Raw genomic sequence first — 1,115,063 nt, forward strand, 5'->3', positions numbered from 1 at the left:
TAACTTGAGACTTGCTACATTCCTCCTGTTCTTGGGCTTCTGCACTTGAAGTGAACCTTTGCCATCTGGGTGTTCTCACATCTCTGCACCGATGAGCTATCAGTGACACATCCTGCCCAGCAGCCCTTGGTGTGGCTCCACTGCTAAGACACTGTTAGGGCGAGGCAGGTCTCTGGGACAGTGCTGAAGGCTCTGTATCAGGAGTTAAGTTCATGTCACAGGTCTAATGTACTTTAGGAAATCTAGCCTCGAAACATCCCTAAAAGCATGGCTTGAGCCCATAGCCTTAAGACGTTTTTCTCAGCTCCCTGTCCTCATCTTTCCTCTCCCTCCCTCTCCCTCTCCCTCTCTCCCTCCCTCTCCCTCTCCCTCTCTCACACACACAGCAACACCCTGAGGAAGACCTGATTTGAGGGCTGGAGTATAGACATTTGAAGCCATTTCCTGCATTCTTTGTGTAGCACAAATTCCCTGTCAGGACAATTGGTGGCAGACCTGCAACTCAGCACTCATTCTCAGGCTCACCCCAGGATTTTTATTTATTTATTTATTTATTTATTTATTTATTTATTTTATCTTATTATTATTATTATTTTTTTTTTTTTTTTGCTTTTTAGGTCTGCATCTGCAGCATGTGGATGTTGCCGGGCTAGGGGTCAAATTGGAGCTGGAGTTGGAGCTGCTGGCCACAGCTACAGCCACAGCAACACAGGATCTGAGCCGTATCTGCAACCTACACCACAGCTCATGGCAACACCGGATCCTTAACCCACTGAGCAAGGTCAGGGATAGAACCTGTGTCCTCATGGATGCTAATCAGATTCGTTAACTGCTGAGCCAGAATGGGAACTCCCCAGGATTTCTTCATACAAAGGAGCAGTAAGCTGTACTATTCCTTAAAGGATAGTGATAGTCTAACATCTAACATCATGGGCCAAAGAACCAAAAACAGGGTCAGCCTGACCACAGTTACCTCCTCATGACTTACCCAGTGAGGTCAGGTTGGGGTGGTGGTTGCTGGCACTTGGTTGTCACCCACACCAAGCGCTCACAGTGCTGCCCAGCCTCCCCAGTCTTCTTGAAATCCTCTCTCCTGAATGCACAGACAATAAGCTGTGCTAAGAGGGCATCCGACCTCTGCAGACGGCAGGCACTAGTGCACTAAGTTTCTAGGAGGTTCCTACTGGTGCTCCAGAGTTCCCTGTGGATGAGAATAACTCCAACCCCTTGTAAAATGTTTACTCCCAAAGAATCCAAAAACCTGCTTACTCCAGGCTAGTCACCAGGCTAGGAAGTTTAAAGGTACAGAGATGAAGAAAGTATGAACCTGATCCTCTAGTTGTCACAGTAAGCAGCTTAACTAAGGAGTTGTCAGTGTCCATTGATGAATTTCAGGGGGCTTCACAACTTCTTGAAGTTCTATGAAAAACTTGCTGGGCATTGGTAGATATTATCAGATGATCAAGGTTAGGGATCTGTGGCCCCCAAAATTTTAAGAACAATTCATTTTATCAACTGTAATTTGTATATATTTTCATGTTAAGAAGAGTAGCCCTGTAAGCCTGGGTAAAAATGAAAGAAAAGACCTCCTGGGTAGCAGAAGCTGGCTTCTATCTGATTTACGGCCCCAACATCCGTTTAGAAAGAGGTCAGTTAACAGATTCTAGCAGTCAGGATGTTACCACCTCAGTGGGAATATGTACCCTGTGGAAGATCAATTAGAACTGCTTTGGCCAAATCTAAGGGCTGACCTTCAGTTCCTTAAAATGCAGCGTCACATGTCATGAATCCCTTTACCATTTGTGTAAGCATTCATTTCTATCCTATTGTAGCTGCCTGCTCGAAAACAGGTGTGTTGAAGATAGCTGATTTGTCGTGCAGTGCAGCCAGTCCCACTGTTTCTGTCATCAGGGTGAAGAGTGTAGACTGCCCCGTGGAGGTTTCTGTCCCTCCCGCTGCCACTGTTGAATATGTGGAGAGAAAAGCCTACATTGACTTCACCCTGTCCAGCAAGGCCGTGACATTTCTTACTGAGCTGGCTTCCTGCAATGCAGAGTCCCATGGCAGGTACAGCTCAGGGGTAGAGCACTTGACCGCAGAGTCCCAGGTGGCTAACTGTTCTTTGATCACCTTGTGTATTTGCAGTCTGATTCTTTAAAATGTGAATCTAAGCAAAACTAAAATGTATTCTTTGAAATTGGGATGTTCTTCTCCTTTGTTGTGAGAGAGGCAGTCTTTGTTGCTGAGAACCTGAGGAAAAAGAATTGCCTGATGTCCTCTAAATTACTAAATAACTTTTACACAATTGTGTAATCTAAATCAAGGTGTTTTTATCAGAAGATTAACTGTGGCCTTATTTCACAGCCTGTAGCTTTCCTGAGTTCAACGAAGGTTAATGCCGTATCAAATTAGGATTGCTTCTTTCTCTTTGTATGAAAATACCTAATTATTTAAGTATTATGTTCCTTACAGATAATTAATACCAGAAAAACTAATTTATTCACTTTTAAAAGCAGTGGTCTGACAACAAGCGAAAGATTTGGGCTATAGAAAATATAAGCTGTCCTCTATTCATCCTTTCCAGTATTCTAAATCAATAAATGTCTCTACTGAGTCATTACTGATTGAAACAATGGAAAATAGGAAAAGTTAACAGTTAACTATACCATGTGACTTTAGTTACATAATGTTGATTCTGGGGCGCTATATAAAAGTTATATAAAATAAGCTCTGGTTGGCTGCCAAAATAATAGAAAATAGTATCAGGCAGCTTTATGACCAGTGAAAATCTAAGATGACAATTTAAAAATATCCATTTCGTTTATGATGCTGCATTTCAAATATACATTTAGATGGTAATGGAAACAGTGATTAAAGTTGGCCCAGTGACATTTCTCATAGAGCTGAGAAAATGAGAAATATATTCTTTCCTTCTTAGCTTTATGTTTCATTGGTATGAATTGCTCGGTTCTTTTGCTGAAGAAGTGAGCTGGTGGTCCATGTACCAGAGCATTTATATTTCCAATTCTAAACTACTTCATTTTCCTAAACCCAAAGAATGTTACTGGTGTGAAAATTATACCTCATTACTGAATCATAAAGAAAGGAATTAAAAAGTAGGCTCTGTTCTTTTGCTCAGAGGAGAACAATGTTTTATAAAGTGTAGAGCTAGAAGGAATTTCACATGACACAAAGGAAGAACATTTTCTAAGTCTGACCAGACAGTTAAAAAAAAAAAAAAAAAGCTAAAACCATCTATCCATCTATTGCACTAAGACAATGTGAATTTTTTTCTTTCTTTATTCACTAAATGTTTTGAGGTTTGTGAGTGCAGTGTGTGTGTGTGTACACAAACAGAACTTTTGCAAATGATTCTGTAATAGAAGTTATCTTTGTTAATCTTTTAAAATGCATGCCAGGTAAAAAGAAAACTACACTCTTGAAATGCCAGTGTCCTGTTCAAATCCAACTGTGCACCAGGAAGCATTGCTATTAAGACTATCGTCTAATACAAATGATGATCTTTCCAAGGAACAACAGAAACTTCACTGGAGGTAAAATAGTCTATTTGTCACATCTTATAGGAAACTGAAGCTTGGGAAGGGAATAAGTTGTAAATGATAGATGAGAACTAATAGGTTATGAGCCTCCATCAATCAAGACATACGATTCAGTATTTGCCACCAAAGGTGATGAAGATGCCCACACTTATGATACAGAAGACGAAAAAGATATGTTCAACAGATTCACTCATTCAACAAACGTGTCATGTCATGTCACTTGAGACATCCAAATGGAGATGTTTTGGTGTGCCTGACACTGGGATGACAAAAATGAAAAGGCAGGATCTTTGCCCTTAAATATCAGAGTAATGAAGAGATGGGTGGCCAAATGGACAATTACAATACAACCAGATATTACTATAATGAGAATACAGGGAGCATTAAAAGTGGCAACTAAATTTGTTGGGGACATCAGGGAAGGCTACAGAGAGGATTTGAAGTTTGTCAAACTGCTGTGAGGAGAGTGTTCCAGGCAGAGAGAAGGGCACCTTCAAGGATTCAGAGAGATGAAAGACCTTTAAATATTCAGGGAACTACACAATGAATGTTGTGGCTGTAGCTAGGGTGCGGGGAGGCTATTGCAATGAACAGGAGAAATGTGTCCAGATCAGTAGCAGTGGAGACGGGAAGGAGAAACAAATAAAGGAGATATTAAGAAAGTATATCTGGAGTTCCCATCATGGCACAGCGGAAACAAATACGACTAGGAACCATGAGGTTGTGGGTTTGAGCCCTGGCTTTGGCCTTGCTCAGCAGGTCAAGAATCTGGCGTTGCTGTGAGCTGTGGTATAGGTCACAGATGTGGCTCGGATCTGGTGTTGCTGTGGCATAGGCCGGTGGCTACAGCTAGGATGAGACCCCTAGCCTGAGAGCCTCCAAATGCTGTGGGTGCTGCCCTGAAAAGAGAAAAAGACGAAAGAAAAAAGAACAAAAGAAAGTATACTTGACTAGGGTTTGTGATCAACAGGAGGTAGGAGTAAAAGTAGAAGGCTCTGATGACTCCCGGGATTCTGACTTGGGCACACCGAGGACGCTGTTTACTAAAATAGGGGATGTTCATGGCAAAGATATTTAGATTCAAGAATGGGTGAGATGCTGTATTCAGTTTTGAATATGTTGTGTTTGAGATGCCTGCAGGCCATCCAGTTGGATGGCAATTATATGCATCGGTAAGGATCTCAAATAAGAAAACTAGGCTGAAAATAGAAATGAGGAGCCATCAGCATCCTGAAGCCACAGGACAAATGAGATAGACAGTAGCAAGAGCAGAGCCCAGGAGAAGACTGACATTTAAAGAACAGATAAAGCAGTAATTGTAAAGTAGATTGCAAAGATGCTGTATACAGGATAGGCGGAGAACTCGCAGAATGTAATGACATGAAATACATGGGGAGAGTGGGATTTCAAGAACAAGATAGCACATAATGTGTCAAAAGTTGAAGTTAAGTCAAGCAGAATATAGACTGAGGTGTTGACCCTGGGTTGTTAAATAAGCTTTATCATCCTTAATAAAGCAGTTTTCATGGGCTTTAGTGGTAGAGAGGGCCTACCCCAGGTTGCACTGATCTGAGACGTGAATGAAAGTGAGAAAAGAGAGGGGATATCTATGTGAACTGCATTTTGCAAGAGCTGTGGGAAGATCAAGAAGGAACGGAGGGTGGTAGTTAGCGATTCAGTATCAAAAACATTGTTTAAGATAGCAGGGGTTTGACAAGTTTTATGTATGCAAACAATATAGTTTTCATCACTTTAGATGTGCATTCTTGGTTGACGAATGCTGAAATGGTGATAATATTAACATTTATTGAATGCTTCCTCTGTTCCAGTGGGCACTTTACATATTTTACCTCATTTAATTCTCACAACAACTCTTATGAGGTAGCTGGTATTAGCACCCCTATTTTGCAGAGGAGAAAATTGAGGGACAGAGAAGTAAAGTATATCTCGAGGCATACGGTTGTAAAACAACAAAGTCAAAATTGAACCAGAAGTCTCATCTCAAAGTCTGTCAAGTAATAAAATCATTCTTATCACCCTTTTAGAGATGAGAAAACTAAGTCTGAGAGGTTAAACAGCTTACCTACTACACGAGGCCAATCAATGAATTTCAGGGCAGGGTGCACACAGCATGCCTGATTCCAAAGCTTGGAACAGTCATGTGCTGATGGAGCAGAGCGTGGAGGTAAGAGAGGACACAACATGTGGGAGGAGAACCTCCAAAAGCAGAAGAGGATGACAACACGAGTGAAGCAATTAGTCTGTTATCTGAAACATGTGAACGAATCCAGGAATGTACACGTCACAGGGTTGGAAAGAAACTCTTCCAGGCCAACCCTGCTGCTTTCTTAACGCACCACAAGCAAAGCCAGACAGGTAAATGTATTTCCTGTCCAGGGGAGGAGGTCAGAGTCCAGGGGGAGGTGAGAAGAGGAATGGAAGTAAACTATCATTCACAGCTTTTTTTGCTATTGCTCAGCACTTGTGACCACCAAGAATGTTCAATCCAAACAGAATGGCCTCCCATCTCCACCTGCAAACACCTCTCTGCAGGCTCTCAGAGCACCAAGATAATATTCACCCCAGCATCCTTGCCACAGAAAGGATGGGTCTGATGCAAGTCTTGATGTCTCCAGTGGAATTGTCATTGGCAGACAGCATCTTATCTTGACTTTCCTTCGGGGGAAGCTGATGTTGTCATTCCCCTCCCAGATTGTCAAATACAACTGTTGGGCTATTTACCCAAATACTGAGAAAAGAATAAGCCCTTTAAGCCTGAAGAAGAAGCAAAGAAGAAGAAGCAAAAGCCCATCATTTTCTTCTACTTACTATTCTGTTTTCTGATTTCTTTTTTTTTTTTTTTTTTTAGGAGGGCGAGGATAGTGGCATCTGTATCTTTCCCATGTGGCTAGCTAGCACAGTGGCGAGTCCTAAGAAGCACCCAGGAAAGAACTACTGACAGGATGAATAACAGAAAGAGCATAAAGTTCATAAATGCAAGATGATCTTGCCTTTTGCAGCTGGTCTTTCAAAGAAGCTTCACCTCCAAACCAGAAACTGAGCCTAGAAAAACAGGCACCGGGGTCCAGAGAGATGAGCAAACAGGAACGTCAGTCCTCTCCTCCCAAACTCCTCACTGCCTGCCAGAGTTTATCACTCCCTAACCCTTAGGAAGTTTATCATGTGACAACTACAAGAGTTATTTGGGTGAATTAAATTCTCACCCAAAGTTTAAAGGATGTAAATCTAATTTTTTTTTTCAGGAAGGTGGGGGCAGACAAGAGTGAGATAGCAAAAAATAGCAAACTGTTTCATTTAGCTAAGTTTGTCTCTAGTTTCTTCAAGACACACCATTACTGGAGTTCCTGCCGTGGCACAGTAGGTTGGGGATCTGGTGTTGTCTCTGTGATAACAGAGGTTTGAGCCTCGGCCCAACGCAATGGATTAAAGATCTGGTGCTGCCACAGCTGTGGTGTAGGTCGCAACTACAGCTCAGATTCAATTCCTAGACAGGGAACTTTCATGTTTTGCAGGTGAGGCCAAAAAAAAAAAAAAAAAAAAAAAAAAAAAGGAAAGAAAAAGACACCATTAATGACAGCTGAAGTAAATAAACATGCAACTGTGCATTGACTATTAACTGATGTGTTTACATCAGAGAAAAATAATTTTGCTTCTTGAATCTGATTGGCCAACATAGGCAATACTTGAATTGTCAGCTTCCTATGGCTGTATTTATTTGTCTTGGATATTTCTGGAATCATGACTTGGGTTTTTCCATGGTGTACTCCCTAGCTTGCCACTTGGCCACTGTGGAAAAGAGCGTGGCAATGCACTCTTGGGCATTTATCTCAGAGCGATAAAAACTTATGTTCCCACAAAAACCTTTATACAATGTTCATGCTAGCTTTTTCTTAATAACGAAACATTTGGAAACAACCCACATGTCCTTCAAAGGGTGAAGTGTTAAACATACTAGTGATTTATCCACACCATGGAATACTACTCAGCAATTAAAAGGAACAGTTATTGATACACACCATACTTTTTATGAGTCTTAAGGTAATTATGAATGGAGAAAGTAAGCTCAAAAGTTTATGTGCTTTTATATAACATTCTTTAAATGACAAAATTATAGAATTGGAGAACAGATGAGTGGTTGCCAAGGGTTAAGGAGAGGGATTGAGAGACAAGTAGTTGCAGGGTTCAGAGGAGTTTTATTATGGAACAGATTTTGACTGTGAGGCATTCACACAAATCTACATTGCATAGAACTATATGCACACACACCACACACCAGTGGATGTAAAACTGGTATTTACAGATGTCATCCACTCGTGTGTAAAGTCCATGGAATGTTTCCGTTTTCCTGCTTGTGAGACTGCGCTATAGTTTTACAGATTGTTCCCATTGGGGAAATCCAGGTGAAGGGTATGCAACCCCTCTCTGTATCATTTCTTACAACTGCATGTGAATACGCACCTATCTCAAAAAGCATTCAAAAGAGATTGCCATGTAGGCTGTCCCTTTTCATACTTGGATCACTCCAGAATAGATTCTGGGGAAGAACTGTTGAGTACACTAAAATAGGAATATAAAGTTATTTGGACTTTCTTAAAACTAAAGACAAATGTATGCTGAACAATGTTTGTTGAATAAATGTAGGATGACTGAATAAACACATGGAAAGATCTTTTTTTCATTTTCTGCCAACTTTTTAATAATGTCAATTTCTAAATCAGTGACTCACCCCATACTCTAGACTCGAAGCTCTGTAATCACCTCACCTTCACCTGTATTCTAGTATCCCACATTCTAAATGTCTCTCCATCCAAAACACCACCATTCTTCTTTTTTTGTTTTTGTTTTTGCTTTTTAGGGCTGCACCTGCAACATATGGAAGTTTCCAGGCTAGGGGTCCAATCAGAGCTACACCTGCCGGTCACAGCCACAACAACGCAGGATCTGAGCGACGTCTGTGACCTATACCACAGTGTATGGTGACTCTAGATCCTTAACCCACTGAGCGAAGCCAGGGATCAAACCCGCATCCTCATGGATCCTAGTTGGGTTCATTAACCACTGAGCCATTAAAGGAACTCCAAGAACCCCACAATTATTCTACTTCAGAAACCTTCAACTCAGAAAACCAACACCTGACCCTCACTTCCGCTAAGCTCTCTTTTCAGCCTCATCAAGATCTTCGATCCCCGAACCCTCTCCTAATCTGTTCTTGTCTTACTGCCTTTAGTCCCTCTCATCTCTAGCTTCCAGCTCATAGTGCATCCCTCCAAAGACCACTACCCTTGGTACCTGACCATTTTGTTCTTCTTCACATTCCTCCATCTCTCCCAAATCCCGGTTTACTCTGGCCATCCAGTAGCTGTGTTTCAAGGCTGTATGTCTCTGCAGGAGAAAATGCCCATGGAATTCTCAGGGTCATTTCAAACACGTTACCTCCAACTTCAGTTAGACACTCAACTCTCCTTGACCATGGTTTCTCTGTCCTAGTCTTAGTTTCTTTCCCCCATTGAAGTATCTATTTCCAACCTTTACCACATTTCCCAATGCCTCATTTCCCAACTCCTTTGAGAAAAAAAAGCAAAAAAAAAAAAAAAAACTCCTTCAATTATTCTCCTTTCTACCATCAACTTTCTCCTTCTCCATAGCCTCAAAATATATCCGTGTTTCCATCTTGCCAGAATAAATTCTTCTCTAGGATCATCTCTTCAGACTACTCCAAAATTTTCAGAGTCTCCTCTTTTTTTATCTCCCATTTACTTCCCAACTTGCTGTGATCTGGCTTTAGGCCTCAAACCTTTTCCAAAAACAAGATTTCAGATACTTTCATGATTTCAAAAGCCAACAGACATTTTCCATCCCTTGATCCCACTGAACCTCTCTGAAGCATTGGACCCTTCTGCTTAAAATCCTTACCTGGGCATCTTTAAGGCCACTTGTCATAACATGCAAGATAAGGGGCTTTGGGGGACCTCGGCCCCATGTTAATGGATGGGGTGAAGAGCCAAGAGAAGGCCCTGCCAGGATATAGGGAGCTCACAGGGATATGCAACCAGTCTCCAAAAAGGGATGTCAGGATTACAATTCACAATGCCAAGTGACAGTTGTCTTACAAATAGATTTTATGCCGAGAACATGACTTATTTTAGGTTGAACCATACGAAGTTTTCAAAATTCAGTTATTTGTGACCTACAAAAATGCCAATGTCATATATGGTTTAAAGTAATAGTTAGACGCTAGTGTTCTGCTAGGTGCTGTTGTTGTAACCAAGAGAAATTCCATCCTGGTTGAAGCACAGGGCAACAGAATAGGGACTGGCAAGGGCTAGGCATTGCATCATCTGTGCAGTTTCCAGTAAGTGGAGCTCAAGTGCACACCGTGGTTTCAGCACACATGATAATTATAATGATATATAAAGCTAATATTTGTATCATCACTGCCTACTTTCATCAGATACACTGTTGACCTATGTTAATTCACGTAATCCTTATAACAACAGCAACCTTACAAGGAAGGAATATGATTATTGCCATTTTCATAGTGTGGAAACCAAGGCCTAAGAAAGTCAAATGACTTGTTTAAGGTTGTGCAACTAATAAAGTGCTAGAGTAGGATTAAAACCTGGGCAAGCTAGCCCTGAATATCACTTTTTAAAATTTTTTTTATTTTATTGAAGCTTAGTTGATTTACCGTGCTGTGTTCATTTCTGCTATATAGCAAAGTGATTTAGTGTGTGTACATATATGTACATATTCTTTTTTTCATATTATTTTCTGTTATGGTTTATAATAGGATATTGCATATAGTTCCCTGTGCTATACAGGAGAATCTTGTTTATTCATTCTATATATAATAGTTTGAATCTGCTAATCCTAAGCTCCCAATCCATCCCTCCCCCACTCTCCCCTTGGCAACCACAAGTCCATTCTCTGTGTGTGTGAGACTGTTTCTACTTCACTTAGTATGATAATCTCTAGGTCCATTCATGTTGCCGCAAATGGCATGGTTTCATTCTTTTCATAGCTTAGTAATATTCTGTTTTATGTATGTACCATGTCTTTATCCATTCATCTTTTGATGGAAATGTAGGTTGCTTCCATTTCTTGGCTCTTGTGAACAATGCTGCAGAGAAACATTGGGGTTCATGTATCTTTTCGAGTTAGATTTTCTCTGGTTATATGTCCAGGAGCAGGATTACACGATTATATGTTAAATGCCACTTCCTTAACCACTATGCAACACTGCTGCTGACACAGGTGTAGCTTAGGACATGCATGGGATTCAGGGGCTCCCCTGGGCACAGTGGGACCAGGATAGCAAGACCCGCTTCTTACTTGATGGGCTAGTGAGAAGGCAGTGCCTCTCGGGCAGGTCACATGAGCTTTGGGCCCAAGTGGAGCAAGCCTGAACATGAGCGTCCAGCACCCAACTTTACCTGGTTGGGGTGAGAACAGGCAGGGGTGGGTTCCACTGTCCTCTTCTATGTCTTTTCTTACTCCTCTGAGCTCTTTCTTCTCGGTTTCTTTTTCCCTATTCACTCTTTAAATGTTCTTGTTTTTTTGGGGAATTCATAGCTATATGTGAAGTCCCTCACCAAATCTTCTCTATTTGATAGGGAGTCCAGAACCCTTAGCCTATTATTTTATAACAGCCTTGGCAGTCAACATGTAGGCTGAAATGAGTCCCTGTAATGAACATCTTAAAAACGATGTATTAGTGTGGCTTTGAAAAGACAGTGACTTTCAAAAAGTAACTAATGTAAAATTCCAGAGGGTGAGAGGAAAGAGAATAAAGAGCCATAGAATCAGAATATTTAGTTAAACTCCTATCATTTGGGGATGAAGTAAGAAGATCCAAGGACTTGCACAAGGTCCGAATGTCCTTTTTTCTTTTTTTGTTTTTATGGCTGTGTCTGGGAGAGTCATAGCCTTAGGAAGCTTTGAAACAACTGATTAGGTTAGTGAAGAGTTAGATGCATTTTTGTCCTCCACTATTAATCTTTCACAAAACTAAAATTTTGGAAAATATTTATCTACATGACAAATCACAAAATTATGAATCCCAATTCAGAATTCTTCAACAGAAGAACATTCCTTATCAGACTTCATTGTGGAGTTCACTTTCCACCCCTGCCTGGAGACCAGAGACTAGGCAGCCATCCACTCCCATACAGTTCAAAAGGTTCTAAGGCAACTAGACTCAGCCCAACAATGGGTATTTTAATTGACTTGCAAACTTTACAGTGATACTTATGAGGACACTGTTACAAATTGCATGGGAAAAGAATTATTTGTTGTCCATAAATGTTAAAGCTAGATGAAGGAACAGCCTACCTGGAAAATAATTTGAAGAGTTTCAAGATTTCTGAGAATCTCCATTGAACATAAAAGTACCCAACAACAAGCTGAAACTCATTGTATACGATGAGAAGTTAGCGTTTCTATCTCAACTGAAAAGATAAATCCCACCTAGTAAAGAAAATACCGTGGCCATCATTAGTAAAACATTAATATCACAAAAGGTTAATTGGCCATTTGGCTGGCGTCCAAAGGAACTTATTGCAAAATCTCTCAAAATTTGGATGTCTGTGTGGGAAGTCCCTGACCATAATGAAATCAAATTACTGTTGGGTTCAGTCAAACTACTCAACTAAATAATGTCATTTTTGCCTTATTTTTGTCGTTTGAACCAAATATGCTATTTCTGTGCCTTTCCTCATAGGCCGGTATGATGTTAATGGTATCACTTTTAAAATCTCATAAATAAATAGAAATAGAAATCTTTCTCTCAGCATTTAGTTGAGGAGCCTGGTATTTCATGCAAATGAGCCTTTTCTAATTTGCAGATATTTGCACCTATTCTTTTCTTGCAAGAGACACTTTTATTTCTGTGTTCTCCACTCAAAGCCTTCAGAGTTTCAGTGCATTAATCTGTCCTTCCTGATCAGGCCAGGGTCCGTGGCTGCAGGATCTCCTGAGCTAAGAGGATTGCTGGCTCACAGGTACTAGAGAGTCCATAGTTCTCTGGGACTCTGCCTTTAATTCCCTAGAGAAATCCCTATTCTGCCAGGAGGAAAATAACTCCTAAAAGAGCAAAAGTCAACCAGCTTTATCATTCTTCTTCCGGGTTATTTTGCTGTTGCTGATATGCACTCTTAAGGTCCCAGGCTAGTTGTTTTCTAGATTTGTCCTACCCTTGGAATTACCACAGGATTTCACGACTGCCCAAAGGCCCTGGAGGCATTCTCCGACAATATCCTTCCACGGCAGCAGTCACAGGGCCAAAACCCATCTCAGCATGCTGAGGAAGCCGTTAACTCGGTGGAGCGGTTCCAAGACCACCTGGACCACAGTCTCCACAGTCTCCGGTCAGCTACTCAGCTAACAACAGGGTCTCCGTGAACCTTTCAAAGCCCTTCTCAGGAAACATGGAAACTGGGGTCTGGGGTCTGTATCACTGCCAGTTATAAGGAGATCATGTACTTTTTTTTTATATAATTTTTTTTATTTTCCCACTGTACAGCAAGGGGGTCAGGTTATCCTTACATGTATACATTACAATTACATTTTTCCCCCACCCTTTCTTCTGTTGCAACATGAGTATCTAGACAAAGTTCTCAATGCTACTCAGCAGGATCTCCTTGTAAATCTATTCTAAGTTGTGTCTGATAAGCCCAAGCTCCGGATCCCTCCCACTCCCTCCCCCTCCCATCAGGCAGCCACAAGTCTCTTCTCCAAGTCCATGATTTTCTTTTCTGAGGAGATGTTCATTTGTGCTGGATATTAGATTCCAGTTATAAGTGAAATCAAGATTATGTACTTTTGTTCTGAGAACTCATTTGGACTATTATGGACCTGAGGATCCCCCCAAATTTGTATGTCACTAAGAACATAATTGTGTTCCCCCCAAATTCATATGTTGAAGCCCTGATCCCAAAATGTGATCGCATTTGGAGACAGGGCTTTTGGAAGTAATTAGATTTTGACAAGGTCACAAGGGTAGGGCCTTCACGATGGAATTAGTTCCCTTATAAGAAGAGACACCAGAGAGCTCCCGTGTCCCTTCGTTCTCCCTCTCCCCCTCCCTGTCCTACCCCCTCCTCCCATCCCCCGCCATGTGAGGACACAGGGGATGGGTAACCCTCTGCAGCACAGGAAGAGAGCTCTCACCAGAACCTGACAATGCAGCACTCTGAGCTCGGGCTTGCAACTTCCAGACTGAAAAAATGCGTTTCTGTTGTTTAAGCCCCCAGTCTATGGTATTTTGCTGCAGCGGTCTGAGCAAGACTAAAGTGTACTTTGAAGTTCTAACCTCTAATATCTCAGAACATGACTGCGTTTGGAGACAGGGCTTTTAAAGACGTAATGAGGTAAAATGACACCATGAAGGTGAGCCCTAACCCACTAGGACCGGTGCCCTTATAAAGAGGAAATTAGGACTCAGGCAGACACAGATGGGGAAACCGTGTGAAGACACAGGAGAGAGACACAGGTGGCCTTCTACAAGCCGAGGAGAAACCAATCTTGGCAACACTGTGATCTTGGACTTCATGAGAGTTGTGAGAAAAGAAGTTAGTTCTATAGTTCAAGTCCCCCAGTCTGTGGTACTTTGTTACGGTAGCCCGAGCAAACTAACGCCCAGGCTATGTTGGGAGTCATTACAGCATATTCACTTATATGTGAGCATCTCAGTCCTTAAAATAACTCAGAATATAAGTTAAGTCAGAGATAACGAGGTGTTAAAATGGCAGAGATGATAAAGCAAACGTGAAGGAGAAGAATAGGACAGACAACCTTAAGAGAGACAAGGGAGATGCGGGCTGAGGTTTGGTGACCAGGGCAAGAGGGTGAGTTCACCGAGGGAGTGAGAATAATAAGAGCAAGGAGGAGAGAAGTGAGATGAGAGAGTGGAAGGAGGAGGTGGCACGGGGAGCACATCCTGTCCCTCCAAGGAAGGATCTTAGGGTGGGGAGCAATAGGGGACTGGGAGCAGGGAGGTGGTGGCTCTGCCCTAAAGGCAGCGGTGTGCTCGTCCCGTGGGGTGGCCTTGGAAGCTGCGTGAGTTTATCTGACTCCTCCACCCCTCTACCTCCTTCCTTTGAGGAAGGTTCTAGCTTCTCTGAGCAGTAAGTGTGCAAGTAGCTCCTCTACCTTCTAACAAGGATACAAAGCTCTGTTATTAATGAAGTGAGAATGAAGTAATTATCTGGGTAATTCAGACATCCATCACCACTTTCAACTAAGAAGTCCAGGTAAAAAAAAGGTGTAAGAGTCTAGAAGAATAGACTGATTTGAATTAATTGCCTCGATTTACCATTTTATATTGGACTTGTCCAAATTAATTTACAATAGATGGCCTTTGGCTTTGCCTGTGGGTCAGTCAGTGAGAGAGGATGCTGTCAGCCAGTGCTCTGCCAGGACACTGCAGTCCCGAGACCTGCCTGGTCTGGAATAAAAGGACAGACACATCATTTCATAGTGACTCATTCTCAGAGATATTTTCTGGGTGTGACACAGTGTCTTACATTCCAGAGTTTTAATCCATGGGAAAAAGCACACAAGATCATTATGTGCAGAATGGATATGGAAAAAGAACTGAGGTGTCTGAGCAAGCTTCTTGTTTACCGACTTAGAGGAAATGCATGAAGGCACTTAAAAGGGGAAAACTGCAATAAATAGCCTTTACATTAAGAACACATCCAAGGAGCAATGACCACAGGTGTTTGGCACGGCTTTGCTTCCCGTCTAAGTATATTTCATCAGAAATCACGATGTTATCAAAGGCATAACCTTGACCCATCTCTCTTTCTGGCAGTGTATTGCTTCGGTATTTTCACATTGCCTCTCTGAGTGTCCCTTCTGGGAGCCAGCTGAGCTCAGAACCCACATGGCTTATTTCTCTAACAAATTCCACAGAGTTCTAGATTCCCTAATTCTCTCAGTAAGATTTAGGATGATGGAGTCTGAAATACTTGGGACATAAGTCAGAACACCTGAATTTTTTTCTGTAATGGCTATGCCCACGAAGTTCCTGGGCCAGGGACTGAATCCAGGTCACAGCTGCAACCTATGCCACAGCTGCAGCAGTACCAGACCCTTTAACCCACTGCACTGGGCCAGGGATCGAACCAGCACCTCAGCAGCATCAGCGCCCCTGCAGTTGGACTCAACCCAGGGCGCCATAGCAGGAACTCCCAGAACACCTTATTTTTGAGTTCTAGCTCAGCTAGTTATATGCCAGGTGATCCCAGAAAGTCATTTAACTCTAGGGAGCTTCAAGTGCCTCACTTGTGGGGTATCCAATATAAAACTCACAGGGTTATTAGATCAAAAGAAATAATAGACACCAAAGCCCTTAACAAACCTTAAAGCACCATTCAACTGCAGCACTTGTTAATAAGACACTAGCTTATTTCCCCAGATAAAGGATGACTTGGGCGTATGTGCCCATGTCACTGAGATGAACCTTATGTTGTTCATTTGATCCTCTTACATATTCATAGTTACCTCTTCTAGGGATAAGGAGGACAGTAGCATTTGGTGAGTTATGTAGCATTTTGCCCTTCCTTATTTGTATGAACCAGGGTTAAAATATCTATTTTGCAAAGTTTTTTGACTATTAAATAAGTGATGAATGTTAATTATCACAGTGATTGGTACATTTCGAATGCTTGATAAATACGTGTTTTTTTAACATTTAGAATGATATGGCTAATCTGTTGTATGTTGTTCAGGAGGAGAGATGACCCCTGCTCCTCCTCAGCATCGGGCACACTGTTACTGGTCTGCAGAGGCCCCTGCCTCATTTTGTTGGTTTATTTGTTTATTTCCCATCCTAACTCCCCATCCCCACCCCCCAACTCCTGATCTCTTCACCCTCCCTCAAAGCAACCATTCTAACATACCTGAGGTTACTTCATTTTATTTATTTGTTTGCTTACAGTTTTATATGTTTTCTTGTAAAACACATTGAGCTGTTTGGGGTGCAGAAAAGACCCATTTCTCTAACCACTTTCTGAAGGAAAAAGGAAGTGTGATTATTAGAGCCTCATGGACTTGGAAAGGAGCTTGGGATTTCAGCTTCAGAGACCCCAACATCTTTATTCCTTCTGAAAAGACAAGGGCTCAGGGACCATGCCTGCAGTGACTCTGGCTCTCAGTTGTCACTGCCTGGAAGGCACCAGGGAGGAGCAGCACCTGAGAACGGACTGAGACTCTACTCATTGAGCAACAGGATGAGGTCATCCTTATCAGGAACGGGTCACGTCCTATTAGCAGGGAGGCAGGAGAGGTTACTCAGAGTAGTGTACAGGCTCAGATGACCAAGAAATTTCCAAAAACAAGGCTTAAAGGAAACTTCTGTATATAAATTTTAACTCTAAATTGTTCGCAGGCATAAATATAACATCCAAAACTATGTACAACCACTATGGAATATGGTATGGAGTTACCTCATAAAACTAAATATAGAACTAACTGCCTTATGACCCAGAAATCCCACTCCTAGGCTTGTATCCAGACAAAACTTTCCTTGAAAAATATATATGCACCCCTGTGTTCACTGCAGCACTATTCACAATAGCCAAGACATGGAAACAACCTAAATGTCTATTGACAGATGAATGGATGAAGAAGATGTAGTGTATATACACAATGGAATACTACTCAGCCATAAAAAAGAACAAAATAATGCTATTTGCAGCAACATGGATGGAACTAGAAACTCCCACACTAAGTGAAGTAAGTCAAAAAGAGAAAGACAAAGACCATATGATATCACTTATATCTGGAATCTAATAAATGGCAAAAAAAAATGAAACTTTCTACAGAAAAGAAACAAACTAATGGACTTGGAGAACAGACTTGTGTTTGCCAAGAGGTGGGGGGAGAGGGATGGACTGAGAGTTTGGGGTTAATAGATGCAAACTATTGCCTTTGGATTGGATAAGCAATGAGATCCTTCTGAAAAGCACAGGGAACTATATCTAGTCACTTGTGATGGAGCACGATGGAGGATAATGTGAGAAAAAGAATGTATATATATGTGTGTGTGTGTGGCTGAGTCACTTTGCTGTATGGCAGAAATTGACAGATCACTGTATTTTTTTATTATTATTATTTTATTTTGGGGAGGCTGCACCTGTGGCATATGGAGGTTCCAGGCTAGAGGTCAAATTGGAGCCACGGCCACAGCAATGCAGGATCCAAGCCACATCTGTGACCTACACCACAGCTCACCACAGCAACGCCGGATCCTTAATCCATTGAGGGAGGCCAAGGATTGAACCTTCAACCTCATGGTTCCTAACCAGATTCATTTCCACTGTGCCATAATGGGAACTCCGACAGAACACTGTAACTCAACTATAATGGAAAAAACAAAAATCTTACAAAAGATAAAACTGTAAAACTCCTTTTTTATATAAGAAAATATATAAGGAAATTTATACAAGAAAACATAGCAAAAAGAAATTAAAAAAAAAAAAGAAAACATAGGGGTAAATGTTCTTGACCTTGTTTTAGGCAGTGTTTCTTGGATATGACACCAAAAGAACAAGTAACAAAATAAAAAATGGACTTCATCAAAATTAAAAAATGTACTTCAGGAGTTCCCATTGTGGCTCAGCGGGTTGAGGACCCAACATTGCCTCTGGGAGGATGCGGGTTCAGTCCCTAGGATGCAGGTTTAGTCCCTGGCCTTGTTCAGTGGGTTAAGGATCTAGCATTGCCACAAGCTGAGGCATAGGTCACCGACGCAGCTTGGATCCAGTGTTGCTATGGCTGTGGCACAGGCTGTAGCTGCACCTCTAATTCAACCCCTAGCCTGCGAACTTCCATATGCCACAGGTATGGCCCTAAAAAGAAAAGTACTTCAAAGGACACCATCAAAAAAGTGAAAAGGCAGCCCACAGAATGAGAGAAAATATTTGCAAATCCTATATCTAATGAAAGTCTTGTATCTAGAATATATAAAGAACTCTAAAAACTTAGTAATTGAAAGTTAAAACAACTCAATTAAAAAGTTCAAAACCAAAAGGATTTAAATAAGATACTTTCCAAAGGAGATACACAATTTCCAATAAAAACACAAAAAGAGGCTCGATATCACACTACCAGAGCAATGCCAATCAAAACCACAATAAGATAGGGCTTCCCACTATGGCACGGTAGATTAAGTATCCGGGGTTATCTCTGTACCAGCCCAGGTTGATCCCCAGCCTAGGAATTTCCATATGCCTCGGGTGAAGCCAAAAAAGAAAAAATGAGAATACAATTCACAAGGAGATACCACTTCACACCTACTAGGTAGGCTGTGATCAAAAGATAGAAAAAACAAGTGTTGGCAATGATGCAGAAGGAATGGAACCTTCATACACTGCTGATGGAAATGGAAAATGGTGCAAGCATTTTAGGAAAGTCTGGCTGTTCCTCCAACGGATAAACGTAGACTTATCACATCAAAGACCGAGCAGCTTCACTCTTCGCATATACTCAAGAGAAGTGAAAACATATGTCCACACAGAAATTTGTACACAAGTGTTCACAGCAGCATTATTCATAATGGCCACTAAGTGGAAGCAACACAAGTGTCCATCAATTGATGAACAGATAAACCATGGTAAATCCTAACAATGAAATATTCTTAGCAATAAAAAAGAATGAAATGCTACAACATGGATGACCCTTGAAAATGTTATGCTAAGTTAAAAAAAAAAAACTGTCACAAAAGACCACACATTGCATGATCCCATTTATATGAAATATTTAGAATAGTCAGACTTATAGAGACAGAAAGTAGATTTGTGAGGGCTGAGAGAATGGGGAATTTAGGAGGTGCTGGCTAGTTGGCACAGGATTTCTTTTTGAGGTGTTAAAATTTTTCTAAAGATCAATTGTGGTAATGGTTGTACAGTTCTCTGAATACACTAAAAAGACATTGAATTATACACTTGAAATGGGTGTATATTATGGTATGAATCTTATCTCAAATAGAGCTGCTAAAAAAAAGAAGTCCTTTTCCAAGGTGGATCTCAAAACAGCTGAAGGTGGCTGTAATTTTTCAAAATAACTTTATTAAAAGCTAAGTGCCATCATTAAAAAGAAGAAAGACAAAGAACCCCAGGTACCCAGTAGCAAATTTATACCACTTTCTACTCTAAATACCAAGACACCAAAGCAGACTGGGTTCGGGGGATGCCCTGACACCGCCCTGCCCTCCCTGCCCCATGCCAGTAGAGAAGAAAGGAGGGACAGATGAGAATAACAGCAGCCAATCTGGTCATTATTTGCCCTTGACTTCAAAATAGAGGTAAAGACAATATCAGAGAAACTTCCATCCCCAAACTGGCCCTTTTCTCAGCTTTCCCTATAATGGATGGTCTGACCTGGACAGAGGAAAGAAATAGGACATAGGACCATAAGGCATTGCTGTCCATACACGGGATCCATCTCCTCTGCAGATAAACAGGCTAGAGATGGTTCCTTCTTAGAGACTTGACTTGCTGTGCTGAATACAGCATTATGTTATTTCACAAAATTTCACCAGGTAGGCAGCCTGCTAACGGGTACCCAGGTATTCTCAGTGTGAATGGGAAATCCATACTGGGAGATAAGTTAGAGGCCGTGAAACACTGAATCTCTGTGATTCTATTAAATTTGTTATAAAACAACATGTATTCTGAATACAAACCCCCAAAAATATCAATTAAATTTTTCGCTTTTAATGAGCAAGCGTTTACCAGGAAATACACTGTTATCAAAGGTTCATTTTCATAAAGCATTCTCTAAGCAACTTTATGTAGTCGACACAGATTTAGTGCAATTAGACTAAAATGAATATTCCAGATTATAAACTAGGAGGCCCAAGTTCCTGCCCTACCTCTACCCTTGTTTGGGAAAAAACAAGAACAGGCTGTCTAGGCCTGTTTCTCTATCTCTAAAGTGAGAATAATGTCTCAAGCTGGCCTCTGAGATCTTCTGTATGTCTTACACTCTAGGAATCCCTGTTCGTCCATTTCCCTTCCCAGCTCTGGACAAGGAGAACCCAGCTCAATAATCACAGCCTTCCATTCTACCTAGAGTTTTAATGCCAGAGGTACCATATTTAATGCCAAATGCACCATGCGCAATTTATACAGTAACTCACACTTAAAGACTGAATTGGCCAGCAAGCTCTGTCTCTGTCCCGGCACAGCAAGCTGCGCTCCCTCCCAAGAGCAGCCCCTTTCCCCAGCCTTCTCCATGGACTCAGCAGGCTGGCTGGTTACAGACTGTCAGGCACGACAGACATAGTCTCAGCTTCGTGCCACTGGTCTCCCAGTGGTGCCACCCGGTGCCCAAATCCTGCCCATCATCCAAGATCCACTCAAGTCCCACCTCCTCCAGGACCTCTGAGACCCACGTTGGAGCATCACAGTCTGACTGTGTAGATCCCACTCTGGACATTTTATCTTTTTATATTGTTATTAGCTGTGCTGTGTATTCAGGCCCTGCTCCTCATCTGTAAGCTCTCAAAAGACAAAGTGCTAAGAGGTTCCCTAAATACTGGAAGAGAATCAACAGCCATTTGGGGAGAGCGAGGCTTGTTTGGCCAGCCAGTCATCTGTTTGTTATCAGCGCTGGTCAGCCCTCTGAGGGCTGAGCCTAGTCCTGTGAGAACATAAAGAAAACTTAAAAAAAAAAAAAAAAGTAAAGAACAGCTGACCAAAACCAGCAAAAATCTTTTAAAGGGGAGTTCCTGTTGTGACTCAGTGGTTTGACGAACCGACTAGTGTCCATGAGGATGTGGGTTCGATCCCCGGCCTCACTCAGTAGGTTAAGGATCCAGCGTTGCAATGAGCTGTGGTGTAGGTCGCAGACATGACTCAGATCCTGCGTTGCTATGACTGTGGTGTAGTCTGGCAGCTGGAGCTCCAATTCAACCCCTAGCCAGGGAACTTCCTTATGCCATGGGTACAACCCTAAAAAACAAAGAAACAAAAAAATTCTTTCAAAGGAAAGGTTAAGGTGTATCTAAGGAAGGCAGGGCACGGAGGAAGCCTAAAGCTAGACATGAGGAGGAACTTCCTGAGAGTCCCCAGTATCCCCAGGAGGGCATGACCTCTCCTTATTTGGAAATCTGTTTTAACTGGCCAAAGGGTTAGAGCTCTTGTGCAGAGCACATAGGTCTTTGTAGAGATAGGTGGTCTCCCAGAAACCCACCTGCTCAGTGATTCCAAATCCCCAGCCACAGCTTCTCACTACAGTGAGCTCCGAGCCCAGGGTATGTTGATGTGTTGTTTTCTTTCAGTTCCAAAGTCTTCATAGAATTAAAATTGTCAGAGCTGCAACAGGTTTAAAATGTCTCCTTGTTCTGTCCACTCATGGCACAGATGAGGGGCTGACACTTAGCCTTACAGATTGCCCTGTGAGGCTGTCGCAGTCACCAAGCATTCAAATTAAGATATAAACACATGCAGTGGCACCCAAGAGTAGAACTGAGTTGCAAGTATGAAAAAAAAAAAAAAAGCCTGTCTGACAAGGACCATCTCACACTGTAATCACAGTGTCTACTCCTTAGTGCCAATCTGCCTTGCCCAGTGTGAGATGCTGGTGAGGGGGAGGGAAGAGGAAGGCACGGGTGAAAACTACTCAGTTCTCAATCCTCCAGGCTTATCACGCTGGTGGGCAAGGTGGCATGTAAACACATGAAAAATGAATCTTACCAGAGACAAATGTAAGTTCAGGGCAACCATAGATCTGGATCAGAACTTCAGGATCAGCTGCCCTATCAAGAAAGTGATAAGAGATGAGGGTCAGAAGCCATGAGGTCTAACTGGACTGGAGCCAGACGAGGGCTCTTTGAGGTGGGTGGGGCTGAAGTGGCCTGGGAGGGTGGCTGGATGAGATCTGCTTAGTCAAGGAGGTGATAACTGTACACACCCAGACGTGACTGCACGATGAATAGGGCTGATGGCTGACTTCTCTCTCAGTAAGAACTGCTGCTCAACAGTTTGACCTTATCTCTTGGATAGCAGACTAACAGAGTGGGGAAGTTTCATTTTGCTTCCTCTCTGGAGGTTGATCATCCATCAGTAATGTCTTCATCTGGTTTACACTGGCCCACCCTACCATCATCCACGTGTTCATGATGCGCAGTTTTTGTCTCGACATTGATCATTTGTGTATGTGTTTGTGTACATGCACTTTGACACTGGCATGCACCGACCACACTGGGCATGGCTCCATCCACAGTTCTCAACATTTACTTTCCAGCTTCTGGGTATCATTTGCAGTTATAATGCTGTCATAGGCAGAAAGGAGATAGCCTAATTAATCATAGTCAGTACTGGTCCCTATTTGCCAGATGAGTTTTTTGAACAGTATATCTGGGAATAATTCGTATCAGATTCTATTTCCTTGTTTCATGTCACTGAAAAGATTTTTTTGCATCATGGTCACTGTATATAAATATCCTGGAAGCAGTGGAGTGTAACCAAATGGCATAGATTCATTCATTTGTATTCAGCAAATCTATACTGAACACATTTCATTATATGAACAACACTAAATTCAGGATTTTGGGCTACAGAGATTACCTTTAATAGTTGCCATAGTTCCCTGAACTTAACCAGGACTCGCTGGTCACCTGCAGATAAACAATGCATGGTTTCATTTCTAAACACTGGGATAGTCTGCATTATCTAATACCTTGAAATTCCACTAATCAGGTGGTGTTTTAATGGGTCCCAGAGCTCCGTGATTACTCAGACTGATGGTTCACCAGATGGGACTTTGCATTCACAAACTGATAAGTCATAGCCACTAGCCAAGATTAATCTTTGTGACATCAGAGTATGTCTCTGCTAGAGTCACTGGTCTGCTTGCTGTAGGAAGGCCTCCATTCACTCAGAAAGGACAGTGATTTCAAATCCCCAGAAAAGTTAGGAATCATCAGAGAAAACTGGAAGCCCTCTCTCTGCTGTGCATGGCCCTCGAGAGTGTCCTTGTATATTTCTGTTCTCTTTCCTTAACCTGCTGTCCTGCTTTTCTTCTATTAGTCTCTGTCTCTATACCTGCTGTGGTTAGCTAGCTCAATAGGTACCCTCCAAAATATAGTTCCGCTCCAACACACACAGAGTGAGTGAGAGCACACCGTTGATTGAGTGTCTTAGCTGCTGGGCATCATGCTATCAGTGCAATTATATACATAATTTTTTCTCTTAATTCTCACAACAATGCCTATGTGGAAAGTTAATATTTTAAATCCTGTTTTAGGGATGGCTAAACAGAGCTTAGGAAAGTGAAGTCACTTACCCAAGGTCACCATCCCCACAGAAAACCCAGCCAGGACTCAATCCCAGGTTTTCTTGAGTCTTCTGCTCACACTGCTTTCCTTTCCATCAGCTGACCTCTCTGACCTGGGTTTTTCTCCGTTCAATGAATAGCTTCTCCTAGAAGATTTCCTGACTCCTGTCACCATTTGATGTCTATGAAAACAGGTCACTGGTCTTTGAAACTTTGAACGTGTTTAGGAGAGGGAAATGAAGAATGCCCTACTTAAAGGGAAAGAGATGAAGGGAGATATCTGTGGTTGCAAGTAATACTATATTTTAAAATAGCTTTTGACAAAAGATCCAGGTGGATTTAGTAATTTAAGAAAAGTTGGACTTCCCGTTGTGGTGCAGCAGAAACGAATCTGACTAGGAACCATGAGGTTGCAGGTTTGATCCCTGGCCTCACTCCGTGGGTTAAGGATTTGGTGTTGCCGTGAGCTGTGGTGTAGGTCACAGATGCTGCTCAGAGAATCCCACGTTGCTGTGGCTGTGGTGCAGGCCGGCAGCTGTAAATTCCAATTCAACCCCTAGCCTGAGAAACTCCATATGCCACAAGTGGGGCCCTGAAAAACAAAGCCAAAAAAAGAAAAAGAAAAAGAAAAGTCTACTCATTAATCCTTATAGGATTTCTGTGAATATACCCAAGTCAACTCAGCAAGCCAACACTGGCTCTGTGGTCCTTCTGTCCTTGACCTTGTCAGAGAATGAGTACTGCTGGCTAAAGCCCAGCACTGGGGTGACCTTCCAAAGGAAATCAGAGAAAGAAAGAGAAGCTGACACCAATGCTGCAAGTCTTAGGCTTTCTCCTTTAGAGATGGTGACAGTCAGTTCAGGGCATCTAAACATCCCACAAGTTTCCCCTGTGTCCCAATTAGCAGATTCTGTGGGTTTTTTTGTTTTGTTTTGTTTTGTTTTTTTCTTTTTAGGGCCGTACCTGTGGCATAAGGAAGTTCCCAGGCCATGGGTCGAATCAGAGCTATAGTTGCTAGCCTACAACCCAAGATCTGAGCCACGTCTGCACCTTACACCACAGCTCACAGCAACACTGATCTCTTAAGCCACTGAGCGAGTCCAGGGATCCAGCATGCATCCTTATGGATCCTAGTCGGGTTCATTACCACTGAGCCATGATGGGAACTCCAGCAGATTCATTTTTGATTCCCAAGGTGTAAAAAATGATGTTCTCTATATTTTTAAAAACACTGATTCAATATTTGCATATTTTCAATATTTTGTAATATTCATATATATTGCAAAATGATCACAATAAGTTAACATTGGACACCATACATAATTACCCAAAAAAAGTTTTTTTTCTTGTGATAAAGACTTTTAAGATCCATTCTCTTAGCAACTGGTGCATACGTCAAACAGCACTATTAGCGATATTCATCATGTTCTACATTATATCCCCAAGACTTATTTAATGTTCTCTACTGACATTGACTATAGTGGCTTCATTTGTCATCCAACAGAGAAATCCTGGACTTGGGCTTATGAATTGAAGTCAACCATCTCCTTTTGGTTTCTTTATACCTGAGTATTTTTACCCATTCTCCTTAAAGTGAATATATATGGGAGCAGAATTATTTCCTGCAATACTAACAGCAGTTCCTCCTGTGGAAAGACAGTCCACATAAAAGCGTTTAAATAAAATGTTCAGAGAAATGGGATTGGGGGGCAGTTACTTTTTCTAGACTTTTTGTAATTCGGTGGTGTAACTACAACCAGTCTTGGGTCTTGTAATATCCACTTTTTTTATAATATCCACAATATTTATTAATATCCACAATATTATTAACCATGGATGCAAAGCAACTAAGCACCAAAGGGATGACGGGAGTGTAACTGCCCCACAGGGCGCTCCTGGCTAACACACATGTACGGGGAGAAGTGTAGAAGCCAAAGTGCCAGAAAAAGGCAGACATCCTCCTGCATGTCTCTGCCGAGGGAAAGGGGGTCTTCATACACCATTACCATTTCAGAACATGATGCTTCTGGAACCCTGCGTAAGTCTTGGCACTAGAAATTTTTGTTTGTTTGTTTTATCTTTTTTAGGGCCGCACCCGTGGCATGTGGAGGTTCCCAAGCTATCGGTCGAATCGGAGCTGTAGCTGCCAGCCTACGCCACAACCACAGCAATTCGGGATCCAAGCCATGTCTACAACCTATGCCGCAGCTCACAGCAACGCCAGATCTTTAACCCATTGAGCAAGGCCAGGGATCCAACCTGTGTTCTCATGGATACTAGTCGGGTTTGTTACCCACGGAGCCACAAGAGAACTCCAGCACTAGAAGTGTTAAATGGCTTCGCAAGTTGTTTGTTACATCTTGATACATCTCATAAATCACAAATTGTAACCACAAAGGCTGACTTCGCCCTCAGGAGCTCAGATCCCCCTCAGTCCTTAGTCCCTCCTTGTGGCTCTGCTGCCCTGCTTCCTGTGCGCTCCTCTGGCAGTTACACCCACAGAGTAGCATGGCTTGCAGGCTGCCTTCATTGCTCACCAGCAGTTTCCCGTCTATGCATCTTGTCTCCCCAGCCAGACTGGAGCTGCCCTGCGTTCACGGCCAGTCTCAGCATCCGCCCATCCCATCTCAGCACCATCCCATCAATCACCCTGTATGATGGCTTCTGGGTCAATGAGACCCTGTTGCTGAAATGTTGGTACTGTGCCCGACTTCCTGCAGCAGGGCAGGGGAAGTGCCTTGGCAAGTTTCCTGTGGGCAAGGGACGGTACCTAGAAAAGAAGGGAGGATTCATGGAGAAGGTTCTGCATCCGCCCACTACTCTGCTTTTTCTCACGGGCCTCCTCCATCCCTGAAGAAACCCAGAGGCACTTCATGTAGGGAAAAGCCTTGTCTCCTCAATTTCCCAAGAAGAAATTGGGCCCCAGGATGGGGAAGCAGCTCTTCTCCAGAGGCCCCTCCTTACCCAGGCTGCTGAAAGATTCAGGTTCCTGGATTTTTGCTTTGAGAGTGGGCCCTCGGGTGGAGTGGGGACCAGTCCCTCACCAGCCTTCCCTCCCTCCCCTGTCTCTCTGCTCCCTCTGGATGGGCTGAATCCAGGACAGGTGACCCAGAGCCCCAGGTACTGCTCAAGGTCAGGGCCCCCATGCAAATTCAAGGTCCACCAAAATGACCAAAATGGAAGAGAAAAGGTAGATGCTGTTAAGGGCTGGCTCTCCAGTGGCTTCAAAGTCGGTTCAAGGAGCAGGGATCCGTTTGGTCCCTGTGCTTGGTCACCTCCTGGAGGCACCCCTGGGTGAGGACGGGCTTCTGGGGCGCTGAGCCGCCTGGCCCCTGGCTCCACCCACTGAGACCCCAGGAACAGGCCAGAGGCAAGGCCCCGCCGGCCCTGGCTGAGTCCGAGCTGAGCCCCCTCGCCAGCCCCTCCTCGAGACTCGAGACTCGGAGCTCGCCGGGCCTGGTGCGGAAAAGCAAACAGGCCCGGGACGCTGGCCTTTGGACCTTTTGCAATTCTCTGGGCGCTCTTTCGGCCCAGGTGCTGAGGCCTGGGCGGGCGGCCTCATATAAATAGAACACGGGTGCCGGCAGCACAGTTCCACCTCGGGTGAGGGTGCGGTGCGGGTGCTGCGCGGGGTGCTGCCTGTGGGTTCCTGTCCCTGCGGAGCCAGCAGCCAGCGAGCAGGAGGCCAGGCCCAGCCAGCCAGGCGGGAGGGAGCCGGAAGCCGCTGCGCAGGTCGGCCATGGGCCCTCCAAGGCCCGCGTCGCTGCTGCTGCTGCTGCTGCTGCTGGCCACCACCTGCGCCGGGGCCAGTGAGTGAGGCCACCGGGCCCCTGGGCGTGGGGCGGGGTGGGGGTGGGGGGCACGAATCAAAGCTGAGGGATGGGAGCCAGGGCAGGAGCAGTGGCTGGAGCAGCTCAGGCCTGGGTCAGAGGGAGGACAGCCACAGATCTGAGGACAGGGGCCCGGGACCAGCTGTGTGGCTCCTCCAGACTCAGAATGGGGGGATGGGGGGCCGGTGATAGGAAGGGCTGGGGATTAGGGTCTTCAAAACCTGCTTCCCTCCTAGAAGATAAAGGCCTCTGCAGTGGTCCTTCCTGTCAGAACCTAGGACCCCTCGGGAAGAAGGGGAAAACCCACAGCTGTCTTTCTCCTTTTGTTACAGGAGAAGAAGTGCCGGGAACTGTTGGCCAGAGCTGTCCAAGTAAGGCCCTTCTCCTCTGGGCAAGGAAGGGTGACCCCACCCCATCCCTCTGCACCTTAGGTCACTGAAATGCTGTGATGCTCTGATTGCGGAAAACTGCTCTGAGCCCCAAATGCTGGGGGTCTCAAATCTTTTTTATCCGCCTTTCTTACCTGTCCCAAAAGTTCAGCCTGGGGATAGGGTGGGGGAGGGACTATCATTCTGTTTGGTCCAGGGACACTTTAAAGAGACATCACTATCCTGTTTGTCAGGGGCTAATCATTAATCTGCAGCACAGGAGGATGAGGAAATGCTGACTTTAACCTTTGTGCAGAAATCCAGACCCCCACCCTTCTGTATTTACCTGACCCCTGGAGGTCAAAGGAGCTGGCCTTGCTTTGGTACCCTGTGTTCTGAGAGAGGGAGGCTGGCCTCTGATGGGGCAGCACTGCCATCTTGTGGTCATCTAGCATCGCTGCATCTGGGCTCTTTGTCTAGATGTTTTTCTCAAATTGTTCAGAAAATTACTCTCAAGCACAGTGGAAACCTCCAGAAATTCCTTCCCCACATCTTTGGTGGTTTCTTAGGCCAGCCTGATACCCCTAATGCTAAATGAAGTCTGCCTCAAGTATTTGATAGAATAAAAAAAGAACCAAAGAATCATGGTATTTTCAAGCTGAAAAGGCAATGAGAGATATTTGCTTTATGCCATCAATGCTTAATTTTCCAGGGCATCTTTCCTATAGATTTTCTGAACCTCATTCCTTGACCTCCCTTCCTTATACTTCCGATGATATATTCAAGAAATGCCAGCCAATTTAAACACCAGCCTCGGCCAAACCATAACGCAGAGGTTAAATCTATAAAGGAACATTAAGTATAAGGCAAAGTCAGCTAAAAATAATTTGAGTTTAATTACCATTTTTGATTATCGATGCCACTACCCCTCTCTACCCAGGACTGACTATCCTTGGGCAAGTTATTTCTGCCAGCTAGCTGACTTATATCTCCTCCCTGTAGGGGATGCAACGCGATTCAAGCACCTCCGGAAATATGTATACAGCTATGAGGCTGAGAGCTCCAGTGGGGTCCCTGGGACCGCGGATTCAAGAAGCTCCACCAAGATCAACTGCAAGGTATGAGGGGAGATGGAGGGTCACTGCAGGACCCTGGAGCCCGGCACTGAGCAAACCCCATGCCAGTGCTTCGTGTAATCTCAAAGCCCTGGGGCTGGTCCTCAGTTTGCTGGTCAGCCGCTGTGCTGTGAAGGTGTCTGGCATAGAAATTTTTACCCACCAGATTTATTTTCTGTTAGTTTCCAAGAAGTAATCAGGGTATACAGTCTAGAATATCAGGATCTCAAGCCACCAGATTTAACATATTGAGAACTGTTGAGTAGAGGAGCCAGGGGAGGTAAGCATCTCAGGACAGCATTCTGGAGTGTGGTGTTTATAACCTAAGTCGCATCGTGTCTGCTACTAAAAAACAAATGGAAAAAAAAAAAGAAAACTATAAACATGCAGTTTGTTCTCAAATAAAACTTCCCTTATTGTTCCATGTTCCTGTGGAACCGATCTCAGGGCCACTGTTGGGGTTTGTGTGGGAAAGAGAAGTCAGGATGGGTCACCCTCTTCTTTCTAGGGCCCCAGCATCTGTGCTGTCAAATAAGGTAGGCACTGGCCACATGTGACTGTTTAAATTGAATAAAAGTGGAAGTTCAGTTTCTTATCACCCTAGCCATGTATCAAGTGCCCCACAGCCGCCCATACCTAGTGGCTCCATATTGGATGGAGCAGATAAGGAAAATTTCCATCACTGCAGAAAGTTCTTTGAACAGTATTAGATAACAACAAAGCATCTGTTTAAACTCCAGCCAAATGGGAAGCTCTGAATAGGCCCTAATAGATGCAAAAGGTTTTGGATGTTTTATTTGTCTGTTCACATTAAGGAAACATTTGTTGTTGAAACCAGTGATAGCCCTCCCTCCTTCTTCCTGGTTTCCTTTCTCACCCTCATTCCTAGGCTGCATTTCTTCTAAGCAGTTGTACCTTAAAGTGAGTACATTTAGGAGTTCTTATTGGGGTTAAGAGAGTTAAGAACCCGACTGGTATCCATGAGGACGTGGGCTCGATCCCTGGCCTCACTCAGTCGGTTAAGGATCTGGTGTTGCCACGAGCTGTGGTGTAGGTTGAAATGCAGTTTGGATCCCATGTTGCTGTGGCTGTGGTGTAGGCCAGCAGCTGCAGCTCCATTTTGACCCCTAGCCTGGAAATTTCCATATGCTGCAGGTGCAGCCCTGAAAAGAAAAATAAATAAATAAATAAATAAATAAATAAAGTGAGTACATTTAGAACCAGTAGAACGATATCCTGCTTTACATGCGTCAGGGAAAACTTCAGAAACTTGGCACCCTAGAACATGGAAAAGGCCAGAAAGCCCAGGCTGTGGGGGATCTTGTGTTTCGATGGAGACTCTTACTGTGCTGTTACCCTCGCTTCTCAGGTCGAGCTGGAAGTCCCCCAACTCTGCAGCTTCATCCTGAAGACCAGCCACTGCTCCCTGAAAGAAGTGTATGGCTTCAACCCTGAGGGGAAGGCCTTGCTGAAGAAGGCCAAGAACTCTGAGGAGTTTGCTGCCGCTATGTCCAAGTAAGATGTGGGCCTGTGCATTTCAATTTCTGAGCTAAGGGCATCACCGAACATGTTGTGCATGAGTGAGTGTGTGTGTGAGAGAGAGTGTGTGTCCATGTACATGTGTGTTTATGCTAGGCGTGCATGTATTTGTATTCTCTGTTCACCATAAACCAAGAGAACAGCTCAGTTTTCACAATGAAAAAGAGGACGGCAGTATTTACCCTCCCCAGTGAAGTTCCTCTAATTATCATTTAAATGTGGTTCTCCAAGATCTCAGGCTTTAAAACTCCTTGAGCTAATAAAGCTGAGATAGTTTGTTTAAACAAGTGAATTCATATTCAAAGAGTGAAATGGAGACAGTGCTTTGTGATCTTCAGACAGAGTCTGCAGGACTTGTTTCTGAAGCCAAACAGGGCAGTGCAGGGTCTTCTCAGCAGAGGGCGCCAGTTTCCAGGAGTCCAGGGAGAGCCAAGGCCTGAGCCCCTCTCCCTTCAGGGCTGGCCTTCTGCCAGTGTGCACTGACCAGACCATTGCTGTTGCTGACAGCTGGCATCTCCGCTGACCATCAGTGTTCATGCTATACTGGTGGTTAGATGTTTTTAAATGTCACCCTTGCCTCATCTCCACATCCCAGTCTGCAGTGTCCTAAGTGTGTACAAATACTGGCAGTCATTGATTTGTTCATTTGGTAACATCAGAAACTCCCTCCCTGCATCTTCCAATTTGTTAAACATTAGATTCGGAAGCCAGAATTGGCCTTGATGCTTCTGTCTCTAGCAAATACATCTTATTTTATGCAAGACTTAGATGTATCTAAGGAAGTGGGGTGCAGGGGCTGAAGGGGTAATCAATCCTTTCCCGCCTCCAAACAAAAGGGACTCCTGCTTTTGACCACTTCAGGGCTTTCGTGTGAGCCTGCATCACAGCGTCTGGAATTTTCTGAGAGGATGGTGGACTGTGGGAGACACGTCTAGTCCCCTTTTCTTTCTTCTGACTTATCTAGAGCAGTTGCTGCCAAGCCCTGTGAAGCCCCCTAAGGAAAGTCCCCAAAGGAAGGTCCCTAAGATCAAAGTTGACCCAGGCTTGAGACATAGTCTGAGATCATATTTAAAAAGTGAATGAATGTCCAACAAACGTATGGAAAGAAAGCTCAGGCTCGTTAGTGGTCAGAAAATGCAATTAATGTAATAAGATATTTATCACCTTATACCCATGAGACTACAGAAACTCAAAACAGCTGGACCACTTATTTCTGGCAAACCTGTGAGGAGAAGTGTCCACTCATGCATTGCTGGTGAAAATGAGCGCCCTTAGTCAATATCGACTATAATTAAAACTACTTGGAGCCTTTGACCCTACAATTTCAAACTCTGGGACTCTAGCCTATGAAAAGAAAAGTAGTAATGTGTGAAGATCCATGCATAAGAATGTTTAGTTTTGTTTGTGTGGCCAAAAAAAAGAAAATTAAAAATCCAGGAAGAGAGACAGTGAATGTCCTCTATTGGTGAAAATCTGAATAAAGAATGTATAACCACAGAATGGCATGTTATATAGCTTTTTTTTTTTTAAGAATCTGTTAGAGCTCTAGAAGGATTTTCACAGAGTGTAATTAAATGAGAAAAGCAAGATGAAGAAAAGTGTGCATCATACAATGCCATTTGGATAAAACAGGCAATGACCAAACCTTTTTATGTAGATGCTTTCACTCCCACACTTGTGTACAGGATTGCCTGAGTGCGGAGAGGCAAATGGGATGCCCAGTGGGTTATTCCGTGGGGAGTGTGGCTGCAGAGACTGATGTGGGTAGGAGACAAGGGGTGGGTGAGCCAAGCAAAAAAGGAAAAGAAATGAAAGAAAACCAAAAGCATACACACGTATGCTTTTTTGAAAATATATGTGTATGTGCAGTTATTTATGAAGAAAAGATGTTGAAAGAAAAACAATTGTTAAAAGGAGGCTGCAAAGCCACCCAGCTTATATCCAGCAGGCTCACGGTGAAGAAAGAACACTCGGTAACCAAACTCTGTCCGGGACAGGTACGAGCTCAGGCTGGCTGTTCCAGAAGGGAAGCAAGTCTTACTTTATCCAGAGAAAGAGGAGCCTAAACACATCCTGAACATCAAGAGGGGCATCATTTCTGCCCTCCTGCTTCCCCCGGAGACAGAAGAGACTAAGCAAGTGTTGTACCTGGTGAGAATTTAGAAGCTGATAATCGGGGCCCTTTGAACTCATTTTCACACGGCGGAGCCAGGCCCCACTTATACGTAAAGTGGATCACTGACCTCACTGCATGGCTGGTGACCTGGGAGGCCCTATGCTGGTGTGAAGCCCCGGCACCCAAGGCTCCTTGTCCTCTGCTCACTGAGGGTCATCCCGCACAGCCTGAGCAGGCCAGGCCTAATTTTAAAGCAATTTTCTGGGAGTCCTGACCACCCTACCCCTTTGTTTGATTTTGTTCTGTGTCCACAAGGTGTAGCACAGTAAAGCCTGTGTGTGTTTTAAACACAGGAAATAATTGAATGTATTTGCCAGCCTCTCTTAAGAATTTCAGGTTTTGATCTGAGAGAGAATTCAGTTGGCTTCAGTCCCAGGAACACACTTGAGCCCCTACTATGCCCCGAGCTCAGTCCTGCACTACACTCACAAACACACTGCTGCCTCCTGCAGAGGCCTCTCCTCAGGCAGTTCTCACGACCTGGGGCAAGAACCAAGGCCCATAGAGAGGGTGGGTTGGAATAAGAGCCATGAATGAGTGAGAGCGAAAGTGCTCTGAGAGGACAGAATATAAAACCATCGTTGCCTGGGTCTTAGGAGGGCAGGCAGGGCGCCTCAGAACCAGAGCCACCCTGACATGGTTTTCTTACTCCAGCTCCAGCTGCCCAGGAACCAGCAATGCCCACACTCTGTCCAAGAGGATGAAACCTTGTCCCAAATCCACGTGGGCCCTGCCTTTCCTCCCAGGCTCCTTTCCAGCCCCAGCCCCTAAAGACGCTTCCTCATGCTGAATACACCTGTTGGATCTCTTGCTCTCCTAGGACACCGTGTATGGAAACTGCTCCAGTGACCTCACCATTAAAAAAGGGAGAGAACATGTGGCAACAGAAATATCCATTGAAAGAAACCTGGAGAAGTGTGATCGCTTCCAGCCCATCAGCACGGGTGTTAGCCCGCTTGCTTTGATCAGAGGCATGGTAAGGTTCACATCAGCGTTGCTATTCACCCTGGCAGCGTCTTCTTTAGTATTAAAATTTCAGAATGTTGGCACTAAGGGATCTCAGAGAAAAACCTCTAGGTAAAGAAAACCTAAAGAGCAGTAGCTGGTGTGAAATGTTCCTGTGAGGTGGGATGGATGGGTGTGTGTAGGATACCAGGTTCTATATACTTTGTGCAAGATTAGAGGCCTACTGGGTGGAATAAGCAGAGGCCACAGCTTGATTCAGCTTTGGGTCTGCCAAGCTGTTGCATCCCCTTGTCTAAATGTCAAGTACCAGGAGTTCTCGTTGTAGCTCAGCGGGTTAAGAACCTAACTAGTATCCATGAGTATTGCTCAGTGGATTAAGGATTGATCCAGTGTTGCAGCAAGCAGCAGCAAAGCTCACAAATGCATCCTGGATCCCAAGTTGCTGTGGCTATGGCATAGGTATTGCAGCCATGGATCTGATTCGACCCCTAGCCTGGGAAATTCTATATGCTGCATCGTATTCCAACCCACCTTCTTACCTGAAGACAAATACCTATGACAGAAGACTCCAGTTCCAGCCCCAGGGACTCACCAAAATGCTTTCCCCTGATGTCACTTGCAGACCCGCCCCTTGTCCACACTGATTGGCAGCAGCCAGTCCTGCCAGTACACCCTGGACCCTAAGAGGAAGCATGTGTCAGAAGCCATCTGCAAGGAGCAGCACCTCTTCCTGCCTTTCTCCTACAAGTAGGTCACCTGCTGCTCCTCCAACTCATTATCGATGGAGTTGCTATGAGCTGACTGCTTCTTAGGTGCCCTGTCCCAGGCTAGGCTGAGCCCAGGAGGGGAATGGGGAGAGGTATGAAGCAGACCCCATCCCTGTCCCCCTTCCCAAGCTAACAGGCAATTGGTAGGAAAGTCTTAGGTATGCAAAACAATTTGAAACCACCAAAACATATGAGATCCAGACTTTAAGGGCTATAGATCAGGAAAAACCAGGGATCATTACAGGTTGCCCTGGTTAGAAAGGCTTTACAGAAAATTTAGGATTGTACTAGAGACTTGTGTATCATTTTGAACACTTATCAGTCAACAAATGTTTATTGAGTAACTACTGTATTGTTGGCACTGTGCTGTGGGAGACGCAAAGGAATTTTGAAGCACAGCATTGGTCCATTCCCTCTAGGCATTCTAGAATCACGGGGCAGGGGGTGAAAGGTGCCTAGGACCTTCTGATGGAAGAACATATTGCATGAACAGAAGGAGGCCGTGCTGTTCACTAGAGGGGTCAAGGGTATTTAACTATGGTTGGATGGTGAGCAGGATTTGGGTAGAAGTGGAGATCAAGGGAACATTCAACATGGAAAGAACAGAATGTTCTGGGGAGCTGGCCATCCTTGACATTGGGCCTCTTTTGTTACCAGGAATAAGTATGGGATGATGGCACAGGTTACACAGACTTTGAAACTTGAAGAAACACCTAAGATTAACAGTCGCTTCTTTAATGAAGGTAAGACTTCACATGCACATGGTTCTCAGAGCTGGGTATTCTGCCCTTAGTGTACCAACCGTGGCTTAGCTCCTTGCTGGGCCCTATGAAATGTCTGCTGACTAATGAGGTTGTGGTTTTCTGGCTTTGGGCCAATCTACAGAGAAAGTGTTTGGATTTCAGAAAGTCAAGTGGCCATGGGATAAAGGAAAGGGAGGCATTTCCTAAGGCTACTTGAGTTTTTGTAAGTAGGAAACTGGCCTCCTAGGTCTGCCTTTCTTTGATACACAACCAGGGCTGGATAAGGTGGGGCAAGTGGGAGAGGGTCTGAGAGGAACTACGGAAAGTGGCTGGTCCGACCCTAACCCTGCATTTGTCCTGTATTTGAATGTTGTGTGCCTTACCTCCTTGCTCTTAGCACCCCGGGATGTCAGCTTTAGCAACATGAGCTTTTGTACCCATTCTACGGAGGGGAAAGGACACACAGAGCCTTGACAATGTGTCAAAGTCACAGACTATTAGAGGTGGTACAGAATGGACCTCCAGGTCTAATCTAAGCTGGGACTCCTTCCAATGCAGCCTGTTTTCATGCTGCCTCACCCCCTCCCTGGTGGAGGTGAGAGCGAGGTGAAGAAAAGGACACAAAAGGGCCTTCCACTCCCCCACAAACTGCCCTCAGCCCCACTGGAAGAAAGGATGGGTGAGCACTGCAGAGTCTAGCCGCAGCTATTGCTAGATCAGCAGCACCTCCTCACCAGTTCTTTTAGGCAAAAAGGTATTTTGATACCACATTCAAACAAGCCTGGATTCAGTTCCAGCTCTGCCTCTTCTGCCCACAAAGGTCTTGGGCCAGGTTAGTGGCTCACCTCTGGGTCTTAGTTACTTTGTCTTCACCTTGAGGAACAGTACTACCCGCGGGGAGAGTGTGGTGAGTCAGTGAAAACACTGGTCAGACCCCAACACAGAGCCCAACATAGAAGGACTGTCATTTTCCCCTTTGCTGGTCCGCCCCGCCCTCCAGTTTCCAGTAGCCACGATGAGGCTGAGATACAGAGGTAAGCCAGAGTCTCTCTGACGCACCCCTGCTTCCAGGTGCTGAGGCCGTGGGTCTTGCCTTTGAAAGCACCAAGTCCACGTCACCTCCAAAGCAGGCCGAGGCCATCGTGAAGACCCTCCAGGAGCTGCAGAAGCTGCATGTCTCCGAGCAGAATGCCCAGAGAGCCAACCTCTTCCACAGACTGGTGACTGAGCTGAGAGGCCTCAGCAGTGAGGCAGTCGCAACCCTCCTGCCAAAGCTGATGGAGGTGTCCAGGTATTTCTTTAAGGGTCACAGCTCCATCTTTCAGGAGTGATAAACATGTGGTCGCTGGCTGAGACCTTGGCCAAACATAATCACATGGATGATTGATTTCAACGCAGTTAATCAATTAGTCAGTTCATGTTTGCTGAATAGAGAACTATCAGCTAAGGTGTCTAGAGTTCCATGGGCAACACACATATACAGATGTTGCCTCCAAGGCAATGTATATTTGTGCGTTAAAATGGGAGGAAATATTTTCACCTTTTGATGAGTGTCTTCTCACTCCTAGAATGGGTACCCTGAGACATTTGAGAGAAAAAGAAGCCTGTGCCTTCTGGAAGTCTATAGGCTAGAGGAGAGAGAACTCAGACAAACAAACTAATGCTGTGATTTCTCTTTACTTCAGTGCACTGGCTCTTAGTGCTGTGAAGGTCAGGGAAGGGACCGGGGACCGAATGAGAGTTTGCCTGGCACGTTCTGTGTTCAGACCAAAGGAGAACAGTCCTCTTTGGTGTTGAGTCCAGGGGGTCTTTCTTCAGCCTTTGCTCCACGGTGCTTCTCATGCAGGTCGTGCTTGCAGGGAAGGCACGGTTCCATGGATCTGAGTTAGATTTTGGAAGATGGTTGGATTTGGATAGTGAATACAGGGAATAAGGGTGCTCCTGACAGAGGGCACACTCTCGCCAAGGACATTTTAGCTGCCTGGGAGGTTATCCTTATAGCTTTCTCTGCCCTTTTCTTCTCAGCCCCATCACCTTGCAAGCCTTGGTTCAGTGCGGACAGCCCCAGTGTTACACTCACATCCTCCGGTGGCTGAAAAACGAGAAGGCCAACCCCCTTCTGATAGATGTTGTGACCTACCTGGTGGCCCTGATCCCGGAGCCCTCGGCCGAGAGGCTGCGGGAAGTCTTCAACACAGCGAAGGAGCAGCAGAGCCGGGCCACGTTTTATGCTCTGAGTCACGTGATCAACAAGTGAGTTTTACAGGCGGGTTCTCCGCGTGGAGGCTAAGGAAGACCCCCCCCCCCCATCTCTGTTATTGTTTGTCCCCTCCCTCCACTTTCAAATTCTGGTGCTTACTCTCTTGTTTTTCTCCTGGTCATTTTGAGAGTAATGACTTGACATTAGAAATCAGCAAACTGAAGTGTATATTTGAAGATGAACTTGGCCACGCTTGCTGAGTCCTAACTCTTGTTCTGTAGCTATCACAGGACAAACCCTACAGGGACACAGGACCTGCTGGAAATTGCTGATTACCTGTTGGAACAGATTCGTGATAACTGTACTGGGAACGAAGATCACACCTACTTGAGTCTGAGGGTATTTTCAGATTTTTTGTGTAACGTGCATCATTGCAAAAGCACTTTTCCTGTATACCCCTCACATCTCCTCCTGCACCCTGATTCCCTCTTGTTTCTTTTCAATGCAGGTCATTGGAAATATTGGTAGAACCATGGAGCAGCTAACCCCAAAGCTCACATCTTCAGTCCTGAAGTGTATCAAAAGTACACAGCCGTCGCTGCTGATTCAGAAGGCTGCCATCCAGGCCCTGCGGAAAGTGGAACTTGGGGACCAGGTAAAGTCCGCAGAGGAGGGCTGGAAGTGAAGAGTTTCCTCAGATTGACAAGGAATTGGAATGAGAATCTAACTCTCATCATTCTACTGACTTTACTCTACTTCTTTTTTATATATTTATTTTTTATTTAGAGTTGATTTGCAGTGTTGTGCCAATTTCTGCTGTACAGCAGGGTGACCCAGGCATACATATATATATTTACATTCTTTTTCTTGTATTATCTTCCATCATGGTCTATCCCAAGAGACTGAATATAGTTCCCTCTGCCGTACAGTAGGATCTCATTGCTTATCCATTCAGTTCTACTGCTTTTTAATTGCAAATTTCAACACACCTATTGGCTTGACTGCCTAGCTGTATGTAAACATGAAAGAAATACCTGACCTTGATGCTACTCCAGCAGGCAAAATGTGAGATTGTCACTACATGCTGTCCTCCCCCGAGACTGACCGTCCCTCCCATCCTGGAAAAGCATGTCTCCTTTTCCCCAGTTGTGCCAAACTAGAATAGTCAGACTGGCCCCACCTTAAGTGGCAATAACTCCAGAGCTTTGGAGACTACTTGTATTAGCCCCAAATTCTTACTTTCTCACCCTACCTTTACCCTCACATTGAAATAATTTATGTTAAAACAACTCTATTTTCAGTTAGTGGCAGACCTGCAACAAGTCATAACTTGGCCATAATTTATATATTTTAATGCAGTTGATGTCAACATGTATTTGACAGGTGTCTTCTGAGAAAACTTCCTTGAGCTGGTTGCTCTGGGGGAACACTGGCAAGGAAGTTCAGTACCAGCATTTGAAGAATCCTTAGAAATTCAGCTTGCACATAATAAGACCAGGCATGTCTTCCAGCATGTTTATGTTCTGACCAAAGAACAGTGCTAGCCATCTCCTCTTTTGGATACAGGTCCGGGAAGTCCTTCTTCAGACTTTCCTGGATAACGTCTCTCCAGGGGAAAAGCGCCTGGCTGCCTATCTCATGCTGATGAGGGCCCCTTCCCAGTCGGATATTAACAAAGTCACTCAGCTTCTCCCAGGGGAGAAAAACGAGCAAGTGAAGAACTTTGTGGCTTCCCACCTCGCCAACATCTTACACTCAGAGGAGTCATATATCCAGGAGTAAGTAAGAGTCATTTTCCCCCATCTGCTCTGAAGGGCTGAAATTCCAAACCTGGATTCTGATTCAGCCACTGCCTGCTCTTCATAGACTATTCTTTCTTCCAGAACAAACATGTGTGTGAAAGTGTGGCTAACCTGAGCCAAGTTCTTGGGGTGAATGAAACCCAAATAGTTTGGTAGCGATTGGAAATCCCTATTTACTTGGGGTGAAAGAGTAGCATGATGTCTGTCAGCTCAAAATGCCCTCCTCCTTTCGGTCTAGGTTGAAAAAGTTAGTGGAAGAAGCTCTGAAAAACTCTCAGCTTCCAACTATCATGGACTTCAAAAAATTTTCCCGGAACTATCACTTTTCCAAGTCCATTTCTCTTCCATCACTTGACCCAGTCTCAACCACAATTGAAGGGAATCTTATATTTGATCCAAATAATTACCTTCCTAAAGAAAGCATGCTGAAAACAACCCTCAGAGTCTTTGGGTTTGCTCCAGCTGATCTCTTCGAGGTATGTATGAGACTGAAGCAGTCTTATATTTTCTAGCCCATTCTTTTTTATGCCATAAATAGAAAGTCAAGGGGGCTGTGAGCCAGCTATGGAGGGGATCAAGAATCATCACGCAGTAGTACCATCACTTCTTTCCCCCTCCTCAACTTCCTGCCTCCCCAATAGGGGTCATCTGAAGCACAAGTCCTTAATATGAACAGAAATGCAGAAGCCCTTAGACCCAAAATCCAAGGAGGTGCATGGACTGAGCATTCAGACAGATCTGGTTCAAACCCTAAATCCACTCCATCTTTGAATCTTTGGTTTAGCTATTTATTTTCTCTGAATCTCATCTGCCTCTTCTAGAAAAAAAAGGCACACAGTAAGTTCTGCCTTTCAAGATTCTGGTGAGATTGCTCCTGTGGAGCGCCAAGCTTTGCTCCTGCCCTAGAGTATTCACTGACTACTTGTTTAATGAAATGGATATGACCAGGGGACTGGAAGGCTGACAGACAACAGAGAGACTTGATGGCATTTTCTTGCCTGGTTTTCTTTCTCAGATTGGTTTGGAAGGAAAAGGCTTTGAGCCAACCTTGGAAGCTCTTTTTGGAAAACAAGGATTTTTCCCAGACAGCGTCAACAAAGCCCTGTACTGGGTAGATGGTCAAGTTCCTGATCGTGTCTCCAAGGTCTTGGTGGACCACTTTGGCTACACCAAAGATGAGAGACGTGAGCAGGTATGTTCTTGTTGCATATGCTCTCAAGGAAAGCTCTGTATCTAAATGCAAAAGCATTCTTATCTAAGCCAAGAAGTCATCAAGGAACTACCTAACTGAAGTGATAGCTATGGCTGTGGTTAACCAGTCCAGTGGGAGTAAGAGCCAGGATCTTCTTAAGTAATAGACCTCCCAGAGATCCGGTTCTGCCCAGGATCCAGACTTAATTAGAGGTGCTCTAGCATAAGGATTAAAAGTGTGAACTCTGGGGCATGGGTTTGAAATCTAATCTCTCTCTCTTCAAGCTGTGCATACTTGGGCAAGTGGCTTGATGTTATGTCTCTTTCCACAGCCCCAGAGTGCTCATAATAATCCATACCCTTCACAAGGATATTTAAAGATTAAGCGAAAGAAAGTATGCAAAATGCTAACTAAGCAGAGTGCCTGATTCTGGGATTGATCATTCAATAAATGGATACTATTCTACTTTTTAAATTCATGTTTTCATCATTATTAACTACTTTGGTTCTTTCCCCCATCAGTGCACTAGCTAACGAGGGGAAAGTCCTCTTCAAGGCCAGCATAAGCCTCCACTTAAGGAGTAGAAAATAGATTGTATGATCTGGAGCTTTTTCTTTAATTTCTTGCTATCCCAAATGCGGTCCAGTCATTGCATCACATCAGTACTCGTGAGAAACGCAGGTTCTCAGGCTCTCCAGAACCTAAACCTGCATTTTAACAAGATCTCCAGGTGACTGATATGCACATTTCAATTTGAGAAGCAAGGCAGTAATTTACTCCAAGATGCTCACAAATAGTCCCACCTCCATCTTCTACTTACTTACTTCCACTCTAGGCTGAGAATCTTTGATCTGTTTGGGGTCTGTCAGTTACTATTTTCTTTCTCAATGCCTGAGCATCAGTCTGTAGAACTCTGCTTACCTCTAAGAAGAACTTATCTAAATATAAACTTATCTAGATCAGGTGTTTTTCACGCTCTTGGCCAATGTGTACAGCAGCTATGCTTTCCCAGAAAACCCGTGGTGTTCTTCCCTAGTCAAAGGAGAGAGGGAGTAAGCAGGGGAGGGGATGAGAGGCAGAGGATCTTCTGATCTTGGAGAGCCACAGGGATGCTGGCATCCTGGAGAGCAGAAATCACCCTCCTTACTATGCCTTTGTCATTCAAGTTAAGAACAGTGTGGAAGCACCACTGTCCCTGACAGGACCTCAGTTGATTTCAGCTGTTTGGAATAGCTAGCTAGCTCTCTTTTGAGAAAAGGTGGGAGCCTGAATTCAGTGTCTGCCCAGTGTCCCCCACCTTCAATGTCTGTGTTTAGGTCCATCGAGGCTGCATCAGAGAGGTACCACATCAGGAAACTAAAGGTGTTTGACAGTGCTGACACCTCACTAAACACTTTGTCATTAACATCCCAGGACATGGTCAACGGAATTATGTTCAGTCTTGAGAATCTGATTAAAGATTTGAAATCCAAAGAATTCCCCGAAGCCAGAGCCTACCTCCACATCTTGGGCGAGGAACTTGGCTTTGTCAAGCTCCATGACCTCCAGCTCCTGGGGAGACTGCTGCTGAATGGTGTTCGTACTCTGCAGGGGATCCCCCAGATGGTAAGTGGGCCAGACCCCATTGCAGGGTCTGAGATTAGCCTGTGGTCCTCTTGCATCTCCCAGACTCCCTTAAGAGCCCAGCCATGCAAACCAGAACACTTCCTTTAAAGAGGTGGGTTTGCCTTAAATTTCAGTGAAGAAGATTCTTGGCTTGCAAGGAATCGATAACATGTAGAAATTAAGCTACTCATCATTATGTTCGATGTATTTTTTAAAAAACATTCATTTGTTCATCCAGAAAACAATGATAGGGGGTATAGCTCAGTGGTAGAGCATTTGACTGCAGAAAACAATGGTAAGTATCTCTCCCTCTACCTATGCTACAAGTTCCTTTTAATACTGAAATGATGCAGTGATTATGAAATGATGCATGTGGCATATGAACTCTAGTTTTTCATTAATTCATTAAGAAAGAAGAAAATATCTGAACATACTCCCTAGGATTTTGAATAATAATGTGGCTTTAGGAAAAGAGATCCCAAGTTATTTTCCAGATGTGTTATAAAAAAACAAAATCCAATTCATACTGATAGGCACCTCATCTAAATTATTTTAAACAAAAAATTAGTTTTACCATAATATATTGTTCTGCAAGTAAACCCTTGACTCCAAAAAAGCCAAAATTAAGCCATGCCATGCAATGATACTTCAAGTTCACAAGTCTCAAAGGCCCATAAACATCCTGAAATGCCTCTGAATCACCAGTTGAAAAGAACATGGTATCTACCCAGGGCAATTTTTTTTTTTGTATCCCAGTTTGTGGAAATCAGTAGTCATTCATCTTTACTTACTACACTATTCAGCTAGGTAAAATATGCTGGTCCCTTCCTTTCTGGACAAAGAAGAATAATTATTGTCTGTTGTGGGGGAGGCTGCATTTCACAAAGTCTTACTTTTATTCTCCCCTTTTGGATCTACAGATTACGGAGATCATAAGGAAAGGTTCCAAGAATGACTTGTTTCTTCACTACATCTTCATGGACAATGCCTTTGAACTCCCCACTGGCCTTGGGTTGCAACTGCAGGTGTCCTCCTCCGGCGTCCTCACTCCTGGAGTCAAAGCTGGAGTGAAACTGGAAGTGGCCCAAGTAAGTCCCTGTTCACCTTGTCCTTCCCTAGGTGGTTCTTTTCCTCCAGGATCGGGTTCTCGTGCTATTTAAAAGTGTGTTTCCAGTTCAAGTCAAAGTGCACCATCGTGGGAATCACCTCACTAACTTGTATGAAAAGTTACAAGTTCCACTAGGATGAACCACCTGGCCAGCTCCCCTTGGGCAGGGAAGTAACATGAGGACCCTGCTATTTCTGTCCCTTTTTATCTTGTCATGTTTCAAGTTAACTCAGGCACTGCCTAGTCCTGGGTGCTTTTCCTCCTGCAAACAAATCGTAGTCATGTTCCCTTTGGTGTGAGCAACCAAGGGATATTTGCTCAGGCCGGGGAAGGGTGACTGATCCGACTGCAGGGGACCAAGGTTATTTCACAAAGATGAATAGGTCGTGTTCTGACTTACAGATGCAGGCAGAACTGGTGACAAAGCCCTCTGTGTCTGTGGAGTTTGTGACAAACATGGCCATCATCATTCCGGACTTTGCAAGGAGCGGGGTCCAAATGAACACCAACTTCTTCCACGAGACGGGTCTGGAGGCGCGAGTGGCCCTGAGAGCCGGGCAGCTGAGGCTCATCATCCCCTCTCCCAAGAGGCCAGTCAGGCTCTTCAGCGCCAGGTAACTCCTGCAGTTAGATCTGATGAGCCCGTTTGAAACAGAGGATTGGGACTGGACCCGCAGGACTTGGCCAGGCCAGACAGCTGGCGGAGAAATTCAGGCCTCGGTGGACTGGTCCGGGGGTGGGAGGATGGGGAGAGAGAAGGTGCTGGGTCACCTGTTTTTAACCTACTCTAGACTTGCTACGTAATTACACTTTCCTTGACGCTTCACATTTCACTAAGTTAAGACTTAAGACCTACTGATTAATTAGTTGCTATTAGGTGGTGTTTTCTTGTCATTTGTTTGGCTGTGCATTTCGAGAATGAAGAAACACTAGCAATAGAGAAATTATCCTTGGGAGATGAACATTTTTCCCAAGAAAAATACCGGAAGACATATTGGTTTGTGGTGGCTCGTTCAATGGATAGAGCATGCAAATTCTACTCTCCTGCCTCCTTTTGAGAGCTCCATTTTCAATGATATCCTCCAGCACCCGTTTACCTTAGTTCCCATATGTTGGACACATTAATTTGTTGATTCAAGTATAGTAAAAATAGTTGCCTGATATATTTGAAGCATGTTGAATGAGATGTACAAGGTCCCTAACCTTCTAGAGCTTGCAGGGTACAGGAAGGACATACAATGAGGCAACAAAGTGAGGGATGAGTTAGAGGAAGCTTTAGAGGACCGTGAAAGTCTGTATCTTGGAGCCTGTGTCAGTTCAGGAAAGCCTCTGAAGAAAGACGCATTTAACCTGGTCCCTGAAAGTTGTGTCAGAGCTATCCATGCCAAAGAGAAAGGAATGAGTGTTCCCAGGCAAGGAGCAAAACGCATGCAGTGACCTGAAGGAAAAATAACATGGTTTAGGAATGACGAGACATTCTGTGTGGTCCAGTCCTCGGGAAGCACAGTGAGAGAGGATGTGAGAGGTTGGCAAGGGTCAGCCGTGGGAGCCATCGCAAGGAGTTTGGACTCTTCTGAAGCCAAAGGGGTGTGAAGTGGGGGCATAAATAAAACAAGGTTGGCATTTTAGAAAATTCTGACTCCCGAGTGGAAATGCGTGGAAAGGAGGCATGACTGGCGACAGGGAGACCAGTTAGGAACCTGTTACAGTCACGCCTGGGAGAGACGAGGGCCAGGTGGAGAGAAGAGTGAGCAACCCCAGAAATCCTTAGGAGGTGGAAACACATGTGCCTGGTGATTGACTAGAACTGGAGGGTGAGGATAAATGAAAAGGGGAGTTGGGGTACCCCCTCCACTGAATGAGGGTCTGCAGAGGGAGAGCAGCTGCCATGGGGGATGCTGACAAATTCACTTTCAGCATGCTGCGTGGAAGTCCTGTGAGAGAGACGATGAGAACGTCCAGCGGTGGTCAGACCAGTGGGACTGAGCTCAGGAAAAAGGTTTAAGCTCTAAATACAGATCTGGGAACCATAGGCATGGAGAGGTCGTGGAAGTGACTGGTTTTTGAGGAAGACAGAAACTTGTAGAATATATGCATGCGAGGGAGAGGAGGAAGCAACAAAAGTGAGAAGGGGTGACCAAAGAGGCAGGAGAACCAGGGCCATGAAGGGCCACAGAAGCCCAGGTATAGCCACAGGGGGGAATCACCCCATAGGCAGACCAGAGCTGGCACTTAGGGCTCCAGCCCACCAGCAAAGCTTGGTCTTAGGACACCCCTAAAATGAGGAAGCAACACTGAGAAAAGAACATGATGTATCAAAGAAAGCATCTTTGGACGAAATCAGGACATTGTTGAACTTTCCTGAACTTGCTAATTTTTTAAGCGCGTGCTTGGGAGGAGGATACCATAATCTTTGCAGAGGTTTCAGATCCTAACATCTTAATCTGGCCATAAGTGAGCAACTCTACGGGATGCTTCCAAGAGATCAAAGAAATCAAAGCCTGAAAATGTCCATTGGAGGTGATTGGAGATGCTGATGAAAGCAGTTCCAGAAGCACCATAGGGGTGGTAGTCACATCCTTGTTTATTGAGAAGGATGTTGAAAGAAAGTGGAGACTGAAAAGACAAAGTTCTTGATTATGAGGGGGAAAGGAGGTGGTTAGAAAGGAAGGAAAGTGAGTGTGTGTGTGTGTGTGTGTGTGTGTGTGTGTGTGTGTACACAGTGGGAGAAGAGACTTGGGTGTATTTAATGCTGGTGGAAAGAAGCCAGTAGGGAGAGATTTCAGATGACAGAGAAGCAGGGCACCTCTTATCCACACCTTAGGAAGGGAGAGGCACCTCTGAGGTCAAGTCCACTGATGGTTACTTACCTCTCTGAGCCTGTGTCTTCTGTAAAAGACTTTTAATGCCTACTGTTGAAGAAATGACATATAATAAGTGTAATGAACTTGATGCAGTATCTTTGTGCAAGTTGTTTTGGGAAACATAAGAGTCACTGTGATTGTCAGCCTTGTTGATGTTCTTCTCACTATTCTTCGTTTCTGAGTAAATCAAAGAATTTGAGGTGGGTATGAACAGAGGGGAGATAGAGGGCAGGATAAGGAGGCAGTATTTGTGCCAATGATGGTCCTTTGGATTCATGACTTGACAACAACTCAGGGTTTTTTTTCTTTCTTCACTAGTAACACATTGCATTTGGTCTCTACCACCAAAACGGAAGCGATTCCACCTCTGATTGAGAACAGGCAGTCCTGGTCAACTTGCAAGCCTTTCTTTATTGGCCTGAACTACTGCACCACAGTTGCTTACTCGAACGCCAGCTCCACAGACTCTTCCTCCTACTACCCGCTGACCGGGGACACCAGGTCAGAGATGCTCAGTTTCCTCACCCAGCATCTACTCACTTCCTACATCATGGCCACCTCACAAGGCCAAGGAAAAATGCTGTGTGTTGGGGGAGCCATGTCACCAGCCTCAGGAATTTTCACTATCCTTTGATTATTTAGAACAGTGGTCCTCTGCCCACCACACCCAAAGGGTCCCCACATCCCTACCTAAACTTTGAGTCTGGGACTGGGTGTCTCCATGGGGGTGGTGGGGAGCACTGAAAAGTGAGGCATCATGACTGCTAAGGTCTTAGCTCAAAGAAAACAACGAGGTGACTCTGTCAAGCTCCCTCAAGGGAACTGTACCCATTGCCATGGGGAACCACTCCTTTAAAAACTTCTCTTTATCGATGGTCCCCCCCCCCCCGACTTTCTCCCTCATGCATCAAAGCAGGAAATCACAGCACAGGTTCTGATGTGCTCCCAATTCAGTTTCCATGTTTCTGAGCCTCCAGACAAATTGGCATGATCTTCCTTGGAGCCCACTCCCTCTCCCTCAGCTCCACTCACACAACCAGCCAGCCCCTGCTCTGCAGATCCCCAAACCTCAGGAAACTTGGGGTCTGCCCTTGCCTTGGGCTTTTGGAGGCACCTAAAGGGATTATGGAGATCCTTATTAGTTAAGGATGAGAGACAATGTTAAACAAGGACCACATTTTTGTTGCAATTGGGGCTGAGGGGTTTGGGGGATGTTGTCATAATTGACAGTGCTGACATTACCTACCATATGCACTGTAACATCTTTAGATTTGAACTGGACCTGAAGCCCACAGGAGAAGTAGAGCAGTATTCAGCCAGCACTTCCTATGAACTCCAGAGAGATGGTGACGCCTTGGTGGACATGCTGAAGTTTGTAACTCAGGCAGAAGGCAAGTATCCAGAAAAGGGTTCCCCCCTCTCTGCCCTCAGTCTCAGGTCCAGGACTCACAAGGAGAACATATTCATTTCAATGTATTTAACAACTATTTACTGAATGCCGTATAAGTATCAGGCCTGTTCTAAGAGCCAAAGCTAGAACAGTCAACAGTAGAGATAAGTTGCTGTCATTGTGGAGTTTACCGTAAGCCAGACAAGTCAATGTTCAGAGTGTCAGATCAGTGCTGGGGAGAATAGAGCACAGATGGGTCTGGGGCACGTCGGGAGTGGCCACAAGGAGGAAGGATGGGGGAAGCCAATGGCATTTGGAATGATAAGGGGAACTCTCAATGGTAAAGGGAGCATAAAAGAGCTGAAGGAAGTAAGGTGATAAGCTTTATGGAAAGAGTGTTGCAGGCTGAGGGGCAGCTGGTGCAAAAGCCCTGAGGCAGGTGCCTGACCTGCTATGTTTGAGGAATAAGAAGGAAGCTAGTATGTCTAAAACAGAGAGATCGAGGAGGAAAATGTTGGAAGATGACATCAGAGAGATGGGGCGGTGGGGAAAGGATGGTCTTGTAGGTTGTGGTAAGGATGTTGGCTTTTACAATGAGTGAAATAAGAAGCTACTTTTTTATTGAAGTATAGTTGGTTTGCAATGTTGTGTTAGTTTCAGTCGTATAGCAAAGTGATTCAGTTATACATATATATTCTTTTCCATTATAGGTATTACAAGATATTGAATTGAGTATAGTTCTCTGTCTATACGGCAGGTCCTAGTTTATTTTTTATTTCATAGTGTGTATCTGTTAATTCCAAACTCCTAATTTATCCTTCCCCTCCCTCCGCTTTGGTAACCGTTAAGTTTGTTTTCTATGTCTGGGAGTCTGTTTCTGTTTTGTAAATAAGTTCATTTGTATCATATTTTTATCTTTTTTATTTTTTGGTTTTTAGGGCCTCATCCATGGCATATGGAAGTTCCCAGGGTAGGGGTCAAATCAGCGATAGCTGCTGGCCGACGCCACAGCCACAGCTACAGCAAAGTGGGATCCGAGCCTCATCTGCAATCTACACCACAGCTCACAGTAATGCTGGATCCCTGACCCACTGATCGAGGCCAGGGATCAAACCTGAATCCTCATGGATACTAGTCAGATTCATTTCCACCACACCACAACAGAAACTCCCAAGTATCATTTTTTTTAGATTCCACATGTAAGTGACATCATATGATATGTCTTTCTCTGTCTGACTTACTTCACTTAGTATGATAATCTCTAGTTCCATCCATGTTGCTGAAAATGGCAATATTTTATTCTTTTATGACTGAGTACTATTCCATTGTATACATATGTACATATACCACCTCTTCTGTATCCATTCACCTGTCAATGAGTATTTAGGTTGCTTCAGTAGTGGCTCTTGAAGTAGTGCTGCTATGAACATTGGGGTGCATATAGCTCTTCAAATTAGAGTTTTCTCCAGATATATATCCAGGATTGGGATTTCTGGGTCATATGGTAACTCTAGTTTTAGTTTTTTAAGGAATCTCCATACTGTTTGCCATAGTGGCTGCAACAATTTACATTCCCCCCAACAGTGTAGGAGGGTTCCTTTTTCTCCACACCCTGTCCAACATTTATTGTTTATAGACTGTTTGAAGATGGCCATTCTGACCAGTGTGAGCTGTTACCTCACTGTAGTTTTGATTTGCATTTCTCTAACAGTTAGCGCTGTTGAGCATCTTTTCATATGCCTGTTGACCATCTGTATGTCTTCTTTAGAGAAATGTCTGTTTAGGTCTTCTGACCATTTTTGATTTTCTTTTTTTTTTTTTTTTGATACTGAGTTGTATAAGCTATTTGTTCATTTTAGAAGTTAACAAATTTCCATTTGTCAGTTGCATCTATTTGCAAATATTTTCTCCACTTCCATACGTTGTCTTTTCATTTTATTTAAGGTTTTCTTTGCTGTGCAAGAGCTGTAAGTTTGATGAGGTCCCATTTCTTTACTTTTGAAGAAGCTACTATTTGATTAATGTCTGTGTAGACTTCAGGGAGGATAAGGGTAGAGAAACTAGGATGCAGGCCGTTAGCAGTGATCCCTGCCAGAGACGGTGGCGCTTTGGATGAGAGTGGTGGCGAAGGAGATCTGAGAAGTGATTGGATTCTGGCCTGTTTTGAAGATTCGGCAGACTGACTTCACTGATACAGTGGATGTTCAGTATAAGAATAAAGGCAATCAGGATGACTCGAACGTTTTTGGTCTGAGCAAAAAGAATGGGGTTGCCATTTACTGAGATGGGAAAGGCAGCTACTGAGGCAGCGGGTTTCAGGGGATGGGGAAGCTTAGACATCTGGTTTGGAAATTGTTTTCTGTAGGAATGATATGTCGCAAAATTAAACTAATAATATGTCACATAATTAAACTAAGAAGACAAAACCCACAGGAAAAGGGGTGCATGCATGGGGTGCATAATGAAAAAATGTCATGTAACAATTTTGCAAAAGATATAAAATGGACACCCTGTGAGTTGAAGGAAACATGGGAATCTTGTGACAAAAAGAGGAGGAGTTGGGGAGAGAAGTCAGGGCAGGGGTGGCAAGAGCCCAGGAAGGGGGTTGTAGACAGAGAATCATACAGAGATGCCATGTCAGCTTGACACAGAGGGACACTGAGCCCTTACAGTTCCCTGAATATGCTCCCTTTTTCCCACATCAGGACTTTTGCATTTCTGACTCCCTGTGCCTGGAAGGCTCTGCCCGCAGGATGCAGCCTGGCTCGGCCTCTCTCTTCATTCAAGTCTCTACCCACATACCCCACCCCTCAGCCCCGTGTCAGAACTTCTCTGACCACCACACGTGAAGTCACACATTTTCTATCCCTTCCTGTCCCTTATCATCTTATCCAGTTTTACTTTTCTTCCTAACATTTATTTCCACCTGACATAAATAATGTACTTGCTTACTGTCTGTACATCTCCCACTAGAATGTCAGCTCCATGAGGGCAGGGACTCCCAGCACCAAGAGCAGTGCCTGGCCTGTGATAAGCAAGCAATCAATGTTTACAGATTGAACCAATGTACAGGTATCACACCATTTAAAACTTAAGGTAAAATCTTGAGCTGTGTTCTCATTTAAGTACTTGCAGTTCCTATGCCCTTTTTCCTCTTTCCTTTTCTCTTTTTTTTCTATTTGTTTGTTTATTTATCTTTTGGCCATCCTGCAGCACATGGATTTCCCATGGCAACAATAGATCAGAGCTGCAGTTTTGATCTATGCCACAACTGTGGCAATACCAGATCCCTTAACCCACTGTGCAGGGTCAGGGATCAAACCTATGTCCTGGAACTTCAGAGATGCTGCCTATCTCATTGCACCTCAGCATTGCACCTCCTTCTCTTTCCTTTCTAAACATAGCTTCTGAACAAACATCTTTTTTTTTCTTTCTTTTTTGAGGGCTGCACCTGTGGCCTATGGAAGTTCCAAGGCTAGGGGTCAAATCAGAGCTGAAGCTGCAGGCCTACACTGCAGCTACAGCAACATGGGATCTGAGCCGCATCTGCAACCTACACTGCATCTCATGGCAAAGCCTGATCCTTAACCCACTAAACAAGGCCAAGGATTGAACCCTCATCCTCATGGATACTAGTCGGGTTCAGTACTGCTGAGCCATGATGGGAACTTCTGAATAAACATCTCGATTCTCTTCAATCCTCTTCCAGGTGTGAAGCAGACCAAGGCTACTATGATGTTCAGATATAACCGGCAGAGTAAGACTTTGTCCAGTGAAATCCAAATTCCAGATTTTGACATTGAGCTTGGGACAATCCTCAGAGTTAGTGAAAAATCTACCATGGAAAAAAAGGCTTACAAGCTCACCCTGGACCTACAGAACAAGAAGATCACTGAGGTCACACTCACCGGCCATGTGAGGTAAGGAAGCTTCAAGGGGCTCTGAGTCTAGCTACGGGCCTTCCTGGCTTTCTCTGTTCTTCCTTTTCAGCTTTGTAGCTGACCAGACCAAGGGTATCTGTGCTCTGCAGTGTAAGGGGCAAATAGAACCCTCAACATTCTGACCCTCTGCACATGCCCAGTTGGATCTGCCTGTCACTCACTGGAAACTTACTATTCATCAGACACTGTACTGAGTGCATTAAAGAAATTATCTCAGTCCTCATAATAAACTGCAAGATAAGTGTGAGTTTACCTGTTTTATAGATAAGGAAATGGTAGCTCAGAGGGGCTAAATAAATTCTTCTAAGGCAATAGAGCTAATAAATGGAAGAGCAGGATTCAAATAGTTTTTGAAAACCTTTCTCCCATACCTCCCTGGAAAGTCCTGAATTTATGCTGAGTTAGCTATACAAGTTAAGAAGTTTAGTCTCTGGTCATGTCTTTATGGATCTCATTTTCATCGCCACAAACGGAACTTGTGTTTAATCCTGCCTGTCTCCTTAGAAGGAATAGTCGTTGATGTCAACTGACTCTCCCCCTCCCCCCGCCCCACCCCGATAGTTATGAAAGGAAGGAAGAAGGCAGAATCAAAGGTGTTATTTCCATACCACGCTTGCAAGCAGAAGCCAGAAGTGATATCCTCACCCACTGGTCTCCCTCCAAACTACTCCTCCAGATGGACTCATCTGCTACAGCGTATGGCTCAACAATTTCCAAGAGGGTAGTGTGGCGTTACGGTATGTTCCTCTTCCCCATGTGAGCATCGTGTACATAAGTACAATGCCAACAGCCTCAGGTAGGGGCTGACCAGGTATTACTGACAACTATTTCATGTGTGTGTTTTCAGATGAAGAAAAGATTGAATTTGAATGGAACGCAGGCACCAACATGGATACTAAAAAAGCAGCTTCCAATTTCCCTGTGGATCTCTCTGATTACCCTAAAAGCTTGCACACGTATGCCAAGAGTCTCCTGGATCACAGAGTTCCTCAAACAGACATGACTTTCCGGCACATGGGTTCCAAATTAATAGGTGTAAGTACTCATCATAAGAGCTGATTACTTAGCTCTTATGCTAACTCAACCCTGAGTTAGGTGAAGGAGACTATGCAAAGATGGATAAGACAACACTTCCTACCCCCAGGGAATTCCTGGAGAGAAAAGGAAACATTCATAGGTGCATGGTTACCCAGTTACACAGGCTCTATGTGATCCATACCAAATGAATACTCCTAAGCAGAAGAGTTTCCTGTGCTTTAAGATATCACAGGGAGCTTCAGGACACTGACCATGGATTTGACTATGATATATATTGCTTTTATAAAATATAGGAATAGATTCATGACTGGATAAATGAAATTCATATTTTTATGATTTATTTCTTTAGTTGTCATTACACCATCCTGCTTAGTGGTCAGTCTGTCAAATATGGATTATCACCTACTAGTAATTGTGATTTGATGCCCTCCATGCCCGCTGCTCTTCAAACTTCTATTATTTTGTAGGCAACAAATACATGGCTTCAGGAAGCATCTAGGAATCTTCCTTATGCCCAGAATTTACAAGATCATCTCAGTGGCCTCCAAGAGTTGTACCTCCAGAAAATGCAACTGCCACACATCCACATTCCAGAAAAGCTCTTCTTGAAAAGGTAAAAAAAAGAACTAGAAAAATTACTTGAACCATGAAAAGTAAATGGAGGATTTGGCTGAGCATGATTTAGACTTTTTTAAAATTTACATTTTTAAGGGAAATAATTTAATCATTTTAAGGTTAGTAACTGCAGTACAAACACTGTGGCATTTTTGCAGAATTAAATATGAGGTCAGAATGTGAACACCAACCCAGTCAAAACAAACAAACAAAACCTAAGAAAGTAATTGATGGATTCTAATACATTCATCCTAAGATGTCCTATTCTCTACAACCTGAATTTGAAAGCCTTTCAGTATTCCTCCGTTGTAAGTGAACTCCCCTTATGTTCAGGATCAGGATATGCTCATAACTGTGAAGAATTCAAGAGTGGTTGGCAGAATTAACTATAAGATTGCTGTTGGGCTCAGAGAGTCAGAACAGCCACTGGGCATGGAATGAAGGCAGATTCTTAGAGAATATGTCATTTTAACAATATAGTATCATCTTCATGGGGAAGTCAGACTTTAAAATGCTCGAGCCCCTTCTGAATTCACAGAAATATGTGTGATGCTTTGATATCTGTCATGAAAATTTAAAAATCAGAGCATGAGCTGAAAAGAATACTGTCTGTTGTAGATCGACTGTTCTCGTGTTATCTTTAGGGTGAAGAAAACAAGGGGCCTGTGTCACAGGGGCTTTTCCATAGTCTATGACTGAACAGTAAAGTTTAATCCACTACATGAGTGTGCGAAAGGGCTAAAACTCACCAAAGCACTCATATGGACAAAGAGACAAAGATGAAGAGAGAAAAGTGGCAGCTTCAGAGGACCCAGGAACCTCTTCCTTCACTGCTAGTGTTTCTGAACATCGGTCTTTTCTGTGCTGTGCTGAAAAGGCAGCACCAGGGGACCTTAGAATTGGACAGGGCCTTATTAAGTATCTCCCTTCTGAATGTCAGGATCCTGGATAGGCAGCCTCCTGCCCTTGATGGAGTCACGTGAAGAACAGTTGATTTGTTTACAACACTTGAACTCCTCTGTCCATTTCTTCTTATGCGTTGTCATAATCATCCTTTGTATGTGCACAGTATTGAAAAGACTGCAGAGTGCTTTTAGGTATTTTTTTTCTCATTTCATATCCTAGGCCAGCTCTGTGAAATCAGCAGAAGGCATACTATTATCCTCGCTACACAGATTAATGTCACTGAAACTGAGAAAGCAAACTCACTGATGTAATGTCAGCAATGAGTGGCAGCTAGCGCTAGAACCCAGGGCAACTGACTCCCACACAGGTGCCCTTTCCACATATCAAGTAGCCTCAATGCAGTTTAGCAATTATGTGTCCAATGTGCAATGCTACAACTAGGTACAATGAGAAGATAAAAGCTGGATAAGACATAATCCTTCTCCCCAGGAAAACGCTGCATAGACACTCAAAACTGAGCACATAGGAGTTCCCATCATGGCGCAGTGGTTAACGAATCCGACTAGGAACCATGAGGTTGCGGGTTCGGTCCCTGCCCTTGCTCAGTGGGTTAACGATCCGGCGTTGCTGTGAGCTGTGGTGTAGGTTGCAGACGCGGCTCGGATCCCGTGTTGCTGTGGCTCTGGCGTAGGCCGGCGGCTACAGCTCCGATTAGACCCCTAGCCTGGGAACCTCCACATGCCACAGAAGTGGCTCAAAGAAATAGCAAAAAGACAAACAAACAAACAAACAAACAAACAAAAAACTGAGCACATAAGTGCTAATTATAGCCACAGGATTTTGACATGCTCTTTGAGTTAGGTGTAAGGGACTGTGTCATTATAAGATGAGAATTAACTATGACTTAGACAGGATGGTGGTAATAAGGACAGAGCCCTTGGATGGGTTTTGAATAGGTTTGAGGATTTGGTAGGCAGAGGCTAAATCCAAGGGACTCCAGGCATGGGGAGCAGCATGAGGAGCAGTGCAGTGAAGAGCAGGGACTTGGGAATGGGGCATGTGCACTCTTGCTTGGAAGGCCAGGTGGCAGAGAGCTTTGAGTTCTTGCTGTCTGACTGTGGGCGTGCTGTCTCTGCTCTTCATTTCAGTGATGGTCGGATCAAATACACGTTGAACCAGAACAGTGTGAATATTGAGATCCCTCTGCCTTTTGGTGGCAAATCCTCCAAAGATCTAAAGATGTTAGAGACAATTTGGACACCAGCCCTCAGCTTCCAGCCTGTGGGATTCTATTTGCCATCTCGAGAAGTCCGCATCCCCACTTTCACCATCCCCAAGTTGTATCAATTGCAGGTGCCTCTCATGGGTGTGCTAGACCTCTCCACAAATATCTACAGCAACTTGTACAACTGGTCTGCCTCCTATACCGGCGGCAACACCAGCACAGACCAGCACTGGAGCCTTCAGGCTCAGTACCACGTGAAGGCTGACTCTGTGGTTGACCTGCTGTCCTACAGTGTGCAAGGTGAGCTGTGCTCAAGGAGTGGGTGCACAGAGCTAATTCACTGCACGTACCAGTGGGATAGCCTCCTCTAGGAAGGGAAATACTTGGGCTTTCTTACAGATATTTTTCTTGCTTCTTGGAAGCCTATATTTTTCCCCTCCTCCCTTCCTCCTTTTCTTCCTCCCTTCCTTCTTTTAGAAATATTTGTTAAACACAAAATATCTATCAAGTATTCTACTACCAAATAAGAGAGAAAACAGACAGATAAACTGGTAACTCGAATTCATTGTGAGAGATGCTGTGACAGGGTATAGTGTATAAGGTACAGTGGAGGAATTTAGCAGGGGAACCCAACAAAGTCTGTGGTGGTTAGGGAAGGCTTCCTAGAGGAATGCCTTCAGCTATCAGGTTTTATGCTCATGCTGCAGATGGGGGAGACTGTGGTACAACTGGCCCAGACTGATGGGACTTTATTATTGAAGGACTTTCAACATATAAGTTTTTTTGGAAATGTATTACCTCACTTAACCAATGTGTTTTGATGTTTATGCCAGGATCTGGAAAAACCACGTGTGACCGCAGGAATGCATTTACGTTATCAGGTGATGGGTCTTTCCACCACAAATTTCTGGATTCAAATGTCCGATTCAGTTACACAGAAAACACCGGAAATAATCCAGCCTCAAAAGGTTTGCTTACCTTCGACACATCTAGTGCCTGGGGACCACAGATATCTGCTTCAGTCCATTTGGACTCAAAAAAGAAACAGCATGTGTATGTCAAAGAAGTCAAGATTGATGGCCAGTTTAGAGCCTCTTCATTCTACACTAAGGGCACATACGACCTGTCTTACCAGAAGGATCCTACCACTGGCCGACTAAGTGGAGAATCCAACCTGAGATTTAACTCGTCCTATCTCCAGGGCACCAACCAGATAACAGGAAGATATGAGGATGGAACCGTCTCCCTCACCTCCACCTCTGACCTGCAAGGGGGCCTTATGAAAAACACTGCTTCCCTGAAATATGAGAACTATGAGCTGAGTCTGAAATCTGACACCAATGGGAAGTATGAGGACTTCGCCACTTCCAACAAGGTGGACCTGACCTTCTCTAAACAAAGTGCACTGCTGCGTTCTGAGTATCAGGCTAACTACAAGGCACTGAGGTTCTTCACCCTTCTTTCTGGATCACTGAACTCCCATGGTCTTGAATTAAATGCTGACATCTTGGGCACTGACAAAATTAATAGTGGGGCTCACAAGGCAACACTAAGAATTACCCAAGATGGACTATCTACCAGTGCAACGACCAACCTGAAGTATAGTCCCCTGGTGCTGGAGAATGAACTCAACACCGCGCTCGGCCTCTCTGGGGCATCTCTGAAATTAACAACAAATGGCCGCTTCAGGGAACACAATGCAAAATTCAGTCTAGATGGAAAAGCTGCCCTCGCAGAGGTATCACTGGGAAGTGCTTACCAGGCCATGATTCTGGGTGTCGACAGCAAAAACATTTTCAACTTCAGAATCAACCAGGAGGGACTTAAGCTTTCAAATGACATGATGGGCTCCTATGCTGAAATGAAACTTGACTACTCAAATAGTCTGAATATTGCAGGGTTATCACTGGACTTCTCTTCCAAACTTGACAACATTTATAGCTCTGACAAGTTTTATAAGCAAAATTTTAATCTACAGCTACAGCCCTATTCTCTGGTAACTACCTTAAACAATGACTTGAAATTCAACACTCTGGATATGACCAACAAAGGAAATTTACGACTAGAACCTCTAAAGCTGAATGTGGGTGGGACCATAAAAGGAGCCTATGAAAATAATGAAATAAAGCACATCTACACTCTTTCTTATGCTGACTTATCAGCAAGTTATAAAGCAGACACCATAGCTAAGGTTCAGGGCACAGAGTTTAGCCATCGGCTCAACACAAACATCGCTGGGCTAGCTTCAACGGTTGATATCAGTACAAACTACAATTCCGACTCACTGCATTTCAGCAATGTTTTCCACTCTGCAATGGCCCCATTCACAATAACCGTCGACACACATACAAGTGGCAATGGGAAACTGATTCTCTGGGGACAGCACACTGGGCAGCTGTATAGCAAATTCCTGATGAAAGCTGAACCTCTGGCATTTACTTTCTCTCATGATTACAAAGGATCCACAAGTCACCATCTCCTGTCCAGGAGGAGCATGAATACTGCTCTGGATCACAAAGTCAGTGCCCTGCTCACTCTGGCCGAGCAGACAGGCACCTGGAAACTCAAGACCCAGTTGAACCAAAATGAATACAGCCAGAACTTTGATGCCTACAACACTAAAGACAAAGTTGGTGTTGAGCTCAATGGACGAGGCCTAGCTGACCTCACTGTGCTGGACTCCACAATTACAGTGCCGCTCTTACTCAGTGAGCCCATCAATGTAATTGATGCTTTAGAAATGAGGGATACTGTGGACCAGCCCCAAGAATTCACTGTTGTTGCTTCTGTAAAATATGATAAGAATCAAAATCATCATACCATCAACCTGCCATTCTTTAACATCTTGCCAGAATACTTTGAGAAGACTCGCCTAGTTGGTATAGTTGCACTGGAAGCTATACAGAGAGAATTGAAACACATCAACATTAATCAACCCATGAGGAAATATGGAGCAGCCTTGGACAAATTCCCACAGCAAGTTAATGATTATCTGAGTACATTCAGTTGGGAAAGACAAGTTTTGAGTGCCAAAAAGAAACTAAGTGATTTCATGGAAGATTATAGAATTACAGAAAATGATGTACGAATTGCATTAGACAATGCCAAAATCAACCTTAATGAAAAACTAACTCAGCTACAAACATATGTGATACAATTTGATCAGTATATTAAAGATAATTATGATTTACATGATTTTAAGACAGCTATTGCTAGGATTATTGATGAAATCATTGCAACATTGAAAATTCTTGATGAACGTTATCATATCCATGTAAATTTAGTAAAAAAAATCCACGATCTGCATTTGTTTATTGAAAAGATTGGCTTTAACAAAACTAGAAGCAGTACTGCATCTTGGTTTCAAAATGTGAATATTAATTATCAAATCAGACTCTGGATACAAGAAAAACTGCAACAACTCAAGGCCCAGATTCAGAACATAGACATTCAGCACCTTGCTGAGAAGTTAAAACAACAGGTTGAAGATATTGATGCCAGAGTGCTTTTAGATCAGTTGAGAACTACAATACCATTCCAAGAAATAAAGGAAGTTATTGAGCATGTCAAATACTGTGTTAAAAGTCTTTTTGAAGATTTTGAAGTAACTAAGGAAATCAATGCATTCAGAGCCATGGTCCATGAGTTAATTAAGATGTACAAAATAGATGAACACATTCAGGTTTTAATGGACAATTCAGTGCACTTGGCCCACCAATATAAGCTGCAGGAGACTGTTCAGAAACTAAGCAGTATCCTACAACAAGTCAAGATACAAGATCTTCTTGAGACACTGACCTGGTTTATTGATGACACTCTCAAGCAGCTTGAAGCATTGTCTTTCCAACAATTAATTGAAGAAGTAAACAAATTCCTTGACATGTTGGTAAAGAGATTAAGGTCATTTGATTACCACCATTTTTTAGATGAAACCAATAAGAACCTTCATGAGGTGACTCAAAGAATCAACGGCAAAATTCAGGCTCTAGAACTTCCACAGAAATTTACAGCACTCAAACTGTTGTCAGAAGACATCAAGGCCTTGATCTCAGTCCATCTGGAAAACCTAAAGGCCACCAAAATAACCTTATTCTTTGATTGGTTACAGGGAACTCTAAGTTCAACACCCATAGTTCACATGAAAGCCAAATTCCACGAGACCCTAGAAGATGTACGAGACCGAATGTATCAAATGGACGTGCAGCAGGAAATCCAGCGATACCTGTTCCTGGTTGGCCAGGTTTACAGCACGCTTGTCACTTACATCTCTGACTGGTGGGATCTCGCTGCTAAGAACCTTACTGACTTTGCAGAGCAGTATTCTATCCAAGACTGGGCCAAAAACCTGAAAGCACTGGTAGAACAAGGGTTCACTGTTCCTGAAATCCAGACCACCTTTGGGACCCTACCTGCCTTTGAAGTCAGTCTCCGTGCTCTTCAGGAGGCCACATATCAGACCCCTGACTTCATCGTCCCTCTGACAGATCTGAAGATTCCATCGGTACAGATAAACTTCAAAAAGTTGAAAGACATCGAAATCCCATCCAGGTTTTCCACGCCAGAATTTACTGTCCTCAATACCTTCCACGTCCCCTCCTTTACAATTGACTTGGTGGAAATAAAAGCAAAGATCATCAGAACCATTGATCAAATGCTTAACAGTGAGCTGCAGTGGCCAGTCCCGGAAGTATACCTGAGGGATCTGAATGGGGTAGAAACCATGCTTGCTAGAATCACTCTACCAGACTTGTATTTACCAGAAATCAGAATTCCAGAATTTGTAATCCCCAACCTCAACCTTACAGATTTCCAAGTTTCTGACCTTCACATACCAGAATTCCAGCTTCCCCACATCCCACACACAGTTGAAGTACCTGCTTTTGGCAAGCTGCACGGCATTTTGAAAATCCAGTCTCCCCTTCTCATATTAGAGGCAAATGCTAACATTCAGAACATAACTACTTCAGAGAACACGGCAGAGATGGAGGCTTCCTTCACTGCCAAAGGAGAATCTAAATTTGAAGTTCTTAATTTTGATTTTCAAGCAAATGCACAACTTTCAGACCCTGAGATCAATCCGCTAGTTCTGAAGGAATCTGTGAGGTTCTCCAGCAAGTACCTGAAAACAGAGCACGGCAGTGAAGTGCTATTTGTTGGAAATTCTATTGAGGGAAAATCAAACACTGTGGCAGGTTTATACACAGGAAAAAATACACTGAAACTTAGTAATGATGTGCTCCTCAAGGTAAATAATCAGCTTACCCTGAACAGCAACACAAAGTACTTCCACGAATTGAACATCCCCAAACTGGACTTCTCAAGTCAGGCCGACCTGCGCAGTGAAATCAAAACCCTGCTGGAAGCTAGCCACATAGCATGGCGTTCTTCTGGGAAAGGGTCCTGGAAATTGGCATGCCACAGATTCTCGGACGAGGGAACGCATGAGTCACAAATCAGCTTTACTGTGGAAGGACCCATTACTTCCTTTGGATTGTCTAACGAGATCAGAAGCAAACACCTAAGAGTAAACCAAAGTATGGTGTATGAATCTGCCTTCCTCAAATTTTCCAAATTTGAAATCCACTCACAAGCTGAGTGTCAGTACGTGGGCCGCAGTGTCCTAACTGCTAAAGGCATGGTCCTACCTAGAGAAAGGAAAGCAGAGATAACTGGCAACCATGATGCTCATTTAAATGGAAAAGTTATTGGAACTTTGAAAAATTCTCTTTTCTTTTCAGCACAGCCACTTGAGATTACTGCATCCACAATCAATGAGGGGAATTTGAGAGTTAGTTTTCCATTAAAATTGACAGGGAAGATAGACTTCCTGAATAACTATGCACTGCTTCTGAGTCCTAGTGCTCAGCAAGCAAGTTGGCAAGCGAGTGCCAGGTTCAATCAGTATAAGTACAATCAAAATTTCTCTGCTGTAAACAATGAGAGAAGCACCGAGGCCCACATAGGAATAAATGGAGAAGCCAACCTGGATTTCCTAAACATTCCTTTAACAATCCCTGAAATGACTCTACCTTACACAAGGCTCACAGTTCCCCAGGTGAAAGATATCTCCTTATGGGAAAAGACAGGCTTGAAGGAATTCTTGAAAACAACAAAGCAATCATTTGATTTAAGTGTTAAGGCTCAGTATAAGAAAAACAAAGACAAGCATTCCATCCCAAATCCTCTGGACGTATTTTATGCATTTATCAATCGAAACATCAATTCCTTCAACAGGCATTTTGAGACAGTCAGGGACAAGGCATTAGATTTTTTTACTGAATCCTATAATGAAATAAAAATTACATTTGATAAGTACAAGGTTGAAAAACCCCTCGACCAGCAACCCAGGACCTTTCAAATTCCTGGCTACACTATTCCAGTTATCAACATTGAAGTGTCTCCATTCACAGTGAAGATGTTGACATTTGGCTATGTGATCCCCAAAGAGATTAGCACCCCAAACATCATCATTCTGGGTTCTGGCATCTCCGTGCCCTCATACACCTTAGGCCTGCAGTTCCTAGAGCTGCCAGCCCTTGATGTGCCTAGGAATATTCTTCAGATTTCTCTTCCAGAGTTGGCGGTATCAGGTACCTCAAACAAAATTTTGATTCCAGCCATGGGCAATATTACCTATGATTTTTCCTTTAAATCAAGTGTCATCACACTGAATACCAATGTCGGACTTTATAACCAGTCAAATATTGTTGCTCATTTTCTTACTTTCTCTTCTTCTGTTATTGACGCCCTGCAATACAAATTAGAGGGCACCTCAAGTTTGATGAGAAAGAGAGGGTTAAAGTTAGCCACAGCTTTGTCTCTGAGTAATAAGTTCATGGAAGGTAATCATGACAGTACCATTAGCTTCACCAAGAAAAATGTGGATGCATCGTTGACAACAACTGCAAGAGTCCAACTTCCAATTCTGAGAATGAATTTCAAGCAAGAACTTAAAGGAAACACCAAATCAAAACCTACCATCTCTTCATCCATTGAATTAAAGTATGATTTCAATTCCCCCAAGCTGCACTCTACTGCCGCAGGGGCAGTTGATCACAAGCTCAGCTTAGAAAGCCTTACCTCTTACTTTTCTATTGAGATGTCTACCAAAGGAGACGTCAAGGGTTCCATCCTTTCACGGGTATATTCAGGGTCTCTTGCCAGTGAGGCCAGCACTTATGTGAATTCCAAGGGTACTCGATCTTCTGTGAAGCTTCAAGGGGCTTCCAAAGTTGATGATATCTGGAACCTTGAAGTAAAAGAAAATTTTGCTGGAGAAGCCACTCTTCTACGCATATACACCATCTGGGAACACCATACAAAAAACCACTTACAGCTGGAGGGCCTCATTTTAACATCTGGAGAGCATACAAGCAAAGCCACCCTGGAACTCTCCCCGTGGAATATAGCAGCCCTCGTTCAGGTCCATACACGTCAGCCCAGTTCCCTCCTTAATATCCATTATCTTAGTCAGGAGGTATCCCTGAATGCTAACACTGAGAACCAGAAAATCAGCTGGAAAAGTCAGGTTCAGGTTCATTCTGGGTCTCTCCAGAACAATCTACAGCTTTCCAATGACAAAGAAGAAGCACGCTTTGACATCTCAGGCTCTGTAGAAGGTTACCTGTCGTTCCTCAAATATACTGTCCTACCAGTTTATGACATGAGCTTGTGGGACCTCCTAAAGTTGGATGTCACCACCAGCATTAATAGGAAACAGTATCTCCGTGCTTCAACTGCCCTTGTATACACCAAAAACCCCAATGCTTATCCTGTTTCTATACCCGTGCAAGAACTGACTGATAAATTCATTATTCCTGGACTAAAACTAAATAATCTAAAATCCGCCCATGTCACACCTGCTTTCCAAGTCCCATTTACAGATCTTCGGTTTCCATCCTACACGCTTGACTTTAGTGAAATAAAAATCTACAAGAAGCTAAGTACTTCGTCATTTTCGCTCAACATACCAACACTACCCAAAGTGAAATTCCCCAAAGTTGATGTGTTAACGCAATATTCTAATCCAGAAACCTCTTCGGTTCCCTTTTTTGAGGTAACTGTGCCTGCATATCAGTTAACTGTGTCCCCCTTCACCCTTCCAAAAAGTATTTCAGTTGGGAGTGCTGTCTTGGACCTAGATGTGGTGGCCAGCTACATTGCAGACTTTGAGGTACCGACTGTCACCATGCCTGAACAGACTATTGAGATTCCTTCCATTAAGTTTTCTGTGCCTGCTGGAATTTCCCTGCCTTCCTTTGGAACACTGACTGCACGTTTTGGAGTGGCCTCTCCCTTGTATAATGCCACTTGGAGTGCTGGTTTGAAAAACAAAGAAGATCGTGTTGAAACATTCCTGGATTCCACATGCAGCTCCACCATTCAGTTCCTGGAATATGACCTAAACGGTAAGGAAATTTCCTGACCCCTCTCCTACATGCTGAATTTCTTCAGCAAGAGTTGTGAATAAATAACTTAGGTATTCAGATATGACTAGAGGCAAAATTGCTCCCTATAGCAAAATTTAAGAGAAGAGGAAAGGAGCTACATACATAACCCACATGCAAAAACTGTCCTGATGAAAACCTACTGATAATCTAGAGGAATACATTCAGAGAAAATAGATTTTTCTGTAATCATTTTAGGACTAATAATGTCTCCTTAACTATTTTTTTAATGAGGACTTCATGTTTCAAACATATAATACACTTAATTAAGATAGAATTCTGTTTTCACAAGGAAAATGTTTACGTCCTACAGTTATTAATCTAATGAAATATAAAATCTCTCCCATACAGTTGTGGGGACACACAAAATTGAAGATGGCATGTTAGTCTGTTCGACTAAAGGATCATTTGCACATCGTGACCTTAGTGCAGAATATGAAGAAAATGGCAAATATCATGGACTTGAGTATGGAACTTTTCTTTCTTTCTTTTCTTTTTTGGTCTTTTTAGGGCCACACCTGCAGCATATGGAGGTTCCCAGGTTAAGAGTCGAATTGGAGCTGCAGCTGCTGGCCTACACCACAGCCACAGCAACGCCAGATCCAAGGTGTCTGTGACCTGCACCACAGCTCATGGCAACGTCAGATCCTTAATCCACCGAGCAATGCCAGGAATCACACCTGTGACTTCATGGATGCTAGTCAGATTCATTTCCTCTGAGCCACGATGGGAACTCTGAAACTTTTATCTGCATGTCTTTTTCAATTGTTGTGATATTTGTCCTTTCCATGCCACTTTCATGATGGTCCATCTGCTTTTCTGCTTTCAGATACTGGGATGGAAAGATTATCCTTAACATCACAAGCCCAACATTAACTGATGTTTATCTGCGCTACCAACAAAGCAAGAACCATCTCTTCTCCTCACTAGCCTCCCCAGCCATAGGCACTGTGGCCTTAGAACAGGAAAACATTAATACCTCATTGAAATCAAACCTCTACTACCGCCCTCAGGTGAGTCCCATCTAGTGGGTTACACACCCAAAGAGCGAAGAGAAAAGACAGGCAGATAAATTTGAGTCCATACAGAGTCTTACCTCAGGACTGTCCCTAACTAAAACACAAGCAATGAGCAGGTTGAAGTTCTCTTCTGGGAAACTATTTTCCAGAAAGCACTAGGAGTCTTTTATTGATTTTATTGGATGCACACATGACCTCATACTACCACTACTATTTTATTACATTTGGGCAACTCTAGAAAGATAATGTATATATGTATGACTGGATCACTTTGCTGTACAGCAGAAATTGGCACAACATTGTAAATCAACTAAAAATAAAAATATTAATTGGTTAAACAACTAAAAAAAAAAAAAGAAAGGTAAGGGTCATACCTCATCACCTAGATCTGAACAAACTCTGCCACATCCTGAGTACAGTTTGATGACAGTTTCTAGAGTATGTGAGGCTTCAAAATTCTTCCGCACAATAGAAATATTAGATGAGATATGCCAAATTTCTTTCACATACTTTACATGCTCTGCCAGGATTAAATCAAAGATGCCATTGGTTGAGGAGAAGAAAAATCACATTCTGTTACTAAAGTTTGTCACAGCCCTGAAGGATAAATGGCTTTTGATATTGGTCTTCTAGATCTCTGCTGATGGGCTCTGGACTTTTTTCTATCTTGTTACTTCTCCTTTCTCTTAATTAGTCCTTTCCGGTCTCTTTCTCTTCCACCTTCTCCTCCTTCTCCTTCTCTTCTGATCTTCAGCCCCAGAAAGGCTTTAATGTTAAATGTCACTGTGTAAATGCCTTACATGATTTTATCCTTTCTGGGGCATGTATTAAAGAAGAACAAACAAGAGTGGATTTGTTTAACCGTAAGACAAACACATGAACTGACACATGAAAGATAAACCGCCATCCAGAATATGAAAGATCTTCTGATCTTTACTTTTAACTGCTAATGAAGTTTTAGTATAGTATATTATGTAGTCAAGATAACTGAAAACATGTTCTTTTCATCCTTTTCCTGCTGGTTTTAGTCCTCTCCAGATAAAAAACTCAACATATTCAAAATTGAAAAAAGAGACTTGGAATCAGATGAGGACGTGCAGATCAAAGCTAACTGGGAAGAAGAAGCAGTGTCCGAACTGCTCCGCTCTCTCAAAGACAATGTGCCCAAGGCCACGGGGGCATTTTATGACTATGTCAACAAGTACCATCAGGAGTACACTGGACTCGACCTGAGAGATGCTTCTTTAAAATTGAGGAAAGGCTTGCAGAACAGTGCGGATCAGGCGTATCAAGGGGCCGTGAGGCAGATTGATGAGGTGGACAGGGGACTCCGAAAAATAGCCAGAGGTACCACTAAAACCTACCAGCAGTGGAAGGACAGAGCCCAGAGTCTATACCAGAAACTATTGGCTCAGGAGGATCAAGGTGATTTCCAAGGACTCCGGAATAAGGTGTTTGACAGCGTAATAGGAGTCACTCAGGAATACAATGTGACAGTCAAGCGTGCAGTTGACTCATTGATCAAGTCCCTTAAGTTCACCAGATTCCAGCTGCCAGGAAGAGCCAGGAACTACACTGGAGATGAGCTCTGCAACATGGTCATGACAGAGGTAGGGGAGGTACTGTCTCAGATATATTCAAAGATCCATAGTGGGTTAGAAATACTGCTTTCCTATTTCCAAGACCTGATGGAGAAATCTAAACTAAACAAGGCCCGAAAGATTAAATTTACTTTTGATTCGGTGAAGTATCAACTAACAGATGTAGTCTCAGAGTATGGGGAGCAGTTGAAATCTTTATCACAAGATGTCCAAAAGGCACTTAGTGACCTCCACTCTATCAATATTACAGAGATTCTAAGTGAACTTCAGATATTTCTAGAAGGCATTTTCCAAGAGATAGAAGAAGAACTTACACGCTTAAAGGAGAAGAAATTGGCTGATTTCATTAATGATATCCAGCAGAACATCAACACAACTTTCAACATTTATGCCCCATTGGGTTTTAGACTCCTGAAAGAAAACCTAGACTCTCCATTTGGTATGCTTAATGAATTTATTCAAAACACACTTTGGGAAGCTTCTCAAGAGTTACAGCAGCTCCATCAGTACATAAAGGCTCTTCGCAAAGAGTATTTTGATCCAAGTATGGTTGGCTGGACAGTGAAATATTATGAACTTGAAGAAAAGGTCATCAACCTGATCAAGAACCTAGTAGATGTCCTTAAAGATTTCCATTCCAAATACACTGTCAGTGCTACTGACTTCGCTTCCCAACTCTCAAGTCAAGTTGAACAATTTGTGCAGGAGGATATCCAGGAATATCTTAGCATCCTTGCTGATGCAGATGGAAAAGGGAAAGAGAAGATTGCACAGCTTTCTTCCAGGGCTCAGGAAATAATTAAAAGCTGGGCTGTCACAATGAAGGAAATCATTTCTGATTACCACCAGCAGTTCATATATAAACTACAGGATTTTTCAGACCAACTCTCTGATTACTATGAAAAATTCATTGCTGAGACTGAAAGATTGATTGACCTGTCCATTCAAAAATACCACATGTTTCTGAGATATATTATGAAGTTATTGAAAGAACTACAGTCAGACACAGTCAATGACATGAGACCCTACATAAAGGTTGCTCCGGGAGAATTTACTATCACCTTCTAATTTTTTTACAGCTATTCTCATTTATTCTTCTGCTCCAATTAAACTTTCACTTAGTAGAAAAAAATTCAGACTGTATGTATTAATATAACCATCTGCCAAATGAGCCCTGGAGCAGGCGGATGACTACAAGCAGAAGGACATATGAACTGGATCTGCACCAATCTCTGAAGGTCTCTGAACTCTGGGAAATGACTCTTTTTTTCAAGTTAAAGAACACAGGGAGCTGAGGTTTTTTTGCTAAACTTTTGGAGAGTAAAAATAAATAAATTCTTTATTGTGTATCATACTACTCAGTGTGACTTCTTCACATTGAAAGATAGTGAAATGAGGGTATTTATTCAAATATCTGACATTTCAAAACCTCTAGAAGAACACACACTGCATTGAGTGAAAGGATGAAAGAGGAAAAATAGAATTTGAAGAGGGAAATATTTTGCCACCTTAGAAAAAGTAACTGATCTCAGGGATTGTATTTGCCAAGTGAAGGTGAAAAACTATTTGCAAAGGCTTTCATGTAATTTGATCCACAGAAGCATCTCATTATGTGCCTGCTGATCCTCCTCACCCACCAGTCTGCCTTTGCCAGGCAAGGCTCTCTGGTAGGCTCTCAGATAAAGCGGAAGGCCCTTTATTTCACTGTCAGTTCAGGAGTGGAGAAGTCCTAGCTCTGAGGGCTTCATGGCAGTAGGGATTCCAGGAGGCTCCCTGCAGCTGGGCCAGGATCCATTCAAGGCAAAGGAGAGGAGGCATAAGATGTGGATTCCTCACATTTCTGGGATCAAGCATACATTTATGCTATTTTTTTTTTTTGTCTTTTTGCCTTTTCTAGGGCCACTCCTGTGGCATATGGAGATTCCCAGGCTAGGAGTCCAATGGGAGCTGTAGCTGCTGGCCTACGCCACAGCCACGCCAGATCCGAGCCATGTCTGTGACCTATACCACAGCTCACGGCAACGCCAGATCCTTAACCCACTGAGCAAGGCCACGGATCGAACCCACAACCTCATGGTTCCTAGTCAGATTCGTTAACCACTGTGCCATGACGGGAACTCCCATTTATGTTCTTGAATGTCTTTATTTCTCCGAACTTAATATCCAATAATCCTAGGTATAATCAAAACTCAAGGGAGGGTTTCCCCTGCCACATTCACTCACCCCAAACTCTGATTTTAAACACTGGCAACATGCAGTCAGAGCTTCAAGATGAGCTGTGGTGACGGAAGGCTGCAGAGAAGTTGTGCTGCCCAGCTGTCACTAATATCACTGGGAAGGTGAGCTGTAACTTTCATTTCAGTGGCACTGGAAGACAGAGAAAGCAGTGTGACCCTTGAGGAATAGCAAAGTCCTACATGAGGCCTCTTTGGAAAAGACCTACATGAGGCCTCTTTGGAAAAGACCTTTTATCCAAAAATACCTTCATTCTCCATTCTTCTCTCACAAAGCCTTCACATTCCCTTGGCCACTCTTAAAAGCATTACCCAGAAAAGAAGACACATTAGCAGTAGTCATCTGTCCGGAACTGAGCAATCGGAAAGAGTCATAGGAAGGTATAATAGGTGTTAATATACGGATCTAGTATTCAAGGAAAGTTTCTGGCTAATGAATTGAATGGATGGATGGATGGATGGATGGATGGATGGATGGATGGATGGATGAATGGATAGATGGCTGGTTGGCTGGCTGAGTAGATAGGTGGATGGATTGACAAATAGGTGAGTGAATGAACGAGTGAGTAAATGAGGGGTCAGTTCTGAGAGTGAGAGAAGGGCAAAATTAGGCCCAGGTCCTGGACCATCACATGAGTGGTTCTAGGCAGAGCTCTATGAGACTTTCCTTGATGAACAGCAAGAATCTACTGAGTTTTTAAACTGAAAGGAGGACTGGGATTATGGCTTAATTTAGAGGGGAAGGAAGAGTCTAAAGTTCCTAGTGCTCATGTGATGATATCTGTGTCTGGAGCATGAGAGGAGGAAAAACACAGACACAAATTCAAAATGATCATATAATTACTCAGTGCCCCCTGTCCAGTTCCCTGAATGGTATCCCTTATATGAGCTATATCCCTGGCTGGCTTAGGCTATCTCTATCATGCTCAATAAAGCTGAAAGAGGAGTTCCCGTCATGGCACAGTGGAAACAAATCCAACTAGGAGCCATGAGGTTTCGGGTTCAAACCCTGGCCTCACTTAGTGGGTTAAGGATCCAGTGTTGCCATGATCTGTGGTATAGGTCACAGATGAAGCTCGAATCTGGCATTGCTGTGGCTCTGGCATAGGTGGGCAGCAACAACTCTGATTAGACCCCTAGCCTGGGAACCTCCATATACTGCTGGTGCAGCCCTAAGAGGACAAAAGACAAAAATAAATAAATAAAGTTGAAAGAAGGGATCTTTGGGAAGCTTGCATTTTGCTTGCCCTCTTCCTTGGTCTTCCACTGCATATCAGAATACTCCTCTGGGTTCAGTTAATGGCTACATTCCTTACTTGCTTGTACCTTTAGGCAACTTATTTACCCTCTATGAACTTCAGTTTGCTTATTTACAGAATGAGGATAATATCTATCTTGCCTACCTTAAAAGGCATTCATAAAAATCAGTTGACATAATCAATGTTATTGAATGTTGTATAGGAACAAAGAGCCATTATTAGATGATTATTTATGGAAAGGAGAGAGAATGGAAACAAGGAGAACTGGCCAGTTTAGTGAACATTCATTAAATGCTTCAATGTGCTAAGCACAAAGGCTCTACATGGGAGACAGAGATCAGTAAGATGCAATTCCTTGATGACCGCCTGACCATCTGTTTATAAAGGGTGGAATGTTGGTCTCATGATGCATATAAACGAAGTACCATGAGGATTTATAAGGAAAGGATGAGAATCAAGAAGACTTCATGGAGAACATTGAAATGGATCTTGAAGGTACACAGACTTTGACAAAGAGAAGAACATGAGCGGAGAAAAACAGGTTGGGTAGCCGAACACAGGAAGAGTCAAGGGGAGACAGAATTGGAAAGTCAGTAGAGGCCTTGAAAACTGGAGTGAAAGGCAGTACTTCCTCAGCCGGAGAGCTTATCCAATGAAAGTTTGTGAACAGGAGGGTGATATGAGTTGTGATTTAAGAAAACTGATATGGCAGCTTCCACAAGATAAGTTGTAGTGGGATGAACCTGGATATGAAACTGGTCCAAGTAAAAGATGCTGAGTGCCTCAGCCAAATCACAGGTGCTTTGGATGGTGAGGATGGGTTGGAAATAAGTATCAAGAAGGCATAATGGACAAAGCTGGGGGCTGATTGTTTAGGACACAAGGTATGAGTACCAAAGCTATTAGAACTGAAGCTGCCTTGGTGATTCACTGGAGTCAAAAATTGGAGAGGTTGCTGGAGGGACCTAAAGAACAAGGAAGAATGACGAAAGCAGACTTCAGAGTTAGGAATTTTTCAACCTGTATAACTTGAAGAGCTGAGGGGAGTTCCCTGGTGGCCTAGAGGTTAAGGATTCAGTGTTGTCACTGCTGTGGCTCAGGTTCAATTCCTGGCCCCGGAAACTTCTGTATGCTATGAGTGAGGCCAAAAAAAAGAAAAAGACCTATGGAACATCAATAGAAACAGGAGGGATGTGTTGGGGGGTGAGATTATTAACGTGAGACGTGGACTCATAGATGGTCATGGCTGGAAAGGGGCTGAGGGAGCAAATGGTGAGTTTCAAGTTGCAGTGGTTTGTCTAAGCAGAAACATCTAGCAGGCAATTAACTGGAGAGGTGGGCTAGAGAAACAACATCCGAAGGAAGAGAAACAAAGGAGAATTTTAACCAATTGTATTGATTTTATGTCCTCACATGCACCTTTAGAAACAACAAGAAAACAAAGTTTTTCCTCTTGTACAATTAATTGGCCTATTGACCTGAGAGTGAGCCAATATGTACATGTCCTGAGAACATACTGTGAGATGACGTGGAACGTTCTACTATAAACATAACTATGCCTCCTGTAAAACAAATATCTGAAGTTTAAAACCCAAGGAGAAATGAAGTTTTAAACCCAAGTTTAAAACCCTAACCCTAACCCTAAACCCTAACCCTAACCCTAACCCTAACCCTAACCCTAACCCTAACCCTAACCCTAACCCTAATGGCACCCCGCCCGGTTCTCTGGAACTCTGGAAGCCTGATCGAGCTCTGTGCTTTGGTTTGACTCCCAGGTCCTGCCTTAGACTTAGTGGCACTGTCCCCAGAATAAGCCTTGTAATAATTGAGTCCACTGGGAGTGGGCCCCGCCAGGTGCATTTGGAGCTCCCTCCATTCTCTTTGCTTTTCACATGAAGGCTGGTCTTTTGAGGAACCCAACTGCCCTTTATTGGTGAGATGAGCAAAGCTTCACCCAGCTTCTTATTCTAGGTCCCTCTTGTGGCTCTAATTTATGACCTAGTCCCCATTCAGTCAGAGAAGGGGCCAAGCTGGCCCTCAAACAGGGCCTGTAACATGGGAGCCAGAGTGGACAAACAGATGTTCCCTTTAAAAGTGTCTCATAACCAGAGATAAATGTGAAGAAACAGGCCCTGCCTCTTAGCTCATCTCGTCTTGCTGTTTCACATTAAGAGGTCAGTTGCAACTCCCTTCAAGCACACTCCTGCTGTGGGTGGGATGGCTGGGTGGTCACCAACAAATAACATTCCAGGGCCTCATAAAAGTTGGTGGGGTAGGTACACATTTCCAGGAGGAAAGGGCCCTGCCCTTCTCCGGTACGAAATGGCTCGTGCCTCCTCTGAGTCTGAGCAGTGCTTCAGGTCAGTGATACTCAGGACTCTCGGCACTAAGATATGACCCTGGTGTCAACTTCACCCTCCACTGGCACCACTAAGGCCAAGGACAACTCAGGCCTTGGAGGTGGCCTGGCCCGAGCTGTAGACCTATGTCCCCACCCTTGTTTCTAAGCTCTGGCTGGGCAGTAGCTGTGCAGTGTGAGCATCCAGCCACATGGAGCAGCAGCATCCACAGTTTAGACTCTAAGCTGGAGAGCAGCCTGAGGAAGGGGCAGCTCAGTCAACAGCCCAGCTCCCCAGGTCTTCCTGGCTCCTCAAGTGGACTCTCCACTCCTTCTGTTCCCTTCCATGAAGCAGGTCCAGCTCAGACTGGCTCATGGGTCCCTAGAGAGCAGAGAGGCCCAGGACAGGTCCGGAAGTCCCTTACTGGGGCTGAGCTAGGTGGGTCAGAGCTGGGGTCGTTAGAACACTCCTGGGATGACATGATGCATTGGAAGTTCATGGAAAGAACAGTAGACAGAGGACAGAGGACTGCCTGTATTCCTGCTGAGCAGAGCAAGGGGAGCCGGGGGCAGCCACCACTTCCCCCCCTCAAAAGAAGGCCTAGGCTTGGGCCAAAGTTTAGCTTCAGCATTCACAAGTTATGTAACAAGGAAAGTTACTGGATTTTTCTATTTCTCATCTTTAAAATGGGGATCACAGGAGTTCCCATCGTGGTGCAGCAGAAACGAATCCGACTAGGTACCATGAGGTTGTGGGATTGATCCCTGGCTTCGCTCAGTGGGTTAAGGATCCGGCATTGCCACGAGCTGTGGTGCAGGTGGCAGATGCAGCTCAGATCTGGCATTGCTGCAGCTGTGGTGTAGGCTGGCAGCTATACCTCTGATTAGATCCCTAGCCTGGGAACAAACCTCCACATGCCACAGGTATGGCCCTAAAAAGACAAAAGACAAAAAATAAATAAATAAAACAAAATAAATAAATAAAATAAAATGGGAATCACAAAAGAATAAGTTGAAGCACTCTGGGCAGGAATAGAGAATGGTTCCCACTTACATCAGAGGGTTGTAATGAAGGTGAAATAAAAGAATGTAAATGAAGCACCTGGCCTCCAGACAGTGGAGCAACCGATTGTACTATATTGACAGAAGTTAAAATGAAGTGAAATGACAATTACACACAACCATAAAGGGGAATTGTACCAATAAATGGAGAGAGTATGTAAGTCCTAGAAGATTAAACGCAGCATGATACCCCTTTAATAAGGTTGAAATCAACTGAAACCAGTTTATTTGCTGGAATTATACTTTTAAAGAAAAGATTCAAAATAGTTTACATCTGGTGGGGAAGGGCGGGAGAAAGGATGTATGTATTAGACTTCACCAGAGAAACAGAACCAAGATGATTAGATATGTATGTTCATAAATACATATATGAATTTATATATATTTACATGTTCATAGAGAGATATAACGGGAGATTTATTATAGGAATTGTTTAGAAAAGGGAGGCCAAAAAGTCCCACAATCTACCATCTGCCATCTGGAGAACCAGTAAAGCTAGCGGTACCTAGCTTTGCAGGACTGAGAATCTGGGGGCCAGTGGCGTAAGCCCTGGTTAGAGTCTGAAGCTCCAGGAACCAGCACCAATGTCCAAGGGCAGGAGAAGAGCGATGTCCCAGCTCAGAAAAGAACACATTCACCCTTCCTCCACTTTTTGTTCTGTCCAGGCCTCAACAGGCAGGATGGTGCCCACTTGCACGGAGGAGGGCCGCCAGTTTCACTCAGTCCACCAATTCAAATTCTGATCTCTTCTGGAAATGCCCTCCGAGACACACCCAGAAATAATGTTTACCAGCTGCCGGGGAACCCTTAGCTCAGTCAGGCTGACATGTAAAATCAACCATCACAATGGGCGAGGGCATACAGGTAGAGGTGAGTTAGGCCAAGCTTTCACTCTTCATGCTGGGTGGTGAGTTTAAGGGCATTTTTTGTTATTAATCTAAATATATTATTTTACACTATATCACAAACTTAAAGAGAAAAGAAAGGAGTTCCCGTCATGGCTCAGTGGTTAGCGAACCCGACTAGCAGCCATGAGGACGCAGGTTCAATCCCTGGCCTTGCTCAGTGGGTTAAGGATCCGGTGCTGCCATGAGCTGTGGTGTAGGTTGCAGACACAGCTTGGATTCAACATTGCTGTGGCTCTGGTGTAGGCCAGCAGCTACAGTTCCAATTCAACCCCTAGCCTGGAAACCTCCACATGCCACAAGTGCGGCCCTAAAAAGACCAAAAAAAAGACCAATAAATAAATAAATAAGTAAAAATAAAGAGAAAAGAAAAATCTCCAAGTGCCTGGCATATATTAAATACTTAATTTGTGGCTCCCCTTCTTATGGCATCATCCTGGGATTTTATGGAGGATAAACTCCTCCCTTTCAAGAGAAATTTATATCTTCAGTAGCTATTCATTAAAACCCTTCTCTAGGCCAGGCACTCTCCTAAGCATTCAGGGCACAGAAATGAACAAGGCTCTGAAGTGGGAGGCCGGGGAAGACCCAGATACGAAGGACTCACAGGAACCCTGGGGTCCCAGGGGCCGGTGGGGGCATGGAGAGAGGAAGGGAAACTAGCTGTGGGGGTCCAGAGAGAGTCACTTTGCCTTTTCATCCTCAGTTTCTTTATCTGCAAAATGGGACTATAATAGTCATGCACTCCAGATGAACTAAATTAGTCTGGGTTCCCCTGTGCTGTCTAAACTTTCTTATTTCTTATCTCTATGTTTGGCTCTTTTTAATTCTCTCTAGGAAAATCTTTCAAGGTCCAGAAAAAAACTGGCTTTTACATATACATGGCCAATAAGCACATGAAAAGATGCTCAACATCACTAATTATTAGAGAAATGCAAATCGAACTTTCCGGGTGACCTACTGCATAACAACGGGGTACTGTCACTGCTACAGCTCTGGTTCAATCCTTAGCCCTGGAACTTCTGCATGATGTGGTCACAGCCAACCAATTGTAGAAAAAAACAAAAACACTGCAATAACGTATCACCTGACACTTGTCCGAGAGGTCATCAATAAAAGTCTACAAATTATAAATGCTTGAGAGGGTGTGGAGAAAGGGGAACCCTCCTACACTGTTGGTAGGAATATAAATTGGTATGACCACCTTGCAGAACAGTATGGAGGTTCCTTAAAAACCTAAAAATAGAGTTGCCATGTGATCCAGCAATCCCACTCTTGGGCATATACCAGGACAAAACTGTGATTTAAAAAGATACATGCACCCCTATGTTCATTGCAGCGCTATTCACAATAGCCAAGACGTGGAAACAACCTAAATGCCCATCAACAAATGAATGGATTAAGAAGATATGATATCTCACATCCTCTTCATATATATGTATACATAATATAGATGTAGATATACATAGATACATGTACATCTTCACATATCTCTTTCTCACACACACACACGCTCATGCACATGCCATGGAATATTACTTTAAAAAAGAATGAAATAATACTATTTGCAGCTATATGGACCTAGAGATTATCATACAAAGCAAAGTAAGTCAGAGAAAGACAAATACCATATGATATCACTTATATTTGGAATCTAAAATATGACACAAATGAACTTATGTATGAAACAGAAACATACTCACAGACATAGAGAACAGACTTGGGGTTTCCAAGGTGGGGCAGGGGCCAGGAAGGGACTGGGAGTTTGGGATTAGCAGGTGCAAATGATTGTATGTAGAATGGATAAACAACAAGGCCCTATTGCATAGCACAGGGAACGATATTTAATAGCCTGTAATAAACCATAATGGAAATGAATAGGAATAAAGAACAAAACGGCACGTGGTCCTTGAAACGCCCTCTGATCACCTCTGATGCACACCCAGGCTGCATGCTTGCATTGACCTCCTTTCCCTCACTGACCCATGTCACTGCTCCAAACCAAACTCTGAAATCAGCTAGGCCTGTGCAGTGGGCTTCCACTAAGACCTTGTCAGTTCATGTCTATGCATCTGGGTAGTTAAAAGTCCCAGCCCCTTTTGAAGTTCCTCTGAGTTTGCTGAAAGGATTCCCTCCTATGAACTCCTCTAAAACAACCCACCCACAGTGCTGTGGGCTGTTTGTTGACTGCCTGACTGACCATTGCACTGAAGTGGTACTTGCAGGCTTCCTGTCATGAAAAAGTTTGGATGGAGGGAGGAGGCAGTTGAAAACCACAAGCCTGACATTGTCCCTTTGGAAAGAGACTATCCATGTCCTCCAAGGAAGCTGAGCTGCCAGGGGCTGCTCAGTGTGGTGGGGAGGTGAAGCATCTCTTCTTCATTCCACACCTGCTTCCGGCCTTGGAACTGACCATGCCCATCCTCCAAGAACAGGCCTCCGCCCCCTACCCCTCAACCGCCTTCCAGCCTGCCTGCTGCCTTCCCAGCCTCCACCCAGCCCCCTCTACTTCCTCTGCCCCAGGCTGACTCGGTGTGTTTTCTTTAATCAGGCCAGTCCACGTGGTCCATTTTTAGTGGCTTTTCCCACTGTACCTCCTTTCTCTGATGTCTTGGATCACTTCCTCTGCCTGCTTTATCACCCTGACCTCAGGTCAGGGGTCTTAACACCACGAGCAATGGATAATGGAAGGCCGCCTTCACCGGCTGGGGCTTGGTACTTTGGACTACTTCCTTCCTTTCTCTCTGGGTCCTTGAGCCCATGACAGATTCTAAGGTTTTACCCTGTCACCTTTTCCTCCCCAGCCCTGGTACTCTGCCTCCCCATCCACAGCTCCCCTAGGCATGCAGGACTGACTCTTGTTCTACGACAGGTACAGATGCAAACTGGGAGTGCAGCTCTCCATAGGCGGCAAACCATGGAGCCAGGATGGAAGGCACATAAACCCCAACCCCCCAATAATGCCAGAGGCAGAGAAAAAATCCAAACATGGCTGCACCAACCCCAACTCCTCTCTCCTTTCCAAGGGCCACTCAGCTTCTCCAGGCTCCCCATGGGGCCGCCACGTCCTGGGAAACTCCAGAGGAAATCTGGCCTCCCAGGAGTTCTCCATGCAGCCTCTGGGGCAGTCTTGGTCTCCGAGGAGGGCCTCTTCCTGGAAGAGTTCCTCCACAGCAGTCAGGAGGCCTGGATCTGACTCCATCGCTGCTGCTGACCTGACTGCCTCTATGAACCTGAACGGGTTACCAGCCCTCTCTCCTGATGGTCCTCCCAGACTGACAGCCTGTAGGGTGAAGGGGACTCCAGTGTGCCCCACTTGAAGCACATCCAGTGTACACAGAATACAAGCCTAAAACGCACTATGCAACCCAGTGTTGCCTGCCTGGATGTGCCCGCATCACCCAGCATCCAAGGCCTTCCTCCTCTTTAACGTCTCCAGCAACCCACCGTACTCCCGTCCACGTGTCCCCAAGGTCGCCGACACATGGCTGGCCTATGGGCTATGTGCTGCCCTCTCGCTAGGGCTCTCTCCCCCTCCCCTTCGGTATTCCTAGCCCCTCAAACCCTTCTAACCCGCCCAACAGAGGAAGGCAGAAGAACTTGACTCTGCTGCGGTTATGTCTGGAGAGGCAGTGGGGCCTCCCTTTTATGACCCAAAGGCCCACGGGTCTATTTTCCTTTAAGGAAAACAAGCAGTCTTCTTATACCAGGAAACATTTTGCCTTCCTTTTAGACCAACACGCTCCAACCGCAGCCAGCTTTGAAGCTTTTTTTTTTTTTCTTTCATCTTTCACAAATAAAATGGGGCAATGATTTCTCCTACCATGCTTTTAAAAGAATGTGTCCATCAAAGTGTCTTCACACGGTTTTCCCAGGACCCGGTGGATGGTAAAGAGAAGCCCCGAGCACTTCCCTTCTCCCAAGAGGGCGGGGTGAGAATCCTGCACAGGGGACATGTAGCCGAGCCTTGGGTTTTGTTGTGAGGGATGGGTCCTGTAGAGGTGGGTTCCTGAAGGAACATTCTGTGCACAGGGCCACGCTTCCCCAGAGCACGGAACCCTCCGCTGCCGGGTTCTGACCCAGGAACCGGCCTGGCTCCCCCGACCCCCAGCCCAGCATAGGCGGGCTCTCGGCACCGTCTTGACTCCTGCAGAAACTCTCTCTTGTTGGTCAGAACACACGCTTCCCGTCAGCTTTTATTTCTGTGAGGGCTTGCTTACGAGCAGGGCATTCTGTTCTTGGAATTTCTTGTTAAAATATTTCATTTAATTAAGTTTTTACAACCAGCTCTGCTTTGTGTCTGTCAGAAGGTAGGGGCCAGGGCCGCCCTCTCCTCAGCTCTCTGGGAGGCCGGGTCACAGAGACTCTGGGGGCCTGGGGGCCACCTCTCTAGCTCTCCAGACGTGCTGCCACCAAAGCTGGGATTTTGTCAACAGGTGGACACCCACAACAGGCCCCACGGAGATCTTGGTGCCACCAGCAGGGTTGCCTGAGCACTCCCGGTAGAAATCTCTCTTGGCCCAGGAACCGCCCGGTCTGAGCTGCAAACAGTGCAGAGCAAGCACCATAGATGCTCGTCACTGCGTCTTAGCAGCCCCCAAACTCTAAACAAGACCTGCACCTGTGCCCTTCCTTCTCAAGACCCCCCTGTGCCCACTCCTCTGGCCTGTTCCAGCCTTGCTCAACTCCTCCCCTGGGGCCTGCCCCAAGTCCCTTGGTCAGAAGTGCCTCTCTCCTCCACCCCACTGCTGCAAGGGCCCCAGCTCAGGGCCCTGCTGGAGCCTCGGCGCATGCTGGACTCAACATGCCTTTCCTCTTCCCACTGGGCAGGATCTGTGGGCAGGAAGGCGGCAGAAGGTTTCAAAAGGTTATAGACCAAGGACAGCTAACAGGCTGAACACCAAGTCACTTAGGTCAAGAGGGAGGGGATGGGCCCAGGTGAGCAGGTGGGTTTGTGCAGGGATGTGGCTGCACCAAGCCGCCCCCCCCCCCCCCCCCCGCCCGCCCAGGACGCTTGGTTAACTCTCTTCACATAACAAACAAAACGGCACTTCTCCGTTCGTCTCCATTGTTCCCTGGCCAAGCTTCCCTGGTGTTTCTGGAAGCAGGACCCAGGCTGAGGGGGCAGAGCACATGGGCCAACCTGGGCCCTTCCCAGCTAAGGCCCGTCTCGGCCGAGGTTCTGCTCGCAAGGGCTCCTTCCCTTCTCCTGACCCAGCCTGTACCTGCCCTAAGGGAACCACCGTGGCCCCTGGATAATTCCAGGCTCCTGGCGGCGTTGCTAAGAGCCCGGCTGCCACCTGTCAGGAATCTGCAGTCCGGGATGTGGCAGAATGCGCTGTTTTCCCACACTCGTATTTTAAAAGGTTACAGACCATGTGTGCGTAACAGGCAGAACATTAGGTCACTTGTCTCACTTAGAACAATAATCCGTTTTGCTAGGGGTCAGGTTGACACAAAGAATCTGTCCAGACCAGGTCTCTGGATGGGACTTAGCCCTCCCCTCAAACTAATGAAATTTTCAACTTGTGGGTACTTGAGTTAATAAAGTGTGCCACACATCTGCTCGGGCCGCTGGCAGAAGAAAGCCCTGGGGTTCAATTTTGAGATCACTGACATAATGTTTGAGTGGCCTCCCGCTGGCGCCCGGCAGGACACCAAATTAAGGAAAGCCGCACAATGAACGTGTGAGAAAAAACATTAGTGTATAAACACAGAGGCCAAGGCTCCCGAGGGGAGGGTGAGCGAGGGGAGGCCACGGAATTACAGAGAGAGGGTCGCTGGGGGCTACCGCTGGGATTTCATGCCCCTGGCCTACAGGTAATGAATGATTTTAAAGGAAATTGGCACCAACATGATCTTAGGTCAAAAAGATGAAAAGAGGAGAGGGCGTGTTTTCTCTGGCTGTTGAATTAGTGCACAGGTATGATGTGAGCGGTTCTGAACAAAACAGAAAGCTGGAGGTGAGACTACAGAGCAGCCCCAAGGCCCGCCACCCCTGAGAGTCCAGCCACCCCGCGCCCAGGTCAACTCCTGGCTGGGGCGGGGGCAGTGGGTTTGCCTGAGGCCCGCTTGCTCGGGGGCAGGAGGAAGGGCTGCCGCCCACTGGGACAGGGCCTCTCCACTGGCTTTCCCAGCTGCCCACAGAGAGAAAGTCAAACAAAAAATTCTTCAGGAGATGTAAATCCCAGGCATCCCCTTCCAGATTCACAGTCCCTGGGGAGGACAGGGAGGCGGGGGGCCTGGGTTTCTGTCACCTTCCCTTAGGGATGAAGGAGAGGCCTTCCTACTTCCAGGCCCTAGGAAATGCCGCTGTGTTAGCTCTGAGGTCCAAGGCTGGGCCAAGGGGGTCCCCGGCCCAGAAACCCGTGAGGAGGTCCCCGGTCAGGGCTGAGGCCCCTGGTCAGGGCTGAGGCCTCCGGCCGACAGGGCCCTGCACCTCCCCCAGTCCTGCTGCTGACATGGCGCGAGAGGGAAGGGTGCAGAGGGCTCCGGGGGCCCCCGGCCAGGGACCTTGGAGGAGAATGCAGCACCACCAGATCCAGCTGCCTCCAGACTCGAATCCAGAGCTCCTGCGGGTCCAGCCTTCTGCTCTGCTGGAGCACCAAGGCCAGCTGCGGAACCACCTGGGTACTTGTCCTTAGTTCCTTTGTTCCTGCAAGTGCTGACCATGTGTTTTGGGCCTGGCCCACAGGGCACAGAGGGCTGGGGTGAGGCCAGCACACAAGGATGCGTAAAGGACCCTCATGGGGGGCTCTGTGGCCCCACACCACGAGGCAGGGCTCAGCCCTCTGGACCCAGGAGGAAAAGGCCTCAGCAAATGTGGCCCCAGGGCTTCCCCAGCAGCCCCTGCCCTCCCACGCCTTTTCCAGTGACATGTAACATGTGTCTGCTCACCCCATTGCCACAAAGCTCCCAGACTCCTTCTCTTCTGGAGAGCCTTCTCTGACCCGGTGCTGCAACCCTCAGGGCCCCGACTCTGCTGTGAGCCTTCCGGCCCCTCTCCTCCTGGTCCTGTGGCCTGTGCGGGCCCTGGGTGAGTTTCACGCATCTCATCCCGCCCTATCTGGGCCTCGTGCGCCCAGGCTCCTGGCAGGGACACAGCGAAACCTTTAAGATCAACCCTGGGGCCAAGCTACACAGCCTCAGGTGTTCTGGGAGCCGACCCTTCAAGGCAAGGCCCACTCCCTTCCTCAGAGGGAACCCAGCAAGTGAGGGAAGAGAGGCAGGGCAAGGTGGGGCTGTCCCCACAAGGGGCCACGCCGTGGTTCCCAATGCTCCCCGAAGGCTCTCCAGGCAACCACGTGTGGCTGCAGCCCAAGCCACCCAGCCCCGCGCCACGCTCCAGGGCTTCCTGCGCAGAAAAAATGCCCCTGCTTCCAGCTTCCCGACATCCAGCCCAGGCCTCCCTCAGGGGAAAGACGGGGCTTTGTCCTCCGCTCCCATCCTCCAAGAGAGGACATAGAACGGACTCCAGGGCCTGGCCACCTGGATCCAATTCCAGTTCCCTCGTGTGCCAGGGCTGTGGCCTTTTGAGATCCCTGGGCTGCTCTGTATTTGCATTTCCTCAAATGTAAAATGGTAATAATAATTGTTCCTACCTCCAAGGGTTCTTCTGAAAATTACAGGCATTAATGCGTGTCAATCTCTTGGAGCGGTAACTGACTCGATACGAATGCTACAGAAGTACTTGCTGCTTTTGTCATCTGGTGACTTCAGAAACCCACCATTCCCTATGAACCAAATGAACCCCTCCAGAGCCATCAGCCTCTACCTCCTTTGCCAGCCCCAAAGGAGCAGTACATTTCTGTAACACTGGCATCTAGGAGGCCCCGTCATGACTGAGTTCCTGCCTCAGCCTCTACCTTAAAGGCAGCATCCATGCAGACCTTACAACACAAGAGGATATTTCTCAGGTGGTGGGGCCAGGGCCGCCAAGCCAGTTTAGCCAGGCCGCTGCTGCATCCAGCAGAGAAGGGGCTCCGTGATACACTCTCCCCCTCACCCCCAAGTGACCAGGGGACCAGGTTCCAGGCAGCTGCTGCCACAACAGATGTTCAAAGGACAAGAGTAAGCTATCAAAAGCAGCAACTGACAAGCTGGTTGGTGGTAATGAAAGACGTATGTGGCACCGATGCCTCACAAAGGTCAGCTGTGGTCACAAAGTTCACAGGTCACCAAACCCAGGACTCAGCAAAATGAAGAAGCTATCCCAGCTGAAGGATGCTGGCCTTCTCCCGCCTCGGTGGGGCCCTCAGAAGGGCAGTCCATTGCTACGTTTCTCCAGCCCCCAGGCCCTATCTGTGCAGTGGAAGGGTTGAACTCGGTAATTTCTAAAGGCCTTTGGGTAGATAGACTGGGGAGGGGTCCCGTTACCATTGTCCTCATCAGGAATAATAATAACGGAGTCGTCTATCAATTCCTTCCTAAAGGGGAGACAGCACTCGCGGTATTAGAACAAACACATAGCAGCCCACGGTGGGCTTTATTTCACAGGTAGGGAAAGTGAGGCTCTGAGGTTGAGTAGCTATAATTTTACAACTGGGAGTTCCCGTCGTGGCGCAGTGGTTAACGAATCCGACTAGGAACCATGAGGTTGCGGGTTCGGTCCCTGCCCTTGCTCAGTGGGTTAACGATCTGGCGTTGCCGTGAGCTGTGGTGTAGGTTGCAGACGCGGCTCAGATCCTGCATTGCTGTGGCTCTGGCGTAGGCCAGTGGCTACAGCTCCGATTCAACCCCTTGCCTGGGAACCTCCATATGCCGCGGGAGCGGCCCAAAGAAATAGCAAAAAGACAAAAAAAAAAAAAAAAAAAAAATTTACAACTGATACAGAGAAAACCAGCCTTAAACTCCAGATCTGTGTAATGCACAAAACCATACCTGGAAGCATGTACTGTGCCACTTTTAAATGATGACACTGGTAATTTTAACAACCTCCCCATCATGCCAGGCCCACTGTATGGGTTCACCTCATTTCATCTTCACACCAACCTCACAGAAAGGTGGGTGTGATCATCCCAGCGTTACAGGTGGATGAAGTTACTTCCCCGGAGTCAAGACAGTACCCTTTCTAACATGTAAACCCAACTCGGTCACCCTGCTGAAAATCTAACTCACCTTAGCCAGAATCTATTTTCATTATTACTCCCCCATTTATTTTTGATGACAGAACTATGTTCTTCCCATGAGCACGAGGAAGGCCATAGCCGCTCTTAAAACACTGAAATATATCAAATCAGTTGGCACCTCTTCAAGCACCTCCCGCCCCTCCCCACATCAGGCTAGTCCCTTCTAGGGGACCCACTGGGCCTCCCTGTGACTCCTAGCCACTGCCCTGCTACTGACAGGGTCCATTCTGATTGGCCAGTGCCTGTGCTAGGCTAAGTGTCACCCTCTTGGTGACAGTAACCAAGTATATACACAAGCATGTAGGCACACCTGTGACACTGACCAGGCCTTCTGCATTTGTGCACACAGGACACAGGAATGCAGAAGTGCCTATGTTAAAAATTAAACATACTGAGGGGGTTCTCACGCCTTATTAGCCCCAAATCGAAACCTAAGAACAACCAATCCCAATCAGCCAACTAGGCTCTCCAAATAAGGCCACCACTTCAGCTGTAGCCATTCAAATCATTTCCTCGCTTTAATTCTGCCCCTTCTCTTACCCTCCACCCCCGTTCTCTCAGAAGAGCACTCCTGACCACTTCCGGTTTGGTACTGACCGATTCAAATCCATTTTGCTCCCACAAACTCTTAAAGTCTAAGACGCCTCCACTTATCTTTTAACACCTCTGTGCAGACACCAGGCTCACACACAGAGACACACACATCCTCATGAACATCTGCCTGCACACATGCACACACAAACAAACACATACCCCAGGTCCATCCTCCCTCTTGGTGCCTGAGATGCCCTATCCCACACTCGCTGCCCCCCTCTGCTTCTGAAACTCTCTCTGTCCTGTTCCATGGTGTGTTCAGCTGCTTCCTTAAAGCCTAGGGCTGCGCCATCTCACACAGAAGCAGAGAGGGGCTCCATGGCCATAGTCAAATGGCTGGTCCTCGAGAAGGGCAGTGGGGCGACAGCAAGGTTTTCGCCAACCTGGCCTGGAGTCCCCAGCAGACACCAGCGTCCTGCTTGTTAGATGCCAGCTGTACTAGAAGAGAAACCGCCCAATCACAGGCAGGCAGGTGTGACTGCCCGCAGCTTCCAGGCGCCTGGTGCATCCCCACGTTCAGCCTCTTATCAGAGAGTAGACGAAAGGTTTCGGCTCTGCCAGCGCCAGGTGAGCCCCAGCTCAGCACCAGCCAGGGGGCTGGGTGAGGGCATTGCTTGCTCAGCCCACTACTCCCCATGAGGTGCAGTGCCTGGAGCACCTGGAGAACCCCAACACGAGTGTGTCCCAGCACTTTGCTCACACGTGAGCTCTTGTGCAGGTCAGCCCACACCCCCTGGGCTGAGCACAAGTCCAGGACCCCTCACCTCCCAGCCAGTGTCACCGGGTCCTGAGACAGGTCCAGAAGTAGAGATGGGCTCGACCCTTCATTCAGCATGACTGGGCACCTGCCGTGTCCCGGATGCTCTTCTAGGAGGAGCAAAACAACCACAATCTCCCCACCCTGCTGAGTGGCTCTGCCCGCAGAGTTGTCCCCCTTCCTGCAAGAACTTGTCACCTGCTGTCCTCTGGCTCCTTCTTTTGAGGCCACAAACCCCACTTCTGGTTCACGAGGGGTTTGGGTCTCAGAACCTCTTACATCTCTACCAGCTTGGACTTTCACCGGGGTAACTCCCAGAGATGTCTATTGTCTCACGGCCAGGAGAGCAGCTGAGCCTCCGAGGAAAGGCCTGGAATACTGTATCATCTCTGCTGGAGAAAGCACTCCCTCCCAGCACCGCCCCAAGCTTGCCCTTCTCCAGGGAGTGTCTCTCACTTGAGTACGATGTCCCGGAAACAGACCCCCTCCCACCCAAGGAACCCTATCACCGCTGGGGAAATGCACTTCCAGCCACACACGTGCTGTCTCTGTTTCACTCCACGGAAAGGGGCCCCTGGGAATTTCAGAGGTGACACTGATGCATGTGATGAACGCACACGGCCTCACTGCCAAGACCAACAGGACTGTCGAGAGGGCCTTCCAGCTGAGTTTTTGGGCTCCAAGTGTTGTTCACCAGAGCTGTGGCCACTGGACGAAGCCCCTCTCCATTGGGACCTCCTGCCAGCCTGGAGGAGCCCTGCACCCCTCCCTGCATTCCAAGAACACGTCTCTAACGTCTTCACCCCCAGCAAAGGATCCAGCAGAGTCCTGACCCCCCAAACACACTGCTTGGGTCAGCCTCCAGCAGAATCAGCTCAACAAAGGCAAGGTCTCTGTTTCGAACCCTTTCCTGGACCCCCGTGTTCCTCCCCCACCCCACCAGCCATCACCTCTTTACTGTGCCACCTTGCCCCAGATCAACATCAGCAGAAGGGGACAGGACGGGGAGCCAGTCCCCTGCACTGCTGCTGCCTCCACCGAGTTGACTTGACTCATCCCTACTGCTCACCTCATCCTCCCTGAGCACCTGCACTGCTCTGGGCTGTGCCTCACCCAGGGACACTGATATTTTATCCACAACCCAGAGATTCAGGGTAAGGCCACCTGTTGGCTCCAAACCCACTTTCAAAATTGAGTTCAAGTTCAAAATGAGCCTAAAATGCTCAGGCCAAGATGAGAATTTCCAGAGCAGGGCCCGGGCCATGGGTGTTAGGCTGACTGTGTACATTCCTCACTGGGTGGAGGGCTAGTGTGGACCAGACCTGGAGCTACTCCTAGAACCACAAGTCCTTCCCAGAGTGGGGGTCTTCGCCCCCAACCTCCTCACCCAACCTTGCAATTCAGGGGGCTCTCTGAGACCTGGACGGCAGTCCCTGGACACAAGAGCACTCAGGCGTGGCCAGCGAGAGGAAGCCTCACTGTACAGCCTGCTGAGGAGGACAAGGATGGGAAAGGCAAGAACAAAATAGTGCTTTGCATCTCCCTGGTAATAGACACCATTCCCTTGGTTACCTCCCAACCCCAGAAAACATACTTATTAAAATCCAGCCCACTCAATAACATCCAGTGTCTGCAAAACATAAAGTGTGCCCATTGACATGACAGCTAGGTCAGGCCTGAACTTTCTACTCTCTGATCCCGAAGCCCAGAACGAACTGGTCTCTTGGCTCCTGTTCTCTAATGAGTAACAAGAGTCACGTTGTTTTGGTTGGGTTGGGTTGGGGGTTTTGTCTGTCTCTTAAGCCTCTCACTGTGTTGTATTTGTACCACATGAAGGAAGCCCTAGCCAAGAAGACAAATATCGCTGCGCCTGTGAGAACGCGGGTCTGTAGGAAATCTGCAGGTCTGAATGTGCCCCACCATTTCCTACGAGCAGCTGGCATGGCTTCCTTTCTCTTCCCAGGCTGATGGCTCTGGCTCTTTCTGTGGCTCTCTACACATCAGGATCTGCCTGCTTCCACCTTTTCATTCGATGATGTCTTCCAGTGTCCGGACAATACCTTTGGGGAGGATGAAAAAGTCATAGCACCACCAAACATATCAGATGTCTGGGGAATTTGAGAAAATGCCCACCTGGCAAATAGAAGGGTATCAGCAAGTAATGGAACCAGGAACTGGGCAGGAGTTCTCCTTCCAGTCCTACTTCTGCCCCCAACTTCCCATGAAACCTTAGGAAACTCCTTTCAGCCTTCTGTTCCCTTAGTTTCTCCAGAGGGAGGCTGAAAGGCAGGGGATCTCTGTGGGGCCTGGAGAGCTTTCCCCTGCAGGAAGATGCTGGGGCAGCGGGAGCCCAATTAGCTGAGGAGGCTGTTGTGCTGGCTGACAGGTGAGGCCAGAGCCCTTCTCCTGGGCCCTAGGAACCATGCAAGCAAGCAGTCAGGTTCCCAGACTCACACGAAGAGGAGGGAGATTTGAGGTTGGAGGGCCCGGTCAGGGGGCCTCTCTCAGCTGCGGGGTACACAGCAGGCTTCTGAGACACTACATGTGGCTGAGTCCCCAGGACAGCAACTCAAGCCACATGTGGGTGTTTGTGCTTCTCACTGAGGGGAGCTGGTTGACATGGTCCAGCTCCCTGAGGGCTGGCTTCTACCAGGCTGGGGTCCAGCCAACCAGCCCTGAGGCAGCTTATTCTAATGACTTTGAGTGAGTCTTATGGGCTTTTGGCTCAAGAAGACCTTCCATCACCATGACCTCTCTGAGAGTGAAAATGGATGGCAATCCCTGTGTTCCAGAATCCCCACGGTCTGTCTGTGAGATGCCAACACTGTGACAACCACACGCTCCTCCTGGCCTTCTCTCTGCCCTGGAAAACAAGGCTGGTGGTGTGTTTGAGAACCCAGCCATGGGACTTCGGGCTCCAGAAAGCTGGCAGAAGGGCCAGCAGGGCAGCAGGGGCGTGCTCACCTACCCTGATTAGGATACAAACTAAACCTTCCTAACCCTCCCTTTGGTCCCTTTGCCCCAAGTGAAATCTGGGCCATGAGGATTCAAAATGTGCTTCACAGGATCCCAGAGCCCAGCTCCTTCTTAAACATTTCCATACTTATTTGGGCACAATCAGAATTTTTTAATCATCTTCCTGCACATCAATGTATGGGGACAGATCATTTCCAGATGTGATTCAACACACAGGGGGAAAAAAAGCACACTCATTGATGAACAAATGATTTCTGGATGGAGAATACATGTGACTAGCAATCCCCAGCTGCAACTTGCATCAGAAGCCAGACAGGTCCTGGTCTAGTCTACCTCTTTTCAGCGGCTCAAGATGCAACTGTTCTGACCAAACAGGAGCTGGACAAAGAGCTTTTACCAGATTCTCTCTCCCATTTTTGTTGATTTCTCACAGCTCCCAAGCTCTGAGCCATGGGCAAGAGCAAATGACCAAGAAGGAAGAATTCAGAGCTGCCCATCAAGACAGCTTTCTAGTCCATCCTCTATAACAAACTGCCTCTGAGCCTCGGGAAGACACTGTCCTTGTCTGTTTTCATTTCTCATTTCAATCTCATTCCTAAATCACTGGTCTCTGATTAGCCTACACTCTATGTGCCCCTTGTCCACAGCAGACATTGCTAATCGATGATCGTGCACTTTCCCGAAGACCCTTCCCTTGGGGCACTAGGCACCCACTAAAAACCCGCTCCTGCTTCAGAGTCTGGGCATGACTTGCCTTCCTGGGCCTGAGCTGGCAAGTCAGCAGAAGAGGCAAATCCAGGCACACTTGCCACAGAAGGCAGCAGGAAAGCAACGCCTCCAGGGGGAACGCCAGATTCCAGAGAGGACAGAATTTGGGCTTGATGTTTGGGCTCTGATGTAGAAACTCACCGGTTTAAAGAGGGATGTGCCTGTCCTAGAAAGAAAACAAGGATCCTGAGAATTGGAGAGACTGCCCCACTGCCAGTCAAAACCACTAGAATAGCTTCAGTTCTGACCAGACTTAGCACCAGCAGCTGATGCCTGTGCCCTGGTGACCTATTCTGCTGCTTTTCTTGGCCTTTCAGAGCCCCTGCAGTTCCCCTAGATGTCCCACATTCCATCAGTTAATTGGTTTGTTCCTAAATTCTGTGCATACCAGATATCACGTGACACTCGCATTGTTCCCAACCCACTTTCAAAGAGTATCGATTCCTTCAATGACCGCAAGTGATTCTCAGTTCCTGCGTGTTTCCCGGGGCCACTGGAAGGGCAGATGCGCCTATCAAAAAGGAAACTGTCGGCATCTTGGGCTGCAACCAAGCCACAACTTAATTTCCTCTTCTGGCTGCACTTCTTGAGAAGGAAATACGAAAAATGGGGCTGGAGTGACTTTGTCTGAGATAAACAGGCCACACTCTGTAGCTGGACAAACAAGGTGCTTGGCTGGAAATTAGATGTTCTTTGGCTGGCATCCCCAAAACGTGACAGATTCTTCCCAGATGATATTTAAGGCATGCAGTGAGCTTTCCCTGCTTCAATGCACCACCTACACCAGACTTTAAAAACCAGGCAGAGTGCAAATGTAGCACCAGCAATGCTGACACTAATAAAGCTGATGCTTTTCAAATACATCTTAGGTAGTAGTTAGTAAGAGAAGCGTTTTGCCTGCTTTTTCTCATTTAATCCTCACTGCAACCCTCTGAAGTTTGATATTATTATTATTTCCTATTTAACAAATGAGGAAACTGAGGCTCAGTGGCGTTAAGACACAGCTAAGAAGTGATGCAGCAGGGATGTGAACCAAAGCCTAATTCTAGCTTAATTGCTTTAAGTGGTATCTTAAAGGCTGGAGGCACTGCCTATGGACTCTGACTGCTTCATGCCCAGAGGGTCCCAGAAGCTTGTCACCATGACAACGTGCACTTATTTGGGCCACAGAGATCCTAAGATCCTCAGCAAATCAGAACTCCTTTTTGCCCTCCTTCTAGGAAGTTTGGGAGCCTTGCTCTGCAAGTGGAGCCTCTTGCTGGCCAGGAGAGCTGAGTGGTTTGGTTACCAGAGCCCGCCCTCAACAGAACTGTCACAGCTCTGGTGCAGGGACAGGAGTGTTTCTGAGGAGCCCGGAGCAGGCTGAGAGGAGGTATGTGCCTGGTTACTGCCTCGCAGTGGAGAAGGAAATGCAGTGTGAAGGCCAAAATACAGACAGTTGACAATATGCCACTTTGACAGCCAAAAGCTGGTTTTCTAGGCAACGCAGAAATTCTATATGGAACACAGCCCTCTGTCACAGTCCAGGATGATAACTTTCAAATACAAATATAATAATAACATGCGGAAATTCGTCACGGATCTCAGTCAATGACTCACTCTCACCCTCCAGGTATATCCATTACCCCCAGCAGACATCACCAGCCATGGTTCCTTACAGCTTCCCTCATGTCTGCAGGGCCCTACTGAACGGCTGGTCGGAGCCAGGAGATGGGCTGGTGTGGGTGCAGGCGCTGGCTGCTCAGGAACCTCCAGACCAAGGGAGAGGCCACCACCTCTTCTGCCCTCCTCGTTCTTCTTCTTTTTTTTTTTTTTTTTTTTTAGCCCCATACCTGCACCATATGGTAAATCCCAGGCTAGGGATTGAATCAGAGCTATAGCTGCTGGCCTACACCACAGTCACGGCAACACGGGATCCAAGCCACATCTGTGACCTACACCACAGCTCATGGCAATGCCAGATCCTTAACCCTCTGAGCAAGGCCCGGGATCGAGCCCACCTCCTCAAGGACACAGTGTCAGGTTCTTAACCCACTAAGCCACCAAGGGAACGCGGGCCCTCCTCGTTGTTATCACCTGAATCGCATGGCTTTTGGGGGTAAGTCAAGCAGCTTCTTAATTTGTGATTGTGGAGTCTCTGAGGCAGAAAGATGGTCTTTTCCAAGGATTCAGCTCAGTCCTGAACATGTTTTTGAGTTAAACTGGATCCATTTGGTACACGACAAAACTCCTCCTGGACCATCTCTGGAAGGTCATAGGTTGTCTTGCTCTTGGAGACCACCTGGGCCTGCAAGCACACTCCTGGTGACCTCTAACCCTGTGTTTTCATCCTGGCAAGTCACAGGGATTTTAAGCCCCTAGGACTCTGCCCCTCCTCTCCGGGGGTACAGGAGCTAACACACCCTTTTTATGGCTGTGGTACTGGCCTTGCTCTTTTCTCCAATATGCTTCTTGGACTTTGTCCTCGTGGTCACTCTCTCGTCTCTGAATTGGCCTTGAAACTAGCTAGGGCTTTCCCAAATATTCACGCAGCTTCTGGCCAAAGTGCAGGTGATTTCAATGAGTGGAGCTCTTTTGAGGGGTTCCCAAAGCAAAATGACTCTTTCTGTTTCCAAAGTATCTTCTCTTAAAGAACTTGGGGCAAGTGTCCTGAGGCAAGATTGGAAGAAACCATGGGACCCGAATCTCTCCATCCCCACAGTGAGTAACCCTTTTCTCTAAAGGGTCTTAATTTCTGAAGCCCAGGAGACCAAGCCAGGTGTTGGTCCTGGAGAAGTTGCCCTCATGTGTCAGCACAGCGCCCCCCACAGGGGAGCACACCAGCTTCCGCTCCCCCTGACCTGCCTGATTGACCTGCCTGACAAGAGTGTCAGGCTTGGTGAATCTAAACCCCCGCTTCTCATCATTCCCCAACACTAAGCACCAAACCTACCTAAAGCCTCACTCTTTTCATACTCCCCATTTCACGAGCTTGTCACCTCAGAGGCCTCCTCCCATGCCACCAGTCAGTCACAGCTCCAGAGAATTCCTCACTCATTCAACACAGTTTTGCAACGTCTCTTGCATCTCTTCACTGAACTATCCTCTGCCACCCATGCCCCTTTTCTGTGAGTTTTGACCCAGCCCCACCTGTGAGCCTGGGTGACGAGCATCCCAGCTGAACCAATCTGGTTTCTCTCTTTTTTCTTTCTCTTGAGAATTTGAACCAAGAGATACAGAAACTATACTAAAAACACTTGAGGCTCTAAAGCTTACGTAGAGTTTGGTCCAGAGTAGGTGTCAGAGCAACCCGAAGCCGCGGGCAAGCTGAGATGCTGAAGGAACGGAGGTGAAAGGCCCCACAGAGGAGGCGCAGGGAAGGGGCCTGGAGCTGAGAGGAGCGACCAAGTCATCTCAGCGAGCGAGACACACAGAGTCTAACAAGCATCCCCTGGGAGCTCTCCAGACTCCGTGAAGCCTGGCAGCACGTTCAGCCCCTCTCTGCTTACCGTTTATCCTCCCATTTGGCTTATGTTCATTTGGGTAGTTTTGGTTTCTTATAATCAAATAATCCTCAACTGAGCCAAAAGCTTAGTATGGGTGTTTACCTTTTACGTGTTCATGATCAGTCTCCTCCGCCAAAACAGACAACTCCCGAAGGCAGGTCCCATGCCCTGCTCACCAGTATTCCTTGCAAAAGGGGCAGAGCTGGACAGCCATGGAGGCATCTGTCAGCAGCATCATAATTCTCCAAGCGGACTTTCATTTCTTCAAATCCAGTCACGGCCCAGGCAGTCCCGGAATACTGACCATGGCACCACCTGGCCCTATGGCTGCCTCCTAAGTTCTTCTTTTGTTCTCATTTCAACCTTTCCTATCCCCAGAAACATCCCTGAGGTGGGAGACAGCAGGGAGAGGAGCCAAACATCATCTACCTTGCAGACAACTGACAAATGCCCTGAAAAATTGTCAAACATTCATCTTTCATGACACATCCATCCATCCATCCATCCACGTAGTCTATACACAGCATCACTTTTGGACTCACTGGGGTTGGGGATACTGAGATAAATAGCATTGAGTCTCTGCCCTGTTCAAGGAGCACATACTCTGAGCTCACATACCATCAGGAGCCAATGTGCTCACTCTCACCCAAAAAAGCATAGACGGAAATAAATGGAGGAGAAGTTACTGGAATATTGCCCAGAATCTTGCTGCTAACATTTTCTCTCCTTGGGATAGGAGAGTTGTCAAGCAGCAGGGAAGAGGGCACGTGTCGGGGTAGGACCCTCTGCATCTGCGGACACTATACGAGAGGTTGACTGCCATCCCGGCCCAGGTACGAAGCCAGGCCTTGGAGCAATCCCTTGCCCTTTGTAACACAAGCCTGTGGTCCCTCCCTGGGTCCTTTTGTCTAGGAAGGAGGAGAGAGGCTGCACTGTCCTGGCCAAGTTGGAACTATCCGCATGAAGAAAATGCTCAGCCAGGCTCTGGGATCTGAGGCCACAGGCTACGAAACCAGTATCTCACTCAAGCCTGCAGACCAGACTTAATCCCCAAATCTCAGCCCTCCCAGCCCCTACAGCAGATGTCCAGCTTCTTGCAGGCAGTGCCAGAGGCCATCTCTGCCAGCTTCTCCCAGAAAGCTAACTCCTCCAGGAGTGGTCAGAGCCCAGTGCCTCATCTGATGAAGACTGCAGTGGAAGCTGATTTTATTCATGCCCCCTAAATACCCCAGGGCATCCAGGACCAGGTGCCTTCCAGCTGTCCTTCCTTGAGGCTGTAGATGTAGAAAGAGGCCCTTATAAAAGCAAAACAGGGTTCTGACTGTAACTTCTTTGTTTATCTGGCTTATTTCTGTTCAAGTCCCATCCAATTTTCCCAGTTAAGTATCTGATTAAGTTTTCCCAGGCTCCTCACTGGTGGGGCATCCACCCTGCCCCTGTCTCTCTCCCCTGGTCTGACTTCTCATCAAAACCAGCCTGTTACTTCAGTTTTCCTGGACCTTCTCCTTAAGCAGAATTTCTCCACCTTGGTACTGTGGGCCCCTGGGGCTGGATAATTCTTTGTTACCCTGTGTATTCTAGGATGTTCCACAGCATCCCAACCTCTCTCAGCTTGATGCCAGTAGCAGCTCCCTCCTACTAATGACAACCAAAAATATCTCCAGACGCTGCCAAATGTCCCCAGGGAGCAAAATCCCCCCAGCCGAGAACCACTGCTTCAAAGGGACACAGACTCATCATCTACCTGGGCAAGGCTCAGACTCCAGAAGATGAACAGTTCTGTTTCCAACAGGACATAGGGAGTCGTCCCAGAGGCCTCCTCTGAATAGTCTCTGGAGCACCTGCTCTGAGAACAGCTCCAAAGGCTGAGAGGTCACCCCCTAAGCCTTGGGCCACCAGGGCCTTCTGTTCTGGGGAACAAAACTCACACTTTTTGGCCTTCTCCTCAATACCCTAGCATCCTAGATTTTCCTTAAAGACTAAAATTCAAAACCGCAATCCCACTGGCCCTATCAGTGAACAAGTATCATTACACTTCTGATTCAGGAAATGGTTTCTGGACCCACAACTCTCCCAACCAACCAACCAAGGGCTGCTGCTTTCAGAAGTGTATAGGGCTGACCAATCTCTCTTATTTCCTCTCCCATGGAAAGCAGTTCTAGAAGCTCATTCTATCTAATTCTATAGGCCAACCTGCTGCTTCTATTTTTGCAGGAGGACAAGGGGAAAGGAGAAATGGCAGCCCTCCCACGACAGGACAGGTCCCAGGGTGAGGGCTCATGGCCCGCATGGTGGGGACCGTGATGGAGGTGGCGGTGGTGGCAGGGACAGCCGGGACATGGTGCTGGTGGAAAGTAAGTGTTCAGTAGCCGCCTGGGTGCAGACCTCCTGACCGAAAGGGACAAGTGCAGAGGCAGCTTGTCGGTTGCTGGTTGTGACTGCCACCGCCGGATTCCCAGGTACTTCCTGGATTAAATCAGGCCTGAAATGAGGAGTCCTCGTCCAAAGCAGCCCCTTGGAAAAAACATGAACGTGCAATGCATTTTTGAAGGAAATGTTAAAGCTTCTTTTGTATCCCAGTTGAAAAAGAAAACCAGAGTTCTGGGCTGCTCCATATTTTACACTACACTTGAGGCCTGCGTGAACTCGGCTAGCAGAGGCGACATTGGAAGTGGGACTCTGTGAGGAGGGCTGGGCAGGATTCACTTTGCCAAGTTCCCTGTGGGCATCTTCAGAACTGAGTGGGCTTCTGGAGTGGAAGATACATTTTCAGACCCAGCACACATCCCTGCTGCTGCCCGAAACATTTGACAGAAAGCCAGAAAAGTCACACCATCAGATGACAACAATGTCCTGGCATAAGAACATTCTGACCACTTCCCATTCTTGTTTCCAAACATTCATCTCTGCTTATAAGCAAAGGCTCAATGTCAGTGGTGGGAGAGAGGAGGTGGGGTTGGAAACCACTTCTTAAGCCAACCTATGTCCGTCTAGCCTTAATTCTGAAATCTCTTGAGTTCAATGTCAAGAACATTTAGTGGGAAATATTTTTTAAATTCTGTTTTATAGTGGGTGATGATCTTTTGTCAAGTCAGAAGGTATTCAAGGTATACCTTTGCCGGAAAGAGGGAAAAAATGATTTTGTACCTGTGCAGATCTCTGCAATTTAAGATCCAAGAGCAATGGACAAGCTTGGAAAGATTCCCTGAGCATGCCTACACTGTATGCATGGTACAGCTCTGGGTCCCGGCCTCGTCTCCCTGGGTCTTTCACTTGCCCTCACTCCACACAAAGATGATGCCAAACTCTGCTACCTAGAAGCCCTGCAAACATCCTGTTCAACAGCTCCCCATCTCTGGTCTTGCCTCTCCTGTTGAACTGCTAGGAATCCTCCAACCCAGCTTGGATGGCACCACATTTTCTGCCCTCTTTTCCCCCTTCTCTTCATTAATCTGTGACTCCCATACACACAGTTGTGCACTGCATTGTCCACACTTCACTGTCATCATCTGTTTAGGCACTGCTCTCCTGTACCAGACTGTATGTTGGGAAAACAGAGGCCGTGACTTAAACATTGAAGCTGTCAGAGCCTGGCACAATGTCAAAGGACTCTCTCTTCATGTGTGAAATTCATGTCTTAATGAATTTTTTTAAGATTGCTGATTAAAAAAAAAAAAGCCACTCAAATTGGCAACAGACAAAACGGAGCATATTGAAAGGTAACAAAGGACCTCATGGCATCAATGGGCAGAGCCTTCACAACTGCCAAGGGAGTGAGTCTGAGTTCTCAAAACGAGGTTATGAGAGGTCGCTGTATTGAATATGTGACACCTTCTACTGTCTAACAGAATCAGACCTGCCTCAGGCTAGCCAGACTGGAGATTCTGCTTCAGGAAAGTCAGCATCCATCTCCCGCCCTCCAGTTCCACAGATCTTCCCCTGGCTTTCCTGAGAATATGAGTCTTCTTTATTCCTTCTTCCCTCTTCCTGGGATCTCTATTTTGACCCATTTTGCTTAACGTTGAGATGATACCCAAGCAGCCTCAGGAAAAAACCTCAGCTCTCCTTTCCACAGTAGTTAAAATCCCTAATGCGATTATGAGCCAAGTGCCAGGGATCACCTGATCACATTAGGGGTCTAGAGTTCCTGAAGAGCCAGGGTCAATATAATACACTTAACTCCTCTAATTAAATCAGGTCATAATTAGTAAGAAATGCATGCATTAGCAAGGTCTGCGTTCCCATACTGCTCATGGAGCTAGATTATCTCTGCAGTCAAGTGTGGAACACACCTTCCTGGGGAAACGTCCATCCCCAGACGGCGAGGCTCTGTCACTGGCCCAGGCTTAATCTAGGGCCTTCTCTTCTGGCTGTTCCAAATGCTCCTTTCCCTCCTTTGAGGTCACTGTCCATCCAGTAAATCCTTGAGTCAAAGAACTACAACATCTAGAAACAGGCTGTTGAGAGAGAAAATCAGAATTTAGATAAAATTTGCTTGAGTCCAGGAACCAAATTGCTCTGGGTGGGCCAGCCTCCCTCCACAGACCCCTGCTCACAACTTCCCACCCAGTCCACCTCCAGCAGGGTCTGGCTTCTTCCTAATACAGGAAATAGAGGTTTTCTTAAGAATGTTTGATATCCCCCCCAAAGCAAACCTGGTATTCTGGATCTAACCACAGGATACGGAGGCTGATAGTAGGAAGTGACCCATTTTGTCCAGTCCAAAAACTGCCCAGATCAACAACTGTCAAATATTTGGATTGAAAGATATTGAGTATTCTCACAAAAACATGGGCAGTCTACTCCCAAGAAGGAAAAAGAACTCATTGCCAAAGAGTCCTTGGCATTGTCGGTAATTGTTACCATGTGGGTCAGTTCAGCAGGCCCCTCACTCAGCCCCACTAGATTCTGCTCACTGAAGCATTAACATAAATTCTTCCTCTGCCATTACTTCCTAGGAGTGACTCATGACTGTCCACAGGAAGGAGCAGCTCAGAGACCACTACCACCTCCCACAGATACCTCAGGGTGGGCTGTGGGTCCAGGCTGTGACAAGCAATAGATATTTGGAGACCAAACAACTCTAGGCTAGGCCTGGGTGCTTCAGAGCACAATAGAAAAGAAACATCATCAGCATCATTACCACCACAACCTCTTCCATCATCACCACCACCATCATCATCACCATCACCACAACCTCCATCCCCATTGTCATCATCACCATCATCACCATGATCCTCATTCTCATCCTCATCATCACCACAACCCCCCTCATCACCATCATCACCACCACCATCACATCCTCCATCCCCACCATCATCACCACCATGATCAACATCACCATCATCACGATTATCCTCATTCTCATCATCACCACAACCTCATCCATCACCATCATCACCACCCCCATCATCATCACCATCATCACCACCATCACCACATCCTCCATCCCCACCATCATCACCACCACGATCAACATCACCATCATCACCATGACCCTCATTCTCATCATCACCACAACCTCCTCCATCACCACCATCACCACCCCCATCACCATCATCACCATCACCACCATCACCACATCCTCCATCCCCACCATCATCATCACCATGACCAACATCACCATCATCACCATGACCCTCAACCTCAACCTCATCATCACCACAACCTCTTCATCACCATCGTCATCACCATCACCACAACCTCCACCCTTGCCATCATTATCACTACCACCATCAGCATAACCATGATCGTCATCACCAGCCTCACCCCCACAAAACTTACAGCATAATCACTTCAGGCCAGGCAGAGTTAAACATTAAGTCATTTAAGCTCATGCCAACTCTACACGGTAGATATTATCAATATCCCCATTCCACAGATGAGGATGTTGAGACATGAAAAGATTAAGTACCTATCTCAGGGTCACCAGTGAAGCTAAAATTCAGCTGGAAGCACCTGGAATTTGGGTCTATACTCTTCATCCCTCTCTGAAACTGCTTCTCATGAAAAGAGATGGACCTCCTATCCTTGGGATGAATGGATGGTTGAGCTCAACACACAAGGAACAAGGTGAGAACAAGGCAGCAGGGACCTGAAGGATTAAGAGAACATGCGTGTTTCCACTGGGTCAGATCCTGTGTGGGTACTGAGGACATTATAATTTCTCTTTAAAATTTGGCCACACCTGGGTTATGCCTTGTGGAATTATGGAGAAATAAATCACCCTCCCAGAGCCACTGAGCAAGACTGGACCTTATTAGAGTTCAGTACTAGGTAGGAGTGAGGAGGGTGGGCAGAGGGGAAGGGGTGTATGTTGGCATTCTTGGAACCCCCAGCTATACACCAGCCCTATGCCTGGAACCCAAGTGACCCATCCACTTCTCATTACAACTGTCATTCCCTTGCTTACACAAAACTATTTCCATATGATCTAAGCTCAGTCATTTCTAAGAAGGGAATTAGGTATCCTTCAAGCTGAGCCCCATTTCTCTGGATCTTAAAGTGACCTTGAGAAGTTAGTCTTAGATGCATAAGCAGCTCTGAGCCAACAGAACCTGGGGTAGGCGTTGCCAAGGGAAAATCCATACCAGGTAAAACAGTGGCAAATGGTCTTAAATGCCACATAAAAGAGATTGTGAATTCTTGAGAGTCAAGTTAGTAGTCTTTGAGAGAGAAGACTGTGATTAATATGCTAATCGTAGCTATATTTTATTAGTGCTTAATATTTACCAGACTCTGTGTTGAAGATTTACACATAAAAGTCACATTTAATCCTCATAAGAACAGGGCAAATTGGTTCTAACTTGAATAAAGTCTGGTTTTCTGGTCCTACTTTTGAAAGGATTATCTCAGCATGATGTCACATTCAAAGGAACCTCTGTGGAGCCCTGGAACTAATAGAAGAGACCCAATCAACGATGTAGACCCTCAAGGAAATACCAAAGTGACATCACCATTCTAACACACAGAGAACCTTCTTAAAGTTGTCTTTCCCAGTTACCTCTCTTACCACTGTGTTTCACATGCTTTACAGAAGTCCCCAAATCCTCTGCCTTCCCTCATCCCCAGCAGACAAGAAAATGATGGCTTCTGACTGAACCTATGCTCCCCTCCCCCCTTTTGGCTCTGCCCCTGCTCTTCAGTAGCGCCCTGACATTTGCAATGCACATCCTATAAGCCTCCAGGGTTTTCCCTCACCCACACCCCCCAATCTGGGTAATAAAGGCCCCATAACTTTCAGGCAAGGATAGCAGATGTGTGTGTTAGCCAGCAAGAGGAGGGCAGGAGGGAGACGGAGCTTTTGGTATTTTTTTGGGTCATCACAACTGAATTATCAGCCACAATTTACAGATCAAAAAACTGAGGATCCAAAGAATTAAGTCCCTTTTCTGAAACAAACTACTGAATGGATTGGATGCCAAGTAATTTGTAAATAAACGATAAAAACTATAAATACCTGCCACCATACCAAAAGCTACTAGTTCCTGTGGCTGATACTAAATCCATGACAGGAATGTGCTCTTCCCACTACGCTTTCCTGGGTTGAGACATGACATATCCTTTCCCATTTTTGATTTTGTGATCTCTGGGGTGGCACAGGCACAGATACACACCTGATGCATGCATACAGATCCATGCACATGTTACACACTCATGCACAAAAAGCACACTCCCACAACCTCAGCTACTGTGTCCAGAGTCTTGACTGCTTCCACACTGGCAGATGCAAGCCTAGTATTGGACGTGGCTTCTGTATTTAGCCTCCTCTGCTACTGCTCAAGGGAACATATTCTTTTCACCACTGTGGAAATAGCCCTAGGTGATGCTGCAGAAAGCTTTAGGTAAAGCCTTAGGTTTGTGCCATAGGGAAGGGAGCAGCTGAAAAACATCCAGTTACCAGGACCAGTGCAAACAGGCAACTAGCTGGGGCCTGTCCTACTACCCACTGGAAGGAAAGAGAAGAGGATGTGGTTTGCCTCCAAGAAAAAGTGGGCTTTTTTTTTTTTTTTTTTTTTTTTACATAATAAGTTGAACACTTTGTTTATATTTATAATGATAATTTTTAAAATAATGAGTCATTTTTTTTTCTCTTTTGCATTCCCTTGAGCATGACCTATTCCTTAACCGGCTAAGGTATATATTAGTTGGATGGAAAGCTGTCAGGTGGCTAGTGATGTTCTATCAGGAATGCATGGAGAGAGATGTAGTATTCAGCTCATAAAATTGAAATATGATTTCACAGTAAGAAAATAAGCCTGGACTGGGAGTCTGGTGTTAACAGATGCAAAGTGTTGCATTTGGAGTGGATAAGAAATGATATCCTGCTGTATAGCACAGGGAACTATGTCTGGTCACTTGTGATAGAACGTGAAGGAGAATAATGTGAAAAAAAGAATATATATATAAACACACACACACACACATATACATGTATGAAGGGTCACTTAGCTGTACAGTAGAAACTGATAGAACACTGTAAATCAACTCTAATAGAAAAAATAAAAATCATTAAAAAAAAAGAAAAGAAAAGAAAATAGGCCTGAAAGCTAGGCACTGCCCAGAGGGAAAAGATGGTCTAAATTTCTTTAGGTTCTGTTGACTGTATTGACTTTAGGTTCTGTTGACTGTATTGACAATCAATCAGTCAGGCATGCAGTCAGCAATCTCTACTGAGCCCCGCTCTGCCTGTTCCAGAAGAATAGTCTCATCCTCAAGAAACTTAGGGGAAAGAGACCACACTAAACAAAAGTGAGATAATATGAGGAATGAAAAGCGCTGAGAAGAAGATATGATTGGGTAGTACGGTGTGTGTCTGTTTTGCAGGGGTTGGCAGAGGGCCTGTAGTCCTTAGGGAGGTCAGGAAAGACTGAATGAAGAGGTGACATGTAACCCAAGACTTGAGTGATGACACAGCAACCAAACAAAATCTAGAGAACACAGAAGCAACGGAAAGTGCAAAGGCCCTGAGACAGGAATATGTTCTGGCAACTAGAGAGAAAGACAAGGATTACTGCTGGAGAATTCTAAAAGAGCAGAATGGAGAAATAGAAAATATGAGAAGTTTACAGAGGGTAGTTTCCATGTGTCCTTGAAAACTGGAGTAAATAGTTTAAATTTTATGGAGCTCCCATTGTGGCTCAGTGGTTAACAAATCCGACCAGGAACCATGAGGTTGCGGGCTCGATCCCTGGCCTTGCTCAGTGGGTTAAGGATCTGGCGTTGCCTTGAGCTGTGGTGTAGGTTGCAGACACCGCTCGGCTCCCACGTCGCTATGGCTGTGGCATAGGCCAGCGGCTATAGCTCTGATTCGAACCCGAGCCTGGGAACCTCCATATGCCGAGGGAGTGGCCCTAGAAATGGCAAAAAGACCAAAAAAAAAAAAAAAAAAGTTTAAATTTTATTCTTATTGCACTAGCAAGACATATTGTTTTAAACATGAAAGTGACGCAATTTGATTTATACTTTAGAAAGACCACCCTGGCTATTATGGTGGGAGATGGGCAGGGTGTTTCAACCTTGCCACTATTGGAATTTTTGGGCCAGGTAATTAATTCTTTGTTGTGGGGGTTGCCCTGTGTCTTGGAGAATTGTTAGCAGCATCCTGGCTTCTATCCACTAGATGCCAGTAGCACCCCTCCTTCCGGCAGTGACAACCAAAAGTGTTTTAAACATCATCAAATTCCCCCAGGGGACAGAATCACCCCCAGATGAGAACCTCTGCTCTATGGGAACACAAGTAGAATAGGAATGGCCATTAGGAACCTGTAGCTGTGGTCCAAGAGGGAGAAATGGTAGCTTAGATGCTGATGGTAACCATGGAGATAGTGAGACATGTTTTGGGTCCAAGATCTATTTTGAAATTAGAGTCAGTGGGATATTCTGATGGATTGGATGTAGGATGTAAGAGAAAGAAAAGTTAAAGATGACTTAAAATGTTTTGGTCTGGGCAACTGAATAGATGGCAGTTCTAGTCACCAAAATTGACAATGCTTGGAATGAGGCACAGATATGGGGACGGGGCAGCTAAACCGTTCTGGTATTGATCATGCTAAGGTTCTTTTTAGACATCTAAGTGCAAAGATTGAGAAGGCAATTCAGGCAGATAGAGAGATAGGGAGATTCAGGCAGAAGATAAGTATAAAGCTGAAGTATAAAATTGAAAAACAATTATGGAATTTTCTTCTGTAGTGTGTACAGGCCAGGAGACTTGCTGTCCAATTCAGGAGGAGGGAAATACAGAGGAAGGAAAAGCTAGAGGTCACCCCTCCCAGTCCTGAGGGATTAGTAGGAGAGGAGGGAATATGCAGAAGAGGCAGGGGTGAAATAAGAGGCTCCAATGCGTTGAACAGTTGGAGGGGAAAACCAGAAGGAGGAATCTTTCGTCCTCCTGTTTCCCAGCTGGAACTCTAGGTTAATATCACTACAAAGCCTATTCTTGTACCAACATGGCAGCCATCACACCAAAGTAAATTTAACTATGAAGTATATCAGAGCTAAGGAAAGACCAAGCTCGAATTACCCTTTCTGAGCCATTTTCAGGTTCTTCATGGCGTGTCTGAGACACAGACATCCCCACAGGCCCTCCAGGGGGGATCTGTATGGTCACCAAGTTGGGAGCCAAAGGGTCTGCATGAGGCAGCAAGGCAGGTGGAATAATGATCCCACTGCAGAGTCCTCTTAGACCAGAGTTAGATGTAGGATGCAGCAGACACAGAGTCAGCCAAGGAGGGCAACTAAGAATAGAGAGGTAAAATCACAAGTCTTACCAGCTGCTGAGCTCAGGCACCAGTGGCACTGACCAGCCCATGAGACAGTGCCTCAGAAATGGGAGGACCATCAATGCCTGAGGAACATAGCCAGTGCTGCTCCCACACCCAGTGCCATGGTGGAAGAGATGGGAAGAGATGAAAGCTGGAATCAGATGAAATTATTCACTTGAACCAAAATGTGGTTTTATTTCTTCTTTCACCACCCCGTGTGTGGGAAGCTCATGTGGAATATCTGATCAGTTTTAAGAAAATAAAGAAAGAACCATTTCTTTCATCAGTGCGGTTAACAAGGATAAACCTTTATTACTCCAGGACACATTGGTCAAATAGCCAATCCAGCGGTGTTTAGCAAACCATTTTTGAATGCCAGGCTGTGTGCCAACTCTCATGCTAGGTGCTGAGTACTTGTAGGCTCCCGTTCATTGTGCAAGAGCCACAGATACCAACTTTGTTCAGAAGCACACAACAGTCCTTGCTAGGGTCATTCAGGACAATCCCAAGAGGAGTGCCAGGCTGGGAGCATGGCTTTGGCTGAAGGTCTCCCTTCCAGGCTCTGTGGGAGGGTAACACACATGATAAACCTCACACCTCCAAGACTATGAGGTCTAAGAGGGAAAAACTGTCCACCATTAACCTATATCCCTATTGAAATAATAAAAACGAACAAAATGATAAGAGTCACAGATTCAAAGAGTGGTGGAGCCAGAAGAAACTTCAGCACTTAGTGGTCTGATCCCTCATTTAACTGAGAGGGCACTGAGGCATGGCCACGAGACAAACCCCTTTGTGATCACATAGCAGATTCGAGGAGGAGCAAGAAGTTGTCATATCCTACAACTCCTCAGAGACAAGAGTCACGTAGTGATTTTAAGAAGTTACTGAAAAACTAACAAGCATATAGCAATCAAGAAGATGATCTTTGAAGGGAACCATCTACTTTTTGGGCTGAGGCAAGTTTGGATACAGATGGTATCCTAGCTTAGGCTGCTATAACAAAACACCATAAACCAGGTGGCTTAAACAACAGAAATTTATTTCCCACAGTTCCAGAGACAGGAAGTCTGAGATCACGGTGCCAGCCTGGTCAGGTTCTGGTAAAAGTCCCGCTTTGCAAGCAGCTGCCGTCTCACTATATCCTCACATAGTGGGGAGAAGGGGGTGGGGATGGGGAGGAGAAAGACAGGCATCTGGTCACTTCATCTTCTTATGAGGGCACCAATTCTACCATGGGGGCCCCTCCCTCATGACCTCATTTGAACCTAATTACCTCCCAGAGGCCCCAGTTCCAAATGCCACTACATGGGGCATTCAGTGTATGAATTTGGAGGGGAAAAACACTTGATCCATAGCAGATGGTCTAGGAAGACATGGCTAGAAAGGCTGGGCACCCCACCACCATCATGGGTCTTGGTGCCATCCCTATAGGCATGATGCTCCGTCTTATAAAAATCACCTTCAGTGTCTATGGCAGTTGAGCTGTCATGAAGCCAACAGGCAGAACAGGGCCACAAGGGATTACCCTCCATGGCTCTTTCCCCAGCAGAACTGACCAGCTAGGGTACTTGGATGGGATTTTACAGCGGGAGTGGCATATAAACAGAGCTAATACTTTGAATATTAGATCTCTGAAGCTGTACCCTACAAAACAAAGGCTGTTTAATTTTTTTTGATTTACGATTATTTTATTTTCACTAAGATACATTCTCTGGACATAAAACGGAACCAACCTGCAATTCCATAGTTACATCTCAATCTTGAAAATGAATCAGAAACCCAAGGTTCTTCCCTTGGCTCTGACATTTGCTCTAGCACCTAGGTGGTTTTCTTTCCCTTTCTGGATCTTCCTTCCTGGGCAATGAAGGGATTAAACCTCCCATCTGTCTGCTAGCTCTACCAGTCAGGGCTTTGAGGAATGAACACGGTGCATGAGCAAACTTCCCACCTGCCCTCCTAACCATAGACAGTGGAGGTGACCACACAACCAACCACCCACTCCTGGTACTTAACTCTCTGACCTTCAGAAAACCTTGGGTCTCCTCCCCTGGATGTCATTCTTAGCCCTGCAGAGTTGGCCTCTGGGGCTGGAAGTGGTAAGACTGGAGAGCATTCCCCTGGCCAGCCAGGAGAGCCCATCAGAAAGAATAGACGCTGTTCTCCTTCTTCGATTCCCTCAGCACTTCCTTGAAGCCGAAAGGAATGACATCACGACAAAACAAAGTTGCCAAGACATACTCTAGAAAAATGTCCTCACATGGTTACATTTTCTGCAAATTACAGCGTTTGGAGTATAAATCAGAGTAATTGTTTAAATCAGAGTGACTGTTGAAACAGATTTCCAGTGATCAAATCAAAAACGCAATCATTCTTGCGGTTCCTCCGGTGCTTGGAGCCCCACATACTTCTGAAACTGTCGGTTGTCAGTTACACGGAGTGTTTACATTAACATGCTGCCCTAACAGAGAAAATATATATTTTAAGAAGAAAATGTGAATCCAGGGTTACAAGAATGTTTCTGAAACAGCTAAGTCATCTTGTTTCAAGTAAAACCAGATGTTTGCATCAAGAGAAAGCCAATCATTTCTTTTAATTATGCTCAATGGTCAGGCCACCAAGAATACCCACATGTGTACACATGAGCCGGTGGAAATCAAAGGCTTTGTGACAGAGAAAGCAATCAGCAACTCCCAGCCCACCAAATGGCATGCCCGGCACCAGCTCCGGGCACTTTTTGAGCTCCTGCTCCAGGAAAGCCAGCATCCCAAGCAAGGCCAAGCTCAGGAGCAGATGCGCTCGTCAAGACTGAGGTTCCACAGAAAAGGCACCTCGACACTTAAGCTGTCCTCTTAAGCACCCTCCCTGGATGCCTCCCCATCACCAGAGACTCAGGGAAGTGAGTAAAGACAGAGCCTGCTCCCTGAGTTTTATCCTGAACGTGACGCACTCACACGCCAGCCTGCACCCCAAAGTGGTAGAGGAGCCTGGGTGAGTAGAAGGCACACCTGTTTGTTTGGCCTCCGCTCTGATGCACGGTGAGGTGTGACAGCCCTGGTGGAAGGTTCTCCGAGGACCAGGTAATGACACCCCTGCCAGGTGGGCAGAAGGGAAGGCTGCAGAGCTGTTGGCTTTCCTCTGAGTTCTAGGCTTAGTCCGAGAGGAAGTCCACTCTCCTGAGCAGACACTGCTGCCGACTGGGGATCTGCATTGGTGGACTCACAAAGATTCTTTCTAGAAAGATCCCTGAGTCAAAATTTTCCCCACAGCCAAAAAGAGTGGCCATGCCCCAAAGGCTTCCTCCAAACATACCCACAGAGCCTAAGACTTCTCCCAAGTAGATGGTAGGTCCTGAATATTTGTTCCAAACAATACTCCAGAATCTGAGTTTTGCTTCTAACCGTATTGCAAAAAAATAATGCTTACTTTGAATCTGTTCACCAAACTTCATTGTGTAGGTACCAGACTCACAATGTCCGCTAACATACATTTTCTTTAAATTGACATGCTTTCCTTTCTCTTCTTTGTTTGTTTTTACTTAAATAGCTTCTTTAGTCTTTGCCTAAAATGTTCAAGAAGTCACAGATGTGTTAGTTACATATCTTTTAAATATGTGTTAAAATAAATATATACCATGTAAATGAAAATTTTCATCCATATCTGGGCTAAAATCTTCTCATGTGCTACCATCAGCACTTGCCCGTAGCTTTGAACAATTACTCTATGGCATTCTAGTGTTTCTTTAATCCGATTCCTTTAAATGACATGGCAATAAATGAACACAAGGCTATATCGCTCCCCCCACCCCTGGTTCCATGATCTCTGGAACCAACTTTCAGCCTATTTTTTTTGAAGAATGCCTGGTTCATCCCATCAAGAAATAAGCACCATTTCCCATCAGGAGAATAAGGGAGGGACGCTGTCTCCATGATTCATCTTGAGAGGATGGGAACAAGAACACAAACAGGCACTAAATATTTTCCCAGTCTTCACTGTGCCCTCAAAGTTCCATGGACATTTCGGTGTTTTTTTCAAAATGGTTCCAGCATGGGAAGTTGTAAAAGCTAATCCTATATTATTACTAAACTAAGAACTCTGCTTTGAACTCAGCCCAGAAGTCAGGCCCTGTCTATGGAGCAGGCCCGAGCTAATCACTTCTTGGCTGCGGTTGACTGGTAATGTCCTCAACACCAAGCCATCCTGGGGATTCCTGAGGTCAGAAGGGAAGTGAATTGTTTAAAAATAAAACACTCCTGCTTCAGGCCCTTCGGACCCCCCATAAGACAGTGGGCTCATAATCTAAATGATTGTTTTGCTTTAACTCCATTTTGTCAAATGTCTGCTCGGGTCTTTCAAATTCACGGATAGAGTGGTTGGACTTGGCTCCAGGCTGCCCTGTCCTGTTGTGTAACAGTGATTTTGCACGGGGACTTCAGAGCCCAGAAGCGTCATCTGAAGAGTCATTGCTGCCAGTCCACCCATTCATCCCTCCAGACTTTTAACAAACAATTATCAAGAACCTGTTGAATGCCATGATCCAAGGTATTTGCTTTGGGGGATTTGAAGATGCCTTACTCATGCCCACAACTGACCTTTTTCAATCCAGAGACAATGCCAGGAACATTTTGTCCTTTCGGTTTACTACAAATAAATCTCAGAACAATGCAGCATGCTTTTTAAGTAAGATTTTTTTTTTTTGGAAAATCACTTTTCTTGCAAGTCAAAGACTACAGGGAATTTAATTAGAGCCTTAACTGGAAATGTAAATAGGCACTGATACGATCAAAAATGGAAGAGGTTGAGGAAAGAGGCAAAACTAATAAACTCCATGCTCTAAACATCGGCTCCTACTCTCAGCAGCTTCAAAAATACTGTTCAGACCCAGCAGATGCACCCAGATGCCTGGCATACAACTAAGTACCCAGAGCAGGTGGACCTCATCACACCTTTGGCTGCAAGGTAGTTCCTCTGAGGGAAGCCTCTGCCCTTGGCCCTGGCAGCTGATGTTTGGTAAAGATGCCTACAGGGGAAGAAGCCAGCTGTGGGCAAAGGTCGAGAAGACCTCTGGCCTGAGGGGCCTCAGGTCTGCCACCCCAAAAACGCTGACCTTCAACCTGGCTGTGCTAGGCAACGCCCCCTACTGTAGAGAGCCGGCAGCTGACCAGGCTGGCGAAGGCTGCTATCTTGACCCCAGGGCCTTAAGTCTCCCATAGCTGAACTTCACACACCTTGAAAGGTCACTCAATACTCACGGACAAATGGATCTTTGGGTGAAAGATCTATACTGTCCACTACCTCGTGGGAGTATTTCAACATTCAGGACATTTGGGCAGCTGGGCCCTTTGTGGAGATCTCACAACACATGCGTAGGGTGCTATACACCCCACCTGGGAGTGAGGCTCACCTAAGAATATGGGCAGCTGGGTGCCAAAGGGCAATCCCAAACTGGAAGTCAGGACTGAAGCTAGTTACAGAGTTCACCGCCAGAGGGCAGCAGTGCATGCAGACACAAGGGACCCTCCCCATTTGAGAGAGGAGAAAACTGAGGCGGGAAGAGGCGTTAGCAATGCACCCACAGCTCACAGGGTGGACTCAGATCCAGACTCAGAACCTCAGTCTCCCAATTCCCAGCCAGTGCTCCTCCACTGGCCCCCATGGTCTCCAGAAAGCAACATTTTGGAGGGTTTATGTATCTTTTATTTGCAGTTGGTGAAGTTGCCCGATCAGACCTGCAGCTTCTCCCGCCTTCAGGGATCACTGGATCCCTCAGCAATTCCTGGGATGCGCTGTCCATTCTTACTTTGACTCACATGAAGAAACACATTGCACACCGTGAACTACATTTAGTGTATCATCGACCACACATTTTCACAAATATCCTTATTCCTGAGATACTCAGATATTTTCAATTGTGCTTGATGCTATGCGGTTTTTTTGTTTTTTTTTTTTTTTTAATATTAGGAAGATCTCTATGCAGTACATTGATTTCACAACCCACTAAACTGGTCGCCAGGTCTGGTTTGAAGAGTGATCTGGAGAATGGCACTGCAATGAAAGGAGGATAAAGTCTAATGCCTTGCTATCCCCTATATGTTCTGGGTCCCGTAAGAGCCCAGGAGGGGCTAAGGATGCTTAGCTCCTCCAGTCTAGGAGGGAAGTGACAGCCCAGGGGAAGAACCAAGGCAGCCCTGATCGGCCCTTCAGCCTCCCCTTGGGCCATTCCTGCACCCCCTTTTGTGTCATTCCTTCACCGTTTCTGTCAGCAAACACTGAGTCCCCAGAGAGGTCAGCCGTGTCCTTAGCCTGTCCTGCCAGGATTTCTGGCTTCACACATTCCTGTCATCAACCTTCCCCTGCAGCCTGTGGGCCCTAGAACTGTGTGGGATGCCCATTCTGAAGCCCTGAGTGAAGAAGATAAGAGTGAAGGAGAACAATCTAGAGGGCAGCCAAGGGGGACACTGCCAGGGGGATTGTTTGACTAGAGACCAGAATCTCCCAGGCACCCCCAGACTCAGACAGCAGCCCCTCCCCCTGGGGCACAGCTAATAGATCTGCCCAGAAAATCCTTTCCGACACTCTGCCAAGTATTTCACTTGCTCAATTTTAGCCCCTTGCTCCTAGCATGTTATTTTAGGAAGAAATTCAAAGGGGAGCCATTCCTCACTGATCAGCCCCTCAGTGAACCTACAGTCCTGCTAGAAACCAAGGGCAGGGTTTCAAATCTGGTTCCTGACATCTGAGGACATTACTGGTGAGGCCCCAAACTGGACATGGAGTTTCTGGCTACATTCCTGGTATTCTCCTCTGATGAGGGGGAAATGCATCACAATGAAGAAAATCCTCCAAATCCTGGGGCCGGGGCTCTGCCCCAGGATGTGGGCTCAGTCCCCGATTTCCCATCACATCACAGTTCCCAAACTGTGGCCCCAAAGGGAAAAATCACTCTGAAAGTGCTGAACCAGTTCACTGCAAGTGGTATTTGCTGGGTGTCTACCAGGCACAAAGCAGTGAACTTGGCTTCAAAGGAAGGAAGAGATGAACTAGGTCCAGTCCTGCCTTCGAGTTTTTCCACTGTTTGGCAGAGGATTGAAGCCAAGCGTGGGCTCCCCGGGGCCTCCCTGCCTTGGCCACATCCACTCTGCTCCCCTGGGACTCCACACTTCTTCACTTACCACACAGAGGTGCATTTGGTGGCTCATCTGTCTGCTCCTCACATAGAATGTTTCCTTGTGAGCGCGTCAGAGGGAGTCTATGCTGGGGCCATAAGACAAGGAAGGCAGACGGCCTCTAGCAGGTGGAAAACAGAGAAATTCACTTCCCAAGCCTCCAGAAGGGAACACAGCCCAGCCAACACCTTAGTTCTGGCCCAGTGTCAACTTCTACAGAACGGTAAGACAATAAATGTGTGTTGTTTTAAGGTACCACTTGGTGGTGACTTGTTACAGCAGCAAAAGGAAGCTAATACTGATTTTGGTCTTTTCCTTTAGAGTCAACACTCTGTGGGCATCTCTCTGTATTTTCATCTTCAGAGCCAGAGGAGACACTGTCATGTGATACAAGGTGACACGTGGCAAGCCACACCCTCAAGGGGAATTACATAGTTTTGTCTTAGTGGGAAAGTGATTGGAAGCTGGTTCTTGGGGGTGGGAGGGAAGAGCGAAGTGCTGCCTCTTGGGAGTTAAATTCTGGGGCTGGGGGCTAGAAGGGACCCTAACAAACCCACATGGAGCCCAGACGTTAGTTTCTTTCCTCTGTGTTCCCTTAACCTATTATTTAAAGAAAAAAAACCCATAAATCCTACTTGCTTAAAGAGTCTTCTTCAGAACTCTCATCCACTGTTGAAAAAAAGGACAAGGAAAACATATTTTAAATCATCAAAAAATTATGGAATATTCAAAATCCAAAACTGATGCTTTGTTAAAAAGTGTTCCTTTGGGAGCATATCTAGAGACCACACTGGAGTGAGTATATATATATACACACATATATATATATGGAGAGGGAACGAGAAGAGATATTTTGGAGGGAACATGAAAAGGAAGGGGATAGAAAATGCGGGAAATACAGGAGGGATAAAAACATAAATTAGTATGTTAAGAAGTTACCCTGACACATTCAAAATAGCAGCCATCAGTTTTGCATCCATGTATTTAATAACTCATAATCGAGCACCCACCCTATGCCAGAGACTTGGGGTGCTAGAGCCCCACTCTCACAGGCTTTTAGGAGGAGCCAGGCAGCAAACTCATCAACAAAGAGACAAGAACACATCTGGGCTTTGCAGAGAACAGGGCACTCGGCGGACTGGAGCTGGGCGACTATATCATACTGGGGGACGGGGTGTCAGAGATGGCCCCTCTGACCTTTAACCTGAGACCTGAATGACAAGAAGGACACAGGTGGATCAGGGTTCAACTTTTATGTGCCAAGCACTTTCCATGTGCTATTTTATTTAATTCTCCCAGCTGACCTACGGAATCTACATTATTAACTTCTCTGTTTTATAGATGAGGAAACCGAGGTTCGCAGATATGAAGTTCCTTATCTACGGTAACGTAGCCAACTGCAAAAGAACGAAGACCAAACAGACATCTGGTCTGTCTGGCTCTAAAGCCACAGTCTTTTCTATTCTGCTCATAGGGGCTCCAGTTGCAGCCTTCTTGGAATTGTCCCAAATGTTCCAGACAGAGATTTCTTTCCCACTAAGTGCTGACATTTCAATATTTCCTCCTTGGTCCCCTGTCATGGACAATGCACAAAGAGCTTTCCATCCTCAGAGCTGGCCCTCACGGGCAAGGAGAAAACTGTCCAGCCGCCACCCAGCCCGGCCCAGCCTGGCTCTGATGCTGTCTGGCCCGTCTCTCGGACGGTGGTGGCCTCTTTGCTGCCTGAGGTCCCCATGGCTCTGGCTCAGAGCCCCAACACCCTGCGCAGCCCTGCCCTGTGGGCCGCTGCCTGGGAGAGAGCAAGGCCAGATGGGCCCTGTGGAGCCCCAAGTGACTGGCTGGTGGTATTCAAGCCTATTTTTATTCACAAAAATCTGTTCTGTATTTTATTCCGCTTTGGGGCAAGGAGAGGTCAACTCTCTTCACCTCTGCTGTAAGATGAGAATGGTGCAGGAAATGAAATGACAGGGACGCCAGCCCAGGGAGAGGGAGAAGGGCAAATTATAGGGAAATTAAAAACCTGTGTTCAGATCAGAGTGGAGGGTGTCAAAGCGCCCCAAGGCCGTGGGGCGCGGAGACGTGAGCCCTGCTGCCACGCTTTGCCATCCCCACCTGAGGCCTGCTGACTTTGCACACGTGTTGCCTGGCCCAGGGCTCCTGAGGAAGGTCCTGACTTCAGCTGGCGGCTCCAGAGGGTTCACTGGAAGGGAACTCCCCAGGGAGCAGAGCCCGCGAGCCCGGCGTGCTGGCACGTGGCCCGTCTTCATCCTCATCATGGTTACAAGCCACAGGGCGCCTGCGCATCTGAGCCAAACATGCGTGAAATTATCTGGAAGCTCAGATAAAGGAGTCTCTGCTCCCTCGCTCCACAGAGGCACGACTTCAGCGCTTACTGTCCTTCAAGACCTACCTCCCACACAGCTGCCCCCAGAGCCGGGACAGAGACTGTGGTTTTGGTCCCAGCATCCAAGGGCTGGAAGATGCTGGGCAGACCACAGGTGCTCACTGTCCCCTTCATGCAGGTGGACACAGACACAATTCATCCACAAAGTGACTATGGGGCACTGTTGAGTGCTGAGCACTGTGCTGGGCACGGGGACAGGTTTCTGCCCCCAGGGATCCAACAACATGGAAAGAGGAAGAAACGTGCTTGACGCGCTTCAGCCAAAGGGAGAATGAGAGGAAGGCTGCGTGGATGTTTCCGCCAGCTGTGGGAGCAGAGACGTGAGAGGGACTCAGTGTGGCCCAGCAGACTGGGGCGAGCTTATTGGGTGGGAGACATTTGAGAGAAGCCTTTAAAGACAATCGGAATTTCATTTTATTTTGCTTTTGCTGCTAAAAGTAAGTCAGTGGGGAGAGCCCTGATGGAGATAGGAGAGTGGCATCCCAGAGGAAGAGGGGAGAGGCCAAATCTTGGAAGGGAAGCGGATATCCCAGGGTATGTTTAGGGAGCAGAGGGGAGCACCATGAATTAGTCCTGGGTGGCCATCAAACCCTACCCAGGACTCAGGGCTCCTAAGACAGAAATTTCTCTCTCGAAGCTCTGGACGCTGGAAGGTGTCAGCAGGGTTGGTCTCCTCTGAGGCCTCTCTCCTTGGCTGGTGGACAGCCGCCTTCTTGCTGTGTCCCACCCCTACCCACCCCATGATTCATCTCCCTGGGTCTGCTGTCACTCGGTGTGTCCCCATATCTTCTTACAAGGACACTAATCAGGTTGGATTTAGGGCCCACCCAAAAGGTCTCATTTTAACATAATTACCTCTTTAAAGGTAATTTAAATACTCCAAATGCAGTCGCATTCTTAGGTACTGGGGGTTTTGACTTCCATAGATGCATTTCGGCGGCATAATTCAGCCTGCAACAGACAGCAGCCCAAGGAAAGGATGCTTGGGGTGAGGGAGGGGGAACAAAGTCGGGGTGAGGCAGGGAGAAATTTAGGTTGAGGCCAGATTTCATAATCTCTTGAGTGTAAGACTAATTCAGTTGGCTTTTATACTACAGGTTAATGGTATCAAAATATGCCCCATGCTCGGCTGTGTGCTAATAGGTGTTAAGCAAACAAAAGACAGATCCGAGTGTTCTGTGGTCAAGCTTAGGGAACCAGTTTCTTCCCCATGGGTCTTCTCAGGGCCCTTAAGTCGCGTAATATGAACTGTGAATTCTCCAGAGGGAAGCATGATCACTGGAACCAATTTTTAATAACTAGAAAACACTGCTAAAGATACGGGGGAGCCAGCAAAGATTTTTGAACAGAAAAGCAATATGACCAAATATTGTTTTAAGACTATTGCACTGCAGCTGAAAGATCTTGAGGTTAATAGACCATCAGAGATGGTGAAACCCCAGCCTCTGGGGAAGTGTATGTCCTGGTAGGCTTGGCTTCCATAGGTAGGGTGGCTTGTTATGGGACAGAGCTCTCGGGAATCCAAGGGAGCCCCTCTGCTGCCGCACAAATGCTTCTTCCATTCAACAAGTAGGAATTAGGCCCCTACTGTGTACAGGCACTCTGGCCTGCCAGCCCACTTGTCCCCCCACCTGGAAAGCCCCGACAGCACACGCCTTCCCCCTCATCAGCTGTGTCTCTGGGTAGGTTTTCTGTTCCAAGTGGATAAAGGAGCTCTGAGGACTTCGATATCACCAGCCACCTGGGGCCTGACCATGGTCCCTCTCTCCCTCTCCTCAGATATACGCCATGCCTGATGCAAGGACCTAGGACACATACTGGGGAAACTAAGACACTCCCAGTGCCCCAAGGCTGAGCGGAGGCCCTGCTGCTCTATCTAACAAAGCAATTATAGGAACTCAAATACAATCCTTCTAGAACAAAGGCCTCGATTTTCCAGCCCCCAGGAGTCCCAGAAAGTGTAGACACATCCCTGGAAGCAGCTGTTCTCAAGAATTAACGAAGTTCAGTGTCCGCTGAAGCTCAGGACAGAGCACACGTGCTGAACAGGGGGAAATGGGACCCAAGCCTTAGGCCTGGGCAGAGGAGCCACGGCCCGACAGTGGCAGAGATGGGGCTGCCCACACCCAGTGGCCTAGGGTCCAAGTGGGCCTGCCTGTTCAAGGGCTTCCTCCTCACTGCCTGGTCTAAGTCAGGGCTTTGCTTGCATCCCCACTAAGAAGCCAGCGAGAGGACCTAATGGGGGCTGGGGGAGCAGAGCCCAGAGGGCTGTGGGGAGGGACCGTGCGGGGACAGGGAGTTGAGAGCTCTGGGCCTTGAGCACCTGACTGGCTGGTGATAAAAGGCCAGGTCAGCCTGTTGGGCTGCAGCCTCTCTGCCAGACCCCTCTGAGGCTGCTGGGAATTTAGTCGCAGCAATTTGTGACTGGGGACTTTTGTATGCAGCCCCCTCTGCAGAGAAAAAGTCTGATTCTTTTTCTTTCTGTTGTGTTTTTGCCAGTAATACACATGGCTCATACCCCTGTCTATTCCCCAGCCCCAAGTCCCACTACCCCTGAGCCTGGGCACAGAGGACACTTTTACGCATATTACTTAGTAATTAAAATCACAAAGAAAATGAAAAGAGAGCACTCCACAGGCTACTTGTTCTGCCACTGGGACAAGTCCCTGTATCAAACAACACTTTCAAAATGCCAGGTGCGTGCAGGGCCCAGGCCAGTCCTCTTGCCTGCACCACTCCCCCACCTGCTGTGACGCTCTGGGGTGAGTGTGGCCTTGAGGCAGAAGACAGCCACTGCTCACTCCCCTCACTGAGGCTTCCCGGGCCATTCCCAAGGTCACAGATCCAAGGAACAGCCTGCAGGCACCCAGGATGTTTTCCCTGCCTGGCCAGCAAGTCATGGGCGTTTGCCGGGGCTCATCTCCAAAGGCAGAAATTTATGGAGGTTTTCTTTCGCATTTTCTCTCTGGTCCTTTGGAGGAAAAAAAATCACATACTCTGTTTACTAGCATGAGCTGTCCCCTGCCAAGATGGGGCCAACGACTCTGGGTGCCCCAAGTGGCACGGAAATCTAAAGATGGCATTCCCTCAGGCTCCCATCAGCCCCCTCAGTCTGCGACCAGACACCTGTAGCATTTGAACAGAAGTCAGGACGACAGGTCCCGAGCCCAGCTGTAGCCCCAGATAATTTCATATGTCACTGAAAGATGTCACTACCCTCCTGCGATGTGCCAAGAGCCTTGGGGGCTCCTGGTCCTGACCTGTCATCTTGGCTCCAGGCAAGGAGTCTCCCTCCCTGGGTGGCACCTTCTTCTTGTGTAAAATAAATTCTAAGATTCCTCCAGCTCCCTGAGTCTATAATCCCGTACTCCTATGTTTGAGTATATGGAATATTTACTTTGGGGAAAAGGGGATTTTTTTTTTTTTTAAGGACTTGAAAGTTTTAACTTCAGACTAATAGTCATTTTGGATCATGTCACACTAATTCAAGGCTAAATGAATAGCTAGACTCTTACTATAGCATGTTTTTTAATGGGGGAAGGGGGATGATTAGGGAAATTTCTTGTCCCCCAAAATGTGTGTTTTGAGCCTTTCTTTTTTCACTTTGCATCTTCAGTGGGATTGTGCCCGTTCCTTGCCCACTAGGGGACAGGTCAGAGGCCCTCTCCTGGCTCCCTTCAGAATGCAGATGTCCTCCGTTCTCAGCCTCAGGGTCAGGGAGCAAGCAGGTGGTGCAATAGGAAGTGAGTGAGCCTGCTGAGAGACAGCCCCAACTTCAGCGCCAGGTGCTTGCCTGACACTGTGCTTCTGTCTAAGGCCACCAGGTCCTGGGCCTCCAGGGGAATTTCAGGCCCTGAGGACTCCTGACTTGCAAGCTTCACTTAGTTGTTTGGGGCCAAATTATAACAGCTGGTCGAGTAGCCCTTTGGGCATCATGACACTCCCATGCAGCTTTAAGACCAGACAGATGCCAGGGGAGGCCTGAGCCAGGGATGCCAGAAACTTCTAGCGGTGCCATCAAATGAGAGGTAACCTTCGGCCCTTTTCTGGGGAGATAATTGGTATGAAATAGTCTTGGATTAACGTGGTTTATAAACATAAAAATCTGCTACTGGAGTTCTCGCTGTGGCGCAACGGGACCAGTGGTCGTGGAAGCACTGGGATGCAAGTTCGATCCCCAGCCCAGCACATTGGGTTAAGGATCTGGCACTGCCGCAGCTGCCCAAGGCCTTCAGAGTTTCGCACTGAACCCTAATTACAGGCTGTGCAGCCAGGCTGGCTGGGACCCGACGGGACAGAAGGCACTAGGTGTTTGCGAACCTCCAAGTAGCGCAACGTTGGCTGCTGTATGGAGACCTGTGATTCCTGGAGGCCAAGGAGCTACTTACAGGGCTTTTCTGATGTGAGGCCAGGAAATCGTGTAGGGTCCTCTTTGTTTCTCTCTGCAACTGGCCAACACATGAAATCCCAGGAACAAATTTAAACTCAAATTGTGAATTTCTAGGTCACAAGAGGACATGGATTAATCAGACTATTTACCAAATGCTGTCAACACAAGCCAGAGGGAGCAGGCCGGTCGATGCCAGTGACATTTTGCGGATTTCGTGTAGCATGTTTTGTCCATCCCTTCCTTATTAAACATTCAAATCCTCTTCATGTTCTCTAAAACAGGATCCTGTCGTCTGCTCACCCGCTGAGCATCAGTAATCCAACACACATGCCTGGAGCCACACTGGGCTGCAGATCCCCAGGGCCCGGTTTCACCACATCATACACAACACACACAGACACACACACCAGGCATGTATCACGCAGATGTTACCAAGCATGCGAGGCCAGGGGCTTCCCATGAGACTCGGTCCCTCAGCCGAAGCCACAGAAGTCTTCCGCTGTCACTGCAGAGCTGACCCACCATGGCCTTGAGCACAAGACACCTGGTTCTCACAAGAGCCTCCCGACATTCGTGTGGCCAGTGACACCCTATTTTTTGTATGGAAACCCTGAGGCCCTGCTGACCCAAGTGCAGAATTCTGTTTGGTAGTCAGTCAAGGTTTCGGGTAAGAGCAAAGATAGTTTTCCTCTCCTATCCATAGAGAAAAGGGGCTCTCCCTGGCCTGAGGGGCTGCCAGCAGCTCAGGCCTTGTCTCTGCTCTTGGCCCCAGCTTGGGGACTGACCACTGCTCCCTACCATTCTTCTTACACCCCACCTAGTCAGCAAAGCCTTGGCTATAAAGGCCACGTTCTGATGGCAGTTCTACCCTGAAGCTGGCCCATCCTAGATCCCGACAGCCTATTGTTAACTATTAAGGAATCTTGCTAGTCAGGTGTTTAAAGGTTGACGTTTTGAAAGTGACTGTGGTGGGAGTACTTATACCATGGAAATCAGCAAACGCAAGATGCCACACATCAGGAACTTTTTTCCTAGAGAGATGGTTTATCAGCACATCGCTGCTCGCCATCAAGAATTACCCTGACTTCAATAAGACCTCAGGACTTTGGGAGCAGAGGGGATTTCTCTTAGGATTCATGTTACATACAACGGAAGCTGACTCTGGTGAGCAGAGTGGGATGTGGGGACAGAGATCAGAGATCTTCCAGAATCCACAGGAAATCTGGAGAATCAGAAGCAGGAAGCAGGCTGGAACTGAGTTTGGTCAGGCAGGGTGTGCCAGACCAGGCCACAGAGGGCTCACCACCACAAGGCTGGCTGACCGTCTCAGTCCCGCTGCCACGGGGCACTGAACCTCAAGTCCTAGTGCTTCCCCCCTGCCAGAGAGGATTCTCAATGTGCCTGCTCCTCGGCACCCCTTGCTCCAGCTCTGAATGGGTGCAATTGATTGGCTGGCTTTAAGTCAGGTCTGTAATCCCGGGCAGACAGGATCATGGAGAACAATTCTCAGGGCTTTTCTGCTGCTGGAGCAGGAAGCGGGAAACTGACACCTTAGTGGGTTTCCCAAAGAGTTGAAATACTGACAATATCCTCCCTCTGCAAAAAGGCTCTGAGTAGACTGGGCCTAGGGCGGCAGCGGAGAGTAAGGGCTTTTAAGAGCTTTCCCCTCAAATCTCCTCCCACCCTGACATAAGTTCTTCCCTTGTCTGTAACCTAGATCTGATTTTCAGAGTCTCCCTTTTGGTGAATAAAATCCCTCTCAGAAATGAAATCGCCATCCCCGATTCCTTCAAGGCTAGGGTGGCACAGTCACTCTCACCTTAGTGTGGATCAGTTTAGTCTGAGATTTTCCACTTATCCTCTGCATTTAGCTCAACTAAAAGTGTGGGAGTAATTCTTAATCACATGCATTAGCCGAATACTTAAGCATGGATAATCCAGAACAGAGGTAACCCAAGAAATACTTCCATGTGTCTCTGACCCTATGAGTCCTTAACGACACAAAGGCATTAGAACTGCCTGTGTGAATTGTAACTGCACGGTGGATGGAGAAAGAGCTGCCATAGTCCATAGGTCCAGGGGTGATTTTCACCTTACAGACTGTAAAATGGGTGGCACCCCTTGGAGTTGTACAGTGCACAACCTATATGACCGTATATGGTAGCCCTAGTGGAGGCCGTTCAGGGCTTTCTGAGCAGGGAGGGAAGAAAGCTAGGAGGAAACAACACCAAAGTTCACATAGAATTGATCCTATCACTGGAAGAAGAGATATTACAAGCTGTAACACATAAAACATAAACATACAGCACCTGCGCACTTATAATAAGGCATCTTCATATTCATCCAGACCCACCCTAATTCATAGAAAAAGAATCAGAGAAGGACTAAAGGACTTCTCGTGTTTAATTATGCTTGTGAAAAACAAAATGTTAGACACCTTTTCGTCATTCAGGGCTGCTGGTAGACAGGTGGGACAAGGCTGAGCTGCTCAGCGACTGGTCCTCAGGTTGTTGAGTCATGAGGGCTGCGAGGAGAGAGGCGCGCAGCTCCTCCTGCTCCCCCGGAGGCATGTTCCTTTATAACATGTGAAAGGAACTCACAGAGTAACAAGTACCCGATGCAGGAAGACTTTGGTCTCTAAGTGATCCCACGTTTGCAACCTGTTGTTGATTTTACTCAGAAGAAAGGAAGCAAATCACCGCTTTGCTCTCAGAGGCCAAGCTACAGCTGCAGCCCTGCCCTGGTTTTCTAGCCATCCCTGCAGACCCGGCTTCTGAGCAGGAATCTGAGCTCAGAATCCAGGCCAGGCCAGGTCAGACCTAAAGGGGAGCAGATGTGTGGGCCCATGAGCCTCGGAGTGGGACGCGCTATGCCCTGAGTTCTCTAGTTCGGCTGGAACCAAGCTAGGCTTGGGTCACTGAGTCCAAAAATAAGCCCTTGGCTTGTGGTTAGGACGCCTGGGCTCCAATCCCACTGCCACCCCACTCACAGGGTCAGCTGAGAAAGCCCCTTCTGTTCCTGGGCCCCGAGGGAGGCTGCTCGGGCTCCTCTTCCTCCCACTCTGGCTACTGAGCACTCAGGCCACTCCAGAGACCTACGTCTGGCCCATGACTGCACGCACAACACAACACGGATGCCAAGCACAGACACGGGGCCCCAAGTTCCCTCGGAACTCCTCCTTTTGCCACCTCCCAAAGTCCCAGTCCCTCAGAGTCAGTCCACGCTCCCGGCAGCCTGCCATCCCAGGAAGGAACACACAAGGATTAAACATGAAAAATAAAAGCAGATGTTTACCTGAAGAAAATGCAGGAAAATGTATTCTATAATCCAGCAAGGGGAAAGGCCTTTTTAAGCAGAACACAAAATCTATACATCCATAAAATAGGAGACCAATAATTTTGACGAGATTTCCACATCAAGAAGAAAAACACCCAATGGCAAAAGGTAAGATTAATCAAACCTAGGGGAAAAAAATTGGAATCTGCATCACAGAAAAAAAGATAAATTTCCTTAGAACTTATATAGCTCCTTTGGAATTTGAGCGATCTAATAAACAGTATTCCCTTTCCTACCAAAATTCCAAACCAACCTGTAGTAGCCACAGGAACAGGTAAATGAGGACCCTAACCAGCTTCGTCACTGACGAAGCCTTTGGAGAACACAGTTTAGATGTGCAGACAACGGGGCTCCTGATGCCAGACCACGGCCCGAAGCCGATTTGCCCCCAAATCACAGGCAGCTCTGGAAACTTGCAGGCCTCACCTGGCAGGGCAGGGCCTCGGTCACTAAGCCGACTGCAGAAAGGGCCACCAGGAGCACCTGTTCTGCAGACAGGCAGATCCCAAAGGCAAGGAGAGGAAAGCGAGGCATGTCCCTCCCTCTTCCCAAACTTACCCATCAGATAATTCACATCTCTTCTCCACAGTTGGACTGAGTGAGGGAGAGGGGGTCAGAGAGAAGACAAGACTTCCCTTCTCTGAGGTCCTTTCACTCCAAAATATAAAGCATGGAGAAGGGAAATCCTCCCCTCGTTCCAAGGAGTTCCAATAAATCGGTAGAAAAAGAGCAATAATGCAGCAGAAAAATGAGAGAAGATAAGAACAGACAGTGCATGGAAAAGGAAATTCCGATGCATGTACAAACATACAAGAAAGATGCAAAACCTTACTCATGATATAAGAATCCAAATCAAAACTACCTTGAAATATTATCCTGTGCTTCTCAAATTGGCAGAAGTCGACAAATTTTTTTCACCACATTATTCTGGTGCAAATGTGGACAATCGGCCCTCTTCGACATGGCTAATGGGGAGAGGGCACAACTTTTATGGAGCACTGTTAGGCAATGGGAACCAAAATTCCAAAGGCAATTACCTTTGACCCAGCAAATCCACTTCTAGGTATTTATCCCTACAGATTTGAGATCTGTGATATTCATGGCAGTATTGCTTTTGTAAAATGCTAAAGGTGGAAACCAACCCAAGTGTACACTGGTAAGAGGACTAATAAATCAAAGCACATCAATGCAGTGTAATAATACAGTGCTGTAAACATATTTAGGTAGTTCTGTATATCCTTAGGAAATGATTTCCAAGATACAGAAATTTTTGTACAAAATGCTACCATTTCCTTAAAAAAAAAAGAGCAAAAAGAATGTATGTGCTTAGACAGGCATAGTCTCCTTCTAGAAATCCACATAAGAACCCAGTTCCTTTGGAGAAAGTAACTAGGAGACTGGGGAATAGGCTGAGAAGGAGAGCAGTTTTTGCTGCATCCTTGCACAATGCTAAGACCCTGTGGGATGGGTAAGGTGGAGGCTGTATCTATCCTTTCCTACTTCATAGGAATTTTCTTAATGGATGCCTTTCACTAGTGGAGATTTGTTATGATTTGGTAGATTTGGGAAGAGGCTACTTTTGGAGGTGAGGCACTTCTGGGGAGGTGACATGCCTTATGAGCCATCAAGGTACGGGTTTTGTGTAACCAGAAGCCAAAACAGACTCACAGGAGAAATAAACGCAAAAGACGGATCAGAGCTGAGGACAATCCTCACCAACTAAAAGGCTGGCTCAGGCAGCTCCCCTGCTCTGGCACATAGGTTAAGAATCCAATGGCAGTGGCTCAAGTTGCTGCGGAGGCACAGGTTTGATCCCTGGCCTGGTGCAGTGGGCTAAGCATCTGGTGTCGCCACAGCTGCAGCACAGGTCGCAGCAGCAGCTTGGATTAGATCCCTAAATTCTTACAGTAGAGGAAGACTTGTCTGAGAACCAGAAGCCACATGCCTGCTGTTCAGAGCCCATGTTTCAGAGCCGGGAAGGAAGACAAAGAAGCTGTAAGCCCCAGCCCCTGACTGTCCACTTCCCATCTACTGTGGCAGGTGCTGAAATAGCCCGTCCACCCCACTAGAATCTGGAGAAAATCATCCTGTGAGGAAACCACAACAAAGAGAAATGGTTCGCCATGGGCCATTTATGAGTGGGAAGCCTCAGCCGCAGGGCTCCACTCCTGGAGCTGCCAGCTGCCCCCAAACAGCAAGCATCACAGTGCACGGCCCCCATCAGGAGCAAGAATATCTGGTACTGCACTATGGTGCACTCCAAAAATGCTTCCACTGACTTCAGACATCATCTCCCGTTTCAGAGATCCTTACACCCCTGAACGCCAGGGCCTTATCTCTCCGATTAACCTTCCTAATAGACCATAAGTTACAAACGCACCGGCCTCCAAGAATGTCTGAAATGTAAGTGCTGGAGACTGTGGCAAGATGTAGAGCGGGTACCCCATGAAGCACCTGCAAATTCAACTTTTTATTAAGCAACACGCTGTGAAAATAAAACACGCTGTTGCATAACCTTCGTAGGTTATAAGCTGCCCATGGCTAGTAACGAGGAAAACTAAAGTTTCAGATGAAAATAATGACCAACCATAGCACTGCAATTAATAATCAAGAATTTCTCGGGAGTTCCCGTCTTGGTGCAGTGGAAACAAATCAGACTAGGAACCATGAGGTTTCAGTCGGATCCCTGGCCTCGATCAGCGGGTTGAGGATCCGGTGTTGCTGTGAGCTGTGGGGTAGGTCACAGATGTGGCTCAGATCTGGCGTTGCTACAGATGTAGCGTAGGCTGGCAGCAACAGCTCTGATTTGACCCCTAGCCTGGGAACCTCCATATGCTACGGGTGCGGCCCTTAAAAAAAAAAGACAAAAGACAAAAAAAAAAAAAAAAGAAAAGAAAATTTCTCTAAGATGGAAAGATGGAGTGAGAGAGAGTGCACTAAAAATCCTTTTGACAATCCCATGGGGGAGGTGTTACTATTATTCATTTTACAGGTGAGAAAACTGAGGCATAGCTAGTCGTATTAGAATCAGAACTTGAACTTAAGTATCTGTCTGCAGAGCCACTGAAATTGGGCTTCTTCCGAATGCTAAAGCTTCAGGAGAACTGGGCTCTGTTATGTGGGGGCTGATTATTTATGTCTCTGGCTGAATGCCTACAAAGTGCTCCAGAATCCCGAGCATACATCCAGGGATTGCCAATCCTTATACAGAACCAACCCCTGCCAAGGAATTCCCTCTTTTATCATTGGGGTTTACTAGATGGATTACCTGGATAATTGACTCTGTTCTCTACTTTCTTCACCACAGACAGACACAGTGACCAGTAAAAGCCAAAGCCCTTATGATTTGAAAGCCAAGGCTTTGCCATGGCAGGACACGCACGCTGTGGAGGGTATTCCCCACATCGCATTTGTGACCTCGAGTAAGTCCTCAGGCCACGAAAGTCTTCACCTGTAGGCACATCAGGCTGGAAGACATGATCTCTTAGGTTCATCTGGGCCCATGAGACACAATTACAAATAGGGTTATAGCACTTGTTTAGTTAGCTCAGGCTTCTAGAACAAAATATTATAAATTGGGAGGCTTAAACAACAAATATTTCTCATAGTTCTGGAGGCTGGGAAGTTCAAAATCAAGGTGCCAGCAAATCCAGTGTCCGGGAAGGGCCCTCCTGATTTGCAGAGGCTACCTTCTTGCTGTGTCCTCACGTGGCAGAGAGGGTTCTGGTCTCTTCTTGAAAGGGCACGAGTCCATCATGGAGGCTCCATCCACATGACCCCATCCAAACCTAATTATCCCCCATCTACAAATATCACATTTGAGATCAGAGCTTCAACTTGCGAATTTTTTGGGGGAGGGTGGGGGGACACATATTCAGTCTAAGGCAGTGCTGATAGCTGAGTAGCGCTGCTGAAAACCCATCGTGGAAGAGCGGACTGTGCTTATCACACACCCTCGCTGCAGCCCTCCCTGGCCTCCCTGTCTGACCACCTGCTTGCTAGCTAAGCGCATGTATTGTAATCTGGGGAAACGCAGTCCTCGTTTCCAAGTCTCCATTCCCAGACTTTACGTAACCTGAGCCTTCACACCCACTCTTCAGGGAGAGTAGGGACTTTGAGCCCAAGCCAGAGAGAAACTAGAAACCCCTTTACTCTTGTGATTCCCAGATTCACCCCCTGAGGACCTGCATATTCAAGTTTTGTTATTGTACTCATTTGCTAAAAGCCAATGAAGAACTTGCACCTGACAAACTCTGAACCTTGTATGGTACTCGGAGTTCCAGAGTGTAAAACTGGAGGTTAATCGTCTACTCCTGCACAGGGGAGAGAGCCGAGGAACCAGAGAAGGAGCTTTCCAAAGCGCACAGCTGGGCCTGGATATCTTCCCAGCTCTGCCGGAGAAGGAAGGGTGGGTCACTCCCCAAGGGCCAGGCAGCCAATGCCTCCCCAGGCAAGGTGTCCAGCCAGAGGAATCCCATTGCCCAAGGTCTCTGGTGGCATGCAGGTCAGGAAGGATGCTGCTGCTACGGCTTAGAGCCACTGCTCACCGCCAGCTGGTGGTGGTATTTTAGGCCTCTCCAAGGGGCATGGCTTATGGTTCTCATGACCATACATACAGCCAAAGGAGCTATTTAGGTGATCAGTGATCTACGTATCTATTATTGCTCAACAAGCCACCCCAAATTGAAGACAGTAAACAATGATCACTTACTATATTATTATTTCTCTTGGGTTTAGGGTTGGATGGACTCAGCCAGGTGGTTCTCATCCAGGTCCCCATGCCACTGTGGGCAGGCAATGGCTGGGGCAGGAGAAGCCCTTGAGGCACCCCCTTCAAGGAAGGACACTGAGACCTCAACTGATCACCCCCAGCACGGCCTCTCCATGCATGGGCTCCCTTACTTTAGTCTTTATTAAGGTTCTGCTCCGTGATGGGAGATGTGGGGAACAAGGAGGTTTAGACCACTGACTCCACAAATCCAGTCTCATCTGACAGATGGTACCAAAGAACAGACAAAATCAAGGAAACCTTCAGGAGGTAGCACGAAGCAGGCAGTGTGGGCAAAGAGGGTGAGATGAGTCGATTTCAGCCTAGAGGAGGGGTGACCCGCCAAGGGAATATTCTGGGGTACAGATCATCAACTTATACCCCCAGCACGCTCTTCAGTGCTGCTGCCATTCATCCCATGGTGGTTAGCAAGTCTGTTTATTTTGCCTGTGCTTCTTTTGCTCTGTGTTGCTGTCGGACTGGAATGAGTAGAGTAGGTGAAGGAAGTTAACCACCCCCCAAAATAGGAAAGGAGAAGAAATGTCTAGAAGGCACTACTTCCCACCCACCTTTAATCATTTATTCTTTTCATGGGCGGTTGAGGTTACCCACATGAAGGAGGAGGAGGGAATTCCTGTCGTGGCTCAGCAGTTAAAGAATCCGACTAGGAACCATGAGGTTGCGGGTTTGATCCCTGGCCTTGCTCAGTGGGTTAAGGATCTGGCGTTGCCGTGAGCTGTGGTGTAGGTCTCAGACGCGGCTCGGATCCCGGGTTACTGTGGCTCTGGCGTAGGCTGGCAGCTACAGCTCCGATTAGACCCCTAGCCTGGGAACCTCCGTACGCTGCAGGAGCGGCCCTAGAAAAGGCCAAAAGACAAAAAAAAAAAAAAAAAGGAGGCGGAGTAGCGCAGAGCTGGGATATGGGATGCAAGGATTAGAGCCAACACGGGAAGCCTTGGCTAAGGCCTCTGGGGGCTAAAACAGCCCAAGGGGTGCCCAAGCCAAATCACCAGACAGAATAGAGGGCCACCCAGTTTGGCAAACAAAGCTCACTGAGGAGCCCAAAGTGCAGGGGCTGAGAGGGAGAGGCAGCCAAAGGACAGAGAAGGGTCTAAACTGTAAGCAAACAAAGGCTCCATCATGAGCAAGGGGAACAGGGTATGGAGTGTCTGGTTTTGCCTTTATTGGACTTGAATCATGTGGGGTTTGGGTGAGTCAGACTCTGTGCCAAAAAGCCTAATCTCTACTTAAATTATAGCAATGGTGGTAAAGACTGAGGGCCCCCACATGGCAGGCTCTCTACTAAGCACTTTCTGTGCATATTTCCTTGAATTCTCTGAACAACTCCATGAGAGGTTATTGTCCCCATTTTACAGATAAGACAATGGAGGATCACAAAGGGGAAAGTATTTGTTCATGATCAACAGTTAACCCTGACCCCTGGCAGGCAGACTCTGCCCACATGGGAGCTCTCACTGGGGCCACCACGTAATACCCACAATGCACCTGCGATGGTGGTGGTGTTTCCTTTTTGTTCTCAGTGAGAACATGGAAAGTGACCTGCCTGAGGTCCAACAAAAGGGGTAAGTGGCAGACCAGGGATCTGAACACATCCTCATTTCCCAATCTAAGCTCTTTCCACAGCTCCAAAGGCTCTTATTTGTGGGGTGTCCTCCCCTGCAGATTTGAATGGTCTGGTACAAAGCTAAGGAGGAAAAGAATGCAAAACAGAGCTCCTCGTAGCCCCAGCCAGGGGAAGAAAGCAGACCACTCACGGAGGTGAAGGGCAGGGCAGGGAGCCCGGCTAACCATATGCCATCTCCCATTTTTCACTTAAAGAAAATCACCTTGTCATTTTTTAAAATTACCTGTCCTAAAGGGGGAGAGGAGCAGGTACTCCAAAGGCCTGGACACCTGCTTTCCTCACCGTCTGCTTCCAATCTGTTATCTGGCCTGGCACATGTCTCCTCTTCCCGGGATGTTTTAAGGGGCCTTCCTAGCTGGGTCCAAAGAAAACATTCATTTTGATTACAGAAAAGAAGCACATCTGCTAGCCTGGATTTGTGGGAGAGCTCATAATCCCTGCGTTTTACCTCCTATTAGCCCTCTTCTCCAGGAAAGAAATGTCCTGCTCTTTAAAGTCGGGGCCATAAAATTGTGACAGCTCGCTTGCAAACAGAGCTGATTCTGGAACATGAAACAGCCCTTCAGATAAAATATACAACTCAGGTGTGGGAGTGAGAGGGCTGGGGTTTTAAAACGGAATCAGCTGTTACATTTGGTTTTATGGCTCTATCTGGGCAGTTCCCTACTGTAGAGCATCACCCGTTCCAACATTTTGGACATATTTCCCATTAGCCCTTTATTTGAAATTTTATGCTTCCCCTCATAAAAACTTTCAGCAGATTAATGTGCTTGGGATGTTTATTTATAAGTACAGCTGGTCTCCCTTCGAGTTGCTTTTATTGTTGAGTTGCCTGAGTGTGCCCTTTGTGTAGCAGCAGAAGGGTTGGGGACAGCACCCCAGCAACCAGCATTATCTCAGAGAGGAGGAGGCACATGGCAGGGGTGGGGTTGCGGGTGATGGAGGACACCAGGCAGGGCTTTGAGGTGTGCCATGCGGCGAGGCACTTGGGAGTCTTCTTTGGCCTGGCTGCCATCATAAGCATTGGGAACGTGCTGTGTGGATGGCAGTGTGGGTGGAAATGGAGCCAGCCGTCCTCGTCTCCCAGAGGGACCTAACTTGCAGACCCCTCAACACAGCAGGACTGGCTTAACTTTGCTCAAGAAGGAGTTATTCTTCCTTGTGCTGAAGAAGAGGATCCAGGACTGACCCTGACTGCCAGTAACACTCTAATCTTGGACAAACAATCATCACTTCTTTTACAAGATACATGATAATCAAATGTCTCGTAAATTTCTAAATTTGTACCATTCTTTCCTCCTTCCTCCTGCTTCATTATTTTTGCACTAAACATGAGCAACATCATTAGTTTTTAAAAGGTCAGGCCTTATCAGGTTTTTCTGAGTGTGTGTGTAATTTCATTAACGACCACCAGACTGTATGGTCTTGGTGCACGTTTGGCCTTACGCGTTTCAGGAACCCTCTTAGCAACACGAGGGGTGAGCACTCCTCTGGCTTCTGCTGTCTCCCCAGAACTGGGGGCAACGCTGCCCTCTGACCATCAGAAAGTTCTGCCTTCTACTGGCAGGAGTCAGATCTGCCTCTCTACACAGCTCCTATCTTGCAAGTCCTACGCCTGCCCTGTGGGGCAGCACAGCCTATTTATTCTCCTTCTTCCCTTTGAGAGATTTAAGGACCATGCCTAGTCCCCCCAGATCACCTTTTCCCAGGCCATTTATTCCCTGCCCTTCCCCACTCCATGCTCCAAGTGAGAATCCAAATGAGCATCGGCCAAGTTAAGTCGTTTCCATCTTTCCTTAGACTAATGGGTTCTTCTGTCAGCAAGACCACTAAGCCCTTGTCACACATGCCAGCTGTTATGCAGTTATGTACACTTGGCAAAGACTATCTCTGAACGCATGCTTCTGGGCTCCAGAGAGAAATATTTTTTATCAGTCAGATGCCTTTTGATTACCCAGACATTATAAGAGGCAGCAGACATTGAAACCAAAGAAAAAAAGAAAAACCTTTAGACCAAATGGCAAGAGACTGATATTTGTCTTGCCCTTGCTCCCAAAAATGTTTGGCGATGTCCAATAGCAGAAGAAAATGCAATCCAAGTATCAAGTACTAAAAATCATTCATGTGGTCTTTGGAGAGACAAATGCACCAACCTGCTCCCCTTCCCCCGCAAACTCCCTATGAGCCCCTCACCTCCTTGCTGTGTAGCTGGTGCTTAAAGGCCCTCTGAGTGTCAGGAAACTCCTGCCAGCCCCCCACATCCCAGAGGCCAAAGGAAGCAGGGATAAAAGTAACTGTGGTCATGGCCTCAGGTCATTTAAGGGAAAAGATGAACAGTTATTGGCATAAATAATCTCTTTAAAATACTAATGATTTTAACAAAGATGTAGCCCTGGGACCTAAAACTTTCCATTATACCCGTGGCAAGACAGAAGGCCCTGGGAAGCTGAGAAGAGCAGAGACCCATCCACAGGCATCTGGGGCATGGATCACACCACACTTTGGGCACCCAGGAGGCAAAGTCAGTGCGACCTTCCTGATAAGGTGTCCCGATGACACTTGGCCTCACGTCCATCAGCACCACCGACCTGGTTAAGTTCCTGGGTCTAAATCCTTTCTTCCCTCAGACTGGCCACGCTTACAGATTATGGTTCCTTAGGAGAGAAAAGACCTTCTATCGGAAAAGTCTGGACTCGAAGCTGGGCTCCTTCCCATGCTGGCCATCACCTCATCAGGCATTCCTGGCAAAGACCAAGGATGGTCTGGACAATCAGAGGGTGAGGGCTATGACTTGGGATGACCAGGGCAGACTTCCTAAAGAGGAGGCAGTGCCTGAGGAATGGGAATGTGAGGCCCTGCCTGCCAGTTAGCAGCATATGTGCAGAGGGAGGAATGGACACATTCATTGTGTAGAACTGTCTGAAGCAGATGGGTACATGTGAGCATCTGTGCTTTCCATGGCTGGGTTAATTCCCACAGTGCAGAGCTCCAGGGCTTAAGAAACACTCCTGGCCCCTCCAAAGGGCTGGGGTCTGCTTTGATCTCTCCCCCATGCACCAGGGCTCACACCTGCCTCCCAGCACTGCACAGAACAGCACCCCCGGAATGCTTGGCTCTGACTTCTGGGGAAGCAAATCCTGGGAGGTGCCTTCTTCCAGCTGAGACAACCCAAGGACTGGGCTCTTTCCTTATAAGAAGCACCAGAACCACAGCCCTATCTCTGGGCTCCAGAAACTGCAGCTCCTGCTCTTTGAAGCCCTGACCAAGGTGGTCTCCCCCAACGTCAAACAATTCAGCCAACCCCAGGCGAGGCCAAGGCAGGCACGGAGGGGCTTCTGGGAAGACTAACCAACCAGTGGCCTTGCAGACAAAGCCTCCTTCCAGAATGCTTCTGACTGGTGCTAGCGAGCCGAGTCTGGATTTCATAGATGATGTGAATGTTGGGAATTTGGGTTGCTCTCTACTGCAGAGCTGGACAGACCTCTAGAGACCATCAGATTCTTCTCCTGTCCCTGAGCGGGGCAGAAGCACAGTCAAACCTCCCGAATAAATCAGAGCCTTTCCCAAAGCTGGACTCACAGAACAAGAGATGGCCTCTGGAAAATGCCCCAGTATTCCTACCCTCTCCCAGGCCTCAAAGCCTGCCCCATTCAGTCAAAATGTCTCATGCTGCTGGCTGCATGCAAGGCCCCTCAGTGGAGGCAGAGAGGGATAGTGAAGGTCATGAGAGGAGGTCATGTTCCTGTGCACGCGTGCACACACATGCATGCACACACACACGCACGCACACGCGCACACACAAAAGCACATCCAGCCCTATTTGTCTTAAGAGCAGTGCTATTCCCCCAACTTACTTGGGGGTAATTCATTCACTTACTGAATAAGGCTACTTGATGCATCCTACTTATGAGGAAGATGTTACTTTCCAGCCACCCTCCAGAAAAGGACTCACTCTGTGCCAATGTGGAGCACCTGTGAGTAATAGCACGGGTACATGTGCAGGGACCATGTGAGCATGTACACAGGAGGCAGGACACCATGGCACAATGTCCTAAGGGCAGTAGCCCCAAACAGATCTTGGCATGGCATGCAACCTGCATGACACACCCAGGCCAAACTCCAGGGCCCCACAGCCTCTGAGAGGGTGTAGGCAACAGGCTGGTGGCACAAGGCCAGGAGGAAGGGAAGTGAGGAACGTGTCTCCGTGGGTCTGGTAAGAGTGGCTGTACCCCCTGGAAGTGGCCCACTCATGCTTTGGGGGCTCAGGATGCTGCTCATTTGATTGTCTCTCTCCTCCAGGGAGGGGCAACTAGCAGCTCTGGACTCTGCGTCTCATGCAGGGCAGCTTCTGGAGGCACTGTCACTTACAGCAGCCTCCTCATCTCTGAGTCACAGTCCCCCTACTCCAGGCCCTTGGCCAGGTCTGTCCCCAGGAACTTTTCTGTAGCCAGACCATTCCTGTTCTAATGTTGCATCATCAAATTTTGAAAAATAGGTTGTTTCACAGTTAACAGAACCAGAGGCATTTTATTTGCTTGCTCTTATCAAAAAAAGTAAGAAGCACCCACAGTACTGTCCCTTTAATGTGTGCTGGCCATTAGCTTAAACATCCCATCCCATCTTGCTAGATATCCTTGACATTATCTCTAGACTCTACACAACAACTAATGGAATATGCGGGAAAGGGTCAGCCTCACAGAAGAGTGGGGAGAAGCAAGGGAGATGAGGAGCAGGAAGAGCTTTGTAAATGACCTGGTGCTGGGCTTGCTGAAATTAACAAGATTATTCCACCAGGTCCCTGCAACCACCTCGGATGCACTTTCCTACCATGAGGGGCTTCTGCCTGGACTTCAAACGCTGCCCACTGGCAGTTGACCAAAGAAGGTACCATCAGGTCTTGTGAGGGCGTGGGAAAGTCACTGCACCTCACAGGGGCTGATTCTCGTTGAGTTCAGTGGAGGGACTCCAGAGTTGTCAAAAGACAACAACTCTGAGTTCCCTTCCAGCCTGATGTTCTGCAAATCACTGGTCCTGCTTCGCCCATTGATTCCCTGGGGAGGACAAGGACTCCTACAGGTTCTCAAGCCCAGCTTTCCAAATCTATTACACGCATGTGACCAGATGCAGATGGGGCGTATAATATTCACACAAGTGAAAACAGTCACCTCCCTTGCAGGTTCTGGGCTGGAAAAGGTGAGGGGAACACCATGAATGCTCTAGTTCATGTTTCACTTTAGCTTAGAAGAAAAACCACAGAAAAATAAACCATGTCAATCAGCCCCGCTGTGTAAACAAGTGATTGATGATAACTCATGAGACAGTGTGCATTTCTTTAGGGAGTGACTGGCAACAAAGACCCCAGAACAAACCTTCTTTTTTATGGTTATTTGGAAAAGGACAAGAGAAGTATTTGTTTTACTTCTGGGAGCTGCTATAACCAACCCGTTGCTCTCCAAACAGCCTCTCTGAGCATCAAGCCTGTGGCTCTTATACTGTGTGCGCAGAGCCAGCTGCTGGTCACCAGCAGCCTGTGATGGGTTGGGGTGAGGCCTTGTGAGCACAGCTCCTCGAGGCTCCCACCCTCAGAAGCAGGGCTGGGATCTCCTCCTCAGGGCCCTGCTGGCTCACAAGGCACTTTTGTGCAAAGGAGAAAAAACCAGCCCCCATCTTTCAGAGGCAATTCTGGCTTGGCAGGCAGACAGAGCCTTTGCAAATTAAAAAAAGGTGCCCTACCTCCAGATCAGTGATCTGCAAACTTTTTCTATCAAGGACAGATAGTAAATATCTTAGCCTTTGCGGGCCAGAAGGTCTCTGTCACAGCTCCTCAACTCTGCCACTGTCACACAAAAGCAGCCATAGACAACACATCAACCAGTGGGTGTGGCTATGTTTCAAAATGGTTTTAGTTTACGAAAACAGGCGGTGGACCTGATTTGACTCATGGGCTATTATTCCCCAACCTCTGCTCCAGGTGGGTGCAACCTAGCACCAGAGCTTGGTAAATGGGACCCAGGCTAAAATTCATCCACTAATCATCCCTTTGACTTGTGCAAAACCTACACAATCCTACATCATGACCCTTCTCTGAATTCCCAAGGTTCTGGGAACCTAAGGGGACAAGCTTCTCAGACCTGGAATGAACCATCCCAGTGAGTCTTAGCATCCCTCATCCCCAACTCTCTCCTGCTCCTATGGCCTGCAGATCTTGGGGTCACGCCACTTCCCTATAGACCCAAAGCCTCTTCTTCATTCCACTGGGTAGCCCCAAGCCAGTGAACTGCACTGGGCATGGCTTTTAAAACCAAACTTCTATTTACTTGAAGAGATGAAGGTCTGTGAAGACAGAAAGTCCAGCTGAGCCAAATCGCAGAGACTCTCGGAGGAACAAAACTGCCTGTCTCCCGAGACCTTCTTCTTCGACCAAACACCAATTAACCAATGAATAACTGGGTGGACTGGAAGATTAAGGCAGTTGGCAAAAACAAGCTATTTCTGGACATTTTCCAGTTTTTTCCCCCCAGTCATCCAATTATATTTAAACTACGGCTATGTCTTCACGCAAACCACGCACAGTCCACAACCCTGCAGCGCAAGCAAAGTCTACAGAAAACCCATTTCTTACAGCACCAGAGAGCAGTTCCGAGAACACGCGTCTGACTTTACATGGAATACTCCATTACATTACCACCCTGCATCTGACCTTCATAAATATCAAAACCTTGCTCTCCTGCATTCTGACATTTAATTCTTTCCTGTCATCTAATGAGGCCATGTTTGGTTAGAAGGTCACTTGTCATTTACAACACTGAGAGAGACATATCATTTTAATGAAGCTCCTAATGAAATTGTGGATAAGATTACAACACGTACTGGCCGGGAGACAATGGAGGCCTCGGACTGAGCCAGACCTTTGTGGATCACACCGAAAGAATGAAAAACAACCAAGGCAGGCTGGCATTCCTGCTTAAGCCGAGGAGTCTGGCCCATGTCATTCTAAATTCAATTACCCAGAAGAAAGTGTGGATTCATGTTAATATATTTTACAGGGTCCTATAATTTATCATCCTTTGTTTTTCTTTATGAATAACAGATTTTCCCTCCGCTAAAAAGCACATCAGGGGGTGGTTGGACCGGAGAGAGACCAAGAGCCACTTGCTTTTTCTTCAGTGGAATGGAAAGATGTACAAATTCTTCTCCCTAAGAAGCCTGGCAAAGCTTCGACGGAGAGAATTGCTAGGAAGTCCATGGCAGAGACCAGGACGGCAGATGCACCCATACTTCACGCTGGGAGAGGGAAATGAGGCAAATCGAATGTTCTCATAGCAAGGAGGGTCGATGGTGATGCCAAGCCCTGCCCTGGCCCACAGAAAATGAGAGCACACTCTTTCTGAGCAGCAAGAGGCACTGCCAGGAACACCGCCTAGAATTCAGCCCAGGGAGACGGGCCTGCACCGGGGGAAGGACGGTGACAAGGATATGGGGCTTTGACTTGGTTGGGGAAATGACAGCCTCTCAGATCGCTTGTTCCTGACACACCACCACTGTATTCAGTCATCATCTCGGAACTCATGTCGCTGGCGGGAACCAGTCTTCCCCAGAGACCGCTGACCGCAATGCTTCCCGCCACGCGCCTCCTCACCCCCACACACCCAGGGGATGTGATCTCACACTGGCTCCTGAGGCTCATATCACCCTCTGGTTTGGCCATGTTGACGAGGATGCAGTCCAGTCAAAAGTGAGACCTGGCCTTTGGTGGAAAAGTGTGACGAGGGCCTGACAGCTCTTTTCTCAGATGGAGACAGGAGAGGGGAGGAGAGCGAGCTCCAGAAAGGGGAGGGGAGTTCTCCCACTGGAGCTGATGGGGGCCTTCCGGGAAAGGGCCGTAACAGGAAGGACAGAGGGACAGCAGACAGACCAAGCTCACCACGGCCAGGGGAGCTTTTCCCGCCGTGATTAAGACAGACCGTTTCTCCAAAGATGAATGCGACGCTTTTGCCACTCACACGCCTTTGGGCAATGTGATCCTGGCACTCCCCCACCCCTTGAATCTAAGGCGGCTCCTAACAGCCTTGCAGAGAATACAGTGGAGATGGCCCCACGCCAGTTTGGCTTCCTGCCTTTGGCGCGCTGGCTCTTAGGGTGCTCCCTCTTCTGCTCTGAGGAGCCCAAGCCACTTGGAGAGGCCAGATGCAAGTGCCCCAGAGGGGTTGTCAGCCCCACTGAGCTCCCAGCTGCCAGCCAGCATCAACTGCCAGCCACAGAAATGAGCCATGTTAGACGTGCAGCCCCGCTCAGCCTCAGATAACGTCGGTCCCAACCACCATCTGCCTGCAATCACATGGGGGACTCCAACGGGAAACCACGAAGCTGAGCCAGGTCAACTTACAGAACTTTGAGAGACGATAATAAATTGTTCTTCAGCCACACAGTTTCAGAGTGGTTTGTTGCATATCCATAGTTAACCAAAATACAGGTATGGTATGAACACTGACCAATCAGAATGTTTGCTGACTGGCAGCAGGCCTGGAGGAAGGCCCTTAGAGACCTGCTGTGCCAGATGTTTACCTTCTAATTCCTGGAGTGTGAGGAGGTCCAGCAATTGCTGGGGGTTGGGGACTGAGGTGGCAGAGGGAACTCAGAGGGATTGGAGCTGCCAGCATTTCAGTGTATCTTAACAGGTACAGACATCCTCGTGAGCACCAGCTGGCTTCACCCGGGCACCCCTCACCCTTGCTGGGCTGTATCTCATGTGGGAAGGTAACCTGTGCGACTCCCGGGATCCAAGAGGCTCCTAAGAACCCACTTGTTAGAACCGTGTTCTATCCATGATCGCATTTGACCTTTACAGTGGTGCTGAGAGGCAGATGAAACTGGCCTGCGTTTGACCAGTGAGGAAATCTGAGGTCCACAGAAACTGAGGACAGAGGCAATCACAGGAAGTATATTGATCGGGACAGTTTATTCCTTGTTCTGGTTTGGACAGCACCTCAGTCTGGGACCTTAAGCCCCTGCTATGGCTTCTTAGAAGCTCCTCATCCCTCAAGTGAAGGAAATGGAAAGGTGGTTTCTGAGGGCACGTCTGGCATTACCATTACCATTCTCCGAGTTTGTGACTCACCTGAGGTCACCAGGAAGGGAACAGCAGAATCAGGACACGTCTCAAAGCCCTGACTCCTCGTGCAGGGCTCCCATGACTGCCTCCGCAGCCACCTTCCTGAGATCCATCGGCATCATTATCCAGTGGGGCAGCCCACCCCCATCCCCAGGCCCTGGACAGGACAGTGTTTCTGGTCCGTGCCCCAAGAAGAGCCTCTCTGCTTGTGCTTTCAGCCCTGGGCCTTCTGTCCTGATATCCAAGGACTAAATCTTCAGAGGAGGTGCGAGGATGAGGGGAGGGGAGGGGATGATGGAGAGAGAGATGAGGTGGGGGTTCACTCTGAATCTCAGCCAGATCTGCCCAGGCTAGCTCTGAGTAAACCCTGCAGCCGCCACACAGGAAGCTGCTCATCAGGGCAGACACTGTGCCTTTCAGAGGTCCAGGGCTCCCATCCTGACCTAGTCCTAAGGCAGCGGCGGGAGGTGATGGATCTCTCTTGAGATTGTGTGGTTTCCAGGAAAGCATTCCAGAATCTGAGACTGGCTTCAAAGGAATGCATATCTGTTCACTCCCGCCCTGGCTGGGAACCAGCCCAGGGCACCTTATTCTTATTAGGCTGGAGATGTCTTGGACACTAAGCTTGAAAAATGCACTGAGGATTCTGACACAGATGGGGAATGGTGTAGCTATGCAGAAAACCCCATTGTTGGCAGCACTAGACCTTTTCTGAAAGATTTTTGGGGGCAAGTAATTTAACTCTTTTCTATCTCACATTTTCCAACTTTGAAATGGAAATGAGAAATCTCTTTTGTCTTATAACCTTCCTATACCTGTGAGGTTGGATGGGACAGAGTAGGAGCTGAAGCATCCATTACCTAGTGGAAGGTGCAATATATCAAATATGAGAATCAAATATGAGAATTTCCAAGTACTGAACAAAGAAGAGTGTCCTAAATGGGGTGTCAGGGCAAAAGGGGAATTTGGTTGGAGAATCTGGCAAGATCGGAATGGAATGAGCAAACGTGATTGGATAGAAATGTGGAACATTCCTGAGCGGCACCACCCCCTCCCTCGCCCTGGCTCCCCCATGCTCTGGATGTGTGTATACTGAGCAGGGCGAGAGGGAGGGGGCATCTGGGCCATTAAGACAATAAGGAAGAGACAGGTTATGCTTTCACTTATTTACTCTCGTCTGAATGGGGGGGGGCCTTCCAGGGGGTACCCCACCTTGTGATGATTAATGTTACACATCAGCTTGACTAGACTTCAACACTGAGATATTTAGTCAGACACTAGGCTAGAGGTTGCTGTGAAAGGTTTTTTTTTCCCCCCAGATGACATTAACATTTAAATCAGTAGGTTTGAGTAAAGCAGACTGCTCTCTCCATAACATGGGTGGGTCACATTCCATTTGCAGAAGACCTTAAGAGAACAAAAAGATCGATGTCTCCCAAGAAAGGAATTTTCCTTCAGGGTCAAGACTGTAACTTCAATTTTCCCCTGGTCTCAAGCCTGTTGGCCAAGCCTGCAGATTTTAGATTTGCCAACTGCCATAATCATATGAGCCAATTCCTTAAAATAAATCTGTCTCTGTATATCTACATCTATATCTACATCTATCTATATGTCAGAGGAGAGCGAAAGAGAGGTGACTGGGATGATGTCAGACTGGTGATGAAGTGGTCTCTGAGCAGTTGATGAGAGCCCGGGGGCACGCTTGTTCATCAGCCTCTCAGCCTCAGCACACGTAGAAAATGTAAACATTCCACCAAGATCTAGTCTCTGCCTTCCTCTCCTCTCACTCTACATATGTTCTCTGATTGACCTCATCTGACCTCTCCCATCACTGCAACTATGCCCTCTTCTTCAATGATCCCCAGATCTCTACCACTGGCCCTGACCTCCTGGTGAATGGCATCTACCCAGTTTCCCAAGCCATTAACTTACGAGTCAAGTATAACTCCTCTCTGTGCTCCTCCTCCATCCACTAATCATTAACTCCTGCTGATGATACCTACGAGGATTTTCCCAGTGATAAAGTTACTGTCCTAATTCGGCATTCGTCTCTTTCCCAGTGATAAAGTTACTATCCTAATTCGGCATTTGTCTCTAACTCAACAGCCTCCAGGTGGTTTCACTGGCCACAGCCACAGACTACTGAGAGGATGCCCCAAGTTGCCCCCATCATGTTCAGACTCTTGCTAAAAAGCAGCGTTTTTTTCTGCTTCTTAGTGATGAGAATATACTGTGTGGACATACTGACTCAAAGGTGAATACTTCCAAGGCATTTTGAGCCAGGCTCTGACAAACAGCTTGGAGATGCATCATTCTTACATTCTAAGATCTGCTTGGAACCTTTGGTCAGTCTTCCCACACCAACCTGGACAGCCTAACCAGCATCTTCTTCCACTCGACTCTATCAGGGGATCCTCCTGGTCACAAGAATGGAGGCAGAGAAAGTTCCTGGTGACCTGGCTGAGCTTCAGGGCACTTTTGCAATGAAGTGTACCCTCTGGGGAAGTTGGCCTGGACCATCAGCACCTTGGAGAGCTCTGGCTCTGACCTCTGCTAGGGAGCTAACCGGACCAGTCCTGGATTCTTCTGGGGGTGGTGGCAGGGAAGGAAAGAGTTAATGTCGAACATCTCATTAACCAAACACTCAGTCCAGTGATTTCAGGCATCTGAAAAATATGAATGGCCCTGAAGTCAGCCCAGACTTGGGTTTCAGGAGCTCTACATCTGCTCAGATGTAGGTTGGTGATTATGAACCTGACTCATGGCCAAGCCAGTTTATTAACACTGAAGACTAGTGCTCCCCAAGTTTCTGTGCTTGGACTGCGCAGAATTCAGCAGCTTTCATAATTTCATTTCCGGTTAATTGCCAATGAAAAGACAAGCCACCTTGAGAAGTTACCCCACCTTTCTGGACTACTGCCATTTGTGCTTTGTTTAGTGCAAACGGCCCTGCTCTTCTCGCTGTGAGCTTTTCAGCATCCTCTGCCCCCAACACCATAGGATGAACTGGGAAGCAAGGACTTCAAGGATGTGGAGTCTTCAACTGACCAAGGCCTTACCAATTTGGGGAGGTGGTATTGTCTCTGGTCATTTGCTCAGGGAACTCAGAAATTAAAACCCTGGGTCTGTCTCCTTAGCTGCTCTTCATTCCTATTTAACCAGAAGCCTCTAAGGCTGGACTAGATGGAGGAGTTGGACCTCCTCTGGAAGACACCTATGTATATGAAGTCACAGAAATGTCTGTGCTCTCCAGAGTTAACACAACTGCCCCTCCACTCGCCTTTGCTCCCTCAGATCTAGTCCATAGCCCTCTCTAACCTGCCCTCTGTGTGACAGCCCTCCTGAGCTCCTGTCCCTGAGTAATCACAACATCTGATTTGCTTACAAAGTGTTTCACATTCTCCAGTGTCCCATCCAGTTTTCAAAGCAGCTCAGAGACATAGATAGGCTTTTTCTTATCCCTATTAACAAATGAGAAAACCATGGAGAGCTTAGGTGACTTGTCTAGACAGTCAAAAAGCAAATGCTGCCAGTGAAAAAGCAAAAAGAAAACTGCTTTGGAAGATTATATTCATCCGCCTGAGATCTGTCAAAGTCCATCTGTTACTCTCTGCCTCCGGAGCACAAACAAAACCCCAGGTCACTGGAAGCTTGTCAACAGCTTCCTCTGAGGTTCTTGAGATTTCTTGGGGGACATTTCCACCCCCTCACCCCAAAAGGTCGGCCAAGGCTCTAAAAGAAAAAGCAATGCTTTTTTAACAAAGGCTCACTAGCAAACATTTTGATACCTGTTTATTGCGTGAAGCTTGCCTTTAACTCAACGCACGAGCTCTTAGGATGATGACTTGAATCCAATAAATAGACCTTCAGCTTTTCCCTCCTCTCCAAATGCCTGAGAGATGTGACCATAAGCAGAAGATGTTCCTAATTAGCCAAGGAAATTGTGGGGGGGGGGGGGCGGGGAGCTCATCATCCACAGCCGTGATCAGCAGCAGCCATAATGATGCACGTGTTGGTCCCAAACGATAACACTTTAAGTTTGGTTATAGTACATCATGCCGGGTTACATCTCTAGCCATACTGGACTAACTGAACTCAAGGCCACATGGGTACCCCATGCTGAAGACCAACAAGTCCACATTCTTTCTCACCTTCTTCCTCCCTGGGTCCCTGCATCTAAGCCAAATATGACACCATTCAGAATTAGCAACAACAGTCTACACAGACATGCCTTACCCTCTACCAAGGAAGAAAAGATCTCTTTGTTTTTGATTACTCTTGAGGTCTGACTAGAATGTTGCTCTGCACACTAGATGTGCTCTTAGAGGTGTGAAGGTAAATCATTCTCAGTGTATGTGACTCAAATTCCGTGTGAAATTTTCTCCTAAAGAAAGCTCAACTCTGAGCCTGTTTACGCAGAGAGGATCACTGTTGCAAGTTGAAGAACTAACGACCACCTTTTTTAGTTAAGGTTGGTCAGACCTAGGGCTATCCTTGTCCCAACACACAGAAAACAGCCTCACTTGATAGGACCCACAGGACTGGGCTCTTTCTCCACTTGCTTTTTCCTGAGACAAAACCAGTCAGGCAGCCGAATCCGTCTGAGGATCTCACACTTCCCTTTGTTATTTCGTCTCCTCTCTCCTTGGTGATCCTCTTCGAGGATCCCAGCCTCTCGGGACCCTCGTGCTTTCTGTTCCTCTATTCCTCAAGGAAGAGGCAATGCAGGCCACTCGCCCTAACATGACGGTCAGACCCTTATCTCCCTCTTCTGGGTTATCAACATCTATAACCACAATTCTAGGGCAGGAGAGGCCTGTCTCCTGGGAAAAGGTTTCAAGCCTTCTTGGACGGGTAGGCAGAGGAAGAATGCCAGGAACAGAGGAGTCTGATGGGGACTGCTGACCTGTTCTCCCTACACATAAGAACAAGCCCAGAAAGGGCTGCCTTAAGACATGAGGCTTAAAAGGCTTCCTGGAGTTGGGGGCTGACCAGAACCTGAGGCCAAAGTGAGAGGTTAAAGAAGAGGCTGTAGCAGCCAGGAGTCAGCATCCAACACAATTCAGAGCAAGACTTTTTCTGCCTTCTTGGGTGAAGAGTGGGAAATTCAGGTTCCGTCTGTGACACTCACACCCCTGTGGCGGCTCCCTGGGGAGGTGCCACCTGTGAGTGGGCGTTCACAGAGGTCACTCCTGCAGGCACGGGGTGAGATCAGCTCCACCAGGAAAAGCAGGAGTTGGAAGAGGAAGCTGCGCCCTCTTGATACTCAACGCGAACCCTTGGAAAATGACCCATCCTCTTGGCCTTAAACTTTTCCATACGCTCAACATTATTAGAATTTCTCCTTAACTACGCAAATCAGCCTCAGGATCCGGGACAGCTGTACCAAAACAATGTTTTGTTCCCCACCCTTTCCCTTGAGTTCTTATAATGAAAGTGCTTAGTTAACACAAATTACCAGCTTTGCTTTTTACTTTTATGACAGATGAACAAACATAGAATCATCATGACTATACAGGCCAGCTCGCCAAATCCACTTCAATTATCTACCACCAGGGCAGAATTCTCTTGGTGAGGCGGGAAGACATGGAGGGAGATTTCCGGGTTGTGCTGTGAATTCCACTAAGCAGCCTGTTTCATGCTTGGCGCTGGAATGTATAAGAAGGCCTTGAATATAAATCAAACTACAGAGTTGGGGCATCTAACGTGTTAAAAAAAAAAAAACCCAAATAACAACAAAAGCACTTTTTTACCAATAGAAATTAACAAAGAAAGAAAAAGAATATAGTTGAAAAAGCCTAGAGGTGAGATGCAGGCCACTTAAGTTCTCATCCCAGCCCAGCACCTATCCTCCGTGTGGCCTTGACAAGGCCTTGTCACCTTCCAGACCTTAGTTTACTCAGCTGTGATACAAAAGCCTGGGTTCAATCAGCAATTTCCTATCACATGCGCTGGGCCCTAAAGACCCAAGATGTTACGTTATGGGTTTCAGAAATGTTTTATTTCGAAATTTTATATTTTAAAATATTTTTAGTCATCGGTAAAAGTGTGATTTTTAAAAACAAGAAGGATAGCCATCTTTATCATGCACACTGACAATAACTTGTGTGACCAGGTGAACTCAGTTTTGTGGCAGCTTCAAAACAGAGCCCCCCCCCCACTTGTCCAATTAATTGAAGGACAAGGAGACTGCAAAGCAAACTGTTATGCAACAGCAACCATTTGGATCCAACCATTGCTGTGAATTAGGATTTTCTCCAGACTGTGAAAACAAAATAAAATACAAAAGTGAGCTGGAATCTAAAACTAAAACATGTCAGGGATCACCATAATATCTCATTTATAACTTTTGCACTGATCAAAACAGTCTCATTGTGGTTTTTATTTGTTATAAGCTTGATATTATGTCATAAATGCTTTTGCCAGTTTATTTGCTATGATTTAATCATTAATAAATAAGACATTCAGAAATAATATCTTTGACTGCTTGTGTAGCTTTAAGTTCCATATGAAATTTCACTTGAAAAAAAAATGTTCCAGTCCTTTACAAATTTTGAAAACCACTGGACTAATTATCTCTAATTTTCCTTCCAGCAAGAGGATACTTTATTCAAATCCTTCTCTGGGGATAGGAGAATTGTATGACTTTAGGAAGTTTCTGGCTTAATCAGAACCTTCATAAGAAAAACAAACAAACAAACCTGACTCCCATGTCTACAAACTGCCCTGAATAGCTCGGCTCCTTCTCCATGGGAGAAGGAATTCTGCAGAAGAAGGTTTCCGGTTACTGTGCAAGATTCAGATTCTACCCCGTGGACCCCACCACCCGGTTGCGGAGACCTGCCTGTAGAGAGCTGACAGTGAATAGGAGGTCAGGGAGCAGGAAGAGGCTGCACCCTTTCTGAGCGTGTTCTTGGTGCTAGGCTCTGTAGCTGGCATTACATATGTCATTCAATTTATTTATCACTATTCAGAATACTTGGCAATATTTTCCCCTTGCACAGATGAGAGGACCAAGATGGATACCCAGGCAGTGAGTGGCAGAAGCAGGTCTCAGATCTTCGCCACTCTTCTTCCCAAAACAAGCTTCCAGTGGGTGGTGAACAGCATCGCCAGCTCCCCAGTTTGGGGTTCCAGAGGCAGGGTAATTTGTGCAGACCACAGCAATCCCAGCATGCTGCAAAGAGGTGCTGGCATTGGAGCTGGATCTTTAAGGATGCAAAGAAATGTTCCAGGAAACAGAGAGTCCCCAAGAGGGGACCGTGAGAAAAGCACAGAGAGAAATGTTTCAAGAGAATGGCCATTCTGGTGGCAGAGAACTTCTTGTGTGGCAGGAATGAAAGGTGTGGTGAGACTGCAGGGATGGAAAAGGCAGGGTGACACCACCCTGCCCACCCAGCCACATCTGCCACCATCCTGGCACAGGACTCTGGCTGCCAGTGATTCAATGCCTTTATGTCCCCTCCCTCTTTTACCTGGCAAGCTCTTCCTAGCCCATGTCTGCCTGGGGGAGTCTTTCCTGGCCTTCTAGAAATCTGCCAAATTCCACCTGGTATGAGCAGCCTCTCCCGATCCCCTCAACCAGATGCAATCTCCCTTGACTCTAATCACCCAGAGTTCTTTTATTTGTTCAACATAAGGCCTCAATGGATGAACATACAAGAAACATTTTCTGGGAAAGATACTGAAGCGGAGGCCAGGATATAAGCCTCAGTAACATCTCTGTGTTGACTTCACACTTCAGTAGGGCCATCATCAAGCCCCCACCCCCAGCCCCTGCCCTTGTCACTGCAAACACTGGAATCCCTCCACTCAGAGCTGTGATGCTGGCCATGGCTCTGGGTAGAGTGGACATTTTCAGGACATTCTCCTTCCTGTGGCCAGGGTCCTCGCACCTAGGAGGTGCTCAGGAAGAATTCTTTGAGTCCAGATGAACTCTAGGCTCAGCCTCCCCCAGCTCTACCCCACACTAATGTATTATGCATCTTTTCAAGTAACTCAGGAACTCTGACTACGACATGAGTAACTTACAGAAAACACTATCCTCTTCTGATTAACTGCAAAGTTAGTCTTTCTCACATTTCTCCCAGAAAAAAAAAAAAAAAATTGCTGCCACTGTTTCTAGACCGTTATCCACAGGCTACTGTCTGCATTCAAGGACCAGCTCAGACCACACAGTAGGGCTGCACAGCAGCACTGCACACACAGCTATGCCCACCCGAGGCCTCAGCACCTGTGAGTCCCTCCGTCCCCTCCCCCTCAGTGCCCAGCCTCTGGGCATCTACCCTTGTGAGAAATCCGCCCACCGAAGGGCTGTTCCAGACCTCTTAACCCACATGAATTCAGTCTTGCCAGGCAATTGTCTTGCAAGAGCTCTGCCCCTGAATGGGGGACCGAGGGCAGAGCGAGTGATTTCTTCTCTCCTCAGATGGTCATGGCCTGGCAGCAAGCTGGCTGCTCAGGAAGTGCTTAAGAGCCATCCATCCTCCAATCTCTACTTCCTGTGCCATCGTGGAGCTGGGACCCAGGACTCTCTTCCTCTGGCCCTGAGGGGAGCATGCGGAGCAACCCTTCAAACAAAGCCTGGCCTTGGTGGCCGGCTCGGCATGCACAGAACATCAAATAGCTGGACATGAAAGGGCTGAGGAGGATGCTTGCTAGAGAGGCACTTAGCCTGAAAAACCTGAAACCATCCACTTGACTGAGGGCCGCTAACCACAACCTCCAGGAATGATTAATGATTACGGCCGGAGCTTATTGCAAACAGGCATGTGACAGCAGAGCCACTACCCTCCCTCAGGACCCGCCCGCGTGATTGATGAGCCACCGAGGGGCACAGAGGGGCTGCAGGGGGAATGAGGCAGCTCAGGCTGCAGCCACCAGGCAGCACCCATCCTTGGGAAACACTGGAGGGAAGCCAGAGCCTGTGTTCTTGGTGGTTGGCTTATCCCACACATGGCACACGAGCCAGCCAGCACTGAGAGTCTACCTGGTGATGTGGGAGGCCTGGGCTAAACTCCAGTGAGGTGAGAGGTGCTGACACAGATGAGATGTGGCTGCTGGCCCCGCAAGGGCTCCTCTCCAGTGGGGTGCCTCAAGCAGTAGCATTATAGCAAGAGTGTGCAGGATGCTTTGAGAGACGGCTAAGTGCTCTGTGTGGACAGAGCAGGCGGCAGAAATGAGGTACTTGCCCTCAAAGGCCTCCCTCCACCCTCCTGACCACCCACCCCCGCTGCCAGCCACAGACAAGTCCCCCATCCCTGGACCACGCTTCACCAGAGAAGAGGGCAGTCCATCTGCTCTCATGCTTTCTCTGGCCTTTCCCAGAAAGGACAGTTAGCACGGCATCCTCACGCTATCTCCCTCCTCCCCACGTGCACCCTCCAGGACCGCCGAACCCGGTTTCTGACTCTCTGACACATGGATCCACTGGGCACGGGCTGTAGGAGCACAGCCCCTAACTTCGGGAGTTTAGTCTTGTTGAGATAAGCTGCCCTCATGTGAAACAAGAACAGACAGAACAAAGTAGAGCTCCCAATGTGCTGCCAAGAGGGAGTGAGGAAAGAGAGAGTGACACTGGGTTGAAAGGCTGTCGGGGAGGCCAGGGAAGATGAGCATGGCCCCCTCGAGGCGCCGCTGGGCTATAGGCCTCTTCCCCAGGAACAGCCACTGTCTAGTCTGGGCCAACAAAGTCACCAGAGGTACCTCTGAGTGGCCCTGAGGCAGTAGCAACAGCGAGCGAGCCCAGCAAGGACCCAAGACCCAGCCTGGGGCTCTGAGACAACCTAGGAAGCCAGTCAGGGGCCCAGGGACGACCCTTGTGGGGGCCTGGCCGGTCTGCAGACTCTGGCTCCGTTTCATCTTAATACACTCCTGCATGTACCTGACATCGGATACTCGTCCTAGAGCATGCAAATCTAATAAATTCTTGGCTCCTGCAAGTTTCTTTAAAAAATATAAAAGAGGATCATATATATAAAGAAGTTGATTAATATATACCCTGCTAAAACAGCCTGAAACATCTGTGTATTAAGTTCATTTATTAAATTACACCAATCTGTATTTTAATGAGTGAAAGATACAGTACTTATTCTGTCATCCATCAAAATAAACTCAGGAAATACTTAACATTATAATCATTTTTCTTGTTTGAACACGAGTTATGAAATATGAATCCCACACTAAGAATGCTGGACTTGCCATTATGATCAAATATGTTTTCACAGGTGCAGCAAATATTCAGTTTTCATTTCTCTCTCCAACTGTTGAAAATATAAACCATGTTTTCTAGTTCTTAGCTGGGTAACATTGCCTGCCCTCCACATGGCAGCCATTATTACAGACTTATTACCCCACCGGCTTTCTTTCTCCAAACACACTCCTCCTAAGTTGCTTAGTAATGAAAACACAGGCTTCTGTGGGGCCCCTGCAGCACAGGCTCTTCCCCTCCGGGGCTCTTTCAGCGCAGGCTGGGCCTTGTCCCCTCATCCTCCTTTCTGGTGGCACCTATATCCTCCAGGTTAAGGATGGAGTTTCAAAAGCCATTTGAAACAAACGGTGCATTTGGTAGAGACGCAGAAGGCAGCTGGGCCTCGGCCTCAGCCTCACCCTTGAGCAGCCCCTGGCCGTGGGGTTTCCATGCCCGCTCCCCCCTCTGCCCACCCTAAACCACTCCACTCAGGAGACTTTAACGTAGGCTGAAGCCTCAGGAGTGAGTCCAGCCTTTACCTGTGTTCAGCTATCCTTGAAGCGGAAGTCCCAGGACCAGTGGAGCAATAGAGTCACTTTCCAGGAGCTGAGAAGGGCTGGTTCTTCTGCCCAGTGGAATAATGAGTGGGAGCTCCCTGGGCCAAGGGAGCCAGGAGAAAGGCCCCAGCTGGGTAGGCTGCTGCGGAACCACAGGCTGGGCTGATGAAACCCAATCAGGAGCTGGCGGGGCTTCTGCCTGCTTAACCCCTCAGTGGCTCCCCACGGCTAGAGCCCCACTTGGACTATGAGGTCCATGCCTATTATCTCTTTGACCTCATGCCTGGACACCCAGGTCCCCCACAGACTCACAACACCCACTCTTCCCTCTCCTGAACTAGGACCTGCTGGTACACAAACATTCCACACTCCCTCCCACCCCCCGGCTTTTGCCCAGGTGATTCCCTCGGCCTGGGATACCTCTCTGTTCTCCCTTTACTTCTCCAGGTTAATTACTAAGTTTTGATTTCAAGCCCCACCTGTTGGGAAAGCCCAGTGGGAGGAGCCACTCATTTTGACCACTAGGAGGCAGGGAACCCTCGCAGAGGAACTGACCCCTAAGGAAACAATGGGAAGGCATTCGACTTAATGGAAATCCTTTGAGCAAATGCATGGGGGTGTGGAAGCCCTAGGCTATTCAGGGGATGGAGGAGAGACAAAGGGTAGCTGGGAGGGTTGTGGAGTAAGAGAGTTTGGAGCCAGCCCGGGGAGCACCTTGTGCGGAAAAACTAAGGGACTTTATGCTGTAGGAAATATGGAGGGTTTTTTTTAACCTCTCACTTTCATTCTTGGCAGATTTTTTTTTTTTAAGGTCAGGTCCAGAGTTGTGGACATTAAGCATGTAAAACCATGTAACCATTTCAGAGTAGTATAATCCAAAACAATCTCAGTAATACAAAATAAGAATTCCAGAGTCCCCACTGTGGCTCAGGGGGTTACGTATCTGACAGCAGCAAGTCAGTTCTGTGGAGGTGCGGGTTCGATACCCAGCCCAGCACAGTGTGTTAAAGGATCCTGCGTTGCCACAGCTGCAACATAGGTCACAGATGCAGCTAGGATTCAATTCCTGGCCAGGGACCTTCCATATGTGTGGAGGTGGCCAAAAAGAAATAAATTAATTCCTTTTCATGTTTTTCAAATGTTTACAGCTAAAAGTTCACCATTCTAAACTATAAACTTCCTTTTTTGGCGAGAAACATTTATATTTTTATCCATCTTATAAAACTAAAAGGACCCCAGCCAATTATCCTCCCTGGATCACCAAAATATGGATAAAAGTGAGAAGTTTTTGAAGGGATTTGAAAATTCAAGACATATATCTAAATTTTCAGCTAAGACATAAAGGCTATTTGGGATTCAGCGTGCCTCAGAGTTGTAAGAAAGCCAGATTCTATCACCACTGCGGATGGAGGGCTGCTCCCAGGAAAGGGTCCAGCCTGCCCCACGCTCACAACAGAGAAAACACTTTAACAAGTCACAGGAGCGTGCAATAAACCGTGAGTGTCAGGAGTATGGCGGGGTGATGAGAGCAAGTGAGACGGGAAGAAGCAGCGAGATCTGGAGCCCTGTATCTTATGCAGAGGAAAAGCGCACAATATGGCTTAACTGGCTCTGCACGTGTCTAAGGCAAAGAACACGAAATGGTTTGGAAGTGCGTGCATTAAATGCACGAGAGTGCCGTCTCCTCCACCTACTACTCAGTCTGTTGGTGAAAACTGGATTCCCCCGACACTGAACAGGTGAGACTGACAGCAGCTATCGCACACACTCACAGTCACCGCACACCACACAGAACCACCTGGCGATGCACAGGGGAGCAGAGAGAACCAGAGGGGCGGGGGAGGTAACCCTGAGGTGGGTGCTCCCTGGGGATTCTACAGTCTGGCTGGGAGGTGAAACCCATTAGGTTAAGGACCGGGTGGGATGTGGCTGGTCCAGCTGACAGGAGAGCTGGCTAGTGGGGAGCGTTTCCCTCTGGGTAGAGGCGTATCTAGTGAGAGCTGGGAGCTCCCAGCTAGGGCTGTGGGACCCTGTGAGGCTCAGGTGTCAAGGCAGCATATGGCATTTCAGGCCCCGTGATATAAGTGGGTTCCAGCGGAGAGAGAGAGAATGGGATCGAGATGGGGAAAAATAAAAGACAGGCTTTGATGTCAGTGTGACATGAACTGGGGCATACGTCTACCTCAATTCTGTACAATTGAGGCCCTGAGGGAAGAAACGATGATATTTTAAAAAAAAAAAAAAAAAAAAAAAAAAGGAATGAGAAAGAATGAGGTTCAGCTTTGGGGGAAGGGATGGGCTAGGCTCTCAAATACAACCAGGCTTCAGGCCAGGGGTCTGTGTTCTCAGCAGAGCAGAAAATGCTATTTGTTACAAAATGTCCCGGGAGTGATTGCCTATTGAGATAGCAAGAATAGAGGGATATAAAACTTCAAACAGGGTTTAATGGCTGAGCTTAGTCAACGGGGCAACAAGGCAGGCTGCTCTTGTCTGTGAGCAGAGCGGGGCGAGGAGGCGGTCAGCCGAGGGCCGTAGCTTGGCTAAAACTTGGTTCTCTGTCACTCAGACACTTTCCCTGGGAAAAATGTTAAAGTTACCTTCTGAGTGCACAGGGAGCAACGTGAAGAAAGACCTGGACACCTAATAAAATATAATGAGCCAGGTTGTAATCATGAAGCCTCTACATATCAGAACTTTTCAGAAACGTCAATAGGGACAGGCTGAGGGCAGCCACTTGCAGACATGTCCCAGCCCACATCACTGCTGTGTGGGGGGTGATGACAAAAGGGGCTGGAATCTGCCAGGAAGTCCATGCATGCTCTGAGCCGTCACACCACCTGTCCAAAATCCAGCAGGAAAACAAGTTCAAGCCAGCTGCACCCACAGATCGTGCATCTCCAAATCTAAGCCTGTTTTTCTATTGAGGGAACCCCCTAACTGGAGATAAACGGTCCTTGTTTCCACTGGCCTTTTGCAGATATGCCAAGGAGTATCCTGGGCTAGAGAGTCCCCCAAGGGCCCAGAAGCCTTTCTGTGCAGACCTGAAAGGTAGCTGTCTCCCCTTTCCCTCTCTCATTCTGTCTCTGTCTCACTCTCTGTCTCTCTGTCTCTCCCTCTCCCTCTCCCTCCCACTCCCGCTCGCGCGCGCACACACACGTACACACTATAGTGGCCTAAGGACCTCTCAGAGCATCCACACCTGCCATAGCAGGAATAGTGGAGACCTGAAATCTGGAAGAAGACTAAATTCCAGTCCCATACACAATGCTGAAGCCTTGAGAAAGTCACTAGGAGACATCCTACGTGGCCCTGGGCAAGGCATATCTCTTCTGGGCCTCTATCTTACGATGAATAAGAATAAGCTTTGCCTTACTTATCCCTCCCAACTGGGTGAAAAATCAGAAGAGATAACAGATGAAAAGGACTTAGAAGCATGAAGACCTGGACAAGTGCACAAACTCCTCTGTGTCAACTCCTTGTGGAAACTGAGGCAAGAAGAGACCTGCTGTTGATTAAGACAGGAGCCAGAGGTTCTGCCTGCAGCGCTCAGCAGACTGCTGCCGCCTGGCCCCAGCCACATTTCCCTCAGAGAACTCATTCCGTGGACCCACCCGCTGTCTGCTAATCTCACTGGCCCTGGGGCTGACAAACGTTTGTCCTGCTCTCAGCTTCACTGTGGAAGCGACGGCAATGCTTATAGTTGCTTCCCGAGCCACGGACCAGCTCCATGGTGTTTCCCCTCAATGGGACATGCAGATACTCCAATAAAACACAACTGGCTTTGAAATCAACTCTCGAGCCTGCTCTCCGGAAGTGATCCAATTAAATTTTGTTTCCTTCAGGGTCGTGAACATGGCTCTGACTTAGATGTGTCCAAAATGAAGTGATGTGTACATGGTTTTTGGCATATGGAGCCCTGGACGGTTTCTTTCACATAGGGAGCAAAATGTCAAAGCCAAGGCCTCAGAGTCTGATCCTACTTAACTCTAGTCCAGCAAATTCCCAAAGCGTGGTCTGTGGAGCCCTGGAGTCCCCAAGGGCTTTCAGGACAATTTTCATAATGATGCCAAGATAGTCTTTGCCACCTCTGTGTTGACATTTGCCCTAACAGTGCAAAAGCTGTGGTGCATAAGATGCTGGTAACGTAGCATGAATGCAGGCAGTGGTACCGAAATGTACCGGCAGTCACTTCACCTACTCACCTTCACAGGAAAACAACAACAGTCTCGATCAAAAATGTTCTTGAAAGATCTACTCCAGTGCTGTCTCATCCTGTAGCCTGATATGGCTTATTGAGCACTGATGTCCAGTCTGAACTGAGAAGCATTGTGAGTGTAAAATAACACCAGATGCTGAGACTTGGCCCAAGAAAAGAATGTAAAATATCTCAATAATTATTTCATATTGATTATATGTTGAAATAATAGCATGGGTATACTGAATTAAATAAAATACGTTTCTTTAAAAAGTTCCTGATTAAGCAGTAAAAATTATTGACTTTATTAAAGCTGATCTTTTCAATATTCCATGTGATGAAATGGGAAATACTCTAGCACATCTGCTGGGTCCCAAAGTACTGTGGTTGGCTCAAGAAAAAGCACTTGTACTATTGTTCGAGTTGCAAGTTGAATAAGCTTTCTTCCCCCCACCTCCCAGAGAGCATAGCTTTTACTTGACAGAAAAACTGACTGTAGTTACCCAGACTTGGGTATTTGGCAAGATAATTTTTTTAAAATGAAGAAAGTAAGCCTATCATTTCAAGGAGAACTCACGGGTTTTGTTGTCAATGATAAAATGCAAGCTTTTAAACGAAAATGAGACATTCGGAAAACTTGTATCTGCGGTTAGGAACCTGACAGCTTTCTAATACTCAAACACCTTTCTGGGGAGATGAGTGGTGATATTAATGAATGTGACTTTTAAATACTGTGTAATAAAATGTCTCAGTCAAACATCCGGAAGATAATTCAGTGAACCAATGCTTTCAAAATGACCAATAAAGTATGTTACAAAACTGTGAACATGTAGTTTCTATTCAAAAGGCAAGGCATACCGATGAAGAGTATAATGGAGTACAAAAATTCATTAATGTGATTTCAGATTCCCTGTTGCAATAGCTGTAAGAGAAAAATACACTGGTTGAGTTTTGGTATAGAAGTACTGAAGAATATCCACATCTGAAAAAGCTATTAAAATACTCCTCCCTTTTCCAATGATATGTCTGTGCAAGGCTGAATTTTTTTCTTTAATTCACCTAAAACAATATATTTCAATGGTCTGAATGTAGAAACAGATATGAGAACTGAACAGTCTTTTATAAAGCCATTTTTTTTATTTTTTATATTTATTTATTAATTTATTTCGCTTTTTAAGGCTGTGCCCACTGTATATGGAGGTTCCCAGGTGAGGGTCGAACTGGAGCTACAGTTGCCAGCCTACACCACAGCCACAGCAACACCAGATTCGAATTAACTGTGACCTACACTGCAGCTCAGGGCAACACCAGATCCTTAACCCACTGAGCAAGGCCAGGGATCAAACCTGTGTCCTCATGGATACTAGTTGGATTCATTTCTGCTGAGCCACAATGGGAACTTCAAAGCCATGTTTTTTAAAGCATTTGCAAAAATATAAAACAATGCTCCTCTTCTCACTTACTGTTTTGGAAAAGCATTATATTTCATTAAAATAGGTGATTTTTTTAACATGTAACTTGTTTACGATTGGTATTTTTAGTGAATTAATCATTTTTTAGTTTCTCAGTTTTAATTTATAATATGGTAAATATTGGTAGCTAAAACCCACATAAGTAAAAGTCATTGGGGTCCACAATAATTTTGGAATGTATAAAGGGCTCCTGAGACCAAAATGTTTGCAGACCACTGCTCTAGAGGAATTTTGTCATCATTGACTCATGTGTCAAGGATACTGAACCTCTATTACATAGCAGATTCTCAACTGAATGTTGGGAAAATGGAGACAGATAAGATGCTTCCCCTTAGGAAGTTGAGAGTGTTGATAAGGAAAACAGCTACTTGTGATACAAAGGAATAAATCTAACCATCAAAGCAAGTCCTGAGAAAATTCTACAACCCAATTTGAGTAAATGAATATGAGTTCTCGGTGGAAGTGATAAGTGAGGAGGACCTGGGTCATAAAGTGTGAGATGACGTCGACAGAAAATATAGGCTCCAATGAGCCAATTGAGGATAAAGGAAGAGGTTATTTCAGCCAGGTTTGCACAGATAGTGGGAAACAATGAAAAGTTCAAGCAGAAGAGATATGGTCAGACTTGTGTTTCTTTAATAAATTATTTTCAAACAATCCAGTTTTAAAAGGGGCAAAGGACTTCATTAGACACTTCTCCAAAGAAGACATACAAACAGCCAATAAGCACATGGAAAGATGCTCAACATCTCTAATCACTAAGGAAATGCTAATCAAAAACCACCATGAGATAAACTCGCATATATTACTATATAAAAAATAAGTAAATAACATGTGCTGGCGAGGGTGTGAAGATATTGGAAGCAAAGGTCAAATGCTGTGTGATTTCATTTATGTGGCATATCTAGAGTAGTTGAATTCATAGAGACAGAAAGTAGAATGGTGGTTGCCAGGGCTGGGAGAGGGAAGAAGTGGGGCATTCCTGTTTAATGACATTAAAAGATAAACAGATATATTAAAATTTTAAGAGTTTATTTGACAAAAAACAAAAAACAAACAAACAAAAAACCCATGCAAAATGAGCAGTGTCAAACTGAAAGCTGTTAAGAGCTAAAGGAAAGATTTTAAAGACAAGAGGTGGAAGGCAAGGAAATTACTTGATTGGCTATAGTTGAAGCAGGTGCTTTATTTGAGCAAGACTGGTTGGCTGTTGGGATTGATAGTCCTTAGGTTTTGATTTCCTAATCTTAAGGCAATATAGGCTTAGGCTTGGGTTTGCTTACACAGGCTACCTAAGGCATTAACGCCACCTCAAGCCAATGACGTCCTTGTTTAATTGATTGAGTACGAAGCTTTAGTTATGCAGTAGTAAAGATTTCTGGAGACAGAAAGTAGTGATAGTCGCACACAAGGTGAATGTAGTTAACACCCTCTGGCTGTTCCTGGATTACAGCCTCTTATTAAAAATTGGTATAAATCAATTTATAAATTGTTATAAATCTAGAAAGTAAAATGTTGCTCTTCATTCTATGAGCCACTCTAGCAAATTAATCAAACTAGAGGTGGGGGTCCTGGGAACCTCTGATTTATAGCCAGTAGGTCAGAAGCAGAGGTGATAAACTGGGTTTGCCACTGGCATCTGAAGTGAGAGGGGGACAGGTCAGGAAGCAGTCTTGCAGGACTGAGCCATTAACATGTGGAATCTGATGCTATCTCTGTGTAGAGAGTGTCAGAACTGAGATGAATTATAGGACATCCAGCTGATGCCTAGAAAACCACTTAATGCTCTGTGGGAAACACACACACACACACACACACACACACACACACACTCTGTCTCTCTGTCTCTGTCTCGGTCTCCCTCTTTCACACACACACACACACACACCAGAGAGAGAAACTGAGCCTCAGAACCATTTTAGGAGGAACTGAGGGTGATTTGCAAGGCTCTATTTCCAGAGGGAAAGGAAGAGTATTTCCATCAACTGGTAAAAGAAAGTGGTTTAGGGGATAAGATAATGAAGATTTGCTTATGTCGATACTGAGATGCTCATCTAAGTAGATATGCCCAGCAAGAAGTTGAAATCTAAAACTCAGAGAAGTATGGGCTGGAGACAAAAAAAAGTCCATTAGTGTAGGTGGTAGCAAAAACCATGGGAGTGGATGAGGTTGTCCAGAATGTGTATTTATTGTCAAAAGGCAGCCTGAGATAGAACTCTAGGAGGCAAAAGAATTGAGGGAGCTCTGCTCATAAGGAAGCTCTAAGAAGAGAAAAGCAAAAAGGTTCTAGGACAACCAAGAGAAAGAGGTGTCGTGAATGAAGCAGAGCCTTGAGAACAAGGGAGTGGGATCACAACTTTGTAAGTTAGCTATACTTCAATAAAAGTTTAAAAAAAAAAAAAAAGAAGGATGAAGGAGTGAGGAATAGCGTCGACCGCAGCAGAAAAGTCCAGTAAAATAAAGACTAAAGCATGTTGGTTGGTTCGGAAAATAGGAAACTAATGGTGACCTCAACAAGAGTGGTTTCAGTAGGCTGGTAAAAGTCCGACTGCTGTAGATTAAGAAATTCTTGGGAAGTGAAATTTTTGGGTATTAGCAAGCCTCAGAGACATTCAAATGAGAAGCCACAAAGGAGGGTGGATGCTAATTAAAAATGTCAGAATTTGAAAGGATGACTTTAGGGTTGTTTATTTTTCTGGAGTTTTGTTTGTCTAAGACAGGAGAAATGGGCATGTTTATAGACTGAGAAAAAAAGGACCAACGGAGAAGGAAAGAAGCACACTGAGGTATATGAAGTGATTGGCCATTGGGGACCTGCTGTATGGCACAGAGAACCCTACACAATATTCTGTGATACTCTATGTGGGAAAAGAATCTGAAAGAAAATGGATGTGGTACGTGTATAACTGAATCACTTTTTTGCACATCAAAAATCAACTACACTTCAATAAAACTTGAAGAGAGAAAGGAAGGAAGGAAGGAAGGAAAGAAAGAAAAGGAAAAGAAAGAGAGAGAGAGAGAGAGAGAGAAAGAAAGGAAGGATGGATGGATCAGAATTGTTCTCAATCTCAGAAGCAAAGACAAGGGATGAAATACAGAGGGCAGGTGGAGGTGATGCTTCAAACCACGCAGGCAGTAGGTGTGGGGTGCAGAAGCACTTGTAAAGAGTCAAGAGCAGAGAAATAGAATAGTTCACAACTATGGTCTCATTCCTTTAAAAAAGGAGATCACATACTTAAAGGAATAAGGAAGGAACTGTTAAGGGCATTATGAAGACAATTAATGCTTGGAATATTTACCGTGGGAAATACAAATCAGAGCCAAAGTGTCAAAGCCCCATCAGAAGCAGAGGCTCTGAGCTAAATCCAAGAGGAAAGCATGGAATTCCTCAACTCACCACAGAAAGCACACCTGTCTGCATCTGAAGGGACTGAAGAGTGCTATTGTTCTGGCAAGCCAAGTGTCACTAGGACAGCACAGCCAGTGCTAGTGCATCTGCTGAAATACACACTTGTCATCCACACAGGTCTGCAGGCAGTGAGGGGCACGGGCAGGTGGCAATACTGATCGTAGAAACCTTGGCACATCTCTCTATTTGTCTTTACTATTAAGTCTCTGCAGAGTTGATTGACTTAGCCCCTCTGATCTGACAAGTGTCGATAATAAATTCTATCTCATATATTTGCTGTGTTAGTGAGAAAATATTTCTAAGGCATCTGGTACCTAATTATTAAATAAATGGCAGGTCTACTCTTTATCATCGTCATCATCATCATCATCATCACAGCAAATAATTATGGCCGATTGGGTTCCACAGCCCAGGCACAGACCCTTTCATTAAAATGTGCCCGCAACAAACACAACCTCGTGCACGTTGGGCTGCTCCCTTCCTCCTGATGCTCCTCTCTCCTACGCTTGCCTAGAACTCTAATCAGCTACGAAGTGAATCCAATAATTAGATGCCCCGCTTCATTTCACAGAAGGAACAGGAAAAGAAAGAAGTGAAGTAAGGAGGGAAAGAGTTATGTATATTAATTGTCAACAATGATAATTAGATGGGAAGGCAGAAATAGAGATTTTTCTCACTTTACATAGCAGCTGAGCTCCTGAAACACTAGAATTATTAGAAAACAAATCCAATTTCCTCTTGGACTTAGGTGTCCATTTGTTGAGCCCAGCCTGTACTAGTCACCATATTCAATGCTAAATGTGCATTACCTCCTTTAATCCTCATCATAAGCCTATGAGGAACCTACTCTCTGATGCGCATTTTGCAGATGATGAAACAGAGAGTTTAAGGAACTTAGGGAACTTGACAAAAAACACTTTTACACTAGTGTTCATTACAGTCCTTTCATAATAGCCAAAAAGGTGGAAACAACTCCAGTATCCATAGATGAATGGACAAATCAAATGCGGTATATTGAAGAAGTATTCAGCCACGCAAAGGAAAGAGGTTCCGATACATAGTGCTCCCTGCCCCAGCACTTCTTTCTAATGGACAGAATAAAGCCACAGCCTGTCCTCCTAAGCCCTCACCATGATGAGGGAGAGTGTCATCACTGAGACACAGGTTCCTGTTGTGCGTGGTGTCCCACGTTAATGGACGCCCTGCCTGACCTTTGTCCTGACATCAGAGAGGACATTGCTGAGCATGAGGCTGGAGCCCTTTGGCCTGTCAGTGGACAAATACAGGAAAGGAGGGAGCCTGGACTGCTTCTGAATTCAGAGCAACAGAAAAATGCATCCTCATGGGTAAGGCGTAGCTTGACAAGTCAGGTGAAAATTGCCCAAACTTGAGGAGTGGGGACCAGAACGTAAGGACCCATCCCTCTGATACACACACAGTGAGAGCATCTGTAATGGAGAGCAGCCTGCCTAGCACCTCATTTCCCTCTCTCCATTTTTTTTTTCTCCTTTTTAGGGCCATACCCGCAGCATATGGAAGTTCCCAGGCTAGGGGTCAAATTGGAGCTACAGCTGCTGGCCTGGATCCAAGCTGCGTCTGCAACCTATGCCACAGCTCACGGCAAATGCCGGATCCTTAACCCACTGAGCGAGGCCAGGAATTGAATCCCGATCCTCATGGATCCTACTTGGATTCATTAACTGCTGAGCCAAGGAGGGAACTCCCCCTCCCTCTGTTCTGAAAGAGCTCTCATTCAGTTCCTGTATTCACCCCAATGCTAGCTTGAGTGAGGGTTCCCATGGGTCTAAGACAGTCAGCTCACGGCAATACCCAGACAACTATTACTGGTCCAGAAGAGGTCCACGTCATGTGATCAGGCTGCAGGGAGGGATTTACATGTAGTCCGTCCTTGGGGAACAGACTTCTCTCCCCTGTTAGATGTGAGGAATGAGACAGCCTTAAGACGAAGCGATTGCTTCACAAGAACACTGCATCTTAGGGACATGAAGATGGCTCCCTATGACGTACTTTCCCACCTCCACCCACAGACTCCGTCATTCACGCTCTGACATGTGCTTACAGCACCCTCACTGTGCCCACCTTACAATAGGAGCTGTCATGGAAATGAAATAATGCAAATCGTGGTTCTTACTGCAGTTGAGGAGGGCGAAAAATGTAGAGAGAGGCCATAATAAACACACACACACACATGCTGTCACCAGGCCCAAAAACGGGGAAAAAAATCAATTCTGTGGGAGTTTGTAGGTTGGGCCTCAGAGGTGGGGGCTCAAAGCAGCCTTACAAGAAGATGGGTTTAGGCCAAGTCATAGACATGGAAGAAGAAGCACAATTCCTGGAAAAGAGTATAGAATGTGTGGAATCTCATAAAAGAGCTGTCCTGGATTGGGAGATATTCAGACACTGATTTGTCATCAGCATTAAGAGCCGTATTCCAGGTTCCAGATTGAGTACGTACAGTAACAGAGAATATGCTTCCATGAGCTCATCAGTCCTGCAGAGGACACTGACACAGTCCTAATGCTGACGGCCTGACACAAAGTTCAAGATCAGAGAAAGTGCCCATGACCCTATCCAGGGATCCAACAAGGCCCAGAGGATTCCGGACACTGCTTCTCCCAAGAGGACACTAAGCCTTGGAAAAGCTTCCAGAATAGAAAAGAGCCAGGTGTCACCCAGCCCCCTCTGCTCCTGGCTGTAAGCAAGTAGGAGCTGTAGGCCTGGCTGACAAAGCTGACAGCTTCAGGGATAACTGCTGGCCTTGTCTTGGCCAGCCCCTCTCAGGCCACCACTTACAAGCCTTGGCCAAGACACTGCTGCTTGAACTTTGCTCTGCCCAGCCTGGCTTCTAGGTGTCATAGGGTGGAGGTTCAGATGAGGTATTAGGACAGCAAGTACTTTGTGAAACACACAGTGCGTGCCTACCTAAGTGGTTAGGGGTGACCAGCCAAAGTAGAAGCCCCAAGGACACAGTGAGTGGGAGAGTGGCTGAGACATCATGGACATTATCCTCTGCACAATCTTGTTTTACTCCGACAGAATAGGACACAATCCTATACTGTCCCCGTGCCCAGGCCAGCTCCAACTCTAGAACAAAATACCATTTCTAGCCAGGAGGCAGTCCAGCTCGCTGTGACCCAAAGCACTTTCCCTCGGCTGAGCTGGGGCACCGGGGAAGTGGAGAGCTGGGACCTGAGGACTGGAATGCATTATGAGCCAAAGGTGAGTGGAGGTTTCCAGATTAAAGCTCAACCAAAGGAAATGATCGGGAGCTTCTGGTTTGCACAGACTTGCTCCGCACCTTGACAGGCCAAGAGAGACGCTTCGGGCACGGAAGGTGGGAGAGGGCAGGGAAGAGGAAGCAGAAAATAGCAAAAAGCAGTCCGAATAGATTAATCTCTTGGTGGCTCGTCTCCTTTCCCTTATTATGGAAGAGTGTCTTCTCCTGTGTAGCCTTGAGTTAGACTGCAAAAAGTATTTTAACCTCTCAATCTTACAGAGCCTCAGGATTAAAGAAAAGGAGATGAGGAGGAATATCCTACAATCACATGGAGAAAAGATTGGCAGAGTGCGCCAAACCCTAACGGGGCTTATTTCGGGGAGGCTGGCTCTCCAGCTGTCATTGAGAAGCTTTCTAAAATACCGCATTTTGGGAGTTCCCATTATAGCTCAGTGATAACAAACCTGAAGAGTATTCATGAGAATGGAGGTTCCATCCTGGCCTCACTCAGTGGGTTAATGATACGGCATTGCCATGAGCCGTGGACCCAGCTTGGATCCCGCGTTGCTGTGGCTATGGTATAGGCTGTGGTATAGGTACATATATATACAAGCTACATTTTGCATAACTAGAATAAAGATTCTTCATGTAAATGGAGGCATGAAGTGCTATTTAAAGTGTGGACATGGAGTTCCCATCATGGCTCAGTGGTTAATGAACCTGACTAGTATCCATGAGGATGTGTGTTCAATCCCTGGTCTTGCTCAGTGGGTTAAGGATCTGGCGTTGCTATGGGCTGTGGTGTAGGCCAGCAGCTACAGCTCCGATTCAACCCCTAGCCTGGGAACTTCCATATGCCAACGGTATGGCTCTAAAAAGACAAAAGACAAATAAAATAAATAAGTGTGGACACAGGCAAGTGGATTTACAAGCTGCTGTACATGGGAAAGTTCTGCTGGGCCACTGAGGAAGAGGTTAGGCATCTGCGTGCAGTGGGGCCAGCCAGGAGCTGGCCTTCGGCAAACTCATGCCATCAAAGCAGAACAGAAGAAATAGAAAGACAATAACCGAAGAGACAGATGAGAGGAGAGGAGCAAGAGGATCCCGTGATGGAGGGTCCTGAATACTGAAAATGGGTTAACCAGTGAGATGACATTGTTTCACCTCTTGGTGTGGGAAATGTTATGTTGTCATTTTCCTTAGGGGATGGGAAAGGGATCCTCTAAAAGGCCAAGCATATAAAAGGTACAGGATCTCTACTAGGTTTTTAAAAGAACTAAACTGCTGCCCAAAATCAGGGAAAGCAGAAATATCAGATTGTCAGTGAGACGCTGAATTGCTGGAAGAACCTTAAAGGTCATTCTAGTCCACTCTCCTCATTTCCCAAGGCGGAGACAGGGACTCAGAGAAGTTTGGGAAGGTGTTCTTGCCAGAGCCAAGACCCAAGAGGTCTGCCTGCCTCCCAGTGTCCTGTCACAGCTTAGATGTACCAGCCCCATTGGCCAAGAAACCGAGGACCTCACTCAAGTTGGAGAGCTGGACCCAGATTCCAGGCAGCAAAGAAGCCTTCTTGTTCAGACTCCAGAGACAAGGCTGGACTCTAGGTGGAAGGCTGCCCAAGACAGCAGGGGTCCAGAACTCTTCCTAAGCATTGAAAAAGGAGCCTGCATCTCACACTGGCCACAGGGTGAGGGAGTGGGAGAAGACCAAGCTCAGCTGACACACCCAAATGTTTCCTCAAACTGGTTTTACCTCTAAGTAACATCTGGGCTCAGCCTTGCCCTTCAGCCAACATTCTACCACAGCAGCCCCATTCATTGGTCTTTGATGGGATATGGGTGCCTGACATGACAACAGAAGGAGGACAGAGAGATGGGCTGCAGTGAGGAGGAAAGGAAGGGTGGGAGGAGCTGGTTTAGACAGGTCCTATAGCAGGTCTGGATCCCTGCTCACCACTGAGGTGGACAATTCACCTGCTTTTCTACAACTTCATGTTTATTTCAAGTACCACTGCACGGGGGTGGCAGAAGTATAATCTCAAATACCTTCTTTCCTCAGGACGGTGTTTGTATTCTGGGAAGCTTAGGTAGTGCTAAGGGGCCGGGTGGGAGGTCACATGCTGTGCAGACAATGCTAAAGTCCCCGTCACCCCAACTGGTTGTCAATTTCCAGCCCACACAAGTCCTTAGCTGAACAGCCCTCATTCCAGGCATAAAGTCCTTTAGAGCTGACCATTCCCTTTGCTTTCCTGTGCTACCCATGAGGGCACAGGACCTATGTTATGCCAGGTTGAGGCAGGAGAATCTTAGACCACAGAATGTCTACTAGGCCTCCTTCAGCCAGGGGGGGGCCTTTCTAAAGAAGGCAGGAGTAGGAATCTCCACACTCACTCAGGATGTCCACCCCATCTTGTCCATACACGGAGTCCTCGCTACTCCCCTAAGAACATCAGCTTCTGGAGTTCCCATCATGGCTCAGTGGAAACGAATCTGAGTAGTATCCATGAGGACACAGGTTCGATCCATGGCCTTGCTCGGTGGGTTAAGGATCAAGTGTTGCCATGAGCTGTGGCATAGGTCACAGATGCAGCTCTGATCCCACGTTGTTGTGGCTGCAGCACTGACTAGTGGCCTCAGCTCCTATTCTACCCGCAGCATGGGAACCTCCACATGCCACAGGTGTGGCCCTAAAAAGCCAAATACAATAAAATAAAATTTAAAAAAATAATATCAGTTTCTGGAAACATGTTACAATAACTCTTCATTTTCTGTGCTTCCTATTTTTCCTATCCCTTTCCTAAAGGACTGAGAACAGCCTGTTGTTTAAATTGGCCAAATGGAGAGGGAAGGGCAGAGTATATAACTATAGGGAGAAAAAAACCCCACATCAGTTAATGTCCCACAGTGCTGTCATGCTCTGTATCACATTCCTACGGCATGTGGATGTGCAAGAAAGTCCCTGGGGTGTGCCTTTTTGTGGGCAGGGTATCAGTCAAGAAGCTGAAACTAAGTAGGGGAGGTGAGGGACATGTGGGGCATGGCATTAGAGGAAAAATTCCTCCACTCCTGGTCTTCTCTCCTGGGGAGAGAGAGAGAGGCCTGACTTCAGGGGGCTGAGGGTGCTGTGAACACCAGTCGTGGTGAAGGGGTGGAAGACACACAGGGTGGCACTTCTGGGAAAGGGGGTCCCTCTTAGATAACAAATTCAAAAAAAGATGTCCCATCCCCTGGGCTAACCCAGGGAGCAGGGCCTTTGCAAGCAGAAGCAGGGCTGCATTCCAGCCCAGCAAGCCCCCCAGCCAGGCAGTTTTATGCCTCACACAAACTGCATGACCCTAAGTAGGATTCCAGCTACTTTTCATTGCAAGACCATGTTGCACTTCAGATAAGATTACAAAGGAACCTGCAGGAGGGCATGGCCCCATGCTCAGAAATCCTGGGTAGTTAAGGAACTCCAAACACCGAACGCCAAGGCCATCAGATATTGGCTATCTTAGTACTTGGTTAGCTTCAGTTGTTTTTGTGGAAGAGATCTCTACCTCTCAGGTCATGAGCCAAAGCTTGAGAATGGAACATTCAAAAAGTTCCGCGCTCAAAAGCTTACTTGCTACTCTAAATGGTTTTCATGTGTCTGTACATCTGCGCTTCTCCATATAAATGCCATGGGACACTCTATAGGGAACCCAGAGCCTTAGCATTCACCTCCCAAAGTTCAGAAATGATAAACAAGAGCAGAGAAAAGAATAGTTGTTCAGCCAGCCCCTGCACATGCCCAATTTTCTGGTAACCCCGACCATATCTGAAGCAAAACCTGCTTCTAATCAAAGGTGGTTGCATAGCTGATATAATACTTTCCACATTGGACATTTTAACCAGGGCACGGTGTGTCAGGAGGCTTGTGCACTAACAGACTGTCAGGGTGAGGAGGTGTGCGCTCTCAAAGGAAAGCCTGCATAGCACACGTGGAATGATACACCTCCAAGGAATACTCCTGCCCCCGCTCACGATGCCCCAGTGGAAAATTGCTGCACAAGTTGCCAAGTTAACCTGATTCTAGGTTGCTGGTGGCACTGTGGGAATGAACTGTTCAACCTAAGGAGTGTTCTGATATCCTCTGAACCACAGAACATGAAAAATGGTTATAGTGGCCATCTCCCCTTTCTTCCAAGGGTGGTACATAACCAGCATCACTCCAGATGCATCTATAGAAATTAGTTCATTGCATACCACTGAGGCTGCTAGACCTTCAATCAGTGGATGAAAAGGCATAGACTGAGACCCATGCTATAGCCTGCAGAGTGTTAGGGAGGAGGGACAATACAGAAGTACTGACTCTCTTAGTGTTTTCTGAGTGGGAAGGTTCCAGTTTTGCAAACATCGCTGACAAAAGAGAAGAAACTCGGCCTCTGCATACATGGCTCCTGGGTGGTGGGGCTACTCAATGGGCCACCACAGAGGGGGCAGCTTCTATGGTGAGGAGGATGGTGCTGGAGCTCAGCTCCACTGTCACCCTGCTTTGAGTGACTCCAGGACAAAGAGGAGAGTGAGGTGAACACTGGGCAAAGTCCTGGAGAAGGAATAGCAATCACACCTTCTGAAAACCATGACTAAGGCATTTCTGAAAATGTGAAGGTGGGTTAGATGTCAATGAGGGATTAAGATAATTTTTCACAGAAGACACAGGGCCTGCCAGGCCTGTGAAGGAAATGTAATCAGTTTCTGGCTACGGATTGTTTCCATGTGTTTATTTGTCAACAGCCTAAAGAAATGATGCAAAAGAGGGAGGATGTCCCCGCCCTAGATCTTCCAGCCCAGGGTGTAAGCAGCCCACCAGGCTTACAGGAGCTGGGCTCTATTTCCTCCCCTGCTCCAGGACAAACTTTCAACTCGAGCAGCCAGGATAACATGGTTTCACTTCAGTGGAGACTCTGCATTTTTCTAATTCTTCCCCAACACTCACACAACTTGAAGCTTATCTCCTTTCCTGGAACTGTCTTTAAAACAAAAACGAACAAAAAAACAAACAAACAAACAAAAAACAGCTTGTGGAGTTCCTGTTGTGGCTCTGCAGTAAGGAAGCTGACTAGGATCCACGAGGACTCAGGTTCAGTCTCTGGCCTTGCTCAGTGGAGTAAGGATCCAGCATTGCCGTGAGCTGTGGTGTAGGTTGCAGACACAGCTCAGATCCCGCACTGCTATGGCTGTGGTGTAGGCAGGCAGCTATAAGCTCCAATTCGATCCCTAGCCTGGGAACTTTCATATGCTGCAGGTTTGGCCTTTTAAAGCAAAAAAACGAAAAAGACAAAACAAAACAATACAAAACAGCTTGATAAAAACTGAAGGGACTAATGTTTGTTCGATCAATGGGCCAACTCTCTGACCCTTTGGTATGGTGGAGGGGGTGTTACACTGGAAATCCGGGGCTCTAGCTCAGACCAGGGAAGGAGCTGACCCAGGATAAGGAGCTAGCCCTAGTCATTGATAAGACCTGCAGTAATTTCTAAGTGCTTTGTGGTGAATTCATTAGGTTATAAGGATGATTTTATCAGAGATGCTCTCCTTAAGTCAGTCTCTGGAGGGTAAAAATGTAGTAAAATTATTCAGAACTACACAGAACAAAACAAGCACAAGTTTGCCTGACTAGCTCACTGCTCCAGTGCGTCTGGGCCACACACTAGAAAGCGGTTCTCATCCAGAAAGTACTCAATACCTCATGTCATCCTGATAATGTATGCTCCTTCTCCAAGGTCCTGTTACACATCCCCACGTCTCTCTTGGTTGGCATGACCCTGAGGCTCTTTAACCACCGAAGGCTTCACGCACACACACACAATGATATGTGCCCATCCTTAAGAAAGAATTTCCCAATACGGCCCCGAGAAACATTCACCTCAAGTCTTTATTCATTCATTCATCCATTCATTCATCACTCCAGCGTTCGGGCATTAGGTGGATGGGTGTTTCTGGTTCTGCAATCACCAAGCCCTGAGCCAGCCAGTCTCAGAAAACTCTTCCAGGCCCATCTAATTCTGTAAAGACCCACTGTGTGGCAAGACCTCTGTATTTCTGGTCACCCCATGGCTATGCTAACGTCAATATTCAATTTAGAAAAGAAGGGTGTAGGTCCATATGGACCTTCCACCAGCTACTCCCCCCGCCCATGCCTGTCCTCAGACCTCTTTTCCCTCCCCTCTGGGGTGTTGAAAGCCTTCACTTTCACACTGTGCTTCCCTGAAGGCAGTGATTCCCTCCTCCTATTTCTTAAACAGTGGGTTACAAGGCTGGCAGGCTGGGGAACCAAGCCTCTACTTACAGGGATCAGGAAAAGTCTTGAGGATGGTTCAAAGATGAGACGGTGATATATTTTCCACATATGTAGGCCATCTGTTTTGCCTGAAGTTGGTTGGGGAATTTCTTCGCTTCGTAAGAACCCCAAATTAACTTATCTCTAGTCTCTGCTATCAGACAGCAAATCTCCCAACTTGCTCCATTCTTCTACCAAAGAGACACACTTCAGTTACCTGCAGGATCTGGATACTGGAGAAGCTTCTCTAGGGGAGAGGGGGTGTTGGTTGCATATTGTTCTCTGGATCCTCTCTCGGCTGTATTAGACCTTCAGCTTAGGACATTCAGCCTCAGTTCAGGAGTGTCCAGTTATGCCCTTCATTATAGGGACCAAGACAAAGCACAAGAGATCACTGATGTGTGGGGTGCAGCACAGACAGCTGTGGATGTTTCCCAAGAAGCTGCACTATCTAAGACACAGGAAGAAGACTGCGGGATGGAGAGTGAGTGTGGCCAGACAGTTGGAGGGAATGAAAGAAGTAAAAGGCACGAGTCATACAAAAGGAAGTGTCATAGGCCTCCAAGAGGTCAGCTGGACAAGCCCTGAATGGGCAGCCCCTGGATTCAGCAATCAGGACGTGGTTAATGAGCTCAGCAAGTACAGTTTTAGAGAAGTGGCAGCAGATTACAGCAACTCAGAGAGCAAATATGGTTGTACAACAATGAGAATTTACTTAATTTCTCTGAACTGTACACTTAAAAAGTATAATTTTATGTTACATGTATTTTACTAAAAAAAAAAATCAAAAAAGGGAGGGCGGGAGCGTAAATGGGAGATAAGGAAAAAGAGGATGGAGACGGAAGAGATATGAGGTCATTAATTTGTTTTGTTTTAAGATGGGAGTTATGAGCATGTCCACAGGCCCAACAGAGGAAGCTGCTAAAAATACATAACAGGAGATCTGATGACCCAAAAGATGGACAAATGGGGAAAACAAAGTCAAGGGCAAACTTGACTCGGAAAAAGGACTTGGTTTGTCCTATAAAACCAGAGTGGGAGAGGGGGATGTTGAGGGGAGATGTGGCTCTGAGGAGGCGAGGGAGGCAAGAAGGAAGTCTGGGCTCCTAAGGAGGCCACAGTGAGCTGGCCTGTGTGTGGTGTGGTGGACAAGCTCAAGACTGCCGCCGTGGCGCTGGGGAAGGTGTTCACCTAGAGATACGGGTTATTATCAAGTAATGAAAGGAAATGAGAAAGTAGTTTAACTAGCAAGTGTTCTGTCCACTCTTGGTCACTTGGTTGTGAATTGGTTGTCCTGACTCCAACTGCCAGAGTCTTCTCAGGAGGAAACATCAACAAATACCCCTTGGCCCTCCAGGCCAGGGCCTCCAGGAATATCCAGGTCAACCTAGCTGGGGAGAAGACAGCAGAATTACAACTGAACTCCCAGGCTCAGCTTTGAACAACCAGACACAGGCCTGAGGATGATGCCAGGTTGGCCACACCTCCAGCAGAGCCGATGGAACCATTACTTGGCTACCTATTTAATCAGCCAGGACAATGAGCACATGCCACACAGTGCCAGACAAGTGTTGGGATTCTCCCTTTGATTCCTACTTTTATCATCATGTTGTTGTGATGGCTATTTTTTACTGTAACCATTATTGTTGGTTGTAGATGATTGTTGTAGCTGAATTTGACCCAGTGGGATTTGGAGTCCAGTGTGGAACACCGATGCAGCACGAAAGCATTTTTTATCTTTCCTGCCTCATATATTAAGTTTCAGTTTCATAGGATTAAAACCAGCTGAGGTCTGAGGGCCGTCTCAGGCCCACTTGACTACCTTCAGGCGTCCTGCTGTGGTTTGCCACCCACAACGGCGAGGACCCTTCTGGGATGCAGACAGGAGGAGCTTGGAGCGGCTGGCAGGTGGGTGGTCTGGAGAAGCCTCTAATTAAAGTTCTTCAGACCTGCAACCGTGGGATCCTGACCTCTGCTTCTAGCGTCTGAACACAGCTCAAACCCCAGACCCTGGACAGGATTCCAAAGGACAGAAAACCTAAGAAGCAAGAGCAAGAAGCTCAAGGGCTGCAATGAGGGAGGGCATAGGGGCTAGCACTGGCTCAAGGTTACCCTGTGCCCTCAGACTGCAGACATCTGTGCTAGCCAAGATTAGAGCAAAGGGTGTGGCAGGGGAATCCAAGGAGCCATCAGCATGGTCTGGGTTTTCCTTCAGGAATAAGCCCCTGGGAAAAGGAACATAAATGACCCATTCCAGGGTTTCTCCAGCATTTCTGGGGCTCGCTGGCAGAGCTGATGTGCCTTGTGGCTGAAGCTCCAGAGTGGAGCAGACAGCCTGAACACTTGCATCCACTTCTCTATTCCCCACTGACTCTCAGAGGCCCATCAGGGCCTCCCACGCTGCAAATCCCTCTTCAAGGAAAAATTCCCTGTGAGAAACAGTCATTCATTGAATGAAACATATTTACCGAATTCACAGATGCACCCACTTAAAGCACAAGATCCCAAAAGCGATTTGGCCTCGAGTACCCCTTGGAGATAGTTTCCACACTGGGAATGTTTCAGATCTCCTCTGATGGTGACAGCCAAGAGTGTGGTGGTGGAGTGGTGAGTTGGGAGCTCAGAGAAGGATACAGTCTTGCCTGCAAATTTCAAAGACCTGGCAGACTTCTCACAGGCAAAGTACCTTTGAGCTCATAGTAGATTTTAGAGGACAGCTTGAGACACTTTCAACTTCAACTGTTCAGAGGTATGGCGAGTGACCCTGGAGCTGGGCTTCTAATCCAGGATGCCCTGGTTCCAAAACCCATGTTCTTCCAGCTTTTATCTCACTCTGCAGACCTCTCTTACATGCTTCTATAGGATGGCCCTCAGGATAACTAACATTCCCTCATTATCTTAGGAGACGTGTATGAGCTGGAATAAGAAAATATGCAGAACTGAACAGGGCAGAAGTCAAGCTCCTTTGGCACACAAACAGATGTTTGCCCTCCAGGCTCAGTGCTCTAGGGTTAGGCTCTAGGAAGAATCCAGGGGCGAGAGGACACCATTTTCAAAGAAGCTATTGGCCTCCTGGGTACATTTGCTGGTGTTGTGGGAAGAGGACAAAGCTTGGGGAGTTGAAGAAAAAACTAGCTCCATCTGAAGTAGCTGAATGTCACTGTGACATCGTAGTAAGGAATAGAAATTGAGCTCTTATAAGAAAAACAGATTTAGGAATAAGAAGAATAGCTTTTATATGGAAGGCCTGGAAGTGTAAGGTCAGAAAGAAGAGGCAAACAGAAAAAAACACAAGCTATATTCATTAAAAATGAAGAGAAATCATATGAAAATGCTAAAAATGAAGAAAAGGCTAAGAGATACATCTTTGGAGAATATGTAGCTTCTAATTCTTATGTGCTATAGCTTCTGTTGGATCTGAGCCTGTTAGGCTGACTTAGGAGTGTCACCCAGACTGCTTACGCATATGCACTTGAGAAAGACTCATGATACTGAGAAGTGGTGAGGATGAGGTCAAGACTAATTGGACTCCACCATATCAGATCAGACTTTTTTGTTCATTTGGTTATATACATGGGTTCAAGTCATATTTCTGCAAATTACAGCCTTGTTAAGGCAAATTTACTTGAAAGTGTCTGTACTGTAATTTCTTCATCAATAAAATGGATCTAATTCTTCATATAATCTTTCTGGGATCTACACTAAATAAGATAATGTTGTAAGTACATAGTAATATACCCAGCATACAGTAAACTCTTAATAAATGTGGTCATTCTACTTAACCATCTGGATTTCTTGTATTTAATTATTCTCCTTGAGTAAAATGTCAAAGACACCTTAAAAATTAGAGTAAACTCAAAAAACAGGCCAAGCCCAGTTAACCTCTACAGATGTTTAGTCATGCTTCCTTACAGTGGTTTGACAAACTGTAAAGTAACTTGAAAATAGATCTCACTGTCCCCCTTACCCCCTCCACCATTAAACAACATTTAGGTTATTGTTTTAGCACACTGTCCCTTCATGTGGTGCTCTGAGCTTGTAAGTTGTATGCCTCAAGGGAGTTTTAATAACTTCTGGCCTGGTCCTCAATTGAATGTGGTGAATGATTGAAACAGAGCATATTACCTGCATGAAGTAGCATCACTTTCATTTAAACTCCATAGTTAGAATGATCTCAGTGGTATAGTACTGCAGTGTGGGTTTGGGTTAAATATGCAAAGAATATGTGATAAGCTCTTCATTCAATAGGCTCACAGTGATGGAGGCAGTGTTCTACAATGCAGACATTACAATGAGTTCTTTACCATTCTTTGTATTTTCTATTGGAGCAAATTATTTTCCCAATCGGTCACCCCTCTAAAATAGTTATGGAAATTAGAAGGAAAATGCACATATTTACTTTGCATTCCATCTTCCATAACAAATCCAGGTAAAATAGGTCAATATACATGCAGTGTGCATTATGTATATATAAAACACTATATTCTATACATAATATGCTTTGCATATATAAATAATGACATATTACATTTCTATATACAATATAATGTTATATAAAATATTTCAAAGATCATGCAGTAACTGTGGCAGAGGTGATAATGCTCACCATGTGGTCCATTTGCTCTCCTTCTAGCCTACTTTTGGCCAGTGGACTCTGGTCAAAAATGATACTTTCTACTTTTAGACCCAATCACAGAAGAGCAGATGTGATTTCTCTATGCTTCTCTCTTCTTTTGCACTCACGAATGAGGAGTGATATAGCTACAAGATGGTCGAGCATCCACCAGCTGGACCCCAGAAGTAGAGTCCTGTTTCCTACCCCACCCCTTTGCTGACTCACAAAGGACAGATAACACAAGCGTTGAAACTTTGCTGTGTTAAGCCACTGGGATGCTTCGGTTAATATGTTATCACATTAAAACCTATCCTACCCTGGTTTATAGAGGAAATCTTCCTTGGAATTCTCTAAACCAAATCTCAACCAGAACTTTAATCTCAGAGTCAAGAGTAGCAGGCTTGGAGTTCCCGTCGTGGCGCAGTGGTTAATGAATTCGACTAGGAACCATGAGGTTGCGGGTTCGATCCCTGCCCTTGCTCAGTGGGTTAACGATCCGGCGTTGCAGTGAGCTGTGGTGTAAGTTGCAGATGCGGCTCGGATCCTGCGTTGCTGTGGCTCTGGCATAGGCTGGTGGCTACAGCTCCGATTCAACCCCTAGCCTGGGAACCTCCATATGCCATGGGAGCGGCCCAAGATATAGCAAAAAGACAAAAAAAAAAAAAAAAGAGTAGCAGGCTTTATGCAATTTATGCATTTATGCAATGATTGCATCCTATTATCCTTTTCTCAAATTGATGTTAAAAATCAGGTAATAACTCAATTTCATTAAAAGCATATATTTTCCTCTTAAATCTGGACTATTTTGTCTATAATACAAAACATTTTAATCTAGACGAGGTTTAAATGCTTTTAAATCCTCAAAGTTTCTCTTCTATCTAGACTAACTTTCAAGCGAGGGATTTTCCCTAATAGCTAATAAGGACATTCCCAAATGTAGTGTTCTCAAATTAGAAGGTAAAAGCCTTGGAGTTGTTTCACTCATATTGTAGAAGGTACTCACCAGATGTTTTTGTGACATTAAGATAATTGAGCTAATGTTTATAATGCAAACAAAGAAAGAAATAGAAGTAAAAACAGAGCAATTCTTTGCCAGCTTCACGGTTTATGTGAGACAAAATGATATGATGAAGGAAACATTTCTCAAAAGTCATGCAACCCAGCTGGAGCCAAGTGATACTGGAGGAAGCAAATGTTGCAGTGGTTTGAGTTCAAGACTATGAAGTAAGAATACTGTATTGCTTGCTGACTTTTTCACTTCACCAGGGTTTTATGAGGATGAAATAGTTAAAACACTTTGAAGATGACAAATGCTTAAGTGCTAGGCATTATTATCATCTGAAACTATTATTACATCAATTCCTTGTGTGATCAAGTATTATTATTGGAAGCCCTGCAAGAAAATCTAATCTTTGGAGATTTTCAGCTCTATTTGCAGAACAAAGAGGCATGGGTATCATCCATCCTAAATACTTTAGACGTGTGGATCAAGAGTATCTAGACAGTGAGTGAGTATTTCTTGTTTGCCCATATTTCAACTAATAAGAACTTTGTATTTATTGGCATGACCCAAAAAGCAATATGGTACTTTGGGAAGGAAAAAAAAAAGCCCACAAGATTTAGATTCTAGAATAAAGTGAAACTAAAATGGAACCTACCCAAATATTTTCAGTTGAGATTAAACTCCTCCCGGCTATTTGAATAAATTGCTCTTTAAATAATTAAAACTGTAACCTATGGTCTTTAGTAAATTCTAGTAATTTCTCTGTAGTCAGTTTCAAGTATTTTCTAGCTGGCTTCTTTCCAAAGAGTACACCTGTGTGTTAGTTGAACAATGTTTTACTGAAAGACGAAATTAACTAATTTTGTTTGATTTGGATCTTGGTTAAAATTCTAAAGTTAGATATTTATACGCAGACCCACATAAAGAATACTAGCTTAAATTATTCCACCAGGGACTATAATAAGATTTCCATTTAGTTAATAGAACATTAGAATATGCTTAGCTAATGAAAATGATTCATCTCTGTTTTTCTATCAAATACAAGAGTTGGAGGAGGGGCAAAGAACTATTATTTTAAGTACAGAGCTTCCAGTGTACTAACTGTCTTCTCATCTATGCTACATCCTCTTCCTAAATTTATTCACTTTTGTTTCTGAACTTTGAAAGGACCTTGATCTATTTTAATTCATGAAAACCCAATAAAACATTGTTTTGACTTTAAATAATGGGTCTTTAATGCCTCTGATCTCCCTTTTCCATGTAAAATGAAAGCCTAATGATTCTTATTAAATGGGGGGGGGCATAAAGTTTATCCCAATAACTATTTTCATTTTATGAGTGCAATTTAAGTTTTCACTTTTGTCCATTAATTATATGGGATGTCACAAGTGATGGAAGACAGGATTTGTTTATGTTTCTAATTTTTATCTCAATTACAGTTTTTGCTTTGTACAGAGTTAACACATATTTGAACAGGGGTGCCATTAACTACTTCAAGAGTGTAGAAGTATGCAGTAAGAATCCAATGCCATTCCTAACTGTGTTACAATTTCTGAACGATCATGCTTTTTGGTCAGACCTGGGCTGGAATGGCCTCAGAATGGACTCCAAGAAGTTTCTATCTTGTTGTCAGAAAATGCAAACTCTCCACACAGCCCAATGTGTGGACTTTATGGGGTCTTGATGGGAATGTTGCCAGTTTCCCCTGCCATGCTCTCTGGGGCTCAAGACAAGTGGCCTGACCAAGAATAGGAGAGGAACTTCAGTTTAAGAAAGAAGACTTTGGGGAGTTTCCTTTGCGGCTCAGTGGTTAACGAACCCAACTAGGAACCATGAGGATGCAGATTCGATCCATGGCCTCACTCAGTGGGTTAAGGATGCAGTGTTGCCATGAGCTGTGGTGTAGGTTGTAGATGCGCCTTGGATCCTACATTGCTGTGGCTGTTGTGTAGGCCAGCAGCTGTAGCTCCAGTTTGATCCCTAGCCCGGGAACTTCCACATGCTGAGTGCAGCCCTAAAAAGCAAAAAAATAAAAAATAAAAAAAGAAGACTTTTGACCTAATAAAACTTAAAAGATTTTGCATAGTAAAGGAAACCATAAACAAAATGAAAATACAACCTATGGAATGAGAGAAAGTTTGACTGACAAGGGCTCCAAAATAAACAAATGGCTCATATGGCTCCATATTTAAAAAAAAACAAACAACCCAATCAAAAAGTGGGTAGAAGCATCTAAATAGATATTTCTCCAAAGAAGACATACAGATGACCAATAAGCACACAAAAAGATGCTCAATATTGCTAATTATTAGAGAAATGCAAATCACAACTACAATCAAGTTTCACCTCATACCAGTCAAAATAGCCAACATCAAAAAAGCTACAGATAATAAATGCTGGAGAGGGTGTGGAAGAAAGGGAACCCTCCTACACGGTTTGTGGGAATGTAAATTGGTGCAGCCACTATGGAGAACAGTATGGAGGTTCCTTAATAAACTAAAACTAGAGTTACCATATGATCTAGCAATCCCACTCCTGGGCATATATTTGGAAAAGGTGGAGTTCCCATTACAGCTCGGCAGTTAACAAACCCAACTAGTATCCGTGAGGATGAGGGTTCGATCCCTGGCTTCGCTCAGTGAGTTAAGGATCTGGTGTTGTCATGAGCAGTGATGCAGGTCATGGTTTGGATCTGGCATTGCTGTGGCTGTGATGTAGGCCTGCAGCTGTAGCTCCGATTCAACTCCTAGACTGGGAACTTCCATACGCAGCTGGTGAGCTCTCCCCCGCCCCCAAAAAAGACAAAAGAAAATATCTGGAAAAGATGAAAATTCTATTTCAAGAAGATACATTCACCCCAATGTTCATATCAGCACTATTTATAATATCCAAGACATGAAAGCAACCTAAGTATCCATCAACAAATGAATGGATAAAGAAGATGTGGTACATATATAAAATGGAATATTAATCAGCCATAGAAAAGAGTTAAAATATATCATCTTCAGCAAAAAAAGAGATTATCATACTAAGTGAGGTAAGTCAGACAAAGACAAATTCATACGAGATCACTAATATTTGGAATCTACATCAAAAAGGATACAGAAGAATTTACAAACTCCCTCATTTCCTTCTTCATTCTTTTTTGACCTTGTCTTCAGTGTAGAGCCTTGCTGCCCAAAGGGGATCCAGCAGCATCACATCACCTGGGAGTTTGTCAGAAAAGTAGAACCTCAGTTGCCCCTCAGACCAGCTTCGTCAGAATCTGCATTTTAACAAGATCCTCAGGTTATTCTAAAACACAGTAAAGTCAGAGAAGTATTTATTTATAGAACAGAATTTCTGGATTGTCAGCTCCATTATTCACACCCATGTTCATTCTTAGGTGGGTGGCTCTACAAAGAAAAGCTCTATTCCTCCTTCTTTCTCCTGTCTCCTGAGACTCCACCTTGCACGAAGTCATCCTTGGTAGTGTTGTACTCCTGTGCCCTCTTTACCCCATTATCTGCTAGCCTTTCTTGTGACCTTGACCTTCCCTCCCTGTTGATAAATGGCTGGGTAGGCTCCTTGGCTCCATTTACCCTGCCAGAGAGGCTGGAAAAGCATCCTGAGGATCAATGGTGGCTGGTTTGAGGGGCCCCGCCCTGCGTCTTCTCATGCCAGATGTAATCATTCCCAGAGTTCAGGGGTTTATGACTTGTTTCTTGTAGTTCCAAATGTGCGGTCAAGATGCCCTAGTGTTGAGTTGGCAGGACTAATGGCTTATTTAAATATTTTCCAAGTTTGCTATTTCAGACCACTTCTTCCACATGGATATCACTTGTATCAGAATATGAGTGTAGTGAAATCATGAAACTCATGTCAAATTTGTCTTCAAAGTTTTATATCAGTTGTCATTATACTGTCAGTTTCCACAAATTGAATCAACCCTGAAAGGAAGAGTATTTGGAGTTGGCCCCCAAAATCTTTCCATAGTTTCTTAAACGTAATTTTCAAGTGTGCTTTTGCTTCATAGACATGGCAAGAAATTATATTTGAGGTTCAGAAAAGGCAAAGATGACTTTCTGTGTTTCTTGTGTACTTGGAAAATCCACCTGCATCCACAGAGTCAAAATGCTATAATCTGAATGCACACACACACACAAACATGCACACATGTACATAGAACTGCCATACCTTATTGCCCAAATTACTGTACACTTCAGAGATTGAAAAATAAACATAAAGCTTATCTTTAGGAAGAAGAATCAATAAAACTGGTGATATTATTCATCTTAATAGGCATTAAAATAATGACAATTCAGTTGAAAATATGTCACTGTTTGTTCAGCTCAGATGATGTCCTCTTGAAGTTTTGGAGTTCCAGTCATGGCTCAGTAGTTAGTGAACCCAACTAGTAACCATGGGGTTGCGGGTTTGATCCCCTGGCCTCGCTCAGTGGGTTAAGGATCCAGCGTTGCCATGAGCTGTGGTGTAGGTCACAGGCGCAGCTCAGATCCCACGTTTCTGTGGCTATGGTATAGGCTAGCAGCTACAGCTCCGATTGGACCCCTAGCCTTGGAACCTCCATATGCCACAGGTGTGGCCCTAAAAAGACAAAAGACAAGAAAAAAAAAAAGAAAGAAAATGGAAGTTTTAATTTAATTTAAATTGATAAGGTACTTAGAAGATGATTCAATTTAAATGGTGAAGAGCAAAATAGAAACTAGCCACTGTTTATTATCTATGTTCTCAGCTATCTCTGAGAAGGTAAGACATTCAGGATAAGAGGGAATCTCAAAGAGGATTTAAAACAGGCTGGAGATCATTTCTCCCCAGCCCCTTAACTGGGTCAGTCACTTAGATAAATGAAGAATACTGGTCCCAATGAACATTCCCTGATGAGACAACAAATGTGACATCTGGTCTGTCCAGAGTCCTCTGCCATCCAGACTGAATGTCCATGCAGTGGGTCCATAAATAGCTCTGTAAACAAGTTTTTCTAGTCTAGACAAGTCATGATCAAAGATCTAAATGTTCAGAAAAACCCACTCTGCTTACCTAACATCAACAAATAGTCATTCTAAAGATCAAAACCAACATTCACACAGGCAGCAAAAGAGAAAAAAAAAGAACTTGGACTTCACTAAAATTAAAACCTTTTGTGCATCAAAGGACATTGTAACAGAATGAAAAGACAACCCACAGAATGGAAGCAAATATTGGCAAATCATATGTCTGATAAGGGTTTAATATCCAGAATATATAAATAACTCCTATAACACAATAACAAAAAGATGACCTAATTTAAAAATGTGCATAGGATTTAAATGGACATTTCTCCAAAGAAGATATACAAATGCCAATAAGCACATGAAAAGATGGTTAACATCACCAGTCATTAAGGAAATGAAAATCAAAATCACAATGAGATACCCCCTCACACCTTCTAGGATTACTATAATTAAAACATAACAAACAAAAGCATGTTGATAAGGATGTAAAGAAACTGGAACCCTTGTGCATTTCTGGTGGGAATGTAAAATAGTGCAGCCACTCAGGAAAACAGTTAGTTGGCTCCTCAAAAGAAAAGCTAAACATAGAATTACTATATTGACCCAGCAATTCCGCTCATAGATATACACCTAAAATAACTGAAAACAAGGAGCTCCCGTTGTGGCACAGTGGTTAACGAATCCGACTAGGAACCATGAGGTTGCGGGTTCGGTCCCTGCCCTTGCTCAGTGGGTTAAGGATCCGGCGTTGCCGTGAGCGGTGGTGTAGGTTGCAGACGCGGCTCGGATCCTGTGTTGCTGTGGCTCTGGTGTAGGCCAGCAACTATAGCTCGGATTAGACCCCTAGCCTGGGAACCTCCATGTGCCACGGGTGCAGCCCAAAAAATGGCGAAAGACAAAAAAAAAAAAATTGAAAACAAGAACTCAGGCAGATACCCATATGCCAATGTTCATCATTATTCACAATAGCCAAAAGGTGGAAATAAATCATGACCAGCAACAAATAAATCAACTATATTTCAATTAAAAATTTAAAAAAGAAAAACAATGACAAAAAAGAAAAACAGTGAAGTTCTGATACATGCTACAATGTAGATGAACCTTGAAAACATTATGCTAAATAAAATTAGGCACAAAAAGAAATGTATTGCATGACTACACTTACATGAAATATCAAGAATAGGCAAGTTCAGAGCGGCAGAAAGTAGATTAAAGTTTACCAGGGACTGGAAGGAGGAATCAGTAGTTATTACTTAATGGGTAGGTCGCCCAGAGTCATTGGGAGAATCCTTAGACCACCCACAATGATGGAAAAAGTGTCAAAAAATTCAGGGCCATATTTAAAACCCTCACGCCCTCTGTAATGGGTTGAACTGTGTCCCTCATATAAGATATATCCAAGTACCAATCCCAGTACTATGTATTTGGAAGTAGGGTCTTTGCAGGGCTAATGAAGTTAAGCATCTTGACATGAGATCAGCCTGAAGTGAAAGCCCTAAATCCAGTAACTGGTGTCCTCACTAAAGAGAGGAGAGGGAAATTGGGAAGGTATAGACTTAGACACAAAGGGAAGAAAGTCATGTGGAGATGGAGGCAGAGACGAGAATTATAAAAAACCAAGGAATGCCAGAACCACCAGAAGCTGGAAAATGCAAGGAAGGATCCACCCCTGGAGACTTCAGAGGGAACGTGGCCCTGACGATGCCTTGCTTTGAAACTTCTGACCTCCAGAACTGTGACAGAATGAATTTCTGTTGGTCTAAGTCACTAAGATGGTGGCAATTCGTTATGGTAGCATTAGGAAACCCACACACCTCCAAAGGAATAGGGTTGTGGGTATATGTTTTAGCTTCTACTTTTTCCCAGCGAAATAGAGATTTGGGGGTGCTGCTCTCAGTACAGTAGCTCTCTACTCCACTCCTCTTACAACACGGCAAGGTCCCTGTGATACAGCGAGGTCATCCTTAACAATCAAGCTCGAGAACACTCCTGCCATCAGTCTTCTTATGACAGTCCCATTGATCCAGTGAAGGAATTATTGATTTTTGCCCTTCTGGCTGGACCACACACTTTGGAGAACTGTGTTCTGCCAACTTTCCTTGTGACATCCAAGACAGAAGCATCTCTCGGTTTCTCCAATGGCCCTGTTTGATCTCCACTCCATCTCCTAGATTGTGATTCATGGTTAGAGATGTTTCTTTCTTTCTTTTTTCTTTTTTTTTTTTTTTGATAAAGTTTATCTGTCTGATTTCTGTTATCTTTGTTGCTTTGAGGACATTTCCAAGACAAAAGGGTACCATCATATTGACTTTGCTGTTAAAAACTGGGAGTTCACACCATGCCACCCAAAATTTTGATATTCTACAGCCAGACAGTAAAGATTTTAGGTTTTGCATTGTACTACTCAACTCTGCCATTGTAGTGCAAAGGCAGCGATAGGCAATATGTAAACAAATGAGCAGAGCTAGGTACCAATAAAACTTTGTTTATGGACAACAATAGAATACAGCAGAAAAGACACAATTTGACTTTCAGGCCTAGGTCATGAAAGGGCATTCAGCTTCTACCCCTTTTTTGGGACACTGAGCCACTGTGTCAGCATGTGAGCTGCCATGATGGAGGGGCTCCAAAATCCTTAATGACATATTACACACTCACGAAGGAGACTCACAAAGGAACTCCTCCTAACTGCTGTCAGCACCAAATGTTTCTCTAGCACCAAGCTTTCCATTACTATCCTCTACAGAGCACTTGAAATGTGGCTAGAGCAACTGAGGAACTGAATTTTTAAAAATTTAATTTAATTAATTTAACATTAGGGTTATATAAAATATATCATTACTAGCTTTTATACTGATTGCATGTTGAAATGATAATAGTTTGGGTATAGAATATGTGCTTAAAATTAATTTTACCTGTTTCTTTTTCCTTTTTTTAAATTAGAAATTAGAAATTTCTTAATTATGGCTCTATTATATTTCTGTTGGAATATCTAGCATTATCTGTATAAGGTTCTGGAGCCTAGAGCTGGGGACCTTGGGCAGTTGTTTTCCACCGTGGTCAGGTCAGACACTTGAACCAAGTGACCTTCCCTGGTCCTTCCAGGGCTCTGTTCTGCATGCAAACATTGAACAGCCCTGAAGTTCACAAGGGAAGCTGCTGGAAGTTGAAGGGCATTTTAGAACAGAAAGTGAGGTAGGCCTTCTCTGACTGATTGTTCCTTTGGGGCACAAAAGCATTTTAGAAAGATTTTAATTAAACAATCTGGTTTTAAATACCAATGAGGCTTATTATTAGCTGTCGGATCTTAGGTGTGTTTATGAACCTCTCTGAACATCAGATTCTTTATGTTGAAAAAAAAAGATTTACTGTGAATGTCTTTAACTCATCCTACTAAACCTGTGAATTTTCTGAAGATGTGATGTGGTCCCTGCCTGACAGAGATATTGAGGATCAGGGATCAGTGTGTAAGGTGCCCGGCATCTAAAGGTAAATAGAAAAATAAACAATACTCAGCACCTAAGGGTTCTGAAGGGGGATAAAGGACCAGACCTGGAAAAGGCAGTAGTAACTAAAGAGTTTGTGTGTGTTTGTGTGTGTCTGTGTGTGTGTTTGTGTGTGTGTGTGTTGCTGGGAGGAGGGGTGCAGAAGAGAGTAAGTAAAGAAATAAATATATACCTCAGGATGGGATGAGTACCATGGGGAAAAACAAGGTAGGACAAGGGGCTGGTGAGTGCCAGGGTGGAGAGGCTGGTTGGGGAAAGCTTCCTTATTAAGGCACCTTCACTGAGGGTCTACCTGGGCCATGTCTCCTCTCTATCAAATGCCACGGATGTAGTCTCTGGGCAGAAACCTGGCCTTTAACACTGCCTCATTTTACTTTTCCTGTATCTGCCTATAGTTTTTTCCTTTTTACTCTGAAACCGGACTCTATAACCCCAGAATTTCCAAGGCAGCACAGTTCTCTAAGAAACCAATTTGATTAAAGCCAGTTGTCCTAAAATTAATCCTTATAAAAGCAATTTGCACATGGCCAGTTCACTCAGGTGTCTATGTACCACACAAAACATTTACCCACTTTTTTTTCCCAATGCTTAACATTTAGAGCATATTCTATGAAGTCATTTTTAGCTTCTTAGGAAGTTTTGTATTTTTCTAATTGTTTTTCTATTTCAGTCACTTGCTAAAGGTATTTCTCTCTTATTTTCATGTCTCTAATAAACATATATGTGGTCATTAACATATGATTTAGCAAACTGATCCCTTTTGAGATTTTTTGCCTCTATTTTACTTTTTTTTTTTTAATATCTGTGTGACTCTCCAGATTTCCTCTTGAAAATGAGCCCCACCTGTGGTTCGATGCAATTAATGCAGGATTACTACTGAAACTGAGGCAAGCTATTCCATAGAAAGCTTCCTAGTGGAAATGTTTTACTGTGTGCCTCTAGCTTTGTGAAGTATAAAAATAAAATGGCAATACCTGTGAAGGCGTGCTACACGTGTTCACATTAAACACATTTGGATTTAAGGTTTTAGAGGGTTGAGCTGCCAGAGCCCACATGTGTGGGCAGAGACCAGGCTACAGGTTTTCTGACTCCAAACTCCACATTTCAATTAAGCACTCTATACTGCTCCCATTAATAATTTTGAGAATATGCTAATTATGCTGCTAATTAGTTCAATAAGACACGGTTGATCTGCCATTGGCTCTAACACTGTCTCATCGGAACTTCCAAAATGTCATTTCTTATTACCACTTTCACTTTAATGAGGAGGAAACTTGGTTGAATAAATGAACAAATTAATTATGTAAAGCAGGCTATATAAACTTAGTCAAGCGATAAAAAAAGAAAAATTGAGATCAGGAGATAGTTGAACAAAGTAACAAAGAAACATCTTTAGGACATTTAAGTCAGCGGTTCTCAGGGGAGATTGTGAACCCCCATGGCATTTCTAGAAATGTCTGGAAACATCTTTTACTGTCACTCTAGGGAGAGGGTGCTACTGGGAAAAGGCCAGAGATCCTGCTAAATATCGTACAGTACACAGGACAGCCCCCCCCCCCAAAAGAACTGCCTGGCCCAAATTTCCATCATTGCTGAGGCTGAGAACCTGTTTTAAGGGCCATTTGTTTAAGGAGGTGAAATGGGGTGTACTCTGAAGACTACTATGCTTCTTGAAGGGGATATAGAGGAAGGGAATGTACAATCTATTTCCCTTCACATGTTTAGCCATTTATAGCCAAGCTCTTATTTCAGAAAGAAATCCACGTTCCTAATGAACAATTTTGTCAGCCTGGAGTCTTGCGTGAGGTTCTGTTTTGCTTGTCTGTTTTCTCTGGCAGAGTCCCTTCTCCGCTGACTCTCTTTATGAGCTTGACTCTTGCTCTCAGCGGAAAGACAGGCCATTATTGCCTCAAATTCTGTCCCTGATTCCAGATGCGTTGCTTGGGCAAAGCTCCCAGGTCAGGCAGAGCAGGCAGGGTCTCTGGCTTTAATCTGCTCCATTCCAGGCTATAGCCAGCCCTGGAATCAACCCAGGCAGGGGACACTTGTCTATTCCTTTCTGTCTGTCCTCCAACACCATGTTCCCCAACATCTCTTCTGCCTTCCCTCACCCCACCTTCAAACAAGTGGTAGAATCCTTACCCTGGCTGCCTGACAAGCCTGCCCCATCTGGCATCTAGACCTCAGGACTTCTTTCAATCTTCCTTTCCCTTCTCAGGGTCACTCAGGAAAGGGTCAAGAGGTTAATGACCAATAATTAATGTCTGACCCCTTCCATGCAGAGCTGCCTTTTCACAAATGGTACCTTGGCTCACAGGAATAAAGGGCTGATAGCAGGTATTGGACATGTTAGTACAAAGTGCTTTCCCAGCCTTTACCTCATTGGCTCTCAGATCTCCGTAGGTTGAGAAGAGCAAGGGATTCCTAACACCCAGGAGGAAGAAGCCAAGGTGACCCAGCTGACTGCTGGTGGTTGTCTGTATGAAACAATGGACTGCAGACACTAAGCCTGGTGTCTTTGGCAGAGAGATACCCACCTGGTGGGGTGAGTGAGGGGCGGGGGGAATAGAGCCCTCCCAGTATATCCCAGGCTCCTCCTTGCATGTGTAACCCCTCTTCTGCTGACACCAAAAGGCAGCCAGCACAGAAACGCTGAAAGAGAATCCTGTGCTCCACTTCAGGACAGGCACTGTTCCTGCCTCCTGGCCCTTGGGGCTGTATTGTTTTGTACTGTTTTGTTTTTTTGGCTTGGCTGTGCCCACAGTGTATGGAAGCTCCCAGGGCCAGGGATCAAATCTGAGCCACAGCTGAGACCTACGCCATAGCTGTGGAAATGCCAGATACTTAACCCACTGCGCCACAGCAGGAACTCCCAGAGCTATATTGTTTGATGCGGTTTGGGGTCCTGAACAGCTCTTCTTTGTTAAACCCAGACAGAACCATGCAGTCAGCATCCTCCTTCCTTCGAACAATCCTCAGCATATGCTCACCCCTTCATAAAGAACCAGCGAGCTTCCATGTGTTTGAAGTCTCTGTTTCCTCTCCTTCCTGGCAGGGGAGGAAGGCTCCAGCTGAAACAGCTCACATTCTTCTTCTGTGTTCTCATTCTGCTCTCTTCCCTCACTAAGTAAAGGTAATTATAAAAAGGCAAAACAAAACTTAGAATTTCATTGTCGGGTAAAACGCGAAAGCAATTAAGAAATGGCCTGGAGATCCCGAAGGAACCCTCAGTCTAGAGGGGAAACAAATACAAATAAATTCAGTCTGAAAAATGTTATAACTGATCTATGTCCATGACGTGGTGGAGATTCAGAGGAGGGAGAAAGCAGCTGGGCAGAGATGCAGGAGGAGGTAGGGACACCTTCACAGAGCAGGTAACACCTACCATCCTAATCGAATTACATAACATTCTCAGGTGAGAAGCATTTGCCTGTTTCAATGGCAACCGTACTTTAGTAGGTGGTTTTGTTTCCCATTATTACTTCAAATGTCAGCAGCATTTCTTTACCAGAAAGTCAAAGTTTTGAAGTGATTTTCCATGTAATTAAAGAGGTAAAATACAATTGAAAAAATGTAAAGTTTTTGTTGTTTTGGTCCAAGTTGTGCTCTTTCTACATGTTTACAGCTTGTTGAACTTTACCCCAGATTAAACTTCATTTGATTCCTGATAAAGATTTAACACAAATGGGCAGGATCACCTCCATGCCATCATGTTTCTACATAGCAATCATGAGCAAGTGACTTTATTTCACACCAGCTGTGGCAAAATAGGACCGTAACAAATGCACCCTAACAAATGATGTGACATTTAGGGACCTGCCTTGATGTTATCACTGCTGCAGTCATCTTGTTTTATTGTTCTCTCTGGCTAAACCCCTTAAACCTAGTTATCTACTCCCTGCCCTTTCCCTTTAAACTCCCACGGTGACCCAACCGTACTTAGTTCAAAGTTTTTGCTTTGTTTTATTTTTACAGGACATTTATGTGTTACAAACAACTTTTTCTTTTTTAACTAAATCAGGCAGCAAAGCTCCTGAAGGTGCACTGGTTTGGGATGTTCTCTATCCAAAGACTCAGGGCATAATTATGATCCATGATGTACTATCCTATTTTAAGTTAGAAGTAGAACCAGAAAGACGAACTCTAGATAGAGCCTGCCCCCTCTAGCATGCTACACACCAAGCTCTCCTGGGTGGCTGTGGGCTGTGACCACCACAATACAAAGCAAGCTCTCTGGAAGTGCAGGAGAGGCAGAGATTACTATATTCGAAGGAAATACCAGCAAAATGGAAAGATAGGGCACCTCTAAGCCTGGGTAGTATTTCAAAAGGTTTAGAACAGGAGAAAGACCTTTCAAGGAAATGGAACCACCTCCAGTAAGACACCATGGTAGAGGAGGACCTATTTAAAAGAGTCAATCAGTGTTGCTGGAGATCAAGACTCTAGCAAAAGGCAGAGAAGGCAATAAGGCTGAGTAATTGGGTCAGAGCCAGATCATGTAGGGCTCTAGAAGATAAGGTGGGCAAGGACTTTATTCTGGGTGGCTTCCCATGATAAAAGTGAGAGGTTTTCAAACTCTAATCAGGACATGAGCTTTGAGAGGAAACGGGGGAAGAAAAGAAACTTTGTAGCAATCAAATTGGTCAGATTGAAGTCAGGTTGGATATGGTGGAGTAGGGGGTCAAAGGATGGAATGAAGAAGAAAAAGTCAAAGTTTAGACAATGTATATCAAAATAGTCACAGTGCAAGGTCCAAAGGGAGCACCCAACAAATATTCACCCAACAAATATTCATTGAAGTTAATGGTTCCAGGATGTGGAGTCTAAGTGGCTGGTGATGACATTCACTGGGATCAGGAAAAGAAAACCAGGCTTTGGGAAGGAGATAATGGTGCTGCACTTGGGGTGCTTAAGAAGCACTGGACATACAAATCTGGGGCTCAGGAGGTAGATCTGGGAGAGAGATGAAATCATCAGTATTTAGGGCAAAGGTGAAACCATGAAAATAAATTATATCTTCCAGTTCCCATTGTGACTCAGCAGGTTAAGAATCCGACTACTATCCATAAGGATTCAGGTTGGTCCCTGGTCTCATTCAGTGGGTTAAAGGATCTGGCATTGCATGAGCTGTGGTGTAGGCTGGCAGCTGAGCTCCAGATTTGACCCCTAGCCTGGGAACTTCCATATGCCACAGGCACATCCCTGGAAAGAAAAAAAAAAAAAAAAAAAAGGAAGAATAAATTATATCTTCCAGTTCCCATTGTGACTCAGCAGGTTAAGAATCTGACTACTATCCATAAGGATTCAGGTTGGTCCCTGGTCTCATTCAGTGGGTTAAAGGATCTGGCATTGCATGAGCTGTGGTGTAGGCTGGCAGCTGAGCTCCAGATTTGACCCCTAGCCTGGGAACTTCCATATGCCACAGGCACATCCCTGGAAAGAAAAAAAAAAAAAAAAAAGGAAGAATAAATTATATCTTCCAAGAAGAATGTATAGAAGGGAACAGAGGGCAGGAGGGATGTTTGGGGAATATAATGACTGCGGGACAGCAGGCTTTGTGAAGGAATCATTGAACCCCCACTACCCCCATTTTATCTCCAGAGCCTGACACAATCCTGGCAAAAGAGCAGATACTCAATAAGCATCTGTTGAGCAATGGAATGAATGAATTTAAGGAGAAGATAGCCTGTACTTCATCAGAGAAGTGGACAGGGATGAGACAGAGATAGGACCTTACCTTTGCTGCACATCAGCTATCTGCCAAATACTGGATTTACTTGTGGTTTCTCCTTTAAGAGAATGAAATGACGTCATGCAAAACTTTACAAAAACTTTGGGCATTCAGCTTTACAGTGACCTCAGTTTTTGCAGTGTTTAAAATCCCCATGCCTTCCCATCGACTTCCTCCGAGCCTCAGTATTTTTGTGTTTAATATTAACTTAAGGAGTCAGGGAAGAATGAAACTCCTTTGAACTTGGAACACTCTTCTTCCTTTTTTTTTTTTTTTTTTTCTTTTTATGGCCACCCTGTGGCATGTGGAAGTTGCAGGGCTAGGGGTCAAATTGGAGCTGCAGTTGCGGGCCTACATCACAGCCACAGAGACAAGAGACCCAAGCCTCATCTGCAACCTAAACCATAGCTTGCAGCAACGCCGGATCTTTAACCCATCAGTCAAGGCCAGGGCTTGAACCCGCATCCTCATTGACACTACGTCAGGTTTTTAACCCATTGAGCCACAAGGGGAACTCCCACTCTTCTTTTTTCAGGAGTAACTTTTTTTTTTTTTTTTTTTGGCTTTTTGGCTTTTGTAGGGCCGCTCCTGCAGCATATGGAGGTACCCAGGCTAGGGGTCTAATCCGAGCTGTAGCTGATAGCCTATGCCAGAGCCACAGCAACACAGGATCAGAGCCGCATCTTTGACCTACACCATAGCTCACGGCAACACTGGATACTTAACCCACTGAGCAAGGCCAGGAATCGAACCTGCAACCTCATGGTTCCTAGTCAGATTTGTTAACCACTGAGCCACGACGGGAACTAGGAGTAACTTTTTTAATGGAGGTATAATAAACATGATATTATATTAGTTTCAGATGTACGATGCAATAATATGATATTTGCATATATTGCAAAATAATTGCCACAATAACTCCATTTAATATTAAAGTGAATTGAACTTGGGACACTTAACATTCTCTTTCATAAAAACAACTCTCAGATAACCACAAAACTTGTGATTCTTCTGGGACTGTTGCACGTGTTCATTTAATGATTACTTTATCATATTTCTTTTTATTTTACTTATTTATTTATTTATTTATTTGCTGTCTTTTGTCTTTTTAGAGCCGCACCTGTCACATATGGAGTTTCCCAGGCCAGGGGTCTAATTGGAGCCATAGCTGCCAGCCTATGCCAGAGCCACAGTGATGCTATATCCGAGCGGTGTCAACGACCTACGCCACAGCTCATGGCAACACTGGATCCTTAGTGAGGATCCTTAGTGATCCTGAGTGAGGCCAGGGATCGAACCTACAACCATGGTTCCTCGTTGGATTGTTTCACAACGAGAACTCCAATTTACCATATTTCCAAGAGCCAGCACTTACCACATTGGGAAGAAGATATGGCTCAGCCCACCAGAAGCTCAACACTCATACAGTTCAAATGTTCATGCATTCATTCGCACGTATGCATGCGTGTGACTATTCAATCATAACGTTATCTGTAAGTAAGCACAAAATCTGTTTTCTGTAGGAACACAAAACAGTGAGCCTACTTCTGTCTTAAAACCAGAGATAGAGGTGAAAGATCATGGCAGCCTTCTCAAAAGAAAGGGTACAGAAGTAGAGCCCTGGAAACTAAAAAGGTTTTCAGGGGTTTTTGGTCATTGTTTTCTCCAGGCAGATGAGGCTGCATAAGCATAGATGAAGAAACATGAGAGGGCCTATATGTGAGCTGCTTGAAAAGGTGGGAGATAAAGCTGGTGCAGTATCCCAGAAGGATTTTAAAGGAGTGGGACAGGACTGCATTTGCATTTTGGGAAGACCCTTCTGGCAGCTACTGTGGACACTGGATTGGAGCCTGGAAACATGCCTGAAGAGAGCTTTATGCTAAGGTACCTTCCTTGCCATCCTCTTGTCTACCACATAAAGGCCTCAGGAGAGCTGGATTTTGAAGACTGACACTTGCAAATGGGTTGAACCATTAAAATAGCTCGCAGACCTGTGTGTATACATGAATGCCTTTTCAGTCAGCAGATGGCACAGAGGGTGCAGACTCGTCATTGGGGGGAATAACAATGAGGCTGCTCAAGACAGTAGCTCTACAATTTGGCCTAATTTGTACTTACAAGTCTTAATTTATCATGAATAAGATTTCTTCCAGAATTCCCATTGTGACTAAGCGGTAATGAACCTGACTAGTATCCCTGAGGATGTGGGTTCAACCCCTGGCCTGGATCAATGGGTTAAGGATCTGGCATTGCTGTGGCTCAGATCTGGTGTTGCTGTGGCTGTGATGTAGGCCAGCAGCTGCAGCTTGGATTTGAACTCTAGCCTGGGAACTTCCACGTGCTGCAGGTGAAGCCCTTTAAAAAAAAACTTCCAATCATTATTACGTTTAAACATAACTTCCTAAAGCCCCTTCTGTATTTTTTTTTTTTTTTTTGGTCTTTTTGCCTTTTTCAGGGCCGCACTAGCGGCACATGGAGGTTTCCAGGCTAGGGGTCCAATCTGAGCTATAGCCGCTGGCCTACGCCAGAGCCATAGCAACACTAGATCCAAGCCGAGTCTGTGACCTACACCACAGCTCATGGCAACACCGGATCCTTAACCCACTGAGCAAGGCCAGGGATCAAACCCGCAACCTCATGGTTCCTAGTCGGATTCGTTAACCACTGAGCCACGATGGGAACTCCGCCCCTTCTGTATTTGTTTTATGTGTTAACACTGGCCCTGGCTCAGCCCCAGCCCCAGCCTCAGCTACAGAGAAGTTGCAAAGCTCTCTTAACCTCAACTTGGCACAGCTCTTTTCATCAGGATTTACTCTTAATAATTTACATTTTAACAACTCTGTTAACACAGATAGACGACCATGCTATAAAATTCAAGTGAGATTTGCAAAGAGTTCTTATGGCCTAATACAGTCACTTAGATTTTATCCAGGAATATGGTTCAACTACCTCATCAAGATTCAAGAGTTTTAACTAACCAAAAGCATTTTTTAGGTGCTGACTTAGTTGCTGCTGTAGTTAACTGCCTTTTCACACATGCGTTTCAAGCATTTTGCACATATGTAACCAAATGAACTAGAGACTGCATTTCTACAGTAATTTCTTAAGAGCCAAGACATAAGAATGGGGCATTTTATTCTACAGTTTAAGATGCATGTCTGGCAACAGGTAGAAGCCAGGTAAAGGGCTGTCATTTGCTGCCCTGGGAATCTTCTTCTACCTGTTAATTTACTCTCAAAAAAGAAAAATGCATTGCTCGATCTGGGCCTTGGAAAGTGACTTCTATGCCACAGTGGATGATGGTGTTAGGCCAGGTTCTGCATCATGAAATTTTCAAAAAATGATGACAGCTAATTGTGTGCCTTCTGAATCCCATCTACACCTTCCTCTACTCTCGGCTTTTTCTTTTCCCTGATCTACAACTAAAGCCCCAGTGGAAAGTTTCTGGGATTTTCTGGTAAGCAGATGGCTGTCCAGAGCACCACCACAAGTCCACCTGGTGCCCAGTGAGGAAGCGAGGTGCCTTCTCTAGGAAAATTCCCAGCAAGGTCTGAGAGGCTCTGAGCTTTCACAACATGAGGATGGATGCGCTAAGGGCCTCTAGTAAGGGATGAAAATTGGTACACCTCAGAGTCAGTGTCATGGTTTACATTATGAGCTTTACTATTCCACAGAGCTTATTTTCACTTTATATCTGAATTTTTAAAAAAAAGCAGGAGTTCCAATCATGGCTCAGAGGAAATGAATCCGACTAGGAACCATGAGGTTGTGGGTTCGATCCCTGGCCTTGCTCAGTGGGTTAAGGATCTGGCATTGCCATGAGCTGTGGTGTAGGTTGCAGACTCGGCTTGGATCTGGCATGGCTATGGCTGTGGATGTGGCATAGGCCAGCAGCTACAGCTCCAATTGGACCCCCTAGTCTGCAAACCTCCATATGCCATGGGTGTGGCCCTAAAAAGACCCCCCCCAAAAAGAAAAAAAAATATTAAATCTATTATTTGTAACAACCTATGAAATTGAACTTGCTTTCCTTTTCCTTCTTTCTTCTTTAAATTTTTTCTCCTGATGTTTTAATAGGAACAACATTTGATGAAGAGTCCAGGTGTATATTTCAGTCTAGACCCTACTAATACCTCTAGAAATCACAGAGGGTCACTTAACCCTTCTAAGTTATAGATTCATCATCCCTCAAAGGAGACAGAAACTTTCTGGACCATTTGCCCCACAAGACTGTTGTGAGCCTCAGACAAGTACCATGTATGTGAATGCAGTCTAAAACCGACCACGAGCCACAGCAAAGAAAGGGAATATCAAATTTTCCATAGATATTCCATATCCAGCATCACGTAGTTTTGATGTACTTAGTTTCCTTTGATATTATCCATAACTTTGGCCCTCAAATATTTCACATTCAGAGTTCCTGTCATGGCGCAGTGGTTAATGAATCCGACTAGGAACCATGAGGTTGTGGGTTTGATCCCTGGCCTTGCTCAGTGGGTTAAGGATCTGGCGTTGCCATGAGCTGTGGTGTGGGTTGCAGACGAGGCTCAGATCCCACGTTGCTGTGGCTCTGGCATAGGCCGGTGGCTACAGCTCCCATTAGACCCCTAGCCTGGGAATCTCCATATGCCGCAGAAGCGGCCCTAGAAAAGGCAAAAAGACAAAACAAAAAAAAAAAAAAAAAAAAAAATTCACATTCTTAGAATTAATTTAATAAAAATTTGCTGCATGTGCTTCCTGTAATATTTATAACCAACCATAAAGATAATAACTTTCTCACCTGGGAACTAAAGATTTTAATGATTATGATTTCATATTAAAATCAGTTTAAGGAGTTCCCATTCTGGCTCAGCGGTAATGAACCTGACTAGTATCCATGAGGATGCTGGTTCAATCCCTGGCCTCACTCAGTGGGTTAAGGATCCAGCAGTGCCTGAGCTGCGGTGTAGGTCACAGATACGGTTCAGATCCCGCATTGCTGTGACTGTGCCATATGTTGGCAGCTGCAGCTCTAGTTGGACCCCTAGCCTGGGAACTCCCATGTGCCATGGGTATGGCCCTAAAAAGCAATAAATAAATAAAAATAAATAAATAAATAAAATCAATTTAAGTCATCTAGTATCAGACCGTCATTTAAACCATCTCAGATTTATGAGATTTGCCAACACGTCTTCATATACTGTGTACTACCGCTGGATTATTCTTTTAGTCCACAAATACTGATTTAGCAAACATTCTGAAGAGGGCTGGCTGTAGACACCACATAGCTGCTGGGAACTAGGAAGCGAGTGAAAGAGGAAATTAAGAAGGAGCACACTTTACAGATTTGTGAATTTTTGGAGGATTTTTTTTATGAGGAAATTTTTCCATTAAAAAAAAAAAAACAACAAACTTCAGACTTCCACATGTCATCATTAAAACTGACAACGATTTTTGGAGTTCCCATCATGGCATAGTGGTTAACGAATCCGACTGGGAACCATGAGGTTGTGGGTTTGATCCCTGGCCTTGCTCAGTGGGTTAAGGATCCGGCATTGCCATGAGCTGTGGTGTAGGTTACAGACGCGGCTCAGATCCCGTGTTGCTGTGGCTCTGGCATAGGCTGGCGGCTACAGCTCTGATTGGACCCCTAGCCTTGGAACCTCCATATGTCTCGGGAGCCACCCTAGAAAAGGCAAAAAGACAAAAAAAAAAAAAAAAAACAAAAACAAAACAAACTGACAATGATTTTCAAAATGTTTCTTTGGCAATGGAGATTTATGTCTGGTAAAAAATCCTAGCAGCTTTCTTTTCTAACCAACAGCTCATCTAAACCCTCTTACTAAATCCAGAACATAAGAGAACTTATAATGATGGTTGGAGGGTAGAAGACCCAAAATCAGCTGACAGAAAACTAAACTTTTCTTGGATGGAGCCTGTGTAAAATCTTTTACACTTATGTATAGAACTGCTCAGAGCAATGTCTGTGGAGCTTAATTCAAAAGCTCCAAGTGCCAGGAACAACTATTGTACTAGATCTGGCCCAGGAACATGTAATTGGACTGGAAAGAAGGATTTTCCAAAAATCTATTTTGTTTTTATCTATGATCTTACAAATAAATGGAAATGCTACTATGTAAAAAGAAAAGCTATAGAAATATTCCACATTAAAAGAGCTAAAGAATTACGACAACAAAACACAACATCGGTACCTAGACTGGCTCTTGTTTTAGAGGGTAAAATGCTACAAAGAACGTTATAGATCAACTAACAAAATGGGTATATGGATGGTAGAATAAATAAAAGTATTGTATCAATATAAACTTATGAAGTTGACAATTGTACCAAGGTTATGTGAGCACAATTTTCTAGGAATAACAAATATTTATTAAGAAATGGGTAAGTAGCACACATTAGAGAATATCCCTGTTATTAGGACACACACCAAAGTAGATAGTGGTAAAAGGGCCATGGCCACATGAAATGTAGTGATTCAGGAGAAAAATATTATATAAACATAAAGAATGAGTGAGAAAGATGATGATAAACCCAATGAGGTGAAACATTAACAATAGTTGTACTGGGTTGGTAGTGACCCCTGAGAATTCATGTTCTTCCCAGAACCTTAGAACCTTATTTGGAAATAGGGTTCTTATAGACATAATTAAATTAAGATGAAGTTATACTAGAGTAGGGTTGGCTTTTAACCCAATATGACTGGTGTTTTTATTTTTTATTTTTTTCAGAGAATGTTTTTGCCTATGTTCTCTTCCAGGAGTTTTATGGTGTCATGTCTTTATTTCTTATTTATTTATTTACTTACTTATTTGCTTTTTAAGGCTGCACCTGCAGCATATGGAGGTTCCCAGGCTAGGGGTCAAATCGGAGCTACAGCTGCCGGCCTATGCCACAGCCACAGCAATGCAGGATCTGAGCCATGCCTGCGACTTACACCACAGCTCACCACAATGCCATGGCACATGAAATGTAATGATCCTTAACCCACCGAGTGAGGCTAGGGATCAAACCTGCAACCTCATGGTTCCTAGACAGATTAATTTCTGCTGCGCCATGACGGGAACTCCTGACTGGTGTTTTTAATAGAAGAGAAGGGACACAGAGACAGACATGCAAAGAGGGAAGATGATATAGAGAGACACACAGGGAGAAGGTGATGTAATGAAGTAGGGAGAGACTGGAGTGATGGTTCTATAAGCCAAGGAATGCCAGGATTGCTGACAACACCGGAAGCTAAGAGCACATGAAACAGATCCTACCCTAGAGATTTCAGAAAGAGCGTGACCCTCTCAACATCTCAACACCTTGATTTTGGACAATGAGACTCCAGAACTGTAAGAGAAAAACTTTCCATTTTTTTAACCCACCCACTTTGTGGTCGTTTGCTACAGCAACTATAGGAAACTAATACAATAAGAAAATCTGGGTAAAAGGTATACAGTATATGCCTTATACTATTTTTTTGCATCTTTTTGTAAGTTTGAAAGTATTTCCAAATAAAAACTGTTTTAAAGGATGTAAAAACAAATAAGCAAAACAAACAAACAAAAAAGAATAATGGGGCTTCTAAGAATCTTAACTGTCTTGTCCCACTGCAGTCTCCCAGGGAGATTTGTGAGGGTGATGTTTGTCTAATGGAGAGGATTATAAATTGCCACAACATTTTGAAAGGAATTTCATCAACTTACACTGAAAACAACAGAGATAACACAAAATGAAAAGAGGTCTTTGTATTTCCAAATCACTATGGACTGCAGCTTCCTAACAGCCTTGGAGAACTACTCAGCTTCAGCCACTGGATAGAACCAAGAGTCCAGAGGTCAAAGAGCATAAAGAACAATTCCCAGGCCTAGGACTGAGCCCCTAGCTGAATTTCAGAATAACCTTGGACAAGTAACTCCTGTATACTCTCGTGTTTTCTGTTTTTAAATGAGAGGATCTCACTTTAGTATGTGGAATCTGTAAGGAACAGAAAACTTTTCTCTTCTCTTCATAGTCTTCAGATTGAAAGAAAGGAATGCGACTCCAGCATGGATGTACCCAGAGATTATTATACTAAGTAAGTCCGGTGGAGAAAGACAAATATCATATATCACTTATATGTGGAATCTAAAAAAAAACATACAAATGAACTTATACCAAAGAGAAATAGACTCACAGACACAAAAAATAAATGCGCGGTTACCAAAGAGGTAAAGGAGGGGAGGGATAAATTAAGAGTTTGGGATTAACAGATAAGTTCTACTACATATAAAAAAGATAAATAACAAGGACCTACTATATAACACAAGGAACTATACTCAATATCTTTTTTTTTCATTTTTTTAATTACTCAAATGAATTTATCACATCTGTAGTTGTATAATGATCATAACAATCTGATTTCACAGGATTTCCATCCCACAGCCCAGGCACATCCCCCCACCCCCCAAACTGTCTCCTCTGGAGACCATAAGTTTTTCAATGTCTATGAGTCAGCATCTGTTCTGCAAAGAAGTTCCGTCTGTCCTTTTTTCAGATTCCACATGCCAGTGAAAGCATTTGATGTTGGTGTCTCATTGTATGGCTGACTTCACTTAGCATGATAGTTTCTAGGTCCATCCATGTTGCAAAAAATGCTGGTATTTCATTCTTTTTAATGGCTGAGTAATATTCCATTGTGTACAGGTACCACATCTTATTGATCCACTCCTCTGTTGATGGACATTTAGGTTGTTTCCATGTCTTGGCTATTGTAAATAGTGCTGCTATGAACATTGGAGTACATGTGTCTTTGCAAGTCGTGGTTTTCTCTGGATAGATGCCCAGGAGTGGGATTGCTGGATCAAATGGTAGTTCTATGTTTAGTTTTCTGAGGAATCTCCATACTGCTTTCCACAGGGGTTGCACCAATTTACAATCCCACCAACAGTGTACTAGGGTTCCTTTTTCTCCACACCCTCTCCAGCAGTTAGTTTGTAGACTTTTTGATGATGTCCATTCTGGCTGGTGTAAGGTGGTACCTCATCGTGGTTTTGATTTGCATCTCTCTAATAATGAGTGACGCTGAACATATTTTCATGTGTTTCTTGGCCATCTGTAGGTCTTCTTTGGAGAATTGTCTGTTTAGATCTTCTGCCCATTTTTTGATAGGCTTGTTTGTTTTTCTGGTATGGAGCTGCAGAAGGTGTTTATAAATTTTGGAGATGAATCCCTTGTCAGTAGATTCACTTGCAAAGATTTTCTCCCATTCTGTGGGTTGTCTTTTTGTTTTGTTTAGGGTTTCCTTTGCTGTGCAGAAACTTTGAAGTTTGATTAGATCCCATTTGTTTCTTTTTCTTTTTATTGTCAATACTCTGATAAGGTGGATCTGAGAAGATGCTGCTGTCGTTTTTGTCAGAGAGTGTTTGGCCTATGTTTTCCTCCAGGAGTTTGATAGTGTCTGGCCTTATACCTAGGTCTTTAATCCATTTGGAGTTTATTTTTGTGTATGGTGTTAGGGAGTGTTCTAATTTCATTCTTTTCCATGTGGCTGTCCAGTTTTCCCAGCACCACTTATTGAACAAGCTGTCCTTTCTCCATTGTATAGCCTTGCCTCCTTTGTCATAGATTAGTTGGCTGTAGGTGCGTGGGTATACTCAATATCTTGTAATAAACTTAATGGAAAAGAATCTAAAAAAGAATGTATGTGCATATATATATGTGAGTGTGTGTGTGTGTGTGCATATATATATATATATATATATATATATATGAATCACTTTGGAAAGAAAGATAGAAAGAAAGAGAAAGAGAGGAAGGAAGGAAGGAAAAGAGAAGGAAAGAAAGAAAAAAGGGTTGTATCTGAGGGATGGTACCCCGCTAAAGAGCCTCATCCGCACTTGGACCTGATCAAGATGATAAGATCCTGGGCTTCAAGTTGATTCTTTTTTTTTTTTTTTTTTTTTTTTTTTTTTTTTTTTTTTTTTTTTTGTCCTTTTGCCATTTCTTGGGCCACTCCTGCAGCATATGGAGGTTCCCAGGCTAGGGGTCAAATCGGAGCCGGAGCCGCCAGCCTATGCCACAGCCACAGCAACACGGGATCTGAGCCACGTCTGCAACATACACCACAGCTCACGGCAACGCCAGATCCTTAACCCACTGAGCAAGGCCAGGGATCAAACCTTTGTGGTTCCTAGTTGGATCCATTAACCACTGAGCCACAGCGGGCACTCCTCAAGTTGATTCTTAAAGGGATGAGATTTGGTGGTCTTGAGGATAAGGAATGGGTCTATTTTGTATGTGTAAGGGATAGAAACTTTTGCACACACACACACATATATATATACACACATGTATATATATGTATATGCATGTGTGTGTGTGTGTGTATATATATATATATATATATATATATATATATATATCTGTATATGTATATAGTTGCCACGCTGTGAGTAAGTCCAAGAAGCCTGTGGAGGGGCCCACATGCAGAGGAACAGGGTCTACTGGCTAATGACTCTGGCTAAGCTCCCAGACAACAGCTGGTACCAACTTGCTATCCACATGGTTGTATAAGAGCTGTCTTAAAAGTGGACTTTATTCCAGCCCATAAAATTGAGCCATCCCAGTTGTGCCACTAAGTTTCAGAGTTGTTCGTTACATAACAATAAGATAACTAGAAAACTAGGGGGGAGATAGAGAGAGAGAGAGAGAGAGATTGAGATTTTAGGGAATTGCCTCATGATTACAGAAGCTTAACAAGTCCAAAATCTGCAGGGTAGGCCAACAGGACGGAGACCCAGAAAGAAGCTGCATTCTGAGTTCCAAGGCAAGCTTCTCTCGTAATACCCTCTTGCTTGGAAGACGTCAGTCTTTGTTTTATTAAGGCTTTCAACTTGAGGCCCAACTTAAGGCCCACCTATGTCCTGGAAGGTAATCTGCTTTACTCAAAATCGACCACTTTTTTTTTTTTTTTGCCGCACCTGCAGCACACAGAAATTTCTGGGACAAGGATCAAATCCATGCCACAGCAGTGACAACACCAGATCCTTAACCCGCTGAGCCACCAGACAACTCCAAAATCCATCAATTTAAATGTGAATTCCATCCAAAAAACACCTTCACAGAAATATCCACAAATTATTTGACCAAATATCTAGGCATCATGGCCCAGCCAAGTTGACATAAAATTCGCCAACACAAACATCAAAGGCTCAGGATTCCAGCACATTTCTTCTGAGCCCTGGAGAGGTGTTGACACTTTATTATGTACAACTTCACTGGAAATGACAGAAGTACATGCTCTTTGCTGCCAAAATTTTCCACTGATTGGCCCTGATGCTAAGTACCCAAACTGCAACTCTAGAGGTATTAACACTTATTAGATGACAGAACAGATTTTAAAAATCCCTCTAGTGCCAGACAGAAACTAACCCAAGCAGCAGTTTTCTTTATCAGCATCCCATGAACTATGAGAGGAAGACAAGGTATAGCCTTGATAACAGGCCCACATGCTTTAAGGCTTTTGCACCAGTGGCCAGTATCTGAGATGAAAATGGATGCGACGGTTACTTACTACCCCTACTACCCTCTATACTTCCACTCATCCCTGACCTAAGGAGAGTGCGGAGATAAGAACATGCAGTGCTGCTCCGACACTGTTTCCGGAACATACCCAACAAGGGATGGCATGACAAAATCTTTTCGTCCCACCTTGCACAAATCCTATGGTGGGTGGAGAGGGCCTTGCTTCAGGGAAACCTTTCCATAGCTCTCTTATCTCTTCACCTTCGTGTCATATGCTGGCCCCATCCCTCCTCTTGCTTGGTCAAGTCAATTTCTCTTCCTTGGAGGAGCATTCTTTATGCTGTACACCAGAAAATTTCCACAAATCTGGGTAGAGAGTGATCAGTATGTTATAGCTTACAACATGCATGTTTTCACTGGGTAAGATTCCACTTCCAATTCGAATTAACACTAGAGAGTCAAGTTCAAGATACCTGGACCCTCACTTTCCCATTATTTCATGTCTATGACACTCATATTTCACATCTAGAAGAGAACTGACCGTATCTCTAAGCCCAAATTCTTCTTTCTCTAACTGAGCACTCACCTATTATCCTGAATCCCTGTGATGCTTGTACATCATTTTACTCATTTCTTTGATCAAAAACACAACCAGTCTAGGTTGAGCCACCTACCTGAAGTTTGAATAAATCATTTCTTCTCTTAACATCTCTGGGCTTCAGTTTCTTCTTCTGTAAGATTAACAGTTGGAAAAGGGCAATTACTATGCCTGCTTCACAGACTGTTGTGACTACCATATGAGACAAACTGGGGGAAATGATTCAAAATGTAAAAGCAATGAAAATCATAGAATATAGGATATTGTCAGATCTGCCTTACACTGAAAAAAATTCAGTAAATAAAAGTTTTGAGGGTCCTCCCTTTCAATGGCATTATTCATCCCAAATTTCAAATTTTGAAGTCATTTTCAATATCACGTTCTTTCTCATTTTATATTTCAAAGGTTGTTAAACCCTTCAAAAATCTCTGACATTCTTCTTTAACTTCGCATATAGGATGTTCTCAAGGCTATCTTTATTTCTCCCACACCCACCTCACCCAGACACTCCAAATCCAGTCCTTGTGACACATGACTGCCATATTAGTCTTCTTAAGCCATTTATGTTTAAAATTCCATCCCCCTGGTCAAGAATTACCAGAATCTCCTCACTTCCCTATAGGATAAATTTCAAAGGCCTTCATTTATCTTATCTTGCACAGTTCCTCTTTTATAATCTGCCCAATCAGTAAAATCTTTCCTCATATCTTGACCATTCCAATGCTCATAATCTCTGATACTTTGCTTATACTATTTTGCTGTACTGGACTATTCTTGTTTTATCCCATTCTGGTAAAAAAAAAAAAAAGTCTAATGTGGTTTATGGTGCTCAGCTTAGCCATAAATCATTAGAAGAGGGAAATGCTGGATTGTGTCTGCTCTTATAATAATGCTAGTTCCATCAACACTGCTAATCTCCTGCCTCGCCCCTTTGTACATATGAATCTGGGCAAGATGCTTGACTAGGTTTATAAGTACATCTTGTCCTACAAGACTAAGCCAACTAGAGTAAATACATTTTATTGAACAAAAATGTCCCATGATTAAGAAAAATTAGTACTGGCAGCAATCAACCACATTCCTCTCCGTTTACATCTAATGTTATGACCATTTAGAGCAATGGAAAAAATTTTGTGTTCTAGAACAGAAAGCAACATTTTAAAAGTAGCATAGAGTAAACGAGGAGAAAAATCTCAGAGAATCGTCTCAAGAAGTCTCTATCATTTTAAGAAGTTAGCCTCTTAAGTATAATTTGAAAAAGTCAAAATGACTCATGCAAATACAAAATGAACCTAAGTCAAAGATTTCATATATTATTTTTTTTACTCAAGTTATTAATTAGTAAGGTAAACAGTGAGAGATTAAGACCAGTATAAAGGAGTATTTGAATACATATAGTCATATATATGTAGACATATATGTGTATATATATATATATATATGGAACTTTACATTTTTGAAATATCTTTGGAATGATGAATCAGTTAGCTAATATATGTAAAACCGATTAATATTATTTAGCTCAACAAGATATAGGCTTCTCCTTTTTATAGACAGAAATCAATTTTACTTCTACCAGATAAAATTCACTTACGTTACTATGGACAATAATCATACGTACTACAATCAGTTTTTTATAAATTACCTTCTACCCCATGAAAGGACCATAGAAAACCAGTGACAGAAGCACACCTGTTTACAATTAAACAACCCCCCAAGTGTACACTAGGCAACAACCAGCACTACACTGAAAGGACATATATCAATATCTTTTGCATTTCCATGTCTGGGACACTGTTTCCTGGTGACCCCCATGTAAACAACACTTAAAGACAAGTATAATGGGGGAAAAGAAAGCAGGGATGGTTTAAAGTTAGATGGGCCAAGGCCGCAAAATGGAAAAAGAGAGGGGCAAATGAAAGCTTATGGTCCACTAAAGTGTCATGGGTGGGCACAGGCGACAGACTGACTTTCAATCCCTGCTTCTAGGACTTTTCTTACTGTCACTAAAACGTTATAAACAACCCCGACTCCTATTTGTAACTCCCTAAAACCTTCCCAACTCAGTCAGACAATAGAAATGTGCTTTACCATAGGCCAGGATATAGTGATCTGGAGCTGATTCAGCCCAGCTCAAGCTAAACCTAGGTCACAGGTCTTTTGCTCTCGCTCACCACAAAATTCACAGACCAGGATGCTGCCTTCCTTCAGCAGGACTACTGATGTCCTAGGACAGTGAGAGGCTATCCCAAACAGGGTGGTCGGGTACCTCTCAATCAAAACCTCTGAAAAGAAGGTCATAACTTGTCCCCCTGAGGGGCTATGAGTGGCAAGCTGACCACTGCTGGGGAGTTTTCTCATTAGGAAGATAAACCCAAGGGCAAGTAGCAAAGTTCCCCAACCCAGGGGATACCCAAGTCTACGGCCATACCAAACTGAATGCACCCAATCTCGTCCAGGGGGTACTCAAAAGGAGACTTGATTGCCTGTGGGCTCCAGCTTAATGCCTTTATGGATCATAGGTAGTAAATACTTTGGTTGCTTGCTCAAGTGAGACAGAAAATGGTCTCCAGGTGCCATCTCTCTTCCTTTCCCCATGGTCTATCCTAGCTCCACCAAGCTCTTCCCTAATTAGTTATATCTTCTCCCTTTCTTTCTTAACCCCTCCAGCCTAAAGAATGTCCCCAAGTTTTTTCTTATCAAAAAGTCTTGCAATCTATAGTCCAGTCACTTGAGTTTCTCCCCTTTCTCTGAGGCTCAGAGTTTTGAAATGCAAAAGCAAGGATTGCCTTCTTTCTTTTGTCTGCTGTGTCTTTCCCACTCAGATGCAGGGAATGTGGAATACCCACTTGAATGAGTGGGAGAAGAGCCAGAGGACACACCAGAAACACAACTGGATTAGTTACTATTTCAACAGCATTATATCATCAACACTTTTATAATCAAGGAGTAGATTTGAGACACCAACCACCCAACTAAGATGAGTGGCAAATTAGCTTACTTCACCCACAGCTGCACTCAGTCAGTGCTTCTCTTTCAAAACTCTGTTTATTCATTCATCTACTCATTAACATTAACTTTTTTTTCAGTGCTCTTTCCATTATACAATGTCAATACCAGGTTATTGAACAAATCAATTTTCAGTGAAATAAAATGCATTTTAAAAATTGTGTATCTATGCATTTTTATGGGGAAGAAATCCACAGGTTTTCTCAAAAATCAAATTTGCCAGAGCATCCATGTGTCATAGCACAAATAGTGAAATAACCTAGTATTGACATTGTATAATGGAAAGAACACTGAACTGGCTCTGCCATTGACATAGGTGAGTTTGTATAACCTCTGTGGGTCTCAGTTGCTTCTCTGTAAAATAAGACGGTTGGACTCAATCTCCTCTATACTCTCTTCTAGAACTAACACCATAAGTGTTCATAATTGAAGAGAAAATCAGTATTCCATAACATAGAATCTTGCATTGAAAGCAGGGACTCTTGGGGCAAAGGGTGTCTGTTCCCCGGACTAACTCTTTTTTCCTGAGTTCTCCCTTAACTCTTAAGGTCCCTGGTTGATTCTTATAATTACCATCAGGCTGCCTTCAGAAGAACTCTGCATATTCTCATGGCCAAGATGGATTCAAGGCCTTGCCTCAGCCTCATTTAAAATGAAACATTTAAAATGGAAATATACAGAGAGAACAACACACATCTAAAATAAATTGATGTATAAGCTATAACTTACTCATGCTCACTTTGTGATCTGCTATGGGGGTCCTACTCAGTCTACACCCCATATGCCTTCAGGGATAAAAAGCAAACATGAACGCTCCTCACCTGAATGTGTCCTTGTGGAAACCTAGACTCTTCACAGTTCTGGCTCAGAGAGGAGGAGAAAGGCTCAGTTATTTCTTTTATCCACTGAGTTCCCCCTTACAGTTGTTCTGCCATATCTTTGCCTCTTATCTATATGACAGACATCAAGAACGACCTTTTAATTCCCCTCCATAAAACTTCTAGGAAAAAACATAGGCAGTATACTTTTTGACATCGATATGTCTTAGCAAAAAACTTTTGGATATGTCTTCTCAGGCAAAGGAAACAAAAGCAAAAATAAACAAACAGGATGGACTACCTCAAACTAAAAACTTTTGCACAGCAAAGGAAACTAGCAGCGAAATGAAAAGGCCACCTACTGAATAGGAGAAGACATTTACAAACAATATACCTGACAAGGGGGTTAATATCCAAAATATACAAAGAACTTGTATACTCAACATCAAACAAACAAACAAACAACCTGATTTTTAAAATGGATGAAGGACTTGAATCAACTTTTTTTCCAAAAAAGACTTACAGGTGGCAAACAGATACATGAAAAGATGTTCAACATCACTAATTACCACGGAAATGCAAATCAAAACCACTATGACATATCACCTCACACTGTCAGAATGGCTATTGTCAAAAAGATACAAATAAAATCAGCAGTCTCTTATGAAGGAAGAAGGGGAGAAGGGATATTAGATTGGTGATAAATTAGCTGCCTTGCTTCAGCAGGTGCGTACAAAGTACAGTGGGAATTCTGTTGGATGCCTGAGGCTGGGTTGGAAAGGCTTAATTGAAAAAAGTTTAGAATTTTAGTTAAAACAAAAGGAATTAATTACCCCCCCGCCTGCCCCCCGGTGGTGAAGGCCATCCCAGGCCACGCAAATAGGATGTGTAAAGACAGAGGGATCAGAATACAGCTTGTCGGGAAATTCTAGATAGTTTAGACTCCTGGAGGGGGAGAGGAGGCCAGAATGGAAGATTAGGACCAGATCATGAAGATTTTATAATCCTGGATAGAGAGTGGGTTTCATCTTGGAAGTAAGAGGGAGCCAATAAGCAATTTTAAGCATGGGAGTAACAGAGTCTAATGTTCACAACTGAAAGATCATTCAGCACTCAGACTAGGACATGTCGTGCAAGGGGAATTCTGTCACATCCTAAACGGCTCCCACCAGTAGAGTCATTAACAGATTTGCTAAGAACACCTCTAGTGCTGGGAGAAAAAGGAAGGAGGAGCAAGGTAAATAACGGGGCTAAAAACAATTTCCAAGACTTCCCTGTAAAGATACACACACACACTCACACACACACACACACACACGCGCGCGCGTGCAGACAATGGACAAACCCAACATAAACACATTCCAAATCTGTGGATGTTTACATGGAATTTTGGGGCTCAGGTGAACATAAATAAGGGAAGAAATTGAGAGATGGATTTTAAAAGTAACATTTAATTCTGATCTATTCTTTTGCTCTGTCTTTAATAGATTAGTCTCCCCACCACCACCACGTAGATCCTATCTCACTCTTAACCTAATCGAGAGCCAATTTTTTAATCAAAAGCCATTTTTAGGATCAAAGAGAAACATATTTCTAGGTAGAGAGTATGTTAGTTATATCTCGTAACATCATATGGTGAGGGATAGTCAACTAAAATTAGAGATGATATTCAATGAAATTCTCAAAAAAAATCAAATGCCTCCAAATCCAGGGGGGAAAATTGAATCTTTTTTCTTCCAGGATATTTTTCTCAAGTACCAGCGGAAGCGCTAATGAGAGACAGGCCTCCTTGCCATTCAGTGACAAACATAATAGGTTACATGAAACCACAGAAAATGAGTCTATTTAAAAATGTCAGGTACAACACTAAAGGAAAATTCAGTCTTGTATTTTTTCCTCTTGATCATGGTCTAATAGAGACAATTCAGAAATGATTTCTTCAGAACTTGGTGATATTCATGATTGAAATAGTGTTGCTAATGATAACAATGTGTAGAATTATACATGGAAAGTACTAATAATGCAGATCATATGGTCTATAGTTGCAGTTCCCCTGCAGATTATTTTTTCCTAGGTATATTTGATTACTCAGAGATTAGCATACTAAAACTCAGATTTGTTCTAACATGTAGAGAATGGGGTTTATAAGAACTAAATCAGACAATTCAACCAAATTTTCACTTATGCCAGCTTTGCCATGCAAAATAATTACAATGTAAAGCAGGTGGTACTGAACCAAAGACATTGTTTTCAAATATTTTTGGCATCTTATGGTTTTGCTTAGATCCATCATAAACAATATTCTATAAGACATTATAATAATTGAAAAATTATATAAGCACTTGCTAAATCAAAGGCACAAATCTTAGTTTATGGTATTAAAAATAAGATGCATATTTTGGAATCTTTAAATGACACCTGACTTCTTAGCTATGTTTTGAAGAAAAAAATAGAATATGTTCTTTTCCCTATTTGGAATTTTTAAAACTATCTTCATATCTCATGCTGTTTACATATCTGATGGTTATAAGAGATCATTTTTCTTCTGAAAAGACAATATTTATAAAGATATATTATGTCACTATGATTACAGGTCATTTCCACTGGTTTTTAGGAGTAATAAAATCGGAATTTAAAAACTGCAAACAAGTAGAAGCATTGTCCTTTTTCCATGTTACTGAATTTCTAAAATCATGTTCCAAAGCTGGGTAGAGAGCTGATGGGTATAGAGAAAAAAAGCTGGGATGGAGGAATATTTTTGACCAAAGGCCTGGCACCAAACAAATTATGACTATGACCTCAAATATGTTTTAAAAGCAAAGATACAACTATAAATTTTCATGAAATTTAATTAGCAAAAAAACTACATCTTAAGTTCCACAAAATATACTTATATGTTATTTGTTCAAAAGATGTTACTATGTCATAATTGAGTATACATGATATATTCTGTGATATATAATAGAGTATATAAAGGTACATATAAAGGAACATATATACACTTATTAGACAGTTTTGCTAGCTGATGATGCAGTAACAAACAACCCAGAAATCTCAGCAGTTTGTAACAATGTAGATTTACTTCTTGCTCTCATTACATGCCCTTCACTGGTCACTTCCACCTCTATTCCATGTCTTCCTCATTCTGGGACCCTGGGCAAAGGAACAACCCAAATCTGGGACATACTGATCTTGGATCAGAGAGATGAGAGAATTCCACAAGGGTAGAAATGGATCCCCACAATGGACTATCTGTTAAAATGTCATTGTCCAAAACAAGCCATATGTCCAAGTTTGATATCAATAGGGCACAAGCTACAGTCTCACATTGTGAAGGGCAGAAAATTACTGGAAATAACTTTATTGCTTAAAAGAATTCCTGGAAACATGTTTACCCAAACAATGGACTCTTCAACTCTCTTCTTCACGGGAAAATAGATCTCTCAAATCTGCCTGCTTATCAAATGACTTTTACTCATCAGTACATTAGAAATATGGGATAGAAGCAAAGCAAAGCTCACAAGAAAATTCATAACTGGAAATTTCATGTTTACAAATAAGATTCAAGTTAGGGGAAAAAAAGAATGCCAAAGAAAGCAGAGGGAAGAATAACAAATAAAAAGTATTCAGTGATGAGTTTGAAAAGGAAAAAACATCTTAAAACTATTACATAAATCCAAGGACTGCTTCTTCCAAAAAAAAGTAAAAATATATAAACATAAACCATTAGATTATCTGATAAACTGAGGAAATGGGAGATAGCACGAAGGTACAAAAGATTAAAATGATGATGGAATAATCACAAATACAGAGAAAACTGAAAGATTCATAAGCAACCACTTTGTGATTGCAAATCTAAGCAAATAAATTTGAGAACCTGAATTAAAAGGGTTATTCTTAGGAAAATATAAATTATTGATAGTTCCTATACTATTTAAACTGTTCCAGAGCATAGAAAATAAAAAGAATGAAAATGTCTATATTCTTTTTTACAAAGCTAGCATAATATTGGCAACAAAAACCCTAAAAGAAATCCACAAATTAATCCCACTTAAGAATATAAATGTTTAATCTTATGTAAAATATTATCTAATAGAGTATAGTAGCATACTAACATAATATTTTATGATTACTTATATTTTTGATAAGACCCCCAAAATAGTACCCTTCATCCCCAACTGGGTTCCGAAAAAAAAAAAAAAAAAAAATGAGGGAGTTCCCGTCGTGGCGCAGTGGTTAACGCATCCGACAAGGAACCATGGGGTTGCAGGTTCGATCCCGGCCCTTGCTCAGTGGGTTAAGGATCCGGCGTTACCGTGAGCTGTGGTGTAGGTCTCAGATGCGGCTCGGATCCCATGTCGATGTGGCTCTGGCGTAGGCTGGTGGCTACAGCTCCAATTAGACCCCTCGCCTGGGAACCTTCATACGCTGCAGGAACAGCCCTAGAAAAGGCAAAAAGACAAAAAAAAAAAAAAAAAGAGAGAGAGAGAGAGAGAAAGAAGACCTTAGTCTTACTTATGCTTATAGAGCATTGGGAGACCTAAACATCATTTTGATTAATGATAAAGGCTATATTAGGGCCCACTGCTAATATGCATGTAAAAAGGGCCTGCAAAGTGGACCCCAGAATTAGACAGACTTACCCACTGAGTCAGAGGCAATCTTCTACAGGTGTAGAGAGTTGCCCAGGTTATATCTTGAAGGAGCAGAGACCTCCTACTCCCTATGGGAAACTGGCTCCCAAAAGAAGAAAACAGAGATGAGTTAAGCATGAATAGCTTATTCTTCCAAAACTCATGTATCAGGCAAGTCACTCCACTTTCCCCTGGCAGAGTGAGGGAGGGCTCAAGAGAGGCCAGGAATGTTAAACTAATCAAGGTCTTTCACTTTGGAAACATTGGGAGTGAAAGTTATGTTCCGGCTTGTTGGTCTTGGTTTTTTAAAAAATGCATTTGGGGAGTTCCCATCATGGTTAATGAATCCAATTAGGAACCATGAGGTTGCGGGTTCGATCCCTGGCCTCGCTCAGTGGGTTAAGGATCCAGCATTGCTGTGAGCTGTGGTATAGGTCGCAGACTTGGCTTGGATCTAGCATTGCTGTGGCTGTGGCATGGGCCAGCAGCTACAGCTCCGATTAGACCCCTAGCCTGGGAACCTCCATATGCCATGGGAGCAGCCCTAGAAAAGGCAAAGAGACAAAAAAAACAAAAAAAAAATGCATTTGGTTTGACCATTAGCCTATGGTCTATGTCCATTGAGAGAGAGACCCATTAGGAGAGTCTTGCTCCTACCCTTAGGAGGCTAATTCAGTAACTGCTTTTTGGGGGGTCGTTCTAAGACCACTGATAACAAGATGGATTTTGCCTCCAGAAGGCTATGAACTTGCTTAAGAGTACATCATTTAATAATTCCAAGGCCATGCTATGATTCATGCTCAAAGCTAAAATTCTATTTTATATACATTTTACTTTCCATTTGAAATTTTGTACAGCTATGTTGTCTAAAATAGACCACCAGAGCCTCTGCAATGAGATTAAATGACAACATTAATATATTCCAATGGTAAAAGGCAAATACTTATTGATGACCTAGATAGTCCCATATTGGAACTATGAAGACACAGCTAAATCCATTTTAGAGAAATTGAATATGAGCTGGATTTTTTTTTTTTGTCTTTTTGCCATTTCTAGGGCCACTCCCATGGCACATGGAGGTTCCCAGGCTAGGGGTCCAATCAGCGCTATAGCCGCTGGCCTATGCCAGAGCCACAGCAATGCCAGATGTGAGCTGCGTCTGCAACCTACACCACAGCTCACAGCAATGCTGGATCCTTAACCCACTGAGCAAGGCCAGGGATCGAACCCACAACCTTATGGTTCCTAGTCGGATTCGTTAACTGCTGAGCCATGACAGGAACTCCTGAGCTGGATATTTTAAAATACTGAAGAGTTATTGCGTATTTTGTGTGGTGTGATGATGGTACTCTTGATCTTTCTTTGAAAGTCCTTATCTGTTAGAGATTCACTCTGAAGTATTTAAGGTTAAAATAACATGATGTCTGGAAGTCACTTTTAAATGTTCCAGTAAAACAAGGAAACAAACAAAACAAAAAAACAAACAAAAACAAAAAAACAAGTGACATGAATGTACTATAGATGTAAGAACTGTTAGACTATAGATAAATTCAAGGTATCTTGAAAGGTGAGGAGGCTAATTCTGCCTAGGAAAGTTAGGACAGGGATAAAATTTGAGTGTTGAAAGTTGTGCAGGAATTTTCTGAGCTAATGGGGTAGGGTTACCTGGGAAGAGAATAGCATTGCAAGCAGAAGGCATGAATGCTTACATATGTCATAGAGGTCTGGGAATGATGTTGAAATGGACATGAAAGAACACTGTATAATTCTTCAGTAAAACTGCATACAACCTTAATGAAAATATTTGAGGCAAAAGAATTATAAGTCTTGATTGTATGAGGTTGAGGCTAGAATAATGCTTCTGCGCTGGATCATGCCATTTAGACCATTTAATATATTTTGTTAAATTAATCTAAAATCTACAATGTCATTTTCTTTCTCCTTTTTGCAAATAGTAGCTATCTTTTAAGGAGGACTCAAGAGCTCCCTTCAGTCAAAAGCTCTTCTTACCCTGCAGTTCTCGTTGTGGCTCAGTGGTTAACAAATCCGACTAGGAACCATGAGGTTGCAGGTTCGATCCCTGGCCTTGCTCAGTGGGTTAAGGATCTGGCATTGCTGAGAGCTCTAGTGTGGGTGGCAGACGCTCCCATGGCATATGTGGCTCTGGCGTAGGCCAGCAGCTATAGCTCTGATTGGATCACAAGCCTGGGAATCTCCATACGCCATAAGTGTGGCCCTAAAAAAGACAAAAAAAAAAAAAAAGCTCTTCTTACCCAATTTATGGTTCAGTGATCCCCATTCTTAAAAGCAGTTATTCAATATGGCACTTGATGATGAGCTTGTCTACAATACCAGGAGAGTTGTATGTGGGATAATCCCATTTCCTCAGCTAGAAGGAGTTATCTTGAACCAAGCCCAGCACAATGCTTAGGAGTTATAAGATTTATCCCCAAGCATAGGGAGAAGGCCAGATGTGGGCAGCCAAAAGTTTGTGTATTCACTCTGTCCCATGGACAGTTTTTGGGGTCAATATCTCAATTTTACCATCTGGGGAAAATAAAAATTTAAAATGTGGAGGGGGGGGGCAGGGAGAAAGGAAAACAAATGTGGTTCCCTGACCTCTCTGAAATGTTAAAAAAAAATGGGTGGTGCTAAAACTAAAGTTCAGAGGCTTTAATAATCCTGGAGATTCAACATATCTTTTAAATTTTTGTTTAACTCCATCAATTTCACTAAGGAATTTTTTAAAAAATAAGTGAAAATGAACTCTATGATAATGAAGTGACACTATCTTTTAGTTTGCAGGAACTAGACTATGACAGGTAAGCATGGAACTCTTTTAAAAATCTAAATCCAAGAAAGCCAAAGTTGAAGAGAGAAACCATAATAATAGGGCAAAGGAACAGCAGGCTTTTGAGTTCCTCTATTGTGTGGTACCCAGCACTGTGGAGAACACTATCTCCACTGGATAATTCAAAGAGAGCTAAATTGTACACCTGGGCTTCATTAAGGCTGCTAATAAGAGTGTGAAACAAATATATTAGTCTGGTTGGTTTGGGCTGAGAATAGGATCCCTTTGCAGTTTTTAAGGTCCTAACATAATCCATTTTTAAACTATAAACTTTAAAAACTAATACATATGGCTGAACCCAAATAAACTCAAACATTAGAGGAAAATATAAATTAGTCAATTAGCTTTCTCTCTGTTAAGACTAAATATTTGTCAAAGTCACATGAAACAGGAAAAGAGTCGTCCCTTTGTATCCATGGGGAATTGGTTCCAGGACCTCAGGACCACCAATACCAAAATATGCAGATGCTCAAGTCCTTCCTACAAAGTGATACAGCATGTATTCAGCAAATAGCAGAACAGAGGAGCAAGGTAGAGGAAACGGGCTTCTGTCATGCTTGGTAGAAATAAGAGAAGTCATAGTATTTTGGTAACAGATAGTACTCTGAAATGGAATTCTATCTGGCTAATATTATTTATTATTCACTTGTTTATAAGCCAGAAATGGTCTAAGCTTTTATTTAATTGGTATATTAGTTTCCTGTTGCTGCTGCAACAAGTTATCACAAACTGAATGGCTTAAAACAATACAAATTTACCCTCAAGCAGGCAGCACAGCATCTTCTGACCTCTCTATAACTACTGCTTCTGCCATCACATTTTCCTTTCTCCTTCTGCTTCCATTGTCACATTATCTTTGACTCTGGTCCCCCTGTTCCCCCTCTTATAACTCTTGAATTACACCAGGGATACCGGGATAATTCAGGGTACTCTCCCCCATCTTCAGAGCTTTAACACATTTTAATCACATGTGCAAATCCCTTTTTGTCCTGTAATGACGAATACTCACAGGTTCCAGGGATTTGGGACAAAGAACTTTAAAGGACAGAAATCCAGTCTATGACAGCTGGATAGATGGGCAACATTGAAATATATTTTGGTTTATGAAAAAATAAATTCCATCCTTATTTTACTGGAGAATATAACGTCTCCACTAAAGAATAAGAAGGAATAATTTCTAAAAGTTCTGTAGCAGTATAATTAGCCCACAAAAATATTGTTGAACAGAGCAATTAGTCTGAGGAATCTAACAAAATGGGAACATACTGTACTCTAAGGGGATGTTCATCTGTAGCTAGCCCCAAACTCTACTTTGTTTTTAATTTATAGAGATAGTTGAACTACATTTCCCGTAATTTCTTATCCTTACCATACCCTGCCCTGCCACTAAAAGTTTCTTGGTGGTGTGGTTTCATTGAGGGGGGATTAATGGATCATATTGATGGATTACAACAAAGCATTTGGAGTTGCAGTTATATAACAAGGTGAATGACCTTGAAAGTCTTAAAATAGGAGTTCCTATTGTGGTTCAGTGGTAACTAACCCGACTAGTATCCCCAAGGATATGGATTCAATCCCTGGCCCCGCTCAGTGGGTTAAGGATCTGATGTTGCTTTGCGCTATGGTATAGGTCACAGACACAGCTCTAGATCTGGAGTTGCTGCGGCTGAGGTGTAGGCCTGTGGCAACAGCTCTAATTCAGCCTGTAGGCTGGAAACCTTCATATGTTGAGAGTGTGGCCCTAAAAAGACAAACCAAAAAAAGTCTTAAAATAAAAATATTATTTTCATCTCTTGTATATGTGTATATGCTATTATTGATTGCCTGAACATCTAAATGTTGATGCCTGCCAGATTTTCTTTTTTTAGTTTATTCTCTTTATAAGCCAAGTGCCTCTATGAAGACAGTGCCATCAGTGAACAGTCCAAGTGTACTGGCTTTTAGAACCAACTATCTCTTTGGGTCTCAGAATAACTAAATGCCAGGAGGAACAGTGTAACTATAATATGGGCGTAACTATAATAACAGTGTAACTATAATTTTGCTAATTTTTGGCTATTGATTTTCATTTATGTGTAAAATGAATCATTATGTGGTTCTACTTTTTAATGTGAGTTGTTTGAAAAGACATTTATCTGTATTTCAGAGTACCCCAGAGCAATTTTATAGAGGCTGCCTGAATCAATGATAGATTTACAAGCATTTAGAATTATCTATCCTTAAAGATATATAAATGAGGAAATTCACTCTTAGAATCAGTGGAAAGCCACAATTCAAAATTCACTGATATTTCTAATTAGTAGTTCTATTTCTAGAATATATATTGAAGATGACACATCTTAGTTGTCTTCTACACTTAAAAATAAATCTTTTTTCTCTTATTTCCTTGCTCTTTTTCTTCTTTCTATTGTTCCTTTTTACCAAATCTTCAGTTTATGCGTCTTAGTTCAAAGAGTGTCTAAACTAAGAGTTTCAACTTCCTGTGTTTCATGACATTCTCACAACATCCACCAGCAGTATGCTTTCCTATCATAAAGATCTAAGCATTACCTACTTGTCTGTCATCATTCTTTGTGTAAGTCTTCCACGACTCTTTTACCTTTGCTAAAGTGTCCCCAACAACTGTAAGAGTTCTTGAAATTGTCTTTAAAGAACTCTGCATAGTTGATCTCTGCCGTAACAGAAATGCAACCTTTTTTTCCCTCTTCCTCTTCAATGATTTTGCCCATGAAATGGCAGGAGGCTGAGCCACTGTCTCCACTATGACTTCTTCCCTGTAAGTGCTTCCCTGATATTATTTCATGTCCTTAGGACACTGCACAGAGGCCTCTCTGCTCAGCAGAAGGCAGATTTCCTTGGTACCATACTCTGTCACAGTGATTCCTGAGTTGCACTGCCTTAGGACCCCCAAAGCTCTCACCGATTTTGTGGGAAATTTGCTTCTTTCTGTTTCCTGCTATAATCCTTCTCTGGCTGACTCAGCCATGAATCCAAATCATTTGGGTAAAGAGGGGACCATCTATCTGATCCATCATTCTGAACTGTCCTCGAGCTTCTCTTTTCTTCTAGATCTATGTAAAGCATTTACCACAAAACTTGGCGCATAGTCAATGTTCAGGAAATATTAGCTATTACTCTTATTTAATAAAAGTCTCTCCTAGTAATTTACATTCCTTAGAGTTTTATAATTTGAATAATTATTCCATAAAGCCTACGTTTACATTTGAAGCTTTTTCCATGTATTATTCTTTGCTACCCATCATGAGATTAAACAATCAGAAAACCCTGCATTGCATCTCTTTGTGAACATCACTAGATTAATGAAATGAGGAGTCAACCCCTGAATGTTTTTATGAGTCTCCAGATGCCCTGGGAGTTAGGTCAGCTTCTGGCCAACAGCCAGTGAGGTACAGTGACTGGCCAATAGTCATTTGACTGTATTTAGCAGAGGATTTTCTGGCCTCAGTGGAGCTAGGAGATATCTGTAGCTCTGACCAGCTTGGTTGCAACCTTATGAAAGACTTTGAGCTCCTACTGATCTCTGGGATTACTGATCCTCAGAAACTGTGTGAGACAATAAATGTTTGCTCTTTTTTTCTTTTTTTTTTTTCTTCTCTTTTTCTTTTTAGGGCTGCACCTGCACAATATGGAAATTTCCAGGCTAAGAGTCGAATTGGAGCTGCAGCTGCTGGCCTACACCACAGCCACAGCAACACCAGATCCTAGCTGCATCTGTGACCTACATCACAGCTCATGGCAATGCCAGATCCTTGACCCACTGAGTGAGGCCAGGGATTAAACCTGCATCCTCATGAATAGGAGTCAGGTTCTTAACTGGCTGAGCCACAATGGTAACTTCCCTAGATGTTTGCTCTTTTAGGCGGCTTTGTTTTGGGAATAATTTGTTAAGCAGCAATAGGTAATGAATGAACCCTTCACTCTCATTTACTCTACCTTTTAGTTCTCCTTCCACTGTCAGTATCCCTTAAAGTATTTAGTATGTTTATTTAGTGTTTCTGTGAGAGCAAGTTTTTCTCCCTGGATCGCTTTTGTGTCCTCAGTGCCTTGAAGAGTGTTTGGAATGTAATAGGTAGTTAATAAACATTGAATGTAATGAGAGCCTGAAATTTCCATGTAAAAGGTGAAAGTGTTTCAGCTTCATTTCTTGTTTTAAATTAGTATTCAAGGGTCTAATTTTATAGCCACATGTTCCTATATAGTTACCTTTGTGGAATGTTTGTCTGCTCACTGAGATCCCCTTAACTGTAGCCAAGGGTCCCTCTCTGCAAGGTACAATATGACCCCTAGGGCTTGTCACTGATGACTGGACAATTGCTGAAAGCCAGACCCAAATCAAGCCAATCAGAAAGTTTCCCCTAAGCACTTGGAATTAAAATCAAGAGAGTGAGAAAAAAAGAGCCTCTCTATGTGGCTGTCCCTGTTGGTCAATTAGGACAGGCTACACTGTAAGAAGAGCAAAAATAACAAGAGGTTTCTTTGTTTGTTTGTTTTTCTTGTCTTTTTAGGGCCACGCCCATGGCATATGGAAATTCCCAGGCTAGGGGTTGAAGTGGAGCTACAGCTGCTGGCCTACACCACAGCTCATGGTGTTGCCAGATCCTTAAAACACTGATTAACACCAGGGATCAAATCTGTGTCTTCCTGTATACTAGTTGGGTTCGTTACCACTGAGCCACAATGGGAACTCCATAAGAGGTTTCTTTCTCCAATGTATTCATCCCAGGATGGCTGATACCTTTATGAAGCAGCAGCTGTTCAAGGACACAGGCTGTTGGGATCAACACCGTTCAAACATCGCCATCATCTTGCCAAAGGAAAAAGTGAAGTTTTGGAGAATCTCACTCATGGAATCAACTGCTCAGCCTGAAAGCAACACAGCATTTCTCCTCAATTCATTGGCCAGAACTACCACATCCCCTTGGTCCCTCCCTTCCTCACATTCCTCCACCCCTGAACTATAAAGGAAGTGCAATCCTAAAAAGTGCCTAGAAGGTAGAAACTATTATTTGAAGAGCAAATAATATAGGGATAATAACAGAGTGGCCAAAAGTCTGGAAAAATAGTTTTTTTTAAAAAAGGAACCCCCTTGGTTAATTTTTTTGGCACAGACTTTTTAAAATAAAATCAGAGACATAAATCACTTGAGCAATGCACCATACATGCACATGCAAGAACTGAAAAAAACTTGCATTTGAACCACAGTCATCTTAATTTGCATACATTAAGCAGTACATTGGTAACAAATGTATCATTTAATGCCACTACAATGTACTCACTCAATCACTTATTTTGTGCATTTGTCTATTTCCAGACTGTACCATCACAAGTTAATACTGATCTCACTGGAGTTGCTGTGAAAATTTAAAATGAGTTGATTCCTGGGAAGCTCTCAGTTAAACTCATTGGGTAAACTTACGTGTAGGACATAAACTGAAAATAGGGATGGTAATGAAGAGGACCAGTACACCACTGGTTGGAAGGCAGCATGCCTGTCACTCAGATACTGAAAACAAAAGGATCAAGTCTTTTTTGTGAGTGAGATTACTGACTAGCCAGTCTACCTGACTGCTTCTCCCCTGCTTATAAAACATCGTATTTTCTATTGCATTTTTGTACAGATACATGCTGGTCACCTATTAGCTGCCAGGTGCTGAAGATGCCAACAGTTCGGCAAGACGAACATGACCTTTGTCTTCTCAGAGTTGAGGTGTGGTAAGCTCAAAATACCTCTGGAATAGGCATCTTCCGTATTTTGCTAAAGGAACTAGTAGCAGAGGCAGGAATATGAATACTAATAAACAGATCAACTGAAAAACAACCTTCCTGTGTATGCAGGGGAAGGAAGGGAAGAAATGCAACCAGTAAGGGAGGAAGGGAAACACTGGCAGAGGAAAAACTGGGGGATAAGTGGAGAAAGTGTTATAGCAAAAATAACACTAACAATAATAATAATAAAACTGGTTGAACCGTCTCCATTGTGTTATGCCCTGCCTTGGCCCACTTAGTACAATGCTTTCCTGCTAATTAGACTTACATTGCACCTAGCATCTGGCTTTTCACAAATGATCTCTCCCTTGCTTAATTGCTCTATTTTACTAATGGTTACTTTCTAGCTAGTATTTTATTACACCTAGTGTTTTTTTTTAATTGGAATACCCCCTAATAAGCCCTCCCTGTTAGCAATCTTCATTCCAGAGAGAAAGTCAAGGAATGATAACCACTAAGACAACCAGAAACCATCACCAGACCATCTAACATCAATCTTGACAGCTCTGAAATGATCGATGGAAGACTATAGACACCTTAATCAATAACCCTGTCTTTCAAGCTAAAGCTACAGGACCCCTTGCTACCCCCTCTCAAGGCAGGACACAGTTTTGCGACATTAGCCTGCTGTGTCTTCCTTTGCCTAGCAGAGCAGTAAAGCTGCTCTTTCTCTTCCTCGAAACTGTCTCCAAGACGTAACTGGCGTCGGTATACAGAGGCGGCATTTTTGGCTACAAAAGGAGTAAGGAAAGTTGGAACATAAACCAAGGATGACTGAAACAAGAAGCAGATTAAATCCTAAAGAAGAGTAAGAGGAATTTCCAGCACATCTATAGCTTCCCAGCGGTCTCCCTAGATCGGGGCCAACACCGCCCAAACCACCGTTAAGAATATTCCAAACCCCGCCACACAGCGTGTCCTGACTGCGCCGGTTCTCCAGAGCTGGGCGCCGGCGCGGCTCTGTGACGTCAGGTGGAGGCGGGGCTTCAGGTCTGGGGAAGCCTAACCGAGAAGTTGGCGGTAGTGCGACTACCTTCCCGGCAGACAGGTGAGTAATGCTTTCCACCTTTAGGTGATTTTGTAAGAGCAAGGACAGGCTAAGCGGGCACGCGGGAGCTGCAGCCCTTCCACCCTATGGCTCCAGGCGGAGCCTGTGCGCCCTTGCAGAGTCAACTGGCCCCCGGGGTATGAATAACAGTGCTGGGGTCGCTCGGGGTGGTTTGGGGCCGCTTTGGCCGGTGGCTCAGCTAACTGCAGCCCGCCTGTGGGGAATTTTTTGGAAGCCTCTCTGGGGTGTCGGGGCCAGGACCCTGGGCGACTGGCCTGGAAGAAGTGACTGGAAGTGACCAAAGTTTGGGCTTGGGATTCCAGAGGTCTTGTACTCCTGGGCAGGTCTCTCTCTTCCCTCCTTGGGTCTCAGTTTCCTACCTTGTCCATTACAGGCTCTTTTGGTTTGGAAACAAATTTCTCAGCAGGATCAGCTTCCCCCACCCCCACCCCCACCCCCAAACGCCTCTCTCAAATTTGTTACACCAGGTACCCTTGAGAACTGACACTTGCACCGATCTTTGATCTTGACACTGCCCTCACCCCTTGTTTGAGTTGAGGTTCTCTGTACTTGCTCTAATTTTCCTCGTGACGCCAAGGTCAAAATGGAGCTTGCTCCCCTGAATTTAGATAAAGAAACACTTGCGGCTTTCTTTTGCCCCCAGTGCATCATGCAATTCTTCAGAAAAAAATCTGTGCCTCATTTTTTCTCATCTATAAATTGGGGCACATTAGTAGCCACTTGATAAGTTGTCTTATTAACTGAGGAAATTTAATAGCACTTGGAACAGTGCTTTACACGCAGTAAGCACTAAGTAAACACTAACTTTTTTTTTTTTTTTTTTTTTTCTTTTTAGGGCCTCACCCGCGGCATACAGAGGTTCCCAGGCTAGGGGTCTAATCAGAGCTGTTGCCACCGGCCTGTGCCAGAGCCACAGCAACGCCAGATCCGAACAGGGTCTGTGACCTACACCACCGCTCACCGCAACACCGGATCCTTAACCCACTGAGCAAGGCTAGGTGTTGAACCTGCGACCTCATGGTTCCTAGTCGGATTCGTTTCCGCTGTGCCACAATGGGAACTACAACACTAACTCTTAAAAGTATGACCCGCCCACACCCATACACTGATTTCACAGCTCTCTGGAAGTTCTTTTGCAGCAGGCAGCCAGGACTAACACTGCTTTTCATCCAACCATAAGGCCTTACTGTAAACTCTTATCCTTGGGTTTTTTTCTTTTTCCACACGAAAGAATGCATAATTCCTTTGAGATCCATCCAAGAAATTGATAATATCTATAGTTTGTTTCTTTTTATTGCAGAGTCATATTCTGTGGTATGGCTGTACCATAGTTGGTTCTATCACTCACTTGTTGAGGGACATTTGCATAGTGTCCAGTTATGGGCTGTTATAGAACTTCTGCGAACCCTTTTGTGAGTTTTTGTGTGACTGTGTTTTTATTTCTCTAGGACAAATGCCTAAGGGTACAATTATTGGGTCATAGGGTGCATTTAGTTAATTCATGTGATCATATATTTTTCTTTAGCACCTTGATATGGTGCACATTGATTGATTTTTCAGATGTTGAATATACCTGGAATAGATACCACTTGACTGTGGTATGCAATTCGTCTTATACATTGCTAGATTCTATTTGTTAATATTTTGTTAGAGCATAGACTTGAGAGGTATTACCATGTTTTTTTTACGTGTACTGTCTTTGTCTTGTTTTGGTATCAGGCATTAGTATTCTGTAGAGTCTTTAGTGATAACCCCTGTGTCATTGATGATATTAGTAATATGTGTCTTTATCTTTTTCAGTGGTGGTTTATTTTTATTGATCTTTTTCAAAGAATTAGTTCTTTATTTAATTTTTCTCTGTTTTCAGTTTCATTAATTTTTGCACTATCGTTTCTTCCCCCTGCTTTTGGTTTATTTTGCTCTCCTTTTTTTAGTTTCTTGATTATTAATTTGAGACTTTCTCTAATGTTTCTAATGTTAGCATATAGTGCTATAAATTTCTCTTTCAGCATTGCTTTTGTTGCATCTCACAAATTTTGACATATTGTCTTCATCTTCATGGAGTTTTGTGTATCTTAAAATTTCTTTTGCAACTTCCTGTTTAACCTATCAATTATTTAGAAGTGTGCTCTTTGGTTTTTAAGTATTTGGAGATTTACCTTTTGTCTTTCTGTCATTGATTTCTAGTTTTATTCCATGATGGTCATAAAACATAAACTGTATTTTTTTTTTTTTTTGGTCTTTTTGCCATTTCTTGGGCCAATCCCATGGCATATAGAGGTTCCCAGGCTAGGGGTCGAATTGGAGCTGTAGCCACCGGCCTATGCCAGAGCCACAGCAACATAGGATCTGAGCCGCGTCTGCAACCTGCACTACAGCTCAGAGCAATGCCAGAGCCTTAACCCACTGAGCAAGGCCAGGGATCAAACCCACAACCTCATGGTTCCTAGTCGGATTCATTAACCACTGAGCCATGACAGGAACTCCCTAAACTGTATGATTTTAATTCTTTAAAATTTTAAACAAAGTTGGATCCTTATGTAGATCGATTAAAGTTAAAATAGAAGCTAGAATAATAAAAATTAAACATCTAGGAAGGTATATGTTAAATATAGGCGCCCAGAAAAGGGTTAATAGCTGTATACAAAGTTCTCTACCAAACTAATAAGAAAAAGATAGGTAACCCTCTTGGAAGCTAGACAAAGGATGTAGATAAGCAATTCACAGGGGAATAAAAAAGTCCAAAAGGCCAGCAAACATGAAAAGATGTTCAAATATACTACTAATCAGAGAAATACAAGTTAAAGAATGAGATATTTTATACCCAAAGACTACAAGAATTAAAAGTAATGATACCACTAATTGATGATGGGATTGTAGGGAGATACACTCTTAGATTGCCAGAAGAAATGTGATTCTTACACTATTATTGGAAAGCAATCTGCCAATACCTATTAAAATTCAACCCAGCAATTCCACATTTGGGAATCTGGCCATTAGAGGAGATCTGGTGCATTCAGGGTGGTATGGCAGTAGATGGGACCTGGCCATTAGAAACAAAAGAACTGATATGTGTGGATACATGCCAGAACTTGGGGATTTACCAGTACTTATTGCAACATTGTCCCCAAACACTAGGTACTAGGTGAATGCCTGTCAGCAGGGAGATGACCATGTGAATTATAGTGTATCCATGTTATAGAACCATTAAAAATAAAGAATTAGAGTTATACTATTTGACCTGCAGGATCTTAATGCGTTATGAAACACGAAAGGAAAGTGCATAAACGTATATATAATATGCTATTTATCCAACACTGGCAAGTCATATTTATTAGAATATATATAAATGCCTATGTGCATTTGTGTGGTTATAAAAAAATTACAGAAGATTATGCTGAGTTAATAACAAGAGTTTAGGAGTAATATGCATGGAGGTGAGATGGAGAGATAGAGATGTGGCATGCAAAAGATTAAAAAATGATTGACCATTAAAAAAACCCCAACATATATCTCATTTTCCATTTAAATGAAATTATACTCATATATCTTTAAGTTTAAAACTTGAAACAAAGAACGTGAGCTCTCGAATCATTCAGACATCTGGGTTCGAATTCTGGCTCTACCACATTCCAGCTTATTTGTTGGGTAACCTTAGGGAAATTCCTTAATTTCTTTCAGTCATTTTTCCCCTCACATGTTTTTTTGGAAGTAATAGTACCCATCTCATAGGATGGTTGTAAAACAGTAACTGAAGAGTTACTCAGTGACATGAGGATGCAAGTTGGATTCCCGGCCTTGCTCAATGGGTTGAGGATCCAACGTTGCCACACGCTGTGGCATAGGTTGCAGATGGGCATTGCTGCGGCTGTGGCGTAGGCCAGCGGCTACCGCTCTGATTCGACTGCTAGCCTGGGAAATTCCATATGCCGTAGATGTGTCCCTAAAAAGACCAAAAAAAAAAAATTAAATGTTTTAATATTTATAAAGCACTTAACACAGTGCTTGACTCATAGAATATACATTAAAATATAAGTTCCTACTATTGACTCCATTCTCTTGCTTTTTAACATTTATGTATTTTTAAAAATTCATTACCACCCCCTAACTTTTTTGAAACATTCCCCTCTAGCTAATATAACTTTACATACCTTAGTTCATGCCCGTTCCTAATTTTTCTTTTTCATTCTTTTTCTGGCTTCTTTTTTTTTTCTTGCCTATAGATATTTCCCCCAGAGTTCAACAGGGGCTGTTAAGGAAGCCTTTGAGTTAGGTAACTAGGAAAATAATATTACTTTGTATGGAAACAGAAGTCAGGATGTAGGGTTGGTAGGGTTAGTTTTTGAAACAAGATTTTGGTTTTTACACAAAAGGTTTAGTACATCAGTGAGGCACCCAGATGAAAATATTCAGTACTTGGAAAAGTGGGATAGGAACTTGAAGAGTAGGTTGGGGAATGGAGAGATAGATATTACCTAAGGATTCTTCTAGATGGCTAATTCTCAAGGTGGATGTAAGCTCAAAAGGAGGGCACATAGAGAAGAGGACCCAGGGCAGAACCCTTATAGTACAGGAATCAGGGAAGGAAAGGTTCTTAATAAGCATGGGGAGATAGCACAGAAGCCAAGATAAGGGAGCTCTTTAAGAAGGGTCAGGACAAACCGTGTCTCTACTTTAGACTTTTTGGAGCTTTAGGCTTGACTCCCATTGTCCTCTGGCCTTGTCACTTATTTTCTTGAAACTTGCTATGTTTCCTCTAACTTCTCTCTTCAGTGTTCCCCCTTTATGTGAGCAGTGTTTCTGTTCCCCTCATCTTTAGCATCAGAATCCAAGTCGTCTTTGTCACTTTCCCTTCCCGGGCTTCCCATACAGAATGATTGATTACCAAGACTTTAGTCTCTCATTTACTTCTTTCCCACTCTTGCCCTCATTTCCGGCTTAGGTTATTTTGATAGCTTCCAAACTCTAGTGTAGTTGTGTGTTTTTTTTAGTCTTTCACAATTTTTTTTTTTTTTTTTTGTCTTTTTAGGGCCGCACCTGCAGCACATGGAAGTTCCCAGCCTAGGGGTCTAATCAGAGCTGTACCCAGCCTACGCCACAGCCATAGCAATGCAGGATCCGAGCCACATCTGCAACCTACACCACAGCTCACAGCAACGCCGGATCCTCAACCCACTGAGCGAGGCCAGGGGTTGAACCCGAAACCTCATGGTTTCTAGTCGGATTCTTTTCTCCGCTGCGTCACAACGGGAACTCCCCCACAATCTTCTTAAAAACACTTCTTTAATCAAACCCGTCCCCCTTTTAAAACTATCAGATTCCTTATGCCTACAATATTTTCCCAAACTGTTGTGAGAAAAAAGAGGAGATATTAGTGGGAGAGGTGAATAGGATTACTATTGACAAGATTGGTCAAATCAGTGGGTTTTTTGGGGGTTTTTTTTTTTTTGTCTTTTTGCCATTTCTTGGGCCACTCCCTCGGCATATGGAGGTTCCCAGGCTGGGGGTTGAATCGGAGCTGTAGCTGCCAGCCTACGCCAGAGACACAGCAATGCAGGATCCGAGCCTCGTCTGTGACCTACACCACAGCTCATGGCAACGCTGGATCGTTAACCCACTGAGCAAGGCCAGGGATCGAACCCACAACCTCATGGTTCCTAGTCAATTCGTTAACCACTGCGCCACGATGGGAACTCCCAAATCAGTTTTTTAAAGGTTGTATATATACTTTGTCTTTCCCTTAAATGTTCAAGGATTCTTAGTGTAATTTGAAAGCTTCTGCAGAACTAAAATTTATGTATCTTTGTTTAACTTATTTTGACAGATTGTATTTTCCAAAGTTCATTGGCCACAATAGTAACTCTCCTACCACATCCTTTTTTATAATATGCTATTTAGAGAGATCTAATTTTGCTTCCTTTGAAAATGAATGAGATTGTGGCTAATATGGAAATAGTGTTATGTAACTTCTGAGGCTAGGTCTTAAAAGGTGATAGTTTCAGTCTGATCCTTCTGAGACAGTTGTTCTTGGGACCCAGCCCTCATGCTCTGAACCAGCCCAAAATAGTCCATGTGGAGAGACCATATGGAATGAACATATGTGTAGATAGTCATGGCCAACAGACTATCCAAAAGCAGCGTCAGTCATCAGACATGAGAATAAAGATACTAAGAAAGGATTCTCACTTCTAGAGGACTTTTGCCTATGGTAAACATGTCATACTCACCAGTGATCACAGCAAAAGCAAATGATAATAATTTAATAATAATAAAGAGAAATAAAAGAAATAATAAAATTAAAAATCTATAGCACAGCCCTTGTTGAGGCCAGCAGAAGAAAGGCTGCACCAAGTTGGGTCCTTCCCTGGATTTTGACACAGTAGCTTCTTGTAGTGGGCACTTTTTATAAATTGTGGACTTCTTCTCAAGGGGCAGGTATTTATTTTGTAATCTTTCTAGAGCACACCCTGAAATCCAGCTTCTAATGAACATAGAGGCACAGGCCCCTTCCGAACAAAAAAGGTCCTCTCAGCTAAGGCCCCAGATACTACAGATTGCAAATAGGCTCTTCTTGCTGTGTTGTTTCTCAATTCTTAACCCACAGAATCCATAAGTGTGATAAAATTGTTGTAAGCCACCAAGTTTTGGGATAGTATGTTATGCAACAAGAGTTACTGGAACACCCAGTTATATATATAATAATATATATATATAATAATGTATATATATAATCTTGGTGTTTGTGAATAATTTCTTTCTTCCTATCCACTCTGCATATATTTATTTCTTTTCTGTGTCTTATTGCATTGGCTAGGACCTCAAGTACACTGTAGAATAGAAATGTTGATAGCAGACTTCCTTGTCTTGATGTAGAACTCAGAGGGGCTTTCAGTATTATACACTTAGTAAAATATTTGCCTAGGGTTTTTTTATTAGTAAAATATTTGCCTAGGGTTTTTTTTATTACTCAGTGAATTTTATTACATTTATAGTTGTGTAGGTTTTTTTTAAATAAATACTTATATTCTATACAAGACTGTCCCTTTATTTCTTCTTTTAAGAGTTTTTTAATGACTCTATTGGATTTTATCAAATGTATTTTCTGTATTGGTTGAGATGATTATATAATCTTTCTTCTTTATTCTGTTAATGTAGCACATTGGTTCAATTTAGGTTGTTTAAACAACCTTGTGTTTCTGATTTATACACAATTTGGTTGTCATGTGTAACTCTTTTATATATCACTAGATTTGGTGTACTAATATTTGGAATAGAGTTTTTGGCCCTATGTTTATGAGAAGTTGTCCCATAATTTTCCTTTCTTATAATGTCCTTGTCAGGTGTTGATATCAATGTTGGCTATCCTCAAAAATGGGCTGATAAGTGATCCTTTTTATTTTTTTCTCTGGACTACTCTGTAAGTTTGGTAATTTCTTCCTTAAGTGTTGACTCTCGTTTGGATCAGGAATTCTGGGTTCACAAGTATACATAGAACTAACCTTTTAGTGTTTGTTTCGGTTTGCTCACATCAAATTTATTGGCATAAAGGTCCTCATTATTATAGCACAGCTCATCACTTACATTTGATAATATTATGTGTAAAATTCCTGCCGTTTGAAGAGGTTTCAGTAACTTCCACCTTATATACATGATAAAACAAGTGATTTTTAGATTTTTTTGTGTGTGTGTGTGTTTAACTTTGAAAAAAAAAAAGGTGTGTCACTATCTTTCTTTCAAGTACAGTGAAATTTAATTCAAGAATATATGGACATTGCAACACAGGATTTTTAAAAAAACTTACCACTTGCAGTTCTTACATGGATAAAGTAGAATTCTTACTGAATAGGCAAAATAAAATGCAGACATTTCTTGGATGCTAAAGCTGAGTAAGAGACTCATTTATAGGGATCAAATGCTACTTTTCTGTTTTGTATATTGTCTAGGTTTGTGTAAGATTTAATTGGGAAGAAATTGTTAAATAAAGTTAGAAACCCCTTAATATAAGCTGCTGAACACCTATATCTCAGTGTGTAAGGTTTGCCTAAGTTGTACAGATTATATCTACACTGTACACTTGATTTTTGTCCAGCCTGTCTTGTTGCTTATCAAAACTGAAATCATTGGAGTTCCCGTCGTGGCACAGTGGTTAACGAATCCGACCGGGAACCATGAGGTTGCGGGTTCCGTCCCTGCTCTTGCTCAGTGGGTTAACGATCCGGCGTTGCCCTGAGCTGTGGTGTAGGTTGCAGACGCGGCTCGGATCCCGAGTTGCTGTGGCTCTGGCGTAGGCCAGTGGCTACAGCTCCGATTCGACCCCTAGCCTGGGAACCTCCATATGCCGTGGGAACAGCCCAAAGAAATAGCAAAAAGACAAAAACAAAACAAACTGAAATCATTAAAGTTTACTTGTCAGTAGTGGCTGAAGGTGGAGCCATCAGCCTTTAATAATATGTGTTAGAACGCATTGTCCCAATTTGCCAGTTGTTTGCAGCATTGAATTGCAGCATTGGATTCTTAGGTAAGGAAGAATTTGAATTCTCAAACTTTAATTTTTTCTTTACTTTTTTTATTTCGTTGTGTGAGATACAGATACATAAGAGTGAAGTAAAATAAAAAGATGCTTTATCAATAACACATTAATTCCATTTCTCAGTTGTATTTTACTTTATAGTGTTTTAGAGTTATTGTTAATTTTATGTTTGTTTTCCAGTTTTTATAGACTGAGCTTCATATATTCTTGAATTCTCATTAACTTTATGGCTAATCAAATGCCTAAGATGTCATTTACTTTGAAGTTAATAATTTGTGAGTTGAATATAGTTAATAACTTTAGATCCTCTTCTGGTGTAAATCTTGAATTTAGCCAGTGTCCTTTCTGTTAGTGCTCTAATTTAATACTGTGTATAACAGTTAAATCTAATATTGTTTCTAACACTTTATAAATGTCATAAGACATTTATATATATGCAGTGTTTTGCCGTAGTTTTAGAGATTGGGCGGCAGTGACATTTACTAACGAACTAAAAATCAACCCACGAGAAAAGGTGAGGTGATCTCTGTGCTTATCTAGTCAACCAACATATTTTAAATATTATTTTGAAAGGAGTCCCACTTTTTATGTGAGAATTTTGCATTCCAGGTATTTTCCAACCTTGGCACTACTGACATTTTGGGATAGTAGTTCTTTGTTGTAGGGGGCTGGCCTGTGCTGTGCAGGATGTTTAGCAGCATTCCTGGCCTCTACACTGGTACTGACATCTCCTCCAACACCAAGTTGTGACAATGAAAACCATATCCAGATATTTGTTGTCATAGGTCTTCCGGAAGCAGCAGCATCTCCGTTTGGAAATCACTGCTTTAGAGAGACCTCACAGCCTAAGCACAGAGGTGGAGGCACCAAAAACTCCAAAAATCTGCTGAGAAAGTACATTGAAACCAGGGGGAAAAACCCGCCTCCTGCAGTATCTCTCTTCCAGCACACTCTTACACTCTTGTTTTTGGGTTTTTTGTTTTGTTTTGTTTTGTTTTTTGTCTTTTTTGCCATGTCTAGGGCCACTCCTGCGGTACCTGGAGGTTCCCAGGCTAGGAGTCTAATTGGAGCTGTAGCCGCTGGCCTACGCCAAAGCCATAGCAACTGGGGATCTGAGCCACGTCTGCAACCTACACCACAGCTCACGGCAACGCCAGATCCTTAACCCACTGAGCAAGGTCAGGGATTGAACCCACAACCTCGAGGTTCCTAGTCGGATTCGTTAACCACTGCGCCATGACAGGAACTCCTTCCAGCACACTCTTCAAGGTTAACATCATATCAGCTGGCAAAGGAAAAATGTTTCAAAGGCCCAGATCTGTTTTTCCAGAGAAAGCGATGAAGGATGAGTTTAGAGACAATAAACTGATGAGCCGGCACAAGGGGGAAAGCATTCCAGAAGGGATGGGAAAGTAAAATATTAGCAAAGATATAGGAGCAGAAAAGCATAAAGACACTGAGGAAATGCAGGGACAAGACAGACCAGAGTGCAGGGTCAGAGTAAAGTGGTAAGAGGAGAAAAAGCTTTAAGGGTACTTAGAATCTGGAGTCTGGAGGGTTCTGAATGATAGGAGGATAGAAAGACCAATGAAAGTTTGAGACATGGGCCTGTTGATAGACACGCGGAAGGCAGAGGCAGAGATAGAGGAGAGATATAAATAATTGGGGACTGCTGTTTGCACATATTTTGGAAATTGTTCATGATGTTATCATTCTGTTTTATTCCACCTATCCATTTCATAATTTAATGATGTAATGCTGTTATAATGCATAAAACATATTTACAGGATTTGGGATGAGGAGATTAATAGAGGAAAAATGTCAGAACTCATCAAGCAGTTCGCTGTCCCTCTTTACAGTTCTAAGAGAGTATAAGAGCAGTCTTCCCCAGGTGAAGGTAGGGACGTGTCTCAGTGGTAGAAAAGGTAGCTGTAAGGGAACTCCAGCAGAAGCGAAGTTAGCCGTGGCTGTGGTCAATTTAGACTGGAGAGGAGAGTTTTGGAATTTTTGTTTTGATTCACACTCATCTTTAGTCTTTAATTTCACCAAAGACATGCCCCTGTTTCTCCCTACTCTTGTGGTTTAAATTTTTTTTTCTTTTTTGCTTTGTAGGGCCACATTCACGGCATGTGGAATTTCCCAGGCTAGGGGTTGAATCAGACCTGCAGCCGCCGGCCTATGCCAGAGCCACAGCAACGCCAGATCCAAGCCACATCTGCAACCTACACCACAGTTCATGGCAACGCCGGATCCTTAACCCACTGAGGAAGGCTAGGGATGGAACTGGCATCCTCACAGATACCAGTCAGATTCATTTCCGCTGAGCCATGACAGGAACTCCAATTTTTTTTTCTTTTTTCTTTTCTTTTTTTTTTTTTTTTACAATTCTATAATCTAGAATAGCTGAATAGTCATAGGTCTCTCATATCTCTCTGTGGCATTTCCTTCTAGATATAGTGAATTTTGTCTTTTTTATTCTTAAGTATTGTCTTTGGCTCAAGGTTTTACATTTCAGTGGCTCTTCATATTGTTTTTCTCCCCTTATTTAGAAATGGACTCAGATATCAAGGAAGAAATTCCTGTGCATGAGGAATTCATTTTATGTTGTGGAGTTGAAACCCAGGTTCTAAAATGTGGTCCCTGGACTGACCTCATTAATGATCAAAGTGCCAACAGACCTAAGCTGCTTATTTTTATTATTACTGGTAAGTTAAAAAATCTGAATAAGGAGACATTATTCAGACACTTATAACTGTTTCTGATTTTAAAGAGAATTTGATAAGTATAACAAACCTTATGGAAGGAAATAAAATCACTCAAACCACTGATAACAACCACTTTTAATACTTTGGTGCCTGGGCTTTTTGTTTATGTTCTGTGCATTAATGTATATATTATATATACTACATATATATAAAATCACAATGTGTACTGTACATATAGTTTTGGAATCTGCTTTGAAAATTTCTTAATGATTTTAGAATAATTAGAACTTTATCATTAAATATCATTAAATAATCTTTCCTGTCTCATTTCAAGATGATGAGTTTATGGTAGAACATTTATTTATTGTGGGTCATTTGTGACTTTTGCTGGATCAGTGTCAGTAGAATGTTAGGGGTAGATACTTGATTGTAGGTATTTGAAGCACTCTTAAAAATAAGGAGTTTGACATCACCCTTAAAGATTAAACATAAAACTATAAATATGTAGCATAACATATCATATCCTATACACAGCTAAGCTAAGGGTATTATGATTACATTTGTTTTCTTGTACATTTTTGTTTGTTTCCCCTGGATTAGTGCTTGTTTCTCTTATTAATGTTCCCTTTGCTTAATTTCTTTGTTTTATTTGGTTAGTTTCTATGTTTCTAATTTATCTTAAAACTATTTGCTAGAAGTGAAAAAAAAAATCCTCTCATCTTTAGAGTAATCAGTTTTTTGTGTTTCTGTTTGGTTTTGGCATTATCCCACCCAGAACTCTCTGTTCTTTGGCCTCAATCTAGACTGCTTGCTCTTTCAACCTGCTGCACAGCCCAGCCTAGGGACTCCTTTCACTTTCCTGAGTTGGATTCCTTGTTTCCTGGGTCCCTTGTTTTTGGTGGAGCACATCTGCTAGGAACTTCCTGAGACGAGTGCATGGGAAGTAACCTTTTAAAGGTCTAGCAGGTCAGAAAATGTCTTAGGCTTCTAGATTGGAGATCATTGTGTCCATAGAATTTAGAGGGCATTTTCATTGTTTTCCAGGGTTCGTGGTGTTTTTTTTTTTAGAAGTCTTGGTATTATTCTGAGTTTTGCTCTTTTGTGAGTAAACCCCCCCCCCCACCCGCCCCAAATATTTTAGATCTTTTCTTTGTTCAAAAATTCTGAAATTTGGAGTTTTCATTGTGGCTCATAGTGTCTGTAAACATGCGGGTTCTACCTCTAGCCTTGCTCAGTAGGTTAAGCATCTGACGTTGACCCAAGCTGTGACATAGGTTGCAGATGGGGCTCAGATCCCACGTTGCTATGGCTGTGGCATAGGCAGGTCTCATTCAACCCCTAGCCAGGGAACTTCCATATGCTGCAGGTATGGCCGTAAAAAGAAAAAAAAAAAAATTCTGAAATTTTACAGTCAGGCACTGGATGGATGTTTTTCATGTGCTGTATTTAGATTTTAGTATGGATGTTTTTCATACGTTGTATTTATATTTTGATGGACCTTTTTAAACTAAAAACTTCAAATCTAAGAACTCTGTTTTCTCTTTTTTTTATAGGCTCCTATTTTTCTTTTTTTTTTTTGGCTTCTTATTAGAGTTTTTACTGTGTTCCTTTTTTGTGTTACTTTGCATTAGTGTTTGTTTTTCCTCAAAAGTTTTGTTAATCCTTGACTACCCTTTCATTTTTAAGAGGAAGACACACAAAAAAATTAATTGGAAGCTTGCATTCAGGGGTGGGTCTTGTCCACAGGTAGGTCTAGGGTAACCAGCCATCTTCGTCTGAGGGGTTTTTCCAGGACACATGACTTTTGGTACTAAAATCTTGACAACAGGATGGGAAAAACAGGATGCTTGGTCACTCTAGGTAATCTTCACCTTAGGGTGATCAGGTAAAGACCCAGCATTTCATTGGAGGATTTCCAGCTGGCGATATCTATAGTTATTTTTTGGATCTTTCAGTTTTCCCAGGAAGGAGCCTTCCAAGTATCCTGTTTGAGGAATGGAAGCCTATCTGCTAATGTTCAGGGCTGAACAAGAGAAAGGAGGTTGTTGTTTCAGTATTTCTTCTCAGCCTCGTGCTTCTGTTCTCAACTGGGCTAAGATTTCTAATCTGCAATCTCTCTTTGGTTTAACCTCTTCTGAAAATAAACTTCCAGTGTTCTGCCACGATGTACCAGTCCTTTTGGAAAGCCGTCTGTCAACATCTATTAAAATTAAAAATACATATGCTCTCCAGTAGTGAGGGGGAGTTTGAAATTATAGGCATGACAACTGCTATTTGATGAAGCAGAGATTTGGAGGCCGTGGTCGAGTGTAGGATTGAGAAAATAATTAGAAACATTGTCTTGGACTGGAGAAGGGATATCCTTCTGAAGCCAGGATGAAGAAGGTGAAGCTGGTTACTGAAACGGAGAAGCGTGAAGGCAGGTCAGAGGCAGTAAAGTCGTTCCTGCCTCCTAACCTCTGCTTTCTCTTTTAATTAAGAGTAAGTAAGAATGGCAGAGAGTGAATAGGGGCCTTGAGGAAATGTGTCAGCATTGAAAACAGCAGATATGCAGGGTGAAAGGAATTAGTGACCAAAAACAAGTAGATAGATGTTTGAGCAAAGCTGTGATCACACATTAGGTATATTGGGAGTGAAGTCTAAATGGGCAGAAGATTGAGCTGGAGAAGGGCTGTCAGAGTTAGGATCTTTTTCTTTTTCTTTTTTCTTTTCTCTCTTTTGTCTTTTCAAGGCCACACTCATGGCATATGGAAGTTCCTAGGTTAGGGGTCTAATGGGAGCTACAGCTGCCGCCCTATGCCGCAGCCACAGCCACGCCAGATCCAAGTTGTGTCTGCCACCTACACCACAGCTCATGGAAATGCCAGATCCTCAACCCACTGAGTGAGGCCAGGGATCAAACCCTCAACCTCATGTTTCCTAGTTGGATTCGTTTCCACTGCGCCATAACAGGAACTCTCTAGGATCTTTGAATGTAAACCACTTCTGAGTAACGAAAAGAGGTAGGCCTGTGATTCTTAATGTTGTTGTCAGGACGAGTAGTATCATCTAAGAACTTGTTACAAATGCAGGTTTTGGGGTCCCACCCCAGACCTTCTGAACCAGAAACTCTGTGGGTGGGGCATTCTGTGTATTAAGAAACCCTCTAGGGGATTTTGATATGCACAGCACAACTGTGGCTGTTGAAATTAGTGGCTTAGAGTGAATGTAGGTGAAGTTCTTTGGATTTGATCAAGATAATGAATTATGGGACACAGGTATTGGCTTAGCCAATCCACCCAGATCTTGAAATCACCTAAGTTATGGAATAGCAAGTGAAACTGACACTTAAGTGTCAAGGTTTTCAGGGAAAGTGTGAGAGTGACTAAAAACTGATAGATGGAAGTAGATGGCTTCAGTCTTAGAGAAGGAGAGTTTGTTACAGGACGAACCAGTAAGTGGAGCCAACAGTCCTCTCTGCTTCCCCACTAGGTGTTCATTCACTCACTCATTTGCATTAGGTGCTAGGGATAGTGAATTACAAAAGCCTTTGCTCTCATTGAGGTATATGAGCTGTTAGAGAAAAGTGAGGTCTCTGTTGCAGGGCCTTGAAAGGAAGAGAGTCCATCATAGGGAGAGGCAGATATGGTGACGAGATAGAGAATTCATGAAGACACTGGGGAGAAAGGGAAGCTTAAAACACATGGCGTTTTGGTTTTTTTTAATAGTCTCATTGTTTTATAGGGCTTTGACATTTTCAGATCATTTCATTTCCTGGTGATCTTTTATGTTTGACCTTCTATTCTCCTTCCTGCCTTTGGACCTTTTCCTGGGAGTTTGTGCAAGCTGTAGGCTGGTGCTTCTCTTTAGTTTGTGAAATTCATAATTGTGTTTTATTTGGGGGCCTAGTCTGTTTATACTGTGGGGAATATTAGGTGACTGCATCCTAATATGCAGGATGGCGAAGCCACTGTAGACCTAATGTTTAGTCCATCTCTGATAGGCTGCCATATCATTTCGTTTTATTTATTTGTTTGTTTTTGTCTTTTTGCCTTTTCTAGGGGCACTCCCTCGGCATATGGAGGTTCCCAGGTTAGGGGTCTAATCGGAGCTGTAGCCACCGGCCTACACCAAAGCCATAGCAACTCGGGATCCGAGCCGCATCTGTGACCTACACCACAGCTCATGGCAACGCCAGATCCTTAACCCACTGAGCAAGGCCAGGGATCACACCGGCAACCTCATGTTAAAAAATTAAAATTAAAATTAACCCTAACCCTAACCCTAACTCAGTAAAAAAATTAAAAGTGGCTGTCGGATTCATTAACCACTGAGCTGCGATGGGAACTCCAACATTTCATTTTAAATCACTTTGCTTACACAGCTAGCAAAATTAGTTCATCACTTTTAAGTTAGTGATGATAAGGAGGATTTATTTATTGGAATCCACAGAATGAAGAACTTTTTAGTTTCTTCTTTTCCATTGAATTTTCATTGTTGAATTCTCTTTATAGCTTCCTTGGACTTTCTTTAAGTAGTGAAACAAGCAAAGGGAGGCAATATGAGAACTCACTATAGAACATATTGTGTCATTGTAATATTCAAGTGGTCATATAGGGATAATGGAATCATGTGATATGGCTTGTGCTGTGAGTACAGTGATTGGGGGTGAAACAGACAAGGCTTCATGGACAAGCCCAAAGTTCTGTCCACAGGACAGCCTTCTCTACATGCTATGTCATACTCAATTGGTATATGGAAGTTTCTGTCCCCTATAAGATAAACTAAAAGGTATAAGTCTGCTTGCAATGTTAAGTAATTAAGAGCTGATTGGCAGTCGGGGTCTAGAGATGGTCACCACAGCCTCTGTTAGACGTTAGACATTGCTCAGGCATTTGACTATGTGTATGTTTTAGCATGTGTTTATAACACACTTTGATATCCTTCAAAAAAATGACCTGCATTTCTGTATTGGAATGTTTTCGAACATCCTTACACCTGGAGGTAGATACACACACACACACACACACGCACACACATCTGATTTTAGTTGTGTAAGCAAGACCCTTTTAATTTTCTCTGTGATTTCCTAACCAGGAAGTTTAGTTCATGGTTCATGAAGTGTAACATAAGCCATAACGTTTAAGTGGCGGAGTATGCAAGGACATCAAAACATTTTGTATTATATTTTCCACCCCTGTCTCTAAGTTAGACCTTCATGTTCCTGGCCATTGTGGACTCTCCTGTTTCTTCAGGAGCCAAACTTTTTATTGCCCAAGCGCTTTTGCACCTGTTTTCTTCTGTCCTAGTATTCTCTTCCTTCAAATCTTTACGTAGTGGATTTCTTCTCATCTTTTGGGTTTTAGCTAAATGTCACCCACACATTTTTCTCAGGCCATCCTAATCTCACTCCTTCTCTGTCACATAATCGTATTTATTTCCTTCATAGAAGTTGTTACACTCTTGATTTTACCTATTTAGTTATGTGAATATATTCTCCTACTAGAATATAAATTACAAAAAGGATAACTAAAAGAATAGACAAAAGAAGCTATAGTACTGAATAGAATGAAGGGACATGGAGTAGTTGGCATTATCATCTACTTAATGGTGATAAAATAGTAAATCAGAAAGCTTAAGATCTCAGGGAAAGTCATTAAGGGAAAGAACTCAGACTTAAACCCAGAGGTAAGGAGAAAAATTTGTTTTCTAGCTATGTATCTGTCTTGTCCTTGCAACTACTGCATCTGAATCATGCAGTTGTTATCTTTGGATTCTCCTTAAAGCTAAACCAGTTTAATACTCTACATCCAAAATTATAGAATGCTGTATGTTAAATTTATTCAGTTAAAAAAATTAAAAGTGTAATAACAATTGTAATAGCTACCATTTATTCAGCACCTATTATGTGCCAAGTACTGTGTGCAAGTGGCTGTCCATTCATTATCCTTAGTGATAATGTCAGCAACTTTACAGAGCTGATGTCAGATGAAGTAAAATGAGGCATGCAGAAAACCCTAGACTAGGTAATTTTAAAATTCAGTATTATTATTTTCTTTTGTATGTTCTTTCAGTCTGTAGATATTTATTGAGCACTTATCATCTGTGTGATAACACCAGTAACACCTTGGGCAAGTCATTTAACCTCTACCTCAGGTTTTCTCACGCAATAAATGGAAATAATAATAGTGCTACCTCGTGTGAGGACTAAATGAGCCAGCATATGTAGAACAGTTAAATACTGCCTGGCATGTAATAAGTTATAGCAGTTAAAAATGTTGATTATTATTATTTTCTAGCCATACCAAGCAACTATAAAACTTTGCTGAGAGGCATAAAACATTTGAACATGAGACATGACACATTCCTAGAAGGTGAAACTCAGTAGTGTAAAAAACTGAAATATTTCTAAATTAATGTATAAATGAGATAAAATTTCCATCAGAATTCCAAAGAAATTTTTTTAACTGAAACTAGAAAAATAATTCTAAAGTTTGTAAAATCAGCCTAAGAAATTTGGAGGGTATAAAATGATGAGAAGGTGAGTCCCCACTGTGGTGCAGTAAATTAAGGATCTGGCATTGTCTCTAAAGTGGTGCAGGTTCAATCCTAGGGCCAGTGCAGTGGGTTAAGGATCTGGCATTGACACAGCTGTAGTGTGGGTCACAAGGATTTGACCCAGGAGCTTCCATATGCTGCAGGTGTGGCTGAAAAAAAAAAAGAAAGAAAGAAAGAAAAGAAAAAGAAAAAGAAAAGAAAGAAAAAAAAAAAAAAAAGAAGGAAATCTTTAAAACAAAACCAGTGTGGTAATCAAGACAGTATGGTGCTGGCAGAGAAGAAAGAAAAAAATAAGTGGAATTATTTGGAATCAAAATTAGCAAACAAATATGAGAATTCAGTATTGGATCAGAAGACATTTCAAATCCATGCAGAAAGAATGGGTTCTGTAATAAACGGTCTTAGGACACTTAGTTATTCACTTGAAAAGAAGTTGGATTGCTACTTTGTTTTTTATGCTCAAAAATATGCCAACCTTATTAAAGGTTTAAATATGAAACATGAAACAGTATTATCATATCCACCAAAGATGTTACAGCAACCCTGTGCTGATACACCCCCTCCTCTCTTCTTTCTCCTCTGGCTGCATGCAGATGACTCATCAGTAATGTGTTCTTGTAGCCAAAGAACACAATACTTGATTTGAGGAAGCTTTCATCTATTTAGCAAAGATGACACTAGCACCATCACAAAAAAGAACTTGCAACATGGGTGACCATGTCAGAATGCAACAGAAGCCAAATAATAAAGCCATTATATATTCCCATCATGGCTAGTCACTGAAGACAAGTTTGAATAGGTAATATTTATACAGCTCCTATGTATCGAGCAGTGTTTAACTATTTTTCATGTATTAATTCACTTAGTTCCCATGTGAGGTAGTATGATTATTATCCTCATTTTATGGATGAGGAAACCAAGACCCAGAGAGATGAAATAACTTGCCAAAAGGTCACACAGTTGATAAATGGCAAGGCCAGGATACCATCCCAGGTAGTCTGGCTCTACTCTGTGCCCTTAACCACATTACTACATTGCTTATTTAGGAAACCAGAAGATACAAAGTAAAGAAGAAATCAGTAAAATTTGACAAGGATGACAAAGTTTACATCGATGCAGCACAACCCTGCCATTAATTGCAGAGAGGGGAAAACCTAATACCTTGAAGAAATAGATAAGTTGATTGGAGAAATAGATCCTGATGGAAATGGATTTGTATTTATGAAGGCGTTATACAGATGATGATTGCAAGGTGAAAACCCTGTTTTTTCTTTTCTCCCAAAAATGTATCAGATTGACTTAAAAAAATCATTTATTTATTCATTCTGTTTCTTTCAACCCATGTCAAAAATACCTTTTGTTCATACATAAGAAAAATCTGCATGTATTAATTGGTGGTCTTTTCTCCAAAAGATCAAACTATATGTCTCTTTACAATATAAGTACTTGTGATAAATGACCAGAAAATACTTAGTAGATTCCTTAAATTTCTTTTTGTGAGTGGACAATAATTGGTTTTTTATGCAGCTTGGTAACTACACCTAGTCAAATCTCGAAGGCCTTACAAGCAGTAATAATGATTTTAGACAATAGGAAGCCACTGAAGGGTGTTTAAGGAGGCTATGATTTGGTTTGAGGTTTGGAGATATCTTCCTGGATACCCTGAAGAATGGATTCCTAGGGGACAAGAATGGCTAGAAGACCCATTAGGAGGCTGTTGTGGGAAACCCAGTGGGAAGTGAAGATACTAAAGAATGGGACCAAGTTGAGATATATTTTGGAAGCAAAGTTGGCAGGACTTAATGGTGAATTGGGTGTGAAAAACAGGGAGAAATCAAGAATGAGTCCTGGTGTTAGGATTTGAGTATTTGGTTTATGGTTGGTGGTTCCATTTATTAAGTTGAGGGACACAAAGGAAGAATTTCTTTGCAGCAGTTGAAGAACAAAGCAGGAGCAAAAGTTTTCTAAGTGATAGTTCCCAGGCTTAAGGTATTAAGGATATTAAAATTGAGTTGTATGTGTAAGTGTTACTGCATTTGTACAAAGAAGTGTTAGGAATAGAGCTTTCTTTTTCAGTCTACACATTGTCTTTGTGAATTTTATTGCTTTGATTAATCTAAAAGTTTGTGTTTCTTTTCTTAGGTAACCCAGGTTTTTCTGCCTTTTATGCACCATTTGCAAAGGCTTTGTATTCTTCAACAAAAGGACAGTTTCCAGTTTGGGTTATCAGCCATGCTGGGCATGCCATGGCCCCCAAAGGCAAGAAGATTCTTACAACCTCGGATGGTATGTCTTTGATAAAATCTGTTTTCCTTTACATTGAGTGGATGTTCATATTTCTAGAAAGCCTGCTAAGGTTAAGAGTTATACCAACAGAGGAGTTCCCATCGTGGCTCAGTGGTTAATGAATCTGACTAGGAACCATGAGGTTGTGGGTTTGATCCCTGGCCTTGCTCAGTGGGTTAGGGATCCAACGTTGCCATGAGCTGTGGTGTAGGTCACAGACGCAGCTCGGATCCCACATTGCTGTGATTGTGGCGTAGGCCGGCAGCTACAGCTCCGATTAGACCTCTAGCCTGGGAACCTCCATATGCCATGGGTGCAGCCCTAGAAAAGACAGAAAGACAAAAAAAAAAAAAAAAAAAAAAAAAAGAGTTATACCAATAGAGAGTTCCTAGGGTGGTGCAACAGGATTGGCAGCATCTCTGGAGTTCAGGGATGCTGGTTGCATCCTCGGCCCAGCACAGTGGGTTAAGGATCTGGTGTTGCCACAGCTGCAGTGTAGGTTGCCACTGCAGCTTGGATCTGATCCCTGGCCTGGGAATTCCATGTGCTGCAGGGCAGCCAAAAAAGAAAAAAAGAAGTTATACCAGTGGAAACCTCTGCTTGTGGCATGGGGCCCATGATACTACATTTTATTAATTTTAGGATTTGGGGCATCATTTTAATTCTTCTGCAGATAAGTTTCTTTAAAAATTTGGGCTAATAAAAGAATTTGTGTAGGACTCGTCTTCTCTATTTACCAAATGTAATCAACTATATATTTATCAGTCATATACTTTAGTTCCAAGGTTATACTAGGAGGAATGGTCAAGAATTATAAGACATGGTCCTTACTCTAAGGAAGCTCTCATTCTCATATTTAGAGAGTGATTAGGTGATAAACTCTGGCCTGCTGATCACGTGGATCTTTAGGAATAAACAACGGGGAGTATGGGTTTGAGAAGACTTTGAGGAGTAAATGGGTTTTAACAGTTGAGTAGAATTTGGATTCGAGGGGTGGAGGTAGCAGCAGATATAACAAGCAGAAGGATTAGCATAGCAGGGAGAGATTCAGAAGGTGTTCAGTGCTAGGCAGGGTCAGACTGAAAGACCTTGAAAGCTGGGAGAGAGCCAGGATGCATGTGGCAGATTGCTGTAGGCCTTTAAATGGAGGAAGTACTATCATAGAGGTGTAAATTACTTGCTTTTAATTTATAAGTATTCTAGCATGTTTACTCTTTAAAAAAACGAGAGGAAAAAAGAAAACATAACTTTCTCTGTGGGCATTCTCTTCAAGGACCCTTTGTCCTAAGGGTGCTGCTTAGTTGATCTGAGATAGGTGGCTATGGCTTCATGGCCTAGTTTGCTCCTGGCTCTGTTATGCCTTTTCTGTGATATGAGCGTCTTCTTGTACTTATTGAGCATCTAATGATAGGGGAAACCATGTGTGGGTAGGGAGGGAGCAAGGGGTAGATGATATGGGAACTCTGTGGACTCATCTGTCCAAATTTTTTGCAACTATAAAATCATTCTAAAAAACAAAATCTGTTAATAAAAAAAAAAAACCTGGGGATTTAATATTTATTTTATTCTTTTTATCATTGTGTTAGTTCAAACTCCCATAACAAAAACCATAGACTCTGTACCTTTAATAGCAGGAATTTATTTTCTCACAATCTGGAGGTATAAGTCCAAGATTAGAGTTTCAGCATAATTGAGTTCTGATGAGAACACTCGAACACTCTTTGCTGCCTTCTCTGTGTCTTCACATGATGGGGGGTGGGGCGGGCAGGAGGGAGAGTAAGCAGGTAAGAGAGCAAGCCAGCAAGCTCTCTGTTATCTCTCATAAGGGCACTGATACCTTTACTAGGGCCCCACCCTCATGACCTCCTCTAACCCTAACTACATCCCAAAGTCCCCATCTCCACATACCATCACATTTTGAACAGGGGTTGGTTAGGGCTTCAACATAAGAATTTTAGGGTACGCAAACATTCAGTCCATAACAAGCACAAATGGGAATGTTATGTATTAACATCTTAAATCTGATCATAAGTATAGGTCAACCTATACATATGATACTATACCTGAGCAATAGTAGAACTTACAAATTATCACTTAAAACATTTTTACTAAATATTTGCTCAAGTTTTAGTAGCTGTCCTTTGGACCATCTTCAGAAGTGTTACCTTACAGTTTTTAGAAGCAGGCCCTTTGAATCCCTGATCCTATTGAGTAGCAAAAGGAAATTTCTAAGTGGAAGTTCTTTCCACATTCATGAACTGTCTGCAGGCATGCTAAATTGTAATAATTTTTTTTATTTGAAGAAGTGGATGACAATTAAGAGGTGTTTCGTGTTTTTATTCATGTCCTATTTTTGGCCGTTAACTGATCCATATGGTCAAGATACAAGGTGATACTGCAGAATTTAAGAAACAAAATCACCCTCATGCATACAGAGTAGATATTCTTTGGGAGTCACTATGGGATTTGATTCTTTTTTCTTTTCCCTCCTGAAGCCAGAGCTCAAGTATCCATGTGTCATCTCACTGTGAACATCACAACTCCCCGGCTCTGGACCTCTCCTCTTAATTCTCACATATCGTAGTATTAGATAAGCCTCCTGAAATTTTAGTGCTGGTTCTGGCATGCTGTGTTAATTTCAAATTGACTTAAACATCGGACGCCAACTCTTGAGAATGAAATTTAAGTTTTCTTTTTTCCTAATTCCACTTACTCAATTTAATCATTTTTGAGTATCTGCTTGAGCCTGCCTCTTCGGTAGCACTAAGGGAAAATACCTCTTAAAACAAATCTGTTGAACTTACGTTGTTTATTGTTAGGTTATCTCATCACCCAGACATCCTGTGTCTGTCTCTTTAAAGCATCAAATGTAAGATTACTCTTGTCTTGGCAAATCTGCTCCTCTTTGCTAGAATAATTTCCACTCACAGTGAGCAGGCCCTTGATAAGCAAGATCCTCGAGATTTTGTTTCAGCACTTCCGTCACTCAGATTTCTTCTGCTACCACTTTCACCTACTTTATCTTTCTTATTTCCCTAATTACCTTCTATTTAAAATTATAGATCTACAGATTCAGTGCAATCCCTATATAAATTCCTACAAAAATTCCAATTGCATTTTTTCACAGAAATAGAAAAAAATCCTTAGATTTGTGTGGAGCCACAGAAGATATCAAAAAGCCAAAATAATCTTGAGAAAGAAGAACAAAGGCAAAGTTATCACACTTTGTTTTCAAGCTATATTACAAAGCTGGTAATCAAAACAGGATGGTACTGGCATAAAAACAGACCAGGGGACCAGAATGGAGAGCCCAGAAATAAACCCACAGATATAGGATCAAATAATCTTTGACAAGGGCGCCAAGACGACACAATGGGGGAAGGATAGTATCTTCAATAAATGGTATTGGGAAAACTGGATATCCACGTGCAAAAGAATGAAATTGAACCCTTGTCTTACACTATACACAAAAATTAACTCAAGATGGATTAAATACTTAAGTTTAAGACCTGAAACCATTAAACTCCTAGAAGAAAACAAAGGGGGGAAACTCCTTGATGTTGGTCTTGGTGATGATTTTGGATGTGACATCAAAGGCACAAGTAACAAAGGCAAAAACAAGCATTTGGGACAGCCTCAAACTAAAGAGCTTCTGTAAAACAAACAAACAAACAAAAGGGAGTCCCCATTGTGGCTCAGCAGAAACAACCCCACTAGTATCTACGAGGATGCGGGTTCGATCCTGGCCCCACTCAGTGGGTTAAGGATCTGGCGTTGCCACGAGCTGTGGTGTAGGTTGCAGACACAATTACTGTGGCTGTGGTATAGGCTGGCAGTTGCAGCTCCTATTCAACCCTTATCCTGGGATCTTCCATATGCCACAGGGGAAGTCCTAAAAAGCAAAAAATAAAAAATAAAAATAAAAGCTTCTGTATAGCAGAGGAAACAATCAACAAAATGAAAAGACAGCCTACAAAATGGGAAACAGTATTTGCAAATCATATATCTCATAAGGAGGTGATTTATAGAAAAATATATAAGGAACTCATACAAATCAATAACGAGAACATGAACAGCCTGATTTTTAAAATGGGCAAGTTTTTCCAGAGAAGACATATAAATAGCCAACAGATATATAAAAAATACTGAACATCATCAGTCAAGAGGGAAGTGCAACTTACATATGCTGCAGGTGTGGGCCATATAAATAAATAAATCTGTTTCACCAACTGTCACGTTGAAATGCGGCAGAAAGTGAATCCCTGAGTTCAGAAGGATCAAGATGGAGGAGTAAGACGTCACGCTCACCTTCTCCCACAAACACATTAAAAAAAAAAAAAAAAAAACTACATGTAGAACAGTTTGCACAGAACATCTACTGAATGCTGGCAGGAGAACTTAAACCTCCAAAAAGGGCAAGAAACCCTCCACATAACTGGGTAAAACAAAAGAAAAGAGAGAAAAGGAATCAAGACAGGACTAGCACTATGAGAAGGAGCTGCAAAAGAGAAAAGGAACCCAAACCTTGGGAAGCCACCTAACCAACAGGGAGATCAGCTGACAGAGGGACCTCAGAGTTACTGAGAAAAGTGCAGCAGCTGGACTGAGCAGGGCAAAGCAGAGTGAGAGCTGCACAAATCTTCTGCACCACCTCCCTGGACACCACAGCCTGAGACTCTTGGGCAAGGGCTGGGTGCTGAGACTCAGGCTCCAGAGGTCTGTTCTGGGGAGAGGACTAGGTTTGGCTCTCTGGAGACAACCTGAGGCGCTATGGAGCAGTGCACCATGGGCTGGGGAGCAGAGTGCCAGAGCTAAGGGAACCTGGGCCCTTAGGAGAAGGCCCTTAGGAGGAGGTCTGGGCCCTTAGGAGAAGCAAGGTGCCATTGTTGGGGAGGGCGAGAGGAGGAGTGGCAGAGCACCATAGGAATCGCTTTCCCTGTACACAGGCAGGCTCTTAGAGGTGAGGGTACCTCTGGCACAGGCTGCAGGTGGCAAAAGGCCACTTGCTCAGGCTATAGGAGACTGAGTTCCTCTTCTGAGGGTTAAGGGCAGCAGGGGGCTAAGTGCAGCATGGTGCCTCTTGCATGATCTACAGGTGGTGAGAACAAACCACAACAGTCATCTCAGAGACCAGAGGGGGGCATGGCCTACCACTACTAGGGGTCTGTGAACAGACTCCATCTCCAGCCCCAGTCACCTCAGAGGTCAGCAAAAAAGGCACTGCAACCAAGCACAACCCACTGATGCTCTCACTCCTCTGGGAAAACACCCTCCCTGCTGCTGCCATTGCCATATGCTCTGGGCAGTCCTCACCCATGCCTGATCACTGTCACTTCCCAGGATTCTGCAGCTAGAAGAAGCCTGTGTAACTCCTGCATGGGCTAAGTGGGATGGGGTGCTTCTTGCATGGTCAACAGGTGGCAGGGGCAAACCACTGCAGTTATCTTTGATGCCAGAGGTGGGTGTAGCCTGCCACTTCTAGGGGTCTGTGAACAGGCACCACTTGCAGCCCCAGTCACCTCAGAGAGCACCACAGAGGAGAGTATTGTAACTAAACACCACCTGTTGTTGCTCTCACTCCCCTGGGAACACACACACCCTGCCATTGCTACTGTCAAATGCTCCAGGCACTGCCTAAGTCTGCCTGAGGCTCGATACCACTTCCCAGGACTCTGACTAGGAGTAGCCTGCACTACCTTTCTGCTGGTCCTTGCTACTGTCAAGAGCCCAGCAACTAGGCACTGACTACTAGCCCTGCCCATTGCCTCCTTGCCCGTGGAAATACACTCAGCACCCTATCAAGGGGATATGCTGCTCACACTGAAGAAAGAGACAACAAATATCCACAGTCCCATGCCAAAAGTAAATAGTAACCCCCCACAAAATACAAAGGGGCACTCTTGCACAGAAATAGCCTCCAAGACTACAGTAGTTGGTTTCTCTATATTCATAGAAAAAGAAAAATATAAGTGAAATGAAGAAACTCGGGAACCATTCCCAGTTAAAAGAAAAATTCACCTGAAGCAGCAAACAATGAAACAGACCTTTGCAGTCTAATAGACACTGTATTCAGAAGGGAGATAGTGAAAATACCAAAGTAATTAAGGGTGAATATGAAGGAATTAAGAGCAGATATAAACAGTAATGCAGGTTACTTTAGAAAGGAACTAAAAAATATAAGGAGGAACCGAGAAAAAAGTAGAAAATTCATTTGCAGAGATGCAAACTAAGTTAAAGGCACTAAAGAGCAGAATGAATAATGCAGAGGAACAAATTAGTGACTTGAAAGATAGAATAATGGAAATCACCCAATCAGTACAGCAGACAGAAAACCAAATGAAAAAACGTGAAAGTGATTTAAGAGATCTATGGGATAATATAAAGTGGGGCAATCTGTGCATAACAGGGATTCCAGAAGAAGAAAAGGAAAAGGGGATTGGAAATATATTTGAAGAAATTATGTCTGAAAACTTCCCAAATCTAAAGGAAACAGATACCAAGATACAGGAAGCACAGAGGGCCCCAAACAAGTTGAACCCAAATAGGCCCACACCAAGACATATTATGATAAAAATGGCAAAAGTTAAAGAGAGGATTCTAAAGGCAGCAAGAGAAAAACAAAGTGTTAATTATAAGGGAACCCCCATAAGGCTATCAGCTGATTTCTCTGCAGAAACGCTGCAGGCCAGAAGAGAGTGGCGAGATATATTCAAAGTTCTAAAAGTGAAAAATTTGCAGCCTAGAATACTCTACCCTGCAAGAATATTATTTAAAATAGAACAAGAAATAAAGAATTTCTCCAACAAACAGAAACTCAAAAAGTAGAGCAATACTAAACCCATTCTAAAAGAAATACTGAAAAGGGCTTCTCTAAATAAAAAAGAAGTAAGAAGAAATAAGATGGTGGAAATCACAATTAGAAAGCAATCACTTAAGCCAGTATACAGATTTAAAAGGAAAAAACAAAACTTCTTGTAAAAGCAACGATAAACACAAGGAACAGCAAGAGGACAAACATGAAGATGTTAAAAAGATTTCAAAATCACAGAATGTGGGTAAGGAAAGTAAGAAAATCTAGACTTTTTTTTTTTAAGAATATATTTGAGTTTATAAGACTATGACTGTCAGGCTAAAGAAAGCAGATATAGGGAGAGGTTAACATATTAAAAAAAAAAAAAAGGCAACCACAAATCAAATCCAAACATTACATTCACAAAAACTGAAAAGAAAAGGACGCAAGCATACAATAAAAGGAAATTATCCAACCAAAAAAAGAAAGGAACAAAGGAAAAACATAGAATCAACTGGAAAAGAAGGTTTGAAATGGCAATAAATACATATCTATCAATAATTACCTTAAATGTCAATGGACTGAATGTTCCAATCAAAAGACGTAGAGTAGCAGATTGGATAAAAAAGCAAGAGCCTACAATATGCTGTCTACAAGAGACTCACCTTAGGGCAAAGGATACATATAAATCGAAAGTGAGGGGATGGGAAAAGATATTTCATGTCAATGGACAAGAGAGGAAAGCAGGAGTTGCAATACTCAGAAAAAAATAGACTTTAAAATGAAAGTCATAAAGACAAAGAAGGACATTATTTAATGAGAAAAGGATCCATTCAAGAAGAAGATATTACAATTGTCAATATATATGCCCCTAATGTAAGAGCACCCAGATACATACAACAAATAGTAGCAGACATAAAAGGAAAAACTGATGGGGATACAATCATAGCAGGAGACTTTAAAGCCCCACTCACATCAATGGACAGATCCTCAAGACAGAAATCAGTAAGGCAACAGAGGTCCTAAATGACACAATAGAAAAGTTAGACTTCATTGACATTTTTAGGACATTACATACAAAAAAAAAATCAGAATATACATTCTTTTCAAGTGCACATGGAACATTCTCAAGGATTGACCACATACTGGGGCACAAAACTAACCTCAACAATTTTTTTTTCTTTTTTTTTTTAATTACTCAAATGAATTTATCATATCTGTAGCTGTATAATGATCATAACAATCCAATTTCACAGGATTTCCATCCCACAACCCAAGCACATCCCCCCACCCCCCAAAATGTCTCCTCTGGAGACCATAAGTTTAACCTCAACAAATTTAAGAGTTGAGACCTTATTTCAGCTATCTTCTCTGACCACAATGGCATGAAACTAGAAAACAACCACAGGAAAAGAAATGAAAAAAAAAACTGACTACATGTAGACTAAACAACATGCTACTAAAAAACCAGTGGGTCAATGAGGAAATCAAAAGGAAATTTTGAAATGCCTTGAGACAAATGATAAGACACAACCATTCAAAATCTATGGGATGCAGTGCTTAGAGAGAAGTTCATAGAGATACAGGCCTTCCTCAAAAAAGAAGAAAAATCTCAAATTGACAACTTAACCTACCACCTCAAAGACAAACAAAACCTAAAGTCAGCAGAAGGAAGGAAATCATAAAGATCAGAGAGGAAATCAATAACCTAGAGATTCAAAAAGCAATAGAAAAAAATCAGTGAAACCAAGAGCTGCTTCTTTGAAAGGGTAAACAAAATTGACAAACCTCTGGCCAGACTCACCAAGGAGAGTGAAAAAACCCAAATAAACAAAATAAGAAATGATAAAGAAATATTAGTAGATAGTGAGGAAATACAAAAAAACAAAACAAAACAAAACAAAAAAACCTTATATAAGAGAATACTATGAACAATTGTATGCCAACAAATTTGAAAACCTAGAAGAAACGGACAACTTTCTGGAGACATACAGGCCTCCAAAACTGAATCAAGAAGAAATAGATCAACTGAACAGACCAATCATTAGAAATGAAATTGAATATGTAATAAAAATACTCCCTACAAACAAAAGTCCAGGACCAGATGGCGTCACAAGTGAATTCTACCAAACATACAAAGAACTTATACCCATCCTTCTTAAACTTTTCTAAAAGGTTGAAGAAGAAAGAACACTCCCAAAGACATTCTATGCAGCCACCATCACCCTAATACCAAAACCAGACAAAAATACTGCCAAAAAAGAAAATCATAGGCCAATATCTCTGATGAATATAGACTCAAAAATTCTCAACAAAATTTTAGCCAACAGACTCCAACAACATATTAAAAAGATCATACATCAAGACCAAATGGGATTCATTCCAAGTTCTCATCATATGCAAATCAATTGGTGTCGTACACCACATTAACAAAAGGAAAGTCAAAACCACATGATCATCTCAATAGATGCAGAAAAAGCACTTGACAAAGTCCAACATCCATTCATGATAAAAACTCTTACCAAAGTGGGTATAGAGGGAACATACCTTAACATAATAAAAGCCATTTATGACAAACCTACAGCAAATATAATACTCAATGGAGAAAAGTTGAAAGCCTTCCTGCTAAAATCTGGAACAAGATAAGAGTGTCCTAGCCATAGCAGTTGGACAGAAGAAATAAAAGGTATCCAAATTGGAAGAGAAAAGGTAGAATTGTCACTGAATACAGATGACATGATACTATATATAAAAAACCCTAAGGACTCAACCCCAAAACTACTCGAACTGATCAATGAATTCAGCAAAGTAACAGGATACAAAATCAACATTCAAAAATTGGTTGCATTTCAATATATTAACAATGAAATATTAGAAAAGGAATATAAAAATATAATACCTTTTAAAATTACAACCAGGAGTTCCTGTCATGGCACAGTGGTTAACGAATCCGGCTAGGAACCATGGGGTTGCCGGTTCAATCCCTGGCCTTGCTCAGTGGGTTGAGGATCCGGCGTTACCGTGAGCTATGGTGTAGGTTGCAGACGCAGCTCAGATCCTGAGTTGCTGTGGCCCTGGTGTAGGCTGGCAACTACAGCTCCGATTCGACTCCTAGCCTGGGAACCTCCATGTGCCTCGGGAGTGGCCCTAGAGATGGCAAAAAGACAAAAATAAATAAATAAACTCAACAACCAAAAAAATTAAATACCTAGGAATAAACCTGACCTAGGAGGTGAAAGACTTCTAGGCTGAGAACTATAAAACATTAATGAAGAAAATTGAAGAAGATTCAGAGAAATAGAAAGATATTCCATGCCCCCGAGTTGGAAGAATTAATATAAAAATGGCCATACTATCCAAAGCAGTCTACGAATTCAATGCAATCCCTATCAAATTACCCATGACATTTTTCACAGAACTAGAGCAAACAATCCAAAAACTTATATGGAACCACAAAAGACCCCAAATTGCCAAAGCAATCCTGAGGAACACAAACCAAGCAGGAAGCATAACTCTCCTAGACTTCACGCAATATTTACAAAGCTACAGTAATAAACACAGTGTCGTACTGGTACCAAAACAGGCATACAGACCAATGGAACAGAATAGAGAACCCAGAAATAAACCCAGATAACTACAGTCAATTAATTTTTGACAAAGGAGGCAAGAATATAAAATGGGAAAAAGTCTTTTCAGCAAGTGGTGCTGGGAAAGTTGGACAACTGCATGTAAATCAATGAAATTGGAACACACCCTCACACCATGCACAAAAATAAACTCAACATGGCTTAAAGACTTAAATGTAATGCAAGACACCATCAAACTCCTAGAAGAGACATTGGCAAAACATTCTCTGACGTCAACCGTAAACCAATGGGACCTAATCAAACTGACAAGCTTTTGCACAGCAGAAGAAACCATTAAAAAAAAAAAAAAAAAAAAAGACAACATATGAAATGGGAGAGAATAGTTTCAAACAATTCAACTGACAAGAGCTTAATCTCTAAAATATACAAATAACTTGTACAACTCAACCACAAAAAAACCCAACAACCCAACTGAAAAATGGGCAAAAGGCCTGAATAGACATTTCCCCGAAGAAGATGTACAGATGCCAACAAGCACATGAAAAAAATGCTCAGTATCACTGATTATTAGAGAAATGCAAATCAAAACTACTATGAGGTACCACCTCTCACCTGTCAGAATGGCCATTATTAACAAGTCAACAAATAACAAATACTGGAGAGGATGTGGAGAAAAGGGAACCCTCCTACACTGTAGATGGGAATGTAAATTGGTAGAACCACTATGGAAAATAGTATGGAGGTACCCCAGAAAACTAAATATACAACTACCATATGATCCAGCAATCCTACTCTTGGGCATATATCCACACAAAACTTTCAGTGAAAATGATGCATTGCAGCACTATTCACAATAGCCAAGACATGGAAACAACTTAAATGTCCATCAACAGAGGAATGGATTAAAAAGATGTGGTATATATACACAATGGAATACTATTCGGCTAAAAAAGAACAAAATAATTCCATTTGCAGCAACATGGATGGAACTAGAGACTCTCATACTAAATGAAGTAAGTCAGAAAGAGAAAGACAAATACCATATGATATCACTTATATCTGGAATCTAACGTATGACACAAATGAACCTTTCCACAGAAAAGAAACTCACGGACTTGGAGAACAGACTTGTGGTTGCCAAGGGGGAGAGGGAGGGAGTGGGATGGACTGGGAGTCTGGGGTTAATAGATGCAAATTATCACATTTGGTGTGGATAAGCAATGAGATTGTGCTGTATAGCACAGGGAACTCTATCCAGTCACTTGTGATGGAACATGATGGAGAATAATGTGAGAAAAGAAATATATATGTATATATTCCAGTCATATGTATATATGACTGGGTCACTCTGCTGTACAGTAGAAATTGATAGAACACTGTAAATCAAGTATAATGGAAAATAAAAATCAAAAAGAAAGTGAATCAAATATATAGTTTATACTTGCTCTATCTTGAAATATTTTAAAAGATACATCTTTATTGTTTTAAGTTACTTCTTCACATATACCCAAAGAAATTTTAGGGTTTACTACCATAATTTTTCCTTTGATAGGAAATTTATATGCCTGCTTAGAATCTTATGTGGTTTTAGAAAACAGAAGTGTGAAAATAATTCTTAGAAAACAGGCTCATTTTTAACATGCTAAATCTCGAAAAACTGCCAGTTCTGCCAGCCTGTTAACTTCACTCTGGTCAGAGAAGAGATAACCAAAGACAGAAGGAGCTAGGAAGTGGTGGGAATAGCTTTGGGCATGCATGGAGGATAATACCTCCTCTTTTATGGTGTTCAGACTTAATGATGCTTAGCTACAATGTCTTATTCCTACATTCTTTCCTTAGTGAGAGAGGTCATCATAATAGAAGCTATATATTGAATTACCTAATGAGAGCAACACCCAACTCAGTTATCACCGAAGGCCCATAAGTCATACTGAAGACAAAACAAAGTTGAACAGAATGTGAATAGCAACTTCGCAAGTTGAAAATAAACTCAAAGATTAACCCGTCAGGCGTTCTCCAACTTCAGCAGGCATCAGAATCACCTGGAGGATTTATTGAAACACAAAGTACTGGGGGCCACCTCCTGAGTTGTTGATTCCGTAGAAGTGCGGAGCGACCTGAGGACCTGAGAATCTGCTTTTTTTTTTTTTTTTTTTTTTTTTTAAGGCTGCACCACTGCATATGGAAATTCCCAGTCTAAGGGTCAAAATGCTCACTGCAGAGCCGGATCCCCTACCCACTGAGCGAGGCTAGGGATCAGACCTGCAGCCTCATGGATACTAGTCAGATTCATTTCTGCTGTGCCACAACAGGAACTCCTGAGAATCTGCATTTTTAACAAGGTCTAAAGGTAACATTGATGCTGCTGGTTCTGGTTTAATTTTTAGAACCACTTCCATAGATCTTCAGCAGTAAATACTGGTGGGGAAAAACAGTAGAAGGTATCTGTTGAGTATCTGAATTTCTGGGAAATGTCTTCAATTCTTGTTTTAAATTGACATCTTATTATTTAGAACTTCATTTTGAATATGCTTATTACTTAGGCTGTTTGTGTGCTATTGAGTTAATGACTAAGTAATTAGAGCCTGAGTCCTTTGCTACTTATGAGAACAGTGCCATCTAGAGGCATTAGCCCAAAGGGCCACCACCGGGCCAAAGGAAGCTGTGGTTTCTAGAAGGGGTGAAAGGGCAACTCATCTATCATCAAGGATTTATTGACAACCTACTAGGCTATTATGTGTGGAGCTACAGTGGTATACAAAGAAAAGTTTCTCCCTTGTAGGTTAGTGATTTTCCATCTCTGTTGGGAATAGCGCAGAAGTTCTACAAAGGGCAGGTGGGGTTCTGGGCTTCACCAGTCCCAAATTGTTTGATCAGAACAGTTCTCCTTTCATCTGTTTTACATACTGGAGTTTGAAAATGCATGTTAGAGTTGATTGCTTGGGATAGGGAAGACAGATATGTTACTCGTCATCCAAGATTATTGTTCTCAAGTATAGGTTTTCTGACATGCAAAATATGGTGTGAAAGGTACGTAGTCATTGAGAGAAGGGACATAAGCTATAACCACACGTCAAATGCTGAAAGTATGTTTTGCTTCATATTAGCACATGTTAAAATTTTGAACAGTTGGAAATAATATTCTAGTTACACCACATTATCACAATCATAAATTGAGTATAATTGGGAGAACAGATGTTCACCAATGTCAGAAGAGGGTTTTTCAAGGAAAAAAAGAAGTGTGAAAAGAAAATTTGAGGAATTAGAAGTATAAACTCTTTCTGGCTTTGATTTGCCGTGGAGTCAGCTTACTTGATGGCAGATTCATTATCAACTATTTTAAGTCATTTGTTCAAAAAGTGTAACATAAAAGCTAGAAATCATAGTGGTTTAGTTTCAGCTGATAAAACATTAGCTAAAAAACTTACACACTCTTTCAACTGATTCCGTGATGAATTTGGGTCATGCTTATCCAAAGAATCAACAAACCACTCCCTTGCCAGTACCCAAACTGAAAGGAGGAAAGCCAGAAAAGCTTTCTCCTGCCAGGGTTATGATTGGCAGAGGGACATGGAGGTTACATGAACGACTAGATGAGCCCATAGCAGGGACAATCAGTCACTTAAGTCTCAGGGCTCACAGTCACTAGAAATAGACATGGAAGTCTCTCAAGAGGTAGGAAGAAGAAGCAGAAAAACCAAAGGATAGAGCAGGAAAAGAAGTTAAGAATCAAACTCTTAAGACTCTCAGGGAAGACAGAAGTGAGAAGCCGGGCAGGAGGAGGGAGAATAGCCCTGCGGTTGATGTCCCTTAACACAGTCCAGATCATTGCCCTGCCCTTTGAGAGCCTCAGGGATCTTCTCACTGCTTGCACAGTGAAGTCTGGAGTCCTTCAGGATTCCTGCTTGGTCTTGTCTCAACCTTCCTGGCTCACCTCATTTGCTTCACTCTCCCATAACCACAAACAGACACAGAACCCATCACAGTGTCTAAAATTAACACCTCACACTTTTATGTTCCACTATCATGAACTCAGGGTAAATTTCATTTTTCTTTTTAGTTATGTATGTGTACTGGTAAACAACATATGATATTGTTTTGTGTGCTTTAAAAACTTGACCTAAAGAGTAAACTGTATATTCATCTTGCTCAGAGAATTCTTTAAAATATGAAGTACCATTTTTATCCTTTTCATCTACATAAGTAAGTTATTTAATTAAAGTTAGTATTAAGATATAGCTTTGGAGAGTTCCCTTTGTGGCTCAGCAGCTTAAGGACCCAATGTAGTCTCCTTGAGGATGCAGGTTTGATCCCTGGCCTCACTCAGTGGGTTAAGGGGCTGGTGTTGCTGCAAGCTGCAGATCCAGTGTGGCTGTGCCTGTGGCCTTAGCTGCAGCTCCAATTTAACCACTAGCCTGGGAACTTCATATAAGGCAGGTGTGGCCATTTAAAAAAAAAAAATAGAGCTTTGGAGTAATAATGGAGGCAGGGTGAAGACTTAGCTAGTTGAGGAAATTGTAGTGTAAGATTTAGAGTTATTATCTGCAGACGCATTTCTACCAGCAAGTTCATGTAGCTCTAATCTCTGGTCTTATTAGGCCTGTGGTCATTAGAGACTTGTAAGTACTGTTTGTATGACAATATATAGTAAAACTTAACGCATTTATATTTACTGCATAGCTAGATAAAAATGTGTGTATGTGTTGAAATATATATTGTGAAACTTAGGCCATTATGATTATATTCAAATAGGTATCTTAAATTATAAAATTATAATGATGTACATGTAGTAAATAGTATTTTCCAGTTCTCTCTCTTGGTTTACTTGGAGAAAGGCACAGTACATTTTATGAATCCGAAAGAGCATTATCTTTCTATCGTGCTTTAATAAAACCCTCTTCTCAAGGAAATGCTTGAGATATACTTACTTCAGGGTTTTGTAATAGCGTTTTTATCTATTTCTGTTTTCTCTTATTAGACTGTGAGCTCCTTGAAGACAAGGGGGTATATTGTATTTATGTCTCTGTTTTCAATGTTACCATGAGCCAATTAGTCACTATTTTCTGTCAGAGCAGTCAATTTAGTTCATGTAAAATGGAAGAAAATCATAATTATCAGATTTACCTGTGTCTTGAAGCTACAAAGGATGCATAATATTTTGATCCAAAATTGACAGGATTTTAATAACTGAATCAATCAATTTGAATAACTAATTGAAAAGTAAATGTGAAGTACTGATACTATGTAATTCCTCAAAGAACTACTTCGGACCAGATTATATACACCATTTGAAATAAACTCTAGCATCAATAAATGAGCTGTCAAGTGAATTCCATTGAGATGGGTCTGAGAAATAGGCTCAGGTTCTAAAAGGAAATTGTCAGTATGATAATTTATTGTGATAATTCAAGACCATATATTGATAAAGAGTCAGTGATTTGGATTACCATCTATTATTAATCCAGACAGTTTTCAATTTTGAAACCGTTTATGTTCCAAATATACTTAGTTGACTATAACTTGGAGTACATTTTCCCTATAAAATAATAGTATAAATCATTTCCATATTATTCTGATTTTGACACAATTGAATGTGATTTTTTTATAGTATTTTATGGAGAGTTAAGTTGATAATTCCTGGAATTTTTTTCAGAGTATGTTAAAATAATAATGGGAAAGTATACAGTTAAGTATATAGATATTCTTTTAACCTTTAGTTTTTGCTAGTGAAATAATGTCCAGGGAGCACAGTGAAATTTTCTATCATTGATTATTTATTTACAGAAAGTTCTTTCTCCATTAATCTTATTACTTCAGGAAACACTAAGAAGTATGTTTTTATCTTGAAAATCTACTGAGAAATTCCCAGAGGTAAAGCCAAACTTAACCTCTAAAATATTCATTTCGATAATCATTTGAATTATCATGTTAAAGTTCATCTGAAATATGTTTTAGGGCCTTATTTCTAGTATCGGTGAAGATCTAAAATGTTTATTGTATTCAGCCCCTTTTCTTTCGCTTTGCTCTAACCATATAAATGTCCTTGGTATATTTTTGAGGGAGGACTTAAATGACGGGAATTTCAAGTGCTAGCAATCATAAGTTTCATTTCTCAAGTAGTTTATGCCAGACACTTCGTGTGTGCCTTAAAGTGTTAATGAAAACAACATTCTCAGGAGAATAGAATCGCTGTCTCTGTTTTACTTATTTATTTTTTAAATTTTTTTAAGGTTTTAATATCTTCCATTATAGTTGGTTTATAGTGTTCTGTGGATTTCTACTGCACAGCAAAGTGACCTAGTCATACATATATATATTCTTTTTCTTACATTATCCTCCATCATGTTCCATCACAAGTGACTAGATATAGTTCCCTGAGCTATACAGCAGGAGCTCATTGCTTATCCACTCCAAATACTATAGATTTCATCTATTAACTCCAAACTCCCAATCCATCCCACTCCCCCTCCCTCCCCGTCCCCCTTGGCAACCACAAGTCTGTTAAGAAACTCATGGACTTGGAGAACAGACTTGTCTCTATTTTATATATAAGGAAATTGAATCCTGAGGTTAAAGGATTTGCCTGAGTCACATGGCTAGTATGGTGCTCGACTGGATTTGGAACCAGATTTATCTGTCTCCAATGCCCATGATCCTTGTACTCCACCATACTTTGCCAGTGAAAGGAAAACTTCAACATTTTCAAAAGTTGTCTGTTTGAGAGAGAAAGAATTTGGGTTGCAAATATTATAGGCATTTGTTTGGGGTATCCTGGATAGAGTGATCAGAGAAGATATGTGAGAGTAATGTAGTGTAAACAAGTCAAACATTAAGTAGATATTAAATAAACAAAAATTTGGATCCAGAGCTGTCGGAAGCCCTACCAAAGTCAAATTTCCAGATTCTATCTCTCCCTAATTCTGTATTATGCTGAACTTCCTTGTTGTATGTAGGATGAATTCTAGGCTGACCTGGGAAGAAGGATTAGAGCAGAACATGTCTCACCTGGGAGATCGGCAGTACCACTGGAATATGGAACTAAGCCTCATTAAGCCAATAGAAAGTACTTCAGAAGTGCTTATGACAGGCACTGGGGAGAGTTAAGTAAGACGTGAATTGTGAAGTAGGAATAAATTTGGAGTAGTGTGGTGAGGTAAACAGGATGTTGTGGAAACTGAAAAGAAGGCTACTTTATTCCTCATCTACTGAATTATAAAAAGGCTTCTCAGAGGAGATAACACTTGTTGAGAGTTTGAAGGATGAAGAGGAGTTAGCCCAAATAATAAGGGTGGGGGGGCCTGAGCCCTGAAGGAAAAAAAAACAAAACAGCATGTACAGATAAAACTGAAGAATAGTCCTTCATAATAAGTTTTGGGTGCCTTTTGAATGAGCCACATTATGGCTCATTATAGTTTGCCTCAGTACCTTGCAGGAATCATGAAGGCAATACATTTAGTATTCCAGTGATTCAATTTTTCTTTTCTTTTTTTTTTCTCCTACGGCTACACCTGCAGCATATGGAAGTTTCTTGGATCTGAACCGTGTCTGTGACCTATGCAGCAGCTTATGGCAATGCTGGATCTTTAACCCATTGAGCAAGGCCAGGGATCAAACCTGCATCCTCACAGAGACAACATCAGGTTCTTAATCTGCTGAACCACAATGGGAACTCCTCAGGGATTCAAGTTTTGGAAAGCAATTGACTGCCTTGTGATATTCTGAAATGTTATACCCTGTTACCGGGGTTATATATATATGTTCATAGGGAAAACCTACTGAAGTTTTTCTGTGCTCGTAGAATATTAGAGCTGGCAGCATCCTCAGAGATTGTCTAGTCAGTTCATATTTTCATCCAACAATAATATTTACTGTGTACTAGTCACAGAGGACACAGAGATGAAAAGATGTACCTTGCCTTCAAGGAGCTCACAGTCTAAGAGAGGAAATAGATACACAAGTGTGATAAAGTGCTGTAGTAAAAATTGCATACTTGTTAAGCACAAAGGAAGGCTCATTCCTTTTTCTTGAAGGTAACCTAGATAAAATTTTAATTAGATCTTGAAGACTCTAGGAGACAATTCATTTGTGAAAGGAAGAAAGGATATTTCAAGTCAGGACTGTGCTGGTTAAAAGGAACAGTTTAAAACATTTCTACTTAAGTCTTTCAGTCTTTAAACAAACAAAGATTATCTAAAATAATGGAGTAGTGTCATGGATTTTCTTGGTTGTCTATTAATCATATAACTTAGCCTAACTAGAGGTTTTCAGTGTGTGATCCTGGGACCAGCAATATCAGCATCTCCTGGAAACTTAGAAATTAGAATTTTTGGGTTCCAGCCCAGACCTACTGAATCAGACTGGTGGTGGGTCCTAGCAATCATTGTTTTAACAAGCCTTCCAGAGGATTCGGGATGCATGCTTAAGTTTGAGAACTGCTGGCCTAAATCAGCAGTAGTTCATGGAATACTTGAGAGGTCATGGGCTTTGAGGACAGAGAGACCTGGATTTGAAGTTCGCTGTCTCACTTAATAAGTACGTAACTGCCAGTCTGTCACCTATTATCTGGGAGCTTTGGGATTTTCATTTGTAAAATGAAGATGAGAATACTTCTTTTCCAGGGCTATTGTGAGAGATTGATGGATAGCATTTAAAGTGCTAACGCTATGGCTTACACGTGGTAGGCTTTCAAAAATGTTAACTACTGGGAGGAATAATGGTCCCCTGGTAGGTAGCCTATCAGGTTAAGGATCTAGCGTTGTCGCTGCTGTGGCTCAGGTTCAGTCCCTGGCCTTCCATGCGCTGCAAGCAGGGCCCAGGGGGAAGTGTAGATGTATCCACAGTGGTTGGGAAACTAAAAAAAAAAAAAAAATTTTCGGAAAGATAACTACTACTATTGTTCTTGGGGTTTTTTTCCATATGTTTTTCCCAATGAAGCAGTTACTTTCACTTTCACGTTTTTGCTTTTAGATCCAAATGCTCAAGAAATTAAGGACATCTATGGACTCCGTGGTCAAGTCGAACACAAATTAGCTTTCCTGAGAACTCATGTGCCAAAGGAAATGAAACTTGTGGTCATCGGCCATTCTATAGGCTGCTATATTTCCCTTCAGATTTTGAAGCATGGCCCTGAGCTCCCAGTAAGTACTCCTCAGGGGTGACTGTAGGTGCTTGATTGTGCCCTTGCATAAATACTCTGACTTCCTTTGCTTTTTTGTCTCTTGTTCAATTGATAAATAGAACACAGAGAAGGATACTTAGTAGTTGCCTTATCCTCATCTCTATATTATTGTGGGCCTGTGTGAGTGTATGTTCATGCAGTTCCCGTAATGTTAATGCTGAAGGAGGCAGGGATTTTAGAAACAAATGCCCTTTAAAAAAAAAAAAAAAATGGAAGTATATTTAAATTTACAATATTATATTCAAATAAGTGCCTTTTAGTCTAGGGTTATCTGGAGTTCTTAAGTTACATATAAACTTGCTGTCTCTTGTAAAGGAATCTTTAAGAGCAGTCACCACCTAAGACCTAGTCAAGAATCCTGTCTAGGAAGGAGAGTATTGTGCAAATATTCTTGCCTCCTTTCAAAAGGAGGAAAATTTATCATCACCACTATTGATAGGCAAACAGGTGTTCTTAAGGAACACTCCACCTTCAGGAACACTAAGTCTGAATCTTACCTTTTCTATAGTTCGGCAGCCTTTTTGAGACACTCATTTACTCATCTGTTCCTTCATTCATTCACAAACACTTACTGGGTGCCATTATGTGCCAGATGTTAAGTGAGACACCGGAGACATAAAGACTTATTTAAAGTGCCAGGAAAGCTAGTGAACTTTAAAACACTTCAAAACAAAACAAACCTCATACTTTCACTGACATAGACAATTGAAACGACCCATTGAATGGATGCGATACTCAACATTAATTATTTCTTCATTCAACAAACGTATTAAGCACTTGGTGTATATCAAGCCTCTGGCTGTGCTTTGAAGACGTCCCAGTGAATACAATGGTCTCTGAAGTAAGGGAGCCTTAAGTCTAATGGTGCAGACAGAATAACTCGTAGGGGTCATAACTACTAATGCTATCGTTTTTTGTTTCTTGGTTTTTTTCTTTTCCATTGTGGTTTATTCAGGACATTGAAAATAGTTCCCTGTACTATACAGTAGGACTTTGTTGTTTATCCATTCTATGTATAATAGTTTGCATCTGTTAATCCCCCAGTCCCAATCCAGTCCTCCCCTGCTCCCCCTCTACCTTGGCAACCACAAGTCTGTTCTCTATGTCTGTGAGTCTGTTTCTGTTCATAGATAAGTTCATTTCTGTCGTATTTTAGATTCCACATATAAGTGACTTCATATAGTATGTGTTTTTCTGTTTCTGATTTACTTCACTTAGCATGATAATTTCTAGATCCATCCATGCTACTGCAAATGCCATTATTTCATTCCTTTTTATGGCTGAGTGATATTCCATTGCGTATATGTACCACATCTTCTTTATCCACTACTCTGTGGATGGACATTTAGGTTACTTCCATGTGTTGGCTATTATTTATAGTGCTGCCGTGAACACTGGGGTACATGTGTCTTTTAAAGTCATGGTTTTCTCTGGATAGGTGCCCAGGAGTGGGATTGATAAATCAAATGGTAATTCTGTTTTTAGTTTTTTTAAGGAATCTCCATATTGTTTTCCATAGTGGTTACACCAATTAACTTTCCCATCAACAGTGTTAGGGGCTTCCCTTTTCTCCACACCCTCCCAGCGTTTACTGTTTGTAGAATTTTTGATGATGGCCATTCTGACTGGTGTAAGGTGGTATCTCATAGTTTTAATTTGCATGTCCCTAGTAATTAGTGAAGTTAAATATTTTTTCATGTGTTTTTTGGCCATCCGTATGTCTTCTTTGCAGAATTGTCTGTTTAGATCTTCTGCCAATTTTTTGATAGGGTTGTTTGCATTTTTGGTATTGAGCTGCAGGAGGTTTTTATATATTTTGGAGATTAATCCCTTGTCAGTCACTTCATTTGCAAATATTTTCTCTCATTCTGTGGGTTGTGTTTTTGTTTTGTTTCGGGTTTCTTTGCTTTTAAGTTTAATTAGGTCCCATTTGTTTATTTTTGTTTTTATTGTCATCACTCTAGGAGGTGGATCTGAGAAGATTTTGCTGTGATTTATGTCAGAGAGTGTTCAGCCTACGTTTTCCTCTAAGAGTTTTAAGTATCTAGCGTGTATTTAGGCTTTAATCCATTTTGAGTTTATTTTTTTGTATGGTATTAGGGAGTGTTCTAATTTTGTTCTTTTACATGTAGCTGTCCAATTTTTCCAGCCACTTGTTGAAGGGATTGTCTTTTCTCCATTGTATTTTCTTGCCTTCTTTGTCATAGATTAGTAGTAGGTGCATAGATTAGACGTAGGTGCATGGGTTTAATTCTGTGTTTTCTTTTCTCTTCCACTGATCTATATTTCTGGTTTTGTGCCAGTACTGCACTGTTTTGATGACTGTATCTTTGTAGTATAGTCTGAACTCAGGGCACCTGATTCCTCCAGCTCCATATTTCTTTCTCAGGATGGCTTTGGCTGTTCTGGGTCTTTTGTGCTTCCGAACAGACTTTAAAGTATTTTGTTCTAGTTCAGTGAAAAATATCCTTGATAATTTGATAGGGATTGCATTGAATCTGTAGATTGCATTTGGTGGTATAATCATCTTATGCAAACAGAGGGTGAGTTAGAGTGTGAAAGAGTGCTGTGTAACCTGGTAATCTGAAGGCAAGTTAGGAAGTGACCTCTTCCTAGACTCTCCCTATCCTAGGATATTGATTTTCTCACTCCATGTGATAAAATATTTTCAGTGGAGTCTGGGAGCTCACTAGGAATTTGCTCCTTCCAGCTTGATACACTTCTTACGTATTATAATTGCCTTTGGGAAAAGTACTACTATAACCTTCCTGGGTGTGGTTTTTAATACCAAATGGAGGCTGTTAGTTTATTATAGTGGATATAAGAAAATGTATTTCTCATTTCTAAATGTAAATTCAATAAATTCTAGATCACATTCCATTCACAATTCATATTGCTTCTACTTTTTTTTTTTTTCCTGCCTAGGTAAGGCATCTTAATCAGAAAGCAGGCTTTCCTTTTGTTTTTAGCCTTTGGCGTAGCTTCTGATCTCTATTGTGCCTCTAAAGCTCCTCTGGCATCTTGTTATGAGGTTACTGTCTTTATAGCATCCAGTCCTAGCACTTACAGTTCTCTTTGCCCAGTAGCTATGAACCCTCACTCTAGAGCCAAGACACCTAAGTTCAAATACTTGCTGTCATACTTTGTGTGACCTTGAGCAAGTTATTGAGTCTCTCAGTACCTTTGTTTCCTCATCTGTAAAACAGAGATAATAATATGTTTTTTTTCGGGGGGGTTGTCTTTTTTTTGCCATTTTCTTGGGCCGCTCTTTTGGCATATGGAGGTTCCCAGGCTAGGGGTCGGATTGGAGCTATAGCCACCAGCCTACACCAGAGCCACAGCAACGCGGTATCCAAGCCACGTCTGCAACCTACCCCACGGCTCACGGCAACACCAGATCCTTAACCCACTGAGCAAGGGCAGGGATTGAACCCACAACCTCATGGTTCCTAGTCGGATTCATTAACCACTGCGCCACAATGGGAACTCCGATAACAATATGTTCTTGAAAGGATTTTTGTGAGGAATTATATAAAGAATTAAGAATAGTGCCTGAAACTTAAGAGTACCATAGAAGTATTAGCTATTATTATTATAATGGAAATGACAATGGAATCACAGGCTCAGTCATTAGTTTAACTACTATATTAGTAATCTATAGATTATATACAGTAATTTATGTAATAATTTAACGTCAAAACTTAATAGTGTAAAATGATGCATACTCTTATTCTCTCAGTTTTTGTGGATCTGGGATCTGGCCACAACTTGGGTCCTCTGGTTCAGGATCTCTTATAAGACTGTAATCAAAGTGTCGTCCAGGCCTATAATCTCATGTGAAGATTTCAGTTGAGAAGAATCTGCTTCCAGGTTCACTCCCTCAAGGGTTGCTGGACCAGGGTCCTTGGTTTATCCCTGGTAGTTGGGTAGAGGCCACCCTTAGTTCCTTAGAATGTGGCCCCTTGTAACTTGTGCCATCAGAGCCAGTATAGGAGAAGAGCCAGAGAAAGAGTCTGCGGGCAAGATGGAAGTCACAGACTGTAACCCAGTTACAGAATGATGTCTCATTACTTTTACCATATTCTGCTCGTTGGAAAGAGTTCACTAGGTCCAGCCCATACTCAAGGGAAGCAGATGACACCAAAGCATGAGTATTAGAAGGTGAGGATCACTGAGAGTCGTATCAGAAACTGCCTACCCCACTACTACTGCAGTTAGGATTTCACTTGTGTGGTTTTCACCACCGAGCATGTATATGTATAGATATGCAAATAAACTAAAATACTGAATTTATTTCCTGATGGAGGAAGTGACCTGGTCCTGTCAAATAAAATACAGCAAACTGATAATGAAATACAATTTTTGATTATTAGTCGTTCTAATTGTTTAAAAAGCTTTGAAAACATTTTAAAGATACTTGCATATTTGAAATAACAACAGCATTATTATTTGTGTTGGTTAATTTTAGATGTCATCCTGTTTGAGCCAAGGGATACTCAGCTGGTAAAACCCTTCTGAGTTAGTCTGTGAGGATGTTTCTGGAGGAAATTAGCATTTGAATCAGAGCGAATAAAAAAGATCTGCCCTCACCATTTTGGGCGGATGTCGTCCAATCTGTTGAGGGCATGGAACAAAAACTCCCCCCAAAGGGCAGATTTGTTCTCTCTCTTCTTGAGCTGAGACAGCCAGTTTTCTCCTGCCCTCCAACGCTGGAGTTCCAGGCTCTCAAGCCTTTGGCCTGATCTCTCCCCATGGTTCTCAGATCTTTGAACTGGGACTGAAGTATACAGCTGGATCTCCATAATTGTGTGAGCCAATTCCTATAATACATGTTCTTTTATCTATATCCATATATGTATGGATTTTGTTTCTCTTGAGAACCCTGACAAATACACTATTCTGTAAACATAGGGAAGAAAATATCCATTTCTGAATCCTTCACAGTTTAACTTAATCAGAGATCTTTCCTTTTGGTTTTTGTTTGTTCTCTCCACATCCATTCTGCATGTAATGTATAATTTCTCTTGTGCATATTTGAAAACAGTTGTTCAACACATTTCTTTTGAACCTATCTCTCTATTTTGGCTTGCATTCACAATGTCTGCTGGAAAAGAAGTACAATGCGTCTTAAGGTTAACGTAGCTTCTTAGAGCTTCCTCAGCTTTAAAGATTGCTCTGCTTACAGATGTTCTTGCCCTTGCAGGAACAGTGGTGAAAAGGGAAAGGGCAGATGAAACATGAGCTTAACCTAGTCTGATTGTGGAGACATAACTCATACTGTGATTACAGAGTTTTCAGAGAGACATGAGAAACTGTGTTTTCTTTAAAGGGGCGTACTCTAGAAAATAACGCGTGCAATAAATTGTCTATAAAGGTCACCCGGGGAAGAGGGTGAACATCTGTATGATTTTTTTTATTATTCAAAAGCTTTATCTGGTTTCAATTAACCACATGGCTGAAGTCCCCCCCCCCACCCCTCTTTAAACACCTGGCCCAGTTAATATCGGCGGTATGATCCCTGCTGAAGTGTTGAAATTTCAGTGTCTCTGGGCTACTCTGAGACGGCACAGTGCCTGCATGTCTGAAGTTAGCATGACACGCTCCATTTAAGATGCATTTGACAATCAAATAAGTTTGTGTTAGCCAGAGTGTTGCAACCCCTAATCATTTTGCCAAAAATAAGTTAGCTGTTAGGTTTTATAACATATGAAGTGTGATAATAAGAAACTTGTGTTTCCATTTCTTCTGTTATTTTTACTGGAATATTTGACTCCCATAAGATTTTGAAGACATATGTGTAGTTTAGTAGCTGGTTTATTTGGTTTTATTTTGTTTCAATTCTTTATAATATTTTTGTAACCAATTATAGGAAACTTTGGTCTTAAAATAATTTTAAGAGTTACTGCATATTTTAGACATAATGTCTGACCTATATTTTAATATACTAAAGAAAATAATTGGCTCTTAAAAATCTGGTATTAAAAATTTTGTTTAAGCAAATTTGGTACTTAGAATTATGGAAAGTCTTTATATATTTTGACAATAATGTTCAGAATAAAGAATTGAAGGGCGTTCCCGTCGTGGCTTAATGGAAACGAATCCGACTAGTAACCATGAAGATGCAGGTTCAATACCTGGCCTCGCTCAGTGGGTTAAGGATCCAGCATTGCTGTAAGCTGTGGCATAGATTGCAGACATGGCTTGGATCCCGTATTGCTGTGGCTGTGGTGTAGGCAGGCAGCTATAGCTCTGATTTGACCCCTCATTGGGAACCTCCATATGCCACAGGTGCGTCCCTTAAAAGAAAGAAAGGAAGGAAGGAAGGAAGAAGAAAGAAAGAAAAGAATAAAAAAATTCAAAAAGACTATAATTGGAAGATTTTTATTTTTACTTAAAAAAAATTGTTTGGCTGTGTCTATGGCATGTGGATGTTCTTGGGTCAGGGATCGAACCCTTACCATAGCAGTGACAATGCCAAATCCTTAACCACTAGGCCACCAGGGAACTCCCTGGAAGATTTTTAAATAGTACTATAATGACTTAAAATTATAAACACATTTTCAGATTCATGGGCTCTGTAGAGACAGTCTACTCCCATCTTTAATTTTACAGGTAGAAACTGAAAGGAAAGTACCTTGCCAGGATTCAGTCTTGGCTCTGTCCGGGTCTAGGGATGGGTATGGTTATATTAGCTGTGGGTACAAAGAGAATCTAAGAAAATATCTGATGGCTCTTTCGACCTTTTGTTAGTGGCAGAGCCTACTGATAGTGTGTGGCACGTTCCTGGACTGTACACAGCTGGCTTCATGTGACTCATTACTGTGTAGCTCCAGGAATAGGAAGGAGATCCCGTGAATACTACCCTAGCAATTTGAGGCAGAAGGGGGTGACACGGGAACAAAAGATAGTCATCTTAACCCCACTATCTAGAATCTCCTTTCCTTCAACATCAGTCCTCTCTATATGTTTATGTGCCATCTGATTTTCCCAGTAAATTGTTTGTGTAAACAGTTGCTCAAGGTTGGGAGTTGAAAGCCTTCGATTCTTAAACTCATCTCTTCACTGAGTCATGAAGTGAAATTCAAGTAATTTAACTGTTATTTTCCTCTAAGGATTTATATGGCATTTAATTATATAACACTTCCTCCCCTTCCAGGGCTATCAGACAGATCCTTCAAAATTTAATTTTTTATATTATTTGGCCTTCCTTGGGAAAAATGCACAATAACATAGAGCTTCCTTTGTCTGCCTGGTTGGCAAAAATACCTTCTCTCTAAATGAAATTTCCAGATTACTTAACCTTACTCCTTTAAGCCTCAGACTTATTTTATCCAGTTGGGTAAAATTTTGTCCAAAATGTACTTTTTGCCTATCTACCTTTTTCAGCAGTACATGTTGATTATGGAAGAATTTTTTCCTAATGATTCAAAGACATCATTTTCATACAGTTATTGTACTACAGTAAAATACAATTACAGGGATTTTGCCTGTGTCCTGAAATTTCTTAGATCATAGTGCTTTTGTAAAAAAAAGAATTCTCATGCCTGTTTATTTTATAGTTTTTTGGTCTCCTCCCTCAATGTTAGGTGCCATTTCTCTTCCCTATTTGTACTTCGTTGCTACTAATTTTCTGCAGAGAATAGATAACCATGTTAGAGTTTTGTCTCCAGTAAGAATGAATACATCTTAAACGAAGATACAAGAGTAAAATTGACAGAATTAAGTAAAAGAATTTTGTTATTACAGCAGTAACAAAACTTCTTTCATTTGTTTCTTTGGGTATCCCCAGTGTGGTGATAGTGTAGATACTCAAAATTTTAGAGATTCAAAACATACCCACAAGTACAACTAAGAAGCTTGAAAAACTACTGAAAGTTAAAATAGCATGTTAGATCACATATGTTTTGATTCAGGAGTATATCTTGTCTAGATTAGGAAAAAAATTAATTCGAATATTCTGAAAGTAAAGAGATTTTGAGATTGTGGTATACTTACACTATTCTGCACATCTGCAGTCAGTGAGACATGCTTGTGAGAAACATTTATACACGTCACAAGGTTGTGTTCAATTGCCAGCATAGTCTGGAGGTAGGGGAAGAATAGGAGATAATTTATTTGTCAGAGTAACTGTTGTCACAGTTCTGCCCCTAGATCAATTGATAAGAAATAAAAGGCAGAAATGAGGAAGTACCACGAAGCTTTGAGTGTTTTGAAAAGAGAGGTAGCATCTCACTGGGAGGATCAGAAAACATACCATGGAAGAGGTGGTATTGAACAGAGGAAGGAGGAGTCAGTATTTAGAAGGATTTAAAACAGAGGATTTGATGGGGTTTGCAGGGGATGGCAGGGTTGCTATGCATCCTAAGCGGTAGAAAGTCTATGAAAAAGGGTTTTTATCACTGGGCACATGTACAGCAGTGGGTAGTCTGCTCTGTATGCAGCACAGTGTGCAAGAAGGGAACCGTGGGTAGGAGAACCTAGGCTGATGGAGTGGAGGGGCAAGAAAGTTTGGACTCTGTTTTCTGGACAGCAAGGAGCCACTGAAGGATCTGAGATAATAATAGTCATGCATCGGGTAAAGCTAACGTCTCAGTGAAAAGAAAAATGGAATGAGAGAGAGAGTGTAGAATAAAATGAAATGAGAGCGTGTAGAATAGAAAGTGAACCACCAAGTGGTAGGCAAGTTCGCTAGTCCAGTGAGAAATCATGGAAACACTATATGGGATCTGCCCAGGGAAATTGTTCAGAAAGAAAAGAAACAGGTCATAGACTTATATTGGGGGAATGACTTCATTTGGTGGGAAGGAGGATGAAGAGGACGAAGCAGAGAAGAAGGCAAAAGGTGTCATAATTTTCTAGTCTATGGGCGGCAATCTACTAATGGGTCCTGAATTCACTTCAGTGGGTTGCAACCAGTGGATTAGTCAAATAGGGTGGACTCTGCCATCATAGCACAGGGTTAGTGGCTTTTAACAACGAAGCTTTGTTTATGACTTGTGATATAAGTCCTTTGACAGTAAGTTGCCCGCATGTAGTTCTCTCCTTGTGCTCTTATTCCAGAATCCAGGCCGATGGAGTAGCTGGAATAGTCGGTCTCACAGCAGAGAATAAAAAGGAAACAGTGAATCACATACTGCATTTTAAAACCTCTGCCTGGAAGTGACATTTGTCACTCCTCATCCTGCATTAGACAGAGCAAGTCGCATGACCAAGTCTACCAACAGTGAGGTCGTGAAGTTTAATCTTCAGGGAAGGGAAGCCTATGGTCTGTAAATAATAAAACTGCATTTTTTAAAAAGTAAAGTAAAATAGAGTAGAATAGAAAATATTAGAGTATATCCTATTGTTAAAAAGGTATATATTGTGGACTCTTTTATTTTGCTTTGTATGAGTGTGTATTGATATCCTAGATTACAATGCAGAGTATACGTATATGTTACTGTGGGTCAAAGTAAAACATTTGAAAGTCATTAACCTAGACTAGAGTATACTACGAAGCTAGGAAAAGAGAAAGAATGTCTAGAAAGGCATAGATATGGTAGATTAAGGATGGTCAGATTCCTTGCCATTCCTCTCTCGGGAGGTGAAGTCTCTCTCCTTTCCCCTTTGACTTTGGGCTGGGCATGTGACTTGGTTTCGCCAGTGGGATGTGGTGGAGGTGATATTCTAGTGCTTCCAAACCCAGGCCTTAAGAGGACTGGGAGCTTCTATTTTCTCCTTCTTGGAAGCCAGCTCTCAAATCAGAAGTCCAGCAACCCTGAGACCACCATGCTGCGAGAAGCCCAGGCCAGCCACATAGGAGGATCATGAGGAACCAGATGTGAGTGAAACCTTCTTGGACTTTACAGCCTATCCCATCTGCTACCGAATGTAGCCAAGTGAGTGCCCAGAGCCACTGCCATATGGAGCAGAAGTCTAGCTGTGTCCTCTTTGAATTCCTGACCCACAGAATCAGAAAGAATAATCAGTGGTTCCAAACCATAAGTTTTGGGAATGGTGTGTTATATAGAAATAGATAAATGGAACAAGGTAAAGGAACTGAGTATAACAAAGATCGAAGGAGTTCCCGTGTGGCTCAGTGGTAACGAACCTAAGATCCATGAGGATGCATGTTCAATCCCTGGCCCCACCCAGTGGGTTAAGGATCCAGCATTGCCATGAGCTGTGGTGTAGGTCACAGACACAGCTTGGATCTGGCATTGCTGTGGCTGTGGTGTAGGCCAGCAGCTGCAGCTCAGATTTGACCCCTATCCTGGGAACTTCCTATGCCACAGGTGTGGCCCTAAAAAGCAAAAAAAAAAAAAAAAATTGAAGAGAAGAAGAACCTAAGCCTTCTGATCTTGGTAATTGGAAGGTCAGTGATGGCCTGGAACAGAACATTTTTAGTGAAATAATGGAAGAAGGAGGTTGCAGGAAATTGGGTGTTGCAGGAAATTGGGTGATCCAGGAATTGGCCAGTAAAGGGCAGAAGACAAGATGATAACTTGGAGAAGTTGGTCGAGGAAACATCTTTTCTGTATAAGTGGGAGAGAATTTTTTTAATGATTTTTATTTTTTCCGTTATAGTTGGTTTATAGTGTTCTGTCAGTTTCTACTGTACAGCAAAGTGACCCAGTCATACATATATATATATATATATATATTCTTTTTCTCACTTTATCTTCCATCATGTTCCATCACAAGTGACTATATATGGTTCCCAGTGCTATACAGCAGGATCTCATTGCTTATCCACTCCAAAGGCAATAGTTTGCATCTATTAAGCCCAAATTCCTAAGTGGGAGAGAATTTAGGTTATGCTGAGAGGAATAACCCATGCAGAGAGAGATGCAGAAAATCAAAGAGAAATGGGAATGTTTGTTGGAGAGGTTTCCTTCTTGTTGTCTTTTAAGCCTGCACACTTGAAAACAAAACATGCTCACATGTTGTAACAAGGTCATGTAACAACCTAATTTTTCCCATTTTACAGATGAGACCAAAGTTCCAAGTCCTTATGAGTCTTCTATCCTTACGTTAGGTAGCTAGTAAATGGCAGAACCAGGACTCTGCAGTCTGTGCTGTCACATTTCCATCACTGGCCTTCAGGTGAGTTAGGAAGGTTAAAATTGTAGATAATTAGAGTAAGTTACTTTGACAAACCATCAAAACCTATTTGACCTAAACTTAAAGTTTCTACTCTTATTCCTTTAAGACTTGAGTTCTTCAAATAAACAGGGAGGGTTTTTGCGGGAAGTGGGTGAACGCACTTGGGGCAGGTCAGAGAGAACTGGGAGAAAGGAGAACAGGTCTGAGTGTCCTGGAGCATAGATCAAGGGAGGTGGTCGTGAGGCAGGGCCAAGGGCAGAAATTAACCTCAGACAACAGTGAATCAGAATCCTGTAATTGAGCTTAGAGCATGAAGGGAACTGGAGGATTCTGCAGTTGTGTCCAATGACCCGTTAGTGAACCCCGGTGTGTGAAAACTGCAATGGTCAGGCAGTCAACAGCTACCTTGGTTTGTGAAAGACACTCCATTGTAGAAAACAGCACATCTCTCCTCTGAGGAAAGTCTGTTTTCAGTATGCTGAAGTGCTATTTTTGTAATTAACCGATGCATTTATTTAAATATATTAACATATCTGTTTATGTGTATACACACACGTTGTCTTTTCTGAATATCACAGATTACCTTGCTGAAACTAGACACATGGAAAGTTTCAACTTTTCAACTTCAGCCATTTTTTAGTTATCTGCTTATTTTAAAAAAATCCTGAAATTGCTTTCAAAGTGGAAAAATTGTGTGGGCTTTTTTCATCTTTTCATAACTTGAAAACTATTTAATATATTTTTCTCAAACTTTGCAAAAAAAAAAAAAAATCACCTTTGGGCTGAAACCAAGCATGGAAAATTTCACCACAAAGAGCTAATTTTTTGGAAAGCTGCAAGAAAGTGAAAACAGGGGTTTATAATAGAACATTCTTCATGCATGTTAATACTTAGTACTTTATCTAATGTGTTTCATCTGAGAATTTCTGAACACTGTTCAGATTTAAATATTGAGCCATTTTAATAGTTACGTATCCATGATATACTGTCAGAAAATATGGAAAATTCCCCACATCCTCTGAAAAGTGCAATATACATTGGGAGTTTGATATGTTTAAAGGGAGAGGTAAGGAAAATGAAGTAAAGTGGCTACTAGCCAGAGAAAGCCTTACACTTACTGCCTAAACACATTTTATCACCACCTCTTCCTGGCCCAGGAGGAGTTGGGAGTAGGATCTATGTGATGACATAAGGCAGCAATTCAAAAATCTGAGCCAGTAGTTCTCAGGCAGTATCAGCATCACCTGGGATCTTGTTAGAAATGCAAAATATTGGGCCCCACCCAGACTTACAGAAACCTAAACCCGGCACACAGTGTTTTAACAAGTGCTGTAGGTAAATCTGGTGTATGCTCTAGTTTGAAACTAGAACTTTTTCCAAAAGCTTGGAATGTAGAATGTTCTGAGGTGTTGTGGACAATTTAATCTGTCCTTGCTCATTCAGCTCTGTCTTCTCATACCATTCCTTGGAAGCAGGGGAACTACTCAGCAAGTTTTCTAAAAGAAAGATCTTCTTTCCTCTACTTCATGTTTTCTAGCTCTTTGCAGCTGTGACCTTATCCCCAAGCACAGTAAGCACCTCCACCCCGCGTAGAGGTGCTCATACAGGGGAAACAACGCTCCCAAGACGTAGGTTCTCATTTCCGTGATTATCAGGGCCAAGCCTGGGATGGGACCATATATTTCATTCTCATTTCTTTGAAGTCTTAAGTTCTAAGATTTAAGCAGCAAGGTAGCAGAGGTCTGTCAGTGGAAGCTGATTTAAGCCCTGCTTTTTTATGTGCAAGTTCTCGGAAATCTTAAGTTTCACGGTGGCCCTCTACATTCCAGCAAACTCCAGTGTCTCCATTTTTGTGTGGTTAGGCACTGAAGTCATTGTTTATGTGGCACTGAAACAAATTTTGAGAATATTCCCCTGGTGACAGAAGTGGACCTATTGCTAATCACTGGTGCCCCAGCTTGTATGAATGAAACTTAAGCATAGCCCGGAAGAGGTATTTATGCTGTTTAAGGTATCTGTCTTCAGTTGCAGCCCATTTCAGAGAAGTATAAGCATCTAAGGTAATAATATCAATGGAGAGGGAAAAGGCACATCTTTTTAAATTGATCGTTTAAAGTTTTTATTATGAAAAATAAAACAGAAAAATAAAAGTAATTGTATATTAAATCTCCATATATCTGTTAGCCAGATTACCATAGCTACTAATATCTTTACCTCATTTTTTTTTCAAAGACTTTCAAGTAAATGATAGCCTTCATGATATTTCACTGAAATATTTCATTGTGCATCTTATATGAAGGACTTTTTCTTATCTGTCATGTCATTGTTATGCCTAGCAAAATGAATGGTATAGTCCCTAAAATGTCTTTTTACAATTGTTTGTAAGATCCTTCCTTAAATTAAAGGCTTTTCTTTCCCATTATAAAAGTTAATATATTTGTGAGTTTCAGGAAGGTAGGAAAACAAGTTTAAATTTAAAAAGTAAACACGCCTTTGAGGATTGCTATGTATTCGGAGAGACTTAACATACCATAAATTGCTTTTATAGCACAACAAGTAGCCTCTTAAAACAGAATGTGAAATTGTTTAAAGAAAGGTATGGATGGATCTGAGAATAATCTGTTATAAAGAAATTTGATGTATGAGTTCATGATTTTAAAAGTAATTGTCTTTTGAGTTACCACGCTTAAACCAGAGAAGATAATGCAATACCTTCAATTTTGCTTTTATTTAATAAGGAAAAAGGGAAAATGTGGGGCTGTTTTTGCATTATTATTTATTAGGATGTATTTAAAACTCCCTTACAGATATTATAGAGTATTAAATTATTAAAAACTGTAATTATCCTTTATTATATTACTATAACTATAATTTATGAATCATTTAATTCTTTCAACAATTCTTTTTCTGTTTATTTGCTTATTAAAATTTTTTTAAGTGTTGCACATGTAAGTTCCTAGACCAGAGATTGAATCCAAACTACAGCTGTGACCTACACCACAGCTGTGGCAATACCAGATCCTTTAACCCACTTTGCCAGGCCAGGGATTTAACCTGTGCCTCCGTAATGAACTGAGCTGCTGCAGTTGGATTCTTAACCCACTGCACCACAGTGGGAACTTCTGCTTATTTTGTTTTTATTTTTTCTTTTTTATTTTTTTTATTATTATTATTTTTTATTTTCCCACTGTATAGCAAGGGGATCAAGTTATCCTTACATGCATACATTACAGTTACATTTTTTTTCCCCTACCCTTTGTTCTGTGACAACATGAGTATCTAGACAAAGTTCTCAATGCTACTCAGCAGGATCTCCTTGTACATCTATTCTAAGTTGTGTCTGATAAGCCCAAGCTCCCAATCCCTCCCACTCCCTCCCCCTCCCATCAGGAAGCCACAAGTCTTTTCTCCAAGTCCATGATTTTCTTTTCTGAGGAGATGTTCATTTGTGCTGGATATTAGATTCCAGTTATAAGTGATATCATATGGTATTTGTCTTTGTCTTTCTGGCTCATTTCACTCAGTATGAGATTCTCTAGTTCCATCCATGTTGCTACAAATTGCATTATGTCATTCTTTTTTATGGCTGAGTAGTATTCCATTGTGTATATATACCACATCTTCCGAATCCAATCATCTGTTGATGGACATTTTGGTTGTTTCCATGTCCTGGCTATTGTGAATAGTGCTGCAATGAACATGCGGGATTAGTTTTCCTTTTCTTAAAAAAAGCTTTCAGTGCTGTCAATTGATATTAACAGCATTTTCTATTGGTTTATTTTTACATTTTTTTTTCACTTTTTAAGTTGATTTACAATGTTATTTGTTGCTTACAACAAAGCAATTGAATAATACATATATACATGCCATGGACATGTCAAAATAATAATAATTATTATTATAAGCAGGACACAGCCAAAATAATAATAATAATAATAATAATAATAATGATAATTAGCAATGTTCAGCATCTTTTCATATGCTTTTTGGCCATCCATTTTCTTTAGAGAGATGTCTATTTAGGTCTTCTGCCCATTTTTTTCCTTTTTCTTTTTTCCTTTTTAGGGCCACACATGCAGCATGAGGAAGTTCCTGGGTGAGAGGTCAAATGGGAGCTGCAGCTGAGGCCTACACCACAGCCACAGCAGCACAGGATCCGAGACACATCTGTGACCCATGCTGCAGCTTGCAGCAAAGCCGGATACTTAACTCACTAAGTGAGGCCAGGGATCGAACCCACATCCTCATGAATACTAGTTAGGCTCTTAACCTGCTGAACCACAACAGGAACTCCCTTCTGTCCATTTTTTTTGTTAGGTTGTTTGTTTTTATGATTTTGAGCTGCATGAGTTGTTTGTATATTTTGGAAATCACTTGTCATTCACTTTATTTGCAAATATTTTCTCCAGTTCTGTGAGTTGTCTTTTCATTTTGTTTCTGATTTCCTTTGCTGTTCAAAAGCTTAAGTTTAGTTTAATTTAAGGTCCCATTTGTTTATTTTATTTTTATTTTCATTACTCTAGAGTGTCAAAGAGTGTTCTGCCTATGTTTTCCTCGACATTTAGGCCTTTAATCCATTTTGAGTTTATTTTTTACATGGTGTTAGAGAATGTTTTAATTTCATTCTTTTGCATATAGCTGTCCAGTTTTCCCACCACTACTTATTGAAGAGACTGTCTTTTCTCCATTATATATTCTTGCCTCCTTTGTCATAGATCAGTTGACCATGCTTGGGTTTATTTCTGGGCTTTCTATCCTGTTCCATTTATCTATATTTCTGTTATTGAGCCAGTACCATCCATACTGTTTTGGTTACTATAGCTTTGCAGTATAATCTGAGTTTAGGGAGCCCGATTCCTCTAGCTTCATTTTTCTTTCTCAGGTTGCTTTAGCTATTTGGGGTCTTTTGTGTTTCCATACAAATATAAAAATGTTTTGTTCTAGTTCAGTGAAAAATGCCATTGGTAATTTGAAAGAGACTGCACTGAATCTATAGATTGCCTTAGGTGGCATAATCATTTTGACAATATTGATTCTTCCAGCCCAAGAACGTGGTTTATGTTTCCAACCGTTTGTGTCACTTTTTATTTCTTTCACCAGCATCATAAAGTTTTTAGAGTACAAGTCTCTTGCCTTCTTAGGTAGGTTTATTCCTAGGTATTTTATTATTTTTGATGTGATAGTAAATGGGATTGTTTCCTTAATTTCTCTTTCTGACACTTCATTATTAGTGTATAGAAGTGCAAGAGATTTCTGTGTCTTTTGTGATTGGTTTGTTCTTATTTTCTGTTTCTTGCTTGGTTAGTCTTGAAAGATTGTAACTTTTTAATAATCTGTCCATTTTTATTGGCACTTAGTTGCTTGTAGTAGTCTCGTATGATCCTTTGTATTACCATGGTGTCAGCAGTAACTTCTTTTTCATTTCTTATTTTATTTATTTGAGCCCTCTCCCTTTTTTCCTTAATCAGGCCAGCTAAAGGTTTATCAATTTTGTTGATCTTTGTAAAGAACAAGCTTTTAGTTTCATTGTTCTTTTCTATTGCTTTCTTCATCTCTATTTCTTTTATTTCTTCTCTGATCTTTATGATTTCTTTCTATCTACTAACTTTGGGTTTTGTTTCTTCTTTTTCTTGTTACTTTAGGTGTAAGTTTAGATTGTTTATTTGAGATTTTTCTTGTTTTCTGAGTCTTTCAGCAACTTGTGAAGGGGACTCATTCTTTTTCCATTTTATACATGAGAAATGTGAGACTTTAAAGGGTCCAAAGTAACTTGTTCCAGGTTAGACAGCTAATAATGGGCTATGCTAGGATTTGAACCCACATTTGTTTGACTCCAAAGTCCATGTTCTTCGCCACTAGGCTAAAAGGTTAATTTCTTATGATAAAGGATTTGTAGACGTCAGTAAAAAGAACAGCAGTGTCTCAGATAAAGGTGCGAAGGATATAAACATATAACTCACTGAAGAAGAGCTAGATAATAAAATACATCAAAAAATATGTACTTAGCACAATGCGTGACACAGTGCTTAATAAACTAGTACACGATAGTACTTAATAACATCTGCCCTATTGACTGTAGTAGTATGTAATATTTGATGAATGTACCTCAGCAGTTACCAAAATGTGTTGCTGCTATTGCAGTATTTTAAAGAAAAAACTCAGTGTTGTGTATGCATACTTCTGTATACATTTTTGGAAGGTCTGAACAGCTAAATCCCAGGTGGCTTAAGGTGGTTACCTCTGGGGCTTAAAGGTAAGGATGAGTTGGAGGTGGCAATGCTACACCGTTTCTATTTTTTTTACAATGATCATGTGTTACCAGAAAAAGAAAATTCCTATAACAATTGTTTATACCCGGGAGTTCCCTTTGTGGCTCAGTGATTAACAAACCCGACTAGGATCCATGAGGATGCAGGTTCGATCCCTGTTCCGCTCAGTGGATTAATGATCCAGCATTGCTGTGAGCTGTGGTGTAGGCTGCAGATGTGGCTTGGATCCCATGTTGCTGTGGCTGTGGCATAGGCCGGCAGCTGTAACTCCAATTTGACCCCCAGCCTAGGAACTTCCATATGCAAAAAAAAAAAAAAAAAATTACTTATACCCTTTGAACCTACTATTTTCTTTGGGATATACAGAAAATAATAACCTATAATGGGAAAGAATCTGAAAAAGAATATATATATACACGTGTGTGTGTGTGTGTGTGTGTGTGTGTGTGTGTGTGTGTGTGTATACCTGAATCACTTTGCTATATACCAGAAACTAACTACGCTTCAATAAGAAAAAATAATTTCAAAAATAGAGAACACATTCATGTACAAAAATATTATTTATTGTATCAAAATATTGGAAACATCCTAATATCCAAACTTAAAGGAAAGTTTGTACATGGAATGTGCAACTATTAAAAGTATGTTTCTAGAAGTTCCCCTTGTGGCTGAGCAGGTTAAGAACCTGACTAGCATCCATGAGGATGGGTGTTTGATCCCTGGCCTCACTCAGTGAATTAAGGAGTTACTGAGTTGCCAATCTAGTGTTGCTGCAAGCTGTGACATAGATTGGAGATGCATCTTGGATCCATTGTTGCTGTGGCTGTGGTGTAGGCCAGCAGCTGCAGCTCTGATTCAACCCCTATCCTGGGAACTTCCATGTGCTGTAGGTACAGCCATATAGAGAAAAAATTTAATTAATGAATTAATTAAAATAAAATTACGTTTTCAAAAAACATTGTAATACACCAAAGTTAATTATATAATATTAAGGATGTTAAAATATAAAGAGGATAGAGAATATGACTATATGTCAAAAGAAAAGATATATTTAAAATTACCCATATGAATGTAATGGTTGGTTTGAGTGGTGGGTTTTGGAGTGATTTTTTTCTACTAATTTTTTGTTCTTAAATTTCCTCTCATGGCATATATTTTTTTCACTATTAAAATTATTTAATTGTTATGCATTTTCTTTATTTAAAAAGTAATTTGATTTTATGGCTTAATAACCAAAAGTTGGGTTCAGGAGAGAAAGTTTTTAATAATTTGTTACACAGCGAGAGATAACAAATACAAGGTGAAAGTTAAAGGTAAGGTCAACTTCATGGTTTCTCTGCAGGAAAACCCGCCCTTGAGACTAGCAGCATTCAGTCAGTAGCAGCATCTTTGGCAATGGCAGCCAACCTAGCTTTTTAACTCTTCTTGCTCTACTCAGTTACCTAGGCTTTTGCCCATCCCTGCAATTTTTTTTTTTTAATAAACCCTACCTTTTTCCCCCCACAAAAGTAATTTGGGTTGTTGATAAGTATATATGTTGCTGGCCCACCTCATGGTTGTTACTTGGATGTGAGAACAAAATGACAGGTTGGGATTAGCATCATCCTTCATCATGCTGCTGGGGTGAAGCAGACCTTATTCAGATCTCATCAGAGCATGAGGTTCATAGTGACTAGGACTTTAAGAGTCTCTAGGGACCTGGAGCTCCCGTCATGGCGCAGTGGTTAATGCATCTGACTAGGAACCATGAGGTTGAGGGTTCGATCCCCGGCCTTGCTCAGTGGGTTAAGGATCCGGCGTTGCCACCGTGAGCCATGGTGTAGGTTGCAGACGCGGCTTGGATCCCGCATTGCTGTGGCTCTGGCGTAGGCCGGCGGCTACAGCTCCAATTGGACCCCTAGCCTGGGAACCTCCATATGCCGCGGGAGCGCCCTAGAAAAGACAAAGACAAAAAAAAAAGAGAGAGAGAGTCTCTAGGGTATGAGTGAGTGAGTGGCCCATGCTGAGGCAGAGACATTGTCTTTATGAATTCAATAGGAATGGGAGGGATACAAGTCTGAAAAATAGAGCTTGTGCCTTGCTACGTTTAGACCTTGTTATGCCAATGAACTGGATGTTCACAGAAGAGCAGATTCTTAGAGCCTCGGCGGACAGCAGTGAGAGAAGAGATAACAGAAAAAGTAGAGACATGAGCAAAATTCTGTGGAATTGTTTTCTTGTGGCTATTGTTTATTCCAGCCAGAAGATTCTGTTCAGGTCTTTCAGTTTTGGGAGATGAAAACTATGAACTATGAACGTGCTCTTAAAGGAAGGAAAGGACACTTTAATACGGTTACTCCTTGTGCAAGAGGCTATTTTACCCTCCCTTCCTGCTTGTATGGAAAATCTGTGAACAATATGCAATGTAGGCCACAAAAAATTCTCTGAAGTAGAAAAAGCCTAGCAGGCACTAAATGAAAGATGCTTCACTAGAATGAAATGTGGTTGCTTTGCGATCTTATATTCCAAGCCAGTTCCAACCAATTGTATGTGGTTGGGATGCAGCCAGATTATCAGGTGTCAGGGAGGTATGTTAACAAATGGATAAAGACGGAAGCCAGCATTATTTCTGATAACCTGTTCCTGGGAAACAAGATAATAAATAATTTCCCAGTATCATTGACACAGAGACCAGGGGAAACATGTAGGAATGAAGTCTGTAGACAGTCTAGAACTGCCTTTCAATAAATAATTTTATCTCCTCACCAGTATAATTGTGGGAGCTTCTGTAGTAAGCCAAACTGAGTGTTAGAGATTCGGCCTTTTCCTCTTTTATAAACTACTACCCTCAGAAAAATGCCAAAGAGCTTCTTGTGCCTACTGCAGAGGAGGAAGGTTCTAGGGCTTCAGTAATATTACACGAATGTGGACTGGCACTGATTCAGAAGCGAGTTCATGAAGTCTTAGGGACAGTTCTGATTGTCTGGTTGCCCCAGGGGAGTTCTTCTCAAGGTCCCCTGAGGAAGATGGCCTCAACTTGTCCCTTTCGGTCTTAGTCCCTGCACCTGTCCTGTAACATACCTAGTGCTCCCTCCTAACTATTATTATTTCTTACTGTCTGCTTCCTTCCTGTTTTTCCTACTGCCACCTAGCAAATCCACCCTTTTGAATCATCATTGCAAACTGCTTTGTGAACTCTTTCTTCCCATTTTTACTGCCCTTCCTTTGTGACCCTTTTTCTCAAAATTCTTATATATCCCACCTTGTATTATAGGCATTGCATATTTGTTTGATTCTCCCTATTAGATTTTTGAGCTTTTCTTTTTTTTTAATTGAAGTATAAATTACACACAGTAACTCTTTTTTTTTCTCCCTGCTTCAATCTGTCTTATTTTCCAGTTCACTAACCCTCATTCAGCTATGTATAAACTCCTTTGAAACCCATCTGTTGAGTTCTCAATTTCATTTCTTCTATTTTTTTGCTTACAGAATTTCAATTTTATTATTCGTATAGTTACCATTTCCTAAAATTCTACATTATCAACAGGTTTTAAAGTACAATTACTTTTATTCTTTTTTTTTTTTTTTTTTTTTGTCTTTTTGCCTTTTCTAGGGCCGCTTCCCGCAGCATATGGAGGTTCGCAGGCTAGGGGTCTAATCGGAGCTATAGCCACTGGCCTATACCACAGCAACACGGGATCCAAGCCGCATCTGTTAACCTACACCTCAGCTCATGGCAACGCCAGATCCCCAACCCACTGAGCAAGGCCAGGGATCAAAGCCGCAAGCTCATGGTTCCTAGTCAGATTCATTAACCACTGTGCCACAACGGGAACTCCACTTTTATTCTTAAAAAATAAAAATTCAGAGATGATGTTTAAAATAAAAATAAGTGAAATTCATATTTTATGATTCCAGTGCCTGAATCTTATGTATTTACATTTCTTTTCTGCTTTTTTCTTCTTTGTTTTTGGTCATTTTGCCTTGTTCCTCAGTATGTTTATGTATTAGTAAGTGTTCTCTAGAGAAACAGAACCAGTAGGATGTGTGTATAGATAGAAAGAGATTAACATAAGGAAATGGGTAACACGATTGTGGAGGCTGACAAATCCCAAGATCTGTAGTTGGTAAACTGGAAGCCCAGGGGAGCTGATGGTGTGATTCTAGTCTGAAAGCAGGCCAGCTCAGAATCCAGGAAAAGCCAGTGTTTCATTTGGACTCCAAAGACAGGAAAAAGAAAAACAAAGTCCTAGCTCAAAGGCAGTCAGCAGAAGGAATTCTCTCTTACTCAACCTTTCTGTTTTATTCAGACCTTCAGCTGATTGGATGATGCCCCCTACCTTTAGGGAAGGCAATCTGCTTTGCCAAGTCTACTGATTCAAATGTCAGTCTCCTCAAAAACACCCTCCCAGACACCCAGAATAATGTTTGGCCAAGTATCTCTTAACCCAGTGGCCCGTCACATTGACACAGAAAGGAAACCATCACTGCTTGGTAAGGTGCTTTTTTAATTGAATACCTGACATTACATATGGAAAATTGTTAAGATAGTATAAGGCTTCTATCTTCCTCCAGAGAAGATTAACTTTTGCTTTTGACTAGCGGGTATAGTAAGGATCCATCCTTTTGATGTCATGAGGAACTGGCCTAAATCAAAGATATCTTTGGGAGGCCTGGTCTGCTTACAGTTCACTGCTTCTGAGGGGTAGCACTTTAGTAGTTCCCACTGAAAGCCCAGGGTGCCTTCTCTTTACTGGGTACCAAGTGCCCAAGTTTTGACCCTTGAGCCACAGAAGATAATCCAGAAACTGTTCAGCCTCCTGGCCTTATAGCCTTTGCTTGCAAATTAGTAAATAACTAAGAAGAGCTATTTCAGCACACTTCTCTGAGTTTCCTTCTTCTCTAGAATTTTGGCCCTTCATATCTCCTCTGCCTTTGATGCTTTCAAAGGCACTTTAAAAAAAAAATCCTTTTTCCAGTTTTTCTCATTGTTCCTGGCAGGCAGATTCTTGTGCAGTAGTCTAGCCTGCCATCCCCACTCCCCCTGGCCACTGTCACCACCATTGCCTAGCTTCCAGCTCAAGCTTTGCCTTGAAAAATATGCTACTTTTGAGTTTTTTGTTCTTTATGTGACCTGTTTTTTTCTCTGGACAGTTTTGGAATCTTCACTTTATCCCCATTATTATATTTTGTGATGATAGTCCCTGGACTGTTTATCCTTTTTAATCTGGAAACTGGCATCCTTAGGTACTGAAAACTTTTCTAATATTTTTTGTGCTTGTTTTCCAATTATTCACATGTTCCAGAAAAGTCTCTTGATTTATTTCAATTTCCTTTGTTCATTTCTCTGTGTCCTTTAAAAGTTCTATATGATGAGAAATATGGGATTTTTTTCCCCTCTGGCTTATCTGGAATTCATTTAAACTTTTTTTTGGGGGGAGGGCGGTGCACCCAGGGTACCTTGAAGTTCCCAGGTCAGGGGTCGAACCCGCAACATGGCATCAGCCCCAACCACTGCAGTGACAATGCTGGATCCTTAACCCACTGTGCCAGAAGGGAACTCCCTAATTAAATTTTGACTTCAGTCTTCATACAAATAATTGCTAAGATAATTTTTTGTTCCTTGTTCCATTCTTGTAGAATCCTTTTTATTTTCTTCAGGGCTGCACCCACTGCATATGGAGGTTCCCAGGCCAGGGGTCCAATCAGAGCTGTAGCTGCTGGCCTACGTCACAGCCACAGCAATGCTATATCCAAGCTGTGTCTGTGACCTACAGCACAGCTCACAGCAATGTTTGATCCTTAACCCACTGAGCGAGGCCAGGGATTGAACCTGCAACCTCATGGATGCTAGTCAGATTCATTTCCACTGAGCCATGACAGGAACTCCTAGAATCCTTTTTATCTCATGAGTATCTCTGTCTGTCTGAGAAAGCAAATTTTTGGAGTTTTGCTGTACTCTTGCATTATCTCTATCCATTCTGAATTCCGTTTTTCATGTTTTGCTTATATTGACCTGTCTGCTATAATTGACGCTTTCTCAAATGTCTGACATTCCTTTGTTATCTATTCATATTTAGGAATGAAGCACTGGAAATCCCAGGAGGTTTTGTTGCAAGGGCGGGAGGGTGGTCAGCTGGGCAACTTCACTGCAGTATGACTGGACAGAGATCCTGACTTTTTTTTTTTTTTTTTTTTTTGGTGGTGGTTCTATTTCCCAGTGTCACCATCAGTGTGTTCTTTCTCTAGAGCCATTCCGTTCCTTCATGTGAAATCTTCAGCTCTCCTGCCTGAGGGCAACATCATCAGGAAAATGTGTGAGGGACTGGTGTTTGCATGTGAGGGGGGCAGCATTCAGTGCTGCCCTCTCGCTTAATCCTCTTTTCCATGATGGCCCTTTTCCCCTGCCTTTCTCCATGCCCGGAAAGCTCTCTCCTTTAACTTCGGTGCAGAATTAACCTGCAGGCCTGAGCTGGGCCTGGGGAAGAGGAGTTGCTTAGGTGTATTGGATGAGGCAGTTGACCTGGGCACGGCCCCTCAGCCTGGATTTCATTCATTCAGTCTGCAATGTCTTTGTGCTGTCACCGAGCCCCTGGAATGGACGTGAACAAAACAGGAAAGGGGCCCTGCCCTCTCAGAGCTGATAGTCTGCTAAGGGGAGACGGTAATAAACATACACATTAATGTGGTCAAAGACGGGGCGACCTTGATAAAAGAGTAGAGCAAGATAAGGAGGTTAGAAGTGCCTCAGCTGGGGGATAGAGGGCAGTGGTGGACTGTACTGTACTTTATAACCCTTGACGTGGAAATAATTTCCAGCTTACAGAAGAGTTGCAAGAATGAGAATAGCACATAGAACACTGTATTTACTTTAACCTGATTTACTGTTAATATTTTACTTCATTTGCTATGTTATTTGCTCCCCCTCTTCTGCCATCTGCTATTTTTTTCCCCCCCTCTCTCTCCCCCTCTCTCTTTCGCTCTCTCTCTATATTATATGTATTATACATGGGGGTGTAGGGAAATCAAGGGCATGTGTATGCATATATATATATATATATATATATATATATATGTATGTATGTGTGTGTATATATATTATATATATATGTATATACATATATATACATGTATATACATGTATATACACATACATACATATATATACATATATATGTATGTATGTGTGTGTATATATATTATACATATATATATATGTATAATAGTTATATATAAAAAATGGTTCTTTCTGAACTGTTTCAAAGTTAAATATATCATGGCCCTTTACCTCTCAAAATCTTTTCAAATAAATGGGTTTATTTTTTTTTTTTTAAGTTGGTGACTAAAATTTGAACTGGCAACAGAGTATATAATTCCAATTTTCATCCTATAGCGTTTTCAGATACAATGGGGCATTTTTAATTAATAAATTAGTGAACTATCATATTTATGTGTCAAATGCACTGTTAAGTTAGTTGGCAGAGATGTTTAAAGACTCTCAGGAATGTAAGCCAATCCTTTAGGGGTAGGTAAGGGCCTTCCCAGAGGCACTTGGGCCCTCTCTGGGCTCTGTAGAAGTAAGGTCTCTGAAGTCCAGTGAGGCAGTGGAAGCCTCAGGAAGCTGTGTGTCTGGATGACAGTGGATGCAGGAGCACCCCCCTCAGAGACCTGTGAGGGAAAAGATATGTTAAGATACACACATCCTTGATATATCCTTATTTTTTCCTGAATTGAAAGGAGGGCAGACTCTTATCTATTTCATTATCCAAGCTGGCACTGAGGTTTATGGACCTCCTTCAGTTATCTGGGCCTAACCTCTTGCCATTGAGTTAACTGCTTATTTTCTCAAGTTTTAAACCTGTATCCCAAGGGGTCTTGGCTTTCCTAACTGTTGGATTTGCCTTCTGCCAGATAAAATGGGACATACTTTGCCATACTTTGTGCCTTCGACTTCTGACTAGCTGGGCGTGTTTACTGGCGTAGATTCTGTGGCGAAAGTCCCTTGTTGTCTGGCGCTTTAGCCTGCACCCAGTGGGTGCCTCTGCCAAGGGCCCTGCCACGTACTGCTCTTGCTAGTCTAAAAACCTGTGGTGGGTACCTTTTCCTCGTCTTCACTCAACTATAAAAGGGCCATTTCAGTGTGTGGAACTGAAGTGTACATGTTTCACAGCATCTTCCAGCAGAGTTTCCCCGGATCACCCTGAGCTCTGTCATCACGCTTTGCTTCTGTAGGTATTCAGGGAATGTCAAACAATTTCTTTTGCCATGGCCCTTTTCAAAGGTTTCTAGGCCATGATGAGTAAGAGGTTTCTAATGCCCATTTTTTATGTTTCTATTGTACTGTTTCCCATAGCATGATGCCTAAGGTGCAGTTGCCATAAATATTTCTCCTATTAGACTTTAAGACTCTAAAAGCAGAGACTCTTTGTCTCAGTCACCATTCCGTCTCCAGCATTCACCATAGTATCTGGTCTATCATCGGAGGTAACAATGTATCAGTCAGTAAACCCAGAGGGATGACTCTTTCAAGTGGCTTAAGCTTTAAAAGCCTATAGTTTCAACTTAGAAAAGTCCCAAGCCCATTGTCAAGTAGTTGGGGGTTTTTGCTTTCTGGCCCACATAGAGTATCCCAGCTCCAAGTTGAGAGAATTGCCAAATAGCAACTTTTTGGTCAGGAAAGCCATCCTTTCAGATTCTGTGTAGCTTTGCCATTCTTAACCAAGAGAAGGTGACGTTGCCAAAGGCCATAGCTTTGTGAGAACGTTGGAGCTGTAGACATGGGGATGGGTTTGCTCTTCTCACCATTCACCGAATTCTGAGGCTGCCTAGAAAACACTGCTCAACTCGGAATAAGAGGTGCTCTGTAACAGATTGCTGTACTCCAGAGCAGCTTGTAAAGAAGCATCTGAGAGCATCATTCTATCTGAGTTCTTAGTGATTCTGAATCTGAAAGAAGAAAGTAGATTCCAAGAGATTTTAGGCTGAGGAGAAGAGCATTTTGCATTCAAAACAAAATAAATGTGAAGTATATAAAATTACAGAAGCTTGAGAAGAATGGGTGATAGGAAGATTTTGAATCTGTGTTTCAAATGTTAAAGTGTAATCATAAGTTATTTAATATCTCTGCAAATGTGCAAGCAGTGTTCCTTGTAATTAGCAACCCTGACATGTAGATTAAGTGCATGAAACGGCTCTAAATTTTTTTTTTTTTTTAACATTCAAGTACTTAAAGTTTGGAAAAATTTCTGCCCCAGAAGATCTGAGTATAATTCACACTAATGGAAAATGGTAAAAGTGGTCAGTTTCATGAATGCCATCTACCTTAAGCAGAACATATTGAAATGGCATAATTTCTTTTTCAGTAGCCAATAGTTGCTTTACTTCTTATGATAAAATTAAATGATCTAAAGCTGAGTGATTCAAAACACCTATAAATATTGGCCTATCTCTAACAATAATAGCAGTGATTGTTTCAACCATAGGGAAGTATGTCACCAAACAATAATAATTTCTAAGAAATTTTGTCTGGTCTGCAAGTATATGGTATAATTAATGGTTAATGGCATGGCTTCTAAATTCACCCTGCTTAGGTCCATACATCATCTTTGTCACTTTGTAGCTAAACCTCAGTTTTCTCATCAAGGGAATGAAGAAACTTACTTAATAAGGTTGTTATGTATATTAAATGAAATAATGTGTATAGAGTATATTAGCATAGTTCCTGAAAGATAGTAAGCTGTCATTGCTGCTATTATTCTAAACACTTCCCTACTGTGGGGCATATTCCTGCCTTAGTGATATATGAAATTGTTAAGGCAGAATATAAGATCTCAAAAAGTAAGCTCTTAATTATTAAAATAGAATGGGATTTGCAGTTTATAAACTGCATGCATATGATTAAGTAAGCCCAGTCTTATTCAAAGGAGAAGAAAACAACCTTTTGAAGAGAAGACATAAACTAAATTAGGATTGTTCTTACTAGGTCTGTGCTTTGACGACTAGCAGCTTTATCTTTGAAAGCTGCCTGGTTTATACTGCATGTTCTCTAACATGTCTTAACAATGTTGGCAGTCATATAAAAAGAAAAACTGTGCTATGTTTTCTTGTTTTCAGCTTGTACAATGGGGAAGTACCCTGCCATTACTGCAGCAAGGTGGGCTCAGCTGATAAGCAAATAGGGAAAGTAGCAGTGATATTGTTCTTTTAAAGATACTGAGTTACTGTTTATCATGGCTTCATTTAGTCATAACATGTAGGCATCATTACTGCACCCCAGAAAAATGGTTGAATCCACAATAAGCTATCTGAACAGTATAAGTATATTGAAGATTTTTTTAGATTTTACTCCTTTAAAAAAAAATGCCTATTTAATGGAACAGATTGCACACAAACCACACCTGAATATCATACTCCTTACCATATAGCTATATTTCAAAATGTTTCTTCCTTTCTGGAAAATGACTAACAATAATAATAATAAATTCAGGAAAAATAAACATCAAAATACTGTCTCTAAGCCCCCAAACATACCCTATATAAAAGTCCCAAAGTGTATATTTGCTTTCCTATACTATTCAAGAAAACACAGTTGTGCTTCATTATCAAAAGTTGACTCTGTTAAATTTCAAATGAGAATGTGAAATATATGAAAATGTTTCCTTAGAGTAGAATGAATTGGCCAGCCTAGAAGTTCTTTCTTTAATGAGAAAGTAACATAAGAAAATGTTTTGTCATGTACACAGATTTGGAAACCTACTCTGCACAGCTGTGTTATAAAATTGGGTATACTTCCCTGACCTCGCTGATTTTTTTGCCAATAGGTTTCTATGTGAATAAAAGAAATTTTCATTACTGCGCCTTATCCTATCAAATTTTGACTATACATTTCTTTGAAATTATCATTATGACATCTAGGAAAAGTATAAGTTTCACCCAACAGGTAATAACCATTGCTCTCCAAAGGCAAGAGAGGAAAACCAGTCTCATCAACTAAGAATTAGTTGTGATAAAGAATCCTTGGTCTTCCTATATTTTTGAGAGGCAATGATGCATTCAGAGTACATATTAGAACTTCCTTATTGTTTCGGTACATTCCCATGATATCAGAGTGCACTTTAATTCTCAATTTGTTATTGATACAGATCAACCAAATGTAACCCTGTAGTTACTCATGTGTTTTTAGAGTTTCCCTTGCATGCAGTTTTGTTTAACACGGGTCACAGTAATGGATCGTTTATACAAAATAATGGATTGCTTCCTCTTTCTGCCAGCTGATTTGATCAGTCTGAAGTTCCTTATGTACTGTGGGTTACATAACTAGCATGGAATCCGTATGGTACATTTCTTAGTATGACAGTAACTGTATTAACCATTTTTATTCTCTAAGTCTTTGAGGACATTTTAATAAACACAAAGAAGCCTCTTATTTTGAAGTGAATAAACTTGAAATTAAAATGAGCAGTAAGTTACCATACGGGACTCAATTACCAGACTTCTTGGAAAATAGATTATTTTTGTTAGTTGATTGTTGTGGTTAACTGTGGATTGGCCAGGGGAGGAAAAAACACCAAAAAAATTTATTTCTAACTTTCCCATTTAAAATGTTTATAATGTGTTTTAGCATACTTTCCTGCTTCTATAAACAGAATATAATAGATCATAACTTAGTTCTACTCTCTTGAAGAATTTGTAGTACCTGCAAGTCCTAGTTGTGAGTATTTTCTCTTGTCGTCTATGGTGCAATTATAAATGCAGAAAATTTAGGGGATTAGGATTAACTGTACTGACCTCACATTATTCCCCTGCAATTATTTTTTTAAAACCAAATCCCTGGTAGTAGCTGGTTTGGTTATTTACTAATACGGTTAAAAGATGGAGTTCCCGCTGTGGCTCAGTGGTTAACGAACCCAGCTAGCATCCATGAGGACGCGGGTTTGATCCCTGGCCTCACTCAGTGGGTTAAGGATCTGGCATTGCCGTGAGCTGTGGTGTAGGTCGCAGACATGGCTCAGATCCCACATTGCTGTGGCTGGGGTGTAGACCGGCAGCTACAGCTTCGATTGGACCCCTAGCCTGGGAACCTCCATGTGCTGCAGGTGTGGCCCTAAAAGACAAAAGACAAAAAAAAAAAAAAAAAAAAAGTTGCCTGGAGAAGAAAAGAATATAAAAAGTTAAATAGTTAAATTCCAGTTAGTGGAGATTACATTATTCAATGACATCTAATTTTCCAGGTATTATTGAAGAACCTGAAAATAATCAAAATTACCTTTGTGCTTTCAAAATATAAAGAAAAATAAGAGCCCCAAGACTTAGAATGTCACCTTTGAAACTTACTAGTTCCCTTTTTTTCAACAATCCCACCCTCTGATTTCAAAGAAGAAACAGAATTTGGATATCTTCATTGTCAGCACATGCAAATCTACTTAATGTTCATTATGGCAGAGTATTCCATTATATGGATATATCGTAATTTATGTAACCGGGCCTAATTATGGACATTCATCTCACATCTTTTGCCATTTTAAGTAATTCTAGTTTTCCCAATGGTATTTATTGAACAGCTCTTTTTTTTTTTTTTTTCTCTACTGCTACCTTTATCATAAATTTAATTCCCATGTATGCTCAGGTCTATTTTTATTTATTTATTTATTTATTTATTTATTTATTTATTTATTTATTTATTTATTGTCTTTTGTCTTTTTGTTGTTGTTGTTGTTGTTGCTATTTCTTGGGTCGCTCCCGCGGCATATGGAGGTTCCCAGGCTAGGGGTTGAATCGGAGCTGTAGCCACCAGCCTATGCCAGAGCCACAGCAACGCGGGATCTGAGCCACGTCTGCAACCTACACCACAGCTCACGGCAACGCCGGATCATTAACCCACTGAGCAAGGGCAGGGACCTAACCCGCAACCTCATGGTTCCTAGTCGGATTCGTTAACCACTGCGCCACCACGGGAACTCCTGTTCAGGTCTATTTTTAGACTCTTCTTTTGTTCCATTGAGTTGTGAGATCCTTTTCTGTTCATACAGTTTTTCGGGGGGTTTTTTGGGTTTGTTTTGTTTTTGTTTTTTTTTTGTTTTTTGTCTTTTTAGGGCCATGCCCATGGCATATGGAGGTTTCCAGGCTAGGGGTCCAATCAGAGCTACAGCTGCTGGCCTACACCACAGCCACAGCAACGCCAGATCCAAGCCGCCTCTGTGACCTACACCACAGCTCGCAGCAACGCTGGATTCTTAACCCACTGAGCGAGGCCAGGGATTGAACCTGCAACCTCATGGTTCCTAGTCAGATTTGTTAACCACTGAGCCACGGTGGGAACTCCTGATCATACAGTTTTAACTATTGTAGCTTCATAATATGTGTAATAGTTGTTAGAGCTAATCTCCCTTCTCTTCTTTTTCAGAATTTGTAGGTTTAGTGCATTTCTTTTCATTTGTCACATTTCAAAATAAGGATCGTCTTTTACTATTTTAATTGGAATTGAATGAATTGAATTGATAAATTAATACAGTTGGAGAATTCTCTTTTGAAATGGAAGAACAAATATCTCTTTGGATTTTAAAGTTTTCTTTAGATAAGTGGAGTACATTTCCTTATTTGTTTTTTTATGGCTGCACCAATGGCATGTGGAAGTTCCTGGGCCAGAGATTGAACCCGTGCCATGGCCATGACCTGAGCCACTGCAGTGACAATGCCAGATCCTTAACCCACTGTGCCACAAAGGAAATCCAGTACATTTCTTTTTATGTTTGTATTTAGCTGTTATTTTTATACATGAATTTTTTTAATGTTTTAAACATAAACCGAAAATAATGGTAATCTTGTCTTCCCAATATTTATAACTCTTATTTTTGATACAGTATTTCTAGGACAGTAATAACAATATAATATAACCAGAATAATCCTATTTAGATGAAGTCAAATATGTCACCCCTGTTTTCAAAACCCTTCAAAGACTTTTCAGTTACTCAGAGTGAAAACCAAAGTCCTATTGGCCCCTCCATCCTCTGTCCCCACCACTGCCCTTATGATCACAATTGTCACCGCCTGAGCTGCTCTCCTCCCACACACAGTGCTCTGGCAGTGCTGCTCTCCTTGCTTTTACTCAAACACACCAAATGGAGTCTATCATATGGTCTTTGCACTTCCTTTTCCCTCTCCCAGAAAAATTCTTTGTCCAAATATCTTCCAGCTCACTCCATAGCTGCCTTTACACAGATGTGACCTTTCACTGAAGCCTTATCTAAATACCCTGTTTAAAAAGCTATACCAGGAGTTCCCGTCGTGGCGCAGTGGTTAACAAATTCGACTAGGAACCATGAGGTTGCAGGTTCGATCCATGCCCTTGCTCAGTGGGTTAATGATCCGGCATTGCAGGGAGCTGTGGTGTAAGTCGCAGACACGGCTTGGATCCTGCGTTGCTGTGGCTCTGGCGTAGGCCGGCGGCTACAGCTCCAATTGGACCCTTAGCCTGGGAACCTCCATATGCCGCGGGAGCGGCCCAAGAAATGGCAAAAAGACAAAAAGACAAAAAAAAAAAAAAAAAAGAAGCTATACCAGCAATTCCTAGTCTTTTTCATTATCTTCTTTTTTCGTATCCCTCCGTGGGCCTGGAGACTTAACTACACATCTCGTAATTACTTATTTATAATTTCATTTTGATAGTTATTCCTTAAATTGTCATATAACTATTTTTAATTATTAATCATTTATTGTGACATTAACATCCTGTTTTATTCATTGTTATATCATTTACTCATTTATTTAGTGTTTACTGACACATATTTTTATTATTTATATCTTTTGCATGCAAAAGATGGTAAGAAAGAAGATGAGGTCAAGGGATACACAAAATAAAAAGCACAAAATAAGATTTTACATTTAACTCCAAAATATTGGCATTTTTAAAGTGAAAATGTAGTAAATATATTAGTCATTTTAGTTAAAAGACAAATACTGTCAGATTAGGTAGAGCTAAAAATCCAACCATATCTTCTAAATATAAGGCTTTAGAAAGGTAGATAGTAGAAGACAGGGGAAAAGTATATCTGGCAAATTCTAACCGTAGCTAGTGTAGCTATGTTAATATTAAACAAAATAAGCCCTATAGGAAAGATATTACTAGAAATGAAGAGGGTTCCTTCGTAATTGTAAGAGGTTTCCTCTATCAGGTATTAATAGTATCAGGAATAAAAGAGGTAATATCACTGCTGGTTGTCCAGAGATTGAAGTTCAAGAGATTGAAGTATAATAGCCGGATATTATAAATAACTTTGTGCCAATAAATTTGGAAGTTTAAATGAAATGGGTAAATTTCTAGAAAAAAGATAACATCAAAACAGGTTCTAGGAATTCCCGTCATGTCTCGGTGTTAGTGAACCTGACTAGAATCCATGAGGACACAGGTCCCATCCCTGGCCTTGCTCAACCCAAGGATCCGGTGTTGCCATGAACTGTGATGTAGGTTGCAGACGCAGCTCAGATCCCGTGTTGCCATGGCTGTGGAGTAGGCCAGATGCCTCAGCTCCCATTAGACCCCTAGCCTGGGAACCTCCATATGCCATGGGTGTGGCCCTAAAAAGACAAAAAAAACAAAGCAAAATAAACAAACCAAAAAAACCACATTCTAAAGAAGAATAGAAAGCCTGAATGGTCCTAAGCCTTTAAAGAAACTGAGTCAATCAATAGTCAAAATTTTCTGAAAATAAAACTCTAGACTTCACTATTGAGTTCTATCAAATATTCAGAGAACAAATTATTCTATTATATTACAAAATCCTCTAAGTAATGGAAAGGAAGCCATGTTCTCCAACTTAGTTTTCTCAAACTAGCAAAACTTTATATGCAGACCTAGAAAAAATAATATAAGAAAAGCAAGTTTCAGGCCAGGCTTAATCATCAACATGCAAAAGGTTCTACACAAAATATTAGGAAACCAAATAAAGAAACATACAAGAAGTATGTATCATGACTAAGATGGGTCTATCCCAAGAATGGAAAGTTAGTTTCATGTTAGAAAATCAACTGACAGTTTGCCACATTAAAAAATAAAAGAAGAAAAATCTTATGATCATCTCAATAGGTATAGAGAAGGTATTTGATAGAAGTCAGCATCCAAAAAATTAAATAAAGTCAGCATCCATATGATTTTAAAAAAGAATTAGCAAACTAGGAATTGAGGAAATTTTGTTATTCTAAGTATATATCTAGAAAACCTTCAGTACCCATCATTTTGAAATTTCTCCTTTGAGTGCAGGAGCAGGAGCAGTAATTATTTCTATTCACTGTTGTATTAAAGTTTCGGCCAACTCAGTAAGGTAAGAAAAAGAAAGGATATAAGTATTTGATAGGAAGAAACAACCCTCATTAATCATAGATAATATGAATCTGTACTTAGAAAATGCATAAGAATATACAGGCAAGTTCTTAGAACTGATAAAAGACAGTGAATTTGCTGGACACAAAATCAACATACATATATAATGCATATTGTGTATATATAAGCAACAACCTTTTTTTTTTTTTTTTTTGTCTTTTTGCCATTTCTTGGGCCGCTCCCATGGCATATGGAGGTTCCCAGGCTAGGGGTCAAATCGGAGCTATAGCCACTGGCCTATGCCAGAGCCACAGCAACACAGCATCCGAGCCATGTCTGCAGCCTACACCACAGCTCACGGCAACTCCGGATCGTTAACCTACTGAGCAAGGCCAGGGATCGAACCCACAACCTCATGGTTCCTAGTCGGATTCGTTAACCACTGAGCCACGACGGGAACTCCAAGCACCAACCATTTATAAAATAACACTCTAGGAGTTTTCTTGTGGCACAATGGGTTAAGGATCCAGCATTGTCACTGTAGTAGCTCAGATTTGCTGCTGTAGTGCAGGCTCGATCCCTGGCCTAGTAACTTCCTCATGCCACAGGCACAGCCAAAAGAAAGAAAGAAGGAAGGAGGGAAGGAAGGAAGGAAGGAAAGAAAATGAAAATTTTCAAGTATCCTATTTATAGTAGAATTAAAAATAATAAGTACCTAATCTGACAAAATTGTGCAAGATGACTACATGTAAAAATCTATAAAACATTTTTAGAGACAGTAAAGATTTATAATAAAGGGAGAACTATCTCACATTCATGGGTTGGAAACCTCAATATTGTAAAGGTATTACCTCTCCTCAAATTGATTTATAAATTTCATGCAATTCCAATCAAAATCTCAACAAGATATCTGAGGAACTTGAATAGTCAGTTCCACAATGTTTATGAAACGCAGAGAGCCAAAAATACTCAAGGCATTTTTGAAGAACAAGAAGATGGGGTTTAACTAACTCTACCAAATATCAAAATATAAAGCTTTAGTAAGTAAGACATTGCGCTCTTGGCACAGAGTTGGAAAAGCAGGCCAGTAGAACAGATTATAGAGCCCTGGAAAGGACCTGGTCACATGTACAGGCACAGGATTTACAACACAATTGTCACTGCAGAGAAGCAGGGAAAGGACAGCCTTTGCAATTGAGTTTCCATATGGAAAAAAATTAAATTAGATCCATATTTCACACCACATGTAAAAATCAGTTTCAGGTAGATTATGAACCTAAAACTGAAAGACTAGGCCATAGAGCTTTTAGAGATATTACTGAAGAATACTGGCTGCCAAGGAGCCTGCAGTGACTGTGAACTGTGGCCGACCTGGCTTCCTTACTGGATCATGTTCCTATAGCTCCAGGTGGGACTGACAAACGAGAGCCCAGCTGACGCTGAGAAGTCAGTTTCTTCGTCGTTGTCCTTGCTGCCCCTGCAGCTGCTAGAACTCTTCCTGTGAGATGGGGAAGGTAGCTCCTTCTTAGCCCTTCAGCCGGACACTGAGAATCGCTACCTCTCTCACTACCCAAGACTGCTTTGTAGACATCCACCCCTACAAGTGAAATCCACCCCTGTTTGCCTCTCAGGCCTTAAGTCCAACAGAACATCGGCAGCACTTACAGGAGTTAAAGGACTCATGATGTTGGAATTACCCAAGGGAGTTCCGGCTATGGCACAGTGGGTTAGGCATCTAACTGCAGCAGCTAAGGTCATTACGGAGGCACGGCCTGGCACAGTGAGTTGAAGGATCCCCAGCCTGCCACAGTGAGTTAAAGGATCTGGCATTGCCCCAGTTGTGGTGTAGGTTACAGCTGTGGCTCAGATTTAATCCCTGGCCTGGAAACTTCCATATGCTGCGGGTGCTGCCATTTAAAAGAAAAAAAAAAAAAAGAATTACACAAATGAGAGGAGAAGAAGTGTCCATTTGAAGGTATAAAATCAGTGGTTAACTGTAGCACCACTCCAGTGGCTTTTCTACCTCTCGGGCTCTTAAAGCATGGTCTTTGGTATCCAAGTGAAATGCCAGATCCCTGAATTACATGTGATAATATGATTAAATTTACTTTCTGTATGAGTTGCAGATACCCACTAAAGTGATTGTACTTTCAGAAACAAAGGAGAAAAGGCTAAGATCTCATGCCGTATTGTTTAAAAGCTCTTGGTGATCCACATTGTCAGTAGTTGGTATTATTAGATTTCTTAATTTTTGCCAGTCTAAAGGGCATATTCAGCATCTCTAAGAGAGACAGCAACCCATTTGACTTTGAGCCTTTGGGAGCAGTCCTGAAGAATATCTTTTAACAGAGAGGCAAAGATGACATAGCAGCATACCCAGCATATGTAGAATACGAAAAGGGGAGACCTGTTCAAGAGCCCTGCAGATGTCAGAAAGCTGTCAGGTTCTTTACTTAAGCTTCCTGAGACTAAAGATAGTATAGTCATGATGCTTGTGCTCCATACTCTACTTCCCCTGTGTCCTCTACGCCATTGTCATGGCTGATGAATCGGGAATGCTGTATCCCCATGTTAAGTTAGAAGGAAAGAAGCAGACGACCAAGTGTCAGAAAAGTACCGGGGTTCCGAAGCTGATCTCCTTCCTTGCCTGTTTGTGTTCAGATGCACTGAGTTCACACTGAAAATGGTATCCAGGGAGAGTGATTCCCTTAACTGACATTTCTTGTCCAGTCAGACTATACAGAGATCTCATAACCTTTGTGAGACTCTTTATATATAACGCTTATATAAACCCATTGTAGTATAGGTAGCTTGCTCTGATTGGAGGATTCTGGATCATCTGTGACATTCTAGAGGCCCTTCTAGTGCTCTCCCCCCTAAGTGCCCATGAATGCCCCATAAAGTCTTTATTAAGTACAATCCATCTAGCATCTCCTCTGCTTTGTACTTGAGAAGATGCCAAGATGGCAGAAACTTCCATTCTGGCTGAAAACCGGCATTCATTCAAATAGCACATTACGAGCATTTTGTAATGTGTTGTTACCAATCCAGCATTTTAAAAATCATCTGAAAAGGCTGTGGCTCCTTGCTCCCAAAGAAGGCCACAGGGAACAGTATGTTCTTACTTATGTGACAGAGGAGATCTAGTAGAGGTCAAATTATTGTGACCAAACAAGAAACAACTAAAATATCTCAGATATTGTTGAGAGAAAAGGAAAAATCTGCAGGAAATGGCCGAGCATTTAGCTGATAGATATGACCAAGGAAAAACAAGAAGAGCACGATTAGAAAGAAGAGTCCTCCAAAGTTTTTACCCTCTAATGCCTGTTCTCTATTAGCAAGCAAGACGTGAAGGCAGACTGACAGGCATTACCTGATCAACTTTAACATTGGGTCAGTGCCACCAAACCGCTTACTATGAAAAAGGACTGTTGACCAGTGGAAGGTGAAAAACAGACTGAGTCCACAAAAACCCACTTTTACCGTGAGGTCCTACTAGGAAGAGTGCATTAAGTTCATCCAGAAGAAGGAATGTAAATACATAAGGGAAATGGCAAATCACTGATGCCTGAAATCAAAGGAACAGACTCATAACTGAAGTTAAACATAGCCCAGGGCTTAAATCCACATGGTAGAAAAGATAAGAAGTAGCATTATCTAATTTCTAAGAAAGCATTTTGAATGAAAAAATAATACCTTCGTGATTTGAGGCTGTAGAGGCATTTCTGAAACAGGGACAAAGAACAGTCACTGTAAAAGAAAAGACTGTTAAGTGCAAGTGCATCACACTTAAGAACTTATCTCCATTAAGAAAAAAATAAGAATAAGGGGTGAATGGGCAAGCCAAAGACTGCAGCATGACAAAGAACTGGTATCCAGAATAAAAAAACAACTTCTACAAATTAATAAGAAAAAAAAGTCTGATAGAAAAATGTGCAAGAGACTTAAATAAGCACTTCAGAGTTTGTGGAAAATGTCCAAAAAACATAAAACTTTTTCAGCCTTATTCAGCATCAGAGAAGCATAAATTAGAGCCACAATGAAATACCTCTAAACACCAGGTTAGTCAATTGCAGTTACAATTACAATTACAAATTGGCCAGTACCAAATGTAGTATGGATATGTAACAATATGAACCCTCATGTAGAGGGTAAGGGAGTAAATTGGTGCAGGTTCTTTGGAAGACCATTTGGAATTATCTACTAAGGCTGCACATATGCATTTCACATGACCCCGTATTTCTACTTTGAAGCGATATAGTCAACAGAAATACATACACACATACATAAGAGACATGTATAAAAATATTCATAGCAGCATATTTGTAAAAACAACCCAAATAACTATCAATAAAATAAAGAAATTGTGTTCTTACAATGGAAACTGTATAGCAAAGAAAATGAGCTATTGCTACATGTTATTGACATGGATAGATCTTATAAACAGTGTTGAGTGAAGGAAGTGAAATACAAAAACATACTTAATGATTACATTCATATAAAGTTCATTAATAGACAAAAGTTAACTATGGTATTAAGGGATAGGTATTAGTCTGCTCAAACTGCGATAACAAAAGTCCATAGACTGGGTGGCTTAAACAACTTGTACTTATTCTCTCACAGTTCTGGAAGGTGGAAGGCCAAGATCAGCATGCCAGCATTGTCAGTTTCTGGTGAAACTTCTTTCTGGCTTGTAGAAGGCCACCTTCTCCTGTGTGTTCACCAGACCTCTTCTCTGTGTGCTCTTAGGAAGAGAGTAAGCTCTCTGGTGTCTGTCATTATAAGGATATCAATTCTCTCGAGTAGGACCCCACTCTTAGGACTTCATATAACCTTAATTACCCATCTCTACATGCAGTCACCTTGGGAGTTAGGACTTAAGTCATACCAGTTTAGAGGAGACACAGTTCAGTTTATAACAGGATAAGTGTCAGTGTAAAGCCAAATAAGGAAGTGATTGCAGTGTTAAGGAATGCTGGATATTGATACAAAGGAAAGTAAGAAAGTCAGGATAGAGGTTACCTAGGATGTGACCAGAGGACGGAGTTAAGATTGGAAGATGACATGTTGGCAGTGTTTTGTTTCTTGACCCACACATATGTTCATTTTATAAATTATTTGTTAAATTGAACATTTATGTTTTATATACTTTCCATAAATATATTATACTTAACATTTTAAAAGTTTATTTTAAAGTAAATTATGTATCCATTCTTGTATCCTGTTCTATGGTCTATTAGCATTGGTGATCTGTTCCACATATGTTACATTTATGTTACTCTGTTATTAATACGGTTTGTTCTTAACTATTTTGACTTTTCAGATCTCTGATAGAAATTATTTTCATATGTTAATTTTTAAAATTTAATATGATAAGTACTGATAAATTTAAAATGTTTTAGTGATTTTCTTCCATAGTATTATTGAAATATATTTCTTGATATTGTGATGAATTGAGCTGAAATAATATTTTTGTCCTTGAACATTTTCCCACATGGGTAGAAATTTCCAACTTCCCTTGTCCCTGGCCTACACTTAATTATTTATTTATTTATTTTTATTTATTTATTTATTTATTTTTGCCTTTTCTAGGGCTGCTCCCGTGGCATATGGAGGTTCCCAGGCTAGGGGTCCAGTTGGAGCTGTAGCAACACGGCAGAGCCATAGCAACACGGGATCTGAGCCGTGTCTGCGACCTACACCACAGCTCATGGCAACACTGGATCCTTAACCCACTGAGCAAGGGCAGGGATCAAACCTGCAACCTCATGGTTCCTAGTCAGATTCGTTAACTACTGCACCACGATGGGAACTCCTGGCCTACACTTTATTGAGGTTGAATCAGTTGTTAAAAATATATTTGGACCGTTGAAGATTATCTTTGGCTGGTAAAATTAAGGAATAGAGGAACTTTTCAAAAGTAAGCTATCTTGGAGTTCCCGTGGTGGCGCAGCAGAAACGACTCTGACTAGGAAGCATGAGGTTGAGGGTTCCATCCCTGCCTCGCTTAGTGGGTTAAGGATCTGGCATTGCTGTGAGCTGTGGTGTAGGTCGCAGACACAGCTCAGATCTGATGTTGCTGTGGCATAGGCTGGCAGCTGTAGCTCTGATTGGACCCCTAGCCTAGAAACCTCTGTATGCCGCGAGTGTGGCCCTAAAAAGCCAAAAAAAAAAAAAAAAAAAAAAAAAGGAGGTAAGCTATCTCCCAATATAATCAATAAAAGAAATTCTAACTAGACATAGAACTTGTATGTCTTTTATGGAGCTTTATTCTCTTGTGCTATCATTAGTCAATCAAATTGGTGTAACTACTACAATGATACATTCATTCCTTCTTTCAGCAATGATTGTGAATTGCTGTCACAATCAAGAAGTTATCTAGGAATCTGGTTTTCTTCTCACCCTGAAAATAAACCCCAGCAACCTAAGGGACACCCGTAAATCCTACCCCGATTGGTAGTGGGCAGTGAAGCGTGCTGCTTCTCAGCCCTGTTCTAAAACCCAGTCATTTGTTGATACTATATAGAGGAAACAATAAAGCAGTGACTTAGCCCTTAAGAAACTTTCTCATCGGAGTTCCTGTCGTGGTGCAGTGGTTAACGAATCCGACTAGGAACCATGAGGTTGCGGGTTCGGTCCCTGCCCTTGCTCAGTGGGTTGGGGATCGGGCGTTGCCGTGAGCTGTGGTGTAGGTTGCAGACGCGGCTCGGATCCTGCGTTGCTGTGGCTCTGGTGTAGGCCGGTGGCTACAGCTCCGATTGGACCCCTAGCCTGGGAACCTCCATATGCCACGGAAGCGGCCCAAAGAAATAGCAAAAAGACAAAAAATAATAATAATAATAATAAAATAAAAATAAAAAAAGAAACTTTCTCATCAAAGAATGTTTTTTATTATAGATCATTCGCTGTTTTCTGCTCTTTCCAACAATTGAGCGAATGTCTGAGTCACCCAACGGCAAGATCACCACTCCACTTGTGTGCTGGTTTCGATATGCTCTCTATATTCCTGTCTACTTATTACTCAAACCATGGCCTGTGAATATCAAGTCCTTGATGGTGAGAATGTGCCTTCGAATGATGAACCTACAGAGTCCATCTGAATTTTCGTTACTGAATATGTTGGAACCATCCTGCCTCGGTAAGCATGTTTTAAAATGTATATGTTTATTCTTGTATCAGAAAGTGTTGAGAGAATAATCTCAGACAGTGGGTGAGTATCAAGCATGAAATTGTTATATTTTTCTCCCAAAAGTTAGTCTTAAACTAGAAATAAAATGAAAATAGTGAGGGATATTGCACATGACGGAAAAGCCTCATCAAGCTTTAATTTTGAAACTTATCCTTCTGATTCTCCATTCAGGCTGCAAGGGGATGAGAAGAAATTCTGTATCTAGTATATATGGAGTCCTTACAGGAATCCAGGGTGTGCCCTAATTAAGTTCTGTGTATGAACTTTGCAAAATCCAAACCAAGGAAACCAGGCCCAACATCCCCATAGAGTGAGCAGGCTATTACTTAATTTTTCTCTTTAGAAGTTTTTAAGTTAGAAAAGTGAAAATAATAGTCATGGGTAATATTACACTAGATGCTTTACTGATGATAGTTTGTGAATGTGCCAGGAAATGTTTTTGCTACTTTTTGGCTTCAAATGTTGTTTCTAAATATAATTTATCTTTTTTAGTTAATACTAATTTATACTACATTTACAAATGATTTTAACAATAAAATAATCTATAAAATTTTAAGAGATAATAATAGCCCATACCACAAACAATTGTTATAGAGTTAAATATAATATATGCAAAGTATCTATCTAGTATTTTATTTTTAATAAGCCCCCAATGAATGATATGACAACAGTCGCAGCAGCTCATAGCACTGTTCTAAGCTTTTACCTGTAGTCTTCAAGAGAACTAAGGAGGTTTAGGTATTATAAATGTCCTCATTTTATAGATGCAGATACTGAGATTCAGAGGAGTTACATGATTTGTCCAAAGCTACATCTAGTGGGTAGCGTTCAAACTCCAGCAATATGCCACTGTGTTAAGCTTCCTTTTAGCATAGCTGCTGCTGTTTTCTCTTCGCTCCCAGCAGTCATAAAGGCAGGACTCCTGAGTAAAGTTTACATTGCTCACCTGCATCGAGCGCTGCAAGATCATGTAAATAGCGAATCCAGAAACAAGTCACAGCCCCGCCTTTACAGTTGTGCAGCTACAGATTGTATGGGAAGTGTTTTCCCAACTGTGTAGCAGGAAGCAGTCATCACCAATATAAACTTCAGTATATTTTCTGAATTTGTAGATTTTTTCCCCCTATGCTCTCCCAAACCCCATTCTTTATTATAGCCTTAGCATAGCAGAGGATGAAGATGAGAAAAGGAGCAGGGAAGTGAGGCTCAGGACAGTCATAGAAACCCCCAAAGATTGAAGTTGGAGATGTCCCTTGAAGAACTTCTAGTCTAGCCTCTTATACAGAAGATAAAGAAATGGCCTAGTAAGTTGATGACTGACTACAAGTCATAAACCCTCAATCTCATTTTGGTTTTACCTTAGACTCCCTCTCCCACCTCAGTTTAGTCCCCTCCTCTCTCTGTTTCTCGGTCATTGATCAAATCAAGAGTTAGACTAGATGATCTTTAAGGGCCAATACGCCTTTGGAAATTATTTGCAATCAAATGGAAATTGCTTAAAATTCTGGCAAACATACATAAAATTACTCCATGTACACTTCAATAAGTCATTTATTTCCCTTTTACAGTTTTTTTCTCCCTTCTTTAATATTTTTCTTTTTACCCTATGGAAAGGATTTTTTAAAAGCATTCTCTATTTAAGGAATCCATTTTCCTCCAAGGATTTATGCTTCTAGGAAAATAGAATAAATGTACTTTCCCTGTGTCTCCTACTAAGTATTTAAAACTCTGCATATAATATATAAAACAAACATAAGAAGACTCTGAAATGTGGAGGAGAACGCAGACTATGTAGGGACCTTGGGATCCAAAAAGTAACAGTGGTGAGTTCCCTGGGTTTTATTTTTACCTCACATGTCCTAGACTTGGAGCCAGTGACCCAGAAACACCAATGGGTACAGATTAAAAAAAAAAAAAAGTCATGAAATAAGCCTTCACACTGTAGCCAGAGGACCAGGAAAATGGCAGCCTTTCTGAAAGAAACTTTTAGATGATAACTGCCCTAATCTAGCCATACACCATAGTAAAAATCGTAACCCTATTCCTACCCGTACTCACAGGGGTCACCTGGGAGGCCTGGACTTAATCCCACACCCAAGAGTAATGAGACCCCCTTCTCATTCCCCATGGGATGGTGTCCAGGGGAGGCTGACTGGAGAAGCAGGACTTCCACCATGCCCAGCAGTGATAAGGCCACTACACTACCACTCCTGTGAGATCAGTGCAGGTCTTGTGGGGAAAAGTTCCAAGGAGTTCCCATCATGGCGCAGTGGTTAACGAATCCGACTAGGAACCATGAGGTTGCGGGTTCGGTCCCTGCCCTATGCTCAGTGGGTTAACGATCCGGCGTTGCCGGTGTAGGTTGCAGACGCGGCTCGGATCCCGCGTTGCTATGGCTTTGGCGTAGGCCAGCGGCTACAGCTCCGATTAGACCCCTAGCCTGGGAACCTCCATATGCCACAGGAGCGGCCCTAGAAATGGCAAAAAGACAAAAAAAAAAAAAAAAAAAAGGAAAAGTTCCAAAGCCATCCTACCCCTCCCAGCAGGGAAGGAAACAGTGGAAGCATAGTGGGGAGTCAGAATTCCTACTCTTGCCCAGCAAGAATGAGGAGCCCCTCCACAAAAAACAAATGGAAAACCTGGATTTCTACCCCGCCTAGCAGCAGTGAGGTGGCACTTCTCCCTCCCCACTTCCCCTGCTGGAGAAGTGTCAGAAAAAAAAAACCCAGCTAAAATAAAATAAAGTATCGTAACACAATACCCCAATTGTCCATGTTTTAGTTCAAAATCACTTGTCATAATAGCCCCCCCCCCCCAGAAATCTCAACCCCAGAATGGAAAAAGGCAATAAATGCAAACATCAAAATGACAGAGAGGAGTTCCTGTTGTGGCTCAGTGGTTATGAATCCGACTAGTATCCATGAGGATGCAGGTTTGATCCCTGGCCTCACTCAGTGGGTTAAGGATCCAGTGTTGCCATGAGCTGTGGTGTAGGTCGCAGACATGGCTTGGATCCTACATTGCTATGGCTGTGGCATAGGCCAGCAGCTGCAGCTTAAATTTGACCTCTAACCTGGGAACTTCCATATGTCGCGGGTATGGCCCTAAAAAAAAAAAAAAAAAAAAATGACAAAGATATTAGAATTTTCTAATGGAGATCTTAAAGCAGGAATTACAAAAATACTTCAGTGAGCAATTAAGAAACATCATCGAAACTAATGAAAAACTGGAAAGTCTCAGGAAAGAGAAGACTTAACGAAAATCAGAATAGAAATTTTAGAACTGAAATAAAAAACTCAATGTTTGAGCTCAACAGTAAAATGGAGGGAACAGAGGAAGGAATCAGGGAACATGAAGATAGAACAATAGAGATAGAAACTTCTCAAATTTGGCAAAAAATGTAAACCTACAGATTCAAGAAGCAAGATGAATTCCAAATAAGTAAACTCAAAGAAATCCATACCAACATAGATCATAATCAAACATTTGAGTGCTAAAATAAAGAAAATATCTTGAAAGCAGCAAGAGAGAAATGATGTATTATTTATAGAGGAAAATCCATTTGGGTGCCTGCTACTTTCTCATTGGAATCTAGAGAGGCAAAAAACAAACAAACAAAAAAAACATATATTTCAGTGTAAATAGAAATTAATTCTGTCAATACAGAATTCTATATCCAGCAAGAATGTGTTTCAGGAAAGAAGAGAAAATTAAGACACATTCCAGTGAAGGAAAAATTAAAGGAATTTGTAACCATCAGACCTATCCTAAAAGAATAGCTATAGGAAGTTCTCTAAACTGGAAAGAAATGATAAAAGAAGGAGTCTTGAAACAATAAGAAAGGAAAAAACAGAAAGAAAAAAAAAATGTGGGTAGTTACATTTTCTTTCTCATCTTGAGATTTCTAAATTATGTTTAACAGTTGAAGAAAAAATTATGACATTGCTATGGATCTAAATATATACAGAAGAAGTATTTAAAGCAATTATATTATAAATGGGAGCGGATAAAGGAACATAAAGAGAAAATAAAGTTTCTATACTTCACTGGAACTGAGATTGAGTTACATATATAATGTAATCTCTAGAATAACCACTTTAAAATCTATATAAAGACATACTCAAAAATGCTGTCAGTAAATCTGAATGGAATACTAAAACATTTAGTAGCACATAGAAGTCCGGAGAAATGAAAAAACAGAAAATAAATAATAAAATGACACATAAGCTCTAACATACCAATAATTACATTATAGGTAAATGGTCAAAATACACCAACTAAAAGATAATGATTGACAAAGTGGATTAAAAAACTATAATCTGGAGTTGCCACTATCGCTCAGATGGTTAAGGACCTGACATAGTCTCCATGAGGATGCAGGTTCAATCCTTGGCCTTGCTCAGTGGGTTAAGGAGCCAGCACTGCAGCAGGCTGTAGATCTGGTGTTGCTGTGGCTGTGGTGTAGGCTGCAGATACAGCTTGGATCTGGTGTTGCTGTGGCTGTGGTGTAGGCTGCAGATACAGCTTGGATCTGCTGTTGCTGTGGCTGTGGTGTAGGCCTCAGCTGCAGCTCTGATTTGACCCCTAGCCAGGAAACTTCCATATGCCACAGTTACAGCCTTAAAAAAATAAATAAATAAAAATTAAAATTAAAAAACGTGTAACCTATGTATATGCTGTCTTCAGAAAACTTGGTTCAAATGTAATCACACAGGTAGATGATTGAAAGTAAAAGAATGGGGAAAGATAGATCATGCAAACATTAATCAAAAGGAACCAGGAATGACTAGATTAACACCAGATAAAGTAGACTTCAGCGCAAAGAAAATTACCAGGAACAGAGAGAGAGATTACATAATAATAATAAAAGATCAGTCCACCAAGGAGTCATAGCAATACAAATGTATACACACCAAACAAGTGAGCTGCAAAATATATGAAGCAAAAACTGATAGAACTGGTCAGATCCACAAGTATAGCTGGATACTTAAATACTCCTCTCTCAACAGTCAGTAGAATAACAGTCAGTAGAATAACAGTCAGATCCACAAGTATAGCTGGATACTTAAATACTCCTCTCTCAACAGTCAGTAGAATAACAGAACAGAAAATTAACAAGGTTGTAGATGAATTCAACAAGAGTATCAATCAACAGGACTTAATCACCAGTTACAGTGTACTCCCCCTAAAACGGTTGAGTGTCTGATAGGCGTTAGATAGGCAGCTACCTGTGCTTTCCTTACACCTCTTTAGAAAATTTTCTAAACCCAAATCAGGACATGGGATATAAGAAAGTTTTGTTTTTCAGAGTTCCCTTTGTGGCTCAGTGGTTAATGAATCTGACTAGGAACCAGGAGGTTGTGGGTTCGATCCCTGGCCTCGCTCAGTTGGTTAAGGATCTGGCGTTGCCATGAGCTGTGGTGTAGCTTGCAGACACAGCTCGGATCCCTTGTTGCTGTGGCTGTGGTGTAGGCCGGCAGCTGTAGCTCCAATTGGACCCCTAGCCTGGGAACCTCCATCTGCCACGGGTGCAGCCCTAGAAAAGACAAAAGACACGCACACAAAAAAAGAAAATTTTGTTTTTCTAGGTATATTTAATGACTATAATATATAGCATATAGTCCTGTGTTTAATGTTTTTTAGTTAAAACAGGTGTTTATAAAAGGCTCTTTCCAATTTTTCTACACCAAAATCGTAAACACGTTCTTGAAGAAGTGTGCTGCACTTGAGAGAAAGGAGTCTTCCTTTCAGCTGCAGTAACTGACCTCCTACTGAGTGTTTCAGGAGCTTTTTGATGCTCCAAGTGCAGGCATCACGAAGCAAGACACAGGACACATTCCCCTCCCTGACTCAAGGCAACCAGAGCCTTCCAGCTGCATTGTTGCCTGGGGAACCCTGGGATTTCTTTTCCGTAGTAGAAGTATATACTATATGCAAAATAGACTTGGTACACCAGATTGAACCCTCAGCCACATGGCTTCTCTCTATTCCAGACAACCGACTTGCAAACAGACTTTTGGAGCACAGCCCTTATATTTCTCGCATCCCTTTCTTCTCTATTTTCTGTTTTCTTCTAGATCTGGCTTTTTGATATCCCAGTAACCAGTACTTCATTGGTCTCTTTTTTTTTTTCGTATACCTGCCCAGTCTGTACAACCTTGGATAAAAAGAAAGAAGGCAAGAATTACCTGTTCTTTCTGCTTTGTGTTCTTGGTTTGTTCTCTATGTGGGTACTTAGTTCAGTCTCCTAGAAGTTGCTGTAGACTAATCCTTAACCAACCACCTCAGTCATCCTAGCCAGCCTTTTTCTTTCGGATCCACTTGGCTCCTCCTCTTCCAACAACTACCACAGAATCTGCCTTTACCCAGTCTTACCCTGGCTATCCCCCTAGGAATTCCTGTTACCTGCTGCAGCAAGTGGAAGAAGGTCCCAGTTGAGAGAGACTGGTGCTCATAAGCTAAGACCCCGGCCCTTGCAGATGATTAGCTCATATCCCATGAATGGTGAAGGGTAACAACATTCAAACCAACCCCTTGAGGCAGTGACATGATTTTCATGTTGCACAAAGAGAGGGCTCATCAAGGGAAAGAGGTGCCAGGTCTGAGATCATTCTCAGTGGTCAAATCTGTGCCATCCGGACCTTCTCCCCCCAGACCTGCTCCCCTGTGGCTTGACTGTCATCCAGACATTGACTTTTAGGAGGACTTGCTGTGTTTACACATTGTGTAATGTCTGTGCTTCAGTAGAAATCTTAGGGAAACAAATGGAGGAAGTTTGCCAGTCCAAGCGGCGGATAATAAATCCTGGCCTATCTAGATAGACACTGAGTTTCTGTATCCTTTTACACATATTTCTGAGTTGTAGTAAGGACTGAAAAATTCAAGGACCCAAAATACTCAATTATTGAAGATGCCGTTATCCTTTAGGCAAAAATGATGCTTCTTACAGGCTGATATCCTATGTATTAGGTTTCTTCCCCAGATTGCATAAAACAAGCTTTCCTATCCAGCACTCAGGGTAGAGTAGTCCTGATTCAATTAGGACTCTTTGTAAACTTTACCACGTCTTCATCAGGTTTTTTGGGGGGTTTTTTGTTTGTTTGTTTGTTTGTTTGTTTGTTTTTAAACCACGCTACTTCATCAGTTTAATTTTTGTGACTAGATTGTTTTGAATGTTACTTTTAAAGAAAATACATAGGTTTCCCCCCCCTCTTTAACTTTAATTCTGGAGTGTTTGCTACTACATATTTTCTTTAGATGTTCTTCTATTTCCTGAAAAATAGTCTTTTCACTGAGACAGCTAAATTGGATTTTCTGATCAAAGCTAAAAGCCAATATATTTTAGCTTAGCAGTATCACAGGTCAGGATAATTAACGTTAAAACATATCCTAAGGTCTTTTTACTGGTTAGGCCAAATTGATGTTTTAATTCCTTTCAGTTTCCTAACTAGAAAAACATAGTGCAGACAAAGGGCATTCCTGATAGATTACGTTGCTATTGTTTCATACCCTCTTGTAAAAGAAACTTTCATAATCTTTCCTTTCCTTAATCAATATGGAAATACTTTTAAAAACATGTGCAGTGATATGAACTGAACTGTTCAATGAAGTGACACATAGGGTTCACTAAAGAATCACAAGTTTCGTCTCAGAATATTTTTTACTTCATCCCAGAATAATATTTTGCGTAACACAAAACCAGACTCTCACATTACCTATTCTCTCATTTATGTTTGTAGCTTAGGAAAATCCATTTATAAAAGCCAACTTCAGCTTTTATATATACTTAAATTATCTGTCACTCTAAACAGTTGTGTTATTTTTTAAAAATCATACGTCCCGAGTTATGTGTTTCAGTTTGGTAAACTCAGTGTCATGTAGGCAAAACTACCTGTTTGCAAACTAAATCCTATCATGGCACAGCGGAAACTCCGACCAGGAACCATGAGGTTGCGGGTTCGATCCCTGGCCTCACTCAGTGGGTTAAGGATCTGGCATTGCCATGAGCTGTGGTATAGGTTGAAGATGCAGCTCAGATCTGGTGCTGCTGTGGCATAGGCCAGAGGCTACAGCTCTGCCCTAGCCTGGGAACCTCCACATACCGTGGGTACAGCCCTAAAAAGACAAAAAAAAAAAAAAGTTATAATAATGAAAGTCTTGAGGCTTGGCTTATAGAGAAGTATGATATGCTGTGTGAATAGTAAGCATTACTCCAGTTTATGCAGAAATTTTAGAATGGGAGAATTCCCTTTGGTTTTTTTTTGTTTGTTTTTTGTTTTTTTACTTTTTTAGGGCAGCACTCACGGCATTTGGAAGTTCCCTGGCTAGGGGTTGAATCTGAGCTACAGCTGTGACCTACACCACAGCTCATGGCAATGCCAAATCCCCGACCCACTGAGATAGACCAGGGATCAAACCCACATACTCATGGATACTAGTCGAATTCGTTCCCACTGTGCCACAATGGGGACTCCAAGAATTACCCCCCCCCCTTTTTTTCCTTTTTTCCCATGGCTTGTGGAAGTGCCCAGGCCAGGGATTGAATCCACGCCACGACGGCAACCCAAGCCACGGTAGTGATATCACCAGATCCTTCACCCAGTGTAGCACCAGGGAACTCTGAGAATTATTTTTTTTAGATCTTGTTTTCACATTGTAAAAAGCCACAGTTGGCACTGATAGTAAAGATAGAAAACAATCTAAAAAAAAATAAAAACCAAGAACTCCTTATAAGAAGACTTCCCCTGGGTTTCTAAACACATGTAGTCCTGCTTAACTTCTGACAGACTTGCCTGGTTTATGCTTCTCAGAGTGCCTAGCCTTAACTCTGCCTGAGCAGCTCTGCTGGAGTTTAGGATCCAGGACCATCCAGTTTCAGTCTCTCCTCAACCCTACAAATTTGCTAACTCCTCTATGTGCAGCAACATCTTGCCAACCTCAGGACCAGTCAGAAGTTGTGCTAGGAGGAACTATCCTTGGAAAGTGTAGCCAGTCAGCTCCTACCTCTGCCTCCTCTCAGAGACGTCCTACTATGTATAGATAAAGCTTGATGTCCCCGACTCAAGTACCAGGATCTGATAGGAAGTTAAGGACAACATCAACACCTGTTGACCAAAAAAATTCAGAGGCCCCATTTTTACTTGTTTTTATTAGCTAGGATTGAGTTTGGCTATAAATAACAGAAAGCTAAGTTACAGTAGCCTAAACAAATAGGGGTCTGTTTTCCTCATGCCCCAAGAAATTTAAAAGGAAGAGTCCAGAGGTAAATAATATTTCAACAGGGCCATCAAGAATGTGGATTCTGGAGTTCCCGTCGTGGCGCAGTGGTTAACGAATCCGACTAGGAACCATGAGGTTGCGGGTTCGATCCCTGCCCTTGCTCAGTGGGTCAAGGTTCCGGCGTTTGCCGTGAGCTGTGGTGTAGGTCACAGACGCGGCTCGGATCCTGCGTTGCTGTGGCTCTGGCGTAGGCTGGCGGCTACAGCTCCGATTCGACCTCTAGCCCGGGAACCTCCATATGCCACAGGAGTGGCCCAAGAAATGGCAAAAAGACAAAAAAAAAAAAAAAAAAAAGAATGTGGATTCTTTCTAGATTTCCACTCTTTGTCCTTAGGACATTTATCCTCATGCCTGTCATCTCATGAGCACATGATGATTTCTGCCCCTCTCGGCCTCTTCTCTGACATTCAGATGGAATTAAGGAAAATGGGGCAAAAGCAGAGGCTTAATCCTGATGAGGCTTTGGTTCGCTTAGAAAGAGAAGTCCTCACCCAGGAACTTCGCCTCTCCATTGGCAGCCAGAACTGGGCCATATCCCCAGCTATCAGAGAGATGGAAAAGACGTAGGTTTCGGCTTTCCCACGTCTCTAGTTGAGGAAACAGGAGTGTTTTGGGTGTTTGGGTGGGTATGTAGTATTTACTACATCCCCACTCCAAGATGGGCTTGGTACTCCTCTTCCATGGACCTACCAAACACCTAGCTAGTTAACTCCATTCGTACTAGTTAACTAGTAATCTAGACAGCAGTTCACTCCACCCTCTGTGCCGTAACTAAAGCCCACCACAGCCATATCCTTCGTAAATGTCTTTGGGCGTCAAGAGCCCTGACAAGACAATCTCAGGCTGGAGTTTGCAGTTTGTTTATGGGAGGCCCTCCGTGAAACATGTCTAGGTGCACTTAGCCACGGGAGAGCCTGTCTCAGTTCCCATGATTATTCGTAGTACATTTTTTATTTTAGAGAGAATTTAGAATCTTTTCACTATTTCACCTCTGTTTGTGTGCTTACCAATGGCTACTGTCCTCAGCCACCCTCCCGTCATGGAGGTGAGTATACTAAACCCTTTTTAAGAGATGGGTTTTTTCCCTTGTAAACATTATGGCATACTTTGGGCATATAAAACCTAACAGCCATTTTAAAGAAAATCAGAGCAACTAGAAATAATATCCTGGTCAGAACAGATAAGAGTGACAGTCACATTTTATATTGTAGTGTACACACTCACATATGAGAGATTTCCTACCTCCAGAATTCACCAACCCTAATTAAACTCCATCTCCAGTAATTCCCTCTGCTCCAGCACCATCAACCCTCTCTCCCCAGTATGAAGCCAAAACCCATCAAATGAGGTCATTCTACTGTGAAACCTTACTAGTGGCGCTCGACCACATACCTCCAAAACAGCAGCACAACTCGGTCTACATCAGAGAACTATTCAAACCCCCCTAAATTTCCTATTGTACCCATTAATTGCAGTTTTACTTCCCTCTGCATTTTCCCTCACTATTGTGACCAGTGGTTTATATGGCCTAGTTTGGTGCCAATATCAACAAAAACTCTTAGAATGCCCCTTTTGCCTGTAATGATTTGTCCTAGTTTTGTACAAATACCTGCCAGCTCGGCCTACCATTGTCAGTGTGCTTTGCCCTCCAGTTCTGGCCCCCATTCTCATGTCAGCTTTTGTACCACTTCAAGGAAGGCAGCAAGTTTTTCCTCCTGACCCATCTCCTCCCATCCCCCAAACAACAAAAAAACAACAATCCCTTCCTATTTATTTAATTTATAGCCCACACTGACACCTGCCATGAAGCAAACACTTGGATAGGCACTGGAGAGAACAGTAAATGAAGTATCACTGATGTCCTTGGGTTATTTCCAGCATGGTAGGGTAAATAAACATGAAGAATGTAGGACTATTATGAACAGATACAGGGCAGGAGCAACACCAAGAAAGGAGAGATGAGTTCTGCTAGATTAAGGGAGGAGGGGACAAACGAATTTAGACTTGAAGATGAGTTGGGATTTTCAGACGGACAAAATGACATCCTGATAGGTGATGGAGTTAAACAGAAGACAGCCTTCTATTGTAGGTGATGTGTACGTGAAGAATTAAGTGGTACCATTTAACCTGTGAGATAAGTGTCCTGTTGGTCTTCCAACTTTAACCCTCACTCATTTCATTCCTTTAGCCACTCCACTGTGAGTTGAAGTCCTGTGGTGATACCTGAATACTATGCAGATTTCAGAAGATGATGGTAGCAAATAAAACAGAACATTGCACTCAGTGAGGTTTTCTTTAAACCTTAATTATCTAGATTTGTAATGAAATAAAAGTAGACAAGTAACGCTCTTTTAAATCATTCTCTTCCCTTCTTGTTTTATTTCCATTACTCATGCTACTAGATATTTCCTTCACTATAGGGCTTGAAACTAAATTCTGCTGGATTTCCAGGAATGCTGTTGACAGTCATTGCCAGGAGACATTTGTTTTCCCCTTAGGAAATTACACTTCTGCTTGGTATTATTATTTCTGACCACTGTGCTGTGTTATGAGCATTTCTGAGGAATGAAAAGATGGCTTCCTTGGAGCAATTACTGGAAAGGAGACTGGTGCTTTACTTTCTAAAAACAAACAACATAAAAGTATACTTAGATGGAAACTTACCAGGAAAAAAGAGAATAGGAATACAGGGTGGGTGAGGTTTCCCTAATGAAAAATTTACTTTTAGAAGTGTAAGATTCCTTACAAGTTTTTTGAATTTTATAATTTTCTTATAATTCAAGAATAACATTACAGAAAAGTGTTTAAAACATAAATATTTAGCTCCATGAAATATCAGAGAGCAAATTCCCTTGTAACCAACTCCCACTCAGCTTGAAACTCACCATTGCCTGCATCTCAGAAGCCTCCTTTCTGCTCCTGCCATCCAGAAATCCACTTCTGAGCTCAATGAGGTTGTTGGCAGGATCCAGTTCCTGTGGCGTTTTGACTGAAGTCCCTATTTTCTTGCTGGCTGTCAGCCAGGGATTCCCTTTCGGCTCCTAGAGGTCACTTTCATGTCCTTTTCACAAGAGCGCCGTCTTAAAAACCACCAGTGGTTGGAGTTCCCGCCATGGCTCAGTGGTTAACGAATCTTACTAGGAACCATGAGGTTGCAGGTTGGATCCCTAGCCTTTCTCAGTGGGTTAAGGATCCGGCATTGCCTTGAGCTGTAGTGTAGATCGCAGAGGCGGCTTGGATCCCTCATTGCTGTGGCTCTGGCGTAGGCCGGCAGCTACAGTTCCAAGTAGACCCCGAGCCTGGGAACCTCCATGTGCCGTGGGAGCGGCGCTAGGAAAGGCAAAAAGACAAAAAAAAAACAAAAAACAGAAAAAAAAAAAAACAACAGCAGCAGTGCATTTAATCCTTTTGGTGCTTTGAATCTCTGACTTCCTCCTCTGCCACTAGCCAGAGGGAAGTCCGATTTTGAAGGACTTGTGTGATTAGGTTAGGCCACTGGGGTAATCCCCCTTCAAGTCTCTCCGTTGATAGCACAACCTCATTATGGGCGTAATATCTCATTGTATCCACAGGTTTCACCCACACTTTAATAAGCGGAGGGATTTTAAAAGGACAAGGATTATTTGCATCATCTTAGAATTCTGGCTGCCACAGATCACCTGTTTCCTGCTGCTCCGAAATGCTATCTTTGTCAGAAATTAAATATCCATATCTGTGTAGTCATTTCTGGAAGAACTTATGTTATTTATATATGTTATATACTATATATACTATATATAATAAATTAATATTTATATTAATATTATGTCTTCCTTAAATGTTTGGTAGAGCAGACCAATGAACTCCTCTTGCCCTGGAGTTTTCTTTGTGGAGAGGCTTTAACTTACAAATTTAATTTAATAGATAATAAGACTATTGAGGTTATCTATTTCAAGTGAGCTTAAAATTTGTGTCTTTGTGCAGACTGTTTCATCTGAGTTATTGAATTTCTTAACATCAGGTTATCCACAACATGACCCGATTATCCTTTTGATGTCTGTAGTATCTGTAGGGATGTTGCTTCTTTTTCGTGATATTGATAACGTTTTGTCTTCTCAGTCTAGCTAAAGGTTTATCAGTTTTATTGAACTTACCTTTTGATTTCATTTATCTTCTCAATTGTTTTTCTGATTTCTATTTCATTAATTTCTGCTGTGAACTTTATTATTTAATTTTTTCTACTGACGAACTGGAATAGGGCCAAATATCTTTTATAGCAGTATATGTGAATATGCTAAGTCCCTTTATTTAAGGGAGACTTTCATATTGTGTTTTTAAAGAAGTTCACTTATGATTTCAAGAGATATACTTAAAATGATAAAAGGTTAAAAATAAAAGAAAGGACAGATAGGCAGATGGTGCCAAAAAGAAAGCAAAGTAACAAAAGCACCAATCAAAGTGGAATTCAGGACACAAAGAATCAAATGAAAATGTGTGTAGCAGTACCAGAAAGTCATATAAATTCATGTTATTTCTGGCTTTCTTCCTCGTCCCCAGGTATCTTGAAAATGAGGGTCACTCTGCTCATTTTGCAGTCAGCCTAATAGGACTAACCCTCACTAACAACTCTTAAAGGCCCTTTAAACCTATTTTAAAATAAGCATTCTTTTTAGTTGTGTCCTTTTTTTTTTTTTTGCCTTTTTTTAGGGCCACACCTGCAGGTTCCCAGGCTAGGGGTTGAATTGGTGCTACAGCTGCTGGCCTACACCACAGCCGCAGCAACGTCAGATCTGAGCCGCGTCTGCAACCTCCGCCACAGCTCATAGCAATGCCGGATCCGTAACCCACTGAGCGAGGCCAGGGATCAAACCCTCAACCTCATGGTTCCTAGTCAGATTCATTTCTGCTGCACCTTGAGGGGAATGCCTAGTTGTGTCCTTTTTTTAAAAAATGACCAAGTTGGTTTTGTTTCCTGCACAGTTTCATGTTCGTAACTGTGCGCAGTTTCCCTGGCATACATGACTTATCTGTCAAAATATGTCTTATAAAATTGGATTGTGATAATCATTGTACAACTATAAATGTAACAAATTTATTTGAGTAATAAAAAGAAAAAAAATATGTGCTTCAGTCCTTAAATCATAAAAACACCCTGATCAGGTATAGTTATCACATCTGCTATGGTATCTGACGTTAGGCCATCATACTGCTAAATGTTGCTATTGAGAAAGCCAGGTGAGGGTGAGGGGATATTTTTCCATAGGACATGCTCTTATTTCCAAGACAACACATGTTGCCTGACTTACATGCCTCTCTTAGCCTCACTAACATCTCAAACATATAGTACTTGCTGGAAGAAAAGGTGGAGCAGGAATGTAGAACGTAGTTCAATTAATTTGACGTTTGTGTTTGTTCTGTATATTCTAAGTATTTGCCTTTTATTTTAATATAGTTAATGTTGCCTACCTTGCGAGCCAAGAAATGATGGAGGTGGTGAAGAGAGACAACGAAACCATAAAAGAACATTTATCTAAGGTAATTACTTAAGTGCTGCAAGGAAGTTAGTAGATGGGCAGAAATACGTACTGAGGAATAAAGGCTAGATTTGGTTAAAATCTGTAAGATCTCAAGGATTTGCTCCTTGCAAATCAAGTTCTACTTCTAGTCAACTTCAATGCAGTCCTTGACAGTGCCGTAGAAAGTAAGGCTGACTGCATAGTTAACTTAAGCATGTTTCACCGTCTGTTTTTCTTGGGTTTATTTTTAGAATCAATACTTCTTTCTAGAGCCCTGTCCAAGAAGACCTCAATATGTATGGAATAAATGAGTTTTATTAAAGTATAAGTAGCACATTGGAAAAGAACTAACATTCCTATGATCTGATGACTCAGTGAGCCCATCTTTCTTATTCTCCAGTTCATTAGAGTAGGAATGCCCACCTCTAACACCAAGACCAGTTTTCTACACAAGCAGATGCAGAAAGGCTACAACTGAAATATCTAGCATTTGGAAATGCGGCTGCAAGTGCTAGAATCTTACACGAGTGTATTTGGAAGCAGCAGTCTCTGAGACTGAGGGGCCCATGGTTTAGAATATGTCTAAGCACCCTAGAACTTAGGTGGCCCTAGTACTCCCATGGTATCTTTAGTCTGTCTGTCCATCATGAATAGGATAGAGCTGTCCCATCTTAACACAATAGCCACTAGGCACATGTGGTTATTCATGGCTCCTGTGAATTGAGATGTGTCGTAAGTATAAAATGTGTGTTTTAGCACCAAAAAAAGTAAAATATTTCATTAATGTTTTTATATTGATTAGGTGTTGAAATGATATTTTAGATACATTGGGTTAAATGATATATATTCTTAAAGGTAATTTCATCCATTCCTTTATACTTTTTAAAGTGTAATTTATAGAAATTTTTAAATTACATGTGTGCTTTTATGTTTCTGTTGGTCTGTGCAAATATAGAGCTTTGCGGTCATCAGTGCTGAACTGTGCCATCTGCTAGATGCAATGAGATGAGTCCCACTGTGTGGTCAGGTCTTAACGGGGCCCAGGAACCTAAATCTGCAAGTAAAATCTTAAATACCCCATTGGGCTTAGCATCTCCTCATAAACTTTGTGAGATTTAACTTAAACTTTTGCCTATAGTGTTAATTTGTATTTCTCTTAACCCCTCCAATACAATTATTGTAAAGCAAGAGAAGTATATGTTCTTTAAAAATAGTTTTAGAATATTCATCTCTAGTAGCTTCACCCAGAGAGAACTTTTGAAAGTGCCATTCTGTGTTTGTCTTATGGCCATAGTGGTCATCATATTTCTAAAATAGCAGTTGACTAGAGATTGAAGTTTTGGAGACAGTGGAAACCCTACCTAATAGAATGCGGGAGGTCAGGCCTCACAAGGACCCTGTCTCCAGGGCTTTCAATGTTTCCAGTCATTGACGTATGTGAAAATACAAGAAAAACGGCATTTTCTTTTTTAGTTAAATTATAAGTGAATTTGTTTCAAAAATGCATTTGAATTCTCAAGGCTGGAAGTTCATTTAAAAGACCTCAATTGCCAGTTAATAATAAGACTGGCAGATGCTCACTTCCAGAATTCACACTTGCTGAATGACTAGACCCATCATGTGTCAGAGCCCATCTTACCACCTGTGGAAGCCAGCTGCTGTAAAGTACTCGTCATTCTTGGGTTCTCTTTGTATGTTGTGCTCAGGAAGAGGTCAAAGGCAGGTGCTAACTTATTCCTGTGCTAAGTTAAATCCATATGCAAGTGTAATCAATCCCAGATAGAGGGCTGCTCTTGGTAACTGTGTCGAGACTGCAGTTTGCTGAACCTTTTATGGGAGAAATATGGGGGTAAAATGGTAGATGGCAGGTGTTTCAAGGTTAATATTAACACACAGCCACAGGACTAAACTTTTCCAACCACAGGGAATGGTTTTGTTTTTAAGATAGCATTTAATGTACTTGTGGAATTTGGGAAAGCAAGACATTGTTTAGTTTAATGATGCAAAGCTGCCTGCAATTAATTGGCTATCCTTTCTACCAGCTAAATTTGAGCTCTCCGTTAGAATAATACAATTCCCGTTCCTTAGTGAAATGAGTTATAGGACAGGAAGTTTACTGCAACTTATTTCTGTAATAAAAAAAAAAAAAAAAGGAAACATGCTGTAATTTAATACTGGTGAAAGTTGAATGAACATGTGTCCAGACTGCTTGAGAAAATAAGGCAACTTGAAAGGAAACATAGTTCTGGGAAAATAGTGGGCATTTTCTCCTGCCTTCCACACAACCCTGATAATAAGTCAAACTTGAAAATTAATTCCCAAGACTAGATGTAATCCCAGTTTCAGATACTCTAGTCAAGGCTACTCTGTCCCATTTCAGCCCAAATATAAGCATTCAGAAACTTCATGCCTATCCAGGACTGTTCACTGTGAAACACTGACTCAAGTGTTTTCAGCCACACATTTTGTTGCAAAAATTGTTCAATACATTTCAGTGATTCAGCTTTTAAAACAGTTCTGAAAGTGATCTTTATGCATTCTATTCAGGAAGCTACAAGAAAGCGTAAAAGCAGTCACTCTACCGCCTCACATGGATGGCTTTGGGATTCTTTGTCTTCCCCTTAGAAAACCATCATAATCAGCAGGTTTTCTACCACTGGATTTCCACACAAGGAGAACTTTTTATCTTCTTGAGGGAAATGGGCTCTTTGTTTGTTTGTTTGTTTGCCGTACCCATGGCACGTGGCAATTCCCAGGCCAGGGATTGAACTTGTGCCACGGCAGTGACCCAAGCCGCTACAGTGACAACACCAGGTCCCGACCCTGCTGTGCCACAAGAGAACTCTGGAAAGGGGCCCTTTTAACACTGAAACATCTTTGGAGCTGATTGTCTTCTCCCTTCTTTCTAAGGTCTAGAGACTTTGCACACCGTGTCAGACAGCGCTTCCTCACTACACAGAGCCGTTTCCCTTTCCTGGAGCAAATATATCTGACTCACAGTTGTTTCCAAAAGTATAGTAGGGACTGTGGTGTCACAGGTTGTGTTTTTTTCTTCACCTGCTACATCCTACCTGTCCTTTAAGACTTGGCTCCACTGCCATCTTTAAAAGGCCTTCCCCAGCCCCTGGTTTTGATTAGATGCCCCTCCCCCTCAGCCCCCATGGCTCCATATGTAAAGTGATAATATTGCATTTATCACACAGTATTTAAATGGTCGGTTTCCCCTCTCATCCACCTTGAAGGTTTTTCTCATCTGGGTATCCCGCTGGCCTAGCACAATGCGTGATACCTGCTGATAATAAATGCATGCTAGATGGATGGACAGATAAAGTAGAGATTCTAAGCCTCTTTTGTGCCATGGATCTCTTCGGCTATGTCATGTGTAGACTTCTCAGAATAATATTTCTAAGTGCATGAAATAAATGCATGAGATTACCCCCAAAAATTAATATTAAAGTTATCAAAATATATTAAAAACAAATTTGTGGTGTATAATACGTGCATCTTTATTAACAAACTAAATATTGCGATATAATAGCAGTCAGAATTGTTCTTGTAAATTCATAGTGACGTGCATAAATAAATTTTTAGTTATTTACAAGTTGACTGTAATTTGAAATTTTCAATAATTTTATAGGTAACAAAATACAGGCATTACTAATACTTCTGTGGTCTGTTGCTATATTCATTATTAAAGGCAGTCCTAAATTATAGTTAGGGATCAGAAAAAAAAAAAAAAAAAAGACATTCTTTTTCCCACCCAAGTTTACATTACCCCTCTCCCTGTAACTGTGCTGCATCTGCCCATGAACTTACGTGGACCTATAGACCCTAAGTGAAGAAGTCTTGCTTTGAGGCACTGGAAAAGTTAATCAGCGTGGTATTGTAGCTTGGGCACTGGCCTGAGGACAAGAAACCACGAGATGCTACTTTAAAGAGATTATTTTGAGTCGTTGGGGAACCACTGAAGGATTTAAGGAAGGGGGTAATAATCAGGATGATATGTGGTATTCAGAATGTTTGACAAACATATGCCATCTGTTCAGTCAGTTCAGAGGTACCAGTTCGTATCACTCAGCCCTAGGACTATGGCCAGATTAACCAATGAAGGGGATTATGGGAGGGAGGGGAGGGAATGTGTATCAGAATATGGGGGGAAAGAATGAAACGGGGTGGGACACCTGTTTAGAGGACTCTTATAAGAACTAAGGCAGTGGATTTGGGGGTGACGAGGAGGTAGAATTTGGAAAGATTTAGGAAGTAGAATCAAAGGATACTCGTAGGATATGAGAGAATGGAGATGGTGTCTAAGATTATTTCTCTGTATTTGGATTTTGTAACAAGATAGGGAAGATGGGAGGTGAAGCCCCAGCACGCTGTGGGAGACGGGTGAGAAAGTAGTTAGTTTTGGCATTTTTGTCTGAGATACCTGTGGGACATCCAAGCGGACAATCTGGCAGGTAGCTGGATGTACGAGTGTGAAGCCTGGAAGAGGAGGCTGGGCTCAGTTTTGATTGGGGAATGATGAGGATACATTTGAGGTCGTGAGCATGGGTAACAGTAACCTAAGGAAGTGTGTAGTATAAGGAGAGAAGCCTTCTAAAGGTTGATCCTCGGGGAACACAGCTTAGAGGTTGGGAGGAGGGAGATGAGCTAATGAATAAGAAGGAAGTGGAGGCAGGAGGAACGAGAATGAGAACCAGGATGGAATAAACCAAAGCAAAAGAATCAACTGTATATTTTTGCCCCCCCCCCCCAGTTCCAGTCCTTCTGGAAGCCCCCAGGGTACGCTCTGCTTTATGAGGCACCTGGTGTGTCTGAGGCAAATAGGAGGTCAGCCTTCCCTTCTTCTGTCATTGTTCTAAACACTAAGGGGATGCATGTCTCATTCTTAGAAAAGTGAATTAGTGTTTGGTTTAGAAACGAAGTTTTCATTTAAAACTCACTTAGGAGGGAAATTCTAAACTGCCGTGACCATCTTTGGCCTAGGCTGATGGAAACAGCTGGTGTGTACTACTGCCAGACGGAATCTGAATGTCACTATCAGTCAACAGGGGTCTGAAATTGTTCCCATAAAGAGCACGTGAGATGCTGCTCTCTGACGAAGAAAGGCAGCAGTGGAAGGACTTCCTGCAAAGCAACGCTGCTCCTGCCCCCTGGGGACCAGGCTGGGGCCACAGCGAGGTTGGAAAAGAGACAAAGAGTCCTCAGAAACAGGGACCCCCTGCTTCAAGCTCTCGCCCATCCTGCTTAGTCCTCCTGAGCCCAGAGGCACATGTTGCCTTTGGGAACAGACCTTGTGCAGTTGTTTGTAGATCTGGGCATGCAAATCCTTCGGACATGCACACGTCCCGCTTAGCAGAGCATAGGAAGCGCTCCCTGGACCAGCTAAGCAGGACTGCCTTTCCGCCAGCCTCGGTCTGAGACTGATTGTGTTAGTTCTGCCTGTTTAATTTGAAGCCTGTTCAGAATATCATAATCATCCTGGAAATAGATAGGTTTGTTTATATCATTTTGATCTTGAGAGCTTCATTTTAGGCACTCGTGTTAGCATACCCTTGAGTCCTCTAGTGGAGCATGATCCAAAGGAGGAGTGTATTTGGGGAGCAGAATCTTAGAGTCACAGCCTGAGGGTCAAACTCCAGCTCCAGCACTTGCTTTACATGTGTGACCTTGGTTAAGTTACTTGACCACGCTGTGTCTCCTTTTTTATCAATAAAATGGTTTAATAATAGTATCTATTCTCATAAATTATTTGAAAAATATAAGGCCATGTGTAATTCACATGAAGACTTTGCAAGGGTGTCTGACATGTTCTAAGCATTCAGTAAAAGTTGTTTATTATTATTATTACTATTACGAAGTTATAAATATCCTAGATATGCCTCTGAGTACTTTACAAAGACTTTGCCTAACTTTTCCTCCCCCATACACCCTTTCAGATATTTTTATTCTATAATGAAAAATTTTGGTAATATTAAATATGTGACCCTGGAAAGCCCCAGTCCCATTCTAACCACTGCTTCTCCTTAGATGCCTGAGGGAGACATTGTGTAGGAACAGCAGGGAAGGAAAACACAGTAGTACTTAAATCTTCAGCAGGACTCGGGCCCTGTACCCTCGTGTGGAGGGTTCAGCGGAGCCGGCCACTTCTCCGTTAGTTAAGCAAGACTCTTCCAGCACCTCTGCCAGTTTCCTGGGGCATATAACCAGGGAGAAGCAGAAGCACAGGAAGATAAACTTGCCCCCAGTGCCTCCTACCCTGCTGCCTTACCAGAGGAGGGCAGATGCCTTGGGTCTGCTGCTCATCCCAGTCCCAGGTAAGAAGGAGACGCAGTTAGTCACCAGATGGCCCACTGACCTCTGTTTGGGAATAAGGTATGGTTCTGGCCCTTTACCCTTGAGTCATGCAGAAAGGAGAGAGCCCTGCCTGGCAGGGCTCTGGAAGCGGGATTGTTCCAGCCACTGGAGAGTGGTCCAGTCAGAACCTGCTTGGACCGCCTGGTCCTTCAGTGCCCGATTCCCAGTGCCCCCCTAGATGCCTGCAGGGGGAGCAGGGCTCAGGGCTCCTAAAGGACTGTTGTTCACCTCCGTCTTTGGCCACGTTTTTTAATCTTTAGGGATTTTAATTCTCATTTTTTTGAGAATGGTAATTGAGCCAGTTCTGGGGGGAAAAAAGAAAGGAAACAAGATAAGTTGAAAAATGGATTTTCTAAAATACCTCCCTTTCTTTAGCAGTTTTTCAAGTTCCTAAAAATGGTTGTTTAGAAAGACTGCAATGAAATGTTAAAGGCTTGTGACTGCTATCCCTTTGTTCCCAAGATGGATGGGATTTTTTTTTTTTTTTTTTTTTTTTTTTTACTGAATAGCATGATTGTAGATAACTGGGTTTTTTAGATATTTTATTTCTCCATGAATTTATTACGTTTGTAGTTGTACAATGATCATCATAATCCAGTTTTATACGATTTCCATCCCACAACCCAAGCACATCCCCCCACCCCTCTGGATGGGATTTTTAAATAACCAAAAAGAGATGCGTGTGTTACAGAATAGCTTTCCTTTCCTTTAAGGTTGTGGAGTTGAGGGCTAAGTGCCTGACTTTTAGGGGAGGCTAGAAGCAGCCGCCCACCCATTGCTCTTGTCCAGCAGCAATTCCTGTGATGCCTATAGTCCTAGTGGACTTGTACTAAAGAGAAGTAATTCGGGTAGATTTTTATTCCAGTTTTATTGAGATGGAATTAGCAGGGAGTTCTCGTCTTGGCTCAGCAGTAACAAACCTGACTAGTATACATGAGGATGCAGGTTCGCTCCCTGGCCTCGCTCAGTGGGTTAAAGATCTGGCATTTCCATGAGCTATGGTATAGGTGGCAGATGTGGCTCAGATCCCGTGTTGCTGTGGCTGTGGCTGTGGCTGTATCTCTATCTCTGATTCAACCCCTAGCCTGGAGACTTCCATATGTCGCCAAGTGCAGCCCTAAAAAGCGAAAAGAAAGAAAAAAAAAAAAAAAGAATTAGCACATAACTTTACCACCAGTTAACATTCATCACCTCACTTAGTTACAAGATTTTGTGTGATGAGAATTTTAAGGTCTACTCTGTTAACAACTTTCCACATGGTGTTCACTCCAGCCACCATGCTGTGTGTTACATCCCCAGAACTTACTTATCTTATAACTGGAAGTTTATACCTTTTGACCACCTTCACCCATTTCCCGCACTTCCTTCCCCCTGCCGCTAGCAACCACCAGCCTGCTCTCTGTTTCTGTGAATTCTGTTTTATTTTAGATTCCACACAGAAGTGAGATCATATAACACCCTCAGGATCCATCCATGTTGTCGCGAATGGCAGACTCTCCCTTTTTTATAGCTGAGTAATATTTGGTATCGCCCGGTAGTGATTTTTGGTGTATGGCTTTTTTCATGTTTAATATTGTACGATGTTGCTATTATCATTGAAAGTGATTTTTGTTAGTAATTCGCTAAATCAAATATATAAACTCATGTCATGAGATGGTGTCTAATATTTCTTTTGTTCTTACAGTAAATCCTCTATTAGTCGTGCATAAAAGCCAGCAGTGCACCATATGCGAAAGCAAAGCTGCATTGACTCCCTCGGGGCAGAAGGGTTTCCCTACTTCAGGCTCCTCCCGCACTTTGTTCACACCTCTCTCTGCCTGTTGTATTGAAGGACCAGCCTGCACATGCCTGTGTTCGCCTAACTCTGGAGCTTCTCCAGGGCAGAGCTGTCTTACTTCCCAATTCTGACCACTGAGCCAGGGCCAGATGGGAGATAGGCTTAGAGTCATTTAGGGTGGAAAATGCTATGAACCTGTCAGTTTCCACAGCAAAAAGTGAAGAAAAGAAAAGAAACCTCGGGAGAAAAGACAGGCATGGCTTCTGTATGGGAGCAAGATGCAGCCGTTGGCAGGGACATCTTATCAGGGACATATCTCCTCAGGGGCAGCTGGAAAGCTAAAGGAAAATACGCCTGAGAGCACAGAGACTATGGGAACCATAATTCCAGCTTAACTGTAGAAGGTTCACAGAGAAAAGCAAGAGCACAGTCCTGGGCAAAATCTAGAACTGAGAAAATTAAATTTTGTGTTTAATGGAGACATGATTACTTAACAATTTGGAAGTAGCAGAATTTCCATACCAATAATATATACTTTTTATCAGTGCTCATGCGTATCAACACAAGGGCCAAGGAGAAACAAACTACAGAAAAGAATGTATTTTCTTGTAAACTTTTGATTTGAACATCCTACTGCCAGCGTGGGATTCTTAGTGAACAGCTCCAGTACTTTCACAGTGGTAATCACCCCACGACCAGCCACACCCCAGAGGAACTGCACAGAATTCATCCCTCTTCGTAATGATCACATTCAGTTAGGTTTCATTACCAGGTTCATCCCTTTCAGTCTTCAGGTTTGTGTTTTCATACCTTGAGTCGGCTTATTCTAAATTCTAAATAGTAGTAAAAGGTATTGATTATGAATGCTCTCTCTGGTTTTATAACTCAGGTTTTCACTGGGTTATATTCACTAACTGTTTCAACTTAAGCAAGTTAGTCTCTCTAAGCCTAAGTTTCCTTTTCTGTAAAAGAGGAATAAAAAGCCTTCCTCAGAATATTATTGTAAGGACTCAGTGAACACAGAGCTTAGCAAAGAACCTGGAAAATGGTTCTCAGTTTTCATCAGGTCATTGTTATTTGTTGTGATTCATTTTTACGTCTCAACATAAGACTAGTATACACTCTCAGCCACTATGCTTCGGTGTCTGGTTATTTCTTTCTTTCTGCTTCACCTGTCCGTTCCTACCCGCCACCACTACCTCCACACACCCCATATTTTTCAGTTTTCTGTTTAGGGTTACAGGTGCAGAGTCCTCTGTTCAGATCTATTGCCTGTGACTTATAATCTCTAGGGAACAGGAAGTATCTTGAGCCAGTGTATATAAAGGCACTAGAAACAGCCAAGACTTGCCTTGTAAGCCAAGACTTTCTTACAGAGCCCTTCAGTGAACACAGCCTGAAGAACTTAAACAAAGCCAAAACAAAAAGACCTTACCCCACTATCACTTAGCAGTGTGAGGAGATACAACCCCCTCAAAATGATTACGGTCATGGGGGATCCAGAAATGAAATCAGATGAACATACAGGAAGTCTGTAGTCCTCACTGTGACGCTGGCTTGAACACTGGTGTCACCTTGTGTTGAGCCTCCTAGTATATGCCTTGCACAGCACATGCCACCTAACTACCGGGACAGTGTCTCTTGATACTCCAGGCAGGTGTGGGTCCCTGTGATCCTTGTTTATTATTCCTACTCAGCGGACACCTTCACGCATGAGGGAAGGGGTGGCCTTTCCCCAGCGCTGAGGCCTATCAAGCTCCACTTCTCCATGGAGTCCTTTCAAGTTACAGTTGACTCACTAGTCTCTGAGTTGGGCAGAAAGCAACCGCAGGTGCCACAAGGCTGTTGTCCTGCTTGTCAAAGAGACTTCCTCAGGGGGGGTTTTTTTGGCCTTGCTTTCCTTCATCGACCCTTTATGTCCCGCTGTAGCTTGGACCGGGGTGAGGACTCCCAGACTAACCTTCCCAGTGTCCCGGTATCTTCAAGCCCTGGAGCAGAGGAACAGACCTGACAGACACAAGCGCATGTCTGAATTTCAAATTTCCAGATTTCTCAACACTGTTTCATACTCTGAGGAAGTGCTGAACAACTTGCATAATGACTGTTCCAGACACTGTTTCCTGGATATAATTTAAAGGATTCTTGGTGGTGAGACTAGGGAGTGGTTTGGGGGGAACCTGAAGTTATTAGCCCTGTTGGTAATTAATGCCTGCAGACAGCTTATACTTCCAACAGTATTTCAAGGAGAAGCTGTAGGTAGCAGGGTGGTTGCTGAGAAATTCTGAGAAAATTTTTTTTCCACAACTGGCCAGAACAGTCACCCACTGGGTGTGAAGTTGCAGCATTTTAAGAGCTCTAGAGAGACTGGCACCAGGAGGAAAGAACCGGGCAACAGCCAGGCTCTCCTATTCTCCAGGAAACCAAAAGGAACTTCATACTCTGCTAAGAGCCCTGGAAAAATGAATTTTGATTGTGAGGCCCTCGTGTGCCCAGAAATAGTTGTAGTGAGCAAAACTAGGAGAATGGGAAGAGTAAATTAAGTGAGAAATGGTTGAGCCACAGGTCCTTTTCAGCATTCAAAGCTAAAACATCAGGTGACAGCCAGAAGAACCACTATGAAGTGATTCAGAATAAGTCTGCAACTCAAGGTTGAGCTGTTAGTAATTGACTCTCTGGGGTACTCCATTAAAATTTTCCTCTTTAAAGTGTTTTTTAACTAACCGTCTCTTTAAATATTGGTTACATCATAAGGTTCGTGTAACAAAGGCTCGTGTTTTTAAAAGAGCAATCTCACCTGTCCAGATTTCAGATAATGGACTTAACGATCCAAAGCGTCAAATATCCACCGAGCCCCAACGCGTATTTCCCATCTCCTCCTCCCACCTCTCTTGATCCCCTCCATCCTCTCTCCATCATTGCAGCCGGGCGTGAGTTTCCTACCATAGAGACTTCATCCTGTCACTTCATTGTGAGAAGTCTCTTCTTAGCTCCTGTGGACGTCAGAACAAGGTCCAGCCTCCTCAGCGTGGCACAGGCTGTTCATGACTTCATCTCTCCCCGCCTCTCCAGTCTTACTTCCCACCACCCTGTGCTCCAGCCATTTTTAATTCCTTCTCATTCCCAAGCGTGCCGCCCTCCCTCATATGTATTACTTGCTTGCTACGCTCCCCACAGTTGCTCCCCCGACTTGAAGATTCAGTTTGGGCCTCAGCGACCCGGGCACCTTTCCTGCCCACGGCTCCCACCAGATGCCCTTATCCAGGCTAATTGCTGTGTACGCAGTGCTTCCAGTCCTCCCTCCTCTAAAGACTCTCTCACTTCTAGGTTCCTAATACAGAGTAGATGCTCAGTTAGTACTTGCTGAACAGATTAAGGAGTAAGTGTTTGAATGAGATTTTTTTTTGTAGAAATTACCCATATGTACCCTTCTGAATAAGATTTTGTTTTTGTTGCCTATTTTTTTAAGAAATACGGAAGTAGAACATAGTTTTTCGGTGAAAACAGAATCTTCGAGCTAGATGTAGAGTATGTATGTTTACATACTTATAAAGGTGTGTATGTACACATAAACATATCCATATGTACATATGCACATACACCTATCTGTGCACATAGCTTATGTACATGTATACACAAATGTGTGCATGTGTACACTCTTGCATGCATGTGTGTGTGTGTGTGTAAACATATATGCATTCGTGTGTACACATGAACGTGTGTGTATCAGGCTAGTACAGATCAGTATGCAGTAAGGGTCTTAGTAATGTCTCAAAGGAATTTCCTTCTCCATCCAGCCTGCCTGCTGTCACCCGAGTATGACTGGGACCCCTCCCCACAGAATCAGCACACTCACCTGCTCCATGGAGCCTATTTGTAGAAAGTCATGGACACTCTCAGGGGTCTAATCACTCCTCATCTGCTACATCGAGAAGCCCGAGTCTATCTGACTCATCTTTGCCATCCATCCAGCGAACATGTCCCACATGCCTACCACGTAGCTGTACGAAAACCACTAAGTGCATAACGCCTGGTTCCGAGTCACTCTGCGATTATGTCTCAGTCCGACTTCCTTGCCCTCGTCTACTCTCTCCACAGTGTCTCTCCCACCCTCAACATCCGCGACATGCCTGGCAAGTGCTTGTGGCGAATCATGCGTGAAGTATCACACAAGGCTCTCCCCGCATGGGTTTCTTTCCATCACATGCCGAGATTCAGGCTCACAGACCACGAAGGCCTGCTGTCTGGAGAGAGCTGCTCTCTGGAGGGAGCTTGGACCTGGTTTCCAGGGCCACGTGCAGGGGCTGTTTTCAAAGCATTGCAGGTTCCTGGTGTCATATCGGTGCTGCGAGGGGGAAGTGTTTTCTAACAAAACGTTTTTCTCTTGTCTTCTAGCTTACATTTTACTATGGTACCAAGGATGCCTGGTGTCCAAAAGAGTACTATGAGGACATGAAGAGAGATTTTCCAGAGGGAGATATTCGACTCTGTGAGAAAATGATGCCTCACGCTTTTGTCCTCCATTTCCACCGGGAAATGGCCGCCATGGTAGCTGCCTGGCTGAAGGATGATCTGTCCAAAGTGCAGCACTGACGCCCAGGAGCAAGCCCCGACAGCTAGCACATGCAGGCAGTGGGTGTACTGCCCCTTGGTAGTACGGGGTGGACTTAGCAGATAATCGTTTATTTTAATGTTTGATATTAGAAGAGAAAAAAGTGAGAACCTCTTGGCTCATCCACTGTCAGCTCCCAGCTCTCCACGCTGCAGGCTGAAGTAAATAAACACAGGTGATGAAATATTCCAGAGGGTTAATAACACATTTTCCAAGACTCAGGGAACACCGCGATCTAAACAAGGGCTCTTACGTTTGCATGAGATGCCCACTGGCACCATATAGTTTATTTGGTAGGCAGGATCCTTTAAGATAAAAGGAAATTTAAATTTAGTTGGTTTTAATTGGGTTACAATGTAAAATAGGCTCTTCTAGAGGAAATTACGAAAGACCTACTACAAAATGTAAAAGAGACCAATGAGAGTTAAATGTGTAGTCGCACATTTAACAGGAGAAGGGTGCTCTCAAGTTCCAGTAGCAGGAAGAGGAGAGTGGATGTGGGCAGTGGACCCAGGTCTCCCTTAAGGACAGAAGGGAGATCGTCAGAATCAGATTGGACACCAGGACATCCTGCATGCCGCACCTGTTCCAGACCCCCAGGTTAGCCTTTGGTCTGGCCCCCAAGGGCACAAGCCCAAGCAGAGCCAATGGCAGGGGAAGCCCTGCTTGTCTCCTTCCCTGTGGAATGTCACTTCCTCATCTACCTGCATTAGAGGATCGAGTCCGGCAGACATTCCTCCCATCAGCTAAGAAGGATGAATAATTATCGAAGGGTCCTAACTACTCCTCCCTCCACAGACAGTCAGCAACCTCTGGTTCTGAGCTCCCTGCAGGCTCCTGGGAGCCAGGATGGAGGCACCGGACTGTCCCACATCAGCCCTGTACCTGCCACATGCAAGTGCCCGTTCTGGTGGTTTTTACAGTCCGACTCCACTGAGACCGAGCAGTGAGCCAAGTACTGTATAGGCATTGAGGATAGATTGTTAGCTACATTATGATTCTTTTCTTCTGAAAATCTTCTAGGAAGTAATTTTTGAAAGGGCATCTTTAAATTGCTGAATAGAGAATTACCATAAATGAGTTCTCCATTTCTGCATTAGCTTTGTTAGTTGGAAAGAAATTATTGTACTAATGAACCAAAACAAGCTCTTAAGTGACGTGAATTCAACCTCCTCTGGATGCCTTGAGGTCCAGCAAAGAAGAAGCTTGTTCCCCAGCCTAGAGTGGGCTGACAATATTGCTTCCTTCCCTAAATCGACTCAATCCTGGGAACTTAGGGGCCAATAAATCCCTCTGACTGCAGAGCCAGTTGATAATAGAAACATTCCATTTTCTCCCAGGGGAAATCCCTCACGATGTTATCATTCCTTAAAGACCTAGGATGCTGTCCTTCCTCTCAAAACCTAAAGGCCCCTGAAGAAATATTCAGCTCTGATGTGCTGCCAACCCTGTGGTGAGTGGCGAATGAGTTACGATCCTTTAGCATGGCTTCTGCATCGGAGCAAAGGACTTTCAGAGGAGAGGAGCCAAGCTCCAGGCAGGGAGTGCTCTTGGCCCCAGAAAGGAACTGATAGATGCATAAGCCTTTGGCACAAAGCTGCAAAGTCCTTACTGGCATCTGAGTGAGGAATCTTCTAGAAATCTGACGTTGGAAGCATGGCTCTGAAGTGCCTTGCATACAGGAGATGCTCAAATACCAACCTGAAGCACGTACTGGGTAAATGATGCTACTGAAATAAAATATAACACCCCCAGCTTTTTTTTTTTTTTTTAGTGTTATTATATAACATCACTGCATATTTCAAGTCCACATGTATGAAATTATATCTGATAAACCAAAGTATACCAGAGCTTAAAAAATGATAAGTAAAGTGATAAAGTAAAAGATACGGGCTCTTATTTCCTGTTTATCATCTCAGCACCAAATGAATTTTTGAAATGTTTTCCCCACACTTTATGACCTTGCCTGGCCTGATCTCTGTAGGTTGGGAGAGGGAGGGGGCAGGTACAATCTTAGCATTCTCCTGAATTAGACTTGGGTCAAAGTCTCTCTGTTAAATTGAAAAGTCACCTTCTCAATGCTTTTAGAGAAGGATGAATCAGATTTCAGGAGATTGAAGTTCATTTTATTTTATTAGGAATTAAACAAAAATGTTTCCATGCATATGTACGAGGTGATAAGATATATAAGCTCTGGAAGCCTTTTCAATTGTGTGGTTTTTAGACAACTTCATCTAATTTCTCTGTGCTCACTGTCATTATTTATAAGATCGGATTAATAATAATATGTACTTCATACTATTGGAAGAATTCAATGGAATGATAAAATGAAAGCATTTGGTGCAATGCCTGACCAAGAGTATCTTCTCAATAAAGACTGGCTGTACTAACAAGTGTTACTATTAAACATCATCATTCCGTCCTGGTGCAGTGGAGACATATCCAACTAGGGACTGTGAGGTGGCGGGTTCGATCCCTGGCGTTGCTCAGTGGGTTAAGGATCCAGTGTTGCCATGAGCTGTGGTGCTGTGGTTGTGGCGTAGGCCGGTGGCTACAGTTCCGACTAGACCCCTAGCCCAGGAACCTCCATGTGCCACTGGTGCGGCCCTAAAAGGACAAAAGAAAAAAAAATCATCATAACAAAAAAGTGAACGAAAGCCTAAAGCTGCTAAGGAGTGGATGAAGTCCAATTTCCAAAAGCATTTCTGCCTGTATATTCCAGTCGGCCACTCAGATGGTCCTTTGCAAAGACAGTCATTTCCTCTGGGGCTACCTAGTGTTGAGTGAAAGGCCTAAGCCGGAATCGTGACCGCTGCCTGCGTTGTCCCCAGCCTGCTCTGGGCCATGCAGGAGGACCTCCAGAGGTGGCGTTCGTGCAAGATGTCCGAGACAGCGGCCCTCTCACCATCAGCCTCTCCAGTGGCCTCCAAAGGCTGGATTTTTCTTCATCCTATAGTGCATTAAAATGTAACTCCAGGTTTGAAGAGACACAGCTTGATGCGGCACCTGATTCTGGATTAGCTGGTTTTATTATAAAAAACATTGCTGAAACAACTTGCAAAACATCACTGAAGGGGATGTGAGGAATAGCAGGAAGGAAATCAGTGTTAATTTTCTTCCTTTTTTTTTTTCTTTGCTTTTTAGGGCCGCACTTATGGCATATGGAAGTTCCCGGGCTAGAGGTCAAATTGGAGCTGCAGCTGCCGGCCTACACCACAGCCACAGCAATGCCGGATCCTTAACCCACTGAGTGAGGCCAGGGATAGAACCTCCATCCTCATGGATACTAGTCAGGTTCGTTACCACTGAGCCACAGTGGGAGCTCCCAGTGTTAATTTTCTGATTTCATTGGTCGTACTGTGGATAAATGGAGAGTGTCCTTATTTGTACTGAAGACACATTGAAGCCTCTGGGATCCATGGGACATGTCAGTTTACCCTTAAATGGTTCAGAGGGAAAGGCTGTTCTTTGTACTTGCAACTTTTTTGTAAGTTTGAGATGATTTTGAAATTTATAAGAATAATTATTAAAACAAACACCACCATGTTCTGTCCTTCTGCATCTTTTCCAGAAAGTGAATTGCCTCTTCTAGGAAGTAAATGAAGCTAGGAGTTCAAATCCTGGATCTGTCTGTTATTTGGTTGACGCTGTTCAGAGGCCTAACCTCCCAGAGCATCCACCCCCCGCCCCCGGCCCTCATCTATGAAAGTACTTGCTTTAACTTTTGGACTTTGGGAGGGTCTTTGTGTGTCTTTAATGGGATCAAATAAGGTCTTACATATGGCATTTAGCACTCTGTCTATCTTATGGTGGGTGCTTTATTAAATGGTACCTAAAGGAGAAGGATGGCAGACTTGTCCCTTGCTTTCTCTTCACAGTGGAGGACCCATGGGTACCCGGGTTCTGCACTGTTTCACCCAGCCTGAAACTGGTTCCTGTTGGTAAAGGAAGGGGAAACTTGCTCACCGGAAGCAGTTCTCTGACCCCAGCCATGCAGGCCTCCCACACACAGCCCAGGATACTCGGGCATCTCCTGGAGGAGCTTAGAGTCATTTAGAAAAGATGGAGGAAGCCAAGCATTTCTCTCTCTCTCTCTCTGTTCCATTTTTTAATGACGTATCGTTGCTTTGCAATGCTGTGATAATTTCTGCTGTACAGCAAGGTGATTCAATTATACATGTACACACATCCATTCTTTTTCAGATTCTTTTCCCATGTAGATTATCACAGAATATTGGGTAGAGTTCCCTGTGCTGTACAGCAGGGCCCTGCCGGCCATTTCTTAACACAAGATCCATCATCTTTATCCCCGGCCTTCTCTTGCCCAAGAGAAGAGGACATACTTGGGCTGCTCCTTCCCTTGGGGGTAGGGCTACTAAGAGGGCCCAGTGAACAAATATAACTCTGAGGCTGATGCCCTCCTGCAGGAATGCTGAGGAGAAAAGATTTCCCTTCCCGTGAGGCTGAGATTCCTGCCTCTACCCCCCAGGAAATGGTGAGTGATGATGTGGGCCCAGGTAGGAGCTAGTGTGGGACATGGGTCTGACCTCTTCCGGCAGAGTGGAGGCATCTCGAGAGCAAACCAGGTAAGAGCCAGAGAAGGGGCTTGGGTTGCTATCGTTCTGAGAAGAGAAAAAGGGAGGAGGAGGCTGCTCCTGGTGCCAGGAGGACAGGCAGAAGTTGGGTGGTTTTGGAAGAGAAGAGAGCAAAATCCAGAGTAAGGACGATGTGCTGCTCACCCCTCGTGTTCACGGGTCGCCCTCAGGCCTCACGGTCCTGTGTGTCACGATGATACTCACATTACAAGTTACCCACAGGTGCCAAGTGGGTCCCTGCTCGAGACATCACAGCTACTGAGTGACAGCTGGATTCAAGCTCCAAGCTCAGGCCTCTACTCCAGAGCCGTGGTGTCACCCTTTCTTCCCACAGCATCCTGCTGCCTCCTGGAGGCAGCAGGGGGCAGCCTAGCTGGAGAGGAGGCTTGGGGAAGGGGGTCACAGCGAGGGCAGATGAGGGCCAGGCTGGCAGAGGAGTGAAGAACTAGATACTTACAACGCAGCACAACAATGGAGGAAAAATTTATGTATACATGTATGTGTAACTGGGTTCCCATAAAAAAAGGAAAAAGCAAAGAGTGGAGAGCTGTTAACTGAGAGGGGCTAAAAGAATGAAAGCGGAAACAGAGGGCTTTGGGGTGGGGTGCATCGGGCAGTGGACTGCGGGGGGAGAAAGCAAGTGTGTGGGGTCAGGGCCGGGCTGAGCCCCACCCGACCTTGACAGCTCTGCCGCCGCCACCTGGTGCCTCAGACGCGGTCCCTTCTGTCTGCTCCTCTGAACACGTGCTGTGCCCTGAACCTTCGGGGTCAACTGCTCCAGCTATGAGAGTGCCTGTGCCTCTACGCCACTCCCTGGAGGCTTGGCCCAAACCACCAGCTGCTTCTGCCTCCCGGAGCAGTCCCTCTGTCCCCGTCTCCCTCCCTCGAGGCCCTCCGGTCACGTCTCTATTGTACTTCCGTTAGTGCAGGAGTTAGATTTTTACCCTTCCTGCCCCACCATCACCACTCCTTCCTTTCTTAAAAGGAGGGTCCTAGGAGATGGGATTTGTATCTCAGTTGTCCCTGTATTCTCAGGCCTCACAGAATGTTCAATACATCTTACAACCTAAATGAAGAGTTGCTGGCACACCTGATAGTAAGCTCTCGAGAAAGGCAGTTCCCTGAGTTGGTCAGACGACCAAGGAGTCACGCTGCTGGGACTCCGTGTCCCTCAAAATGGGATGAGTGAATGGAAGTGGGACCCAGCCTTGCTCTCTCACCCCTTGTGCATTTCCCCAGCCGGGCTGTGTCCTCCTGGGTCAGGCAGATTCCAGGTCATCGACTGGCCACTTTCTGGCACTAGCAGGGCCACTGCACGTCAAGGCCCATTCTTCCTGTCACCTCCGACTGCAACTATTACTCCCATTCTTCTACGATTAGAAAACCTCTGGAGTTTGGGTATTAGCAGCTACCAAGTATGTGGTTATTATTGCTGAGCACTGGCCCCATGCAGCACCCCAAGTGGGAATTACAGCAACAATACCTGAGCCCCCGCTCGGGGACAGCAGAGCGTTTTCATTTTGTATTGCATTCCTCAGACATTCTGGCAGAGGGGCCTGTGCTGACCTCCCCACGCTGGGAAAGCCTTCCTTGCTGGGTAAGTCTATGGGAAAATTCCTCTTCCCTGGGATGGGAATGTGACCCTGTGACTGGGTGTCCATGACAGCCAGGGGTGCAGGTGCACCTGTGGGGCCTCCCTCCCTCACAGAGGGGCCAGGATCCCGCCTCTGCAAATCCACCCTGCTCCGGCTCCGCACAACATCTGGGCTTCCTCCCGCTGGCCGAGGCTGGAGGGCCACGCACCTGCATGCGATTAGGACTCAGCAGACACCCCCAGCCTCATGGTTGGTGGCTACACACTGGTGACACGTCACAACAAATTTCTCCCCAGATCACTCTTCCTCCTGAGCAGAAAAGCGAAGGCTTTCCAGGGGCACAGGAGCCCAAGGCATCCATCACCAGATCAGTGGGGCAGTGGCTGGCAGCATCTCTGCCTTGACCTGCCTTGACATGAGCAGCAGTGGGGCATTCCAGGGCAGACCTGGGCCAGGGGGAGCTGTGGAATCAATATTCACCCCCTTTTGGCATCAGTCATTGCAGGACCCTTAGACCGTCTCTCATCCGTGTTTGGGAAAAAGGATAAAGTTTGAAATGCTCTCCATGACTTTCCTTTCTCCCTGTAACTAGGCTTTCTCACTGAACGTGTACTCCTCGAACTGCAGAATGCTTGGGCAGGTCCAATGGAGAGTGAAAATAAGAAAATGAAGACCTGACCGAGGATTGTTATGAGCAAAGCAACGCAAGACTACATTTTTCAATGGCAGGACCATAAAGCTTATACCTTTACCACAGCCTACCAAATGAGTTCGTTGAAAGATGAGCCTATTTTTCTTCCAAAGAGACTCCTTTATATGGTAGTAATGAAAGTAAGAAACAAACAAACAAAAAAAAAACAGTAGGCTTTCTTGATTTACCTTTTACCAGAGAAAGACGCATGACCACAGGGACAGGCATTCACCCTCCAGAAGAACAGTGGATTGCAGTGGATGTGTCATTCATGAAAACAAATCCTTGTCATCGTCCCGCAAGTACTGCTCCATCACTAATCCTCTCCCAGAAATACTTGGGAACAGATGAAATAGCTGTCTTCTTCATCTATAGGAAACGTCAGGCGTGAGAGCCATAGAAGGCTGTGTGCTCGGTCCTCCCCTGCCTGGTCCAGGGGAGATGCTGAAGAAGCCAAGACAGCATCACTGAGCAGCGATCTTTGTACTTGTCTGAAAGAGCGCTGAGAAAAAGTGCTCTGTCAAATTTGCTGTAGGACTTTGTTGGTTTCCCTAAAATATGCAACCGGCCTCGCAGAGGAACCTGCCGTAGTCAGGCTCATGCCTTTGGAATTCAGAGGCACAACTGTGCAGCCTGCAGAGTGGCGGCGCTCCTGCTTTCTGCAGGAGGGGGATCCTGCAGCAGCAGCCTGGTGTCTGAAAGCAGAAAACATCTCCACTCACGCTGTATTTGGAAGGACAGCGGTCACTCACCGCACATGCCAGTGCTCGTTTTCCAAAGAGAAAATGTTTTCCGCTACATTTTGGTCTCTTCTCCCCTAAACCTGCTTGATTCTTCCACCTGCCTGTGCAGTGGCTTCATACAATGTGGGGCAGCTCACTGTGTCCTGTGCAGTGTCCACCAGTCGCAAAGACCCGAGGGGAAGCAGCCCCATTCCCAGGCCCCCCCCCATCCTCGAACATGACTCCATCTTAGAGTCTGGGGTGTTTCCAGCGGGAATGGTCAGCTATGCGCCCAGAACCCCACCCCACCCCAGTTTCACTGCAGGCACTCCTAAGACCTCGGTGGTTGATCCCTGTTCTTAGTATTGAGGAGTGGGTGTAGACTGACATGGGAAGGCTGAATAACAACAGGTCAAAAAGCGGTTCTCTACTTAGAATAGATTTACAAGGAGATCCTGCTGAATAGCATTGAGAACTTTGTGTAGATACTCATGTTGCAACAGAAGAAAGGGTGGGGGAAAAAATGTAATTGTAATGTATACATGTAAGGATAACCTGACCCCCTTGCTGTACAGTGGGAAAATAAAAAAAATTATAAAAAAAAAAAAAAAGCGGTCCTCTAAAGAGCAGTCAGGAGCAGTTTTATCAATAAAATATTTAATCAGCTTATCTGTACAAAATATTAAAATGGTTAATGAAGAGTACACAGGCATGTTTAACAAATATACACTGCTATATAACTGTCAAGAAAAATAGAGATTGCTGTTTTACACTTCATTTACATTTCAATATGTACAATCTATTTAAATTTGAGAAGACATATACACAGTGGATTTGTACCTACCCTTGAAGAATTCCCTGCTAGCTGGCCGGGCACAGGGGCAACGTTCACGACATCAGCTCGTGCTGCCCACATGGCCAGGCTGGGCAGCCAGGAGACGGCACCATCTCCAGCCCCCCAGCCTCGGAGTTCTGCCCTGGCCAAACCAGAGCTGGAAAACAGGGGACAAAGGAGATTTCAGCTTGTGTTCAAAGTTCTAAAACCTCATCCCCTTCCCCATCTCACTCCCAAGTCAAGCCGAGAAACACTAAATGTCACCGTAAAATGAAAGGGACTTCTATCCATTCCCCCCAGGTTAATTAACTCTGTCCTTAGCTGCTGAGGGAATCTGTGTTATTGAGCTGCGATGCCATCACTGTCATTTTGAAGTTTCGCCCATTGCCTTACAAGCACGGCATTGGGGTCGGAGTGCTTGTGTTTGTTGGTGGCTCGGTGTCCACCACGTCAGATGCCACCGCCCACCCCCGCTGCCCATCCAGGACCTGCTCAAACAGCACCGCACATAAGCTAGTGCAGCAGTTCTGCAGAAACCTTCACACAGAGAGGAGCTGCTTTTTTTAATATATATTTAAAACTTTTTCTTTCCAAACTTTTCCGAATCCCCTATTGTCATCTGCTGAAGGACAAGTAAAAAAATATTTTAAAAAATCCTTGTGAAAAATCCTTAACTTTTCATTTGGGGTGAAATACTTGCAGCTACAAGACCTAACATGACTCATGATTCTTTGTTGTATAAAAACATAAAAGCAGGAGTTCCCATGGTGGCTCAGGGGAAACGAACCCAGCTAATATCCATGAGAATGCCAGTTTGATCCCTGGCCTTGTTCCAGGGGTTAAAGGATCCAGTGCTGCCACGGGCTGTGGTGTAGGTTGCAGATGCGGCTCGAGTCTGGTGTTGCTGTGGCTGTGGCCTAGGTGGGAAGGTTGGCAGATGCAGCTCCGATTCGGCCCCTAGCCTGGGGACTTCCATGTGCTGCGGGCGCGACCCTAGAAAGAAAAGAGAAGAAATGCAAAAGCTGTTCGCACTACAGCATAAAGTGAAATACCAAAACCAAAATTTGCTCCAAGGATGCTGCTGTTCCATCCGTGGTTGACGGAGGTGGAAGGTAACAGAGAAGTTCCCCTTTCCAGAGGCTCACTTCCTGGCTTGAACTTGAGCATTTCCCCGTCAAAAAAAACACGTTTTATCATAAGCTTGCTTTCTCCCTGAACTCTCATCACTTTCTTAACAGAACGCCAAATGGCTGCTGACTTTGTTCTGACCGTGACAGGTCCTGACCTGGAAATAGAAGTGGCAAAGGAATGAGCCCTGCTTATGGGTGCACCCCTTCCTCAAGCCAGCCTGCTCACCTCAAGCCAAGCTGCTGCTGCCCGAGCCATGAGGACATGTGCATCTTTTTCTGCTCTCAGCAGCCTTTAGTCACTCAGAGATAAACATGCAGACAGGGGAAAGCCTTTGACACACCTTGGCACTGCTTTTCAGACTCACTCATCCTGCTGAAAAATCTAGGCGAAGGCCACTCCGGGTGAGAGGTCTGAGAGAGGACAGGCTCATCGGAAAGAATATTCAACAGGTGCACGCTGTGTGCACCTCCAGGGAACCAGCAGCTAGAAGCTGCCCGTCCCCATCCCACAGCCCAGGGAGCCTCCTCAAGGGAAGTTCAGCCTGTGGGCCTCGGTCTGTGTTTCCCTCTAATTCAGCAGGACTCCTGTGAACAAGCCTGAGAGGTGGGAGTCTTGTCTGTGTCAGCCACGGGCACACCTTGGCCCCAGAAGCCTCAACTGAGGTTCTCGATTCTGGCAGCCCAGTGTCTGAGCAGAGTCGAGGCTGGGAACAGACCCCCTGCCCCCGCCTCTAGATGCAGTAACTGCTGGTCAGATGGAGCAGCACACAGATGAATAGGAGTGGCTGCAACGAAGACAGCCACTGGCCCACCTCCTGCCCGGCCAGATCTCCAGCCGCTGCGCCACCACACTCCTGTTCGCCAGCATCTTCAAAGACAGTGAAAAAGAAACGCAGGCGCAAAACAACTGGCCACATCTCAGGTCTGCACTGCCACGCCTCAAGGTGCCTGGGACTTGCCCGTCCCAGGGTTTTCCTTGTTCTTCTAGACAATGTATTTCACATTCCATTACTGACTTAGAAAGATGGTTAAGTTTCTTCACTGCCCTAAACTAACAGAAGGAAGTTCACCAGGCCAAAAAAAGAGAGTGAAAGCTGTGCTTCATACACCAGCATGCCAAGCTGCCCAGCCCACAGACCCACCTGCCTGCAGAACCAGCTCTCTCAGGAAGCTTCCCTGAACACTGAAGCCCTCTTTCATGGGGGCTGCATGCGAGAGAGGTCAGTCCTTTCTTCACACGTCCACACACGGACTAGAGGCTAGAAGGTACTAGAAGGGGTCTGCAGGACTGCTCCCCGGAAGGTCTACCCAGGCAGAAGAAGCAGACCACTGCCCACTGCGTGCGCTGCTCTGGGGACACAGCTGTACTTCTCAACGACTAAAAGCATGACTTGAAATGCAAACTAATTTTCCAATGATCTCACACCCCTGGACTCCACCCACCCTAGGTGGCTCTGCTCTAACCGATGCCACAGCCACGAAGCACCAACCCCGCCACTGCCTCTGGCCAAGTCTCAGGCCCGCTGCAGGCACAGCACTGCAGGAGTGCAGGGCAGTGAGAGGAAGCCGAGCTCTAGGCGCACAAACACCACGTGCAGAGAGCAGCCCTGAGTGAGTGACCAGAGCCCACGCGGCAAAGGCCAAGTCCTTGACACCCCTGCTGACTGACAGGCTGACTTCCAACCCTCTCCCCAAAGCTACCCTCTTTTCAGGAGCGAGGTCCTCCTGAAAAGGACAGGCTTCTCTGCCCTAGAGTCTCCCTGGGAGTTAACCGTTTGTGCAGTTTTAAGCTCCGGGTGCAGATTAAAGCCCAGAACAGCGCAAAGGGAGGAAGAGGGCTGCTCCAGGAAAGAGCCAAGGCTCCAGGTAGAAAAAGCCACGCTGGCTGAAAAAAATCAGAAATAACGTCTTTTTGCCTCTTCCCTTCCAGTGTCCCTTAGTGTTAAACTCTGCCACCACCTCCCCAGGCCTAATAAAAAGAAGAGAAAGAGCCTGGCCCTGTGGCTCCTCAGCCAGCAGCCGGATGCCCGCGGGGCAGTGAGGCGGCTGTGGGACAGGGGGGACCTGGGGAGAGGTGCACCCTCACACAGGCCTGCCTGCCTTGTCCAGGGACTCTGGGATGGCCCCAGGTCCCCGTCTGGGCTGTCAACCAGGCACTATCTCTTCTTTCCCCAGCCCCCACAGAGGCCCCAGCAGCGTGGGAGCCTCCCCAGGATTTGGTCACAGAAGAGTCTCAGCCTGAGTGTGCCTCTACCCACCCCCTGTGAGCACAGCTGGAAGCTGGACTCGCAGTGCCCCTAGGCTGGGACCCAAGGCAAGAAAGGTGATGGCTTTAGTGAGCTGAGCCCTACCCCTGAGATCCGGGCCACTCCCGCACCTGCCTTGCTCCAGGAGGAAATCAAAGCAACATCCAGGAAGCGCCCACTGAAGCTAAGAGTGTAATGGACACACACACACACACACACACGCGTGCGCGCATGCACAGCTGCGGCACGGGGGACGGGGTAAGGAACCTTCTGCAGGAAGCCCCATTTGCTCGGCCTCTGAATGCTCTGGGTGGCTTTTTGGACAAAGGAGAATCTGAGAATAGGAACTGGGGAGCTCCACGTTTTGCAGGAGCAGGAGCTGAAGCACCGCGTAGGGAGGGGCCTGCCCAAGACTTGCTAGAGAGTGCTGGAGACACCGGGGAATGGACTTCCTGCAGGCCTGCTGTGCCCGATGGGACAGGTCACTCCAGGGCACAAAGAGCCCACATGGGCTGAGATGGCACCGCCCCTGGGAAGGATCTAGCTACTTCTCTAGTCCTCGACCTGCTGGGTTCACTCAGCCGCTGACGTCACCTCCCCAGTCCAGACCCTCTCTGAGAGGACATGCCGGCTGGCCCCCGGTCCCCTCTGAGGGACTGCTGCTTTCCAGAGCTGCCCAGCCCACCTGGAGGCCCCCTGGAGGCCCCCTGGCCTGAGGCCCACTGAGCGAGCTCTGCTTTCCAGACCTACAGGGGTTCTGTGTCCCCAGAATCAGCAAGGCCCCCCGAGAGCATCTGTGGCCCAGACATGGCTATGGCGCTTTCTGGATTTTCCAGAGACCACCTTCAAGCAAAGGAAGAGTCTGATTTTTCTGCATACAAGCTGCTCTTGGACAGCATTTGGTTTTTCTGCCTGTTTGAAGAAGATCGGTTTACAGTCTCTAGGTATTTTCTGCTTTGACTTTGAATGAAATTGCAAACGGGATAAATGACTAGCAGGATTTGAATTACACTCCAATTACATCCGCAGGGTGCTCAGTATTTTCTTGAGCACTGATAGCAGTTAGGCTTCCGCTCCTGCTGACACCTCCATGAGCCATCAGGGGAGAGGGCACTACACTGGGTTTGATGGGTGATGGGACGATCACACAAGCCACCTCTCTTCTCCCTCCCATGCCACTTTAGCGATAAGATGACATGACAAGAGGGCGAAGAGGAGTGTCCCATGGCGAATGGCACAGCGCAAACCCGCTTCCACAAGCTAAGCTGACAAAGCCTGCCACCCTCTCCGGAGGACCCAGCCCCATTGCTGGAAAAGCTAGAATTCAACCAGGCAAGCATAGGGGCATTGGGAAGCATGGCCACCTGCCAGTAACAGGGGTCTCCCTTCCTTAATACGGAAATCTGGCTTCAAGCAGTAGTGACCAGACTGCCTGGGTGTTTGGCAGACCTGGCACCAGCACCCCTCGGGCCCCAGCTGGCCTGCCCTGTGCTCCCCAGGCAGGGATGCCAACCCCCGCCCCCATCTCTAGTAGGAAGAGTGGTTTGAATGACCTCAACTATCAGCGCGAGATTCTCCCCCAAGAAATTGGAAAATTCCATTTACTTGGAAAGGACTGCTTTGGTGACCCCAGCTGGGGGGAAGGCTACCTTCACTCACAGTCCTGACACTCTGTCCCCAACCGTCAGCAGCCAACTCTCCCATCCACTGCGACTGGACATCCCAACTGGGTGATTCGGCCCTGCTCCCCACTGCCTGGAGGACAGATGGACCATACAGGGCAGAACCAACTGTGCGGGCCGAATCTTTTTCTCCACATCTTGACAAAGCTACGACGCTAACCACATCTCAGTGGCCAAAACCTGTCTGCCTCCTCATGTGGCGGCCTTTTTGCATTTCTTTTTTACAAAGTGAAACACAACATCCTCTCCATTCACCTACGTTTAACCCTGAGATGCCGGAGGGCTGAGCAGAGTTGGAGCGGGACGTGGTGGTCCCTGGCGGTTACATGTAGCACCCGCAGAAATCCAGGAGGCATTTTCTGTATTTGATAAACACACACCCCGAGGGCATCCGGGGCCATGGAAGGAGCTGTCACTGACTAAGGGCAATACCTTCCACCCTGGGGTGCAGCCTGGATTCAAGATGCAGGGAGACACGTAACTCCACCATCATTTATAACACATTTGGTAGAAGCAAGTAGGTCATCAGGAGGAAAAAGGTCATGGATATTGTCTTCTTACCATAAAAAGCTCAGGCTGGAGTTCCCATCGTGGCTCTGCTCTAACGAACCCAACTAGTACCCAGGAAGATGAGGCTGCAATCCCTGACCTCGCTCAGTGGGTTAAGGATCTGGCCTTGTTGAGAGCTGTGGTGTAGGTCACAGACATGGCTTAGATCTGGCATGGCCATGGCTGTGGCGTAGGCTGGCGGCCACAGCTCCGATTCAGACCCCTAGCCTTGGAACCTCCATATGCCACAAGTGCAGCCCTGAAAAAACAAACAAGACAGAAAAAAAAAAAAAAAAAAAGAGCTCAGGCTAAATCAAGACATTTCTTTCCCCAAATTGTTTTTCCTAAGCACTAAAAAAGTATTAAAGTCTTGGCTTTTGTCCAAAGATATTAAATATCCTAGCATCTCTTCAAAATGATATTTAGCTATAGTTTTCCAGCTCCCTTTCTAAAACTTCTAAAACCACAACTTTTCATACTTTAGCACCATTTTAAAAATTCTTCATTATGACAGATATCAGAGCAATCACCATGCAATCATTATTAAAATCATAGTTTAGAAAAGGAGAGTGCGGCTTCTCTGGCAACACTTGTGAGTGTAAGGGGACCGCCTCTGCCCAGTCACCGAAGCTGAATGGACGTGAACGACCGAAGCCACTTTGGGATTTGTTTGTTTGTTTTCACCTGAAGAGACTGTTGCATTTTCTGGTTGTGTATACTCACACAGCCATAGCATATAAATACATACTACAAACGTGCTTTCTCCTCCTTCGGGGGAATCTTAAAGGTAAAAAGAACTCAGGTGGGACTCAAATAAATTGTCTCTAACTCTTAAATCTCTCTGAGAGTATAATCACTGAGAATTAAAATTTGTATAAATTGTCCTGGACCGTCCCATCCAAGACAAGAAAGGCAGAATGAATGCCTCTCAGGGCCCTAAAGGAGAAAGCCCAGCACAGCCTTAAACAGGGCTACCAGGAGGGCTGCAGGGTTTGTCAAAGAAGCCCTCAGAGCCCCAGACAGGTGTAAGCCAGCTTGTCTCTCTTCCCTCTGCCAACCATTTACACAGGCCACAGAGGACCCTAGGCAGCCACGGGCCACGTCAAACAATGAAGGCTGGCATGTTCGACCTCCTTTTTGTAAAGGCAGACAATCCTACCCTCAGCAAGACTCCTTGGGGCAAAATAGGTTTCCACCTCTGGCCCCCACATCACCCCCCTTCTGAAGGGACCACAGCAGCCAAACTCTGATGCCCATCCACTGAGCAAGGAGGGGAGGGGCCGACCTTCCTCCTGCTCCGAACCACTGGGTTGTAGGGAGCTGAAATCTCACAAAAGCACTTTTGTGTGGCTTCACTTCCCGTTACTATCGCTCTGCCAAAAACTACAGCAACATCACAGCGAAAGCGTGTAAAAGCCGACACAGACTTGATAGCTAAGCGCAAGCACATGTTGGCCACTCCAAGAGTGCCCTGTGGAGGAGGCTGTGCCTACCTGGCAGACTTGCCCCAGTCCTTGGCAGGAACCTTCCCCAGGACACTTTTGCGACTCTTTCAAGCCCTAGGAGCCTCCTCCCAGCTCCTTAGGAAAACCTCCGCAGGTCTCCAGGGAAAGCCATAGCGCCCCCTTCCCCCCATCCCAGACCTTGCACTAGCTTCCTCCTGCAGGCCCCCAAGGCACTGCTGCCACCTGGGTCTACACAGCTTAGGAGCTGCAGAAACTGGCACAAGTCCCTCCACCTCGATGGCATGTCAGGTCAGACGGGCAGTTTAAAACCTCTCCTCCATTTCACTCCCCGTCCCCCAATTTTTTTCCACTTTCTAGATCATTCCCAAGTGGAACTGATTTTTTTTTTTTAAGTGGTGCTGACCTTTGCAGAGATCTGGGAAGCTCAACAGTGCAGGCTTTCCAACAAATGTTCCCTTTCAAAACTGAGGGAGCATGTTAGATTTTTTTTTTTAAGTTAAAGAAAAAAGATAAAGACTTCTGCAGCGGTTCCTCCCCAGAGTAAACGGCCCCATGCAACACAAACCTTCAGAAAGGGCTTTACAGCCCTCTGCCGGTCCCAGGTGCAATACGGGGAACTCAGCCCCAACCCGGCCGGAGGAGGGGTGAGAAAAGACTTACTCAAAGATCCCTTTAGTTCCCCCATGCTGAAGCCCCAATTCCCTAACCCATTCCTACCCGATTCCCTGCCAGTTACTGTAACAGCAATGCAAACATCATCCTCTCCCCAAATGGGGCAATGGTGATGTTTACAAAACACACGTATGTGACATTCGGTAGCGTCAGGTCATCTCTTCCTAGGGCTTTCGGATACTTCCACCATAAATGTGTGCCCGAGTGGTGAGTGTGTGGGTATGAGTGTTGTGTGAACGTGCGCTCTCCCTCCTCCGTGTGGGCTCCGGGCCAGACTCCGACGTGCACCGCACACTAGGTGATAGGCTTGGCCCGCAGCTGCTCTTCAGCAGGGCGTCCTTGGTGGCACGGCTGCCCCCTCCCTGGCCCTCATGCTACCTGCAGCCGCACGCCTCCACTACCATGTCCTCGTATTGCTTGTAGACCACGTTGTTGGCGGCGTCGATGTAGAGGATGCTGATGGGGCTGAGGCGCGCGGGCACGCAGCAGGAGGCTGGCGCCGCATCCGGCGCCATAGAGTTCAGTAGCGTCTGAATGATGGCGTGGTTCGTGGGCTCAAGGTGCGAGCGCAGCGGAAAATCACAGACGCCCTCGCAGTGGTACGCCTCGTAGTCCAGCGGCGCAATGATCCAGTCATCCCAGCCCAGCTCCTTGAAGTCCACGTGCAGTGGCTTGCGGCTACAGCGGCTCCGGCTTCTGCGCCCGTGGCCCCGGCCCCCACCCGCGCCGCTGCCCTGGGCCGCCCGCGCTCCGGCCAGTGCCGTCCGCCGCCGCCTGCGGCCGCCGATGACCGCGGTCGATGACCCGATGGCGGGTCCCGGGTCCGGCGGCGGCTCAGCTGCCAAGGCAGCCCCGAACGCGCGGGCCTGGGCACGGATCTCCCGAAACAGGCTCTCCTTCCTCTGTGTGCGGGAGGAGACGACCAGCAGCGCCCGCTCCTCCTCGGCTGCCCCGTCTCCGCCACTAGAGCCGAAGCCCAGCAGCCGCAGTGCCAGCGGGTCCCGCCCGGGACCCACCACTCCGCGCAGCAACAGGCAGAACGCGCTGGTGGCGCGCGGCTCCCAGCGGTGGCGCCGCACGGCGTCCACCACATCGAACACCTCCCAGCGCGCTCCTTCCAGGTGCTCGGCGGCTCGGGAATGCAGCAAGCGCGGCGCGCGGGCGGCGCCGGGGCACGTGGACAGCAGCAACAGCGGCGAGGTCGCACGGCCAGGACCCGGCTCCGGAGACTCGCGGCGCAGCACTCGCAGCTCGGCGCCCACCACCTCGTCGGCGTCGGGAAGGCTGGACACGTCGAACAAGAAGCGCTGGCCGGTCTCGGCTGCTGATTCGTCTGCAGGGGACGGGCAGAGAGAGAAAAGAGTGGAGTGAGAGCGAAGCTGGAGCCCGCGGCCGCGGGGCCCCCCAACTGCAAATAGCCCACCTGCCCTGGATGTGGGAGCAAGGCTCTCTGGAGCCGGCTTGGCTCCAGCCTGAGAGCCGCCAGCCTGGCCCAGAAGAAAGGGCGCCTTCGCCCAGATTATCCAGGACCTGAGCTTTGGTTCATCCAGCCAAATGATGTTCCGACAGCCCACGGACATCAATTTAGCGCACCCCCGCACCGAGGCTAAGACTTAAGACCAGTACAGCTGCGCTGCCTGCCCCAGGGCCGAGGGTTGTCGAAGCCGCGGTCGGAAGCCAGATTTTCGGTCGGTGGCGGAAAGAAGGACGTTTGGGCGCATCAGAAGTCAAGACCGAGAGGTCAGGCCGACTGTCTGTCACAGGCTCCGCGCTGTGCGAGGACTGCTCGTTATTGCCCTGCTGAATCCTCAAGAGAGCCTCAGAGTCCCGGTGCTGCGAAAACGGAAAATTCTTGTCCCCTGAAAACTGCTCCTGCTACCTCTCTCCCTCGGCCCGGCCTGGGCATTCCAGCCGTCCACGTTCTCCCGGCAGGGGGATGCGTCTGCAGAGCTGTACAGGTCCTGCAGTGCCTTCAGCCTCTTGGCTTTGCCGGAGAGCAAAGCTCAGCCCCTGGTCGCGAAGCGGGACTCCAGGCTCAGCGGCTCCCAGGGTTTCGGCGATCTCCGACGGAGGGTCAAGGCGGCAAAGGAGCGCGAGTAACCTTCTGGGAAGAGTCTGAGGCCGCGCGGGGCCGCGGACCCAGTGGGGTCTCCGCGCAAGCACGCGCTGGTGCCTTCACAGACTTATTCTTTCCGTCCAATTATGATTCATCTCAGGCTTCGGGATTTTATTTCTGGTCGTGGGCACTTTTTTCTTTGGGGGCTCGGAAAGAAGAAAAAAGTTGAAATTCCACCAAGCGGCAGATAAGGAGCTCCCTTTGAAGAAGGTCATATGGTTTCGTTTTGCCCCAAACTCGGAGAAACTGTGCCGACTTCCCCCAGTTTGGGAGATTTGCTCACCAGCCACGGTCGCCAGGCCACCAACTCCTGGGTCTGAGGTCTGGGTGCGCCCAGTGGCCTCAGGAGACCTCAGGCAGCCCTGCTCCAAGTTGAGGCTCCGGATGGACTGGGAAGAAGGGGAGGCGCTGGACAAGTGCTCCCCACCCCCACCCCCACGCTTTCTCCCAAGGGCTTGCTCACCCAAGCACTTTCTCTGAGCTTCTCTGGCAGCCTCTCCAAGCTTCAGTGAGGTGCTGCCACTGCACCCTCTCCTTCCAGAGGGAGGAAGGCAAGGCGGCCTTACTAGCCTGGCCCACCAAGCAGAGCTCCCCAGGAAAGGATTTAGCCCAGGCTGAGGCCTAACTTGACCTAGTAAGGAGCATCTGGGTACCTCTTCAATCTCAGGACCCTGCACACCTCTCCTCTCTCACATCTGGCAGCCCAACCAGCAGCATGAGGTCCAGGGCCCTCCCTGGCTCTGTACCCAGGACTCAGGCTCCCTATGTGCCCTAGCATCCTGTCCCAGGGGGCATGCCAGGCCCTCAGAGAAAACTGAAAATTGCCACCAGACTATAGGGCTATTTGGGCCCAGGATGCCTGTATCCTAAATAAAGCAGTCTACATAGACCTTTGTGCTGGAGGGGCTGGGAGATGTGGTCACTTGGCCGCTCTCCCCTGCTCTCCCTGGCTAGAGTCGGGCACATACAGCCCCCCAGTGGCTTCCAGGCAGGGCCTGGATTGCAGCAGCACTTACTTTCCTATCCTATTTGTCTTTCTTTCCCTCCTGCCTTCCATGCTGAGACTCTGGCTGGATAGAATTAAGGGAGAAATTACTTGCATTTCCGCCTGAAATTAGTTAAATTTTCCCTATCTGTCTGCATTAATGGCTTCAATAGAGATTAATACAATCCAGATGACACACACCAACCACCACAGCCTCACCCACATCCTACCTTTGGAGGGCTCAGGGCAGAGTAAGGTGGGGTGCTTGTCCCAGAGAGGCCTGCATTCCTGCACGGTCGCTGGCCGTCCTCTCCTCTCTACACAGCCCGAGTCCTCCACTCTGGCTCCCCCGGGGCCCAGCGCAAGCCAGGCACCCAGAGCTACACACCTCCACCCAGACGCAGCCTGCTGAAAAGGGCCCTCCTCACACCTGGGGATGCCGCCAGCCTCTCCAGAGCCATTTACAGCCTGATGCCTGTTCTGTCCAGCGTTCCCCTCGGTGCTCCCCAGTCTTTTTGTGCGGCCCCCGCAAGACTGGGAGCTGCCGAGCAATGAAGCAGCCGCACCCACTACCATTGCGCAGTCCCTCCGAGCCGGACCCCATCCTTGCTTCTCCGGATCTCCAACTCAGCCTGCCTCCTCGAGGGGACCCGCCGGCCGACACGACCAGGGCAACCCGGCAGAGGGACCGGCTCGGCCCTTTGGGGCTTGGCCCCGCGAGCTGCCGCGGCTCTAGCCACAGTCCAGGCGCTGCGGGTTCGGGTGCGTGGGCCTCGGCGAAGTTTCTTTCTCTAGCACCTGAAGCTGGGACGTGCGGAGACCCAGCTCCTGGAATGGAATGGAGCAGGGACACGGCTCCGGCGGCGGCCGCAGCCTAGGACCAGACAGGATGGACGGGCGCAGTGGAGGCGTGAGTACCTTGGGTCGCCTGGTCTGCGAAGCCGGTGATTGTGTCAGCGCGGCCGTGGCGGCCAGCACCCGAGGTGGAGGCGGCGACGGCCCCGGTCGGAGCCCTCCCGGCCAGGCTGCGGTAAAGCGACATCATGAACTGGTGCGGCACCACCGAGCCGTTCCTGAAGCCGGAGCCCGCGGCGCGGCGCGCAGCGCTGGGCCCGGGAGCCGCGGCGGCCGGGGCAGCGGAGGCGCCCGCAGCCGCGGCGAGGGTCCTCCGGCCGCCGCCGCCGCCCCCCGGACTCCCGGCCGGCCCTGCCCCGGCCGCTCGCAGCACGGCGGCCGCTTCGAGCCCGTCGCGGGGGCGGCAGGCGCTCAGCAACCAGAGGCACAGCGCGGCGGCCGCGCTCAGGTCCATGGGCTCCGAGGGCCAGGCGGGCGGGCGGCGCGGGCTCCGTGGCTTCGGGAAGTCCCCCGGCGCCTTTTGAACATAGTGTTTAATAATGGGGGAAGTGTGCGCAGCAAGCTGCGGCCCCCCCTCCTCTCCCACCCCACCCCCGCCCAGCGCCCGGAGCAGCGCCCCCTGCTGAACGCTGCAGCGGCAGCGCCGCGCCCCCTACCCCGGCCGTACGCCGAGTCCAGAGTCCGAGCCTCCTCCCCCTACCCAAGCGCTTCGCCCCCACTCTCGCCAGGCGAGAGTGTCACCCGCCGAAGGCTCCCGCCACAAACCCGGGCCCCGCCTCCCTTCCCCGCGGCACTGCCACCCCCTCCGCCCACGCTGCGCCCAGGCCAAACGCGCCCCTCGGAGTCCGAGGCTCCGGGGCATCGAGCGTACCCGCCCAGCTCCTTCCCCACTCCCCTAAGGAGAAGCACCCGCCCTCTCCCCGCTCCAATTCCGTGGGTGCCTGAGACGCCGGAGGTGGGGCGGCAGAGGGGTCGGCCCCTTCTGGCCGTGCCACCGCCCGGTGGCCAACGTGCCCAGAGAGACCACAGGGTGCGTGGAGGCCACAAGTGCGCGCAGGGTTGCCACAAAAGAGCGTTTTTGATCACGGGCTCGGCGGTCCCCCACCCTGGCCCAGCCTCCAAAGATCGGGGCGGGAGGCCAGAGCAGGGGAGGGGACCCGTAGGGAAGAGAAGGCCAGCGGCTGGAAGGGTAGGCCGGAAAGACAGATGGACCAGGACCGACGGTCGAAGAGCAAAAGTTTGGGCACGGGACACGCGCTTAGACGGGAGCCAAGATCTTAAAGGAGCCCAGGACCTACGAAGGCAGCCCCGGGGTGATGAGGGGACTCCCGAGCGGGAGCCACTCCTCGAGTTCATCTATGCGTCGTCGAAATTGAGGACCTTCTGCCCGCCTCCCGGGGGGCCCTGCTAACGGAAACGGGCTACCAGGTCTGTTGGGGCGCGGCCAGAGCCAGGAGGGCGGGGGGTGAAGAGGCTCCGGGTGGAGCCTCCATACTTGCTTCTTGCTCAGGGTGGTGGGTGGGTGAAGAGGTCGCCCCTGGAGCAGAGTCGCGCGGGCAGCGGGGCTCTTGGGTCCGCAGCCTGCAGGAGTAGGTCCCGGAGGCCACATTTCAGGGAGACGCGCCGCGGAGGGAGGTCGTCGGCGGGTGTTGGCGCGGCTCCACCAGCTCCCTGGACATCCTTCGAGTGCGAGGAAGCCCAGCGGATGGACGATCCTCTGTTAGGCAGACGGAGGGCCTGAGTTGCACCGATCCCCCGCAGCCGGGTAGGCGCGTGTTTTTCTTTTAAAACTGTATTTGCTACCGAACTCGAACTCTAGGTGGGGGCGGTGCGTCATGGTTACTTGGAGTGGGCGATTCGACCCAAAAGCCGGCTGGTCCCGACTCCAGCCCGGCTGCCCCGCACTCTGACCCACGAAAGACGCCCCATCTCGGGGGAGTTCCTGGGCCAACTGTGGCCCAGGCTTCCGAGTTCCCCTGAACCTGCTGCTTCGTCCCAAGCGAGTCCTCCGTCGTCGCTGTGCTGACCGCCGCGGTGTCCCAGTGCCGGCTCAGTTTGGGACTTTGGGCCACTCACCACTTGGGGGTATATGGGGGCAGAAGGGGCCTGGCAAGGGGTCACAACTCGGGGACTCCAGGCGGATCAGGCTGGCGGAGGAGAAAGGTCCAGTGTTAGGGCGGGGAATGTCTGGGCAGGAGGGGCGGTGGGGGGCTGGGATGACCAGGACTCCTACGTTAATCCGTCCTACTTTGGGGACCGAGGATGGAGAACCTCGACGGAGCCGAGGTCATGGGTCTCCCTCTCTGGGTGGTTCCGGCACAGAGCGGTCCTGCAGGAACCCACCCAGGTGGTCGGTCAGAGCCGACCCCTAGAGACGCTGGTCCCTCAAAATAGTCAAAGCCCAGCGGCTGGCAGTCTGTCGGAGGATGCTGGTGCTGGGTCCCTGCTATCTTTCTTGGCCTCCTTTCGTCCTGCAGCTACGCATGAACAGTCTTTGGATGTTTTGCAGATTACTTCGACTATGACTTTTGCAAACACCCTGGAAACTTGAGCTGGGGTCAAGTACTCCTGGGTCTGGTCCTGACGTTGATCTCTTAACAGCCAGTCCCTTGCATCATCCGGCCTTCAGTCTCTCCAACTGTGTGAGGGAGAAAATGAAAGGGCCCTGGCACTGGCTTGGCATAGCAGGTGCCAAATAAGTGTTTGTTAATTACATGACATTTCCACCTTGAAGCCACCTTGGGGTTAGGAATTCGGCTTGGGTTGGGATCTCTGTGCCCTTGCTGTGCCTGTGGGAGCAGGCCGCGGTGCTTCTTTGAGACTGAATTTCCTCATCCGTAAAATGGGGGGATCCTCACTTCAGGAAGTTTGTGCGCATCCAGGATAACAGGCTGGCACAGAGGCTCCGTAGCCTTGTCCCTCTCAGGCTGTTCTGGCTCCCCAAGGTGATGATGGCTGAGCGAGAACCAGCTTCTAGGCACTGGAAGGCTCTGGAGGAGGATGCTGGGAGTAGGGGGGTGGCAGATGCCGCTGGAGCCACCCCCCACCATCTGTGTGCGCTTGAGCCAGGCCTTCGCCATTTTCACCTGTGTTTCTTGGTCTGAAAAATGGGGCAATGATGCAGTCATTCTTCATTTATCCATCTCTCTCTTCATTCCTTCTTTCTAGTAAATATCTACAGTGAGCAGCTGTGTGCTGTAGATTCAGCCATGCACAGGACAAATGCATGGAGCTTTCTGAAGAACAGAATAGACAATAGAGAGAGTTCCCGATGTGGCTCAGGGGGTTACAAACCTGACTGGTATCCACGAGGATGCGGGTTCAATCCCTGGCCTCACTCAGTGGGTTAAGGATCCAGCGTTGTGGTGAGCCGTGGTGTAAGCTGGCAGCTGCAGCTCTGACTTGACCCCTAGCCTGGGAACTTCCATATGCTAAGAGTGTAGCCCTAAAAAGCAAAAATAAATACATAAATAAATAAAAATTAAAAAACCAAAAGAGATCAAGACACGTAAATGTATAAATGCACGTGAGTATGTGGTGCACTGTCAGGTGGTTCAGAGCAAAGTGATGGGAGGTGGATCCTTTTTGATCAGCAGAGGACACACTGAACCAGAGCCCAGAGGAGAGAGGCGGAGGGAAGCTGGGGCCACGGTTGGCACCCTCTTCTTCCCCTCAAATGATAATAGCAACCACTTGTTCTCCTCCAAATGCCAGGCATCCTGCCAACTGGTTAACCCACCTCCTGTCACTTCATTCTTGCCACTGCTCTGTCCTGTAAGGTAAGTATTGTTATTCTCATTTTATAGACAGAGAAAGTTGAGTCACGAAAACATTTAACAGCTTGCCCAGGTCACCTGCTGAGAGGTGCCCGGAGTCCTCTTTGTGGAAACCTCGCTGCCCCCAAGTGAGGTGGGCTGGGCCTGCAACAACCTCTCCAACCTCAGCGGAGAGGCAGACTGCCCAGCCTTTCCTCACAAGCTCTCTGGAAAATTCTTAGCAGAAAAAGAACTCTCAGTGAAGATTACGAAGACATCGCCTCGGGGGCTCCATCCTACTCTGGTGTCTGCTGGGAGCTCACAACACCCACCACAGCAGCAGGGCCTGCCCGCGGCTGGAGAAGCCACAGAGCTCAGAGCAGGACGGGCTCGTTGGAGCATGTGGTCCAGCAGCTAAGTTTACACGCGGCGACCGGCTGGCCTAGCGGGTCAGGCCCACAGCCAGGGCTTGACTTGACCCCGGTCTCCAGATGCCCCTCCCAGGGCTCCCCGGACCCACGTCTGAGCGTCAGCCCAGAATGAAGAGGTGCCTTCCCTGAGGACAGAGAAACACGAGACCAGGGGCGCCAGCCCTCCATCCCTGACTCGATGAAGATGAGGCTTCCTGGTCAGCAGGGGGCACTACGGGGCCACCAGTGCCAGACTGGCTCAGGCTTGCCTGAGGCTCCGTCCTGGGGGACATGGGAAGCCTTTGGCAGGTAGGTGGGCAGGAGAGAGGTGGCGCTCCCTGGAGACCCAGAGGCCGTGCCCTTCCTGCTGCTGAGCGCACTTTGAAGGTGGGTTCCTCTTCCTCTGTGTTGCACCAGCAGGCACAGGGCAGCTGGTGATGAGGCGGGGGGCAGGCCGTCCTAACTTCTGCTCTTCATCAGTCTGAAGACGGTCCCCCACCCCCCACCCCAAGAGCTCCAGGCTTCAGCTTTACCTCCTCAAACAGGGGAGGTGAGTTTGGCTCCAACAGAGGGAGAAGGGGAAAGCAGCCTGGTTGAAGGTGGGTGTTTTGTGATGGGGGGAGGAGGGGGACGAACAGTCCCCACCATCCCCACGGTCCCCACGTTCTCACCCCAGGTCCTTCCCTCTAGGTGAGCGTGAGCACTTAGCCCCTCACCACTCATCGTCCTTTGCAGAAGCTGTTTGCTTTCTCTGACTACCGGGTTTCTGACTCAGGTCCTAGAATCCAAGGATCTGAAGGAATATTTGGGGTTATTTGGGCCAACGTTCCATATTATGCCTGATCCATCCCAAGCTGCTGTCCAGGCTGTGCTTATATACCTGCAGAGATGGTGATGCCAGAATTCAGCCTCTGTCTGCAGATGCCGAATTAAAACACAGAGACAGAGTTTGGGGTAAAGGAGAAAAAAAAAATAGCTTTACTGCTTTGCCAGGCAAAGGAGGGTCCCAGCAGGCTAACGCCCTAGAGACTGTGCCCCCCCCCCTTAGAAAGAATTGCAAGGAGTTTTATAGTAAAAAGGAGAGAAACAGGTTTTTAGATAGGAATCAGGATTGGGACAAATATGCATTCTTCTTTCCTGGGGGGAATGTTAGTCATCAAAGCTGGAGTCGGGAGATGGCGGTGTGCTCACGACGGTGGGCTTCTGGGTCATTGCCTGGAATAACGCTACTTGTGAAAAGGGCATATGGATCAGAGATTAGAAAAAATGAGGAAAGTTCCTGAAAAACATAATGTGCTAACAGCCTTTAACCCACAGGCAATTATGCTCAGGCTGCCTAATCTTTAGCTTACGGGTGATTGTGTTTAGGGTGTAATTCCATCAGGGAGAAGGACAAAGAAGCACTCTCAGCTGTTCAGTTTTAAAGCAGTCATTTCTAAAAGAAGCACAAGCATTGTAACTTTTCTCTTAGGTGTGTAAGATGCCTGTGTTATGTGTATCTCTTGAGAGGGAACCGGGATCCTGCCCCCAGACCGTGCTATTGTTGCTTGACTTTCCTCCCTCCCCTGATCAGCAACTGTCGGAACCTGTCCCTAGGGACTCAGGAAGGTCATGGTGGCCGAAGGAGGCCCATTTCCTAAGAACCAGAAATGGGGGATACGGAAAGGCTCCTGCACCCTGGAGCCCCACAGGGCCATTCTGGTTTCAGAGGGAGCTCCCTCGCTGTCGCAGGCAGCCTTCTGAAGGTGAGGGAGGTGAGGACGTTTGCACATGGCACCTGTCAGAGCCACCACACCCCTCAAAGGCATCTCTGCTCCCAGGAGTTATGAGCCACCTGGAAACATGAGCTGGCACACTGGGTTGATGCCACTTAAGAAGTTAGTCTTGGCTTCTGCCAGCTAGAGCCACCTTGTGGTGACCTTCAGGCCCCAGAAATTGGAGTCAGGCCTGCTCAGCCTGGAGCCACTGCGGACACCAGGCTCCCTGTCTGATGGCAAGAGCACGAGAAGGTTCCTTAGCGATGCCCTGCTCTACACCTTGCATTGCCCACCTTGATCGCCTTGGAGGGCAGGCAAGTCCCCAAGGAGGGGACTGTCACCTGGCATCACAGCCATCAGGGATGTTGGGGCCCCTCTGTGATCTGTGCCTTTGTTCTCCCTGCGGCCCAGCAGGTCTCATCCAGCTCTGCCCTGGGCGATGTGGGGGTGCGGCTTCTGCCTGTCCATTGTTAGGGGCTCTGGGTCTCTGCAGCCTGGCACTGTCTTGGAAGGGGTAACAGATGCCCTCTGGCTATGATGTTGATGGCCCCTGAGAGTCAAGAGACCAGAATTCAAGTCTGGACTCTAACTTTGGACCACAAGTCCCTTGGCCGTTCTGAGCTTTCAATCCCCCACATGCACGGCGAGGCTGACAATCTAACATCCACCGAGGGTCCACCTGTGAGAGATGGCACGTGTGAGGATGGGGCCTGGCACCAGGGACCCAGCTGGGAGCCTGCCTGTGGTCCGGACCCATCATGACTGTTGTGATTCAGAGCCAGAGAGGATTAGTGGCAAGGAGGCAGGGTTAGGCTGGCGCCCGGCCCCTGAGGATGGTGCCCCTGGGAGGGGGAGGGGAGGGAGATGGTGACAACAGCCCTTAGAGGGAGCCACCTCCCACCGCATCTGGTGGTGCTGTTGTCCATTCAGCCGGAGATGTGCTGCAGGCCTCTCCTGAAGAAAGACCTAGGATGGGGCTGTGGGGGCGGGAAGATTCCAGCAGGGCTCTGGCTCAGCTCCGTCTGATGCCCAGGTCTGGGCTTCCTTGGGCTCGAAAGAATTTGCTATGCTCAATCTACGGCTGCTTTTTTGTACCAGGTAACCCCGGGCAACAGCTCTGGCATCCACGCCCAGACAGCTGCAGCCCGGCCCCCGCCACCGGCTTGGCCTACCCTTAGGGGGGAGGGGAGGGGACAGAGAAGAGGGGAGAAGGGAGCTTCTTTTCCAGACGTTTCACACGGGACCTCTCAAAGCCCTTCCTTGGGTTTGGGACCAGCGGCAGAGGGCTGGCAGATACTGCCATCTGCTGGTTAATGTTTCTAATAACATCACAGTGGGGCTGAACTGCCCTGAAATACAAAAACCAAGCCAGTCTGGGTGAAGACTCAGGAACCCCACAGTTGAACCTGCCCACCTGGTGCTCTAAGGAATCCTGGGTGTTGAGGCGACAAGGACCAGGTGCCTTACTGAGGTCAGGAAAGAAACTAGTGTACGGGGTTATGATAAAGACATGGCTTCCAAAGCACCTTTGGGGTGGCTAGCTTTGTGACCCTGGTTAAGCTAACCAACCAGGCATCCTCCACCTTTTCATCTGTAAATGGAGACAGGAACTCCTACCTGCCAGATGTGCCAAAGAATAAAGGAAGCAAAGAAGGTGAAGTCCGTACCATCGTGCCTCGCCCCCAAATTAGTGGCTTTTTCTGTTTTCTGATTAGGTGAGTCTTGGTTTAACCAGTTGGAAGCCTAGTCTAACCTGTCCAGCCAGTCTCCTCGGTGGGGCCACCACTGTCTTTGAGGCATTGCCCCTCTTCGACTTGCCCGTCTGCAATACTGTGAATACCCGTAGCCAGAAGTTGTGTCTCCACTCGATTTTCTTGGAGACTTTTGTGGACACAACCTAAAAAAAAGGATCCAATGAACTTCTCTGCAGAACAGATCCTGACTCACAGACTTTTAAAAACTTCCGGTTTCCAAATGAGACAGGGTGGGGGGTGGGGGGAGGCACTGGGGGTTTGGGATGGAAATGCTGTAAAATCAGGTTGTGGTGATTGTCGTGCGACAATAAATGTAACAAAATTCATTAAAAAAAGACTAAAACCAAACAAACTCCTCTTGGAAGAAAAACTGGTGACTTTGAGAATGTGCGGTGCTGCGCTGTCCTCCAGTCATCAGCAGCGAGGAGCGTGGGGTTTCCGTTCCAGACACACGGTGGATAGGGAACCAGACTGTCTTCTCCAGCCAGGAAGACAGGCGCTAACAGAGTCAGGTAAGAGGCGGAGGACCCAGAAGTGGTGTCCCCTGGTCCAGGGAATGAGACCTTGCAAACACCCCAGAGGATGAGGTCATTGGGACCGAAAGGACATTGGTTCCCACAGCAGAGGGTCAACTGGGAGCATCACGGGGCTGACCCTGAACCTGGCATCCTCAAGTTGGGTGGCCTGTCCCTGGTCTTCTGGCCCATGTGGCAAAGGCAGCCGCAAGCTTGTCAGGGGTCAGTGTCTCAGCCTGCCCTGCAAAGGATGAGGCAGTCTACCACCCTGGGGACTTGTCCCCAGGCCACGGCAACCGCCAAGTGCTTCCCACTTTCCTAGGAAGCTGATGCAACTCTAAATAATACCTTAGTTTAGGGCAGAGCCCCGGCTGGGTCTGTCCTTCCAGATGGGCTTCCCAGCTTGCACAGAGTTGGGGGGACTCTTGTCGAAAAGTTCATCCTGATTACTGGGGGCACAAATCTGAGTTAGAAAAACATAGGGTGACACAAGCAAAATCCCCAAAGTCACCAGCAAAGCATTACAAATTAAAAGAGTAGTGAAGTACCATTTTTCTTTACTTCTCAGGTGAATAAAACTGAAGATAAAAATCCATCACTGGTGAGAGGAGAAACAAGTGGGCATTCTCTATACCGTTGAATATAAGTTCAGAGAGACTTTCCAAGAGCAGTGTGACAGCAGCAAGGTTTTAAAGCAGGAAATCCTTTGGTTCAGTGCTTTCACTTGTAGGAATTTATTTAGTTATAGGTACACTCACAGAAGTGGAGATAAATATACAGGGATTTAAAAATTGAGGTAATAGTGAAAATCAGGAAGGACCAAGTGGTATTTAAAAGGCAAATTAAAGTGTGCTACATCCTCACCCATGAATCCATGTCCCTCCCTCTTAGAAGCATGAACTAGATTGGAGTTCCCTGGTGGCTCAGCAGGCTAAGTATCTGGCATTGTCATTGCTGTGGCACAGGTCTGACCCCTGGCCTGGGAACTTCTGCATGCTGCACATGCAGAAACAAACCAAAAAAATTTCGGTGCATGGTACAGAAAGATGCCCACAAAATATTGGATGCTGGAATACAAGTGGGCAGAGTAGAGGGAGAGAAAGGGGCAGACTCTCAGGTGGCCACACCGAAGGTCAGGCCACACTGATGGACGTGTGTCTGTCCAGCTGTCCCTGTGTCTGTCACTGTCCTTCTGCCCATGCTCTGTATCCCAGCCCTCTTATCTCCCTGGGGGGTCTCTCTCATTTCTTTCTGCTCTGTCTAAAAACAGATTCACATTTTTACATCATAAAACAATAAATCCTCCTTGGAGGGCTTCCTTACCATCAGATATCAATATAAACAAATTTTCGTGTAGCACTCACAGCAGAATTGACAGATCAAGACAACAGAATCGGGAGTCGAGAAGCAAAGCACAACGTTTGTATATATTTAAAATGTAATAATGGTGACAATTCCAGTGGCAGAAAGGTTGAAGTATTTAATAACACTTACTAATGAATGATACCAGGGATTTGACTAAGCTTTTTGAGAAAAAAAAATTACCTTTATCTCACAACATAATCCAAAATTAGTTCTTAGTGAAGCCAGGAATTGATTGAAGAAAGTGTGTTTGTTGGTGGTGGTGTGTTTTTTGGCCACGCCACAACATGCGGAAGTTCCCAGGCCACGGATTGAACCCCAGGCACATCGGTGACAATGCTGAATCCTTGACCACTTGACCACCAGGCAACTCCCAGGAGAAAATATCTTTGGAGGAAATATGTGCATATTTATATAGTCTGGGGTAAGAAGCACTTTTCTAAATATGATTTCATTGTAAAACGCACCGAGAGACATTTCCATGGTTGGAACTACTTTAAAAATCTTAAAATGTGCATGTAAAAAAAAATCTGAAAACAGGATTGACTTTAACCAAATGACCCCCCTCAACATCACAGACCATGGGGACACTGGCATCACATGTCCCCCTGATCTGCTCACCAGTGTGGTGCTCCTGTTAGATATCACCCGCATCCGACCACGAAATGAATTAGGTAAGTCCCTGCCCAGGAGCACTGGAACCATCGGCGTCAGCCCCTCAAAGGTGTCAGTGTCATGGATGACGGGAAAGCCAGGGAGCTGTCAGAATAAAATAGGTGAAGGGGCTCGACCATTACATGCAATACACAGCCCTCCATCCAGGTCTGGACAGGTGGCAGGGGGTGGAGGAAGAACTTATAAATAAAAGACATTATTGGGACAGCTGGACAAATTGGAATACGATGGTATGCTAAGTGATAGCATCGTCTCGATGTCAAATTTCCTCAGGTCAACTATAACATTGTGGTTATAAAAGAGCATACTGTTTCTTTTTAAAATTTTTTAACATTTTTAATTAAGGTATCATTCATTTGCCATGTCGTGCCAATTTCTGCTGTACAGCAAAGTGACCTAGTCATACACATACATCCATTCCTTTTCCTGTATTATCTTTCATCAGGTTCTGTCCCAAGAGATTGGCTGTAGCTCCCCGTCCTATTCAGTAGGACCTGGTTCAGCCATGCTAAATGGACTACTTGACATCTCCGCACCCCAAACTCCCCGTCCATCCATCCCACTCTCTTGCTCCTCCCCCTTGGCAACCACACGTCTGTTCTCTATGTCTGTGAGTCTGCTTCTATTTTGTAGATAGGTTCATATGTGCCCTATTTTAGATTCCACATATGTGATATCATACGGTATTTGTCTTTCTTCTTCTGACTGACTTCAGTTAGTGTGATAATTTCTAGTTGCATTCCTGTTGCTGCAAATGATTTCATTCTTTTTTATGGCTGAGTAGTATTCCTTTGTATATAGGTACCACATCTTATTCCAGAGAATGGTCCGTTTCTAAGAAAGCACATGCTGAAGTATTTTAAACGAATGTCATGATGCCTACAACTCTTAAATGTTTTGGGAAAAACACACAGAGAGATAGAAAGGATGAAGCACATGAGGCAGGGTTAACCATTCTGCCGTGTCTCTGAGAGGTGCAGTCCCCTCCCCTCTCCAGGGCTGAAGGGCTCATCCCTGCTGCTGGGGAGGTCAGCAGTTCTCTGCTCTGTCCTCTCTGGGACCTGCCTTGGCCTCCCTGGGACCATCCAGCACAGGTCAATGTGGGGGTATAAAAGTACACCCACTTGTCTCAATTCAGGGGAACTCAGGAGGGTCACCCCAGCTCCCCCTGTGATGGGCTGGGGCCCCTATGGTCACTGCATCGCACTCAGATCCCTCCAGCCAGCCCTGACCCTCCCACTCCTATCGGTAGAATCGCCAGGGGAGGGGGGATATTCCCACCGATTCCCTCTCAGCAGGAACCCAATTTAGGAGAAGGGTGTACAGACGTAGTAGTATGAACTCTTCCACTTTTCTGTGGAATTTGAACCTTTTTCCAAATAAACACTTGGGGGTGGGGAATAATCAAAAGATAAAGAGGGGCTAACATTCGGAGTTCCCATTGTGGCTCAGTGGTTAACGAATCCGACTAGGAACCATGAGGTTGTGGGTTCGATCCCTGGCCTCCCTCAGTGAGTTGAGGATCCAGCGTTGCCGTGAGCTGTGGTGTAGGTCGCAGATGTGTCTCAGATCCCACATTGCTGTGGCTGTGGTGTAGGCCAGCGGCTACAGCTCCAATGAGACCCCTAGCCTGGGAACATCCATATGCCGCAGGAAGTGGCCCTAGAAAAGGCAAAAAGACAAAAAAAAAAAAAAAAAAAAAAAGAGGGGCTAATATTTATCACAAAGGGTTAGTATCTTAAATATATCAAGCATTCCTACAAATCAACAAGAAACAAAACGACTTTTCTAGATGTGAAAGGAAATAAACAGGAGAGTTACAAAGAAACATTCTAAGATGGACAAACTGGTTAAACATATATTTAACCTCACGAGGAATCAAATAAATGTACTCCTACTCCTCAAACAAGAAATGCCATTTTTTCATTTAACCAAGTCAGAAGATTTAAGATAATGAATCCAGGGCTGGCAAGGGCTTGGGAAGCCACCTCCAGCCTTCCTGGGACAGTTTAGTGGCAGATGGCAAAGCCATGGAGTAAGTTCTGTTTCCCTGGTGGCTAAGCTTGCCAGCCTTCCGCAGCCCTTGTTCCTTTAATGTCCAAACGAAAAGCCTGGAATTGCTTCGCCCCTGACACTGGGAATTCCTGAGGATTCCCCAGAGCCTGTGCTTCCTGTCACCTTTTAATCCAAGACGCTCCCTCGGAATCCCCGCCAACTTGTCACGTCCTGGGACTGCGGTGCTGCGAACCCTGCGCCCCACGCCTGGTGCCATCTTCTTCCCTTATTTCAAAGACTGTTTCCCCCAGACCGGTGTGCATGGTGGCTTGTGAAGGTTTGGGTTACAGAGCAGAACAGGCCTTCTCCATGGGGCCGGGGGCCCCCTATCCGTCTCTCCCAGGGCTCAGAAGCTGCTGGCAGAAAACGCCCCTGAAGTTTCTTTGACTTTATAAGACAAAGAGATTAAGCTCTCGGTCTCATTTCTCTTCTCCCAACCTAACGAGACCCTCCCTTACTCAACAAAGTACCCAGACTCACCAAGTGCCCACACGTTGGCACGTGTCCCCCCATAGTTCCTCCTTGTGTATTTGGCTCAAATATCAGCCAGCGTTTCAAAGATCACCCACCCCTGTCTCCCACCATCCACCTGCCACCTTTCCATCTGATCTCCGTAGCTTAAGGACTAGACAAGTAAGTTATGGTACATCTGTGGAGGATATTCTAAGTAATCATCTAAAATGATGGCTTGGAGTTCCCGTCGTGGTGCAGTGGTTAACGAATCCGACTAGGAACCATGAGGTTGCGAGTTCGGTCCCTGCCCTTGCTCAGTGGGTTAACGATCCGGCGTTGCCGTGAGCTGTGGTGTAGGTTGCAGACGCGGCTCGGATCCCGCGTTGCTGTGGCTCTGGTGTAGGCCGGTGGCTACAGCTCCGATTGGACCCCTAGCCTGGGAACCTCCATATGCCCAAGAAGCGGCCCAAAGAAATAGCAAAAAGACAAAAAAATAAAAAATAAATAAATAAAATGATGGCTTAGGAGGAGTTCCCATTGTAGAGCATCGTAAATGAATCAGACTAGTATCATGAGGATACGGGTTCGATCCCTGGCCTTGCTCAGTGGGTCAGGGATCTGGCGTTGCCATGAGCTATGGTGTAGGTCACAGACTTGGTTCAGATCCCGCGTTGCTGCAGCTGTGGCTTGGGCCAGCAGCTGTATCTCTGATTCGACCCCTAGCCTGGGAACTTCCATATGCCACTGGTGCAGCCCTTTTTGAGAAGAAAAAAAAAAAAAAGGTTTGGGAGGTAATTTCACATGGAAAGCTGTTTACAGGATCATCAATGAAAAAACAAGTTACAAAACAGTAAGACTATGTACGGTTTAAAAGAAAAGCTATTTCTTATATATAGGAATAGAAAAAAAAATGTCAGGAGGGCAAGAACAACAAAATATTGATCATTGTTGTGTCTGGTACAGAATGAGAGGTGATTTTCCATTTATTCTTTTAGAATCCATATTTCCTAGTTTTTCTGCAATGACCATGAAGTCTCTCTATATAATAGTTTTAGAAAATCCTCTGCTTGCCTCCTCTGCTTCAGAATCAAGCTTCTGGAAGAGGGTGCCACACTCGGCGTCCTCGCCTTCCCCTCTCTGGTCCCCTCTTCACCCCTCCCTCTCTCTGCCCTCATCTTCCTAGTAGGATGTGGCTCATCACACCCCAGGCTGCTCCTAAAATCCTCTTGCCCTATTGTTCATTCTGTGAGTCCGGCCCTGCTTCAGGAGACATGTAAACACTTCTGTGTGACACCCAGGGCCCCTGAGTGCAGCCTCCTCTCAGGTCACCCCTCCCCAACCTTTCTCCCCAGCTCCCCGGCCACACTATGGTTCTCTGGTAGCACCCTGGCTTTGCGCTGCTGCCTAGAACACACTTTACCTCTTCTCCTCCTCCCCCTCAATCCTCCCTACCCCATACTGAACATTTTTAGCCAAGCCTTATGTAAGTACTTTACAACTGTACCAACCAGGAATCCATTGCAGAAAACCCCACATAGAGGGGTTGAAGCACTCACTCAAAAATCCCAAGAGAGAGTCTAGGGCTGGTATGGTGCCTCATGTGCCATCAGGTTCCCAGCCTCTTTCGTCCTCAATGTGTAGACCCCAGTTGTGCCTCGTTGTCACAAGCTGGCTGCTGCTGCTCCAACATCGTATGTATCTCCTTTCTAGGCAGAAGACAGAAAAGGTACAAAGAGCTTTCTCTTTGTAAGGTCCCTTTGCAAGGACCTCTGTATAGATGGCAGAATTAGGTCACATGGCACCTTCTAACTGTAAGGGAGGTTTAGAGCCTGAGTGCTTTACCTATGCAGCCTCTGTGACAGTAAAAGGCAAAGAGGAAGGGGCTGTGAATGGCTTTGGGGCAGCTCATCTACAGAGTCTGCCATACATTTCCTCTTATTTCAGTCACGTGTTTTCTCATTTAATTCACAGCAGTGTTATGAGTTAAAGTGCTATTTCACCAATGAGAAAAGCACCCACGTTTTCATGCCCCACGACTGGTACCACCTCCACCTGAAAGAACCCCTGTCTGCCTCAACCCCTAGCTGAGCTGCTTACATGCCGTTTCCCGTGCACCCTGGGCCTGCCCTCGTGTGGACAGCTCCACCTGTTCCCGAGTGGCATGTGAGCCCTGCAAGGGAGGCCTGTGTCTTCTGCATTCCCAGGGCCTGGCAAGGTCACAGGCTTAGAGTTGTGCCCAGGAGCGTTCGCCGAGTGACAAATGAGGTGGTAGCTCTGCTCGACCTGACTGCCAGCCCCATGAAGTGCCAAAGCATCACTGTAGAAGACAGAGACACATCAGCAGGTCCCCAGAAGACCCACCCCACCAGTAAACCATGGCAGTGCTGGTGCACAGCGGCATAGCCAGAATTCAGATTAGACCCCCTGCTGGCTGTGGTGTCTCTAACTGACCGCACTGCCTCTGAGGTCCAGTGACGTCCCTGGGGGTGACTGAGGCCCGGAGCGCTCCTCCCAGGGCAGCAAGAAGGGGGACTATAAGCTCCTCCGCAATGTGGTTTGCGTTACCGCAGCTTCAGCCATGGAAGGGGCTCCTCAAGTCAGGCAGGAAACAGAAAATATCAGATTTAGATTCCACATTCCATGCATTGTATACAATTATCCGCTGGAGCCACATAGGGGCACGTGGGACCCACAGAGGCAGAAAATGGGATTGTTCTCCGGGACAGGGTTACTCTTTCATGGGAACCAGTGGTATTCTTGGCCGGCGCCAGGTGTGCCAAGGCCCCCAGCGGTGTGCACTCTGGAATCCTGGGGCCTGCAAGGTATTGGCGACAGGCAGGCTACACATTAGAGCAACACAAACACACTGCTGGTCACTAGGACCCAGGCCCTGAGCTAAGCGTTTTGCAGGCAGCTGCAAAAGAGCTGGCGAACTCGTTGACCAGAGTTCCAAGGTGGTGCAGGTGGGGCGGGAGGCTGGTTCTTTGGGAAAATGCAGTCAAGCAGAAGCCCCTCCTGCTCCTGCCAGAGGGCAGGGAACAGCCCTGGGACTTGGGGTCAGAAGAAAGGAGGAGAGGGCACCTGGGAGAGAGATTTGCACCCAGAGAGGGGGTTCAGTAGCTCTCTAAGAAGGAAACTTGGGGTGACGAAGTCTGTCTCCTTGACTAAGCTTTAGATTCTTCTGTACCTTCTCTTAGCTGAGCCTGGACTTTGGTCCCTGCCCTGTCCTTGGCCAGCCCAGCCCAGTCTCAGGCAGAATCCTGCTCCGTCAGTTTAGAGAGAATCCCCACCCGGGGTATCTGATCCCTCTCGTTCGTCATCTGAACCAGCGCCTCCTCCCCCACCTTTGAGGTCTAAGCCCTTGGGTCTGCCTTCAGCAAGAAGCCCCTACCCGACCCTCACCTACTCCTGAGCCCTCTCCCCACCGACCCAGCTGCAGGAGTCTTGAAAAGCGTCTTCCTGACTGTTTTAACAAGCCTCAGAACAAGGCCCCCTAAGTGAGGGAGAAGAAAGACCCCGAGTTCCCAGCAGCTTTTGCTGGACAGGCCCGGTTGGCCCCTGGAAGCTCACCCCTCACGGAGGGCTCTAATTTATCTGCCGGTTCTGTCACCTCATTGGAGCCTCCTAACATCTCTCTGAGCATCCCTGGGGCCGTGGCCGCCCATGGCCCTGTTTCATCAAAGCTCAGAACGTCTGAAGCAGGGTCCTGGGCGCTCCGATGCTTGCACCTGGCGCTGTCACTAATAACGAGAGGCCCACACCAGGACGAGGACGTGCGTGCGAGCAGGACGGCTCGGACATAGGGTCGCGGGGGCCGCTCAGCTCCGGGGGCCCGCGGACGCCCTCCGCCCTCAGTCCCTGCGCAGAGGTCCAGCAAGGCCCGCAAATGCACCGGCCGAGCGCTGCGCGTCCGGCCCAGCGCGGTGGCCGCTAGGCGGCGGGCCGGGGCCGGGCCGGGCCGGGGCGGGCGGGGCGCGGGGCGGGGACGCGGCGACGCCGGCGCCTGCGGGTCCCGTGACCGCGCGCCCCGCCCGGAGCCTCGCCGTCATGCAGTCCCCGGCGGTGCTCGTCACCTCCAGGTGAGCCCGACCCCGCACCCGGCGCCGCGTCTCAGGCAGCGTGGAGTCGGGGGCTCGGGGGCCCGGGAGCCGCGGCCGGTTGCTCCCAGGGCGCGGGAGCCGGCAGAGGCAGCGGCTCCCGGGCTCCCGGTCTGCCGCCCAGGCTCCCCAGCGCGGGGGCCGTTGACCCGGGCTCGGCCCCTCCACCGCCCCGCGGGAGAAGCGGGCAGCTGCGAGTGCCCCCGTTTTACAGATGGGGAAACTGAGGCCTCCCCCCCCCCCGCAAGGGCTAATGAACTCACCCAAGACCCACTGGAAGGACTGGACGGGCAGGTCCCGCGCAGGCGGGCAAAGAGGGAGGCTCACTTCTCCCCTTTCCTGTCCATCTGCCTTCATTTCTTTTCGGGAACCTAGTTTTGTATCTTTTCAGCGCTCATCGTGTGTACGGCCCAGTGCACGGCAGTGGGGACGGGGTGAACCGGGCAAGGCTGGGCCCAGCAGGGGAAACAAGGATGGAGGCAGACCGATGCTGAGACAGGGTCGTGGGTTCCGGTCGCCATGGGAACACAGGGCAGGGTGTAACCCCGGCTTCTGGGAGGCAGTGAATGAAGCCAGGCTCTGCTGGAGGAGTGGGCATGAACCAGGTGAGGGGGGAGAAGAGGAGGCGGCTGCTCCAACAGGTGGCTCAGACAAGTGCAGTTTGAGCAGAGGCCTTGGCAGGGTCCCTGGAGGCAGAGGATGCAGTGTGGGCCCACCCTGGTTCCGGGTGGAGGACTCAGCGCAGAACAGATCCTGGAAAGGCTGCGATGTCCGTGCTTTTACTTCCCCCCTTTCTAATATCTGTCTAGCCACTCACTGCAACTATTTTCATATACTCCACCCTGTTCCCTCTACACAAGATCTTGGACTAAGGCATCAGTCTCTTACACAAATGAGTGGTGTTTTTCCAGCTGCAGTCTGAACATCCCTGTGCCCTCAGGCTGGTCTAGAAAAGTACGATTCTTTAATCGAACCTTGATGTCAGCCCTTGCTTGGTGTCCTCTGCCTGGTTGCTGGTCATGTCCTCGTTGGCAGAAGCGTCCCTAGTGCCACACAGCTCACCCCCACCCCCTCTCGCTGAGTCTCAGTTTCCTTTTCTGCAAAAAGGGCGTTTGAGGTTGGCAGGTGTGAGCAGACCAATGAGGGTGTGACTTTGGCGCTGGGAGCTGGGGTAGCAGGTGGATGGCTTCCCTCACTGCCCCGCCTGCACGGGGCTTCTTCACAGATGCTGGGGCTGGTGGTGAAGGCCAGGTGAGTGGTTCTAGGATACAGCAGTGAACCCCTTTCCCAAACTTCCATGGGGCAGGTGGACAGTGGGTAAATGCGTGGTGTGTAGGGGGGGTAAATGGTGTGAAGGAAAATAAAGGGATGGGGAAAGAGTGTGCTAGGAGGAGGGCGTGGCGTGGGCTGGGAGGGTCTTTCTGAGAGAGTGGCGGGTGGGCAGGTGCCTGACAAACGAAAGGGCAATTTTAAGAAAGAATGTACTGGGCAGAGGGCACAGCAGGAGCCAAGGTTCTGGGGCAGAGGGGTGCTTGGGCCCCAGCGAGGAGGCCACTGTGGCCCGAGGGGAGTGAGGCAGGAAGAGTGTCGAGGGATGTGGCGCAGAGCTGGGGGCCTGGGGGCAGGGGACCGTCCAGATAGGCCTCCCCGGCTGAGGTGTCACAAAGGGCCGCTGTGCTGTGCTGACGGGAGGTGGGTGAGCTGGGCGCAGCGAGGAGGCCCTTCAGGAGACGCTGGCAGTGATCCACTGAGAGCTGATGGTAGCTTGGTCCAGCGTGACGGTGGCAGGGAAGGTGAGAAGTATCTGGGTTCTGGCTATGGTGCGAAGGTTGAGCTTTCAGGGGGTTTTAATAATTGGCTCTGAGAACAAGAAAAAGGAGTCAAGGAGTTCCCGTTGTGTCTCAGTGGGCTAAGAACCCAACACAGTGTTCGGGTGTTCAATCCCTGGCCTTGCTCAGTGGGTTAAGAATCCAGCGTTGCCACAAGCTGTGGCGTATGTCACAGCCGTGCCCTCGGATCCCGTGTCGCTGTGGCTGTGGCTGTGGGGTAGGCTGGCAGCTGCAGCTCTGATGCGACCCCTGGCCTGGGAACTTCCATGTGCCGCAGGTGCAGCCCAAAAAAGAAAAGAAAGAGGAGTCAAGATGGACTGCAAGGCCTTTGTCCTGACTGTCTAAAAAAGTGAAGTTGCAGCGGCCCCGACGGGAGACTGAAGAGGGCGGGTTTGGGGGAAAGGTGGGAATCACTGCTGGTCTGGACGCGGTCCTTGGGAGGCTTGTTGACAGCCACGTGGAGGTGTTGGGCCGGCAGCTCGGAGGAGTGTGGCTTTGAGGGGAGAGTCGGGACTGGAGAGAGGAGTGGGGGGACCGCTGGCCATAAATGGTGTTTAAAGTGTTGGACCTACTGGGGATCAGCTGGGGAAGGCTGCTGTGCGAGAGAGGCCTAAGGGGGTGCTCTGGGCGGGATTGGGGGGACCACGCAGGGAAGCTGGGCAGGAGTGGCCAGGAGGGCAGAGAGCCGAGAGAGACTGGGGGTCCTGGGAGCCAATGAGGACAGAGCTTCAGGGAGCAGGAGGGACTGTCACGTGTTGCTGGAGTAGGAGGAGCAGGAAAAATGACCTTTGGGTTTAAAGACCGGAGGTCCCTGGCCACATGGGCATGCGCAGTTGCAGTTGCATGATGAGGACAAAAGACTCGTTGGAAAAGGTTCAAGATCAAACAGGAGAGGAACCCGGGACAGTGAATAGAGGCCGTTCTCTTGAGTTTTCCTGAAAGGGGAGGGAAATGCAGCAGTAGCTCAAGGGGATGATTGGGCCACAAGAGATCTTTGGTTTGTAAGGAAGGGAGAATGATCCAGGAATGGCACAGAAAAGAGCAGGTAGACACAACATCCTTGAGAAGGTGAGGGGTTGGCCTCAGGTAGGGGCCAGCCAGAGTGGCCCCGGTGGCAGGGGAGGCAGATGCAGGCCAGCTGTGGATGCCCCGGGACATGCTCGGACGTTCTCCCTCTGCTTTCCTTTCTCAGTAAATAAACAGGAAGCAGGGTCATGAGGGAGAACAGGTACTGGGGTTTGCTGAGTCAGGCAACTCAGACTCCAGGTCTTTCTACTCAGCGGGAGGCCCTAGGAGCAGTGTCAGCATCACCAGAAGGCCGCTTAGAGATGCGGACACCCAGGCCCTGCCCCGGACCTGCTGGATCAGAATCTGCATGTTGACAAGATCCCCAGGCGACTTAGATGCACTTCACAGTTCGAGAAGCTTGATCTGGGGTGTAGTTGGGCAAACTACACCTATGGGCCAAATCCTGCCTACCACTTACTTTTGTAAATAAACTTTCTGTACTGTCTGTGGCTGCTTTCGCTCTAAAACGGCTGAATTAGGTGGTTGTAATGGAGACCCTGTGGCCTGGAAAGCCTGAGATATTTACTATCCTACCCTTTACAGAAAAGGTTTCCTTGGAGGCCCAGGGAAGAGGGAGAGAGCGGGGATTAGGCTCAGGCATGTAAGTCAGCTGGCGGATGTGGTAACGTGAAGAGTGAGTCAGCAGCCTGGATCTGCCTTTCTCACCAGTTCCCAGATGAGATGCTGCGGGGACCACATTTGGGGAACCCCAGGTCGGGACTAAGGCAGGGTTGCCAGGCCCAGCGTAGCAGCTTGCAGGTTGTGGCTGTGAATTTCAGGAGGCCCGGTCAGCCTGACTGTGTTTACCTGGTCACGTGCAGCTGCTGGGTGCAGCTTCAGAGAACTGGAGAGTTTAGGGAAGAGGGCAGGGGAGCTGAGGCCTGAGGCTGCGACCCCAGCACTAGAAGGGGCCTCTCAGCTCGGGAGGCGTGGGAGGGACAGCAGAAAGGTGGAGGGATCAAGGATGCAGGTCCTGGGGACCTGTCAGGTGTGGGGTTCTGAGAGGGAGGAGGAAGCTGGGCTGAGAGGAGCTGCAGGTCACTGGGGACATGGGGTAGGGGGGCAGCCTAGAGTGAACCCTGCCCCTACCTCTGACCTCTGAGCCCAAGGACAGGTGACTCCTTTTTGTGTCTAAGCAGTAGTATCCCTTGGTAGGGCTGTGGAAGGCGGGAGTGCCTTGTGTGTGCATGTTGCAGGGGGAACCTCCAAACAGAGCCTGTGACAATGCCAGCTACTTCCTCGTTGTCACCTGTTTTCCTACTGGGAAAACAGCCCTTTGTTCCTGAGTGACCCAAAGGCGGGGCCTGGGCCTGGGAAGCCAGGCTTTAGGAGGGGCTGGCATGTGGCGGGTGGGTAGCCTGGAGCTCTGGCCACAGAGGACAGCCAGCAGAGCAGCCCCGGCCCCAGGCCCGCTGGGCCACCCCGAGGTCCTGCCTGCGTTTTGCTCGGGAAGCCTGCTGACTTGCACCTGAGTTTCCTTTGCCTTCTTTCCCTCCGCAGGCGAGTTCAGAATGTCCACACAGGCCTGGACCTGACGGTGCCGCAGCACCAGGAGGTGCGGGGCAGGATGATGTCCGGGCACGTGGAGTACCAGATCCTGGCGGTCACCCGGCTGGCTGCATTCAAGTCGGCCAAGCACAGGCCCGAGGATGTCGTCCAGTTCTTGGTGAGCTGGGGGCTCGGCCGGGATGCTCCCGAGGGGGCCCAGGGGTCCAAGTAGACAGACACACTTGCCACCAGGGTGCAGGGAGCATCTGGATGTGAGCCGTGTCCTAGCCAACACTCACTCAGCCTGAGAGTGCCAGGGCGTGTTGGCGCTAAGGACACCAGTGAATCGTGGTTGTGGTGTGACAGGGGAGACAGACCTGTAAAGAGACAGATGCAGGTGGTGACAGGAGCTGAGGGGAAGGGAGGGCTGTGGGAGTGTGGAGAAGGGGCCCCCAGCCCTCCTAGGGAAAGGGTTCTGGAAGGTTTCGCAGAAGAGGTCGGGGCTGAGCTGTGTTTTAAAGAGCAGGTGGAGAGGTCCGCCTTCTGGCAGCTGAGATGCTCCCACTGTCCCCCCTTTAACCTCAGCCAGGAAAATATCCACAGAAATTTCACGTCTCTACATCTAGAGATGGGTAGATTGAAACATATAGAGGAAGCGGAACCAGGGGAACGGTGGAGGTGGTGTTTGCAATCCTGGGTCCCCAGCCTCGGCAGCCAAGCCTGCAGCCACGGAGAACCCAGTAGCATCAGGGAGGCAGGACGAACAACTCCCGCCTCCTGGCCTTGGCGGGGCCTGCAGTGCTGTCGCTCCAATTGCAGAGTCGCCCTCAACTCTAGCCCCCGTCCCCCACCCACAGTGGTGGCGCTCCTAAATCCAGCAACCCCAGACATGGCAGAGGTGCCACGATCCCTGCTCCACCCCCTTCAGTGGTGGCAGAGCCTGTGACCAGAGACTCTGGACACGCAGAGGTGCCCATCATCCCAGTGTTCCAGGCAGTGACAACAGTGACAGTGCAGGGCACCAACAAGCAAGGAGGCACAAGCAGTGACAACGAGGGTACCGGGCAACACCTTTGTCAGAGGCAGTGGAGGCTGGAAAAATAATCGGTCCTCAGGTATAACCAGGGGCAGCTCAGGTAAGGAAACCAAAGGCTAGTGCTGTAGCGCCACCTACTGGAAAGTAAAAGAAAAGCCTCTAATCCATTGAATCGTTCAAAGCAAGTTTTTTTTAAAAAGTTTTATCTAAAGAAGACAGGTATTTGCTACTTCATGTATACCTGCAGAGGAACAACTCATCAAACATCATGAAGAATCACAGTGACACTGTATCACAAAAAGAAAATGACCGTTCTCCAGAAACTAAAGTTGCAGAACATTGCCGTTTAACGGATAAAGAGTTCAAAACAGCTATCAAGAAGAAACTCAACCAGCTCCAAGAAAACCCAGAAGGGCAATTCAGTAAACTTAGGGATGAAATTAGTAAACAGAATAAACACTTTATCAAAGAAACTGAGACTTAAAAAGGACCAAATAGAAGTTCTGGAGCTGAAGAACTCAGTATGCAAGATGAAGAATACACTAGAAAGAACTGGAAAGAGGGCAGACCACGTAGAAAAGAGGTTTTTCAAGTTCAGAGATAGACATCTTGAAATGGTTCAGTTAGGAGAGGAGAGAGAAGTAAGAACTGAAAACAATGCAGAAAACCTTTGAGAACCAGCCAACTCTTTAAGGAAGGGCAACATTAGGATAATGCGTATCCCGGAAGGAGGAGAGAGGGAGTAGGAAGCGGAGAGTTATTTTAAAGAAATAATAGTGGAGAACGTCCCAAACCTGGGAAAGGAACTGGAGGTACAAGTCCACGAAGCTAAGAGAACACCGCATTGCCTCAATGCTAAAAGACCTTCTCCAGAATAATTACATTAAAACTGTCAGGAGTTCCCTGGTGGTTCAGTGGGTTAAGGACCTGGCATTGTCTCTCCTGTGGCGTGGGTTTGGTCCCTGGCCTGGAAAATTCCACATGCTGCGGGCACAGCCAAAAAAAAAAAAGCCAAAAGTCATTGACAAAGAATTTTAGGAGTTCCTGTTTTGGCTCAGTGGGTTAAGGACCCAGTGTTGTCTCTGTGAGGATGCAGGTTTGATCCCTGGCCTCACTGACTGGGTTAAGGATCTGGCATTGCTGCAACCTGCGGTGTAGGTTGCAGATATGGATCGTATCTGATGTTGCTGTGGCTGTGGCTTAGGCTGCAGCTGCAGGCCCGATTTGACCTCTGGCTTGGGAACTTCCATAAGGCACAGCCATAAAAAGGACGAAAAAAAAAAAGAATTTTAAAGGCAGCCAGGGAAAAGAGGATGGTAGCTTACAAAGGAACCCCCATAGTTATCAGCAGATTTCTCAACAGAAACTCTACAGGCCAGGAAAGAATGGAATGACATTCTCAAAATACTGAAAGATAAAAACTGTCAGCCAGGAATATTCTATTCAAGAAAGTTATTTTTGGAGTTCCCATCCTGGCACAATGGAAATGAGTCCACCTAGGAACCATGAGGGTGTGGGTTTGATCCCTGGCCTCGCTCAGTGGGTTAAGGATCTGGCCATGCTGTGAGCTGTGGTGTAGGTTGAAGATGAGGCTTGGATCCTGTGTTGCTGATTAGACACCTAGCCTGGGAAACTCCTTGGGTGTGGCCCTAAAAAAAGCAAAATAAATAAATAAATAAATATTTTTTAAAAAGGACGTTATCTTTCATTTATGAAAGAGAAATAAAGGCTTTCCTAGACAAACAAATTCTGAGGGAGTTCATCAACATTAGACCTGCCTTACAAGAAAGGTTAGTAGAAGCTCTTCTTCCTGAAGCAAAAAGCTTTGAGTAAGGCAATAAATAGACAGAATCAGAAAATTGCATCTCTACATATCAGAATAGGTTTTTTAATAATTTATTACAGCACAAAGGATGAAGAGATGAAAAATTAGTTAAAAAACTATAGCGACTTCAATTTGGTAACCAATTTACAACATAAAATGTGATAATTTAAGATGACAAAAGCATAAATGGGGAAGAGGAAAAGGATGGGCAAATGAAAGTATCAGCAGGAAAAGGACTATTTTATCTATGAGCATTTTATGCAAACTTCATGGTAACCACAAAACATACATCTAGAACAGAGACACAAAAGTTAAAAGGGGGGAACTGAAAGAAACACCATAGAAACCACCAACCAAATAGAAACACAAGGAAACGGGAACAATGAAGACATAGAGCAGCCAGAAAACAAAAGGTAAAATGGCAGCACTAAATCCTTATTTATTAGTGATTGCTCAGCAGGTTAAGGATCTGGCATTGCCATGAGCTGTGGTGTAGGTTGCATATGCAGCTCAGATCTGACATTGCTGTGGCTGTGGTGTAGGCTAGCAGCTACAGCTCGGATTCAGCCCCTAGCCTGGGGACCTCCGTATGCTGCAGGGGTGGCCCTAAAATGCAAAGAAACAAACAAAAACAAGACCCAACTATGTGCTGCCTCCAGGAGACTAACCTCAGCTCTGAAGGTAAACATAGGTTCAAAGTATAGGTATAGAAGAGGATAATTCAAGCAAAGGGCAGCCCAAAGAAAGCAGCTATAGCCATATTCATATCGGACAAAGAGACTTCAAGCCACAAAAGGTAACAAGACAAATATAAATAGTATATAATGATAAAGGGGACAACTTATCAAGAAGACATAATAATTATTAATATATATGTCCTTAACATAGGAGAACCAAAATATATGAGGCTTTATTAACAGACCTCAAGGGAGAAATTGAGAGCAACACAATAATAGCGAGAGACTTTAACAGCCCACTTGCATTAATGAATAGGTCACCCAGGCAGAAAGTCAACAAGAAAACAGCAGCCTTAAGAGAAACATTAGACCAGATGGATTTGATAGATTTGTACAGAACATTCCATCCAAATGCAGCATAATACACATTTTTCTCAAGTGCACATGGAATGTTCTCAAGAAAAGACCATATGTTGGGACACAAAACAAGTCTCAATAAATTTAAGAAGGTTGAAATCATATCAAACATTTTTTTCTAATCACAACGATATGAAACTAGAAATCAACCATAAGAAAAAAAGCTGGAAAAACCACAAACATGTGGAAACTTATCAGCATGCTACTAAACAGCTGTTAGGTCAATGAATGAAGAAATCAAAGGAGAAATGTTTAAAAAATATCTGAGGACAAATTTAAATGAAAATACAATACGCCAAACAGGAAGCAGCACAGAGCAGCACAAAGAAAGAAGTTTATGGCAATACAGGCCTGTCTCAAGAAGCAAGAAGAATCTCAAACAATCTAATCTTTTTTTTTTTTTTTTTGTCTTTTGTCTTTTTATCAAATGATCTCATCTTATACCCGAAGGAACTAGAAGAACAAAGCCCAAAGTCATTGGAAAGAAGGAAATAATAAAGATCAGAACAGAAAGAGACAACATAAAGACTAAAAAGACAGTAGAAAATTTGATGTAACTAAGAGCAGATTCTTTGAAAAGATAAAATTGTCAGACCTTTAGCTAGACTGACTAAGAAAAAGAGAGAAGACTCTGGTAAATAAAATCAGAAGTGAAAGAGGAGAAATAACAATGGATACCACAGAAATGCAAAGGATTATAAGAACATGATGAACAGCTATATCCTAACAAATTGGACAACCTAGAAGAAATGGACACATTCTTAGAATCATACAACTTTGCAAGACTGAATCATGAAGAAATAGAAATCTGGGAGTTCCCGTCATGGCTCAGTGGTTAATGAATCCAACTAGGAACCATGAGGTTGTGGGTTCGATCCCTGGCCTTGCTCAGTGGGTTAAGGATCCGGCATTGCCGTGAGCTGCTGTGTAGGTTGCAGATGTGGCTTGGATCCTGTGTTGCTGTGGCTCTGGCATAGGCCAGTGGCTACAGCTCCAATCTGACCCCTAGCCTGGGAACCTCCATAGATGTGGCTTGGATCCTGTGTTGCTGTGGCTCTGGCATAGGCCAGCAGCTACAGCTCCAATCTGACCCCTAGCCTGGGAACCTCCATATGCCACAGGAACAGCCCTAGAAAAGGAAAAAGACAAAAAAAAAAAAAAAAAAAAAAAAAAAAAAAAAAGAAATCTGAATAGACTGATCACTGAAGAGATTGTAAAGATATTGAAACAGTAATCAAAAGTCATAAGTCTAGGACCTGAGAGTTTCAAGGCAAATTCTATCAAACATTCAAAGAAAACTTAAAACCTATCGTTCTCAAACTCTTCCAAAAAATTGAAGAGAAGGGCATACTTCCTAACTCATTTTTTGAAGCCAACATTACCTGGTACCAAAACCATCAAGGACACCACACAGCAGAAATTACAGGCCAATATCTCTGGTGAACATAAATATAAAGCTCCTCAATGAAATATTAACAAGCTAAATACAGTAATACATTAAAAGGATGATAAACCAAGATCAAGCAGGATTTATTCCAGGGATACACGGATGGTTCAACATCAGCAAGTAAATCAACATGGTACACACGCCACATGAACAAAATGAAGGATAAAAGTCATATGATCATCTCAACAGAGGCAGAAAAATCATTTGACAAGATTCAACACCCATTTATAAAAACTCTTAACAAAATGAGTTTAGAAGCATGTACCACAACACAATAAAGTCCATAAATGACAAGCCCACAGCTACTCCTCTAAGATTGGGAGTAAGACAAGGATGCCTACTCATGCCACTCTTAGTCAACATAGTATTAGACAGGCAATAGTATAGCCAGGGCAGCTAGGCACGAAAAAGAAATAAAAGCCATCCAAAGAGGAAAGGAAAAAATAAAACTTTCGCTATTTGTGGATGACATAATTTTATGTAAACCTTTAAAAATGCCACCAAAAAACTATTAAGAATAATAAATGAACACAGTAAATTCGCAGGGCATAATATCATAAAACCTATTGTGTTACTATGAGTTAGCAGAAAGAGAATTAGGAAAACAATCCCATTTGTAATCACAACAGCAACAAAAATACCTAGGAATAAATTTAATCAAGTACACTGAAAACTACATAAGACATCGTTGAAAGGAATGGAAGAGAACACCAATGAATGGAAAGGTTCTATGCTCATGGATTGGAAAAATTAACATTGTTAAAGTGTCTGTATTACCTAAAGCAATAAACAGATTCAGTGAAAACAAAACAAAGCAAAAAAAAAAAAAAAAAAAAAACAGGTTCGGTGAAATCTCTATCAAAATTGTAAGGGCATTTTTCACAGAAACAGAACACATTTATTAAAAAATTTACATGGAATCACAAAAGACCCTGAATAGCCAAAGCAGTCTTTTTTCCTTAGAAAAAAAGAACAAAGCTGAAGTATCACATTCCCTGGCTTCAAACTATATTACAAAGCCATAGTAATCAAAACAGCATGGCATTGGCAGAAAAACAAATACATAGCTCAATGGAGCAGAATTGAGAACCCAGAAATATATCCACACATATATGGATAATTAATTTATGACAAAGGAGCAAAGAGCACACTGTGAAGAAAGCACAGGCTCTTCGGTAAATGGTTTTGGGCAACCTGGACAGCCACATGCGAGAAAATGAAGCTGCACCACTATCTCACACCATACTTGAAAACCAACTCAAAATAAAGACTTGCATGTAAGACCTGAACGCATTAAACTCTGAGAAGAAAACGTAGGTAGTCTGCTCTTTGACATCCGTGTTAGCAATATCTTTATGGATATGCCTTCCTCCGGTAAGGAAAACAAAAGCAAAAATAATCACATGGACTACATCACACTAAAAAGCTTCTGCACAGCAAAGGAAATCATTAACAAAATGAAAAGACAAGCTACGGAGCAGGAGAGGGTATCTGAAAATTGTATATCCAATAAGGGGTTAATGTCCAAAATGTGTGAAGGGCTCGCCGAGCTCAACAACAGAAGAACCAAACAATCCAGTTTCAAAATGGGCAGAGAAGCTGCGTAGACATTTTTCCAAAGAAGACGTTTCCTGGCCAACAGGCACATGAAAAGATATTCAGCATCACTAATTATTAGAGAAATGCCTCCGTGAGATATCCCCCCACGCCTGTTAGAATGGCCATTACCAAAAAGGCAAGAAATGACACGGGTGGGTGAGGATGTGGAGCAAAGGAAGCCCTCATACACTGCCGGTGGGAGTGTAAATTGCAGACACAATGGGAAACAGTGTGGAGATTCCTTAGCTAATTAAAAATAGCACTGCCATGTGAGCTGGCAATTTTAGTTTTAGATATTTATTCAAAGAATACGAAACCACTGATTCAAAAAGATACGCAGCTCTCTCTATTATCATTGCAGCATTATTTACAATAGCCAGGATACGAAAACAAATCTAAGTGCCCATCAGTGGCTGCATGGTTAAAGAAGCCTGTGTATGTATATATACTTCAGTGGACTGCTACTCAGCCATAAAAACATGAAACCTTGCCCTTTGCAACCACGTGGATGGACCCTGGGGGTATCATGTTAAGTCAAGGAAGTCAGATGGAGAAAGACAGATACCATATGATTTCACTTATGTGAAATATAAGAAACCGAAAAAATCAAAATAAGTGAACCATCCAAACCAAACTAAAAAACACGTAGATTATAGAGAACAAAGTCGTGGTTACCAGAGAGGATGGGGCAGAAGGAAGGGTGAAATGGTAGCGGGTACTGTGATGGGTAGAAACTGAACTTTTGGTGGTGAGCATGCCCGGGCGTCTACAGAAGTAGAATGTAATATTGCGGAGTTCCCGCTGTGCCACAGTGGGTTGAAGATCTTATGTTATCTTTGTGGCGGCCTGAGTTCAATCACCAGCCCAGCACAGTGGGTTAAGGATCCTGCAGCTGTGGCTCAGATTGGATCCCTGGCCTGAGAACTTGCATGTGCCACAGTTGCAGGCAAAAAAGAAAAGAAATGTAGTGTTGTACCCATGAAACTTATGTTATCAACCAATGTTACCTCCATTTAAAAAAAAATTTTTTTTTTTTTTTGTCTTTTTGCTATTTCTTTGGGCTGCTTCCGATGGCATATGGAGGTTCCCAGGCTAGGGGTCTAATCGGAGCTGTAGCCACTGGCCTATGCCAGAGCCACAGCAACGCAGGATCTGAGCCACGTCTGCAACCTACACCACAGCTCACAGCAACGCCAGATCCTTAACCCACTGAGCAAGCGCAGGGACCGAACCCGCAACCTCATGGTTCCTAGTTGGATTCGTTAACCACTGCGCCACGACGGACACTCCTAAAAAATTTTTTAAAGTGCCGATGGAGCTGAGAGCAGCAGAGAGGGAGAAGGGTACCCCAGGCAGAGGGCACAGCCCAAGCAAAGGCACGAGGCTGTAAATAGGGGGTTGTGAGAGGGACTGGAGCCGCTGAGTGTCATCCTAGAGGCAGTGGGAGAGGAGGAGGGTGAGACGGCAGCAGCCAGCTCATGGAGGGCATGCAGGGAGCCTGACTTGTCTGGCTGCCAAGCAGGAGTTTTAAGCAGCAGCATGACATGGTCCTCGGGTCAGTTCTAAGAGGCTGGCTTGGGAGGCATCAGCTTGGAGGTGATGCTGAAAGCCTGGGAGAGGATGAAGTTGCCCAGAGAGTGGATGTGGGTGCGGAGGTTAGAATCCCTGGGGACACCAGCATCTCTGGGACATTCCAGGCGAAGGCATCCAGGCCGAGTAAAGAGAAGGGGCTAAGGAGGGAGAACTTCAGGAACGGTGAGGCTGCAAGGTAATTATTTTAGTATTTACATTTGGCTGCTAAGAGTGTGGCTGCTAGGTCTAGAGTATGCCCAGGAGAGACAGGCCACAGGATTGTGAGATAAAGGTAAAATGAGCAAGGGTCCTGTGGTCCAGATTGGAGCAGCAGCTGGAGGTTTGCTGAGAGTCCTGAGGCTCCAGGCAACCAGGGCAAAAAGGTAAAGAGTGAGTTACCTAGCTAGAAGAGAACCCCCGATTCTACAGATGGCACAGTGCTACCTTTAAGGGACATTCAGCACATCTTGGGACGTGTCTAAAAGAATGTGATGTTTTTCGTTTGCTTCTTAGGGGGACTCTTGCTGAGAACCAAGGTGTAATGAAGGGCAGGTGGTAGTTGGAGGTGTGCTCTGCTTCGCTGGTGGTTTGCAGCTCCTGCCAATCTCGCTTGACCCAAGGAGAGCTCAGAGCACCCCTGTTTTTCAGGGATGGGAGCAAAAGAGAGACCACCTGAGACCCAAGTCCCTGGGGAAGACAGAGAGGCAGCACTCGGGGGCCCTTGGGAAGGCCCCCTGAACTTGCTTGGTCCTGTGCAGAGGGCCAGCCTTGTGAGCCAGGCTGTGTGTGAGGACGTCTTTGACACATCCGTGCCACTTCCTCCTGACTGGTGACACCCTTGCCTTGTATGCACAGGTTCCCATGCATGGAGGTGCTTCTCAAACGTTTGAACCACCTGCAAGGGCAAAGAATGCATTTACTCCCTGTGGGATCCAGAGGTGTAACCCCAAACCTGAAATTTCTTTGAATTTTCGTGATTTAGCTTTAAAAAAAACTAAGGAGCATTTTGCTTTCTACTCCTTAAGAGGAGTGTAAGCCCTTGCTTTGGAGACCACTGAATGCGGGCCCGGATGGGACTTAAAGCCTGGCGGCTGGTGCTCTTCATGCCCCGGGGGACCTACAGCTCCCAGAACCCAGGTCCACGTGGGTCTCGTGGCTGGGCCTGCATGGAGGAGTGAGGCCAGCAGAGGGCGCTCTGGCTCCACCTGGTAGAGTCTCAGGTTGTCAGGCCCACCAGGAGTTGGAGACTGCGTCCCTTTTGTGAAAGAATGTTCTTACCTTTCCTCGAGGGCTGTTCTCAGCAAAGCTCCCGAGCCAGGCTTTGTGTTGATAACTGCAGGTCACAGTCCCCTGTCCCCGGTGACTCCCCACTGGGGGTTCCTGAAGTGCCCTCTTGGGACCTCTGTTGGGGTGGGAGGAGCAGCCCTCTCTCCCTCTTCACTCGGGAAACCACGTGCGCCTCTCATTCCAGGTCTCCAAAAAGTACAGCGAGATTGAGGAGTTTTACCAGAAACTCAGCAGCCGTTATCCAGCCGCCAGCCTCCCCCCGCTCCCCAGGAAGGTCTTGTTTGTTGGCGAGTCTGACATCCGGGAGAGGAGAGCCGTGTTCGACGAAATTCTGCGCTGTATCTCGAAGGATGCCGAGCTGGCAGGCAGCCCAGAGCTGCTCGAATTCTTAGGTACCCAAGGCTCTGTCCCAAATCCCTGAGGTCACCCCTGGTCCAGTGCCTCCTGCTGCCCAGAAGCTGCAGCCAGACCACTGAGGCGCGTTGGCCTTACTGCCATGCCTGGGCCAGGGTGGTGGGTGGAAGGGGCCTGGACCCGGCCCTGGAGGACTGACCGCCTGGGCGCTGGATGGAGCTCACCCAAGGGCTCACCCAGGGGACTGGTCACAGTCTGACCACCCACCCCGGCCAGCTCTGTCCAGGGTTCCCCTGACCCCCCCCCCCGACACACACAGTCCTGCCCTGGGAACACCCCACTCAGTTTGCACCCCCACCCAGAGGGTTGTGGGTGTGGATCCAGGCAGCCCCCAGGAATGGGGAACACGAGCCCTTGCAGTCCCACAGCCTCCTGTCTTTCTGCTTGTCTCATCTGTCAGGTGAGAGCAGCCCAGTGGACAGGTGCTTGTGTGAATCATGTGAGCCGACACATGCAAAGTGCCCGCACAGAGCCTGCCACACAGGAGGTGCTATAGAAGCCACAGCCAACTCAGCACACCCAGTGACTCAGAACACGCCAGGCCTGTCCCCGTCTTGCACAAATGCCCCCGGGTAGGTGGAGGAGGGGGAGCCCCCCCAGGAATCTGGGTGCTCCCCCCTGCCATTCTCCCCTCTTTGGATCGCTCCATTTAACTCTTTCCCCAATGACTATAAATCTCCTAGTTCCACAAGAGAGATGAGAATTTTTTCAAAAGAAATTAACAGCAAATAAACTAATTTTAAAAAAAAAAAAAAAAAAAAAAAAAGGAGTTCCCGTCGTGGCGCAGTAGTTAACGAATCCGACTAGGAACCATGAGGTTGCGGGTTCGGTCCCTGCCCTTGCTCAGTGGGTTAACGATCCGGCATTGCCGTGAGCTGTGGTGTAGGTCGCAGATGTGGCTCGGATCCTGCGTTGCTGTGCCTCTGGCATAGGCTGGTGGCTACAGCTCTGATTTGACCCCTAGCCTGGGAACCTCCATATGCCACGGGAGCGGCCCAAAGAAATAGCAAAAAAAAAAAAAAAAAAGAGGGCAGGGAATAAAGGCAAAACCAGTGAATGCACAAAAGACTGGGGCTGGGTAAGGCTGCAGTGCTAGGGGTCTTCTGTCCTTTCCCACCCCGAGCCTGGGCCTGTGGGCTCTCCTGGCCCATTTGCTCCAAGCTCACAACCCTCCCCTCTGCTTCTCCCTGGGCTGCGTCCAGGGCAGTGGGTGGGCTCCAGCCCATCTGTTGCTGGCAGAAACTCCCCACCTCCTGGCCTCCTGTGTTGCAAGGAAGCAGGTTAGGGTGGTCCGACTTCCCCAGCCTCTCTGTGCCTTCGTTTCCTCATCTATAAAAATGTTCATTACACGATGCTTAGTACATGAAATGAGAGGTTCCTGAGATTTTTGCATGGGGTTCTCCCATTTTTCCTAGTAAGATGACAAAGCAGAATTCAATATAATGCAACATAATCATTATCACTTAATTCTACATGTTACATCTGTATACATATTCTATCAGTATATATGTTCCATCCTATATGCCAGGCACTCTTAAGTTGTTTATATAGGGTGATATATTTTTTAAAGTGACCATCTTCAAAAAGAGATACTATTCAGTAACTGTTTGGATAGAAATAAACACGTAATCTCAACCACACTTCTCAGGCAGCACTCTGAGATGCTCTGGAAGTTTGTGGATGCTCGCTCCCCCCTTTGTACTTAACTTCATCGTGGACACCTGCCTATGGACCACTAAGCCCATTTGTAATGAAGCCGTCACAGTTTGTTCTGGAATCATCCACCTGATCACTGTGCACTCGTTGAGTTCATAGTCTAATCACCCAGACCCTCAGAGTAGGTCTCCGCCTGTGGTTGGGTTGGCAGAGCTTCCCCAATATGTCCCACAACTGCAAAACATTTCTGGGACTGTCGGTTAGGGGGAACCTGCACACACTGGCTGCCTCCTCCTGCCCTCAGCCTGTGGATGCAGGCTCAGCTGCTCCTGCAGTACTACCAGGCCCGGGCTCCAGAGGTTCAGGAACGGCTGCCCCATCTCAGAGGCTTCTGCTTATAACCGCTCCACCCCAGGCTTTGCTGGCCGCCACCCACCCAGATCCTCCTTCTGGGTCCCAGGATGCTTCAGGGACCGCCCCGCCTTGAGTGCTGGCCCAGGAGCCTGCGAGTGGGGAGGTGCTTCCTCGTCCCCTGGCGATGGGTGTCAGGTGCCCCCTCTGTCTCCCTTCACAGGCACCAGATCGCCCGGTGCCGCGGATTTCAGCAGCAGAGACTGCTCTGTCCTGGACACAGACAGCCAAGCAGGGGACGACGGGGATGCTTTTGACTTCTTCCAGCAGCAGGACCAGGTGGAGAGTGAAGGCCTGCCCGCCCTGGGCCAGAAGGGCAAGGATGCAGGGAAGTCCTCGGGAGAGGAGGAGGAGGAGGAGGAGGAGGCCCTGGACCCTCTGGGCATCATGCGGTAGGTCCCCCCTTCCAGGCGGGCCCTGGTCCATCTCCCTCCAGGCACCTCCCTCCCTCCTGGGAGTCTGAGAAAGTCAGTGTCCCTGGGCCAGAGTAGGCTCCGTGAATGACACGGCTGGAGGGGACTGGTCACCCATAAGGTGCTGACTGTGAGGCGAGGAGGTAGAATGGGCTCCAGGGTGGACTGTGTCCCCTTCCCGTGCACACACGTGCACACACATGCACACACACACGTACACTGGAGAAGAAGAGGCAAGCTAGCCCTCACTTCTTGGCCCAAATGAGCAAGAAACAAAGGTGGGAACTACTGATTTTGAGAGCCTACTATGTGCCAGGCATTGCATTTGTATAGCAGGCATTGTATGTGTATTGGCGTACTTCGTATACCACGTCTCATTGCCCTGCAAACAGCTGTTATGATACCATTTGACAGACTTAAGCAACTGAAGTCCTCAGAGGTCAGGCAGCTGGTACATAGGGTGCGAGATTCATACCAGGCGCAGGACCCTGCCCTGCCCTGCCCTGCGGAGCCAGGCTCCCGGGCTGGAATCCTTGTGTTTTCTGTGGTGAAGGCAGGATGATGATAGCACCTGTCTCCTGGGGTGCTTGTGAGGATGAGTGGGTTCACACAGACGTCACGGCCCCATCTGTGTGCCCCACGACGGACGAGGGGGACCTCCTCCCCGCCCATCACGCAGGCCCTGTACCAGAAGGAAGTTAGAGCGAGGAGACATCGGGCAGAGGCAAGTTCAACTTAAATAACAGGAAAAACAGCCCAGAGGGCACTGCCTGCCGCCCACAGGCCTTCCCCTCCTGGTGGGATGTGTGAGGGTGGGCACGGGCGCTGTGTGGCTGCAGGATGGCTGTGAGATCAGCCTAGAGGGGAATCAGGAGTTGGGCTGGGGAAAGATCCTAGGTGCTCAGGGAGATGGGACCAGAGCTGGAGGTCCTGCAGCTCCTTGGCGCCCGGGAGTCAGCCCCCCTACCCCAGCCCTCCACACTGGCCTTGTCCTAGAAGGGGGTCCGTGGCCCCATGGGAGCCACAGCGAGGTTATGTCAGGAGAAGTCCGTAACAGAGGCTCCTTATCAGCCTGTGCAGCCTAAGGGCCTTGTTGGGCTATATTTGTTGGAACTCACCCTCTCTGCGTTCTGAGTAACCACACATCACTCGCTGCCAGACTGAGATGGGCTCGCATGGTTTGTGCCAGCCTCTGGCTCAGGGACCTGCTTAGCAAAGCGGCTCCTTTTTTGGATAGGAAAATGTTCTTTCGGGTTGGCAAGGGCCACCCTCAATTTCCTGCCCACTCCAGTAGCAATTGTCGGGGGAGGTGCTGACCGTCTGGGGACCCTCTGCCCCCCAGGACCACCCCCAGCTCTACCTTCCTGAATCCGAGGAGAGCTGGGCACCTGTTAGGGATGCCAGTGGCTTTGGACCTTCTGCCAGCCCTTCTTTTGATGACCAGCATGGCAGCAGTCAGTGCTGACACCTACAGCTAACACTTTTTGTGGGCCGAGCCTGGGGCATGTGGAGGTGTTCTCCTGCCAGAAATCAAACTCCAGTGACAATGCTGGATCCTTAACCTGCTGCGCCATAAGAGAACTCCGACAACAAAGATTTGGGAACTTATTAAATGCCAGGAATTGATTAGCATTTACGTGAATAGAGAGTTTCTATTTTCTTTCTTCCTTTCTTTCTTTTAAAAGGTCATGACTCACCAAACGGCTTTCAGGATCCATTGTGGGTCTGGCTGGGGAAATGGAGCCCTCAGCAGCGGGGCGTGGCATCAGGCTCATTCTGTGGATGAGGAAGCTGACGTTTGCAGTCAGTAGCTCATCCAGATTCATTTCTGTCATCAAGAAATGACAGGGTCAGGACTTGATGCCACCCCCCCTACACCCTGTTCCTTGGTGCCAGTCTTCCAGCAGTCTGGGTGGCAGGCAGGGCCCTGGGATTAGCCCCCTTTCACAGATGGGAACATGGAGGACAGAGCTGAGTGGGGACTTGGCCAAAGCCTCATGTGTGGCGGAGCCCGGTCTCGAAGCCAGCGCTTCCCCTTGGCCTCTCCTGGAATGCCAAGGTGGCCTCGTTGACTTCCGCGCAGAGTGCTGCGCAGCCCACCCTTTACAGGAGACTTAGGCTTTGCAGGCATTTTTCTCCATCCCGCGCCCCCAGTTCCTCTGCAGATGCGGCCTCCCTGCTTTGCCAGCCACCCCACCCACCCCACCCGCAAGCGGCCGTCTGGGCCCGAAGCAGCCACGTTTCCAGGGGACAGATATCGGTCCTTCCTGCCGTGGCCGCGGCGGGGCGCTGTTGCTCCACTGCGGGGCTGCTGGGAGGGTGGGAGGCATGGGCACAAAGCCTGGCTTTCCTTTGTCTGTTAAACCTGGTTTTGATTAAGGAAAGACCCGCCACTACACCATTGGAAGTGGCTCAAGACAGAAAAAGCCCAGCCCAGCCCGTCACTGCCGCGCTCCCGTGTTCGGGGGTTTTGTGTCTCTGTCCTGGCTGCATCCGCTTAACTGCGGCCGGAGCGCACAGGTCCTTTCATCCTCCGCTTTTGCACGGCATGTCCTCAAGACCGCTCTCCGCGTGGGGGCAGCGTCTTCGTGTTTAACTTTCTATTTTAGAGACTTCACAGTTCTGAGAAAGAGGAAGTTGTCCCATGATAGTTCTGCCTTCTGCTAGAAATACTCTGCTAGAAATATTTTAAATAATCACTCAAATAGTATTCGATTAACAAAGAAACATCGAAAGCCCCATTGAAAGTCCTTCTGTCGTGATGTTCCCGTTGTATTACCAAAACGGGATCGTGTTATGTGCGCCATCTCATACTTTGCTTTTGTTCAGCTTCCATTTCCAGTGTTTGCAGATCAATAAATAAACGTCCACATTCTTAACTCAGTGCTGGTCCCTCAGGCTGAGGGGCTATAAATGACATTGCCAGGCCCCTGCTTGGGGACATTGCTGGTGCTTTCCATAGGCTTTCGCCATTGCAGGCAATGAGGAACTCATTCACGGATGGAGCGTTTACTCTGTGGAAGCTTTTCCTCCAGAGACCTGCCCCAGAATGAGGACCTGCCCCAGAACGGGGTCCCCCAAGCTTCTACTGGGGGTCTGGGTTGGGTCTCCCCAGTGAAGGGGTCTTCGGGGACTCGATTCCCCTGCCTTGGGAAGGGCTCTCTGCTTTTCCAAATGCTGCCCACCCACCAGGCTTGCTACCTGCCCCCCCACCTCTTCCCCCAGTGCCCAGAGAGGGCCCCCCCACCCCACGTCCAGGCCCCAGGTCCCTGAGGACCCTCAGCTTCCCGAGGGACCAGCTAGTTCACTTCCCCGTGAAGCTGGGCTTCCCGCTCTCTGCTCAAAGGAGGGGGAGCCGGCACCCAGGGGCCTGTGCCATGGCCTCGAGTGGTGAAGCTGGACATTTCTTTGGAATATGAACCCCGTGCTTTGTCATAATTATTTATACACATTTTGCTTTATCGTTCATAAAATAACTGTATGTGTTTGAGTAGAAAAGTATTTTGCCTCCTAAATTTGGATGAAATTGCTGCTCTGGGATGAGTCTGTGGTGTTTTGGGGGTTTTTTTAAATTTTTTTTTCTTTCTTTTTTTTTTTTGTATTTTCTAGGGCCGCACTTGCGGCATATGGAGGTTCCCAGGCTAGGGGTCTAATCCGAGCTGCAGCTGCTGGCCTTCGCCAGAGCCACAGCAACGCAGGATCCTAGCTGCGTCTGCAACCTACACCACAGTTCACGGCAACGCCGGATCCCTTAACCCACTGAGCAAGGCCAGGGATGGAACCCACAACCTCATGGTTCCTAGTCGGATTCATTAACCACTGAGCCACCATGGGAACTCCGAGCCTGTGCTTTTGAAAGCTTCTAGCCACTGCCGGGTGCCCTCAGATCTACTAACACAAGATTTATTTCCCCCGGGCTTTACTGAGATATAATTGACATATGACATCGTGTAAGTTTAAGGTGCGCAATTTGATACACCTGTTTGTTGCGAAATGATTGTCACGAGGTTAGACGAGGCACTTACCCCTCACAGAGTTACGTTGTCCAAGACTTAGAAGTGAGACTGTCCCCAAGGATGGGAGCTCTGGGGGGACAGCTTGGCCTCAGCCCCACCTCGTGAGGGACACTAGGAGCCGCTTCTCCTTGGACGCCTCTTGCTTGATAGTGTGGCTGTCGCTGGTGGGCTTAAGACCCCTTTAATGGTCTAGCCGCCCCTGCCCAGGGTAACAGACCTGGGCAGAGGGGGAATTCTGCACTACCCTGGATCTAGTTAGGGATGCAGATTCTCAGGCCCCCTTGGACCCCAGTGAGGCCCAAGAACCTGTTTTTTAATGAGCTCTTGGGGTGCTTTCCAGGCAAATTCATCCTTCAGGAGCCCTCCTGCCACCCCACCCCACTCCAGAACTGAGCTCAGTGAAAGTTTTGGGGAAGCAGGAAGGCAGTGACACAGAGATCTGCCAGCCACTGGGCCCACCACCTCCCACAGGGGTTCAGGAGGCAGGCTCAGGGACACCCCCCACCACCACCGCCCCCTGCCATCTCTGGGGTTTCCCTCTCTTGTCACCTGCTGGAGGGCAGTTCTTCCTGGTGGCTCTTAGGGCTGGAGGCCGGGGCTGGCGGCTGTGCATGGTACCTCCACAGACAGCACTTTGCCATGGCCCTTCCTGGGATCAAAACTGTGAGGATGGAAGGGACACGGTGAGCCCCCTGGGCCCCCCCGGGAGCTGTCACAGTGATTGCAGCAACAGCTACTGTTATAGTGACCAGAGCACAACCCATGGGCCTGCTGTACCAGCTCTAGGTTCCCCACACACGTGAGTGCACAGTCTGCCCTAAATGAATAGACCATCAGGGTAACAGATGGAACAGAGCTGTCAACCTTTTAAACTGAAAAACAGACACTTTGGTTCAAGAGAAATCTCCTACGGAAGCCTGATCCATAAAACAGACTGAGGGAGTTCCTATCAAGGCTTAGCAGTAACGAACCTGACTAGTATCAGTGAAGACACAGGTTAGATCCCTGGCCTCGCTCAGTGGGTTAAGGATCTGGCGTTGCCATGAGCTGTGGTATAAGCCTCAGAGGCGGCTCAGATCCTACGTTGCTGTGGTTGTGGTGTAGGCTGGTAGCTGCCGCTCCAGTTCAATCCCTAGCCTGAGAACCTCCATATGCCGCAGGTGCAGCCCTAAAAAGACAAACAAATCAACCACCTGACACGTGCATACATCCAGACAGACTGAAGTAGAATTGGCCCGGTAGTGACAGGAGTGGGGACTGGATCTCTGCCCCGCAGCCTCAGCCTGCCTCTCACGCGGCCCCGGGCAGCCTTGCAGAAGGTCAGGGCCCCTGCGTGTGGTTTGAAAGCCGCTGGAAAAGCTGGAAAACTGAGGATGTCTGGTCACCCCAGGGCAGAATCCTGGTTCTGCCCTTAGCAGCTGGTGGGCACTGGCAGGGTGACTGAACTTCTCTGAGCCTCAGTTTCCCTTCTTGTAAAGTCAAGTCCAGGCATGGTGGGGATAAGGAACAAATGAGATGAAGCACAAGAAATTTCTTCTGTATGATGTTATTACTGTTTCAGATTTACTTGGCTCCGAAGAAACCCTTAGGTGTTTAAACAAGTGATGTGGAAAAGGCAGCTTTTCCATTTCCTGCTGCTGTTATGCAAATATCAGCATGGTGCGCTGTGCACACAAAGACCTTTACCTCCCGGGCCAGGGCCACCCGCACCCCTGTAGGACCCACAGGGAGCCAGTCCCCCGTCAACCCCCCCAACCCCTCTCCCACCCCCACCCCAGGTGGCTGGGTTGCCTCCGGAGGCCTCTGTTTCCAGAGGGCCGGGCTTCCTGGCTCTGTCTGGTGGAGTTAAATGGTTGCTTGTCTCCTTGGAGGATGGAGTCTTGGGAGGTCATGCCTGCCATTCCCCTGCCTCGGGCTGCCCAGGAGTCTGTGGCAGCCCCCCAGTCAGAGCATTTTTGGAATGACAGCTTTTACACCGAAAGGGGCCAGAGGTCAAATCGTGTCTTTGTGGTGACAGTAGAGGACCCTTCCCAAGATCACGCGGTCAGCAGTACCGCCCAAGCAGGAGCTTCGGCCTCCTGACTGCTGGCCCAGGACTCGTGCCGTCACCCCCGGACAGAGGCCCTACCTGTGCCCGTCACCAACTTCACAGCCCTGGCTGGTTTGCTCTTCCTGTTGGGTGATGGGGAGGACAGGTGTTCCCTGCGAGGACTGCCAGCGTCCACTGGTCATGTCAGCATTTGGAGTGGCTTTGGGGGTGTTGGAATAGACAAAGACCACCCACGCGAGAACAAGCAAAGGCCATTTATTCAGAGCTGGCCAGAGTAAGGCAGGGGCCAGCCACCATCACCTGCATCTGGCTGAGACTCCCTGGCAGGCAGGGAGTGGGAAAGATTTCCAGACAGGGGGAAAAAGGGGGAGGCTCGAGTCTGCTGGATTGGAGGATCTTGGCACGTGGAAGCTGGAGGCCTAACCGGAAGTGGGGCCTCCTGCAGCCCATGTGATTGGTTGGGGGAGCATATTTGGCTTTGTCGCTGGACCTCGTCAGTGGGAAGCAGGGTAAAGCTTGCGGAAAGGTATTGATCCAGGCCCAGCCATTGGGTCCGTAGCTGCAGGGCTTGTGGTGTGGCCGCAGGTTGTGGGGCTGAGTTCTGTTTTCTCTCTGTCCTGGCGGCTGCACATTGGTTCATTCAGCCCCTCAGGGCTGTTGCAGGTGTGACTGGGGTTTGGATGCTCTGCTTTCGAGCAAGGGGGGCCGAGCTCCCGCAGCCAGGCCGCTCTGGCTGCTTGGCGGTGCTGCTGCCTGGGTGGATGAGGGGCAGCGTTTGGCCCCTGTGCAGAGGAGGAGATGTGCCACCCCCCTGCAAGCTGAGAAAGGAGAGAGGTCCCTGAGGTCCTGGTCCCTTGAGTGAGGCTCAGTGGCCTAGAGAGTCAGGCTGTGGCTGATGAGAAGCAGATCCTTGAGAGATGGGCGTCCATGGCGGCTACCCGGACCGGCCCGCGTAAAAAGTTAGGGCCCAGAATGAAGTCTGTTGGGTCAACACACGATGTGAGCCGGACGCCCTCAAGCAGCAGCTGTGGTCACAGGCCTCTGCTCTGCCCAGTGTGACAGCATACGGGCCCACTTTGCAGCTCCCAGAGCATTCCTTATTCCCACTGAACAGATAAGGAAACAGTGAAAGGATGGTCCTAGGGTGGTACCCAGGTCCTCCCTCGGGAGCAGTTGGCATCTCCCCTTGCCCTGCAAGATGTGGGCCCGACTTCCTCTCAGACCCTCCCCAACCTGGCTGCATGCACCTGCTGTCCAGCCATGGGCACTGAATATGCCAAGCCCCGGCCCACCTTAGCGTTCCCAGGGCTGTTCTCTCTGCCTGGAACACGGCTTCCCCGACCCAGCGCCTCCTTCCGTCCAGTGCTTCCCTGAATCTCCTGTCCTGGCGAGGCCAGCCTGGCCCACAGGGCGAATGCCTTTCCTCTGTGATTTGCACGACTTGTGGTCAGGTTGCCATGGAACCCGTTGCCTGCTGCTGCTGCAGATAACATCATCCTGGAATGAACTTCTCAAGTCCATTTATTGGCACTCTGAAATTTTTCTCTAATTGAAAAAAAAAAAATTTAAGGTTGACAATTTCTCTCTTTTTTTTTTGTCTTTTGAGGGCCGCACCTGTGGCATATGGAGGTTCCCAGGCTAGGGTCCAATCAGAGCCACAGCTGCCAGCCTACACCACAGCCACAGCCACATAGGATCCAAGTCGCATCTGTGACCTACACCACAGCTCACGGCAACACCGGATCCTTAACCCACTGAGTGAAGCCAGGGATCGAACCTGCAACCTCATGGTCGGATTCGTTTCCGCTGCGCCACAATGGGAATTCTGACACGTGCTCTATTTTGAAGCTGGGAAGTTGTATACTTGGAAAAGAGGTTGATCTCCATGTCTGGTTTAGCATCACCCCGGCTTTGAAGGTAGCAGTCCTGTTGTCTGTGAGTCTTGCTTTGGAAGGATCCGTTGTCTTCTGTTTTGTCTAGGAGATGCCTCTGCATCCCAGGGTCCTGGGCCGTCAGTCCCCATCGGGGACTTGCCATGGGGGCAGGTGCCTCCAGGAACGTTGACACAAGCCCCCTGGGTGACTGGAGGGGAGGACACTCTTGTGTCAATCACTGTCACCAGAGCCGCCTGAGCCCTGTGGGCAGGGCCGCTCCTTGGCCTGTCAGAGCTGTCAGCCACAGCACCTGCCGCCTCTCCCTCAAGTGTGCTCCACACCCGCCTGCAGCTTGTGGCTGGGCCTGGACATCTGTCTTCTATCAGGCACACACAGCAGGAAGGCTGATGTCTGTCCATGCACACACGTGTGTGCCACAGGAGCACGCTTCTGCATGCCTGTGTCCGTCCGGGGAGCCCCACCGCCCACCTTGTGCAGCCTGTGCCGCGCTGGCACTGCACGAGGTCAGGAGCTGCAGTTCCGTCCATTGAGACCTCGCCGTCTGATGCTCAGTTGCCGCGACCCCAGTGACTGGAGTCTAATCATACCAGCCTTCTTGTGGTGGAGGGAGAAGTGGGGCATCGTTTGTGGCCTCGGTGCAGAAGGTGGGCGGCGGGCACAGCACAGCTGGGCACTGTGTCCCGCAGACAGCTGGATGGACGCGGATGGAGACGGGGCTGAGAGGGGAATGGAAGGGGCACCAGGGCCCTGGCCCATGTGTGCAACCCGCATCCACGCTCACGCAACCTGTGAGGGAGGGGAAGGTGCGGGGCTTGGAGTCTGAGAGACTCGCCTCACGTGGGAAATGCCTGTCCTCACCCTGAACCTGGCACCATCATGAACTCGCCACTCCTGTCCGAGGGTCCCTTTATCAGCGCTTGGCCTCCTGCCATCCTTCCTGCTCGTGCCTCCCCGGCTCTGGCCCTGAGCCTTTCTCTATGGACCAGGAGCAAAGCTTCCACGGGGGCCCGGGCTCCTGCTGCTGCTCGAGTCATGCCTTCTGCAGCCTGTCAGAGGTTGAGGGTCTCTCTGCCCATGTCATTTTCTGCCCTGAGACCCCCCTAGGTCACTGTCCACCCCTACACCACCTCCTCCAGGAAGCCCTCGGACTGGGTGGGCTCCTTCCTCTGGGCTCCAGCTATCATAGTGTGATTGCATGTGTGGTGACGATGGGCTCGTGTCTATGACTCTGCTCTGCTGTGGGGACAGTGCCAGGTCTTTCTCATCTCCGGGCCCTCATCACCCAGCACAGGTCTTGCCCATGCGAGGGGCTCATGAGCTCAGGGTGAAAGGATGGGCCCCTGACACATGGGCCAAGGGACCAGTGGAGACCAGTGGGGGTGCCTGCGAGCCGTCTGGAGGAGGAGTGATGGAGCAGAGGGCCTCTGTCTGATATGGTGCTGGGAGCCCCCTCTCTTCACTCCTTTTCCCCCCTCCCTGAGGGAGGAGGCAGAAATAAGTCTGGATTTGAGATGTACTGTCCTGCTGTCTGTCCATCTATCCATTCGTCTGTCCATCCTTCCGTCACCCCTTCATCCATCCATCCTCTCATCTGATGTTTATTTGGCATCTGCTCTGGCTGGACCAGACACACTCCTGAGCCCCCAGAGACTGAATCTGGGGCCAACCAGCCCAGATCCCTGGAGCTTTCAGCTGTCAGAGCTCCGTGTTTCCTCTTGTTCTTTGTCTCCCCTGGAGACAGGTCGGGGGAGTTGGGGAGACGAACAGGGTGGGGTTCAGATGGTGCCTGACTGAGCAGCCCCATGTGCTGAGGAGTCGCTTTATTTCAATTCAAGACAACAAAAGATAAAAAAAAAACGTCTCCAGGGAGAAAAACAAGAGCATTCATCCGATTTGAGAGGAAAACTCACATAGCAGGAAAGCCGGGCCTAATTTGTGCTCTGCGAACCAGAAGTAGGTGCAAGAGGGGAAATCATTGAAATCTCGGCGTGGCTTCTCCAGAGATAATTCATCATGTCTGTTCATTCACGTCCTTTGTTCTTCAGACCCTCCCTTCTCTCTGGGCTTCCTCTGATTTCTGGTCCTCGGAAAAGCCCCCAGCCCTTGCCCCAGGGGGCTGTCTGCTGAGGGGATGTGGCTGTGCCTTCCCCACGAGCCGTTTCAGAGCTGCTGGTTCTGCTCAGGGTGCACCTGCAGAGGGAGGCTGCAGAGTGGAGCGGTCAGGCCCAGCCCCGGCCTCCCTGGGAGCTGCAGGGGTGCTGGGGGCTCTCTGCCCTCCACTGCGGCAGCCCCTGTGGGACCCAGGAGCGGGACCAAGCAAAGGACGGCAGCAGTGGGGAATGAGGGGCAGTGGTGGAGTAGAGCCTGCAGGCTCCGGGCTGGCCCACGGGCTCTCCTACACACAGTTCATCAGAATCCACAGGGATGCAAAGAGCTGCCTGGGGCCTGTCAATGGGGTTCTGCCTCAGCAGAGGCGTGGGCCTGATGGCCTGTGGCTTCAGCTCATCTGGCTTGTGCCTGGAATGGAGAAAGAGCAGGGGGACAACCGTCGCATCTCCAGCCCTGCCTGCTGTGTGGCCTTGAGCAGACACCCAGCTTCTCTGAACCACTGTGTCCTTGTCTGCTGACAGAGATCCTCCCACCGGGGCCCAGCTCTGAGCACGGACATGTGTTGGTCCTGCAACCTCCGGTGGCTGCAGCCCCACCTTTCATAGCTTTTCCGCATCTCTGCCGGAAGCCCCCAGCTCTGCCAGGCATCTAAATCCAGCCCTTGGGAACGGCCACCTCGAGAACCCTGCCCTCTAGCCCCCAGGGCAGCCCCGCTATTTTTATCTGCTGCGGCTTAACCTGTGCCATTGTTGACAGCGGGGTCCATGCGGCTTAACCACGTCATATCGCCAACAGGAGCTCAGAGGGTGACCTCGTCCCATTGGAACGGCCCTTCAGGCGGACAGGCCCACGGAAATCCCACTTCCAGTTAACAGCTTATGTCTGGTTTTTGCAGGAACCTTCAAATGGCTAATTTAGGCATCATCAGCCGGGGCTGGATCCCCTTGTTAAAAGAAAACCAAGTTTGTTTATTTACTGGCGGTATAACTTCCAGTGACGTGTGCAGATCTGCAGCCTTCAGTTCCCTGAAGGTTGACGTGTATGCCGTGAACCACCACCCGGATCAGGAAATAAAGCCTCCTGAGGTCCAAAAGCTTCCCTCGAGCCCCCTCCTGGTTGCCCCCAGCAGAGTCTGGCCCAGAGCAGGGCCTCCCCAGTCGAGGAATGAGGGACCTGAGGGGTACAGAGCCCGAGGGGTTTCCTGAAGGAGGTGGGGTTTGCTCAGTGGGACTGTGGTGGTTTCTAGAATGATGGGGGTTACACTGCTCAAGGAGAATGAAATACGCAGGGGGAAACAAGGAGCATTGCCCCAGGCTCTCTTCCATTCTCCCTGGGGCCAGGCCCGGAGGTTTGCAGCCTCATGCATCCCTGCTGGTTTCCGAGTGGCCATGCAGTGACTCTCAGCTTGGCCCCAGGGAGTGCTGAGGTCTGGCAGCCCCCGCAGCTCCAGCTCCGGAAGGAGGAGTTCTCTGACCCCTGACCCCGCAGGCAGGCCTGAGTCCTGCTGGCCCTTTAGGCCTTGGAGTTGTCCGCGGTCGGCTGTGTGGTCCAGAGGCCCAGCCGCTCTTCCCCCACGTGCCAACAGTGGCTGATCCCCGGGCACAGGACTGGGCTGCCTCCTTGGCAGCATCTCACGACCCCCTTGTCAGGGCCCAGGAAGGGTCCTTCCCGACACAAGCTCAAGCCTGCCCCACACCCGTGTGGTTCTGGCCAGGCTGCCCGAGCCCACCGGCAGGCCTCTTGCAAGAAGTCCTAACTTGAGTTCTGTCTGTGATTCTGCAGCTCCAAGAAGCCCAGGAAACACCCTGAGGTGGCCGTGAAGCCCAGACCCTCGCCCCGGCTCACCATCTTTGATGAGGAGGTAGACCCCGACGAGGGGCTCTTTGGCCCCGGCCGGAAGCCTCGCCCTGAGGGCCCCACGGAGGGCGGACCCTCCAGGGACCGTAAGTAGAGCCCCAGGGTGTTCCCTTCGCTCTCAGTGCCTCCTGGGTGACCCAGCCAACCTCTGCAGGTGGCTTCTTCCCACTGCGCATGAGCAGAAGGGCCGTCTTCCTGTTCTGACACAGTACAGACTCGGTCAGTGGAGATTTTCTGCTGAAGAGATCTGGTCCCGTGCCTTGTGTCCCCACAGCCTGGAGCACTCCAGGGCTGTTTGTTTGTTCTCATCAGCCCTTGGAAGCAGAGGGTGGTTTTCTTTGTTGCTCTGAAAAGTGTGGGTTGTGACTGGTGTCAGAGCACCCTCGTTACATCTGCCGCCAGATGTGGGCACCTGGTGAAGAGTGGGTGCTGACCCAGCCCCGGGGTGCTGGGGCTCTGCGGGACTCGGATTCTGACGGGAAGCTCTGTGTGCCTGCAGAGACCCCGCGGGAGGGTCCGGCGCAGAGCTGGAGCAGGGAAGCTGAGCAGCCCTGGGACCCACTCTCGTCCTTGGGTCTGACTGTTCCTCCCTGGCCTGGGTCTGCATCCAGGGTGGGGAGTTGATGTCACCCACTAATTCAGCTGCACTTGGTGAGCACCCACTGGGGGCCAGGCTCTGTGCTGGGCCCAGGGACACCTGGATGAGTAAGACACAGTCCCAGCCTTGGGGCCTCCCATGGGACACAGGACATCCCCTTAACTACAGGGTAGCCTGGGCCCGTAGCAGGTCTGAGCAGAGCCTGTGGAGGCACCAGGGAAGGCTTCCTGGGTGCGGGTCGGGTGGAGGAACTGTATTTCAGCTGCGGAGTTGCCAGGCCCGCTGAAAAAACGTATTCCAGGAGAGGGGGCTGCAGTCACCGTTCACAAAGGGCAGCGCTGAACAGTGGGGATGGGGAGGGGGTGGAGCCGACCCCGGCTCCTAGAGGCAGGGGCTACATTCAGAAGAGCTACCATTGCATCCCAGCGGCAGCAGCCCCAGGCTGGTGGTTGGCACTCTGTAAGCACCTTCTGAAAGACGGGGGTGCAGCCCTGGGGGCTGAGCTAAGAGATCCAACTGGCTGGGTCCTGGGGAGCCTGGGGCAGCGAGCTGAAGAGGCTGTTTTCTCCTAAATGCAGTGTGGTGGCCCCAAGGACAGGAACCCAGCCGTGGGGCCATCAGCTGACTCCCACCTAGCATGGAGGGAGGTGGGGGATAGCTGGGTAGACAGGTGTGTCAGGCCCCATGAGCACCTGTCCCCTGCCCCCACTTGGCCCCGTTCCTCTGGTCCCTCTGTGCTCACCTTGCTGGCAGAGGGACAACCTTACACCCTCTCCCAGCTGCACCTAGAGGTTGGGCCAGACTGTCTGCAGCCTGCACCCCCAGGCAGCCAAGGACAGGCTGGGACTCCCTCTGACCACTCTGCCGCTGCCTCCTCCACAGCCCTGAAGCTGTTTGACGACCCTGACCTTGGCGGAGCTGTTGCCCTGGGTGACCCCTTGCTGCTGCCTGCTGCCCATGAGAGTGGAGGACCCCCGTCCCGCCTGGGCCCCAGGGAGACCTCAGAGGATCTATTCAGGTACCACCTGCATCCAGTGATGCTTCGCCAGGCCTGAGAGGGGCCTGGACAGAGCCAGGGCTCCAGCCCAGCGCGGGAGCACTTCACCATCCTCCGGCTCCCAGGAGGGAATCCTGGCCTCTGTCAAAGGCGGGAGCCTGTGGGGGGTGGGGGAGCCGGCCAGGAGGCAGTGAAGGGCAGGGGGCTGGAGGTGGTGCTAGCGGCTCAGCAACTTCTAGAAAGAACGAACTTCATGCATACACATCATTTATATAAAGAATAATTAAATTATATGATGGCATAAACAGGTGTGGCAACAAATAAACCTGACACTTGGTGGCCTGCAGCTCACCTGAAGGAGGCAAAACGCAGATGTTCTGGACAGCGGCAGGGTCACAGCGGCAGGTGTACCAAGAGAGTGAGGCTTAATCTGTTACGTGGATGTAGGTTGACAAATGTGCAAAACTGACAGCCAGAGGGTGTGTGCCGTGTGCTAAACAGGATGCTGGGCTCCTCACACATCATCTTGTTTAATCCCCACAACAGCTCCCACCCCCCAAAAAGGTGCTATTATCTCCTTTTCACCGAAAACGGAGGCGAGGGGAGGTAACTGGCACCAAGCCAGAGCTCCTAAGTGACAGGCTGGGATTGGAACCCCAGTCAGCCAGCCTGTGTCCCGTCCTCCAGCCTTTCCAGGACCCTAAGCACCTAGAGGAGGAGAGGGGGGCAGATCCGCCTCCCACCCCCAGCCTGGCAGGCTCTCCCTGGGCTCCTGCTTGTGCCGCTGCCTTCTTGGCACACTGGGCACCGTGCATCTCTCCGGCACGTCATCCACGTCCCCGGGATGCAGGCTGTGCCTGACGAGTCACAGGACACTGAGCCGTCTCTTTTCAGGAACAGTTACGTGGTGACGGGCCATGGGATCCCAGGAGGCTGTCATCCCCTCCCTCGTTAGCAGCCGCGGGCTGTTAGCCCCGAGTGCCTGCCCAGCGGAGTCACAGTGGCGGCTCCTTGTCATTACATCTCCCCACGGCCCCTGGCAGCTGTTCACTCTCATCCCGTGTCCTCGCTCCTGACATGCCGGCAGCAGGGCTCCCCGGGAGATGCTGGGACTGTGGTTAGGCACTGAGGGGTAACGCGGAGGCACAGGGAAGCAGTCACGGCAGTCGGCCCCAGGGCGCAGCTGGGCCCCGTGGGAGCCGGTCCTCTCCAGGGAGCCTCTGCTGCCTCGTCTCCAGGACTCAGCCGGGCAGAACCATTGGGACCTTCTGGGCAGTTCACACTAAGTGCCTTGCACCGGTGCTTTCCAACCCAGATTCTGCAGAATGCCAGTTTGCAGGGTGTTGAAAGGTGTTACCTTCAAAGGTTTTCTGTGACCAGTTGGCCGGGGTGGTACTAGCGTTAAACAGAACTTTCCAAGCCTGCAGTCTGTGGGCACACATGGCTCGAGGGGGGATGCCTCAGAGCATTTCACATGCCAGTTGGTCCTGGGACCCTTTCCTTGGTAAAGCATCCTGCATCCCGGTGCTCTGGGAGTCACTGCGCCCTGCCTTCACTCTGCCAGACACCTGGTGAGGAAAGAATTCGCTTCCTAAGAACAGGAACCATATTTTATTTTTCTTCGCATGAGTCCCATGACTCTCCAGGCAGTGATGGGGCTTCCTGATGATAAACTTTCTAATGTTCATGACCCACTCATCCCATCACTGGCATCAGCCACCCAGAGGCTGCGTGGAGAGCCGTCTCGGCGGGGTTTGGAGTCCGAGAAGCCCCGTTTCCTTACCAGCACAGGGCCCCAGTTTTGGGCTTTTTTTTTTTTTTTTTCTTTTTTGGCTGTCCTATGGCACATGGAGTTCCCATAGCCAGGGATCAGATCCAAGCCACAGTTACAACCTACACTGAAGCTGCGGCAATGCCAGATCCTTCAACCCACTGTGCCAGGCTGGGGATCGAACCTACACCCTGGTGCTGCAGAGATCGTGTTGTGCCGTAGCAGAAACTCCCAGTTTTGGTCTTTAGTTGAGTTCTGTCCTCTTCAGGGACCTGGGCAGGAGGGGTAGGACTGGGGTCTTCAGATGCCTCCTCCAGCCCCTTGGTGGTTGACTTCATGTCCGCAGGGCCTGGAGGAGAGGGGACCTGGACCTTTCATCAGTGGGACCTGCTTTTAGCCATGACTCAGGGAGCCCAAGTGGAAATGGGGGGGGGGCCTTGGCCAAGGATGTTGAGTAGCCACCTGTGCCTCAGGTATGATTGCCTCGCCTCCCACCTCAGAGCAAATCCAGCTTCTGATCAGTTCCAGAGAGTCACTGCTTTCTAGCCAGTATAAATCCTGAACTCTGACATAAGCTCTTAGCTGCTGCTTTATTCCCTAAGGGCCCTGTTTGAGGGTCATTCCGTCCCTCTGAGTTTTTCCAGGCACCCAGCCCCCAGTGGGGGTGCAGCACCAGCCAGCACCTGCCCCAGGGGAGCTGGAGGAAGGGCAGCCACTTGGAGGGAGCTGGGACACGGCAGAGCCTGCCAGGAGCATCCTGTCCCGGGTGATGCCTCCCGAGATTGCCTGGAACTCTCCTTGAAGGCCTGGCTGGGGCCGTTCCCTCTGGGACTGGACTGGAGAGACATCTCTGCTCATTTCTCTGCTGTCCGTGGAGACTCCGGATTCTCCCCTTGGGCTCTGTGACCCATCACAGGAGGGGGACCCAGGAAGCAGGCAGAGTGACCCACAGCTCCTTTAGTAGCTGGTACCTGGCAGGCAGCCCCTCCTGGGAAGGGCACCTCCACCCTCACGCAGGCTTCTGCCAGGCCCTGCAGTGCTGAGAGTAGTTCTGGCCAGAGGGGCCTCGCTTCTGCTCCTGCCTTGTTCAGCCCTGCTGGTGTCCAAGCTGGACCCCACTCACAGATGGGGAGACTGAGGACCAGGGAGGTGGCGTGGGCTGAAGCCACTGAAGGAGTAGCCGGATGAGGAACAGAACTGTGTTCTGCCTGTTGTGCTGTACATCTGTGTACACAGTGTCCAACCCTGTGGGGCGATGCAACTGTTCCCATTTGGCAGATGAGAAAACCAGAGCTTGGAGAAGCCAAGTGGCCTGGGCAAGGCCCCCAGGGTCTCCTGCCTCCAGCACCTGTGCCCTCCCTCCCCTGTCCCCAGCGTGGCTGTGTGAGGCATATCTTACCCTTAGACACATGGGACCTCCCGGCCCAGCTGTGGCAGCAGGCTGCCTGCCTGAATCTCTCTGCTGGGCCGTAGTTTGAAGAAGGGCCAGGAAGCCTGCTTTAGGAATTCCTGGATTTCAGTGGGAATTTTCCTTGTAACTCTGCCAAATCTCCCAGGATAGTTATCAGACCTTCCCCAGGCCTGGGGCTCCTGCTCTTTCTTCCAGATCGGTCTGGCCAGTGCACAGTTTCTCCAGGGGGGCAGGAAAGAGGTCGGGGTGTCCCTGGGAACGTGGTCTGGGGTGTCATTCCTGACCCTCACTTAGGCCAGGAAAGCACACGGCTCACCCTCTGCCCAGCTCTGGTCAGGGGTCCTTCTTTCTCAGCATCTAATGGCAGCTGGAGCATTCCTGAAATGACCTCATCCGGCCCCTCGCAGGTGGGGAAACCGAAGCCCAGGGAGGGGGAGGGGCTGTCCATTTATCCTGCAGCTCTGCTTGCTTTGGGTCTTCTTTGAGTGACAGTGTCCCAGATGGAACCATCCTACTGAGGGACAGGAGGAGTGCGTGGCAGGTGTCCCGAGGCCTGGCGCCCAGGAGACTCCCTGAGGATGCATGTGTTTGGGTGGCTACCCGAAAAGCTCTTTCCCCAGGGGATCTGGGCGGGTCCGCAGGGGCCACAGGCCTGGCACTGTTACTGGCAGGTGTGATTGGCAGGGGGAGCTAGGGCCTCAGATTAAAGTGAGGGAGCCTTGGAGTTCCCGCCATGGCTCAGTGGTTAACGAATCCGACTAGGAACCATGAGGTTGCGGGTTCGGTCCCTACCCTTGCTCAGTGGGTTAATGATCCGGCGTTGCCGTGAGCTGTGGTGTAGGTCACAGACGCGGCTCGGATCCCACGTTGCTGTGGCTCTGGTATAGGCTGGCGGCTACAGCTCTGATTAGACCCCTAGCCTGGGAACCTCCATATGCTGCGGAAGCAGCCCAAGAAATGGCAAAAAGACAAAAAATTAAAAAAATAAAATGAGGGAGCCTGGACCCTGGAGAAACCCTGACCTGAAGCTGGAGAAAGGGCTTCAGTGCACAGGTGCCCCAGGAAGGCAGACGCACCCAAAGACCGAGCTACGCTCTGCGGAGTCCTGCTCCTCTGCCCGCTAGCTGTGGGCCCCAGGCCAGGCCCTTCATCTTGCTGCACCCCGGTTTTCACATCTATAAAACAGGGCTTATATCTATTGCCAGACAGTGTTTTGTGGTTATTAAGCGAGTTAATAGATGTGGAAGTGTTGATTGGGTGGGCGGGTGGTGGGGAAATTGGGTCTCCCATTGTGCATCTGGCCTCTAGGAACTCAGTTCCCGCAGCAGGACCTCCCTCGGGCGAGGTCTGCCTCTCTTTCCTGCCATTCAGTACCTGGGGCTGGCTCTGTGTGACTGTCACACTGCTCCAGTCTTCAGTCCCACCAGCCAATGGGCCATCAGGTTCAGGGCATGGTGGATCTTGGTGGGCGCTGGCTAAGGGCAGCTCTAGCCCACTGTGGGCTCTGTCTAGTGCCCGGGTGGTCCCCCAGGGGACGCTGGGCAGGCAGACCCCACCCCACAATGGCTCAGAGCCCTTCATTCATTCTTTCTCTGGCTAAACATGGTCTGAATGAGAGCTCCGCTTCTGAAACCAGACATCCTAGTTCCAGCTCAGGCCCTGCCACATGCTGTCACCTCAGGCAGGTGGCTCAGCCTCCTAGGACTGGAGTGTCTGTGTCTGCAAGGTGGAGATTAGGCGGTCCTCCTCAAGGGTTGTTGGGCCATGAAACAAGATAACGGGTCTGAAGTGCTTGGCACACCTGGCAGCTCTTACTGTTATTTCTTGAGGGGCTGAAGGAAAAGTCACCCAAAGAAGCCACCTTGTTGAGAGCGGGGTCACCTGAAAGGCAGTTCTGCAGAGGCTGCTGAGGAGCCAGCTCTGCTTGTGCTGGGCACTGGTGGAATCGCAGGGAAGGAGAGCCCTGCCCTTAGCTTCCTCTGCAGGGACAGGATGGGTAGAAGGGCCAGGCGGGGAGGCGGGGGTGGGTGCTGAGCGCAGTGGCCCGCAGGGCTTCCTGCCTTTTGGGGTGGCAGGGGGTGGGGGGTGGGGGCTTGTTCCTTTTGCAGGAGGCTGTGCTCATGGCTTCCCCCGCTGGTTCTCTAGAGTCGAAGAGGATTTGGATCAGATTCTGAACCTGGGAGTTGAGCCCAAACCTCACCCCCAGCCCAAGCCCCAGCTTAAGCCCAAACCGCCAGTAGCAGCTAAGCCAGCGCTACCCAGAAAGCCAGCTGCTCCCCCCAGAGCGAGTCCATCGGAGGCTGTGGCGGGGCAGCAGAGGCAGCAGCAGCAAATCCAAGCCATGGACGAGATGGACATCTTACAGTACATCCGGGACCACGACGCGCCTGGCCAGGCTGCTCCCAGCCTCTTCTGACCGCCTCCCCAGCCCCGTGCTGTTCCTGAGCCCGTAGACCCTCTCCGGTGCAGGGGTGTGTGGGGAGGTGCAGACGTGCCTGTAGGGCCAGGACCTCTGTTCCAAGGGAGAGAGGGTGCAAGCCCAGGGCATAGGACCCCTGTACTGCCTTTTCCCTTTTCCTCAGGCCCATGGGGTCATGGAACCCTGCAAGATGCAGAGAGCAAGGTCACTCTAGGAATTGGAACTTCAATTGTCCCACGTGGATGTTGACGGGAGAGCATGTGGGGTTGCCTTGCCAACCAGGAGCCCAGCCCCCAGGGTGTTGTGAGACAGGTGGGGCCTATTGAGGCGCCACTTGGGCCCACTGGCTCTGCCAGCCCCACACAGGAGGGAGGGCCTGGCCAACTTAGGGTCAGGCCGGGGTCTCCAGGCCAAGCCCCTCTGGAGTCTCTGGTCAGCAGAGACTCCTGGGGGCCTGCAGGCCATGGGAGGGTCTCTAGGAGAGGGCTGTTGAGTGGGTGCCTAGGAGAGCCTGGCTGGGTAGGGCAGCCCTGAACCACCTCAGGGTGGTTAAGCAGGGTGTCTCCCCTGTGGCAAAGCTCAAGAGAAACGTCAGGCCCAGGCTGGCTCTGGGGCGTGGATGGCCTGACAGGCCCCAGGTCTCCCCTTCTTCCTTTCCTAGGAAGGCCTGGCCAGACCGCGGCCTCCCTGGGCCTCTGGCCGTGTGCTCAATGTCCAGCACAGCATCTCTGAGCAGAGTGGTCCCCCCAGCCTCCAAGGACCCCTGCAGCTGGACTGGGCTGGGCCGGACGCTCTCGGGCTGCTGCTTCAAGGGCCCCATCTGTCTAGTGGAGGATGCTGCCGGGCCCTCCCTGCCCTCGGGGTCTGGGCTTGTCCCCAACCTACCCAGCAAGAAGGAGCCCTGTGCTGGGCAGGGCCCATGCCTTAGACTTCTCTGCACCCCTGCGCCTTGGCACACGGGTCTGGGCATGGCACAGAGCTCAGGAAATTCTCAATGAATGTATGATGTTTAATGGAGCAAAGGATGCCTTTTTTTTTTTTTCATATATTCTTCATGTTCAGAGCTAGTTTTTAATGAAACAGATTTGTTTTTAAGGAAATGCAACCACTGCCGTCCCTTGGGTTGTGCTGTTGGACCGGGGATTGGAAGGGGGGTTTGAGACAAGGACCCCGGCCCTTCCTCATCAGGGCCAGCAGCCAACCCTAAGGGCTTCCCTGGGCCGGGGCCAGTGGTTGCTGCATCAGAGTCTCTAGCACCCACTGCCTTGTGCCGGGACCTGCAGGGCAGGTGGGAGCACGCGGATCTGCCCTGGGTGTCATGCCCCTCCATCGGCTGTCCAGTCCCGAAAAGCCTGCCCCCCAATGTGTGCCAGCAACAGAGGAGACAGGTGGCTCTGGGGGCCGAGAGCCTGATTCCTCCGCCTCCTCTGCCTTAGCTGGGCTCCCAGGGACCCCCTCCCCAGGCCCTGAGCTGGCTCTGGGACAGCCTCGGCGCCCCCACGAGCTGCCCCCCTTTCTCTCATTGCCAGGCCTTCACACCCCCCACCCCTCAAGCACAGGTAGGCTCCGCACCCGGCCCCGGGTGACTGCGGAGGCCTCCCAGGGAAGGAGGAAGTGGGGAGGGCCTGGTCCCCTTCCCTTCCCCGTTGTCTCCTCCGGGCCCCTCCCTCCCTGCACCCCTCCCCCCACCTCCCCCAACATGTGACATAGGAGCAGAGGGTGCAGCCGCCAGGTGCCTCTGGGGGTGGCTGGGAGGAGGCCCGTCATAGGCAGAACCTGCCTCCTCCCTGTCGGCCTGGTCCCCGGACCCTCAGCAAAGAGGTGCGCCTCTCCAGATGCGGAGGCTCCGTGGCTCGTCTTCTCACCCGAGTCTGTGACCTGCTGGCCAATCCATGACACCCCGTCGTCCAATAAAGTCCGTGTCGGTGGCTCATTCCAGCACTTGTTAGTGGTGCTCTTTTCCGTGCTTGGGCTGATGGAGGACAGTACGGGGCACTGTCTCTGTAACAGCGGGCTCCCCAAGGAGACCTGTCCTTGAAGGACCCAGGCTATGCCAAGGCCTCTCGGGCTGCTGCTGGGCAGGGCGGGGCGAGGGCAGGGGGAAGGGTCCACTGTGTAAAGCGAGGGGCCAGAGGCCCAGGCCCAGTGGGGTCGTCGGGTCACTGCTCAACCAGGACCTGTTTGGAAAGGCAACATTTTCCTTCTCCAGACCTCACCTGGTCGAGGCTGGACTGGCCCTGAAGCCCTCCCGGCCCTGACGCCAGACAGCCCTGCCGAATAAGCCCATCCGTCTGTATCCAGACCTGTGCCGGCCTCCACTCTCCTGCCAGAGTCAGATTCTGCAATGCTGCTTCCTGCCCAGGACCCAGAGTTTCTAAGCAGACGACTGCAAGCCAGCGTCCCCAGGGAGCCCCGTGCAGCGCAGCCTGTGAGCCTCCCCCCACCCCCGCCTCCCCGGGCTCCCTCACCACTTGGCTTTGGCTCTTGCAGCTGAGCTCACATGGGGCTCCTGGCTCCAGAGGACAGGGGGTTGGGCCATTTTGAGAAGGACCACGCAGCCCACGAGCCTGCAGAGGAGAGTTCACTGAGGAAGGAGGTTTTACTGAGGTTGGTTTGTTTTGACGCCGTGTGAGCCCATGGACAGGATGTGCCAGCTGCTGCGGGGCCCCCGCTCCCATCCCCTATGTTCCCCTCAGGAAGCCAGGGGCTCTGGCCCATTCTCCTGTCCCGGTCGGGCTGGGAGGCGAGCTCCGCTGGGGGCACCCGCCCTTCCTAAGCTCTGGCGTCCCGTGGTCCTATCAGTGCCAAAGTCTGGAACCCATCTCTCCTCCGCGTGCTCTAGGGCCCAAGGCTCGAGCCCTCAAACGGGATGCAAATGAGGCGGCAGAAGTCCAGATGTCTTTTGGGCCCTGTAGCCTTCCTGCCCAGCTGCCAGCCTGGTGTTGTCAATACACAGTGGTGATCTAGCCCTGGTGTTAGGCTTTGTTTTGTTTCCAAAGAGACTTGGCGTGGAGGGTAACACTCAGCTCTCTGCCCACCAGCTGTCCAGCTGAATATCTCCTGTGGATGAGAGAAGGCAGCAGAGCCACCAGCGCGTGCCCTGGTTGGAGGTCCGACCGGACAGCGAGCACCTCCCAGTGCTGCTGGGTCTTGATGGCCATGCTTAGAGGTCAACACTCAGAGCCCTCGTGAGTGGCTGACCCTTCCAGCTCAAGTCTCGGACAGTGCGTTCAGGGCAAACTCTGATCACTCCAAGCCATCCCCTGAGGCCTCATGGTTGGGGGTAACTGACCCAAGGGCCAGCCTCCGTGGACCAGAGGGATCTAGGTTCCAGTCCAGCTCAGCTGTATGATGTCCCCTCACCCCGCAGAGCCAAGTGAAGAGACATCCCTGAGCTCCTGTGAAGGGCCGGGTGGGCCGTCACGTCCTATTTGTTCCTGGAGGCATTTCCATAGGCTGGTTACTCCCGCTCATCACATCAGTCCCCCTGCCCAGGGCAAGCTGGGTCCTAGTGGGATGTGGCAGAAGGCACTGCCAGCTTCAGCCAAGCCCAGCCTCTAGCCCTGGGCACTGGCCTTAACTTCCAGGCGTGGCGCTACGTACGACACAGCGAAGGGGACCCAGGTGCACAACAGGTGTATGTAACGTGGTGTGTCCAGCCTGGAGCACAGACGCCCGTCCTTCTCAGAGCTGACCTCAGCTTCTGGTTTATCACAGCTCTGGCCCCTGGTGGGAGCTGAGGGATTGCATTTCTCAGGTCGTGCTCAGGATAAGCCACACTTCTGGAACGGGGGTTATAGGCTCAGTGCGCAGCCTCAGTAAGTGGGCACCCCTAGTGACAGCTTTCAGAGGGTGAAAGCCTGTGCCTCTTTGCTAACTCAGCAAATAGCAGCAGCCTCTAAATTGCTTTTTTAGTAAAGCTGGGTTCGCTTTCTCCAGCCCAGCTAGCCAATCACGTCTACTTCCTCACATGCCGAGCTCATTCAAAACCACTAAGCATTTAGTGCACCTACTGTGTGCGGGCACTGTGACATGTGAGAAAGGATCAGGAGGGGAGAGGCATAGAAAAAAATGCTGGTCAGCCCTTCCAGTCTAGAAGCTCCCCATGGCACTGGGCATCAGTCAGCTTGGTGAAGAAGCTCATACAAGGAGCCACACAAGCTCGTGAATAATGCAGTGCAAAGCAGAGGCAAGTGATGGAGTTCCCGCTGTCGCTCAGTGGGTTAAGAACCTGACTAGTATCCATGAGGATGCGGGTTAGATACCTGGTCTCAGTTAAGGATCCGGCGTTGCTACAAGCTGCAGCTTGGATCCCATGTTGCTGTGTTGCTGTGGTGTAGGCTACAGCAACCGCAGCTCCGATTTGACCCCTCGTCTGGGAACTTCTATATGCCATAGGTACGGCCCTACAAAGAAAAAAAAAGGCAGAGGCAGGGAAGGATAGTGTAGGACACACAGCTCTGGTGCTCAAAGGACATGGGACAGGAGATATCAGGCCAGCATGGCCAAGGGATATTTCCTGAGCACCTCCTGGGTGCAGTGCCTGTTCTAGGCATGGTGGAGGGCAAAAATAGGAAAAGTGCCACCAGAGCCAGATTTGCCATGAACGTGCCACGCCCCTAGGTCCTGTTCCGTTCTTTGGGCCTCCTGCCCACACAGCAGACACAACTCCTCCCATGCAGCCACCCCTGTCCACCACCCCCCCAGCGCACACAGTGTACACGCAACCTGAGCCCGGCTCCTGGTCCCTGCGTTCATTTCCTAGGGCAGCCGCAGCAAGTACCAAAAACCAGGAGGCTTTAAATAGCAGGAAGTTACTCCCTCCCAGTTCTGGAGGCCAGAAGTCCCTCTGATGGTTGCGGGCAATCCATGCGGTCCCTGGGCTTGCAGCCGCATCGCTCCAGCCTCCACCTCCGTCTTCGCCCGGCCTCCTTCCTGGGCCTCTGTCTTCACGTGGGCCTCTCCTCTGGGTCTTCTCTGGGTCTGTGTCCAGTTTCCCTGTCTTGTAAGGAAACCAGTTGTTGGGATAGGACCTCGTTTTACCTTAATTACATCTCAAAACCCTGTCTCCTTTACACTAAGGTCCTGTTCACAGGTTCATGGGGACAGGAATTTGGGGCAGGGTGGGTGGGGGACACTGTTGCAGCCAGTGCCGTCCCTGAGGGTCTGGTACCTTTCAGGAGGCTGAGGTACTTGAGTGAAGAAGTCATGACTTCCTACCTCCCGTATCAGCTTCTGGGCCTGTCAGATACCATCTGGTATCAGGTGGTCTTGGGCCCTTGTGATCACACAAAATTTAGGAGAAATCACCCCGCCGGTGACAAGAGTACAGAGACTTTGCACACGGCTTGTGTCCAAGAGTGGGAGTGGGACACGCTGAGCATGTGACTTGTGGGGCCCCAGGGCCTGACCCATGTGGCCAACGTGTGGCCTGGCCCCCCCACAGGGCCATCATACCCAGGGCAATGGCAGGCCCTGCATATCTCCTGTTCCAAGCTGAGGCAGGTGGCATCCCGTCCCATCCTATCCAAGCCGTGGTCTCCGTGATGTCCCTGCGTGCTCTGGGCATGTTTCAGCCCCGCCCTGTGGTCCCCACTCCCTGTCTGAGTCGGGGAGGGAGCTGGGACAGAAATACCTTTGTTGGACCCTTGCCAGGCGCCACGGTTAGATTTCACTCACTGCAGCTGCCACCAGAAATATGGAAAGCTCTTCTCTTCAAATCTTGGCAGGAGCGACTCTACAGCAATGCATGGCACCAGCTGGAGGGTCAGTGACACTTCGAGCTGTCCCCGGGGTGGCCCTGCCCTGGAGAAGGTCTGTCTGGAAGGGCCTGGTGGTTTTCCAGGCGTCAGGCCTCTGAGGAGGTTGGAGAAGATTCGCCAAAGCTGGCGATGGACAGGCTTCCAGAGTGTGAGGGCTGCCGGCGGACTCCCGGGTGCCGAGGGCCCTCTGCCCCGGCCTTCTCAAGTGGGCTTTCTTCCCTTGGCAGGATTGCTCTTGGCTTCTCCACCTGTGTGTTTCTGTTTTTCCTTTTGGTTTAATAGCCACTTTGCTCATTTCCCCCTCAGAAGTGTTCTCGGTCCCAGAGGGCAATTTTTTTAGGTTAGAAAGTAGAACAGCTAACTTCTTGTCCACCTGTTTCTCAGACACCAGGAGTAGCAAAGAGGCTCAGCCTGACCCAGTGCTGCCCTGAAGGCTCCTTTTACTGCCCAGACAGTCTAGGGTTCCAGTCAGGCTTGGCCTGGTATATGGGTGGCCCTAGGATGGGAACCCTGGCCCCACAGACTATATAAAATAGGAATGGAAAATGCTGCAACACATTTGGGGAAAAGCTTGGCAGTTTTTTTAAAAGTTGAACATAAATTTACAAGACACCCCAACACTTCCACTTCTAGGAATAGACCCAAAGGGAAAGGAAAACCTATGACCACACAAAGACTCGTGCACAAATACCCACAGCAGCTTTATTCGCCATGGCCAGAAAGTGGGAGCAGACACCAAGTCCATAAGCCAATGAATGGATAAGTAAAATTGGGACAGGGAGTTCCCGTTGTGGCTCAGTGGAGACAAACCCAACTAGTATCCTTGAGGATGCAGGTTCAATCCTTGGCCTCGCTCAGTGGGTTAAGGATCTGGCGTTGCCGAGAGCTGTGGTATAGGTCGAAGACATGGTTTGGATCCGAAGCATAGTCCATCAGCTGCAGCTCTGATTCCATTCCTAACCTGGGAACTTCTATATGCCTCGGATGCAGCCCTCGAAAATAAATAAATAAATAAATAAATAAATAAATAAAATTGGGACAGGCACACAATGGAACATGATTCAGCAACAAAAAAGAATCAAGTGCTGACACATGCCACAATACGAATCAACCCCAAAACCATCACACTGAGAGAAGCTAGACGCCAAAGACCACATACTATCTGACTCTGATCTGAAAGTTCCAGCAGACAGATCTACAGAGACAGAAAGTAGTAGTAGCTGCCTTCGGCCGGAGGTGGCAAGTGGATTTTAGGGGGGTAGGGGGGAATGAGGAAGTGTTCGAAATGTTCCAAAACTGGTTTATCGTAATGATTGCACAATTCTGTACGTTTACTGAAATCATTTAATTATACACTTGATGCGGGTGAATTCTTAAATTATACCATTAAATTACACCTCAATAAAACCGTTAAGGAAATTAATGACTGGAAAATGAAACAAACAAATACAAAAATCCATGGGCAGCCGCGTGCGGCAGCTGGAAGTGTGAACCAACTCCCGGCTCTCCAGCCTCCTAGCTGTGTGGTCCTGGGCCGGTCACTGACTGTCTCTGTGCCTCAGTTTTCTCACCTATAAAATGGGGATGATATTTGTACCTGCCTCAGTAGGGTAGTTAAGGGAGAAAATTAATCAATATTTGTGAAGTTCTTTGATCATTTCCTGGTTCGCAGTGCATGTTATATGTGAATAATCAAAATTCTGCGGCATCGTTAGCGGTTTATTGTGCTATAAGGAATCTGAGGATTCAGATGCTCACTGCCTTCATCTAGGAGTGAGAGCCAGACCTTTGGGTGGAAAGGGAAGGCTCTGGGGCTTGCAAGGAGGGTGGGTGTAGGAGAGAGGAGAGGCTGGGTCCTTTCCAGCTGCTTGGCTTCTCTGAGCAGCAGCCCGCCAACCGCGAGAGGCTAACACAGCCGGCTTCTGGGCCTCAGCAGTGGGGACCACATGCAAAACCATTGGGCCCTGGTGCTGAGGGTCCTGGCCCCCGGGGACTATGGGGGGTGACCAGGGCCCTGGATCTGGATGGGCCGGGGCAGGCTAAGGAGGGAAGGTAGATGGAATGTGCTGGAAAAGATGTCATTCTGATGAAGATTCCTAATAACACCCGCAGGGCAGTGGCCCCAGGGAGCTCATCCCAGCACCCTACACACTCCAGACCTACAGCCTGCTCGCCCAGCACCATGGAGACGGGGAAATAAACACCAGCTTCCCTCTGGCCCCTGACCTTTTGTTCAGAGCAACTGGCTGGGCGGGGCAGGGAAGGGAATGTTAAGGAGAGTTTGGTGGCAGCTTTGTGGCCCGACTGGACCGTGAGGAGGGCGTGAGCTGCTTCAGCACTAGTGCCCTTCCTCTTTTCGCCTCGGGGCCTTTTCCAACTTCCTCCTGTCTCCTGTTCCCTCTGGGCAGCAGTGGGGTGAGGGGGTGGGGAAGGGTCTAGATTCCCCTTTGAAAAGAAGCCCCACCCACAAAGACTTGCACAAACGTCCATGGCAACGTTCTTCCTAAGAGCCCCCGCCCCAACCAAAGGGAACAACCCAAATATCCATCACTGGATAGACCAGCAGCTACCTTCCTACGAGGCAATACCACTCAGCCGTGGAGAGGAAACTACTGGCAGATATAAGGATAGCGATGGATCTCAAAACATGGTAATACATACATATGATCCCATTTCTAGAAAATTCTAGAAAAGGCAAAGCTAGAGCAGATGAGCCACTGCCAGGGGCAGGGGCTGTGCAGGGAAGAGGGAAGACTGAAGACATGAAGGCATGAGGCAAGTTTCCGAGGTGAGAGGAATAGTCTAACGTTTGAACACGACTATAAACGAAACTCAATGAACTGCAGGCTTAACATGGGGAAGTTTTATTGTATGTAAATTATACCTAAATAAAGCTGTCGAAAAAGGAAGCACAGTGCAAAAGTAAAAAATATCTTGGGATTCGATTCAGCAACTACACTCCTTAGTATTCACCCAAATGAGCTGAAAATGTGTGTCCACACAACAGCGTTCACACAGGTGTGTATAGCAGCTTGAGTCATAATTTCTAAAACTTGAAACTTAACGAGATGTCCTTCAGGAAGTGAATGATGAAGTAAACAATAGCGCATCTAGACAAAAGAATACTATTCAGCACTAAAAAGAAATGAGCCATCAAGCCACCCAAAAACCCCATAATATGCACTTAAATGCATATTACTAAGTGAAAGAAGCCAGTCTGAAAAGCCTACATACTCTACGAGTCTAAATTTATGACATTCTGGAAAAGGCAAAACTATAGAGACAGTAAAAGGATTAGTAGTTGCCAGGGGATGAGTAAGTGGAGCAAAGAGGAATTTTAGGGCCGTAAAAATACTGTGTATAATACTGTAACGATGGATACGCGTCATCATCTGTCTGTCCAAACCCATAGAGTGAGCAACGCCAAGAGTGAAGCCTGATGTAGGCTATGGACTTTGGACAATAGTGATCACACATGTGCCTTCTGGTGGGGCTGTTGATGGAGGGGGAGGCTGTGATAATATGGGGACAGCAGGTATCTGGGACTCCGCATTTTCCGTTCAAGTTTACTCTTTGCTCTTTTTTGAACATGTAAATATGAAATCTATTTTAAAAAAGAAAAAAGGAGCCACAGGGAGGAAGTTCCTTAGCCCAGAAGATACTCAGCACTCCAGGAAGCCAGGCCTGCCTCCCCAGACCATGCCCTACCTTCAGTGAGTGCCCCACGCACAGAGCCTGCAGGTGCTCTGGGCTCCAGCTGAGGCTCAGCAAACATTCAGCCGACGGTGGTAGAGTTTTCTGGTCCAGCAGATGGACAAAATGGAGGGAAGGAGCTTGGGGCACCTGGTGTGGGGGACGACCTGCCCCAGAGTTGTTAATTTTAAAAGCACTTAAGGCTACGAAATTCCGTCTAGCAGGGTTTTGGCCCCCTCCTATAGATTTTATCATATAATGTTCTCATTTTCACTGATTTCCAAGAAGTTAAATTTCCAGTTTTTATTTCCTATTTAAAACCAAAAAGGTATTTTAACTACTAGTAGTGTTGATATGTTTGTTCTTTTGTCTCCAAGGTTTTAGCGCTGTTTTTTATTATCTCTTTGTAATCTAGTTCTAGTCTTACTGAATTATGGCCTGAGAATGGGATCTGCTACTTTCTGTAAGTTAAAAATCTTTCTGGGCAGCCTAGGATATAACCAAATTTTAAAATGGTCAGTGGATATTTAAAATGCATATTCTATTTGTAGAAGATACACACACACACACACGTATACAAACATGCATACATACAGATATATGTATATATATACACATAAACTCAAGATATGTATATATATCTGTGTGTGTGTGTGTGTGTGTGATTTCGAAAGTATTTAATATGTTTTTCAGGCTTCTGTATCCTGATTTATGCTGGGTCCACTTGACCCATCATGCCTGAGGGGGAATTGTAAGCCTCCCACTGTCATAATGGTTTTGTCTAATTCCCCTGGGAATTGTTCAGTGCCCATCCTGGCTGAGGGTCTCTAGCGCCTCTGGCCTGGTCTCAGTGAGGTGCTGAGGGCTCCCAAGAGGATATGACCTCACTTTAGCCAAAGGAGCTCACAGTCCTGGGCTTGCCTGGCTTCTGTCTCTGGACTGATGAAGCACGCCTGCTTTTTTGGTGGCTCAAGCCACTGTCTTCACAGAAATGCCTGGCCTCAGGGGATGGGCATCAGGGTGGGCCCTTACAGGATTCCCCTTCAGCTAAGATGGGACAAGAGCAAAGGGCCCAGCCCACACACAAGGCTTTCTCTGCCAAGTCTGTAAGCTCCACCTGCCATGCAGGAGCCAGAAGCTCTGGAACATCTGTGTTTCTTAGCTGGCCATCAGTTCTCTCTGTGCTCCTGCCAATCAGGCCAGCAAGAATTGGTGATTTTTTTTTCCTGTGGCCAGGCAGGCCTCGGCATAGCACTTTTCGGTAAACTGGACCTCTCAGGCACCTGAAAAACAGGTGCTTTTCAACCTGTTTATTCAACATAAAGTATTATTCAATCATAAAGTACCAGTATTTGAAATATTGACACATGCTCCAGCATGGATGAATCTTGAAAACATTAAGCTGAGTGAAAGAAATGGACATAAGGAGTTCCCATTGTGGTGAAGCAGAAACAAATCTGATTCGTATCCATGAGGATGCAGGTTTGATCCCTGGCCTCGCTCAGGGGGTGAAGGATTTGGCACTGCCGTGAGCTGCAGCATAGGTCACAGATGCGGCTTGGATCCCGCATTGCTGTGGCTGTGGTATGGGCCAGCGGCTGTAGCTCCGATTTGACCCCTTCCGTATGCCACAGGTGCAGCCCTAAAAAGCAAAAAAAAGGGGGGAAGTGGTGTGTAGAGAGGACACAAAAGACCATATACTGTATGATAGCATCTATGTGCTATACCCAGAGCAGGCAAACTCAAAGAGACAGAGAGCCGGTTTGTGGTTACCAGGGACTGGGGGCTGGGGGAGTAGAGAGTCGCTACTCAATGGGTACGCACTTTCCTTGGGGGTGATGAAAGGAGATGGTGGCAATGATTAGACAACCCCGTAAATGCATTAGGTACCACGGAATTGTACACTTTAAAATGGCTAAAATGGTCAATTTTACCACTCCCCCCCACACAAGTGTATCTAGGACATAATGAGGACCAAGCCCAGGGAGTAAAGTGGCCTTGCCCTGCCAGGCCAAGAGGCCAGGAGTCGCAAGATGATGGAAAGCAGGGGGTGATATGAAATTTGGGGGGCCGTGGAGGATGGAAGGCATGAAGCCAGGAAAGGCAGAAGGAGGCAGCGTGTTTCTACAGCTGATGCTGCATCCTGGTGGGAGTGCCGGCCTCCCAGGTTGAAGCATCCCATGTGTGTGTGCATGTTTCCTGGGAATGGTAAGGGCTGGGACTTGTCTTTCTTGGCTGCATCTAAACCGAAGACAAGATCTCCCCTGGTTTGGCAGGAAATATTTGAAACCATTGCCAACACATCTGTTTCGTTTTCCTTGGCAACAAAAGGCATCCTGCGAGATAGACTCAAGGCTTATGACTGAGAGCTTCCATAATTCTTGCTCCTTTTCTCATGGAAGTTTAAGTGGAAGCACTCAAGCTCAGGTTTGGAGAGGGGCAGACCAGAAGAGGCTGGGCTGCCGAGAATCCAGCATCTGGGGAGAGAAATGAGCTAACTTGAGGGGGGCAGGAGGGCAGGCGTCTCAACAAGGGGAGGCCCAAGAACGTCCTGAAAATCCAGAGTCTGGGGGCAGAGTCCCTCTTGGGGGGTGGGGGAGGCAGTGGAGGAGACCCCTCTTCTCTGTGACCTGTGCCACTTATGAAATGGAGAAACTGGGGGACGGGTCCAGGAGAGTGAGCGTGGGCTTTGGCATCAGACAAGCTGGGTTTGAATCCAGCTTGCTTACTCCCTGAGTGACCCTGAACTTCCCCCTTGTGTTCTCATCTATAAAAGGGGGGAAAGAACATCTACCTCATAGGTTTGTTGTTGGGATCAAGGGAGGGGGTGCATGTGAACCGTGGAGCAGAGAGTAGCACACTGCAGGGGCTCCATAAACGCTTCCGTATCCTCCAGAGAACTGAGCTGGAGAGGACACTGTGGCCTGGCCTGCCCATCTCTGTACCCTGATCTTTTCGCCTTGAACATGAGGGGGCCAGGAACTGACTTTCTGTGATTTTATGACTAAGAACTCCAGACCCAGGGCTGTCCCCAGGGACTGTTTAAAAGTAGGGCAGCTTGGAGTTCCCATCGTGGTGCAGAGGAAACGAATCCCACCGGGAACCATGAGGTTGCGGCTTTGATCCTTGGCCTCACTCAGTGGGTTAAAGATCCAGCATTGCAGAGAGCTGTGGTGTGAGCCGCAGACGCAGCACAAATCCCATGTTGCTGTGGCTGTGACGCAGGCCAGCAGCTGTAGCTCCTATTCGACCCCTAGCCTGGGAACCTCCATATGCCACAGGTGTGGCCCTAAAAAGACAAAAAAAAAAAAAAAAAAAAGACCCCCTTGGCTGAGGGTCAAACAGCTAAATGAGCACTAAGGGCAGACAACTGAGAGACAGTAAGACCCAGAACCACTCTGGGCCAGGCTCCCTGGGGAGCAGAGATGGAAGAGTGGCCTCAGCTGCACTCCTGACTTCCAGCACCTTCTCTGAGTTTCTCAGACCTATAAAGTCCAATGGGTTATTTAAATATTTAAGTATCAACCAGGCCAATGGTAGTCAATTCTCACAAAGAGAAGCTGCAAGTCCCACTCACTTAGGAAGTTTGGCACCTTCCAAAGATACCGCCTAGGAGCACCCGCTGGGGAGCAGTGGATTCAGATCTTACTGAGTGCCAGCACCCTTGACCCAGCACACGGCCGCTGTGCATCACACCTCACCGTCGGCATTGAGGGAGATGAAGCTATTTGTCTGAGGAGGTTGCATGGCTGGGAAGTGGCTGAGCTGGAGTTCGAACCCATTTCTGTGCTGCCATGTAGACCTGAGTTCTCATTAACACTCAAGTCTACTAAGTGGGCCAAGCATGGCAACTGGGTAGTTTTTTGTTTCTTTTAATTAAAAAAATTGTTTATGGCCACACCCTTGGCATACGGGAGTTCCTGGGCCAGGGGCTGAATCCAAGCCAAAGCTGTGACCCACCCTGTAGCTGCGGCAACGCCTGATGTTTTAACCCATTGCCAGGCCGGGATGGAACCCATGCCCCCACAGCGACCTGAGCCAATGCAGTTGGGTTCTTAACCCACTGTGCCATAGCGGGAACTCTTGGGCAGTTTCTTTTTTTTTTTTAAGTAGCTTTATTGACATATAATTCCCACATTGTATAACTCACCCATTTAAAGGGTACAATTCAATGATCTTCATTATATTCACAGAGTGGCTCAACCCTACCACATTTTCATCCGCTAAGAAACCCCCACACCCCTTAGTTTGCACAGTCCAATCCCCCCAGCCCCTCCAGCCCTAAGCAGTCATTAATCTGTTTTCTGTTTCTATGTATTTGCCCATTCTGGTTCTAAGAATGTTCTTTCTATATTATAGATACAAGTCCCTTACTAAACATATGGTTTGCAAATATTTTCTTTCATGTTGTGGGCTACCGTTCCACTTTCTTAATAGCGTCCTTTGAAGAAGAAACATTTTAAGCTTTTATGAACTCCAACTTATCTAGGGGTTTTTTGGTTTTGTTTTTTTGGCAGTTTGCGCTTTCAGTATCATAGACTTCCCTGTGCTTTAAAGCAGGATTTACTGTAGAGAAATATACCCATGCCAAAACAGCCAAAGGTATGGATTCTTATTGTCCTTTCAGGTTCAGGCTTTTAAAGAATTCTTTTATTATACTCTACTTCATTCCAAAAACAATTTGATGCCACTTATGAAAAATCAAATAATACAAAAGAATACCATAAATAAAGAATTCTAGGCAGAAGGAAAATATCCATCTAAGATAAAGCCGAGGATAAAGTCAGTGTGTAGAATTACATGTGTCGAGTTTCTAGTGACCAAAGCAAAGAGGAAATGCAATTATTTATAAGATTCACGGGCGCAGGAGATAAAAATATATCTAGATCTTAGGAAAGGCATCACTTTTCCTGGCACAGAGGCCAGAACAAAAATTTCTCCGATGGCTCCTCTTAAAGGGAGACTATGTTTGGGTTTATCAACTAGAAGAGAGGACATGTATAGTGTCCCCACATTACCTCTCTCTTCACAGCCCAATTCCCTCCCCTTTCTGTTTCCAGATCCATGTCCCTTATTTCCAACAGTTTTGCCACACATGAAATTGCCCCTGTTGTAGTCATCTTTTAAAAACACAAATATGAGGGGAGTTCCCTTGTGGCTCAGCAGGTTATGAACTCAAGTATCCATGAGGATGTGGGTTCGATCCCTGGCCTCGCTCGGTAAGTTAAGGATCCGGCATTGCCATGAGCTGTGGGGTAGCTGACATTCACAGCTCCAATCTGGCGTTGTGGTGGCTGTGGCGTAGGCCGGCAGCTGCAGGTCGGAGTCGACTCCTAGCCTGGGAACATCCACATGCCGCAGGTGAGGCATTAAAACAAACAAACAAACAAAAACAAAAACCAAAAAATCCACCAAAAAAACCCCAAAAGACGCAAATAGAAGGACCTCACTTCCCTTCTTGAAAGTCTTCAATAGCTCCCAATTGCCTTCAGGATCAAGTCCAAACTCTTTAATGTGACTTACATGATATTACGCAATATAATCCCAGCCCACAAAAGCCACTGATTTTGAACCCCTCTGTACTCTGGATCTCAGATCTTGTCAGCACCTCCATCCTGAAGCCCTCGCTCAGATCTACATTCTCTTAGCTTACTCACACTTTTTTTTTTTTTTACACTCACACTTCTAACAAGCACACGTGTTTTTTCCCAAGATGACAGCAGATTAGAAGCACCGAATTAGAAACAGTATAAAAGAGTTGGTACAGGTGGGGTACTGAGACTGCCAGTTCAGCAGCAGTGGAAGAGATTGACACATTAGAGAAAGCAAATCTAAATACACAATCGGCAGAGTCATGTGAGGCCGTTTAAACAGGCACACACATATTTCTGCTCATCCAATAGCCCTGAAGATCAGCCTATTATATAATAAGGTAGTTTGGACCTTAAACCATGACAAAGCTAATGATAAATTCTTTTCATGGCACTCTGTTACCAGAAGGCGTGAGAATATGCAGTGTTGCTTAGAATCATTTTCTTGTTTACCGATTGACGTAAAAACTTTTAAAAAGATTTATTCTTGAATTAATCACACATTCGTTATAAAGAAAACTTGCTTCTCCAAAACCATGCCGATTCATGAGTTTTATTGGCTGAAGTTTGTTTGCAGAGGGACAGAGTGCGCATCCTCTAATTCTCTGAACCAATTTTTAAGAAAAGAACATTCTTAGAAATACAAAAGAACTATGTGTTCTTTATAGAAAATACAAATAAACTGAAGAAAAGAAAAGTACCCATGCTCCCACTTTCCAAAAATAACCACCGCTAACATTTCGAAGTATTTTCTTCTATGCTTTTACTGGGTACATACGTGCATGATTTTTTTTTTTTTTTTTTTTTTTTTACAAAAATGGCTTCTTCTTGGTAGTTGTGTGACCTTGTTTCCATGAATCGTGAGGACTTTAATGTAGTAAATAAGATAGACAGCATCGTTTGAAGGACCGAAATCTTTGCTATCATTCAGCTGACCCAAGCTTTATGTAACTGTCTGTTGGACATGTGGGTTGTTTCTAGTTTTTCTCCTCCTCCTCTGATTCTGGGCTCAGGGTGACTTTGAGGCTGATGCTGGGACCATTCTCTTTAGAGCTGGGCTCTCTGTGACTTGAAAGCATGATGCATCTCCTGGTAGGGCCGTTGCGACTTGTAATAATGGCGCTTTGTGGCTTAATGAGAACAGGGCTCTATTAATCCCTCTTTGTCTGACCTCAGCCAACCTCACTCTCAGCAAAAGCGGGATTCTTAGGCCCTTGGGACCCTATTGAGCTGTTGTCATAGTGATTGGTGCCTGGGGCAGGGTCACTGGGCCAATGTCCCTAACCAGACCATCTTTGTCTTGCTGACACACGCAGTTCATGGCTGTTCAATCCCAAACTCGGAGAGAGACTCAAGGAACCCTGCTGAGCTGCCAGCCTTTGGTCTGACTGACCTGAGGCTTGGGGGTCCTTGAAGGCTTTCTGGGGCCTGGCCCAACTCTCCCCAGGAGGGCAGCTCAGCTCACCCACCCACAGAGCCCCAGGGTGGCTCTGCTCTTACCCGCAGACCTGGGACCACCCCCCAAGCCTCTGCTTCAGAAATGAACCCTCACAGGGCAGAGGAGGCCCAGCCAACCAGCCAGACAGCAAAGCTTCTTGTTACCTGATGTCAGGACTGAAGGACCTTGGAGATGATTGGGTCTGCCCCACCCCACACCCCCCGGGTGCCGATGGGGAAACTGAGGCCCAAGGAGCCAGATCTGATTCCAAACCATTCAGTAAATCACGCGTGCTGTCTGAATGAGGCAATTCCCACTTCCAGCTCCAGAAAGGAATCGTCTCTTGTAAGACAATTGATATTTTCACAGCAGGTTTTTTAGGTCTGGGAGTTCTTCCTGTGGTGCCATGGGATCAGAGGTGTATCTGGAGCAGTGGGATGCAGGTTCAATCCCCAGCCCGCCACAGTGGGTTAAGGATCTGGTGTCGCTGCAGCTGCAATGCAGGTTGCAATGGTGACTCGCACCTGATCTCTGGCCTCAGAACTTCATATGCCTAGGGGTAGCCAAAAAAGAAAAAGGAAATAAAAGCTTTTTAGGTTTGATAAAAAAAAAAACCTTTATTATTGTTATTATTATGACCCAAGTGGTCCATGAATACATTTTCTTTGAAAAAATAAAAAGAACATTGCAGAGAAGACACAAAGACCCTTTGGCTTCTGTCTCCAATCCCAGTTCTCTCTCCTGAGACCAAATCCTGGTTTGCTAGGTATCCAAATCTGATTTTAAAATGCCCAAACCTTATTGGTTTGACGTGGGTGGCCAGAACAGCTGGGGTGACGCAAACCTGTGTCCCCAACTGGGGGTGAGTCCAGGTGGCTCACAGTGGTGGCAGGATTGCCCATGCAGGAGGCACTTCCCTGGCCCCAGGGCGGCAGGGGCATTCTGGCTCTACTGTGTCCTCACTCAGCCATGGGCTATGACAGCCCCTCCATCTTCTTGCCCCATTTCCGGTTTCAGAATCCCCAGAGCCTCTGCCTCTGGCCTGGGTGGCATGTCAGAAGTCTTAGGCTGAAAAAGAGAAATTTTCTACCAGGATTTAGCAACCTCTCCCGCAGGCTGTAGCCCAAAGGGACAGTGTTGAGATTTTGGGTTCCTGTGTCTATCTCAGATTTCCACTCTCTACTGCCCCATCCTACCTCCCTGGCATCAGCCCCCTTCCTCCCAGGATCCAGGACCTTCTGCAGGGAGAAGCTCAGCTGGCCATCTCAGTATCCCTGGAGAAGGAAGAGGGGGTTTAAAAGAAGAGTTTAGGGAGTTCCCGTTGTGGCACAGCAGAAACGAATCCAACTAGTATCCATGAGGATGCAGGTTCGATCCCTGGCCTCACTCAGTGGGTCAGGGATCCTTTGTTGCTGTGGCTCCAATTTGACCCCTGGCCTGGGAACTTCCATATGCCGAGGGTACGGCACTAAAAAGAAAAAAATAATTAATAATAAAAGAGGAGTTTAAGTTGCACAATGACATGTTAGAAGTCAGTCTTACATGAGAGAAATTCCAACAATGATGACAAGTACAGCGCAGAAAGAGGCTTTCCTGGCATGCCTACTTCACACCAAGTGGGGGACCTCTGGGACCCCCCCATTTTCATCTCCATAACCACCTAGGACCAAGCCTTGCTCCAGGCATTGAGGCAGTGAGGCCCCTGCTCAGGAGGCTGTCAGGCCTTCTGGCCGTGCCTGGGAAAGATAACAAGAGTCATGAAAACAACAACAAGAGTTACGAGCTGGGAAACAGAAAGCAGCTCTCCTCCCTTAAATTCTCCCTGTCCTAATCTTCGAGAACCTACCACGGTCTCAGTACATACTGTTTAGATTTCTAAATGCATGCAAATCATATCGAGGAGTTTTCAGGATTTTTTTTTTTTTTCGTAAATCAGTGACAGTCTATATTTTTTTTCTCAAGCAAAAAATCTTTACAGGAGTTCCTGTTGTGGCTTAGCAGTAGCAAACACAACTAGTATCCATGAAGATTCAGGTTCGATCCCTGGCCCCGCTCAGTGGGTTAAGGACCCAGCATTGCCATGAGCTGTGGCATAGGTCACAGGTGCAGCTTGGATCCCAAGTTGCGGTGGTTGTAGCAAAGGCTGGCAGCTACAGCTCCAATTCAACCCCTAGCCTGGGAACTTCCATATGCCACAAGTGTGGCACTAAAAAAGAAAAAAAGAAAAGAAAAAAACTTGCCCAGTGTTTTAACATAAAAAACCAGAGTCTTCTCCAGGCAAAGCACATTGCTTGGTAGAAGGACGCTAATATTTGGGGCATCCCCAAGGTTCCCACAGTCCAGTTTTGATCACCTCTCATCAAAATCAAGTTCCTTCTTTTGGAGCTGAGAAAAAGGGCAGCAGAAGGCTCAGGGCTGCTGAAGCCCCCAGCAAGTTAGCGGCAGAATGGCCCCAGACACCTGGAAATCTGGCCATCGCCTGAAAACCAGCACAAGACTTTCTTAGCCTGAAAAGGTAAATTTGAACAAAATCAGAACTTATGAGGATCCTTTGCTACCCTAAGGCAGCTAGGGAAGGGTAAGGGCAAGGAGGTTGCCGTGGTTACGTCACCCTGGTCCAGGAAATGACCTTTGGCTCCAGCGTCCTGAAACTGATGCCTGTTTCCTGCTGGGCTGGAGGGAAGTGGCTGGGGCTGAGGCCAAGGGACTTGTGCTGCCCATGGCCTGTAAATCCCGTGTTTCAAAGCCCCGCCAGGAGCATGGAGGGAGCCCAGGGGCCTTGACAGGGGTATGGGGCACCTCTGAGCGGCGAGTCTCACAGCCTTGCCTCCTCTGGGTCCCCCTCTTCTAGTGGAGATTAGCAGTGATGCAGGCTCTGCCTTGTGTGGCCATGAGGGGTCCCTGAACTGGACCCCTGACACACTTAAATGGCCCAAATCCCACCCAGAACCCAGTTGGTCAAGTCCCCGGTGGCTGCCTCAGGTCTGCATTGAGCAGTCACCAGTCGGGGGCCCAGCCAGGGAACGCGGTGATGAAAAGACACCAGGCTCTGAAGATGCCCAGACACGAGTGGGGACAAAGAGGGAACTGGGTACTTCAGATAGTGATGACGAGGATGGTGGAGTAAGGACGAGGGAGAAGGGACCCCTTGGCCTGGGCATGTGGGCAGCAGGGAGGCGGGAGATAAGGTAAGATTCTCAGAGGAGCTGGGGTCTTGAATGATGACCAGGAGTTTTCCAGGACAAGAATGAGAAGAGCAAGAGGGGGAAGCCTAGGATGACAGAGCCTAGAGTGTCAAAACACATGAGGGCCAGGACCGGAACTGGGAGAAGCTGGTGTGGCCAGAGGTGGGGTTGCCGAGGTGTTGGGGGGACGGAGGGGAAAGTTGTGAAGAGCTTTAGACATTTGGGTCACATCAAATTACTGGTGGCCCAAGGATGGCAGAAGGTTCCTCTTCCCTCGGCAGCTCCTGGGTTGGGTAGAAGGGTTTCAGGACCCTGGGGGGCAGGCAGGGGGGCACTGATGAACCGATTTGGCTATCACCTTGCCTACCTTCCTTGCCCAGCAGGGTCCCACGGGGACGAATCCAGCTGCTGACTCCTTTGGCTTTGATGGTGGTGTGTCTGTTGTCTCATTCGCATTTATGTCACAGAAGAGTCAACAGGAACCAAACCATGGGAATCAGAAAGAAAACAGCCATGCGGGGAGGGGCAGCAGCACAGAGCAGACCACGGCCCCTCCAGGAGAAATCAGTCGCCAGACACAGGCTATGAATGGAATCCCTGGTTGCTACAGGCCCCGCGAGGCCCAGCTCAAATCCTGCCTCCTCCATGCAGCCCTCCTGGTGGTGGGTGGCTTCAAGCAAGATTTGGTCCTTTTCTGCAAAGCAGGAGAGGGTGTGCCACAGAAGGGCTGTTTCTCATCCTGGGCAGAAGGTTCCTCTTCCCTCAGCAGCTCCCTCGGGGGACAGGCTGGTGGCATCACAGGGACACAGGCACAGATGGAGAGGCCCCTCCTGAGTGGTGGGAGCAGGCTTGGAGTCTGCCTCCTGCCTGTGAGAGCAGCTGTAAACCAAACCCTCAGAACTTGGCTGGCTGCTCCAGGCTCCCATCGTGACCAGCCTACCCCTGTTCCTCCCGGGCTCCCCCTGCTGAGAGCTGCCACGCTTACCAGCACTCAGGGTCTCACAGGGTGAGTCTGTGTAATGTGCAGAAAGGGTGAGGGTGGAGTTCCCATTGTGGCTCAGTGGTAACCAACCCAAATAGTATCGATGCGGACGCAGGTTCGATCCCTGGCCTCGCTCAGTGGGTTAAGGATTCATCATTGCCAGGAGCTGTGGTGTAGGTCACAGATGCAACTCGTATCCGACATTGTTGTGGCTGTGGTGTAGGCCGGCAGCTGCAGCTTTGATTCGACCCCTAGCCTGGGAACCTCCATAGGCCGCAGGTGTGGCCCTAAAAAGACCAAAAAAAAAAAAAAAAACAACAACAGATAAGTACAAAAAGAAAAAGGAAAGAAAGAAAGAAAGAAAGAAAGAAAGAAAGAAAGAAAGAAAGAAAGAAAGAAAGAAAGAAAGAAAGAAAGAAAGAAAGAAAGAGAAAGAAAGAAAGAGAGTGAGGGCTTCAAGCAGGGGCAGCCGAGAACTGCCGAGACCCAGGTGGCCTCTGACGCCTTCGCCTCATTCATTCGTTCATTCATTCATCCAGATGTTAGCTGAGGGTCATCTCTGTCCCAGGCATCTGGGGCACAGCAGTGAACTGAGTGTCTCTGGGACCTTCTGACCCAGTTGGAGCTGCTGGGAGTTCCAGCCCCCACAGGACCCTCAGTCACCTTTCTGTCCATATACGGGGGCAGGAAATCTTCAGCAGCCCCTGCCTCATAATTCTCCCCCTGCCTGGGACGAGTGTGGATCCTAGAGCTGCCAGAGGCTCCCAGGCCCGCTGCGGCCAGAGCCCTTCCTGTGCAGGCCCCGCGAGGAGGCCATTCACAGGGTAGGCGAGTGAGCTGGCGGGAGGACCCTGGGTGAGCCCAGCATCCCTCGCACAAGGTAACCACGTGGCCGGAGGGAGGTCCTTCAGCTCAGGCAAGTCCAAGTTTCCTGTCACAGCACTGGCTCACCAGTTCTCTGGCTCCCCAACGCCCCTCCCAGACTCCTTTCACAGAGGAGACCCAAACATCCAGCCCCAGGGCCCGGCCCCCCAGCAGCTAAGAGGTTCGGCTTGGAAAGACAAGCTTTTCACACATGAAATAGCTGAGAAGCACAAAATGAAAACCTAAGGAGCTCAAGCGCAGGCAACACGCGCTGGAGGGTCCAGAGGAGACAGGCCTGGCGCTCAGGGAGAAGCCGGCTCTGGAGGGGCCTGTGGCTATTAAGTCCTGGAATCAGCTCCCGCCCTCAGAAACCTGCACGGATCTCCAGACCACTGAGGCCGTCTACACCACCTGCTTAGGTCCTCACAACAGGCAGAGGAAGAACGAAGGCCCCGTGTTAGAGATGAGCAGATGGGGGCCAGAGCCGCTCAGGGTCTCGCCAGGATCGCGTGCTGACTCAAGAGGTCATGACACAGGCTGACCCGGTCTCCTGATTCCTAGTGCAGTCGTGGGCAGTCCACACGGCAGCTCAAACTATCCCCGAGGATGCTCGAGTTCGGGAGGAATAGTCCCCAGAACTGACCCAGACATGGGTCCTGGTGCTGCCACCCACCCAGACACCCTCCGGCTGGAGTTCGGGGAACTTCAGGTTCAGCAGGAGGGGAGGCTCAGCTTTCAGCCGATGTTTAGGGTCCGGAATGACTGGCTCCACACAGTCTGACCTGGCAGTGGCTCGGACGCGAGCAATAGGACAGGGGAGGCCCTCGGGGCCCCTGAAGAAGGGCTGGAGGAACTGGGTGTGTTGACAAGGGAAGGCTCTGAGGGTGATGGGCTCATGGAGAAGCCGGGAGAAGTCAGGTTCTTACAATGCAGGGCCCGCGGGGACAGGGGCGTGGGGCCACAGGGACCGCGGGAAGGCCCTCTGAGGACAGCTGGCCTGTGCCTTCGCCCCCTGGGCCTGCCTGTCAGCTGGCTTTCTGAGGGCATGCAGACACACCAGAGAGGAGGGCAGAGGGGCTGCGAGCCCCCGTGCTGGGCCGCACTCTGCTCCCAGCAGGCAGCTGGGACCCTCTGGCCTTGCCAGCTGCCAGCAGAGAAAAAGGTTTGGAATGACTCAGGAGATATTTTCCTTTGGTATGAAATGAAAGAATGCATATTATGTTTAAAGTAGCCTTTATCATTTTTCTAATTATAGAAGTAATACACACCGGATACATAAATTTTTGAAAATAGAAAAAGGCACGTAGAAAACTAACATTGCTTTTCATCCTATCACCTATTACAACTATATTTTGGTGTCCCTCTCTCCCTCTCTTTTTTCTTTTTCTTTCTTTTTTTTTTTTTTTTTTTATCTTTTTTTGCTATTTCTTTGGGCCACTCCCGCCGCATATGGAGGTTCCCAGGCTAGGGGTCCAATCGGAGCTGTAGCCACCGGCTTACGCCAGAGCCACAGCCACGCGGGATCCGAGCCTTGTCTGCAACCTACACCACAGCTCATGGCAACGCCGGATTGTTAACCCACTGAGCAAGGGCAGGGACCGAACCTGCAACCTCATGGTTCCTAGTCAGATTCGTTAACCACTGCGCCACGACGGGAACTCCAATCCCTCTCTTTTTTCTTGCCAGCTCACAGCATGCCACAGTTCCTGGGCCAGGGATCAAACTCTTACCACAGCTGCAATAACGCTGGATCCTTAACCTGCTGAGCCACAAGGGAACTCCACCCTTTTTTGAACATGTCTATTTCCCTTGGTCACCTGCTTGGGGTGCCCTCATAATCACAGTCTGACCCCCAGGGATGGGCATGAGAGTACATCATGCTCCCCCCCGGAGGTGTCCTGCTTCCCTGGGGGTATCGGGTGGGGGACAGCTAATCAAATATCCTTGTTAGATTCTGGGAAAGTGTTTCTAGAAGGGGTATCACTGACATTTATATGCCGCTGCTAGCAGGTCTGAGAGGGCCAGTGTCGTGACCTGCTTATGGTAACATCATTAAAGCAAATCCTATTATGAAAAGGCAAATAACAGTATTTCAAAATTATGGCTTACATGATTATCCACCACACAAAAATGTTTGTAATTATTAAGCAATTTTAAATTTTGGAGGGATCAATTATCTGCTTTGCTGCCTGTTTTCCTAATAAGGCTCTGATGGATTTATCTGGAAATCATGTCATGAGCTCTCTATCTGTTGCCATTGTGGCATTCGTGGCATATGTGTTTTGCAAGTGTGCTGATTACTTTCGTGTTTGTTTTTGATGGTTTTTAATATATCCAAGCTTTATTGTTTACACTGTCAAAGCCATTGGCTTCTCCTTTTATGACATGGTCCACAACTTAGTCCTTCCTGGGAAATAGCTTTTTAAATGGGTCAAGAAGTTGTCTCTTCCTCTTCTTGGTTCTCTATTTTTGGCAGATTTGGAACAAACATCCTTTTCCCAAAGCCCGTTTTCCCGGGAGCATCTGGCGTGTGCTTGCTTTTATTTCTCCCCCCAGACCAGCATGTTGGGGGGGAAAGAGCCTCTGGGTCATCCTGTGATGACCGCTGGGTGGAGAAACTGGAGCGGGGAGGTTTGGGCTCCAGAAGCGGCTTGTTCTCCACCTTCGAGGCGGCCGTGCTCTCTTCTAAAAGATGCCTGCTCTCTCCCGCCAAAGAAAGGAAACTCCTCTTTGGAAACTTCTTAAACGTAACGTGTCTACAAGTGCAGACCATTTGTGGGGGGTTAGACCCACTCCAGGGTTTCTTTCTGTGCTTCGGGGCAGGATGGTCCTGGCTCCTTCCTCCGTGGCCAGAATGCCTGGGGGCCTTGCGGGTCAGCGGATCCCTCCTCATGGTTTAGCCATTTGTCCACCGTGGGCCCACTGGAACCCTATTCCCTTGGAGCCCAAGCAGCAACCCACTGCTTGCTTCCATAGTGCGTGGGCCAAAAGAGCGCTCCATGGAGGGTTCCCTCAGTTCGAAGCCAGGATCCCAAGTTCTAGCCCCAGCTCTGTCTCTTCCCAGCTGTACAGCTTTGGAGAGTTTTCCTTCTATGGACAGAAGCCTGTAACACCCACCTTGCAGGGTTTGTGTGAGGATTAGATAACTGTACCTTGCGCAACACCTGGCACACGGTAGCACGATGACGCTTGTTCATCTGAAGAGAATGATGCTGCTGCCCCAGGGAGCAAACCAGATGTGTCCACACAATCCCTGCGGGAGGGAGCAACGTGGCAGAGGTGGCTGAAGTGCGGTGCTGGGAAGAGAGCCAAAGGGACTCCAGGACTTTAACTGTTATTTCTCTACTATTTGGAGATACTAGATTCTTAGGCCTTCAAAGCATCAAAGGATCTTAGGAGAGGAAGTTTGGTGTTGTGGCTGAGAAAAGGGCTTTGAAGTGGGGAGCTGGGTTCTTCCCAGTTTCTGGCTCGGCCACGTCTAACTGTATGGCCTTGGGCAAATTACTTTTCTTCTCTAAGCCTTCGTTTCTGCATCGTAAAGTGGGGCTATTAGCAGTTCCTCTTGTAGGGCATTGTGGGGATTAAACAATATAATAGCCATAAGATGAGGGCAAATATATAATTCTCTTCCAGAGCAGGACACTTCAGAGAGTGAAAGGAAGCATTATTAATAATTGTCCAGGAGTTCCTGTTGGGGCACAGTGGTTAACGAGTCTGACTAGGAACCATGAGGTTGCAGGTTCAATCCCTGGCCTTGCTCAGTGGGTTAAGGATCCAGCGTTGCTGTGAGCTGTGGTGTAGGTCACAGACGCGGCTCGGATCCCACGTTGCTGTGGCTCTGGAGTAGGCTGGTGGCTACAGCTCCTATTAGACCCCTAGCCTGGGAACTTCCATGTGCCACGGGAAGCGGCCCTAGAAAAGGCAAAAAGACAAAAAAATAAATAAAAAAATAATAATTGTCCAGCCCCCATGACCATCGCAGGCAAACCAGGGCACATGGCCATGCTGTAAAGAGCTTAGCACAGTGCCTACTTGAATATGACAGCAACCAGTGATGCTGGAGCATGTGGGGTCTGGGTGGCCCATCTCCGAGATGGGAAAAGAGAGCCCTGGCTTGAGTGGGGGTGAGGGGTGAAGGGAAAGAATTGTCAGCCCCACTCTGAGAGGGAAGCCAAGGAGCAGCCAGAGCCTCCCCAAGCCCTCTGTACCGTCCGGGAGGTTGTCTTTCATGCAAGGAGATGGCAGGGAGCAAGTTCCTTTCCCAGAGTCACCGCAGGGGAAGCTCTGCTTGGACTGGCCCCTCTCCACCCTCTGTCTGTGGCATCAAGCCAAGGCCAGCTCTGGACAAGGCAGAGGCCTCGGTTCCAGCCTGAGTCCGGCCCTCCCCGCCTCTGGTCCTCCGGGGCCCACGCAGAACACGTCATCACGGTAGCTCGAGGTCACAGCCTTGCCCCCCTCATCCTTGAAAGAGCCCCTGCTCCCTCGCCCCTAGCCAGCGGGATGGACGCGGAGTGAACAGACGTGGTCTGTGCAGTCTCTCTTGGGCCCTCAGCCACCCTCCCAGCCGTCAGCATAAACACATTCCTGAAGCCAGCAGGAGCCAGGAGTGACTCAGGCCTCAGGAATGTGCAATCTGATCCCCTCTCTTGGGGGGCAAATTCCTTATCCCCGAGGTGGGCAGCTAGCTGGCCCGAGCCAGGAAGCCCTGGAGACCTCTGCTCCTTCTGAGGGACTGAGCCGCCTGTGTCAGGGTCTGGACAGGCTCTGAGGGAACAAATTCTTATGGCTGTAGCATCTTGGCTCTGCTCCCCCACTTTGGACCCCCAGAGCCTTACAGTGTCGGGGTGTGGTGTGGGAGTGGAGTTAGGGCTAGGGGACCCCATTCCGTGTTCAGATTCAGTGCTCAGACCGCTGAAGCAGGCAGTCTGAGTCAGCAGGGGTGAGAGGCAGACACAGGTACCCCCGTCCTTACCAGGCCCATCCCCTGAGCAGTGAGAAAGAGATCCCTCTAGAGAACAGCCTCGCTCCTCCTGCTAGCCAGGCTGGGCTCAGGCATTCTTGGCATCCTCCACCCTCCACCCCGCCCGTACCCCCCCACCCCCCCACCCCAGCCCCCTGGGATACTGCCTACTATTTTTTTTTTCTTTTTAAGTCCACACCTGTGGCATATGGAAGTTCTCGGGCTAGTGGTCGAATCAGAGCTGCAGCCATGGCAACACTGGATCCAAGCCCCATCTGCAACCTACGTGGCATCCTTAACCCACTGAGAGAGGCCAGAGATCCACCTCCCATCCTCACAGAGACATCAGGTCCTTAACTCGTTGAGCCACAATGGTAACTCTTGTTGGCTACTTTTGGGGGCAGCAACTGGGAGGCTGAATCTCCGGGTTACTCTGAGGGCAGGGGTTTCTGGGGACACAGCTGTGTCCTGATTCAGTGCCACCAAGCGAGTTAATGGGGAAGCTCTTAAAATCACAGAAGGAATCCTTCATTTGATGGCTCCGAGGGTGGGCATTGGCTCAAGGAACTAGACATTGATTCAACCTAAGTCTGTGAGCCAGGTACCAAATATGGAAAAAGAAATCCCACGTATTGGAACACAGATCAGAAGATGCAGGAGCTTTGGCTAGAAGCAGAGAGCTGGGCAGCCTGCTGGGGAGCCCAGTCCTGGGACTAGACAAGACAGAGTCACTCGCCATTCCCGTTCCTTCGGAACACTGCCCTGCCAATTCCAAAGAGTGACCAGCCCCTCCCACCACGGAAGATGGGGGTGGGGGCCGCATCCTCTCCTCGCTCTCGGGTTGGGATATGCTCTTGACCAGTCAAACCCTTCTCCCTGGGGTGTAGACTCTGGAGTGGGTGAAGCAAGCCTTCAGAGAGAGGCTGGGAGGACTGGAGACTCCGGCAGTGTCCATCCAGGCTGGCAGATCCCAGCAGTGTTCCCTCGGGGGACACTGTCCAGCTGGGCTCACCCCTGGATCCTGACTTTTCCCAGCCTGGTTCTCTATCCTTCCTGATAAGTCAGTGAACTGCCTCATACCCTTCCATGAAAATCCTTCTCTGAGTAAGTTAGCCAAAGCTGGTTTCTGCTGTTTGTATGCAACAGACCTGCAGGCACCAAGGCCTGGGGCATGAGAGAGCCGGGCTCAGGATGGCTCAGAGGGGCATCCACAAGGCCAGCGCCCCTACCTGGGTTGCATTTGCCTTGCTTTAAAATCTTGCTTGCTTCAGGTCTGAGCAGAGGGTGGGGGAGACTGAGGGTCTTAGTTCTGGGGGGAGGAGCTGCCCCAGGGAGCCCTCAGGTCAGGCTGGGAGTGGCAGGTGAGGCAGAATGGGGGAGAACATGGAGGCAGGTCTGGCAAGTGGCACAGGGCTGGGACTCCTCCTCGGCCTCGTCAGAGTGGGCAGGTCGGTACCCCATCCAGCCCACAGCTTGGCAGGCACAGAGGGGTCAAAAGTAGCCCAGGCACAGAGAGGGCAAGCCGTTAAGAACTGGGCAAGGAGGTGGGTGGGGCAGGCTCCCAGGTGCAGGGCCCATGGCCTCCCCGGCCACCAGCTCTGTGCCTTGTCTCTCAGCAGGGCTCAGAGGCCTAAAGGAGGGATTTCCAGGCCAGGCACAGGCACTGGAGGTTCTATCCCTGCCCAGAGGGTCCCTGCCTGGTCTGAACCCAGTGGTGGGTTTCTATTCGACTACGTTCCTGCCTGGAGTAGGATGAGCCTGGCAGGCTGAGGTCATGTCTGCCCAGTGACAATCCTCCCACTGTCCCTCTGTGGGGACACATGGCGCCCTCCCAGTTGCCCCTTAGCTGACCTCTCAAGTGCCTGTGAGAGCCGAGTGGGGCTGGGGATGGGTGGGTCCCCTGGTGGCAAAGGTGCCAAGGGCAGAAAAAAAGGCTGCGATATAAGAGGGCCCATCTCAGAGCATCCCAGAGAACACCCGGGCCTGCTGCCCCCACCCCTTCCTTGCCTATTTTTGCTGCCCAAGAGGTCAGCCCTCCCCCTAGGACCTCTTTTGCCACCCATCCTCTCTCCTAGCTTCCTCCACACCTCAGGTCAACAAGCTCCCCACACCATCATGGTGGGCCCTCCCTCTGTCCGGAGGTTCAGAGCCCTGCCCTGACCTGCCTGCTTGGGGAAGGCTGTGACTCCTGGGCCAGTTCTGTGCTGCCTGAAGCTTCTCCCTTCAGGAAGGCAGTCAGCGAGGTCAGCAAACAGACCCTAGGGTGGGCCCCTGATTCCCTGCTCTGTGTTCAGTCCATAATTCCCTCCCCTTGGGAGAGAGGGGCCCGGCAACTTGCTGCCACCTCATAGAATAAGGCCAAGATGAGGGGATCAGGCAGGTGTCACTAAGATCCTGAATCGGCTGATTCGGAGTTAATCAAACCTGAGGTTATTCTTGGTGGGCCAGGTTTAATCAGGTGAAAACCCTTAAAAGAGGGATTGGGCCCTTTCTGGGTCCGAGCCTTGCCTTGTCAGCCTGATGGAGTAAGCAGCTGTGGTGGGGAAGCCCGCCTGGCCAGGAAGCCTCTAAGATGAGCGGTGGCCCTGACAGTCAGAAAGGGGGCGGGGGCTCCATCCCACAGCTGCAAGGAAACGCGTGAACTCAGAGGCAGATCCTTCCCCACTTGAGCCTCTGGATGAGAATACTGCTCAGCTCATACCTTGATTGCCGTCTTGTGAGGCCCTGAGCAAAGAATCCAGCTCAGCCAGGTCTAGACCCCTGAGCTGAAATAATAAAGGTGTGTTGTTTGAAGCAGCTGAGTTTGTAGTCATTTTTTTAAACAAAGAAAACTAATAAACTCATACCAGCAGTGAAGTGAGAAGGTGAGGGTGTCAGGCTGGAGCACAGAAAGGGAGTGACATGTCTTGCCTTCTCAAGGGTCAGAGTCCTGATGCCAAGCCCCCACTGAGCCAGAGTCAGCAGCTGGGCAGTGAGCCAGCCCCGTGTTGGGCTGGACGAGAGGGCTCTCACTGGGGCCTGGCTTCTAGGTGTTGCTAGAGAAACCTGTGCACAGGGGAAGGGCGTGGCCAGGAGTGCAGGTGGGGGACACCTCCCTGGAACAGGTCCTCTGCTCTGGTATCCTGAGGCCTGGTCATACCTTTGAGCTGACCTCAGCAGGAGTGGAATTCCCATGGCAGATTCCTTGCATATGCAATTTGCATAATGATTTTCAATTAAAAAGCCATCACTTGCCTTCCTGGAGTTCATTCCCAGTGGCAGTTCCTGAGGGCTCCCTCTTCTCCACACCCTGCCAGCACTTGATAGTATCTGTCTTGGCAATTTTGACCAATCTCCAGGGTATAAAACAGCATCTCACTGTTTTAATTTGCATTTCTCTGATAACTAGTGGCGTTGACAACCTTTTTTTGAACTTCTTAGTCATTCAGATTTCCCTTCCTATGAATTCCTTTTTAATATTCCTTGATTCTTCTCCAAAAAAATGACTTTTGCTTTTTAACCCTTGAGCTTCCTAAGGGGCCCCAGCTTGGTCCAAACCCAAGGGCACCTGCTCAGCCTTTGGCACCAGCCCCTCAGGCCTGTGTCCCCAGGTGTGGGCCACATTCCTGGGTAGAGTGTGGCTGTGGGATCAGGGGGTTTCTGCCCTAGATAAGTATCTGGAGAGATGATAACAGAAACAGATCTGTAGCTGTCTCTGCTGCCGCTCCACACCCTTTGGACTTGATTTTTATTCTTTTATTTTTTAAATTTATATTTATTTATTTATTGCTTTTTTTTTTTTTTAGGGCATATGGAGGTTCCCAGGCTAGGGGTCCAATCAGAACTATAGCTGCTGGCCTACGCCACAACCACAGCAATGCCAGATCTGAGCCGCATCTTCAACCTCCACCACAGCTCACAGCAACGCCGGATCCTTAACCCACTGAGCGAGGCCAGGGATGGAACCCACAACCTCATGGTTCCTAGTCAGATTTATTTCCAGTGCGCCACGACAGGAACTCCTGACTTGCTTTTTATTAAGTCAAGAGGAAAAGTGAGGGGCTCCGCTGCTTCCTAGGCCTGGCCCGGACCCCGTATCAGGCGCATTCCTGGGAGTCCGGGGTGGGGGACTGCATGGGTTTTTCTGCTGCCGCAGGGACGCAGGCAGCCTGCTGGACCCCCACCCCCGGAAGGATTACGGTTACAGAGAAGCAGGGACAAAAAACACAAATGACCCCATTGAGTCTGCAGTGCCCGCAGGGGGCTTCCAGAGCAAACAGTGGCCCTCTGTGTCTGGTTGCTCCTGAGAGCCGGAAGCCCCTGCTGGTGGCCCACCGATGAGTCACGCAGGATGTCTCCTGCACCCGCTTTGTTGTGCCGGAGCAGCTCCCAGCCCCGCCTGAATCGGGGGATGAGCTCATCGAGGAAGATCATGTCTGGGGAAGCCCTGTCACTGGACAATCCCGGGAAGCTCGCCGCCCACTAACAGCCCAGAGCTGGGGGGCGCTGGCCTTGAGAGGGTCCTGGAGGTGGGGGTGCGTGCTGGGCAGAGAGAGCCGGCCAGGCCCCGGTGCTCACAGAGCCCAGGGAAACCCCCGCTTTGTTTTCTCGGGACACAGCATGTGTGGGAGACTCAGCTGTGTCCTGTGCAGTTTCCTGGACTCAAAGCAAAGCTCCAGACGCCCGAACCAGGCGCATCCCGGGGACGGCCGACCTGGGCCTGGCGGGAAGCCGAGGGCCAGGGTGGGCGCCAAACCTGGCTGAGCCCCTGAGGCTCGGGAGGGAACGAGGGCTGGACTTTCCACTTGGCTGCACTCAACAGAGATTTCCGAAACAAAACGTCGGGTGGGACCAAGGCCATCTCGATTCCTGGCACTTGGACATGGCTGTTTGACATTGTTGTTGTTTAAAGTACACCCACCGGTTGGTAAAAAGCATGGCTCTGGAGTCACATGGCCTCACACCCACTGACTGTAGCCTGGAGCAGGTTACTCTACCTTTCTGAACCTCCGTTTTCCTCCTCTATGAAATGGGACGGCGGCATTGCCCTGAAGCTGTTGTGGCCACGCTGAGCTTACCTGTGCCACCCGCCTGCCTCAAGGCTGCCCTGAGTGACAGTAGTCTCCTCGGAGGTTTTTCGTTTTGCTTTTCAGGGCCACACCTGTGGCACGTGGAAGTTGCCAGGCTAGGGGTCAAATCAGAGCTGTAGCTGCCAGCCTACACCACAGCCACAGCAATGCTGTGGGATCTGAGCCGCGTCTGAAACCCACATCACAGCTCACAGCCATGCCGGATCCTTAACCCATGGATTGGGGCCAGGGATCGAACCTGCATCTTCATGGATACCAGTCGGGTTTGTAACCGGCCGAGTCCCAGTGGAAACTCCCCCTCAGAGCTTTGACGAGGCTCTTGGTCAGGCTTCTGTCTGGTTCACCTCCCAGAGGCTCATGGCCTGAACATGTTCCTTGGAAGGCTCACCTTTCCTCCGGAAGCAGGTGGTGGGTGGGCCCCTTGCCAGAGCCTCAGGGGGAAGAACCGCCCAGTCGGTCCAAGGCCCAAGAATGGTGTCATTGTCACCATTGCCTTTGGCTAGGGTTCCACTTCTGGCTGGTTACCATGGTGAGGGACTGCTCAAAACACAACCTGGGGAGAAATGCGGCAGGGATGGAAAATCCAGGCCCGCAGGGCCCCCTGGAAGAGGTGTGGGGAGTCCAGAGCTTGTCCCAGGAAGCAGAGAGACTGAGGCCCCTCTGCACCCATCCCTCCTCCAAGGGCACAGGAGCCTCCACTGCCCCTGGAACAGCCGAGAGGTGACAGGTGTGAGACCAGGCACTGGGCATCTCAGTGGGCCACTTCGCCACCTGCGCCCCAAGCTGCTGTCCAAAATTCAGGAGCACTGCTCCCAAGCCTTCCTCTGTGCCCCTTACCAGGGACCAGCAAATTACCTAAGCGGAAATGACACAGCGCTGACTGGTCCATTTCAGAGGTTGACAGCCTGGTAGATCATCGTGAGAAATTGGACATGTTACCATGGCTTTTGCAAGTCCATGATCACCGCCGGCCACAAAAACACCCACCTGCCAAGTGAGTTGAAGAGTCACACTGGTGCAATCTGAAGAAAGAGGCCCTGTTTGTGGTTCTGACCCAGCCAGCATGGAAGTTACCGACCGAGGTGACACTCTCTCCAGAAGCCCCCTTTCCCCAGGGACAGTTGCTGGGACAATGCCTCTCACACAGCTCCCTCCCCGCCCACAGGAGGAAGCTGTTGCTCTCAGAACATGATTTAAGGGGCAAAGGCACAGGGATTTCAGGGTCCACACAGGGGCTCCGTCGGCCTGGCCCTTGCTGACTCCCATCTCCTGCCCTTCTCCACCTCTAGGCCACCCTGCAGCCCTGGAGAAGCACCTGGACCCCTCCCAGATGGGCCCTCCTTTGGCCTGAAGAATCTTCTCACCATGCTCCCTTCTGCCAGCACTGGCGCTGTGTTAAAGCCATTGACATGTCTCAAGAAACATGCGAAGATGGCCCGGATGAGAACTCCTCTTCGGAAGAGAGGGCACTGCCTGTGGTTCAGAGGAAGTCTGGGACCACACAACTGGGGGCCTCTGTGACTCACACGGGGCCCCGGGAGGGGCCTGGGGAGCTTTGTGCAGGCCATCGGGCTTTCCAGGGGCTCTAGGTTCCAGGCTGGTCTGCTCTCCTTTCTCCCTCCCACGCAGCTTGCAGCTCCCCCCAACCTCAGCCACAATGAGCCAGGGTTAAAAGAATATCAGTTCATGGTGTCCCCAATTCTTAATCTCCTCAGAGGCCCATATCTTTAGCCACACTGCCCCCCGCCCGCATCCCAGGGGAGCCCTACAGCAACGCCTGTCCCCCCGCAAACCCAGCTCAGGGCTCTTGCCTATGGGAAGCCAGGTACTCCGTGGCACTAAATGAAAGTTGCTGTTTGTTCTCTCTCCAGTAGCTCAGCCCACAGTGTTGGTCCAGAATGTTTGCGTAGGCCTGCAGGGCCTCTAGCCAGAGTTGGCAACAGCACCTCGTTACACCCCTTTTTGTCCAAGGGCACCTTGACTTAGGTGTGCACTCAGGGAGGGATCCGTGTGATGACATCAGCTGTCTCCACCAGGTAGACACCCTCTCCTGTCCCAGGCATGCTCCCCTTCCTGATGGCGCTGCTCTGTCCTGGCCTCAGCAGCCCCTTGGCCCGGCTCAGCCCCCTTGGAGTCTGTCAGCACCTCCATACACACTCTGTCCCTTTCACCCTACCTGTGATGACCGGGTTCCTATCCTCTCAACTCAGGACCCCCTGGCCTCCCTCCCAGCAGCCTTTCCCTGCCAACTGGCCCCCAGAAAGGGCAGGACATGGGTCCCCAAGCCCAGCTTTCTTTAAGACACGACTCCAGGAGTTCTGGTCATGGCACAGCAGAAACAAATCCAACTAGGAACCATGAGGTTGCAGGTTCGATCCCTGGCTTTGCTCAGTGGGTTAAGGATCCAGCATTGCTGTGAGCTGTGGTATAGATTGCAAACACTGCTTGGATCTGGCATTGCTATGGCTCGGGCATAGGCCGGTGGCCGTAGCTCAGATTGGACCCCTGGCCTGGGAACCTCCATATGCCACGGGTGTGGCTCTAAAAATCAAAAATCAAAAAAAAAAAAGACATGACTCTGCCTTCCAGCCTTGGGCCCACTGCCACTTGCAGCCCCTGTGATGGGGCCCCATTTTGCACATCTAGCCTCCCTGACCCCCTCCCTCTGAGCCTACTGGCCTCTCTGTGGCCCCTGCAGTCTCCCTACTCAACCTCACAGCTGGGCCTCCACACTGACCCTCCCCCATCATGTTCTCTCCTCCCCTCTTGCCTGGCCCACCTAACCTCTGCCGCCTCCAAGGCCCCACACAGCTCTCAGTTATCCCCCAAACTACCCTCTCTAGCCTCCATGATTTTGCCCTTGTCTATACCCTGAGGGCTTGAGGATTCCACAGAGTGAGGGTCTTTAGAGCCCTGGTCTAGTTCATGTCACTATGAGCACCGCCTGTAAGCAGGCACTCATCTAAACAGGCCCCAGATTAAGATTAGCCATGGCCTGGCTGAACATGGGCTCTGGGGAAAAAGTTCTCTGGCATTGGTGTTGCCCCAGGGCTGGGACCTTTGAGGACACTTGCATGATGCATGAATCCAAGCCCAGCCTTCCTCTGGAGTGCTCAGATCTGAAGCTAGAGCTTCAGGCAAAAGAGCGTGTCCAGAGGCTGTAGATCCCAAACACATCAGCACAGGGAATTCCCAAGAACCTCCCATGCTGGTCATCCCAATGGGAAACAGGTGCATTGGTGGAAACTCTGACCCCACAGTTTGTTTTCTGCTGAACAGAAGGATATGACGGGGTATTTTTTGGTTCTTAGAAAGCAACTGCTTTTACACAAAACAGAAACCGAAATTTCAGCCTGCATTGTCCTTCTGGTGACAAGTGCTGCTTCCCAGAAGGCGGGAAAGGCCCAAGAAACAGTGTGGAGTCTGTGATGGGATCAGTTTCCATTTCGGTGATAGAATAAGAAATCCCTGGATTGTGATGCGTATCCTGGGGTCACCCTGAGGGCACCATTCGAGCCTCCTTCTCCTGCAAACTACCTGGGGACAGCAATAATTGTTGGCCTCTGCTATGTGCCAGGCACTTGATAACACTATGAAGTAGGTGATGCTGTCCCCACTTTAAAAAGAAAGTCAAGGCCAGGAAGTATCAGAGACTCTAGGATCAGACCCATATCTCGGGAAGGGCCTATGGGCAGCATGGAGAGTGGGACATCTGCTCTGTGACTCCAGGGGCAGGAGGGGCTGCACAGGGAAGGCTTCCTGGAGGAGGTGCAGCTCTAGCTGGTTCTCTGAGGACAGAAGAAGAGAAGGCCTGAGCAGGGTCCAGGTAGGAGGAAGATTGTGAGCAAAGATTCAGGGAGAAAAAACTGGCCAGAATGAGAAGGGGGAAGGCTAGATTTCAGGCCCCCTCCCACGCAGCCTATCAGGCACTTCTCGTGCTTCCCTATTTTAGAAACACTTTTCTTTTAATGAGCAGCCTTTCTTGAGCACCGGTAGCAGAGACCGAATGGCCATTCACACCTTAAATGAATCCCTCAGCTGCTCCTGTCCTCCCTGGGTGGGGTGGGTGGTGGCATTCGGGATACAGAGGGGTGGCAGACCAAGGCTCCATGTGGAAGAATCTGGACCTGTGGATAAAGAATGCAGGTACTTTGAGGCTCAAGCCTGAGCAGAAGCAGGAGGAGGCACGCCTTGGTTTTCTCGCCACTGCACCGGCCCTCGCCTGGCTCTGGAGTGGGGCCTCCAGGGATGCCGAAAGGGGGACTAGTGAGACCTGTAAGGTGGGAGCCAAGTGTGGCTGGGGAGTCCTCATGCTGAGGCCAAATGGCATCTTGGATGTCGGCGCTGCAGGAGGAGGAGGAGGAAGCGGGCGTCTCTTGGCCTTGCCCGCCTTGGAGTCGGCTGATGGATTCAGATCAGCCCAGGAGGCTTTGGACTTGGGCTTCCAGCTACGGGGCTGACACAGTAGTGCCCCTGAACTTCCTGTCCCCAGCACGGCCTCTCAGCCTTTCTGGGCTCCAGGACAAAGCCAGGTAAACATCCCTCCAGACGCCTTACCCTTGGAATGTGGCCTCAGGTCCGCAAATGCATCCCTGGGAATGTGAATAACTACAGAACCAATATCCAGGACCCATTGTTCTGGAAGTTCCAGAAAAATCAAAACAAACTCCCAACAATATGGGGGTGAGGCGGGAGTGCGGAAAGGGCCGGCGGGGGCCTTTGTCCCGAGCCAGCCAGTCGTTTACATTTTCCACGTTAATGAGCTGGGAAGTGGCTCTTTTTATGCCAGTAATAACAACCACCACCCCCTCCATGTTCTCATTCCATCCTGGCCAAAATCCAAGCGAGGCCAACACGAGCAGAGCATCCTGTTACAGACATAAGGGGGTTGAGCTTCCAAGAGGCCCCGTGACTTTGCCAGGGGTAGTAAACGCCAGAGCGGGGGCTCGAACCCAGGGTCCCGGCTTCTTCCCAGTCCACCTTGGTGGGGCCAGCTGCACCCATCCGAGCACAGGATTGACCTGAAGGGTCTCGCCAGGCTCCCTTGAGCTTCCCAACGTGGAGTCTGCTGAATGAGGAAGCAGATTCTTTGGTGAGGGGGCCAGGAGGCCAGCATTGCCTGACACTGCCTGCCCCTGAGTAAGGTCACATGAAGGCCCGGAGCCAAGTGAATGGGGCTGGCCTGGCCTTTGTCCCCCCACGAACCCAGGCTGGCCTTGCTCCTTATCTACAGCCACGCATTTCCCGGCCGTGCAGCACTCAGTCTTCCCGCTGGTGCCCTGGCCCCATGGGGCCTTGGGAATGAAGCCTCCCTCACCCCCCTCCAAGGCCAGCTCAGCCCCACTCGCCAAGCCTCGGGCCCCTTGCAGGGATGGAAAGAAGAAGGTAACAACGGGTGAACCGCTCATAGATAATTAGCAATGGGTTGTCTCTCCTCCAACGCCATGAAATTTTCACGGGCTGATATTTTTAGCAGAAAAAGAGAAATTGGCTGAACTCATAAATTGTGATTTTGCGCACGTGTCTGTTTCCAAAACTAATTGCTAGATAACTAAGAGCTTGTTCTTTGATGATGGCCATTTAGGAAATGGAATTCTAACAGGCTCACTGGAGTCTCACAAGTCTTGCTTGCAGTTTGCACCAAGAAGCTGTGTGTGTGACAGCACTTCCATCTGGCAGGTGGCCTCACTGGAAAGCACTCAGAAGTCTGGAGATAAACAGAAGCACAATTAATCACTGCAATTGTTTTCCCGGCTGTGAACATGACATTCCTCCGGATTTTTGAGGGCAGCATGCACGGAAAGGACCTGGCTTTGCCTTCTCCGCGGCGTTCAGAACAGCAGCAGGTGTCCTCCAGGCTGTGATTGCTGACACTGGCCTTCTGCTCACATGTCGCCTCCTAGAAAACCCAGCCACGAGCCAGGCCGACATGCAGTGGCAAGGCCTTGGCTCTCCTCGCTCCGACTGGGCCAGGAGCTCTGGGTCCCCCGAGGAGCCTGAAGTTATACAGGCTCTGACTGGAGGCTCTCTGGAATCCGGGTTTTGCTCGTTATTTTTATGAGAAAATGACTTGGTTTTGTTCCTTGCAGATCAGAAGAAGGAAAATAACTTAAGCCAAGAGCAGAACAGGAAAGAGAAACCCGTGGGCTCCTTACTGAGTTAACAACGGGGAGTGTGCCAGTTAACAACTGTTTAAGCCTCCAGAAGCAAGGGCCCAGGAGGCGGCGGCTCCTTTAGAATTGCTGTTTTACCCTGACCTAGGCCCTTGGAGGAAACTGCCAAATCTTAGGTTTTCTATCTACAAAATGGTAACCCCAAATCTGCTGGATGATGTGGGTCTCAGGATTAAAATGAATGAGTCTGAGGTTCCAGGTCTCCCTGGGATCAGGACCTGATAGTTTTGGGGGACACTATTCTGCCTACACATCCCCTGTGCTTTGATGGTCACCAGTGGGTCCTGGCCCTGGGCGCCGTGGAGTCATGGATGTGGTGGGTGACGGGCAGGCTGCACGGGCAATTTTGCTCCCTTAGGGGGTGGCTGGGAGCAGTTAGAAGTGACAGGGGCAGGGTTGCAGCCTTAGAGCTGTGGCCACCTGCGCCTGTTCACAGACTCCTGGGTGAGGCCTGGGTCCCCTGGGTAGGACAGCCTGAGAGCAATCCCGGGCCTCTAGTTCCCCAGTGGAAACGGGAAGAGGGAGCTGGTTATAATAATTTGTGCCATTTATTGAGAACCTTCTATATTCCAGGTACTTGTCTTCATTGTTTCATTAAATCCTCAATAAATCTGACCATTTTACAGGTGAGGATACTGAGGCTTAAAGAACGTGAGTGACCTGACCCAGATCTCACAGCTACTAATTGATGGAGCCAAAATAAGACCTCAGGTTGGGTGGATGACAAGGTTCTTGTTTTTTCGGTTGTTTTGTTTTGTTTTTTCACGACATCATCGTGTGTCTCCTTGTAACAAACGCTGAGTTATAAATCACAGGCCTGTGGCAAAGGAGGGCTGGGAAAATAATTTCAAAGTCTTAGGGCTATACCAAGACCTAAATCAGGAGTTCTTGTAGCCCCATGGCCTAGATCTGTGATGGCAGGGGGTTCTGATGGAAACAGAGGCGTTAAAGAAAGAATGATGGCCTCACTTGTTAAAGAATGGTAAGGAGGACTTTATCCAGTGGACTGTCACACCAGGTATAGGGACCATAAGAAGAAAGACGATTAAAAAAAAAATAGGCATAGGACCTATTGCAATGGCATTTGGTAGCAGGGGAGAGAGATTAGGCTCAACTCCAAATATAAGGAAAAGTGGAAAGGTATAGCTAAGAAGCAGGGGTATCAGCAGATGGAAAGTACTACGAGGAAACATCAGGGGATTAGGGATCTGGCTAAAGCCACCTACCGGGACTCTTGCTGGAGGCAGAACAGGGTGATGACACACACGGAGGTGGCTGGGGGATAGGGGACCCCATCAGATGTTGACAGTGATTAGATATCACCCATGGAAGATTCTGGCTAAGCCAACCTAGCAGGATTCTTACTAAAATTGGACAATGCAGAAATGAACTTGGAAGCCCCAAAGCCAGGGCCTGGCTGAAGGGAGAGTCCAGGGGAGCCTGCTAGAGTTTGGTCAAAGAGAGACTCTTTTTGTTTTTTGTTTTTTGTCTTTTAGGGCCGCACCTGCAGCATAAGGAGATTCCCAGGCTAGGGGTCGAATCGGAGCTGTAGCCTCTGGCCTGCGCCACAGCCACAGCAACACGGGATCCGAGCCAAGTCTGCAACCTACACCACAGCTCATGGCAATGCCGGATCCTTAACCCACTGAGCAAGGCCAGGGATCAAACCCCAGTCCTCATGGATACTAGTTGGGTTTGTGAACTGCTGAGCCACAACGGGAACTCCAAAGAGAGACTCTAGAAAGCGGCCCCAACCGGGAAATCTTGGTGTCCCGAGCTGGAAGAGGGCAGCTGAGCCAGGAAAGAGGCCTGACGGGAACCACATAATGAGTTGGCCGAAGGGCCAGGCCTGAGCTGCGCTTCCCAGGGCCTCCCCCTGGGCCCTGTGCTGCCTTTCCCCCCCCCACCCCACCCCCCCCCGCCCGCCCACAGTAAGGGAACCTACTTCAGGACCAATTCAGTACTTGGCAGAGGGAAGAAAAGGCACTGGGTGTCATGCCAGAAGTCCTGAGTCCCAGGCCTGGCCCTTACCAGCCCTGTGACTTTAGGAGATAGTTTAACCCTTCTGAGCCTGGGTTGCTTGGCGGTGAGATGAGGGGCGCAGGGAGTGGGCATGCCAGGACTGGTGAGGGGCTGAAAGCCTGCCGTCCTGCTCTCAGCCACTCTGGACTATGCAAGGAGAAGCCCAGCAGACGGCGCCACGTGACTCAGTGGCCTGTCAGGCCACCGGGAGCAGCACAGCCAGGGCTCAGGGCCCCTGGCCCCGCAGGCTGGCTTCTGAGAAAGACTCCCGGGAAGAGGTGGTGAACGTGGCCCAGGGCCAGATCAAGACACAGGAACGGGTCCTGTGGGCCAGGACAAGGTCCGGCCAGGTCTGGGAGAGAGCTGGCGGGAGGGTCTCTGCTGCCCTACCGCCTCACCAGGGGGCAGTCACTGGGGCTCCCGGGGTTCCAGGGACTCTGTTGTTTCCAATCCGCGGCGCCAGTCTCCGTTTGGCGAATGACCCCTGGAGGGAACCCGGGCAGTAACGCTGGAATAGCTCAGGCACAGGAAAAAGGACACAAAGACGAACAATGTGGGGAGTGTTCGGCAGGAAGAGCGGGGACCCGGGGGCCGGGCTGCGGGGCCGGCCTCAGGCTCTGGGTGTCTGGATGTGCACAGTGCCCCAGCACTCAGGCCAAGCCCTGGGGGCTGGGGCCCGGCCCAGAGGGGACAAACATAGAGGGGGCAGGGGAGGGCCAGAGAAAAGGGGGTGCAGCCTGAGGAAGGGGCTTCCGGCGTGAAGGACAGCTGGCTCCAGAGTCAGGCCTTAGGTTTCATCTCTTTCTTTATCAAGGGGCAGAGCTTCCTACCTGTTCTGACCCATGTCGACTTAGCAGACACGGAGCTGGTGCTGCGTGCAGAATGCAGAATGGGCTGCAAAGGGGCAGAAGGAGACAGGTCCCGGCCCCAGACCCGGACCGTCCCCATTGGCCTCACTGTTCCTCTCTCAGCACAGGTGAGCTCTGGTCTAACCTTGAACTCTGCCCTCCTGCGGCTCTAGAGCGTGAAATCCAAGGCCCCAGCTGGCATCCGAGGCCTTCCATCACCTGCCCCGCTGCCCTCCCCAGCCTTCCTCCCCCAGACTGCTCAGGCTCAGAGAGCTACTGGCTTCCAAGCCTCCAGGTTTTGTCCATCTGCTCCTCTTTCGGAAACACGCTTTCTTCTCTCCTTCCCCAGCAGAATCTTCTTAAGTTCTGGGGACTCAGTTCAGCATTGCCTCCTCTGGGAAGCCCACCCTGCTTTCTCAGCCTGGGCAGGCCCCCCCCCATCCCACCGCCCCCCCCCCACCCCATGGCAAGCCTGGAGATACTGCAAGGTGATAAGATATTTCTCCATCTCTCTCCCACCATCCTGAGCTCCCGAGGCCACTGTGGACCCTCTGTGTCTTCATCTGCCCAGACCAAGTTAGGCCAGGCTGCAAGCAGGTGTCTTGAGAGCATTTCTAGATGAGTCAGCCTGGGGGTGATCTTTCGCAGGTGGTGAATGGAAGAGAGGTGTTTGACCTGCTCTAGGCTCCATAGAGTGAGAAAAATATGTATCCCAGGGCTCTAAATGTCATGCTCTAAAATGGAAGCAGGGGGAATCCCGGTCGTGGCTCAGCAGTAACAAACCCAACTAGCATCCATGAGGATGCAGGTTCGATCCCTGGCCTTGCTCAGCAGGTTAAGGACCTAGTGTTGCCGTGAGTTGCCATGTAGGTCGCAGACACGGCTCAGATCCCATGTTGCTCTGGCTGTGGTGTAGGCCAGTGGCTACAGCTCCGACTCGACCCCTAGCCTGGGAACTTCCATGTGCCATGGGTGTGGCCCTAAAAAAAGACAAAAAAGAAAGAAAGAAAGAAAAATCAAAATTAAAAAAATGGAAGCAGGTGTCCAGATTGGGGTTCTCCACCAGAAAAGGAGGGAAAAAACTCCTCTTTCACAAATTGCAGAAGCTGGGGTGAGAAGAGCAGACTGCGGTGTCCAGCAGCCTGGAGGAGTCTGTGGCTGGGCAGCATGACGGAGGGACAAATTTAGGGTGGCAGCCCAGGGTAGCCCCTCTCATAAAGGGTTACCTCCCTGAGGCTGGAGGCTGAAACCAGAAAGCCCTGCACAGGGGTCATGGCCAGATTCGAGCTCCTCCTTAAAGACCAGATTGAGGGTCCTGGAGCTCAGGGGTGGGGGACAGGACTACCTGTCAGTCTTTCCTGGAATTAGATGCAAAGAGGGGGGCATATGGGGGTGGGGTGAGGTTTGTGGGGTTTGTCTTCTTGGCCTCAGGAGTCCTTGGGGCTAGTGGCCAGGGGTGACATGGTCAATGAACTCGGAGACAGGTGGCCAAGTAACATACAGGTTAAATTCAAATTTCAGACAAGTGAATAATTCTTTCCGTCTAAGTATATCCCAAATATTCATGGGATGTCCTTAGGCTAAGGCAGTTATTTGTTGTTCATCTGAGATTCAAAGTTTTATTTGCTTCCTGTGTTTTGACTTGCCAAATCTGACCGCCTTATTTGGGAATCAGCCTGTTCCGAGGGGCAGCGTGGCCGAGACCCCATTACAGGAAAGTGTTTCTAAAACAAACACTCTCCCCAGCAGTTTGCACAGAAAAACAAAATGTGTAACTTCCTGAGAACACATTATTGTCTGAAGGTGGAAGTCTGTGATTTTGAAGGAAAAAACAGGTTTCTGCTGAGGAAGAGTGAGTCACAGGCAAGCTGAAAATGTTTCTCTGGTTTGGGGTTCAGGGGACATGGGGCCCTTCTTCCCTCCTTTTCACGTTCACTCAGCTGCCCCGGGCTGGCTGGACCCTGACCCCACGTCTGCTAAGAACCCCGCCAACCACGCCACCGCTGACCCCTAGCCTCCTGACTCCCTGACCACAGAAGAGGCCCACTGTTTCTCAGACTGGCCCAGCTCTGCCTGTGGCCTCAGAAGTGGGCACCGGGGTTCTCAAGTCACAGACTGGACTGTGGGCTAAGCTTTAGAGCATCCAGCACGGCCTCTTGGGGCACAGAGGCAGGCAGGCCCAGGGCCAGTAGAGTGGGTGTGACCCCAGGGAGGTCTCAACCTTGAGCGCGAGGGCTCAGGGCTGGGAGAGGCCACCTTGGCCTGTTTCCCCATCATAGGGGGTTCTCCGTCTGTCTTGTCCCCCAGCACAGGGCCTCGCCTGTTCCACCGAGTGTGGGATGGATGTCACCCTGGCAAGTGCCAGCCCCAGACCCTGGGGACAGGCTGCCACGTGGGCTAGAGATGTGGGCAGGATATGGGCAGGGTGCCCAGACCCAGGAGCTCCCTCGTGCAATCCCGCTTCCTCCCTTGCCACCTTAGCTGGGCTGCACGCGGCCGCAGAGGGTCCTGCTAAAACCCACGAGGCTGGTCCCATATTCCTCTGCCGCTCAAGGACTCGAATCGCACACGAGGGAATGTTGAGGCCCCGCGAAGGCCTGCCCAGCCCATGCTCTGCCCCCATGACCTCTGCTCCTGGGAGCCTGACTCTGCTCTTCAGGCTGGGCCCTGAGTGAGCAAGCGGGTCTTTGGACTTACTGTTCCTTTGTTCTGGAATGTTCTTCCCCACCAGGCTCGGGTCCTTCAAGTCTTCAGCACACATCTCTTTTCCCGACCTCCACCACCTGTGGACCTCGCCTGGCATGCAGCCCGCCTTCCTCTTTCTCCACAGCGTGTCTCATCTACAGGTTCCTTAGGTCTGGGGCCACCTGCCTAGGCCGCTGTGACGACAGGGATTTACGTCTGCTGCAGACTGCGGGGGTACCCAGCCGTCGGGCTGGGTGGGAGGGGGACCTGCCGTACAGAGCAGCCCAGCGCTGGAGCAGCAGGTGCAGTGCCCACAGGCCTGACTGTGCGGGTGAACACCGGGGGCACCACGCGCTGGGGAGGAGGGGGCCGGACCTGTCTTCAGGGTTGAGTTTAATCTCTTGGGGACTGTGTGAGCTTGTCAGGAGGGGTCCCCCTCTTCTCTTTCCTGAAGCTGCTGCAAACTTGAGGCCCCATCCCACTGGCATGGAAGAGCCAGTGGAGGGGGAGGCCCAGCTTATCCCTCTGCCACCCCCCCACCCCCCCACCCCGGCTCTGGGGTAAGAGGGCAGGGTCATAGGTCAGAGAGTAACCTTTCTAACTTGAGGTCAATCATCTGGGCAAACTGAGCACAAAGCCAGCCTCTTGCGTCTGCAGGAGGCTGTCTGGCCCTGACGACATTCCAAGCATTCTTTGGGGTCCTGTGTCTGGTGGGGAAGCAGGGCTTTGTGCAGCGAGGAAGTGTCTGACTGACTGCGACCCCTTTGTTTGGCCTTCAGCCCTGCCGTCCTGGGGCCCCACTGTCCAACCAGCTGGGGTGAAGGTGGGGGTGGGGACAGAGGTCCCTGGAGCTGGTGCCCTCCTGCTGTCCTGTGGACACACAGCCCTTAACAGGCTTTCCTTCGCAGTGCCCTGCTGAGCCTGGCCTCAGTCTAGTCGGGATCTGCTTGACTGGCCAGGCCAGGTGCCCCAAGCTTATTCCAGCAACTGCGCCTTAAGTGGGCTATGGCTTGGCCTGTGGAGAGGACTTGAACCCAGGGGGTGCCCACACTGGTTTGAATCCTAGCACAGCCGCTTACCAAGGAGGCGACCTTTTCCCGGTGATGTCAGCTCTCTAAATCTTAGTTTTGTCATCTGTAAAATGGGCTAATAACATTCCCCAGTCAGAATTATGAAAAGGATTAAGTGAATATAGGTGATGGTGGCCCGAATGGTTTCCGGCACAAGCAGGCCCCCAATACGTATGAATTCCACGGTGTCAGGAGATTCTGAGAGCGAGACAGAGCAGGAGAAACTCCATCCCTATCCTCAGGGCCCCAGGGGGTGGAAGGGCAGCGAGGAGACCCCCCAGGAAGAGGAAAAGGAGACCTGAGAGGGGTGTCTATGCCCGAGGGCAGTATACTTGGGGGCCCCACCCACCTCCTCTTCCTGCTGGGCACACAGGGACCCAAGCGACTCGGAGAGCACTGGGACAGCCAGCACAGCAACGCGGACAGCTGGGGGGCTCTCCTGCCCTGCTCCACCTGCTATGGATCCCTGGGCAGTTCAGAGGCTGGGCTGGAAAGGAGGGCACTTGGCCACCCACGGAGGTCAGTCCCACACTGTCGTGACTCTGAGGGCCCCACACAGGCACAGGGGAGACCGCAGAGGGTGAGGAGTCCTTGACGGTTATAGCGAAACAGCTGCAGCTCAACCACAGGGAGCAGAAGTCTGGCCACCACGGGAAGGCCTCCCTGAGCCTTCTGGTCAGAGCTGCAGAGGGTCCCCATCCTGGGAAACCAGCCTCGTCCAGCCCTGAGGGCTCAGGGTTCCTGGCAGGCAACAGTCACTCTTGTTAGCTGCGTGACCTGGCAAGTTAAACTTTCTTCGTTAACAGGATTCTCAGAAGCACCGCGCTCAGCCGCGCAGCCTGCGAGGGAGCCAGCACAGGGCCCTCACTGACAGCTGGCTCTGGTTTGACTCTTCCTTAGGAGCCTTGGCCTGGGGGGCAGAGAGCACCCCAGTCCAAGCCATGGCTCTGAATCCGCTCACTGTGTGGCCTCCAGCCGCTCTCTGTCCCTCTGGCAGGCTTGCTGCTCTTGCCTTGACCCGGAGAGTCCTGCTCCGCGCAGGGGGATTCTGGTCAGCGGTTCCACATTCCCCTTCCAGAGGGACAACTGCCCCTGGAATCAGACGCGCATGGCATGCCGGGAGAGTCCCATGGGCATGACTGGCCTGCCTAGGGAAGGAGACCGGTGCCTGCTATTGCCTATTCCAGATGCCTATTCCAGCCTACTCTCAGGCTGCCATATCTATCAAGACCAGGCCCCGAGGGGGCCTTCTGGACACCCCTGGGTCAGGGCATGGTGCGTGGCAGGAAGGCCTACTCTGTCAAGGTCAATAATTGTGGAGAGGGGGCTGGCAGGGGCCAGGGCATTCAGAGGTATCTCTAAGCTGTATGACAAGTGGACAGGGGTGGCAGGAAGCAGTGGCCTGGGACAGGTCTGGTCAGTCTGGTGGAGGAGCCATCACGGTGGGATGAAAAGCTGCAGGCCAGGGGCTGCAGCCACGGTGGTGGCGGGCCACACGGGAGTGTGCATGCAGTATGTGCGGGCTGCTAGTGATCAGGATCCTGGGCTGGGCGTGGCCCTGCCCCCGCTGTAATCCCTATTGGCAGCTGGCACTGGGAGTGGGTGGCTAGCCCTGCTCTGGGCCTCCCGGTCTTAGGCCCCTGTGGGAGCCGGGCAGAGGGAGAGGCCTGCCCTCCCCCTGGAGGGCAGGCTCAGACGTGAGCAGCTGTTCTTGGCTGGACACTGTGGCTCTGCACCTTCCCACCGAGAACGCTGGGCCTGCTGCTGGGAGGAAGTGGGAGTGAGCCGCTCTCTGGAGCTCCAGTTGCAAAATGAGCTCAGGACAAGGCCACGATCTGAGGCTGGCCTGCTGCTGCTGTCCATCTCCTCTGCCTGAGCCCTCAGACAGCAGGATGCAGCCCCGATGGAAGTGACACACGGCTCCTTGGCCTGAAGGTGGCAAGTGTGGACCTAGCAGGACGGGAGAGCAGCGATGTCCTTGAGCTCTATTTCTTGGAACCTCAGATGAGCTCAGGATCTCAGACTTCAGAGTGCATATGACTCACCCGGAGGGCCTGGTAAAACCCGGATTCCTGAGAGTTCCCACCGTGGCTCAGTGATCACAAACCCGACTGATATCCATGAGGATGCGGGTTCAATCCCTGGCCTCGCTCAGTGGGTTAAGGATTCCGATTAGACCCCTAGCCTGGGAACTTCCATGTGCTGTGGGTGTGGCCCCAAAGAGACAAAAGACAAACAAAACAAAACTATACCCACAACGGAGACACCCGGGTCTGACCCTCAGAGCTTCTGATCCAGCAGGTCAAGAGTGTGGCCTGAAACTCTGCATCCCTAAGATGCTGCCAGCTGGTGCTGATGCTGCCGACCCCACACCCACGAAGAACGGTGCCATCTAGGCCTTTGATGCTCAGAGTGCGCTGCTCAGCCTAACAGCCACAGCACCACCAGGGAGCTTGTCAGAGGAGCGGAATCTGCCCCTCCGCCAGCCTGGGCGTCAGAATTTGCATATTCACAAGAGCCCAGGATCACCTGGGCTCATTCAAATTCACGGGGCAGTGGCACCGCATCGCCCACTAGAACTTTCTGGGATGAGAGAGACGTTCTAAACCTGCGCTGTTTGACACAATGGCCACCAGCCACAGGTGACAGGTGGGCCCTTGAAATGTGGCTGGTGGGACTGAGGAGCTGAATTTTTCTTCTATTCAATTGTAATGAATTTTAATTTAAATAGCCACGTGTGCCTAGTGGCTTCCATTTGTCACCACGGGTCTGGAGTAACCCAGCTCCAAGGACCTGTAGAAGCTGTCATTGTGTCGATGCAGCAAAGGTTCAGAGAGGGATCAGAACCTGCCCGAGGTCTCAGTGAGTCAGAGACAGGGTGGGACCAGGGCTCTGAGACCAGGATGTCCCCCTCCTCACGGCACTGCCACCGGAAGTACAGAAGTCGCAGAACTCCGTGAGAGGCGTGGAGCAGATAAGGGGGAGGCAGGAGGGGGACAGAACGAAGGGTGACCCCCAGTTTGCTGCTTGGACGCTGGGTAACAATGGTGCCCCTTGGTGAGACATGGCCGCAGTGCCGGGGGAAGGGGAGGATGAGCTCAACCCCAGAATGTTCGAGAGTGAGGCCTGTGCGGTGGGCAGATGGAGGTGTCCAGAGGTACTGGCGGGAGCCCCACGGGGAGCACAGGGTGGGGGGGCATAGAATGGGTCTCCCATGCTGTGCACATCTGCTGTCCCCCCCAGGGCTCCTTGGGACAGGTGCCTTCAGCCCCCTGAGGCTCCCCTGGGCCCTGCCCATAGCAAGGGGTGATGTCTGCCAGCCAACCGCCCTCCCGAGTACCTGTCCCTTGCTGGGCACATGTCATCTGCAGCTTAGAAAAGCCCCTGGAGGTGCCCCCTCCCTGTGCCTCTGACTTAACCAAGTCTGCCTGGGGCCCGCTTGTCTGACGGCCAGAGGAAAGGGTGAAGCGAGGCCAACACAGTGAATCCTCACGGCGGAAGTTCTGCTTCCAGAGGCCCCTTCAACACCTCCACACTCACCAAAAAGAGACCCATAAAATGACTCTCCCCACACAAATAGAAAGACTATTTCTGGACCTAGATAAAGGGTAAAGTGGCAGGGCGCCACGGATCCAAGGAGGGCCAGGCCTGGTTACTGGCAGCCCTGAGGGGACCCAGGGCTGGAGGGCGGGCCAGTGGGGGCTGTGGAGGTGGGTCAGCTCTATGCCAGGGGGGGCTGCTGAATCACAGCAGTGCACCCCGCAATGGCCCACCTGAGAGGTGGTGAGCTCCCCATCATGGTGGGAGCCCAAGCCGGGACTAGAAAGCAGCTGTTGGAGAGGCTGCAGAGGAGCTCCAGCCCCAGGAAGGGGCAGCACCAGACGGCATCTCCCATCCTTTATTTCCCCAGATTCAATCAGTATATGACCCTTGTTCCCCCGGAGGGGCTGGGTAGCAGCTTCCAATTTGTGCATGGATTCGCCGTCTTAGGGATCCCTCCTCTCCGAGACCAGCCCTCCCTGTCCCCCTCCCAGCTAATTAATAATATTGCTCACATGCAATCAATCACAGGTGTCGCCGTGGGGTGTGACCCGATCCTAAGTGGTTCCACAGGCCCATGCTTCCCAAACTCCACTGGGCCTAAGAACCACTTGGGGATCTGATCCAGCTGGTCTCGGGGTGGGGCCTGAGAGTCTGCATTTCCAACAAGCTCCCAAGTGCTGATGCTGGTCCTGGGACCACACTTGGAGAAACAAGGCTGGGGCTGCCAGGGAGACCTGGAGGGTTCTATGACGGGGTCTGGGGCGGGGTAAGCTCTAAGCAGCCCTCCTGTGCAGGAATTTCGAAGGAATGGACTCCTTTTTCTTTTCTTTTTTTTTTTTTTTTTTTTTGGTCTTTTAGGGCCACACTGGCGGCAAATGGAGGTTCCCAGGCTAGGGGTCCAATCCGACCTGTAGCCGCCATCCTACCCCGCAGCCACAGCAACTCAGGATCTGAGCCCTGTCTGCAACCTACACCACAGCTCACGGCAACGCCGGATCCTCAACCCACTGCGTGAGGTCAGGGATCAAACCCGCATCCTCTTGGAGGCTAGTCAGGTTCATGAACCACTGAGCCATGACGTGAACTCCTGGACTCACTTCTTTCTGAAGCAGAACTAAGTCTAAGCCCCCTTGCACTCCGCCTTGGGGCCATACCCAGTCTCCCTGCTTGAGAAGCTTAAATCTATTGTAAGAGGGTAACTCCATCTTGGCCTGGAGACCCTGAGCCTTCTTCCCCCTCCCTTGCCTGTGCCTGAGGAACCGCTTTGCCTGGCGGAGCTCTTTATTAGCTCTGGGGAGGGGTGGGGCTGAGGTCCCATCGGAACAGAACTCAGTTCAGGGCCAGCCCAGCCCAGCCAGACTAGACAAAGGTGCCCCCTCCTTCCCACCCCCAGCTGGCTGCTGGCCCGGAGACAGCGCTCTGCAGAGCCCCTCGCTTCTTCCCCCTCTGGGGCTCAGTGTCCCCATCTATACAGTGGAGAGGCAGGCTGAAGGCTCTCTGGGAAGTCTCTGGCTCTGCCCTTGCCCATTGAGGTTTAGGGGGCTCAGAGCAGGTGGGTATGGGGCATTTGGGGGAGTGCTGAGGGGTGGCCCGTGCAGCCAAGGCAGGACGAGCTGGCTCCGTCAGGATGCACGTGCCTTCACAGCCTCTCTCTGCACTGAGGGTTCTCAGATATTTTTAGGAAGGTTGGCGCCTCCCGGACTGTGATGCATTAATGCAGCTGCCAAAGATCAGCATCTTTTGAAATCTCAGTGGGAAGCTGAGAAGGTTGCCGAGCACCAGGAGAGTCCTGGTGTGTCTACCCAGGGCTGTGTGTGTGTGTGTCGGGGGTGGGTGGGGCAGTTAGAGTGTGCAAGGGAGTGAGGTGGGGGGCGGGTAGTGGGCAACGCTCCTGGGAGTGTGCATTTTGAGTGTGAGGGACTTGGTGCCTAGGGCAGGGCTATTTAACTATGATAAAGCGTTCTAGAAAGATCCTCTGTGTTCTAGAAAGATCCTCTGTGTGTGTGTGTGTGTGTTGTGTGTGATGGAGGAAGCCAACTAGGACATTGCGACATCATGAACCAGCCTTCAGGGCCTCTTTGGTCGATTTCAGTAACAATTCGTTGAGGCCCTGCTGTGGTCGGGCCCTGCTGTGGTCAGGCCCTGGGTTGTGAGGCCCATTCATTCACTGCCCTTTCGTCCATTGTGCATTTATTCTGCACATATGTGTGGAGCACCTGCTCTGAGCAGGCCCTGAGCCAGGTGCTGGGGACTGGGGGCCCATCAGACATGGCACCCGTCTCGAGGACCCTGGAGCTGTGGGACAGAGGGAGGCTGTGTGGCAGCTCTGAGCAGCAGGACAGTGAGAGCACAGCAGGGGACAGAGGAGAGCACTTGGCAGAGATGAAGGGAAGCTGGGGTGTTTAGAGCCTGGAGGAGCCAGTGCGGTCTGGGCCAGCAGAGGCCTGGACCACCAGGCTGGGTGGGGTGTTCTGGCTGCTCTCTCCAGTTCACGGCCTCCCTCCACCCCAGCCAAACAGCCCTGTCCTCATGAGGACTGAAAGGGCCTCCGTGCCCCCAACACCATGCCAGGCCCTGTGGCCCCGGCTCCCAGCCTCAGGGTTCCAGCCTCCACTTCCTCTCCTGTCACCATGACACCACCCCCGACATGGCTCCCATCCCCCCGCAGCCCCCAGGGAAGCTCCAGTGTTAAGGGAACAGAAGAGCATGCAGCACTGCCCTCCGGGGGCACTGCCACCTTGGGACCTGCTGAAGGAGGTCGATGGGGGAAGGGCAGAGGAAGAGGGGCCTGGCTCTGATTCTGACTCCACTATCTTCTGCTCTGTCACCCCGGATGAATCCCTTCCTCTCTCTGGGCCTCAGTTTCCTCTTCTGTCCAATGGGTGTGGTATGATCATTTCTTTCCTGCCTGCGCCTCGCTAACATAACAGAGGCCATCAAAACACAGGTCTGTTCCATGCCCGCAGGACACCGCCACGTGGGGGGTTTAGCGTGCCCAGAGGGACCGACCCCCTCCCCACCTCCGCGTGGGTTCCATCACCGCCAGCCTGGAGGCTCTGCTGCCTCTGGCCTGCACTTCCCCACATGCTCTTGGCTGGGGTCCAGGAGGAGCTGGGCTGCCCCAGCAGAGCCCATGCTGGGCCATGGTGGAGGAGTCTGCTCCCCAGGCCTGGGTGCCATCCCAGGTTCTGCCACCTGCTACCCACCAATGGGATTTGTCTCCATTACAATTCGCCAGAGAACCAGAACCAGGAAAATGTCATGTTCGTGCAGATGCCGTAAGAAAATGACAACAGAGGTTTGTTTCTCACTGTTCTGGAAGCTGGAAGTCTAAGATCAGGGTGCCAGCCTGGTCAGACTCTGGAGAGAGCCCCACTCTCAAGATCGAATTAATTCCAATTACCTCCCTGACCATTGCATTGGGGGTTATAGCTTCAGTGTGTGAGTTTGGTCCATAACAAAAATACATGTGTAAAGAGTTATTATAAGGAATTATATCACACAGTTATGAAGGCTGGCAGATCCAAATCTGCAGTTTAGGTCATTAGACTGGCGATCCAGCAAAGCTAATGCTCAGACGACACTGTGGCAGAATTCCTTCTTACTCAGGGGAGGCTGGTCTTTTTGTTCTAGTCTGGCCTTCAACTGATTGGATGAGGCCCACCTCACTACAGAGGGCCAGCTGCTTTACTCAAAATCCATGTTTTTAAATGTTAATCTCATTCCAAAACACTTCTGAAGCCTCTCCCACCCCCTCCACAGCCCTGGGGCTGCCCCCAGGCCTCAGGCTGTATCAGCTGCCCTCAACCCAGATTCCTGGGCTGGGAGTGGCTCTGACTCCTGCCTCCCAGGAGTGGCATCCCCTGACTTCCTCTCTCCCCTCCAAGCCCAGGAGGTACCCTCCCTGTGGCCGCCTTGCTCCAGCTCCCCTGTCACTCAGGACATGGGGCTTCCATGTGGAAAGTCAATCAAGTCTCCTGAGTGCCGCTGGGCTCTGCCCCTCCCTGAAGGCAGGATTCAGGGTTCCCCCCACCCTTAGCACCTCACTCAGTGTTTCTGAATGGCTGGGTGGTTCTGACTCCCTTGTCCCAGGCTGTCGCCAGCCTCTCACTTGAGTTGGGACTGCTGGATGAGGCCCGTTGACCTCAAAGAAGCTCCATAAAGAGCAAGTAGGGGGGAAACCAGGAAACCAAGGCACAAAGGCGCCAGGTGGCCAGACGGGAGGGGGAGGGGCACAAGCAGGTGCAGCGTCCTAGGAACCCCTTTCTCCATTTGGTGGCCTCTTCCGTTCTCTTGTCCCCAGTCCCCTCAACCCAGAGCCGTCACTGCCATTGCTTCTCCCACCTCGTCTCCTTCACAGTGTGCCACTCTCCAAAATGACCGCCTCATCTCCCCGCCACACCCCCATCCCCCGGCTCCCAAGTCCAGCCAGGTGCCCAGGGAAGAGCAACCAGCTCGACCAAACCTCAGGGACAGATACACCAACCAGCGTCCAAGCTGACCCTGGAGGGGTGGCCTCGGTCCAGGGGACACTCTGCATCTGGAGGGGAGGGACGATGCTCTGTGAATGGCCGGTTAGCTGCCCTGTGGCCTTTGCAACCCCGACCCCCCTTGGATGATAAAACTGTGGCCCACCCGATCCTCAGGCAGAAGCTTCCTTCCCTGCCCGCTTGCATCTCTCACAAGCCTCCTATCCTAATAAATCTGTTTCTTGCCTATCACTTTGTCTCTCACTGAATTCTTTCTGCTCAGAGGCATGAAGAACCTGAACCTCAGTGAGTCCAGACACAGGGTGAGTGATTCTAATTCAAAACCTTGGGTTTAAGTCCCAATCTGAGTTTAGGTTGGGTTCCAGTCCTGGCACATGGGTGCAAGTCCCAATCCGTGTTCTGGCTAGGTTCAGGCTGTTAGGGCTGCCAGTTTCATAAGGATACCCAGTACAAGAACTAAAAGTAATCTAACAAAACTAGGACAGGAGCAAAAGCCAAGGGGGAGGAAGTACACTAAATTTATCACCTTTCATGGCAGGAAGTCAATAGACACTGCACGGTCCAGAGTTAACACACCATGAAATAAAGGTCTGGGCATCCTTAGAACGATGGTGTAGGCACCAAAAACAAAATTCAGAACAGCGCGATAGAATTAGTCAGGCTGATTTCCTCTGTGTGGTGGGGCTGGACATATTCAGGAGACTTTATACTTAACACCATCCTCTACTCTGTGCAGCTCTATGTTGCATCGGCCTGGGTACCGTTCTCATGAATACACTGTCATAACGTATTTTAAAGCTTTGCAGGGCAAGGGTTGAGGGGAGGGTCTGGATGGCGGATCAGGTGTCTAGGCACATGTCGGGTAGTGAGGGGGGCTGGAGAATGGAAGTTGCATTCTCTCCAGTGGGTGGTGATGGAGGTTCCGCAACAGCATTATACCCAGGTCAGGGCTCCCAGGAGGTGCCCAAAGAATTTTCCTAAGAGGACAGACGATAAGAACTAGATAATATCAATGCTAGGTTCCTCCCACACACAGAAGGAAGGTGACTGGGGAAGGAAGAAAGGAAGGGAGGGGAGGGTGGGGCAGCGACCAGATTTTTGCACTAGAAGGCTCACTGTCAGGTCAATGTGAGACTCAGGCTAGGCATTCTCAGCTTATATAAGCGAGAAGTGCACTGGCCCGGATCCTACCCAAGCATTTCTTAAGCTTCGTGGATGTTTGTAGGTTGGTGATACTGTGAGTCCACGTGTTTGTGTCTATGTGTGTGTCAGACTACAGGGATGCGGATCTGGGGACAGAAGCATTAGGAGAAAATGCTTCATGGAGCTCATGGAGCTCATGTTTCTGCACAGCTTGCAGATATGGCGCTGATGCCCTTAGTTCTGGACTCTATTCAGGATGCTGTAGAGCTGACAGCCTCAGTGGATAGACGTAGCATCTTCCCCCGACCCCAGGCAGACAGATTTCCGCTTACCGTAAGTCTCTGTGTCCTAAGCTCAGCGCTCCTCCCTCTGACATCACCCACTGTGCAGGTGTTACCACGTCCTCTTCACATCACCCTGTGGGAATTAGGGCTCGGAGAACTGGCACCAAAATGCTGATACTCTGGCAACCGTGACTGCTGTTAGAAATAAACCTTCAGGAGTTCCTGTTGTGGCTCAGCAGTAACAAACCCAACTAGTATCCCATGAGGCTGCAGGTTCAATCCCTGGCCTCACTCAGTGGGTTAAGGATCCAGCAGTACCGTGAGCAGTACCATATAGGTCAACAGACCCAGCTCAGATCCTGCATTTCTGTGGCTCTGGTGTAGGCTGGCAGCTACAGCTCAGATTCGACCCTTAGCCTGGGAACTTCCATATGCTGTGGGTGAAGAAGACCAAAAAAAAAAAAAAAAAAAAAAGGAAGGAAGGAAAGAAAAGAAATAAAAAAAAAAAACCTTTGTTCCTTCATTCTCACCCCCAAAATCTCATGTTTTCTACCAGCTTCCAAGACACCATAGCAGGCAACTCCCTGTTTCATAAGTAGGAGACTATTTCAGGCTATTCACGATCTTTGACATGTGTTTGTAAATACGGTGTCTCACTGAATCTGTCCGTGACCACATGTGTACGTAGACAAGAGGTCTCTTCAGGGTTGTGGTGTCTGTGGGAAAGGGTGTTTCGGAGTTTGTACACAGTGAAAAAGAAGTTCTCGGGTGCTGGAGACAACAGGTCTGTCCCAACTCTTCTCACTGAAAGATGGGAAGGATTTGGGGACCCAGGGACATGGAGAGACAGATGCCTCCCTCCTCCACCCACCCACCTGCCACGTGGGCTTCTGGGGACCATGCAGGAGGGCTGGACTTGCCCTGGAACATCTCTGGTGATGGCAGGGAGAGGTCTGGAGAGGACCGTCAGGTGGAATAAGTAGCAGACCTCTCAGAAGGGGCCCCTGCTTGGTGGGATAAGATCTTACCCCCCCCCACCATTTGAAACTCACCTTCCACAACAATCCAAGCCTCTAGCCACACCTGGCCCATCCCAGGCCAACTGAGTCAGCTCTGGGGCATGGGCCACAGCATTGGTTTTTTAACAGCCTCTCTGGGTGTCTCTTCTTTAGCAGCTCTGCTTGAAAAGCTCTTCTCCGAGGCACCGCTTATCTCTTCCCAGCCAAGAGAACAAGGTGGGTCTCCATCAGTTAACTACCGTGTCGTGTCCTTGCCAGAGGAGCCTGAGTCCACTCCCAGAAAACAGCAATTCAGCCCTCCTCCCACTTCCAATTACTTCCCTCCCATCGCTGGATCCAGTAAACTTAGGAAAGAGGGAGGTTGCATGGAAAAGAAATACCACCTGAGTGTTTAATGCTCTGAGCGCAGTGCTGGGTGCTTTATCTTCTCCATCTCCTCAAACAACGCCTGGTGGTTGATGCTATTATCCCTGTTTGAGAGGAGAAAGCTGAGGACCGGGGGACTTGGCAATTGGTCCAAGCACACACAGAGAGGCAGATCCCAGCAACTCTGCGAGAAGAAGGAGGTGATGGAGGGGGGGACACACAGGAAAGGAGAAGAGAAGGTATTACCTGTGTTACGGATAAACTGCAAAGGCACCACCAAGGCTTTTCAGGGGCGGATGGAGCACAGAGAATTGGCAGGAGGAGACTGAGTCAATGTGTTCTCCCCACCCCCTCTTTTTTCCTGTCTTTTTTTTTTTTTTTTTTCCCTATGGCCAAACCTAAGGCATATGGGTGTTCCTGGGCTAGGGGTGGAATCAGAGCTGCAGCTATTGGCCGGCGCCACAGCCACGGCAACACCAGATCCGAGCCACATCTGTGACCTACACCACAGCTTGCAGCAACTCTGGATCCTTAACCCACTGAGCGAGGCCAGGGATTGAACCTGCATCCTCATGGATACTAGTCAGGTTCTTAACCCGCTGAGCCACAACGGGAACTCCTGAGTAAATGTTTTTGAGAAGCCAGCTAGCTGGAGTTCCAGACCTGGCAACAGATGGAGCCAGAAGCCCACCAGGCTGTACTTCAGGACAGCTACATGTTTCTGCTGCCCCGTTCCCATATCCACATCAGCTCTGAGATCTGTAGGTGGGTCCCTCCCAGCCAGTCTGCCCCAAGAGCCCGGCCACTGAGGAAGTCTTGCAGGCAAACCTCGGCCTCCTTATCTCCTAGGGCTTCTCTGAGCCCCTCTTATTAACATTCAGGAAGCTCCTCACACCATTCATTCAAGGCCATGGAGGAGTTGAGATCTGATCTAGCCTGGCTGAGCTGCATAAAAATCAATTAAAAATGAGAGATAAGCCGCCTCTTTCCGATTGAAAAATCCACGGAAGCAAGAGAAAGACACACACAAGCCCATCGATCATCCAAGATTCTGCTTTTCTGGGCTTTTTTTTTTTTTCCCCCCTAAATAGCTGTAGATGAGCTGGTTGAGTGGGAAGGCCTTCTTGTGATGATCCTTGGCTGGCGGCTCCCGGGCTGATTTCAGCTGTCAGCAGGACAAGCCTGCTCTCCCGGGGCCTCGCCCACCTGGCCGGCCTGGCCCTCTGACCACAGGTGAGTGAGCGGAGAGTGGCCAGAGAAAGGTCCAGAAGCCTGTCCTTCGAGCCTTCTCCAGAGCTCCCTTTTCACTCCCAAGCCACAGTTTAGCCCTCCAGGAAACCACCTCTTCTGGGCTTGTCTCAGCTCTCTTTGGTGGAGAGCTGAGCAGAATTAGGAGTCTGTTTTTTGTCGTGGACTGGACACGTAGGACTGTGGTGTAGACCAGCGGCAGCTGCAGCTCTGATTTGAACCCTGGCCTGGGAACGTCCATATGCTGCTGGTGCCACCCTAAGAAGACAAAAAAAAAAGAAAAGAAAAGAAAAACCTTTCATAGGAGGGGCAGGAAGGAGCAGGCCAGGTTGCTCAGGTGGGGCTTGAGATCTCCACCAATTGCAGAGGGACAGAAGGCGCTGTGAGGGTCTGGTCATTTTTATCTTGGCCAGAGGCTTTTTGAGTTTTATCTCCTTGAAGAGGCCTTGAAGTCCCACATTTTTTTCCTCTTTGGAGAATTTTTACTGCTGTGATAATTCCTGGGAAACTCCATTCCTGCTTTTCCAAGGAAAAATGGTGTGTGTGTGTGTAAGATATGCTGGGGCCTGTACCACACAGAGCCTAGCCCCCTAACAAGTGCTGAGTAAATATTTGTCAAATGAATGAAAAAAATGTGGCCAAAATGCCGCTGCCATCCACGAGCCGTGACTAATTAAACAAATAGCATTTGGTGCCAGTTCTGGTATCTCTGATCTTCACCATCTTGCTGAATGTCTTCGTTCTTGAACTTAGTTAAGTGGTGGCCACGTCGTCAATGGGCCTCTTAACACACTGAGAAAGTCCCGCCCAGCATGGCAGGCTTCCTAGAGCAGGTAGGCTCGACCTTAGTCTATAAGGATGAGTGAACTGGCATTTCCTGGTGGCTCCATGGGTTAAAGATCCAGTGTTGTCATTGCTATGGCTCTGTTTACTGAAGTGGCTCAGGTTTAATCCCTGGCCCAGGAACTTCTGTATGCCAGGGGCACGGCCAAAAAAAAAAAAAAGTGTTTAAAAAAAAAAAAAAAAAAAAACAGATGAGTGGACTTGGTTAGGCAAGGCTGGAGGGAGAGCATAAAAGATATTAATTTCTGGAGTTCCTGTCGTGGCGCAGTGGTTAACGAATCTGACTAGGAACCATGAGGTTGCGGGTTCGGTCCCTGCCCTTGCTCAGTGGGTTAACGATCCGGCATTGCCGTGAGCTGTGGTGTAGGTTGCAGACGCGGCTCGGATCCCACGTTGCTGTGGCTCTGGCGTAGGCCAGTGGCTACAGCTCCGATTCGACCCCTAGCCTGGGAACCTCCATATGCCACAGGAGCGGCCCAAAGAAGTAGCAAAAAGACAAAAAAAAAAAAAAAAAGATATTAATTTCTAAGGAAAGGAGTCTGGACTTGCTCTGTGTGGGGACACTCCTGCTGGTACTACAGATGGCCTCCTTATCCCCAAATGACTATTTTATGCTCTCCTCTGGGTCAAGGGTGACCCTCGAGAGCAGATTTAATGGACAATGAGAAAGAGTGTCTTGATCCAGAGCCACTGGGGTTTTATGGAGTGTTTCGACATGGGGGCAATGACTAGATTGGATTTAGAATACGATTCTTCCAGCAATTTATAAAGGGATATTGACTCAAGTGCATAATTATTTCAAGTAATCAGAGCACTTGGCCATTCATTCCATTAGGAGCTTAACGTGTAATATGAACTATTAAATTACAATTGCAAAGGATGAGGCCTCAGTAATAATCCCTCTGGACCAGGGATGTCTCTGACCCCCCCTAGAAACCACAGGGTGCATTTCCTTACAGGGCAGGGGTTTTTCCTGCTTCCCTGGTGCAGGTGACTTTGTGATTTTTGGAGCCCAGAGGACTTTGTTCATTGATTCATTTAGCAAATATTTACTGAATGTTTCTTTCAAGGCCTCTGGAAGGGGAGGGGGTCCTAAAAATACTTAACTGCTAGAGTGGCACAGACATCAAGCAATTGGAATGAGAAACTGACCAATCAGAATGGACACTGCCTGTAAAGGACCAACACATTCTGATTTGCACAGGCGAGATCTCAGCCCTGGAGCTGATGATACAGCAGGTAGCACAACATTCTGGTGGCCCGGGTGGGAGGGCTCCAGATGAGATGCTTCTAAGCTGAATCCTTCAGGGCCAGAGGAGGAAAAGACAGAATCATGTGTTTCAGGCACAAATGCGGTACGGAGTGGACACCACACAGACAAATTTCCAGGCAAGACAGCCTCTGGGACTTCAGGAATCTTCCAGAAGCTGAGTGAGGCTGGTGGGTAGTCTTGTTGCTGGGAGGAACCAGACCACAAAGGACCTTGTATAATTTAATAAGATTTGGGACTTAATGCCTCAAGGTGATTTAGAACAGCGGAAGGACTTTTAATCAGGAGGAAACAGGCCCAAATTATCTTTCTAGTGTTTTTAGAAAGATCAGTATCTATATGCTAATTAATAAGTGAGTATAAGAGGCCAGAGGGAAGGTGACCAGAAACTTCCCCAGTGACAGAAGACAAGCCAGCCTTTAGAAAAGAGCTGCTTGGAATTCCCTCTGTGGCTCAGCAGGTTAAGAACCCAACCAGTGTCCTTGAGATGCAGGTTCGATCCCTGGCCTTACTTGGTGGGTTAAGGATCTGGCATTGCCGTGAGCTGTGCTGTAGTTCACAGATTGGCTCAGATTGCAAGTTGCTGTGGCTGTGACACAGGCTGGCATCTACAGCTCTGATTCGACCCCTAGTGTGGGAACTTCCACATGCCAAAGGTGTGGCCATAAAAAGAAGAAGAAAAAAAAAACTGTGAAAAAGAAAGAAAGAAAGAATTGCTCTTGGAGTTGCTGATGTGGTGCAGTGGATTAAGAATCGCTGCATAGGCTCCATCCCCAGCCCAGTGCAGTGGGTTAAAGGATTCTGCATTGCTCCAACTGCAGTTCAAGTTCAATCCATGGCCCCAGACCATCCGTGGTTACAGGACCTAGAACTCCTAGGCACTTCTCTTCCGTTCATTACACCCATGGCCATTTCATCACCAAGTACCTTCAATTCGACCTCATCAGTGTCTCTCAGCCTGTCCTTCCTTCCATGTCTGTTACGACCACCTGGTTCTGGGCACATATCCTTCTCCTGGCTCCTCCCACAGCCCCATCTACACTAGAATGTTCCAACCAGGTTCCACAGGAACTAAAAGACCATTCAAAAAAGCAGATCAGAGCACATTACTCATTTGCTTAAAACCCTTCGGGGGCTCCCACTTTGCACGGAGGCTGCATGGCAAATCTCCAGTGGCGTAGGACACCTCTGCCTTTGCAGGCCCACCGGTGTGCCTCCTCTCTCCTTGGGCTTCAGCCCCCATCCCCAACCTCCTTAACAGCTGTTTGCGCCTCTGGCTCCTTCCACCCCAGGGCCTTGGCTCAAGCTGCTTCGCTACCTGGACGCCCTTCCCCACCTCCCCCGACTGTACCTGGACTTACCCTGAAGCCTCAGGCCAGTCATCATTGCCCTCCAGATGCCACCCCCACCTCTCTGACTGGGTCAGTTCCCCAATGGAGACATTTATAGCAACTTTCATAGTCTCCGTCTTATAGCTATTGGTGTGATATTAGCTCAATGTCTGGCTCTCCCCAGACAGATAGCAATGAAGCTCAGTATATTAGCGATCCGTCTTTATGCAGCAAATTCCCCCCCAATGTAGCAGGTTAAAACAGCAAACACCTATTATCTCACAGTTTCTATTCGTCAGAAATTTGGGTGATTCTGTGGCAAGGTCTCTTACGAGGTTGTAGTTAAGATGTTCCTGGACTGTGGTCCGCTGAAGGTGGGACTGGGGCTAGAAGATCCACTTCTACCACGACCGCTGGGCCTCGCCGTAGAGCTGCCTGAGTGTCCTCCCAGCACGGCTGGTTTTCCTCAGTGAACAAGCGATCCAAGAGAGCAAGGTGGAAGCCGCAATGCCTCTTAGCACTTCAGACGCCCCACTCCTTCATTTCCAAAGTATTCTATCCATTTACACGGGTCAGTCCTAATCAGTGGGAACTGGCTCTGCAAGTGCATGAATACAAGGAGGCAGGGGTCACTGGGGGCCAGCTTGAAGGTCACAGCTGGGAGTCGCATCTGTCCTTGCTCACTATTTTATCCCACATTGTAGGTAGTCAAAGAGTGGTTTTTGAATGAATGAGAGAGTGTTTGGCTAGGTTATCCTGTTCAAAGAGTAAGAGAGCATGAGTGCAATAAGCCTGCCTATTGCTCTTAGCATTTCCAGCAAATTTGCATGGATAATTAAGTCCCAAGCTTTGCCTTGCCCCAGTGGTCCCAAAACATGGGTATCCGTGTCCTTCTCAGAGGGGTAAGAGGAGGTAATCCAGCCACAGCCCCGCCTGCAGCCACCTGAGGCCGTGGATGTGGATTTCCTGAGGATGCGCCCCAGGCAGCCGTTCAGTCCTCAGACATTTAGACCAGAGGAGCAGCAACTGAGAGAATTGCAAAGTGGTGGTTTCACCTTATATGCTTGTTCCGTGTCAGCTGCCCTCCGACCAGTCTGCCACAAGGGTGGGGCAAGCTGCACAGACAACTCTGTCAGGTGCCTATTTTTAGTGGCTCTGCTGGATTACAAAGCTCCGCCACCGAGGAGTGAGGGAGGCAGCTGACACTCCAGCCTGCAATCTGGATACCCCTCCCAGTGTGTCTGCCCCTGAAACTCGGCTCGTCAATAATGCATGGGGCTATTAGCATCAAGCTGGGCAAGGCTTGCTCCGTCCCAGTGATCAAAGCAGCCGCCCAGGAGCCGAGTTGGTGATCAGATTCCATGGGCGCCTTATAACCGCTGCCCCTCCGTATGAGATTAGCATGGGCTGTTTTATGTCCTAGGATGAAAGCAGCAAGGATTTGGGAGAAAATCCAGCTTCCCAGAGAAATCAAAACACGTCCATTTCATTACAAATGGATGCATGACACCGCTAATAGCTCCTCTGAGCGGGCACGCTGCGGGACCAGCTGTCTACATCGGCGGCTTCTCTCGGATGCTGTGTAAGACAGGTGGGATGCAAGATCAGGGAAGCCACTTGATTTTGTCTTATGTTCAGGGCCTCGCCCAGACCACGTGGCCCTGTTCCAGATCCGTGGGAGATTCGCCTTCATCCTGCAGCATCAGCAAAAGTCGAAACAGTCTCTCCTCAGAGGTGATTGGGTGGTTGAGGCAGGGACCATTGAGGAGGAGGTGGCTGCCGCTGGCAGCTGACATCATATTGATAGCTCCTCATTGCTCTACGTGATCATATGTCCAGCACTTTGCACACCGTGCCTCTAATCCTCCCAGCAGCTGGCAGCGTATTATTAGATCTTGCCACGATGAAGAAACTGAGGATCAGAGAGTTTAAGTGATCTGCTCGAGGCCACCCAGTTGAGAAGTGCTGGAGCTCAGAGAAGAGCCCCAGCCTGTGTCCGAGCCCTGTCCCAGCTGCTCCCGCAAGTCCCCTCCAGAAGCAAAGCCAAAGCCATTAACAAAACAGCCTGCCTGGAGAGGTGGGGCTTTTCATGTGAAACGTGGAGCATTTAGCCAATATCACAGGGGGGACCACCCCTCCCCATCCCCTGCCTGACCTCTGAGGCTTTGCACAGTGAGACCCTGCCTTCGTCCCTGCCGTCTCTCAATGTCTCCAGGGAGCTGAAGCTTTCCAGCCCGCAGGAGCTGGCCTGGGTAGAGTATGGCTGACGCTGATCTCCCTTTGTTGTTGTTGTTGTTGTCTTTTTAGGGACACACCTGCAACATACGGAACTTCCCAGGCTAGGGGTCGAATTGGAGCTACAACTGCCAGCCTACATCACAGCCACAGCAATGCCAGATGCTCATGGCAATGCCAGATCCCTTAACCCACTGAGTAAGGCCAAGGATCAAACCCGCATCCTCATGGGTACCAGTCAGGTTTGTTACCACTGAGCCAAGACGGAAACTCCCCTGATTTCCTCTAACTACTGGCTCTGCCGCCCCTGGGTTGTCATGTTTCTTCTCTGCCCTGCTGCTGTCATCTCTGCGGTGGCGGTAGCGCCACCTCCATGGTGGCAAGGCAGCACGGGAGACACTCATCAAGGGAGCTGAATAGGACTCTCCTGGCTCATCTGTAGGTCACGCCAGATGCCCACCGCAGACTGTGTGCCTTCCTCTGCAGTAGCTTTCCAAGACCCATCTCTAGCCCCAGCTATGGGAAGCTTGGGTCAAATCGCCTTCAAGAATAACTTCCCCATGTCAATATTCCCACCAGCCTGCTGCCCGGATGGTCTGGGCCCCACACACCACCGTCTCATCCTCTCTGACCTTGTGAGATGAGTTCATATGGCTCTAGCTTGGCCAGGAGCCACGTGGGGCAGCGTGGGGGATCTCTCCACCTCTCTGTCTGCGTTGCTTCCCGGACCCACCTGGGCCTCAAGCACAAGGCAGACCCCAGCAGGGTTGAAGGCAGTTCCACAGATTGGCTCAGAGTGTTGGGCAGACTCTGGGTGCAGGGCCAATCAGCCCTGTCCCTGGGCCAGAGGACAAAAGGGCTCCCCAGCAACACAAGAGTCAGGGGCAAGTGCCCTCAGCATGCTCGGAGAATAGGTCCTCAGTGCCGGGCGTCCCTGCCGGGGCTGGAACATGTCCCTGTCACAGACCCAGAAGCAAAGATGCCTTCTGGGAGGCTAGCCCACCAGACCCTCTTTGAGGCCCTGATGTATTTAATTATGTATCTGTCTCTCCCACCTATGGAGCAAGCCGCTGGGTCAGGACAAAAAACTTCCCCGGCCTGCGGGTGAATAACTCGGTACACACCTGTCAGTGCTCCTTCTTCCGAAGCCACTTGTGGACTGAGGAGAAGGGTTTGGCTCAGTTACAGGGGTCAGCAAAGTTCTGTGTTCCTGAAGTGGCATCTCACCCCGGGACTCGGGCCCAGGGCCGCTTTGAGGTGCCAAGGGCTTTGACTGAGCGAGTAGCTCTGAGGAGAAAAAATGGCAACAGGCATCCCTTTATTGACTGTAAGGTGCCCCTCCTGATGGAGGGACTGGCTGGGGCTGCTTCCCGCTGCGACACAGGGAGGACTCCTCTGTCAGGAACCCCAGGGGGAGCGGCCTCAGATGCGCTTTCTCTCTGGAGAGAGGCTGGCGTGTGGAAATCTCCAGGGCCAGGGCTGTTTTAGGACACACAGACCATCCTGTCACCTGCCCTAAGGAAGGGGCCATGGCTTTGACGGAGCGATGATGCTTCTCTCTTGCTAAGGGGTGCTCCTGTGATGTCTACGGATTCCCTTCAAACACGGGGCTACCTAGACACGCCCAGAGGCGGCCACCACCTTTGGATGCAAGCGAGTGTGACAGGAACACACCGTCGTGGGCTGGGCTGGCTTTGTCTCACTGTCATTTGACAGTGTCTTCACAATCTCTCTTCTCTTCCGGTGAGGGAGTTGCTCAGGGAGCAAGGGAACCTCCCCAGAGGCTCATGGCCCAGCCTCCAGAATGGGATCCAGCCCTGGCCTGCTTGACAGGGTCCAGGCCTCAGCCACTTCCCCTCTGCAGTCCCTTTCATCAGGAACTTCACGCCTCCTGGCTGCTCTTGCAATGCTCAGGATTAAAGAAAAAAAATCCTTCAAGTCTCCGTCAAATGCCCCTTCCTCCAGGAAGCCTTCCCGGTCTGCCTAGCTGTGCCCCATGTAACCTTCTGCTCCCTTCCTGGGCTCTTTTCACACGTGTTGCTGAGGAGTCGTTTGTACCCTCAGTCTTGCCACCTTGAGCTCCTGAGGGAGCCCAAATGGTCTGAGTCTCTCGTCTCCAGGCCCCTCTGCCCACCGCACCCCCCCCCAAACACTTTCAGCATCAATAAAAGAGGATGGCTCTGGCTTGACTCCCCGTTCCCAAAGGACAAACACAAGGAACTGAGAGAGACTTCAAACCAGGATCCCCTTCACCTCCAGGGAGGCCTTGGCAGGGGAATCTCCTGGATCAAATTACTTGGAAAAGGAGGCGAGTATATGACACAGGTGCGCTTACCAACAAAGGGCTCGGGGAGCAGCTGAATGGCGGAAGGTCGCCCCGGTTCCCTGCAGCGCTCTGTGCCAGCCACGGGTCCTGTGAGCCTCCTCCTGACCCAGCCCACTTCCTCAGGCCTGCCCCAGACTGCTCTCAGCTCAGGGCAGGAACCTGGTGGGTTGTCACCAGTGGACCACCTGCTAGCGTCCCATTTCTGAGAGGGAGCTGGTCGACAGCTTTCTGGGACTTCTAAGAATAAATGCGGGGGTGGGGGGGCATTGCTTTCTAGATCACTCGGTGTTTTACTGGAAACACACTGGGTTTTTGTGCACAATCACAGCCAGCACCCACAGGCAGAAATCACAGAATGTTCTGGCTGGGGGGGGTGGATACACTTTATGGAAAGTTACACTTTCCTGGCACACAGTGGTCACACAGCCCTCACTGGCCACGGTGGCCGTACCCAGAGTAGCGAGATGGGTCTGAGCCTGGACTAGGGCCTTGAGCTTTGGATCTGCCTTTCCAACCCGAGGCTCTGTGACGAGCAGTAGTGTCCAGGCTGGGCTGGACTCCAGCCAGGATCTCCCACGCATGGCTCACCTGCCAGTGCCTAGGTTGCCCAATGCTTGGCTCCAGCCCTGCTTTCCGTTAAGTGCTGAGGACCAGAGCCCATGATGGCCACACCCACGATGTCTGGGAGCTCACAGTGCCGGCAAGGGTGGCCACCCCAAGGAGACCACCCCTGGGACGGTGGGTGTGGCACCATCAATGAGGAACGTCACAGAGGTGGGAAGAATCCTGAGGCCACAAACAGGAAGTGTCTACAGAGGGGTGGGAGGGGTGGGGAGATGGAAGCAAAGCCCCGGAAGGCCAGCAGGATCCTCAGGGGGCCCGAGGAAGCATCTGGAGGGTCTCTTCTGGGATGTGGGTGGTCCCTCCAAAGACAAAACAGCAACCAAAGAAACCACATCATGGAGAGTGGGAGCTCGGGGTCGGGGGATGATGTCTTCCAAGAAGGCCTGGGATCTACTTCAGGTCCTGTCGGTACCCTGGGGGCTGCAGCCTCCCCAGTTTCATGCAGCAACACCCCCAACATGAGTCACCGAGACTCCTCCCCCCAGCCCTGCCCTCTGTCTGTAGGAACTTTCATCTTGCAAGCAGATGCCCTGCCCCCCCAGAGAATGACATCACCAAGCGTGCCCTCTGTGCTGTCACCTGACACTCCTAGAAGCTCAGAATGTCCTGTAGCCTGGACATTGCCACTGCCCCCCACCGCCACCTGGGAAGCTGGATGCCCATCCCTTCTGCCTGAGTGAGGGGGCAAAAAACAGAAGCTGGAGTCCGACAGATGCCCGGTTCTGATACACAGGGGAGGAGTTGACCTCTCTCAGTCTCAACCTCCTGATCCGCAAAATGGGGATAAGCACACTTACCTTGCCTTGTAGGGAAGTCAAGCCGAACCACCTGCTCACGAGAAGTCAGTTTCCGGTTTGTCTCCTCCCCATCCTAAACTTTTACTTCTTTCCCCAGTCATTGACTGGGAACAGGAGCCCTGCTGGCAGCCTGCCCTCAGGACGCATGGCCAGGGCAGGCTGTGACCACTGTGTGCCAGGAAAGCACTTCTCAGGATGCTGAGGTCCCCGTGCCCAGGCCCACGGGCGCGCAGAGAAGGCCTAGAAGTGGAGCCATTGCAGAGAGGGAAACCAAGACGCGCAGAAGGGAAGGGGCCTGGGGTGGGCTGTTTGCGAAGGAGAACACGGTTATCATGGGGTGAATGGGGTGAGGGGTGCAGCCGGACCAGCGGCCTCCCCGGCCCCCTGGACCCGCCCAACTCCACGCCCTGGCATTTCCTGGGCAGAGCCAGGGACCCAGGACCACGTGTGGGCCCAGCTCTCCTTTGTAGTCCAAGTCTTGCTTTTGATTTTTTTTTAACTTTTTATTTTGGAATAATTTTAGCTTTAGAGACAAGTTACAAAGACAGTACAGAGAGTTCCCATACGCCCATCACCCGGCTTCCTCTAACGGCAACATCTTACATAACCGTGGAACGTTTGTCACAACTCAGAAACTAACGTCGGGACAGTATGATTAACTGAACTGCAAACTTGACTCGCATTTCTCCGGTCTTGCCTTAGTGAACATTAATTGTCCTTTTTTCCCTCTTCCAGGGTCTAATCCCAGTGACCACACTACCTTGCTTGTCACGTTTTCTCAGTCTCCTTCCATCTGTGACAGTGTCTCAGTCTTTCTTGTTGTTCATGACCTTGACAGTTTTCCAGGTTTTTTTTTATTGTGGTGAAATATATACATTTAACATAAAACTGCCATTTTAACCACAAGCATACAATTCAGTGACAATGATGATATTCACAGCGTTGTGTCGCCGCTATTTCTAAACACTTCATCGCCCCAAACAGAAACTCTGTGACCATAAGGCAATATCTCCCCCTCCCCCAGATGCCTCTTGAAAAGCTCAGCGGGACCCCCACCCCAAACTACAGGAAAGAGGCCTTGTTGTTCCCGACCAGAATCAGAATCAGTCCTTCTAGATCCCAGAGCTGCGCAAAAGCCAGTGAGAGACATCTGAGCATCGGACCCACATCCGGAGTGGCCAGCCAGAGGCCAAGGGGGGCCCTGTGTTATGGTCCCCCTGGGGGCACCATCCCCAGTCCCTGGCAAATCAAGTGCCTGCTAGGGAGGGGGAGGAGTCAAACACCCACCTGCCCCGCATCTTCTCTAGAAACAGTGCTGCTTTCTAGCAAAGCCTTCCAACCAAGGTACCCCTTCCACACATCTGCCCAGAGCCCTCGGCTGAGGCCCAGGCAGCCAACACTAGCGTTTCTCTTCTGGGGGCCCACAGGGGGCTCCCCTGGCAGAGCTTCCCACACAGAGGCCCCCACTCCCCACCAGCTCAGCCCTGGTGTCCATCATTGCAAACTGCAAACCTGTGGGGGAGAGCATCGCTGCTGCAGCCCTGACTTTGGGATGCCCTCCCCCGCAGCCTGGCTCCCAGGTGTAACTCCACAACCAAGGGCATGCCAAACATAGGGTGCCCTGAAAGCCAGCTCTGTGTGCCGAGGGCAGGTACCATGCAGACCACTCTCTGCCCCCTTATCGCACACCTGGAACATCCATGTGCCTGGCTTCCTGCCTGGCTGCCCATTGCCAGACTTGTGCCGTCAGGTTCCAGCCACCTGTCCAAACATTTGTGCCCTCTGACTGGTCATGCCACCCGCCACCCCAGCCAGTCTTCCTCCTGAGGCCGGCTCTGCCCTGCCCAATGGCAGCTTCCAGGTGAGGACTCGCTGGGCTGGCCCCATAACCCTTGTGTGCCTGGCTGCCTGGGAGGAGAAGCTGCCACATCCCAAGCAGCTTGGGCTCAGTCAGGGGAGAGCCGGACCCGGGCCTGTTCTTGCTGATCCTGGAGCGGAGAACGTGCTCCCGGCTCAGAGCCTCCTCCAGCCCAGGCAGTGCTCTTCTCACCGCTGGGAGGGGCTGCAGCATGGTCAGCCCCTCCGGGGTCTGTTGGTCACAGTGGGGCCAATATGGGTCCCATCGTCCATTCAGCACTGTTCATGGACCCCGGGATGGCCAGCGGGGGCACAGAGCCCAGAAGGCCAAGGCAGCCCTGGGGCTGCTGGCGGCTGTCTATGCGCCACACAAGGAAACCAAGAGTCCGTGCAGGCCCGTCTTCCAGGAGCTTCTGAGGCTGCATCTTCAGAGAGATCCCAGACAGCCTTGACTTTAGGGCGTAACACCCACCCCCCTGGCCTGCAGACCCTCACCTGAGACAGCTGGCTCAGCGGCCCAGAGCACGCCTTTGGAACCACCTGCTGCTTATTTGCTGTGTGACCTTGGGCAAGGAACCTAACTTCTCTGACCCTCAGTTTCCTCATTTGCAAAATGGAGATAGAGTGCCATCAGTGTGGGGGACCAAGCGGGCTTAGATTGTAGAGGATGCTTTCTCCCCTTCTCTTTACCAAAAACATCCTTTTGTAACTGCCCGTGGCTCAGAGCACAGAACATCAAACATCTGCCCAGCGTACTCAAAGCCTGTGTCTATGGGAACTCCATTAGCTTTCCCAGTTCAGAGACCAGTTCATCCCCACTTTGCCCAAGACCTTCCTGGTTTTAGCACCGAAAGTCCTGTGTGCTGAGAGGCGTCTCAGTCCCAGAAACCAAGACAGTCAGCCCACCTGCTTCACAGCTGCCTTACCTGCAACCCCCGTCAGAAGAGCCCAGAATTCTTCCCGCCCCCTGCATGGCCATGTCTTCTCCCCTCTGGCCTTCAGCAACACTGTTCCCTCCTCCTGAAATGCCCTTCCTCATCTCTGCCTGTCAAAAGTCAGCGCGGAGTTCAAGGCCAGCTTCTCTGTGAGGACTTCCGGTGCCCACACTGCCTTCAGACCCCCCCCCTCCACCTCCACCTCCCTCTGTGGCTCCGACACAGCTCTAGCTGCCTCCCCTTCCTCACCGAACAGTGAGTGACGCAGGACGGACACAGCTGGTGTTACACTCCTGGAGACAGTAGATGCTCAATAAAAGTGCTCCTGTGACAGCCTCCTCCAGCTGGATTCGCGGCCCACCCCCCTCATCGTTTGCCCTGGCAGGAGAGCCTGCCTCAGGGGTGGTGGCTCAGGAGGAGATACAGCCAGGACAGGCTTCACCCTGGGCAAGGGGACCCCACCCTGTCCCAATACTACCCCCCCAGGGGAAGAGTCCTAGACCAAGGCCCCCCTGCTCCCAGTGACCCACAGACCACTCCCCTCCCCTTATCCGCAGGAGCCGATGAGTGGTGGGCTGTCACCTGAGGCCATGAGCGTCATCAGCTGCTTCCTAGGGGGTGAAGCATGAGTGTAAGGCCACAGGGGGGCTGGGTGGGGGTTCAGGAAAAAGGGGTCCCTCTAGCACCCTGGACACAGGGCAGGGGAAAGTGGGGGCAGGAGGGAGGCCCCAGGTGAGTGCTGGGGGCTTGCTCAGGTCAGGAAGCCCACGGGGCCCCAGAGGGAGCTCACCTCTCCAGACAGCACAGGTTAAGAACGATTTCAAAAGCCGGTGACAGAAACCTGAGTAGCCAGCCAGAGGCTGAGGGTGGCACAGGACGAGCCAAACCAGCGACTGGGCTTCAGGGGAGATGGCGTGGGTGTGAAGGGAGCAGAGGCCGGAACTCCCGTCCCAAACCAGCAGGGGCAGCCTGCAGCCTCACATCCAGCAGGACAGGGAGGGTGGACAAGGCCAGGTCCAGGCGGCGCTGACACGGCCCCACCTTGGCAGGAGGACAATACAAGGCAGGGCGGAGCCAGCTGGGTGACCCCTGCTGGGAATCAGAGACCCTTTTGCCTTTGGGAAGACTCGGCTTTCACAACACCCCTCAGCCTCTGGTGGGGCAAACAATAGAGGCTTCTGGCAGCTGGCAGAGATCAGGGTGTGGTACCAACATCCCTCTGTGGGAAAGTGTCACTTGCAAGAATGGGGGCGCTGAGCATGGATCAGAGTCAGTACCTCCCCTGGAGGTGAAGGAAGCATCCGAGGGGCGGGGCGTATTGACGGCAGCAGCTGGGATTCCCTCTGGTTCTATGCTAGACACGGTGCTCTACAGTCACTTGAATTATTCATTCAACAAACATCCGAGGCCATCCGAGGACCAGGAGTATGGCCGTGAACGCTGTCAACATGACCCCCTCTCTCTTCTCACTTATTTCTCCCTCCGTCACGTGGGCCAGCATTGTCATTCCCATCAGGCAAATGAAGAAAGTGAAGCTCAAAGAGATGCGTGGGTCCAAGGTCATGCAGTGAGAACACAGCAGAGGTGCTCCCCCCACTGACCTGATGCCAGAGAGCCCGGAGTGTGTCTCCGCTTCCCAGCGCTGCCCCAGCTTCCGAGGCTCCAGGGACCCTCCTTGAAACGGAGGATGTCAAGGCCCCCTGAGGGCTGTTTCCCAGAAGTTTCTGGAGAGACACGAACGGTAGCCAGATCGTGGCACAGAGACCACCCCCCAAATACATACCGCAGCTTTGCAGTATCTAACCTGGACTCTCAGTGCCAGTGTTTTATTTAGGGATGAGGGAGTCAGGGAGCTATGTCCTATTTTTTCTTGAGGCAGTTGTGAGCGTGGAAGACCCATTTTCCAGATGAGGAAACCGAAGCCAGGAAGAGAACACGATAGCTCAGCATCACACGAGTAGGCAGAGCTGGGGCCAAAACCTGGCTCCCCTGCTCCTAGCCTAGCGCTCCCTTCTAGACACCAGGCAACCAGCCAGGCTGGCCTGTGCCCCCCTCCCCTCTCTCATTTCAGCCCCTCCAGGATTCAGAAGGCCTGAACTGCACCAGGGACTTGATAAACCTCTCTCCACAAAGGTAATAACCCCGAGATGGACAGCCTAGGGTTGGGGCTGAGGCAGATTCTGGGGCTGCAAGCGGTCACCGCCCAGAGCACACCCCCTGTGGGGTGCCAGCTCCCAACTCAATGGCCCCAGAGAAAGGGCCCCCTGGCCTCTCCCTCCCTGATCCCACCACTCAGAAATAAATGGGGAGGAAAAAATTAAAAAAACCTCCAATTGGCAACCATTCTGAAAACTGTTCTATTTTCTGCTCTTTTCCTGTTCAGAACAAACAGCAACAGAAAATTGAACAGAAGGATGGGAGTGATTTCCACGTGGGCCCCTTACTCGGTGAGATAAGAAATAATTAATTGCCTGGCTACGGTGAAGGGATTGTCCGGGAGCAGAAACTGGCGGCTTTTTCGCAGAAACCTGCCGCCTGGAAATGCCCCAGGGACTCCTGGGTCGGCGGAATTGTGCCCTGGCTGTCCTCACCGCCTGGTGGATTCTAGCTGGGTCAAGGGTAGAGCAGGTTGGGGGGTGTGGCTCCCAGGATTTCCACAACACGGCGGGCCCCCGAGCTGCTCAGAGGTCTCCCCAAACCCGGGGTCTGACCTGGCCCCTAGGCCCAGGCCAAGGACAAGCATCTCATTCTGGCAACTGCCGCCACCCACAACCAGAGCTTCCTGAAAACCCACCCTGTGTCAAGTCCCCTCCTGGAAGCTGACCACCCTCAAGGTAAAGTTCAGACTCCTTAACGTGGTCAGAGGCCCCTCATGATCTGGGCCCGTTTAGCTGCAAACAACCCCCAGCTGTCCACATGCTGCAGAGCTTTCGTCCAGGTGGTTCTCTGACTTTTTCACTCCTTCCCATGCAGATCCATCTTCTCCCCAAGAGCCTTCCCTGAGTCTGGCCTGCTCTGGAAGTTTCTCCCAGGCACCCCTGGAAAGCTTGTGCACTTGGCAATACCTCGCCGTAACACACTGGATTGCAATTGCGGGTTTTCACACTCGACACAGCAGCTTCTACAAGCCTTCTGTTTATGACACATGGAAGCGTCACGGTTATATTACGAGAATAAGGCCTTTCTGAGTTTGGCTTATTTGAGGGAGAAGAGATGTTTGATGCCACTCTGGGTCCCTAGCACCTAGCACAGCACCTGGAACAGAGGAGGGAGTAGATGTTTGTTGACTGAAAAAAAATTGAAGGGACAACAGAGTAGCTGCTCAGTTAAATGATTGAAAAACGAAAAGGATGAAGGAATGAGAGTCTGGAACACCTGAAACAACAGCCCCTTGATTTCTTCCCCTGTCAGAGCTAGATTCATGGGTGGGATGGGTTTGTTTCTTGCAAAGCACCAAAGTGTCACCAGACTGTAAAGGGTACAGAGGGAAGTATAGTCAATAGGACTCTTCTAAAGACTAGAACTGCGTGCGGTTAGAAGGGACGCGTCCAGGAGCTTCACGGGGTGAATCAAGTCACAGAAGACGGTGGTTCTTTCATCTGCCAATGAGGCTGAGCCCACTTAACTGGGATTGGCTTTCACTTGGTTGAATGGCGTGTGCAGGTTCAGACTTGGAGTCAGGGGTGCTCAGGATCACAGAGGAGACCTGGGCCCTTTCCTCCCTTCCTCCCCCACCACTCAGACTGTCCCACCAAGACACCCTCGTCTTCCTCCAGCCCCGCCCCTAGTCAACTCTACCGGGCCATCGAAGGCCTGACTCCGAGGCCACCTCCTCCAGGAAGTTTTCCCTGATGCCTGGATGGAAATGTCCAAGTCTCCCTCCCTGAACTGCCTTCCAGCTTTTAAGCCAGGTTGCGGATGCCCCATGTCCCCACTGGACTAGCATCCATGAGAACATGGGTTCGGTCCCTGGCCCCGCTCAGTGGGTTAAGGATCCAGCATTGCCGTGAGCTGTCGTGTAGGTCACAGGCGCAGCTCAGATCCCAAGTTGCTGTGGCTATGGCATAGGCTGGCAGCTGCATTTCTGATTTGACCCCTACCCTGGGAACTTCTATACGCTGGGGTAAGGCCCTAAACAATCAAACAAACAAAAACAAAAAAAGCTAGGCTCTTGAGTGTTGGTTCTTTTTTTTCTGTAAAGTTTTGAAATAAAACAGACAGACAGGCAGACACACACACACAGAGTCAGCTTTAAGATCTCACATTTTCTCTGTCCCCAGCTGGATGTGCAACCTTGAAGAAACTCCTACTCTCCTTGAATTATGTCTTTATGGATTTGACATTTAGCGGAGATTTTTATGAGCACATTTATTAGTCATCCTTCAAAGCAACCCCATGAAATGGGTCAGGGGCTTATTCTCTTTAGCAGGCAGAAGGGTTGAATCAGCCACAAGATGCTGATATGGCTTAAATGTGGAGAGAGATATATGCACGTCATATATATATACTTATCCCCAATAATGGGAGAGGGAGGAGATATTTTTAGAATAAGCTAAATTTTCTGAAAACTTACCATGTGCCAGAGTCTATTCCAACCATTTCATAAATACATCTCATGTGTTTCTCAAGGCATGATATTACTATTGAAGGCAGATATTACTATCGATTTTTACCAAATGAGGAAACCTACCTTGGAAAGGTTAAGTGATTGGCCCAAGGTCACGGGCAACAGAGGGGTTTTTCAGGCTCTGAAGGCCACGTGTTATCAATGGCATCGCCCTGCCTCATTGTGAAATGGAATCCTTATAAGACCCCTGGGCTTTCTTGGAGCAAACAGCATGACTGTCCCAGCAATAGGCTCGAGGGACAGTGGGACCCTCATGACAAAGGTCAGCCTCTAAGAATCTCTCATAATATTTCTTCCAGGGAAAGAGAATGGACAGATTATTGAGGGCAGCCAAGTCTAATAAGTCAGAACACTGTCATTTAAACACATCAACCTCCCAGCAGGCGTGCCCGTGTGAGCAGCTGCCTGCCGGGCACCTCTGCTAAGAGCCCACAATCCTTCTTGCCAGGTCCTCAGCCCCAGCGCCCACCCATCACCAAGGAAGGCGGTGTCCTGGTGCTAACCCCAAGGTCACCCAGGAAGGCTGCAGGGCAGCAGAAACGCAGAGGGCTGAGTCCGAAGGTCCCCTGAACTTCATGTTCTAGGCAGAGAACATTCGCTCTGTCCTGTGGAAAGTCCCCAAGTGCATGGACTAACAATTGAATCCAGCTGGACCTCGGCTAACTCTGGCCATATTTCCCATGTTTCCGTTCCCGTGATCCATCCCTCGACCCTTCCGGATCCAAAAGCGACCTCCTGGGCCTCCTGGGGATGCAACTGTCCTCCCGCCGCCACCGCTCAGATCTGGGGCTGCTCCTTCCTGGGGAAGAGTCCGCCAGCCGCCCATTGTCAGCCCTGAAGCCTTCCTGTCCCAGCCGTGGGGCTCCCTAGGGACTCGTTTAGACTGAAGACAATCAACTCAAATAAAGAAGCACAGGCCTCCTCCCCTTGTGGCTAAAATTATCAGAAACTGAGCGTGTGTTGCTGACCTCAGCCCTTCCCTGCCCTGGTCCCAGCAGGGGCCTATGTTGCCCCCTACTCAGGCCCTAGTTCCAGCCCAGGACTGAGAGAGATCCTCTTGCACTGCTCGTTTTTTCTGGCTCCACATCAGGTCATGTAGAGAGTGGTCAGGTAGCCAGGGGGTGCTAGCACGTCTCCCAGGAGGAGTGGAAACCCAGACCACTTCTTTGCAACCACCACTGCCATTGCCAAGGTCACAGCCACCATGAGGCTCCTTCCTGGGTCCCCTTGCCTCCCTCTCCTCTCAGCCGCCGGTCCACAGCCACCTCCAGGCTGGCCCCCTGGTCACCCACGGCGGTGTCTCAGTTAGTTGCACTCTTGCTCTTGGATGGGTCTGTATTATTCCATTGCATCCAGAATGCTTCAAGGAAGGAATATCATAGCTTTATTATTATTATTATTATTATTTTGTCTTTTTGCCTCTTCTAGGGCCGCTCCCGAGGCACATGGAGGTTCCCAGGCTAGGGGTCTAATCGGAGCTATAGCCGCCGGCCTACACCTGAGCCACAGCAACGCCAGATCAGAGCCACATCTGCAACCTACGCCACAGCTCACAGCAACGCGGGATCCTTAACCCACTGAGCAAGGCCAGGGGTCGAACTTGCAACCTCACGGTTCCTAGTCGGATTTGTTAACCACTGAGCCACGACGGGAACTCCCGTAGCTTTAGTTTTTAACTCCCCAGAGAGGTGTACTCAGGGGTAGGTCCCCAACAGGAAATACTTGGTGAGCGTGTTGGTAGAGAGTCCGGAAATGCCTGGCATCCATTTGTCCACACAGCGGGCACTGGGAGGAGATACAGCACAGACACCAAGCAGGAGCCGAGACCCCCTGCGGGGCATGAAGCCCCTCACTCACATGATCACCCAGAAGCTTCTCGAGGCTCCTCTATGGCAGGCAGGGCAGGGGTTTTGCAAAAGGGGTGACCGAGGCCCAGGTCATGGAGGTGGCTGGCTCGAGTCACGTGGACCCAGGACTAATTCCCAAGCCCCTGACCACCAGCTGAAGGCCTTCTGTGCCAGCTCTCCTGGCCCCACCTGGTCCAGCTCACAGAAGTTAGCCTGCGATGGGAGCAGCTTTGCGGACACAGAAAGCAAAAGCAACGGTCCCCCCAGAGGGCCCAGCAGGACCCCTCTCTGGACAGCACTCCCTGCGTTGGCCCTACCATGCCCTTCTCTCCCCCAAATGACCTTGTCTGGGATGTGCTCCCTGTCGCTGAGTAGGAAGAAGATCACGGGTCATGGTGTCAGGCAGACCTGGGTTGGACACTCAGTTTGTCAGGGACAGTCACCGTTTACACCTGCTGTCCTTATAGAATAAGACCTCGAGGCTCCTCTTCCCTCTCAAAGTGCCCCGGTCAGCACCACACTGTGTGTCACTTACTGAGGCAGAGGCCTGGCATGTCGGGCAGCTGGTGGGTGGCCTGGTTCAGGACCCATCTAGTTCCATGATTAGACAGAGGAACGGAGAATGAGGTCTCCCCTTGAGGAGGCTCTGGGGGCTGACTGCATCTACAGAGGGATTCTGCAGCCCCAGGAGGAAGCCCTGGCCATGCCTCTAGATACGGAGTCTCAGCTCCCTGGCCGGGCCTGGCATCTGGAGACAGAGGCCTCTGGGACAGAGCCCCCATCTTACACACCTCTGGTGGGTTCCACTCACATCATGGTCTCAGTGCATGGTGTCACCTGGAATTGCGCAGTGCACAGCCTGCCCAGCTGTACAGGGCAGCCAGCCTAAAGTGCCCACAGAAAAGCAGGATTTGGTGAGATCACGTCAGAGGGCTGGAATAAGCAGGCCACAGAGACGCTACCCACACAGAAGCAGCGTAAACCCCCAAGACGGAGGGGACCCAGTCTCAGTCTGAGGGGGAGTACCTTTCAGTGGGTTTAATCCAACTCACATCAGCAAACATTGATGGCGCAACTACTGTGGGCTGAGCTGGACAGTTACTGGGGGGAGTCAGGCACCACCACTGAGGAGCTCCTGGGCCGGGGGGGTGGGCAGGGGGCAGTGGGCAGGCCCCCCTGCCTGTCACACTGAGCAAAGCCAGCTCAAGGAGGTGCAGGATGGCACAGGGCCAGAGGGGGACCCTGGGAAGGTTATGGTAGGCCAGCTCGTTCTGGCTCCAGCACAGAGAGAGTATGGCCGGGGGAGGGGGCCAGGGGGGTGGCATCCAGGACAAGATGGCAGAGGAGAAGGACTTAAACTCACCGTCTCTCACAGAAACATCGACCTCACAACCAACCGCTGAACAGCCATCAGTGAAATAGGCTGGAAACTACCAAAAGAAGATAACCTACACCCAAGCACAAAAAGTACAGCCGGCCACCTGAGCGATGCGGGTGCTGATCAACAGGCCATGGTCTCAACCACAGAGCCAGGCCTCGGAGAGCTGGCTCAGCATTCGGGCTCCTCAGGGCCCTCCTGGACTCTGGCAGCAGCTTGGGGCCAGATCCTGAAAAGTCTTCAATTCCAGGCCGAGGCGTTTGAACTTGATCGTGGAGGAGGGCCCAGAGATGTTTCTGCGCAAAAGAGTGACTCAGTCCGATTCCTTCAGAGCCTGAGAGCTGTGGCCCCTGCTTATGCTCTCCCCCCCCCCCCCTCGATGGCTTGCTGGCACATTCTCCAGCGATTTCTCCTCGGCACACTATCGGGGGAGGGGGGGGCTTTAACCAAAGCTGCCTGTGTCGTGGATGGCATAAAGGCAGGACAGCTGCAGGAGAGAGAGCGCCTGGCCCAGGCTGAGCCCCCTCCATCTGTGGGAATCGCTCTGGTCCTGCACCGAGCGCTTTCCCAAGGGAGGTGGCTCAAAGCCACTTGGATATGCTAAGCAAGGCCACTGTCACAGAGATACAGCGAGCCTGGCAGGACCTAAGAGTTCCTGTGAGCTTTTCCACTGCTGTTTGCTCCAGCAAGCAGCTTTTCCATGACCATCCTATGGCAATAAAATGCAGTTCCATGCATCGCATGGTGTACAGGGCTGCTGTAACTAACGAGCACAAACTGGGCGGCTTAAAGCATCAGAAAAGAACTCTCTCATGGTTCTGAGGCCAGGAGTCCAACAGCAAGGTGTTAGGAAGGCCCCGCTCCCTCCCAAGCCTCTAGAGCAAAATCCTTCCTTGCCTCCACCAGCGTCTGGTGGCTCCAGGAGTTCTTTGGCTTGTGGCTGCATCGCTCCAAAGTGGCCTCCGTTCTCCTTCTCATCTCTGTGTCTTCTCCTTTCTTGACTCTTCCAAGGACACTTTCTTGCATTTTAAGGCCACCTGGATAATCCATGGTGATCTCAATTTCCATAACTAGGAATTTCCCTTGTGGTGCAGCAGGTTTAGGAATCCCAGCGTTGCGGCAGCTATGGCCCAAGCCGCAACCACAGTGCGGGTTTGATCCCTGACCAGGGAACTTCCACGCGCTGCAGGTGTGGCCAAAAAAAATAATCCATAACTGAACTGCATCTGCAAACATCTGCAAAGACCTTTTTTCTAAACAAAGTCACATTCACAGGTTCCAGGGCCTTGGATGGGACGTCTTCTTCTTTTTTTTTTTTTTTTTCCTCATTTTGAGGGCTGCACCCACAGCAGCCCAGGCTAGAGATCAAATCAGAGCTGCAGCTGCCAGCCACAGCCACAGCCACAGCCACAGCAAAGCGGGATCCGAGCCACATCTGCGACCTATCCCACAGCTCAGGGCAACACCAGATGCAGAACCCACTGAGCAAAACCAGGGATTGAACCAGCAGCCTCATGGTTTAGTCAGATTCGTTTCTGCTGTGCCACAAGGGGAACTTCGGGACGTGTCTTCTTGAGGAAACCATTCCATCTAAGACACATGATCACTGGACTCAGACTGGGCCAGGATGAAACCCTGTCTTAATTACTTTCTAGCTAAGCTGGTCTTGGGCAAGTTTAGAAACCTCCCAGAACCTCATTCCTTTATCTTTATTATAAGGAAAAATTGAAGTTCCCTGGTGGCTCAGGGAGTTAAGGATCCAGTGTTTTCACTGCTGACCTCTGGTCACTGCTGTGGCTCGAGTTCAATCCCTGGCCCAGAGAACTTCCTCATGCAGTGGGTGTGACCAAAAACGTTAATTAATTTCATTAAAAAGGGAAATACTTATATTTTTTCACAATAATAGGGTTGTTCTGAGACTCGCATGAGATACCAGTTGCTTGGCAAGAAGTACACAAAAAATGACATGGATGGCGAGGACAGTGCTGATAAGGATGAAAATGAGGTTGAAGAATTGACTCAGAGAAGTGAGAGGAGTTGTCACGGTCACACAGCTACTGAGGCGGCAGAGCCAGAACTGGAACTCAGATCTCTCTTAAACCAAAGGCCACCGTCCTACCACACCCCTTGTCCTCTTATCATCTGTACTGAAGTTTTGACCTTAATTTGCTGGCTGGTTCCTCAAGGATCTCTCCTGCTCATCTGACCTATGCCAGAGACTATGGGCCCCTTAGCAGGAGGCTGGCTGAACAGCCAACAGTTTGCCCTAGGGAAGTACGATTAGGATCAGAGTTCTTCCCCTTGGCCTCCTCTCTAAGAAGTTGTGTAAGAAATACACAACTGAGGTTTCTGACCATTCACCGTGCGACAGCGACAGGGCGGGCTCTGTCCACACGCTGTCTCATCGGGCCTTGCCTCTTCCCTGCAGAATAGGAAGAGCAGCCCATTCAGGGTCTCACTCCTTCATGGGAAGAAAACGAGTCTCTCTCTGCATCTGGGGAAGCAGCCTCTGCAAAAAGGCTAGGACAGCACTGGCCCAGAAGGAAGGGATTGGTGCCAACAAAATCAAGGCAGGATTAATTTCTCCCTCCAGGAACTCTTTGAAATCTAATCTCCCCTCTCCCCCAAAAGACATGACTTTGATCTTTCGAGCCACTGCCACTCAGATTTCTCAGGCTGGCTGCCTCGAGAGGCACCTGCCGGCTTTTGCAGGAGGCCTTCTCGCTAGTGCAGTTGCTACTTACAGTGACACCAGGCTTGGTTCTGGACTCCGGGGAGAAAGACATGGGCCCAGCCACTGTCCTGAGTGGGACAGAACCAGAAAGTTTCCAGCGCTGGTGGAGCCTGATATGTCAGGTCCTGGTTGCCCTAGGCCATCGCCTTCGGGGCAGAGGCAGGGCCAGGCCATGGCAAGGTCCTCACCAGGTCCTCAGGGAGCTCATCAGGGAGCAAATGTGTCATCTAAAAAAAGACACTGGAAACTGGTGGAAGGGGCAGGGAGCAGAAAGGACAGGAGGGTCTCCCTCCTAGTGAAACTCAGAAAAGTTCTGGCAGCAGGAAAAAAGGAAGAAAACAAAGGCAAGGGAGTGCCCATCATAGCAGGAATGAGGGACTGGGGAAGGGCAGAAGAGGCTCTTGGCAAAGTGGTGGCTCACAGGTACAAAGCCCTCCAGGCACAGGGAGAGTCCAGAGCTGTGTTCTGCCATCCAAGGGCGTCTCAGAGACCCAGGGCTCAGGATGAGGACGAGCAAGTCTGTTCCCAGCTGCCAACTGGCAAACTTTCACCTGATACCCTGTCTGTAGCTGGGCCCCTGAATACAGAAATGGGCACCAGCCGCAGCCTCTGGACTGACAGATGGTGGCAGTCGTGTGGGCTAAAGGCTAATATGTGTCTATGGCTCTGGAAATGGAAGGGCTTTCTTTGGGGGCTTGGCAGCCCCTCTACAGAGGGCTCCTAGGGCCTTGAAATACACAAAGGGGAGGCTGGGGAAGAAAGGCAGTGTTGACTCTGTGCCCACCCCAACCCAAAACCACTCGTGTCCTTCCATTCTTTTCCTCTTCACTTTCTATCCTGGCCAAGTCCAAACAAGTCAACTCATTGACCCACCCAGCTCAACAGCCAACCCAACTCAATGGCCCCAGAATGAGGACAGCTCCTGCTCCCTGGGAACTGCTCACATCTGATATCATTCTGGGAGGTTCTTTTGCTAAGACAACTATAGCAGTCAACAAACAGGGTTCAGGCAGGGGCCCCCTCTCTGTGGCATCTGCTTAGACAGCCCCTGATGCTAGGCCCCGCCAGGGACACGGTCAGAGGCTTTCTCCCAAGGGGGATTGGTATGTCATCCTTCACCACTGGATAATCATAATCTAGTTTATGATCTGAGACGCATTGAAAGTCCTTGGAGAAAGGGGACCATTGCAGAAGTTCTCCCAGGAGGATTTCAAATCCTCATTAAATGTCATCCTTAGAGGTTCATTTCCTCCTTAAGTCATTTCATGACCCCCAGGCACACAGGGTTACATCTGAACTTGACATAGCCTACCAAACCCCACATGATCTGGCCTTTACCCCTCCAGCTAGCCCCTGCCCCTCCACTGGCTGAATGAATGGCTGGGTCCCACGTGGACCAAGTGCTGAATGAATGGCTGGGTCCCACGTGGACCAAGCTTGTTGACTCCAAAGCACCTTAACAGAGAACATTCTCCCCCATGTCTTTCTGGAAAGCTTCCCTTCCTCTTGAAGCAGAGCTCGAAGGTTGGTGCTTCAGTGATGTGGTGGAGGACACTCAGTGAATGGAGGGGTAGAGTGGAGCCATGAAACTCTGAAACTACTGAAGACATGGGGGGAATAGCGGACCTAAAGGTGTTTAATGTTCCAAATCCAAAGTACTCCAAACATGACACGTAATCTAAGTACTCTTGAAAGTGTGTTAGACTGTTGATGGATGGCATACAGAACATAGACATTTGAGCCTTTTCAAATAAAAACAAACAAACAAAAAAAAACAAAAACGTTGAGACACTGGAATAAACTACCACATAAACCATTGCTTAGGTTGTCCACTGATCCACCTCGACACGGATCCCGAGATGAGACCCTTTCATCTCTCCAGGGTGCTGGGGTCCATTCTGGAAGCCTCTGGCCACAGTGCTCCAGGAAGATGGGTGACCTCCAGAGTTCCCTGCATGCTGTTTGGCCTTATTGGGAGAGACGAGGGCCTGGAAGCTGGGGAGATGGGGTCGTTCATGGCAGAGGCCCCTCCAGCTTCATGCCCCTGAAAGAGCCCCGTTGCTGATTCTCCCTGCATCCCCGCCAGGCCCACAGTGGGAGCTGCTGGTTGGCTTCCTTCTCTGGTTCTGCCTGAGCCAGAAAGAGCGGATCGAGGCTGCAGCTGAAGGGGAGGGAAAAACCGTTTTCATGAAAAATGGTATTGATTCTGTTTTTAAAAAGGACTAAACTCACTTCTGAAATGAGCTGCCGTGGGAATGATTTGAAATGTGACGTTTGTCTTTCCATCGCTTCTTTGCCTTCTGGAATTTCAAAGGTGAGTCGGGCGATGGCAGTGGGTAGAGATTTAACAAAGTAAGTTGGCAGCATATTCCTGCTTCCTTTTCCTCTCATTCATTCACTCGTTCTCAAGAAGCACGTGGTGCGAAGACACGTTCATGGACTCTGAAGCCAGAAGACCTGGATCAGGGTCCCAGGTCAACACAACCAGGAAGCTGTGGTCCTCCTGGGGGCCCCTGCAGGGGGGCCCACCCCTTCCTGCTGATTCTGACCCAGCTGAGCACAGGCAGCGAGCAGGAGGGCGGGACGGCCTGGCCGAGGAGGCTGGCCTGTGGCGTTGGCTCCCGCCAGGATGTGTCTCCGAGAAGCCAATGCAACTGCCCAGAACATTCCAACCAGCTGGGGTGGGGGGAGCGGGCAGAGAGAGGCCTCCTCCTCCCAGCTGTGTTTGTGGGGGCTGTCTGATATTTCCTTAAATAGGCATCATATTGACAATTTTGAAAGCTTCCCTTGCGGAAGTATTTCCACTGAAAATAGAAAATCCTCAATATGTTTTTCAGCTAAGAATAAGGCCCAGATCCCTTCATGAGGCCCTGTCCAAGGAAGACGAGGGGAAAGCAGAGACCCAGAAATCTTGAGGTTATTTTGTCTGCTTTTAGAACCACAGAATCCCCAGTTTAGAAGGACCCCCACAGCCATTTCTGACAATCCTCTACCTCCAGGCACGGACATCCTTCGCGATGGCGAAGGGCCTGTTTCCTACCCAATGCACTCTTGCTGAGCCTGAGATTGTGCCTGCTTCCAGTTCAGATCCTCCCACTTCACCACCGACGCCTCCTCATTCCTCTCCAGGGACACGCTGGCACGTCCCTGCCTTGCCCCCACCCCTCAACCCGCAAACCCACAGTGCCGGGCAGACGGCGGGCGCTTAATCACTGCTTGCTGGCCTGAATCAGCCCATGCACTGACCAAGCTGCCCGGCTGCAAAGCCTCTCCTTATACTTACCAGCTGGGCCTCACCTCTGAGTCACCTGGAGCTGGGTGGCACTCTCGGCTGCTTCAAAGCCTTGCCCTACCGTCAGGTTTCCAGAACCTTTGCCACCAGCAGGGCACAGAACAAATTCCAGGGAGTCCAGAAACCTGGTCAGTTTCAAGAGGGGGAAGCCCTCCCTCTGAGCCCTCCCCCCTGCCTGGAGGGCTTGCTTCTCTTCTCTTGCCTGGACTCCAGGTGGCTGAGACCCAGGGACACCTTCCCCCACTACCTCTGCCACTCAATCCAGATCCAGGTCTGCTTCCGCGAGGCAGCCAGGTGTGCCCACATCTAGGACACCTGCCCAGCCCTGTTCTTTCCAATAAGAGCTGTTGGCAGGAGGGGGCGGATCCAGCCTAGCAGGATTCCAGCTCCAGTGCTCCCAGTGCTGCTGTTGGCCCTCATGACAGGGCAATGGGAGTCACATGGCCTGGAGGTGGGTGGGGACCCGAGAGCATCACAGCCTCTAGAACCGTGAGCGGAAAAGAAGCAGGTACCTTGCACTGAGTCAGGGCTGTAGCCTCCCATCTACCTTCCTGGCCTAAGAGCGCTGCTGCCGGAAACAAGGCCCATTAGGAGCCTGGTGGAGAGGCAGGTAAGGGACGATGGACTTTGGAGAAGGGTGGCTGAATTCCTGGAGTGAGAAGTGCGCCAGGGCCCAAACACATTTAGGAAGTAAGGAAGGCGAATAGAACTTGCTGATAGATTTGAGTTGGGGGATGAGGGACTGTAGTGGGTTAAATAGCATCCTCCCAGCATTCATGTCTACCAGGAACCTCAGAATGTGGCCTCAATTTGGGGCGGGGCCTGTGTTGATGCAATTAAGGTGCGGTCATACTCGACTAGGATAGGTCCTAGGTCTCTTCATGATCTTCCAGCGTCTCTTCAGACTTCAAGGCAGAGGGAAGCAGGGAGGAAGACGAGTCAGGTCTGCCCCATCTGCTCTTGTTGTTTTTAATCAGGAGAGCCGAGGGCCCCTCAGAAGCCACCAGCACACTCCCCTTACAAAGGTTCATGGGCCAGAACCGACTCATGCCGCCACCCCTGGCTACACTACCCAGCGGCTAAGAAAATGAGCTGCTGCTTTGGAAACCTCGAGAGCTGAATATGGCCAGGGAAAAAGGATGGGGACAGTTGCAGGTGGTCCGTCCAAGAGTCTGCCCCAAGGACAGTCGTGACCCTCTATCTATATATGTTTAGAATCCACCCACCCACTCGAGTTATCCCAAAACAACCCTACGAGCTGGGAAGACCAGACTTCACTTATCCCCATTTTACAGATGAGGAAACTGAGACTCAGAGTTCAAAAAGAATTTGTCCTAGAGTTCCCACTGTTGCCTAACAGGATCAGCGGTGCCTTGGGAGTGCTGGGACATAGGTTCAATCCCCGGCCTGGCACAGTGGGTTAAGGATCCAGCATTGCCCCCGCTGCAGCTTAGATGGCAACTATAGCCTGGATCTGATCCCAGGCCCAGGAACTCCATCTGCCATGGCACAGCCAAAAAAGAATTTGTCCAGAGTCACAAAAAGTCCATGACTGAGCCAGCCCTCAAGCTCAGTTTTCTGGCTCCCATCTCTGCCCACAGTCTAGATAAAATACGTGAACCAGATAAGCTTCAGACAGGTCACTGTTTCTGGTGTACGGCCTTGCTGGGAGGCCAGCATGCTGGGGGGTGAGCTCCTAACTGCCTTTTAAAGATGGAAAAACAGACTCTGCCACAGCCCTGCTCCCTTCAATGGAGGGTATAGACCAGGCATTTCCTGCCGCATGATAGGCTAATTGCTTAATTGAATTAGTGCAAATTCCTGATGTCTCTGTGAGCTCAGTTGTCTACAAATAGGCTGACTTGGCAGGTCTGAAAGGCCAAAGCGGGGAAGGCAGCAGCAAAGAATTCATGTACCCTCTGCCTGGGCTGCTACAGGCCTTCGCTCAGGTATTTGTACGTGCTCTTGGCTGGCAGGGTGGGCACAGAAGGTGTGGTTGGCACCAGTGCCCAGCTGATCCAGGCCACTCACACATGGTGCCTGGCCAAGCAGAGCAGGGAGCTCAGAGGCAGGCGGGGTGGTAAGAGGGGCAGGGTCCTGTTCGGCCTGCCTGAGCCTGTCTGGGCCCCTTTCACTTCTGTCCAGGCTCCAGCCAGCAAAGCCTCTCTGTCCAAAGCGTAAGGACAAGAAAGGATGTGGGACAAAGGGACTGAAAATCTAGTCTCTAAATTTCTGCAGGGAACATGGTGCCCTGCCCCGGCTCTACCAGGAACAAGAAGTGGCTTATCTGTTCGTGGCATCGGGCAAAGATGGGCTGACTTGCACCCTATCGGAGCAGCCTGACATTGACTTTGGGCAAGAGTTCAGGTGAAGAGAAAAATATCCCTAGAGGTGAATCCGATTGAGACGGTATCGTGTGTCAACTAATTCCTATGCTCAGAACACACAGTGGGACCACATTTGTAGTTAGATGTGGTCCATGTTATTCTGAATATTAGAATAACGTGTTTACCATGTATTTACCACATGGAGAGTTGCTTGTTCCAGCAATAAGCCCAATATGAGTTAATAACAGTGACATTGGCATTTATCCTGCTTTGTTAGGAGGCAGCATGGGGTGGGGGCTTTGGAATGAGATGTAGCTGGGTTCGATTCTTGATTCTGCAATTTGCTCGCTGTGCACTGACCAAGTTTCTTAACATCTCTGAACCTGTTCCCCCGTTTGTAAAAAGAGGGAATAATACCTACACACAAAGCAGTTGTAAGCATTCAAATAGTAAGTATAAAGGGCTTAGCACAGGGCCTGGCAGACAATAAGCTTATGAATAGCAACTGCTCTCATTTTATTGAATTGAAAATCATTTAAAAGATTAATCATTCGAAAACTTATCTATTTAAAGTTATATGATTTCTTTTAGAAATACAGCAGTTCCCTCTTCTCCACCGTTTCACTGCACTTTGCATAGGTTGTTAACTGCAGTCAACCATGGTCCAAAAATCTTAAATGGAATATTCCAAAAATAAACAATTCATAAGTTTTAAATTGTCTGCCATTCTGAGTGATGGCTTCTCTTGCTGTCCCAGGTCCTTTGAACTGGGTCATGAATCATCCCTTTGTTTTGCTTATCCTGCCTTAGTCACCGGGCAGCCCCGTTGGTTATCAGATCAACTGTCAAGGCTTCGCAGTGCTGGTGTTCGAGCAACCCTTATTTTACTTAATAATGGCCCCAAAGCACAAGAGCAGTGATGCTGGCAATTTGGTCAAAGAGACGCCATAAGTAAGTACCATCTTTAAGTGAAAAGGCGAAGCTCTCAATAAGGAAAGAAAAAAAGTATCCTGAGCTTGCTAAGGTCTATGGGAACACTGAACCTTCTATCCATGACATTGTGCGGAAAGAAAAAGAAATGTGTGCCCGTTTTACTGTCGGACGTCAAACTGCAAAAGTTACAGCCAGGAGGTGTGATAAGAGCTTAGTGAAGATGCAAAAGGCATTAAATGTGTCCACTAAGATACTCTGAGAGGGAGAGACCCCATTTACATGACTCAAAATTGTTCTATTTTCTTGTCATTGTTCATCTCTCGCCATGCCTAATTTATAAACAAACTTTATCATAGGTACATGTGTACAGGAAACGTACCCTATAGTATACATAGAGTTCTGTACTAGCTATGGTTTCAGGCATCCACTAGGTCCTAGGACGTATCCCTGCAGATCAAAGGAGGGCCTCCTGTAGCATGAATTGGAAACGGAGACGAAAGAGAGGAAAGCGGTCACTTGGCCCCCATGAAATCCTTGATTAAGGCTGGGAATTCAAAATAACTTGATTTTAGAAAGAGCTTGTCCTGAGTTGTCCAGAGAGGCAGGGTGGGGAGCCCGGCTTCTAGCTGGATTGAGGGCAGCCTGACCCTGGCCGGCTCCGTGCTGTGGGTGGCAGGTCTGCTGGACGCTGCAGTGGGTGGCTGAGGGCTCAGGGGCAGGCTCCTCTGCACAGGAAAGAGTCCACTCTCCGGACTGGACTCAGAACAGCTGTGGCTGGGCATCTCCTAGCCTTTCTAGCCATGTGACTATGATGTCACCCTGTCATTTTGGCCATTCTGATAAGCTTGAGTGATACCTAATTGTGGGTTTTGTCTTAGTCTGTTTTGTTTTTTGCCAAGCCTGCAGCATGCTAAATTCCTAGGCCAGGGTTCAAACCTGCACCATAGCTGTAACCAGAGTCACGGCAGTGAGGCTGCCAGGTCCTTAACCTGCTGAACCACCAGGGAACTCCCCTCATTGTGTCTTAATTTGCATATCCCAGATGGCTAATGATGATGAACATCTTTTTTTGTGCTTATTTCCCACCTCTTTATCCCCTACTCTGAAACGTCTCTTCTAATCTTCTACCCATTGTCTTTTTTTTCTTTTTCTTTTTCTTTTTTTTTCCTGTCTTTTTAGGGCCACATCCACACGGTATGGAGGTTCCCAGGCTAGGGGTCAATTGGAGCTGCAGTGGCCGGCCTCCACCACAGCCACAGCAATGCCAGATCCAAGCAGCATCTGCAGCCTACACCACAGCTCATGGCAACCCCGGATCCTTAACCCACTGAGCAAGGCCAGGGATTGAACCTGCATCCTCTGGATGCTAGTCAGATTCACTTCCACTGAGCTACGACGGGAACTCCATCTTCTACCCATTTTCTAACTGGATTTTTGTGAGGTTTTTTACTGCTGAATTTTAAAAGTTCTTAGTCTAAATGTTAGTCTTTTGTCTCCATTGTACAGACGAGCAAACTGAGTTTCAGAGAGGTCAACTTGCCTGAGATTATACAGCTCATAATTGGTAGAGCTATGATTGGAGCCCTGGCAATCTGGTCCTGCAGCCTGATACTAAACCAGTGCAACCTACTTGCCTTTTAGAAAATGAAATCAACACAGAAAAATGTTTAAATCACCTAAACAGTTAACATTTTCACATATATTGTCATATCCTGTCATATGTCACATACTCCTTAATACCGTATACTCTTATAGACCGCATACCCTTGCATCCTGTACACTGTTATACACCGCATACTGTTAGAGGCCTTATTCTGTTACATACTGTATAGTGTTATATGCTGTATACGGTTAAGCAGTGTATACTGTTAGGTACTGTATACTGCTATATACTGTGTATTATTAATACTCTATACTGTTAAGTGCTGTCTACTATTATATGCACCATATACGTTGCACACTGTATACTGTTATGTATGCCCTAATGTTAGGTACTGTTATACGCTGCATACTGTGGTATACTGTATAACATTTATGTACTGGGGACTGCTACAAACTGTGCACTGTCATAGGCTATATAACATTATATACTGCATGCCGTATCTACTGCATCTTCCGTAGGGAGGAAGAATTCGACCCAGGAAAGGCAGATGCCAAAAGCTATCTATATATAGTAAAAGCATAGACCCTAAATGAAGGCCAAGACCAGGAAGCAGACAGCTGGGATTATCCTGATTGACATCAGCAAATTGCTCTGCGGTGGGTTTCCTATAATTACCACATATCTTCTCCTGCAAACACTCAATTGGGAAGGAATTCTTATCCCCATGTTACAGCTGAGGCAGCCGTAGCTCAGGGAATTCACCTGAAGGGACAGCGCTAGGCAGCCAGACCATGCCTTGTTCAGAGGAGAGGGGTGTGGGCCTGGCTTCCCGGCCCTCCTCCAGGAACCAGCCAAGGTCGCATCACTGGGCAGAGGCAGATCCGGTTTAAGGACAAGTGTCCCAGGTCCAGAGACCCAGCACGCACGCGGCCCCTCCCCCGCCTGCAGCACTGCTCCTTGGGACTTCATTTCCGTGACCTTGGCACCAAGGACAGCCAAGGGCATAAGAAACTCTGAGGGCAACTAGAAGGTGGACCCTGCAGAGACTAACTCAAGAGAGCCCTTCTGAGCCTTGGCAGGGTCTGGCAAGGAGTGGCCCAGATGCACGAAGGGCAGAAAGAGTAGCGAGGCAGGGTGCTCAGAGAGCCCCCCAAGCACCGCCACTGGGCAGACGATCGATGGGCATGGCAGCATAAATGTTTCCCAAAAAGCCCAGTAAGAGCAACTGTACCCAAGTCCTGGTCAGGCCCGGCTGCCCAGTGAGCAGCCCCTGTTGGCAAGAGTTCCTGGCTGATTTTGAACATTTGGGTGCCATGAAGTTTAGGAAAAGGGAAGCAGGGAGGCACCTGCCAGGCAGAGCTTGGGGCTGAGGACCAGGAGATTGGACCAGCATCTTTCAGGGCCATAAGCTCTCATGTCCAGCTTACTGGCCCTTTGTGGGGTGGTGAGAGGTGGGGATTAACATAGGTTTTGTTTTCATGGACTGGGGGGGATGGAGGACAAAGGATGTCACTCTGGCAAATGCAAGGGTTGCAGAAGTCGAGTTGCAGAAAGAGAACCCTTCTGGCACATTCTGTGTGGCGGACGGAAGCCCCAGGCCACAATGTCCACCGCCCTGCTTAGCCGTGCGGTTCCAGGGCCCTCATCGTGCATTCGGTCCCAGCCCTCCCACCACGACACTCATGCTCCAGCCTTGACCAAGCGGTCGCTCTGGGCCCTGCCCTGTGCTGGCTGCTGGACGATTGTCCTAGTTTCCTCTGAAACTCCCAACCTACTCCCTCTCTAAAGCCAAGAAGCCAGGCCAAGTGGCCAGCTCTGCCCAGACCCCAAGCCCACCAGTAGCTCCACGCTAGGGGCCCAGGGTCCAGAGAAAGGCTACTTGTCACAGGACTCACAGCCCCGTGAGCTCTGTAGGGAAAGACAAATGGCCCATTTGGGTTAGAGACTTTCAGGGATGGTCAATGTCTAAGGGGGTCTCATCCCTTCTCTGGGGGTGGTTAAGGTATTTCCTGGGATAGCAGACGGGTTTCTCCCTAGACACACACCAACAGGACACTAAGTCAAGTGTAAACAGAGGAACAATTCAAGGACTTGTGGATTGTTCTTTCCAAAGGGATTTCAGCTTTGGGGGCTTTTCCAACATTGTAGAGACTTTTTTAAAAAAACATTTAATTAGTCATCTCCTCACCCCACCTCCAGCCCTGGTGAGAAGATTAAGCCTCCAAAGGCCAGGACAGTGCATTCCACAGGCAGCCTGGTCCCTTCGCCACCCAAGTGAAGTTTAATTTGTTTGCGTTCACAAAGAATTAATGTCCAATTATCCACTAATCTCTGCTGGTGATTTTATTCCTGAGTGCCAAATCCTCTCCATTCTGGGGCAGTACTGTGGGTACTACTTCATTTATTAGAACTTTGGTTTACCTTGAACTTCTAGCAACCCTCATGGCTAACTCAGGGAGACCTTTCCCAATAGCAAGGTGACTCATCCGGTGTCTAGGTCTCCTGGGGGATGATTGGGGAGGAATGACCCTGAATTTAGCAAATGAGAGTGGCACCTCCTGCCAAAAGGCCAGGAGGAATAAGGTCTGGGGGGGGGGGCTGCTTCAGGGGGAGCCTGGGCAGATCCAGACTCTGGAGAGAAGCCCTAAGGGCCTTTTGCCCAGGCCCCTCACTGTTCAGGGGAGAAGCTGAAGTCTGAGGGGGCAGAGGTGAGGCCCTTGCCAAAGCTTAAGGGCAAGGACTCCTAGATTTCGAGAATTTAAAGGTAAGCTCTTAAATGATGGGATGCTAATGAAAGAAATCGACTCTTTTCCCAGGAAGATGCATATGTGTTTATATAGCCTGAAATCTGCACAAAAAACAGTGGATTCAGACTCCTTGAAGTCCATCTTTGCAGTCTAGGCTATGAAGTCATGATCTTTACAAAACAAAACAAAACAAAAACTTCTGAGTGATAAAAAACACTATAAACAAAGTAAAAAGACCAAAGAAAAACCAGGAAAAATATTCGTAACTTATGTAAAAGACAAAGGTTAATATCCTTATAAACAAAGAGCTTCTAAAACTAAAGGCTCTCCCAAAGCAATAGAAATTAGAGCAAAAATAAACCCATGGGACCTCATCAAACTGAAAAGCTTTTGCACAGCAAAGGAAACCCAAAAGAAAACAAAAAGACAACTTACAGAATGGGAGAAAATAGTTTCAAATGATGCAACTGACAAGGGCTTAATCTCTAGAATATACAAGCAACTTATACAACTCAACAGCAAAAAAACCAATCAACCAATGGAAAAATGGGCAAAAGACCTGAATAGACATTTCTCCAAGGAAGATATACAGATGGCCAACAAACACATGAAAAAATGCTCAACATCGCTGATTATAAGAGAAATGCAAATCAAAACTACCATGAGATACCACCTCACACCAGTCAGAATGGCCATCATTCATAAATCCACAAATAACAAGTGCTGGAGGGGCTGTGGAGAAAAGGGAACCCTCCTGCACTGCTGGTGGGAATGTAAACTGGTACAGCCACTATGGAGAACAGTCTGGAGATACCTTAGAAATCTATACATAGAACTTCCATATGACCCTGCAATCCCACTCTTGGGCATCTATCCGGACAAAGCTCTACTTAAAAGAGACACATGCACCCGCATGTTCATTGCAGCCCTATTCACAATAGCCAGGACATGGAAACAACCCAAATGTCCATCGACAGATGATTGGATTCGGAAGATTTGGTATATATACACAATGGAATACTACTCAGCCATAAAAAAGGATGACATAATGCCATTTGCAGCAACGTGGATGGAACTAGAGAATCTCATACTGAGTGAAATGAGCCAGAAAGACAAAGACAAATACCATATGATATCACTTATAACTGGAATCTAATATCCAGCACAAATGAACATCTCCTCAGAAAAGAAAATCATGGACTTGGAGAAGAGACTTGTGGTTGCCTGATGGGAGGGGGAGGGAGTGGGAGGGATCGGGAGCTTGGGCTTATCAGACACAACCTAGAATAGATTTACAAGGAGATCCTGCTGAATAGCATTGAGAACTATGTCTAGATACTCATGTCGCAACAGAAGAAAGGGGGGGGGGGACTGTAACTGCAATGTATACATCTAAGGATGACCTGACCCCCTTGCTGTACAGTGGGAAAATAAAATAAAATAAAATTAAATTAAATTAAAAAAAAACTAAAGGCGACAAGAACAAACAATCCCATTTTAAAATGAGCAAATGAGGAGTTCACACTGTGGTGCAACGGGATTGGTGGCATCTCTGCAGCACCAGGATGCAAGTTCGATCCCCAGCCCAGCGCAGTGGGTTAAAGGATCAGGTGTTGCCACAGCTAGGTTGAAACTGTGGCTTGGACCTGACCCCTGGCCCAGCAACTCCATATGCCGCAGAGCAGCCAAAAAAAATAATTTAAAAAATGAGCAAATGGTGTGTGTGTGTGTGTGTGTGTGCGTGTGGCCGCTCCCAAGCCATGCAGAAGTCCCCAGGCAAGGGATCAAACCCATGCCATAGCAACGACCCAAGCCACTGCAGTTTATATACATACATATTTTCGTAACTACTCAACCTTACTCGTAATGAGAGGCAAATTATTAACAACCCTAAGGTAACAATTTTTACCCATTAAAATTAGCAAAAAACTAAAAGTTTCTTACAAAATTTGACATCACACACTTTTGGAGCGGCTGTGGCATTTTTGGCCAAGAAAGGAGGGACACATTTACCTAGAGTGTGACCTCTCAATACCATTTCCCACCAAAAGGAACCAGGGCCACTTGGAGAAATGGCTGATTCCAGATCCAAAGCGGGAAATGCACAGACCCTAAAGCTTCTCGCCAGACCAAAGCCAAAACGACTGAGATTGGCTCAGAAAAATTCAAGAGTTAACTTGAATAAGCTCGCACCAGCTTAAGAATGGGACGATCGGGGCATAGTTAGGAAAATAACCACAACAGGTGAAGCACACCAAATGCTGCCATGGCTAGTGGCCTGATTAAGGATCGCTGGGGGAGCCTTGGGACACCAGGAGCAGTGGCTGAGGGCCAGGATCCCCATCACTGCCCAGAAATGAGTCACTCAGATGGAGGCTCCGTCATCCTTAATCTTCACGGCATCCAGCAGGAAGAATCCTCACCTTTCCTAAAGGACATTTCCACTAGCCCCTTTCTAAGAGAACCCTTGCCAGGTCCTCCATGAGCTTTGAGGGTCCACTGAGCTCCTAGAAGGGGAGAAGACGGCTTAAGCATATTGTTGTATCAGGGCTAAGGACAGAGGGGAACAGAACATCCTAAGTCCTACACGCCCTGCCCAAGCCCTGGATCTTCCTGTGGTCTCCATCCCCACCACCCCCTTCCTTGTCCACCTGGACCACTGGACAGCCTCTGGGGTGTCTGCTCCATCCAGCTTCCCTCCACCCTGCAGGCAGACCTGCCTCCTGAACCTGCCCTTACCCAGCTCAAAGCCTTTCAATGTTTGCTCCGCGCTCACCCCATTGCAGCAGCACCTGCTTTAGGAAAGATGTAATCTTAAATTACAAATGCATCCAAACAATGAACGTGTCCTCCTTTCAGTCCCCAAAACAACAGGCACAGTGCCACCTCTGCCACCCCATCGTCCTTCTCCTTCTAAGACACGCCTACTCCTCTCCCCACCCCCAGCACCTGCTCAAACCTCATTGCGGTGGGGGGCGGGGGGAAGGCTGAGTGTCCTGTGCTGCCAGTCGGAGGCAGCAATGTGGCCAGGGACCAGGAGGTTGTCCGCCAGGCGTAGGGAGGGAGAGGCCAGGCTCAGACCCATTCTGGGCTCTGCAGCTGCTGTCATTCGCAGCTGTGCCTGCCGCCTGGCTAAGGAATGTCCCCAGAACCCTCCCTTCTCCCACTACCGCACAAATGGAGCGCTCCTATGAGCGCTCCCCACCTCTCCCAAAACCTGCCCTGCCCTTTTGTACCCCATCTATCCCCCAAACCTTGCTCCAAGGAGTAGGGGGTCTGAAAGCTCCTACAGCTCCAGAAGGCCAAGACAAACAGTCCCGCTGCAGAAAACAGCACTCTGTGTGCAGAAATTGACAGACGCCGTTATCACATTTCAGAGCAGTTTGATGCTTGCCGAAGTGTGAGCTCCTGTCACTGGAGGAGGGACGCGTTTGTGCCAAGCGTTTGATGAGTTTCCAAGGAAGCCACCAAATGCACAAAGCTGCCTGGTAGCAGCCTACTTCTGAATCAGGCATCGCGTGAGGCTTCCTTGCACTTCTGGGAGACCCTAAAGCAGTGCTTGGAGCCCCGGCCCTGCTCTGTGTCCCGGTGGGAGACCAGCACCAGAGCACATGGGGAAGCAGCCGGCTTGGTCTGTCCCTTTTGCCAGGACATGAGTGCAGCTGGACTGACACTTCTGCTACATTTCCTTGGAATCGCTTTTAGCTCTTCACGCTAATGAAGTAGAAAGAGAATGGGAAGTGAGGGAGAGAGAAGGGTTCTGTGCAGTCTGTCCCCCGAACACCACCACCCCCCCGCCGCCACCCGCCCCCCCACACCCAAATCTAGCACAGACTCACTCATCCTGGAGCTGCAGCCGCTCCCCGTGCCGGTAGCACGTGGCATGTTGCCACGGGCATCAGCTGGACAGTAAAGGGCCACCACAGTGAGTCACCAGGCAACAACTAGCCCCTCAACCACAGATAACTAGCGATCAGGAATTACCCGTTGTTCTTGCTCCGGCAGATCCCAAATGGCTCCTTGGGACTCTCAGGACTCTTCCCTAGAAACCGAAACTGCATATTGAGGGCATTAGAGTCTCAGAGCCTGTCTGTTAATATAGCTCAGTGTTAAAGGGCACCAACTCCAGAGTCAAATTCTACCTGTTACATTTATGTGCTGTGTGACCTCAGGCAAACGACTTAACGTCTCTGTGCTAAGTGTCCTCATCTGTAAAATGAAGCGACTAATAATACTTACTTCTTACAGTTGTCTCAGAACAATTAATATGTTATTGTACTTAAAGTACCGACCTCAAGCGTGTTTACTAGCTTTGTGGGGTAGTCAGTGTAACAGAAAGCAAGAGCACAGGCCCTGAGATTACTGGAGTTTGGATCCTGGCTCTGCCCCTTCCCAGCTGTGTGACTTCGGGCCAGATATTAAATGCCTTGTGTGTCAGGTTTCTCATCTGTAAAAGGGAGATAATACCAGCTAACACAGTAAGGGATTCGATGGATTGTGTTTGCAAAATGCTTAGAACAATGCCCAACGCTATCTTCCCTATTAGTTAATATTGGTTATTATTATCATCACTATCATTTCTCAGCTCTGATTATGGTCATGGCTACATATTGAAGCAACCACGGGTCCGCAGTTCCCCAGCATCCAGAACTTAGGACTCAGAAGTTGATGATCGCCTTCGGCCTTGGGCTCAGGGACAAGGCAACACCCTGCTTGGCTGGAGGAGCTGAAGCTGCCATTAGAGCAGCAGAGTCCCCCTGGAGGGGGTGTCGTTGCCTAGACCATTCTGGTCTACACTAGCAAGGGCACAAACTCTGGAGCTTAACAGATGTAGCATATGGAGGTTCCCAGGTGAGGGTCCCACTAGGAGCTACAGCTGCCGGCCTGCACCACAGCCACAGCAACGCCAGATCCGAGCCACGTCTTTGATCTACACCACATCTCATGGCCAATGCCAGATCCTTAACCCACTGAGCGAAGCCAGGGATCGAACTTGCAACCTCATGGTATCTAGTCATATTCGTTTCCACTGCACCACAGCGGGAACTCTGGTACTTAACTTTCTAATCCTCAGCTTCCTCCTCTCTAAACGGTGGGAAGAGCTCCTTCCCTGTGGACACAGCTAAACTCCTGACTCAGCACCTTGTTCAGAAATAGCAGGTCCTTCTCTCCCTGTCCCTTCCTGCTCTTTTAACTCTGCGATTTGGGGCCGCAGAGGCTGTTGAGAGTTTTGGATTCAGGGAGCAAATGCTCATTTCAGTTCACTTTCTCCCGCAGAACCAAAAGCTGCCAGTCAGATTCAAGTTGACAGACCCAGGAGCCACTTAACTTCCTTGATGAGGATCCCAAAATCCCAAGGAAAGTCATCTTTGCTGTGATGCGGAGCATCTATTTATGATCTTGCGTTTTATCTTAACCCACGGAATATGTAAATATATACCGGTGGTATTTTTTGTCAAAGTCAAACAATACACGAATATTTTGAATAAAATAGGAAAGTCCTGTTTTACAATTACCCCTTCCCCTTTCTTCCTCCGGAAACCACATTATTTCTAGATCATTTTCTCTGCATCTGCAAATATCTATATCATTTTTCTACTATGGGTCCTACTGTATATATTATTCTAAGACATCCTGCTTTTGCTTAATAATCCGTCTTCAGTCCTGTGGAGCCGCCTCCTTCTTTCATGGCTGCAGATTATCCATTTGTGTGGCTGGACAATTCATGAACCATCCCCCCTGTGGTTAGGCATCCAGGTATTTACACTTTTTGCTCTTCTGAACATTTGTGTGTGTCTTCGTGCAAAAGCGTAAGCATTTCTGAGCTTTTCCTAGAAAGTGGAATTCCTATGCCAAAGGATTGAAAGAGCCACAACTTACACTTGGCCCACTCTCCTTACCTGGTTTTTATTTTTACTGATAGCATTTATTATAAATTGTAGTAGAGACTTACTTGTTTATTATCCCACTAAATTTTGCTTTTCCCTTTAGCATATAAACATCAAGGGAGCAGGTATCTTGGGCTGCCTGTTTCACGCCTGTGTCCTCAACACTCAACTACTATAGTGTCTGGCACGCAGAGGGACTCGGTAAATACCCCTTGAAAGAATGGATGCAAAGATATGTACATTTTTAATGTTGACAGGTGTTGCCAATGTATTTCCCAAAAGTCTGACAAATTTATATTCCAGTAAGAGAGCAAGAGTTGTTTCCCCACACCCTTGGTAATACCGGAGAATACCAACTTGTCAATTAATTTTTCTCATCTAGTGGGGCGGGGGAGGAAACGCTCCCTCCCCCTCGCTTTCCAAACTCCTCGCAACTCCTGCCCTGCTTCTGACCGTGAGCCCCTGTGAGCCGCCAGATTGATTTGGGAAGGGCTGTTTGTTCACAGCGAGCATGCGCAGAGACACTGGCCTGGAAGCCTGCAGGATTGCTGGGGAAGGTGGGAGGCGGGGTGCAGGGCCGAGCGGGAGCGGCCGCCCCCTTTGCGCAGGCAGGAAGGGGTCTGGACAATGTCACAGCTGCTGCAGCAGCAGCTGTGGGTGGATGACGACAGCTGCTACACAAGTGGAGGCAGACGAGAAGCTGTCCCGGGGAGGGAAACCCTCAGGGAGCCGAAGGACCAGAGCCGAGCATCCATCAAAGGGGACTATGTGTGGGCGGGAGGGGAGGCTGCCAGCCCGGCCAGGCCCCGCCCTCCGGAGGGCACAGAGGTACCAGAGGGCCTGTCCCTGACAAGCGTCGAGTCATTGACCTTCATCTTCCCAAGATCCTTCCCTGAGACTCAGCATTTTTCTTTCCTCCCAGAGAGATCAGGTGTGACCACGAGTCTCAAAGCTTCTTTCTCCTTCTGGGACATCTTCTCTGGCCCCTTCTGCGTGGCACACTGGCTACCCAAGGAGGGAGCACTGCTCCAGGGCTCTGGGCCTCAAAGCAGAGACACCGCAGAGCCACAAGGGACCCTGCGCCTCTTCAGTGTCTGTCTGCTGGGGCTTCCAGGCCCAGGAAGGAAGAAGCTGGGCCTCTCGCCCTGCACCTCTACCTGCGAATCTGCATGGCAGGGGACTGCCTGTGACCTGTGCCACTGATCTGGTTTCTTCACCCTGTCTATACCATGAGAAGGATGGTATAGACCTAGTTCGAATGAGATTTAAAAGATAAAATGACCTCAGGCAAAGCATAGATCTGGCTTGAATTCTGGTTTGAGTAAACCAACCCTAAAAGACATTTGTTGCAACTCTTGCAGAAATGTTCATGGGACAGGGTGTTAGACCGTAATAAGGAATTGTGGTTAATTTTGATAAATCTGCCAATAATATTACGTAATAAAGCATTTCTGTAGAGATGCAGACTGAAATATTTAGGGGTAAAGTGTATGTCAGTTAGTTTCCTTTAAAATACTTGAGCAAAAATGTATCTGAAGGAAAATGTTAATGATTGCTAACCGTTATTAGGTGATGGGTATAAACAGTCCTCTTGATTTTTGTGTGTGTTTAACCATTTTCATAATGAAATATTTAAATAGAAGAAGGAGGAGGAGAAGGAGAGGAAGACAAAGAACAAGAAGAACCAGAACAAGAAGAAGAAAGGAAGAAGGTGGGGAGAAGGGGGAATGTGGGTGACGCTGGAGCTTAACATGTACCGCCTTGGGCTCAGCATCGGTCACCCACCACCATCACCACCGAGCCAGGGGGGCTCAGATAGTAGTGCTGACCCAAGAAAAGCCTCAGAGTGAAGCTGCCTATTTCTTTTCTCTTGTTTTTGCTTTTCAGGGCTGCACCCGCAGCATATGGGAGTTCCCAGGCTAGGGATCGAATTGCAGCTGCAGCTGCCAGGCCACACTACAGCCATGGCAACACCAGATCACCGACCCACTGAGCGAGGGCTGGGATTGAACCCACATCTTCAAGGATACTAGTAGGGTTCGTTTCCACTGCGCCACAACAGGAACTCCTGAGGCTGCCTGTTTCTCTACCAGTCGTGAATAAGCACTTGGAATTTGGAAGGGCCCCTCCACAGTGGACCTGGTTTCCAGAGCTACAGAGCTGGGATAAGGCTTCACAGACTTCCAGTAGGGCCAGCCTTCTCCTGGGGACAGGGCGGGACACCCCAAGGTCAGCTCTGAAGCTTCTCATCCTAAGGATCAGAGGTCCTGGTATGGCCAGGCTGTTCCTGGTGTAGCCCTGCCTGGCGATGGCTCATCTGGCTGAGAGCTGGCGCCCAGCAGGAGTGGAATCATAGTCCATGGCCTTAGCTGCCTTATTTCCAGGAGCCCCAGCCAGCACGTGATCACCCACTGGCTTAAGAAGTCGTGCATGGATGTTGGGCAGAAAAGCTGAGGGCCTGGCTCAGCAGACCCCCCCAGGAAGCTTGGAGCCCACTCCATCTGCAACACGGCCAAGCATGAGCTAGCCTGTCTGTGTTTGCAAAAATCAGGACAACACAGTTCTCTTCAGAAGTCAGAACTGGCCCATGTGAGCACAAGTCATCTGCAGATTGGTCGGCAGGAGCTGGCTTGCCAAGCTGGGAATCACAGGAAGGGGACACCCCTCGTCAGGCTGAGAGCCCTCCTGTTTGGGGGTTGGAGGTGTGGTTTCTTTTCTTTTACTTTTTTTCTTCTTTTTTTTTTTTGGCTTTTTTAGGTCCGCACCCTTGGCATCTGGAAGTTCCCAGGCTAGGGGTCAAATTAGAGCTGCAGCTGTCATCCTACACCACAGCCGCAGCAATTTGGGATCCGAGCCGCATCTGCGACCTACACTGCAGCTCAGGGAAACGCCGGATCCTTCAATCCTCAGTTCAATCCCACTGAGCAAGGCCTAGGATTGAACCCACATCCTCATGGATACTAGACGGGATTTGTTTCTGTTGAGCCACAACAGGAACTTGGGGGTGGGTGGGTCTGATAGACTTAATTTTTTCGGGAAGCATTCCGTTCACAGCAAAATCAAGAGGCGAGTGCAGAATTCTTATGGGCTCCCTACCCCCACACAGGCACAGCCTCCCCGACTATCAGCATCCCCCACCGGAATGGGACATTTGTTACAATGGATAACGCATCATTGTCACCCTCAGTCCATAGCTTGCATTAAGGGTCACTCTCGTGTTGTCCATTCTGCGGTTTTTGACAGATAATTCATGACATGCGTCCACCTTATACTATCATGCACAGTATTTTCACAGCCCCAAACATCCTCTGAGCTCCCCCGTTCATCGCCCCCCCCCTCCAATCCCAGAATCCTTTTAGTTTTGCCTTTTCCAAAATGTCATAGAATTGGAGTCGTACAGCGTGTAGCCTTTTCAATTTGGCTTCTTTTGCTCGGTATATGTCTTTGGTTTATCTTCGTGTCTTTGCGTGGTTTGATAGTTCTTGTCTTTTTAGCAACGACTAACAGCCCATTGTCCGGATGCACTGCAGTTCATGCAGCCTTGTGCCTACTGAGGGACATTTGATGCACACTCCTTGTTCCCCATCTCCTCTCCAACACTCCTATAAGCTGGCATCAGCCCTGATGCCCATCAGGTAGGCACTGTGAGTTCCATGGGGGTCTCTGTACCAAGAGCCTGAAGACAGTGAGATTCCAGAGGTGAGGACACCATATTCTATCCACTCATACGCATTCACGGCATGCCTGCTCCCTGCTGTGACTCTCCTGGTGTCGGGCTAAGGGCCACAGACACAAATACATTGCCACGTATTGGGGTGGGGGGTGGGGCGCAGACATTCCCAGCTCAGCATGGAGGCTCTCAAAGCGCAGGGTTCTATTCTGAGGGGCTTGGCAGAGCGGGAGTCCCCCTGGAGCCATGACCAGCATGGGCTAGCAGGTGCCCGGTGATCCAACAGAAGGGACAGAGCAGTCGTTCTCTGTGTGGTCCCCAGATCACCACCAGCAGCGTCCCCACCACCATCAGCAGACGTATGAAAAATGCACACTCCCAGGCCTGGCCCCAGGCCTACCGAATCAACCAACTGTGTTTTAACAAGCTCTCCGAGAGATTCAAATGCAGGCTGAAGTTTGAGAACCACTGGCAAAGAGAGAAAGGCGTGTCCAAGAGATGAATTCCGCCTCCTTGGAGTGGAAAACCAAGAGGGTTTGAGGAAGCAGATTTCACTTGAAGAAGAAAATCAACTTTTTTTTTTTGGCCACGGCATGCAGCAGCTTGATGTGGGATCTCAGTTCCGAGGCCAAGGATTGAACCCGGGCCCCAGGTGAAAGCACCAAGTCTTAACCACTAGACCACTAGGGAACTCCCAAAAAGTGAACTTTCTAAATGACAGCTGCTCAGCCATGAACCCCAAAGCCCCGGTCATGGTCAGTTCCCATTCCTAGAAGTTGGGAACACATGCTGGGTATCTTAGGCCGTATTTGGGATTCCAGTACCAACTCCAAAGAAGGGAGCTTCCCCCTACCACCACCACCACCATCGCCACGCAATGCTCCAGACCCCAGCTGGGGTCTTAACGATTCGACTCCATTCTGAGACTGCCTCTCGGGTTAAGGGCTCAGTTTCACAAGATTGGCCCCCAACCCTGACTTCAGACACCCAGGAAACCCAGGTTGTCACCTGTACTTCTGACCAACCAGCTATCGAGCAGAGGTTCCAATAACTGCCCCCTCCCGGGGTTCAATTAACTTGCTGTAACAGCTCACAGAACTCAGGAAAATATTGCACTCACTAAATTACTGGTGCATTAGAAAAGTACATAATCCAGGATCAGCCGGGCGGAAGAGGTGTGCGGGGAAAAGGTATGCGGGAAGGGGCGAGGAGCTTCCCCGCGCTCTCTGATGCTCCTCTCTTGCTCTTCTCAAATCTCCACCTGTTCAACAACCCAGAAGTTCTCTGGACCCTGTCCTTTGGGGGTTTTGAGGAGGCTAATCTACGTAGGCACGATTGATTAAATCATTGGCCATTGGTTATTGCACTCAATCTCAAGCCCCTTGCCCCCTCCCCCAAGGCTGGGGGATGGGACAAAAATTTCCAACCCTCTCATCACCTGATTGGCCTTCTAGACAACCAGCCCTCATCCTTAGAGGGGCTCCAAAAGTTGCTTCAGTAATATAACCAAAAAAACCCCTTCTCAGCTTTCAGCACCTAGGAAATGCCAAGGGATTTAGGAGCTCAGAGGGGCCAAGAATGGAGAGCAAGACCACATATATGTTTATTTCCTCTTATAAATCCTAATATCACAGTCAGGACAGGCTACATTACCCTATGGTCACAAATGGCTCCCAAGTCTCAAGTTTACCTCTTGCTCACATAAAGGCTGCTGTAGCTCAGGCCTCTCTCCAGGGTACTATCCTCCATGTGACATCTTGATGATCCTGGTGGCTTTGATCCGTGGCCCTGCATCTTAACACAAACTTGGCTGTGTCAGTGCTGAGGGGCAGGAGAGACATCAGAGAAGATGGCTTTAGGGGCCTCTACTCAGAAGTGGGATGCACATCATGGGTGCTGGTGTTTCACAGGCAGAAATGCCACTCGGCCCTTCTTACCTGCAAGGGTGCTGCAAAGTGTAGGACCCACAGATCCCAGGAGGAGAAGAGACGCTCTGGAACATCTCCCGAGCAGACAAGCTTCCTTTCAAGGAGAGCAGATGAGAAGGAGAGAGAAGGCAGACGAGGCTGCTGTGCTGGAAGAAGATAGATCGCTTTAAAAATCTTCTCCAGGAGTTCCCATCACGGCTCAGTGGTTAACAAACCCGACTGGTATCCATGAGGATGCAGGTTCAATCCCTGGCCTTGCTAAGTGGGTTATGGATCCGGTGTTGCTATGAGCTGTGGTGTAGGTCAGCTGCAGCTCCAATTCGACCCCTGGCCTGGGAGCTTCCATGTGCCGCAGGTGCAGCCCTAAACACACACACACACACACACACACACACACACACACACACACACACAAATTCTCCAAACAAGAAGTTCTATTTTCCTATGATGCTTTCATTCTGAGAATACTTTAAATTGCTAAGTGCTTCTGTTTCCATGAAGTTGTATGGCTCTGGGAAGGTTTACTGATAATTTAGCATGTAATGGTACCACAGTGGCCCTCACAGGCCCTAGGTACTGGGCTTCCAGAATGCAGGGCCCAGGGTGGAGCTGGGCGCAGTGGGTGATGCCAGCAGGGAGAGCCAGCATACCAGGAGAGGGGCTGGGGCTGCGAGCATTGAGCCAAGGCCAGGGCCAGGGTCAGCCTTCTCCCCAGGTGGGGCTGAGGAAGAGCGATGACAGCCACTTCCTCTGGAAAGAAAAAAAAAGAATGGATTCAATTCCAGATCCATGGCCCTGTTCCAGCCCATGGTTCAGTGACTGTGGAGCAGGGTAGTAGCAGCTAGGGCGCCAGGTTCCTAGATGCCGAGCTGGTGCCAAGCACAGGAGGCAGCCCCAGAACCAGCTGAGGGTGCAAAAAACAAGGACCATGAATTCCCCGTGCTGGTGGGCACCCCCTCCTTGCAGCAACCTAGAAGGAGATCTGGGGGAGCAGGGGAGAAGAGGAAGAGGCTCCTGAGGTGGGCAGCCCTCCTCTATGAAAAGGAGGGGTCGCCTCTTGCCCAGCTCTTCTCAGCCGCTCAGCCCCCCTGTGCTGCCTGGGGCTCTCTGCTCTCTGAGCCCATTTTAGTTGAGATGTCGCCATTGTGGAAGCACCTCCAGAGAAGTCCCTAATGGGGTCAGAGCCCCTGGCACCGACACAGAAGGCTTCTTCTTTCTCCTGGGGACACAGATGGGACGGATGGCCATTGTTCTTAGGTTAAGTCACTGTGCACTTGGCTGAAAGATAAATTGCATATCTGCCCCGAGGGAGAATGAATCACTTCGATAATTCCCTTGCTTTAAGCTCATTTATTTAGGATGCTGCTTGAGGATGTTTTTTAATAAATAGATTAGGGAGTGATTCAAAAAAAAAAAAAAAAAAAAGGCAAAAGGGTGCCGTAATTGGGATTCCCCTTGGCTTAGAAGTTTTGTCCTCAGAGAAAGTAGTAAAAAGGGCGGGGCCTCTCCTTGGTTGGTTTGGGCTGCGGCTCAGGAGTCCTACAGTGATGTGGAGGGTGGGGGGAGGAGGGAGAGAGAAGGGGAGGGAGAGAGAGAGGAGGAAAGAGGTGGAGAGAAAGCTGTAGACAGAGCAGCAGCCCTGCAGCCCCCTGTCAGGCCTTCACCAAGCAAATGGGAATCTCGGGTGTGGGGGGGGGCATGATGGGGGGGGGGCAGGGGCGGAGAGATGTCCCCAAGACTGCAAGACCGTTGCCACTGAGCAGGGCCTGGGCTTCTGAGGCTGCCCGGGGCTCCATCTTCCAACCGTGCGGCTCCTTTCCCATCGCAAATTGTATTTTGCAGGCCGCCTGAGCCTCCACATCACGGGGGACCCACAGCCCACACTCTGGACGGAATGGACACGGGGACTGCCTGGACCCAGGTGTCAGGCTGAGGCTCTGAGATGCTGCTGGAATGCTGAGCCAACAGCCCTCAGGCCCCTGTTCCGCAGGCCCAGAGACCTGGACCAGCCAGACACGCAAGAGGGGCCCACAGGCACGGGTTGGGGGGGAGGGCATCCATCAGAACCCAACAGCCTGGCCTCAGCGGCAACAAGCCCTGCATCCCCACCCCCACCCTCCCACCCCCGATCCTAGGACCCAGGCAGAACCATTTGCTTCTCCCAGCCTCCATCCCCCTGGCTGCATAAAAACACGGGTGCGGGCTAGTGTGGCTATTAAGATACCTCACCCGACTGGTGCAAAGCTTCACTGCGCATTTTAAAATGCAGCCCAATCTGTCAACACTTCCTGGGCATCTCAGAGGAGCAGGCCCTCAGATCTGATTAAGCTCGTCCCTGCCACTGGAAAGCCTTTCCAGGGCTGGACACATCCCTCTGGCTGTGCTAGGGGCAGGAGCCAAGCAAGGGACAGAAAGTGGGTGTTGGTGGGGAAGCCTGGGCCAGCAGCAGGGCTGCATGAAGGGAGCGAGGCTGAGGCCCCCTGCCCCCTGCCTAAATTGTCTTTCATCTCCTAAAAGTACAAGAAAACAGGGCCTCCAAACCACCACCTCAAAAGCACCCAGCTGGGGCTGCCCAGGGGTCCACAGGTTTTAGGCAGATCCTTCTCAAATGTCGCCATCCTGGTCTCCAATCCCCCTGCCCTAGCCTCCTCTTCTCCCTCTTCTATCCTCCTCCCCAGCCCCTTCTCCCTCCCCAACCCCCACCCCCCACCAGCCGTCCAAGGCAGCTTTAAACAGGCTGTTCAGACTTTTAGAGCCACAGAAAGTGTTTGGGGGATGCAGATATAAAAGGAGTTGGAAATCAATATCACTGAGCTAAACCTTTAAAAGAGGCAGCTCTGGAGTTCCCACTGGGGCTGGGTGGGTTAAGAACCCAACATTGTCTCTGTGAGGTTGCTGGTTCGATCCTTGGCCTCGCTCAGTGGGTCAAGGATCCGGCGTTGCTGCAAGCTAAGGCGTAGGTCACAGATGCGACTCAGATCCTGTGTGGCTGTGGCTGTGGTGCAGGCCAGTGACTGCAGCTCAGATTCGCCTCCTAGATGGAAACATCCACCTGCTGCAGGTATGACGATAAAATTAAAAAAGAAAAAAAATAAAAAAAAGAAAAGAAAAGAGACCGTTCACACAAAGCACAGGCTTTTCCAGATAGGGGGGAACCTATCTATTCACTAAGGTCGAAAATCTGGCAGGGGTCTCCCCACAGGCCGAGGGGCTCCCCAAGGCTCCTTACCTGGAAGGGCTTTCTTTCTTGACCCCACCCTGACCCCACATTGGGACCAGGTGACTACACCTTCTGATATCACCTGGGGCCAAACCCACCACAGTCAGGAAGGCTGGTCCAGGCCCTTCACGTTAGAAGGACTCATCAGCTGGAAATTCAGCAGGAAGCCGGGCTGGGCGGATCAGGAGAGTGCCTGCTGGGGGAGGGCGCCCAGGCCAAGGCCCTGCGAGCAGGCCTGGCTGCTCGATCCACCCGGAGACTCAGTTATTTCTCCCCCACGACTCAGCTGTCCTGGGAGCAAAGCTCTGAGAGGGTGAATTCCCTTGTGGGGGAGGGAAGGAAGCCCAGGTCAGCTGAGCCACTACGTGGCCAGACACAGGCCAGGCTTTTCCACAGACAGAGAGCTGCGTGCCAGACCCAGCTGCCCGTTGCTGTTCATCCTTTAATTACCCGGTGGGAGCTAAAGGGCATGTCTGGCCCAGGAACTGCTGCTTCCTCCAAAGCAGGTTGTCTGAAGGAGTTACCTGCCTCCGCCAGCCGGGGCAGAGGGGGGGTGGCCAGCTGGCAGAGCCAGACGAGAGCCTGGGTGCATTCTGGTCCTGTCACAGCCCAGCATGTTTCATCACCACCCTCCCCAGCCTGCTCGCATCTCCCCACTCCCAGGAACTCGAGTCTACACGGCCAGCTCAGTGTCCCCCAAACCCGGAATGTAAGGCCAGGCCTTAGTCAGCTCTGGCTGCCCTAACTGAATACCATAGCCTGGGTGGCTAAAACAACAGGCTAGCATGGTTAGGTTCTGGTGAGGGCTCCCTTCCTGGCTTGCAGACAGCCACCTTCTCACTGAGTCCCCATACGGTGGGGAGATAGCTGGCACCAGTCTCTCCCTCGCCTTATAAGGACATGAGTCCTACCGGGGGGGTCCTGACCTCATGACCACATCTGAGTCTACTTATCTCCCAAAGGCCTTAATTCTGAATACCATCACCTAGGGAGTTAGGGCTTCAACCTATAAATATGGGGGACACCAACACTCAGTCTGTAACAGGCCATATCAGCCTGTGGCTCTTTCCTCCCAAACATGCATCTCCATCCTGGAGCCCTCCCAGGGGATTGGAAGTAACACCAGAGCTGCAGGCGGGGCAGAGGCGGAACAAGCCCAGATACAGCGTCATCCCCAAAGCAACACCCCTCCTGACACTGGCCCCACGGATGGTTCCCTGTGTATTTCCTGCCCGTCCCACTCTCTCACTGAGTTCTAGCAGCCTGTCCTCACATGTTACACCCACTTCTTTTTCGTTGTCGTGATGGGTAGCCTGGTCCTCGTAGATGCCACTTGGATGCGGTCACAAATGAGCAGGAGCGTTGCTCGTCCCCCATGGGCATTTATGTCTTAGAGCCTGACTCCCTCTGCTCCTGGCGCAGCTATCACAGCAGTTGGATCAGATAGCGCAGGTGCAGGCAGCTGGCCCTGGGCCTGGTCCCTGGAGGGTTGGCTCAGAATAACTGTCCACCTTCTCTCTGACTGTCCCCATGCTATGTGCCCATTGTCCCAGACCCTGGGAGAGGCAGGGACAGAAGTAGAATCCGCGGGCTCTTCAGCCTGAGAGCCAAGCCCTTGGAAACGCCATCAAGTCTCTCTCCTGTGTCAAGGCCAAGTTTTCATAGCTAGCTAGGGCTGGGGAAGCTGGGCTGGGGTTGTCTCAGATGCCTCTGACCCCTCATGAGTAAAATGCTCCCCCCGCCCAAGATTTGGGGTTCTTGAGAGAAAGTGCCAACAGACACACCCCATAAACCCATGGCCCCTTCGGATTCCTCTTGGCTTTCTTGGGAAGGTGAGGAAACCTCACAGGAGAGGCCAAAGCAGTCCCAGAGAAGAATGAACCTGTTCAGTGCCTGGGCTTGGTACCCAGATAGGCCAGTGGGAGGCCTTTCCAAAGCTGCTGGAGCCCAGGCTCGGGGCCTTCCTGGGAGTGTTGTGGTTTCCACTTTTGCCGAGGCAGCAAAGTCCAAGGAAGTTTAGTTCAGGGCCCTCCCCACGGCTGAGCCTGGCAGAGTGTGGTGGGGACACCCGTGGCCTTGAGAGACAGAAAGAGCAGGGTGAAGCCCTGTGGATTTCTGTGTCTGCTTTTAAAAATAATAACTTTGGGTGCTGCTGACCCCCCCGTGCTCCTTATAAGTCCTGTTCTACTGTGGGTCTGCTTCCCGCCCTGTGCCAGGAAGGACTGGCCAGGGCACCCCTTGGAGTTCCCCTAGGGCATCATTCCAGATCCATTTTTGACTTAGGAAAAGTCCAGGAGTTCTTGTCGTGGTGCAGACAGTCAAGAATGCAAATGCAGAAGCTGGGGTCACTGCAGAGGCACAGGTTTGATCCCCGACCCAGTGTAGTAGGTTTAAGGATCCAGCATTGCCGAAGCTGTGGCTGCGGCCTGCCCGGTTACTTCCATATGCTGTGTTTTTTAAAAAGATAAATAAATAGTACAAAAAAATAAAGTATCAATAATTTGGGGTGGGGGACTTGTCTCTCTCTCTCTTTTTTTTTTTTTTTTTTTTTGAGCTGCACCTGCTGCACATGGAAGTTCCCCAGCTAGGGGTCAGATCAGAGCTGTAACCACCAGCCTACACCACAGCCACAACAACACCAGATCCGAGCAAAATCTGCGACCTACACCACAGCTCACAGCAATGCCAGATCCCCAACCCCCATGAGCGAGGCCAGGGATCGAACCTGAATCCTCATGGATACTAGTCAGGTTTGTTTCCGCTGAGCCACGACAGGAAATCCCAAAAAAGTTTTTTTAAAAATGTTCAAGGGTGGCATGACCAGACTTTTGGACACACACATATCAGGATACATATCAAGGCACAGGCAGGCGTCCTTACATACACACATACGCACGCACACACATGGATCACAATTCATTTTTCTTAAAAAACTGAACTGGATGGCTTTCAAATATGTCAGGCCATTAGCATTTTGAAAAACCTTTTCTTTCCTCTTTTTGGAATTGAGGCCAGGTTATGCTATTCCCAGAGAAACAAGTTAAGGTCACATAAGGCTCTACTTTCCCTTTTGATGTGTTGTTTTCCTTAAAAAGAAGAGAGGAAAAAAAAGAGAAGAAAAGGAAGTTGGATCCATTTATTCCCAACAGTGAAAAAGTCTATTTCTTCCTCAAAGTAGCTGGCTTGCTTCTATTCAATATTTGGAGGAGCCAAATGTGCCAAATCTTCATGAAGAGATGAAGGGAGAAGCTTCTCATTTCTAGCGTGACCCTATAAATCAGAGCACAGAGGACAAGCAATGCTGCTCCCCAAGTGGACACTTCTCAAACCCCAAGCCTGACCCTTCCAGGTGGGTTCAAAGTCCGCTAAGGAGACAGGCAGACTCCCAGGAGACTGACGACACATCACATGGCAGGTCAAGGGCAGAATGGAGGCCATCCCAGGACAGTAGGCTTTCACTGTCCAGTAAAGGGATAATGCAAGACCTCTCGGGGGTGAGAGTCCCCTTCCGGTTGTGATGTTCGGGGACTACTTTACAGAGGTGGTAAACTTTCGGTTGGCCTGAAAGAGGCGTATTATTTGGACAGGTCAAGAGACGGAGCGAAGTCAGTCTATGAGAGGGGAGCAGCATGAGCAAAGGCAAGGAGACCAGACCCCTTGGAAGGGTACCCTGAGTTTAGGGTCCAGCTGGACCAAAGAGGAACACTTTGGGGGGAATAATGGAATAAGAGAGGTTGAACTTCATCCAGGAGGCAACGGAGGTAGAGGAGGAGGCATTATACATTTTTGAGTAGGAAAGAGGTACAATCGATTAATATTTTAGGCAACAACTCTTAAAACTTTGGTAGGTGGACTGAAGGGGACACACTCATTAACCACTTTCACACAAAAATCAAGTTCAAGAAGCTTTTCCATAAAGGTTCTAGGCAGCCCCAGCTTATAAAACCAACTTATAGCTGAGGTCTGCCTGGAGCTAAGGAGAAAGACTAGCAAATTCCTAAATCATCCTCCTCTTTGTAACAGCCCTGGATGACAGTTTCTTATCTGTCTATTCACATTTTAATTGAATGAATATGGAAATACAATGTCCACTGGTTTTGTTTGTGTGTGTTTCTAGGGCTGCACCCAAGGCAGATGGAAGTTCCCAGGCTAGAGGTCAAATCAGAGCTGCAGCTGCCGGCCTACACCACAGCCACAGCAACACCAGATCAGAGCCTTAACTGAGAACTATGCCAAACTCATGGCAATGCCGGATCCTTAACCCACTGTAGGAGGCCAGGGATTGAACCCACATCCTCATGGATACTAGTTGGGTTCATTACCACTGAGCCACAATAGGAGCTCCTATGTTTCTTTTTTTTGCCCCACTATTTTTTTTTAGGGCCGCACCTGTGGCATGTGGAAGTTCCCAAGCTAGGTTACAGCTGCCAGCCTACGCTACAGCCACAGCAACACCATATCTGAGCCTGGACTTCGATCTACACCACAACTCATGGCAACGCAAGATCTTTGACCCACTGATCAAAGCCAGGGATCGAACCTGAACCCTCTTGGATCCCAGTCGGGTTCGTTAACCACTGAGCCACGACGGGAACTCCTCCCCCTATTTTTCTTTCTTTCTTTCTTTCTTTTTTCTTTTTTCTTTCTTTTTTTTTTCTTTTTTTTTTTTTTTTTTTTTTTTTTGTCTTTTTGCCTTTTCTAGGGCTGCTCCTGCAGCATATGGAGGTTCCCAGGCTAGGGGTGTAATCAGAGCCGTAGCCACTGGCCTGCACCAGAGCCACAGCAACGCCAGATCCGAGCCGCGTCTGCAGCCTACACCACAGCTCATGGCAACACTGGATCCTTAACCCACTGAGCAAGGCCAGGGATCAAACCCACAACTTCATGGTTCCTAGTCGGATTCGTTAACCACTGAGCCACAACGGGCTATTTTTCTTTATTCAACACTTTGAACCCATGTCTGGACCTTCAAAACCATCATCACTGTCCTTCTTATTGTGACGGGTTTGATGTCCAACCTTTCCTAAATGATGAGCTCCTCAAAACACAGGAAGTTTCTTATATCTGTCTCCCTAACAATTTTTCATTAAAGAAACTATTAACTCTGGGCTTTCCTACTAAAGGTATGTTCAGCAAACCTTTGTAGCCGAGAATGTCTTTTTGTCGGGGGCCCACATCCGAGGCATATGGAGGTTCCCAGGCTAGGGGTCGAATCAGAGCTGTGGCTGCTGGACTACGCCAGAGCCACAGCAACGCCAGATCCGAGCCGCATCTCGACCTACACCACAGCTCAAGGCAACGCCAGATCCTTAACACACTGAACAGGGTCAGGGATCATACCCACAACCTCATGGTTCCAAGTTGGATTCGTTTCCACTACGCCACAATGAGAATTCTGAGAACACCTTAAAAGATACAGGTGAGAGCCTAGAGTCCATCCATGGAAACTTGTCTGCAGCCCAGGTTGACAGAGGCCAAGGTCATGGCCATGCCAGTCCTTCCTGCTGGGGACACCACCCTCTTCAGACATTGCCAGTGCTTTCAGAAGCCAACCAGTAAATCTGCGAAGCACCCAACTAATCCTGTAAAACATCTGTGTCGCAGGAGGCTCCCGCCACCGTGGACTCTCTAGGTCAGAGAACAGTGTGCGGGAAGTTTCCTAGGGGGGACTTCAGCATGATTGCCTACAGGAGAAGAAAGGCAACAGGACTGGGCAGAGTGAGAAGGTGGGCTCCCTGCAACCGCCCAAGGCCTCAGCTGACCCCACAGGGAACTCTGAAGTTGGGGTGACCCTTCGGAGTTGTCCCAAGCTGAGGCAAGGGCCAGGCCTTTCTACCTTCCCCACTGACCAGCCGCTGGGTATGGGCTGCCCCCTAAAAGGGGCATAACCATGGGCAAGGCAGCCACCTACAATGGAGGGCAACTCCCAGCTGCAGTCCCAGCCACTGGGGAGGAGTCCTCCTGTCCTGAGTGGGTGGGTGGGGGGTTCTTTTTGGTTTTTTTTAATGGGCTGTACCTGCAGCATATGGAAGTTCCCAGGCTCAGGGTCTAATCGGAGCTACAGCTGCCGGCCTACACCACAGCCACAGCAAAGTAGGATCTGAGCCACATCTATGACCTACACTGAAGCTCACAGTAATTCTGGATCCTTAACCAGCTGAACAAGGCCAGGGATTGAACCTGCATCCTCATGGATACTAGTTGGGTTTGTCACCCGCTGAGCCACAACAGAACTCCCTGAGTGGGGGTCTTGAATGCCCTGTGCAGGTATCCGGGTGCATGCAGGACAAGAGAGGAGAAAGAGGTGCAGTGCTAGGAGACAGTTCTAGATCCGCAGCTTGGCTCTGTCACTCACCATATAAGTTTAGATTAGCATCAAACTTTCTGAGTCTCAGCTTCTTCATCTAGAAGACAGGAATAATAATATCCACCTTGGAGTTCCCATCGTGGCTCAGTAGTTAAGGAATCCAACTAGCAACCATGAGGTCTCGGGTTCAATCCCTGGCCTCACTCAGTGGGTTAAGGATCCGGCGTTGCTGTGAGCTGTGGTGTAGGTCACAGATGCGGCTCTGATCTGGTGTTGCTGTGGCTGTGGTGTAGGCCAGTGGCTATAGCTCCAATTGGACCCCTAGCCTGGGAACCTCCATATGCCGTGGGTGTGGCCCTAGAAAAAGAAAACACACACACACACACACACACACACACACACACAAAATATCCACCTTATAGGGTTTGGTTTTTTGTTTTTGTTTTGTCTTTTTTAGAGCCGCACCTGTGGCATATGGAGGTTCCCAGGCTGGGGGTCCAATCAGAGCTGTAGCCAACGGCCTCCACCACAGCCACAGCAACGCCAGATCCGAGCCGCATCTGCAAGCCACCCCACAGCTCACAGCAATGCCGGATCCTTAACACACTGATCGAGGCCAGGGATAGAACCCGAAATCTCATGGTTCCTAGTCGGATTCGTTTCCACTGCACCACAATGGGAACTCCTTTTTTCCCCCCCCCCCCACATTATAGGGTTTTTTATGAGGATCGAAGAAGTATAAGAAAATGTCCTGGAGTTCCCGTCGTGGCGCAGTGGTTAACGAATCCGACTAGGAACCATGAGGTTGCGGGTTCAGTCCCTGCCCTTGCTCAGTGGGTTAACGATCTGGCGTTGCCGTGAGCTGTGGTGTAGGTTGCAGACACGGCTCGGATCCCGCGTTGCTGTGGCTCTGGCATAGGCCGGTGGCTACAGCTCCGATTTGACCCCTAGCCTGGGAACCTCCATATGCCGCAGGAGCGGCCCAAGAAATAGCAACAACAACAACAAAAGACAAAAAAAAAAAAAAAAGAAAAAGAAAAAAAAAAAGAAAATGTCCTGGCACAGTGCAGTCACTACAAACGGCGGTGGGAACTGGTGACCACAGTCCTTATCATTATTTTAGTATCTGGATGATTCCCTGGTATTGGAACCAGAGGCTCTCAGGTGGGAGCTATGTCAAAGTTTCGGTCAAGAGCCATCAGGTATACGGACCACTGGGTTCTGGGGGTTTGTGAGGATGGCTAGTCGTCTCCTCACATCTCAGGCCAGTGTCTTGCTGGGATCAAGGCCACTGCCGTGGAGACATCATCAGGAACAGAGGACAACACTGGGAGAGGGATTTCGGCTGTCCTTGCCAGCAGCGCACGTGGGCCTTGCGGGCAGGTGGGGCAGTCACTCTGCCGGGCGTCCCCCTGCTGTGGGCATCTGGCGTTGCCATGAGCTGTGGTGTAGGTCACAGATGCAGCTCAGATCTGGCGTTGCTGTGGCTGAGGTGTAGGCTGGCGGCTGCATCTCCAATTCAACCCCTAGCCTGGGGAGGTCCATATGCCATGGCCCAGCCTGAGGGGTAGGACCACAGGGCAGATGGGAAGCGTTTGCGTTCCGTCTTTCCCCTTCCAGTCAGCAGGTAGAAAGCCTCCAAGCCGGGGGAACTGCTGAGCCCATGGGAGGTTCTGAGTGTAAAACCAGAGTCAAGGCAACCGTGAGTGATGCAGGAGCCCTGATCCTCCATCTGATTGTGAACTTTCCTTGGGGGCTTGGAGCTCTTTGCTGCGCTGAGATGATTCATTCTTACTGCTCTCCTGGACGGGAGCACCCCCGCCCCCCGGGAGCAACGCCGCCCTGTGCTACTACACAGGCTCTGGAGTCAGAAAAGCCTGATTGCTCAGCTTCACTGCTGCCTTCATCCTCCATCAGCTGTGGGACCCCGGACGGAGGTCAGCGCCCTCCAGGAAGACCACCAGAATCACACCTAGAGTTGAACCACTTGGGTTTATCACTCATTACCGCAGGAGAGAACACCCATCAGGAGTGTCCCAGAGGGTGTTAGAAAGAACTGATTCCAGGGTTTGAGTTTGGTCGGGTGGCTTGAGGGGGTCGAAGGAAGCACGAGTTTGCTTTAGACTGGATGTTGTTAGGCAGCAGGGCGAATCCATGATTTGGCATCTCAGGAAATCTTTCTACAAGGATCCAGCTGCAGTTGGTAAAGGAGTTGCTGTCCCTCATTGAGGGAGGGGCAGTCGCATTTCAAGGGTGACACGGCAGTGCTCTTTTTTTATGCTTAGACAACACCATGAAGTGGCCTTGCTGGGTCCATCTTATCCTGGTCTCAGGGCTCCCTGTGAGAGGCTGGTTTCCTGGAAGGTTGTTCATGTCCAACAGAAGAGCGGTGCTGGCTGTAAAGGGAAGGCCAGCTTCTAAATGTCAGGGGCTGCTCTGTTGTTGCTTCTCTCCCCATTACTAAATTTCTCCATGTGTGGAGTTCCCCTTGTGGCTCAGCGGTTAGCGAACCCGACTAGTATCCATGAGGATGCAGATTCAATTTCTGGCCTCGCTCAGTGGGTTAAGGATCTGGCGTTGCCATGAGCTGTGGTATAGGCTGGCGGCTGCAGCTCTGATTCCACCCCTAGACTGGGGAGCTCCATATGCCATGGGTGCAGCCCTAAAAAAAAAAATTCTCCACTCATAACACGAGGGTGAGAATATCTGCCCAGAGGATAGTTTTTAAGAACAAATAGGATAAGACAGAGCTCAGAGCAGCAGCCCAGTGTATGGGTCTCCATGTTACCCACTGTGGCAGCTGCTCAAACGTGCGTTTTGGAGGTTAAAAAAAGAAACGCTTGGTGCTTTGGGGTGCAAATGAGAGGGGAAGGAGCCATCCACCAAGGCTGCGACTGAGATTCCCGTTTGGGTCTCAGTCCAGGCCATCAGGGCTGGCACTTGAAACGAATATCCTCCAGCAGCATCGAACTGCTGGCAATGGAAGCAGAGTGTCGGGTTCAGCCTACACTGAGATGGGAGCACTGGCCGGGGTGGGGGGACGTGGCCACCACCGGGACCTGGGGGACAGTGGCCACCATGGGGACCATTATGCCTGTGTTTCACTCAGCAGCTTTCGCTCTGAGCTTACGGAAAGTGAGTGGCCTTAAGACGTGGAATCCAAGGAGTGGCCCAGGGAGCACGGAGCGTAGCACGACTGAGCCGGGGACAGAGTGAGAACCACTGCCTCTGGTTCCCACACGTGACCTTGGCTGATAATGGCAGAGTGAATCCCAAGTGAGATGTTCGGAATAAAGCCCACCCAGGCGGAGGTCCCCAAATTATACCCTCTCCCTGCTAATTGCAGAGCTGTTCAGGGCCGGCATCTGGCTTATAGCAACACTCCCATGAGGACCAGCCTGAGTGCCACCTCTCATTTGGTGGAACCAAGGGAAAACTGCACACTCTGATGGCCCGGGTTCCCCAGCTTGGGGCAGTAGAAGGGCATCGGGCATGGACTTGAAGGTCAGTGCCTTCTCTACTGTGTGGAACTGAGAAGACACGCCGACGTGCTCAGCTGTGCAATGGGAATAGCAGACGTCACCATCCTTCCTTTTGCCCAAGACCATGGCAAAGATCAAATGCCATTGTCACCTGTGACGAGATAAAGAGCTCCAAAAAGAATCATGCAATTTAAAAAATTAAGACTTTTCCTAGATTGTGATTTTTGTTCAACAGCAAATAAAACTGATTGGAGGCAAAAATGAAAGGGTCCCGTTTTAACTAGAATATTCTATTGTGATATAATTAATGCTCTTCCACAATGTTTGCTCATGATGGTTATTTCAGGACCCTGTAATTTCAGAAGTCACCAAAGAAAGTCTATGGTGTCTGAGCTCTGCTTACTGAGGTAGAGAAGGTGGCTCATTATGTATTATTTGATCAATCCATTCGGTCTGCAGCGATGTACGGAGCCTGTCCTCTGTACCAGCCTCAGTTCTGTGGATAAAAGATAGGAGAGAAAGCCATCAAAGAGTGTTTCCGCTGTGGCTCAGTGGGTTAAGAACCCAACATCATAGTGTCCATGAGGATTCGGGTTCAATCCCTGGTCTTACTCAGTAGGTTAAGGATCCAGTATTGCCGTGAGCTGTGATGTAGCCCACAGGCATGGCTCGGATCTGGCATTGCTGTGGCTGTGGTGTAGGCCAGCAGCTGTAGCTCTGATTCAACCCTTAGCCTGGAAAACTCAGCATAAAAAAAAAAAAAAAAAAAAAGAAAGAAAGAAGAAAGGAGCTCCCATTGTGGCGCAGCGGACATGAATCCGACTGGGTTTTTGTGGCCCTAAAAAGACAAAAAAAAAAAAGACCATCAAGAAGTCCTAGAAACCAACTCTTCATGCTGCACAGTGACTGAATCTGCTTCGCTGTGGTCCTGACCACCCGTGGCCCCTGGTATGTAATGCCTAGATTGGCAGCAGGGCCCATTCACATAGTAGCCTACATCTCTGCTCCTCAGGAAACAGGCGTGATGATTGCAGCCTTGGGCTGAAAGTGGCCGGAATTGACTGTGCAGTTGCTGCTAAAAGGGTCCCTCGGCTGCAGAGGGGGTCCTCAACCTGACTGAGGCCGAGGCTGCGTTCATTGGGCTTTTCCTCTTCACACAGACCCAGGGCTGAACGGAGCCCCTGCTCAGATCTCTGACTCTTCCTAAGAGGAACCCCTCGGTTCCACTTCTGCGGCACCCATCTCCTTCCCCACCGAGGGGAAGCCCAAGCCCTGCCCTGAGCAGACGCAGAGGGATCTGCCCCCGGACGATCCGCCCTTTCCAGCTTCTGAGATAAGTAATTGGAGAGACATCATAATCCTTGGCAGTCTGCTTCCCAGGCTAAATTATTCACTGTAATTCTAGTCCAATGCTGTTGTTGGTCTGGCAGGATAATTCAAGTTGGGCTGCTGATCCGCAGGATCCTTCACATTGGCCTTGGGCTTTGGGGTGCTGCATTTGGGGGTTTTCTAAGTCTCTCTGCCCGTATGCAGAGCAAATAGCCCCCTCATTCTTTGAGGTCATCAAAAGGATAATGATTGGCTTACATGCGCGCGCACACACACACACACACACGCACACACACATTCCCCCAAGCACTAACATTAATTCCCAGAGTCATTATTGTGTGTTGACAGGAGGCATAAACAGCATTTTTCCAAGAGCACAGGCCTGCACAGCTGCCCCAGCCCACTGCAGAGCAGGTGAGCTCCCCTTTGTTCTTCCTGCTTCTAGACGGTGCCCCTGTGGGTACATAAGAAATAGGACCCAGGACAGGGGCAGCCACCCCTCCCCTTGCGGATCATTTAATCCCCAGAGACCTCGCCGAGGCTTTCCTTATTTCCCCCTGTACTTACTAGGTCAGGTCACATTCTTGAGATCGTTTATGCTCTTGTTCAAATAACCCCCAGGGGTTTTGCTCGTCCAGTTAGGCAGGCAATGAAAGAATCGTTTTCGCCAGGATCTCTCTGCTGAATGCAAATGTTGCTGCGTGGCTGAAAGGGAAGGGCCATGTGCCTTGGTGAGCTCATTAAGGAACAGTCCAGGCAAACTCTGCCCAGTCCTCCAGGGTCACCTCTGGGGCCCTGGGGTCACCCTCCATTCTGAGAGCTCCTGGAGTTGCCCTGCAGTCCGACCCAGCCAGCCTCGCCTCCACTTCTTCTCCAGACACTGGTTGAACGGCTGGTAGTTTAGGGTCAGGACGTATATGACACTGAAGCTGAGGTCCGGGTCCCAGCCCACAGACCTCCACTCACCCCCACTGCTCACCTGACCACGGGCTCCTGTGACCAGCAGCCTGGAGCATGGTGCTGAGCGAGCCTGGGGTCCTGAATCCCCAAGCTGGAGCCCCTCAAAGCAAGGGCAGCAGGCAGCACGGGGATTTGTACTCTGGCAATTTCCAAAACACCCAGGAGACACTCTGCCCCCGGCTCCAATTTATGTTGAGCTAAGAGGACTGGGAGAGGGGCAGAGTAGAAGCCAGGCGGTTGGGGGGGGTGGTTCCTGACCAAGCTCCCGAGGTGAGTGGCAGCACTCAGGGCAGTGTCCAAGGCAGTAGTAGGGGATCCCAATTGCTCAGTGGCTGCCGTGTTCCAGGCTGTTGAGAAGACTAGGAGGCCAGGGAGGCAACAGCCCTATTTAGCTCTGCTTTGGTCAGCCTGTGACTAGAGTTTTTGGCTTTCAGTTTTCCAGGGACTCGGGCGCTCACCCTTTCAGAGGCCCCCCTGGGCAAAGGAGGGCAGGGGCCTTGCAGCCGCATCTGGGAGGGATGGCCACGCCCTGACTTGCGGGCGGCTGGTCCGGAGTTTGGCGCACACCAGAGTCAACCAGAGAGCTGGGTGAGTCCCCGGGATGCAGGGCTGAGACCCCTAGATCCATGTTACCAGAAGGCGGCCTGTCCCTGTGAAACCTGGAGATGCCGCTCTTAGGAAGGAGCATTTGTCCTGTCTCCGGAGGAGTGCAAGCAGGGGCAGAATATTCTGGAAAGAAACCACCTGTGGGAACTGGGACTCAATCGGCTTGGACGTCTCTCCCACTCAAGGAGCCCTCGGTTCTGAGTCTGCGGATGGGCTGAGGTACTCACAGAGTGGGGGTCCTGGCGGCAACGCCTCCAGCCCCTGCCGCGCATTCCCCAGGGGCTTTCATCAATGGGCTTTAAAGGGAGAACAAAAATCCCAGCATCTTGTGGAGGAGTCTGGGCTTTGAGCACAGCCTGATCCCTCCTGCCGCCCTGCCAGCTCCCAGCTCCTAGGGCTGGAAGAGGGGGGCGGAGGAGGCTTGCCCAACACCTGCCCCGGCCCCAGCTGGGGTGTCTCAGGCCCCTGTCAGAGGGAGCAACTGGCATCCGGGACAGTGTGATCTGACTCCCCGTCACTTCCAGTCATCCCTAAGAGCCGTGACGTCGTGGGGTTCCTTGAAGAAACTGCAAGAGACGGCAGCCGCCTTGCTGCCTCTCCAAGATGTCATCTTAGAAGCAATGACATTTCAGGCGAAGTCGCTTCTAAGAGAAAGAAACTTCTTCCCGATTTTTTAGTTCCTGAATAAACTAAAAGTTGAAATAGTTTAAGGAATCCACCAGCTATCTGGATCAACTCACTAGCAAATTGAGCAAGTGGCTAAACTATTCCGGGTTTCTCATCTAACAAAGAAGGATCATATAAATCCAGAACTGACATTCTGTGCTCTTGGGATTGGTTGTGCATGGGGGGTGGGGTGAGAGTGTGTGTGTATGTGTGTGTGTGTGTGTGTGTGTGTGTGTGTGAGACTTCACATATCTGACCATTGGCATAGATGCCACCATCAGCCAATGAGACATCAGAGACAGCATGCTCAGGGCCAGTGAATCCACCTCCAGATCTGGCTCGAAATTAAACAGAATATTCTGTTCTGTGTTCTGTGGGCAGAACAGGTTACATAACTTGTGGATCCAATGCAAAATGAAAACCTGGGCTCCCTATTCAAAAATTGAGAATTTCAAGATGGCAATACACTGGAGTTCGTGTTGTGGCCCGGTGGGTTAAGAACCCGACCAGTATCCATGAGGACTCGGATCCACTCTCTGGCCCCACTCAGTGGGTTAAGGATCCGGTGTTGCCGTGAGCTGTGGTGTAGGTTGCTCAGATCCGGCATTGCTGTGGCCGTGGCTGTGGCACAGGCTGGCAGCCACAGCTCTGATTGGACCCTTAGCCCCCGAACTCCCATAGGCCACAGGTGCGGCCCTAAAAAGACAAAAAAATAAATAAGATGGCAATACCCTAAGCTCAGGACCCTTCTGAAGGCCAAGTTCTGCGTGACAGTGCAGGTCACATGCCATGAAGCCGGCCCCGTCTGTAAGGATTTTCTTTTTTCCTTATGTGGTAGTATCTTTAGTTAAGTCTTTAGTTAAGTACAAAGACTTTAGCAATCTTGTCACCTAGAGATCGTTTTAGCCACTGCTTGGTTTGGCTGCCCGTCTCTCGTCTCTCCTTAGCAATGGTAAGGCTGATGCGCTTTCCACAGGAAGGGGAGAGCCACCATTTGTTGCCTTTGCCAGTAATGAAAATGTTAGCAAGTGGATGGCAAAGCTGCTGCCATCGGCATCGTTCACATGAACCACATCAAAAGAACCAGGCTGTCTCTCCCCCTTGGTGATCACACCAGTTCTTCCCAGGTTGGCACCTCCAGCCACCATGCACGGGTTCCCAGGGTCAAATCTGATGAACTCAGTCATCTCGCCAGTCTCCAGGTCCATCTGAATGATGTCATCCACCTTGATGAGGGGATCAGGGGAGCAAGAGCATCCCAGGTCACCAGATGGCTTCCTTTGGTGCCCGCAAAGGTCTTTCTCACTTTGCACAACTTGGACTTGGTCTCCCCGTGTGTAACACGATGCACAGCAAAACAACCCTGGGTGTCCTGGATCAGACAGAAACTTTCTCCTGTCTTGTCAAGGCTGAGGACAACCATGAAGCCAGCAGGGTGGACCTCATTGTCAACTTGAATGAAATGCTGCAGGCAGATCTTTGCTCCACCTCCTGTTAGGGCATCCCAAAACCTGTTCCTTAGGAAAATAGTGAGGCGGAGACATGCCCTCAGATTGTGGGGAACAGTAGATGGACGAGGAGCAAGCACACAAGTCAGCTTATCCAGCATTCAACGCTTTGGAGCTGCCATGAACTTTGGGTGCTTCTTGGGACCACAAGCCATGGCTACACCAGGCGCAAGACGACGAGGATGTCTGTGGGGACTTGCTGATTCTGTGCCTCTTGGCGATTGTGATTCACCTCCATGGTTTGAGGACAAGTTTCTCATCAACACCAGTTCTACCTGCTATAAGAAAACAGCTAAAACAACGAAAGTGCTTCCATTCGGAAGAGATTTCCTGAGCACCTACCTACCTCGTGCCAGGCACCTGGGAGTGAACAAAGGCCCTCATGGCACTCACTTTCTGGCAGGGGAAGAAGCATCTTGCTTCTGCCCCTCCCCCAGGTTTTTCAGAGATGGCTGGCAGGCCAGCAGACTCAGAGCTTGCTCCCTTAGATCTCAACCTCTGTCCCAGAAAGCCATACAGCTCAATACGAAATTGTTCCTTGAATTCTTTGCACGTAGGCTATCTGTGCCTCCCCTGCAGAGCCACAAGCTCCTTGTCTTACATGAAAGGTCCTCATTCAACAAAGGTTCACTCCGCACCTGTGCCAGGGCCCAGTCTAATGCCTGGAATACAGGTCATTGCAAAACCCAGCCCCGGTACTCCAGGAGCCGGGAGTCACCTAGCGAAGGAACAACTGCACAGAAGAGGGTTGAGAATGCAAGGAAGGAAGAATGTGTTTTGAGCAGAAGAGGGAGGAAAAGTCAGGAAAGGCAGATGACGTCTGAGCCCTGCTTTGAAGATTTAGTGGGACAAAACTCCAGCTTGTCTCTTCATGGGGACCTCTGCAGGGAGCACCCCTAGCTGACTCCAGCCCTCCCCCTCCCCTTCCTGTTCTCCTCCAGCACCTGGGAGCACCTGGAGCAGATCTTGCCTCTTGAGAACTCTGCTCTCTGATATTTGAGTTCCCTCCACGACATTGTGGACTGCGGTCGTCCTGCTGTGGCACAGACATGTCCAATGACATAGAGCTCATGCTCTTGCTCTCACCCCGGGCCTGCCTCCTCATGGGTCTTACACCGTCCACCAGCCACACACGCAAAGCAGGTTGCAGGGCTGCCGATGATGGGGGGGTGTCTCTGTGAATTAGCAGGGATCAGGGGTCCAGATGTGAGCTGGATCACATCCCACATGCAGATCTTTTTAGCCCGTCTGCCCTTGAGAGGGAGCCCCAAATGTTTTTTCATCAGGGCCTGAACCCCTTCCTGGTGGCCCTGACCAGCTGAGTGTCTCCATCTCCAATTCCTGGACCACCAGGATCAGCTGGGCTAGTCCACCACCCTCCAAAAAGCAGATTCAGATCCAATGCAAGTCCTGCCTACCTAAATCCAAGAGGAATTTTAGTTCTTGGTCAACGGACCAAGGAGGGGCCTGACAAATCTCAGTGTGATTTGAAAAGGATGTGCTGAAAGCCAGCTCATCCCAACCTCTGTTTCCAGCCCAATCTCTGAAATCAGACTTTGCTTCTGAAAATGGTAAGCCAGGTGAGCATCCTTGACCTTATCTTGTACTGCTGACAGACAGAGTGCCACCTCCCCAGGCCTGGAGGTCACCAGGCCACAGACCCCCAGGTTTGGCTCAGGCTCCTCAAAACTGGGAAGCTGGCACAGTCGCATCGATTTAAGCATCTGTTTCCAAGTCACTTGGAGAAAACCTGCCAAAGTGAGATGGGCACAGCCAAGTCTCCATTCAGTAGCCGGCCCTCCCCGGGACACAGCCCCAGATCCCATCAAGGTCAGGCACTACCAGGAACTCTAGTTCAAGGTCAGCTTTCTGAAATAGCAGAAATGTACAGAGAGTGAGCAGAAAGGGATTCACCATCGAGTGGGAATTACCATTCAACTGCCTTGTGCTTCTGGCCCTGACGATAAATATTTTTTGTTCTTATTTAACGAGAAAATAAAAACAACACAAAACACAACTGGAGCAGCCCTGAACAAAGGCCTCTGCTCCAGTCTAATCCTACAGTCTAATTAAGCCAGGCCGGCACCTCTGTGCCAAGAGAACCAGTTTGCCCAGATTTAAAGCAATTACTAGCTCTCCTGCGGTAAGTTTGGTAAACTCCTGCAGAAATAAAGCCCTGGCTTGCTCTCAGAGGCACTGTGGTCAGATGATCAGGTCTCCTCATTTCTTTGTTTTCCCTTTCCCGGTGGGGTGTGGGGTCTGCTGGTTTTGCTGAGCTGCATGATAGGCAGTGACTTGCTTTCTCAGGTTACAAATGCAGCAGCTGAGTTCTAAGTCTTGCACACACAGGACTAATGACTGGCTCTTTCTTTCTAGCATGCTTTTTTTTCTTTTTTTTTTCTCTTTTTTTTTTTTTTTTTTTGCTTTTTAGGGCCACAACTTCAGCATACAGAAATTCCCAGGCTAGGGGTCAAACAGGAGCTGTAGCTGCGGGACTACACCACAGCCACAGCAACATAGGATCCAAGCCCTATCTGCAATCTACACCACAGCTCATGGCAATGCCAGATCCTTAACCCACTGAATGAAGCCAGGGATTGAACCTGCATCCTCATAGATCCTAGTCAGTTCATTTCCACTGTGCCACAACAGGAACTCCTAGCATACATTTCTGATCACTTAAACATTGCTAGCATTTTCCCCTGGGATTTGCTTCACCTGGAGAAGTTACAGATTCTCCTTTGCTCTCTGGCCATTCCAGTGAGGTGAGGGAGGCAGTTACACCCTGGCCACCTGCTCCTCAATAGATGTCATTGGGACAACAGACTGGTACAGTGCCAGTCCAGCCACTGCTGAGGACTCGTGAGCACCACGTTTCTTGGAAGAAATAAAGACCCTATAGCCTTGGCACTCAGATGGCTTGGCTTCTGCCACCACATCCTCTGGGACCTGAGAGGTGGGCGTTTCTTCTGCAAGTGCCAGATTCATCCTGTGCAACCCAGAGAATCTCCAGTTTATCAAGGACCCTCTGGATGCGAGCTATTTTTCAGTAACTTAGTAGTTACTAAGCACCTACTACATGCCAGACCCTGAACTAGATCTGGTGTTGCAATAATGAGTATGATGTGATACCCTTGGAATTTTTCACCCTTCCAATTGAAAAAGTTCTTGACAACCAAAGAGCAGTGATGACTATACACTCATTTACCCAGCAAAATGCATTCCTCTCCTACTCTGTGCTTCAGGTGCTAAGACGAATCCCCTAGAGGGAAGGTAATCAAGATTTATCGAGGACTCAGAATGAGCTGGGCTCTATGCCGAGTACTTGGTTCGATCTTGTTTAATCTTCAAAATCATTTCCATTCTACAAATAAAGCACCTGCGGCAGTAGAGGGTGAAAAACAATTGGTCCAAGAAGGCACAGATGGTGAGGACAGAGCAGGGTCTTCTGCCTGTAAAGCCTTGATCGTCCCACCAAGCACACTGCCTCTCCTGCCGGTGAAAAAGGTGAACAGTACAGAGGGAGAAGTGCTGTGACCGAGCAAAGGTCACACCTGCACCGCTCCAGTCCTGCCCCTCTTTCTTGGGGTCCCTGGCAAACTCTGAGCTGAGATCTCCTCCAACACCCAGCTGAGATCTCCTCCAACACTCACCTCACACGCCCAGGGGGGGTCCATGGCCCCAGCCAATGCTGTTTCTGGGGCCTCCTCTGCACCCTGCTCATGATGGTGCTGGGCCTTCTGAGTTCCCTTGGCCAACTGGTGAGGCTTCTTACTAGTTGGTCCCTTGGTCATGGATGGAGGTTGGATCGTATCACCCTGCTGGGGAACCCATGGCTTTTTAAGCCTGATGAGTCTCCTTTCCCCCCTTTGAATTGTTCAGGCCTTCACTGCATTTCATCTCTGTTCATTCAGATTTGGCAGCTAACCAACTACACAGTCTGTAATTTCTACCGCTACCCATGAAGTAAAAACTTTGAACAATTCTCCCTTGGCACAGCTAAACACACCTCCAGAGATCCCAGGCTTGGCTCACTTATGTTGGTGTTATCTTGTGCATGTAGGCTGGATCTCCATTTGGCCTACAGTTCTAGACTTTCTTGGAGGAAATCTGTAGCCACAAAATTGCTCAACTAAGAGGAAGGGGAGACATGGCCAGATCTGCCCACTTACAGAACCAGTCTGGCTATGCGATCAGATATCACACTTTCCCATATTTGGCCGTTACCAACGAGTGTGTATTTTAACGAGTGACTTTTTTTAGAACTCTTATAAATAATACTTTTTATTTTGTCAGAGTCCCATTTATAACCTCTCCACTATTAAACAGCCCGTGCATTCCTGCATTCCTGTTAGGTGCCTCCAGAAGGTTTCAGTTGTTTATCCAAAGGTTAAACAAGTACTGGAATCAAAGGAAATCAATCATTAACAAAGTGATGAGAAACTTGCTTCTGGTAACATTTGCTTCTTCCTTTTTCAGGATGGAAGGGAGAAGAAAAATAGCTCTGAATGATCGCCAGAGGACAGAGGTCACACCAGGAGCAAGGCCTGGTTGCGTAGCCCTTAGATTTGTGCGTTCAGATCCTGATGTCTAAAATGAAAAGCATGAGCCAGCTGTGCCAAGCTCCCAACCCGGAATCCAGAACTACCCCCGCTTCCTCAGACGCTCAGTCCACAGCAAGGGCCAAAGTCACCAAGTATTCCCAGTGCCCCAGGTGGGCCTGTGGAGGGTGGCCTGTAGCCCTGGAAGTGGCTCACTTCGGACACAGGGAGTCCCTCCCCGGGGAGCTGGCTGGGCCGAGCGCATTGTGCTTTCTGCCCGGGGTGGATAGAGCGAAGGCCTTCCTTTGGTTGGTATTGTCATGTCCAAAGCCCACAGGGGCGCTTTCCTCACTTCCCTGGAGTCAGCCTGGTTACTTGTCACTGCTGCATCCCACAGAGCTCGGGTCAACACAGGGTGATTGGCCTGCTTTGTTCTGAGTATCCAGGATCCCAGCATCGTTGGACCCTTCCTACGGCCCGGTCATTCTTTAACTGACCTTCTTCTCATTCCCCACAGCAGCTGCTCCAGTCACCTCCCAGCAATACCATAAATTCAGGTAGAGGTGGGCTTCAAAAAGAGGAAGGAGCCCCCTTTCCCTGTCGCCTACAGCCCACTTTCTGAGATCCCAGTGCCTCTCCCAGGATTTGCTTCCCCCCAGGAAGGCTGATCTAATGAATGTCCCCTCCCCATAGGGGAGATGTCTCTCCTCTACAGAGACCATAGCCTTTCTTCATCCTTCCTCCTGCCCGAGACAGGACATGACAGTCTGACTCTGTAAAGTAGGTACCCAGACTGTGGTATAAGAGGGAAGGGGACGAGAAGGAGGAGGACAGCATTTGTGTCCAAAGGTACATCACACTCAGCGTCCTTCCAGGGCCCTTCCTCCAAATGTGCTCCTCTTCTGCTCCTTTGTGCCTTAAATAAGGGCATCAGCCCCCGCAAAGTCACCCACACCCGGATCCTGGTGGTCACAGGGTGCCTTCCGCTCCGATTCCACACCTTCTACCTCCTGAATGTCTTTCCAACCCGCCCTCCCCTCCCCAGTCGGCTCCTTGATTCAGGGCTTCTCACCTCTGCCAGGACTACGGCAGAGTCTTCCCCTCTCCACCCGATCCTTCCTCCTCATGCATTCAGGGTGATTTTTCTCAGCTCGTCATCCCACCGTATATGTGTAATACTGGAGCCAGATTGCCTGGATTTTCAAATCCATATGAGTTTTGTGACAGTGAGAACCTTAGCTAACCTCTTTGGCTCAGTTTCCTCATCAGTAATTGAGGATAACCGCCCAGACCTCAGAGTCATCATGGGGGGTTGTGGCACGCAGCTTCAAAAACGGCTCCAATTCTAATACTGCCCAGCCATAAAAAAGAATGAACTAATGCCTTTTGTAACAACGCGAATGCAACTAGAGATTCACCTATTAAGTGAAGTGAGTCAGAAAGACAAATACCATATGATATCATTTATATGTGGAACCTAAAATATGGCGCAAATGAACACAGAAGAAAAACAGACCCACAGACATAGAGAATAAACCTGTAGTTGCCAAGGGGGAGGGGGAGAGAGTGGGATGGGCTGGGAGTTTGAGGTCAGTGGATGCAAACGCTTACATTTAGAATGGTTAAGCCGTGAGGTCCTCCTGTATAGCACAGGGAACTATATCCAATCTCTTGGGCTAGATCATAATGGAAGATAATATAAGAAAGGGGATGTATATATCTATGTATGGCCGGGTTCCTTTGCTGTACAGCAGAAATTGGCACAGTATTGTAAACCAAATGTAACTTTAAAAAACTCCAAAAAAAAAATAAAGGAAGAAAATGATTCCAATGACTCCACCTTCTGCCATGAATGCCCTTGGGCAATGCCTTCCCATTGAGTGTGGGCTGGACCCCATGACTTGCTTCTGATAAAAGGAATACAGCAGAAGCAATGGGATGTTACTTCCAAGATTAGGTTATAAAAGACTCTGACTTCTGTCTTGCGCACACTCTCTCTCTGGCTCTTCACTCTCTCGCTCCCTCTGATGAACAAGCTTCCATGTTGGATTACCCTATGGAGAAGCCCAAAGGAGGCCTTGGCCAGTGGGAAACTGAATCCTACCAGCAACCATGTGAGTGGGCTGGGAAGCAGACTCTTCCCTGGTCAAGCCTAGAGATAAATCCACCCCCAGCCAACATCTTGATTACAGTTTCAGGCCAGAGGATTCAGCCAAGCTGTGCTTGGGCTCCTTTTTTTATTTTATTTTATTATTTTTTTTTTCAGGGCTGAACCTGCAGCATATGGAAGTTCCCAGGCTAGGGGTTGAATCAGAGCTGTAGCTGCTGGCCTACTCCAGAGCCACAGCAACGCTGGATGCCTAACCCACTGAGGAGGGCCAGGAATCCAGCCCACATTCTCATGGATCCTAGCTGGGTTCGTTACCACTGATCCACAATGGGAACTCCAACCATCAGAATTCTAATCCCAAAATCTTAACCTGCTGAGCCACAATGGGAACTCCAGTGCCTGGATTCCTGACTCACAGAAACAATGAAGCAATAAATATTCTAAACCACTAAATTTGGGGAGAATTTGTTATAGAAAAATAGTACAGACATAAAATTATACAGTAAAGGGAGTTCCTGTCATGGAGAAGCAGAAATGAATCTGACTAGAATCCATAAGTATGCAGGTTTGATCCCTGGCCTTGCTCAGTGGGTTAAGGATTTGGCGTTGTCATGAGCTGTGGTGTAGGTCACAGCCATAGCTTAGATCCCGTGTTGCTGTGGTGTAGGCCAGCAGATGTTGCTCCGATTTGACCCCTTGACTGGGAATTTCCACATGATGCCAGTACAGCCCTAAAGGGCAAAAAATAAATAAATAAATAAATAAATAAAAATAAAAATAAAGAGTTTAGAACAGTGTCTGACACCAAGTCAATGACTATCAGCTACTGTCATCAGCATCATCATTATCACTTGTGTAGACAGACACAGAGACTGCAAGCTCTGGGAGGGGAGGGACCATGCCTACCTATTTGTCTACCGAGTCCCTTGCTCCCAGCACAATGCCAGGCAGGGTCCTTCAGTCAACAATCAACATTGGGAAGGAAAGAAGTGGGCTTCTCCAGACTCTCACCTCCCAGGCCAGGAAAGGGGCTGCTGAGAGTTGAAGGAGCAGCCTGAGCACCAAGTTTCTCCCTCCAGCCGGAAGATGGACCAAGTAGGGTGGTTAAGGCATCCGCATCCTCCCACACGGGCTGCCGTACAAGGTCCCTTTGTGGGGTCGCAGCCTCCTTGGGCCCAGGCTGCCTGTTTCCCAGGAGCTCAGCGGTCACAAAGCTCACCCTTGTGTCCGACCCGCATCCCTGGGAGGCACAGAGAAAACAATGAAACCATCGCCACCAACCTTCTCTCCTGGCCTGTGTGTGGGCAGCAAGGGTCGGGAAGAGGCTGTGTTGGACTTGGCTGGGAAACATCATTTTTCTTGACTCAAGAAAAGTGTGTCAGAGAGGCTAAAAGTAGAAGATGGTTCTCACCCAAGAGCGCTTTGTTCCCCAGAGGCCGGGCCCCACAGCAATATAAAGAAGCTGTATCTCGCATCCACACATCACCCACTCCTGCTCAAAGGTCTCCTCCTCCATGATGCCCTCCGCAATTTCCCCTGGGCTTCTCTTGTGCCCTGGGCCTAATGCCTCCCTTCAAGCATGCTCAGTGAATGCACTCCCGGAATTGCCTGGCCCACCAGGGCAAGGACTCTGTCCTCTTCGCTTCTGGGTCCCTTGTCCCAGCAGAGCTGACAAAGGAGGTGCCAATGCTGAATGAATTACAGAGCGGGTGGCTGTTGCATTCTGAATTTAGGAAAGGCAGATAGAAATCTCTAGGAAGGCATTAAAGTCCCTTTTGCACACGAATGTGGAGAAAGGAAACTCTGAAACTGCTGGGCTCCCTAAGTTGGGGGAGTCAGGACTACACTGCACTCCTTCCGGAACGCGGAACGCGGTTGACTTTCCGCCTGAAACGACCTTCCTCCTCTGCGTCTTTTTTTTTTTTTTTTTTTTTTTTTCGTCCTTTTGCCATTTCTTGGGCCACTCCCAGGGCATATGGAGTGCTCCCAGGCTAGGGGTCGAATCAGAGCTTAGCCACCGGCCTACGCCAGAGCCACAGCAATGTGGGATCTGAGCCGCGTCTGCAACCTACACCGAAACTCACCGCAACGCTGGATCCTTTACCCACTGAGCAAGGCCAGGGACCGAACCCGCAACCTCATGGTTCCTAGTCGGATTCATTAACCGCTGAGCCACGACGGGAACTCCCTTCCTCTGTGACTTGACACGATCTCTCCCTAATTCTAAGTATCACTTGTTTCCCCACTGCTGGCATGCTGATCAGAGATTCTGGACACGAGGCCCTGCCATCTGGGTTTTAACCAACCCTCCACATGATTCTAACGCACCCTTAAGTTTGAAGAGCACTGTTCTAAGTTTAGTGAAACACATGTGGAAAAGTCCTTAGAAATGCAATCCAGACTGATTTAAAATTAAGATTAAACAGGAACCCAAGGCAATGCCCCTTGCTATGAAATGCCCAGGATCAATGAAACACCCCTCTATTCTCCACAAAACCGTTCAACAGGCAATTAAATGAACTCAGCACATTTATTTTAAATGTGCAAAATGAATTTTCATATCCTAAGAGTCACACCAGATGTTTCACCTCTTTTTTTTCCTAATTGATTTTCCAGCCTACAGCAATTTGCCTTTCTATTTTCCAGTTGGATCTAATGCGGCAAGAAGTGTGTGTTCCGGCAGGATTATTAAATGCCACGCATTTTAAAACAAGCATAACTCAGGCTGCGTCATCTGGGCAGTTGTCTTCCTAAATTAAAAAAAAAAGAAAATAACAACAACAACAAGAGATAGCTATAGGTAACAGGCAGATTTGTGCAGGCAGGAAACCCAGAAAAGGCCCTTTTAGGGGGCTGGGTCTCCAGGCTTTTGGCTGGTTGCAAAGCTGAATCCTGGGCATCGAGCCCAAGGCTGAGCTCTTCTCCACAGAGTCCTGCACTCCCTGGTACCAAAGGATTTGCTAGCTGTAAAACCTGCAAAATCAACATTTTGTTTTTCAATGGAAAGTTTTGTCTTTAAAATGAAGAAAAAGTAGGCTGAGAGATGGAGGTGTTGGGGGGCCAGGAGCTAAAGAAAGGATGAGGCAGGCAGTGGCTCAGAAAAGAAGCCATCCTGGGTGGACCCTCTGCTTGCTCTGTACCTGGAACAGCCCAGACAATTCTCCACTGTTGGTCAATGAGCCTGGCTGTGCGGGAGGCCCTGTTACTAATGTGTGTGTGTGTGTTGCCTCACTCACCAAAAGCTCTTGGGAGTCTGGGGAAAGACAGGGAAACAGAAGCCTCAAGTTTTAAAGCAAAAGGCTTCAAAAGGGGCCTTCTCTGCCTCTGCCTTGCGGGTTAGGGGCAACTAAAGGCTAGAAACCCAGAAAGTGTTGATTCCAAAAACAAAAACCACATATCTCAGGTAGCTGGGAGAGGTTGGCACTATCTACTACCTTTCCTAGAAGCTGCTGAAGCTGGCAGACCTGAGCCAGCATACCTGTAGCAGGATTTTAATGTGGGCTGAGGATAAATCTGTCTGGCCCCGAGACCCACTGCAGCAGGCTAAGCGTCTGAAATTAGAGCTCATCACGATTACATCTCCAAGCTCCAACTTAATTTTTAGGGCCACACCCTGTGGCATATGCAAGTTCCCAGACCAGGGGCCAGATCACCACTGCAGCTGCTGACCCCCTGCTACAGCCACAGTAATGCCTGATCCGAGCTGTATCTGCCACCTACCCCGCAGCTTGTGGCAACACTGGATCCTTTAACCCACCGAGCAAAGTCAGGGATCAAACGCCCATCCTCATGCATACTGGTTGGGTCCTTAACCCACTGAGCCACGACGGGAACTCCCCAAAGCTCCAAATTTAAACAACAGCCACCCAAAACCTCTAGCATTCCATCCCTGGCCACTCTTGGTACTTTGAATAAAGCTACAGACATTCAATGAGAAAAGAGTCAGCTTCTGATTTGGGCTCTTCTCCATTTCCACCCAGAAGCTCGGGGCCCCAGAGATAACCTATCACTTCAGGGGGTATTGTGTAACCCCCGGAGGATCAGAAGGGAACCCAGGAACCAGGCTTTTAGACAGCCTGGCCCCCACACCAGTGACTAACAAAAAGAAAAAAGCTATCTAAATTTAAAAGGCACAAAGGACAACTTTCCAAGTTCTAAAGAATAGGAAGGAAAGGCCCCATAACAGACTTAGACACAAGAGCTTGAGACATACACACAGTACACATGAGATCAAAGGTGATGGCTCTGGGTCCCTGGGTAACCTCTGGGACTGGGACAGGAGCAACCTGGTCTCCATGGCCACCTGCCCCCCCACATCCTCCAAGGGATTTCATCCCCATTTCTTACCAACTCAACTATAAGAGCAGAGGAGCTGAATTGGTGGGACCTCGCCTAGCGGAGTTCTTACCTTCTCCCCATATTTTTACACATTAAATCACAGGAGCCATTTTATAAATGTCATCATCATAGTCTTTTAATATTTTACATAAAAAACTGTATACACAGCTTATAGAACTTTTATGTAAACATCATAAGCTCACCACTTTGTCATTTGTCAGTTTATTTAAAAAATAAAAAACAAGACAACAATTTAGTAGAAGTACCACTGGGTGGGGAAGGGAAGGGAGAAAGGAGACACGAGGGGCAGGTTCCTTCTCTGTACAGAGATGCAGAGAAAATTTCACACAGCTTTAGAGACTGCCTTGTGGGGGGGGGGAAGGTTTTAGATAGGCCCTAATACTTGTTACTGCTCTTTATCAAAATAGAGTGCACACCTGCACAAATAAAATCGCAAAACAGAACAGTGTTGCCACTTTTTTCAAGAAAAGAAAATTAGTGGTTTCTTCTTCTCCTTGATTTTTAAAAGTTATCATTTTTTTAAAAACATCAGAAGTAGATGAGGTTACAGCGTACAAGTGTGGTCAGAATGCTACTGTCTTATGCAAATGACAAGTGCATTAAGTGTCAAACAATGAAACAATTGTGCAAAGAATTCTTTCCAAAAAAAAAAAAAAAACCCAAGTTTTCGCCTTTAAATAAATCAAATAACATCAGTTTCTTGGACTGAACAAATTTCACTTGTAGGACAGGCACAAAGTTCGCTTATGGCAAAAAAACAACCTGCAGCACACTTTCCCTCCTCCTGCCTGTGGCTGATGAGGGGTTCTCCCTGGCTGGCCCGCAGGAGACATGAGTCTGGAAGCTGTGTCCTCTCAGCCCCAAGTCAGTTAGTTGCAAATGTCTTTCCCAGGAGTTGGAAAGATGGCCAAGTCTTGTTCGTGCCTGGATGGACGCCTGACCCAGGCTGGGCCGGAGCTGTTCTCAAGTCCTGTCACTCCACCCACCGCCACCATTAAATAACACCATCCTACCTCCGAAAATAAAATTATATCTATATTTATATAACACCCCATCCACCCCAGCCCTCCCCTCCCGCAGTTCCCGTGGTCTATGTTACAGACAGGGGCATAGCAGGCGCTCGCTGGTTATGGGAGAACATCTGATGATGGGGCGCGGCCGCACCCCGGGGCCAAGCTCGCCTCGGGGTAGCAGAGGCGGGCGTGGGGCAAAAACGGGGCGGGGGGAGTTGAACATACACACAGCCACACCCTCCGAAGAGGCTTGGCTCTTCAGAACAGGGTCTTCGGGGATCCCTTGGCACTCAGCGGGGCGCCCAGGCCTGTGCAACACAGCGGGACGCACACAGACACTTGGAAAGGGGGCGCCCGGTGCCTACCGCGCCGATTCCCGGCGCCAGAGCCACAGCCGCCAGGCCACGGCTGCGGGTCCGGAGGGCAGACGCCAGGCCGTCCGGTGGGGTCCGTGGGGGGGGCGCGGGTCTCCCTTCTCCGGCCTCGTGGGGGACCGGCCGGGGTGGGGGAGCCGTGCCCGCAGGGGCAGGCAGGCGGGCGCGGCCCTCATAGCACCTTGCAGCAGTTGATGCAGCCGTTCTGGGAGCCGTAGCGTTTCTGCAGCGCGGCTCGCGTGGCCGTCTCGAAGACCTCGCGCACGCCCTCCTTGGTCTTGGCAGAGCACTCGAGGTAGTCGTAGGCTTGGATGCGCACGGCCATGGCGCGGCCGTCATCCGTGCGCACGGGTTCCTGCTTCATGCGGGCCAGCTCAGTGCGGACGTGCTCGTCGCTGCGCAGGTCTTTCTTGTTGGCCACCAGGATGATGGGCACGTTGGGGCAGAAGTGCTTCACCTCGGGCACCCACTTCTCGGGGATGTTCTCCAGGGAATCCGGGCTGTCCACCGAGAAGCACATAAGGATCACGTCGGTGTCCGGGTAGGAGAGCGGCCGCAGGCGATCGTAGTCCTCCTGGCCCGCTGTGTCCCACAGCGCCAGCTCCACCTGCTTGCCGTCCACTTCGATGTCGGCCACATAGTTCTCAAAGACTGTGGGCACGTACACCTCAGGGAACTCGTCCTTACTGAACACGATCAGCAGGCACGTCTTGCCGCACGCGCCGTCGCCCACCACCACCAGCTTCTTGCGGATGGCCGCCATGAGCGGGCCGGGCCCGGGCAGCAAGAGGGGGCCCGCGAACGCCTCGCTGCCGTCCCGCTGGCCGCTCACTGCTCACCTCGGGCTGCGCGCTAGGGGCAAGGGTCGCTAGCTGCACCCAGGCCCCGGGGTGGCGCGTTCTCTCGCTGTGCTCAGGAAGCCGCGGCGTGGGCGGTAGGGGCGCGGGAGCATAGGGCGCACCGTACGTCTCCGCGCTGCTCCGGAGCGGTGGCGGCCCTCCTCGCCCAGGATCCGGGGTTGGCGCCTTTGTGCGCAAACGGTGACTAGAGTAGCAGACCCGGCCTAGCTTCCTCCCGGGTCGCTCTAGGCCTCAGCAAAGGTACAGGAAAACGAACGAAAGCAGGCAGACTGCGGTGGCAGATGCAGGCTGCGGCCCTAGCGCCCGCTATTTAAAGAGTTCGGCGACTTTCTTAATATAGCCGCCCAATGGCAAGCGAGCCGACTGAGCTCATCGCTGCGGAGCTTGGCTCTGATTGGCCGTCCGCTGCAGCCCAGGGGCGGGGCCGGGCGAGCTTGATTGACGGCCCAGGCCGCGGGGCTGGGAGAGGCGGCGACCGGGGAGCGTGCGCCGCGGCTGGCGCTGCGGGGCTCCGGCGACACCAGGGTTCCCTCCTTCGCCGCAGCTTCTGCGCGTGGGGCGGGAGGCCAAGAGCTAGCTACCAGGAGCCCGCAGGGCCTGGACGAGAGGTTCAGAAAGAAGCCGCACTTTGTGGGGCGTTAACGACTCCCTCCCACTCAAAATTGCCGCGCTGGCTTCGCAAACTCCCAGCGGGTGGTCGGACCTGTGGGGGACCGAGCGGTTCCTTTAACTTGGTTTTGTTTTTAAGTGAACGCGCGCGCACACACACATTCGTTTGTTCCCAAGCAAGGTCTTTTCCCTTTTCTTTCAGAAGCGGGCCCACCCCTGGTCGAGTCTGCCATCCCTGTCCTTCCACCAGGGTACCCGCCTAGAGCAGCCCCGGGTTTGGATCTTAGAGATGGTGGCTGTAAATTAGGTGACCCTGGGCCGAGCTTCTGGCTCCTCCAAGTCCTATCGCCTACCCCCTTCTCGGCACCCAGCCTAGGTCTTTAGGTAAAGATTCGGAGAAGGAGGGACGGTGAAAAGGGAAGGTCGAGGTTGGTTGCAGAACTTGAGGTCCGCTGGGAAGAAGTTACCAAGCAGAAAAAGGCAGCCTCAGCCCTGGATTTCAAGATTAATTCGGATCCTGGTCATAAGGCAGAGAACTGCCTGAGGCAAACAGTACAATAAAATCCAAATCCCCACCCCCACCCCACTGGGCTAGAAGAGGCTGAGGTCCCCCTGGGGAGTAGCAGGAGAAACTTGAAGGCTGGGACATAGCAAATCAGTGTCTAGTGGGGTGCTAGCTCCCTAGTCTCCAGCTACCCACCAGGACTTAATCCATCTCTTCCTTGTATCCTGTAGGAGATGGCACCTGTGTCTGATCTAGAAGCTTCTGAGTGGATGGGTCCCAATGGACAGAAGGGGTGAGAAGAAGGATGGAGGTAGGGAGGGAGGACCACCCAAGGAGGAGGAAGAGCTTGAACCAAAGCAGAGATGTGACAAAGAGTAGGACAGATTCTAGGAACAGAGAATAGCTTACTGGGGCTACCCTCAGTGGAAAGAGAGAGTTGAAACTCAGGAGGCAGGCCAATCATGGAGGACAAGTACCAACTACACAGGTTGGGCCATATCCATTCTAGAGGCAAGGGGATGCTTGTTGGTTTTTCAGCAATGGAGAGACACACTACATCCTGATGAGGTTATTGTCTCATATTTCTGTGTCCCCCTCTGACGAAAAGCTGTTGGAGGGGCCTGGATTCTGTCCTATCACAGCATCTTGAAGACCCAGCACAATGTCTGACCCTATGCAAGAATCCATAAATGACTGTGGAGAATTGAGCTAAACGCTCATGTACTCAGGTGGAACTTGCTGGGAGTCTCTTACCTCAAACTCCAGACTCTGCTTTACCAACCACCCGATCAAAGCAGGCCAGCCAACTGTAGCGGAGCCACGGTGTTCCCACATATGATTCATATGTTGAGACGTAGGTCCCCAAATGGACACTGCAGATATAACCAGGTCAAATAAGACATGAGTGCCACTAACCCCCGGAATCCATTCTCATTCAAATGACCGGAAGTGCTTCCCACATTGGCTTAGCTCCACTACAATGCCCACTGTTTTTGCTTTTTTATTTTGTTTTTCCAATCTAAGGAACTGGACAGTCCACAAGTAGATAATTTTTCCACAGTGGGAGAGCGTAAGGGTGTTTTGATCATTTGTTTAGGGCTTCAATCCGGAAACTTTTTCTTTTCTTTTAAATTTTAGTTAGTCTGTTAGAAAAATCTTATCTAAATTTTTCTTCCTTTAGTCAAATACCTTTTATAGCTGTATTGTTAACACTGCTTTCCTTCGTCTTAATATAGCTTGGGAATTTGGCTATGTCCTTAAACTTCAAATATTAGGAAAATTTAAAAAACAATTAAAGCTTTGTGACCATGTGTTTTTTTTAGAAAACTGAAAAACAAAGAATCAGGAAGGGAGATTCAATTCACTCGTTTCCTGACTCTCAGACATATTACAGGAGGTGTTCCAAGCTTGAATCTCAATATCGCAATAATTTCTAAAAATATTCAGTCAATAAATGTTGCCAAAGTAAACACATAGGAAAATCTGTGTTCTGCAGCAACTGCTTTTCATGGCATTCATTTTTATGTCCAGGCTACTTTGACAAGCTCTGTAGAGACTGGCTATTTCGAAGACAGCACCACTCAAGGGATTATTTTCCAAACTAGGTGATGTGCCAGTCTCCTTTCTGCCTCTCTTGGCTCTTCACAATACACTTGAAAAGGGCAAGGATGAAATTGATTCATCTAGGAGAACAAATCATTTTAATAGTTAACTTTATTAACATACAGAGTCATTGTATGACAGATACCCACCCTAGTGAGCGAGGGAAATTATCCTTCAGGCAAAAGAGAGACGTTAATTTACCTCCAGCCTTCAGCTTAATTTATTTGGTCTTTTTTTGTCCAGTGTCTCCTACGGATCTATAAATCACCCCCCAGCTCCTCTCCAAAACAAGATCAGAGACTGGAGGGTTCACTAGATTTTAGTGCCACCTTGTGGCCATCTTTACAGATTTTTTTTTTTAACTTAAAATACACACATACACACACATAATTATATAAGGTATTTCACAAATATTTTCTATAGATTATGTACATGATTATATAAAACCTTATGTAGCCAAAAAGCATGCAGTTCGTGACTTTTTATTTAAGGGTCTTTCACAGGACGGGACACCTCTACTTGTTTTATAAGTAGCTTCTTTAGAAATTCTTCACATATGTATGTATATATACATAGAACTTTTTTATATACACTTAAAAAATAAATTCCAAAAAAAATTGAAAAATAAAGATGCTCTTCCAGATGAAAAAAAAAAATCTCTTCCTAGTTAAATAGTAACTTGTCAAAGAGATTAGAAGAGACAGCAACTATGGAAACTTACTCAGCTATATAGCAATGGACTTTCTTTTAGCCTAATTACAATGTATGGAAAGTTGTGAAACAATTTTAACTGCAAACAGTATCTGCTTTCTTCCCCCAACTAAAAAAGCCTATTGGGTCTTTTGCTATGATTAGACGTAATAATAACTCATTTACCAACAAGCATTTACTAGGTAGCAGCAATACCATAGACATTTCTGACGGTGGTTTGATTTTTAAATTATTTCACTTCAAGGAGTAGTTTAAAGTCTTTAGTACATGTGGAATCTAAAATATGCCACAAATGAACTTATCCATCAAACAGAAACAGACTCACAGACATAGAGAATAGACTTGTGGTTGCCAAGGGGGAGGGAGGGCGGGGAAGGATGGATGGGGAGTTTGGGGTTCGTGGAGGCAACACTATGATACATAGAATGGATAAACAAGATCTTACTGTATTAAAAAGGGAAAGGCTCGTCCAGATCTAGCCATGCCATTGCATGTGGAAAAAAAAAATCCAGAGGTCCCTCCTGGTCTGTTTGAGACCTACTCAGTCATGAGTTACATAGCTGAGCCTTCAAACTGCTTTCTGGGGTCTCTAGTGCTGAACAATGGCAATTCAAACACCCCGTCCTGTCCCGAGATGGTGACCAGTTTGATCCAGGCCTAAGACAGAGAGGCTAGGCTCACAGAAGAACATAGCTAGACTGCTAAACTTCAGAAAGTGGGCATGAACTCTGATGAGACTCCCTGTCCATCCAGCCCAGGGTCAAGGGGAGTAGGCAGTGGGCACTGTCCAATCTGGTAGCTGATAGCCATGTGTGAAATGCTACTGGTGCCACTGAAGAACTGCTTTTAATGTTATCTGATTTTTTTTTTTTTTGGCTTTTTAAGGCCACACCCACAGCATATGGAAGTTCCCCAGCTAGGGATCAAACCACAGCCACAGCAACACAGGATCCAAGCTGCATCTGCAACCTATACCACAGCTCACAGCAACACCAGACCCTTAACCCACTGAGCAAGGCCAGGGATCAAACCTGCATCCTCATGGATGCTAGTCAGATTCATTAACCGCTGATCCACAACAGGAACTCCTAATGTGATCTGATTTTAATCAATGTAAATTTAAATTTAAAAACTAATACTCAGAGTGGGGGAAATGGGGAGATGTTGGTCAAAGAGTATGAACTTGCAGTTGCAAAATGAGTAAGTTCTAGGGATCTAATACATAGCATTGTGATTATAGTTAATAATGCTGTACTATATACTTGAAAGTTGCCAAATGAATAGATGGTAAATATTTCCACCACAAAAAGAAGTGAGAATGATGTGCTCTGATAGAGACATTAGCCATCACTGTGGCGGTCATCATTTTTGCGGATACATAAGAGCATCAAATCAACATCATTGTTGTACATCTCAAACTTACACAATGGTATATGTCAATTACATCTCAATAAAGCTGGAGAAAGAACTGAACTATGACGGATGAGAACTACCACGAATTTTTCAAATAAAAAGTTAACACAGCACGATATTCGATTCTGTTACTGGGAAATGCTGATGTGTGTTTGAAATAACTTGAGTAAGCGAAGCTACTTTTTCTTACCAGAAATTTTTAGAAACCGAAATCCAGATTGAGTATTTTTGATGAAAATTTAGCTTCCGAATTGGGATGTGCTGCAGTAAACACTAGAATTTAAAGACCTACGGTGAAAAAAGTGTAAAATAACTCATGAAGAATTTTTACATGAATTACATGTTGATAATCGATAATATTTTAGATATAGTTGTTTTGTTTAATGAGAGTTAATATGTTAGATGTATTTGGACACAGTGGATTTTTAATGAGATTTATTATATTAGATATATTTGGTAAAATTAATTTTACCTTTTTGCTGTCTTTTACCATGACAACCAGAACATTTTAAATTACACATGTAGTTTATATTTCTGTTGGGCAGCTCTGCTCTAAAAGGTCTATAGATTCCTCCGGCTCCCTGGCCACTCCCTCACTCACCATCCTTTCAGGAGTCACCTTTGTATGAGCCCCCAGCAGCTTCTTAATCTTCCTGCAAGGGGTCAAGGTAGGATTTCCCTTCATTCGTCCTGTGCTTACTGCTGGATTTGAGCTGGGCTCAGAAGCTCAGATGGACAGTGTGGTTTGGGGCCATCTGGGGCCTCCCTGTCCCAGACTTTCCATCACTGCCCCTCTAGGCACCTCGGACTTTCCATTTGTCCCCCCTAAAGCAGCAGCCCCCTCCCTAGCCTGTCCAGCTCTCATCCCAGGACCAGGCCATGTTTTTTCCTCAACAGGAGAGGCGATTTGGGCCTTTCTGCATGGCCATTTATTTTCCTTTCCAGAAAAGGGAATCAAAATCTAGTCCTTGATGAATTTTGGTAGAAAAGTGGACAGGGGGGTTTAGATGCTTTCTGGAACTCTCCTGTCAACCTCCATTCTCCATTCAGTTGGGTAAACATGGGTTGAGGGGAGAGAGTGGAGATGGGGAGGTGAGGACACAGCAGACAAGTAAGGCTCAGGCTGAGAATCCACCCCGCTCCCGCCGTGGCACCAGGTAGCCCTAAGAAATGGAGGGCGGAGCCCGCTTCACGCAGGAGTTCACCAACCAGTAAGATTTTTCCAGAAGAGATGCCCATTTGCACCACCTGCAAATTTACCGTGTGGACATTATGTGGAGGAGGGGGAATCAGAGCCTTTGGACGAGAAGAGGGAAGCAGGAAAGTGTTCTCTTCCCCCATGTGAGGTTGGCCCCGTGACATGGCCTGGTGAGGAGCCGGAGGGCAGAAAGGGAAGAGGAACGTCACAAGAACTCACCACTCCATGACGGTTGGATGGGGGTGGTTTTGGTTTTTGGGTGTTTTTGTTTTGATTTGGTTTGGTTTTGTTTTTTTAGGGCCGCACCCGTGGCATATGGAGGTTCTCAGGCTAGGGGTCAAATCAGAGCTACAGCTGCCAGCCTACACCCCAGCCACAGCAATGCCAGATCTGAGACGCATCTGCGACCTACACCACAGCTCTCGGCAATGCCAGATCCTTAACCCACTGGGTGAGGCCAGGAACTGAATCCGCATCCTCATGGATCCTAGTTGGATTCGTTTCCACTTCCCATAAGGGCTGTTATTACAAATTCCACCCCAGCTACGTTTACCGTGGCTGTTAATTTCACATAGATTCATTAAGTTATCTGAAGCTCTGGGCAAATGGTGTGGAAATGCACTAAGCAGGAAAGAGAGAGCCTCATACCAGGAGGCTGGAGACCTGCTTTTGAGGTCTTCCAATTCCAAACTGTCCAACCTTGGACAAACCAGCCTTTCCAGGCCTCGGTTTCCCCATTTGTAAAATGCAAGCGAGAACTCAGAAGCTGAAGAGTGTCCACAGGGGTCCTGCAGTTAAGCACGTGCGAGACATAACGGCAGTGGCGGAGACCGTGGGAGCCAGAGGACATGCCCTAGATAAGCAATAAAATTCAGAATTTAAAAGCAAACTACCACACTGTCCAAAAAAGGCACAGACAGAGCTGGCAGGATTTGGCCTGGCAGAGCCAGTGGGTGGCCCCCACGAGACGAATTTCATTTTTTTTTTTTACAGATCAAGAGGGCTCCCTTGTAGAAAATATTATTAATCCTTTCATAGACTTAAAAAAAAATTTATAAAACAAACAAACAAAAAAAATCCTTCCTCTGGAATCGTATTATTCAAGACCTTCTTTCACTGGAGTTGCTTAAACTGAGGTCCAAAAGTGAAATCTTCCAAAGAACGGAAACTAGGAATGTGAAGTCTTAAGTAAGACGAAGTTATTCTCACAGCTCCTTGGAAGTTAGCACTCAGCAGGGTGGGAGATGTGCCTCCTTATGTCAGTCCAGAGGGTAATAACATAAGTCCAGGCTTTTTCTCTTCCCTTTTTTTTTTTTTTTTTTTTTTCTGTCTTGAAAGCAAATGACCTAATCGGAGTGTTTATACAGGGATGATTCATTGCTTGTGTTCTCTGACGATGTCAGGATTTTGCTATAGGGAGGAGAGGAATACACAATGGGTTGCCACACTCTAGTGTGTTATCATCCCAGATGTGTCCGTGGCTATTTATAGCATGAGACAGAGCTTATATGAGGAGCCTCTTTTCAGAACCAGGCAATCTGGGGAGCAGAAGTCACAGCAGTGGGGAGACCAAGACGGATCCTCTTCACCCCACTGTCCCAGGACCTCTGCTTCTGCTCCGGCCATGCAGGATGGTAGAACACGGCTCAGCAAAAGAGACTGTTCTTTATGAAAGAAGTCACTGAAAAATCTCTCCTTTCAACAACTGTCTGATGGAATTGTTTCATCTGTGAAAAGTGGAGTTGTGTGACTTCTGCTCAGCTTGGTCACAATATATGTTTGAGCAAGAAGGTGAGGGAGTTCCCTTGGTGGCACAGCGGAAACAAATCTGACTAGTATCCATGAGGATGCGGGTTTGATCCCCAGCCTCACTGCAGCTATGGCATAGGATGGCAGCTGCAGCTCTGACTCGACCCCTAGCCTGGGAACTTCCATATGCTGAGGATGTGACTCTAAAAATAGGAAGAAAGAAAGAAAGAGCGAGAGAGAGAGAAAGAGAGAAAGAAATTCATTTATAGCTCAGAAATCTCAGTGATATGTCTTAGAAGTCCACTCATTCAGTCATTCCACTAATATGTTAGATGCCTCCTGTATGCCAGGACCTCAGTATAGGTCTAGCTGCCAGGCTCTAAGGAACTCAAGGACCTGATGTAATTGGTGTCTCACAGCTGTTGATCTTCCTATGTCTAAATGGTGGGTAGGAAAGTTCCCATTGTGGCACAGTGGGTTAAGAACCTGACATAGTGTCAGTGAGGGTGTGGGTTCAATCCCTGCCCCCACCTCAGTGCATTAAGGATCCAGTGTTGCCGCAAGCTAGCGGGTAGGTCGCAGATTTGGTTCAAATCCGGTGTTGCCACAGCTGCAGCTCAATTCACCCCCTAGCCTGGGAACTTCCATATGCTGCAAGTTTGGCCCTAAAAAGGAAAAAAAAAAAAATGGGTAAGGACAGAGCTTGAGCCCGGCAGACTTGAAGGAAGTAAAAACAGTTGTTGCTCTCATTTAATCACTTACTCTATAAATGTACTCTGTGCCAGGGAGAAAAAGCATAGAGTCCCAGCCCTCAGAGGTGCTCCAGTTCATGAAATATAAGTGGCAATACAGTACAGTAGTCATAACAATTTAATGGACTATTTCATTCTAGAGTGGTAAGTGCTGTAAATGCGTAGGCACAGGGGAGGAGCCAGGGTAGGTTTGAACTCAGAGGTGTGTTGGTACTTTGATGGCCCTCAGTGAGCCCCACACCCTCCCAGTATTCATCTCCTTATGTGTGCCCGTCCCAGGATGAGTCTCAGCGTGGTCATGTGACTAGCTTAAGCCAATGGGACATCAGCAAGAATGACACAAGCTGCAGCTTGATAAATACTTGTATACTGGGGTTTGCCCTTTTGGAATGCCTCTTCCTGGAACTGGGCTGTCATCCTTTAAGGAAACTCAATCAGCCATGTGAAGAAGCCCAAGGGGAATTGATCCCTGGTTTGATCCCTGGCCTCGTTCAGTGGGTCGGTGATCTGGCGGTGAGATGAGCTGAAGTGCAGGTTGAAGACGCGGCTTGGATCTGGCGTTGTTGTGGTGTAGGAACACTTAGCCTGGGAACTTCCAAATGCTGCAGTGCAATCCTAAAAAAAAAGAAGCCCAAATGGAAAAGAATTGTGCCCCTGGCCAACAGCTTCAGCTAAGTTACCAAACAGTGGCCAACACCAACTGCCGACTATGGGGATGGGGCCATTTGAACCTTCCTTGCCAACACCCTAGCCAACACCATAGGAAATAGAAGAAATGCCTGAGTCAACCCACGGAATCATAAGGAATAATACATTGCTGTTGCCTTAAGCCACTATGTTTTGGGATGGTTTGTTCCACAGGAATGGATAACCAAACAAGCTGTTTTGGGGGCTTTTGTTTGTTTTTTGTGTGTGTTTTGGCTGCGCCTGCAGCATGTAGAAGTTCGAGGGCCAGGGATCAAACCCGCACCACAGCCGCAACCCAGGCCACTGTGGTAACAAAGCCAGATCCTTAACTAGCTGTGTCACAAGGGAACTCCTAAACAAGCTCTTTTGATGGGTGCATAGAAGTTAGCCGGGCCAAGAGAGGAAAGGAAGGACATTCTGGTGTTTGGGGCATGAACGAGCACAGCATATTCAGGCACTCCATAGATGGATATGGCGGGAACGAGGGGCCGAGGGTAGAGAGAAGCAGGTGTGGGAGAAGAGGCCAAGCCCAGATCAGAGCATCATATGAGTTTGGAATCCTCAAGACGACGACTCGCTAAGAGAAGACACACAGCTGTGATCTATTAGAGCACCAAGATGCAAAGGAAAATCAGCAAATATCAGCAAATGGAAAGGCACCTGGGGTGAAGTCTGGGAGACTCTGGGTGCAAGAGAAATTGTTCTTCTTGAGAGAACGCAGAGTCCTCTCCCAGGACAAGCTTACTCTGCCCAGCAATGAGTTGGGACAGCACATGTAGAATAAGCTCATTAGAGACTCACGGCCCAGGAGTTTTATTGGGAGCTGTGATGGTTGATGTTTAATGTCAACTGGGCCAGGCTGCGGTACCCAGTTCTTTGGTCAAATACCAGTCTAGATGTTGCTGCCCTGTGATCTTGGACTCAAGACTGAAATATCAGCTCTGAATTTCCAGGCTTCCAGTCTGCCCTCCAGATTTCCAACTTGCCAGCTTCCATAGCTGCATGAGCCAGTTCCTTAAAATGAATAATATATGTTGGTTCTATTTCTCTAGAGAACCCTGACTGAAATAGGGGCTAGTCACAGAGGCTAGAATCCCAGAAGGAAAGCAGGTATTCGTCATGAACCATATTGACTGGACAGACAGCTTAGGCACAGAGAGCCACTCTTCTCAGTTAATGGTGAGAACCTATGGAGTTCCTGTTGTGGCTCAGTGGTAACAAACCCAACTAGTCTCCATGAGGAGGCGGACTCAACCCCTGGCCCTGCTCAGTGGGTTAAGAATCCAGTGTTGCCGTGAGCTGTGGTGTAGGTTGTTGATGTAGCTCAGATCTGGCATTGCTGTGGCTGTGGCATAGGCCTGAAGGTACAGTTCTGATTCACCCCTTATGGGTAGAGCCCTGAAAAAAAAAATGGTGGGGACCCTCCCCCGCAAAAAAATCTCTATCCCCAGCCTGGTGAGCAGGCCTTTCTAAGGATAAGCTGTCAGACCTGCTATGGTAACTCCTTTCTGTATGGAAATTAAGTGGTATATACTATGGGCAATAGAAAGCCTGTATAAATATGTTATTCCATTGGAGATTTCATATTTATTTTATTTATTTATTTTCTAGGGCCGCACCCACGGCATATGGAGGTTCCCAGGCTAGAGGTCCAATGGGAGGTGTAGCTGCTGGCCTACACCACAGCTGTAACAATGCCGATCCTATACCACAGCTCACAGTAAGGACAGATCCTTAACCCACTGAGCGAGGCCAGGGATGGAACCTGCGTCCTCGTGGATGCTCGTCAGATTTGTTTCCGCTGAGCCATGACGGGAACTCCTCCGTTGGAGATTTTAAAATGGGAGTGACATGTTTTGTTTCATAAGGCCATGCCGGCTGCATGTGGGGGACGGCCCAAGAGGGGAGAAGTGGAGATGCAGGCTTCAGATTAGGAGGCTCAGCAGGGATTGGGTTTGTGTGTGTGTGTGTGTGTGTGTGTGTGTGTCTGCCTGGGTCTGTGTGTGTCTGTGTGTGTGTCATATCTATGTGTCTGTGTCTATGTGTATTGTCCTATGTCTGGGTCTGTGTCTATCTGCGTATGTGTGTCTGTCTATGCCTGTGTGTCTGTGAGTCTGTACCTGAGTCTGTGTGTTGGGGCCGGCTCGCCTCCCACACCCACCTTCCAGGAGAAGTGTGCCCTAAGCTGGGCACCTGCTGCATCTACAAGAGGCGAGGATGGGAGGGCTGGCTCTGTGCCTGTCTAGGAGGGAGGGTCAACTCTCTGGAGTCTCTTCCCTGCTTTCGTCCCTCCCACCCCAATCCAGACAGGGCTCCAGCTCTCCTGGGTGCCAGCAGGGCCCATCGGCTCACGTGAACCTTACAGCTGCGAGGGATCCTCTGGGCTTCAAGACTTTTGCTACTCAAAACTGTTTACTAATGAGGGAGTTTCCATAGTGGCTCAGCAGTAAAAAAAACTCAGCTAGTATCTATGAGGATGCAGGTTTGATCCTTGCTCAGTGGGTTAAGGACCCAGCGTTGCTGTGAGCTGCAGTGTAGGTGGCAGACGTGGCTCAAATCTGGCGTTACTGTGGCTCTGGCGTAGGCCAGCAGCTGCAGCCCCGATTTGACCCCTAGCCTGGGAACTTCCATATGCCATGTGTGGCCCTAAAAAGCAAAATAAAAAGGGGGGAGGGTTACAAATGGGGCCTGGCACACGGTAAGTACCTGGAAACTCTCAGCCGTCATTCAGTCCTTCCCAAGAAGGGAGGGGTCGTCCAGCCTCTGTTTGTCCCACGCCTTCCAGCAACATGTGTGCACACAAGTCAGAGAAACACTTAGACCGCTTGAGGAAGCGCACCTTCCTATGGCTCCTGGAAGCTGGGTCTGAGGTGACCCAGGACCCTGTTCCCTTGTCACAGGACAGCCCTTCAGTTCTTAGAAATTACTCGCTGCCTAAGTTTTCCCATATTCAGGCCATTCTGTTCCCTGGAACCCCGTAATCACTGCAGGCCCTGCCTGCCTTCCTGGGAGCCAGCCTCTCAGCCCACAGTGGTTTGCCTGATCCCTTCTTAAGGGACACTCCCGGAGGTCGGGACACTGTTCCAGGGTGGTCGTCAGACCTGCTGGTTCTGTGGGCGGGCCAGTCAGATGCCTGCAGGATGAGGCTTCTCTGCAAAGGTGCTGCCACCAAGATGTCCAGGTTGAATGGAGGCTGAACTGCTCGCAAAAGTCCGTAGAGCACAGAATTCAGAGCACCCAGCATCCCGGCAGTGCGCGAGGCAAGGTGGGCCCCCCGGTGGGCTTCCCAGAATCGGGAGAGGGTGGTCCAACAGGCCCCTCACAAGCCCATGGACCAACTGCATCCAATGTCCCTGGTCACAGGTAGGAGAGGGCAGATGGTGACACATCCCAAAAGGAGAAACATCCACAACCTCTTGACCGCAACTGGATTTTTTAAACTCTTGACTGACGTTCTTGGAATTCAAGGCAAATAAGTCCTTAGAAATAATAATACCAATAACAGATTATAAGAGGAATAAGTAACCAGTGGGAATTTACATGCTAGTTCTTAGAAATTACTCAACATGCATTATCTCATGCAATTCTCACAACAGGCCACAACAAGGTGCCACTGTGATGGGGCAAAAGCGTCAGATACTGAGAGCCTTATCCAGCCACCACCTCCCTTCCCAGCACGATTCTGGGTTTGCCTGCTCGACCGATGTCTCTTTCTTGTGATCGTTAGTCAAGTGGAAAATGGAAAGGAGAAGTTGATTTACATTTTAGAAGGACCTAGAGCTTCTCCCAGAAGAAAACAACTTGTCCAGAAGGAAGGGCAGAGAAGAGGTCCAGAGAGAAGTGGGGTGACAGAAGATGGAGAGAAGAGAGGTTGGGGGACAGGGCTCTGGGGAATTTGCTGGTTCAAGAGGATGTTTGGGGACTTTTTCTTGTGCATTTTGCACTCCTCCAGCTCCCTTTGCCATCCCTTCGGGAGATTTAGGTACATATTTACAATTCTTTTCAAGATTTTTTTTGAGCTGGAATTGTGTATCTTCCAGAGGCAGCCCAGAACTGAGCTAGAAGTGAGCCAGTCCAGTCTTGTTTGTATCGTACTATTATTAGCTGCACCACTCAGATAAGGACCCGGAGATTAGAGAGTTTAAATAACTGGCTAGGGTCAGACTACCAGTAAATGTTGAAACCAACTGGTAAGCCCTCTGTGCTGGGGGCAGCCACCACCTCCCACACAGGCTCAGAGCAGCAGGTGCTGCTCCCGGCTCCCCTAGCAGAGGGTCCTCCCACTGCCCAGGTCACACAGAGAAGTGACTTCGAACTCTTGCGCCGTGAATACCTTTTTGTCCACTCTCCCCCTTGAAGTGTCTTTCCCAAGTTGTCCCCTCATCCCCTTTTCCCTTCTCAGTGAGTCACCCACTCCCTTCCAGCAGCTGGTGAGCTTCTCTAACCAGGCAGTGTCTGGCTTCAAAGACAGAGGCTGCCCTGGCTGCTGAGGGGCCTGGCAGAGCACAGGCTGGTGCAGTGCTGCCCAAATCCTTCACTCTCCCAACAGTCTTGTTTCTGGAGCTCACGCTGGGAAAGCAGGACTCCCTGGGGGCAACCGCTTCCCTTTCCCTCCGAAAGTCTCCCTGACTTAAAGCTCTATTGTCATAAAATAACACTAAGCCGGCCATCCACCTCTTTACGTTTTTTGGCTTTTCCCCAGATAGTGGGAGGGCTGCCAGCCAAGGGCACGTGGGATGTGCACAGCTCTGCCTCCAGCTTCTACCTTGGGAGCCTCAGGTGCATGAAGGCGGCCACCTTTCCAAGAATATGGTCCCTGACCATGCCCTCCCCGCCCAGACTCAGCAGAAGTCACATATACAGACCCCACTGCAAATCGTTTGTCTGTTTTCTCTTTCGGATGTACAGCTGGAGATATTGACATTCTGCCGCATTCGGATGATTCATACTGAGTGTGACAGTGAGAGTCAGGAGAGAGGGCACAGCTGTTTAGAGAAGGGGAAATAGGATTATTGGGTGGAAGTCAGGAAGGCTGACATGCCATTTAGCCATTTATGGCTCATAAACTCCCCAGCAAAGATGTATTATTCTTCCGAATCTGTGGGTTCCTCCGTTGGCTTCTCCCGGGCTCGTTCACGCAGTTAATTTCATCTGGAAGGTGAGCCGGGCAGGGAGGTCCCGGAGGGCCTTGCTTGCACATCTGGAAGTTGGTGCTGGCTATTGGCTGCGTGGCCTTGCTTCCCCTCCACTTGCTCTGTCACCTTTCAAGAGGCTAACCCAGCTTCTCTGCATGGTGGTCCTGGGCAGCTTTCCAAGGGGGCAGAGGCAGATGCTGTAAGGACACTCGTGAGTGGGACCTAAAAACTCACCCAGCATCACTTCTGCCAAATTCTACTGGCCAGAGCAAGTCAGAGGGCCTGTCCAGAGTCAAGGTGGGGATTGGCTGACCCTCTCTTGTTGGAAGAAATAGCACAGAGTCATAGGAGGTTGCAAAAGACCTCGGGACAAATTGCTTCAGTCATCTTTGAAAACAGTCTTCCGGGATTGAGCAAATCTGCACCAAGATGGAAACTGAACATTGAGATTTTAGCTGGAGTCTTCTGTGTCATTTCCAAAATAGGTCAGGATTATATAATTCTTACCTCCCTGGCTTTCTTGACTAGAAAAAGGTTCACTGAGGAGTAGAGTTCTTTAAATATTGGTGGTTTCTGACACTTCTCTTCCCCTGAAAATCAATGAAGAATCCACGTCAACTTTTGTAAATTAATTATTTGAATAACTGGTTTTTAAGGTCCCAGTGTGTACAGTGCATTGTGCTAGGTGCGGGGGCTACAGCAGTGAATGGAACAGATATATAGTCCTCACCATTTTGGAGCTTTCAACCTATGGAAAGGAGACAGGCACGAAACAGTTAATTATATATCACAACTTAATTACGGTGGTATTAAGTGCCACAGGAGAAGTAAGACACACAAAGAAGAAATGCAGGGAGTTCCTGTCGTGGCTCAGCAGAAACGAATCCGACTAGTAACCATGAAGACGCAGGTTCGATCCCTGCCCTTGCTCAGTAGGTGAAGGATCCGGCATTGCCACGAGCTCTGGGGCAGGCCTCAGATGCAGCTCAAATCTGGTGTGGCTAGAGCTGTGATGTAGGCCACCGGCTACAGCTCCAATTGGACCCCTAGCCTGGGAACCTCCATATGTCACGGGTAGGGCCCTAAAAATACAAAAAAAAAAAAAAGAAGAAGAAGAAGAAGAAGAAGAAGAAACTTAAGGGGGGGACCCTGACCTAGTCTTGGAGTCACAGGAAACTTCCTTGAGGAATGCATGTGAGCTAATTTTTGAGGAAGACATAGGCATCAAACAGGCTAAGGGAGTGGGGCAGGGGGGGCTAAAAGAATAGTTCAAGCAGGAGGAACAGCGTGTACAAAAGTCCTAGAAAGGGAAGGAGGCTGCATGTTTGAGGAACTGAGAAATACACAGAAGGCAGGGGACAGCTGACCACGGGAGGCAGGAGAGCAGGCGAGAGCCGGGTCATGCGGGGCCTTGAGGACCATAGACAGGATTTCCATCAGTTCTTGACTGAATATTGTCCCCTGTCAATTCATATGTTGAAGCCCTAAGTGGCCCCCACCTCCCCAGCCATGTGACTGCAGTTGGAAATAGGGCCTTTAAGTAGATACTTACGGGCAAATGCGGTCATTGTGGGTGGGGCCCTAATCCAACAGGATTGGTGTTCTTGGATAAGACGAAGAGACACCAGGGGACAGCGAGGCAGGAATAAGGAAAGGCCAGGTGGGGACACGCAGCAAGATGGCAGCGTCTCCAAGTCAAGGAGAAAATCCTCACCAGAAACTGAACTTGCCAACACATTGATCTTGGACTTGCGGCCTTCGGGACTGTGAAAAAATCAGTTTCCGTTGCTCAAGCCCCCCAGGTTGTAGTATTTTTACATGGTGGCCCTCACAGACAAATCCAGCATATGAAGTACTGAGGTTTATGTTCTCAAAAGATCGTCCTGTTTGTTGGGGGCAGGGAGATAGACCCAAGGAATGAAAGCTGTTACTAGAAGTTAGGTTAGGAGCTGATCACAGAGACCTGAGAAGGAGGTGAGGCAGGTGGCCGCGGGGATGGAGAGAAGGGGGGGGCATGCCAGAGATACGGGCCATTGAGAGAGCACAGCAGAGATGGAGGCCTGCCTGGAGGAGACGGTCAAGGAGTGCCAGGGAGGCAAGAAACTGAGACCCACAGATATCTGATCTTTCAGGGAGGCCAGCCAGAAAGAGGAGAAGAAACATGGGCAATAGACAGAGAGGGAAGTGGGGGGGAAGTGGGGGGACGTTTTGTTTCTTCAGCTCAGTTTGCTCTTTCTTTCAAGAAAGTTTAAGTTTTGTTTTTCTTATAAGATGAAAGAGATGGGCTTTTTTTTGGTTTGTCTTTTTGTCTTTTAGGGCCCAACCCGTGGTATATGGAGGTTCCCAGGCTAGGGGTCCAATCGGAGCTGTAGCCGCCAGCCTGCGCCACAGCCACAGCGACTCGGGGTCAGAGCTGTGTCTGCAACATCCATCACAGCTCACGGAAACACCAGACCCTTAACCTGCTGAGCGAGGCCAGGGATTGAACCCGAGTTCTCATGGGTGCTAGGTGGGTTCGCTAATCACTGAGCCACGACGGGAACGCCAAGAGATGAGCATTTTTAAACACTGCTGGAAAGGGCCTCACGTAAAGGTGAGAGCTGGAGATGTGCTGGAGACACTGGAATAAAAGTCACAGGTCCTCCTGGAGGACCAGGAGGGACCGGGTGCTTCATGAAAGAGAGAATGAATGGATGACATTAAGTATAAAGGAGGAAATGAAAGAATGAAAAGCAACATCCATGATGCTCTAACCTATGTTGTTTAGAGTCTGTAGAGTGGCTGCTACCCACTTGCAGCAAATGCCCACATAACCAAGCGAATCTCCGCAGAAAGCAAGCTGGGCCTTTTTTCTCTTCCTTCGGCTGGTCTTTTAAGGTCTTCCCTTCAGCCGTGGGCAGGAGCCGAGGGGGGGCACTGTGCAATTGCAGTGGGGGCCTGGGCCACCTGCCTGCTGTGCCCTCTGGTCCTGCTCAGGCTCAGAGGCGCCCCCTCCCCTGTCACTGAGGATGGCTGCCAGCCTGTTCAATCTTATGATTTGGCAGTTCTGACAGGACTCAGCTCATGATGAGTAGCTCTAGCCGCCTGGTCACTTGATGTCCTGTGCTCCAAAGTTCTGTTCTAGGGCCCAGAAGCATTCCAGAAGTGTTTTTCAAAAGGCATTTAGGTCTCAACCACAGAGGACATGGCTTCGCTCCAGAACTGCAAGGTTTTGCTTTGTGATTCTCCCCCTGGGACTGGCCAATAACTCTAAAGCATCTTTTCCCACCACCACAGTGCCTACTGGACCATATGGCCCAAGTGGCAGGAGGAGCTTGTGGCTGCAGCCCACAGAGCCCTTTCACAGCATCCAGTGGACGGGCCTGGCCCAGCCCAGCCAGCCTTTCCCACCCCCACGCCCCCCCCACCTGGGTACACATGGTGCCCGGATGTAAGTAGCCACCGGAGGGGGTGAACCCATAAATTTTAACAACTCCCCAAACCCCAGTAACTCAGACCTCAGAAGCTCGCTAAACCCTTACAACTCCCTGTGCAGCAAAACTCAACCCCCTTGTCTCACAGATGGGGAAACTGAGGCACACAGAGGTGAAGAGACGCGTTCATCAACACTCCACGGCATGAGATGGAACCAAAGAAGATACTCCCCAGGTGCCTGAGACTAGGTGAGAGCATCTTTTAGAAACAGTGCACAGCTCCGATTAGACCCCTAGCCTGGGAACCTGCATATGCCATAGGAGTGGCCCAAAAAAAATAGCAAAAAGACAAAAAAAAAGGAGTTCCTGTTGTGGCGCAGTGGTTAACAAATCTGACTAGGAACCATGAGGTTGCGGGTTCGATCCCTGCCCCTGCTCAGTGGGTTAACGATCCGGCGTTGCCGTGAGCTGTGGTGTAGGTTGCAGACGCGGCTCGGATCCCGCGTTGCTGTGGCTCTGGCGTAGGCCGGTGGCTACAGCTCCGATTCGACCCCTAGCCTGGGAACCTCCATATGCCATGGGAGTGGCCAAAAAAAATAGCAAAAAGACAAAAAAAAAAAAAAAAAAGAAACAGTGCAGGTGGAGTAGAGAGGCGTGGAGCCCGACAGTGGGCGCCTCTGAGAGTTAATTTCATGTGTCACTTGACTGGGCTAAGGGATGGATGCCCAGATAGCTAGTAAAATATTACTTCTATATGTGTTGGGGGGAGGTATTTCTGAAAGAGATTAACATCTGAATCAGTAGACTGCATTAAGGAGATCACCCTTGCTAATGTGGCATCATCTGATCTGTTGAGGGTCTGAATGGAATAGACAGACAGGTATAGATATAGATATAGATATACAGGTAGAGGTAGGGATAGAGATGGAGTCAGATCACATGATTATGGAGGCCAAGTGCAAAGATTTGCAGCTGGCAAGCTGACGATCCAAGCTGGAGATCTAGGAAAGTGATGATGTGACTCGAGGGTGCAGGCAGCAGGTCTGATGCCCAGGAAGAGCCAACATTTTTCCATTTGAGCCTGAAGGTGGGAAAAGTAGATGTGCCAGGTCCAAAGCAGTCAGGCAGGAGGAGTTTCTTCTGTTTGCCAAGAGTCGGACCTTTGGTTCTAGTCGGGCCTTCAACTGATTAGATGAGGCCCACCCGCACTGGGGAGGGCAGTCGGCTTCCTTCAGCCTAAGGATCCAAATATTGATCTCGTCCAGAAACAGCCTCCCAGACACACCCAGAATAATGTTTGAACAAATGTCTGGGTACCCCGTGACACAGTCAAGTTGGCAGAGGAAACTAACCAACACAGATGTGAGTGTTGCTGATCCATGACATGGTTTTGAAACCACTGCTTCAGAGTATCTGCTTCCTTTTGTGCCAGGTTAGACCATTATCCCCCCCTTCCAGCAGCATCTTCACAGCCTAGAAGGGAGCACCTGTGACCCTGGGGCAGGAGTCACAGTGGTGACCTAGCTGGGCCTGCTAGCAGACTACTCCCTCCCTGGGCCTGAGTATTTGTTGTCTATCTGAAATTCAAATTTCACCAGGCATCCTCTTTTTTATTGTATTTCATTTTTTGCTAAATTTGGTGGCCCTAGTTTCTTTGTGAAACGGGATGCCACCACCAAAGTCACAGGAGCGTGAGAAGGTGTCAGGTGGGCTGCAGAGACAGGGCAGCCCACTGCTGCCACTGGCATAAAAGCAGTCGGGCCCAGGCCACCAGAGAGGAGCAGACCTGTTCCCCTGGGCTGGAGGGAGCCCAGCCTCCAACCCTGGTCTCAGGGCTGGGGAAAGGGGAAGGGGTTGGATGGGGGAAATGAGTCAGCCTGGGGCAGGGCGGGGGGGAGGCACAGCTCACATTAACCACAGAAGGCTCTGTCCCTCTCAGACCAGCCCTGACACCAGCAGTAAACAGGAAGTGCCCTCTCGCCACAGGCTGACTGCTCTTGCTGTCAGGGTTAAGAAGATTCTAAACCAGGATTCAGAATAGTCTCTGGTGCTGGCTTCGGCCACTCCAAGCTGGCCACTCCCAAGCTGGATCACCAAACTCCTGACCCAGAGGTGCCCGGGGTTTTGTAGCTCCCAGACCAGAGGAGGCCCCTGCACCCTGTGTCTGTGCTCGGGCGGGGACCAGAGAGAACTCTGGCCAGAGGAAGAGCTTCACCCCAGGCTGCGCAGGGGTCCGGAGTCAAGGAGAGGGCCAGGTGCTGGGTGGGCGGACACCCCAGCCCTGGGTGCTCAGTTTGCTGGCCGTGTTGCAGCTGCTTTGCTGCACGTTGGCACCTCTGTCCTCTGCAGCCCTGTGAGCTCCAGGGTCATGGGAAGGACAGGGTGCTTGAGTCTGTGGTCAGCTGCCCTGCAGCCCCGCCCCCCACAGGCCTCTGTCAAGCAACTAGAAGAAAGAGTGGCGACAAAGGCCAGGTCAGAGTCTGGGGACACTGGAGCTGAGGAGGGGTGTAGGCCCAGACACCCTCCACGCCACCCCCTCCCCCCTGGGAGCACAGGCTGAAGATTGCCGACCCTGTCCATCTCTTGCTGCTTGGCATTGCTTGGCACAACTTAGCTGCTCCAATCTGATTCCCTTGTGAAAAAAACCCTGCCTGCCGCCTCAACTACCTGCGGGCAAATTTCATAATCTATAAAATGCTATGAGTTAGGGCTCTTTTAGTCACAAGTGTGAGAAAACCAGACATAGGGAGTTCCCCCTGAGGCTCAGTGGGTTAAGAACCCGACATAGTGTCTGCAAGGATGCGGGTCTGATCCCTGGCCTTGCTCGGTGGGTTAAGAATCCAGTGTTGGGCGTTCCCGTCTTGGTGCAGAGGAAACAAATCCGACTAGGAACCATGAGGTTGCAGGTTCGATCCCTGGCCTTGCTTAGCGGGTTAAGGATCCAGCATTGCCATGAGCTGTGGTGTAGGTCGCAGACTTGGCTCTGATCTGGAGTGGCTGTGGCTGTGATTGTGGCCAGCAGCTGCAGCTCCGATTAGACCCCTAGGCTGGGAACCTCCACATGCCTCGGATGTGGCCCTAAAAAGCAAAAAAATAAGAAGAGGAAGAATCCTGTGTTGCCGCGAGCTGTGGACACAGATGTGGCTCGGATCTGGCATTGCTGTGGCTGTGGTGTAGGCTGCCAGCTGCAGCTCTGATTTGACCCCAACCCGGGAAGCTCCATATGCCCCGGGTGCAGCTACAAAAAGGAAATGAAGGAAGGATGGAAGGAAGGAAAGAAGAAGGGAGGGAGGGGGGAGAGAAAACCAGACATAAACCAGTGAGACAAGAGACAAGAGAGTTTGCGGGCTCAGAGCGCCAGGAGCAGGTCAGGGAAGGAGGGGCTCTCCTCCTCCCTCCTCCCTGCTTCTCTCGGTGAATCTGCTTCTTTCTCTGTAAGGCTGGCTTCTCCCACGAGTCTGGGCCATTTCCCAGCTTCACCTGTCAAGAGGTGCTTCCTCCTCTATTAGTGCCAAAGTGAAAAATGCCAGGAGGGCTCTCACTGGTCCCACCTGTGGGTCACGTGTCCACACAGAGCACAGAGTACGCTGCTTAGCATCCTTTTCTAGAACAATGTATTTAGAGATCTGGGCACCTTGGTTCCCCAAAAGAAAAGAAGTATTATTCCTGAGAAAAGAGGAAAGTGATGGAAAGGTATCTACTATGAAGGCCATGTTTTATCAATAGTATTATTAATATTATTTTATTTTTATGATGATTGGCATCAGCAACATAAGTTGGCCATGTTTCTAATTCCCATTATCCTTGGGCAAAACAACAGAGGCACAGGCCCTGGAACTCAGACTGCCTGAATCCAAATTCTGGTTCTACCACTTTCTATCTGTGTGACATCAGGCGAGTTGCTAACCCTCTCTGTGCTGCTCATTACTATCCTGGCAGTGCCTAGGAACCCCCGCCTGGGGGCCAGCCAGCAATAAACCATCACGCCTCACTTTCTCCTCAGCTTTTTACCAGAGAGCCCTCCCAACCTCAGCAACTACGGTTCACCAAGGACTCCCTGAGAATTCTACAAACTGACAGGCAAAGTCTCTCTCCTTCAGAAGCTCACAGCCATGTAAGGGAGGCAGACATACAAAGCGAGGGTGTTCTAGAAAGCTGGCTTGCGGAGGGAGGCCTGCCATTTCCACAGCCCTGTCTCAGGACTCCTCCATGGGGTCTGCCAATAGGTGGCGCCAGAAGCAGACTGGCCTCTAGGAGGCGAGAAGGGACTCCCTCGCTGTCCTGCCAGCATCTCCCCCCATCCAAGCCCATGGGCCTGAGGGCAGCAGGTAAAGCCTCCCTCTCTCTTCAGCCTCAGTGGCTGCAGTGATGGACAGGGAACAGGAGCCAAGAGGATGTGCAGAGACTGGTAGGGAAAGCCGTGGGCAGGTAGCCTCCGAAAGCCCCACCCCAGGTGACAACAGCAAGGTCAGGTGTGCAGAGGGCCCTCCTATATGGCACTTGGTACCAGAAAGGGCAGCTGGGAGCAGGAGCCAGCACCCGCCCCCCCCCCCCCCCGCCGCCACCCCCAGCTGGGACAGGTCAGAAACAAGACTCCAGGCCCCAGGAGGGGGCCCCAGCAGGAGGGCCTGGCCTGGGGGAGCTACAGTACCAAGGAAATGAGGTGTTGGGGTAAACATCCCCCCTGCCTTCCAAGAACTGGTGGTTTGTTCAGACATCCCCGAGGCCAGACCCAGGGGCAAGACTCTGAGTGTGGCAAGTTAGGGAAGGGAACTGCCCTAAGAATGGGGGCGGTGACTGCACCCCCAAGCAACAAGGGAGCTGGCTATCCTCTGAGTAGCTTGCAGCCAGCATGGACCAAGACCATACCCTACTCCCCATTTTAAGGGGAAAACCTGCCATAGATGCTGGGGGTACTTTTACAACAGGCCAGTAGATTTCTTTTCGTTTGTTTTTTGGTTTTTTTTTTTTGGGAGGGGGGCCTTTTGTTTGTCTTTTAGGGCCACACCTGTGGCATATGGAAGTTCCCAGGCTAGGGGTCTAATTGGAGCCGTAGCCACCGGCCTACACCACAGCCACAGCAACTTGGGATCTGAGCCATGTCTGGAACCTACACCACAGCTCACAGCCGCACCGGATCCTTAACCCACTGGACAAGGCCTAGGATCAAACCCGCGTCCTCATGGATGCTAGTCCAGTTCATTACCGCTTGCTGAGCCACCATGGGAACTCCAGGCCTGTTCGATTTCTATGAGGTGGTTTGTGGCATCGAAAACTTCCGTCTTCAAAGCTCTATTCACTCCCACGGCTTCCATTTCTACATTTAGTCCTAAATACCTTGCATCCAGTCTTGACTTGGTTACACGAAACCCCTAACTCTCTTCAAACTGAGCAAAGTAAAATGCCTCCCTTTCCTCCAAACCTGCCAGTCCTTCCCCTTCCCTATCTCCGTGAACCATAACCCGCTCACCAAGTCTCCCAAGTGCAAACCCCGAGTCCTTCTCCTCAGGCACAGCCTAGAAGACAGGCCAGGCCTCCTTGCTGTCTGTCCCAGGTCCCTCCACGCCCCTCACACCCACAGCTACCACCCGGGTCCCTCCCCCGAAGCTCTCCTCCTCTTTCCTCACAGCACAAGGAGCCAGCGTCCACTTCCAAAGCACCACTCCCCCCGCCCCAGTTTAACTCAAGCCCAGACGCCTCACTCGGGGGCCCCCTTCCCCTGAACCACAGTGCCCCCAGTCTTTCCCTCCATTGACCCGCACGCACCCCCCACCCCGGCCGCCCCGTCGGGCCCCACTGCACTCCCCGAGCCGGCCAGCCAGGGGGCCGTTCCCACGTTGGAGCGTGAAGCAGCTGATGGGGTCTTTGGAAGGGACTGGTTGCCATAGAGACGGGTGGAATCTCTCCGGGTCTGAGGCTCACCCCCAAGAGGCCCCTCTCTGGGCTGCGATGATGAACAGCCGGGAGCGGCGCCAGGATCAATGAATCGCAGACAGAGATGGGGCTCCTGGAGCGGGGTCAGCGTGCAGAGGCAGGAGCTCAGGTTCCCCCAGCCTCACCCGCTCTGGCCCTCGCCCCGTGCCCAGGGCCCAGGGGAGGGCCCGGGACAGGCTGCACCTGGAGAGGAGTGAGGAGGAGGTCGAGCACCCTTCTCTGCCAAGGGACGGCCTTTCTACCTGGGGCTTGCCTCACCATCTAAGAGTTTCTCTGCCTTTCCATCTCTGACCAAATCACCTGGTGTTGATGGCATGCCAATCAGGTCACCGCTAACGGGACCCTTGCTCTAAAGATGCCCGTTACTCTTACATTCAGAAATCCATCTTTTTGGGGTTTTCTTTTACTATTTTTTTCCTTTTTAGGCCTGCACCTGTGACATACGGAAGTTCCCAGTCTAGGGGTCAAATCGGAGCTGCAGCTGTCGTGCTATGTCACTGTCACAGCAATGCCGGATCCTTAACCCACTGAGTGGGGCCAGGGACCGAATTCGCATCCTCATGGATACTAGTCGGGTATGTTTCCACTGAGCCACAATGGGAACTCCCAGAAATTCATCTTTTTTAAATTTATGCTTTCTTTGTTTTTTTTTGTTTTTGTTTTTGTTTTTTTTTGCAAGCAAGCGAAGTCTTTTTTTTTTTTTTATTCTTCATGTTTTAGTTTTATACAATGGCTAGCAGGCACCTTAGTCACCAGCCAGAAATCAATTTCAACCACCAAAGCAAAGTCTTTATTAATAAATTTATGCTTTCAAGATAGCTTTGGTTCTGACCTTTTTTCCTGAAGGACCTAGGAAGGCTTTGGGCTAAAGCAATAAAATTATGACCTTTTATTAATATATATTATATGATGTAATTTTCCATCTTTAAAAATTTTTGGTTCTAAAATGAAAAGCATAGGTATACAAATCTAAACTTTTTTTCCCATTTTTCAAAAGATGTCTTTTTAATGGCATCTTTTCAGCGATGGCTTACAAAATGCTATGTTCTTCTTCAATTTATGTAGCTACTTTAATGGCTCCCCAGGGCTTTATGCTCCCTCCATGTGCGGCAGTCTAGGTCCAGCTTCAAGCGTTACCTGTCTTTGGCGTCACCTCTCCTGATGTTCTCAGGAACTGCCTCTCAGGCTTTCCAGGCACTGCAGTAATTCTTTCCGATTGCTCATTCCCACCTGGGCCGCCAGACACCTCTGCTCCCTTGCCCCCACTTAGTCCTGTAACCACACAAGCCTGCTGGGACCCGTTCTAACTTTTCTTCCTTTCTTCGAGAAACTTGACCGTCCTCCCTTTTACCCAAAGCCAAGAAAACCGCTCCTTCCCAGGAGTATGTCTCTTGCTTCTTTTCCTGTTCAAGCCAGTTGGCAGCTTTCAACATTGACTAAAGGATCATGTCTTCTAAATAAAGTTTGTCAGAATCAAAGCTTTCCTAGTTGCAAGAAATAAGAATCCATCCAAACCCACTTGAGCCAAAGGTGGAACTTTATTATAAGGTATCAGTGTGTCCCAGACTATAAAAAAGCAGGAAGGACTCTCAGGTTTTTCCCTCAACTCTTGGGGACTGCATAATTTCTCAACACATCTCACCGCATATTTTCTTCATTTCTTTCTCTATTTCTCTATTCACGTAATGAAGATGGCTCCACAGAGATCCCAAGATTTGCGATTCCTCAACTCAAGCAACCACTGGAATTCTAATCCCAAAATCTCAAAAGAAGGGAAAGTATTCCAAGCTGCCTGCCTGGAATATCAGATAGCTATGCCCTAGAGAGACTGCCATGTAATATCAGTGTGGCTGTGAGGTCCACCTGTGTTGAGGAGCAGCTCTTAGAGAAGGAGAGGACGCGGTCCCGGATAGAAAACCCCAAACTCCGCCACAGCTGTGTCATAGCACTTTAGGAACATATTAGAATTAAGTACAGTCAACCTGCAGAGAAGCTGGCAAGGCCACTTGTGTGAGGACAGAGGGCTCTACAGCAGAGGGCAGTGAGGCCCTGTCCAGTCCTTCAGTCGGCATTTTTAGTGGTTGGCGCAACTTCCAGGAGCAGCTGGAGATGCAGGGTGGCCACCTGCAAACACCTGGGCTGGCACCGGAAGTAGACGAACAGGAAATAGACCGGGAGGCCACTGAGCAGGAACAGAAAGAGGTACAGGAACTCCATCTGGGGATGGTCGAGGGTGGGTGCCAACACCAGGTAGAGAGAGGCAAGGAGCATGATGGCAGGGATGATGATGGGGACCTGCAGGGGACACGGAGACAAGACCTGGATGACGAAGACGGCCGTGGGAGGCGGTATATGGGTCCTCGCTCCCAGTCCCTGCAGGACACCTGGCCAGGCCAGGGGAGCCACCTGCTGGGTTCCAGGGAGCCCTCCAGGGAGCAGAGGTGTTGGGGACCCAGCCTGACTCTCTCTAGGTTATGGGAATCCCCTGTGTGTGCTCATTCTCCCATGTTCTCCCTCAATGTCCTCCAGGGGAAAACCACGTCCCCAACAAGCAGAGTCCACACCTCGTGATCCATCCATCCCTCACCCCCCAGGACGTACAGAAATTCTCTCCCCAGTAAGACAGTGGCAACATTTTATGTTCCTCCTCCAGGGCCCTGTGGTCCAACGATCTGCCTCATGGAACAGCCTGGATTGAAAAAGGCCCTCGTTTTCTCCCAAAGGCTACCTTGTAAGGTCGGGGAAGATTCTTCTTCTTCTTCATCCGCAAGTACAGGAGACAGCTAATGGTGGTCCCATAGGTGAGCCAGCCAAGGAAGCTGAAAGCCAAACATGAGCCACTCGCTATGGGCCCTGGCACAGGTGGGCCAGCAAGAGCGGCTGGCCTCCTAGGCGCAAACCTGGGCAGAGCAGCAAGCACATCGGGGGCCTTTCAGCCACCCCCTGCACCCCTTATCCATGCAGACAAAAGAAAGAAAGAGTCAAGGCTGGGCACCAAGGACAAGGATGCCCCAGAGGGGTCCACGTTGGGCTATCCCTTCCTGCGTGGTCTTCAGGTGTGAAGTGGCACACACACATGCCCAGGCCTCGCTGCCTGCGCCGGGCAGAACAGAGAAGGACAAGTTTCAAAGGCAAGGAGGAGCATCTGTGTTTCACAAAGAAAGAGTCTGGGGGGAGTTCCCGTCGTGGCGCAGTGGTTAACGAATCCGACTAGGAACCATGAGGTTGCGGGTTCGATCCCTGGCCTTGCTCAGTGGGTGAAGGATCCGGCATTGCTGTGAGCGTGGTGTGGGTCGCAGATGTGGCTCGGATTCCATGTTTCTGTGGCTCTGGTATAGGCCGGCGGCTACAGCTCCAATTAGACCCCTAGCCTGGGAACTTCCATACGCCACGGGAGCGGCTCAAGAAAAAGACAAAAAAAAAAAAGAGTCTGGGGGAATCTCAGGAAAGGCGGTGCTCCCCTCGGCTCCAGCATACTCCTCACAGACTCTCCCCACCTTAGAACTGGCGGCAGGGCACCCAGACGTACCCCTGGCCTCTGCCCCCAGTGGCTGAGGGGGGGCTGGCCAAGACTCCATCTAACCTTGGAGGCCATCTCCTGAGGTGGTCCAGACCCGGAGGTAGGGGGTCCTGGCTGAGAGGACTCGTCCTAGCATCCTTGTCCTCTTTCTGTCTGGGGACGTTCTCAGCCAGGCTCCCCTATCTCAGGCTGAAACCCCCATAAGCCCCTGAATTTGATTTAATTCTTTCTCATGGGAAAAAGATAAAAAGAAAAAACACGTCTGTTACTTAATGTTCTGCAGAAGGGTACAGCGAGCACTGCAGATCCCATTCCAAAGGATTAATTACACGTAAAACAACAAGGGAAAAGAACATGTGACACTTGAAAAATTACTCTGAGAATCTGCTCCAGACATTGTGCCTGCCTGGTGGGTTAAAGAGGTGCCCATTGAGTGAACTTATAAAATTACAGCTGGGGAGTTCCTGCTGTGGCTCAGTGGGTTAGGAACCTGACTAGTGTCCATGAGGATGCAGGTTCCACCCCTGGCCTCGCTCAGAGGGTTAAGGATCCAGCGTTGCAGTAAGCGGCAGCATAGGTCAAAGATGCAGCTCAGATCTCGTGTAGCTGTGGCTGTGGTGTAGGCCAGCAGCTGCAGTTCTGCTTCGACCCTTGGCCTGAGAACTTCCATATGCCGCAGGTGCAGCCCTAAAAAGACAAATAATAATAATAAAATTACAGCGGGATATCACAACAGCCCATCACTCCTGCCCCAGGGAAAGAAAGAGAAGAGGTCAGAACATCTTCCCACTTTGAGGAGATCACTGATCGTGCCCACACGGCGTGGTTGTGAGTCTGCCCTGAGTTCAATAGAGCTCTGTGGGGTCAGATCCAGAATGCAGGCCGGACTACAATGGAAAAGTTACATCAAGCCAAGGGCTACAACTAACCTGAGTAAAGCCTGCATATCCTCTAACATTGTCCAAGGAACAAAGCAAAGGGACAAGAAAAAAGAAAAAAAGAGCTCTCTGGTGGCTCAACAAGTTAAGGAACCGGCACTGTCACTGCTATGGCTCAGGTCTCTGCTGTGGTGAGGGTTCGGTCCCTAGCCCGGGAACTTCTGCATGCCATGGGCACAGCCAAAAAGAAAAAAGACAACAAAAAGACAACCCAAGTTTTTAACTGTCTCTTTGTGAAAATTTGTTTCATTGAATGTTTGGAAACAAGGCAAGAGAGGAGGGCGCCATGTTTAATTTTGGAAACGTAACTGGGAGAGAATGGCTGAAATGTGTGCTTGTGCGGGAGCCTTGAGCCTGGGCTTCCAGAAGTGTCTGTGTGTATGCCGCGCACACACATGCTCACACACTCATAAGGGCTTCTAGAAATGTGCTTGCACATACGAGTATATATATATATGTACATGTGTGTGGGTGTGCACACATCGGGGACTTCTAGAACTGCACGTGCACATAGCGACTATACATCTGGGCCTGTGTGTGAATGAGGACACGTGGGGGCCACGAGATGCTCGGCCTGGGAGGGCAGTCTCACGTACCTCAGGGAGTTCACGATGGTGTTGAAGCTTCCTGGGGTGACCAGGACCAAAGCCACTGCTGTGGTAAACATCAGAGCTGGGGCTGGTGTGAAGCGACGCACGTGAACCATGGACAGAAGCCGGGGCTGGGAAGCAAAGCCTGGTGTCAGGTGGCCCCCAGGATAGCCGTAGAGGGTGTCTGTCCCCAGAAGCTCCTACCCTCTTCCCCTGTCAAACTCACTCACTCTAGATACCATTGTACCCAACTAGCAGTCCCCAGTTCCCACAATGTCCAGAGACAGGTCACTGTCACTTATCTGGGGTGACAGGTTGGGAGACCCATCCCTCCAGGTCAAGACCCAATAGCCTAGAAGGTGGGGCTGCAGCATGGAGAGCTGTAGCCGATGCCTGGCTAAATCTCTCAACTTTCTCTTCTTTTCCTTTCCTTTTTTTTTTTTTTTTTTTTTTTTTTTTTTTTTAAGGGCTGCACCTGCTACATACGAATGTTCCCAGGCTAGGGGTTGAGTTACAGCTGCAGCTGCCGGCCTACACCACAGCCACAGCGACACAGGATCTGAGCCGCGTCTGTGACCTACACCACAGCTCACGGCAACGCTGGGTCTCTGATCCACTGATCGAGGCCAGGGATCAGACCCACAGGCTCATGGATTCTAGTCTGGTTCTTAACCAGCTGAGCCACAGCAAGAACTCCTGATCTCTCAACTTTCTATTGCTCCCTCCACAAGACAGCAGGAGGGACCAAGAGGGGGGAGACAGAGGAAGAGGGGAGAGAAGACGGGACAGGCAGCGATGGAGCATGGAGAGGGATACCGGGTTACTGCGTAGATGGCATTATTCTTCAGCAAATACTGAGACCCTCTCTCCCCACCTCTGGGCTAGAAACGTAGTTTTCATCCACTGATGCTGGGCTCAATGAAGGGTTAGCAGGCATGTGTGGTTTAGCTTGGCCTCTGGAACCCCTGCCACCTGCTATGGCAAATAGATGCCCCAGGAGTCACTTTGGCCTGGGTCCCTGTGATTAGAACAGACTCACATTCAGAGTGAGAAGATCTGAACACAAGCCTGGGCCAGCAGCAGAGCTGTTGTCCTAAGCCACTGAGATGTGGGTTGTCTACCAGTCGGGGTTATTGCAGCGAAAGCTAAGGGCATGGCAGGGAGTCCCCGGGGGAGGGCCCAGGGAGTACACACCGGCTCTGCTCCTGTGGCTCCTCCCCACCGCCCCTGCACCACTACTGTCCACAGACACCCCATCACCCACAACCTCCACAGAGTGACCCAGTGCAGTGACCTCCCAAAACCTGGAAGTAAAGGGACTAGAGTTTCAATGGAGAGTTATGGATGCTTGCGTCCCATTCTTAGAAGAAAAGGGGGCCATGTCTTTAGGGAAAGTCCTGACTGGGGCTAAATGCCAAGCTTCCAGAAAGCGAAAGCTTCGCTCCAGCCTCCCTCCTGCAGCCCCCACCACCTTGCCCAGCCCAGATCCGACCCCATCTCTCACCATGTGGCCCTCTCTCGCAGCCACATAGCACACACGGCTTCCGCTGAAGAACAACCCGTTGACAGAGCCAAATGTCGCGAGCGCAACAGCCAAAGGCACCAGCCAGGCCCAGGCCCCCAGAACCTGGTTCCTAGGACAACAGAGGAATTGAGAGACAGGGGGCCAGCAGCAACCTGGAAGATGACCACCAGACCCCCTTGGAAACGGAGCAATCGAGCCCCCCCGGGGGCCAGCTGAAATCCTCATGGGGCGCCATCCTTCCCCCACCCACCTCTGTGGCCCTGAACACGTCACGTGACTCACTCACCCCCAGCTCACAGCCATCGCATCAGAGGAGAGGATCTCACTGGGCGACAACACTAGCAGGTAACTGATGTTGACCAGGAGGTACAGGCCGGTGACCAGGGGGATGGCGATCAACAGTGCACACACCAGGTTCTGCTGCAGAGGCGGGCAGAAGAGGCCACCTGTTGGCCCAGGAGGTCTTTCCCAGGCTCCCTGCCCATAGGGCACGTGCCAGGCCAAGGGTCACTCTGGCGGTGTGGCCCTCTTGCTTGAGCGGAGTCCCACCGTGGGGACGCGCCAACAGGCAGATGTGCTGGGAGGCTGGGCGGGGCACTAACAGTCAGAGCGATGGAGGTACAGGGGGGCTGGCGGGGTGGGGAGGGGAGGGGAGCCATCACCAGGGCCTTGTGCTGGGTTCTCCCTGAGGGTGGAGGAGATTCAGGCAGCTGGGAAGGGAAGGCATTCCCAGCAGGGGCGACCACATACGCAGAGGCGAGGAGCAGACAGGAAAGTCAAGATCTCCATAGCTGGCTGGTGGCTTATATTCCAGGACTCCAATCCCGCCTAGTTTCTGAGTCCCCAGGATGCAGGCCCACACTGAGGGCCCTTACACCCAGGGCTTCTCTTCTGATCCTCAGTCTCCTCAAGCAGAAATTGGGGGAGGTCCCTTCGTGGCTCAGCGGTTAAAGAACCCAACTGGATCCATGAGGCTGCTTGTTTGATCCCTGGCCTCGCTCAGTGGGTCAAAGATCCGGCATTGCCATGAGCTGTGGGGTAGGTTGAAAATGCAGCTCGTATCCCGAGTGGTTGTGGTGCAAGCCGGCGGCTACAGCTCCAATTGGACCCCTAGCCTGGGAATCTCCATATGCCACAGGTGCGGTCCTAAAAAGCAAAAAAAGGAAAAGAAATTGGGGATGCTTGGGGAATCTGTGAGATGGGGCTCCCCACGGCTCTGCCTCTCTTCAGGGTGTGAGGATCAGCAAAGAGGAAGGGAAGGAAAGGAAAGGGCCTGGCCACGGGGGCTCCTGGACTGATTGGCGCTGATGGAGCCTCAGTGCCCAACTGACCCACAGTCACCACCCCCTCCCCCCAAAAATGTACTGAACGGGCATTCAGTAAAAGTTGAGGAACAAATGAAAATGAGTGAAACCGGAGAGCAGATCGCTCCCTCCCTCTCCGCGCCCCCAGCCATGGACAACACTCTGGAGCCAGGAGCCAATGGAGGAAGGGATCTTCTTCCGGAACTTTACCCAGCATGCCCCAGGCTTCGGGCCAGTCTTGGAGAGAATCTGTAGATGCCAAAGGAAGAAGCCCCTTCAAAGTAGGGGAAGCACGTCCCTGGCACTCCTGGGGCTCCTGAACGGCTTTCTCTAGATGTCCTGGGGAAGACCTTGGGAAGGGCAGGCAAGCCCTGATGAATCGAGAGCCTCGCCTCTCGGTGTCAGACGGTAACACCAGGACGTGGCACAGCTGTTCCTGACACATGAAACAAAACAGAAGAGGTCCTTCCATCCTGAGATGCCGGGAGCTCACATTCAGACTTGGAACGGAGCTGTCCTGGTGGGGCTGTGCCACAGCCCCAGGCCGAGCTCCCCTACCCCACTAGATGGGACCCTCCCCATTAAGCATCAGCCCCTGAGGTGCATATCTTCTGCTCTCCAATATTATATAAAAAGCAGTTTCGGAGTTCCCATCATGGCTCAGTGGTTAACGAATCCAACTAGGAACCATAAGGTCGCGGGTTCGATCCCTGGCCTTGCTCAGTGGGTTAAGGATCCGGCGTTGCCGTGAACTTGGTGTAGGTCGCAAATGAGGCGTGGATCCCATGTTGCTGTGGCTGTGGCGTAGGCTGGTGTCTACAGCTCCGATTCGACCCCTAGCCTGGGAACCTCCATATGCCGCGGAAGTGGCCCTAGAAAAGGCAAAAAAAAAAAAAAAAAAAGAAAGAAAGAAAGAAAAAAAAAAAAAAAGAAGGCAGTTTCTAGAGCTTTCTCCAGGGTTGGGCTCTGCCCACAGAAATGTTCGGAGCTGGGTTTGGGGGGAAGGGCAGGGGGCATGGAGGATGGAGAGCATCTCAGAGCCCACTTCCGGTCCCTGTCCTCAGACACCCCACCCCCACACCCACGTTCCCTGAGACACAGGTATACTCTGTCCTTTCTGGTTCCAGTTCCTTCTTCTACATGGCTGTTTTGCCACCAACCACATCAGCCCTTCGAGGCTCAGATCTCGCCCTCCTCTTACAGGAAGCCCCCCTGACTACTCTGCTGCGTGGGGAGCTCCCCTTCTGCACTCCAGCAGCCAGTGGAGGCCACGCCCTAGCAAGCACATCTGCTTTACTGCCTCCAAGCCTGTGTCCTGTCTCACTTTTTCCTGTCCTCTAAGGGCAACGGAGGGCCAAGCAGGGTGGCAAATTCATCTCAGTATACCTGGACCTTTCTGGCTTTAACACTAGAAGGCCAGTATCCCTGGGAACCCCTTGGTCCTGGGCAACCAGGATGGTTGGTCACCCAGCCCAGCAGGTCACGTGGCAAACTTGCCATAGCAATGCAGATAGAACAGCAACAGATTCTCGCATGAGATGGGTCTTTTCAGGTCCCTTACAGTTCCAAAATCTGAGAATCTGGGGGCAAAAGAAATTGCCTCAACCACAGCATTGGCATGGCAATGACCTCCTCATCCTCCCAGGCCTGAAAATGTGGCTCCACCCAGGTCCAGGGGAGCAGAGTCCTGGGATGCCCCTCCTGGGGCCTTCGTTGTGGGGTGCACTTAGCTGCTAAGCCCCCACCAAGCATGACCCAGCCCCATGCTGAGTCAGAGGGAGGGGCCCTGGTGTGCCTGTGAACTTGACTCAGCTTGTCAGCCCCCTGGCCAGCTAATGAGCTGTGACAGTTACAGAGCCCCGAGTTGTGCCACAAACAGGTTTCTGGCCAAGATGCCACAAGAATGGTAAGATTTCCTGGTTTCGTTCTCAAGCACCTTAATTCTTCACTCAGATTTCAGGACACCTGAGCACAAGGCAGCCCCGACTTGGCACAGTTCTCCAGTTTCCTGAAGTAAGGTGTGGCAGGAAAAAAGCTAGAACTACCGTGTGCCTCCGAGGTCAGAGTTACAGCCAGAATTTCTTTTTTTTTTTCTGTCTTCTGTCTTTTGTCTTTTCAGGGCCACACCCATGACACATGGAGTTTCCCAGGCTAGAGGTCTAATCAGAGCTTCAGCTGCAGGCCCATGCCAGAGCCACAGCAACACCAGATCCTTAACCCACTGAGCAAGGCCAGGGATCGAATCCTTAACCTCATGGTTCCTAGTTGGATTCGTTTCCAGGGCGCCACAACCGGAACTGCAACAGCCAGAATTTCTAATGCCAGCAATCAGAGGGATGGCTTTGTTTTTGCTTTGAAACCCGCCTTTGTCCGGAAGTGCTCGATATACAGCAAACTAACGACCAGTGGACCAAATCCAGCCATTTGTTTTGGTAAATAAAATTTGTAAGCACAAAGCCCCACTTGTTGGGTGATTTATGGCTGTTCTCACACTACAGCTGAGTTGAACGGTTGTCACAGAGGTTGTGTGACCTGCAAAACCTAAAATAAACAAGTCTCCGATCCTTTGTAGGAAAAGTTTGCTGATCCCTGCTCTATAGCACATGGGTTTATTAAGTGGATAGCTTTGAGCTCAGGGCCTGCATTCTCAGAGAGAGGAGTCCAGCCCCCAGGAACTGAGTGAGCCAGTGTCCCTGCTCTGGAGCCCCCAGCCCACCCCAGAACCAGTCTGAGTACTCACCATCATTCTCCTGAAATTGCCATACACTCTGCAGCTGTTTACAGCACTCAGAGCCCTAGCCATCACTCATGGGGGATTATACCATTAGATACTCCATGAGGCAGGCAGGAAGCTATTGTAATCCTATTTTATAGGCCAAAAACTGAGGCACAGGAAATTACATGCAAAATAGAAATAAAAACTAGGCCCCAGGACTCCTGTCTGTCTCTGCCTTTAAACTTCAGTCTCTAAGCTCCTCGGCTTCTCCCAAGCCCCACACCAGAGGCACTGAGTCAGACCCTGAGAGCTGTAATGGGCCTTAAACCAGTCCAGAGACAGAAAAAGACTTGCAATGTTCATTCTATGAGAATTTAAAACTCCTGCTTGGACAAGAAAAAACAAAGAGCATCCTAAGCAAATGAATTTGTAGCAGAGCTAATATTTATAGTAACCATCCAGTCCAAAGTTTCCATCTGTTTCCCAAGGAGCCCTGCAGACCCCTCCCCCGCCCCTCCCCCAAAGGCCAAGACTAGCCAGGCCCAAGTTCACAGGCAGGGTGAGCCAGGCAGAGCTGGCTGCTTCTTCTCTCCTGCATCATGAAGCTCTGCCCAGGAGCGGCCCCCATGCTTGGCAAGTATGAATTAAGAGCGTGCTACAGTGCTCCGAAGAGAGCAATGCAAGAGGCGGCAAGCTGGGTCACCAGGCATGGCCTCTTACTAGAGGTTAGAAAGACCTGTTTTCACACATGAAAAACAGGAGAATGACGTCTACTTCCCAGGGCAGGAAAACGAGACCATGGGTGTGAGACAATAAGGTTCTCTCCTTAATTGAGAAGTTATTATTTATCTAACTGCATGAAGAAATCAGAATAGACAATGGGCTGGCCTTCAAGGCCCAGGAGTGCACGAAGGGAGTCCCCCACTTTCAGCCGATTTCTCGGAGTCTTAGCTCAAATAGCAATCACTGGAACTGTTGAAGTTTGGAGATTTCACACACGCACACACACCCCCCTCCCCAAAGCGGTAGCATAGACTCACATTTGGATTCTTGAGTTCCTCCATCACATAGTTGAGGCTATTCCAGCCATCAAAGGACCACATGCCCTGGTAGAAGGCCATGCTGATGTGCCCGGCCTGCTGTGACGTGTTGTGGAAGGCAGTCAGAAGGGCTTCCGTGCGGCCACAGCCCTGGCCCAGGACCATGATGCCGCCCCCGACGATGACCAGCAAGGAGAGCACTTTGGCAGCCGTGCACACGTTCATCAGCATGATGGTTGCCCGCGAGCTCCAGCAGTTGACCAGCAGCAGCAGCAGAAGGCAGGTGGCAGCCACACCCTTGAGCATGGCCTGGGGCAGGGAGGAGCAGCCTGGATAAAAGGGGACCACGACATACTGGGCAAAGCTCAGAGAGACGGCAGCGATGGCGGCTGGTCTGCTCACCAGCACAAACGTGTAGATGACCAGGAAGGCTGGTAAGGAGCCAAAGGTTCGTAGAATGTACGCATATTCCCCTCCGGATTCGGGGACCAGGGTCCCCAGTTCAGCATAGCACAGGGCACCCAGGGTGGTCAGAAGACCACAGACCGCCCAGACCACAAGACTGGCCCCGGGGCTGCCCATGTAGACCAAGACCCCCTGTGGTGACATGAAGATGCCAGAGCCAATCATACAGCCAGCAATCAGGGACACGGCACTCCACAGGCCCATGTCCCGTCTCAGCCTCAACCCCCCACCAGCTGGCTCCTGCCTGGCCACCCCCTCACCGCCATCTCTTTGCTGACTGCTCTCCATCTCAGGACTCCAGTAGTCCCTGTATCGAACTGAGCAGAAGCAGATGCTCTGATACCTATCAGTGCTGTGCGCTTCCTGCAAGAGTTAATGATTACAGCACCTGAAGGAGCCTGCGCCAGGGATCAGAGAGCCAGGACATGGCATTTAGGAGGGACTGAGCCTTTATGGATTGACCAGACCCTGTCCGGCAAGACCCCAGTAGAGGCAGTTTGCAGGAACTGTTCACTGATGCAGCTCAGGAAAGGTCAAGGAAAGATGGATTTTAGTAGAAATCGCCATTGCCCAATTCCACAGCAATATGAGTGTGGAATAATAGTTGCATGAGTGCTCTGTGCCAACAGTCTGATTGCTGAGCGATTGCACATCAGAAGCCCAAGAAATCTCTGCGACATTTTTATCAGCCAAGCACCAATATCCCTCTTTTGTCGGGATTCCAATTAAAACTGGCATGAGGGGAATTCCTACTGTGGCTCAGCGGGTTAAAAACCAGATGCTGTCTCTGTGAGGATGAGGGTTCAATCCCTGGCCTCTCTCAGTGGGTTAAGGATCCTGCATTGCTGTGGCTGCGACACAGGCCTGTAGCGGCAGCTCTGATTCAACCCCTAGCCTGGGAATTTCCATAGGCCGCAGGTGGAGGAGGAAAAACAGAAACAAAACTTCTCTACTCTAGAGAAGAACCAAGACGACCATAGGAGAGGATCCAAATAGATCAGGACAGAACTTGTTCCCTTAGCAGATAGGGAGCAGGTGGTTAAGAGCAGAGAGGCTGGAGTGGAACTGCCTGAGTTCCAATCCCAGCTCCAGTCCTTCACAGTTATGCGACTTAGACAAGGTCTCTGAACCTCACCCTATTCACTTGTCAACTGATTACAACAACCACATAGGGTGGCTCGAAGGATTAAACAACATAAAACCCATGCAGTAACATAAAACCTATTCGGTAGCTAGAATATTGTATGGCATAAAATGAACTTTCTTTATATTAGTTAACCATTACTATCTAGCTAGAGTTTCATTAGTTCCCTAGAAATAAATAGATGGATAGATAGATAGATAGATAGACAGACAGACAGACAGACAAGTAAGTATATATTGAATTCAAATAATTTTGTTGATCTAGGGGTACTATTCCTTTCAGAATACTGTGTATAACGTTTTTATTGATCTTCATTTGTATTTTTCAAATTGGGCTACAGAACCTTTACTAGTATTGTTCAATAAGAAAAATAAAGATTGGTGAAACTCACTGGCATTTGGGGTGAAGATACTGGTGCCCAAAATGGGCAGAAAGGCACTTGCAGTCTCCTGAACAGACCAGCCTAGCTCAAACCAGCCATACAGTCTAGTTGGGTCTCAGGTACATGTGCAATTAATAAAACTTCTGAAAGAGGTGAGGGACTTTGCTGTCACTGGTTCCTGGGGTGTTTATCCTGCCTCCTCCCCTTGCTACTCTGAAGCCTCCTGGCCTTTCGTAAGGCCGTCTTCAGAAAATCCCTGGGAGTTCCCAGTGTGGTTCAGTGGGTTAAGAACATGACTAGTAACCACGAGGATGGGGATTCTATCCCTGGCCTCACTCAGTGGGTTAAGGATCCAGTGTTAGTCACAGATGCAGCTCGGATCCCACATTGCTATGGCTGTGGCAAAAGCCAGAAGCTGCAGTTCTGATTTGACCCCTGGCCTGGGAACTTCCATATGCTGTAAGTGTGGCCCTGAAAAGAAAAAAGAAAGAAAGAAAATCCCCAGAGAAGGGGCCCTCCAACCTTCAAAAGGAAGTCCTCCAACCACTCTCCACCCAGTAGGAAAAGATAGAAGGGGGCAGAGAAGCAGATTTTTAAAAAGACTGGATCAAAAAATTAGATGGTAGAGTTCCCATTGCGACTCATCAGTAAAGAATCCAACTAATATACATGAGGACACTGGTTCGATCTCTGGCCTCGCTCAGTGGGTCAAGGATCCAGTGTTGCCCTGAGCTGTGCTGTAGGTGGGATCCGGTGTTGCTGTGGCTGTTGGAGCCCTAGCCTGAAAACTTCCACATGCCGCAAGTACGGCAATAAAAATTTTTAAAAAGCCAAAAAAAAAAAAAAAAAAAGTCAGCAAGAGGAGGAAGGAAGAAAGAAGGACATAGGGCAGAATCCAAGAAAGTCCAAGCACAGAGCTGCCAGCCTCGCTCCCCCTCAGAGTCAGAGCCAACCTCTTCTCCTGGCATCAATGGGTGACAATACGTACACGGCACTGCCACCCAGGGAGGCTCTCATGAGCCTTGGTGTCTCTTTCCTGGGGTTCCATAACTTAGACGTGGTTGACTGTTCGTGTGGCTGACCTCAGTTTCCAGCCCCTCGGGAGGTGGAGCTGATATTTCATGACCCAAAGCCCCCACCCCAAATCACACTGTTACTATCTAATCAGCCCAAGGCCCCCAGGCAAATGGAGACTCTCTGATCAAGCATGACATTCCAAGGGCTGAGAGATTACCTCCCAGAAGCCAAGGGCAAGGTTTAGATCTCTCTTGGGGCAAAGTTAAATTCTTCACTACACAGAGTGGAGCTACCTGTGACCTGAAGAACATTATGAGAACATAAATGTTGTTTGGGTCTCTTTTGGGGGTGGGGTGCATGACCATGATACGGAGCAGTTCCTGGGCCAAGGATCAAACCCAGGCCACAGCAGTGACAACACCAAATCCTTAACTGATACGCCACCAAGGAACTCCAAGAACATAAATATTGTTTTGTTTTGTTTATTTTTAGGGCCAAGCCCAAGGCACATGAAGGTTCCCAAGGGGTCCCAAGCTACAGCTGCCAGCCTATGCCACAGGCAGAGCAATGCCAGATCCTAGCCAACTCTGCGACCTACACCACAGCTCATGGCAACTCGGGATGCTTTAACCCACTGATCAAGGCCAAGGATCAAACCCAAATCCTCATGGACACTAGTCAGATTCGTTTCCACTGTGCCACAGCAGGAACTCCTCAACAGAATCTTTATTAGCTCCACTTTCCATCTGAAAATGGGGCTGATGATTCTGCCACAAAAGTGTTCATGGGAATAAACCAAAAACCTTTATATCCCATCATCCTGTGAAGATGAATGGAGTTATGTTAACACCAAAAACTCCTGTTCTTGCCCCCATTTTTTTTCATTTCTGACTGCCTGAAGGATATGGACCTCCCGGGCCAGGGATCAGATCCGAGCCACAGTCTCAACCTAAGCTGCAGCTGTGGCAACACTGGATCCTTAACCCACTGTGCCAAGCTGGGGATCGAACCTGCGTCCCAGCTTTCCCAAGACACTGCCAATCCTGTTGCACCACAGCAGGAACTCCATCCTGCTCTCGCCCCCATTAATTAGGCAGGATCTCCAGGCCGCTGCAAAGCCTCCACAAGTATTTCTGGGAATTCTCAAGAAATCTCATTTGGGCTCAAAACCAGCCTACCAGCCTGGCTGAATATGGCATCCACTCAGCTCTCCCTCCCGCTCCAACCCTCCCAGTCAGTGTCTGATGCCAAGGGGCAGCAACTCTTTCTGCAAAGGGTCAGATAGAACCTTAGGCTTCAAAGGGTGCGCAGTCCTGATCACACACACCTCTTTTTTTTTTTTTGGCTGTGCCTGAAGCATGTGAAAGTTCCCAGGCCAGGGACTGAACTCAAGCCACAGCAGCAACCTGGGCCACTGCAGTGACCCACAAGGGAACTCCCGTACAGTCCTAGTCACAGTTTCCTCACCTCGGCCGCTGTCATCAGAAAGCAGTCACAGACCATCTATCAACCGATGAGTGTGGCTGTGTTCCAAGAAGACTGTTTTTGTTCTTTTTGTGGCCGTACCTGTGGCATGTGGAAGTTCCCAGGCTAGGGGTCGATTCAGAGTTACAACTGCGGCCTATACCACAGCTATGTGGAATCCGAGCTGCATTTGTGATCTATGCCGCAGCTCTCAGCAACACCGGATCCCTAACCCACTGAGTGAGACCAGGGATCAAACCCCCATCTTCACAGAGAAATGTCAGACCCTTAACCCGATGAGCCACAACAGGAACTCCTGAAAACTTTATGGATAATGAAATTTCAATTTCATGGAATTTTCACATCCCACAAAACACTATTCTTCTTTTGATTTAATTTTTTTAATGGCCGCACTCATAGCATTTGGAAGTTCCCAGATCAGGGATTGAATTTGAGCTGTGGCAACGCTGGATTCTTTAACTCACTGCATCTGACCAGGGACCCAACCTGCACCTCTGCAGAGACCCTAGCTACTGCAGCCAGGCCCTTAACCCACAGCACCACAGTAGGAACTCCATCTTCCTTTGACTTTTTTCAAACTTTTTAAAATATGAAAACCATTCTTAGCCATTAAAAAAATTAGGCAGCAGGCCAGGAGCTCCCCTGGTACAGTGGGTTGAGGATTTGGTGTTGTCACTGCAGAAGCCTGGATTGATGTGGTGCAGGTTCGATCCCTGGGCAGGAATTTCCACATTCCATGGGCGTGGCCAAGGGGAAAAAAAAAAAAGAAGAAGAAGCAAATAAGTTTTGGAGTTACCTCATTACTAAGCAGGTTAAGGCTCTGATTACAGGTGTGGCTTGGGTTAGATTCCTGGCCCAGAAACTTCCATATGGTTCTGTCTAAAAAACAAACAAACTAGGCAGTAGACCAGATGTGTCTCACAGGCTGGCATTTGCCAGCCCCTGTCCTATGCTCATGACACACCAGAGAACCTCATTCCTGTGAAAATGCCAAGGGCATCTCATAACCTGATGCCAATCGTACTGCTTCCAGTGTTCCCAAAGCTCCCAGGCCTCAGAGTGCCGGGAGGTGCTGGGAAACGGCACAGAAAAGAGGGAGACCCTCCCCCAGCACTGGGAACTACTTTGTCATCTCAACCTGGAACATTTGCTTGCCTGCCAATAAGCAAAGTGTCACCACACAACAAGCTCGCATTTTCATAATACCCAAAGCTGACTGAGTGCCCACTTACAACCCCAACCAGGGATAGAGCCAGGTTTTATGGAGCTTGAAACGTAAGATTTGGGGACCTCCTCTAATACAAAAATGGTACGCTGGTGACATCAGCATCAGTGGTAGAGGAAAGAACTCCAAACGCTGCCCCTTCCTAAAAACAATGAGAAAACTAACAACAGCCCGCAAAAGTGCTGGAGTAAACTTTTTCAGGATTCCAGAAATTAATCAAAAGCTTGTGATCATCCGGGGAGTGGTTAAGAAAAACAGCTGAATGCTGGTGGGAGCAGGGAGCTTGTGAACTGCCCGTCTAACTGTTACAGGTGTGCCCCCACATGTGCACAGAGCCCATCTGCCAAGCCTGGGGGATTCGGGGTATCAGACACAGAAGGAGATCCCCCTCTGATCATTAGCTGACCATTCAGCTAATAGAAACAAAACCTCAGGGACCACACACGGCCGTAGAGATATTATCAAATTAGGTCAGAAAAGTCACTAAACAAATAGCAACTCCTACAGGCAGCAACAACACCAATGTCAAAACCCCACATCCATTCCTCAAATAGGAATATAAAATGGTACGACCAGGGTGGAGAAGTCTATAGTTCCTCAAAATTATGGCAGTACTTAAAAAAAAAAATACTGAATTACACCTTTTAAATGGTTAGAATGGTAAACTTTATGCTATGTGAATTTATCTCAATTTTTTTTAATTAAAAAAAAAAAAAAAGATCAGCTGCCGGTGCAAGTTCAGGGTCCTGGGCTCTGTTAGCTTCAAGGAAAATCTACCCCGTCTCCCCAACATCAAAATAGCAAGATGCTAAAGATGTTCTACCTTTTCTGCTAGGTCGGAGAAAAGGAGGACCAATGGGGCTATTTGGGGAGGGAGCTGCCTTCGTACTTACCACAAAACTCCATGGCGGGGTTGTGGGGGGCGGGGGGCAGGTGGAACATGTGAAAATAAGAGGGTCTGAGAACCTGGGTCAGACAAATCCTGGAGGGAAGAAAAGAAAAATCACCTACAATTCCAGTACCTAGCACATTGTCACATTTTGCTGTGTTCTTGAAGTTTGTTTTTTTTTTTTTTCCTGTGCCTATGTTTTGTTCATTTATAAATACCAGGTTATACTGAACCTACAATTTTTTTTAATGTGGTAAATATACGTTACGTAAAATTTACCTTTTTAAGTATTTTTAAGTGTGCTCAGTGGTGTTGAGTCCATTCAGATTGTTGCGCAACCATCACCCCTACCCATCTCCAGAACTTTATTTTCCAAAACTGAAACTCTCATTAAACCCATTAAACTCCTCATTCCCCACCTCCACATACTGTCGTTTAACTTTTGTTTTTGTTTGCACTTAAAAATACATTAAATGGAGCATGATAATGTGAGAAAAAAGAATGTATACATGTATGTGTAACTGGGTCACCATGCTGTACAGTAGAAAAAAAATTGTATTTAAATAACAATTTAAAAAAATAAAAAGTGAAAAAAAATACATTAAGAATGGTCTTTCATGGATTTCCCTCGAGTATTTTCAACAACAAACTAGAGCTTTTTTCCTCTCCAGGCTTCTATGGCTCAGCCTGTGTGACAGGTTGGACAGCCATGGTGCCATCTTGGTAAGGGATGTCCACACAGGTTGGCCAGGCAGCATCAAGGGAGACTAAAATTTTGATCAATGGATTCTTCCAGGAGCATGTCCACTGAACAAAGAGGGTCTCGTCACATCATTCCCAGGCAAGAAGACTCTTCTTTCCAGGTCTCTCATCCTCTTAGTCATTGGCATGACCCGACCCTGCCTGTCCTCCCTGTCACACCATTTACACACAAAGCCCCAGAGGAAGGTGGCCATCAGGATGGAGTGAACGCGGTGATGATGACACCCCCCGCCCCTGCGCTCTGCATTTACAAAGCACCTTCCCATCCACTATTTATTTATTTTTTTATTTTATTTTAGTTTTTTAGGCTGGCACCTGCAGCATGTGGAAGTTCCCAGGCTAGGGGCCAAATGGGAGCTGCAGCTGCCAGCCACAGCCACACCAGATCTCAGCCACAATGCTGGATCCTTAACCCAATGAGCAGGGTCAGCAATCTCAACCCACATCCTCATGGATATTAGTCGTGTTCTTAACCAGCTAAGCCACAACAGGAACTCCCCATCCACTTCTTTAGTCTCACAAAGACCCCAGGAAGCAGGAATTGGGATCACTGATGAGTAGATAAATAGAACAGGAGCTGGAACAGTGTGGGGAATAGCTGAGAGGCCCCCTGCTCAACAGGGCAGAACTTACTGGGAAGCCAGCTCTTCTGGGATCCGTGACAATCAGGGGAACAGATAAACTGTGGAGAGCATTTTGAAGGTCTCATTCCCAATTTGGTTGACTTATAGGAGGCTTTCCTCACACAGAGACCTTCGGAAAATTCCAAGGGTATATTGGTGAAATCCGAGTTGAATTATTTGAACTAACCTCTTTTGCATCCAAGTGAATAATTCTTACCCAGTCATTATCTGGTCAAGAACATCAAATATTTGTTATTCAAAGAAACTCAATTTAACAGGGAATGCTATTTTTCATTTATGCTTTTATCAGTTTAATGCATATTTTTGCTCCATTCTAGATGAAGAGACAACAAAAATTCAGCATTTGAATTTCAGTCATGTTCTACAGCCTGAGGGAAAACAATTCTTGTTTTGAGAAAATTAACTGATAATTAAAATGTTATTTTAGGAACTTCCACTGTGGCTCAGTGGTAACAAATTTGACTAGTATCAATGAGGATGAGGGTTCGATCCCTGGCCCTGCTCAGTGGGTTAAGGATCTGGCATTGCTGTGAGCTGCAGTCTAGGTTGCAGATGTGGCTAGGATCCTGCATTGCTGTGGCTGTGGTGTAAACTGGCAGCCACAGCTCCAATTCGACCCCTCACCTGGGAACTTCCATATGCCACAGGTGCAGCCCTAAAAAAAAATAGTAATAATAATAATGTTATTTTAAAGAAATTTTTTTAAAAAAGAAAAGAAAATTCCAAGGGAAATAGAAATAGAAGATATGAGGTTATCATATCTCCTTCCCTGAAAACTAACAAAAGCAGTAAAATGACAAAAGCAACAGAGGTCAAATGCATAACATACACTTGGAAAAAATACCATCTACAGAAAAGAAAAAAGATTTGGGGGTCAGTCATCTGGTGATGAGTAGACAGACATGCTGAGGGATCAATGTTCTGTAAAATCTTATCTACAGCCCCTCATCTGGACAAATGCAGACGAAGGCAGTGCAGTGAGAAATGCTGATTGCCCCTCTGGTCTAGAATCTGCCCACCATTTGCGGCAGGTTGCAAATGAGCAGGCTGGTACTAAGTCGTGCAAAGGAAATGTAGCTTCTTCATTTTCTTTAGCTGATAGCAGATAACCCCACCCCTCTGGCTGGGAAAACTTAAACTCACCTAATAGGGTCTCTCCATCTCTTCTAGACAGCAGTCTCTTTAAATAATTCAGTCTCTTCAGAAAAACACCACGTCATTCACATGTTCTTGTCTCTAACCCTGCCCCTCCCTGCAATGGCATCTGTGAACAAGGGAGGTCTTAGGTGACCACGCAGCGGTGTGGGGCGAAGGGCCTTAGAAGTGTGCAGAAAGGACACTGTCTCTGGGTCCTCTGGACTCAGCAATAGTGCCCTTGTCCACCTGGATCCTGACATCATGTGGGCATTGGTCTCTGTGGCTCGTACCTTTTCAACCTGCTCTGGCTCAAGCCGTCGGTCCTAGTGGTTCTCCCCTAACCCTAACCCTGTGCTTTCGGTTTGCCCTGTAATCTGTTTATCCAGATGTGGGACGGGAAGAGGAAGTCCAGATACACTGATCGGACCATTGCTTCTCCAAAGAGATCAGCTTTCCACCTCCCTTCTGGGTGGAACCCGTCTTCCACCACATCCTTCTTCCCTCGGGCAGGAATCCTTGTGGGAGGCGCCATGGGCTGAACAGAGGCTTTGCTTCTTTTTTTTTTTTTGCCTTTTCTAGGGCCGCTCCTGTGGCATATGGAGGTTCCCAGGCTAGGGGTCGAATCGGAGCTGTAGCCACAGGCCTACGCCAGAGCCACAGCAATGCGGGATCCAAGCCGAGTCTGCGACCTACACCACAGCTCATGGCAATGCTGGATCCTTAACCCACAACCTCATGGTTCCTAGTCAGATTCGTTAACCACTGCGCCACGGTGGGAACTCCGATGCTTTGCTTCTTTAGAAGAGAAGCTCTGTGGTGGGTCCATCGGGCTGGGCTCTTGATGAGAACTAGAGGACATCCAGGGAGTAGAGGTCACCAAAGACATGGCTTCGAGATCCCCAAGTACTTCCCTCATCCCCCGCAAACAAGCAGGACCTTCACAAGCCAGGGGCCCTCGCTCTGCGCTCCTCTGAGAGGAAAAGGGCAGGGAGTCTGAGGCGGGATAGGCCCACTCCTAGAATAACATCTCTTCTGTTTGGGTCAATTTAAGGAAAGAGGAAAATCCAAAAGGAAATAAATTGTTCAAAATGAAAACAGAGGAAAATCTGGTGAAACCAAGCGTGTCCCCAAACTCTGGGCTTAATTCTCCATCAGGAACTTCATGGCTGTGATTGCAAAGAGACCAGCAGGGGTCGAGGAACCGGGGTGGAGAGGCCGGGTTTGATGGCACATGTGTGCAGTCGCAGAGCTCCCATGCCAGCCACCTGAGCTCCGCTCCTGGCCTTCCCAGGCTGCAGCCAAGCCCGTCTTTCCTAGGGCCATTCAGACCTCACTGCTGGCTGGTTTCCAGCTCCCTTTGGAAGGAACAGTGGCCCCAGAGCCAGCCGTGTCCGCTCAGCTAAAGCAGGTGACACGGTCTAGTTGGTCTAGTTCTAAGGAACGGTGCGGCTGAGCTCTGAGAAAATTTCCGAAGTATCTAGAGACCCACGGGACCCTGGTCACGGGCCGTGACTTTCCACTGAGGCCCCGGCACCCCTAGGCCCAGCTCCTCGAGCTCCTCCGGATTAGGGCTGCTCTCAGAGCCCACAGAGCTGATGCAGCCCCCTGGGTGGTCCCAGCCATGACGCTGGCTTTTGTAGGCATGGAGACGTGTGTGGCAGGGGGAAGTGCAGGGGGGTGGGGGAGCACCCTGGCCCCCACCCTGCTGCGGTAGGGGCTTCCTCCCAGCGAGCCTCCTCCTCAACTAGATCATTCCAGACTTTTCCCCCTTATTTGGAAAAACTCTGTTTTCCTTGGCCTGACCATACCCTCAGGAATGCAGGCCCAGGTACACAGCTCAGACGCAGCCCCTTTGACCTGTGGTCACAAGGAGCCTTTCAGGACTCAATGGGGCTTCACACACCCAGGCAGCCAGGCCCAGGTGAGGCTTCCATGTGGGGTGAAATGCAGCAGCCCAGGGACCAGCACTGGGCTTTTGACACCCTAGACAATATTAAAGCCTGCTATTTCCAGAAAAAAAATCCTTTCAAGAAGAGCCTAGGACATAAACTGTAGGAACAAGTTACAGCCCGGTTTCTTAAAGCTCCGAGGTTCTACAGCCCCACAAGAGAGCAGAGGAAAGGCATTGTCAACTTAGAGATCTGGAGGAGCTCTTGGCTCTTCTCTGAGCTTCCAGGTCACCATATGGGAGTTCCCTGGTGGCCTAGTGGTTAAAGGATCCTGCATTGTCACTGCCATGGCTGGGGTTCGATCCCTGGCCTGGGAACTTCTGCATGTCTCCAGCACGGCAAAAAAAAAAAAAAAATCCCCGTCTCTCCAAGGCAGGACAGTTGGCTCCTGTGGCTCTGGGCTTCACCAAAGCAGGGCAAAGAAGGAGCAATTCCTGCCCCCTCCGCTGAGCATGGTGGCATTCCCTCACCAGGCATGACCAGGGCATGAGGGATGACCACAGAGAGTGACCAGGGCCCTCACCCTGAAAGTACTGGCCTGACTCTCTGGGAAGGAGCCCCCAGGACCTGAGGGCAATCTTGGTGCCTCTCCCCACCCCACGCCACCCCACGCCACCCCACCGGGAGCCCCACACAGAGCACCGGCACTGGGGCCTGGACTGTGAACTGCCGCCCTCTAGTGGCCCAGAGGGAAGGAAGGGGAGAGAACTGAACAGAAGTGAGAGGGAGAGAAAGGGAGAGGAAAGAGAAAAGCCTGGAAGCAGAGGCGGGGGAGAGGGAGGAGAGGGGACCGGGGGCGGGGGAGGGGAACTGAGATGGAGTGAGATGGAGAGGCCTCCCCTGTGAGCAGCCCCCTTCCCTGAGCAGCTCGCTTCCTCGCCATGCGGTTTAAATTTCCTCCATCTGATTTGGACATCAGCCACAGAGAGTGACCAGGGCGCTCACCCAACTCCAAGAGCTCCAATGAAGTTGAGAATTCCTGAACTCCCCGGGTTTTGCTGAACTTGTCCAGAGGTCTCTTGTAAGGCCCCTCTCAGGAGCAGCTGCCAGATGGCTTCACCCAGGTTTCACCTCTTTCCGCTGCCAACTGCCCCGTGGATCCATCCCTCCGACTTCCGCTCCCTTTTCTTTTTCTTTTTTTTTTTCTTTTTTTTTTTTTGTCTTTTTGCTATTTCTTGGGCTGCTCCCGCAGCATATGGAGGTTCCCAGGCTAGGGGTCGAACCGGAGCTGTAACTGCCGGCCTACGCCAGAGCCACAGCAACACGGGATCCGAGCCACGTCTGCAACCTACACCACAGCTCAGGGCAACGCCGGATCCTTAACCCACTGAGCAAGGGCAGGGACCGAACCTGCAACCTCATGGTTCCTAGTCGGATTCGTTAACCACGGCGCCACCACGGGAACTCCTTCCGCTCCCTTTTCACGTTATTGCTGAACTGTGTTTCTGTCCTTGACCGTCCTGCAGAGCTTCAGACCTGTACACCCAGCTGTCTACTGGCTCCCCCACCCGCCTGTCCCGTACACACCTCAAACCCAACCCGTCCAAAACAGAACTCATCGCTTCCCCAGACCCACTTCTCCTGCGAGCCCCACCACGACTCCTCAGTGGGGAGACCCTGCCTCGGCCACCACGGCCCCCTCAGGAAGGACAGGTTGATTCCACTACTGCTGGGAGTGCTGCTGGCAGAGCCCTCAGCTGCCAGCCTCCTTTGGGGGTGTCCTCAGCTGTAGGGAGACTCCTCACCCAAGCTCACTCCTTTCCAGGGAGGCTGCACGCAAAGACCAGTGCAGGGACACAAAGCCAGCCCCACTGCCTGTCCTGGCACAGCTCTGCAAGGTCATCAGTGGAGGGTCAGCTGAGCTCTCTGCTGAGCCTGTGCTGTGGCTCACCTGGTAGATTTTCCCAATTCTGCTTCTTCCCCTCCCTTCTACAGGAGTTGATCCCAAAAGAACTACCTAGTCAACCTTTAGAGGAGTTCCCACTGTGGCTCAGCGGGTTAAGAACTGGACTAGTATCCATGAGGATGTGGGTTTGATTCTTGGCCTCACTCAGTTGGTTAAGGATCTGGCGATACGGTGAGCTGTGGCGTTGGTTGCAGACACGGCTTGGATCCCAAGGCTGTGGCTGTGGTGCAGGCCGGCAGCTGCAGCTCTGATTCATTTCCTGCCTAGGAAATTTCATATGCCTCCAAAACAAAAAAATACCTTTGAATCGGACCTGTCTTAGATCCTCCTTTCTAGGGATGGCAGTTGCCACCCGGGCACAAACCCCAAGTCTGGCTGACATCTTCTCCAGCCAAGAAGACAGGCCAGGCCTCCTTGCTGTCTGTCCCAGGTCCCTCCACACCCCTCACACCCACAGCTACCACCCAGGTCCCTCCCCCGAAGCTCTCCTCCTCTTTCCTCACAGCACAAGAAGCCAGCGTCCACTTCCAAAGCACCACTCCCCCCGCCCCAGTTTAACTCAAGCCCAGACGCCTCACTCGGGGGCCCCCTTCCCCTGAGCCACAGTGCCCCCAGCCTTTCCCTCCATTGACCCGCCCGCACCCCCCACCCCGGCCGCCCCGTCGGGCCCCACCGCACTCCCCGAGCCGGCCAGCCAGGGGGCCGTTCCCACGTTGGAGCGTGAAGCAGCTGATGGGGTCTTTGGAAGGGACTGGTTGCCATAGAGACGGGTGGAATCTCTCCGGGTCTGAGGCTCACCCCCAAGAGGCCCCTCTCTGGGCTGCGATGATGAACAGCCAGGAGCGGCGCCAGGATCAATGAATCGCAGACAGAGATGGGGCTCCTGGAGCGGGGTCAGCGTGCAGAGGCAGGAGCTCAGGTTCCCCCAGCCTCACCAGGTCTGGCCCTCGCCCGTGCCCAGGGCCCGGGGGAGGGCCCGGGACAGGCTGCACCGGGAAAGAAGGAAGGAGGAGGTCGAGCACCCTTCTCTGCCAAGAGCGCTCATCATCTAGACTTGTTCTTGTCTCATCATCTAGACTTTTTTTTGTCTTATAGCACCGAACTCTTTTTTTTTTTTTTTTTTGCCATTTCTTGGGCCACTCCCGCGGCATATGGAGGTTCCCAGGCTAGGGGTCGAATCGGAGCTGTAGCTGCCAGCCTATGCCAGAGCCGCAGCGACGCGGGATCCGAACCATGTCTGCAACCTACACCACAGCTCACGGCAACACCGGATCGTTAACCCACTGAGCAAGGGCAGGGATCGAACCCGCAACCTCATGGTTCCCAGTCGGATTCGTTAACCACTGCGCCACGACGGGAACTCCTAGCACTGAACTCTTTAGAGTAGGATTCTGTGGCATTGACTAGGTGATATACTGATTTAATTACTGCTTTTATGAAAGCAAGACTATAAATGCTATTTACTCTTAGATTCAGAAAAATTTCCTCCTTTTTATGTTAGGATATTTTTTTTTAGTTTTTAACTTTGGAGGGTGTTTATAAATTGTTCTGACTTTTGCTCTTTACACTGTGTTTTTCAAAGAAAAATGTATTTGCTCTTTGCTCCATAAGTCTTGAAATGGCATTTAGACAAAATTGTTAAATTCTGCTCTTTTAAAAATTAATATAGCTTACAAAAATTATAAATCAACTATAATAGAAAAAATAAAAACCTTACAAAAAATTAAAATAAAAAATAATATACATTTTTACCTTCATATATTATAGACAGACGCTTTTTGTTTTTAAATGAAAAAGATGTGAAAAAGATGCGCCTATACAAACCCAGACTTTACTTTCAAAAGATCACTTTGTTTTGACGTGATTTTGAAGGAGATGTGTGCCTCTTCCATTACTTTTTTAATTCTTAATGTTGTTCCTAAATATTTTGTCCTCTTTTCCCAAAGATTCCGGTGTTCCACGTTAAAATTAGGTCTCAGAGTGATCTGCTTAAGAAACCTAGTTATGGAGTTCCCTGATGATCGAGTGGGTTAAGGATCCATCATTGTCAGCGCTGTGGCTCTGGTCCATGTGGGGTGAGAGTTCAGTCTCTGGCCCTGGAACTTCAATATGCTATAGGCATGGTCTATTAAAAAAAAAAAAAAAAAAAAAAAAGGAAAGGAAAAAGAATCTCCATTATATTATTTCATTCTCCACTTAGAAAAGGCATCCAAGATAGTTCCCATCATGGCTCAGCAGTAGCAAACCCAACTAGCATTTATGAGGACTCGTGTTCAATTCCCAGCCTCGCTCTGTGCGTTAAAGGATCTGGTGTTGCCGTGAGCTCTGAGCTGTGGTGTAGGTCACAGACACAGCTCGGATCCCAAGTAGCTGTGGCTGTGGTGTAGGGTGGCAGCTACATCTCTGATCGGACCTCTGGCCTGAGAACTTCCATATGCCTCGGGTGCAGCCCTAAAAAAAAAGAAAAGAAAAGGCATCCAAATAAAAGTCCTTTAAATTAATTACCAACCAGACCAATATCCCATTTGTTTTACACACACGCTCACATAAACACACACAAGCATATATGTTGTGCAATTTCTGAAAGGATGCAGAAGAAAACGTTAATTGTTTCTGTCTCTAAGGAGTGAGATTGGGAAGTGAATATTTGTGGCTGCTGGCATTTCTGCTGGCAATTATGGTCAAGGAAGTTTGTTTTTTCTTTTTTTTTGGCTTTTTAGGGCCACACTCTCGGCATATGGAGGTTCCCAGACCAGGGGTCAAATCGGAGCTGTAGCAGCCAGCCTATACCACAGCCACAGCAATGCAGGATCCGAGCCACATCTGCAACCTACACCACAGCTCATGGCAACGCTGGATCCTTAACTCACTGAACAAGGCCAGAAATCGAACCTGTGTCCTCATGGAAGCTAGTCAGATTTGTTACCACTGAGCCACGATGGGAACTCCGGTATTTGTTTTTTCTGTGGTTGCAAAAGCAGAAATCTCCTTGGCTGATCTAGCTTTGTGGTTGCAAAGAGAGTACAGGGCATCCAACTTTTTTAATGTGAATTCCAATTGAGGTAGTATATCCTTAAGCCAGGAGCTGGAACAGTGATTTCCTTGGCAGGTCCGTTCCGTGGTTTTGTTATAGGGGAACCATTCCTAGAAGCTCAGTCTCCTGTCTGCCCCTCCTGCGCTTTCAACAGTTTTGTAATCACCTAACTCCCTGTATTGTCTCTTTCTACCTCAATTGCCGGAGTCATTTCTATTATCTGCAACCATAGCTTGGACTGACATAATGGGTAGAGAGGAGAGTTACGAATCTCAGAGGATCTCTTCATATGATATTACTGATGTTCTCCTTTGTATAATTTACCCCTCAAAAATGAACAAGAGGAGTTCCCATCATGGCTCAGTGGTTAACAAACCCGACTAGCATCCATGAGGGCATGGTTCATTTATTAGTCAGGACTCTTTGGTTGCAAGCTATGGAAACTGTTAATTCAAACAGTTTTTTGATTAGGCAAAAATATACAATATTGTGTTAGACACAATCAAACATCAGGAAAGGTTGGGGTGGGGAGTTCCTGTCATGGCTCAGTGGTAACAAATATGACTAGCAGCCATGAGGACGCGGGTTTGATCCCTGGCCTTGCCCAGTGGGGTAAGCATCCGGCATTGCCGTGAGCTGTGGTGTAGGTCGAAGATGCGGCTTGGATCCCGAGTTGTTGTGGCTATGGTGTAGGTTGGCAGCTACAGCTCCCATTCGACCCGTAGCCTGGAAACTTCCATATGTTACAGGTACACCCTAAAAATGATACAAATAAAGAAACAAATAAATAATAAAATAAATGACTGGAGTTCCCTAGTGGCCTAGCAGGTAAGGATTTGGCATTGCCATGTCAGGTCACTGCTGTGGCTTGGGTTCAACCCCAGACCTAGAACATCCGCAATCCATGGACATGACTGAAAAAAATAAGTAAATGACCACCATAATGTGAACCCTTGATTGCTTGAAACGCATACCATCCTGTCTTTATATATATTCAATTCCAGGAGTGGTCATGCTTAAAAACTGTGAGTCTCAGATACAAAAAAGACCACATTCACTATGATGGATTGTTTCAAAAACAGCTGCAATAAATTCCTTCTATATACCCAGATAGCCCTAGCAACATGCTGGTAAATGGTTCTCTGAAAAGAAAAAAGAAAAAAAAAAGCCTGGTTTGTTAGCATTTGCCAATTTCTGTGATGTAAATATTTGCCCTTCGGCCAATTTCAAACTATATGCAGTTTAACCACTAGCTTGCAAAATTCCTAGAATTTTTTTTTTTTTTAAAGGGCCGCCCCTGCAGCATATGGAAGTTCCCAGGCTAGAGGTTGATCGTAGCTGCAGGTGTTGGCCTATGCCACAGCCACAGCAGTGCCAGATCCTTAACCCTCTGTGCAAAGCCAGGGATTGAACCCACATCCTTAAGGATACTAGCCAGCTTCATAACCCACTGAGCTACATGGGGACTCCCAAAAATGTCTAGAAATTTTTTTTTTCTTTGTCTTTTCTAGGGTGGCTCCCATGACATATGGAGGTTCCCAGGCTAAGGGGTCTAATCAGAGCTGTAGACACCGGCCTACACCACAGCCACAGCAACGCCAGACCTGCGTCTATGACCTACACCACAGCTCACAGCAATGCCAGATCCTTAACTCACTGAGCGAGGCCAGGGACCGAACCCGAAACCTCATTGTTCCTAGTTGGATTCGTTAACCACTGAGCCACAATGGAAACTCCAAAAATTTCTAGAAATTTAACAATCAACTCTATAAAGCTCTCATACTTCTGTCCCCTCCTATACTAGCCCAGGGTTTGGCATCATGTCACTTCAGTGACAATAGCAAACTTGAAGGAAGCAGAAACTTTAAAAGGGCCTGCATGTTGAAGCTTACCATCTATCACTCTACTTGGAACCCTGGCATCAACCACACGAGTGAGGTAGGTGAATGAGTTGGATGGTGAGAGACACAAAAATAATTGTCCTGTTCTCCCAGCCAACAGCCGGAAATGTGAGGGAGTTATTGCCCGAAGGCCTCCAAAACTGGAGGAAGGCCAGAACCCAGCCAAAACCCACACAACGATCCACTGGACCCAGCCCAAATTGCTGACCCACAGAATCCTTGTTTTAAAAATGGTGATTTGGGGGAGGTGAAGGGAGTGGGATGGACTGGGCACCTGGGGTTAATAGATGCAAACTATTGCGTTTGGAGTGGATGAGCAATGAGATCCCGCTGTATAGCACAGGGAACTATATCTAATCACTTGTGTTGGAACATGATGGAGGATAATGTGAGAAAAAGAATGTGTGTGTGTGTGTGTGCGTGACTGGGTCACTTTGCTGTATAGTAGAAAATTGACAGAACACTGTAAACCAACTAAAATGGAAAAAATAAAAATCATTTTTAAAATAAACATAAACAGGAGTTCCCGTCATGGCTCACTGGAAACAAATCTGACTAGCATCCATGAAGACATGAGTTCGATCCCTGGACTCACTCAGTGGGTTAAGCATCTGGCGTTGCTGTGAGCTGTGGTGTAAGCCAGGGGCTACAGCTCCAATTTGACCCCTAGCCTGGGAACCTCCATATGCCACAGGTATAGTCCTAAAAAGACAAAAAAAAATCATAAATAAAAAATAAATAAATAAAATGTAAAATAAAAAATAAAAAAATTTATAAATATTTTTAAATGATGATGATATTAAGCCACTGCACACTAAGAAAATTTGTTGTATAGCAAAAGCTCATTGATACACTTAATCCATATATATATGGATTAACTGTATATATATATATATATTCCACAAACTCCCTTCTGGCTTGGGTATGGGCACATGGCCTTGGTTCTGCCAATCATATGCATTTACCTTTTAAATCAAAAAATTATGAGAAGTTCCCAGGTTCGATCCCTGGCCTTGCTCAGTGGGTTAAAGATCCAGCATTTCTGTGAGCAGTGATGTAGATCCCAGACGAGGCTCAGATCTGGTGTTGCTGTGGCTCTCGCATAGGCTGGCAGCAATAGCTCTGATTAGACCCCTAGCCTGGAAAACTCCATATGCCGCAAGTGTGGCCCTCAAAAGACAAAAAAAAAAAAAAAAAAAAGCAAAATAAATAAATTTCAAATGAGCCACTTGGATGCTTAAGGCTTTATGGGGGGGGTCACTTTATGCAGGTCCTCCATGGCCCTTATTGGGGTCTGCCTTACCTTAACAGCTGACCTGCTATTGCTGCAGGTGTAAGGAGCAGAGGAATGTTTTGATACTCTAGCACTGATATGGAGTCACAGGAGACCAGGGAGGATGGATGTCTTGGGGCATTTTGCCTAAATAGACCCTATGCCAACATTCCTACATTTCGATGATGCACCAGGCTGCCTTGCAAGGTGGGGAACTTGATGATCTAATGTGCTTTCCTGGGTCTCACCCTGGGACTTAAGCACAGATTCTTCTGCCCTCGGATCCCCAAATGTATCTGGGGTTTCTCTCGTCTCTACTTGACTCTTGTCCCAATACATGCATGTATAGGGTACGGTGGGTCTTCCAAGAAACCAAGACAAGGGGAAACCTCAGTGAAGGAGAATGGGGAGGGAGTCAGGAAAGGCTGGAGAGATGTCTGCCTGTGATCGACGTCTGGCCTTGAGTGAAAGAGAAAGGAAGGGAGGAAGGAAGGAAAGTTGGGTGGAAGTTGGTGGTGCAGTTAGAAGAAAAGTTGAACGAGCACGTCTCAGTCCATTGTCACCCTTCCAGGTGCCCCATAATCTCCCTGGAATGGGCCTGCTGCAGAATCTCCTGCTTACTCAGTAATTGCTGTGAGAAGTGCAGACTCCATGGACATGCAGAGATGGATTTTACAGGAAGAAGACACTTTTCTTTTTTTTTTTTTTTTTTTTTTTTTTTTCAGGGCCGAACCTATGGAGGTTCCCAGGCTAGAGGTCGAATGGGAGCTGCAGCTGCAGGCCTACGCCATAGCCACAGCCATGCCAGATTCAAGCCATGTCTGCAAACTTTATCACAGCTTATGGCAACACCAGATCCTTAACCCACTGAGCGAGGCCAGGGATCGAACCTGCAACCTCATGGATTCTAGTCAGGTTTGTTACCACTGAGCCACAACAGGAACTCCAGGACACACTTTTCAACACAAGATACTGGTACAATTCACTAGACACAATGAGAAAAAAATGAATAGGTCAAGAAAGAAATATTAAAAATTAATCCTATTTATGAATATAAATGCAGAATTTCTGAATATAATATTAGAAAATAGAATCCAACAATTTTTTTTAGTTTTTCATGAAAAAATTTGGTTTATCTCACCAACACAAAGATGTCTACATTTTAGAAAACCTATTAATATAGCTTATTTACTGTATTAACACATTAAGGGACAAAAAAATATCTCAACAGCTGCAGAAAACAAATTTGCTAGAGTTTAATACTAGTCATGAGAAAAATGAAAGTAACTGAAGAGATCTGATTTTATATCATAATGTGAATAAAAAAAAAAAAACTGCAGGAGTTCCTATTGTGGTTCGGCAGAAACTAAACCAACTCGTATCCATGCAGAAGCAGGTTCAATCCCTGGCCCCGCTCAGGAGGTTAAGGATCCAACGTTGCCACAGCCTACCTGCATAGGTCAAAACTGTGGCTCAGATCTGATCCTTGGCCCAGGAATTCCATAGGCCACAGGGCGGCAAAAAAAAAAAAAGGTGAGAGTTCAACTTTGAAAAAAAATTCACATTCTGGAGTTCCGATCGTGGTTCAGTGGTTAATGAAGCCGACTAGGAACCATAAGGTCGCGGGTTGGATCCCTGGCCTTGCTCAGTTGGTTAAGGATCCGGCATTGCCATGAGCTGTGGTGTAGGTCACAGACGAAGCTCAGATCCTGCACTGCTGTGGCACTAGCGTAGGCCGGCGGCTACAGCTCCGATTGGACTCTTAGCCTGGGAACCTCCATATGCTGTGGAAGCAGCCCAAGAAATGGCAAAAAGACAAAAAAAAGAAAAAAGAAAAAAAATTCACATTCTAATACACTAATATCAAAAAGTTAGAAAGCGTCATTTTACAAAACACACGAATTGTATCAGTAATCTATTACCACAATAATGCTATGTGACAAACCACCTTAAGCCTCAGTAATTTGAGACAAAAATCCTTTTTTTTTCTTTTTAGGGCAGCACTCGAAGCATATGGAGGCTCCCAGACTAAGGGTGGAATCAGAGCTGTAGTCTGTGACCTACACCACAGCTCTCGGCAATGCCAGATTCTTAACCCACTGTGTGAGGCCAGGGATGGCACCTGAGTCCTCATGGATGCTAGTCAGATTCGTTTTGGCAGAGCCCTGACGGGAACTCCTCCACGATCTGTTTATTTTTGCTTTCACACACAAAGGTAGTGCTCAGCAGCTCTGCCTTTGGCCTGGCTCTGCTTTAAACTGTAGACTTGAAAATACAGGTAATGATAAAGGTGACATTTCAAATCAACGAGGGAAAGATGGATTATTCAATAAATGGTGTTGAGACAGCTAGGTAGCCATCTGGGGAAAAAATATTAAGATATATCTGTATTTTATGTCTTTTACCAAGATAAATAAAAAATGAATTGAGTCAAATGTAAAAACAAAAACCCCAAAGGACTACAAGAAAATACGAAAAAAAATTTTATATCACAAAACCAAGAAAATGTATGTTTCTGCCAGAGTCCAATTCAGGCAGTTAGTATCAGAAACCACTCAGCAGTTTTATAAACAGGAGAAAGTTAATATAAAAAATCGTCCAGAAGTTCCCATCGTGGCTCAATGAAAACAAATCTGACTAGCATCCATGAGGACGCAGGTTTGATCTCCGGTCTTGCTCAGTGGGTTAAGGATCTGGTGTTGCCATGAGCTGTGGTGTAGGTGGCAGAGGCGGCTCAGATCCTCAGTTATTGTGGCTATGGTGTAGGCTGGCAGCTATAGCTCCAATTCAACCCCTAGCCTAGGAATGTCCATATGCTGCAGGTGTGGCCCTAAAAAAAGAGAAAGACAGAAAGAAAGGTTGGAAGTTCCTGTTATGGCTCAGCAGTAAGGAGGCTGACTAGTATCCATGAGGATGTAGGTTCGATCCCTGGCCTCAATCAGTGGGTTAAGTATCCAGTGTTGCCATGAGCTGTAGTGTAGGTTGCAGATGGCTCAGATCCTGTGTTGCTGTGGCTGTGGTGTAGGCCAGCAGCTGCAGCTCTGATTTGACCTGTAACCTGTAAACTTCCATACACCACAGGTGTGGCCCTAAACAAGCAAAAAAAAAAAAAAAAAAAATTGTCAACTACTTAAAATCACTGAAAGGGCAAAGAAGATAGTATATGTGAAATAATAAGAAGTACATATATTGGGCTCTACCTCTTGCTTGTATTTGGTCTTTGACCCTAGTTCTTGACATATAATTCCTAAAACCCTTGTAATTCCCTGAGAGACAGAGGTGCGAGGGGCACGTTTTGTTCTAATATTTGGTCTCTGACCCCATTCCTGACACAGAACTCCTAAAATCCTTGTCCTTTCCTGAGTAAGGGGGTGATAAGAGCCTCTTAGGAGAGCTCCTAAATCCCTTGGAATTTCCTGGGTGATAGGAGCATCTTTTGTTCTAATGCAGTGATTCTGAGTGGGCTTCTGTTTGGGGCTGGTCACCGGAAAGACTAAGCATGATTAGAAGCTTGGAACTCACAGCCCCAAACCCTATGCTCCAGGGAAGAAATGGGGGCTAAAGACTGGCTTAATCATCCATCATGCCTGTGTGATGAAGCGCCATGAGTATCTCTAAGAAATGGTCTTCAGGCAGCTTCTGGGTTGGGACAGGGTGGTGCACCCCACCTCCACGGAGACAAGCTCCTGTACTGGGGACGCTTCCAAACCTTGCCTTACACACCTCTTCATCCGGCTGTTCATCTGCATCCTTTATTATGTTGTTTATTATAAACCGCTAAGCACACGTGTTTCCCTACATTCTGTGAGCTAGTCTAGGAAATGATCAAACTCAAGGAAGGGGCTGGGAGAAAGCCCCCATTTACATCCTTTTGGTCAGAAGTATGAGTGACAACCTGAGAGGTGCCACTGGCATCTGAAAAGGGGGAAGGGGGAGACAGACTTGTGGAATGGAGCCCTTAACTTGTGGGGTCTGTGCCAACTCTGGGCAGCCAATATCCGAATCAAGTTAAATTGGGAGTTCCTGTCATGGCTCAGTGGTAACGAATCTGACTAGCATCCAGGAGGACACAGGTTCAATCCCTGGCCTTGCTCAGTGGGTTAAGGATCCGGTGCTGCCATGAGCTCTGGTATAGGTCACAGATGTGGCTCGGATCCCAAGCTGCTGTGGCTGTGGTGTAGGCTGGCAGCGACAGCTCCAATTTGACCCCTACCCTAGGAATGTCCATATGCCACAGGTGCGGCCCTAAAAAGTGAAAAGAAAAAAAAAAAGAAGAATCAAGAACACCCAGCTGGTGTCCACCGAAAACTGGAGAATTGCTTGGTGTTGAAAATCCCTCACATTTGGTGTCAGAAGTAGTGTGGGTAGTAGCAAAGGAAACAGGAGTTTTCTTTTAGCATAAATAATGGAAATAAATAGAAACTTCATTTTCAGCCAAACTAGGAGACAAACAATCCACAACACAAAAAGAAAAAATTATAAATGCTGCCAAAAGCTGCTGGATTTACTTCATTATCTTTATGAAGGTGACATGTTGCAAAGGCCCCTACAGTAGAAGAGGGATGTGAAATGCAAAACAACCCAAAGGGAACAGAGCCCAGAAATCCCAGCCTGAAGACTTCCTTTAGGTAAGAGGCTCCACTTAAGGTGATAAATCATTATATCCCTTTGATAGTTAAGGACAGATAGAGACCTCTTTGGGGAAGTGAAACAACCTAGTCACCACCAACACAAGAAAAACATTAGCAAAACTGTGTCCCCTGAAGCAAATCCCAACAACTAGGTCAACTAGGGAAGTTCAAAGGCAACCAGCATTCATTCAAAGAAACAATAATAAGGCAGGGAGTTGCTGCAAGACTTACCAGCTATGAAGAATCACCGATCAAGTTGCCAAGAGATAGGTGAAAATTCTAACCAAATATTTGACCATTACTTTCAAAGACTTAAGGAAGAAATAGTGTCAATAAGGAAGAATAAATAAAAGAAATATGTCAACCTAGAAAAGAAATGGTGAGAAGACAAGGGAAAACTTGATTTTGCACATTTTCGAAACTCAGAAAAGAGGTACAAGAAAAAAAAGAAACATCGCAGAACTCAAAACCAGATCAGAAGGGTAGAGGGGATATAAAGACCCAGTAAAAGTGCTGGAGGATAGAAATGAAACATGTGCAGAAAATGAAACAGACAAGTTCTCTGGTGGTTACAGATTCAGTGTTGTCACTGCTGTCGCTCAGGTTCCAGCCCTTAGCCCAGGAACTTCCTCATGCTGCGGCACAAGCAAAAAAAGTTTTTTAAACACACACACATGCACAAACAGAAATAAATAAAATGAAACAAAAATAGTTTCAAAATAAATAATAAAGACATTGAAACCTGGGAAAGACAGACAGACACTGGAGATGCAACAAGCATAGAAGCGGAGTCCAAAAGAGGGAAAACGAAACCATGGAACTAGACAAATCCTGCAGGAACAGGTTCCTGAATTAAAAGGCAGAAGTTCCCATCATGGCTCAGCTGGTTAAGAACCGACTAGTATCCATGAGCATGTGGCTTTGATCCTTGGCCTCACTCAGTGGGTAAAGGATCCAGCATTGCTGTGAGCTGTGGTGTGAGTCGCAGATGCAGCTCGGATCTGGCATTGCTGTGGCTGTGGGGTAAGACGGCAGCTGTAGCTCCGATGCAACCCCCTAGCCTGGGAACTTCCATATACTGTAGGTGCAACCCTAAAAAAAAAAAAAATGACAAAATTAAAAATAAAATAAAATAAGTAAAAGGCTACTTGACACCCTGTGCACCAGAGGAAGTGGACCCAAAATGGTCAGTAACTGCTGAGACATATTAGATGTTAGAAAAATAAGAAACAATCTCTCTTCCTCTTTCTCTTCCTCTTTATTCCCCTTTCACCTCTAAACAATTCAGACCAAAAGTCATTTGATGGCAGCAAGTAAAACAAGCTGGAGGGAGGGAAGGAAAGGGAAAGGGCTGAGGCAGTAGCAGTGTTGGAGCCTGAACAGAGTAAGGAGGACATCTGGGTAGAAGAATGAAAGAGACTGATTATACCCCCCCCCCAAATCCATAGGCTGAAATCCCAACCCCCGGTGTGATGGTATGAGGAGGTGGGGCCTTCGGGAGGCGAGTAGGTCCTGAGGATGAAGTCTTCATGAATGGGATTAGTGCCCCAGTACTTAAAAAGGGACCCCCGAGAGCCCCCTCTCTCTCTTTCCACAAGTAAGGACACAGGGAGGTGTCAGCCGTCTGCAACCTGGAGGAGGGTCCTCATGAGAACCAAACCACGCCAGTATCAAGATCTCGGACCCCAGTTTTCGGAACAGTGAGTCTACACCACCCAGACTATGGTGCCTTAGTTATAGGAGCCTGACCTAAGACAAAGAGTCATCTGTCCTTGGGAGGTTGGAGCCTCCGGGAGGGTGCCATGTGGGTAACAGCTGGCCTGTGAAGGTGAGTGTCCGTGTTGGAGCCTGAGTGGGTGAGGAGAGTTCAAGCAGTGTGAGAATGGCCTCAGCTCAGAGTCTGAGGCAGCCCGGCGTGACGTGTTGTCCCGGGACCAGGGCCCGGGGCCATGAGGAGCAGCCAGGGTAAAAGGGTCCTGCACACTCAGCAAAGCTCAGAGACAGCAGGTTCCCAAGACCAATGGGTAGGTGACAAAAAAGACAGACAAGAAGCCATGGGTGGGTAAGATACAAATGCAGAACACTCCCACCCTCCCCTGCCACCCCTGACTCAGGAACCAGGGTACCCAGCTCAGCATAGCATACAGCATCCAGCAGGACCAGGAGACCACAGGCTGCTCAGACCATGAGGCTGGCTCCAGGGCTGTGCATGAAGGTGCCAGAACTGATTAATCGGGGCAGTGCACTACAGGTCAATTTCCCTCCCTCTCCAGCCCCCCACCTCCAGGCTCTTGCCTGCCACCCTCTCACTTCCATTTCCTTTATTCTTTCTTTCTTTTTTTTTTTTTTTCTCTGCTTTTTTAGGGCTGTATCTACAGCATATGGGAGTTCCCAGGCTAGGAGTCAAACTGGAGCAGCAGGTGCCAGCATACACCACAGTCACAGCCACGAGGGATCCAAGCTGGGTCTGAGATCTATACCACAGCTCACAGCAATGCTGGATCCTTCACCCACTGAGTGAAGCCAGGAATGGAACCTGCATCCTCATGGGTACTAGTCGGGTTCGTAACCTGCTGAGCCACAGTGGGAATTTCTCCCTACCATTTCTTCTCCCCAAGTCAGGACTTCAGTAGAAGCTGCCTCTAGTTGATCAGAAGCAGTTGCTCTGAGCCTCCTTCAAGAGTTAATGCTTACAGGGAGTCCCCATCATATCTCAGTGGTCAAGAACCCAATTAGTATCCATGAGGATGCAGGTTCAATCTTTGGCCTCACTCAGTGGGTTAAGGATCCAGTATTGCTGTGGCTGTAGCTTAGGCCAGCGCCTATAGCCCCAATTCGACCCCTAGCCTGGGAACCTCCATATGCTGTGGATGAGGCCCTAAATAGACCAAAAAAAAAAAAAAAAAAAAAAGAGAGAGAGAGAGAGGGAGAGAGCGATTTCTAGGAACTTGCATGAAAACCTGTCCTTTTTGGAGCTTAGCTGAGTTGTCCTGGGACTATGTGTCCTGTGTTTACATGAGTCTGCGTCAGTAAAGTGGCAGACGCAGAGCCCGAGGCGGGGTGGGGGGGTGGGGTGGGGGGGTGTAGGGGGGGACCAAGGTCCTCAGAGTTGTCTGCTTGTCCTTTGGTTCAAACGTTCTCAAGCTGTTATAATCATTAACTCTTTTTTTTTTTTCTTTTTAGGGCTGCAGGTCAAATCAGAGCTGTAGCCACTGGCCTATGCCACAGCCACAGCAATGCCAGATCCTTAACCCACCAAGCAAGGCCAGGGGTTGAATCTGCGTCCTCATGAATGCTGATCAGATTTGTTTCCACTGAGTCACGACAGGAACTCCTAGAATTCACTCTCTAAAACCATCAGTGTAGAACCAGTTGAAGAGGATCCTGCTCTTAAAATGCCAGCTCCTAGCAGCTGCAGATGGAAAGAGAATTCTTTGTCATGAGCAGATCAGCAAAGATAACAAGAGGTACTTCTTCCAGGTCAGACAGCGTAGGATGAGGATTACAGGTGAGAAACTTCAGGAGTTCCCGTCGTGGCTCAGTGGTTAACAAATCCAACTAGGAACCATGAGATTGTGGGTTCCATCCCTGGCCTCGCTCAGTGAGTTAAAGGATCTGGTGTTGCCGTGAGCTGTGGGGTAGGTCGAAGACACGGCTTGGATCCTGAGTTGCCGTGGCTGTGGTGTAGGCCGGTGGCTACAGCTCCGTTTGAACCCCCAGCCTGGGAACCTCCATATGCCATGGGTGTGGCCCTAGAAAAGACAAAACGAAAAAAGAAAAAAAGAAAGAGAAAGCTCCAAAAGATACGGACAGGACTGGACGGGGATGTTTTTTTTTGTTTGTTTGTTTGTTTGTTTTTCCCACTGTACAGCAAGGGGGTCAGGTTATCCTTAGATGTATACATTGCAGTTACAGTTTTTTCCCCCACCCTTTCTTCTGTTGCGACATGAGTATCTAGACATAGTTCTAAATGCTATTCAGCAGGATCTCCTTGTAAATCTATTCTAGGTTGTGTCTGAGGACGGGGATGTTTTCATCAGTCACACCTGGGTAAGGGTTTCCCCAATTTCAGAGACTGGATGACTCCAGAACAGAGCTGTAATAAAATGTTTCTGCCACGGTGGAAATGTTCTCTATCTGCATTAATACAGCAGCACTAGTTACAGGGAGCTCTTGAGCACTTGACATACGGCTAGTACAACCGAGGATCTGCATGTTTACCTTTACCTAATTTCCATTCATTAAAATATTTAAATAGGCACAGGTAGCTAGTGGCTACCACACCAGATAGCACAGCCCAACAGAATTTGTGACCATGGTTTAACTGACTGCTGGTATACTGTATGAGTTATCGTGGTTGTTTTCAATTGACTCAGATAATCAAAAAAACAATTTCTTTTTCTTTTGGCCGCACCCACAGCAGGTGGAAATTTCCCGCGCCGGGGATTCATCCCACGCTGCAGTTATAGCAGTGCCATATCCTTAACCTGCTGGGCCACAAGGGCCCTTGCACAAAAACTTTTTGTGTTTGCTTTTTAAGGCTGAATCCGAGGCATATGGAGCTTCCCAGGCTAGGGATCTAATCGAAGCTATAGCTACCAGCCTACACTCTAGTCACAGCAACGAGGGATCTGAGCCACATCTGCAACCTGCAGCACAGCTCATGGCAACGGCCGTATCCTTAACCCACTGAGCAAGGCCAGGGACGGATTCCACACCCTCATGGATACTAGTTGGGTTCGTAACCCACTGAGCCGCAACAGGAACTCCCCCCCCCCCCAAATTTTTTTGTATAAATAAGCGTCTTAGTTCGAGAATCCTTCTTAGTTCGTGTAAGTTAAATCTGCAGGGCACTGGAGTCCGGTGTAGGCTAAAGTGAACTCAGCTACTAACTGTGGTCCAGATAGCAGTGTCCAGAGTAAGAGAAGCAGATAAGAGAGTGCTCCCCGAAGGGCGTTACTGGAGCGCAAGGAGGACCAGTTGCTGTCTTGAATGATGAAGAAGCTTTGTGAATAGGTCAAGTGCCACCTCCCAGGGATCCCCTCCCTACCTAAACCTTCTCCGCAAGGCCCATCAGACAGAGGCCGGGAGAAGAGGCAGCACTGTGCTCTTTGGGCCTGCACCCATGAGGTCTTACGCTTGGGAAGTAACCGAGAGGGTGTAGCAAAGACAGAAAAGAATAAAACTGAGGGAAACGAGGGGTAGAATGTGGTCAGCAGGAAAAGGACTTTATCTGGTGTCTGAGGTAAGAAACCCACAATTTCTATGATGCCTCTGGTGGGAATTTATTACTGTATACAAAACATGTTCCCCTTTCAACCCACAGAGACTCAGGAGTCTTCCGGGACCCATAAACCTCAGAGAAGATGGGGTGTGACCCCACAGGTCAGCTGGGCCTGTGCCCTGAAGAGACAGGTTGAAAGTAGGTTAAAGCCTAGAACTGCTGGAGTTCCCGTCATGGTACAGCGGAAATGAATCCAACTAGGAACCATGAGATCGAGGGTTCGATCCCTGACCTTGCTCAGTGGGTCAGGGATTCGGCATTGCCATGAGCTGTGGTGTAGGTCACAGACATGGCTTGGATCTGGCGCTGCTGTGGCTGTGGTGTAGGGCAGTAGCTGTAGCTCTAATTAGACCCCTAGCCTGGGAACCTCCATATGCCACAGGCGCAGCCCTAAAAAAGCAAAAACAAAACAAAACAAAAAGCCTGGAACTGTTAAGAAAATAATGGGGGAGGGGGAAGGAGCCACTCAGATTGTTCTTGGTCTGAGAGGACTTGGGAGGCTGAGGCCTGTTGGCTACGACTGACTTAAGCCAGTGCCCCCCAGCCGTCTCCCACCTGCGAGGCCTAAGGGTGCTGCAGCATGGGGGTGGGAGGTCCCCATAAGGCCATTTCTGGTTGTCATCAGTCTTGCAAAAGCGCAGACTCTGCTCTCAGCAGGGGGTGTGGGGGGATGAAGCGCAGCACCTCAGGACCAGGACACTTTGCTTTAGACATTGTGTGTCACCATGAGCTTCACAGGCTGCCCCTCACTCTGCAACATGCAAATCCTAAGGGCCCACAGGAACCTTGTAAGTGTAACCCCAAAGTCCCGCACCCCATCAGCCTGAGGATGCAAAAAAGTCAGATTCCAACTCTTGCCCCTCTTGCCCACTCTGGGCTCCAGGGCCCTGAAAATTTCTTAAGTATCTTGAGGAGCCCTCAGGTAGCACCTCATCTCTGCCTCGTCACCAGGTGCCCCTCCTGCAAATACCTTGTGGCCCAAGAGCGCTCTCTCCCTTGGCCAAAGCTGCTGACTTGCTGGGCCGATTTTGTGAAACACTCTACTGCCTCAGCCCTGGAGCCGTCCTGCTTGTCTCACCCAAAATGCCCACACTTCGGCAACCCGTGGCTGCCAGATAAGGTCATGAACACACTGCATTGGGCCAGAGATGGAACCCCAGCCACCTCAGAGACAACACTGGATCTTTAACCCACTGGGCCGCAGCGGGAGCGCCAAAGGAAACAAATTTTGAACAGTCATGTGATCCTCCTCCTCTACCCGTCACCTCCCTCTCTCTGAGGTGGAAGCCCACACAGTAGCGCCTGCCATCAGGTATTTGGAGCGCCTCCGGGGTGCTCATGCTGGCTGTGGCTTACCCTTCCTCTCACTGATCAGTTTCCCCTGCCTGGAGAACTGATGCTCAGGTGCATCCCTGGTGCCCAGACTCTGCAAAGGCCAGCCTCTAGCCAGCCCTGCAGGGGGGCTGGGTTCTCTCTGAAGAGCTATGAATAAATATGCCCTGAAAAACACCAAGTGCTGTGCTCCAAGCTCGGAGAGTGCTTATATAGAAATGGCAAAGCCCAGCAAAGGAAACCCGAAACAAAACGAAAAGACCATGCACGGAATGGGAGGAAATATGTGAAAACGAAGTGACCGACAAGGAATTCATCTCCAAGTTATATAAACATCTCCTGCAGCTCAATACCCAAAAAAACCAAAGAACCCATTTAAAAATGGGCAGAAGATCTAAACAGACAATTCTCCAAAGAAGACATAAAGATGACCAAAAAACACATGAAAAGATATTCAACATCACTCATTATTAGAGACATGCAAGTCAAAACTACTATGAGGTACCACCTTACACCAGCCAGAATGGCCATCATCAAAAAAAGTCTACAAACAATAAATGCTGAAGAGAGTGTAGAGAAAAGGGAAACCTCTTACACTGTTGGTGGAAACATGAATTGGTGCAACCACTTTGGAAAACAGTGTGGAGATTGCTCAGAAAACTAAAAATAGAATTCCCATTTGATCCAGCAATCCCATTTCTGGCATCTATCCAGAGAAAACTGTGAGTCAAAAAGATACATGCACCCCAGTGTTCATTGCAGCACTCTAGCCAATAGCCAAGACATGGAAGCAACCCAAATGTCCATCGACAGAGGAGTAGATAAGGAAGATGTGGTACCTATACACAATGGAATATCACTCAGCCATAAGAAGGAATGAAACAACGGCATTTGCAGCAACATGGATGGACCAAGAAATAATCATGTTCAGTGAAGTTAGTCAGACAGTGAGACACAAACGTCATATGCTATCACTTATATGTGGACTATTTAAAAAGGATACAATGAACTTCTTTGTAGAACAGATGGTGACTCACTGACTTTGAAAATTGTATGGTTTCCAAAGGAGACAGGGTGTGGGGGTAGGGACAGGCTGGGAGTTTGGGATGGAGATGCTGTAAAATTGGGTTGTGATGATGGTTATACAACTATAAATATAATACAATTCACTGAGTTAAAAAAAATAAAAAATAGAAAGGAACAGAAAAGCCTAAAAGCCCAGTAGATACAGCTCTCCTCCCCCAAGTCAGAGAACAGCAGTGCCAAAAGCACCCCCAGAGCCGACCCAACGTAGCGCCATGGTTCTACTTGTGAGGACAGCCCCTGGTCATCACCGGAACTCGGGTGGGCTGCATGGGCCAGGCAGCGAGTGCCAAGTTCTGGAAACCGGATCACGACGGCCATTGCATGTTCTTAGCCTCACGCCCTGTTCCAGACGCCCACCCAAGTGTTTACCTCCCCCTCCAGCTCTTATTCCAGAAGTCCCGCCATGCCCAGAGCCCTGGAGAAGTCTGAGCTGTACCCCCACCCTGGGCCAGGCCCCTGTGCCTGAGGGTGAATGGGTGAGGCCGGCCTGTAAGACCTCAGGGAGAGTTGTCACACCCTGCTGCGGACTCTGTGGACCTCCCATTGCCCTCCAGGCCTTGGCACCCTGGGGCGGGGGGGGAGGGTGCGGTTCCCCCCACCCAGGTGGGGAATCTGTGTCAGGGCTTGTGCTCTGGTCTAAACTCCCAACAGGACTGACTGGTTTATAAGTTGACCCTCTCCTGTCTCTCCCTGTGAGGCTCTCACCCATGGCCAACACACCCCCAAATACTCTGACCTGAAGAAACAAGCCTTGTTCACCATCTGCTTCCCCAGAGTCTTCCTTGACTGCAGCAAACCATGGAGCCAGGACCCAGGCCAGGCTCCAGGGCAGTGAGGGGAGAGTCCGTCAGCAGGTGGAGCTCTGCATCCAGAGTACAGGGCAGCAGGTGGCAGGGACAGCCCTCCATCTCTCAGGGAGTTGGCAGCAGTTAGGGAAGGGGCCGAGGGATCCTCATGGTAAGGAGTGTGGTGGGAACCTCCAGAGGGTACCCAGTGCCTCCTTGGGTCACCAGCAGCCTCGGTGACCAGGCAGCACTCATCGCGCTGGAGGCAGAGAGCAGCCCCGATAACCCAGCTGCCTCCCTGCCACAGAGATAAAGGAGCCACTCGAACTAAAGGATGTGGGCCATCTTCTCTCTCTCTCTTTTTTCAGGGCCGCACCTGAAGCCTATGGAAGTTCCCAGGCTAGGGGTCAAATCAGAGCTGCAGCTGCTGGCCTACACCACAGCCATGGCAATGCAAGATCTGAGCCACATCTGTTGCTTGCTGCAACACTGGATCCTTAACCCCTGAGAGAAGCCAGGCATCAAACCTGCAGTCTCCTGGATACTCTGTCCGGTTCTTAACCCGCTGAGCTATAACAGGAACTCCTGGACCTCTTCTGAGCCAACTCCAATCCCCCCACCCTGTAGCCCTGTGGTCTGTACCCAGGAATCTTCAGCTCCTGGAACAGTCCTCCAAGGCCTAAAATTGTACTTGCACATAGCACATACTCGGGAAATATTTGCTTAATGAATGGATGACTCAGAAGTAAAACTCTGCTTTCCTGCAGCTGCTGGTTTCATGGCAGAACAGGTTGCCGCTTCTGCACCTCTGTGTATTGGGACAGTGCCCCTTTCCCCTTGCTGTCTCAGTCCCCTGCCCTTAGCAAGATTTCCATGGGACTGTCCCAGTGCCCTCTGTGCAAGTCCCACTCGGCATGGGCCTAATCAGGGTTGGGGAAGCCCCCAAGCTTCTCTGGTTGGGGCAGAATTTTGACAAGTCTGGGCAGAATCCCGCCCTCACTCCTGTCAGACTAGTTTAAATGGCCCGTTTCATGGGGCCTGCACTTCTAAAACACGTCATGAGTCTCTCACAGTGTCAGTCAGCTTTTCCATTGCTCAAATTCACTTTCCCAGGACAGCTGCCCACTGCAATGAGGACACAAGCAGAAGCAGACTGCGGCCTCCTTGACCCCATCTCCTCAGAGGGTCTGGAGGAAATCCCTCTAAAAGCTTTTTCCCCAGAGAAGCTTCGTCAATAGCAAATAGAGACCTTCCATGAGGAATTCAATCATTCACTCCACACCGATTCCTCACGTGCCTTCCCCACGCCAGGCACCCTTTGGGAAGCTGGGGTCCAGCACGGTACACAGCAACATGCACATCCTCGTGGGGCTTATATTCCAGTTCGGGGAAGATAGATCATAAATAAACAAATAATACTTGGGGTGTTACTGAGTGCCAAGAAGAAAAATCAATCAGAGTCAGGAGATACAGAATGGCTGAGGATATGAGTGTGTGTGTATTTGTGGTGTGGTGTGTGTCTGTGTGTGTGTGTGTGTGTGTGTTATCTAAAGAAATGTCTTCAGAGGTCTTCCCATAAACAGAATTTGAACAGAGACCTGGAAGAAGTGAGGACGTGAGCTACTCGTGTATCTGGAGGGAAATGACCTGGGCAGAGGAATGAAAAACTCAAAGACTCTGGGAGTTCCCATTGTGGCTCAGTGGGCTAGGAACCTGACTAATATCCATGAGGATGCAGGTTCAGTCCCTGGCTTCACTCAGTGGCTTCAGGATCCGGCATTGCCATGAGTTGTGGTGTAGGTCGCAGACGTCAGATCCTGAGTTGTTTGTTGTGGCTGTGGCATAGGCTGGCAGCTGCAGGTATAATTTGACCCCTAGCCTGGGAACTTCCATATGCCTTAGGTGCAGCCTTAAAAAGAAAACAAACAAACAAAAAACTCAAAGATCCTGAAGCAAGAGTGTCTGGTGTGTTTGGGAAGAGCCCAGCCACCCAGTGTGCCTGAAGTTGGGGTGAGAGGAGTAGATTTGAGAGATAACTGGGAGCCAGATCACAAGTGCCATGGTGATGATTTTGGATTTATTCCAAGTGACATGGGCAGCTATGAAAACTTCTGATCGGAGGGGAGACGTGACTGGACTTGAGTTATAAAAAAGACATGTTTGCTGCTGGGTGCAGAAAAGGCTAGAGCTGAGCAAGGGTGGGGGCAGGAAGACAGGCTTGGCAGTAATCCAGCTGAGGGGTGATGGTAGCCCAGACCACAGTGGTTGGCAGTCCTGGTAGAAGTAGTAAGAAATGGGTGGAATCTGGGTCTATTTCAAAGGCAGAGCCAGCAGGACTTTCTGATGGATTGCATGTGCGGTATTAGAGAAAGACAGAAGTGAACGATGACTTCAGGGATGACCCAGCCTGTTGACCTGAGCAAAGAGGAAGAATGAAGCTATGAGGAAATGGTTTCAAACCAGGGTTCTTGTATTTCTCTGAAAAGAAAATGAAAATCAGTACTCAAGAAAGGGACACACTGGGGACCTGGACTGAATAATCATAGTCCGCTGGAGACGGTGACCCTGCAAAGGTGCTAATGGGTATGTAAGTGCATAAGGCACACAGTGAAGACAGAACACTGATGGCGGGCATGTGGGCACAGAGGCAGATTAGTACATGGTATGCCTGGAGGTGACACTGCAGGTATGCATTAGGATATGCATGCACCATAGGGATGCTCAGACAGAATCTCGTTAAAGCAGCAGCCTGAAAGGGCAATGAGTCATCTTGTTTTGACCAATGTATGCAACTCCTTTTTTTTTTTTTTTTGGCCCCATCTGCAGTATTTGGAAGTTCCTGGGCCAGGGACCATACCCAAGCTGCAGCCAAGACCTACATCACAACTGCAGCAACACCTGATCCAAGCCACATCCTTGACCTACGCTGCAGTTGTGGAAATGCCAGATTCTTTAATTCACTAAGTGAGGTCAGGGATCAAGCCCGCATCCTCATGGATACAGCTGAGCCACAATGGGAACTCCCTTTTTTTTTTTTTTTTTTTTTTTTTTTGGCTGCACCTGTGGCATATGGACATTCCCAGGCCAGAAACCAAATCCAAGCTGCAATTTCAGCCTATGTTATGGCAGCAGAAATGTGGGATCCTTAACACCAGGCTGGGGATTGAACCTATGATGCCACAGAGACAACTCGGGATCCTTAACCAGCTGTACCATGGCAGGAACTCGGCACTAAACTTTTGACTTGAGTAGTCCAGTAAGATTCACCCAGCTCTCATATCACCTACAGCAAAATCCTAAGGGTTTTTATTTTTTTGTTTGTCTGTTTTTTAGCTATACCTGTGGCATGTGGAAATCCAGGACCAGGGATCAAACCTGCACCACAGCAGCAACCAGAGCCACAGCAGTGACAACTCCGGACACTTTAACCTGCTGAGCCACCAAGGAACTCCAAAAACTTAAGATTTTATTTGAGACTTTGTGGAGACACTAAAAGGATTAGTTGAGAACAAGGAGCACATATCTTGAATGAGAACTACAATCCATTTACTCTAAATTCTCCTAGACAATAAATTATAAATGCTGAGCATAAGGTTCTGACCTTAGCCTCTAGCTTTTCCTCGCTTGGAAGCTGGTGAAAATCTGTAACTAGTGTGGCCAAGAGAATAGTTTCTTGTCCTCAGATTTCCTCCCTCCAGGGAGTCCTCCATGTCCACCTGGTGGGGTTTACATTGGTGTTTTCCTGCAATGGCATAGGTTGCCCCGGGGTGTTTACTTCTTGCTTCATCACATTTGTTACTATCAATGGCCAAGGATCCCTAGTTTGTCTGCTTGTTTTCTTTTCTTTTTTTTTTTTTTTTGGCACTTTTTAGGGCTGCTCTCATGGCATATGGATGTTCCCAGGCCAGGGGTATGATCGGAGCTGTAACCGCTGGCCTATGCCCCAGCCACAGAAATGCCAGATCCAAGCTGAATCTGCGACCTACACTATAGCTCATGGCAATGCTGGATCCTTAACCCACTGAGTGAGGCCAGGGATTGAACCTGCGTCCTCATGGACGCTAGTCAGATTCATTCCACTGAGCCATGACAGGAACTCCCAAGGATTCCTAGTTTTTTGCTTATCTCTGTATTTCAATGGAGGATTTGCTTTTCTCTAATATGCTCTATAAGATGCTGAATGTTGGGTCTACTTGCTTACTCGAGAAGACTAGACAAGGGGGCAGTTTGGTTTTTCCTGCCATACTGTTTTCTGTCTAGGACCAGCCTTCTCTGTGAGGTTCAGCAACAGGAGGGATCTTAAAGCCCCTTTGACAGAGAGAGCACAAAGGGGACCTGCTGAGGGTAAGGAGGAAAAACTGTGACCAACTAATGGATAAAACCCTTTTCCCCTCTGCTACTCTCAATACTTTACTTCTTGTCACCAAATATGAGTGGGGGTGGAGTCGGGGGAGGAGGTTTCCCACACAAAGCATTTCTCCAGTTCTCTGTGGACTATACCTGGATGCCCTACAATTCAATCCAATTCTGACACTCCTCCCTGGAGTCAGGGCAGACCCCACAGGGTAAGGTTCAGTCCCCATCTAACCTGCATCCTCATGGATGCCAGTCGGGTTCATTATCCCTGAGACCCAACAGGAACTTCCACATCTTCCTGTTTTAACCCAAAGAAACGGTTACTTTCCACAATGCCCAAATGGCCAAAATTTTCCACCTGAAAAACCATAAAAGGCTGGGAACACCCCCACCCTATCCAGGCATGTTTACATTCAGAAAAATATCTCTGGCTCACCCTCTAATATTTAGTCGGCCTCTCCTTCAGGGGCAATGCAACACAGAAGATGGAAACAGCCCTGACTTCATGCACAAACACTTGGAGAATGCAAGCAAGCAAACCCACAGCCACCACAGTGCATCCAAGCTAAAGCAATGATTCCCAGAACCCCAAACACAACAATCTAGATCCCCACTGTTTCAGTGTCTGTCATGGAAGAGCAGTAGGTGGTCAAGGGCTAGTTCACAGTGGAGTCTGTATTTTGCACAGGCTCTAGGGTAAAGGAGTGAAATTCAAGCCGATGTATTCCCTAGAAGACCACCAAAATGACAGATGGGAACTGGGGAAACTACTTTGAGACTGGAAATACAAGCTCTGGAGGAATGCCTTACTTGAAGGTAGATGTTTCCCTTTGAGAGCAAGAGATTACTCCGTGATATGGAAGTTCACCAGACGAAGAATAAGAATAACTAAGAAGGAGTTCCCGTCGTGGCGCAGTGGTTAGCGATTCCGACTGGGAACCATGAGGTTGCGGGTTCAGTCCCTGCCCCTGCTCAGTGGGTTAACGATCCGGCATTGCCGTGAGCTGTGGTGTAGGTCGCAGACGCGGCTCGGATCCCGCGTTGCTGTGGCTCTGGCGTAGGCCAGTGGCTACAGCTCCGATTGGACCCCTAGCCTGGGAACCTCCATATGCCGCTGGAGCGGCCCAAGAAATAGCAAAAAGACAAAAAAAAAAAAAAAAAAAAAAAAAAAAAAAAAGAATAACTAAGAAAAAATTTCCTCATAATTTTGAAAACGGGAAATTGATATAAATCAAGGCTACAAATATACAATTCCTTTAGAAATTGGAGCTTTCCAGATTCCACAGGTTGAAAGAACGTGACATCGTGTTCATGAGGATACAGGTTCCATCCCTGGACTTGCTCAGTGGATTAAGGATCTGGCGTTGTCGTGGCTGTGATGTAGGCCACAGCTGCAGCTTGGCTTCAACCCCTAGCCTGGGAACTTCCATATGCCACAGATGCAGTGGTAAAAAGAAAAAAAAAAAAAAAAAGGAAAAAAGGAAAGGAATTGGGTTCTGTGCTGGAAGGAAAAAGAGGCTTATGGCAGCTCTGCACAGGCTGGTCAGGGCTCTTGCTTGGCTTTAGTAGGGAGATAGAACTCTAACAGATGAGGCTACTATAAGATGAGGCTGCAAGCCAGGAAGCAAAGCGGATGTTACCAGAGTTTGCCATTTTCAGGACACTCTTCATTGACAGAACAAGCTGAAGCCCAGGAAGTGGAATAGACCTTTGACTGGGTATCATGAACCTTGGCAAATCTCTACTGAGTGGCCGGAATCTAGGTCTTCCAGCAAGAAATCAACTTAGTGTTTTGTTTATTTATTTGTTTTTATTTTTAGCTTTTAATCAGGATGTAATGAAGCAAGAAATACAATTAATTATACAAGGTCTGAGTAAAAGGATTAAGATCACAATGAATATGGTGAAGAAATATTTTCACCAGGAGGAGGAGGTCAGCTGGTTCCACAGGGCAGCTCCAAAAACTGGAGCTGGATAGGACAGCTCATGAATCTACTGCTGAAGATCTAGCAGGGAATTAGACACATTCTGTGCATGTGCCCCATTTTTTTTGTTCCCAGGCTAGAGGTTCAATCATAGCTGAAATTGCCAGCCTATGTCACAGCCACAGCAATGTGGGATCTGAGCCGCATCTGCTCAACTTAGTGTTGACTAAACTCTTGCCCTCTCCCACCGTGGCTTCCTCTGGCTACTGAAAAGTGGTTTAAAACTACACTCAGTACTCAAATGAAAGCTCTGAAGGGAAGACACAGTGGTCCCAGATAAGCAAGGATAAGCTATCAGAGATTTTACTCACAGGATCTCCAAGTAACAAGAAAGCATGCAAATCTGCCCAGGGTGACCTTGAGTAGCAAGAAAAAACAGTGGGCTTTTCATCAGGCACACACATTACAAGGGGGTCAAAAAGGAATACATCACACAAAAGACAGCAAACCCACGCTGAAAGAAACCATAATCAAAGTACAAAGGTATTCCTCATAAAATATTGTACACGAATGTTCGCAGCAGTGTATTCATAAAAGCCAAGAGGTGGAAACAACCTAAATGCCTGTTAGTTGAATGGAGAAACAATGTAATATATCTGTGCAATGGAATATTATTTGGCTATAAAAAGAAATGAGGAGTTTCTGTTGTGGTTCAGTGGAAACAAACCCAACTAGGAACCATGAGGTTGCAGGTTCGGTCCCTGGCCTCGGTCAGTGGGTTAAGGATCTGGTGTTGCTGCCATGAGCTATGGTGTAGGCTGGCAGCTGTAGCCCTGATTCGACCCCTAGCCTGGGAACGTCTATATGCCTCAGGTGTGACCATACAAAGCAAAAAATAAATAAATAAAATTTAAAAAATAAAAAGAAATGAAGTCACAACATTATAAATCCACTATATGCTAATTAAAAAAAAAAAGGGAGTTCCCATTGTGACTCAGTGGCTTAAGAACCTGACTAGTACCCATGAGGATGCAGGTTCCATCCCTGGCCTTGCTCAGTGGGTTAAGGATCCAGTGTTGCCACAAGCTGCAGTGTAGGTCACAGATGAGGCTCAGATCTGGCATTGCTGTGGCTGTGGCATAGGCTAGCAGCTGCAGCTCTGATTTGACCTCTAGCCTGGGAACCTCCATATGCTGCAGCCGTGGCCCCCCGCCCCCCCCCCAAAAAAGAAGAAAAATAGATTTTTTTAAAAAAGGAATGAAATAGTGATCCATGCTATAGCATAGATGAATCTTGAAACATTACGATAAGTGAAAGAAGCCAGTTACCAAAAAAACCCACATACAATATGATTCCATTTACATGAAATATGCAGAATAAAGCAAATTATCTACACAGACAAACAGTGAGTTACTGGTTGCTTAGGACTAGGAGGTGTCAGGGACATTAGAATGTTAGCCTAAGGGAATGTGTCTTCTTTCCAAAGTGATGAAAATATTCTAATATTGACCTATTGAGGTACATATCCATGGATAGACTGAAACACATTGAATTGTCCAAGGTGAATAGGCAAATTATATGGCCTGCGAGTTATATCTCAATAAATCTGTTTTGATAATAAGAGCTGTTGGAGTTCCCGTCATGGCTCAGTGGAAACGAATCCAACTAGTATCCATGAGGATGTGGGTTTGATCCCTGGCCTCACTAAGTGGGTTAAGGATATGGCATTGCCATGAGCTGTGGTGTAGGTTGCAGATGCAGCTCTGATCCTAGGTTGCTGTGGCTGTGGTGTAGGCCAGCAGCTGCAGCTCAGATTCAACCCCTAGTCTGGGAATTTCCATATGACATGGGTGTGGCTCTAAGAAGCAATAAATAAATAAATAAACAAACAGACAAACAAATAAATAGAGCTATGAGTTCCCACTGTGGCTCAGCAGAAAAAAACCCGACTTGTATTCATGAGGATTCTGGTTCGATCCCTGGCCCCGCTCAGTGAGTTAATGATACGGCATTACCATGAACTGTGGTTTAGGTTCCAGATGTGGTTTGGATCTAGCGTTGCTGGACTGTGGCATAGGCTTGCAGCTGTAGCTCCAATGCAACCCCTGCCCTGGGATTTCCATACGCTGCACCTGAGGCCCTAAAAAAAAAGAGCTAGCAGATTTCCCATTGTGGCTCAGAGGAAATGAATCTGACTAGTATCCATGAGGACAGAGTTTCAATTCCTGCCCTCGATCAGTGGGTTAAGGATCTGGCATTGCCGTGAGCTGTGGTGTAGGCTGCAGATATGGCTCAGATCTGGTGTTGCTGTGGCTGTGGTAGAGGCCAGCAGTTACAGCTCCAATTCAACCCCTAGCCTGGGAACCTCCATATGCCATGGATGCAGCACTAAAAAGACAAAAAAAAAAAAAAAAAAAAAAAAAGCTAGCAATGTTGTCTAAAAGGAGACTCATTTAAACAAACCAAAAAAAAAGAAAAAAAAGAAAAAAAGAAAAAAGAAAAGAAAGAAAAGGGAGTTCCCACTGTGTTGCAGTGGGTTAGTGATCCGGAGGCTCAGGTTTGATCCCCAGCCCTGTGCAGTGGGTTAAGGATCCAGTGCTGCTGCAGCTGTGGCCTACACCACAGCTGATTTGATCCTTGGCACTGGAACTTCCATATGCTGCAAGTGTAACTGACAAAGAAAAAAATTTGTAATAAAAATAAACAAAAATTAAGATGCAAGGAGTTCCCGCTGTGGCACAAGGGGAACAGTGGTGTTTCTGCAATGCCAGGATGCACGTTCTTTTTTTTTTTTTTTTTTTTTTTTTTGTCTTTTTGCCATTTCTTGGGCCGCTCCCTCAGCATATGGAGGTTCCCAGGCTGGGGGTCCAATCAGAGCTGTAACTGCCAGCCTACACCAGAGCCACAGCAATGCAGGATATGAGCCACGTCTGCAACCTACACCACAGCTCACAGGAATGCCGGATCCTTAACCCACTGAGCGAGGCCAGGGATCCAACCCGCAATCTCATGATGCCTAGTCGGATTCGTTAACCACTGAGCCACGACGGGAACTCCAGGATGCAGGTTCTATCCTTGGCCTGATACAGTGAATTAAAGATCTGGTATGCCACAGCTGTGATATAGATCAAAACTGTGGCTCAGATCTGACCCCTGACTCGGGAACTCCATATTCCACTCGGTGACCAAAAAAAATAAGATGCAGGGAAAAAAAATGACAAGAAGGCATGGGAAGTTGTTTTTTTCTTTAATTTTTATGTCTGCACCCACAGCATATGGAAGTTCCTGGGCCAGGGATTAAATCTGAGCCAAAGCTGTGACCCATTCCACTGGGGATAGAACCCACACCTTGGCAGTGACCTAAGCCACTGCAGTTGGATTCTAAACTCACTTTGCAATGTTGGGAACTCAAGATTTTTTTTTAAGTCACATTTCCTGCAAATGCTTATACCAAATATACTTTCATGACATGACTTCAATAAATTCTAGACGATGATGCATCAGTTCAGGTCCAATCAAGAAAACAGAGACCACATTAATAATATATTTTTTCTTTTTTAGGACCGCACTTGTGGCATATGCAAGCTCCTGGGCTTGGGGTGGAATCAGAGCTACAGCAGCCAACCTATGCCACAGCCACAGCAATGCCGGATCTGAGCCATGTCTTTGACCTACACCACAGCTCACGACAACTCTGGATCCTTAGCCCACTGAGTGAGGCCAGGGATCAAACCAGCAACCTCATGGTTCCTAGTCGGATTCGTTAACCACTGAGCCACGACGGGAACTCCTCACATTAATAATTTTAACAGATAATTCAACATAGAGAATTTGGCATTCAAGAGCTGACAAAGCAAAGGGTGAGTGACATGGTAGAGTTAGTAACATCACCCTTGGGGAAATAAAGGAAAGAGGCAAAAGTTAGCTGAACTTAGAAACAGAAACAGTCCCACAAAGTGGGGCCTCAGTCAGCTTTGAAAAGTATACCTTGGTGGCTCCTACTAGAGGAGTCTAGAAAAGCAGCCTTGGGACCTGGGCCTTGGACCTCTGTGGGTCTTAGACCACAAAAAACAAAAAACAACAAAGTTACGAAAAGAGTTTACAAGAAGTTTCATGAGCAATCCTAGGGGAAAAGCAATACTGAAATGGCATTATGCTGTAAAATGTGATTTAAGCTGGTATTTCTCAATGGCTACATAGTATAACCACTGAGGAACTTTTATAAAATGTGTCCAGAAGTTTCCTGGTGATGGGGGTGGGTGGGTTTTTAAGGATCCAGCATTGTTGCTGCTGTGGCTCAGGTTCCACCTCTGGCCTGGAAACTTCAGCGTGCTGCAGGGACAGCCCCGGGGGGGGGGGGGGGGGGGAATGTGTCCAGACTTCTGCCCAAATCCATTAAATCAAAATCTTTGTGGCATTCCCACTGTGATTTAGCAGATTAAGAATCTGACACAGTGTCTGTGAGGATGCAGGTTCAATCCCTGGCCTCACTCAGAGGGTTGAGAATCCAGTGTTGCCACAAGCTGTGGCATAGGTTGCAGATACAGCTTGGACTTAGTGTTGCCATGGCTGTGGCATAGGCCTGCAGCTGCAATTCAACACCTTGCCCAGAAGCTTCCATAGGCCAAAGGTGTGGCCGTTAAAAAAAACCAAACAACAACAGCAACAACAAAAACACCTCTAGGAGGGGGCCTGGAAATTGATATCTTTAAAATGTTGCCCAAGTGATTCTGATATGCAACTCTGGTTGAAAACCACTTGTCTCAACAGGCCTTATAGACACATTCCTAACACAATGTGTGTTGCTGCAAAGTCTAGGGCACTCATTTCCATCCTATGCTTCTTCCATCCCATGGGAACGTCCACTGGTCCTATTACTCAGGAAGAGGAGAATGAACACTCTGGGTAGGCTCCTGGCAGTCTTGGCCACAATCTAGGTTCACTTGTGGTCACAAGATGTTTGACAGCAGGAACTGAGGCAGTGTGCTGTCTTGCAGCCTTGTTTACATCCAGGAGAGACTGGCTTTTTTCCTCCCAGATGCTCTGAGCTGGCACCTTGGGGTTTCACCGGCTCAAAATGGATGACACACCCATTACAGAAACAGTCCCTATCAAGATGGAATTATTGTGATTGGCTCACCAATGCTTCTTAAACTTTATGGTGTAGAGGAACTGCCTGGGAATCTCAAGTTTCTGATTCAGAAAGACTGGAGTGGGGCCAAAAGTATGCATTTCTAATAAGCTCCCAGGTGATTAAAATGGCTGTCCGGTGTCAATGTCAATGGCATTTATAATACCCACCTTAAACATCAAGTTACACCTGATATTTATAGTAGCTGAGGAGTGCCTTCTTTCCTGGTAGGTAAACCTACAAGAGAAGCCAATTATAATAGGAAGATGTTTAATGATCAAGGTTAGATCGCAAAGCATACCTGAAGGTACAGAGGAAAGAAACCACTCACCATGCATAGGGAATCATGAGCTGGAGATACACAGAGTCAAATCACTAAAGGGTTGGGCTTCAGTCTTGAGTTCTGCAAAGCACAAACCCTCTAAAAGATCTGCCACGAAAAAAATGTATTCTAGAATCAGATTTGCTCGGGAAATGTTACATACCATGTCCCTCACTTGGATATTTGCAAAGCATATTGTTATTTTATTTTTGGGGGGTGGCGCCTTCAGCATATAGAAGTTCCCAGGCCAGGGTTCTAATCAGAGCTGTCGCCGCCAGCCTATGCCACAGCAATGCTGGATCTGAGCCATCTTCGACCTACACCATAGCTCATGGCAACACCACATCCTCACTGAGTGAGGCCAGGGATCAAACCGGAGTCCTTATGGACACTAGTTGGGTTCGCTACCCCTGAGCCATGATGGGAACTCCACATATTTTGATTTGAAAGGTGCTAAGCAGTCTGGTAGTAAAGCCTTTTGTTAAACAGAGATAATCCCTCATAGACGGGATAGGCTATATAATTTGTGGAGCCCAGTGCAAAATGAAAATGACGGAGCCCTCTTTTCCAAAAACTAATACTTTCTCAATGGCGGAGTTGTGGCACCACGGGTTATGAATCTGACTGCAGCTGCTAGGGTCGCCTCAGAGGCCAGTGTCCAATCCCCAACCCAATGCAGTGGGTTAAAGGTTGCAACATGGGTTGTAGCTGTGGCTCAGATGCAATCTCTGGCCCAGGAGCTTCCATATGCCTTGGGTGCAGTCATTAAAAAAGGAGAGAGAGAGAGGGAGACTCTAAATGGCAAGGACAAAGCATTAAACCAATTGCAGCCCTGTCTAAAGCTTGAAGCCTTGTGGGACTGCACAGGTCACATGTCCATGAATCTGTTCTGTTTTACGGGGATATTAAATGAGACATGGAAAATGCTTTAGAGCTTGCATATTGAAAGCACTAAATAAATAATAACTATGGTATACATATGGCTTTTAGTTAGAACTCTTGGTTGTAATAGAAACTCTTTATTTAGCTTAAGCAAAAAAGCAGCAGTATACGAATCAAGGCATTTGTTTCAGAACCCAAGGAAAGAGGCTGCCAACAAACTATAGGAACAAAGAGAAAGAGAAATATCAGAGCTTTCTTCTCTCTCAACTCCACTCTGTAGGTTTTCTGTCCATATGGTGGGACAAGTCAGCCCAGAGAGCCCAGGTTTAAGAGACTTCTCAAGGGGGGACTGGGGTTTCCTAGTCCTAATTCCAAATTCTGAGGGAGTGCCTCTGACCAGTACACCTATTTTCATGTGGACTAAGCAACAGTAAAGACTCTTGCTATTATCAGCCCAATGGGAGGAGAAGGCAGACAATATGTACCTCAGTGACTTCCATACTTGATTACGGGATATTTCTTTTTCTTTTTGCCTTTTCTAGGGGTTGAATCGGAGCTGTAGCTGCCGGCCTACACCAGAGCCACAGCAACGCGGGATCCAAGCCGCGTCTGCCACCTACACCACAGCTCACTGCAACGCCGGATCCTTAACCCACTGAGCAAGGTCAGGGACCGAATCCGCAACCTCATGGTTCCTAGTCAGATTCATTAACCACTGCGCCACGACAGGATCTCCTACGGGATATTTCTTAGAGGAACACCTCTTCTTACTGAACAGAACACACCTGGACATTGCAGTGTGGGTAACAGAGTGAAGCTGAAAGCCAGGGTGAGTGCCAGGAAGGAGATTTTCATTTTAGATGGCAGTCACCAGCTGGAGGTAGTGACACTGAACACAGTTTCAGGAAGTCTACATAAAAGCCTGCTACAGAAATCCAGACCTGCAGGGTTCCCCGCCTTGCTCAACGAAAGGAATGTGACTGGCATCCATGAGGACGCAGGTTCGATCCCTGGCCTCGCTCAATCTGCTAGGACTCCAGCATTGCCCTGAGCTGTGGTGTAGGTCGCAGATGTGGCTCAGATCCCGCGTTGCTGTGGCTCTGGCGTAAGCGGCTACAGGCGGGTGCGGCCCTAAAAAGACACACACACACACACACACACACACACACACACACATCCCGACCTGGGTAGCAGCCAGAGTGAGCATCACTGGCCTACAGAACCACCTGAGCTTACTTTGTTTACCCGGCCAGGCACCCAGGGGTGGCAAGCTGCTGAGCTAGTTCCATTTGCCCTCGGAGCAGTCCTCTTAAGGGGTTCACTTTTCCTCCCCAATGCGTCTCCACCGTCATGGTGCGGGGAGAGGGTAAGGATGACACCTAAAGGCCTAGATTACTGAGCCATTCTTGTGAATGCCAGCACCCGGAAAGCGAACTGCGAGTACACCACGAGCGAGGACGCCGACACCGCGCAGTTAAGGGAGAACAATGAGCTGTGGCCCAGGAAGCTGAGGGTAAGCGAGTTCAGAAGTTGAGGCCCCACGCGGTAACACAGAGACCGAAGCAGCGTAGATCGGAAACACCACTCCCGCGATGCCCTAGCCCGGCGCGCGCTCCCGCCTGGCACCGCCCCGATGTCAGAGCCGGCTGCAAGCCCGCAAGGTGAGGGCGGGGGAGCGCAAGCCGAAGGGACGGCCGAAACGCGCGAGCGTAGAGAGCGTGCGCACGCGCAGTGTTCTAGCTGGCCGGCGTGCAGAGCGCGGGAGAAGCGTCCGAAGCCACAGCGAGGAGCCGCACCTCGGTGAGCGCCCCCCCTTTCTCCCGGAGTGCTTTGCGCGCGCCCGGTGGGCGGGGGGGAGGGGAGGGGAGGTGGCGGTGGCAGCCATGTTGTTGTGAGACTGTGTCTCACCCTCGGTACTTCGGTGGTTCGGAGGAGGAGGGGGAGGAGAAGGAGGTGGGGTGGGGGGGAGGGAGGTAGGTGGAGAAAGAAGATATTGCCGCCACCGAAGGCGGAGGAGGGGAGGACGGCCAAGAGCGACGCCGCCGTGTGCCCAACGGTCGGTGTCCCCGGCTGAGGCAGCGCGGCCGCAGCAGCCCCGTAAGTCAGTCGCGTTTGCACCCTCTCCCGTGCTCTGACGCCGCGGGGCTGGCTCCCCGGGTATTGTGTGACGGCCTTGGCGGGGGCAGCCCTCCGGTTGGAGGGCGGACGGGGCCTGCGGGGTGCCCCGGACGGCTGCGGCCTGGGGCCCGCTCACACAATGCAGGGGGAGGGGTGCCGGAAGGGGGTGTGCGCCGCGCGGGGGGGTTGCTCTCGGCTTTCCCGCTTCCTTTCCTCCCCCACGTCTCAGCCTCGCGGCGCTGAGGGGGCCCGCCCGGCTCTTGCTCGGTTTCCGCGCGTGTGGGTTTAGAGACCGAGCTGTTCGTCCTCCCAGCTCTTGGGTTCGGGACCGGGAGAGAGGCCGGGTGGATCCGGAGGAGCTGCGAGTTGCAAGTGGGCGAAGAGGAAGGAGTGGGTTTATGAAAACAAGTGTGGGAATTCTAGAGGACCCGAGTGTGTCCAGGAAGAGCTTCCGGTAGACAGGTGTGCTTATGAAAGAAACGGCGACTTGGGTTTAATGTATTAGGTGCCATTAGTAAGGAATGTTTTGTTTTTGTTGTTATTGGAGCCGATTTTGATACTCGGGAAGATATGTAAATTAAAACTAAAGAATAGATTAGAGGCTTCACACATTTTTAGCGTTCGTTTTGTATCTGAACTGGGTCATATTTGGGGAAAATACATTTGTTAGAGTTTTATGCTCAAACACGCGTATAAAAGTTAGTGTTAATTCTGAGAATATAGCTAGGGAAACCGACCTAGCTTTTCATTATAACACATTTAAGCATTTGGGTGGGACATATTTGATGTGTAATAAGACAATCATGTTAAAATCTGGACTTAGTACTTTCTGAGATTTTTAACTTAAGAAAACTAGTTACAGACTTTTGAAATAAAGGTTTTTTTTAGGGAAAGCTTAATTAGAAAAATACTTTTAAATACGTAAGAGAAATATAATACTTGTAAAGGTATCATATGTAAAGTTTTAATAAAGGGTGTTACCTAAGGATTTTAAAAGCTTGTTTACTGCTTAGATTCCTGTTTAATAGGTGACTCTTCACCATGTGACCTGGAGCATTGGAAGATGATTTAAGGATTTCTGGCTAGGGATCAGATTTAAAACACACAAAAGTTTTAATTGGCTAAGCTTCTTTTCTTAGTCTTTAATATCTTGCTTTTAAAAAAATGATTTGCTTTATCTGCACAGTTGTCATAAGTAGTTGTCTGCATTTCCTTTATTTCAAGAATGTCTTTAAAGCCCAATTTTTGGTAAAATTGAGTTATTTAGATTTGTCTTTTCGTATTCTTGAGGGTGGTTTTTATATGCAGAAAACTTCTTTAAAAATTGAAGTTATTTTCAGAATTCTGATTCTTAAGTTTTTAAAGTTCAGCTTTTTTGTAAAGTTCATTTTTGTTTGCTCGAGTCGAAAGCTTTTATCTTTGAGTTAGACTTGCTATTAACAAACTTAAACACTTCAATTTAAACTTAAATACATGGTTTTCTTAATTTGAGTCTAAAGTTCCGTTAGATGTTTCAATATTTTAATAAGATTTCAGATTTTTTAAAAAGTCTAATTACTGCCATGTTTAAATTGGTCTTACAAGGTTGTCACTTTAACAGGCTATGCTTGCAAGCTAAACAATACAGTCTGAACACAGATACTAATAGTAGGATTTTGTTTAAACTTTCCATGCTTTTTTATAAATCGTTTTAGTGTTGAAAGATAGTATGTCTTCCTGTGTAGGTACTTATCCTAGTTTGCAGAAAAAAATTATGGTTAGAGATTTGGGCCAGATGTGACATCCAAAGCCTATCTTCTCAGTGACCAGACTGTCTCCTGAACTCAAGTTCTTTGTAATTTCTAATTCAATAACTTTTGAATATGTTGGGCTTCTACGATAGGGAAATTCTGTATTTTTTTATGTTCTTAAGACTTACGGTTATGTTATTTAAATATCTGAATGTTTGTACTTCATGTCTCTGTCTGGCTTGCATTCACAGTTTGAGGCCATTTTACTGACAGGTGTGATTAAGATTAAAAAAATACTTAGAACAATGTAAATTGGTTAGTGACAGACTTTTTGCTGTTTTGAAGAAGACATGAAAATAGTCTGACTTGCTCCTATTGTTCCATCTCCACACTCTTCCCGTTGATGAATTTGTAAAAAGGAACTGGTCAAGCCCCTTTCCTCTCTCTTTGGGAGTCTGCCCCCTGCAGAAAGCATTTGCTCTGCTACTTCTTGAGACCACCAGAGATAAACTCTGCCCCTTTCTGGAGGAGGACCATGGTTGTCTTGTGCCACCTGTGACTGGATTAGGATAATTTATGGGGTGTGGTGTTAGGAGGCCCTTTTGGCCTAGATCTAGATTATGCTTCCCTATAGTGGGAAGCATTTCAGTAATAAAAGAGCTATTTGGATTACCATCAGGCTGACTTCTATGTTTCTCATTCCTAAATTTTGATGTTGGAAAAAGGTTTCTTCAAACACTATCATTTAGAAGCTAATATTTAGTGATTTTTATATTTAGAAGATTTTTTTAAGTTTGACACTTTTATAATGGAAAAGGTGAGTTTACAGAGAAATATTGTCACGCTTTTCCAGTGAAACATAAAATTACATTATAGATTACAAAGCATACAGGATATATGCTTGCTTGCTTTTTTTTTCTTTTTTTGCTTTTTAGGGCCACATTTGCGACATATGGAGCTTCCCTGACTTGAGGGTCGAATCAGAGCTACAAGCTGCCAGCCTATACCATAGCGACAGCAGGGCAGGATCCGATCCCTGTCTGCGACCTACACCACAGCTCATGGTAATGCCGGATCCCTGACCCACGGAGCAAGGCCAGGGATTGATTCTGCATCCTCGTGGATACTAGTCCAATTCTGCTGCTCCATAAAGGGGACTCCCAGATGTATGCTTTTTCATCAGAATTTCATGTAGCAGTATGCTTAGAGACATAAGGTTAAGGATAATTTTTTCCTTAGTGACCTTTCCTTTTAGTAACTCAAAAGATTCAGTAACTTTTTTTTTTTTTTCTTTTTTTTGGCTGTGCCCATGGCTTATGGAAGTTTCCAGGCCGGGAATTGAACCCATACCACAGCAGCAGCCAAATCTGCTTGAGCGAGTACACCAGATCCTTAAACAATGCACCACAATAGAACCCCCCCAACTTATTTATAAATGAAAAATTAAGACTTGCCTAGGAGTTTCTCTGTAGCTCAGTATGTTTATTTTTTATTTCTTTGGTTTTTAGGACTGCACCCATGGCATATGGACATTCCCAGGCTAGGGGTTGAGTCGTCAGATAGTAATTTTAATTTTTAATGAAATTGCAGCAACTTCGTTGACTTTTTTTAAATGAAAATTTTATTTGGCCTTTCCTTGGTTCATTTTTATATTTTTCTAAAGTAGATTAGGAGTTCCCATTGTGGCTCAGTGGTAATGAACCCAACTAGGATCCATGAGGACTCAATTCTATCTCAGGGATTGAACTCAGGCCCTGCTCAGTGGGTTAAGGATCCGGTGCTGCTGTGAGCTGTGGTGTAGGTCCAAGATGTGGCTTGGATCTGGTGTGGCTGTAGCGTAGGTCGGCAGTTGTAGCTCTGATTTCAGCCCCTAACCTGGGCACTTCCATATGACATGGGTATGGCCCTTAAAAAAAAAAAAGGAATGGTTATTCAAGTATGTGGGCAAGAGAATTTCTTTAGTATGGTCTCACCTCTGCAAATAGAGCTTCTGTAATCCCATCCATTTTTACTTTACATATTACTGGTTTTCACTTACTCTCTTACTATTTTTCTTGTGAAGAGAGAAAGGATTTTAGAGTACTAGAAAAATCCAGATGTGTACACACCTTATGTGCATATCCCAGAATTCATTGTAGCTGTCAAATACAAAAAGGGGAGAAATGTGAAGGAAAAAGGTGTAGCTAGAGTGTCAGAATATTTTGATTGACTGCAAGTGGCACAGGAAAAAAGACAATCATTATCTCCTCCCTGTGGGTGGGTGGGGGTGTGTGTGTGTGTGTATTTGGACCACAGAAATCTGCTTCCTGGAAGGGATTTGCTGAAATTGAGTATAAAAGGTAGACCAGGAGTTCCCGTCGTGGCTCTGTGGTAAATGAATCCGACTAGGAACCATGATGTTGCAGGTTCGATCCCTGGCCTCACTCAGTGGGTTGAGGATCCGGCGTTGCCGTGAGCTGTGGTGTTAGGTTGCAGACACGGCTGGGATTCTGCATTGCTATGGCTCTGGGGTAGGCCAGCAGCTACAGCTCCAATTAGATCCCTCGCCTGGGAACCTCCATATGCCGCAGGAGTGGCCCTACAAAAGGCAAAAAGACACACACACACACACAAAAGTAGACTAGTTGAGAGAAATCTTTGTGGTTTCTGTTGTACTGGACATTTTATGTCAAGAATAATGAGTTCTATATCAAAGTGGTAATTTCTGATTTTAGGCACTGTTTCTGAAAGGCATATTAGGGATGAGTGGGAGATAGTCTTAACTATGTAAGATGGTTTTATTCATTCAGATATTAAAAGAAGGTAAATGAGTGGTGGAGGCAGGCTAACCCTAAGTGTAGGTCTTTGCTAAGCAGTCAAATGAGGCAAATTGTAGGTATAGAAAAATATAGACTATGTTGTATGATTTTGTTAAATATCAAGAAAGAATTGTATGCAGATAGGAGTTACTTGTGTCTTCCATTTTGGTGACCAGATCATTTATTTCACATCTACATAGTATTTTATGAGCACTTTCAGCATGATTATATATAAAACTTTTGCAGTGTCTTTGGCAAAACCTGAATCATTTAAAACATAAACAAAATTAAGATTTGGAATTTAGAGAGGATATCTCCAGGTTTTGCATTTTCTTGGACTGCCTTGCATTTGAGATACAAGTGATGGCTTTTTCATCCAAAGGTGCCTTCATTTTATCTCTAAATTATGTGGCTCTTACACTAGTGAAAATAAGATTACTCAAGCATCTTGCCAGAGATAAGCTAATTTTTATTGTAGGTCTGGTTGAGAAGATATTCATGGGTTATTATTTGGCATTCAGTCCATTTGTTAATCTGGCTGTTCTAAATTGTATCATTTCATCAATCTAGACTACCAGAAGTTTGTACTTATTTGAGCTTTGCAGGCCTGTTATGTCTGACTGTCCTTAGATGTTGGTGGTATAGTGATCCTTGTTCTCATAGTTTTGGTATAACTGTAAGCTTGTGTTTATAGTGGAGAGAAAGATGATTAAAGTTGTGTTTACAGTGCATACACCAAGTACCACTGGAGGCAGTGTTACAAAAGTGCTGTGGACTCTTGTGGGTAGACACTGTAAGAGGTCAGGAAAAACTTTCCAGGAGAGGTAAAGTTGACTCTAAAGTTAATTTAGTCGAGATGGATGAAATGGCATTTAGCCAGAGGGTTAGTAGGTGTAATGACCCCCGGTAGAAAAGAACTTAAAGTGGAGATAGGGAGGAGAAGAGATATGATATATAGGGGTCCACTAGATTTAAGAGCCTTTTCTAATATAGGACAATTCTGAAGAAGACTTCAAAGATCTAAGATTATAACTTGGGAAGATTTAGACCATATTGTCCAGGAACCTTGACCATAATTATTGTGAATTACTTTCCCTGGATTGTGTTAAAGGAATTAAGCATGACTTTCCTTGAGAGATTAAATTTGAGATTATGAAACCTCGCATCTGTTCAGTGTCATTGAATGTATTTTCTATTACATTAGTGTCCTCTGTGATATTCCATAAAAAAATTTTCTTTTAGGAGTTTCCGTTGCACAGTGGTAACAAACCTGACTGGTATCCATGAGGACTTGGGTTCAATCCCTGGCCTTGCTCAGTGGTTTAAGGACCCAGCATTGCCGTGAACTGTGGTGTAGGTCGCAGACATGGCTTGGATCTGGTGTTGCTGTGGCTTTGGTGTTGGCCGGCGGCCATAGCTCCAAGTCGACCCCTAGACTGGGAACTTATATATGCAGTGGGTGCAGCCCTAAAAAAAAAGACAAAAAAATTTTTTCTTTTAAAGCTTAGTGCCAGAAATAAGGTTGTCTCCAAGGAATTGGATAGTGAGAATTTATGCAATTTACTGTGTTCACCACTCCCCCTCCCCTGTCCCTCAGCCAATCTTTGTGTCTTCATAAGTTAAATTCAGGAGTTGCCACTGTGGTGCAGCAAGTTAAGGCTCTGGCATTGTGTCTGCAGCAGCTGGGGTTGCTTCAGAGGGGTGGGTTTGATCTCCAGCCCCACACAGTGGTTTAAGGATCTGGTGTTGCCACAGCTTATGGCATATGTCTTACCTGTCTCTCAAATTTGACTCCTGGCCCAGGAACTTCCACATGCAGTGGATGCAGCCCAGAAAAGAAGTTACTATTTATCATTTTTATTATTTAATATTTGCTTAATTATTTTCCTAAGATTAATTTTTCTTTTATTGTGTATATATTTCCTATGAGTTAGTGTCCCTTCCACACATTTTTAAGTGAATATAAATTTCATTTAAATTATTGACTGTTTCTACTGCAGACACTTTTGGTGTATAACTGAATGCTCCTTGAAACTAATACATATTTGGTTTCTCTTTTAAGATGCTGCAGTCTAAGGGTTTGGTTTTTTGGGGTTTTTTAATTGTTTTCTAAGAAACTACTTAGGTTTTTTTTTTTATCTATATCCAGGAAATTGATTTGGTCATCTCACTTTAAAGTTATTGGGAAATAGATCACCAATTGAAGTTTGTTTTTTTCCTTTAAATCTGGCTGCCCTGTGGCATATGGAGTTCCCAGGCCAGGGATTAGATCTGAGCTGCAGTTTTGACCTAGGCCACAGCTGTGGAAATGCTGCATCTTTTAACCCACTATGCTGGGCTAGTGATTGAACCTGCATCCTGGTGCTGCAGAGCTGCCGCTAATCTCATTGCACTGCAGTGTTAACTCCTCAAGGCTTGTTCTTGAATGTTTGAGGAGTTTTTTTTTTTTTTTTTTTTTTTTTTTTTTTTTGTCTTTTTAGGGCACACAGAGGTTCCCAGGCTAGGGATGGAATTGGAACTGCAGCTGCCGGCCTACACCACAGCCACAGCCACACGGGATCCGAGCCACATCTGCTACCTACACGACAACACTGGATCCTTAATCCACTGAGTGTGGCCAGGGATTGAACCTGCATCCTCATGGATGCTAGTCAGATTCGTTTCTTCTGAGCCACGGCAGGAACTCCTATTTGAGGAACTTTAAAAAAAAAAAAAAAAATCGCAATTCTTACTCATCACTTAAAAGATTTCCTCAGTTATTTAATTCAGAGATTTCTACTGCTTATATTTTGCTTACTATTCATATGATAATAATAATAAACTAAACATTTTAAAATCTTAACTGTCACAGGTTATGACTCTTCCTAGATAAAGGTTGAGAAAGTTGAAGTATATAAATTATTTTTCCTGTTCTTGGAAATGACTAGAAATGACTGCTTCTCAAAATAATCATCTTTTGTGTTAACATATTTACAGAAAGTTACAATAATACTGAGTTAAAGTTAAGCAGTTTTAGTTGTGAGACTTCTTGGAGCCTTTACTATGCTAATGACAGAAAATGAATTCCAGAGTTGACCATGTGCTCAGCCTGCAAAAGAAAAGTGGGTGCTGGGTAGCAGCATATCTGAAACATATTGGACAATAAATCTCTTTATTTTAAAGAAGGCTTAAAGTTGGTGATTAAAGTACATAGTTTGGAAAACTTTTGTCTAAAGAAGAGAATCTTTTAAAAACTGCTACGTAAAATGGTTTTTATTTTTTACACTTGTGTCAGACCAGAAATTCAGACGATTTCCTTCAGCTCTCTGTTACAACCTAATTAACATTTCTTAAGTTATTTCTTCTTTGTGCTATATTGATTCTAATTGATAACGTGTAACAATTGAAAATTACTAGTTAGCCATTTGAGACAGGTCTTGGATTGTTTTGCATTCAATCTAGTACTAATATGAACTGAAAAATAGCACAAGATTGCTTGTACTCTTCTATGATAAAGCTTCTTACCTGTAACACATTTAATCTATTAATGTAAGACCCTTTTTTAAAAAAAACCAAACTATTTTGCTAATGTCAGTAAGCCCTTACAACATAGAGAAATACAAAGTTGAAACCAACAGTACCTCCTCTCCTATTTATTTATTTTTTATGTTCACGCCCATGGCATATGGACATTCTGGATCAGGGGTTGAATCCAAGCCACAGCTGCAACCTATGACTTAAATTGCAGCTGTGGCAACACCGGATCCTTTAACCCACTGCACTGGGCAGGGGATTGAACCCAAGCCTCCACAGTGACCCCTGATGCTACAGTCAGATTCTTAATCCATTGTGCCACATTGGGAACTCCCATTTTTTTCATACTCCGCAAAACATTTCTCTCTCTCTCTCTCTCTTTTTTTTTTTTGGTCTTTTTTAGGGCCACATCCACAGCATATGGAAGTTCCCAGGCCAGGGTTCAAGTTGGAGCTGTAGCTGCCAGCCTACACCACAGCCACAGCATCACCAGATCCCAGCCATGTTGCTGCGACCTACACCACAGCTCATGGCAATGCTGGAACCCACTGAGTGAGGCCAGGGATCGAACCTGCAACTCATGGTTACTAGTCAGATTTGTTTCCACTGAGCCATGACAGGACCTCCTGGCACAAAACATTTTTTGTTAAACCAAATTGGGCAAATTATGCATCTTAGGCAACGTGGTATTTTTATTTAATATGGACATTTTATTGTGTTAGTACATATAACTTTAATTTTAATAACAATACTTAATGCGTGGCTTTTTATTTTGTTGAATTTAGGTTGTTCACTTTCTATTTTTAAACATTACAAGCAATGCTGCAGTAAATGTCATCATTCAGTCTATTTTTTTATGTTGGTATTATTGTTTATGTGAGGTAAAGTAAATTCCTAGAGGGGAAATTACTAAGTCAAAGGATTTTATATTGAGTCTCAAACAGAAGAAAAAATATGTTCACTTATTATGGTGAGTTAACACTTTACAAAAGACTTCCATTGCAATTTCACATTTTAATCTAATTTTACTCTTCACAATAACTCTGTGAAGGAAGAAGCATTGTTATTCTCAACTTGCAAAAGAGAAAACGGGTAGTATGATGTGTGTAAGGGTCTCAGTTCTGTCTGCACAGGGAAGCATTACCTGGAGAGCTTTAAAAAATACTAATAAAAATCTATGCCATTTTCCTTGCCCACACTAATTCAGATAAGTCTTTTTTTTTTTTTTTTAATTAAAAAAATTTTAAACCACTTCACCTCTTTTTCCCTAACCTATCATCAAAGAATATTTACAAAGCAAAGAACAATACTATGGGAGTTCCCATTGTGGCTCAGCAGTTAACTAACCCAACTAGTATCCATGATGACGTGGGTTCAGTCCCTGGCCTTGCTCAGTGGGTTAAGGATCCTGTGTTGCTCTGGCTGTGGTGTAGGAAGACAGCTCCAGCTTCAGTTGGATCTCTAGCCTGGGAACTTTCCTATGCTGGGAATGCATAAAAGTCCTAAAAAGACCAAAAAAACCAATACTTTGAAAGCTAGAAATATGTAATTCATGTTTATTATAGCATATTGTCAAATCTTATTGTTTAAATATATGATTTGGTTGGCTCCATTAAAAATTTTTATTGAAGTATGGTTGACTTATAATGTTGCTTCAATTTCTACTGTACAGCAAAGAGACCCAGCCATACATTTTTTTTTTCATACTATCTTCCATCATGTTCTAACCCAAGAAACTGGATGCAATTCTCTGTGCTGTACAGTAGGATCCCATTATTAAACCTGTTCTAAATGTAATAGTTTGCATCTACCAACCCCAGACTCTCCATCCATCTCTCTTACCCCCTGGAAAACAAGTCTACTCTCCAGGTCCGTGATCTGTTTTTGATAGATGGGATCACTTGTGGATTCCACATATAAATGATATCATATGGTATTTGTTTGTCTTTTTCTTTCTGACTTACTTTGCCTAGTATGAAGTATGAGAATCCCTAGTTCCATCCATGTTGCTACAAATGGCATTATTTTGTCCTTTTTATGGCTTAGTATTCCATTGTATATATGTACCACATCTTCTTAATCCATTTATCTGTCAAACATTTCAGTTGTTTCCATGTCTTGGTTATTGTGAATAGTGCTGCAGTGAACATAGAGGTGCATGTACCTTTTTGAATGAAAGTTTTTTCTGGACATATGCCCAGGAGAGGGATTGCTGGACCATATGGTAGTTCTATATTTAGTTTTCTGAGGAACTGCCATACTGTTTTCCATAGTGGTTATACCAATTTACATTCCCACCAGCAGCGAAGGAGGGTTCCCTTTTCTCCACATCTTCTCCAGTGTTTGTTATTTGTTGACTTGTTAATGGTGGCTAGTTGGCTTTACTTATTTATTTTTTTAGCACTTTGAGGAGTATATCAAAGAGTAGGGTATAGAACTAACCTAGGTTTAAAAAACTTGTGCTAACCACAAGCGCAGTTTCTTTAAGTCAAGTGATGAGAGAATATTTAGATCTGCAAATTGGATTTTGCTTTTTTAAAACCCTAAGTTTCATGAAGGTGTGGCTAGAGATATTTACTATAGTAGGTAATAGGTATACATGTAAATTCCTTTATATCATCTTGAACACCCAGAGTTCCCTTGTGGTTCAGTGGGTTAAGTATCCTGCTTTGTCACTGCTGCAGCTCTGGTTACAGCTATGGTGTGGGTTTGATCCCTGGCCCCAGAATTTCCACATGCTGTGAGCATGGCCAAAAAATAGGGAATTTTTTCATTTAATACGTATTGAGCATTTTGATGGCTGAGACACAGTTCCTAGCCCCTCTGAGTCCAAAGCTTAATTTCTACTATGGCTTTAAAATAGAACTAATTATAATACTATGAAAATGTAATTAGTGTTATATGCTGGTGCTTTAATACTATTTATTGTAGTTCTAAATGGTTTTTGCCTCCCAACTTATTTTTTTCCTCTCCTTTGGTTTCAGCATGTGGAAGTTCCTAGGCTAGGATTTGAATCCAAGCCATAGCTGCAGTAACACCAGATCCTTAACTCACTGTGCTGGGCTGGGGATTGAACCCTAACTGCCATAGAGACAATGCTGATCATTAACCACTGTGCTATAGTGGGATCTGCCCCCCCCCCCGACTTATTTTTTAGAGTAGGCATGTGGTAGGGAATTGGATCAGATATTACCTGAGAAAATAATGCATATTCTTGGTTCTTTACAGGAACTATTTGTAAACCTTTTGGATATGCATTGATAAATATGAAAACTCACACAACTAAGTTGTTATTTGAGGTGCTTTATCTATTTTTTTCATATAAGTAATAATGCTGTCTATAGAAAAGTTAGCTAATATTGTTCAATTTTAGAACTTATAAGACCCTGTTCTTTCTTTCTTTTTTTTTTTTTTTTTTTTGTCTTTTTGCTATATCTTTGGGCTGCTCCCGCGGCACATGGAGGTTCCCAGGCTAGGGGTCGAATCGGAGCTGTAGCCATTGGCCTACGCCAGAGCCACAACAACGCGGGATCCGAGCCGCGTCTGCAACCTACACCACAGCTCACGGCAACGCCGGATCGTTAACCCACTGAGCAAGGGCAGGGACCAAACCCGCAACCTCATGGTTCCTAGTCGGATTCGTTAACCACTGCGCCACAATGGAACCCTGTTCTTTTGGTAGGAAACAAAGAATCATAACCTGAAAAACTGTAACTTTTATGCAGATTTACCTCAACATTACACAGGTCTTGGCCATGAAAAAGGTTTTATTATTTAGTTTCTATATTAGCAGATTCTCATTGTTTAAGGAAATAGTATCAGGAAATTTCATGGCTTAATAATGCAGACCAAAAAAAATTGAAGACAGACTTTATATCCCTAAGCAGTTCTGTGTACTATAATTTTTGGATACATTTTCTTCAAGTGAACAGAATCAGTTCAGTATTATATAACTGATTGCTAGATACACCATTACATGTTAGAAGAAGAGATTGTTCTTTTTCTCCCTAAGATCTAACCATACAGGGGAGAGTTGTTAAATGATGTCCAGGTTCTTCCTCCTTGTCATCAGGTAGCTGATGACATTTGTAGCTGCATAGGACATAGTGGTTTGCAATAATGATTTGGCATTTTGCAAAAATATTAAAGTCCTTTTTACTGGCATATGTGTATCCTCTACTCCCTCAGCTTCATTACAGTTAATATGGAAGTTATTGCAAAAAAATTGAAACAGTATTTATTTTCTTTCTGTTGCATTGTTTTGCCCACTTCACCATTCTCTTTCTCATGATTAAAATAAATAATATGCTAAACTGGAAAGCTGAGCTTGGATACTTTGTGGGGTTTGTTTTTGTCTTGTTTTTTAAGTTTTCTCCTTGCAACTTGGTCATAGAAAATAATAAAGTCACCTCTGTTTAAATGTAATCCGAAATCCCCATTTATTTATTAATTTATTTATTGCTTTTTAGGGCCACACCCGTGACATATGAAGGTACCCAGGCTAGGGGTTGAATTGGAGCTACACCTGCCAGCCTACACCACAGCTCACGGCAACGCTGGATCCTTAACTCACTGAGCGAGGCCAGGGATTGAACCCACAACGTCATGGTTCCTAGTCACATTCGCTTCTGCTGCACCATGACGGGAACTCCCAATCCCCATTTATCATTCAGATAAAAAATATTCATTGGGTGAGCATAAATGAAAAAATTGTAATCAAAGCCCTGATGTTTAATTTTGAGTTGCTCAAATTTGAGAGTGAATGATCTGTATTTTATTTTTTGTGGAGCAGTCAAGACTAAATGCACTAGAGCAAGGTCGGCAAAGTTGGGCCCATAGGCCAGCTATGGCCCACCACCTGTTTTGGCATGAACTGCTCTCTAGAATTGGTTTTTAGAATTTTTCAATTGGGGGAAAATATCAGAAGAAGATTTTTTGACACATTAAAAAAACATGATAGAGTTCAATCACACTGCTATGGTTTGAGGTGCTGCAAAACTACGAGTTTAATCCCCAGCTGTGTACAGTAGGTTAAAGGATCCAGTGTTGCCACAGCTGGGGCTTAGGTTGCAGCTGGGACTTGGATTCAGTCCCTGGCCTGGGAACTTCCATATGCTACAGGTGCAGACCTAAAATTTAATAATATCTATTGGGGAGGATTAGTTCAGATTTCACTGTTTATAAATAAAGCTTTATTAGGATACATCCCTGCTTATTCGTTTCTTTTTTTTTTTTAATTTATTAATGACTTTTTTTTCCATTATAGCCAGTTTACAGTGTTCTGTCAGTTTTCTACTGTACAGCAAAGTGACCCAGTCACACGTACATATGTACATTCTTTTTCTTACATTATTCTCCATCATACTCCATCATAAATGACTAGATAGAGTTCCCAGTGCCATACAGTGGGATCTCATTGCTTATCCACTCCAGAGGCAATAGTTTGCATTTGTTAACCCTAGATTCCCAGTCCATCCCACTCCCTTTCCCTCCCCCTTGGCAACCACAAGTCTGTTCTCCACGTCTTTTCTGTGGAAAGGTTCACTTGTGCTGTATGTTAGATTCCAAATATGTGATATCATATGATATTTGTCTTTCTCTTTCTGACTTACTTCACTTAGTATGAGAGTCTCTGGTTCCATCCATGTTCCGGCATCATTTTGTTCTTTTTTATGATTGAGTAGTATTCAATTGTGTATATATACCACATCTTTTTTTTTTTTTTTTTTCTCTTTTTGTCTTTTTCTAGGGCCGCACCCACAGCATATGGAGCTTCCCAGGCTAAGGGTCTAATCAGAGCTGTAGCTGCTGGCCTACACCACAGCTCATGGCAACGCCAGGTCCTTAACCCACTGAGCAAGGACAGGGATCAAACCCGCAACCTCGTGGTTCCTAGTCGGATTCGTTAACCACTGAGCATGAGGGGAGGTCCTTTTTTTTTTTTTTTTTAAATACCACATCTTAATCCATTCATCTGTCAGTGGACATCTGGGTTGTTTCCATGTCTTGGCTATTGTGAATAGCACTGCAGTGAACATACAGGTGTATGTGTCTTTTTCAAGGAACGTTTTGTCCAGATATATGCTCAAGAGTGGGGTTGCTGGGTCATGTGATAGTTTTATATTTTGTTTTCTGAGGTACCTCCTTACTGTTTTCCATAGTAGTTTTACCTTGCTTATTCATTTTCATAGTGTCTGTGGTTGCTTGTGCTCCAGATGCGTAGTGAGAAGTTGAGGGACCGGAGTTCCCGTCGTGGCGCAGTGGTTAACGAATCCGACTAGGAACCATGAGGTTGCGGGTTCGGTCCCTGCCCTTGCTCAGTGGGTTAACGATCCGGCGTTGCTGTGAGCTGTGGTGTAGGTTGCAGATTCGGCTTGGATCCCGCATTGCTGTGGCTCTGGCGTAGGCCGGTGGCTACAGCTCCGATTCGACCCCTAGCCTGGGAACCTCCATATGCCACGGGAGCGGCCCAAGAAATAACAACAACAACAAAATACAAAAAGACAAAAAAAAAAAAAAAGAAGAAGTTGAGGGACCATATATGGCTTTTTTTTTTTGGTCTTTTTAGGGCTGCACCCACTGCATATGGAAGTTCCCAGGCTTAGGGTCTGATTAGAAGAGCTGCTGGCCACGGCCACAGCAATGCCAAATAGCTGCATCTGCAACCTGTGCTGCAGCTTGGGGCAACATAAGATCCTTAACCCACTGAGCAAGGCCAGGGATCAAACCTGTGTCCTCATGGATACTAGTAGGGTTTGCTACCGCTGAGTCACAACGGCAACTCCCTCTCATTCATTGATTATACAGATTTATCCTAGAAAGATAATAAAATAAAAATAGATGGGAAAAATTGATGTGCCCTGATCAGTTAAGGACTGTATAGATAATGGTTTATTTCCATTTGCTTTTAACATGTTGTTATAAGCATTTTCTTATAAACTCAAATATTTGTAATAGCCACATATAATACTTCATTTTATAGATGTGTTATATCACTTAACTATTGTGACATTGTTACACAGTGTACAATTTCAAGATCTGCAAGCAGTACTACTACTACAAACATCTTTGTACATAAAGCTTTTTTATGCTTAGGTTTTTATTCTTACGATTGATTTTCAAAATTGAGTCTGGTTCAAGAGATATGAACCTATATATATGATGCTAAATTACTTTCCTAAGAAAAGATTATGACTTTAGAATGTGTTTTCGTTAGAGGTAGTTTCTTCTTACATACAGCCTTTTTACTCTTAGAAATCTACTTGGATATCTGAGGCTACAGATTACTGCAAATTAAAGCAGCCAATTAGGAAGGTCAGAAATGGTGCTGTTAATGTTCAGGTCAAGTAATACTTAACTTGACAGCAAGACTGGAGACTGAAATACTAACAGAAGCATGCAAGAGACACATACAGAAAGTATCGGTTCTCTCTAGAGTCCTGTGTAAGGATGTCTCAAAAAGTACCAGTGCTCTTTAGAGTAGTATGTAAGGATGCTCTTAATAATTAGTATTTGTTGAGCACTTTTTATTAATAGGGCGCAAAACACTTTTGGATACATTTTCTCATTTGGTGTTGACAACAGGTAAAATTTAGAGGTTAGACAACTGGCGGAAATTAAAACTTCAGCTTTTATATTCTGAATCTAAATCACATACTATTGGTACCCTACCACATCTTACATACAAAATTTGTCCACTGTGCTTTCTTCAGAAGAATAATGAATCCATTTTAGAGCTATTTCCATCCTAAATAATAAAAATCTTATGTGTTTGGCCCTCGTAGAATAATTGTGATAAAAAGGATAGTCTGTTGGCAGAGGATAGAGATAAATAAGATGTCACATAGAGTTTTTTTTTTTTTTCCTTAAATAACTGTAATTGGTATGATCTTTGTATGTTCAGCCACAAAATTTCAGGGCTTAATATCATTTAATGTATGTTTATAAATTGAATTATGAAGTCAGAATTATATGGCTGCATTGTCAAGTTGGTGGCATTTAAATTTGAAGAATTTTTAAGAAATTAGATCACCTCTTTAAGTGATTGAAAATACATGATTTCTAATAACATGTTAGCAGTAACCTGAAGCTTTCAGATGATTGACCATTAGGTTTGTGAAACAGTTGATGCTTGGAAGAAGTTGGGGCTGTAATGGGATGTGGGATCTGGAAAATACAAGGTCTGTAAAATATAAGATTTAAGAAACAGTGAAATCATAAATGTAAATCATCTAAGGAAAAGAATATAAAGGACATAGGGTCTAGGACAATTTGAGAGATTCTATGAAGTACTTATAGAAAAATGAAATTTAGGAGATTTTAAGGAAATAATAGAAATTAAAGATCGTTTGAGCAGACTCTACCAGACATTAGAATGAATTGTCATATTAAGATGTAGAACTTGGTGTAACTGAGAAGTGTAGGACACATTTAGACCAAGATTCCTTTTCAGATAATCAAGGGTTCCTCCAATATATCTATCTATATAACATTTATATGTATTTATGGGTGTAACAGTTGTCCCTCAGTATCTGCAGAGCATCGGTTCCAGATGCCTCCTCAGTCCAGTACCAAAATCTGAGGGTGTTCAAATCCTTTGTGTGAAATGATACAGTATTTGCATATAATCTCTGTGTACTAGGGTATAACTAAATTACCTCCAGATTACTTATCTCTAGATTACTTATAATACTTAATACAATGTAAATGCTATGTAAATGGTTGCCAGCCCTCAGGGAATTTAATTTTTCTTTTCGGATCTTTTTTTTTTTTTAATATTTTTTATTTCTGGTTGGTGAAACCTGCACATGTGTGGAATCCATGAATATAGATGGCTGACTTGAGTATCCTGTGTGATAAAAGAATATTTTGATCTCAAACTAGGTTTTGCTTTAAATCTGTAATGGTATGGCTAAGGATATTTACTCTAGTAGGTATTGGATATGCATGTAAATTGGTTTATATGTTATTAAACCCACAATTAAATTATTGCTTTAAATAGCCATATGTATTTTGAAGAAATTAAGGGGGAAAAATAGTCCTTTGTACTTCTGGTGCTTTCTGATCTGAGCTTCTGTCTGGTATCATTTGTCTTTAGCCTAAGAATTTTTTCTTTAATTTTTAATTTTTTTATTAAAGTATATTTACTTTACAATGTTGTGCCAATTTCTGCTATATAGCAAAGTGGCCCAGTCATTCATGTATATACATTCCCTTTCTTGCATCATCTTCCATGGTGGTCTATCCCAACAGACTGGAGGCGTCCATCCCACTCCCTCCCTCCACCTCTCTGTTCTCTGTGAGTCTATTTCTGTTTTGTAAATAGATTTACTTGTACCATATTTTATTTTATTATTTTATTATTTTTTTTTATTTTTTTGCCTTTTCTAGGGCATTTCCTTCGGCATATGGAGGTTCCCAGGCTAGGGGTCCAATCGGAGCTGTAGCCACCAGCCTACACCAGAGCCATAGCAACTCGGGATCTGAGCCACGTCAGCGACCTACACCACAGCTCACGGCAATGCGGATCCTTAAGCCACTGAGCAAGGCCGGGATTCGATCCCGCAACCTCACGGTTCTTAGTTGGGATTTCGTTAACCACTGAGCCACAACGGGAACCCCCTACGATATTTTAGATTCCACAGATAAGTGGTCTCATATGGTATTTGTCTCTTCCTGACTTCACTTAGTATGAGAATCTCTAGTTTGCATCCATGTTGCTGCATCTTTTTTTTTTTTTTTTTTTTTTTGGTCTTTTTAGGGCCATATGCATAGCATATGTAAGTTCCTAGGCTGGGGGTTGAATTGGAGCTGCTGCTGCCAACCTACGCCAGAGCCACAGCAATGTGGGATCCAAGCTGAGTCTTCGACCCACACCGCAGCTCACGGCAATGCCAGATCCTTAACCCACCGAGCAAGGCCAGGGATTGAACCTGCAACCCCATGATTCCTAGTCGGATTTTTTAACCACTGCGCCACAACAGGAACTTCCCCTTTTTGTAATGTTTTTCCTTGAGCTGTTTTCAGGATTTTCTCTTTGGTTTTCAGCTCTTTCATTATGATATGTGGGGTTTTGGTTTTGTTTTTCCTTTTTTATCTTGCCTGGGGTTCACTGAGCATCTTGAACCTGTAAATCTTGCTTTCATCAAGTTAAGGGGAATTTCTGGCCATTGTTTCTTCAGATAATTTTTCTACCTCATTCTTTCTCTTTCCTTCCCTCCACTAACTTTTCTAGCAAGTTAAGAGAAAAGAATAGCTTATTTGCTATCCATATATCGTGGGGGCGGGGGTTGGCCACCCTGTGACATACGGACTTCCCAGGGATCAGATCAGATTGGAAATCAGTATTGGTCTGTGTTCAGATTTGTTTTACCTCCAACTTACTGTTAAATGCATCCGGTGGGAATTTTTAAAGATATTTTTCAGTTTTAGAACTCTGTTATTTATAGTTTTGCTTTTTTTCCTTGCTGAAATTTTTATTTTTTTCACTTTTTAGCAAGTTTTTCCTTTCATCTTTGAGCACAGTTATAATAGCTGCTTGAAGATTTTTGCTACTTCTAACCTGGGTCATCTTGGGATTGGTCTTTTATTCATTGATTTTTTTTTCCCCCTTTAATCTAGGTCAGACTTTCCTGTTTCCACATGTCTGGTAATTTCAATTGTGTTCCAGTCTTTATTATTAATACATTGAAAATACTCTATAGATTCTGTTTATGTTCCTATGGGGAATATTATTTCTTTTGTTTGTTTTTTGTTCTCATGGAACTCAAACTCCAAATTCCTGTAACTTTTGTGGAGGTCAGCTGCAGACATTTCTACTTAGTCCTTTTAGCCATAATTGGGCCGCTTGGAGTCAACCCCACATGTATACAGTTCATGGATTGTTTAAAAATCTGAGCAGAATTTAGTATAGAATTTATGTACAGTTTGTTTTCCATTGCCTTCATTTTATATTTTGTCCCAAGTTTATGGTTACCTGCAGGAGGGTTTGGTCTGATAGGAACTACTTCTCCAATTACAAGGAAATGTATGAGATTGACTAGAACAGTAACTATATACTTTAATTCATTTTTTTCTCTACAAAATCTTTCACATTGAAGTTGCTTAGTAAAAGCTTACCGAATTAATGGAAAGATGAATGTTCCCTCACTTTGTGAGAATTGTTAATGAATCCAGCTTTTCTAGCAAGTTAAGAGAAAAGAATAGCTTATTTACTATCCATATATCTTCCATATATCTTGGGGGGGTGTTTTTTGGCCACCCTGCTACATATGGACTTCCCAGGGATCAGATCTGAGCTGTAGTGGCCAGCCACCTAAGCTGCAGTTGCAGCAATGCTGGATACTTACTAACCCACTGTGCTGGGCAGGGGATTGAACCCATGGGTTCTCCTGTGTATCTTTTTTGATGTAGTATTTGTTTAGACCTTTGGCCCATTTTTAAAGTGGGTTGATTATTCTCTTATTGTTTTTAAGAGCTTTTGATATATTCTAGGTACAAATCCTGTATCTGATGTGATTTACAAATACTTTTCTCCTGTGGTTTGCCTTTCCTTTCTCTTATCAGTATCTTTTGTAGAGCTTGTTTTTGTTATTAAAGTCAAATTTTTAGACTTCAGTTTTTCTTTATGGACTCTGCTTTTGATGTTGATTAAGAAACTCATTACTGGAGTTCCCATCGTGGCTCAGTGGAAACGAATCCGACTAGGAACCATGAGGTTGCGGGTTTGATCCCTGGCCTCACTCCGTGGGTTAAGGATCTGGTGTTGCCATGAGCTGTGGTGTAGGTTGTAGATGTGGCTCGGATCTGACGTTGCTGTGGCTGTGGTGTAGGCCAGCAGTTGTAGCTCTGATTAGAACCCCTAGCCCAGGAACCTCCATATGCCGCTGGTGCCACCCTAAAAAAAGGCAAAAAATAACAATAAAAAAAATAAACTCATTACCAAATTAGTTCCCTGGTAGCCTAGCAGTAAGGATTCGGCTTTGTCACTGCCATGACTTGAGAACTTTTACATGCTAAGGGCATGGCCAAAAAAAAAACGACCCTCATTACTAAACACAAAGTCACACAAAACTTTTCTGTTTTTTTTAGGTTGATAATGTTGAGTACCTTTATCTGTATGATGAATTTGAGTTAATTTTTATATCAAGGTGTGTATTGAGGTTCTTTTTTTGCATATGGACATCTAATTGTTCAGGTACCATTTGATGAAACAGTTGAAGAGTTCTTTCCTTTCTTTTCCTTTCCTCCCCTCCCCCCTTTTTTGGCTGTACCTGTGGCATGTGGAAGTTCCCAGGCCAGAGATTAAACCATAACACAGCAGTGACAACATTGTGTCTTTAACCTGATGAGCTACCAGGGAACTCCCAAGAGCTTTTTCTAATAGCTATTTTTTTAATGTTTATTTACCCAGCACTGTTTAAGTGTTTTATGTTATATAATTCAGTTTTCATGGCATATCATGTGGAAGCTGCTACTGCTATCTTCCCATGAGGAAATAGAGGAAAAATAATGTAGGTTAGTTGTCCAGAGTTATAGAACTACTAGCTACCAGAATTATAATTTGAATACAATTCTGTCCTCCTGAAGCCACATTAAGGAGTTTGAACTTTGAGTCAAGGATTAAAATACAGGAATCATATGACCAGAGTACAGTTTAGGAAAGAGATGTGTTACATTTTGGAAATTAGATTGTAGGATGGGGAGATAGAGGATTGCAGTATTTTAGGTTAGAGATGATGGTGGTCTGATCAACCAAACAAGTGGAAAATGGATAGATTTGAGAGGTAGGAGGTTGACATAAGAAAGGGAAGAATTAAGTTATAAGTGGACAATAAAAAAGAGTAAGGTTGAAATTTCCTGTGGTATCTTCAGGGAATGTGAGGAAGGCGATAATCGGAAATTTGAAGAGGAGAGAGATTTGGTTTATAAATACAAATGTGGGCGTGAGGTCCTAAGCATTATGCAGTCCTCAAAGCACTGGGGAATGAATGAGATTTCTTGGGATAAATGATGGTATTCTAAGAAACACTAGCATTTAAGATTTGAGTGGAAGATAGGAGTAAGTGAAGAAGCAACTAGACACATAGGAGAGTAAAAAGAATTGTAAGAGAAAGCCTAGCTAACTGAGCAATATTACAGGAAGGGAGGAGTGCTTTGTAGTATCAAGTATTATGCAACTGGAGAGAGAAGGAGAGAGGGGGGGAAGGATAGAGAACTGACTGGGGAAGAGAATAAATGGGATTATATGGTAAGGTCCCTGAATTTGAAGGCAGTGAATTTAGTGGCTTCGTTTTTTTTGTTTTGTTTTGTTTTGTCTTTTTGCCTTTTCTTGAGCCCCTTCCGCGGCATATGGAGGTTCCCAGGCTAGGGGTCTAATCCGAGCTGTAGCTATCGGCCTACTCCAGAGCCACAGCAACGTGGGATCCAAGCTGCATCTGCAACCTTCACAGCAGTGCACAGCAACACTGGATCCTTAACCCACTGAGCAAGGCCAGGGATCGAACCCACAACGTCCTGGTTCCTAGTCAGATTCATTAACCACTGCGCCACGACGGGAACTCCTAGTGGCTTCAGTTTTGAATGGTTTTCTCCAGCAGTACTTAACACTAGGAGGCAAAGAGCCTCTCACTCAAGAAGGTATTAATTGTCATATGAAAGGTAAAAAGCAATTTAAACTGTTAGAAATGCTTAGAAAAATCTGCTTTAGTTTGAGAAGGGAAAAGGATTATTCTTCTTTTTAATTGGAATATGATTGATTTGCAGTATTAATTTCAGGTGTACAGCATAGTGATTCATTATTTTTACAGATTTAACTCCATTGAAAGTTATTACAAAATAATGGCTATAATTCTCTGTGTTATAAGTACAGTGTATCCTTGTTGCTTACCTATTTTATACATGGTAGTTTGTATTTCTTTTTTTAAATTACTCAATGAATTTTATTACATTTATAGTTGTACAGTGATCATCACAACCAAATTTTATAGCATTTTTATCCCAAACCCCCAGCACATCCCCTGCCCCCTCAACCTGTCTTATTTGGAAACCACAAGTTTTTCAAAGTCTGTGAGTCATTATCTGTTCTGCAAAGAAGTTCACTGTATCCTTTTTTTGATTCTGCATGTAAATGATAGCAGTTGATGTTTATATCTAACTGTCTGACTGATTTCACTTAGCATGATAATTTCTTTTTTCAATTTTAATTATTTTTATTTTTTTCTATTATAGCTTGTTTACAGTGTTCTGTCAGTTTTCTACTGTACAGCAAGGTGACCCAGTCACACATACATATATATATACATTCTTTTTTCTCACATTATCATGCTCCATCATAAGTGACTAGATATAGTTCCCAGTGCTATACAGCAGGATCTCATTGCTTATCCATTCCAAAGGCAATAGTTTGCATCTATTAACCCCAAGTTCCCAGTCCATCTCACTTCCTCGCCTTCCTCCTCGACAACCACAAGTCTGTGCTCCAAGTGTATGATTTTCTTTTCAGTGGAAAGGTTCATTTGTGTCGTATATTAGATTCCAGATATAAGTGATATATGGTATTTGTCTTTCTCTTTCTAACTTACTTCACTTAGTATGAGAGTCTCTAGTTCTATCCATGTTGCTGCAAATGGAATTATGTCGTTCTTTTGTATGGCTGAGTAGTATTCCATTATGTACGTACCACATCTTCTTTATCCACTCCTCTGTTGATAGACATTTAGGTTGTTTCCATGTCTTGGCTAAATAAAATGGCAATAAGAACATACATATCAATAATTACCTTACATGTGGATGGACTAAATGTCCCAACCAAAAGACATAGACTGGATGAATGGATACAAAAACAAGATCCATATATATGTTGTCTTCCAAACTGAAAGTGAGAGGATTGAAGAAAATATTCCATAAAAATGGGAATCAAAAGAAAGCTGGAGTAGCAATACTCATATCAGACAAAATAGACCTTAAAAGAAAGAATGTTATAAAAGACAAAGGACATTACATAAATGATCAAAGAAAGGATCAATCCAAGAAGATACAGCAATTGTAAATATATATGCACCCAACATAAGATCACCTCAATATATAAGGCAACTGCTAACAACCTTAAAAGGAGAAATTGACAATAACACAATAATGACAGGGGACTTTAATACCCCACTTACAGCAGTGGATGGAGCCTCCAGATAGAAAATCAACCAGGAAACACAGACTCTAAATGAAGCATTAGACCAGATGGATCTAATAGATATTTATAGGACATTTCATCCAAAAGGAGAATACACATTCTTCTCAAGTGCACACAGAACATTCTCTAGGATTGATCACATTCTGAGCCACAAATCAAGATTCAGTAACTTGAAGAAAATTGAAGTCATATCATGCATCTTTTCTGACTACAGCACTATACGACTGGAAATCAACCACAAGAAGAAAACTGCAAAAAAACACAAACACATGGAGACTAAACAACATGCTACTAAACTACCAGTGGGTCACTGAAGAAATCAAAGAGGAAATTAAAAAATACCTAGAAGCAAATGTCAACAAAGATATGACACTCTAAAACCTATGGGATGCAGCAAAAGCGATTCTAAGAGGGAATTTTATTATTTTTTTTCTTTCTTTCTTTCTTCCTTTTTTTTTTTTTTTTTTTTTTGGTCATTTTGCCTTTTCTAGGGCCGCTCCCGCAGCATATGGAGGTTCCCAGGCTAGGGGTCAAATTGGAGCTGTAGCCGCCCGCCTACGCCAGAGCCACAGCAACACTGGATCCGAACTGCATCTGCAACCTACACCACAGCTCATGGCAACGCAAGATCCTTAATCCACTGAGCAAGGCCAGGGACCGAACCTGCAACCTCATGGTTCCTAGTCAGATTTGTTAACCACTGCACCACGGTGGGAACTCCTAAGAGGGAATTTTATAGCAATACAAGCCTACCTCAGGAAACAAGAAAAAGCTCAAATAAACAAACCAGCTTTACATCTGAAGCAGCTAGAGAAAGAAGAACAGACAAGACCTAAAGTTAGCAGAAGGAAAGAAATCATAAAGATCAGAGTGGAAATAAATGAAATAGAAATGAAGAAAACCATAGAAAAGCTCAGTGAAACTAAAAGCTGGTTCTTTGGAAAGATCAACAAAATTGATAAATCCTTAGCCAGACTTATCAAGAAAAAGAGAGAGAGGACTCAAATCAATAAAATTAGAAATGGGAGTTCCCATCGTGGCACAGTGGTTAACGAATCCGACTAGGAACCATGAGGTTGTGGGTTCGGTCCCTGCCCTTGCTCAGTGGGTTAACGATCCGGCGTTGCCGTGAGCTGTGGTGTAGGTTACAGACGCGGCTCGGATCTCGCATTGCTGTGGCTCTGGTGTAGGCCAGTGGCTACAGCTCCATTAGACCCCTAGCCTGGGAACCTCCATATGCCGCGGGAGCGGCCCAAGAAATAGCAACAACAACGACAAAAGACAAAAAGACAAAAATAAATAAATAAATAAAATAAAATTAGAAATGAAAAGGGAGAAGTTACAGCGGACATCACAGAAATACAAAGGACCATAAGAGACTACTGCATGCAGCTATATGCCAATAAAACAGACAGCCTAGAAGAAATGGACAAATTCTTAGAAAGGTACAATATTCAAAGACTAAACCAAGACAAGATAGAAAAGATGAATGGACCAATCACCAGTACTGAAGTTGAAACTGTGATTAAAAAACTTCTAGCAAACAAAAGTCCAGGACCAGATGACTTCACAGGCGAATTCTATCAAACATTTATCCCATGGATGCAAGGATTCTTCAGTATCTGTAAATCAGTCAGGGTGATAGTACCACATTAACAAACTGAAGAATAAAAACCATGTGATCCTCTCAATAGATGCAGAAAAAGCCTTTGGCAAAATCCAACACCCATTTCTGATAAAAAACCCTTCAGAAAGTGGGCTTAGAGGAAACCCTCCTCAACATAATAAAGTCTATATATGACAAACCCAGAGCTAACATCATTCTCAGTGGTGAAAAGCTGAAAGAATTCCCACTGAGATCAGGAACAAGACAAGGATGTCTGCTCCTGCCACGACTATTCAACAGTTTTGGAAGTCCTAGCCACAGCAAACAGGAGAAAAAGAAAAGGAATCCAAATTTGAAAGGAAGAAGTAAAACTACCACTGTTTGCAGATGACCTGTCGCTGTATCTAGAAAATCCTAAAGATGCTACCAGAAAACTGTTAGAGCTCATCAATGAATTTGGCACAGTCGCAGGATACAAAATTAATACACAGTAGTTTGTATATTTCACTAGCATAATATTCTCTAGGTCCATCCATGTTGTGGCAGGTAACAGAATTTCATTCTTTTTATGGCTGAATAATACTGCATTGTATGTATATACCACATCTTTATTAATCTGTTAATGGGCATTTAAGTTGCTTCCATATCTTGGTTATTATAAATGGAGTTTTTATGAACATTGAGATGCATGTTTCTTTTTGAATTAGTGTTTTCCTTTTTTCCAGTTAGATACTCAGGAGTGGAATTGCTGGATCATATAGAATTTGTCTCTTTTTAGTGTTCTGAGGAACATCTATACTGCTTCCATAGTGACTATACCAAATTACAGTTCCCACCAACATTGTACAAGGGTTCCATTTTTCCACATCCTTTCCAACATTTATTTGTAGACCTTTTGATAGCCATTCTGATAGTTGGGAGGTGATATCTTGTTTTGATTTGCATTTTCCTAATAATTAGTGATGTTTAGCATCTTTTCATGTGATTGTTAGCCATATGTTATGTCTTTGGGAAAATGTCTATTCAGGTCTTCTGCCCATTTAGTTTGTTTGTTTCTTGTCTTTTTAAGGCTGCACCCTGTGGCATTTGGAAGTTCCCAGGCTAGGGGTCAAATCAGAGCTGTGGCTGCTGGCCTTCACCACAGCCACAGCAATGCCAGAGCCTTAATCCACTGAGCAAGACCAGGGATCAAATCTTCGTCCTCATGGATGCTATTCACATTCATTTCCACTGAGCCATAACGGGAACTCCAGGTCTTCCCAGTTTTTTGTTGTTTGTTTTTTGTTTTGTTTTTTTTTTTGGAGCAGGAGTTTATTGATTTGTATGAGGTGTTTAAATATTTTGGATATTAATTCCTTGTCAGTTACATCATTTGTAGATATCTTCTCCCATTCTGTCTTTTTTATTTTGTCCATGGTTTCTTTTGCTTTGCAAAAGCTTTCAAGTTTCATTAGGTCCCATTTGTTTATTTTTGCTTGTATTTTGTTTTAGGAGACAGATCCTAGTTTATGTCAGAGTGTTCTGCCTATGTTCCCTTCTAGGAGTTTTATGGTTTTATGTCTTACATTTAGGTCTTTAATCCATTTTGAGTTTACTTTTGTATATGGTGTGGGGTAATATTCTCTAATCTCATTGTTGTACCTGTAGCTGTCCAGTTTTCCCAGCACCACTTGTTGAAAAGACTCCTTCCTTTCCATTGTATATTGTATTGGCTTCATTTGTTACAAATTAATTGAGCATAAGTGCATGGGTTTATTTCCGGGTTCTCTCTTCTGTTACATTGATCTATGTGTTTGTTTTTGTGCCAATACTGTGTTTTATTTTTTGTAGGGAAAAGAATTATTCCTAAGGAAACCTCTGAATATTATAATTCCTCTCACAGCTGATTAATTAATGTGTTGCTTTGAGGTAGAACTGGTTCACTACTTAAGTATTCTTTTAATCATTGAGATAAGATCTACAAATAATGAATTTCTGAGAAATTTTGAAAAATCTTAACTGAAAGAAGTAATGCAAAATAATTTTGTAGTAGGAACTACAGCATTTTTTTTTTTTTCTTTAAAGATAACTCTATTTTAGTACTTGAGCTCACTTCTGCTGTTCTTTACTTTCCATCTATTCTTTTGCTCAGGAAACTGGTAGGGGTTTCTTTTACCACACAGAATAATCCAGAACCCTTGACCCCAGGTTTTCTGACACACTTTTGTGCAGAATGCTAGCCTGTATTCTAATTGGGAAAACCTGTTTTTATAGGGAAATAGATTCTTGCCCATTTCAGCTCATGCTGTAATATCAGTAAAGCAATAAAATATTAAAAAATTGATGCAGTTCTAATTTTTCTAATTTTTCTTTTTGTTAACAGGTTTGATCTGTGGATGAAATGAATCATGATTTTCAAGCTCTTGCATTAGAATCTCGGGGAATGGGAGAGGTAAATATTTATCAATACTAAGAATGTGTACCCCACTTTGAGCCATTAAGACTTTTTTTTTAACCATAAATCTTGGAAATAGTGGTTATACCTTCCAAATGATATGGGCTTTTAAAATCTATAGTTGTGGGATTTTCAGCTTTATTAAAAAAAAAACTTTTAGCAATAATTTTGAGTGAGATTGTTTATGTCTGGTTGATTTGATCAACTTGGTTAGGTAATGTCTTATATTTTGGTAATGGACCATAATTATTTAGATTAGAAAAGAGCCTTCCTTGATCTTTGTCCTGTTGTTTTATATGTGTAAGCTGTGTTTGCTTTAGCCATACTAAATAGTTCGCTATTTTCTCTTCCAAAAATTTCTCCTTGTTTATTGTGTGCTTAATAAACTCCTAATCCTCTGCAGGACTCTACTGAAAAAGACTCTTTATCTATTGTCCCATTGCTGTCTGCAGTAGAATTAATTACTTCCTCATCTGACTTCTCATGGATCTTTATACATACTTTATTATGTTACTGATTACGGTTTGTTTTATATTAGTCTCCTCTGTAGACTGTTAGCTTTGAATGGCTAGCACACAGTGGGCACTCTAAATTTTTGAATGGATTTTATCAGTCCTCTTTATGATTTTCATCGGGGCATCCCATTTAACCTCACCATTACATAATTTAAGGCATCAAAAATAGTTTTCCATATACCTAATGAGTATTTAGAAAATTTTAATTGATTATGAAAACCCTTGTGGTCACATTTTTATTTTGTCATGTTCTGTAGTATTAACATAGTGTGGACTTTGATAATAGAAAATAACCATGATTATATAGACCTAAGATGTGTGATTAACTGCTTGCTCCTGGAGATTATTTTACTTTGGTAGACCTTCATGAGACTCACTCCATCCAATGCTGTGCTCTTCAGATGCAGAAAAAGAGTCCAGTCACTCCTCTGGGCCACAAGAGGGCACCCTGCAGCTAGCTAACCCTCCCCTTCTTCAGAACAGCGTTTTCCAAAGAGTTTGTCATTTTCAGAGGACTGATTTAAGGGTGAGTTAAGGTGCTTAAGCATAAGTATTGCCAAAGTAAACTTCTTAGTCCAGTGCTTAAAGTAAAACTCTGGGCCCTAAGAAAATTTGAAAGAAGGAATACTTTTTTAGTTCAAAACCAACAACAAAACAACTTTGCAGATTTCAGTGGCTACAGAGCCGTTATTTACACTATGGGTGAATAAAAAGAAGCAGGTAAAAAGGGCTTTCTTTTTTCCCCTGTTACTTGTTTTCTTTGATCTTTAGAAAGCAGAGTGACATATCTTAAAAGCAGGTTTGAAGAGTGTTTCAGCCTATTTTATTGACAAACCAGAACTTGATTTTTCTTAAGACCAAGAAGGTCCCACCCTTACCTTAATTTATTTAGACTCCCAACACTATGTAGACGACCCATATCTACATTGTGTATATATTTACATTGGCTTTTTTCCCCTCCCTTTCTAAGTAGTATTTGATAAACCCCAAAACTTTTTTTTGCATTTTTAAAAGATGTCATGATCGGAAACAGTAGTTGAGAGAGTTTAGTTAGTTAGTTATGTGGGGGTGGAGGGCAGGGTATTTGAGGTTTTTAGAGAAGAGGCTGGGTTGAATAGTATGTTAAATGATCTAAGCTTAAATCTAAGCTTTTCTTAATGGAGATGTCAGATATGCAGAGTGAAACTAGCTAGGGTGAGGCTGCCTGCATTTTCGGCAGATACCAGATCAGTGCCTCTGTGACCTCCATCTAGTAGAAATGTATTTTTAAATAAGCTGTTATTCACTAATTAAGTTTTTTTCTTAACAGTTTACCAACTAATTCTGTTACCTCTAAGAGAGAGCTAAGAACCTACTCACATTTCTGTCTCTGGGTTCTCTCTCCCACAAGCCTTTCTATCTTTCCTCATCTCACAGGCAGCAGGGAACCTTCTGGGATTTCCTTCTTTGCCTATCTCTCTCTCACCAGTCTTCTCCTCCTTTCCTGACAGGTGAGGTTTTTTGTTTTATCCCAGAATTCATTCATTTTAATAAATTAAAAGCGGCCTTGAATTTCTGGCTCTTGAGTTTTCTAAAATTGTTTGTTTGTTTTTTTAATGTTACATCCTTTTCTAATATATTGCCCTATCTCGATTTTTTTCTTTAAAAATAACCTTTACTTATTATGTCATAAGTTGTAGATCTGTAACGTACAAAGCACTGCATTACATATAGTGTTATTTTCAAGTGTACTGAGTGTTGTAGTTCATAATAGCTTTTACTGACCCATCATCAGAAGGGTAGTTTTTTTCTAGTTGTTGATCCAAAATAGGAACAGATTTATATTCATCCATTCATAAACTCATCCGTTCCAATTTTTTCCATACCACATTTTTGTCAAAAGGCCTACCAATTTGCATTATATTGTATGGCTTCAAAAGAGCAGAGCTAATTAATAGGAGGTTGAACTCAACTTCATTAGTATGGTGTTTTAAAACTATACTACGGAGACACATACCTATTTATCTATATGAAAATTAGACAGGAACTTTGTGTGTATATGAGTGTATATATACACTTTTTTTTTTTTTTTTTTTTTTTTTTGTCTTTTTAGGGCCACACCCAGGGCATGTGGAGGTTTTTAGGCTAGGGGTCGAACCAGAGCTGTAGCTGCTGGCCTACACCACAGCTCATGGCAACGCCAGATCCTTAACCAGCTAAGCAAGGCTGGGGATTGAACCTGCGTCCTCGTGGATGATAGTTGAATTTGTTTCTGCTGAGCCACAATGAGAACTCACCATATACACTTTAAAGTAAGGATAAAGAGGCTCCTGCTTGAAATTTTTTAGGGAACCCAGATTTTAATTTTAAATCACCAAGTTAATGTGTCTGGGGAGAATATTTTCTAGCTTAGTATGATAAAGTTTCCTCCTTTCTTTTCCGACACAGTAATATTTAAAGAAAACATTAAAGAAAATTTATGTACTAAGACCCCAGGTAATATGGTGAAGTGAAAAACATACTAGATAGAAGAGTAAGGAGACCTCTCTTTCCTCTCAGATCCACTGCAATGACCTTGAGAAAGACTGGCTTTTTTGAAGATGTAAAAATGTCTTTTTGTATGAATCACATATATCTTTCAAATACATATTTGATCTGAGCTGTTAGGGGTGACTGAAATGGAAACCAGCTGTTTTAAATAGTTGATCATAGTCATGTCTATAAATCCATGTCTTAATTTTGTCTTAAACTTTACCCACTGTAATGAATATCCACATTATATGGTCTGAATATCATGATGACATCTGTATTTATTTTTTTTGTCTTCTGTCTTTTCAGAGCTGCACCCACAGCATATGGAGGTTCCCAGGCTAAGGGTCTAATAGGAGCTACAGCTGCCGGCCTATGCCACAGCCACAGCAATGCCAGATTGGAGCTGTGTCTGCAGCCTACAACGCAGCTCACGGCTTAACCCAGTGACGAGGCCTGGGATTGAACCAGCAACGTGATGGTTCCTAATTGGATTCATCTCTGCTGCACCACTATGGGAACGCCATGATGACATCTTTAAACTGTTTTATTTATTCATTATAGCTAGCAGTGGCCTAGTACCTGGATATTTTTAGAAATATTGATGAATTAAACTGTGATTGGAAAGGACCGTCTTTTATGGTAGTAGTGTAAAGAGAATGGGTCTTAGAATTAAATAGGTAATGGGTTCAACTCCTAATGTTGCCATTTACTAGCTGTGTAATCTTAATATGTAATCCTGGATACTTTATTTAAACTTCTAATTCTGTTTCTTTATGCAAATGTGACTATATTAGGCAACTTTTTTTTATAAGTAGTGCAGTTTCATGGTCCTCCTGGGATACTCAGACTAATAAAGAAGGCAAATAGCTATAGACAAGATTTTTGTAATGAAAGATATTATAGCCCTTTAAAATAATCAGCCATTTAAATGTGCTGGCCAGCATGTTACTCATGTTTTGTAATATTAAAGGATTCATACTTCCAATAGTAAAGACACATAATATTTATGTCTGCTATGTGCTAGATGCTATTGGAAGCAGTCTATGTTATTTTATTCTAGCTTCATAGAAATTCTTTAACAGTAGCTTTATTATTATCCTGTTTTACAGAGAAGAAACTGAGGGTCAGAACTGTTAACTAACTGACCTAATACCATGTAACAGTACTTGAACAGAAGTTTGAACTCTTGAGTGCCTTGACTATTTATAGTACTGCTTACCATTGGAAATGATGACATGTAATAATACTTGCTGGTGATATTAAAGGATGCTGGAAATGGAAAGTTGGAGAACTAGTATGGTTTGAAAAAATTAAGAAATATGTCTTTTATTAACAGCAAAGATTAAAGTCTGGAAAAGCACCATTCTGGAGTTCTAGGGACTTCCCTGTGGTTTCTCTTTTCTACACAGTTATTAGCATCTATGCTTATTTTTAATGTCCCAGTTTGAATGTTCTATGAACAATATAATGTAGACATAGAGCCTTCAAGTCCTTTTAATTCCTTTTTTCTTTTTTCTTTTTAGGGCTGCACCTGTGGCACATGGAAGGTCCCAGGCTAGGGGTTACATCAGAGCTGTAGATGCCAGCCTACACCACAGCTCACAGCAACGCCAGATCTTTAACCCACTGAGCAAGGCCAGGGATTGACCCTGCGTCCTCATAGACATTAGTCAGATTTCGTTACCGCTGAGTGACAATAGGAACTCCAGGTTCTTTTAATTCTTAGGATTATATTAATTTGGTTGGAATGGCGATTTTACATAAGTTTGTATTAGAAAAATTTGAAGTGTAAGTGCACTTCATAGTATGAATTCTAGCAGGAATTTGTTATTTTTTTTTGAGGCAGTATATTAGGATGTTGACTGATTTCTTTGGAGGTGAGAAGGGCAGGGCATAAATGTTTCTTGGAAGAATTAATGGTGGATAGTAGGGGGTGAATTTCCATTTCTGATTTGGAAGGACAGAAGAGTAGATTGATATGAAATGCTGAGTTGCTTGACCTTAGTTTAGAGCTTTTGTGAATTAGGGAACTAATACGAAGGCTCGGATAATGTATTTTATAGATCTTCAAGATCTCTTGGCCCTTGTTCTTTGTAATATACTCCCCTATTTCTGTTACAGTGGAAGAGTCTCCAGGGGCAAAACACTATTTTTGTTGTTCTTCCAACCAGCTTACCAATCTTTTTTCTAAACTGTTCTATCCTGAATCATTAACTTGCCCTGTATTTAGTCCATTTTAACTAAATTCTTGGTCACAAGCTATTAGTTTCTCTAAAAGTATTTGAAATTAGTGTCTACACTGTCATCACCGTTTCTGGGATTGTGCTAAAGGCCTATGTTAGGAAGAGTTAATTTCATTAATTACTAAATTGTTTGCCTGCAGTGATAACTTATAAATGTTTGCAAAATAAAGCATAGCACAGTTCTTGGCAGAAAATAGGCACATTGCATTGAGTGCTTGACATAGACTTTCCCCATAGGTTTACAGTTTGTATTTGAAAGCAGTGATCTATGAACTACTATTACTGCTATAGCACTACATGGTTCTTATCCCAAAAGATTGGAATAGTCTGCTCTGAGATTCTGTTATTTCTACTACCTCAGATTAAATTGTTTCGCTTCCATGTCTGTAATAAATGCTTCTGTTAAGTTGTTATAACTTTATTTTTTTCTTGTCTTTTTAGGGCCATACCTGCAGCATGTGGAAGTTCCCAGGCTAGGAGTTGAATCAGAGCTGCAGCTCCTGGCCTATGCCACAGCCATAGCAACACCACATCTAAGCCACATCTGCAACCTACTCCACAGCTCACGGCAGTGCTGGATCCTTAGCCACTGAGCGAGGCCAGGGATTGAACCTGCATCATCGTGGATACTAGTTGGGTTCGTTACCGCTGAGCCACAATGGAAACTCTTATAACTTTGTTTTTGATGCCTTATTTCCTACCCTAATTTTAATATGAAAACATTTTTCTTTTATGGAGTATGTGATAAAAGCATTATTATTTCAGGAACCATTTTGTTTTGCCTGAAATGGCTTATTTATATGGTACTTCAAAAGGATTAAATTGGATTTTACTGTGAATAAATGTTCAATTATTTAAATATATCAAGTGCAACATTTTAGTGTTGTATTATCAGCTTTACATTCTGTTTGATTATTTACATGAAACTTCTATAGTGAGTTTTTTAAAACTTGCAACAAAAGAGGTTGTATTTTTATCAGGATCTTTCTTTATTAGAGCAGATTATTGTTTAAAATGTCTGTACTTAAGGAGTTCCCATTGTGGCTCAGCTGTTAATGAACCTGACCAGTATCCATGATGATGCAGCGAGGCCAGGGATCAAACCCACATCCTCATGGATACTAGTTGGGTTCATTACTGCTAATCCACAATGCGAACGCCAAATACTTCTCTTTTTTAAAATAACAAGTTGGTTTCCTTTAAAATTAACAGTAATTTGAGTTCCTCATGGTGCAGCAGGTTAAGGATCTGTCACTGTCACTGCTATGGCTCGGGTTCAGTCTCTGGCCTGGAAACTTGTGCATGCCACAGCCATAGCCAAAAGACAAAATTAAGAGTTTTAGTTTAGGGAGTTCCCTTCATGGCACAGCGGAAGCGGTTCCAATAGATCATGAGGTTGCTGGTTTGATCCCTGGCCTCACTCAGTGGATCGGGGATTCAGCATTGCTGTTAGCTGTGGTGTAGGTCGCAGATACTGCTTGGATCCCCCGTTGCTGTGGCTTGTGGCGTGGGCCGGCAGCTGTAGCACTGATTCAGCCTGGGAACTTCCGTATGACACCAGTTCAGCCCTAAAAAGCAAAAAAAAAAAAAAAAAAAAAAAGTTTTTAGCAGAAGATCAACAGATTAGGGATATGCCCAGATTGAATTTTTCCCCTCCCTTCAAAGTTGCTTCTCCTGGCTTTTTGTTTGTTTGTTTTTAATTTCATTTGGTATTACTCTCATTTACCTCCTTACCCAAATTTTAAAGTTTTATCCTTTTTATCAGCCTCCCCTTATTTTTATTCATATCCTATTGACTCTCCTAAATGTCTCTCAAATCCATTTTATTTTCTCAGTTCTTTCTGCCAGTACCCTGTTTTAATTCTTGTCATCTTGGCCCTTTTGTAATTCTCCTTAACCATCTCCTTGCCTCTAGTCTATAATAATAATTCATTATTCATGGAACTTGGAACTTGAATTGTTTTCCAAAACATAGTGTCTCTCTTGCCATCCTCTCTTCATTCCTTTTGCTTCATTGTAATACACTGTGTTTTTGACACGTCTTTAAGGTTCCTCATAGTCTTCCTAGACAGCTCTAACAGCATCAGCGTGACCTTCCCACATCTGTTCCTCCACGTCCCACCCTGTTCTACAAACGATGTGTTTTCTCACAGTGCGTGCCTTTGTTCATGATCTCCTGTGTCCTCCCCACCTTTCATTCACACTTTAAACACTCAAAACACAGTCTTATCTCTCAGACCAAATTCAGGTTTCACTAAACTCATTTTATCATGATTAATTCATATTTGTGAGCTCCCTGAAGATAAAATCACCATGCCTTTAAGGAGGCAAACACAGGTGATTTAGTGTGATAAGTATAATATAGAAGTATATACAGGTTTAATTATGAGCACATAATGATGGGCTGAAAGGGGTGGGTTTCTTACAAATGCTTATTTAAAAAGTCAAATGCATGTTTTAGAGCACCAGTCTATTCTTTTTTTTTTTTTTTTTTGCCTTTTTGCCATTTCTTAGGCCAGTCCCTCAGCATGTGGAGGTTCCCAGGCTAGGGGTCGGATCGAACCCGAAACCTCATGGTTCCTAGTCGGATTCGTTAACCACTGAGCCACAACAGGAACTCCAACACCAGTCTGTTCTTTTCAAACAAACATCCTCAGTCGGCCTCCTCAAAGTGTCAGAGAAGGTAGAGAGGAGAGACCTGGATGAATATTAAAAATCTCATTAGGAATTGGCCAAGTGTGCATTTTGAATAATCATCAAATGGTTATGTCAACACAATTGTTATATGCTTGTGTATGTTACAATATAGGTTGGAGCACAGGGCTTTGAGATTATCTCAAAAAGTATCTAAGAATCTTTCTGTGTGTCGTTTCTACTATCCATGGCTTCCTGATTTGAGATCAATAGATTGCTAGTATTGAGAACCCAAGAAAAATAAAAATTGTGAAGTTCCCACATTGAATATATGAAGTAAAAATGAAAATTTTCTATCATTGGAGCTGTAGGATGGGAAATGATCTAAGGGCAATACTTGGAAGTAAAGGAAAATTTTTAATCATTTTTATAGATTAATTTTACTGTATTATTTATATTAAGAAATTTAGTAAGTCTTTTGAAAAAAATATTGATAAAATCACATGACAGTAAACTTTGAAAAATGTAGAAAAATCTGAAGTTGGCTTTTCAGGTCTGGAGTTGTTAGAGCTAGTTCCCAAGCATTAGTGGGGAGTTATTAACTAGGCAAATTAGGAAATAGATTCTTCTGAATTTTTGTTAGCATTGAAAACTGACTTGTGCTTCTCAGTGGTAAGTTTGCTTTCCCCTATGTTTTAGCTCTTTGTGATTAGAATAAAATTTAAATGTAATATTTTTTCCCTTCCAAATAGCTTTTGCCTACCAAAAAATTTTGGGAACCTGATGATTCAACAAAAGATGGACAAAAAGGCATATTTCTTGGGGATGATGAATGGAGAGAGACTGCATGGGGAACTTCTCGTAAGTTATTGGTGTATGTGTGAGTTATGAATTTGCCCAAAATTTTTTTTAATCTTGCTGCCTCCAGACACTATTTAGAGAAATTTTGTGATATCTTTGAGGATTTCATAAATCATTGTAATGTACATTTTCTTATGTAAGATAACCTATAAGTAATGGTTCACTTACTGATTAGAAATGTTTATCAGAGTAAGATTAAGTTTTTTTTTTTCTTCATTGTTGTTTTTTTTTTGTTATTTTTAGGGCTGCACCTGTGGCATATGGAGCTTCCTAGGCTATGGGTTGAATCAAAGCTATAGCTGCTGGCCTACACCACAGCCCCAGCAACTCAGCATCTGAGCCACATCTGCGACCTACACTATAGCTCACGGCAGTGCCAGATCCTTAACCCACTGAGCGACGCCAGGGATCCAACCCACATCCTCATGGATACTAGTCAGGTTCATTAACCACTGAGTCATGATGGGAGCTCCAAGATTTTGTTAAGTTTTATTTGAAGTTATTTCTGATTGTAAAATTCTGAATTTCCATTGAAAAAGAGCACATTACTTTAACCATAGGCATTTTCAAGCTTAAATTATATTAATGAACAGTGACTAATTTATATAATTGTAGTTCAGTCTAGTTTTATTAGGGTTTAGCCACATCCGCAAAGGAAATAAACCCCTGTAGTAATTTAGAATTCCCAGACATGGAGCAAATTTTGAATGTTTTTTATTTTTATTTATTTATTTTTGTCTTTTTAGGACGCACCCATGGCATATGGAGGCTAGGGGTCTAATCAGAGCTACAGTTGCTGGCCTATAACACAGCCAAAGCAAAGCAAGATCCAAGCTGTGTGTGCGACCTACACCACAGCTCATGGCATCGCCAGATCCTCAACCCACTGAGCGAGGCCAGAGATCGAACCCGCCACCTCATGGTTCCTAGTCGGATTCGTTTCTGCTGGGCCATGACGGGAACTCCAGATTTTGAATGTTTTTAATTTCTGTAAGTAGTGAAAAGAGAGTTTGGTCCAAGAAAGTCTGAAAGGAAAAGGAATTAGGATGTAAGGAGTATAACTTACAGGGGTGACAGTATTTATTGGTAAATTAAAGAGCATCGTTATATTCTTAAAATAGTACTGACTGTATTTTTAAATGTTTCCAATTAGTAATATTTGAGAGATGTGCACATGGAGCTTTCAGCATATTTTACAAATAAGTTTTCTATTTTGGTACTAAGTTTGACAGCTTACTAAAGCTGTGCAAAATGATCAGAGTAATATAAAAACATTTCTGAATGGTAATTATCAAATTAACCTTATATTTACAATGTAAATTACTAGATACTTTTTTATTCTCCAAATTATTAAAAAGATTTATAAGTCCTTCATAGTCTTAAATTTTGTAAAGATGAAATAATTGTTTAAAAATTAGGAAATGTGGGAGTTCCCGTCATGGTGCAGTGGCTAACGAATCCGACTAGGAACCATGAGGTTGCGGGTTCGGTCCCTGCCCTTGCTCAGTGGGTTAACGATCCGGCGTTGCCGTGAGCTGTGGTGTAGGTTGCAGACGCGGCTCGGATCCCGCGTTGCTGTGGCTCTGGTGTAGGCCGGTGGCTATAGCTCCGATTGGACCCCTAGCCTGGGAACCTCCATATGCCGCAGGAGCGGCCCAAGAAATAGCAACAACAAAAAGACAAAAAGACGAAAAAAAAAAAAATTAGGAAATGCTAGAAAATTTTAGTAATACTGTTTTATGGTCAAAATCTTGAAAAATTGAAAACTTCGTTAACTACTAAATCATACTTGGAATTTGTTGTTGTTGTTGTTTGCTCGTTGCTTTTTAGGGCCGTACCCTCAGCATATGGAAATTCCCAGCTAGGGGTCCAGTCAAAGTTGTAGCTGCCTGCCTATGCCACAGCCACAGCAATATGTGGTTTCTCAGCTGCTTCTGCAGCCTACCCTACAGCTCACAGCAGTGCCAGATCCCTAACCTACTGAGCAAGGCAAGGAATCAAACCTGTGTCCTCATGGATACTAGTCAGGTTTGTTACTGCTGAGCCAAACGGGAACTCCAGAAATTTTTTTAATTCAACTAATATGTAATATAATATGCCTGGTTTAGAGAGTACAAAGAGAAATGATACATGATCCTTGCCCTCGGGAATTTTTTTTTTCTAGATTGAAATAACCTATATTAGATTGGACTCATAATTTAAATTATTCACTTATTTGAACTAGGGTTCATTTTTCCCACAAAAGGTACTTTTCTTGTTAAAATAAAAATAACATGTGCTTGGGAGTTCCCATTGTGGCTCATTGATTTAAGGACCTAACATAGTCTCTGTAGGGATGCAAGTTCAGTCCCTGGCCTTGATCAGTATGTTAAGGATCTGGCATTGCTGCAAGCTGCGGTGTGGGTCACAGGTGCAGCTCAGATCCGGTGTGTCTGTGCCTGTGGTGCTGGCCTCGGCTGCAGCTCCGGTTCGACTACTAGCCCAGGAGCTTCCATGTGCCGTGGGTGCAGCAATAAAAAGAAAAAAAGAGGAAAAAACCATGTGCTTGAAAACTTGATTTGTAGACATGTTTTGATTTTTGTTTTGAAGCTTGAGTTTAATTGCTTTACTTGCAGGACCAAATATTTTGTAAAGCATTCCAGAGCAAACCATTTTGAGCATAACATGGTAATGAGAGATATTTTCGAGATGAATGATAGGGAAATATTTTTGGTATGTTATATTTGGAGGACAACTAGTACCAGCAATAAAACATTTAAGCAACTGTTTATTCCTGATGTATCTTTTCAGTGTCAAGTTTATAATTTTAGTTAATTCCTTGTACTACCCCCTCTCCCAACTTAACTTTTAGTTGTATAGATAAAATTTTGAAGACGAATTCATCTTTACCAAGAGAAATGAGAAAATTAGAAATGAATGTATTAGTTCACTGAACAAGCATTGATTGAATGACAAGCATGTACAAATACGAACAGTACATTCTTTGTGCTAAAGGAATTATCATTCTGAAATTCTTAAAGTGTCTGTAGGAAATTTTATAATATACATATTTCCTTATCAGCTTAACTGAATTAGTTGTGATTGTTAATTTCATTGTGTTCTCCTGGCACTTTCAGGCCTTTGAACATGCTGATTTTTCTAACCGAAATGCTCTAAGACTAGGAAGAATTGGTGCCCTTTCTTTCTGTTTCCGGTGTCCTGGATTGTTTTTATTTAAGTACTTTTGCTCTATAATGATTGCCTCATGTGAAATTATAGTCTTTTTGAGGTCAGGGACTATCTTTTATTTCTTTTTGAATTCTCCATAAATAGCACAATGCCTAGCATAAGAGAGATAGTAAATCAGCATTTGAACTGTTAATGAATGGATGGGTGAATGATTGAATGAAAAAATATAATGACTCTCATGGATAAAGGTACTGACAGGGAAATGTTTTGATGTGGTTTAACAAAAATTGCGGTCATTTTTAAATTACTGCAGTTAGGAGTTCTCGTCGTGGCACAATGGTTAACGAATCCGACTAGGAACCATGTGGTTGCGGGTTCGATCCCTGGCCTTGCTCAGTGGGTTAAGGATCCGGCGTTGCTGTGAGCTGTAGTGTATATTGCAGCTGTGGCTTGGATCCCATGTTGCTGTGGCTCTGGCGTAGGCCGGTGGCTACAGTTCAGATTTGACCCCTAGCCTGGGAACCTCCATATGCCGCGGGAGCGGCCCAAGAAATGGCAAAAAGACAAAAATAAATAAAATTACTGCAGTTAGTGGAATAATGATTGAGTACCTCTATGATAATTCAACTCTTTTATCATTATTATTATTTATTTATATTTTGGCTTTTTAGGGCCATACCCACGGCATATGGAGGTTCCCAGGCTACAAGTCGAATCAGAGCTACGGATGCCAGCCTATGCCACAGCCACAGCAATAGAAACATCAGATCTGAGCCACATCTGTGATCTACACCACATCTCACAGCAATGCTGGATCCTTAACCTGCTGAGTGAGGCCAGGGATTGAACCTGCAGCCTCATGGTTCCTAGTCAGATTCGTTTCCGCTGCGCCACCACAGGAAATCCTGTCAGATTATAAATATTGCTTTTTCTTTCTGTCACATAAATAGGTAGCAAAAGTATTCATACTAGATGGATTTTTTTTTTTTTTTTTTGGCTGCCCTGTGGCGCATGGGTTCCCAGGCCAGGGATTAGGTCTGAGCTGCAGGTGCAGCTTGCCAGATCCTTAACCCACTGTGACCGACCAGGGATCAAACCTGCGTCCCAGCAGTCCCAAGATGCCGCCAATCCCATTAGGCCACAGCGGGAGCTCCATTTAGACTAGAGGAGGTTTTTTTTAAAATAATCTTTAAATAAGTAGTACTTAGTTTTTACTCCGGGAATAGAAAATTCTTTGCTATTACTAGTTTTTCCAAACCTACTTGTTTGTGTTTATAGTGGTACAGCCATGTGTTCTGAATCTGTCCAGTACAGAACTATGAGCTTGAGAAGTGCCTCTGCCAATTTAGGAGTTATTTTAGGTTTTATCTCTAAAGTTTTTGTTTTCAGTTGTTCTGAATGGTCAATAGAGCATTTTAGTAAGATACTTACAGGCAGTGTAGATTTCAAGTTAGTTTCTGTCTCCATTGACCTTTGGGTTTGACTGTTACTCGCAGGTTTTTACCTGTTTTTGTTTTTTTTTTTAACCAAAAGGCTTTCTGACCTGTATTCTCAAGAGATGTACCCAGGCCAGTGGATCTCATCAGAATGAAGGGAGATCTTTTTATAAAGACTGCAGCAATATTCAAAATATGTGGATTTTCGTTTGCTTTAGTATACTAATTTGTGTACATACATTTTGGTTAGCTTAAAAATACAGGTTTGTAATTATGTCCTTTCTTCCAAACAGACCATTCAATGTCCCAGCCTATTATGGTACAGAGAAGATCTGGACAGGGTTTTCATGGAAACAGTGAAGTAAATGCGATACTGTCTCCGCGATCAGAAAGTGGAGGCCTTGGTGTGAGCATGGTAGAATATGTATTAAGTTCTTCTCCTGCTGATAAATTGGATTCTCGATTTAGGAAGGGAACTTTTGTAAGTATTTTGCATAAAGAAATATTTAAATATTGCTGAATGGTTATTTGGTTATCTTTAAGTCAGTTTCTTTTTCTAGTCCTTCCTAGAGGTGAAGGAGATTTTGTGGCATTTGGTGCTCTTGTTTTCTTCTCTTGGCCACTTCTTAAAATACATGAAATTGTCAAACCACTGGGAATATTTATAATCTTAACCATTTATCAAAAAACCCATGTTAATTTAAAAACATTGTTTTTAAGATTAATATTGCATCTTTGTGGTAGTGCTTGATATGAAAGTTAACAAAACAAAATCATCTATGCATTAAGTAGAATTTTAATCTCATTTGTGGTGTTACTGCTTTTCCAGCACCGCTATAGTTAAGGTTGCCTTAGCCCTTCTGTTATAAATCACTGGTTTGTACTCAATTTTTTGGCCTTTGATAAAAATAGTTGACTGCGAAATTAAGATAAAATAAGATCCAATGCTTTTATTGTTTACCTGCACTATAGTGTAGTTTTAGGTCACCTTATGGTGCCTCTTTTTGTGTTCTATTAATTATTCAGAATCAAACAGATTCTTTTTCCTCAGGGCACTAGAGATGCTGAAACAGATGGACCTGAGAAAGGAGATCAAAAAGGCAAGGCTTCTCCATTTGAGGAGGACCAAAACAGAGATCTTAAACAAGGAGATGATGATGATTCTAAAATAAATGGCAGAGGTTTGCCAAATGGAATGGATGCCGATTGCAAAGATTTTAAGTAAGATTTTAACTTTCTCAAGAAGAAAAACATATCTCTTTAGGGATTATTGCTACTAGCTGATGTAATTGATTTAGACATTTTTCCAATTTTGGTTTATTTCATTTCCCTTTGTGCCTGTTTTAATCTGGAGGAAGATTTAAAAATTTTTCTTAGGGAATAGTAGTTAATGATTATGAAATATCTGAAACAGTGCATTCCATTGAAGGAGTAATGTTAAAGCTGCTGTTACCTTTCTATTAATATAGTAGTCTAAATTTTAACTGTTTCCTCCCTGATAAAATTTAGAGAATTTTAGGTTTAATCTGTGATTTTTCTTGGCAAACTCTTCTTGGGTTTGCTCTCAAGTACCTTTCTGTAGTTTCCTCTTCCTTCTGTCCCTGTATTGCAAATCCTATTCCCCATCCTTTATCTCTTGTTCTTGGAAATAAAGAACCATAATAAGCTTAGAAGATATGACCTTTCTTCTTAAATGAGTTTATGCTAATACTTAATATTCCTGAGATTAGGAAGGGGGGAACATGTTAGAGACTTCAAAAAGTTAGTTTTAAGTTCAGTTGTAGATTTTTTTGTTGTGTCTTTATGGAAAGTTAAATAAGTGTTTCTTTAGCCTTCGGTGGTCTTAGATTAGGCAGTGCACATTTATCTAAATATTTGAGAGTTGTTTCTTCATACTGATTTCCTATCAACAGTTAGATGCTTTGGGGCCTATACTTGAAAAATGAGCTGTTTCTTTGGAATATTACGAACCATGGAATCTCAGTTAAGTGAGTTATAGGTACATGTGGGTGGTTTATTTTTACATTTATTGCATTTAATTATCAAAAGCAGAGTAAAAATTCTTAAAAATAGTGCCATTCGTATCTGTTCTAAATTCAAAAAAGCATCCAAAACCAGTAAACCTCTTTGGACAAGAAATAAATTTAATGCTCTTCAGTTTGTTTTAGAACCTTATCCTGATTTTGATCTTCTACTATTACTTAATCTGTTTAAGTCAAGGGCATGCATTTAAAATTGAGTTGATTTTGAACCCTTCAGAGTATGCATTTATAATTGAAGTGTTAACACATCATTAACTATAGCAAGAAAATAGCACCACTGATAGCATAATAACTTTTCTATTGTATCCTGTACTTTTTGCTTTGTTTGAGTTTTATATGAAAGGCTGTACTTCTCCATGTTAATATGAATTTTACATTAAATAGCATTCTAATTTGATTCCGTTAAGTTTGGGGTGTATATTTAAAATTGTTTATAAATTATTTTAGATACAGTATTGTCCTTAGCTATATAAAAACATTCCAAATAGCTGTGGTCATATGGTCATTATGGCAGTACATCTTTATTATATACATTAACTGATATATCATCAACATGTATATGTTACTGGAATAAAACTAACAAGAATGAAAGAACTATAGCTGGCTTTCTTTTTAAATTGGTTGATTTTTTTTTTTTTTTTTTAATTTTTAAATTTTTTTGCTTTTTAGGGCCGCACCGGCAGCATTTGGAGTTTCCCAGGCTAGGGGTCCAATCAGAGCTACAACTGGCAGCATACACCACAGCCACAGCATTGCAGGATCCAACCACGTCTGCGACCTACACCACAGCTCATGTCAACGCCGAATCCTCAACCCACTGAACGAGACCAGGGATCGAATCTGCAACCTCATGGTTCCTAGTCGGATTCATTTCTGCTGCGCCATGACAGGAACTCTAAATTGGCTGATTTTAAAAAAGATCCTTTCAGTTTTATTAGTTTTTTCTTCCTATATATTCTGTTTTTTGCTTTTGTTTTTATTGAGGCTATTCCTGCAGCATATGGAGGTTCCTAGGCTAGAAGTTGAATTGGAGCTGTAGCTGAGGTCTACCCCACAGCCACAGCAGCACCAGCTCTGAGCCACATATGAAACCTGTGTCGCAGCTTGCAGCAATGCCATATCCTTAACCCACTGAGCTTGGCCAGGGGTCAAACCCATATCCTCACGAACACTATGTCAGGTTCTTAACCTGCTGAGCCACAACGGGAACTCCTCTTTATTTCTGATAATTTAAACTGGAATAATTTGGTATGATAAAAATGGCTTTTAGAGAGCACAGAAAGTTTTCATGGTAGCTTTTTCATTTTTATTATTTGGAATCATGTGTCACCTCTTCAGTCTCAATAAGGGAACTGAGGTCTTGAAGATGAAATGAATTTGCTCAAAATAATATATAATGATAGCATCCTGGAATGCCCTGGTGGCTCAGCAGTTTAAGTATATCTGACATTATCACTGCTATGGCTCAGATTGCTGCGGTGGCACAGGTTCGATCACTGGCTCAGGAACTTCTGCATGCCATGGCCATGGCCAGTGAATAAATAAATAAAGATAGAGTTAGGAGTTGCCTTTTGTCTTGGTTCACTGCTCTTTTCTGTTATATCCTTAAGTCATGGAGACTATGGTGATTCTTCTTGTCCAGTTGTGTTTTTGTTTTGTTTTGTTTTTTGGGGTTGTTTTTTTTTTTTGACATATTAAGCAAGCTGTTAGGCACTTGTATGCTGGTGGCCAGGACAGGAGTATAGTAGGTGGATTTTGGTTTTCAGACTTCCCATGTTTGTCACTTGATAGTCTGTTATCATTCGTACCATCCATTTTGTCTGTGATTTGAGTCAAAAATTTCAGGTACGGAGTCCCCTGGTAGCTCAATGAATTAAGGATCCAGTGTTATTACTGCTACAGCACAGGTTGCTGCTGTGGCAAGGGTTCTTCTCTGGCCTAGGAACATCTGCATGCCATGGGTAAGGCCAAAAAAAAGTTTCAGGTAGTCTAAGCCTAAATCATGATGTTGGCCAATTTTCTTAGCTGTAAAATTGTATCTTTATGCTATTTAAATTGGGGGCATTGGTCATTCATAGTATAAGAAAAAAGTAACTGTCAGCTCTTAAAAGGAAGCTAGATTAGACAGAAAAAAATATAATAAAGCAGAATGGTTAGTGACTTAGGTCTAATTTGCCCTCTGTATGCATCAGGAGGAGACAGCTCCCAGACTCTTACTAGTGCAGGGCCGGCCATTTGTCCAGATCTCCTTTTGGCTGACTTGTTACTTTTACTCATAATGCCTTTCTCTTTTCTTTATATAGTCGTACTCCTGGAAGTCGTCAAGCCTCTCCAACTGAAGTAGTTGAACGCCTGGGCCCCAACACTAATCCCCCAGAAGGATTGGGACCTCTTCCTAATCCTACAGCTAATAAACCACTTGTTGAAGAATTTTCAAATCCTGAAACTCAGAATCTGGATGCCATGGAACAAGTTGGTCTGGATTCCTTACAGTTTGACTATCCTGGTAATCAGGTACCAATGGACTCTTCAGGAGCTACTGTAGGCCTTTTTGACTACAATTCCCAGCAGCAGGTAAAGTTTGCCTCTCTTTCAAAGATGTTCCTCTTACCTGTGTACTAGTGTAGCCCGAAGTAGCATGAGGCACTGACATAAATAATAGGGGAGTTTTTGAACGATTAATGTTTTATTGAATAATATGTCCTTAATAGTTGAGAAGGTGATTTAAATAAGTATTTAAAATATTCTATTCCCAGCTTTCTAAGCAGAAATTAAATGCTTTGAGACTGATCTTTGTATTAAATATTTTCCTTAATAGCTCTTTCAGAGGACTAATGCGCTAACAGTTCAGCAGTTAACTGCAGCTCAGCAGCAGCAATATGCATTAGCCACAGCTCAGCAGCCACATATAGGTGAGTCTTTATAAGTTACCATTGTTATTACACTGTTAGAAAATCTTCTGTTAAAGTGTTAAGAATGTTTCATTTTTATTTACTGATGATTGGTGTAATTTCATTACTTTTTGAAACATCTCATTGAGACCAAACTTTAGTAGATGCCATGTATGGCAAGAGTAAAGATTAACTAGGAAAGGAGTTCCAGTCCTGGCGCAGTGGTTAACGAATCCGACTAGGAACCATGATGTTGCGGGTTCGATCCCTGGCCCTGCTCAATGGGTTAAGGATCCGGCATTACCGTGAGGCTGGCAGCTATAGCTCCAATTAGACCCCTAGCCTGGGAACCTCCATATGCCGTGGGAAGCAGCCCTAGAAAAGTAAAATAAATAAATAAATAAATAAATAAATAAAAAGATTAATGAGGAAAGAACAGTTTTATTTTTACTTGTATCCTTAGTGAAATAAGAATCTGTAACTTGATAAAGGCTGTCAGCACATGAATTTTCCTCAGTGAAGTCAAGATGTCAAACTCTTGGAAATTCAAATGTAGTTATAGGTGCCCACATCAAATCAGAATGCTTATTTTCAAAATGGTTTGGAAAGAGGGATCCCAAGAAAATTTTTTTAAATATTTTCTTCTTACTTCATTAAGCTCCTTGTTCTTTGATCTTTAGTCTTTTTTTTTTTTTTTTTTTTTTTTGGTCTTTTTGCTATTTCTTTGGGCCGCTTCTGCGGCCTATGGAGGTTCCCAGGCTAGGGGTCGAATCGGAGCTGTAGCCCCCGGCCTACACCAGAGCCACAGCAACGCGGGATCCGAGCCGAATCTGCAGCCTACACCACAGCTCATGGCAACGCCGGATCGTTAACCCACTGAGCAAGGGCAGGGACCGAACCCGCAACCTCATGGTTCCTAGTCGGATTCGTTAACCACTGCACCACGATGGGAACTCCTGATCTTTAGTCTTTTTTTTAAGGGCTGCACCTGATTCGCAGGCTAGGGGTCGAATCACAGCCGTAGCTGCTAACCTACACCACAGCCACAGCAATGCCAGATCTGAGCTGCATCTACACCACAGCTCACATCAAGGCTGGATCCTTAACCCACTGAGCGAGGCCAGGGATAGAACTTGTCTCCTCATGGATGCTAGTCAGATTCATTTCCGCTGAGCCACGATGGGAACTCCATTTTAGTCTTTACTGTAACATGAAGTATTACAGTTACATATTTGTTACTGCTAGAGTTTAAGCATTAGTGTGTGTGTCTGTCCATGTTGTGGTTTTTGGTTTGTTTTTTGACTTGTTTTTTGGAATAATTACTGATTCACATGATGTTGCAAGGAGAGTACAGGGATTCCCCACCTAGTTTTCCCTAAATGGCTCTATCTTACATAATTATGTACTGTAGTTATGTAAGTACTAAAGGCAGGTGTACACACTGGTAAATGTGTATGTGTAATATTTATGTCATTTTAGCCCATGTGTAGATTCGTATAACCATTTTTACACCCGATTCTGGCTGACCTTGATATCCTGTTTGGAAAAGTTGCGAACACACTCATTTTATTTTCGGTTTTAATCAGAGTTGACCACACATTTCTAGATGGCTTCTAAAAAACTCTAGACCTGTTTTTTCCTCTTTTCCTCAGCTTCCTTTATCCATGTACCTAGTCCTTTCTCCGTGTTAAAATCATTCTGATTGCTGTATGTTCATGGGCCAGTATAACACTTTTTATTCCTTGAGGCTTTATGGTAAGTTTTATATGTGGCAGGCTAGGATACCCATTATCACTCTTCTTTTTGGGAGTTGCAAGTTTTTGGTTCTTATTTGCTTTTTCATGTGAAGTTTCTTTTTTTCTTTTTTTTTTTTTTTTTTTTTTTTTTTGTCTTTTGTCTTTTGTCTGTTTGAGGGCCATACCGAAGGCATATGGAGTTTCCCAGGCTAGGGATAGGGATCTAATCGGAGCTGTAGCCGCCGGCCTACACCACAGCCACAGCAACAACATATCCGAGCTGTGTCTGCGACCTATGCCACAGCTCACGGCAACGCCAGATCCTTAACCCACTGAGTGAGGCCAGGGATTGAACCCGCAACCTCATGGTTACTAGTCACATTCGTTTCCGCTGCATCACGACAGGAACTCCTTCATGTGAACTTTTAAATCCTCTAATTTACTACCAGGTAAGGTTAAAATTTTAAATTAATTTAGGAAAACCAACATCTTGACATTAAATATTCTTATCCAGGATCTGGTAGTGTATTTTTACTTTTTGTTCAAGTCTGCTTTGGTATTTGTGAGTGCTTCAAAAATTTTTCTCATTTAAGTTTGCGTATTTCTTAATAAGTTTGTTTTTTGGGAGTTTCCATCATGGTGCAGTAGTTAACGTATCCAACTAGGAACTATGAGGTTGCAAGTTCAATCCCTGGCCTTGCTCAGTGGGTTAAGGATCGGCGTTGCCATGAGCTGTGGTGTAGGTCGCAGATTCGGCTCGGATCCCGTGTTGCTGTGGCTCTGGCGTAGGCCAGCAGCAACAGCTCCCATTAGACCCCTAGCCTGGGAACCTCCATATGCCCTGGGAGCAGCCCTAGAAAAGGCAAAAAGACAAAAAAAAAAAAAAGTTTCTTCTTTGGTATTTTATCTTTTGCTGTCATTTCACTTGGTTTCCTTTCTGTCATTATATCTTTCTTTATAAATTGGCACCTATGAAAGCTCCAAATTAGTATTTATTAAATTTTATGAATGATATTTTCCAGTAATTGAATCATTCCCACATTCTGAGAATCTGAGTTGTGTATAATTACTTTAATGAGCTCTTTTAGTTTCCTAATATTTTATTTGAGAGTTTTTAATAACATATAAAATTAGTCTTTAATTTTGTGTATGCATTTTTTGCTTTTATTTTGTTAGATATTGATACCAGTGTACTTGTGTCATAAAAATAATTTAGAAATTGTTCCCTTATTTAATGCCTTGGGAATATTCTATTTCTGCAGTACCAGTTGAGATTTCTCCTTTTTCATGCCTTATTTTGTTTTCTTCAGTTCCCTCTCTTCTTGGTAGTTTGGCAAGAGGTTTGTCAATTTTGTTTACCATTTCAAAGAACCAGCTCTCGGTTTTATCTTGGGGTATTTTAAATTACAGTGGACTTACAAGATCTTTAAAGATTTGTCAGAACTTAGAACTTCTTTGTGGAGTTCCCGTAGCAGCTCGGTGGTTAATGCATCTGACAAGGAACCATGAGGTTGCAGGTTGGATCCCTGGCCTTGCTCAGTGGGTTAAAGATTCAGTGTTGCCATGAGCTGTGGTGTAGGTTGCAGACACGGCTCGGATCCAGCAGTGCATAGGCCGGCGGCTACTGCTCCAATTAGACCCCTAGCCTGGGAACCTCCATATGCTGTGGGTGCAGTCCTAAAAAGACACAAAACAAACAAAAAAAGAACTTCTTTGTGAAACTGTCTGGGAAACTATGCAAATAAATTTAAAAACTTGAGTTAAATGAAAATATTTCAAAGAAAGCATAACTTACCAAAATTGCTCCCATCCTTTCATCTTTGTTCCACTGTTAAATATATTTATTGTTGATTATCAGTCCTTTTATCCAGGTTTGCTGGATCATCTCTTAGCTAGCAGATACTTATTTAGAACAGCACTGTCCCACCAGAAATATATGTGCCATATAGAATTTAAAATTCTTTAGTAGCCACTTTTTTTATTATTACTATTTTTTGGCCACACCTGCAGTATGTGGGCATGGACCAGGGATTGAACCTGCGCCACACCAATGACAGTGCCGGGTCCTTAACCTACTGGACCATCAGGGAACTCTAGTGGCCACATTTTATCTGTTTTTGTTTGTTTTGTTTTGTTTTGTTTGCTTTTTTGGTCGCGACCACGGCATATGAAAGTTCCCAGGCTAGGGATTAAATGGGAGCTATAGCCACTAGCCTGTGCCACAACCACAGCAGCACCAAATCGGAGCCACATCTGTGACCTGCACAACAGCTCATGGCAACCCTGGATTCTTAACCTACTGAGTGAGGCCAGGGATCAAACTTGCATCCTCGTGGGTACTAGTCAGATTCGTTTCCACTGATCCACACTGGGAACTCCTGTTGGGGAATTGGCTGTAGCTTAGGAAATTGAGAGAAGAGCCATAGAAGTACCATGTGGCCTGCAGAGAGCTATAAGAGGGATAAAAAGTAAATTAGTAGAGATTTGTTTGACTTCTTCACCTTATAGTGTGTAGTTGGCAACTGTGATGAGTAAGTGTAAGAAGATCTCTCATGTAAGATAGTATCTCAAGCAGAAATTACAGTGCAAATAAGAAAGAGCAGTCAGAGGGTAGTCACATAACACACAGTAGAGTTTATACCCCTGATGTAGAAATAAGCGAAATTTAAGTTCTGAAAAGAATTTTTAAAGTTTATTTAGAATATTGAAAGACTTAAGCCATCAAAGATCAGAGCTCTTGAAACAGTAAAATGATGTGAAGCAGACCACTTCAGATTCTTGTCAATAAAAAGATATGGGTGGGCTACATAATTAACTACCTATCACCTAGGATTAAATGACCAGAAAATAAAACTTTTAGGACGTCTTTTAGAACACTGAAATATAACCTATAGTAATCAGGATGTGGAGAGGAGTAAAGGGTAACCAAAGATGTGCAAGGCATATGTTAAAAAAAAAAAAAAAAAAACTATATTTCCGAAGGCTTGAATAAATGGGAACACATGCCCTTTGGGGGAAACTCAATATTATAAAAATGTCAATTCTCTTTAGATTTAATTGTGGATTTAATGTATTGATTGGAAGCCCAACAGGATTTTTGGGGGGAACTTGAAAGTTTGCTTTTTTATGTTTGTTTCAGAAAAAGTTAATCAAACACTAAAGTGAGAGATGGGCTTACTCAACGATACTTCAAAACAGTTATTATCAACAGTGATTAAAACAGTGTGGCACTTGCCTAGAAATTATATAAGTAGATCAGCAGACAAGAAGACTTTGAAATGGTTTGTTTGTGTTTGGGGTACAGGGGTAGGGTGATTTTAACCTTGACCTTGTAAATTAATTATAAAAATATCTTTGGGAAATAGCTTGGAGATAATTGGGTCATATTCCTGATGGATTAAAAATTTTTGTGTGAAATAAAGATATGCAAGATTTGATGTTTTGCTTCTTGATAGCACTGTTAATTAAAACCAAAACTTTTTTTTTTTTGGTCTTTTGTCTTTTCTGTGGCCACACCCAAGGCATATAGAGGTTCCCAGGCTAGGGGTCAAATCGGAGCTGCAGCCACCAGCCTACACCTCAGCCACAGCAACTTGGGATCCAAGCCGGATCTACGACCTACACCATGGCTCACGGCAACACCAGATCCTTAACCCATTGATCGAGGCCAGGGATCATACCCGCAACCTAATGGATCCTGGTGGGATTTGTTAACCAGTGAGCCACAATGGGAACTCCGAGACCAAAACATTTTCATGGTTTTATTTTACCTCTCACATTAACAGCCTTTTAAAAGTTTGATAATGTCCTATTTTGGCAGGAATGTGAGTGATATTTTCATATACTCATGACAGGGGTGTAAATTGGTGCAACTTCCCTGGAGAGAAATCTGGAAATGTGGATCAAGAATTTATATGTATTTGTCCATTTAAGTGAATTTTCATGGAGATATGATAGTGTAGTATACTTAAAAAATAATAGCATTATTTATTTATAGCAAAAAGTTGTGAACCATTGTAGTAAATGGGTTAAATCATCTTCCTTTTTACATAGTAGGATACATACTATGCAGCTATTAAAAGTGAATTAGATTGATATCACATAGAAAGGGCTTTATGGTTAATTGGCAAATGAAAAACATTAAAATACCATTATACACTAAAATACAAAATGTATGAATGTGTGCAAATATATACACATTAAAAACTTAAGAAAGATATGGCAAAATGAAAAACAAATTGAAGTTTTCCTGTGACCTGGTGGGTTAAGGATCTGGTGTTGTCACTGCACTAGCTTGCCTTGCTGCTGTGGTGGGGGTTAGATCCTTGGCTCAGGACCTTCCACATGCCTCAGGTGCAGCTAAAAAAATTTAGAAGGATATATATTTATGCATTTATATGCATGTGTAAACATAGATTCAAACATACATGTTTATGTATACCCACACAAGCATATTGTTTGATGTCTAATATGTTGTAACTATTTATAAATGTATCTATGTATAAATGTTGTGAGCTTAAAATAAGTTTTTTAAGCATGTTTTTTCAGCAGAAGCTTTGATGTATATATCCATTAGATCATACTAATTATTTTTCAAATATTTGAAACTCTACTTTTTATCTGCTTTGTAATGTAAATATTGAGAGAGCTATATTAAAATCACTTCTAAAATGGGAAAATACTTTTTAGAAGGCTATAAACTAACTGTTACTAAGGATTACCTGAGGCTTTTAGCTTTCCACATTTTCAAAGTGATTTAATAGTACCTTATGGTAAAAGGTCTATATCCTGACTCGTGCTCGGTACCAGCAGTTGTATTCTCTAATAAGTACTGCAGTGCATATTTTAAAATCTTTCTGAGCCTATACTGAATCCATATTGGCGTATATTAGGCTCAGAAGTGGTCATTCCCCTGCTCTTCATTGTTTTCCTTTTATTTTCAGGCTAAAGTCCAAACTGCTTAACATGACTCAAAAAGCTGTTCATGAGGCTTCATTACCATCATATGTCCAGTTTTATCTTGTATGCTACAATCCCACTCCATTTTACCCAAAGCTCATTGGATGCCCCTCCTCTCTGTGCTCCTAGCACTTTTTATAACACTATATTCTAATTGCCAATTTACTTGTTTATTTTTCTCACTAGGTAGAGTGATTTGTGAGGGCAGATCACATCTGTCTTCCTCACTGTTGAATCTCTAGCTCATGGTATGGCTTAATAAAGGTTGAATGGAAAACCACTATTGAACAATAGTACTAACTCTATAAACATTTATCATGTGCCTGTTATGTGCTTGTACTGTACAGTCACTTATTTAATTCTGACAAAAATCACTATTGATAACACCTGTTACATAAACAAAGAACCTTGGGGTCAGGTTGTGTTATGTATCCAAGGTCACTTAGTTAATAAGAATTTGAGCTATTATATACCCTCTCCCCTTCAACCCCAATTTCAGAATAGAAACTTTTGTGTTTTTCTTTGTTTTAACCTAATGAAGAACGTTATATGTGTTTTTATTTATTATTTCTCCCTCTTTAAAATACAGCTGGTGTATTCTCAGCAGGCCTTGCTCCAGCTGCATTTGTGCCAAATCCATATATTATTAGTGCTGCTCCTCCAGGAACTGATCCATATACTGCAGCAGGATTGGCTGCAGCAGCAACATTAGCAGGTAACTTACTGTTCATCTTTGTTGCTTGTTACAGAGTTAGTTTTAATTTGGGGATAAGCTTTATTTTTGTCTGGGCAATTTGAAGTTCCTAGGAAAAACTGAAGCATTTTTCCAGAATGAACTGAAGTTTCCAGAGAGTTTATTTTTTAACTGTAATGCTACAGGAGAAAACCTAATTTGATGCTCCTGTACATAGTTGGTTTACATTTTGTTCAATAGTTTCAAAAAATCTTAACATTACCAACCACAAATCTTTACTCTTATGAGCAATCCCATACCCACAGAGACAATGCAGAGTAACTTCTCAGAAAATATAGTGGGAGTAGGTACTGTAAATACCCAAGTCAGGGGAGAGTAGAGGTAAAGAGGTTCAGCACTCTTGAGAGAATGTCTATAAAAAGTAAAGTTTAGCTAACTTAAAACATGCAAGCAAGCTGAGGGACAAGAAAGTGAGACAGGGTTGGAAAGAACTTACTAATAACTATCAAAGCTTGGTACCACCCCTCAAAATCTAAAATAAAGCCCCAAAGTCCACACTGTCACATGTCATGTCAATTGTATCACAGTAAACCTGGGGAAAATTTTTTTAAGCCAAACTGTGTTATTTAATGAAGGAGAGTTGTGTACTGGTTAGGCACAGTCTTACTGAGCAAATTGATTTACCGATCTTCTGTAGGGTTTTGGGGGGAAGGTTGTTTTAGGTTGAGTTAGTTAAGGACAGGAATAAATTTAGTCTTAGACATGGTTTATGTTGGTTACCAAGGCAGGAACATAGCAATATCAACTATAAAAGTGTGTTCATTGGGTTGAGTCTGCTGATTGGCTGACTTTTCATAATTTTAAGCTGCCACTGATTTTTTTACTTTTAGAGATAATTTCACTGAATTATCACCAATCAGTTAAATAATTTTAAATCTGCTTGTAGTTATGTTATCATGACTGTAGAACAGTCAGTTATTTGTGAGTTTTGTTTTGTTTTTTAAATACTCAAGTCTTTAACAAGTGGAAAAAAAGTTAGAAAAACAAGAATTTTCATCATAGTTGGCAGGCCGAAGCTAACCTATCATATTCAGTAGTTTTCACGTGATTCCACGAGGATGTGATTTTTTTCTGGTACCATTTAACTGGTCATCATTAAGTCCTTGGTTTTAAGATAAGCATTCCAGGCATTCTGGACTTACTTAGGCTTTCTAAAATCAACACTGTCTTGTAGAAACAGAAGTGAGCCAGATAATACAACTTAGATTTTTTTTTCTAGTAACCACATTGTAAAAGTAAAAAACAGGTAACATTAATTTCAGAGGCATGTGTGATAATAGCCCAGTATATTATTATCAGTATTTTTTAAATTATTAATAGTTTAGATTTTTTTTTTTAAATGCTAAGTCTTCAAAATCTTCTATGTATTACATACTTATAGGACATCTCATTCACGCTATCCAGCTTTAATTGTGTAGTCACAGGTGACTAGGCTGTTTTGGACAAAGAATAGATGGATGTCAGCGTGTTCCTTCTTTTTATAAATCTTCTGTGTTTTAACAGTCTTTAGAACTATGTTTTACCTTTAAACTTTTTAAAGATTTTCATTTTAGTGATTTGGTCATTTACACTGGGCTTTATTTTCAAATCAGAGTGAAACCAAGAGTTTGGCTTTGTAAAGTATACACATTAGATATACTAAAATATCAATGGGATTTAGAACATCAGTCAGGAATCATGATATATATCTTATTAGTTTAATAACAGGGCTTTTTTTTTCATGATGCTATTTAATGTCCAGAAATCAAATGTTATCTTGAATAAAGTAGAATACAGCAAAAACTCATTCTATTTTTCCAATTTACTTTTTTATGTCTCTATCCCTCTATGATTATATTACATAGTTCTTTCTTGTCTTAACTCACTAGTCCCATTTTTCATTTCTTTTCATGTGATTTTCAGTTGCTTTTTGAAAGTTGTGACTCTGTTTCAGATGTGAAAAATATTTTTAAATTCAGTGATTACAGTTCAGACACAATTGTAGCAACCTGGGTACCAGAATATTCCCTAGTTTTATGTTGTATATTATAAGTGAAAAGGCAAAAGTGTTTTTTTGTTTTCAATAGAAGAAAAGTATCCTTTTTAAAGAAAGTAATGAATTGAGCATGGGAAATCTTACGGTTTTGTGGTGTCTGATGTTCCTGTTTGCCAGTATCGAACCCATAAACTAGATTTCAGCAAATGTTGAGTAGATAGTTGAGTGTCCTGTGAATTCATTGGTCTTCTTGAGTTTATTTTCATCTCTCTCCATTAAGGCTACTGCTACACTCTTGAATGTTTTGTTTTTAATAGTCTATAGCTAGATGACACTTTCTTCCTAATGGAATTGGAAAAAAGAGAGGGGGAAAAGCAATTGTATCTGGATAGGGGATTGTAAAGACATCTGTTCTAAGCCTTATGCACTGTCTCTTTGTATGATCTAATGGTAGCTGACCTTAATTATCTGTAAAATGTAGTGACTTTTAAAATTTTTTTTTTTGGGGGGGTGGGGTATGGGGTTTAGGTCCGGCAGTGGTTCCACCTCAGTATTATGGTGTTCCATGGGGGGTGTATCCAGCCAATTTATTTCAGCAGCAAGCTGCAGCTGCGGCAAACAACACAGCAAATCAGCAAGCAGCTTCACAAGCTCAGCCTGGACAGCAACAGGTATAGGCCTGCCTTCATTAAATAATACCTGAAGTGTCTTTAAAATTGTGTGTGAGCACCTTGCATTCAAGATCTGTGTTCTCTTTTTATTTTCCTCTGTATGTAGCACAGTACCTATCATATATATGTAGTTGGTGCACAAGTATTTGTTATGTGGGATGTTTTTTTTCCTCTAGTCATAATTATAAAAATTTAAAGATTTGGTTGTATTCCACTTCCACATTTCTCTTATTGAAACAATGTTAAAATCTCTAGCAACTTTTAATTTTCTGGAGTTCCCATTGTGGCTTAGCAGTTAATGAACTGGACCAATATCCATGAGGATGTGGGTTCGATCCCTGTCCTTGCTCAGTGGGTTAAAATCGAGCATTGCCGTGAGCTGTGGTGTAGGTCACAGATGCAGCTCGGATCTGGCATTGCTATGGTTGTGGTGTAGGCCGGCAGCTGCAGCTCCGATTGAACCCCTAGCCTGGGAACCTCCATGTGCCACAGGTGCAGCCCTAAAAAGACAAAAAAAATTTTTTTTAATTTTCTTTTTATCCCTTCTTAAAGTGTGCTAATACTATTCCTATCAAAATAATTATTTCATTTTCTTTTGGATGTTTAAATTACTGTTTTAAATATTAACTTAATAAATTTTTGACCAGAGGAAGATTACTAGGAGATTACTAGTAAGGAGTAAGGAGATTACTTATATTTTAAACAAGGAAAGATGAAGTATTTTCACTAAAGGTTGGATTTAATTTCTTAAAACAAAAAAGTTTATCTGAAAGATTTTTTTTAAATTTTAGCCTCTTTCCTGGAACTGTTTTTTTAGTTAAATGTAAAAGAAAAATTCTGATTAAAAATGCTAGAATTCTGGTTTTCAAGTTTATCATATTTATACCAAAGAAGCAACTTAATGACAAATATTGTTGTATTTGTTACCTGACAGTTGAATTTTCTTCTATATTGATATTCTGTTAAAAATGTCCTTTGACTAGGTCCTTGTAGAGTATACCACAGCATCATTTAATAATTCTTTTAAAATCTATACCTTCATTGGGCAAACAAAAATATCATATTGCCTGAACTATATGTACCTGTGTGTGGTGCTTACTTACAGAGATAAAATGAATCCTGCTTATCCTAAATTGTTTGAATATTTACCTTTGTGAAATTAATGTGTATCATGCTTATGTATAATCGCACTATGTACTGCAAAGTAGTAAAGTTTGACCAACCTTAAGAATTTCCATTTTTTTATGAAGTCTTGTGTTCCCTTTTTAACTCAAAGGTTTTGTAGTAAAAAGCATTTTTTTACTCACTTTTATTAAAGCTTCTGATAAGTTGGCTCAGATTCAGTTTTCACTCTGTATCACAATCTCATAACAGACTAATTGAATAATCATATTTAATTTAGTCCCTTAAGCTTCCTATGTTGTAGTTTTTGGTCTTAGGGAATAATAAAATTTAATTTTTTTATCTTTAAGATTTTGCCATTCCTCCCTTTCCTCCAAATAAATCTCTCTCATTTTAATACTGCTTTGGTAAGTAAAAGAGCACAAATACTAAAAATGACTTTTTCTGGAATTCTGTTGTGGCTCAGTGGGTTAAACACCCAGCTATTATCCATGAGATGTGGGTTTAGTCCCTGGCCTCCTTCAGGGGGTTAGGGATCTGGAGTTGCCATGAGCTGTGGTGTAGGTTGGCAGCTGTAGCTCTGATTTATCCCTTAGCTTGGGGACTTGCGTATGCCACAAGTGTGGCTGTAAAAAGAGAATAAAAATAACTTTTTCTGAAGACCTTCTAGAATCTCCATGTTGCTTAATACGTTGTTTTTTTGTTTGTTTGTTTTTTGGTGGTTTTTTTTTTTTTTTTGTCATTTTGCCTTTTCTGGCATATGGAGGTTCCCAGGCTAGGGGTCTAATTGGAGCTGTAGCTGCCGGCCTGCGCCAGAGCCACAGCAATGCGGAATCCAAACCGTATCTGTGACCAATACTACAGCTCATGGCAACCCTGGATTCTTAACCCACTGAGCAAGGCCAGGGATCGAACCCGCAACCTCATGGTTCCTAGTTGGATTCGTTAACCACTGAGCCATGACAGGAACTCCTAGGTTGTTTTTGATGTTAAGTAATTTGTGCTTTTTTATGCTCAAGTGATATTTCATTAAATGTAAATATGTTCAAAGAATAGTCAAAGGCTATTTGTGATATATGCAGAGTGTCCAAGATAAATTTACTTACCTCTTACTCATAATTTCGTTTTTAAGGAAATCATTTGTCCTTTGTAGGTTCTCCGTGCTGGAGCAGGTCAGCGCCCTCTTACTCCCAATCAGGGCCAGCAAGGGCAGCAAGCTGAATCACTTGCAGCAGCAAATCCAACTTTGGCTTTTGGTCAGGGTCTTGCTACTGGCATGCCAGGTATATAGTTAATTATGGAAATTTGAATAGATGAATGTTACATATAGGTTCTCACACTGAAGAATGAAAACAAATCAGAAGATATCTAAAATCTTGCCTGTTTTGGAGTGAATCATTGAGAACGTGGGTGCCAATAGTTGAAATCAGTATTGTTTGGGAGACTTAATGACAGATATGTATTAGAATTCTCAAAACATTTTCTTAGTCTATTTAATTCTTAATGGAGTGCTCTAAGAAATAAAACCATTTGGTGATATGTAAAACAAAACTTTTATGCCATTCTTGCCTTTTAAGGATATTTAGTCATTTAATTGGTTAATGTTGAGAAGTGTACAGCTAAAATTTTCCACTTAGGACGTTGTTCACTCTTGTTTAGCACATTTATAGTATTAACCTAATGTTATTTATAACCTAATGGCAACAGTATTTACTGAAATTTTCTGCCCATTGCCACAGCACAACTTTTAGAAACAAAATAGATTTTTTGTGAAGTAAATTCCTATGAAACTAAGTACAAAATTACTACTTTAGTAAATAGTGGAAGATGGAAGGGAAAGTATTTTTCTTAAGCTAGTAAAGCAGCACTTGTTATGTTTTTAAAGTGAAATTTAAAGACATTTGAATATCAGTAGATAATGCATCACTTCCCCTTCTGTTGGTTAATTCTCTCCACTTCTGAAGACTCACTTTTTTTTTTTTTTTTGGTCTTCTTGCACTTTCTGGGGCCGCTCCTATGGCATATGGAGGTTCCCAGGCTAGGGGTCGAATCGGAGCTGTAGCTGCCAGCCTACACCACAGCCACAGCAACGAGGGATCCAAGCCGCGTCTGCGACCTACACCACAGCTCATGGCAATGCCGGATCCTTAATCCACTGTGCAAGGTCAGGGATTGAACCCGCAACCTCATGGTTTCTAGTCCGATTCGTTAACCACTGAGCCACGATGGGAACTCCAGAAGACTCACTTCTAATGAGTAGTTACTCCTATAACTATATAGATTACAGTGGACCCTTGAACAACACAGGTTTGAACTGCCTGAGTCCACCTATGTGGATCTTTTTTGATAAACATGTACTACAGTTCTGCACTGTCTGTGGTTGTTTCAGTCCTGTGGATGTGGAATATTGGATATGGAGAGTTGACTTTAAGATATATGCAGATTTTCAGTTGCATGGGAATGGGGGGGTGTTATTCAAGAGTTAACTAATTAATGAAATATGTGTTCCAGTTTCCATTTAATTGCACTTAGTTAAATGTTCTATTTAGATTGTTTAGGTAATGTGTTTAATGTATTGGAAAAGATCCCGACTTAGATGATTGACAACTTCTTTAAGGGCTGCTAAATATTTCTGTGTGTTATTTTGGAGATTTCTCTATCAATTACATTCATTCTGTTCTCTCTGAAATTCTAAGGTCTGATTATCACCTGTCTAGCCCTCTGAATGGAAATAAGATGTTAATATTGCTGTCCTGATGTACAGATGATGGTAGAATGTAGGCATTATTTTCTTTTTTTTTAACCCCAGCTATGTCCTTGCGTCATGAAAGTTAGTGTCCCAGAGCACTGTATATTAGAGACCCTGACAAAAGCAGCCCTTTGAGAAATGGACTGTGAAGCTGAAGTTGTTGTAGGCATATGGAGGGATATCATATAGGGCCAAAAAGAACTAAGCTGGGAGTTGATAAAAGCCACTTCTAAGACTACTCTGGATCCCTCTTGTGTTTCGGCTATAAGTAGAAAAGGGAGCAGTCACGGAGTACAACAGTCCAGGCTTACTAGATTCTAAAGTAGAACTTTGCTTTAAGATTGTGCATCTGGCCTATGTATATTTGCTACTCTTTGTAACTATTGCTTAATTTTCTAGGCTTTTAGTGCTGTCCTATTATTCATTTCTTATAAATGCCTTTGCTCCCCTTCTTCATATTCAGCTCATATTCTTATTAAAAAAAACATCAAGGTATTGTGCTATTTTATCATCTTTTGTCTTCTCAAAATTTTATGTTCACTTCTTTTTGTTCTCTAAGAAAGCTCTTTGATGCTTTTTTGTTTTGTTAATCAGTGAAATCTATGTTGAAAATCCTAAAAGAATTTTACACTATATTTGCCTAAAAACAGTTGACTATATCTTTGGAATAATGAGAAAATTTAAGACAGGTAAAACATTTAGGGGAAAAAAGATTACTTTATCTAACCTTCTGAGCCACAACATTTAGTCCCTTTAAAAATAAAATGTAAAATCATTTTTATAAAAGGGGTTATTAGAATTAATTTTTATCTGCCAGAGTGACTTGTTAACTGTTCACTTGATTCCCTTACTGTAAAACTTTTCTCTGATATCTTCTGTACTTTATTCTCTTCAGGACTGTGATGAAATAATTCTCCTTTCCTTATTCAAATAATTACATACTTACAAAGCTTAATGTGCTAATATAGAAGCTCACTTAAGAAAATCGGTGTTTGTTTCTTTAAGTCTTATACAGTCTAGCTTTTCCACTTTATGTCCTTTACTTCTCATCCATCAAATCTCTGGTCCTCATGCTATACTCGTCATGTGCTTTCAATCCTTCTGCTTGGTTATATATTGCCATCTGCTGTTTTTGTAGTCGTGTATGTATTTTCAGTCTTTCTTCCTCTGCTACCCCTCCTTTCCTGCAATCGCTATGCTAGTTTGCTCCTTCATCCTAGAAAACGTTCTCTCTCTTGTGCTCCCCTCTTGGACTACCTTTCAAAGTTTATATTGTACCTCACCCTTTTAACCCCTGTCTCCACAATTCCTTTTTTCCTTTTTCTTTTTCTTTTTATAGCTGCACCTGCAGCATATGGAAGTCCCCAGAGCAGGGATCGAATCCCAGCCGTAGATGTGACCTATGCTACAGCTGCAGCAGTGCTGGATTTATAACCCACTCACCACAGCAGGAACTCCCAGGTCTTCTTTTTTGATCTCTTTTGTTTTATTGAGCTCTCTAAGTAACAAACTTTTGAACTGAATGATTATGAAAGTGCTGCTTATTTAAACTTAGGGACAACACCTAAGACAAAACATAAAAGAGGAGTTTATAGGCTTGGGTGCATACATTATAAAATAAGTTTCCACATGGGAACCATAAAAGGAAGAGAATAAACCCGAAGAATTGTGGAGGGAACCCAGATAATAAAGATAGGAGCTGATGTGGATGAAATAGATGACAGACATACAGTTGAAAGAATCAGATTATCCCAAAAGTTAGTTCTTTGAAAAGACAGATAATAAACCTCTGAGATGATCAGCAAAAAAAGGAATTATAAAGAGAGCAGATTGTATTGTGGCTCAGCAGGTTAAAGACCTGATATTGTCTCAGCGAGTTAAGGATCCGTTGTTGCCGCAAGCAACAATGTAGAATGCAGCTTGGATCCATTGTTGCTGTGGCTGTTGTGTAGGCCCTAGCTACAGCTCCAATTTGACCCCTAGCCTGGAAATTTCCATGTGCCGCAGGGGTGGCTGTAAAAAGAAAAGGTAAAGAGAGAAGATAATATAAAATATAAGCAAAATAAACAACTAGAAAAATGTAACTAAACAGACTCAAGGAGAGATACATAGATACACACACACACACACACACACATATATATATATATAATTTTTATTTATTTATTTTTGTCTCTTTGTCTTTTCTAGGGCTGCACCCATGGCATATGGAGGTTCCCAGGCTAGAGCTCTAAATCAGAACTGTAGCTGCCAGCCTACGCCACAACCACAGCAACTTGGGATCCAAGCCACGTCTGCAACCTACACCACAGCTCACAGCAGTACCGGATCCTTAACCCAGTTAGCGGAGGCCAGGGATGGAACCCACAACCTCATGGTTCCTAGTCAGATTTGTTAACCACTGTGCTACGACGGGAACTCCTATGTATAAAATTTGAAGTCTGTTACTTTTATTCAGAAATAATGATTGTGACCAAAAATCTTCCAAGAAAATTCCAAGCCAACTGTAACTTCAGTGGAGAATGATACCAGGCATTCAAGGAAGAAATAGAAGTTCCCATCGTAGCTCATCAGAAACGAATCTGACTAGTATCCATGAGGACGTGGGCTCGATCCCTGACCTTGCTCAGTGGGTTAAGGATCCGGCATTGCCGTGAGCTGTGATCTAAGTCACAGACGAGGCTTGGATCCTGAGTTGCTGTGGCTGTGGCTAGCAGCTGTAGCTCCGATTCGACCCCTAGCCTGGGAACTTCTATATGCTGCAGTTGCAGCCTTAAAAAGAACAAAAAGCAAAAAAGGAAGAAATAACCTTAGCAATCTCAATTTTTTAAATTCTAGAGAATAGAAAAGGAGGGCGTATCCCCCAAGTCATCTTATGGTATGAGCATAATCTTGATATTAACACCTGATAAGGAGTTCCGGTTGTGGCTCAGCGGTTAATGAATCTGACTAGCATCCATGAGGACCCAGGTTTGATCCCTGGCCTTGCTTGGTGGGTTAAGAATCTGGCATTGCCATGAGCTGTGGTGTAGGTTGAAGATGCGGCTCTGATCCTGCATTGCTATGGCTGTGGCATAGGCCAGCGGCTACAGCTCCAATTCATCCCCTAGCCTGGGACCCTCCATATGCTGCGGGTACGGCCCTAAAAAGCAAAAAGAGAAAAGAAAAAACCTATCAAGCATAGTACAGAAAAGGAAAATTGTAAACCAGTCAGACTTATGAACATGGATTTAGAAATCCTTGACTACTTATTAGCAAAGCAGATCTAGTGTTATAAAGCAGGATAACATATCATGAACAAGTTGATTTTATCCCAAGAATGCAAGGTGAACATTAGTAAATCCACAGCGTAATTTGCCATGTTTTTTAAAAGATTATAGGATAATAAGCATAAGAACTTCTCAAAAGATTCTGGAAAAGCATATTTGTATATTGACTTTAAAAGCAAAACCAAAAAACACCTCTTTAAGGAGTTCGATGGTGGCCTAGCATTTTAAGGATTGGTGTTGTCACTGCTGTGGTGCAGGTTCAATCTCTGCTCTGGGAACTTTCGAAAGCCATGAGCACAGCTTAAAAATCCCAGAACAAACAAGCCTCTTTAACAGATAAGAACTCAATTACTTTAATATACTAGAGGGTCCAGAGGGAATTAAATACCACACCCCCACCAAAAGGATGACAGACTTCCTCTTTATAGGAAATACAAAAGTTTTCCCTTTAAGACTGGGAATAAGACCAAGAGTTTCTTCTTTAGCATCTTAAAGATCTTAGCCGGTGTTATAACGTGGGAGAAATTCTAATAAAATGAAAACGTTTTGTAGAGGGAGAACCACAAATGTCATTTGCAGAAAATGTGATTATATACTAACTGAACCTTCAGATAAAGTATTAAAATTAATATGTTTTGGTTAAGGATTTTGGATATTAAAAAGTCTGTTAACAGCATAATGTTTTAAAGTGAAAAGTTTATCATACTAGGAGGAACCTAGAAATAAGTCTGACAAAAAGTGTACACAGTTTCTGTGAGAAACAGCTTTGTTTAGACATTAAAGGAGACCTAAAAAAACAGATACCATTGGACAACTCAATATTTTAAACATGCCAGTTCTCCCCATATTAACTTATAATTTCAATGCATTCCCAATCAAAACTCCCAATGGGTTATTTCTCTGGTTCTTTTTAACAGCTGATACTAAAATTTAATGAAAGTGCAAAGAGCCAGGATTAGCCAAGACACACTTAAAGAACAAAAATAAGTAGAAAGACTTTCTCTGTTCTGATTTACACTCTAGAGTTAGATTTACTCTAAAGCTGCAGTTAAACTACTGCGTGGAAGGACAGACTAGTGGAACAGAATAGAGACCCCAGAAGAAATGGCCACTTAATTACTAACAGAGAAAACAGTACAAAGTAGTAGAGAGGAGTGACTTGTTTTGTAAATAAGATGAAATAAAATTGATTATTTGGGCAGCAAATTAAACCCTGCCTTACTCTGTGTTGAGTAGTCAACTGCATTTGGATTTTAGACCTAAATGTGGGAAAGTGGGATTTTAAAGTTAATAAAGATAATATAGGATGGGGTTCCCATCATGGCTTCCAGGAGAATGGAAGATATTTGTAATACATTAAAACAGCATAAGACTTAATTTTACATGCATCAAAAATTTTTGTCACTGGGGAGTTCCCATCATGGCTCAATGGTTAACGAACCCAACTAGCATCCATGATGATAAGGGTTCAATCCCTGGCCTTGCTCAGTGGGTTGGGGATCTGGCCCTGCCGTGAGATGTGGTGTAGGTCACAGATGCAGCTCAGATCCCATGTTGCTGTGGCTGTGGTGTAGGCTGGCAGCTACAGCTCTCATTTGACCCCTAGCCTGGGAACCTCCATATGCCTCGGGTTGTGGCTATAAAAAGACACACGCGCACACACACACACAAATTAAAAATCCCTAAGTAAAGGCAGCCAATAGAAAAATGGGCCAAAGATATTTGAATTTTCCAAGAGGACCTCGAAACGCTTAATTAGCATATGAAAAGATCCTCAGTCTCCTTAGTAATGGGGAAGGAAAATCAAAACCACAGCAGAATACTGCATATCTTCCAGATTGGGCAGTTTTTAAAAGTGACAATATCAAGTATTATTAAAGTCATGGAGGTGTTGCCGATGTGGTGCAGGGGGTTAATGATCTGGCTTGTCTCTTTGGAGGGGCTGGTTCTGTCCCAACCCCAGTGGGTTAAGAATCATGCATTGCTGCAAGTGTGGCTGAAAAAGGAAAAATAGATAACGTGATAGAGCAGTGGGAACTCCAGTACTGACATGGTAAGAGTGTAAATTTGCACAACCTCTTTGGAGTTAGTTTGAAATTGTTTACCAGAGTTTGAAAATATGCATACCCTGTGGTTCAGGATGTCAACTACTAGATATATACCTTAGATTGGAGAAACATGTACACATAATACCAGAATATGTGTACAGGAATGTTTATGGCATTATTGTTGTCAGTGGCCCCAAACTGGAAACAGGGTAAATATAGAATGGATAAATTCATTGTGTTTGTCCATTGAGATTCTGTACAGTATTGAAAATGGAAACTGAAAGGTCTGTAATAGAACTTGGGTGAATTGTACATAAAAATTTTTTAATAATTAAAACCAAATTATTGTTTAGAGAGAAGTATTTATGGAAAGTAGAATATTGTGTAACTCTGAGGGAAAGAAAAGATTGTGATAGAGCAGGGATTTATGAAAGGTGTTGCTAGGCAGTTTTCTGTTGAGCACCTTAGATGGTAGTTACACTTGTGTGTTGTCATTATTGTGTACTGTTGATTTTTGTACTTGTGTGTTTTATTTCATAATAATAAAGTTTTTAAACACTTAAGTATCATGCTCTGCTAATCACATTTTCTGATTAAGAAAAAAATTATTCTCAGCTCCCTTTCTGTAGCTCCCCTCTGGTCCTTATCACAGCAAAACTCATCAGAAGCATTTCTGTACTTGTTTGTGTTTCTTCACTTGTTTACTAAACTTACCACAGTTTGGCTTTCATCTTTACCAGAATGGCTTCGGTGTTGCTAAATCCATTGGTCAGGTTCTCATCTCTTAACCGGCTTTTAGCATCCTTTGGCATAGTCGATTACTTAGTCTTCACTCACATTCTTTTTGTTCTTTGGCCTCCAAGCGACCACATTGTTCCAGTTTTCTTTTTTCTCACTGGCTGTTTCCTCTCAGTCTGTCTCTTCCTGGTTTCTTCTCTCTTCAGCCTCTTAATGTGAAGTACCTTCAGTCCATAGGGCCTACCTCCTTTTTATTTTCTTGGTGATTTCATCCTTTTTATTTATACTGTTCTTATGTTGACTACTCCTCGATTTTTAATTCTAGCCTGAACCTCTTGTAAAGTCTAGGTTTCTATGTCCTATTTGATAATTACAGTTGGATATTTAATAATCTCCTCAAATTTATCATGTTAATTCCATAAGGAGAGGGCTGGAAAGCTCTACATCCCCTCCTAGGTTTTGCCCTATGCATTTGCCTGGTCCTCCTAATTCATATTCATTATAATAAAACTGAAATTGTGAAGCATAATTACTTCATTTAATCAAAACAACCTTTGCATGGGAAAGATAGCATTTAAACTTAAAAGGGTCCGAGGTTGCCAGTACATTTTTGCAAGTGGTTGTTGGATTTTTGAGCTGGAGTCCTTGTTACTGTATAAGACAGCCTTTCTCAACCTAAGTTCTTGGAGAAAATCCCTATGACCTGTATAGTTAGTTAACTTACTCTCCCATGCATCTAGAGTGGTACTTGTTATACATCCTTGAGAAAACTGGCAAAAACATCACTTTTCTGTTCAAAATAGACATTTTCTGTTCTGTGATTCAGATGAGGATCCCTTCTGAGAAAGGCTACTAAGAGAGAAACTTCACTCCTATAGATCTGAGTAATGCAGATCGTCATCTGCCTTGTGTTCAAGGCTGTAATAAAACTAATGCTTATGTGTACGATCCTACATTTTCATATATTTAGTAATACCTTCTCAGATGTGTTTGGTCTTTATGTGGTAACTATTTAAGGATTTTTATATTTACAGTATAAGTAGCTCTGTTTTCTGATTGATAGAAACACAAATGGGGGAAATGCATGTTTTCTATAATAAATATTTTCATTGGTGAACATTTATTTTAATATTATCTAGGCTATCAAGTACTAGCTCCAACTGCCTATTATGATCAGACTGGTGCCTTAGTGGTTGGCCCTGGAGCAAGAACTGGCCTTGGAGCTCCAGTTCGATTAATGGCTCCAACACCTGTTTTAATTAGTTCAGCAGCAGCACAAGCTGGTAAGTATAACTGATGTTTTAAGGGGTAATATTTTTCTGGTGTTGTTTGAGATATTTTAAAAATAGAAAATGGTTTTCTGGGTAGTTTTAAGAAGTATCTGAAATTTATTTTACCACAGCGGCGGCAGCAGCTGGAGGAACTGCAAATAGTCTAACAGGCAGCACAAATGGTCTATTCCGGCCAATTGGCACTCAGCCACCACCGCAGCAGCAGCAGCAGCAACAGCCAAGCACTAATCTGCAGTCTAATTCATTTTATGGGAGCACTTCTTTGACTAATAGCTCCCAGAGCAGTTCTTTATTTTCTCACGGACCTGGCCAGCCTGGAAGTACATCTCTTGGCTTTGGAAGCAGTAGCTCTTTGGGTGCTGCTATAGGCTCAGCCCTCAGTGGATTTGGTTCATCAGGTAAGTTTCTTTTTAAAATGAGTGCACTCTGTTGATTGGACCTGAGGTATATGTATTTGTTTTTAATATTAAGATAAACAGTAATAGCTTATAGTGCAGAAAAGACAGGAGTAAGATGCCAGTTGATTGGTTTAATTTTATAGAAGAAAAAACCACCTCCTGCAACATTTATAAGTGTTTAACTCATTTCAAGCAGCCCATCCTTTACTCAAATATAATACATTTTCCCTGGCTTTAAGAATTATATTACTCTAATTCTGGTTTTAGTAAGGTTTGTCTGGGACAACATATATTATGCTAATTATTAGCTCTTCCTTTTTCCCTACATAATGTTGCTTAAGGAAGTAAGTATTTTGCCATCTTAAGTTTCTAGTGTTTTTAAAATAATAATTATCTTTGCTCATCAGATGATTTATTATTAAATGCTAATAGTTATTTATGGTCTTTGCTATAAAATATAATGGAATGTTCTAAACAGATGCCCCTAAGAAACTACCAGTAGGCTTATCTTTATTTTAAACAGCTTAGCCTTTATCACTAAAAATTCATTGAAAAGGATTTTTTTCCCATATTCTCATTTTATGTTCAGTAGTTAAGAAATCCAAATTTAAATAGCTTCACAAAATAAATAATTTACCCACACAGACTGATTTTGTAACTGAGGAAGCACCAAATTCAGAGACCCACATTGATACCCTTGTACATACTCTGATATTCCCCGAGTATTTGAGTATTTAGGAAACATGGGGAAAGACATCTTATCCTCATTTTCTTGGCACGATTGATAGCCTTTTCTTTATGAGGGGCAGGACCATTTAGTCAGACTTCAAGGGATTTTTTTTTTCCCCCTGGTGTCCCAGAGACTTAAAATCTGCTTCTTATATATTTTCCCACCACATTAAATTATATTCTTCTCTGGTGTGGAAAATGGCAGAACACGTGCTAGTCATTACTAACTATGCTTGCCAGTATTCTAAGAAAATAGCTTCTGAACTTTTTAAACATTTCATATTTCTAAAAGGGATAGCCTAGAACAGCTATAACCTTTTAGTGCAGAATGCTTTTTTTTACAGTGAAATACAGCAGGGAAATATCATGTTTGCCTAATACAAAATTACGTAAAGAATGGGCACAGGAACTTCTGAGGGAAAATCTAGTGATTTGAGACTACTTAGTCCTTTAATTTTCCTGTTTGAATTTTTTCACTCCTTTTGGAACTTAGTATTTTTATCTCCAGTCCAAGCACTCCCATAGATGCATTTTTTGTTTCTCACACAGTTGACAAGCATTTTCCCCAAATAATCCCAAATTGCTAAAGCAAATTGAAAGGACCTATAACTTTAAAAAAGAGAAAAAAAGCTTGATGGAAATAACTGGTTTCTGAACAATACATTTTAGACCCTTAAATGAGCCAGTAAAAATAGAGAAAAGGTTTGATAAATCTTATGTTCCCTTTTCTAATAAAATGTCACTTACAGTCTGATACAGATTTGTAGCCCCCCCTTACCCAGTTCTTCCAAATTCCTATTTGTCCCTTAGTTAAGACGCATCCCCCTGCATTCAGGAACTATGTTTATATGCCCATGTACACACACAGTAACATGTACACAGTCATTCTCTTACCCATATGATGAAATTATAAATGCTTAACACTGTTAAATACTCCAGTTTATAACACAACTTGCCAGGAAGCTTAGCCATTGTAATATAGTAATTAAATCATCCTTTCTGTGGCCCATTATTTAGAATGTTCTTTTACATTTGAAAGTTTGTAATTTAACTTCTTATACATACACAGTTGATAAATGATTAGTGACTCCATTGTCTGTCTAGCCTCTTAGATATTTTAGGTATATTTTGTTTTATATTTTATAATCATACCGTTGCAGATAATTGAGGCATTAGATAATTTAAGTAGCCAGCCAGTTTATGTGTAAAGCTATTTCTGCAGTACTTTTAAGTGTTTGGCTAAGCTTTTCCTTTTTAGAATAAAATAATATTGCATGTGTCAAAGCTGGTTTCTTTGGTTATTTGCCAGGAGAATGATAGTGCTGCTTCTCCCATTAGAGAGCTATTGTCTTTTTACTTGTCTGTTAAACTGTTTTCTGAAATAAATAGAAATTTTAAATGTAGCCATGTTTTAGAAAAATCACTTTGACAGTGTCCTTTTAAATTAGCATAGTTAATGTAGCATATGTTGACAATTTTGCCAAAACCATCTCAAGAACTATTTCTTACAATAGTGTTTATTTTACTTTTTGCTATTAAAATGCATATAGTTACTTAGTGTTTCCCTACAATATGATATCTTAAAAAGTGAAAATTTCAATAAAACATGATCAGTCTTTCAGAAACCACACTGGCTATTTTTAAATGTTGAATACTGTTTATATAATATTTTACTTAATGCAGTAGCATGAGCCCGGTTTTTTTCCTTTATAGAAGTTTGAATTTGGTTAAACCAGTGTAATTAAGTTTCCTATCTATATTAATGAGCTTAACTTGGTCTACCATCATATGCTGTCCTTAATTTTTCTCTTTAATCTATACCCTTATGACCTACTTATAATTGACTTGGAATTAGAAAACCAAGACCTAATGGAGACTTTAAAATTCTCTTGAAGAGAATTAACCATATTGGTCCGAATATAGAGCTTGTTCTAAAAAAAAAAAAAAAAATTGACAAGTTAAGAAATATAATAGGAAATTACCTTAAGTATGAAAGACTCCAGTTTAAAAAGGCTTGAAAACCATAAAGAACATAACTTGAAAATAGGCTCTCTAAGTGAGACGTAAGAATTAAGAGTTTTGGACAGTCCTTTTAAACACTTGGTAAAGAATTTGATTATCCTGGAGTTCCCGTTGTGGCTCAGCAGAAACGAATCCTGACTAGTATTCATAAGGATATGGGTTTGATCTCTGGCCTCGCTCAGTGGGTTATGGATCTGGTGTTGGCTTGAGCTGTGGTGTAGGTCCCAGGCACAGCTCGGACCCCGCATTGCTGTGGTGTAGGCTGGCAGCTATAGCTCCAATTCGACCCCTAGCCTGGGAACTTCCATATGCCACAAGCGCAGCCCTAAAATGCAAAAAGAAAAAGAAAAAAGTATTTGATAATCCAAATATATGTTGATTAACAGCTAGATCTTAGGTTGCTCTTCTGAGCATGCATAGCTACATGGTAACGTGAACCTACCATCCCTGTGTGATTTTGCGGAGTCCAAAAAGAAAAAAGGACTTGAAAGTTGATAGTTGAATTGGGGATTCAGTTTTTTGTTTTTTTGTTTTTTTGGTTTTTTTTCAAAAAATTCAGTGTGTAGTACAGTAAGGGATGTGATGTAATTGTATACTGATCAGTCTTTACTTGAGTTAGGGGCTCACAAGGCCAGTAATAGAATCTTAGGAATTGGAAGATCCTGAAGGGTAAGTGAACACATGTCTTTGGTGGATAACAGTAATGAAACAAGCTATCAGTTTTCTACAAGGAAGTTTGGTTTTTTTCATATATATTTTGTAATTCAGTTGTTGAAGGATAGGGAGAATGTGTAGTGTGAAAAGTACTGTGAGGAGTAAGCTGCCATCTATATTTCACAGCTGACTAATATTCGGGCCAATATGGATAAAGGACTATGGTTTGAACACAAGTGAAAGCCAAATCAAATGTGAATGGCGAGGGAAATGTATTAATATTCTGTTTATCAGTATAATCTTTTCTCGGCATTGAGTTGAAGTCTAAGAACCTGGTTCCAGAGATTAGGACACTACCAAAATTTAACCTTATTGGAATTTAATCTCTAGCATATCCTAAAGCAGACAATTTCAGGGTTTATAAATCATACCAGGGTATTAAAGCACAGTAATCGTATGTATCAATGGTAAACATGTGTGAAATAGTGAACATATGACTGCTCTGTTAAGTATTTGGTTACTTTATTGGGGTGCATTTATACCCTTTTATGATTAATAAGTTAGTGTATATGTAGTTATCACAGTAATTATCTTCTCTATAATGTTTCTAAAAATAATTATTGTGATCACTCTGTTATTTCCCAGCAAGAGTTGGGGATAGGTTTTATTCAGTTTACACTGTATGTAATTAGGGTTTTTTTTATTTCTTCTTCAGTTGGCAGTTCTGCAAGTAGTAGTGCCACAAGGAGAGAGTCTCTATCTACTAGCTCTGACTTGTACAAAAGATCTAGTAGCAGCCTAGCACCCATAGGGCAACCATTTTACAATAGTCTGGGATTTTCCTCCTCTCCAAGTCCAATAGGCATGCCTCTGCCAAGCCAAACTCCAGGACATTCACTTACGCCACCGCCATCACTTTCATCACATGGATCCTCATCCAGTTTGCATTTAGGTAAAAAAAAAACCCAAAACCCTTTTTATTTGTATGTATACATGTAAGTGTATTTGTGTGTGTGTTTTATAATATGTGTAAAATATTTAATGTTGGATAAAACATGCCAAATTGCTTTTGCTTTTAGATATTAGCCTTTTGAAAAAGTGCTACTTTCCTGAAAATTCAAAGTGAGGGTCTAATATACAGTAAGGTAAAGACCCCTATTATATCTTATGTTCCTTTTATGAAATACAGTGGTGTGTTTTTTCTTGTCTGTGCTTTTTGATTTGTGTGTGTTTTAGATCATCTGAAAAGTCAATTATTTATACATGATAGTGAAACAAGTTTCATGATCAAAAGTTAATTGCACCCCGAAAGCAAAACATTAGTCACATAGTTATTGAACTTTAAATTAATTTAGTTTAGTACAATGGTTTTTACTTTGGCCTTTGAATGCCTGGCCATTTTACCGAAGGGTTATATTAACGGTATATGAATTGTGTTTGTGAGTTAGAGAATCTTACTATGTATGGGTTTGGTCCATATACTTCTTTTACTTTTGAATATGTTGTTTAAGAAAAAAATGTTCTAGGCTTGTACCCTTGAAGTTGGAATATTTAGAACTTCAAATTATATCTGTATATTAAAATTGCCCCCACCCCAAGATTACCGAATTGGCGGTCACCTTTTTCCCACTCCGGGAAGTATTTAACCATGTAGTTAATAGTATATTTTGAAGGGCATTTGGATACTAGAGGCTGTGTATGAATCCCTATCTCTTCACAGAAAGTATTTTATTAAAATTAGATTTTGGATTTTTATAATTGTAGTCATTTCAACCAAAACCGAGGGATTCTATTGATGATTTTTATGTCCTTGGAAAGATTTAAATCAGCTTGTGAGTTAAAAAGTAATGCTGTTTTTGTAAGCAGATGTAAGCTGTAATCATGTTTGGACACCCCCACCTCCACCCCCTGTCAAAGCTATAGCACTTTTTTTTCCTAAAGCTCAGTGATATAGTAAGTGTCCATGTAACAAAGGTATCTTTTATTGTTACCATCATTTAGATTTATGTTATTACAAAGAGGGCTGGATGTCTTTTTTAAAGACTGGTCCACCCCAAATTCTGGGCCTTATTACCTCTTGGGAGATATTGAATATATACGTCCAGTTAATTTATTTGTGGGGGGAGGTCCTAAGATCTGCTTTGCAGCACTATTTGTGTAAACTTAACCAGTTTGTAGTCTACAGCCTTCATTTATCTTTCCTTAGTCACAGGAGCTACTCAGTTCCTTATTTCTATTCAGACCCACTCCTTCCACTCCCATGTAAATATGATGTTGAGACTTTGAAATGGACACGAAAATTTGGAACAAAACAAATCTAAGAATAGACTTTTCATAATAGTTTGTGTTTTATTCGTTAGGATTATATTTGTCATGTCCTGTCATTTTCTTCATAGGTAAGTTTCAGATCAGATTCTGTCAACTGTTTCTGCTTATGTTGTGCTTTAGGGCCTGTATAAATGGCATTGTTCTGTATAGCTTGGTTAAAAATTGGATTATAAATGACTTTTTAGATGTCTCTAATTAAACAGCAATCTAGATATTTTTCTTTATACCATAAAGAATCCAGACATATACATGCTTACAAAAGGAATTCTAGTCAGTTAAGAGAAGTATTCATCATGTGGCCAGCAGTTCTGTATTATAGCTCAATACTTTTGTACCCATAGTTGAAGCTAAACTCCCTTATTTTAGCTCTAGCTTGAAATGTGGTATTTTAATACACTTTGATCAGAGTTCCCTGGTGGTACAATAGGTTAAGGATCCTGCATTGTCACTGCTGTGGTGTGGGTTTGATCCCTGTCCCAGAAACTTTCCAAATGCTGCAGGTGTGGCCAAAACAAACAAAAAATACACCTCTGATTGAAACTATCTATAGATTTTTTTTCCTTTTGTGATCCCTCAGTTTCATTTAGTTTTAGTTGTAGTGTAACTGGCAATGTTGTTTATTAACAAGGAATATATCCTGCCAGGTTGAAGATAATTTAGTAGATTTCATAAATTTTTTCTTTGCATAGTATTTATTGAGGGATATAATCTCTCCTTTGATTTCATGTCCCTGAATCACAATGCAAGACTTATACACTCTCTGGTTTAAAAAAATATTTTAAATTATATATCCTTGAAGTGAATTTCCTCATTGCGGGAGTCCTGGTTGTGGCGCAGCAGAAAAGAATCCGACTAGTATCCATCAGGATGTGGCCAGTCCCTGGCCTTGCTCAGTGGGTCAGGATCTGGTATTGCCTTGAGCTGTGGTGTAGGTCACAGACATGGCTCAGATCTGGCATTGCTGTGGCTGTAGTATAGGCCAGCAGCTGTATCTCTCATTCGACCCCTAGCCTGGGAATTTCCATATGCCGCAGGTGTAACCCTAAAAAGCAAAACAACAACAAAAAAATTTGCATAGCCATTTAAAAAATCTTACTGAGCTCACGTATTAGGATATAATGTCAAAAAAAGATATTCTTGGTTTCATTGGAATTGCTTTGAATTAGATTATTATGAGATTTTATGACATATAACCATTTTAGTTCTTGATAAGTTCAGATATCTATATTCTTAAAATATTGAATGAAACAGGTAACTTTTTTAATCTACCTCTGCCTTTGCCTTTGCTCGTGCTACTACTTGACTCACAAAAAAAGATAATAGCAGCATTGTGTTTCTGTCTTTCCAACAAAGATGTTCCATTTTTTAAAATAATTGTTCTTTAATCAACATAAGTGTATTTAGCAGGATGACTGGCAGTCTCTTTCTGATTGAAGAACAAGTGTTGATCTATAACCCAAAATATTTTTAAGATTTGCAACCTTGTTACTTTTTAAATACATTAAAGTCAGAAATATGATAATTTTATTTTCCATATTCTAGGATGAAATTTCTGAGAGATTCCTTTTTAAAAAACAATGATAGCCATAATATCATCATCATACCTTATAAAATTTATAATTTCTCATTACTGTAATTTCCCTAATTGACTTAAATGTCATTTTAAAAAAAATAGTTGTGTTTGAATCATGGTCCAAAAAGGCCCATCATTTGTTTGATATGTCCTTTGATTTGGAACCATTTCCCCATTCTCTCTTTTTTTTTCTTTCCATTTATTTGTTGAAGAAATTTTGTCCTTTTGAGTATCCCACATTCTTAACTTTGGTGATATTTTTCCCATGGTGGTATTTAACATGTTCCTCTACTTGGAATTTCCCGTAAAATGGAATCAAATTAGAGTTTCTGCCACAGTGCAGTGGGTTAAGAATCCGACTGCAGCAGCTGGGGTCACTACAGAGGTTTAGGTTTTATCCCAGCCTGGCACAGTGGATTAAAGGATCCCATGTTGCTGCAGCTACAGCTTCGATTGAAGCTAGGCTCAGATTTGATCCCTGGCCTGGGAACTTCTGTATGCTGCTGCAAGTGTGGCCATTTAAAAAGGGGTGAGGGGGATTAAATTTAGAGGCTTGATCTGGTTGTTAGTTTGCTTCATTATTTGATTTTTTGTTTATATGGTTTTGTATTTTCGTTTTGCACTATACCAGGAAACACATGTCTAATTATTTCCATTGTGAGGTTGTCAGCCAGTTCCACCTAACAGCTTAGCAGCTTTTGATCATTGCCTAAACATTTCTTCAGAGATTGCAAAATCATTGTGCACTAATTCTGTCATTCCTTCTACATTCATTAGCTGGAATTTTTCTATGGAAAAGAACTTTCATCAGTTGTGAGGTTACCCTGAAATACATAGTTCATATAGGTGTCACAATAATGCTTGATTTCTTTTCCTTTATTTTCTGGAATGAATTGATGCCGTAGCAGCTTCTAAAGGTAACTTGTGGGGGTTTGTTTTTGTCACCTGCAGATTGATGGATTTTAGGATAATTGATGTGTTTCAGTACATTGCAGTCTGAGATAACACAGTTTATATCTTTTCTTGATCCTAAAATATTACCGTCTTTGGCCATTTGGAGTCCCTTCTAATTGGTTCCCATGTTCACTACAACGTTTAAAAAGCAACATTTATGAGGAAAAGACCAAGAAAAGGGAACAATTTTAAGATTAGTGGGTTTTATCTTGAAATGCAAAAAGCTGTGTCAAATTCTGCACTTCAAGTTCAGCATTGAATATTACGTGGATGCTTTTCTATTGACTTACAAAGATGTTGTCAAAAACTTCTACCTGAAGTTGTTTTTTAAATTATTCTCTGTGATAGAAGTCAGTCTCTTATTTTGAGGTACTTCACTCCCTGTGAAAAAACATTAAATGTTTCCAGTATTGTTTTATTTTTTACTCATCCACCTAGAGTAGCTAACTTGTTCTTTTTGTTCCTTGAGTAAACATTTAAAATATATTAGTGATTTCTGATTTAATCTTTATGCTCATAGTAATTAGATTGATATGGAACTTCTTGAGTATAAAGTAGCATTTTGATATTTTTGTTTGACAGTCTAATGGCATCTTCTCTTGTTACCTCTTCATTTTTGAACTGGCTTTTTTTTTTTTCCATAAGAAAGGGGTATTAGAAAGTCTAATGTAAGCTTTGAACTCAGTGAAATTAGTTAACCTGAAGGTGGCTATCACTTTTGAAAATTCATTAATGTCATATATTCAGTAATCAAATAGTGGTTTGTAGTGGTTTTGTCTGTTGAAATTGCTGACTTTTGGCAGATTTGATCACCTGCTTTTCTTAGAATGAGTTGTTTAAGAATTAAACAAGAGTAGCCTTATTGGTTGTAAGGCTATGTGCAGTTTTTCTGAGTTTTATATATGGTCCTTAAAGCAGAAAATAATATAAAATTAAAGTTTTCATTGAAAGCATTATCTTTTAAGTAACTTGTTCTCCTATAACTTAATAACATTCGATAGTTTTCTAAAGCACCTTCATATTCATTATTTCATTTCATCCTAATTGTTAACATAGACTGGCTGAGTGATAAGCCCATTAAAGATGAGAAGGTTATAAGTCATATTAGCCCAAGAGATTTGCCCAGACCAGTAAACGACAGAAGTGAGGCTAGAACCCCGTTCTGACTCTGATGTTATCTTTTTATTTTCTGTTATGGTATTCTATTAATGAATTGAACAATTTTACAGAGTATGTCAATAATAATATTCTAGTCAGCCTCTCATACCTCACTTCACAGTGGCATAGGTTATGTATTTTTTTAAATATAAATGTAAGGTTGGAATTCTGTTGTGGCTCAGTGGAAACGAATCTGACTAGCATCCATGAGGACGCAAGTTCGATCTCTGGCCTCGCTCAGTGGGTTATGGATCGGGCATTGCCATGAGCTCTGGTGTAGGTTGCAGATGTGGCTCGCATCTGAAGTTGCTGTGGCTGTGGCGTAGACCAGTGGCTACAGCTCCAATTCAACTGCTAGCCTGGGAACCTCCATATGCCGCAAGTATGGCCCTAAAAAGCAAATATATGTATTATTTGTCTAGTAAGGTTACTAGACTTCTAGATCCCTTTCTTTCTCGATTATTCTTGAGATTTATAGAGAAGCTCTTGCGGACGTTTTTAAAGTCCAAATATGTTATCGACTCTAGGAAGTAAGAATATGTGTTATCGTAAGGTAAGCAACTCAGGGACTGGCTATAGATAGGACAACATATTCAGTTCAGCTCTCAACAGAATACTATTTACAAGTTCCTTTGGTGGTATATATGAAAGTACTGCTTCAGCCCATTGATGTGTCTAAAAGTCATTTATTGTTGAGTATGAAATACTCATGTGAAGAAGTTCTAAATTACTAATGTGGAAGAATTTGTTTCATTTCTGTATACAGCGTATCAGTCTTAGTAGTGGTGTGGGGTCACAGTGATTAATTTTTGCCCTTAAGTTTGGTTCATTATCATTTAGTGATAGTTTCTGTTACTTTGTGTTTCTAATGACTGAGAATGTTTTCACCAGTTAATTCAGTTAAGATAATCTCAGATTTGAGACTAGAAAATACCTGAAGATCTGTTTCATTGGTTCAGCATGTCAGAATTACTTGGAGTGCCTGTTTAAAATAGGATGAGGAGGTGAACAGTTTGGAAATATGTGGCATCAGTTTTTGCTTGTTACAATGATGTTGGGATTCTGTTAACATTCTGTTAACATTAATTAGCCAGCAGCCAGACGCTAAACTTTTCATTTAAAAAAGGATTATCCCACTGAAATTTCTAGTAACAACACTCACATGGAGAGACACACCTTGGAACAATTTATAGTGGACATACTACAGCATTACTCCAGTTCATACTTCTTTTTAATTCATAATTCCTGGATCTGTTTTGTGTTATATGAGCCTTTGATTTTTGTCCCCATTATCTCCTTAATGCATTGTTCTTCTTCCTGCCTCTGTCCTTCCATTGACCTGAAGTCCCCTTGCCATTGCATATTTTAAATTTTTGAAAAAATCTTATTGGGTGAGAGAAAAATAGAAAAGTCTGGTCTCTTACTGTGTATGTTTTTAAATTCTTTTTTCCCTTGATAGGTGTTTTTGCAAGTTGTAGCTTTTTCTTTCTTTAATTTATTGTCTACAATTCTGTGTATCATTATTTACTATCATTTGTTTTCCTTTTTATTCATTGGCCCTACCTTTCCTTCATACTTGCATTTCAGCTCCTCATTCACTTGTTTCTCTATCTTATCCTTCCTACTGGTAACACATAAGCTATCATGTGCCTTAAAAATTATTTTAATCTACCAAGAATTCACCAGGAACTCACATCATTGCAGTGTTTATATGCTAAATATGTATATTAAGTAAACATAGGATCAGAGGACTAACTCTTAAAATATAGGCAGATGTGGTCCATCACAGATCAGTGGCCTTAGCCACATAACCTTTAAAAATGGAAGCAGCAAGGATTTCATGGGGGTGACATGGAAAATTGACCTATCTTCCATGTTTAGAATATTTTTACATGAGACTGTTTCTTAACCAGGAAAAAGTCTATTGCAAGAAGGGCAAGATCATTACACTATAAACTATAAAGCATAACCAAAGTTAAAGACAGATAAATGGGAGGACCTGCAAGTTTATGACTTGAAAGACTCAGTACTATAAAGATACCATGTTGGGAGTTCCCTTTGTGGCTCAGCAGTAACGAACCTGACTAGTATCCAGGAGGATGTGGCTTCAATTCCTGGCCTTGCTAATTGGGTTATTATTATATTCTTGAGATTGTATTATCTGAGCTGTGGCTCAGATCTGAAGTTGCTGTGCCTATGGTGTAGGCTTGTAGCTATAGCTCCAAATTCAACAACTAACCTGGAAACTTCCATATGCAGCATGTGCAATCCTAAAAAAAGCAAAAAAAAAAAAAAAAAAGATACCACGTCTTTTGTTTTCAGGCCATACCCACAGCATATATTTTCCTGGGCCAGGGATCAAATCCGAGCCACAGCTGCAGCCTACACCTAGCTGTGACAACACCAGATTTTTAACCTGCTGCATCAGGTCAAGGATCAAACCTGAGCCACTGCAGAAACAACACTAGATCCTTAAACCACTGGTCCACAGCAGGAACTCCCCAAGTGTCTTCTAATTGATGTATAGATTTAGCACAGTCTGTGTAAGAATTTTTCAGGCTTTTTAAAAAAATTGACAAGCTTATTTACTTCATGTTAATGGAAAGACAGAATCAAAAACAGTCAAGACAGTCTTGAAGAACAAAATTAGAATTTAATAACTTTGACAGATATCAAACGTTTTATAAAACTACAGTAACTAAAATTGTGGTATTAGCACAAAGGTAGAGAAATAGATCAATGGAATCCAGAAATAGACCTGCTAATTTAGCTGCCTGACTCATGGCCACAGTGCCAGTCTTGTGTATGTGGGAAGGATGGCCTTTTTTACTAAGTCGGACTAGAGCAATTAAATATCCAAATGGGGAGAAAGCAGCCTTGACTACTCTTTCTTTCTCTCATTCACATACAATTTCATTCTCAAAGAAATGAAGAAACTTGCTTGTGGTCATGAAGTTATTAGTAAGGAACAAAATTTTTGAGCCCACTTGTCTCTGGTTCATTCCAAGATGATGTCACACTACTTCTCAAAGGATGTTTTTATTTGTCTACTATCTCTCTGAAGAAAGAAGGGATCTTTTCCTTTCCCTAAGTTTAGAATTTTTGTGAGCTTTTTATGAAGTTATGGAAAATATAATTTAGCCTGTTGTGAGTTCGTGGAAAAAGTGAATTTGAATGTCAGTATATCGGTATTTTTCACTTGTCAGTAATGACTTTTAATATAAAATAATACTTTTTTTCCTTTCCTTCAAGGGTCTCTTAAAGTATTACTTATTTCTTTTCTTTTCTTTTTTTTTTTTTTTTTTTTTGTCTTTTTGCCATTTTCTTGGGCCGCTCTCGCGGCATATGGAGGTTTCCAGGCTAGGGGTTGAATCAGAGCTGTAGCCACAGGCCTGCACCAGAGCCACAGCAACGCTGGATCTGAGCCACGTCTGCAACCTACACCACAGCTCACGGCAACGCCGGATCCTTAACCCACTGAGCAAGGGCAGGGATCAAACCCTCGACCTCATGGTTCCCAGTCGGATTCGTTAACCACTGTACCACGACGGGAACTCCAAAATATTACTTATTTCTTAAATTAGAACTGATGAGGAGTTCCCGTTGTGGCGCAGTGGTTAACAAAGAAGTATCTGTGAAGATGCGGGTTTGATCCCTGGCCCTGCTCAGTGTGTTAAAGATCTGCCACAGGTGTGCCCCTAAATACCAAAACACTGATCGAGAAAAGGGTCCATACATGGTATTTTAAATAGAATGTTGATAAGCTTGATTTATACTAAAACTAATCCCTATTTTATATTTACCTTTTTGAAGGGGCGGGGCACACCTGCAGCGTGTGGAAATCCCTAGACGAGAGGCTGAATCAGAGCTACTGCTGCCAGCCTACGCCATAGCCACCCACAGCAGCACCAGGTCCGAGCTGCATCTGCAACCTACACCACAGATCACAGCAATGCCAGATCCTTAACCCACTGAGTGGGGCCAGGGATCAAACCCTCATCCTCATGGATATTAGTCAGGTTTGTTACCACTGAGCCACAAAAGAGAATTTCTATGTTTATCTTTTGTGTATACTTTTATTGGCCTCCATTTATGAATTATAGGGTCTGAACAAAATTTTTACATATTAATTTATTTAGCCAGTGTCAGATACCTATATGCCTGACTGCTTGACTGGAGAGATACTGTTGAAAAGACATAATCCAGAGTTCCTGAGTGGCTCAGTGGAAACAAATCTGACTAGTATCCATGAGGACACAGGTTCAGTCTCCGGCCTCAGTGAGTTAAGGATCTGGCGTTGCCATGAGCTGTGGTGTAGGCCTGCAGCTGTAGCTCCAGTTCGACCCCTAGCCTGGGAACTTCCATATGCCACGGGTGCAGCCCTAAAAAGACCAAAAAAAAAAAGGAAAAACATTCTACACACGTCATATTTGCTTTTTTGTTGTGAAGTAAACCAGCAGTTACAGTATAAATGATTGTAATGCTATTGCCTTATTGCACTTTATTTAATAATTCCATCTTATAAAAACATATTCTCTGCATTAGAATTATTACCTTTCCTTCATGGTTTTTTCTTTTATACCAAATTTACCACAGACTGAATTATATTAGAGTTACTCCTGGGTTTCCTCCCCTCATTAGATTAGAAACAGGAAAGCTCAGACATTTCTGCACAGCTGTAAGAGTACAGTGACCCTTGAACAACGCGGGCTTATACTGCCCAGCTCCGCTTAATACATAGAGTTTTTTCCCAAAAATCGGGGGGGAGGGGAGTTTTAGAGATTTGCGACAATGTGAAAAGATTCACAGGTTAACCACATGGAAATACTGAAATACTGGAAAAAAAGGAAAATTTAGGTATGTTGTGAATGCATAAAAGTATATTTAGATGGACATACATAAAACATAAAATGTGTTAATCAACTGTTTGTTACCACAAAGGCTTCTGGTCAATAGTAGACTATTAATAAAGTTTTAGGGGAATCAAAAAAAAATACATATTTTTGGGGCATGGGATGGGAGTCAGTGCTCAGCCCCCAAGCTGTTCGGAGATCAGCTGTACTCAGATCTCAATCTCAACAAAATGTCTGAGCAATTGAAGTTAAATAGCTTTCTGTCTATGTCATTGATGAATTTATTTTTGGATACTGGATACTTATTTTAAAATTATTTTACATACATAGATTTACATACACTTTTACCTTAAAGCATTATTTGACTGTTGTACTCTGTGTTCTCCCATCAGTGTGTTTGTTGAGATCCTACTCTGTAGAAGCACTTTGAAAAGTTTTAAGGCGGTCAGTTGTGAACTTCTTATTTTTGCATCCTTGTGTTTTGTTTTTTTGGTTTGGGGTAGATTTAGGTTTTATTTACTTTTTTATTTAGTTTTGCTTTTTAGCGCCATACCACAGCATAATATGGAGATTCCCAGGCTAGGGGTCAAATCGGAGCTGTAGCTGCTGGCCTACACCACAGCCATCAATACAGGATCCAAGCCGCATCTGCGACCTACACCACAACTCACGGCAACACCGGATCCTCACTGAGCAAGGCCAGGGATCAAACCTGCGTCCTCATGGATGCTAGTAAGATTCATTAACCCCTGAACCACCACGGCAGGAACTCCGGTGTAGGTTTTTAGAGTGTCTTTTTATTAGAATGTCTTTAGAGTGTCCTCATGTTCAGTAATCACACAGGTAGTTTTCATTAAAGATATAAGATCCAGGCAGTTCTTAAAATCATGCAAGCCTTTTTGCATGATGGAATAATGGAAATTGGCAAGGTGAGTAGAGATAGAAATGATATACTAGTCTGAACTACATAGTTCATATGTTAAAAATTCAGTGTTTAAATGCTCTTTGATGAAGGAGAGAAGATTATTAAATGTCTTTTGTCTCCCTCTTACCTTTATATTTTTTAAAAGTTTAAGCATTAGATACTAAAAAGTAAGGTTAATTACTTAGTTGCTTTTAGAAAAAAATTATGAGCAATAGAAATGAAAGCAGATTTTTATTTTGGTTTGTAGTTTGCATCTGATGTTGTTTGCTTATGTCTTGTCATAAAATGTACAGATTTAAAGTAGAATACTTGACATATTTATGCTTTTTGCTTTTTATATTAGCCCCTTAAGATGGTATGGAAGATTATGCTTTTTATTTTATGGCCACACCTGCAGCATGTGGAAGTTCCTTGGCCAGAGATTGAATCTCAGCTGCAACTGCGACAACTCTGGATCCTTTAACTATACTTTTAACTGGAATTATGTTGGTTTTTAAATTGATTGATGGAGTTCCCATTGTGGCTCAGCACTAACGAACCCAACTAGTATCCATGAGGACATGGGTTTGATCACTGACCCTGATCAGTGGATTAAGGATCTGGATTGCCATGAGCTGCAGTGTAGATTGCAGACAAGGCGTGGATCCCGCATTGCTATGGCTCTGGCATAGGCCAGCGGCTACACCTCAGGTTTGACCCTTAGCCAGCAAACTTCCACATGCCTCAGGTACAGCCCTAAAAAGACAAAATAAAATAAATTGATTGAAGTCTCACTCTTTCCCCAATTTTTGTGTCTTTGTATGGCAGATATATAGTTTAAAAATTTACGTGGTTTATTCCCCATGTAACCTCAAGCATATCCCAGATTTAAGAATGAAATGTGTGCCGTGGGAACAGCCCTAGTAAAGGCAAAAAGACAAAAAAAAAAGAATGGTATGTGGCCTTAAGTGTTCTTCATGGGGTATAGCAGAGTATAACTGAAAGCTTTAAATGAATTATTCAGATATCATAGTAAAAAAAAAGTAAAATTCAGGCTAGTTATTAGCTATGCATCCTTGTATGAGAATTTACCAAGTATTTAGCCTCTTTAAATCTATTGTGTCACGAGTGAAATGGAGATAATATCTCTTTCTTAGAGTGTGGTTAAGATGCATTATATATTAGTGTTCTAGGGCTGCTGTTACAAATTACTACAACTAAATGGCTTAAAGCAAATTTATTGTCTCACGGTTCTGAAGGCTAGAGGTCAAATTAATGTATCAGGGCCATACACCCTTTGGACCACCTCTCCATCTTTGGACCTGTGTAACCTAGAAAACAAGTTACCTGCTTCCAAAATGCAGTCATGTGATAGGCGTAGGATAGACATTCCCATCCGCAAAATGCAGAAATTAGAAGGATGAAAAGGCTTTCTAATTCCAAAGAAATCTGAAAGCCAGCAGAGCAAAGTCCATTGTTTCAAGGACTTAGAATAATCATCTGTGGCTAGGTGCTCACTCTGTGCTCAGTATCTCCTGGAGCAGTCCCTTCACCCATCTGGCCGTTTATGGCTCTGACCTAAGAATCATTCTTTTTCATTTTGTCCCATCTCTTTCCTTTTCAGTCAGTCCAGTCTGGCAGTGCTTCTGCTGATAGGAATTCTCAAAAACATTGTTGGTCTTCCATTAATATCAAAGGATTGTCCAGTGACATCCACTGGCTGTTTCCTTAGCACTTTATCTAGATAAGCTAAGACTTCACAATCATGTGCTGGTTTTCTTTTGCTTATTAACAGTTCTTTCTTCTCATTATCTCCTTTCTCTCTTATTGTATCATAAGCAACTAAAAGAAACCAAGTCATGTCTTCAGCACTGTGCTTGGAAATCTCCTTGGCTAAACATCCCAATACAAAGTTATGCTTTTCACCCAGTATGTTATGTTTTAGCCAAGTTTTCTATCACTTTATAATGAAGATTGCTTTTCCTCCAGTTTCCAATAATATGTTCCTCATTTCCTTCTGAGACCTCACTTGGAGCATCTTTAGTATTCATATTTCTACCCACATTGTACATGATGATGTATTCTCTAAGATGATGAAGCTTTCTCCATTGTATTTCTCATATGTGCCTGAGCCCTCACCAGAGTTGTCTTCAATATCCATGTTTCTACCAAAAACCTCCTCAAGGCTGTCTAGGCTTTTTCTGTTATATACCTCAAAAGTCTTCCATCTTCTGCTTATTACCTAGTTACAAAGCCACTTCACATTTTCAGGTGTATGTTATAGTAGCACATCATTCGTGGTACCAAAATTTATATTCATTTTCTAGGGCTGCTGTGGTAGGTTACTACAACTGAGTGGCTTAAAACAAAGCAAGATAAACTTTTGTGGAACACAATTCAATATATTACATCATTTTATGTAGAGTTGACTACCTCAATGTCCAGTCAAGAATGCTCAAGTGGGAGTTGCCATTGTGGCGCACCAGAAATGAATCCAGCTAGGACCCATGAGGTTGCAGGTTCAATCCTCGGCCTTATTCAGTGGGTTAAGGATCTGGTGTTGCCATGAGCTGTGGTGTAGGTTGCAGACACAGCTTGGGTCCTGTGTTACTGTGGCTGTGGTATAGGCCGGCAGCTGTAGCTCCAATTCGATCCCTAGCCTGGGAACCTTCATATGCCTCAGGTGTGACCTTAAAAAGCAAAAAAAAAAAAAAAAAAAAAAAAAGCATTCTCAAGAGGTAGTTGCCTTTTCCTAGGTTGAGTTAGACTCACAATAGTTGCTTTTTTGTTTATCAACAAATTGATATATGTCATGGACCCTTAGGGTGTCTAGCCAATAGTATCAACCATGAATATTGTCATTAATTGGTCTTTCCAAAGTAGGTAAAGAAATTGATTATATTGAACACACAAAACCTATTTAAGACAGGATTCCAGGGAGTTCCTATCGTGGCGCAGCGGAAGCAAATCCGACTAGGGACCATGAGGTTGCACGTTCAGTGCCTGGCCTCACTCAGTGGGTTAAGGATCCAGTGTTGCTGTGAGCTGTAGTGTAAGTCGCAGGCTCGGCTTGGATCCCGAGTTGCTGTGGCTGTGTTGTGTAGGCCAGCAGCTACAGCTCCCAATTGGACCCCTAGCCTGGGAACCTCCATATGCTGCAAGTGTTGCCCTAAAAGGACAAAATAATAATAAATATATATATATATATATATATATATATATATATGGGATTCCAGATCTCAAGACAAAGGTCAGACTAACATGATCCTTTGGAAGATTACTTTCCTTTCCTTTCTTTCTTTCTTTCTTTTTTCTCTTTAGGACCACACCTGCGGCATATGGAGAGGTGCCAGCCTACACCACAGCCACAGCAATGTGGGATCCAAGCCACATCTGCGACCTACACCACAGCTCATGGCAACCCTGGATCCTTAACCTGAATGAGGCCAGGGATGGAACCCACAACCTGATGGTTCCTAGTCAGATTCGTTTCTGCTGTGCCATGATGGGAACTCCCCAAAATTACGTTTTTAATATTAGAAATGTGTTTCCTCAGGAGTTCCCATCATGGTTCAGCAGAAACCAATCCAATTAGTATTCATGAGGTTGTGTTTGTAGGTTGCAGACACAGCTCATATCTGGCGTTGCTGTGGCTATGGCATAGGCTGGCAGCTGTAGCTCCAATTTGACCCCTAGCCTGGGAACTCCATATGCTGTATGCGCGGCCCTAAGAAGAAGAAGAAAAAAAAAAAGTGTGTTTACTCCTCTGGTGCAACCAGATTGGTGGTGTCTCTGGAACAAAGGCTCAATCCCTGGCGCAGCACATGAGTTAAGGATCTGGCATTGCCACAGCTGTGACATAGGTTACCACTGTAGCTCAGCTCTGAAGCCTGGTCCAGGAACTTCCATATGCTGTGGGGAAGGCCAAAAAAGTGTGTGGGGGGAGAGAAATACGTAAGCAGTACCCCAAATGATTTGTGCGCATATCAAGAAGCACTGCTCTGAAATCTTGTTTCCCACTAAAGTCTGGCATCATTCAGATAAATGTACTAGCAAGTCAAATTATCCATGGCTCTTACAGTCTACTCTTGAATGTTCCATATGCTTCTTTTGAAAAGCAATCAGGAAAAAAAAAAAAAAAAAATGAACTGAGGTTACTAAGTGGATTGGCTTATGAGCTAGAAATGACTGAAGGTAATCCCTTCAAGTGTAATAGACCATCTTCATTTTAGACTTTTTCCAGCTATTCATTCTATATCATTTATCCTTTGTCTGCTCCAACTAGGTAGTCATCTTTCATTGTCATCTTACCATCTTGAGCTTTCCAGAACCTTGCCCTCTGAAACAGATTCTGCCTGGCAGCTTATATGTAAAATTGTACCCTTTTCAGAACCAGAATCTACTTGGATTACCATTTTTATTTGAAATTAGTGGTTGACAACCTGCTCTAAAATGAAACCTTAAATGAACTTGATTCTAATTGATTAACCTCCAAACTTCTATCCAGATAATCTTAAGATAATCTTTTTGTAATAAAAACTATCCGCTTAGGGTAATTCAGTAAGTCTTGGACAAGGCTCAAGAATCTGTGTTTTTAGGAGTTCCCATCATGGCTCAGTGGTTAGCAAACCCTACTAGTGTCCATGAGGATGCAGGTTCGATCCCTGGCCTTGCTCAGTGGGTTAAGGTTCCAGCGTTGTTGTGATCTGTGGTGTATGTAGGTCATGGGCTCAGATCCCGTGTGGCTATGGCTGTGGCATAGGCCAGCAGCTTCAGCTCTGATTGAACCCCTAGCCTGGAAACCTCCATATGCCACATTTGCCTCATTCAGCTGTCATGAATGAACTTGATTGATAACAAATAAATAACATATAAGGAGCAGCACAGTACTGTGATTAAGTTCTGACCTAGGAGTCCTGGCTGACTAGCAGCTGCATACATGTCACTTTTGGACCATGTTGACTCCGTCTTTGAAATTGTAATGCAGATCTCCGTGTCCTATACAGTCTTATTCAGCTAATGATTAAGAAGTGATAAATGATAGGGGTGATGTCAGTGATTAATTGAAGGGACTGTTAATCCTTTAATGCATTTGGTATAGGACACATCTGCTTTTGGACTACCAGTAGCAGTGGTATGAATATAGATAGCCTATTTGTATATTTGTTTTTAACTAATTTTGGAATAATTTCAGACTTAAGAGAACGTCATTAACAGTAATAAAAAAAAAATCCCATTTATCCCTCTCCCAGATTCTCCAAGTGTTATTTTACTGAATTTGCTTTATCATTCTTTCCCTCTTTCTCCCTGTCTCTGCATTTGCCTGTCCCTTCACAGCCATTTTTTTTTCCTGATACATTTGAAAGGAAGTTACAGGCACAATGTCCTTTACTCATAAACAGATTAATGTGTGTTTTTCCTGAAAATAAGGACATTCTTTTATATAACCACAATTATCAAAGTTAAGAAATTAACAGTGATGCAGTACTACTGTCAACTCAGCTGACTTTATTCAGACTTTGCTAGTTGTCTCACTCATGTCTTCATAACAAGGCAGGGGGAACGTACAGAGAGGGAGATATGGAAGGAGATCGGCCGACTTGGGGGGCTTGTATGTGACGTTTATTTGTCATGACTCTTTATTTTATTATTATTATTATTACTTTTTTTAGGGCCATACCTGCAGTGTATGGAAGTTCCCAGGTTAGGGGTCGAATCAGCTCATGGCACCGGTTCCTTCACCCACTGAGTAGAGCCAGGGATCAACCCACATCCTCATTGATGCTAGTTGGGTTTGTTACCCACTGAGCCACAATGGAAAGTCCCCTTTGTTCTTTAATCTTGAACTATTTCTCAAGTCTTTTATGACCTCAACATTTTTTAATGTTATAGGCCAATTTTGCAAAATGTCCTTCAATCCCAAAATAGATTTTGGATCACATACTGTCAGTGTTTAAAAACAACAAGTTTTAAATGTTTACTGTATGTTTTTAAATTGGGTTTAATGCTTATTTAGCATTCCTGCTGTGCCACAACAGGATCAGATTGGCAGTGTCTCTTGAGAGAGAGGTGGGACACAGGTTCAATCCCTAGCCTGGCACAGTGGGTTAAGAATCTGGCGTTGCCACAGCTGCAGTGTAAGTTGCAGGTTGCAACTGTGGCTTGGATCTGATACCTGACCTGGGAAGTCCTTATGCCATGGGGTGGCCAAAAAAAAAAAAAACTTAATTTGTAAGGAAACAGAGGTATCCTGGCCCTCTGCAAAATTAACCTTTGAACTATATAAGTGAAAATTATTATAACTAGTCTTCTAGAACTGAAATTCCAAGATTTTTAAAACTCAAGGCAGTTTAACATTATTAGGCATTTTATGTTGTCAAAGAGTGCATCAGGAGTTGTGTATTAGGAGCTAATGAATGTAATCAAAATATATCTAGACTTGGGAGCAATTCCTGTTGGATATCAGCAGGACTACTGGGAAGGTACCAAATAAAATTAAAATGGTCATTTTCTGGGGTAAGTATGTACTTTGAATTTGATGTTGAAATCTTCAGTGCATCAAGGATAAAGAGGTAGGGTTAGGCCTTATATTTGAAGTAGTGATAAACAGTGTGACAGAGATTGTAATGAGTAAGAGGGAGAAGTGAACAGTTAGGGTACTATTAGGAAATGTATGTGAGAAATAGTTTTAGAATAATGCCTTGAAAAGTAGGCTGAGAAACTTAGAGGAGGTACTCTAGCAGGATGCTGATAGGTTTCCAGTGTAAAATGACATCATCAAAGTGGCCTTTGAATAGGAAGATATAATTGTAGTATATAAAAAACAGATTGGAATGATAAGCAGAGTGCCCCTACCCTACAAAAAGGGTAAAGAATTATTAGAGGCTCAGATCCTGCGTTGCTATGGCTGTGTCGCAGGCCAGCAGCTGTAGTTCCAATTCAACTCCTAGCCTCAGAACTTCCATTTGCCACAGGCGCGGCCCTAAAAAAGCAAAAAAAAAAAAAAAAAAAAAAAAAAAATTTAACTTAAAAAATGAGTGATTACCGACTCAGAGAATGGGCTAGTAGTGATCAGGTGGTGTTATGGACAGTTGATAGTACTATAAACAAATAAAAATAAAGGACCAAAAAGGTTAGTAATGAGATCAAGAAAGTGTTAAAACACTGAATTCTTTTACTTTTGAGATTTTTTCATTTGTGATCACAGAGATAGGTAGAACTGGCATAAACATGATAATTTGATGTTTAGTCACTTTGGTATATAAAATGGCTTGTTAAAATTACATACTTTTTTTTTTTGTCTTTTTAGGGCCACACCTGCAGCATATGGAGGCTCCCAGGCTAGGGGTCCAACTGGAGCTGGAGCTGCTGGCCTGCACCACAGCCACAGCAACGCAGAATCTGAGCCACACCTGTAACCTACACCACAGCTTATGGCAACGCCGGATCCTTAACCTGCTGAGCAAGGCCAGGGATTGAACCTGTGTCCTCATGCTTACTAGTCAGATTCGTTTCTGCTGAGCCATGACAGGAACTCCCAAAATTACATACTTTTAAGAAAGATGTCAGAGGGTGGTCCCTAGTGGCATAGTGGGTTAGGATTGGTGCTTTCACCACCGTGACCCAGGTTCAGTCCCTGGTCTGGGAACTGAGATCCCATATCAAGCCACTGCACACTGCAGCCAAAAATGAGAAAGATATTAGAGCACTGAGCCTTAGGCAGTTGACATTACATTATGAGTGTTTGTATACTCACTGTCAGATACTGTTTTAAGAAACAAATCTAGCATGTAGATGAATGTAATTTTATGACACTTAATTGGAAATGGAGCTGAGGATTCAGATAATAAATCAGTATCATCATATACTGGACGATGGGAAATTCAGTGAAGAAAAATGAAGCTAGGGCAGTGGAGACTGAAAGTAAAAGAGGAATATTCTAATTTGCTTCACTCTCCAGGATTATAACTTTACACTGACAGTGTGTCCTTGGCACCATCTGTACCTTGTGGCCTGAATTGTACATATAGCATTACTCTAAGCAGAAGTGATGTATAATGGTATAAAGCTGATTGTGGGTTTTGTTTATGTGAACTACTAAATTCGCATTTTGTAGTTTTCTGTACATATTTCTTTTTTAAAAGGACACTGTCAAGTACTTTTAAACAGTTATTTGTAGTAGTAACAATTACTTGCTTGTATTTATTTTTATCAGCTGCCCTTTAGTTTTCTTCTTTGGAATGGGATATAAGTTAAAGAGGCTTTTTATTCATTTGTTTTAAATGATCAACGTTAAAGCTCTAGGAGTAGTCATAAATATGTTTACTGCTACTATTTCCTGTCTGTAAAGCAATACTATTTTATGGAGAGTTTTTTAAAGTGTGTGATTTGGATTTATTTTCTGATATTGTGGGTTTTTAAAGTTTGAAATTTAATCAGTGGATTAACCAAGAAATCATTTTTCTTTATATATAGAAGTATATATACTTAATGATTTTTTATATATTCCAAAAATTACAAATTTAGTTGTTGGTGTTCCATTAACGCTCAAGTAAATCTCAGTCAAACTTTTAGTGGCTTAAAATCTGACTTTGGTAGCTGTTTGTAACTTGTTTTTTAATAAAATAGAAAATTCTGTTGGTGGTTTCAATATTCTGGTATTTATATTAGTATTATGACATTAGTTGTAATTATGTTTACTAAGATTCCAAAGAACAAATACAGGTTTTGGTGTGACATTAGCTATTTTTAAACTGAACTACCAGTAGTAAATACAGGTTTATTTTTCTCATATTTTCTAGTGTCTCCTCCCCCTATTTATTATAGCCATATATATTAAGTAAATGTGTAAGATTTCCCCTTCAACTTTAATTTCTTATAGATCATACAGGAATTAGCGGGGTGAATATTTATTTATTTATTGACTGACTTTTTAGTTTAAGTGACTTTTATTTGAGGAATGTCTTGGGTAAAAATATTTGCTGACCACAGCTACTTTGTTGTAGGAGGACTGACAAATGGTAGTGGTCGATATATCTCTGCAGCACCTGGAGCAGAAGCAAAATATCGAAGTGCTTCAAGCACTTCCAGTCTATTTAGCTCCAGCAGCCAGCTCTTTCCTCCTTCTCGGCTTCGGTATAATAGGTCTGATATTATGCCTTCTGGCCGAAGTAGATTATTGGAAGATTTCAGAAACAACCGCTTCCCAAACCTTCAACTTAGAGACTTGATTGGACATATAGTTGAGTTTTCTCAAGACCAGCATGGTTCTAGGTAGGTGATTATGATTTATGATACCTTGCTTGTACTGCATTTTTGCTTTGAATGAGCCAAAACTTTTCTTGACTGGAGTTATTTGTATAAAAGTTAAAATCTTTTTAAAGATAAATTCCCATTATGAATTTTTCTTTCATACTAGGATAAATTATAAACTACAGCTTTTTATTTTTTATGGTTCTTCGGTTTTCTATAATGAAAATATAGCAATGCCTTTTTATTAATAGATTATTTTATTTCATGACTGAATACATTTCTTTTTCTTTTTCTTTTTCTTTTTTTTTTTTTTTTGGTCTTTTCTAGGGCTTAACCCACGGCATATGGAGGTTCCCAGGCTAGGTGTCTAATCGGAGCTGTAGCCACCAGCCTACACCACAGCCACAGCAACTCGGGATCTGTGCCGCATCTGCAACCTACACTACAGCTCACGACAAAGCCGAATCCTTAACCCGCTGAGCGAGGCCAGGGATCGAACCCAAAACCTCATGGTTCCTAGTTGGATTCGTTAGCCACTGCACCACGACGGGAACTCCACATTTAATTTCTTTTAAGTTCCTTTTGAAAAGTGTTCTGAATTGCATTTATAGACTTACGTCCCTGAATGTATATCTAAAAAAATTTTAAAACCAAGTTAAATGCTTTGTTTCCCTCTATAGATGTATATTCAGTGTGACTTGGCTTAAATTTCACTTTTGTTAAAGGAAAGAAATGGTCCTTTTTACATTAAATATAATATGCATACTGTAAGATCTAAATTTTTTTTAAAATCATTTTTTATTAAATAGTTGCATACACATTTTATCTCCTTGTGGTTGAGATTTCCTTAAGAGTAGCAAATGGACCTTGTATCACTCAAAATGGCCAGCTTAGTTAGAAATTGTATTTGATGATTATTTTTAATTACTCAGTTTTATTGCATTTGAGGTGTACAACAATCATCACAACAAATTTTATAGCATTTCCATCCCAAACCCTCAGTGCATCCCACATACCCCCCACTTTTTTTTTTTTTTTTTAAGGATGGAGCCTGCGGCTTATGGAGGTTCCCATCTAGGAGTTGAATCAGAGCTGTAGCCGCTGGCCTACACCACAACCACAGCAATGTCAGATCCAAGCCGCCTCTGCGACCTACACCACAGGTCACGGCAACACTGTATCCTTAACCCACTGAGCAGGGTCAGGGATGGAACCTGTGTCCTCATGGATGCTAGTCAGTTTCATTTCTGCTGAGCCACAAGGGAACTCCAAATTTCATTTTTAAGGGTTTCTTTTATGATAGTCTGAAAGTAGAGACTTTATTTAATACTGTAATTACAAAAAATAAATGAATAACCAGTAGTATCTTTGTAGTTTTTTTAATTGATTATAATGTAACCAGAACTAGTTTAAGGATTAAGCATCTCTCCTGGGTTTTTGTTGTTTTTTTTTGTTGTTGTTGTTGTTTTTGTCTTTTTGCCTTTTTTTGAGCTGCTCCTGCGGCATATGGAGATGCCCAGGCTAGGGGTTGAATTGGAGCTGTAGCCACCGGCCTACGCCAGCACCACAGCAACACTGGATCCGAGCCGCATCTGCAACCTACACCATAGCTCACGGCAACGCCGGATCCTTAACCCACTGAGCAAGGGCAGGGATTGAACCCGAAACCTCATGGTTCCTAGTCGGATTCGTTAACCACTGCGCTACGATGGGAACTCCAGATTAAGCATCTTTATGTACAGATTTTTTGCCGGTCTAACTAGAAGTTATTTTAAATTAAGGTATTAACAAAGAAATACTTTGTAACTTTCCTTCTTTTTATTTAAAATTGGCTGTCTATAGTCTAAGATGTATTAGTACTGTTTCTACGGTGATTTTATTTCTATGGTTGTATGTTGGGGTGTGTAATACTCAAGTCAGATACAAATTTTGCAAGAGCTTGTTATCAATATATTGTCATGGCATTAAAATTTTTTCCACATAGATTCATACAGCAAAAACTAGAGAGAGCTACTCCAGCTGAGCGACAGATGGTATTTAATGAAATTCTACAAGCAGCCTATCAATTAATGACAGATGTTTTTGGCAACTATGTTATACAGAAATTTTTTGAGGTAAGCATGCATGCATGTTTGCATATGCTTAATGCTTAGAAAAGCTCTAAAAGTTGGTCGAGTTATTTTCATATAAAAATACATGAACATGGGAGAAAATGTTTAGAGATTACATATCTGATAAAGATTTCATATCCAGAATATATGAGGAACTCTCGAAATTCATCAAGAAAAAGCTCAATTAAAAAACAGAAGGACTTGAGTAGATGTTTCTCCATTGAAGATACCCAAATAATGCAGTAAGCACATGTAAAGATGCTCAACATCCTTAGTCATTAGGGAAATGCAAATCAAAACCACGGTGAGATTCTGCTTTGCATCTCCTAGGATGGCTGTAACTTAAAAAAATGAAAAGTAATTGTTGGTGAAAATGTAGAGAAATTGTAACCCTTGTTACATTGTTCGTGGAATGTAATATGATGCATCCACTACGGAAATCAGTTTGGCAGTTCCTCAGAAAACTATACATAAAATTACCATATGACCTAGCAGTTTTCACTCTAGGTTTGTACCCAAAAGTATTGACAACAAGGACTTGAACACCAGTGTTCATTTTCAGCATTATTTACAATAGCCAAAAGATGGAAACAACCCAAGTGCCCAAAAGGTGAATGGATAAAGAAAATCTGGTATATACATGCAGTAGAATATTGTCTAGCCAAAGAAGGAATGTAACTTTGATACATGCTACATATGGATGAAGCTAAGTGAAATAAGCCAGATACTAAATGACAAACACTATAGAGTTCCATTTACGTGAAATACCTCTGGCAAATTCATAGAGACAAAAAATAGACTGGGACTTACTTTTTGGGTTATTGCTTAATGCATACAGTGTTTATGTTTGAGACGATAGAAGAGATTTGGAATCAGATTATGGTGGTTATTACACATAGAATATAGTCAGTGCAACTGAATTAAAAGCAATTAAAATGACATGTTTTATATTTTATTATATATTTTTAAATGTATGGGCCAACTTTAAGTGAGAAGCTTGATACTTGAAATATATTTGAAAATATAAAGTATTGGGAGTAAGTCCTACATGAAGCAGTTAATGAATAGTGTAACAGTCTTTATTTGGATTGGTTGTCATTTACTTTGTAAATTTAGCTAATTTTTTTGGTTTAAACAACTGGTAGCTTGACTTAACAGGTTTCCTCCACAGTCAGAATATAGTTGAGAGTTACATGGTCTGAATATATAGCTCACAAGATTATTTTATTAAAGCTGGGAGTTATTTGAAGTGAAGAGTGAAGATGTTTACTTCAGAGGAAGTAATGGCTAATATGTTGGTAAAAAGGAAATAATAGAATGACCTACCCCAAAAAAGTAATGCAGTTATTTCCAGCATCTCTGGGTCTGTCTTAATTAGCTTTTACCCGAATGCCTCTTCCCTACATATTTGCCAAATGTGGTATTTTAAAAATAACTTCAATAGACTGCAAACAGTGGGTTATTCAGGTTTAACAAAGTAATATTATAATCTTTTATTTTATTTATTTATTTTTTTTTTGTCTGTCAGTTTGGGAGTTTGGATCAAAAATTAGCCCTGGCTACTCGTATTCGTGGTCATGTTCTACCCTTAGCGCTGCAGATGTATGGCTGCCGTGTTATTCAGAAAGCATTAGAGTCTATTTCATCTGACCAGCAGGTAATTGTAAGTTAAGACAAAATTTTGTATTACTTTATTCAATTTTTAAATTTTATCTTATAGTAATCTTGGAGTGAAATGTTAAATATTTTTGCAGGTTAAAATATTTTTAAAAAAATTATCTCAAACAGTACATTATAGTTGAAAGTTACACAACAAATCTTTATTCATTTTCTTCAGCATCTTTTTATCTAAATGAAAATATTTGAATACCTACTGTATTTTAAGCAGAGTGCCAGGTGGTGGGTATTTCTACTACTACTTATTTAGTTTTCTGTAATATTAATATATTTTACTATTTCTTATGTTTATTTGGATTGTATTTATATTTCTGTCATAAGAATAAAAATTCAAAAACCGATTACATTCCTATATATCAAGGCTTAAAAACTTCACTCAATAAGAAAAGTAATGTAAATCCTTTTAACAAGATTTAGAATTTGAGAAGAGAGAACACATAAAAATTAAATGGGAAATATACCATGTTCTTGGATGGTAGGGTAGGGTCTAAATATTTTAAGTTAAAAAGGGCTTAGTGCTGAGTTCCCATCATGGCTCAGTGGTTAATGAATCCAACTAGGAACCATGAGGTTGCGGGTTCGATCCTTGGCCTCACTCAGTGGGTTAAGGATCTGGCGTTACTGTGGCTGTGGTGTAGACTGGCAGCTGTAGCTCTGATTCGACCCCTAGTCCGGGAACCTCCATATGCCGGGGGTGCAGCCCTAAAATGACCAAAGGGGTGGGGGCAGGATTAGTGCAATTCCTATTTATTATGTACTCAGGAATTTTCTTTAAATGGTCAAAATAAATTTAAAAAAAAAACTGAGGAGTGAGGGCATATTAACCATGAAGCATTACTAATTAATTGGTATGGTTTATGCATAAGATAAATAGACTTGGGGAGGGGGGTTTTTTTTTTTTTTTTTTTTTTGGTTTTTTTTGGTTTTTTTTTTTTTTTTTTTTTGTCTTTTTTGTCTTTTTAGCCATTTCTTAGGCTACTGCCATGGCATATGGAAGTTCCCAGGCCAGGGGTTGAATCAGAGCTGCAGCTGCCGGCCTGTACCACAGCCGCAGCAATGAGGGATCCAAGCCTTGTCTGCTACCTACTCCACAGCTTATAGCAATGCTGGATCATTAGCCCACTGAGTGAGGCCAGGGATCAAACCTGCGTCCTTACAGATACTAGTCACTTTCATTTCTGCTGAGCCACAACAGGAACTCCTAAATAGACTAAATAAATAGACTTTTAAAATGACTTTCATAACCCCAAATATAGCTACTGTTTTCAGTATAACTGGTTTATGCAGTACAATGAATCACAATAATAGTAAAGAAAATAATTTATTTCTTAAAAGGTGTGTGTCATTAGTTAAGTTTAGAAAGAGATTGTCTTTGGCTCTTAACCTACATACATACAATAAAGTAAATCTCAGAATTAAAAACAGTTATATGGGGAAATGAGTATTATGTGTGTATGTATATGCGTTTATCACAGCAGTGAACATCTGTGAGAAAGTAGCCTTATTCCTCTTAAGGAAATTCTGAGTTTTAGAGTAATTGAAGATAAGTCACAATGGAGAAAGATCAGTAGTTTTGACATTATAGATGCTTAGAACTTCTCTAAGTGTCAGAATGGCATAAATACTTTGAAGATATTTTAAATATCTTAAATATTTAAAAATAAAAAGTAGAGTTCACATTGTGGCTCAGAGGAAACAAATCCGACATATATCCATGAGGATATATGGGTTCGATCCCTGCCCTCACTCAGTGGGTGGGGGATCCAGCGTTGGGTGAGCTGTGGTGTAGGTCACAGACGTGGCTCTGATCCCACAGTGCTGTGGCTGTGGTGTAGGCTGGCAGCTATAGCTCCAGTTCAAACCCTAGCCTGGGAATTTCCATGTGCTGCAGGGCCAGCCCTAAAAAGCAAAAATAATAATAATAATAAATAAAAAATAAAAAAATAGAGCATTGAGAGTAAGCTTTAGATGAACCAGTTCATGAATAACAATATTCCATTCCCTGTTTGGATTCTTAAGATTTTGTAATTTAGTCATATTTAGCTTATAGCTAAACATCTATGTTATATCTTGATTTCAAAGATTCCTGTTCATTTATTTCAGAATACATTTGAGAGTTCTTTTGAGTGAGAGTTTTTTTTTAATTTCTTATTATAGTTGATTTACAATGTTCTGTTAATTTCCTGCTGTACAGCAAAGTGATCTAGTTATACATATATATATATATATATATATACACACACACACATTGTTTTTCCACATTATCTTCCATCATGTTCCATCACAAGTGACTAGGTAAGTTCCCTGTGCTGTACAGCAGGAGATTTGAAATGTGAACACCTTTACACTGTATACTCCATTTCTTCAGAATACCATTTCCCATTGCACTGATAAGGCACTCAGATGATTGTTGTGGCTGCCTATATTTTTCCCTAAGGATTAAGGTGTTTATTTTTTGAAGTCTTACAAATTTATGAGGATAATATTAAGATTGTTAGTTAAAAGAAAATGCATTTAGTAAATAAACCTTAGTGTAAATAAGTATAGCCTTATTAATAATCAAATTTAAATTGAAAAGCATCGTTTTTGCCTGTTAAGTGAGCAAAAAACCTAAGATATCCTGAGAGTCTGTCCCTGAAAGTATCAGATGATAAAGGGAAGCAATATCAAATTAAGTTGTTTTTTTTTTTTTTTGAATTAAGTTCTTATAAGTTTATTTAAAAGAAGAGTAAAGGAGTTCCCTCATGGCACAGCAAGTTAAGGATCCAACATTGTCACTGCTGTGGTACAGGTTTGATCCCTGGCCAAGAAACTTCTGCATGCAAAGGAAGTGGGCAAAAATAAATAAAAAATTGCATACAGAAAATATTGAGCATATTTTTGTTCCCATCTCAGTAATTTTGTTCCTTATATATTGTTTGGGGAGGTAATGTAAATGTCTTCTCTTTTGCAGAGTGAAATGGTAAAGGAGCTAGATGGGCATGTCCTCAAATGTGTGAAAGATCAGAATGGAAACCATGTTGTACAAAAATGCATTGAATGTGTTCAGCCACAGTCGCTGCAGTTCATCATCGATGCTTTCAAAGGACAAGTACGACTGATTTTTGACTTCTCATTAGTTACAATTTGAGTGTTACCACGTTTTTTTACAAGTCACAAGACAGTACCCAGTACTTTCATACAAAAATAGACAAATACTGAATGTGCCTTAATTTCTGCCTCTTTCATAGAGTGAGTCGATCGGTAGCTTCATTGTTTGCAGTTGAAAAATGTAGAAATAGTTTAATTAAGTTACTCTAAGAAGTTAAGATAACTACGATTAGGATTCTGAGTCCAACATTGTTTTTCCAAATTTCCTGGGAGAGGGAGAGGAGGAAAGAAGACTTAAGACTGTGTAATAAAAGACAAAAAATAAATACCAGTTAGTAACTGATACATAATAATGAATAGTTCCTAATTATGGCAATGCACTACCCCTACCCCACAGTCCATTCCTCTCATTATTACATGCCATCCATTTTCTGATCGGGTTCCTTTTGGTCAAAATAGCTCTTAGCTCCTAAATTGAGTACCCCGCTCCCTAGTCTGCAAAAACATGGCAGCTGTCATGTTAAATGTGAATTCCTTGGTGGTCTATTTTGAATTAATTCAGCATGGTTCTAAACACCTATCTTTCCAAAAATGTCACAGAATGGATATTTATTTCTCCTAATTGTTTTAAGGTGTTTGTACTTTCAACTCATCCTTACGGCTGCAGAGTGATCCAGCGCATCCTAGAGCACTGCACTGCAGAGCAGACCTTACCTATCTTAGAAGAACTTCACCAACATACAGAGCAGTTAGTACAGGTATAAACTCCCTCATATTTTGAAATGTTTATATATTTTTGAAAATGATTCTGATTTTTTTTAAAAAGGAAACATGATTTATTGACAGCACATCATAGAAACATACAGTGAGACAAAATGTTGTATCCTCCTAACTCTACTATTGGATTTTTAGGAAAATGATGAGTTTTGTTTTTTTTTTTAAAGAATTACCCTTATTCTGAAGGAATGACTTAAGAAAAGTAATTTTTAAATATCTGCACTTAGGATCAGTATGGCAATTATGTTATTCAGCATGTGCTGGAACATGGTCGACCTGAGGACAAGAGCAAGATTGTTTCTGAAATCAGAGGAAAGGTCTTAGCCCTGAGTCAACACAAATTTGCCAGGTATTGCATTATCTTCTAATTCCATGGGTCAAATCTGAACTCTCTAGCTTTTATTAGTAAGCATGGAAATGCATATAAAACATAGCATTGGAATATAATCTATCTTTTTTAGTAGAGGCAAAAAGTACATAAAATGTTGCTTTTGTTCTTAAAGAATCTCCATGACAGATTAGTTTTCCCACGTATATCCATTTTTGAAATTTGTATTTGAAAAATTATTTCTCCTCAAGATATGTGAGTAGGGCGTTCCCGTCGTGGCGCAATGGTTAATGAATCCGACTAGGAACCATGAGGTTGCGGGTTCGGTCCCTGCCCTTGCTCAGTGGGTTAACGATCCGGCGTTGCTGTGAGCTGTGGTGTAGGTTGCAGACGTGGCTCGGATCCCGCGTTGCTGTGGTTCTGGCGTAGGCCGGGGGCTACAGCTCCGATTCAACCCCTAGCCTGGGAACCTCCATATGCTGCGAGAGCGGCCCAAGAAATAGCAAAAAGACAAAAAAAAAAAAAAAAAAAAAGATATGTGAGTAAATGCAAATTTAATTTATTATTTAATTAGAATTTTACAAGGCATGTAATTAGATTTCCAGATGTTCAGTATGGGTTCTGATACTGATTTAACTTTTTATTTTTTTAATTTACATATAGTTGGTATGTATTTTTTTAATTTACGTATACATATATGTATATGTATAACTGAATGTGTATAGATGGTGTGTGTATACACACACACTTTTTTTTTTTTTTTTTTTGCTATTTCTTGGGCCGCTCCCACAGCATATGGAGGTTCCCAGGCTAGGGGTTGAATTGAAGCTGTAGCCACCGGCCTACGCCAGAGCCACAGCAACGTGGGATCCGAGCCGCGTCTGCAACCTACACCACAGCTCACAGCAACGCCGGATCTTTTAACCCACTGAGCAAGGCCAGGGACCGAACCTGCAACCTTATGGTTCCTAGTTGATTCGTTAACCACTGCGCCACGACACACAGACTTTTTTTTCATTGGCCCCACACCTGTGGCATATGGAAGTTCCCAGGCCAGGGGTCAGATCAGAGCTACAACTGCAACCTACACGCAGCTTATGGCAACGCTGGATCATTTAACCCTCTGAGCGAGGCCAGGGACCGAACCCACACCCTCACAAAGACAGCGTCAGATCCTTAACCTGCTGAGACACAACGGGAACTCCCATTCATTTCTTTTGCATTCTTCTCCATTATGGTTTATCATAGGACATTGAAGATAGTTCCCTGTGCTACACTGGAGGACCTTGTTTTTCCCCTCCGTGTATAATAGCTTGTATCTGCTAACCCCAATTTCCTACTCCATCCTGCTCCCAGCTCCCTCCCGCTTAATCACAAGTTTGTTCTCCTTGTCCATGAGTCTGTCTCTGTTTTGTAGATAGTCATTTGTGTCATGTTTTAGATGCCACATAAAAGTGATAATATTTGTCTTTCTTTCTGACTTACTTCATTTAGTATGATAATCTTTAGTTCCATCCATGTTGCTGTAAATGGCATTATTTTGGTTTTTTTTTTCAGCTTAGTAGCATTCCATTGTACATATGTAGCACATCTTCTGTATGATACTAATTTCTGTTTTAAACGTAATTATAAGAGAAGTTCCTGGAGTTCCCGTCCTGGCTCAGTGGTTAGCAAACCCAACTAGCATCCATGAGGACGAGGTTTTGATCCCTGTCCTCTATCAGTGGATTAAGGATCCGGTGTTGCCGTGAGCTGTGGTGTAGGTCGCAGATGCAGCTCAGATCTGGCATTGCCATGGCTCTGGTGTAGACCAGAGGCTATAGTTCTGATCAGACCCCTAGCCTGGGAACCTCCATATGCCACAGGTGTGGCCCTAAAAAAGACAAAAAGACGCAAAAAAAAAAAAAGAGAGAGAGAGAAGTTCCTATTGTGGCCCAGTAGAAACATACCCACCTAGTATCCATGAGGATGCAGGTTCATCCCCGCTCAGTGGGTAAAGGATTCAGTGTTGCCATGAGCTGTGGTGTGGGTTGCAGATGCAGTTCAGATCTCACATTGCTATGGCTGTTGCTGCAGCTCCAATTTGACCCCTGGCTTGAGAACTTCCATATGCCACATGCACTGTGTGGCCCTAAAAAGTACAAAAAAATGCAAAAAAAAAAAAAAATTAGAATACTATTTTGACTCATATGTCTTCAAATGAATTGAGCAAGTTCTTTCAAGAGCCAAGGAAATTTTGCTATTAAAATGACAGTATTTTATGTGTGTACTTAAATATTTCAGCAATGTAGTAGAAAAGTGTGTTACTCATGCTTCCCGTGCTGAGAGAGCTTTACTGATTGACGAGGTTTGCTGTCAGAATGATGGTCCTCACAGTGCCTTATACACCATGATGAAGGACCAGTATGCCAATTACGTAGTTCAGAAGATGATTGATATGGCGGAACCTGCTCAGAGAAAGATAATCATGCACAAGGTAATACAGTTTATAGCCCTTAAATGATTTATTTTGTGTGACTTCAGGCTACTCACTTAACCTCCCTAGGCTTTAATTTCCTCACGTATGTTATTCAACTGCAGGAAAAAATGTAAAATTCGGTGGAAAGCCTTTGGCAGACATAGGTATGGTGCACCCTTTTATTAAATTCTTAAGGTAATTTTGATAAAATCACATTCATTTCTCATTTATTTACCTACTATTAGCATTGTTTTTCCCTTCACCGTTTTATCTAGTTGTATTTGATTTGCCACTGACTGAACATTGTTGGGGGTTGTTTTGTTTTGTTTTTTGGGTTTTTTGTTTGTTTTTTTTGTTTGTTTGTTTTTTTGGTCTTTTCTAGGGCCGCACCCACACCATATGGAGGTTCCCAGGCTAGGGGTCCAATCAGAGCTGTATCTGCCAGCCTGCGCCAGAGCCACAGTACTGCAGAATCCGAGCTGCGGCAGCAACCTACACCACAGCTCGCCGAAACGCCAGATCCTTAACCCACTGAGCGAGGCCAGGGATCAAACCCACAACCTCAGGGTGCCTAGTTGGACTCGTTAACTACTGAGCCACAGTGGGAACTCCTAAACATTGATTTTTAAATGTAACTAGATTTTTTATTTTCTTGCTAACCTAACACATTTTCTTGAAAAAAAAGATTTGTATTGTTTTTTAATCAGTTAAGCTGTTTTTTCTTTCTGTCCTCCGTCTAGAATCTAATGATTAAGAAATCATTAATTTCCACAATAAAACATTGTTAAAAGAACACTGAAAGAAATATTTAAATACTCACTCTTAATCCTTTTCTAAATTTATTCACTTTAGAGACAAGTGTCAAAAGTACGTAACTTCTTAGACCTCTCCTCTTACGGAGAAGAGAAAATGATCTCATAAGATCACAGACGTATTTTTGGCTTCCTGATTTTCTGTGTTTTTTAAATTTTAATATTTCTGCTTTAAAATATATACTCATAACATGTTTTCAGTTTTAACTACAGTGTTTAGCCAATATTATGTTTCTTTTTAAAATAATATATATTATGCTATACATATTATTAAATATATATTATGGTGCTATTTAATATATATTTAATAATGTATTTATTTTTAATAAATTATATTCTTAGCAGTGCTCTATATGAATAGCTTTGCATATTGTTTTTGTAAGGTAAATCCCTAGCTGTGGAACTGCTAACACAGAATATGTGACCATGTTATATTTTAATAGATCCTGCCAAGTTACCCTCAGAAAATCTTGTACAAGTTTGTATATCTATCTAGTATTTGAGAATAATACCTATTTTACGATTATCTCATTGACACCAGTTATTATTTAAAAAATCTTTGCCAGTCTGGATGGAAAAAATAATGATGATTCTTCTCATTTGCATTTTTAAAACTATTAGTGAGATATTGAACATCTTAAGTATAATAGCTGTCACGCATCTGACTGTTCATGTATTTTGCTTCACTTTGTATTGAATTTTTGTCCACTTGCTTAGAGTTAAAGAATTCTTTCCTCATAAACTTTATAAGAATACAATAGCTCACCAGTGATACTTCTCTGCTATGTTTGAAGCCCCTCTGCCGTTTGCATGTGTAATAGTTTATAGAAATAGTGCTTTGTTTATACATTGAACAATTTTGAGAGTAGAAGTTTGGAGAGATTGGGACAGAACTGCTTTTACAAACACATATAAAGTTTAACTAAATCACCTAAATTGGGGAGTGCTTTTTTAAGAAATCAGAAATGGAAATAACATTGATTTCCTAAGCAGATTAATTGTTTTTCAGATTCGACCTCACATTACTACTTTGCGCAAATACACATACGGGAAGCATATACTGGCCAAGTTGGAAAAATATTATTTGAAAAATAGCCCCGATCTAGGGCCTATTGGAGGACCACCAAATGGAATGCTGTGAAGGAAAAAGAGAAAGAAGATGATGTGACCATGTGAGAAGCACGTTTCTTTTGTGAATTATCAAAACACAACTCAACTATGACTCTTCAGATTTTTTTTTAAAGAAAACTATTTATTGACTTTATTCATCCATTTGTAAATTTTTTAAGGTTCTTGTGTATATTTGGGGGGTGGGAGTGGTGAATTATAAATTATATTCAGCCCTGAGAGGAGACCTATCAGATTGGATTGCTGGCAAAGCACAGAATGCCTGTATATGATGTAACTGTATCAAAAAATACTGTCACATATTTTGTAAATTTTTACCTTGTAAAGTCACAAAAATAGTTTTTAAAGGAAAAAGTACAGTATTCTTTTAATAAACTGGCTCGCAGTCTGGTAGGTCTACGGACCCCATAGCACAACAGGTTTATAGAGATGTATATAGAAATATTATAGTCCTTATTTTTTTTTGTCCTTTGTGTGAAGCCTTTTGTAACAGATTAACAATCAACTGCATAAATATTATTAATATTTTAAAGAGAAAGTTAAGTTGTATTTTGGTAATTCACAAACTATCATGCAAATAAAAACTCTGCACGTAAGATAAGAATTAAATGATTTCAGATGAAAAGAACTTGTGTTAATTTACAGTCGATGTGGTTTTAATACAAATACTGCCCTTAAACGTTTCTGGCAATGTACAGAAGTATTGTATATACTTAAATATGTAATTGTTGTAAGAGGTAGGAAAACAAAATCATGGCAACACTTCCATTCAATTAAGTACACTAAACGAAAAGTTAAGTCCCCTTTTTTAACTTTTCAGTTTGGTTTGTGATGAGAAAGAGTGGAGGTTTATATACTGTTTTGCTTAGAGAATTATAAGGACATGTTGAGAAAGTGTTGAGCTTTATTTTGCTTTTTCATAGTAGATTCAGAAAGTAGGAACCAGATAGAGGTAAAAAGGGGCCACTGAAAAGTGAATTTGATAGCTCAGCATTTAAGCATGATTACCTATTCAGATAGCTTTTTTGCTTCCTATAAATATATGCATTGTGTGTGTAGTAATAGATGTAAGTTTACACTTTGAAAGCAAATCTTATTTCAATGTTTATTATAAAAGCCTTGCTAATTTAGTAGTGATGCTTTCTTTGGTTGTACAGGTGTACATTTGTAAACCTTTATGCTGTAAATGGAATTTTGTCTTATCTCTTTGGGAAACATTTGCATTTTAGTGTACATTTATGTCCCTGCCCTCTGACCTGGCATATAGTGTTGTATAATGTAAATTTATTTCTCCAAATTGAGAGTGATTTTTTAAAAATTTTTTATCTTTATATGGTTTCAGGAGTATGAACCAGTTTTCTTTTATTATTGTGAAAAACATTTTGTTTTATAACATAATTGTTGACTCTGTTAATATGGGCATACTAGGATTTGGATCACTTTCAAGTCAAGAAGTCAGGGTATTGTGCATAATAGAAAGTGTTGGACTGAGATTTGGTTACCATGGAGGCCAATGCTTTTTCCATCTTATTAAATGTGATGTGACTTTTTTCTTTGTACAGAAGAGTACTGTATTTTTGAATAGCCTACTCCCAAGTAATAGCAAATCTGTATGATAACATTTTTTTCTCTGGACATAAGACATAACAGTAACATGATGTACATTTACAAGCGGCCTTATGTACATTTCCCAACAATCTTTTTAAGGCAAAATTGTGACCATATGTGTATAATTAAAAATCGTTTTTAATCCTTTGCCTATGAAAATATTTTGGAAAAAAAAACTTGCTTTGTATATTCAGTTTCTGAAAGATAAAGAAAGTGCTTTGTATTTTGTTGAAGTCAGTATTTTGTATAAAACGTTTATGTTGACCCACTTATGTTTAGTGCTAAAAACTAATGAACCATGCTGTCTGTTTTGATTGAACATGTAAGGGATTTTTTTATTAGAGGTCTGCAGAAGAAAAGCAATCTTCTGAGCACAATATTGAATATAAAGGTTTTTTTCACTTAGCTATTCAAACCATGAACCTAAAAATAATGGCATAAAGTTTGGGGTGCCAGGCATACTGTTCATGTTTGAAGTTGAGTTATTCTAGGTTTCTAACCCAACATTCCATGTTGAGGCCATTAAATCCAGTCACTTGTCACTGTCCCTTCTCTTAGTCCCACTGGTTCATCAGTGTGTCCCAGTCCCAGTGGCAGCGCTTTTTTCCCTCTGTACAGAGCTGCTGTCTTCTACCCTTTCCAACTTTGTTTTGCCAGCCTCAGAATGTCTTGGCCCTATGTCAAACTTTTGTTCCCAGTATCAGCTCATGTTTTCAGGATCCAAGTTGTCCTTGTTGGAGATTGGTAGTGACTTTCCTGGATTTGCACAGTTGAATTCCTGGTTTTCCTTTATTCTTCTGTTCACACAAGCAATTATTTCTGCAAATTTAGGAAGTCCTAGAGAACAGCACACTGGGAAACTAAACCATTTTCCTGGGTTCCTGATGTTCCCACGTGTCCCAATGTTGACAACCCAATCTTACCAATACTTTGGGGCCCTATTCTAGAAAAAGAACTGTTACTCTAGAAATTTTATGGTCTGCCTTTTTGGTGCCCAACCTCTGCGATTCTATCTTTTAATAAGTTGATATGGAGTTTTGGTATAATCTGAAAGTGACATTTCAGAATAAAAAAACTTAATTAAAGGGCAGAACCAGTTAGGCTTTACTTTTGGGTGTCTCCTTTTGATAATGGATTGTTGCTGGACCAGTTTGTTTAAGTCCTGGCTCTTATTGGTTCATATGAAATAATGTTATCTTCTTTGTATATTATGTATAAATTAGAAAATGATAAATGTGTGAATAACATTGTATGAAATAAACCTGGTCTTGTGTTTTTCTCTAGATAAAATACCCCTGTGTACCTCGATTACGATTCACATTGACCATTCAAATTTTCTCTGATTTATGGAAAACAAAAACATCACATGGATGTTAGTCCGGGGCCACTGATTATGCTGATGGTATTAACCCTGTCTTTTAATAGTCATGATCTCTGTCTAATTACATAGAGTGGTTACACACCTCATATTATGAAACTTTAAGCCTGCTTCTTCATTGATAAAATGATACTTATTCAGAGTTGTTTTTGAGGATTAAATTAAATCACATATCTTTACCCACAGGTGTTTGTTTCCTTTCCACGTGCACTACAGGAGACAGTGTTGTCTGAAAGTACGGTCTGGGTACAGGCATGGATTTAAAGTTAACCTCACTATTTACAAACCTTATGAACTTGGGTATGTTAACTCATCTCAGCCTCAGTGCCTTCGTCTTTACTATGGGATGGAACTATTTTTAAATCCTTATTTGTGTTTTAAAGAACTGAAAATAGGAGTTCCTGTCGTGGCTCAGCAGTTAGGGAACCCAACTATCATCCATGAGAGTGCGGGTTCGATACCTGGCCTCACTCAGTGGGTTAAGGATCCGGCATTGCCGTGAGCCGTGGTGTAGGTTGCAGACATGGCTCAGATCCACACATGGCTGTGGTGTAGGCCAGCAACTACTGATTGGACCCCTAGCCTGGGAACCTCCATATGCCACGGGTGTGGCCCTAAAAAGACAAGACCAAAAAAAAAAAAAAAAAGAATTGAGAATATATATAAAAAGATACCTAGAACCTAATTCTCAATCAGTGCTAATACTATTTCCATTTTCCTGTCCCTTCTATGGGTATTTTTTAAAATCTGTACAGGTAATTTGGTAGAGTCCAAAATGGAAATAAATGTACATGAAAGTAAATGGGAAAGGGAGTTGTTATCATACACATTATCCTCCATTTTAATTTTGTCTTGGTTTGGTTCGATTCCACACTGAAAGCAGCCCTTCTGGAGTTGCTCATCTGCCCTCACTTACAGTAATGAAGTTAAAAATCCTAAAAATTACATCCTCCCAGCCTGGCTTAGCAACTTTAGAAAAGCAGTTTCTGAAAATGACCTGGGTAGTAAATTTTCCCTGAAGATGGTGGTTTCTCAGGTTAGAAGGGTGTTGGGTGAATAGGGGAAGACATAGAAAGCACTTAAAAAGTATTTACTTGATTACCTGTCTAACCTGAAAGGATCAGATGAACAACTGATGGAATTTGGATGCTGCCAATAATTCAGTAAATTCATCTGTAGCCACAGGTGAGAAGGAATAATGCGTACTTGGAAGAGGCTGTAGTGCACTTCTGGGAGGGCCCTGCCAGGGAAAGGAGTCCATCTGGCCAAGTCCATTGGGCCTTGAGGCATGTGGCTGTCTGGTAATCCGCTAGGTAGGTCTCTAAGTTACCTCTCTGTAAAGTAGGAATATCCTGAGTGCCCACAGAAGCACAGAACAGCGGTACCAGATGTTAAGAACCTAACAACTACAGGATCTTAAGGGAAGCTTAAAATTAGGTTGCAGCACATGGAAGTTCCCAGGCCTAGGGGTCAAGTCGGAGCTGCAGCTGCTGGCCTATGCTAGAGCCACAGCAACACAGGATCCCTCCCGTCTGCAACCTACTCCATAGCTCACTGCAATGCTGGATCCTTAACCCACTGAGCAAAGCCAGGGATTGAACCCGTATCCTCATGGTAGTTACTAGTTGGGTTTTTTACCACTGAGCCACAATGAGAAATCCCTAGGGAGAGTATTTATTGAATTTGACTACCTCCACATCCTGTAGATAATTTCTTGTTTCTTTCATGTTCCAGCCATACAACTTTCTCAATATTTACCAGGAACTTAAATGAAATAGCCCTGTATTTCATTCGATAGTTTAAGAAAGAAATTGGCTCCATTGGAATGCAAATTTTCTTGGTCATTAGAGTATAGTGGTTCAGAGTTTGGGCTCTGGAACCAGACTGCCCAGGTTCCAAATCCTTTAGTTTTACGTTGTTAGACAAGCAGTTTCGTCTTTTAAGCCTTTGTTTCCTCATATGTAGGCAAGAAAAAAATACCGACACTAAAATTATAAAGATTAATTGAGAACATAGGTGACATGCAGGAGCAGTGAGTACTCTACTGCTTCTTACAGTCAGGGTGTTTGGGTTTTTCGTCTGTTTAGGGCTGCACCCGCGGCATAGGGAAATTCTCAGGCCGGGGGTCAAATTCGAGCTGTAGTTGCCACCTGCACCACAGCCACAGCCATGCCTGATCCGAGCCTTGCCTGCGACCTACATCACAGCTCACAGCAACGCCCAATCCTTAAGCCACTGAGCAAAGCCAGGTGTCGAACCCACAACCTTGGGTTTGGATATCAGGTCCTCGGGTCTGTTACCGCTGAGCCACAGTGGGAACTCTGGGTGGGGGGTTTTTAATCTGCCTACATAACGGCTTGAGGCTCATTAATGTTTCCGCAAATGAGCTCTTGATTCAAGTTGCAGATAAATCACTATAGAAGATATGATTAAGGGGCTTTACAGCATTTTCTTTTTCTTGATATATTTAATCTCTTTTTTTTTTTCTCCTGATCCTAATACAGCTTTGCCCTGATGTGTCTATGGCTGCCAGGATGGAGGCAAGGCAAGAAAATCAGGCAGCGTGGCAGAGAAATTCTCACACACGCACACACCCCTAGGAAAGTACCTAGAGACTCAGAAGCCACTGAGGTTTTTGGTCTCCACCTTTCCTCACACCAATCCCTTGCATCATTTACACTGAGCATTTGGAAGCCCTTGATTCTGGGATTACGCTTCAGTAAAAGGAAAGGTCTGCCAATATATTGACGTTTTACTGAGTTGCTTTGAATCATTTGTGAGAGCTTTGAGGGCTGAGCCATAGTGATAGCCAAGTAAGAAAAAGCCTTCTTAGTGGGTCCATCCAACTGACCTGAAGGAAACCACATTAATATTCTGAAATAATTTGAGAAAAATACGCCTGTCGGCCTTCTAAACCAATCCCCCCCAGCAGCTGCCTGGGCAACAAAGTTAAGATAAGCAGGTCTCCCCAAGCAGTAGGTATTTAGAAATTAGAAACCCAGAGGTTCTCTCTGCAACTCTGTCTTCTGTTTTTATGGCCGCACCTCTAGCAGATGGAATTCCCAAGCTGTGTGTCAAATTGGACCTGCAACTGGCTCCCTGCACCACAGCCACAGCAACTCCAGATCCAAACCACATCTACGACCCATGCTGCAGCTTTCGGCAACGCCAGATCCTTAACCCACTGAGCAAGACCAAAGATCAAACCCTCATGCTCACAGGCACTATGCCAGGTTCTTAGCCTGCGAGTCACAGGGGAAACTCCTCACCTGAGTCTTGGTACCAATCATGGGATTCAACCTTCAGAGTCTGCCCAGTAACTCCTTGTGGACATAGCCGTCTCACTTCCTAGGAAGTCCAGGGCTGCTTGAGAAGATTGTGATTTTCCCATGTCAGCAGACTTTTTAGGGACGGTGCTGGTGTCCATGCAAGCTGACTAGGAGGCTCCCTTCAAGTTCAGGATCAGGTCTTGGTATATTGTGTACCCGGAATCTGTCTAGGTCATGGCTAGACAGAGCTTATGGAAAGAATAATACAGTGGAGAAAAATCCACCATGAATCATTCCAAGATCAAAGTAAGGTCATGCTGAGGAAGTGTTATGTCCCATTTATTGTTTGGAAAAGGAGTAAGCCTGAGGAGAAAAGGTAGTTTCTATCTCGATAGCTCTAAATCTATACAGAGGTCAAGATTTCCAAAGTAAACACTGGTGTAGAGCCCGGCATTGGATGAAGTGCCTTGGGCTGGGAAGGGAAAGGAGAAAGGAATAGACTTACACTAGGATGAACAGGAGGAGCTGGAAGGTTGGGGTTGAGGCTGTGCCATCAGCCGCCTTGTTTTCTTGCAGTTGTTTTTAATGAGCATCTCAAAGAATGAGGTCCTTGAAGCAGTGCTGTGGTTAACAATGGGAACCATCGTAAGTTCTTGAGCAGGGAGTGACAGGTGCATTGCTGGAAATGAGCCACCTACATGAAGGGCAAATCATCAGAAGTAGGGAGAAACTGGAGGGAGGGTGAAGTTAGCCCTGAGAGTTACAGGGTTAAGGAATCCCCATTTCAACTGCCAACTCCCATCTCCCGCCTCAGTCTTACCCAGGCCTTTTGTGAGATGGAGCCTTGAAAAGGCAGGAGGTCTCAACACCTGGTGGGTCCATCTTTCACCAAAGATTGGGAGGAAAGCTTGTGAGTCACCCAGAGGATGGGAGGGATGTTTGGGAGCGTCCCCTGCTCCCACTTCTTTGAAAAGCAGTTCTGGAGTTCCTGTCATGGCTCAACGGTAATGAACCCAACTAGTATCCATGAGGACTTCGATTTAATCCCAGGCCTCATTCATTGGGTTAAGGATCCAGCTTTGCCATGAGCTGTGGTAGGTCACAGACACAGCTCGGATCTGGCATGGCTGTGGCTGTGGCTGGCAGCTGCAGCTCCAATTCGACCCCTAGCCTGGGAACTTCCATATGCCACAGGTGCAGTCCTAAAAAGACCCCCCCACACACACCAAAAAAGAAACTCAGTTCTGAAATTACACAGGGCAAATTTATTGAATAGAATGCACTGAATAGAATTAGAAAAGGAGGCCAAAAGTCTATCTTAGGAATATATCTGGAGTTCCCGTCGTGGCACAGTGGTTAATGAATCCGACTAGGAACCATGAGGTTTCGGATTCAATCCCTGGCCTTGCTCAGTGGGTTAAGGATCCGGCGTTGCCGTGAGCTGTGGTGTAGGTCGCAGACACAGCTCGGATCCCATGTTGCTGTGGCTCTGGCAATGGCCGGCAGCTACAGCTCTGATTTGACCCCTAACCTGGGAACCTCCATATGTTGCGGGAGCAGCCCTAGAAAAGGCAAAAAGACAAAAAAAAAAAAAAAAAAGAAAAAAGACATCTATTATTATAAATATATCTTAGAAATCTTTAAACTAGCATTCCCTACTACTCAGCCATAAAAAAGAACAAAATAATGCCATTTTGCAGCAACATGGAGGGAACTAGAGACTCTCATACTAAGCAAAGTAAGTTAGAAAGAGAAAGACAAATACCATATGATACCACTTATATCTGGAATCTAATATACGACATAAATGAACCTTTCCACTGAAAAAAAAAATCATACACTTGGAGCACAGACTTGTGGCTGCCAAGGGGGAGATAGTGGGATGGATTGGGAATTTGGGGTTAATAGATGCAAACTACTGCCTTTGGAATGATAAGCAATGAGATCCTGCTGTATAGCACTGGGAACTATGTCTGGTCACTTGTGATGGAGCATGATAATATGAGGAAAAAAGAATGTATATATGTATGTGTGACTGGGTCACCTTGCTGTACAGTAGAAAATTGACAGAACATTGTAAGCCAGCTATAATGGGAAAAAATTAAAATCTTAAGAAAAAAATGAAATGCTATTCCCAATTACTCCTAGGTAAAAGCACTAATCTAATCTGGAATCAACTATTTGGGCTAACTTCAAAATTAATTATAGTGAGAATGCTATACAAAACCTTGAGGATTCAAGCCAAAGGCTATTCAGAGAAAAATGTTTAGCCAAGAATATATAAACAATTTAATTATTTATGAAAATAACAAAATAATTGCCATCAGTGAAGTTGTACAGAAACTGGAGCCCTGTGCACTCTTGGTGGGAATGTAAAAGGGTGAAGTCTGCTATAGAAAAGAGTGTGATGGCTCCTCAGAATATTAAAAATGGAATTGCCATATGATCTAGCAGCCCTGTTTCCAGTTATGCATCCAAAAGAATTGAAAGATGGGTCTTGGAGTTCCCATCGTGGCACAGTGGAAACGAATCCGACTAGGAACCAAGAGGTTGCGGGTTTGATCCCTGGCCTCACTCAGTGGGTTAAGGATCTGGCGTTGCCATGAGCTGTGGTGTAGGTCGCAGACGTAGCTTGAATCCAAGTCACTGTGGCTGTGATGTAGGCTGGCAGCTATAGCTCCGATTCGACTGGTAGCCTGGGAACCTCCATATGCCACAGCTGTGGCCCTAAAAAGCAAAAAAAAAAAAAAAAAAAAAGAAAAAAGAAAGAAGGGTCTCAGAGATAGGTTTATAGCATGTTTGTAGCAGCATAATTCACAGTGGCCCCAAAATGTAGAAACAATCCAAGTATCCAACAGCAGATGAATGGATTAAAAAAAAATGTGATACATGGGGAGTTCCCGTTGTGGCACAGTGAAACCAAATCTGACTAGGAACCATGAGGTTGCAGATTCCATCACTGGCCTTATTCAGTGGGTTAAGGATCTGGCATTGCCATGAGCTGTGGTGTAGGTCAAAGACTCGGCTCGGATCCTGCATTGCTGTGGCTGTGGCATAGGCTGGCAGCTGTAGCTCTGATTAGATCCCCTAGACTGGGAACCTCCATATGCCGTGGGTGCAGCCCTAAAAAGAAAAAAAAAGAAAAAATGTGGTATATACATACAACAGAATATTAACCAGCCTTAAAAAAAGGACATTTTGACATGTGTACAACATGAACAAACCTTGAGGACTATGCTAAATGAAAAATAAGCTAGTCGCAAAAAGACATACTATATGTTTCTACTTAAATGAGGAAGTGTAAATAGTTAAATTCATAGAAACAGAATGGTGGTTGCCAGGGATTGGGTGGAGGGGAGGAATGGAGAGTTGCTGTTAATGGATTTGGAGTTTTAGTTTTGCAAGGTGAAAATGTTCTAGAGATCTCTTGCACAAGAGTGTGAGTGTAATCAACACTACTAAGTTGCACACTTTAAAATGTTCAAGAAAAAGGAAAGAAAAAAAAAAGGTGTCAAAGGAATACCCTTAAAATAAAAAAGGCACAAGCTCATACTATTTTGGGGGGCAAGTTCTGTAAATCTTCAAGAAGCATATAATAACTATTTTACATAAAATTTTTACAGAGCATGGAAAATAATGAAGGTTTCCCAAGTTACTCTACAAAACTTAACCTTGAACACAAAAGAATGATGGTACACACAAACAATAACCACAAGATATTTTCATTTGCATGGATAGATACAAAACCCCTAAGCAACGTGTAAACCCATTACATCCAGCAGAGTCATACTTCATGACTAAGCAGAATTTATTGCACAGAATTTAGGATAGTTGAACATTAAAAATGTTATTCATAGAATTTAGTACATTGATACATGAACGGGAAAAACTAATCATATCAAATTGCAAGAAAAGCAATTGATACATTTCAATACCTGTATCCGATAAAAACTCTTAACAAGCTAGCAATGTTGAGAAACTTCCTTAACCTAAAATGTTGTATCTATCAAAAGCTTTTAAAGCAAACTTTAAGCTTTTTAATGTTGAAATATTAGACGGAATCCCATTATAGACAGAAGCAAATAAGGATGTTCGCAACCATTGCCGCTATTCAACATTAAGCCGGGGGTCCTAGACAATGCACTAAGAAAAGCAGAAGAGGTATAAATATTAGGGGAAAAAATGATAGAATGGTTTACCTAAAAAATCCAAGAGAATCAACTGAAAACATTTTAAAGCTATTGAGTTCAAGAAATGGGTTAAGATACAAGATTCAAATACAAAACTAGTAATAGTTATAGCTAAATTAAAAAAAAAATTCATGATAGGAGTCCCCGTCCTGGCTTAATGGTTAACGAATCTGACTGGGAATCATGAGGTTGTAGGTTCGATCCCTGGCCTCGCTTAATGGGTTAAGGATCCGGCGTTGCAGTGAGCTGTGGTGTGGGTCGCAGATCCGGCTCAGATCCTGAGTTGCTGCGGCTCTGGTATAGGCCGGCAGCTACAACTCTTGATTCGACCCCTAGCCTGGGAACTTCCATATGCTGCTGCAGGTGTGGCCGTAAAAAGATAAAAAGACCAAAAAAAAAAAAAAAAAAAAAAGGATGAATCTAAATATGTTGACTTGGAAATATACCCAATATGTGTTGTTAACCTAAATATTAACACATCCATGCCACTGTGTATGCATAGGAAAAAATCTGGAAGGACCCATAATAAACTTTTAACAGTAGTTACCCCTGAGGCTAAAGGAAAAGAACTTTCAAGTTTTATGTTATTTGCTTTGATACTGATTGAATTTATTATGACGAGCAAATATTAACTTTGTCCTTAAAATAATAATAAAGCCCATTTTCTAAGAAAGAGTTTGATGAACGAATAACTAAACAACTGAATGGATCAACGAGATGGGGAAATTAAGAGACCCTTTGACAGGAGGCTGGGGCTCTTGCTTCTACCTTGTCTCCTCCACAAAGAGCATTTGTCTGGAGGCCTGAAGGGTGACTCAGACCCCCCGGGCCAGGCCAGGAGAAGTGCAGGAAAATTGTCTTCCCATCAGAGAGAGCTCTCCAAGGCCTGCAGGTGCAAGATCACCACCCAGAGCTGGCATTCACAACCCTCCATGACCCCAGCCCACTGCACTTTCCCAGCAATCTGGTTTCCAGTAAAATAGGGCACTTTCCCCCTCTGCCCAGTGTGTTCTTCCCTTTCAGCTCAGCAGTGACAAGGCCTACTTGTCATTCAAAGCCACCATCTCAGGGGTCTCCTCTGAACTCTGAACTCACCTGGCCTGACTGCCTGGCTCATATTGAGCCCTGCATCTTATTTCTTTTTAAACTTTGTTTATTGATTTATTTATTTACTTATTTATTCAGGCAGTGCCCACAGTTCTGGGGCCAGGGATTGAACCCATGCCCTGCAGTGACCCAAGCCACAGTAGTGACAACGCAGGATCCTTCACTCGCTGTGCCACTGGGGAACTCCTGGAAATCTCCTTTTAAAAAATACTTCCCAGAGTTCCCACTGTGGCACAGTGGGTTAAGAATCTCACTACAGTGGCCTGGTGCAGTAGGTTAAAGGATCTGGCATTGCCACAGATGAGGCATAGGTCCAAGTGTGGCTTGAATTCAAACCCTGGCCCAGGAACTTCCATATGCTGCTGGTGCAGCCATAAACAAGCACAAAAACAAACAAAACCCCACACTTGTACAAGCCAAATGCAGCCCTAGAAGCTAACAGTTTACAACCTCTACCTAATACAGTCTCTGTAACACGTGGACAAAGAATGTTGTTTGTCTGCATTGTCAGTAAACGAAGGATGTCAAGGCCACCAAGCCCTCAGCCACTGCAGCCATTCCCCCGACTCCCTCTCATTGTACCCTGATGGGAACTCAGAAAAAAACAGAATACTGGCCCTAGGGAGTTAAGGTACATGTCAGAAGAATAATTTCAGTGAGTGAGCCCAGACTCTTGCATCCTCTCATAAATAGAAAAGCCCTAAAATCATTAACTTGAGATGTCTGGTTTTTGTTAGCAGTAATCTTTTTTTTTTTTTTTTTAATTTTATTTTAGGGCCATACCTGCGGCATATGGAGGTTCCCAGGCTGGAAGTCCAATCAGAGCTGTAGCCGCTGGACTATGCCACAGCCACAGCAATGCCAGATCCAAACTCATCCACAGCCTACACCACAGCTCACAGCAACACCAGGATCCTGAGCGAGGCTAGGGATCGAACCCGAGTCCTCATGGATGCTACTCGGGTTTGTTAACCACTGAGCCACGACAGGAACTCCAGCAGTAATCTTTCGAAGCCCGACTACATGGTTTTTTGTTGGTTTGTTTGTTTGTTTGTTCTCATCACCCTAGGGAGGCCTAGAGACTCTTTCTACAATGATGTCGCTTTTTAAATAAAAAAAAAAATGTTTAGGAGGGCGGAGTGTAGTAGTTTGTTTGATGAGTGTGTCTAAAGCTGCAGTGTTGGAGTTCTCTGGTGGCCTAGCAGTTAAGGATTCAGCACTGCCACTGCTGAGGCTCAAGTTCCATCCCCGACCAGGGAACTTCCCCATGCCTTTGGGGCTGGCCAAAGAAAAAAGTTGCTGAGCCTCCCAGGTCCCAGGAAGCACCATTCCCCAGGGCCTTCCAGGCAATCAGTGTCCCTTGCAACCATGCTCTAGGGATTTACATCCTATGGCGCTGGCCTGAATGGTGACCCCGGAGCTGGGCAGGGCAGCAGTGTGACAGCCGCAGGGGCACCTGCTGGGATCCGCCCCCAGCTCTTTGTTGGACATAGGAAGGTGAAAACATAAGGTTCCCAAGTTCCAGAAGTCTTTGGGGGAGAAACCGATATAAACAATCATTATAAAAGAAACGCATGTGTATTGATGGCTGGAGGGAACAGTTGATTTGGAATGTAGAGAAAAAGTTTCCCAAAGTGTCATGGCTCGGCCAGGGCTTGGGGTTGGGGGAACCGTTAGAATCTGTCCTTAGATGAAAAACGGGTTTCGCGGTGTATTCGTTTTCTGTGGCTGGTGTAAAAAATTATTGCAAATGTGGCTGCTTAAAAGAGCACATATTTCTTCTCTTACATTTCTGGAAGGCAGAAGCCCACAGTCAGTTTCACCCGGCTGAAATCAAGGTAATCAGCAGACCTGCACTCCCTCCGGAGGCTCTCAGGGAGTGTCTGTTCCTCCCCTCTTCCAACTGGTGGTTGCCAGCGTTGCTTGGCTTGTGCCCCCGTCACTCCAATTGGTGGGACTTCCAGGCCTCTCCAAGGAGCTAGAACTCAAAAAGCCTCCAGCTGAGATAAGAATTACCAGACCCTTATCATCCCTTCAGTCTCACGTAATTGTTACACAACGTTCCTAAGGGCCTCTCCACCCACAGCAACTTGGCCCATTCCTTCCTGCCCCTACCAGGAAAAGTATGCCCTCCCCCGCCCCCTGCAGGGGCAATATAGGCCCCCAACCAATCAGCAAGTGCATCAAAAAACTCCAGCCTTCCCCAACCAATCAGCAAGTGTATCAGAAGAGCCCAGCCTTCCCCAACCAATCAGCAGGTTAACAGGTGTAGGGGCAGACCTTCCCTTTCCTTTGTCTCTGAGCTATAAAATCAGACAGGACCTTGTGCTCAGTTTCTCTCCATGATTATCAGGAAGTCGGCCTGTTGTGTTAAAGGTGTCTCTTATCTCAATACACTTGTCTTTTCTTCACCTCGCTTTAAATCTGAAAAAGTCTTTTTCAACCTGCGTGCAGAGACCACAACACAACCTCCAAGTCTCTCTGCACCATCTTCACAAGGCTGTCTCATCTGCAAGTGATCGGGAGCTTGGGCTTATCAGACACAACTTAGAATAGATTTACAAGGAGATCCTGCTGAATAGCATTGAGAACTTTCTCTAGATACTCATGTTGCAACAGAACAAAGGGTTGGGGAAAAATGTAATTGTAATGTATACATGTAAGGATAACCTGACCCCCTTGCTGTACAGTGGGAAAATAAAAAAATTATAAAAATAAAAATAAAATATTACAAGACAAAAAAAAAATCTTCTGCCTCCTCTTATAAGGATACACATGATCACCTTTAGTATAAACCAGGATAATCTTCCCATCTCAAAATGCTTAACTGAATCACATCTGCAAAAGATCCCTCTGATTTTTTTTTTTTTTTTTTACCAGATAAAGTAACGTTCACAAGTCCAGGGACTAGGACATGTCTCTCTGGGGGCCATTATTCAGCCAACTACAGCCAGCTACAGAGGACCGTCAGGTGGGGAACCCAGCAGAGAACAGGCGGGGAAGCAGGAAAGAGCTTCAGAGTATTCTGGAACTGGAGGGAATCTGGCCTGGCCAGAGCACAGGCCCCCTGTAGAGCAGGGTCAGAAGTCAGAGGGAAACAGCCTTCACTACCAAGCCACGCCCAGGCCGAAGGAGCCACAGGGATTCAATCCGGGTGGCATGTTACCGCCACATGGAGGACGGGCTGCAGGCAAGGAGACCACTGGTTGGGACAAAGGGGAAGCCAGCAGAGAGGTCAAGTCTGCCTAGAGGGGGTGGCAGTGAAGATGGGGAGGGGGCAGGATGGAAGACTACAAGGAGGTAGTGAGGGATGAGGCTCAGAGCTAGGTTAGGGAGAGGAAGTGTGCGATTCTGAAAATCAGCGGTAGCATCTTTCCAGAGGGTTCAGGTAAATAGCTCGCGTCAGTGTGTGATGTGGCTGCCAGGGCTGGGGCAGTGCCTGGCGCTGAGGTCACACGGTGAACCCCTTGTGGCTCGTGACTCAGTTCTGGGCCATCTCAGGAGCAGCCTTTGTTGGAGCCTTGGACAGGAAGCTCTCCCGCGGGCTGGTGTGCCAACGCCGGCCACGCCCGCCAGGTGCAGCCAAGCCGATTCATCCTGAGCCACTTCCCGGGGTGAGGCTGCTTGCCCCTGGCCCACACCAGCCCGTCCCCACGCGCAGTCACTAATGACCTGGTGTCTGAGAAGCCGCCAGCCTTTCTCTGACTCAGCTCGGAGTTGGAAAGGGGTTGGAAAGGGGCGCTGAAGCCACTGCAGCAGAGGAGCTGCGGGCCGAGTCTATCCTACCCTCCCCGGCAGCAGCTCTGTGCAATTTCCTCCCACAAATTCTTAGCACCTCTTTAGCTGAGTGACCTTGGGCAAGTAATTTAACCTCTCCTGTGCTTTAGTTTGCTCCTCTGTGAACTGGGGAACTACTAGTACATACCCCAGAGAGCTGTGGTGAGGATTAAATGAGATAAGCCCTGTGAGAGGGTAGGCAGGTGTCAGACACAAACACGAATGCTCCCTGGGGGTTGGTGATGCTGAAGATGGGACGCAGGACTGGGCGAGGCAGACAGACTGGAGTTTGAACGTTAGCTTTCCAGCCTGAGCCCGCGGGACCCGAGGCAGTTTCCTTAAGCGTTGGAAATCCAGCTATAGTGAAAACTGAATGCGAAAATGCACATACAGCGTTTAGCATCTACCTGGCATTAGGCCAAGTAAATAGAAATAATAGTTAAGAAGTTAAGCATTCTAACCCCCACCCCACCCCCGAGACCCTGAGATGAGCCCTGAAGAGAATCCTAAACTCGCAGCAGTTGGGCTGTAGAAGACAAGGTGTTATGTGGGTACAGGTACCTGTGTGTACACACGTGCATGCACACAGACCCCCCCCCACACACACACACACACACACACGAGCCTCGCCTCCAGCCCCAGGGTACACATGCAGATTCACTCCACAGGTAGAAATCGACTTCACATCCCATTTGTCCCCTGAAAAAAAAATGGACAATCTAACAGTTGTTAGTTACTTCTTTAGGACTTAAGCCTCTCAGGTAGCTCTGAGGGACGGGGCGGGGGCAGAGGGGCAGGGGTTGTTCCCAAGAGGTAAGGATGAGCCAGGATATAGAAGGGGTTTTGCTGAAAAAAACACAAAAACATATGGAGTTCCCAATGTGGCTTAGTGGGTTACGGATGCGACTAGTATCCACGAGGACTCGAATTCCATCCCTGGCCTCACTCAGTGGGTTAAGGATACGGCATTGCCCCAAGCTGTGGTGTGGGTTACAGATGGGGCTTGGATCCTGTGTTACCATGGCTGTGACCTAGGCCAGGCAGCTGATGCTCCAAATGGACCCCTAGCCTGGGAACTTCCATGTGCCTCGGGTGAGGCCATAAAAAAAAAAGTTTCCTCTCAGCACCGGCTGCGCTGGCCCCAGCTGCATCTCTGATTCAGTCCTTTGCCAGGGAACTTCCCTATGCTGAGGGTGCAGCCCTAAAATAAATAAACACAAATAAAAAGAAGACGAGGGAAACTATACACTAGACATGGACAGGTAGGAGTTCTCTTGTGGTGCAGCAGGTTAAGGATCTGGCATTGTCACTGCAGTGGCTTGGGTCACTGCTGTGGCTCGGGTTCTATCCCTGGCCTGGGAATTTCTATATGCTTTGGACACAGCAAACCCCCCCCCCAAAAAAAAAATTAAAAAACTAAAAGAAATGGACAAGGCGTGGGGGTGAGGTAGGGCGTGAGGATGGTAACGGAGAGGCAGGATGTCAAGTCCAGCACACTCGTAATGACTCGATCAGCCGTTGTTCCATGTCGGTAAAAACACAAAGCTCTCACCTTCTATGAGGACAAGCACATTAGCTGCTTAGAAGAAGCAAAACTGTCCCACAGCTTTTAGTTCTTCATGTCTCCCAGGGACTCAGGCCCAGCCCACAGCAGATGTGGGTGAAGGGCTTCCTGCTGAGTCTCTTTGGAGGATGGGCATGCCTGCCTGCCACTACCTGAGAGCAGTCGCCAGGAGCAGAACGGGGGTAGGGGTGGGGACAGAGGGAGAGAGAGGGGCAGAGGGCCAGCAGGGGCTTCAGATTCTGAAAACACCACTCACTCAAGATCTGCCTTGTCTAGACCTCTTTTGGGGACGGAGCTTGTCAGGTGACTCAAGTCAATTTCAGAATTTAACTGATAGTCCGGGACCAGGAAACTTGGCTGGGTTGCCTCCTCTAGGTGCCCACCTTCCAAGCCAGTCTTCTTGGTCCTCCCCAGGCACAGGTGTCCTCCCTCCACGTCTTTGGGTCATGTGTAGAAGATTGACGAGATCATGGTATTTTTAGGACAGGATTTGCGAGTGAGAGATAGAAAGCGTAGGATAACAGTGAAGTAACGCAGAAGTCTGTTTCTCCATCAGGAGTATGTCCGGGCAGCCAGTCCAGGGCTGCTGCGGCTGCTTCCTGGGTCGGGGGCCCACGCTCCTTCTAACCTGCTCCTTTCCCGTGCACGCCTCGCTTCCCAAGTTCACTTCACGGTCCAAGACGACTGCTCCAGCTGTAGCCATCATATCTGCATTCCAGCCCAAAGGAAAGAAAAAAGGGAAGGAGAAGGGCATGCCTCCTCCCTCTGATACCTCCCTGAGAGTGTACCTCCTTTGCTCATGTCTAATCAGCAAAACCCTGATCACATGAAAGATAGTATAGTCCAACTGGCCAGGAGCCCAGCTGAAATTTAGGGGTCCCTTTCCTGAAAAGGAGGCAGAAAAGAGACGTGGCAGTAGCACCTGTCCTGGCAGTCAGCCGCAAAATGTTTCAGAACAGAAGGGCCAGTCAAAATCAAAATGATGATGAGATATCATTTTACCTGCATTGTATTGGCATGGTATAAAATGTCCAGTAAATGCCAAGTCATATAGAACGTAGAAAAATGGAAAGTCATAATTACCGCTGGGAGTGTAAATTGCTGTAAGCCCTTTGGAGAGCAATTTGTTTAGAGAAGTTGCTTAGAGCAATTTCTAAGAAAAAGATAGTTATACCTATGACCCAGGAACTCTACTTCTAGGAAAAGCCTCACATGCACTCAAGGAGAAAGGTATAAGAATTGACTGCAACGTTGTGTATAATATTGAAAAACTGGAAAAAAACAGATGTCCATGGATAAATTATGGCATGTGCATGCAATGAATTATAATAGCAATTAAGATAAAAGACCCAGAGCCACATGAATCAACATGGATAAATTGATAAATATAAATGGAGAAGACTCAGTTGAATCTCTAATGTTTCATTTCATAAAAAAGAAAAAGGAGTTCCCTTTGTGGCTTAGTGGTAATGAACCCAACTAGTATCCATGAGGATGCAGGTTCAATCCCTGGCCTTGCTCAGCTGGTTAAGGATCTGATGTTGCCGTGAGCTGTGCTGTAAGTTGCAGACAAAGGTTGGATCCCTGCATTGCTATGGCTGTGGTGTAGACTGGCAGCTGCAGTTCCGATTCCACCCCTAGCCTGGGAACTCTCGTATGCCTTCTGCCCTAAAAAGACAAAAGACAAAAAAAAAAGAGAAAGAAAAAGAATAAAAGAGATCATGTGATTATTTGATAAACTTCATGTTCATTATATTATTAGCAGTATTATTATACAGGTGTTCATTATATTTTTTTTTCAGGATTGCAATCGAAGGGTTTTTTTTTGCATTCTTTAAAACATTCTTTATTGGAGTATAGTTGATATATAATGTTGTATCAATTTCAGGGGTACAACAAAGTGATTCAGTTATACATATACATATACCCATTCTTTTTCAGATTCTTTTCCCATATAGCTTATTACAGAATATTCAATAGAGTCCCCCGTGCTATGCAGTTGGTCCTTGTTGGTTATCTGGTTTATATGTAGTAGTGTGTATATATTAATCCCAATTTCCTAATTTATCCCTCCCACCAACATTTCTCCTTTGGTCACCATAAATTTGTTTTTGAAATCTGTGAGTCTGTTTCTGTTTTATAAATAAGTTCATTTATATCATTTTAAAAATTAAATTCCATATACGAGTGGTATTATATGATAGTTGTCTTTCTCTGTCTGACTTCACTTAGTATGATAATCTCTAGGTCCATCTATGTTTCTGCAAATGGCATTATCATTTTTTTAATGGCTGAGTAATATTCCATTGTGTATATGTATCACATCTTCTTTATCCATTCCTCAGGCTATGGACACTTAGGTTGCTTCCATGGCTATTGTAAGTAGCACTTCAATGAACAGTGGAGTGCATGTATATTTCTGGGTTTTTTTTTTTAAATTTTTAATTTTTAATTTTTTGGCTGCACTGGGCATGTGGAAGTTCCCAGGCCAGGAATTAAATTCATGCCACAGCAGCAACCCAAGCTGCTTCAGTGACAGTGCTGGATCCTCAACCTGCTGCGCTGCAAGAGAACTCTGTATCTTTCTGAATTATAGTTTTGTCTGGATATGTGCCCAAGAGTGGAATTGCTGGATCAAATGGTAGCTCTATTTTCAGTTTTTTAAGTAACCTCCATACTATTCTTCACAGTGGTTGTACCAATTTACATTCCCATCAGGAGTGTAGGAGGATTCCCTTTTCTCCACACCAACTCCAGCATTTATTGTTTGTAGACTTTCTTTCTTTCTTTTTTTTTTTTTTTTTTTTTTTTGTCTTTTTAGGGCTGCACCCGAGGCATATGGAGGTTCCTAGCCTAGGGGTCAAATCGGAGTTGTAGCTGCTGGCCTACACCACAGCCACAGCAACGACAGATCTGAGCTGCATCTGAGAACTACCCCACAGCTTACAGCAACGCCAGATCCTTAACCCACTGAGCAAGGCCAGGGATCAAACCCGCAACCTCATGGTTCCTAGTCGGATTCACTTCTGCTGCACCACAATGAGAACCCTCTTTTTTTTTTTTTAATTTTTGTAGACTTTCTTTTAAAGTTTTATTGAATTATAGTTGATTTGCAATGTTGTGATAATTCCTGCTATTCAACATTGTAGACTTTTTGATGATGCCATTCTGACCAGTGTGTGGTGATACCTTGATGTAGTTTTGATGAGCATGTCTCTAATACTTAGTGATGCTGAAAATGTTATCATGTGTTTTTGGTTCATCTGTATGTCTTCTTTGGAGAAATGTCTATTTAGATCTTCTGCCTCCTCCCGCCCCTTTTTTTGGCCACGCCTGCAACGAGAAAGTTCCGGGCCAGCAATCAGACCTGTGGCAGCAGCGACCCAAGCCCAGACCCAGTGGTAACACTGAATACTTCACACACTGCACCACAAGAGAACTCCGTCTTCTGCCCATTTTTAATTGGGTTGTTTGTTTTTTAATAAAAGGTGCAGCTCTTTGTATATTTTGGAGATTAATCCCTTGTCGGTTGCTTCATTGGCAAATATTTTCTCCCATTCTTCGTTTTGTTTATGGTTTCCTTTGCTGTGCAAATATTTTTAAGTTTAATTAGGTCCCAGTGTTTTTGTTTTTATTTTTGTTATTCTCGGAGATGGATCAAAAGAGACATAGCTGAGATTTATGTCAAAGCGTTCTGCCTGTGTTTTTCTCTAAGGGTTTTATAGTATCTGATCTTACCTTTAGGTCTTTGATCCATTTTGAGTTTATTTTTGTGTACAGTGTTAAGAGTGTTCTTCTGTTTTTTCTTTTTAGGGCTGAGCCCACGGTATATGGGGATTCCAAGGCTAGGGGGCGAATTGGAGCTGCAGCTGCTGGCCTACGTCACAGCCACAGCAATGCCAGATCTGAGCCGCATCTTCTACCTACACTGAAGCTCACGGCAACAGGGGATCCTAACTCACTGAGCAAGGCCAGAGATCGAACCTGCATCCTCATGGATACTAGTCAGATTCGTTTCTGCTGAGTCACGATGGGAACTCTGAGAATATTCTAATTTTATTCTTTTGCATGTAGCTGTTTAGTTTTCTCAGCACCACTTTTTGAAGAGACTGTCTTTTCTCCATTGTATATTCTTGCCTCCTTTGTCATAGATTAATTGACCATGGGCGAGTGGGTTTATTTCTGGGCTTTCGATCCTGTTCCACTGATCTATATTTTTGTTTTTGTGCCAGTACAATACCGTTTTGATGACAGTCTGAAGCCAGGGAGCCTGGTTCCTCCAGCTCCTTTGCATTCTTTTTTATTGTAAAATACATGTAACAAAATTTGTCATTTTAACCATTCTAAATGTACAGTTCAGTGGCATTAAGAACATTTACATTGTCGTGCAACAATTATTACTATCTATCTCCAGAACTTCTTTCATCTTCTCAAAACGAAACTCTGTATCCATTAAACAATAAAGCTTCCTTCCCTCCTCCCTCCTGTCCCTAGCAAGCATCATTTTACTTTCTGTCTCGGTGAGTTTGACTACTCTAGGAATCTCATATAAGTGAAATCATATCATATTTGTACTTTTATGACTGGCCTGTTTACTTGAGCAGAAAATCTTCAAGGTTTATCAGGGTTGTAGCATGCATTAGAATTTCCTTCCTTTTTAGGGCTGAATAATATTCCATTGTATGTATATACCACATTTTCTTTATCCATGCATCTGTCAGTAGACACTTGAGTTGCTTCTACCTTTGATTCTAGTGAGTAATACCACAGGAACATGGATGGACAAAATATCTGTTTGATTTTAATTCTTTTGGGTACATATCCAGAAGTGGAATTGCTAGATCATATAGCAGTTCTATTTCCAATTTTTCGAGGAACATTACTTTTTATTTTATGTTTGAAGTGGTTCACAAAAACCCCCATTAAAAACCGTTTAAAATCTTTTAAAATGTTGGAGTTCCCGTCATGGCTCAGCGGTTAATGAATCTGACTAGGACTCATGAGGTTGAGGGTTCGATCCCTGGCCTCACTCAGTGGGTTAAGGATCTGGTGTTGCCATGAGCTGTGGTGTAGGTCACAGACGCAGCTCGGATCCCTCATTGCTGTGGCTCTGGTGTAGGCTGGCAGCTACAGCTCGGATTAGACCCCTAGCCTGGGAACCTCCATATGCCGTGGGTGCAGCCCTAGAAAAGACAAAAAAACAAAAAAACAAAAACCTTTTAAAATGCTTCATGATGGGAAGAAGTTACTCTGAAAAACGTTGTATCATGTTGAAATAAGAATGTGCTTACAAGCATCTGATACTCTTTAAGAAGTCAAAATATTTAGTGGACATGGCATTGACTCCCCCAAATCCAAGCTCCTAGGAGGTTAATCTATGTCCACACGGATGCTCAAACTCCCCTTGCCATTGATGGATTCATGAAGGTGTGGGACACACTTCAAGCCAGAGAGATGAGGAGAAAAGTGTGTATGTTGGGGGTAGGGGATTCTTCAGGGAGCTATTTCCTAACTCCTAAGAAAGACACTACTGGAAGGTGGCCTCATTTCTGGGAGTGGCTGTGTTAGCTCTGTTGGCTAGAAACTATACTGGCATCTTGCCACCATCTCGAAGATGGAGCCACAAAGGAGATGACAAAGCCAAAGAGTGGGAAGGGCTTAAGTTCCAGTGCTGTGAGGTTTTTGTTGGTGAGTGGGTAATACAGGCACATGCAATAAATGTCTATTATTCAATACTTGAGGGGAAGCTAGCAGCTGAGGTCGAAAGCATCTTCTAATTTAAAAAATTAGACAAGCAGAAGTTACTGCTCAGCAGTAACGAACACCGACTAGTTTTGTTTGTTTGTTTGTTTTTGTCTTTTTGCCTTTTCTTGGGCCGTTCCCGCGGCATATGGAGGTTCCAGGCTAGGGGTCTAATCCGAGCTGTAGCCGCCTGCCTACGCCAGAGCCACAGCAACGAGGGATCCAAGCCGTGTCTGTGACCTACACCACAACTCATGGCAACACCAGATCCTTAACCCACTGCTCAAGGCCAGGGACGGAACCCGCAACCTTATAGTTCCTAGTAGGATTCGTTAACCACTGTGCCACATCGGGAACTCCCACAAACACCGACTAGTATCTATGAGAATGCGGTTCGATTGCTGACCTCACTTAGTGGGTTAAGGATCTGGTGTTGCCGTGAGCTGTGGTGTGGATTGAAAACATGGCTCAGATCCCTTGATGCTGTGGCGTAGGCAGGCAGCTGCCGCAGTGATTCAACCCCTAGCCTGGGAACTTCCATAGGCTGTATGTGCAGCCCTAAAAAGCAAAATAATAGTAATAATAATAACAACCCATATTAGGAACACAAATCAGAACAAAGGCCTTGCCTTAGTGCCTCCAGATGGGGGGGCTTGAGGGCCCGAGCTCAGCCAGACTTAACTCTTTAGTTGCCAGATCTAAGGAGGTTTGGGGGATCCCAAGGATGGAACCGATGAGTGCAGACAGATTGGCCACAGCAGTGCAAACGGGCTGATGTTCCTGTGGCATTCCACGGGGCCACAGGGGTTTGAGGAGGCCCAGGTCCTGGGTACTATGGGACTTCAAGAGCTTCTGAGAGGGAGAGATTTTCCTGCAGAACCCGGGCTGGGAGAAGAAGCAAGCAGGCCAGCAGTCAGCTGGGTCAAGGCAAACCCTGACCCTCTACCTCCACTCTCAGTGTACGTGTCCTCCTTAGGGCTCCTCCTCTTCCTAATCGGCCCAGATTTACTAAGGCAAATTTACTCAGCTTGAAAGAGTAAATTTCTAAATAAACTGGTCATTTTTATTTTATTTATTTATTTATTTTGGCTGCACCCATGGCATGTGTAAGTTCCCAGGCCAGGGATCAAAACCCTTGAAACCGAGCCATAGCAGTCACAATGCCAGATCCTTAACCCATTGAGCCGCCAGGGAACTCCCTCAACGGGTCATTTTTATAATATAAAGAGGCTCTAACAAATATTCCTTGACCCCAGTTTTCTTTGTTTTGTGGAGGAGAGAAAAGCAAAATTCCAAACTGACCTATGTTTCCTCCATATTGAGTTGAAAGGGCTAGAGAGCTGACTTCAGACTATGAGCCAGCCCCTGGCAAACACCCTCATGGCTTTCTATTCAAAGGGCCCTTTAACCTGTCAGGACGCCCTGAACTCCTTGGAGAGGTCCTGCCTGGTGCCATGCGGTTAGATGATCCTTGAAATCAAGGCCTAAGAGAACTGCTTCAGGCCTTAAGAACCTGCAGGAGGCTCTGCAGGCGGAGATGGGGACGGTGGGTGGGGAAGTCGGTATCTTTGGTCTCCAGGTCCAAGGTCACATTGCAGGCAGGGCCCGGCAGGTTCTTCCCCTTTTCGTTCAAGGCCATTTGCTCTACAGACCTTCCATGGTCTTTGAACACCTACACAGAGGCTCGGGATTGCTGATGGCACCACTGAGGTCTAAGGCCCCTCAGGGAATCACGAAGGAGCAAAAATGCCAGTGGTGCTTCTCAGACCTGCAGGCTGGAAGTCACCTGGGCCCAAGGCTGTTTACTTTTCCTTTTGACTCAGAGAATGAAGAGAGAGGGCACTGCTTTCTATCAAAAGACACTGAAAAGTCCTTTAAAATTTTTTAATTTTTTTAAACAACCCTTCCTGGGCGTGTCCAGCTGTTTAAAGTAAGGCCCCTAGTTTCCAGCACTGGCAGAAGGCCAGCGCATGTGGAAACTAGTGCTGGGGTGTAGGGTGAGAGGGCGCAGAGAGCACCATCCGCAGCCAGGGAAGGGGCCACTGATTTAAGGGCCCATCACTTCGGGCCCCCGCACAGCCTCAGAAAGTGTTCCCGCCCGGATCCGGGAGTCCAGCGCACCTGGAGGGGGCTCGGTGTTCACGCCCAGAGGGCGCTGCAGACTGGCGCCAGCAATCGAGGACCAACTCCCGCCCCTCCCGCCAGTCTCCCGGGCAGAGCCTCAAAACCCTTGGCCAGGGCGGTAGGGGGGTGCGACCAGTCCCCAACCCCCGGGAACACCGGAGCAGCAGAGCCGAAACCCGGGGAACCGCGGCGCGCGGGGACCGTGGCCCTGGGGGTAGGCGAGGCTCGGCTTCCCTGGCGCGGTGCGGAGGCGGGGCTGGGGAGCCGGGCTTGGGGCGTTCCTTGGGGGCCGGGCCTGTGGCTCAGGGGGCGGGGCGGGGTTCTAGGGGGCGGGGCTCTAGGGGGTGGGGACTGGGGCTGGCCCCGAGACCTGGCGAGCTGGGGGTGGGGGGCGAGTTTTTTGCAACGGCTAAGGGCCTGCGGGTTTATTATAAGGCGGAGCTCGGCGGGAGAGGTGCTAGCGGTAGCTGAGCGGAGCCGGAGGAGTCTAGCACCAGAGCGAGGACTGCAGCCAGGGGACCCCGCAGCCCTCGCCTAGGACAGCAGCGCGCTTGGGCATCGCTCAAGGGAGCTGGGCGCAGCGCAACCCGCAGAGCCGACTCGGAGCCTCGCGCAGACGGCTCAGCGCCGCGCACCCCTGACCCGCGCAACCCGCTGCGCTCCCGCCGCTGGTCCGGGCAGCATGAGGCGCGCGGCGTTTTGGCTCTGGCTCTGCGCGCTGGCGCTGCGCCTGCAGCCGGCCCTCCTGGTGAGTGCGGCCGGGGGCTTGGCCGGGAGGTGGCGGGAAGCCGGGGCTGGCGGATCGGCCGATACCGGCGACCGCACGTGGAGGGGGAGGGGAAGCGGGGACTTCCCCTCTTCCCGCGCTAGCAAGGCTGGCGGGGAGACTAGGAGCCCCGAAATCAGGGCTCTTGACCCAACTGCCTCCGCCGTCGGGGAATGGGGGGGGGGGGCCGTGGGTTCCGCAGCTCCGGGAGGAGGCTTGGGGCGTCCCGTGGAGCAGAGCCTGCGCCGGGGCCCCGAGCTCAATTACGTAAAAGGGCTCCAGTGGCGAAAGAGCCAGCCAGCCAGCGGCGGCTCCTGGGGTCGCCGGCTCCCACCCAGTCACCCCGGGCACTGCGGCGGCAGGGCCCCTCGCCGGTGACCCAGGAGGATGCCGAGATCGCGGCTAATACGCCCCGCCCGCGGACCCTAATTCAAACCAGATCGGTCGAGCCGGAGCGCCCGGCCCCTCTGGCAGAGGCAAGTTTGGGAGCAGCGGAATCGGCGCGGGAGCAGGCGGGCGTGTGCACTAAGGAGCCCCAGCCAGGGCTGCGAGGACGACCGGGGCGGGCGGACAGAGGTGGGGTCTCGGCTGTCCGTTGGCTGGCCGAACGGAGCCAGGCCGGGTGTAGCAGGAGGTTCCGGGAAGTTGGCCTCGGAACGCAAGAGACCCGCAGGAACCCAACTTTTGGGCTGTTGAAGTTGTGCTGCCTGCGGAGGGGCGAGAGCCTGCGCTGGGCACGGTCGGGGCGCGCGGGCTGCTTCCACGCGAGTGGACCCGGGAATGGCTTTACCCCTCCCCCGGCCTGGCTTTGTGCTGGAGCAGCGCGGAGGGAAGGCGGGTCCCTTGGCCCGCCCAGTGGAGCTAGAAGAAAAGGGGGACAAACGTGGAGCCCGAAGCTGGGGGGAGGCCGTGGGGTAGAACTCCAGCACCCACCTTTGGAGAGGGGTGGGTCGCCTCTAAAGAGGGATCTGGCCGACAAAGAGATCCGGAGGGTCCCCAGAAAGTGCTCTCCCGCCCCAGCCGCCGTCCGCTGGCCCGCCTTCCCCAAAGGGGGCGCTTTGTTCTCGGCCCCGGTAACCCTTTCCTGGGAACCGCCCCGCGGCTCCAGCCTACTATGGGCTGAGACCTGGGCTGCCGCCAGGTGTCAGCGCTGGCCGCCGGGTGCTCACGTCCACCCCCACAGCCCCCACAGCCGGTGCCCGAGTCCCAGGGTCCTCTCCTCTGCTCCGTGTGAGCCAGGTCGGCCATCCCCGGGGATGGAGAGGGGAGGTGCGGACCGAGGGGGCTCGCCCCCTTCCGGAAGTGGCGGTCTCTCGCTACCACATCTGGACGGCTCACTTCCCCAGCTCTGGCAAAAGGAGGCACGTGGGAGGGCAAGGAGCGGCGGCCGGGGGTGGGTACCCCGGTCCTCCACTTACAGTGTATTTTCCGGCCAAGTCTCTCGGCAACACCAAGCCAACCCTCTGGAAGCAGGTCCCTCTACAATAATAGTAGCTCTAGTTATTGAGAGCCTTGGGGTATTTTACAGGGTCCGGCTCAGGCAAGGTGTTTTTCAGACCGATCTGTGAGGTGCCTTTCTTGCTTCCCAGGTGACTGCTGTGCTTGGAAGCCTTTCGGAGTCTAGGAAAGGGTCCCCGGTGTCTCGTGAATTGCGGATGAGTTGGAGTGTGTGCCTAAGGGGTGCCCTAGCTGGAGGAGCCTTGGGGGCAGATAGGATTTCTGAGCTGGGTCTCCAGGGTGCTCCTGGTTTTCAGGCGCTTTCAAGACATGGGCATCTGGCTTCTCCTTCGCTCGTGAAGGTCGTGTCTTCTGTGGGATACAGATTGCACCTTGAACCAGTAGTTATGCCCCCACTCTCTCCAGGCTCAAGCTGGGGCCTCAGCAATACTTCACCGATTTCCAGCCAGAGTCAGGAGGAGTGGTGGTGGTGGTTCTGCTGCCTGCCTTCGCCGAGCCTGGCATGCCTCTGAGCCGGGATCCCAGAGCACCCTTTAACTGGAGAAGGCAAATGGGATTAGAGATTCTCTCTGGACGGTGTTCTCCAGGGTGTTTCTGTGAGCTGGGAAGGAGCAGATGTTGTTTTTTTCTTCCTGTCCTGGAAACTTTGATACTTTGCAGAGAAGCAAAACTCACAGCAGAGAGAGGTTGAGTTTCTAGGGGGAAAGGAGGGGCAGAGGAAGGCTCCTTAGAGCTGCAGTGGTGGGAGGGCTTCCTGGAAGGGGTGGTTGAGCTGAGCCTGAAAGCACTAAGCTTTGGGGTCAGACTCTTGGCTCAGAGCTGGGGTTTTCGTTTTCTTTTTTATAGAGTTTGGTTTGTTCTATCTTTCCCAGCTCTGTTCTTTGTCCTTTCTCGTTTACATTTGGTGTCCATATTTCCTTAAAAATGGCGACCTAGGAGTTGTCTTGTGGCCCAGTGGATGTCACTGCAGCAGCCTGGGTTGCCGCTGTGGCGTGGGTTTGATCCTTGGCCTGGGAACTTCCGTATGCTGTAGGCTCCGCCAAAAAAAAAAAAGTGGGGACATAAAATCCTTTTCCAGAGCCCTTTGCTACACTCTTCCTAAAAGAAATAAGACAGCGGGACTTGGTGAAATAGGAGGTGACCACCCGTTGCAGAGATCCGGCCTCGCCCAAAGGATTCACTTTGGCCCTGGTGGGAAGCAGGTCAGAACCCCCTGGGGACCAGTGAGGTAGGGTGTGATCCTGGGCACCTGACTTTGGATAAGGGAAGGCTGTAGGGCAGGAGGTTGCTCAAATCCACTCCCAGGAGACGAGAAACAGGTTTGTCTAAAAAGGTTTCAGTGTGGTTCTGTGTGTGAGAGATTCCGGGATCTTTTGTTTCTGCCAGGCGAGAAAAATTGCTTGTTCTGGAAAGTTTTTTGCTATTTTCCTCTCTTTCGCTCTACTCTGTCTTGAAAGGCATAAAATCCCTTTTTGCCTTAATTATGGGGGCTAGTAGAGACATTTCCCGCCGGCCTGGTGGAGTGGGTGGGGGCTGGGGGAGGCACGAACTGCCTCTGCCTGGGCTCAGAGCCTTCTGGAATGATGTCACCCCTGGCTGCAGCTCCACAGGGAGGGTGGGGCTGGTTTAAGCCTCTACCTGTGGCTCTTGGTGGGTTCCAGTAAAACCTCATGAACCCAGATTGGTGGGGAGAGGGAAAAGAAAAGAGAGAAGCCTGGAAAGAATTAATGAAAAGCTTGAATTTTTGGAGTTGTTTGGAGGAATCTTTTTTTAGCAGTTTTGGAGGAATCTTTTTTTTTCATTGCAGCAGAATTTTGGATTCTGAGATCCCAAGAGAATGAGGTATCTTTGGCATCCAGGTTTTTTCAGTAAGCTAAGAATCTGTCCTACCCTCAAAAAACTTTGGGCCTGACTCCCTGAAATATTTATTTCTCTTCCTTTATTAACCAAAGAATACTCAGCATAGTTTAACGCCAAGATCTTCCTAGCTGCCACCGTGGTCGGTTAGGGCCTGTCTCCTGGGTTGATTGGGTTCTGAAGATCAATCACTTTGCCCCTGGCCCTGGTCCCTCCAGGTTGGCACATTTGGAATTTTGGTTTGCTCTTTTTCTTCTTCTATCCCTGTCTGATAGCAGCCCGAAGTGACATTTGTGGGCCTAAGTGTAACAAGCAGCTTTTCAGGTCACTTCTAATGGGCACTTTTGTCCAGCAGTAGAAACTAGTTCTCACTGTTAGAACTCTTTTGAAGACACGTTTTCAGCCCTGAGTAAGGGTCTCACCTCTGAATGACGTTTATGACCTGTACATGGATTTTGTGCCTTCGTGGACCCATATGGGACCTCTGTGGTACCCCTGTGGTACCTAGAATAACAAAGAGGTGTCAGAGAAGGGGTGTCCATGACCTCAGGGAGAAGCACCTGATGATGACCCCACGTTTTTCCACCGGACTTAAGCTGTGACTCTGCCAGTCGCAGGTAGCCTGGACCCAGCAAGGCCCACTCGCCATAAATCCTGATCGGCCAGTGCCTTCGTTCTTAGCTTGGGTCCTGTCTCCATTTTGCGATCGAGTTTTATTTGGGTGCCAGTGCACCTGTACCATCTGGCAGGCTGGACACAGCTTTGGAGGAAGGAGAGCCCTGGGACAGGGCTGGTAATTGACGGCATCGTCTCAGGCGAGCACTTCACCTGCAAGTCTCGCTGCTGTCCTGTGTCAAGCAGACATCATACCAGCTCTCCCTGTCCTCATTCTGTCATTTGCGGATTCATTGCATAACAGAGGCGTGAAAGTGTTTGGGAATGAAAATGCCAGGGGGACGTTCACTGTGATAGAATTAGCGTTGCTTTTCGTCGAGCGTCTGCTCTTGAGCGCTAGGTGCTTCTTCTGCATCCTTATGTCACCTTTACCCCAAACTTTTACCATGTAGGTCACTGGCCCCATTTCGTGGATGAGGCCTGCAGAGGTGAGCCCCTCCGAGGGATCAGCCTGGAAGAACTAGGATTTGTACACACGTGTGTGCAGATGTGTGTGGCATGAAGAAACCGAGGGGCTGACAAGTCTGCTCCGGGAGCCCAGCCTGGGAGGCGGGCTGGAACCTGCCAGGCTGGCCCTTGTACTTGCCCCCAGGGCAGCAGCCAGCCTGCCCTGACTTTCATCTCGGGCACTGAGGAGCCATTTGTGGAAATTAGGAGATCCTTTTTTAAGCCTGGAAGGCAGGCAGCGTGGCACCAGTGGGGCGACCAGAACCCTGGAGTCCTGGCTCCCGTGCTGGGCCCACCTCCTCGCCCCCTCCGGTGCCAGGGCCCGCTGCTGGAGTGGCCACACGAGGGACGGCTCATGAAATGAGTTCTTGTCCTGGACCCGTGGGCTTTTTACAGAACAAACGTTTCCCTGATGTCCTCCTCCTTGTCAATAATGAATTTTGGAGTCCTGGGTTCAAAGTCCCCCCACCCCCACCCGCCCGCCCCAGGGCCTGCGTAATTGTGTCTAGAGAGAAGGAATGGGATTAGCGGAGTTTGTGGAAAGAGGGCTTTTGGCGCCAGGATCCTGCACCCTGGAACAGATTCAGCACCGTGTCATTTCCCTCTCAGCTGTTCCAGCAGAGGCTGGGCTTTAGACGGGAGCCCGCATTCTGGACCCTCCCTCTGAGCAGCCACGCGCGCTGGCAGTGCCTAGGGAGGGCAGGCACGCTTGGGGTCCAGGCCAGAGAGGCGAGGCCACAGAGGCCAGCGCCTGCATTTGGGGTCCCTTCGGCAACTAGGCAACTTTTGGCTCCAGGTGGACAGGGAGCCTCCCCCTCTCCTGGCCCCCCCCCAAGAAGGGCTAGCTTTATCCGTGTGATGTTACCGCTTCTGCCTGTCCTCAGGATGCTGACATTGGGTGGGGAGTTGGCAAGAAAGTCCCCTGCATTTCCAGGTCCAAGACGGGGGCACCTGGTCAGCTCAGCTCGGTGCCCCGGAGAGGGGGAGCGGGGACAGGGAAGGGGGTGGCACAGGGGCACCCTGGGGGAAGGTGGTCTAAGCTTCCTCTGGAAAGGGTCCTGCTGCCTGTCCTGCCATGCAGGTTTGGGGAGCCATGGGGTCTGGCGGGCCTGCAGGTGTGTGGAGGCGTGCTTATGGGAGGGGGTGCACTGGGCAGTTGTGGGGCTTGGGGCCACTGGGTCAGGACAGAGAAGGCATGAGGGGTTGCTCTCCCGCGTTTATACAAGGCTCTGTGGTTCTGCCTGATTGTATATAGAGGCTGCTCCTCCTCTGGCCTTCAGCCCTGGGAAAAATATCTCCTCGTCCCAGTGACTCACTCACCTGTGGGTTGCAGCCCCACACAAGCTATGTGTGTGTGTGTGTGTGTGTGTGGAGTGGTGGGCCCCCTGCGTGGGTATGGCTGTGGCCGAGCTTTTCTTGGGCAGCCCTGCCGTGGTCCCCACTGGGCTTCCCTGCTGCCAGGCTGCGGGTTTGGGGAAACCAGGTTATAGCACCTGTCGGCAGCTTCCTCCTCAGAAACCAGGAAGCCATCTGTCTTCCTCTCTCCCTCCCTTTTAACTGCGGTCTTTTTCCCCTTCTAACTGCGGCGCTGACCCTCCTCCACCCCGGGGTTTAGAAGTCTGTGGAGGTTATTCCTATAGACAAGGGTGACCAGGACACCTGTCCCTCCTGGTCTCAGCCTAACCCCCCCACTGCGCGACCTGGACTGGTCACTGCCCTCTTGCCTCGGTTCCCCAGGTGCTTAAGGAGCCCTTTCCCTGCTTCAGACCTTGTCCCGGGAAGGGTGCATGTGGCTCTGAGGGGACCTGGTGGGGGCTCAGGCATCTCCCTCACGACTCTCCTGGGGTCTCGAGGGAGCACTGGGTGCCCGAAGGATCATCTGTGAGGGTGGAAGTCAGGGCAGGCTGCTTGGAGGAGGTGGCCAGAGGGCTCAGTGTGGGAACCAGAAGCGGATGGAGGCTCTGGGCAGGGTCAGGCTGGGAGTGGGGACCAGGTGATGTTCCCTGCACACACCCAGGCCTCCTGGCCACCAGCCCCAGATCCGCTCATCAGCAGGGACGGAAGCTGTGTCAGGCAGGTTGGGGCAGTGGGGAGGGCGGGCGTGTGTATCGCTCCGCTCATCAGCTGAGTCACGGTGCCAGGCCCACGGCTCTTCCCCTGAGACTCATCCAGCCTGGTCCATGAGCCCACTGTGTGCAGGCACTGACCCTCCTCTTTACTACTGAGCGACTTTGTGCAGCCTCTCAGTGAGTCCACCTGTGAAATGGGAGGAGGGTGTGAGAGGCTGAGGCAAGGTCACATGCATTTGGGTCTGGCTGTGTCTCAGGACTCGTGGGCGTCTCGATGGGACTCACCTCTGCTCCTGCTGCCCTGGGAGAGTTCTGCCTCAAGCCTGGGGGACGGCGATCCCAACCTGGCTTGACCAGATCTGAAGCCTGGAGCCTGGTTGCCTGCTGTGTGCACAGCCCCGTGCAGGTGGAAAGAGAAGGTGACTGTTCCTGGGACCAGAGAGGAGGGTCGGTCTGTGCAGACAGGCCAGAGGAGCTGTGCCGACCAAAGGTCATTCAGCCTGGGAAAGGGTTTGTCCCTGAGTCCCACAATGCAGCAGTTTCAGATCAGGAGCTTAGGCTGTAAGGCAGGGTGATTTCTGTATGAGGAAAGGTGGTGCCCCTGATGGGGCGGTGGGAGTGGCAGAGGCTGCCGGTCCTGCTCTGGGACCACTCTTGGGCTCTCTTGGTCTCCAGCGGTGTTAAGGGAACTGTCCCATCACATGACATTGAATTCACAGTCTTTCCCACTTGGATTCCCTGGACCTTCCTGTGGCCACGCTGGCTCTTGCTGGGGGAACCTCTGCCACCCAGCAGGCTGAGGAGCCGGGGTTCTGGGCTCTGTCCTGGGGGTGGGGGTGGGGGACTTGTGGAGGCCGAGGTGGCTCGTGCGCCCAGCTCCCTGGAGAGGCCTCAGGAGGACGGGACGACTTGCACTGTCCTTTCTGTGCCACGCTTCATGCCCTGGTGCTCTGACTTGGTTGGGGACTTGACTGTCGGTTCCACGGAGGGGGCACAGGGTTACCAGCGCTGGCTCTTAGCATCCCTGCGCGCACGATACTGTCCAGGGCTTTGGAGTCCCATCTCCGAGGAGTGTCCCAGAGGGACATGTGGCCAGGTGTGGGCTCGCAGGGCCCCGAGCTGCAGCGTGTTTCTGGAACCCCTGAGACTGGTAGAGACTGTTGTCACCCCAGCTTCGCTGGAGAAAACCGCTGGGTGCAGTGCTGCTGTCCCTGGCGATGGCGCTGCTCCAGGGTGGGGCGTGGGGTGGGCTGGGCCGCAGGACCTCCAGGCTGGCCAGGGCCCGCCGAGCTGTGGGCCAGCTGAGAGAACGGGCCCACTTGGGCTGGGCCGGGCGTCCTCAGACTCTGCCCCGTTTCTCCTCCTCGACCCCCACGTATCCACAGATACTGGGAGGAGGGCCGGGGTCTGTGCGGTGAGTGTAGGTGCAGATTCCCAGAGGCAGGCCCGGTTGTTGTAAAGCCCTGGGACGGTCCAGACCGGGAAGCAGCCCCGAGGTCCTCGTGGTGCTGAGGCTGCCTGGGTTCTGGGAGCTGTGAGGCGCAGAGCCCCCAGCCTCAGCCCTCTCCGTCCCCCCTCCTGTGGAACCGGCTCCTTCTTCCAGACCCCCGTCTGGGGGATGCCTGCCCCCTCGTGCGATGGTGTCAGCCTGTGTCCTGGGCTCTTCCATCCTCTCCCTGTGACATCTTTTTTTTTTTTTTTCAAACTTTTTGCCTTTTCCAAGGCCGCTCCTACAGCCTATGGACGTTTCCAGGCTAGGGGTCTAATTGGAGCTGTAGCCACTGGTCTATACCACAGCCATGGCAATTGCAGATCCAAGCCACATCTGCAACCTACACCACAGGTCACGGCAACCCTGGATCCTTAACCCACTGAGGGAGGCCAAGGATTGAACCCGCAACCTCATTGTTCCCAGTCAGATTCGTTACCCACTGAGCCACGACAGGAACTCCTTCCTGTGGCATGTTGGGCACATTTCTTATCTGCCTCTAAGCCTCAGTTTTCTCCTGTGTAAATTGGGATTTTCGTTGTGAGCCACGCGGGAAGTCCATAAACTGGGATTTTTAAGTCCTGCTTCGAAGAGCTTTTGAAAAAAATCCTGTCAAATAACATATGTGGTGTGATTGGCAGCTTCTTGTTTGGACTCAGAGGAGCAGGTCTGGGAGCGCTTCGGGGCTGACACTGCTTAGGGAGTCCCCCGGGGAGAGCCCCCGGTGGCTGTGACTGGGGGAAGGGGGACCGTCTGACCCGGCCCCGGTGTGGAATTGTCACCCTGAGCATGGCCAGCTGGCCTTACCCCCGTGTGCTGACGTAGCAGGGCCTGCAAACACGGCTTTTGCCCCTTCTCAGAAATATGAGCCTTCACTGGCAGGCCAGACTTTGCTCGCCTCTGCGGGAGCCTCTGCCAGGGGCTGGCTGGCTCCTGCCCCGAGGACGTGTGGGCGGCGCTGGCGGCACCGGGAGGAGGCTGGGTGAACCCAGACACCAGGGCACCTGGGAGGGGTCTCGGGCCAGTGCAGCAGGGTACCCTGGCTGTGGGGGACAGTGGCCTGTGCCCAGAACTGCAGACGGGGCGGGGGGAGGGGGCTGGGAGTAGGAGCAGGCAGGCCCGGGGGGAGGGGGAGAGCGCCACCTCAGGGTCCTCCTGCCTTCTGTGCCTTTCCCTGTGCCACCTGCAGTGGACACGATGGCTGTTTTCTTCCTGAGGGTCAGAGAGCCCACGTTCTTCCCTGTGACGGGTGGTGAGGATGGCTGCTGGGGCAAGACCACCTGGCCTCGGACCGTCTCTGAGCGCTTCGGTGGCGGTGTGCCCTGGCGCAGATGCCTTGTCCCCTTTGCCTCAGTTTCCTCATCTGGAAGATGGGTACAGTACTAGAATCTACGGTTATCATGAGGTGTCCAATGCATTCATTCAGATCAAGTGCCTAGACGTGAACCTGGCACAGAGTACTCAAGAAATAGGAGCTGCAATGACTATTTTTTCCCGCAAGGCCTAATTCAGACATTGCTCTTTTTCAAGGGACCCCAGCACCCCCCCAGCCCAGGGCAGATCCTCGGGTTCGTCCTTCCACCGCATGGTTGTTCTGAGCCCGGAGCAAAGTGTTAAGGCGTCTTCCCCTTTTGGGGGTAACTCTGAGCCCCTACGATGGCAGCTGCACCCACAGTCCCCTCACCCGCCTTAGCACCGACCACTGCCATGTGCTGCCAGGGCCCAGGAACTCAGGGCCGGGCGTTTGAAGCTGTGCAAACCTTCCAGCCATCAAAAGGCCCCAGAGGAGGGCAGGCTGACCGTGAAGGGGCCTAGGGTGCTTTGCTTTCGATTGGGCTGGGGTCTCACCAGTGATCTGGGGAACAAGCCCAGCCTGGTCAGACCTGGCCTTCACAGAAAATTCTGCCTTCATCCCTCAGGCGGGAAGGCACTGGCTCCCCTCTGCCATGGGACCCCTTCGAGGACACTCTGCCCTTCCTGTGTCTCTGGGCTTCCAGCAACCCCGGTGCCTCCTTGGTCTGAATTGTACTTTATCCCAGAGGCAGGTTCCCAGACTCGCCCATTATTTTTCTGCACGTGGGAGGAGAAGCCGTGGACGGCTGTGGCTTAAGCAGGAGCAAAGGGAACTTCGTTCTTTCCTGGGTCTGGAGTTGGCTGGCAACCACATTCTGACACAGGTTCAAAAGTTGGCTCTTGGCATCTTCCCGCCTCCTCTTTGCAATCTTTCCCCATCTTCCAAAGCTCCTTCTCGTCCCCAGTGCCACAGTTCCAGAACCGCTCCTCCTCCCTGGAGCTGACTTATGCTCTAGTGTGAGTGACTAGCAGCCCTTAGCCTCCCCAGGGGCAGTTTCATCTGCACCTGCCCGGACACTGATGGGAGAGACTTGGGTGATGATGGGCTCCCCCTCCTCCACACCCCCACAGCTGGAGCCCTGACTGGCTGCAGGTGTGTCAAAAGCTGCAAGTTTCTGCCTCCTTGAAACTCGAGGACACTTTATTTAGCCAGAGCAGGGGGAAGATATCTCTAGAAGCCCATATGCCAGAGATGTTGGGCCCCCAAGCCAGGCAGTCTGGGGATTAATCAGCAAGAGAGCAGTTTGAGGGGCCCTCGTGGGGGGCGGACTGGGGGATCTTGCCTTTTTGGCCTTAGCTCTCTTGTTGGGACGGCCAGGGCTGGGGGCGGTGGCTGCTCCCTCTGTCCCTCTGGGTTGACAGTTGTCATCCCCAGAGTCACTCTGATTTGGGACATCTCCAGCATCCTTAGGCCATGATCCCACTGGATCCGACGTGACACCAAGTCGCTGTGATCAGGGGCTCCTTCCCCGACTTGCTGTCGAGGCACAACCCCCCCAATACCATGCTGGTGGTGCCCTGCCCCTCCAGAACGGGCCTTGGGTCCCCAGACTTGGAACTTAGAGCCTCTTGCCACCTCTCGGCCAAGCCCGTTATGCAGAAGCGCAAGCAGAGGCAGGGTCTTTTCTAAGGTCATCTGGTAGGTTGGGAGTCGAGCCCAGGCTATAACCCAGGCTTCCGCGAGTCCGGTCACTTTCCCCTGGCCACCCCTTGTCTGGCACCAGGCACAGAGGCTGGCAGGGCCGGGCTGGGTGGCCTTACTCATCGCCCGAGTGGAATCCTGCCCTGCCCGGCGCGGCTGCTGGCAGGTGGGGAAAAGCAGAGGAACTGGTCTTCCAGCTCCAGGCCCCACACCCAGCCCTCAGCTGGGCTGTTCCAGGGCGAGTCTGGGCACGCGGGCAGTGAGGCAGGCGCAGCTCTCCAGACGGTGGGTTTGGCCATGCTGGTGGCAGCTCTGACCCGGCTCGGGCATCAGGGCTGCCACTGGCTGCCAGGATCCCCCCTCCCTAGACGCAACCTTGGCCCCTGGGATCCTCCAAGGAGAAGGGCTCTCTGATCTTGACCTCAGATTTCCCTTCTGAAAGCCCTGTCATGCATGCCCCGAGGAGGGCTGCTGCAAGGGGGGTCTTTAAACCTGCACCTCGGCCCTGCCCTGGACTCTTGGGGGGGGGGTCTGTCTCCGAGGGGCAGGGTGGGGACAGCAGAGGCGGGTTGTCTGTGTGTGTAGGGGAAGGGATGCATGCCCAGGAGGCCTCCTGAGAGGTGCTCCTCCCTGGGGACCCTGGGACCCCTCACAGATGCGCGTTCTTAGGGTGAAGGTGGAAGAAGCCCCTTTTCCCTGGGGGCCCATTTCCAGGTCCCTCCCGCCGTGCACTGTGCCATCACCCTGCTGCAGGCCCCAGCTCGACTCGGCTCTTGGTGAGCTGAGAAGTCACTGTGCCTGCTGCTGCTGCGCCAAGGCCCCGGTGGGGTCCCCTCCTTCCAGAAGTGTCTTAGGGGGCAGATTTCAGGATCTTGGGACCAAAGCCAGGAGATCTGGGCCTCCTCGGTGGCCTCGGCATGCCTCTCTGACAGCCCCCAGTTAGGAAAGAAGCCTTCAGAAAGGAGGTGATTTCCCGGGGCGGGGGGAGCCCCGTGTCTCCCTGGGCTCCAGGCTGTGGTCCTGTCCCTCCCACCCAGCCCCGCACGGGTGTCTGTGTGGCCAGCTTATCACCCCCACGCCCCTCTGGCCTCACTGAAAAGGGGCTCTCCCACCTGTCAGAGCCCTAAGGGGGTTTGGGGTTCTCCAGCCAAGCCCGTTCTGTTGTCCAGGTGGGAAACAGGTCTGGAGGGAGGCGCAGAGCTGCCCAGGGCCCCAGCAAGGGAGCAGTGGAGCGGGACCTCAACCCTGGAGTGTCCCCTGATGCGGATGCTCCTCACCTCGGACCTCCCCCCCCTCCTCCCGAGACCCTTGATCCGAGATGCTTTGGGTCTGGACCACTTGGTCCCTTGGGTCCAGGCTTAGGCCATGTTAGCTAGGGCTAAAGAGGGGGTGCAAGGGATCCTCCAGAAGGGAGAAGGTAGAGTCACCAACCCCACTGCTGCAGGGCTCCAGGGCATTTGGTGGGCTGCCGGAGCAGGGCTGGGTGGTTGCAATCTTCTCTTCCCTGCCATCCCCGCCCAGCAGGCACCCCCCGACTCCCATGATGGTATCAAGGCTTTGTAGCTCCCGATTCCCTCTCTGCCCCTCGGCCTCACTGGTGGGGCCCCTTGAGAGGGCAGTGGTGACTCTGTACTCCTGTTGGTTTCTGCCTGGTCACTGAGTCAGGTCAGCTGATGGGATGGCAGCTGCCTGGAGAACCGAGGGGGTCCCGCTCAGCCCCAGGCAGGCAGGATGGAGGCGCAGCTCAGCCTCAGGACAGAGTCTTGCTTTTCTTTGTTTCCTGCTTCTCGCACTGCTGGGGATTGAGGGGTTTTCTCAGCTCCACAGCGAGGCCTCTTCCACAGGCGGGACTGTGTGGACTGTGCAGAATGGATGCATCAGCAGCGTAAGGAGAATGTTCCGGATCACCTGTTGTGCTTATTTACAGGGCTCTTTGGCGCCTCGTCTAGCTGAGTCAGCGGGGTCGGGTGGGGGTGGGCGGTCTTGCCTCCCCTAGTCTTAGCCCCTGGGCCACTTGGAGTGAGAACTTTTCTTGTCCAGACTCTTCTCCACGTGCAGTCTGCAGGCCGCCTGCAGCAGCTGGGAGCTTGCAACATGCAGAGTCGGGGCGTTCTGGACCCACTGAATCAGCCTTGGGGATGAAGCTCAGAAGCCTTCATCTCCAACAGTCCCCTGGTGATTCTTAGAGACCCCGAAGCAGAGAGCCTGCACCTCCCCCCAACCCTGGCCTGGATGCCTGTGATGGTGTCAACACCTTTGGTTCATTTAACATCCTGATACTGGGTCTGTGTTATGCTGGGGTTCCATATCTTAGACACCTCTGCCCCCGAAAGTTGTGAAATCTGAATGTGGGGGAATCAGCTCTTCCCGCTTAGATCCATAGATCTGACCAAGAAACTAAGGATAAAAAAAGATTTTGAAAAACCGTGAATCTGGAGTTCCCGTCATGGTGCAGCGGAAACGAATCCCACTAGGAACCATGAGGTTGCGGGTTCGATCCCTGGCCTTGCTCAGTGGGTTAAGGATCCAGCGTTGCCATGAGCTACAGTGTAGGTCACAGACTCGGCTCGGATCTGGCGTTGCTGTGGCTGTGGCGTAGGCCGGCAGCTGTAACTCCATTTTGACCCCTAGCCTTGGGAACCTCCACATGCTGCAGGGCGCCCCTAAAAAGACAGAAACAGAAACTGCGAATCTCATTTAAGCTTCCTGAGGTTACCTGGTGCAGTGTGGGATTTTGATGGGCTGGGAACAAGCTGGGAACGTCCTGCTATGACTGTGGGGCCCACCTGCCTTTTGACTCCTCAGCTTGAGTTCCTGGAACACATTGGGGGCCCCCGCCCCTTGTCTTCAGGCCCAGCAGGGGCACCAAGGCTGGCTGCTTGGGGAAGACTGTGACCTAGGCTCTGTGACAAGGGGTGGTTCTTTTTTCTTTCTGGCTGAGCCTGTGGCATGCAGAATTGCCTGGGCTGGCGATTGAACTCGTGCCACAGCAGTGACAGCGCCAGATCCTTAGCCTGCTGTGCCGCCAGGGAACTCCCAAGGGGCTATTTTTGCATCCTTGGCTTCCAGAATGAATAGTCGGCCTAGGATTCAGTGAATGGGCTCCCACCATGGCAGCCAGGACTTCTCTGCCCACACTTGAGCATTATAAGCAAGAGACACCTAAAGACACCCATGCCTCCCCTTCCCATACTCTGCTGCAGAGGCTGCCCCGCTGCTGAGGCCCCTGCATTGCTGAAGTTGTGACTCAGGGCCGAGTGTTGTCCTGACTTCTCCAGGGTCTGGCTGGAGGCTTCACGGGGGCAGGGTGATGCTCTGTACCCCAGCCCGTGCACCTCTCCCTTCTGGAAGCCTCCTGGAGCGGGATGCTTGTACTCCGGGAGCTCAGCAGGGCCAAGACCAGACCCTCTGTTACTCTCCCTTTTCCCCAAGACCCCTTGATGCTGCTCCCCTGAGTTCTGAAGTTGAAGACCCTCTAATATCAAAGTTTGTGACCTTGGCCTGATCTGGCATGTGACCTCAGTAATGCTTTTTAAAGGATCTGTGTGTATCCATCGCTCAAGCTAAGCAGTGGGTGACACATATTAGTGATTCAGGGTGTGGGGTGGAAACCACAGTTCTTTGGACCTGGTGGCTGTGGGTTGATGGGACGGCTGGGGTCAGAGGCCAGACGGGCAACCTCTCCGGTCAGCCTGGAGTTAGGAGCCCCTCACCTGAGCATCCCCGAGATGCCTACTTGGCATCCTGACTTGTGGCCCTCGCAAGGGACTTTTCCCGCCCAAGGTGTCCTGGAGGGATGTTGCCGCACAGCCCCAGGCCCTTCTTTGTCCAGTGAGGGATGAGAGCTGGCAGGAGTGGGCTTGAGGCTGCCTTCTTGAAGCTTCTCTGCCAGCGCTCTGCCCACTGACCCTGGACATGCTCTTGGGAATGGCTGACAGCCCAGTGACAAAGAGCCTCTGTCCCTGGTAGCCTTGACCCTGGCTTGTCCATGCTGTCCCATCTCCACCTGTGAAGTGTGGTCCCCTTGTCTGCTGGGCAGGGGTCAGGAACTCTTGCTGCAGGAGGATAACACGCTCATCCATGACTCCTGGGGCCTGCAGTGCGATGAGGAGACTTGGGCAGGTTTCCCTTAAGAGAAACGGGCCACGAGGGAAGGAGGTCCCTTGGGGCAGAGGAGAGGGAGAGGTGGCAGGAGAGGGGAGCAAGCTGCCTGCTAGTCTGTAGACACTGCCCCACAACCTGACCCCCACCCCCACCCGAATCAAACCTGGCTTTGGCCTTTCAGGCTGATGGAAAGAACCAAATTGACTCTTCCCTTGAGCACACCAAATGTGTGACTGTCTAGCCCCATTCGTAAGGTCTTTGATTTATTGTAGGGAAAATGGGTTTTCCTGGGCCTTAGAAGGCCCCATTAGGGGTTCCTGTTGTGGCTCAGCGGAACAAACCCAACTAGTATCCATGAGGATGAGGGTTCGATCCCTGGCCCTGCTCAGTGGGTTAAGGATCCGCCATTGCCTTGAGCAGATTCAGCTCGCATCTGGCATTGCTGTGGCTGTGGTGTAGGATGGAGGCTACAGCGCCAATTCAACCCCTAGCCTGGGAACTTCCATATGCCACGGGAAAAAAAAAAAAAAAAGAGGCCCCATTAAAGGTATGGCTGGTTTGCCTGTATCTTCCCAAGCTGCTTGAGGTGTGTTCCAAGCAGGGCATCCCTGAGCTGTGGCCAGTTGGACTCGGGATGATGTCAGAGGCTTCACAGAGGGAAGCCCCGCATGGGGCCCTGGCAGCAGCTGGCCTCAGGTCCCAGCCCCAAGGGCCTGTTGAGTGAAACTGGAAAGTCTCACCCCAAACTCCAGCATCAGCTGGCACCTGGTCATCCGAGTTCAACCTCAGCAGTTTCTGCTCATTTCCTCCCCAGGGAGCTGTGGCTGTCACAGGAGGTTCAAGTGGAGATTTGGGAGGTGACCCCAGCCCATCCCTCTGTGTGGAGACCCAGCCCAAAAGGGGAGAGGCTGCCCTGAGGCTTGGGAGCCGGTTTCAGGGGAGAAAGTGTTTGCTTAAGAGCTTGTTGTGTAAACAAGATCTCAGAGGGATAAGCCAGGCAGAGTTGAGGAAACAAATTGCTTCTAGGGACTGGGCAGATCCAAAGTCTTAGCTAGTCCTGCCAGAACCCCTTCTCTTGGGAAACAGCTCACCTGTTGGGGCTTCTCTGTGGGGGTGAGAGGTTGGGCCTTGCGGGCGATGCTTCTGGGGTGGTGCCTCAAAGTTGATGGGCTCCCGGTGCGTGATGTTCTCTGTGGGCCTCAGCCCCCCACCTCTGAGAGAAGGCCTGGCCCCAGTGACCCTGGCTTCCACCTCACAGTGCGGCTGAGGCCGGTGTGGCTGCAGCCCTGCCCGATGCTCCAGATCCAGCTTTCTCTCCGAGGGTGGGCATTGGACCGTGGCTTCCTAGGGCCGCCTCCAGAGCTGTGAGGGAGCTGGATGACGTGAAGGGGGGGTCTCGGTGAGTGTGAGTGGGTAGGGTCCCCCGAATCCTTGCCCCCCTTAAGCTGCCCTGTTGGGCACCTCTGCTGTGGGCCTGGGGCTGGGAGTATGTCTGAGAAGGGGCACCCACTTTGCATCTGCCTGGGGGGCGGTGTTCTTTGTTCCCGAAGGGGACAGTCTTTGGGGAGGTGAGGGGCAGCCATGAAGCTCTGCGGAGCCAAGACAGGTGTTAGAAGCGCCACCTGGGGACAGGAAGGACAGGATGTGGCTTGGGGTGCAGGCAGAGGGCAGGGACTGTGGCTGCATGGTGGCAGGGCTGTGGCAGCTCAGACGGGCCCTGCTTGGACCACAAGCTTCTGCATGGGGGCCAGGGGACAGTGGAGGGGGAGGAGACAGAGTTTGGGTTTTGTACTTTCAAAGGAAGCTCAGTAGTATTTCTAGCCTCGCGGTTTCTACACGTGTCTGAAGCGTCCCTCTGACCTGGGCTGGAGCCTCCACCTGCTCCAGCTCTGTCTCAGGCAACCCCGGGAGGCCAAACGTCTTGTCTGTCCCTCCCTGCTCTGCTCCACTCAGGCCTGTGGCCAGGACCTGGCGAGGCCTGCTGCGTGGAGGAGGCCCACTCCCTGGAGCCCGGCCTTGGGCTCTGCCCTCTGACAAGTCTGCACAGAGGCGCCTGTGAACTGGCTCCCTCCTGCCCCCTCTTCTCCTGAAACTTAACCCACTTCCGTGCCACCTCTTCCTAGACCGCCCCAGAGTCCTCTTCCCCAGGCTGAGTGGCTCTTGCTCCCGGAGGTAGAGCGGCCGCCCCTGTTGATGGGGCGCTTCCTGCGAGCCAGGCTGTTAGGTTCTTTTTGTGCATCACTCACTGAACTTTTGCAACAATCCTAGGAGGTAGCTATCACTACTGCCCCCATTTTACAGTTGGGAAGACTGAGGCTGTGAGCGGTGAGGTCCGCAAGGCCACACAGCTAGGAAGTGGCAGAGTCAGGGGCTTTGCAAGGCCTGTGTGCTCTGAACTAAGCTGCTTTGCTTCCTTATTCGGGGCTTGTTCTGGCCCTGGGACTGCAGCGCAGGGGCATTTGGGTCAAAGTCTTTTTGCCGAGCAGGATACTTGTGGCTACTCTTCCTGCCACCTGGCTGCCGGGTCCTCCCTTCCCCACCTGCTGTCCTAGAGCCAGGGTTAGGGGCTGGGTGGGTCCTCTACCACCGCTTTCGGTGCAGGCCCGCTCAGGTGTGTCCTGGCCCCACTCCCTGGTCCTGTTGGCACAGCCCCTGCCTTGGGGCCTGGGGAGACGTTTGCACTCTGGCACCTGTAGCCTCTTGGGCCGGGCCAGGCAGGCGGCATTCCTGGGGCGGCTGTTTGCACACAGGGCCCATCCCAGGCTCACAGCCCATCTGTCGGTGCCTCCCTAGTGCAGGGCCCGTTCTAGACCAGCCTCATCTCTCTCCCGGCTAATAGGCGCCCTGTCCTTCCTTCCCCAAGTGGGTCTGGACCCAGTTTTTCCTGTGGATGGGAAAACTGGCTGAGTGTGGGAAGGCGCACACTGGCCAGGCTCGGGGCTGTCCTGTGTGGGCAGGTAGACCTCAGCACAGACATCTCACCTGGTACCCGGGCCTGCCCCTCCCCCTGTGGGGCCCTCAGTGTCCACCCCCAGCTGGCACCTGGCAGGCCTGGGGGAGGCCTCTCTAGAGCCAGGTGGTGGTGATATTGTTCCTGGGGCCCTTGGAAGCCCCATTCTTGGAGCCTTTGAAGTTCCCTGGCCCGTGGCCCCCGGGACCTGATTCCCAGTGTCGGGTGGACTCTGGTCCTGTGGGGGCCACAGCCTGTATTCCCAGTGACGCTGTCTCCTGTCTGCTCCTCTGAGGTCTGGGGTGGCTTCGGCAGACTGGGCTTCTTGGGGCCAGGGCCCTGCCCCCTCTTTGTGTGTTTCTGCACCCCAGCACCCGGCCCAGGCTGCAATCATAGCCTTGGTGGGGACCAAAGGGCTGCCCAGAGCTGAGGGTCCTGAGCCACACCCGAGGGCCTCCTTCCTGGGCTGTGTGTGCGCGCATGTGTGTGTGTGTGTTTGGCATGGGCGGGCAGGCATGATTGAACCAGCTCTCTAGGACGGGGACCTCAGAATAGCCAAGGCTCCACTCACATCCCTTTCTGATCACTTTCCAGGAAACCGTGGCCACAAATGTGCCCCCTGAAGATCAGGATGGCTCTGGGGATGACTCTGACAACTTCTCTGGCTCGGGCGCAGGTGAGTGGGCCTGACGGCTGCCATGGGCCAGAGGCGGCGGCCAAGCAGCCCGCTGGCTGGGCCTGGAGAGCACTGCCAGGGAGGGAATGGGGTCCGCGCTGCAAGGAGAAAACCTGTGTGTGTGGGGGTGAGAGAGGGAATTCTGTGGGTTCCGTCTGTGAGGCCCCGGGGTCTGCCTGTCACAGAAAGACCTGGGCCCGAGTCTCCTTTCTAACCGACTGAGCAAGCTTTGGAGAGTTCTTTGGCTTCTCCGAGCCTTTATTTTCTCATCTGTGCAATGGGAGTAATATCTTGACTTCATAAGGTTGGTGGGAGCTGTCAGGCTGCACAGAACCTGGTGGGGTGCAGATGCTCAACGAATGTTCCTACTGTTTCTGTTTCCTCTTTCCCTGGGGGAGTGAGATCCTCGAGCTGGGGGTAGTCAAGGAGGCCCCCCAGAGGAGGTGCTCCTTTTTCTTTTTAAGTATCTCGACTTGTTCCTTTTCTTTTATTTGGCTTCTAACTCAATGGATTTTGTCATATTTATAGTTGTACCACAATCATCACAGCCCAATTTTACAGCATTTCCATCTGTCCCTCTAGCCCCAACCCCCAACCCGTCTCCTTGGGTAACCATACGGTTTTCAAAGTTCGTGAATCATTATCTGTTCTGCAAAGATGTTCGTTGTATCCTTTTTTTAGATTCCACATATAAATGATAACATATTGGTGTTTCTGTCTCACTGTTTGACTAACTTACCATGCTTACCATGAGAATTTCTAGTTCTATCCATGTTGCTGCAAATGCCATTATTTCATTCCTTTTAATGGCTGAGTAGTATTCCATTGTGTATATGTACCACATCTTTATCCACTCCCCAAAGGAGCTGCTCTTGAACTAGATCTCAGAAAAGGGGGAGGGGAGGGAGTGGGGTGGATTGGAAGCTTGGGGTTAATAGATGCAAACTGTTGCCTTTGGAATGGATTAACAATGAGATCCTGCTGTGTAGCACTGGGAACTATGTCTAGTCTCTTATGATGGAGCATGGTAATGGGAGAAAATAGAATGTGTACATATATGTGTAACTGGGTCACCATGCTGTACAGAAGGAAAAAAAATTGTATTGGGGAAATAACAATTAAAAAAAAAAAACAGCAAACAACCACCTCAAGAAAAGGGCTATGGTCATCCATGGGGAAAGTGGCCTAGGCAGGGGCCTAGGACCTGGGAGGTAAGACGGTAAGACTCAAGCTTCTATTCTTGGAAGCCTGGGCCTTTCTAGGGAGAGGGTAGATGGAGCACGGAGGGGTCCAGAGAGGTGTGTGTGCTGAGATACGGCGTTTGGGCCCTGGAGGATGCCTCCACCAGGGAGCCGGCCTGAGCGGTCCCGGGAAAGGTTCCTTCTCAGATGGCCTTGGTCCCTCATGCTCCAGAGACTAGGCTGAACCCAGGTACATGCAGCAGGAGAGGGTAGCTTTCCTGGTCCATTTTCCCAAGTTGCGTTTAGCCTTAGCTAGCTCTTCCCCAGGAAACACAGCTTCTCTCCATAAGAGAGGTTTGCTGTGCTGGCCTGGGAGTCAGAACCAGGGGTCCTTGCCTGGGCTTTCTTGACAGCCTAGTGTGGTCTTGATGTTCCAGGGCCTCCCCCACCCCACAAGCGCTCTCTGCTTCTGGCCCTGCAGGTGCTCTGCCAGATGTCACTCTGTCACAGCAGACCCCCTCCACCTGGAAGGACACGGGGCTCCTGACGACCATGCCCACGGCTCCAGAGCCCACCAGCCCAGATACCGTTGCCACCTCCACCTCTGTCCTGCCGGCTGGCGAGCGGCCTGGGAGGGGAAGGGCAGTGCTCCTGGACTTGGATCCTGGCCTCACTGCCCAGGAGAAAGAGGCCACCCACTCACCCAGTGAGACCACGCAGCACCCAACCACCCACCGGGCATCAACTGCTGGAGCCACCACGGCCCAGGTGCCCGCCACCTCCCATCCCCACAGGGATGTGCCGCCTGACCACCCTGAGACCTCGGCTCCCGCAGGTCATGGCCAGCTTGACCCTCACACTCCTGGTGTGGGGGACGGAGGTCCTGCCACCACTGAGAAGGCTGCTGAGGGCGAAGCCTCCACCCAGCTTCCCGTGGGAGAGGGCTCTGGGGAGCCGGTGAGTGTTGGCGCACTGTCATCCTCTGCACTTCCTGAGATGTGGGGTGGCCCCAAGAGCCTGGTAGAGCACAGTGCATCGGGGTGGGAGTGCTGGCCCAGTCAGCTGGCACAATCCACCCCCCTACCCCCATGACCTGTGAGCACGTCGGAGTCCCCACCACGAGGATGGGGTACCGAGGTCCCATCCTCCCTGGGTGCCCAGGGCTGAGCCCAGGGCAAGACAGGCTACATCGAGACCAGAGCCAGAGTCCTTCGGGATCACCAAACAGAGGGCTTCCTAAACTCCCGCCTCCCTGCTGCGAGGGTGCGAGCTCTCCCGGTGTCGTTTTATCTTACGGTGTCACCGCAGGGTTACTTACACTAAAGCGAGCCTGTTTATTGTCCCATGAAAACGTGTGCTTTGTATCACTTGATGAGATCCCTCTGCCACCGTGCAGCCAGGGTCCGGTGTGATGTGGCAAGAGGGACCTGGCTTTGGGGCCCAGTGGGGAGGGGGCTCTGGGTTCAGGCGTGTCTGAGCTGGTGGCAGCGGTGGCCAGGGAGGTGGGAGACGGAACTGGATGTGGCTTCGGCCGTGGACGCCGCAGCCTGATCCCACCCCTGCCCTCCCCTAGGACTTCACCTTTGACGTGTCCGGGGAGAACACAGCCGGGGACGCCCTGGATCCGGACCAGCGGAATGAGCCGCCCGTGGATCAGGGGACCACGGGGGCCTCACAGAGCCTCCTGGATAGGAAGGAAGTGCTGGGAGGTGAGTTTTCCCTCCAGGGGGTGGGCTTGGGGGCTTGTCTTGGGCCCTGGCAGGGCTGCCTGCAGCCAAGGCCACCTTGGGGGCGGCAGCCCTCAGCCAGGGAGCTGCCGAGCTGAGCCCGCGGTTCTCTCCGCCACCGCAGGGGTCATCGCGGGCGGCCTCGTGGGGCTTATCTTTGCCGTGTGCCTGGTGGGTTTCATGCTGTACCGGATGAAGAAGAAGGATGAGGGCAGCTACTCCCTGGAGGAGCCGAAGCAAGCCAACGGGGGCGCCTACCAGAAGCCCAGCAGGCAGGAGGAGTTCTACGCCTGACGGGGGCCCACCTCCCCCCTCCCCCCGCCACTCGCTAGGCCCCCACTTGCCTCTTCTGTGAAGAACTGCAGACCCTGTGTCCCCTGCCACCACGCCACCCCCCCACGCTCCCAGCCCCGCCGGCGGCTCCCTGCCTGCAGAGTCCTGGGCGCACCGCCGACCCTCCTCTGCTTCTCTGACTTCTGCCTGGAGACTTGGGCACAAGGGCTTTCTCGTGTATGACCGACCTTTCCACCTGGCACCCCACCACGCCGACTCAGTGTCTCTACAGAGGAGCAGCGCCCCCCAGCCCAGCTCTGGAGGGAAGGGGACCTCACTGCTTTGGAGCTGGCTGGCCCGCGGGGCTGGAAGATGCCGTGGCTGGAAGATGCTGTGGCTCGAAGATGCTGATGCTGAAAGATGCCGGGGCTGGAAGATGCCAGGGCTGAGGGTTGACCCATCTGTAGCACTTACCTGTAGAGACCGACAGGCCTGGGGGCATTTCCCGCTGAGTGGCGGGGAGAGGTCAGAATTCCCTCTGTTTTCTGGGAAGGTCTCATTTAGATGTCAACTTGTTTTTGCACATGTTTCCTGTAGTTTCTTTGTTCGTAGCCCAGTAGATTTGTTACTTCCGAGGTAAGTTAAGTAAGTTGATTTGGTTATGCCCATCTCGCTTCCCTAATCTACGGCCAGGAGACAGCATCAGGGTTAAGAAGACTTTTTGTTTTCATTTTTTTGTTGTTGTGTTTTTTTTTTGTTTGTTTTTTTTTTGGTTTTTTTTTTTTTGACTAGGAGAACCAAATCCGGAAGCCACCGTATAGGCTTAGTTGGTGTGTCGTCTCTGAGTTTGTTGCTCGTGTGTGCAACAGGGTATGGAGTGTCTGTTAGGTGGCCCCATTGGTGGGCTGGCTGATCCCGGTGGCCGTGGGCGGTCACCTCTTTGAGCAGTCCCGCCCGTGTCCGCGAACTTGGGGCCTGGGCTGGGGCCTGGGCGGCTGTGATGCTGAGGAGCCCAAGTAAGAATTGAATCCTGGGCCCTCAGGCCGGGACTGTGGGATGGGAGAAGGGGTGGCCGGGCCCCGAGCATCTCCCAGGGACATGCCCTGCCTTTGATGCTCTCTCTGGGGGCCGCTTTCTCCTGGGAGGTGACGAGGGGGATCCTGAGCACACCTGGCACGGAGCTGCCCCACGAAGGACCAGGTTCACTTTTGATTAGCTCCTGTGGCCCTACCCTGGGCTGGAATCAGGAATGTTCCAAAGAGTGATAGTCTTTTGCTTTTGGCAAAACTCTACTTAATCCAATGGGTTTTTCCCTGTACAGTAGATTTTCCAAATGTAATAAACTTTAATATAAAGTAGTCATGTGAACTCTACTGCCTTTGCCTCTTTCTGTGCTGGTTGGGGGGCCGCGACCAGCCTTTTCTCTAAATGCCGATGATATTGGGAAACGTGGCGAAAAGCTCTGTGCCTTCGTCTTTCTCGTGGGGAGGGAGTCTGGGGCCAGAGTCCCTCTGCTTTGTTTCTTGTTTTGTGTTTTGTCTTTGCTAAAATTGGCAGGTTCAGCCAAGGTTATACAGGGCCCGATGGTCATTTCTGTGTTGCCAAATTCCAAGGACCATCTCCTAAGTGGCGACGAAGCTGTGTGGGCCCCAGTCCAGCTTGACCTGAGGCCATGGGTCCCCGGAGGCCCGGAGCCCAGGCCTGCATCTCAGCCGTCTTGGACGGTCCTCTGCTCACACCTTTGCTGGGACCAGAGGCCTCCCGCCCTGGCTCCTGGGAATGCCTGCGCTTGTGTATTTAATTTGACAACGTTCCAGCTGTTCCGTTGGCTGCGCTGAGAGGGGACCGTCTGTGACACAGAGAGACGCCCCGTCCAACGAAGGGAACCTGTGTCCTGTGTTCCTTACGGGGACTGTCTGCCCGGAGTGTCGGACTGGATGTGATGCGGGGGCCGGGGAGGGATCTGTGACTGTGCTCATCTCTGCGGGTCCGTGGGACGGCGCTCAGCCCGCGGCTGGGCCCATTCGTGTAACTAATAAACGGTACTTGTCATTCGGGCTGTGGTGGTGATTGAATCTCCTCTGGCCCTGGCGATGTCCTTGCGTGTCCCCTGGAGGGGAGCCTGGCTCTGGGCCGGTCGCCTCCGCCGCCGTAAGGGAGGCTGCATCCACCCCTGCCGTCTCCCTCCTGGCCCTGCGGCAGGCCTTCGCCTTGCTCTCTCCTGGGGCTCTCTGCCTTCCTCTCTGCTGCCCAGCCTGTCCTTCTAGATCATTCCCTTCCTCAAGGACACAAGGCTCCCTACTGACTCAAAGTCTGCCGCCTCTTCTCTTGGCTCCGTGTCGCACGACTCCTGGAAACTCACTGGCAAACTTCAGTACCAAAGCTCTAAAAGAAGTCTGCCCATTAGGGAAAAACTGCGGTAACAATTTGGGGGGGTTGAAAGACACAGGGACTGCAGGAGCCCTAGTTATTCTAAGGGCATCTAGCCACCCTCCCCTTTCTCAGTCTTGTCCAGGCTGCCCAGCCAGCCTTTCAGCTGCCCTTCCATGGCAGGTCTCACTGGCCCTGGGTACAGACCAGCCCCTGACACCAGAGCCTGGGTGTGTCTTGGGAACTCAGAGCTGGAGGGACCCCTGCTCCCGTACCCTGCACCTGCTGGTGAGGCAGGGACTACAGGCCCAGGGCGGCTTTGCAGAGTGAATTCTACTCTCGCCAACACAAAGTCCTCAGATCCTGTATTCATTCAACAAGTGCCAGAGACAGCAAGGACCAATTTTTTGCCCGTCCTTGGGCTGGACATCATGGGCACAGTTGCAGAACTGGCTGTCTGGATATTAATAATTTTGCAGTGAGCCAGACACTGCTAGACACAGCACCTGGGTGATTTCACTCACCAGGGACAACTCCTTAACCCTCTAGGAGACACACTGCTATGAATTGTCCCCACTTTGCAGACAAAACCTGGAGTATGGAGAGAAAGTTCCCTGCCCATGATCAAATGTTGGTGAGCAGGGGAGCTGGGATTTGGATGCTGGCAGCCTGGCCCCTGAGCCCACAAAAGTGACCCTGGGTGACAGTGGGATTGGGGAGGATGTCCCCCCAATGTGGGACTTTCACAGTTCCAGGATCAGCCTCCTGGGACACCTGTTTCTGTCATATTCAAATGGGCTAAACTGCGCCCCACCCACCACTCTCACGCTGCTGATTCCTCTTCCTTTTCTGCTCCCCCTGAGTCACACCCACCTCGGGGCACTGCCGGGACAGGGTGGTGCCATAAAACCAGCTTTACTGAGTGTTTGAACAGTGAAGAAATGAAAATGTGGAGGAGTTGAAACATCTTTGAGTTCCTCTGTCATCCCAATTTCTCTGGCCCATCTCTCCTCAGGTGTCAGCTTGCTGCCCTACTTCCCACCACCTTGACCCCCTTGTCCCCTCTTTTCTGCTTCCCCAAGTTTCCCCCCACCGCCCCAGAATGGGGCAATCAAGCACTGTCATTCTTCCCTCACCTTTAGATCGCACCCACCCTTGTGGCCTGGGGTGGGGGGGGTGTGCACGCATGCGCATGTATGCATGTAGCGTGGGGATGGGAGACTCACTGCATTTCTACTTAATTCTTTCAAGTTATTTTCTAAACTAATGAGACATCTTCTCCCAGATTGATTGTGTTGCCTTCTTAATTCGCAGCCAGTTTCTGCATGAAATTGCATTTTCCGCCGTGCTTGCCTCTTGGGTTTTGTTCTGGAAAGTGCAGTGTTTTCACTTTGGGAACAAAGATGTGCAGGCCAGCCCTGCTTTCAGAGACACTGGGAGAGGGACCCGACGAGGGCAGTTTCAATGACAGCTTGGTGTGGGCTGATGGGGGAGTCAGCGTACTCCCCCTGGCCTGGCCTGGCCCGGGGTGGGGGGAGAGGCCAGAGGTGGCAAGGGAATTGGGTCTTGAAGGACAGACTCAAATCAGTCTCTCAAACTAGGGAGAGGCGGTGTTCCAGACAGAGGGCACAGCCTCAGCCAAAATAAGGACTCCAGAGGCTTCCTGCCGGATGTGGAGCGCAAGCAGGTGTGAGACAACATGAGTCTGGAACGTGGGGAGAGTGGTGGTCAGACTGCCTTGTGACCTCGCTGAGGGCTGCGGGGGAGCCTCAGAGCAGATGCAGGAAAGATTAGATGTGTAGAGGGCTGGGGGATGGGGGCCCAGGGACAGTGGAGAGCTGGGGTGGGGAGGGGTGGGGACCAGAGGCCGGATTTGAGAACCAAAGGAAAACTGGCAGGACCTGTGAGGCGTGTCCCCACCTCACCAGGCGTCACCTTGCTCTCCCACAGGGACACTTTCACATGGAGCCCCGAGGGCAAAGGCACCTGTGAGGAGGTTGTCCTTGGAGCTGGTGGTCCTGGGTGAGGTCTGAAGGGGCAGCAATCCCAGAGCTGGGCCTCGAGAAGGCCAGTCTCATCCCCCCGCCCCAACCCAGGGAGGCACTGATGGTAGGTGGGCCCCAAAACAGCATCTGGGAGAGAAGGCATCTTCTTTTTTTTTTTTTTTTTTTTTAAGGGCCGCACCCGTGCATGTGGAGGTTCCCAGGATAGGGGTTGAAAGGAAGCTGCAGCTGCCAGCCTACACTGCAGCCACAGCAATGCCAGATCCAACCTGTGTCTGTGACCTACACCACAGCTCACGGCAACCCCGGATCCTTAACCCACTGATCAGGGCCACAGGTGGAACCAGCATCCTCATGGATGCTAGTTGGGTTTGTTACTGCTGAGCCACAGTGGGAACTCCAAGAAAGCACCTTTTAAACAGTATGCAGGGAACTTCTGCACAGAGAAGTGCCTCCCACCTATCTCCCCATCAACCCCACCCCATTCCTCGGAGGCCTGGCAGGAGACAAAGTCAAGCTGAGTTGCTCTGGGGTGAGGGGAGCTCCTGGTTCCTGGACCTGCAGGAGCTGGAGGAGGCCCTGGGCCAGGGAGCCTAGAGGGGCTTAGGATCTGCCAGCTCTGCCAAGTCCCAGGAACAGGGCTCACCTGGCCACCCTCCCTTCCTCCCCCTCCCTAGCACAGCTGCACCCCCTCATCCCCCAGGACCGATCCTTGAGCCAGCTTTGCACCCACTCTTGGCGTGTGAGTGTGAGTGTGTGAGGGTGTGTGAGGCCCAAACCAGGCCCTCAGCACTGCTACCCTATCTCCTGCTCATCTTCAAGCCTGGCTCAAAGCTCCTGTAGGGAGAGGCACTATGTCCTCAGTGTCCCCATGACTTCTGGGTACCTCTTGGCACCTCTCGCCCCATCACTGCAATTGACTGCTTCTACTTTGACTTCCTGCTACCTGGGGTGCTTCTTGCAGGTGGCTGCTTTATTACAAGCCCAGCTTGAAGCATGGCCTGGGGGTTCAGTGCAGATATGGGAGTCTCTGCCTTTGGGGGGTGCTCCTTGTGGCCACCTGGTGCTGCTGCCCTACTCTGAAAGTCAAGCAGTCAGTAGAGGTGTACTAACGGTGGCGTTCCCATTGCGGCTAAGTGGTAACAAACCCGACTAGTAAGTATCCAAGAGGATGGGTTCGATCCCTAGCCTAGTTCAGTGGGATAAGGATCCGGCATTGATGTGAGCTGTGGTGTAGCTTGCAGACGTGGCTTGGATCCCACATTGCTGTGGCTGTGGCGGGCAGCTGCAGCTCAGATTCAACCCCTAGCCTGGGAACCTCCATAGGCCACAGGTGCGCCCCTAAAAAGCAAAAAAAAAGAGAAAGTTTATTAATAGTATAAGACACTATCACAGGCCCATCACAAAGGCTGCTGTTAGACAGGGAGAGTGGTTGGAGGGTGTGTGGAGGCCCCGGAAAGCTTCTGTGTTGTTGAGAAGCTGCTGTAAGTGCACTTGGGACACCAAAGCCAAACCTGTGCCTATCCTATGATCCAAGCAGCAGGAGCACACGTGTCTGCTGAAAGGCATGTGTGAGAATGGCCACAGCAGCCTCAGGCATCACAGCCCAGACAGGGAAACAACACAAATGTCTAGGAGCAGGAGGACGGACAGATACATTGTGCTCCGTTCCTACGATGGAATATTATGTACCAATGAAAAAGACCACACTACTGCTACGCAGACAACACAGATGACTGCACAGGCAATACGTAAAGCTCAAGAAGCCAACCTGCATGATTCCATTTATATAAGATTCAGGAACAGGGAAAAGCAGTTGGTGATGGAAGCCCGTGGCACCTCGGCCCAGGATGGGGAGCGGTACTGACAAGGCGGGAACATGAAGGACCCGTCTCTGAAAGGTTCTCTGGAATGTTCTCTGGCTTGCTGTCAGTGGTGATTACAAGGGTGTATGTATCTGTAAATAAATCAAGTTAAACTCTTAATATGAGTGTACTCTGTATTTTATTCTGCAATAAGAAAGTTAAAGGGAGGGGGAACAAAACTTATAAAAGGGCTTCTGAGATTCTAATTAGTTCCTTTAAACCTCACTGTAGCTTTTTCAGCAAAAATGAGGGAGGCCCACATGGCCCATGTTTTGTTCTGGAGCCCAGAGGATTCTAATTTCTGGGCAGAGAGGCCAGGGGTGAAGGCCTTCCAGGGCCGCCGCCTCCTGCCCAGGAGAGTGGGCACCACCCAGAGGGCAGCCCTGAGGACCCCCTCCCCTCCAGCTGCCGCCAGACCCCTGCTCTTCCTCCCGTTCCTGGAACCTGCCCCGACCCAGCGGTGTTTCCAGCACTTAAGGCTGGGAGCTCAGCCGCTCCTCCACTCCAGGAAAATATTTGTTCAGGGACTTGGCACCCGCAGAAGAGGAAATAAAAGCCACCTTGGAGGGGAGCGGGCGGCGCTGCTGCGGGTTGCTTTGTCTGCCCCTCCAGACGGCCTCCGCAGGCCCTCGGGCCCGCCGTCTGGGGCCGGGCCCAGGAATCCTGCTCCACAGACAGGCCTGCTTGAGGGCCCAGCGGGGGTGCCAGCTGCTGGTGCATTCTTCGTGCACACCCCTCCCCATGGCCATCACCTGTCAGTCCAGTCAGCAGACATTCAGGAGACCTACTATGTGCCCGGGCACCAATGGCGAGCCAGGCCCTATCCTTACCTTCCAGGCTGCTGTGAGGTGGCCAGGGAGGCTGGCCCGTGGGAAGCACACGTCCTTGCAGTGGGAGGCTTGGTGTGATGGGGGTGAGGCCAGGGCGTCGGGAGGCGGCCAGGCAGGGCCAGACTGCCAGGCGGGGGAGGATGGGCAGCATCTGAAGGACCAGGAAGAAAAGGTTAGGGCGATCAGGGGAGCAGGGTTCCAGGGAGCAGCATGGCAGGAGGCCCAGAGGCAAGAGAGGGCAAGGGGCTTTGGGGTGTGGAAGGTGGGTGGAGTCGGCTGTGGTGGAGACCCAGGAGTCAGGAGGCTAGCAGGGAAGCAGCCTCTGGCGCCGCGGGACCTCCCAGCACGAGTTCAGGAGCGTGGACTTTATCCCCAAGGCAGCGCAAGTTTTTGTTTGTTTTGCAACATTTAAACACATTGATTTGGATTCTTTTTGATATAGGAAAGTACAAAGAAGAAAACCAAATTGGCCTCAAATTCCCCCTCCCAACTCCCCAGATCTTTCCTGATGACATTTAAAAAATTAAAATCCTCTGTGCCCACGATTGGAAATCCAAGCAGAACAGAAGAGGACGCAATGCAGAGTGAAAGCCCCCTTCTCCCCACCTGTCTCTCTTGCCAAAGGCAGTTTCACCGAGCAGTTTTTGGTGTGGGCTTCCAGACAGATGGTCCACGCATGCACTTGTGAGGAGAAGCTCATGCTTTCAGAGTTACACGAAAGGGACGGCGCTGTATGCTGAGATCTGAAGCTCCCTTTCCTGACCTGGGTTTACTTCAGCATGTGTATGCGGTCCTACTGCCTCCTTCTTCTTTTTTTAGCTGCCCTGCAGCACAGGAAGTTCCTGGGCCAGGATCAGATCCGAGCTGCAGTTGCAACCTAAGCTGCGGCTGCTTGCGGCAACACTGGATCCTTAACCCACTGTACCGGGCCCGGGATCGAACCTGCGTCCCAGTTCTCCCAAGACACTGCTGATGCCGTTGGGCCTGCCTCCTTCTTCTTAATGTTTGTGGAGCAAGTGGTTGTACAGATGGGGCAGAGGAGTGGTACTGACTCGCCCCTTTCTGCTGACCCGCAAAGATGCGGGGCATCTTTGTTGCAGGTTTTGGCTGTTATAAACCTTGCAGGGGAAAGCTCGCCAGCCAGCCACCACACAGTATCACGTGGTACAGACACAGGGACCAGCTAGGAAGACATATCAAGGGCACCTTTCTAGCCGTGGGTTCTGGATGGGAGGGGACGTTCTCTATCGTCACCTTCCAGAAGTTCCACCACTTTGCCACACCTGTCGCCACACCCAGACTGAGTGGGAGAGACCCAGAGGCCACGCCCCTCTCTCCCCCCCCATCACTGCACATGTCATCCAAGGGTTCCAATTTCTTTTTTCCGTTGGGGTGGGGGATGGAGATGGTGTCCCAAGTTTGTTTTGATTTTCATTTATTTAACTGTAAATGAGGTTAGGAATCTTTTCATATGTTTTTGCCATTTGCATTTTTTTTTCTGTAGGGGAACGGCTCCTTCATACAATTTGGCCCATTTTTCTAATGGGCCCCTTGTCTTTTCCTCCTGGATTGGCTTGGGTTCCTTGTGTGCTAATGATTTTGAGAGAGATCAGCCTGTCAAGGTTTGGTGTCCAAAATGTCCCTCTGGCTGTGGTGTGAGGGGCCTGGGGGCCTGGTCCACTGGGAGGTGGGGTGGGAGGTGCAGGGCCTGGAGCCAGGGGAAGGGGGCTGTGAAGACACTGGAGGGAACACCAACAGGGCCAGCCAGGAGACTGATTTTCTTTTAGATTTAAAAAAATTATATTATTATTATTATTATTACTATTATTATTATTTTTAGGGCTGCACCTGCGGCATATGGGAAGTTCCCCCCTGCAACGCCAGAGCGGAGGCTTGTCTGCAACCTACACTACAGCTCACAGCAATGCCGGATCCTTAACCCACTGAGCAAGGCCAGGGATCGAACCCCAGTCCTCATGGATACTAGTCAGGTTTGTTACAGCCCAGCCACGATGGGAACTCCGAAGTTAATTTTTTGCACAAAAGTCCAGGGCATTTTTGGGTCAGTGAAAAAAAAGCAACATGGCCAGCTGCCCTCCCCCTCCCCCAAAGCTGTGACCCAGGATTCCTGCTGCTAAGACTCATGGCTGGGCCTGAGCTCCTGCCTGGTAGTTGTGCCACCCCGCCCCCACCTCCCCCAACTGTGGGGCATGGGGCGGGTGGGGAGACGAGGAGGAGGGAGGTGTCAAGGACGGTTCCCAGGTTCCCACTTCAAATATTATGGTCCCATAAACCATGGAAACGTCTCAGAAATTCCAGTGTTTCAGCACATAGTTACCGATTGACCTATATCAGGCAGTGTTAGGCAGAGGCCCTCCAGAGTCCCCCCAGAGGGAAACAGGGGTGCCCTGGCCTGAGCACGTGTTAGGAGGTGTTGGGGGCACACAGCTGAGGAGGGATGGGGGGAGTCCCTGAATGAGAGGCTTCTGAGTCCCACTCCCTTCTCGGTGCAGAGCAGAGGGCCCGGCCTGGCACACAGGAGGGGCTTCGGAAATATCCATCAAGTGAAATTCATCAATATTCACATTTATGTTAGGGTCAACATGAATGGGAAAAGAGACTGAAAAGGATGTGTCATTTTTTCTTGTTTTTTAAAAAAATTCATGTCTACTTAATGTACAGTAATTCATTCTTTTAATCAAAAAAATCAAAATCCGGTTTTTAAATATTGAAGTATGGTTGGTTTATAATCAATAATTCATTCTTATTGCTGGGCAATTCTTTTCCAAATCCAGACTGTCGTGTCATCACCATCACAATTATGATATAGGGCAGTCTTAGGGGAGTTCCCCAGTGGCTTAGCAGGTTAAGGACCTGGTGTTGTGCCCCTGTAGACACGGGTCATTGCTGTGGTGCGGGTACGGTCCCTGGCCTGGGAAATTTTATCTGCTGCGGGTGCTGCCAAAATAAAAATTAGAGCCATCTCAGCACCCCTAAAACTCCTTCCTGACTCCTTGTAGTCAAAGCCCCCACATTCACCCTCCCAGCCCCAGTAACAACTGATCTGTTTCTGTCCTAGTAGTTTTGCCTTTTTCAGGTGTCTTATAAAAGGAATAGTACAACGTGGGACCTTCTGAGTCTGGCTTTTTTCATTTAGGAGGCAGCATTTGAGTTTCCCCCGAGCTGTTGTGTGTATCAAGAGCCGTTCCTTTTTTCTTGCTGACTAGTATTCCATGGTACTGAGAGGGTGGCTTTATTTGCAATTGCCCACCACGAGGGAAGCCCAAATGTTCTCCAACTGTAAGGATTTCTTTCTTTCTAGAATCATAAATCAGAATACTTCCTTTGTCCAGGTACAAATCCTAATTTAGGATCTAGAAGGCATGACCCCTGATTGCCTGAGGGTGCGAATTTAATTTCAAGAGGTTAACAGGCTTTAAAGAGGGGGGCAGGGCTGGAGGGCAGGACAGGACTTCTGGGACTGACTGCCCCACCTCCTTTGGCGCATCTGGTGAATTGAAAAAGGTTTCCCATTCAGGCCTCAGCTCAGCTGGAGTTTATCTGTAAAATGAGGCTGGCAGACCTTATCTTGTTGGGCTATGCAGGGACTAAATAAGACAGTGTGATTAAACCGCATCACAGAAACTGTCTTTTGCCGTGGCACTCCCTAAGCACTCGATAAATAATGGCTATGACTCTTCGTTTACGAAAACCCTGAGAGGCAGGCGTTACTACTCCATTTTACAGATGAGGAAACTGAGGCCCCAAGCCATGACTTCATCCAGCGACTGAGCAGCCAAGCTGACACGCAAAGTGTCACTTGGGAGCTCACAGCACTCCTCTGAACATCGCTGCTTCCTGTTTCATCCATTTTGGTCACAAAGGACCACTTGGACAGGGCGTGCAGGAGGCGCTGCTGGGCCAGGGCTGCCCCAGCAAGCCCTGAGGCTATTCCTGGGCACGGGCTGGGGTGGCCTCTCCAAAATGCGTGCTGGTGCCAAAGTCAATAACCATCACCTGCCCTGTGGGAAACCATGGTCACAAGGATACAAACAACAGCAGTGGTGGCTCCCTTCTGCCCCAGTCCCTGCCAGCCCTGTGCCCCTCTGTGCCAGAGGCAAGCTGGGGGTGACACCTGGCAAATCTCAGATCCAGGAGCTGGGGGGATGGCCCCTCCCCCAACAGGACCCCATCCCTGTCTTGCCCCTCTCCTTGGATGCTAGCCAAGAAGGTGGCACTGGGATCTGTTGGGAAACATCCAGAAAGGGACTCGAGCCCCTGGGGCAGCTCTACCCCGGAGCCCTGGACCTGCCCCTCTACGTTTTTCACTCCCTCAACTCAGTGCCCGCGTCCTCTTGGGCTCAGAGCCACCGCAGAGCCCACAGTTCCGTGGCGAGCACAGACCAGCAGTACTGAACCATGCAGATGTCCAAGGCAGTCTTCCAGAGACAGATAAAGGGCACCTGATCCAGCCTGGAGAGTTCGAGAAGCGGCCCGGAGGGGAAAATGACTGGGCAGGTTATTGCTAAAGGAGCAGGCCAGGCCGAGCAGAAGAGGGGAGGTGCGCTCAGGACCTGCGCTCAGGACCTGCAGGGCCCAGCCAGTGCGCAGTGTCCAGGTGAGGGGCGGGAAAACAGTGTAAGATGAGGCGGGGGTGGTGGTGGTGGGGGACAACTGGGAGCAGTAAAAGGGCCCTGCATCCCAGGGCAGAGTGAAGGGAAGGGGTGGCCTGTGCGGAGCTGGCGCCTCCTAGCTTATGGGAGCACGAGGTCTGCGACCTCACATCGGTGGTTTGAAATTGGCCGGGGTGGGATTGGCAAGGGCTGCGAATCAGAGCCAGTCATTTAAAAAATTGAAAAGGGGAGTTCCCGTCATGGCTCAGTGGGTAACGAATCCGACTAGGAACCATGAGGTTGTGGGTTCGATCCCTGGCCTCGCCCAGTGGGTTAAGGATCCGGCGTTGCCGTGAGCTGTGGTGTAGGTTGCAGACGCGGCTCGGATCCCGCGTTGCTGTGGCTCTGGGGTAGGCCGGTGGCTACAGCTCCGATTCAACCCCTAGCCTGGGAACCTCCATATGCCGCGGGTGCAGCCCTAGAAAAGGCAAAAGAAAGAAAGGAAGGGAGGAAGGAGGAAAGAAAGAAAGAAGGAAGGAAGAAGGAAAGAAAGAAAGAAAGAAAGGAAGGAAGGAAGGAAGGAAGGAAGGAAGGAAGGAAGGAAGAATTAAAAAGGGCAGGCTTTGATGGGTTTCAAAGTCAGGGCACGGGATGATTAACTTTGCTCCCCAAAAGGGTGCTCTGGCGTGAAGGGTGGAAGGCCACACGCTTGGCGACTGGAGTTCGGCCTCAGGTGACCTCCCAGCAAGGGTAAGGGGCAGGGAGTGGAGGGGACAGGCCGGTCACCTGACCCCGCTGGGACTGCACAGCCTGGGGGCGGGGAGGAGGCTGGGGTGGCCCCTCAGCCTTCCTCAGCCTGAGAACCTGCCCTGAAGCCCTTAATGAGAAACTCCTGGGCTCTGCCCCTGCACAGGCTGCGAGCGGGGACCGGGAGGGGGGGCCCGGGGGACAGACAGTTACTCAGAGAAGACCTGGCGCTCCCTGCGATCGTGTGCTGGTTTCCCAGCTCCCTGAGCCTGGGTCCGGGCCTGGTTGAGGAGAATGGGCGCCCAGGGAAGAGGGCAAACAGGTCACATGCTGGGGTCACCGCCATGGCCCCTGTGGATCCCCTGAGCCAGAGCACTGACCCATGTGGGTGCTGATCCTATGGGAGCCGCTGGGTGAGGCCACAGTGTGTCAGAGCCACTCAGGCAGGGGCCTGGGTCTTCCCTGCAGAGTCCTGTGTAGGGGTGAGGGGTTGACTGGTGAGAGTGCAGGAAGGAGGAAGGCTTAGTCCCCCTCTCCCGGCCACGGTGTCCCCCACGGCCTGGGATGCATGCAGAGGGGGTATCTGGGACCCCAGGGGGAGACGTGGCTGATCTTAGAACCACTGAGGCTTGGCCTGGCTCAGCCTGGTCTTTAGATCCAAAGTGGCCCATGGGCTTTAGTGCGTGGAGAGCTGAGGAAGCCACCAGGGAGGCTGGGCTCCAGGCCTCCACCCACCCTTTTCTTGAAGGAGACGCTGGGTGCCTTGGGTGGGAGGGCACTTTCAACTGGGCAGCGTTTCTTTCTCTTTTTCTTTCTTTCTCTTTCTTCCTTCCTTTCTTTCTCTCTCTCTCTTTCTTTCTTTCTTTCTTTCTTTCTTTCTTTCTTTCTTTCTTTCTTCCTTCCTTCCTTCCTTCCTTCCTTCCTTCCTTCCACCTCTCTCTCTTTCTTTTCTCTCTCTCTTTCTCTCTTTCTTTCTTTTAGGGTTGCACCCAAGGCAAATGGCTGGTCCCAGGCTAGGATTCAAATCCAAGCTGCAGCTGCCAGCCTGCTCCATAGCCACAGCAATACCAGATCGGAGCTGCATCTGTGACCTACACCGCAGCTCACCTCAGTGCTGGATCCTTAACCCACTGAGGGGGGCCAGGGATCAAACTCGAGTCCTCGTGGATCATAGTTGGGTTCTTAACCCACTGAGCCACAATGGGAACTCCTAGGCAGCATTTCTCTTTGGCTTCTAGAGATGGTTGAGGGCCGGAGTGGAGGCAGCCATGGGGCCCCCAGGGCCTGTGCCCGCTGGCAGAGCACTGGGTTTCCAGATGAAAGTGCCAGGCGTCACCAGCCAGGTGGGTCAGAAACCAGGAAAAGGCGGCTCTGGCCCTGGGGGAAGGCAGCGTGTGCACTGAGCACCTTCAGAGCCCTCCTTACACTCCATTCTGCCCAGGGATGGGCGACCCCCCAGGCCCAGTCTCAGGGGCTCAGGACCACACGGAGCACCTCTGTACACGTGGGGAGCAGCGCTCTCTCCGGGCAGACCTGGTCCTGTGGGCACGTGGCTTGGAGGGGAGACACAGCCTTGACTGCCACTAGGAGAAGGATGCTTCCCTCAAGGAGACACAGCCCTTTCGAGGTGACCAGCAGACACACGGTGGCCCCAAGCACACCCTGCAGCGGCCAGAGGAGAGGACTCCATCTGCACACACTCAACCAGGGCTGCTGTGCCCTCTCTGCCCCGCCCCCACACATGGGCCACCCCAGCCCTTGTCATAAAAGCCCTGAAATGGATGGGAGGGACTTAGAGGGTGGGGAGGGGGTGCCACACATGCAGAATCCTCACATACTTCAAGGGCTGTGGGTGATGTTGCCCATTCTGCACCCCCTGGCGCTGACAGTTCTCCTGAGGCCCTCACTCCTTCTGGGTACCACATGGGGAGGCAGGGCAGGCACCTGGAGATGAAAGGCACGGGACCAGCTGCGGGCCCCAGTCACCTCCCAGGAGGCAGCCCTGCCGCCCCTCCAGGGCTTCCCTCCGGTGCCATGTGGTCCCGTCTGGCCCCTACCCCGCCTTCAGACACGGCATCGGGGTGGAGCCACACACCCTCCTGGGTAGAGAAATTGGTCTTGTCAGCTGGGCTCCAAGAGGTGGCCGCCTTCATGTCAGCCCTGAAAGCTGAACACCCCTCCCAGTACCCTGGCCCTCTTCGACCACCCACCCTTTAGGGCAAGCCCTCCAGGAACGGAGGGAAAAGACACAGAGCTATAAGCCAGCAGCCCCGGGACTGGCCCTAGATGATGGGCTCATTTCTCCCCTCTGGGGACTCGGGTCTCCCATCTGCAAAACATGGTCAGAAAGTTTCCCAGGGTGCCAATGAGAGGCAGGGCTGGGATCCGAACCCAGAACTGCCTGGCTTCAAATCTTCATCATGGGAGAGTTCTGTGGTGGTTCAGCAGGTGAAGAACCCGACTTGTCTCCATGAGGACCCAAGTTTGATCCCTGGCCTCGACCAGTGGGTTAAGGATCTGGCGTTGCCGAGAGCTGTGGTGCAGGTTGCAGGTGCCGCTTGGGTCCCGCAGTTGCTGTGGCGGCGGCATAGGCCAGCAGCTGCAGCTCCAATTTGACCCCTAGCCTGGGAACTTCCATATGCCACGGGCGCAGCCCTTAAAAAAAAAACAACAAAAAAACAGCTTCCTCATGGCCCCCCAGGTTCCCCCTGCCAGCCCGGGTAGATGGTGCTAGCTGGGACATGCCCCTCACGGGCTCCTTTAGGTCTGCCCCTGAGTATGTCTCCTTCATGCAAGGACTTCTGGAAGTCACAAAATTATGAAGATTCTTAGGGTTCTTGCAGCCGCGCCCTTGAAACTGAGATTCAGACAAAGGAAGTGATTCGCAGCGGGGGAACCAAGACTCCCCGGTCTCCTTGCTCCCAGCGCAGTGTTCTTTCTGCTGCTCAGAGTGGGGTCTAGAACCCACGTATTGTGACTGGGGGCCTCCTTTCCACGGAGGAGCAGCCCCCTCCCCTTGGAGAAGCAGGATCACCGCGCCTCCTTCTGTGACTGTAGCTGTCACATGAGGCCACGCTCTCCCTGTGCCTCCAGTTACTGACTCACAGAGGGCAGTTAGTTCCTCGAAGGGAAAGAAGCAGGGACTGGACGGAAAGAAGTTGTAGAGAGTTCCCCCGGCGGGTCAGTTGCTAAGACCAGTCCCCAGGTTCGTGCAGGTTGCAAGAAGCTGGGCTGCTGCCTGCATTCCTGGAGCAGGGCTGAGCCTGCAGGCAGGAATTCCGGTGGCTCTCAGAGGCGGGCCAGCTCCCCGAGGCCAGCAGGGTGTGGGGAGTGGCGAGAGGGTGGAGACCAGAAGGGGCTGGAGCTGAGGAATCCACCCACCACTGGGCACCCCAAGACACCCAGCCCAGGCTCCCCCCACCGCCCCTAATAGGTACCCTGCCCTTAGGGACCCCGTGATCCTGCTGGGAAAACACGCATCGGGGAGCTTAGCAAAGCGTGAGCTGGACCCCAAGTCCTGCAGGACTTCGGGAAGGAGGGAGAAGCCTGCTGAGGGCGGAGGGTGTGAGGGAGGGGTCCTCAGGCTGGCCTGGAAGATGGTAGCATTTTCCCATGGGAAAAGCCTAGAAACATGAGAAGATAGGAAACCAAAGTCCAGGCGGGGGAAGTGAGTTGGCAGCCGGCAGGCTCCAGATCCTGGACCCCAGCCTCTCTGGGTGGTGCTGGTGAGGGTGTGGGTGAGGGTTGGGGCGAGGGTGCTGGCTCCCTCCGAGCAGCTCTCTGAGAGCAGCTCCCTGCAGCAGCCATGGCAGTGGTCAGAGCAGGCCGCCCTCCAAGGGACATGATGTCTCGTGGGACTGTGACGACATGGGTTCCAGTGAGTCAGGGGCCAGCCCCTGACCCCTGATTCCCAGCACTCCCTCCGTGGTTGAGGATGACTTCCTGTGCCGGTTAGTCAGCTCTGTGGGTGCCCCGAGGCGGGAGCTGAGACAGCACAGTTCGTGTATGTCCCCCACCCACCCAGTGCCTGCCTGGTTGGGGGAGAGGCTGCTCCTGGGCCTTCTGGATGCTCCTCTGCCCAGAATAGCCTTCCTTTCACTACTGCCTTTCCCCATAGCCCCCTTGAGCCAAGGCGGCCACCTGGAAGAGGGGTCCTCAGGAGTGGGGTCCCCAAGCCCACAGAGTCAGCCTCCCGGGGAGCGAGAGCACGGGGATGGACCTTGCGGCCTCTCTGCTCTCTTTCTTGGCCCCCCGCCCACCGTGTGCTCTCCTGGCCTCTGCTCTTCAATCCCTTTCTCAGAAGCTGCGCTCTAACCATCAGCACAGACAGGGAAGATTTTTCCAGGAGGAGGTGTTCACTCAACTGGATCCTGCAATGCTAGGGCATTCTGTCTGTGACTCTAGAAACTTCTAGGAGTTTCTAGGCGCTTCCAGGGGAGGGCTGAGGCTGGGAGAGAAGACTCTGAGAGACTCTGACAGTCAGATTCTCTTCAGGGGAGTAGGAGTGGGGAGGGGGCTTGAGCAGTGGGGATAAGGCAGGACTAGACTGAGGAGTTAGTCTGCGAGACAAAGAATTTTGTCTGCCTGGCGGGGTCCCCAGGTATGGGGCTGCCTTGGGGACGCAGTGAGATTTAAAGCCCAGAGGGGCAGAGAGGGAAGAGGGTGAGGTCGCCTCTCCCGGGTGCCCCCGCATCCCAAACAAAGGAGCATTCCTGGTTTGGCTCTCACACCAGTGTCTTGGCACCTCTATTGCCAGACACCCTCTCCAGGCTTTTCCCTGGAGCCTGGTGATTTTAGGATGATTCGCGATGTCCATTCCCAAAGAGGCCCTTCTCCCCATGCTGTGCTGTTGTGGGGGCTGCTGCAGAGTCCAGCCTGGTGTCCAGAGCAAGAGCCCACATGTTAACCAGGTGCACTGACCGGAGAGGGCTGGAGGCTGGACTCGTGACGGCCGCAATACCGCGCCCCTCCCCCACCCTGCCAGGGAGACTGATGACTTCCTGAAAAGGGGTTCAATGGGGGTGGGGGGGTTGTGACATGGAACATCTGATGTGACCTGAGAACTTCCTGTTCAAACGACCCCTGGGGCTCCTGACCTCTGAAAATGTCCCGTGCAGTCAGAACAAGCCCCAGAGTCACGCAGCCCCCGGAGCTGCTTAGGGGCTGGACCCACCCTGGACAGCAGAATCCAGGCTCTCCTGCCCCTGCAGACTCATCCGAGCTGCTGCCACCGAGGCTCCAAGGCTCAAAAAGTCCACGGGGCATCCCAGTAGGAAGTGGGTCTTCCCATCCAAAGGCGCTTCCGACGCTCCTTCCCCTCTTCAGGGCACTTAGGAAAATGGGTCTAGAAAGGGACCTTGGGAACCCAGTATTCAGCCCCCAGACCCTAAAGTCTCCCATGTGTGACACTGCCAGGGCTCCTCCTGAGAATGTCTGAGCAAGCTCATACTCTAGGGGCACCCTTGTGTCACCCTTCCTTATATGAATGGGACCTGGGAGATGGGCAGGGGGCTGGTTTCAGTCCCTACCCCCCTCCACAGCAAGATGCCTTGGAGAAGCCTTCAGCAAGGGGGCTGATTCTCATCGTCACGCTCCCGCTCGCCACCATCTCGGCTGGGCTGGGAGGTTCACGCCTTGTGTTAAAAAAAAAATCTCTACCCAGTGCTTTCTATGGAGACTTTATCCCTTCAAGTCTGCCAAGCCTGGGCTGCTCGGCTGTGTGCTGGGGGCCCCTGATCTCTAAGCTGAGCCCGAGGGCTGCAGTCCGTGGGGTGTACCCCAAGGTTCATGGTGAATCTTGGGGCAGGAAGACCCGCTTCTTGCATGGAGTCTGAGCTGAAAAGGGATTGGCAGAAGCAAAGATCCCCCAGCTTCTGGTATGACACCATCACATTCCATCTTCCACCCCCACAGCTGGAACCCTAGAATTACAGTTTGATTCCTCCATGCCCAGTAAGATGTAGGTTCCCTAGCTGGTCGTCTGATGGGTCTTCTGGAAAGTCTGAGCCCTCAGCAGGAAGAAAGATGGAGATGGCAGTGCTCAGCCGATGAACACACCCCACGCCGAGCAGAGACCAGTGCCGGAGCCATGGCTGGGCTGCTTACGGGAGAGGCCAGGGCCGGGAAGGCTCTCTGGGAACAAAGGCTTTCTTGGGTGTTTCAAGGTTTCAGCCCTCATCTGGTGCGTCAGGGCAAGGGGCTGCTCCGTGGGCCTTGTCTCAAGGTCACAGCCCATTCAGCTGTTGCTGTGAGTTTCGTAGACCAGCAGTCGGTCAGGGTTGCCCACAGCATGAGCTGTCTGCCCGCTGGGCTGTCTGTGAAGCAATGTGGCTGAATCAGGCCTTGACTAGACACTAATGGATACCAGACCTGAAGACTGGGGCTCCAAGCGGTGGGGGTGGGGGTCTGAGGGCAGGCCAGCCTCTCGGGGGCGGGGGATGTGCTAATTCCTTGTGGGCATCGGGAGCAGAGCCTTGCGCAAACCGCCGCCCCCTCGGAGGCAGCAGCGAGTGTAAGATAAGATGCTAACTGCTGGGCCGCTGTGGGTGAGAGTGAGCAGAGAAGCCTGGAAGCCAGTCCCAGGAGTGGGGAATCAGGAGTATGGTCAGCACGATGGAGAGGCCGAACCAGAGTGTGTTTGATTTCCTGGGAGAAGGCAAACGGAACAGTGACTCAATTGAGAAATATTCAATCAAGTGTTTGTTTTTGGAAGGGCAATGTAATCAGAAGGGAGTCCAGCTATGAAGGGGACGAGGCCCTAGAGAGGTCTGATGGCATTCGCCCCATCCCCCTCATGGGCTTTTTGTCCCCATCCCCAGGAGCCACCCTGGAGGAAAGCCTGGACCTGACCTCTTGCTTCCTGCAAGCCCCAAGAGATGGGGTTTAGAGGGAAGATTTAAACCAAGTAGCCCCCAGAAGCGTTCAGCATCTCTGGCTGATGGAGAAAAGCAGCTCTTAGAGGGGTTGGCTGGCTGCTCCGGCTTTATTTAACCCACGGCCTCTCTGGGGATGGAGCCCCCTCAGACCTCTTCTGGAGTCGCCAGCACCCTGCCCCACTCCTCTGGCTAAGTTCACACATCTGACAGCCGTTCCCCGGCACGGGAAAGGGAAGGAAAAATCCAGCCACCGTTTATGCATGGATTGCTCTCCAAGGCCTCGCAGGCCATTCCCAGGGCATGGCTCATCTATCTGGGAGGACTGAGGGGTTGTGGCTAAAGGTCAGGTGGAGAATTGGGGCTGCGAGAAGCCTGGGGCGCCCCAGTGCCCTGAGCCCCCTGCATGTCCTTCAGGCACCTCCACAAACGCATCACTTCCATTCCAACCACCTGCCCCTCTCACAGGGATCCTCTCTTGGCACGTCTGTCCTCTCAGCTACCGCAGTCAGAAATGTCACTCATCTTGGAATGTTTAACCTCTAAATCTGTCACTGTCCCAGCTCTTCCTTCTGCTCACTGCCGTCGTTGCACTTTGCTGCTTTATCCTTCTCCGTCCGGAGCACAGCAATGGCCTCCTACCCAGTCCCACGTCTCTCTCTTTGTTCTTGTGTCTTGTGGTGGTGGTTTGTTTTGTTTTTGCTCTGCTTTTTAGGGCCACACCTGCAGCCTATGGAGGTTCTCAGGCTAGGGGTTGAATCAGAGCTACAGCTGCTGGCCGACACCACAGCCACAGCAACTCGGGATCCAAGCCGTATCTGCGACCTACATCGCAGCTCACGGCAACGCGGGATCCTTAACCCACTGAGCTGGGCTAGGGATCGAACCTGCATCGTCATGGATACTGGTCGGATTCGTACCCCACGGAGCCACAGTGGAAACTTGGTCTTTGAATCCATCAGCCAGGTGGCACCCAAGTTAGGATAAATGGAGAAGATTTTGCAGAGATGTGGGCAAAGGGTAGAGCGACCCCCAGAACATGTAAGGCAAGCCGGCCTCGTGCCTGTGGCAGACACCCTGCAGAGGGGGCGGGGAGTTAACGCGCTCTCCTCTCTCCCCCTCGTCAGGCTGGGCTCCCCATCGCCTGAGCCCAGCAAGCAGTGGGAGAGCAGAGGGGCCCTCGATGATGCCGTCCATACAGGTTGCTCTGCCCAGCGCAGGGCAGCAGGGAGGAGGCGGGAGGAGGGGGGCTGCAGGGCAAACAGGCGTTCACACCGATGCCCATCCATTCTCCACATGCCGCTGGGGGGCTGCTTCCAAAACCCATATCGGAGCAGGTTCCTGCCTAAAATCCTGGGAATAACCAAAACAGCAACTTGAATTAATAAGGACGGCCTCTCACCCCAGGTGACCCCTTTCATGGGACTTTCAAGGTCAAAGCCAGGTTCCCATTTTACAGCTGAAGCAACTGAAGCTCAGAGATGCAGATACCTGAGTCTCACAGCCAGAGCCTGGTGGCCCTGGAGCCTGCGCCTGGGGCTGAACACACTGCCATAACACATCCACTCAGGGTCCCCTCCAATCTTGGCCAGGCCTGCTCCTCACTCCTGGGCCTCCTGGGCTCCAGGCAATCTGCATAACTATTTCTCGGAGCCTCCATACCTCTCACCTCGCTGAGCCTGTGGGACAGGGGTCAGCACACTGTGGTCCATGGCCCAGTCACTTCCCCAGGCCTGCTTTTGTAGAGCCTGTGAGCTAAATACATGCTTTCCATTTTAAATGACTGAGAAATGTGAAAGAATGATATGTGTGCATGTGAGAATCATGTGACATCTGATGTCTGTTAATAAAGTTTTACTGGCACCTGGCCACGCCCATTTGTCCACATACCCTCTGTGGCTGCTTTGGGGCTCCCCTGGCTGAGCTGAGTGGTTGTGACAGGAAAGATATGGCCTGTAAAGTCTCAAATATTTACCATCTGGGCAAAGCTTGCCAACTCCTGTTTCAGAGCATTGCTTTTTGACATGCTACTGAGGCTTCGATGCGTTCGTGGTGGATTTATATGGCACCTGCAATTCAGGCCTACTCTGCCACCATCTGGTCTGGGAAGATGTCCCTGGCCCTCCCTTTCTCATCTACCTTGCATTGAAGGCAGTGTAGCCTGGTGGCTAAGAGCACAGGTGCCGGGGTTTGAATCCCAGTCCTACTACTTACGCCCTTGGGTGAGTTACTCGACTTCTCTGCACCTTGGTTTGTCCCTCATTGGCTGCGATGCGGGTCATGAATTTATCTGCTTCATGTCTTGCTATAAACCTCATGTGACAAACACAAGCAAATACCTGTGACCTGCTTAGAACAGGGCCTGGTATAGAGAAGGTTCCCCTTAGGAGTTTGTCGTGGAACTTCTCACCTGTTCTCTGCCATCTGCTCATGTGCCCTGGAGGGCAGTGAGACTATTCTATTCTCTCCACACCCAGAGCAGGTGCTTGGGACACAGGGATTTGCCGTAAGGGGGCAGTGGGAGGGGTCAGGGCAGGGGTGTCACGCGGCTCTAGAGGGTGAGACCCAGGTCTTCCCCATCCAGGTTGGGGAGGGGGGTGTCTTATGGGAGATAAATAGGAGATGGGGCTCCAGGTACATAGCCCAGACTCTGGGGTCCCCAAGGCTGTGCAGGTGAATCTGGGGCAAAACAGGGCCCAGCTTGTTGGGCGGGAGGAGCCCAGTCTTTGTTTGTTGCTGCAAAGTTTTTGGCAATCCTTGGGGTCACAATATGCCTGGGCTGCAGGCTGCCCAGTCAGGCCTAGACGCCTGGGCACCACTGGGAGGTGGGGCATGGTTGCTGAGGGGGGGACCTGGCAAGGCTGACCGCTCAGCTAAGACCTCATCATCGGACCAGCAGGGGCTGGCCTTTCTGGAAAACTGAGGAACCGGGGAGGGGGGGGGTGCTTGTCTGCTGCCCCCTCTGCCCCCTCCCACTTTCAGAGCAAATGATCTTTTGCCACCCCCTACCTCCCACCCACACATCGCAACCTCCTCCAGACGCTGGAGCAGTGACACTGGACCCAAAACGGGCACAGAGTTTATTGAGGACAAAGGACTTTAGCGCTCTGTTCAACAAACAGGCCCAGCTTCGGGCGAGGCTGGAGTGCGAGGGTGTGGGCACGCGGTGAGTCTGGAGGCAGTCTTGGCCCAGGTTGAGTGTGAGTTCACTACCACCAGCGCTCTGGGTGCTTCGCCTCTGCTCCTGGAAGAGCAAGGGGAGTGGAGGAAGGAGCAGAGGAGCCGGCTGCCAGGCTCCCTGCTGCTGGGGGCCCGGGCGCGGGGGCCACCTTCTGTCCCATTGGGTGCCTGCTGCTCTGTGACTGGAACAGAAGGGGCAGTTTCGGGGGACATCGTTTGAGGAATGTCTTTGGCAAGGCTGACCCCCCTGAACACTGGGGCTGGAGTCTCTTCCCGGGGTGCACGGGAGCCCCCAAAAGCAGCTCCACGAGCTGGGTTGGGCGCTGGGAAGGGCGCAGTGTGGTGGTGGTCACGTCTACATCTTCACGTCCAGTCTGGATGTCCCTTGTCCCTCCCAGGGCCATTCCCCCAGCTTCTGGGAGCCTGCCCAGTCCTGCCCCTTGGGTCGCCCCTGAGCTGGGCAGGCAGGTGGGGCGGCTGTTGTGCAAGGGGTGAGCTCACCTGCTGTGCCCGCCCCAACCTGCACCGGCCTGCCCGCTGCAGTTAATCATTGTTCAAACGCCCTGGCAGACGAACGGACTGCGGAGGAAGATGGGACTGGCAGGGCCCCCTCTGCCAGCTCTCGGCAAAGCCGGGGCCAGAGCCGCTCCCCAGGACCCCACACGGAGCATCTTGGGTGGGGCTGGGACCACCTCTCCTGATTCTTTCATAGGAACTCAGCAAATATTTCCGATCCCATCAAAGAGCATCCCTTTGTCAATTTCCTCTTAGGGTGAACGCAGAGCATTGGATGTCAGGGCCTGGAGGGCAGTGCTAAAGCCCGTATGCCTTGGTTCAAACCACAGCTCTGCCACTTAGCAGCTGTGTGACATTGGCCAAGCATCGTAACCTCTCTGTGCCTCAGTTTTCGGGGGTATAAAAAGCTGGGCTTGGCGGTGATAATGCTTTCCTTAAAGGACCATTGTGAGGATGATACGAAGTGCTTCCTGTGCCAATAACGCGGAAACCCAGGTGCCCCAAACCAGGAAAATCACTCGTCACTGGGCTCCGCTAGTTCCCAAGAGGAAACCGAGGTGCTGGGCTGAGCAGTTGGTGCAGGTTGTGTAACCACCCTTCGTGCGGTTCCTTGTGAGTCAGGCACAACTGTCCCCACTTCCCTGATGGGGACACCCAGGCTCTGGGAGGGAAGTGGTCACGTGGTGCAAGTGACAAAGCTGGGCTCCAAGCCCAGGTCCCTCCGTGCCTGAATCCCGAGTTCTCGTCGCTACCCAGCAGGGCCAGGTTTGCAGATGGAAGATGCGAATCTGAACTTGTCAGGCAATTAAATGCTGCCCACACTCACTGACATCCTCCGAGCAGGGCGGGGATGGGGCCAGGGGTTTCCGGGCCGAGTTCTGCTGTGAGAAATACGGAGATGATGAACGTCCTGCTCAGCCTGTATGCTTAGAGAGCCCCAGACAGATGAGCAGACAGGAAGAGCCATGCACAGCCCGTAGAACCCAGCGCACTGCGGGGCCCCAGGACCCCAGGACAGCGGGGCAGGGTGGTAGCTGGAGAGACAAGGGAGGCAGCGTGCTGGGAGTTTTTGCGGTATGTTTACCTGGCATGGCTCCAGGGATGGGAGCTGTGGGAAGAGACTGTGAAAGGTCTAGAACCCCTTCTCCCTCCCACCCAAGCCTCCCTACGGCTCCGCTGCTGGCTGTGATGGAGGCAAAGACAGCCGCAGTGGGACTGTGCCGGAGATTCCCGCTAGATAACCCCAGCAAAGGAGCACACACCTCCACGGAGGTCTGAGACCTTGGAAGGAAAGAGCCACAAGGACCTCAGGGGTGTGTGTGTGTGTGTGTGCACACACGCGTGCATGCGTGTGCATGCCTGGGTGTGTATGCTTGCGTTTGCATGTGCACGTGTGTGCTTGTGTTGAGGTCTGGCTAGGGCATTGAAGCTGCTGTTCACCTCCTGACAGCTCTAGAAAGCTGTCTCTGGATCCCCCTGCCTCCCTCCTTCTGTGTGCTGGCATGGATGCTCACCCCTTTCTGCCCTCCCTGCTTCAAACACTCGGAGATGCCCCCCACCCCCACCCCTTTCCCCCCACTGCACTTCTCTCCAGCCAAACAGGCTCTCAGAATATTCTCTGGCCAACTTACTTCCCCTGAGCAGCTGATGGCTGAAAATAAGTCTTCCCGAGGGGGCCCTCCCAGCCTCTCCTGCTGTCCACTGACTGTCCCCCTGACCCTAAATGCATGGCTCCTGCCTACGACCAGGGAGCCCAGGGACTGTGGCACTGAGCAGCCAGGCCCCTGGCTTCACAGGATAGTCAGGCTGCCTGTTCCTGCCTGGCTGCAGCAGGAGACAGATGAAGGGAAGGTGGAAACCCGTCTTGGCCACCATGATGAATTGTAGGCCCAGAGGCCAGACTCGGGTGCTTTCACATGTTACTGTGGTGCCCTGGAGGCCTTGGGCACAACTATGTGGTGTTGGTGCCGGGGGGTTCTGTGGAAGATAGTAGAAAATTCCTGAAGGAAGTAAGAGAGGTCTAACCTCCCTCTCCTACCCCCACCCCCATACCATACACATTATCCTCCCAATCTTAGCCAACCTGGCTGTTCAGTGATGACCAGGTTTTTAGGTAAATGCTGGTGTCCCCAAGGATTAGCTGGGGGCTCTGGGTCTTTAGTTGAGGCCCCCAAGGAGCATATGTGACAATGAAAGAACATTCCAGACCAGAATCTGCCACAGTGACTCATTTTTAATAGCAAGTAGGCACCAAAACGGTCATATACCCCCCCCCCCCGCTAAACTTGGAGGCATCCTCTCTCTTTGTCACCAGATGTGCCAACAGTCACTTGAATGAAAAGTTCAGTCCCTTCCAATAAGCCTAAGTCCTGGCAGCAGGACCCACCCCGCTTCTGGTTGGACCAGGAGACGGAGACATCTCTCAGAGTTGGGAGTGTTTGGGGACCAGAAGGAAACCCAGAACCAAACGGGCATAGACCCAGTGCACTAGTCCATGGATGTAAGGCATCCGGGGTGGCTAGATTCTCCTATCTCGCTTCAGCAATGACACGGTCGCTTGTACTGTCTTTCCATCCCGACACATTTCTTGAACGTGACTTCATCAATCACCTAGAACACCTTTTATGCTAATTAATGGATTCTGGAGAGCAGATTTATTTTTTAATTAATTTATTTATTTTATGTCTTTTTAGGTCCGCACCTGTGGCACATGGAGGTTCCCAGGCTAGGGGTTGAATTGAAGGTGTAGCCGCTGGCCTACACCACAGCCACAGCAGTGTCAGATCTGAGCCGCGACTGTGACCTACACCGCAGCTCATGGCAACGCTGGATCCTTAACCCACTGAGCGAGGCCAGGGATCGAACCTGGGTCCTAGTCAGATTTGTTTCTGTTGAACCACGATAGGAGCTCCCTGCGCAGCGGATTTAGAGAACTGTGTTTGACACCCTTGCAGGCCACTCCCAGAGTGTGATTTCCTAACTCATCACCCCTAGAGCATCAGTTGCAGTGAACTCACACACGGATGCACATTCTTCCTGTTCAAATAGCTGTGCTTTAAGGTAAATTGCAAGCAATTCCACAAGCCCAGGTTCCACTAGGTTCTTATAAGTAATAGTAACCAAACCTGCCTAGTGGGGCTCACATTCCAAGGGCCCTTGCACCCAGGTCACCATGACAAGTTTTTGTACATGGTTTGGGGTCCCTTCTCTATTTGGAGGCCCTGGGATTCTCAGGCAAATGATCTCCCTCTTCCCAAGGCACCAGGTCTGCAGGCCAAAGGGCCTAAACAGAGGCCTGCCCTGGTCAGGCCACCAAAATGTCACATTATCCCATTACCCTGGACAGTGGGGGACTCCAGCTTCTGCATTTACATAAGTCACGGGTCTGTCAAGTGGCCTTTCTTTAGGAGAGAAGGTGACATTCAGAGTGACTCCCTCTTTTGGGAGCCTGATGTGGCTCAGCGGGTTAAGACCCACAAGGATGTGGGTTCAATCCCCAGCCTTGCTCAGTGGGTTAAGGATCCAGCCTTGCCATGAACTATGATGTAGGTGGCAGATAAGGCTTGGATCCCATGTTGCTGTGGCTGTGGTGCAGGCCAGCTGCTGCAACTCTGATTCAACCCCTAGCCTGGGAAATACCATATGCCACAGGTGCAGTCCTAAAAGAAAAAAAAAAAAACCCAAAAAACAAAAAAAGTGACTTGCTCTTTCCCTTGGAGGGGACAGGAGAGAGAGAGAGAGAGTGTGTGTGTGTGTGTGTGTGGCAGTGGCGATTTAGGCTCCTAGGAACAGTCTGGTGATTCCTGTGTGGATTTTATGTGGCTTCTAAAGGGATGCTATGACCCCTTTACACTGATCCCATGAAGATCTGGTAAGGATTTTATGTTCACCCACAAGTCTACACGGATTCCGTAGTGATTCTAGGTGATGTTACCGTGTCAAGCACTGAAGCCCAGGCATGTGAGCCCCACAAAGGGGCCCCCGCCTCCCCGTCCCCAATAAACTATATAGCGTTTCTTTTCCGCTGGGCTCCTCCTCTTGCTCTTTACAGAACCAGTTTAATGAGATGAGTTTAACAACGAATAAAGGAAAACCCCAGAGCAAGCAGCACAAGGCCAGCTTGGCCAGGGACGGCCTCTGACATCAAAGGCTCCGAGGAGCATCAAAGATGCCGCGAAACAAACATGCAGCACCCGCCCCTCCTGCAGCCCCTTGTTAGGACCCGGGGCGAGTAGTTTCCAAAGGCACACAGCCTCGGCTCCCTTCCCAGCGTCAGGTTTCTGTCCATCAAAGCTTGAGAGGCGGGCAGGTGGGTAGCAGCCGTCACAGGCCCCACCCCGCCGGGCCACAGTCACCTGCAGCCTGAAGGCAGCTCAGCTGGCTCTGCTGGCTCCTGGTCAGCTCCCTGCAGGTCCTCACAAGTCCCATTCTCTGCCTCTGGGTGGTGGGGACAGCGGCAGACCGGCCTTTGGTCCGGTCAGGCAGCCTGAGAGAGGTGCTCAGGCCTGGGGCTGGGGCCGGGCTGGAGAGGGAGGGAGGGTCCGGACCCAAGGATGGGGCCCCGCCTCAGGCAGTTGGTCATTCAAGGTCTTCTCCCTCCAAGAACCACTCCCTCGAACCTGGCCCAATTCCAGCGTTTTTCCCTTCACCTGACTTCCTCCAACGGCCAGTGCGGTCAGCAGAATTTTCCGTGGTGATAGGAACGTCCTATAGCTGACGATCCAACATCATCCTCCCTAACCAAAGGTGCCTATTGTACTTCAAATGAATTTTTAAAATTTTTAATTTTATTTAATTTTATTTTTCGTCTTTTTGCCTTTTCTAGGGCCGCTCCTGTGGCATATGGAGGTTCCCAGGCTAGGGGTCTAATTGGAGCTGGCCTACACCAGAGCCACAGCAACGTGGGATCCAAGCCGCATCTGCAACCTACACCACAGCTCACGGCAACGCCAGATCCTTAACCCACTGAGCAAGGCCAGGGATCGAACCCAAAACCTCATGGTTCCTAGTCGGATTCGTTAACCACTGAGCCATGACGGCAACTCCTAAAAAATTTTTTATTTTTAATTTTTTTGCTTTTTAGGGCTGCACCTGTGACATATGGAGGCTCCCAAGCTAGGAGTTGGATCAGTGCTACAGCTGCCAGCCTCCACCACAACCACAGGGACGCCAGATCTGAGTTGCATCGGCTCGTTGGGTTCATAACCGCTGAGCCACAACGGGAACTCTGAGAGACTGAATTTTAAGTTTTACTTATTTTAATGAGCTTAAATGTACCTTGTTAAATGCGGCTGGTGGTAGTGGACTATGGGACGGTGCAGCCGTGAACGGGGGCCTCCCTAGGTCCCTGGCTTCTGTCCTCCCGTATGTTGCCCCCGTAGAGGGCCAGGCGCAGGCTTGGTCGCATGGCCAGCGTCAGGCTGACGCTGGCATCTGAGTGTCTCATGGAGCTTCTTCCCAGTTCATGCCTGTCTGCAGTGGCGGTTCCCAGGCCCAGGTCACAGGGGCCGAGGACATGCCTCGGCCTGGGGATGATTGAAGGGGCCTGGGTTCTGGTCCCAACTCAGCCACAGACTTTGCGCGTGGCCCTGGGCCTGTCTGCCGCTCTGTCATCAGGGAGCAGGCTTGATGGTGTCTGAGTTTCACGGCTTTCCCGAGGCACAGCTCAACCAGACATCCTTCCTCGTTTCCCCCTCTCTTCCCCATCAGGACCACCACCAGCTAACGAGATGGCTTTCCAGAGCCAAAGGAAAATATTGGAGACGGTTATCCCAGTGGTAGAGGTTAAGAACTTGGCTTTGGATACAGGCTGGTTTCAAGTATCAGCTCAGCTCCACTCCTCACTACCTGTGGGGCTCTGGTGCATTTATCTGTGTCAAGTGGGATCGAGAGCATGGGGTTCTGTGTCTGAAGTCCTGCGTTTTTGGGGGGATTTTTTGGTCTTTTTTTTTTTTTTTTTAGGGCTGCACCCGAGGCATACGGAGGCTTCCGGGCTAGGGGTCCAATCGGCGCTGTTACTGCTGGCCCACGCCACAGCCACAGCCACAGCCATAGCCATGCCAGGTCCGAGCCGCCTCTGTGACCCACACCACAGCTCATGGCAATGCCAGATCCTTAATCCACTGAGCGAGGCCAGGGATTGAACCTGCGTCCTCATGGATGCTAGTCAGATTCATAGAATCTGAGCTGAGCCACGATGGGAACGCTGAGGTCCTGGGTTTAAATCAACAGTGTGCTGTGCCCAGCATGTACACATCACAAGAATGATTGGTAAATTTTCGGTGATTTCAGAAGCTAGTTGAAAAAGCATGGCCATTATTCATGATTCACTTAACTGAAAATCGAATAAATCATACAAAAAACAAAGATAATAAAAACTCGAAACACACGACTCTAAAATTATTTTCCTATTATCCACACTCCAAGGTCATTTACAACTCCCGTGTCTGTAGATGGAAATCCTACATGACACTGTACTATTCCTTGTCTCCTACCGGCTCTTTTTCCGTAATGTCCCTTTGGTAACGTGAACTCGGCCACCTTGGGGATATTTACACCGTGGGAAGTGGCAAAAACTAGAAATCATGGTTTGATTTATTGTTTAGTTGGTTGTCTAGATAGAAGACAGCACCAGAGAAAATGTTGACAGTGCAGGTAAAATCTGTTGCGTCTGTAATTAGTACAGTGTGAGTAGCATAAGAAACTAAATATTACAAATATTCTCTACATCTTTGCAAACTCTTATCCAGTTCAGTAGAGGAGTCACTTGGGTCAGTGATGAAAGAGTGAAATTCCAACATATGTCTTTGTCATTTCACTTCTGTTCCATCCATTACCATAAAGAAAAATATCAACCAACGTTCCTGTTGGAACTATACATGGAGAATTGGTTTTTAAACGTTTGCCAGCTCCCTACCGGCTTAAGTCCTGGCTTTGCCAGTTGCTGGCAGGGTGGCTATTTCAAATGCTTCTCCTCTCTAAGCTCCGGTGTCGCCATCTATAAAATGGAAATTTAACCTGTCAAATGTGCCAACAGTTTGATGGACTTTCAGCATTCATTATCCACTCCTAACGTGCCTCCCCGTGCACAAGAGGAGAGAAAGAAAACTGCATTTAGACACTTCCTTGCAGCTAGGGCTCTGGAGGTGAATTGGTTCCACCACATAGATACACTTACAAGAGATCTGGGAAGCAGAGGTGAGGCAGAGCCATGGTCCTGCTACTTCCCACAAGGTTGCACAGACGTGGGGTTGTCTGGCCGCCATGCCTTGGTGCCCCACCAATTCCTCAGCATCATAGGAAGTCGTGATGGGCTTTCCTCTGGCCCCTCTTAGCAACAGTGCAGGCTGAGACTCCCAGACCCTCATGGAGCCCCCAGGGACACACTGAAGACAGGTGCACAGGTATGCGCAGGTTCCCACCACTAGGACGGGTGTTCAGGGCTCTGGCATCAGCACAGGCCACACCCACTCTCTCCCTCGGAGGACTGCAAACCCTCTCAAGCCCTGACCTCTCTCCCACGGGCCTTTAACAGATCTTCAGCTCAGGCTGAGGCTGTCCTCCCCACCCCCAACCCCCCATTCTGTTCACCTGAACCTCTCTGGCTACCTTGGGTCTGAGTGTAAACCTCTTCATCTCTGCCACCAGGGATAAAGCCACGCTTAAGAGGATGCCCACATCAGCCAGGAAATGTTTAAGGGCACTTCCTGTACCCATAGAAGAAGGCCAGCAGTTATCCAGGACCACAACCTGAGAGAGACACTACAGCAACCCCAGAAAAGCCCTACCAAACGTCATTTCAAAGACGTGTAGCCATCCTGTAGGAACTTTATAATGAGCACACTCAGAGCGGTGCGTTGTCATGTCCCCAAATCAGGTGTGTCCTCCACCTGGAATGACCTGACCTCTGTCTATCTCTGTGTCTCAGCCCTTCTAGTCTTTCAAGGCCAGGTTGAATGTTGCTTTCCCAACCGAATGTGATGTTTTACCATCTCCATCTTCTCAACTTCACTTGCCCTGTGCATCTCCCTCTATTAAACTTTTGTCAGTGTCCCCAGTGAGACAAAAATTCTCCGTTCCCACTACCCTGGGGACGGGTGAGGCCCAGTGGACATGGCTCCCCCTTCCAGGGCAGGGCTGCGGAGCAGAGCGATGTCACCCCCTCCTCCACAACCTCTCCCGTGTGTTTAAGAACAAGTCACACCTGCTGGGCGCTGAGGTTTTCTCTCCCAGCAGGGGCCGGGGGCATGCACCTGCCCGCAAGCCTTCGTCACCTGCTCCTTTCATTCCTGCTGCTCCTCATTCAAAAGCAGCAAATGCTTGAGCCACCAACCCAGGGCAGCTGTCCTTTCAGGTCCCCCTGGGATGGGCCACACATCCAGCTCCAGGCTCTTTCAAATGATCCCCTGTTTTACCACCTGGGACTTCAGGTAGTAAGCTGCTGATGTCCAGGCTCTCAGATACCTCTTCATTTCAAGAAAATAAAAGCAAACAAAACTATCTTCAGGTTTTGTCTAAAACCCCTCTCTCTCTAGAGCCTCAAAACTAGCCCAGGGGGTGGGCAGAGTAGCAGATGGGGTCACATCGCTCCTTGGTCCTGTGTGTTGCTAAAGGCAAGGCTAAACAAAACGAACTGAACCGCAGGAATTTGGAGCAGAGAAAGGTTTATAGCGGGGTCCAGCATGGAGAGCTCCCCGAAGGGATTAGCAAAGCATTATATTAAAGGCCAGAAGAGGGAGGGCCGTCCCGGGGTGATCAGCCCTGCACGATTCTCTGATTGGCTGCTGGTGAGGTAACAGCGTGATTCATATGATCAGTTCCTAAGTGCCTGAAGGTCTAGCGGCTCCTGCTCAGGAGCATCAGTAGTTAACGTCTTCCTTTGGGTGGTGGTTTTAGCATCTGAAAAACTCAGCAGCTATGCATGAGATATTATTATCTGAGTCTTTCAGAGAGGAGGTACAGCAGAGGGTATGGGGGAGGCGTCTGTCCCAGGAAGGCCCCAAAGGGTCCTGTTCGGTTACATAAGCTCCCCCCCCAACTCCTTGGCCAAATGCCTCTTTCACCTGAGCCTTCTTTTTTTTTTTCTTTTTTTTTCCAGCCCTAACCCCTCCCCAAAATAAATGAAAGGGGAAAGAAAACCCAGAGGCAAATCCATTCGCCTGAAGGGATACCCACGGACACTCCTTGTGGGCCTCGCCAGCACAGCTGCGTAGGTGGGGCCTTCCCTTCCCCATCCTGCACACGTGGGTCCCATTTCACTCCGACGGACCCCAAGTACCGATCAGGGAATGTTGCCACAGCGGGACTTGCTGAACGTTATTGGTCAGTGCCAGGGAGGGTACCCCACTTTTCCATGTATAAAGCCTCTATGGCTTCAGCTCACGTGAGACTCTTGACTTCAAGAATGGGTGGGTGGGGAGTTCCCGTCGTGGCGCAGTGGTTAACGAATCCGACTAGGAACCATGAGGTTGCGGGTTCGATCCCTGGCCTTGCTCAGTGGGTTAGGGATCCAGCGTTGCCGTGACCTGTGGTGTAGGTCGCAGAAGCAGCTCGGATCCCGAGTTGGTGGGCTCTGGCGTAGGCCGGTGGCTACAGCTCCAATTGGACCCTTAGCCTGGGAACCTCTGTATGCTGCGGAGCGGCCCAAGAAATGGCAAAAAAAAAAAAAAAAAAAGAATGGGTGGGCATTATTTATCCCAATCACCCAAAGGAGTTTTCGACCTCCCTCCCTCCTTCAGAGTCTGATGCACGTGCTCCTCCCCCAGGCGTGAGCAGAAGGAAAGGAGGGTGGGGACCCACTCATCCCTCATCGCATCACATACAGACCCTGAAACCTCCCCTAAGAAGCCCCTTGTTCTGTCGTGGGGCTGCCCCGGGGCTGCAGTGCGGTGAGTCTGGGTTCTGGTTCCCTCCTTCCAGGCCCCTGGAGTCCACCCACATCAGGAGCCGGAGGTCCTGGCTGACACAGTTCTAGAGTGGCACTTGCAAGGCGTTCCCCAAACCCCAAGGCTGGGCCCTGGGGGTGGCCTCCAGGCCGCCAGGCAGGTGCAAGGACAGGGACCTGCTCCCAGTGCCCGCTGTGATGTGGGCAGGTGGAGGGCAGAACGGTTTAGCCCAGCCTCATATTTTTGGACACTGTTCTGCATCCCCACAAATTTCCTGAGATAACCTCAAGCCCAGAGATTCTTTCCTTGGCCATGTCCAGTCTGCTCATAAGCCCATCAAAGGCATTCCTCATTTCTAGTAGGGTTTTTGATCTCCAGCCTTTCTTTTCATAGAATTTCTCTTTCTCTACTTACATGGCCCATCTGTTCTTGCATGTTGTCTACTTTATCCATTAGAGTCTTTAGCATCTTAATCATAGTTGTTTTAATTTCCTGCTCAGAGAATTCCAACATCCCAGCCATGTCTGGTTCTGATGTTTGCTCTGTCTCTTCAAACTGCAGGGTTTCTTTTGCCCTTTAGTTTGTTTTGTAATTTTTCTTGAGAGCCAGGCATGATGTCTAGGGTAAAGGGAATTGCTGTAAATAGGTCTTTAGTGATGTGGCTGTGAGGTGTGGGGGCGGGAAGTATCCTATAGGCCTGTGATTGGTCTCCACCTTCTAGGGAGCCTAGGCCTCTGGACTCTGTTTCTAAGTCTTTTTCTCCTCCGTTAAGTGGGCCTAGAGTGGACTGGAGTTGAGTGTCTCCCTTCACCCAGGTCAGTTAGGCTCTGATAAAGTCCCAGCAGGTTAGGCTCTGGTTAACTAGTTTCCTTTGAGGGCAGGGTTTGTTAAGAACTTTCAGGATGGTTCCTTTCTTCTCCCCCTGCCGGAAGCTGGAAGCTGAAGGGCATTTTTCTCTGTTATTTACCTGGGAGTTCTTGGAGATAAAACTCAGGAAAGGGTGACCCCATCCCCAGGACTGGTCCCTCTGCAGTTTTTCTTCCGCAGTCTTGCCCTCTCTGAGCAGAGCCTCCAGCAATCCATCAATCACAATTCAGTTTCTCTGCTCACCGCTGCATCCTGCCAGGTTTCAGCTCTGGCAAGCTGTCTGCCTTCCCCGTCAGTCTCTGCAACTTTGGAGGCAGTGATTTTGCTTGGTGACCCCACCTCTCTGAGGCATCTAGGAAGAGTTGCTGATTTTTCAGTTTGTCTGGCTTTTCACTTGTCGTTAGGATGAAGGGGCAACTTGTTTAGATTCTTGGGTGCTGGACAGAAGACAGGAGGTGAGCTTGCAAATTTAGAGACACACTTTTTTTTTTTTTTTTTTTTTAATGTATGTTCACGTTTTTCTCCAGGAAAAGTGTCTAAATATTTTGTCAGATGCTTCAAGGGACTCTGAGCCCTTTGTCACTGAGCCAGATGGTGGATAGAAAGAGGGCTTGGCTTTGAGCCAGGGAGCGTGCCTCAGAGTCCTTACCTGCTTCCAAATTACTGCATGAACTGGATGAGCCACTTTTTATCCGAGGCTCTCTCTAAAACGGGACGGTAACCCTTGTCTTGTGTGATGAGTTAAAGGCATGTTCACACATTCTTTGATATACTTCCCATCAAAAGGCAGAATCTAATTCTGCAATATGGGCTGGCTTTGATGAGATGCTTCTAATGAACAGAGGCAGGGATGATGCTGTGCGACTCCAGATTCTGGATTGGAAAAGGGGATGCAGCATCTGCGCAGCTTTTTCTCACTCAGGACAGATGCCTCAGGAGCCCTGAGCCCCGAAGTGGCCATGCTGGAGAGACCGGAGCAGGTCTCTGGGGTGGGAGAGAGGACCCCCGCTGTCCTGTCCCCACCTATGGGGTCTTCCTAGGCTGGGAGCTAGGCAGGCAACTGAGTGGCTTCAGATGACTGTTGCTTGCAGCCTTGGAGCTGCCGAAGCTGATGCTGAGCAGACCAGAGACGAGCTGGCCCTGTTCAGCCCTGCTCACCTTGCACATTTATGAGCAAAATACAGGTTGCTCTTGTTTTGAGCCATTAAGTCTTGGGGTGGTTAGTTATGCAGCATTAGAGAATACCCCAACACTGCCTTCCTTCAAAGGAGGCTGCAACTATCACCCAGCAGGATACCTTCCACCCGGTAGCCAGTCAATTACACCGAACACATGCGGTCTAAAATCGGGCCAGTGTGAGCCACTGCCGGTCACGTGGCAGGATGACCTGGTCACTACCTGATGGGAGTTGGTTGAGCTAAGCTAAGTCCCTGGGAGTTTTCTGAAAGTACAGAGGGTTAGTCATCCCAAGCCAGCCAATCAGCTGGGTCCTTGCAGGGGGGTATGGGTGTGGGGGGGGTGTAGCGTCCCCAGACCAGAAACAGGCCCTTGTGGGGAAGTACCTAGAGGAAGGCGTTCTTTTTCCTGTTGGCTCTTGGCCACCACATGGTTCCCAGGGAGGGGAGGGACCGAGAGGCAGGCCTGGGGCAGTGGACTGAGTGACAGTGTCCTTGCAGTTTCATACCTGCCATTCCACTATTTGGGGTCTGTGCCTCCCCCGACCCCAGGCCGGGGACCTCTCCTCTGTGCCTCTGAGACCGGCTCTGCATCCCGTTATCCCTGTCTCATCACACATTTATTGGCCACTCCTGCTTCCTCATAACCAGGAATGCCTCAGGGAAGGCCCTGCGCTTTATTTATTTTGTAAGCCCAGAACTTAATCCACAGGCCAACATGAGTTAAACGTGCAGGAAACGTGTGTTGAAGGCGTCTAAGCATCTAAGCATCTCTCTGAGCAGCCAGGACCAGGGCAGGGGGTGGCGGGGAGGCGAAGCGGCCCCACCAACACTGAAGGACCAGGGTGGGAGCCCCCCATCCTTCCCCACCCTCCCTGTGGGGAGGAGAGACTGGGGAGCGGGAGAGGCCAGCACGCTCGCCTCCGACCCGGGTGGAGGTTCTGTCCTGCTTTGTGCCCACGTTCCTTGTCTACATCTCCTGGCAATAACCTGCCCGGCGCTGCTGGTCCTATAGCATGGGGTCCCAGGGCTGGGGCTCCCGCCAGCTCCCCCACCCCCTGCCTGCTGGACCAGCTTCTTCCAGCTCCTGCTGGGTCACAGCCGGTGGGTGAGGTCCTCTGTCTTCCTGCCCAGCTGGTTGTACAAGCCGCAGGCTGATATTAGCTCTGACGGCTGTTTTCCCAGAAGAGGGTTTACCCAGAGCGAGAACTCCGAATCCCCATGAAGACGCTGCCCAAAAAAAGGCTGAGTCCTTGGAGGCTCTCAGACCATAAAGGAAGCGATGCAGGCTGCCCCGTGCCCCACCCCCAGCCTGCATTTCCTATTAGACGCAGGGCTTTACTGCAGGAAGGCCTGCCCGCCAGAGCCTGGGGGCCCGGCCACTCCATCCGCCCTCCTGCCCTGGGCCTGGATGTCTGCCCGAGCATATGCGATTTAACTTGTGGCAGGAGAAATATCTATAAAACGTTAACTATCAGCATAAACACAGCCTGTCAGACCCAGAGCTGGGCTGATGGAGGGGTGCCCAGCAGCCGGGCCATCCCCACTGTGGAGACCGTGGTATCTCTATTTATGCCCCGCAACCCCTAACCCTGGAGGGTGTCTAGATCCCTCATATCATGGAGCTGCCCTGATGGAAAGGCAGGCCAGCCTTGTCCTGTGTGTCACGTATCAGTGTCCACGCCCACAATGGAAGGGCTCTAAGCCACGTTCTTCTGGGACAGGGACTGTATCCCCGTAGGAACAGGGTGGGGTCTGTAACTGGTGTGGCCCAAGTGCAGGTTGATTGTCTGAAATGAGTCTTCATTCTGGGGTCTTTGGGTGGCAAAGCAAGCAGGAGACCACGGAGGATGACATTCCCTGGCTCTGTGGCCGAGAGCCCTCCCAGGACCCTCCTTCCTGGTGGTGTGCCCAGATATGGGGGCCCCCTCCCCTGCACGGTGCCCCCTCCCCTGCCCGGTGCCCCCTGTGATGTAGACTCCATGGTGGGAATTGGGGGTGGCATCTCAGGGCAACAGCTCCCTAGGAGGCTCTCTTGGTTCCACTGGGTCCTCACTTCGTGGTCCACCTGCTGCCTGGAATTGCCACAGAGCTTTCGGGGGGAGAGGGGGTTTTAGAATCTGGGAAGGGCTTTGTCTCTCCGTCCAGTGCTGGCCACGAACTTTGGCGCTCCTTCCTCTCTCCTCCCTTCATAGTGCTGGGGCTCACCTGCTCTCAGAGCAACACCTCCAGCCCACACCCCTCCCCCCACCCCCCAGAACAGGTAAGTCATCTTCGGATGCAGGAGACCAGGTAGATGAGTGGGCGGGCTGGTGGGGCCCACTGTGCCCCCATGTCCCGATGCCGTGAGATGGGGATTTTTTTCCTTTCTTCCCACACTGCCTGCACCCCCCTTTCTGGGCCTGGCAAACACCTGTATCCCTGGCATATATGAGTGCTAGGGTAGTAAATGGGGTATGGAACTCAAGGCAGAGAGAGAGAGACTGGCTCTCCGCTGATAGGTGGCCCGTGGTGGCAAGGCGGGTGGACTATTTGTCTCAGAGACCACCTCTGTGGGGTCTGAAGGCAACTCTCTTCCTCTGGGCACAATTCTCTTGAGAACCGATGGAGCAGAATAGCTGACAACACAAGCTAGTGGCCAGGGGACAAAGTGTCAGTGTCCTGCCAGAAGGGAGACGAGAGAAGGACCTCAGCAGCTTTGGGAGGGGACAGAAGGGAGGGGCTGATGAGGAGGGGCGTGTTTTCAGTGACCTGCAAGAGTAGGGTTCGGTGAGCACCCCCAGAAGAAGGGGGGTGAATGAAATGGAGTGGAGGCACCGCCGCAGAACCTCTGTCCCACTGGGGCCTCTGCAGGCAACCGTGGACATGACCTTCAAGGAAAGGACGCTTGGGCTTGTCCCGGGGCTCTCGGCCTGAGCCTCATGGACAGAGAGCAAGGTGGGCAGTAATAATAAGGCCACTAACAGCAGATGTGGGGGCCGGATGTGTGGGTGTGGGCACGTACCCACGCGCACACTCCATAGGAATGGGGTATGCGGAGACAGGCGCTCAGGCCGAGCAGCTGTCACCGCGCACTCACGGCGTCTCCAAGAGCCACCGAGGCAGACAGGACCATTCTGCTCCTCTGTCTGGGAAAGACACACCCGCCCCACCTCCACCCCCACACCAGACAGCGAGGGGATAAGCCGAGTGTGAGTAAGCCCTAGCCCGTGGCTGTGTCACCCTGGCCTGCGGTGTGAGTAATGGGGCTGAACAATGCCGTGAGACACACGGAAGACACACGGGGCAAGTGAATCTCTTTCTTCTTGTCTTGGCGTGACTCTCAGTGGCCATTTGGCCCACGTTCGCATCCACAGGTTTTTGTGAAAACCCAGGTGACTGTGATGGTCTCTTGCTGTCTGGAGTGAATCCCATTTAAATCCAACTCTCGGAACTGGCAGGCAACGTCGGGCAGCCCTGGAGAGTTTATTTATTTATTTATTTATTTATTTATTTTTTTGTCTTTTTTTGCTATTTCTTTGGGCCGCTCCCGTGGCATATGGAGGTTCCCAGGCTAGGGGTCGAATCGGAGCTGTAGCCACCGGCCTACGCCAGAGCCACAGCCACGCGGGATCCGAGCCGCGTCTGCAACCTACACCACAGCTCATGGCAACGCCGAATCGTTAACCCACTGAGCAAGGGTAGGGACCGAACCCGCAACCTCATGGTTCCTAGTCGGATACGTTAACCACTGCGCCACGACGGGAACTCTGCTGGAGAGTTTAAATGAGGTCTGCCTTGAGGTACAGAGGTGCCGCGGGGGTCCAGGGTCCAGGTCTGCACTGTTGACCACGTCTCCCTGCCTGGCTGCAGGCTGTATTTCTGGGCATGACCGATGAGCTGGCCTGCCAGTCCAGAGATGGAGATGATTGATGGAAACTCTTGGTTTGAAGACAGCCCCCGCCCCCGCCCCAAAAAAGAGCCGGTTAGCAAATGGAGGTGCTAAGGCATGCTTTGTGTGGTTAACACTTCGTGTGTGTGTGTGTGCTCAGATCCTGCTCAGCATGGCCAGAGAGGGTGGAGAAAGGATAAGTGACACATCCAGAGTCCCCTGTGCCACGGGAGCACATGGACCAGGCTCCCACCCTTCTGTGGACAGAAGTGGTTCCCTGGCCCAGCAGACAGGAGGGGGCGGGGAGCGAGGGGCGGGTGCGGTCCCCACACTCGTAAAACCTCTTCATCTGAGTGTTTATGGGCCCAGGTCCCCGCAGTAAGCCTTTAAAGTCACACAGCAGACTCCCGGGTGTTCATAAGACCCCTTCCGTCTGTGAAGGGCTGCCCCCGCAGCACTCCCTGGTCCCCTCCCGCCTCACAGCCACTGGGACATGGCGAAGCAGAGGGCTGGCGAGCCCAGGTGGCCGTCCCAGGGTGGAGGGGAGAGTGGAGGCTGCTCCCCCAGCTCCCCCGGGGCATGGGTTCTCCAGCCTCCCAAGGAACTGCCGTCCTGCCTGATTAGCTTCTGCCGACTTCTTGGGGGAGAGGGTCCCAGGGTCCCCCGGCGATGTCCCAGTTCTTCCTCATTCCAGGGCAAGTGTGTGTAAAGGAGGGTTGCCAGATAAAACACAGGTGGCTCCATTAAATTTGAATTTCCGTTAAGCAACGAGTCATTTTTTTTAGTACAATTATGTTCCAAATACTGCACGGGGCATAATTGTACTAAGAAAAAAAATCACTCATTGTTTATCTGAAATGTAAATTTAACTTGGCGTCCTGTGATTTTATTTGTTGAATCTGGCAGCCTTAACTTGAATGGAACCACAATTTTTGTCACAAGTCATTGAGAGAGTCTTTTCTGGGTTCCAGGCACCAGGCTGAGCCTTCAAATGCGTTCTTTCGTTAAACCTCACCATGACCCTGCATCCCAAACCTGGATGATTTTTCTGCTATCTTTAAGATGTTTGCCACGCTTTTTGCACAACTCCTGTACTATTTTTTAATTTAACTCTTTTCTTTAGATTGATTTACTTAAAAAAAAAAAAAAGAACCTAAAGCCATTTTTTTTTTTTTTTTTTTGTGGGCCATATCTGAGACACAAGGAAGTTCCTTGGACCAGGGATGGAACCCATGCTGTCACAGAGACAATGCCAGATCATCCACCCACTATGCCACAGCCAGAAGTCCCAAAGCCATTTGTTTTGTTTTTTCCTTTCAGGGCCACAAGTGTGGCACATGGAAGTTCCCGGGCTAGGGGTTGATTGGAGCTGCAGCTGCTGGCCTACACCACAGGCACAGCGGTATCGGATCCAAGCCACATCTGCAACCTACACAGCAGCTTGCAACAACACCAGATCCTTGACCTGCTGAGCAAGGCCAGGGATCGAACCTGCATCCTCATGGATACTAGTTGGGCTCTTAACCTACTGAGCCAAAATTCCAAAGACGTTTGTTTTTATTTTTTTATTTTTTTAAATTACTCAAATGAATTTATCACATCTGTAGTTGTATAATGATCATAACAATCCAATTTCATAGGATTTCCATCCCACAAACCAAGCACATCCCCCCACTCCCCAACCTCTCTCCTCAGGAGACCATAAGTTTTTCAAAGTCTGTGAGTCAGCATCTGTTCTGCAAAGAAGTTCAGTCTGTCCTTTTTTAAGATTCCACATGTCAGTGAAAGCATTTGATGGTGGTGTCTCATTGTATGGCTGACTTCACTTAGCATGATAATTTCTAGGTCCATCCATGTTGCTAAAAATGCTGGTATTTCGTTCCTTTTAATGGCTGAGTAATATTCCATTGTGTATAGGTACCACATCTTCTGGATCCACTCCTCTGACGGTGGACATTTAGGTTGTTTCCATGTCTTGGCTATTGCAAATAGTGCTGCAGTGAACATTGGAGTCCATGTGTCTTTTCGAGTCATGGTTTTCTCTGGATAGATGCCCAGGAGTGGGATTGCTGGATCAAAGGGAAGTTCTATTTTGAGTTTTCTGAGGAATCTCCATTCTGTTTTCCACAGTGGTTGCATCAATTTACAATCCCACCAACAGTGTACTAGGGTTCCTTTTTCTCCACACCTTCTCCAGCACTTCTGTTTGTAGACTTTTGGATGATGGCCATTCTGGCTGGTGTAGGTGGTACCTCATGGTAGTTTTGATTTGCATGTCTCTAATAATGAGTGATGTTGAACATCTTTTCATGTGTTTTTTGGCCATCTGTATGCAAAGACATTTGTTTTTAAAGGAAGTTTTATACCCACTCTCACCCGTCATAAGTAAATGCAAAATTAAATGCGATGTTATTGTATTCCTGTTGTAGGCTGTCAGGAGGTATTTAACTATGGGTGAGAGGCTCCAGACTCTCACTGTGGCTGACACTGTTGTCTTCAGTGCTCTTGCACGTTCTTCCTTGCTAGAAGGAAGAGCCCAGCCCCTCCTAGAGAGGCCAGAAATGCTTCAGCCAGGGCACGGGATTATGGCCCAGCTTGGCCCCTGTGATCTGAGAAAAGTCTGCTGGAAGCTTCTAGGGAAGAGTTACTTCCCTATTACAAAACAAACCTTAGAAGCAACCAAAATGCAAAGGGTGACCAGATTAAAATGTGGTATATACATACGATGGTATATTATTTAGCCCTAAAAAAGAAGGAAATCCTGTCACCTACTAGAATATGGACGAACCTCAAGGATGTTATGCTAAGTGAAATAAGTCAGTCACAAAAAGAAAAATACTGCGGGATTTCACTTATATTTATATCACTATCTAATAGGCGAACTCTTAGAAACAGACAGTAGAGTGGTGGTTGCCAGGGGCTGGGGAGAGGGAAAAATGAGAGATCGTTTATTGGGTGTGGGGTTTTGGTTTAGATATTTGTTGCATAGCAACAATACATAGTTACTATGTATTGTACATCCAAAAATGGTTAAAAGGTAAAGTTTATGTTATATATCTTTCACAGAAAAAAAATTACGGAATTAGGGAGCAGTGATGGTTGCATAATACTGTGAACTGCTCAATGGTCCACTTTAAGAAGGTTATTTTATGTGAATTCACTTAAATAAATAAAATTTGTTTTGTGTTTATCTTTTTTTTTTTTTTGTCTGTCTTTTTCTACGGCTGCACCTGCAGCATATGGAGGTTCCCAGGCTAGGGGTCTAGTCAGAGCTGTAGCCGCCGGCCTACACCACAGCCACAGCAACGCTGGATCCTTAACCCACTGAGTGAGGCCAGGGATCGAACCTGCAACCTCATGGTTCATTAACCACTGAGCCATGACGGGAACTCCTGTTTTGTATTTATCTTAAAACAAACAAACAAATCTTGATTTAACACACTTTTAATGTCTTTAAATAATGTCATAGATGCTTACGAATCCTGGTGCAGGGGCAGCCATTTTATAGCTTTGAGGGAACACGCCTAAGGACCAAGCCAGTAAGAGGAAGAGGACAAGGAAAGATGGAAGGAACCTGGGTCCTTGATATCTTCATTGCGCTGCCAAACTTCCCTGAAAGTGCCTTCCTCTAAAAAGTTGTGGGAGATAACACATTTTCCTTATTATTTTATTTACTTTTTTTTTTCTCCCTTGGCCTCACTTTCAGCCTATGGAAGTTCCTGGGCCTGGAATTGAACTTGAGCCACAACCATGACAACCCTGAATCCTTAACCACTAGGCCTTCAGGAAACTCCTTTTCACTTTTGAGTGTATGTTCTTACACCCAAAGCATCCCACCTTGTACAAGTATCAGAGACTTTTTTTGGGGGGTGGGGGGTGCACCGGCGGCATATGGAGGTTTTCAGGCTAGAGGTCGAATCGGAGCTACAGCTGCCTGCCTCTGCCACAGCCATAGCAACAAAAGAGAATTTCTTCTTATATAATCAGGAGAATTGAGGAGAAAAAAAGAGAAAAAAGAATAAATTTCTCACCAGCTAATTCTTCATTGTTTAAAAGTATGTCAGAGTTCCTGTTGTGGCCAGGCAGGTTAAGAACCCTGCATGGTGTTTGTGAGGATGTGGGTTTGATCCCTGGCCTCACTCAGTGGGTTAAGGCTCTGTCATTACCGCAAACTGTGGCGTAAGTCACAGATGTGGCTTGGATTCTGTGTTCCTGTTACTGTGGCTGTGGCGTAGGCTGGCAGCTGCAGCTTCGATTCGACCCCAAACTAGGAACTTTCATATGTCAGGAGTTCGGCCCTAAAAAAGACAAAAAAAAAAAAAAATCAATCAATAAAGTAAACCTATGTCAACATACTACATAAAATAATCTATTATACACTCAAAATCCCTAGTGATAAGACTTCTACAATTTAGGAAATTTTATAGAATTATTACCCCTATTTTTCAGATGAGGAAATAGCTATGGTCCCAAAGCTAAGAAGCTGAGTGACCTTCACTTCCTAATGAAACCCTGAATTTGCCTATGGTGCAGCTGAAACCAAGTGTGTCAGGGGAAGAAAAGCAGGTGGATTCTGGCCCCCAGTCGTGCTTCCCTCCGAGGGTCTCTCTCTTGCTGCTTCCCACCGACACCTCTACACTGGCCCCAGGATTCCGGTCCTGTAGCCCCTTTGATGCGCCTTCCTTTGGCCTCCTGACTCAGCTGAGATAGGCTGGAACTCTTACCGACACCATGATGAGTCCCGAGTGAGACTTACATGCAAACAAAGAGCCAGAAGCCAAGAGTCACACAAAGTAAGCTCCCCCAGCCCACTTCCGAACCACAGAAGTAGAGCCACAGCATTCTTGCTTCCCAGGCTCCCAGGTCATCCCACCCCACATCCTACCTCACACGGTGGCCACTTCACAAGCGCTGGCCAGGCCCCTCCACTCTGGCTGCAGGCCTGCTTCCCCACAGGGGGCGCCATCCTGGCCCTGGGGTGGGAGGGCTGGTCTCCTCAGTCCTGGACCCTTTGCTGCCCAAGCCAGAGATCTGGTTCTAACCCAGCCCATCAGGCTCCTCCATACTCACCTCTCATCTCGTCCTCAGGGACCGGTCGGCTGCTGAGCTCCCATTATCAATCCCACGAAGTAATGACCCTTTAACCTTTTAATGACCATGGCTTTGGTCGCCAGATAACAGAACAGGCCTGGCCTCTGAGAGACAAGTTGCAAAGCAACAAGGAACATGAAGAGTGGGGAGGTGGGGGTGTGGGGGGAGCATGGTTTGGGTGCTACTTTTGAAGCCTCACCAAGAGGGAGGTTCTATTAAACAATACAGAGCTGGAGTTCCCTGGCGGCTCAGTGGATTGAGGATCAGGCTGCTGGTTACTGCTGTGGCTCTGGTTACTGCTGTGGTTTGAGTGTGATCCCTGGCCCAGGAACTTCTGCAAGCCATGGAGGCCACAAATAAAACAAAACAAACAAACAAAAAACCAGTGCTATCTTCTGGATCCCCACTCAGCAAGTGAAAGGGAGACTCTGCAGTCCTCCTCACCTTCCAGAACCTTCCCAGAAGTGTCTGGCACTTAGGAGATGGAGGCCTCGCATCTGGCCCCAGGCTTCCTTCTCTGAGTTCCAAGTCTCTTTTTTCGTAAAACGATTCCTGCAAGTATCCTATGGGACCATCCCTGTGAAAAGCTTTGGTTTCTACACAATAGTGTCAAATTTGAAAATATGTGTGAAAAAATATCCTCTTTATCACAAAATTAAAACTCACAAAATGTTTGGGACCAGTCCTAAGAAGAAATGTGAGAGGCTTACTAGAAGAAAACTGTAAAACTTAATAATGGATATAAAAGAAGAACCAATAAAGAGGAATAGATTCTATGTCAGGAAACCTCAATATTCTAAAGATACCTGTTGTGGAAATTATCTGTAAATTCAGCACAATCCCAATAACCATTTCACTAAGATACCCAGTTAAAATGGAAACTGTTATTATTATTATTCACACAGAAGAAAAATGCATACGGAAAGACAATATTTGAAAAGGAGGAACAAGTGATAGCCTTCCAGATATCGAAACATATTATGAAGTTGTAGAATTAAACCAACGTAGGAATAAATAGACAATAGACCAATGGACTAGAACAGTGAGTGCAGAAATACACCCTTGAATACCTAAGAATTTAGTGTATGATAAAGTTAAAAATGCTAGGAGAAATGACTGCAACAAGTGAAAATTAAGTTTGATTTTGTTGCATGATTCATAATAAAAAACTTGAGGTTACTTACAAAACAAAACATTTTTTTGGCAGCATGTGGAAGTTCCCAGGCCAGGGACTAAACCCTCACCACAGTGGTGACCCTGGTCCCTGCAATGACAGCGCCAGATCCTTAACCCACTGCAACTCAAGGGAACGTCCAAATTTTTTTTAACTACAAAAGAATTAGGCAAACTATGAGCTTATTTTTATGATTTTGTGATAGAGAAAGCTTGTGAAATAAATGAAACATTTTGACAGTTGGAAATCATTTATTTTAAAATTTATGAGGAGGACTTCCCACTGTGGTGCAACGAGATCGACAGTGTCGATGAAGCAGCAGGGATGTGGGTTCGATCCCCAGTCCTGCACAGTGGGTTAAGGATCCAGCATTGCTGCAGCTGTGGCAGCGTTTGCAGCTCTGGCTTGGGTTCGATCCCGGGTCCAGGAACTCCATATGCCACAGGTGGCCAAAAAAGAAAAAGTAATTAATTAATTAAAATTCACTAGGAAACAAAGGAAGTAGAATAACTAAAACAATGTTTTAAAAGAAAACTATAGTGAGAATTAGTCTACCCAATTTTCAAGACATGATACAGCAACAGTAAGGAAGGCTGTGTGGCATTGGCCAGGGATAGACCCAAGGATCGCTGGAATAGAACAGAGAATCCGGAAATAGACCCATGCAAATATGCCAGCTGATTTTGACCAAAGTGTAACAGCAACCCAGAGGAGGAAGGATAGCCTTTGAAACAAATGGTACCAGAAGAAATAGACATCCGTAGATTAAAAAAAAAAAAAAAAAAGAATCTCAACCTAGACCCCACACCTTATCCAAAAATTAACTCACAATGGGTCACAAACTTAAAATGTGACGTAACACTAAAACTTTTAGGAAAAAAAATGGAAGAAGAGTCTTTTACATCTTGGGCTGAGCAGTTCTCAGCCTTGACACAAAAAACACTACCCATAAAAGGAAAGATTGATAAATTGGACCTCATCAAAATGAAGAACTTTTGCTTTGTAAGAGATTTAGTAAAGGGGATGAAAGAATAAGCAAAAGACTGGGAGACAATATATGTAAAACCCTTATCTCCCAAAGGACTAGCATGTAAACTACATAAAGAACTCTGAAAACTGAATAGTGAAAAAAAATTAAATTCAAAAATGGGTAAAGGAGGAGTTCCCGTTGTGGTGCAGTGGTTAACGAATCCGACTAGGAACCATGAGGTTGTGGGTTCGATCCCTGGCCTTGCTCAGTGAGTTGGGGATCCAGCGTTGCCGTGAGCTGTGGTGTAGGTTGCAGACTCAGCTCAGTTCCCACGTTGCTGTGGCTCTGGCGTAGGCTGGTGGCTACAGCTCCAATTCGACCCCTAGCCTGGGAACCTCCATATGCCGAGGGAGCGGCTCTAGAAATGGCAAAAAGACCAAAAAAAAAAAAAAAGGCAAAGGACATGAAGAGAGAGTTCACTGAAGGGAACACACTGCCGGTAAATAAGCGCATGAAAAGGCGTTCAGTGAACTTAGCTGTTAGGGAAATGCCAATTGAAACCACACAAGATATCACTATACACCTATCAAAATAGTCACAATGAAAAACAGTGACAACATCAACTGCTAATCAGGATGTGAAGCAACTGAATCACTTATGTTTTCAGGTAGAAATATAAAAAGGTATAGCCATTAAAAACCAGTTTGCATTGCTATAAACGTCCCTGTCAGGACTGCTGTTGCTTGATAGGTTTGGGATTGTTGTGCCTTCATTATCATCTGTCTCTATTATTTCCTCTTTGATTTCTTCAATGATCCATTGGCTGTTTAGCAGCATATTGTTTAGCTTCCAAGAGTTTGTGTTTTTTTTTTTTCTTGTAGTTTATTTCTAATCTCATAGCATTGTGATTGGAGAAAATGCTTGAAATAATTTCGATTTTTAAAAATTTATCAAGGCTTGCTCTGCAGCCCAAGATGTGATCTATCTGTGTGTACTTGAGAAGTATATTCTGCTGCTTTGGGGTGAAAAGTTCTATAGATATTAGTTAAGTCTATTTGGTCTAGTGTCTCACTTAAGGCCGATGTTTCCTTGCTGATTTTCTGTCTGGATGATCTGTTCATTGCTGTAAGTGGGGTGCTAAAGTCCCCCACTATTATTGTGTTACTGTCAATTTCCCCTTTTATGGTTGTTATAGTTACCTTATATATTGTGCTACATATATATTTAAACTTGTTATTTCTTCTTCTTGTATTTATCTTTTTTTTTTGTCTTTTTTTTTTTTTTTTTTTTTTGCTATTTCTTTGGGCCGCTCCTGCGGCATATGGAGGTTCCCAGGCTAGGGGTCTAATGGAGCTGTAGCTGCCAGCCTACGCCAGAGCCACAGCAACGCAGGATCCGAGCCGCGTCTGCAACCTATACCACAGCTCACGGCAATGCCGGATCGTTAACCCACTGAGCAAGGGCAGGGACCGAACCCGCAACCTCATGGTTCCTAGTCGGATTCATTAACCACTGCGCCACGAAGGGAACTCCTGTATTGATCTTTTGGTCATTATGTAATGTCCTTCTTTGTCTCTTGTGACCCTCTTTATTTTAAAATCTATTTTGTCTGATATGAGTATTGCTACTGCTGCTTTTCTATAATTTTTGTTTGCATGTAGTATTTTATTCCATCCCTTCACTTTAAGTCTGCATGCGTCCTTAGATCTGAAGTGGGTTTCCTGTAGATAGCATATATATATAGGTCTTGCTTTTGAATCCATTCAGCTAGTCTTTTTCTTTTAGTTGGAGCATTTAATCCATTTACATTCAATGTAATTACAGATAAGTATGTATTTATTATCATTTATTTAATTTTTTTTGAATTGCTATTTTGGGTCTTTTTTCCCCCTTCCTCTTTTTGTTGTCTTTTCTTGTGATTTGCTGACCATGTTTAGTGTTGTGGGTTATTGTTTGTTTGTTTGTTTGTTTTTTGTTTTTTTGTCTTTTCTAGGGCTGAACCCATGGCATGTGGAGGTTCCCAGGCTAGGGGTACAATTGGAGCTGTAGCCACTGGCCTATGCCAGAGCCACAGCAGCGTGGGATCTGAGCCGCATCTGCTATCTACACCACAGCTCACGGCAATGCTGCATCTTTAACCCACCGAGTGAGGCCAGGGATCGAACCTGCAACCTTATGGTTCCTAGGTGGATTTGTTAACTACTGAGCCATGATGGGAACTCCCTTTTGTTTTGTCTTTTTAGGGCCACACCCATAGCATATGGAGGTTCCCAGGCTAGGGGTTGAATCAGAGCTGTAGCTGCTGCCCTATACCACAGCCACAGCAACACCGGATCCAGGCTGTGTCTGTGACCTACACCACAGCTCATGGCAACGCCAGATCCTTAACCCACTGAGCAAGGTGGGGAGCGAACCTGCATCCTCATGGACACTAGTGACATTCGTTGACCACTGAGCCACAACAGGAACTCCATTTAGTGTTATGTTTGACTCATCAAGAAACAAAGGGAGAGGGTTCAAATCAATAAAATTAGAAATGAAAAAGAAGTTACAACTGACACTGCAGAAATACAAAGGATCATGAGAGGCTACTATGAGCAACTCTATGCCAATAAAATGGACAACCTAGAAGAAATGGACAGATTCTTACAAAGGTACAACCTACCAAGACTGAACCAGGAAGAAACAGACACTATGAATAGACCAATCACAAATACTGAACCTGAAGATGTGATTAAAAAACTAAAGTCCAGGACCTGATGGCTTCACAGCTGAGTTCTACCAAACATTCAGAGAAGAGTTAACACCTCTTCTTCTGAAACTTTTCCAGAAAATTGCAAAGGAAGGAACACTCTCAAGTTCATTCTATTAAGCCACTAGTACCCTGATACCAAAACCAGATGAAGATACCACAAAAAAAGAAAATTACAGACCGATAACACTGATGAACATAGATACAAAAATTCTCAACAAAATATTAGCAAAATGCATACAAATATACATTAAAAAGATCATACACCATAATCAGATAGGATTTACCCCAGGGATGCAAAGATTCTCTAATATCTGCAGATCTACCAATGTGATACACCACATCAACAAATTGAAAAATAAAAACCATATTATCTTCTCAATAGATGCAAAAAAATGCTTTTAACAAAATTCAACACCCATTCCTGATAAAAACTCCACAGAGAGTGGGCATAGAGGGGAATGACCTCAATATAATAAATGCCATTTATGACAAGCCCACAGCTAATGTCATTCTCAATGGTGAAAAACTGAAAGCACTTCCACTAAGATCAGGAACAAGACAAGGATGTCCTCATTCACCATTGTTATTCAACATAATCTTGGAAGTCCTAGCCATGCAATCAGAGAAGAAAAAGAAATAAAAGGAATCCAAATAGGAAGAAGTAAAACTATCACTGTTTGCTGATGACATGATTCTATACATAGAAAATCCTAAGGACTCTATAAGAAAACTATTAGAGCTCATCAATGTATTTGATAAAGTCATAGGATACAAAATTAATACACAGACATAAACGACAGTAACATCTTCTTAGATCCACCTCTTAGAGTAATGACAGTAAAAACAAAAATAAACAAATGGGACCTAATTAAACTTAAAATTTTCTGCACAGCAAAGGAAACCCTAAACAAAATGAAAAGACAACCCATAGAATGGGAGAAAATATTTGCAAGTGAATCACCTGACAAGGGATTAATCTCCAAAATTTATAAACACCTCCTACCCCTCAATACCAAAAAAACAAACAACCCCATCAAAAAATGGGCAGAAGGTCTAAACAGACGATTCTCCAAAGAAGACGTACAGCTGGCCAAAAAACACATGAAAAGATGTTCAACATCACTCATTATGAGAGACATGCAAATCAAAACCACGATGAGGTACCACCTACACCAGCCAGAATGGCCATCATCCAAAAGTCTACAAACAATAAGTGCTAGAGAAGGTGTGGAGAAAAAGGAACCCTAGTACACTGTTGGTGGGATTGTAAATTGATGCAACCACTGTGGAAAACAGAATGGAGATTCCTCAGAAAACTCAAAATAGAACTTCCCTTTGATCCAGCAATCCCACTCCTGGGCATCTGTCCAGAGAGAAACCATAACTCGAAAAGACACATGGACTCCAATGTTCATTGCAGCACTATTTGCAATAGCCAAGACATGGAAACAACCTAAATGTCCATCGACAGAGGAGTGGATCCAGAAGATGTGGTCTATATACACAATGGAATATTACTCAGCCATTAAAAGGAACGAAATACCAGCATTTTTAGCAACATGGATGGACCTAGAAATTATCATGCTAAGTGAAGTCAGCCATACAATGAGACACCACCATCAAATGCTTTCACTGACATGTGGAATCTTAAAAAAGGACAGACTGAACTTCTTTGCAGAACAGATGCTGACTCACAGACTTTGAAAAACTTATGGTCTCCTGAGGAGAGAGGTTGGGGAGTGGCGGGATGTGCTGGGGGGGATGTGCTGGGGGTATGGGATGTAAATCCTATAAAATCAGATTGTGATGATCATTGTACAACTATAAATGAAATAAATTCATTGAGTAACAATAAAAACAAAATTAATACACAGAAATCAATTGCATTTCTATATACTAATAATGAAAGATCTGAAAGAGAAATCAGAGAAACCATCCCATTTACAATCACGTCAAAAAGAATAAAATACCTAGGAATGAACATACCTAAAGAGACAAAACACCTGTACTCTGAAAACTCTAAGACACTCATGAAATAAATCAAAGAGGACACATATAGATGGAAAAATATACCATGCTCTTGGATTGCAAGAATTAATACAGTCAAAATGACAATACTGCCTACGGCAATCTACAGATTCAATGCAATTCATATCAAATTACCAATGACATTCTTCACAGAACTAGAACAAAATATTTTAAAATTTGTATGGGAACACAAAAGAACTTGAATAGCCAAAGCAATATTGAAAAGAAAAAACAGAACTGGAGGAATCAGGCTCCCTGACTTCAGACTCTACTACAAAGCTATAGTCATCAAAACGGTATGGTACTGGCACAAAAACAGAACTATAGATCGATGGAACAGGATAGAAAGCCTAGAAATAAACCCAAACACCTATGGTCAATTAATCTATGATAAAGGAGGCAAGAACATACAGTGGAGGAAAGATAGACTCTTCAATAAATGGTGCTGGGAAACCTGGACAACAGTATGTATGAGAATGAAATTAGAACATTGTACAATACCATACATAAAAATAAACTCAAAATTAATTAAAAACCTAAATGTAAGGCCATAAACTATAAAACTCCTAGAGGAAAACATAGGCAGAACATTCTTTGACATAAATCAAAGACAATAAGGCACAATTAAACCAATGGAACCTAATTAAACTCAAAAGCTTCTGTACAACACAGGAAACAATTCAAAAAAGAAAAGACAACACACAGAATGGGAGAAAATTTTTGCAAATGACCCAACCAACAAAGGTTTAATCTCCAAAATATACAAACAACTCATACAACTCAACAACAACAAAACCAACAACCCAAGTGAAAAAATGGGCAGAAGACCTAAATAGATATTTCACCAGAGAAGATACGCAGATGGCCAGCAGGCACGTGAAAAAATGCTCAACATCACTAATTATTAGAGAAATACAAATCAAAACTACAATGAGGTACCACCTCACATCAGTCAGAGTGGCCATCATGAACAAATCAACAAACAACTAATGCTGGAGAGGATATGGAGAAAAGGGAACCCTCCCACACTGTTGGTGGGAATGTAAATTGGTACAACCACTATGGAAAACAGTATGGAGATACCTCAGAAAACTAAATATAGGACTACCATTTAACTCAGCAATCCCACTCCTGGGCATATATCCGGACAAAACTTTCTTGAAAAAGATACAGGCACCCATATATTCATTGCAGACATGGAAACAACCTAAATGCCCATTGGCAGATGAATGGATTAGGAAGATGTGGTGCAAATATACAATGGAATACTACTCAGCCATAAAAAGGGAAAAATAATGCCTTTTGCAGGAACATGGATGGAACTAGAGACTCTCATACTGAGTGAAGTTAAGTCAGGAAGAGAAAGACAGATACCATATGATATTTGTATGTGGAGTCTAAAATACGGCACAAATGATCCATCTACAAAATAGGAAACATCATGGACATGTAGGACAGACTCATGTTGCCAGGGGGAGGGAGTGGGATGAATTGGGAGTCTGGGGTTAGCAGAGGAAAACTCTTGCCTTTGGAGTGGACAGGCAGTGAGATGCATGGTACAGGGAACTATGTATCTAATCGCTTGTGATGGAACATGATGGAGGATAATGTGAGAAAAAGAATGTACATAGATGTATGACTGGTCGCTTTGCTGTACAGCAGAAATCGACAGAACATTGTAAATCAATTATAATAATAAAAAAAAAGAAAAGAAACAATTTGGCCGTTTCTTTAAAAAAACTGAACACTCAGCGGTCATCTGACCTAATCGCATTTTTGAACCATCTGTACGCAAATGTTTCTAACAACTTTCTTTGTAACAACTCCAAACTGGAAACAACCCAGATGTCCTTCAAGCCAGGAATGGTTACACAAAGCAGGGTGCGTCTATAGCAGGGAAGACGTCTCAGCAATAAAAAGGAGCAAATTATTGATACACAAACCAGCTTAAATGATTCTCCAGGGAATTATACTGAGTGAAGAAAGCCCATCCCAAAAGGTTACATTACAAACTGGATGCTTCCATTTACTGAACTTCTTTTTTTTTTTTTTTTTTTGTCTTTTGTCTTTTTTGTTATTGTTGTTGTTGTTATTGTTGCTTATTTCTTGGGCCGCTCCCGCGGCATATGGAGGTTCCCCGGCTAGGGGTCGAATCGGAGCTGTAGCCACCGGCCTACGCCAGAGCCACAGCAACGCGGGATCCGAGCCGCGTCTGCAACCTACACCACAGCTCACGGCAACGCCGGATCGTTAACCCACTGAGCAAGGGCAGGGATCGAACCCGCAACCTCATGGTTCCTAGTCGGATTCGTTAACCACTGCACCACGATGGGAACTCCCATTTACTGAACTTCTTGAAATAGAAACGGAGACCAGCTTCGGGGCTACCAGGGTTAAGGAGAGGGTGGCAGTCGGGTGGGGAGTGGGGGAAAGAGACGTGAGTGTGCCTAGAAAGGGGTAACATGAGGGCCCTCTGTGGTGACCGAATGATTCAGAATGTGGATCTCCTGGTTGTGGCATCGTGCTACAATTTTGCAAGCTGTTACCACTGGGGGAAACGGGGTCAAAAAAAGGAGTACATGAGATCTCTGGGTATTATTTCTTTGAACTGTATTATTTCTTTGAACTGTATGTGAATAAACAATGATCTCAAGACAAAAAGTTCAATTAAAATAACTACGAAAGGAGTTCCCGTTGTGGCTCAGTGGTTAACAAACCTGACTAGTATCCATGAGGACAAGGGTTCAATCCCTGGCTTCACTCTGTGGGTTAAGGATCTGGTGTTGCTGTGAGCTGTGGTGTAGGTCACAGACGTGGCTTAGATCCCACGTTGCTGTGGCTGTGATGTAGGGCAGCGGCTACAGCTCCAATGCAACCCCTAGCCTGGAAACTAGGGTACAGCCCTAAAAAGACAAAAACAAACAGACAAAACCCTATGAAAGAATTAGAAAAAAATGTATTACTTCCCTGGATTTATAACAGGGCAAGCTTATAAACTGAGACATTCAACACAAAAAGCCATTAAAGAAGTAAATTCAACATCAAAAGACACCATAAACAAAATGGAAAATAACCAAGAAAATGTTTGCAACAGTTACAGTATATACATAATTAATATTCAAAATATGTGTCTATTTTAAATCAGTATGAAAAAGTAAACGAGGCACAGGGGAATAAAGGATAGGAAAGGACTGGTCACAAAAGGAGAAATTCAAATGATCAGGAAATTTATGATATGTGGTATTTCCGATAGTCCAATAAATGTAAATTAAAATAAAAATGTAAATAAAATGTAAATTCAAATAGAACTTTTCATTTTATCAGACAAACAGAGAGTTTGATGGATCTAGGGCTGGTAAGGACGGGAGGGTATTTTCCTGTTTTGTTGGTAGGAGGATAAGTTGGTAGAATTACTTTTGGGGGGGGCAAGTGCACAATCTATTAAACTTTAAAATGCACCTACCTTGTGACCCACTACATCTGCTTCTTGGTGCCTCCTTGGAGGAACAGTCCTGTGCACCTGAGGCAGCAGGTAAATGGTCCCTCCAGCAGCTTTCCTTATCTTAGTGAAGAGTTGGAAATGACCTCACTGTCTGTCCCAGACGGATTGGCTACGTAACCTCGGGTGCTTGGATTTTTTGAAATACTCCATCTACAGCACGTTGGAAGCCATGAAAGCGAAGGGCTAAACACATCACATCGAGAATGACAGCTACCATTCAGGTAAACATACACACAGTTGCTGGAGGTGATTTTCGTTTTGCTTTCATGAATGCAAACCTCAAATGATGAGACCACACAGGCTGGTCATCCTAAAAATGTTTCTCTCGTGAAGTTTATTTTCCTTTTCGAAAATGACTATTTTGGTATCTTCTCTCTCCTCACACTTCCCCACGTCACAGCCAGGGGATAACCTTGCTTCAAATGTCAACCCAGAAAAAAACATTGGAAATAGAATTACCATAGGATCCGTCCATCCCCCTTCACTGTATATCCCCAGAAGAATTGAAAGAGGACCTCGAAGGGATATTTGCGCACTTATGTTCACAGCAGCATTGTTCACAATAGCCAAAAGGTGGACACCCATGTCCACCAACAGATACATAGATAGACAAAATGTGGTTTGTCTATAAAATGAAATGTTATTCAGCCTTAGGAAGGAAGGAAATGCATGCTACAACATGGATGACCTTTGAAAATATCATGCCATGTCAAATACGCCAGACCCAGAAAGACAAATACTACATGATTTCACTTCGATGAGAGACTTCAACTGGGCAAATTCATAGAGACAGGGAGTAGAATCGAGGTTACCAGGGAGCGAGGATGAGGGAGGTATGATTTAATGGGTACAGAGTTTGGGTTTGGGGTGATGGAAAGTTCTGGAAATCGATAGTGGTGACGGTTGCACAACACTGTGGATGTCCTTAATGCTACTGACTTGTCAAATGATCAAGGGTTAAAATGGTAAGAGTAATGTATGATTCACCCCCTCACACACACACAACGAAAGGGGATTTGTTATTAGTCTTTCTTCCTGTTATACAGCAGGACTCACTCAGCCTATGAGGACAGGTTAAAAAAAAAAAAAAAAACTGCCTTGTTTTCAGACACTCTCTCCCCGAGCTGGCTCTAAAATAGAGTTGGAACGTGGGATCTGGTCCTAGGAGCCAGTAGTTGCATTGGGTTACTGGGTCCTCAGAGGATATTGCCACCCAGCCCTACCCCCTGGATTCTGCATGTTCTGAGCTCCAGTGGTTTCTGCCCTCTATCCAGGAGTTCTGTGTTATTTGCAGCCACAGAGGACCCAGGCCTCCTGTGCCCGTCAGCACACCAACCACCACGATAGCACAGATGACAAAACTTTTGCCAGCAGAGAGGAAGTGGCAGGGTGGTCTCAGGGCAGCTCTTCAATGGATGGCTTGGCCCAGCCCAGTCTCTGGCCTCCACATGTCCAGGTTCTAAGCCTGCCCTGGGCAGCTGAGGTTTGTGCTGGGATCTGCCAGGCAGCCCCTGCGACTGAAGCCATGAAAACGAAACGGCCTTTGGCTCCTAAGATTTTACACATCCCCCCCGACTTTCACAGCCCACATCTTCGGCCCACCACCATATGCTTTGGGAAATGCAGGAGCAGTAAATCAAATTAAACTCATGAAGTTCCCCTCACTTAATGGAGCACATGTACTCCATCAAAAATGGCTACAAGGCGAGAGACTTTTAAGGGAACCTCATTTCCCCACTGATTTTCATTCTAAAATCAGGAATGTGTTCTTCTGGAGGAAAAAAAAAAAATAATTGGCCGCTTAGACAAGATTTTCCCCTCACCCTAGCTTTATTAAGGCATAATTAACAAATAAAATGGTGTATTTTTAAAGCACACAACATGTTGATTTGATACAAACACACACTGTGAAATGATTACTGCAATCAAGTTAACAATCCATCACCTCACATAGTTACCGTGTGTGTGTGTGTGTGTCTGTGTGTGTGAAAACCCTTAAGATCTATTCTTGTAGCCCATTATTAACTCTAGACACTATGTGGTACATTAGATTCTCAGAAATTATTCCTCTTATACCTGAAAGTTTATAACCTTTGACCTGTAACTCCCCTCCCCCACCACCCTGTGTCTGCCAGTCCCTGGCAATCACTCTCTGGTTCCATGAATTCTTTTTTTTTTTTTTTTTGATTCCATGTATAAGTGATACCATACAGTATTTGTCTTTCCCTGTCTGGCTTATTGTCACTTAGCATAATATCCTCCAGATTCATCATGTAGTTATAAGTGGCAGGATTTCTTCTTTTTTATGGCTGAATAATATTCCTCTGTGTGTATATATGTGTGTGCAACACATTTTCTTCATCCCTCCGCTGTCACCAGATGCTCAGGTTGTTTCCATTTTTGGGCTATTATAAACACGGCTGCAATGAACATAGACATGCAGATAGCTCTCTGAGGTACTGATTTAATTTCTTTAGATGATACCCAAAAATACTACTGCTATTTTTTGGAGGAACCTCTATACTGTTTTCCGCAGTGGCTGCAACCCCTTCCATTCCCACTAATGGTGCACGAGTCTCCTCCTCGCGACACGCTCACCAACGTTTATCTCTTGTCTTTGGGGTAACAGCCATCCTGGCATATCTGAAGTGATATCTCATTGTAGTTTTTTTTTTTTTTTTTTTTTTTTTTTGTCTTTTTGCGTTTTCTAGGGCCACACCTATGGCATATGGAGGTTCCCAGGCTAGGGGTCGAATCGGAGCTATAGCCGCCGGCCTAGGCCAGAGGCCAGAGGCCAGAGCCACAGCAATACGGGATCTGAGCTGCGTCTGCAACCTACACCACAGCTCACAGCAATGCCAGATCCTTAACCCACTGAGCAAGGCCAGGGATCGAACCCGCAACCTCATGGTTCCTAGTCGGATCCATTAACTGCTGAGCCATGACGGGAACTCTGATCTCATTGTAGTTGTGATTTGCATTTCCTGGATGGTTAGGGATATTGTGGACCTTTGCATATACCTGTTGGCCATTTCAGTGTTTTTTTGGAAAAATGTCTATTCGGGTCCTTTGCCCATTTTAAAATCAAATTACTGCCTTTTTCTTTGGTTGATTCCTGACCCATTTTTTTCTCCAGTTCCCATGAGTGCTTTATGACGAAAATAGCAGCTCAGGAAGACCTGACCTCTCTAGGACTTGCTTGGCCATTGGCTCATTCCTCACACATTTATTGAACACCTACAATGTAGCTGTCACTAAGAGTATCATGGTGAACAGAACCAGTAGAGTCCTTGCCTTCACGGAGCTTATAGTCTGTGGGAGAGTCAGACACACACACTCTCTCTCTATATAAATGAAATATATACATTTTCTATACATAAAGTGAGGGCAATATATACATTATATACACACACACACATATATACATAAAATAAAGGGAAAAGTAGGGCAGTAATCAGACCATTTAACAAGGGGGACGTGACCCAGAGAAGGCTGAACTTAGGAAGCAAGGTGTGAGCTGAGGCTTGAAACACTGGTTAATTAATTTATTCATTCATTCTCCAGATAGACATTTATTGAACGTCGACTACGTACTAGGCACTGTTCGAGGCTTTGGGGAGACAGGGGTGACCAGCCAGCCAAAGCCCCTGCCCTCATGGAGCTTTCTTCTAGTGGTCGTTAGTGAGTGAAGTTGGGGTCGTGAGTGGGGCAGTCAGAGGGAGAGAAGGAGCCAAGGGCCAAAGGAACATGGAGCTTTCAAGAGCCGGCCAGGATCTCTTTGGCTGGAGCCCAGAGAGAAAGGGAGGGGCGGCTACAGGTGAGGCTGGACTGGTAGACAGGGTCCCAGACCAGAGCTGGTGACTTTGGGATGCCATTAACACAGTCACTGGAACATGCTCGTGGTACGTTTCCTTCCCAAACACAGCCTGTTGGTTTTATGCCCATTGGTGACGATGGCTTGCTGGGCTTGGCAAAGTGCTGATTATCTCAGATGCTATATCAGATGAGCTGGGTTTGGCTTTCCATGTGCATGTATGACAGATAGCTCACGGCCACAACGTAGACCAAGAGGACACCCATGTTTCCTAGATGTTTTCCTCTGTGACGTTTCCTTGAGACCTTTTACTTGATTTAACGATGCCACTTACTAACCTTGTGACCATGAGAAAGTCACACCACCCCTCCGAGCCTCAGATTCTCCACTGTCTCAATGGGAATAGTAATAGCTCCACGGTGGGGTTGTTGTGATGACTCACTGAATGCAATACACGTGAAATTGCCCAGCACAGTCCCCGGAACTCGATAGACGTGCTTTACAAATGTTATTTCCTCTCATTTACTCCTTATTCAATTTGGAGTTTTGTTAAGTGAATTTCTGTTAAGCAAGGGATGTCTGTTCTCAAATTACAGTAACTACTACTTTCCGGGGCCAGAGGTTATTAGCAAGACTTCCTTTTGTGATGGTTCAGGACCAGCCAGGGAAGATGAAGTGATGTTTCTTTCGGAGCAAGGGGGGTAGACTCCGTCCTGTAACAAAGAAGCAACGATCATGAAGCCTAGGTCTTTGTCTTCCCTCTTTCATGGGGACCAAAGTCAAGAACATGTATGTATGTGAGAGCACGTCACGTGACCAAGCCAGCGCTTTAAAACCCGGCCTCTGAACGCCGGTCTCAAAACAAAATAATTGCATACAGACATTCCTTTTGATCACTTTCTAACACCGATTTACAACTCCGCTTCCTCGTAACTCCAAAGAAAGCCCTAATCACGGAGCACATACCAAAAATTAGAATCTCGGCTGTGTAGGCGTGGGTGTCTCTAAGCGTATATTTGTATAGGAGCAATGAGCAGTGGTTTTCTAATGTTTAATTCTCCCCCAAATTAAGCTCTCCATGTGGCTAGTGGGATATTTTCAACTGAATGGCTCAGTTGAGCACTGGAGGCAGAAGACGACTTTTTTGTGGTTTGCTCGAGGCCAGGCAGTTTTTTCCATTCTGTTCTTTTATTATGATCATGATTACTTCATTACCTACCCCTGATGGCGTTTCTTTGGGTCCCAGTCTGTTTTTAATAAGAAGCAGACTGAAAACAAAGTTTCGGTTGTGTTTGAAATCCTCAGCTTTTTTCCTGAAATAATAGGTTAAAATTTTTATTTGTCTTCTGAGGTTCTGAGGTTGGCTCAGAAAGGGTCTGACCCGAGTCCTTTGGGGCAGAGGAAAGTGGCACTTAGGATCCCGCCATCAAATGCAGATTCCTGGGCTCTGCCCTCATCGGCTGAGTCGGAAACTTCATGGGTGAGGCCCAGGAACCTGAGCTTTTAGCGAACGTTCCAGGTGATTCTTGAGAATGTTAAAGTTTGAGGACAGGGTGAAGGAGGAAAAAACTCCATCGGCGGTATTTCTTTTTAATTGCAAAATAATTCAAATGCCATAATGTTCACCATTTTGAAAGTGTACAAGTCAGTGGTTTTTAGTGTAGTCACGAGGTTGTGCAACCATCACCATTCTCCAATTTCAGAGCTTTTCCAACCTTCCCCAAAGAAACCCCATACTTATTAATAGTCAGACCCAATTTCCCCCTCCCCCAGCCTCTGGCAACCATGAATCTATTTTCTGTTTCCATGAATTTGCCTATTCTGGACATTTCATATAAATAGTATCATGTAATTTATGACCCATTGTGTCTGGCTTCTTTCACTTAGCAGAATGTTTGCAAGGTTTATCCGCAGTGTAGCATGTATCTCGTGCTTTGTTCCTTTTTGTTGCTGAGTAATAGTCCATTATATGGATCTATTACATTTGGTTTATCTAGTAATCAATCGATTGTGAATCCATATTTGCTGAGTGTAAGACAGTCTGCTGGGCTCTCTGGGGGATGGAGATGAGTTCTCTGGTAACACAGAGACTCAGGAAAAAGGAACGAGGAACATAGCATCTGGCACAAAGCAGAAGGAATGAATGAATGAGTCAATGAATGAATGAATGAGTCAATGAATGAATGAGAGGTCCTACACAGGGAAAGGAAGTTAACTTGGAGAGGCAGCATGGTGCTCAGCCAGTGGTGGACGTGCTGCCCAAGTTCAGGACTAGCAGTGACAGTCCCTCAGTCAAGTGCGGGGGCCTTTGCTGCAAGTTGGGTCTGGCCCCCCAGAGTCTTAGAGATGAATCGGACCTGGTCCACCCCGAGGAGCTCATAGACTATGAAGGAGGCAAAGCATAGACCTAGATTACAACATAATAGGGGGTAGCTGAGGAGGGAGGGGGCAGGGGTGGGTGGAGGGGGCAGTGCTGGCTCAGGGGCTGGGAAAGGTGAAGGGGGAGGCAGAACTGGAGCTGAGCTGGGCAGGGAGGGAGCTTGGGCGGGACTTACAAGGGTGATAGACAATGGGAACAAGTTACCAGGAAAGTCAGGGACAGAGATGGACTCAGGAACAGAGTTCCCAGGACACTTATTTTACTGAGGTCCATTGTTCCCAACCCCGGCTGCACAGCAGAGTCACCTGAGGGCTTAAAAAAATACCAAAGCCTGGGCCCCACCCCTAGAGATTCTGTTTTAATTAAATTGCTTTTTGAGTGAGCACAGGCAGCAGCATTTATTAAAAGCTTCCCAAGTGATTCAAATGAGCTGCCAGAGTTAAGAACCATGACAGGAAGACTCAAGGAGAGACAGTTAGACATTAGCCTGGAGCATTAGGTGGGGGAAGCAGGTGGGAGTGGACTGCAGGCGAGCTGACCATGTCATTCATCTTCCAAACTGGGGCATTTTTTGCATGAAAGGAGGATGGCAGATATAACCTAGATGGCCGCAGACAAACTGGACTGTGTCATCACTCTAACCCCACAAGACCTTGGATGCAGGCTCTGGGATTTGGACGTCACCTCATCACAGGTGGGAGCCATTGAAGATTCTGGAGCAGAATAATGACACCCAATACAATTGGTGCGTTAAGAAGATTAAGGAAGCTGGGAGAGATTGGAAGAGACAGGCTGGAGGCAGGAAGGCAAGGGAATCAGAAGAGGACTGAACTGGGGAGAGGAGAAGGCAGATAAAGTATAGAATGAGAAACACTCCCTCTGGATCCCTCCAAATAAAAAGAGCGCCCTGGCTGGGCAGTGGCGGCTTCAAGGCAAGTCCTTTGCCTCCAGTCATTGCCACTTCCCTCTACTTGAAAATTCTTCGGCAGCTGCATTAAGAAGGGGTGAGAAGCAGGGCAGCAAGGGCTGCCCCAGCGCCCTAAGCAGCTTGCATCGGGAGGGCCCCTGAGAGCTGTTTGCACAGTTCCTGCTGCTCATTGGTGAACCGAGACTCCTGGAATCCTACCTTGGTGCTGGGCCCAGCCCTGCAAGGTCCAGGCCACTCCCCTGAGACTTGCTACCTCTTGGGGAGACCCTAGTCGTCCCTTGCTCCCCCAGCTTCCGGATCAAGGGTCACTGGGGCGGCTGTCCATGCCTTTTCTTTCCTTTGTTTCCTGCCTGGCCCAGCTTGTCAGGTGAGATAGGAACCTGTCCCACCCAGCCCGAGGCCCCAGAACTGGGTGTGTTTGGCCCTGAGCATGAGGGTTCGGGCCAGTCGCCGCCTGCATGGGCGCTCCTCTTCCCCGAGGCTGGCCGCTGGGTAGGCAGCACCAGGTCAGGCCCCTGGTGTGTTTGGCCATGAACATGTCCTCTGACCCCCAAGGCAGCAGAAACTGTGGGTTCAAGGGCTGGACTAGGGGAAGGAAGGCGCAGACTCTCTCCTCCCCATCACAGGGCAGTGCCCGTAGCTGAGGGCAGCGTGACGGCCTGGTGCCAAACACGTGGTCCACAGCCGGGTGAGGGCTTGGGAAGAGGAGAGGAAGCAGGAAAGCAGAATGATGGGCTCCCAAGCACTGTGGCCCCCTTCTTCCCCCTCTTCTCTCATCCTGGGAAAAACATTTCATTTTCTCGAATTATCTCCGCACATCAATGCATAAATGCATCTCAAAGTGCCCACCCTCGGCAGGCACTCCTGAGCTGACAGGGAGACACCTCCCTGGCCCAGACAGCAGGGGACAGAGGATGGCTGCCTCTGGCCTGGAAGCAAAATCCTCCTGTGTCCTTGGGGCTGAGTGGCTGCCATGGCTGCACCTGAAGCCCAGTAAGTAGTGCTGTCAGGTCAGCACGAGGTTACATGCCCCAGGAAGGAGGGGGCCCTCAGTTACTTCCTCCCAGCAAGAAAGGAATTCCTGAGGTATCACTGCATCAAGGAAACTGCTTTTGATGAAATCTTCAGGGCTGGAGGCTAGCACTACAGTCTCTTAAGAAGTAAGTGGATGACCTCAATGTCCCCATCTGGAGAATGGGCATATGGCACATTTGCTTGTTCCTATAGCCTAGTAGCTCAGACCTCTTTCTTTTTCATGCAAGCTGCTCTCAGCTCCTTCTTTACCTAGACAACTGGGTAAGAACTGATTTCTTTCTTCAGGGCACTGTCCTTTGAGTGGCCCCTCTTGGTTACCCACAGGTTAGGCTAGTGGATCTTGATTCCCCAGGGGAAAGGTTGGGTTCTGGTTTTTGTTTTTGCTTTTTAGGGCCGCACCTGCCACAGATGGAGGTTCCAGGGCTAGGGGTCAAATCGCAGCTGCAGCTGCAAGCCTACACCACAGCCACAACAACACCAGATACGAGCTGCATCTGTGACCTATGCTGCATCCATAACCCACTGAGAAAGGCCAGGGATTGAACCCGCGTCTTCACGGACACTGTGTTAGGTTCTTAACACACTGAGCCACCACGGGAACTCCCCAGGGGAAAAGTTGGAGACACTTCCTGGGTAGCCTGACAAAGGCAGGCCCATCAAAGTGCCCAGATGGAGAAGCTGGGAGCTGGGACTGAGGAATGCCTGAGAAGAGAGGTATGAAGACAAGGGCCCCTTGCATGTTTAACCTGGAAGGGTCCTAGCAGGAGAGGCCCACTCCCAGCAAGGGGCTGGTGCTAGGAAGAAAGAAGGTATCAGAATTGGTGACCTGGCTAAATCTATGGCCTTGACCTGCCTGGGAAGGAAGCCCACCTGGACTCAGCTGCCTCTGCCATGGTCACCCTCTGCTTGGGAGCAGGGCTAAACTTGGACAATGAGCCACAAGAGTGATAACCTTGGAGCCGGACCCTGGGCACCTCTGCAGACCGGATGAAGGGCAGACCCAGCCAGGCACGATCCCAGCAGGAAAGACCATTTTCCCGGAGAGACACCTTATTGCTGAGCCAGAAGCCATGGAAATCAGGACCTCTTGATTTTCCAGTTTCTCTCCAATTGCCATTTGCAATCAGAATTACTGGTAGAGCTAAGTATGCCCCCAATTTCCTTGAGGGGAGTGGGTGGGTAAGGAATACGGGTGTGGAATGAGGCTTCCTGTTCATCTGGGCATATGGAGCTCAAGCAATTATTAAATAAATAAGAGTGACTGAATTTATGCCCCAGACTGGTAAAGTATGTTTGCTTAGGAAAAAGTCCAGAAAGTTATACAACGAAAAGTCATTACTCATTGCCTCTGGTTGGTAAGGTATCAGGTGATACCATTCTTTTTTTCTTTTCGTTCATCTCTAATTTCCATTTTTTCCCTACAGTGATTATGTAATTACTTGAGCTATTGTAAATACTTTTACAGTGGCTCAAAAAGTGATGATTATCTAGAGGCCCCAAGAAAAGACTGCATGGAGTTCCCGTCGTGGCTCAGGGGTTAAGGAATCTGACTAGGAACCATGAGGTTGGGGGTTTGATCCCTGGCCTCGCTCAGTGGGATACAGCGTGGCCGTGACCTGTGGTGTAGGTTGCAGACGTGGCTCGGATCCCCTGTTGCTGTGGCTGTGGCGTAGGCCTGCGGCGGTAGCTCTGATTCAACCCCTAGCCCTGGAATGTCCATATGCCGCAGGTGGGGCCCTAGAAAAAGACAAAAAAAAAAAAAAGAGGCTGCAATGTGTCTGCTTTCATCTGCTCTGGGAGGTGGAGAAGAATGTTTATATTTCAGAATGATTTTTTTCTTGATCCCAAAAGGTTAGTATAGAAAATTTGGGGTGCCTACTGGCGTGTGTTCGGCGGTCTAGAAAAAAAAAATCAATTAGCAGAATCAACAGAGCAGAGCTTGACTTGCAGTGATGGGAGAGAGGAGGCCACACATGGACCAGAAAGAGGAGGAGGGAAGCGTAGATCCGGGGGGGCCAGGCATGGAGCACAGCTTCCATGTCTCTTCTCTTACGAGTCCTGGGGCTGAGCGAGCCCAGGGCTCCTACTGTGCAGAAGGTACCAGGGCAGAAACACCGGGCAGGCCATATAAGGAAGGCCTTCCCAGCACATCTACGAATGGAATGTCTTAGGAGATGTCGTAATGAGATGACCTCAAACTTCAATGGACAAAGGTGTTTTGTCTGCTGGTTATTATGTCATCTTAAACACGACAGGAGTCAGTGAGGATGAGCAGTAAAGAAAGAAAAAGGTGGGACCCTAGATCCAGCCAAGAGGCTCCAAAGAAAGGAGACAATGAAGGCCTGTGTGGCGCCAACAGGCCTGGCCAGTGTGGGAGGGTGGTTCCCCATGGGTGTAGACATGAGGAGACAGGGGCGGTCCAGCTGGTGTGGACGTGGAGGCAGGTGGAGATCCAGCTCAGAAAGAGAGGAGCCTTGAGGAAGCAGGGTGTGATACGAAAGCACAAACCCATAAAACACACTCATGCAAATCAGAAATAGGTGCCCCCACTGGGGACATGGGGACATGGATGTGGGGAATGTGAGCTGGGTTTTAACCTTCCATGGGCTTCCTCATCCAGCTATTCAGTAAACAGCCTCTGCGTTTTTACGTGGAGGCCCTGGGTGGCCGCCAGACAGTTGTGGATGACTGTCCACAAATGACCTCAGCCAGCGCTGATCCGCTGAACCCAGGGCCAGGATGTGGTGCTCCGGTAAGGAGACAGCCCTGCCGGTGGCAGGGTATGGGGCCCAGGGGGGTGCACCGTGGTCCAGGGCAGAGTGTGAAGGTAAATGGTGAGCTGCATGTGGGACAGCAGACTGAGGTAGGACCCTCTCTGCATGGATAGAGGTGACAGTGCAAAGGGACAGAGGCAAGGGGATGGGGCTGTGCCTTCATGCCCACAGGACCCATTTCTGGTCACAAGGCTCATTCCAGACTCCTCTGGATTGTCCTGCCTGCAGAAGTCCTGCCTGGCTTAGCAGGAGGGGATCACAGCAAGGGAAGCAGTATGGGTTTGTGGGACCACTGATGAGCCCCACTGGGGACCAGGACTGGCAGGGGCTGACCACATACCAGACCTGCTAATTACCCTGGCCATTGTTGTTGGTTTTTTGTTTGTTTGTTTTTAGGGCTGCACCCATGTCTTATGGAGGTTTCCAGGCTAGGGGTCAAACTGGATCTACAGCAGCCAGCCTACATCACAGCCACAGCCACAGCAACTCGGGATCCAAGCCGCATCTTCGACCTACACTACAACTCACGGCAATGTCATATCTCTAACCCACTGAGCGAGGCCAGGATCTAACCTACATCCTCATGGATATTAGTCTGGGTTCTTAACCCACTGAGCCACAACGGAAACTCCCACTCTGGCTACTCTTATGGCAGCTTTCCAAACAGACCTGCATCCAAATCATCTGAAGAGCTGGCTGGGCTCCACCTCAAAGTGTCTGATTCGGTGGGTCTGGGTGGAGCCGGAGCATTTGCAATCTGTATTTCTAACAAGTTCCCAGGCGGTGCTGATGCTGTTGGCCCGGCGATCACTCTTTGAAAAGCCCTGCTCGGTAGGTATTCTTACCTCCTGAAGCACATTCTCTGAGGACTGGATGACGCTCCTTGTCACCTTGGGGTGCCCGGAGCATCCCCTCGCCCACTAACCCGGAAGCCGAGGCTCCGTCCTCTTCTGGGCAGGATTTTACCCGCCTCTGCCCTTCTAGTCTCCATGTTCTCTGGAAGGACTGACCCCAGTGAGGACTGACCCCAGTGAGGAGAAACTGGTTACTCCCCATTGGGGCTGGGCCAGCCTCAGTGGCCCTAGGGCAGCCGTGGCCCCAGGGAGCCCGAGGCGTGGCTTCCGGGCCCCGCTGGGCAGGTGTACGGGCTAAGCTGTCAGCTACTGGCAGAGCAGTAACTGTTCCCTAACAGCCTGATGGAGCCCTAAACCAGCCCCTTTCGGTCAAAGAGCCAAGTTCTAAAGACATCAGCCTATGAACTGGAACCCACTCAGCCTTGAACTTGGGGTCCTCTCAGGGTCTCGGTGTCCCCAGCTCAAAGTGAGGCCGCCCCGATCCTCCCTAAGATGCTCTCCAGCCTGCTTGGCTCTGAGGACGAACACGGCTCAGAGGAGAGAGAAGGCTCACTAGGGTTTGCTGGGAAGGGGGTGCGACGGTGGCCTCACCTGTGGTGAGAAGGCAACGATGGGATGGGAGCAGGGGAGGGCTTTGATGGGGAGACGTGTAGTCATTTCACCGGCAAGAAGGCTGGGGCTGGGGTTTGGGGCCCATGAGGCTCCCCCAGGCCAGAGGATAAATGGGAGGGGGCCGGGGGCCACCCCACGGCTCTGGCTGGGTCTTCCATGCTCTGGAGAACCGCAGGCTCTCTGTGGGAGTGGCCGCACCGCCGTGGTGGCGGCTGTGGACCCTGACCCAGCACCATGTGAGCGACTTAGGGAGGCCTCTGTGTAACCAGGCCCTGCTGGAAAGTTCCCACCTGCAAGGAGCCTGCCCAGCCCGCCCCACCTGGACTGTCTTGGTTCTAGCTCCAATCCTGGGGCCACTTCACACGTGTGTCTCTGCTCCTCTGCTGGTCTCTTAGTGCCTCAAAGGCAGGGATCAAGCTGTCCCCACTTTGTCACCCCCCCACGTTGCACAGTTTAGCTCAGCACAGTGCTGGGCACGCAGCCGGGACCCACAGAGAGGCAGCTTTGCTCCAATTTAGTCCAAAGGCTACTTGGAAAGAGCGAGGTGGAGGCTGAAGTGCTGACTGGCCCTGCTCCTTCCCCTCCCCCTCCCGCGTGTCCCTTCTGTGCCCTTTGCTGAGGTCCCGGATGCTTTGCCACGCTGATCATCTTGCTGAGGTGGGTGGGCCACACCTGGGAGGACCTCAGCCTCTCAGGCTCACGAACCAGGTGGACTCACCCAGGCTTCAGCATGTCCCAGAGCAAGCAGCCCCGTGCCCGGGGCTTATGCCACTTGCGGGGAGAGGGCACCTTGCGTATGATCTGGCTCTGGCCTGGGCTACCTGTGCACTCTAGATGGTCCTGGCCTTCTCCAGCACTGGCTTCCTCATCTGTGACGAAGGAGCAGTTATTCTTTTGGGGCCACCCCCTAGCATATGAAGTTCCTCGGCCAGAGATCCAATCCAAGCCGCACGTGTGACCCACGCTGCAGCTGTGGCAACACGGGATTCGTAATCCATTGCACCGGGCTGGGGATTGAACCTGCGTCCCAGGGCTCCAGAGACACAGCCGATGCCATGGTGCCACTGTGGGAACTCCGGGGGCAGTTACTCTTGAGCAATCAGGTTACCCGACACAGATTGTTGCTTTACCAATGGTTCCATTGTTGTTACTGGAAATCCCAACAGTTGGAGACAGACGGAGGCTGCCTGCAGCCGGGCTTCCTGGGGGCAGGGATGAACTCAGCACAGAGACTGGGGAGAGGTTTGGCGGGCATGCTGGCATCTTTGGTCCTTGGGAGAGGGGAAGGGGGTATTGGGAGGGACCCTGAGGCCAGGGGGCCCCCCAGCCTGGCTCAGGCTGTGTTTGGGAGGCGAGGTGCCCCCTTCGGAGGGGCTTCTGGCCAGGTGGGGGCTGCTGGGGAGGTTATCTGAGGGCACAGGAAGTAACTGGAATCTCTGGGAATGGGAACTCCGGTCAGAGGTCACCTCAAATTAAAATTTAAAAAGCCCTCTGTGTGAAGGGAATCAAAGGAGGCGAAGACATTTGCTCTTTCTGAGTCTCCTGAGCCCAGATGGTAGCGGTTAACATTCTTATGGGGCCAGACTGTGGGCACGGAGGGGCTCTTGGAGGCGGGAGGGGCAGGAGCTGCCCGGGGGACCGAGTGGGGTTCCTCCCATCCCCCCAGGATACGGAGCCCGGGATTCACTGAGCAAAGCTGGGTGCTGAGGGGGGACAGGCGCTTTGGGGTCCAGGGCCTCCCTGGCCCCTCACTCTGGGCTGGCTGCCCCCTGCCGTGAAACAGGATCCGGGATCCCAAGCCAGGGCAGCTCGTTAGCTGGGGGCCGGGCTCCTTCTGATTTACAGCCTGGAGCCCCTCATCCGAGGGCCAAAGTCTTTTGATCTGAGCCCAGGGTGAGGGGCAGGGAATTCCTGGGTTTTAATTGGCATCAGGCTGGCTGATGCTGGCCAGGTCTCCATCCCAGCCCCCAGCCCCCACCTCCTCGAATGATGATGATGGGGCATCGGGGGTCTGGACGGGGGAAGCGCGTGTTCACTGGTCCTGCCTGCTCTGGGGGCTCGCAGGCCAGGAGGGAGAATTAACGGGTCCAAAGGAGGGTCCTCCCTGCAGCCCCTCCCCAGCCTTGACCCATCCCTGACCCTGACCTCCTCCCTCCCCGCTCCAACCTCACCTGGACTGAGCGTCGTGTTCTTCCACGAGGGGTCACCCTGTGCTTGGCCCCGTGCCGGGCGCTGTGGGGATGTAAGGCAAGTCCCACAGAAAAGCAAGAGACAGACCCGGTTGGAAAGAAACAGACTAGAGAACAGGCTATGCTTTGAAGTCTGAGGCTCGCTCAGTCCTGGGTGTCCTTTCGCATGAGGGCTTGACTATATTTTGTTCTTTTGTTTTCTGGCTGAAGGAGGTGGGGGAAGTATGTACACGGGATGCTAGAGACAGCAGAGCAGGAAAACTAGCGAGAGGAAAGGGAAGGGAGGAGAGAGAGATGCACGGAGACAGGCTTGCGGAGAGCGAGGAAGGACCGGAGGGCTCCAGAGACGCTGGTCCACAGCCTCGAATCCAAGCCTGGCTGAAAAGGCGGGGATTCCTCATTTCTCTGCCCTGATCAGTTCTCTTTGGGCTTAAGCTAGACTGATTGCGCCTCCCTTCTCAGTGGCATGAGTGAGCAGCACAAGGACTGATGTGGTTAACGAATAGGATGCACGTTCCCAGGCATCTGTGGAGTGTTCCATGCCTACGCCGCCCCGGGCCTTCGAGGGAGGGGGGCAGCGGGAAGGAGGGTTGGCCTTGATGCCCAGGGGCCAACACTCCAATGTGGAAGAGGCTGGAGAGCTGCCAGACCCAGGTCCAGAGCACAGCAGGACCGCCTTGCCTCAATGGCCTGGAGAAGGCTCGGGAACAGGGCCGAGAAGGGAGATGTCACTGCATCCTGGGCTGGTGACCAAGTGGGCTGGCGCCCTCCTCATGCTGGGCCAGAGGAGGTAATAATAATAATAATAATGACAAAACAACAACAGTAATAATGAAAGGATAGCTTTTATTATTCATGAAAGACGGGTGAGCTTTTCCCAGATAGAACAAAGGGGAATGAGGAGACCAGCTAAAGGACCAAGGGTGTCATTCAGGCACAAAAACAACGTGTAGGTGCACCAAGGCTGGAGTCCATTATCTGTTGGGTCTTTTTTTTTTTTTGTCTTTTTGTCTTTTTAGGGCAGCACCCGTGGCATATGGAGTTTTCCAAGCTAGGGGTCTCATCGGAGGTGTAGCCACTGGCTTACGCCACAGCAACATAGTGTCAGAGCCGTGTCTGCAACCTGCACCACACCTCATGGCAATGCCGGATCCTTAACCCACTGAGCGAGGCCAGGGATTGAACCTACAACCTCATGGTTCCTAGTCGGATTCATTTCCGCTGCGCCATGATGGGAACTCCCCTGTAGGGTCTATTTAAAGCCAGATGCCCTGGTGTTGTATTTCTTCAAATCTTCCCTCCTTTTCCCTGGTCACTCAATTTCGTACTTTTGTTATACACTGGACACCTCACGAGAGTTCTCTAAGTAGAGAAACCTATCCTCTACGGCCCAGGAGAATAAGGGTTGCATCCAGATCATACTTCCCACACTGGAAGATTTTCCCCACCAGCTTTATTGTGCTGTAGTTTACATACAGTAAAATCTACCCATTTTAAGCATATCATGCGATAAACTCCACCACATGGAAATACCCATACTGTGACCACCCAGCAAGACGGGGAAGAATTTTATCCCCGCTTGAAATCCCCTCATACATCACTGCAGCCAATGCCAATTCCCACTTCCCACCTCAGGCATCCGCTTCACTGCCTTCTACGGCTGTGGTTTTGCCATTTCTGGAGTTCCTGTACATGGAATCACAGAGTACGTGGCCTTTTGTGTTCCTCTTCTTTGATTTGGCAGCTGATTTTAGGATAATGCTTCTGAGATTCACCCGCGTTGTTGGATGCATTCGTATTTGGTTCTCTTTGCCCCACTGCATGGGTGTACCCCAGTTTGTCCATTCCCAGGTCGATGATACCAGCTTTGTGTATCATCACACCACCAGGCTGTGTCTCTCTCACACCACTGGCCCAAAGGGGTGGGGAGGGAGGCCAGAGGAGACCCCGCAGCATCATGTGACCCCAGGGAAGGGGGGTCTGGGAACCCCAGGGTTGGGGTGTCAGAGAGACTTCCTAGACATTTTTGATAAAATCAGCCTCTGTGATTGAGAGCCCACCATGGGGGAGCAGGTCCTGTCTTCACTGACACCACGAAGGGAGAGGAGTGGCCTCGTTTCAAAGTTTGACAAAAGTCACTCATCAAGGCCAGGCAGCTTGGGATGACGAAGCTGCAGGTAGCCTGTTAGAATTCAGGCCTCGGTGGAGTTCCCTTGTGGCTCAGCAGGTTAAGGATCTGGTGTTGTTGCTACAGTGGATAGGGACACTGCCTTGGCACAGGTTTGATACTTGGCCAGGGAACTTCCATTTGCTGCAGGTGTGGCCAAGAAAGACAAACAAATAAACAAAACCCAGAATTCAGGCCTTGATCTATGGGGCTCTGCCTCCCCATCCTGGAGGAGGTGGGCTCATCCTGAGGCCAAAGGCAATGAGACCAGCCTGGTCGGGGAGGCAGGTAGAGGTCCCCTGAGATTGGAAAGGGCCCTTTGTAGACCCTGGGTGGTGTAGGGGGTGCAGAGGCTGTCTGCCTCCAAGGCCTGTGGAAGAGGGTGGAGGCTCTCCTGTCTCCTGAGGGTGAGGAGTGCTCCCTTGGCAGCCCTGGCTGTGAGCTTTGTTTTTTTTTTTCTTATTTCTGTTTAGGGCTGCACCTGCGGCATATGGAAGATCCCGGGCTAGGGCTTGAATCGGAGCTGCAGCTGATGCCCGACGCCCCCACGGGGCCCTCTGCTCTCCATGGCCAGTTTCCCACCTTTCCCGCAGGAAGCCCAGCCTTGGGTGTCTTGGGAGCAAGGCCATGTCCCCTGGATCTGAGTGTCACACAGGAGAGTTGCTTCTGTCCGCTCCCTGCAGCCTGGGGGCGCCTTCTGGGGGCGCCTCTCATGGTTCTCTGTTCGGTTTCTGGTTCCTTCCCCTGCTGTTCCATTGAGGCAGAGGGACAAGAATGCGCTGGAATCCAGAAATCCCAGCAAGTCTTGGCTCTGCCACTACCCGACTTTGTGACAGCTCCCTTGCCTGTTCTGGGCCTCAGTTTCCCCATCTGTAAAGGGGACAGATTTGGGGACCAGAGGACTCTAAGAGCCCTGCATCTGATTCTGGGTCTTTGGGGAGTAAACGGTGGCTCACAGGGCCAAGTGCAGGAGGACCCCCAAGGAGAGAGCAGGCTCCTGTCCCCTTTCTGGACACCTGGGAATCTTCCGCTAGAGCCTCTGCAGGGGAAGGGCTTTTCTGGGGGCCCCACGGAGACACCCCTTTTCTCTCTTGCCTGGGCTCCCTGGGGCCTTGGTGAAGCAGAGGAGGAGGTGCCAGAGCTTGAGTGTGCCATCGAAACCAGGTCAGCCTCCTGCAGTTCCCGGCTATTATCCCAGCGAAACTGGGAGCGCACACACCTGGGGCCATGGCTCAGCGTCCCGGTTTTACGATCCCCAGCGCCTGAACCGAGGAAAGAATGAGTTCATCCCTCTGTCCCCACCTCTCCTCTGCGGGGCTCCACGTGGCCCCAGCCTGCCTGGCCCCAGCGCCACATCCCTGGAATGAAGGTGCCCCCTCGGCCCCCTGCCTGCCCCCCTCAGCCTATGGGTGCGCCTGCAGTTAATGGGAAGCAGCTGCCAGCACCCTGACCCTGTCTAGGGTGGGCTGGGAAGGCCACCAAGGTGGAACCGGCAGGAGGGCAGGGCTGGCTTGCTCCCAGCCGTCTCCCGGGGACTGTCGCAGAGCTGGGGACAGGCAGGGCTCTCTTTTTCACAGATCAGGCTTGGTTAGAAACTGCCCGCATATGATATTTCTACGTCTCCCGGCTTCCTGGTTGTTCCTGGAAGTCCTTCAACTCTTGTGGGTCCCTGAGAGTGGCCTTCCCTCCCCGCTTCCCCCCCATTAAGTCCCATCGCCCTGGCTTCCCAGTGTTGCACCAAAGCCCCCCGCCCAGCAGGATGATGATGCCACAAGGACAGATGGACTGGGGGGGGGGGTGTTGTGCAGTGGCCGCAATGGAAGCTCCTGGCACATGCTGCCCAGCGGTGCCCTGTCTTGTCATTTAGGGCTGCCCCCTGCTGGATCACGCTCCCTGCAACTCTGGCTGCACCTGCCCCAGCACCTCCTCCTCCAGAGAACCAGCCTGCTCAGGTCTCGTAGACTTGTCCTCAGACCCCAGACAGATGCTCTGTGGGGCACAGAAAGTTCCTCGGGGCTACCCCACAGCCTCCATCTGCTGTTCCTACATGACTGCCAGCCTCTGGCCCCTCAGTCAAGACTTGGCCTCTGAGGTCCCAGGTGGTGGGGTGTGGCTAGCACAGTGAGCTGGAAGATGGTGGCACCAGGCTGTGGTCCTGGTTCCTGGGGGTGAGTGGTGGCTGGTTGAATGAAGGGTGGGCAAGGCCACAGCCCAGGGAGCAGCTAGCGTGGTCTGGGAGCCGTGGTCCAGGCAGGACCTGAGGAGAGCGAGTGGGGGTCGGCCCCCGTCTGCCGTGCCCAACCCCAGCCAGGACCCAGCATCCCTAGAAGACAGCTCCCTTCAGTCCTGCCTTGCTGGCTGCTGTCTTGGGCTCAGAAATAACTCCCTCCGCCAACCGCCCTACTCTACTCTTGCAGTAGGTATTTGTCATGCGCCTTCCTGTATCTTTGGCGCTCACTTCCTATGTCTGGAGAAGTTTCCATGTACGAATCCTCCCCAGTCAAGGTAAAGGCCAGAGCTCGCTCCCCTGCCTCCTGAGGGGCAGTCACTGCGACCTGCCCCTGCCTATCACATGTCCCTATGTGGGACTGATAAGGTCCTCTACCAGGAAGCATGACAAGGGGGACATCCAGCCCTTCAGGGTGGCAGTAGCAGTTTCTGGGGCAACCACTAGGGCAGGGCTGCCTGTGGTGTTGCGGTGCAACAACAAAAGCAGGGGAACCGAGGAGAGGTTGATGGACTGTTTACAAGGCGTGAGCAGAGTTCAGGAGAACCAAGGCAGGTCACGGCGAGGAGCCGTGGCCTTTCTTAGACGGGACGGTCAGGAGGAGGAAGAAGTTACCAGAACCCCGAGGGCTGGGACCCTAGCCACGGTCCCAGGAGACACCCATGCACTGGCCTTGGCTAGAGGGTGTGGCGGCCTCCCTCTGAGGGGATGGGAAGGGGCCAGAGCCAGTGCTGTCTGACCTCGCTATCCTCCTTGCTTCATGTCCTGCTGGCACCTCCATGCTGAACCCGAAGTGACACCAGCGAGCCCAGTGCACAGAGAGCCCATGAGGGAATGGTAGAGGACAGCCCCCTGGGCTTGGGGCAGGTGCAGAGGGGAGAATGGGCACCGATTAGAGGATGGAGAGGGGGCAGTCAGAGCCAGAGCCCAAAACCCAAGGGGCAGACACCAGCCTTAACGTCTAAGGAAAAGGCTCCTAGCGGTTTTTTTTTGAAGACTTAGAGGAGATGAGCTGGACAGAGTTCCCGGGCCATGGTGTGGCTTCAGCATCTGGACGATTTACAAAAGCCCTTCTGGGGACATCACTGGACAAGACAATGGGTGAGCCGAGGGAGGTGGGGCTCTCCATCGTCGGGCACCCGGCAGGGCTGTGGTCCCTTCTATGCTCACTATGGCCTGGATCCTGTTCTCAGGACAAATCAGAAATTCCTATGGGGTGGCTGCAGGCCAGGAGGGGAGGGCACGCCCTTCACAGCCCACGGTCAAGGCAAGATGTGGGCAGAGCAGATCTGGTCCAGGCTCTCCCAGGCCTCTGTCTGCAGGTTGGTGAGTGTCCACCCTGGTGGAACTGGTTTCTCTCCACACTCTGCAGCCCCGTCTTCAGCTCCCTCCTCCTCGGGTGGCTCATTGTCTTCTTCCTGGGTTGGCCCTCCTGGCTCCCGTGTCCTTTCTCTGCCCCCAGCTCCCTCTCCGTTTGGGGAGCACGGTCTGCCGTAGGTTTCTGAGAAAGTTTACGCGGGAAGGAATTTTCTCGCGATAGCACACATCTGAAAGCACACATCCTAAGGCTGGCACACATCCTTATGGTCACATGTAATTGATCATTGGCCAGACGGAGGGTTCTAGATGCGAGAGCATTTCCTTCCACCATTTGGGTATTCCCTCTTGGCTCCTTGTGTCCCAGCACTGCTGATGAGACCAATCAAAACCATTCTGATCCCTTATCCGCAGCAGGTGACTCTTTTCCGCCACCTCTTAAGCTTGTAGAATTCTGTCTTTGTCCCTAGTTGTCTGAAAGGTGAGCTTGCAACCTCGGTGGGGGGTCTCTTTTCGTACCTTAGCCAGGCTCTCCTCTCTGTAATTTCTTTTAGTTCAATATTGGCTCTCTGGGACTAATCCTCCCATGGTTTACGTCTTTTCTCTCCTACCTGCATTTCTGGAAACTGTGTTACCCTGCATTTCTGGAAACTGTGTTACCCTGCATTTCTGGAAACTGTGTTACCCTGCATTTCTGGAAACTGTGTTACCCTGCATTTCTGGAAACTGCGTCAGCTTCCCAAATGTCGATGCTGTTATCTCCTCTTTTGTTTTCCTCCTTCTTCCTTCCTATTGTTTTAGTGGGATCGTGGGCAAAGGTGAAACTAGATGTGTGTGTGTTTAAGCTGCCATTTAACCTGCATCTCGCAAATATTTCTCTTGGTCAAGTCCCCCAGGCGAGGCCCGGCTGCGGGGACTTAGCGGCCCCGTCGTCCACCCCCAGCTTCCCTCCGTGTCGCCTCCCATTCAACCCCCTCCTCTCTTCTCGGCTCCATCATTCCCTTCCCTCTCCAAGCCCTCCTGCGGCATGGGGTCCAGGCGACACCCCAGGTTCTTCTCAAGGTTCAGGCCAAGCCCTCCAGCCTTCCTACCGCCCTCACCCCACCTCCATACCGGGTCCTGAGCCCCTCCTGTCCACGCAAAGAGGTCTCCTGTGTGCGCCTCCAGAGCAGACGACAGGCTTTTCCCTGACACTGGGTTGGCCTGTGGTGTGAGTCAGCAGTGAACTCACACACGTCGCCCTTCAGAGGAGCAGCTGGGGTGCACTGGCGGGGATCAAAATGGGTGATGGAGTTCCCATTGTGGCTTGGGGGTAATGAACCCTGCTGGTATCCATGAGGATGTGGGTTTGATCCCTGGCCTCGCTCAGTGGGTCAGGGATCTGGCGTTGCCGTGAGCTGCGGTGTAGTTCACAGATGCAGCTTGGATCCTGTATTGCTATGGCTGTGGTGTAGGCCAGCAGCTGCAGCTCCGATTCAACCCCTAGCCTGGGAATTTCCATATGCTGCAGGTGCGGCCCTAAAAAGACACACACACACACACACACACACACACACACACACACACACACACACAAAGAAGAAGTGTGGTCGGAGCTGATGTGCTGGGGTGCCAGGGCACACCTCGGCCTGCCCGATTTCCACACAGCCGCGTGGACACCTCCAGGCGCCTTACTCATGTCCTTTCCAAGCTGCCGCAGCAGGTCTCTGCATTTTTGCTTCTAGGTTTCCTCTGAAGCTACAGAAAACCAGGCACCACCCAGAAGTGGAGGGTGCTTAATGGTCTCAGGCCACACCCTCAACACTGGGGGGCAGGGGGTTCATGGAGAGGCCCCCCCAGCTCTGATCCTCCAACTGGATGACCCTTAGGCACGTTCCACACGGGTCCTAGAGCGCCCTCCCCGGGGGGGGGGCTGTGTCCCTGGGCCTATGGCAGCAACCACCCCTTCCCGAATCACAGTCCAAATCCGCAAGTTAAACCTGAGTCCTTGTCTCAGGCTCTGTTGATGGGGTGTTCCAAACCAAGCCGGCTGGGTGCCGATGTGACGGGGAGCCCTTTATATTCACTCGGCACTCTCCCCACCTCCCAAACCCATATCCAGGGTCACAAACATCCTCTCTGCTCCATCCTTTACCCCCATGCCATCTTCACCCATCGCCAAGTTCTGCCAACTCCCTCCCTGCCCGCCTCGCCTCCTTGGCTGGGGACTCACTGACTGGTCCCCTGCAGCTTTCCCCTCCCCCAACCGGATCAAGGGGCAGTGGCAGTAGTACATAATCCTCTTGCATTTTTGTTTTTTGTTTTTTCCCTTTGGCTGCGGTGGAGGCATACAGAAGTCCCTGGGCCAGGGATGGAACCCTCGCCACAGCAGCAACCAGAGCTGCAGCAGTGACAATGCTGAGTCCTTAACCCACTGAGCCACAAGAGAACTCCATACTCCTGGATGTTGGTAAAGCAAAGAGCTTTCTGCTCTGAACACGGTCCACTTTCCCAGCCCCAGGCTGGGCTCCTCTGGCTGCAAGTCTGCAGCCTGCTCACTGCTCTGGGGTTCCCTGCAGCTGGGAGTGCTTCTCAGGGGAGGACCACCCTGCTTCCTTTCTGCCTTCCTCCCAGGGCCCTACCCGAGGCTGCACATAGTGGCAGACAAAGACCACAGGAGCTGGAAGATCCTAGAGAGGACCTGGGGATGGCAGGGCCGGGGGATCTGGGGGGAAACTTCCTGGCCCTGGCTCAGATCTCACCCAGGCAGACTCCCTCACAGACACTCACTCCAGGGTCCTGTGGTCAGTGCTGGGGCTACGGAAAGCACGGGAGGAAGAGTGAGCCCAGAGAGGATGGGACTGAGCCGGGAGTGCAGGAGGAGAACAGGGCAGAATTTGAAGCATCCCAGACTGAGCTAAATCCTGAATCGTGAGCAGCTCATGGCCAGTGGAAGGAGGAGTAGCAGGGGTGGGTGTTGCAGGCAGGATCCTTGCTGGCCCATGTGGTCCCTCTGTGGGAATTCCACAAAGGTGCAGCCCCTCTGGGAATATGCAGCCCTGCCCATGCACTCAGCCTGGAGAGCAGAGCCTGGCCTGGGCCGGAGCCCCAGGGCAGCCCCCCTTCAGCCATGATTCTGCCTGTCGTGGTGCAGAAGACTGCTCATGCCAAAGCTCAGGGTGATCTCTGCCAGGCAAGGTCACGGTCCCCAGAGATGTCCACGTCCTAATCCCCAGAACCTGTGAAAATGCTAATTTATGTGGTAAAAAGGGATTCTGCCGATGTAATTAAACTAAGGCTCTTGAGATGGGAGATTATTCTGGATTATCTAAGCTGGCCCCAAAGGCAATTACAAGGGAACTTATAAGAGGGAGCCAAGACTGCCAGTCAGAGAGAAGGGGAAGGGAGTTTCCGCTGTGTCTCAGCAAGTTACAAACCTGATTAGTATCCATGAGGACGCAGGTTCTATTCCTGGCCTTGCTCAGTGGGTTAAGGATGCTGCATTGCTGTGGCTGTGGTGTAGGCCAGCAGCTATAGCTTGGATTCGACCCCTAGCCTGGGAACTTCCATATGTCGCAGGTGTGGCCCTAAAAAGCCAATAAAATAAAATAAAATAAAATAAAATAAAATAAAAGAGAGAGAGAGAGAGAAGGGGAAGATACTACTGGAAACAGAATCAGAAAGAGACTGAAAGATGCTGCACTCCTGGCTTTGAAGATGGAGGTAGGGCCACGGGCAAGGGAGCAGGTGGCATTTTGAGGCTGGAAAAGGTAAAGAAATGGATTCTTCCCAGAGCTTCCAGAGGGACATAGGCCTGCTGGCACCTTGATGGTAGCCCCTGAAGACCCATCCTTGGACATCTGACTTCCAGAGCTGCAAGAAAAGCAACCTGTGTTGTTTGGAGTCGCTGGTCTGTGGTCCTTGGTTACAGCAGCTGGTGCACAAGCTGTGGTGCTTTCAGGGCATGACTCTGGGACATCGTGCCTGGAGCCCAGAGTGAGGTGGGAACGGGGACAAGTGAGGGTGGACAGGTAGGCTGGGATGACAAAGGGCCTTTTGAGTCACAGGAGAGAATGTGCCTTGGTCTGAAGGCGGCCCAGCCGAGTGACGCGGAGAGGAGGTGGCATTTCAGGAGGCTCCTGTGGTGGATGGCGGGCTGGCAGGAAGCGACCAGAGGCAGTGGCCACAGGGCCTGCTGTGGGTGCCCAGGTAGTGGCAATCCGAGGAGGCTGAGCCTGCTCCCCTGGAGGCCTGGAGCCCCGAGACACAGCAGAGGGCAAATTCCTTCCCCCCTTGGTCCTTTCTTTTCCTGCCTCACCCAGCTCCGGGGTCAAAGGTTCCAGAGGGCCTCCTGAGATAAGGAGAAAGAGTAAACACGGGAGAATGATCCCCAGGCTTCATGAGGAAAGGGTGATTGGCTTCCTGTGTGCACATGGCATGTGCACACGCACTGGCACACCCCTGGGGCGGGGGAGGGGCTGGCACGCCCATGGCCTTTCTCCTGTCAGCCTTCTCCCTCATGGGGCCAACATGGGTGCCCCAGGCGTGGGTGGCCCTGTGGGCCTGTCTGATGCCAGGTCTCCAAGGGTGACTGTCTTTGGGGGCCGCCAGGCCAAGGAGCTGGGGGTGGGTCCAGAGCTCTGACCCTGGGTGGGGCTGCACAGAGGGAACAAGAAACCAATTTTTCCTTCACGTCTGTGATCACAACAGGTGAAACTCTGGTCACCTAGGCTGAAACTCTGGCCACTTCAAGTGAAAGATGAAGATGCCTCTCATGAATCACAAAGGGCAGCGCCTGGGGTGCTCACGCCCCACCCTGGTCCACCCAGCCTCACACCGGAGCTGCAGCAGCTCTGAACCACGCCTCCTGCATCCCCCCTCTGCACACCTCCATCCCTTTCTCTGTTTGGGCAGCTTCCCGGCTCCTGGTCCAAGCAGTTAACCCCTCCTGACCCTCCAGGTATCACGGCCATAAACATCCACTCTCCGAGAAAGCCCCTCCACCTGCTGTGGCCTCATGCAGACTCTTCTGGAGGCGGTGGCAAAAAAAGCCCAACCAAACTGGCGTAAGCAGAAATGCCACAGATGGGCTCATAAACCTGAACGTGCTGTGGGCGAGACACCAGCCAGGACTCCGACCAAGGCACCCGGGCCAGGCTTCCTGCCCTCCTTCCTCAGGCAGACTCTGCCCTGAGGTCCCAAGGCAGCTGCAGGTGGTTCCTGGACCACATGGCCCCTCCCCTTGTTGAATTTTATATTTAAATTTATGTTATTTATCTATATACCATTCACTTTTGTTTTATTAAATGTTATTGTATTACTAAATTGTATTTATATTTTACATAGAGTCTATTTCTGTATTAAATGTATATTTATATTTTAAAGATACGACCTCCTCTTGTGGCTCAGCAGGTTAAGAACTTGATATAGTGTCCAGGAAGATGCCAGTTCGATCCCTGACCTCACTCAGTAGGTTAAGGATCCGGCGTTGCTGCAAGCTGCAGCATAGGTCAAAGATGTGGCTCAGATCTGGCATTGCTGTGGCTGTACTGCCGGCCAGCAGTTGCAGCTCCGATTTGACCCCTGACCCAAGAACTTCCTTATGCCACAGGTGCAGCCATAGAAAGGGGAAAAAAAGATAATGAAAGAGAGAAGCATTTTTAAAAGGAAGTGCTGTCTTTTTCCTCTTCTCCTCTGCCAGCCTGGCTCTTTTGGCCGTGGCAGAAGGGGGTTCTATTAAGAGATTAGAGGAAAAGCTTTATAGAGCTTAGTGGTGAGTGTTCTTGTTTTTCCCCACGGCTTGTGGAAGTTGGAGGGCCAGGGATCAAACCCGAGGCACAGCAGCAATGGGAGTCGCTGCAGTGACAATGCTGGATCCTTAACTTGCTGCGTCACAAGGGAACTCCAGCGGTGTGTTTTTAACAACTAAATGTTAGATACGGGACAGTCAAAATGTTCAAGGCAGCTACCCTTGGCCCAACAATTATGAATTTACCCTGAAATATATGACACTTGTTCAAAATAATGCCCGCACAAAGTTATCATTGCAGCATCGTTTGTGATTGTGAACAATTAAAATAAGAACCACAGGCAATTGGTTAAACAAATTACCCAGTACTTTTCTATAAGGAAATACTGACACTGTGCCGTGATGGGTAAGAATGAGATTTCTCTATAGTGAGATGGACTGAGTTTCAAGCTTTTGACGTTAAAAAAGCCAACATGCAGAATCTTGTGTGATCATTTCTGTAAAAACTGTGTGTGAGTGCCCCTGGGTGCTCACGCAGACTTCTGCGTAAAGTGGAGGAAGGCACAGCTGGCAAGGGTGGGCTGCCCTGGAAAGGCTCAAAGAGTGGCATCAGTGCCTTTAAAATAATGAAAATGTAAATAAAAGTAAATGAAACACTTAGAACAGAGCCTGGCACCCAACAATCACAGGTGAGTTTATTTCCCCAAAAGGCTGCCTTGGGGGACGTGCCTGTGTTCCCGCTGCCCTGTGTTCACGCTCCATACCCACCATTGTATTCTTGCCTAATAACTGTCTGTTCGCACATCTGTCTGTCCAGCTGGACCAGGGACCAGATATGACTCCAGGGCGGGGACAATATTTTATGCTTTATGTCCTGGCACCAAACAGACTCTAGCCTATGGTGGATTGTTGAGCGAATGAATGACCAAATGAATTCACTAGTGAATGTATGAGAGAGAAAACGAAGCTGTTGTCCCTGCTCTCTAGAAGCTCTTGGTCTGGTAGTGGCACAAGAGTCACACATGACACATTTCAGTCAATAGTGGCCACATATGATAGTGACCCTGGGATCCTGGAGATCTGGGGAAGGAGAAGGAAAGCATCTTCCCAGAACAGAGATGAAGTGATTACAGCTGCAGGGTGATGCTTGGGCCTGTAAAAGATGGAAGTCAGGAAAGGGCTGGTCCAGGACAGACGAAGCACAGGTTGCGGAAGAGGGGTCGGTTCCAGAGGATGGGGAAGAGACAGGGGACCTGGATGGCACCAAGATGGCAGAGCTGGCCCATTTCCCTGTGAGCCAGGGTGAGAGGTATTCATATGGCTGACACCACTACACCACACCCTCCAATCTCAGAGCCGTGCACGCCCCTCTGAATGGCACCTGAGCCTTGCCATCTGCGTCTCTGGACCAGCAGGGATGGAGCTGGGAGCCAGCCGGCCCCTCTGCTTTGTCTCGAGCCCTGCGGGGGACTGGGTTTTGTGTGTCTTTCGGAAGCTCAGTCACGGAATCTGACAATATATGTCCATCCTCTCCTGTGCTTGTCCCCAAAACTGGCCAGCCTGCTCGGAATCTTTATGAACAGGGTCATTCAAGCGGCCCGGAATTAACCATGTTTAGGTCTTGGGGGCTGGGACGAGGATGGCACAAGACAGGAATACCAGCCAATCTCCCCAGCAGGGGGATTGTGTTTCTTATTTACCCCTGCATAACAAACCACTCTAAAACTCAGTGGCTTGAAACAGCCACTATTGTGCTATCTCTTGTGGTTCTGCAGGTTGAGTGGGTTCCACGGCTGGTCTTGCTCGGCGGTTTCTTGTGTAGGTGCCTCCATGTAAAGGCAGGGGCTGGAGTCATCTAGAGGCTGAACGAAGATGCTGGAGCCTCTCCTCCTCACATGGTCCCTCCAGCAGGGTACCCAGACATCTTACATGGTGACTCAGGGATCACAAGAGTGAACCTTCCAAGGAAAAGGGAGTAGAAACTGCCATTCCTTGTAAAGCTAAGGCTGGAATTGGCATGAAATCACTGCTGCCATGTTCTGTAGAATAGTGTGTCACCGGCCTGCCTATGTTCAGTGGGGAGGGAACACATCGTGGCAGGAGTGCTTGGAGGTGTGGATCGATGGGGGTCATCCTCGGAGACCCGTTTACACAGCCCTGCGGGGTGCTAGAGATGAGAGTGGAGGCGCCAAGGAGAGAGGTGGTCAGTGGTCAGTGATAGATCCAGGTCTAGAGATCCTCTCGGCTGGGGTCCTGGGCTGACCCTGGTTCTCCGTGGCACAGAGAGGCCAAACCCAGGAAGATCTCTTTGTATGCAGCAACCACCCCCCACCCCTGCCCTGACCCCATCCCCATGACTTGCCTGTGCTCAGGGCTTTGTTCACACTGTCTTCTTTTTTTTGGCCTTTTTTGGGGGGCGGGGGGAGCATACCTGTAGCATATGGATGGAGGTTCCCAGGCTAGGGGCTGAATCGGAGCTGTAGCTGCTGGCCTACTACCTCAGTCTCAGCATCGTGGGATCCGAGTCACATCTGTGATCTACACCACAGCTTATGGCAACGCTGGATCCATCACCCACTGAGCAAGGCCAGGGATCGAACCTGTGTCCTCATGGATGCTAGTCAGATTCGTTTCCGCTCAGCCACAACACGAACTCCTCAGTGTCTTCTGAATGGATGCCCCTTGACTGGCCACAGGGACACTCGGGGAAAAGAAGCTCTGAGCGTGGCAGTGGACGTGTGGCCATTGCAGGGGGAGGAGCCAGTCTCACATACCCGACGGGCTCCTGGGCTCTTCCACTTGGATGTCCCAAAGACACTCAACTTAGTGCCTCAAGAACGGATCCCCCACTTCCCTCTCCAACTTCCCTCCTCTGAGAAGGCTTTTCCCAGGGCCCCAGGTTCATTGTCCTTCTAGAGGAGATGTCTCAGTGGACTCCAAGGTGATTCTCTTGACTTCTAGGGTAGTAGAGCAGAGAGATCAAGTTCAGTGCCTGAAAGTGCCCTTACGCTGTAGTAAAACAAGGGTGATTACCTGTGTGGCTCAGGATCCTCTCCTGATAAGCCAACTGGGCACATTCTGTGGTTGTGCCAAGAGTGCCCGGTATTGTAACCAAGGTGGGGCCGATATTTGAGGGATGGGTGTTTGACCTCTGTTAGTTTACTGCTCCAGTACCCATTCCCCACTTCTGATTACAGAGCCCTTTTTCCCCTGAGGAAACTCATTCCTTGTGGTTCGGATGGGGCCAGCCTGCTAGAGGAGTGAGAACAAGCCTCGGGCTTGGTAATCAGAGAACTCCATATCTCTGATCAGGAGGGGATGGCTTCCGAAAAGGGCGTGTGACCTCAGACAAGGCCAGTCAGGGTCTGCCAAGCTTTTTTCTTTTCTGTCTGTTTGTTTGTTTGTTTTTCCTTTTTTAAAAAAATTAAAGTGTATAAAAAAATGAAAGTATAGTCGATGTACAATGTTGTGTGATCCAAGCATTTTTCTAGTGGTTCTTTCGGGAAAGAGTTACTGCCCACTTGAATTATTGAGGTCACTCTGGCTTCCCACGTGGTGACAACAGAGAGTGAAGGAGGGGGGTGGGGGGGAGGTGCTGTTGACATCGTTCCAGCCAAGACTGTCTGACCAACCCTAACTTATCAGTTCCGTGGGTCCATACATTAGCGTTTGGTAGCTTGAAGAGTCTGATGAATTGTTTCTTTAAAACAAACTCTTCATTTTTGCCATTCCAGGACTTTAGGACTCACATTCTCCTCTTCCAAGAAGCCTGCTTGAATCACCCCTTCCCATGGCATATTTCATTCAAATTACATTGCCTCGAGCTGATTTGTCTGTAATGTTATAAATGGAGGGGGCGGGGGGGGAAGGAGTGTTTCTGGAAGCTGTGTGGTCTCCCAAGCAGGGAAGGAGCTTCCTTCCAGAGCGTGAGATTGTGTTGTGTGAGCTGCGTCTGCACATCGGGATGGAGTGAGTCTGTGAGGACGTAGGGGCCTGCCTGAGGTCACCAGGGCAGATGAGGATGTGTGTCTGTGACCAGAGCGGAGGTGACGTGCGTGCCTGCGTGTGTGGGGAGTAAGTGTGTGCAGGAGGGAGCAGAGAGGCAAAGCAGACAGCAGGACCTGCTCAGGGCAAGTCCTTGCAGGGCTGGCGGGAGTGTCTCTGCTGCAGCCTTGAGAGCCAGGCACGTGCATGGTAGGAGGCCCCAGCGGTACCTTCTGCACGAGGAGCTGCGGTCTCAAGGCGCGGCCTTGGGCAGGGACTTCCTTTATCTTTGTAGCTCAGCGTTGCCTCTTCGCCCCCAGAGGCCATAGCCCCTTTATTTCTGCCTCCCCAGTGCCTAGCCCAGTCCCTGCCTCTTGGCAGAGCCCCATGGTTAGCATTAAAGGATAAATGAAGAAACGAATGATCTGGATGGGAGGACGGTCTCCCCTCCGCCAAGTAGCCCAGGGAGGACGCAGGGCAGCCGCTCTGCAGGTGTGGTGTTCAGAGCCCCCGCACTGTGCTCTCTCTGTCTGTCTGGCTCTTTGCACGTTCAAGTGTCCCCGCTGGGACAAGCTTCTCTTTATCCCCTGCACCTGCTTACAATCCGCACAACTTCCCCAAGAAGCCTGCCCTGCACATGCTCACATACACTCTGGGTAGGTGCCTCTTCAAGGGGCCCCATGTCACTGGTCCTGGCAATTTTGGAAATGATTAGCACACTGCTTTTTTCCCCTCTTTATTTAGGGCTGCAGCTGCAGCATATGGAAGTTCCCAAGCTAGGGGCTGAATCAGATCATAGCAATGCCAGATCATAGCTGCATCTTTGATCCACATTGCGGCTCACAGCAACACCAGATCCTTTAACTCACTGAGCAAGGCCAGGGATTGAGCCTGCATCCTCAAGGATACTAGTCAGATTCTTAACCCACTGAGCCACAGTGGGAACTCCCCCCACACTGCATTTTACATGCCAATTTCTCTCCATCGTGCCTCCGTATTTGAGCTTCCCAGGGGCTGGGACCTTGTCAGATCCTGTTTTGGTTTTATCCCCACTGCCTGGTGTCCACTTGTTCATTTACTCAACAGCTATTTATTCAACCCCCATTAATGTGCCAGGCTCTGTTCTAGATGCAGGAGCTATGGCTGTGAGCATGACAGAGGAGTTCCCTGCCTGCCTGGAGCTTCCATGTTAGTGCGTGGAGAGAAAACAAGCAAATAAACAGATACTCAGGTGGGGTTAAGGATCCAGTATTGTCACTGCTGTGGCTTGAGTTCGAGCTCTGGCCTGGGAACTTCCACATCCCATAGGCACAGCAAAACGAAACAAGCCCCCAAAGCAACTGTCCCAAATACTCAAAACTTGTCATTTCATTGCTGATACGTGCAATGAATCAAAAAAAAAAAATCAGGACAGTGCAGCGAGAGAGCCCGCAGGGTGCCACTTTAGGGAGGTGACGTTTATTCTGGGCAAAGATGGGCAGGAGAATATTCTAAACAGGGGAAGAGCTGGGGGCTTAAGGTGGAGCCACGTTCTGCTCCCCCAGTTTGAACAGCAGGGGGCTGATGTAGAGGAGGGGTGGGGAGAGTTGAAGACAGAGAGGCAAGTAGAAGCCCTAACTGGTAGAGAATTTTGGCCATGGTAAGGAATCCAGGTATTATTCAAATCACAATTGGGAAGGGACCTGATCTCATTTAAAACCTTTACGGATCACTCTGGTTGTGGCGTAGACTGCATCGTAGGGGACGAGAGAACGGGGAGACCCTGAGAGCCACGTGGGTGAGACTGTGGCAGCCATGGACATGGAAGAGAAAGGAGGGGTTGAGAGCCATGGAACGGAGTTCACGGAACTTGGCGATGAATCCCACGTGGTGAGGGAGAGGAACTGGGGATCAGGATGCTCTCCAGGCTTGAGAGGCCGAGTCCATGCTGGTGCCAGTTACCAAGATGGGAAAGACCAGATCGTTAACAGTTTTAGTGTGGCCTGTGTTAATTTTGCCATGCCTGGTAGATGCCCAAATGGAGATGACAAGTGACGTGAGCCTCGGTGGAAGGGTTGGAGCTGAAGACGCAAGTGCGGGAGGCATCAGCCTACGAGTTGTCTTAAAGCCCTGGGGAGGCCTTCTAGGAAGCGTCTAGAGGAAGAGGAGAAGTGGACACATATCAATAGGTAGAGGTTGACCGAAACCAACAGGGACAGGCAGAGAGAGAAGGAAAGTGGGGAGGTGGTTTCCGCCAAAGCCAGGAGAAGGCGACCTTTCAAGGAGGAGGCAGGGCCAACCATCCCAGGGCTGCTGACAGATCCAACAGCTGGGCAGAGAACTGACCCCGGGCTTCAACAAGGTGAAGGTCATGGAGATTCTGACAAGGTCGGTTTTAGTGCAATGGTGGGAATGGGCACCCCGGGGGTGGGTGTGGAGGAAGGGCAGTGAATAAGCGAGAGAAGGGGGCAGAAAGAGCTTCTTAAGGTAATTCTACTGTGATGCACAGCAAACCATTGGAGCAGTAGCTGCTGAAGGAGAGGGGCAGCAAGGGGGTAGTTTTGAGTTTGTTTTGTCTGTGTTTGGGGGGTTTTTTGGTTTATTTTTTGTTTTGTTTTGTTGGCCGCAACTCTCAGTGGCTTGATGTGGGATCTCAGTTCCCAGACAAGGGATTAAACCCAGGCCGCAGTGGTAAAAGCATCAAGTCCTAACCCCTAGACCACCAGGGAGCTCCCCTGATGTTTCTTTTTAAAGAGATGGGAGCTTGTAGAGAATTTCTGTATGCTGATGAGAAAGACCCCATGGAAGGGGGGGAATTATGATGAAGGAGTGTAGATAATAAGCCATGTCACGGGCAGGGATCTTCGGAAGGCAAGAGGAGTGGATCCAGAGCTCGAGACAAGCTCCTTTATCTAGGACCCGGGATGGTGGGCAGGTAGATGGGTACGGATACCAGGAGGCTTATCGTTTTAAAGGGGGAGGGGAAAATGGGATTCCTGCCAATATTTTCTGTTTTCTCCTTCTAATAGGAAACAAACCGATCAGCTGAAAGACACGTAGAATTAGAAGACAGAGAAGACGGTGGAATGAAAAAGCCAGGGACAGGAGTTCCCATTATGGCTCAGTGGGTTAAGAGCCAGACGAGTACCCATAAGGATGCCAGTTCGATACCTAGCCCCGCTCAGTGGGTTAAGGAGCCAGCGTTGCTGAGAATTGTGTAGGTTGCAAATGCAGCTTGGATCCTGCATTGCTGTGGCTGTGGTGTAGGCTGGCATCTGCACCTCCGATTCGACACCTAGCCTGGGAACTTCCATGTGCCACTGGTTCAGCCATAAAAAGACCAAAAAAAAACAAAAAAAAAACAAAAACAAAAAACAAAAAAAACAAAAGAAAAAAGAAAAAAACACCAGCCCTTTCACTGGCCGAGGAGGACCACTGGGGGTGGGTTCGAGGGGTGAGGTCATGGTACTGAAAGCTGCTCCCTGCTTGCCCAACCCTCACCACACACACTGCCCCCCCCCAGCATGGCCTAGAGCAACCACACCCACGTGGTGGGCCTGGGAACACAAAGATACCACACATGGGGCGGGGTCCTGGCCCCTGTGCTCGGAAGACAAACAGTCCAGCCACAAAGAGCTTCTCAGAGGCATTTTATTGGGGTGCGTGTGTGTCTCCCTCAAGGTCAGGCACCCACTTGCCTCCGGAGAAAGGGCCCCTTCAGCCCTCAGGTTAGTCATCCATCCTGGGCAAACAACGGGGCCTTTCCACGACTTTCCCAGCCACCCCAGGGATCAGAGCCCAGCACAGAGGCTGCTCACAGGGATGCTTCGTAACTTCTTCTCGAACAAAGGAACACATGAGGGCCACCTCACCTCCCACCTGACCAGACTGACCCGCCCCTCCCCTGCCCCTTCCCTGCAGGGCAGCCAGGATGATGGAGCCCAGCTCCGGGAGGGCCCCCGGAAGTTCTCCGGGTTCAAAGGAAGCGCCTCCTGAGAGGGGAGGGCAGACAGAGTCCTCAGGGGCCGAGGAAAGAAAGCAAGCCCTTTCCTTCCTTGATCGGGCACAAAAGGGCTGGTGTTAATTAAGTTGGGGATCCTGTGGGGGCACCAGCCTGACCGCCTTCTCTCATGACCTCCTGGTCGTGACCTCTCCGTGGCCAGAGAAGCCTCTGGAGCACGGCCTCAGTGCCTCACCAGCCGTGGTGAGGCTCTTGACCTCAGGCTAGGGCCCTCCAAGCAGAATGGCCACCTCATTGACGGCAGGGTCAGAGGTCCGCCAGTCCGGGGTCATGCTATTTCCAGCAGGGCCCCCAGTCCTGGTTCAGGCCGAAGGTGGGCTGATGGAGAGCTGTCCCCTGGGGGTCTGGGCCTGAGGGGAGGTGGGCCCGCACGCCTGTGCTCTTGATCCTCTCCGTCTCCACCCCTCCTTTGCCCCTGGGAGCCTCCTGAGTGCCCTGGGCAGCTAGACGAAGAGTGGGAACCTAGCTGGATCTGGAAGAATTTTTTTTGGTCTTTTTGTCTTGTGGGGGCCGCACCTGCGGCATATGAAGGTTTCCAGTCTAGGGGTCCAATCAGAGCTGTAGCTGCCAGCCTACACCACAGCCACAGCAACTCGGGATCTGAGCCGCATCTGCAGCCTACACCACAGCTCATGGCCACGCCAGATCCTTAACCCACTGAGTGAGGCCAGGGATTGAACCTGCATCCCCAGGGATGCTAGTCAGATTCATTTCTGCTGAGCCACAACGGGAACTCCATGGTAGCACTTTGAGAAGCTCATCTCAGGGAAAATTTGCTGAGCCTTCCCGAAGGGGTTCTCAGTTTGGCTGGGAACCAAGAGAAAGAATAGGCCAAGTGGGTTATGGGCCCAGAAGCTGAGCAGGAGAGGGGCGCGCACAGCTGGCTCCCGGCTCCTGCTGACGGGCTCACCAAGCCCTGCTGGGCAGGAGCAGACCCAGCTGCCAGGAGGCTGACCAGAGAGAGGCCCTGAGTGCCAGGGAGGCTGAGGGGCTCTTGGTCAGGCTGGGAAGGAGCCACTCTGCAGGAGATGGTGAGGGGGTGACCTCGCCCCAAACCTGAGGGCTGGCAAGGGACACGCCCTCACCCAGCGGGGCCCAGGTCCAGGGAAGCCTCCCCTGCGAGGAGGCTTTGAAAGGAGCTTCCAGAACAAGCAAGGACAGCTTATGGGTGAGCCTTTGTGCCTGTACTAGTGTCCTGAGGCCACCGCAACAACGCACCACAGAGTGAGGAGCTTAAACAACAAAATGTATTTTCTCATGGTTCAAAATCATCTAAGTCTGAGATGAAGGTATCAGGAGGGCTGGTGTCTCCTGGGCCTCTGCGTCTGGCCTGACACCTTATGTGGCCTTTCCCGGTGTCTTCCCTCTTCTTATGAGGCCATTAGTCACACTGGATTAGGGCCCCACCCTCATCTCACCTTAATCACCCCCTTATCTCCAAAAATGGTCACATTCTGAGGAACTCAGGCTTAGGGGGTCAACATACCAATTTGGGGGACAGAGTTCAGTCCCTAACAGGGACAATGATCCCTGATAGTGACAGCATGTTACAGAGAAATGGACTGCTGGACCCAGAGAGAGTAACAACACCAACAGCAGGAGGGACGGTTCCTCGTGTGTGTGTGTGTGTGTGTGTGTGTGTGTGTGTGTGTGTGTGTGTGTACACGCTCATACCATGCACACGTGCACGCAGCCTGCTATTCACCCAACAAGTCCATTTCCCTGAGCTCCCTGATATTCCCTAGAGGCTCAGAGGAGACAGGCACTACCGGCCCATTTTAAGGATGAGCTGATGGAAGTTGTCCACGTCACACAACAGGCAAGTGGAAGCCCTGGAACCCCCACCAGGCTGCCTCGGGCCCCTGGGTGCTCCCGCCCACAGCCCCATCCTTTCCAGCAAGGTCGTGCCTAGGATCTCACCCCACCTGCCTGGTGGAGGAGGAAGCTGAGGTGGCAACCTGCTGCCTGGAAGCAAAGTGATTCATAAGGCCGTAAGTTTACTGGCTAAAACTGTGTCTTATCTCCCTGACTCACTTGATTTTTAGGCTCTGACAAGCTCAGTGATTTGCCCGCATCTGACAGGTCCTTGTACCCAGAGGGCAGGGCTCTGTCCCTGCTGGATCCGGCTTCCCCCACAGACGTCCCTAAGCTGTCCCAGAGAAGGTCCCTGCGGGCAGGCACATCCATCCCTGGCTGCACCCTGACAGCCTCTGGGCCTGCTCTCTGGGGGCCTTTGCCCTTCTGATGCCATCAAATCCTGTGGGCCTCACCCTGGTCCCTCCATCTTGCTCCGGAGAAGCGCAGTTTCCCAGGAGCCTCCTGTGGAGGCATGAGGGCTGTGACAGGCAAGATGGGGTGTGTGGGGGTCACTAGGGGGCCAGAGGCCCAGTCTCTAGGACACCAGCCCATTTCTCATGGAGCCATGGAAACTCTCCTTTGAACTGGCCCTGCCTAGTCCTACCCTGTAGGAGACCCTTGACCAGCCATCCTTAGGCCTCCAGCCAAGGCTTTGCTTGGTTTGCTGGTGGAAAGCTTCATCTAGACCCTTCCAAGGAGCTCAGGCTCTCCAGGGTCTGCCGCTATGGCCATGGTGGGTGGGGGACCAGAGGGCAAGTCCTTCCTTGACCAGGCGGTGATGGGTAAGGGTCCCTCGGTGGAGACCGGGGCCTGGAGAGCTGCTCATCTTTGACTGCAAGGTTCTTCCAGCCAAGCATCCACTCAAGGGCTGGGAGCAGGGGCCCCAGAGTGGCCTCAGCAGTAACTTTGGGTCTAATCATAGTGGCCGTGACCTTGCCGGCCTGTGCATGGATGGACGACCATGTGCCCAGAATGGCCTGGGCTCCGTGGAATCTCTTCTCCTAGTCAGCTCCAGTGCGCAGGCTCCTGCTGGCAGAGACCAGGACATAGAGACCAAGGACCACACGCTGCCAGCGGGACGGTCCCCGGAGGACCCCTCTGTCCAGTCCTCTCGCTGACAGTGTGGAAACTCACTTGCTCCGCTCAGCTCCCAGGGCTCTGCAGGGTTGGTGTTCACGGCCCCTGTGGCCCAAGGCCACCGCAGCCCAGGAATAAACGAGGTTGGGGCCACAGGGAGTTCAAGCCCCCTCCTCCCCCCCCGCCCCCTCCACCAGGGGTCACGGTCAAGGACTTGAGGTTGGGTTCCTCGCGGCACACACCTCTTCACCATTTCCACCTGTCCGTTTCCATCAGGGGCCCAGGGCTTTGCCTGGATGGGAAGAGACTGCAGGTCTGTCCTGGGCCCATCGCTGTGAGCAGGGACCTTTGCAGGAAATAAAGAAGCATTGATTGTGTGGGTCCTGGCGGCAGGTAACTGAAACTCCTTCCCCTCAGACCAAACCCTGAGGTGCTCCGGGCTCTGAGCTGGCACAGCCCTGAAAGGCGCTGACTGGGGCCTGGCCCTGCTCCAGCAGGAGCGGCGTGGGAACGTGGCCTTTAGCCCCTGCCGGGCCCCGCGTGCGGGGAGCTGGGTGTGGGGCGGGCGCCATCTGGGGCCAAACACCAGGGCCAGGCCTCAAACGGCCCACAGCAGCCCCGTCTCCTGCCTTTTCATCCCTGTCTACGGGGCTTCCAAGACTGTCTCTTGGTGATGCAGGAGGCTCACGGGAATTCCCTCATTCCCATGAGAGGTCCTGGGCTGTGCCCCCCCCCAACCCCTGCCTCCAGGGACCACTCCTGACCATCTGGAGAGGCGCGCATCATTAGGGTGGAGTAAGGCCTGGGAAGGATGGCTGGTCAGAGAGCCTGGATCCATGAAGCCCGTCCTTTCTTTCCTCTCGACTTTTTTTTTTTTTTTTTTTTTTTTTTTGGCTTTTTAGGGCCTCTCCCACGGCATATGGAGGTTCCCAGGCTGGGGTCGAATCAGAGCTGCTGACCTACACCACAGCCACCGCAACACAGGATCCAAGCCACATCTGTGACCTACACCAGAGCTCACGGCAACACCAGATCCTTAACCCACTGAGCAAGGCCAGGGATTGAACCTGCATCTTCATGGATGCTAGTCAGATTCATTTCCACTGAGCCACGATGGGAACTCCCTTCCTCTCAGTCTTTGAGAAAGTGGCTCCTGACATTTTGACACCTCAGTGACTGTGGCTGTGGGGACAGGTCCTGGGGTGGGTGCTCATGGTAAGGGCTGCGAGTGGCAGCCCTGGCCTGCAGCGGTGGCGGCAGCAGGGGGGCCTGTTCGGCCGGAAATTCTTGGTCTGGCCTGGCCGCTCCCGAGCCTGAGGCCAGCAGGAAACCTGCCTTTCCTGTCCGGTGCTCCCAGCCCTTGTCAGGCACCCTGGGTGAGGGCGGGCATTCTCCCCAGTTCTCACACAAAGCTCCACTGGGTTGTTCCCAACAAAAGGACCCTCTCACTTTTCCCTTCTTCTCTGTCTGGTGCAAGGGAGAGTGCCAGACAGTCTTGGGTTCAAATCCCTGCTCTGGCCCTTCCGGATGGAGGCCTGGGGCAAAGCCATTTCCACTGGCTGAGAAATGCCTGTCCTGCGAGCCAGCCTCCATGGGAGCCCTGTCACTGAGCCCCAGCCATGCCCGCACTGGAACTTCTGCAGATGGTGAGGGTCCTTGTGGAGCAACTCCTCCCCACTCTGACCTGGCCTTGGCAGTGTGACCATGGCGTCCTGCCCTCTGAGGGATCTCGGACAATAATGCCAGCATCATCGTGCCTCCTGTGTGCCGGCCCCTGAAGGCTTCATGACCGAGATTTCAAATCCTCCCCATAACGGTCAAATGGGTATTATTATTATTATTCTTCACAGACACAGAGGAGGAAACAGAGGCTCAGAGAGGTTAAGTGACTTTCCTGAGGTCACACAGCTAGTAAATGGCCACTCAGGAACTTTGACCCTAAAAACCAGGCACCTTCCACTGAAAGCATTTCTTGGGGATGGGGAAACGGAAGGGTGAGGCGCTCTCTCAGGGGCAGTCATGGGGAGGGGTCATCCCCTGGGTAATGGCTAAGCTGTCGAAATAGCCAGCAGCGCCCCTAGACCTGTGGAGTCATCTTCAGAAATCCCCTCTATCTCTGGACCATCTAAGACCTGACTTCCCTCCACAAGAGCCTCAGCTGGGTCCCACAGTGGGTGACCCCCTCCCCAGACCAGCCCTAGCTTGCCAGCCTGCTTGCCACTCTCACTGTCCTCCCTGGACCCAGCCCCACTGGTTCTGGTTCTGACTGGTACAAAGGGGACCAAGGATGAAAAGTGAGGCTCCAGACTGGGTTATTCGGTGGACTCAGAGGCCACCTGCCAAGGCCCAGGATATGTGAGAAATACTTCATGAGGAGTTCCTGCTGTGGCTCAGTGGGTGAAGAACCCAACATATTCTCCGTGAGGATATAGGTTTGATGCCTGGCCCCACTCAGTGGGTTAAGTATCCAGCATTGCTCCAGCTGCAGGTCACAGATGCTGCTTGGACCCAGCGTTGCTGTGGCTGAGGTATAGGCTGGCAGCTGCGGCTCCAATTTGACCCCTAGCCCAGGAACTTCCATATGCCACAGGTACAGGCTTAAAAAGAAAAAAAAAAGACAAAGAAATACATCATGGCTTCTAGCAAGCATACAGATCTGGATTCATAGAGCAACTAAAATATTTTCTAGCATGAAAGAGAAAGAAATCTGTTTAACTTCTTTGAGCCTCCGTTGTCTCATCTGTCAAATGGGTTATTGTAAGGAGAAATATTAAGGATGGGGCCTGAGTGTTGTGCTTGGCACATAGTAGAGGCTCAATAAACAGTGACGACTCTTCTTAACATCTTTCTAGATCTGGATAATATAGGGGGTGTCATTTAACCAGGACCTTAGGAAACTTCTGGATTTCATTGCTGCTCTGTCTTGAGAATTCCCAGGTGAGGCGTGGATATCGAAGACAATTCCTGTGGGATCGGGAGGGCCCAGAGGGGGATGAGCTTCTGCAGGGGCCGGAGAGGCCACCGGGGACAGTGACATCCATCCCGCGTGGGTAGCAGCGGCCTGCCTCCCCCAGGCTACAGAGCCCTGCCCCGTCCTTGGCTCCTCTGCTCACTTGCAGCCTCATTCACGGTCCCAGTGAGCAGAAAGGCCATCCCTGAGTGTGAGCCTCAAGGATGTGAAGTCACACTTTGCAGTGTGACCATTCCGGAAGGCGGAGGGGGGGGGGGGGAAGGACCCTACAGCAACATTAGATGGGTCTGCATGGAAGGCCCAGGATGCTGGGGTTAGGAGGGGGCTGTGCTTCCCGCAGCAGAGGCAGGGAGCTAGAGGGGAGAGACCAGAAGGGGGCCGGGGGTCAGGGAGCTTCAGGGGAAGGATGGGACCAGTCTTTCCATCTTAGGAGCCACCCCTAAGCAGGGCCTGCTAGACTGGACCAAGGATGGATACGGAGCCCATATGGAGGCTGGTCCTAGGTCCCCTGGGAGCCAGGCCCCTGTACACCTGTGCTTTCCAGTGTGAAAACCCTCAATTGCTTCGAATGGACTTCCAGAGCTCCCAGGCTTGGGGCTGAGACATCAGAAAGAAGGGCTGGCAGAAGATGGGGGATATTTCCTTGGGTTCCAGCTGACTCAGGAACCTCAAAAGCTAAATCACCTCCAGCTTTTAGCTGCATTAAAAAAAAGTTAGTAAAGGGGAATATTTAAGATCTGTCTTCGGGGTCAAGGTCAAGGGCCAGCAAGATTTCCACTTGTGGTCCCGGAGGTGACCGGGTATTCCCACTCACATGCCCCTGCAGCTTTGCTGGTCACAGCATGGCTGCAAATTACAGGTTTTTAGAACAGTCCGGATGATGAAGTCACTGCAGCCCTAATCCTATTTATTTCAATGACAGCTCTGGCCGAGCAGTAAATCTTGCTGCCAACCATGTCTCTTGTGGCCAGTACCCTGAAGGAGCTACCACCAGACGTGACTACAGGGAGGGGTTTTTGTTAGAGCCTCAATCTGCCATTCATCACCTTCTTCCTTCCACTGGAAAGTTCTTCCAGGAAAGGCTGCCATGTGGTCGACTGTAATTTTCAAAGATGGCCTCCACCGTGTATCCCACGGGACATGCTCCTCCTGGCACTCCTCCTGCGAGGAGGGGTCTGTGTCCCCTCTCCTTGAACCTGGGTGGGACTGTGGGACTGCCTCGATGAGGAGAAGTCACCACAGAAGTGACCCTTATGGGACGTTCCAAGCCAGCTCAGAAAACTGCCATGAGCCTCCACTTTATTTTCAAGGGACTCCTGCTCTTGGAATCCAGCTGCCATGCTGTGAGGAAGCTCAGGCCATGGGGAGAGGCCGCATGCAGGTGTTCTGGTCCACAGGTCCCAGCTGACCACCAGCATCGGCCACCAGTTATATGAGTGAGGAGACTTTCCGGATGACTCTAGGCCCAGTTGGCATCTGACGGCAACGGGAAGAAAGACCCTGATTGATTGAGAAGCACCGGGCTGACCTGGCCAACCCCCAGCAGTGGGAGAGGTAGTAACAGCACGATGGTGGCTGTTTCACTGAGATTCGGGGGGATGGTTGCATAGTGATGGATCACGGGAACACCCAGGAGCCATAATGATGAACAACCCCCAGGGCCCCTCTGCCACGGAAAAGTGGACAGACTCCATCCTCCCACCTTTCCTTCTCAGGTGCTGAAGATGCACTAGCTAGGTGATTCCATCTCTCCCAGCAGGATGGGGAAGCAGGAAGTCCCGTCCTCAGGAGGGAAAGACGGCTCTCTCCCATTCCCAAGGAAGTCCTCCTGAAAATTTCCACCGAGAGAGGCAGTCGTGGTGTCGTGGCAAGAAACAGACGCAAAAGCCATTTGAGGACCCAGTGTCCTCGTGCATTCAGGATAAGATAACAAAATGCTAGAGACTCAGTGCCTTATGAACAACAGGCATGTGTTTCTCACGGTTCTGGAGGCTGGGCGGTCCATGACCGTGGCGCGTGCAGACATGTGGTTCCGTGAAGGCTCACCTCTGGTCCCTAGCCAGTGCCTTTTCGTCGTAAGCTCACGCGGTGGAAAGAACAGGTTTCGTAAGGGCACTCATCCCTTTCATGAGGCTCCACCTTTGTGACGTGATAATTTCCCCAAGGTCCATTTCCTAATACCCCCCCTTGGGGGGCTTTAAGCATTGAGACCATAACATCCAGGTAGAAATCCCTATGCTGCCACCTCCGGGCACCCTGCCCTAGACTCAGTCACTTTACTTCTCTGGGTTTGGGGATCCCCAACTACAAAAAGGGAAAGCTCACACCTGCCTCAGTGGATCTGCCTGGCAATTCAAGACTCTTCATAAACCGTCTTATCCTAAAAAACGATTTTGAGGAGTTTCCGTTGTGGCTCCGTGCTAATGAACCCAGCTGGTATCCATGAAGATTCGGGTTCAATCCCTGGCCTCGCTCAGTGGATTAAGGATCTGGGATTGCCATGAGCTGTGCTGTAGGTTGAAGACATGGCTGGGATCTGGCATTGTTGTGGCTGTGGCGTAGGCCGGAGGCTACAGCTCTGATTTGACCCCTAGCCTGGGAACTTTCATGGGCCACGGGTGCAGCCCTAAAAAGACACACACACACACACACACACACACACACACACACACACAGGGTTTACGGCAGATTATGGGTATGATCCATGCAAATGGCCTTGGAACAACTCATATTTGTCAAAGGCTTACTAAGCGCCAGCCACAATTTTAAGCACTTTTGCACATACTAACTTTTTTGATAGTCACAACAACCCTGCCAGCTAAGTAGTACTATTTTCTGCATTTTACAGATGGGAGAAACCAAGGCACAGAGAGACTAAGTAACTTTCCCAAGGCCACACAGGTAGTAGGTAGCAGAGTTGGAACTCGAACCCAGGAAGTCTGACCCTAGAGCCCACTGTGTCATCCCACGTCTCGGGAAATGGTTACCTCTGGGCTAGAGGTGCTGATGGCGTCAGTGTCCAGCCCATCCTCTTCCTGGAGAACCAATCTGAGGGATCCAGGGCTGGAACCAGTGGTATGGATGGAAAGATGCCCAGCGCTGAGGTGTGCCAGTAGGGAAGACACAGTGTGGGCTGAGTCATGCCCAGTGCGCCTGGGCTGCTGGCAGGGGGCGGGGAGGCATAGTAATAACCAGGAGGGAAGGGAACCGCCAAAGAAGAAGGCGCAAAAAGAAAAATTTTTTTTGGCGTTCCCGTAATAGCTCAGCAGTAACAAAACTGACTGGTATCCATGAGGACTCGGGTTCGATCCCTGGCCTTGCTCAGAGGGTTAAGAATCTGGTGTTGCCATGAGCTGTGGTGTAGGTTGCAGGTGTGGCTTGGATCCCACGTTGCCGTGGCTGTAGTGTAGGCCAGCAGCTGTAGCTGCAATTGGTTCCCTAGCCTGGGAACCTCCATATGCCTCAGGTGTGGCCCTAAAAAGCAAAAAAAAAAAAAAAAAAAAGTATAGTTGATTTACAATGTTGCGCCAGTTTCTGCTGTACAGCAAAGTGACACATACATATTCCATTTTTTTTTTTTTTTTTTTGGTCTTTTTGCTATTTCTTGGGCCGCTCCCGCAGCATATGGAGGTTCCCAGGCTAGGGGTCTAATCGGAACTGTAGCCACCGGCCTACGCCAGAGCCACAGCAACGCGGGATCTGAGCCGCGTCTGCGACCTACACCACAGCTCACGGCAACGCCGGATCGTTAACCCACTGAGCAAGGGCAGGGACCGAACCCGAGACCTCATGGTTCCTAGTCGGATTCGTTAACCACTGCGCCACGACGGGAACTCCTATATTCCATTTTTTAATGTTCTTTCCCATCAAGGTCTCTCCCAGGAGACTGGATATAGTTCCCTGTGCTACACAGTAGGACCTTGGTGCTTGAGGGCATTTTCAATATCAGGACAGTAACACGCATCTGGAGGCCTCGGGGGGCTGAGTCACCCTGGAGGGACGTGAGGAAGTAGAGCTGGCGGATGCATCAAGGACACTTGACATTGAGACTGGCCCTCTCCCTTGGGCCATGGGACCCTCTGTGAGTCGCCTGCCCTCATCTCTGAAGTGGTGATAAATTGTGCAGGTCCCAAATGAGCGTGTGTGTACAAAATGCTCAGGAAACCACTCGGGTTTCCAGTGAGCAAAACACGTCTTCTTTTAAGCTTCCTAAAATGTTTTAACTGTTTTGCAGGGAAACTTACTTAAAACAAATAAGGTGATTCCTTAACTTCTTAAACAGCATCATTTGCATATCATTTAACTTTTCTTTGTGACTCAAGGTTAATCATTAGGAACACCCATTTCCAGACTGAGCTGCACAGTGACGCGGGGCTAGGAGGGCACGTCTTGTCCCGTGTGCCTGTGCAGGGTGGCCCGGGGCTGCGGGGCTTCGAAGTCCTGCTGAGAGCCCTGGCTAGATCATCCGTCTCAGCCCCTGTAAGGCTGTCAGCCGACACCTCTCTGTGCTGTCAGAATGTCAGCCCAGAGCCCTTTAACCATACTTGGATTTATGCTGCTAATCTCTTGTGATTTACAAACCAGATGCCCGCATTTGTCGCATGTTCATAAGAGCAGGGATTCCTCGTGTTCCCACTGTGGCACCATGAGTTAAGGTGGTGTCACTGCAGCATCTCGGATCACTGCTGTGGCACAGGTTTGATCCCTGGCCCGGGAGCTTCCACATGCAATGGGCACGGCAAAACCCTCTTCCAGCCCCCCGACCCCCCTCCCACCCAAAAAAAGCAAGGACTCCTGAGTACAGAGAACTGAGGGGTTTAACTCAGGGTAAAGTGCATGTGTATTAGTGCATGGAGTTTGTGACATTGGCCTTGACTACCCAGAGACCACTGATGCTCCCTGACATTCAGCAGCTCCAGGTCGGGGAGGTGTGACTATAACTCAAGACCTGTCAGTGGTTTTCTTTGACTTAGTTCCTTATTATTATTATTATTATTTTTTTTTTTTTTGTCTTTTTGCTATTTCTTGGGCCGCTCTTGCGGCATATGGAGGTTCCCAGACTAGGGGTTGAATCGGAGCTGTAGCCCCTGGCCTACGCCAGGGCCACAGCAACGCGGGATCCGAGCCGCGTCTGCAACCTACACCACAACTCACGGCAACGCCGGATCCTTAACCCACTGAGCAAGGGCAGGGATCGAACCCGCAACCTCATGGTTCCTAGTCGGATTCGTTAACCACTGCGCCACGATGGGAACTCCCTATTATTTTAACACGGAACTGTTTCTCTTCCTTCCCGCAATTGGGATTCGCTGTCATTTACAAAAACTTCAGGGCCATAACGGCTCCTACAGTCTCACAGTCCATGCTCCACCTGCTTTGACACACACCCTCCCTGGGTTACACCTGGCAAGCATCTTCTAAGTGCCCAGCACCCAGCCAGGCACTCAGTGGGGAACACTGGCCGGCCTTCCAGGAGTTCTAGGTCCGAGGTAAGTTTGATGCATGGGAACAGTTAGGAAACACACAGGAAGACCAGAAGTAGAGGCTGGCTGGCTGTGGCCCCGTGCGGCCAGTGTGTTAGTGCAACGGGCATTGGGGAGGGAAGGCTGCTGGGGGCTTCTTGAAAGGCCAGGTGTGGAGGGATGGGGATTGTGAGGGAGCAGACCTGCAGCCACACCCGCTGGAGGGACAGCTAACACTGAGCGGTGCTCAGGTTCCAAAAATTGTTGACAGGTCTGCATTGTGAACAAAGCCTATGCAGGGTCCCTGAGAGACGTGAGGGGTGACAGGCAGGGAAGCATGGTGGGAAGCCCTCAGGACTGGCTGATGGAGAATTCGTGGGCGATCTGGAGTTGGGGTTGGGGTGAGGAGAAAACCAGGAAACGAGGAGCGAGCAGAAGGCATGGGAGCCAAGGTGGGGCGGGAGCCAGGAAGTCAAGGTCCAGGCTGGGGAAGCCAAGTGTGACGGCCTCGTGAGAGGCTAGGAGGGGGACAGAGATGCCAGCCAACCCGTGGCCCAATGGGGGCCGGTGCCTGCACTCCCAAAGCATGGCAGGCTGAGCTCAGATGGAGCGTATTCAAAGCCAGGGTGCCAGGTCCTTCCAGCCTGTTGTAATAGGCAATTATCACAGTGAAATGTAAACAGGAAGCCTCTCATTCAATCACCTCGAAATTGGTTTCAAACAATATTAACTCAGAACACACTCCCTCCCTCCCTCCCGTCCCCCCCCCCCACACACGCCATGCTGCGCAACAAAAGAAAGTTGCCTTCTTTGCAAATTTACAGGCAGCAGGGGGCACACAGGCCAGGGGGGTGGGGGGGGCCCGGTTCCCCTCCCCCAACAAAGCACACTGGTTACAGGGCAGAGATGACCCAGGAAAACGTGGTACTCAGAGGTCTCCAGGAAGGTCCTGGAAAGTTGGCATGAGGTTCCTTGCACGTCCTCTGAGCTCTGATATTGTTGGAACGCAGATGATCAGAGCATCATGCATGCCAAGGAGACCTGGTCTCACGTGCCTGGCTCCCAACCCACAGGGCTCTGAGGGGCCTGGGGGGCAACACACCGACACTTGCAGGGTCTTGGGCCCATTGGGGGTTCTGGCAAGGGCAGGGTCGGGGTGGAGTTCTGGCCCTTGCTGCAGAGACCAGGAGTGGAGCACGGCGGGGGTGTGCCTACATCACACCTGGAACCCCCTTCTTCACCTTCTATTAAGTCCTCTAGGTAGCATCTCAGTTGCATCTCTACTTTCTTCAGGTGGGGCCACCCAGGCCCAGACCCGTGCAGCCATTCCTCCAGGGTCACACAGCTGCTAAGTGGCAAAGCAAACGCACTGCAGCTTTCAGGCCCAAGATGACAGGGAGAGGCCCTCGGGGGACAACGATGGCAGTTGTCACTGTTTGGAAAAGTACGGAGAACCTCTGCGTTCCAGGAGGCATGACAAGATGTGAGAGTTCCTGATCGAGTTGCACGTCCGCGGCTGGGTCTCACCCAGCTTCCTCCCGGTATCCTGCTCTCCCAAGCCGGCCCTTCCCAGAGGGAGGCGGGCAAGCGCAGGGCATCCCTCGGGGGGCCGGGGTGCAGAGGCGGCGTGGCGGCGCCTTCCTGCCCAGCGCGCTCCACCTCGCGGCCCGAGCGGGAACTGCGGGCTCGGGGGCGACTGGCGGCGAGTCCCCCACGGGCTCCGCCAGGCCCCGCGGCGCCCCTCCCGCTTCGTGGATCACCGGACTCCGCAAGCCTGATCATCACGTAGCATCATGCAAAGACTCGGCTTACTTTCCGCTTCAAGGGCGCAAATGCCAAACGAAATGACAGAATGGACAGTAGAGTGACTGATGCCAGATAGAGGCAGGGGCAGAGGGAACAACACCAGAGACCAAAGAGGACCCGTTCCAGGGGACAGGAGACGTCCGGGGCGGGGGTGGGGGGACGAAGAGCCAGAAAGGAGCAAAGGTTGGAGGGGGCGAGACCCCAAGGTCCAGGGCAGGGTCCTCACAGGGCGGGGTTAGGGAAGTCCTCCAGTGTCCCCCTGGAGAGCTGGGACTCTTTCTGGAAATTGTTGTTTCTCAAGCTACAGGTGCGGGGGTGGTGGTACCCCTGGTTCCAGAGATATTTGAAGGTAGGCAAAGAAATCCAGGAATCACAAGATAAAAATGAAACTTGCCTTTCTTGAGTCTGCTTCAGAGTAACATATTTAAATACATAATTTTTTTGTGTGTGTCTTTTTTAGGACTGCACCTGTGCCATATGCAAGTTCCCAGACTAGGGGTCAAATAGAAGCTGCAGCTGCCGGCCTACACCACAGCCACAGCAACGCCAGATCCAAGCCGCATCTTCGACCTACACCACAGCTCATGGCAACAGGGGATCCTTAACCCACTGAGTGGGGCCAGGGATCCAACCCGCATGCTCGTGGATACTAGTTGGGTTCGTTACCACTGAGCCGTGATGAGAACTCCTAAATACATAAAAGTGAATGTTCAAAAATACTTATTTATTCCAAAAAGATTTATGGAACCCGTAATGCAAAATCCCACTCATTTAAAGCTGACACAGGAGACTTCCATTGCATTGAGCTGCAGGAGGCTGCTTCAGGATGCTCCCCCAGGTAAGGAGACACCATCCCATCCACCTGCCCTGAGAGCCCACCTGTGGAAATGCCAGAAAACTAGGAGGGGAGGCAAGTAGGAGGACAGGAGGTCAGGTGGCATTGGGTGCAGGTCACTCTGGCTGCTCAGATGGAGGAGAAAAGTCAGGAGTCCGGGAAAGAAACTGCACTGCTGCCAGGACCTCTGTTTTGACTTTGGGGCACCCGGACAGGGTCTTGGAAACCCCTATGAGGCCCCAGATCACTTTGAGGACTGCTTAATTAAGAATAATAGTCATGGAGAGTTCCCGTCATGGCACAGCAGAAATGAATCTGAGTAGGAACCATGAGGTTTCAGGTTCCATCCCTGAACCTCAGGGGGTTAAGGATCTGGCATTGCTGTGAGCTGTGGTGTAGGCCAGGGGCTGGAGCTCCAATTGGACCCCTAACCTGGGACCTTCCATATGCTGCGGGTATGGCCCTAGAAAAGCCAAAAAAAAAAAAAAAAGAATAATAGTTATGGGGAGTTTCTGTTGTGGCTCAGCAGTAATGAACCTGACTAGTCTCCATGAGGACGCGGATTCAATCTCTGGCCTTGCTCAGTGGGTTAAGGATCCGGCGTTGTCACAAGCTGTGGTGTTGATCGCAGATAAAGCTTGGATGCTGCATTGCCGTGGCTGTGGTGTAGGCCAGCACCTGCAGCTCCAATTCAATCCCTAGCCTGGGGACTCCATATGCTGCGGGTTCAGCCTTAAAAAGACCAGAAAAAAAAAAAAAAGAAGAAGAAGAATCATGTGAGCCACAAGCCTGAGTACAGATCTGGAACCTGAAAAAAAAAAAAAAAATCTTTAACGCCTCTTCTTGGAGTTGATGTTCCCTTTTCTCTGTTCACCCAAAGAACTTTCAGGGCCCTGGGATGAGCAGGCGTCATGCTCTGTGGCGTCTGCTGAATCAGGAGACTGTAACTGGGCACTTACTCATGGTGTTAAATAATTCATGAAATGTATCCAGAAAAACGCATTTATAGATACAATTTTGTTCTCATTCACAAGTCATTTTCCAACACAGGGACGCAAACAAAGTTATGGGCTGTTGGAGCTAGTGGGGCCCTGAGAATTCTAGTCCAACCCTCTCATTTTATTTTATTAATGTATTTTTGGTTGCACTCTCAGCCTGTGGAAGTTCCCAGGCCAGGGATCGAACCCATGCCGCAGCTACAACCTGCATCACAGCTGTGGTAACACCGGATCCTTAACCCACTGCACCACATGGGAACTTCCCAATGCTCTCATTTTAAAGATGGAGAAGTTATGGCCCAAATAATCCAAATCAACCCAATTCACCAAACATGGAGCACCTACCATATGGTGAGTAAAATCAAGCAGAGTAAGATGCCAGGGAAAGACGGAGAGGGTGTTACTTTGAATAGGGTGTCTGGGAAAAGTCTCTCTGAAAGGGGACTTTCGAGCAAAGGCCTGAAAGAAAAGAAAAACTATTCATGTGCTATTTGGCAGAGAGGTTCCAGGAAGCGGGAAGTAAGTGCAAAGGTCCTGGGGTCAGAGGATGTCTGGCACGTTGAAGTGTAACTAGCACATGCCGTGGTGAGAGGGAGGAGGTGAGGTCAGAGAGGGGACAGAGCAGGCTCTGTAGGGCCTAGAAAGCCACTGTAAGGATTTGAGTTTTGTTCTGAGTGAGAGGGGAAGCCAGTAGAGAGTTTAAAGTGGAGCCGTCACAGAACCTCATTTAGAGGTTAATTCTGGTCACTGCATGGAGAAGAGGCCTCAATTGGAGGGCCGGGATGGAAGCAGAGAGCTGGGTTAGGAGGCTCCTGCATTAATTCAGACAAAAGGTGATGATGGCTGGGGTGACAACAGGAGAGATGTGAGAAGTGGTTAGAGACTAGAAACATTTTGAAGGTTGGGTCCTCCTAAAATGAACTCACCCAAGTCACACACAATTGAGAAAAGACACGGCTGGGAGTTCCAGTTGTGGTGCAGTGGTAATGAACCCGACTAGTGTCCATGAGGAAGCGGGTTCAATCCCTGGCCTCATTCAGTGGGTTTAGGATCCAGCGTTGCTGTGAGCTGTGACATGAGTTGCAGAGGCAGCTCCGATCTGGCCTTGCTGTGGCTGTGGTGTAGGCTGGCCGCTGCAGCTCCGTCTGATTAGGCCCTTGGCCTGGGAACCTCCATATGATGCAGGTGTAGCCCTAAAAAGACAAAAAAGAAAAGAAAGAAAGAAAGAAGAGAAGAGGAAAAGAGAAGACAAGACAAGACAAGACACATCTGGGGTTTCAGGGCTCCTGATTCCCTGGCCAAGACCTCGGTGCTTTGCATATATTATCTGTAAGTCTTATCACAACTGGGGAGGTAGGTATGATTAGTCTAGTTTTACAGGAGAAGAAACTGAAGTTGAGAAGGAGAAACAGACTTTCCCAAGGTCACCCAGCTAGTAACTGTCTGTCTCAGAACCACAACGGGCACACTCCAGAACCCCATTTGCCAAGGGCATCACTACCAACCACCTCCTTCCCAGAAACTTCAGTTGACACGGCCATGGGCCCAGCCACAGGGAGCAAAGACTGCTGTGAACATACCCAGATCGCCTGTCCTAAAACGTCCCCTTTGGTGGCTCTTCCATTTGTCTGAAATCCCCATCACTATCGATTTCTCTGAGGCGGGAGGCCCTGCGGGTACTGCCCACTGTGGGAAGAGTGACCAGATCCCGGTGAAACTTAGGGCAAGAGGGCTTGACCAGGCAGCTCAGGGAAGCAGAAAGCAGAGCGCCCAGAACATCACAGGAGCATAAACCTTGCGCATCTCAGTGCAACCGAGGCTCTTTGGAGAGCAAAGCAAAGGGAACGTGAATGTCATAAATAGCCATTAAAATGTTTTTATTTTTAATTTAGTTTTTTTTTTTTTTTTTTTTTTGTCTTTTTAGGACTGCACTTGAGGTATATGGAAGTTCCCAGGCTAGGGGTCGAATTGGAGCTGCTGGCCTGAGCCACAGCCATAGCAACGCCAGATTCAAGCCACATCTGTGACCTGTACCACAGCTCGTGTCAACGCCAGATCCTTAAGCCACTGAGCAAGGCCCGAGATGGAACCTGAATCCTCATGGATGACAGTCAGATTTGTTTCCACTGAGCCATGATGGGAACTCACATTAAAATGTTTTTAGGAGTTCCCGTTGTGGCGCAGTGGTTAACGAATCCGACTAGGAACCATGAGGTTGCAGGTTCGATCCCTGGCCTTGCTCAGCGGGTTAAGGATCCGGGGTTGCCGTGAGCTGTGGTATAGGTCGCAGACACGGTTTGGATCCCGAGTTGCTGTGGCTGTGGCGTAGGCCAGTGGCTGCAGCTCCAATTCGACCCCTAGCCTGGGCACCTCCATATGCTTCCGGAGCGGCCCATGAAACGGTAAAAAGGCTAAAAAAAAAAAAAAAGTTCTTAGATTCCAGTCCATACCCAGGCCTGTGACTCACGTGACCATATATATATATATATATATATATATATATATATTTTTTTTTTTTTTTTCTTTTGGTACCCGTGGCATGCAGAAGTTCCTGGTCCAGGGATCGAACCTATGCCACAGCGGCAACCAGTGGCAAAGCAGTAACAATGCTAGATCCTTAATCCATGGAGACACCAGGGAACTCCATGTGACCATATTCTTAATTCAGAAGTTCTCAAAGTGGTCTAGTGCCCCTTAGGGGTTCCTAAGACCCTTTCAGGGGAGTGCTGAGGCCAAAACTGTTTTCATAATAATACTAAGATGTTAGTTGCCCTCTTCACTCATTCTTTTAAGAGCGTACAGTGGCAATTACATGACATGTGACAGAGACTGAATGTAGAAACAAGCATAAGAATCTAGCTGTTTCCTACTAAGCCAGATATTAGCAAGATTTGCAAAAGTGTAAAACAATGCCATGCTTTTCACTCTTTTTTGTTTGTTTTTAAAAGTCTACTTATTTTTCATTAAAATGTGTCAATATGAGTTTGTTGTTATTTTAAATGAATTAATAACTAAATAATTTCAAATGCTCAGTTTTAGTTTTCTCAGAGAGTATACATCAATAAATACAGCCCACATACACATACTGGGATCCTCAACAATTTTTTTCCTCTTTTATTTATCAGTTGAGTTCTCAGGACAGGGATCAGATCCGAGCTGCAGCTGCAACCTAAACCACAGCTGTGGCAAGTCAGGAGCCTTAACCCACTGTGCCAGGCTAGGGATTGAACCCGCATCCAGCGCTCCCAAGACGCCACTGATCCCTTTGCTCCTCAATAATTTTTTTGCACTTTTTTTTTAGGGGTGCATCCACAACACTTGGAAGTTCCCAGGCTAGGGGTCAAATCAGAACTGCGGCTTGTGGTCTACACGCCACAGCAGCACCAGATCCGAGCTGCATCTTCAACTTAACCCACAGTTCACGGCAACCCTGGATCCTTAACCCACTGAGTGAGGTGAGGGATCAAACCCACATCCTCATGGATACTAGTTAGACTCGTTTCTGCTGAGCCACAGGGGAACTTCCTCAATAATTGTAAGAGTGTAAATGTGTGTAGAGTGTAACGGGGCAAAACTTTCCATCTAGCTAGAGGAGTCACAGTTAGAAGCCCTGCTGCTGCTGCTCCAACCAGCCAAAGCCTGTGTTTCTTCTCCTAGCACATAAAGTGCTCTGACAGGCAAGGGAGGGGGAGACAAACTCAGGAAGGAGAGAAATGCAAAGGAAATTCAGTTGCAGCTGCCAAGACCAACTTGCTATTACACCATGGTAACACATGAGGGCGCCCTTGCCAACCAGCAGATTTCATTTGGTCCGGGTACTGAGGTTACCAATAGAGAAGGTATATTCAGAAGGTGGTGAAAACAACGACAACAACAACAACAACAACAAAACAAGAACCCACTGTCAGAGGAAATCATCAATGAACTATTTCAAGAAAATTTCCCAGACCCGAGGAGACAGTTTCCACGCTGAAAGGGACTGTTCCAACAAAGTTGATGAAAAGACACCCACAGCAAGGCGGGTCATTGCGAAATTTCAAAATGCTGGGAAACAACAACAAAAGATTTAAAAGAAAAATACTGTTGCAGACAAAGGAAGCAGAGATCAAAATGGTTTCCTATTTCTCAATAGCAACAATTTTTTTTTTAAGGCAAAGGAGCCATGTTTTCAAAATTCTTAAAAAAAAAAAGTTTTCAATCTAGAATTCCTTATCCAGCCAAACAGTCAAATACAAGTGTAAAATTAAGAGTTTTCCAGATAGTCAAGTGTCAAAAATTTACCTCTAATGCACCTTTTCTCAGAAAGCTACTGGGGGATGTGCCCTTCCAAAATATGGGGGTAAAACAAGAAAGAGGAAGGCGAGGAGGCACTAACCCAGGAGCGAAGCCATGGGAATCTCTTAGTGATGGCTGTGCCCAGACCTCCAGGGAAATCAGCCAGAATTCTCAGGAAGACCAACTCGGTAGGTCACCACGGGCTTCTGAACATCTTGAACCGAGATTTATACACTTGACACATACTTTGGCGTTTAATCAGGGATGAGTACTTAGAAACCTAGACAAAACAAACCAAAAAAGACAATAAAAAGGCGCAAAGATAAACGAGAAAGAAAAAGTTATCATGGTACACTGGATAACTCAGTGTGAATATCACTAGAGAGTAATAACATAAACACAAAACATAGATCTAACTAAAATTATAGCATAACAAACTTTTTTGGGGGGTCTTTTTAGGGCTGCACCCTCAGCACATGGAAGTTCCCAGGCTAGGGGTCCAGTCATACACCATAACCATAGCAAGGCCCTATCTGAGCCTTAGGGATCAAACCCGAATCCTCATGGATGCTAGTCAGGTTGGTTAACCGCTGAGCCATGGCAGGAGCTCCTAGTGTAACTAACTTTATTTGAAGGGATAAGAAATATGTTTCTGCAGAGTGGGGAAGAGTGCAATCCTCTTTTATAATGAAGAGTCAATGAATGACATTTAAAGTTGGAAAATCAGGGAGTTCCCAGTGTGGCACAGTGAGTTAATGATCTCGTTGTCTCTGTGGGGTTGCTGGTTTGATCTCTGGCCTGGTGCCACAGGTTCTGGATCCAGGGTTACTACAGTCGTGGTATAAGCCTCAGATGCAGCTTGGATTTGATTCCTGGCCCAGGAACTTCCAAAAAGGGGAAAAAAATTTTTTTTTAAATATGTAAAAAAAAAAATTGGAAAATCAAATAGGAGTGATATATGGGTAGTATTTAGAAGTATGGTGATAAATACTAAAAGAACCAGCTGAAAACTTAGGAGGAAAACGTGAAAGCTGGGCCTCAGGACAAGGGCCTTTAAACCATAAGCATGTAGGAGTTCCTATCGTGGCTCAGTGGCTGACGGACCCAACCAGCATCCATGAGGATGTAGGTTCGATCCCTGGCCTTGCTCAGTGGGTTAAGGATCTGGCATTGCCATGGGCTGCGGGGTAGGCTCAGATCCCATGTTGCTGTGGCTGTGGCGTAGGCCAGTGGCTGCCGCTCTGATTCGACCCCTGGCCTGGGAACCTCCATATGCCACTGGTGTAGCCCTAAAAGACAAAAAGAAAAAAACAAAACAAAACCATAAACATGTATAATTGATACAAATTTATGGAGCTCCCTGGTGGCTCAGCTGGTTAAGGACCCCACATTGTCACTGCTGTGGCTTGGGTTCGATCCCTGGCCTGGGAACTTCCACATGTCATGGGCACGGCCAAAAAGAAATTCACACTGAAGTTCAACACAGCCCTGTGCCCCTCCACCCTTCCCCTTTCGGTGCTCTTTGTCATTTGGCCCCGAGATTATTTCCACTGCTCTCCCCCTCCCCACATACCTCTATGTTTCAGCCTTGATTATAGCTCCCATCCAGAAGCTGTCACCTGTCTAAAAGGCATTCCTCCCACCCCATCTGACTCCTGTCAACTTCCTACCAAAGGCAGCCTTAAAGCCAAGCTCATCCATCCCAGAAGCCTCCTGAGATTCCATAGACCCCACCCCCAGCCCCCAAACAGAAATGGATTTTCCAGATGCACGGATGTCGTGCCTCTCACTGCAGCCTGTGTGTCAGTGCTGAGGCTGCCTCCCCACCAAACCCGTGGGATCCTGAGAGGTCCAGGTCTTTGTCAGTCCATCTTACAGGGCCCAGCACACTGTGTCTGGCCCCCACGGGAATTGCTGAATCGCAGGTCAGAGCCACACATATACCTGTGGTGATTCCAGGAGCTCCGGAAACCCAAATTCTGGCGTCAAGGGCAGCTGGCTCTGACCTCCTCCTGCTTCTCCTGCCCCTCCTGTCCCTGCTGGACAGATCATCAGACTCCCCCAGGATGTCCCTTATCCACTGGCCAAGCCCAACCCTTCTGCTCACAGCTCCATCCCTCTGCCTCTATAATCAGAGCCGTTCCTTCGCACTACACACTAGCCTAAGGCAGGTTGTTACAGGAGGAGACAGAGTGCCCAGGAAAAGGTGGAGGGGCAGCTCATTGGGGTATTAATACGTGTCCTCCCAGTATTTTCTCCTCCCCATCATGAGCCTGGGGGAACTTTGCAAAGCAGGTCTCATGTGTCTTTAGCAGAAGAGTTCAAGGAAGAGATTTGCTGACGTCCTGCAGGGGGCGCCCTTGAGAGTGGCACAGAAGAGAGATTTTCTCCCCTAGTCTGAGCGATTGGCGGCCAGTGACTGACGACAGAAGGAAGCCCATGGGGGTTTCCACACAGTCTAGTGAGTAGGGGCGTGAGGGGGCTTGGGGTAAAGCTGTGAGGCAGTGGAGCCGAACACACCACGTGGATCCCGGGGTCTTCCTGGAGCCAAGGGCACAGGGGCTGGGCTCTGAGTGGGGAAGACTTGCTCCCTGGGCGACTGTGCCCAAGAGGATGGCAGACCAGAGGGACTGGGTGTCCGGGTGCCAAGGCCACTGCTTCGAACCGATTAAGGGGTTCCCATCATGGCTCTGTGGAAACGAAGCTAACTAGCATCCAGGAGGATGCAGGTTCCATCCCTGGCCCTGCTCAGTGGGATAAAGGATCCGGCATCGCTGTGAGCCATGGTGTAGGTCGAAGATGCAGCTTGGATCCCACGTTGTGCGGCTCTGGTATAGGACGGCAGCTATAGCTTCGATTGGACCCCTAGCCTGGGAACCCCCATATGCTGTGGGTGCGGCCCTAAAAAAAAATAAGCAAATAAATAAATAAACGAACAGATTAAGAAACATGTCTTGGCGTTCCCACTGTGGCACAGTGGGTTAAGGATCTGGTGTTGCTGCTGTGGCATAGGTCACAGCTGTGGCTCAGATTTGACCCCTGGCCCTGGAACTTCCAAATGCTGCAGGTACGGCAAAGAAAGAACAGAGGGAAGGAAGGGACAGCAGGGGTGCCTGGCAAGGACAGCCGAGCTCACTGGGATCCACAGCACATCCCAGGTGGGTGATGGTAGCAGACAGGTAGCTTCATCTAGGCTCGATTCAAAGGAAGAGTCAGTCTGGCGTCAGCCAGCGTGTGCAGGACCTTCCAGCATTAGAAGCAGGGGCCCACTGGGGCAGATGAACTGTGAAGAGGCACCCCCTTCTCTGCCCTGAAGCTGGGCTTGGCAGGTGGGGCCCAGGCTGAAGTCGCAGCCTCGCTTCGAAGCCCAGCTCTTTTGGATAGTGCCCCGGACAAGAGTGAAATTCCGCAGGGGAGCCAGACGCGCAGAAAAGAGAATGCGGGATGGGGTGGGAGGGGGGGTACGCTGGTGAAACACCCTGACTAGAGGACATTTCTAAAACCCAGAAAAGCTTCTGTGATAATCTACATGGGAAAGGAATCTGAAAAAGAATGAATGTGTGTCCATGTATAACTGAATCTCTTTGTTGTACAGAAATTATCACAACCTTGTAAATCAACATGCTTTTTTTTTTTTTTTTTTTTTTTTTTTGGTCTTTTTAGGGCCACACCTGCAGCATATGGAGGGTCCCAGGCCAGGGGTCTAATCGGAGCTATAGCTGCCGGCCTACGCCACAGCCATGCCAGATCTGAGCCGCATCTGCAACCTACATCACAGCTCACGGCAACACCAGATCCTTAACCCACTGAGCGAGGCCAGGGATCGAACCTGCAACCTCATGGTTCCTAGTCAGATTCATTTCTGCTGCACCACAATGGGAACTCCCTCAACGATGCTTTGATAAAATTTTTAAAAATATAAAAATCCAGAACAGCCTAAACAAGAGAGTTGAGGTCACCCATAATCATCTCAATATTGATGTCCAAGACTCAGAAATTTTTTTTTCTTTCTTTCTTCTTCTTATTCTTTTTCTTTTTTAAGCTGCACTCGCAGCAAATGGAAGTTCTGGGGACAGGGATGAAACCTACACCACAGCAGCAACCCAAGGCGCTGTGGTGACCACACTGGATCCTTAACCTGCTGTGCCACAAAGAAACTCCCAGACCTCCTGCAACTTTTAAAAAAGGTTTTCCTTTGGGAATCGGAAAATGCAAAAGACAGAGACCACATCCTTGCTAACAGATAATTGCATAATGTTGTTTTGAAGTAAAATAATTGTTTCCAAAAAAGCAATTCAAAAAATTTTATACAAGCCATACCATCAGCAAGCATAAATTAATAGTTGATATAAATAAATATATATTGTCAATAAACTCTGTGCATTTAACTCCTCCCCAGGCTGGTGGTCTGCTGTGTGTGTGGTGCAGCAGGCCACTCAAAGTGGAGACGGGTCTGGGGGTGGGTAAGATGAATGGGCAGATGCTTTGAAACTCATCCAGGGACCCCCATGTTAAGAAAGGCAAAAGCTAGGAGTTCCTGTTGTGGCTCAGTGGGGTAAGAACCTAACTAGTATCCACGAGGTTTCAGGTTTGATCCCCGGCCTTCCTCAGTGGGTTAAGGATCTGATGTTGCCATGAGCTGTGGTGTAGGTCATAGATGTGGCTTGGATCTGACCCCTGGCCCGGGGAACTTCCTTCCATATGCTACAGGTATGGACCTAAAAAGAAAAACCAAACCAAACCAAAACCAAAACCAAAAAAAAAGCTTCAGCGTAGGTAAGAAAAGCAAAGGCTAGAGAAAACTCTTTCTCCCTCGGAAAAAGCACCATAAAAATCGTTTAAATCAACAAGTCCTTGTAAGAAAATAAATAAATAAATAAAAACCGTGTTTGGTAATCTTGGTTTTCATTACAAAATTAAACTTTATGTTGCAAAGTTCATCTTGTTTAAATGCTATCACATCCCAGAAATGGTGAGGAAAGCAAGAGTTTAAACATCCTTCAGAAAAGTCCTCATTCTACCAGGACAGGACACCGATCCCTGATCCTGTGTGACTGCCAGCTGCAATAAAAATTTCTTTCACCAGAGGAAAATCAGCAACAATTTAGTGAAAGAAAATGTAAGCAAACCCAGGTTATCTGATTGCAAAGTCTGTGTTTTTGTGTTTTTTTCTCCCCATTATACCACAAGTACCAAATTAGGCAGATCTTTAGTTATTTAATAACTATGATTACATTGTTGAACTATAATCAAAGGATACAATTTAAGAGAAAATCGGTGTGTTTATATTCCCAGCAATTTCTCAGGGAACCCTTAGAACAGGAACTTTTACTCTGGGTTGGGGAAAAGGAACACAGAGACGGGCAGCAAGTCTGTAGGACAGAGCCTGTGATGAAACGGAGGGAGCCGTAGCTCCCTGTCCAAGTGCAGGCCGCACAGCCATGGCTGGCTTCCTGGCAGAGACTGGTTGTGATAGCGACGGAGTAGGCACAGGTGGCTGTGGCAGTCCCAATAAAGGATCATAGATGGAGAGGGAAACCTAGGGGACTTGGGGGGATCACCCTAAGTTCATAAGTGCTCAAGAAAGCCATCAGCACAAGGCAGGCTTGCTAGACGCGCGGAGGCGTGAGATTGACCTCAGGTCTTTGGGTGGGGGATGGAGTGAGGCCTGCATTCAGGTTCGGGACGGAGACCAGTGTAAGGCTTGTCCTTCAGCTGATTTGAACACATACCTTACCGATACCAAGGAGGAGCTACGATTCCCAAAAAGGAAGAAGCTGTCTTCCCACCCCTGCTCCTCTTGAAGGATCAAACTGTAGCCCACCTGATCCCTGGGGCAGAGCCTTCTTGTCTGCCTGCTTGCATCTCTCATAAGCGTCCTAGCTTAATAAATCTATTTCTTGCCTATCACCTTGTCTCTTGCTGAATTCCTTCTGTGCGGAGGCGTAACGAACCTGAACCTCAGTGAGTCCAGACACCGGGGGAGTAATTCTAATTTAAAACCACAGATTCAAGTCCCAATCCGGGTTTAGAGTGGGTTCAAGTCCCAGTCTGGTTTCTGGCTAGGTTCAGGCCATTAGTACTCTCAGTCTCGGTTGGACCTTAAAGACCAGGGAGGGAGTCCCTGTTGTGGCTCAGCTGGTTAAGAACCCAACTAGTATCCATAAGGACACGGGTTTGATCCCTGGTCCTGCTCAGTGGGATAAGGATCCGGCGTTGCCGTGAGCTGTGGTGTAGGTCACAGACATGGCTCGGATCTTTCATTGCTATAACTGTGGCTGTGGCCGGCAGCTGCATCTCTGATTTGACTTCTAGTCTGGGAACCTGGCCCTAAAAAGCAAAAAAAAAAAAAAAAAAAAAAAGAAAAGGAAAGAAATGCCTTCTTTAAGTTTGTCTTTTCCCCTGGCCAAGACTTTCCTGTCTGGCCCCTAAGTGGGTGAGACTGTTCGGAGCAAAGGGTAGGTCTCAGGGGATTAAAGGGGAAAGGGTCTTTTTTTTTTTTTTATCTTTTATTTTTAGTGCCACATCTATGGCATATGGAAATTCCTGGGCTAGGGGTCCAATTGGAGCTACAGCTCCTGGCCTACCCTGAACCAAGCCATGTCTGCCACCTACACTGTCTGCCACCTACACCGAAGATCACACAACATGGGATCCTTAACCCCCTGAGTGGCCAGGAATCAAACCCACATCCTCACGGACACTATGTTGGGTTCTTAACCTGCTGAGTCACATCGCGAATTCCTTGGGGGGGAAGACCCCTTAAATGCTAAAGAGATTAAACTTGGTGCTTTAGGCAGTGGGAGCCATGGTAGGTCCTAGACGAGGGGGCGAGTCCTATGTTTAATCGGAACCACCTAAGGGTGCCGTGAGGAGGGGGAGACATCTGTATGTGAGCTGGGCTGGATATTTTCCGTTTGTCTCTCTGCCCATCCATTCTCTGCCCTGCTCTGTGCTGAAGTCCTGCAGAGGGCTGCATCAAGGGAGTCCTTCCTTAAAGCGGGGTGCAGCAGGACTAGGGGTTGGGGAAGGAATGAGATTATTTACTTCTCTCCCCTCCACCCTCTCTGCCCATTCCCTCTGGCCTTGCTGAGCTGGGGGCTGGGCTGGCTCTGCCTCTGGGGACCTCCCACTCCACCAGGTTCCTGGGGGGCATTTCCCTCCCATCACACTCCCAGCCCAGCTGCCCAACGTAGCTACTTCTCGGATGTCCTTAACTTTGTATTTAAAAAAAAAAAAAAAAAAAGGAGTTCCCGTCATGGTGCAGAATCCGACTAGGAAACATGAGGTTGTGAGTTCAATCCCTGGCCTTGCTCAGTGGGTTAAGGATCTGGCATTGCCATGAGCTGTGGTGTAGGTTGCAGACGCAGCTCAGATCCCACGTTGCTGTGGCTCTGGCATAGGCCAGGGGCTATGACTCCGATTCGACCCCTAGCCTGGGAACCTCCACGTGCAGAGGGAGCGGCCCTAGAAAAGGCAAAAAGACAAAAAGACCAAGAAAAAAAAAAAAAAAAAAAAAAAGATGTTCCTTTAGCTTTTCATTTCAGGTACTAACTGCTCCTTGAAAGCTGCAGATCATGGGCCTCACTTCTTGGATCAGGAGAGGCAGGATGTACTATTACTCGCAGCAAGTCACATAGGCAGGATTTATTATTACTTGCAGGGCATTCCCAAATGGCAAAATTAGATACATTTTAAGCCAAGGGTACTTGCATATTCATGAGGGGCTCGGGGCGGCAGGCAGAGCTCAAGCTTAGGTTGCTTGAAAGCCAGGAAAGGCCAACAGCATCATCCCTTAGATTCCCGTTGATCTGGTGGTTGAACATCCAAAAGGGACTTAAATTCAGGACTGGGCTTTAGGCGAGTCTTTACCGTTGAAATAGAACGGAGAGTCTTTACGGCTGATGATTTTGATCTTTGCTATCTTACCTCTCTTGCCTGATATGTTTTTCCCTTTATTCTCTTAAGATCCTTACTGAGGCCTGTTCAAGGATCAGCACCCTGGCCAGGCTTAGATCACAGAATGGCTCAGGCCCCGCCTGGCTTCTCTTCCATCAAGGAAGTGAGGCCTGGGGCGTTCCCCTGGTGGCGCAGCACATTGACGGTTTGGCGTTGTCACTGCAGGGGCCCCAGTCACTGCTGTGGCATGGGTTTGGACTCTGGCCCTGGAACTTCTGCATACCATGGGCACAGCCAAAAAAAGTGGGGGGGGGGATGCTTAGTTCTCTTTCTCCAAGGCCCCCCTACCCCATCTGCTTACATAACAAACACTTTTTGAGTATAATGTTATATTAATATTATACTTTAAGTATTCATCCTAAAAAAAAATTATTCATTGTTTAAATGAAATTCAGATTTAACTGGGCATCCTGTGTTTTTATGTGCTAAATCTGGCAACCCCACTGAAATCCCCCTAATCCTGCCCACAGGCTGTGCTGGAGCTTTTTTCTTTTCTTTTCTTTTTTTTTTTTTTTTTTTGTCTTTTTAGGGCTGTACCCAAGGCATATGGAAGTTCCCAGGCTAGGGGTTGAATCAGAGCTGTAGCTGCTGGCCTGCACCACAGCCACCGCAACACAGGATCCAAGCCGCATCTGTGACCTACACCCCAGCTCATGGCAACGCCAGATCCTCCACCCACCGAGCAAGGCCGGGACCAAACCCCCATCCTCTTGCGTACTAGTCGGGTTTGTTACTGCTGAGGCATGACTGGAACTCCCGCACCGGACGTTTCATCAAACACTTTCAAGAGGTCTTTCATTTCCTACGGTTTCTGACCCACGCCCAAGCCGTCTTGCAGAGGTCCTGGGAGTGGCGGCAGCACAGGCCCTGCTCCTCACTGTGGGCAAGGCTTTGCCAGGCCAGAGCCGACGTGCAGGTGCATGAGGCACACAGGACCCAAGGGACCCTCAGGTCAGTCAAGAAGCTGGTTAGCTGCATGGGCTGGGCCTACTGGGCCGGTGCCTGAGAAAAACAGCCTAACAGACTCAGCCTCCGCAGAGGCCTGCATGTCTGGGAGGAGCCCTTCATGACGACAGAGGAAGCATTTGGCTGGAGGCGGGGGGCAGTCCTGAGCGGTAGATGAGAGCCTGGGCCCTGGTGCTCACGGGCTGGGTGGCCCTCACTGCCCTGAGCTTCAGGCTCCCATGGGTAACCTGCAGATATACTCACCCCCAGGGTCGTTGGGAAGAATTTGTATGTCAAATTTTTGCAATTAGAAGGCATTTCAAAAATAGGAATTACTGAAAGTTCCATTGTGATGTGGTGGGTTAAGGATCCAGCCTTGCTGCAGCTGTGGCACAGGAAGCAGGGGTGGCGTGGATTCGATCCCTGGCCCTGGAACTTCCACATGCGGCAAAAAAAAAAAAAATTATTTGTAAGTGTCCTTTGTTGTATATATCTGTCTCCTCTGTGAGACTGTGGGCCCTTGAGGCCAGGAAGCCTGTCATCTCGGCATCAGCCCAGGGCCTGGCAGAGGGCAGGGCTGGGAAGCATCAAAGGAGCAGGAGTTAGGCTGTCTTCACCAGCTGACAAAGGTCACAGAATTAGCAAGAGAGAGCTCTTTCTCTGAGTTAAGCTTCTGGGAGGGGCAAGCCCTTGATGAGGGGCCAGATCCAGACCTCGAGAAGCCCCGAGTCCTAAGTGTGAAGAACAGCAGAGTCAGCAGAACCCTCTGGGTGATTTTTCTCCAGCTCTCAATCCCACTCCCCCCATCTTTTTTTGTGCATGTGATCCAGCTTTGCTGATGCATTAAGTATAAGCGTTATCTATTTATGACGTGATCCAGGACTGGGAGCTGAGGCTGGGGCATCTCCCTGCTGGATATCTGCCGGGCCCTCCTGCAGCCCTCTGGCACCTTCTGCCCCTCAGGATAGTCAGGACTGCTCCTCCACAGTCTGGCAGAACCAGGGTCACTGCCCACCCACCCATTCTGGGATGTCCTGGGCCAGAAGCCCAGGACTTCTAAGGTGGATTATGAAAGAGGAAGAGGTGAAGGGCAGACACCCCTGCTCCCAGGAGACAGTGGGGCTTCTGAGGACCCTGAGTCGTGGCTGGGCCAGCTGACTCCTGGTTTGACGTCAGGATGGGTGTGGCTCCATCACAGGCCACCCAGCACAGGCCTCGTCTGGGCTTTGCAAAATAAACACCGTCAGCAGCCCTGGCCACACGAAGGCCAGGCCCCTCCCGACTCAGACCTCCAGGCTGCCCAGGCCCACATCTCTCTAACTGCAATGGAGCCAGGTCAGGCCAGGACAGAGGTAAATCAGGGGAGTCCAAGGAGGATGGAACCAACTTGCAGATCAGAAGGGCTGTTCTTCTGCCAGGGGCACACAAGCCAGAGACCCACCCACATTCATATCCCAGGTGCCCTTCCGCAGAGAGGGAGGAGATGGGGCTGGAAAGCTGAGAATAAGCTGCCCAAGTGACATCATCTAGAGGAATGATTTTTTTGTGTGTGTGGTCTTTTTAGGTCCGCACCCGAAGCATATGGAGGTTCCCACCCCAGGGGTTGAATCGGAGCAGTAGCTGCTGGCCTACACCACAGCCACAGCAACGTGGGATCTGAGCCGAATCTGCGGACTTCACCACAGCTCACAGCAACACCAGATCCTTAACCCACTGAGCGAGGCCAGGGATCAAACCTGAGGCTTCATGGATACTAGTTGGGTTCGTTACCGCTGAGCCACGATGGGAACTCCTAGAGGAATACTTTAAACTAACGCACCAGATGGAGTTCCCTGGCAGGTTAAGGATCTGATATTGTCATTGCTGTGCCATGGGTTCTATCCCTGGCTCAGGAACTTCTGCAAGCTGTGGGCGTGGCCTAAAAATAAAATTAAATTTAAAAAATAAACTAATGCATCAGCATCAGGTCTCTGGAATGGACAAAAGGCATTTTGCTTTTCTGTGGAGGGTAGCTTACTGGGAGGATTGGATCTACCCTGTACAATATTTTATGTATTTATTTATTTTGATCATGCTCGTGGCATGCAGAAGTTCCTGGGCCAGGGATCGAACCCGAGCCACAGCTGCAACCAGAGCTACAGCAATGCCAAAGCTGGATCCTTAACAAGCTGAGCCACAAGGGAACTCCTATACATAATTTTGAGTTATTTTCTTCGCAAGTCTGAGTTGTGGTGTGGATTCATTTGGGACCCTGTGGCGAATGGAGAAAGTGTTTCCAAAAACTCAAGAAATACGGAGTCATATAGGCCACCGAGGGAACCCAGGGTGTTTTGAGGACACTTCTGAGGCTGGTGTCCATGGCAGCATACTTTTACATCTGTTGCGAAGTGGACTTGAGCCATGTCACAGAGATCTTATGAGTTCTCTCTGTTTGGTTGTTCTAGCAACAAGCTGTCTCATTGTGGCCACATGTCAGGGGCCAGAGGACCTAAGCTCAGGGTTTCAGGTGGCCACAGCTCTGAGGGCAGCTATGTGAGGCTGTAGGGAGTCCCACTGCTGGAGGGCTGGCGGGGGTCCCACTGACCACAGCTGAAATAGCCCTCCACACCCAACCCTCTCTCTGAAGTGGGTCATCCTGGACCCATTTCAAGTGTCTGGTGGGATCTTCGATAAACATGCTTCATCCTTTTTCAAAGGACGGCCAAGACCCTCACACAGGCTCCTGGGCTTGTTTTAGGAAGACCCTTGGAGATCACGCTGTCTGTATCTCCCCTGCCAGTGTGGGAACTTTGTCACTCAAGAGTGAGGCTGTTACAGTAACAAAGGCTCTTCCTCCCCCTCCATCCTCTTACATCGGGGGTGCTGGTTATATGCGCTGACCTGAAATAAACAGAATGCCGGATGTTTCTCCAGCAAAACTGGGTTTATTCAGGATCACCAGAGAATTGCAGTTCAGGGTCTGTAACCATGGCGAGCCATGGACAAGTCCCTTCACAGCACGGGATGGAGAACACTTTTGTCTTATTTATTTATTTATTTATTTATTTATTTATTTATTTTTGCCTTTTCTAAGGCCGCACCCACGGCATATGGAGGTTCTCAGGCTAGGGGTCCAATCGGAGCTGTGGCTGATGGCCTACACCCGAGCCCCAGCAACGCAGGATCTGAGCTGCATCTGAGACCTACACCACAGCTCACAGCAACGCCGGATCCTTAACCCACTGAGCAAGGTCAGGGATCGAACTCACAACCTCATGGTTCCTAGTCAGATTCGTTAACCACTGAGCCACGACGGGAGCTCCAAGAGTACTTTTATAGAGGGAAAAGGAAGGTGGGAGGGCACGAGTGAGTCCTGGCCAGGAAAGGGGAGGAGTCTTTCTGCTTCCTGCTGGGCTCTGCAGGGCGTGAGCGCTCTCCTTCCGATCTCCGGTCTCTGTTCACTGAGATTTCTGTTTATTACTTTTTTTTTACATATTCCATTTGCCACACTTTCCTTGCCCTGATCTGCCCCGGGAAGCTGACAGACTCAGACTGTATCATCCACGTGCCTCTGCCCACTGGCTGCTTGCCTTTGGTCCATGGGAGGCGTGAGCAGAGGATGGCAGGGCAGGAAAAGAGACAGGGCAAGGTGTGCATCTCCATCACTAAACACACACACATAGGAACGCACACTCCTTACAGGTGACACAATTCCCTCCCTTGGTCCCTTCAGCCTGGAACTGTTGATACGTCCTCTGATGCTGGTTCTCAGGGCTTGACCTCCTTTCGGCTCCCTTAACTCCACCCACACCTCTGATGAGTCCTTAATTCTTTTTCAGCTAAACCTTTGTGAGTTCCCGGCAGGAACCTAGCCCAGAGAGGGCCTCACTGCTTTTCTAACACACTGGGCATCCCAGGGCCTCCTCAGTGGGTCAGGAAAAGCCCCAGGCTAAAGACCGGGTCTTCCGGGCAATGCTGGTGCTATACGTTGCATTTCTCAGATTCCCTTTCCCTAGGCTCTCTGGAGTCTGATTACCTGAGAAGATTTGGAAGCTGCTGCCTCTGTCCGAGCCTGTCTGCACTCAGTGATCACCTTCCCCTAATTCTAAGACCTTTCTTCTTCTTCTCCTTCTTCCTCTTTTTTAGGGCTGCACCTGCAGCATATGGAAGTTCCCCGGCTAGGGGTCACATCGGAGCTGCCAGCCTATGCCACAACCACAGCAACACCAGATCCGAGCTGTACCCATCACCTCCACCACAGCTCTCGGCAACACTGGACTCTTTAACCCACTGAAGCGAGGCCAGGGATTGAATATAAATCCTCAGGGCTACTAGTCGAGTTCTTAACCTACCTGAGCCACAGTGCGAACTCCTCTAAGACCTCTCTATCATGGATGCTTTGGCAAAGTCATCGTAACCTTTTAGGAGCCAAACCCATCAGATCTATCCCAGGAATCTGGGAAGACATGGCATCACCTTGAGCATCAGCATCATTGCCACTACCTCAAAACCATGGCTGGAATAGCACTGAGGTCAAGTTCGGGTCACATGTGGCTGAGATTGGGGCACACAGGGCTCCAGAACAACCAACGGAACTTTATACCTTGCACACCTGCAAACTGAAAGCTGAGAGCTTGCTCACTTTCCACCCCACAGGATTATTCTAGACGTAGCTCAGTTCTCAGGTGTCACCTCTGCTGTGAAGTCTCCTTCCGTCAGCAGGAGGCATCAATTATGGATTGCGTGCCCTTGGGGTCTGGGGACACATATATCATGTTGGTTACTGGCTTCTCTGCCGATCCCCGAATTCCCAGTCAGGACTTGGATCAGGCAAGTCAACATTTTCTAGATGTCCCTGAGTATGTCTTACAAAACATGCGTCAAATGTAATCTGCCCACAATGAAGACCAAGGAATTCACCCAGTCAATTTCATTTGCATTTCCTGAAGACCAGTGGGAACCAGAAACATCCTAGGATTTTTAATGCTTGGAAAACAAGCTCACTTCACAGGCATCTGCGTTGCTGAGATTAATAAGTGGAAGAAGCCCTTGCCCTCAATTCAGGGGGCCTTGGCTGAAATCCAGGCTCCGCTACTTATCGCTGGGTAACCTTCAGCAATCGACCTCAGCTCTCAGTCTCCTCATCTGCAAGAAGCACGGAATACAATCATGGATGCAGAGAGCTTGGCCCCACAAGGAAGCGTGGTCAGGACCAGAGGGTAGCTAAGTGCGTCCTGCTGTTGCAAAAGCCGCAGAAGCTGCATGGCCAGAAGGGAGGGTTGGGCCCCCCAGGAATGTGTTTGGCAAAACGGGAGATGGACCATTTGGTTCAGCTTTGGGTTTGCTGAGTGGAGCACTCAGACAGCTCCAGGTTTGGAGAGGGAGGGGCTGGGGAAGGGCGCTCACTGGAGCTGAGTTGTTGGAGAGGCAGAAAGAGGAGATTTGGGGGGCAGAGAGAGAAGGAAGGAGGAGCTGCTTTGGGGAGAAGGGGCTGGGGAAGTAGATTTACAGCAGGCATTTCCGATGGAGGGCAGAATAACATAACATCTCTTTGCCAGGAAATCCTCAATAAAGCTTCAGCTGTGCCCCAGCGTCTTGGCGGTGGAGATGCTCTTTAAAGGGCTTCGGTGATGTGCTGAGACTGGTCACAAGGCAAATGTAATGAAGAATCTGACTCTTCCCAAAGCCCTAGTCACACTGGATTACACAGGGCCGGTTTGGTTAGACGAGCAGAACAACCCCCCAAGAATTCAAAGCCTGGCCCATTCTATCCCCTCCTCCCTGGAGTATGGCTACAGAGGTTTCTTGCAGACACCCAGACATTTGTACACAGCAGACTCTGCCCAGGCCATTAGGAGGGAGCTTGCAGTACAGGGTTGTGACCTAAGACGTGCAATTCCTCTGTATCTGAGTTTATGGGCGGCAAAAACTGCTACAGAAAGAAAAGAAGCCAGTTTCAGGAAAAAGGTAGAATTCATAAGATGATTAAGCAGTTGTAGCTCTAGGAGGAAGAAGATGAAGAAATGTCACCATCTCAGAAGGCCCTTAAGACCATATGAGACCATAATTGTTGAATAAGCTGATCTGAGTGATAAGGAAATGGTACCATATATTTAATTTCCATAGAACCTTGGGAAAGAGTCCTGAGAAATGAATATAAATATACAATATTTGGGGAGTTCCTGTTGTAGCTCAGTGGGTTAAGTACTTGACATAGTGTCCATGAGGATGCTGGTTTGATCCCTGGCCTCGCTCAGTGGGTTAAGGATCCAGCATTGCCTCAAGCTGTGGTGTAGGTCACCGATGCGGCTCAGATCCTTGCTGTTGCCAGGACTGTGGCCAAGGCCGGCAGCTGCAGCTCCAATTTGACCCCTCGCCCGCGAACTTCCATGTGCTACAGGTATGGCCATAAAAAAGAAAAAAAGAGAGAAGAAAAGGAAAGAAAAAATATATATGTACAATATCTGCTTTTCTGGGAAAGGTCTTGCCTCATGTCAAATAACAAAGTCACAGGGTAGGGCCAGCCCAGAAGGGATTGTTCTGTATCACCGTGGCTTCTTGTGCCCAGACTCGTCTCCATCTCTCAGATGTTTGAACACTCATTGATGATTTCTAGTCACCTGATTCATTCCTTCCCTTGGGTTGCTGACTGCTCAAGGAAGTGAGAGGAGCAGGAGTGCTGGAAGCAGGTGAGAACCAACATTTTTTGAGTGTCTTTCACGTGGCAGGCACTCTGCTAGGTCATTTGTCCGTGGTTCATGGTCACCATTCGTGTATTGCTTGAGAAGATGGTACGTATATTGTCCATGGTTGGGTGCAAGCATCCACCTAGGCAGGACTGGGAAGAGTCTCATACTGTATCCCACTTGCAGCCTAATAACTCAGCCCACTGTGGTCTCATGGATGCTTACAAGAAACACGCCACTTCTGGATCAGAGACAAAGTCTTTATTACTCAGGGCACAGCAAGCAGTCTGAGGTTTCATGCCTAGGCCAGTTTTCTCAACCCTCAACTCCCAGCAAGGTATTACAAAGGGATCCCGTGAATACTCTGTGTGCACTGGGTTTGTGTCATAGCTGAGGCAGCACGCGTTTAGGAAGCTCCGGTTTTCTATTACGGGCTGCAAGCCATCCAGCTCAAATCTTATCCTGGAGGAATCTTTATCATACCAGACAGTGCACCGCTCTGGAGAGAGACGCTGTCTCTGTATTCCAAGTCTGTTCACTAGGTTAGCATCCTCGACCAGATATGCAGAACACAGTCTGCACTCGTAAGACCTCTAGAAGCATGAGAGATGGATGGAGAATTCTCCCCAAACTAGTAGTACATTAAATCACACTTGTTAATTGCTCTTGTAAATATTTCTAACTTTTTTTTTTTTTTGGTGTGTGTGTGTGTGCTTAACATAGCGGAACTGGATGGAGGCATGTCAAAATCCCTCACTGTTGTGGTGAGTTTGTTTATTTCTCCTTGAAATTCTCTCATTTTTTCCTGTATATATTCTGAGGCTATTTAAATAGATATGATGCAGTTTTAGAATTGTTTTATCTTCCTGGTGAATTGAACATTTTGCACTATCTTGTGATCTTCTTTTTCTCTGACAATGTTTTTGGTTTTAAAAAATCTATTTTGTCTGATGTTAACTTTCTTTTGGTTACTGTTTGCCTGACCCATTTTTTCCATTCTTTGATTTTCAACTTTTTCATACACCTATTCCCAGGTGTGTCCCATGTAAAGAGCATATAGCTGAATTTTTTTTGTCTAAGCTTATTATCACAATCTTTTTAATGGAAAATAAAGAACAATGAAATTTAGCGTGTTTTTCATAGATTTGTACTTGTTTTTAACCATCTTTGTGCTCTCTGCCTTATTTTGTTAATTTTTCTCCCTCCTGTATTACTTTTTTTTTTTTTGTCTTTCTGCCTTTTCTAGGGCCGCTCCCGCGGCATATGGAGGTTCCCAGGCTAGGGGTCGAATCGGAGCTGTAGCCACCGGCCTATGCCAGAGCCACAGCAATGCAGGATCCAAGCCGTGTCTGCAACCTACACCACAGCTCCTGTCAATGCCAGATCCTTAACCCACTGAGCAAGGCCAAGGATCGAACCCGCTGCCTCATGGTTTCTAGTCGGATAAGTTAACCACTGAGCCACAAGAGGAAGTCCCCTCCTGTATTAGCTTTGATGGCATCTTTATATACGTTATAGAGATTAGGAAGAAAATCCCAAAGGAGGATTAGAGTCAAGCAAAATAGCCTACGAGGTTCACCAAAGAAACCCCAACACTAAGCAGGCTGAATACATTCTAATAAACCCAAACACTAAGCAGGCTGAATATATTCTAATAAACACCAACACTAAGCAGGCTGAGTGACTGGTTTTCATCAAAAAACTGAATCCATGCCCACAGCATGTGCAAATTCCCGGGCCACAGGTTGAACCCGCACCACAGCAGTGATCTGAGCACAATGTCAGATCCTTAAACCACTGGGTCACAAGGAAGTGACTTTAAAGGGGATAGAGGGAGTTCCCATTTAGCTGGGTGGTAAGGAATCCAACTAGTATCCATGAAGACACAGGTTTGATCCCTGGCTTCGGTTAGTGGGTTAAGGATCTGGTGTCACCATGAGCTGTGGTGGCACGATTCCCTCATTGCTGTGGCTGTGGCATAGGCTGGGAGCTTCAGGTCCGATGCAACCCCTAGCCTGGAAACTTCCATAAGCCACAAGCATGGCCCTAAAAAGCAAAAAATTAAAAATTAAAAAAAAATAAAGGGGATAGAGAGAGACAGTTTGTCTGGGCTGAGCCGTGCAGGAGGGGAGGAGGCAGCCTTGGGAAGGGTCAGGAGGAAGAGCTGAAGGTGGTCCAGGCGGAAGGAACAAGAGGACACAGGTTGAGATACAAATAAACTTGGTTGCTGAAGACAGAACAAGGCAGATGGGAAGGAGTGAGGCCAGGAGTCTAAGAGCACGAGGAGGCAGAATCTGGATAACGAGGGGCTTGGATGCCATGGTAGGGAACCTCCATTTAAATAAGAGATGTAGGGAGTTCCTATTGTGGCACAGCAGAAACGAATCTAGCTAGCATCCATGAGGATGCAGGTTTGATCCCTGGCCTCACTCAGTGGGTTGGGTATCTGGTGTTGCTATGGCTGTAGTGTAGGCCACAGACATGGCTTGAATCCCTCTGTTGCTATGGCTGTAGTGTAGGCTGGCGGCTGCAGCTCCAAATTGACCCCTAGCCTAGGAACTTCCATATGCCACAGGTGCAGCCCTAAAAAGATGAAAGAAAGAAAGAAAGAGAGAGAGAGAGAAAGAGAGAGAGAGGGAGGGAGAAAGGAAGGAAGGAAGGAAGGAAGAAAGAAAGAGGAAGTTCTTGTCATGGCTCAGTGGTTAACAAATCCGACTAGGAACCATGAGGTTGCAGGTTCGATCCCTGGCCTTGCTCAGTGGGTTAAGGATCCGGCATTGCCGTGAGCTGGTAGTGTAGATCGCAGAGGCGGCTCAGATCCCGCGTTGCTGTGGCTCTGGCGTAGGCCGGCAGCTATAGCTCCAAGTAGACCCCGAGCCTGGAAACCTCCATGTGCCGTGGAAGCGGCCCTAGGAAAGGCAAAAAGACAAAAAAAAAAAAAAAAAAAAAGGAAAGAAGAGAGATGTAACGTGATCTGATCTGATTTTTTAAAAATTTACCACTTTGTCAAAGAAATTTTTTTGTCTTCTTTTTTCTTTTAGGGCCGCCCCACAGCATATGGAGGTTCCCAGGCTAGGGGTCGAATTGGAACTGTAGCTGCCAGCCTATGCTACAGCCACAGTAACACCAGATCTGAGCCATGTCTGCAACCTACACTGCAGCTCACAGCAACACCGGATTCTTAGCCCACTGAGCAAGGCCAGGGATGGAACCCACATCCTCATGGACGCCAGTCAGGTTCATTACAGCTGAGCCACAATGGGAACTCCCAAGAAATTTTTTTTGTTTTCATGGCTATGCCTGAGGCATATGGAAATTCTCGGGCCAGGGATGGAACCTGAGCCACAGTTGCTACCTGAGCCACGGCAGTCAGATTCTTAACCCACTGCACCACAGCGGGAACTCCTATAGAGGGAATTTTTGAATAGTGAACACCCTCGACTGCCTTTCAATACTAAAAGTCCCATGTACTGGGAAGCCTGTTAGGACTGAGAACACTGGGAAGCCTGGTCCCCTTAAGTACATAGTAGGTGTGAATCTTGGTTCCCATTCAGATCTTCAAGAAACATTGATTTCGTAGCCCAGCCCAAGTCTGCCTTAAGCTCCTTCCATCCTCACAGGTCATTATCGAGACCTCTTCCCCTTTGGGGACCATGAGGGAATCCTTATTAGGCACCCAGACCCGGGCGAGGGCCTCCAGGTGGCGAGGGTATGGCTGGCACCCCGACTATAAGAGACGAGGGGAGTCCCTTCCCAGCTTCTCTGCCCTGAAAGTCACCCTTGGCACTCCAGGCTGCCAAGTTATCTGATCTGGTGACCTCCTGCCCTGGAGCCTTGGCTGGGCTCCTCGCTGCCCTCCCGCGCCACGGAAATCTCCCCCTTCTCAGCCTGGGAATGATCGTCTCTCTGGCTCTGCTGCTGGACCCAGACGCGCTCTCTTCGCACACCCTCCGGGGCTTCTACCCAAAAGGCATCTCCGATTCAAGCTTCCACAAAGACAGATGTTGTCCGGCTGCTTTACAGCCTTCCTGTAATTCCGGGACCGTGGGAGTATAAGGTCTCACTACCTGCTTGAAAAGTGAAATGCCGGGCAGGGGAGTGAAGCAAAGGAGGGAAACATTGGGAAGTTTTCAGTAAAATGTTCTGCCACAGAGTGACACCAGAGAGACAAGTTGGGAAGTTCTTGCGTCTTCCAGGTGACAGCAGGTGGCAGCTGGGATTAGAGGGACAGCAGTGGAGACAGAGAGAAAGGGACTCATATTTTGGGAGTTCCTGTTGTGGCTCAACACGTTAAGAACCTGACGAACCTGACATAGTGTCTGTGAGGATGCAGGTTTGATCCCAGATCCTCGCTAAGGATCCAGGGTTGCCATGAGCTGTGGCGTAGGTCCCACATGCGGCTTGGATCTGGTGTTGCTGTGGCTGTGGTGTAGGCCTCAGCTACAGCACCAATTCAATCCCTGGCCTGGGAACTTCCATATGCTGCAGAGGCAGCCATTAAAAAAAAATTAAAATAAAAAAATGGCATTAAACAAACAAACAAATATATTTTGGTGATAGGATCAATGATACAGAATGGGGGTGGGAGGTGAGGGGACAGAGGACGCAAGGGTTGTGGTGTGAGCAACCCTTTGGCGTGAGCTTTTGGTGCAATAACTTCTGGAGAGTGGGGGCACGTGACCCCACGCCAGACCAGAATGGAGAGCAGGCCTATATTTCTGCCTCACGTGAAATAGCTCTGGAAGGGGCTGTGGAAGTGGGTTGTCCACGGAGGGACAGATCGGTCACAGGAGGGTGGCCGTTACAGGAATGCTGCCACTGGCAGTTTTATATCTTGGCTGTCCTAAGAGTCCTTGGTTATTATTTATCTTTTGGAATACGGTGCCGGACACATGTCGCAAGACAGTGAAGACACCAGCTATACTTTTCTCAAGAATGCACCAAACGCGCTCAAATCTCTTAAAAGGGTTCAGGAAATAAATATTTTAATTACGTGTTACAATGAAAAAAAAAAACTTAGAGTTTTAAAGACAGCTAGACCAGTGGGACAAACTCCTTTTTTAACTTTTTTCTTCTGATTTTTCTTGGTTTGTTACTGAGTCCTGAGCCAGGGAACGCTGGTTTTCTGGAAAGATGGTAAAGGAAAAGCAGAAACATATCTATGAAAGAATTCCTGGAGTTGCCGCCATGGCGAAGTGGGTTAAGGATCTGGCTGAAGCAACTTGGGTCCCTGGCCCAGTGAAGTGGATTAAGGATCCAGCGTTGCTGCAGCTGTGGCGTAGGTCACAGCTATGGCTCGGATTCAATCCCCGGCCCAGGACTTCCATATGCTGTGGGTGTGAGCAGAAAAACAAAAAAAAATTTCTTCTTTCTCCCTCCCCTCCCAAAGAAACACCAACAAAACAATAGAAAAACCAAAGGTCTGCTTTAAAATATGTCTGTGGGGAGTTCGCATCAAGGCTCAGCGGAAACAAATCTCACTAGCATTCGTGAGGACTCAGGTTCGATTCCTGGCCTCACTCAGTGGGTTAAGGATCCGGTGTTGCCATGAGCTATGGTATAGGTTGCAGGTGCGGCTCAGATCCCGTATTGTGGCTGTGGTGCAGGCTGGCAGCTACAGCTCCGATTAGACCCCTAGCCTGGGAACCTCCATATGCCGAGGGTGCAGCCCTAAAAAGACCAAAAGAAAAAAAAGAAAAAAGAAAAAAAGAAATTGTGTCCTTGGGGTGGTTAAATGAGCAGCACAGGGCTGGGGTTTGTTCCCTGCTTTGAAAACATTTGGCGAAAGAGGGTGTGGGGTTGCAGGGCTGGATGGGGAGGGAGGGAATTAAGTCAGGCCAGAGTTTGGAGGAAATCAGGGGCTGTGGGAGAAGGGAATAGGGAGGGAGGAGCGTGGGAAAGAGGGAAGAGGGCTGGAGGAATTTGGAATCACGCAGCACATGACAGCACGCTAGTAACCACTGCCATATGTTCATCATCAAATTACAACACAGGCTGGCCTTTTTTTTTTTTTTTTTTAAAGCAAAGCCCTATTATTGTGGAGTCCAAACCTTAAAGAGCTGGCAAAGCAGAGGGTTTATCAGCCCACCCTGTGCAGGATTTCCTCTGCAGGCCCCCTGTCAGGAGGGGAGTCTCTTTACACAGATTTGTAAACCCCAAATGTCAAAGCAGAGTCTCATTGAGAAAGAGATCGCCTCTGGGTGGAGTTAAAGGCCTGTGGGACCTATGGCATCTTTCCCATCCTTACACCAAGTGAGCAGGCCAGACTTCGCTGCAAAGCAGAAAACACTGCTCCTTGGTGCTTCTTGGCCAATTCAACCTCTTCCTGGCTCTCACCCTGTCCCCTCTCTGCCCCAAGCTTCAGTGCCGTCTTCCCCAGCCCCTGGCCCGGGCTTTCCACCCCAGGGCACATGGGTGAGCTGTGCCCTTGGGTCCCGGCCACGTCGCCAGGGTGCACAGTCTGGCCTCCATCCCTGCCCATCCCCCCTTGTCATCGCTCTTGCCCTAGAGTGGTGCCTGAGCCACCGCCCTCAAGGAGGAAAGGGTGGGAACATCTCAAAACTAGGGAGCTGGGATTTAAAGCAAAGGCAGCTGTATATTCTGTAAAATCTCAAAAGTACGAAAGATGTAGAGTGAAATAAAAAATTCGTCTATTTCTTTCCCATCCCCTAACCACTCGGCCCCTTTCTTTAGCCTCAAAGTCGCCTTCTCCTTCCTAATATCTTGTATGTTGTTTAAGACATATTCTATGCATCTACAATCATAACCCCCTATATTCCTAAAAAAATTTTTTTTTGGCTGTGCCTGCAGCATGTCTAAGTTCTTGGGCCAGGGATCAAACCCATGCCACAGCAGCAACCCAAGCCTTAGCAGTGACAATACCACATCCTTAACCCGATAGGCCACCAGGGAACTCCATAAAATTTTTATAATAAGAACACATTTTAGGAGTTCCCAACATGGCACAGTGGAAATGAATCTGCCTAGGAACCATGAGGTTGTAGTTTCCATCCTTGGCCTCGCTCAGTGGCTCAGATTCCACTGTGCTGTGGCTATGGTCTAGGCCGGCAGCTATAGCTCCGATTTGATCCCTAGCCTGGGAACCTCCATATGCTGTGGATGCAGCCCTAAAAAGCAAAGTGATGATAATAATAATAATAATAATAATAACAGCATATTTTACATACTTCCTGCAGCTGGCTTTTTTACTTGATAATTTATCTTGGAGATATATTCATTTTAGTATACATATAGAACTGCCATTCCTTTTAAATAATATTCTGGACATTCCTCCCAGGGCGGTTTTGGATGGGATTTTACATTTTAAAGGATACACTTTGAGTAAGCAGATTGCTTTCTACCATGTGAGTGTGTCTCATCTCATCACTTGAAAGCCTGGCTAGAACAAAAAGCTGACCTCTCCTGAGCAAGAGAAAATCTGCAAGCAGACTGCTTTTGAACTTGAACTGGAACATCCGTTCCTTTCTGGGTCTCCAGCCTGACTGCCTCCAGACTTGAACTGCAACTGTCCTGAGTCTTCAGTCTGCTGCCTCCTTCTTCAGACTCTGGATTCACCAAACCACAATCCTATGAGCCAATTCCTTAAAATAAGTCTCTTTCTATATATACCTACATTCTATGGTTCTGTTTCTCTGGAGAACCGGACTAATATAATCTATAATCTATTCGACGAGGCCCCTTCATTTTTTCACTGTTCAGCTATTACATAGAATGCTGCAATGAACATCCTTGTATGTGTGTCATTATGAACAAGCCGCACCCATGTTTCAACCTCTGCGGTATTTTGCTTCAGTACAAAGGAATTTAGAAAATCCTCCCCAAGCAATAGCCAGGCTAGCTTGGATAATGTCTTGCTACAGATCTTATTTTCAAGGTCATTAGTTATTAGGGAAGTGCCTCTTGCAAGCGTAATGAAATATCCCTTTACACACACTAGGATGGCTTAAATGACACAGACTGGCCAGATTAAGTGTTGGTGAGAATGTGAAGCACTGGAACTCTTAGACCCTCCTGGTGGGAGGAGAAAATATTACTATAACTTGGCAGTGTCTTAAAAAGATGAAATTACCCTGATGAGATGACCCAGCCATTCTATCCCTAGGAACTTTCCCAAGAGAAATGCAAGCATATATTCACACAAAAGCTTATACACAAACGTTCACAGGAGCTTTATTTCTAACACTGGAAACAATCAAACGTTCATCAGGGGGTGAATAACCATTTTATGGAATATCCATACAATGGAATATAACTCAGCAGCAAAAAAAGAGAATGACCTGGCGTTCTCTGGTGGCTCCGTTAAGGATTCTGCATTGCTACTGGTGTGGCTCTGGTTACTGCTGTGGCACAGGTTCAATCGCTGGCCTGGGAACTTTGGTACGCCACGGCATGGCAAAAAAAAAAAAAAAAAAAAAAAAAAAAAGAATAACCTACTGATTTGTACAATGACAAGGATGTGTCCCAACATAATTATGCCAGGTAAAAGAGAACAGACAAAACACGCGTAAATACTGTATAACTCCCATGTATATGGATTTCTAGAAAATGCACATGGATCTATAGTGACAGAAAGCCAGTAGGTAGATGCCTGGGAACTGGCTGGGGAGCAAGGAAACTTTTGGGGGTGATGAGTATGTTCACTGTCTTGTTTGTGATGACAGTTTCGCAGATGCATAAATAGGTCAAAACTCATCCGATTGCACACTTTGAATATGTAGAGTTACTGTATTTCTGACATGTTTGAACAAAGCTATAAAAATCTTGCCTGTCAAAAGGTAAATATCAATGCTTTCTTCCTCTCTGTATTCCTTCTAGAACAATCTTCATCTCCCCCATGTAAATGAATGTCTGAAGAAAATTAGAGAATGTTATGTATTCAGAAAGGCAAAAAGGAAAAAAGCACATTAATTTTTTTTCCCAAAATGTTACCCCCAGTTAGTAAAATGATTGTTTATTTGGGCTGTGCCCGAGTCATGCAGAAGTTTCTAGGCCAGGAATCAAACCCACACCACAGCAGTGACAATACCAAATCCTTAACTGCTAGGCCACCTGAAAACTTACATTTGCGTTGTGAGTATGCCCCACAGCCCTGACCCTGCTCATCTGCCACCACATCCCAAAGAGCCAGTTAAGATGTACCGTATGAACCGTCAGCTCCCCAGCTGTGGTCCCTGTGACCTGAAGAGCGGGTAAAGTTCAAACCAGCTGCAAAATCTCCAGAGCAGGCGCTCACTACCTGCCCTGAAGGCAGAAGCCCGAGGATGCCCGAGAGGCGAGTGCCGCTCCTTGCTCTAAGCTTAGCTCTCCTTGCCTGGCTGCAAACTGTGGGAGGAGAAAGATGAGACAGTGCCACAGTGCAGCTTTCAAGAGGCCAGCTGCGAAGCCAGGGCACTCCTCACGCTTGGCAGCCTGTGCGGGTCGCCTGGCCCAGACAGGCCCTCAGCAGCTGCTCTAGATATAAGGCTGGATGCCGGATGAGCAGTCAGAAGCTCCTGCTATGAAGCAGCTGGTCCCTCCTGCGTGTCAGCACAGGCCAGAAGCAAGAAGAAAACAGATGCACGGAGTGAAGAAAGAAGAGGCTGTGCTCTACGTCGGGGCTGAAAGGGTTTGACGCTTGCTGTCCAGCCCTGCTCAAGGCAGCAACCAGAGAGGACCAGCAGCTTTTTCCAAAGTCTCATAGTCACTGTAATTCATCAAGCCCAGAGCCCCACGCCCTGGGATGGTCCAAGAGCAGAAGATTCTAGGAAACTTTGCTCGTCTTCTCTGTAATTTTCACTGATCTCTATTATTGGGGCAGAGACCCCCCTCACTCCCAGCCCAACTCACTTCTAGCCCCCTCAGCCCCTGCCAGAAGGATCTGCTAGGCTCCTTATGCTTCTCTTGGACTTCAGAAGACAACATTCTCCATTTTATAAACTGTTAAAAGAAGGTCAACCTGTCCCACCCACCCTCTGCTCACCCAAAAGGAACAAACACGAATGGAATCTGCATTATTACTTTTGAAAATGATAGTCCAGGTGTTTGGCAAGTTTATATTCGTAGGATAAAGAGAGAGGCTTAAAAGCTCAGATCTTGAAAACAAAAAGGCAAAGGACTAAAGATTCTTCAGTTTCACTTGCCCAAGACCCCTTTCCAGCCCCCAATTCCACAGGGTCTCCTAATTTGCAGGGTTGTTTTAGCTCGAAGACCCAGGATCCCTGAATTCCCTGGTGCTCCACATGCTTGGCTATGCTTGGCTATCTGTCTCCATTTCAGATGTTTAAGAATAGCTGTTAGGAGTTCCTGTTGTGGCTCGGGGGTATCAAACACAACTGGAATCCACAAGGATGCGGGTTTGATCCCTGGCCTTGCTCAGTGGGTTAAGGATCTGGTGTTGCCGTGAGCTGTGGTGTAGGTCACAGACACAGCTCAGATCCCGTGTTGATAAGGTGTGGATGGTGCTGGATCCCTCCTGCTCTCCAGGGAGCTGGAGACACGAAAGGTGGCCCTCTCACGCCTGGGCATTTGGAGACTGGCATTTTTGGGTTTTTTTTGTTTTTGTTTTTTTGTTTTTTTGTTTTTTTTGTCTTTTTGTTGTTGTTGTTGTTGTTGTTGCTATTTCTTGGGCCGCTTCTGCGGCATATGGAGGTTCCCAGGCTAGGGCTTGAATCGGAGCTGTAGCCACTGGCCTACGCCAGAGCCACAGCAACGTGGGATCCGAGCCGCGTCTGCAACCTACACCACAGCTCACGGCAACGCCGGATCGTTAACCCACTGAGCAAGGGCAGGGACCGAACCCGCAACCTCATGGTTCCTAGTCGGATTCGTTAACCACTGCGCCACGACGGGAACTCCCGAGACTGGCATTTTTGGAAAAGAAGAATCAATCCCTCAATCTCAATAATTAATTTGGGAACCAGAGAGCTTGCGGACTGTGCCCCGAGGACAATTCCAGACTCAGTCTGTGACCTGAAAGAACATAACCACAGGTGACACACCCAGCCCAGCCATCCACGCTGAGGGTATCAGGGAAGGGCTGTGGGGCTCAGTGCCCCTCCTGCCTTCCTAGCTTCATCCCCAGAGGGACACATGGATCAGGACAGGTGTCCTGTGGATGGCAGGAGAGCGACATGCCCCTCTCGTTCCATCTTACAAATGGCAACGCAGAGCACAGAGAAATAACATGCGCAAGGCTTCTGACCAGTCTTCTAATTCTCAACTCAGCATCTTTGCTTTTTTTTCCCCTATTGTATTCTATTCACTTACAATTGATGCCAACACGGCAGCCCAGCATACAGACAGGGCTGTGAAAGTGTCCAAAAGCGTTTTTATTGCGTTAGTTGCCAGACTGAAGGCAGGCAGGCTTGAGAGGGCCCAGGAAGGTATCATTAAGCCGCTCAGACTCTTACATGAGAAGAGAAGCATTCAAGTATGGTTTTGAGGTCCCGTGCTTCAAAAAAAAAGAATCACAGAGAGAAATGCCGTGGGCTTCTGGGAGAACTGCGGGCCTGGGCCAGCTCTGAGGCTGCATAAACGGTGGTTCTGGCCCTGACTCCTCCCCCGCCCACTCCGGGCTTTGCAGAGTGTGTGAGCTCTCCCTGCAGCTCGTGAAATCCGTGCTCCAAACTGCACCCTTTCGGGAGGAAGAAACAGACCCGAGCAGGGGCAGAAAGCTGCCATGGATCAGGTCACCTGGCTGCTCGGAATGCCATGAAAGGTTACATTTCTGAATGACTGGTATTTGTACCAGACACCAAAGCCGGGCAGAATCAGGTTTGCAGAGCTCTGAAATAGATGCTCTCATGAGACTAAACAGTCCATTTAATCTGTGATTCAGGGTCCCTGACACCATTTCTGGATTGCCCATCTATCAGCAAATATTTATCAGACTGGGCTTAGTGCTAGGTGGTCTGGTCTATAAAAAGATTTGTCCACCTGTCCTGGCCCACCAGGAGCTGTCTAGCCGAGGTGGTAAGACAAACGTAGACAGTGAACAAAACCAGCCTAGATGTGCCTGAGGGTGGCGCCCTCTGGAGTTGTGCCTCATGGCAGCCCTGGTTACTGTGGCAAGGCCCGGAGCTCAGAGGAGGAGGAGATCCCAGCGGACTGAGCCAGTCAGGGAAGGATGAGTTCAATGCCCACATCCTTCCTCTTCCTTTCTCCTGCTGGCAGTCACTGGCTGGGCCTCTTGCCAAGGACAGAGGGTCGGAGGCCAGGTGATGGGCCTGTTGAAGCCCCTGTGGAAGGAAGGCCAGCCACACTCATGCAGATTTCCTTGGGCTCTTCCTCTGCATCAGCCCGTCATGACTGGCTGGCCCCTTGCCCAGTGCTTACCAGCAGGCTTATTGGGACCAGCTCTCCACCACGCTTACTGAGGCCACTTCCCATTTCTCTAACCAGTTCAGTGATGTAAGAGGCCGAAGTAACACTGGCTTTCCCACGCCCCTCCCCCCTGCCTTGCCAGAGGGGAAGTTTTACTTAAAAATGTTACTGTTACAGCTTAAATCCAATGGAGATTAGTGGCACCCTCCCCAGCCGCCTTTTTTGGAATGACAGGACAGAGGTGGGGGTACTTAAGTCGCTGTTACCTTAGTGTGAATACTTTGTGGCATCCACTGAAACCAGGTCTCCAGGAAAGGCCAGTGATCACCCCTCGTGCCGGCCTGCTCTGGATCGCACGGGAAAGTGCATCCTCTGAGATGCCCACTGCCCTGTGTCCAAAAGATTGTCAGCGTCTCCCTTACAGTCCTCAGGAGGAACCAACCCTGCAGATATCTCGTTTCAGACCTCTGGCCACCAGCCCAGGAGACAAAGACCCCTTGGTTGGTGGTATTTGGTTTCGGCAGCCCTAGCAGACGAATGCCTCTGGCTTCTCTGCTTAATTATTTGCATAGATTCCTTCCTCCACTGCTCTGAAATTAAATCAGATTCCAGGAGGACCACTGCCTCCTGTCCTGCTCACCCAAGTCCACTGACCAGAGGAGAAACACACCTTGTCTTCAAGGTGTGTTCCCCACTTAGGAAGCTTCTGTTCACCATGGCTTCCTGGATCGTGTTGCGGCTCTGCCTCCCATCCCTTCCCCTCCTCCTCCTTTAGGGCTTCTGTCTGATTTCAGCTGCCCTTGGCAGCCCTGATTCATGTTTTGAAGGCTGTGGATCTGCTCCCAATTTCGCTGACCATCACGTCCACTGATTGGGTCTTCCTCCCTGATGCTCTTACACGACTCATAGGTGATGCTAAGCTTCCATTGCCACGTTCATCCCCAAAGTCCTGAATGTTCAAATTTAACTCCACAAGCCCAAGGAGAGCTTTTAGCCAAGTTCATGCAAAGTCATTTTTCCCACAGTGATGATTACATAGCATTTTTCATCATCAAGGTACTTGAGCAACACTTAACAATTACTCCAACACCCCAGGTAATTAAAAATAAACATCACACATTTAATTTGGCTAAAGGAGATAATTACCAATATCAAGAGACAAGGAATACCTTGAGGGACTGGAGGCGAATAATTAAATTGTGGTAGAAATATTTCAAGGCCTGATTACCTTCTGCTTTCATGAGAGTAAAGAAATGAAAGCTTCATTAGGAAGCAAATCTTATTTGCGTTTTACAGGTGAAGAAACAGAGTCAGACGAGAAGGTTCTTGTCCAGGCAAGCGCTGATTAGGCAATAATCTAAACTGAAATTAATGTGAGAACTGTATAAACCCACAATATTAAGAATTTGGAAAGTCTTTTCTTTTTAGGGGGGCCGCCCTGAAGCATATGGAGGTTCTCAGGCTAGGGGCTGAATTGGAGCTCCAGCTGCTGGCTTACACCACAGCCATAGCAACACTGGTTCCTTGACCCACTGAGCAAGGCCAAGGATCAAACCAGCCTCCTCATGGATGCTAGTCAGATTTCTTTCCCCTGAGCCACATGGGAACTCCAGAATTTTGAAAATCTTAAATCTACTTTCCTTCTTCATTAAAAAAGTCTGCTGACAGCAACGCTTAGCACTTCCAAGTCAGCATTCCAAATACCAGTAACCATTGTCCACTGGGCTGGTTAAAAGGCTTAGGTTAGTGGTTCTCAAAACTTGTGGTCTCAAAACCCTTTATGGTCTTAAAAATTATAGGTGACACTGAAGAGCTTTTGTTTATCTGGGTTATAGCTATTGATAGTTTCCATGTTAGAAATTAATAATTGCATTTGGAGTGGATAAGCAATGAGACCCTGCTATAAAGAACAGGGAAATATATCTACTCACTTATGATGGAAATGATGAAGGATAATGGGAGAAAGAGAATGTACATACATGTGTGTGTGACTGGGTCACGTTGCTGAACAGTAGAAATTGACAGAACACTGTAAACCAACTATAGTGGAAAAAAATAAAAATCATTTAAAATAAAACTGAGAAAAATTTAAAATATGTAGGAGTTGATTTAAAAATAGCAATAATAAATCTATTAGATGTTAACATAGACAATATAACTTTATGAAAATGATCCTCTTTCCCCAAATTAAAAAAAATAGCAGAAGTGGCCTCATTTTATATTTATTTATGAACTTCTGTGATATATTTAGATAACAAAGATATCATTAAATTTGCTCAGATTATTTTGCACTGTTGTTTGCCCTGTGTTTATTTATTTTCTGTGGCACGATTCCTTATTCCCAAACTCAGTTTTTGAGTGGAGGGGAACTGAGGTTGCTTTATCACAGCTTAAATGTTCTATTGAGTTTTACTAATAAACTACTCTATGGAGCAGAATTCTAATTTCTGGATTTCTTTATTTCTGTTAAGCTTCTTTCAGGTATATAATAAGTTCCTTAAGGTGTTCCCTGGTGGCCTAGAGGTTAAAGATCCAGCATTGTCACTGCTGTGGTGCAGGTTTGATCCCTGGCCCAAGAATTTCAGCATGCTGTGGGCATGATCAAAAAATAAAGTAAAATATATTCCTGAAGTACTATACATACTAACATAGAAGGAAATAGCAGTTTTCTATTGATCTGCAGGCTTTGGGCAGGCCACTAATTATTTCTAGAAAGTAGTTGTGTTGTCTTGAAGCCTCCATCCTCTGTGATTAAAAGGCAAACATTTCAACAAAACCATGAAATATGCCAAGTGGGACTTTTTAAAGATCCTTATGCCATCAAGAATTTATAAGGAGATGGTTAGGGACATCTTTTAAACAAATGAAATGAGGTTCTTTTGGAAATATTTCAATAGACATTAAAGGAAAGCAGCTGTGTTCTATTTCATTTTGGAGCATTTCCAGCCAAAACAATTTTTGCCAGAGTTCCTGTTGTGGCTCAGCAGAAACGAATCCGCCTAGGAATCATGAGGTTGCAGGTATGATCCCTGGCCTCGCTCAGCGGGTTAAGGATCTGGCGTTGCTATGAGCTGTGGTGTAGGCCGGCAGCTGTAGCTCTGATTTGACTCCTAGCCTAGGAACCTCCACATGCTGCGAGTGTGGCCCTAGAAAGCAAAAAAAAAAAAAAAAAAAAAAAAAATTGCCTTAAAAATGGGATATAGGAACAGACTATTCCATCCATTTTCTTCCAGATGCTCACAACTGATAAGATCGTCTAATGAGGAATCTGGTAGGGATTTGAACTGGTGTTTCACTAATCCTTTTATTTCTGGGAAGTAATGAATAGATCACATTAAGATTCATTCATCTGCTATCCATGCTTTTATTAACAGGTTTTCCTTGGTAGAAATCTTTAAAAATGATTCCCTTCAAGAGTGCTATGATTAAAGTTGATAAAGAAGTACAGATGAGGGAGTTCCCGTGGTGGCACAGTGGTTAACGAATCCGACTAGGAACCATGAGGTTGCGGGTTCGATCCCTGCCCTTGCTCAGTGGGTTAACGATCCGGCGTTGCCATGAGCTGTGGTGTAGGTTGCAGACGCGGCTCGGATCCTGCGTTGCTGTGGCTCCGATTCGACCCCTAGCCTGGGAACCTCCATATATGCCGCAGGAGCGGCCCAAAGAAATAGCAAAAAGACAAAACAACAACAACAACAACAAAAGAAGTACAGATGAGGATTTCCCATTGTGGCCCAGTGGTAACAAACCCAACTACTATCCATGAGGACACGGGTTCCATCCCTGGCCTCACTCAGTGGGTTAAGTATTCAGTGTTGTCGTGAGCTGTGGAGTAGGCTGCAGACACAGCTCAGATCTGGCGTCGCTGTGGCTGTGGTGTAGGCCAGCGGCTACAGCTCTAATCCAACCCCTTAGCCTGGGAACTTCCATATACCACAGGGGCAGCCTCCCCCCCCCCCCAAAAGCACATTTTAACCATAAATTATGATATGAAAGGTTTGATTAAAATAACGTGGAATGAAATAATATTAATTGGGATGAGAGTAGGGAGGAGGTAGAAAGAGGCTTATAAAAATCTACAGGTATGCTTAGAGCAGACGTAAGAAATCTTTTTCAGGGTATTACTATAATTTCAACAGCCTCTATTAAAAACAGGAGTTCCCTGGTGGCCTAAGGGGAATTAAGGATCTGACATTGTCATGTCTGTGGCTCAAGTCACTGCTATGGCACGGTTTGATCCCTGGGTGCAGCCAATAAAAGAAAAAAAAAAGAGTTTCTCCACTTTGATTTCTGTGTGTGACATGAAGTAGAAGTTCAAATTCATCCTTTCGTAGTATAGGTCACACATATATTTCTGTAACAGACTCCTGCTTCCAAAATGCCCACGTTATTCCCCATACTATATCCAGAATAATCTTTCCAAAGTGCAAATCTGTTAATGAAACTCCCTTGCTTAATACTATTTAATGGTGTCATACTTTGCACGAAGTCTAACATGGCTTATGTTAAAGAATATTACTTTGGAAAAATAAAACCATGACTCTCATACAAATATAAACATAACATGTGTGAAAAGAGTTTATCTCTGTATTTAATGAGGGAACCAGGAAGATGTTACAACCATTTTGAAAGAGAATTCAAAGTACCACGCCTGCATGGGTCAATCAGGAAGGTTGAAATAATTTACAAATAGATGCAAAACTTGCTTTTCCCACAGCAGTGGGAAATTTTATGTGACAGTCCGAATTCATTTGCAGGTCTAAGAACAAAAATCTTGCTCTTGGTTATCTATAATTTATTAGTTTTAAATAGCTCCAGGCACACAGACCCTAGAATCAGATAGTCCAGAAGGGTAGGTTAGACAGTGAACCCAGTAGACTTTGGGGTCCGTGCCAAAACTGTCCCCAACTTTCCCCTGCACTTTTCAGGTCTTCTTGATCTGGGGCAAGCTTTCCTGTCTAACTTTAGCTCTTACTTTTCTCTTCTCATTCCTCTCTCCAACCCCCACATTTCTATAACTGTATTAATTTCTTTAGGATTGGGATATTTTAGCTGCCATAAAAAACAAACCCTCAAACAGTATGGGCTCATTCCATTGAAGTTTATTTCTTGCTTGTGTTACCATCCAGTGTCACCTGTGGCTTTCCCCTTTTTGGTGATTCAAGTACCCAGGTGTCCATCCTGTGACTCTGCTCAGCCCCAGGGCCTCAGACTTCTCTGCATCAGCCAGCAGAGAATGAGGGAAAAGAAGAGCAAAGACATTATGGGCGGGACTTCCTATCCCACTTTCTTAAGAGCCCTGGCCCAGTCTGACTCATGTCTTTTCTGCTTAGATTCAATTGGCAATAACTATTCCTACAGCCGCCTTGCGATAAGGAATGTTGGAGGAAGGATGCTAGGAAATGTAGTCTCTGGCAGGGCAGTCACCATTTCTGCTACACAAACCTCCCCTACTCTCCACTACACTTTTTCCATACTATCACTTCTGAGTTGGCTCAGCCTTTCTGTCCCCAGCCTAGTTTTCTTCTACCATCCGCTTAGACATCACTTCCCCCAGGAAACCTATCCTGATAGGTTAGATTTTGGGGGAGCCACGCTCATGGCATACAGAAGATTAAACCTTTGCCAGGGAGTAAACCTTTCCCGCAGTAATGACACCACCAGATCCTTAACTCACTGAACAACCAGGGAACTCCTAGGTTAGATATTCCTTTTCCATATTGTGCTTCCATAACATCCTTTATTACCCTGTGATAGCAGATATCACCTCTACCATAATGAATGTGAGGGCTGACTTTCTTTTTCTCCTCTTGCACCCTGAGCACATGGAAGTTCCTGTGCCAGGCATTGAACCTGCACTGCAGTTGTGAAGTGCGCCACAGCTGCAGCACATACTGGCCTTGTAACTTTGGACATGTAATGTAACTTCTTTGTTGAGTCAAGTAACATCAAAGTGCCTGCCTTATAGATTTGTTGTGTTTGAAGATGAAATGATTCAAAATAAAGTGATTGGACACATGTATACTACATAGCAAGGGCTATGAAAAACAATTTGTTTTGGTGTGGTGGGGATTATTAGTCTACTCCCTGATTAGTGGAGAAATTCATAATTCATTCTGAGTTAAACTGCTACCACCTCATTCCATTCTTTAGTGTAGCTTGGCTTAACTATGGATGGCCTCCCAGAAAGTTTAAAAGTATGATGCAAAGCAGGGTAATTGTGCGTGGACAATTCCTTCAGTGCTGAGAAGTAAGCAGAGTCTCTGCTGTTCTAGAATGAACATTTTAGTGGGGGAGATAAATAATCAACAATCAATATACAATTTCAGACAGCATTCACTGAAGCCATGCCAGCGCAATAACCTTTACACTAAATTCAGCACAGTGTTCAGCTAAGAATGGCAAAGGGGAAGACCTTTTTTTTCTTTTTTTTTCTTTTGGTCTCTTTAGGGCTACACCTGAGGGACATGAAAGTTCCCAGGCTATCGTTTAAATGGGCTCCATAGTTGCCGGCCTACACCACAGCCACAGCAATGTCAGATCCAGGCTGTGTCTGTGACCTACACCATAGCTCACAGCAACACCAGATCTTTAAACCACTGAGCGAGGCCAGGGATCGAACCTGTGTCCTCATGAATACTAGTCAGGTTTGTTACCATTGAGTCACAATAGGAACTGCCATTTTTGTCCTCTAAACACAAGTGTACTTTCCAAAGAATAAAACCATGTATTTTCTTAAAAGTCATGTCTCATACAAATACAAAATGAACAGTCTCAAAGATCTTATTTAGTAATTAATCAATAAGGGGACCAGTAAGATATAAGAACCAGTTTAAAGAACCAATAAAGTAACTACTTACATTGTTCAAACCAGGACTGGGAAAAGAATTTACAAATAGCTGCAAAATGGCTTTTTCCAAGGAGGGGGAATTCAACAAGAAGTTTGATGGACAAGAAGAATATTTCCTCTTGCTATCAGTTATCTACAATTTAGAGTTGAACAGATGTCTACTGAAAAAAACCCAAAAAACAAAAAAACCATGCACAACCTAAAAGCTGAGAACTATGTTTTATTTGCCAGATTTACTGAGGACTTGAGTCCAGGAGACATTCTCTCAGACAGCTCTCAGGGGCTGTTCTAAAGAGGTAAAGAAGCAGCGGATATACAGCGGTTTTTTACAAAAAAATCCCAGGTAGTCAGAACATCAAGATCACAGGGCTTTTCCATTTATGGTAAAATCCAAGAGTCTAGGCTTACTGAAACTATCCCTTTGATATGCACCTTACCATCGAGTGCCAGCAACCTATTTTTCTGCTATCCTGAATCCCCTCAGGGTGTACCACCCACTGGTGGTGGCTTCAGAGGCTGATGCCTTGATGCCACAATTTCCTTTGTTTACTGAAATGGGCAGATGACATTCTTTGCTCCCTTAGCTCCACAAGGAAAGATGGAGAGCCCCTGTAGATGCAGAATACCCAGAAAAGTGAGCCAGACAATGGCTGGTTTTTCACGGAAAACGCCTAGGTCCCTGTGTTTCACCATTTTTGTGAAATTGTGTTTCCTTGTGTGTCATTGTGTTTCATAATTTTTCCGTATAAACGTCACTCTATCATTACCCAGGAGCTAAGCAGTTCTTCCACTTTATTTTGCTTCTATTTTTCTCAATCCTTCTTAGCTGCCCTTGGCAGGGAATGGTATTTCTTTGCTTCTACCATGGAGGCGTCAGTGTGAGTTAAAACAGAAACCTAACCTTACTCCTCCAGGAAGTCCCGAATTTCTTCAGTCGAAAAGGCCCCGGAGCGGGAATTAGCCCCGCCCCGCCCCTTCCTCACAGGCCCCGCCCCTGACCAGCCCAATAATCAAACTGCGCGCAAAGGTCACGTGAGCAGCTGTTGTCCCGTGACACTTCGGAAGCGGTACGTGGCAGACGTCACTCAGAAAAGTCCTTCGTGCAGGCTTTCCGCCACCCACCTCATCTCGCCTCTCCTTTTTGCCATCAAACGCTTCTCTTGGGAATGGTGAACTACCGACCTCGCCCCCAACCAGAACTCCTCTAGACCGACGAGCTAGCTCATGCCCTCACGTGAGAGGCGGGGATTTATTAGTGCTAAGACGAGTTGCGATTCTGATTGGGCGTGAGTCTTGTCAATCTCCAGGCTTTTCCAATCAAGGGCCGCGTCCGCCCAGCTTTTCGCTCTTCTATTGGCCTGAGTGCGGGAAAGGTGGAGAAAAAGGCTAAAAGGAACTCGCGCGAGAGTGGCGCTCGGTACTCAGTGCGCAGGTGCGAAGCCTCTTGGCTGGGGCCCTGGCCGGGGGCTGGCTTGAAGACGCGTCGTTTGGTTTTGGACGCTTTGAGAGAGCCGTCTGGTATCAACCGCTGGGCGGAAGGCGTTTGTCAGGGGCCCGGCCACGAACGAGGCCCACGAGTTTCCCGATGGTGTCCATGACTTTCAAGCGGAGCCGCAGCGACCGGTTCTACAGCACCCGGTGCTGCGGCTGTTGCCATGTCCGCACCGGGACGATCATCCTGGGGACCTGGTACATGGTAAGGGCGGGCGAGGCGCGGGGATAGAAGCCCTGGGGGGAGTGCCCAAGAGTGGGAAGTGGGAGGGGGGCTGGTCCGAAAGGAAGTGAGTGTTCCCACTGGGAGGGGGTGGGGCGGGAGGCGTAGAGGACCTTCTTTGCGGGGGGGGTGGGCTCTAACTTTGAGGTGGGGAGAGTGTCTCGGAATCGGAGGGGTTGGGTGGCGATGGGAAGGTTGTTGCTTGGTAGGGTTAAGAGGAGAAAAGCAGGATTGGGAAAGGCAGAGGAGTAGCGGGCAGTGGGTGGGGGGCGGGATGAGGGTGCTAGGTTTTGGTGTGGGGGATTCTGGAAATTACCAGGTTTCGAGATCTTTTTGTGTGCTTCCGTGATCTGAAAGAACTCTCCCCTCCCCCAGTGCTTCCTGGAATTTGTTTTTCCTAACGAGACAATTAGGACCAGACCTTCATATATGCAGCGTAGTTTTAATATTATGCCTTGCCTGAAGGAAAAGTGACAGATCTGGTTTCAAAGCAGTTGTTTGTGGTTCCTTGGATCTTATTTGTTACATTGTGTTTGTGATGTAGGCAGAAAGGCCTCTGTTGTGAGTCTGGACATTGGCCTAGCGGTAATACCATTTACCAGGATTTACTTAGACTCGATTTGCCTTTTCCTGATACAGTTCCCCTACCCTGCTCTTGAGACGCTTATGCTATCAGACCCATTCCATTTTTTTGAGACCTTTATTGACAGCCTCTTCCGTTTTGGCTACATATGCTAGCATTCTCTGTGTTTTAAGATCTGTGTAATTTTATGTCATAACCAAGTTGACGGTGTTATTGATTGGGGGGTTCACTAGTAATACCTTTGTGATTTCTTATCATCTCCAGTACCCATATAGTAAATAAGCTAATTTGTGACTTCTAAATATGTGATTCTATTTAGGTAGTTATGATGACTTTACAGACGTTTTGACAAACCTCATGTTGTGTACTTGGCCACATTTGCTAATGACTTCGTGATTTTAAAAATTTGTATTACTTTTGGTTTGGGAAACTGTGGCATTAGTGAGACTGCAATTTTCTGATAACTTCTCTGAACTGCAAAAAAGGAAGAGCTTTACCACACATTCTTTTTGCCTTTCTTCTCTTTACTTGCTACCCCAAAGCCTCCATCGAAACTATTATCATTTGCCAAACACCAGTTGAAAATCATCCTCAGGCAGATAGATACAGGTTCATGGCCCACCCCCAGGGGGCTACCTGAGCTCCCCATTATTCCTGATTGCTGTGTTTTTACAGTCTGTTTTAATGTACATTAAAAACAACAAAACTTGACTGTGTAGGCTTATTTGCATGTTTCAAAATTTATTGTAATATTTCCTGTACTTTTATGTTAGGAAACATCATCTTAGTGCTATAGTTAAATCACATTTCCTCCACAGAGACCCCCCTCCCCCTTGTTTTATATTTTAACTAATTTGTAACACTGGACATTGATTAAGTTCATGGCAGTAGCAGCATTGTGTTTCTTTTTAGGGTCGAACCCGTGGCATATGGAGGTTCCCAGGCTGTGTTTCTTCATATTGCTCAGCGTCTGGGTCTTCAGTTTCTTTTGTTTGTCCTTAGCTCTGCTTTCCCTGAATAATTCAAATCTTTAGGGTCCTCAAGACTCAACCTTGCCTCTTTGGAAGATAACCTTCCCTCCTACTTAACTGAGAGAGCCCAGCAGCCTGGGACTCTTGCCTGCAAGCTTAATTTTCCTGTTTCTTCTCAGATTCTTCCCTCCATTCACAGAACAAAGGATTTCTAACTCCTCCTCAAGAAGAAAATAAGCACCATCTCAATTTCAGCCATCTGAATGTAATTGGCTGTATTTCTTTCCAAGGCAGATTTTTTTGATGCTGTGGGCTCAGCTCATAAAAATTAAAGGAATAGCAGGGAAGAGTAGGAGCTATAAACCACAAAACTCAAAATGCAGAGGGAAGAACTTTAGTAAGGGCATTTCTTCTGAACTAGAGAGCGGGGAGTTTTAATTCTGTCTCCCACTGGAAGGACTCGACATGAGAAAAAAATCCGTGCTTTAGTTTCATTAAAAAAAAAAGTGCCATGGATATTGTTTCTTTGCACAGATTTTTCTGGTTAGGAGAATATTACTAGCTGCCTAAATTAATTAACATGTTTTAAGAGATCTTGATCATCTACAATGTATGGCTATGGTGCACATACAAAAAGGATAAATCACTGGGACCTATGTTATTCGTCTTTTGTATTCTTATTATCTGCCACACACAGGCTCCCAAGTGTTTCTTGCCTTGACTCTGGCATCTGCCTTTAAGATATTGATGCTATTGCAAAGAACTTTGGAGCACAGATACAACCATGCAATTTATGGTACAGTTTCAAGGGAGAAGGAAGTGGTCAGTAGTATCAGATTCAAATTAGATTAAGGACTGGAAAAGGCCGTTGGTTTTGGCAATTACAGTTTTTGCCGGTGACTTTGAAAAGTGTGGCTTCAGAATCATAGCAGTGTAAATGCACACTTTTCTGCTTAGTTGGGAAGACACATGACATTTAGAAAAACAAGACCAGGGAGACACAAACAGAGGACTTGTCCACATAGTTGCATTTTGTTGCTAAAGAAAAGCTTCTTTATTAAGACAGGAATACTACAGGAGTGGGTGAAGTAGAATGTCACTTCCCTCTCCAGGTACCTTGTCAGGATCCTCTTCCTCTGCTGTTCCAGGTGGTAGAATATTGATGATCCTCTTTAGATGATCCTGTGCTGTTTGGAAGGTGGGGGTGCAGTCCTCCCTCCTGCTGGGGCAGACACTGTGTCAGTGACTTTGTATCTGATACAGTGTCATTGCATTTCTAGCAACTCCTTCTGGTCTACTGTTAAGGTGCGTGTACACTGTATATTGAAGGATTAATTGTGATATTAAATAGTGCGGTAGAACACCAGACACAGAAGCTAGAACCAGTTATATGCACCAGCTCTGAGGTGTTAGCCTTTGGCATTTAGATTTGAAAGAAGCATGCCTGGCAGAATACCTGGTTTAAGTGTTAGGAAATTTCAGAATGAGTTGCGCTTTAAACTCTGACATTCATCAGTTGTTTTCTCTATCATTTATTGAATATTTTGAAGCCAGACGATTTTAAACAACAGTTTCTTATGTGGTATAAGTTCAGATGTTTATTGAACGATTGAAAATGAGCTTAGGAGTTGCTGCAAGGGCGTCCTCCTTCGCAGTTAATGGTGTAGTACAAAAAGACATTGGGAGCGTTTGGTATAATTTTAGGTTGGTGGAAAGATTTAATATATGGCTCACTTTTCATGAGCATCTTAAGTGTAAAGAATCTAAAAGTTAGGTAGCTGGGAAAGACTTGAAGACAGGCTACCTCAAGCTATATTGTTTCTAGTTCCCGCCCCTGACTCCTTTAAGTAAAGTATAGCTTGTTTGTATTTCCAAGTTAGAATCTTGTCTCAAACCCCCCCCCCCTTTTTTTTTTTGCCTCAGTGCCTTTGCCTATGCTATTCTTGCTCACCAAAATGCTCCCTCCTCAAGTCACTTTTTAAAACTATTGAGAAAAATCTCAACGACACAAAAATGGTGAAATAGTATAAAAACCTCCCATTCACTCGTCACAGCTTCTGTCATTAACAGCCATTTTGCCAATTCCAGTTAGTTTTTTAATGGTTACTTCACTTCTTTTCTTGGTGGCGCTTTGTAGCTTCCCAGCCAGAGGGATCTAGTGTCCTTGCTATGTACTTGGAAAAGTTACTGCATACCTATTTGTATGTACTTACTGAATAGTACTGATTACACATTAGTGTGATGATCTTTTTAAAATTTTTCTCCTGCACAAAAGAATACCCTCCCTGAGGGAGGAAGATGATTTGTCTTCTTGTATAAAATGTGTTAAGTAGTAACTTAATAATTAGAGCATTGGAAGTATTCATTAGACATTCGTTAAATGAATTGTCTCCAAAAATAGTAGAAATAACTCATTTGTAACTGCACATCTGGTAAACAACTATATACGAACATTTGATTGTAATACATGTATATTTAACAAAAGTAGTTTTAAAGATGGTCAGCTTTGATCTCTATCTGATGGCAGCTCTCTGCTGACTTGCCCAGACCCTCATCAGCATGCCCTGAGACATTGTTCTAATTACAGTCTTCGCACATATTGGCGTGTGGCTAAACACGCTCTGAGGAAAGTAAAGAATAATGATTAAAAAAAAAAACAACACATACAGAAACAAAAACCAGTCTTCAAGGAATCTTCTGGGATGGGTGTGGCAGTGAAATGAAAAAGCTGAGAGGAATTACTTTCTGGAGGCTGAGTGCCTCCAAGGATCTGACACCGTTCCTTTGAAACAACTGAAATCTGACACATCTGTTCTCTGTTGTTGTATGCTTATTTTAAGTGTGCAAAGGGCTTACAGAAATGTAACACAGACCATACTGTTTAACCCACTAACTCCAGTACTTCTCCATTGGTGTGGCCATTGCCCCTGCTGTTACCTATTTGTATATATGCTGCATTCTGTACCTCTCCATATTACTAGGTTTAAAAGCCGGTCATTATTTTAATTACATTTTTACTAGTTTTCTTTCCTGAATGCAGTAAAAGGGAAAAAATGAATCAGAAGTAAATATTCTGGATTGGTTTGTAGGCTGTTGCTCTCCAGAGAAATTTTATCTTACAAGACCATAAAGTTAGTTTTATGTATATTTTGAAAAATGCTATATGGAGCTTAGTAGAAATATCTATTGTAACCAAAAGCAAGTAGGATAGGGATTTCATCCTTGTGGTGCAGTGGGTTAAGGATCCCAAGTTGTCACTGCAGTGTTGTCACTGCATCAACTTGGGTCGCTGCTGTGGCCGGTTTTGATTCCTGGCCTGGGAAACATCCACATGCTGTGGGCGGGGCCAAAAAACAACAACAGCAAAAAAAAAAAGGCAAATAGGATAGGGTCTATATATGAGCACAAGTAGGTGCTCAGTGATGAATCTTTAAGATCACAGGATGTAGTACTAAAATACAAGTTGGGATTCTAATGAAATATAATGAATTCAATGAAGATTTGAAAATGTGAGCTTTTAGTGGAGTAGTACTGAACTTATTTTACCTTGTTTTAACTAATTTCTTGGTCCTTTTGATTAGAACTGTGATGGATTGTTTGATATTCAGGAGTATGACTCACAATGAAATGAAATTTGAAGTGTCCCTAATGCTGGAGATGGTGATAGTGGGTGAGTCTGTGACTTACCCATAGAAGAGAAGAGATTTGTATAAATCCTACATGTGATACAAATATTTTTAAAAGGGAAATTAAACTCTTAATTTTTTTTTTTTTTTTTGTCTTTTTGCCTTTTATAGGGCTGCTCCCCACGGCATATGGAGGTTCCCAGGCTAGGGGTCGAATCGGAGCTGTAGCCACCAGCCTATGCCAGAGCCACAGCAACGCCAGGTCTGAGCTGTGTCTGCAACCTACACCACAACTCATGGCAACGCCAGATCCTCAACCCACTGAGCAAGGCCAGGGATCGAACCCAAAACCTCATAGTTCCTAGTCAGATTCGTTAACCACTGAGCCACGATGGGAACTCGAAACTCTTTATAATTTTTTTAAATTTATTTTATTGAAATATACTTTATTTACAGTGTTAGGTTAAACTCCTAAATAATTTTGGTGTGTCGTTTCCTTCATTTAGTAATTGAGTTTGTGTGTTTTTCTTGACATGAGAGTATTTTTCTGTACAGTCTGAGCTTTTAAACTGTGACTGTATTGTGCTTAACAAAGAAAAGTTTTCCGAGTTGATTTAGAACTGATTTCTATACACAGAAGATACAGTTGTTTTGGTAGATATATCTGATTGTTCAATAATTAATTCACCTAATCGTACACCACATACACTGTCCAAGACCCATTGCAATAAAAAAGGACAGTAGGAGTTCCCGTTGTGAGTCAGCAGTAATGAACCTGACTAGTATCCATGAGGATGCGGGTTCGATCCCTGTCACTGCTCAGTGGCTTAAGGATCTGGTGCACAGATGCAGCTCGGATTTGGCATTGCTGTGGCTGTGGTGTAGGCAGGCAGCTGTAGCTCCCATTCAACCCCTAGCCTGGGAACCTCCATATGCCGCAGGTATGGCCCTGAAAAGAAAAGGGGGGGGCAATAAAAAAAATCAGCCTTCAACTGGGGAGTCACCTTGCACATATAGTCTCTTACAAGAGATTCTTACATATAGTCTCTTTCACAAGCTTTTGAAGGGTAAAATGCCTAGCTTTTCAGCAGTGCAAGGGAAAAGGCATGTACCTGAGCATGTTTTATTTAGAAGTAAAGTATAAACATTTTATACCCTTAGATAATGGTTTCTTTTGGAAAGATCTCAAAACAGGTGTTGCTTAGGAATGGTTGTAAGTAATCCTGCAGTGCTAAGAGGCAGGATGTCTTAAAGAGAACCAGGGTTTGTATCCTAGCTCCTCTTAGCAGCTCAGTGAGCTTAACTCAAGGTACTTCACTTTGCTGAAGAACCTTAGTTTCCCCACCTGCAAATGGGTGTTAATACTTGACAAGGTTGTTGTGAGGAATAAGTGAAGTAATCTGTGCAAATTTACTTGATTTATAGTGTATCCTCAATTGATTCTGAATTAGATACTGTGATGTTGTTTATCTTAAAGATAAAACTTGGACTGCTTATCTTAGAGAGTATGGAATGCCTTTAACTGTTAAGCTGTGTGTTATTTATCACTCAGGGTGGTCAGAAGAGGGCTACAAAGTAGAGATTGTTTCAAATACTCTTGATAAAGCTCAGCTATCCCTTGAAAGTATCAAATGTTCGGCTTTTCACAAAGGCAAGGAAGACAGATTCTGTGAACTTTAGATAGGGAAACCTATTCCAATCCTCCCTGAGATTTCCTATCAAATCATTAGAGGGCTTGTTTGGAGCACTTAAAGGAAGTGATGCCTCCTGGGATAACTGTTACAGCTAACATTAATAGCTTGAGGCAGAAAGAATTTCCTTTTCCAGTTGGAGTTACACCCTGGTAGACTAGATATCATGATGGGATTTCAACAAGATGTTCGACAAAGTTTCAGGATGTTCTTCTGGACCAGATAGACTTTTTTTTTTTTTAATTTTTTGGCCCTGTCCTCAGCTTGTGGAAGTTCCCGGGCCAGGGATCAAACCCATGCCACAGGAGCAACCAGAGCCTCTGCAGTGACGATGCAGGATCCTTAACATGCTGCACCACAAGAGAACTCCCAGGCCTGGGCCGCTGCAGTGATAACACTAGATCCTTTCTCTACTGTGCAACATGGGAGCTCCTATTTTAAGCTATTCTTAAAGTGGTATTGTGTATTTTATCTCACAGGTAGTCCCTTTTTTAGGTCTTTGTTACTTCAAGTAAAACAATGTTAAGCAGACATCTAAAGATTGTGCTAAAGACTGGTTCTTTGTTAATAATGTAATCGACAAAATGTTGTCTTTCATAGGTGGTCAACCTGTTGATGGCAATTTTGCTGACTGTTGAGGTGACACATCCAAACTCAGTGCCAGCTGTCAACATTCAGTATGAAGTCATTGGCAATTACTATTCATCTGAGAGAATGGCAGGTATGTTTTTAGTTGAAAATATCTCCTGCTAATTACACATACTTACTATTTAGAGGATTAAACTTTTTTTCCTCTTTTCTCTCTCCTGTCGCTGGCCTATAGAAGTTCCTGGGCTTGGGATCAAAGCTGTGCCACAGGAGCAACCAGAGCCACCACAGTGGTAATGCCAGATCCTTAACCTGCTGTGCCACAGAACTCCTAGTTTAGCTTTTGTCATAAAGCTCTGTATTTCATTACATTTGATCCATCAGTGAAGGGTTTTTTTTTAATTGGTTATTAATTTAAATGATTTATTGTTTCTGATCCATCAGTGAAGTTGTTTTTTTTTTTTAATTGGTTATTAATTTAAATGATTCATTGTCCATAGGTCTAACCTATTTCTAGAAACCAGGTAGCATTTTTGTGGCATCTGTTATACATTGTAGTGAGATACTAGTAACAGTTGAACATACTGTGTTTTTAAAGTGTTTCTGGTTTTTTTTTGAACGAGTCTCCTGATTGTCTTTTCTAGTATAGTGCTTTGATTTTGTTGTCAGATTGAGAGCAGAAATACCAAGAATATACAGAAACATTCCTTCTGGCATTTATTTTTTTTCTGAGTAATCTGTTTTTCTTTAAATCCAGAATAGAAAAATATAACTAGTTTCCAGTGGCGATTTTTGGCATTTATAAAACACTAATTTTAGCTGTAAAATTTTACTGAACCAGCTAATGTCAGAATTTTCCCTTTTCATGTGTGTTCCTCTTAAAATTGAGGTATAGGAAAGGATTCAGGGTCATTGAGAGTCTTAAACGTCTGTACAACTAGCCCTTTTGCTAAAGCTGCAGAGAAGTCACAGGTCTGTTGCATGTTGCATGAGTGTTCTCCCTTTTGTAGAGAAAATCACATGTATTCACTGTTAGATTTTGTTGATTATAGTCTACCAAGCCCCCTCCCCTTTTTTTTTTTTTTTTGCTTTTTAGGGCCGTACCTGAGGGATATGGAAGTTTTCCCAGGCTATGGGTTGAATCAGAGCCACAGCTGCCAGCCTGCACCACAGCAACTCGGGATCCGAGCCGCATCTGCGACCTACACCACAGCTTGTAGCAAGGCTGGATTCCCGACCCACTGAGCGATGTCAGGGATCGAACCTGTGTCCTTATGGATACTAGTCAGATTCGTTTCTGCTGCACTACAACAGGAATTCCCCAAAGCCCTGTTAAGAGAATATAAAAATGCATAATTCTTAGTCATATGATAGTTGGTGTTTCTTTGGAATGTAAAAACAGAGCCAGTGAGCACAAAGTTAATTTCTGATCATTGGTGTGATTGCAAGGTGTGTTTTTTTTGTTTTTGTTTTTTTTAATGTTATTAGGGTCACACCCTTGGCATATGGAAATTCCCAGGCTAGGGGTCGAATCGGAGCTCTAGTTCTAGCTACTAACTACTGCCCACAGCCACAGTCACAGCAATGCGGGATCTGAGCCATATCTGTGACCTACACCACAGCTCACGGCAATGGTCCTTAACCCACTGAGCCAGGCTGGGATTGAACCAGAGTTCTCTCATGGGTACTAGTCGGGTTCGTTACCACTGAGCCACGATGGGAACACCTGATTACCAGTTTTTTAATGAGGTTTGTGATTATTTTTAATCAGCTGAAAAGGGATGACACTCAGTATGTAAGAGATACTTCTGCAGCATATGCACGCAGTTTTTCATGTATGAATTTGTCTTTATTTGTGTTCACTATGGAAATTGATGAATACTCAAGGACCTCCCAGAGGAGGTTTCATTGTGGTGGTGGGTGGAAACCTGAGGTTCTTCTCTGGGCATCTAGCCCCTCGTATTTTGTTTGCTTTATTAATTTGCAAATGCTGGAGCGACTTGTCAGAGGCATTGAATATGTTTCCTACCCACCACCACCTCTCTCCTCTGTTTTGCTATTTGTTGCTCCAGTGGAAGACCTTGAACTTCACCTTCAGTATTTTAAGAAAATGAAATAAATGTGTAATCTGCTAATAACAGATTCTTGAAAGCTGATTGTTTGAAGTACAAACTTTTCTTTCAAGTTTGTCAGTACCAGTCCTGTATAACTTCATACTTCGTTTAGTTCTTCCTGGGGGTTCCCACTGTGGGGCAGTGGGTTAAGACTCCCAACTGCAGTGGCTCGGGTCACTGCAGAGGTGCAGGTTTGATCCCCGGGCTGGCACACTGGGTTAAAGGATCCAGCGTTGCTGCCGCAGTGGTTCAGATTCAGTCCATGGCACAGGAACTTCTGTATGCCGTGGGTGTGGCCAGAACATTTAAAAATAATAATAAAAATAATTCTTCCCTTGAGCCATCCTAGAGCCATTTCGTGTGCTGAGGCAGGGAGGCCCTTTACATCCCTGACATTTAGCTGTCCTACATCCTCTAGGAAAATGTGAAGAAGGCTATTCTTAGTTTAGTGCCACATATTGATACCATTTGTATTGCCAGGTGACAGGATAGTACATGACATTTATCTGATAGTGAGAACATTCAGCATTTAGTCTAATCATTCAGATTCTTCATGCAAGAGGCATGGAGTCAACTTCATATTTGTGCTAGTAAGTCAAATATGGTTTAGTTTTTTTTTTTTTTTTTTTTTTTTTTTGAGATTACTTGCATGCTTTTTTGTTTTGTTTTGATTGAGACTACCTGGGTGCTTTGTGAGAAAGTTTAGTGAACCTGGATTAATGTAAAAAAAGGGAGCAACCTGAGGAACTGCTGAATGAAGAAGAAAATAGACCCTTGTGTAGCAGAGGAGCCAAGGTTGGAGGGATGCTGGGTGGAGAGTTCAGATGTTGAGATGGGGGTTGATGGAAACCTTGGATTTCAGATGATGTGTTTTATCTAAGGCAAGCAAGGGCATCTGTAGCATTCTGTGTTAAAGACGTCTGTCTCTTAAGCAAATACCAGCCTTTCACTCCAGTTAAATCCTCCTTGTCTCACAAGACCCAACTTGGTTCATTTCTTTCATATTTTTTCATGAGTTCTGTAGGCAAAACTAATTGTTTCTGCTTCTGTGGTAGCACTTGCCACATTGAATTATAATTATCTATTTGCACGTCTTCAGAAGTTAGGCTCTGGACAGAGGTCTGTCTCCCTGGCAGAGGACCTGGTTCACATGCTATCCTAAGTCAGTGTCAGCAACTTGAGGCAGTTTAACAAACAAGAAAAACAAAGGCACACATTTCTCAAGTTTCATTACTTAATGCTGAGGCAGATTTTTTTTTTTTTTTTTTTTACTTTTTTGGCCTTGGATGTTTTCATAGCCAGTCTTGAAAATAATTCAGATGTTTTAAAGCTAGCTTTTAAAACACTATTTTGGGAGTTCCTATGGTGGCTCAGTGGTTAACGAATCCGACTAGGAACCATGAGGTTGCAGGTTCAATCCCTGGCCTTTCTCAGTGGGTCAAGGATCTGGCATTGCTGTGAGCTGTGGTGTAGGTTGCAAACGGCTCGGATCCTGCATTTTCTGTGGCTGTGGTGTAGGCTGGTGGCTACAGCTCTGATTTGACGCCTAGCCTGGGAACCTCCGTATGCCGCAGGAGCAGCCCAAGAAATGGCAAAAAGACAAAAAACAACAACAACAACAAACCCCTACTATTTTGTTATGAAGAGCTTTATTTTTGTTATGTAAGTAGCTTAATTAGCTTTTTTTGTTCTTGTTTTCTTAGATAATGCCTGTGTTCTTTTTGCGGTCTCTGTTCTTATGTTTATAATCAGTTCAATGCTGGTTTATGGAGCAATTTCTGTAAGTATCCTATGTTTTTACCTTTTAGAGTTTGGCTTTTACTGAGTGCTACTTAGCTATTTCACATATGTGATGTGATGTTGTGGTTGCTATTTTTTTCCCTCAGTATCAAGTGGGTTGGTTGATTCCATTCTTCTGTTACCGGCTTTTTGACTTCGTTCTCAGCTGCCTGGTTGCTATCAGTTCTCTAACTTACTTGCCAAGAATCAAAGAATATCTGGATCAATTAGTAAGTGTGTATGCTAATTAAACTTTTTTTTTTCTCATTTTAGGTAAAATATTTACATTGAAATTCAGAGTCAGCTTTTAGATACTATTTTTATTTTAACCTACCCTGTTTATGATTTAGCGTTTTAAAATAATTACTATTCCTGCTTTTAACAATCATGTTGACTCCATTAAGATGAAAATAGAATATATTTTTACCATACCATGTAGATAATCCTATATTAAGTCCCTCAAGCTGGATATCCTAGAACCTCAGGAGTATTTCAACTTTAGAGCATATGAAACATACAATACTCTGACGGTATTTGGCACTCATTAGAGTCATGGCTTTCTGTCTTTGCAAGTACCTGTAGATATTTGAGTGCCCGCTGTAGCCTTCGTTCTCTCCTGGGCAAACTGTTAGTGAATGGTGTAGCTGTAAACAAAACTTCTTTTCTTCAAGGAGCAAACGCGTGTATGTGGGGAGTTAAGCAATGATGGTCTCGTCTGCGATAATGAATTAGGGCCCCCCATGACAGCAGCAAAGGAGGCTCGAAGGTCAAAGCCGTGCGGTGGAGGGGCAGGGAGCACTCTGGCCTGACGTAAGGTCTGGGTGGAGGTGAAGGATCCAGATAAATGAAAGTTTATTTCAGAAATGCTGTCTTATAGAAGAGTTGTTTTCTCGAAACCCACTTCAGATAGTCCATTTTGCATACCACCAAGTTTATCATTCATTCACGCAGAAAACATTTGTTGATTGCTTCCTGTGTGCAGGGCACTCTGCTAGGTCCTAGAGCTGTGTCAGTAAAACTGACTTTAAAGTGAAAGAATTGGAAAGTTGACTGTTTTTTGTTTTTTTTAGGGTTGAATCCGAGGCATATGGAAGTTCCCAGGCTGGGGGTCGAATCGGAGCCATAGCCACTGGCCCACACCGCAGCCACAGCAACCCCGGATCTGAGCTGCGTCTTCCACCTACACTGCAGCTCACGGCAGTGCCGGATCCTTAACCCACTGAGTGAGGCCAGGGATCCAAGCCCTCGTCCTCATGAATACTGCTTGAGTTTGTTACCACTGAGCCACAACGGGAACTCCAGAAGTTGACAGTTATTGAGTTAACATCGTGATAAAAGCAGGGAAGGAAAAGTGTTGGCTGCTTTGTGAGTGGGTGTCACACAGATAGCAGACCTGGCCTGGGAAGTAAGGTTTGAATTGCCCTCCAGAGTCTGCATAGGACTGAGGGGAGGGAAAGTGCAGAAGAAGGCGTTCTGTCTAAGAGCTACCTGGAGGCGGGAGGGCAGCTGACAGTGTCAGGAGACTAAAGGAGAACCTTGGCGGCCTCACCCACATGCAGGGACAGGAGCAACATGAGATAGGGCTGGGGAGACGAACCGGGGCAGAGCCTGCAGACCTGCTCAGCCGTGGTCAGCAGCTTCCTAAGCTTAGTTCTCTCCGATCTGTCATCTCTGGCTGAAAATCTGCAAACCTTCTGAGTAAAATTTCTAGCATTCACCATTTTCGATTTCTAGAAATCAAGAAGCTGACCCTTTTTGATTTCTAGATGAAGGCTTAACAGTTTTATCACAAGAACACCCTTAGCTAGGGTTTGGGATTGGTATGCGGATATGATTTTCTTTTTCTTTCTTTCGTGTTTTTCTGTTTTGTTTTTTGGTCCTTCGGGATTTCTGTGTGCTGCTTTTTAATGAAAATGTAAAGTTATTTGGGTCTTTGTGTTGGCATTTCCATTAAAATAATTGTATGTTTTAAAAAATAAAATGAACTTTATAGAAAAACATCGAAAGGAATTTACTACTGCTTTTATAGAACCCCAGTGGTTTCTCCCTTCTGTTTTATTCACTTGGTGTCTCAGACTGGAAAATATTTTCTTTGTTGGCCAGCTTGTATGTAAATCCTAAATTATTCTTTTGTAATACCCTTCTCCCTGGACCTGGCTCATTGCCATGTATGCAGTAAATGCTAAAGAAATATTTGAATAAATAAATACAGCTGATCCTTCTCAATAAAACATCATATGTCGCCAGGAAATAGTATAATCCCAGGCTTCATAATCAGGGGCATACCTTCTTTGTGTCCCTTTCTGATGAGTGTTGAAATTAATTGACACTTGGCTTTTAAAAAATTATTTTCCCCACGTAGGACGGAATAGTTAATCTTGGCATCTCCCAACTGAGTAACTCAGTGATCCAGGGACATATCTGGGGTCATGTAAAGGAGATAGACCAGAGGCTGGAAAGATATAAAATAAAGAGAAAACAAGCTCGGTTTAGACTCTGAGGAGTAGTCTAGGTATTCATACATTTTAAGTGATCAATAGCATGCATTAATGATGAGGCTTGAGAGTATTTTGAGTTAAATTCTGTTTATAAGTTTTTATTAGAATATCAGTTCTGACTTGGGTGCCTTGTGTTTGTATTCTTAAGATGCTCTCTAGGTAACCACAGAGTACATGCGCCATGGCTGAGTTACAGGGGTGTATGTGTCTGAGGTCCATGGTGTACTTAGGGCTCACTTTGGGTGTTGTGCCTTCTGGGGGTTTGGACCAGTGTGTAATGACATGTACTCACCATTATGATGTCATACAGAAGAGTTTGCCTGCTCTAAAAATCCCTTCTGCTCTGGCTGTTCACCCCCCTCCTTTTTTATAGCCTGATTTCCCCTATAAAGACGACCTCCTGGCATTGGACTCCAGCTGCCTCCTGTTCATTGTTCTTGTGTTCTTTGCCTTGTTCATCATTTTTAAGGTGAGTTGCTGACTGAATACTTGGGGGTGGGGGGTGGGGGCGTTTGGACAGTGACACGGTTCATCTGAGCCTTCTTTTTACCTTGTCTCCTTGCAGTCAGCAGTGAGTGAGTGTTTATTCTGACGTGGTGGTAGAGATAACTTCTAGGGAATGTTCTTCCTTTTGTTTTCAGGCAAATGGTTAGAAATGCCAGGATTCTTCCTAAGTGGAAGGAACATCATTATGCTTTTGGACATGGTTCATGATTAGGATTGAAAATAAGTTAAAATTCCCAAGGTTCAGAAGTAGCATTTCTCCTGCAGCACAGTGGTCACACTTGAACCCCCAAACTCTGATCTCTCTGTTAGATAGTGGTAATAGGAGTGTCCGAGTGGCGCAGCGGGTTAGGAATCCCGTGTTGTCACTGCTGTGGCACAGGCTTCCTCCCTGTCCCAGGACTTTCTGCATGCCGTAAGTGCAGCCAAAAACAAACAAGCAAGCAAGCCAACAACCACAGTGGTAATAAAACCTGTGACATTTGAGTGAGGGCAGGTAGGGGGAGCACCTGGCCTGCGCTAGGTCCAAGCGGATAGAGATCCCTTCTCCGTAGAGAAAGCGGGAGAGAGCACTCTAAGACGCTTATTTTAGAGCACCGAGTCTGCTGAGTTTCCAGCATATGTAAATTTTGTTTGTATTCTTTTAGGCTTATCTAATCAACTGTGTTTGGAACTGTTACAAATACATCAACAACAGAAACATGCCAGAGATTGCTGTGTATCCTGCCTTTGAAGCACCTCCACAGGTGAAGGCCCCTTTAACATAGTAAAACTTGGGGAGCCACTGTGGATTATTCCCAAGAGGAGCACCTGGATCTCCACTTTCTTGTCATTGCCGTAACTGTGGTTTAGGGTATGGAAAAGGGTAAATTCACACGTCTCGGCATTTCCCAGTTGGAATCCCGAGAACACGGGCTAGAGGCACCCTGCACTGCTCGTCTCAGTCAGTTTGGCCAATAGGTTGGGTTCATAAGTGTTCTCCAAGTATCACACTTTGAGGGGGGGATCAGACAGGGGACAGTATTGTGAGCAGTGCCAGGCTCTTGGCTTTGGGAACTTCTAAGGCAGCGTACTTCCATCAGCTGAATCTTGTGTTGCTTTCCGGAAACATCAGTATGATCCAGAGGGGAAGCTGATTTTCCTCTGGGGAGGTAAATGCAGCGGATTTCATGAATCTGTTGGGGAGGCCTACCTCCCAGGCCCTCAGTTGCCGCTGTGCTGTCCTCCCAGGTTTCCAACATGTGGAATGGATGTGGCCTCTGTAGGGTTAGTCTGTCACGTGAGAGTCACTTAGGTTCAAAAAAGCCACCCTCCTCCATAGGTGTGCCCTTGACCTTGGAGCAAATAATACAAGTACTTGATCCTTTAACCACAGATTCAGATGAAATTCAGGATCCAGCCTCATGTTGGAGGCGTCCTTTAGCATGGTTCAGCGGGGCCCTTGAGCGATCCTCAATCCCTGAGGTGTGCTTGGCACTGCTGCTCTCTCAGTCACAGTGGAGTGAGGGGCGGGCAGTGGCACATACCTTGTGTCAAGGCATCCTGGTGGCCTGGGTCTGTTCAGAAGCAGGGTTTTGTCTGCCTGACCTGCTTCCGTCATGCATCTCTAGCAGCCTTGATCAGAGCCTCGTAACCTGCACATAAAATTCTAGGTTGTTAGTCATCTCTTCTCTCAGCGGCTACAATTGGCTCTTGGACGGCATGGGTTTGAGCGGCGAGGGCCCACTGATAAGCGGATGTTTGTCACCAGTAAATTCTACGGTACTGCAGCATCTGCGTTGATTCCGCAGATGTGCAACTGCAGACACAGAGGGCAGACGCAGTGATATGTGGATTTTCAGCTATGTGGAGGGTCTGTGCCCCTAACTCCCCACATTGCCCCCAGGTCAGGGGCACCTAGCTGACAGTTTTTTCAGTTCTTCTCTGTAGGTTTGTGTACCCCTAGTTAAGGTATTAAATCTGAAAGCGGAATTATTCCAAGTAGGATTTTAAAGGAGAATTAAGTCAATGTAATTTTTTTCTCTCTTCAGTATGTTTTGCCAACCTATGAAATGGCAGTGAAGATGCCTGAGAAAGAACCCCCGCCTCCTTACATACCTGCCTGAAGAAATGCTGCCTTTGTCAATAAACCCTATACCAGCTTTTCGTCTTGTTTATTTTACAGAATGCTGCAATACAGGGCTCTTCAAACTTGTTTGATATAAAGTACATTTTACTTTAAGCATTTATTTTCAAACACTAACAAGCTTGTTGGATATCTATGAAAAGACTTTTGTTGTTTTGTTCAGTATATTACATTTTAATAGTTTTTGAAGACAATCTAGGTTAAGAGCAAAATGCCATTGTTTGCCTTTGATTGGGGGGTGGGAAGGGGGCATTCTCCACACATAATCTTTTTTAACTTTGCACTTTCTTCATATCACAGTTTGTATTTTGGTTATTTGCTGCCCTGGATACTTTCAGGAAGAATGAAGTAAATACTCGGGGTGGGCAAGTTTAGTATAAGATCTGAAGTTTTCAGCTGTGAAAAAAACAAAAAATATACTACATTTTATCTTGACTGTGGGTGATGATGGTTGCATGTTTCTAATTTGTACGTGTTTCCATCTTTGTGATAAGATGCTTTAATAAATCTCTTAAATATTTATTGTTGTTTTTTCATCTGTCATCCTCTTTTGGTAGGTAAAATGCAACATTTTCCATTATAATAAACTCTCTGCCATGGTTTTTTGATACTTTGAAAATAGCCATAGCCCAGCTCAGTGGACCAACTCAGCGCTATTCCTGGGTGGGAAATAGTGGACCATCATGGCCTCTAGTCACTTCTTCATTTACAGCAGGTCTGTCTGCCAGGAGAGGACACAGGCCTTAGACCAGAACAGTCATAATGTATTAGTCCCAATTATTTCTCCAAAGAAGAGGAGAAATTTGTTGTTGTTAAGGGGTCATTGTCCAATTGAGGGAATTCTGTTGTCACATGACAGTTAAATATCCTAGTAAATAATGTCAGAACTGTTTGCCTTTAAAAGTTAATTTTTTTTTTCCCCTCTGCTAGTGCTAGAGAAAAACTTCAATGGGTTATTTAGTATATTTGATTCTAAAGTTTAAGTAGAAATAAGATTGAAAGATAAATGTTTAGCCTTGTTTTTTTTTTTTTTTTAATAGGAAGCAACTTTACCTTGAGTAGTTGATACATTTCACCATCTAAGTTTGATGCTCCCTTCATATTCCCACAAAAATGACTCAGGAGATACCCATGCCCTCCTAAATCCCAAAGTTCTGCTATCCTTTCTAACTTCAGTCCTCATTCAACATTATCCACTACCTAGCCTTCAAAATATTTTGAGGTTCACCTATTTTTAATCTATTCTGGTCTCTCCTGTTCCCACCCACGCCTGCACTTGTCCATGCCACTCTATTCTGATTTGGGCTGTCTTGCTCCACGCACTCATCTTTTACTTACCACTGTGAATGTAGCTGCAAAAGCTCTGTAAAGTTCCAGCTGCTTCTGGGGCCTGTGAGGCCCTTACTGCCAAAATGGAGCTCACCAGACTATACAGTCTCTCTGGCATCATGAGCACACTTACTGGAATATAAAGAGCATGGCCCTAGGGATTATCTGTTGGGTTCAAGACCTAGTTCTCCCTTCTGTATAATCTTGAGCAAAAGTTTCATGCAATTAGCCACTAAGTTTTGAGCATATACTTTGTTCCAAGTGCAAGAAATGTCATGTTGGAAGTTCCCTTGTGGTGCAACAGGTACAGGATTTAATCCCTGGCAACTACAAACTAGATAGTGATAGAGCTATGGAGGGAAAAAGAAACAAAAGGGATTTGGGGTGCAGTTTTAAACAGTGTCAAAGGCCACACTTACGAGGATGACATGTAAACCTTGGTGCATGAGGGAGGAGGAGCATCCAGGCATGCTGGGTATGTTTGAAAGTAGCAAGCTTGGAGTTGCAGTTGTGGCCCAGCAGGTTAAGAACCTGACTAGTATCCATGAGGATGCGGATTCAGTCCCTGGCCTTGCTCAGCGGGTTAAGGATGTGGCGTTGTGGTGAGCTGCAGCCTAGGGTGCAGATGTGGCTCAGATTCCTGCATTGCCAGGGCTGTGGCATAGGCTGTAGCTCCAGCTCTGGTTCAGCCCCTAGCCTGGGAACTTCCACATGCTGCAAATGCAGCCCTAAAAAAGCAAAGAAGATAGCGAGCTTGGTGAGTGGAGAGAGAAGAGAGTAATGGTGGGCGACAGCTCAGAGGGATATTGAGTTGGCCATTGTAGGTCCCTATGATGACTGTCTTCTAGTGGACAAGAACCTACTGGAAGCTTCCAAACAGGTGAGAGTCCTGAAGTGACGTATGGTACAACTTCTCTGAATCAGTTTTCTCATCTAGAAGAGGATTCATAACTCACAAGAGTTGTAAATAAATGCTCCGCTTCAAGTGCCTGCCCTGGTACATAACAAAAAGCAGCAGCGGTGTAGAAGAGTTGTTGAGAAATCAGGTAATTGATTAGGACACACTTGGTTTTAAACCACAGTTTAGCCACAGATGTACCATGTGGGTGTGGCCAGGCTCCTTCACCTCTGTGAGCTTTTTTTTTTTTTTTTGTCTTTTTTTTTTTTGTCTTTTGTTGTTGTTGTTTCTATTTCTTGGGCCGCTCCCGCGGCATATGGAGGTTCCCAGCCTAGGGGTCGAATCGGAGCCGTAGCCACCGGCCTACACCAGAGCCACAGCAACACAGGATCCGAGCCACGTCTGCAACCTACACCACAGCTCATGGCAACGCCGGATCGTTAACCCACTGAGCAAGGGCAGGGACCGAACCCGCAACCTCATGGTTCCTAGTCGGATTCGTTAACCACTGCGCCACGACGGGAACTCCTCTGTGAGCTCTAATTTGGACAATAATTTCCTAAGATAAAGGCGAGTGTGTACAATGCTTAGCACAAGGGCAGACTTGTCACAAGTACTCGAAAGAATACACTTAGGTCTATTGAAATAATTTTTAAATATGACTTCAAAGATTTTAGTAAACGGTAAATTCTGTAAGTTGATCGTTCTCTCCTCTGATCCTTTGGCAAACAGGCTTTCAGTGAAGTGGCTTAGGACCCATGATTTGGTAGATTGGCCTGCTTCTTTCTCCTCCAGCAGCAATGTACCTCCATTACAGCTCATGCTATATTTTATCTGTGCCTCTGTTAGTGGTCAACTTGGCAATAAGGGCTTCTTTTTTTCCATTTACAGCCCTTAGCACAATGACTGACACAAACTGGGTGGTGGGGAGTAAATGTTTACTGAATGAATCCATTTGACTCCATGCTCGTTATATTATTTAGCAGATATCAGGTATCATCTAAATGGGCACACCACACCCACATTTAAAGGGTCTTGAAAGCAAGAGACTTTCCACTTGATAAACCATACATTTTATTCCTTTGCTTGGGTGGTGTGCTAAGTGCGCTGTTTTCCAGCCTGCCCAGCCACTGTGAAACTTAGTTTGTCCTAAGTCTAATTGCTCCAGAGTTCTTTGTCAGCAAATGCTAGGGGTAGCATTTTCAGGTCTTTTGCTTTTAGAGAAGGAACATGTTGGAAATAAGCCCAAGAGTTGACTGAAAGAAAAAGTGCTTTTGCTTTTCTGAGGTTGCTTTGTTTTTCTATAAAAGTCACAATTGCAAGTATGAGAAAATAACTGCATAACAAGGTGAATGTTGCCAAATAACATGAAATTCGGGCACATGAGAGAGGCAGAATGGGCCAGTGGGATGACTCCATGAGCTGGAGTCACAAGATTGACGTTCACTTCCCAACTTTCCCAAGCTCTTCCTCTCTCACCTTGGGAAATTTCCCTGGGATCTGAGCTTCAGTTTCTGCATCTGTAAATTCAAGAGGATGCACATTCCTGACCTACGGGCTTCTTGGAGTTGTTTTTAGGATCAAGTGAGGTAACAGACATGGGAGAGTTGGCAGCTTTAAAACACTGTGCAAATATTATCACAAGGGGGGCTGTGAGTGAGGAATGGCTAGAGGAAGGCCTGAAGAGGGGAAGCAAAGTATTGACCTGAAAACCAAAAAAGAGTGTTTTCTGGTCTGATAGAAAGGAGCTTTGTATCTGTCATTATTTAGTTAAGTACTCAAAATCTGGACAAGGCTTCAGGAAATCTGATTTATATTCCTGGCCCTTGCATCAGTTGAAGGACTTCAGTAAACAACTCTGCAAATAAACGGTGGACCAGATTTCTTCTTCCTCTGATTTCTGTGACTCTTATTTTTGGATAAACAGTTATCTTTTGAAGGGAAAAACAATTTAAAGACTTGCCTATGTACCCCTTTAGCTACCATTTCTGGTCTCTTCATTCCTTTTGTAAATTGATATTTCCAACTGTTATCATTTTTCGTTGGCCCAAGTGTGTGAACTATTTTTTTTTTTTTTTTTTTTTGCAGTGTGGTTCTGTGGCTGATGGATTCTTTTGGCTTTTGTGTGTCTGAAAATGTCTTTAATTTACCTTTGTTTCCAAAAGATATTTTCCCAGGGTATGGAATGCTAGGTTGTCAGGTTTTTGTTTTTGTTTTTCATTCAGTACTTTAAAGACATTATTGCACTTTTGGTACACAATGTTTCCACTGAGAATTTTGCTGTCTTCAAGTTTTGTTCTTCTGTATAGAAATTCTCTTTTCTTTTTTTTTTTCCTTCGGGTGATTAAAAGCTTTTCTCTATCACTTATTTTGACAATGTGTTTATGATGTTCCTTGACTGTATATTTTTATTTGTACATTTTTTACATTATGTACATTTTAAATGTAGTGTGTATGTGTGTGTGTATTTCTTGTGGCTGAGGTTCTTTGGCCTTGAATCGGGATTTATAGGTTTCATCAAGTTTGGAGATTTTTTTCAGCCATTATTCTTCAAGTATTTCTTCCAGCCTTCTCCTCTCTCTCCTTTGGGGATCATGTCTGGCTGGAAAGAAAAGAATAAACTTGCTATAATGAGGTGCTTTGAGATAAGCCTTGAGAATTGGACAGATTTGAGCAGATAAAGATTTATAAAGGGATCAAGAAAGGAAAGACACAAAAACTTCATGCTTCTGTAACTGGGAGAATACCAGAACCACTAGCAGAAATGAATAAAGAAGAGGGCTTTCATTAAAGAAGAGGATGTGTTCATTGCTTGATGTGCTTGAGCTTGAAGTGCTTTTGTGACCTTTGATTAGAGAGTAACAGGCTGGGTTATTCATGGTGGCCAACTGCCCAGGAGCAGAATTGGGCCAAAAGGCAGATCTGGGAATTACCACTAGTAGAAGGATGGTAGCTAAAACCACACCAGATGAATTCCTGACATAGATGGTACACAAAGTACCAAAAAAGGCCTGGTCATTCAGACTTTCCACTTATAGCAATTTATTCTAAGGGAAGAACAGTAATTTACAATGATTCACAGAGATTCACTCAAGTGCTGTTTATAATTTAAAAACAAGTAGAAACTAAATACCCCACAATGGAGAATTGGTTAAATATATGGAACATACCATGGAATACAGTATAGCCATGAAAAAAGATTAGAAGAATAATTACAACAAAATTGTTGACAATTCATTAAGTACAGAAAGCAAGTTACAGGACACAATATACAGTGTGACCTCATTTTATATAAATATATTTTGTCTTCAGGGCCACACCCAGGGCATATGGAGATTCCCAGGCTAGGGGTTGAACAGGAGTTGCAGCTGCTGACCTATGCCACAGCCACAGTAATACCAGATCCAAGCCGCATCTGCCACCTACACCACAGCTCATGGTAACCTGGATCCTTAACCCACTGAGCGAGGCAGGGATGGAACCTGCATCCTCATGGATACTGGTTGGGGTCGTTAACTGCTGAGCCACAACGGGAACTCTGTGTCCTCATTTTATTTTATTATTTTTATATTTTTTTATTCTGAAATTTTTATTTTTTACAGAATAAAATACATACATTTAAACACAATTACATTCACACAGATTATTATATCATGGATCTTAAGAAACAGATTAAGTGACTCCCTCTGGAGAAGTGGAATGGAAAATATGCTGAGACAAATAGGAAATTTATTCTATACTTTATCCCATTTTGTATGGCTTTCATCCTTACTATTTAGTATTATCTATTACATTTCAATTTTTCTTTAAAAATTAGCATTATTAAAATTGTTATATTATGCAACTAAAATTTATAAAGAAAGCCTTATATACCATTAAATATTTTATATAGCATAATAAAAAGAATAACTGGTAAGAATGACAAAAATAATATATCCTCTGAAAATAAGTAAAATATAAAATGCATAAATTGGTTAAAAAACAGTGTAACTATACAAATATGTCCTCGCAATTTGTTACATTTTATTGATTCTTCAATATAGGCATTACACCATTCTAGGTGATGTGATAAACAAGACATTATAGACCTTACATTGTACCATGGAGAGAAATGGTTATTAATAATACAATTGTAGAACTGTATTATTTAATTGTACAGTTGCATTATTTAATTATAATTATCATAAATTCTTTGATGGAGAAGAAATCAGAATCAGATGTAAGAAGACTTCAGCATTCCAAGAATGATGTCAAATGACCCACTTCATGGTGGATCATGCACTTATTTACTATGAGATATATTTCTTCTCCAGAGATTCCTTGTTTGTGTATCAATTGTATTTTTGGTTTGCAGTTATTCTGAAGTTTTGATGTAAAAGTCTATATGTATATGAGATTGTTTTAAGTTGTTGTTCTCTTAATTGCAAGTTCATCTCCAGTGTCCTGCATTTGTACCCACCTCTTCTCATGATTTCTGATTTTGGTGGTATAATCATGCATGGATGATTTCATATCTTTACTGTATATATACCTCTACTGGTGAGCCTTGTCATTTGTGGAATTTTTGTTTCCTGTTGCTGTCTTGTCTTTTCTGCCTAGAGAAGTTCCTTTCGTATTTGTTGTAGGGCTGGTTTAGTGTTGCTGAATTCTCTCAACTTTTGCTCATCTGTGAAGGTTTTGATTTCTCCTTCAAATCTGAATGAGAGCCTTGCTGGGTAGAGTAATCTTGGTTGGAGGTTTTTTTCCTTTCATCACGTTAAGTATATCATGCCACTCCCTTCTGGCCTGCAGAGTTTCTGCTGAAAAATCTGCCAGTAACCTTATTGGGGTTCCCTTGTATGTTACATGTTTCTTTTCCCTAGCTGCTTGCAAGATTTTCTCTTTGTCTTTAATTTTGGTCAGTTTGATTAATATGTGTCTTGGTGTATTCCTCCTTGGGTTTATTGTATGTGGTACTCGTTGTGCTTCCCGGATTTGAGTGAGTGGTTCCTTTCCCATGTGAGGGAAGTTTTTGGCTATTATCTCTTGGAATATTTTTTCTGCCCCCTTCTCTCTCTCTCCTCCTTCTGGCACCCCTATCACATGGATGTTGTTGCGTTGTCCCAGAGTTCCCTGAGACTCTCTTCAGTTGTTTTCAATCTTTTTTCTCTCTTCTGTTCTGCATCCATAATTTCCACTAATCTGTCCTCCACCTCGCTTATTCGTTCTTCTGCATCCTGTATTCTGCTGTTAGCTGCTTCTAGTGAGTTTTTTATTTCAGTTATTGTATTTTGCATCTCTTCTTGTTTAAGTTTGATATCTTGTATCTCTTTGGTCAGTGTTTCCTGTAAGTTATCCATCTTTGCCTCCAGTTTATTTCCAATGTCTTGCATCATCTTCAGCATCAACAATCTAAAGTCTTTTTCCTGGAGGCTAAGAATCTCCTCATGGCTTAGCTGTTTTTCTGGGGTTTTTCCTTTCTCCCTCATCTGAGTTATGGTTCTCTGTCTTTTCATTTTTACAGGTTTTTGGTGTGGTGACCTTTTTACAGATAATAGAGTAGTAGCCTTTCCTACTTCTGGTGTCTGCCCCCCTTGTGGCTGAAGTTGGTATGGGGGCTTGGTGTAGGCTTCCTGATGGGAGGGGCTGATGCCTGCCCCCTGGTAGGTGGAGCTGATTCTAATCCCTCTGGTGGGTGGGGCTTAGTCTCTGGATGGGATTAGAGGCAGCTGTGTGCCTGAGGGGTCTTTAGGCAGCCTGTTTACTAAGGGGCGGGGCTGTGATCCCACCTGGATTGTTATTTGCCCTGGGGCTTCTCAGTACTATTGGGTGGGGCCATATTTTCCCAAAATGGCCACATCCAGAGAAAGGCAGCTGCTGAATATTCCCAAGAGCTTTGCCTTCAATGTCTTTTCCTCACAACAAGCCACGTTCACCCCTGTTTTGTCAGGATGTCCTCCAAGAACTGCAGTCAGCTTTGACCCAGATTCCCATGGAGACCTCGCTCTGTCCTGGGACCCAGTGCCGTGAACGTCTGTGTGCGCCTTTTAAGAATGGGGTCTCCGTTTCCCTCAATCCTGTGGACAAGCCCCACTGGCCTTCAATGCCAGATGCTCCAGGGGCTCTTTCTCCCAGTGCAAGATCCCCGCATGTGAGGGTTTGATATGGGGCTCAGAACTCTCACTCCTGTAGGTGAGTCTCTGTGAACCAGTTAGTTTTCAGTCTGTGGAGCTTCCTACCCAGGAGGTATGGGGTTGTTTATATTGTGAAATTGCCCCTCCTACCTCTTGATGTGGCCTCCTCTTTTTCTTCTGGAGTAGGGTATCTTTTTTAAGGTTTCCAGTCCATTTGGGTGAAGAGTGCTCCGTCATTAGTTGTGAATTTTGTTGTTTTTAGGAGAGAAGTTGAGCTCCAGTCCTTCTATTCAGCCATCTTCTCATTTTAAATAAAATATATGAATATATAAGCAATGAAGAGGATAACACCACATAGTGTTGTGTTGGTAGTGTTGTGGGTGGTTTATTTTTTTATTTTTGCTTACCCACATTTTCTAAATTCTCTAGAGTAATTCATATTAATTTTACAATAAGGAAAAAAATCTATTCTAATTTTTCAGAAGCTGACCTAGAAAAAGGCCTGTGGATTTCCAGAATGTATAGAGTGTGGAGGGCAGAAAGGAAGTGGCAGAGGAAAGAGACACTTGGTGCAGAGTCAGGGTTACACATTGGCCTGGGTCCCCATTCAGGCCTGTGGCCGAGACCTCAGAACCAAGACATTGCAGATTCCCTCAGCGGCTGCCCCGGACATTGTTAAATGCAGATTCCTGGGTGATTCCCAAACCCTTTGAACCAGAATATCTGGGGTGGGGGCCCAGGACTCTGCCTTTAAAAGCCTCCCAGGCGATTCTTACGCATGTGTTAGGGTATGTATGCAACAGGCCTGCTTCTCTAGCTTTCCAGTGCAAGAGGACTGAACCTGGGAGTTGGTGTAAATAGCATGACTGGGCATTTTTGTCACAAATCAGTTAAGTCCAGAATGGAGAGGAAATATCTCTTGGAGTCCAGCTGACACCGCACCCCTGCATGTGTGCTGGGAGTCTTTTGAAGCTGGGCAGCAGCATCCGAACAGAAGGAAGGGTTTGGCTCCTGGCAGTGATAACCTGTTGGATGAGGATTTCAGTGACTTTCCCAAGGGGACTCAGCAAAGAACCCATGCAGCTCCCCTACTGATGGGACACCAAGCGGCAAGAATATGGAGACCAGTCCCTAAGGCCTTCTCCCTCGGGAGTCGAAAAGCCGAAGCCGTTAGAAAGTGGCTGGATCTCCCCCAGCCAGGGGCCTCTTGACGAGAGACTCATCTGAATTCAGGGACCAAAAGGTTCTTATGGAATCAAGAAAGGAAACCTCAGGGGGTAGCCATCCATCCCATTATAAAAGATGTATAGAGTTCCAATCATGGCTTGGCGGTAATGAACCAGACTAGCATCCATGAACATGAGGATTTGATCCCTGGCCTAAGTGGGCTAAGGATCTGGTGTTGCCATGAGCTGTGATGTAGGCTGCAGACTCTGCTCAGACCTTGCATTGCTGTGGGTGTAGCATAGGCCAGCAGCTACAGCTCCGATTGGACCCCTAGCCTGGGAATTTTCCATATGCTGCTAGAGTTGGCCCCTAAAAAAAAAAAAAAAGTATAAATACATTGTGCCAGATCTCAATACAATTTTTAGTGATTTGCTACACCTCTCATAAAAGGCTTACATCCCCCACCCACTGACGGCAGGCTTGCCCACGTGACTTGCTTTGACTTGGGGTTCTTTGACTTGAGGATAACATGTGAGCGGAATTAATGGAAGCCACTTCCTCACAAAAATGTTAAGATCGATCATCTGGTTCCACCATCTTTCGTTTCTTCCCTTTGTCACAAGACCAGTTCCCACTGAGGCAGCCCGTTAAATCTGGGTGCCAGAATAGGTGAGATGTAGATACATAACAGAGCAAAAAATAGACAGCTCTTGGTTGCTCTAAGTCCCCGAGATTTTGGAGTCATTAGTTATTAGAGCATCACCTAGCTAGAGCTGACTGATAAAGAAATAGTCTTTTAGCATTATAAAAACAGCAGTAATAAGTGAATTTTTTTTTTCTTTTGTCTTTTTAGGGCCACACCCATGGCACATGGAGGTTCCCAAGCTAGGGGTCTCATTGGAACTGTAGCCACCGGCCTATGCCACAACCACAGCATCGCAGAATCCGAGCCGTGTCTGCGACCTGCACCACAGCTCATGGCAACAATGGATCCTTAACCCACTGAGCAAGGCCAGGGAACGAACCCGCAACCTCATGGTTCCTAGTCGGATTTGTTAACCACTGAGCCACAGTGGAACTCCATGTAAAGTGAATTTTTAAAGAAAGCTACCCATAATTTATTCCCTAGCAGAACCATTTTAAGTTTTACATATGCCTACATGCAAACTGCCGAAACGACCATTGTACTTCCTGTTGCTTCGCTCCCTGAATTTCTCCAGAGAAGGAGCCCGTGATGCAGGAGGCCCAACACCCCCGCTGGAGGAGGCCAGAGGAAGGGCCTGTGTGCACGGCCCATGCCCAGCAGAGCTGGCTCTTATCAAGGAGTGGAGTGAAACCAAGCAAAACTCTTTCCTCTTGGAAAAAGCAATGCCAGGTTTTTTCATCTCCCACAAACAATCTATCATGCCTGTTTACTCTTCCGCCAAGGCAGGGCTAAGTATCAGCCCTGTTCTATGAGCTTTCATTTCTCAAAGTCCTGGCCCCACCAGAGACGGTGAACCTGCACACAGTAAGGAAGAATTTATGGGAATTGAACAGTGAACATCGCAGGCATCGGCTCAGCCCTCCTGGAGCGGATAGTCTAGTGGGGCAGAGACATAAACAAATGTAATATGTACCAAATAATTGCAAATTGAGTCCAGTCTCATGAAAGACATAAACATGATGCTGTGGTAGATGGGAAAGACAGAGACAGGAGAAAAGAATCTATTTAAAACAATTTCTCAAGCTGCTGACTGGGAAATATCAGTGAATCATGAACTCTATATTTAGATATTCATGATCAAATCCTTCTTAAAAAATAAAATATAACTGAATGGAGGGAGACAAAACAGAAGACATTAGAATATATCCTACGCGGTCAGGGTAAGTTTTGTTTTAGGAAACTAGGAAACTACTATTTATGTTACATATATATGTAATATTTCTGTAGCTCCTGGTTCATGGTATAGAATGTAGTTGTTACACTGGATTGTGGTAAAAACAAGCTTGAAAAAACGGAGATATGGCCTCAGGGCAGGCTGCTCTGATGGAGAGATTATATTGGTGATGGATGAATCGGTGGACTTTTTCTTATTAACTGGTGAAACTCAATACTCATACTTGTACAATGAAACAATAAAAATTAATGCCAATCTTTTATTAAGGGAAGCAAAATTGCCATGAGTTGCTCTTTTCAAATATTTTATTGTTTTGAACAGAAATACATCTTGAGTCCTAAATGTTAATTAATAGCAGCAGGCCATTAATAGACCTCTTCAGAGCTTGTTGGCAGTGATACAAATGTGCTACCTAAGTTTCAAAAATAACCCTCCTCTTTCCCAGAGCAGCCAACATTGCCTTCAACCTCACCTCATTCTCAAACAACTCTCATGTACTGAAGCTGGTATTAAAAACTGCAGACTTTAGAACACAAAGGTTAGCCTTAACGCCCACATTTTTTGCTGATTCCCAAAGATTTACTAGAATCATGACCACTCCATAATTAGTACCAGGTCAACCCCTGTGGCAATTTAAAAAATGAAGGAGGTAACATATTTCTAAGCCATTGCATACATTCATTTCTGCATATTTACTTTAGTGTTACTCAGGTGGATTTTAGTAGCCAAAAAACCCCCTAGAGCAAGTTTTTCCTATACTTTCAGAAAAGACTTCCATTTTGGCTTTGAGATGTTTTTTGAAGAAGAGAGAGAGGGAGAGAGAGACAGAAGGAGGGAGGAAAGGAAGGAGGGTGAGGGAGAGAGACAGAGAGATTGATTGTATTTGTTGGCCAGGCACTTGGTCTCATATTTTTCTTTACCAGATTTAAGAAGCCTTGAGACATTTTTTGGCCAATATTTTCTCCAGTGCATCCATTGAATCTAAGACTTTTTCAACTTGTTTAGAGGTAGCTCTTTTGAACTCTCAGCCTCCTGGTCAAAAGTTAGAAACACGTCTTTTTCAAAAGAATACCTGGAAAATAACATACGTCAGTATGTAAAAAATATTTCTATGTACAAGTACATGGATAGTCAACTATTGGTAACAGCAGGGCCACTGCAGTGGGGCTTGGGGGGAGGGCTAGATTCTTTATTACTAGACACCTGTGACAGTTTCCATAGCTTAGCTCTCAACACCCATTCCAATCCAGTTTTTCCTCTGCCTTCTCTCTGTAGTCCTAAGAAGCTGAAATTTACTTTTCAAGATCGCCTGCCACTGGGGGTGGTGGTTGGTGGCCATGTGACAGAGTTCTGGCCAATGAGACGCAGGAAGAAAATCTTCAGATTTTGCCCTTTGTCTTTTGGTCTTTCCGCTTCCTTTGGCCTTGAACACCATACAGTACTTGGAGGCTGAGCAGTCTTGAGGACAAAATCCACACACCAAGGGTGGCAGAAGAAAATCGGTTCCTTGAGTAGCTCACAAGACTTATATTACTGCCGGAATCCTACTTATATGAGAAAAATCACCCGCCCTACATATTCAATCCTTTGCACATCAGCAGTGATGCAAAGCTGAAAAGTAATCTCAGCCTATGTTAGCTTCCTTTTTTTTTTTTTTTTTTTTGCCTTTCACTATTTGGACCAAGTACAGGCAATATCTATTCAAAAATAATAATAAAAAATTAAAAACAATGCAAAGTATATGCAAATCTTCATTACTTTTTTGTTTTTAATAATTCAAGAAATTTGTTGGGCTTTTTCATCATCTACCTCATGAAGTTATCAAAAAATTATTCTAGTCTTTTCTTGAGCATGGCTACAACCTAGGCCAGGAGCCCCCTGGGGCTTCTTGGACATTCTTGCCAGAAAAACTGCCTTTTTGTTTGGTTCTGTGTTTGTTTTTGGAATCATTGGACCTCCGTGGTAAGGCCGTGAACGTCGGTGGGAAGAATTCTGGAAACATCAACTTATCAGACAATTTCCATTTCATTCAAGGTGGCATATATATATATATATGTTTGGATATGTATGGGTATCCAAAATCATCTGAGTTACTGGCAACTAATGTGTCCTGTTATTCACCAAGGAGCTAAGAGAGTCTTGATTTGAGCTCTTTGATAAGACAATGCTCCTTAGTGGTACTCAGATGTTAAAAAACATAAAATTAGGGTAACAATTTTAGTTGCAAGCAACAGAACCCATTCCAGCTAGAATAAGCAGAAAAAGGATATATTAAGGGTATTATCAGTCCCACAACTAGTCCAAAGTGCATATGAAAAAAGCCATCTATTCCTCAAGATACTGCCATTTTTCAAAATGGATTTCCATCTGCTATAGTAAATATGTGATGACTATAAATGTGAAATTTACAGTACCCATACACATAATATGGATACATGTATGGATAAATGATACATTATATGCAGCCCTGGATGCCAAGTGGCTCACATAAGTTCTGGAAGGACCTGAGAGTCAAACCTGGAAGCCATATGGTCATGAAACGCTCCCAGATTTTACTGCAACTCAGCTCTAGGCGACACCTAGAGACACTGCTGCTGGGCACAGACAGCACAGCTCACTCTGCTTTCCCCAGGCACCGTATTCAGCTCTAGCCTCTCCATGGCTGCTTTGAAAGCTAGCTGTCTCCCTACCCTTGTCAGAACAAAGTCTACAAAGGGCTTGCTTCTTCTCACCACCAGCTGCTGAAACAGAATGGTGAGCTCATCTGGTCAATGAAGTCTGGGTCACTTGCATATATTTTAGCTGCAAGAGATGCTGGGGAGCAAGCTGCTGGATGCTACTCAGGGCGGTGCTGATTCATAAAGCTGAGTCAAAGTAAGGATGTTCAAAGACTTTGAGGATCATCCAAAGAACATAACAATGGGCAAATGACATAGGTCCATGAGAACTGGCAGACGTTGTGTCTGGCAAGCCCTTCTCACCTTGGCATAGCTTCTTCCAATCTTTTTAATGCCCCTTCCCATTAGTATAACATTATAACTTCTTCTAAGAGTCTTTGAAATGGGTGAATTCTCAGAGTTCCTGTCGAGGCTCAGCAGAAATGAATCTGACTAGTATCTGTGAGAATGCAGGTTCCATCCCTGGCCTCGCTCAGTGAGTTAAGGATCCAGCATTGCCATGAGCTGTGGTGTAGGTTGCAGACATGGCTTGGATCTCGCATGGCTGTGGCTGTGGGGTAGGCCAGTGGGTGCAGCTCTGATTGGACCCCTAGCCTGGGAACCTCCATATGCCAAGGGTGTGGTCCTAAAAAGGCAAAAAAAAAAAAAAAAAAGAAAGAAAGAAAAAAGAAAAAGAAATTGGTGCATTCTCATAGGGAGTCGAGAGACATTTTCCCTCCTTAGGACTCTTACGAAGCTTCTGTCCCAATAAGCTGCTCCCATGGATGCTGATGGAGTGTGTCAAAACCTGGAGTGTGGAGGTTTGATGAGATGAGAAATTGAGAACCACTACTCTGACGTGATGAGTGGAAAGCAGTGCGCTGGGGTGAAGGGAGACGATAGGAGATGGGAGATGGGACAACCAGGTGCCAAGGCCACAAGGCGGGAACAAGCTTGGCGTCCTCCAGGACAGGGGAAGGCTAGTGTGGTTGACACATGGAGAGCAGAGTACAGTTCCAGATGTGGTCAGTGCGGTAGATGAGGTGCCATGAAAAGGAGTTTCAATTTCACTGGAAGTGAAGTTGCAAGGTTTAAGAAGTGATTTTTAACATTGCTATGTGGAATGTAGATTGTAAAAGGCAGTAGTCTGAAAGCGGGAACACCAGACAGGATCTGCTGGAACTGATGCTCATTGTCATGTTTCACCAACCAGCTCAGAGGAGACCTGCTTTTGGAAGCCTTCCTGGTTTCCTCAGGCAGAGCCAGTCTCTCTTTGAATTCAGCGTGTTCCCTCAGACAGGTACACCATTTATGCTGCTTCCTCTGCCGGCAGACGGGGAGTTCCTGGAGGGTCCCCTGGGCTGCCACCATCACTCTTGCGGAGAGGAAGTGGGAGAGAGGGAGAGCCTTTGAAGCCAGGCGGTACAGGCTGTCCTTCCAGCTAACAGGGGGCTCTCTGGGGAATGCGTGTTTGACTTTCTATTCCCGGTAATATAAGTTCAAATGTTTATGGATGTTTGAAGCTGAATGAAAGAATTTCTATTCATGCTGCTAGAATCTGTGAGCCTTAAAAAAAAAAAAAAAAAAAAAAAAATTTTTTTTTTTTTTTCTTAAACTAAGAGTCCACACCAAAACCTGGGTTACTTGGTTGCGGAAAGGAATGCAGTGTGAGGATCAAGGTGAACCCTTGAGGCAGGCAAACCTGGCCGGAGCTGGAGGGCAGAGCCTGGATGGACCTCCTGTACTGGGAGCCTGGGGCGCCCGCTAGAGGGGCCTGGCGGTCTGGAGGGAGAGTAGGGGGTCGGGAAGGTCCCGGGTGTACAGCGAGGCAGAAGTTTCGAGAGAGGCAGAGCCCGGCCAGGAGGAACCGGGCCGAGCCCACCCAGACGCGGCCGGGCCGGCGCTGGGCAGGGGCGGATGGGGCGGCGGCGGCGGCGGCGGCGGCGGGCGGGGGTCGGGCACCGCGCCGCGCCGCGCCGCTGGCCGTCGGGGCCCCAGACATTCCGCGCTGGCCGCGGGAATGCGGGGACCGGGCTGCGCTCTGCCCCGGGCGGGTTCTCGGGGCGGGGCCTACGCCTGAGGGGCGGGGCCCAAGGCTGAGGGGCGGGGCCCATGGCCGCGGGACCTTTAAATTGGCCTCCCGGGCGCCGGGAACCAGCCCACGACTGACCCAGCCGCAAACGAGCGACCACCAGCCGACCGACCCCGACAGCAGGACCAAGCCCGCGATGCCGCGCTACCTCCCGGCACTGCTCCTGCTGCTCTGGCCGCTGCTGCTGCTGCTGCCGGCCGCCGCCGACCCCAGCCCCCTGGTCCGCCCGGGCTTCCGGAGGTTGGGGACCCGCGGGCCAGGGGGCAGCCCCGGACGCCGTCCGGCTGCGGCCGCCCCCACCCACGCGCCCTATTCTGGGGCCGGCCAGCCTGGCAGGGCCCGCGGAGCAGGTACACGGCCTGGCGGGGCTGCGGCGGGGGTTGAGTGGGATGGGGGTGGGAATGGCGGGAGAGGGACCCAAGGCTTAGAGGATGCGAGGGGGCTCCAGGGAGGGAGACCGGCAGGAGGGAGGAAGATCCTGGGCCAGGGCCAGGCGAGATGGATTGGTGGGCAGGGGGACCAGGCATCGAATGAAGAGGAAAAGCTTCCGTCATCCGCCAAATGATTCCTCCATCCTCATCCAGCCAGACCGTGATGCAGGAGAAAGATCCCCTCCATGAATCCTCTGGGAAACTGAGGAACAGAGAAGGGAAGGGAGATGCCCAAGGTCACTCGTAGCCGGGGCTAGACTTGGGGTGTCCAGAAGCTCAAACTTCAGCAGCTGCCCCCTGCGATTTGGGCCGGGAGGACCGGGCAGCTGCGGGAAGACTGGGCACCCCCCAGTTCTCTGTCCCAGACCCACCTCTGGTTCAGCCCAATAAGCCTTTCCCTAGATTCCCTTTTTTAGTTCTCCTGTTGACTGGGTCCAGAGACCAACCCCTGCTCTCTTAGATCCTTAAACACCCTACACTTAGGGTCTTTGGTGAAAAACCGAGGCTTGTCAAGGTGAGGGGACCCAGCAAATCGGCGTCAGAGCCCAAAATAAAACTCTGGACTCAGATATCCCAGACATAGGTCTTTCCACTTCTCCAAGCTACCAAGCTCTTAATATGGTCCCCATAAGGCTTTATCTTCGTTACCAAAAAGTCCAGCTTCAGGCTTGTTAAAGAGAGGCTGCACCAAACAGTGTCTGGAAGTCCAGTCTCCTCTGGCCAGTGATGCTTCATGCTCAGGTTGGTTTGTGTCTTCTACCCCTCCTGCACCTCTCTGGATAATGTTGAGGAAAAACACAAAGGATTTGGCTCCAGTGGGCTGGATTTGGAATGGCAAGAGCGTTGTCATTGAGACAAGGAGTGCTGGGGTTCAGCATGGTTAAATCCAGCTGGCAGCCAGTTAGTCGCTCCAGGACAGGAATGGGGTTGGGGGGCCAAGCCTTTCTCCCAGAAGTTAATCTTCCCTCTGGTCCTGATCAACCTCACTTGGGCACAGGACTGGGAGAGGGAGGAAGGATTCTGCACAGGGCGTTCATGTTATCCTCAAGCAGCACTGGTCCTTTATTGCCCGGAATCCAAACCTACATGGAATGATAATTCTTTAATAAATGCCACATTCCATCCTTTTCCAAAGTCCCTCCTTTTTGTTTGTGGAAATTTCTCAGCTTTGTTATTACGGGCTTTTATTTCTAGCAAAACTATCAGAAACTGACAATTGTTATTTAAGATTAAGGAAACATTTTAGGAAATTCAGATTCTCATTTTCTTGGTTTCTGGGACCCCGAAGTGCTGTTGTCTAGTAAAGGGGAGTGAGATTCAAAAACAATGATAAGGGGTCTGAATCAGGAAGTAAGCCGATGCTCACAGAATGAGCTGCCAACTGAGTCAAGCTCCCTATATTTTCTATGCCTGCTATAAAAAATTATCATGAATTTAATGGCTTAAAACAACATGTATTTATCATCGAAGAGTTCTGTCGATCAGGAATCTGACACGTCTCACTGGACTAAAATTATGGTGTCCGCAGGATTGCGTTCCTTTTGAAAAGATCTTAGGGGAGAATCCGTTTCTTTGCCTTTTTCAGCTTGTAGAGGGGGCCCTCATTCTTTGGCTGATGGCCTTTTCCCTCCATTTTCAAAGCCACCGAAGGCAGGGTGACCCCGTCTCACATGTCATCTCTCAGATCGCCTCTTCTGTCTCCCTCTTCCACTTTTGGGGTCCTTTGTAATGACACTGGACCCACCAGAACAATCCAGGATAACCTCCCGATCTCAAATCTTTAACTTAACGTCTCCTTTACTATAGAAATTAACACTCAGGTTTTGGGGATTAGCGCATGGACATCTTCCGGGAGAAGCATTATTCTGTCCCCCACACCCCTGTAATCTTCCATGGGTGATTCGATGTGAAAAATCAAGTGGAAAAGGAAGGACTCCTGCACATTTACTCATAAGAGCATAAACCCGACATTAGTAAAGACACCATTTGGGGGTTAGGGACCCCATTGTCGGAGACGGAGTTCATATAGTAGTTTTCCTTTTATTCCAATTATGGAAAAATATCCACAGCCATCTCCAGGAAGAATTTTCTTCTTCTTTGCTCTTGATGCATGGTAATCATCGATGAAATGAAATTCTGGAGTCGTTTAAAAAAAAAAAAGGATTAATTCCTTTTGACTTAGCTAAATACATGACCTATAGTGTATCTAGACCAGTGGCTCAAAGCCACCAGTGTGTTAGTAGGTACATGAGATAATGTTGATTTTTGTGGTGGAAAATGTTGCCTCAGAGAGAGGCACCCATGCAGTGAAAGGTACTTTTGGGGAGGTTTCTTGTGGCACAGTGGGTTAAGGTTTTGGTGTTGTAACTGCATTGGCTTGGATCCCTGCTGTGGTGTGGGTTCTGTCCCGGGCCCAGGAACTTCTCTGTGCCATGATTGCAGCCAAAAAAAAAGGCCTTTTAGGCTGGGAGTCAGGAAACCTGGAGTGCAATCAATGTCCTAGCTCTTACACCTCCTTGAGACTCAGGTTTCTCACCTGAAAAATGAGTATAAAAACAACCTCCACATTTTTTAACTTCACGGAGTTGAATCCCATGATCCCTAAAGTGCTATTGAAAGTAAGATATTATTTATTTTCTTAGTTAATACTTCTAAGAATCAGGATAAAACCAAGGAAACACTTTCAGGGTTTTTTTGTTTTTTGTTTGTTTGTTTGTTTGTTTTTTGTCTTTTTGGCATTTCTAGGGCCACTTCCCATGGCATATGGAGGTTCCCAGGCTAGGGGTCTAATCGGAGCTGTAGCCGCCAGCCTACGCCAGAGCCACAGCAATGCAGGATCCAAGCCACGTCTGCAACCTACACCACAGCTCACAGCAACGCCGGATCCTTATCCCACTGAGCAAGGGCAGGGACCGAACCCAAAACCTCATGGTTCCTAGTCCAATCCGTTAACCACTGTGCCTTGACAGGAACTCCAACACTTTCAATTTTTAAAAGAAAACTCCAGAGGAGCATAATTCCTGTTCCAGACAGGGCTTTTTCTGTCATCAACTGCTTAACCTAGGAATTTCTTTTAAATAAATAAATACCTACACCTTTTCTCCCTGCGCACTGAGAAAATTGCCTTCTTAGAGTTGCATTAATTTCTATCCCTCTATTCGGAAAGAACCCTGAAGGGCAGTTCATGCTCAAGGATCTCATTTCCATTTAGGGCCTGGTGTGTGTGTGTGTGTGTGTGTGTGTGGGTTGAGAGAAAAGGGAAATGGCTTCCCTCTTAGCCAGTCCTGACTTTTGGATTTGATCTGGGAGGCTAGGAGAGGGAGGAGTGCAGAACGAGATTAGGGGGGAAAAGGATAAGAAGGAAGAGATGAAGACAAAATATGTATTGTGTTGCCCCAGTGGGCCAGTTACTCTTATGCGAAAAGAGTTAAGTTCTTTGAGGGCAGGGAATCTGGCTTATTTGCTTTTGTAGCTCCAGGGCTTAATACATGGTAGATGCTCAAAAAAATATTTGGTAAACGAAAAAAATGAAAGAAAAGTGACCAAGAGAATTTGCTGGGGGCAGTAGGATAGATGCCAGGTCAAAATCTCTGTTTTGTAAAATGACATGCTCACAAAGATGGAAATGCAATCAGCATGATTCAGTTGTCATTCTTTCTACACAAACTATACAGCTCAGGGCTAGTTGCACCTCACAGTTCACCACCACGAGTGAATGCGCAGACGGAGGGGGAATTTAGGGCTGCTCGGGAGCAGTTTTCCCCACCTTGGAAGTGGAGTAAAAGAAAGCCACCAGGAGCTCACCAGTGGCCATGCCTCAAACTCAGCCGTGTCCCAAGGGGTCTTTGAGGCCTGGGCTGGGGAGGTGGCAGTCAGGGTGCCCTGAGGTCACCTTTCATAAGTTCAGGGACACGGTGCCATTGCCTCAGATGGCCGAAGTGCCTAGGAGAGGTCAGGGATCCATTCATCCCAGGAAGTCAAGAGGAATCTTTCAGCAAAGCTTTAAACAGGAGGAGGAGGTTCTAAGTGAAATTTCAGGACTCAGCCAGCCTGCAGGGGAGGCATTTGGGGACCGTCACACCTCTTTGTGAATTCTCACCAGGGAATTCTGAAGCCCTCAGTGCCTTCAGCATCCAAAAGGAGTCTGGACTTGAGGAGGACAGCTCACCGAAGGGTATTCAGGGGCCGGGAATGCTGCCTTGCCTCCTCTCCAGTCCCAGAGCTCTTGGGGTCGAGAAACTGCCGGGCTTCTGACGGTCGTGTGACCATCGCTTAGTCATGTCTGTCCCCTACACCTTTCTTTGCAGGCATTTGCAAGAGCAGGCCCTTAGACTTAGTGTTTATCATCGACAGTTCCCGAAGTGTGCGGCCCCTGGAGTTCACCAAAGTGAAAACCTTTGTCTCGCGGATAATCGACAACCTGGACATCGGGGCGGAGGACACTCGGGTGGCAGTGGTGAACTACGCCAGCACCGTGAAGATCGAGTTCCATCTCCAGACCCACTCGGATAAGCAGGCCCTGAAACGGGCGGTGGCGCGGATCACACCCTTGTCCACAGGCACCATGTCCGGTCTGGCCATCCAGACAGCGATGGACAAAGCCTTCACCGTGGAGGCAGGGGCCCGGGGGCCCAACTCCAACATCCCTAAGGTGGCCATCATCGTGACAGACGGGCGGCCCCAGGACCAGGTGAACGAGGTGGCGGCTCGGGCCCGGGCGTCGGGGATCGAGCTCTACGCCGTGGGCGTGGACCGGGCGGACATGGAGTCCCTCCGGCTGATGGCCAGCGAGCCCCTGGACGAGCACGTCTTCTACGTGGAGACCTATGGGGTCATTGAGAAGCTTTCGTCTAGATTCCAGGAAACCTTTTGTGGTAAGTCTGCCCTTCCAACTGGGAAGGAGGTTAGAGTCGGATATTGTGTATCCAAAGAAAAAAAGAGATTTCTTCTTCTTCTTCTTCTTCTTCTTCCTTCTTCTTCTTCCTTCTTCTTCCTTCTTCTTCTTTCTTCTTCTTTCTTCTTCTTTCTCCTCTTTCTCCTCCTCCTCCCTCTCCTCCTCCTCCCTCTCCTTCTCCTTCCTCCTCCTCCTCCTCCTTCTCCTCCTCCCCCTCCTCCATTTTTTTTTTTTTGGTGGAAATTTTATGGAAAAACTTAAACATATGCAATTCTTCTCATTTTTTTTTTTTTTTTAAAACCAGCTTAAGCACACTTTGTTGACTTAGGAATATAGAGTGGCCTTATACATAACTTGCTTTGCTCATAAAATCTCCATGTTTGCATTAGAAATGTGAAGTTCTGGAAATATCCAGGGTAAATGATCCTGCTGTTCCCTGATGGGGTCAGAAAAAAAAATGAAAATAAAAAACTCAAGATGCCTCTCTTCTCCCCTCTCCTACCACATTTTTTCCAGATATTTTCTTTAGTTTTACCATCTCTAGATTTAACAGAACTCTGCTTGTTTGTGAGCAGGAGACAGGAACTGCATCTGTCCAGGGAACGATCTGCTGGCTTATACTCCAGCGTGACTGTCGGTGGGAGTGTATGTTTAGTGAACACTCCAGCTTTCAGGTTCAGCCCGTTCTCTGATGATTCCTTGTGGAGGGACTGGGTTAGGCACCAGGGAAATGAGGATTTCAGCTCACGGGTGAGATGGCAAGAAGTAAGGTATTTTTTGTTTTATTTTTATTCTAATTTTTTTACTACTCTGTCCTTCTTTGCCTGTCTTTCTCTAGGATGGATTTAAAATATGAACACACTGACTTAATTAGAATTTTTAGCATGAGGCAGCCAAATCCATGAATATGAATCCATTCAAGGCTGGGCTTTATTTGTAATCACTGATCAGAATTATGAAGTTGTCAGGCTTAAACTTTTTAATTTTTAATTTAAAATTTACTTTTGTTTTTCTTTGAACAATTTCTCTCTTTGTTTCTTTCTCTCCATATTCACGCTTTGTTTATTTGTTTTATCATTTGGAGATGATCTTTCAAAGCCCTCTATGGAATTATCCAAGCAGGTGTGGACAAATTTCTAGTTCAGATGAATTTTAAAATGTAGATATCTTTTGCTACTTAATTGATTCCACGTTTATTTTTTTCACTAAACATGCACTCTGACCGACAGTCACACTGGAATACAAGCCATGCATTTCTTGATCACCAATGATGTAAAGATAAAGGTAGTCCTTCCCTATCACCAAGCAACAGTCTAGGGGTGGGGATGAGACAAGTGAACCAAGAATGACAATTACACATTACAAGACGGCTTTATATATAAATGAAGGTGAAACTGAGCAATCAACCATTGTCAGGAAATGGGAGATGAAGGCTCCGTTGGGAGCTAAGTTTGGCTTCCTCTCAGCCAGACCTGGCCTGGAGCCCCTTGTCTCTTCTGCCCCAGGACACTGGGCCTTCACAAGCTGTCATTGGCTTTGGTGGCATCTCCTTGGCATCCAGTGGTTTCCTGAAAGAAAACGGCTTTCTTTCTCCCAGGAAACCCTCCCTCCCCTTGCTTGTGGGTGAGAGCTTTTCCATAAAGATGCTGGTCTGTGGCCAGGTTGGGTCTCAAAGCTAGCACCTGGGGTTAGGCTTGAAGGACATAAAGTCACAAGTGGTGAGTGGCCATCTTTTCATTCTGGTACAAAAGACCTGTTGTTCTGGGGGGAAAATGTCCTCTCTATGGAAAAGAGACTGAGGGGCAGCTTGTTGTAGTCAATAGACTGGAAAGATTATTCCATGAAAAGGCCCTTCTTGGGAAAATATTAGCCTTGTCTGGTTGCCAAAATAGTGGAGGCTGGGTAACCTGCCACAGGGGTGCCAGCCTCCTCCAACAGGTCTCCTTGGTTTCTTAGAAATGACTAAATCCATTGATTTTTCTTTCAAAACATGTCACTAGGAAAAAAAAAACCAAAAACCCAAGGACATATATAAATGGCTCCAGGCTCCAGCAGAAGGATGGAGATGCTGTTTAGCTCATGGAATCTTATTTGTTGTGTCTGTCCTTTTCTTTTTACCAGTTTGTGTGTAGCACATGCGTTTATTCTTCTTGCGGATATGAGAGCCCCTGAGGTTGCACGTGTATACATTTGGGCCCAGGAACCCAGGACTCATATTCAGAGGGCAGTTACCCACATTGCCTGGCACTGTTTGCATGTTCAAACATACTTTGCTGCCCAGGAGTGAGTGGGTTCCAGCCTAGAGGAACGCCTGGGTGTGAATTCTGTTTAGACACAAACTGTAGAACTCTCGGCAACTGGGTTCTGGTTGCAGGGGAACAACTGGCTCATAGAACTTCAGGAGGGACGTTATCATTCTCCCTGTGTCTTGTGGTTGGGAAGCAAGTCTTTTTTCTGGCCAGGTGGATGCATTGAGTAAAATGTCAAATTTCCTAAGGCACGTGTTTGGCTTCGGCTCTAAATTCAAAATTCCTTTTCCCCTTTGAGAAAAGTCAACCACACAATCTAAAATTTTATTTTATTTCGTTAATCTTAATTTTTTTTTTTTCTGCCTGCGCCCCCAGCATGTGTAAGTCCCTGGGCCAGGGATACAACCTGTACCACAGCAGCCACCTGAGCTACAGCAGTCACAATGCTGGGTCCTTAACTTGCTGAGCCACTAGGGAACTCCAAGATCTGGGATTTTTAAATTGGTAACATTACTAGTTACTAATTTAAACATTAATAAGAGTGGCATTTATAATAAGCCAGCGGCAGAAAACAGATAGCCAATTTTTATAGTGAGCTAAAGATAGAATCGGAGAGGAACCCAGAGGGTGATGTGTGGGGTTTTTTTGTTTGTTGTCTTTGGACAGGGGAGGAAGTCGCTGAAATGCCTCTTGAGTGTTGATGCTGACTGTTGTCAATTTCCTTTGCACAGCTTTGGACCCATGCCTGCTGGGCACACACCAGTGCCAGCATGTGTGTATCAGTGACGGGGAAGGCAAGCATCACTGTGAGTGCAGCCAAGGGTATTCCTTGAATGCTGACAAGAAGACATGTTCAGGTGAGGCCTCCTTGGGGCTGGTGGCTGCCTGGACCTTATTTGGGGGCTCTTTCTCTGAGCTGTGGTCTGGCCTTATGCTTTCTCCTAACTGCCTTTGGCTGGTTTACTCTTATCAATGACTTTCCTTGAAAAGGAATGTGAGGAGAAAAGTGAGATACTACCTAAAACAGCCTATTACAATAATTACTACTTATTACTAGTTTTAGAGAGAAGGGTTGGGAGGGAAAAGGGGCTAGTGAGGAACAGACCAGAACTCTCCGTCCCTTTTGAGGACTGGAATGTCTTCCTGGATTTTATTTAACTAGATAGAAGCTACTCTTGCTTCCCTGTGACTGTAGATGCTCATGGCATTTAGAAGTGGAAGAAAAGTTAGGGAGATTCTCAGGGGCTGCTACATGAATATTCACATGCCATCAATGAAGGATGGGGACTAGGTCCATTTTGTTAAATCCTAGAAAAACGCTTTTGAGAGGAAGAAAAGTTAGAGATCATTTAATTCAAGCTGCTCATTTTATAGATAATGAATTTGAGACCCCAAAACAGGTGAAGACTTACTCATGTCATGGGGTCTGTTGGTGAAAAAGCCAAGACAAGGAAGTCACTCCCAATCTCCAGTCCAGTAGGCTTCCTTTTGTGCCAAGCTGCCCCATTTCATTAGCATCGCGCGCACACGCGTATGTGTGTGTGTGTGTGTGTGTGTGTGTGTGTGTGTGTGTGTGTGTTGTGCAGCCCATACTTATTCATTTACCATGTTGTTCATGTGTTGACTTTGTCGTGATCATCTTTTGATAGCTATTGATAAGTGTGCTCTTAACACTCATGGTTGTGAACACATCTGTGTGAACGACAGAACTGGCTCTTATCATTGTGAGTGCTACGAAGGTTATACCTTAAATGAAGACAGGAAGACGTGTTCGGGTAAGTGGGGGTGGGGGCTTTGCGACTGCCTCCCTGTCTCCCTAGCCATTGTTGGGGGGTGGGGGGTGTCACATCAACGGGAAACTTGGTCTCTTTTCCTCTCTTGCTATCTTGGGCTTTTCCCATTTTTTATTAGAAAACTTAGAAAGGGGAGTTCCTGTTGTGGCTCAGTGGGTGAAGAACCCAACTGGTATCCATGAAGATTCGGCTTCGATCCCTGGTCTCCCTCAGTCGGTTAAGGATCAGGCGTTGCAGGGAGCCGTGGTAGGTCTCAGAGGTGGCTGGGATCCCACGTGGCTATGGCATAGGCTGGCAGCTTCAGCTCCACTTTGACCCCCAGCCCTGGAACTTCTGTATGCCACAGGTGTGACTCTAAAAGGAAAGAAAAAACCAAGGAAGAAAGAAAGAAAGGGGTGGAGAGAAAGAAAAAGAAGGAAATGTTAAAAAGGGTAGCCTGTGTGTATCATGACCCACAGGTGGGAGTGTGTTGCTCATTTCGTTCTCTGCACCCAGCCCCAACCATCCTTTCCAGATGCTAAAGACAATGTAGTAAGTTAAAATCAAATAACATCCCATGAAATACTTACTACTTGCAAAGGGAAAAGCAGTAGCTTCAGAGTGGAGAAATCTGGCTGACACCGCTTCAGCCAAGTCCTCCAAATTCGCATCATCGGCAATGAGGCACAGTGATGTCTTGCAGCTCCTGACGTGATGTTCCGGGGGCCCGACAGCCGCTCTGCGGTGTTCTTGCTGAAAACTCAGAACCAGGAGGGATCCCGAGACAGACCCAGATTGAGAGACATTCTACCAAATAATTTTTCAGTAATTTTCAAAAGTGTCACCGTCACAAAAGGCAAAGAAAGACTGAGGAAATGTCCCAGATAGGAGGAAACTAAGGAGATATGACAACTTAACACACTCTGTGATCCTGGATTGGATCCAGGACCAGAAAAAGGACATTAGTGGTGGAACCATTGGCAAAATTTGAATAAGGTCTGTAGGTTAGTTAATGGCATCGTTCAGTGTTCATTTCCTGGTTTTGGTAGTTATACCATGCTTATATCTGATGTTAACATTTGAGGAAATGGGGTGAATTGTAGGTTTTTTCCTACTACTTTTTTCAACTTTTTCATAAGCCCAAAGTGATTTCAAAATGGAAAGTTCAAAGATAAAAAAATCATTAGAAAAATATTATGTCAGTACAGAGAAAAATGCATGAGTGGCAATTTGGGTCTTGAGCTCTGATGCTTCTCTGAGTCAGTTGGTCTGCTTTGGACTCCGCTTCCTCATTTATTACAGGAGAGGACTGAGCTGCACTTTCTTCAAACTCTAAGTCGATGTCTTTCTGAATCTAGTATAATTAGCTCCACCACTGCTGGAATCCCTCTGATGCAGCATAAATACAACAATCCTAAAGGGAAAGCTTTAGAAAGGATTTATGAGATACTTAGATTATAAAAACTCAGTATGGGAGTTCCCCTGTGGCTCAGTGGGTTAAGAACCTGACTAGTATCCGTGAAGATTCGGGTTCGATCCCTGGCCTCGCTCAGTTGGTTACGAATCTGGCGTTGCTGCAAGCGGTGGCATAGGTCACAGATGCAGCTCAGATTCAGTGTTGTTGTGGCTGTGGTGTAGGCCAGCAGCTGCAGCTCTGATTTGACTTCTGGCCTGTGAGTTTCCATAGGCTGCAGGTGCAGCCATAAAAAGAAAGAAACAAAAACAATTTAGTACAGATGATTCTGAAAGGGTGTAGGGGAAAACAGAATATTGTGTGTGTAGGATTTTGTTTTGCTCAGCTGAATACTAGTTAGAACAAATATTACTGATGGCTTTGAGTGGTTTCTTTCTTTCTTTCTTTTTTTTTTTGTCTTTTTGCTATTTCTTGGGCCGCTCCCACAGCATATGGAGGTTCCCAGGCTAGGGATCTAATCGGAGCTGTAGTCTCCGGCCCACGCCAGAGCTACAGCAACACGGGATCCGAGCCACATCTGCAACCTACACCACAGCTCACGGCAACGCCGGATCGTTAACCCACTGAGCAAGCGCAGGGACCGAACCCGCAACCTCATGGTTCCTAGTCGGATTCGTTAACCACTGCACCACGACGGGAACTCCTGAGTGGTTTCTAATAAGTTCTCCTCGTACACATCTCTAGCTGCAAATAAAATTTCTGAATTGGGCAGTAAGAGACTTTTCTGCATTTAACTTCTTTTCTTCTGGACTTTTGTTTGGCAGCTCGAGATCAGTGTGCTCTTGGTACACACGGCTGTCAGCACATTTGTGTGAATGACGGAGCTGGGTCCCATCATTGTGAGTGCTATGAGGGCTACATTCTGAACGAAGATAAAAAAACGTGTTCAGGTAACGTCCACTCAGTACATTCTTTCACACGTGGCTCTTTCTACCGCAGTCAAACCAACCTGCAATTCATCAAGAGAGACTCTTAAAGGCCATGTGAGGAGTCAGGCTTCAGACACTGCATTACCATGCTTCGAGACCAAGGCACACATTGCTCAGAGGGCAGTGAGCTCATTAGGTTTTGCAAACATGGCTTACTTCAGAAAATTACTGGGAAATGGGTAGGGAATGGGGGATATGAGAAAAGCTCATTAAATGGAGGGTCCTTATCCAGGAAAATTTTATGGCTCTGTAGAGCAAATAGGAAACTTTAGAGGAAGTCAGTTGGACAGTAACTACTTGGTGTGATAGGCTGAACTGATCTTTTTCCAATTAAAACTTGGCCTGGAACTTTTCTGTAGCGTTAATCTTAAAGCCGGATCATTTTAGTAAAGGAGACTTTGTAAATGACTGAATTAGACCCACTCAGATCTTCCAGTAAGTTTGAAGCAAGTCCTTCCTTGACAGTTTCAAGATGATCAATCTTGGGCGAATCTGAGCCTTACGACTTGGCAAAGGAGCCCGTTGCCAGAACTGCTAATCCTCATTAATTTGACTTAAACTCACTGGCAGAACAGAGTGGCATTTATACTGTGAAAACCCTCCTAAGAGAAATTCTGAGCTCTCAAGGTGGTGTTTAGTTTTGACATATTCGGATAATTTTTTTTTCTAGATTTTATGTATACTTTCCTCTCCCTTGGAGAGATTGGAGTATGTGACCTTTTCAAGAGAGATTAAAGGGAGTGGCTTGTCACCAATTTTTTTTTTTTTTTTTTTTAATGAGGTCATTAAAAGAGTACCAAGCACGACTGTGCTAAGCACTGTGGGGATATAAGGAAGCTTCTGCCTCTGAGCTCCATACAGGCTCATGCACGGAGAACCAGCACCTTAAGAAAGCAGGGACGGCAGCTGCTGGGGAGAGGGAGTAACGTAACTAAGGCGGTGGAGGCTGGTCTGGGAGGACTCAGAGGGCTGGGGCTGGAGGTGGGCTTGGTGGGGAGGTTTAGACGGTGGACTGGACGAGGGCAGCCAGGCAAGGGGCGTGGCTTGCGTGGCTTCGTTCTGGGGGTGGGGCTGAGTCTGTGACTGGGGAGGACTCAAGGCTGCACTTCTGTCCCGCCCGTAGAGGTTCCCCAGATTCTTTGCTGATGACTGAAGGGCTCCTTTGCTGTACTTGCACAGAAGTCTGTGTTTCGTTTCCACGTGTAACGTGTGGATATTATTGTCTTTCCTGCCGCATTCCCCGCCAGTTCGTAACAAGTGCGCTCTCGGCTCCCACGGTTGCCAGCACATCTGTGTGAACGACGGGGCCGGGGCTTACCACTGCGAGTGTTATACCGGCTACACCTTGAATGAAGACAAGAAGACGTGTTCAGGTAAAGCCTGTCCCTTTAAGCCTAGTTTATGTGCAAGGACAGTCTTCTAGGAGGAAGCTTTCCCGTGTCCAAGTCTGAGTCTGGCTCCTAGTTGGAATCCACCAGTGCTTCCTCCCCGCTGTCTTCGGAATGAAATGATTCCACTTTCCCAGCAGGCAGTCTTCCCTCCATGGTTCAATTCCATTCTCTCTGGTCTTTTTTTTTTTTTCCCCCCTAGTTAAAGTCTCTAAGTCCAGATTTTTTTCATTGACATGACATAAAATATTTAATATATATGATGTAAAGTTTAGCATTTTTACCATTTTTAGTGTAGTCCAGTGTTCTAAGTACATTCACATTGTTGTACAACCATCCCAATATTCGGCTCCAGAACTTTCGTCTCATCCCAAACTAAAGCTCTGTACCCCATTAAGCAAAAACTTCCCATTTTGTCCTCCCGAACCCTGGTAACCACTCCATCTTGTCACTGCATTTGCCCCCAGATTCACTCCTTCTGACCAGGACCTGTGGTCCAGCCATGTAAACTATGTGATATTCCAGGAGCACGCCCTGTACTCACCTGAGTCCATCCTTTGCCATGATCTGCTTCCCTTGCTACTTTTGCTTTTCAAAATGCAAGAACCGCACCCTTGTCGATGTTTAGCTTTGTTGAGTGAAAGTTTTTGCCAATTTGTTGGTTGTAAAGAAGTATCTCCCTGTAGTCTCCCCCCACCCCATTTCCTGCTTACTAAAGAGGCTAAGCATCTCTTCTTTTATTTATTTATTTATTTCTGCTTTTTAGGGCAGCACCCATGGCATGTGGAGGTTCCCAGGCTAGGGGTCTAATCAGAGCTTTAGCTGTTGGCCCGTGCCACAGCCACAACAATGCCAGATCCAAGCCGCATCTGCAAGCTACACCACAGCTCATGGCAACGCCAGATGCTTAACCCACTGAGCGAGGCCAGGGATCGAACCCACAACCTCATGACTCCTAGTCGGATTTGTTTCCGCTGAGCCACAATGGTAACTCCTTATATTTATTTAATGATCATTTCAGTTCCTTATCTGAAAATGCAATTTATGCTCTTATTTTTCATTAGATTATTTGTGTTTTTCTTATTGGTTTATAAGAACTCTTCACATTTTCGGCTGTAAATTCTTTGTTATTTTTATGTGTTGCAAATATCTTCTCCTAGATTGTTTATATTTCCACTTCTTCAATGATGTCTCTGCAACAGTATTCCTGATGTTTTAATTCTTATGTGCAGTGGGTTTATCAGTGTTCCTTTTTACTATGCATCAGAACTTACATGCGTTCTATACGTTACTTTGAGTGAATCAAATTTATATAATAATGTTTGTTTGATTTCCAGGCTAGTGCAATTTTTATGCCCTCTACCAGAGTTCCCCTTATCCTTCCGTTGAACTTTGTCCTCCTTCAGCACTGGGCACCTTGTGTTGTGGTAGCTTGTGTGTTCCTTCAATCATTCTTTCATCCAGTCAATACATATAGCACCTGCTATGTTCTAGGCACTAGGTACATATTCTTGAACACAACATGTGTGGTGGTCTTTGGTAGCAGTCTAGGGGGAAGAGACAAGTCTCTAACAAATGTATCAATGATTTAAATAAGAGCAGTGGTGGAAAAGACGAGAATGGCATGGCGGTTGGAGGAACCTATTTCAGGTTGGGAGAGTCTCTCTGAGGAAGTGGCATTTGAGTTCTGAGGTTTGGCGGCAGGTAGCTTGAGACTGGAGTGCTGTGAAGGGGGGAGAGCAGTGCCAGGTCCTGGATGGTGACTTCAGTGGGAAGAGGAAGTGAAAGGCCACCAGTGTGATGGACGCACAGTCAGCCAGGGAGAAGTGCCGTATAAGATAGTTTGGAGTGTTAGGCGGGGCCAAATTGTGCTGATCTTCTGGGGCAAGGGGAATTCTAGATGCGGGGGATAGGAAGAGGGAGGAAGAAGGATGGTTTTCCTATTCCACTTGAGCATCTGGGAGGATGGGGTATCTTTATTGAGGGGAGGAAGACTGAGAGTAAAGCAGATTAAGGGACGAAAACTCAAGAGTTCTGGACTTGGGTTTTCATGCTCCTGCAGATTGTAAACCCCAGCCTCCAAGGGTAGGAGATCTTGTCTGTATTCCTGGCACCTATCATAACTCCTGAGAGTTATTCAGCACATATTTCTTCATTTGCAGTAAAGTATGGATCAACTTCTTGGGGAGGGTGAGGATAACAGTGACCCAATCTTAAGTCTTGGGCATCTTCTTCTCCTGGAAGGTGAGGATTCCAGCATGGTTTATCATGGTTTAGGCTCTGGCCTCATTTGTTTAGCCACTCATTTTTTTTTTTTTAATTCAGCAAGTATTTATGGAGCTACTGTTACATATCTAGTACTCTACTGGGTCCCGAGGAAGGAACTGGAGACTGATTAATGTTTTGTGGTTTGAAGCATTACAAGTCTTGCAGTACTTTTGTTAAATTTATTCCAAAACATTGTATTCTTTTTTAATGCTATTGTGAATGAATCCATCACTCAACTTTCAGTTGTGCAACATCCCAATTTTCCATGGGGTGTTTGTTGTTGTTGTTTGTTTGTTTTCGTTTTGTTTTGTTTTAGCCACACCCATGGCATGTAGAAGTTCCTGAGCCAGGGATCAAAACTGCACCACAGCAGTGACCCGGTTGTCACTGCAGTGACAATGCCAGGTCCTTGATCTGCTGAGCCATGAAAGAACTCCTCCATGGGGTGTTTTAATGAGACTATTACACTGAGCCTCTACCCTCACAGAGTTTATAATCTATCAGGCAAGATGCACTGGAAAAGTGTCGTAGGTACCAATTTTATACTCTGTACAGGGATGGTTGGGCATGTACTTGGCATTCAGTAGATACTTTCTGGTTTACTAATTAACTGATTGAGACAGGGATTTGAGCTGGTGTCCCTAACAGTTTCAATAGAATATTTGGACAGCTAGGTATAAATGAAAGAATCAGGTGAATTTATGGTCCCCTAGCCCTATATCTTATCTTTGTAGAATGTGGGAGAAAACGCAGAGCCCAGAACCATTCCTTGTCTTCAGGCAATACCGCTATTCAGTTGGAAGATTAGTCATCGGTTTCAGACCTGGGAAGTTACTCTTACTTCTGTTAGGCAACTTTAGGGGATATGGTATTGAGTAGGAATAACTGCCTCACCAAATTACAGAAAGACATTGGAATCAAAATTACCATTCTCCCAGACTCTTTGCTTAGATGTCAATACAAACCTGAATCTTTAGTTGCAAAGCATTTGTGGGTAAGAACTAGAATTCTCAGTTCAAACTATTCAGTTGAATTATAGTCTGTACTGGAAATCAGGAATTATCTAGTTTTAATCTTTGACATATTTTGGCCATACAGAGGGCTATTTTCCTTTCTTAATGAGGACACGGTATAACAAGAAGATTATCTCAGCATTTTTGGCTTCCCCTTACACCATCTTCCTAAACCTTTTCTTTAGATCATGAATAATTTCAGACAATCACAAAAGTGTATAGAACAGGAGTTCCCGTCTTGGCTCAGTGGTTAATGAACCTCACTAGCATCCATGAGGACTCGGGCTTGATCCTTGACCTCGCTCAGTAGGTTAAGGATCCTGTGTTGCTGTGGCTGTGGTATAGGCCAGCAGCTACAGCTCCGATTGGACCCCTAGCCTGGGAACCTCCATATGCCACGGGTGTGGCTCCAAAAAGATAAAAATAAAAGTAAACAGAACAATATAACAGCCTTGACAATTGCAAACTTTTTCTCAGCATCTCCCAACTCAGTTTCTTCTGTGACCTTCAAGTTCCACCGTATTTTCTCCTCTTTCTCTGTGCTCTTATATCCTTTTATCTCCCAGAAAATGCATGTAGGTAAGTCTTGAAACATGTAGGTATAGAATCATGGATTTCCTGATTTGCTATGACTTGTGATTAGCTCTAATGTTTCGTGCACTGTCATTGCCGTCAGCCGTTGAAGAAGCACGAAGACTCATCTCCACAGAAGACGCCTGTGCATGTGAAGCCACACTGGCATTCCAGGATAAGGTCAGCTCCTATCTGCAGAGACTGAACAGCAAACATATCCTTTCTGGAAGTTTGTCTGCTTCTGCCTGAAGCCAGCCTAGGTACTACCACCGAGCTGACATTTTAGGACATTCTTCATTCAGTTTTACGATAGGGGCCTTCTTCATTAAGTTTTTGTTTTTTTGGTTTTTTTTTTTTTTTGTCTTTTTTTGTCTTTTTTTGCCATTTCTTGGGCCGCTCCCGCGGCATATGGAGGTTCCCAGGCTAGGGGTCAAATCGGAGCTGTAGCCACCAGCCTACGCCAGAGCCACAGCAACGTGGGATCCGAGCCGCGTCTGCAACCTACACCACAGCTCACGGCAATGCCGGATCGTTAACCCACTGAGCAAAGGCAGGGACCGAACCCGCAACCTCATGGTTCCTAGTCGGATTCGTTAACCACTGCGCCACGACGGGAACTCCTCTTCATTAAGTTTTAAGATGAGCAATAGTAATATGCAGCTTTACTTTATGAAATTGAGTTCTTTTTAAATGTTTTGACAGACAATTACACTCATTTTTATTTACATGTGAAAGCTGTGTAATTATTTTTTTCTAGTGCTTTTCCATAGCAGTATAGGCTCTGAATTGAGCTCTATTCAACAGATCATGCTATTATGCTGATTCCTTGACCTGACTTTTTTTTTTTTTAATTTTAAAGCTTTTGTTTGTTTGTTTGTTTTTGTCTTTTTAGGGTTGAACCACGGCATATGGAAATTCCCAGGCTAGGGGTTGAATTAGAGCCACGGCCACAGCACCATCAGATCCAAGCCACATCTGTGAGCTACACCACAGCACATGGCAACGCCAGATTCCCAACCCACTGAGTGAGGCCAGGGATCTAAACCGAGTCCTCATGGATACTAGTTGGGTTCGTAACTGCTGAACCACGAGGGAACGCCTTAACATGACTTTCTTATTCAGAATCTGTGCATGTACAAAAGGAGCCCGCTGACTCGTGCAGTGTGGTTGCTCAGATGACACACAGTTGTGTACTTTGCCTAGCCAAGTGGTCAAAAAGCAGATTGCAAAATGTAACATGTACCACCTCGGAAACATTCAAAAGCAGTTCTTTAGCCAAAGGAGTAATTCAGGAAAAGTATTTTTTCTTGGCACAGCTCGAGTTCACCACACTGTCCCTAGGGCTCTTGGAGGAGGGGCATTCAGGCGGATATGGATCCCCCCCCCAAGGATGCAGAGACTGTCAAGGCGTATGGGGGGAGGGGCAGAAAATTTTAAAGGAATCAATTTCTGAATCCTTCACTCTCTTAAACTGATCTGCCTGAAATGCAACTTGGGATCAGCTACCATTCTCTTTTCCCATCTCTCACTTCACTGTCACCATTCTCTTAACTTTATAAGAGAGGCATACTTCTTAGCTTGAACTTTACTAAGGTTAGTTTCTTGGAAAAGAAAAATCTCCAGAGAGCCAAATGCAGGGATAATTCAACAATTTCTTAAAATCAAGGCTTCATAAACTCATCTCCAATTCATTCCATTAAGATATACCTTTTTTTTTTTTTTTTTTTTTTTTTTTTGACTTTTTAGGGCTGCACCCACTGCATGTGTAGGTTCCCAGGCTGGGGGTTGAATTGGGGCTGTAGCTGCCAGCCTATGCCAGAGCCACAGCAGCGCCAGATCCGAGCTGTGTCTGCGACCTGCACCATAGCTCACGGCAATGTTGGATCCTTGACCTGCTGAGTGAGGCTAGAGATGAACCCGCAACCTTGTGGTTCCTAGTCAGATTAGTTTTCACTGCGCCATCAGGGGAACTCCAAGAGATACTTTCTAATTAAACTTTACCTTTCATTTGTAATGATTTTATGTCAAAATTGATAATTTATTTGCTGTTTGGATCAATTGTGTGCCCACAATAGTTGTAATGATAACCGAGATGATTAAAAAAAAAATTTAGAGCCTCATGGTCAAAGAAAATTAGTGTAAAGGTAATTTCAATATAATTTGCGTATGCACTTGATGATTGTATAAAGTTTACATCAGAGAAATATAATAGAACATATTTCCAAGATTCAAAGTAGAATAAAACTCTGTGGAGAAAGTAGAAAGGAAATGCAGATTCAAGGAAGTATTTTATTTTAGAAGAACAGTAACAGTATCAATTCAGTGTGGTATTAACATTACATGGGATACATCTGAAAGACTTATTTAAATTTTAAAGTCTCAATATTTATTTATTTAGCAGAAATTACATATTTTCTTACTAAAACTTAGGAAAATTTTTATACAATTTAAATAGGCACAAGATATCACTTGTCAAAATTATTTTAGGGGATATATGAGCAAAAAATGTTTGAAGACCACTGCTTTATATTATGCTCTCTAAAGAAGAGTGTCTGGGTTTTAGATTATATTTTTGGTGAGAAAACAATTTCACTCTTTTTGTTCAAAATAGGATTTTAAATACGTATTTTTAATCTTATATTGAAGGGTCTGAAAGTTAGGTTTACATTATCTATGTCTAAAAATATATGGTTTTAGCCTTAACAACTAGCCACTAGATGACATTTTGGAGAAGTTGCAAGCAAATGAATATGGACAAATACATCGTTGAACTGCTCCATTTTTTTCACCTGGAAATACGGAGCGCTTGATGTACTTCATACTTTGGCATACTCCAGTGTTCCTGTTACTAACTTGCAATTACAAATGCTTGAATGTTACTGCATAAGTAGTATGAGGATCTTCTGAAGACTCAGTTTTGTTTTTCTAAGGAAATAAATGTCCAGATCCTTCTTAAGAGCAAACTTTAGTGTCTCTAAGGTATGACTGTGAAATAGTTGGTAGGAAATAGAATGAAAATTTCATAATTTCTTTACTAATTGAGCCATTTAATTTTTAAATGTTTATATTAGTAAGATAACCATATTTACAATGGGAACTTTTGATCTTGATAGTATTTATAGTATAAACCAGCCTTGTTAATGAGTGTGTAAATTAAAATATTTACACATAAAAAAGTTCATATAATTAAATCGAGATGAATATAGTTTAGAACTATATCTTTAACACATTTTGGTTTCTGCTCATTTTTACTAGCGTATCGTTGAAGCTGTGATCAGGAGATTACCCATATCTAAATACAGTTAACATCAAGTTAACGGTTATATGACATTTTTAATTCATTCTAATGTTAGAAGCATATAACTAAAGACTTTAGTTGTGAATTAAGAGTGTTACAACTTTTTACCAAGAGCAAAAAACCCTCAGTTTATTGTTTTACCTTAGGATCCAATCAGTAAAGTTATATATTTGCAAATATTGCTATGACAACAAAACCTAATGTCTTTTTAAATGTTAATGATAAGCCTAACTTTTTTTCACTTATATATCTGATAAATATAATTTTTTTCAGCTTTAAAGCTTACAGCTTTCAAAAGAAAACAGTTCTTTAAATTGTATACTACTCATTCCTTTTTTGGTTTATGTTGTCTTTAGTGTAATAAAAATGTATCTTTATATTACTGTCATGCCTTTTTTGGTTACTCTTATTATATCAACTTTGTCTATTAACATATTTTCTTTTTTTTGTTTTGTTTTTTATGTTTTTTTGTCTTTTTGCCTTTTCTTGAGCCGCTCCTGTGGCATATGGAGGTTCCCAGGCCAGGGGTCTAAACGGAGCTGTAGCCGCCGGACTATGCCACAGCCACAGCCACAGCAACTTGGGATTCGAGTCGCATCTGCGGCCCACACCACAGCTCACAGCAACACTGGATCCTTAACCCACTGAGCAAGGCCAGGGATCGAACCCGCAACCCCATGGTTCCTAGTCGGATTCATTAAGCACTGCGCCATGACGGGAACTCCAACATATTTTCTTAAGCTGAATCAACAATTATTTGGAACAGGAAACAGTTTTTTTGTCAAAGGACAAAATGTTGTGACTCTTCCTATAATTTAATCTCATGCTTTTAAGGTTAAAAATGTTAAGTTCAGGTTAAATAGAAAGGCTTTAATCAAGAATGTTGTGGGAGAGGGAATAAAACAAACTTACTTGAAGGCAGATAAAATAATGATGAGGGTACATTAATATACGCACCTGAAAAGAAAATATAACCTATAGATATAAACCCAGAAAGAGCACAAAATCAAAAATATAAACTGTAAAGAGAAATGAAAAATGAACACATCAAGGCAGTATACAGTATATGAAACATATTTTATTATTTCTCAACATTTTTGAAACCTGACATAGAGCAAGTATTATTTTTCAAACTCATTTGAGAACACAATCAGTTATATGAATACATCACAAAGAAATGGTTCTATAGGAGGAATAAATGAGAGCTTGTGCAAAAACTGGGGAAACTATCTAAAGAGAGATGAATTTTCAAAAGTGTGACCATCGGTAGCTTCAACTAATCACATCTTTTTTTTTTTTTTTTTTTTTTTTTTTTTTTTTTTGTCTTTTGTCTTTTGTCTTTTGTTGTTATTGTTGTTGCTATTTCTTGGGCCGCTCCTGCGGCATATGGAGGTTCCCAGGCTAGGGGTTGAATGGGAGCTGTAGCCATCGGCCTACGCCAGAGCCACAGCAACACGGGATCCGAGCCGCGTCTGCAACCTACACCACAGCTCACGGCAACACCGGACAACACCGGATCGTTAACCCACTGAGCAAGGGCAGAGACCGAACCCGCAACCTCATGGTTCCTAGTCGGATTCGTTAACCACTGCGCCACGACGGGAACTCCCTAATCACATCTTAACCTTGGCCAGTTGATTGGAATCCCTTGACTTAAATAGTAACTGATTTTTTTTTCTTTCTTGACTCCAGTAATAGGGAGCCCGTGATCAGGGTGCCAACATATCTTAGGAATGTACAGCTGATGCTGAAGAAAAATACACATACATTTTAAAACAAATAAAAAATATATTATCTGAATGGGATGGGGGGGTTAAGTTTGGAAAGAATTTCTCAGCGAGACCTGATTTGTGTTGTTTGACTAGGCACAACTGGCCAAGAGGGTAGGAAATCATAGGATATATTAAATGGCCTTCTAGGCAGTCAGGAATGGTGGGATGAAAGCACATTGGCTTGCTTAAAGTGGGGACACCAAATCTTCATTTTAGGATTGATGGAAGATCTGATTTTATCCGGGGTTTAGATTTGATGGAAAATGCACTAGGACCATTGTCAATTTTTGAGTATGCTGGGTGAGGCAAGAGACCTCGGTCAAAGAATTTGGACCTTATTTGCCTGATCTAGGGAATGGCTCTAGGTGGGGAAATTAGCTACCGCAGCGTAAAGCACATGTTAGATTTACAAATCAACAGTGCTAGCCACAAATAAGTATAAGAGAAAACCAGAAAGAGAAAATAGGTGAGACTACATAATTTCATGGGCGTTTCTGCCCTATGTCGAAAATTGTGGCGGTAACTCTCCAAGCATTCAGAAAGGACAAAGAGAATTGAAGAAAGAACTAAGGTAGAAAAAAGAAGACTATAAAATAGGCGACAGCAAGCAAGAAAATCCTAAACACCTCAATTAAAGATGGAAGGCTATGCCCCCAAAGAAATGACATGCTCACATACATTCTTTTTATCACACATGTTTTTTATCGGGATCCTTGGGCTGCAGTAACACCTTAAGCAAACCACTAAAAAGTTCTAAAACAAAGAGAATTAACAAACTCTCCAACACCCAAGTTATTCCGGGGGGCTAATCCCCAAAGGAAGGTTTGCAAGCTTCGAAAACACGTTTGTGGAGTTCCCGTCCTGGCACAGTGGTTAACGAATCCGACTAGGAACCATGAGGTCGCGGGTTCGGTCCCTGCCCTTGCTCAGTGGGTTAAGGATCCGGCGTTGCCGTGAGCTGTGGTGTAGGTTGCAGACGCGGCTCGCATCCCGCGTTGCTGTGGCTCTGGTGTAGGCCGGTGGCTACAGCTCCGATTCAGCCCCTAGCCTGGGAACCTCCATATGCCGCAGGAGCGGCCCAAGAAATAGCAACAACAACAACAAAAAAGGCAAAAAAAAAAAAAAAAAAAAAAAAAAAAAAAAAAAAGAAAACACGTTTGTGCCTCCATTTGGCCAACGGCGCCAGGCTACCAAATGCAGTCAAAAACGTTTCCCTTTCAACAATGTTGGCCCCTTGGGGCTTACAAAACACCCCGTCATTACGACCTCATCTGAAAGGGTGCCTTTCCTCCTGTGTTGGTGCAGACAACCCGGGCGAGTTCCACCGAGACCGTCCGAGGTGTGGCCGGTCCTCGGAGCCCGCGTGGACGGAGGGCAGCTGAGGCGACGAGACAGGGCGCTGAGGGACGCCGTCCGGCCCCGGGGCAGGGCACAAAGGACCACTAGCACAACAACCAAGTACAGCCTCCACTCGGGCCCGCGACCCCGGCTCTACCACCGCGCCCCCGACGTCCGCGCAGGCGCAGGACGCCTGGCGATGCGAGGGCGACACCGGAAGTGTCCTTTGGCGCCCCGGATGCGACCGGGCGCTGGCGGTTGCCAGGGCGACGGGAGCTTCCAAGAGCCGCTGGTGCTCGCAGTTGGCTGCTTAGAAGTTTCCCGTTGCAGGCCTTGACTGCTGGGGTCGTCCTCTCAGGGTTCCTAGGATGTTCTTTTACCTGAGCAAGAAAGTGAGTTTCCCAGGGTTTGTCCTCGCTCCCCCTCCCATCTCTAGTCCTGCAGGCGTTCCCGCATCCTGCCCGAGAGGCCGGGCGTCCAGATCGCCGTTTCGCCATCCCTCCTCCCGCATTCCTGCATGATCCAGCCTGGGACCTCCTCCTGCCAGTCCCCCAGTCCCAAATAGTCCTTAGCGAAGCCAGCAGCTCTCTCGCACAATTCTTTCTCATTCCTGCCCCTGGTTAGGTCCTTTGCGGGGGCCAGGGGGTGAGGGCAGAGCACTGCGTGTTTCTACCTGTTGCCGATTCGGGTGACTTAAATTCTTTGGATCATCCCGGGCTTCTGGGGAGGAGAAAAGTAATAATAAAAATGTAGCCAAAGGGTGTGTGGAAAGGGAATGTGGCTTGACGGTATAGATTTATGCCACCGTTACACGCCCCCTGCTTTCAAAAATGCATCAGGTCACTTCCCCGTTGGGTTCGTTCTCAGTCACGGCCCTTCTCTTGCCTTTCTTTCTTTCTTTTACAAATGTGGGGCCTGGGGCAGTTCAGGGGACTATGCTAATTTTCATAAGGCTCACGTTCTCAAGGCTGGCCGTTTTTCTTCTTCGGCGCTCATCTCCCATAGACTCATTCCCAGCCCCTTCGTGGAAAGTTGTGAGAATGGCTGTGGTTACTTTTCAGATTTCTATTCCCAATAACGTGAAGCTGAAATGTATATCTTGGAACAAGGACCAAGGATTCATAGCCTGTGGTGGTGAAGATGGATTACTGAAAGTTTTGAAATTGGAGACACAGACAGGTAAATGAACATAAGCCAAAATCTTTGAACTTGATAGAAAATCATTTGTTCGGTGAGATTTGCTCATGGGGTTTGTCAGAATGCAATTCTAATTCTTTCAAAAGGAAAAAAAAACAAAACCCCAGATATTTGGAGGTGTTTTTCTAGAGTATTTTCTCAATAAAGTTCAGAGAATATCCAATGTAAACATCAGAAGGTTTTTGCTAAAGTTATTGATGGAAAGTGAAAAAGAACAAAGAATGAAAACTAAGTCACTATGCTGCCTTATGCTAAGTGTTATTTATTGTGCTATATTATTGAGGCTAATAAAAATGATGTGAATCAGCATTTCACTAAGGTCACAAAATCTCACATTTTGGCAAATTGTTTACAGGCCTCTGTCATCCTTTCCACTCTTCAGATGTGCTAATAAGTATGTACCTAGTTTCCAAGAACAGAAAGTGGAATTAAAACATTTTTATTAATAAATCCCTTGTGTTTTACAGCTTGAGCTCTCTTTTTTTCTAGTTCTCTGGAATCATAGCAAACAGCTTCACATTTCTTTAGTATTTAGTGTCGCTCTAGGTTGGAAAGTTAGACAATCCCTAATCTAAAGTGTAGTCTTAGATAAGGAGATTGGAGTTGGAACCTTAGCTCTGTTGTAAGACTTCCGAATGTCTTTCAGCAAGTTGCTGAGTATCTTTGGGTTTTAGTTCACGCTTTTGTAAAATGAGTTGAACTGAATTATTCAGTAAGGAATAATTTTTTGGATTCCTTACAGCATTGCTTCTCAAGCTTTATCAGGCTAAGAATCATCTGAAGAGGCTGTTCAAATGGATTTCTGGGCTCTTGCCCCAGAGTAGATCTGGAATGGGGTCTGAGAATTTGCATTTCCAGTGATACTGGTGTGGCTGGTTCTCAGGCCACACTTTGAGTAACAGTGCTTTACAGTTTAGTAATAATCTTGAGAGGTAAGGTATTCTGGATGAGAAGATTGAGGTGCTGATCTGTTAACAGTTTGCCCAAGGTCACACAGGAAATAAGTGACACAGCTAAGATTCGAAATAACGGTAATAGAAAAACATTTCATTTGAGTCAAACTGACTATAGCTGTGGAGGCAGCCTCTCAGAGCGGCTGAGGAACTGTTCTGAAGAAGAGGGTTTTCAGCATGGTTTTATCTCTGGTCAGAATAAAGAGCATGAGACATGACAGTGGTTTACTGCTTCCTCCATGGTGAGTCACTATGCCCTTGGCTCCTGGGAAGGGAGCCTTATCATCAAAGGAGAGCTGGCATTGACATCCCAGGAAGGAAGGCATTGATCTCTATCTTCAGAATGGTGATTCTTTACTTCTGGACAGTGTACACTTTAATGGTTAAACCAGATGTACAAGATATGTCTGCTAGGCTATAAAACACTCTGTTCTACTTAGCACAAAGTTTTTGCTTTTTTTTTTTTTTTTTTTCTTTTCAGGGCTGCACCCAAGGCATGTGGAGGTTCCCAGGCTAGGGGTCGGATTCGAGCTACAGCTGCTGGCCTACGCCACAGCCACAGCAACTCCGGATCCGAGTCACATCTGTGACCTACACCACAGCTCACAGCAATGCTGGATCCTTAACCCACTGAGCGAGGTCAGGGTTTGAACCTGTGACCTCATGGTTCCTAGTCGGATTCGTTTCCGCTGTGCCACGGCAGGAACTCGACTTAGCATGAAGTTTAATAAAATAATATATAAACCAGAATGACTCTCCCGTACCTCAATATGTGGAAATTTCTTCCATCAAAACTTTGTCTCACTTTCAAGTCCTTGTTTTTAACCACTACACAGAGGGCTCATGGACAGCATGAGCAAAGAGAGAAGATTGTTTTGTTTTGGCATGCCAGATTAATTATATGAAATCAAAGGCAGATTTGGGAGGTAGATACTTATGTGCCAATTAGAGTTTGGCTTCTGATGTCTAGTAATTTAATCTCTCTAATGCTTTAATTTTCTTAATTGTGTTATAAGAAAATAAATTTTGCCCCTGTTATGTTTCTCAAATATAGATGTGCATATGTATATATGTCTATATACATATTTTTATTTTGCTTAAAATATGTAGGAAGTTTTAGTTACCTTAAGAAATGCATTCATTATGTTTAATATTGAAGGCTTTTCAAGAAAAAAAATACTTCTTTTCCTGTTTTGCACTTTTGATGAAGTGTGGTTAGAGTACTCTTTGAAATCAGTGAGCAAGATGGAACATAGATTCTTGAGAGGCTTGGAATATGGAGTAAATTATTGGTTTTGGAACTTAATAAGGAGTGTAAATCACGTTGAAGGAGATAAATGTGAGAAATATGGCTGGAAGATTCTTAAAAGATCAGTCCGTTGTATTTAAAACTAATAGTTGTGATGCAACAGAGCCCTCCAGTAACAGTAAGCAGATGTTGTGTGCCTAGTATATTTGAAGCACTGTGTTACGCTAAAGATGTGACTTTGTAAGTGTCCTTTGGGAGCTTAGCTACAAAAGAGCTGTTATTATCATTTCATTGATGTAATACAACAATCCTCTACATCAATAAAACACCATCTATAGCATCATTTTAGTGGCTGTTTAGTATTGCATTACGTTGGTATATACCATAATTTATTTAACCAGTTCTAGCATTGAACATTTAGATGTCACCACATAGGTTGTCTCCAACAATATCTTCATATCTAGAGAAATTTGCCAAAGAGATTTCTTTGCGTGAACCTTTAATTATTTTCTAGGATAAATTTCTAGAGGTAGAATTCACTTGACCAAAGGTCATATATATTTATAGAAGTTTTCACATGTTTAGACAGCTTACCTTCTAGCAAGTTTGCCCTACTTTCCATTCCCTGTGGCCACATTCCCAGTTTGCACTCCCTTGCAGAAAGCCTTAGAAGCAGCATTTGCCCCTAGCTTTTTACATCTTAAATGTTAAGATGGGGAGGTGGGTAACCTCTCAAAGGCCTACTTCCACATGTTTTGCTGGAACCCACCTCTTAACTTTCCATGGATCTCATTACTTGTAATCCTCCCTCTCTCTCCTTTGAGTATCAGTCTGCGCTCTCTCTCTCTTCTCTCCCTCACCAGTGACTTTCCTCTTCCAAATCTAATAGACAGCTTATGTTCTTATCAGCAGCAGGAATTGAATCCCAGCCACAGCTGCAGCAATGCCAGATCCTTAACCCACTGCGTGGGGCTGGGGAGTGAACCCTCACTGCCACAGAGACAAAGCTGGATCTTAGCTGCTGTGCCACAGCGGGAACTCCTTGAACCATTATTTTTCAAGACAAAAGGAGCATTGAAATTTTAAAAATTATTGTTGTATTTATACATATTGCTTTCCCCTCCTTTCCTCTCTGGTAAGTTCTCAGTCTTTTTTTTTTTTTAAACTAGAGCTCTCTTCATTTTACATTCTCTTTAGACTTATTCTTTCATTCCTATGGCTTTAAATGCCATCTATGGAGTGATGACTCCTAAATACCTATCTCCAGCCCAGTCCTGATTTTCCAGACTTGGACATTGCCGCAAGAATCTTTCACATTCATCTCTTCCTCACCGTGTCTAAAACTGAATTTTTGGCCTTCTTCCATGTGTCTTCTTTCGCTTTGCTCCATTTCAGTAAATATCTTAATTTCCCCCATCTGCTCAAGCTCGAAGCTCCCCCTTCCCTCCTTAACATCACCTTCGTCAACAACCCTCTGCTTCTGTCTCCAAAGAGCATCTGAATCCGTCCTTTTCCTCGCGTCCTTCTACCTCTCTACCCCCAGCCACTGTCATCTCTCACCGAGGCTGCTGTGAGAATCAGTTTCCCTCCCTTCGCTGTCTCTTGCCTCCTTTTAGTCTATTCTTCACACTCCAGCTAGTGTGATCTTAAGCAAGCAAACAAACAAAAACCCAGAACCAGATCATGTCATTTCCCTGCTAAAGGTCTTTAGAGGGTTGCCAGAGTTACTTGTGGTGGGGTTTAGGGGTAATGGCCCTGATGAGAGATGACATCTCTTGCTTTTCCGGTCATTGCTGCAGTGGGTGCAATCTACTCATCTCCACGAGAGGAGATATCACCCTAAAGCAGATATTTTGGTCAGAAAAAAGTGTTCTAAGACCATACAAGCCAACTGTAGCCATCTGCTTCCAACCTGCCTAGAGAAGCAAGATTGATGCACAAAGGTTCTTACCTTTGTTCTAGAGATGTTCATATCCAGACCGACTCCATACCTAAAGAATGTGCAGTGAATCCCTTACAAAACATGTTCTCTTGAGGCTTGTAGCCATCGTCATTAAGTGAAAAGCATACCTCAGTTCATGTGTGTTGTGTTTTTTTTTTTTTTTTTTTTTTTTTGTCTTTTGTCTTTGTTGTTGTTGTTGTTATTGTTGCTATTTCTTGGGCCGCTCCCGCGGCATATGGAGGTTCCCAGGCTAGGGGGTGAATCGGAGCTGTAGCCACCGGCCTACGCCAGAGCCACAGCAACGCGGGATCCGAGCCGCGTCTGCAACCTACACCACAGCTCACGGCAACGCCGGATCCTTAACCCACTGAGCAAGGGCAGGGATCGAACCCACAACCTCATGGTTCCTAGTCGGATTCGTTAACCACTGCGCCACGACGGGAACTCCCATGTGTGTTGTTTTTAAAATGTTAACGGTATATACCTTTGAAAAGTTCTCAATTAAAATATGCTGTAGTGCGCAGATTCTTTGCTTTTTAATCTCTCTTACGCTTTAGAGTTCTCAATTTTTTTGTGTGTTATCAAGATACATAAATATTTCTATTTGTTACCTTTCGGGAAAGGATAAGTAGCAATAAGAATTACTAATATATGTAATATACTGAAACAATGATCTTTTATACATTTTGCTTTATTTTGCTAGAATAAGATCTTTGCAAGGGGGTACATGTTATTTTCCATGTTTCTACTTTGAGAAAAATAGATCAGAGTGGGGCATATTTAAAAAAAGATTTTCCTAATGTTATCCAGGAATAGGAACTCCTTTTCAAAAAAGCAAGAAAAGTAAAAATCTTATAATCTGTCCTTTTTTAAGTATTTGTGATAGTATTCTTTGTTTTTGCTTTTTAGATGATGCAAAATTGAGGGGTCTTGCAGCTCCTAGTAACCTTTCTATGAATCAGACTCTGGAAGGTCATAGTGGTGAGTCATGTAAATTTTAAAATCGTATTTAAGTAGTATTATCTCTAAGTATTTAGCAACCATCTAATTAATGCAAAAATGAAAATAACATGTTCTTAGTATGGTGTCCTTTGGACATCATGATCCTTGGGAGTCAGGCACATTGGGTAAATCTTCTTACATTTGTTCCTGTCATCAGATGTATGGCAGCTCTTGTAGCTAACATGCAATAGGAATAAACGTGAAAACTAGTATTATGCACTTTTGTAGAAGTGAGTGATGATAGTAACTGCATTCTGTGAACATGTTTGAGTAATACCGAAGACGAGTTAGTTGCCCAGGAACAGTATTGATTTTAACATGCTCTTGGTGTCTATTATACAAATATAATTTTGAAGTGAATTGTAGCTTTTTTTTTTTAGTTCCTAAATTGTTTTATCATTTTTTAGGTTCTGTTCAAGTTGTAACATGGAATGAACAATACCAGAAGTTGACTACCAGTGATCAAAATGGGCTTATCATCGTCTGGATGTTATGCAGAGGTATGTCAGGAGAGCTTATTTAACCTTTCACAAACTGGAGTATGGATTACAGTATTTGAAGGGGGAAATAACTGCTTCGAAATAGACTCTTTTTAACCAGCAGTAGGCGTTCACAGGGGTGATATTTCTGGATTTATGGCTTCCTACTTTTCCCTTTGGCCTTAGTTCTTTTCAACTGTGACCTTGCATTACGAAAGTGAATTATGCAAATATTGGTTATCTCTCAACTGAACTTAGACTCTTGGCAGAACAGTTTCTGCTTGAGATAGATTTTTTTTTTTTCTTCCAGGTTTCCATTAAGGATTAGTTCCTCTCTGGTCAGTGGCTAGAGTTAGTTCAGTGGATAAAAGAACGTTTATGAGGAAGTCCAAAACAATAATGCATTTCTTTTAAAGAGTCATTTCAAACTTGCTTTTCTTTCATGGATATAGATTTTTATCTCAGCTCTGATGACTGGCTCACAATTTGTGCCTTTTGCCCACAAGGGAGAGCTAGAGAAGGATTAACTTAGGTACATTGCTATTCCCAGAAAATAACTCATCATACGTGTTCTCTTCAGGCCTGTAGCCATCACCTCTCAGGGAAAAGGGTACCTTAGTTCATGGGTATTGCTATTAAACCTATTTAGGATATATACCTTTTAAAAATTCTTGCTGTAGTCCACAAATTGATTTATTTTTTAAGTTTATGGTGTGTGTGTGTGTGTGTGTGTGTGTGTGTGTGTGTGTGTGTGTGTGTGTCTGTGTGTGTGTGTGTGTGTCTGTGTGTGTGTGTGTAGGGAGTAGAATGTGGCAATACAGGAGATTAAACTTTGTCTTTTTCCAAAGTAGGTCCTCTTCAGAAACCTTCAGTGTATTACCATCAGTCAAGCCTCTGTCTCGATTGATGGTAATACCCTGCTCTGACTAGTTATTCCACATTACATGTTATTTTCTGGGCTTCAGGCCAGAGTTTCCTAGACCAGAATGAAGCCAGGCCTTGCAAAACGCAAAAAGAAGACAGACTAGCCTGGTGATCTGCCTTATATTCGGTTATACCTTGAGACACGTCGCATCTCACCCTAAGCCCATGCACGAGAACGTTTTTGTCTCTCAGCACGGGTAACGTGATATTACTGATGTGACATGAACTGTTTAAAATTTTTTTTCAAGCAGTCTTAGAGTTTTTCCACAGTATGCTTTTATTTAATATACCTATAATTAATCATTGGAGAGTTTACGCATGCATAGGAAGTTTTTGTGGTTATTCTGTTTTTTTCCTTGGTTATCGTGTGAGGTGTACTCAAGTGGGAAAGGTCAGGCTTTGAGAAAAATCAATTGTTTTGGCCCTTCAAAAGCAAGTGAAGTTTTATTTTCTAATTGACAGAAAGAAGGAAGAAAGAAAGCAAGAAAGAGAGGGAAAAAAAAGGTGGGCATTTATTGTGTTTTCTGTGATAATCTTTGAAGCAATTATTAGTCAAGGCCTAAGTTAATTTTTCATCTTGTTCGGTTGGGTTTGAAGATTTTATAATTTAATGTCTCAGGTTGTAGAAAACTTTGCAGTTATTTATCCCACAGTATATTTTATGGAGTGTTTTCAACTCTGAAGTTCTGTTTATTAGATGTGAAATTTTTAAAAACCATTTTTTTTTAATTAAAAGTATGGTTGATTTACAGTGTGCCAGATGTGGAAGTTTTGACTTGTAATTTTTTTTTATTTGTGAAAACAGGCTCTTGGTATGAGGAGATGATCAACAATAGAAATAAATCAGTGGTTCGAAGTATGAGCTGGAATGCCGACGGACAGAAGATCTGCATTGTGTACGAGGACGGGGCTGTGATAGTTGGTTCAGTGGATGGTAATGCATTTTTTGCACCCAGAGCTAAAATCAAGATTTAGCCCACATTTTTGATCTTTTGAGGTTTAAGTTATCGTATGTTAGCATTCTGACAGGAAAATAAATGTGAAAGGAGAAAATAGTTACTGTACAATTTGATGACATTTAAGAATCACTTCTTTTCTTTTTTTTTTCCCTAGGGCCGCACCCGTGGCATATGGAGGTTCCCAGGCTAGGGGTCCAATCGGAGCTGTAGCTGCTGGCCTACGCCAGGGCCACAGCAACGTGGGATCTGAGCCGTGTCTGCAACCTACACCACAGCTCATGGCAACACCGGATCCTTAACCCACTGAGCAAGGCCAGGGATCGAACCTGCAACCTCATGGTTCCTATTCGGATTCGTTAACCACTGTGCCACAAGAATCACTTATTTTTAAGTACATTCAAGTAAAATAGTCTATTAAAAAAATCTCCTAGAGTTTCCTAGTGGCCTAGTGATTAGGGATCTGGCGTCGTCACTGTTGTGGCTTGGGTTGGATCCCCAGCCCAGGAACTTGTGCATGCTGCGGGGTGGCCAAAAAAAAATTCATGCAGTAGCACTGGAAAAAAAAAGAATTTTTCAGAGTTATTTAAAATTTGTACACCTAATTATATGATTTATCTTTACACTTGTTAGACTGTTTTATGAATATATAGATTTTAGTTTCAAAAAGTATATAGAGACCTAATGATCACTTTTAAAAAATTGAGATAAAATTGACATATAGCATTAGTTTCAGGTATACAATATAATGATTCAATTTTTTTTTTTTTTTGTCTTTTTGCTATTTCTTGGGCCGCTCCCGTCGAATACGGAGGTTCCCAGGCTAGGTAGGGGTCGAATCGGAGCTGTAGCCACCGGCCTACGCCAGAACTACAGCAACGCGGGATCCGAGCCGCGTCTGCAACCTACACCACAGCTCATGGCAACGCCGGATCACTAACCCACTGAGCAAGGGCAGGGACTGAACCTGCAACCTCATGGTTCCTAGTTGGATTCGTTAACCACTGCGCCACGACGGGAACTCCCAATATTTTTATATATTGTGAAATGATCATCTGTCATTCAATCTTAATAGAACTGAGCATGCCATCGTTTGCTGTGTTTTGTAGCCTTAAAACCTGTCTTTAAAGTTCTAGTTCATAGATAACCCTGAGGCTTCGAAGAGCCTGCACCTTTTAGGAAGAAACTCTATTAGAGAAATAATTTATTTAAAAATACATTTTTTGTTTTGTCTTGTTTGCTTTTCTAGGGTCACACCCACGGCATATGGAGGTTTCCAGGCTAGGGATCTAATCGGAGCTGTTGCTGCCAGCCTACGCCAGAGCCATAGCAACTCGGGATCCGAGCCACATTTGCTACCTACCCCAGAGCTTATAGCAACGCCGGATCCCTAACCCAGTGAGCAAGGCCAGGGATCGAACCCACAACCTCATGGTTCCTAGTCAGACTCATTAACCACTGAGCCACAATGGGAACTCATAAAAATACATTTTTTGTGTGTGTAAGTTCTGTTTCTGAGAGCTTATAAAATGGCAGTTGTAGTACTAGGTACTAGATACAACAACAACAACAAATATTCCAGATCTAGATCAGGAGAGATGGATAAGTAACCAAGCAGTTACAGTGCCTTGTGATAGGTGCTGAGACAGGGAGAACACAGCAACATGTAGAAGTATGTAACCTAGACTTGGGGGCATCAAGGAAGGCATCCTGGAGGAAGTGAAGTCTATGCTGAGGCATTAGCCATAAGAATGGTTGGTGTGTAGAATGTCCTGGCCTAAGAGATGGCATTTGGAGAGGTCCAGAGGAGTTGAACTTAGCCGTGTGTGGGGTACTGCAACAGTGTTGAGAATCTGTATAGTGACACTAAAGGGAGAAGAAATGTATGTCATAATATCAGAGAGATCAGCAGAGGGCAGAGCACATGGATTATAGGTTATAAAGGGAGTTTGGACTTAACCCTAAGAGTATTAGGAAGCCAAAGAAAAGGTTTAGGAATGGGAGAAATGTGATCGTATATTTGTTCTTTAGAAACATCTCTAGGTCTGCAATATGAAGAAAGGAGAAAGGAAAGAAAGATGAGTGGGGGCAGGTGTACCAGTTAGGAAATTACTGTGGCAGTTTAGGTGACAGGTGATGGATGATGGCAGCCTGAACCAGGGTAATGACAAAGAGGATGGAAGTAAATAGATATATTTTAGAGGATACTTAGGAGGTGGAAGAGGTAGGACCTTATTATTGATTGAGATGTGGATGAAAGATGGGAGTGTCTAGGGTAATAGCCAGGTTTTTAGCTTTGGCAACTGCGTGGATGGCGGTACCCTTCATTGAAATAACAGATGTGGGAAGAAGGCTGGTTTTGAGGGGAGATTTCAGTTTTTGCCATGTTCGTCTTGTCATGTCATAGGACATCCAAGTAAATATGTCTGGGCCACAGTAGATACATATCTGCAGCTCAGCGATATCTGGGCTGAAGGCATAGTTTTGGGAACCATCAGTATAGAGATGGTCACTTGAACCATTGGAATAGATGAAAAACCCAAGGGCCATCTGGGGAGTGAACACCAGATCGGGAGACAGAGATTTTTAGAGCTGTTGCTGGAGAATCATGAATGCATGAAATAATTACGTTTTATGTTTGTTTTAGGGAATCGCATTTGGGGAAAAGACCTGAAGGGTATACAGTTATGCCATGTAGCATGGTCCGCAGATAGTAAAATCTTACTTTTTGGAATGGCAAATGGAGAAATACACATTTACGATAATCAAGGAAATTTTATAGTAAGTATATATATCCTTTACTTTTATTTATACAACTTTATATGATTATTTTATATATCACTCATATATGTATATGCATTTATTTATTATGATAGTGTGTGTAATCAAGAAAGTCTTCAATTCAGGTTTTCTCCTAATCTTCTAAAAGTTGTTTTGTTTTGTTTTATTTCATTTTTAAAAACCCGAGTTGCTTAGAGGTAAATTAATGCTTGTAGTTTTAGTTTTCTGGTAGCTGGAAAGGAGAAGACTTCAGTGTATTGAAACTGAGGGATGAGGAATGATGAGTAGGATGATGTCACTTTAATCTTTGTGTCTTCCCATACCTGAAGCCAAAGTTTACATAAGACACCAGAGATATTTTTTGTGACAAGCTACTAAAGATTGTAAAAGGGGTGGAAGACTTAAATAGTAAGGGACAAAAACCAGGTCCTGGAGAGAAGGCAAAGTAGAATAGGTTCAGGCAGCATAATCTCAAGAAAAACTCTGGCTTTGTGCGATTTATAGCTATGATAGATCTCTGATGTTACTTATGGGGCAGTTTTGTTTAGTGGGGGTTAAGACTTCTACCTAAATCTATCCATTGATGGAAGTGATAGTAACTGACTATTACATGACTTTTTGCTATTTTCGGAGTGCTTTTGTATACCTCTTTTCATTTGAGTCTCATAAAAACTCTACGAGTTTTTTAAATCCTCATTTTATGAACGGGGAAAGGCTGAAACTCAGGTAAAGTGATTTGTCCATGGTTGGTAAAAGTGATGGAGCTTGCATTCAAAACCAGATTTTTAAATTCTCTTTTCAGTGTTCTTTCTATAATGCTCTGTTCCTAGTGATCTGTTTGAAAATATAAAATATTACCTAACTGATTTTATTTAGATGAAAATGAAATTGAATTGTTTAGTGAATGTCACCGGAGCAATCAGTATTGCTGGAATTCATTGGTACCATGGCACAGAAGGCTACGTGGAGCCAGATTGCCCCTGCCTTGCAATTTGTTTTGACAATGGGAGATGCCAAATAATGAGACACGAGAATGACCAAAGTATGTATTTTTTCTTTTTTTGATTTTTATTATTTTATTTTTATTTTTATTTTTTTTTGTCATTTTAGGGCTGCACATGCGGCATATGGAAGTTCCCAGGCTAGGGATCGAATTGGAGCTGCAGCTGCCAGCCTACACCATAGCCACAGCAATGCGGGATCCAAGCCATGTCTGTGACCTATGCCACCCTGAGCGAGGCCAGGGATCAGGGATCAAACCCACATCCTCATGGATACTAGTTAGATTTGTTTCTGCTGCACCACAGTGGGAACTCCTTTTTTTTTTTTTTTTAATATGGAGAATTAAAACAGATTTTAAAATTGTTCTTAAGATTATAAAGTTCTCCCAGTTAAGTGTTTTACCACAGTTACTTCATTTTTTTCTTTTTGACTAGATCCTGTTTTGGTTGATACTGGCATGCATGTGGTAAGTATCCAGTGGAACCACACTGGCAGCGTGTTGGCTGTGGCAGGCTCCCAGAAGGCCAGCACTCAGGATAAAGATGCAAACACTGTGCAGTTTTTCACTCCCTTTGGTGAGGTAAATGTATGAAAGATTGTGTCTTTCTTTCTTCCTATTTAAATATGCAGTGAGTGAGGTAGGAGAACAAAGAAGAGAGGAAAGGGTAAAAACTTGTCACATTTTTAAAAATCATTTAATCATTTTAAAATCATTTTAATGATGCTTGTCACATTTTTAAAAATCATTTAATCATTTTAAAATCATTTTAATGATGAATTTAAAAATGATGAACCATCAGGTATAGGTCTTTGAATCATATCCTCATATTATAGGTTTTCATGGTTGTATTTTATTGTGGAATTTATAATCTGTACATTTAGAAAACCGGATGTTTCACATAAAAAATCTCTAGGGAGTAGTTACTGAGAATATTTTCTCTGTGATCTGAATATGCATTTCTTTTTATAGCTGGTTTTTGAGTTGTTTTTAGTGTAATTTAGTTGTTTCGTATTAATTTTGGAGGCTTTTAATATACATATTAAGTTGCATAGATATTAAACCTACATTTATCAGTCTGTTTTTCTCCCAAACTAGTAATAGTTTCAATTTGTTGTTGAATAGTCAATTATTTTAGGAAAATTTATCTTAATAATTAATCTTAGGTGATACTACGTTAAAATATAGGCATTGTTTTCATAAATGCATATGTTATCCTCAGTAGTATTATTAATAAATTGAACTTTTGAAGAGAATTTTATTGAAGCAGTAGTGGAAGATATCAAATGGGAGAAATAATGTATTGTGCATTTTAAAGAATTTAGAAAATGAGAATTTATTATTCACTAAGCTTAATCAATTTTTACCCATTTTATTTTCTAATTTTAGACTATATTTGGTCTCTTTTGGATATCTTGTTGGTTTTTAAAAATTCACATAGACTTGAATAATATATATTTTTGGCTACACACAAGCCTTCACTAGTTGTTTTACTCTGTTAATATTGACATTTAAAATATATTTTAGTAATTTCTATAAGGTAAGCAATGGTCTCAGCTGCTGTTGTGAGTTATGCAGTAGAATGTGCTCTAAAGAGCAGTCTCTGTACCTTGTCGCTAATAATATTTCCAGTAGATGTAGGAGCTAAGGAAAAAAGCATAATTCTTGAGGTTCCTGAATAATTAAAATCTGAGTTCTAATTTTCTTGATGTTTATAGCCTCCTTTTTTTTTTTTTTTTTTTTTTGGTTTTTTAGGGCCACACCAGCGGCGGCACATGGAGGTTCCCAGGCTAGGGGTCTAATCGGAGCTGCGGCCACCAGCCTACACCGCAGCCACAGCAATGCAAGATCTGAGCTGCATCTTCGACCTACACCACAGCTCATGGCAATGCCAGATCCTTAACCCACTGAGTGATGCCAGGGATCGAACCCTCGTCCTCATGGATGCTAGTCAGGTTTGCCAACCACTGAGCCATGATGAGAACTCCTATAGCCTCCTTTTTAATTCATGTTCTTTATTGGTATTTTTTGTTTGTTGACATTGGCTTATTTATCATTATGTTATCAGCTTATTTTTGGTGTTCGGTCTTCTCTAAGTATTAAAAACATGCATTCAAAGCCTGTTTGCTTTATATTGCAAATCAGTGCGTGATGTGTTAAATTGAAAACTATACGTGATTTTTGGTATAATTGTAATTTAAAGTATCAAGCATAATTCCTCTGGGATTTAGTCATTTAGTATTTTTTGAATGAGTGGATCTATGTGGAATTTATCTTAGGATCCGTGTGATTAAGATAGGGATGATAACTTGCAAGGAAGTTATCTAAAGATTTAAACTTACGGAAAACTTCATGGACGAATTTGCTTTTGATTCTGAGGGCTAGGGTCTTCTGGTTTTTGCAGTGTGGTCTTAGCCATGGGAGGGGATGACAGAGCATGGGGTTTGCAGTCTTGTGGACCTGGCTTTGGCTCTGAATTCCCTTTCTACAATGCAGTTTCACTTAGAGAAGTTATTTAACCTCTAAGACTCAGTTTCCTTATCTCCTGAAATATAGTAAACCTCATGGCACTGTTGTAAAAATTAAAGGTGGTAACAGTGGGAAAATGCCTTCCACAGTGCTCAGTGAATGCTGGGGAAAGCCGGTGTTCTTTCCTTGCTGCTGCCACCACCTGGCATGTTTGCAGAGTTAGGGAACGGCCTTGTTCTCCTAGTGTGCATGTCAATAGCAAGAGTCATGCTGAGAGAGTCGCTTGTTCCCTCTGGTTTCGTACAGACAGCAGGACAGATAGAGCGGGCCCTCCCAGGTTAACCCCCCCAACCCCATTAGTTTCCCACAAAACGGAATTTAATGTATTAAATTTGATTTTAGAGCATATCTGCTTAAGAACAAGGGATACCAAGATAATTTATTAAAATTTGGGGGGTTATGTTGTTTTATCAAATAAACATGGATTAAAAAATGTTTCCTTCCTATGGCCACATTAAAAAAGTCTTTTAATTCACTTATTCATTTGCTAATTTAGCCATAAAATATACTGTTAGGATCTTAAGAAATTCATTTGAATGCTTGATACATCATATTTACTTAATAGAGGCTTTTTGAATACTTGTTTACTCAGGAAGCTATTAAGGGGTAGGAAATAAATGTGAATATGATACACTTAGTGCTCTCAGGTAGCTCACTGTCTGAATTCTCTGGAACCACAGAATGGGAGGGAAGAAGGCAGGAAGTCATTTCATTTGGGGCTTGAAAGATGAGTAGGAGTACTCGAGCAGGACAAGGAACAGTGGGAGAGGGGAGGCTTGGAGGAAAGGAAAGGAGGATTTCAGAGAGAACAAATACGGGCTAGCTCCTCATGAGGAGACCATAGTAGGTAATTGAGCCGAAGAATTTTGGGCGAGTGGGGAAAGGCATTGTATACTATGCTAGAGAATGTGACGGTGGGGAGCTATTGATTTTTAAACATTCTTAAACCTTTTTTAAAGCAGAGTAGGATATGCTTGGGTTTGTGTTCCAGAATGGCAGTAGAGTGGAGATTGAACTTGAAGGGCAGGAATGAAGAAAGAGCGACAGGTGAAAATCACAGCAAGGAGGCCTTGACCATAGTTCAGCCAAGAAAGGGGGCACTTGTGGTGGAGGATTGAAAGGAGTGAAGGCAAAAGGCTTGGCATCTGGTTGGCTGTTGGGGTGGGCTGGGGGATGGACGAGGGGCAAGATTAAGGGTGGAGTTGACTACTCCAGTGTTGTTTCACTGATTCCAAGGAGCTCAGTTTGGAGTTCCCGTTGTGGTGCAGCAGAAATGAACCTGATCAGTATCCATGAAGATGTGGGTTCAATCCCTGGCCTCGCTCAGTGTGCTGGGATCCCGCGTTGCCATGAGCTATGGTGTAGGTCACAAATGTGGCACAGATCCCACGTTGCTGTAGCTGTGGTGTAGGCCAGCAGCTGCAGCGCCGATTTGACCTTCACCTGGGAACTTCCATATGCTATGCATTTGGTCCTAAAAAGGAAAAAAAAAGAAAAGAAAAGAAAAGAAACAAGAAACCCCCCCAAAACCCCAAAAAACAGAAGTGTAATTCTTTATAACTCTAAAATTGGGATACATCTTATAATAATCAGAGGTTTCCTACATAGGCTAGCAATGTGTTTTCTTTCCTCAGTCGTACATAAAAATAAGGATGCTTATTTAAATCTCTGGCGTCTTGTTTTTTTTTTTTTCCTTTGGCTGCACTCGCAACATGTGGAAGTTCTTAGGCCAGGGACTGAACCTGCACCACAGCAGTGACCCAAGCCACTGCAATGACACTGCCCGATTTTTAACCTGCTGTGCCGATAGGGAAGTCCATCTGGCATCTTAGATTTGATGAAATTTGATGCTGAATTCTTTGGCTATACTTTGTAAATTTCTCCTATCACGTTTGCTTTTTAGTATAAAATTATTATACTATTATATTATATTATATATTATATATTATAATATATATATTATATATTGTATATATATTATATAATATAATATATAAATATTATACTAGTATAAAATTATTATATAAGGAAAATGATTTGAAGGAATCTTTCATGTAATAATTTTGTACCACTTTTGCTTTTTTTTTGAGGGCCATATCCATGGCATATGAATGTTTTCAGGCTAGGGGTTGAATCAGAGCTGCAGCTGCCAGCCTACACCACAGCCGCAGCAACTGGGGATCTGAGCCGAGTCTGCAACCTACACCACAGCTCATGGCAACGTCAGATCCCTGGCCCACTCACGGATACTATTTGGATTCATTTCCACTGTGCCACAACGGGAACGCTGTACTACTTTTGATCTCTGTGAAGTGATTGGTAGCATTTTATTTATTTATTTATTTTCTATCTATCTATCTATCTATCTGTCTATCTATCTATCTATCTTTTTTATGTCCGCATCTGTAGCATATGGAAGTTCCCAGGCTAGGGGTTGAACTGGAGCTGCAACTGAGGCCTGTGCCACAGCCTCAGTGAACACTGGATCCGAACAGCATTCGTGAGCTGTGCCACAGCTCACAGCAATGTCTGATCCTTAATCCACTGAGCAAGGCCAGGGATCGAACCCGCATCCCTGACAGATATGACATTGGGTCCATAACCTGCTGAGCCACAATGGGAACTCCTGGTGGTTTTTTATTTAATTGTAATGCTTTAGGTTAATATAATAATTTTTTTTTCAGCATCTGGGTACTTTGAAGGTTCCTGGAAAGCAGATGTCTGCACTATCCTGGGAGGGAGGTGGACTGAAAATTGCTCTAGCTGTTGATTCTTTCATATATCTGGCAAATATTCGACCTGATTATAAGGTGAGTATCATGAGCAGTTGTTAAAAAAAAACAACAAAATAAGTTTGTTATAGCTGAAAGTATAATGTCTGTTTCTTGCATGTATTCATAGCCGCTTTGTTTTAGAAACTGGTTGAAAGACTTCTCCAGTGTGAAGACCTTTTTTTTTTTTTTTCTGTTTTACTTTTGTAGCCACACCTACAGCATATGGAAGTTCCTGGGCCAGGATTGGGTCCAAGCCACATCTGCAACCTATGCCACAGCTGCCGCAATGCCAGATCCTTAACCCACTCCGCCAGCCCAGGGATTGAACCAGCAATGCCCCAGAGACAAGCCAGATCATTAACCCACTTGTGCCACAGCGAGAACTCCTCCAGTGTGAAGACCTTAAAACTAGTAAACTTTTCTAGAATAGTGTATATCATTCATCATATTATTCCAGCAGTCAGGGTCTAGGAAACAGATGTTGCAAAGAAGTAACTGAAGAGAGACTGAAGGGTTTATTATGGAGATCTGAGCAGAGTTAAGGGAACCTGCAAAGAATGGCAAAGCAAGTACCCTGGGACTAGCAACAGTGGGCAAGAGAAGGAAGCATTGTTGCTGGAACCCACTAGAGCTGCGGCGATGCTAGAAGGGCTACCCTGTAGGAGCACGGCCCCTGCGAGCTGCAGAGACAGCTTAGGGGAATAAATACTTAAACCCATCTCTCAGCCTGGTGCCTGGTGCCTTCTATTGGCTAAACCCAGCTGGGGAGCAGAAGGTGAGATAGCCCTGGTGATGGAGTTCACAGAAATGAGCCTCCAGGGCATAGAGGAGGGCAGAGAAGGGCAGAGAATGAATCAGAAGAGGGAAAGGAAAATAAGCAACATAATAAGTAATGAGTATTTTTACCTTAAGTTTCACATTTGACCCATAACAAGCCATGAAGTATGAGATTGGTCTGGTAAGCTACTAAGAATAGTTATTGTGAGAAGACATATATATCTAATTTTTAAAGGGCAGGCACCTTGGAGAAATGCCTGATTCTAGGACTGGGGCAGAGAAAATGCAAGATAAGCCTGGAGCGTCTTGTAGTGCCAGAAGCTAAGGAAGTGCTCAAAATACAAAAGGATGAGGGCGAGCCAGAGGGACAACAGAGCCAACCTGAAAGGGCTCCCAGTGGCCAAGGCTGGAACAATTCACTGGAACAACAAAATAAGTGATGTAACATTGGATTGTAACCCAAATTATACAATAAATGCCCCACAAGTACAAAATGATTTCAATAAATTATTTAAATAAATAAATGGGGGAGTTCCTGTCCCAGGGATCGCGTCTGAGCTGCAGCTGTGACCTACAACCAGGATCCTTCAACCCACTGTGTCCTGTGAATCTGTGTCCTGGTGCTGCAGAGACACTGCCCATCCTGTTGTGCTGATTTGGTTTTAAATAAGCCGTGTAGAATTGTTTGACTGTAAACTAAATGCATATGTTACTCTGATAAAAACAAATATAAAAAGACGTAGATGGAGAGAAAAAGCAACTGTTTCTGAATTTTGGCTCGCAAATTCAGAATTGACCTTTGGCAGGGATCACTCTTCCTGCTGACCCTCAAGCCGCTGTTACTGACTGTTGAAAAATCTGAAAATTTCACTACTGAAGCTTAAACCTTACAAATTAAAATAAGGAAAGTTAAACTAAATTTATTTTTGTGGTACTTTTTTTTTTTTTTTTTTTTTTTAAGGGCTGCACCTGCAGCATATGGAGGTTCTCAGGCTAGTGGCTCCCACCCACTGAGCAAGGCCAGGGATTGAACCCGTGCCCTCGTGGATGCTAGTCAGATTTGTTAACCACAGAGCCACGATGGGAACTCTCCCTTTTTTGTTTTTTAACTGTCCTTGTTACTCTTAGATTTTTTTGTTATTTTAGTGAGAAAAGGTATTAGGCTGAATATTTAGTCCTTTTCTCTTCCAGTTCTAAAGAGTATATTTTATCAGCTGATAAACCAAATGTGTGCAGTATTTCTAGAAGAACAATGTAATAATAATGACTTTCCCAAAGTTAATCTTTGTCTCTCTTCTCTCCCATCTTCCCTCTTTTGTTCCCTTCCTTTCCTCCTCCTTTTCATCTTAGTGGGGTTATTGCTCAAATACTGTAGTTTATGCTTATACCAGGCCTGATCGTCCAGAATACTGTGTTATCTTTTGGGATACAAAAAACAATGAGAAATATGTTAAATATGTGAAGAGTCTCCTTTCTATTACTACCTGTGGAGATTTCTGCATTTTGGCTACAAAAGCTGATGAAACTCATCCTCAGGTAAGTAGTCCTTGATATCTTGAATGGTAAGTAGATGGGTTAACTCTTTGGCAGGATTGGGCTCTAGTTATCTATCCTCTCAAGCATGGCCTCTCTACTGGCAGGTACAGCCAAGATTGGATCTGTTGGCCATGTGTGTTTAGACTTCTGTTTGGGAAGCTATGTGATGACTCCATTGGTTCTCTGTTCCCTGATTTTTTTCTCTAATCAGTTAATCCACTGGCAGTTCATATTGATCATTACTGAAGCCTTTTGTCTCTGAAATATATTTAAAATACCACAATCCTTTTTCAATTTAAAATTCCATAAGCAAAAATGAGTAACCAGATGTCTAGTATAAAGGCTCAAGTAATTATGTAATATTCATATAATATAATATGACCATTTATAACAATTTGGGTAGCTTTGACATTCAGAAATGTACTTTTATGTGGAGTTATATTGCTTTAAAAATCAATGTCTGCTAACATAAAATAAATAATATAAATAATACGCTTTAAAAAGTATGCCAGCAGGAGTTTCCGTAGTGGCCAGCAGAAACAAATCCAACTAGGAACCATGAGGTTATGGGTTTGATCCCTGGCCTTGCTCAGTGGGTTATGGATCTGGCATTCCCACGAGCTGTGGTGTAGGTCGCAGACGTGGTCCGGATCTGGCGTTGCTGTGGCTGTGGCGTAGGCCGGCAGCTGTAGCTCCAATTCAACCCCTAGCCTGGGAACCTCCATATGCCGCCAGTGTGGCCCTAAAAAGACAAAAAAAAAGACAAAAAGAAACAAGTATGCCAACGATTTAAATATTTGCAGAAGTGTGCAAATTTTTCAAAAAAGGACTACCAATATCTTTGGCTATGTTGTAAATTGTTTTATCCCATTAAAAAGTATAGAATTTTTAGTTTAAGGCAGCCATTTGAGCAGTTGTATTTGGCTCTGTTCTCTCCTAATCTCACTAAAACAACAGGAAAGATATGTTTAAAAAAAGCTGTAAGCCTGTAGGGACCAGAAAGGGAGAGGAAATAGCAACATAATTTTTGGGTTTAGAGAGTAGGTGGATTAGTCCTAATTACCTGAGCAGACCCAAGAAAATGGAATTCTCAGCCATCAGTGGAGAAAGCAAAGAAGCAACTACTTTATGTCACAGGATCCCAAGGAGACACTGGACTTGATGGATGGTACCTGGTAGGAGAAGAAAGTAAACAGAAAAGCATTTTGGAAGTACCATAAAAATGGAAGCACATAAAGAAGCAGATTTCTAGATCCCTTCCCCACTACTGAGCCATAGGCAGCTGCCCTTCTACCACCTGGGGGACTGGTTTGCCCTCTAGAGAGGGTACAGAGTCTGCACTGAAGGGCACCAAGACAGGGGAGGATGGAGGAACTCTTGCTGAAAACAGGGCACTTAAATGAATGTTCCAAACCCAGCCTTCTTTTCCCACTTGGTTCCCAGAACAGATTTCATAGGATCAGGTATCATAATGGCATTCAACTCGTCAACCTCAATACTATAGAGACTTGCTTTCAAGGGAAATCAAGGGAAAATTATTTCCCGTCTTGAGTTCCGTATCTTAAGCAAACTATTAATTAAATGTGAGGGTAAAATAAAGACATTTTTAGATGTGTGAGGTCACCAGAAATTTATCTTCCAAGTTTCCTTATCTTAGGAAGTTACTTCAGGATATGGTTTGCCAAAATGAAGAATAAACTAAGAAAGAGGAAGAAACAGGGTACGCTGACAGCAGTGGTGAGGAGTGGTACCAGCTGACGGCAGTGCACATGCCGGGGGAGTGAGGCATCAAATGAAAACAGCCACTGTGGCTCCAAAAGAAATTCAAGATGAAATGCATAGGAAATGCACTACGGTTGAACTCTTGAGGGATAGCTGGGGACTTGAGTTAGTAATAAATACAGAGAAAACTAAACAAAGAGAAAAAAATAAAGGCAATTACCCACTACAGAGAAAGCAAAATATGCTTGAAAGGAAAATAAATTATGTTATACTTGACTCAGCTGTGAATAGCATTTCCCTAGTCAAGTGATGTATTCAGTGGATTTTAAAAAAATTAAAATAGTTTAAAAATTGAACTATTATAACATTTAAAACCTAAATTCTGATTGAGCAAAATTATAGTGGGAAGATGGAGGAATGGGAGTAGGAAAGAGGGGTGACAGAGGGCTTACATGCTTAGCTTTTCCTGGTGGGTGATGGTTACATAATGTCCCAAACTGAAACCAAACAAAAAAAGAAGTAGCTTTGTAAATAAGTTACTTATATTTGTGGAGGTAAATATCAAAAGGATGAATTACAGGAGCTAAGAGTAATTTTTCTAGGGAGCAAGAAATGGGAACTTGGGTGGGAACTTCTATTTTTAGTAAGAAATCTATGAGCATGTGAATGATAAGTGCATAAAACATTTCCATTTTGTGGCTGTAAGTAAACTTAACTAGTGGGAGAGTAAATTTTGGTACTTTAGTATAATTTTATCATTTAGTTTATGTTTATGAAATTAAACAAGTTTTACTTGAGATATTTAGAAAAGAAAAAGTCTGTATGTAAATAGTACATTGAGAATTGGTTTATTTGAAATTGTTATATCCTAATCAAGAAAACATCTTAAGTAAAACAGTATTATTAGTACCAGATATTGAGAAGGAAAAACAAAATTGTCATTAGAGTAATGTCATGTAAGGTGTGCATCAAGTTTATTTTTCTGAATATCGATCCTTGGTAATTATTTGGTATGTGTTAACCACTGGGCATTGAGAGTTATTTTCATTAGGGTGGATTTTTTTTTTTTTTCTGAATTAACTGAACTTTTCTGAATTTCTCGTCATTTATATATTGCTTCAAAGGAGGAGAACGAGATGGAAACATTTGGTGCAACGGTAACAAATTAAGTTAGCTCTTATATAGCTGGATATAGGATAAAGATGAGTTTTGAGGTTATAGCTGATCAGGAATTTTAGAAGTATAAATAATGAAAAGTCACCAGTATACCTGGATTTCTTAAATGGTCTCTTAAAAACCAGTGTTCCATGATATTGAGAAATCAGCCTTTGTTTAATTTTACTTATTTTTAATTTGTGTGCTACAAATTATCATTGCTATTCTTTGCACTTAATTTTATCAGTTCTTTCCTTGTTAGTTGAAAAAGAGATAAGCATGGTATGTTAAGCATTACTTATTTTATTGTATAGAAACAGGAGTTTTGATACTTTCTGTTTTATTTGTTCAGTTCGTGCTGGTTCTTTGTAATTCTATTGGCACACCGCTGGATCCCAAATACATTGATATTGGTGAGGAAATGTTAATATTTACTCGCTATTTAATCAAATTTTGCTTGTGAAACTAATTTTTAATTGTACTGATGGTATTATTAATTAGAATGGTATTCTCCAAAACAAGGGTGAGCATACTTCCTGGTTTGCCACGTTTGTGCCTATTTTCTTCATGTAATGGGCAATGGCCCATTTCACTCTCAGAAGCATCCAGCTTAATCACTGAACTATAAGTTTACTCTGTCTAAAAGTCACAATAATCTCACAACTGCTATACGGCCATCATTTGCTTTAAATTGGAAATATAATTGTATAAGAATTGGTATCCAAGGTAATGATTAGTATCTAATAAACTGATGATTATAGAAAGAATTTTGCTATGAAACCACTTTTATTATTAATAATCTGCTTGTAAATACCTCTCTTCCATAAAAAACACTTTAGCTGCTTGTAAAAGTGAGTTTACCCTGTCCAGATTTTTCTAATGAAATCAGTCTATTTATAGGGCCAACTCAAAAAATCCCTGACGTTTTTGTTTTTAGATGTTTGTTACTCATTTTTACCATTCCTTCTCTCCAAAAGCTATGAAGGTAACCATTAAAAGTTCTAAGTCTTATTCTAAGTATTTTGTCAAAAATTGTTAGCAAATATTTTGTTTCCATCTCACTATAATTTACAAAATAATGCTTTTCTTTTAAAGTGTATGATAGTTTGTTGGATTTCAAAACTTGAAAACCCACTGAATTATTTTCTGAATCTGGGAACCAGTCCTTTTTTAAAGATTTCACATTCAGCCTTAATAACTAAATGTTAAAGTCTGTATTTTGCTAAGGTCTTTGTGTGATACAAGCAAATGTGAGAAATGCTTACTGGCCTCAACGATTTTATACTCTTATGTTTAGGATCTTGGTAACTCACTTCAGTACATTGAAACTTTCAGCTTCTTGTCTCATGTTCACTGTTAGGTATATTTATGTTTCTCTCTCTGTCTGTCTCTCTCTCTCTATAGAGAGAACCTATATATCATCAATGTTAATATTCCTTGTTAATGTTACTGTTCCTTAGCTTAACATTATTACAGACTCTTATTGCATGTCTTCTATTTATTAGAAATATAACAATGTTAAATCTAAGGGATGAATTCTGTCAATCTTTAAATTATATGCTTTTTCTTTTAATATCAAAAATTCTAACATGGATTCATAATGATGATAGGGTTAGCCTCAAAGTAATTTTAATCACAGGCAGTCTGTTTTTTAATAAAGCCAGATGTAAATCCTTTACCTTCATAAAATGTCAAATGCTTTAGGGCATCATTATTTGTATTTTTGAGTCCTGAAACTTTTTTTTGAGGTCTCGCTGGAAGAAATTTTAACAAATAGTTCTTTCATTGGTCTAAAGTGAATTCAGCCAAAGAATTAACATTTTTGTTTCATACGTGTCCAGTAAAATTCCTTTTTTTAAGTGTCTGTGCCAAATTTTTATGAGGACTGGAGGCTAAAGCAAAAGTATGTAACTGATATTGTTCTAGGAAGTGTAGCTTTTGTCACCTACTCCTCCTGTAAATCTCTATAGAAACTTAAAAAAAAAAAAACTTTGTGCGTTATGACAGAAGTTTAGTTTGTATGGCTCTGTTGTACTGTACCTATAGGAGTTAGGTACCATTTGGGGGGGCCTCTTCCTTTGAGCCCTCAGAGTACCTTTGGAGAAAAGTACTTCTCTGCACTGTGATTACTGATTTTCTTGTCTGTCTTCCCCTCAAGACTTTGAGCTTAAGATCTGTGATTATTCATTTCTGTACCTCTACTGCCCTAACACTGTGCTTGCCCCATAACAAATCTTTCTTGAATGTATGAAAGTATTTAAAATCCATTTATTTAGCAAACCATCAATGAGTATACACTGTTTCAGGTACTGTACTTGGGACTGGAAGTGATAAGAAATTAACTCTGACATTTCTTGTAGGATGTCTAAACAGCTAATTAAAATATAGTTAATCTGTTGAACAAGGACTATTGCTTCCTGGCCATAGGCTAGGTATTGTGATGTCGGTGCATGATGGTGTCAGGGATGTCTTTTCTCCTTAGAGGTTTCATTTGAGCAGACTTCTGAAGGATAAGTATTTAATTCAGGTGACATTTTAAGGAGAGGAAACAGCATTTGCAGAGGAATGAAGGCATGACAAGTGCCTGGAGAGTCCCAGGTGCCTGTGCTGCAGCCATTTTGAGCCGAGCATGTAGAAGCTTGCTAATAACAGGCTGTAGCACATGTGCTGAGGTTTCTATAGATTCCATAGAGAGGTAATTTGATGAAAACATTTCAGTGCAATTTCAGTTTACCAGCCTTTTAAAGGGCTGAGAAATGAATAGGTAGGAAAGTGGGGGAGCATTACAGATGTAGACATTTATTTCAAGCCTCGGCATTAAAATATTACAAGCAGATTTTACTTACATGTGAATTCCTAGATTGTTTTAAATTGTTTTACATTCTTGCTTGGCTAGTAACTACTACCTGTTAGTGTTACAAAGTTTAATTAATGGAAGCGTAATGACTTTCTTTTAAAAATTCTCCCAGTAATCTTTCTAGATATTTTGAATTTTTTCTTTCAACATATTGAATAGTTGAGAAGTATATGGAGTGCTTTTATCCTGATTGTGTCTTTTTTTCCTGAAATATTCTATCTGCTAAACTTGGTCCTTAATGTTTTCGTTGATTAGCTTTAGGAAACCCGAAGCTAATCACCTGGATGGGATAGATAATAAAGATCCAGCATAATTTATGTAGATGGGACTATCTACTCATATGAATTAGCTGATTCATACTACCATACTAATTCAAAAAATCATTTTGTATATATATATATATATATATGTGTGTGTGTGTATACACACACACACACACACTTTTTTTTTTGTCTTTTTAGGGCCGTACCTGCAGCATATAGAGGTTCCCAGGCTAGGGGTCGAATCAGAGCTGTAGCCGCTGGCCTACGCCACAGACACAGCAACAGGGGATCCGAGCCAAATCTTTGACCTACACCACAGCCCACTGCAACGCGGGATCCTTAACCCACTGAGCGAGCGAGGCCAGGGGTGGAACCTAGGCCCTCATGGATGCTAGCTGGGTTCATTAAGCGCTGAAGCACGGGAACTCCTTTATATATGTTTTTTTTTGCATTGACTAGTGAATCTGTGTATTGTTTTATTACAAAAAATGAAAAATAATAGCAACCACACCTAACAATTATTAACCTTTAATGAGAAGTAGTATGCCATAGCGATTAAGAGCACAGATTCTGAAACCAGATTGGCTGGACTTTTGTCCTAACTTCTACCACTTTCTAGCTGTGCCACTTCAGCAAGTTATTTAACCATTCCATCCTTTGGTTTCCTCATATGCTAAGTGGGGATAGTAATAGTGGCTACTTTATAGGGCAGGTGTGAGTTTTATATGTTTCTATATATATAAATTACATATTAGTATAATTATGTTATAGCGATATAATTATATTAAAATACCTGACATATAATTTTTTTTTTTTTTTTTTGGTCTTTTTGCCTTTTCTAGGGCCGCTCCCACGGCATATGGAGGTTCCCAGGCTAGGGGTCTAATCGGAGTTGTAGCCACCGGCCTACGCCAGAGCCACAGCAACGCGGGATCCGAGCCAAATCTTTGACCTACACCACAGCTCACGGCAACACTGGATCGTTAACCCACTGAGCAAGGGCAGGGATCGAACCCGCAACCTCATGGTTCCTAGTCGGATTCGTTAACCACTGCGCTACGACGGGAACTCCCTGACATATAATTCTTAAAAATTCAACAAATATTGTATTCAAAGTTATTATCATTAAGCATTTATCCCATGCCAGGTACTGTATATGTTTTATATCTCTTCTCTCTTTTTTATCCTATAGCCTTAAAGGATTGGTAATGTTATCATTGCCTTCAATTTACAGTAAGCAAATTGAGTTTCAGAGAGAATTTATCTAAGGCCACAGAGTTATTGGCAAGTGCCTGTGATTTTAATCTAAGAAGTCTCACTTGCCATGAACCACAAACATTTTAATTTTGAATTAACTAGGCTAATGATAAACTTATGATTATTTAGGATGTATCATAAATAGAGGAACATGAGGGTAATTTATAATTGTAGCTAAATGTTGATTAGAGAAATGTTTTTATATGCTTAGGAAAACTTTGCAGTTAAGGTTTATGAATTTACTTCACATCACACTAAGGGCATAGTAGTTACCGGCATCAGAGTATCCATAGCAGAATTTACTTATTATTTTGCAAAAGCCTCATGATTTAGTGCAGATGAGGTCAGCGAAAGCTGAGTAAAGCCCTGGCCTGGCTCGTTCATTCTTCTTGCTCAGGGCTCCCCTTCAATGGGGCTCTGCACCATTCCCAGGACTGCCTTCCCCCCAACTGTTCCTCACAGGAAGGCTTCTAGCTCCCTCTAGAGTTTGGTAGTGGTACACATTTTGAGTAGCGAAATCTTGACCATTGTAATGAAAAAAAATTTTGAATGATTCAACTGTAATGAGTTATTTATTTGGCATATAAAAATTCTTGATATTGAGTCTCAACTTGTTAATCTGTTCAATTAACACCATACCATCAGTCAAGTTTGTAATTCTTTGTTCAGTTCTCAAGTCTCTAACTACCTTAAATGTCCTTTATTTGGACTGTGGCAAGAACGCCATAAACGGTGGCTGCTATTGACACCATACCTTTATTCTGACCATATTAATGATTATACCCTATTTGTGAATAGAAAAGTATATTTTGTATCTTTCGTATTGTGAATGGAGTTCCTGCCGTGGCACAGTGGGTTAAGAGTCCAACTGCTGCGGCTTGGGTCTCTGCTGAGACAGGGATTCGATCCCCTGCCCTGCACAGAGGGTTAAAGGATATGGGGTTGCCACACTGCAGCTCCCATTCAGTCCCTGGCCCGGGGATTTCTATTGCCATGGGTGCAGCCATAAAAAAAATTGTGAATTTAGAAATTAGGTACTAAAACAACCTTTTATGAAAGAGGTTTTTTCCCTTCTACATTTCATGTGAATGTGTGTGTTAGTTTTATACTCTTATTTTGTTTGTGACCTTGGGTAAGTTATTTTACTTCTTTAATCCTTCATTTCTGTATCTATAAGATGGATTTGATGAGACTATCTGCTTCATCAAAAGGTACACAGTAGGGGTTTAATTAAATATTCCCTAGGAAATAGAACAGATGAAGAAACATGTTTAAGAAAATATATTCCTAAATTAGAAGCAACTTTGGAGAGTTTTGTTTTCTAAATGAGTGAGGGACTGTAAGATATAAGAGAGCAGAGGCTACAGGCCTGAACCAAGCAGTACTGGTGGTGGGGATGGGCGGAAGGAGTGGGATTTTATTTATCCACTTGGACATCTGGGCTGTTTCTATTTTATTTTATTTTATTTTTGGATATTATGAGTGCTGTTATGAACATTTGTGTGTGAGTTTTTGTGTAGACATATGTTTTCATCTCTCTTGGGTATGTACCTAGAAGTAGAGTTACTGGGGCATATGGTAATTCTATATTTAACATTTTGAGGAACTACCAAGCTGTTTTTCAAAGTGGAGGCACAACTCTGCATTCCTACCATCTCTCCGCATTTTTACAAATACTCGTTATTGTCTGACTTCTCAATTCTAGCATTCCTTGTAGTTGTGAAATGGCATCTCGTGGTTTTGACTAGGATTTGCCTCATGGCCAATAATATCGAGCATATTTTCATTTGCTTAGTGGCCATTTGTTTATCTTCATTGGAGAAACGTCTCTTGAGATGATTTGCCCGATTTTAAATTGGGCTATTTGTCTTGTTATTATTGAGATATAAGAGTTCTTAATACATTCTAGGTATAATCCCTTATCATGTTTATGATTTTCAGATACTTTCTTCCACTTGTGGTTTGTCTTTTTGCTTTTTTGGTCATGTCCTTTGGAGCACAAATTTTTTAATTTTGATGAAGTCCAGTTTATCTGCTTTTACTTCTGCCTAACCCAAGGTCACAAAGATTTATGCCTAAGTTTTCTTGTAAGGGTTTTGTACTTAGGTCTTTGATCCATTTTAAGTTGATATTTTTGGGAGTTCCCGTCGTGGAGCAGCAGAAACGGATCCGACTAGGAACCATAAGGTTCGATCCCTGGCATTGCCGTGAGCTGTGGTGTAGGTCACAGACGCAGCTTGGATCTGGTGTTGCTGTGGCTTTGGCGTAGGCCGGCAGCTATAGCTCTGATTGGACTCCTAGCCTGGGAACCTCCATATGCTGTGGGTGTGGCCCTGAAAAGACAAAAGACAAAAAAAAAAAAAAAAAAGTTGATATTTTTATATGGTCTTAAAAACTTTTGACTCTTTTCTGATTTCTCAGACTACCTTTGGGTATATTGTCTACAAAATGAGGGGTTGGACTCAATGATCACTGAAGTCCTTTGTAGCACATTTTATGATTCTGTCTAACTGTAACCTAATTGTCTTAATGTTCTCTTTAATAGTACCATTATTTGTTACAATGACCAAAACCCATGTGATAGCAGCGTCCAAAGAAGCATTTTATACCTGGCAATATCGTGTGGCAAAGAAGCTCACAGCACTGGAAATTAATCAGATCATGTGGTCTCGAAAAGAAGGGAGAGAAAGGTATATCTCTCTCTCTTTTTTTTTTTTTCCCACTGTACAGCATGGAATAGTGCTGCAGTGAACATGCGGGTGCATGTGTCTTTTTTAAGGAAAGTTTTGTCCGGATATATGCCCAAGAGTGGGACTGCTAGGTCATATGGTAGTTTTACGTATAGATTTCTAAGGTATCTCCATACTGTTCTTCATAGTGGCTGTACCAGCTTACATTCCCACCAACAGTGCAGGAGGGTTCCCTTCTCTCCACAACCCCTCCAGCATTTGTTATTTGTGGACTTGTTAATGACGGCCATTCTGACTGGTGTGAGGTGGTATCTCATGGTATTTTTGATTTGCATTTCTCCATGAGCATTTTTTCATGTGTTTGCTGGCCATCTGTATATCTTCCTTGAAGAATGGTCTATTCAGGTCTTTTGCCCATTTTTTCATTGGGTGGTTGGCTTTTTTGGTGTTGAGTTGTATAAGTTGCTTGTATATTCTAGAGATTAAGCCCTTGTGCATTTCATCATTTGAAACTATTTTCTCGCATTCTGTAAGTTGTCTTTTTGTTTCCTTTTGGGTTTCCTTTGCTGTGCAAAATCTTGTCAGTTTGATTAGGTCCCATTGGTTTATTTTTGCTCTTATTTCTATTGCCTTGGGAGACTGACCTGAGAAAATATTCATGAGGTTGATGTCAGAGAATGTTTTGCCTATGTTCTCTTCCAGGAGTTTGATGGTGTCTTGTCTTATATTTAAGTCTTTCAGCCATTTCGAGTTTATTTTTGTGCATGGTGTGAGGGTGTATTCTAGTTTCATTGATTTGCATGCAGCTATCCAGGTTTTGCAGCAATTCTTGCTGAATAGACTTTCTTTTTCCCATTTTATGCTCTTGCCTCCTTTGTCAAAGATTAATTGACCATAGGTGTCAGCGTTTATTTCCGGATTCTCTCTTCTGTTCCATTGGTCTGTCTATCTGTTTTGGTACCAGTACCACACTGTTTTGATGACTGTGGCTTTGTTAATATTGCTTGAAGTCTGGGAGAGTTATGCCTCCTGCTTGGTTTCTGTTTCTCAGGATTGCTTTGGCAATTCTGGATCTTTTGTGGTTCCATATAAATTTTTGGATTGTTTGTTGTAGTTCTGTGAAAAATGTCATGGGTGATTTGATAGGGATTGCATTGAATCTGTAGATGGCTTTGGGTAGTATGCCCATTTTTACAATATTGATTTTCCCAATCCAGGAACATGGAATATCTTTCCATTTCTTTACGTCTTCTTTAATTTCCTTGATTAATGTTTTATAGTTCTTGGCATATAAGTCCTTTACCTCCTTGGTCAAGTGTATTCCCAGGTATTTGATTTTTTGGGGTACAATTTTAAAAGATACTGTGTTTTTGTATTCCTTTTCAATATGTCATTGTTAGTATACAGAAATGCGACTGATTTCTGAATGTTAACCTTATATCCTGCTACTTTGCTGAATTTGTTCATCAGTTCAAGAAGTTTCTGGGTTGAGTCCTTAGGGTTTTCTATGTATAGTATCATGTTGTCTGCATACAGAGACAGTTTTATCTCTTCTCTTCCTATTTGGATGCCTTTTATTTCTTTTGTTTGTCTAATTGCTGTGGCTAGGACTTCCAAAACTATGTTGAAAAGCAGTGGTGAGAGTGGGCATCCCTGTCTTGTTCCAGATTTGAGTGAGAAGGCTTTCAGTTTTTCTCCATTGAATGTTATATTTGCTGTGGGTTTGTCATAAATGGCTTTGATTATGTTAAGGAATGTTCCCTCTATGCCCACTTTGGTGAGAGTTTTTATCATAAATGGATGTTGGACTTTGTCAAATGCTTTTTCTGCATCTATTGAGATGATAATATGGTTTTTGACTTTTCTTTTGTTAATGTGGTGTGTGACGTTGATTGATTTGCGTATGTTGAACTATCCTTGTGAACCTGGAATGAATCCCACCTGGTCATGGTGTACGATTTTTTTGATATGTTGTTGGATTTGGTTGGCTAGAATTTTGTTGAGAATTTTTGCGTCTATATTCATCAAAGATATTGGCCTATAGTTTTCTTTTTTGGCGGTATCTTTCTCTGGTTTTGGAATTAGGGTGATGGTGGCATCATAGAATGTCTTTGGGAGTGTTCCTTCTTCTTCAACGTTTTGAAAAAGTTTAAGGAGAATGGGCACCAGATCCTCTTTGTATGTTTGGTGGAATTCACCTTTGAAGCCATCTGGTCCTGGGCTTTTATTTGTAGGGAGTGTTTTTATGATGTATTCAATTTCATTTCTAGTGATCAGTCTGTTCAGTTGGTCTATTTCTTCTTGATTCAGTTTTGGCAGGCTGCAAGATTCTAGAAAGTCGTCCATTTCTTCCAGATTGTCAAATTTGTTGGCATATAGTTGTTCATAGGTGAAAGGTATATCTTTTGACACACGTTTTTTTGGTAGCTCAGCCATATCACATTAAATTAGACATGGCTAATTTTAAATTGTCTTGTTTGAGAACTGTAAATTGTTTTGATTACTAGAGATAATGTTTCTCTTTTAATTTGAATATCTTTCAGATTTATGTGTTTAAATTTTTCAAAATAAGAAAGAAGTAACATGGTGCAATACAAAAGAAAACTCTTAAAGACCAGAAACCTATGTTTTTCTAAGGAATAGCCATTTATGCTTATCTACCCTCACCATATTATAACGCTATATTGAAAGATGATTATTCAGCCATGAAATAGTATAAATCTTACTCATACTATCATTGAAATTTGAATTTTCTTTCCAGAATTTATCATGTTGATGATACTCCGTCTGGATCAGTGGATGGTGTGCTTGATTATAGTAAAGCCATTCAAGTAGGTGATTTTATGTTAATATCTATAGATTCAGAAATACTGTAACTTTATTTTGAGACCTGAAAAAAAATTTATTTCCAATGAATAGCATATTTTTCTAGTAACTCTTTTAAAGATTTCTATTCTGAAAAATTTTTATCTATTTTTTCTTTTTTTTGTCTTTTTTAGGGCTGCACTTGCGGCATATGGAGGTTCCTAGACTGGGGTAGAATCGGAGCTGTAGCCGCTGGCCTATACCACAGCCCCAGCAAGAGGGGATCCAGGTCTCATCTGCGACCTACACCACAGCTCATGGCAATGCCGGATCCTTAACCCACTAAGCAAGGCTGGGGATCGAACTCACATCCTCCTGTATGCTCCTCGGTTTGTTAACTGCTGAACCACAATGGGAACTCCTGAAAATCTTCTTATAGATCTGCTGTTTTCTTTCTTCTTTTGATTTTTAAAAAAATTTATTTTGATATAATCGTAGGCTCATAGGAAGTTCCAAAAATGGCACACGGAACCTCTTTACCCATCTTCCTTCAATGGTGTCATCTTCCGTGACTGTGGTTTGATATCAGAATCAGGAAAGTGACATTGGCGATGATGCACAATTCCTTATTCAGTTTTCACTGTTTTTTACCTGTAGTTTTATGTACTTTATCACCATAAAGGAACTTGCCTCATGCTACTTCTTCTTCTTTTTTTTTTTTTTTTTTTTTGCTTTTTAGGACTACACTCGGGGCCTATGGAGGTTCCCAGGCTAGGGGTCTAATTGGAGCTGTAGCTGCCGGCGTACACCGTAGCCACAGCAAAGCCAGATCTGAGCTGCGACCTCCACCACAGCTCACTGCAACGCCGGATTCTTAACCCACTGAGCGAGGCTGGGGATCGAACCTGCAACTTCATGGTTCCCAGTTGGATTCGTTTCAGCTGCGCCACAACGGAACTCCTCATGCTACTTCTATATTTTCACATCCACTCTCCTCCTCCATCCATGTCCCCTAGCAATCACTAATCTGCTTTTATCTTTATAGTTTTGTCACTCTAGAATGTTTTGTGAATGGATTCGTATCGCATGTAACCTTTTGAGATTGGCTTTTATTAAAAAAAATCCATCTGGGTTGTAGCACTGTCCTGCCATTGGCCCTCTTCCTTATTTTCACATGTGCCGGTCCTTCTGCTGAATGTTCGTCTTTTACAACTAAGCTTAGGTTTTTGCCTTTCTTCCCATCTGGTATAAGTTTCTGCTCCTGCCTCCGTGCTCTCATCACTCCTGTGTTTGCCTTTACTCTGATCATACTGTTCTGTCACTGGTATTGGGTCCTCTGTCTTCCCCCATAGATTTTCAAGTAATCCCTGAGGGCAGAGATTTCATCTGAGTATCTCCGGTGCTGAGTTCAGTATCTGGCAAATAGTAGGTGCTCAATGTAATAAATATGTGGTTGAAGTATATTCTTTCTTTTTTTTTTTTTTTTTTTGTCTTTTTGTCTTTTAGGGCCGCACCTGCGACATCAGGAGGTTCCCAGGCTAGGGGTCTAATCGGAGCTGTAGCCGTCGGCCTAACCACAGCCACAACAACGCCAGATCCGAGCCATGTCTGCAACCTACACCACAGCTCACAGCAACGCCAGATCCTTAACCCACTGAGCAAGGCCAGGGATCGAACCCACAACCTCATGGTTCCTAGTCGGATTCGTTAACCACTGCGCCATGACGGGAACTCCCTGAAGTATTTTCTTAGTGAATTACACCCTACCTTATACCGGATTAGTCATTCAATAAATATTTGTTAAGGAGTAATGTTGATTTATTTTAGGGCACAAGGGATCCGATTTGTGCCATAACTGCATCTGATAAGACGTTGATTGTGGTAAGTTGTTAAAAAATCTTACTCTATGAAAAATAATTATTTAAATTATAAAAGCAGAATAAAGCAATATGTTTTTGATTTGAATATCATCTTGTGGGCACCTCAAGTTTTATTAAGCCCAACATGAACAGTGAGAATTTTAAATATTGCCTCACAAATTATTAATCATTTGTAGAAATAGCTGTTTATAAAAGTGATAGAATTGTGGCAGTTGGGGAGAGTTTGACACTGGGTTGAATGAGCCCTGTAAAGGGTTGGCAGGTGTGGAGTGGGTTGGACAGGGGTAGCGGGTCTTGGAAAGTTTCCTCCCCTATGTTGCCCGCTATTTTGTATTGGAGAAAGCACTTTGGCTCAGCTCCTTGCCCAAGACTCAGGATGAAGGGGTAGTGTGTTTGCTAGCCAGTGAAATAAAGAGGGCTGTGGCAAATTTTTTCTGACTTTTCAAATAAAATTAATGTATCAATGTTATAGTGTCTTTTCTTGAGCTCTGATATTTGAAAATAGTAATTTTAGAAATAAATGTTTAATATAGTGCTGGTGGTGAAGTCGTTGAATTTGAATTATGTAAATAGATCCTTGATAGTGTATATTTCCAGTTCTAGTAACATTCTTTAGACATTCGCTAAGCATATGAGGGAAAAATCTTGAGACCATAGTATTCATTTCTCCTCACCAAATGAATTTGGTGTATGTTTTGAGTAGTTTGTTTCACAGGCAGGTCTGTGGAGTTTCTTGTTTTCTTTTTTAGATTCTTTGCTCTACAGTTGGGTTTTTTGGTTGTATTTGTTGTATTTCTGACATTTGCAGGAGAAATTAAAAAAAAAAAAACCCATGCAAGTCAGATCAATTACAAAAATTGGCTTAATTCCTAAACGAGAGAGTCTACCTATAAGAAGCACCCTCAAATAGTTTCAGTACCAGCCAAAAAGTTTAGTGGAAAAGATACCTCTGCATCGAAAACTTTCCACTGTTGAAATGCAAACAGTTTTTAGAACCATTGCTTTTGCAAACTTTTTAAGGCACAGGGCCTCCTTTTTCAAAAACAAGATCTTATTGTGTACCTCAATATATTAAACCTTTTAAAGCCTGCACCTTCCTTTGTACGCTAGAAACTAGCCCCCTTCCTTTGCACTCCTTGCCTTCCCGAGGCTTTCTGCTAGGCTCCTGTGGGGAGGATGCTGCAAGGGCAGGGCTGCTTGCCTTGGGAACGGGAAAGGGAAAGAGGGCTGAGTGCCACCTTCCCCTTTTCCCCACCGCCATGGCCGAGGCACAGCAGGGTTCGAAAGTCTCAGCTCTCTCCTGCCTGTTGTTCTGACTGTTGATCTGTCAGCCTTAAGGCTTACACAGAGTTGCACAGAAACTTATGTTGTTTTATTTTTAAGCACATTTAAACTAATACTCTGACAATATCACTGCTTTCAGATCATCTCCCTTTACCATGAACTAGCATCACAAAGATGGCTATAGGATAAAAATTAGACTTTCAGTAACAGCTGTTTCCTATGTGATCTTACATTGACTTTTCATATGCATGGAATTTAGTTCAATAAATCCTTTGTATTTTAGCTTTTAATGTACCCCTGAATATTAACCTAGATAACTCTAAGTAACCCTTTTTTTCTTGTGATGTAAGACTTTGTATATTATCATTATAATCATTTTTGGTTTTGTTTTTCTTTGCTGCACCTGTGGCACATGGAAGTTCCCAGGCCAGGGATCGAACCCATGCCATAGCATTGACCCAAGCCACAGCAGTGACAATGCTGGGTCTTTAATCACTAGGCTAGTGGGGAACTCTAGACTTTGTGTATTGTTAAAGAATTAGGTTTCTGACTTGAATGTTACAAGATAATACACAGTACTTTGTGTAATAATACACAATACTTTGTGTATTATTAAAGAATTAGGTTTCCGACTTGAAAGGTATTAATTAAATTTGGAGGTAAATACATTCTCAGAACATGGTCAGTATTCACTGTAATACCATCACTGGTTTTGAAACAAATGTATGAACATATAGAGGGACCCGTAGTTGTAATTTAACATTATTGTAAATATGCTTTAGTAATAAAAAATATTTTCCATAGAGTCGTGAATCTGGCACCATTCAGAGATACAGTCTTCCTAATGTTGGTTTGATTCAAAAATATTCCCTTAATTGTCGTGCCTACCAGTTATCCTTGAATTGCAACTCTAGGTAAGTCTGAAAACTTTCCTCATGTAGATGTTAGACTTAGAAATTATTCATTGGGCTCGTTGCATTTATGTAATTAAAAGCAAATATGTGTGTTTGCTTTTGTTTGTTTTTATAAACTTGTCTTATAGTTCATGGGAGTTCCTGTTGTGACTCAGTGGTAATGAACCCAACTAGTATCCATGAGGGTGTGGGTTTGATCCCTGGCCCTGCTCAGTGGGTTAAGAATCTGGCATTGCTGTGAGCTGTGGCGTAGGTCACAGATATGGCTCGGATTCCATGTTGCTGTGGCTGTGGTGTAGGCCAGCGGCTACAGCTCTGATTCAACCCCTAGCCTGGGAACTTCCATATACCATGGTGTGGCCCTGAAAAGACAAACAAAAACAAATCAAAGCCCCTTGTCCTATAGTTCAGTGTGCTTTTGCTATCTACTATATTTGTATTTGAACATTGTATTTACTATACTGTTCAGTTGAGATATTATTTTCTATTTGGGCAAAATAAAGAAATTCTAGTGTAATATTTTAAGTTACTTGCATCCAGTTGCGTTGATTCCTTTGGATACTTTTTTTTCTCACAGGAAGCAAGATGGAAGCCACCCATGTCTTCTATCAGATTTATAAGTGTTTATTAAAGGCAGTTATTATTATTATTTTTTAGGGTCAAACCCACAGCATATGGAGGTTCCCACCCTAGGGGTTGAATCGTAGCTGCAGCCACCAGCCTACGCCACAGCCACAGCAATGTGGGATCCGAGCCACATCTTGTGACCTGCACCACAGCTCACGGCATTGCCGGATCCTTAACCCACTGATCCAGGCCAGGGATCGAACCTGCATCCTCATGAATGTTGGTGGGGTTTGCTGACCGCTGAACCATGATGGAAACTCCTGAAGGCAGTTATTTATTTAAAGCTATTTCTACCTTATTCTCAGGCTCTGATCAACTTACTTTGATGAATAAGTTGTGATGGGTAATTATATATTCATGATTGCTAATAGTGCTTTTCCATTTTGTCCCTTCTGCAATTTCATTACTTGTAGTCGACTTGCTATCATAGACATCTCAGGAGTTCTAACCTTCTTTGACTTGGATGCTCGGGTAACAGACAGCACAGGACAGCAAGTCATCGGCGAGTTGTTAAATTTGGAGCGAAAAGATGTCTGGGATATGAAGTGGGCCAAAGATAATCCTGATTTGTTTGCGATGATGGAGAAGACAAGAATGTATGTCTTCAGAAACCTGGATCCTGAGGTAAAAACAAGAAACGAGCATTCACAGAACATAAATAATGAGCCAAATATCGAAACCTAGGCATTTCCCCTTTGTTTCTTCAAGAGCTGTTGGTGTTGGCTGCATGAATTCTGAAAATAAATAGAAACATTTCTGTGGAATTTAAAGATGTTTGGTCTTAAGTGGGATTCAGATTTATCCTTTAAATATTCTCTTCTTTCACTGAAAATCATTTCCTAGGGTTTATCTGTTATTTTTAAAAGATGGAACCATGGTAACTAACTCTATAGTCTTTATTTCTTTTTTCCTGGTCAAAGTTAAAAAAAAAAAAAAAGAAAAGAAAATCAGTGATCTTAGTTACCAAAATTGCTTAAAACATTAACCTAACCAAAAAAATGTAATTTTGAAATTGCCTTGGCCTTTCATTCTCTTTTGCCTATTCTGTGCTTATTCTATGCTTACCTAGTCTTACTTATATTTACATGATTTCTATCACCCAGTAATCCAGTGTTTCTCACCTTGTTAATTTTATGAGTATGCAAATGTGGACAGTGATTAATAATCTACTCTCTCCGAGGTGTCATAAAGCCTCTTTCTTATTGATTTTAAAATTATGTTTTGATTTTCTACTGTGCCTCACATGAGCTAATTTTTAGGCTCTGAATTTTCCTCTAAGTATACTCTATATTAACTGTTAGCTATTGTGTTTGAGAAATTTAAAATAATTTGGGTGGTAGCCTAATCAAGAATATAAATCTTTTAAATAATTCTTGAATTGTTAGTGGCTTTTCAATTCGGAATTTTCAGTATTCCTCCTGTACTCCACTAGTGTAAATAATAAGAGATGACTTAATAAATGCTTTATGTCATTAATTGATGTTTGCTTGGACCTGGAGTTTCCTTCTTGGGAAGAAATTACATGCTTGGGCCCCTGAGCTGCTGAAGATCTTCTGTAATAATTTATTTAGTGGTAAACTGTTTGCCCTGTTAATATCCTAAATTATTTTCACTTTTCCCCATTTGAGCCCTCCTCAGGATCTTTGGATTGGTAAACAACCTATGTAAATTACTTTCAAAGACCTTGTTAAATTTTGAGAAGCCTTAGTGATCTTTGTAATTTTAAGCCCCTGAGTAATGGCTCAGAGGAAGGGAATGCAGGATTGTTGTGTTTGACATATAAGCATGGGCTTCTTTCAAGTGTCCAAGGGAAGTTTGACTCTTGCCATAGAACCAGTGTGGAAATTTGACAGGTAACCATGGGATAGACTTGAGGATGGGAGTAAAATACTTTTTGATTGTTAGAGTCATTTTTCCATCCTTGGTCCTACTTAGAGTAATTCAGAAATCATATGCCTGGAGAAATGGGAAGATTATGCCTGGCTGTTCATAAGGTGTGTGTAGCAAGCATGGTCAGTCTAGTACCAAGGGAGCTCTTTGCCTGATGGAAAGCGTGTCTTAAGTAGTTATAACACAACAGCCTTTTATTTATTTTTGGCGTTTGTTGCCTGGCTTGGCAAGTACTTCAATTTCTATTAGATTGAGAGGTAGGTGAATTTCTTATAACCTTCCCACTGACTGGATTTCTTTATAAACCACGCTGTGCTGTTCTTTGCACTCGTGAGGTCATCGTTTGACTGTAGTCCCTGCTTGCACTCTTTGCTGGCACTCCTCTAGCTGCTTGTTGACTGAGCAAATGAGGACATACTCTTTTTTTTTTTTGTCTTTTTAGGGCCGCCGCCTGGGCATATGGAAGTTCCCAGGCTAGGGGTTGAATCGGAGCTGTAGCCCCCGGCCTATGCCACAGCCACAGCAGCGCCAAATCTGAGCCTCATCTTTGATCTACACCACAGCTCATAGCAACACCAGATCCTTAACCCACTGATGGAGGCCAGGGATCGAACCCACAACTCACAGTTACTATTCGGATTCGTTTCCACTGTGCCACGATGGGAACTCCAAGGGCATACTCTTCAAAACAGACCTGATTAGAGCTCCTTTAATAATAGTATGCTGTAATACTATTCAGGAGGTAAAGGTAAGCTATTGGTTGACAGTTAATACGAGATACATTTTTATCCATTTGACTATTATTATGAATTCTAGATTCATGCCTTTCCTTTAAATTGTAAACCTTTCTTCAGATTATGTGTGAAAAAAGGGTGCTATTTGCGTGAAAATTTCTAATTCATCAATAAAGCACATTTTCCTTGAGAATTAGGAAATTAGTATTTAATATTGATATTCTCTGCATGATCATTTTCATCTCCAGTGACCTCTCAAAGTACTGATTTTTTGATTTCTTTGTTGACTCATTGGTTTCTTAGTTACATGTTGTTTAGTCTCCACATGTTTGTATTTTTTTTCCAGTTTTCTTACTATAATTGATTTCTAGTTTCATACTGTTGTGGTTGGAAAAGATGCTTGATATCTTTTCAGTTTTTAAAAATTTATTGAGATTTGTTTTTTGGTCTAGCAAGTGATCTATCCTGGAGAATGTTCCATGAGCACTTGAAAAGAATGTGTGTTCTGCTGTTTTTGGATGAAATGTCCTGTATACTCTGAAGTCCGTCTCATCTAATATGTCATTTAAAACCAATGTTTTCTAATTGATTTTCTGTTTGGATGATCTATCCATTGATGTAAATGGGAAATACAGTCCTCTGCTGTTATTACATTACTGTCAATAACTCTCTTTATGTCTCTTAATTTTTGCTATATATCTTTAGGTGCTCCTATGTTAGGTGCATACATGTTTATGAATGGTATATCCTCTTCTTGGATCTACCCTTTTATCATTATGGAATGACCTTCCTTGTCTTCTGTATAGCCTTTTGTGTGTGTGTGTGTGTAGACTTTGTTTTGTTTTTTGTGTATTTTGTCTGATATGAATATTGTTACCACAGCTTTCTTTTCATTTTTATGCATGGAATATATTTTTCCATCCCTTCACTTTCAGTCTGTGTGTGTCTTTAGCTCTGAAGTGAGTCTCTTGTAGGCAACAGATAGATGGGTCTTTCTTTTTTTCTTTTCTTTTCTTTTTTAATGGCTACACTTATGGCAGATGGAAGTTCCTGGGCTAGGGGTCGAATTGGAGCTGCAGCTGCCAGCCTGTGCCACAGTCACAGCAATGCCAGATCTGAGCTGCATCTGCACCACAGCTTGCAGCAGCACCAGATCCTTGGCACTGAATGAGGCCAAGGATCAAACCTGCATCCTCATGGATACTAGTAGAGTTCTTAACCTGCTAAGCCACAATAGGAACTCCAGATAGATGGGTCTTATTATTTTTTTTTTTAATCCATTCAGCCACCTTATGTCTTCTGATTGGAGCATTTAGTTCATTTACATTTAAAATGATTATTGATAGGTATGTACTTGTTGCCATTTTGTTACTTGTTTTCTGGTTGTTTTTGTGGTTCTTCTCTCTTAGTCTCTTTCCTTGTGGTATGATGATTTTCTTTAGTGTTATGTTTGACTTCCTATCTCTTTGGGGGTTTTGTGTATCTATTGTAGGTTTTTGGTTTGTGGTTGCCATGAAGTTCATATATATGACATATCTATATCTAGATCTCACTGTTTGTTTTGAATTGATGGTCGCTTAACTTGAATCACATTCTAAAAGCTCCACATTTTTCACACACACCCCGTGTTTTATGTTTTTGGTGTTATATGTTACATCTTTATGTATATCCCTTAATGATTTACTGTAGTTATAGTTGATCTTTACAGTTTTTTAAACCTTCATTCTAGTTTTTGTTATAGTTTTTGTAGTTTCCATTATATATGGAGTACTCACTTTCAGAGTTATAAATTTGATATGTTATTTCATTTGGATTTAGGTTACTTTATATTTCATTATGACATTACACATGTATTTTGAAAAGTTGCATTCTAGAATTATTTCTATTACAAGATAACATGATCCTATTCTTTTTACAGTGTTCTTGGAGGTAGTAAGTATATTGAGAGCTTATTCTTTTTTTATTTAATATTTATACATATTTTTTCTACTAGGGATTTAGAATAGCTACTTTACATTATCATATACATTTACTATATGTTCTTTCTACAAGCCTGTATAACACTAGGACAAGAAACAGTCGTATAGCAGGCTCATATATTTCCGTATTGGCAAATTAAATCTTCTTCTGTAGGAAATGAATCTATCAGGAATGCCCTCTGGCTAATATTACAGAAGACAGACGACTTTTTAGTGTGGTGTGGGGACTTCTTTGATATATGTACTTAGATACAAATACAGTGTTTGTCAGTTTCACTAAGAATTTAATGCTTCATGGAGTAAATAAGAATTAACAAACCAGAGTTCCCATCGTGGCTCAGCGGTAACAAACCCAACTAGGATCCAATGAGGATGTGGGTTTGATCCATGGCCTCTCTCACTGGGTTAAGGATCTGGCGTTGTTGTGAGCTGTGGTGTAGGCTGGCAGCTGTAGCTCCAGTTCGACCCCCCTAGCCTGGGAAGTTCCATATGTTGCAGGTGCAGTCATAAAAAGCAAAAATAAATAAATAAATAAAAATAAAAAATAAGTAATAAAAGAATTATCAAACTGTATAAACCATTTTTAGATTATTGGGAAAATTTGAATGGATACTAGATCCTATTGGGAATTAATACTGATCATGTAAGGTGCAATGATAGCAATGGGGCCATGTAAGGGAACACCCTTATCTTTTAGAGATATCTATGGAAACTACAGAAATAGGGGAGAGATGATATAATGTCTCTAAATTTACTTTACTTCAAAATATTTTCGCCAAAAGATTGACTGAAGCATATTTAGCAAAATGTTACCAGTTATTTAGATGAGGGCACATGGGTGTTAATGACATTCTCTCTAGTCTTTTGTTGCTTTGAAATTTTTGATAATAAAATTAAAAATCACAATACATTAAATAAAAAATTTTGGTAGTTAAACCTAATATTTGTTTTTGTCTTTAAAGGAACCCATTCAGACTTCTGGATATATTTGTAACTTTGAAGATTTGGAAATTAAATCTGTTCTTTTGGATGAGATATTAAAGGTAATTCTTGTTTTAAAAAAAAAAAAAACACTTATATTTCTGTTGCTGGCTTGATTAGGATTGTTCATTTTTGTGCCAGGCAGTGTAGTGTCCTGGTTAGGAATGTAGATGGAGGAGTCGCAGCCCTGCTGTGTCACTTACGCAGGCTTTAGACAGGTTCCCTCATCTTTTAAAACTTCCTTTTCCTTTCCTATTTTTCGAGGCTGTTTTTACCTGTATAAAATTTGGATAGTAATCATATCCATCTTACAGAATTGTTATTTTACAGGATAATGAGGACCAAGAGCTCAAAAATGGTAGATAGTTGTTATTATTTTTATATTAATAACAGAGATATTCAGTAAATATTTGATTACTTTCTTTAGTCTTTTTCTTGATCTAGGATATTTGAGTAACTTTTTGCTTGGAGGTCCAAAATTTGGATTGCATGTCAATAGTGATGATGCCACAGACACACCCAAAGGGTATAATATTAGGTAATTGCATAAGGAGGTTTTTAGGGGAGAGAGGACAGACTTCCCAAGCTGATCCAGAATTGGTTTGAGAGCAGAGAAAGGAGACGGGCTTGGGCTTCTGGGGGTGGTTAGAGAGTGGGGCTCGGGTGAGGGTTCCCATAGGTAGATAGAAGCTTGTGTGGTTTGAAACTCCTGTGGCACAAAAAGATGAAACACTTGTACTTATCAGTTTGTCCAGATGTGAGGCAGAAGGGGAAGGGGGAGGGGGAGGCTTAAAAGCTATTAGTAATCAAACATCAAAAAGGAACATCTTAGGTTTTATTAAAATCTAGATATTTTGGAGTTCCCAACTTGGCACAGCAGAAATGAATCCGACTAGGAACCATGAGGTTGCAGGTTCAATCCCTGGCCTCGCTCAGTGGGTTAAGGATGTGGCGTTGCCATGAGCTGTGGTATAGGTCACAGACATGGCTCAGATCCTGCATTGCTGTGGCTGAGGCGTAGGCCAGCAGCTGTAGCTCCGATTAGATCCCTAGCCTGGGAATCTCCATATGCCACGGGTGCAGCCCTCAAAAGACAACAACAACAACAAAATCTAGATATTTTAATGACTAACATTAGATAAATGTCAGAACATGATTCTATATAGCTGTAATCTGTATATGGAGAGACATATTTGATCAGATAAATAAATAGAAGTAATTTTATAAAAAAGACATCACTGTATAATCTTTTTTAGTGTTTAATTTTAATTTAATAGTGTTACAGTGAACTTGAAGGAATTATAGAACATTAGATAAGTTTTTCGGCACAAACAGCACCAGTTTTCTGGGCTGAGGAAAAAACCATGGAAGACTAAGAGGTTGGTTTACAACAAAAGAGTTTACAACAAAAGTTTACACATCAAACTAAAATATGAAAACATGTTATAAAATGCAACTAACTTCTTTAAATTTAATATCTACTATCCGAGTTCCTTTTCTGGTTCAGCAGGTTAAGAACCCCACTGATATCCATGAGAACAGGAGTTCAATTCCTGGCCTCACCCAGGGGGTTAAGGATCTGACATTGCTGTGCTCTGCGGTGTAGGTCACAGATACAACTCGGATCCAGTATTGCTGTCTTGTAACTCTAATTTTCAGTTGTTTATTCCTTTTTTTTTTTTTTTTTTAATTTTGCTTTTTAGGCCCACACTTGTGGCAGATGGAGGTTCCCAGGCTAGGGGTCGAATCAGAGCTGTAGCTGCTGGCCTACACCATAGACACAGCAGTGCAGGATCCAAGCTGAGTCTGTGACCTACACTACAGCTCATGGCAACGCTGGATCCTTAACCCACTGAGCAAGGCCAGGGATTGAACTCACAACCTCATAGCTCCTAGGCGGATTTGTTTCCGCTGCACCACGACGGAACTCCATCCAGTTGTTTATTCTTATATTCAAATGAAAGCTATTACCAGTCTTTTTTCTGTATTTTCTCAGTACATGAGTTCTTAATATTGATTAATCTTTTAGTTGGCTGGATTTCATCGTTGTCATTTTTTTCAAGAAAGGCTTTATAATTGCTGGTTGCCTTAAGCGCTACAATGCTTAAAAATGCCTGTGTGACGTTACTCTGATGATTAAATTGACTTCCATGAAGAATTTTTAAAAATACATATTTAGATTGCTTAGGCATACATTAAAATTCTTCATACACTGGACACATTTTATGCATGTCTAATACTAGGATAAAGAGTATCTACAGTGTTATTGCCGAGTTTACTGGCAGGGGTTGTTAAACTGCGAGGGAAACCAAGTTCTCTGTGGCAGTTTTGTTGTCTGACTTATTATATGCAGAGCCATAAAGAAAAGAATATATTGTCACTCATTAGTTCCCTCTGAGGCCACGCTGACCCAGGAAGTATTTAGCTGAACTGTGGACTCTTTTCCGGCATATACTTTTTAGACGTAATGAAAATGTTGTGCACTTAAAACTAATACAATGTTATATGCCAATTACCTCTCAATAAAATAGGGAAAAAAATAACATGAGAAATTTCTTGGAGGACTAGAGAAGAAGGAATGCAGAAGAAAAAGGAAGGGAATTAACATTTACTAAAGTTCCCTCACATGACCTATTCATTCATCATTACAACTCTACCTGGTAGATGTTACACCACCTGCATTCTTAGACAAGGAAGGTTCTTGGTGGGTTACATGATTTACCCAAAATTCATCTGTTCATTGACTTAGCAAAAATTTTTTGAGCCAGTAAGACAGTTCCTGGCTTCAGGCAGAGGAGTTGGGGAGATAGACAAGAAATTCGGCAACCGGAAGGGGGTTGGGGGTTCTGTGGTTCCGTTGGTATGCATATCTCTTCAAAAAGGTCTGAAGCAAGAGAATATTAGGTCAGTACTGAGACTGTGAATTATGCGAGTAACGTAGCGAGGCGCTGAGCTCAGGGTTTGGGATGTTATCTCATTTAATCCTCACACTGTTAGGAAGTAAGTTTGATTATTATCCTGAAGCATGGAGAAATAAGCTAATTTGCCAATGACACCCAGTTAGCAGTAGGCAAAAGCATGATTTGACTCCAAGCTGTCTGGCTTCAAAGCTGGTGTGTGTAATTGTAGTGGCAGCAGAAATGAGGCTGGGGGAGGTAACGGGGAAGGGGAAGAGGGGCTCAGGTCACAAGGGCCCTCGGACACCTTGCTATGGATTCCGGACTTTATCCTGGAGTCAGTGGGGGAGTAAAGCAGGAGAATGATTAGGTTTATATTTGGGGGAGATGGCCCTGACCTCCGGGGTGGGTAGGGAGTGGGATAGGGCACGTTCTAAAAAGAGCTGCTACATAACCAGCAAGGGATGGAGTTGGGATTTGAGCTTAGGACTCTCTGAATCCAAAATCCTGCTCTTTCCATCCTCCCTCCTGGGATGTATAGGAGTTCATCCTAGGAGGTCACATATGGGAGTTCCCTGAGCATTTTCTGTTTCTAGATAGAGTGATTCGGTTGCAGGGCGAGGAAGGCTGCATGCAGCTCAGTGGACCTTTTCAGAGAACTCTGGTTCCTGGGAGCCATTGCTCTTTTGCACACGGGGGCTTGAATTTTCTTGTATGCTTCACTTTTTCATTACTTAGAATGTGTAGAACATTGGTGAGTTCGTTATAATTGTTTCCTTTGGTTGTTGGCTAGTTCTTTCAAGACTGGCCTTTAAGTTTTGTTTTGTTTTTTTTCCCTTTGGTCAGCCTGCTGAATTATGAAAAGAAAGTAGTGATGAAAAACAGCCTTTTTTCTTTTTAAAAAAATTTTGCTTGGGGGACTTCCCTTTGTGGCTCAGTGGCTAACGAATCTGACTAGCATCCACGAGGACGCAGGTTCAATCCCTGGCCTTGCTTAGTGGGTTAAGGATCTAGCGTTGCCTTGAGCTGTGGTGTACATCACAGATGCAGCTCGGATCCCGAGTTGCTGTGGCCATGGTGTAGGTTGGCAGCTACAGCTCCGATTAGACGCCTAACCTGGGAACGTCCATTTGCCATGGGTGTGGCCCTAAAGAGCAAAAAAAAAAAAAATTTGCTTAGGAGTTGCCTGGTGGCCTAGTGGTTGAGGATCTGGTGCTGTCCCTGAGGATGTGGTGTTGTCACCGCGTGACCCTGGTCATTGCTGTGGCGTGGGTTCAATCCCTGGCCCAGAACATCTCCAGGCCATGGGCACGGCCAGGAAATGTGTTTGTCTGCGGCCCGATAGCACGTGGGGCAGGGAGGGAGAAGTTGAAGGAGTGGGGGGTAGAGGCCCTGCACCAGGTGTTTCCTGCTCCCCTGGAGGCCAGCAGCACTTGGAAAGAAAAGAGATTAGCTCCCGGGAAAGACGTTTTGAGCTGAGGGAAAGCAGACCGCATAGGGGTAAGGGATCCTTCTGTCACTGTCCCCTTATCCCCACAGGCAGCCTCATCACCTCAGGAGGGACTTGACTGTGGGCTGCGGGTGTTTTCTGAATAACTCAAAAGATCCACACAGGGGAATTTACTTTCTTCTCAGTTTTGCTCATAATATGATGCAATTGTTTGTTTACTTTTTTCCTGTAAAAATGAAATATGTAGTCTAGAGGCAACTGTTTAGCATTTCTTTCTTTTCATCTCTACTTTCAGAATCCAGAACATCCAAACAAGGATTATATCATTAACTTTGAGATTCGGTCATTGCGGGACAGCCGAGCGCTGATTGAGAAGGTTGGAATTGAAGACGCATCGCAATTCATAGAGGACAATCCACACCCCCGACTTTGGTATTTAAAAAAAATAAAATAGAACCTCCCAAAGTGTCAGCTCTGTTGTCCCTGCTCCCATCCTAGCCGCCTGATAGGAATAGACTTCCATTCTTGCTCTTTTTAAAATGTAGAAATTGATTTTCAGTTTGGAAGCGCTTAGCATAAGCATAGTATTACATGAAACATGTATAAATGTTGTAAAATAAGCACTTCCTACCATGTTTCTCTAGAGACAATAGGTGTAAGAGTTGAATTCTGATTTAGGACTTGTTTATCAGTAATTTCCCATCAGCTTTTCTGTTTCTTGGTTTTAATAAAGGCGCCTGCTGGCTGAAGCAGCTCTTCAGAAATTGGATTTGCCCACCGCAGAGCAAGCATTCGTGCGCTGCAAAGATTACCAAGGCATTAAATTTGTGAAGTGCCTGGGCAACCTACAGAGCGAGTCCATGAAACAGGCAGAAGTGGCTGCCTACTTTGGCAGGTTCGAAGAAGCTGAAAGGATGTATCTCAATATGGACAGAAGGTCGGTGATGAAGGTGCAGGCATCTGGAATCCTTCCAGAATTTTTGATTATCTTTTTTTTTTCTTTTTTTCGCAAATGAGGATTTTAAAATAGACTCAATATATCATAGCATTTCTTATTTATTTATCTATTTATTTGCTTTTTAGGGCAGCACCCGCGCCCATATGGAGGTTCCCAGGCAAGGGGTCTAATTGGAGCTACAGCTACCAGCTTACACCACAGCCACAGCAATGCAGGATCCAAGCTGCATCTTTGACCTACACTACAGCTTATGGCAATGCCGGATCCTTAACCCACTGAGCAAGGCCAGGGATCGAACCTGCAACCTCATGGTTCCCAGTTGGATTCATTTCTGCTGCACCACAACAGGAACTCCTATCATAGCATTTCTTATAGAAAATAATTTCACCTTGAATTACAACCTAGATATTCTACATGACCTTCATTAATTTATGCTTTGTAATTTGAAGGCAACTTTCTTCTCTTTTTATGTAATGTTAATGACTGGCCATGAGAGATGTTTTCCATTTGGTAGGAAAAAAAATTCATGTGACCACAGACACTGAGGACTTTATCATTTATTATACTGCTCCTTATTTGGGCTCTTTTTTTGACTCAGGCCATTATTTGATTGTTCTGTTGTCAAGGGGTATGAAATAAAAATCATAGGTATTTAGGAATTGAGTTTTATCCTTTATATTTCATTTTGATATATGTAAAATAACATATGAACTTCATTTCAGCTGTGCGCATTCTATTGGATTTTTATGATTTGTACTTTCAGGAGATTGCTAATACAGCATAAGCCCTGAAAAGAACTATAAAGCCAAACATGTAAACATGAACTAAGCCTAATCATGTCCTAAGAAATTGATGGAAAGAAGTGAATATTATTTAAGTCATTATTTTGCCAGGTAAATTGAAAGTCTAGCAAAATAAGAGGCAGGAGGTTGTTTTCCTTTTCCTATTCCAGGTTCTCCCCATTGTCAGGCTAAAACTTCTGAAATGTTTGGAGACTACATATCTGACGTGTGTAGTCATTGCTGTATGTTCTCAGTACCCTAGAATTGAGCCTAACATGTAGTGGGCACTTGATAAATGCTTGTTGAATGAATGTCATTTTTTGGTAGAGATCTCGCTATTGGCCTCCGGCTAAAATTGGGAGATTGGTTTCGAGTACTCCAGCTCCTGAAAACTGGATCCGGCGCTGCAGATGACAGCCTCCTTGAACAAGCCCACAATGCCATTGGAGACTACTTTGCTGATCGGCAGAAGTGGTAGGTAACCTCTCCGGACCACCCCTCATCCATTCAGCCAGCTTGAGTACCTCCCTATGAAATAACGCCAGTGACATGAAGACCGTCCTTCTGATCTTCAAATTCATTTGGCTCTAGATTCATATTGAGGAGCAAGAGATCCTTCAAGCTCTCAGATGAGCACTGTAAGATTTTGGAGTTTCAAAATCCAGAAAACTTGGAGATTCTGTTGTAGCTCACTGGGTTAAGAACCAGTGGTATCCATGAGGGTACAGGTTCGATCCCAGGCCTTGCTCAGCGGGATAAGGCATTACCCCAAGATGTAGTGTAGGTCACAGATGTGGCTTGGATCCTGCATTGCTGTGGCTGTGGTGTAGGCTGGCAGCTGCAGCTCTAGTTTGACCCCTAGCTCAAGAACTTCCATATGCCTCAGGTGAAGCCCTAGGAAGAAAAACAAAGAAACAAACAAAAACCTCAGAAAACGTACACTTTAGCTCCCAGTAGCTTTCTACAGTTTGTGACCCCAGTTTATATTTGCTTGTTTTGTTATAGATTATTTTCAGAAATCATTGGCTTTTAGTCTTATGTTGTCATTTTGATCAATGTGCTTATTTATTTATGTCAGTGTTTGGAAATACAACCGTGTAGCAGATAGAAACAATATTTCTTTTTTTTTTTTTTTTAAATTTTTTTATTTTATTTATTTATTTATTTTTGTCTTTTGTCTTTTTGTCTGTTGTTGTTGTTGTTGCTGTTGTTGCTATTTCTTGGGCCGCTCCCGCGGCATATGGAAGTTCCCAGGCTAGGGGTTGAATCGGAGCTGTAGCCACCGGCCTAGGCCAGAGCCACAGCAACGCGGGATCCGAGCCGCGTCTGCGACCTACACCACAGCTCACGGCAACGCCGGATCGTTAACCCACTGAGCAAGGGCAGGGACCGAACCCGCAACCTCATGGTTCCTAGTCGGATTCGTTAACCACTGCGCCACGATGGGAACTCCCAGAAACAATATTTCTTAAGAATATTCAAAGAGGAGTTCCCATTGTGGCTCAGTGGTTAACAAATCTGACTAGCATCCCTGAGGACGCAGGTTTGATCCCTGGCCTTGCTCAGCAGGTTAAGTATCTGGCATTGCCATGAGCTGTGGTATAGGTCACAGATTCAGCTTGGATGCCATGTTGCTGTGGCTGTGGCTATGGCGTAGGCTGGCAGCTATAGCTCTGATTACAGCTGCCAGCCTGGGAACCTCCATATGCCGCAAGTGCGGCCCTAAAGAGCAGGAAAAAAAAAAAAAAAAAAAAAGAATATTCAAATAATGTTGTAACTAAAATATGCTATGCAGTCTTTTTTTTTTTTTTTTGCTTCATTAGCTGTAAAGACATTCTGTAATTGAAGATGAGGACTAGAGTGCTTATTCATCAGGGAGTTCACCCTAGTTTTAAAAGTCGTTTTCTTTCCATAGGTTGAATGCTGTACAATATTATGTACAAGGCCGGAACCAGGAACGCCTAGCTGAGTGTTATTATATGTTAGAAGATTACGAGGGGTTGGAGAATCTTGCCAATTCACTTCCAGAAAACCACAAGTTGCTTCCAGTAGGTATTATAAATTTTAGTTTTTAGAGTTGCTAGGTTACTTTATAAAGTTTTTATGTCGTAATCAGGAAATGTCCTCTGCAATACAGAAAATTAAAAATTAACTGTAAATTTACAGGTTCTTAGATTTGAAATGATGCTTTAAATTATTTAAAAAAATTTATCAGTATTACAGAATGCCTGAAAATCCAGAGGAAAAAAATCAGTCATTTTCCTACCATTTTAACAGGATCACAGTCTTTTGTAGGTTATCAGTTTTGTAAAATTGCTTTAAAAAATTAGCTGAACACATGAAATATTTACTGCTGAAATTACATATTTTCAGAGATTCACTTCAAAATAATTTGAGGTGGGTCTGAGAAGTATTGTGTGTGTATGTATGTGTGTTTGAAATTTGCTATCAGTGTAAAAAGATAGCTTGACTTTTATTGGGCTATATTAACAATAGTGGGATTTAATGTTTAGAAAAGGGAAACTAAAAGCAGAGTTCTCTGTAACTTGGCTCAAAATTTTCTTTTTAAGTCTCCCTATATTAATTGTTGAATTATGTAAATGAGCTTCTCTTTTATTTGTTTTATCTGAAATGTAAATCCCTGAGCTATACAATACCTGGAGAAGTAGTAGCTCTCAACTGTAGGGTCTGGACACATCAGTTGTGAGTTCTGCCACAAAATTTTGTTTGTTAATTAATTGATGAGTAGCTGATAATTCATTTTTCTCTCTATTGTGAATTATAGAGCTATTATCCCTGTAATAATGGCATTTTCACATACATCTTATGGGCTTGCTTGAGTAGGAAAGAGTTGAAACTACTTGTAACCCATAACTTATACTTATTCAAGTTATAAATTGAATAACTTATAGGGACAGTATCTGACATTACTGTCATCTGTTAGGTGTGTATGATGACACAGGAAAAAATGTTGCTGTAGGGTATCCAGAATAGTGGTATTACTGAGTAAATACTAAGTAATTATGGCTATAAAAAATAAAATAGTAATAAAAAATTTTAAGCAGCGCTGCAAATTTTAAATCGAGTTTTGGAGGATTTTTTTAATAATATGGGAAGATACACAAAATACTTAAGTGAGGAATGCAGGATACAAAACTATATCATATGATTATGATATATTCACAAATACATATGTATATATTCATAGGACACATATATTAGGAAATTATACCAGAATATGGGAATAAGATTATGAGTAACTTAACTTTTTCACGTTAAAAATTTCTTTTAACTGTAAGGGTATATTACTTTGTAATCAGAAAAATATAAGCATTATTTTTAAAAAGATAGTTGGATACAAAACTGTGCTTTTATGATAGTTCCCCACTATCAGATGGGAAGAGAAAAACTCTGGCCAATTAGCTATTAGGAAAGAAAAAAACATTAGGAAAGAGAAAAACTGACATTGTGAGAATGGCACGTACGGCCCAGTGGGTGTGATGGGGTTGTGTTTGGTGTAGCTTCCCCAAATGATGAATGGCCCACTTGTCAGGGCATTTCTTTATAGAGGTATTGGAGAGTTCCGGTGAGCGTGAGCTTTCTCTTAAGCCTCTAATTAATGATTAGCCTTGAGTATAACATCAACTGCTTAAAGGTTTTTTTGGCTCCCACTAGTGTAGGGTTTGTTTTGGAGCTTGACATTTTTATAAACTAGCTACTGACCTGAGAGACGATCAGAATGCAGTGTCTTCAGAATCTGGTTGAAAGTCAGATCTGCCACGTGAGCCAATGAAGCACTGATTGAATAGAAGGTGATGCGTTAGCATCCATTTTGGTATGTAGCCTCTGCTCTCTGTGTCCGTTTAAAAGAAAAATTACTGTAACCACCAGGAAATTGAATATTCATATGTCCCTCTGGAGTTTTGTACATTAAAATATGGGTGATCTCCTTGTTCTCTGAAATCTGATGGTACTGTTTTGTCCACAGGAAATAGCACAGATGTTTGTGAGAGTTGGAATGTGTGAACAAGCAGTGATGGCATTTTTGAAATGTAATCAGCCAAAGGCAGCAGTGGATACCTGTGTACATCTCAACCAAGTAAGGAACTGAAAATTAAAGTCACTGTAGCGATGCTTTCAAGACTGCAGCCAATGTAAGAGTTGAGAGATTGAGATGGATGCTGTGAAAGGAGCCAGATGGTCTCTCACTCAGCTAAGGACTGAGAAAATGTTGGAGTTTGCACTTACCTCCTGAAGTGCTACCCTCGAGGGCGATCCACTCATAACTCACCCAGTGGGGGAACATGAAGAAACCCTGTGCCTTTAGTCTGGCAAGTTTTTGTCTGGAAGTAATTTCATAATTTTCTGCATTTTATTAGGCTTTGGTTCTGTTTCCAGAGGACGACCAGTTAATGGTCCTTGCAAGAGGAAGGAATTAAGTTACTTTATCATTATTTATTTCGGCAAATCTATTTTCCTTTCCCTTTATAGAAAACATATATTTGATATTTTTAAGGGCTGGAATTTAACTAAAATTAAAGTGCAGAATTGTTGAAATTGTTGACTCTCAAAGTATTCTTTCAAGTATTTCCTTAAAGTATTTTATAAAGCTCCATTTGCTTTATAAAAATAACTTTTAAATGTTAAGTCTGATAGGACATTTTCTTAACTGAAATTGCATTTTTAAACTATAAACAAATGCATCTTTTTCTCATTCATAGTTTGTACAAATTATAAGATTAGTATGATTATAAATTTTGAAGCTTTCTTTTTCAGATATATTCTTAAAACAAATCAGTCTTAGATCATTTGATTATTTACACCTGTTTGACTCATAAAATTTATAACTGCTCTGATTTTAAGTGATTTTTAAAAACATATTCGTTTTTTATTTTGATATAGTATTATTATTATAAACCTAAAGCTTTATTTTGAGTTTTTAGACATATCTGACTGTACATGCTTGAGTAGTTGTATTTGTATATATTTTTCCCCAGTGGAACAAAGCTGTTGAATTGGCTAAAAATCATAGTATGAAAGAAATTGGTTCCCTGTTAGCAAGGTATGCATCTCATTTATTGGAAAAGAATAAAACTCTCGATGCCATAGAACTCTATCGGAAAGCCAATTACTTTTATGATGCTGCTAAGCTGATGTTTAAGGTAATGTAATAATCTTGGTGAGTGTTTGGTTTGTTCTAGTTACCAATGTTTTCAGAACACATTTTCCATTTTCTTTGGAAGCAAATATTTATTAGAGCAAAATCCCTGTCATTTTGTTACTGCTATCACTATGTGTTATCTTTGTATTTTTACCTTTTACCGAAAGGGCTATTTATTAATTTTAGCATCTTATTGATACTTACAAAAATTGTATGTCTACTTAATACCAGAGTTAACAAAGAATTATAGAATTTTCAGGGACCGAAAAGTACAAATTCCCTTAACTGGAAATTAAATCCTGTTGATAATAGAATTTTGAGTCTTTTAAATGTACAAGTTTCGAAAACATTACACTTTTCATAGTATACATTTAGAGGGAAGATGAGTAATATAGTTTAATGTGTGCAAATTTTACATTCTGTTCTATTCTTTTCCCATTTGGTTTAATGTCAAAGGAAGAATTTCCCTCTGAATCATTTAAATAAACTTAAATTTTTGAGGGATATACCATGTTAAAGCCATCTCATCTCTGGGTACCTGGAACATTATTTTAAAAATCTCTGTGTGGAGTTCCCGTCGTGGCTCAGTGGTTAACGAATCTAACCAGGAACCATGAGGTTTCGGGTTCGATCCCTGGCCTTGCTCAGTGGGTTAAGGATCTGGCGTTGCTGTGAGCTGTGGTGTAGGTTGCAGATGCGGCTCGGATCCCATGTTGCTGTGGCTCTGGCCTCTGGTCTAGGCCAGTGGCTACAGCTCCCATTCGACCCCTAGCCTGGGAACCTCCATATGCCGCGGGTGCAGCCCTAGAAAAAGCAAAAAGATAAATAAATAAATAAATAAATAAATAAATAAATAAATAAATAAATATCTCTGTGTTATGTAAAATACTACCCATTCCATGAAAGCTTTCATCATTCTTATTTAATTATTGACAGCATCTGTTATTTTCTAAAATTGTTTTGAATTCTAACTCCCACAGCTAAATACTAAGGAAAGAACTAAGTACTTATCAGTACTAAGCAAAAGAAAATGTGTTTTAAAATATTTATCATAAATGGGTGATGTTTATAGTCTATCTTACTGCCGTTCTTCCTTAGAGAATAAATCTTCAGAAATGATAATATTCATACAATTATAGATTAAGAAATGTCTTCCCTCAATTCTTTAAATGTTTAAAGATTGCAGATGAAGAGGCAAAGAAAAGAACTAAACCTTTACGTGTTAAGAAGCTCTATGTCCTATCAGCTTTACTTATAGAGCAGTACCATGAGCAAGTGAAAAATGCCCAACGAGGAAAAGTGACAGGAAAGAGCTCAGAGGTAAAGTAGATCATTAAGTAACATGAAGTCACCTGAAGTGTTTAAAGGAAACATACTGTCAAACCGCTCTTTGTGGACAGGGCATTTAATTTGCTTGTTTGCATTTACTTTCTTATAAGAGAAAAAGGAATGACTGATTTGGAATTCGTACTCAAATTGAGACAATTTGGCAGGATTAAAAATTTCAATTTGGCAGTATTAAAATTATTTTTTATGAGACTAATCCATTATCTTTGCTCAAATTCCTTACTTGGTAAATCCTTTCTAATCACTGAGTTCTAAAAACTTTCCTAAAATATGCATATTATTTTAATGTGTATATGAACCTAGCATTAACTTAAAGTTTAATCAATTCTATTTAAAAACTCAATCATACATGAGGAGGAGAATCCTTTCACGATGTATCCATATATATCAAACCAGCACCATGTACATCTTAAATGTATTTGTCAATTATACTTCAATAAATCCAAAAAGAAAAAATCTGATCGTATCGGTTTAACAAGATATGACTTATAACGGGGAAACTAAGTCTGTAATGACAGTTTTATAATGATAAAATCTGTTAATTTATATATTTGAAGTCATCTTCATTGGAAGGATGTCATTGTTACCGTGGTGCTGACCGAAAGTGTGGGTCTGCCTTCCTTGTAGACCACCTCTGCTTTGGCTGGTTTGCTGGAAGAAGACGTTCTGTCTACGACTAGTCGTTTCACAGATAATGCTTGGCGGGGGGCTGAGGCTTACCACTTCTTCATACTGGCACAGAGGCAGCTCTACGAGGGCTATGTCGACATGGCATTGAAGACAGGTGGGCACGTTACCCAATGTAGACAAAGTGTTTAAAAATCACAAATTGGGTGTGAAGGGCCAGCTCCTTCAATTTGCCCTTATATTAATGTCGGTAACTTTTGTCTATGGATTTACTTTCACGTGTTTGAGATTTACTATATGCTTTATCTTGTGCATTTTCTTTTTGAAGTTCTTTTTATTTTTTTAATGCAAGGAGCGCAATATACAGGGTTCATAGAAAAAACAGATGTTTGAGATAAGCAGAAAGAACGTTTGTAGTGTTTACTGTCACTGTTCTATTATGCACAGGAAACACTTGATAGCCCAGTCCGTATACTTTTGTGTGTGTCTCTCTCTATATATAAAATATAAAATTTGCATATTTAATATATAATAATATATGTAAATAAGAATAAAATAAGTATATATATATTTTAAAATAATTTGTTTTTTTACAATGTGGGGAGTATAACAGATCATACTCTTGTGGACTTATTAAAAAATATAATGAACAGTTGTAAGTCTCTGCATATTAGTAGAGAGATTACTATAGCATTTAACTTGATTTTTATAAAAAAATGGTATTTATGTAACCATTTCAACCAAAAGAGGAAAAAAACAAAGAAGCAAAATAACCTAATAACTCATAAAATAATTTTATAACTCAGAGATAATCATTTCTAACACTTGAGTTAATCTCCTTTTAATTTTTTATTTTTTGACCATGCCTGTGGCACGTGGAAGTTCCTGGGCCAGGGACTGAATTTGCGCCACAGCAGTGGCAATACTGGATGCTTCAGAGGCCCTGAGCTGTTAGCTGGCGTTACAGGATGTGGAGATCATGCAGCCTCCTTCCTCCTACTCGTTCTCCCATCACCTACCATTGTTTTCACTAGGTTTGCTAAAGTTTGTGTAGGTTAGACTGAAATAGCTTAACACAGATTCTTCCCCATGTGTGTCCATCATACCACGATTGCTTTAAAGAATCCAATTGTCTCTTTCCTAGCTCTTCACCTGAAGGACTATGAAGACATTATCCCTGCCGTTGAGATCTACTCTCTGTTAGCACTCTGTGCATGTGCCAGTAGAGCCTTTGGCACTTGTTCAAAAGCTTTTGTCAAACTGGAATCTTTAGAGACCCTCAGTTCGGACCAGAAACAGCAATACGAAGAGCTTGCTCTAGAAATCTTCACCAAATATACTCCAAAAGATAACAGAAAATCCGAACTGGACAGCCTTCTTGAAGGGTAGGCTGATTGTGATTAGCACGGGTCATTCTACCTTATTAGAAACTTGGATTTTTATATCTAAATAGTTTAATATAATAATGAAAGCACTAAAGTTTGAAGTAATCTGCCTTAACATTATACTCTGTTTTATTAGGTCTTACAAGTGTATTAATGTTTTATTTTCTCATTGCAAGAAAAGGTTCTATTTGAAACTTACCTTGAAATGTTGTTCGTTCCTGGTTTTTTTTTTCTTAGTGTAATAAATAAAGTTTTAAGTAATTAGAAATTTTAAAGTGTAATTGTTTTTCCTCTTATCTTTACAGAGGGGAAGGGAAACTGCCAACGTGTGTTGCCACAGGAAGCCCCATCACTGAGTATCAGTTCTGGATGTGCAACGTGTGCAAGCACTGTGTCCTGGCCCAAGAGATAAGTAACTACAACTTCTGTCCCTTGTGCCACAGTTCAGTGGGATGAAGAAGTGACAAACCGCATATAATTGAAGTGTTTATATAGTAAGGTTGACTCCATGTGTTTTATATGAAAATCAGCATCATTATTTCAGTTGTATTTTCATACAAATTATATATATGTAAAATACATAATGTATACATACATGTGTAAAAATGCAACTATTAAATAATGATGCTGGTTTTCATATAAAATGTATGGAAATCAGCTGAATTGTCCACCTGTTTTGTCTATCAATCTATCTTGTGATACTATGGAAATATTCCAAATACGAAATTTCTTCTCACAGTGTCAGGGTTAATAATTCATTAAAAATCTTGGCAGGGAGAGATGGGGGAAGCATAGGAATGGGGCAAAGTTGAATTTAGGGAATTGACATAACCTGTATTAGAAGTGGGTTAAACGATTTATAATACTGCAGTGAGCACTGTGTGTAGCGTGTTTAACTAAAAAAGCATTGAAAGGCTTCACTTCGTTTTCAAAAGTGAGAAGACATTTTAAGACCTTTTTTTTTTTTTTTTACAATTTGAATTATTACTGTAGCTTTTTATATAGCTTGTCCTTTTTAATCTACCCTTTTAGTTTCATTGAAGAAATGGCATTTGGCATTTACTCTTCATATTTTTGTACAGAACACTTGGCTCTATTTATAATGATATAAATTTATACAAAAACATCCCGTTTGTAGTTATGGTTTTAGTTGAAACATTGTCACCAAGCTAGACCCTTTATTTAAACAACTCTTGGGTTGTGGGGAGTGATTCTCAATATGCATCTGTTTTGACTTACTGTCATTAATTTGTAATCAGTAATGGGTATTTTCTTACCTGTTTTATGTAGCTAATAATGTTCTCCATTTATTTTTCATGAACTTAATGTCTTCTCATTCTGTGGCCACAGGCCAGACTTCAGCAATATTTCATTAAGAGGATTTGTTGGAGTTTGGCTGGTATTTAGTAGATGCAATAAAGAGAAATATGCAGCATTGTTACTGTAGCTTCAATACTTAGGTTCCTTTTCAATGTGATATGTTTTTGATCCTTTAGAGATGTGTTAAGCTTGTCACAGGTTGAGAATCGGGAGCTGTGAGAAGAAATTTAGAGCGTAAATGAGTTCACAATAGATAGTGGGCTCCTGTGCCTGAATAAAAGGAAAAGACCACAAGTCGTAGAAGTCTCTGGCTGTGTCCATAGGTCTTGTGGGAAGTTACTTTGATATAATGGTTGCCTCCAAATACACTACCAAGCAGGCCATTCCAGAGGTCGTGAACAGAAAAGGTCACAAACCAAAAAAGGATGCTCGCGTCACATGGCTTATTGAGTCAGCTTGGAACACACCGTGAAGAACAAGGAGAAAGTGTTGACATAGATGAACAGCATTAGCGTAGGATGCTAGTGGGTGGACAGATTACAGTCCCTGATTGCTGAGTTATGTACTGTTCTTATGTCCTACTCTTACTTTGCCTCATCAGCATCCCCCAGATAGCGTGGCTAGAAAGAGGCCCAGAGTTGAGGTTTGAGCCAAGAGGCCCAAATCAGATGAAATGTGCCCGAGGCCAGTGAGGCACACCTGTTCCGTAGCGGAGGCAGGGTCACCTGGTCACAGCTGCAGGTGCCAAAGAGCCTGTTGAGCAGTCCTGGATTCTGTTGTATTTCTTGGGCAGAGGATGGATCAGAGTAAGTAACCAGTGGGTAACTGAATCAAGACATCACAGGAATTGGTACTTTACGTCTTATGCACATCTAGTGTGCTGGGAATGTTTAGTGCCTTATGGTTGCTTTCTGTATTTTGAGTGCCTCGTCAATATTAGATAGTCACACACATATGCTCTAATTGTCTAACATGTCTCATAAGTCACTGATTTATCTAAGTTTACCACAGTGAATTTCATCTATCTCAACTGTTTTCTTCTGTGACAGAATAGAATATTCCCCCAAATCAGAAAATAACATCCTAACAAAATATCACAAGACTTTCTATTTTCAGCTATGAAACTATTCTCTGCTTCATCAGTGAGAGACGAATATTCAGGGATGTAGGGTCAAGGATTCCTGCAGGACTGCATGTTCGGAATTGTGGTTCTTGGTCCATGGTCTAATGCCCGAACAGCCCTTCTTTCCCTTTCCTTTCTCGTCCCAGGATCAGCAGAGAACTCAAAGTTAGATTGTCATTCTCTAGCCCTACTGTGACTTGTCGATTATACTCCCATGTGCTTCAGTTCCAAAATCAGCTGTTGACTCCTCAAGCTTTTTCTAAGATATCTTTGGGAACTCTTTTGGAGCTTTCTCATTTGCCTCTGATTCCTTGCCACCTGAGCCCTAGAATTTTTCCTCCAACTAATTATATCAGATAGCTCCTGAATGGTTATCACTACTTTTTGTTCAGTTTAATCCAGAAATCAGAATCTCCAAAAACAACCCCTCATACCATGTATACCTAATTATCACATATGTACATGTGCATGTGTGCATATATACTTACATACATACATGTACCCCCACATACATATTACACACACACACACAGACATATCTTTCCAACTATTGTAAAAGTTTGACTGTTTGGGATTTACATTTGTGGATGTTTTCGTGATCTGCCATAATGTTTTGGGGAGAGACTTTTGTCCTCCTTGAAAATGGTGCCAGAGAAAGACAGTATGAATTGACCCAAACGGTTTGATTCAACATGAAGAAAGTTTCAGGATAACAACACCAACAAATCCTCCCCTGATGAAGGGGGCAAAGAGAAGCAAAACTGTCTATAATAAAAAATACTTGGAGAGAATTTGGATAGACAGGATGAGGCAGTTTAAGGAGGACACAATGAATGTTGTTCTCTTGTAATAAACTGACCCCGTAATACTCTTCTTTATCACAAAATTTGGCTTGAATTATGTTAAGTTTCAAAGTAGCATGATACATACACAATGGAATATTACTCAGCCATAAAAAGAATGAAACAGTGGCATCTGTAGCAACATGGATGGACCTAGAAATTATCATGTTAAGCCAAGTTAGTCAGACAGTGAGACACAAATGTCATATGCTATCACTTATATGTGGCAGGATACCATCAACTTCTTTGCAGAACAAATACTGACTCAGACTTTGAAAAAGCTGTGGTTTCCAAAGAACACAGGTTGGGGAGGGTGAGGGATGGAAATGCTGTAAAACTGGATTGTGATGATCAGTATACAACTATAAGTGTAATAAAATGCATTGAGTTTAAAAAAAAGTAGCATGGTAGGCCAAAGTATGGAGATGATGGTACTGACTGATAAACTACACAAAGTGTGCTAACAAGCAGTGTAGCGTTGTTAACCTACTATCATGCACAAATGCTAATTTTATTTTATATATATATAGTATATATGTATATATGTTTTTGCTAACATATACTTTGAAATTATCTTTTTGTTTTCTAAGAGCTGAGATTTTAGCTTTTGTGTGGCATTTATAGGGAAAAATGTGAAAATAATAAATGTTGAGGTAAAAATTGTATTTATCCTATTTCCTTTATAACTTACAATTACATGGTATTTGTCTTATTTTGATTTAAAAGTTTTGGTGCAGGCTGGGCAGAAGGATACTGGGTTCCAGAGTGGATGAAAGGAGAAAGGGGCAGGGGATCCAACAGTTGTACAAGATCACTTTTGCTCTCGACAGGAAAACGACAAGTCAGTAACGTACACTAGGCAAAGGTCTGGATGTTGCAGTGAATTACCACTCCTTAGAGGTCAGTTACACAGAGATCACGTTTTGAAATGGGGGGAAACTGTTGCCAGAGTCTTAATGGAAAAAATCGAGAGTCCAAACATTAGTTTCTGAAGTGAAAAAAGCAATATTATGTTGCCCCCTACTGTCTATTCTTATTTCTTCAGTTCATTTTTTTAAAAGAAATTAACACTTGTTTTTGCATATAAAACTAACCTATGGTCATGGTAGAAAATCTCAAAAGTTTATAAAGATGAGAAAGTAAAAGTAGTCTTTTTAACAAATAAAAGGCATTCAATTGTAAAGCAGACAAAGAGCTTAGAGTTACTACTTATGTAGTCGTTTCTTATTTGGCATAGTCTAAATTTCTAGCTAGTAAAAATTTAGAGAAAAAGGAGATACGTCGACACACCCATTATAATAGCTAGAGTGGGAACGGACACGTGTTGGTGGAGCTATGGCGCAGCTGAAACCCTCACATAGTGTTGGTGGAAATGCAAAGTAGGACGCCCACTCTGGAAAAGGTGCGTTTTAAAGGTTCTCTATATATTCTGGAAATATATATGTACAGTGTGTGTAGGTAATTTATAAAATTAAATTAATATTACTTGGGGGGAGTATGCTATTTTATTAACATTTAAATTTAACCATCAATGAGCTCAAATATATGCTGGCCATACGTTCAGGTTTTTGAAATAGGCAGCTGTAAGGGTGCAGTGTGTTAACACTGCATAATATATTAACAGTCAGAGAAAATCTGGGGGGTGTTGCGACTGTCTACCTTATACACTTAGTAGCACAAGGGTATGACAAGCCCTGCAAGTGGAGGGAAAACCTCAGGGGTTCTCGGCTGCTGACAGAATCTCCCCTTGACTTCAGACTTAGGACAAACTGGGGAGTGTGTCAGTATACAAAACCACTGACTTTAAGACAGACTAGGAGTTCCCATCTTGGCGCAGTGGAAATAAATCCGACTGGGAACCATAAGGTTGCAGGTTCAATCCCCGGGTCTCGCTCAGTGGGGCTAAGGATCCAGCATTGCTGTGAACTATGGTGTAGGTCAGCAGCTGTAGCTCCAATTCAACCCCTAGCAAGAGCCAATTCAGATTGTGGGGGCCAGTCTGAAGTGAGCATGGTCGGCTGGAGGCTGGAAGTGTTGCAGCTCAAGTCCAGGATCTGCAGATTAGAGCAGCAGGCTAGAGACAGAATGGTTAGTGCATTCTTCTCAAATTGCTTGTTCCGAAACAAGTTCCCAAGACACTTTTCCCAAACAGAGTATTAATTGTTATTTATTTTTACTGCCCCAGTCAGTGACAGGGAGTCTTTACTGAGGCTCCACAGCCATGGGGCTCAGGCAGGAGGCTGCCCTGTGGGGGAAGGAAGAGCCCATGGAGAAGGCTTATTCAACTACTTGGGGTACAGGTTGTGGTGGTGGTTACATTTCTTGAGGCAGATGGGGTTGCAGGTGAACACGACACTCTCAGCAGGTCATCTTGTAGCTGTATTTTGGGGTGAGCTGGCTGAGGGAAGTCTTGATGCTGCCACCCTGCAGGCAAAGCCCCAAGTGCAGGTGGACTGTGTGGAAGACAGGCGAGAGTCAGAGAGGGACAGCAGCTGAGCCGGGTTCCAGCACCTCAGTCGCTGGGCAGGGCCCTCTAGTGTCCTGTAGATCAGAGCTTCTCAGGTGTGATGGAGACACCACGTCAGAATCCCTTGGATGGACACACCAGACCAAACCTGCTCCACAGAACCTCCATGTTTACATTCCTCATCCTTATCAGATATGTGATTTGCAAATATTTTCTCTCATTCTCTGGGTTATTTGTTGATAGTCTTTTGCTGCACAAAAGGTTTTAATTTTCATAAAGTCCAGTTTGTCTATTTTTCCTTTCACTGCCTGTCCTTTTGGTGTCATACCCAAGAAAACATTGCCAAATTCAGTGTCATGAAGACTTTGCTTTATGTTTTCTTCTGAGAACTTAAAATTTTTAGCTCTTACATTTAGGTCTTTAATCCACCTTGGGTTAATTTTTTAATGTGGCATTTAGGTCCATCTTCACTCTTTCCAATAAATGGTTTTTTCAGCACCATTTACTGAAAAGACTGTCTTTATGCAAATCCCACACTGTTTTGATTACTGTTGCTTTGATAAGTTTTTAATTCAGTGTGAGTCCCAAACTTTATTCTTTTTCAAGATAGTGACACCATGGGATCCTTAACCCCCTAGGTCACCAGGGAATTCCTCAAGACTGTTTTGGCTATTTGGAATCCATCCCTTGGAATTTCTTATGAATTTTAGGATAGATTTTTATATTTCTGTAAAAATACCATTGGGGTTTTGATAGGCATTCCATTGAATCTGTAAATTGCTTTAGTATGAACAAGGGATGTCTATTTATGGCTTTAATTTCCTTCATCAACAATTTGCAGTTTTCATTATACAAGTCCTTCTCCTCCTTGGTTAATTCCTATGTATTTTATTTTTTAAGGTAATTTTATTTTATTTATTATTAATATTATTTTTGCCTTTTAGGGCTGCATCCATGGCATATGGAGGGTCCCAGGCTAGGGAACTAATCAGAGCTACAGCTGCCAGCCTACACCACAGCCACAGCAACGCAGTATCCGAGCTGCATCTGCGAGCTGCATCTGCGACCTACACCACAGCTCAAACCAACGCTGGATCCTTAACCCACTGAGCGAGGCCAGGGATCGAACCCACAACCTCATGGTTCCTAGTCGGATTCGTTTCTGCTGAGCCACTACGGGAACTCCTAAACAGTTCAGTCAATTCCTATACTATTCTGGAGGTTTTAAAAGGTTGAGAAATTTGCAGTCTACGGCCTTGGAGTTAATAAAAGGTTGAGTCTGAAATAAGACTCACGACTATGGGACAACTAAGCTCCTGGAATTTCAACACAAAATGTCTCAATGTAATCCCAGCCGACTGAAAATACCGTCTAGAGGGCGGACGCAAGAACCAGAAAAGTGCTGCGATAACAGTAACTCCACGGGCGGTTTAGCCATTCGTAAAACAAACCAAGGTCTTTTACGCTCCCAGCACGATCAGCCACTGCACCCCGCATCCTCCACCATTCGCTGTAACAACGGGCAAAGCTTCTTGCAACTTCTGACCACGGTCTTAGAAACCAGTCTGGTGCTGCCGATCTACTGCTTCTCTGGAAACGAGGCCAGCGGAAGCACCACTCATCAACAAAACCGCACTTTACAGAAGTGTCTCTGTCCGCACAAGTTTTAAAGTTTCTGAGCCCTCCGGGGGCGGTGTCACTGATCTCGCGAGAAGACGGGTCCGCGGAAGGTACAAACTTCCCCCCTGCTTGCTCCGAGGTTTTGCCTACGCGATAAATTCCGGGGTGGGGGAGTGGCCTTGTGGTGCTGCCTCTAGTCGCTCAGAAATCACCCTCAGTTCTACAAGGAAAGCTAGGTCTCCGACTACTATGGAAGGGCAGCAAGGGCAAGAAAGCCCCGTAACCCTCGCACGTGCCCAGGCTCATTTCAAGAAAGGCGAATATGCGGAGGCCGAAGCACTGTACTCCGCTTACATTCGCCAGTGCGCCTGTGCGGGCTCCGAGGGAGCGGCGCCCTGGAGGTAAATATCGCGAGATGTGGGGGTGCGGGGTCTCCGCTAGGTGGGAGTAGCCTGGTTGTTGTCTGATCTCACCACTCAAGGGTACCTCGGGCATTTGTTTAGTTTCCCGAAGGGCGGTGAAGGGAGTATCCTGGCCCGCGGCCCTCGCGTTCCTCTGGGACACCCACCGGGGAGTCAGAGCACGGGGGTACCGGCTGCCTTTCAGCTTGAGTGTCTTCATTCCTTGTTACTCTGATCCGGTCTTAGAGCGGATAGCGCTTTTCCAGCTGTCATTTTAACAAGTGGGGTATCTGCGACCTGGTGAGGGCGCGATGCCACGGGTGCCACGCTCGCGCACAAAGTACCGCGACTTCAACCACAGCATCACAGCAGGTGTTTTGTTTTTCACTAATGAAAATAAATTTAGTATGGAAATAGTATAATGGACCTCCAGGTAGCCATCACTGGGCTTAAACATTAGTTCATCCCGGACATAATATTATGCATCCATGGATGTTTCAGGATACATTGTTAGATATTAAGGATTTACAAGGACCTAACCTCGGCATTGGTATCACATATCAAATATCAAATATCCAGCTTTAGAGCTTTCCTGATTGATCCGTAAAATTCTTGCTTTGTTGGTTTGTTTTTAGCTGTTGGTTCCAGTTGGGATGCACATCAAATTCACTGTATAGGGCTCGCCTTCGTTTTTCTGCCTTGCAGTTGATTTGGTGAGGAAACCGAATCATGTGTCCCCAGAGTTTCCCCTATTTCGGATTTGCAGTATTCATCCCCCGATGTCATTTAATAGGGCCCTCTGCCTCCTACATGGCTTGTGAGTTGGTAGTTAAATCCTGAGGTTGACCCAATTCAGATGCAGAGTTGTGGTGAGAGTACTGTTAGAAGTGGTGCTGTGTACTTCCAGCAGAGAGCGTGGAATGCCTGTCTTTTTTGTGATGTTAGCAACCTCACCTGCTAATACCTGCTTTCCCAAAGAATCTCAGATTGATGCTTGAAGGTGTAACATTTGCTGTGCTCCAAGTTTTGCTGTGGTTGTTCTTGTTGATGGTGTTGAGTGGTCGGATGAGAAGATAGAACAAGGAGGGTTTGAATGAACAGCTTTTGACAGTTTCGTGTTGTCTGCATTATCACTCTCCTTTTCCCTCAAGGATTTGACTTTTCTTGACAGGATGTCAGCTTGTCTTATTCCGTTTTTGTTTGTTTTTTGGTTTTTTTTTTTTTTTTTTTTTTTTGGTCTTTTCTAGGGCCACACCTGAAGCATATAGAGGTTTCCAGGTTAGAGGTGGAATTGGAGCTGTAGCCGTCAGCCTACACCAGGGCCACAGCAACGTGGGATCCGAGTCGCATCTGTGACCTACACCACAGCTCAGGGCAGTGCTGGATCCTTAACCCCACTGAGCAAGGCCAGGGATCGAACCTGCAATCTCATGGTTCCTAGTCAGATTCATTAACCATTGAGCCACCACGGGAACTCCAGCTTGTCTTATTAGTATGTAGCTTGAGATTCTTCTCCTGTTTGTTAAACTTACATAGGATTAAAGAGAAAAATTAAATGACTTTTTCATTTCAATAATACCCTAGAATAATAGTTAATAGAAATTTTGAAACAAGCAGTAAAATAGTATCACCCCCACCCCCCAAAATATATTATAACATTTTCTTTTAATATCTAAAAGTGCAGTCTTAGCCATAAACCCAATTTCCAAAAAAGTTAGTAAGCATAGAAAATGTAGTTTTCAGTTCTTGTTTCGAGTTCTAGAAATAAACTTATCTAGTAAGTTTAAATTTTTTAAATTTTAAAATTTTTATTGAAGTGTATTTGCTGTTCAATATGATGTGTACAGTATAGTGCTTGACAGTTTTAAAGCTTATAGTCCATTTGTAGATATTATAAAATACTGGCTATTATAAAATTGTCTAAAATATTGGCCATGTTGTACAATATATTCTTGTAGCCTATTTTATTTTTTATTTTTTTAATTTTTTTGTGTGTGTTCAAATCTTTCTTTTTTTTGCCTTTTTTTTTTTTTTTTGCTATTTCTTGGGCCGCTCCCGCGGCATATGGAGGTTCCCAGGCTAGGGGTCGAATTGGAGCCACAGCAACGCAGGATCCGAGCCGCGTCTGCAACCTACACCACAGCTCACGGCAACGCCAGATCGTTAACCCACTGAGCGAGGCCAGGGATCAAACCCGCAACCTCGTGGTTCCTAGTCGGATTCGTTAACCACTGCGCCACGACGGGAACTCCTTGCAGCCTATTTTATACCTAATATCTTGAACCTCTCGGTCCCCTACCCTTGTGGCTCCCCTCCGCCTTTCCCTCTCCTCAGTGGTAACCATGGGCTTTTTTCCTCTGTGTCTGTGAGTCTGCATCTTTTTTGTTATAGTCACTAGTGTATTTTTTAGACTAATCGAGTAGATTTCAAAAAGGATTCATCCACAGCAGGTGTATTGATGCCATCTAGTCTTGTTGTTTTTCCTCCTTGGTGCATCTCAGTCTGAGAGTACAGATTTCTTGGGCAGCAAATGTAATTTCCGGCCCTTACGAGCATTGGGGGAAAAATCGTATATGGTTTAGTAGAAGGTTGCTCAGCATGCCTCTATGAACCTTCTAATTTCCTTATGGTTCTGAAATTCTTCTAGGAGCTCAAGGATAAACTGAATTCAGTCATTTCAAATTTCTTCCTTAAATATATCTTTTAGAGATTGTTTATTTTTAAAATAATGGGTCACTGAATCATTTCGAAACAGTATTCGCGATCTTTGCATGCCTGCCACTCTGAATGGTTTGTAACATTTTCTTTTCTTTTTTTTTTGCTATTTCTTTGGGCCGCTCCCGCGGCATATGGAGGTTCCCAGGCTAGGGGTCGAATCGGAGCTGTAGCCACCGGCCTACGCCAGAGCCACAGCAACGTGGGATCCGAGCCACATCTGCAACCTACACCACAGCTCACAGCAACGCCAGATCGTTAACCCACTGAGCAAGGTCAGGGATTGAACCCGCAACCTCATGGTTCCTGGTCAGATTCGTTAACCACTGCACCACGACGGGAACTCCAACATTTTCTTTTAATATCTAAAAGTGCAGCCTTAGCCATAAACCCAATTTCCAAATATTTTTTCTTTGCTAAATGTAGCAAGTGCAAAAAAAAAAAAAAAATCCACATTTAGATTAAGTAACTTGGTTACATCCCATTAAAATAAATACTATCATTGCAAAAATCTCAATGTTAAAAAAAAAAATCGGCTTTAACTATTAGCCCATGTTTTTAAAGTATGAAACAGTTTCCATATGGAGAGCAGGCTTTTAGAATTTGTCGTAGTGAAATCTAATTCTAAATCTAACATTTGATGATTTTCTGATAATAAGACATTTATAACAACATTTTGAAGTATAGAAATTTAATGACTAAAACCTTTCTGAGTCCCGAGGCTGCATTTTTCTTAAAACTCTTTACCCGCAGGCAGGGTTCAGTTCCCACCCTGACAGAAGTAGGTGAATGGGGCGTCTCCTCATGTTCTCTAGGTTTTAACAGTGGTGCCAGTGGCATCAGAAGTGTCTGTGTGTCGCCTCTCTCAGTCCTAGCTCGCAGAAACAGACGTTTTCTAAAGTTGCAGTGGTTTCTCTCCATTGTTAGGAAACTTAAACTTGAAAGAGAGCCCTAGGCTGTGAGTAACCCACTGGCAGCAGCAGTTACAGTCCCTGTCTGAGACCCCAAGATCAAGGTGTTAAGAGAAATACCTTTTTTTTTTTTTTTTTTTAAAGAGGAGTAACTTTTAGCAACACGGACTGCAGTCACAAATATTTTCTGAGAACAAGACTTTGCACTGTGGAGCAGAGCAAAGAATGACAGATGCGTTTAGCCTGCATCTTTCTTCCCTGTTCAAAGTTGAGACTCCCTTTGGAAAAAAAGAAAACAGAATCATCTCCGATATGGAGCAAAGCCTGTGATGGTCTCTGTGCAGATGATTTGTCCAGCCGAGGCTGTGTGTGTGTGTGTCCGTCCATCCTGTTGAACTGGTGGCTGGTCAGAGCTGCCTGAATAGGAAAAATAGGACCCCTCCTAGGAAAGTCTCCTGATTCAGAGCTCCTTGGGCAGCCTCTGAAGCCCTCAGCTGCAGAGCCCCAGTTGTGGGCTCGCCTTGATGAACTGCAATGGGAAGCCAGGCTGGCTTTGAGGCGGGGATACCTGCTGAGGCTGGAGCAGGGCAGTTCTGTCCCCAGAGAGCACTGCCTGGCGTCAGAGTGTTCAAGTTTCACTTAGAGGTAACGTCTCTTTATTGGTGGAAAATGATTTCAAATCTCATTGTTTTGAGATGATTTAAAAATTTGAGGATAAAATTGATGATTCACTTATGACATGTCCAGAGCAGGCTTGAACTTTGGGCTGGCTTTCCCTTGCTCAGTTCTATTTGGAGGTATCACCTTTGCCCCACTGGCGTGTGCTTAGAAAGTAAATAATCATTTTAATGTTATATTCGGCAAACAAGTCGACAGTGAACACAGGCTTTGAACACACAATAAAGTGAATGTACTTTGCCGATTGACATTGTCATGCCATAACCCTGCCTACATGAAAAAAAGCAGGTAAGAGGATTAAACAAAAATGGACTCCACTGCTTTATTTCCTTGCATTTTTTTTCCCCATCCACCCAATTCTTCCGTGTAGATACTGCAAGTCATAGGCTATGAAGTTTGACAATACCCAAAAGAGAAGGAAAGCAGAAAACGAGAGGAATTTGGCCACACGGTGTTTTTAATGTGAACTTTTTGTTTAAAGCAAATGCAGCCCTGAGGATTTGGCTACTGCATATAACAACAGGGGGCAAATCAAGTACTTCAGGGTTGATTTTTATGACGCCATGGACGACTACACCTCTGCCATAGAAGCCCAACCCGATTTTGAAGTTCCGTATTACAACAGAGGGTTGATACTGTATAGGCTGGGTAAGAATCCCCCCCCCCCCCCTTTTGTCCTTGACTGTATTCTCTGCCTTCTGAGCTCTCAAATGTTGCAAAACTAACATCGTAGTGTGAAAGGTATTCGAAATTCAGGTTTAGAGGCTGGAACAAAGGCAGTGTACCTGCATTTATGTGAGGCTTTCAAGAGGTGTGAGCGACCACAGCAGAGTGCTGGGGTGGGAATTGGACCTGGGTGCCCGCGTGACAATGACCCCATTACTTGTGCCTGTTCATCCCCAACTGCGAAACGAGGGTAATGCGATGATCCCCTGTGACACTTTGCTGAGTGAAAGTCTTTGAAGGCCCACGAGACAATATAAAGTGAAGGACTTTTAGATTCTTGGATTTAAGGACCTGTAGGGACTGTTTCTCATTTAAAGTGTTAAAAAGAATATTGATTTCCTGTTTTTTTAATTTTACTATAAGTATAGAAAATAGGAGACAGGATTTTGTAGAAATGTGGTGATGATTTAGGCTATTTGTCTGTTCAGTCCCCATACGTACACCCATAACTCACTGTAAGTGTGTTTCTTCTGTAAGGGTTTGCAAAATTGCTGTGATACACACATCCCTTTACCATTACTAAGAGGAAAAAATTCCTTTAGCAGGAGTGGTTGAAAGCTTGTAAATTATAAAAGCGAAAGTATGTGTATCCAAACTTTGCTGTGAATAATATGTAGAAATACTCAGCTTTTTTTCTCTTTTCCTTTTTTTCTTTTTTTTTTGGTTCTGGTACAGGATGCTTTGATGATGCTTTGGAAGATTTCAAGAAAGTATTAGACTTAAATCCTGGATTTCAAGATGCTATCTTGAGCTTAAAACAGACTATTCTAGACAAAGAAGAAAAGCAAAGAAGAAATTACTGAAAATTTTAACATAATTGTAATAGTCACTCATGGTTCTTGTGTGGCATCTCATTGCGTCTGATTGAAAGTGGGTGCTAAGCTCTTTTGATGTATATTTAATGTAAAGAGGTTCATGGCTTAGCACTGAAAGTGAAATGATGTATGTAAGGTAGTTAATTTTGGCTTGGGTAACTGTTGAATAGGCATGCTTTTATAAAGTGTAAATAAGTAATAACAATGTATAATTGTATATTATTCTTACAGTAAAATATTTAAAGAAATGTGAGGTATTTTCTTCAGTGGAACTATTTATTTTGCTGGGTTTTTATTCCCGACCTTTTATTTAAAATTTTTTACCTCCACAGAAAATTGGAAGCAAAACGCAATAAACACTTACAAAGTGTTCACTTTGATTCATCACCGCTTGTTAGCATGGCGTCACATTTGCTTTTTCACTATATTTAAATATATAACCTTTTGCTGAACCATTTGAAAATAAGCTGCAGATATCACAATACTTTACCCCTAAATATTTCAGCCTGCATTTTCTAAGAACAGAGACAGCCTTCTTTACAGCCACAATACCATTATGATACCTCATAAAAATCATAATTCTATAATATCATGCATACCCAGCCCATATTCAAATTCCCCAATTGTTTCCAAAATGTCTTGTATAGCTTTTTATTTCTAGGTCTGGAGTCAATCACGTTACATTGCATTTTGTTGTTAAGTCTCTTTGTGTCCTTTTAATCTGCAATAGTTCCCTGCCCATTTTCTCCCCATAGCATTCACTTTGAGAGCAAAGCTATTTTTATACAGCTGGCTAGAGACATATAACACTTGGACTTAAAAATAAACACATGTCTTACCTGAGAGCCATTGGAAAGAATTCAATTTGCACTTGATTTTCTCTGGTGATCATTGATAAGGTAGGTTAAGATTTAAATATCAAACACAGTTTTCTGTCTCTGGATAATGACCGTAATTATTGCCATCAATCCACCACTACCGAGTAATCTCTATAAGCCAAGCGCTGTTCAAAGTCTATATAATAAATTGTGAGTGCATTGGGGGGTGGTTGGAGAGGTGACGAAAAGCACTTAGTTAAATAGAAGGCTTTTTTTAAAAAATCTATTGTATTTGGGTGCTGCCAACAAACGATTAGGCTGTGATGAAGCTTTCAAGAACTGGGAAGAATTTGAAGAGAAAACAAGCCAGAGCCAGCCGTGTCTCACCTACGTTTTTTTTTTTTGGGCGGGGGGAGTAGTTTATGGTTGAGATTTGGCTTTCAAAGATACAGATCCTGCACCTTGGGCTCTCCCAGACTAGTTTATTGTTGCTGTGGAAAAAGTATTCTGGGTGGAAATTGCCCTAATCAGGAGAAAAGAGTGTATTTGCCCAGTGTCTGCAGAGGACTCAAGAGTGACTCCTGTGGCCTTCCCAGATCCCGTTACCATCATCAGCCTTAAAACTGGTCGGTTTTTTGAGTTTCAGTGATCTCATAAAGCAGAGGACATAATTGCCTTGTTTGTAGTTTATAAATAATGTCTGGCAAAATGCATGGAGAATTTGGGCTGCAGGTGAATGAATATTAAACGGAAATGAAACTTGAAACTGAAGGTCTCTATATTTCTGGAATGATTCACATTTTCCAATATGACTTATCTTTCTATTTGTTGGAAATGTCTTGAAAAAAAATTTACAAAGTTGCATTAAAATGTAGAATTCCTCTTAAAAAAAAAAAAAAAAAAAGCAACGTCTCTAGACCTTGGGAAAGTTTAAAGCCAGTCTACCCAGAAAATCAAATTCTTAAAAAAATCCTTCAATAACTTTATTTTCCCTTGGCTTATATCCTCTTTTCTTTAGTCTTTTTCTTTTTTTAATTTAAAAAGGCTTTTAAAAAAAAAATCTTGACTGGGATCAGATGTACCATGAAAAAAAAAAACTTGTTAAAATTTGATTGGGTTTGTAGGGTTTTATTCAACATTTCTTCATCCTTTATCAGAAAAAAAAAGCTCACTGAAGTTCAGAAACAGCACTTGCTGATTTGGAATCCAGGCACTTATTTTTCTCAAGTTACCGAAAACAACTAAAGAATAATATATTTTCCTCTTTTATTTTCTTCAAAACTTCGGACATTACACATTCAGATTCTAAATTTCTGATTTAATAAAACCTATGCTATGTGCCTTTTAAAAAGATATTTTATGTTTGCCGTTGTTTATATTTCCCACATTATTGAGCTCTTTTTCTATTAGCAAAGTATCCACATTATATTGCTTTCCAGATTTTCTCTTGGTAAACAAGTCAGAAAATTGTGGTTTGTTATAAGGTTTGTCCTTTACAAAGTAAGATAAGAGACAATACATGGATATAAATTACATTTGCGCTTAGAAAATGACTTTTAGCCATGGAGCTATTTGTCTTTTTCTGAAATTGGAAACTGAATGAAGCATAAGGACTTCCTTCATGGTAGCAAATTGCGGCCCGACTGCTGGATGAGCAAACTAAATGTCCACCTCAGCTTTTGGTCATACTCTTTTCCAGACTTTTGCTGGTTTTTCTGTCTTTCTCTGACCTCTGCCATTTCGCAGGTCTATGTCAGTGGGCAGGATGTATTTCGACCCTGCCACTCGGTGCAAATTGACTCTCTATTTCTACTGATACTCCTTTCAGTATCTCTATCTCTGTCAAGTCTCATTTCCCCAAGACAATGAACTCGAAGCTTCAAATTGTTTAACCCACATCTTGCCTAACAGCTTTGTCCTTGAAAATGTTTCTGCTAAGTGAAAAGCTGTGAAATGAAAAATATTTATGTTAATTTTAACTGGAAAAATTACGAATTCCACTTTAGCCCGAGATACCCACGTACTTTTTACAGCTAGAAACATCTATCGGTTGAGTGCTAAAAACAAGTTTAAGTAATAGTTTGAAATTACGTAATTACATTTACAACAGTTACATAAACTATAATGGCACGAAGGCTTCCTTTACTCATTTTTTTTCTTTCCGTGCCATTAAAAACAACCAGCTTTATTGAGATATAAAGCACACGATTTAATGGCTTTTTGGTATATTCAGAGTTTCTGTACCATTCTTAAAACCAATTTTGCAAGCTTTTTGGGTCTCATGGTTTTTTTCTTGCACGCCAACTGCGCTTAATGAAGTTATAACACAGAAAACCACTTTGGGGCAAATTAATGGCTAAACGTGAGAGTGTTTCAAAAGGCGCAACAGGACACGTACAGCACAGATGGAAGAGTCCTAAAAACTGCTGCCTTTTCTGGTTCCTTCCAAATAAGTAGCGTGATTCCAATTTGGCTTATGTGTTGTTCTCTGACTAGAAACGTGTGTGGAGTAAATGGGAGGCTCGTCGCTGCCCGAAGCTGTGATGGGCAACTTTCCTTTCTTAGAGCACACTTCTTTAACGTATTTGAGGGAACAGGTTATTTTAAAACACTAGTTATTGACAAGCATATGCTGTAACTTTCCATGAGCCTAGTGATGCGCTAACTGAACAGCTGGTACATAAGCTCAGTGTGTCATTTCAGTAGCTTTGAGATAAACACTTGTGATGGTGTTTTCTATATTTCTTTTTTTTTAATTATTATAGTTGATTTACAGTGTTCTGTCAACTTCTGCTGTACAACAAAGTGACCCAGTTACATATATATATGTATATATATATATACACACACACATTCTTTTTCTCGTATTATCTTCTATCATATTCTATCACGAGTGATTGGATATAGTTCCCCGTGCTAACCAGCAGGACCTCATTGCTTATCCATCCTAAATGTAATGGTTTGCATTGTTTTCTATATTTCTTGACTATGTGACATCAAATTATGGTAAAGGGATTGCAGTTAAAAATGGCATTTAAGAGTGCCCTGTCGTGGCGCAGCAGAAATAAATCCAACTAGGAACCATGAGGTTTGCAGGTTCGATCCCTGGCCTCACTCAGTGGGTTCAGTTGCCGTGAGCTGTGGTATAGGTCACAGACGCGGCACAGATCTGGTGTTGCTGTGGCTGTGGTGTAGGCTGGCAACTGTAGCTTTGATTAGACCCCTAGCCTGGGAACTTTCATATGCCACGAGTGCAGCCCTAAAAAGCAAAAAAGAAAAAAAAAATGGCATTTGAAGAGAAACAGAGGAGATACTGAGATTTGTTGCATTTCTCATGAAATATTAAGGGGACTTCAGAAAACACCATTTCATTCTTTACAAAAAGAAAAGAAGGATGAAAAATCTAAGTAAAACTTTTATTGGGAAAACAAAGCAATAATGGGTAAGATTAAAAAAACTATTTTTTTTTTTTTTGTCTTTTTGCTATTTCTTTGGCCGCTCCCGCGGCATATGGAGGTTCCCAGGCTAGGGGTCTAATCGGAGCTGTGGCCACCAGCCTACGCCAGAGCCCCAGCAACGCAGGATCCGAGCCGCGTCTGCAATGTACACCACAGCTCACAGCAACGCCGGATCGTTAACCCACTGAGCAAGGGCAGGGATCGAACCCGCAACCTCATGGTTCCTAGTCGGATTCGTTAACCACTGCGCCATGACGGGAACCCCTAAAAAAACTAATTTTACTTTTAAACATCACAGGAAGATAAAAGGACACATCCATATGGCAAAAGACAAGATTAAAAGAAGAAACCTCGGAGCTCCCATCGTGGCGCAGGGGTTAACGAATCCGACTAGGAACCATGAGGTTGCGGGTTCGATCCCTGGCCTTGCTCAGTGGGTTAAGGATCCGACGTTGCCGTGAGCTGTGGAGTGGGTTGCAGATGCAGCTCAGATCTGGCGTTGCTGTGGCTCTGGCATAGGCTGGCGGCTACAGCTCCGATTAGACCCCTAGCCTGGGAACCTCCATGTGCTGAGGGAAGTGGCCCTAGAAAAGGCAAAAAAAAAAAAAAAAAAAAAAAAAAAAGGCATAAAAGAAGAAACCTCCAGGGACGGCCCCAAAGCAGAAACTATGACCTGTGAATACATGTTAGAGTGATGAAGAGCAAGGCAGCATAACCCCAGTTCTGAGTCTGTCAGCACAATCACAGCACGTGCAACAGTGAAGCGACAAAGATCTTATTTTTCAGAGGAGGAAACCGAGGCTAAGAAATTCAGTATTTTGCCTAAAGTGATGTCCAAAATCCATATAAAATTCGAAACTGATGTTAATGTCAGTTTTTTATTGCTGGCTTCAACTTGAAGCAGATATGTGGATTTTTTTTTTTGACTTGATACAAAATTGAAATTGCTCATAAAATGTTTTAGTATCCATCAAGGTGAGTGTCAAAACAATATTAAAATATACTTCATTTTTATAATGGAACATTATCGTAATTCTAGAATTGCTTGTTGATAATTTTCATGCCTGATTGAAAACAGGCACAAAAGATGGTGAAAAGGAGATTAATATTAAGAGCAAACTCCATTTGGAAAATCGAAAGCCACAGCTGCCAATATGTAAATTTGTATCTTATGTTAAGAAAAAGTATCCAACATTTATTAAAAAGGCAAAAGGCCTTTCAATATCATGCTGAACACCGCCTAACAGACCCACCCACGGACTCTTTCAATTCTCTAGGGCTTCATCTTTCTTTGATTTCCTATTTGCTCTTGAATAGGGCCCAGACTCTGTAAGATTCTGTGGGACTTGAAGATTTTTGTCCAGAGGAAATGCAAATGATTTCTGTCTAGAAGTGATAACCCCAAAGGTTGTGATTTTCTCGTCCTGGAGGACATGAACCGGTTTTAATTTTAATCTGGTAACTTTATCCCCCAATTCCTTCCTCATCGACCCGAACTACACGGCTTCTCAAAGAGTCTTCAGCACCCTGGCGGTCCTTTCGTTCTTGAGTTAAATGAGCATTTGTCACACGAGGGTCTGAAAGCCTGTCCTGGCTCCTGGCTTAGTGAGAAGCAAGGTTCTCCCAAAAGCTGCTGTGGAGGAACTTCGTGCTTACTGGCTCCACTCTGCATCCCTCACCCCAGGCCAGGCCCTCCGGTCCCCTGCGACTTTGCCTGCCTGGCATCTCCTCTCACCACCCCGTTTCAAACGCAAATCCCGATCGTACTCCTCATCTCACTTTATTGTTCTCTCTCTACCTGCTCCACGTTTTAATTTTGCCTGCCCGTCTCTCCACTGGAAGGTAAGCTATGCCAAGGGTGGAGATTTTTGTCTTTTTTTTGTCTGTATCATCAGCGCCTGGCACACAGTGCCTGGCACACAGAAGGGCCTGAAATATGCCGAATGGATAAATAAATTGCTACCATGATCTGCCAATTGGCTTGCTATTTAGATCTTGCAGGTTCATCCCTGGCTATTAGGTGTGGGATGGACAAGCGTTTGACCCTCTTGTTTCTTCATTGATCTTGAGAAAGTGATTTATAGCTGTTTTCATTTTTTTTTTTTTTTAAAAACAACTTATGGTTCTAGTTTAACTTAGAGGAAGGAAGAGCACTCTTTAAAAGAAAGGTCAAAGTCTGCAAGAACTTGAGCTGTGAATATGCCTCTATAACAGGGACCTGCTATTGAATTGTGTCCCCCAAAGATATGATAAAGTCTTAAGTGCTGGTACCTCAGAATGTGACCCTATGTGGGGTTGTCGCCCTGTGATTCGTTAGGATGAGGTTCTGCTGGAGTGAGTGGGCCCTTAAGCCAATGTGGAAATTTGGACACAGACCCAGGGGAAGCCCATGTGAAGCCAGAGGCAGAGATGGGAGTGAGTGATGCTGCTGCAGGCCAAGGATCACCTGGGGCCGTCAGAACCAGGAGAGGCAGGAAGGATCCTTCTCATGAGACTCTGGAGGGAGAGGAGCCAACGTCTAGATTTCAGACTTTAGGGTCTGAAACTTTGTGGGAGATTAACTTCTTTCCTTCTGAGCCACCCAGTTTGTGGTCTTTGTTAAGGCAGCCCTGGGGAACTAAAAGAGCACCCAGTAAATATTAGTTCAGTTTCCAGCAGACAGGCTTTTTACACATATGCCTTCATGTTTTTGCACCCACAGAATGTGGCTCTGCAGGAAAAGGGGTGAACATTTTGTTAGAACAAGGGAGGGTGGGAAAGCGACGGCTCTCACTTCCTCATCTGGTCCTGGCGCCGACTGAATCAGGAGAGGGCACCCAGGACTGAGCTCCCTACAAAACACGCTGCTTTGCCCTCATGCCTGCTGAGAAGGTCACAGCCACCCCATGTGTCTTTGAGACACACAGCTCTTGGAGGACAGAGGCTCCTCTGGCTTGAGGATGGAAAAGAAAAGTGGGAGTTCCTTCAGGCTGCCAAACAACAAGCCATTACAACAAGCCAGGTGAGACGCCATCCAAGTTGGCCGAGCCGGCAGGATTGGGAGCTGTCAGTGGGGCCTGCAGAACAGTAATCATTTCCATTATGAAGACCAGCTGTCGGTAGACTTATTGGACTCGGAGCAGCCCCCTGGATGCGGAGCGCGGGGCGGAGGGTGAATGGAGCGAGGCGCCTGCCCGAGGAGCCCCAAGCCTCCATCTGTCATTGATGGAGCTTGGGACGGTCGCCAGGGGCCACCTCTCTGCCCTTGTTATTCTCACCCCCACCTCCCTGCCTCTGCTCTGTGTGCTCTCCCAGGATGCCCTCTTCCCTCATTTATTTAAATCCTGCCCCTCTTCAAGTCCCAGCAATTACCATTAACCCTTCCCTGCCAAGATCAGCCCCAACTCACCCCTTTGTTCTCCCACTTTCCGTTATGGTCTAGACAGAGCACCTTGGCCACCGAATGAGGTCTACAGGCCAGCAGCCTCTGCATCACCTGGGAGCTTGTTAGAAGTGCAGACGCTAGGCCCTGTGCCACACCTACTAACTCAGAATTTACATTTTCATGAGCTCCTGACGCTCTTCATCTGCACACAGAGGGGCGGGAAGCACTGTCTTTCTGTGTCGCTGGCTCTCAGAGCGGTTTCTGGACCAGCAGCACCGGCATCACCTAGGAACTTGTCAGAATGCAGCATTTGGGCCCCACCCCAGACCCACTGAACCTGACTCCCGGCGGGGAGGGGCAGCCTTCTTTGGGGGACTCTGATGCCCATTCCAATTTCAGAACCACTTGTCTATATCATTCAGCCCAGCATCTAATTACATTCTTTCGATTTCTGTGCGTTTGTCTTTCCCTTCAAGCTGGGGATGCTGAGGACAGAAACAGGGTCTGGGTATGTCTCTCTGGGACGTAGCCCAGGTCTGCGCAGAGGATGACCGGTGTCCAGCATAACTGACCAGTGTCTCTATTCTGGCAAGTGGAAGCTGGAGAGAGGGCAGAGGACGAAAGGGATGCAGGGAGATTTCCCTTTGTTCTCCTGAGGCTCTTGAGGGTTTGAGTTTTGGGGGAAGGGCGCTCTGCTCCCTCTCTCAAACTGGAGACCCAATGAGCACCATGGAAGTTTGCATGATGGGTTAATATCAGGTCAGGGCCTGACTTGATCTGGAATTCTGTCTCCAATAGTTTCATGTGGGTGTTCCTCCTCGAAAGAGTCCTTGCCATTGAGCAATTACAGCAATGCTGGCTAACTCCTCTTTGCCTGGATCACTAAGTCCTTCATCTGGGCAGGTGGCAGCGGCGAGCCCTTCTGGCATTCGGTAGGAGCCAGAAGGCTTTTCAGACATGACGAATGTATAGCCTCCTAGGGCTTCCTAAAACACTGCTGTTTCCATCACCACCAATCAACAGCACAGCCAGCAGTCAGTCCCGGGCTGGGGAGCAGAATGTCCCAGAATGTTGCCTTAAGTGCTCTTCCTCCTCGGGCTGGCTGCTTGCTCTCACATTTCTAGACATGATTCCTTTTGAATTGCCTAATGGGCTTATAATTTTAATCGGAGTCATATGATATGACACTTGAGCTGGAAGAAATGATCGCCTCCTTTATTTTTAGGTATTTCTTATTTATTTAAAAGAATAAGTTTTTAAAGTAAAGTTTTTGGGTTACAACAGAACTGAAAGGAAGTGACAGAAATTGCCTACCTGCCTTCTAGCCTCACACAGGCACAGGCTCCCCCATGATCAATATCACTCACCAGAATGGTACAGTTTTTGCCAAGGGGAGACCTACATTGACACATCATAATCAGCCAAAGCCCCTAACTTATCTTAGGGTTCACTCTTGGTAGTGGACATGCTATTGATTTAGACAAATGGTTTGGTGACATCTATTCATTATAATATCATACAGACTATTTTCACTGCCCCCAAAATTCCTCTGTGCTCTGCCTGTTCATTTATTGTCAGGCAACCAGGAAAAGATTCTGGCAGCAAGGTTAAGCTGTTGGTGAACAACAGAACTATGACGGGTCAGTCCTCGGGAGCCCCCAGTTTCAGAATAACAGTGACTACCAGTGAGCACCTCAGTTTATACCTGACACCAAACCCAGATCTGCTTCAAGATCCAATTCTTTGCCCGGAGCCGTGCTCCAGGCCAGGAGCCCCACAGGCCCAACCCTGTGATGACCTGGACAAAGGCCTCAAAACCTAACACAGAGAAGCACTATGCATAAAGGCACCCAAACCACACCCTGGAGGAGAGCGGATGCTCCAAGGCGCTGGTGAGTTGCGGGGCCCTCGCTGGGGGGCTGCAGGAATGGGGTTGGTGCAAAGAACTTTGGGAGAGGAGAGAAAGGGTGGGTGGACACAATCCTGTTCCCACCCACTTCAGTGCTGTTATAATTGGACTCGCAAGTATGGGAAGCAGAGCAGTTAATTCACACAACCTGCTGGGAGGATGGTTGGGGACCAGTTAGGGAACCCTCTGGTAGGGTCAATGCCTGCCACCTTCTCTGCATTCTTGTTTAAGCCTCCATACCTTTCGAGATATTTATTTATTTTAGGGCTGCATCCACGGCATGTGGAGGTTCCCAGGTTAGCAGTCGCATCCCAGCTGTTGCTGCCAGCCTACACCACAGCCATAGTAACATGGGATCTGGGCTGCATCTGCTACCCACCACAGCTCATGGGCAATGCTGGATCCCTAACCCACTGAGCGAGGCCAGGGATTGAACCTGAGTCCTCATGGATGCTAGTGAGATTCGTTTCTGCTGTGCCATGATGGGAATTCCTCTTCAAGATTTTTTAAAAAGTTAAAAAAAATTTTTTTTCAATTTTTTATTAAGGTGAGGAGAGGGAGGAAGTGGCCCAGCTGCACAGCTTTGTTCTTTATTGCATCAGTCAAGGGAGTCTCTCTTCCTCAGGTCGGGGTGGGGGGTGGTGGCAGAGGAGGTGGAGAGATCGGGGTGTCTCTGCCCTCAGAGCTCTGCCCACATGGAGGGGGGCCTCTGGAGTGGGGGGTAAGCCTTTCCTCTCCCTGCACAGCCTTGGCTTGTGGCCACCATCCACCATAGGGCAGGCTACACCCGCTGCTCCTCAGGCTTAGGGCCCATACCCTTTCAAGAAGGCTCTAGATTGCTATTGTTCCTGAAGCCTTTCTCACTCTCCTCAGAGCTACTCCTTCTCTGAATACTTAGGTCCATTAGTTTATACTCACTACTTAGAGCCTTTTGCTTTTTATTTATTTATTTATTTATTTTTGTCTTTTTGCCTTTTCTGAGGCCACTTCTGCAGCATGGAGGTTCCCAGGCTAGGGGGTCTAATCAGAGCTGTAGCTGCCGGCTTACACCAGAGTCACAGCAACACGGGATCCGAGCTGCGTCTGCAACCTATGCCACAGCTGACGGCAACGCCGGATCCTTAACCCACTGAGCAAGGCCAGGGATCGAACCCGCAACTTCGTGGCTCCTAGTCGGATTCGTTAACCTTTCAGCCACGACCGTAACTCGCCTTTTGCTTTTTAGAGCAGTTCAAGGAGTTCCCGTCACAGCTCTGCGTGTTAAGAACCTGACATAGTATCTGCGAGGATGCAGGTTCGATCCCTGGCCTTGCTCAGTGGGTTAAGGATCTGGCATTGTCGCAGACACGGCTCGGATCCACTGTTGCTGTGGGGTAGGCTGGCAGCTGTAGCTCTGATTCAACCTCGAGCCTGGGAACTTCCATGTGCTATACGTGTGGCCTTAAAAAAAAAAAAAAAGAAAAAGCAGTTCATTTTCAGTCAGTAGGAGGCTTTTAAGGGTCTCCTTTCCAGAAGCCGACACTTGCACTTAAACTGGGCTTCTTTTCTTTGATGCTCTTGGTGTCTCTAAAATCCTCATCGGGAGCTGGGGGCCTGCGGTTCGCAGTGGGGAGAACGCAGCAGCGTCTTGAATCGGCCTCCGCGGCCCAGCCCGGGGCCGGTCCCCGCCGAGGCTCCGCGGCCACAGCTCTTCACCGTCGAGGCCAAGAACCAGCCCCCCCCGCCCCCCGCCCGGCGCCCCCCGCGCTTACGGCAAAAACCAACCCAGGATGTTCCGTGAGGCTAGCAGGGCGGACCACCCATTTTTATAGTGAGAAGCACGGCCCTCCGGGGACGGGTTCCGTGAGCCAGGAAGGGGAGAAGGACTGAGCGGAGGGCCTCGTCCATTACAGAATGTTCTGGAGAGGAGACGAGCTCCCTCACTGGGCCCGGGGGGGGAGCGTGCTTACCGCCCTCCGCAGAGACCGGCCGGGAGGCGCCCACCGCCAGAGGCCTCCCTCTGAGGCTGTTAGGTCCCCCGGGGCGGAGGAAGGAGCCGTGCCCCAGGTCACCCCCAAAGTCAGACCGCGACCTGGTAACAATATGGGTCCCCCCGGGGGGGGCGGGGGGAGGACGGTCACGTGGTCACCACCGGAACCCGCTCCGCCGCTGCGCTTCCCAGGGGCGGCTGCGGAGGCCGCGACGGCTCCCGGCTCCGGGCAGGCGAGGCCGGCCCGTGGGGAAGGGGGCACAGGCCCCCGGAGCGGCCGAAACTGCTGCTGGAGAACTTGGTTCCTGAGCCGCTTTCTCCTCCGCGAAAGGACTCTGCGCGCCTCACGGCCCTCGTCCCCCGACGCTTCTCCTCTGATGAGAGGATTCCAGACGACAGCGCCGAGGTCATTCATCTTTTTTTTCAATTTATTTTTTTGCTTTTTAGGGCCGCGCCTGTGGCATATGGAAGTTCCCAGGCTAGGGGTTGACTCAGAGCTGTAGCTGCTGGCCTGCACCACAGCCACTCGGGATCTGAGCCACGTCTGTGACCTACAGCACAGCTCATGGCAACACAGGATCCTTAACCCAGCGAGTGAGGCCAGGGGTCGAACCTGCATCCTCGTGGATCCTCGTTGGATTCGTTAACCGCGGAGCCAGGAGGGGGAACTCTGTTCATCTCATGTTTTAAGACAAATTCATTCTAAGGCAGCGAGCTTGGAGGTCTCTTCCATGGAGCGCTGAGAATTCTCCCTCTTTAAGAAAGGAGGCAGGATTCCTGGGCTGGAACACTACTGACGGGACCGTGGGGCTGGCGCATCTGTGGTTTGAGGCATTTGGAATCCGAAATTGCTGTCATTCACAGAATGACTTACAGGCCACCCTGGATGGTGCCAGCACAATGGTCACCACTGTGAGGAGGAAGCAGACAGCCATGGCCAGGACCTTTGGGTGCTGCCCTCTGAGGAGGAAGAAGGCAGGGCCTCAGGGTTGGCAGGGGTCTCAGGTGAGACGTGTGTTCTGAAGTTCCCTCTCAGAACTTGCCTTTCTGGCAAACAGGCTGATAACTCCATCATCACTGAACCCAGGCCATATGGTTAAAACACTTTCCTGGGCCAAGTTCAAGGTGGATGTGGGGCGGGAGAGTCACTGAGGCAGGAACACTGAGATTTCTTGGTTCACATGGGTTCTCTTCCAGGACTTCCTTCTTCTACAAGGATAACCAGACTTGTTAAACATCTCATAAAATGCCTGAAAATTAGCATAGCCAGACACTAGACAAGCTTGATGGGTGACAGCCAGGTGGTTTGGGCCAGAGTCTCGAGCATCACCCAGATCTGCATGCAAGGCTTTTCCTTGGGCTCAGGGAACAAAATGGGCCGGGCTGAGACAGCCGTGATTCACAGAGTGCTGTCAGAGAGCTTGGCACAAAGGTGTGGACGTGAGGAGTTCCCATCATGGCTCAGTGGTTAACGAACCTGACTAGGATCCATGAGAGTCTGGGTTTGATTCCTTGTCCTGCTCATCGGTTAAGGATCTGGCATTGCCTTGAGCTGTGGTGTAGGTCGCAAACGCAGCTGGGATCTGGCGTTGCTGTGGCTGTGGCGTAGGCCAGCGGCTGCAGCTCGGATTCAACTGGTAGCCTGGAAACCTCCATGGGCCGCGAATGCAGCCCTAAATAAAAAAAAAAAAAAAAGGCGAGGACTTAAGGCAGCTCATAGCAGGTCAGACTTATCTTGGGCAACGGAGGGGAACGATGAAGCTGTTTCTGGGCAGAACTTCTCAGCGTCGTTACTCTACAAGGCGGTAGGAGCTGGCTCTCCACTCCCCTTCTCTCCTCCGGAGGGCGCTGGCCTGGACAATGTCTACTAGGGTCGGAGTGTGGACAGACTCAGGTCAGGCATTGTAGATCCATGGGAGAAGGGAAGTGGGGGACAGTGGAGACCCCCTGACAGGAAGACTGTGAATTAGATGCTTTGCTGGCACTTTGGAAGTCATCAGTGACCTCGGTGAGGTTCAAGTGCTTATTCTGCAGGAGAATGTAGGGAGGTTCAGAAAGGAGAAATGACTGGTGCAGGAAGAGGATCAGCTGCTAAGCAGAGGATCAGCTGGAGGTCCATCTTACTCCAGGCTGCCTCCCACTACGCTGAATCTGAGCTACTAGTTACCATTTGGTGGACTTGACCTGGATGTTGATGCCAGGTCACCCAGTGGTATGTGTGAGCCAGATTGCTTCCGAAAAAAAACTAGGAAGGACTTGGGGCCTGGGGCTCCCAGAGACTTTGCTCAGTGTCCTCAGACTGTCCCTGGAACTGGGAGTCTAGATTCACCTCTGATCCTTTCTGGTTCTCTGCTTCTCTTTGGGTGCGGATGCCACATACCTCCCTACCAGCCTGTGACTGATGGGGAGTGGGTACCAGGCCCCCTCGCTCTGGGACAGGGGGTAAAAGTCTACCTCCAACAGGTTACTCTCTTTTTCTGCAGCTTCCAGGATGAGTATGGAGACAAACAAGGCATGAGGCGCCCTGGAGAAATCGTGTGTCCATCAGCATCTCTCTTCGGCCCATTCTGGCTCCAGGTACACGTGAGGAGCCCTGCACAGGGCTGGAGGGAAGGGCTAGGAAGTCGGGGCTGATCCTGCACAGAAGGGTTGGCAGGCTCAGGTAACACTAAGATCCACTGGGAGGTTGGGTCCCCCTCTTTCAGGGTCATGCTCTGGCATATGAGGTGTCCCTACAGAATCTTGGGCTAGGACTGGGGTTCTTATTCTGCCCTCTTAGCTTCTAGCTGAGGGAACTTGCCATTCACAATGATGTCCCACCACGGGATGCTGTCAAATTCTGGTACCACGGACACCCAGCTCTTGCCCAAGAGTGGTTCTGCTGTGGCATCTGTGAAGCTCATCATTTCCACCTCAAAAAACATCGATTCCCAGAGTTCCCGTTGTGGCTCAGCGGAAACAAATCTGACTAGGAACCATGAGGTTGCGGGTTCGATCCCTGGCCTTGCTTAGTGGGTTAAGGATCGTGAGCTGTGGTGTAGATTGCAGATGTGGCTCAGATCTGGCATTGCTGTGGCTATGGCATAGGCCAGCAGCTACAGTTCCCATTCAACGCCTAGCCTGGGAAGCTCCATATGCCGCAGGGGCCGCCGGGAAAAGACAAACAAACAAAAAAACACCGATGCGCACGGCTGCCTCAAGGTGGTTGTGTCCCTGTCGTAGAACTCATCCTATGAGGGGAAGCACTTGGTATCCTCAGGGAGAATTTCCCTCTCTGCTCCCCTTCTCCTAGGAAACCCCTCCCCTGAATTCCCTGACCTTAGCTACCCTTGCCACATCTCCAGTGTCTGTCTGCCCGCCCCTCTGGGGCCCTGCTGCGTGAGAAAGCAACTGGGGAGAAATCCTCAAGGCAACTCCTCCCTTGGCCCCCAACCCCCACCAACCTCTGATGTGGGATGGCAAAGCCCCTGAGCCATCTCCTGGTGGCAGAACAGCTTTCTCCTTGGCCTGTCCCCATGCCGCCCACTCGGGTTAATGTTTCCTTACCCGAGTTGTAGCAGAATGGCATTGACCTGGGTCAAGAGTGGACAAATAGTAGACTTTATCCATTTCCACATATATTTTCAGAGTCGAATGCCAAGATCATGGCCCCTGCTTTCATGGTGACCTGGGCGGGGGTGAGGTGGTGGTGGGGGAGGCCGGGCCAGCTGGAACTTGAGTAGCAGTGTCCCATCCAGGTGTGGGAGCTGGGCTTGCCGAGTGCTCAGCTTCGAGCTGGCTCCCAGGGGGCCAGATTTCCTGTGTGGAAGGTGTAGAACCAGGCCCCAGGCAGTAAGGCTGCTCGACCACAGAGCAGACCCTGGGCTCCCTGGGTCTGGCTTCCCATGGGAGGGTGGGCGGGTGCGTCGAGTCTAGGGAGCTGGGGACAGAGATTCAGTGGTCTTGGAACCTGAAACCTAGGGACTTCCTCCCACTGGTTGTCACTCAAGACCATGTGTGTTAATGGCCATGGACTTCATGGAAGTATCAAGAAATCACTGCCAATTCATCTTCCAGTTCTGGGAGCCCTTCAAGGCTCAGTCCCAAATGAAGTTCAACTTCTTGGGCAGTTAGTGTCCTAGTGGTTCTTGGATCTACTTCTTAAAAAGAAAAACAAAACAATCTATAACTTGTCTATCCATCCTTCTATCCTAAAATGTGGTTTAAGTATAAAAGATGCTTAAAACAGATGCGTGGTTCAAGATATAATTATAAAGAAGACACATCATGGAGTTCCCTTGTGGCTCAGTGGGTTAAGGATCTGGCTTGCCACTGCAGTGGCTTGGGTCACTACTGTGGTGTGGGTTCAATCCCTGGTGGGGGAACTTCTACATGCTAGGGCCATAGGCATGCCTCACCCCAAAAAACAGACACTTCATGCTCTTGAGAACCCCCAGATTTCTGAACGCTGACCTGCCCCCTGGAAGCCTCCCCGGCCTCTTCCTCAGTGACCCTGGCTTATTCATTCAGCCTTATCTGTTTTCCTGCTGTCTTGGTGGCTACAGAACTGTTCCCATTCTCTGGGATGTGTATGTTGTTTGCAATGTCCAGATTTTATAAATAATTTGAGACAAACATTTGTTCACAAAGCTGATTTCCTTAGGATGAATTCTCAGGGGCGGAATTTGCAGCCCATAGACACTTTTATTTTCAGTGTTCTTGCAATATATTGCCATGGTTTTCCCCACGAGGAGTTTTTGCCAGTTTACACACCCACCTTCCATTCCATTCCATTCCATTCCATTCCATTCCATTCCATTCCATTCCATTCCATTCCAAGTGCCTCCCTTTCTTTTCCTGGGAAGAAATGGCAGGTCCACGTGTAAGTCCCAGCTTTTTTCACATCCTTGCCAGCACTGGGTTTGAGTTCTCTTAGATTAAACACGTCTAAGACTCATCTTGATTTCTGACATAGGAAGGCAGAACCTTCATGTCTGTCTGCTCACTAATTGGAGTATCTTGCAAATTGATGTAAAAAGTGTCCATTTACCGACCTGGATGCATTCTTTATGAGAGATAGAGAGAATTGCCCTTTGACATTTTTGTGTCAGACTTTTAGAGCTGAGGGAGAGCTGGAGTTCACCTGGGTCAGGTCCCCTCCCTTCTCCCCAAAGCCTGTGAATGTGACCTTATTTGGACAAAGACTCATGGCAGGTTTAATGAAGTTAAGGATCTTGAGATGAAGAGAGCATCCTGGATTATTTGGGTGGATCCTAAATCCAATGGGAGGTGTCCTTCTAAGAGAAAAACAGGGCGATCCAGGACCGAGGAGAGGAGACCCTGTGAGTGGAGGCTGGGCTGATGCACAGCTATAGGCTGAGGGGCTTCTGGAGCCCCCAGCACCTGGAAGAGGCAAGGGAGGAACCTCTCCTAGAGCCTTTGGAGGTGGCCCCTACCGATATCTTGATTTTCGATTCCTGGTGTCCAGAATGATGACAGAATAAATGTCTGTTGTTTTAAGCCACCGAGTAGGTGGTGCTTTGTTCCAGCAGCCCTAGCAAACTAACACAGCCTCGTTTTACAGACGATGGGTGTGAGGGGGACCGGGCTCGCTGAGGGTCGGGCTCTTATGTCACAGCATAGAGACTGGGTGGGACGTTTGCCCCCAGGCGTCCTGTGGCAGAGGCCTTGGCCTTCCTAGAGAAACCTCATGTGGTAGGAAATGGCATGGGTGAAGTTGTCGCCCATACAAGCTCAGAACTGAGCGTGGAGGACCTGGGCTCCAGTTCTGGCTCAGCCACTCCGTGACTCTGCGGGGTGGCCCAGTCCCTCTTCTGTGTGGGCCTCTGTTGCCTCTCAGCTGTCTGAGCAGCAGAGAGTGGCAGCTGGATGGTGTTGCCTCATGGGTCCCTTGAGTTGGTGAGATGTGCAGACTGGTCTTATCCTCCTAATTTCTTTCTTTTTTTTTTTTTTTTTTTTTGCCTTTTTGTCTTTTTAGGGCCGCACCCATGGCGTATGGATGTTCCCAGGCTAGGGGTCAAATCAGAGCTGTAACTGCCAGCCTACACCAGAGCCACAGCAACTCAGAATCCAAGCCACATCTGAGACCTACCCCGCAGTTCACAGCAATGCCAGATCCTTAACCCACTGAGCGAGACCAGGGATCAAACCTGCGTCCTCATGGATTCTAGTCAGGTTCGTTAACTGCTGAGCCACGGTGGGAACTCCATATCCCTCTAATTCTTAAAGGGATGGACCCTTTGGGGTGCTGGCTATGTGCTCAGAAGTTGTGCCGTGTTTTTTTTCTATTCTATGGATACTGCCCTCGATGCTTTGACTGTTACTCATACCCAAGGGTCGTCAGGAAGGATTTGGGACATGCAGGCAGCTCAAAAATGGATGAAGGTCAAAGACACTGAGTTCCTGGGTGGCGCAAGAAGAGAAGGCATGGATTTCCAAGGGTTGTGTCTCTGGGTGTGGCCTCATTTAAGAATTACTCAGTCGGTCCAACTTAGCAGGCCAGCACCTGTGGCGACTGAACACTTGAAATGTCACTGCTGCTGCTGAGGAACTGAATTTTTAACTTTCTGTGTTAATTCATTTATTTATTTTTAGCTGTGCCCTCGGCAACATGTAGAGGTTCCTGGGCCAGGGACTGAACCTGCACCACAGCATCAACCCAAGCCTCAGCAGTGGCAATGCTGGGTTCTTAACCTACTGCACCACAAGGGAACTCCTTAACTTTCTTTAAACTAAACTTAAAAAAGACTCGGTTCAGTTATTGGAACAATTTAAAGGATGTTTAGGATAAGAGATTTCACATATGAAGTATGTGAATCTACTTTTCCAACTGCAAAGTTTATGAAATCTCAATACAGTTCAAGTATTTTTGGATATTTGAGTGTCCAAATCAAGATGAGTTGTGTTAAATACATTCCAGATTTTGAAAACTTGGTATCAATAAAGCAGTATAAAACATCTCATGAATTATTTTTCATGTTGATGATGGGTGGAAAAGATAACGGAGGCATTCCCATCCTGGGAGTGAATCTGTCTAGCATTCATGAGGCCGAAGCTTCGATCCCTGGCCTTGCTCAGTGAGTTAAAGCTCCAGCATTGCCATGAGCTGTGGTGTAGGTCGCAGACGTATTTTTTTTCTATTCTATGGATACTGCCCTCGATGCTTTGACTGTTACTCATACCTAAGGGTCATCAGGAAGGATTTGGGACATGCAGGCAGCTCAAAAATGGATGAAGGTCAAAGACACTGAGTTCCTGGGTGGAGCAAGAAGAGAAGGCACGGCTTTGCTGTGGCCGTGGCGTAGGCTGGCAGCAACAGCTCCGATTCAACCCCTAGCCTGGGAACCTCCATATGCCACAGGAGCAGCCCTAAAATAAAAGACAAAAAAAAAAAATATATAACGTATTTAGATCAAGTTAAAGACAATAAACTTAATTGTACCTGTTTTTGCCACTTATCAGCTCCTTTATCTAAAATCACTGAGCTGCTAACCCTCGGGACTCATCCCAGGCCATAGTCTGCTCTGAGGTGGGAGGGCTGCTAATGACACTTGGTGGGAGCGTGGTCTCCAGCCACACGGGGAGACCAGCCACATAGCTGGGCCTTGGGCAGAGTTGGAGCCCCCAGGCCAACAGGAATCTCCTGCCCCACCACCAGCAGAAGAGGGTGGAATGCTGGCTGGATCAGTGTGGATGTGAGCCTGAGGCAGTCAGTGAGGGGCCTTGGGCAGCTGTGTCGGGAGGCCCAGGGCTGGGTGGGGCCCGGGGCTGAGAGGCTCTCTCTGTGGAAGAACAGAGGAAGGAGGTGCCTGCTCTGGTCCTCTGTGATTACTCAATTCCACACTAAGCCCGTCTTTGACACGTGCAATAGAGGCTAAAATAAGGACCCTTATTTTATTTTATCTTATTTAATTAAATTTATTTTTTTGGCTTTACCGACATGCAGAGGTTCCTAGGCTTTACCGACATGCAGAGGTTCCTAGGCACATCAAACCTGTGCCACAGCAGTGACCCGAGCCACAGCAGTGACAACACATGATCCTGGACCCCTAGGCCACCAGGGAATTCCTATTTGTAATTTTTTTTTTTAAAGAACCCCTGTTTTCCATAATAACTGAGCACCTGTTATGGGAAAGCATAGTGTGGGGTGCTTTCCATACACTCTACCATCCGATTTTCTTGGTAACTCCGTGCAGTAAGTTCTTTTAAAAGCCTATTTTAGGTAAGAGGAAATGGGTTTATAGGAGTTAAGTGAATTACCCAAGACCACAGAGCTGGTGAAGGGCAGAGGCAGGATTTGAACCCAGGTCTGCCAGATGCTAAGGCTCAGGGTCTTGAAAGTAAGTGGCTCACAATGACGCAGAAGGCATCTGAGCGGTGAACACCCTCAGAGGTGCTTTGCTAGAACCCCATTGCCACCCCACCCCTACTTCAGGGATGAGGCGTGAGAGTCCTGGTTGGGGGCGCAGAGCCAGGCCTGGAGCCCTGGTCACTGCTGAGTTCCAGGTCTCTGGGAGGCGCCTGGGAGCCCCACCTCGTGTGTCCCTCTGGACAAAACTCTGTTAGAGGGTCAGCCTGACTGTCCACAGCTGGCATGGCTGGTCTGAAGCAGGGGGCTCAGCTGCCCCATGCTCATGCATGGTTTTGTTCTTTTAAATATCTGTGCAGGAGCTCCTGCTGTGGCTTAGCAATAACAAACCCAACTAGTATCCATGAGCATGCAGGTTCGATCCCTGGCCTTGCTCAGTGGGTCAGGGATCCTCCATTGCTGTGGCTGTGGTGTAAGCTGGCAGCTACAACTCCGATTTGAACCCTAGCCTGGAAGCTGCCATATGCTGCGGGCACAGCTCTAAAAGGCAAAAAAAAGAAAAAAAAATCTGTGCAGGTGGTCAAATGGTCCTGTGAAGGTGAAGGAGGCTTTGATGTTCCTCCTAGTACCTGGCGTCTCAACTTGAAGTTCAGAGGTTGTGAGACGCAAATCTGACACAGCCGCTTAGGTAAACAGAGGGGACATCTTCCCTCTCCCGTCCAGCCACCGGGCCTGAGACTGTCATTTTCTATATGACCACTGGGTGTCGCCCTCGCTCCACGAGTGGGTCTTCCCTTCTACAGGCTGAGGCTGCCTAAGGGCCAAGCTGCTGGCCTGTGATAGGGGCTGGGGGTATGTGGTCCCTTGTCTGGCTCTATTCTGAAGGCAGCAGGTCTGACTTGGCCAACGACAGCGCTGTTCTTTCCTAAGAGCACAAGCTATTTGTAGGCAACATGCATTTACTGGGATTGTTCACAGAACGCTTATTTGTGTGAGTCTCCACCTTATAAGCTCCTCGAGGCTTATGCATTTAAGAAGCCCCCAGGGCTCTTGGTGTCAGGCTGTTCTTGTACCTGCAGTGTCCCAGCTCCCTATCCCAGGGGCTTGGGAGCTTTGGAAGCTGGGCCCGTGACTTTATCTGAGGGATGGAAGGGCCTGAGCTGCTGCTGAGTCTTCGACCCTGCCCTCGGACCTTCTGAACATGCTGGGGGGCAGGTGGGAAGGACCCCCATAGGCTGAGGGTCACCCAGGGAGTGCCTTGTTCAAGGTCACTCTGCTGATCAGGCCTGAGTTCCCATCTCCCACCATTCCATCCCAGAAGAGGTGCCTGCTGCGGGTTGAATCCTGTTCCCTCCCAAATTCACATGAGGAAGTTCAGACCCTGAGAACCTCCGAATGTGACCTTGTTCAGAAAGACTCTGTGGTTGATGTAATGACTTAAGATGCGGCCACGCTGGACTAGAGTGGGTCCTAACCTAGTGTGACGGTGTCCTTATAAACGGGGGAGTCTGGTCGCAGACAAGCACTCAGGGAGAAGGCCCTGTGTGGGGAGGCAGAGGTTGGCAGATGCTTCTCCAGGCCAGTGACACCACAGACGGCCAGCCAAGCCCCAGAAGACAACAGAGTCTCCCCTGCAGTCCTCAGAAGGAACGGACCCTGCCGACGCATTGATCTCGGACACTGGCCTCTGTTGCCCGAGTTGCCCCGTTTGGGGTACTTTGTCTTGGCCGATGCAGTGCCCGGGTCCGGGAGGCTGTTTCAGATCCTCTGTTCTTCCCTCTGGGCCTCTGGCTATCACTGGTTCTCACTCCTTATTCCACTCTCTGGCTGGAGTCCTCTTTCGCTCCTTGTTCTTCCAGCCTCATGTTGTGGCCTTTGCTCCAAAAGAAGGAAGTTGAATTCTACCGGAGGTGACAGATTCATACTAAGGGGTGAGTGACTAACACCTCAGCAGTGGGATTCTGGGGCAGGGCCTCCCTGGCTTAGCTCTCCCAGGGGCACTTAGGTGGGGAGAAAAGGTTGTTATTTCCAGAGCTCTCTTGTGGCGCAGCAGGTTAAGGATCTGGTGTTGTCCCTGCAGGGGCTCAGGTTGCTGCTGTGGCAAAGGTTGGATCCCTGGCCCGGGAACTTCTGAGTTCAAACAAACAAACAAAAAAAGTTTGTTAATTCCTGAAGGGGACCCTTTATGGAATGAAGGATAATTGTGCCCTATGAATGTCTGCCCCGTAAGGAATCCATGAAACGTGTTATGTGTTTTCTTTGTGACCAGGGCAGCGTCTGAGGCTGCGCTGTGGCCCTGGAGGCCTGGGGAGGGTTTTGCTTCTTGGCAGGTGGGGGCTCTCAGTGTGGGCCCACCCCTCAGCCAGCCGGGAGAGGCAGGGCTGACTCCCCCTCCCTCCTCTGTGGAAAGGTCGAGGCCAGAGCTCTTCCAGCCCTCCCGCCTCTGCTCCCCACCCCCACAGCTCATCAAAGTGGATTGCTCACGGGCCGGGGTTGCTTTCAGCTGCTCTGACCAGACAGGTTGCCCCTGGGGGTGGATGGTGCCAGCCAGCAGGCTGAGCTGGCCCTCTGGGAGTTGGGCTGGCTGGACGTGATGGTGCCCAGAAAGTGCTGGAACCCGACAGGCCAACTGCCTGGCTTTCATGAGGGCTGACCTGTGGTCTTCAGGGCTGGCGAGGTGGGGGGCCAGCGGTTCGGGGGGGCGGGGCCCAGAAGGCAGTTCGGGAGACCTTCTGAGCTGGGTGCAGGAGTCTCCTTCTGCAGGAGCCTTGAAGAAGGGGCTAGAAGCCCTGCATCCTAGATCAAGGGCTGGGAGGGCAAGCAAAGACCCTGGTGGGTGGGGAAGTGGGTGGGGCCGGGCTGGCTGGACCCCCCCCTCCCATCCACGTCTCCGCCAGCATTGGCAGCTCCCTCTCTTGTGGGGCCAGCCCAGGTTGCCGTGGGGGCAGCTCATGGCGTAGGAAGTGACCCTTTTTCCAGAAGAGCATGATCCACTGCAGCGATACTGTGAACCCGTGAAATGCTTACTCCACTTGTCACGGCCTTGAACTGATGGCTGGACTGGGCAGAACAGACTGTGGGCAGTAGAAGTAGGGGCAGGGGAGGAAGAAGGGCATTATTGCCTGTTGAATTCACGGCGAGCTTCCTGCAGGAGGTGGAGTTTGAGCGCAGCCTTAAGGGCTGGATAGGTTTATCTTAGAGGAAGAGGCCAGGCAGACCCAGGAAACCCAGCAGACAGAAGCCCGCCAGAAGGAGGGGGGTAGGACAGGCTGTATCCCAGCCCCCGGCAGGCACAGAAACGCCACCAAGGATCCTACCTGCTGCCCTTTTCATCTCCAAAGCACTCATCACGGGGACTTTCCCACTCGTCCCTCTGCACCCCCACCCCCGACCGTTGCCCCCCGCTTCTGGTATGTTCTTCCCGCCCTCATTGCTAAAAGTCCTGCTGTCTCGTGCAGACCCAGATCCCACTTTGGGTGTTAAACTTTTCCCAGCTTCTCTCAGCCCTCCCTCCACACCAGACTCCGCTCCCTCGTTGCCTCCCTGAAGTCGTTTTAAAGACCTCCCTCAGGAGTTCCCGCTGTGGCTCAGTGGGCTAATGATCCAGCTTGCCTCTGTGGAGGTGCTGGTTCGATCCCTGGCCCGGTGCAGTGGGTTAGGGATCCGGTGTTGCTGCAGCTGTGGCATAGGTCACAGCTCTGGCTTGGATTCGATTCCTGGCCTGGGAACTTCCGATATGCCTCTGGGGCAGTCGCAAACAAAACAACAAAAAACCCCCAACTTCCCTCAGTCATCCTTCAGCAAACATTGGTGGGGCCTCCAGGCTTACTGGGTCTTGGGGGGTCACAGTCCGGGGACAGGCTGACACACCAACCAGGCCCCACAAGGTGTAGCTAGGCCTGGCTCATAATGGGGGAGAGACCTGGGGTCTGAAGAACATCCCAGCTCCAGCCCTCGCCGCCTCTCCCAGCATCTGGGACGTGTCGGCCCCTTCCTGTCACACCTGGGCAGTGGCAGGGGGGGCCCGTGTCGCAGGCCAGTGAACAGGCCCTCTTGTTTGGGTGGGTTCTAGTTGTCAGCTGAAGTAGGAGTTCACTCGGGTCTTAGCAGGGCCCTCACTCGGAGAGCCCAGCGTCCTGGTGTGAAGTGGAAAACTGAGCAGTCAGACCTGCTGGCCTCGTGGCGACACCATCAGAAATAAGATCGCGTTTCTGTTTCCCCACAAGCCCTGGGAATTGAACTATGTGCGGAAATACAATTCATAAATCGACGGACTTTATTTCCACTGTTCCCAGGCTTTCATTTCCAGAAACAAAATGTCAGTGTTATGGCTGAAATTCTCTTAGTTTTAGGAAACCCATCATAACCCAGAATTGTTTATGCATAGTTCATATATTATATGACAAGAATGGTTTGGAGAGTTATGGAGGGTCACGGGATTGTGGTTGCACTGAAACAAGATGATCTGAGTGTGGTGGTCCGTTATTTAAATTATTCAGATCCCAAATCCTGCCCTCACACATCCCTCGCCCTCAGGAAAAACTGAGGGGGCCATGGTTCTTCTGGAAGCCAAGGCTACGGGTAACCCGCCGTCAGCCATGACAGGGTCTGTCACTTAGCCCCACACACGTGTGCTCACACATGTGAGTGTGAGCATATGTGAGAGAGTGTGGGTGTGAGAGAATGTGTGAGTGTGAGGCGTGAATGTGCGTGGGGTGTGTGAGTGTGTGTGTGTGTGAGTGTGAGAGAATGTGTCTGGGGTGTGTGAGTATGTGTGTGAGTGACAGTGGGTGTGAATGTGTGTGAGTATATGTGTGCGGTGTGTGAGTATGTAGGTGCACGAATGTGTGACAGTGGGTGTGTGCGCGCGTGTGTGGTCAGGGTAAGAAGGAACATGGCTGAGGCCACAGCAATGGCTCTGGTCTTGCTCTACCTGCTAGCGTGACCTCTCACCTCAGACTCCTCACCTGCAGCCTGGGGTTTGCTCACCCTGACCTCAAGGGTCGCCTGAGGGTTTCCTGAGCAGGGAAGGGCACCCCCACCTGCTGGGGGTTCTTCCGGGGAGCTGTGGTGTGTTAGGGATGAGGGGGTCCTGGGGTCTTTCTGGGGGTGCTTCACCCACCTCCTTTCCTTCCCCCCAATTTTCAGGAAGCGCCCATGAGCACGGTGGCCAGGCTGGGACAGCGAGCGCTGCCATCATCTCTGCTCCTGGCGTGAGACGCCTCTTGGGGAAGAGACCCTCGGGGGCAATTTTTATGGCCTCGTTCTTGCGCAGAACATCAGTTTTATCCATCTTTTTACACGGTGGCCTCAAATGCACAAATGCACACTCCTCCTCCGCTCCATTTATTGCCTTGCTGGATGCTCTTTGTAAAGAGGGAAGCCAGCATCCGCTTCTACAAAGAGCTCTGAGGACTGCTTCTGGGGAGTGGGGGCACCAGCAGCCGGCCCACTTCCCTTCCGAGGCCCTGGGCGGGTCTCCAGTGTGCTCTGCTGGTGGGACACCCTTGGGTAGGTTGGGGGGGTCACCTGGCCAGGGCCCCTCCATGAGCGCAGAGCCTGCAGTTCATCGGCCTCTGCTGGGATCCCCTTTTCAGACCCCAAACAAGGTTTTCAAATGGCAGGAACTGAGTGAAGCACCAAGGACCACAAAATTTGGATCATTTGGACTTAGTTTTTGCTCTCATTTAACAGAACCCAAGCCGCCTCCTCAGTGGAGATGTGTGCAGGGCCCCTTTTGCGGAGGACTGAGGTTGTTGTTCCAGAGGGTGACTTCTGTCTGTGGCGCAGCTGTCCCCAACCCATGCCCCTGTCTTTGGTAGAGCATCCTTCTGGTGCAGAAACAGCACAGGGGACAGAACGCTTCAAAAACGGAAGAGGAGACCATCTCATCGCAAGAAGCCGCCTTGGCCTCCAGCAAGGGCGCTCTGGCCACGGCTGATGGATACAGTGCGGTTCCTTCCAGAACCGTGTCCCAGCTCACTCAGATACAGGCCCAGCCCTTGGAGCCAGAGGTCCAGCAGGTGCATCTGGCGGGGGTGGATGAGGAAAGGGGTCACAGAGCCCTCCCTGCTCGTCTCAAGCTGTCCAGGAGCCCGGACGGAGAGGAGTTGGATCCTGAGTCTCTCCCTCCATCGCAGCCCGCGAGAGAAGGAGGGAGAGCAGAAGAAGACCTCGGAGTCACTGGTTGTCCCGCCAGCCTAGCGGGCCTCACACCTGGCCACTGGGGCGGGTCCTTGTGCAAAGTGTCTCCCTGAAGATGCACCCGTGGCTCAGTGCTTGTTTCATGCACAGGCACGGCTTTCTTTGAGGACCAAAAAAAAAAAAAAAAGGCCACTTTCACAGTGAGACTGGCTTCGTTTGTTTCGTGAGTAACTGGGAGCAGGACTCTGAAAACCACCTCATTCCATGGCAGGGGCTGGCTGTCCCCAGCGCTGCCGAGGGCCCGGCGAGGCAGCTCCTCTCGGAAGCGGTAAAACACTTGGTGCGCTTAAGTGGAGAAGAAATGGGGTTGCCTCAGAAGACATCGGTCCACATTTGGGCCGGTGTGATTGACTGTTATTTGGGAGAGTCTGGCTTTTCCTTGAAAAGAGTGGAATGTGCGTTTTTTTTTTAACAATTGCAATCAAAATCTTACCCTGATGAGACTTTCAGGTTTCCTGGACCTGGGGCAGCAGGGATTTGGGGTCAAGAGACAGTCACTCTGCAAAACATTTTCTCAAATGTTCTTTCTGCCCATTCTCCCGGATGCTTGTCAAGAGCAGGGTGGTGCTGCTGCCTACCTCCGGATTCCTTGGTCATCTTTAAAGACTCCCCGGGTCTGATGGAAGCAGATGGGGGCCTGAGGGTCTGGCTGGGGCAGGAAGCTTGGTTGGGCCGCAGGGCAGTGTCACAGCGCTGCTCTCGGGTGTGAGTTCCTCTAGTTGAAGCGAAGACAGAAAGACAGTAAGGGGGCCAGGGAACATCTGTGTTCTATGAAAAGGGACCCAGACCTCCTTATGCAGTGGGGTCCGCTCTCCCTTCCATCTCGTGGTTGGAATCTATCAAATGGGTTATTGAGTCATCCATTTGAGTCATCCTCCTGCGGGGCCCATGGGGTCGGAACCTGTCCAGGGGCCCAGAGGTGAAAGGAGGCAGGAGGCACCGGGGGTCTCCGGGCGCTGGATGTGGTAAACTAGGTGCCCTGCAATTCGAGAGGATGTCAGTATCTGAGGCTGCAGGCTTTTGGGCTGAATTGTTTGGGGGAGGAATGTGAGACCAGAGAACCTATATTTTAAAACGTTAATGCAAGGAGAGGAAACAGATGAAGAAAAGAATTTTGTTTTTTCCATTTTGCCTTACAAGGTAATTTGGGGAAAAAAACCCTTTGCAAAGTTGCCAGCACTGAACCGGGGAGAGTTCAGAAGTGAGAGTCCTACTCTGGTTTCAAACGAGGGACTTAGCGGCCCTTTCCCATCATTCAACGTGGATACACAGCCCTGACGTTTTTGATTTTGTTCTCTATTTCAAGAAAAAATGTGTCGTGAACCGACCGAGCATGGTTTCCCGGGCCGCGACAAATTCTCATGCAAACAGCGCTCTGGAACTGGATTTCCAAAGTCGTGTTCGGAGGGGCCGTGTGTCCCCACCGCGGCCCCGGCGTGGGCTCCTGGGAGGGGGCGTGGGGGGAGCTGCATACAAATTGGATTCGAATATAATTGATATTTAAGTCTCTCTCTGGACACTTAAACTTTGATAGTTTACATCTCCGCTTAATAGCGTGTTAAATCATTTTATAACTCTTCTCAACTGTTTAATCTTTTCATTGTTGAAAAATGAGGTCGTTGATCTAAGCCGCGTCAGAATATGCCAGGAAAAACTTATTTAAATGTACCACACTTCACCACGGCACTCAGAGGATCCGAGGGACCCACGCGTGTCTTGGGGAGGGAGCACCTCTCTCACAATGGGGTCTCCCCCTGGGTGGGGTCAGGGAGGAGGAGGACTCAGCCAGTGGAGGCTGGGGGAGGCCCACAGGGGCGGGGGACGGGGTGGGGGTGGCGGGACAGGCTAGAGCCTGGGGTTTGGCCCTTAGACTGTGGCGTTGCCACCATCTAGGATTTTGGCTTCTCATTGGGCCTTGTCGCATATTCGCTTTTCTGGCCGACAGCATGTTCTGTGATCTCTCCCTGCGTCCAGCAAGGATGTTTGTGCGTCGTCATAACTAGGGTGCTTGTAGCTGGGGGAGAGAGGGACGGCGAGAGAGAGGAGAGGGGGAAGAAGAAGAAGAAAAAGAGAGAAAGAGCGAGCGAGAGAGACGTTCTGTTCTTCCAAAAACAAGTATGCCTTCTCCTTGGGAATGACACCAAAGAATACCTTCTAAGTGAAGTATGTTTCCCTTCAGAGATTACAGCATCAGTTGATCAAAGTCCCCTGGAAATAGTTTTTGGCAACTCTGAGGTTCTCTGTAACTCCTCTTTGACTCGAGCAGGGCGGCCCTGGGCTGGGAGCAGCGGGTGTCCTGCCTCTGGCGGCCGAGGAGCCCTGGGGGAGGGACAGACAGGTGTCCCGTGTGTCTGTGGACCGCCTTGCGAATCCGTGGCCTCACGTGGGTTTGAGGTTGGTTTGGCTGGAAATGGTTTTGTTCCTCTGGAAAATTGATTGTGGTGTGCAGGCTGGCTCCCTCTGTCCAAGTAATGCAATACAGGCATCTTCGAAACTTAAACAGGGCTTTGGCAATCCTGGTGAAATGTATTGTCGTCGGCTCTGTGTCCTGACGTCCTCCGTAGAGTTGAGGAATGTTTGGACTTCGGCCCCCGAGCCCTTTCTGGTTTAAGTTTAATGAAAGGACGGGCCATCCAAACGTCTACCTGGCAGCGGGGAAGAGACCCTTCACGTTAATTATTGCTAAGCTCAACTGTCTCCTCCAAGCCCTATATACAGCCCTGCACATTTGTATACATTTTATATGGTCTATTTCCATTATAAATTGCCCATAAATTAAATACAGATTTTCCTGGGAACATCTTAAAAAAAGGGAATGGATCCGAGTGATACATGTTTCTGGTATTGGAGGTGACGTGGATGCGAGGGGGGCGGGCGGGCCGCCTGCGGACTCCCCAACATGGGGGTCACGCGTCTGGGTTAAGGCAACCTGAGTTGTGTGTGAACCAATACGCAGCGTGCCTCTTCTCCATCTTTCGTGTTGTGAGCTGCACATTGTGATTTCAGGAAGGATGGAGACTGATTGATTGACCGAGACAGGCTGGAGGGGGGCCAGGAGGGGGACAGGACAGTGAGGGATGCAAGCTCTCCCTTCTCTTCTCCACGGAGTGGGCTGGGCTGAGCAGGTTGCATCTGTGGCAAGGGGAGCATCTGTGGCACTGCCTCGGGGAGCCGTCCTTGCTGTGAGGTGTGTTGCCAGCATAATCTGTTGCTAATAACAAAGTCCTAAAGTATGTTGCAAAAGAAGTGAGAGCAGATTCAAGGCTCATCTCTGAGACATCCTTCTTGTCTCACTGCATTCCCAGTCCCTTGTTGAGTGGAGAGCTAAGCCTGGAGTTTTTCCCAGACTCCATAGAATCATGTCTGTCCTGAAGCCCATCTGCGCCTCAGCCTTTGCTGCCCCAGGGCCTTTGCACTTACTGCTCCCTCTGCGTCTCTGCATGACTTGCTTGCTCCATCCCCTGTTTAAGGCACTTACTCAGTGTGGCCTTTTACTACCCTGTTTAAAAACATACCCTGGAGTTCCAGCTGTAGCTCAATGGGATAGGCAGCATGGCTGGAACACTGGGACGCATCCCCAGCCTGGCACAGTGGGTTAAGGATCTGGTATTTGAAACTGCAGCTCAGGTCTGATCCCTGGCCCATATGGGAATTTCATATGACACAGGGTGGCCAAAAAAGAAAAAATATAATAAAAATAACAATGTATCCTGGGTACTAACCCCTCTTCTTTGCCTTATTTATTTTTTCTACTTATCGTCTCTTGACATAATGGTTATTTTATTGATTATTATTATAAGCAATAATAAATAGAGGGTCTGCGAGGCAGGAGTTTTTGTCTCTTTCATGCTCTATTCTTCTCTCAGTGCCTGGCACCTAGTAGATTCTCAACAAAACATGTTGCACAAGCGCTTGAGCAAATGCCTACTGAAATGCTTTTGGAGGTCAGAGTTACGTGTCATGGAGGAAAAAAGTGTTGCAAAAAACCTGCTTTAAGAGATTAGACATGAGCCAGTTAGCAGAAATTATACGAAGGTAGATTCTAGTCTAATAACCAAAATAAAGAACTTTCAGAGTTCCTGCTGTGGAGCAACAGGATCAGCTGCATTTCTGTGGCACCAGAACACAGATTTGATCCCTGGCCTTGCACCGTGGGTTAAAGAGTCCGTTGTCGTCATAGCGGCATAGGTCACAGCTGCAGCTCAAATCTGACCCCTGGCCTGGGAACTCCACATGCTATGAGGTGGCCTAAAGAGAAAAAATAAATAAATAAAACTTTCAAAAAAAATACAAGTTTCAACCAAAGCACGAGCCGCATGAATGCCCTTGGGAAAAGCATTCACGGGGCCGCTGGTCCAGGACCTGCTGAGAAGACCCTGTCCTGGGGCAGGGAAAGGTTTTACCATCACAGGTGCCTTTCTCGTCTTCTCTGTGACTCTGTTTAAGGACATAAAACGCTCTATCTTGGGGTCCCCTAACATTCAGTATCCTAGACCTCTGGGTGCTTTGCGGGGGGTCACCTGATTGGGACTTGTCCCAGGTTTCAAAGCTCTGGCTGAGCCCAGCCCAGATGGCATAGGTTTCTTGCTCAGAATGTGAGCCCCTGGGTGCTGTCATCCTGCCGTGGCTGGGGTGGCCCTTGCACGTCCAGCAGGTGGCCTGGCCCTGGTGGTCCCCGGCTGCCTTCCTCACGGCCTGCAGGATCTTCCCCCAAGGACCCAGTGGTGCTGCAAGTTAATTTGTTCTCAAACGAAGCACTCATTTATTTATTCTGCATTCAAGCCACCAGTCTGTTTTGCCCTCTCCTCCCTGGCTTGAGTGTGCTCTGATTATTAGGAACCCCAGCCCCCAGGCTCCATTCTGGAAGCTTTCCCCCTCTCCCTGCCCATGCTGCACCAGCCCTAGCTTAGACCCTCTCCCTGTGAGCTGTGCCCGAGGCCTAGGTGAAGCCAGAGGAGCCTGGGCTGCCAGACCAAGAGCCGAGGGGCCTGTCGGATGAGGTGCCAGACGCCGGGCCCCACACGGGCACAGGAGGGACCAGAAACCATCTCCGTTCCCACCTTTCTGTAGCTTGGGCCATGCTTTAGGGCTTGTGTGGGCCTTAGGAATTAGACAGGAGGTGCTTCAAACCTCCCAGCTCTAGAACACGCCACCAATGCCATCCCAAGGGACCGATCACCTCAGGTTGTCAGAGGGTCCTGGGCTCCATGGCAGGTCAGCTGAGTGACCTTGAACATGCTGCTAGATCACTCTTCCTGCAGTATCTGTATCTGCAGAGGGGGCAAGACTCTGCTCAGGAGATGCTTGTTTCAGTGTTAGATGGGGGTGCTTTGCTTTTCATTGTGCACATTTCTGTGAGACTTGACTTTTTAACTCAATATAGGCATCACTTTGATTTTCATAATAAAATAGATATCTGGAAAAAATGTATGAAATGCCACATGAGTATGTCTGTTCCTGCTTTAGATCCTGGGGACAGCAATGGGGTGAAATCTCTCTGGGAGGGAGGAGTTTCCTGGTGACTCAGCCAGTTAAGGACCTGGTGTTGTCACTACTAAGGCTCAGGTCATCGCTTTGGCACAGGTTGGAACTCTCGCCCTGGAACTGCTTTTTTGTTGTTGTTGTTTTTGCTTTTGGCTTTTTAGGGCTGCATCTGCGGCATATGGAAGTTCTCAGGCTAGAGGTCAAATTGGAGCTACAGCTGCCACCCTATGTCACAGCCACAGTGATGCGAGATCCAGCCATGTCTGTGACCTACTCTGCAGCTTGTGGCAACATCAGATCCTTAACCCACTGATCGAGGCCAGGGATCGAACCTGCATCCTCATGGATACTAGTCTTGTTAGTTAGTAACCTGTCTAGCCACAACAGGAACTCCCTAGCCCTGGAACTTTTGCATGATGTGGGGCCTGTGCCCGCCTCCAAAAAAAAAAAAAAAAACAACAAAAAAAAGCTCTAGGAACCCTGAGCTTCTGCCTGAGTCCTTATTCTGAGGCCCTGACACCTGGGCACTCATAGGACTGAACAAGCACCCCCCAACACACTCTCCCCCTCAACCCCAGGTTGGGGCTGGAAGCCGGGGCATGGTGCGGGGGGCGGGGGGGGAGTCCTCTGTTCCAGCCTGGGGCCATGGGGCACTTGGGGAAGGACCAGGAGACCGCGTGCTTTATGGCCCCATGCTGGGGATGAAGTCTTCCCCACTTGGGCTTCATAAATTATTCTGTGGGGTCCATTAGAGCTGGGTGGGGAGCAAGAGACTGATTTTATGGGTGATTTACACATGGCCTTTGTCTGAGATCACACACATTGCCAGCTGGACAGCGGCTTCTGGCTGATTCTGCAGCAAAGCTCTGGCCGGAGGCGGCCCCCGTGGTGTGAAATCGCACCACACGACCTGTGGCCGAGCAGGGGGGCCCCGGGACCCCACAAGGAGGTTGGCTCCAGCGGAGCCAGGAAGGAGGTAAGGTCTCGCAGCCCCGTCTCCCCATCTGTTTTCAGGAGCACTTGGAACTCAGTCCCCAAGGCTGACGTGACTTGTCCCAGTTGAGGACGGGTCCTCGCAGGAACAGTTATGAATCTGGAGATGGTGGTGCCTCTAAGATCAGGTGACCCAGTTTCAGATTTTACCGTGGAAGAAACAGGCTTGGGGAGAGAGGGGAGCCCTGCCAAGGAGCGTGTAGTAGGTCAGCAGCGGGCCTGAGACCAAACCCCTTTCCTCCTCCTCAGGGTGCGTCTTTGGACCAAAACGGGGAAAGGCAGGAATGGGAAATGTCCCCTGAGCTCGTGGGGACACGGTCCTCCTGCCTGGGTAAGGTGCCTGAGCCACTGGGTACCTTCCCAGCCTGGGACTTCCTTCCCCGTTCCCCTCGCCAAGCCTGGTGCAGCTGGGGTGTCCTAGTGTCCCCCCAGGGCTGCCTGGTGCTGTCCGGGGGTTGCCAGGGAGCTCAGCACTGGTGGCCTCTTTCCCGGGATGGCTCTGTGAGAATGACTCACGCCTCCCTCCCTCTGTGGATGGCGGTGGCCCCTGGGAGGTGGCGTGTCTGAACCTTATGCCTGCACCTCTGGGGCCACCGCAGGGATGAGCTCATGGCTTCAGCTCCTCCAACATCCCATCTGACCGGGGGTGCAGGGGGTGACCGGGCCTCAGGGGGTGTGTGGGTGCTGTGCACTTGTACAGCCCCTTGAGCTTTTCCAGGAGCTGCTGCCTTTCCTGGGGGTGTTTTAGAAACAGAGTGTTGTGACTCATTTTCAGTCCACCCTGGGCTCCCCAAATTATGTAGCTGGTCCTGTCTCCACCCCTAGATGGTCTCTCCCACCCTTCGTCGGCTAAGGAGGGCTGGGCAGAAGGCAGAGCAGAGGGCATTTCCAGATGTGGGGGGTAGTTGCTGGCTGGGATGGCACAAGGTGGGCTTGACCTCCAGAGACCATGAACTTGGTAAATTTCCCTTTGACAGCCCTTAGGCCCTGCTGTCTGTGGCTTTTCCCCCTATGTTCTCCATTCTCTTTATGCTCTGCTGATTTTTTTTTTTTTTTTTTGGCTTTTTAGGGCCAAACCCGTGGCATATGGAGGTTCCTAGGCTGGGGTGGAGTTGGAGCTACTGCTGCTGGTCTACACCACAGCCACAGCAATGCCAGATCTGAGCCACATCTGTGACCTACACCATAGCTCATGGTAATGCCGGATCCTTAATCCACCGAGCGAGGCCAAGTATCAAACCCGCAACCTCATGGTTCCTAGTCGGATTCGTTTCCACTGTGCCCCAACTGGAACTCCTGCTCTGTTGATTTCTGACCCTCCCCCAAAACGCCTATTTTAGGGAATAGCTTTTATGGGATTGGCCATTGTAGAAGTCAGGCTAGGCTAGGTTGCTAATGATCTTGGAAATGCCAGAGGGTTAATACAGTGTTTCATTTCTAGCTTGAGCTTCCGGTCCATCTTGATTAACTCTGCTCCATGCAGTCACTCAAGGTCCTGAGCTAACGGGAGATTCTTCACTTACATCTATGAGAATTTGTTGTAGGGTCTCATCTCACTGCAAGACAGCTGGGATGTGGGGTCTTCTAATTCCAGGAAGAAGCAAAGAAAGAGATGTTGGTGATCACTGGATATGTCTGGTGAAGTAGCCCCAGAAACTTTGGTTGAGTAGATAAACACAAGGCCAAAGGGAAAAACCCACACACTGCTCCTCATCTGGGTGTTCACTAGATGAGCACTTCAGGTGTTCACCAATGGCTTTCTAAAGGCAAAGCCCGCAGCCAGGCCCTAAATTTCCCTTGTGGCAAAAATGGCTCTGCTCATTCCCTGTTGCAGGATCTGGAGTGTCAGCGAGCCAGGCTGTCCTGGGTGTGAGGGGCATCTCGTAGGACTGAGCAGAGTCACAGCAGAAGAGCTGATTTTTTTTTAAAAAGGGTGCTTAGTATCTGTGGGTGTGGACAGCTGGTGGGCTTTAAGTTTGATAAACTTAAAACAAGTGTGAAAGGTGTGAATTTGATCCATGCCATTTGGGTGTAAGAAATGTCACGTTTATTTTTCTAAATCAAATGTGGCTCAGTTCCTAGCCCCTGGCTGCGGGGATGTCCAACCTCTCTTATTATTTGTGTCCCCTCCGTGCCTGGCCCCCTCCTCCTCTTCTCTCTTCCTTCCCTTCTGCAGGGATGAACAAGAACAGACTATGGAAGAGCAGGCTCAGTGCTCTCCTTTGGGTCATTTCTCCTTCCCCAGGACTCTGTGGTCCATTCAGGGCAGCAAGTCCTAAGGCAGCAAATTCCCCTTGTGTTAGACTCAGGCCAGGGGGTGGGTGGAGAGTTGGGGGGTGAGATGTGGGAGGGGATCACTGTAGCTCAGGAGGTGGTGACTCTCAGTGCCCTGGCAGGTGGCTGACTCCACAGCCTAGTGCAAAGTTTGTCCTGTTCTGCCTCCATCCCAGACTGCTGGTCTAAACCCCTGATCTTTGGAATATGCTGGATTCTGGCCTGATGGCCACTTGATTGGGGTGCTTGTCTGCCTGCCTCCCTGTCTCCACTGACACTCAGAGGCATTAGCCATCAGCCACGGTATAGCCAGAAGAAGGTGTGAGTTACCTCATTTTGTTCACATTTACATGGCCAAAGCTCATTGCAGACAAAACACCAATAAAAGCCCAGGCCCGGAGAAACACGGGGCCATAGACCAGATGAAGAGGATTGATCTCATGGCCCAAAACTTGTGTCTTTTCTTTTTTTCTTTTTTCTTTTGGCAAAAGAGAAAATGAAATAAGTTTAAAAACAATGTACAGTCTACATTCGATGGCTGTAGCATGCGTACGGCCTTCAGCTGCTTCCAGCAAATTATTCATGATCTATTTGCGCATTAGCTAGACGCTGACACCATGTCTCCTCCTGACACTGACTCAGTTCCCCCCCCCGCCCCCCCGCCTCCCCAGGGCCCTGCCTGGGGCCTTCTGGCCTGGGGCCTTGAAAGATTCCGTACCTGAGCCAGGTAACTCCCCTAGGACCAACGCTGTGCTCAAGTTCATGGACAGCCTCAGGAAAGGGAAATATTGGAAGGGCCTTGTGGTGGCCCCGAAACTGGGCTCGATGACGTGGGAGCTGTCGCTCTGTCCTGGGAACAATCTAGCACAGGTACCTGCCCAGGTCCCCTGTGCTCTGGTCAAGCCTGGCTTGTGTGTGGTGTCTGTCCTTGGAAGAAACCCATCTCTTTGCATTTCATATGATTCACAATTAGGGAGTAATTGCTCCTCTCCTCTCACGTTCTGTACTCCTGTGTACTAGAATATTGAAGTCGTGCTCAAGTTTGTGGATTGCAGGAAAAAAATTCTGGCTGCAGAGTCAGGAGACCATCACATCCCATTCGGTGGCCTCTGCCAATTCCCTTCTCTCCTTGGGCTCTGGTTTTATTTTCTTTTCTAAAAAGGAAGAGGTATCCAAAAAAAATTTTTTTAAAGATCCTTTTTTTTTTTTTTTTTTTTTTTTTTTTTTTGTCTCTTTCTAGAGCCACACCTGTGGCATATGGAGGTTCCCAGGCTAAGGGTCAAATCGGAGCTATAGCTGCTGGCCTATACCACAGCCACGGCAACTCTGGATCTGAGCCTCATCTGTGACCTACACCACAGCTCACGGTAACCACGGATCCTTAACCCACTAAGAGAGGGCAGGGATCAAACCCGCGACCTCATGGTTCCTAGTCAGATTTGTTAACCACTGAGCCACGACGGGAACTCCTTAAAGATCCTTTCTTTAAACAAAAAATCCCCATACCAAGAATAGATAACCCTGGAATTGCTCTTTTGAGGGGATGGTGCGCTAACAGGGCCCCAACTTGACCCTACAGTCCACTCTCCAGCACCCCTTAAAGGATTCTGTCAAGCGCAGTTTAAAAACTACCGGGAGGTCACCTGTAAGGACGTGGCGATATATGACATTCGGATTCAAGAATTAAGGCATAAGGAGTTCCCGTTGTGGTTCAGTGGTAATGAACCTGGCTAGTAACTTTGAGGACGCAGGTTCGATCCCTGACCTGACTCAGTAGGTTAAGGATCTGGCGTTGCTGTGAGCTGTGATGTAGGTCGCAGACACAGCTCAGATCCCATGTTGCTGTGGCTGTGGTGTGGGTTGGCAGCTGCAGCTCCAATTCGAACTCTAACCTGGGAACCTCCATATGCCATGGTGTGGCCCTAAAAAGAAGAAAATATATAAAGTCATTAAAAAGAATTAAGGCATAAGATCCAAGAATTAAGGCAGAGAAGAAGGGCCTGTGTCTTCATGAGTGCTTCTTCCCTTTCCTCTGTGGTTTGACATGCTCTCAGTGAACCACTGGGCGGCCTCCACTCCCTGGACTCTAGAGGCCCTTCTCTCTCACTACCCCTGGCACGGAGGTCTTAGAATCCAGAGAAGAGAGATGGCCCACTTTGGCTGAGACAAGTTCCCAAGCTGACTTTCTTTGTCCCAGGGAAGCTGGCTGCTTCCTCCCCATTTAGCCTGGTGAGGCCCAGCCGAGGGAAATCTCCGCTTGTTAATGGTGTGGGGGCTGAGCAGACAGAGATGTGTATGTCCTGGGGGGCTCAGCCTGGAACGCTTCACTGCAGGCGCCATTGGGCGGCCTAGTTCCCTCACTGGGTCAGTGCAGTAGATCTTGCTTTGCTCGGCTCATGTTGCAAATGGGTTTCTAAATTTCTGGCGTTTTTAGCTTGGCCTCTCCTGGTTGAGGAGTTGCACATAAATTGTTGGACGTACTTGGCCTAGGAGGTATCTTCTGAGCCCTGTAAAAGCAAGCAGCCTCACGCATGTGAAGTTTGGGGTTGTCCATCAGTGTCCTGAAACTTTGATGGTGCAAGACTCTAATCTTCTGGTGCCTCCCTCGAAGACCTCTCTGGAAAGGACCTTGAAGCCACTTCCTTCCTTTCTTACTCACTGGAGAAATTCCTTTGGTCAGTGGTCAGCCTCAGCTAGGACCCATCTCAGAATCACCATTTTCAAGATGGCCCATGACCCTCTGAGTTGAGAAGACAGGTAGGAGGCATCTTTTAGTACTTTCTCTATTGAAAGGTGGTATAGCTGTGGTAGGGAAGATACTCCCATAACCTCTCGATAGCCTGTAGCTGCCCCTGGGTCCTGGCTCTGGCTTCTGGGGCCATGAAGCTTTGTGTGCTTTTCCAGCCAAGGAAAGCCCTGCAGGATCCACAGACCTCAAGGGCCCTGCCCGGGCTCTAAGCTACACATGGGGCTGCCTGATGCTGTGAATCAGGATTCTCTCCTTCTCGTATCGGGCCACCAAGGCCACCAAAGGAGCAAGGGTCTCCCCTCTTCGTACTGCTGTTGTGACAGGATCAGAGCACAAGAGTGAGGCAGGATATGGGCTCTAACTGGAGGGAGTGGCTTTTCTTGCAGCCCCTGGGGTCTTGGGCTCCAGAGGGCCCTGACTCTGGAAGGGGCTGAGCTGATGTGCTCTCATCTACCAGGGCAGACTTCTCACTTTGGGGCAGGTCTTCAAAGCAACATCTGGTCAAAGCATCAGGAAGCAGCCAAGGCTGTGCTGAGTGGTGGAAGAAGGTGGAAGCAGGAAGAGGCAGAGTTGGGCATTTATGAAGCATCTACTACATGCTGGATTCTTCCACTGAGTGTCCCATTTAGCTCTCACCTAACTCCTTGAGCTTATGGGGTTCTTATTTCACCAGCAAGGATGCTAATCTTGGAAAAGTTAATGTGGACCCTTGGCCACAGTGGGGTTTGGGTTGAACTCAGACTTGTCTTCCAAAGCCTGTGCCCAGTTTCAGGGCTTCCATTCAGATTTTGACTTCTTAAGCCATTCATCCCCACATCTCTGTCAGATGTGGTCCTCTGCAGAGCCTTCTTCTTGCTCAGTTGGGGGATGTTATCCAGCAGGAGAAACTTCCTGGGAGGCAGTGCAAGGCTCCTGCTTTGGGGCCTCTCTCCTGGCCACCCGCCAGCCCTGGGACCAAGGGGAAGGGGTTTTGAAAAGGCTCTTGCCAGTGGGCCGCCCAGTACGCCTGCAAGGATACCAGCCTGATGAGTGAAGTTGTAATAAATCAAGACCATGTGGCCAGCTCCCCCTTGAGAGTCTTCCAGTTCAAGAAATTGGGGGGTGGGGTGGGAAACATTTTTGGCAATCAGCCCTGAAACTTCTCTTATATCCCCTTTCTCTTTGCTCTTCAACCCCCAAATCTGAAAGAGTCATGTGGTTTGTTTTTAAAACAGAAACAGCTCTGGACCTCCATGTCTACAGGGCCAAGAACATCTCTTCCCACTGTTCAGGTCTAGCCTAGATGCAGAACGCAGCCCTGGTGTGAGTGCCAGAGAATTTGGTGTCGTGAGGACTGGGGTTGGGGAAGGGGATGAGAGGGTGTCTTTTGTGCTTATTGTGGGTCAGATGATGTAGAGACTCCTGGCCTTTGTGTGCTATGGCATCAGGAAGGGCAAACTGAAGCCCAAGACGGGGAGGAACTGGCTCAACATGGTCAAGGGCAGCAGTCCTAGGTTGCACCCCCTCTTCTGGCCTCCTGCTCTCAATTCAGGCTTCTCTCTGTTGAGGAGTCCGAGATCTGGAGGTTGGGTTGGGGTTGGGTTTAAAGAAGAAAACTGTTAGAGAAAGATGTGAGAGGGAAGCTCTTGGGTTACATAAGTGGGAAAGGGAATTCTGAGATGATGGAGAGAGAGAAAGTCTATACAACCAGGGTTATTTGCTTCTTAAGAAGTGAAAGATTTGGAAGATCTTGGAGTCATGAGGATGGCTGAGGGAGGCATGAGTCAGGAAGTATTTGGATCAAGGCTGGGGCAAAAGGGCCGTATGTCAACTCCAAAAAGTAGCCATTTGCTGAGTGGAGGAGGGCTGTGGTGGTCTGGGTGTCTGTTCCGTGGCAGGTCACCTCGTGGGGAGCCTGGAAGCCTGGGGTTCACGTTGGGGGAATGTTGGGTTGTTAAATAGATCATGCCTCTGCCCCACTGTTCAGGAACGTGCTCAGACTTGACAGTGGATTGGAAAGAACTGGCCGATGATTTGTGAACGTTCCTGGCTCTTTCTAAATTGTGCCCAGCTCTTCTGATAAAGGAAATGGGTGAGAAGCGGAAGCACCCAAGATCCTGGGGCTCAGGTTTGAGCTCTGCAGCTTCCTCCCCCAGGGGCCACAGGCACTTCTCTTCCCTTCCCCAGGCCCTCATTTTGTCACCAATTGGTGGTGATGACTCTCCTTCCCCTTGGTTGGCCCCACGGTCTTGTCTGCCCAGCTCACCTTCCCCTCTTCTGATGATGGTTCCCGCTTCTCTGTGGGATGGCCTCTTCTCCACATTAATTAAGTGGTCTGAGTGGAAACTGCCAGCCATACACACTCTCCTCCCCATCTCTGCCCATGATTACAAGGGAGTCAAGGGATTTATCTCCCTTCTGGTCACAGGCATTTGAAAGAACAAGACCAGAACTGTTCCTGCACACATGAGGCACCCACTGGGGAAATTGCCAATGAAATCACTGAGGGAGTCCTGGGAGGGCAGGGCCGGGTCCCTATGCAGCAGGTGGATGCCAAGAGCCACCAAATTGTTGATGATGGGACTGGATATCTGCCATGGACTGGGGAGGCCTGAGATGGTTGAGTTACAGTGGGATTCTGTCCATCTGACTCTTTTGCTTTCCAGGGACAGAAATCCCAACCCAAACTAACTTAAGCAAAAAGAGAACTTATCAGCTCACTTCTCTGAAGAGAGCAAAGGTCTTGTTGAGAAAAAAATCTTAAGAACAATTTTGCGCTTTATTCCAAGACTAATGTGAAGATATTTAAACAGTAGAATGAGATGATCTAGTCTGTGTCTTGGAGAGATTGGGAATGGACGGGAGAGGCAACGCCAGAGGCAGGAGATCAGGTAGGAGGCTGTTGCTTAGATGCAGTTGGATGGTGAGGGTAAGGGTAGTGTTTGTGGAGAGAAAGCTGTTTCTATGCTGGGCAGTTAGAGGGGAGCATGAGCTGAGTCAGTTCCAGGTTTCGATCCGGTTAGAGATGAAGAAAAAGGATGTGTTGATGATGAATGTCTGGATTCTGAGTCAGGCAGCGAGGTAGATGCTGACACTAATCACTGAGGTAAGACATGACGAATATCTAGACAGCTTGGCAGGGGGACATCCAAGTGAAGAGCTGGGTAGCTTAGCCTCAAATCCTGGAGAGACCTTGGTAAGAAACTTGAGAATTATCAACATGTAAATTAATTTTAGCCGTGGAGTGCACAGGATAAGTCAGAGAAAGAGGTCAAGTGAAAAGAGGAAAGTTTTAAGATGCTTTCAATCCTTTCAGGAGCCCAGCATTTCAGGGCTGGGTGGAGGTCGCAGTGGAGAATGAGAGGAGCACTTGAAAAGGCAGGAGGGGAGTTCCCGTCGTGGCGCAGTGGTTAACAAATCCGACTGGGAACCATGAGGTTGAGGGTTCGGTCCCTGCCCTTGCTCAGTGGGTTAACGATCCGGCATTGCTGTGACCTGTGGTGTAGGTTGCAGACGTGGCTCGGATCCCGCATTGCTGTGGCTCCGGCATAGGCTGGTGGCTATGGCTCCGATTCGACCCCTAGCCTGGGAACCTCAAAAGAAAAGGCAGGAGGAAGAAGAGAAGAGGTGGTGTCATGGGCATCAGTGTTACTGAGTATTTCAAGAAGAAAGGCGTGGTCAGTACTGTCAACTGCGAATAAAGACCCAGAAGTGCCAGGTTCTGTTAGCAGTTGGTAAGAATATTTCTGAGGAGGTGGTGGTGGCAGAAATTAAGTTGCATAGGCTAAGGAATAAATGGGATTGGAGGAGTGAAGATAACGCTCTTAGGTCTACTAAAAAAACAACAACAATAGAGTGATTACTAGGAAAATAAAAAGAGTGATTACTTTTGGGGAAAGGGGAAATTATGACTGAAATAGAGCACCTGAATACATCTTCTTGGGTGGCTAGAAAGTGACCATTTCTTGAACATTCTGACAAAGGTATTTACTTTGTAATCATTTATTAAATGACGTATTTACATTGAGTTTCTGCATTTGTGTTTTGTTTTACAATAAAAAGGTTAAACATGTCTGACTGTGGGGAAGTGTTTAAGAAGGGTTGGGGTGGCACTTGAAGTCGAGAAAGATTGTTTTATCTTTGTTTAAAGTGGGCAGATTTGAGCTTGTTTGAGTACTGATGGCAAGGCGTCAACCGCAAGGCAGAGGAGTGGGAGACAAGAGAGGGAGCAGATGGTCAACAGAGTGAGACGTCTAAGGAGGAAGCAGAGAGGGAAAGAACTAGTGGAAGGCCTCACCTTGGACAAAAGCAGGACCTCTCCCATGTTAGTGAGAGGGAGGAGGGAAGGAGGCAAGGGGACAATGGGTAGGTTTGTTGGTAAGCCTCTGGCAAAATTCCTGTCCACGGGCGGCTGTCTCTTCTGTGAAGGAGGGAGTGAGGTTATCTCCTTGGAGTCAGGGGTGAAAGAGTCAGGGGCTCGAGAGTGGAGAAGCTTTGAACCAGCTCTCTGGGAAAATGAGAGCAATACTGGGTTAGTTCGTGGCCAGATATTTATAGTCACTCCAGACCTAGGGTTGAGTTAATTTCTTCAGTAGGGTTTAGCTGCCCAGATTTAGGCACAGGGAATGAATTGGTCAAATTAATCCAGGGTAGCAGTTTTGTTGGGTGGATGTGGTGAACCATCAAAGGGACAAGGGTTTGATTTGAGGATATTGGCAAAAGAGGGACTTTGCTGTTAAACCATGAACTTTTAGATGTTGGGGGAGGAAATGGAGAGGTGAGGGAAGGGAAAGAGGGAGAAAGCCAAAAACATGAGGGCAGAGGGTCCCTATATGGCTAAGAATACATAGAGTAGGAGGAACATATTTGTATAGAAATAGTACATAAAGATGAGTGAGCTGAAAGAATTCAAGACTGTGGTCAGAAGCCGGGGTGACCAAATTCAAGATTTCAGAGGTGAAGGGGTACTGATGAAGACCAGGTCTAGGGTCCAACAATGGGAATGATGGTTCAGGTGGATTGGAGGTGAAGGTCACTGTTGATTGGAAGGGCAAGGAAGTAAGAAGCAGCCAGGTGCTGAGTGCAGATGTTGAGGTTACCTAGAGACTTTGGTGGAATAATTGTTCCCTTGACATTGAAGCCTTCAATGAGTGAACAATGGTAGGGAGTGGCACTGGGGAGACTGTTTGAGGCTATGTGCTTCCAAGGAGTTGGGATTTGTACTGAGTGAAGAAATATCACTTTGGAAGAGCCTGAGATCAAGGAAGATGTCAGCTTCACCTCTGGTTCTTGAAGATAAGCAGCTTCCTCTGGGGGGAAGGACAGTTCTTAGGGATGGAGAACCATGTACTCCATGAAGGTTCCCAGATGCCCACAGCCTTGGGACTAGTCACACTTATTGAAGAGCAAGTCTAGCCAAGTGTGGGCGGCCCTTTGAACCTCTGCCACGGATACACTGTTCCGTGCACCTGCCTGACTTCTCCTTTGTGCTCATGCCAGTGGTTAGGCCCCCAGAAGTCCCTGCACAATGTTCCTACATGTTTGATGTCCCTGAAAGAAGAGGGAACACATAATCAGGATTTTAAAATAAACAGCAGAAGACAAAGTATTTCGGTTCTTGGCTCTGCCCCAGGTTGGTGAAGTCATCTCTTCGAGTGGACTCTTGCCACGGTGCCCTTGGAGGCCTTTGAGGTTTTGGCAGTGACAGGGCTTTGTCAACAGAAGGCTGGGCCTGTTCACAGATGACAACCTCCATTTCAACCACAGTCATGATGGGGAGGCTGGGGCAAGATCTTGAGCTGCAGGGCCCTGCCGTGGGCTTTCCCCTTGCCAGTCTGACTCTGTCTCCCTGTCTTTCCCCTTTGGGGGGTGGGACTGAATGAGGGAGTCACTTCAATGAGTTTCCCATCCAGCACAGGCCAAGCATATGCTGAGTGCTTGGTGGTTCCTAAGGATTACACAAACAAATGCACAAAGGCAGTGGGCTAAGTTCCAATGTGAGGACTAATTAATGTACATCACCTTTAAAAACCAGGAGCCTTGAAAGGGGATGATGTGCAGATGGCTTCCATTGTGCCTCAGGGAGAGCTTTAGGCATCCAGTGGAAGAGGCTGGAAAGGGAAAAATATAGAGGACAGAGGCACACCATCACCGGAAGACATTTAATCAACATCTTATCATCCCCAGAATTTAGATCTTTGCTCCTAGAGGGAAAGTTGTGTTATCTGTGCGCCATTAAGGAGTACATGGATCTGATTCAATTTAAATATTTAATCACTTAATCGGCAAAACCCTATAGGTTCCTACTATGTACATTTTATGTAACAAAACTAAAAAGCATCTACCCTATGAAAATCAGATTAGGACTCAAAGCCAGATGACAAACTGGGAAAGATATTTGCAACATTTCTGCCAGGGTTAATAAACTCTGTATCTACAAGACCCTTGAAAAGCAAAAAGAGAAAGAGAAACAACCCACACAGATAAATGGACAAATAGATTGAACAGGCAATTTACAGAAAGAAGAGATAAAGTGGTCAGAACACATAAAAAGATGTTCGACTTTCCTAGTGTGAAGGAAGCTAAATTTTTTTTTATTGAGATACTATGTTTTGCCTGTCAGTGAAGGTAAACAGATTGGGTGAAAAAAAAAAGTAAGAATATTAGTCAAAGTTCTGAGAAATTCTTAGTTCAGAAGGGTATACATTAATAGAACCTGTTTGTAAGGCAGTTTGATAAGTATCAGGACATAAAATGCCCATATCCTTTGATCCAGCAATCCTGCTTTGAAAAATTTACCATAAGGAAATTGTTTCAAGTGGGGGAAAGTTGCATTAGAATGCACTGGAATATCCATTAATTTCTGATTAATGGAAAACTGGAAAAACCTCTCAATGTCTGTTATTAAGGGACCAGTTAACTGAAGTATGGCTCATCCTACAAAAGGAAATAATGCCATCATTACAAAATGATAAACTATCTTCAAATCAATTGGGAAAAAAGATATTCGTGATATAGTTTTGAGTGAAAAAATAAAACCAGACCCAGCCACTCTTCTAGGTGGATCTTCCTCCATTGAGGACACATCCATTAGCTCAGACCATCCTGGGAAGCCGTGGTCCAGGAGAGCGGCCAGTCAGTGGCATCGTTAGGAAGAGTGGTATCTCTAAAGTATGTTCTCAGAGATTCAGGGAGAGGGGGGATGCTGGGTGGTGTCTGACTTTGGTGAACCTGTAGAAGGTGAAGTTCTGAGGGAGGTGAGTGGAGCGAGGAAACTCTGGCCCTTGACCTTGCTCCCCCATTGTGGGAGCAAGTACCAAGTGTGTCTCCTGTGTTTCAGTCTTGCGATTTTGGAAGAGCAACTGTTTTAGAGGAGCTTATAACCTGTGTTGGCATAGTTAATCTTTTTCTTTTCTTTTAATTTCAACTATTTACAAATATATTGTTTCAAGTGTGTTGTGTGTGGGTAGTATATAATTAAGATTTAAAAAATTCTCTCTAGGACTTCCTTTTGGTGCAGTGGGTTAAGGATCTGGTGTTGTCGCTGTAGGGGCTCTGGTTCATTTCGTGGCCTGGGAACTTCCACATGCCATGGGTGGGAAAAAAAATTTCTCTATCTTGGACCTTATAATTGTAGTATTTAATACATTGGTATTCAGTATAATTATTTATATAGCTGGATTTAGGCATGTCATTTTCTAGTTGTTTGCAGTTGTCACATTTGTTTTAAATTCCACTTTTCTTCCTTCCTTTCCTTCTTTTGGGTTAATTGAATGTATTTTAGTAGTCCATTTTGAATTTTAAGCTCTACACCTTGCATTATTATTTTAGGGTTGCTCTAGGGTGTACAATATGCATCTATAGCTCTATTGCCTTAGAGCCTATAATCTATGACTTTGTACAAAAGGTAGGTCTCCTGCTATAGTAAACTTCTATTTCTCTGGCTCCCTTTCCAGGCAAAACTTAAGTAACACCTACCTTTTAAAGGCATCGTGCAGGATACTCTTGCTTCCTGATACAACAAAGCATGACTGGATTCCTGGTCTTGGATGGTGATAGGGACTATCCATCAGCCAGTGATGATATGGCAAGTACTTCCACCTGAGAGACGTACACAAAGACTGCCAGGCCACAGATGAGTGGGGTCACTGGAAAACAGGGTAAATTGGATGTAAGATATATGTGAAACGCGTAGAAAATAGAGGCTGAGAAGTTTTGCTGTAGAGTGAATAAAAAGAAATCTGGGGAGTTCCTGGCATGGAGCAGCAGAAACAAATCCAACTAGGAGCCATAAGTTTGCAGGTTCAACCCCTGGCCTTGCTCAGTGGGTTAGGGATCCAGCGTTGCTGTGAGCTGTGGTGTAGGTTGCAGACTCAGCTTGGATCCTGCATTGCTGTGGCTGTGGCCATTGGCGACAGCGCCAATTCAACCCCTAAGAATATCCTAATGTCTGGACATTCTTTCTCAAATGCTTCTGTCATTTACTTCTGGTGTCAATGATTACCTATTTACTCTATTGTTCAGTAATGCTAAAAAATTTTTTGGGGGGTAACACACTCTCTGTGACAACGAGTTCAAAAACCTGAAATACATACCTAATACAAAATCAAGAATGATTTTTTTTTTCTTTCAAGAAAATGAATGATTACTGTGTAACTTGCAGAAAGTATTTGTCGATCCCATGGGTGTAGTTTTACCACTGACCACATGGAAACTAGAAGACGCAAAAGTGTCTATTGAAGAGGCATCAGCTCTCAAAAGTTTGTTGTTAACTTTGTGCCCAAAAATAATGAGTATTAATAACTACCAAAGGTGTGTTTACATACCATTTTATGACTCATTTAGACCAAATGACTGTTCAAAGTTAATTTCACTCATTTTCAACTCCAAGTTTTCCTGGGCATGGACAGAGAGTGAAGTGATAGTAGTGGACGTGTTGGCTCTATTAGCAGAAAAATAACTTCTCCAAGAATTGTATGAAGCCAGCATTATATCAGTGTCATCAGATGCTTCAAATAGAATATCCACCCAGTTAATTTTAACACTAGTGCAACTTTTCACCCAATTTATGGAGTCAAAGTAAAGCTTTTGCAAGTTAATTCTGTCAAAGATGAAATAGCTGGAATGAATACAATTGAATTTGTCAAGAAGTTGAACAATTGAAGGTTTTTTTTTTTTTTTGCAGTGATAATAAAAATACACATTTTGGTGGAGCACGTGCTGTAGAACAAATAATATTCTTACTAAATTAAGACGTTTATAGGCTAGGAATGTTCTTGGAATTGGTTGGGTGTACACATAATTAATAACCGTGTCATTCTATCAATTGAGCATCTGTATTGTTCTATCCGTTGTGGTATGAAATCTTTTTATACATGCTCAGAAAAACAGAACTACAAAGATTTTGCAAAAAAACTGATTTTGAGTACAATGTATTACTTCGACATGTCAGTATAGACTCTGTCCTGTTGCTGTCTATCTTGGATCACATTTGGGGAATCTTTGAACTTTTAAAAGAACTGCTTTGTGAACCAACTTGAGGGTCCTAAAATGTTGTTGAGTTTTGTGTAGACAAACCCTCTAAGTTTTGGTTCCTTTTGTTCAAAACCAGCTGGAAATATTTAATCAAAATTAGATGATTTGCCCCACCACATCGGGTTTTCAATCTTTTAGTGAATTGCAGTGATTGAACCAAAGCCTGCAGGCTTTCTCTCTACCAAAACCAGGAAGATGTACCTCTATGAAGGTGAAGGGGAAGCTGAGAAAGTGAAATAATGAGGACTTAAGAGATGCCTGTCAGAGTTCCCGTCATGGCTCAGTGGTTAATGAATCCAACTAGGAACCATGAGGTCTCAGGTTTGATCCCTGGCCTTGCTCAGTGGGTTAAAGATCCGGCGTTGCTGTGAGCTATGGTGCAGGTTGTAGACATGGCTCAGATATGGTGTTGCTGTGGCTCCGGTTAAGCCGGCGGCTATATCTCTGATTAGACCCTTAGCATGGGAACCTCCACATGCCGTGGGTGCAGCCCTAAAAAGACAAAAGACGAAAAAAAAAAAAAGAGAGAGAGATGAGTATCATTTAATATTCAAATTCTAGAAGAGTGTCTGGGATATCTTGGTTTATGGAAGAGTTTTGTAATGGTGCTCATGTGATAATGATGTGAATTTACACACTCTGCTCGACCATGGAGTGATATTGGGCACGCCTGTGATTTTGCAGCATCTAAACCTGGTGAACCATTAAAAAAAAAATCGTAAATAGAGACAATTTTTTGATATGTTTTGTCAAGGAAAACTACTCTGAGGCAAAAGGAAAGCATCCGTGAAATCATTTGAAGTGAAATATTTACTCTTTTCCATATGAATAATAATTGAAATTGACAATGTCCTCCATGTAGCCAAATTTCCTCCAAGCTTACCAGATATCTCAGCACCAGGAGGCAGAATGCTGTCTCAATTAAAAAATTGGGGTCGACGCAGAAAGGACCATTGAAAGAGTCAATAATTTTGAATGTATTAATTATAACATGCAATGCTGAAAAGATAGGCAAGCAGTTCATGGAAAATATCTAAAATGATAGGATTATATTGAAAATGGTAAGTTAATCTATTGCTTAATTAATGTGTACTCTCCAATTGTTCTAAAAGAATTTGGGGCAGTTTATAAACAGCAGGATAAAGTAAAGAGATAGAGATTGAGTGATGGGAAAATTGGAATATAAAACTCAAGTCAGAGGTAAGGTTGGTCCTCAGCAGGCATTCTTGTGTATTTCCTAGTGGTGGGTAGGCATTTAGTCTGCGATCTTAGTGGCCAAGGGAAACAGGGAAATCTGACCACTAACAGTCTAACCAACTTTGTAGTGTTTTATATCTAAACATATTATGGGATGTTGTATGTGTAACAGCACCTAGAAGATACTTGGGAAAAGCCTTATACACAAATGGGACAGTTTGTTGAATATTAGACAACTTTCTGGCCCTAAATAAATCAAAGGGTTTCACATGGCTCTTCCCTTATTTTTTCAGGGCCACACGTGAGACATATGGAAGTTCCCAGGCTAGGGGTCAAATTGGAGCTATAGCTACTGGCCTACACCACAGCCATAGCAACGCGGCATCCAAGCCGAATCTGCAGCCTACACTGCAGTTCATGGCAGCGCTGGATGCTTAACCCACTGAGCAAGGCCAGGGATTGAACCCACTTCCTCATGCATCCTAATCAGGTTTGTTACCGCTGAGCCACCGCAGGAACTCACATGGCTCTTTCTTATCTCAGTTCTCAATGTGAGCAGAGGGCACAGTGACAGTGTTCAATTCAGGAAAACTTAAGGGGAGTTGATGGGGAAGGTGAGAGTCAAGCAAAGCAACCTAGATAGCAGCTCTTGATCGCCTGGCCTAAGCCACTGTGAACACTCTCTAGCCTGAGTGCCTATCCTGTGGTCAGTCCTTCAGGAAACATTTCTCTTGTCTTGAGGCCTCTTTGAGTAAAAATCATATAGGAGGGATATTAGTTATATTTTCTGGCGAGGTCCTAGAGCAGCGTCAGATCTGGCTCTTAGCCTCCAGAAGCTTCCACTCTATCAATGGAGCAAGAATTATCAACAAACTACCATAGCATAGGATGAGTTAAACTCGGGCCCCCAGCAAGAGTGGCAGCTCTCCTAAGTGATGGCTGAATCAGGTCCCAGGAAGGATATAGTTGGTCGCAGGGGCCTGTACCTTGGACGTAGTGTCTGGCTGGCTGGGATCAGTGTCTCTGAATAGCCTCATATCCAAGGGCCATGGGAGAGGCCTGGAGGAAGGACATACTGGGTGAAGTCAAGCCACAGTGTCCACCAGCTGGCTGTGCCCAGGCAGCCCTGGTGCTCCCAGTGAGCTCAGCGAGAGGAACCCCAGCCAGGGCTGGACGAAGCCTGTGAACTGATGACCCAAAGGCTGGAATGTTTGCAAGAGTCTATTTTTGTTTCAGATAAAACTGGAAATGGGGCCACTTGGGGAGCCAACCTCCCAGAGATTAATAGTGAAGGAGTGAGCTGAGGCTCACCGGGGAAGTATGTGGCGCTCTGAGCTCACCGATATATTTCCCTGCAAAACAAGGCTCGCCACGGACGACGGGAAAGAAGGAAAAACCTAGCCTGGGCCGAGGCAGAATCTGTAGAGACCAGACCCCTTCCATCCCTCTGTCTGCGTTTGTCCATCCTTCACAGAGCACCCGGCTGGTGTCCCGTCTGCTCCTGGTGAGGAGGGTGGGGCAGCGGAAGGAAGAGGCCCTGCTCTCCAGTCCAGAGAAAACGTACCGGCAGAACACAATTGAGGAAAGTGTCCGGCCCCTTTCAGAAGTGGCTTAGAGTTCAAGGTCCTAGGGTTTCCTTGGGTCGTTAACCCACCAGTTAATGAAAAACCATGTTTCCCCCTCAGAAGCCTTTTCTTGGTCAATCCAAGAGCAGTTGATGGTGAGATTCAGGTGCTCGGCCCTGGGCTCAGTTTGGGCCGTCAGGGTGTGTGGGGATGGGAGAATTAGAGCTGTGATCCTGGAAGCAGAAACCCAGGCAGCACCGTTAAATGGCCAGAGGACTGCCTGCTCTCCATCATGACCCAAACCAGGACATCGCCAGACCCGGCTGAGAGGTTCCCAGCTGATAAGTGGAGATCTGACTCCAGACTTCCCCACACCTGTGAGGGGCAATGCCTGCACCCTCTATCTCAGAGTCTAGGAATCGGGATGGTGGCGGATGTCCCTTCCAGATCAGCCATTCCCTCCCCAGCTCCCTTTCCTTCTTCCTTCCCTGTGGCTCCTCGGTCCTACACCTACCACCTGTCAAGCGACCTTGAAGCTTAGAGGTTTCAAGCAAAGAGGCCCGGACTTGGCTGGGAGATCTGGCGCCCCCTGCTGTGAATGCCGTGAATGCCAGGTCTGCCTTTCCCTCCAACAGCGGCCGGCTGGGCTCCGGATGTCTTTGGCTGACGGCCACATGGCTGTCTGCGTCGTGCTCACGCTCCTCTCCCTGAGCCTGTCCGAGAATCAGGACATCAGGAGACTCGGCTCTCAGTGGGACCTGGTAGCCCGAGGAACAGTATCTGGGGAGCGGGTCAGGGACTTGGCAGGGCTGGGAAGCGAGGGAGCCCCATGGGGAACGCCTCGCTGCACGAGTCCCTTCGGACTGCAACGGAGTGTGAGCTTGAAGTGTTTACTTTTCAGGAAGAAGGCAGTTTCGATCCTCAAAACCAGGACCAGAGTGAGAAGAGAGAGGTGTTTAGATTCTTACCTAGAGGTGCTTTTAGCCTGCGCGTACCTGTCCCTTCGTGGTGACTCACTGAGAAATAAACAGCAGGACACCCCTCCAGCCCCGCGCGCATGCACGCGCCCCCCCCCCGTTTTTTTCAAGGCACTAATTGTGGTATCAACTTGGTATTAAGTGAGGTTGGTGCTTTGTCATCTTAAGTGGGTTTCCTGTATGTCACCTCCTCTCGAGGAAATCAGACTGGATCTACTTAAAATTCTGCTTTGCACGTTCAAGTGTCTGTTGGAATAATGTTTACGCCATGGACAGAGGAGCTAGGATCAGCCACCAGGCTGTAAGCTCCTAACTCTTCTTGCAGTGACCATTCGCCCTTGCATTTCACAAACCCTGAGTGATCTCAGGCCGAATGGGGCTGGGCAGTAGACTGCAAAGATGAAATAGAGGCGATTCTGCCTTTGAGGTGCTCAGAGGCCCACAGTGGGTGAAATGTGGCATGTTTATAAAACACCCTGGCACCCAGGAGGCCCAAGGATGCTGCAAGGGAGGAAGGATATGCTATGAGGCAGTTCAGTGGGTCAGCGCCCAGAAAGGCTTCCTGGAGGAGGTGTTGTGATGATTAATTTTCTGTGCCAATCTCCCTAGACTGTGGTACTTGATGTTTGGTCAAGCATTTAGATATTTCTGTGAAGGTATTTTTGGATGAGATTAATGTTTAAATTAGAAGACTTTGAAGAAAGTAGTTTCCTTCCAGGATGTGGGTGGGCCTCATCCAGTCATCTGAAGGCCTTAAGAGAGAGAGATTGCCCTCCCTGAAGCAAGGAGGAATTCTTCTAGCAGACAGTCTTTGGCACAAACTGTAACTATTCTCTTGGTCCCCAGGGGCTGGCGTACCCTGTAGATGCTGGACTTGCAAAGTCTCCACAGTGGTGTGTGAGGCAATTCCTTAAAATCAGTCTCTCTGTGTATATACGTATCCTATTTGTTCGGTTTCTCTGGAGACCTCTGACTGCAGGTGGCAATGCCTGAGGATACTTTGGGGGTGTCATTGCTGGTTTATGTGAATTCTTGTGCAGAGCAATTTCTGCACAAGGGAGAACATTCTGGAGCATCCGTCTCTCACAGATCCAGTTTGGGGTTTATGAAGAGATATCAAAGACTGACTGTTTTTCTTTTGGCCACACCTATGGCATGTGGACATTCCTGGGCTCAGAATCGAATCTGAGTCACAGCAGTGACAATGCCGAATCCTTAACTGCTAGGCCACCAGGGAACTCCATCAAAGACTTTTTTTTCAGAGATTAGTGGAAACTGATTGTCAAAAATAAAAAACTTTTCTCTGGGAAAGGGACAGACTTGGTAGAAGAGAGGCTGAAGAAGCTGCTGGAAATTCCAACACCATGGAGAGGCCAGTTGAGGATCAAAGTGAAAATGATTGAAACAGAAGCCAGAGTCAAATAAGCAGGTGGCAGAGAACACTGCTTTCAGATTTTCTTTTATTTTTTTGCCTTTAAAAAAAATTACTTAATGAATTTTATTACAGTTATAGTTGTACAACAATCATCACAACAAAATTTTACAGCATTTCTATCCCAAACCCTCAGTGCATCCCCCCACCCTCCAACCTATCTCATTTGGAAACCATAAGTTTTTCAAAGTCTGTGAGTCACTATCTGTCCTGCAAAGAAGTTCATTGTGTCCTTTTTTAGATTCCACATGGAAGTGATCACATTTGATGTTGGTGTCTCACTGTCTGAGACACCACTTAGCATGAAAATTTCTAGATACATCCATGTTGCTGCAAATGCCGTTATTTCTTTCCGTTTAATGGCTGAGTGATATTCCATTGTGTATGTGGACCACATCTTCTTGATCCACTCCTCTGTCAATGGGCATTTAAGTTGTTTCCATATCTTGGCTATTGCAAATAGTGCTGCAATGAACATCGGAGTACATGTGTCTCTTCGAATCATGGTTTTCTCTGGATAGATGCCCAGGAGTGGGATTGCTGGATCAAATGGTAGTTCTATTTTGAGTTTTCTGAGGAATCTCCATTCTGTTTTCCACAGTGGTTGCACCAATTTACATTCCCACCAGCAGTGTCATAGGGTTCCTTTTTCTCCACACCCTCTCCAGCACTTACTGTTTGTAGACTTTTTGATGATGTCCATTCTGGCTGGTGTAAGGTGGTACCTCATCGTGGTTTTGATTTGCATTTTTCTAATAATGAGTGGTGTTGAACATCTTTTCATATGTTTTTTGGCCAGCTGTATGTCTTCTTTGGAGAATTGTCCGTTTAGATCTTCTGCCCATTTTTTGATGGGGTTGTTTGTTTTTTTGGTATTGAGCGGTAGGAGGTGTTTATAAATTTTGGAGATTAATTCGTGGTCATTTGATTCATTTGCAAATAATTTCTCCCATTCTGTGGGTTGTTTTTTTGTTTTGTTGAGGGTTTCCTTTGCTGTGCAGAAACTTTTAAGTTTGATTAGGTCTCATTTGTTTATTTTTGTTTTTACTGTCATTACTCTAAGAGGTGGATCTGAGAAGATGTTGCTGTCGTTTATGTCGGAGAGTGTTTGGCCTCACTTTCAGATTTTAGAAAGCTGAGCCCTTCCTAGTCCAGAGACTCAAAGTAGCTTGAGATAATAACATCAATTCATTTTTGTCTTTGCTTTTCTAAAGTGCATAATACTGTTCTTTTAAGTATGTAAAGCTAAAACAGCTTAGTATCTTTGCTCAGATTTGTAATTTTTAAATTGATTTCAATTTTTAATAGTAAAAACTAAGCAATGTCTTCAAAAATTTTATATTTACAAAATACTATTTTAAGTGAATCCAAGACATTCCATTTTATGACAGATTCCTAATTGTATTACTAATCTTTCAGTAGAATGGAAAATTTATTCATCTTTTACTCCATTGAGCCTGGGTAGAAAGGAGATTTGGGGCGGGGGGCATTTTCCGGCCCAGATCAATCACCTTTTGTGGTTTCCTATGGTTTCTACAATTTCCAAAATCTCTGAAAGCTAGTGGTATGCATGCCTACAAGCTCATGGTGATTCAGCCCTTCTAACAGTTTTATAAACGTTCACATTTTGGTATGAAATTACTTCCTGCTTGATGTACCCAGAACTATTCCTGTGTTCCTGATTGGCTCCTGATGGATTCAGCACTTGACATCACAAGCACTTTCAGAAAACAGACCTTTGAAGGTAAAAAGATGGGTTGGTTACTTGTTCAGGTTAGATTTGGAGCTGACAATGACTTTCTTGTTAATTGAAAGCAGAATACAGATAATGCATGGCTTATATGGACAAATGGTGTTTAAAATTATCACCCGTGGTTGCCTGGAATTAAAATATTTATGGAGGGCAAAGCTTTGGCAGGTTAAATGGCTGTTGCTACAGAGTGTTACGGTGGAAACACAGAGCAGGAGGGCTACAGGGATGTGGGTTGGCCACTTCTAATTGCACTGGAAAGAAAGAAATGAATAGTCTTAGGCTTTTACCTTCTCAGCTCAATTCATGGCCAGAGAAACAGAGTGCTTCTGTAACTGCCCTAAATGAATTGCTTTTTAACTGCCTTGTAGCTTAATGTATCATACAGTTTGATTGTGAGGTTGTAGAAAATACCACAACATGATCCACAGCTGCATCCTGTTTCGTATGGGAAAATAAGGACATTGTTCAAGAAATAATGAGATCTTGGAGTTCCCGTTGTGGCACAGCAGAAACGAATCCGACTAGTATCTCTGAGGATGCAGGTTTGATCTTTGGCCGTGCTCAGTGGGTTAAAGATCCATCATTGCCATGAGCTGTGGTGTATATTGCAGCTGCAACTGGGATCTGGTGTGGCTGTGGCTGTGGCTGTGGCTGTGGCTGGGAGCCACAGCTCTGATTTGACACCTAGCCTGTGAACGCCCATGTGTTTTGGGTGTGGCCCTAAAAAGCAAAAAAAAAAAAAAAGAATTAAAGAATGAGATCTTGAGAATTGAGCTGGGGACATTTGGGCAGATTCAGCTAGATCAGAGGAGCTTAACCTGCTCCCCCGACCCCTCTGTGCCTCCTTTGCCATGAGAAGCAGCCTTGTCCATCATTGTCTGAAGGGACTTCCTTCTACTTGATTGATGACCACGTGGTGCTAAATGTCCTTAAGACATATTTCCACCACCCCTTGTTGCCCTTCATCACCTCCAGATCTGTACCTAAGGCAGATGCTAGCACACCTAAGAGGGATGAGACTGAAGTGCGACCAAGGAGGAGAAAGCACACATACCAGAAGAATTACAAGGTGGCAGACTAGGGAGGAAGCTACGTCATGTTGGATTGGGCCAGTTTTATCAAGATGTATGTACTAACCAGAGATTCTTGATTTAATATGTTAGCTGGAGCTGCTAGAAGTGACTCCAGCAATTTGCTTTCTTTTTGAGTTAAACCTGGACTCCCTGGTGGCCTGCACTGAATGAAGCCGAGATGTCAGGACTTTTGTGGGGTAATGCAAAGAAATCCAAAGGCTTAAAGAGACTCAAATGCTGGCATGGGTTTATCAGGTACCAGCTAGTCACTCGGCCCTTTATAGGAGGGGGCACGCAGAGGTCACTCTTTTTTTTACAAAGTCATTGAGAAGTACCTTGGTGGTAGAAGAAAGGTAGAAATAGCCTCAAAGAGCTTTGTGATGACTGTTCTCTGTAGGCAGGGGACAGACAGTGCCACTGCAAAGGTTTTCTTCATTTCACTGGAAAGATGGGGTTCCAGAGTGGCAAATGCCAAGGTCAATATTTAACCTCTAGAAACAAGGTGGCTGTGGTTAATGAAGCCCACAGTAGGACTGGAGTGGTCATTAGACCCCGTCGTTGATAATGATCACGGTCCCTCTAGCAGTCAATAGATGGGTAACCAATGAGAGCTTGGCCGGGTTTGTACAGTTGAAAGAGATTTTAGAGCTAGTGAACAAAGTCCTGAATCGGGCATCGTAAATGGGATGTAATAGTCCCTCACTCAATTTCCAGACCTAGGGGAACAATAGTTTTTAAGTGAATGGTGCTGATGTAACTTGGGCCCCACCCTTCTGCCTAGGAGTGTCACACCTACGCTGCCAGGGGGACATGTAACTAAGTCGTTTTGGATTTGCAAAGCCAACCCTTTAGAGTCTCCTCTGACCCCATCAAGCCAGTGCTGGGCACGGATAAGTGCTTGTTAATGCTTAGGGCCTACACTTTGGTGCATTTATGGATCCATGAGAATCGTTGCTAACTCCTGGAAGGTTCTTGGTAGCAATCTCATCCACAGGTTGTTGGCTGTTAAAGTTCACAGACCCTTTGAGCCTTTGAGAACAGCCATGAACACCTTCTCATGAAAAATGAATGCATGCCCACTTAGATGACACATATTCAATTTTCGGTATGGACCCTCTGAAGTTTGAGGTTAATGCTTCTGTGACTCAATCCAGTGACTCAGTAAAACAATGGGCAAAAATTACAGACAGATAGAAAAGGGAATACTCGTGGCCACAAAAATGTGAAAAGACTCTCGTATTCGCTAAAAACAAGAGTAATGCAAATCATACTGAGATCCTATTTTTCATCAACATTTGGCAATGAGCAAAATGTTCTATTACAAATTGCGATTTTGAGGCTTGCCCAAATCTCACAGCTGATGAGTGACAGAGTCAGGGCTTGAACCTTAGGCCTCTGACCCCAAATCTCCCTTTCTTCTCATTTAGCAGCATGGCCCTTGTGAGCGATGCCTTGCACAGTTGATTGAGTGTGTGCAGAGGGTAGCCTGATCAAACTCAAAAACCTGTTCTGGATCTTTCTGGAGGAGGCCATAAGGAGTAACAGCATCACATGGAAACGAAAATGAATTCCTCTATGGCCTGCAAGCAGTTCCGGTCATCTCTTGTTTTCCAGAGGGAGCCATGGCCAGTTCCAGATGATTGACCTGTGGCTGGAAGCCTGGCTGGATTGGTATCCACCACAAGGATGAGGCGGGATCACTTTCCACTTGGGGGATTCATGTTCGTAAGAGAGAAGGGTGCAGTCAGCAGTACTTCAGGTTCCACTGTCCTGTCTCTGCTTCTGGAGCCCCGAGCCTGAGGTGGGCAAGGCCAGGAACAGAAGAGAGAGGGAGACAGAGCGGAGCCGGAGACATAGATGCTTTGGTCCTTGGGTCGCAGTCATGACCCAGGGTCAGCATGGGCATCTGAGGACAAGTGAAAAATAATGAGGGGGCGTGAAGACAAGAAAGAGAAGGAGGGAGGGGGAGGGGAAGAGATCACATATTTGCCTGTGTGAAAAGCAAGGAGGGGGAATCACCTTGCCCACTGCCCTTCTTCTAGGACAGCGCAGAGAGAGACAGCGAACATTTTCCCTGTTCCCCTGGAACAGAATGGGATGCGTAATCATTTCACCATGCACGCAGGATTGCTAGTTACATAATGCCTAAAAGCAGATAAAGATCCAGCCAAGAGAACAGCCAACCATGGACATGATGCTTGTAAAAGTCCTTAGCCGGTCTTGGGGCTGGGCTGCCAGCTTGCTCTGGGGCAATGGGAGTGACAGAGCCAAGTGTGAGGAGCCCTCCAAGAGTCCCAAGGAGGAGGAGGTTGTGGGGGGGGGCAGTCGGGGGGACAGCAAGGAAGGCCAGCCCTCGAGTGCCAAGAACAGCAGGTTGCAATGCTTAATGTCCATGCTCATGCCAGTGTGCTTAGGAACTGTTGTTATTTTTATGAGAAAAAATGCAGAAAGGCTAATCTGTCTATTTATGTCTGTCTGGAACCATGTAATTACTAAAGGGATGTCCTGGTGCCAGGATCCAGTCGTGGCTCTTCCTCTCCCATGATGTCTTTGGGAGGCTGGGCAGCATGCCCCAGCTCAGCTCTAGTAGGTGCCTGCCAAGGGTTTTGGGCACCAATGGGATAGATAGAAGAGGGAAGGGGACCTGGGAAAACCAAGATAATTGGGTCAAATACTTTTATGCATTTTAGGGTTTTGGCAAGTGGTAATTTTAGGATATGCTCATGGAATCTATGACTGCTGCAAAATACATGAATTCTATGAATTCTGACTATTCAAGGCAGACTCTGTAATCCATCTGTCCATCCGTCCACCCATCCATCCATCCTTTGAGTAAGCATGTCAAGCCAGTCATTTTGCTGAGGTCTAGAGATGCAGAGATAAATAAGGCGTGGTCTTGTTTCATGAAAGTATGGGAGCAGATAGAAATACCAAGCAGATGAGGTGTCCCAGGTGTATAACAGATTCTACATAGGTTCAGTGGGTCAAAGAAGGAGCTGGGTCATTGGCAAAAGCTTCAGAGAGCAGGGGGCCCTCTAGCTGGGGTCTGGAAGCTGAGGGGGTGTTGGTCATCTAGGCCTGGACAACCTTGGTCCTTGGGCCACAGTCATGACCCAGGACTCCAGAGCATGCCCTGGGGCCTCTCCTACCCTCTCTGAGTATATCTTGAACTCTAGACCAAGCCTGTGCTTTGCAAGGATTGGGGTGGTGATTCTGAGCCTGGTATTAGGGACTCTTGGTACATTTGCCTTGACCTCACATTACTATTTTCACTTCATCCCTGCTGCTTCTGACGCCCCGGCTACATGGGCCACGTCATGCCCTTCCCTGAGCATGCCCCGTAGGTTCCAGACTACTCACCTGTGACCAGGCTGATCTGTCTTTCTTGGCTGCCTTGCCTTATCCTACTAGGTTGTTTTTTTTTTTTGAAACCTAGGGTACTGCCCTTCTGGGGACTCAGTGAAGGTGTAAGCAGGGGATTGAGTAGCGAGGGGACCCATGAGTGCAGCCGTGTGTGTTTGAGGAGCTGTGTGCAACCAGGCTGGCAGATCTGGGGGGTAGGTGCTGGGTGAGAGGAGGTGGTGCTTTGGAAAGGTACGAAGCAGGCCTGGGGCTTACTGATTGGAGGACAAGGGTGGGAGATAGGTTACCCACCTCCTTGTACCCAAGTCCAGATGTCCCTCTGCCCTGTGAGGGAACAATCAGCTACAGGAAGGTAGGCCTGAAAAGGCTTTTCTGCCTTCCTTATTCTAGGGATTTCTAAGTCTGTAGTTCTGCTATCTGCCCAAGTTTTGGTGGCATTGCTTTTGCTGTTCCACAATATCATTCCCTGAGCTAAGAGAGGAGGGTCCTAATGCTTCTGAATGGATCAAGCTAATTCCTTGGTACAAGTGGAACGTGCCCCGGGAGGGGACAGGTGTTGGATCTGGAGGGCTCTGGGGCCAGCTGAGCTGCCCCAATCAGCCTTAGGCCTGGCCCCTTCCAGCTCAACGAGCCTAAGCCAGAGGCTGGCAGGGGTGGGGTGTTATCTGGAGCCGCAGATGCATGGTGGCTGGAATGCCCGGGGGTGTTCTAGGTACAGCACAGAGCAGGGGTGTAGGGTAGAGCCGTAGGGGCAAGACACAAAAGGGGAAGTTTTCTCTTGGGACCTGAGGTGAACTGGCCCTCACCACCCGGAGCCTCTGCTTTTCTATCTGCAAAGTGATGGGCTTGTAGCATCTCCTCTGGAGCATCTTTCCAGCTCTGCTGTAATTTGGCTATAGGCTTCTGGGACGTGGATGCTCTACATGGGGGTGCCAGGGCCAACTCAGGGACAATGATAGACGTGACGTTAGAAGGGCTCAGCTGGTACCACCACGTCTAGCTTCTGGAAGTGGCACATCTAGTAGCTGGTTGGCCCGAAGGCTCAGGGTCTGAGGACATGAAGCGAAGCATTCCACGGATGCCACACTTATCTGGGGCACCACATGCTTCTCTTTGGCACATGTTCCTTTCCTCCTGTCCCTTGTATGTCCAGTTCTGTGCCAGCCGTGCTGAGCAGGGACAAGGTTCTGTACAGAGAAGGGGCAGAGCAGTCTTGGTCCCCAGGTGGCCTAAGACCGAAGTGAGCTGGACTGTGAGCGTGGGCAGGGCCAGCACCAGGACGGGCCCCTGTGGCTGAAGCATGCTGAGAAAGTTTCCCGGAGGAGCTGGGACCAGAGCAGCGCCTGGAGGGGGAGGATGTGGCCAGGTCTCGGGCAAAGGAGAGGGCAGAGGCATTTTTCTCTGGCTTCATAAGAAGGAAAGAGCTGGGAACCACTTTACGCATTTGTTCCTTTGAGGATCTGGGGTGGCTGGAGATCCATCTGGAAATGTGCTTTAACTGGCATATCTTAGAGGCTTGAAAGGGGGCTCTGTGGGTAATACACCTGCCAGCCCAATGCCAGCGTCAGGGTCCCAAATTCTCAGACTTTCCTACCTTGCTGGTGGAAGAGCTGAGGCCTGGAGGGCGTGGATGAGCAGAGGTTATACTGCAGGTGGCTGCAGAGTGGGGGCTGGGATGTAGAGTCTGGATATGTTTCTTGAACCTTTTATTTTATTTTATTTTGCTTTTTTTTAAAAGGGCTGCACTTGCAGCATATGGAGGTTCCCAGGCTAGGAGTTGAATTGGAGCTGCAGCCTCTGGCCTACACCACAGCCACAGCAATGCCAGGTCCGAGCTCCGTCTGTGACCTACACCACAGCTCATGGCAATGCTGGATCCTTAACCCACTGAGCGGGACCAGGGGTCGAACCTGCTTCCTCATGGATACTAGTCAGGCTCTTTACCACTGAGCCACAAGGGGAACTTCCTCCTTGAGCCTTTTGGCCTAAAGGGCCCCCCCCCAGATCATCCTTCTCTGCTTCCTGGGCCTCATCTGTACTCTGCCCCCCAGACAACACCAGTCCCCACAGTCCACGCTGCCCCTCATCTCAGCCCCAGGCCTTCGTCCACCTCTTGGCATGGCCTTGTTTCTCCCCAGGGGTCCCGGCTTCAGCCTCTGCTCTGGAGCTGCCCCACTTCTCACCCAGGGCTCCCCTCACCACAGGTACAAGGAGGCCACCACGTCCAAAACGGTGGCTCCTTGCAGGCAGGCACCGGGTCTATTGTCTTGCTATTCCCAGGGCGCACAGGGCGCCTCTCGAAAGTACTGGAAAACCAAGTGAATGCTACCGCCCTGGCCACATGCCCTGTGTCCCAGGTCTAGTCTTTCCCTAGCCAGGCCCTTCTCCAGGTCACGGGGGTTCAAAGTGATGCCCTCTCCCTAAGCCGTCGGTGTCAGGGACCAAATGACCCTGAGGGCTGCTTGGGGAACTTGCAGGGGCCCATCCTGAGCCCTAGCGTGGGCAGCCCCAGGCCCGAGACCCCGTAAGGCCATCGTGATGGAGTGGGAGCCGGGATGGGGGAGGGGGTGGGCCACAGGCTTTGACTTGTTTTCTTGCCCAGATAAGAGGTCGCCTGAATAAGTGACTTCCTTCTGAGTGAAGCTGCCTGTGTTGGGGACTTGAGAGCCAGGAGGGGATTTCAGGACAACTGGGGACAAATGGGCAGAAAATGGAGTGGTCTGGGGCAGACATGCCTTGACCTCCTGGTATATTAAAACTGTGGGTTTAGGAGTTCCCGTTGTGGCTCAGTGGTTAATGAATCTGACTAGGAACCATGAGGTTGTGGGTTCTATCCCTGGAGTTGCTCAGTGGGTTAAGGATCCGGCGTTGCCGTGAGCTGTGGTGTAGGTCACGGATGCGGCTCGGATCCCACGTTGCTGTGGCTCTGGCAGTGGCCGGCAGCTACAGCTCTGATTCGACCCCTAGCCTGGGAACCTCCACATGCTGCGGGAGTGGCCCTAGAAAAGGCAAAAATGCAAAACCAAAAAAACCCCCCAAAACTGTGGGTTTAATCATCCTCATGTCAATAGATAGAATTTAATGAGCACCTACCGCGGACCCGAGGCCGCGCTGAGAGTTTTGTGGTATTTACATGTTTGAGTCTTCACTGGTTCTTGCGCTGGGGCCTAGTATCGTTCCCAACTCACAGAAGAAAAAACTGAGGCTCAGAGTTACACCGCAAGGGCTCAGACCTGCAACTGTGACTGATTCCATTTGAGCTTTTGACCACCCTGCATGTTGCCCCCCCGAGGGAGGCCTGCCGTGGGTGCTTTCAGCCTGTGGGGGTGGGGGTGGGGGTTACTGCAGGAAAGCTGCAGCTTAAGTGGGGCCTGGATCTGGGCGGCTGCCCGGCTCCCGGGGGGAGGGTTGGAGGAGACTGGAGGTGGGGGCGGGAGGGCTCTGGTCTGGGGCCAGGAGGGTGATGGCAGGAGGCTGCATCTGGTGTGGACCCATGACCTGGGCCTTTGGGGGCTGACAGTGCTCCATCTGTTCAGTGCATCTCACCTGGGAATTCAGCACTAGAATAAAGAAAGCATCCTTCCTTTCCCTCAGGGAGAGTCGGGACTCCAGGATCAGATTTTGAATTCTCTCTACATGGGAATGTCCAGAAGCCCAGTGTTTTTGCTGCACCAAGGAAGACGCGTTAGGACGGATAGCGTGGTATTGTTACTCTGTGATCAGGAGTATTATCTGTACAATGGCCACTGGGCCTGAACTGGCCCCACTTCCGGGTGTACCCAGGCTATATAGATGCTGTGCCCGTGAACTTTCCGAACATTAGAGCCACAGCCTCTGCATCTGGGGAGCTCACTCCTGTTCAGGGTCAGGTATTTATTGAGGTCAAGAAGAACGAGGGCCAGGGAAATGGTAGGAGCGTGGCCTTTAGACCAGGATCTGGATGCCTGAACCTGCCACTCGCCACGCCCCTGTGGATGCTCCCTGGGACCAGGCACTCAGTCTCTCAGAGCCTCAGTGTTCTCATCTGTCCAATGGGAATTATCCCGGGAGGGGCTGTTGTCAGGCTTAAGTGGTGGCATGTGACTGATGTTTAGTGGTAACTTACAGCTATTGTCCCTCTCACTTTCTGGGACAGCTTCTGGGGCCATTAAGGGGAAATCGCTCTTAGAAATGAAGCCGCCTTTGCCCGCGTGGGGCCTGGGTTGTCTTTCCCGGAGGCACAGGCACGGGGGTTGGGGGGAACAGAACAGGGTGATTTCTGCCCCTCCTGGCCTGTGAACTACACTCATTTCAGAAGGAGAAGGGGGCTTCCCGAGGCAGTGGCTGAAGGCTTTGCTGGAAAGCCCACGTTTTGCCTGAGAAGGAGGGTGGAAAGCAGCCCCAAGCTTCCCTAGTAACCTCCCGACAGCGGGGACTGTTCTTCATCCTGCCGCTCTTTTTCCTTCACAGTGGGCGAGCCAGAGCGCTGTCAAGGGCAGGCGCAGATTTATTGTCTGCTCCGTTGTCTGGGTTTCCTCCTGTCCTCAGCCAGCCTCGGAGAGGAGCAGGGGCCTCGGAGCCGCCCGCAGCGGGCCCGGGGGGAAAGGATGGAGGCAACCCTCTTGGCTCCAGGGCAGGCACAGCCCGAGTGTTTTGGATCGTCTTTTCCCCAAGCTCTCTTCAACCATCCACCGAGCTCAGCTGGCCTGGCCCTCGGAACCAGCCATTGTGTCCTTGGTGACTCACTTGCGCCAAACTCCCCTGGAAATTCTGGATAAAGTGGGTTCCAGGGACCGTTTCAATTTTATTCCAGTGGCAAAGCATTTGGTGTGTGTCTCATGGTTCCCTCAAGCCCCCGGCTCCCTGGTGGGAATGGCCTTCTGCTGACCGGGCGTGGGGTGGACGGCACTCCATGCCCCCCCTCGCTGGCACCTGCAAACCCACAGACCACGAGTCCCCGAGGGCTGGCAGGGGCCCATCCCAGGGCTGTCCCTGTTCTCTTTGGTGGGCCCTGGAGGAAGGACAAAGCAGACCAGGTTCTCAGGCAGACGTGGGGCTAGGAAAGCAGGGGAGTGGGGTGCTGAGGCCGGGGAAACGGAGGCGGCGGGAGATCCAGGGAATAACAGGACCTCGCCTCCTGCCCCAGCAGGGTTTGCATCTTTTCTGCACAACGTCTCACTTGCATTCCCCCCGCTTGGGAAGAGAGGGCAGCTGATGCCAGCACTGGCTTTCCTGCTGGCCCTTTCTTCTCTCTGCCTCATTTAACCCCAGCAGCCAGAGGGTCCTCTCCCCAGACCCTCGGGACATCAAGCCTGCCCCCCCCTGCTGCCCCCGCTCAGTATCTGAGCATATCCTGGGCATCTCTGCCTCGACTCCTCCACTACTCTGAGTGCTCCTCCAGCGGAGGGCGCCTTGGATCGACTCTTCCCTCCCATGCCCCTCCCCGGCAAGATTTTTCTTTTTCCAGACCTCCTTTTGCTAAAATAGGGCCCTAGAGAGTGAGGAGGTTATGAGGTGAGGACAGAGTTGTGTGGATCAGTGAGGGGGGCAGGAAAGGCAGCCACCTGCCATGTCGGTGACTCTGGCCGGTAGAAAATTCTTCCTTTTACTTCGCAGATGTCTGACTTTAGGAAGCACCCACGTGTGACTCTGGCTCTGTCCTCTGAGGCTCTGAACAAGTACCATCCATCACTTTACCCAAGTGGCTCCAGTTCCCGGGGGGCTGGAGAGGCACCCAGTTTGCCTGCCTTGTTTTTGGGGGTCTGGGGCGGATACTGCCTCTGCTTCTTGGCTTCTTAAATGCTTGGGATCTGTGTGTTTTATAAGCTGGAAACATATAAGCTCTGGAACTGCTTTCCCTGGTGGGCGAGCAGCAGATAATGCCCTCTGAGCAGACTTGGAAGCTACTTGCTGACGGGGGTCCACCACTGGCTTGAGCCAGTGATGGTTCTCTTCCCACTGCCCTTGAGGTGGGGTTTGAAGACAGAGGGACCTGGACACCAGCTTCCAGGCCTCCACTGCATTTCATTGAGTCTCTCACTCCCACCTCATTTGTGTGACAGCCTCGTGAACTGAGGCCACCCAGGGCTGGGGGCAGGGACACGGTCCAGGACTAGAGAAGCAGTGAGTAGGGCAGAGACACCAGACCTCTGCTCTCTGGACTCCCAGCCTGAGGCGCTTTCTTTCTTCCTTCCCGGGATAACTTCACCGACTCCATTCTCCAGTTTCTCATCCCCCAGAGACTGAGAGTGGAGGCCCTGGAACCCCTTGCTACCAGGCCTGGTTTGGGGCCAGGGTGGGGGCACTTCCCTGGTCAAAGGTCTACTCTTCGCTAAGAAGGCAGAAGCATTTGGTTTTACCCTTAGCTTCTCTTTTCCCTAAGCCTCCTTCCTTTCATTATTATTATTATTATTATTATTATTATTATTATTATTATCATCATCATTATTTTGTGTTTTAGGGCCACACATGTGGCATATGGAAATTCCCAGGCTAGGGTTTGAATCAGAGCTGCAGCTGCTGGCCTATGCCACAGCCATAGCAACTTGGGATCTGAGCTGAGTCTGCAAGCTTCTCTGCAGCTCGGATCAATGCCGGATCCTTAACCCACTGAGTGAGGTCAGGGATCGAACCTACATCCTTGTGGGGTTTGTTACTGCTGAGCCTCGAGCAGGACTCCAGCCTCCTTCCTTTTAATATTGGTTTCCCGTTTGGCCTTCCCGCATCACTCCATCAGGTACAAAGATAAACCTAGTTACTAGGTTGTTTGAAAGTGCTATAGGATGTGGGGTCTCAAGCTGGAGCCCCCACATCCTAGCTTGAACTTCCCCAACCGCCCCTGCCCCTGCCCCAGCTCCTCAGCCTGTGCTTAAATCAGAGTGCGTCTGGGGCAGCATCGCCATGACCTTGCTGTTGTGCAGGAGCCGGAAAACCCAGGGGAGGGCCCATCACAGGGGCTGGCAGCTGAGAGCTCCCGTCCTCCTCAGAGTCCCCTGTCATGGGTCCATCTGTCCTCTCTAAGCCCCTTCTTCTCAGGCAGCTCCTGTTAATACCTTCCATCCCCTGCGTTATCAGGCAACCATCTTGCAAACAGCATTGTTGGTAATTTGCAAGAACGGCTGTTATTTTTGGAGGCTGGCGCCTACAAAGACCAACCTAACACCGGCGGCTGCTTTTTTTTTTTTTTTTTTTTGACTTTCCTCATATTATTGTAGAAATTACAGAAAAATATTTGGCTCGTCATATTCAACAATATATACGGCTGATTCCCTGTCATTGTGTTAATTCTAGAAAAATAAACCTCTTGGCATCTTGCAGATTTTCCCTGGGTGGAGAGGAACGCGGGTTCCTATGTGTCATGAAAGCTGCTGAATGTCTGTCTACGTAGCATTGTGCCTAGGAATACACGGGTGTGATTAAATTGGCCGGGCCGGGTTACACCTGTCTGGTCTCAGTTGTGGCCGAGTGCTGGGGTGTGTTGACACCGTATACAGTCCTCCAGGGTCAGACACTGAGACAGCTGACAGCCTGAATGGAGGGCCACGTTTGGAGCTGGTTATGGGGCATCAGACAAGGCCGGGAGCACAACTGGACTTTTCAGAGCAGGAAGAGAGGGGTCTGGCTTGCTAGGCCAATGACGACACAAGGAAAGCCAATGTTACCCAGACACCTTGGGTTACTTTTCCTGTTCTGGAACATGCTATGCAGTGGCTTTTTGCTAAAACCTTGAGGCCGTCTCATAGTCTTTCTTTCATGGGAGCTGGTGAGATAAGCAGACGTGCCCATGTCCTTTTCATGGATGAGACGATGGCGGCCCATACTGGCAGCGTGACTTGCCTAAGGCCACACTGGAACTTAGAGGTCAAGCAGAGATTTGAATGGGGGCCTCCTGACTTCAAGGGCAGCGTTCCATCCTTCTCGCATGGCGGTCCTTTCCCTCCACTACCACTTATCTGTTGTGGCTCCTCCTTCCTTGGCATTTTGCCCCAGTTTCTGTGCTCTTGGAGGCACTAGCTGTGTTCTGGTTCAGTCGACTCTTCCCACAGGAACTGCTCTCCTCTCAGCACCTGCTCTGCCCGCTAACAAACTCTCGCCTTCCTTATGTGACAGGTGCCTACCGTCGCCAGAGCCCAGGCCATCCCCAACTGCCCCTGGCCTTGGTGAGAGCTTGGCCCCTCCAAGCCTGTAGCCCAGCTTTCCCCTAGTGCAGCCGGAAACATAACTCTTATTTCCTGGCTCTAGGTTCTGTCCCTTTGAAGGCAAAATTGCTGTTTTCCTCTTTGAGAATCATCTGAACCCAAGCTGTATTTCAGTTTATTGAGTTGGCTCGAACGTAAAACCGCAGGTGGGGAAAATACAACCTTCCCAGCTCCAGGCCCATTCCTTTGGGAAAGTGGGGAAGGAAAAACTGGTCTTTTCATGGCCATTGTCCTTCTGCCACGAAGGAAGGTATTGCCAGGTCTGAAAGTTGAACCAGACTTTCCTTGGAGCCATTTGTGGCTCACGAAATTGCAAGAGTTTCCTTCAATTGGCTGTAATGTTCTTTGGAATTTACAGTCTGGGATGTTCCCCAGAGCACTGTTTTCTTGCAGGAGCCCCACGTGTGATCCCCACATTGCCCAGGGGGAGCAGGGACAACAAGAGGCAAAGGTGGGCACGTTGGTCCTCCCCCCCAGGTTCCTGTGGGATCGCGGAGGGGTCGGCGTGGCGTGTTCTCAAGGGTCTGGGAGTTCTGACCTTGGCTTCCACTTCAGCCCCTCACCCCCAAATTACTGTTTTTGTGGCAGCAGGTAGAGCTCATTCACTGACATAGACAGAAACTTGATGGGGGGGAGGGGAGCTGATGAATACTCTGCCAACATCTATTTGTTTTTAACCTCTCATTTATGTATTCATATCATGTATGTATGCCATTTATGTATTTGTACCATTTATGTATGAATTCATTCCATCTCCTCCATGTTCCCTCCCTTCCTATCTTCCCTCCTGCCTTCCTTTCATCCTTCCATCCATCCATCCATATCTTCATTTTTAAGAGCTATTTCCAACCAGCTGACACAGACACAGGCTAGTTCACGCACTGTGTATGTTCAATAACATCTCACATTGAAACAACTTCAAAAACGTGACCTGCATTTTCTTAATTTTTCGGATCTTACTTTTCTGGAGCATACATTTGAACCCAGACATGAGTTGACCATGGCATGTTTTTGTAGTTAAGAAGGCCATTTTGTCTTTTAGCAGTGCCTACACCTGGCTCTTTGCTGACACAGCCGTTGATAATTTGGTTTATGGGTGCCTTTTTCCTTCCTTCTGAATTATGAGCATGGTTCAAGGCCTTGGCCTCACTCTTCACTTTGATGACTCTCAGTTCCCCACTCACATGCCAAGCGTTAGTCACCATGCCCTGGTCATGGTCTCCAGAAGCCAACCTCCTCTTCTGTGCTTCCACACTTTACACATGCTGTTCCCACTGCCTGGAACCCCATTATACATTGAATTCACCTGCAGAGCTCCCTTCCCGCCTTTCAAAAATGATTTGGGGCCTACTTCCAATGTGCATTTTTCCCTCTTCCAGGTAGTGTTAGCGCCACCTTCGTGTTCTGATAGCTCCTAACACCCTGTACTCTTTTTCCTGCGAGTTCCTTGAGGGCAGGAAGTGGGTCTTGGGCAGTTTGATCTCACCCAGCAAGAAGAAACCATACAGATTAGAGCAAATCAATCCTACAGGACACAGAGAAGATAATGGATGTCAGTAAAAATGTTGCACATAAATCCAGAATCCTGCCATGTGCAGTATGTCACAGTGTTACCTGGGCTTGTGTAGTGAGTGTGAGCGTGTGCACCTGTGGCTTCTGGGAAGGCTCCAAGGCCAAGGTCTGTCTCTCTCTTTAGTCTTCAAGGAATTTACTGCCAGGGGATTGAGGTGGTGGTTGGCGGGAATGCGGGTACCTTTAGATTGTGTCCAATAATTTAAGTGAAAGCAAATGCAATAAGAACAGCATGAAAAATGTCCAGACTCTGATGGTGGGAAAACCCAAAGAAAAGCCACAGAAGTAGCCTTTGCTCATGCTCACCCCATACTTCCTCCTACTCAAGACAGCGTTCCTGCCCTAAATGGCTCTAAATGAGTTGGGGTCTTGGCAGGAAACAGATGGCAGTAACTGGGGAGAGTGTAATGAAGGGACTATTTGCAAAGTATGAGAAGGACAGGAGCCATGAAAGGGATGACAAAGTGTCCTGGGGGAGGGCGGCGGTAGCTGAAAGTATAGACTCACCCTCTGCTCAGGTGCTAGCACCCTCCACCTGCCAAACTGAAGGACAAGGGAAGCTGAAGGACAAGGGAGCCCAAGTGCCCCAGGCCAGCCTCCAGGGCACAGAGCAGGGTGGAGGTTGGGTCTGGAGGGGCAAACCTGATATCTAGCTCTGCTCGCTGCCCATGGGCATTGCCCACCAGGCTACCTCCACCTGCACGTTGGTATGCCCCTCTGCCAGTGCGCAGGCATGCTCCCCAGAACCATCTGTGCTTCTGCAGGGCCTGCCCAGGCGGGTTCACGCAGGGATCTGAAGGGTAGAGTCTGGTACAGGTCGGGAGGAGGTCCGTAACTTCCAAGGAGGATGGGATGTCTGAGCAGAAGGCAGCCCCTCTTTCATCTTCTGCCTTTCCCCAGTCAACACGGCCAGGGGCTTTGGCCTCAGGAGTGGGTGGGGCAGGAGTGGGGGGAAGCAGACAGCCTGGCCAAGGAGCTGGAGGCTGGGGATTCTGCTGAATGAAACACCTCGGCCTGCCTAGAGGCATGTAAATTTCAGGAGCATGGGCTGCTCTCTACTTGCACATAGAGAAGTCATGTGTGTGGTTTAGTCAAAGCATGGAAGCTTAGAAAACTGAGTCTGAACTAACACTTAACTTGAGGGAAATCACTGGATCTCTTTGAGCCTCTGTTTCCGTGACGGTAAGATGGAGGTAAGAATTCTGACTTTTGAATCTTATTATAAAGATAAACTTCTGTATATTAAGTACTCATTTAAGTCGGACCACCCGACTTCATGCTCACTTTGGTCCATGACCCCCTTGGAAACATTTTTGCCTCGGGCCTCCCCAGGTGAATGACTTGGAAAAAACGAAAGCAGCTCAAAAGTTATGAAAATGTTCAGGCCCTAAAATGGACTTGTTTTTCACTTTCCCACAAGGCATACTTACTTACTAGGAAAAGTTGCGGAAAATTCGATGCTCAGTTTACAGGCCCAAGAACATGAAAAATCTCCTCTGCCAGCTGAAAAAAAAAAAAAAAAAGAAAAAAGATGGATGTTGTTTCTGGGAGAAGGAATGTCGTACAGTGGCTCAGGCAGGAGACGGTGAGTCAGATGTGCTGAGAGCCGGGCCAGGCTGGCCCCTCAGGCCCCCCGTGAGTCAGTGTTGCCCACGAGGCTGGGCGGGAAGTGGGCCCAGCGGGCGCAGAGCCAGGTGTGGCCTTGTCCTCCTGGGACCTGCCCCAGTACCTCGCAGAAAGCCTTCGGCTGCTGGTGTGGTCAGCCAGCGCCCAGGCTGGCTGGGTTGTTGATGTAGTCAAGTCCCTTCCCCCCCTTTTTTCTATAAACTTTATCTATTACTTGATGAACCCCTCAAACTCCTGGCCTGACCTGAATGCACACACCCGCCGCTGACCCAGGAAGTCCTGCTCCTACTGTTTATCGCAGGGACCGGCTGGTGGAGGAGCTTGGTCTGGCAGAGCCGAGGTAGCAGAGAATGTTCTATTTGGGAGGCTTTGAACAATGAGTGTCCCTGGAGCTGGAGGGCACCCCCCCGGCAGCTGCCCCAGAGGGATCCAGGCTACAGAAAATCCGGACACAGGAAACCAGAGATTTAAGTCACCAGAGGCAGAAAGCTTCCCTGGGTGAGGAGAGGTTTGGGCAGCCTTGACAAGAAGGGTGCCCTCGGGGAGGTGGGTGGAGCTGGCACCCAGGCCTCCTTTAGGAGATCTGCTTCCAGGCCAGGCTCCACCCCTTACTTGAAGAAAGTTTGACCTCTCTGATCCCATTTTCCCTCATCTGCAAAATGAAGGAGACAGTTCTTCTCTCCCAGGAGTCTGTGAGAATTAAATCAAGACAGTTTTGGTAAAAGTACATTGTTATCTATGCATTTTAAAAATAAATATGGGACGTTACTGCATGCCATTAGACAAAGGAAGGATTAGAGAGGTGAAATGCCTTGCATTTACTATACTAGTCACACAGCTAGTATAACTAGTACCCAAGCATCAGTTCCCTCTTTTTTTTTTTGTCTTTTGTTTTTTGAGGGCAGCACCCTTGGCATATGGAGGTCCCTAGGCTAGGGGTCGAATCGGAGCTATAGCCGCCGGCTTGCACCACAGCCACAGCCACTAGGAATCCCAGCCATGTCTGCGACCTACATGACAGCTCACGACAATGCGGGATCCTTAACCCACTGAGCGAGGCCGGGATCCAACCCGCGTCAGGTTCATTAATCACTGAGCCACGACAGGAACTCAGTTTCCTCTTTTCCTTGTGTTTTAGGTGGTTGTTTGTAGCTCAGGGTGCGAGTCCTCTGCTTCCCTGGCGGGAGTGTCCTCCGAGTGGCCCCCCGCACAGCCAGGGGGCGCTGTGGGTCTCGGGGGAGTTGTCCCCTTAGGGGTGGATTTCCGCCCGAGCTTCCGCCTGTTGCTCCTGCTCGGCTCCTCTGTGGCAGTTGGCCCGTCTGCTCCTGTCCCCAGCACCGCTCTTCCCTTCCCTTCACTTCGCTGGGCTCCTCGGTTCCTTCGTGTCTTTTCTCCTCATCAGCCTGCAAGCTCCGAGCTCCGAAGGGGCCGGGCTGGGTCTTCTAACTCCCGGCCTGGCTCACAGGACATGCTGGAGCAGCCGGTGGAGCCGTGCGGAGGGCCTGCTCAGGTGAGGAGGGCAAGGCAGCCTTCTGGGTGGATGTCCTGGGTGGAGGTGGCGACCTTGATTGGTGCAGAAAACGGCTACCATTGTGTTTATCGTATGCATTTTCTGGAAGGGTGTAAGTGTGGGAGTGACTTCATTCATGCCAGTTGGGGGTAGCTTGGCAGGTCAGGAGAGGCCCAGGGGACAGCCCCTACTCTCCTGTGAAAACACGTCCCCCTTGGAGCTGAGCTCCCACCAGCCCCCGAGTCATGTCTGATCACAGCCCAGATTGGGCAGAGCAGAATCTGGCTGATCCTTGTGCTCAGGACCTTCAGAGGAAGAGAGAGGGCTGAGTGGGTAGCCCCAGCCCCACCCCAACTGGTTTCAAAAGGACATCTCTGATTTATAATGCGAGTTGAGGGTCCAGGTGACTGAAGACAGAGATCCGTAAAACCACAAATCAGAAAGGGACAGGATCAGTGTAAGACAATTTGTGGCGCGTTAGCACAGAGTCAGGGCTAGCATCCAGGTTCTCGGATGTCCAGCTCAGATACTCTCCATCGTCTTTTGATTCCTCCAGCCCTTTCATCGTTGTGATTCCCTTCCTAGTGAGTGTGGGTTGGGTGGATGGAGGTCCAGGAGAACAGATTCTCGAGGAAGCTCCTGGTGACAGAGGCCGGGAGTCAAGCTGCCGAGGCTTGTAAAGATGGAGTGATTCCCATGGGCCGCAGATGGGGACCCCCGTTATTCAGCCTCACAGTGTTTTAGTTCAGTTCCAGCAACTATGTAGGGGGTGGGGTGGGAGCTTGGAGCCAGAGGAGTAAGGAGGTTGATCTTGTTTCTTTGCTGTCTTTTTAGGGCCGCACCCACAGCCTATGGAAGTTCCCAGCCTAGAGGTCGAGTTGAATCAGAGTGTACCTTCAGCCTACACCACAGCAATGCCAGATCCAAGCCATGTCTGGGACTTACACTGCAGCTCATGGCCACACCGGATCTTTAACCCACTGAGGGAGGCCAGGGATCGCCGTGTCCTCATGGATATTAGTTGGGTTCGTTACCGCTGCGCCACCACGAGAACTCCAGGAGGCTGATCTTGTGTTTCAGCAGCATCACCCCACAGTGAGTAGGTGGTTGGAGCAGTGCGAAGCAAGGGGCTGTTGTAGGAACCTGGCTGAGGGGAAGGCAGCTGTGTTTCCTGCTCAAGCACTGTCTGGGTGCTGCTGGCCTGCTCCCCGGGTGGAGGGAGACTCAGCCAGACCCATCTCTGCTGGCCATCAGGAAGAGACTTCCTTGGCCTGGTTTCCCAAGGCAAGGCGTCGCCAAGGCCAACATGCTGTGACCAGCTGGGATCTTGGCATGGTTGTCCCCAGACCTCAGCTGGGCCATCAGCCCGTCCTGTAGCCTCCTTTCCTGCCGGGACAGAGCTTGGTCTATGGTGACTGCTACTTTCCACCACAGGATGGACATAGCGTGTCAGTCTGGTCCCAGAGGGGACAGCGGTGGTCCTGGGGACAGAGTTCAAGCATGGATGCAAGAGGCTAAAGGCAGGTCCACTTTTGTCCCTGATGGACTGGAAGACCTCGAGCCCAGTTCCTTTACCTACACTCAAGTTGACCTGGATCCACTTAAGGGACATGCATCCAGGCCGGCCTCTGGGTAAAAAGGGCTGTCTCTACCCTTACAGAGCTTTTGGTCTGATGGGGCAGATTTAAAGAGAACATTGATTTCCATGGTACACGACGGAAGTGCATTGTGGCCTGCCCGAGGGGTAGGAAGGTAGGATTGTGGGTTCCCAGAGAGGGGAGACCGTCATACCTTGTCTTTCTAACCAAGGAAGCCTTGGCACAGCAGATGGCGTTGGAAGACGGCTGGATGGCGGCAGATGGGGGCTGTGATTCAGACAGTGTCCCCCGTGAACAGAGGAGCAGGGGATGGTGTGTGTGTTATGTGTTGTGAGACAGGGTTTGTGTGCACTTTCAGCTCCCTGATTCCCAAACTGCTGTCTATAAAATAGCTGCAGAGCTTCCTGGGAAAGTGCTCAGCATTATCTCCGTGGATTCTTACGACCACTCTGTGAGGTATTCTCAACGTTACCTCTAATTTGCAGACAGAGACACTGAGACGCAACTCACTTAACTTCCCCAACATCCCATGACGGCTAATCTGCAAAACTTAGATTCTAACCCAGGATGCTTTGATCCAAGTCTGTCTTCTGCAAGACCTTTGTAATTTTAAAATGCTTCCTTCTTTTCTTCTTCCTGGATCCAAGGTCTTTGGGAACCTGATCCGTGGCAGTTTTCTAGGCTGCCTTCCTTTGCTTTGCTACACACACACTCTGTTCTTGGACGGCATCTGTGACCCTCTCTCCGGGTTTCTGCACATCCCTGGGGCAAAGCACCTGGGCATGAGAAAGAGCGGAGAGGGCCACATGCCCCTGCGTTGTGTTTTGGCTGGGTGTTCAGCTCCTGCAGGATGGCTGGGCCCTGTGCTTCTCTGCCAGCTCCCTAGCCTTTAGGGAGGGAGACATCCATTCGATGCTCTGTAGACCCTTGTGCGTGAATGGGTGCAAGACGCCATGTCCAGCAGCAAAGGTCTGGCCATTTCTATGGTTCCTGTCCCAGCCCAAGGCTGGGAGCACAGTATGTGCTCAGTTGATAAGTGCTGGGTGAATGAATGGTGGGGTAACCTGACTGCCCACCACCCTTTCGCAGAGTTTCTGTACTGGAAATTGAAGGGTCTTTATTTTTGCTTGCTTTCTGTACAGTAAGTTCCAAGTACTTGGTTGGTCTCAGATTTCCTAGAACAGCTGTGGGCCCCCTAAGGTGATACTCTATTTCAATAATAAAGTGTAATTAATTAATCATCCAATTCATTCAACACATTTTTGTTGAAACATGTCACATGCCCATGGCTCTTTTTAGGCGGAGCAGAGAGAACAATGGACAAAACGCATCCCTGCCCTCAGGAAGCTTATATTCCAGTAAAATTAGGACCCATTGAGAGGCTCCATGGATCCGCAGGTGTCTGCTGGTTGATTTATCCTTCTGTAATGTGTTAATTTAGAAAATATTTAAAGCCCTATTGTATTCATGACCTTTCAAGATCAGGTTACTGGTCTGTTTTTAGGGAGAACATTTACCCAACTACAAAATCATCAAAACTCTCTCTGCAGGGAGACTTCTTATTCAGAAATACTCCCCTAACATCTGTGATTCATATGCTTGCTTCTAAAGCCGGGATTCCTACTGAAGATTGCAGGCAGGTTAGATTTGGCACCGACTGAAGTGCCCACTGGGGCTAAAGCCTCAATACCGCAAGGTCATAGCAGGAAAAAGCCATTAGCATATTCATGATTCCCACATCTTCTGTTTATAGGCCTGTTGTCAAAGTGAATGATTTTTTACAAAATTCTTTTTGATTTTGATTTTTTTGGCTGCACCCACGGCATGCAGAAGTTCCTGGGTCAGGGATCAAGCCTGCACCACAGCAGTGACAACACTAGATCCTTAAGCTGCTGAGCCACCAGCAAACGGCTGATTTTTTTAAATTTTATGAAAACTTCTGACTTGTCAAGGTTTCCTGCTGTAAAGTAAGAATATCTGAAATCTGGAGTTCCTGCTGTGGCACAACGGGATTGGCGGCAGCATCTGGGGAGTGCCGGCACTTGAGTTTGATCCCTGGCCCAGTGCAGCTGGTGGCTTAGGTCACAACTGCGGCTTGGATCCCTGGCCTGGGAACTCCACGCGCTACGGGGTGGCCAAAAAAAGAAAAAAAAAAAAAAAACAAAAAACAAACCCTGAAATCCAAACAAATCCTCATCCTTGCATGTTAATATCTAAGGTAGGCATTCATTTTTTTTTTTTTTTTCTCTCTCTATGGTTGCATACGGAAGTTCCCAGGCTAGGGGCTGAATTGGAGCTGCAGCTGCTGGCCTTAAGGTAGGCATTCTAAAATGGAGAAAAGACAGCTCAGACACAGAAACCCCAGTTCATGAATTTGCTCCTGTTCTCTCCTCTTTTGCCCAGCTGCTAGCTAGCATTTTGTCCTTCACTAAGGACTTCCGAGATGTGAGAGGGGAATCAGGATTCTGCTTCTCATGTGTGGCATGGGTAAACTTCCTCCTGATGTAGAGTCATGAGATTTTTAATTTAATGGTTCCCCCCCTCCCCAGGCAGCTAAGAGGGGGAAAGGCATCCAAGCTTCACTCTGGTTTAGCTGGCTTTGCAAGCTGGAGGTGTGAACTGCTTTGGGCGGTGGTAGCAGCGAAGGCTCTGAACCTCTGGTGCTTTCTTCTTGCTGATTTCAGTGGGGAAATATTTCATGAGGCTTTATATTTAAATTGGGGATACTTTTTAAAAAAGAATGAAAACATCCCCTCCTCCCCTCTCATTTTACTAGTTTGATTTTGCCTGTGAATTTCACCTGCCCACCCAGGTGCTGGGTTGCTAACTTGCTCAGAGTAGGGTCTCCACTCCCAGCCCCTGGCTGTTGGCTTAAAATGCGTCTGACCATCTTGCTCTTTCATCGAGTGGGGCGCCAACATTTTGCAGTTGATGTGTTTGGAGTGAAAATGTTTACAGGCCCCGCGGAACATTAGCAACACTGCAAAGGCTTTTTATTAAGACTGGAAATGGAGCTGAACTATAACCGTGTGAATGAAAGCCTGTGGGAGTCTTTTTTCCTTGTGGTCATGGGGACTTGGATCTTTCCATTTTGCTGTCTGTGTGGCTGGCAGCAGGAGCTTAGTTCCTTACTAGGGACATTGCTGATGTTAATGCAATTTGCTGTTTATTGAACATCAGAGCCGTAAGATAGATTCAGAAGACATTCTTTGGGAGTGTTGAGGAGAAGGTGATAATTACACATCAGGAGATGCAGAAGACTTCCTGGAGGAAGCTTCCGATGAGTCTGGACTGAGACCTCAGCCATCAGTCAAGGGAGATGGTTGCGATGGAGGAAGAAAACTACTGGCAGAGGACACGCGAAGAAATCCTGGCACGGCTGCAGCACAGAGTAAATGATGGCGAACAGGCGGGACATAGGCTGAAGAAGTGGCTTGAGTGAGGGTGGTGCAGCAAGTTAGGGATCTGGTCTCATCACTGTTGTGGCTTGGGTCACTGCTGTATTGCAGGCCGATCCCTGGCCTGGGGAACTTCTACATATCGTGGGTGGAGCCAAATAAACCCAAGTGGGTTGAGTGGAGATTGTAGAAAGGTTTACAAATGAACGTATATGATATTTGGAATGGTAATGGGGAGTCTTTAGAATTTCATATGAGTCTGTGCTTTGAAAGGACCATTTGTTGGCTGGCTCTAGATGCTGTTGCCATGTGACTTAGCTGTCTGTTGGAAGCTAGAAGACAAAGTGCACATGAGGCCTGCCAGACTCAGCGTAAAGGGCCCCTGCTGGGACTGAGGGGGTGCCCGTGTGGTTAGCTGAATCCACCTGCGTTGAGGAGTTCCGACCATGGCAACATCTGAATGACCTTCTTCAATGTGTGACTTCGGGCAAGCTCCCCAAAGGATAAGATAGCCCAACCCAGCCAGGCCTGTGGCTGGAACATATTCAGAGTCATTCAGCAATGACAGTGGCATCTTTGTCATGTCCTAGGACGTGCAGGGACCGTATGTAACACAGGGGTGGCTGCAAACCCTCCCAGCCCGGAAGGTCTGGATGCTGAGTCTCAGCCTTTGCTTGCATGTTCTTTTCCAGATGTGTCACATCTTGGGTTTTTTCAGTCATACCCACAGCACGAAGAAATTCCTGGGCCAGGGATCAGACCCCTGCCACAGCAGTGACAATGCCAGATCCTTAACCCACTGAGCCACCAGGGCACTCCCCAGATAGGCCAGGTCTTGGAGTATAATTCTGCTCTCACCACTGACTGGAATCATTCTCTGACTCCATCTGCTTTTCTCTGGGTCTTCTCTAGAGTCTTGCTCTTCCATCCTAGTTGGGTGAGTGCCGGAAGTAGCAGAAAGGATTGTGGGATCGACAGACCGATGTGCTGGCTATTTGCAGACTTGCAGGTGAGCCTCTCCACTTCAGCTGCCTGGAGGACTCCTGGGGCCTGTGCCCTGGCCCTGGCGGGACACCACCTTCAGGCAGCGGTGATGGGCAAGCTGACTTTGTTGCTGGTTCCAACACCTCGGGGGTGAGACTAAGCCAGTGGGCTGCAGTCCCTTCCCTCTCAGGCCATCTCAGCTCTGTGGCCACATCGTTGGCAGCCCCACGTCAATGCCAGTTATACTACTGAGCCATTATCCCAAAGTGTAAGGTTTATCTTCCGATTCCAGGCCCACGTCTGACCTGGGCTGCCCACACAGAAGGAACCACAGCCAGTCTGGGTAAGATGTTCAAATTGGTGCTGATTCCAACCTGGGTTTTGTTTAGTTTGGTCAAATTCTGAGATGCGTGTTGATGAAATCAGAAGCAGTTCATGGTATGATTCGTATGGGAAAAGTGCCTGTGTGGGGCGTTTATGTCCTAACCTACTTGCAGCAGAAAGATAGCCGTTCTCGCCATGAGACCATCGGCGTGATGCAGAGGAAGAGATTCATGGGCAGGGTCCCCTTCTCACTTGCTTGCTCCATGACCTTGGATGCGTCTCTTCTCGACAGGTTTCCGTTTTCACGTCTCTAGAATGAAGTAGGTGGACTCGATAAGTGTTGAGGTCCCTTCCACCTGTGGGAGGTGGAGCGTGACCAAGGGGAATTTTCTTAGGTAAACTTGGAAACAGCAGAAAATGGATATAAAGTGTTTCTTTAGAAAGCTCTCCTATACAAACCTCATGATTGAATGTATTGACCCAGTGGGTTTGGGCAGGCTGAGGGTCAGTGAATCAGAAACGGACACCTGCATTTGTCCTGGGGTTCTTCGTTGTCCGAATCAAATGCCCACACGAGTCCCTCCAGCCTGTCCCGAAGATGAGAAGGGCCAGGATCAGAAAGGCTGAGGGTCAGACTTTCCAGGACAGTCATCAGTTCTTTCTGGAGAGCTTGCTGTGTGCCCAGCCCTCTGGCAGGCCGTTGAAGATAGGCCTAACCTTGTGGGGTGGGGACAAGCTGTGGCGGCCCACGAGGAGCCCGTGGTGGCCTGGGTGTGTGTTTCCGTGGCAGCTGTGACGGTTGTTCCCCATCCAAAAGTCAGGGCCCTTCTGCAGCTGGGGTGACCAAAGGCCCCATTTGCCCAGCACTAAGGGTTTTCCTGGGCTGTGAGACTTGCAGTATTAAAACCAGAGAGTCCTGGGAAAACAGGATGTTGGGTCACCCTACCTGCCACTGATGTGGCTTAGATGGAGCTGTGATGAATGGGCCTGCTGTAGCATTCATTTCATCCTTGGCCTCCCCCGGGGCTTGTTAATCAGTGGAAGAGGAGCCAGAAGTCATACTGGTGTGTGATTCGTGTTTCATTTCCCCATGTGGAGCTGGGGCTGGGCTCTGGGGAGGTCCCCCAGAGGCGGGCGGATACCTGTGTTGCTGCACCACGACTTCATGGATCTCCAGGTACGAATGACCAAACATCCCTGAATCAACTGCCTGTCAAAGGATGTGCCAGGACCGGGCCGGAATTGGGGTGCTGCCCGGAGGAGGGGGAGGAGACTGGACACCTCCTAATGTCAGATAACTGGCATCATGAGGAATCCTGTGCAGTCAGGGAGGGCTCGGAGCTGCAGGGGCTGGGGAGGGGTACGCCCTCTGGCCCCCTTACCGGCTTCTCCCCACTTGATGTTTTCTTTTCTTAATTTTTGTTCACTGAACTGCTGTGGCCCTAGCCCTTCAAGCCTGATCCTTTGACTCTTTGAAGACAGGCATTCTCAATGGCTTCTCTCTATGGCCTCCCATTTCCAGAATGCTGCTCTAGCTTAATTTTCCCACCATGAAATCTCTCTCCTGTCTCTTTCTGCTGCCACCATCCTAGTTCAGATCACACTAGGACAGCCCCCACCCCTTGCCAAAGCTCTCCCTGCCTCTGGCTCCCGCCCCTCTATCCAGCCTCTACCGGACTGGTCTTTTCAAAGACCATCCTTGACTTCAGCCTTGGCCCTCCTTGATCAATAGCTCTTGGTTGGCTTCCTCCAGAGGAAGGCCTTTTGGACCCCTTGGCCTCCAGCCCCCTTGGCCCACCTCCTCTCCAGCACGCTCACCTGCCTTGCGACTGCTGCTCACCTGCCTTGCGACTTCTACTCACCTTCCTGCTCTCCCACCGGCTCGCTCATGCTGGTGCCTCTCCTAGAATGATCTTTGCTAGAGAAATCTTCACGCTGCCCTTCCCACTTGCCTGCAAGAAGTGCTGCCTCCCTGCACGATTGCTTCTGATTTCCAGGTTCTTCCTGGCACCCAGTCCTCTAGGTACAGCCTTAATCTCTGCACATCATCACAGGTGGGAAGATGCCAAAGGAAGCTTGTGGAGAGACAGGCATCTGGTGTGTCAGGAAAGAAACTTTGTACACACATGACAAGTGGACACCCGGGGAGATCTCCTGGCTGGAACTTGGTCCTGTTGCTCTGAGCAGGAGGGGAAGCCACCAGGAAGGCAGGTGTTAGCTGGCGGCCTCCCTATGCCCTGGGTTTCCTTAGTAAGTAGAGGGGAGAATGGCCGCTGGGTCAGCTGTGAGCGGGGCCGTCACCCTGGGCCCAGCTAGGCCATGCTGGGGGGCCTGGGTGTGAGGGGACAGACACGAAAGGTCACAGAGTCTAGGTTTCAGGGGCCTTGATTCTGGGATTGTTTGTATGTGTGTGTGTGCATGGGTGTGTACACCTGAGGGAGTGGGGGGGGCGGGAAGTGATATGTAGGCTCCAGGACCTTGGCCTGGGCCTTTTGTGCTGTCCCAGGCAGGAGTGTCATCATGTCACAGCTGCATGACCCTCTTTCCCTAGAGAGCAGGGACTTCCTGAGGCCATAGGTCCCACTGCAGCTGCGCTGGGTGTGTATGTGTGCATGCACTCAGATGCGTGTGTGTGTGTGTGTGTGTGTGTGTGTACACTCTTGCCTTCTCAGAGTTCACATTTGATTGCAGGGACAAACCATTACCCACAGAGCTGAGTAGTCATCAGGGAACTGTATTCAAGGCCTGGGCTTTTTGAGAGGCAGCTGCCGCAGGCCTGGTCTTTGCTGGCGGTGGGACGGGGAGCAGGAAGGCTCCCCTGGTGGGTGACTCTCTCCTTCAGGAGCTGGAAGATGTCTCAGAGGCTTGGAGCAGAGAGGGCCGTGGTCTTCAGGGGATCCGTGCAGCGGATCTTGGGCGGGTCTCGGCCGATCTCAGTCAACCTCGTGATCACCGCGCCTCCTTTGTTTGCACTGCGGTGTAATCGTTCCAGCCCTTTCGTGTTTCACCTCGTTTGCTCTCCCCTCTGGGATCTGAACGGCAGCCAGGCCGCGATATGAGGACAGGAAATTGAGGCCCA

The 1,115,063-nt window shown here is 46.4% G+C and overlaps 13 protein-coding genes, 6 long non-coding RNA genes and 1 pseudogene across 101 annotated transcripts; 10 read left to right on the plus strand and 10 right to left on the minus strand.

Annotated features, from left to right (window-relative positions):
- The first annotated feature begins 27,452 nt into the window (after nt 1-27,452).
- On the plus strand, nt 27,453-67,675 carry APOB (apolipoprotein B). Its single transcript, NM_001375388.1, is given in 29 exon segments — nt 27,453-27,673; nt 28,027-28,065; nt 29,065-29,180; nt 30,547-30,692; nt 32,714-32,867; nt 33,713-33,868; nt 34,481-34,605; nt 35,283-35,368; nt 36,440-36,659; nt 37,394-37,621; nt 37,850-37,967; nt 38,077-38,223; nt 39,135-39,346; nt 39,609-39,846; nt 40,386-40,562; nt 41,976-42,167; nt 43,088-43,255; nt 43,678-43,889; nt 46,458-46,640; nt 47,409-47,530; nt 51,239-51,449; nt 52,032-52,207; nt 52,318-52,505; nt 52,976-53,121; nt 55,178-55,554; nt 56,088-63,662; nt 64,053-64,167; nt 64,531-64,714; nt 65,749-67,675. Coding segments are annotated over 29 exon segments (13,722 nt in total). The 5' UTR covers nt 27,453-27,603; the 3' UTR covers nt 67,390-67,675.
- An 869-nt stretch (nt 67,676-68,544) lies between these two features.
- Nucleotides 68,545-146,591, minus strand: LOC110260050 (uncharacterized). Of its 2 annotated transcripts, XR_014842514.1 has the most exons (4): nt 146,140-146,591; nt 96,120-96,284; nt 86,519-86,658; nt 68,545-68,688 (listed from the first exon to the last, which is right to left on the minus strand). It is a non-coding gene; the product is annotated as an uncharacterized LOC110260050 (long non-coding RNA). The 2 variants fall into 2 exon arrangements; XR_002342831.2 differs by lacking the exon at nt 86,519-86,658.
- A 3,768-nt stretch (nt 146,592-150,359) lies between these two features.
- Nucleotides 150,360-214,752, minus strand: LOC102168156 (uncharacterized). Of its 9 annotated transcripts, XR_014842484.1 has the most exons (8): nt 213,672-214,268; nt 212,774-212,901; nt 205,176-205,265; nt 196,782-196,838; nt 196,294-196,473; nt 185,999-186,114; nt 184,630-184,681; nt 177,852-182,015 (listed from the first exon to the last, which is right to left on the minus strand). It is a non-coding gene; the product is annotated as an uncharacterized LOC102168156 (long non-coding RNA). The 9 variants fall into 9 exon arrangements; XR_014842488.1 differs by lacking the exons at nt 177,852-182,015; nt 184,630-184,681; nt 185,999-186,114 and adding exons at nt 150,360-150,515; nt 213,455-213,541 and having other exon boundaries at nt 213,672-214,752; XR_014842486.1 differs by lacking the exons at nt 177,852-182,015; nt 184,630-184,681; nt 185,999-186,114 and adding exons at nt 173,209-173,686; nt 213,455-213,541 and having other exon boundaries at nt 213,672-214,752.
- Nucleotides 214,753-214,798: 46 nt separating this feature from the next.
- Nucleotides 214,799-326,387, plus strand: LDAH (lipid droplet associated hydrolase). Of its 7 annotated transcripts, none has more exons than XM_005662712.4 (7): nt 214,799-214,852; nt 225,953-226,108; nt 234,788-234,931; nt 254,276-254,445; nt 295,032-295,272; nt 310,034-310,116; nt 322,627-326,387. In XM_005662712.4, the coding sequence occupies exons 2-7, from the start codon at nt 225,955-225,957 to the stop codon at nt 322,822-322,824; spliced, it is 990 nt and encodes a 329-aa protein (XP_005662769.1). In that variant the 5' UTR covers nt 214,799-214,852; nt 225,953-225,954; the 3' UTR covers nt 322,825-326,387. The 7 variants fall into 7 exon arrangements, 6 of the variants coding, with proteins under 6 accessions (XP_005662769.1, XP_013851761.1, XP_013851762.1 ...); XM_013996307.3 differs by lacking the exon at nt 322,627-326,387 and adding an exon at nt 315,087-318,107; XR_014842463.1 differs by lacking the exons at nt 295,032-295,272; nt 310,034-310,116; nt 322,627-326,387 and adding exons at nt 263,547-263,751; nt 264,219-264,306.
- LOC146404936 (uncharacterized) lies at nt 225,951-865,789 on the minus strand. The gene is made up of 2 exons (XR_014842521.1): nt 865,729-865,789; nt 225,951-227,458 (listed from the first exon to the last, which is right to left on the minus strand). It is a non-coding gene; the product is annotated as an uncharacterized LOC146404936 (long non-coding RNA).
- GDF7 (growth differentiation factor 7) lies at nt 339,019-343,502 on the minus strand. The gene is made up of 2 exons (XM_003354910.5): nt 343,046-343,502; nt 339,019-340,359 (listed from the first exon to the last, which is right to left on the minus strand). The coding sequence occupies exons 1-2, from the start codon at nt 343,434-343,436 to the stop codon at nt 339,401-339,403; spliced, it is 1,350 nt and encodes a 449-aa protein (XP_003354958.2). The 5' UTR covers nt 343,437-343,502; the 3' UTR covers nt 339,019-339,400.
- Nucleotides 359,735-398,018, plus strand: HS1BP3 (HCLS1 binding protein 3). Of its 3 annotated transcripts, none has more exons than XM_003354913.6 (7): nt 359,735-359,797; nt 364,213-364,378; nt 374,245-374,452; nt 376,705-376,933; nt 388,807-388,967; nt 390,362-390,497; nt 395,804-398,018. In XM_003354913.6, exons 1-7 carry the CDS (start codon nt 359,766-359,768, stop codon nt 396,072-396,074), a joined length of 1,203 nt encoding a protein of 400 aa, XP_003354961.4. In that variant the 5' UTR covers nt 359,735-359,765; the 3' UTR covers nt 396,075-398,018. The 3 variants fall into 3 exon arrangements, 2 of the variants coding, with proteins under 2 accessions (XP_003354961.4, XP_013851765.3); XM_013996311.3 differs by lacking the exon at nt 359,735-359,797 and adding an exon at nt 360,076-361,066; XR_014842460.1 differs by lacking the exons at nt 388,807-388,967; nt 390,362-390,497; nt 395,804-398,018 and adding an exon at nt 382,113-384,584 and having other exon boundaries at nt 376,705-377,254.
- LOC146404937 (uncharacterized) lies at nt 482,991-490,262 on the minus strand. Of its 3 annotated transcripts, none has more exons than XR_014839785.1 (5): nt 490,203-490,262; nt 489,473-489,932; nt 488,958-489,013; nt 487,687-488,725; nt 482,991-486,535 (listed from the first exon to the last, which is right to left on the minus strand). It is a non-coding gene; the product is annotated as an uncharacterized LOC146404937 (long non-coding RNA). The 3 variants fall into 3 exon arrangements; XR_014839784.1 differs by having other exon boundaries at nt 486,286-486,544; nt 487,697-488,725; XR_014839783.1 differs by having other exon boundaries at nt 486,286-486,544; nt 487,697-488,725; nt 490,058-490,249.
- On the minus strand, nt 515,177-515,943 carry LOC100523548 (small ribosomal subunit protein eS4-like; annotated as a pseudogene).
- Nucleotides 528,352-528,942, minus strand: RHOB (ras homolog family member B). Its single transcript, NM_001123189.1, has one exon. The coding sequence runs from the start codon at nt 528,940-528,942 to the stop codon at nt 528,352-528,354; it is 591 nt and encodes a 196-aa protein (NP_001116661.1).
- On the minus strand, nt 554,267-588,590 carry LOC100523732 (b(0,+)-type amino acid transporter 1). Of its 5 annotated transcripts, none has more exons than XM_013996314.3 (9): nt 573,821-573,969; nt 573,537-573,657; nt 570,992-571,080; nt 564,381-564,709; nt 559,607-559,740; nt 559,300-559,429; nt 557,802-557,926; nt 555,476-555,566; nt 554,267-555,042 (listed from the first exon to the last, which is right to left on the minus strand). In XM_013996314.3, exons 3-9 carry the CDS (start codon nt 571,038-571,040, stop codon nt 554,809-554,811), a joined length of 1,092 nt encoding a protein of 363 aa, XP_013851768.2. In that variant the 5' UTR covers nt 571,041-571,080; nt 573,537-573,657; nt 573,821-573,969; the 3' UTR covers nt 554,267-554,808. The 5 variants fall into 5 exon arrangements, with proteins under 5 accessions (XP_013851768.2, XP_013851772.2, XP_013851771.2 ...); XM_013996318.3 differs by having other exon boundaries at nt 559,607-559,737; nt 573,821-573,932; XM_013996317.3 differs by lacking the exons at nt 573,537-573,657; nt 573,821-573,969 and adding an exon at nt 588,456-588,590.
- On the minus strand, nt 598,770-610,948 carry LOC102158392 (uncharacterized). 2 transcript variants are annotated; one of them, XR_014842512.1, is made up of 4 exons: nt 610,564-610,948; nt 608,455-608,553; nt 608,294-608,360; nt 598,770-599,126 (listed from the first exon to the last, which is right to left on the minus strand). It is a non-coding gene; the product is annotated as an uncharacterized LOC102158392 (long non-coding RNA). The 2 variants fall into 2 exon arrangements; XR_302627.4 differs by lacking the exon at nt 598,770-599,126 and having other exon boundaries at nt 606,223-608,360.
- Nucleotides 611,299-718,431, plus strand: PUM2 (pumilio RNA binding family member 2). Of its 50 annotated transcripts, none has more exons than XM_021087795.2 (23): nt 611,299-611,424; nt 638,642-638,710; nt 639,630-639,754; nt 647,369-647,477; nt 652,375-652,562; nt 653,133-653,302; nt 656,427-656,697; nt 656,942-657,035; nt 664,299-664,424; nt 666,967-667,109; nt 669,385-669,514; nt 678,175-678,318; nt 678,438-678,725; nt 682,846-683,082; nt 684,491-684,526; nt 702,906-703,173; nt 705,137-705,266; nt 706,792-706,926; nt 709,894-710,031; nt 710,663-710,788; nt 711,035-711,156; nt 713,419-713,611; nt 715,415-718,431. In XM_021087795.2, exons 5-23 carry the CDS (start codon nt 652,383-652,385, stop codon nt 715,544-715,546), a joined length of 3,063 nt encoding a protein of 1,020 aa, XP_020943454.2. In that variant the 5' UTR covers nt 611,299-611,424; nt 638,642-638,710; nt 639,630-639,754; nt 647,369-647,477; nt 652,375-652,382; the 3' UTR covers nt 715,547-718,431. The 50 variants fall into 50 exon arrangements, with proteins under 50 accessions (XP_020943454.2, XP_084875870.1, XP_084875866.1 ...); XM_085019744.1 differs by having other exon boundaries at nt 706,792-706,920; XM_085019739.1 differs by lacking the exon at nt 611,299-611,424 and adding an exon at nt 611,701-611,907.
- On the plus strand, nt 740,717-765,014 carry SDC1 (syndecan 1). Of its 2 annotated transcripts, none has more exon segments than NM_001243190.1 (5): nt 740,717-741,040; nt 759,697-759,778; nt 761,441-761,916; nt 762,533-762,668; nt 762,811-765,014. In NM_001243190.1, coding segments are annotated over 5 exon segments (930 nt in total). In that variant the 5' UTR covers nt 740,717-740,974; the 3' UTR covers nt 762,981-765,014.
- On the minus strand, nt 769,085-770,262 carry LOC110260147 (uncharacterized). Its single transcript, XR_002342999.2, has 2 exons — nt 770,028-770,262; nt 769,085-769,289 (listed from the first exon to the last, which is right to left on the minus strand). It is a non-coding gene; the product is annotated as an uncharacterized LOC110260147 (long non-coding RNA).
- Nucleotides 865,790-906,748: 40,959 nt separating the features above from the next.
- LAPTM4A (lysosomal protein transmembrane 4 alpha) lies at nt 906,749-924,015 on the plus strand. 3 transcript variants are annotated; one of them, XR_014842527.1, is made up of 7 exons: nt 906,749-906,998; nt 914,488-914,608; nt 918,293-918,369; nt 918,476-918,822; nt 919,463-921,335; nt 922,018-922,116; nt 923,401-924,015. XR_014842527.1 is itself a non-coding variant. In XM_085019950.1 (7 exons), the coding sequence occupies exons 3-7, from the start codon at nt 918,328-918,330 to the stop codon at nt 923,473-923,475; spliced, it is 435 nt and encodes a 144-aa protein (XP_084876076.1). In that variant the 5' UTR covers nt 906,749-906,998; nt 914,488-915,976; nt 918,140-918,327; the 3' UTR covers nt 923,476-924,015. The 3 variants fall into 3 exon arrangements, 2 of the variants coding, with proteins under 2 accessions (XP_084876076.1, XP_005662781.1); XM_085019950.1 differs by having other exon boundaries at nt 914,488-915,976; nt 918,140-918,369; nt 918,476-918,598; nt 921,240-921,335; XM_005662724.4 differs by having other exon boundaries at nt 918,476-918,598; nt 921,240-921,335.
- A 15,680-nt stretch (nt 924,016-939,695) lies between these two features.
- MATN3 (matrilin 3) lies at nt 939,696-960,303 on the plus strand. The gene is made up of 8 exons (XM_085019951.1): nt 939,696-939,981; nt 944,370-944,936; nt 947,937-948,062; nt 948,855-948,980; nt 951,216-951,341; nt 952,628-952,753; nt 956,726-956,834; nt 959,335-960,303. The coding sequence occupies exons 1-8, from the start codon at nt 939,768-939,770 to the stop codon at nt 959,390-959,392; spliced, it is 1,452 nt and encodes a 483-aa protein (XP_084876077.1). The 5' UTR covers nt 939,696-939,767; the 3' UTR covers nt 959,393-960,303.
- A 2,969-nt stretch (nt 960,304-963,272) lies between these two features.
- On the plus strand, nt 963,273-1,022,388 carry WDR35 (WD repeat domain 35). Of its 6 annotated transcripts, XM_085019952.1 has the most exons (29): nt 963,273-963,422; nt 964,092-964,209; nt 969,281-969,352; nt 969,781-969,873; nt 971,239-971,280; nt 971,582-971,710; nt 974,380-974,513; nt 975,390-975,555; nt 975,950-976,095; nt 980,727-980,852; nt 982,944-983,129; nt 985,976-986,008; nt 986,359-986,419; nt 992,929-993,073; nt 995,835-995,904; nt 997,706-997,759; nt 999,847-999,956; nt 1,000,997-1,001,207; nt 1,006,149-1,006,229; nt 1,010,810-1,010,946; nt 1,011,248-1,011,451; nt 1,012,582-1,012,728; nt 1,014,170-1,014,302; nt 1,016,243-1,016,353; nt 1,017,252-1,017,416; nt 1,018,595-1,018,735; nt 1,019,390-1,019,546; nt 1,020,534-1,020,774; nt 1,021,080-1,022,388. In XM_085019952.1, exons 1-29 carry the CDS (start codon nt 963,399-963,401, stop codon nt 1,021,228-1,021,230), a joined length of 3,588 nt encoding a protein of 1,195 aa, XP_084876078.1. In that variant the 5' UTR covers nt 963,273-963,398; the 3' UTR covers nt 1,021,231-1,022,388. The 6 variants fall into 6 exon arrangements, with proteins under 6 accessions (XP_084876078.1, XP_084876079.1, XP_020943469.2 ...); XM_085019953.1 differs by lacking the exon at nt 985,976-986,008; XM_021087810.2 differs by lacking the exon at nt 971,239-971,280.
- A 5,896-nt stretch (nt 1,022,389-1,028,284) lies between these two features.
- Nucleotides 1,028,285-1,035,976, plus strand: TTC32 (tetratricopeptide repeat domain 32). Of its 2 annotated transcripts, none has more exons than XM_003125338.4 (3): nt 1,028,285-1,028,547; nt 1,033,333-1,033,499; nt 1,034,253-1,035,976. In XM_003125338.4, exons 1-3 carry the CDS (start codon nt 1,028,396-1,028,398, stop codon nt 1,034,378-1,034,380), a joined length of 447 nt encoding a protein of 148 aa, XP_003125386.3. In that variant the 5' UTR covers nt 1,028,285-1,028,395; the 3' UTR covers nt 1,034,381-1,035,976. The 2 variants fall into 2 exon arrangements, with proteins under 2 accessions (XP_003125386.3, XP_084876087.1); XM_085019961.1 differs by lacking the exon at nt 1,028,285-1,028,547 and adding an exon at nt 1,032,987-1,033,139 and having other exon boundaries at nt 1,034,253-1,034,640.
- Nucleotides 1,035,977-1,045,770: 9,794 nt separating this feature from the next.
- LOC146404938 (uncharacterized) lies at nt 1,045,771-1,062,001 on the plus strand. Its single transcript, XM_085019960.1, has 5 exons — nt 1,045,771-1,046,015; nt 1,046,103-1,046,316; nt 1,048,394-1,048,487; nt 1,056,078-1,056,149; nt 1,060,041-1,062,001. The coding sequence occupies exons 1-4, from the start codon at nt 1,045,835-1,045,837 to the stop codon at nt 1,056,114-1,056,116; spliced, it is 528 nt and encodes a 175-aa protein (XP_084876086.1). The 5' UTR covers nt 1,045,771-1,045,834; the 3' UTR covers nt 1,056,117-1,056,149; nt 1,060,041-1,062,001.
- The last annotated feature ends 53,062 nt before the right edge of the window (nt 1,062,002-1,115,063 follow it).

The sequence above is a fragment of the Sus scrofa genome, chromosome 3 (assembly GCF_054392235.1).
Source record: "Sus scrofa isolate SSC_HxYL_T2T_F1_AM1 chromosome 3, Sscrofa_HxYL_maternal_Yorkshire_Landrace_v2.0, whole genome shotgun sequence".
Lineage (NCBI taxonomy): Eukaryota > Metazoa > Chordata > Mammalia > Artiodactyla > Suidae > Sus > Sus scrofa.

Excerpts from the sequence above, each read along its gene's own strand:
- LDAH (XM_005662712.4), top strand. The coding sequence starts at position 225,955 with ATGGACTCAGATATCAAGGAAGAAATTCCTGTGCATGAGGAATTCATT. Across the intron at positions 226,109-234,787 it reads GCTTATTTTTATTATTACTG|GTAACCCAGGTTTTTCTGCC; the intron begins GTAAGTTAAAAA and ends TTCTTTTCTTAG. Across the intron at positions 234,932-254,275 it reads GATTCTTACAACCTCGGATG|ATCCAAATGCTCAAGAAATT; the intron begins GTATGTCTTTGA and ends TTTTGCTTTTAG.
- GDF7 (XM_003354910.5), bottom strand. The coding sequence starts at position 343,436 with ATGGACCTGAGCGCGGCCGCCGCGCTGTGCCTCTGGTTGCTGAGCGCC. Across the intron at positions 340,360-343,045 it reads CGCAGACCAGGCGACCCAAG|ACGAATCAGCAGCCGAGACC; the intron begins GTACTCACGCCT and ends CGTCCCCTGCAG.
- HS1BP3 (XM_003354913.6), top strand. The coding sequence starts at position 359,766 with ATGCAGTCCCCGGCGGTGCTCGTCACCTCCAG. Across the intron at positions 359,798-364,212 it reads GCGGTGCTCGTCACCTCCAG|GCGAGTTCAGAATGTCCACA; the intron begins GTGAGCCCGACC and ends TTCCCTCCGCAG. Across the intron at positions 388,968-390,361 it reads GGGCGGACCCTCCAGGGACC|CCCTGAAGCTGTTTGACGAC; the intron begins GTAAGTAGAGCC and ends CCTCCTCCACAG.
- RHOB (NM_001123189.1), bottom strand. The coding sequence starts at position 528,942 with ATGGCGGCCATCCGCAAGAAGCTGGTGGTGGTGGGCGACGGCGCGTGC.
- LOC100523732 (XM_005662717.4), bottom strand. The coding sequence starts at position 565,133 with ATGGAGAGCAGTCAGCAAAGAGATGGCGGTGAGGGGGTGGCCAGGCAG. Across the intron at positions 559,741-564,380 it reads AGGAACTCAAGAATCCAAAT|CAGAACCTGGTGTGTGCACT; the intron begins GTGAGTCTATGC and ends CCGCCTCTGCAG. Across the intron at positions 555,043-555,475 it reads ATCTTCCCCGACCTTACAAG|GTCCCCATCATCATCCCTGC; the intron begins GTAGCCTTTGGG and ends TGTCCCCTGCAG.
- PUM2 (XM_005662719.4), top strand. The coding sequence starts at position 638,660 with ATGAATCATGATTTTCAAGCTCTTGCATTAGAATCTCGGGGAATGGGA. Across the intron at positions 657,036-664,298 it reads AGCTCAGCAGCCACATATAG|CTGGTGTATTCTCAGCAGGC; the intron begins GTGAGTCTTTAT and ends TTTAAAATACAG. Across the intron at positions 683,083-684,490 it reads CTCATCCAGTTTGCATTTAG|GATTATATTTGTCATGTCCT; the intron begins GTAAAAAAAAAA and ends TTTATTCGTTAG.
- SDC1 (XM_021085689.2), top strand. The coding sequence starts at position 741,232 with ATGGGGGGGGGGGGCCGTGGGTTCCGCAGCTCCGGGAGGAGGCTTGGG. Across the intron at positions 759,779-761,440 it reads CTTCTCTGGCTCGGGCGCAG|GTGCTCTGCCAGATGTCACT; the intron begins GTGAGTGGGCCT and ends CTGGCCCTGCAG. Across the intron at positions 762,669-762,810 it reads TAGGAAGGAAGTGCTGGGAG|GGGTCATCGCGGGCGGCCTC; the intron begins GTGAGTTTTCCC and ends CCGCCACCGCAG.
- LAPTM4A (XM_005662724.4), top strand. The coding sequence starts at position 906,888 with ATGGTGTCCATGACTTTCAAGCGGAGCCGCAGCGACCGGTTCTACAGC. Across the intron at positions 918,599-921,239 it reads AAGAATATCTGGATCAATTA|CCTGATTTCCCCTATAAAGA; the intron begins GTAAGTGTGTAT and ends CCTTTTTTATAG. Across the intron at positions 921,336-922,017 it reads CCTTGTTCATCATTTTTAAG|GCTTATCTAATCAACTGTGT; the intron begins GTGAGTTGCTGA and ends GTATTCTTTTAG.
- MATN3 (XM_085019951.1), top strand. The coding sequence starts at position 939,768 with ATGCCGCGCTACCTCCCGGCACTGCTCCTGCTGCTCTGGCCGCTGCTG. Across the intron at positions 944,937-947,936 it reads ATTCCAGGAAACCTTTTGTG|CTTTGGACCCATGCCTGCTG; the intron begins GTAAGTCTGCCC and ends TCCTTTGCACAG. Across the intron at positions 956,835-959,334 it reads CTGCAGAGACTGAACAGCAA|ACTAGATGACATTTTGGAGA; the intron begins ACATATCCTTTC and ends TAACAACTAGCC.
- WDR35 (XM_085019952.1), top strand. The coding sequence starts at position 963,399 with ATGTTCTTTTACCTGAGCAAGAAA. Across the intron at positions 1,001,208-1,006,148 it reads TCAGAAACCTGGATCCTGAG|GAACCCATTCAGACTTCTGG; the intron begins GTAAAAACAAGA and ends TTGTCTTTAAAG. Across the intron at positions 1,018,736-1,019,389 it reads TGACAGGAAAGAGCTCAGAG|ACCACCTCTGCTTTGGCTGG; the intron begins GTAAAGTAGATC and ends CCTTCCTTGTAG.
- TTC32 (XM_003125338.4), top strand. The coding sequence starts at position 1,028,396 with ATGGAAGGGCAGCAAGGGCAAGAAAGCCCCGTAACCCTCGCACGTGCC. Across the intron at positions 1,028,548-1,033,332 it reads GAGGGAGCGGCGCCCTGGAG|CAAATGCAGCCCTGAGGATT; the intron begins GTAAATATCGCG and ends TTTTGTTTAAAG. Across the intron at positions 1,033,500-1,034,252 it reads GTTGATACTGTATAGGCTGG|GATGCTTTGATGATGCTTTG; the intron begins GTAAGAATCCCC and ends GTTCTGGTACAG.
- LOC146404938 (XM_085019960.1), top strand. The coding sequence starts at position 1,045,835 with ATGTTCTGGAGAGGAGACGAGCTCCCTCACTGGGCCCGGGGGGGGAGC. Across the intron at positions 1,046,317-1,048,393 it reads TTCCAGACGACAGCGCCGAG|CTTCCAGGATGAGTATGGAG; the intron begins GTCATTCATCTT and ends CTTTTTCTGCAG. Across the intron at positions 1,048,488-1,056,077 it reads TCGGCCCATTCTGGCTCCAG|CCTCATGTTGTGGCCTTTGC; the intron begins GTACACGTGAGG and ends TTGTTCTTCCAG.